Here is a 1153433-nt window from a genome sequence, read left to right on the forward strand (position 1 = left end):
CCTACACATTGTGATTGTTAATCTTTTAAGCCCCTTTACATGTAAAAGTTCCTCTTCCATATCTTTCTCCTTTGCAATTTATTTATTGGGGAAAAACAACAACAACAGAGTTGTTTGTCCTGCAGAGTTCTTACACTCTAGAGTTTTTTTTTTTTCCTTTATTGTATCCCAGTAGTGTAGTTGTGTTTTTTTTTCACTTTTTATTAACAAAAATTTTTTTCCTTATCCATTCATCAGTTGATGGACATTTAGTCTCTTTCCATAATTTGGCTATTGTTGAGAGTGCTGCTATAAACATTGGGGTACAAAGAAATTGTGGTTTATATACACAATGGAATACTATGTGGCAATGAGAAAGAATGAAATATGGCCTTTTGTAGCAACGTGGATGGAACTGGAGAGTGTTATACTAAGTGAAATAAGTCATACAGAGAAAGACAGATACCATATGTTTTCACTCTTATGTGGATCCTGAGAAACTTAACAGAAGTCCATGGGGGAGGGGAAGAAAAAAAAAAGAGGTTAGAGAGGGAGAGAGCCAAAGCATAAGAGACTCTTAAAGACTGAGAACAAACTGAGGGTTGATGGGGGGTGGGAGGGAGGGGAGGGTGAGTGATGGGTATTGAGGAGGGCACCTTTTGGGATGAGCATTGGGTGTTGTATGGAAACCAATTTGACAATAAATTTCATATTAATAAATAAAATAGGGGCGCCTGGGTGGCTCAGTCGGTTAGGCATCTGACTTCAACCCAGGTCACGATCTCACAGTCCATGAGTTCGAGCCCCGCGTCGGGCTCTGGGCTGATGGCTCAGAGCCTGGAGCCTGTTTCCAATTCTGTGTCTCCCTCTCTCTCTGCCCCTCCCCCGTTCATGCTCTGTCTCTCTCTGTCTCAAAAATAAAAAAACGTTAAAAAAATAAAATAAAATAAAAAATAATTAATTGTAAAAAAAATTTTTTTTAACATTCATTTTTGAGAGAGAGAGAGAGAGAGAGAGCAAGTGGGGGAGGGGCAGAGAGAGACAGAGACACAGAATCCGAAGCAGGTTCCAGGCTTTGAGCTGTCAGCACAGAGCCAGATGTGGGGCTTGAACTCAGGAACTGTGAGATCATGACCTAAGCCAAAGTCGGACACCCAACTGACTATGCCACCCAAGAACCCCTTTTATTTCTAAAAAAACATACTGATATCATTTTTAGCTGGCAGCACAGTCATCTAGCAGAAGACGACATTTTCCAGATTCCCTTGCAGCTAGCTGTAGCCCTATGAGAAAGTTCTAGTCAATGTGGTATGAGTGGAAATGATTTGCATGTAACTTCTTTGTTATACTTTTCCTTTCTTCTTCCTCATTGGTTGGACTGTGGGTAAATGGCAGGGGCTGGAGTAGCCGTTGGTAGTAGAATGATGGGCCAACAAAGATGTCCACGTCCTAATCCCCAGAACGTATGGCTATGTTTCCTTACCTGGTATAAAGGGCTTTGCAGATGTGATAAAGTTAAGGATCTTGATGGAGAGATTATTCTGGATTATCTAAGTGAGCCCAATGTAATCAAAAGAGTCCTTAAAGGAAAAAAGGGAGGCAGGAGAGTCAGAGCTAGAGAAGAAAATGTGATTATAGAAGCAGTGATCAGAGTGATGGGCCCATGAGCCAAGGAATGAGGTAGCTTCTAGAAGCTGGAAAAGGTGAAGAAACAATTCTCCTCTAGAGCCTTCAGAAGGAACACTGGTCTGCCAGCACCTTAATCTTAGCCTTTGTAAGACCCACTTCAGACTTCTAATCACCACAATTATAAGATAGTAAGTATGTGCTTTATTTATTCATTCATTCATTCACTTTTTTTATTCAAGTATCAGTAATATACAGTATTATATTGGTTTAGATGTGCAATATAATGATTCAAGATTCCATGCAATTCTCAGTGCTCACGATTAGTGTGTGTTGTTTTAAACCACTGAGTTTTGGTAATTTGTTTCAGCAGAGATAGGAAACGAATATACCATTTTAGATCATGCGATGGTAGTTCTTATTGAAGATTTCAGAGCAATGAGACAGAAAGAACCTGAGTCTCAGTACTGTTAAGCCACCATACGTCTTCGACTACCTCCTGAAGTGTCACATAAGAAAGGAATGAACTGCATTTTTAGGTGTCTGTTGTTACAGCAGCCTCACCTCTACCCTAATTAATATGCATACCTATTATGTGTCTGACAATGACATAGGTCCTGGGAAATAACATGTGTCATGCATGTGGTTAAGTGTGGTGGCTGAGATATGTCCAGGAAATTGTGTGAACATAAACGAAGGAAGCAAGAAGTATTTGTTGGACTCAGCTGACTGCTGGCAGGTAAGTAAGGATTGCTCTCATTTTGCAGATAGGGCCAAAAGGTTGGTGATTCTCTCTCAGGCAAGCAAATGGGGCCTCTGAGATGGAGGCAGAGGTTCTGGGGTAACCTTTAGGGAGGGTGGGAAATAAGAGCCACATAAAGGGAATCTATGTAAGTGATGTAGTTAAGCCTGTGGATTCTGGGAGTCACGCTGCTTTGGTTGTACTCCTGACTCTGCCACTAACTGTGTGACTTTGGCAAGTTCCTCAGTCTCTCTGAGCCTCAGTTTCCACATATAGTAAGTGAAGATATTAATTTACATTTGTTGAAGTGCTGGATGTGAAGTAAGAGAATGCATGAAAAGTGGACCCAAAGCACAGAACTGGGAACACAGTAAGGACTCGATAAATGGCATGATTTTAAGGTCTCACCTGTCCAAAACCCAACAGTCAGGCCCACCTATCAAATGTTATGGAGGTCCAACACCCCTCAGTCTCTGCATTGCCGACATTTAAGCCTGTCTCTCTTAGACACAGACTTCTAGAATAGTTACAGCTGCCACTTAACAGGCCCAGCCCAAGTAAGGGAGGAAGAAGTGAAAGGGTCTGCCCTGCCTGCCCCTCTTCCCATCCTCCTTTTGTCCTACATGAAGAAGGAGATTTATTTTGGCCTATTAGGGAGCAAATATCAGCAAATGTATCGTATGCAGGCATAATCCTGTTAAAAATGTTTCCCAAGGGCAGCTCTTTAATGGCTTACCTCTAAAGGCTCTCAGGAGAGGCCAGAAGGGAGTCACAGTTTTACTACTGTTGCAAATGGTTCTCATTTGCTTAACTCATTCATGCATTCTTTCAACAAACCATGAGCTTTTGCTCTGTGCCCAGTTCTGGAAGACATAAAATTGAACAAGCCTTGGTCTTTTCCTTCAAATCCCTAAAGTTCTAGAGGAGAGGGCAGATGGTGAAACATTTTCTTATCCCAAGACACAGATTGAATTAGTGCTAACTTGGGAGGGGTGATGCAGTGACAGTCTTTGCACTGAACAAGAATACTGTTGCAAAGGGGTCTCTCACAATCCCTTTAAACCTGCTTTTTAGCATAATAGGTCTTTTCCTGATCCTGGAGAAATGTTAGGCAGTCTTATGACTTCTCTAGTATCCTCAAGATAATAAAAACTCCTAGTATTATTTTGGGTTGCAATACTGTAGAAGAATCTAAGGTGTCCCCCAAGATGTCCCCTTCCCCCTGCCATGCACACATTCTTAATAATCACCAGCACTGTGGTTTCAATGGTTTTACTCTGATGAATAGGTTATGTTACATGCCACAGTTGACCTTAAGATTTGGAGATTATTTGGGTGGTCCTAACCTAATCACACAAGCCCTTTAAAAGCAGAGTGTTTTCTCCAGTTTGTCCCAAAGAAGGAAGTCAGAGATTCAAAGCATGAGAAGGATTTGACATACCGTTGTTGCCTTGAGGATAAGTTGGCCACGTAGACAGGACCTGAGGGAGAATGCCGAGGGTGACCTCCAGGCAAAAGCCATCGAGAAAATTCAGACCTGAGTCATAAGACCATAAGGAACTGGATTCTTCCAACAATTTGAGTAAGATTGAATGTGGATTTCCCCCCAGAACTCTCAGATAACTCAGCCCATTGACATATTAACTTCAGCCTCATGAGGCCCTGAGCAGAGAGAGCCCAGCCATGCCATTCTAGACTTCTGGCCTTTAGAACTAATGGTAAGCTACTACATGGGTATTGCTTTAAGCAGTGGTTTATGATAATAATGCTATGGGGCAATAGAAAACTAACACAAATACAATCTCAATTCAGTGATTACAATGATCAAAACTCTTATTCTGAAATGTGACTTCCATGGAGGCTTCTCTTCCTTGCTCTCCAGCTTGCGTTTGCTATGGGTAGGAAATCTGCAGCCAATGAGACTTGCTACTCAGCGGGGAGAGGTGAGGGGCAGGCAGGGAAGAAATGTAGTTATTTGGCTGGTGCTTCTACAACATTCTAGTAGCAGTGCTCTCCAGGCTTGAAAGGCATTTTATTTTTTTCTTTTGTTTATTATAATTATTTTTTAATTTACATCCAAATTAGTTAGCATATAGTGCAACAATGATTTCAGGAGTAGATTCCTTAATGCCCCTTATCCATTTAGCCCACCCCCCTCCCACACCTCCTCCAGTAACCCTCTGTTTGTTCTCCATATTTATGAGTCTCTTCTGTTTTGCCCCCTTCCCTGTTTTTATATTATTTTTGTTTCCCTTTCCTTCGGTTCATCTGTTTTGTCTCTTAAAGTCCTCATATGAGTGAAGTCCTATGATTTTTTACTTTCTCTGATTTACTAATTTCACTTAGCATAATACCCTCCAGTTCCATCCATGTAGTTGCAAATGGCAAGATTTCATTCTTTTTGATTGCCGAGTAATACTCCACTGTATACATATACCACATCTTCTTTATCCATTCATCCATCGATGGACATTTGGGCTCTTTCCATACTTTGGCTATTGTTGACAGTGCTGCTATAAACATTGGGGTGCATGTGTCCCTTCGAAACAGCACACCTGTATCCCTTGGATAAATACCTAGTAGTGCAATTGCTGGGTCATAGGGTAGTTCTATTTTTCGTTTTTTGAGGAACTTCCATACTGTATTCCAGAGTGGCTGCACCAGCTTGCATTCCCATTGAAAGGCATTTTAAAGTTTACTCTTTCCATTTTGGTGCTTTCTTTGGTGATTCTTCCTGCCCTCATCACTGGGGAACCCCTTACCTGCAACTCTGTTCCACTGATCCTTGCAACTCCAGATGTTAAGTTGTCTACCTCCAGTTTTCTCCTGATGAGGCCCCATTGCTCTCTAGATGGTCTCTAGGGCAAGCTCTAATTCACCCCATGCCCACTTTTCCTATATGGCCCATATATAATCCATAGAAAGTACACATGAATCCTTGCCCAGACATTTATGAGCATGCAGCTTTCTACTCTGCAAGTCCAGGCCATTTGGGCCATCTTCGCACTCTTTAGGTTTTGTATTCATGATTCAGATGTCAGCCTACTATGTCTCCCAAACTGTAGGACAGATATGTTAAGGTCCCCATGAGATATCCCTAAAGCTTCTCTCTCTTGACTTGAGGGAAAGCATGCCCTACCCCAAGGGAGTGTCTTCATGGCTCCAAGAGCCCCCCCCCCCCAAAGAAAAATCCTCCCTTAAATCCTTAATGCCCAAGATAATTAGTTCTTAGCCACCTGGTTACAAATGCTTGCATCTTAGTTTGGGATCTTACTTTGGAACGTTCCTCAGTGAGAATTTCCATAAGATCTTTAATGCAAGGAACTCACAATGGAGACACAGAGAAACAACTAATGAATACCTTGCCCAGAGTGGGGAAGAGAGGAGAGGGGAAGGTCCCACAAGACAGACTTTGAGTTAAACATGATGAACAGAGAGGGAAGGAAGAGAATTCTAAGCTAGACACCAGAACAAGACAAAGCAGTGAGCTCTAAAGGGGCATAGTTTTGTAGAGAGACTCCAACAGAAGAATGGAAAGTTCATGACTTCTGGAATAAGACCTAGGTTTGAGTCCCAGACCTGCCACTTAGGACTGTATGATTTTGGATAACCACTCTGCACTTCAGTTTTCTCATACGAAAACTTGGGAGCAACCAAGATGTCCCTTAGTAGGTGAATGGATAAATAAAGTGTGGTACGTCCAGTCAATGGAATATTATTCAGTGAACTATCAGACTCATGGAAAGGCATGAGGAACCTCAAATGCATATTACTAAGTGAAAGAAGACAATATGAAAAAGGCACATAACTACATGATTCCACTGTCAGACATTCTGGAAAAGGCAAAACTACGGACAGAGCAAAAAGATCAGTGGTTACCAGGAGTTACGGGGAAGGGAGGGATCAATAGGCAGAGGACAGGATTTTTAAAGCAGTGAAACTATTCTGTATGGTACTTTAATGGTGGATACATTTCGTCACACATGTGTCCAGACTCATAGAATGCATGGCACTAAACGTGTCCAGACTCATAGAATGCATGACACTAAAAGTGAACCCTAATGTAAACTATGGGTTTGGGTGATTATGATGTGTCAATGTAGGTGTAATGATTATAACAAATGAACCCCTCTAGTGTAGGATGTTGACAGTCGGGGAGATTGTGTGTATATGGAGACAGGTGATACATAGGAAATCTTTATACATTCTGCTCAATTTTGCTGTGAACCTATTATTTAAAACCTATTATTTAAAAATAATTAAAAACCTATTATTTAAAAATAATCTATCCTTAAAAAACAAGATGTGCATCTATTATCTATTACATCGTGATAATGATCCGTCCCTAAACTCTGTGGCCCCAAACAATAAGCATTTATTTAGTTTATGAGTCTGCCTTTGGCTATTTAGATTGGGCTGTTCTCCTGGGCTCATGTGGGCAGCTGTTCTGGGCTCAGCTGGACTCACTCACATGTTGTGGCTGACTGGTTCTTGGCTACTCCAGGCTGGCCTTGACTGGGGCAACTGGGACAACTCATTTCTACTCCATGGGCCTCTCCTTATCCAGCAGACTAGCCTGGGCATGTTTTCATGGTGATGGCAGTGGCACAAAAGTTCAAGCAGAAGAACACAAGTGTGTTTTCAAACCTCTGCTCTGGTCATGTATGTCATCCCCGGGGCCACAACAAGTTACATGATTGAATTCAGAATTGAGGGGTAGAGAAGGATACGTCTTGCTGTGAAGAGTTGCAAAGTCATGTGGCAAAGGGCATGGACACCAGGAGGAGTGGAGAATTGGGTCCATTAGTGTAATTAGTCTACCACATAGGGATAATAGTATGTTTCCCCCGTAGGCTTGTTGCAAAGATTAGATGTGGTCAAACATATGTGTTTTATACAGGCCCTTAATAGGAAGTCATAAAGTGGTTAGTTCCTCCCCACACAGGAAACTTAGGCTGTCTCTGGGATTTCTCAGGTAGGGTAGAAGATATTGCGAATTGCTGGAGATACAGCAGCAAAGGCTAACACACAACTTATGCTTTGCTCAGTAGAACTACCAGTGGGACCCTCCATCACGTATCTGCTACAGCTATTTCTCGTGTTTTGTCTTCAGCCATAGTGAACCACAATGTTACCGGTTGGCAGATACTTGCTCATCACTTACTGAGTTACGCTCATCTGAATAGATTCCTACCAGATGACAGGAGTCACTGAGAGCCTTTCAAACCATTAGCTTCCCTCCTACTACACAGACACCGTCCCTGACAAGTGAAAATGGATTCTCCTAAGGGAACCCTCTTGCACTGTCAGTGGGAATGTAAATTGGTGCAACCACTGTGGAAAACAGGATGGAGATTCTTCAAAAAAATTAAAAACATAAATATCATATAATCCAGTAATTCCACTACTGGGTATTTACCCAAAGACAATAAAAACATTAATTTGAAAAGATATCTGCTACCCTATGCTCATGGCAGCATTATTTACAATAGCCAAGATACGGAAGCACCCGAAGCATCTATAGATAGATTAATGGATAAAGAAGATGTGGTATATATAGAATGGACTCAGCCGTATAAAATGTCTTGCCAATGGGGTGCCTGGCTGGCTCAGTCAGTTAAGTGCCGACTTCGGCTCAGGTCATGATCTCGTGGTTCATGAGTGAGAGCCCTGTGTCAGGCTCTGTGCTGACAGCTCCGAGCCTGGAGCCTGCTTCGGATTCTGTGTCTCCCTCTCTCTCCTCTCCTTCCCCCCTTGTGCTCTGTCTCTCAAAAATAAATAAACGTTGGGGCGCCTGGGTGGCGCAGTCGGTTAAGCGTCCGACTTCAGCCAGGTCACGATCTTGCGGTCCGTGAGTTCGAGCCCCGCGTCAGGCTCTGGGCTGATGGCCCGGAGCCTGGAGCCTGTTTCCGATTCTGTGTCTCCCTCTCTCTCTGCCCCTCCCCCGTTCATGCTCTGTCTCTCTCTGTCCCAAAAATAAATAAAAAACGTTGAAAAAAAAAAAAAATAAATAAATAAATAAACGTTAAAAAACTTTTTTTAAATGTCTTGCCATTTTGACAACATAGATAATGGGGGACCCAGAGGGTATCATGCAAAGTGAAATAAGTCTGGTAGAGAAAGATGAGTAACATGTGATTTCACTTCTATGTGAAATCTGAAAAACAAAATAAATGAACAAATAAGAAAAAAGACCCATAAATACAGAGGACAAACTGGTGGTTGCCAGAAGGGAGAGGGCTGGGTAAAATGGGTGAAGGGAATGGGAGGTACAGGCTTCCAGTTACAGAATGAATAAGTCATGGGAATAAAAGGTACAGCACAGGGCATCTAGTCAGTGGTACTGTAATCGCGTTGTATGAGGACAGAGGGTAGCTACGCTTGTGGTGAGCATAGACAACATGTTGAATTGTCGAATCGTTATGTTGTACACCTGAAACTGATGTAACATTGTATATCGGCTTTATGTCAATAAAAAAATAGAAATGGTTCTTCTCTGCCTTTTGAGTGATAATGATGATGACAATAATTATGGCAATAATTATGACCATTATGCCAGTCATAATAATAATAATAGTTCCTACCTACTAAGTAGGCAAAACAGAATTTTGTCTGATTTTCACATTAACTCACTGAGGTGAGTACTGTCACTATCCCCATTTTACAGATGAGAGAGCTGAGACTCAGAGAAGCCATTCAGCTAGCAAGTGGCAGAAATGGGACTTGAACGCAAGTCTCTCCAACTCCAAGGATAATACTCTTATTACTTCACTTGCCCTCCCTTAAAGTTCTTGTGTTTATTCTGCTTATCTCAAGTCAGAGATCCACTTGACCTTGGTGTCACTTTTTGCTAGCCAACTTTAGCCATTCCCCATGTGCTTCATGTCATACACCGTCAACCAACAGCAGATCTGCAGTGAGGGGGTCATGATGAAAGGAAACAATTTTCTAGATCTATCCAGGCAATGGACCCCCAATTGCAGGGCTGTCCTCTCCCTGCTCCCAGGGTTAGACTTGAAACCTCGTCCTTCCTTTGAGGGCCAGGGAAGGCTGGTCATTGGTGGGGACATCCTGAGATCTTGGCCAAAGCCAAGGTCCTGGAACTGGCCCTCCTCCCAAGGTCCTGACCTCTCATGGCTCATATCTCGGGGTCAGTGAGGAGCAGGACTTCAGGAGGGAAGACAAGGCCCCAAACCTCAGGCCTGAGTTTGGAGAAACCCGAGAAGGACCCTGGAACAGCTGACTCTGGGCGCCACGTTTTGGAGGCAGCTGCCCCCTCCCCCACACTGGCTATTCTGTGAGTCACGGGTTTTAAGCTGAGCACTCTGGGAGATTAACCAGCTTTGTGACCAGCTGCTGGAGGAGGATACTTGGCCGAAAGAAGCAGGATAAAGTTACCCTCTCAGAAGTTTATAGGAAGGCCCATAAATGCCCCCAACTGCTGTGGGGCCCACGATCTGGGGCGCTCCTGGATGCTCCCCCTTGCCCAGGCCCTCAATGGCTATACTCTTCTCCCCACTTTCTCATCTACCCAGCAGCTTCTGCTAATCTGGCACCCCTTGGGAATGCCGGCCATTTGGGGCCAAGTGGTTCCAAGAGGGGTCTTGGGCAATGGTCCTTCCTTCCCCGGATGACACACATTAGGAACAGAGCCTGGCCCGGAGTCAGTGGGAAGGGCCTGGCTCCTGCCTGGCTCAGGCCCAGGGCAGAGGCTGGCGGGAAGTGCCTGGAGCAGGGTGGTGGGCCGCTGGCACACAGGCTGTCCCAGGCAGGGAGAGGTGATGTGAAGAGTCCACCCTAGGGCCCCAGAAAGCATCATGTAGAGGCTGAGAGGGAGCCCTGGGATGAGGATTCAGACCTGGGTTCTAGCCTGCTTTTCCCACTGACCCTCTGGCCTTAGGGTCCTCATTTGTTAAAACAGGTCACTTTCAAATGGTGTTCTGGGGAGTCCCGGACCATTCAGAAATGCTACAGGGATTCCAGAAATGCTGGATGAGAATTTCAGGCTAGTAGGATTCTCCAACTATCATACATAACTCCCTCCCCCCACTCCTCACCCCATTTCACAGATATGTGTTCATCAAAATAACCTCTTTTTTTTTCCTCTCACAGATTGACTATGCATTCAGTCAATAATTATTTCTTGAGTGTATACTATGTGCCAGGTTCTGTTGTGGTGGTGAACAGGAGTGCCCTTTGTAAGAAATAAGAGTTACATATTTAAACTAATACAATTAATTTATAATGAAATGGCACCTCCTCTGCTTTATGTATCAAAGTTCACTTAAGAACTTATCTGACTAGGATTCTGCTCCTAAAGAAGTTTGCCTTGGGACCATCTCCTGGGCATGTCCTGTCCACCTGACTCTATTCCCAAAGCCCTAAGCTGACATTTCCCCCAGGAAGATCAGGAAGGGGTGAGGAGAAGGCATCTTGGTTCCAGGGTGGCTATTGGCATGGGGTTTTCTCCATATGATGGAGGGTGAACAGTCTGAGTGAGGCTCTGTGTGCCCTCTGTACTGGGGCCTGAAAGGTATGTGAGTAGGAAGTTGTGCTGTCGCAGCCTCTGCCCTAGATCTGAAGATGGGGTGTCCAGGAACACCTGCCCTGGCCCTGACCCCCCATCAACCTACCCACAGCCCCACTAGTGCCACTACCAATGCCAGCCTCTGCCCTGTGCCAGGCATTTTACATACAACCCCTCAACCCTATAGGTTGGATATTATTAGCCACATTTTACAGATGAGGAAATGCAAGGACCCACTAGAGGCCAAGCCTGTGCTAAGTCCTGGGGATACAGCAGAGAGCAGTACCTGGCCCATTCTAGTCTAGTGGGAGCTACTAATAGATAGTAAGAGTATTATCTAATGCTTACGTACTACCTGCCATATGACAAGAATTTCCCCTGGTTGACTCAGTCTTCTAATACCACCATATGATTACCCTTCTCATTTTATACACAATGAGACAGAGATTAATGTTTCAATGTCATAGCACAATTAAGATAGAGCTGAGATTTGAACCCCAGAACTTGCTATGCTAAGAGCCGAGGTAACATCATTCCACTAGCATTCCTCAATGGCTTCTCTGGGGCAATCGAGAAGACACGACAGTCCTTGTACCCCATAGCTCTTGCTCTAATGTGGGAGGCAGGTGTATAAGCATAGTCACCACCCAGGATGAGGAGAGAAACACCTGGGTCAGCACTGGGAAAAGAATCCTGGCTCTGCCTCTGAACTGGCTCTGTGAGGTGACCTTGGGCAAGAAATATATCTCTCTGAATATTTACTGCCTCATCAGAAAGACAGGGATAATAACACCCACCTTTCAGGATTGACTTAGGATTAAGTAGATAATGCACACACATCATCAAACACCACGGAAGGTGGACAGTAAGTGCACAATAAATGGTAGCTGTTATTAATAATATGAAGTAGTGGGTGGGAAGAAGGAGGAAGAGGAAGAGGAAGATTTTGGAACACTGTCTCTCTATGAGTCCTATTCTTGGCCAGAGGCTGGCCTGCTGTGCCCAGCCCTTCTCTCCAGCCCCAAGTCTGTCCAGGCACCTGCTGTGTGTCCTGGCATCTCCAGGCAGGGCCAGGGTGAGGCCAGGAGGGCGGGTAAGGACAGCTCAACCCAGCTCCTCACTGCTGGGGAGCCTGGCGGGGGCTGGAGCAGGACTGCTCATGGTGGTTTGGTGCCTCCCTGGAAGGAGAGAGGACATGTGTGAACATAGAGCGAGTGGAGACAGGGCTGGTCAGACCCACCTGCCCCTTAGAACTGAAGCCCCGAGCAGGCTTTGGCTAGTCGGTGGTGGGCAAGGACAGGGTCCATGGCTCTGCTGCCCAGTGCCTCAGTGCAGTGAATATTTCCTGCCACTTGTCACATGTCCAGACCTGCCTCTGTTCTCAGGGAGCTCCTAGCTGCAGAAGACGCAGATGAGTTTGGAAGAGCCCAATCCAGGTGTGATCCAAGTTTCTGCACTGAGAGGGGAGAGCAGGGATGGGGTGGGAATGCTACAGGGAAGGCTGGTGGAGGTGGCTCCTGTGCTCTAGGAAAGGCAGAAGCTTCCTTCCAAGAAGAGGGAACAGCAGGTACAAAGGCCCAGAGGCTTACCTATGGCGGTAGATAAGCACTCCCAATTCCAACACAAGCTTTGTCCAGATCAAATTATTTTGGTAGAAAATGTGACTGTGAAAGCAAGTCTGGGGACCCTGAGCTAGGCTTGGGCTGGGGAAGTTCTTGAGGGAGCAGACCAAGTTTAGGGAGGAGAGGAACACAGGGACCAGAACTCCCCTCCTACTGTCTCTACTCAGCACCAGAGATTTGGGGTCCTACAAGGTACATGACTGAGAACTGTCACTGGGAAGTAGGCAGCTTGTTGGGTGGCTCGTGGCTCAACTATAGAGGGAACCTGAACAGCAGGTGCCAAGGAAGGTAGTTCTTCCTGATACCCCCTAAGCACATACTCAAAGTGCGGAGGTGTCCCATATAGTCTTGTCCAGAGACAGTCTCACAAGTATGGGTTAAGGTCCTGGCCAGCCACACACGGTCAACACAGGGTGATAATGGGGACTATCATATCAGAGGCATCCCTGGTCAGAGCCCCAGGGACTCAGACCCAGAGCAACACCATCACAAGGTGACAGCCGCTCACTGTGGCACACCATCAAGTGGCCCTCACTTGACCCTGAGAGCCCCTACACACGGCGGCGGGACACCTTCCGGCCACCGCCCCTGGCGGCCTCACTCCGGGGGCCCTCACAGGGCCGCGCAGCCGGTGGCGGTGGCGGGCAGACAGCCTCCCGGGCTGGTGGCGCACGTGCGCACGCCGACGGGCCGCACACACCCGCGCACACGCCGGCGCGGGCTAACGAGCCCACAGCCCTTCTCGGCGGGAGGGAGCCAGTTGTCGGGCGGGGCCGCGCGGTCACACAGCATTAGCCCTGCGGCCGCCCCACCAGGTGCGGCCACTGCCCCTAATCCCCGGGCCTGGCCCGCTAAGCCGGGCCTGAGCGACGCCACAGCTGGGGGCGGCCGGCCACGCGCCGCCCATCACCGCAGCCCCAGCCCACCGCCCTCCCGGCCACGCGCCCGGGGGCCCCTCCCCACCCCCCACCGCCCCCACCTCCCCAGCCCTGCGCAGCCTCTCCGGCCCACCTCCGACCAGGCGCTCCCACCTCCATCTATCCCTTAGCACCCTACTGCTCCGCCTCCCAGATCCTCCCTCACCCCCACCCCGTCTGTCCATCAGCCTCCCTCCGGGTCCTCAGGCAGGTAGACTCGCACCCCGGCCCGGTCTCTCCATCGCAGGACCCGCAGCCCAGACCTTCCCCAGAGCCACCCACCTGCCAGCTCCCTGCCCATCGCGGATACCACTGCCCGATCATGGCTTGGGCCCCAACCTCCTCACGCTTCGCTTCGTGCGACCCTGTCATTTACCTGCCCTGCCCCTCTCAGCTGGCCCCTCAGTTCGGCAGCCTCCCCTCCTTGATTTGTAAAGTTCCCAGGCCCTCTCTTCCCACACACAGGTTTCCAGCCTTCACTTGCTCCTGCCGGTCCCAGGCAGAACTCACCTCCCTCCAGAGTAGCCAAACTTCAGTTCTAATTCTGGGACTCTTGCTAGACTCCTGACGGATCCCAGGGTCTTTGGTTGGGGGGTCCTGGGGCCTCTTTTGAACCTCAGTTTTACTCGTCTGAAAAATAAAGAAGTGTGATCTAGATGACCTCCGAGCACTCTTTTGCCTTTTCCTATCCCACAACATTAGCAAGGTCATGTCCTTCTAGTCATCTGTATGCTGAAGACAGATGAGTGTGGGAGGGCACCCGCTGGCCACGTGTCCCCTCTCAACCTCATCCCCTCACTTAGCTCTCAGGGTCTGAGTGGCAGGGTAACTTTTTAGCCTCTGGGGTGGGGGTGGGTAAAAGAGGACAGGTTGGAATCTGGGTGCTTAGGTCTGGGCCAGAGCTTGGGGCTGGCTGTGGGGCAGTCTCTGCCACCTTGGGATGTCCCCTGGAAGAGTGTGCCTTCTGAGACTAGTCTGCTGGGGGTCCTGGCCTCAGGCACTGCCAGCACTGGTGCTGATGGACAGCCTCAGCAGGTGGGAGCCGGCCAGTCACCCCCGACAGCCCTGCCCACCTGTCACCCTCCTGCTCGGGTGACTGGCTGCCTGACCCACTGACCAACTTCCTGCTACTTCCCAGCACCCTGGGCACTGTATGGTCAGGGCTGCAGTGGCCTGCCCCCTTCCCTTCAGCTTTTCCCAACAGCTGCCTGCCTCAGAGCACACAGGCACACAAATATCACACATGTGCAGATTCACACTGCTCACACATACACGTGCACTAATAAGGGCTGCATGAACGCATGCCCACATCAGAGCCTGCTGCAAACTCAGACAAACTGAGCCAAGTTGCTTCTCCCCAGGTGGGAGAACACTGAATTGCCTTCCCTGTGGCAATAGGCCACATAGTAAAGACAAAGGCATTAAGTCTGGGCTGACCTGACACCAGTCCTGGCTTTGTGATACCCTAACTGTGTGGTTTTGTCAACCTCCTGGCACCTCAGGGTCCTCATCTGTTAAATGGAGCAGATAGTAACAAGTATCTGTCTTGTTCGGAGGACCAAATGGAACAATCCACAGAAAGTGCTTAGAATAGTTCCTAGTAAAATGTAAGTCCGCAATACAAGTTAACCAATAATATTATCATCCAGGGGGAGGGGACTGAGAGGCTCCTGGGAATACCCTAGTTGCTAATGCTCCTTTAATCCGTAACTTCTGGCCATAATTGTTCAAATGGTTGTAAATCATCCTAGTAGTATTTTTATTCCATTTTCTGCATTGTGAGAGGCCGTCTATTAGGAGATGAAACCAGGATATGCTATTCCCACAGCCTCGCCTGGCTCCTGGCTATGATTGCTCATTCTCTGCTATTTAAAAACCCAGAAAGCACATTGTTGGTTTAGTGAACTCTGGGCCGGGCCTGAACAGATCTCTTCAGAATCTGTTCTAGGCACTCTCCCCAGATAAGGATCCCTTAGAGTCTCAGGATCCGTCTCCTTCTTTCTGGAAATAAGAACAGTGTCTGCCCCCTCCAACAACTTGACCCCTCTAATTCCCCAGACCCTCCCCCCACCAAGGGCTACCACAGTACCACCAATCTCACTTCCCATGCTCTCGGGCCCACAGAGTGAGATTTCTGGGAGCCTACGGAGAAGACTCCAGAAGCAGAGCTCTGAGCTCTGGGATAGCCTTCAGTCTGCTCCAGCCAGACCTGATTCTGCCAACATTCTTGGCAACATCTGAGAAATGGGTGAAGAAGCCTGAGGCTCATGGCTCCCCACTGGGGACAAGAGATGAAGAATGAAATTGGGGAGTTCTGCTTCTCTGCCACCCTCAGCCCTGACAGGAAGGCTTCTTTGTTCTGCTTGTTGCCCTAAATGAAACTTAAGAAATTCCATTTTCTGCCCTTAGCATTTCCCACTTGTCACTCCACACGGGGCCTCTTCCCTTTCTGACTCCCTTCTCGTAAACCCTCTCTGTGGTTCATTCTCAGGTGTGAGTTCTGAGTTTATTTGAGTATATTCTTTATTATAACTATAATAAAGTGTTGTCATCTCTATCATAAACCTTCCAGTATTAGTTATTTATTGCTACATGACAAATTTCCTAAAACTCAGCAGCTTAAAACAACAAATTTTTATTATCCCCCTGTCTCTGGGGGTCAGGAATCCAAGAGCAGCTTAGCAGTGACTCTGGCTCAGGGTCTCTTATAGGCTGTCATCAAGGTGTTGGCTGGGGCTGCAGTTATCCCGCAGGCGTGACCAGGGGAGAATCCAGGCCCAGCTCACTTATGCGGCTGTTGGCAGGCCTCAGGTCCTCACTGGCTGTTGGCTGGAGACATCAATTCCTTGCCATGTGGGCCTCCCCATTGGGGCAGCCCACAACATGGCAACTGGCTTCTCTCAGAGCGAGTGAGCTCAGGGAGAGGGCACGAGAGAGAGAGAGAGAGAGAGAGAGAGAGAGAGAGAGAATGTACCCCAAACAAAGGTGCATCTTTACAAAACCTAATCTTGGAGGTGACATCCCATTACTTCTGCTGATATTCGCACTCAGAGGGAAGGGATTACATCATACCAGGAGGCAGGGATCATTGGAAGCCATCGTAGGGGCTGCATCCTGCATTTCCCATCTGGTTTCTCCCTGTATTGTGGTGCCCAGCACAATGCCCACAGTAGATATTTGTTGGAAGAATGAAAGCAATTATCAGAAGAAATTCTACAGAGGTCCTATTATTCTATGTTGTTCTCCTTGGATACAACTCTCCCCCTACCCTACCCCCACCCTCCACTTTTCTCCTTCATGGGAATTATTTGCAATTAAAATTTTAAAACTATATTACCTTGGGGCACCTGGGTGGCTCACTAGGTTAAGCATCCTGCTCTTGATTTTGGCTCATGTCCTGATCTCACGGTTCATGAGTTTGAGCCCTGCATTGGGCTCTGCACTGGCAGTGTGGAGCCTGCTTGAAATTCTCTCTCCCCCTCTCTGCCCCTCCCCTTCTCATGCTCTCTCTGTCTCTCTCTCAAAATAAATAAACTTTAAAAAACAAAAAATATTACCTTTGAATAACATATATTCTCACGGGAGCCTATCATCCCTCCCACTTTTTGAAAATTGCCTTCCAAAAATGGGGACATACTCGGCCTTTGTCTCATGCAGATAACCTCTATGACTGTCACAAACTCTAAAGTGAGTTGGCTACTTCTCTCTTCATTAAACAGATCAGGAGTGGTTTCAAAAAAACATTCCTTAAGTCACAGTGCTCCTATGACTTGTGTTTACCTCCCACAGCTATTGCTCCTGGAACTTCCCTGTCTTCTCAACTGAACAGGGACCTACTGCAGGGTAGGGACAGTGAGCAAATGCTCCAGCATTCACTGTGTGCCATGGCTGGGCTAAAGACCAGGGAGACGAGCGGGTAACTCATAAAATTCTCCAGCATCTGAATGGAACAGGTGCTCAGGAATGCTTGCTCCTTCTGGGAGATAAAACTGTCAGTAAGTCCACCCAAAAATAATTATCAGGTGCTGTGGGGGCCGAATTTCTAGGAATGGCTCCCAAGATTCTATGTCTAAATCCATGGAACCTGTGAATGTGATAAGACACCACTCCCCTGATTGCATTATGTTACGTGGTACAGTTGACCCTAAAGAGGAGTGATTATCTCAGGGGGGTCTAATCTAATCCCAAGAGTCATTCACGGCAAAGAACTGTCTCACACTGGCAGCAGAAAAGGAAGCCAGAGAGATTTGAAGCATAAGAAGGACTCAAGGCACTGAGTTGATTTACTAGTTTAAAGGTAGGGGATCATATGAGAAGATATGCAGTAGCTTTAAGGTGCTGAGAGACAGCCAGCGAGGAACAGGACCTCAACCCTATAACCACAAGGACTGGACCCTGCCAACAAATTGATGAGTTTTCAAGCAGATTCTTGGCATCTGTCTCATGCCACCCTCCTACTGACAGCTTGATTTTGGTCTTATGAGACCTTGGGATTAGAACCCAGCCAAGCCTACCCAGACTTCGGATCTACCGAACTGTGAATGAATTTTAACATGTACAATTCAATGTATTTGTTGTTATTTTGTTGTTGTTGTTGTTATGTTCACAAGGTTGTGTAGTCATTATTACTGTCTAATTCCAGGACATTTGCATCAACCACCTCCCCTCCCCAGAGACAAAATTTATATTCAGTAAGTAGTCACTCCCCATTCCCCACTTCCTCCTGTCCCTGGCAATCATTAACCCACTTTTTGTATGTGTGGGTTTGCCTTTTCTGGACATTTCATATAGATGACGTCATAAAATTTGTGACTTTTTGTGTCTGGCTTTTCTTGCTTAGCATATTTTCAAGCTTCATCCGAATTGTAGTATATATCCATACTTCATACATTTTTATGGCTGAGTAATATCCCATTCTACGGATATGACACATTATATTCATACACCCATCAATTGATGGACAGGTGAGTTGTTGCTACTTTCTTGGCTATGATGAATACAGTTGCCGAATAGAGTTGCTATGACTATTTGTGAGCAGGTTTTTGTGTGCACATATGTTTTAAATTCTCTTGGGTAAATACCTATGATTAGAATTTCTGGGTTACATAGTAACTCTATATTTAACTTTTTGAGGAATGGCCGACCAGAGTGTTGCCCAAAGTGAACGTACCCATTTACATTTCCCTCAGCAATGTATGACAGTTCCAATTTCTCCACATCCATGCCAACAATGGTTATATCTGTATTTTTAATTTTTTAAATTAAAATCATTGCAGAGTGTGTCTCATTGTGGATTTAATTTGCATTTCTGTAATGGCAGTTGATGAGGAGTGGGTATTATCTTCAGTCACTAAGTTTGGGGTAATTTGTTATACAGCAGTAGAAAATGAATTCAGGTGCTTTCTCACACTCCTGTGACAAAAATGGAAATGGGGCAAAAGTTGGTGACAAAATAAGCCGTTTGAGTTGAGTTGCCAAAGAAGTCTCTAAATGCCATTCTCATAAGGCGGGCCTTGACTGCCATGGGTGGGAGGACAGACATCTAAAGTTAAGGGGTCAGAGTAAATCAAGAACCAGGATTGTTACCCAGTTATTAAGGCAAGAACAGAGTAGCAGGCATGAAGTGAAACCAAAGAATATCAGGCATATGTTGCTTCCAGTTTTTGCCCAGTTTGATTGGATCAGCCATAAATTGGGCACTTCAATATGTGCAACATGTTAGTTTTACCACAGTGGCAGGACATCCAGATGGATGGGGACCCCATCACTGTCTAAATGGATCTCTGGGCCAGTACTGGGATGCATTTCAATATATAGCCAGAGAGCTTTAGGGACATTCCTCTCCTCTTTACCACCTCAACTCATTCATTCACTCATGAGTGGGACACATTCTGTTTCCAGGCACTTGGGAGATGGTAGTGAACAAAATACAGATCTCATGGGGCTTACCTTTTAGCTGGGAGAGATGGTCAACAAACATAAAGATAATAAGAATATTGGTGTTACACATAAAACAATGAAAAAGTAGGGACACCTGGGTGGCTCAGTTGGTTAGGCAACCGACTTGAGCTCAGGTCATGATCTCACAGTTGGTGGGTTCAGGCCCCATGTCAGGCTCTGTGCTGACAGCTCAGAGCCTGGAGCCTGTTTCGGATTCTGTGTCTCCCCCTCTCTCTGTTCCCTCCCCTGATCACACTCTGTGCCTCTCTGTCTCTCAATGATAAATAAACGTTAAAAAAAATTTTTTTTAAATGAAAAAGTAGATTTGAGCAAGAGTGGTCAGGATTTTGGAGGAGAGAAGCTTCAGTTGCATTTAGATGGTGAGGGCAAACCTTGCTGAAAAGATGAGAGCTGAGCAAAGACTTGAAGGAGGTGAGGGATGAGGAAGGTAGGTATCTGGAGGGAGAATATTCCAAACAAAGGGAACAATTACAGCAAAAGTTCTAAGACAGAAACACATCAATCTGGTTTGAGAAAGAGCAAGGAGGTCAGTGTACGTGGAGCAGAGCAAGGAAAGAGTAGTGGGAGATGAGGACCAAGGGTTGAGGGAACAAGATCACGTAGAACCTTATGGGTATTGCCAGGGCTTTGGCTTTTAGTCTGAGTGAAATGGGAGCCTTGAAGAGTTTTGAGCAGAAGAGACCTAACTTGCATTTTTAAAAGGATTCCTCTAGTGGCTGTGCTGAGGACGGATGGGCTAGGGAGATGGGATGGGGCAAGGGTAGAAGCAAGGGGACTTGTACAAAGGCTTTGGCAGGAATCCGGGTGGAAGACAACTGTGGTTGGGTTCACAGTGCTAACAGTGGAGGAACTAAGTAGTAGTCAGCTTTTTGATATAGTATTTGAAAGTAGAGCCAATAGTATCTCATGACAGATTGGATGTGGGAGTGGAGAGGAAAGACAAAGAGAAGATTCAGAGACAGTGTCAAGGTTTTGCCCTAAACTATGTGAATGATGGAGTTGCCATACGCTGAGATGGGAAAGGCTGTATGTAAAGCAAGTTTGTGGGAGGAGATCATGAGTTAAGTTTTGGATAAGTTATGTTTGAGAGCTCAGTTGGATATCCAAGTGATGAGATCAAGCAGACTGATAGATGTAAGAGTTTGGAGTTTGTTTGTGAGATCTTGGCTGAAGATAGAAAGTTGATAGTCATCTGCATATAAATGGTATTTAAAGCAAGACTGAAATGCAAACATTGATGTCTCTGACATATAGGATTGTTTGTCCTTCCCTCTGAGCAGACTCATTTTCCTCGTGCACATGAAACATTTCCACCCTGTTTCTGAAGGATGAGTCTCATCCTGCTATGTCCCCATGAAGACTAAGAGGTAGCATTGACTTTGCTGACTTAAAATCTCAAGCTCATGGGATTTATCACCCTACTCTGATCTTGACATCAGACGCCACTGCATTATTCGCCAGCCCCTTCTCCCAGGTGGCATCTTTGAAAAGCAGGGCAGAATTTCTATACTGCTCTTATCTCTAGGTCATACCAGTAGATGCCATACCAGTTTTATCTGGTTATCGTTCTCCCTCTTCCTCCATTTTCAGTTTGTTGGTAGATTGGTGTCAGATCTGGAAGCTCTTGGTAGGGACTTCAAGACATTATATGCATGGGGAGTATTGGATGGTGTTTTTAAGTCAGAAAGTAATAGAGTTTTTAAGGTCAGTCTTGTAGATTATGCTCTCAGGGGCGAGAGGCAAGGACAGCTGCTGAAGACACCATTTCCACTATAGCCCCTCAACACAGGGATTTGGCTGTGTCCTAGAGTGAAGTGTTCCCTACTTTTGTCAGCTAACTGTTCTCTGCCCATCCCATCTCTGGACACACAACACAACAGTCAGAGCGGGTGTGGCACGTGAAAGAGATGGAATTAGGGGGTCAGGGCATGATAAAGAAGCTCATGTCTGAGCTCCATGGCCTGCATGACTCTGGTGTCCCCTCCTCTGGATTCTCACTTCCTTCTTCCCTCAGGCCGGGTTCTCCCTGTCTCCTCTTCCCTCTCCCCAGGCAGAGAGGGGGCCAATTCAGGGCCCTATGACTCAGGCACAGGGTGGGGGAGGATGTTTTGGATGCCGCTCTGCTGACGCTGGTGCCCTCTGTTCTTACATCCTCCTTAATTTACTGCCTGAGGAGGGGGCCAGGGCTCTGGAGAGAGGATTAGATGGTCCACACTGATCTGAGGCAACAGCTGCTGGGCTGGCGGCCGAGGAGCGAGGAGTGAACAGGAGGTGGGGGAGGCTCATGCCTCCACCAGGGCCGGAAGGGAACTAGGCAAGCATCTGGATGTGGCCCCTAGGTGAAGTTTGCTCTGGGGGAAGCCACCCTTGGTCTGAGCGGTAGGGCTGCAAGGCTTGGTCAACAAATGAAGTCAAATACAGGAGTCACACAGGAAAGCCTGGAGGCCATCTGGTCAACCATCTTGCCAGCTTCCTAGAGAAAACTAGAAAGTGTTTTGTTTAGCTTTCTGTAACCTAGGGAGGGGAAGACCAGCTCTGAGGCCTGGAGCATAAAGGACAATCTTGTCAGGCCCTAAGGAGCCACACAGTTGTGCAAGAGGCTCCCTAAAGTTGAGGCTGCCCCACATCAGCTGGAGCAACCCCTTACATCATTATAGCACTCTCTTTTCTCACTCATGCATTCACTTCCTCCTTCTAAAGCAGAGGAAAACCAAATAGTCACATCCCCATTTGGCAGATGGGGAAACTGAGACCCACAGAAGGCCAGTGCCTTGTCCCAGATAACACTTGGGGTCAGTGGTGTGACCAGTGCTTATAACTAAATCACTCTGGCTCTTGAATACCAGGGCACACATGTTAACATTTAGCACTGGAGGTCAGCTTCTCTCCTTCCTTCTAGTTCGTAATTCCAGGCGATAGACTTGGCTAATGGAAAATAGCCCAGGCATAGGAGCCATAAACCCAGACTCTCTGAATTAATTGATGTCTCCTTTTGGGGACCTGGTTTTCCCCTCTGTATAATGGACAAGATCTTGAATAGCACTCTGACTATCCCTAAAAGCCTGACAGTATCATCTTAGTGAAAGGACAGGAAAGGCCTTCAGGATCATAAAAAAAAAAGTTGGAGTGAACATGTGAGCTCTGGATTCGAAATATCTGGGATTAAATATAATCTCTATCACTTACCATTATTTCTAGTAAGTTTCCTCCCCTCTCTGAATTCAGTTACCTCATCTTCTGTAGATAAGAGACAATAACACCTACCAAAAAGAGCTGTTAATGAGGATTCAAAGAGACAATGCATTCTAAAAGCCAAGCATTGTTCTTGGTGCATAGTAAAAGCTAAATAAATTATAGAAAGAGCAATGGTAGTAGTAGCTGTTGGGTATTACTTTTTCCTTGCTGATACATGTAGCCACTGAGATTAGGCCAAGAGATCCTGTTCTAGTGGATTGTTTAGGGCAGTGGTTCTCACCCCTGACCAGTCAGTCAGGATACCTGCATTGGGGACTGATGCTTAACAAGGTTCCTAGGTGACCTTTAGGATCACCCGAGGTTGGTAATCACTATCTTAGGGGACCTGCTTTCATGGCTGGATAATTGACATATCAGTTGTTTGTAGGTAAACAGGTGCTCAGCCATTTAATAGTTTAAACACTCCCCTCTTGGCACTTTCACTACTAATTAACTCCTAACTAGCCCTTCCTTCTCTGGGTCATGAGCAGGAATTCCCCACTGGGGGTTCCCAATTAATGAGGTTTAGCCAGTGTGGGGGCCTCTGGGAAGCAGGCAGGACTAATTATGCTCTACCCCCCCACCCCTGAGCCCCCTGGCCAAATCCTCTCCCTGTCCTTCATCAATCTTGTCCTAGCCTCCAGCTGGCTTGCATTAGCTCTGGTTTTCCAGCCCCCATGGCTGCGACTGTAGCTGAGAGGTTGAGCCAGTCCAGGCTGGATGGATCTGTCACCCGATCCTGGGTCTGTGCCGCAGCCAGTCCTGGAATCTGGGGCAATGTGATCCTGCCCTGCGGGAGCTCCTAGCCAGGCCAGGGACACCATGGCGGGGCTCAGAAAATCCCAGCTATCCAGGGACCTCTGCTTAAGCCCCTAAGGATCACAACCACTGATTCTCAGATCACCTCCTGTCTCGGCCCCTCACCTTAAAGAACAGGAAATGGGTCCAGAGAGGCGAGGCATCTGCCCTGGGTCACACAGCCTTTTCGCTGCAAAACCTGCACTAGAGCTCTGATCTTTCTACTCCTAGCCCAGGCTCTTTCCCCAACTCCTTCTGGAGAAGTTCCATAGACTAGAGAAGTTCTACAGACTAGTCTGGGTGATAGGCCTGATATGAGGGGTCCTACCTAATCCCAGACTCCCAAGGCAGAGGATATCAGGAGAAGGAAGTTTTTGAACTAAAGCACATGAGCCTTTTAACCCAGATAAAATAAGACAAATTTTAGGTCATTTGAAGTTAGAAATTTGAGGAGTAGCAGGAGTGAAAGTTAGGGAATAATTGAAATAAGGGCAATAAATAAGTTTTGAACATTTATTTATTTACTTATTTATTTATTTAGAGAGAGGGATACAGAGCAATCAAGAGAGGAGCAGAGACAGGGGGAGGCAGAAACCCAAGCAGGCTCCACGTTGTTAATGCAGAGCCTGATGCAGGACTGGAACTCATGAACTGTGAGATCATGACCTGAGCCAAAATCAAGAGTCAGATGCTTAACTGACTGAGACACCCAGGCGCCCCTTAAAATATCTTTTACGACATAGCACCACTTCTTAACACAACTGAGGACAGATGGTTGGACTTGACACACAGGGACATTCACCTCTGGAATTTGCTTATTATAATGTCCACCTAAAGGTATTGCTACACTCAAAGATATGGAAATTCAGACTATGAAACAGAAAAATTTGTAGAGGAAAGCTTGCATTGTTATCTTCAGTGTTTGAGGGAAAGGTCAAGATGATTCATCAAGGATAGATCTTTCTCATATTATCCCGTTTTTTAAATACCTGGGTTTTACATATCTCACTCAGACCTGCTTCTCCTGTACTTCTTAAATGGTTTGAACCAAATATTTAGGACAATAAGTGGTTCTGTTAAGGGTCTGATGGTGAAGACAGCAGAGGTTACATGACTATCTGCTGTTGGCCTTCAAAGTGTCAGGATGTCAGGCAGCTTTTGTCTAGAGAAGGTCAAATGGCCACCTTCTCGCAGAGACAGACTGGAACTCAGAGTCTGGAGCTGAGGAAAAATGTGCCAGCCCTTTAGTAAGAGTTGACATATGCTGAAAAGGGCCTTGCACACCACTGCTTTATAGAGTAAGTATTTTTATTCCTATTGAACACAGAGGAAACTGAGGCTAAGAGCAGCCAGGTGGCACACCTAAGGTTAGTAACTTACATAGTGGCAGAGCCAGGATTTGAACCCAAACTTGAGAGATTCAGAAGCCAGTACATTTTTTCTCCAATGCCTTTTGGGTATAAGTGTGGAATACTACATCCTTCGTTCTGGGTGAGGTAAACTGCTTCACATTTCTTGCTCCTGAATTTATTTCCTTGTTGCTCTCCCTCAGAGTTCATAAAATTGTTCAGGAAGGTTGCAGTCAGCATGTGTAGCCTGTGGTGTCTGCACCACAAGCCCCCTGGACCACCTCTGCTTTCAGCCACAGCCGGAGCGGACGGTCCTAGGTGAGGTCACACTCATTCTCAAGGTCCTGCCTCAAGCAGAGCCAGTCTCTCTGAACTCTCATTCAGGGTCCCCCACCCCCACCCCCACCCCTTCCGTGCCCAGGGAGCTTGATCAGAGCTTGCAAGGGCTGCCCGGAAGCACAGAGGAGTAAACTTCCCCAGAAACAATTTTCAAACGGTGAGGGAGGGGGACAATGAGGAAAGGCTCCAGCTATCATCCGTGAGGTGGGTATTTCTGGGAGGCGCCCGTACACTCCTCAGAGGTTCCAGCAAAACCGAGCCCCCTGTAGCCGTAGATCGCAAGGAAACATGCACTCATCTTGGCTTTTCCCCTGGGTCACTCTTCCTACCCCACACGTCTGCCTCCTGGAGTCACCTTCTGAGTAGCCCACCTCCATTAAATTCTTGCCTGAGCCTCTGCCTTCAGGGTGACCCAAAGCAAGACAGTGTGCCTGTGCCGGGAATTGCTGTGTGAATTGCAAGTAGCACCTCCAGTGTGTGTGTGTGTGTGCACACGCGTGTGTGTGTGTGTGGTGGGGTGGGTGGAATAGGGTGGCAGAGTAGTAAACAGGGACGCGGGGACACAGCAGCCAGGACCTCCTTTCCTTCCCTGGAGATTCTCTCCATATAAAATTCCTGGAGCTCCTGAAGTCTCTGCCCAAAAGAGAGGCATCACATGACTTACAGGACCCTGCAGAGACATGTGATTGCTTGATCACATGGGTGGGGTCAACACTCAACGGGGTGTTTCTGGATGGGGCTGTCCCTGTCTCTAGGTAGGGCTACCCCTCAGCCCTTGGCGATGGCTTTCCCACGCTGTCACCAGTGGGGCTGTCTCAGGTAGGTCACTACCTGACCGGGATTTCAAAGCAGCCAGTTTCATGAGTCACAGAGTGCGGGGCTTATATGGGTGGGATGTGGGGGCTGTTTTACCTGGTAATATCTTTGCAGCTGATATGCAGCCACATCCTAAGCCTCTGTATAAAAACAAAGGGGGAGAACTTAACCAGCTGGAAAAATCAATTTAAATGCTTACAGGGAAACAGTAAGGCCTGACACTGCCGCCTCATTTTCACGAGGTGAGTCACTAAAACGGTTGACCTCATGGCTAATCTATTAGCAAAGGCGCGCTGGCAGTTACTGTTGGCGCGAGAAGGGCCTGTGACCAGTTTCCTGGAGCCCTGGCGCCAGTCGGAGGCCAGAGTAGCCGTCTGCCATTAGGAAGTCAGCCTACTTCTCCAAGGAGCAAGCTCCCAGCTCAGAGGCGCGGGTCTAGCGGAGACTCCTTGATTGGCCAGTTTCATGGGCTAATCCCCTTTTCACGGTTACTGATTGGCCTGTTCCACTACCCACGCCTCACAATATGCAGCTCTCATTGGCCAAGTTCACTGTGCCCTCCAAAGATCTTGCTCTCTAATTGGTAAATCCTGCCAGCCAGTCTGCAGAAGAGTCTGCTCTCGCAGGCCTCCCTTAAATATGCCTGCTTTGTGACTCTGCCGCCTAGGGTGAGGAACAAAGGCTTGGGGTTGGGTGAGATCTAGATTTGACTCTCAGCCCAGTCCCTTACTAGCTTTATAACTGTGGTCAAGGTATTTAACTTCTGCATGCCCCAATATTAATAATTGAGAGCACTAGAGTTAGATGGCTTCTTGTTTGCTAGCTGTGTGATTTCGAACGGATTACTTAACTTCTCTGAGCCTCACTTTCCTCAGCTCTGAAACAGGCATAGTAGTAGTACATACCCCCAAAGACTTGTTGAGAGGATTAAATGAGATAATGAATGTAAAATATGTGGCACGTATGTTCTCAATAAATATTAGCTATTTCTGTTGTGTGTTTGGGGGGGGGGGGGAGTGGGAGGGGGGGAGGAATTTGCAGAACAGTAAAGACCCAGCCTTGTCTTCCGGTGGCTAAGGATTTAGTCCAAAGATCAGCCAGTGTGCAGGCCTAGGTAATGGTCGGTGATATTATGCATGCAGTTCTTATCTTCCTGGGTGTGGGCAACCCCAGTGTCTGGTCCTCCCTGGGCCTGTCCCTCAAGAGATGTAGGCAGAGATTTCAGGTGTGAGTTAGAGAGACCCAGGAGGGGCAGGAGAATGAAGAATGTTGCATTAAGACCAGTGACTCTGAGAGACCTGTGTGAGTCAGTGGTGGCCAAAGTATCGATTGTGGCTCTTAACTATGCTAAAGCATTTAAAAATGAGCATAAAAGCATTAGGAAATAAAGACATGCATAGTATAGGATTCAAATATTGGATAAAGGATCTGGATTCAAGCACACGACTACAATATCATGAAGCGCAACAATTATGACAGAAGAAGTAAGATCTAAGGTGTGTTATAGTGCATTTTTGTGCAACTGCATTACTACAATTCTCTGAGGTTCCCCGATAACACTCAACAGGCATTCTTCTAGTCTTTACTGGGTTAAAAAGTTATAAGAGCAAGATACATTGTACTCATAAAAATTAAAACATCCATGAGTTAGGGGCACCTGGATGGCTTGGTTAGTAGGTTAAGGGTCCAATTCTTTTTTTCAACGTTTTTTTTTTTTTTTTTTTTTTTTTATTTATTTTTGAGACAGAGCATGAACGGGGGAGGGGCAGAGAGAGAGGGAGACACAGAATCGGAAACAGGCTCCAGGCTCCGAGCCATCAGCCCAGAGCCTGACGCGGGGCTCGAACTCACGGACCGTGAGATCGTGACCTGGCTGAAGTCGGACGCTTAACCGACTGCGCCACCCAGGCGCCCCAAGGGTCCAATTCTTGATACTGGCTCAGGTCATGATCTCATGGTTTCATGAGCTCTAGCCCCATGTTGGGCTCTGCACTGACTCTGCGGAGCCTGCTTGGGATTCTCTCTCTCTCTCTCTCTCTGTCCCTCCCCAGCTTGCAGTCTCTCTGTCTCTCTCAAAGTAAATAAACTTAAAGAAATTATTTTTTAAAAATCTGTGAGTTAAAGGGCACCAGAAATTGCTGTATTGGTCAAATTCAGCTTTTGGAATTCATACTCTGTCAAAGAATATTTCACCTGCATTTATTACTCTAATTTTAGGATTAAGCTATACTATGCCTGGATTGCTTTCATATGCAAAGATTATGTATATACGTATATATGTATATATATACACACACATATATACATGTGTATATATATATATGTATGTATATATATATATATATATATATATATATATATACCCATATATATATCTGGTCAGTATGTTGGAAAGCCCTATGAAAACTGGTCATTGCCTGCCATTTACCAGAAGAATCTAGAAGTTTGTGTCAACACTGGCAAGGAAAAACAGCTGTCAGTGCTTGCTACCTTTGAGACTTAGCTGCTTGTTAGCTGAAAGTATATAGAAATCTTTGTGAGAATCATGTGTGTCAGGGATCAAAAAAATGTTTTATACCTGCTGATGTATTTTTCTAAGTGGTTTGGGTTTGTGCCTTACAGCATTTTTGCCATCAACCTTTGGGCTGTGGAGCTGGAGTGGAAAAGGAGGAGGAGATGATGTAACAGAAGCCAGATCAGACAGGAAAGGGAAACAAGAGTTGCTAGGAACCCATGAGGTAAGATCAGCGTGCTGCCTCAGCCCAGGGATACAGGGGGGTATACATACCCCCTGTACGATAAGAAGAAAGATACTCCAAAGGAAACACTCACCCCCAGCAGGTTTAAGAAAATGCTGCAAGCCGTCAAGCTATTGTTGCCTGTTCTCCCAGCCCCACCTTCATGCTGCAAGATGTGTCCAGACTGGTAGCTTGAAGCAGTCTTTGCGTGTTACGCAAGAGATCCAGAAGCATCTGCACCACTGCGGTAAACAGAGAGAGTGGCTGAGAATTGAGAATTGGCAGGCCTGCCCAAAGGTCGCTCTGCACTGGAGGTACAGGGACCCCGCCCCGTTGTATGGAGGTGTGACGAGAGGCTGCACGTTGGCAGCTCAAAGCTGAGGGTCCAGGTGGTAGTTGTACCAAGTCTCTGGGGGCAGTGGCTGGAGCAAGAGCCCAGCAGCAGGGTGACAGGGCCAGAACACTGCAAGATATCCAGCCACAGATCCCTCAACAAGGATGTGGAAGGACAGAGACTCCTGTCCAAAGGCGTTGAGCTCCCTTTTCCCACGGAGGAGCAAAAGCCATATGGCTCAGACCAGAGGTCCCTCTCCAATTCTGTGCCCCTGTAGCACTCAGGAAGCAGAGAGGGAGGGGTGCACAGAGAGCCCCTGGAAGGGCTGAGAAGCTATTGCAGAGTGAGCTTACTCACAGAGAATGAGAGGCGATTTTAACCAGAAAAGCTGGAGTATAATTTCCCCCCACCTTCGTTTCATTTGGAGACTTTGAAACAAGATAAAAAACATATTCAGGGAACAATAAAGAAATACCTTATTTCCTTGCACATCTGAATTGTAATGCATAAATTGTAATCCAGTTACAAAAGTATACAGTGGCCAGTGGCATTGTCCTAAAAGGCTGTGTGAAACCAACTGCTTTAAATCACATTTCCTGCGTTGTAAAACTCTCTTGGTTGAAAGAATAATCGTTTAAACATTTTTGTGTCATCTGCTCCAGAGCGTATGATGGTTCTCTGATCTGCAGATTCTTTACGGGAAAGGATTATAGTTCACCATTTTTCATCCTGTAATTGATACACTAACTGCCTATCGAGACCCAAGATTTCAGAGGCAAAATACAGCTACTGGCTTTGTCTGTATGTCTTACTCAAAAAAAAAAAAAGAAAAAAAAATTAAATAAAAAATAAAAACGGGTGAAAAATCCAGTGTGGCAGACACACTAAAAGTGTAAAAGCAATTCTCAAGTGACCTTTCAGAAGCATTATCAATGCTGCTTTATGTAAAATCATTAAATGCCAAACTGGCCAAAAATTAAGACTGCATTTGCTGGGATGCTTACTGTGACGTATCACATCTTAAGTGCCTGCTTTTCTGTAGTGTGTGCTTCAGTTTGAGCAATTTCTATCACTTTTGACCTCGGCAAAAATGAATTTAAGCCCCTTTAAGTAACTAGGGGAGGCAGAGCCTTTTCTAACTGTAGCATGGCTTATCAATGAGGCTCAAATAGCTGGACCCCCACCCAGGCATTATAGACTCGGCATACCTTTTGTAATTTCTTCATAACAACAGAGATTTTTTTAAATGTTTATTAATTTATTTTGAGAGAGAGAGAGAGAGCAGGGGAGGGGCAGAGAGAGAGGGAGAGAGAGAAAATCCCAAGCAGGGATCCCAAGCACTGAGAGTGCAGAGCCCAGTGCGGGGCTTGAATTTAGAAACCATGAGATCATGACCTAAGCTGAAGCCGAGAGTCGGACACTTAACTGACTGAGCCACCCAGGTGCCCCTAATATTTTTTTTGTTATATTGTCAAGAATTGTTTAACATATTCAGGGGTTTTTTTTAATTTTTTAATGTTTATTTTATTTTTGAGAGAGAGAGAGAGACAGAGTGTGAGCAGGAGAGGAGCGGAGAGAGAGGGAAACATGGAATCCAAAGCAGGCTCCGGTCTCTGAGCTGTCAGCACAGAGCCCGATGCGGGGTTTGAACCCACGAACTGTGAGATCATGACCCAAGCCGAAGTTGGACGCTTAACTGACTGAGCCACCTAGGCGCTCCAACATCTTCAGGTTTTTTTCAATGAGGTTTACTTTTGCTTTAACCAATAAAACAATAAAATTATTGATTATTGATCATTATTAAAATTATTGATTATGTGCCTAAAAATTACAATAAGCCTTTTTTTTATTATGCTCAGTGCTGGAAGGAGTTAGATTTCACACTGCAGTCTATTTTTCCTGCCAGAAGGTCTTGTTATTCCCAAAATATCTGCCTAGAATGCCTACCCTTGTAGTCTGTGGGCTAAGGCACCTCCTTTATGAAATGTGCTCACCTGAGCGGTGAAGACAACATGAGAGAGAACGTCACAGGAAGGGAAAGTAGGAGAGAGCCGCAGATAGAAAAATGCTTTTCCTGAGCCCTTGCAGTGTGCTGGCACTGGGCCAAGCTCTTATGAGCAAATTGTTGCCTTAAAAGTTTTTTTAATGTTTATTTATTTATTTTGAGGGAGAGAAAGCAAGCAGAGAAGAGGAAGAAAGAGAGGGAGAGAGAATCCCAAGCAGAGAATCTCTGCCCTGACAGAGCCCGATGTGGAGCTTGAACCCACAAACTGTGAGGTCATGACCTGAGCTGAAACCAAGAGTCAGATGCTTAACCAACTGAGCCATCCAGGTATGCCCCTCCCCCGCCAATTTTGTTTATTGAGGTATAATGTACATAGAGGCAAATGCACATAAATGTACAGCTTGATTTTCATAAAATTTTTATAAAGTGAACATACCTGTGTATTTAGCCCCCAAATTGAGAAACAGACCATGACAGCACCTCAGAAGCCTCCTAATGTCCTCTCCTAATCACTTCTGACCCTCCCAAGGATAACCACTATCCTGACTTCTAGCAACATAAATTTAATCTGCTTTTAAAAAGTTTTCTTTATTTTGAAATAATCTTAGACTCACAAGTTGCAAAAGTAGTACAGAGTTCCTGTATAGCTTTTACCCAACTCCTCCCCAACCCCCATGATATATTATAGAACCTTAGTACAGTATGAAAACCAGGAAATTGACATAGGTACAGTAATAGTAACTTAGCTAGAGATATTATTCAGCTCTTGCCAGTTTTTATATGTGGTTTTTTTTTTTTTTTGGAGTACAGTTCTATGAAATTTTATCACATACATAGATTCATGTAATCACCACCACAATCAGGATACAGAAATGTTCCATCACCACAAAGAGTTTAACCTGGTTTTGAACTTTATCTAAATGGTACCATACAATGTACTTTTATTTCTGGCTGCTTTCATTGAATACTATGTTTGCAAGATTTATTATTGTTGCTGTGTGTAGTTGTAATTTGTTTCTTCTCATAGTGTGTTCCATTGTGTGCATACCCTACAACTATTTCTCTGTTCTGCCCTTGGTGCACATTCTGGTAGTTTCAATGTCTGTCTCTTTTGAGTGGTGCTATTATGAACATTCTGATGTATCTTTAGGTGAATATATGTAAGCATTTCTGCAGGATATATTCTGAGGAGGGGATTCCTGGGTCTTACATTATGCATATGCTTATCTTCGAAATACACAGCAAATCAATTTTCTAAAGCAGTTCTACCCATTTACTTTCCCATTAGCAGTTTAGGGTCCTGGTTTCCACATCCTCACCAAATCTCAGTATTTTCTGTCTTCTTCCTTTTAGCCATGCAGTGGTATGCATGTGGTATTGGGTGGTGAGTTTAATTTATATTTCCCTGATGACTGGTGAAGTTAAGCACCATTTCATACATTTATTTGCCACTTGGATGTTATTTTTTGAGAAGTGCCTATTCAGGTCTTTTGCCTTTTTAAAAATTGCATTGTCTTTTTCTCCCCCCTCTTATTGGTTTGTAAGAATTTGGATATGAGTGTTTGTGGGGTATATATCTTGCATTCTCTTCACCCACTCCATGTGAAGTTTTTTTTTTTAATAAAAACTTTATTTCTTTTAAAGCAGATTTAGGTTCTCAGAAAACTTAAGTGGAAAGTACAGAGAGTTGCTATATGCTTTCTTGCCCCCACTCACACCCAGCCTCCCCCACTATCAACATCCTGCAGCAGAGTGCTACATTTGTTACAATCGATGAACTTACATTGACACATCCTTATCACCCAAAGTCCATAGTCTACATTAGGGTTCACTCTTTTTTTTTTTAAGTTTATTTATTTATTTTGAGAGAGAGGGGGCCAGCTTCAGTGAGGGAGGGGCAGAGAAAGAAGAAGAGAGAGAGAGAGAGACAGAGAGAGAGAGAGAGAGAGAGAGAGAGAGAGAGAGAGAGAGAGAGGAGAATCCTGAGCAGGCTCCAAAGTGTCAGTGCAGAGCGTGAAACGGGGCTTGAACCTATGAACTGTGAGACCATGACCTGAGCCGAAACCAAGAGTTACACACTTAACTGACTGAGCCACCCAGGCGCCCCAGGGTTCACTCTTGATGTACTTTCTGTGGGTTTAGAAAAATGTATGACATGTATCCACCAGTATCATATTATAGAGAATAGTTTCACTACCCTAAAAATCCTTTCACTCTGCCTATTCATTCCTCCCTTGCCCCAACCCCTGGCAACCACTAATCTTTTTACTCTCTCCATAGATTTGCCTTTGCCAAAATGTCATACAGTATGTGGCCTTAGATGCTTGGCTTCCTTTCCTTAGTAATATGTATTCAAGGTTCCCGCATGTGTTGTCATGGCTTGTTAGCACATATCTTTTTCTAGTGCCGAGTAATATTCCACTGTCTGGATGTCCCACAGTTTATTTATCCATTTACTTACTGGCGGGAAACTTGGTTGCTTCCAAGTTTTGGCAAATGAATAAAGCTTCTATAAACATCCATGTGCAGTGGGGGTTTTTTGTTTGTTTTTGTTTTGTTTGGTTTTGGTTTTGGTTTTGGTTTTGGTTTTGGTTTTGGTTTTGGTTTTGGTGTGGACATATGTTTTCAACTCATTTGGATAAATACCAAGAAATGTGACTGCTAGATTGTATGGTTAAGAATATGTTTAGTTTTGTAAGAAACTGCCAAACTGTCTTCCAAAGTGGCTTTGTATCATCTTGCATTCCTATCAGCAATTAATGAGGGTTCCTGTTGTGCCACATCCTTGCCAGCATTTGGCATTGTCAGTGTTTTGGGTTTTGAGCGTTCTAATGGCACATGATGTTGAGCATCTTTTCATATGCTTACTTGCTGTCTTTGGTGAGGTGTCTATGTAGATCTTTCGCCTATTTTTACGTTTGAATTGTTCATTTTCATATTGCTGACTTTTAAGAGTTCTTTGTATATTTTGGTAACAGTCCTTTATCAGACATGTCTTTTTGCAAATATTCCCTCCCAGTCTGTGGCTTGCCTTCTCATTGTTTTGATGTGTTACTTTTCTAGTCTCTTAATTGTACTTCTGATGAACATTCTTTTTTTAAAATTTTTAAATATTTATTTATTTCTGAGAGAGAGAGAGAGAAAGCGCTAACGAGAGAGAGAGCAGAGCAGGAGGGGCAGAGAATCTGAATTGGGCTTGCGCTGACAGCAGTGGGCCCAACATGGGGCGCGAACCCACAAACCATGACATGAGATCATGACCCAAACCCAGGTTGGATGCTTAACCGACTGAGCCACGCAGGCACCCCGATGAACAGACATTCTTAATCCTAATATGGTCTAATTTATCTTAAAATTCTCTTTTTGATTAGTGCTTATTCTGTTCTATTCAAAAAACTTTTGCCTATTTTAAGGTCACAAAAATGTTCTATATTTTGCTCTAAAAGCTTTGGTGTTTTATCTTTCATGTTTAGATTTGTCATCCAAATGGCACTGATTTTTGTGTATAGAGTGAGATGGAGGTCAAAATTATTTTTTCTCTATGGATATGCAACTGACCCAGCACTATTTATTGGAAATATCATTATTTCCCTGTTGCACTGAAGTGGCATCTTAGTCATAAACCAGGTGTCCATGTACATGTGTGTCTGTTCATATAGATCTATTTTATTCTTCACCGTAACTCTTTGTAAGAGGTGGGAGCTCTGGCCTCAGGACTTGCTCAACTCAAGACCAGAATTGCTCAACAGAGACCCAGCCTGAGACTGGCTCAAAGTTGGGAAACTTCTGTCATTGGAGTTAATCCTGTGAGCTTTGTCGTCTGGCAGATTTGCATTTGATTCTTTATTGTGTGGCTTTGAATGCATTGGCTGACATCTCTGAGCCTGTTTCCAAACCTACGAGACGAAGATAATGACACTGTTGTGACGTAGAACTTGAGAGACTTAGATAATTAAATGTATATTCTCACCGTTGTTGTTACCGTCATCTTAAGAATGATGAAGGGGAGGGCAGGGTGATTCCGCTGCAACCTTTAAGTGCCTTCGTTCCTGCCCCCTTTCTGCTATTCTCATCTCCCCGGGGAGGCTCCTAAGCTGATGTCCATGCGAGGACAGGGGAATGGAGAGGGTTTTGAAGGTCTGCCTCCTAGGGGGAACCGGTTGCTTCCCATCCTCAAGGCTTCTACTTTTTGTCCGACCCTATGCTCCCTCTGGGGACCATCTCCAGCCTCCTCCCTGGGGAGCTTGTTAAGTGCACGCAGTCTAAAGCAGGCAGAGGCTGCGGGAACAAGAGTAAGGTGTGGCAGTCAGGGAACCCTCATTCTTGAGCTTGACTCAGTAGTTCATCTCTGTGGACAGCCTCAGAAGAGCCGCTCCCCTTCCCTGAGCCTTAGAGTCTTATGGATTGTGTCCCCAAGTCTCTTTGGCACTCCTGTTCGGTAACTTCTAAATGAAATGTGACACTGGTGACCCCTGGTTTGTGGTAAGTTTGAGGGTAGGTCCCCAGAGATGCTGCAGAGAAGGCTTACCCCACTCTCAAGGGCTTAGCCTTTCCCAGACAAGAGACAGGTAGTGTGGTTGCTGTTTGTTTCTTATTTTCCCAAGGAAAGACTTTAACATACAGAAATAGCTTTATGCACAAAGATGTTTACCACAGTATTGCTTATGCCAGGGAAAACACTAAGTTTGGAAATAATCTTTCCGCTTTATGCTCCATCTGGAGGCAGCCAGACTGGTCCTTGGGATCCTAGATTCAGCACAGAGAACTCTAGTATCAACTTGGTTTCAGGAAGCAGCTACAATACTTGATGTAGAATCATTTAGCTAAACATTAAATGTTTTGATCACACCTTATGTCCTGGGCTAAGGAATGGTTTTATGAAGATGACTCAGACATTATTTCTCCTCCAAGGAGCTCACAGTTTAGGCGAGGAAGAAGAAACCTAAGGAGTGAAGTGGATGCCAATGGAAATGCTGCATTAAAGGCACGCGAAGAGTGCCATGAGAGCCCAGAGAAGGGAGAGTCGTTTTTGATGATCAGATGGGAGCTGCTTGCAATTTTCTGGGAGACAGAGGAGGAGCATGGAAGCCTGGGCTTGCTGAGGTTGGAGAGAAGCAGAGTCCTGCTGCTCTTCAGGAGGTAGAATCAACGCCCTGTGAGCTGAGCGGATGCGGGAGGTGTGATGAGTCTCAGGTTCCTGCCTAGCAACTGTGTGGGTGGTGGTACCTCTCCTGAGACAGGAAACCCGGGAAGGGGAGAAGTTGGTGGGAAGTTAAGGGCTGTGGACTGGGATGTGTTGGGTTTTAGCTGCTTAGGATGCGCTGTCGGGAAGCAGATGGGTGGATAAATCAAGGGCTCAGAAAAAGAGTGAGGCTGGAGATGTTGCTTTGGGACTCATCAGCCTAGAGTTGCTGTTTAAAGACTTGGGAGGAGAAGACATGTGTCAGGAGCGGGTGCTCAGAGAGGGGACTAAGGAGCCTACCTATAAGGAAGGGACATGAAGGCATGGAAAAGCGAAAGAAAAAAAAGCCAATGAATGAGGGAGACAAGGGAAAGTCAGAGGAGACCAGGAGACCTCCAGAGGAGGAGCGAGAGGCTCAGGAGAGAGGCACCTGCCAATCTGTCTTGTAATGCTGAGAGGTCCAGACAGTTGAGGACTGAGATGTGACGTGTGGTAAATGTAGCATGGAAGTGGTCGGAACAGGGTAGTTCTCTGGGGCGGGGAGAGTGCACTCGACCCTGCGAGGAGCTGAGGAGTAAGTGGGCAAGTGGAGGACAGTGAAGGGAGACCACGCTTTTGAAGAGCGTGGCTAGAAAGAGAAGGAAAGAAATGGGCAGTGAGTAGGCGTGGGGGGAGATTCAGGGAGGGTTTGAAGCTGTGGTGGAGGCCACATCACTCTTTCCAACAACCTCCAGCTACTGAACAAAGTCATAGTCTGCCTTGGGACCTTTCTTCTCTGGGCCACGCTTCTCATGGAAGAAAGGGCCAAGGTCAGATGCTTTTCTCTCTCCCTTTCTGAGCAGTGTGTCTGTGGGCATATACACGCCCTATGTTCGGGAAGCTGGAGTTAAGAAGCCACTGTGTGTGAGCGCTGGCTTCCCACCTGGTCTGGAGGCAGCCCTGGGGCAGCCCCAAGTTTCCCGAGAGGGTAGGCCTGCATCTTTTTCTCCAAGATGAGGATGAGAAGTGGGAGGCAGGCTGTGGACCATCAGGATCTGTCAGCAGCCTCTGCAAGTCTGCCCACCATCTGGGTCCCATCACACAAGTGGGGCTTTTCCTACATTAATCTCTGATGAGCTTGGCCCGGCTTTCATTTCAAAAGGCTCTACTTCTTTTCTGTCTTCCACCAGCCCCTTCTTTACACCCCCTCCCCAAAACAGGACTAAAAATCATGCCTTCTCCCTTCCTTGGTTTCCCAACCCAGCTGGGGCCAGAGAAAGCTTTGAAATTGGAGCAAGGCTCAGGATGGGGAGGGAACGGATGCTGGTGTTGCTGGTGGGAAGGGGCTGGAGGAGGAAATGGCCAACTGAGTTCCCAAGTGACGGGGAGAGAACAGAGATCTCTTGGGTGACCAGTGCTGGCCCCTTGGAGTCTCCAGTCCTTTCCTTCCCATTTCCCACCAAGTGTCTGTCCTTCACCACAGTCTTTCCTCTTCTTGTCCTGCATCCCTGGGACAGGGACAATCTCCTGGTACTTCTACTCCTCCCCTGGGTTTCTCTATAGATAAGGGACAACTCTCCTACCCTGTCAGGAGATGAGTCCCGACAAGGGCTGACTTGTTATCAGCTGCCTGAAAATGGGCTTCCAGAGCCTGAGCCAGGACTTCTGGGAGCTTTGTTTCCTATCCTCTTCCCTCCATGTTTATTATACAGTATAGAAGACCATCGCAGAATAGATGTGTGCCAAATGCAAAAAGGGCATTAGGCTAACCAGGATAGATAGAGTTTAATGTATCTGAGAGTCCAGGAATCCTGGAATGTCAGAGGTAGGAGAGATCTTGAGACATCTGGTCCAGCTCAGTTGTTGTACATGGATGAATGCCTAGGGCTCAAAGAGAGGAGAGCGATCACACAACAGGGCCAGGATGAGAACCTGGCAGTGAGGCACTCACTTATGGGTCTCCTAATAAGGGATCCTGCAACAGGAACAAAAGATGCTTTACTGGTCACATGTCAAGGGCTAACTTGGATTCATACTCACGGGGGGCAGGGTTGTCCTGGAAGTGTTTTGTGACAGATCCGGGTTCCACAGATTGACGATGAGGAGGTGGCTAGGAAACAAAGTCAAGGCCCAGTTTGTAAGAGGTATACGAGGGGAGGAGGATAAGAGGCTAAGGATAAAAGATAAGGTTAATGAGAGCCCATTCTTATTAGATTCTTGCCTGTATCAGTCTCTCCTTCTGTTTGCACGAAGGAGGGATTCATTTAGTAAGGAAGACATTATATGGGTACAGGATGGATTTGGTGCCATGTAACAGAAAACCCAGCTCAAACTGGACCCCAAATTAAGAGCCTTTATTAACTCACATAACAAGTCCAGAGATAATGTGGGCTTAAGGACTGGTTGATTCAGCAGCTTAACTGTGTCATCAAGGATTCAGGTTCTTCTGTTTCTCAGCTTTGCCTCAGTCTGTATTATAGATGGCTGCCTCCTAGTTGTAAGATAGTGGCCAACAGAAAAGGGAGAGTTTTCCCCCTTTATTCAGTTTAATGGAAAAGAGGCAAATATTCTCTCCCCAGTCATGGAATGCAAGTCTTTTTCTTGAGTCTGACTGGGCAACTTTGTGTTACATGTCCATCCCTGGACCAATAGCAGTTACCAACAGCATGCATCCTATATACTATTAAATAGATTTTTAAAACATAGATTAAAATAGATTAAAAAAATTCTTTTGACATTTATTCATTTTTGAGAGACAGAGAGAGACAGAGCATGAGCAGGGAAGGGGCAGAGAGAGGGAGACACAGAATCCGAAGCAGGGTCCAGGCTCTGAGATGTCAGCACAGAGCCTGACGTGGGGCTCGAACTTACGAACTGTGAGATCATGACCTGAGCCAACGTCAGACGCTCAACTGACTGAGCCACCCAGGCGCCCCTAAAATAGAATTTTTTAAAAAAAAAGCCTCTCAATTTTTCTCAGAAATGAAAACCTTTTTGTTGGAGAAAAAATAATAGAAGACTTGATGAACATATTGTAAGCTGAATAGTGAACTAAAAAACAGTGCCAAGGACTTCTCTCAAAATACAATGCAATAAGACAAAAGGTGAAAAGCATAAGACAGAAGTGTAAGTATAGGGAGACTTAAGACTTCTAACTTATGCCTGGGATGTAGAAATCTGGAAAGAGCTTTGCTCATTGTTTCTACAGTAACAGAAAGATAAAGCTGGATAAATTACAAAACTGTAACATTTCAGGAACCCATCTGTAGTAGCCAGCTTCCAAGATGGCTCCCTGTAATCCCTACTTCCTGGTATTTTAACCCGTGTGTAATGTTCTCCTGTATTATACCAGGTCAATCCGCATAAGCCATAGAATGCGGCAGAAGTGATGATAACACCATATCGAAGATTAGGTTATAAGATAATATGGTATTCTTTTTTGGGCTCTCTCTCTCTCTTTCATCACTCATCACATACTCTGGGGGCAGCAAGGTGCCAGGTTGTGAACATCCCTAAAGAAGGGCCCAAAGAACTGAAGTCTCCGACCAACAGCCAGCAATATACCAAGGTCTACTGAAAACCATCAGCATGAGCTGGGAAAAAGTCTTCAACCTCCTTCAGGTCTTGAGGTTTCTATAACCCTGGATGAGAGTTTGAGAGAGTTTGACTGCAACCTCATAAGAGACCCTGAACCAAAACCACGCCGTTAAGCCTCTCCCATATTCCTGAGACATGGCAGCTGTGAGATATAATTGTGCGTTGCTTTAAGCTGCTATGTTTGGGGGACAATTTGTTAGGGAGCAGTGGATAACTAATAACCCATCAGAGAGTAGAGGTGTTAGGGTAACCAAACAGTGTGAAACCTAAGGAAATACAGGGCCCTCCAAACAGAGACAGAATTTGTTTACCTATGGCAGAGTATAAGAAGAGATCTAGGTGATGTAGAAAGAGGTAAACAGAGAAGAGACAAATTTTTATTTATTTTTGTTACATCAAAGGACTTTATGTCTTCTATTAATGTATAAGTGACATGTAACGTTATATTAGTTTCAGGTGTACAACATAATGATTGGATATTTGTGTATATTGCAAAATGATCACTACATTAAGTCTAGTTAACATCTGTCACCATACATAGTTACAGAATTTTTTCTTGTGATGAGAACTTTTAATATCTACTCTCTTAGCCACTTTCAGATATGCAATACTGTATCATTAACTATAGTCACCATGCTGTACATTATATGCCCATCACTTATTTATTTTATACCTGGAAGTTTGTACCTTTTGATTCCCTTCACCTGTTTTCCCCACACTCCACCCCTTACCCCTGGCAACCACCAATCTGTTCTCTGTATCTATGAGCTTGGTTTTCATTTTTGTTTTTGTTGTCCTTTTTTTAATGTTTATTTATTTATTTTGAGAGAGAGAGCACATGTGAGCAGGGAAGGGGCAGAGAGAGAATCCCAAGAAGGCTCCATGCCCATCACAGAGCTCTACTCAGGGCTTGATCTCATGACTGCAAGATGAGAGCAGAATCAAGAGTTGGACACTTAACTGACTGAGCCACCCAGACGCCCCTTTGCTTTTGTTTTAGATTCCATAAGTGATTTCATATGGTATTTATCATTCTCTGTCTGACTTATTTCATGAGATAAATTTTTAAAACAAATTGCTAAAGGCCAAATGTGGGTTAATTTGAAAATATAGAAATTCTGGAAGCTGCAAACAAAAGAGTGGTTCGTACTTGCTTGTAGACTCCTCTCCATCAACCTTTCACTGTTTGCTCATGACAAAGATCAGTGACCATGCAGGAGAGTTGAGACCCAAATCAGCCTGCACCTTGACCTTGGACTTCTTAACATTCAGAACTATGAGAAAATAAATTTCTGTTATTTAAGCCACCCACAGTATTGTGTTTTCATTATAATAGCCCACTGAAACAGTACTTATTTTAAATTGTAATTTCAAGTTCTTTGTTGATTTATATTGACCTTATATCCTACAGCCTTGCTAAACTCACTTATTAGTTTACTGATTTTTCAGGATTTTCTACAGAAACACTTATGTCATCTGAGAATAGAGATAGTTTTATTTCTTTCTTTCCAATCTGTATACCTTTTGTTTCTTTTTCTTGTCTTACTTCATTGGTCAGAACTTGCTGTACAATGTTGAATAGAGGTGGTGAGGAAAGATATCCTACCTTGTTCTCAAATTTAGGGGGAAAGCATTTAGTCTTTCATCATTAAATATGATACCACCCAGAGAATTTTTCTTAGATGCCCTTTCTTGGATTGAGAAAGTTTCCTTCTATTGTTAGTTTTCTGAAAGTTTTTATCATGAATAAATGTTGAATTTTTTCTAGTGCTTTCTCTGCATTTATTGAGATGATATTATGTCTGTTGCTATTCCTTTGTTGACAGTGATTTTTCTCTGTTACATTAATTTTCAGATGTTGAACTGACCTGGTATACCTGAGATAAGCCCCATTTGGTCGTGACATACTGTTGTTTTTTTTTTTTCTATATTGCTAGATTTTTCTTTTTCCTTTCTTTTTTAATGTTTATTTATTTTTGAGAGTAAGAGAGACAAAGCATGAGCGGGGGAGGGGCAGAGAGAGAGGGAGACACAGAATCCGAAGCAGGCTCCAGGCTCTGCACTGTCAGCACAGAGCCTGATGCAGGGCTCGAATTCACAAACTGTGAGATCATGACCTGAGCCACCCAGGCACCCCTAGATTTTTATTTTCTAATATTTTCTTAAGAATTCTGCATCTATACCCATGAGGGATATTGGTCTGTAGTTTATTTTTTTCATAACGTCTTTTTCTGTTTTCAGTATAAAGGTAATGCTGCCCATATAAATGAATTAGGAAGTATTCTCTCCTCTTTAATTATCTGGAAGAGTTTGCATATAATTGGTATTATTTCTTCCTTAGTATTTGGTGAAATTTTCCAGTGAAGGCATCTGATCCTGGGGTTTTCTTTGTTGGAAAGTTTTTAATTACTAATTGAATCTTTTTAATAGATATAGTGTTATCCAGATTACTTAATTCTTCTTGAGTAACATTTGGTAGTTGTGTGTTCAAGAAATTTTCCATTTCTTTTAAGTTGCTAAAATTTATTGGAATTGTATTTTCACAATAATATTTTATTCTGCTTCAGTGTCTGCAAGGTCTGTAGTAAACTCCCTTCATTCATTCCTGATACTGATAATTTTTATCATCTCTCCTTTTTCTTAATCTGACTGGTTAGAAGTTTATCAATTTTATGGATTTTGTCAAAGAACCACTTTGGATATGTTAATTTTTCTCTGTAACTTTTTTCTTTTAAATTCCATTGATTTTTACTCTTATCCTTACTATTTTCTTCCTGTACTTTGTTTGGATTTAATTTACTCTTCTTTTTCTTTCTATCTTTTTTTTTTTTTTGAAGCAAAAACTTAGATAATTGTTTTATAGTCTTCCTTCTATTTAAACATTAGCATTTAATGCTGTAAATATTTGTCTGCATATTACTTTAGCTGTACCCTGCTAATTGTAATATGTAGGACTTGTATTTTCATTCAATTCAGAGTATTTTCTTATTTCTCCTACAACTCCTTCTTTGACCTATTAGTTATTAATAAATACATTGCTTAAATTACAAATATTTGTGGATTTCCCAGACATCTTTGTTATCATTTCTAATTTAATTCTGTTTGTTAAAGGAACATACTTCCTATTATCTCAATTTTTTAAAACAATTTCTTGAGGTTTTTTTAGTGACCCAGAATATATTCTCTCTTGGTGAATGCTTCATGTATATTTGAGAAGAATGAATATTCTGCTGCTGGTGAGTGGAGTTTTCCTTAAATGTCAGTTAGATCACTTTGATTAGTCATATTATTCAGATTCTATCTCTTTTTACTGACTTGTTGTCTACTTATTGTATCTATTACTCAGAGAAGAGTTTTGATGTCTCCAACTGTAATTGTGTGTTTATCTATTTTTCTTTTTCTTTTTAATTTTATATTTCATCTACATTGTTAAATTTAGGGGAATTAAGTTTTTCATAATGATATTTTATTATCTTTTAGTGTCCATAAGACATGCATTAATGTTCCTTTATTAAATCCTGACACTGGTCATTTATTCCTCTGCCCTTGTTTTTGAAAAAAATATTTTTAATGTTTATTCATTTTTGAGAGATGGAGAGAGACAAAGCATGAGTGGGGGAGGGGCAGAGAGAGAGGGAGACACAGAATCCGAAGCAGGCTCCAGGCTCCAAGCTGTCAGCACAGAGCCCTACCTGGGACTCAAATGCATGAACTGTGAGATCATGAGCTGAGCCGAAGTCAGACATCCAACCAACTGAGCCACCCAGGCACCCCCCTCTACCTTTTATTCTGGATTAATTAGTCTAGAGGTATATCAGTTTTATCCAGCTTTCCTAAAAAACGACACTTTGGTTTTATGGATTTTTCTATGATTTATTCTCTATTATTTTCCATCTTATTCGTTCCAACTTTATGAGTTTTCCATTCTTAAATTTACTTTGAATTTAATTTTATCTTTTCTTTTTCTAGTTGCTTAGAGTGAGAATTAAGATAATTAATTGACACATTTCTTCTTTTTTAATATAGGCAATTAGTGTTACAATTTTCCCTCTAAATAGTGCTTTAGATATGTCCCATAAATTTTGATATATTATGTTTTAACTTCCGATCACTGCTAACTTAAAAAAATGTTTCCTTTGACCCATGGATAATTTAGAAGTGTTTTATTTCTAGATAAATGGAGAGTCTTCCAAAAAACCATTCTATTAATGGTTTCTAACAATTCCATTGTGGTAAGAGAAGATGATTTTTATGACAGTATTCTTTTAAATTTTTTTAGTTTTAGCTTATGGTCAGAATATGGTCTTTCTTTACAAATATTTCATGTCCATTTGAAAAGAATAAGTATTCTATTCTTGTTGGGTGGAGTGTTCTATGAATGTAAATTAGGTCCCATTAGTTTATAGTATTGTTCAAGTCTATATACAGACTTACTGATTTTCTATCTGCTTGTTCTTTGAATCATTGGTACCAGGTGTTGAAATATTTAACTATGATTATAAGTTTTTTCGTTACATATATTGGAGCTCTGTTGTTAGGTGCATGCAAATTATTGATTGTTATGCTTTCTTGATGAATTGACTCTTTTATTGTTAAATGTTCTTTTAAAAATATATAATATAAAACTTACCCATTGTAAGTTTCCATGAATATTAGTAAGCTTACACAGTTATGTAATCATTAATACAGTCAGTTTTAAAATAATTCCACTGCCTTAAAAGATCCCTCCTCTGCATTTGCAATCAACCCCACTCCCATCCCAAGCATCAGTTAACCACTGATCTTATTTCTGTCTCTAGATTTTTGGCTTTTCTAGAAATTTCATAAAAATGGAATCATACAATATATAGTCTTATAAAGATTTGGCATTTCACTTTTTGCACAATGTTTTTGAGGTTCATCCATATCTTTGTATGTATCAATAGTTCATTTCTTTTTTTATTCTTGGATAGTCCATTACATGAGCATACCATATTTAGTTTATTAATTCACCTGTTGAACATTTGTGTTATTTCCAGTTGTATAATGCTGCTGTGAACTTTTTCATACAATCTTTAGGGGACACAAATTTTCACTTCCCTTGTGTATATACCTAGGGGTAGACTTTCTGGGTCCTACGGAAGTGTATATTTAACTTTTTAAGTAACTCACTGATTTCTAAAGTGACTGTACTATTTTACATTCTCACCAGTAATGTATAAGGGTTCCATTTATCTACATTTTCAACACTTGATGGTTCAGTCTTTTAGTATATAGACATCCTAGAGGGTATAATTGTGTTATCTTATTATGGTTTTAATTTTGATTTCTCTAATAGTGAATGATGTTTGGAATCTTTTTATATATTTGCCATCATATATCTTATTTGGTGAAGTGTCAGCTCAAATTTTGCTTATGTTGTTATTGGGGTTTTTTTTTTTTTTTGACTTCTTACTATTGTGCAGGTATATTTATGTACTCCCTATTGTAGTCCATTGATCTATATGTGTATTCTTAGACCCATATCACATTGTCTTGATTACTATAACTTTACAGTAAGTTATGAATAAAGGTTGTGTAAGTGCTCCAGCTTTGTGTTCTTCCAAATTGTTTTGGCTATTCTAGGTCATTTATAATCCCTATACATTTTATTTATTTTTTAGGTTTATTTATTTATTTTGAGAGAGAGAGCACACAAGCAGGGGAGGGGCAGAGAGAGAGGGAGAAAGAGAATCCCAAGCAGGTTCCCTGCAGTCAGCGCAGAGCCTGACATGGGGCTCGATCCCACCAACTGTGAGATCATGATCTGATCTGAAACCAAGTGTCAGATGCTCAATTGACTGAGCCACCACCCAGGCACCCCAACATTTCTGTTTACTTGTTACTTTCTGCAAAACAAGCTTGCCAAGATTTTGATAAGGAGTTCAATGAATATATAGATTAATTTAGGGGAAATTGCCCTCTTAACAATTTTGAGTCTTCCAATCCACAAAGAAGGCATCTCTCTCTTTTTTAAAAATCCTTATTTATTTTTTACAGAAAGAGTGTGCATATACAGGCAGGGGAGGGACAGAGAGAAAGGGGGACAGAGGATCTGAAGTGGGCTCCGTGCTGACAGGAGAAAGCTAGATACCAGGCTCAAACCTGCAAACTGCAAGATCATGATCTAAGCCGAAGTCAGACACTTAACTGACTGAGCCACCCAGGTGCCCCATGAAGGCATATCTCTCTACTGATTCACATCTTCATTAAATTGTCTCTGCAATGTTTTGTAGTTTTCAGTATGTAGATTTTGCATGTTTGTTAAATATATTCCAAATGTATTCAAATTTTATACTATTATGATTGGCATTCTTTTCATAATTTCATTTTCAGATTGTTACTATTATATAGAAATACAATTGATTTTTGCATATTGAATTTGGATGCATTGCCTTGCTTCGTAACGCTAATAGCTCTTTTATAGTTTCTTTAGGATTTTATACATAGATGATCATTAGTATGTGAATGAAGACAGTTTTACTTTTGCCTTTCCACTCTGTATGCCTTTAATTTCTTTTACTTACTTTATTGCACTGGTAGAATTGCCAAAACACGATTTCATAGAAGAGGTGAGACCAGAAATCCTACTAAGTTTACAATCGTAGTGGGAAAACATTTAGTCTTTGGTCATTATGTATGGTATTAATTGTAAATTTTTCATAAATACCATTACCTGGTTGAGGAAGCTTCCTTGTATTCCTACTTCTTAAAGAGTTTTTTAAGGGTGCCTGGGGGACTCAGTTGGTTAAGAGTCTGCCTCTTGATTTCGGCTCAGATCATGTTCTCATGGTTCATGAACTCGAGCTCCACATCAGGCTCTGTGCTGACAGCATGGAGCTTGCTTGGGATTCTCTCTCTCTCTCTCTCTCTCTCTCTCTCTCTCTGGCTCTCTGTCTCTCTCTCTTCCCCTCCTCAGCTTGTGCACACATGCTCTCTCTCTCTCTCAAAAATAAATAAATATACTTTTAAAATGGCTTATTAAAAATCATGACTGGGTGCTGGATTTTATCCAATCCTTTTTCTGTGTCTATTGAGATGATCATGTGGAACTTAATCTCCATTTTATCAATATGGTGTATTATGTTACTTGATTTTTGGATGTTAAACCAACCTTGCATCCCTGGGATAAACCCCACTTGGTCAGAGTGTGAAATTCCTTTTTACATGTTGCTGGATTTTGTTTGCTAATATTTCGTTAAGGAATTTGCACCCATGTTTGTGGGGGATATTGGAATGTTGTATGGTCTCTTGTCACACCTTTGTCCAGCTTTGGTATCAGGGTGATACCTGCTGTATAAAATAAATTGAGAAGTGGGGCGCCTGGGTGGCTCAGTTGGTTAAGCGTCCGACTTCAGCTCAGGTCATGATCTCGCAGTCCCTGAGTTCGAGCCCCGCGTCGGGCTCTGGGCTGATGGCTCAGAGCCTGGAGCCTGCTTCCGATTCTGTGTCTCCCTCTCTCTCTGCCCCTCCCCTGTTCATGCTGTGTCTCTCTCTGTCTCAAAAATAAATAAATGTTAAAAAAAATAAATAAATTGAGAAGTGTTCCCTGTTTCTCTCTTTTCTGAAAGAGTTTGTGTAGGATTTGTGTCATTTATTCCTTGAATGTTTGGTAGAATTCATGAGAAAAGGTATCTGGGCATTGTACTTTCTTTGTAGGATGAATTTTAATTATCAATTCAGTTTTTTACTTGATATATGTCTTTACATATTTTCTATTCCTTCTTAAGTCAGTGTCAGCAGTTTATATCTTCCTAAGAATATTTTCACTTAGTTTGTCTAGTTTGTTGGCATGAAGTTATTCATAATATTCCCTTATAATTCTACAGGATCTTTGTGATGTCCCCTCTTTCAGTCATTCCCAATTTTGGTAATTCGTCTCTTCTCTCCTGTTCTTGGTCAGTCTGGCTAAAAGTTTATCAATTTTGTTGATGTTTTCAAGGAACTAATTTCTGGTTTTATTTATCTCTGCTATTGTTTTTCTTTTTTCTATTTCATTGCTTTCTGCTCCAATGTTCATTATTAATGTCCTTCTGCTTACTTGGAGTTTGATTCAGCCTTCATTTTATGGCATTCTGAGGTGAAAACTTAAGATTGTTGATTTTGAATCTTTCTTCCTTTTTAATACGTATTTAAAACTATACAATATCTTATAAAGACTTCAGCTGCATCCCATAATTTTCAAAATGCTTTGTTTGCATTTTCATTCAGTTCAAAGTATTTTCAATTTCAACTGAAATTTTTAAATTTTTTAAAAAACTTAAATTCAAGTTAGTTAACATACAGTATAGTCTCAGCTTCAGGAGTAGACTTTTATATAGAAGTATGTTGTTTAATTTTCAAATATTTAAAGATTTCCTAGATTTCTTTTTTTGGTTGATTTCTGACTTAATTCCATGGTGATGGGAGATTTTGTATGATTATATTCCTTTTAAATTTATGGAGACTCATTTAATAATATAGCATACAGTCTATTCTGGGAAATGGCCCATTTGAACTTGAAAAGTATTTATTTTGTTGTGGAGTGGAGTGATCTATATATCATTTAAGTTAAGTTGGTTGGCAGTGTTGTTCAAGTGATCTATATTATTGCTGACTTCATTATATATATATTTAAATTTTTTAAGGTTTATTTATTTTTGAGAGAGAGAGAGAGACAGAGTGCGAGCAGAGGAGGGGCAGAGAGAAAGGGACACATAGAATCTGAAGCAGGCTCCAGGCTCTGAGCTGTCAGCGCAGATCCCAATGCAGGGCTCAAACCCACAAACTGTGAGATCATGACCTGAGCCGAAGTGGGATGCTTAACTGACTGAGCCATCAAGGCGCCCCTCATTGCTGACTTTCTAATGTACATTTTTTGTATAACATGTATTTTTAGTTCTCTTGCATTTATACCTGGAACAGAATTTCTGAGTCTTAACAGGTACCTTATGATTATAATTCTGAGAAACTACTAGGCTGTTTTCCAAAGTAGTTGCATCATTTTGTATTCCCACCAGAAATGTATGAGGGTTTCAATTTGTCCTCAGCCTCTCCAACTCTTATGATTATCTGGGTTTTTGATTATAGCCATTTTAGTGAATGTAAAAGTGGTATCTCATTGTGTATTTTATTTGCATTTCCTTGATGTCTAATGATGTTGATCATGTTTTCATGTGCTTATTGAACATTTGTACATCTTATTTGGAGAAATATCTATTCAGATCCTTTGCCCATTTAAAAAACTGGATTATTTGGGCTTATTTGTTGTTTATTATCGATTTGTAAGAGTTCTTTATATATTATCCATACAAGTCTCTTATTAGACATAAGACTTGCAAATACTTTTTTCCACTGGTGAGTTGTCTTTTTGCTTTTTCCGTGTTGCCCTTTGAAACATAAAAGTTTTCATTTTGATGAGGTTCAAAGTATCTATTTTTTTTCATCACTTGAGCTTTTGGTATCACATCTAAGAAGGCTTTATTTAACACAACCCAAGGTCATGGAAATTTACTCCTATATTTTTTTCTGAGAGTTTTATTGTTTTACCCCTTACCTTTAGGTCTGTAGTCTATTTGGAGTTAGTTTTTCTGTGTGGTGTAAGGCACAGGTCTGGCTTCATTGCTTTACATATAGATATCCAGTTATCCCAGCACCATTTGTTTAAAACTATTCTATTCCCATTGAATTGTCTTGGCACCCTTGTCAAAAGTAATTGACCATAAATATATGGGCATATTTCTGAGAGTTCAATTCTGTTCCATTGATTCATATGTTATCCTTATGTCAGCACCATGACTACAAATTTGAATGCTGTCATCAACCCACATACAGATTGATAGGCAGAGTAAGCATAACCTCTGTGCAATTCATTGGCTGACCATGAGGCTCAGCTACTCTAAGCATTTCATATAAGTGGAATCATACAGTATTTGTCCTTCTGTAATTGGGTTATTTCACTTAACATAATGTCTTTAAGGTTCCTTCACATGGCAACATGTATTAGAATTTTCTTCCTTTTTAAGGCTGAATAATATTCTCTGTGTGTAAAACATTGAGTGTTTATCCATTCATCCATCAGTGGTCACTTGGGTTGCTCCTGCATTTTGCTTATTGTGAACAGTGTTTCTGTAAACATGGGTGTACAAATATCTGTTTGTGTTCCTGCTTTTAAGTCTTCTGAATATATGTCCAGAAGTATAATTTCTAAACCATATGGTAAATCTATTTTTTATTTTTTGAGAAACTGTCATATTTTTTCTATAGGGATTTGTCATTTTGCATGCCCACCAGCAGCGCGCGAGGGTTCAGTCTTCTCTACATCCTCACCAATACTTGTTCCCTTTTCTTTTTTTTTTTAAATAATAGCCACCCTAATGAGCGTGAAGTATATTTCATTGTGCTTTTGATTTTCGTTTCCCTCTTGATTAATGATTTGTGCATCTTTCCTTGCACTTATTGGCCATTTGTGTTACTTCTTTGGAGAAATGTCTGGTTTATTTGCCCCTTTAAAAAGGGTGTTGTTTGTTTCTTCATTGTTGAGTTGAGGAATTCTCTATATATTCTGGATTCAGCCATTATTTCTTTTTTTAATTTTTATTTTTTAAAGATTTTTAAAAATCTTTAGTTTTGAGAGAGACAGAGACAGAGTGAGAGCAGGGGAGGAGCAGAGAGAGAGGGAGAAGCAGGCTTCAGGCTCTGAGCTGGCAGCACAGAGCCCGATGCGGGACTCAAACTCACGGACTGTGAGATCATGACCTGAGATGAAGTCGGATGCTTAACCGACAGCCACCCAGGCACCCCAAGCCATTATTTCTTAAGATACTTTTTTCTTTTCCTTCTCTCCTTTTGGGCCTTAAATTACATGGATTTTAGATCTCTTGATATTATTTTACAGGTCACTGAGGCTCTATTTACTTTTTCAGCTTTTTTTTTCACTCTGTAATTCCTTTTGGATACTTTCTTTTATTATGTCTTCAAGGTCATTGATCTTTTCTTCTGAAGTCTTTAATGTGTTGTCAATCCTATTTTCATTTAAAATTTTATGTTTTCATCTCTAGAAGTTCCATTTTCTTTTTAAAAATATCTTCCATTTCTTTCCCCCTTATGTTAATATTTTTCTCTGCATTCTTGAGCATATTTGTAACAGCTATTTTAAAGTCCTTGTCTGCCAATATCATCTTTGTCATTTCTATGCCTGTTTCTATTGGCTGATTTTTCTCCTTGTGATGAGTCATATTTGCCAGCTTCTTTGCATACCTAGTAATTTTCTTTAATTAGAACTCTGAACATTATTATTACATTGCTGAGTGTCTGGATTTTTTTCTTCCAAAGAATATTTGGGGTTTGTTGTATCTTACAGTTTAGTTACTTGTGTATCAGCACAGTCAATTTCAAGCTTGTTTCAAAACTTAATTGGAACAGATTTAAGGTGGGATTTACTCTAAGGCTAGTTTAATCCTATTTCTAAGGTGTGACCCTTTCTAGAGGCTCAGTTAAGTGCTCTGGACATTCAGTGAGGTGTTTCCACTCTGGCTGGTAAGAACTTAAATGTCTCCTATCCTTGTATAAGCTCCAGTAATTCCTCAGTTTACAACTGGGCAATAGTTCTTTGCCCAACCTTATGGATTTCTGCTCTCTACATGCGTACCTTAGTATTCAGCAACAGACTTAATCTATGCATATTTCTGGAGCTCTTTCACTACACAGCTCCCTCTGCTCTGATACATTGCCACACAAATTCCAGTTGCCTCACGCTTCCTGTTTTGATCTCTGTCTTAATGAGACCACCATCCTCTGCTGGGGCTTCCTCATCTCTGTGCCTTGTTCCAGAAAATGCCTGTAGGCAGAACGTTGGAGCTTTCTATTAAGACTCAATATGTTTATTTTCTTTTCTCTTGAGGATCCTAGCCCTGCATTGCCTGTTGTTCAGTGTCTGAAAACACAGATTTCATGTATTTTGTCCAATTTTCTAATTGTTTATAATTGCATCGTAGTCTGTAATTGCAGGATACTCTGTTGTAAGGTCATGGATGTTTTCAATTTCTAAACACGCTTTTGTTTTCTAATTGTGTTTTTATATGCAAGCCTCCTATTTTATAGATACTTAAATATCCTCACAAATCATCCTGGGAATGTTAATTAGAATACTGTCCAGATCCTAACTGTTTCTTGAATTGATGGTGTTTCCTTGAGGGAAATTTGCCCTGTCGTCTCAACTTGGATATCATTTTCAGGTTGTCCATCTTTTACAAATAGCTAATGAGTTGTAATTTACTGAAAATATTTATAATAAAAGTCTACGTTAATCTGAATTGGTACTCTGTGGAGTTTCTTAGCAGCTCTGTAGGTGGGTGGCTGGGCTTCCCAGCCCACACCACAGCCATTCATTCACTGGGTGATGCTGTTTCCTCCAATAGTGGGATCACAAGGGTGTTCCCCCACATGATCTCTTCTCATGTTTACATAATTCTCACCACTACTATAATTATTATTCCAATTTCACAGTTGAGGAAACTGAAGTCCAGAGATGTTCAGTTACTTGCCAAGGTCACAGAACTGGTGAGTGAAGCAACCAGAATTAGAACCCAGAAGGTCCGTCCAACCTATACACTGTGCTGTCTCCTGCTTGCTTGACAGCTTCCAGAAAGTTCATATTATCTGGCCTATTGGTGGAACTGTTTCATGTTTTTTATTTTAGGTACATTTTCTAGTTTTAAATTTTCTTTGTTATATCATATGGCTTTTTAGAGTATTTTGAGAGTACTTATATCTTTTTATCTTGAAACTATAGCCCTCAACATTTCCCCCATATTATATACTATTTATGTTAACTTCATCTTAAGTTAAAGTTCTCACTGGAACTACTGAGACAGAAGAACAGACATTTTTGAGGGACTTCATATATACTTGGTAAAAGTAAAATAAAATTTTGACAAATTTTACTGAGACATTCCCATCAAGCAGTGCCTAAGAATGCCAGCTGCTCCAGGAAGTGCAGTTTTTAATTGGTGTCTTTGAAAGACCTGAAGTTTGTAAGATGTCTAACAGTAGAATTTGAGGCCCAGTGACATATGGGCAGAGGAGGTATTTTTGGGAGCAGTCCCTCCCCTGTACCTCTCAAATCCCTTGCAGACCCCCTTTCTCGTCAGGCGGCCCCTCCTGCACATGCTGGGGGCAGGGCCTGGGCTGGGGGCACCTCTGCCAGGACCCTGCTGATCTATGTTCTCGCCTGACACTCAGCAGCTGTCGTGGAGGCGTGGGCTGCAGGCGCTGTTCCCCATGGGCCGTGTGCAGGCTGCAGGCCGGGGATCCTTTCCCGCCTAATCCGAGGGGCACTGGCGGTGGGGAGGGAGACAGCTGGGTGTAACTGATCTGCAAAGGAATGGAGTGGTACAGGCCTCCCAGTGCTGGGCTGGGCCGTCTGCAGCCTGCCCGCTCCAGCTGCCTTGCTTTAACCCTTCCCTCTCTTACTTCTCTCTCCCCTTCATCCTGGGAATTTATGTCATCCAGCTCAGCTGAGTCCTCGGAACGTCCCTGGCTGTGTCTGCACACCTTGCAGAGGACCCGGGCTTGTGACAGCAATGTTGGGGAGGCTAGGGCAGGAGAAAGAGCCTCCAGTCTTAGAAGGAGACAGAACTCTCGGAAGGCCCAGTAGGTGAGTCAGGCGGTGCAGGCTCTGAGATCAGAGCAAGGAGGCCCTAAGTGGGTTGGAAGTCAGAGGAAACTCCCTGGAGGATGCGACGGAAGGAGTACAGGATTTGGAGTCTAGTGTTGGCTGTGCCATTGCTCACTTTGCAGGGAGACCTTGGGGAAGTCACTGCCTCTCTCTAGGGTCAGGTCCTGCCCCTGGAGATGTGGAGTTTGAAGAAGATGACCGTTAAGGTTCTGTCCGCAGTGGTAACAGTAGCTTCATTCACTAAATGCCTACTGTAGGCCAGGGGCTTTATCTGTAAACATGCTCAGGGTCACTTTGCCAGATTCTCCTTTCCATTTTAGTGATGAGGAAACTGAGTTTGGAGAGGATAAACCACGTAGCTGTGCAGAGACAGAACTGGACCCCATCATCTAGGCTCTTCCCTCAGAGCACTCTGCTCCCTCAGCTCCAACCATCCGTAAGCGATGATTTTAGCTCAGGTAGAAAGGCAGAATGCACAGCTGGCTGGGCAGCAGAGGCAAAGGCTTAGTCGGGAGCCCCAGAGCCTCTGCAAGAAGGGTGGGCTGGGCTGGGTTGGGCAGTTTGCTCCAGCTTTTCTCCTACCCTGTGCATGGCTGGAGCTGGATTTCCCGGCTCATCTGGGCAGCTTCACACAGGGTGGCAGACTCCGCAGTTGTCCGGCCTGTTCCCATCCATGATCTCACTTGACACTCATGCCAGCCCGAGCATGTAGAACCTGTTGCCCCTCCTCACAATGGGGGACTGAGCCTTGACATTTGCCAAAATCCTGTAACTGGTAAATGGCCAAAGAGAGAGAAGAGACTAGAATATTCTTTCCACTGTGCTCTCTGGCTTCCCGGAGGAAGGGGTCTCGACACCCAGCAGTCCTTTTTGTGCTTTTCCCGGTGAGAAGGAAAGTCTGATGGTGGACTCTGGAGTGACATAAGCATGGGCTCAAGTCCCGAGTCCCCCACTCTCCAGCTGTGCAGTTGCTAAACCTCTCTGAGCCATGGCTTCCTCATCTGTTGTGAATGAAATGTGGGTGAATAATGACGGAATGCTGCAGCAGGGCCTGCATCCATCTTCCCTGAGCAAAGCATAGGGTCGCACTGGCACATAACACCCCAGAAAAGGAGAACCTAGGGCCGTGGGGGACTAGTGGCCAAAGAGAAGGAACCCAAGGCTGGGGTTTTGCAGCTCAAAGCTGGTCAGAAGGATGGACAGGAACTGCCCAGGGAGAGGGAGGCAAAGGGCCCAGGCAAAGGCACAGAGGCAGAAATGGATGTGATGTGGGACGAACAGGGACACAATTTGGCTTCAGCCTGGGGGGGAGGACAGTGGCCCAGAGGAAAGTAGGTCTTCATGCCAAGTGTGGCGGCGGTTGGGGGGGGGGGGGGCGGTGTGCTGAGTAGCCAGCCTAGAGAATGGCTCAGCTCCGGAGAACGAGTTGTCCAAGCATGCAGGGGCTGGACCAGTTACCCACCATGTTGCCTACCTATCTCCTCCCCTTCCTCCCAACCCTGGGCAGCCAGGACCTCTGGGCAAAGGGCCGGCTGGGTGTGCAGTTCCAGCTTGAGAGAGACAGCTGTGCAGGCCTCCTGCCTGCTGCAAGGGATTAACTGGCACTGCCACAGTATGTTGGGGGGCACCTGGCTCCCCAGATCTGCCCACCCCTACATTCTTTAACTTCTTGCTGCCCAGGCTCCTCCCTTTCATGCTTAAACACACGTTCATACTCAGCTTTCAGTGCTCTGTGTTAGACGCTGGGGGCCCAGAATGAATAAAGATCAGGGCAGGGTCCACCCAGCCAGAGGTGCCTTTATCTGTCACTGTTCCTCCTCATGCCAGCCCAGGGCCCTCTGAGACCCTGAGCTCTTCCCCAGCAAAACCCTTCCCTCTCCATTGGCTCCTTCCAGAATACTTGGTCAAATCACTGCCTTCCTCAAACCACCAAACAAATAAACCTTCCCTTGACCTCATGCCCTATCTCTCTCTGTCCTGCTCAACCACACTCCTCAGAGTTGACCCACTATCTACCTCCTCACTGAGAAGACATATCACAGACCCAGCCCCTCTTCTTCCTGGGCACACAGTCGGACTACATCTCCCAGCCTCCTTTGCAGTTAGTTGTGGCCACATACACAGGTTCTGGGCAGAGGGATGTGAGTGGAAGAGAGCAAGCCACTTGCGCTCCCGCTCCCCCAACCTGCAGTGCATGCTTCCTGCTCCTGGCACACCTCCCAGGGGCTGGCTTGATGCAGAGGAGCATGGCGCCTTTGCAAGGCTTGTGTTGAAGATGGTAGTCCCTCAAGATAGAGGAGCCAGGGTCCTGAATCGTTTTGGAGGCAAGGTTCCAGCTACTCAGAAACACCTGTTTTTGTTTCTGTTTTTTATAGGAGGGAGAAATAAACTTGTATCATGTTTGAGCCACAGAAATGATCTGACTTGCTGTGCATTAAAAAAAAAAAAATGAGGAACTGGGGCACCTGGGTGGCTCAGCGGTTAAGCACCGATTTCGGCTCAGGTCATGATCTCGCCATTCGTGGGTTCAAGCCCTGCCTCGGGCTCTATGCTGACAGCTTAGAGCCTGGAGCCTGCTTCGGATTCTGTGTCTCCCTCTCTCTGCCCCTCCCTCAATCATGTGCAAGCGGTCTCTCTCTCTCTCTCTCAAAAATAAGCATTAAAAAAAACTTTTTTTTTAATGAGGAATTTAGTCCCCCTTCTCCTCCGTCTCCCCATGTGGGACAACCCTGGGCAGCAGGGAAGGGGTGGGGGGGACCTAAGAGCTCTGAAAAGAGGGTTGGAAGTGGGAAAAGCGCACCTTCACGGAGACAGATTTTCTGGGTCAGGATGTGGCCAATGAATTTATACAAGTAGCATCTGACCTTCAAGTTGAAGTTGTTCCTGTTTGGCTCAGGCTGTGATTGCCATCTACCTACCCCAATTCACCAGGAGCTTGTGTGAGGTTCCAAAGCCTGTGTGGTCAGAGCCCCCTGGGGGGGAGGGGGCGGGAGGGGGATATAAAGGGCAGGGCCACACTAGGGTGAATGTGCCCTGGGGCCCTAGGCTTGAGGGAGGAGGCTGAAGCTGGGCGAGTGCTGCCCCCACCTCTGGGGGTGGCGAGGAAAGGGTTAAGGGGTCTGGGAGCAGGATTGGCTCTCCTCTCTGTGAGGCGGTAAAATCAGCATGTCGCCTCCAATTTGCTCTGGCCTGACCTTGAACGTGAATCATTCCATCACAATGTCCTTATTGATTTCCACAGGAAGAAGATTAAGCCCAGAAAATCAGGGCGGGAACTTGAGCCCGAGGCAGGGAAAATGGGATGGTTCTGGGGCTCAAAACCCCTCGTGTTTGCAAAGACGTCACAGGGGGCCCGTAGGCTGGGCAGCCGCCCAGCTCAGCTACCAGCTCTCTGAGGGGCTGGGCCCTGGGTTCCTGTTTCCTTACCTGTCTGCTGTGTGGCCTCTGGGCTTCCCTGAAGCTTTAAGTAATGCAAAGAGATTGGGGATAGGAGAAGCCATACGTACCCCTTGAGCCTTGAATCTATTCTAATCACTTCATCCTCCCTTACACAGTGACAGTCTTTGGGACGCTCTGCCATTGAACCAGCTGGCCCAAGCAGCGAGGAAGGGCCCTCCTCAGTCCTGAAAACCCTTCAAGGGAATGAGACTGATGTAGGTGTGTGTGTATGTGTGTGTGTCCCTGCACAGGTGCATAAAGGAGGTGGATCATCCTGTGGGACTTGACCCACAATTTCCTTTCTTCATTTTCCATATCCTAGAGAGCCCACCATGCCAGTATATGAAACAGTTCTATTATAATTTAAATGGTGTGGCTGTCGTGGGTGATCTAATCATTCACATTGATAGGCATGTAAAATTGTTACTTTTTTTTTTTTAACTTAAGACAATGCTGTAATAAATAATTGGGCACCTGCCTTGTATGAATTGCCTTTTTAGATGCTGTATTAGTTTTCTATGGCTGCTGTAACAAATTACCACAAACTTAATGGCTTAAAATAACACAAATGTATTCTCTTAGAGTTCCAGAGGTCAGAAGTCTGAAATCAGTTTCACTGGGTTAAAATCAAGGTGTGGGCAGGCCTGTGTTCCTTCTGGAGCTCCAGGGGAGAATCCATTCCTTGCCTCTCCCAGCTTCTAGGGGCTGCCCACATTCTTTGGCCAGCGGCCCCTTCCTCCAACCTTAAAGTGCATCATTTCAACCTCAACATCTGTCATCTCATCTCCTCTCTCTGACCCCTCCTGCCTCTCTCTTCCAAGGACTCTTGGGATGACATTGGGCCCACCTGGATAATCCAGGATGGCCTCCCCACCTCAAACGTCTTACCGTAATCACATCTGCAGAGTCCCTTTTACTATGTAAAGTCATATATTCAGAGCTTTCTGACATGAATATGTGGACATATCTGGAAGACCATCATTCAGCCTACCACAGCTGCCTAGAAATATGATGGCTTCATCAAAGGGTGTATGTATTTTTTATATAAATCACCATCTCCAAATCATTTCAGAGAACACTGATATCAGTGCTGCTGGTGGCTTTTTGAGGGCAATCCGGCAACACTGATCAAGGTTTAAATTCCTCACCGTGTCCTGTCCTTTCTAAAGCACAGGGCATGGGATCATGCTGGCTGATAACGGGTGCTTCTTGTGAATCTTACACTAAAATGTCTGAATCTAAAAGAGTTGGTTTCCCAGGAGGCAGCTGGGGGATCAGGACTGGGATATTTGGCCAAAGGGCTGGAGTAGGAGGCTGGCTTCCGGGAGGAGCAGGCAGGAGGGATGCCTGGGTGGAAGTGAAGGTGAGGTGAAGAGGCAGAAACATGTGATTCCAGTGGTGGGTGTGACCATCAGGAGTGAGGTCCCCAGGAGTACACAGTGGGGGCAGGGCAGGTGCTGAGGGGGTCACAGTGCTGGGCACAGGTGGGGCAGGACAAGGTGGGGTGACCTTCAGGGCCATAAAATAGAGTCTTTTCTTCACAGCTGAAACTCCTTCAGACTCAAAGCAAACCTGACACACTGAGAGATGCTCAGAGGCCTGATATCTTTCTGTGGTTTATTGGATCTAGAACCAGAATACAGATACAAGAACAAAGAGGCTGCAGGAACAGCTGGGGACCATCTTGGCACAGGCCCCTATCCCCAAACCTAGGGACACTAGGGCAGCCACATATCCCCAGACATACCAGAGCACTGCTGGGGCCTGAACATCCTGGCCTGGACCCCAGCAGCACACAGTGGCATGGGGAGGTGGCCTACAGAGTGGGGTGTGAAGGGGACCCTAGACCTGGCTTTAAGAAGGACACTCTGGTTCAGAGACAAGGTTCTAGGAGATCAGCTGTATGTAGGGCTTGCATTTTCCACTGATAGACGCTTTCCTGCTAAACAGTCCCATGATGCAGAGAGCTAAGAATTGGCTGAGCCACAAAACTCACAGTCAGGCCCCTCCAGAGACCAACTCTACTATGTCCTTGGAGAGAAGGCACATTGCAAAGCCAGGCACTGCCCTTGCAGGCTGAAGGTACCATTAAATAACCAAGGCTCCTGCCCGCACCTCGCAAGAGCCAGCTCACCTCCAGGAAGGCTGGCTGTGGGGGATACGTATAGAGCAGGCATGGGTCTGTTCTTCTAAATCCTTTCCTGAACCGCAGTGTCAACAACAGAATACGAGGGCATCCCTCTTGGGGCTATAGGGGACTTGAGGGTCACCAAGCCCCCTCCCCAGTCTCTGGGCCTGACCTCACAACACTGCTGAGAGGACCCCGGCCTGGGAACCCACCCTCTATGCTTCTGGGAAGTCCTCCTGGGCAGCTACTCACAGGCCTGTGTGTTGTAATTAAAGCCTCCCTTCCTTTTACTGTGTCTGTGGTTCTTCCTTGGTAGAAAGGGCCAAAAGAGAGAATGGGCCACCACATCCTGGCCCTGCACGTGGTCTTGGGTCTAGCTCTGGTCCTTCCTTCTCAGGAAAGCCTTCCCCCTCTCCACTTGTAGCCAGAGTCATGGATTCCCACATCCATGCAGGGGCTGGTGCCCCCAATCTAGGGCCCATTCCAAACCTCAGCCAAGGACAGAGCTGAGTTCCCTGACCCCTCGGGTGTGGCACTTTCCCTGTATGCAGGAGAGGGAGGCCAGAGAAAGAGCCGGTATGGGTGTAGTCACGTTCTGTGCCTCTGCCTGGCATTCCATGCTCAGCACATACCAGCTCTCTACTCCCCAGGAGCTTCCCCCTGCACACTGGGCCAGCCAGCCCCCAGGTCTCAAGACCACTGGCAGGCACAGTCGGTGGGCTCCTGCACTGTGTAGGGCACCCAGGTGGCGTTGGTGGCACAGAAGAGCTGCACAGAGCGGCGCTGCAGGCCCACCTCCCGGCAGCACTTGCAGAAGCGGGCGTAGGTGTTGATGTTGTAGTTGTAGATGCTGGCGGATGGGCATCTCCCGTCGCAGGACACGAGGTTCACCTGGAGACAGGCAGGCCAGTGAGGCCCACTGTGTAGCCCCGCCCCCCCCAACCCCCTCCCACCACCACTCGGGCGACACTCACAGGGGTGTTGCTCCTGCATTCATTCTTTCGGATGGTCATACGGATGGTCACCTTCTTGCAGGAGCGCCCATCCTCTTTACCTGGGGGGACAGGCTGGGTGAGGCAGCTATGGCTGAGAAGTGCTGGCAGGGGGCAGCAGGATGGGCCAGACTGGGGCAGTTAGTGTCATGCTAGAGGGTCTCTCTACTGGTGTTAGTGCCCATGCATTAGAGCCCCTCGCCAGCAAAGAGAAAGCCTTCTAACTCAGTGCCCTGGAAAGATGTGGAGATGGCTAGGGCAGGGGAGAAAAGGAACGATGTCTGGATGGTCTCAGGGGCTCTTGGCCAGGGAGGAGGAGGATCTGGAGACCAGGTGGGCTGCTTCCCCACCCCACCCCCAAAGCCTATCTCTAATCCTTGCCCGTGACCCTGGCCATCCCCCCCCCCCCCCACTCCCCTTGTGCCTCTGGCTCAGCTTCAGCATTCTGACTCTGAGAGGGCTTCTGGGTAAAGAATCTGCAGTTTCCTGGATGTCTGGAAACCCCAGTCCCGAGCAGATGCTTGCACGCCTCAGGCTCACTGGGTTTCCTTTATCCATCAGACAGGGCCAGGGATTTGCCCACTTCACACAGTTGTCACAGAGGTGGAAAGTGATAAGCAGGTTCCTCTGCCTGGACCACGCCTCCCACAGACAAGCGAGCTCAAGGCCATTCCTGCCCTCACTGGCTCAAATAGCTCATCCTTGGGCCCTTCCTTCACCACTCCTGAAACTATAACGCCCGCCCTCCCTGCACCCTGTGCTCCCTCCCTGCCCCCTCCCTTGCCTTATTTCTATCTGGGGCACTGTCACCATCATGTCCCCAGTATGCTGGGGAAACGGAAGCTTTGGGCCTTCCTTTGAATGGCCCCTTCCACAACTTGTGGATTCTTTTTTCTCATTCTCAATGAATACTCGCTTTCACACCCTGATACAGGACTTGTAAGTTTGTGTTCTTTCTCTTATGAGGCCCCCCAAGTTGCATAAGTTTCAATCCCCATAAAACTGGATGCATCCATCACATATATTTGACTTATTATGCGGGGCTCTCCCACTACAACATCAGCTCTATAAAGCTTTATTTATGCTGTGTCTGCAGTGCCTAAAACAGGGCCTGGCATATTGATGCTCAATAAATATTTGTCTGATGCATGGGCTCCCTCTGTCACTAAGGGTGCCTGCCAGAAACAGGGTGGAATCCTTTCTTGTGGCTTCTTGGCCTCACCACAGTGGGTTTCCTATCATCCCAGTGGAGGACTCCTGGCCAGAGCTAAGTTCACTTTTTCCTCCTTCCCTGCTTCCAGGAGGCAAGAGGACCAAGGGCTGTCCCGGCCAGGGCCCTCGGGGTCCCAGACCAAGGCCAGCTGAGTGACAAGTAGGAGCAAAGTGGTGGTGGCATTCGGCATTGATGGGTCCAGGAGAGGGGGAACCGCTGAAGCATTCCCACGCAAGCCCAAGGGATGAGGCTCGCTACCCAGCATGCACTGTTGGCCGAGAAAGGCCTTTGCCAGAGGCAGGGAGCAGGGGCCCCGCCCTCCCCTCCCCCACCCCCAGAGCTGGGGCCACCTAGCAGAAGGAACGTTGTTAGGAATAGCAACGTGGCTGCATGCCTCAGTCCTGTGGGTTTCCGAGAGGAGTACCTGGGTGGCAGTGGACACTAACCCGTGGAGGAGAGGCGGGGCTAACGGGGACCACAGGAAACAGGGTCCCCGGGGAACCTGGGGAGAGGGACATGGGTCGTAGGTCACACGGGAGCACATGGAATATTCAGGGAACATGAGTTGTGGGTTGGAGATCAGCCAATGAGGCACTGAGCCCAGCTTCCTTGCAGTATGCGAGGTGGACACAAAAGGGTGTCAAATTCTACATCCCTCCAAAGGACAGTCTGAGGACCCTAGGGAGAGGGGAGACGTGTAGACAAAGGTCCTAAAGCTGACTAGAATGTGCATGCTTATGTGGCTCAGGCTGCAGGTTCCAGGGGCCAGGTGTGAGTCCAGGTCACTCGGACTGAGACAGCGACCCTGTGGGCCTGAATCCCCCCCGCTGGCGGGAATCTCTGAGACAGGGCTCCTGACCACAAGGAGAATTCACCTGGGGGGCTTCTGGGCTCGGGGTCTTGGCAGGGGCAGGAGGAGGCAGAAGAGCTGATGAATCTCTGACCTCCTGGACTCAATAGCCCAATGTCCCCTGTCTCCATCAAGAAGTAAAGGCCTTTTGTTGGGATAGGGACAGGAGCATGGGCTCTGCCCACCCGCATATCTGTGCCAGTGCCGTGAGCCCCATGGTAGCGGTGTTATCCCTTCATCTAAACCCCTGAAGAACTAGCACTGGAGGTGCCAGGCCAGGAACCCGGCCCTCTGAGCCCTGACAGGATACCCTGTCCCCCGACCAGAGACCTCACCCCTGGGCCTCCACCGTGCTCACTCACATGTCCTGCAGCATCCTTCCAAGGAAGGTACCACTGAGCCCCCAACCTAGAGGGAGAGGAGGGGAGGTGAGTGGGAGAGCCCGTCCCAGGCCAGAAGCCAAGATCCCAGCAAGAGGCAGAAAAGGCACAAGAGCCCTGACTCAGCTTTTCCTCCCAAGATGCCCTAGGGCAGGTGTGCCAGGCCCTGCCGTCCATCAGGCCCTGGCCAGAGGGAGAAGGCGCCCCTGGGCTGGCCATGGGAGAGCCACAGGGACTAACCTGACTGGCTGGGCCACTGGCATAAAAGCTGCCAGTGGCCCCAGTAAGACCGGAGGCTGGGTTAAGATGGTGAGATCCTCCCATCTTTCCAGTGGCGGCTTCCCTCCTGCCCCACCCTGTGCCCACATTAGTGCTTCCTGCACAGAGGGTCCGAGAGGGGAGCGATGCAGGGGCTGACCCATTTTGGTCAGTGGCCTGGGCTCCATCCCAGCCCTGGATAAGTCATCCTTTTTCCTCTGGGCTCCGTTTTCCCACCCTTAAAATGGGTGCAGTTATCCCTTATAGCCCTCCTCCTCTATTATGAAATGGATAAAACAATGATGTGACTGTTCTTTGTAAATAAGTATTGTGTGTGTGAGCACATGCATGTGACTTTGTGGACATATACATGTGTGGTTTTGTAGTGCGAGTGTGTGTGACTGGGAGCGTGTGTACTTGTTTTTAAGATCAGAAACCTTTCGATGTCCAGTATCAATCTCAGGAACCTTCCTCATTTAACAATAACCAAACCCCCCAGAAATCCTTTTCCTTGAGGTGTGTGCCCTTAGTGACAGCTGTCCCTGCCAGTGCTGTTTTGGCTAGTGGTAGTGCCATTAGAGCATCAGAGGACTGAACTGTGCACCTGCATGGCATGTATGTGACGTCTCAGAACATGTGAGGATGTATGTTTGCATACATCCGTGTGCGGCTGTGTGTGTGACGCATGAGGATGTGGGGTGTGACGCGGTCAGAGCAGGAACATGGAGAGATGTGGAGCTGGGGTGGCAGGGCAGGTATGGCCTCCAGGGAACCCCTCTTCCCTCACTTCTGCACACAGGAGCCCCACACCCTGCAACGCCCCCCACCAGTAAGACAGGTGATACCCCTGGCTTCAGGCCATGCTGTGAGGGGAGAAGGCTGGCACTGACCTTGGCACACTCGGTCTCGTTGAGTGGCGGGCAGCTGATGGGTGAGCGGACAAGCACAGCGCCCAGGGGCGTGTTGCCACAGTGATGGCGGGTACAGTTTGCGATCCAGGACGCCCCAGGCTGGAGGGCACAGAGGTGGACAATGGGGACTGGGTGGCTAGATGGTCTGAGTGAACAGACAGGGCACAGCTCTTGGGCACAGGTGCTGCCCAGGACCCTGTCTGTGCCTAGCCCTGAGCCCCAGCTGCCTCCTGGGATGCCCTCCCAGGTGGGTGGTTAAGGGGCTGCATACCAAGAACAGGGAGGTGGTGCCGTTGGGGAAAGTGAAGAGGCAGGACACGTTCCTACAGGAGCCACAGCAGGCAGCCAGGTCCCGTGGATGCTCGTACTCCTGATTCTGCAGGACAGGGCGGGACCAGAGGGACCTCAGCCATGTGCCCACCTCCACCCTCCTGCTTTCCTACTGTCTGATGGTCTCTGAGCCCCAAGCCCAGAGAAGGCCCCCCATGTAGATGCTCAGAAAGGGAGCTCACTCCCAGCCTCTTATTTCAGACAGGAAGGTCATCCCTTAAGCCTCCTTTACAGCAGTTCCTAGACCCATTCCCAGTTGACGAAGAGCATTTCCACCCCTTTCAAAGACAGCACTGCTGGTGATTAAGGGTGCTGGTTTTGTTTCCACGCAGACCTCAGTCTGAGTCCCGGTCCCTGTGGGAATTTGTACAAATGACCGGACCTCCCTAAACCTCAGCTTTCTCATCTGACAAATGGGAATAATGCCAGCCCCTTTTAGCTTTTACTAGAAGCCAGTCGCTATCTTAGATACTGGGTGTGCAGAAGTGCACAAAGGGTAACAACACAAACACACAAACCAAAGCAATAGGGAATGTACCAGTCGTAAGTAGGTGCTTCATAAATACGTCTTCTATCAAATACTCGCCCTTGCCAGACCTTCACTCTTGCCGTTCCCCTCCTGGCCTCTCCCAACCCCACCCGTTCTCAGCACTTTCTACAGAGGTCTCTGAAGGGTCCCCTGCCCGCACCATGTCTCCTCTTCAGACTTGTCTAGAAACCTTGAGACTCCTCTAATTCCTGGAGCACCAGAGATCACCCAGGCCAGCCGCTGCCCCTGCCCACCCCCATCCTGCCCCGCACCTACCGCCTCACAGTGCACGTCACACAGCACAGAGGTGGTGTTGATTTGGTAGAAGCTGGTAAGAGGGTCGAGCACGTCAGTGCAGCGGGAGGTGTGGCACACGCCATCGGCCGAGAGTTCCACCACGGTCTGGCCCGGCAGCATCACCCCCAGCTCACGGCTCAGGCACACGGGGGCCTTCACTGGTTGAGCGTGCAGGATGGCAACAGTCACCAGAGCCCAGCACGCACATCGGGCCCAGCCTGGCTCTACCCCATGGGCTTCCCTTCCCCACTCACCGCACTCGTATTTGGCGCATCCACACACGTTCTCCACGCTGTGCAGGAACTCCTCGTCCAGCTGGGACTTCTCCCACTGGGTAGGGCAGAGGCAGTCAGCACCCCACGCTGGGGAAGCCCAGCCCTGCCCTTGGGAGCAGTCTGCCACCGGGGCCCTTGTCTCTATCAGCTGCCTCCTCGAGGTGGGTGGGGAGGGGCTGGCAAGCTCCGGCAAGCTCAGTCACTCCCCAGCCAAGGGAGAAATTCCCAGTATGGCTTCCCCACTGAGGATCACTCCCCGACGTCTTCTTCAGGGACTTAGGCCTCTCCTCTCATCCCAAGAACCCACGGGCCGCATCAGGGAGGGACCATTGCATGGCTTCCAGCCAAGAACCCAGCTTGGCTCATACTATCTCCCTTCCTCCTTCACCAGTTGAAGGGAGGAGGGAGGAGTGGGGGAGAAAATGAGAGGAAATGTGTGCTGGGGGGTAGGGGGTGAGGAGAATATATAAAATCTAGAAAATTGTGAAAAAACTTTAAACATAACTTCACATTTCTTACAGTATTTTCCCTTCCCTCAGTGGCTGTGCGGTCTAGTGGTTAAGGGCATGGCCTCTGGAGTCAGATTTCCTGGGTTCTAATCCTGACTGTGATTTACTAGCTTCACGATCTGAACCTTAGCTTCCTTGTCTGTATCACTGAGCTCATCGTGGAATCAACCTTGTTGGTATGACACTATATACACAAGGCCCAGGAACGTTCCTGACATATAGTTAGCTCTCAATAAGCATGAGCTGCCGTAAAAAGTATCATCACCTTCATCATCTTCATCCCCACCATCCCCACCATCATCATCTCCACCATCATCATTGTCCTTGCTCATCACAATGCTGAAGCATCCTCACGCCCACTCTATAAATGAGGACACTGGGCTCAGAGGGCAGAGCTTAGGACAAGAATGCCAACTTGTGATCCATGGCTCTTTGCACTACATTAAAGGAATAGGGTCTCCAGGGGATGGGAAAGAGTGGAAAGGAAAGGGGGAGGCAGGTCATAGACGGCGGGGAGGAGCAGGGTCTCCATACCAGGTGGCACCGGGGCACCGGGATTGTGTCGCAGTCACACTCTGAAAAACAGGAGGGGCCAGGACCTGTCTCACTGGAGACGTCCAGGTGGAAGTCTCCCCGGGCCTCCATGCCGCTCACTCTGGCACAGCCTCAAGCCCAGTTGGGATAGGGACTGGGGTGAAGAAGCCAAAATCTCAGCTTCCCTCCAGCCTAGCCCAGCATGGGAAGTGCAGCTTTCCTGGTAGGGCAGGTGGGGGCAGTGATGGGTCCTAAGCTCCACCAGAGGCGGGTGAGGAGAAACAGGCCGACAGACCAATCACAGGTGTCCTTTGTCATCTGGGCTTCATCCCGCCCCATCCTCCTGAAAACCCTTTCTAGAGCAGATGTGGAGCCTCTCCAGGAGGGAATGCATCAAGGGCGGAACTTCTGACCAGGGGCACGTCCTGTTGGAAGGCGACTGCTGTGGCCCCACTAGCAAACTTAACAGACACCACGTCAGCTCGAGCTTCAAGGTAAGGAGAGCTCAAGGTCACAGTGCCTGTGAAACGCTCTCCCGGGTCACTCAGTCATGTTTACTACATGCTGAGGCTTTTCTGTGCTCTGGGGACAACACAATGAGTAAAATAGACTAAAATCTCTACCCTCGTGAAGCTTACATTGCAGGCCTGGAAAAAGACAGTGAAATAAATGCAAAATAATTTCTCAACTCTTTTTAAATAACATTTTATATAAAGCTCACTGGTATTCACTATTGATCATTGATGCTCCCAAAGGAGTTTGAGGTAATTTTTGTTTGTTTGTTTGTTTATTTATTTGGGGGGGGAGGGGCGGAGAGAGAAAGCGGATCTCGAGCAGGCTCTGCAACAGCACAGAGCCTGACATGGGCCTCGAACTCACAAACCGTGAGATCACGACCTGAGCCGAAATCAAGAGTCAGACACTTAACCAACTGAGCCACCCAGGTGCCACGGAGGTAAATTTTAACAAAAATCATGCTTACTAACAGACAGCTGCAATAAAGACTTGCTTTAGAAGGAAAAACCTTTTGGGAACAAGGAACTTGATTTTTCCCTTCTTTTGTCCCGGGGGAGAAAAAGGTGTAGGAATGCTAAGCACCCAGAGATCAGATGCAGGGCGAGGAAGGTGATTTTGGCAGCTTCCATCTGGGGATTCTGGAGGGACAGTGGTGGGTCATTCCTCCCCTCCCTTACTCTTCACGGGGGCCCTGGATCCCTGCCTTTGGGGAAGGGCATCCCTGGCCAGGGACTTACCACAGGACTTGTAGGGGCAGCAGCGGTCTGGGCTCCACACCTCCACTAGAGCAGTGCCCATGCCACACTGTACTTGGGGACAGCGGAAGCTCTCACACACTGCGAGGGAGGGGAGGCAGGGGACACATCAGCTGCAGATACCTGGAGCAGAAATCCCCAGAATGCAACATTGGCTAAGGAGAGGGCTCCTCCTTGGGTTCCCCCCAGTGTCCTCAGACACCCTCCAGGGCTAGAGTCCTGGGAAGAAGTCTGGGCTCCTGGAGTCTCTCCATAGAACTCCTACTGGAAGACATAGTTCCACTCTGATGAGGCATTAGCGATATGACAATGTCAGAACCTTAAAGACACTCAGCTGGGCCTTCCCTCCCCTGAATTCTGTGTCACCCTGCGAGTAGTCAGGTTAGGATTATCAAAAAAATTATGAGGTGGAGGAAGAGAAGGACCTTCGTATAGGTCAAAGTAATGGGTTACTTTCTGGCTGAAAGAGGAAAACTGCAAATGTAAGATGGAGGCATCTGGCAGTCCCCACCGTAATCCAGGACCAACATTAGCCTGAGTTGCGGTGTCTCAACCAGCTAGTCTGTATCTCGTGATGTGATGTACGTTGAAGCTCGTGTTCTGTCGAGCCCCACACATAACTTGAATCCAGCGGGTCTTAGATCTAATTTCTAGTTTATAGGCAGCACAGAGGATGGGAGGAGCAAGGAAAACAGTTCCCGGAGGAAGCAAGTGGATAAATCTAGAAGGTAGGACTTTCTGCAGGACCACAACCCAAACTCTACAATTCCATGTCATGCAGAAAAAGATGCTTATGCTAGATTAAATGATATTTAAGAGACCACAGGTCCTGGGTTGGACAAACCAGGAAAATCATGGATGGGGTATGATAGAACTTGAAATTTTTATTAACATTAACTGAAAACAGCTGGTTAAAAAAGAGCATGTGCACATTGTTGACGACATGGATAGAGCTAGACGGTATGATGCTCAGTGAAATAAGTCACACTGAGAAAGACAGATACCATCTGATTTCACTTACGTGTGGAGTCTGAAAAACAGAACAAATGAACAAGAAAACAAACAAAAAGCCAGACTCTTAACTGCAGAGAACAGGGGCGCCTGGGTGGCCCAGTCGGTTGAGCGTCCGACTTCAGCTCAGGTCGCGATCTCACGGTTCGTGAGTTCGAGCCCCGCGTCAGGCTCTGGGCTGATGGCTCAGAGCCTGGAGCCTGCTTCCGATTCTGTGTCTCCCTCTCTCTCTGCCCCTCCCCATTCATGCTCTGTCTCTCTCTGTCTCAAAAATAAATAAATATTAAAAAAAAATTAAAAAAAAAAAAAACTGCAGAGAACAAACCGGTGGTTACCAGAGGGAAGGCGGGTGAGGAGCTGAGTGAAATAGGTGATGGGGATTAAGATACAAACTTGCAGTTATAAAATAAATAAGTCACGGAGATGAAAAGTACAGCGTAGGGAATATGGTCAGTAATATTGTAATGACATTGCGTGGTGACAGTCGGTGACTACATTCATCATGGTGAAGACAGGGTAACGTCTTCTTGAATCAATATGTTGTACATCTGAAACTAATATAATATTGTACATTGATTATACTTTAATAAAAACAATAAAACATAAAATAAAAAAGAGCATATACATGCTTATTTTGGTTAAAACACACACATATGAAGGCATAGAGACTATTTGGAAGGATATATACTCAAGTGCTGACAGTGGAAGCAGGAAGAAAGTATTTTCACTTTCTTATCTTTACTTGGATTCTGTACTTTATATAAGGCATATATAGTGCCTCTATAATAAAAGTACAATGAAGATTGGGAGAAGGTAATAATATCAATAGCCTCCTTATACTGAGCACCTCTGTATCCCGAAGACCATCAAGTATTTCATATATTGTCTCCAGGCTTCACAACTGCCCCTCAGGGGACATACTATTAGCACCTCATTTTACAAATGAGGAGCCTTGGCTCAGAGAGTTCGTGACTCGCCCTAGGCCACACAGCCAGAAAATGGCAGGACTGGGGTGCAAAACCATGACTCACTGACCCTGCCTGTACTCACTGCACACGACCAGGCTTTCTCCTGAGAAACGTGGAGAGACACGTGAACAAGAGAGGGGGGTGAGCTGGAGAGAAGAAGAGACGCGCAGAAAAAGGAGAGAGAAGACGAGAGGAAGGACATTGAGATCATCATCAGATCATCTTTGTAAGCTTGCCCCACTTTTGGGACCACTGGCCTCTGAGACCTCGGGTGGAGCCGATTGGCCCGGTGTGGACAGCGCATCTGGGGAACGCTCCATGGGAAACCTACACTGTTTCAGACTTGGTTTCTGACACTTGAAGCAGTCGGCGTTGCCCCTGGAGTATCCTGGCAGACGGTCCTCACTGGCACCGCTCTGTGCCCGTGAGGTTCGCTCACATTTTTCCCACAGTCAATGTGCAGTTTTTGCAAATGGGGTCATCTTTAAATTTAACCAGTCTGTTAATTCTTATCCATCAGGTGTTCTTCAGGTCTCAAATGCTGGCCGTACTATGTCGCCTAGGTACTATTAAGGTACTAGGTACATAGTACACCCTGTATTAAGGTACTATGTCCTGTAAAATTATCAGAAAGGGCCCACGCTTATTTGCGATTGCAAAACCAAAGAGCTTCAGAGGCTTCAAGATGCAGGGTCGTCAGGGATGCAGCCTCCATGTGCAGATACCAGGGTAATACAGTGACAAAAGAGATTGTGAAGCAGGGGCCTGGGGTCAGAGAATGAAGACTGTAAATCAATGCTAGGAGGATTGGGGTGGCCTCAACCCAGGCCTGTCCCTGGCCCTGGGCTGGGTGGCCATGGAGGGGACAGGGAACCTCTTCATGAAGCCTCAGAGCCACCCATGTCACAGCCTGGACCCCATACCATCCGGCTCCCCTGGCCTGGCCCTGCTTCCTCGGGTGGGGTCTCATCATGGCTTTGGCTACTTCATCCTTCGGTGCTCACTACCTGGGGGCTCCCTGTTGCTCCCTGTTGAACTCCCACGGTCCTGAGGTGAGGGCATGGTGAAGGGGCCTGGTGGCACATAAGAGTCTCATGCTCTACCCACTGAGCTAGCCGGACAGTTTCTGGTGGCACATAAATGTCCCTGGAGCCCCTTACGGTTAGGTCCTCATGTCCAGCTGGGACTCACCACACTGGTACACAGGGCAGCAGAGCTCTGTGGTGTTCCTGTCCACGGTGAGCGCCTCTCCTTCCTGACACTCGGGGATGGGATCTGGACAGTCGCCGCAGGCTGAGGGGGGAGAGGGGCCACGGCTGTCACAGGTGGTCCCCCCACCCCGGGTATGTGGGGGGGGACCTAAAATCCAGCTGTGACAGGAGTTGGACTAAAGTAGTGTGTTGTGGCTTCATGGGGCCTGTCCTGGAGCAAGAATCTAGATCTTTCCTGTCAACCTAAAGTCTTACACTGAACAAGCACCAACTTCCTCGTGCTCAGTAATATACAGGATGAAGCTGGGGTTGGTTCTCTTCCTCCTTCACTTCGCTCTGAACAGGAATCTCACCCTTCTGTGCCCAGTCCACCTGGAGACCCTCTCCCTTTCCTCCCTGCTGCCCAAGGAAACCAGTGACGAAGGGGTGGCTGGGATGCCAGCCGTGCACCCGATGGCATGTCCACCCACCGCAGAAGTAGGAGGTACAGCACGAATCCCCCAGGCGGCCCGCGATCAGAGTCTGGTCCTGGCGGCAGCTGGGGACCAGCTCTGCCTCACACAGGTCTGGGTCACACTCTGGGGAAAAGACAGAATTAAGTGCAAGGAGCAGACCCTGTCTGGCCACGCCTGGGCCCCCACCCTGGCTCTGCCCTGATCTCCAGTCAGAACCCAGTCCCCAGAGCTCCCCTCACCCAGCGGCTGGGCTCCCCTCCCCCTGCCCTCCCCACCTCAGGGTCTCTCACCACAGCTGTAGCTGGGGCAGCAGGAGTCCTCCTGGAAGTGGGGGAGGAGTCGGTGGCCTGGGTGGCAGGTAGGGGCGAGGCCCTCGCACAGGGTCTGGTTACACACTGGCCGGGGGGCCACGGGGCCTGTCACCTGGAGGCTGGGACTCCCCCCAGCCTCCGGCACTGCCCAGCACCTAGACAACTTGTCCCCATTTCTCCCTCCAGCCCCCCAAGACCCATGTTCCTGGAAGGGGCCTCTGAGGGTCACATAGAAGGTCCAGGGCTGGACAGAAGAGCATTAATAGGTAATATGCATTGAGACGGGTCATGTGCCAGCTGCTGTCCTAGATCAGTATAAACTTCTAGATTCTCACAACCCAGAAGGTGGGTACCTATGATCAGCCTCCTGCTACAGTAGAATTGACTAAAACACAGAGGATGTTAAATGATCTGCCGAGGTCACGAGGCTGCAGTGGTGGAGGAAGAGTTCTCCAGGCTGCCTGGCTCCATAGCCTGTGCCTTTAAGCCCTACGCCACGTTGATTCTTGAGGGTGGCTCCTGCCCCCCCCCCCCCCCCCCCCGCACCTCAAGACACTTTCCTCTGCCCAGGCCTTGTCCTACCCATCAAGGCAGAGCTGGAGCCTTTTAACAGTCTTAAAGTTGAGGTCGAGGAAAGTAAAGGGTCTGACTCACCACAAACTGTCCCCAGGCAGCAGGGATCCTCAGTGGGCAGGAGCAGAGCCACCTCCCCGAAACGTGGGCAGGTCTCAGGGCGGGGCCCTGGGCACTCCAGGTCCACTGGGACGATGGTGTTGGGAGCTTGGCACTGGTGCTGGCAGCATCCGCTGAGGGAGCTGTTCCAGGTCTCCCCCAGGGCCCGCGGCACCCCCGTGCTGTCGGTGCAGGCTGCAGTGGGGGGTACGGTGGGGCACGGGGCACTGAAGCAGGCAAGGAGACCCAGACTGTCCCAGGCTAGACCCTCCCTGGGACACTGACCATCCCCAAAGTGGCCCTGGAGGAATGCAGATGGGCCTCAGCCATGGGTAGCAGATGGGCTGAGGAGACCCTAGAGCAAGGCCAGCTTTGGAGGGCCCCACCCGGATAGAGGAAGAACCTACCGCACTTCTCCTGAGAGACGCAGAGTGCTGAGTGGCGCCGGTGCAAAAGGGTGCCCTCAGAGCAGACGCAGCCCTCGCCCAGCACCTGGCACTGCTCTGGGTCCAGCGGGCCAAGCAGCCCATCCTGGCATGTCTCTGGGGGCTCACAGGCTGCCACACATGCCTGGTATATGGAGTCACTGGAACACAGGAAGGCTGCAGGGACACAGTGGGCACCAGGCCTGGCTCAGACCCCAGGCAGAATGAGGAGGGGCCTCAGAGCATCATCTGTGCCTCAGCAGAGAGCGCAAATGGGTTTAGGGGCATTACCTCCCTTCTCTAGATCAGGAGGCAGCAAGGTACAACCCGTGGCCCAATTCCAGCCTCCCACCTGTTTTTGCAAATAAAGTTTTATTGAAATACAGCCACACTCCTGTGCTGACAGCTCAGAGCCTGGAGCCTGTTTCAGATTCTGTGTCTCCCTCTCTCTGTGACCCTCCCCCGTTCATGCTCTGTCTCTCTCTGTCTCAAAAATAAATAAACGTTAAAAAACAATTAAAAAAAAAAAAAAGAAATACAGCCACACTCATTCATCTACCTATTGTATCTGGCTGATTTTGCACTACAAGGACAGAGTTGAGTAATTGTGACAGAGACCACACAGCCTGAAAAGCTCAATTATTTACTATCTGGCCCTTTACAGGAAACATTTGCCAACCCCTTGCTCTAGGTCAGCGTTTTCAAACTTTCTTAACGGGAAAAAGCAGATTTTACATTGCAGTCCAATACACAAGTGCATGTAGAAGAGTGTTCCTCAAACCTGATTGCCAAGGAGTCACTTGGGAGTTTTTGAAATACCTTTGCCAGGATCCCACCGCAGGGCAACTGAATTGGAACCTCTTGTTGTGGGGCCCAACATTAATACTTTCTGAAGTTCCTTGGTGATTTCAAAGGGGGAGCCGGGATTGAGAATTACTGATATATGAAAAAGAATTTTTTTCACGAAATAATATTTAATCTTTCTAGGTGGAGTACACGCTAGCATTTTCTATTCTATTGTGTATTTTGAATGTGGTGTTGACCCCCAAAGTTGATTTCACACCCGCAGTTTGAAAACACTCCTCTGGATGACTTAGTCTTGTCATCCTTTATCCGTCATATTGTAGGTGCGGTCTTCCTGCGAGCTGTTTCCAGCCTATCTGGATGTGTTCACATTTATAAATCAATCTACTCGAGGCCAGTCTACCCCTGCCTACCCCACTAACGCAAACCTAACAGGGTGGGGAGGCGGTGGATCTCACCTCCATTCTCAGGGAAGGAGGGGAGAGACTGAAAGAAGAGAAAGATGACCAAGAATTTAGAGAAAGGAACTAACATTTCCTGGATGGTAACCATGTGGTGGGGCCATTCTGCACACACTGTCTCATGTCACCTTCAAAACAACCCTAGAGGGAGCTACTATTACTGTCCTCATTTTACAGATGAAGCAAGGAGATTCAGATAAATTAAAGAGTAATCAGATAATATTCCTTTGACTTATTAATATAAATTGTAATAAAAATAAATTTATTAATGTACTTATGGATTTATTTATAAAATGTTTCTTAACTTCTTAATATGAATGAATGAATGAATGAATGAATAATTAACAGGGGGTGGGAGCAACAGAAGCAATGGAGGAGTCCCCCACCCTCCCTGCTCCCCCCTCAGCCCCCTGACTCACGGCAGTAGTCGGAGCGTCTCCACTCGATGCACACGTGGAACTTGTGGCACATAGCCACATACACGGTCAGTGCCACGCAGGGCTGCTGCACGTACTTGGTGTCCCGGATCCACAGCTCACAGAACGACTCTGGGGGAACCTGGGCACGTGCATCAGACAGCGCTGCTTATCCCGACTCCCCCCATCCCAGCATCCAGCTCCTCCTCGCCCTGTCCAGGGGCAACAACGAGCTTCTGAAGACTCCTAATCCAGTCCCAAGTTCAACACCTCTGGGGGCCCACCCTCTGAAGGTAGTGCTGCCATTCCTAGCCCGGGAGGTCCCCCAACACTGGACACAGTGGGTACATACAAAGCGGTGACAGGCGCTGAAGGTGCGGTTGGACACCATGCGAAGGCAGGGTGAGCAGTCAGCTGTGGTACAGCTGTCTGGGCGGAAGCGGGTCTGGCCCACCGAGGTCAGGGAGCTGGGCACCTGCCAGCTGTCCAGAAAGGGAGCAGGGTCCTCAGCCTCACCCACCACAGAACCATCCTCCAGGGTGAGGTCATTGGCTGCGTCCCCATCACAGATACCTGAAATGGGGCAGAATTATGCCGATAGCTATAATAATCACCACCACACCCAGGTCCCCAGATGTCACTCTGCATATTTCTTACAACAATTCTTTGAGGCTGGTATTACTATTACCCTCATTTTATAGATGAGATAAACGAGGCACAGAGAAGAAACCTGCTGTGTAGGAAGATGTTGTTGTTCTCAGGAAATGCACACCAAAGAATTCAGGGATAGAGGGATACAATGTCTCAAACATACTTTCAAATTGCTCAGAAAAATGCATATATATGCAAATTGCATACACATAAAAAAGTGCACTTATATAAATCCTACACGTATAGATGTATTTACACATCTGCCTGCATGCATACACGTGTGTATTTTATATACATACACACACACAGGCAGGAAAAGTAAATGGGGCAAAATGCAAACAGTAAATCTGAACAAAAAGTACATGGGAGTTCATACTACTTTAGACATTGTGTCAAAACGAGAGGTTACTCCAAAAAATGTGCTCTAGCAGAGATTGCTAGCTAAGTGTAACTAACACCTGTTTCCTTTTCTTCCCGCACAGTTCGCTAGCCTGTGTTTTCCAGGCTCTCCTGGGGTGGGGGAGCCCATGCCGAGTCCCAGCTGGCAGAAGGAGAGTGAGGGTGAGGCAGTGACCACTGCCAGGCCTGGCCCATAAACACTTCCTCTTTTTCCTGCAGTGGAGCTGGAAGCTTGTGCTGAGAATGGAAGAGCCACATGATGAACGGAGTCTCCATTTGGGAATTTACATGTGCCAGAAATCAACTTTGGCTGTGTTGAAAGGCAGGGAGACGGGAGTAGGGCAAGAGCTTGTCTGTCACAGCTTCTAACTTAACTTCCAGCTTTATCTCTCACACTCTAGGCTCCAAACACACACTTCCCTGCCTTTGACCTTGCTTACACTGTTCCCCCTGCCTGAAACACTTCCTCAGAAGTGTGTCCTTCAAATGCCCCTCACATGCATCTGAGTCCATGACCTTCCCAGTTCTGCAGAGCAGGCTTTGGTTTGCAGGTATGTCTTGCTCTGGGTGCAAAGACTCGTTTTCCTTTAGACTCATTTTCTTACTCTCTCAGTAGTCCCCCAAGTTGCCCAGCCGGGTGCCCAGGATACTAAGCGTGAGTGTGGATAAAAACAGAGGAAAATTAGCCGGCTTGTGCTCCAGCCACAAGTGTCATGAATATATAGCATGATTGGCTACAAAACCTTCAGGTTTTATCAATGGTCCCAGGGGCTGCGTTTTGGGTGTTGGCCTTGAGTCACAAAGGTATCCCAGGCAGGGGATCACTGCTGCCCCCAGCACTCCTTGCCAGGCATAAACAATGGAAGGAAGAAACGGTGGCAAAGGGATGGTGGAAGTGGTGGCAGTGGCTGGTGTGTGTGTGTGTGTGTGTAAAGATGTTTGTATCAATAAGTTAGTAAGGACAGAAGTTTCATAAAACAGCAATTTTGTCTGCTTTGCATACTATCTGTCCCGTGACTGGTACATGGGAAATAAATGAAAGAATGAGCAGGGACCAGACTTAAATGTGTCACTTCATATGTAGAGGGCATTTTGAATACAAGGGTGCAAGCGTGAATGATTAAAATGGGTGCAGATTAATGGGGGGAGGCCACGCAAGTATGTGTGTGTATAAGTGTGCCTATGTCTCCTGTCATCATAATCACGGCCATCTGTCATGGGTGTCCTGTGAGGGTGCAGCAGTCCGCCCTCAGACTCTTCCTGCACCCTGTTTTCTTATCAAGATACATCCAGTCCCTTAGGGCATGCTCCTACAGTCATGCTGTGGTCCGAAGAGCCCTAATTTTGTGCATTGTGGCAGCTCTGCTGTGTGAGCTTAGGCAAGCCATTTAACCTCTCTGGGCGCTCTTTCTTCTTTAGTTCAATGGCCACCTCTCAGGGTTGTTGTGTGGATGGCCTGCAATCAGTGAGATCAGAGTGTGGAAGTGCTTTGTGAAGTGCCCATGCACATGCAGACAGGAAGGATCATCTGGTATTAGGAAGCTGTCAGGGAAGCTGACAGACAATCCCGGCCAAAGTGACAACTGGCCGAGGCCAGAGCCCCGCGCCATCTCCCTGCTGGCAGCTTCAGCCCCAGAACACAGGACATTAGGTCTCTCTGCCCTGGCAGCTCTCCTGGTCCCACCTCTGGGCTGGCACTCTGTCCTAGCTTCCCCTGATTTCACACAGAGGAACCTGTGTCCGGGGACAGAGGTGGACTCCGGAAACTCAGGGAGCTAGATCCCCTCACCTCCCTCCCCACCCCAGCTGGGTCCCTCCTCACCGCAGAGGCCACGGCCCTGGGCCTCGCTGGTTTTGCTGGCCTCCAGGATCATGAGTCCTGAGCTGTGGAGCCACTGGATCTGGATGTGTGGACGGCGTCCGGATCACGTACATGTGGCCTGTGTCCTCAATTCTGAATCCGTGTCTGCTCACAGGGGGCCAGACAGGCTGTGAGTCCACAGTCACCTTGTGGGGTGGGGGTGTTCAATGTGAGCACAAGCTTGTCTGTCTGCCCATCTGTTCATCCATCCCTCCATCCATTTATCCAACAAACAGTATCAAGCTATGTCACAGGGCTCTGTTTCAGGCACATGTGGCCAAGACATAGTCCAGGGTGGCACGGAAGAATTCTGAAACCATTTCATGAGCACAAATGATAAAACAAGAAATACACATACCTTGAGCCTTTCTAACCACTCTCTTCTTTCCTGATATGCTCAGGTCATTTTTTTAGGGAGATTTTCCTAAGTCAGCAGCCTCTAGCTTGGGCACCCCTTCTCTGGCTGACCTCATCTCTGTGCTGACCGTTAAGATAGAATCTGTTCCCTCATCGAGGCATCCTGTAGACTCTGAGTTTCTTAAGGGCAAAAATTCTGTCTGATCCACCTTCGAATCCCCAGCTCTTGCCTTTGAGCCTGACATTAACTGGGGTCTCAATCAATGTTTGTGATATAAGGAAAATTGTAAAAGCAGTCAGGAAAAAAAAAGACCCATTATGTAGGGAAACAAAGATCAGAATGACAGAAGATTTCTTATTGGAAATAAGCAAGGTGAAAGCACAACTTTATATACAGCAGCACTATTCACAATAGGCAAAAGGTGGAAACAGTCCACACGGCCATCGATGAATGAATGGATAAAACAATGGCGGTATGTACATACAATAGAATGTTATTTAGCCCAAAATTGAATGAAGTACTGGTAGATATTACAACACAGATGAACCTCAGAAATATTATGCTAAGTCAAAGAGCGAGACACAAAAAGTCACATATTATAGACTCCATTTATATGAAATATCCAGAATAAGCAAATCTATAGACAGAATGCATATTGGTGGTGGACAGGGGGTAGGGAGATTAATGATTAATTTTATGTTAAATCAATTTTACCTCAATTTAAAAAGAAAAGACAGTGGAGCAAAATCTTTAAAGCACTGAAAGAAAAATTAAAGTCAACCTGTAATTCTAAACCCAGTTAAAATATCTTTAAAAAATTGGGGAATGCAAGCTGGTGCAGCCACTCTGGAATACAGTATGGAGGTTCCTCAAAAAACTAAAAATAGAACTACCCTATGACCCAGCAATTGCACTACTAAGCATTTATCCAAGGGATACAGGTGTGCTGTTTCGAAGGGACATATGCACCCCCATGTTTACAGCAGCACTATCGACAATAGCCAAAGTATGGAAAGAGCCCAAATGTCCACTGATGGATATACGATGTGGTATACACACACACACACACACACACACACACCACACACACACACATATACAATGGAGTATTACTTGGCAATCAAAAAGAATGAAATCTTGCCATTTGCAGCTACATGGACGGAACTGGAAGGTATTATGCTAAGTGAAATTAGTAAGTCAGAGAAAAAGTCAGTAAGTCAGACAAAAATCATATGACTTCACTCATATGAGGACTTTAAAAGACAAAACAGATGAACCTAAGGGAAGGGAAACAAAAATAATATAAAAACAGGCAGGGGGGACAAAACAGAAGAGACTCATAAATATGGAGAACAAACTGAGGGTTACTGGAGGGGTTGTGGGAGGGGGGGATTGGCTAAATGGGTAAGGGGCACTAAGGAATCTACTCCTGAAATCATTGTTGCACTATATGCTAACTAATTTGGATGTAAATTAAAAAAATAAAAAATAAAACAAGTTAAAATTTAAAAATATCTTTAACAAATGAAGGTGAGGTCAAAACTTTTTCAGATATATAAAAACTGAAAGAATTTATTACTGGCAGAACCTCACTATAAGAATATTAATGGAAGTCCTTCAGGCAGAAGAAAAGTGATATCAGATGGAAATCGAGATCTACACAAAGGAATGAAGGACACCAGGAATGATAAATATGCAGATAATATAAACTTTTCTTATTTTAAAAACCATGCTAGAAAATAATTGACTGCTTCAGGAAAAGTAATAATGATGTAATGTGTAGTTTATAACAGATGTAGAAGTAAAATGTACAGATAATAATCCAACATAGGCAATGAAATGGAATCATTAAAAATAACCTCAAAATGGGGCACCTGGGTGACTCAGTTGGTTAAGTGTCTGACTCTTGATTTCAGCTCAGGTCATGATCTCATGGTCATGAGATGGAGCCCTGTGTTGGGCTCTGAGCTGAATATGGGACCTGCTTAAGATTCTCTTTCCTCCTCTCTGCCTCTCCCTCCTCAAATAAATAAATAAATACCCAAAGAGGACAGAAAAAGAGGAAAGGGAGGGGACAAACAGAGAACAAATACCAACATTATGTTATATACAAACCTAATCATAATGATGACTAAATTAAATGTAGATGGTCTAAGGATCTCCCAATTAAAAGGCAGAGATTCACAGATTAGATAAGAGGAAAGGAAGACCCAACTATTCACCGCCCTACAAAATCCTACTTTAAATAAAAAGACACACTATGTTAAAAGAAAAAGGATGGAAAAAGATGTCTCTTAGATATATACATTGAATATGCATGCCAACACAAACAAAAAGAAAACTGGAGAAGCTATTACAGACAATTCAGACAAAGCAGAATTCAGAACAAGGACTTTTACCAGGAGAAAAAGGACATTTCATACTGATAAAGGAGTTAATTCAATGAGAGGAATAACGATCTTAAGTATTATGCACCAAATAACAATTTAAAAATAGGTGAATAAAAAACTGATAAAACTCCAAAGAAAAAGTGACAAATCAACAACTTTAGTCAGAAATTTCAACATCTTCTCTTTCAATGACTGATAGAACAAATAGGAAATGAGTAAGGATGTAGAGACTTGAACAACCACTATCAGTCAACTTGATCTAACTGACATTCACAGAATACTCCACTCAACAAGAGAATATACATTTACAAGATAGAGTGTATTCTGGTACATAAAACAAGTCTCATTAAATTTAAAAAGATCAAAGTTAGATAAAATGTTCTCTGAAAACAGTGAAATTAAATTAGAAATCAGTGATAGTAAGGTATCTGGAAAATCACCAAATATTGGAAACTAAAGAAAAACACTTGTAAATAACCCATGGATTAAACAAAAATCAAAGGGAAAATTTTAAAGTATTTTAAACTTAATGAAAATGAAAATACAAGATATCAAAATTTGTAAGATGCTGCTAAATCAGACCTAAAGGAAAAATTGTGGCACTAGATACTTATATTAGAAAGAGCAGAAAGGTCTCAAATCAGTGACCTAGGCTATAACCTTAATAAACTAAAAAAAAAAAAGAGTAAATTAAACCCAAAGAATCAGAAGGAATAAAATAATAGACATAAGAGCAAAAATCAATGAAAAAAAGGCATTCCCATAGAGAGCTCAAATTTAAGAAAAATAATCAGTTAAGAAAACATAATCAGGGAACCTCAAACAACACTGTGGCTTAAAGAAGCAGTGAATACCTCTCTGTGTACTTTTCAATACACTTGCCAAATCCAGGACTGCTACAATCGTAAAAGTTATCATAATAATAGAACCTTCAAAAGCAGGTGATTTTAAGATATTAAGCTAGAAATGATAACTAGAAAATCTGGAGAATTTGATTTTTTTTAACATGACAGTTAAATTGAACTCATCTGATGACACGTAGAAGTTGATTGCATGGTTATTGAATCTAGGATTATAGCTTCTTTCTCAGGAAAACTGTCTTCTACTTTTAAGTATATTTAATGAAGAAGATTTTGCTGATGTTGTAAATGTAAATCTTGACTCAGAGGTTTTTTTATATACATAAAATGTTCTCTAAATATAACTACTATTATTTGTAAGCTATTTATTTAAAGCAAATTTGAAAATCTTTCCTTTTTTAAGTAAACAGCAATACTGTGATTTGGAGGTAGGGTAGAAAGTCTAAAGAAAAAGAACAATATGATTATTTCAATAAATGTAGTGAAAAGCTTTGACAAAATTCAACATCTGCTTACAGTAATAAAAACTCTCAGCAAACTACAAATAGGAGAAAACTTTTCTTCACCAGATAAAGGATATCTATAAAAGACCTACAACTAACTTTGTGCTTATAGTGAAAGACTGAATGCCTTCTCCCTAAGACCAGATGCAAGACAAGGATGTCAGTGCTCAATCCCTCTTATTCAACATCATATTAGAGGTCCTAACCAATGCAATAGGCAAGAAAAATAAATTTAAAAAATACCCACTGGAAAAGAAGAAATAAAATCGTCTCTATTTAGAAAAGACATAAACATCTATGTAGAAAAACTAGAAGAATTTACAAGGACTAATAAGTGAGTTTAACAAGGTTGCAAGATATGAGATCAATGTAAAACTCATGTGTACATATAAACAGCTAAATGAAAACCCAACAGCAAACACTTTTTAAAAGATGCAAAAATCAATTGTATGTATATATATTAGCAATGAGCGATTGGAAAGTGAATAAAAAGAACAGAATCATTTACAATAACATCAGAAATATGAAAATTTTAGAGCTAAATCTGACAAAATATGTTCAAGATTCTTATACTGAAAACTACTTTATATAGAAAGATGAAATAATTGAAATAGCCAACATAATTTTGAAAGAGAAGAAAGTTGGAAGACTCATACAACCTGATTTTAATAAAAATTTAATAAGAAGTAACAGTTATCAAGACAGTGTGGCACTGGTGAAAAGATAGATATATAGATTTATGGAACAATATTAAAGGTCCAGAAATAAACTCAAACATTAATGGTCAGTTGATTTTTGACAAAAGTGCAAAATGGAGGCAGGATAATCTTTTTAAAAAAGGTGCTGGAGGGGCGCCTGGGTGGCTCGGTTGGTTAAGCGTCCGACTTCGGCTCAGGTCATGATCTCACGGTCCGTGAGTTCGAGCCCCACGTCGGGCTCTGTGCCGACAGCTCGGAGCCTGGAGCCTGTTTCAGATTCTGTGTCTCCCTCTCTCTCTGCCCCTCCCCTGTTCATGCTCTGCCTCTGTCTCAAAAATAAATAAACGTTAAAAAAAAAATTTAAAAAGGTGCTGGAACATATAGGTGTCCATATGCGAGAAAAAAAAAAGAATCTTGACCCATACCTCACTCCATTTATAAAAATTGACTTAAAATGTAGCATATACTTAAAACTACTACTTAGGGGCACCTGGGTGGCTCAGTTGGTTAAGCGTCCAACTCTTGATTTTGTCTCAGGTCATGCTCTCACAGTTTGTGAGATCGATCCCCACATTTGGCTCTGTGCTGACAGTGAGGAGACTGCTTGGTATTCTCTCTCTCTCCCTCTCTCTCTCTCTCTGCGCCTCCCCCCCCAAAATAAATAAATATTTTTTAAAAATTTAGAGACGTCTGGGTGGTTCAGTTGGTTGAACGTCCAACTTCAGCTCAGGTCATGATCTTGCCATTCATGAGTTCAAGCCCCATGTTAGGCTCTGTGCTCACAGCTCAGAGCCTGCAGCCTGCTTCAGCCCTCTCTCTCTGCCCCTCCCCAACTTGCACTCTGTCTCTCTCTCAAAAATAAACATTAAACAATTTTTTAAAGTAATACCTAAAGCTATAAAACTTCTAGAAGAAAGCATAGGAGAAGATCCTTGAGACTTTGCATTAAGCAAAAGTTTGTTAGAACACCAAAATCATGATCCATAAAAGAAAGAACTGATAAACTGGACTCCAGCAAAATTAAAAACTTCTGCTCTTTGAAAGACACTTGAAAGTGAATGAAAAAATGTGCCACAGACTGGAAGATAATACTTATATCTGATAAAGGACCTGTATCCAAAAAAATACAAAAAATTCTGAAAACTCAATAAAACAGACAACACAATCTTTAAAACGTGCAAAGGTTTGAACAGACATTTCACCAAAGAGGATATACCATGGAAAACAAACCCATGAAAATATATTCAATATTATCAGCAATTAGAGAAATGCAAATTAAAATGATCTTTTTATGAGATCTTATTACACATCTGTTAGAATGACTTAAAAACTCAACACCAAAAGACCACAATAATCCAACTAAAAAATGGGCAGAGGACCTGAATAGACATTTTTCCAAAGAAGTCATATAGATGGCAAACAGACACATGAAAAGGTACTCAAAATCACTAATCATCAGGGAACTGCAAGTCAAAACCACAAGAGATTACCTGATACCAGTCAGAATGGCTAGAATCAAAAAGATGAGAAATAACAAGTGTTGCTGAGGATGTGAAGGAAAATGAACCCTTGTGTGCTGTTGGTAATGTAAATTGGTGCAGCCACTGTGGAAAACATTATGGAGGTTCCTTAAGAAATTAAAAATAGAAATACTATATGATTGGGGTGCCTGGGTGGCTCAGTCAGTTAAGTGTACGACTTCTGCTCTGGTCATGATCTCATGGTTTGTGAGTTTGAGCCCTGCGTCGGGCTCTGTGCTGATGGCTCAAAGCCTGGAGCCTGCTTCGGATTCTGTGTCTCCCTCTCTCTCTGCCCCTTCCCTGCTCATGCTCTGTCTCTCTCTCAAAAATAAACAAACATTTTAAAAAATTAAAAAAAAAGAAATACTATATGATCTAGTAATTCCACTACCAGCTGTTCACCCAAAGAAAACAAAAATTCAAAAAGATATACGCACCCCTATGTTTATAGCAGCATAATTTATAATAGCCAAGATATGGGAACAACCCAAGTGTCCATCCATAGATGAATGGATAAATAAGATTTATGTATACATACATATATGTGTGTGTGTGTGTACACACAATTATTACTCAACCATAAAAAAGAATGAAATGGGGCGCCTGGGTGGCTCAGTCGTTTGAGCGGCCAACTTTGGCTCAGGTCATGATCTCGCGGTCCGTGAGTTCAAGCCCTGCGTCGGGCTCTGTGCTGACAGCTCGGAGCCTGCAGCCTGCTTCAGATTCTGTGTCTCCCTCTCTCTGGCCCTCCCCCGTTCATGCTCTGTCTCTCTCTGTCTCAAAAATAAATAAACATTAAAAAAAAAAAAAAAAAAGAATGAAATTTTTCCATTTACGGCAAAATGGAAGGACCCTAGAAGGTACCGTGCTATGTGAAATAAGTCAGACACAGAAGCAAATGGTGCATGATGATTTCACTTAAATGTGGAAGCTAAAAAACAAAACAAATGAATAAAGAAAGAAACTAAGAAAGAAAGAAAGAAACAGAAAAAGAGAGAAAGAGAGGAAGAAAGAAAAAAAAAACAGATTTAAAACAGGCTTAAATACAGAGAACAAACTGGTGGTTGCCAGAGGGAAGGTGGGTGGGGGAATGGGTGAAATAGATAAAGGGAATTAAGGGGTACAAACTTCCGGTTATAAAATAAATAAGTCATGAAAATGAAAAGTACAGCATAAGGAATACAGTCAATAATGTTGTAATCACATACAGTGACAAGTGGCAGCTACATTTATACTGATGAGCACTGAGTAATGTATGAAATTGTTGAATCACTATGTTGTACACCTGAAACTAATATAACATTATATGCTAACTATACTTCAATTTAAAAAACCTTATACAAATGCTTAGGCATCTTTATTTGTTAGCACCCCAAACTGGAAGCGGCCCAAATGTCTTTCAACTGGCGAACGGATAAACAAATAGTGGCACATCCGTATGACAGAATATTACAACAATAACAATCAACAGACTACTGATACATGCCATGGGGGAGAATCTCACCGTATACTCTGGTTCCCTGCATATGCCATTCTGGAAAAGCCAAAAGTATAGGGACAGAAGGCAGCGGTTGTCAGCAGGTGGGAGAGGTTGACAACAAAGTGGCACAGGGCAACGACTGGGGGTGATGATTATGGTGGTGGTTACAAGACTGTGGGTGTTTGTTAAAACTTATAGAACTGCACACTAACAAGGGTGAATTTTACTGTAGGTAAGTTATACCTCAAATTTCTTTTAATGGAAACATTTAAAAACCTAAGGGATAAAACCCAAGGAGTTTTCTCCGGTTCCTGAGAGCTTCAGAGGGTGTGGCGGCCCTAAGTCTGGCATTCAAGGGCAGATTCCAACAGGAGGGCTGCAGGTCTTGGCTCAGGAATGGGTGGGGAGAGTCAGGACCACAGGAGGACACACATCAGCCCCTCTGACCCACCTGTTGGGAGGAGCAAAGCAGACCCTTGGGAGGGTACCACACAGAGTGGGCTGCTGTTGAACGCCAGCTCCTTGGCAGAGGTGGGCTTAGTGTGAAACTAATGAAGCTCAAAATCAGGGCTCCTCACTTATATAGTCCCTTTCTCAGAAGGGGCTCTAGAAATATATATTTTTAGAAAAACATCGCCATATATTTATATAAAACTTGCACATGGCCACATATTTTTATAAAAACTGCTGAAGTAGATACTTTAACCACAATCATTTAAGGTCACTCTCTCTCTTGCCATTCTAACTTCCTCTCGTTTACAATATTCCTCCCAGTACCTGTGCTCCCCTGACATTAGAGTGGCCACAAATATTTTAATTAAGTCACTTTCAAATATAACTTTTCCATTCGAGTTCCTGCCCACTCTTGCCCCCAATCACGGACAAGCCTCAAGACCCCTCCTCTGTCCCCATGATTGCTGCCCTAGGAATACTGGCTCTTTGATGCACTCACCTTCCGGTTGAAACGGTCGATGGTGACCTGATGGGTCGAGTGAGTCACATTCAGCATCACCGGACAGAACGGGGGCCAGTTTAGGTGACCCTGCAGAGAGAGCCCAACCTTCATCAGCTTGGAGTCCAGGCCTGTTGTCTGCTTCTCCTGGTGAGCCATTGTGAGCACACTTTCCTGGCCACCCCCCCCTCAATATGCCAGGAGCACTCACTGGGGCTGTGCAGATGGTGCACAAAATCCCATGGAACATGTCTGGTTCTACCTGACCTCCTGTAAGCCCAACCAAAAAAAAAAAAAAAAAAGAAGCAGAAGAAGAAAAAACAAACAAAAAATACCCTGCCTCCTTCCACCTGGCTCATGGGGATATCCTAGTAGGTGATTCTCTGCAGCCAGCACTCTTGACCTCAGGCCCTGGAGTGGCATCTCCACTTCTCTACACTTCAGTGCCTCCCACATCGGCCTGGGCAGCTGGGACAAGCTGGGAATGGCACAGGCCCCAGGAAGGGCCAGGAGGTGGTGCACCCCACTTACCCTTTCCCCGCACATCCCTTCCAGGAGACCCTTGACAGAGGGAAATACTGTAGGGGTTTACACATCTGTCCTCAACTCCGGCATCCCTCAAAACCCAATTCACCGCTCAATCTCCCTTCCAAACCTAGTCAATCCCAAGGCCCCAGAAGGAAAGGAAGTAGGGGGAAGTCACCAGGTTAGCACTTTTGCAGTCAAGGACATGGACGGTGACCATTTCGTTGGGGCTCTGGGTGAGGATGTAGATGGCCTCCTTGAACAGGGCTACGTGGCTCCCATCAAAGGTTATGAAGCTTAGGTCAGGGAAGATTGAACATCGGCCTGGGGGAGGGGCAGGGATGAGAAGAATAGATGGATGCTTCTGGGGGCCAAGCCCACCCAGGAACAAAGGGCAGGCCTCTTGGCCTTTTCCTGGGTGATGGAGAGGCCCTGGGGACTGGAGAGCCACTCAGAGCAGGCATCACAGAGATGAGGTTGCAAGAGTAGGGAATCTGCCAGGTCAGGGGTCACACGGAGACAAGAGGTCCCATAGGAGAATGCAGTCAGGTCAGGGTTACCCTAAGGCTGAGGAGCACACAGGTTAGGGGCCGAGGTCACACTGGGGGAGGATCGGGTACATCCCAGGACTCACAGGCACATTCCCAGACGGGGCAGCAGCGGTCCCCGCCCACCCTCACTGCGAGGCCCAGGACCCCACAGCGAGGGGGTTTGGCGCCCTGGGGACAGTGCTGGGACTGGTTCACTCGGATCAGCTGGCCCTCCAGGCAGATGTGGCGGACGCAGTCCTGCTCAGCGATTGGCTGGGGCACAGGGTGGAGGGACAGCGTGAGTGCCCAGCCTAGTGCCACAGCCACTCATTCCCCCACCCCAACCCTCAAGCCTAAGGGCAATAAGATCCTTTCCAATGTAGACCGTAGCAGGTCAGGGGACCCAGAAGTAAGACTACTAGGGAGTGGTGTCCTTACTCTCCACGCACCCAACATACCCATCAGGGGCCTGGGGATGGGCTGAGCATGAGATTGGGGGTCAGAGACCTGACTCCCAGAGACCTCTGCATATCTGTCTGGCCCTTGCAGAGAGCTCCAGGTACACAGATGTGCAGACACACTAGTTTAGACTCAGAAAAACCCGAGCATACCCATGCATGCACACATACACACACACACACACACACACACACACACACACACACTAACATATGAGGGCTCACCCTGAGTCTTACACACATACACTATGCACACATAGTCCCATGTAGCTCCATAGACATAAACAGACACATGCTAGCACACCCGTGTTGTCATGCTCTGGATGTCATGCTAAGTCATCCAATCAGCCCTAGGGGAATGGTCGGACTCTGCTATGACATGGGGGCCCAGAGGAGACTGGAGAACCTGTCAGGCTCCAGAGTGTGGGGCAAGGGTGAGGGCTTCAGTCACCCCCATCTTTCAGCCTGGCAGCCAGTGAAAGAGAAGCAGGAGCAGGCCATGAGGAATGTGACAGCATGATGGTGTCCCAGCCAGGGGACACAGGAGGAGAGACACATGGAGTGTCCACATATGGGGGGCCTGACAAGTCACTCACGACACAGGTGGCAGATGTGCTGTCCTCAGTGGTGGTTGTCAAGGTCTCTGCCGAACTTGCTGCGATGCTCTGGGCTGGGACCGAACGCCCAGACTGCTTGGTGGTGGCCTCTGCCTCCAGCTCTGCTGGGAGCCGAGGTCCAGCCGAGGTTCCATGGGCCTCGGGCAGCTGAGGGAGCAGAACCAGTGCGCTCTCTCGGGAGGCGGTCCTGGCCGAGACTCGGCTCAGGGGATAGGATGTAGGCACCAGTGGCACTGTGCCGGCCCAGGGGATGTCAGCCTCAGGTGCCAAGGTAGCAAGAGTGTGGGCCACAGCAGGTGTGAGTTCTGTGGGCCCCCCCTGGGCAGAGCCATGTATCCTGGTGGGCAGAGACACTTGCTTGGACAGGATGGCCATCTTCTCTGCGGTGCTTTTTTGTGGGGCAACAGATACTGTGGAGGCTGCCCCCTCAGCCATGGCCACGACTCCAGAGGCTGGCAATGTGGCTCCCAGAAACAGGCCTGGTGCCGTGCCTACTGCCTGAGGGGTTATGTGATGGGGCAGGTCTACCTGGCCCACAGCGGGGGTGAGAGGAGGTGCTGAGCTGAGTGTCTGAGCAGGTGGAGTTGTGGCCATAGGAGGAGATGTGGCCTGCTGCTGCGGGAGCACAGGGGTGGTGACAGAACCCTTGGACCCGGGCGTGGCCACTGGGGCAGATGTGCCCACCTTGGCCAAGGGCAGGCTGGTATCGAGAGGCAGGCCAGAGAGGACCTGGGGTGGCCGAGTTGAGTCCAGAGACACGAAGGGTGTGACCCCCAGCCCGTGAGCAACTGTGGACTGGCTGGTGGCAGCTGGAGTCTTCGGGGGCGGAGCTGGAAGCCTGGTGGCTGTGGTGGTGTGCCAGGCAGGGTGGAGTGGGGCAGTGGGGAAGGGGCTTGGAAGTGAGGATGGTGGGATACCCGGGGGCTGGCCGGGCCCAGGTTGCTTCTCTGTCGGTGGCTCCATCTCTACTCTCTTGGTTGCCAGAGGACTAACAGGAACCTGTTCTGCTTCTGTTCTAGCCTCAGCCAGGGGGCTGCTGGGACTAGAAACGCTCTGGGCCTGCATGGGCTGAGGGATCCCTGTCCTGTTCGTGGCCTCTGTTATTGCAGGTGTCAGCAAAGCCTTGTGGGATCCCGAGGAAGTGAGGGGCCTGGAGGTCACTGCAGGGGAAGCCACAGGTCTGGAGGGGGAACTTGCAGGCAACTCTAGGCTTGGGAAGGGCTGGAGGGGCGTGGTCTTAATAGTCAAGGAGCCAGGGCCTGGGACTGTCACAGCTTTGGTCATGAGTGGGAAGCGAGGTGCAGGGGGTGACCGGGAGGAGACTGTGATGTTGGGGCTCCCTGCAAAGGTCAGAGTCACCCTAGTCGTCTTCATAGCACTTGGTCCTATGCTAGGTGTGGGAGTCTGCTGTGAAAGGGAGAGGGATGAGGATTCTGGGGCAGGGGAGGTGGCCAGGTGGCTGGCAGTCACTCCCTTGCTGGCCGGGGCCTCTGTGGGGCGGATAGGGAGGTTAGATGCAGTGACCTCCAGCGGCTGCTGCAGAGTGGGCTGTGTGGGGCCTGGAGACAGCATTGGCCCCTGAGTAGCTACCAGGGGTGGGTTCAGGGCTGTGGTGAGTGGGGCAGCTGGAGTGAGCGCTGGCTTGTGGGAGGGGCCCCCGGGAGCTTCCTGTGGAAACTGCAGCTCCTTGTCACTGGGAGTGGGCAGCTCTTGACTGGGAGGCAGGGTCTCATTGCCAAGAGGTTCTGCGGGACCCAAAACCATGGGTTCCACACCTGGGGCAGAGAGAGAAGAAGCTCAGAAATGCCTGTTGCCCCCAGGAGTCTTCACTGGGCAGGGATGTAAAAAAACCAGGGCTCTGGAACCAGCGATTCAGGTGAACAGGGGGGAAGGCAGCTTCCAACGTCCAACCAGGCTGCCTGACCAACCCAGGGGCCTCTGCCGCATGGCACTGGATGACTCCCAGAAGTCAGCAGGTCTGGACTCTGCCCCATACTTGAGCTTGGATTCAAGTCCAAAGTCCAACCTTGGACTCTTGCCCCAAAACCTGAGCTCAGAGCCAACAGACCTCAGGCCTAAGTTTGTCTGTACCATGTTCCTACTGCCTGATCCCAAGCCAGTCCCTTCCCCACTCTGGGCTTCATTTTTCTCTCTGTACCATGGGGAGAAGGGACTGAATGAGGTCCCTGCCTACTCCAGGGTCTCTTCCAGAGGCCCCAATACTGATGCTGCTTCTTCAGGGACCTGGAGGCTCTGGGCATGATTGCAAGGCGACTGTGGAGATTTACAGGAAATCTGAGTTGGGGTGGGGGGTGGGATGAGAAATCTAGGCCACTCACAGTCCTCCAGGTAGACACATCTCTGTGTGACTTCATCCAGGACCTTGGGGGTAGGGCATGCAGGTACACAGCCTTCTACCCTGAGGACAGAGCAGGGAGCCAGTTAGCAGTCTGAAATATGAAGAGCATCGACTCTTTTCACTAAGATTGAGCACCACTTCATCCCTCCTTATGGCACACATGACATGAACCTCCAGAGACACTGTGTACAGGAGCACATATACCCAAACATGCATGTTGCACACTTTTGCACACACCTTCTCCTCAGACCAAGAGGGAAACACGAAAAAGACCTGGTTATGCACATACTTGTACACACACTCACACATGCTCACAAGTGTCTGCATTTAGGCACATTGTTACGCCAGCAAGACTCGAAAGCATTCACACAGAATGGCAAAACATCAGCGCATACACCTTCACGCACACACAGCTGCACCAACATCCAGACACATGCATCTCACATACATGCACATACACACAGCTGTGTAGAGCCCACAGACACACACAGGGCCCAGCTCTATGCACATCATGCACGAATCAATATTCACACATACCCGCGTAAGTCAGGTTTGCTCTGATACGCATGTCCCCATACACACAGCACACGAAACATGCATTCACAAGTATGTGGAAGCACACATATACACCTCAGGACGTGCTCATGCCTATGCCGTCAGACTACATGCCCATTTACACGTGTGTGTGCTCAAATCAGTGATGTATACACCTTGACTCCATACCCCCTCACCTGGGCACATCCTGGCAGCTAGCTGCCTGTGGGTCTCGGCAGGTTCGGAAGCAGGGGCTGGCACAAGCATCGTAGTGCCACTCACAGATGGGGTAGGCAGCCCCTGAGGGCTTGGCATCTGGAAAGGCAACCCGCCCCAAGTGCTGAGACTGAGTGAGACTGGGCACCAGCTCAGGGTCAGGTGACAGAACACAGAGGTAATCCTAGCTCAGCCCATCCCCACCCTGCTGCATGGAAGAGACAAATGGACGCATGTAGGAAAAGTAAAGAAAAATAAAATAAGACAGCATATACTAAAATAAAAGTCAACCTAAGGGGAAGTTTGTATTCCTGAGAGTCGGGGTCGGTGCCTGGGGGATCTTTGGGATAGGGCTCTGGGAGTTTGGTGTAGGGGCTAAGAAGCCCAGGGCAGGGCACTATAGAGCAGGCAGTTGTAGCTGGGCTTTGAGGGTTAGCCAAAGAGAAGGCTGGGACCTCTGATCTCCCCATAAGGCTGCTCTGCCCCTCTGGGACCTTGATGGCCAGGCTTGCTCTGCACCCCTGGGACCTTGGTGGCTATTAATAGTAATAATAACAAAAACAACAGCCAACTCTTGAACAGCACCAAATGTGACATTCAACATCTCACAAGTATTTCCCCACAATAATCCTGTGACGTAGCACTATCTTTACCCCCCATTTTATGGGTGAGGAAACTGAGGCACAGAAGATGCTGGGAAAATTAAACTCTCCCGGAAGAGATTTCCTCAGAAAATGTCCTGTGGCCAGTGTGACAGATGAGGAATCCTCAGAGGAAGTCTGGGCAATGGGAGACTCAGAGGCAGACAAGACCCCAGACCATCTTAGCAGAAGTGACTGGTCTCTGAAACCATGGCTTGAGCAGGAAGATGTGGGTGGGATCTGCAGCAGGCCAGAGGGAGCAGCCCCTTTCCGACTCCCTTTCCCCACACTGCTGATGACTGTGGAGAAAATCTGCTTTTCTAAGATCCTTAAGACCTGAACTGAGACCTTACATTTAGGGAGCACCTACTATAAGCCAGGCCCAGAGCAAAACCCGCAAGATGCAAGCAATCCTCACAGCAATTTTATGAGGCAAATATTCCCATTGTACAGAGCTGGATGGTGGGGAGCTCTCCTCCAAGTGCCAAGAACTAGGGTCAGGATTTGAACCCAAGGCTGTCTGGCTTCAAAGCCTGCGTTCATTCCACTCTGTCTTCCAGAAAGGGACACAAGCTCTGCCATTACAGCCAGTGATGAATCTGTCCTGGGTGGGGTTCATTGGTGGACTCTACAGATGACCGCTGAATGTAACAACGAGCTGGCCCAGGCCTGGTTTGTAGGGGAGGTGATAAATGAGGAAGCTGGCTGGAGATACATTTATGAATGTATGTAAATGGATCCATTCATGTGGCATGAGGTGTCCTCACAGACACAAACATGCATCTCCACATGCAGGACACAGAGGTCTGCCTGAAGTGGTAGAGAAATTGTGATCACTTCCTCCAGGGATTAGGCAGTGATCAAGCATTTGGGGGCAGACCCACCTGGCAGGGGGATGGCAAAGGTCTGGAACCTATTGGTCTCCGTTAGAAAGGGTGTGGAGCTGCCCCATTACTGCCACGGGGGAGAGGGAGACTGCCTGGTGCCCCAGGGGGGCAGTCTTTGAAAGCACAGGGCCATCATGTGTCCCCATCAGCAAGAAACCTGAGCCAGTGGGCTACGCAAGCTGTGGCCAGGAGCACTTCTTGCCTCCCTTCCACAAAGGCTGCCCTATTTTTAGACCATGTAATCAGCCTGTGGGTGTAGGCAGGACCCAGGAAGCTGGCTGGGCCCCAAGCCCCACTGCCCACAGGCTCCCTAGGCCATCAACATGGAGGTTGGGCCACATCCCATCTCAGGGGCAGCACCCAAGGGTGGTCTCCCTGAGCCAGGAGAGTGGGAATTCTGCCTCTTGAGGGTGATTGGAAGGGTGTGGTGCGAGAGGGTGGGAAGGGCAGTCTGATGAGGGGCTGAGGGTGATGGCAGGGGGGACACCTACCTAGAAGGCGGAAGAACGTGCCCCGGCGGAACACCTCTGTGTGCTCATACAGCCGCAGGACCAGCGTGGGCCCCAACACATAAAGGAAGGACCCAGGCTCTGCCAGTGACTCTAGGGCCACTAGGCCTGCCTGCCACATCCCCCGGTGCAGTGAGAAGGAGGCATGGTGGTGGAAGGCAACGTTGCCCTGCCACTTAGCCAGCTCCACAGACCCATTGGCTGTGACGTGGAGGAAGAAGTTGGGTCTGTCCGCTGCTTCCAGGGATACCACGTCCGGGTCTGCAAAGAGCCAGGTGGGTAAGGTGAGCGCAGAGACGGGTCCAGATGGGGCGCAGAACCTCAGAGACTCAGGACAGCAACACGCCCTGTGGATTAGCTGGGCCCTGCTCCTCCATGCCTGCCCACCGACTTCTGCCTGCTGGCTGCCCCTCTGTGCACACCACCTCTCCCTGAGGGAAGTGGAAGGTTAGAGAAGCTGCCAGCTGCCAAACCTCGGGGAGGTGTCTTCCTCCCACCTTCCTTCCCTCCTCCCTCCTTTCTCCCTCTGCAAACATTTTGAGGACACTCTGTGTGCCAGGAGAAATTCTAGATGCTAGGGATGCAGCAGGGAATAGACTGACAGAAACGGCCGCCCCGGAGGAGTCACATTCTACTGGCCAGGCTGGGGTTTGGGGATTTGCCAGGTTTCAGGGACCCCACCTCGGTCCTGCTTCACACAGAATCCCAGATGGTCAGAGCTGGCAGACTGAGGGGTATGTCGAGTCCAAGCCACAGATGGGAAAATAGTGAACCCGAGAGAAGAAGGGGCTTGCTCTGAGTCCTACGATTGGTCTCCGCTGTCCTCTCTCCTGTGTCCATAAAGGCCCATTTCTAGAAAGTAGGGCTTGTTTCTGGGTGCATAACCCCCTGCACAGGGCCCTGCTGGTTTTGTCAGCCCCCAAATCCACAAGCAGGTGTCCAGGAGTCCCAGCCCGCCACAGCCGGCTGCCTTGTGGGCTAGTGACTTGACGTGCCTAGGCTCTTGTGAGGGATAAACAATACAGTGTATGTGAAAGACCTAGCGTGGGGCTTCGTGTGTCTTCCCTTCCCGCCCAGGTAGCTCCTGTTACACCTCCCTGAGCAGCTGTGAGAAGACAGGAGGCACATGGACGAAGGAGTCATCGTTAACAGTAATAACAACAACTGCTATGTACCAATGCCTATGTGCCAGACACAATGCTAAGCAAGCCCTCTACTTGCTGGTTTATTAAATCCCAAGAGCGCCCTGGGAGGTGGCAAATTCATTCATTCAGCAGCTCATGTTTTCTGAGGGCCTTTCATGTGCCAGGCACTGTTCTAGGCACAACGGGGAAAAGAAAAAACAAACCAACAAAAATCCCTGCCGGGATGGAGCTTATATTCAAGTGGGAGGAGGACAAACATAATAAACAAGTAAAATCTATAAGAGGTTAGAAGGAGATGATATTGTTGTTCCCATTTTACAGATGAGGAAAGCGAGGCCCAGAGTCACACCGATGGTGGACGAGGGAGGCAGGATTAGAGCCCAGGCAGGCTAAGGCCAGAGCCCAGGATCTTAACCTCTGCACCGTCAGCCCCAGGGATGGGATCTAGGAGCTGGCCCAGGGCAGCACAGAGGGGTAGGGTGCTGTGTTCCAGCCCAGCCCTGTTCTCGGCGTGACCTCAGGCAAGGCACTTTCCCTCTCGGGGACTTGCCCTCCTTCTTTGTGAAGGCTGCTCTCAGCCTAGATCAAAGTTCTCAACCATTTAAGTCCTCTTAACAGAGGAGAGGCTGGAATGCAGACCCTGAGGTAAAAAGTCTTGTGTTTTACCTGAAGCATTCAAGTGACTTCTACCTCCCAGGCGCTCAATTTTATTTCTTTTTACATCTGTGTTTGGGAGGCAGCATGGCACAGCAGTTCAGATGAAGTACTGGCTGCTGTCACTAACGAGTGACGCACCTTTGGGTGAATTTCCTAACTTCTCTGGGCCGCAGTTCTCGCATCTGTAACTTGGGAAAACAACAGCACCTTACCTCCTAAAACTGCCGTGAGGTCTAAATGAGTTGGTATGTATGAAGCACCGAGAATAGTGTCCAGCGCATGGTAAGTGCTACAGCAGGGTGAGCTACTATTATTAATAAATAAGGAACCTCCTCCCTAAATCTTCAAGTCAAATCGACCCTCCCCGGTGATACACCAGGCTATGACTTGTGTCCCTTTAATATATTCTACAGGACATCAAAACTCCCAAGAGTGACAGGCTCAGGCCTGAATGATTGCTGAGTCTTCCCCTCTGTGACTTTTTCTGCTCTCCATTTCTTCCCATCATAATCTTTTCCACCATTCAAGGCCCAGTTCAAAGGACACTTCCATGCAGCCGCCCCAGATCTCACCTAGAAGGCACATTCTCTTCTGCTGTCCAGTACCCTGGGTACAGTATAAGGGAAGGAGCACAGGATAGGGTAGGTGTGGGGACCTGGGTCCTTACTGGGCCCTGCTCCCACCTGCCCAGGAGACCCAGGCCTGACTGAGGTGGAGGCTGGGCTTCACAGCCTCTTCACTCTGGGGAATCCTGTCCACAGTGATGTTCTCCAAGGACAGGCTACCCTGGGGTTCTGTTTAACATGCCCATAAAACCATTGGAAAATCATCGCCCCCTCTGGACTACTTCTTACTGCACTAACATATTGAATGGAGAACAGAAAGTGCCCACTAAGCAGATGACCTGCTGCACCTAGAAGGTTGTAAGACACCCTTCTTTAAATAGGACCACACACGGACCTGGGGATTAGGAACGTTTAGGGAGGGGGTGCTCTCTTTTGGGTGGTGGTGGGTGGCCCAGTCCCAGGCTTCCTTGTGCGGTGACGTGATTCCTCTTGGCACCTCCTACTGTACCCCTGGCTCACACCCCCATGAACATCACCCACAGCTGTGCCTGGGGCTGGGCAGGAGCTGGAGTGTCTCTCTCCTCCTGAAAGCCCTTCCATGGCTCCCCACTGCCCTCAGAATAAAAGCCCAGCTCCTGAGCCCAGCTTACAAGTCCCTCTCTGGCTTCTTCCCACCTCTCAAGGGAACACCACTTACTCTAAGAAGCCTCTCCTGACTCCCCAAGACTGCGTTAGGGGCTCCTCCCAAGTGTTCCCACAGACATTGTTAACTGCCTTTGATCATGTCATGTCTGTCTCCTGGATGGGACTGTGGACTTCTGGTGGGCAGGGATGTGTCTTTTCCATCCCTGATGCCCCAGCACCCAGCTCTGTGTCTGGCCTGGGAATAGGGCCCAGTGAAAGGGCGGGAGGGCATGAGGAAGGGAGGCAAGGATGAGGGTGTGGGGAAAGGTTCTCCTAACTAGATAAACAGCAGACCCTGAGAATCTGAGAACGTAAATCCTTAGATTGGGATGGACTCTCTGAGAAGCATCTTGGTTCATGGCTCCAGCTGATGCCAGGACAGGCTGCATGGACCATCCCTGTGGTTGGGAAGATACTGACTAGATGGGGCCAGCAGGATGCGGGGGTAGAAATGCTGATCACAGTGACCGTGCACACTGGGACACACACAAATGGCCAAAGAAAAGACTTCCTAGCACTGGTTCATCTGAGGCCTTGGCTGGCCCAGGGCCCAGCAAAAATACCATCCAGGGGTCTCTCTGCACCAGGCAAGATTGCTGCCACTCCTCAAACATTACCGAACTCCTAAGGGAGGGCAATGCCCGCTAAAGCTAAGCTTGTCCGGTCTGCAGACCTTCTGAGACCTGGGAGGCTGCAGCTGGTTCCAGGTGTGTCCCAGTCTGTGTAACCTGCCAGCCCAGAATTCAGGATCGTAACCTGAGCAAATCAAGAGCCTGCGCCTCCATTCACAGAAGAAAGCCCCCTGGAGTCAGTACATCAGCCAGCTCCCCTCTGGCACTTGAAGTCTATCCAGTCTCAAGGATGGAAGGGAAGAGGAAGAGAAGGAGAAGCAGGAAAAGATGGGGGTGGAGAGGGAAGAAGAGGAGGAGGAGGAGGAGAGGGGAAAGAGGACTGAGGGCAGGAAGGAGGGGAGGAGGAGAGGGAGAGGAAGTAGCAGTTGTCGCCACCAGGGTTTTCTGGAGTACGACAGGCAATGACGTAAAGCAAGGTACAAAGGTACATCAGGACCTTGGCCTCCCTGTTTTTTCCAGGGAGAAGAGGGAAGGTACCTCTTTGAAGAGACTAACAGGCTGACCCAAAAGGCTGTCTCAACTGGGAAAGGGGCACCTGTCCAAGCCCCACTTTTCTTCAGCTACTGCAGATTGCTTAGGGCCTCAACATCCTCCCCTCCTCTGGCAACTGCCTCCCTCCACCAAGGGCCGGGGTGGGGTTAGAGATAGGCCTTACCGTGAGCCTTGGCCTTGTACAGTGCAGCTGTCAGCAGGAAGTTCACAATGTCCCCTGGAGCCACGTCCTCTGCACTCACTAGGACTATGGCACCGCCTGCAGCCTTGGTGGCCACCAGGACACTGCCGCCTGCCAAGCTGGCCAGTTGGTAGGGACCCTTACCTAGTGCTGGAGAGAAGGGGCCCAGTCGTGAGCCCTGCCTCCCTGGGCCTTTGCCCACCTCCTATCCTGCCAAAGGTGGGGAAAAGAGAGGGTGCAAGAGAGCTACTCTTGGTCGCTTCCCTCACCCCAGATCCCAGGGAGCTCGATTCCACAAGAAGGGAAGTAAACTCCAGGCTGTCAGTCCCTGATGGGAAATGCCCCTCTGCACAGTGCCTGAACAATTTCACAAGAAGCCTGAGAACAAGGCCACCCATGGGAGACCTCTGCCCACCTACCACCACCAAATGTCTCTCCGTGAGCCGGTCCCACAGCCACTGCTCTATTCAGGGTCATCTCTGATACTTAACATCAGACCTGGCCTCTGCCCACGCAAGGCCTGAGGGAAGGCCAGGAAGTCTTGGGCTCAACATTAGTGTTTACCTACTTATCTCAAAGTGTCATTTTTGTGTCTCTTAGGTGCCTACAGTTGTTGGTATAGGTTGGAAAGGGCCATGGGATTTCCTAGACAACTGGCAATAATCTTATGACCAACTTCCCTGCCTCTGGTGTGTCCCTTGGCTTCCAGTGCTGCCTCCCCACAGGTGTCTGAGTCACTTTTCTAGTCACACTCCCTGCTGGGACTCATCCATGGCTCCCCATTGCCGTCAGGATAGAATCCAAGAGCCCAGATTGAATTCAGGGACCCCCGCCTACCTCCTCACACCCTTGCCCGGCCACACTGAACTTCTCTGGCTCTTCCTTGAAAAAGCCGTGCTGTGTTCTACCTCATGCCTCTCCTCATGCTGTCCTGCCCACTCAGAATAGTCCTCCCTGTTTTGTGCCTGGCAAACGCCTACTCAACCTTTGGGGCCCAGCTCAAATGTCACCTCCTTGGCGAAGCTCTCCCTGCACCCTCTCCCGCCACACACAAACGTCATCCCTCCTCCTCTGCTCTCCCCCAGCCCTCGGAGTATGGCACACACTGATCACAGCTCTTATGATGAGGCTCATGATGGAGGGTCCATGTCTGTCTCCTGGACCAGATGGGAAATAGGCAGCACTGTGCTACTAAATGCCTGACAATAAGCTTTCAAACAAACAAACAAAACCCCAATCTGTAGCGTTCGCTGATTTCCATGGCATGAATACTCATGCCAGTGGTCAGTTTCAAACTATGGACTGAATGTGGAGTTAGGAGTACACAGTGGTTTTAGAGAGCCAGCATGGGCCAACACGCTACTGTGACAGGCCTCATTGACCACTGATTCCCCAACACCCAGCAAGGGCCTGGACCAGAGAAAATGTTGGTAGAAGAGCAGAGCAAGGAATGGATGGGTGGGTGGGTGAGTGGGCGGAGGATGCTAGAAACAGCTTGTCCTTTGCCAGTTACTGCCACCGAAAATGCCACAGAAGGGAGAAAACTCTGCTCAGAGCTATCTTGCTGAAATGTCTTTGCCTGATGTCAGACAGACCTTGCCTGTCCCAGGGACTGCAATTCTCCTATTTCAGATTCATTCCTATAAAGAAAGATTCCTCATAGCCAGGAGGAAGCCTCTGGCCATCAGGAGTCCCTAAGGGCTAACATTTTGGAGGGCCTGTAGTCACTGCACTATCATGCTTTACTCTGGTCCAGCTCTCCTCTCGCAGACCCCCTGACTGGTATCCTGGTCTTTAGTCTGTCCCCCTCAATTTCACTTGCTATACTCTGCCAGCGGGACAGACCAAAATCTGATAATGCAGGAAACTGAGGACAAAGCCTTGGACCTATACCCACATAGGCCTGCTCATGGCATGGTACCTGGAGAGAATGGAGCTGGGCCCAGAAGTCAAATGTGAATGATACCAAGGACCTGAGAAGCATCTAACTCTGCCAAGATCTGACTTCCCACCCCATTGCCCATGAGCCTAGTGATGAAACTGAGTAATGAGCTCTAATGCTGGACATTAACCTTCCTTGGGTCTTTAGTCATGACCTGTGTTTTCACCCTACCTAATGCAGAAGTTGGAGCATATCTTGGTACCCTGGGACCTTGGATAAATTTGAAGATGAATCTGACAGTCTAAGCCAAGCTATAGGTTTTGCTCCAGTCATCCTCAGAAAGACCAGTTTGAATTTGCCTTTGCCACTCAAAACTTCAGGAGACCCAAGACAATATTCCATGGGCCTGATGAACTAGACTGTGAAGGCCACAGGGTGGCACACTGTGCAAATGGGGTTTTAACTTCCTGGTGAAGCTATCCTGGGTGAGAACAACTCCTGGGAAGCTGGCCCAGCCTGGACTATGGACAAAGGCCACAGGAACTTCTAGGCACAGAATTCCAGGGCATCCCTGTGGGTCTCTGCACTGTCTGGGTTCTCCCTGCATGATGGGGTTCCCCCCCTGCCCCATGTCACAGCTCTTCTGGGGCCAGCAGGGCCTCAGGATGGCTGATGCTGTTATGGTATGAGGGCAGGGCTGGCAGTGGCTCAGCCCCCCAGACTCCACTTGGGGAAGACGGGCTTACCTTTGTTAAAGAAGTCACAGTCATACGCTGAAAGAGAGAGAAAAGACTTTTTGAGAAACCTGGAACAGATGGACAGAGCCATGGCCCCTAGCAATCCCAGCTGTCCCAGATTTAGCTTGCCTCCCAAACTCCAAGATTTAGGCATGGTCACCGGACTCATATATCTTAAGGTGTAGGAAATACCATGGCTCCTTTCTGTACCCCCAGCACAAAGCTCAAAGCCTGGCCTAGAGTAGGCACTCAGCATGCATCAAATGAATGAATGAATGAATGAATGAATGAATGAATGTTGGACAGAACGGTGTGTTTTGTGTGGTCCCAAAGGGCAAGGTTAGAATCGAGAAGTGGAAACTCCAATAAGAAATCTTATAGCAGGTCCTGGAGGAATACAAACACAAGGTACAAATTGGTATTTCAAGAACCTTGGGTGGAAGGGAACCAGGGGCCTCTAAGATCCAAGGCTTCTTCAGGTCCCTGGGTGTAGTTTCCATCAGGTTTTGACAAGCTCTTCCAAGTGTGTGCTCAGCGCACCCTCTAGTGGCCCAGCCCAGCACCACAGCCTATTGCCCTGGGACCTGAGACCTGGATTCTTTAGTCCATTGGGGTAAACTGGGGACCTTGCAGGGGTACCTAAAGCCAGAAGCAAGGCCATGAGGAACCACTTGGGTAGGCTGAGGAGGATTCTCCCTCGCTTGTAGGCATGGTCTGAAGAGAGCCACCAACTCCACTGCATTTGGCATTGACCTCTAGAAAGAGCACTAGCAGTCAGATTGACCCACCATGTGGTTATGGGAAAGTACTCACTTCTCCTCACTTGTTGACTCAGAAGATTGAACTAGAGAATTAGATCTCAGAGTCTCTGGTTTCAAGTGTGTACCAGGTCTGCGGGAGATAGTCTGGAAAAGTCAGACCTGAGTTCAAATTCCATCTCTCTCACTCTTCAACCGTGCATACTGGGACAAGTTACTCAACCTTTCTGAAATTTAATGCCCTACTTTATAAGATGGGACCACCACTAGTATCTGCCCCATAGATTTGTGAGGTCTGGACTAGGGTAAGGCAAATGCTTACCTTGGGTGCAAAATGTAAGAGGGCGTCAAAAATCTCAGTAATTAAGATATATAGTATTTTAACACACTGTTTAAAAATTTTTGAAGTTAATGCAAAAATACACACGATAAACAAAATATCAAAAATTTTAAATAAGGACAGGATCAATGACAGTGCCTTGCCGAGCCACACTGGATCCTGAGTTAGAAGGGAAAATCAATAATATTGATCCTGTCATTACTTAAAACTTTGACTTTTTGTTCACCAAAGCCGAAGAGAGTTTTGCATTAAGTTTGAGTTTTTAAAACGATCACCTTAAAATGTGACTTATCTCCATTACTGAGATCTTGGTGCCCCTTAAATCTTGTGTCCCAGGTGAGGTGTCCTTTATTTCACTCTAGCCCTAAAGATTAAGTGAGTTAACGAGATGGCTCAGGGCCTGGCACACAGCAGATACTTGTAAATATGTGTTCCCTTCTCTTTCAAGAAGGATTTTTATCTGAGGAATAGAGGGAGGACCACTGAGCATCCACAGAGCATCTGCAGTGGGAGGGTCCAGAGGAAGATGGACAGATAAAAGGGAGGCCAAAGGCGGATTCTGTTCCATCTTCTTCCTAGAGTCATCCTGCCTGGAGCTCTCAGGGCTCAGGACATGCCGGCCCCATGTCCCCATAAAAAATGACAGCGACCTCAGTAATAGCATAGAGCACTGTGCCAAGGGCTTTACATGTGTTATCTCACTGACAGCTCACAGCACCCTGCAAGGCAGGTATGGTTCCCTCAGCCCTCGACTACGAGTCAGAGTGTGAAGAACATGCCCCAGGTCACCCTACTTGGTGACTGCTAACCCAGAGTCTGGCCCCAGGGCTTGTGTAATAACCACTGCACCCCAAAGTGAGGCATAAACGCACCAGGAAGATCACTGGTGTGCAGGAACAGATCATAAAAAATAAGTTAATGAATAATTTAACTTTCTACATATTTTATTTAATTTTTAAAATATTCACTTTTATATCTGCTGTATGACATACATTTACACTACTAACAGCATATTTATGTACATGCATCTATGTATATGTATGCATGCATGCTGGAAATATTTTTACAGGATAGGAGCAGACAGCCCAGGGCGTTTGCAGACCACCATTGCGCTAAATAAACTGATGTCTTGTGCTGCCTCTGATGGGGCCTGTGTGTGTTAGCTGACAAAGGGCTTTTACATTCACTGTCCCATTTGATCCTCACAATGAAGCTGGTGAGCAGGTCGATTCCTACTTTTCAGATGAGAAAATTGAGCCCTGGAGAGACTGAATGACTTGTTAAGGCCATTTGCAAATGGTTAAGGCCACACAGCTTGCAAATGGCAGCTGTGGGTCTGAAACCCGGGGCTCCTCACTCCCCTGGTAGAGTGGGTAAGGGCACAGGTCTGCAGCCAGACCATCTGAAGATGAGCCCTGGATTGACCACTAACCTATGTGACCTTGAGCATGTTACTTAATCTCTGCCTCTGTCTAACCTGCTCCCCAACTGTAAAACAGGAATAAATGGTCCTACTTCATAGGGTTTTGTAAAAATTCAATGAAAGATACAGGCAAACCTGTATCCAGCTGAGGAGGATGCGCCTGGAACATACCAAGTACTCAATAAACACTAGCCACTAGAGAGTGATGGCGCCCCACGGGCCTGCCCACAGAGGGGTCCCCACTCCCTACCTTGGCTGATTGGTCTGGATACTCACGGCAGAGGTGTGGGGTCCTCCAGTCCACAGCCACCCCATGCTGACAGCACTGGTGGGCATAGGCAGACACGCTGGCACAGAAACACTCACAGTCACCACCCCGGTTGCACCCACATGTGTCTGTCAGGCAGTTTGAGTAAAACCAAGTGACATCCACCTAAGGGAGGTCAGAAGTCAGAGGTCAGAGGACAGCTCCTGAATGTTAGCTCTTCAGCTGCTCAACCAATGCCCTTAGCCTTAGGGAGTGGTACAGATATGAAGGGGCCACAGGGCAGGGCGAGCTGCCCGGGTGGGGTGAGGGCAGACAGGTGGCCAACTCAGAAGGAAACAACTCCACGGCCCAGACAGATCTTACTTTTGAGAACTGGGCTCTCACCTTCCCCAGGCCTATGCTATTGGATCCAGGGGCTAAGGATGTGGCTGAGAAACAGATGTGGGGTATGAACTCCCAGCCAAGGCCAGAGACAGCCAAGGCCAGCCCGACAGCAGCCTTGAAAGCCCTGGAGGGGACCATGCGAAGCTAAGCGCCAGCTCCCCTCTGTCTCCTCTGAGGGCAGAACAGGCAGCGGGCCGATGCCACAGCATAACGGGTTTTTGTTCACTGTTCAGAAGGACTTCCTCATCAGAGCCAGATTGAGACAGGTTTGAAAAAGGCATGGAAAGGATGTGTGGGTGGCTCAGTCCATTGAGCATCTCACTCTTGATTTCGGCTCAGGTCATGATCTCATGGTTTGGTTTGTGGGATTGAGTCCTGTGTGGGGTTCTGTGCTGACAGCACAGAGCCTGCTTGGGATTCTCTCTCTCCTCCCTCTGCCCCTCTCCTACTTGTGTACATGCGCATGCACATGCACCCTCTCTTTCTCTCTCTCTCAACAATAAAAAAATATTCTCTCTCTCTCTCTCAAAATAAATAAACAATAAGAAAATTCTCTCTCTCTCTCCATCTGCCCCTCTCCCACTCTCTTTCTCAAAATAAAAGAGGGGCATGGAAGCTGTTTGTCTGGCTGTCTGTCCTGGGTCATCTGGGAATCTGGGAAAACAGGGCAGACTCATCTGAGCTAGCTGGAGGCAGGGAATTGGCAGAGGTGGATCTCCTTTCTAGACCTGAGGTGCCTCTTCTGAGGCATGGGCATGGGGGGTTCTGAGAGCGGAAGGGATCCCGGGAAGGTGGGGGAGGGAATCAGGAGTGTTGAGGCTGGGGTCCACTCACCACAGGGTGGCAGGTCTCAAACACCTCACTGAGCAGAATGCTGCACTCCTTTCTGGCAAATGGTTCCCGGAGAGGATTCAGGACACACGTGTCCCAGGGGTCAAGGGTATCTGGGCACTGAGAGGCAAAGACACGTCTGTTGATCCCCCTACCCCCACAATGCCTTATTGCCTGGTGTGGTGGACAAACTCCTAGACTGACTCCCATGGTCCCTGACTCTTGAGGTTCAAGCCCTTGTATAATCCCCTCTCCTTGAGTGTGGGAAGGACTTATGAAGGCTTCAAGCTGAAAAAAGAAGGCTAAGGTGATGGGATGGACACGGTTATGTGTATGTGATTGCATTTTTATGTTACATTAGATGGTAGAGCCCATCTCTCTGGAGTCTCTCCTTTGCTGGCTGTGAGGAAGCAAGCGACCGTGTTGGGGAATCTCACATGACCAGAATGGTGAGTGGTCTTTAGGAGCCGAGGGTCCTCTCTAGCCAACAGCTAGCAAAACCACTGAAGCTCTCCGTTCTATGGCTGCAAGGAATTGAATGCTACTGACAACCCCCCAGCAGGTGGGGAAGGAGATACCTCCCTAGTTGAACCTGAGATGAGAGCTCAGCCCTGGCTAACACCTTGGTAGCAGACCGTGATACCCTAAGCAAAGAACCGAGTCAAGCCCTGCCCTGACTCTTGACCCACAGAAACTGAGATAATACATGTGTGTGGTTAAATGCTGCCAAATCTGTAGTAATGTTGTTACACAGCTATAGATAACTAATAACTAATACAGACTTCCCCAATGTCTGACAAGCTTCCTCCCTCAGGCCTACATTCTCACATAACACACACACACACACACACACACACACACACACACACACCGGCCCAGGATATGCCAAGGGATTATCGAGAGAAGAGCAGCAGTAGGGGATCAGAGGAGGGGAGCAATAAAAGTAAGTCACCCTCTCTGCTTCTTTTAAATGGGAGTGGGCTAGAGCACACCCTTCTGAGACTGTGAGAACAGCCTTGTCCCACCTCAGGATTATACTGAGGACGATGCCCTGACCCCAAGCTACATAAGCTCACCTTCGTCTATTACCCAACAGAGAATTAGGGACCTAAAATGACCCAGTCCGAGAAAGGCAAAAATGTAACACTCATATCACCACTGTCTGCTGCTGTACTCATGGCAGACATAACTAATCAACCACAGTTCTCCTTCTAGCTGAGCCTGACACAAGTCAGGTATTTCTCAGCATAGCTTCCTAGGCAACCCTGGCTGATCAAAGCTGTCATGATAAGTCAAATCCAGTCACCATCCCTCTCCTGGCATAGCTCCTTCACAGAGGATGAGAAGATGGAACTTAGTCAAGGTCAACCAGCAAGTCACTGGATGACCCAAGACAAGAACCTAGGTCTCCTGCTCTGAGTTCAGTGCTATTTAGCTCCATAGCTCACAGCTTGGGCACCTCAGCCATCTCTCAACCTGCAGGGACACCCTCCTCATTTCTGCCTCTGTTAAAGTTGTCCTCCCTCTCAGAGGCTTTCTCTCTGATACATGCATCTTTCCAAATATGGCCTATCCTTTAAGTACCACCGTACTCCCACCTCCTTCAGGAAGCCTCTGATTGCCTCAGTCCACATGGGTCTCTCTTGGATTCTCCTCTGGGCCAGACCTAGTGCCAGGCACTGGGGACACAGAAGATGGGTAAGATGGTCATGCTTCAATAAGCCTTATCTTCCCTGGCAGGTGGTCATGTCTCCTAAGACAAAGACTTTGTCTCCTTTGCAGCCCCTACCCTCCTGCCAGGGCTTGATCCGGGGCACACATGCAGCTCGATTTGTGAGGTGGGTGGTATGTGTCCTCAGGCCGCAGGACAGAGTCTAAGGCTGGGGATGCTGGGTCAGAGGCTGGTGGAGCAGTTGCAGGAGCAGCCTCACCGAGGAGCAGTCTCTGACTGGGGTTCCCTCAGTGCTGGCCAGGGCCCATCTGAGTGAAGGAGTAAGTCAGCCTAGGGAGGCTTTACCTCGACTGCAGCCCAACTGCTGCCAAACTCCTGGGGGTTAGTTAACTCTAAATTCTCCGGAGTCCTCATCTCATTGATGGTTTTTAAGTCAAAGTTCCCACAGAGTCCAGCCAGCTGGCCCTGAAAGAAGAGAGAACACGGCGGTCACCTGCAGGAACACCAGGGATGAACCACTGGAAGAGGAGTCACCATGAGCCCAGGAATCTGTCATGGACCCAGAAGCAACTTCTGGAGTCACAATGTAAAGAGGGATAGGAGAAGAGCCAGGGGAGAAGTGCACAGAGTGGGGTGCAGGCAGAAAGGACAGGAGACATGATGCTCCTGGCTCCTCGGTGAGGGTATAGTTCATGCGAGGATGCCCAGTAGCCTGGATCAGCCCCAGACAGGAGCAGAGGGCCCTGTGAGGGTCACTGCTCATGCAACTACCTGCCATTGTGGCCCAGCCTGGACGTGCACTGTGGTTCTTTGGTCCCATAAGAGGGTGATGTGTTCCCTTGGGAAATGCACCAATGTGAAAAACCCTGCTTGCCAGGTGTGGACCTCCTGCTTCTCATCCAGGAAGCTCTCAGGACTCTAGGGGGACAGAGACAGTCATTCCTGTGGCCTGAGTGTCCCCCAATACCTGGGTCAGTGGGGCCCGGATCTAAGTCATTGTCCAGTCCCAGGAAATCATGCCTCCCTCATGCCCTGACATTGACCTCTGTGTTCTTGACTCTGACCAAGGAATTCAATCTGGGCTGCTGACTCAACGGCTCCAAGAGAAACTGCTGTGGTAAGGAAACCAGTCCCCAGCCCTCTTCTGCCCCTGGCCCCTGTTAACATACAAATCGTTCGTACAACCTTAACCTGCACCAGGCCTTACAGGATTTCCTGAGTCATCATCAAAGATAATGAGTGAGTTCCCAACGTTGATGGAAATAAACTTCCTGCAGATGATGCCAGAGCTGTAGCAGTCTACGTTTTCTACAATCACAGAGAAACTGAAATCCGATGTGCTCTGAGGAGAAAATAAGTCAGTTCATCAAGCCAGGGAGGGAAAAGATCCTGCAGACAGGCACAGAGGTAGCGGGACATGGACTCTGAGGTGGTTTTCAATCCACTTCTACTTCTTATTAACTGTGTGACTTTGGGAAACTTACTTCAGTTCTCCAAAGGTCAATTTCATGTAGTCACTCTCCAAAAAGTATCTGATGGATGGATGGATGGATGGATGGATGGATGAATGAATTTATAAGAGGATGATTGGTGCTGACAGGAGTGAGGGACAGGGTTACTATCTTATATCCATTGATGATAGTAGCGAAGCCTTTTTGGAGGGCACTTTTCAAGCACTGTGTACAGCTTTTTATACCATTTCCGCTTACAAGAGTCTAGAGACACATCCACAAAAGTATTCATTGAGCATTTAAATATCAGCAACAACTTAAATGCCCATCAATGGGGGGATAATAAAACAAACTAGAGCATGTCCTCTCTGTAGAATTTTACAGAAAGAAGAAAGGAGTATGTACTGACTGCATGAGATCATGACTAAGGTATGTTCTGTTAAGTGAATAGAGCAAATTGTAGAATTCTATCCACATAAACTAAACCTAGTACATGTGTGCATGTGGATATATGTATGTCTTGTGGAAAGTGATCTTGCAGGATTCACATCTGACTGTTATGAGCAGGGAATGAGAACAGAAGAGGTGTGGAGGGAAACACTCATTTCTAACATATGCTTCTATATTGTTTTAAATGCCCGTGAAGAGCACGCATTACCTTTGAAATTTTAAAATTAAAATGGGTATAATCTGTCTCAGAGTTACAGAAATCATGTGAAGACCCCAGTACAATGCTTCCTCCATAGATAAGACTCATTCCATAGAAGGTTTGTCATTATTATTATTACTCTTACTATTATATAGTGTGACAGGCCCTTAGCAAAACCAAGGTCCCCTGAGAGTGTCGCTGGCACTCTCCCACCTGCCCTGTTGGTACCCCTCTTCTCCTTCTGGAGGGGATCCTGCTTCTACTATGCCCCTCACCCTACATCACCATCCCTTTTCTTTTGCATAAGCTGACAGCTTTAGCACGTGACTCCTTAGGCACACCAAATCTCCCATCAGATTTCTTGGTTCACACCTGACACCAGCTCTGCTACTGCCTAGATGTGTGATCTCAGGCAAGACACCTGACTTCCCTAAGCCCAAGTTGCTGCACCTATAACATGGGGCAAATATATTCTACCTCATAGGGTTGATATGAGAATTAAGTAAAATAATCCTCAAAATTGGCTCAGGAGACCACCAGGCATATAATAAAAGTTTAGAAAACATAAGCTCTTACTACAGATAGAAAAACCATTGGGACCCAATGGGGCAAGGCTATAATGGTGAGTGGACATGCAGTGGGGTATTTCATGCCTGGTGAGCTCTGTCTAGCTCTGAACCTACTCCTCAGCACTTCTTTCAGTCGCTAGCTAGCCATACCCCCAGGCTTAGATCCCTCCACCCACCTAATTGTGCAACAGACTGGAGTCTAGAATATCACCGTGCCTGACAGGTCCTCAGCCTCAGATGCCCTGGGTCCCCATAGAGCCAGCCCATCAGACACCTCCAGGAGCTCACCTTGACCAGGTGCACTTTGCATGCCCCCACAAAGTCAAACGGGAGCCCATCAAATGTGCGGTAGTGCCGGTCGCCATAGGCCGTGCAGGTGGAAGCACAGGGGTGGAGAGCGCACTGGAATGAGCCCCGCTGGCACACACTGAAACACATGTGCCCAGACCAGCTCGCAGGGCACCCCCCCAACACACACATACACTCTGAATACCCACGACAGAGCCATTGCTTGTAGAGTTCCCACTATGTGCCTCTGGGCTAGGGGGTCACAAACACCAGCAACCTTCAACAGAAGCCTGCCGGTCACAAACTCACATTCATGTAAACATTTACAGAAACACCCCCCAAATTTCCATCTATACGTACACTTGTATATACACAAACATCCCTAAATAACACACAAACACACGACATGAGTATGAACATGGTGGAAGGGGAATGCCAGACTGTACTCATGATCACGCTTCTCATATCCATCCTCATCCCCAGCCAAAAGCAGAGTGTGAACAGTACCCTCACTTACCAGGTATGGCAGGGAGACATGACCTGGTCCCCAGGGAAATATTCCTTCCCCTTCCAAGTGCATGGGCAATCCTCTGGCAGGAAACATGCATCTCCATGTCTGAGCAAGCTGTAGGAACACAGCAAGCAGGTGGTCAGGAAAGCACCCTTCCCATATTTGCCATCTATGGAAGACCCTGCATCCACGTGGACACCGTGGGGTGGTTCTTAGCATTTATGCCAAAGAAACTGACCATGTACCCAACTACCATCCTGCTGCTGCTCAGTGGGGCAACTGGAAAAACCAGAGACAGACTTGACCCACATCAGAAGCCTCTGCTATCCATCAGGAAGCAAGGCTCAGTTCTACTAGCCGCATCCCCCTGGCCAGGCTAGACGCCAGTTGCCTCTTAGGCACTAGCTGTATATTAATAAACAGATCATGAATGTGGGCATTGACCCTCTTACTCCAGTTGCTCATGGGACAACCAGGAGACCTGCACTGAAAGAAATGTTAGTGGAAGTTTTTCAGGAAGATGGAAACTCAGATCCACATGAAGAAATGAACAGCTCCAAAAATGGAAAATATGGTGAAAGACAATTTTAGCAATTATTTCTTAATTTCTTTAAAAGATAATTGAGCATTTAGATCAAGGTTAATGTCAATGAATTGTGTGGTGTATAATATATGTAGAAGTAAAATGCATGACAATAACAGCACAAAGGATAAGGAGTAAGTAAATGAAAGTATACTGGTGTAAATATTCTATATAAAGTGATAAAATATTAATTCACAGTAGATTGATCAATGAAACATGCATATTACAACCTCTAGAAAAACACAAAAAATAAAAATGCCAAGATATATAGTTAAAATGAAGTAAAAGAAATAAAATAGAATATTAAAAATACTTAGCCCCCCAAAAAAGAAAGAAAAGATGGAAAAAAAAAACAATAGAACGGACAGATAACAAAGAACAAGATGGTAGTATTAAATCCAATCCAATTACATTAAATCCAAATGTATTTCTCACTTCAATTCAAAGTGAGAAATTGTAACATTGGCTAAAAAAGCAAGACCCAACTATATTTTGTTTACAAAAGACACAATTGAAGTAAAAGCACAGATACGTTAAAAGTAAAATTACAGGAAAAAATACCATGCAAGCATCAGTTAAAAGAAAGATGGAGTGGCTTTATTAACATCAGACAAAGCAGACTTCAGGCCAAGTAGCATTAACAGCAACAGGAGGAATATGTCACGGCAACGGAAGAGACCATTTATTAAGAGAACACAACAATCCTAAATGGGCATGCACCAAGCAACAGAGCTTTAAAAGCAGAAGCAAAAACGCATAGAACTAAAAGGAGAAAGAGACAAATCCACAGTTATAATTGGAAATCTCAACACTCCACTCCATTAATGATAGAACAAAAAATTCTTCAAAGATGTAGGAGATGTGAAAAATCGGACATTGCTCTTAACCTAACCGACAATTTAAAAACTCTATACAGAACAAGATGGAGTCACTCATGTCAAGCAGTGGCCTGTGTCAAACAACGACAGTAGCAGGTAAGGGCATTGCAGCCAAGACCAGATATCACCAAGACCAGCACCAGCTTGTGACACACTCAGAACTGATAGCCAGCAGAAACAGAGATCTGCAAAGCCCCAAGACTGATTAAATCCCTTTAAAAAGGGAGGGTTTTTGCAGCAAACTGTCAGACTCCTCAGACACTGACCCCTCTTCAAAAAGGCACCTGCTGCCAAAGGTTCTGCCTGATTGATCTCCGAACAGAACAGAGATCGTTCACTGCTTGAACATAATAAGCAGTAAACGCGAACAGTTGATCTGGACCGGACCTAGGCCTTATCTCAACTGTGTGCCTGACTTAGCATTTGTTTTATTAGCTTTCTACCCCTATTCCATCTCGTTTGTTGTGTGACTTGTCTTGTGCTTTGCTTTGTGTGACATGTATGAAGCCAAGTTAAACACATGAGTTAAACACATGTCATTGAGTTTGGAATACTGAGCCTGCTTTATAATTATGCTAACCTTGCTTTATGATTGAATAAACCTCACATTGTGGAAAGACACAACTCATGTGTGTGCCTTCGTAGTGTGCTCATGACACTCTATATCCAGTCACAGCAAAGTGCACGTTATTTTCAAGCATTCATGGAAGGTTCACCCAGACAACTATATTCTGGACCATAAAAACTCAGTAAATTTCAGAGGTTTGAAATCATACAAAGTATATTATCTGATCACAGTGAAACTAAATTAGAAATCAGGAACAAACAAATATAAAAAAAACTCCAAACATTTCAAAATTTTGTAACATTTCTAAATAACTCATGGGTCAAAAAATAAATCACAAAGGAAATAGAAAAGATTACAACAAAAATAATAAAAACATGTTATATCAAAATTTTTAGAGTGAGCTAAGACATTGCTTACAGAGAAATTTATAGCTTTAAATGCTTATATTAGAAATAACAAAAGATTACAATAAAAGATCTCAAATAGAAATATAAGAGCAAGTTAAATCCAAAGTAAGTAGTAAGAAGGAAATAATAAAGATAAGAGCAGAAATCAGTGAAATAGAAAACAGAAAAACAATAGAAAAAAAAATCAATGAAACCAGAGTAGGTTCTTTGAAAACATCAATAAAACTGACAACCCCCTACCTAGACCGGATAGTACAAAAAAGGAAAAAATCATATTACCAATATCTGGAAAAAGAGAAAACATCACTGCAGATCCTACAGATATTAAAAGGAAAATAAAGAAATACTTTTATGATGTAAAGCCCATAAATTTGACAACTTAGGTGGAAGGAACAACAAAGACATCAAATACCTATGAACAAATTCAATGGCACATGTCCAAAACCTTTCCATGAAAACTATGAAACACTGCTGAGAGAAATTAAAGAACATCCAGTAAATGGGATAATGCCATATTTATGTACTGAAGGACTCACTAGTGCGAAGACATCACCTCTCATCAAACCGACTTCTAGATGCAACACAAAACCAATTAAAATCCCAGAGGCTTTTCTGTAGAAATTCCCAAGCTAATCCTAAATTTACATGGGAATGCAAAGACCTAGAAGTGTCCAAATCTTTGAAAAAGAATAAAGTTGGAGCACTATCACTTTCTGATTTCAAGACTTACTATATAGCTTCAGAAATCAAAAACGGTGTGATACAGGCCTAAAGATACACAAACAGGGGCACCTGGGTGGCTGTCGGTTGAATGTCCAACTTTGACTCAGGTCATGATCTCACAGTTTGTGAGTTCAAGCTCCACATGGGACTCACTGCTGTCAAGGCGAAGCCCGCTTCAAATTCTCTGTCCCCCTCACTCTCTTCCCCTCCCCCGCTCATGCTCTCTCTCAAAAATAAATAAACATTAAAAAAAATGTAAAGAGAAACAAATAGATCAATGGTACAGAATAGAGAGTCCTGAAATAGACCCACATTTATACAGTCAATTGATTTTTTAACAAAGGTACCAAAGCAATTCAACAGGGAGAGAAAAGTCTTTTATTAAAATGGAGCTAGAACCACTCGATATCCATCAGAAAAAATAAAATGAAACTTGACTCCATTTTACAATATAGAATCATTTCAGATAGGTTATAGAATCAAATGTAAAAGCTAAAATTGTAAAGCTACTAAGGGAAAAGGTTGGAGAATGTCTTTGTGGCCTTAGAGTTGCAATTACTTAGGACACAGAGAACACTGATCATAAAGAAAAAAATGATAAATTAAAATCAAAATTTTAAACTTCTGCTCATAATCAATTTTTACACATCTTAATATACATTAAGTAAAAAAAATAACCACGGACAAGGGGAAAATATTGGCAATGTATATATTTGATAAGGAAAGAACTTCTACAACTTAAAGAAAATAGTCAACCAGATAAGAAATGGGCAAAAGACTTGAGTGGACACTTCACAAAGGAAAATATATGAAGGGTGGGGGGGGGAGGGACCATGAAAAAGTACTCATTCTCTTTAGGGAAAATTACCAGTTAAAATTACCAATTAAAATTACCAATTAAAACAATAATGAGATAAAACAAATAATGAATACTTTTCATAGGTAGGTATACATGACCATTTAAATTTGTCAAAGCTTAGCCAACTGTATACTTAAAATCTATGCATTTTACTGTTTATAAATTATGCTACACTTTAAAAAAAATTAAAAGGGAAAAAAACAGTGAGGCACCAAAAGTTGACTGGAAGCTGCATAATTAAGAATAGCCACCATTTTGTTGGGAAACTTCTAAAATGTCAGTTTTGGTAGATTTTTGTTCTCTTGGCCCAGCCCATTTTCAAGAAAAGTCTTCATCTCCACCCTGGGACACAGAAGCTTCGGTGCCACTATTGTTGGAAGCAAGCTGGGGAAGAGGGCTGAAGTCCCAGTAGGTTTTCATTTAATCTCCCTGTTTTTACTCTGCATCTCATCCCTCTTGGTGCTCCTGAGATCAAAGTCTCTGATCTGGTTTCTGCAGAAACTTTTACCATCCTGCTGGATGGGGTTAGGGTTGTTACGTGACCTCAGGGCATGGGGGAGGAAGCCTAGGGGGTTAACTGCTCCTTACAAAGACTTGTAGGGGACATCCTCCTGTCTCTCTCCCACTACCCCACCCTCTGAGATGCCTGGAGCCACCTGTCCCTGAAGCTGTCAACATGACACAGGTTGTTTCTCTTGGGCCTCCTCTGCAAGCATCAGCTGTAAACCAAGGTCAGTTTCTATATATCCACCCTTGTTCCTTCTTCAGAAACTATTGACCTATCTTCTATCACTGTCATTCCCACGCCTGTTCTCTTTGCCCCTGGGGACTCATGGGTTTTTTTTCTTTTTTTTACTCTATTACCAATATTTCATTGTGGGAGGAAGCAGAGGAAAAAAGCCTGGGTTTAATCCACTGTTTTCCCTGAAGACACTTAACCTTCCTAAGCCCCGGTATTTTCGTGCGTAAAACAGGGATAATGACGCCTTCCTCCCAAGGTCACTATGAGAATTTCATTATAGACCTGGGCACACTGCCTAGTGCCTATAGAATTGCAATAAATATTGGTTTCCTGTCCCTTCTTTCCCCATAATTACATCAGGCACCGGCAATGGCTGGCTCACTGCCTTCCACCTTCAGCCCAGACCTTGTCTCTTGCTACCTCCTGAGGGGCCTTCTCTGCTGCTCACCATTTACTGCTCCCTCCTGAACCTATGCAGAACTGCCAGCATCCCTGAGCACTTGCTGTGTGCCCACCACAGACAATAGCTGTGGCCTCTCTCCTCAAGATACCTCAGTCCATGGAGCATTCTTTCCTTACCTGTTCTGGGATCCTGTCACTTCAGGGTTCTCTCGGGGGCACTTGCAAATATGTGGCATTCAAATGAGGAACACAAAGCTTGTCTGCTCACTTAGAATGCTTACTTTGTGCTACTTTACAAATGAGAAAACTGAGACTCAAGGGAGTTAGCTAACTCACCTAACCCTGAGCCTAACCCCTAACCCTAACCCTAACCCTAAACCCTAACACTAACCCCTGACCCTGAGTTAGGTAAATTAGTTAACTTACTTGAGTCTCAGTGGTAGAATCAAGATTCAAGCCTGACTCCACAGTCTGTACTTATATATACTGTATACACCACTTAGTGGCCCCAGGGCCCTTGGCTCAGCACCCAGATGCAAAGAAATTTAGAGTGGCACAAACAGCTCCTGTGGCTCCTGCAGTGGCTCAGGGCCCTTTGGAGCAATGTATGACACCCAGATTCTTAGAAGTGCCATAGAAGGAGGTATGGGGCCCAGGAGCCCAGAGGATCCCAGGCATCCCAAGGTACTAGGGCATCTTTAGAAACCTTATCTCAACTCCCAAGAAAACATTCCAGAATGATAGGAAATGCCTGTCCTTTCTTTACAAGTTGAGACTCTAATAATTTCCTTTGTTTGTTTGTTTTAACTGAAAGTAACAAATTATTTTATTTTCAAAATAGAAGGTAAAAAGCACAATAATTATTAATTCTATTATTCCCTATAATGGATTTGATCATTCAAATCCTTTGAAGTAACCAGTAAATACTCAGATTGTAAGATTTATAATAGGCCCTTACTAATAGCAAATGCTTTTATTTTTTTGTGTTTTTTTAATATATGAAATTTATTGTCAAATTGGTTTCCTCTAATAACTTCCTTTGGACAAGCCCCTGTGGAACATGTGTAAGCTCCTCACAGGACATTTCATACAGCTTATGAGCCACTGTGGCAAACACCCCAAGAGGTGATGGCATTCAATATTAAGAAGGGGAAGGGAACAAGTCTTAATAGAGCACTCACTACACAGTGCCTGGCTCCTTGCAGCCATTGTCTCATTCAAGTGGTGTTACTACCCTCAATTCACAGATGAGCAAACCCAGGCTCAGAAAAAGTAAGTGAATTATATGATGTCACATAGCTAGCGACAAACATTAAGGTGACTGGCCTGGGCCCTCTGGACTGTGGATGTTCTTGGCACGGCTCCAAGACCTGAACTGAACTTCAAATGGCCTGGAGCAGAGGAAGAGGATTTGGGTACTGCCCTGCTTGGGTACTGCCCTGTTCAGCCAACAAACAACCAGCAGGACCTTGCAGACAAGAAAACTGATGCCCAGGTGGCCACATAACTTGTCATAGGTCACCCAAGCAATTAGAAATCTTCACATTCTATCCTACCCTTTGGAACGTGGGGACTGAAAAGAAAACCCCACTCTGGTTTTGCAATCTGAGTGAAACTAATCCCTAATGTTGGATAGTGCTTTAGAATCTTGTTTTTCAAATTGTGGTCCCCAGACTAGCAGCATCTGGATCTCCTGGGAGCTTGCTAGAAATGCAGAGTTTCAGGCTGCACCCCAGGCCTCCCGAATCAGGGTCAGACCCCTAATGATTCATGTGCACACTAATGTTTGAGGAATATAGTTTGAGACCACAAACTGTCATTAAGGGGGATCCCACTGAATCCTTCATTCCTGAGCCCCTCTGGGAGAGAGTCATCAGCCCTCATTGTGCAGATGAGGACATGTTCAGAGAGGTCACAGGATGGGTGACTGGCAGAACTGAGCCCAGCTCTCTCAGTTCCACCTGGCCACCATGCTTGGCGGTGAGCAACTCTCAGTTCCTGATTCCAGAGGCCCTGGCTCTCCCTGTCCTCAGAGGGGCAGGCTTGTGCACACAAAGACAGTGCTGCAAGAAGCCTTCAACAACAGACGTTCCTCACAAGCTCATCTGGAGCCTACATGGTTGCAAGGATTGTCTACCCCCTACCAGTTGGGCCTAGGATCTTGTGCAGGCTCTGGAGACCTCACATCAGTCTCCTGTGGCCGCCCTTGCTTGGGAAGGGGAAGCTCCTAACCCACATTATGACCTCTGTGTAGGGGACCAGACCCCAGGGCTCACAGACCTGGCATGCTCTGGCCAAAGGGCAGGATCTGGAGTAAGCAGAGTCAGGTTTGAGTCATGGCACCCTGGGCCAACCACTTGCCTCTACCCTGCTGTTGGCCTCAGTTTTCCTCATCAGCAAAATGAGAGTATCGATCCTTCCTTCCTTTCTGCTAGGAAGGCTCTGAGATTAAAGGTGGTGATAACACAAGGTGTTTTAACTGTTTTACTGTTAACACAGTAAAGCTCTAACTGACTATTCCCTCCCCTTCCCACCCTGACCCCCCCTCACTGCCCTTGGCTGCCAGGCCTGGCCCAGAACTCCCAGCTGACCACTGATCTCTGCATCAGCTAAAGGACACAGCCCCAGGTTGCCAAGTCATGGGATTGGGCACCCACCTTCTTCTCAGGAGTGAGAACTGGCAAACGGGAGGTCGGGGCCCCTGCAGCCACCTCAGCTTACGAGTATCCACGAGGCACACCCACAGAATTCAGCTCATGTGGCATCTGAGGCACCTGGGCAGGAGACTATTTCCACTGGGTGGGGCCCTTCTTTTTGCCGAATTACGGGGGCACCAGCCCTCTACCTGAGGGTTTTGGCCAGATCTTTACAGGGAAAGGGGCTGAGAGGTGAAACATGGCTTTTCTCTCCTGGGCTTCAACCCACTGGACCTCTGGAGCATGCCACACACCCCATTCAGTGCTTCTACTCCAGTACCTCATGTAATCCTCACGACAACCTGTTGAGGTGGTAGGCATGGTGATTACTACTCTCATGTTACAGATGAGAAGCTGAGCCTCAGAGAGGTTGGGCCTCTTCCTTGTCCAAGGTCACACAGATGGTAAGAAGAAGAGCCAGGTAGAATCCACTCCGGTTGGATGCCCACACCGCCGTTCTTTCTCGGATTCAGTGCCAGTCATTACATCAGCACCGGCCAGCCCTGGGCTGCTGCCTCCAGCATGGCTGTGTGAGGAACTCCTTGCCCCTCCCTCTGCCTCGTGGGTCCCCGGTTCTGCCAGCCTTCAGGGGTGGGGGACCATGAAACATGGATACTCACCCTTGGGGACAGGCACAGCCTGAGAGGCAGGGGCCATGAGCTGGCACGCTCAGGTTCAGCAGCTGCTGCTCACATGTCCTCTCTCTGCTCAGCTCGGGGTCGGTGTGCAGGTCACTGCAGTTCACGAAGACCTGGCCCACCGGGCAGGCAGTGGCTGGAGGAGAAGAGGGTGGCTGCTGGGAGGAGCACGGACGCTCATCAGGCCTTGGAACACCCAGGCCTGGGGGTGGGCTCCTGGGTGGCAGGGGTGACCAGGGAGACCTGGGGACGCAACTACTGGAAGAGGCAGGGAGACAGGGGGCTCTGACGCTTCCAGAGGCATCCCTTGGGTTCCCAGATGCACCACCAGTACCCAGAGTACCATGTGCTCTCCACAGGGCACTGTTCCAGGCATTTTACATGCATTTCCTTACCGAATCCTGCAACACCCTATGAGGCGTTGTTATCCCCCATTTCCCATATCATGGAAAGAAGTCACTTCTGCTTTCAAAGGCATGATAAAGTGAGAGGAAGTGCCTCAAAGAGACCAGGAGGAGAGCCAGAAAGAGGATAGCAATGCAGTGTGGCAGGGTGGCCAGAGGACTTTAAACCACAAGGAAGTCAATTTCCCATTACTTACACTTTTGTGACATAAACCCCTTCTCTCTCCCTGAGCCTCCAGTCAAGTCAGCTGTGCACACTTACACCTTGTGTGAGTGATCATTTTTAGGGAAATGAATAAAAGGGAGCTGAGTTCCATGCTCAGCCTGGGATGGAGCAGAGAGAAGAGAATAGCCATGGAAGATGAGAGGAAGAAATCTGAAGCCAGAAGCAACACCAACCAAAAACAAAACAAAACAAAAACATACTTTCAGGAATACATACATGGGGAGGACACAGAAATCCAGGTTATATACAAAGGAGGAAGTGACGGCTCAGAGAAGCAAAGTGAGTTACCCAGGGCAGCACAGCTTGCAAGCATGAGGCAGGATTTGAATCCAGGGCTACCAGACTCTGGAGGCCCTGCTCTTTGCCACCTGCCATGTGATTATTCTCTGACCCCTCTGTGCCAATCCCCATCCTCCCTTCCGCTTCAGTCCCCCGCTCCACCACCTCCACATCCTTCACAGGCTGATCCAGTGCCAAGCCACCCTACCGCCATCTCTATTGCCTGGGACAGTCTCAGAGACCCGGGCTGTCCTCCCCATCTCTATGACCCCCAAGTCTAGCACAGGACTGGGCAGCGTCAGCCTTAGTAAGCAAATGACAGCTCAGAACAAGGAAACCCAGGACCCAGGGGAGGCCAAGGGACTGTCCAGTCACCCCAGCTAGTTGCCCCTAGGAGAGATAGTCTCAGCCTCTCCTTCTTGAGAAGCAGGAGGGACAGCTGCCAGGATGGGGTTGAAGTTGGGATGGGATTTCTGGATGCCACCTTCCAAACTGGAGCTTTTCCCAAGACGGTGAGGAAAACAGCAGGCTCAGTGGGCTCAGTGTGGCTGGACTCAGATGTGGCTGGGCTGTCCCTGTCCTGATCTATCCTCTAGCTCCCCACTCACCTCTCCATAGCCCCACCACGACGGAGGAGCCCCTAGAAGAACCCCCCACCTTCCACCTTACCTGGGAGTCTGCTGTCACAGCTCATGATTCCATCTTTGCAGTGGCTGCAGAGAGAGAGAGGAGTGGGGTGTATACCGGGATTAGCTGACTCAGTCACTGCAAAGCCAGAGACTGCATGCCACTGTGCTCAGGCCCCTGCAGGGTTCAGACAGATATCCCCACTCTGTCCCTGGTCCCCTGTGCAGAGGTGGAGGGTGGGCACTGCTTCGTGGAAAGGTCTGCTAGGCTGTATTTTCTTCAATCAGCAACTTCCATTTAAAGAGAGGACACTAAATCTGCAACCTAGGGAGCTCACCAGTGGCCCAGAGATGGGATGTCACTGTCTCCAGGGGGATAGTCCATTCCTTGAAAGTGACAGGAGCATTGGTTCCTGCAAAACCCAGGAACAGAGAAAAGTGAGCCAACTCAGGAACTGGGGCAGGGACCCCACCCCCACCCCCCAGCAGCCAGGACCATAAAGACACAGAAAAAAGCAATGGCATCTACTGTGACAAGTGACAGATATCCAGGGAGTGGGGAAGTCAGCCTAGCACCAGGGACAGAGGTCAGGGCTGGGTCCCAGCTTCAGGGCCATCCAGTGAGCCGGCACAAGGACAGCCTCACTGGTCTCTGTCCACCCAAAGCCAACCTCCCTTTGGGCTGGGAAAAAAGAGGTGGTAAGAACAGGGCCATGCTTCCTGAGCCCATGCTGTGTCAGGGAGGGACACAGGGCATATATTCCATACTGCTCATTCCCACCCGGCATCTGTTCTGATTGCTCATGGCCTACACCGTACTGCTTGTTAAACATTTTGAACACCAGACTAGGCCCTCCAAATATGTCATCTTGTCTATTCCTCCTCACACGGTCCTTTATTCTGTCTTTTGGCTCCTCTTTGTAGGTCAGCTGAGGGCCAAGACTGTGTTTCCTCCTCCTCACAACCTCCCAAAACCCCAGTGCAGGCCTTGGAGCAGACCAGTTGGGGGCTGGAAGGGATGTCTGAACTCATCCAACCCCTGTGCTTCTCAGCCACCTTCTCTCTCTCCAATTTCTCCTCCCACGTAAACCTCAGAGGTTCCCTTTTTTGGCAATACTCAACCACAAGTCAGGGGTTGAGGGGGCAGGGCACACATCTGGATCTCAAGGGAGGATCCTGTAGTTTGAAAAGGCTACTGAATGATTCTAATATACCCCCTATAGGAGCCTCTCTCTAGCCCTTATCCCTCAGTGGAATTTTAGGGGAATTTCTCCCCATTGTGGAAGGGACTAAGTGCCTTTCCAGTCAGCTCTGGGATACTGTGAGATCACCAGCCCTGAACTTCACCTCCAGCCACACTGACATGCCACAGCCAGCCTCAGAGCCATCCCTGTCCCCTTGGCCTGGAGCACTCCTCCCTCAGTTCCCCCCATCTTTGCCCACATGTCACCTCAGCAGAAAGGCCTTCCTTCTGTGCATAACAGTAATCCCTCCCTGACTATTTATAGCTTATTACTACCAGACCCTTTAAGTGTCTATTTATTCATCTGTTTTGGCATGAGAATGTGAGCTCAATGAGGGCAGGATTCTGTTCTGTATTTGGCTGAACTTCCAGGGCTTAGAAATGTCTAGAACATATGAGGAGGCCAATAACTACTTGTGGAAGGAGAGGGGAGATGAAGGGAGAGAGGCTGTCTCTGTGGGAGTGTTGTTCTGTTTTATGGGGAAGCCAGGCTGGAGAGGGCTGAAGAGCCGTAGCCGAGGAAAGAGGCCTGAGAACGGGGTCCGGGAGAGGAAGCCCACCCAGGACCACCCAGCGGTGCATCATGCTCTGCCCTGTGACTGGGGGATTAAGCAGGGACATAAGAGGTGCAGTCAGGCTCCCCAGCCTCAGATGCCCTAGAGACCCTCAGCCTCCTCTCCATCTGACAGAGGTCACACTAGCCCACTCACCTAGGGACGCAGAGGTCAGCCTGGGTATCCAGATAGGTGTCCGGTGGGCAGGCACAGCCTTCCACACACTCGTCCCTGATGAGGTCGCTGCCACCACCAACCCCACAGGCCACAGGGCTGGCCAGGTCCTGGCAGGTTTGCCCACACAGGGCCACACAGGGGCTATACTCCTTGGTGGCCTCACAGGACAGTGCTGTAGTGGGAAATAAAACTGTGTGTTTTGTCTCCCTCATCCCCACAACTGTGTGAGGTGGAGCCATCATCCTGATGAGGAGAACTGAGAACCAGAGAAGATATTTGTTCAAGGTTACACAGCAGGTCAAGGCCAGACTTGGGATTTGAACCCAGGTCTCACTCCAGAGTCCCACTTCCTCCCGCTACACTACAATGGCAGAGTGGCAGGGGTGGGCCCCACACCCCAAGCTCAGCCTGGACCTTGCTATTGGTGTTTCTCTTCCTCTGCAGGGCATTCTTCTTAGGTAGTGATATTGGGGGAGGGTGGAGGTCACGACTCCCTGACACTCCCCCCTGCCATCGCTCACACATAGACACACACACAGGTGGGTATTACACACACTTCTGTCCTTCTCACTTCCACACCTATAACACATATGAGCTGTGAAGATCAATTGTGCCCCCTTAAGCAGCCTCTCGAGGCCCTCTGTCCAAAGACTCAGAGCTTCCCTCTCCTCATCTGGCCAGCATCCCACTCCCTTGGGGTCTCCTGCTCCCTGCCAGAGCCAGATTGCCAAGTTCTCACCCCAGCTACACATCAAAGTCTCCATTTAAAAATGCTGATGCCTGCCCCCGTTGCCAGATATGTTGTTTTCATTGGTACTCAATGTGGCCCAGATATGTGCATTTTTCAAAAGCTCCTATGGAGAGTCTAATATGCACCATTGGTCCCATCCAATCACCTCTGGAGGAACTTTGACTCAGTGAGGGGCAGGAACTTGCCAGAGACACACAGCAATTACCCGCAGGGCTGGAACAGAACTCATGTCTCCTGACTCCCAGGATGGAGTCTTTTCCATTTATTCAACAAGTATTTGCTAAGAGCTTACTGAGCGTGGGGCCCTGTACTAGGGCTGGGGTCACAGAGACAACTAAGACATGGAGAAGAGTGTGGCCCAGGTGTGTGTTGGAGGGGGAAGCAGGGGCCAGCTCACGCCCATCGAGCCACGAGCGCACTGAGGACGATGGGAGCCAGTGATCTTGAGAAGGCTCACTCTGGTTGTAATGAGAGGAGGCCGTGGGGAGGCTTACTAGGAAGCTTTGACCGGGGTGGTGGCAGCAGAGGTGGCGACAAGTGGGTGAATTTGCATCTCAAATCGACAAGCCTGACAGGACTTGGAGACGGACTGGCACTGGCGGTGAGGGTAACAGAGAAGCAGCTATGTGCCACATGCCCTCGTGTCAGGTTTGGGTGGCCAAGGGGATGGAGAACACGGGAGAAGCAGTTTGTGAGGTGGGGGTGTTAGGCTGCAGGGGCGGGAGGGGCAGGTGGACCCTTGAGTCTGGAGCCCAGGTTCTTCCAATGACCCTCACGTAGAGGCACACGTGTGGGGCACTCACCACAGGCTGGCAGGTGGGCGCGGAAGTCAACAGGGAGCCCGTGGCGCCGGCACAGGTGAGCATAGTGGGCCAGCGTGGCACACAGGCAAGGCTGCCCGCAGCGGCAGGCGTCCTGGCGGCACTGCTCAAAGTAGGGCACGGGGCTCAGGTACACCGAGCAGGGCGCAAACAGCTCCCCGGTGAGCACGCTGCAGGACTGCACCGCATAGGAAGCTGGAGACGGGAGGGACAGGGGCAGGGAGTGGGGGTCTGGTTTGCCTGGTGCCCCAGGCCCCAGCCTCTTCCTGCCTCCCCACAGTCCAGGGGTCTGTTGGCGTGAGAAGGTGGGTGGGAGAGAGTGTGGGTGCACAGTAGGGATGTGAGCAGGGACCTGAGCGCATGGCTGGTTGGGAGTGTGTGGGTACGGTTTGGTCAGTCTAGGTGTGAGTCGGTGGCTGGCCAAGGGCATGGGTGTAAATGATTAAAGGAGAGTGAGTGGGGGCACCTGGGTGGCTCAGTCAGTTAAGCTTCCGACTTCGGCTCAGGTCGTGATCTCACAGTTCGTGGGTTCGAGCCCCGCGTCTGGCTCTGTGCTGACAGCTCAGAGCCTGGAGCCTGCTTTGAATTCTGTGTCTCCCCCTCTCTCTGCCCCTCCCCCACTCGTGCTCTGTCTCTGTCTCTCAAAAATGAATAAGTGCTAAAAAATTGTTTTAAGAAAATAAAGGAGAGTGAGCATGTGTATGTGTGTTTAGTGCATTCATGCAATACATTCCATCTTGTGTGAGACATGAATCCATATGCTGGGAGGAGACCCGGGAGTGAACAAAACTGACAAAATTCCTGCCCTCGTGGAGCTTACAGTGTGGTTGAAGGAGACCATCACTAAACAATTTATATGGCAAAGCAGAAGGCAAAGACCTCGGAGAGTGAGAAAGCGGGGAAGGAGGTTAGCGATCGAAGGTGGGGTGGGAGGGGCAATTGCAATTTTAAAGCAGGTGGTCAGGAAGGCCTCGGTGGCAAGATGAAGTCTGAACAAAAAGTTGAAAGAGGTGAGGGACTTTAGTGAGGGAAGAGCATTCTAGGTGGAAGGAACGGCAGGTGTAAAGGCCCAGAGCAGAGAGCAGAGCTGGCTGTGCAGAAAGAACAGCAAGGAGGCCCGTGTGGCCGGAGCAGAGTTGGGGGTGCAGGGGGAAGGGCAGAGAGGCTAGGCCCTGGTGGGGCCACTGTGAGGGCTTAGACTTTTGCCTTGAAATGGGAGAGCCAGTACAAATGTGTGTCTACGTGGCAGTGATAGAGCATGAAGTTTCTGTCTGCCTGACCCTTACCAGAAGGGAACCACGGGCCCCTCTCTGCAGCTCCACCTTTTCTTATCACTCCTGCCCAACCCGACCAGCCTCCTCAGGCCCAGAGTTCCCATCTCACCCCTCTCAAACCAGTCCCACCTCACCCCACTCCCCCCTCCTTCTCCCCTCACCTCACCTGCTTGCAGGTGCACATCACAGGGGTCCAGAGGGGAGCCAGAGACCAGCGGTGAGCAGGCGGATAGAGTTTTCCACGAATTGCCAAAGAGTTGTGGGGTGCTCTCAGGCACACCCACTGGGGACCTGCAGTCATGGCATAGCCGCGTTCACACACTTGGCCGCGTGGACCCAGGTGGACATACAGCATACACCCAGATAAGTATCTATCTACTCCTGTATACACACATAGACCAAGCATGAGCACACACACTCCGAGGCGCATATGTACCCACCCAAAGGAGTAACACCCATAGGCCTATATACACCACTTGCACATGCCCTCAACATACACACACAGAGCACAAGTATCTGCCAAACATGTAAACAGACAAGAGGGTCTACACAGTCACATTCAAACACATACAGTTATGGATGTGCGCGCGCGCACACACACACACACACACACACACACATCATATCACATAACATCACATTTAACAGGCTCCAAAGGGAATCAAAACTGGCTTGGGGCCGGCCACACGTTACCCTATCTTCACCACCTGCCCCCAGCTCTTCATGTCAGAAAGAGAGAAACAGGGACACCATGAGCCAAACTTCACTGGATTAAGACTTCCTCCTCCCTTTTCCATAAGCAGTTCCCAAAAGCTCCTTTGCACCCCTCACCTTTCTAGGTAGGAAGTAGTCACACAACAGGTAATAAGGAAGGAAGGAAGGAAGGAAGGAAGGAAGGAAGGAAGGAAGGAAGGGGGGAAAAACGTGTCTCCTAGACATCAACAGTCTCCCAGAGTCACCAAACTCGAGGAGATGGTAGACTGGAGACAACATAGCATGCACGGGGTGGGGCAGGTTCTGTGTGACACTCAGCATGCCCGCACTACTGCTCCAGAGCAGTGAGAGCACCCAAGTTACACCCAGCCACTGTTCTGCCCAGAGTTCACATTCAGGAAGGTGGCAGGCAGCCCACACACTAAATCAGGGTCGTCTGTCCCCCACCACTCCGGCCAGCTGCCCTAACATCAGTCCCACCAGGCAAGACAGCAGAATGCTACATTTTTTAATGTGCATGCATTTAAAAGGTCTCAGTTTTGGGGCACCTGGTTGGCTCAGTTGGTCAAGCATCCAACTTCAGCTCTGGTCATGGTCTCATGGTTCGTGGCTTTGAGCCCTGTAATGGACTCTGGGCTGACAGCTCGGAGCCTGGAGCCTGCTTCAGATTCAGTGTCTCCCTCTCTCTCTGTCCCTCCCCTACTTTCTCTCCCTCTCTCTCTCAAAAATAGATAAACATTAAAAAAAAAAATGTAAAGCTCAGTTTCTTTTTATTCTTGTTTTTCTGAATGAATCTGAGTTCTCATTTCTGGCTGAAGATAGTGTCTCCTGTTTACTTCTGCATCACCTAATGCATGTCACTTGAAAAATTGGCCAGAACCTCTAGCCTTCAAGATCAACCCCTTATTCTCCTTTCAGGAAAGTCTGACTCTTGTCCCCTCCCAAGTTTCTAAACTGTATCCATGCTCAGATAGTCTTTCTGTCAACCTAGGAAACAGCCTTCCCCTGAACATGGGAGGCACACACCGTGCAACCCTTAAGAACCAAGCAGGAAAGACATGTGGCTTAGACTGACCTGGGATAGAAAGCAGGAGTTTTGGAATCATTGGTTCACAGGGGGCTTATGCTCATCTAAAGGTGCTCACAGTCAATTAAAACAAGGAAAACCATGAACCAAATCAAACGCAGCCTGAGGTCCAACAATTTTAAGACCTCATTATAAAACAGTATTTCTCAAGGTATGGGCCACAGATCTCAAGGTATGGTCTGCAGATCTCTTATACTAGAATCGCAGTGGTTACTTATTAAAAGTAGAATTCTTGGGCCCCAACCCAAATCAGATACTCCAGAAGTAGAACCCAGGAATCAGCATTTTAACAAGCTCTCCAGGTGAGTCTTTTGCACAGAGAAGACTGTGGGCCACAGCCTTAAAGAAATACGCTTAAATTTAAATGCCGAAGAATAAATGATCAATGGTGCATGCGTGGCACAGTGAGAGACCCAGGGAGTTTGCGAAAGATGTTTTCAGGCAGTGCCTCCGGATACCCGGCCTTCCGGGGCCCCACCCTCTCCTTCTGCTTCCGGGCATGGGCACGTACAGGAAGTCGTCCTGCGTGTTGCCGTTGAAGGTGCCACAGAGGCCCACGGTGTCTTCCACCCATCGCTGGTCCACCTGCAGGTAGAGCCGCAGTCCTTGGCGGTCGTAGAGCACCCGCACGCCCACGTTGGTCCTCACCCGCAGGAACATGGAGGACAGCCTCCGGATCTCAAAGGCGTCTGGGCACAGAACCAGAAAAGGGATGTGGGAAGTTCTGCCAACATGCACCTACCCACCGCCACCACCTGCATGGTCCTCACTGACCTCGATACCCAGCACAGTGTTCACACCCAGTGAAGCCCTGCTAAGGAGTTAGTTTGGGAAGCCTTGAGGAAATCTTGTTCAGTGATGAAACAGAACCCAGAGACAACTGACCACGGCAACCTAAGATTTTTTTTTTTTTTTTTTTTTTTTTTTTAGCACCAAGTGCCAGTTAAAGCCTTGCCTGCATAGGGAACTGATATATTTCCTTCTGTAGCAAAGGAGAATTCTGTTAACTACCCATTTTTTTTCACAATGGCCACCAGGAAGCTCACAATATGATTTTAGATCCAATTGTAGTGAAGTTTTCACCTCTTGTGGCATGCATTTCTTTGGCCTCTTTACACCTCTCCCCCTGCATCCCTACTCAATCTTGAACCCCTACTTTTTTTTTCTTATTCATTTTCTCTGGTGCTATTTTATTTCTTAATAGTTTTTGCATTTTTGTTAGATGTGCTTCCTATGAGCTACCACTGCTCCCTTGTGGAGTCAGATAGGATAATAAGTAACTAAAAAATAAAATAGGGATAGAGAACAGCCTCATTCATATCCTTATGTTAGGAGAAGGCATCATACTGCTGAGATGCCTAGTGTCATGTTGGGATGGGGACAAAGACCATCTTACAAGTCCAGAGTCCATGTTCCTGGGACCAAGGTGCCATCTGGCCCGATTCACCCAATGCTAAAATGTGAGCTCTTGCCCATGTGGCAGTGCCTTTGGCCAGAGACAGTGCTTGGAAGAAGAGGCCTGGGCAGCCAGCTGCCAGTTACTTCTTGTCCATGAAAGCCATACCATCCGTGTAGGGTGGGGTGACCTTGTACTGGTCAAACAGAAGGACATCCCCCGCTTGGGTCAGGGTCACCTGCCTCCGAGGGTCCTGATGCAGAATCACTGACACTGACTGGACACAGACTCCGTCCTGGTTCTGGAGAAAGAGGAAGGCAAATAGGGCAGAGTTAGTCTGTCTGTCCTGCTGGCCCCAAAAGAGGCCCCAAGATTGGGTATTCTAGTGCAGTTTGAGGTCAGAGACAGGCTGAGACGGAACCCCCAAAGGACATTAGGAGTCCTCTAACCAAATGCTCTCATCTGGGAATGGGAAGGCAGAGGCTAAGATTGGAGAAGGTTGGCAGAGCTGGGATAATGCAAATAAAAAGATAGTCAAGTCTTAGGCTATCTATGACAGAGAGCAGAGATAGACCCCCCTGGATGGCCCAGAGTCTAGCCTCAGAAACACTGGCCTCCCCACTCCCCATTGTAAAGTACAATACAGGACTTTAATTTCATCATTTTGCAGGTGTTTATATAGCTCTTTCCATGTGTCACATCCTGCAGAGTATCAAGCTCTACTCATAGGCAGGCAGGAAATGAGCTAATAATATCTGGGCCTCAGGTTCTCATCTCTGAAATGGGTGGTACACATTGGGCCCATTCATACCTCCTTCCACAAGAAGACATCCATACAACCATACAGTGATGAACATGACAGATATAGTCCCGGGCCTCATGGAGAGTACATATTTGTGTGGGACACAGACACTAAACAAGTAATTACAAAGTTGGTTTTTAAATTACTGCTGAGATCAGTGCTACAAAGAGGTGTAGGGTGCTAGGAAAGCATATAGTGAAGGAACAAGATTTAGTCTGCAGAGGCAGGAAAGGTCATCCTTAGGGAAAGATAATGATGATGTAAAAATCATAACAAAACTCTTAGTAATACTATAATTTATTATAATAACAGCTAACTTTATTTAAAGAAATTTTTTAATGTTTATTTACTTTTGAGACAGAGAGAGACAGACAGACCTTGAGTGGCGGACGGGTAGACAGAGAGGGAGACACAGAATCCAAAGCAGGCTCCAGGCCCCATGCTGTCAGCACAGAGCCTGAACTGGGGCTCAAACTCACGAACCGCAAGATCATGACCTGAGCCAAAGTTGGACGCTTAATTGACTGAGCCACCCAGGCGACCCTAATAGCTAACTTTAGAGTTACTGTGTTCAGGTTACTATTCTTATCTTTTTTACATGTATTTACTCACTTAATTCTCATAGCAGTCTTACATAGTAAGTACCACTAACAACCTCACTTTGCAGATCAGAAGACTGAGGCACAGGAAAATGTGACAGTTGAGCTGAGATCTGAAGGGTACAGAGAAGGTAGCTGGGCAAAGAGAGAAGGCAAGAAGGGAGATACCAGGGATAGTGAACAGGCTATACAAAATTCCCTGACACAAGAAGTACATAAAAGTACATTAAAAAAGTACATCCAAGTACATAAAAGAAGACCAGAGGGCCAGAGCCCACTGAGAAAAGTGGTTTAAGGTAAATTCTTCAAGAGGTAGGCAGAGGCCAGCTGAGGCAGAGCTTTGTAATATTTTAGGACTTTATCCTAAGTCCAAAGACAGCCAAAGAAAGTATAACCTGAAAGTGATATAATCAAACAGCGAAATGAGGAAAGAACTAGAGCTTGAAACTTTTCAGAAAGGCATTATGCAACAAGCTACAACCTTTCTTCCAAGCTCCTTCCCAAGGAGACATAAAATCCCTGAAACAGCTCAAAACCATTGTGTCTAAAACATCACCTTCTTTGTCAAGCCCACTCATCCTCTGGTCCCCTCTGGACATGTCATTGGTGCAGGAAGAAAGTCTACACCCTTTAGTCAAAGTCTCAGGCTCAAGTCTTGATGTCACTGAAAGCTGAGACCTTAAAGACCTCATTTAAGTTACCTAAACCTCAGTTCTCTCCTTGTGAAATAGAGATAGAACAATACTTGGTTGGTCCTGCCTGGTTTGATAGAAAAAAAGTGTTCATGGAGGGGTGCCTGGGTGGCTCTGTCAGTTGGGCATCTGACTCTTGGTTTTGGCTCTGGTCATCATCCCAGGGTCATGGGATCAAGTCCCACACCAGGCTCTGCACTGAGTATGGAGCCTGCTTGAGGTTCTCTTTCTTTCTTTCTTTCTTTCTTTCTTTCTTTCTTTCTTTCTTTCTTTCTTTCTCTCTCTTTCTCTCTCTCTCTCTCTCTCTCTGCCCCTCTCCCCTACACACACACACACACACATACACACTCTAAAATTTAAAAAATTAAATTTTTAGGAAAGAAAATGTGCATGGAATACTTTGGAGGTTGCATTTGTCAAAGCCCAGAGAACTTTACAGCATAAAGAGTGAAACCTAATGTAAACAATTAAAAAAATCATGGAGGAAGTCAGAGGATCCCAGGATGGAATGCAGACTGTGACAAAAGAATCTAACTGTACAGCTATACAAAACTACCTCACTGACGGGGGTGCAGGGAAAGGTGTTGACCTAAGAAGCCTTGGAAATAAGTGGAGTTTGTAAGACTAAAAGCAAAAGAAACTATGCATAAGCACTGTACTCTAGTTGATAAAGTTCTTTCCCATGGAGGTATGGATTAATAATTCTGGTACTTCTATACATGTATACTGGAATTGAACAATTAGATAAATAGATGGAGGACAATGGAAACCATATTTCTCACTGTTGGAGTGGGTGTTTATAAGCAAGGGGTGGGATAAGCAAGGGGAGACTAGAATGACCCATGTGGCAATGGATTAGAGTTGGAACATCAATATGAGCTCCTTCTTAGCATATAGATATAGAGGGCTACTGATAGATTATCTATAGTTACGTGTATATATATTGGTTATACAAGGATATTCATAGGTTATACATATTATTTCCTTTTTCTATCAGCTGAGAGGATCTAAAAGAAATGATACCCCAGTAGCAATGAGCACACCCAGTACCCCAGATCTTGGTGTCTAATACGATTCTCCAAAAGGAGCCCAGAGCATCTGATAATATTTTCAGGAATGGCTGATTCTAGGAATGTAACAGGAAATATGCAAGATGAGCCTGGTGCATCTTATAGGACTATAAAGTAAGGCAGTAGGCAGCACACACACACACACACACGCACGCACACACACACACACACATACACACAATGATGGGGGTATACCAAAGGGACCCAAGAGCCAACTGAAAGACTACCCAATGGTTCAAGCTGGAAAAATTTGAGTAACAAAATAAAAAAGGAAGTATTGGTTCTTTTCCAAAGTATAAAATAAATATCCTGGGTCCATGCTGACATAAATAAATGATTGACCAAAAAAAATATGTCAAGGGAAAAAAGACAAATTTCCTATGCAGAAAAATTCCAACTAATGTATGTAGATTCTCTACCTTCAAGGAGAGGGAGCATAACTCCTTACTCTTTAACTGTGGGCTGACTTCTTTCAAAGAGAACAATATGGTAAGGGGGAAAAGAGGAGTAGCATTACAGAGGAGGATGTGACAAACACTGCCTCAGCCAAATGACCAAGGTCAACCTCAATAGTGATAAACCATGTTGGTACATGTATCCTTGATAAGATGTGATAAAAATAGCAATTTACCTCTTATCTTCCTCCCCTAAATCCCTAACACCATTCTAACCATGAGAAAAGCATACAAATCCCAACAGAGGGGCATTCTACAAAATATCTGACCAGTACTCCTCAAAACTTTCAAGGTCACCATAAATAAGGTCTTAGTAAACTGTAACAGCAAGGAAAAGCCCAGTAGACACAATGACTAAATGTAATGTAGTATGTTGGAACAGAAAAAAAAATAACAGGTTTAAAAATAAATAAGAAATATGAGTAAGGTGCAGACTTTAGTTAATGATAATGTACATAATGAACATTGGTTCAGTGTTTGTAACAAATGTACCATACTAATGTATGAGGTTAATAACAGGAGAAATTGGGTGTGAGATATATGGGAACTCTGTGTACTACCTTTGCATTTTTCTGTAAAATCTAAAGCTGCTCTAAAAAAATAAGGTCTACTTTAAAAATACTTCAAAGGCTATAAACACTACCCTGATTTGGGGGTGGGTGTATAAGGAAGCTGTGACAGGCTTTCTGGACTTCCAGCCTTGGGTCTGGCTCAGCTCCCCCTCTTGCTGGCTGGGGGTCGTCAAGACTGCCCCAAGCCTCTGTTAGGCCTGTCTTATCAGATTTCAAATGGGGAGAATCATAGTGACCACTACGTGGGGGTATTTTGAGCCTTAAACTAGATGTCAAATGCAAAACTGATTAGTCAAAGTTCAAAGTACTGTGCAAATACTTTCTCATCATCATCCTCTCTGTTAACATTCTCACCCTACCCACTTCTGTTCACCCGGGGTTGAAGTCATGTCTTCACCTTTGACTCTTCCTGCTTCTCTCCCACACACCTGGCACTTTACCAGCCAGTCAGCCAGTTGCCATAGTCCTTCTGCATCTGCCTTAATGTATTTTAGAACATTCCACCCTGTTGCTTTTTCTCATATGATCGAATCCTCCTGGATTGCCCTTCCTCCCCATCCTCACACATACATAACTTATTTCTATTTATCTTTTTTGGCCCAATTTTTAGGTCATTCAGCTCAAATGCCACCTCTACCATGAGGCTTTCTTCTGACCTGTAGGAATATTTCTTGCTCCACAGACAGCCCCTCTGATGGCACTGCTCTTGTATCTCACAGAGAAGAAACTGACCTGAGGACGTGATTGACTCCCTGATCAGGCTGCGAGCTTCTGGTGGCTAGGACCAGGGGCTGACTCATCTGTGTAACCCTCACTGTGCCCAGCACAGAGCTGGCACAAGGCTGGCCCTCTACTGGTTCATCAGTGTGGATGAAGTCACAAGGAAGAGACCTGGCTCGTGGTAAAAGGAATGTGCTATCAAGAGGCACTGTTCGGGGGCGCCTGGTGGCTCAGTGGGTCAAACGTCCAACTTCGACTCAGGTCATGATCTCATGGTTTGTGAGTTTGAGCCCCACATCGGGCTCTGTGCTGACAGCTCAGAGCCTGGAGCTTGCTTCGGATTCTGAGTCTCCGTCTCTCTCTGCCCCTTGCCCATTCACACACACACACTCTCTCTCTCAAAAATAAATAAGCATTAAAAAAACAAAAAAAGGCACTGTTCAGCAGTGAAGCAAGTTATCTCAGGCCGACACTGGCCAACCACTATCCAGAACATGGTGGAGAAGGAGCTGGTAAGGGACCCCCAAGGTCCCATAGCCCTCAGGTACTCAAAGACTCTAGAACTTTGTAAATGGGGAGGAGTCCCACTGGGCTATGTCTGTCTGCTTTGCTTTTTCTATTGTCACCCTCAAGATGTGATGGGAGTGACCCAGCTTTTGAGGACAAGTATTCATTCTTCCAATTCAGAGAGCAGCCAAGGGCAGATCCAGGCCATTCTCTGGCAGATAGAGGGGAGGGGATCACTCAGGCTTCAAGAGGAAGAAAGCCCAGGCTTCTACCTCATCCTCAGCTCAGCCTGGGTCCCCAGGGCCATGGAGGGACACCTGTAGGTGATGTCTGCTCACCCACCTGACGTCACTGGGCATGGAAAAGGCAGGCAGGGAGCTGGGCTTTGGGGGCAGCTGCCCTGGCTATGGGTGTGAACCCTTTGTCCTATTGCACAGGAAGGAGCTTGAGTGGAGTCCCAACCAGGGCTTGTGGGGTCAGCTCAGGGAAAATGCAGTCCCTGAGAAACAAACAGACTTATAACTACCCCAGACCTGCAAGCTGGCCATTTTCTCAGTTATGTGTACAAGTGGCCGACACAGCTCAGGGATCACCTCCTCTAGGAAGTCTCTCCTGATCTACCCCTTCTCCCACCTGGCATCCAGGTAAAACAAGAACCAGGAGAAGCTCCTACATGGAGACCTACCCTGTAATGTCCATGTTATTACAGCTCCTATAACATAGTGGATTATACGGTGAGTTATCTGCTCAACCCACCAATCTGCGAGGCCCAGGAGGGCAGAGCCAGATCTAATTCATCCCAGTCTCCGAGACCCAACATAGCTTCTGGCACAAAAATTATTTCAGTATTTGCTGAATGAATAAATGAACAAATGAGTGAATACGGAGATGTTGAAGGCATAATCCAAGGAAGCAGAGAAGATTTAGTTGAATTAGACCCATTTTAGAGATTTTTTTAAAACACTGAAGCCCAGGAAAGGGAAATGGCTCTCAGCTACCAGATGTTCTAGAGACAGAACCTAGTCTCCTGCCCCCTGGCTCTGCCCAGAAAGAACAGACATCAGGGTGAGTGGGTTGTGGAAAACCTGGGGCCCTGCCCTAAATCCTTCAGCCTCTCTAGGGGGCAGAGAGCAGGGGTGGCTGGCTGGATTGGGCCTGAGGTCCCCAGCCCTTACCAGGCCACAGGGGGCATTCTGCAATGTCACTGTGAAGGTGCCTGAGGAGCGGCTTTTGGCCAGGATGTACTGACACGTGGCAGGGAACGTGTACCGGCGGCCGTCAAAGGTGGTGAAATGGATGTCGCCAGTCACTGAACACTCGGCTGAGGGGCAAAGAAAGGTGGTTGACACATGGGAGCTGCCCCACGGGGACTGCCTCTGCCCTGCAGGCTCTGAGCATGAGGAAGAGACAGCACTCTGTCCTTAGGAATCAGGGCAGTGTTTGGAGCCCTGGCCTTCCTTTTGACACTCAGGCCACTGGGGAGATGCAGGCCTGTCCCCAGCAGCCCACCTGAAGGTAGATGCAGCCCTGCCCTGGGCATCTCCCTCTGACAGGAGACCAGGCCCTGAGCTTGGAGACCAGTCTCCATCCAAGCCCCCCAAGCTCAGGAAGGTCCTTAGATAGACCCCCCAAAACCCTCCCTGACAGGAGGCAGAACAATCCCTTAAGCAGGCAAAGCAGCTCTGAGGAAACAAAGTGGGGCAAGCTGAACCAATGGAACTGCAGGCCTGGCCCCCAGATCCTCCCTGCCCAAAAAGCTGAGAGACCAGAGGAAGGGGGTAGAGTCCAAGGTGGGGTCAGGCATACCTGGGCAGACAGATGTGCTGCACACCCACTTGCCCGCAGTGCATGTGCTGAAACACAGAGATCAAGGAGGCAAGTCTCACCTCTCCAGGCCTGGGATAGATGCTGGAGGATAGCAGGGTCCACAGAGCTCCTGTCCCCAGCCCTCAGTCTTCCCATCTCTAAAATGGGTGGTAGAGATTCCCCCATCTCCACGGGTTGGATTAAATGAGATCGCCTGGGACTCAGAGATGCTGAGTGAGTGCCCCCATATTGCCAGGGGTCCCAGACCCCAAATGGATAGCCCTGGTGGAAAACCCTGGAAGTCACCACTGCCCACCCCCACCCCCACCCCTGGCTGTGGACACAGACCAGGCATTGCAGTCTTCTTTCACCACAGAGCCAGTTGGGTACAGGGTCCCATGGAACTCACAGGGACATTCAGCTGGTGCCACGCAGTCCCCATCCTCAAAGATCAGCCCTAGGGTCACAGGAAAGGCCCACTTAACTCACCTCCACTCCTGTTCGTAGACCATTCATGGCTGTCCAGGGCCTATGACAAAGATCCCTTTATCCAAGTTTTCACCACTGAACCCACTTTCAAGCTTTCTCCTGCATAAATCCTTGGCTCAGGCCAGATCTGAATCTCCTCTGGGCAAATAATCTCACCTCCAGACCTCTTCAAAGAACCACCTCCCCAAGCAACCTGCATGCTGACTAGCTTCTCTTCTCTACCTCCCAAAAGCCTGTCGCTGCATCTAGAACCAGTTTAGGTGCCATCTCCTCCAGGAAGCCTGACAATCTCTCCCTGACAATCTCTCCCCCGACTGAATTCCTGTCTCTTCTTGTCTGAACCCCTGAGCTGATCCTCATTACATTTTGCCTTAGACTGGAGTCGTAGGTATACGTGGCTTATCACTGCAACCAGATTCTGACCCCTAAAGTCAATGACTGTATCTCTACATTTTTTTATCCCAACAACCCCTGCCTAGCCGAATGGGCTACACGCTACAGATGTGTGGCAAATGTATACCCCCTCAAAACCAGTGCATTTATATCCCATACAAAACAGCATGTGAACGAATGTTTAAACAAATACATAGGTGATAAATGAACAAATGAATGAATGAATGGCTTGTTCTCATCTATACATAGTCCCGATGAAATTAAATACCCTGATGAACTTCTCAAGAGCCACAGTTCCACCCCCATCCTCAGCCCCCTTAAGCCAGTCATTCATTTATTCACTTATTAGTTGTGTGCTCCTTGCTTCACTCATCCCACAAACAGGCATCCTCTGAGCCCCTGCTTTGGGCTCGTGCGTGCCAGCCCAGGAAGATGCTGCCAGGCACCCGCTCCACCCTTGGCATACCATCGGGGCAGTAACAGCCGTCCACACAGGCGATCTCGCTGTCCACACAGGATGCCTGGGACTGGCAGGAGGCAGGGCAGCAGGCGATGCATTCGTTGTAGGTAAAGGCCTTCTCCTTGCAGTGCACGGCTTGGGAGGAAGGGAGCAGTCCATCCAGTCCCATCGGCTCTGCCAGGACACACCCACCCCCTACTCCAGGCCTTGGGGGAGAGGGAGGGAGGACTGTGATTTTTCTGTTCCCCTAGTCCCCCTGGGTAACCAGAAAGTTGGCAAGAGCCTGGGAGGCTCTGAGAACCACCCTCATCTCACTCTGTGGCCCTGGGTCAGTCCCTCCACTCTGAGCCTGTTTTCTCATCTGCCACATGGGGCCTCACGGCTTCCAGCTCTGACAACTGTGGTTCTAAGCAGGACAGGACGTTGAGCTGAGGCCTGATGAGGCCACCCACAGCCTCAGGGCAGAGATTGTCTGAACCTCTCCCTGCCCCCACCACCAGGATACACCTACCACATTGCCGGAGCTGGGTCCTCCAATCCTGCAGGGGCCGCCCCGCCTGGGCACACGCTCGGGCATACTCTGCCAGCGCCCGGCACCAGGTGGCTTCATCGCCCACTGCTCTGTGCAGGGAAACCGAGGGTCACACCGGAGCCCAATCTCTCACCAGCCCTCCAGAACCTTGTAAAGACTGCCAGGGCTCAGGGCACGCACCCCTCCTTGTCCCACAGCTAGGAAAGGGAGACTGGGAAGGTATCTAGGTATACAGATGGAGGCAGGACACCCGGGTTCTAGTCCCAATATTGGCATTGACTTGTTTGACCCTGAAGGTGTCAGTCCCCATTTCTGGGCTTCAGAGAATAGGGAAACTCTTCTGCCCCACCTATGCAGATAAGAATTTCTGAGGTTTTGGAAGTGCATCTGTAGAGGCCTGGGATTATCAGGCTTAGTGGCCCACATGCTGAGACCACCCACCCCCCCGCCCCTCAGTACTGGGACAGGTCTCCCCATAGCCCAATACCAGCTCCAGTCCTGGTTGCCTACTCACTGGCAGAGGTCACTGGTACAGCTGGCTGTGAAGGGAAGAGGGCTGACGTAGGCATGGCAGGCATCAAAGGGGGGCCGCAGCAGTGCCTCGCACCGGTCGTACACACCCTGGGGAAAGAGCCAGGGGCCAGAGCTGGGAGCTGGCAAGGCCACTCACAGCCCTCTGACTTCACCCACCCCTACACAGAACCCCAATTTGAGACCAAGGGAGAGAAAGAGGATGATGGAGGGAAAAGGGATGGGGCCATAGGCACAAACAACCCTGGGCTCCTGCAGCCAGTGACTTTCTAAGAGGGAGACAAGAAACCTAAGCCAGACACTAGGATGAGGGGTAAGGGGAGGGTGGGGAGTAGGTATTCTCCCCAGGGTCCAGACCTGCATGGTTCCCGGGCTCTGCTGCAGACACGGTGGGCGAGGCAGGGAGGCAGTTGTAGGCCTTGGAGGCTGGTTGGGGGCTTGTTCCTGCCAGCTGTGCACAAACTCAGCCACATCGTCCGTCAGCTTCCCTGGAAGGGAGAACTAGCATGATCACAGGTGGGTGTGACGGGGGAGGAAGGGAGGGGCCGCACAGGGCTCTGAAGGAGGGCAGGTGGAGCCGAAGAGATACCAAAAGCGGACAAGGAATTGAAGAACCCAGCCTCTTGGCTCCCATCCCAGTTTGCATTTCCCAACAGAGCCACTCTCCTGAGAAAGCTGGTGGTGATAGTCAAGAATACTCAAGAACCTGTAGTAGCTCCCTACTCTCCAAACTCAGGGGAGGCAACTAGTATGTGAGCCTGGACAAGCTCTCTCCAAGCCTCAGTTTTGCCCTATGTGAAATGGGCAAATAATCCCCCACCATGGTATTATTGCCAAGACTGTATGAGATGATGCGTGTTAAGTGTTCAGTATGTTGTGGGTGCCCAAAGGTGTCACTTCCCTTCTTGGGAAGGCCAGAGTCACCATGATTTGGCCCTGCATGCTTCACTTTTACTTCTTACCACTCCTCTATAGGTATCTTCAGCTCCCACGGGGCCCTTTCTCTTCCAGGCTCTCTCTGGCCTTCTGCTCCTGCCCCCACCCTACACTCACAGTGTGTGCTTAATATCCTACCTAGCAAAGTGCCCTTTAGATCCTTATACAACTCTAGTAGGAGTGGTCTTTATGACTCTTTTACCCACAAGGAAACGGAGGTTGAGTGACCACACACTTGGTAGGAAGGGGCCCTGACCCCCCACTGGGTCTTTAGTACCATAGGTACTGCCCCAAGACCTCTCCCACCCTTCCCAGCCTGACCTCCACCCAACCTCCTTCCTACTTCCATCCAAACCCCTCGAAGGCCACTTGCCCTGCACCTCACCATAGCTGGTCACCAGGTCATCCTGAGGGTCGGCGTTGTTGTTCCCACACAGCCCAAGAGTCCAGCCCAGGAACTCTGGGCTCATCTTGATGTAGACGGCTGAGGCACCATCCCAGGCCAGTGTGAAGGCTGACTGATGCCGCACAAGGACGTAGCCAGCAAGCCTCTGCAGACTCACGCTCCCCATCACATGTGGCAGTTGGACTCTGCAGGGCACAGCCCAGAGCTTCTGGGTGTTCACATCACCCCCACTCACCCAGTCCCGTCACCAAAGGACCCACCAGCCCCACCTGCAGGAACCATCACGTACCCAGCACCTGCCTCGTCCACACGCAACTGGTACCATGTGAATCTGAGGCCCCCACTTTCCCCCCTGACTTCCTGGCCATCTGAGGCCCACCATTAGGGAGAGATTCTTTTGTCTTCGGTGTTTAAAACTTGCTTTTTAAATTTGCAATTTCCCTGGCAGGGATAAATCTTAGAGTGTCTGAAGTTGCTAGATCCTTTCTCCTGGACGGGACAAATGGTATAAGCGGACATTTACTTGTTTTGTGTGTTTGTTTGGGGCTTTTTTTTTTTTTTTTTTTTGGTGGGGAGCAAGAAAGGCATAAGAAGAGAAAGAGGCTGAGGGATATGGAAAACTAGGAGTGGAAGAAAAGATGGAGAGCCATTGCAGTCCCAACCACATTCCCAGTTTTACTGGGACGGGGTCTCCCAGCCAGTCTAGAATTTGGCAACTTTCAATCCACCAGAAAATCAGGAAAAGAAAATTAAAGAAGGGTCTAACCAGCCAAAACTGGTACCCAAAGATCCATATACCAGTCTTTTCACAGGAGAAACACCTGGGCTTTCAGGTTTACATTCAGCGCCAGAAACCTTGGTTACCCAGTTTCCAGATTTGAAGCAGGAAATGACAATGGGAGAAGGGTCATTGCAGGAAGAGCCCTTCCCCCAACCCAGCAGCAACATGAAGTGACAGCAGATAGCAAGGGAAGGAAAAGACAGTGAAGACAAGAGACAAGACAGATTTCAGAAAGAACCATGGTCTGGACCATCTGGTGTGGGGGCAGAGTCCTTATTCCTCTGGTCCCAGGCATCCCTGATGTCCCAGCAAGATAAATAACATTGAAATGACCCTATATCATCAGAGAAGGGTGACAGTGTGCTTAATATCTATTCAAGGAGGCTTGAACTACATATGATCCATTCACAAAGATTCCCTTAAAAATGTGAAAGAAAAGAATTGAGCATGCTTGTAGTGTTATACCCTCAACTTTATCTGGAAAATTCTGATTTGAATACCCACTGTCTGGGAAACCCACAGGGCCTTGAGTCTCCGAAAATCTTGAGGGACTCATCTTTCCACAAACCCAGCTGACTAGAAACCCAGCTGGCCTGCCAGTATGTTCCTGCTCTGATGGTGGAAACTGCTGTTTGCCCCTAGAAAACAATTTTCTTTAGGCTGGAGAAGAAAGGTACTCACCATCCCCCACCACTAGTGTCAGGGAGCAGGAGAGCTCAGGGCAGAAGGTGTTATAGTTACCTCACGCCTCCACGGGTGACCTCCTTGGCCAGACGGATCTCCTGCTCACCCGCAAAGAAGAGGCTGACAGACCTGGAGCAGGTGTAGGGGGAGGAGCCGCACTGCGGGTCGTTGTGCACCTGATTGGGGGGTTCAGAGGCCAGTGTGCAGGGCTCCCGCTACAGACCTGGCCCCAAGCTTCAGTTCTGAGCCCAGTGGCACCCTGTGGAGCTTCCGCTAACGCCGATACCCTGCCCCCAGTGTGCCAAACACCTTTCCTCTGTGATGTCTCCAGTCCCCACAACGCCACTTGACCAGGAGGTCAGAGCTATGATTATCTGCATCTCCCAGAGGGAGCAACTGATACTCAGAGAGGTGAAGTGATGAAGGTCACACACACACAGCCAGAATTCCAACTCAGGACTGAAGGTGAAATTTCAGGGCTCTTTCCAGTACACTGTGCTGGCTCCCTATTTCTGGATTTTTTGTTTTTTGCAATCCAGGTTATCCCATCAGATTGAAAGCCAAAGTAAAGTATATGCTCACACAGTCTCACACACACACACACACACACACACACACACACACACCCCTCACATATTCACAGGGTACTCTCAATACATACACTATAAACACACTCCTGGCAGGCACAGTCTTGTCCTTCACGGCACACATAGGCACACATCACCCCTGTGCTGCCTGTCACATACGCATCTCCTCTGTCCCCTCCTCAGACAGGACCCACCCCCCAAAGCCATAGGACCCAAGAGAGGGAGGAGAACTGAGGTCCCCAGGGCTTAGGGAAAAGTCTGAAAATGTTTCTTCCCGGTGTGGAAACTCTTCCCAGGAGTAAACCTTCCACTAGATTACTGTTAAATGTGTTTAAGCAGGCTGGAGTCATTTCATCTAGAAGCGGGGCCTGTGAAAACCACCTCACAGTCTAATTAAATTTTTCAAACTTTTGGACCATGACCCACGGTAGGAAATAGAAATGTATACATATATAAATAAAACAGAAGTTTTACAAAATAGTGTTTACTCCTATTCATGTGCAATGCATCCTTATAATATTTTCTTTCCTTTCTCTTTCTTTCTTTCTTTCTTTCTTTCTTTCTTTCTTCCTTCCTTCCTTCCTTCCTTCCTTCCTTCCTTCCTTTCTTCCAGTTGGGACTTATTAAGTTGACTTCATAATCCGCAAATGTGTGGCATCCCATTAGTCTAAGTAATTGACACATACCCATCATGAAATGACAGTCATGAAAGATCCTGATGTGTGATACCAAAGCAGAGAGGGCAGAATTGCTCAGCCCATCGAGGGCATGGTCCTTGGGGCAGGCCCTGGGCAGGTCTATGCCTGAGAGAGAAGGACACACCCAGCTAGCAGAGGGGTGACACTGAGCACTAGGATTTCCCCAAACTCCCAGCCCGCTGGCCCTAACTCAGTACTGACCGAGGTGCCCTCAGCAGAGCTGGCTCCCCAAGTAGACTTTTCTCCAGATGGAGGTACTGACCAGTGCCTGAAGCTGATGCCCCACTCAACACAAGGAGCAAGCATGTAAATCAGGCCTGCCTGACAGTGAGTCTCAGACATGTGTTCATATACTAGACAAACTCTGACTGAGCACTAATCTGGGTACAAGGAACACCGAATGAGAAGACATGGTCCCTGCCTGGAAAGCTTATATCTGGTAGAGAAGACCAACCTGGAAACAGACCTTTGTGAGAAAAATGCACTGACAATGTAACAATGAATGCAGAACTTTGATTACACAGGCTCTCAGAAGAGCCCCTGAGCCAGCATAGGTCAGCGCATCCAGAAGGGCTTCTTAGAGGTGGTAACTATGAACTGAGTCATCCAGGACCTGCCATTCCCTCTGAGGCACAGTGCTCTTTCTTATCTCAGATCTTTAGCACCCAAGTTCCCTTTACCTAGAACGTTCTCACATCCATCTTTTACCCCTGGGACCCTTCACTTGGCTAACTCCAATTCATTCATCAGTTCTTCACTTAAATGTCACTTCCTCCAGGAAGTCTTCCCTGATCATCATCCTTCCTAATGAGGAAGGTAGGTTTCCATCACGTGCTCTTCTAACATTTGGCGTTTCTCCTCTGAAGCACTCAGTTGTACTTGAAATGATTCATTTGATCTGATGTCTACTGTAAGTTCCGTGTGGACAGAGACCACATCTGTGTTGTCGTGCACAAGGCCACCACCAAGCCTTGTGCCAGGAAGAGTACAAGTACGCACTTAATACCTAATGAGTGAGTGACTGAACCAGTCACTGGCCAGGGGCATCCAGGAGTGGGTGGGTGAGAGAGGACTGTGGGGCCTGCAGCTCCTTCCAGGTGTAGACTCTCTAACTCTCCCACGGAGAGCCCAGGCCAGTACAACCTCCAGAGCCTAGTGGAAACTTCTAGATGGGCAGAGTAGGGAAGGCCTCACCTGGACTGAGAAAGTCTGCCCCTCGGGTTCATGGCGCCCTGCCAGGGTATAGCTGCCCTTCCCAGAGAAGTAGTAGTACAGGCCATCAAATGTCTCCACATGGTGCTGTCCCCATGCCCGGCAAATGCTGTCCCGCTCAGGGCCGGCATTGTACACTGTGCCAGAGAAGAGAGAACCTGTCCGTACAGTTGCAGTGGGCACCAAGCTAGAGGCCGGTGGGTTCCAGAGCTGGCAGAGAACCCCCACACACACCCCAGCCCAGGACCCCCAGGCCTCAGGCCCTCAAGCTCTCCCTGTACCCAGGGCCAATCCCAGGGGTGGGATGGAGCCCAGACCCACCCATCTGGCAGCGTGGCCCAGTGGCATTGAAGCGTCTGCAGTCACAGAAGGCTGGGTACACACACTCGCCCCCGTTGAAGCAGGAGAACAAGTCTGCATGGGAGACACAGAAGGCACCTCCCCATTGAGCCGAGATTGGCAAAACCCAGTGATACAGCACCTCCCTCGTGCCAGGGCACCAGACCCAGCACTCCCAGAGCTGCACAGAACTCAGATCCCACCATAGGTAGCCCCAACATTCCTCAGTAGCTAGCTCTAATGGGGACACAAGTAGGATGCCTCAAACCTGGCTGGCTGTCTTCCTCCCTGACAGACAGGGGGTGTGGGGTCTCAGAGTACCTGTCCTCAGCATGCATCAGGTGGCCCCCAGACTGGCTCCATCTGGGCCTTCAGCTCCCTGTGCTAAAAGTTCCTGGCTACCAGACAAGGCAGGCAGACTGAGAGTATGGAGCCTGTGGAGTGCCCAGAGATCTTCAAGTACCATTTTCCTCCCTTTCCTTATGCTTAGGGGAAGAGGCTTAAGCATGAACCAGGGAAGGGGGAGATGTCTCACATTTGGAATACAGTAGACAGAAAGGCCACAGAGGAAAAGAAAACAAAGTAGAGCAGAGTGTGGTGAAGGAAGGAGCCATGATGCAAGACAAAGGGCCACAGACACAGGACAGGGTAAAGGTAGAGGCCACAGACACAGGGCTGGGTGAGGGGAGAGGCCGCAGAAACAGGGTGAAGTGGGAGGGGGAAATAACCACTAAACAAGGAAACACAATCTCACTAGCATCAGATAGTGTGAGAGAGAAAAGCCACAGGGCCATGGTCGTAAGAACAGGACACTGCAGAGGAAGACATGGTCGTAAGAACAGGACACTGCTCTCCTCAGCCAGGAAGGAGAAAGCAAAATGGAGTTGGAGACCGGGGCTGGAAAAGGTGGAAAGACACCCCTTTCTGGGGAAAAAAGGTCACAAGAGGCCCTGAAGAAAGCCTGCCCTGCCCTCACAGGTTTCCCTGCGGGCCAGGACCTTCCCATGGGCTGCAGGGAGGGGGCCACTTACAAGATGGTGCACATTTGGCCCGATGGAGCCGTCTTTCCCAAGAGGACATGGCCAAGGAGTCCAGGACTTCAGCCCCCTTTTCAAAACAGAAGGAAGAGAACTCGGTCAAGGGCTGATGACCTTCTAGGGGTCATGCCCCTTCCTGTCCATCACCTGGAGGAGGAGACGCCCTGCCCCTCAGTGCCCCCAACCAGCCCACCTCTGTAGGCCCACTTCTGAGAGGTCTGGAACACAGAACTCTCAGGCCTGCCCTAGAGGAGTGAAGGCTGGTTTTTATCCTCCAAGGTGGCATCTCGGTGGTCCGAACACAGTTCCTCTGCTCCATGCTCCAATATCCCCCAGCTTCCACTCCTTTCTTCTCTCCCTCCCAGCGCAACACAAAACCCCCTTGTCTGGAGAACAAATACTCACCACAGAAACCACATGAGGCAGACCGAGGAAACAAAGGCAGCCCCTCTCCCCAGGTCAGCGGAACATCTCACCCCATCCTCCACTCCAACCTTCACACAGGTCACCACCCACCATCCTCAGAATGCAGCTCCAAGCAAGGACTTTCCCTGATACCATAAATCTGGGGAGGCCACAAGCAAAGAGAGCCGAGAAATCCTATCTTCCAGACCGGAAATCCCAACATGTGGTCTCTCAAGATATAAACCATCTGAAATTCGAACTGTCCCAAACATCAGATGTGTTCAGTCACCACACGGCTAGCTGACTTGGACACCTGACTTCCTGGACCCTAGTGTGAGGTGTCTCATGTCACCTGGGACTGGGGTCCTGGGTGCAGCAGGCTCCTCACCTCTCAGAGCCCTGGCTTCCCCATTTGTATAGCTTCCCAGATCTCATGTTCTTGTTCCCGGGGCCAACCAGGCACCAACCACACTGTGGGTATTTCTCACACGTCTTCCTCCCTCATTGTCATCTCTGCATCCTCAAGCAGAATCCCCAGCCTCCGGCCAAGGACTCAGACAGAACCCTTGGTCCCTGGAGCCCAAGCTCAGTCCTCTGCTCCTCCTTGGCAGGCCCAGTCTCTCTACCTCATCCCTGGGCACTCCCTCCCTCCCTTTTCACCATCTTGCTAACCCCTGGAAGATTACCAGCCCCTCCCTGGCCAGGTTTCAGTGTTCTTGTCCCACATTGGCCCCTGGTTCCCAGGTCCTCCCTGGCTCTCCTTACCCTCCAGACCCAGCCAGAGCCCCAGGAGTCAGGCTTCCCACCGTGGTCGTAATCAATCTCACAGGGCCTCGGAGACCATGGCAAAAACGATCACCATCAGCATCCCATAGGCCCTGAAGAGCTCTTAATGAAGCCTGGTCTTTGTGTCTTTCCACTCCTAGCCCCCTCCTCAGATGTGGCTCCTGAGATCAGTGTTAATGAAGGTAAGATAGCCAGTGCTTGCAGTGCAAGGCCATTTTCTGGAAAACATTTTAAAGCTTGCCCAAATGATTCGTCTTCAGTATAGATCAGAAGTTCTTAATCATTTTGATGCCAAGGACCCTTTTGACAATCTAGTGAAGCCTAGCAACCCATTCTCAGAATAATGTCTATAAATGCATAAAATAAAACAGATGATTACAAACATACCGATTATATTGCAATAGTTACAAAAATATTTTATAAAAATGATTGATAATATTTGTGCTTGTTTATTAATACATTAAATAGCAAGATAGCAGCAGGTCTTAACATTGCCAGAGTTTGGAAGTAGTGAGTTTACATGAGATCTGGAAATATCAACAACTGTAAGGTGATATGAAAATATATGTGATTTCTACTGGTGACAGGCACAGACACTGCTATTGCTGCATTGTGGTTTGTAGCCTGTAGTAATAATTAAAGGGGATGCTAAATTTCAGTTAAATTGAGGATCCTGTGAATAACAATGTGAGTTTTTTTCCCCATCCTGGTCTATACCCTCAATTCTCTGGAGAATGGCTGAGTTCTACAGGAATGTGGCAGTATTGAAGTAAAGGTTGGCTGACTGCTGGTCTGGGACCTCCACCCTTACCGATGAGATTATTCCAGGCAAAAGCCCTCGAAGGATCCCCAGGTTCACTTTCTAGCTAATGACCTCATTCTCCCACTCCCACTGAGTAGCTTTAAAGGAAGGTCATTCCAACCCCTTATTTGCTCTAAGGAATAATGTGAGAAACCTACTGGACTTGGCTGATCCAGAAGCTTCCCAGAGGAAAACAGAGGGAGGCTTACCCTGGAATCTGTTAAGGAAGGAAGCCGGCCAGCGGAATGAGGTGCTTGGGTAAGGATAATTTTCCCCACTAAAACACAGGGATTCCTGGAGTTCTGGGGGGCATTGATGTTGTGGGGAAACAAGCTGGCTCCACCAGGAGACCTCGTTTCACCTGCTTTCGAGGGCCCCGGCAGGTCATCCTTGATTTCATCTTATATAAAAAGAGTAACAACATTGTCTTTCAACTCAAACTGCATCTGGCCGTTATTCTAAAACTTGAGGCCTGGAAAAGTGGGCAGACAGAAATAAAGAGCCTAGATAATCCACACCTTACAGAATAAGCATGCTTTCCTCCTGCCTTGGGGGTCTTCATTCATACCTATTTCCAAAAGACAGGTATTTGGGGCACATTGTTTTCTAGTATAAACAATACTCCCCAACCTGCTGGCCACAAAGAGCTGGCCACAAAGAGCTGATCCTGAAGGCCCAGGTGCATGAGTTGAGGTTCAAGATCCTCTGTGGGACCTGGTTATGGGTGGGCTGGATTTGTAACATGTCTGTAGTTGGAAAAAAGACACATGCAGGACAGGATTGAAAAGAGAACCTGAGTCGCCTGATCCAGAGACCAAAAAAAATTGGCAAAGGGAGAAAACAAACTACCACCTCTCCTGAAAGCATGGAGGACCCCAGGAGGGTGGGCAACAGATTATGGTGCAGACTCAGAGGATAATAGTTTGGGGCTCCCTTTCCCAACCAGTCCTTCCTCACAAACCCCACCAAGTGGCCCGATTTTCGTCTCTCCTCTCTAGGTATCCTTGCTGGAGCATGGCTCAAGATATGGAGTGGGGCCTCTTACAGGGCTTTGTACTTTCCCAGACCAGGCAGGGAGGAGAGAACTCAACTCACCTAAACCCTCACCTTCTTGCTGTCACCCCAGGACGGGGGGAGAGTTCAGCTATGTCCTGATTGCATCTTAGTGCCCTCCTCCTCAAACAAAACAAAACAAAACAAACAAGACCAAAACCGAACTGAGCCGACTACAGGGTCCCAAGAGATTAGGAAAGTGGGAATAGAGCCATCTCGTAAATTTGCACACTTCAGACGTATATTAGGAACACTGTTTGTTTCCTTCCAAATAACTGCAGAGACAACCTTCCTGCAACCTACAGAGCTCCCTGCCAGCCCCAGACCCAGAGAGAAATAAGCCCCTGCCCAGTGAAGACCCCTTCCCAGGGCCTCCTCTTACCTGGCCTCCTATCACTGTTGTAGCATCCTCTATGGCAAGGGCCACCTCCTGAGAGCTGTGGCTAGATGAGAAACAAGTCTAACATAGGCGAGGGGATAGTAATGGGCCATACATCCCCACCACCTCCAAGCCTCCCCCCTACCCTCTGTGCTAAAACCCTGGGGTCATCCATACTAGAAACAAAGATGGGAGCCGCGGATGCAGCAGCCACAGGCTTGCCCCTACTCACCTGGGATCCCGGGCAGGCTCGGGCTGCAGCACTGGATTGCCCTGGGCTGTGGGTGCCGTGGGGGCTGCGGCTGGGAAGGAGGATTGCTTTCCACTCAAGCCAGGCCTCTCTTTGTTGGGTCTCCCACCACCTATCCCCCCACATGCTAGGAAGCTTCTTCTGCATCCCCCATTCTCTCTCCCTACAGACTTCAATCCTTTCTCCCTCTCTCTGGCGACCTCTCTTACAAGGGTCTCCTCCCTCTTTCCTCCTACTCTCTGTGCCCCAGTTCTCTCTAGCTCCCCACCTGGGGTCTCTTCCATCCTACCTAACTTGGGACCCATTCCCCTGGCTGTCGCCGGCCTCTTTTTCCTTCCGCGCCCCCTCCGACCCTCTCCTTGGCCGTGGCCCTGCCCTCCCTCAAACCTCTTTTCCCTCCCTCTCTGAAACCTGCCCAGGCCGGTTCTCCTAAAGGTTCCCCCCGGCCCCTGGCCTCCCCTAGCCCACACCCTCTCTTACCGAGAGCCTGCACCCTCAGGGACGGGCCCGTCGGCTCACCCCAAGGCAGCGAGACGCAGGCGAGTAGCAGGCAGAGCGCGGGCGCGGGGGCGCGCGGGGCCGGGGCCCCCATAGGGGCGCAAGGGGACTGGGAAGCCTGAACGCAGGATCCGGAGCTCGAGTGTCTGTCCCGGCGAACGCAGGGTCACATCTCCACTCGGCGACCGCAGTCCCTCTCACTCTCTGGTCTGAAGGTTCCCCTGGCCCCTCCTCCCAGGCGCTGGGCTCCTCCCGGAGCTAGAGTGACAGGACTGCCCCGCTCATTACCATAATTTAGGCGCCAGATCTCAGCCCAGCCTTTGCCCCACATGACCTGTGGCTGCCCCTCCCCAGGGGAGACTGGATTCAGATCACTAAGCCTTAAGTCTCCCGGTGGAGCAAGGAGATAGTAAATGCAGCCCCCAACATCCCTTACGCTTCAAAGATCCCCAACTCAGAAACCTGGGTTTTGGAAAGCCCTTCCACCAGACACCCAAGATGCTTGTGTGAGTCTGGTCTTCCACTCTCCTTTACAGGAGCCCTGGGACATGCCGCTCGGTGGTCCGTTGTCAGTATCAGAATCAAACCTGCAGAATCCTAGCCTATTCTCCCACCACTCACCATTACAACTTCCTGGCTCCCCAAGTCTCTACTCTACCTGTTCTGAGCACCTCTAGGGAATGAATCATGACTTAGTCCTCTGTATGTCCAGCACTAGTTCAGGCCCCAGCTCAGAAAATGTTGACTGAATGACAGAAGTACCTCACACTCCCATATTATTGATCCCATCAAGGCCAGACTTTAACAACAACATACAAAAACAAACAAATAAAAGCACTTTAATTTTGAACAAGATATACTCCCTCTAGAAGGAATTGTTTAACGTTGGAAATGTGGGCTTGGCAGCCTTGGGAACCTGTGTATCACTCCCTTGGCTAACTAAGTGTTGGAACACAAACCAGATGCAAGTCTTGCAGAAATTATGATGATAATGGTGGTGGTGGACTCAGTATATAAACTTGGAATGCATTCATTTATTCATCCATTGAACAAATTTGTTGAGCATCTATTTCTTACCACACCTTGTTCTGGGAATATAGTGGGAAATAAAGCACACATCCCCACAGAGAGTATTTGGAGCTGTAGGCATAGATGAGAAGAAGAGGAGGGAATCAAAGATGGAGACTTAAGGAACCCTGGTTAGGGAATGGGTGAAGACAAAACTTGAAAAGGAACATTCACAGGAGAAGAGAGACAGGACTTAGTGCTGTCCTCAAAACCAAAAGATAAAGCATTTAAAGAAGGAGAGAGCCTGTGGGAGTGGTGGTCATGGGAAACGACTGAGGTGGCCAGTGGACTGCATTCCCCTTGTAAGGACATTTGCCACTTTGCCTGGATTCTATGAAATAACAGCCATATGACTTAGTTAACAGATGTAGAAAATCAACAAAGTAAGTTAGAGGAGAATATATTTTATGTGTCTTTCCTGGACCTTTGAAAATCCCACATTCTTCACCTTTTATCTCTGCCTTAACTAGTTAATACTAAGGTGAGAACATGGATAATATTTCAAGCTTCTTCTCCAGGAAGGATTTATATCCTAAAGTAGGCAATAATTTAGCTCAAATAAAAACAAGTCTGTTGGCAAAGCTTCAGCCATTGGGGATAAGATGAAAAGGAGGGGGGTCTTTAGGTGTCCCTGAAGTTATGATTATAAGTGGTTCAGTATTTTGGGTTGCTGTCCATCTCCCTGTCCCCTGCTCCCTGACATGGTGCACACAGATCAGGCTCCCACCATGGGTTAAATCCAGGCACAAGCTCCAAGATTAAAGGTCCCACTCGCTCTCATTCACACCTATTTTTATCACCTCTTTCCTAATCCACTCTTTCCTCTCAGTTTGTCCCAGGCTTGGTTCATCATTGTCTTTGTACCCCAGCCCTAGACCTAGGAGTTGAGCGAACTTTGGCTGAATAAATCAAATGAATCAGATGGGGGTCTGGGCCCTGGGTAAAGGTCAGCAGTAAATCAGGATGTCACTGCCAGGCCCTTCCATGCCTCAGTGAGCGTGTGTGTGTGTGTGTGTGTGTGTGTGTGTGTGTGTGTGTGTTTGGAGTGAGATTGGGCTAGGGATGTGGGATGGAAAGTTGGTTCGGGAGGGGCACTGCCACCCACTGGTTCAGGCCTCTGTGAGCCTCTTAAGACCCAGACTGAAGGGATTCACAGATCAAAGATTTCTTCCTGATGGGAATAAGCCCATGGAGGAGGCCTTATAGAATTGCGCTGGAGGTGAGATGCCTGGCAGTGGGTGAAAGCCTCAGGAGTGCACGAATGTGCCTCTATTTGCGCATCCATTGATTATCCCTACCCACTGATGTGAGTCTCAGGACCTCCACAAAAAAGTAGTCTGACCCCCCCCCCCCAAAATAGTTTCAAACCTCCCCAGGCCTCCTGAGATCCTCTCCCTCAACTGCTTGTGTTTGGGGGAGCACAAGGTCTCACTGGCAGTGAGTGACAGGGTTGAGATTCTGTCTAACTCCAGTTCTGCCTAACTCCAGATAATAAACAACAAAACAACGCACATTCGTTGAAGACTCACTAACTATCACGGTCTATTTAAACTCCCTACACCCGTGTAGATTTCATCGAACCCTCCAAGGGGAGGGCCAGCATCGAGTTCAATCACCGCCGCCACCACAACATACACACAGTCGGGGACATTTGCTCCGGAGGGCGTCGTTGGGAGGCGACGAGCTTCCAGACAGGTGTTCTGGACGGCCCAGCGGCCCCGCCCAGGCCCCGCCCCCCCGCGCCCAGGCCACGCCCCCACCGCTCCCAGGGCTGCCGGATCTCGTTGCGGCTCCTGCCGGCTTGGGGCCGCCAGGCATCCGAAGTAGCGAGTTGTGTGGCGACGCTGCGATCTGGCCCAGCCATGGACCGGAAGGTGGCTCGAGAGTTCCGGCACAAGGTCAGAGCTTTTTAGGGGCCCCTAAAGCGTCCAGGACTCCGGAGTCCTGGACAGGGTGAGTGGGGGATTGTCAGACCGAGTGCCACCCCTCCCTTTTCCAGCCCGGACTTAGAGCTGTGGATGCACTGGGACCCCTGAGAGTCGTTTGATTTCCAGCTGGGATCCCCAGTGAAATAAGGGAGGGGACACTAGGACTCCAGGTGTGGGAAGCCATAAACCGATCTCCAGAAAATGCCCTTTCTCCTTCTGCTCTCCAAGGGTGGGAACTTCTCTGGGGTTAGAATTCCTTCCAGCCTTGGCCTGAGGACAGGATGCTTCTCTGACATGCCCCATAGTCAGTCCCCCAGCTCCTAGTGCCCCAAGCTCAGGGCTGTTGGAGCATATGGAGAGGGTATGGGACAGTGTCTGAGAGGTGAGAATTGGTGGGAAGGAAAACTGGTCATCTCTCTCTGTCCTTTGACCTCAAAACATGAGTTAGAAGCACTTTAGGGAGCCTTTCCCCACTTCAGGGCGCCTTTCCCCACTTCAGGGCATATCTTAGGGCCTGAGAAGCAAGCCCCTGGCACTGACAAGGGGGCAGTGGGAGGAAGGGAGGAGGTACGGAGAGTCACCCAGACTCTTCAGACGGAGCTATATCTCCCCTGGTGTGTCCCACTAAGGGACATCAAGGATGGTTCAGGATTCTCAGGCCCTCACAGAAAGGGGCTGGATTTCGCCCAGGGTGTTTCCAGAACTGTTTCCAGAGCTGTGTGGGAGTTGCTGAGGTCCTGAGACCAGAGAGGACCATTGGAGGTAACCCAGCAGACCTCCCCACTAAGACTTAGGATGCTTCAGAGCCCAAGGGTGAAGCCAGGGGTATCTGGAGCCACCCACAGGCTTTGCCTGAGGGACAGGTGACTCTGTGCCCTGAGGCCATCACAGAGCCTGATGGGGCAGTGTCTTTAGACCAGGCCAAACCTCTTCCCAGGCCTGAGGGAGGAGAGCTCAGGTAGGCAAAGTCAGGGTGCTTAACCCCTCTCTCCTCACAGAGAGGCCCAGGGAGCCAGAGGAGCCAGTCAATGTAGAGGCCACAGGAGCTAAGGGCCAGGGGGAATCATTCAGTTAATAAATGTATTTGGAGTACCCACTCAGTGCCAGACCTCATCTGTGCCCTCACATTGCTGGCTGCACAAGCGGGAGGCAGACCCTACATTAATAATTACCCACGACTGGGTGCTGAGTGTTGGGATCAAGGTTTGGTGGGAGTACAAAGGAGGAAGCTCACACTGGCAGAAGTCTCCTAAAAAAGAGGGCTTGGGTATTCTAAGGATGAGAGATAGCTGGAAATTCAGCAGGAGTTTGGGGCTGGCAACTAGCAAGGGGAGCATGAAACTGTTCACCAGTGCATCCTGTTGTGCAGAGACGTGAGGGGAGAAATTTCAGCCGCAGGGGACATTTGGTGAGTGTAGATTTCAGGCAACCCACTTCAAAGGAGCACAGCCTCTCATCCCCACCGCAAGGCTCAGGCTTGAATTTCAGTTTCCTGCCCCTGAGCAGAAAGTAATGTCAGGTCCTCTTTTGCCTCTTCCCTGTGGGTACTATCTTTGCCTCTCTTTCAAGAATTACCTATGGAGTCCCTGGTGTCTGACTTGCCCTGGAGTTAGCCCCTGTTTCTCTTCACCAGGGCCTGCAGGTTCCAAAGGACTTCGGGTCTTCGTGTTTCCATTGCCCTGCTCTTCCTCATCACAGGAGTCATTACCTATTTATGCCCCTGTGTGTGCAGGCGGGGCCGGCGCCATGTGGGCAAGGCCTAGGCTGGACTTTGTGCCCTGCAGCCTCCAAGACGGCAGGAGCCTTCGCCTCCCAGGTTGAGATCATCTAGGAACTAGGGAGAGAGGACAAAGCAGCAGAGGATACAGATGGGGGCGCACAGCCATACTGGGTGAAATTTACAGCTTCTGTTGATTGTTTTCTAGGTGTCCCTTCCTTAGTGCTGTAGTGCAAATTTACCCCTTGGGAATGGTTTGTAATGGAAATCTTTATCTGTTGGGAGTAGCACTAAAAGTGGTATATTGTCATGGAAAGTGCTGTGTGGCCTTGAGCAAGTTATTAACCTCTCTGTGCTTCCGCTCTTTGATTTGTTAAATGAAGATAACAATAATATTTGCCTACTAAGGTTCTTGTGAGTGTTGGGTGAGATCTACACGGGTGTAGGGAGTTTAAATAGACTGTGATATTTAGTGAGTCCTCAACAAATGTCCATTGTTGTTGTCTGTTATATGAAGTTGGGCAGAACTGGGGTCAAATCTCAACCCTGCCACTCACCGCCAGTGAGACCTTGGGCAAGCCATTTAATCTCACTGAGTTCTAGTTTCCTCGGCTATGAGATGAGGTTTACAGTGCTTACCACACTGGACAGTTAGGATTAACTAGGAATTCAAGTACTGGCTACTCTGGACCTGTGGTAACCATTTGGTCCATGGCCACCCGCAGATACCTGCAGAGCATCCTGTTGGATGAGCCAGCAGGCTCCAGGCTATTGAGTAGAGTCCCTTTCTCTGGGCTTGTGCAGTTTCCCAAGGACATCAGCAGTACTTACATGCCCTTCCCAGTCACCACCTTGGGCCAGGATACCAAAGAGAGGGAAGGGGAGCATCAGAGACCAAGTAAGCCTCGTCCCCAGAGAATCAGATTTTCAAAAGAAGGCTGTCCTTCTGCTCACTGTGCCTGCATGTTGGAGGAACTTGGTTACTCATTTGCTCAAAAAGTTTTTATTGCCTGTTCAGTAATCATTCATTTATGGATATCTGTAGTGTACCCTGCCGAGGCCAGGCCCCTGGGGGCAGGAGGAAGGGGATCAATAAGAAGGTCAGAAAGGCCCCCTGCCTTCCAAAGTTTTACTAATCATTCATGCAGTAAACATTGACTGAGCTCCTAATATATGCCCAACATTACTCTAACCGTTGAATAATAAAACAAAGTCCCTGGCTCCTTAGTACACTCTAGTGGGGAAGACAGACAGTTAACAAGTAAACCAATACAAGTATCATACAAAGTAGTGATACATGTCATGGAAAAAATAAACTAGGATGAGAGGACAGAGAGCAACCAGTTGGTTGTCAGGAAGGCCTCTCTGAAAAGGTGATATTTGAACAGACATCTAGAAAGAAGGGAGGGAAGGAGCCATTCCAAGGAGTGGAAGAACTTGGAAGAATATTCCAGGAGGAGGGAACAGTAAAATACAAAGGCCCTGAAGCCTTTAGGAACAGCAGGGAGGGTGGTGTTTCTGAGAGGAATTACAGATTGAAGAGTAATGGGTGATGAATTAGAGTGGGGTGGGGGCCTGTAGACCAGGGTCAGGACTTGGGGTTTTGTTCTCAGAGTGATGAGAAGCCAGCAGGGGAGTGACACGACTGCCTTGCACCTTACACGAGGGATTGTTCTGAGTGCTGGTAGAGAGCAGACTGAAGGGGCCAGGCGTGGAAGGGGGACCCCAGGCAGGAGGCTCCTACAGCAGCCCAGGCCAGAGGTGGGGGCTTGGACTAACATGAGGAGCAGTCAGACCCCGGACATGAGAAAAGGTAGACCCAGTGGGTTCTGGTGATGGGTGGCTGTGGGTGTGGAGAGGGAGGCATCAAAGGGGAGTCTACATTTTGGGAGGAGCAGGTTGGTGGGGACAAGATGGGAGGTGGTGGAAACCAAGAGTTCCATTTTGAATGTTGTAAGTTTGAGATGCCTGTTCAAGCATTAAGTAGAGAGGTGACAAAGAAGGCCAGGAGCTGTGGGAGTCTGAAGATGGGGGGAGAGATCTGTGCTGGAGATAAGCTGCAGTGAGTCCTTGAGGAATAAATGGTAGCTCAACCTCTGAAACTGATGAGGTGACGTAGGGACACAGTGAAGAGGAAAAGAAGACCCAGGACTGCACCAGGGCACCCCAACCTTTAGAGGAGAGGAAGAGAGGAAGGAACAGCAAGGGAGGTAGGAGAAGCAGGGGAAGAGGGCATGATCAGGTGTGCCAAGCACTGGGTCAAATGCCACCAACTAGGGGTGCCTGGGTGGTGCAGTGAGTTAAGCATTCAACTCTTGATCTCGGCTCAGGCTGTGATCTCATGGTTCATGAGTTTGAGCCTCGCACTGGACTCTGCACTGGTGGTGGGGGAGCCTGCTTGGGATTCTGTCTCTTCTTCTCTCTGCCCCTCCCCTGCTTGTTCTCTCTCTCTCTCTCTGTTTCTCTCAAAAGAAGTAAATAAACTCTAAAAAATTTAAAAATGGAAACAAATGCCACCAACTAGCCAGCAAGACACAGGTGTCTTGAAAGGATGAAGAATAATAAAACAAGAACCAAATATACCCAGTACTACCCAGGGGTAGTGCTCTGAAGGCCTGAGGAGAAGTGTGACTGGATCCATTCATTCCAGCAACATTTATGGAGTGCCCACGGCCTGCTAGCTGCTGAGAATATAGAATCTGTGTTCATTTACTTAGTTCTGGTCAACAAACACTTAGCACTTACTATTTGCCAGGTACCGTGCCAGGCATTAACTCAATGAATAATAATAAAAAAAATGATTAGGGTCTCAAAGAAGGATGAAATCCTATGAAATAGGTACTTTCATCCCCATTTTATGAGGAAACTGAAGCCCAGAGAAGTGCAGAGTCAGCTGGGGAAAGGGCTTGTTGGCCTCACCCTGCCACACTCCTCCCAGGCCCGTGTCTGGGCCACACACAGATTAGTGGGGAGACAGGAGAGTAAAGAGAGAATGTACAACACAGCTTGGTGAGTGCTGTGGCAGGGATGGGAACTAAGTGGTGTCACGTGCGCAGAATGACAGGACTTGTGGGGGAGCATGAGGAGAGGTTTGACCAAGGAGAGCTGATGTTTGAGGCATCTTAAAGGTGGAGGAAGAGCTCACAGGGAGAAAATGCTGCTGGTACTACCACTGCTAAGAGCCAATGTTTCACACCGGCCACAGTTGAGGCAAGAAGCGTGAGGCTTATCCCAAAGGTTTCCCAAATGGGAAACTAAAGAGAGCTTTACGAAGGATGGGCAAGGACGCATGAACCCACAAAGTGTGGTGACAGGACCTGGGAGCAGCAGCAGGAACCCAGGTGCTCCTGAAGGGGCAAAGGAAGGGGAGAGCCATGGCTACAGGCAGAAGCTCAGAGCTGCTTGTAAGGTGATGTAGCAGAGAGTGTGAGCGGGGGAGTCAGAACCCCATTTTCTCTCTCCTTGGGCTCTCACACCAGCTGGGTGTCAGAGGGCAGGGAGCCCAGGCAAAGCATCCTGGGACACAGGGCAGTGTGGAGAAGGCTGCAGAGTGGGTCTGGAGACAGAAAGGAAGAGACTCAGCACATGTTTCAGAGTCCTCAAGATTTGGGAGCCCTGGGCACTGTTCTAAATACTTTGTGTATATTTGCTTATTTAGTCCCCACAACAGCCTGAGAAGGGCAGATGTTCGTTGAGTGGAACAACATGCATTATTTAATTTGCTCTTGCTCTCTTTCTCGGTCTTTGGCAGGGTGCACACGTGGAGGTGTATTTGCATGAGCTGAATGTTGTTTGCTTTCCCTGTGCAGCTCTCCTGAAGGGCCAGTCCATATGGAGGAATGCTGGGAGATGAGGCTGGAAAGGGCCCAAGGCTAAACGCAGAATTTGCCTCAAGGGCCCTAGACAGGGGGCCTGAGCCCCCCTTCCCCCTACCATACAGACAGATAGCAAAGAGTTAGTTGAGGATCAGCCAGAGAATGCTGATGCAGGATGGAGGAGACCAGAGATAGGTGGGCCGGGAAGGAGGGATTGATGTGATAAAGTATTTGTAGATGCTGGGCTCCTTTGGGGTTTCTGTGCCCATGTCAAGAGAGATCCAAGAAAAGGAAAAGATTTTTAAATCTAATTAGAAAAAGACGCAGTGTCTTGCACACAGTAGGTGCTCAGTAAATGTCTGTTAGACGAATGCATACAAAAAGTTGTATCCGGTAAGTGGATACTATGTGGTGGTCAGAAACAAAGCAAAGGTTTTAGAGCCAGCCGGCATACGTTGGAGTCTCAGCTCTGCTCCTTCTTGGAGCCTATATTTTCTCTTCTCTCAAAGGGGGATGATAGTATCCATGCATGTCAGAGGTTTGTTGGGAGGTTAAGAGAATTTACGTAAAGTTCCTAGACATGGTTGGCAGTCAGTAAGCAGAGTATGGCCTGAATGAGAGAACAAGGAGCAGTCCAAGGGCCGAATTCAAGGAGCCCCTGCTCCAGGGCACTTTGTGCCAATGTCCTAATACCCTGCGCTCAGTGGAAAGCACCTGGCATGCAGTAGATCCTCGACAGCACTGTGCCATGCAGAGGTGTGCAGTGCCCAGAGGTGTCTACTGAATGATGAATGCACTCCAGTTGCTCTGGTCTAGCGCCTTCCTTCTATCCTCTTGGTCAGCCCTGGGCCACCGCCTTCCCATCACTCCTCAGCACACATCTGCCACAGCCTCCTGGTTCTATCCCTCTTAGCTCAGTTCCAGCTCATCACAAAAGAGTAGGTCACAAACTGGTGCAAGATGGACTGTCCTGCCTCCTCCCACCTGAACCCTGCCTTCATTTAAGGGGAATCCAAGCCTCCTTTTGTAGAGTCTTTCCTGACCATGCACTGTTCAGAGCCTCCTGACCCGCCTCCCAGCTGGAAGCTGTTCTTGCCCTCTTATTCAGTCTTGGGCTAAAGAGAGAGTCAAGGATACAGCGTGTAGAGATTCACACTGAACTGGGAGTGGAATCTGGGGCTTCTACCCACCAGTTCCCCTGGGATTGAGGTGCTAATGAAACAGCTCCTGACCCTGACCTTGGAGTCCCAGCCATTGACGTCAGCAAAGTTGAAATGATGTAACTTGACTCTCCCCCTGGAGGGGGAGGGGAGGTGAGGGACTGAAGGGATGTGGAGAGGTGAAGGAGTAGCCAGGAGGCTGACTAGTGGACAGACGGCAGGGCTAGCCCAGCCTAGGCCAGGACAGGACAAGGCAAAGTTGCCCCTGGCATTGGTGACAGAGAAGAACGGTAGGGTCCTTCCAGCGGGTAGGATGTGCTATCTGAGCGAGTGGCCCAAATCCTTTCTGAAAGCAGTTATCCGGCACTACAGTCACCATCAGGTAAGACACTGGGCTTCTTCCAGACCAGGGATCTGACACTGGCATTGCCACTCTGGACTCTGGTGACATAGCCATGGGGTGAGCGGTAACACTGCTGTCATGGGAGTGCATCAAGGTCACGCGGAGGTTCATGTGTGTGCATATGAATGTGTGTACCTGCCTGGGGATGAGGTTCAGCCTGGCCACATCTGGATGTGCAGAGGTACTCCTGTGGCCACTTTGGGGTGATCTGCATGTGCCTGATGTGTTATGGTCAGAGGGCCAGCCTGGCCCCTGGCTGCCCTCCTCTCACAGCCCCAGCCCTGTGGAGGTGCTGAGGAGGCCCTTGGCAGTGGCCTCCCCCTCCCCGGGGTCTGCTATGGGAGTGCTGGGCCTGGGGCTATAATTCTGCCCTTGGGTTTTCTAGGTGGATTTTCTGATTGAAAATGATGCGGAGAAGGACTATCTGTATGATGTGCTGCGGATGTATCACCAGTAAGTGTGCTGGGTCCAGCTCCCATGGACCACCCTGGGGTACCTCTGTCTCTAGAGAGCCCTGGGATGGCTTGTTCTGAGAAAGGAGGACCTCCCCCTCCCATCCTTGGGAGCTCTGGGAAGGGGACAGATGCTCAGTGCTCCTGGGAATCAAATGGACACACCATTCACTTGCCTTAGCAAATGTTTACACAAATACTCTGTGCATGGCTCTGTGCTAGGAGCTGAGGGCACGTGAGTGAACAAGACAGACCGGTCGCTGCCCTCAGTTTGCTCACAATCCAATGGATGAGGCTATCAAGTAGCCAGAAAGGTTCAACAGAATGTAAGTGCTGAGATAGAACAAGAAATGCCAGCTGCCCCCAGCTACACGTCAGATGTCACTTGTTTATTCATCCAGCATACATTTGTAAGCTCCTACCACTTGCTGGGTACCAGGCAGAATCTGGAAATGAAAAAGATCTAGTTTCTTTCTTTAAGTAACTCGTGACTCAGTGCGGGGAGTATACAGACACTACAACCACAAAGAACTCCAATATAAGTCACAGCAGAATAACTGCTAAGGTGAAGTAAAAGCAGGGTGAAGAAAGGAGCTTTTGCTTCTCATCATGGCAGGGAGGACCGGGATGGCTTGAGCTAGGTTTTGAAGGGTAAGAAGGATTTTGATAGGTGGAAATATCAGAGAAGGACATTCCAGGACAAGGGATCAATATGAGCACAGGTGCAGAGACATGAAAGCACAGGGAAGTGACAGGTAATCTGGGGGAGTAGAACCCAGGGCACACAGAGGCCATGAACAGCCACAAGCCTGGAGTAGCTCCACGGAGACAGGCCGTGGAGGCCCTGAGTCCTTCAAGGAGAATGGATGATGTCCTCTGGGCAGTGGGGAGCCATTGAAGGGTTTTGAGAAGGGGAGTGACTTATATTTAGAAAACATTAGCTGAGGGGCGCCTGGGTGGCTCAGTCGGTTGAGCGTCCGACTTCAGCTCAGGTCACGATCTCGCAGTTTGTGAGTTCGAGCCCCACATCAGGCTCTGGGCTGATGGCTCAGAGCCTGGAGCCTGCTTCCGATTCTGTGTCTCCCTCTCTCTCTGCCCCTCTCCCGTTCATGCTCTGTCTCTCTCTGTCTCAAAAATAAATAAACATTAAAAAAAATTAAAAAAAAAAAAAAGAAAACATTAGGTCAGAGTGAGCAGGTCGGCTGACAGCTAGAGAGGAGCAGGCCAGAGATGCTGAGGATCTGAACGGTGTGAAGAGGAGTCATGTGAGAGATACCGTGAGGGCAGACTTTACAGAGCTTAGCTGCAGATCAGAAGTGGGGTGTGAGAAGGGTCACCAGCATCTCGCAAGAAGCTTCCTGGCTGGGAAGATCCTGGGCTTCAGACTTAGGCAGAGCTGAGTCTGAATCCTGGCTTAGAGTTCATCTGTGAGGATGGGTTAACGATCCCTACCTCACCCCTGTCTTTGTGACATTTAACGTGAAAGAACAAAGCTCTTCTGAGGCAGCTGGCCCAGAGTTAGGGACTCTGGGATTTTCAGGAGTATTCTCCCCATTTCCAAGGCTTGGACCCAGTGGGTGGGGACTCTCTGGGAATCCTTGGATGTCACCCAGGCCATGGGTGAGGCTCCAGGCATCCCCCGTGTCTCCGCAGAACCATGGATGTGGTCGTGCTTGTGGGAGACCTGAAGCTGGTCATCAATGAGCCTAGCCGCCTGCCGCTGTTTGATGCCATCAGGCCCCTGATCCCACTGAAGCACCAGGTGGAATACGACCAGCTGACCCCCCGGCGTTCCAGGTATGGAGGGAGCTGCCAGGACAGAGGCAGGGGTGGGAAGGGTCACGTGGGATGGACAGGGTCACTCGCTAGTGGATGGGGCAGTGCCAAGCCATCACTGACCTCTCCTATGGCAGGAAGCTGAAGGAGGTGCGTCTGGACCGTCTGCACCCTGAAGGCCTCGGCCTCAGTGTTCGTGGGGGCCTCGAGTTCGGCTGTGGGCTCTTCATCTCCCACCTCATCAAAGGGGGTCAGGCTGACAGTGTCGGCCTCCAGGTGAGTGAGCAGAGTCCAGGGGAATGGAGGGTCAGGGCCTCAGGCTTCCTGTCTCTCCTCTGAACATGGTCGCCTCACCTTTCTGAGAGTTTAGGGGAGGAAAGTCTCCTTTGGACTGTCACATCCTGACAGATTTTCCTCGGCCCATAGACATCAGGCTGCAGGCAATTGCCGGTTTTCTTCGGTCAAGCTGGGAACCTGGATACTGCCCTTCACCACCCACCCCACTTCCCAAAGGAAGAGCATAGTTGTGTCCTAACACCTGAAGCTTCAGATGTGTAGCCTTTTACTGGAAGGGTAAAGGAAATCCCAGTGTAGTATGGTGCTTAAGAGCATAGACCCTAGAAAGCCAGATTGTCCTGGCTTTGCTATTCATTGGCAATGGAAATATGATGAAATTACTTAACCCCATGTCTCAGTTTTGTTATCTGTAAAATGGGGATAATAATAATACTCCCTACCTCATCATTTTCATGTATCATTGTCATGATACAAACAGTCACAGCCAGTAAGTGTCAGAGTCAGGATTTGAAACCAGGTCTTGTGTCTGCCAAGCCCAGGGATCTCTCTTCGGCACCCCAGGTGCCTCTCCCTTGGGGTCCCACACCTCAGTGATCTCAGTGTCCGAGCAGAGATGGGCCGACCTCCAGGTCTCACTCCTGCTGGAGCACAGAGCTGTGTTTCGTGTGTCCGCATCGAAGAGGCCCTCCCACTGCCTCCCAAAGCTGCCAGCATGTTTGTTATCAGGCTGCCAAGACAGGGGCTTCAGGGGTCTCCAAGACTTATGGTACAAGGCCCCATGGAGAGGGAGGTGGAAAGTGGGAGCTGACAGACATTGCTTTGTTCTAAATCCCTGTCTCACGGCTCGCCAGTGGCGGCTGAAATTTCAGCCACTTCATTACTCCGCTCCTGTGGGGCACATTTTCCAGCCCAGAAACACAGCCAGAGAAAAAACATAATGAGCTCCTCTCTTGGCATCGACTGAGGCCCTCTTTTTTTCCAGGGTGAGCTTTCCTCTTAGGACAAGCATTTCTCAACGATGCTTCCGTGACTGGGGACATCAGGGCATTTTAATGAAACTTAGAGTTTTACCTTCCCACCTGTTTCTCAGGCTTATGAATTATCTTCTCTTTCTTGGGCTGATGGGCTCATCTGTCCTTTGTGCTGCTGTCCCTCAGATCGTCATTTCATTGTGGGCCTTGCACAAAGGGCCTTTTGCAGGGCTCCATGCTGGAGCGGGAGAGAGAGGAAAGCTGATATCGCAGCCTGTGTGGGAATCATTCTGACTGGGGTCCTAAGCAGGCTCCCTTTTGGAACAAGAGAGGGAGCCTTACTCAGAGGAGCTTGGGGAAAACGTCCATATCCATTCACCTGTCTGGGGTTCATGTTTCTGGGAAGATCTCATGCCTGAGATCTGAGGACAGGAGAAGATTCTGGAAGGCAGGGGAGGGGCATGTCCAGACTGGCTGGACTGAAGGCCCTGCTGATTTGACCTGTGAGGCTGGTCCCCAGGTGGGGAACTTGGACCCATTAATGGGACTCAGCCCTGGGACTCCCATCTCTCCATTCTTGTCCACCTATTGGACATATTTTAATTTGTTTACTTATTTATTTTGAGACAGAGAGACAGCAAGCAGGGGAGGGGCAGAGAGAGAGAGAGGGAGAGAGAGAATCCCAAGCAGGCTCCGTGCTGTCAGCACAGAGCCTGATGCAGGCCTTGAACTCACAAACTGTGAGATCATGACCTGAGCTGAAACCGAGAGTCAACGCTTAACCAGTTGAGCCTCCCAGGCGCCCCATATTTTAGATCTTTCTTCAAATGTATCCTGTCTGAACCTATGTCCTCTGCCCTGCACAGGGCAGCCTCTGCTGCACAACATGCTGTATAATCCAGGGCTAGAGCATGATTCTGTGTGCCTTAGTTGTCCCAGCTATAAAATGGACAGAGCAATCTCTGCCTTTCCTATGGGACTTGAGATCATCTGTGACAGGTGGCAAGAATCCAGAGAGGACAGGATGCAGGGAACTGCAGTCAGGCTTGGCCAGGTGCCCTTCCTCCCTGCTTCCAAATGCCCAAGAGACAATGCTTGTTGTCTGTGTGGGAAACCTGACTTCAAATCCCAGGAACACTTTTTACCCACCAGCTGACCTTGAGCAAATCCCTTTATTTCTCTGAGCCTCAGTTTCCTCATTTGATTAACGGACACACAGAGTCATTATAAAAAGTGGGTGCAAAGAACTAGACCAGCTGCTCTCCTCACATGAGATGTCCCCAGAAATCTAGAGAGTTCTTTAGCGAGCCTCATCCTGTGACACCTTTTCAAGCCCCTTGACACTCTTGTCAGGCCCCTGTGAACATTGGGGTCTGTGTTGAGATGTGGAAGGGAAGCATTCAGGTGGCAATATTGAGAAGCGACTCTGTAATGATGTTGTAGACGGTGGAAGTTGGCCTAGCGAACCCCTCACAGGCTGTGGGCCCGCCCAGCTCCCAGACCCCACAGAGTCAACTGTGTCTCCCACATGTACCAACAAGTCCCCAAAGGGACAGCACATGTGGTGTGAGTTAAGTTGTCAGCTGACTTGTGCTGGCCTCAGGCTAGAAAGGGGCATCCAGGATCCAGTCCGTGTTTTGAAGCTAATGGCTGTGTGACCTTAGACAAAACATCACCTCCCTGGGCCTTGATTTCATGTGATGTCTAAGGGTCCTTCCAGCCCATAGTTATTTTTTTTTTTAAACGTTTATTCATTTTTGAGAGGGAGAGACAGGGGAAGAGCAGAGAGAGGGAGATATAGAATCTGAAGCAGGCTCCAGGCTCTGAGCTGTCAGCACAGAGCCTGACAGCAGGGCTTGAACCCACGAACCATGAGCCAAAGTTGGGCGTTTAACCGACTAAGCCACCGAGGTGCCTCCAGCCCCACAGTTGTTAAGTGAGGAGCTTCAAGAATGACCCCTAGAGCCAAAGTGCTTGGAGGGGCCCAGAGCAGTGTCTAGCAGGGGATGAGCTCACCACAGATCTGTATCCAAAGGCTGTCCCTGCAGGCCTGTGAGCCCTGTCTCTCCCAATCAAATGAGGCCCAAAGTCCTGCGAACAGGGCAAGAATATTTAGGGCTCAGGCCCAACTAATGGTAACAATTGTGACCATTGATTGATTACTGTCCAATGTGCCAGGTGCTGGCTGACTTTACATGGACCTGCTTACTTAATTTTCACAGCTGCTTGGGCATCTCCCCATTTTACAGATGAGAAAAACTAAGGTTCAGAAAGTTCAAGAGACTTGCCCAAGGTTTTGTTTCCTCTTCCAAGGACAATGTTCACGGGCATTCCGAATGGTCTAGCGTTTGACATACCATCGTAGGCTGTCCTGCAAAACAGCCTCTGATGAAACTAAGCTGTCCCGAACCTCTGGCAATAGAATCATTTACCTTTAGACCAAGAAGGTTGGGAAGGCACCAGACTCCACATGTGGCATGTGCCCAGGCCAGCTTCAAGGAGCTCGTGCTGTGACGCCTACAGTTCTTCCGAGGTTGCCTAAAGTGGAAAAACATGTCAGCAGGGCCTATGGTGGTTCCCTGTGTGCTAAGTGTGTTCATGACAGGATCAAGCGTGCTTTCCTTATTAAAGAGGAGAAAATCGTCGTGAAAGTGTTGAAAGCACAAACATAGAGTCAGAAAGCTAAATAAAAAAATGAAGATTTTCTTTGAGTAATAAAAATATTTAAAAAGAGAGAGAGAGGGAGACTTACCCAAGGTTGTGCAGCAAATAAGAATAGAAGAAGGGGGGGGTTGGAGGGCACCTGGGTGGCTCAGTGGATTAAGTATCCCACTCTTGATCTCAGCTCAGGTCTTGATCTCAGGGTCGTGAGTTCAAGCCCTGAATCAGGGTCCGCACTGGGCATGAAGCCTACTTAAAAAAATAATAATAATGATAATGGAAGCAGAAAAGAAACAAAATGGAAGCAGGAGTTTGAATCCAGGACATCTGATGCCAAAGCCTTGTGTTTATTCATTCTTCTTTGCTTACTCCAAGTGGGAATTCAGAGGTCAGGGCTGTGGCAGAGTTAAAATGCCCATTAAGCTTCCATAGAGTGGAAAGAAAGATATTGTGTGTGTGTGTCAGTGATGTGAACTTGGGTCAGGAATCATGGAAGTTCCCCACCCCAACTCCGTTATGGTGTTATAGTGATTAACAAAGACAGGAGAACCTACTCTGGGCGGGGTGGGACAAAGGCCAAGGAAGAACTGCCTGAATCTAGGTGAAGGTTGCCCTTTGCACGCGTTATAGAACCTGATGGTGACTCAGTGGGGAAAAGGGACCCTGGAGGGAGGATATAGGGTCCTGAGTTCTAGTCCCAGCTCTGCTACCCATTCTCTGTGCCTCTCACACCCGCTCCATGTTGGTTCCCCCATCTGTAAAATGCATCAGAAAGACTGCTTAGAAATGTCACTATCCTGGGACCCCTCAAGCTGATGGAGAGTGGGTTGGTTATAACAAGGTACTAGGGTACACACCGAGGTTTCTTCTGAGGGAAGGCACGTCATCGTCCCCTTTCCCGGAGAGCAGGCCCAGAGCATCTAGTGGCAAGCCTGCCCAGCTGCCTTCTCAACCTGGTGCTCATTCCTTCTGTCTGCGGCCAAGGTAGGGGATGAGATCGTCCGAATCAATGGATATTCCATCTCCTCCTGCACCCATGAGGAAGTCATCAACCTCATCCGCACCAAGAAGACCGTGTCCATCAAAGTGAGACGTGAGTGAGGCCAGACGACCAGGGGTACTGTTGGAGGGGTGGGGTGGGATGGGATAGGCGGTGGGGTCCCTAGCTCCTGGGGCACCGTCCTAACCCCTATGCCATTCTCCCACAGACATCGGCCTGATTCCCGTGAAGAGGTGAGCAGGACCTTCCTCTGCAGACAGACTCTTCCCTGTGGGCTCAGTCAGGGTCCTGGGATTCGCATTGGGCTCTGGCTTCCACCAAACCAGTACTGCTCCTGGGCCAGCAGTGGCTGGAGGCTCCAGATGGGCAGATCTGGATTTGGAGCCTGGTTCCTCAAACATCTCTCTCTAATGACTGCCCTTTTACATCCCCGTCCCACTAGCTCTCCTGATGAACCCCTCAAATGGCAGTATGTGGATCAGTTTGTGTCAGAATCTGAGGTAAGGGCCAGGACCACCTGTGATGGGGTCTGGAGAGGGTTGTCTTCAAGGAGGGCAGCAGGTCCCAAAGGGAGGGCTTGCCCCAGAGATGTGCCTTCAGGGGCTTTAGACAGGCTCCCAAGACATCCAGAGACATCCAGAACGTCCCTGAGGCCCCCAGGGCATCCAGCCAGGCCCAGCTGGGGCAGACATACCCCCTAGGAACATAATGGCAAGCAGTCTTATATGAAGACAGCAGTACTTGCTCTAAAGGACTTTATGAAATCAAGAGACCACTTGCACACATGTGGACACCCAGTGACCCTTATCCCATCCTTCCTCCAGGGTGGGCGGAGCAGCCTGGGCTTCCCCGGCAGTCGGGAAAACAAGGAGAAGAAGGTCTTCATCAGTCTGGTAGGATCCCGGGGCCTTGGCTGCAGGTGGGTGTCAGTCGTGCCCTGGGGCTCTCTCATGGCCAGTAGACCCCAGGAGACCCCTAACACTTCTCCCCTTTCTCACTGCTGCTTCTGAGGAGATGACACTTCTCAGTGTCTGATTTCCTCTCTGGGCTTCACAATAGCCCTATACAGCCAGAGGGACAGCTCTGACAGGCCCATTTTATAGATGAGGAAACTGAGGCCCACAGGCAGAGCCGTGTTCCGTTGGTGGGCTCTTGAGTCACTGCAAAAGGGGCCCGTCTAGCTGGCCATCTCTGTTACAGTTCCCTTGTCATTTATTACCTTGTGGGGTTCCTTAAGTGGCAGCCAGGGAATTGCAAACAGGCATCAGGCCACCTGAGGTGGTCTTATTACACACACGGGTGGTACACTTATAGATCTAGGTTCCAGCCCCTGCTCTCCACCTGTGAGCTCTAGAACCTTGGACTGGTCACTTAACCACTCTGAGCCTAGTTTCCCCCTCTATAAACTGGGAATGACGATACCAGTGGTTGTGAGCAAGAATGAGATGTAGAGATAAAGTACCAGCTTAGTGCCTAGTAGGTAGTAAGCAGTTGGTAAACATTAGCTATTATTATTTAACTTTTTGATATTGTTTCTACTCATTCACATTTATTCAATGCTTTTCTGCCAAGCATAGGTGCTAAAGAGTCCCTCCTTCCCAACCACTAAATACTTACAGTGTAGAGTTGCAAGGGCCCTAATGAAGCTGCTTTCTGCATCAGAGATGGCAAATAGGTCTCCCGTCCTGTGCTATTTTTCATCAATTAGCGGTGGCTGCCTGGAGTCCTACAGCTGACCCCTTTTTGACTCCCCCCAAATTTAACTAATAACCTACTGTTGACTGGAAGCCTTACCGATAACATAAACAGTTGCTTAACCCATAGTTTGTGTTTTATATACTATATACTGTATTATTACGACAAAGTAAGCTAGGGCAAAGAAACTATTGTTAAGGAAACCATAAGGAAGAGAAAATGCATTTACAGGGTTGTACTATGAGAAATCCACATACAAGTGGACCCATGCAGTTCAAAGTCATGTTGTTCAAGGGCCAGCTGTGTTTTGAAAAGACCTCAACAGCATATGCCATATATTGGGTGACGGGTTGGGTAGCGGGAAATTACAAATAGTTTTTCTGTGGCTGTTGCCGCAGGGAAATGAGGCTGGACAGGTAAACGACGGAGCCCCATGGGTACTGAGCCTCATGGGTGACCTGGATCCTGAGGGGCCAGCGTACGGGACACACAGGCAGAGGGATCAGGACATTGAGAATGAGCAGCACTGCCAGGGAGGAGCAGAGCCTCACCCATATTTCCCATCTCTCCCACAGCATTTCCAGTGGGCCCATCCAGAAACCTGGCATCTTTATCAGCAACGTGAAGCCTGGTTCCCTGTCTGCTGAGGTGGGGCTGGAGGTGAGTGACCGACACTGGGATGCCCCAGAGGGGTACAGGGTCAGACGATGACCCTGGTCATCACGCTAGTGATGGAGGTGCAGGCCTTTCCACACAGCCCTCTCCCAACAGCCGCTGGCTGATGATTCCTCCCCATCCACCAAGTGAAGGCTTCACGTTTCACCTTTCTACAGTCTTCTCTGGCTCTGAGAGCCTTTGGTCCTGACCTTGGGGATGTAGTAATAGTAAAGAATTGACATTCATTGAGTGTTTACAGGGTAGGACTTTTTTCTAAGCCCTTTAAAATGTATAAGAACTCTGAGAATTAGGTACTGTCATTTTACAGATGGAGAAACTGAGACCTGGAGAAAGTGTATGATTTTTCTAAGATCATGTACCTAGTGTAATAGGGCTGGGATTCAAACCTAGGTAGTCTGGTGCCAGAGCCAGAACTCTTTTTTTTTTTTTTTTTAAGTTTATTTATTTATTTTTGAGACAGAGAGCGCATGCACGCACAAGCATGGGTGGGGCAGAGAGAGAGGGAGACAGAGAATCTCAAGCAGGCTTCGTACTGTCAGTGCAGAGCCCGACGCGGGGCTCAGACTCATGAACCATGAGATCACAACCTGAGCCAAAATCAAGAGTCAGATGCTTAACCAACTGAGCCACCCAGGTGCCCCCAGAACTCTTAATCTCTTCTTTTGACAAGCTACTTCCTTTTTCTGCACTTCAGTTTCCTCTCCTGAAAAATGGGGGCAATAGTCTTCCTTCTAGGGTCATTGTGTGGATTAAATGAATTAATACATATGCTTCCAACTGTGCCTGGCACATAGTAAGGGATTGATGAGTGCTAGCTATTATACAAAATATTATTATGGCTCCATAAGGCCTCTGCTATATGAGAAACCCAAGGCTCCTATGTCTACAAACTGAGTTTTTAAAGCAAATACAAATTAAGCCAAAGGAATGAACCTCTAATGGGATAATATTTGACAGCCGATAAAGGAAATATAAAGTGTAGGCACCCTGGGAGGATACCATTAGAGCTTTCTAACTGCTCTATTCATGAGGAAGAGCTGAGGTGCAGCCACTGGAAGACCCAATATGTGACTCTGGCCCTGGGGGAAGCCCTACCTGCAGCCGAGTGGGTTTACAGATAGTGGACACACTGAACCCTCTCCATTTCTCCTCCAGACAGGGGACCAGATTGTCGAAGTCAACGGCATCGACTTCTCCAACCTGGACCACAAGGAGGTGAGATGCGGGGTCTCCACCTGCTGGCCATCATCATGTCTGCCCTTCACTTCCCATGCCCCACCCCCCAACCCTGCCATGGGGTCTGAGACCTTCTGTGATGTCTAGAGGCCTTGACTGCTCTGGGCTGTCAGGCTTCAGACAAGGTCTGTCTGCTTGTCCCCCCAGGCCGTCAACGTGCTGAAGAGTAGCCGCAGCCTGACCATCTCCATTGTAGCTGGAGCTGTAAGTCCAGAATGACCTGGTAGGGCCCCATAACCCCTGACTTCCAACCCCGGCCATTCAGACCCCTGATCTCTGGCACACACTCCTGGGAAGGGCCAGAGGGTCTCCTTTCCTGAAGCTCTGACAGAGCAGAGGGAGAGATCTCTGCCTAGCGGGGAGAAGCTTGCTCAGAGACAATAGGAGCCACAGTGCCTGACACGGGGAGCCATGCTGATAAGAGGACAACCTGCATCTTGGTCCCCAGGGCTGTGGCAGTGGATGGCCGGGTTCCCTGGGAGACTGAGCAAGAGGTCTCTTTTCACTCCCCTGAGGGCCGAGAGCTGTTCCTGACAGACCGGGAGCGGCTGGAGGAGGCACGGCAGCGCGAGCTACAGCGGCAGGAGCTTCTCATGCAGAAGCGGCTGGCAATGGAGTCCAACAAGATCCTCCAGGAGCAGCAGGAGATGGAACGACAGTGAGTGTGGCCAGCCAGGGTGCCCCCTCCCTCTCCTCCCTGCCACCGTGTCCTGGACCAGCTTCATCCTGCCCCCTGAGGCCTGTCCTCAGACCAGATGGGTTCAGTGGTGGTCAGTGTATCCATCCCTTGCCTCCAGACCACCAAGCTCTCCCCTTCTAGTTGAGGAGAGCCCTTGACTTCCAAAACCCAGAAGTATGGAAAATGAGGATGCTACCAGCAGTAGCTAATGTTTGTTGAGTATCAGTCATGTGGCCGGCATTGAATCAGGACCTTGTTTATGTCTTGCTTAATTTAATTCCCACAATAGCTCTGGAAGATAGATGGTATTGACCCATTTTACAGGTGAGGAGGCTGGGAGGTCTTAGCTCAGGGAGGTTAAGCCACTTGTGAACAAAGTCACATGTGGCCAAGCTGGGATTCACACCTGTTTGTGGTAATAAGGCTCACCCATCCTAAGGTTGGTTGAGATGATGGACTGAGACAATAAATGTGGTGAGCAATTCACAAATAAAAAGCTACTGTCAAAATCCAAATCCAGATACATTCTAGGAGTGTAAAAACAATTTGGAAAAGGAAGGTGGACAGGATCTTTCCCTCTTCCCCATCACAGAATTAGCCTGGAGAATCAGCCCTGGTGGTACCTTGCCCATTGCCCTGGCCTTGGCCAGTGGCCCCGGCTACATGTTGCCTGGGGCCCTCCTCCCAGAGGACCTGACTCCAGCAAGGCCCTGCCTACCGTCAGTCACTTTATCTAAGTGTTTGAAGGTAGACACATAGAGTGTGGCCTGCGTCGATCCGCCTCCCATCCCTGGCAGCACAGAATCTCTGCTCAGCAGTACCAGGCAAAACCACACAAGAGCACGAGGCGCAGATTTTCTTGGACCCGCTTCCCCAGCATCCAAATCTGGTCCAGGCATCCTTGGAAGGGAGCCCATAAGAAAGATTTTAAACCTTTCTCAAATTAGGAATTAGCTACAAGGAAGAGAGAACTTCTCTTGCATAGACTCTAGCATGCCAATCTGAATTTGTGTTTCAGAAGAAAAAAAGAAATTGCCCAGAAGGCAGCAGAGGAGAATGAAAGATACCGGAAGGAGATGGAACAGTGAGTGCTTGGGTCCACATGTCTGCGTGCAGACGTGAGTGTGCTCTTGGGATTGTGGCCAGCCAGAGGCCCCCTCCAGGCCCAGTTTGCCTGGCCTTCTTGTCTCCTGGTAGCCATTCCATAATTCTAGTAAAGCCCATTGCGTTAAGGTAACTAGAGCATAGTCCTGTAATCCCCAGGGTGGCATTGACACTCGATGTCGAATACAAGTGCCAGGAACTTTGTTTTCTGCATCACAGCTAGAGCCATGCAGCCTCTCCCCAGGCTGGTTAGGGTTTCCCAATAGGCAGAGGGTGGGCCTGTAAAAGTCCTGACCCCAGTCACAGGCGGGGGATCTTATTTCAGGATTGTGGAAGAGGAGGAGAAGTTTAAGAAGCAGTGGGAAGAAGACTGGGGCTCAAAGGAACAGCTGCTCTCATCTAAAACCATCACCGCTGAGGTGCACCCAATACCCCTTCGCAAGCCTAAGTGTATGTATCATGTACCTGGGGAGGGAACTTCCTTCTGGGGCCTGGGGGTTGGGGAGTATCTTGACAGAGACACTAGTCTCCCTCCAATCACCACCACCTCCCCAGGTGAAGAGCCCACAGCTCCCTGGCCTGTATTTCTTTCATGGAGGGGCAGCCATGTGCCAGGGCATGGGGATGGGCAGGATCTCTGCCCCTTTGTCCCCAGGGGCCTGTTGCCAGACTCTCCCCCACAACACAGACTCAAGCAGGAGGGCCTCTCCTTGTGCCCTTGGGCTGCTGACCAGGGAATGGAGAGCTCTGTCAAAAGCGAGTTGTTCATTGGATCATCTTCTTGCTTTGCTGGGTAGTACGTCCACATCCCACCTGGTTCTGAATCAGAGCTGGGTGCAACAGCAGCAAGAAAGAGGGGAAATGCTCATGATGGAGAGTATTTGGGTGATCCAAGGCTGATGGGTGACTGTGGGAAGACCTTACTTGAAGTGCCCCTGCCACCTGCACCCCTGTGCATGGGGTATGGTCACACCCCTTCAAGGATGGAGTCAGGGAGAGGACTGAGACCACTCCTAGGCCCAAACTGCGGCCATCCTGGGGCCTCAGCTCCCTCCGCCCTTTGCACCTCCTTTCTTCATCTGCCCTGGGTTCTCACTTCCAATTTCAGTCCAGGCCTCCACCACCTGCTCCCCTGTCCACCTGCTCACAACCCCTACTACCAGGTGCCCACACCACCAGGGCAGAGTAGTGGCTCACTCTCAGTGCTTCTCCAGGGGGCTGGTGGTAGGAAACCAAGCAAGGTAGCTGGGGGCCATGGCAATCACGAGTCCAGGATTCCACATTGGGCCTTATTGTCACTTTACATGACATAGGGCCAGTTCTGCTGCAGCTGATTGTGCTCAGCTGACCTGGGAACCTCTAGATATGGGGTGAATCTACACCCAAGAACCAAGATTCCCCATGTCTGCTGTGTCACAGCCATTTGGGATCTTGTGATGGTCTAGACAACCTGGCCCCAACTTTGGATCATATTGGGCCCTAGAGTGGCATCATCTTGTCAACACAGGCCACTTGGGTCAACAAAGAGGTTGGGCAGGCACCTGGATGGTTCCGTTTCACTCCTGCCTGGTGCAGAACAAACATCTCCCAGCACATTCCTTCCTGGCAGCAGGGGATGGTGTCATCCCAGGGTCCTCTCTGAAGGACAAAGCAAGCTCTCATTAGCCTCCCCCTTGACATTTGGTATTAGTTAAGGATGTGGCCAGAGCTAAATTCCTGGTGAATAATCTGTGTTTGAGACAGGGAGCTAATTTGCTCTTATGAGTGAAATAGGAGCTTCAGAAGGAGAGAAATCGATTTTAATTGCTTCTCGTGAAAGTAATCCTAGTCAATTTAGTACCTTTCTAGAAACTGGGCCTTGGCTTTAGAGCAAACACATTCTCTCAGGAACTACGAAAAATAAAAACACTTTCTCTGGCTAGCTATTTATTTAGTGCTTTTAAACCAAATCAAGCTTCTTGAATGAAAGGAGCAAGAGCTTTCCCTTTGCTTTAAGATATAAATTTTTTCTAAGGGAATGTGCGAAACATGGGATGGATGGCGAGCCTGCCTGCCTGAGCTGGGGCAGCTGCTGCCTCTGTCCATGTCCGCGTGCACCGGCAATTTCATTCTCCTTGGGAAATCAGTCAGAAAATGCAGGAAGGCTTCTGAGCGAGCTCAATTCCTGCCTCCCTCCCCATTCCTGGGAAGCTGGAGCGGTCTCTGTTGTGTTGGGCCAGGACAACCAGGACAAGCCGGCTCCTCCCTGGTGACTCTTCAGCTCTGGGGCCCAGTTAGCCAACAGGTTATATCTGACTCAGGTGTTTGTGCCTGTGAGGGATGGACTGCACATTTTTGAACAGACAGGAAAGAGTGTGGAGCATCTCTTGCCTGAAAAAGAAAGCCACTCATCCTAATGATGTGGCGGGCCTGGCTGCTTCTCTCACCACCACCTGTCCTAGGGGCACTGCCTGCCTCCCTGTGGTGACCCAGCAGAACCCCAACATTCTTCTGAGCCAGGACAGATTGTCACAGAGTCCCCCAGAAGAGCTTTCTTTAGCCAAAACAATGAGGAAGGGGGTTATTAAGCATCCCAGAGCCGGAAGGAGCCTTGGAATATGAAGAGGTTTAAACAGGATATTTCGAGGATTTTCTCTCCATTAGGACCCCATCATTTAGCCTCCACCCCCAATGGACCCCATGGTTTAGAAGTTGAGGTTTTTCCTATCAAACTATGAAGCAATCAGTTGTTTTCCTATTGTTTTATTATGTAGTCATTGTTATTTGCAAGAAAGCATCAATGTTCCACTATTTAATTAACATAAATTGCGCCAAAAGCTAAGGAATTTAACTTATAGCCTTTTCATAGAGGAATGGGGAAGTTCTTCTAATTAATATTTGAAATATTAATAGGCAGGTCACAACAGACTCATCCACTCCCTTCAACAGTCCCAGGGAGGCCAAAGTCCAGATTGGAAACCACTGGAATGGATGATTTGCTATTCTCCACATGATGTCAACATTCATGTCTTCCTAACCACATGTCTCCCCTTTACCCTTTGAAATCTCCTCACCTCCTCAGGATCAACCTGCCCACATAGCTCTGATATCCCCCAGGGACCCAGAGTTCCCAAAGTGGTAAGAAGCAGCCAGGAGGGTCTGTTCTGCCATTGTAAACCCTTGATACCAGACATGTGTAATACTCAGATATTCCCATATTCTGTGCCTCACTTCCCAAGTTTCAACTGAATGCCCTGCACAAAGTTTCTCACTTGACTATCAGGTCAGAGGTCCCCCCGTTGTTAGCCCATTTTACAGACAGAGAAACTAAAGCTACCAAGGTTGAAAGCACTGCATGCACGATCCCGGAGCAAGACAGTTTTGCTCTGGGCTCCTGAGCCCTGTTCCCACCCCTGACCTCACAAGTACCCATAGAGAAGGCCGGGCATAGGTCATTAGGCTCCTGGGAAGCACCTCTGGCCTCTTGGTCTCCCAAGTCCCTCTTGGTTCACCAGCTTCCTCCTCTTTTCCTGGGTAGCTGATCAGGGAGTGGAACCTGAGCTTGAGCCAGCAGATGACCCGGATGGAGGCATGGAGGAGCAGGGAGAGCAGGTTTGCAGCCCCCGCTTCACTGCCTGGCCTTGCTGCTCCGCTTGCCTTGCCCACCGCCTCCTGCTAGCCCTGCAGACACCCAGCTCTAAGGGGCCATCACGCGGCAGGGACCACTGGAGTGTGTGAAGCTCCTGCAATCCCAGCTTAGTCCAAGCACTGCACACAAAGCCTGAGGACAGGACTCCCAACCTGGCTGAAATGTCTGCTGATACATACCTAAACAACTGAACCACTGGTTCAGTGCTGCCCAAGCCCAGGTTCTTCCTCTGCTGCTCTGGGATCTCCCTAAGGACTCCCTAGATATCCCCAAGGTCAGGCAGGAGGCTTTCAAGATCCTGTTCTAGAACTCAGTCTGGTCAGGGTGGGTAATTATTTAATGGATCACTGCTGGTGCAGGGAGCTTTAGGTTTGAGATGTTTCCTGGTCATACTGTTGCCTGGGGGAAGCAGGGGGCTGGTGCCCTGATGATCTGGTCTGGGGCCGGGGCGGGGTATGCTTGTCGGGGCAGACCTGCCCACAGCTGCCTGAGCTGCCTTTCTCAGAGCTGACCGCTGTCATTGCCTTCTCTCTCAACATTGAAAGCAGAGGACGTGGTCTGTACTATGAGATAAGACAGTTTTGTTCTGAGTGATAGCAATTTGAGGCATAAACCCAGGCTATCTTTTGTCTTGAGCCATTTCTTGGATGGAGGGACCAGACATCAGTCAGGAGAGGCCTCGTTCTCTTTCAGTGTTAGCAGACTGCAGCTGTGATTTGGAAAAGCTCATCCCCCAACAAGGGCTGTCTCTGATTTTCTGGCACTGACTCCTGAAGCCAGTGTCCTGGGGAGAAGCAGTTGACGATGCCCCAGGGAATCAGGGCCATTCTCTGGCAGCCTGGGGCCTGCTCTGTAACCCAGGTGAAGCCAGGTGAGTGGAGAGTCAGACCGAGGGTGCGGTTTTGCTATTGGGTCTGCTCTTCATCTCACAGCCACATGTCCTTGAGATCCCAGCCCCTGGCTGCTGTCTGTGGATACTCTGGCTGAGCCAAACAGCATCTCATCTCTTTGTTCTCTGTGTTATAGCCTTTGGGTGGTTTTATCGTTACGATGGCAAATTCCCAACCATCCGGAAGGTAGGGCGCGAGACTGAGTGCTGTGCCGTTTGCCGCTGAGTTTGCTGTGGGGTTTGGCCTTTACGAGCATTGTTTCTTTGCCTGTCAACTCTAAATAGTGTAACCCGGCCTGTTCACTACAAGGGCTGACCTGTCTGCGTCTATCAGGCTGACGTCAAAAGGCAGGGCGCTGCCACAGAAGCATTGTGGGGGGAAAGTGTTCATGGGGTGAGACCCGCCTGAGTACCATCTGGCACCATCTCGGTCAGCATCAGCCCCGGAGGCACAGGGCAGGGACAGGGCCATGGCAGCTTCTTTGTTCCTCTGTCAAGACCAGAAGCCATGGTCAGACAGAGTGCAATATCAGGTTGGGTACACACAACACACGTTATAAGACCAGCTGCACCAGACACAGACTCGCTGCCAGGCAGGGATTTTCTGCCTCGAGTTGAGACTAAGAGCCACACCAATCATAACTCTCTCCTAGAAATATCGCTACGTGTGCCAAGATAATGCATTTTTCTGGTCTCTGGGGCCTTGAATTTTCTCTCGAAATCTTATTACTGTATCTCCAGGCCCCATAAGACTCTCATCCTTTTTCTTTCTAAATCACTTTGGCATTTGATTATGAAAACGCCACTGTTAATATCTGTAGATTGGACATATGAGATGACTTGGCATTTGGAAATCAGGCATCAGCATAAATCTGGGTGAACTAATTTAGTTGTTATCACTCGGCTGGGTCTTTCTGGCAGGATGTCAGTCCCCCAGAAACCAAAATGGTGGCAGCTGGGTGATCTTGATGATAGGTAGGTAGCTTCTCCCTGCCTGTAAAATGGGAATATCTGATGTCCCAGAAACGTCTGCTCCCTTCTTCCAACACGATACTGTTAAGATAATAGACAGCAATATTATTCCTGACAGAAGTTAGCATCTCGACCTAGGAACACAGATCATGATTTGTATGATATTGAATAAACTTAGGACCATGGGGGATTCCTTTCCACACTGCCTTGGTCTCAGAAAGGACCCAGTCTCATAAGACTGTCTTTTTTCATCCTACAGCCCAACTCTGTGGCTTAAGCTATCTCATTGGGTTAGATTTTGAATGCTCTACACACTATCTCTACTAGAACTCACCTACAGAGGACAGCGTGCACACACACACACACACACACACACACAGGATTATACTGGAAAAAATACCTATACCTTTATGGATAGGTAAAATCTCTTCCAGGCACTAATAACCAGGTAAATGTAAGAGAACTAACATCTTCTCCACACACATACCTCCCATAGGAAATCATGTCACTTGGACATTGCTATTGGTAAGAAGGAGCCCTGTTTTCACCTATTCATTAGTTCAGTATAACTGAATAGCTGGTATTTTTGTTTTCATTTCATTTCCAAAAGAGAGAAAGATGGCTTCTAGGTAAGAAGCAAGAGCACATCCATCCTGTCTGCCTTTCCTTTCAGTCCAAACTGGGAGGGACCATTTGCCATGAATTTAACTGACAGCTAAAAGGACAGCAGAATCACATCTCTCATGCTGGCTCTGAAAACCCATTGTCGCTTCCTCTAGAGTCATGTGACATGCATTGTCTCCCAGCAGCTAGAACACCAAGTCCCCGGGTAATACACTTGGCTATCTATAGCCATGATCATCAGTGTGCACAATTTCCCTTATTTGAAAAGACAAAGATTCGATGTTTGTTATTCCTAACCTGGGAGTAAGTCCCTCTGAGGCTCAAGGTCCCCAGGCCTGTGGCCCCACAAAGTCTGTGTCAGCCTGCAGGATTCATGGTTCTGACTAAGCCTTTTCCTAGGATGCTTGAGTAAATCCTGCAAACCAGCCCTATGGCAGGAGCCCACTGTCCAGCAGGTGAGGTAGATTCACACGCAACTGAGGAACCTGTATGGAGGGCACTAGTATGAGGTCAGTAGACGATGCTATGGGACAGTTTAACCTTCTGCATCACTAAACAGGCGCTGCTTTCTTGGAAAGGGGACAGAGCCTGCCACATCTGCCTGTCCCATCCAGGATACCTGGCTCTAAAATGTTAGCACTGGTAGTTTGAGGGTTTTTTGGTTTGGTTTGATTTGGTTTGGTTTTTAAACCAACAGAATGGCCATTCCTATCATTGGTGGTCCCTGTGAGAGGCCATACCCATATCCTAGCAAGCTGCCATTAGGCAGAATGTCATTGGCTCCTCTCTGGGTAATTGCTGTCTGATCTATAACATGATGGCAGTGTTCATCTATCAGCTGAGCCAAGAGTCTAGTGAACATGGTGGGTAAGGAACCAAGCAGGACTCTGAAGCAATGAGAGTCATTGCTACTACTTTTCTCAGGTAGTTCATGGACTGTCCTGGTGGCGGGCCTCTATCCCTGACATGGGGGACCATCTCCAAAGAGCATTACCTGTGCATGGAAGTAGGGATTGTCTTTAGGAGGGGAGGCAGGATGACTCAGTAATAGGTCCATAACTACACCCCCAGGCTTCTCCAGCTGTGGATAAAGTTTTGTATCCGGTAATGAAAAACTCAATTCCTCATTCCTGCCCTTAGATGCTGGGATGATTTGGGAATTCTGAGAGAAGCCCTCAGGGAATGGTAGTTAGGGGTGGGGATGAGCTCAGTGAACAGGCAGATTTCCTCCTCCCCACATCAATTCCCCAGAATGTTGACTCTCTCTGCTGCCGCCTCTCCTGAGTGCTAACTCTGTCCTCTGTGCTGTGTGTGATGGGGCTGACACTCCCTCCTGCCATACTCCCGTTGCTGCCAGCTCATCTGGGCACAGTAGAAAATGTGTTGGTCCTAGAAGACTCAGGTCCAAACCCTGGCACCACCACTTACTGGATGTTTGATATTGGGCAAGGGACTTCACCTCTCTGAGTCTTGGTTCCTTCATCAAGAGAATGGGGATAATATCTACCTATGAGCATAGGTAGATTTACCTATGAACATAAATCCCTTAGCACATAGGCAGTCCATACATTGTAATTTTCTTCCTCCCTTACCCCTTGGCTTTCCTGCAACCCCATGGGAGAAGCAGGCAGGAAAGCAGGTTCTGTAGGTCCAATTCCAACAGGAAAAATAAGGAGTGTGTTTGCCTTGCATCTCCTTTCCCTAATCCTGTTGAACTCTGACAGTCAGTACAAAGCAGTTAGGCTGTTCTCTTCCCCCACTCCCATCTCCTAGTCCTATGGTTTTTGGCTAATCCTCAGTTCAGGGGTCTAGTTCAGAGGGAATGGTGGACTCTACGGGATTCAATGGTCTGAAGTTAAGCATCAGAGCAAAATCTGATGTCCCTGGCTCTGGGCTCCCAGGTCTGAGGCTGGCTCCTACCTCCTGAAGCTTAGGACAGAGGATCTCTGCAAATGAGACTCGTCAGCTCTCCCAGATTTTTTGTAGAATCTCCCAGGATGCATCTCTGTTGTCTGAACATGAGACACCTCTCTCTCCAGATGATGGAGAAGGCGTGTGCTCAGATACTAGGACACAAATACAATGTATTCTATTTATACAGCACTTTCATTTTATAAGGCTCTTTTATAGATGTTATTTTATTGGCTCTGAGGGCAAGCCTATAGGCAGGAATTTCTTCTATTTTGAAGATGAGGTGAATCAGGCCCAGAGAGGTTAAGGAACTTAGCCAAGATCACACAGCTACTTACTACTGAGCTAGTAAGCCAGTTCTTCTGGCTGGAAAAAGGAATGTGTCTCCCACTCCACAGTGGGTAGCATAGTGGGTAGACCTGTCCTAAATCTGAGGTCCAGTGCCCAGTGCAGATGGGCAGAGCAGGGGGAGGGGCTCACTTCTGGTGTTGTCTGTGGGCTGAGTGCCCTGTTTGCTGTGCTGTGCCAGTGTCTACACTGCTTTTTAACCCTTGCCATGTAAACAATACCACATCTGCTCAGAAAGGAAAGGATAAGAAGAAAGCCAAGTATGACAGCCTGCAAGAGTTGAGAAAGAATAAGAAGGAACTAGAGTTTGAGCAAAAGCTTTACAAAGAGAAAGAGGAAATGCTGGAAAAGGAAAAACAACTGAAAATCAACCGGCTGGCCCAGGAGGTATGTGTCTGGCTCACAGGCTAAGTGAGCATCCCCAGAACATAATTTGGTTGTTCCCCACCATGCTCCCAGGGAACCAGCTGGAGTTGTGTTCCCCAAGTGGAGTCCAAGGATGGAGTGAGCCCTGCCCTTCTGCTCAGTCTAGAATGTGTGATCATCCCACCTGCCCAGGGTCATGGAGACCACCTTCTGGCTTAGGTGTATGTTTGGCCTGGAGACTAGACTCCTTGCTAAAGTATGGGTCTGAGGCTAGCCTCTCTGCCCAGATTGTCACACTTAGGTTCACCCTTCACATACCTTGCTAGAGGTTTGAGTCTGTCCCCTCCATCCCAGCCCCACCAGAGTATGAGTCCAAGGCCAGACCTGTCCACCCTATGTATGAATATGAGGTCTTTCTCTGCACTCAGGGTATGACCCCAAGGCTAACCCCTCTGCCTAAATTATAGAACTGAAGTTAGCCTTCCACCCACTTGTCATCAGGTCTGCGTCTGTCCAGCCTCTCTCCCCAGGTTATGAGTCCAAGACCAAATTTCCCCCACCTGCATTCGCTCTGAGAGTATGGGTCAGAGGCTAACCCCGTTGTGCAGGTGAGGTGTCTGAGGCTATTCCCCAATTGATCAGGCAGTGAGTCAGGCTGCTTCCATCAACATAAGATGTATCCTAAGCTAGATCTCTTCAACCTGGACATGTATCTAAAGCTGTCCCCCTCAAGATATGACGAAAGCAGTCGTCCAACATGAGTAATTCCTATTTCCTAGATGAGTTGGGTGACTTTAACTCCCTAGCTATTGGAGAGGTTATTGGTTTGGCTTCTCTTTAATGCTTCAATGAATCAGAATGCCAAGCTGATTAGATTACAAAATCAGAGTAATGCTGGAAAATGTGAAGTGCATTAGGTCTGGCATTAGGAGCAAGTAAGCAACAAAATTAAAAATAAAATCCAACTTGTTCTTCTGGAACAAAGTAGCCTGGAAGGGGAAAAAGAGTAGAGTTAAAATTTTGGCATGTGCCAGGAGCCTACAAAAGGGCCATTTTTAGAGAATCCCAAGATCCCAGAGTTCATGGGGACCCTGGGAGCCTTATCCCAACTAATTCCAAACAAAGCACAAGTCCCTCCTCTGATTTTGCTAAGTGCCATTAGCTTCACACTCCAGCATCCTCTCCCTTCTATTTCCACCTCTTCTGGGGCCAGATGGAATAAGCCAGGGTCTTTTGCTGGATAGTGGACACACCCAACAGTACTCTTTAAAGAAGTGCTTCTATGCTGCTGATTTGAGTGCGCCACGCACGTGTGACTCAAGTGTGCCTCTCCTTTTTGCACTGGCTTTGGGTCCTAGGTGTCCGAGACAGAGCGGGAAGACCTTGAGGAATCGGAAAAGATTCAGTATTGGGTGGAAAGGCTCTGTCAGACACGCCTTGAGCAGATTTCCTCTGCTGATAATGAGATTTCAGAGGTAACAGAGCCCTTCTTTCCACATAGACCCTCCTGCTGACTTCAGAATGACCCAGTCTGGGGACAGTGGGAGGCAAGATGGCCACATCAGGTTCACTGTCCAGGGCCACCCCTCCCAGCCCACTCTGCCTTGCTCTCTTGAGGAGGGGGACATCTCTACATTTCTGGGCTTATCTCCTGAGTGGCCAGCAAGTCCTAACCCATCTGAGATGTCTCAGGCATGTTGTTCTGGAGCAAGGGTGCCCCTTTCACTATTGAGTTGTTCCAGGTTAGATGATAAACTGTATGGGCACCTTACTTGTCACACATATGAGATAACTTGGGACTGTCCTACATTTGGACACTCCTTCCTAGCCACTTGGTTTGGGCTCACCCGAGCACCCAGGTGACAGAGAAGTGACAACCCCATGATTCTGGTTGGAGGGTGATGGATTTCCAGCAGCAAGAGAAACAGGAAAGCATTATACTCAGTGTTTTATGAAGTGGAGCACTGGTCAGACAATTACAGAACTTCCTTGCAACCCTCCCCCAGATGACCACGGGGCCCCCGCCTCCCCCGCCTTCTGTGTCTCCCCTGGTCCCACCCCTGAGACGCTTCGCAGGCGGGCTGCACCTCCACACCACTGACCTGGATGACATCCCCTTGGACATGTTCTACTATCCCCCCAAGACTACCTCGGCCTTGCCTGTGATGCCCCACCCCCCACCCTCCAACCCATCCCCCAAGATCCCCGCGCCCCCTGTCCTTCCCTCATCAGGCCGTGTGAATGCCTCTTCTTCACCCTGGGTCCAACGCACTCCACCCCCCATTCCCATCCCTCCCCCACCATCTATCCCTACCCAAGACCTGACTCCTACCCGCCCGCTACCCTCGGCACTGGAAGAGGCACTGGGCAACCACCCCTTCCGTGCTGGGGACACAGGAAATCCAACAGAGGACTGGGAAGCAAAGAACCACAGTGGGAAGCCCACTAATTCCCCTGTCCCTGAACGGAGCTTCCCACCCACCCCAAAGGTACTGCGCCTGTTCTGCATGCTGGGAGGCAGGAAGAGTGGCTGGGCTGCTGTTTCCCACATCCTCCACTGCTCTTGTGAGCGGAGATGGGAAGAAACATCACCCCACCCCATTTTTGAAGAATGAGCTCCCAACCTGCCTGTTGTGGTCATCCTGCATGTGTTTGGTTTCTGCTAATGTTGAAGTACCATACAGTATGGTGAATTGCCTGTGGTACTTGTGATGAGCAACAGTGTATCTATGTCTGTTGGTTTCTCTTGGCTCCTCTTGGCTGGTATGGGCTGGTAAGGTTCAATATAGTACTGTGTTAATGAATAGCCAGAGCTCAGTCACGGCCGGTCACTTTTTGATATAAGCTCAGAAAATCTTGAATATGGGAAATGAATCCCCAGGTTAACAGGGGGAAACGAGGGGAAGATAAGCAGTAGAGCAGTATTAAGATCTTGTAAATGAAATGATAACACTGTCCAGTGCAGTGTTAGGACATTACAATGCCATTTTCTATGGAGTTAGCCAACTACATTGGCTTGAAGTATAATACCCAGAAATTTCTGGCCAACTTCCAGCTCCAGAAAAAAAAAAAAAAAATGAAGACAGAGAGTTCCTAGAAATCTCCAGATTTACTATATACAGACTAGGGATTTTTTTTTTCTTGGATGTCAGGAGGCTGAACAGTGAGCTTTCTCAAAAAGACATATTTCTTATTAATTGTTCTTAATCCAAAGACTATTTTGGAAGAGGTAATCCCCAAAGAAGATATGGAGGTTTGATCCCATGGAGAGACAAACAAAATATTCCTCTGCTCTAGTAGCCATGGGGCCAGGCTTGAATCAGAGGTAAAGCGGCTCATATCAGCTAAGGGTAGGAGCTTAGAGAGAGGACAGTCAGTAGTACCTGATCAGTGGTTTTTATTAACCTGCCCTGCATGGATTTGAGTCCCAGCATGAAAAACAGAATAAGCTTTTCAGAGCATTTGGGAAAGCTTGGAGGAAGGTGGGAATGAAGAAAGTGCCAGATGCCAAAAAGGCTGCAGCTTCTGGCAGGGGACTCTCAGAGGGACTCCCTCTGGACCTCTGATGGGTCCTGAGCCCTGCAGTTCTGACAGAGAGAAGTCTATCTGTTCCAGGGATGTCTTGTCCCAGAGCCCAGCCAGGAGCAGGTTCACTGGGGGCTGAGTTAGCCTGGCACAGAGGGCCATATCCTTCTTGTGAGTGCCCCCTATCAAGATGGGCAGCAGCTTTTCCTCAACAGATTCGATTCTACAAGCATGGATTGAGCACAAGCTTTGTGTCTCTATGTGAGGGGCAGAGGGGAGCAGGGCTGAAGGAGACACAGAGGAAATTGGCATACCTGTGCTCTCTAAGACTTTGCCATCTGAAGGATGAGCCACTGTCTGGCCAGCTATAAAAGGCACAGGTTTTTGTTTTGTTTTTGTTTTTGTTTTTGTTTTTGTTTTTGTCGGCAGCTACCTTTATTTGGGCCAGACACAGGTGTTAGATATTCCCATCAATCAGACCAATATGGCTTATGAGCAAAACAGATAAAAAGAGGCAGGACCAGTTACCATTTTCCATGTGTTCACAGGGTTTTTATTTTTGGTTTTTGAGCTGGCCTTGAGTACGAATTTAGAGAAAGCTAAGGAACACCAATGAAAAGGTCCTGTATTTACCCAATAGACATGTCATGCCCAGCTGCCCCTCTACTTAAAGAACAGAGCAGGAATGATGATGAAACTATCAGGGAAGGTGAAGTTTTCCAACAGAAAGCACACTTCCAGATCAGGTTTGAGACACCAGATCTCAACGCAGGACTTATGCTCTGGGAAGGATGCATTCTAACAGAAGGTTGAAGGCACCTTTGCAAAGTAAAGGGCTTAATGAGCTGAGCTTTGAAGGATGGCAATACATGGAGGGTGGGAGGAAGGGCATCGAAGGTACAGGGAACGTAAAGATGGTAAGGAGGAACCACCCCGGGTTTGAATCCTGACTCTGCCACTAGCTGGTGACTCTGGTCATGCATTACTTCATCTGTCTGAGCCTGGGTGTCCTCGTCCCTAAAATGGGAATGCTAATGGCACCTACCTGTTATGAGGATCAAATGGATTAATACATGAACTCATTCAAAGTTAATACTTAGGAGAATGGCAGGCACGTGGTAGGTGCTCAGTAGACATTAACTATGATCAGTGACAGATCAGGATACAAGAAAATTTGGGTGTAGCTGCAAACACGAGATTGGAGGTAAACTCTGCAAACTTTTGAGTCGGAGGCAAGATTCAAAACAGGATCCAGCTTTCTCGGATTCCTCCAAGAATCACGAAGTTCCCACAGTTAGTTCCCCATCAGAGCACAGGGAAAGGTTAAAAATTCCTCGACACAAGGAGCCTCTGAAACCTGGACCCTTGTGTCTTAAATGACATCAAAGCCAGGGCTATTCCTGACTTGAAGGCCAGGGGGCTGCTGTTTTGGTGAGCTTCATCCTGCCCATGCCAGCACTTTGGCCCTTGTACCGCTGCCCCTGCCTCATGGCATGCTCCGAGAGAGTCGTCATCTGTGCTGCCACAGGAGACGTGGGTGATCACGTGTCTGCATCTGCACCGTCAGCTCAGCCTCCAGCAGGCATCAGGTGGTGGAAACAAACACTTGTGTCAGCTTGGCACACGTGCCTGCCACATCACAGCTGCCAGAGGAAGGTTTTCAGGGCCATGTCTGCTGCCCAGGCACTGTTCTGTGTGCCCAGCATACTACTAAATCCTTCATTTATTCATTCAGCATGTTCAGTGAGCACCTACTAAATGCCAGACACTATGCCAGGCGCTGGAGAACCACCACAAAATGGGCAGCCCAGTCCCTGCCTGAGACCATCTGGTGAGGAGGACATATAAGTAAGCAGGAAACTACCACGCTACCTGGGGGGAGATGGGGGAACACAGGTGCTGTAATGAGCTGGGGTGGAGAGGAAAAGCTCAAGGGGTGCCTTATGAAGGCAGTGACACCCAAGATAACACCTGGGCAGGTAAAGCAGAGAGAGGAAAGAGCATATGCATAAACCAGGGCAAGAAAGCCTGGCATTTTGGAGGCTAAAGTGAGGCAGAGCCGGGAGGGTGAGGGGTGAAGGATGAGGTTGCAAAGGAAGGTGAAGAGACTCATGAAGGACCTTGCAGGTGAAGCTCAGTAGTCAGCGGGGACCCATGAAGAGTACGGGCAGAGCTGTGACCTGAATCGATTTGTCTTGTCCAAGGTGATGGAGTGTGTTAGAGCAAAGCAGACAGGTTGCCATCGGCTCTCCTGGATGCTACTCTTACTGGTCTTCACCGTCAGTCTTTGAGCCTCTGTACCCACCCACCAGGGACAGCAGATGCTTTGTGTGTGGTCCAGGGGATGGAACCGTGGCCGGAAGAAATAGCCTTTAGGGAGAGAGGAGGCTAGATGGCATCCGTGACCACTGAGAGAGAACGTTGAAAGTGTATCCTCTGAGTGACGGTGGCTGCTGGCGTCCCTATAACTAGGCTCTGGCTCAAGTCTCTGATTTCTTAGAGCCACCCAGTAGTTTCTGTGGCCTCAGAATGCGCTGTGGCCAATGAACTTGTCTTTCTGCTGAAGATCACACCCTCAGCACCTCCAACGGCGTGAATGAACCAGGCGGGCTCGGCATGTGCATGACGTAATTTGCATGTGTGTTGAAGTGCCCTGGTTGACCTGGGCCACCCCCACCACGACTTCACATGGGTTTCTCTTAAACTAACCCTTGTAGACATTTTGCCCAAGCCCACAGCCTCCACGAGGCCCTGGCGTGTCCACCATCTCCAAACCTGTCATGGTCCACCAGGAGCCCAACTTCATCTACAGGCCAGCTGTGAAATCCGAGGTCCTGGTAAGCCCCTTCCTTGGATCCTCTCCAGGGCATCTCCTGAGACAGAGACAAGAGCTGTCTCCTCTGGGTTCTGCTGCCTCTGGAGGGAGAGTTAGGTGGGATACAAACCCACATTAAGTGCCAGCTCCTGACTTCTCCTTGGCCAAGAGGTGAATCCACACGGGTATAAGCCAGGGCTGACAGGACCAGTGAAATTCTTCTTCCTCACTTGACCAGACGGCCTGGAGCTCCATCTAGAAGTGATAATGGCAACAGCTCAGACTTACTGTGAACCTACTGCGTGTCAGGATTCAGTGTGTCAGGATACTGAGGCACAGAGGGGTTAAGTCGGTTGCCCAAGGCAGAGCAAGATCTTACTACTTACTCCAGAGTCTTTTAGACTCCACAGCGCAAGCTCTTACCTACATTGCCATCTTGCCAAACCTACAGTGATTCCACTGGCCCAGGCCTCTGCCCCTAAAGCCTGGCGTGGCATGGTGCAGAAGGCCCTCAGGTGGAAAACTGGCCAAAGTGGATCCACTCAGTTTCTCCAACTCGTCGCTCACTCCTCACTGGACTGGGAGTGTGAGGCGTGGTCCTGAGGGGTGGGGGCAATAGAGTCTGCCCACTCCCAGTCACCTACGGCTGACCCATGTGGAACCCTCATGTCCCAGGGGTACCAGGCACAGACTGGACTCTCACCCACAGTGAGAAGAAAGTCATGCCAGAATTTTTCTTCCCCTTTCAAGGAAACCCTATCCAAATGTCAGGGCAGGACAGCTCAGATACTTATTTTGAGCTTTTGCTGTCCTGTCAGCTTCCCAAAGATCAAAGTTCATGCCCCTGCGATAACCTGCTGATGCATCCATGTCGCATTCTCTGGCTGGTGACAACCAGTGGCGTCTGCTTGACTTGAACTGGGCAGCTGCTGCGTCTGGGGGCGTCGGGCAGGCCCCTGACATAAATCAGGCTGTGTCTATTTGGGGAGGGAGGTTGGCAGGGCAGCCCCAGGCTGGCAGGCCCAGGGTTTGGCACCAGAGGGCAGACGAGACCTATTGGTAACGTCCAGTGTGGAACTTTCTATTTTTTTTTTTTCTGGCAGCCACAGGAGATGTTGAAGAGGATGGTGGTTTATCAGACCGCATTCAGACAAGTAAAGCGATACCTGTCGTGTGTCTGTAGTCCTCCCCGCCACCCCCATCCCTCCCACTCTGACTTCTCTCGCTGCTGGGAGTGCCAGTTGGCTCTGAAGCAGCCCCAACTACCATCTGCCAGAGCCTCAGGCCAGAGCTATGTTCCTGTTGCCTGCAGCCAGGAGTTGGGAACAGTCTCCTATCAGGAGGGGACCCTGGCTTCATTAGACCCCATCCCCAAGCTAAGAGCAGCAGGACCTTGAGGGCTCTGCTCTTTTGCTACTGTTTGTTCAAAGAAGAGCAGGCAGAGGGAACCCTCAGAGGGTCACCGAGGCCAAGATGGGCCCTCGCTGCAGCCCTAGGAGAGAAGAAAGGGGGGCCTGAGGTGTCTCCCTGTCCCTCCCCTGTCTTGTCCCCTCAAGGCAGATCACAGCTGTATGTGGCACTGGATCAGTCAGGAAGGATGTGGTAGCCCAGATCCTCCACCTGCCTGGAGTGTTCCTGTGCACAAGGATATGGACGTTTTTCCCCAGCCGAGCAGTGGTATCAGACAGGCAACCACTTATCTTCCCCCCTCCTGGAAGCTCATATTCACAGAGCCAGCCAATGGATTGGCTGTGTCACCACCAGTGAAAGAGATCCCAAGACAGAGAAAGACCTTGCAGCCAACCTCACCGATAACCCACCACAAGACCGCAGGCTGATTTGACTACAGGCAGAGCAATACAAGAGGGAGGTGTCAGTTTCACAGTGAGACCTGGGAGTCTGCAAAGGAGGCTGCTCCCAGCCCAGGCCTGGGGAGTGACAGGCGACAGCTAACAAGGTGTCAAGCACAGTTTCTAAATACGTTATGTATCTGAACTCGTTTAATCTTTAGAGCAACCCTAGGAGGTAAGTGCAATGATCACCTCCATTTTATAGATGAGAAATTGAAACAGAGAGGTTAGGAAACATGCCCATGATGGCACAGCTACTGTCAGACCCTGGAGTTGCATCCAGGAGGTCAGGCTCCACAGTCAGGCTCCTGCCTGCTACACCATCCTACCTCTCGAAGCACTGTGATTATGAGACAGATATTTAAAGGCCTTGTTGTTTAGGGTACAGACAGCTCTCAAAGAGAGAGAGGCTGGATGGTGAGAAGCCCAAGGACCTAGACTGGACGTCAAACCCTTGCTCCACTACCCCCTGGCTGGATGACCTGGGGCATAAATGTCAGTTTTCTGGGCCTCAGTTTCTCCATCTCTTGGATGAAGGGTTGCCCTCCCTCTTCAAGGGCTGACCAGCTGTAGTGGCTTATAAGTCTATGATCTGAACTCAAGACACAAATGCTTGCCATCTGGCCATCCTGAGAGCAGATTCTCACAGGGAGGGAGAAGGGGAAGCCCATAGCCAGCACTGCCCAGTTTTCCAGAAGAAATAGCTAGAAGTGGTCTGGGCCCTCAGGGAAAGAGCATCGACTCCATATCCTGCCTAGTGACCTCTCCCACCCCTGGATTTGCTGCATCCCTTCCTCTGTTTGCTGACACCCACAGACTGACCTGGGAGTGGCCTCCGAGCTGGGCCAGACTCCAGACTCCCAGGCTCTTGGGGGCTGAGCCTGAGCAATGAAGACTCGTGAGGAGGGAGGGCAGATTAATGCTCAGGGAGTTTGGGCCTCCCTGTCTGCTGATGCTTGTTCCTCGTCTTGTGCCCAGAACTTGTTTGCTGCATGCTGGGCGTAGAGAGGGCAGCGGCCTCTCCATGATGCTGGCCACAGGCCTGGGGGGGACGCTTGGTGTGGCCTAGGAACTGTGTGCTGGGGGTGGCTCCATGTAGTCTAGCAGGGCCTGTGTGGGCCCTGCCACTGGGCCTCTCTTCTGCTCCCACCTGCCCGTGGGGATGAACTGTGGCTTTGCTGCTCTAGGACTCGGCGTACCTGGACCCTCAGTCTGTGGACCCTGGGCTCCCACTCTCTGCGTGTGATTCCTAGGAAGGCAGTGTGTGCTGATTTTGCCCCCCATCTTCCTTCTTGCCAGCTTGTTTCTACCCCTTGGGGACACTGTTCCCACAGCCCTCCCCAAGCCAGAGCTCCTGAGCTATGTCTCCTCCTTCATCCTCCCCTGGCTAAGATTCTGGGGAGAACTCTTACATTCTAGATAAGCATTACGTAAAGAACAGTGCTGGGCATGGGGCAAGCGCAGACACCCCTGTTCCTCCTGGAGCCTGACATCCCTTTCTCCCCTCCCCCCAATCATCTTGTGGCCAGATTCCCCAGGGAGAGCAGCCTCTTGCGCAGTGTTGTCTTTCTTTGGGGTCAGAGCACTGGGTGGAGACAAGCTGGGCTTCATCCCCAGAACCTGAACCTGGTCTCTCACGGGCACCCGGAGGAACTCGGATAAGACCTGAATGCCTTGAAGCTGTGGGCAGATGATACCTTTGGCAAGGCTGACACTGGCTGCTCAGACCACCTGAACATCAGTGGGTGCCGCTGCCAGCTCCAGACGCCCACCCCACTGGAATGGTGCAGGGGTCCAGGGCTGGGCTCCTTCAAACGCTATCATAGCTTCCTGCTTCTCCCCAGGCAGAAGCGCTCTGGCTATTGGGGTTTCCCGCCTCCTCCCTGCATCTGCATCCAGGCCACATCTGGCCCCCCACGCTCTCCCCTGCCTCTGACCCATTCCTGTCTTTCCCTCTGCCTTAAGCTTGTTTCCCGCAGCACCCTCAGGGAACTCTGCTCTGTGGCCCTGACACCCTCCCTTTGCTTCCAGGATTTCCGGAAATATGAGGAAGACTTTGACCCCTACTCCATGGTGAGAAGATAACTCTCCTCCCTTGGGGAGTAATCCCAGGAGTAGGAGTGGGGGATTATGGTGTGTTCAGTGATGGTACATTCTAAGCCCTGGGGGTCCTGGGGATGAAGTGGGGCAAGTGAGGAGCCCCAAGGATCCCCAACTGGTCTTTGGGGGTGAAGGCTCCTTTCAAAACAGCACTGTGGTGTGACCCACAGGGCTGGTGTGACCCCCAGGGCTGGTTGGGGCTGAGGAGGGTTATAACCGCACATGCTGAGCCCTATGACCAGGTGCTGCGTGGTTTGCTGGGTGGCACATCTTCACCCAGCCCTCACGGAATTCTCACAAAGAATGGATCTGGGATCTGCGTGGCCACCTCTGTGTGTGTGTGTGTGTGTGTGTGTGTGTGTGTGTGTGTATCCATGTGGCCGCCATGAGGCCTGGGAACCCCCAGTTGAAGACCGATGGGTGTGGGGCTGGGAAGGGTCCCCTTGTCCATGTACTCTGTGGGGCCCTACCCTTACCCTCCAGGCAAACTCACAGCTTCCAACTGTCTGTTCCCTCTAGTTCACCCCAGAGCAGATCATAGGGAAGGATGTCCGCCTCCTGCGCATTAAGAAGGTACATGGGCACGTGGAAGTCAGGCGGCCACCACCTTTCTCTGCCCCAGCGCCTTCCCATCTCGGTCCCCTGCTTCTACTCTTGAAGAGACTCCTGAGCGACTCCTCAGATCCCATTTCTTCTCCTTTCTCCCCTGGGAATGTCCCCTCCAATGGTGGGACCACACACCCAGGTCCCACTTAGTGTCCCTACCCCCTTTTCTCCCTGATGGCACTGTCATTGGCCCCATGGCTTCTCTTGCCCTCTCTGTAGCCCTGTCAAGAAGCCCATAGGTGCCCACAGGCTGCTGTCTGCGTGGATCCCTGAGGCCTGTTTTTCTCTAACCAGGAGGGATCCTTAGATCTGGCCCTGGAAGGCGGTGTGGACTCCCCGGTCGGAAAGGTGGTCGTCTCAGCTGTGTATGAGGGGGGAGCTGCTGAGCGGCATGGTGAGTGGGGACCAGCTATGCCCCAGTTTGGGGATGGTGTGGTGGTATACAGGGCCCCCCAGGAAAGCACACAGCTGCCAACTTGAGGGGGCCAACAGTTGCTCAAGAATTCCCCGCCATCTGAATGGGTCCATCTATCCATTGAGTCCCACATGTTGCCCGTGGGCATTTGATAGTGCCAGGGCTATGGGTATACGGTGAGCCAGACTCCACGCCGCCCTCCAGGGGCTCCCCATCTAGTGGTGAAAACATGCTCGGAATTGTCTCATTCTGACAATAACAACATGCTAAGAGCTGACAGAGGAGTGGGGGCGTGGAGGGAAGTTGTGGGATCCTGAGGGGCCCCTAACCCCCCAAGGGAAGGCTCCCTACAAGCATGATACCTGAGCTGAGCCTTAAAAGATAAGTCAGTGTTAGCCTTATGATGATGGGAAATAACTTTCCAGGAAGAGGGGACAGCACATGTAAAGGCAAGAAAGAAACCATCAAAACCTTCCCTGTTCTTTTAAAAATAAGGGCCAACCGGGGCGCCTGGGTGGCTCAGTCGGCTAAGCGTCCGACTTCGGCTCAGGTCATGATCTCACAGTTTGTGAGTTCGAGCCCCGCGTCGGGCTCTGCGCTGACAGCTCGGAGCCTGGAGCCTGCTTCAAATTCTATGTCTCCCTCTCTCTCTGCTCCTCCCCTGTTCACGCTCGGTCTCTCTCTCCTTCAAAAATAAATAAAAACATTTAAAAAAAATAAGGGCCAACATCTGTCAAGAACTCACCATGCACCGGATGCCATTCTACGTACCTGCACCTATGCTGTCTAAAGTGTTCACGTGTATTAACTCATTAATCCTTATGACAACACCGAAAGTAGGTACTGTCATTACTTTCATCTTACAGCTTAGGGAACCGAGGCACAGAAAGGTTAAATGCTTGTTCAAGGACCCATGGCTGGCAAGTGGTGGAGGCAGGACTTGAACCCAAGCAGTTTTGTCATTTTGCTTTTTCTCGCCTTAAAGCCACTCACCTGTCAGGGTCTGAAACTCATCATTAGTGATTTCTTTTTTTTTTCTAATTTTTTTAACATTTATTTATTTTTGAGAGACCCAGCATGAGCAGGGGAGGGGCAGAGAGAGAGAGAGACACAGAATCCGAAGCAGGCTCTAGGCTCTGAGCTGTCAGCACAGAGCCCGACACAGGGCTCGAACTCACGAATTGTGAGATCATGACCTGAGCTGAAGTCGGATGTTTTTTTAACCGACTGAGCCACCTAGGCGCCCCAGTGATTCCTTCTTCCAAGTCCAAGAGCCTTTTCAGTACTCTTTTTTGAAGGAATCGGTGGCCTTGAAGGAGAAGCCTCGGGCCCCTCACCTTTCCAGGCCAGAGCAGGAATCCCATGGTCAGATCCCTCCTGGGATGTGCTAGGCTGCAGATGGTGGAATGAAGGGCAGGTGACGACATGGGCAGGTGACAGAGTGATAGGACAGTCACCAGGCTGCTGGCAGCCAGGCTTCTGTTGGTTACAAAGGGGAATCCAGTTCCCACCTATGGCCCCCTGATGACCTCAGGCCTCTCACAGCCATACTCTGAGCCTTCATTTCAGCTGTGGAGCAGGGCCTGCTCAGCTAGGCAGCTGCCATGGCCCACTGCTGCCCTCCTAGCCCATTTGACACATCTCAGTACCAGGTGAGTGAAGAGTTGCTGCCTGGCCTAGGAAAGACACCTGTCTACTGTGTCTGGCAGGGGAAAAGGACCAGAAAAAATGGATGACTTTCCCGGGTCCCTCCCTTCCTTACAAAGCTCCAGCCCAACCACTGCCTTATTGCTCCTGAGGCTCCATCTTGGGTTTGTACAAAAGGAAAAAGTCACCTCTCCCCAGACTCACTGGCCAGAGGAAACTGCAGTCTATAGTCTGGTCCCACACTGCTTTGGACTTGCCAGCAGCTGCTGGAAGTTTCTCCAGGAGCCTGTGTGTTTTAAGCCACTGCCACACCACAGTGTTCAGTAACACACACCACATTCCTGTGGCCTCAGGCCTGCAAGGCTTCTGGGTGATCTATTTCAACATAATCCAGAGAATGTTCCGTGGACACCAGAACTGAGAGAAATCCCTTGAAAAAAATTTTTTTAAGCTTCTGAGGTTGAAGATGTATGAGAAACCATGCACAATCTACCCACTTCTTGGAGAGCCACAATACATAGTAGCATGTGCAAGGCTCTGACAAGTCCTGCAGTGAGTAACTCTGCTTAGCTTATAACTCAGCTTTTCCCAAACTTATTAGACCATAGGTCATCTTATCCTGGAAAACCTTTAACATCATTCATTTATTCAAGAAATATAGTGAATTCTTATTTGTATGCTAGGTATTATGGTAAGTGCTAGGGGTACGGTAGCCAACGAAAGAGACCGTCCCTGCCCTCATGGAGCAGACAGTCTGGTGGGAGGGACCATCAATCAACAGACAGATATATGATTATAAATTGTGAAAATGCTCTGCAGGAAAAGACTGGGATGCTATGAGAGAACAATAGGAAAGACCTGCTCGAGATTGTGTGCCGGTCAGAGCCAGTCTTCTCTGAGAAGGAGACATTTTATCTCAGCACTAGAAGAGAAGGGAGAGAAGGGGCAACTGTCCCAGGTGGAACAGCATGTGAAGGCTCTGAGGCAGGAAGGAGCTCAGCCCTCTCAGGGGCCTGATGCAGACCGAGAGGGCTGAAGCACAGACAGGGACAGCTCACAGAACTAGTTCATGTTTCAGATGACTTCATGGGTAACACAGGTCTGCCTCCCTCCGCAAAAGTAGAGGCCTGAGCAAAGGCTGGGGTGGCGATGGTTCATCACTGGTGTCCTGATTCTACTGAGCTGGGGTGAGGGAGTGGGGACAGGGTGGGTAGGAAGTGCCCTTTGAGTAACCTAGTGGATTCCTCCTCCCATGCCTTCTGAGCCCATCTCAGAATTGAGGAGTGAGGTTCCTTCTATGGCCCTACAGTGACCCCCTGCCCCTCACCTTTGCCAAGCCCTGGGACAGGTACGTGTCATGTACAGGCCAGTTGACCAATAAGCCTCATTTTCCTGCAGGTGGCATTGTGAAAGGGGATGAGGTCATGGCGATCAATGGCAAGATTGTGACGGACTACACCCTGGCTGAGGCAGAGGCCACCCTGCAGAAGGCCTGGAGTCAGGGGGTAAGAGCAAACCCCCTCCATGTCTGCCTCCCCTGCCTGCCTGCCTCAAACCCTGACCTCTGCATCCAGGCCTTATAGTCAGGATGCCCCATCCCAGGGTGGGTATCCAGGGTCCCGGAAATTCTTGGGTGACACCCATATAACACATCCAGCCAATGGTCTCAATATGACAAGATGGGATTCAGAAAAATAAATGTCAGTTCTTGGCCTTGAGTCCAAAAAGCAGGTGGCACAAATACAGACTCCAGAAGACCTGGTGTGGCACGGCCTTCTCTAAGTGCACACTGATCAGGAATCAAAGGTGCTTGGGGCTACTAGAAAGCATTAAAAGAAGTAGAGGGCCCAAAATGGAGGAGGGTCTGGTGGTAGTCTGTTCTGTGCTCATTAGACAGCCACCTGGGTCAAGGCCACCACATAAGGTTTCCCTGGCTGTGCACTGCACAATCCGAGGGGGTGCCCTCCTACAGACTACAGTGTGGATGGTGCCCTCTCACGTTGTGCAATGCACAACCTGTGCAACTGTATGCAGGCAGCCGAGCCTGAGGTATTAAGTTCAGTGCCGAGGAAGCTGACCAGATGGGCCTGGGACCCACATGAAGGGATATGGAGAAGAGAAGATTCACGGGTAACATGATGACTGTCTTTGATTATCTGAAGGGCTACATTAGGGTAGAGGGAGCAGAAGAGTCCTTTGTGTTTCTTAAGGGCAGAACTGGATTGGATGGGGAGAGGTCCTGGGGAGAACTTTCAGTTCACTGGTAGGAGCTATATGGCATGGTGGAGGGGCCCAGTGATACTTCACTTGCTTTTTATTGGATACACCCAAGCCGAGGGTGCACAATGATGGCTAAACCAAGGATGGCAGTGATGCCATTGAGGGGATTCAAGTGTTAGAGTCAGAAAGCTAGGCCTGAAGTTCCCTGATTGGATGTGCATCAGATTGATCTAGGGAGATTGTTAAAAATACTATTTCTCAGGACCTTCCCCAGATTTCCAGGGGCATGTCTATGAGTCTAGAGTTTTAAGAAATCCCCCAGGTAGATTCTCACATTGCTGCCTGGCTCTGACCACAGATCAGCATTTGGGAACTTAGTGTCATTCAAGGGCTCATAAACCTTGCGCTCTATGGTTGTGAAGTCCCAGAGATTGGAAGCTTCCCCATGGGAAGAAGGCCCCAGCCAGCTGATCTTGAGCCACCAGGAATGGGAATGGAGTGTCAAGGGAAGACATGCCATCAATCCCTGAGCATGCCCCAGAGTCACAGGGCTTCTCCCCACAGGACTGGATCGACCTTGTTGTTGCCGTCTGTCCCCCCAAGGAATATGATGACGAGCTGTAAGTGTATGCGGCCCCTGGCCCTCTGCTTTCTCTTTCTCCTCCTCCAGAATCTTGGCTATCTTCTCCTAGTCTGCCCCCAGCCTTCCTCTAGCCTGAAGGATTGGTCCAAGCACACAGCTTCTAGGAGTAATCGATCCTAAAAACTCCCAGGTTAGAGAAAGCCTAGAATGAAGTCACTGTCCCCAAGCGTTGTCAGTGCTGCCGCCACGACTGTCTTGTCCAAATTCTTCTTGACATATGGAAAACTGAGGCCCAGAGCTGGTCAAGATCTCAGGCCAAGTGAATGATGAAGCTGGGACAGCCTCAGCATTTCTGATTCCCCACTCAGCACTTCATCCCCTGCACCATCATCAGCTAGTTTCCACATTTCTGTGTCCTTTACTATCTGGTAGTTCTTCCTGGATACGTAACTGCATTTCCTCATGCTGAGGACCACAGGACCACAGGCTTTGGCCCCATCCTGCAGGATCTTCAGGGAGCCTTAGGCCAGTCTCCATCTTGCTCTATGATTCTCTGTATGTCTGTCTCTCGATGTATATGTCCCTTCTCTCTTACCCTGTCCTTTTCTTGCTTCCTCTGTTCCTGACCTGAATCTGTGCTCTCCTCTCTTTTACTGTGTATCCATTTCCCCTCGCTGTCTGTCTGTCTCTCTGCCTCTTTGGTGTCTGACGTCCATCCTCATCACCTTCCTCCCCCCACCCCTGCACCCCGCCCACCCATACACTTATTCCTCATCTCACTGCTTGCCTGTCTTGGTTGTGCCTGTTTGCTTCCTCCGCCCTGCACCGGCTGAGTTCTGGGTACGTCTTGGAGAAATCAAGGTCCTGTAACAATTAATTCTGGACCCAGAGCCTAGGCAGGACCCAAGATGGTTGCTAAGTGAAGAGAGAGGTCTGCTGGAGCTCTGCCTGAAAATAACCAAGCCACGTTTTGTGTTTCCTGCTCTGCTCTGCGTATGTAGCTCTTCTCTTACCTCCTCTGCAGCCGAAAGCCCCCAGCTGGTCCGAAAGTTCCTTGAAGACCGTGCTCCCGTGCATAGACACAGGTTCCTCCTGCAGCTGGAGCCTGGCAGCCCCCCACGGTGAATAGGCAGGCGGGCTACAGGGCCCTGTCTGTCCATGCTGCATGCAGGGGCCATCTGCTGCCGGTGCTGGCAGGTTCTTTGGACTGGCATCTGGAGGGCTGTACAAGGCTCCATCCCTGAAGTGCCATCCCGACCTGCTGGGGGCCACCCTGGAATTTTGTCCACCTCAAAGACCCTCCCACTCCCACGGGGGAGCCAAGCAGAGCCCAGTTTGTAGCACACTCGGGACCTGGGTATACCACTCACCAGAGCCCTTGAGAACAGCCACGGGTGCTATGCAGCACCCATGCAAGTAGGATGGGGCAGTGAGCACCATTCTCTACTGGGCACAGACAGTGCCTGATGGGCTGGGTGAGCCCAGAGGAAGTGCAGCCTGGATATCCCCCCAGAGGTGTCCTCAGCGAAATGTGCCTCCCTTCCCTGGGAACACCACCCTCTGGGAGCCCCTGCTCTACCAGGCCCCATGCTTGGGCAGAGCCAGGGCAATTAGGAGGCAATTAAGGCTGGTCCAAAGAACCAGGGTTGGCCTATCTGAGCTGTTCATGTCCTGTTGTGACTTGTCATGGCCTGAGCCCTGCTTGGACCAAACTGTCCCCTGTGGCTTCTCTCTCCCTTGGCTCCAGCTCCCTTGACAGTGTCCTCTGTGGAACACTGTGGAGCCCAGTTTGGGGATGGGCTTCCCACTCTGTGACAGAGCTGTGCTCATGGACAGAGCTGGCAGGTGGCCATGAAACTGGTGTTTGGTGTGGCCTAAGGCCCGCAGCTGGCAGCATATGGGGCAGACTGAGGCCTGGACTTGTTGACTTTTCTGTTACAAGTTTCTCAAAACACGAGGACCTCACGCTCCCAAGACAGTGGGCCTGCTCTGCCCTGCCTTCTGGGATGGCCTCAGTGGCCCTATGTTTTCTGCCACTTATCATGTGCTCTTTGTAAGGGACCCCACACTGCCTTCTGGTCCCCTCCTGTCTCATCCCACATATCCCTTCTGACCTCTCCCTGGCCTCGTGTGCTGTGGCTATAGCGTCTGTGGAGCTGTGTGGGGCCTGCCGTGTGCTGCCTGTTGTCAGGCCCTGCCCTGGGCTGCGTGTGCACCCACAAGGCCTGCATCCGCCTGGTCTGCTTCTTCTTCCCCACAGGACCTTCTTCTGAAGTCCAGAAGGAGAAACCAAATTCACCCCTTGAAGCCAGCGAGCTCTGGACTCACCCTCCTGAACACAAAGCCTGGAACCAGCCTTGAGAGATGCCAGCCTGCAGGCACCCTGGAAACCTGCAGCCAGCACCCAGGGATTTCAGACTCCCACTGGCCCTAAAGTAGGGCTCCGTAAGGAACCCTGCAGGCCACTCTGATGCCCACCATGGAGGGAGGAAGAAGCTGTTCTGAAGAGGGCCCCTGGGATCCAGACTCTCATTTCTTGCTTCCAGCCCTGTGAATTTGGTTTCTCCCATCCCTGGGAGACTACCCCCTTGAATTTGAACAGGCCCTGACTCCTGGGTTTCTTTCCCCTCCCTCTCCTCTTACTTCTGCTAATTGCTGCCACAAATCTTCCTCTGAACTCATTAACAAAATAAACTGTTTTATTTTCCAGCTTCCAGAAGTGAGTGTGGATTGGGGCAGCAGATTCAAAACTCTCAAGTTGAAAAAAAAAGTACAAAAACAAACAAAACGTAAGGTCTTGGCCCTTATTCAAGAGTAGGAGACAGGACCCAGCTCTGGAATCTGGGTCTGACATAAGGACATGATCAAATGGCCAGTGGCTGGCTTTGAGGAAGGGGGACTGGAGCAGCAGGAGATGGGCTGGGCTGGGCTGGGCTGGGCTTTATGTCTTCTCAGAGACAGATGGCGGGAAATGAAGCCACGAGATAGGGACTTTGCTCAGTTCCAGAAAGCATAGTTGTAGGCAGGAGTCCCAGAGGATTACCTTTAAGTATGGGATGCCCCAGGTTCACTCAGGGACAGCATGACCACAGCTGCTTCTCCTGAAGTCACTAAGACAGGATGCTAGGGAGGGAGGCAGGGGCAGGGGGCCTATTCTGTCCATGAAATTCCATCCAGTGGAAAATCATGGAAGGAGGCAAGGGCTTGAGGCAGGAGGGTATAACTCCACGGGGTTGGCAGGGGGTAAGTCGAGGCCCCCCTGGTTACAGGGCCCAGGGATGCTCTCAGACTAGCTCCAGGGAAGAGAGAGGTCACCAGGGTACTCCACGACCAGGAGACATGGTGTCCCCAGGTCTCCTGAGAATTGGAAATGGAAGGTGGTTCTGATTCAAGGTGTTTCGGAGCAGCAGCTTTCTCCATTGAGGCCTCCTGTCTCTGCCGCCACTTCCCCTATGTCCTCAGAGCTCAGCTTGAGCTTGGCCATCATCATCTTCCACCTTTTAGCTGTAGCTCCACCAAGCCACATCGGCCCCCCCCTCCCCCACCCTAATCTCCATTTCCCAATTCCAGATTCCCCAGGCAGAATCTTATTGGGCCGGCTTACCTGAGTGGGTGACCCTGGGGCCAGGGACCAATCCTAGTTCCAATCAGCTGAGGTTGGGCAGGGAGTGGGTCGTGACCCACCCAGCATGACTGCTGAGGCAGCAGGGACTATGTGTAGCGAGTCATGTTCAATGGAAGGGGCAGAGAGAAAAAGAGAGAGAGAGAAACTGCTGGCCTTTTTGATCTTAGTGGAGACAAGGCCACAATGACCTCCTAATAGCTGGTTTCCAGAGACAGCAATCACACTGAGGAATTCTCCGTTTTTTCTTATCTGGCCTCCAACCTGGCTCTGGAGACAATTCCAAGACGAAGGTAAAAGGAGGGAGTTCATCTCTGCTGACATCTACTGCCTGCTGGGCCTGGGCCCGACCCTGGTCTCTGCCATCTCAAACTGCAATGACTGGAATTGATCCACAGCCCCCCCTGAGGAGCCTAGAGATAACAGCCAACGCTTAGATGGCATTGACTGTATGTCACGTACTGTTCTAAGCACTAAGTTCATCTGCTCCCCTTAACTCTATGAGGTAGATACCACTGTTGTCACCAACTCCATTTTATTAAGAGAAGACTGAGGGACAAAGAGGTTAAGTGACTTTTGTTAGGTCACATGGGAGGAGGTAGTGGAGTTGGCATTCCAAACCCCGGTGCTCTTGCTCAAGGGACCGTACCTTTCTCCACTGTATGTTGTATGGGGCCGGGCAACCCTCACTGGAACATATCAAGTTCCAGATTGTTGGCAGAACAATTCTCCCCACACGTGAAGAACAAATCGCGTTTTGCTGTTCAGTGATGATTACTTCCTCTTGTGACCCGCAAATACTGCTGTAGAAACCTTTAGCTTGTTGATGCCTGGGATCTCAAATTCATCTCCCACTATTCTTAGTTACTGGCACCTTAGAGTGAATGAGTTTATCAGCGCTTATCAGGACTTGATGAGTGACACAATAAAGAGGGCTTTGAGCCCCTGGTGAGAGAAGCAGGGTAGGAAGGTATGCCACTGCACAGGGTGGGAAGAGACAACGAAGGGAGGCCGGGGACTTGGGTGATCCAAGCCCTAAGCCATAGGTTTGTTTAGAGCAGGGAGGGTGTGTGGGCTACAACGAGCTTCAGCTTCCTTTTTTTACGAGGCCTGACTCCATCTTCATTATCATCAAGCAAATCAATTCTTATGCATTGGAAAGTGGTTCCATGTTAAACCCAAAGTACTCAGCTCTCTCCAGCAGACAGTGGCATTAACCAGGTAAGAAGTGGGAAGGTCCAGAGGAAGTGTATCGAGGTGGGGCCCTAAAGCAGCTCCCGACCTTCTGTGGGGGCCATGAGGAGCTCCGGTGAAGCTAGAGTCCACCAAGGGGACTGGGCCAGACATGAGATTCCGCGTCAGTGTCCAGACAAACCCATCCAGGCCCAGGACCGTGCACGGCCTACATTGCTACTTCTGTCCTGGGGCTCTGGCCAGGCAGCCACTAATCACTGATCAAAGGTGGCCCACAAGGGGAACCCCATTTGCCACCTTTGAATCTAACCCGCATCATTGGGTATTTGGGAAAATTGAGGCCAAGGAGGGGATGACTTATCCAGGGTCCGCCTAAGTTGGTGGCACAGCTGCCATTTCTACTACACTGCCCGGTGGGAAAAATAACTAAAAAGGCTGGGAATTCAAGGATGCCTTTTGACTCTGAACTTTTAGCATTTTATCCATCTCATTGAAGTTGCTTCCCACAGCCAGTCCCTGGGGATACTAAGCCGGCTTTGAGCCTCTCACCTCTGCATCTGGAAGTCAGAGTAAAAGGGTCAAGTTTACAGCCTCTATGCTTCCAGCACACCCCTTTAGGGCCTGTGCGGGGCTGGGAAGCTGGTTTTCACCCATTCCAGCCTAATTCCCCAGGCTGAGATGTGGATAAGAATCTGTTTCCAGGGTTGAAAGCCCTTTTCTCCTCCTGTCCCTTCTATGACTCTTCCCAGCTCCCTGGGGCCCGGGCTGGCCATGCCTCTGTGAGAACGGGAGGGAGCAGGAATGACCCCCTGGGAAAGTCAGGTGGGGCTGGCAAAGGCAGAGGGCAGAGGGCCAGAGAGCCTGCCATAACTGTCCTCATGGGACCTAGGATTTGCAGCCTACGGACCTACCCACAGGCCTCGGTAGAGGTAAGATTGCTACTAACTTTTAGGTGTTTACTATGTGTCAAGCACTAAGGGTATAGTGGTTTAATCATTGTAAGACATTACTAAGAGGTAGACAGACCGTGATGTTCTCTTCACTGAGGATACTGAGGCAGCAATACTTAAGTTACATGTTTGAGATTAAATAGACAGTAAGTGGCAGAGCCAGGATGCAGACTAGGCTACAGAAGTCCGTATCATTAACCATCATGCTATACTACCTGATGAGAAAGAAACCACACACAGAATGTGGTTTGGGGAGGATTAGGGAAAACTCCAGTCAGAAAATAATTCCTCTATGCTTCTATCTTCTCTCTGCTTCGTGGTGTCCTTCACACAGCAGAATGAACCTGCCAAAACCTGGCTCTCCTTCAAACTCTCCACGGCTGTCCATGCTGTCCTCAGGACAAGGTCACACCCCTCTGCCTGGCATTCAAAGTCTTACATTACCTGACAACTTTTCCACTCTGGTCGTTTGCTACTTGCTTCTTTCACTGCACTCTGGTTTCCAGGGCCAGTCACGTTCTATCACTTCTTTGCGTCTCTGCACATGTTCACTCTACCTTGTCCTCCTCGTGCCCAGGTGAACTTCTGTGCATCCTCCAAAGCCCAGGTCAATTGTAAAAGGGGAACACTGGGCCTGGCATCGAATAAGAGCTCAGTCAGGGTGAGCTCCTCCTTCCTCCTGAGATGGACCGTTTGGGTTGTGACAGAAATCCAATTCAAGATGATCACATCAGTGAAAAATCTAAGAGTATTTGATGTCATGTCTGGCTGGATCAAGTGTTAAAGCAGTGACATCAGGAATCTGTTGGACCATCTGAAATTGTCTGGGATCTTCAGAGAAACACACACACACATGAGACACATGAGAGAGAGATTTTAAGGAATTGGTGCACACAATTGTGGGGCTTGGCAAGTCCAAAATCTGCAGGGTAGGCCAGTAGGCTGGAGACCCAGGGAGGAGTTGATGGTGCAGCTCAAGTCCCAAGGCAGTCTGAAGGCAGAATTCCCTCTTCCTTAGGGGATATCAGTCTTTTTTCTATTAAGGTTTTCAACTGATTAGATGAGGCCCACCCACATTATGGAGGATAATCTTCTTTACACAAAATCTACGAATTTAAGTTTACTTATTTATTTTGAGAGGGGGGAGGGGCACAGCGAGAGGAAAAAAGAGAATTCCAAGCAGGCTCAGAGCTGTCAGCGCTAAGCCTGACGTGGGGCTCGATCTCACGAATTGTGAGATCATGACCTGAGCAGAAGTCCAGAGTTGGGTGTTTGACTGAGCCACCCAAGCACCCCAAAATCCACAATTTAAATGTTAATTTCATCTAAAAAATTCCCATACAGCAACATCCAGATATATCTGACCAAATGTCTGGGTGCTCTGACCTAGCCAAGTTGACTCATAAAATTACCCATCATACCATTCCTTGTCTCTACCCTCCTCTGGTTTGCTTCATTCTCAGATGACCTCTTCCCATGTGATGTCAAGATGGCCCCCAGCATTCAAAACATATTCTATGGCTGGTACAACCTCAGTGGAAAAAGCACATTTAGCTAATAGTCTCCACTCAATCCTGAGGTCTCATTCTGGTTAGCTTGACTTGGTGGTAAGGCCTTCTTCCCTGATTGGCCAGGCCTGAGTCACATGTCCACCCATGTAGCCCCACCAGCACCCCAGAGTCTGAGTGAAGGGAAAGAAGGGTTCCAAAAGGAAAATTAGATGGCTGTTCCAGAGGATAGGGAAATAGATCTGGGCAGGCACAAAGCGGAGTCCACTAAGGTCTCCCAAATCTCCCTCTCTCTTGCTCTTTTCCTCCTGTTCTTCCCTTATCTTCTCCCTGTGATCTATTCTAGGAGCAACTGTGGTTCAAGAGGCCAGAACCCTCCCATGGTATGTGGAACCCTCATTAACTCCCAGCTGCCGGGCTGGTTCCTCAGCCACCACCTGGGGACAAGAAATGGAGAAATGAAGGGTCTTCTGTGACCACAGAACTCCCAAGGGCTGAAAAACAGGGATTCCAACACTTGCTTCCCAATGTCCTGGGAAGTAAGAACTGTGTTATTTTATTTTATTTTTTATGTTTCTTTATTTTGAGAGAGAGAGAGAGAGCACATGTATGGGGGAGGAGAAGAGAGAGAAGAGGGAGAATTCCAAGCTGACTCCACACTATCAGCACAGAACTCTTGATGCAGGACACAATATCATGAACTGTAAAGATCATGACCCAAGCCAAACCGTGAGATCATGACCTGAGCCAAAATTAAGAGTCAGATGCTCAACCGACTGAGCCACCCAGGTGCCCCGAGAACTGTGTTATTTTAGCTTTACCTCCCTTTCTTCAATTATAAAAGAGATATAAATACTACCTGCTACGTACAATTATACAAATCAAAAGAAATATAGATAAGGTGCTTAGAACCAGTTCTTGGATCCCAAATTACATTAATTTTTTTTTAAAAATCTGGCATAGATGTTGCAGAAGAGGAGCTTGGGGTTCATTTTACCCCTCAAGGATGGGGCTTCCCAAAGGTGGGCTCTTTGTTCCTTACTCTGCTTCTGTGCCCCCCCCCCCAACAACTAGAGCAATTGGGAAGAACTATGGCCCCTCTCGAAATGTTAAGTGAAGAAAGCCCTCCATGCACCTTTCCTTTTTAGGTAAGCAGCACTTACTCCCCCAGAAGGCCACCAGCTGAGTGTGTGTGTGTGTGTGTGTGTGTGTGCGCAGGTTGGGTTTTTAATATGGATCTTTATTAATTTTATCCTGAGTGTGCACATGAGGTATGCTATAACAGAGACTGATTTCCTATCAATTACTTTATAGTAAATGACAAGTGTGTTGTGCCCCCTCCCCCTTGGCTCCAGACCTTACCCCAGGGTGATGTGATGAAAATGAGATGCAAAAATCTCTACATGAGTGGTGGGGCATTCCATAGGCAAGGGATGGAAAACAAGGGATTTTCCCCACGTATAGACAGGAGAGAGGTAGCGATCCCGCTGCCCTCCAGAAAAAGGAGGGCAGAAAAACTTCATTTCTTTGAAAAGGGATGGAAAGGATCATGGATTCTCACCCTAGACTTTTATTTTTTTTTTCAATATATGAAATTTATTGTCAAATTGGTTTCCATATAACACCCAGTGCTCATCCCAAAAGGTGCCCTCCTCAATACCCATCACCCACCCTCCCCTTCCTCCCATACCCTATCAACCCTCAGTTTGTTCTGTTTTTAAGAGTCTCTTATGCTTTGGCTCTCTCCCACTCTAACCTCTTTTTTTTTTTTCCTACCCTTCCCCCATGGGTTTCTGTTAAGTTTCTCAGGATCCACATAAGAGTGAAAACATATGGTATCTGTCTTTCTCTGTATGGCTTATTTCACTTAGCATCACACTCTCCAGTTCCATCCACGTTGCTACAAAGGGCCATATTTCGTTCTTTCTCATTGCCACGTAGTACTCCATTGTGTATATAAACCACAATTTCTTTATCCGTTCATCAGTTGATGGATATTTAGGCTCTTTTCCATAATTTGGCTATTGCTGAGAGTGCTGCTATAAACATTGGGGTACAAGTGCCCCTAGGCATCATCTCACACTAGACTTTTAGAAGGTACACACCTAGGGAGATAAAGCTCTAACCATCCTGGCACCTTAGGGGCTTACCGTAGGGACCTGGTCCTGGCTGTAACACTTTGGCCCTCTTGGGGAGATAAGAGAAGTTTTATTATCTTTTTTTTTTTTAACGTGGTAAAATACACAGAAGATGAGTTTACCGTCTTAGCCATTTTAAGTGCACGGTTGACTTATTCAGCACATTCACATTATTGTGCGACCATCATCACTACCCACTTCCAGAACTCCTTTTCTCCTGCAGACCCAAATCTCTGTGCCCATTAAACGATAACTCCCTGTTCTCTCTTCCCCTCAGCCCTTGGCAACCACAACCCTTTCTGCCTCTGAATTTGACTCTAGGTACTTCACCTAAGTGGAATCATGCAGTATTTGTCTTCTTGTGACTGGCTGATTTCACTTAGCATGATTTTCTCAAGGTGTTCCCATGTTGTAGCATGTTTCAGAATGTCCTTCCTTTATTCAGGCTGAATCATGCTCCATTGTGTGGATATACCATATTTTGCTTATCCATTCCTCTGTTGATGGATGCTTGAGTTGCTTCCACATTTGGCTGTTGTGAGTAACGTTGCTCCAAACATGGGTGTGCAGATATCTCTTTGAGACTATGTTTTCAATTACGTTGGACACACACCCACAAGTGGAACTGCTGGGTACATCTGATTATCCTTTTGGATAAGAGCAATTATTTGGACAAATGGCTACAGATCTAATTCTCATGGTACATAAAGAGCAAAACGCTTTCAGGGAAAGTGAGAACAAAAATTCCCTGCCTTTATAACTTACACATTTCCGAGTATCAGGAGGGTAGGGCATTTTGCAAGAGCACAGAAATCAAAGAAATTGTATTTCCCCACAGTCCACATGCTGGTCACAGGTGGGCAGGAAACGGAGGTTCTTGGCAAGCATCACAGGCAAGCGATGTAGGCAGTCACCCGAGAAGTAGAACTTCTCCTCTCTGCGTAGATGCTGCAGAGCTGACCACTCTGGCCACAGACTCTTCATCAGTCAAGGACAATCCTGAGAACTGCAAGTCAGCTCCGACTCTACTATTAGGGTCCCATCACTTATTTGACAGATATCATGGAACAAAATTCTAGCTGATGTGGCCCCAAACCCTCAGCATAGTCCAACAGACACCCCTGCAGCAGCCAGTTCCTAATTCGGTGTCCACAGATGGATTTAGGGAGAGTTTATGAACACCAGCATTTAAATCTCCTTTTCAAGAAGTGATCTAAAGCTTTTATCGTTTTCAAAAGTATCTGTGACCCAGAAGAGGCTAAATCCACTCTCATAAAAGGGTGCCAATGAAAACAAAAGCAAAAATCTTAATAACAAGGTCTTAGGAACTCCCGAAAGATTGAACAGCGAGCTCCTTTTGTGTAAGCCCTGTATTCACCACAACTAGTAAGGTGCCCAGCAACCTTAATGTGGTCAATAAAGACCCACCAACAAATGAATGTAGAATCTGTCAAAGACAAAGAAAATGCACCTTAATGATGTAAGTCAATGAGAAAGTTGAATACAACTTACAGACATCAATTTTTCACCTGGCTGAGCAAGCACACAGCTGGTTCGTCCATGGGTAAACATTACCACTGATTGATTCTTTCGCTCATTCGTCCACTCATTCATTCATTTAGCAAATATTTATTGAGGTTGAGCACCTGCTCTGTGCCAGAACCAAAGCTACATGAGACAGTCTCAGCTCTCAAGCAGCCCCCAGCACAGTGGGGCAGGCAGAACCACAAATGAATCATCACAGTACTGGGTGGTAAAGGCAGTGACACAGACTGCACAAGGGGCTGGAAGACCCAAGGCAGGGACCTTTTAGTGGTTGAGCTTGGAGGAGGCTCAGGGAAGGCTTCACCAAGGGAGTGACATTTGAGCCCAGTGCTGAAAGCTGAGAAGCAGATAGTCGGTGGGTGAGGGAGCCTGTTTTTAGCCTCCATGGCCAGTGCTGGGCACACACAACAGGTCCTCCCTTACTATGGATTGTCAAATGAAGAGTGCCCATCTGTAGGGGAAAAGTCTATGCAGGGAGCTCCTGAGCTAAATTCCAGCACTAGCAACCCAGCCTCCATTATTTTCCACGACTCCTCTCAATATGCCCCCGCCCAGCAAGACTCACTGGTTTACTCACTGCATCTGGGAAGTCTTGTTCCAGCCCTCCCACCTTTACACACTGATATCCCTCCCCAACCAGAGTTACCCCTACTTCTTCACCCACATAGGCTGGACCATCCCTCAAGACCACCTTTTCCCTCAAAGCTTCCAAGAGTCTACCTCTCCAAGATCAGTCACCTTTTTTTTTTTTAAATAAATGTGTTTATCTTGTTTTCCCAACCAGACTGGAGGCCCCTGAAGGCAGGGACAATCTGTTATTATTCTTTATCAGGAGACAATGTAGTAGAGAGCAATGGTTCTTAAATATTACACACATCAGAATCACATGGAAGAGTCACTAAAATAGACTTCTAAACTCTACTTCCGGAGTTTCAGATATAGTCAATTTCTAACAAATTCCCAAGTGATGTGGTCCAGGAACCGCACACTCTGAGAACCACTGGTATGAGAAGCACATGGGTTCCACACCCAACTGAACCCGGATTTCACTCTAGGCTATGCATCTCACTGGCTGTGTGAGTTAAGGCAAGTCTCTTAGCCTCTCTGGGCCTCACTTTCCTAAGGACACGATAATACTTTGCAGGGTTACAAAGGAACCCAGCTGGCACCCAATGGACACCTAATAAATGCCTGTTAATTGATTGGCTAATTGCCTCAGTTACAAATCAAAGCATCCCTTTTTAAAAATGCTTTTTAAAGCATAAGAGACTCTTAAAAACTGAGAACAAACTGAGGGTTGATGGGGGGTGGGAGGGAGGGGAGGGTGGGTGATAGGTATTGAGGAGGGCACCTTTTGGGATGAGCACTGGGTGTTGAATGGAAACCAATTTGACAATAAACTTCATATATTGAAAAATAAAAAATAAGGGGGGGGGATAAAAATGCTTTTTAAGTTTATTTGTTTATTTTGAGAAGGGGGGAAGGGCAGAGAGGGAGGGAGAGGGAGAATCCCAAGCAAGCCCACACTGTCAAAGCAGAGCCTGAGATGGGGGTCAATCCCATGAACTGTGAGATCATGACGTGAGCCAAGATCAAGAGTCAGATGCCGGGGCGCCTGAGTGGCTCAGTCAGTTAAGCGTTTGACTTTGGCTCAGGTCATGATCTCACGGTTTGTGAGTTAGAACCCCACGTGGGACTCTGTGCTGACAGCTCAGAGCCTGGAGCCTGCTTCGAATTCTGTATCTCCCTGTCTCCCTGACTCTCCCCCACTTGTTCTCTCTCTCTCTCTCTCTCTCTCTCTCTCAAAAATAAATAAAATGTAAAAAAAAAAAAAAAAGAGTCAGATACCTAACCAACTGAGCCACCCAGGTGCCCCCAAAGCACCCACTTTTGAGCCAGGTTATTTCTCCCAATTAGGGGAGCAAGCAACACCTCAACACTCTCCTCCCCAACTCTTTTCCATCAGGGCCTGACCAGCCGAAGAATTTGATTTGATTTCTCCACTTCCAGTGGAAAAGGTGATGCTTCTCTCCAAACCACTGGGCTCACTTTTTTTTAAACAAAACTTCTCTAGGCTCTGTCCTTTGCCCAAGCCCCAGATCACCCACATCATTAAATGAGTATCTTCTCAAGGACGCACAGACTACCCAGAAAGCTTAAAATTAAATATATTCACCATTTTAAGTTTTTAATACACTCATGTTAGCTAAAAATAGATTTTGACTATGTGGGGCATGAGGGGAGTACTTCAGCAATGTTTCCTTCAAGCATGTAAATGTTAGGTAGTGGCTGTGTGTTTCTGTCTCTCTCATCCCTAACTCTCTCTCCCTCCTTTCCTCCCTCCTGTTCTGGTCTCTGCTTGCCTGAATGGAGAGGTCTTTCATCGCCCAAGCACCAGAGAGAAGGGTCTTCCTCCCTCCTCCCTGACAGAATCATAGCCGTAGGCATGACCCACACTTACTTCCATTTATGTGTAGAGATTCACCCGTGCACAAGGAAGTCAGCCATACACATTAAATACAGGCACATGCTCGGGGCGCCTGGGTGGCTTAGTCGTGGTCCGTGAGTTCGAGCCCCGCGTCGGGCTCTGGGCTGATGGCTCAGAGCCTGGAGCCTGCTTCCGATTCTGTGTCTCCCTCTCTCTCTGCCCTTCCCCCATTCATGCTCTGTCTCTCTCTGTCTCAAAAATAAATAAAAAACGTTAAAAAAATTAAAAAAAAATATATAGGCACATGCTCAAGCAGCCAAGTCTCAATAAGGACTGTGCGCTTGCTCTACAGACGCCACCGCCAGACAAGTCCCCACGCACCACCTTGCACCCCTTTCCAACTGGATAACTTCCAACGCCCTTTTTTGCCTTCCTTGTTTACCCCACCCCCATCCCCAACTCACCCATTTCTAAGCAGGATGCTCCAAGTAGGAACTGGGTTCTGCTACCCAATTTGCTGGGGGTCCTGGGGCAAATGAGTTTTCCTCTCTGCCTTCTCACTTGAATCATGACAAATATACCACCTGCCTTAAAGTGAGATAACAATCAAGCCAGATAATGCAGTAAAGGGCTTGGCACCTTGTTCCGGCCCATTTAAGTTTTAGGTAGGAAATCAATTACTAAAGAGCAGTAAGCATTGCAGCATTATTTACAACAGCAAAGACATGGAAACAACCTAAGTGTCCATCGATGTATGAATAAAGAACATGTGGTACACACACACACACACACACACACAATGGAATATCATTCAGCCATAAAAAGAAGGAAATCCTACTGTTTGTGACAACCTGGATAAAACTTGAGGGCTTCATGCTAAGTTAAATAAGTCAGAGAAAGACAAGTACTATATGATCTCACATGTGGAATCTGAAAAAGCTGAACTCGGGGTGCCTGGGTGGCTCAGTCAGTTAAGCTTGCCGCTTGGGCTATGGTCATGATCTCAGGGCAGTCCGTGAGTTCAAGCCCCACATTGGGCTCTGTGCTGATAGCTCAGAGCCTAGAGCCTGCTTCGGATTCTAGGCCTCCCTCTTTCTCTGCTCCTCCCCTGCTCGTGCTCCTTCTCTCTCTCTTTCTCTCTCCCCAAAATAAATAAATATTTAAAAATTATTTTAAAATTAAAAAAATTAAAAAGCTGAACTCATAGAAACAGAGAACACATTGGTGGTTACCAGAGGTAGGGGATGGGGAGTGACAGGTGGAGGAAGTGTGTAAAGGTGGTCAAAAGGTAAAAACTGTCCACTATAAGAAAAATTAGTTTTGCTTAGGGAATGTAATATATAGCATAATGACTACAGTTAACAATACTCTATTGTATATTTGAAAGTCGCTAAAAGAGTAGGTCCTAAAAATTCTCATACAAGGAAAATATTGTATGTGAGGTGATGGATGTTAACTATAACTATATAACAATATATACATAGTTGTACCTTATTTTGTACATCCTAAACATATACTGTGTTATATGTTAGTTATACCTCAAAAAAAAAACGGGGTAGGGGAGAAAGGGGGAAGACATCTTGGGATTTGGGGCAAGAAGCCCTCAGCTGGTCTGAAAATGGAAAAGCTTGCCATGAGGTCTAGTGTGTGCCAGGCTTTCTCACCCTCATGATCCACGAGGGAGGGATTATTCCTCCTGTCTTATAGTCGAGCATCAGGGAGGCAGACTTGCCTAAGCTCACAAGTCTGGTCAGGGGTGGAGCTGGGACCTGAACTTCCCCTCTGTTCAGTGGACAGGAGATGAGATGCCTCGAAGGGGAGGAGGAAGCTGAGACCAAGACAGTTTGTCCAGTGGCACCCACCTCACCTGACCTCAGCCCCAGCTCTGGCAGGGCCTCCAGGCCCAGGCAGCTGAGGCCTGCTGTGCCTGCCAGAGTGCACCTGTCAGGGGCCAGGCTGTGCCAGAGACAGGCATCCTTTTTGGTGGAGCCCAGATGGAGATTCTGCTGCAGTGTGGCCTCGGGTGAGGACAGAAGCAGGCCAGCACACCTCATGGGACCCCTGTGATCATTCCCATTGGTCACTAATAGAAGTTGTCTCCAAAGCAAATCACTGCAGGGTCATTTGTGTGCCCGCTTCACCCACAGAAAGAGGCCCCAGTCAGCAGGGGCCCTGGCACTCAAGTCCTCCCATCTGGAGGCAAAATGTGCAGATGGGCAGGTTTCAACAGAGAAAAGGCAAAATGTGCAGATGGGCAGGTTTCCCCAAAGGTCTGTTCTTTGGTGCCCACACTCCCTCCTCAGGAGATAAAGTCTTAGGAGCAGAAGAATCCTCAGTAGCCCCAGCACCCCTTTGGGAAGTGGTTAACAGCACAGTCTCTGAAGTCAAGCATGACTGTGTTTGAATCCTTTCTCTACCAATTCCCAGCTGTGTGATCTTGGGGAAAGGGCTTAACTCCTCTGACCCTCAGTTCTCTGCTAACAGTAACTACTAGGCAGTTACTCTGTGATGTAAAACAGGTAAAGTGTGTGACATGTACTAAGCACACCCAACAGATGTTGGTGAAGCAAAAAGGAGATAATCTTATTCTCTCTCTCTGTGCCGCTCTCCACCATCTGTCCAGAAAGGCAGCAGGTTTGAGGATGGTCAGCAGCTCAGGAAGGGAAATGAGGCATGCTTGAGAAACCCTGAGTGTGTACACAGGCTGAAAGCAAATGCTGAAATGCTCTGGAAAAAAAATGAGGAGTGTGTTTTTTCAGAAAGGCTGTGTGGAAGAAAGGAAGAAGAGATATAAGATATACACAAGGGAGAAGACCTTTGGGGGTAGAGAAATGGTGGAATTTTACTAAGTTTCTTCTGGGAGGTATGGGAATCATGTCTTTCCACCTCCCCTGGAGAGTTTAGTAAAGCCTCCACTTCTAATCCATGCGATGGGGAGCTGGATATTTGGGGGGATGCAATGAGAGAATTAATGTGACCTCGAGGGGCCTCAAGGATATAGAGCAACCAGGCCATGAATGGAGTTGCCCTTCTGGGTTATATTATTATAGTGAGCATGATCCTGGACCGAAACTTCAGTGGGCGAGAACAAAAATGTTACTGAATTTCTACTTCAAGCCCCCACTCCAGCAGGGAAGTAGTTAACATGGGGCTTTCTTGACATTTCTTCCCACCTCCCTGCCTGGTTCTGTGGTGCCAAGAGACTTGGGGAGGCTCCATCTTGTTTCTGTAGCAAACACCCATGTAAGTACTGCTGAGGGTCCCCTGCATCCTTCAGGCTGGTGGCTGTGCCCTGGGGCAAGGGAAACTTTCTTCAAAATAGTCCTGGTACGGATTTTCTAGCACAATCTACACACAGCCTTTCCCTTGCTGGGTAGCTTTCCCCCCTACCCTGTCCTGCCCAGTATACACACATACACAGCAGGCAGGCAAAGAGGCTGGGCACAGGTTCCCGTTCTCAAGAACTCCCTCCCCTCCCCTCCTCTTGACAATAGGGCAGGATGGAGGTGAAAGGGGAAATGACTTTTCCCGCCCAGGTTCCAGCCCTGACATACAGTCTTCTAAGTTTCCCTGCAGACACAGGCTTTGAACACACCAATTGTCTGCTTTCTGCTCTATCTCAGCTTCACAGCCACCTGCCTGAAGGGGGGTGGGGTATGGAGGGGAGGGTGATGATATCTTCTCTACAGATACCCCTATTTTATTCTTACTTGTTGCATAGTATGGATGATAGCATAATTTTTGTTTTTGTTTGTCTTTAACCAGCTCACTGTGGATTGGGATTATTGAAATGGTTAATTTCTTGAAATATCCCCCCATTCTATTATGTCACCATTATTTACCTGATGACCCCCACTGCCATGGTCACTGACACACCTGGTCAGCCAGATAGAGACAAGGAACTAAAGCCTGAACAACATCAGGGCTGGAAGGGACCTTTCTGAAGGTGTGCACCAACCCTTTCCTGGCACAAAGGAGGGGAGGGGCCCTGCTTGCGGTCACACTTACCCAGTACACCAGTGGGCACAAGAATCCAGGTTTCTGAAATCCATCCCAGGTTTTCCATTTTGCCAGAAGGAAGGCTGAGAATTCTCAAAGGGGAATACCCTTGCTGGTAGCAAGCTTTTGGTGCCTGCCCTTCTTCTAGTCCCCCTCCCCCCATTCAGAAGCCTGCTACCTTGTTGGAAGTGGGAAAGCAGGAGACCCAGTGCCTCCTCATAGAGACATGTGTAGCTCTGTGTCTCCTTCTGTTGTAGAAATAAATGGTTTCATGTCACACAGGCTGTTCCACATATATGCCTGGGACATCTTTCCATGTCAGAATATATATCCCTGCTTTAGTCTCTGGACTGTCTCGGTATTCCACAGTATGGATAATACTATGTTTTTCGTTTGGTTTGTTTTAACCAGCCCTCTATTGATGAACATTTTACTTGTTTCCAAAATTATAATACATACTACAGCAGAAGTCCTTCCATGCCTCCTTGTGCACCTGACTTTTGGAAAGTGACTTTCCAAAGTAACTCTAGCACCTACTTGGTGGGCAGTGCGATGAGCATCCTCTCTATACAGCTAGGTGTAGGAAGGTGGGAATTTGGTCACAGTCGCACAGCAGGCTTGTTCTAGAGATGGCAAACGTGGGGCCCTCTTCAGTCCCCAGACCTAACACCTTTAGTCCCAGCTGATGATCCCTTAAGTCCTTTACACTTGGGTCCAGCTTGGATTGAACTTGGCCTTCTGTTTATTTCAAATGGCCCGGAAGACCAAAGCGTGTGGGTTGTGCCAAGCACTGCATGCTGAATGTCAAGGAAGAGAAAGACTACTAGATAACCTTCACTGACTGAGGGAGTCCCATGGGTGGGCCCCTAGAGGATGAAGTAGGCTGGACTATCTTCCTGGTTTACAAAGCATATTTATGCCCATGATCTCATTTTACTCCTCTGGAGTCTGTATTATTATCTTCCTCATTTAGAAAGGAGAAAAATGATGCACAGAATAATAACTTGTCCAACATCACACAAACGAGTAGTAGCAGAGCCAGGACTGGGGACTTGTTCTTTAAAAATTCATATATTATCACCGCTAAAAGGAAAAATAGCGTTCCTGAAAGTGTGAAAAACTGAAATTGCAACTACAAAAATAAAATGGCGACTTTCAAATAGAAAGTTTGAAGAAAAAAAAAAACTTGGAACAACAACAAAAAAGCTTTGAAAAAAAAATCTTGTTAGGTGACCATGGGCACATCATCTCATCTCTCTGAACCTTCGTTGTCCTGTTTTCACAGAAAGAGAATGGTAGTAACAATAATACTAAGCACGGGAATGGGAGCTAATATATACTTCACTCTGCTCTAATGCAACAGTCGTTTCCAGGTCTGAGCTTCCCCTGCAGACTTGCATTCAAACATACATATTTAATATGGCTCTAATAATATAATAAATCTTATAATCCTATGACAACACACGATTTTGTCTCCTAGTTTTTCACGTGACGTCATAAGTTTTTCCCACAGCCTCAGCAATCCCCTTTTCAGTGGCTATTATCCCCTGGATTAATTAATTCCTGCTGCTGGTGCCAGACAATTTACTGCCACCAAGTTTTCACTATTTTGGCGGATACTGGAGGAAATCTCTTTCGGATTCAGAGAGGTTCCAGAAAGTCAGAGACTGAGGTTTTCGGACCCTAAGCTCCTGCCCTCCCCAGGCTGTTCACCCAACCCCACCGGCCCTCTGCCAGGGTGCCTGCTCCTGCCCTCACCTCTTCCAGAGCCTGAGGCAGAGCTGAGGCCTTGCCTGACAGCATCCTATAAAGACTCAAAGCAGCAGCCTCAGAGCAGGCGCAGAGAAGCTTCTAGGGAAAAGGCCTGGAAAGAGCTTCCCTTGGTGTCCCCCACCCCCTCCTGAGAACTGTGTATTTATGCCCCATACCTCTAACTCAGAGAATTCTTTTAAAATTCAACCTAAAATCCCATTTTCCCTTCTTTCTTCTTACTACATAAACTTTTTTTTTGGTCAGGGACCTGTGGGAATTTCTCCAGAAGTGTGGAAATGCATTGCATTGTCTTTTCAATTCCCCCAGGTCCTTTAACTCATCAAGCCTGTTGGTACCAGGTTAAGAATACATCCCAGTTGGAGGGGGCTGGGGGAGGCATTCTCTCTTTCCACCCGTCCTGGCTGCCTCCCACTGTTTTCACTGGGCTTAATTTCATAAGTGCCCCTTTTTCAGTCTTGAGCAGGTACCCATTCACCTGACAGTCACTGGAATGTTCTAATGTATTAGAGGCATGCCTGACAGAGATGGGTGGGGGGCGAAAGAAGGGATCTGAGGAGCTGCGTTCAAGTTATGGTTCCTTAACTTTTTGGCAGTGAGACCTTGGCTCAATCATGTAACCTCCCTGAGCCTCTACTGCCTCATCAGGAAAATAGGAAAAATTATAACCTGTACTTAGCCAGAGTGTTGAGAGATCTCGTTTGCGAAAGCGCTGGATACATTGTAAAGCACCTAGGAGCGCACGGCACCTGGAACCACTTTTGAAAAATATTTGAAGTGTTCCCCAAATCTTCCCTGCTTTTCTTATCTTTTTGGGGTGAGGGCTTGCTCCACTCTGCCCCCACCAGGACCCTCTGATCTAACGACACCCACCCTCGCCAAGCCCAGGTGAACGCACATCTCAGCCCAGGGGCAGTGAGCTCGCACTTCAGGCCCGAAAGCGCGCACTCAGCACCCACTCGGATCTTCCTCCTTTGTGCACCCCGCATCCCTCCCACCTAGATTCGAGCGTGCCCACCCACCCAGCCTGCTTCCCCCCTCTCCTGCAGCGCAGGCGTGGAGCGGGGCACTCAAAGCGTCCCCAGTACATCTGGGCGCGCAGGCCACCACAGCTGGAACGCCCGGCCGCTCAGGCTCCTGGCCGCCCCCCAGCCCCGCAGGTAGTGGCGCGAGGCGGGGTGGGGGGGAGCGGGAGCGCCGGCAGGGCGGGGCCCGCGGGGGTGGGGCGGGGGCCTGACTGCCGGGTCGGACCGCCGAGCCGCGAGGGACAGAGGCGCGGGAGGCGCGTGGAGCCAGCCGCAGCCGGAGCCGGTGTCGGAGCCGGAGCCGGAGCCCCAGACCGCGCCCGCGCCCGCGCCCGCGCCCGCGCCGCCATGCCCTTGGCCTTCTGCGGCAGCGAGAACCACTCGGCCGCCTACCGGGTGGACCAGGGCGTCCTCAACAACGGTTGCTTCGTGGACGCGCTCAACGTGGTGCCTCACGTCTTCCTGCTCTTCATCACTTTCCCCATCCTCTTCATCGGTGAGCGCGCGGGGAGCGGCGGAGGAGGGGGGGGCACAGGCGGGGAGGGAGGAGGAGGCGCCGCCGCGCACCACACGGCTCCCTTTCCCCCCCTCGGGCCCCGCGACCGACCGGCAGTCGCCTCCCTCCCGGGGTCCCCTGCTCTGTGTTGTATCCCGCGGTCCCCGCACTCGCCGGCCCTGCCATCCCCTCCCTCCCTGAGGTGCACCAAACACAGGACGCTCGTGACTCAGGGGACCCCCCAAGTTTTCCACCGCAGAGCCGAAGCTGAAATGGAGAACAGGAAAAGCAGTGTGGGCGCTGGCATGTTTGGGAGGGGTTCGGGCTGTACCCCCAGTAGTACAGTGTAGGGAGACAGGGCACCCCTCCCCCGAGGTACTCTCCCGGTCAGCCGAGGCTGGGCCCAGGGAGAAGGGCAGCCTGGCCTCGGGAGCCGGAATGGAGGCCCTGTGAGCCCCTGTGTGTTTTGGGGCTGCGCCAGACAGTGATCAGTAGCCTCTGCAGGTCCCTGGGGGTCCCACGCGCCCTGAGCGAGGAGAAGCAGGAGCTAGGGACGTGGGTCCTCTTGTCTGCTACTCCATCTGGACCAGCGTCACCGCTTGAAAGCCCTCTGCAAAGTTGGGCACCACTGTTAGGACCATCCTGCATGCCTTTTCACTGTGGTCCTCTTTGTCTGTCTTCAGAACCTTGAATTGTCCAAGCTGGCTAGAGCTTTGTCAACTCACAGGGTGTTCCCCACCCCCCCCCCCCCTGCATCTGCAAAACTTGTTAATTCACTCTAATGTTTTTAAAGGGCAAATTTTAAAATTCATATACAGCTTTTGGGAAGAAAGGAAAGATTGTCACAAAATTAAGAAAGGAAGAATGTGGCAGAGGCAGAGTTGCTAGTTATTGACAATTAGAAATAAGGAAGAAGCATATGTTCTCAAACAAATGGTTTATTTACATGATTATTTGTCATACAAGAGGTTAGTATACAAAATGAGTTCCTGCATAGGAGGGCCTGCATGGGTCCAGGCTTCACGCTTGGACACTTAGGTCACAGGTACCAGACTCGGGCATTCTCATGCACAGGTGTACAGATGGTTACACTCCCCACTGTGGGCTCAATACCCAAGCACTCTCCCGGGGTTCATGCACCCTCTTCCTGGTGAGCCAGGCTTCCCACCTCTCCATGGCTCTCCTTGCAGGATGGGGCAGTCAAAGCTCCAAGGTACACATCCACCACAGCACATGGCTCCACTTCCCTGGGCACAACCTGCGCTGGATCCTGACCTTCATGCTGCTCTTCGTCCTGGTGTGTGAAATCGCAGAGGGCATCCTATCTGATGGGTGAGTACTCAGGAGAGTGGATCTGTCCTGAGGTGCTTCCCAGAAGGCCAGAGGAGACCCCAGCTCACCTGTATTCCATGAGACAGTAGCATTTGCTAGTAAATCCAGCAACCATTTATCCAACATGTCCTGTTGGTTTTCTGTGCCAGATATGGGACACAAGTGAGACCCAGGCCCTGGTCACAGGGTAGAGGGAACATGGATCTGCATGCCAAGACCTGGGGAAATAATCCTAGAGTCTGTTAGAATGCCCCAACGCCTATGGAAGATGCCCTGCCTCTTCCTCAAGCTGCTAGAGTTCCCTTCTTGGGAAGAATAAAAATCACTCTTGCTTAAGACCTTCCCTTGGTTCCCAGTTGTTTCCAGGTGCTCAGCCTAGTATCTGGGGTCCTCGCAGTCAGCACCCCCCACCGTCTCTAACCTCATTCCCAAGGCCTCCCCTCACCCACCTTTCCTCTGGGCCTCACAGAACACTCCTTACCCCTGTCACAGCACAGATCATACCATATTTTAAGTTTCTGTCTATTTGCAAAACTGTCTCCCCCTGAGTGAGAAAGTTCTTCAGAGTTGGGTTTTATCCATCTTTATAGTCACAGCACAAGGCACGTGACAAAGCCGCATAGATATTTATTGACTCCTTAAGAGAAGAAATGAAATAATGGTACAAGTAAGAACTCTGGGAGGAGAGAGGAAGGCAGGACTGGGCAAGCTTCGTGACTGAGGGGCTCCTGAGCTGAGTCTGGAGGTATGACAAGGTCTGACAGCAGAGGAGTTCCGGAGAGGGAGGGCCAGTGAGTCAGGAGGGAGGGGGAATAAAGGCACTGGAAGGAAAGCAGGTTGGGGTGAGAGTAGTGCCTGGGGGCTGGAGCATGAAACACAAGCAGGGGAGTGATGGATGCAGGGGCTTGGAAATCAGGGTGGGGGCCTCTCCAGGAGGGCTTGGAATGCTAGGCTGTGTCTGGGTTGGGTTTTGTCAGCAGTTTGGACCAGAAGAGACACATGGTCAGCACAGCATTTTGGGGTGAGGACCCTGGGAGGTGTCCAGGGCAGCCTGGAGGCAGGGAGAGGCTGGAGGTAGAAACAGCACCTAGGAGGTGATTATAGTAGTCTAGGTGAGAGATGACAGTGCCAGAAATGGTGTGTCAGCAGCGGGGGTGCAGAAGGAGGAGATGAAGCAGCCATCTCATGGAGGAAGGCTGAGCGACTGCCTGGGTGAGGGGGTGGTGGAGGGTGGAGGGCATGTGGCTAAAATATCAGAAGTCCAACCACTCTGAGCTGGAATCAGACCATGCCCAGATTCCACTCCTGCCAGCCAGCAGCAGGGGGATGGGATCCCCCAGCCCATACACACTACCTCACTGTCCCACCCCCAGTGTCCCTGCATGCTGGCTCCAGCAGAAGTCTCTGGGACAACTGCTTGCCTTGGGGCTCCTCCCGGTTGTCAGAGTCCCCCAGATGAGCAAGAAGACCGGAATGCTTGCTGCCACATAACTAGCAGGTGACAAGTCCACCTCCCATCCCCCATCCAGATACCCCTTCCAAAGCAGCACAAATGTTCAAAAGGGGAAGGATGCTTTGTGAGCCCCCAGGCCAGAAATTCTCACTGGGTTATAATCAGTGTAGTGGCAGAGAGGAAAACACCCTGCCTGTGGAGGAGGTAGACCTGGGTCATCGGCTGGTGCTTCTGCTGCGTATCAGCTACAGGACTTCAGAGCAGTCACTCAGCCTTTCTGGGCCTCACTTTCTCTACCTGTGAAATGAGCATAATAATCCCTGCCTTGCCTGCTTCACAGGGCCATGGAGGATGAAATTAGAGTACAGACAGGGTGCAGAAATGGAATAGCGGAGCCCTGGGCAGATAGTACATCTCCCAGAATGAGGGAGACCAGAATGAACCAGGTCAGGGACTCCCTCCTGCCCGCTGCCAGCAGCCCCTCCTGTGTGGGGCTGCATCTGTATCCCCTATCTCCCCAGCTCAGTGCAAACTGCCATTTCCTCCCCAGGAGGCAGGCTGGCTCCTGAACTGGACACTTGCCACCTGGTCTTTGCTGGCCTCCATCTGTGGGCCCATACCCCTGGGCAGGCAAGCATGAAGAAAGGACATAGGAAGGGAGCAGACAAGAGGAGAGGCCACAGATCCTGCCCTGTGGGACCCCCAGTCCACCCTGGCCTGGGTTTGCAGACCTACCTGGGAGTCTAAGGGCAGGGGCAGTGGAGGCTAGTTAAAGCAGTAGTCTTCAAACTCTGGCTTAGTTTAGGGTAAGCCGCATTTAGTGATTAATTAAGGCATCTTAAACCTATAGGGCTTCCTCTCTTCCTTTGGGTTTTGTTTTTGTGTGGAGCTCTGAATTTAGAACACCAAAAGCAGTACAAGTCAGGGAGGAAATACTTTTTTTAGCAATATAACTAGAATGTTTTCCTAGATCACGATACACTGGAAAAAACCCATATATAAAAAACTTTTACCTAATTTCTAACCTAATTCAGTGTATATTATTCAGGAAAGCAGCCAAAGTCTGTTTTGTTCAGTTATGTCATGAAATATTTATTTCAGTTATGGTTAATCTTCATCTTATTTACTTATATCAAATGTTTATCATTTCTACCTCCTATTGCAAAAATGAATTTATTTAAACTTATGATATAACATTTAACTTAAAAATGTGTGGAGTATAAGTTTTTTCAAAAACTTATTTCAAGGAGTACAAAGGCAGGAGTTTTGAAGACCCCTGAACAGGGTGTTGGCTGCTCCCAGTGACCCCATTAGTGACTGCCCTGTACCTCCTGTATAAGTCTTTTGCTGAGAATATCCACTAACTAAGGTTTAAAAAGTATCAACATTTATGGTCTCATTTATTAAGAAATCTGGAGGCCACCTCTCTAGTTGGTTTGGTGACTTAGTGATGTCATCAGAGACCCAGACTCTTCCCATCTTTCTACTTTATCCTCTGTGTGTCTACCGAATCTTTCCCCATGGTCACAAGATGGCTGCCAAGCTCCGGATATCACTTAGGAAGGCAAGGGCACAGGTGCCTGGGTGGCTCAGTCGGTTGAGTGGCTGACTTCAGCTCAGGTCATGATCTTGCAATCTGAGTTTGAGCCCAGCGACAGGCTCTGTGCTGACAGCTCAGAGCCTGGAGCCTGCTTCAGATTCTGTGTCTCGCTCTCTCTCTGCCCCTCCCCTGCACGTGCTCTGTCTCTCTCTGTCTCAAAAATAAATAAAACATTTAAAAAAATTAAGAAAAAAAAAAAAGGAAGGCAAAGGCAAAGGGGACATGCTGTCATATGTCTCTTCCTTATGCATGATATCTTCCTCTGCAGACTTTCCTTTGCATCTCATTGGCCAGCATTGGGTTATATGGCCACCCTTAGACCAATCACTGGCAAAGGGATGTGGAATTGCATGGCTGCTTGAACCAATCACCATCCATTCCCTAGGGCTGGGCCCACTGCTGCTAGAACAAACTTGTGGTTCTTTTAGCAAAGCAGGAGGAGAACATGTTATTTGATAAACAGCCCATACTGCCTCTACACCCTATACACTAGTCTTACCAGACTACTTAGGGCCCCCTCATGGCTCTCCTCATGTCCTCCCTCCTTCTCTGTTGAACTCTAGTTCCCCCTTCAAAGTCCAGCCTGGTGCCACCTCCTCTGTGAAGTTCTCCTTGGTTGTCCACCTACTCTTGCGCTCTCAACCTTCAGTCCATCTGCAATATCACTTCCCTAGACTGCCTAGACAGGAGGTTAGCTCCAAGCATGGTTGCCCTCTCCCCACTGTCAGCTTCTTGAGGGCAGAGATGCTTGGCATGCTGGGCAGAAGGAGCAATGCAAGCAAGAGCAGCACCGAGGTGGGAAGTTGGAGGGGGCCTTCTGGAAATGGAGTGGGGGGGGTCTCAAAATGGCCTCAGCAGAAATAACGGGCTGAGCAGTGCTGAAAAAGTGGCTTGAGGCCATATCACCTGGACCTTTGGTGCCAGGCTGAGCAGTGTGGGTTTTGCTTTCTGTAGGAGGGAGCTGTGGAAGGGCACAGTTAGGCCAATTAAGTAATGAGCTTCCTCACCAGTCATGGGGAAGCGTGAAATCTGAGAGAGCTCTGGCTCCCTACAGGTCTTGTCACCAGACCAGAGTCCACCCACCACAGAGACCTCCGTGAGTTACAGTGGGGAGGGGATGAGCTGGTATTGGCCTCCATCACCATCCCAAGGGAAGAAACCAAAACTGTGACCTCTTAGCCTCTCTATGCCTCAACTGTAAAATGAGACTAAGAGTACAGACTTCATGGGATTTCCTGAAGATTAAATGAATTCATATACATCACGTGCTTAGAACAGTGCCTGGCACAGGGTAAATGCTCAATAAATGTTGACTATCAGTGCTGTCATTGCACCACCTGGGGCTGGGTCCAATGCTGATTTATGCTGTTCATGCTAAGTGGGGCTGTCATTAACAGGCTTGTGGTGTACGGGTCCCCGTACTGCCCAAGGGACCCCAGGGACAGGAAGCCAGCTGTGTTCACTCCCAGAGAAGTGGTTCCAGGCTGAAGACTCTCCAGCTGTGACTGCCAAAGCTGGCTTCCCCATGGCAGGTTCTATAAGCGCGAACCCAGGGAGAGAAGGTCATGAGTTCCAAAGCCTGGATACTGAGCCCTCATAGTCTCATTGTGTGGACTCGGGGGCCCCTAACTAAAGAGCATGTTTGGGATCTGTGTAGGCTGGGCAGAGCTGTCAGTATAAGAAGTGGAGCTGTGTGTATGATCCAGAGGCCCTACTGTGTGCTAAATCCGAAGCGTAAAGCCTGGGCTGCGCTATTGGCCCATCTACCTCCAATCTCTCTCTCTTTCTCCCTCTCCCCCATCCCAGGGTGACTGAATCCCGCCATCTCCACCTGTACATGCCAGCCGGGATGGCATTCATGGCTGCTGTCACCTCCGTGGTCTACTATCACAACATCGAGACCTCCAACTTCCCCAAGCTGCTGATAGGTAGGGGAGAGGGAGGGGAGGGGAGAGGGATGGTTACCTCCATTCATTCCTTCAGATAACGTTTTCTGAACACTGACTATGTGCCAGGCATTGTTCTAGGTGCTAGAGGTTCAGAAGTGGAGCTGAAACAATCCCTGCCTTCTGGTGTGGGAGAAAGAGAGTGAATAAACAAATAGGGAGGAATGATGCTGTGAAGAAAAGAAAGCTGAGCAAGTCTTTGAGTGTGATGGCTGTATTGCTGTCTATATAGGGTGGTCAGGAAAGATCTCTGATGAGAGAAAGCGTGTGGGTATTTAGGGGAAGAAATTTTCCGTGGTTTGGAATAGCAAGTGCAAAGGCCTTCTGGTAGGAACAAACTGGCAAATAGTCCAGTGTGGGCAAAGCCAAAAGAGGAAGAGAAAGAATGGCAAGAGAGGAACAGAGAAGACACCTAGGCTTTGGGTCTGAGCACCTGGGCAAGTGATGGTATTAATAACTGATATGGCAAAGGAGCAGGGGCTGGGGTTTGGAGAGCTGGGGCGGGGTTGGGACATGTTGAGTTTGAAGCAGCCAACCCATGTGTCAAATGAGCAGGTGAATAAATGAGCCAGGCACTTGAGGGAGGTCAGGACTGGAGATGTATACTTTCAGAGGTCACGGGCTTACAGGTGGCACCTAAAGCTTGAGTGTGGATGAGGTTACCTGGAGAGAGAATACCTAGACCCCAGGACCCCAGAGTTAGAGCCTGCAGTTTGTGAACATTTAGAAAGATCCAAGAAGGAGTGCTTACTTAAACCTTCTGACACTATGTGGCTGGGGTCCCGGGGAATGACTATTGATGTTTGTTGAGCATGTACTGTGTGCCAGGCTTACATGCATTATTTCACTTGATTTCCACAATCTCCATATGGGTATCATTGCTATCCCCATTCTACAGATGTGGACACTGAACTCAGAGAGGTTACAAACAATGACAGCGAACATTCATTTAACACTTGCTATGTGTCAGATATGTCCTGACACATTAACTCATTTGATCCTTACAACAACACTAAGAGGTAGGTACTATTATTATCTCCCCTTTACACAACAGGAAATTGAGACTCAGAGCTTAAGTGATTTTACTAGTCTTCCCTACCGGTCAAGGGGCAGAACCAGGTCTAGATCCCAGGAGTCTGGCACCCAAGGAGGCTCTTAACTGCTTCTGAGACTGTGTGTCTAAGGGTAATCAAACCACTTGGGCCAAAGGTATAAATCTGGAGGTCTACCTCTGTGTTTGGCTCAGTCTGCATGTCGAAGGTCAGGGCTGTACCTCTGACTGTTAGGCTGTGGTCAGACTGTGTGTCATTAAGTCAGGCTATGATTTTTAGGAGTCACAACATCTAATTGGCATCTGGAGTCTGGAACACTCTGTGCCAATCCAGAGACAGCACAGTGTCATGAGGGGGCAGAGGGTATTTTCCCATGTAGGGTGGGAGCTGGGCTCTATCAGGATCATCCAGGTTAACCCCCTACCCAGGTGACCCCATGAGAGTGTGGTCGGGAGACTAGGGGGCACAAGTTGAGAGAGAGAGATGTTAAGTACAGACTTCAGAGAGCCTCCCTCTCCTGAAGACTCAGAAGCATCTCCTCATGCAGAGAACCCCTCATTAACCCCAGTGCCTGATGGACTGTTGCCCCCAGAAACATCCTGTCTGGTCATTTGCTGAGTTTATTTTCTCATTCTCCGGAAAACATGTAATGTTCTTTCCTTAAAGCACAAATTACCACCTATCGATGGACCATTCTTCTCCAAAGAACAAGGACTAACTCCCTCCATTCCCTTTTGGTAGAGCTTTGCTCTGCAGAGCCAGAAATTCTAGAACAGGGAAAAGCAGAGAGGAGTACCCAATGAGCTGCAGGCATTGAGGACAGTGGGTATTGGGGAGCAGCTGGCCCTCTGAGAAGACTCCTGTCTGGTCACAGGTCTGGAATCCTGCAGAAAGGTGAACCCACAAAATGACCTTGGTCCTGAGGCACCAGATGAGATCAAGGAAATGTTCTATGAAAAAGTCACATTTGAGCTGAGAACTGAAGGATAGTAGGAACTACCTGGGAGAAGGGAGAGGAGACCATTGCAGGCAGAGGGAACAGCATGTCTTGAGACAGGAGAAGCACGTTAGGAAATCTGGAAGAAAACCAGTGACTGGAATGCAGAAAGCAGAGAGAGCTGAACTTTGAAGGCTGGAGTGGCAGGTGGGAACCATACCAGGCGGGTATGCCTATCCTAATGCCCTCACCCACGGATAGATGGCATTTGTCCCTCTCTGGGAAGGTTCACCATCTAGGCCTAGTTCCCAGCCCAGACTCAGGCTGGGGCAGACCCCAGGCATTAGCCTTTATCCCATGGCATTGAGGATTAGGATGTGTGAGGGGTGTGTGTGTGTGTGTGTGTGTGTGTGTGTGTGTGTGTGTGTGTATGTAACTTATACATGAAATTTATTATTTTAACCACTTTTAAATGCACAGTTTGTGACATTAAGTACATTGACATTTGCGCAGCCATCATCATCCATCCATCCAACCATCCATCTCCAAAACTTTTCATCTTCCCAGACTGAAACTCTGTATCCATGAAACAGTAACTCCATATTCTCCTCTCTCCCCTATCCCCTCATCCCCTCAAAACCACCATTCTACTTTCTATCTTTACAAACATGACTACTCTAGGTACCTTGTATAAGTGGAAGCATACACTGTTTTGTCCTTTTGTGACTGGCTTGCTTAACTTAGCATAATATCCTCAAGGTTCACCCGTGTTGTAGCATGTAGCATGTAGCATTCTGACGAATGTTCTTTCTTTTTAAAACTGAATAACATTCCATTGTATGGATATGATGCATTTTGCTTATCCATTCATCTGTCAATGGACACTTGGGTTTCTTCCACCTTTTAGTTACTATGAATAATGCTGTTAGGAACATGGGCATTGAGATCATATTTGATCACATACATTGCTTTACAGAGGCAATTCTGGAAGTGGGCAAGAGGGAAAGAGGAGAAACCATGAGAAAGCCCTCCAGGTAGTGCAGGGGACATATGATGGTGGCCACTGAGGAGATATGATGGTGACCCAGGTGGCCCAGATATTTAAAAGTAAAGTAGACATGGGGTGCCTGGGTGGCTTGGTTGGTTAAGCGTCCGACTTTGGCTCAGGTCATGATCTCACGGTCCGTGAGTTCGAGACCCGTGTCAGGCTCTGTGCTGACAGCTCAGAGCCTGGAGCCTGTTTCTGATTCTGTGTCTCCCTCTCTCTCTGCTCCTCCCCTGTTCATGCTCTGTCTCTCTCTGTCTCAAAAATAAATTTAAAAACGTTAAAAAAATAAAAATAAAAAAAGTAAAGTAGACAGAACTTGGTAATAGGTGGGGTGTGGAAAGGGACAGGGAAGATGCTGGGGTAATGAGAATTCAGAACCTAAAACTTGCCCACAGCCCCCCTGTCACACCACTGTCCTTTTCTGCTTTTCTGTCAGTCAAGCCCTAAGCTTTGGCTGAGGGCTGCGATGTCCGGCACTGTGGAAATAACCCTTGGGTTTAGTCCTGGGTCCACCACTAACTCCCTGTGTGACCTTGGACACGAACTCAGACTCCATGAGCCTCAGTTTCTGTATCTGGACAGGAATTATAAGTCCCTGTCTAAGTCACAGGATTTGTATGAAGAGCAAATCAGACCACATCTGTTAAGACCCATGTGAGGCGCATTTTCAAGTCTTGGCTCCCAAAAGTGACCTTCATGAAGGGCCAAAGAGGTTCTGATGCTCAAGTCCTGTCTGGGGAGTGTAGGTGTGGGGGCAGGGTGATGGCCTCCAGCTGTGGGATCCCTGTGACCTCGTCACCAGACCAAGCCGAGGGGTTTATCATCCCAGTCCTGTCAAGAGGTGGGTAGCATGCAGAAAGCAGACACTTCTGCCCCCTATCCTAATGCCCTCACCCAGGAACCTGAGATAGATGGCATTTGTCCCTCTCTGGGAAAGTTGACCATCTTGGCCTAGTTCCCAGCCCAGACTCAGGCTGGGGCAGACCCCAACTTTTGTCTCCAAGAGATACCCTGGCATTTGTGTGACCAGGCCCATCTAGGGATGGAGGGCAGCTTGAAGGTGTCTCCTTCTCTGTGGCCCCACTAGAGAGGAGCTCTAGGGAATGTAGGCTGACCTTATCTGCATAGGACTGTAGGGAGTGAGGGGGAAGGAGCTGCCTACGCTAAAGCAAGCATCTCCTAAAGGGGGGCTTATTATTGTTCCTTCCTCTGGTTGCCAGCTGACAGTGGTTTATTGGCAGGTGGTAACGGTGAGAATTTAGAGATTAGAATCTACTGATAGCTTCTGATGATTATGGTCCCAGGTCTGAAATCTGGAGATAATAAAAATATTAACAGCTGATGTCCAAAGAGCACCACCCGCTGTGTACCAGGCCCACTGTGCTAAATGCTCACAGCAACCTTTGAGGAAGTGCTGTTATCATCCCCATTTTTATGGGTGAAGAAACAGAGGCCTGGATGGGTTAAATGATTTACCCAAAGTCACATAACTATTAAATTACAGGATCTGAGCCCAAATATATCTGGCTGCAAGGCCCTGTTCTAACCACCGTACACACTGCCTCACAGAACTGTGACTTCCTTTTTCGCACCCCCCAGTCCCCCAGGCTCCATGAGGAGCATCATCATGCTGTAGTGGGCTCTATCCTGGGGACACTCAAGCTTGCAGTGAGCTCGGGCAGATCACAACCTCTTTAGGGCCCCTTTATAGAGGAGGACAGCTATTAAATGAAAGAGTGGGTCGAAGGATCTTTAAGATTTTCCAGGCTTAGAAATTCCACAAGCAAACCACTATAGGGCGGAGGCTCCAGGCATGGGCTCTGCATCAGGCTGGTCCAGTTCCACCTCCCGACTGAGCAGTTACTTAACCTTTCTGAGCCTTAATTCCTTTGTCTGTTAAATCAGGGGTGATGGCACTTTTCCCCTCACAAGGTTGTTGTAAGGAATAAGTGAGATAATACTTAAAATGCTTCCTTGGCACGGCGCCTACAACTTAGTTAACTTCAAGACATAATTTTCCTATTTTTCTTACTAATTACTGTAAAGGGAAATTTGGCTGACCAGCTCGACTTACAAAATTTAAAAAAAAAAAATTTTTAGTGTTTATTTTTTTATTTTTGAAAGACAGAGAGAGAGAGAGAAAGAGAGCGAGCAGGGGAGGGGCAGAGAGAGAAGGAGACACAGAATCTGAAGCAGGCTCTAGGCTCCGAGCTGTCAGCACAGAGCCTGACGCGGGGCTCGAACCCACAAACTGTGAGATCATGACCCGAAGCGAAGCCGGATGCTTAACCAACTGAGCCACCCAGGTGCCCCTTGACTTACAAGATTATTAATGTTTTGAACATACCTATCATGAATGTTTTAATGTTTCAGATGTATACCATCTGAAAATTACACACATATATTCACACACAGCCTTTTATTCAGAAATGTGCTCTCACACCCATAACAGTGGCTTGTTCACAGAGATACGTCCTTCCTGACATAGTTCTTTTCTCTCCTTCTTTCCCACACACTTGCACACCCATGATTGCACACACATGCAAATCCACACACACATGTCCTCTCCCCTGCAGCCCTGCTAGTCTACTGGACCCTGGCCTTCATCACCAAGACGATCAAGTTCGTCAAGTTCTATGACCATGCCATCGGCTTCTCACAGCTGCGCTTCTGCCTTACGGGGCTGTTGGTGATCCTCTACGGGATGCTGCTCCTGGTGGAGGTCAATGTCATCAGGGTGAGGGTAAGAAGACCACTCCTGAGCCACCCCAGCACCCATCTCAGGACACACCTTAGCCAGGGCGGGGCTTCTGATCAGTGTCCTTCCCCTGGATGTGGGCCCCCACCCTGCTTCTTAGCCAAGCCCTAGAAGCAGTCAGCCTCCTTTACCCACCCCCAAAGGAGAGTTGAGGCCGGTGGGGGAGTTTTGAGAGGAACATTCCATCTGGTCCCACTGCCCTCTACCCGAGGATCCCAGAGGGAATGGAAGTGATAGGATGTGTTAGCCAAGGTTGAAGGATTCTGAGTTTAATCCCATAGAAGAGGGAAAAGAGCTTCAAGTACTGGCTTCCCCCGAGCTCTGTTGTTGTTTCTGTTGTTTTGGGGGAAGGGAGTTAATGTATTCATCATAGTTTCACATATACCTGAATGAGTAAATGTGGCTGCATACATGTCTTTGTTATCATTTTTGTTATCATTTTTGCTTCATTTTTGCTTATTCCCTTTACCTCTTTCCTCTCTTCCTACTCTATGCTCCCTGGACCTTCCCCCGCTCCCCAAGTAACCCAGATAACAACCTAATATGTGCACTTCCATTCTTGGTTTTTATTAGTATAATATCATATACTTGTATCTACTTAAGGTTCTTTTTTCTCAACACATGTAAGAGTAAGGTTTTTCCTCTCAATATTCATTTTATAAAAATAGGATCATATTATACACAGTTTTCTGCATCTTGCTTTTCTCACCCAACAGATATCTCTTAGGACTCCCTCCAAGTCTGGTATGGCTAATTTAGTTTTCTTAATGGCTGCATAATATTCCATCATGTGGATGAGCAATAATTTATTCAGCCATTACCCTATTGATGGGCATTCACTGTGTTGCCAAGTTTCTGTCTTCACAAATAATGGTGTATTCAACATGCTTCTATCTTTATGTATTGCTGTTTTTATTTCTTTGGGATAGAGTCCAAGGAGTGGAGTTGCTAGTTCAAAGAGTCTGTGTATTTTAAATTTTAATCAATGTTGCAGATTGCCTTCCAGAAAGACTATAATCTACTAGCAATGAATACGACAACCGTCTCCCTTCCTCCAACAAGCAATGGGCCAGCCCCATTTGGGTGATAAGTGTTAAGTGCTACTTGCATTTGCATTTCTCTGATACCCCTGTTTAGTTGGTGATTTACAGGGTACAAAGGCCAACCTCACTCCCTGCCTCAACTGACCCTCACAGCACCCCTGGGATGCAAGTACCACCCACATTTTAGACTTTCTAAAAAGGAAACTTTTTAGAGGAGACTTGTCCAAAGACACCTTGCTAGTAAGTGGAAGAGGCAGGTCTGCAGGGCTCCATGTCCTGCAAACCCGACATGAAACATGGTAATGTCCTCAGATCTGTGGGGAAGATGGTATACGGGAGATTTCTGTTCTTTCCCAGTCCTGCTTAGATCCAACCCAACCCAGCCAAAGGGATACAGAGCAGACCTCAATGAAGTGTTATAAGCCAGGAGGCCCTGGCACTGATGGCCAGGAGGTGTGGAGGGGACCCATTTCCTGGGAATAGGCAAGAGATGGCCCCCTATGTTAGAGGTCAAGGGTGGGGTGTCACAACCCCAGATCTTTTCTGGGGCAAAGTGGAGGGTGGTGAGAAGTTGTACTTACCCATCCCCTGTGACCCATGTGCCCCACAGAGATATATCTTCTTCAAGTCGCCAAGGGAGGTAAAGCCCCCTGAGGACCTACAGGACTTGGGGGTGCGCTTCCTGCAGCCCTTCGTGAATTTGCTATCCAAAGGCACCTACTGGTGGATGAATGCTTTCATCAAGACTGCCCACAAGAAGCCCATTGATCTCCGAGCCATTGGGAAGCTGCCCATTGCCATGAGGGCCCTCACCAACTACCAGCGGCTCTGTGAGGCTTTCGACACCCAAGCGGTCAGTGGGGGCCCTGCCTCACCATCCGTCCTCCTCCCTTTAATTTACAGTCACAGATGGGGACCTCAGAAGGCATCAGGTCAAACCCCTGGTAGGGCCTATGGAGGGGAAGAGGCTTGCCCTGAGTCACACAGTGAACCAGGGACAAGTCCAGAACTAAAGATTCATAGGACTGTCACAGCTAGAATGGCCCTTACACCCTTGTTGTCCACATGGGGGGAACTGAGGTCCTGAGAAGGGATGTGACCCCACTGCATTCCCTCATGTCCTATGTTCTTCCTTCTGGAGTTCAGTGACTTATCAAGGTGGGAATGTTCACCCATATTAAAGCAGAGATTTAGTGGCCTGACACTTGCACGAATTCTGTAAGTTGAGCCAAGTAGGGGGTCTCCCTCTATCACTACCATGGAAACGGAGGCTCTGAGAAAGGCGCAGAACTGGCCCACAGCTGGTAGGTGGCAGAGCCGGTGTCCCAACTCCCAGTCCAGTGTTCCTTTGCTGCCTCCGCCCTAGCATGGGGAGGAGGGGTAGACACTGAGGCAGATGCAATGCAGGTGGTGACGAATGAGTGTGCCACATGCTGTGCTCATCACATGGTCCCTGACCGGCTGTGTGACCTTGATCAATCATCTGGCCTCAGTTTCCCCATCTGGACTGTGTTGGTGTTGAGAGGGCCCACCTCACCATGCACTTGATGGTTCAGTGATTTCTTCCTGGAGTTCACCTGTCTGCAGAAAAGTTTCCCCAGGCAGCAGAAACCAGGGACTTCCTGGGAGGCCAGATTCTGCCATTCTGACCAGGCCATCGGTCTCTCTGGGCAGCAGAAGGACTCGCAGAGCACGCAGGGTGCCCGGGCCATCTGGCAGGCACTCTGCCGTGCCTTTGGGAGACGCCTGGTCCTCAGCAGCACTTTCCGTATACTGGCTGACCTGCTGGGCTTCGCCGGGCCGCTGTGCATCTTCGGGATTGTGGACCACCTTGGGAAGGAAAACCGCGTCTTCCAGCCCAAGGTAGGCCATCCCAGGGGTAGAGCAGGGCATCCTTTGGAAGATTTTCCCTTGTACATGAGAATGTGCAAGGGGCCAATCACACACGCACAAAGCCCTTGGCAATATCTCCCTCTAGAAGATGCTCTGCATGTGGTTAACAGAAATGCCAGGGGGCAAGCTTGTGCCCCAGGAAGATTTATGATGCTCTTGCCATCTCTTCACCTTGCCATCATTGCCATAATTCCTCTCCCAGTTATTACTCATTCAGAAAGTTGTAGGAAGTACATTTGTTTGCTCAGTGTCTACGGCTTCTGTGATTTGTTGGATATGTTGGCTTAAGTTTACATCATCCTAATGGATTCTAAACAACTTCACAATCTGTCTTCTTCAGTTCTGTATATCTTGGCATTCAAGGCTCTACAGGGACATCTTGGAGGTTGCTGCTGGGGGTGACAAGAGGGAAACCTCCATGAGTTTCTCCCCCCCCATTCCAGATTTCACTCAAAGCTGACCCAGTTTTATGAATATGTGGGCCTTTCCCATCAAAAATTCTTTTTACAAAAGGATTCCATGTTATAAAAGTACTTGAAACTCATTGGATTAGATGATATCCAATGGCCTTTGCAACTTTAAAGATGCTACAGACTGAAACCCGTTGGACGAAAGAAGCAGGAAATCTTTGTGGGGGTTGATTTTCCCTGCTGGGGCAATGGCATCCCCTCTGGGGATGAGGGTGGGGTACTTTATTCCTTTATCTGTTTCCTTGCTGCCACTTAGGTTTAGATGGCCACAAAATGGAAAACTTTTCACATGTAACAAGACTCAGAGTTTTATTTTCCCAGCAGGAATATCATTGTAAACTTCTGGCCACAAACAGACAGTCTGAAAATGGTGCTGAGAATTGCTAATTAGGGACCTTAATGATTTATGACATTCCCTTGTGTAATGCTATTCATCTCCTTGGCTCTAAGATCGCAGAGAGCATTTAATCCTCTGGAGGTTTATATTAAGTTTTTTAAGAGATATAATTAATCAGCTGAGCACTTCTGATCAGCAGTATGAGACACTCCAAATCTGTTTGTCTGATTTATTCAGCAAATATTTATTGAACCCTACTCTGTGCCAGGCCTGGTTTGGGCTGTGGGAATCCAGAGGCAATGGTTATGATGAGGACCATTCACAATACTGACAACCACGTCCTGACCACTTAACGCATGCACGGCTGCTTGTGGGAATTATGCATGTGTTGTCACATCTCATGCCTAACACAACCTTTTAGGGTAATTTTTTTTTTTTTTTTTGGTAACAGCTTTATTGAGATATCATTCACATACCATATAACTTACGAAGTAGGTATTTTTATCCCCATTTTACAGATGAGGGACTTGAGGTGTGGAGATGTTAGGTAACTTTCTTTAGTGTTTCTCGGTTACTTGGCGACAGAGTTGGAATCTGAACCCAAGTCTCTTTCACTCCATAGTATATATCCCCTACTATGAGGGGGTGTATACAGGGAACTGTAGGAAGAGGGAGTGACTAACTCAGCCAGTAGTCATGGATAGCTTCATAAAGGAGCTAGCATTTGAATGGGGCCTTGACGTATGAGTATGAGTTGGCCAGGCTAAGATGGGCAGATTTCTAGTTCAACACGAATGTAAGGACTCTTCTTGCTTATTTCGACCTTGATGGCTTTTGAGCCTCTGAGCTGTACTTGGCCCCAAAAGAGAGAGGAAGGGCCATCTCCTCTTGTCTACAAGAGTGTTACCTTCAGTTCTAGTCTGACCATAGATGACTCCAGAATACTCTACATTGATAACCCTGTAGCAACAGGGCCTGTTGTTACTATTGGGGGGCGGGGGGTGTCACAGGCCAGAGCCCTTGTCAGCTTGTCCACATTGTTGTCTTCTTCCTGTGTTTCCCAAAGCTCTGGTGGGCTTCTGCTGGTGAGAGAGCTCTGAGGCAGGATGTGCCAGAGAGGTAGTGAGAACAGCACTTAGAATTTTAGCTCATCCGAACGTTAGCTTTGCGGTCTCTTTTCTCTTTATTTGTGTACCAACCCTGGGATTTACCGCCCTCTCGTTGGAATGCTCTTGTCCTGGTTACTCGTCAGTACATAAATCCCTGAGACAGATGGCTCTGCCTCAGTGGCTGCAGGCCTTATCAGATTTAATATTTGTTCCCTGCAGCCCAAATACAATCAGCAAATTACAGACACTGAAACAAGAGGTGAAAGTAAATATAGTCTCCAGTGTCAGCAGCAAAGAATCCTCAACCGTGTGGTTGCCTGGGATATGGCTTAATTCTCATTTGGGCTTCTGGACCCAGAAAATGGGGCAGAGGGGTCATTTATTGAGGTCATTTGGTTCATCCCCCTGCCTCCCAATGGCTCTAACTCAGAGAGACAGGTGCTGTTCTGGTCTTTATGAACCTACAAGGACAGAAGTTCTCTAGCTACGTGTGCCAGCATTTAACAACCCTCTCTGTGAGAAAGCCCTTCTTTCCACTCAGCCTCGATCCACGCTGCTGTAGTCTGCACAGCCGGACACAACTGTTTACATCATTGTCAGTGGCTGCCCTGTCCTCCCTTCCCTTTCCGGGACACTCACAGTTGGCAGGAATCACACCGCCCTTGGCATCTGCGAGGACAAACATTATTTCTTCTTTAATTCCACACTCCTGCCCCGTCTGCCACACCCCGGGGAAAGCTGGGACCCTGGCTGGGAGCAGCCCATGACCTCCCCCTCTACTGCCTCCTCTCCCACCTAACCCCCACCCACAATCTGTCACCTGCTGTGGATGCCACTGATCTGGCTGCAGGGCAAGGGAACTGGATTCATAATGAACTGCCAGCATCTGAAACCTGCCAGCGCTGCCCTAGGCCATTAGTTGAGCAGAGAAAGAACAGTCTGGGTTTGATCTGAGGGCCAAAGCTTCAAACAGCCTCTAACCTCAGAGGGGAAACGTGTGTAAGTTTGTGAGTGTACGTGTGTTTCTGAATGAGTTCTCCTGGAAACTGTTTATGATTCTGTATGTATGTCCTTCTATTTGTCCTGTGTCTCTTGGTTTATCTCTTTCCATGTGTGTCTGTGTCCCTATTTGAGTACACGTATTTGTAGCTATTGTTGTGGGTGACTGTGTAAATTTATATGCGTTTCTGTGACTTTGTGATGTCAGTGTGTGGGCTGGTCTCTTCATGGCAATGCCCATGCAGCTGCTCTGGCCTGGCAGGACTCCCTTCCTCTCACTAACCCCTCTCAGCCACCAAGACTCAGCTCAGATGTCACCTCCTCCAGGAAGACTTCCTCTAATAGGGTTAGATTCCCCTCCTCTGTGCTTCCATAACATCCGGGGCTTGCACCATCAAAAACCCCTTGTCTCTTTCCCAACTTGACCCTGAGTCCCCTACGACAAGAACTGCATTATCTGACCTCCGGGTGCCCAACACCCAGCTCTATGCCTGACATTCAGGAGGCACAGGAGAAATGATTCTTCAGGGAATCATATAGAAGTTGCCACATATTGAGTGCTTATGCTTACTAGATATTTTTAGCTGCATTGTTACGTTAAATTCTCACAACAACTCTGAGTAGAAACCCTTAATGGCCTCATTTTACAGTGAGGAAACTGAGGCTCAGAGAGTTTGAAGAACTTACATAAAGACACAGTGGCTAATATATAATGATCTAGGACTCAAACTCAGATGTGGCTAACCTCTAAATCCAGGCTCTAAACCACCATAACTGGTTATAGATGGATGGTTGGGTACACTGGCCCATGAGTGTTCAAAGATAGTTGTCATTGTTTTCACCCAGGGTCTCCCAGGGCTGGGACCTATGGGCAATGAATCTTCTGGTTCCCGCCAAAATAAGAAGCAAAAGCCCATGTGATCCCTCTCCATTAAGCTCTAGAGAACAAGGGAAGGAGGGCTTTCCAGTCATATCTCTGGCCAGACAGGGATAATGAGGGTCAGAACTATAGAGTCAAGGGTCCTAGGTTCTAGTCCTACCTGTGCAATGAACCCAGCTCAACTGCAAAATGGAGAAATGTAGGGGGGCCTGGGTGTTTGTTGAGCTTCCAACTTCAGCTCAGGTCACGATCTTGCGGTTTGTGAGTTCGAGCCCCACATCGGGCTCTGTGCTGACAGCTCAGAGCCTGGAGCCTGCTCTGGATTCTGTCTCCCTCTCTCTCTGCCCCTCTCCCGCTCACACTCTTTCTCTCTGTCTCTCTCAAAAATAAACACTTAAAAATGGGAAATGTATAACTTCTATAAAAAGTAGATGGGAAGGAAGAGCATATACATTGATTGATTTAAAATATGTATTGAGCACCCCCGGAAACAAACACAGTTTCTTTCCCTGAGAGCTTGTGAAAATGTGGGACGAGGGTATCTGATCTTCTGAAGCATTTAACTCCCACCAGATGTCATGTTGCAGGTCCTTGGCCTTTCCTCTCTAGCCTTCAAGGTGCTGGGCAATGTCAGTGCCCTCATACCCATTTAAACCTCCCCAATGCCTGCCTTCCTTGGGTAGTAGTACCTCAGGTCTCTTTGGCTAGTTTAGTTCCCACTTCTTAATAAAAACTTAGCTATTCTGGGCTCCATACCTTTTATGTCTCTCTTTGAAGAGAGATCAATAATGTCCTAATGACTTATACCTACAGGAAGATTTTCATTTTAATAGGCCACGAAATTCTTGATCCAAAGAAATATAGTTTCTGACCCTGTGGTGTGTGTGTGTTATGGGGGGAAGGGGTCAAGGTTTTGCCTTTAAAGCTGCAAAAAAAGAATTTGTTGTTTTGTTAAAAATGTGAAAACAATGATGAGTGTATTTAACAAATGCCACCCGTACTCTCACCAACATATGTGATCACTTGACTTTTCTAGTCCTCATTCTCCAGCCTATGTGTTTTCTGATCATTGTGACATAGCACATGCATGGCAGTCCTTGCTGCTTGAGAGCTTTTGTGATGATCAGTGTTCTTGAGTGTGTGGTATTCCCATGAGCATCATACCATACCTAACCATTCTCTATGGTTGGACATTCACATGGCTTTTCAGACTCTCCCCTTGCTATAATCCAGAGATAGAATACTTTTTTTCACATACAGCTATTTCCTGGTGTGAAATTATTTCCTTTGGGGTAAATTCCCATGATGTGCTTTGTTGCTTTAATATAATGGGCTCCATTCTCCAGAGCTGGGTCTCTGCAGAAGATGATAGAACCTAAGAATTCCAAAATGTGTTGGATAGGACCAGGCTTTCCCAAACCCACATGCCTTCTTTTTTGACTGAGAACCAGCCAAGTGGCCATGTTTCTGTCCCCCACAAGTCATAAGCTTGTAGCTGACAATGGGAGACTCAAGGTCAAAAGGCTGGATAAGGCTTTGGTAGTACGTCTAGGGTCGTAGTTTTGGCATCACACAGGTTCATGTTTACATGTTGTCCCTTATCAGCGTGTGACCTTGAACCAGCCACATAGCCATGCTGAGACACCATTGCCTCATGTACAAAATTAGGCTCATAATGGCATTCTTCTCATTAGTGTATTATGAGAATGGAGTTCTGTACCTGATAAATATTGTATCCTGCCTGTAGGATACGGGTCTCAACCCCTGCAGCCTAATTTTAAGGTCCATTTTGCTGCCTCCAGCCCACCCCCACCCTCTACCCTCTCTTTTCTCCTTCTGCTTTTCCCTCTGGTTCTTCGACAAATGAGACAGAGTCAGGGGTTCAGGCCTTGGTAGGGCCTTCCTCTATGAGACCTCAGTGGTCTCTCTGTGTCTGCTTCCTGCTTCCTCTCTCTGTGTCTGTGAAAAGCCTCCTTTCCCACAGATCCAGGGAGAGATGATAGACGTAAGCTCCATGAAGCAGGGCTGGTTTAGAAGGCCCAGATCTTTTCTACTACCATTCGATAGCCCTGTATCCGAGATCCAGGAATTTCTGACTCTAGGAAAAAAGACTCCTTTTAGAGTTCTGACCCCTTGGACCTAATCCTGGCCATAGACATGCCCTCAGCCTCCTTCTCATCACTATGTTCCCACCACCCTTTAGCCTGCAGCAGCTCCTATCCCCTTTCAAATGGCTTTTGGAGTTCAGGGCAGAGTCTCAGAAAGGGGAGAGAGTGCTGTCTTCATGGAAACATTGATGTGGTTCTGCTGGGGAGCAAAGGTTTAATCAGGATCAGAGTTTTCCTGGGAGTTATTGATGCTGAATTTGGAAACAGGCATGCTGTTGTTTCCTGGTATCTTTAGCAACAGAGTCAAAATGTTTGGTTTTTCCCAGTGCTTATCATCTGAGATCTTGCTAGAGGTGCAACAAGAGGACCTTCAAGTTAAAAGGACGTCCCGGGACCCCACAAGGCTCAGGGGCTTCTAAAATCTTCTCCAGCCTATTATAGGTGATGACTTTTCATCTCGCCTGGGAGCACTACAGTTTTCCTATTGGTCTTTCTTCCCCAGAAATTTCTACAGGGCAGGCTGTCGGTGAGTGTAGGACAAGACCTCAGCTCATTCCGGTTTTTTTGTAGCAGAGAACACACGTTGTGGGATTTGTTCAGGCAGTTCTGGTTTTGGCCGCTCTGTGATTTGCTCTATTTATTCTTGTTCCATTCAGAGTGATCTCCCCTGGGCCCGGTGGCCACAAAGCTGAGAGTCATATTTATGGGCATGAGGTTAGAACTGGGCCACATTCTGTTCTCCTAAGTAGGATGATAAAGAGGGGATAGGCACCCCTCCCTGTGGCTAGAAGAATGTTTAGTTGGATTTATTAGTCTAATTTCCCTCATAAACAGCTGCATAAAGCTTTGCAAGCATGGAGGGTCTTATAATAATGGCCACTGTGGCACAGTAACAGGTGCTAATGGCGGTCATTTTGCTAGCAACGACAGCCACCTCTGAATTCTCTTTCAGACGCAGTTTCTCGGGGTTTACTTTGTCTCATCCCAAGAGTTCCTTGCTAATGCCTACGTCTTGGCCGTGCTTCTGTTCCTTGCCCTCCTACTGCAAAGAACATTTCTACAAGCATCCTACTATGTCGCCATCGAAACTGGAATTAACTTGAGAGGAGCAATACAGGTACTTTTTGCAATACAGGCTAATTATGTTTTCACTTAGCAGTAAGAACCGCCGTTATTCATCCTCATGGGCACTTAAGAATAATTCCGGTGTGAGTTTATCTTTTTGTTGCCCTTTAGCAGTGCTTTGAAACAATAACCATTGACAAAGAGGTGTAGGAAGAGTGCAAAGTGCCTTGGGCTGGACTCAGGGAGTGCGATAGTTCTAGCCCTGGTTCTGCCTTGCACGAGGTCTGTGATGTCACCTGCTTGGCCTAGAATGGGACAGATGTCACTAATGGGTCACCACATTCTTTCCTGCTGAATGCACATGCAGCGTCAGACTCCTTCCCCAGATTCTGTCCCAGGGGTCTGCTACCAGTCTTCTCTGGGTGCAAAAAAAAAAATAAATGAGCTTGACTTACTGGGACTAGAGAGCCTCTAATGTCTATTTGAGCTCTTAAATCTTGGCCCAGCAAGATTTATTTGAACTCTTAAACCTTGGACCTAGTCCCTTGGATCTAGGTCCTTCTTCCTTCCCCCTGTGGTTTCCTTCCCAGAGTGGGTTTAAAGGGTGATCAAAATCAGGAAGGATTCAGGGCACTTTTAGGCAAGGCAGTGACGAGAGTTGTCCAAGCCCTAGTATTCTCTTTAGAATTTTGGTTCAGCCATTGGAATGGGGAGACCCAGTGAGATGGTGGTTTAAGTAGGACAAAAGTTTGTTTTCCACACACAGTCAGGGCTGCTGCGGCAGCTGCACACTTGTCAGAGACCCTGGCTCCTTCTGTAAGGCTGCCAGCCTGCTCATGTGCCTTCTGCCCCATGGCTTCAGATGACTATTGACATTGCCAATGCTGGGCCTACACTTAAACCAGCAAGAGAAGAAAGATGGGACAAAAGGAGGGAATGCTGCCTTCTTTTAAAATCATAATGCAGAAGGTACACATGTCCTTCTTCACCCCATCGATGAGAAATTGGCCATGTGGCCACACCTAGAGAGGCTAGAAAGTGTGGTCTTTGTTCCTGACAGCCATATATGCCCTGCTAGAAATTCTTCTCGTGAAAAGGAGAGAATGGATATTGGGAGACAACTAGCAGATTCTGCCATACCCAGAAATTCCCATGAAGTCAGTAGAACACTCAGAAGTTGTGACTAAATCCCAAAGCCACATCACACTTCAGGACAGAAATATTTCTCATTTCATTATTAACATTGACTGGTCCTTGGGAGCCAGGATCAGAGGCTTTGCAGAAAAGGGACTGAGAGGAGAAGGGTATGACCTGGGCTGGGGACCCTGTCAGAGTCCAAACTCTGGTTATCTTAGTACAGTCCATGTGAATGGTGCCCCCTGGAGTTGTGCACAGATTGTGCATCTGTACATGACAACGCTGCCCATCCCCAGTGGTTTTTCACTGAGAAAACAGAATCATTTCCTCATCATGTGAGAGTGGTGGAAAGAGCCCAGGAAAATACAAGACCCTCTGAGATTCACAGGGGCTCAAAGCTAGGAAGAACAAAGTCATTTCTCAGTTCAGAAAACCTCTCTGAAAATCCCAGCCTCTGCACAGACTCTTCCATTGACTGGCAGGCACATACCACCATAGACAACAGCCAATTTTGTAGTCAGTTTTGTAATTAAATCTTTCTACTTGTAGGTCATAAATTACACACTAGCCCAGTATTTTCCAATTACGCTAAAAGAGCCAAATATGGTTTTTAAATGGATTAGCATGTAATTGTTCTTATCAAACTGTCTGAATCCAGGAGAGCTAAATTCATATGCCACAAAAAGAAACTGCTGGTATTAATTATAAAACAAATTAGAAGAACAAACCTTTTTTTCAGAGATTTACATAAAATTGTAGATAAAGGTCTACGTCTTCATGGGTTTGAGAAGAATGACAGTTCTTGAATGAAAAGTTATTAAGCCCCATGCTTGTATTATATATATAATTTGTGGACATAAACCAGCTATCAGTCAATTGTGGATTTCTGTGTATCCTAGCCTTTACTTAATAATGCTTTATTTGATAGATTACTCTATGTTCCTACTTCACTAAAACTAAATTTACTATTATTCTTTGAAGACTGATTTCACATAACCTGGGCCGTGCCTAGATCTGTCCAAAAATGTCATTGCCATTATTTTAAACTGTACCCATGGTGTATATAAACTCAAAAAAGACATACGATAGGTTCATGCTTTAAGCAGACCTGATCCACAAGAAAGCTTGGGTTTCACAAAAGATGAATTTAGGACCGGGAGTCCACCTGACAACAGAATGCACAATAGAATTTCATTTAAGAGGAGGCATCCCTAGGACGTTGAAGACAGAAATGCATTTCTCCTTGTTTAAGAGCACATAACTTGAAAATTGCCATGTTTCTAGGAGGCACGATCACTCTGCACACAGAGCTTTTAGGATCAGAGCCCACAGGGAGCCATTTCCATGGCTGCTCCCCATCTGCCCTGAGGAGACAGAACAAGGTCCTCTGGGGGCAGGACTCCCATGGTGGTGGGGCTGATCGATACTTGTATGTCATGTCTCACAAAAGACCTTCCCAAGCTGATCCCTTGTTTTGTTTCAAGGCTCAGTTAAGACAAGACACAGCCTCCAAACATGCCCCTCCCCTGGTTGAAGACAGGCACATTAAAACAGACAGCTGCCCCACTTTATCATTTTTATGAAGTGTGTTCTCCACTGGCCTCTGGCAAACCAAGAATACAACAGGACACGAAGATCACTTTTAAGATTTAAGAGCTAATTAAGTCCTGTCCCCAAGGGAGAGGTCTTGCTTTGCTGGGGAAGTAGCTTGCCATGCTGGCAAGGATTCCTCATGTGAATGCTGCCTTTCTGACTTGCTTGTTCTGTAATCAAAGGCCTTTGCCTCTCTGAGCCTTAGTTACCTCATTTGTAAAATTGGAACCATTAATGCAGTGCCCCCTTACAAAGCTGCTCTGGGGCCCCGTGGAGGAATGACTGAGAAGGCACTGGCATATTGTAGACACATGGCATCTGGGAGACAGATTAGAATGATGATGATGACAAATGTGAAATACTCTGCCCTCATTTCCAGACCAAGATTTACAATAAAATTATGCACCTGTCCACCTCCAACCTGTCCATGGGGGACATGACAGCTGGGCAGATCTGCAACCTGGTTGCCATCGACACCAACCAGCTCATGTGGTTTTTCTTCCTGTGCCCAAACCTTTGGGCCATGCCAGTACAGGTAAGGGATGTGTGTCTGGGGTGGGGGTGGGAGGCACAAAGTCAGAATCTGCTGGTACATGCCCAGTGACTAGGGGCTCACCATCTTCCATTCCATGTTTGCCTGCACCTTCCACACCCTTGGGGTCTCCATGGTGTGTACCCTGGCTTCCAATACTCGCTCACACTCTGTAAACAGTCTAGCTATCTCTCTTGTCATTTAGGCTCTCAAAAAGCAGCTAGCCTTAAAAAAAAAACTATGGGATAATCATATGTGGAACATTTTTGCAGACATTAAAAGTTATGTTACAACAAAGTACTTAATTACACTGAAAAGTGTTCATGATGGATGTTTAAGCCAAAAAGGTTACAAAATAGTACATGCAGTGAGCTTCACGCTAAATTGGAATACATGTACGTGTACACATTGGCACAGACTCACCCAGAAAAAAGAACTAGAAGGCCACAAGGTGGGGTTACGAGTGACTTTTATTTTCTTTATGCATTTCTAAATTCTCAAGTAAGCACGTGTTGTTCTTGAAAATCAAAAACATGATTATTTCTAAAGCCAAACAACCTTTGGGGATGGTTCTGAAGGAGGTGCATTCTCCCCCAACGATAGCAGGAGAATCCTTGGCGTGGTTTTCCTGACTCCTGGTCTGGTCTGCTCTGTCTCTCATCTGAAGCTTTGACCATGGACTTGGCTTCACTCTGGTGAATCCCAGAACCCCTGCAGGCTCCACAGAGGCTGCCTGGTATAGAGGAAAGTGCCTGGACTTTGGTGAAACCAGTTGATTCAAATACTTAACCTGTCTGAGCCTCAATTTCCTCATTTATGAAAAGGGGATGATTCCTACCCTCTGGTGTTGCTATGATGAGTCAATTAGACGATGTAAGTAAAGCACCAAGCAGAGTGCCCGGCCTAGAGCAGTCACTAAGTAAATATCAGATCCCTGGAAATTGCAGACTTTGGTTTGAGTGAGGACTTTACCAGTTCAGAATCGATTGGTTCTTAGGACGCAGATTCCACAAAACTTTATCTCAAGTGATTTTTATTGGTCCTTCTTACCTGTAAAACTTATATTTGAAAGACTTTAAAGGAAAATAGAACAGAGAGTCAGCTAGGCATCTTGATGGGGACGTAGGACGAGGAATCTGATGGTCCTTTTTATGGGGACAGCCCTGTATGCCATCCCCCATTACCACTTATCCATGTCTAGACCACCGTCCTCCCCCCAGCTCTACCAAGATGGATTGGTGACTACAGAAGCTATAGAAAGGGGCACCTGGGTAGTTCAGTTGGTTAAGTGTCCTACTCTCGATTCCAGCTCAGGTCCTGATCTCACAATTCATGAGGTAGAGCCCCATGTCGGGCTCCATGCTAACAGTGCAGAGTTTGTTTGGGATTCTCTCTCTCCCACCCTCTCTGCCCCTCCCCCACTCATGAGAGTTCTCTCTCTCTCTCTCTCAAAATAAATAAATAAACTTTTTTAAAAAAAGAAGCCATAGAAGGGCCTGGAGAGTTCATCTAATATAGTTACCAGTCTTTTATCCACAAGAACACTTTCTATTATGTCCCCTTAAACAACCTCTTTTGAAAGATTTTGTCCACCAAAATCTTCATTAAGATTTCATTTGTCCACCAGATTATCATTACTACTATTTATAACGTTTATTGCATGTACATCATTGCTAACAATGCTAATACTAATAACCCTTGCCCCAGGGGCACCTGGGTGGCTCAGTCAGTTAAGCATCCAACTTCATTCAGCTCAGGTCATGAACTCACTATTCATGGGTTTGAGCCCCACATCGGGCTCTGTGCTGACAGGTTGGAGCCTGGAGCCTGCTTCCAATTCTGTGTGTGTGTCTCTCTCTCTCTGCCCTTCCCCCTGCTTGTGCGCTCTCTCTCTCTCTCTCTCTCTCTCAAGAATAAATAAACATTAAAAAAATTAAAAGAAAAAATAATCCTTGCCTGCCCCAGCCTCTGTCACTTATGCAGTTAACCCTCCCAACACCCAGGGGGTGGTAGTTTTTATCTCCACTACTTACCTTTGTTTATTTATCATGAAGTATCATTTGGTTTTCCACTTTTAATTCCTTAAAGGCTGGCTATACCTTTGCCACTTAGAGCTTTAACCAGCCCTCAAGACCCAGTGTTCCCACGTGGAGTTGATCCAATCCTTTCAACCTAGCCAGGATCTTGTGTGCAGCCTGGGTAGCCTTTGGAAATACTGAAACTAGCTCAGGAGCCCCTCTCCTTTATCCCCGGGAACTCTCCTTGATTTGTAATCTTTTTTTGGTCACATATACTTTTTTTGATAAAAGCTTCATTAAGATATAATTCACCCATTTAAAGTGTATGATTCGGTGAGTTTTAGCATATTCAGAGTCGTGCGACCATCATTACAATTTTATTAAGTTTATTTATTTATTTTTGCTTAATGTTTGTTTATGTTGAGAGAGAGAGAGAGTGAGCCAGGGAGGGGCAGAGAGAGGGAGAGAGAGAATCCCAAGGAGGCTCCGCACTGTCAGCGCAGAGCCCCACACAGGGCTCAAACTCACGAACGGTGAGGTCATGACCTGAGCGGAAATCAAGAGTCGGTGGCTTAACCGACTGAGCCACCCAGGCGCCCCTAGCATTGTCACACTTTTAGAACACTTTCATCACCCCAAAGGGAAACCCATACCCATTGGTGGTCACTTCTCATCCCCTCCCCCAGCCCTAGGCAACCTCTGACCTACACATACTTTTGACAGTCTAATAAAAGCTTCTCAGAAAAACAAATGTGTGTTCACACATTTTGCCTACGATTTCAGGGGCTGGACTGGCCCCCTGAAGCTCTTGGATGCCGTGTTAAGGAACTCGGCAATAGTGGGGACTTCTTTGATTCCTCATCCCGTGGGCACTGGAGGGGTGGGGCACACAGTGAGCCGGTAGCTGTGCCATATACCCAAGTATCTCCTTTCCGTGCTTCCCTAGTGACAGAATTCCCATGAGGCCTGTTTGTTTGTTTAAGAAAAGGGTTGCCGCCTGGTTTGATCGCTATGGGCCAGGTATTATTCTAGGTGCTTATCATATATATTCATTTAATATTCACAGAAGTCCTGCTAAGTGGGCATTAAAATCACCATGGTAAGGATGAAGAAGCTGAAACTCAGAGAGGTTAAGTAACTTGCCTAAGATTGCACAGCTAAGTGCTGAGACTGCATTCAAACTCAGGCTTGCAGACTCCGGGGACAATGATCTCCCCACTATTATACTAGATCACTTTCCTAACTTGTAAATAGGAGCTAACATAGCCCTTGTATTCCCCACACTTGCTTTGCATACTCAGAATCGCTGCTTTCTGATATATTCTCCTGTAAGGTCCACTCAGACCCCTCAGAATAGAAGAGTGGACAGAAGAATTTAGGGAGCATGACAAGGGGTGGGTGGAGGAGGAGGAGGAGCCTGGCATCAGCAGCAGCTATGTCTCCAGGTCTTGTTCCAGCAGCTGCCAGCACTTGGACGTGGTGGAGGTTCAGGCACCGACCCCCAGCAGGTGCCATGGTGGTGACTCTGGGAGTGCTCTTGGAGCTTCCTTGGTGTCTGGCTCTACCCAAGCCGCTGAACAATATGCCCTGATTGCCTCCATCTGAGGACAGCTAATGAAAACACTGGATGCCAGGGATAATTTTTGGGTAGGGTGATGGAAGCAGAGCCTGGCAGGAGTAGGAGTTTCTTTATTTCCCAACGTGCTTCTCTGCACCCCCGTGTCAGCATTTAACATCAGTGAAACACTGGGAGGCAGGTGGTAAAGGGGTCACTTACCAGCCCCTAAGATCCTGCTAATACAAGAGGCATTCTGTGATTAAGAGAAATTACAAAACCGCCCACCTCTGCCCTCGAGGTAGTGCAAGGAGCTTAGTGCCAATTTGGTGTAGAGTGCAAGGCCAACCCAGGCAGACTTTTTTTTTTTTTCCAGTTAAGGAAGACAGCACATCTGTTCCTCTAGAATAATCCCTGAATTTAGAGCTGTCTGCCTTTGAAGGCAACCTGAGAAATTGTCAGCTTGATGCTTCAGGGGCTGGCAAGAGTAATTTACACTTCTCATAAATATTCAGAAGTAGGCAGTCATTTGCATAAAGCCAGAATAATTCTCTTTTCAGAGAATACTTGCCAGATTCACTAAAACATTAAAGATACCAGCCTTCATGTACATATGTGTATATGTATTATAGATTATAAAATGTATATGCCTCTAAGAATTATAAAAACTTGTATTTCATCCAAAAACCACTCTACACGATGTCATAAATTTAAGAGATCATTTTCATTTTCTTATATATGTAATAATTGGTGTAATAGAAGACAGTTCATATTTTATTTTAAAAAAGATGCCAGGAGCCTGAGAATGAAAAATGAACTCTCAGACCCTGGACCGGTTTTGTCTGGCATGGATACGGCAGTGCCCCTTTGCTCATGTGTCACTTTTTCCCCAGTGTGAGGGAACCATCAGCCTTGCCAGCCAGCCAACAGAACAAAAGGTGCTGTTACACTCATTGTGCAACCTCAGCTCTGAGACTTCCATCTGGAAGGTAGATTTGGAGAGAGTTAATGGTTCAGCAGGCTTACAGATAAATGCAGTTTGTTATCAGCCCAGAAAGCCACTGCTTGCATGAGAGCCCATCATGTTAATACCTCTTTCTGAAATTGCTTTGTCACACCTCCTCCTCTGGCCCCTGGGGACAACTTGGAAACCTGGGCACCAAGGCATGTCCCTCTCTAGGGGCCTGGGGAAAGGGGTTGCCAACACCGCTTCCCCCAGGGCGACTACCAGGTCAAAGGAAACTCACCCCCATGACCCTCCCTCAGATCGTCGTGGGTGTGATTCTCCTCTACTACATCCTTGGAGTCAGTGCCTTAATTGGGGCAGCTGTCATCATCCTACTGGCCCCCGTCCAGTACTTTGTGGCCACCAAGCTCTCCCAGGCCCAGAGGAGCACACTGGTGAGTGAGCGTCCCCAGGGTGCTCGCGCCCCTTTTCCCCATCCTTCCCCCATGCGGCTGCTTGCTCCCTTTCCCTGTACATCAGCGAGGCTCCTCACTCTTCCCCCAGATGCCACCAAACAGCCATACACACATATATCCACACTATCGTTGACCTTAAGCAGGTTACTTGATTGTCCAGGTCTCTGTTTCTTTGTCTGTGGGAGGGGATGAGTGGAGAAAGCAAGGGAGCGTCCCCATGGGCTCGGGAGCTGGGCATTGCCTGTGAAGTGATGAGGGCATTGACTTGGCTCCTTCCTCTTGGCTGGGCCAGGGGCAAAGGAAACCCCTCTCTGACTTGGTGACCCCTGGCAGGAGTATTCCAACGAGAGGCTGAAGCAGACCAACGAGATGCTCCGTGGCATCAAGCTGCTCAAGCTGTACGCCTGGGAGAACATCTTCTGCACGCGCGTGGAGATGACCCGCAGGAAGGAGATGACCAGCCTCAGAGCCTTCGCCGTCTACACCTCCATTTCCAGTGAGTCTACCCCACCAGCCAGCCCTGTGTGCTGGGTGTCCAGGCTTGAGGGAGGGAGCAGAGGTGGCCGAAGCTCGAGTCTTTATCATCATCACCCAATCCAGGTGAGCCTCCAGCTTGGAGCAGAGCCCCTGGAAGTCACAGTGTCCTCAGTCACGTGCCCAGCAAATCAAATGTATATCGACAGCCTGCTGCGGGCAGGACACTGTCCTGGCCCTCAAGACACAGTGATGACAGAGACAAAGGAGGTCTTTTATGCTCCATTGAGCTGATCTGTTATGGGGAGGCTGCAGTAAATGAATATATAGCAACAGTTTTGGATTCTCCGGAGTGTGAGGACTTCTTTTTTTTTTTTTTTTAATTTTTTTTTTTTTAACATTTATTTACTTTTGAGACAGAGAGAGACAGAGCATGAACAGGGGAGGGTCACAGAGAGAGGGAGACACAGAATCTGAAACAGGCTCCAGGCTCTAAGCAGTCAGCACAGAGCCCGACGCGGGCTCAAACCCACGGACAGTGAGATCGTGACCTGAGCCGAAGTCGGACGCTTAACGGACTGAGCCACCCAGGCGCCCCTGTGAGGACTTCTTTAAGTAAATCAGACTGAGCTTCCCTTCCCTGCCCTGGATGCGGCTCCAAGGAAGCTTCTAACTACCTGGGGTATGAGGAGGAGAAAGATACTCACAGATGTAGAGACTGAATCTGTATTAACCAAGTGGTTAGGAAACCCTAAGCCCAGAACAGAGAGAAAGGGGGAAAAAAAGACCAAAACTGGTAAAAAAAAAAAAAAAACAAAAAAAAAAAAACTCTTGGGGTCCCAGCAGACATATATATTAAAACCACTTTCCAGAGAACATGGGGCTCTAGTGGCAAATGCTCCTGTAGAACAATAAGCTAATAATAAAGAAACAAAAATCCACCTGAGGAAAATGTACCAGCAGAGTAAGAGTCAGCAAGTGCAAAAAAAAAAAAAAAAAAAAAAAAAAAAATGATTCCCTCAAACCTGGAAATGATAGAATAGTCTGAAAGAGTTAGTAAGTATGTTTAAAATAATTAAAGAGCTAAAGGAAGGTGTAAAACCCACAAGGTAAAACAGATAAGTATCAGGGGGAAAAGAGCCAAAGGGAATTCTAGAAATTAAAAATTTAGTTATCGAAATCAATTTGGTCGACAGTGGTCCCCAGGTCAGGCCAGGGCTTATGGAGATCCGATGGAGTCCTGGCCCAAGTTGATCTTACAGTTGGTCTAGTGGCTCCGTGGCCCCACCCTGCGGTGGTGGCCACCGCCCAAGTGCATAATTGGGATGGAAGTAGTTAGCAGCTGCTATACCTCACCCTGGTTCCCTGGCCTGTCCAGTTTAAGAGCCAGTATGGTAGGAAGGGCCAAGTAGAAGCCCCCAGAGAGAAAAAACAAAAAACAAAAAGGAAACAAAACAACTCAAGTGTAAAGCTTAAATGAATTAATATAGCTGAAGAGGACATTTGTGAGTTAAAAGATAGATCTGTGGAGGGGCACTTGGCTGGCTCAGTGGGTAGAGCAAGTGACTCTTGATGTCAGGGTTGTGAGTTCAAGCCCCACATAAAGAAAATGTTTTCTGCCATTTGGGAAAACCATTTTACAGATGAGAAATGGAGGCCCAGAGGGGGTGTCCTCCTGAGGTCAATCCTGAGGTTAAAAGCATGGCTCAGACTAGATCCTTTGGCATCTTGTGCTATTTTTCACAAAGGGCTGGGCACTGATGTGGGGGTGAAAAAAAACTTAGGACACAGTGGGGCACCATTTCAGGCTATTTTCTCTGAGTAGAAGAGAAACAACCAAGAATGGGTTTTGATGGGAGTGGGAAACAGAGAAGGAAATTAGGAGAGACAGACACTACTGACCACCTCCGCCAGTTGAGTTTGGTTCTTTTGGTGTGCCAGGAAGAAACGCAGCTGTGGGGGTCGCCAGTGGTGGGCCAGTAGTGCAGGGTGCACTGGCCACGTCTCCCAGACAGGGTCATGGAAAATAAGATAGCCACTCAGGTCATCTGTGTGTTCCTGGTGTTCATATTGCCTAGAGAGAGGGTCCAGTGGGGCCAGGTGGCCAGCACCCAACCTGAAGGTTCTCGCAGGGCAGGGCTTACACTGAGCACCCCAAGTGTCCCACTCTCCTGTGCCCATCCAGACCATGGTGCCCTGTGGCTTACCACGGTCAACAGTGACAGACCATCCACCATCCGTGGCACCAATCATGGCATCTTTCTGCAGAAAATCCTGCTAGGAACTGCTTTTCTCAGAATGCAGCTATGAACGTGGCAGGCAGTGGTGGCTTCCTGGATTCCTCACCAAGACACACAGGTTACTGGCCTCTCCTCTTTACCCGCAGCCCTGAACACAGTGCTCAGGGCCTCTGAGCACTCTCAGGCTGAGTGCTCCACAGGATAGGAGAAATTGGGAAGGAACATCTCAAGAGGTCAGAGAAACCAGCCCCTGCAGCCCAGGCCCTCTTCACCCTCCTCTCTGCCACCCTCCTGCTCTGCCTGCCCCTGGGCCTGGTTGTGGTAAAAGTAACACCACACTGTGTATAACCAATTAGACACCTGGCTCCCAGACATCTCATCAATGGAAACAGCTGCTGAGGTGGAGGAGGATTTCCGGCCACAGCCAGGTGACTTCTTCTCCCAGCAGCAGCACAGCAGGGCGGGGTAGGGCAGGCTCCCTATTGCTGCGATGCAAGCTAGGGAAGGGAAGCAGTAAGAAAACAACACTAGGCCCCCAAGATTCCTGGCAGCAAACTAGGGGCAGCCTCAGGTCATATAGTTGAGGGCAGCTCCCAACTACTTTGCTCCTAGGAGATGTATGCTCGATTCCTGCATTCCACACTATAACCTGGGATGTATTCCATATCAACAACATTTTACGATGCCTAGGTTCCCAGGCTAGCCCGCCAAAACCTGTCTAGTAGGTGTTCTTTGTCCCATGGGGCCCTCAGAAGCCAAGCCATGGCTTCGTGAAGGTCATGGGGCCAGGAGGACGTGGGGGAAAGGAGATGCCATGTTGTCAGGGGCTGAGATGACTATGTTAGGAGTGAGGGACTCTGGAGCCAAGCAGGGGTTCTGTTCAGGGTCCCTCACCTGTCCAGGAATCAGTGACCTAGAGGGATAAACAGAGCATCCCAGGCTGGTCCCTGGAAGAGGACAGTGGGAGGGAAAGGGAAGAGCCCTCCGGGAGAGCGTTGAAAGCTAAGTGCTATTTACTTGGTATTTGCCCTTCCTGGGATGGGTTTGTTAGTCAGCAGCAGGGAGGGTGGGGTGGGGGTGGGGGTGGGGGGACAGGGTGGGAAGGGCACCTCCTGGCTGTGGGTATATGCTTTCAGTGTGTTTTCATTTACCTCCTCCCGGACTTCCTGCCTTCTGCTCCCTGTCACCAGGGATCAGGACACAGGTCATTAGACTTGAGGTAATGGGGCATCTTTCATTCTCGTCCCTGGCGCCAGCCACGGGGTCCTGGCGCCAAAGAGGAACCCAAGAGTCATGTTTTCTGATGGTGTCCATCTCGGTGCTGCCTGCTGGGCTTTCAGTCTGGTCATCGAATGCCAGGCAGTCAGAGTAGCTCTGGTGCTCTATCTGATGCTCCTGCCATCAGAGCCCCGAGCTGGTGCGGGGCAGGGCAGTGCAGGGAATGAAAAGGAAATGGCTACAGTTTCCCTACCATCAAAATCCAGAATTGAAGGAAAAGAGATGTAAGTCACTCGGCCGGGGTTGAGTGAGCCCAGCCCCAAGCTAAGCACTGGGAGGGATGCAAGAGACAGTTAAGTTGTGCTCCTCATTTTCCAGGAGTTTTTACTCTGCTGAGATGTCAGCGCTGACGTACATGAAACAGTGGCAGGGAGCACTGAACCGTATGGACCTGCTCTGTGCTGGCTGCCTAGCGAGCCTACGTGCACTTAATCCTCACAACAGCTTTGTGAGGTGTGTGGTTCCACTGTCCCATTTTCGTGAGGCTCAGGAAGGGGAGAGGACTCTCCAAGGTCCTCAGCCAGGAAATGGCCGAGAACAGAGAAGAAGGAAGCCCGTGGGCTGGGAGTTCACGAGAGCTTCACGCGAGGGGTGGCTTGACCTGCACTTCATAAGAAGGGCAGGATTTCAGTGAGTAGAAGCTTAAGTGGGGAAAAGCTGGAGGTAAGTGCTTTGGCCACTCCCCTGAGAAGTCAGTTCAATCCTTATTTCCCTGCAGAAGCAGGTGATTCTAGATGTCCAGCCCAGCCGTGTATTTGAGGACAAGCTTTGCAAGAGTGACAAAGGGGTTCTAGGCCCTACCAGTCAACCAACAGACATGCCGCCAGTTCATTCTGTCCTTTGTTCAGCACCCATCCCAAGGCCTTCTCTCTGTGTCAGACTCTACCGAGGCCTTGTGCATTAAAGAGGAGGCAAGCATGATCCTCTCCCTGCCAGTCCTGAGAGAGACCATGCCATGAACAGTGAGGCCAGAGATATGGGTCAGTTCCAAATGGACCACTTTTGTTTTGTTTCTTTCATCACTTATCTGATAAATATTTGGTGAGCTCCTACTATGTGCCAAGACCTGTGCTAGGTATGGGGGTGCAGTGCTGAGAAGAAATAGTGGTCCCTGCCTGCAGGTTCCTCACAGGCTGATAGGGAGGCCAGATGTGCAACCGTGTTGTGAGAGGAACAGAAAGGGGTATTCTAGATGCCCATAAGAGTTCTACCCAACCTAATCTCTAGGGGTCATGGGTGTCAAGGAAACCTTGTCAGGATGACTACAGGTTAGACAGATGAGAGGAAGAATGTTCCAGGCACAAAGGCCTAGAGGTGAGAAGGATGATGGTGTGTTCAAGACTTGAGCATAATTCGGTGAGGGGAGGGTAAGAAGACCAGATCATGCAGGACCCTGTATGCTGTATTCAGACCCCTAGGTTTTCTCCCAAAGCAGGAGAGCCACTGAAAGAGTTTGAGTAAAGGACAGGTACTTTTGCTGCCTCTTTGAGTATTCTGGGGTCAAAGGTCTTCTTTCTTCCCAGCTGGTCTGAACCACAGTCAGGTGGGCCCTCCTGGGAGGGATGTAACCGGCCTCAAACCATGCCCTGCAAAACAAAAACCGTATCTCCAAACCCAACTCTGCCACAGACCGGGTTGTGGGGCTGGACAGGATGGTGCTGGTGAACCCCATTCTCAGGCCACCCCGCACCTGCCAGGGCCTGGCAATTCTTGGCAAGTCTTGCTTCTGTCTCTTCGGTGGAGGCCCCGACTCAGAGCAGCCAGTGTTGCAGGACAAGGTGACCTCCGCACCTGGTCCCCCTTCCTCCTCCAGCTTCTGTGAATTTCTTCTTCAGTATCTGCCCCTCCTCCCACTAGCTGGGGCAGCCGATGCATATCCTGGCCTGCTTGGGCAGAGAGGTGGCTGAGGGAGAGCCAGGCAGGTGCATCTATGAAGGGGCAGAATCGGTGTGGCTACGGGGTCTCCTGCCACACTTCCTCCACTGCCAGCAGCTGAGCCACCTTTCCCTCCCCTCTGTAGACTTCAGACTGACTATCCCACTGAATGGGAAATAGCCCTGTGCACCTCAAAATACGCTTCCCCCTTTGGCAGGTGCAACCTGCATTGAGGCCTGGCTGTGAGCCCACAGCTGCTCCCCTGCCCTCCGTGGAGACAAAGATGAAGTTAACCAGAGGCACAAACGGCTGGCTGTGCCTCCGGACACATGGCTTCTGAAATATTTATCAAAGCTGTGGAAATAAAAAGCTCCTGGTATTGCGGTGCAGGCTGGCACCCACAAGGCCGGGCAGCATTCCTTGAGCAAAGCCATGGGGAGCAGCTGATCTGAGCCCTGCCTTGGTTTTGGTTGATTTGTTGTTTGCTTTGTTTGGGGAGGAGGGGGTATGAAAAGTGGCACAGCTACTCACTGCTCTACCCCCAGAACCCAGCACAAACACCTTTTGCGGACAGAGGAGATCCGCAAAAAAATAATTTTTGAAGGAATACTTCCTTTTTTACATTTTTATTTATTTTGAGAGACAGAGAGAGTGCGTGCAAGCAGGGGAGGGGCAGAGAGAGAGAGAGAGAGAGAGGGAGAGAGAGAATCCCAAGCAGGCTCTGTGCTCTCAGCACAGACCCCGATGCGAGTCTTGAACTCAGGAACCGTGAGATCACGACCTGAGCCGAAATCAAGGGTTCAACGCTTAACCAACTGAGCCACTGAGGCGCCCCTTTGGAGGAATACTTCTTAAAGGGTAGTTGGAGAGGAGGGTGTTAAAACGACACCTACCCATATGTCTACACCATTACAGAAAGACTTTTACTTTCGAAGGTGGCATGTCAGGCCTGCCTACACGCAGCTAAACTTTTCCATAACAGTGCCACACTCACACATGATTTTCTACCTTCTACTTTCACTTAGAATTATTTCACAGTACTTCTGGCTCCCTAGCACTCAAGATTTGAGCACCATCATGTTCTTGTCCCCGCACCACCCGCCCCTGTCCGGATCAAATCAAGATGAGTCAGCCCACCCCATGCCAAAGTTGGAGAGAAATGAACTTTCGGTCGGATTTCCCACCCCTCCACCACCTTTAATGTCTTCCAGGGCCTTATGTGGTTCAAGAAGATGGGTGCAGGGCCTCTGGTCTTCAACTTGTGACAGCTGGGACACCCTGCTCCCTTCCCCCTACCCTCACTAGGGTACAGGAGTGTCTGCTGAGCTCAGAGACCTGCCAGCGCCTGCGGCATCCCAGGCTCCTTAGTCTTAGACACGGACATCCCCAGTGCCAGCCATGTCCACCCCAGGGCCCAGCGGGGTGGTCTTCAGAGTGGCCTTGAAAACAAGCAGCTAGTGATTCCCTTCATCCATCTGCCACCCTGTATGGCACCCAGAGCTCCCTGAACAAAGGCTGTCCTTCCAGGAGAGGATGAGGGAAGTGGAAAATTACATTTTCACTGGCTAACATCTCCGTACAACAACAGAACAGGACAGAAATTAATTATGTCATATACATTCTCTATGGTGCTGCATCAGCATTGGAATACTCATTTTCAAATTTATTTATAGCTTGTCTCGTTCCTCAAAGGACTTCAGGCAGCTACAAGAATAAAGGCAATAAAATAGGGAAAAAATAAATTTTAAAAATCACGACCAGAGAAAACATGCAGAACAAAATACCCATTATCACACATTTCTGACTGCAAAATCTCCCCCAGAGTCGATGTACCACTTTACTAAAACAGCCACTCCAGTTGGATGTTGCCAGTTAATTTCGTTTTGGGTGCTTTACGGCTGTGGTTGTGGTTTTGTTGTGACTGATAGCGCTGCAGCTAACACCATCTTGCTGAGAGCTTCGTGCTTCTGTTAAGTGATTTTTCAAGATAAATTCCCAGGAGAGAGATTACAGGATCAGAAGGTCTGAACTTCTGCGGGTCTCTAGCTACGAAGCACCAGATTGCTTTCTAAGCACAGTTGGGCCAATTTGCAACCTAACTTCGAGCCTATTCTAGAGCTGGGAGTTGAGCCCCAGAGGTGTGGGAGGGGGCCCAGGGGTGGTGCACAGGTGCCTTTTCTAGCTTGAACCCCTCCTGTCTGGTAATTGATGGAGATAGGAAAGAGAGAAACCGAAGGAGGCTCCTGCCCTAAAGGAGCTTTCTGGAATAACTGGTCCTGGAGGGGATGGACGTGGCTACTCCAATGTTCAGAGCTATATGGTTGGTGATGGTCAAGGGCCCAGGCCTACTGGTGTCCTCCTCCCCCTCCCTCTTCACAGCCCACGATGGCTGTGCTATGTCCTACATCCCTGATCTGGGTCCCTTATACCGTAGGAAAACTGATTGTGTTTAAAGTGCCCCCCTGCCAGAGACACAGAGAGAGCTGTAGCACTGTGCAGGGTACCTGGAGACCATGGCGCCTTCTTCAGGAAGGGTGGCTAAAGGCCAGGTATGATATTGGTATTGGTAAAAAGCCTTGTGACCAGAGAGACTAGCAGAAGCCCCAAGACCAGCTGTGTCTCCTCCATGAGATTGGGAGCTCTCCAATGCCTGGGGCCGTTTCCCTCATCAGATTAGGAATTCCCCCAAAATGGGCCCAATGTCTTTCCGTCTGCTGGGGAACTCCCCGAGGCATGCTCCCTCTCTCCCCATCTTAATAGGGGCTTCCTGAGGGCATAGCTCTGCCCCATTCCTCAGACAAGGACGCCCCTGTGGGCAGAGGCCATATTCTCCCACCCACTTGGGGTTCCACATCTCCAGCATACACTGTGTATGTACTAGCTGGTACATACAGGATTCTTGGAATAAATGGATAGTCTGCTTCTTGGAATGGTGTTGACCATTTGTAATTCTTCAGTGTCTCCAGAACCTTTGCCATTCATTAGATAGGGGCCATGTGCACAGCAGGCTGATCTGGCTCCTGGCTCCTTCTGCTTTAATTTGGCTAATTATACAACCAGACTGTTTTCTGGGCTGGTCTGGAAGAGGCTCCTGGAAGGAAGGAGGAGGAGATAGGAAGGTGGCAGCTAAGATAGTCATCTCTTATTCCAGGAAGGCTGCTCTCTGGAAGTTTAGGCCCAGGGTTAGAGCTCTCTCCAGCATCTCACACCTTGGGCTAGAGGAGCATGACCTGTGGAGCAGAGCTAAGCTAGTAGCCTGTGAGGTCTGACATTCAGGCAGCATCCAGGTTCACAGAGCTGTTCCTTACATTATCCCCTCTTATTTGGAGGAATCCAGAGGGTGTGAACAAGTACACATTTACAAAAATCGGGTAAAGAAACCAAGGAATGGGAAAGGTAAATGACCTGCCCAAGGTCAGGGACTCCACCCTTCTCTGACTTGAAGTCCAGCTCCCTTTGCTCTCTGGGATCCCTATGAAGGGTCCGAGGGCCACACTTTAAACAGAACAAGGAGGGGACCTCTGTTGCAGCAAACCACCTGCCCCACCTAGGCAGGGACTCTAAGCCTTAGAGCCTAGGGAGACCCTCTTTTAAGCTGTCCTTAGTTACTAATACCTCAATGTGAGTGAGTTTGAAATCCTTCCCAAGAGCCATGAGAGATGAGGAACCCTCTAAGCCTCAGAGAGAACCTGGCTTGGGGGGATACAGGGACCAAAGGAAGAACAAGGGGTAGCAACCTAGTGCCCCCCAGAAACACATGAGGCTGACCTCACAGTTGGCCAAGGGCAGCCAATGCTCCAATCTCTTTTCTCACCACTTCTCACGGGACTTCCTTCCCGTTGACCACCTGGAGCAGAATAAAAGCATGTAAGCTTTTGTCTAAAGGCTCAGGTCTCAGACACATGGGGCAAGAGTCTTAAGGGAAGCAGGGTAAGGAGCTGGAGGGACCGCAAGGCTAGAGTTCTGCCCCTACTCTGCCCAGCTCCACCCTGGTGGCTGGAGAAGGGACCCCATGGGCTGCACTGCTTCCGGACCACCGCGGGCAGCTTCATTTTTAGCTCTCTCATCCCTCCCACTAAACTTCCCTTGTGCTTCCTCCACAGTTTTCATGAACACGGCCATCCCCATTGCAGCTGTCCTCATTGTAAGTGGATCCCTTCTCCAGCTCCGGATGCGGTGGGTGGCAGAGAGTGTTTGCAGTGAGAGGCGGCCCAGGGTTTGGCCTCTCTGCACAAGGCCTTCGGATGATGCACTCAGCAGTGGGGCTGGAAATAGGGCAATAGATTGAAAGCCTGTAATGCCCAGCAGTGCCTCCCCGACCCCAGGCAGACCGGGGCCTCTGCCTCTGGGCCCAGAAGACCTGCGGCTTCGTCTTTAAAGAAATCTCACTTTCTTTTAAAAAGAGCTATCAAACTTTTTAATTATAAAAGTAAGACGTGTTTATTGCAGACATGTTGGGAAATTAAATCACCCACAGTCCCACTGGCAACATCTTTAACGTGTTTCTTTCCAGTCTCTTTTTAAGGCACATAATGTGACATTTTTACAAAAATAGGATTGTGTCGCACATGCAGTTTTGTAACCTGCTTTTTAAAGTTTAAGAACACGAATAATTCTCCACATCATTAAATGTTGCAGTGGAGGTTTCCTAAAGCAATTTTGACCAAAGCTGTGTGTGAGCCCAGCAGTGGGGGCCCGAAGTAGACCCCTCCAGAAAGGTCGAGCCCTCACTACCGCCCAGGGCTCCTATCCCTGGCGTCTGTGGCGGCCACAGTTCTTTAAAAAGATGCATTTTTTTCCCCTGGGGGCCGGTGTCCCTGAGCTGTGGTGAGTTTACAGCCATCAGACACACTTGGGAATTCACTTTTGACATGATTTATTGGGCTGGTTCTGGCCTGGCTCCTTGGGGAAGCCTGGGTCACAGAGGCTGCTGAGCCAGCCAGGTAGCCGAGGGCAGAGAGGAGGTGGTTTGGGAATGATCATGCCCACATTTTCCCTGACTGAGGACTGCTGTCTGAGGGGGCAGAGCTGACCTAAGCTGAGGGCTTCCCTCTGGTCATTCCTGGCAAGGAGGGAGCAGGACAGGGTGCAGCAGCCCAGCCCTCCAGCGTGAAGTCCTGAGCTTGCTGGAGACGTTTCCAAGAGGTGATTGAAGATGATGAAGGTGTCTCTAACAGAAAGCTCTCCTTGGGTCCCCTGTTCCAGCCCAGGGGCCGAGTGCCGCCAGTATGGGAGAGGGCCATGCTCTGAGTCACATACCTCGCTTGTCCTTCTATCCACAGACCTTCGTGGGCCACGTCAGCTTCTTCAAAGAGGCCGACTTCTCGCCCTCGGTGGCCTTCGCCTCCCTCTCGCTATTCCACATCCTGGTCACACCACTGTTCCTCCTGTCCAGTGTGGTCCGGTCGACAGTCAAAGCTCTAGTCAGGTGAGAAGAGGGTCCAGCAAGGACACTGGACAGGCAGCTCATGTGGTGGCCCCAGGGCTTGCTCCAGTGACCCCTACAACTACAGCTGTTTGGTCCAAAGTCATGCTTCCCCGTTGATCTGGGCCTCGCTGAAGGCGGTCATAGTTGGCCTGAGGGACATAGCCATGTGTGGCTCCCCTCCATGCCATCCCTGAGAAGGGATTACCTAACTGGCTTACATACCTCCAAGGAGAGGAAACTCAATGGCACCTGCAAGACAACTCTATAAAAAAAGAAAAAATTCAATGTTGAGCCAAAATTGGCATCTTCTCACAAATTCTGCCCATTGGTACTAGTTCCACCCTCCAGAGCCACCCAGAATGAGCACTGTTCCTCCAGCTCCTCGGATTTCAGAAGGTATCCACTGAATCTTTGTCTTCCTCAGGCTGAACATCCCCTCTTCTTTCCACGGGTCCCAGAGCCTTCCCGACCCTGGTCAGTAAAGCAGCTTTCCCTAAGTGCCTGCATGTCCTGTCCCCCCCCTTAGCCTGCAGCTCTGGGAGGCCCCTACGTCTGAGCTCTAGAGCCCTGTGGCCACTCTCCCAGAGACATCACCCTCTTGGGAATGAAAACCTGAGGGTAGAGCATTGAGGTTTTGGCTGGGGAGTTCCATACCTAGAGTGAAGATCTCCTTGGACCACTGAAATAACTCCTTGAAAGCTAGGTCTTGGCATGCCTCTGGGGAGAGCCAGCTATGTCCTTTCCCATCACCAATGGGACCAGACAGTACCCAAGCCCCTTCAACCTTGAGAAAAGTGGCACCCTGGTCTCATGAGACCCTAGCATGTCCTAGACAAGCTGGCAAGGGGAAATAGCTGTTGGAACAAAGTCGCTGATGGAAGGAACAACTCACACAAGGAAGCTCTGGCCAGGGTTCAAGGATGGAAGGGGGCATAACTCAGCAGAATTGTGGCCAAAGGAGTATATAACCAGGGAGTAGTTAAACCAGGGCTGGAAGAAGATTAGCTCCTATTTCCAGGCTTGGCTGTGCTGATTCAGTTTAATTGGCCATGGCATTGTGACTTCTAATGATCACCCTTCTACCCCCAGCCCAGCCCAGCTCTGTGATTCTGTATAGAAACCACAGGTCCAAAGATGCTGCAGCTGTTGGAATTCCCTTGTGCTGACCCAGAAGCATTTCCATATGCAGACACTCTTGATACCACTGTCACCAGGGTAGCTGAGGCCTTCTCCTCCTTGAATTGGGATTAATAACACCTCCCCCAGCAGGACTTAATTATATGCTTATAAAGCATTAAACACAGTGTCTGGCATACAGTATGTGCTCAGTAAATACTAGCTATTATTAATAACCAATCCCAACCCTAACTAAACTTAACACTGACCAACCTTAACTCTAACAGTAATGGATAAAGCCCTACACCAATGAACCAGCTTTAACATTTAACTACCCCTAAAACTAAATCAATCTTACCCTAACCCAGACCCTAATCCAGTCTAGCTGACTGATAACATCAGCTGCCCACCATGGATGCCCACTGATCTGTCTCCCTCCAGTGTGAGCTTTGTGGGGACAATACCGCAGGACCCAGAACCTTCTCAGAGCCACTCTCTCAGGCTGCACCCTCCTCTCTCTCCCCTTCCCTCTGCCCCTGGCAAGGGTGAGAGGTGTCTCTATGCTTCCTTTGCAGCGTGCAAAAGCTGAGCGAGTTCCTGTCCAGTGCAGAGATCCGCGAGGAGCAGTGTGCTCCCCGGGAGCCTGCGCCCCAGGGCCAAACCAACAAGTACCAGGCAGTGGTGAGTGCCCGGCTTCCCCTTGCCACCAGTGTTTTTCTCTAGTGCCTGTAGCCTGTGCCCTGCTGTGTCCTGCCTCAGCTTCTCGTCATAGGAGGGGGGACTCCCTTCCCTGCACAGCTTCCAGTCCTGTGGGCCCTCACCTCCTCCTGACCATTCCCAGCCCCTTAAGGTTGTGAACCGCAAGCATCCAGCCCGAGAGGACTGTCGGGGCTTCACGGCCCCACTGCAGAGGCTGGTTCCGAGTGCAGATGGGGATGCTGACAACTACTGCGTCCAGGTGAGTCCTAGAACCTGCACCCCCACGTCTGGCCCCCCAGCACCATCTCCAGGAGGGAGCTTAGCATCAGAGACCTATATGCTGAGTCCTCTGCTCTGGTGGTCACCCTGCCCGCCTGGAGGGTCCATAGCAGTCCCAAAACCAGGGACAAGTTTTCCTTCTCCATTGAATGTGGGACCCCGTGACTGTCATCTCAGAGAGGGTGATTCAGGCAGGGGTCAGCAGAAGAAGGCCATTCCCCCGCTCCCCTGCCCTGGAAGTGATCCAGGGACTGAAATCAGGGTTTCTAGCTTTCATGGCGGGAGGGGAGGCAAGAGACCATTCACACTGAGAACCCAGCTGCCTTTCTATTCTTTTCTGGGCTGTGGGCTACCACCAATAAAGATCATTGGAGGCTTCTTCACGTGGACTCCTGATGGAATCCCCACACTGTCCAACATCACCATCCGCATCCCACGAGGTACGGCCCGGCTCATGTCTCTAGCATGGTTTGGGAGTGCCCCTCAGAGTCATAGCTGAAGTGCCCCTTCCACATATCCCACTGAATGACAGAGAGAGAAAAAGAAAAATCTGCATGTATTGAGCACCAGCTCAATGCTCACTCTTGGTGGGTACTCTGGGGTATGAACACTAGAGAGAGGTGGGCTACCCATGCTGGTTTGAGTCAGCAGCAAGGACAGGACAAGACAGCAGGACCTTGATGTCCAGCCACCTGCTGCAGACATATGGGTGCTTCACAGAAAGAAAAGCAGTCCCCAGTAGCCAGGGAATGTGCCATGAAAGAGGTGGGGCTCCTGAGAATGAGCAGGGTCCCTCAGGCCATGAGGCAGGGTGGGTATTCTGGCAAAGACAGCAGCATGAGCAGAGCATGGAGGTGGGATGGAGATGGAACCCAAAGTGGCCTTTGTTGGGACCATGAAGAGTTGGGCCCACACTGGGGAGTGAAAAGAAGGATCTAGAGTTCCAGAAGGGAAAGCTCAAAGGGAGATTCTAGGTAGGAGGGAAGTAAATGGGGGTCCCAGGGTTGCATGTATCTGTCTGTCTGTCTTTCTGGGTGATAGTCATTCAGACCCCCTGGTGCCCTAGTCCCATTTGCCCCCCGCCCTCCCTGCAGGCCAGCTGACCATGATCGTGGGGCAGGTGGGCTGTGGCAAGTCCTCACTCCTCCTAGCCACCCTAGGAGAGATGCAGAAGATTTCAGGGGCCGTCTTCTGGAACAGGTACTAAATGCACCCTCAGGGCTCAGCTAGTGGGGAGAGCTAACAGTGGGCAGGTGGGCAGCCTTTCTTTCAGCCATCCTTCTCAGTTAAGGACGTGTCATGCCCATATTGAGCACTTGCTGTGTGTTCAGTGAGTACTCAATGAATGCTGTTGTTATTCTTGTCAACATCTGTAGTACTTATTCAACCCTTACTATGTGCTGAGTACTTTGCTAAGTCCTCTGCACTCATTATTTCATTTAGTCCTTATGACAACCAGCAAGGTAAGGACTGTGAACAGTCCTTGTTTTATAGATGAGGGTTCAACTATTTGCCCTAATTCACTCAGCTAATCAGTGGCTGAGCTGGAACTCTAACTCAATTCCGCTTGACTCTAAATCCCATGCTCACTCACCTGCACTGCGTCCCTGTGTGGGGAACTGGAACACAAACATTGGTTTCCGGCCTGGTCATCAGCAAAGCCGACATAGACCATCCAGTGGGTGTTTTGAGGAGCCAGAGATAACCCAGATGAACGTGGGTTTCTGGACAAAGATCACTATCTTAATTAAAGAGCCAGAAGCCCAGGCTGAGTCAACCATGGATCTATTATTTATAGCCGCCTACTTCCAGAAAGCACTTGAAACTAGTTGATAAAAGATACATAGAAAATAGAAGCTTTTTAAAAAGGAAGAAAGGAAGAGCTGAGAAATGAGGAGGGTGGGAAAGGTATACAGAAACCTGGGCGGGGCCTGGCTTGGAGCTCTCCCCCGTCGCCCCCCCGTCCCCCAGTAGCTGAGGGCAAGGGGGGCCTGAGAGGTTTGTAGAGCACATTCAGGGATAAAGTTTGCAGCCGATTTAGCAGAGGAAAGGCTTTCCCCACAGCCATTTCTAGGGGGAAGTGGCATTCAAGAGGCCAGGTTTTTCATAAGCCTGAGTGCAGAAAGACCTTGGGCCCAGTGTCTGAATACCTGTGTGCACCTCCATTTGCAGGACATTTTCCACAATGTCCCTGACTGGTGCATCCGATGGCAAGTTTCCCTCCTCAGTGATGCTATGGACTGGTAGACAAACCCTTTGGGATTTGTTCCTGTGACCTCTGTCTCTGGAATCTTAACTCCACCAGGGATTGTGGTGTGTTTGGGGCAGAGGGGTCTCTGCCTCCATTCCCCATCTTATTGGGGGAGTTCTCAACACAGCCTGACTGGCAAGGTCAGGCATTGGGGTTTGAGGTCACTTTGTCAGCCTCTTGTACCAATTGGCCCTTAGGGCTCTGAAGGGAGGAGCCCTTGCTTATTGGCTGACAGTGTGTCTTTGTGAAGGGAAGATGGGATTACAGAACCCAGACATTGGGGTTGCCCTGGTTTCCTGGGTCTGTGTCCCACTCAGCATGAGTCAATCCCCCGCTGGGTCTGGTCCCGTTGCCCCACTTTCTTTACCTCTTCCCCCATCCCCCATGCTCAGGTGTCCCCACACCAGCATCAACACCTGTTTGTCCTCTGCAGAAGCGCTAGGCATGCTTGGCAGAGGTGCAGCCCTGCCCTGCCTTGGCCCCCACCTCTTCTCCAAGCTTGGCCAACCCTCAGGGTCTGACTGCTGCCACCTCTGTCTTTGGAAACCTCTGCCCCAGCCCAAGGGATACAAGGGGCCTTTCTAGAACAGCTAACATTAAGCAGCTCTTATGTGCAAGGCACTTTATTTACTTCATTGTCTCAGTCAGTCTTCACCAAGCTCTGTGAGGTAGGCATCATTCACCCCACTTAACAGATAAGGAGATTGAGGTGAAGCAAGTTTTACCCAAGGCCACCCAGCTCTCAAATGGCAGAAGTGGGATTTGCACCTAGGTGCTCAAGCACATGAGCTTTCCACTGAGTGCTGAGAGAGAAGGGGTTCAAGAGCATGTGAACAAATAATTAGCCTGACAGTCCAAAGGCCAGCAGTCCCTACGGCCATGACACCTACCTCCTCAGTGGAGCCACCACCCAGGTGCTCACAGCTCTGTCCTCATGGCGCCACCTCCCGGCTCAGTTCAAGTCTAGGGGTAGGAGTGATGATGAAGAGGTTCTCACTCCTCCATTTTGCCCTCCCCCACGGTGCAGCTTCCCTCTCAAGCATAGCGAAGCACATCCCGGTAGCCTGCAGCCAACCCTCGGAAGTTGTGAGTCTTTGTTCACAACTCAACTCGGGCTCCAATCTCTCCACCTTGATGTATTCACTCATCCCCTGTTTACTGAACATCTGCTGGGTGCCAGACACTGGGCACAGCGACAGAAATGCAAAGATGATTAAGACATGGCCCCTGCTTTTATGGGAGGGGAAGGAGATCAGTGCCATATGATCAAGCATAGAGGAACAACATGGGCCTCTGTGGCCAAGGAGAGAAGGGTCATGTGGATGTGGTGTTTGAGCCTTGAAGGATGAGTGTGGTTTCATCAGATGGAAAAGGCAGGGGTAGGAGAGGAAGGTGTTCCAGGCAGGGGTATCGCCATGGGCAAAGGCTTGCTGATGTGAAAGAACATGGTTCTGGTACCTGGAGCACGGGGGGGGGGGGGGGGGGGGGGGGGGGACGGGTACCTGCGCACGCAGTGGCAGAAGACAAGACTAAAGAGGTGGGCTGGGCTCAGGTCAGACACCCCTATATACCAGGTCCAGGAAGTAAGATATAGCCTGAAGGCTGTATAAGAATTATGCTGGTGATAAAAGAAAGGGGTGGGGGGGTACTGGAGAAAGGGAGACCAGTTAGGAGCTCATTATAGTGGCTAGGAGGAGTCTGGACAGACATGACTCAGTTGTCTTCATCTGCCATGTGCCTCTCAAAATCCTGGACATGTACAAGTTCTGTCCGGCTCAGCTATCCTGGGCAATGTGTTGGTTAAGTGTGGAGGCTGTGTGCTGAGGGACCCTTTTCTTACACACAGGAGCTCCATGCCTCAGACCCTGGGCCCAGGTCGCATGGGGGTGATGCACTTGCAAAGTGAGCCAAGAGCAAAATAATGAGCAAAATAACGTTTAACCTGGCAGCCTCTCCCATAAGTCTGTCTGTCTGCAGCCAGAGGCCAGGGCGATGCCAGGCCGCTCTGATGTTTTCATCCACGCCACGGCCAAGGCCGGGTGACCAGGCAGCCAGAAGGAGTTCAGGAGGCACAAGTCAGGGAGCTGGGGGATTAGGAAGTGCAGAATGGAGAATGCTCTGGAGAGATTGGTTTCTATAGCCATTCATTTGTCCTTTCAATGAACAAATGAGAAATATGGCTAGGCAGATAAAAGCAAAAAGCTCTGGAGGCAGGCTTCATGAGTTCAAGTCTGGGCTCTGTGTTTCGGGAAATTCCATGACCTTTCTATACCAGTTTTCCCTTATTCCCATGGGGTTGATGTGAGGCTTAACCTAGCGTGTAGTAAGTGCCCTATAAATATTATTATAAATATTATTGTTTGAAAATGTACTTCTATGCCAGGTTCTAAATCCCCCTGTTGTTCTTGAATTGCACTCCAGCCTGTCGCCCAGGAGAGATGGCAGTGAGCTCCTTGGGCACAGAAACCATATGTTATTTGTCTCTCTGTATCCACAGTGCCTTTGCTAAATGCATTCATTTGTTAAATGAACACACAACCTGGAACAATTTATGACATCCAAGAGACTGCCATCATAAATGTGTCTTTACATCTTCCTCCTACCACATACCTAGACCCAGGCTGTTCTCCTGACTCAGAATTCCACCACCCAATTCCCCACCAACATTTGGAAAATGGGAATCCCCACTCAGATGTGGAATTTAAGAAACAAAACAAATGAGTATGGGGGGGGGAGGGGGAGAGAGAAACAAACTATAAGAGACTCTTAGAGAACAAACTGAGGCTTGATGGATGGAGGTGGGTGGGGGATGGGCTAGATGAGTGATGGGTATTAAGGAGTGCACTTGTTAATGATGATCGCTGGGTGTTGTATGTAAGTGAGGATCACTAAATTCTCCTCCTGGAACCAATATTGCACTGTATGGTAACTAACTAGAATTTAAATAAAAATTTGAAAACAAAAACAACAGCAAAAAAGGGAAGTAGGAATCCTATTAGCGCATGTCTCACAATGCATTATGATTACCTGCTGGTGTGCCTGTCTCTCCCATGACACTGAGCTCCTTGAGGACAGGACTGAAGAATTCCGTGTTGTACTCCAAGTGCCCAGCAAAGCATGTGCCTTTTGTGAACTTTTCTGTGCAAGTTACAAAGGAGAAGACCTACCCCCGGGGAGCTCACCAGTGCCAGGTGGACAGAGGCATGTAGACAGAGCCCTGGTGTGGGCGTACAGGGTCCATCGGGTGAGGTCCTGCATTCTGGGCTGGAGATTTACTGCAGCAGCCCTGGGCATATCCGGCACATCAGCCCCCAGCCCCTGGTCTCAGGGAGAACCACGTGGTTCCCAAACCTCCACTTTAGTAACAGTCACCCGCAAGTGCCTGGCTCTCTGCTTCAATGCACTATCAACCTGGGAATTTGCAAACTCTCTCCTTAATATCTAAGAAGAAAACATTCTTATGAAAAGCTAATATTAGTAGATACACTCAAGTGAAATTCTTTCCCTAGAAATAAGGAATAGGGCCATTAATGACCACAGTAGAATGATTTTAAATGTCCCCAGGGAGCCAGCAAGAAGCAGGGCCCCAGAGAAAGCACTGGGGTAGGGAAGAGGGTTCCACTTCCTGATGAGCAACTACAAATCAGCCTCCCTGGAGCTCCCTGTTGCCTCTGCTCTCACCACCTGCTGAGGCTTCTGCTTGAACCATTTATTATCTCTGTCTGTGCCCACTCAGGAGGCCTGGGCCTTGCTTGCCCTGGGCCAGCCTCAGAATGCAGTCGCCTTGTGGTGGTTGGTATGAAGGCTGCTTCCTGAGACCCTTGATTCCCCAGGAGATGAGAAACAGTCTCCTTTCATGACTACCCTGTGGTCCAATCTGCCCATAGTAGATCTTGAAGCCTTTGGGGAATAGGGGTAAGGTGCTCAGGTAACCCCAGGTTTCCTGGAGGAGGCAGGTGTGGCAGTATGGTAAGCAGGCAAGACAAGGGGCCCTGCATGGAGGTGATGAGCCAGACTTGGTCTTTTTTGTAGTCCTGAATCTGCCACTCACTTGCTGTGTGGCCTCGGGCAGGTTATTTTACCTCTCTGAGTTTTAGTTTCCTCATCCGGACAATGAGAAAAACCCTTTCCTCTCTCAGAGACTCGGCATTAGGACCCAATGACATTAATTGGAAAAGGCTCTGTGGTAAAAGGTAACATTTCAAGACAGCTTGTCAGGGGCAAGATGAAGGGACCATGGGGACCCCAAATTCTAATTTCCTCTTCCAACCCCTTCCCACCTCTTCCCTTTTTATTGGTTGCTGGTGTCTTAAATGAGTGGTGAGCTGTTCAATTTCTCCTCTGTGTGCATCTCTGGGACCAAGGATGATCCCTCCAGGTCTCCAACCCCACGTCCTTCCCTCCAATCGGCTATGAGCTGTTTTTATAATATGTTCTCCCAGTGTCACTGAGGTTTGTGCCATGACCCCAATTTTATACACAAGGAAACAGAGGCTCCCCTAAGGAAAGGGACTTGCGGAAGATTTCATAACCAGTGAGTAGAGAGGCTCCTCAGATATGAACTTCGGAGCCCATATTTTTTTTTCCAGTTCTCTGCCCACAGTTCCTGCCTCTTCCTCCCACCTAGAATTCCCTCCTTCTGTCTGCACTCTGTCATCCCCCCCCCCCCCACCCTTGAGAGTTCTGCTCAACTCTGACTTCTTGGAGCCTTTCCTCACTTTCTCACATTTCTTCTCCTCCAAACTGTATTTAAAATTTACCTTGTTCTCCCATTCCAGAAGATTGTCCATAAATTAGAAAAGATACACAAGTATAAAGAAGTTAAAAACCATCTAATATCCCATTACCTAGAAGTTTCCAATCTTCTTTCTAAGCATTTGCATATGCGTTTGTGGGTCCTTTTCCCCAAAATTTATATAATACTTTCTTGCTCCTACTTCTTTTTCTGGCCCTCGTGACTTTCTGACTTCTGTACCTGTCTGATTCCCTCTACCAGAATATGAGCCCTATGAGGGCGGGCTCTGTGCCTTGATTTCAGCTTGGTGTGCACACACCTGCCCAGCACCTAGCTGGTTGGAGGGAAGGACGTGGGGTTGGAGAACTGGGGAGAATTGTCCTTTCAGCTCAGTGCCTGGTTTCAAAGGTACAGGCAGAGGAGGGATGGAATGACCCCCACACATTTAAGACCCCAGTAATCAATGAGAGAAAGTGCACGCCACATGTACCATTTTATACTTTTCAGATGGAAACATCTACACACAAAGCCTTGGGGAGGTTCGTTCTAGGGAGGCTGGGGCTACACTGTAAAAAGGTAGAGATGAACCTGGATCCACACCCCAGCTTTCTCCCTTCCTAACTGTAACATGGGGCACATTATGCAAACGCTGAGGCTCAGTTTTCCCATCTGTAAAAAGGGGACAGTAACACCTCTTTAAAGTATTGTCCTGCGGATGACATGGCAAATACAAACAACTTCACACTGTGCCTGGCATGAGGACAGCCCCCACTGAGTGCTAGTCTCCCTCCCTCCCTTCTTCCCAAATGATTAAGATGTCAGTTAACAGCCTCCCTTTATTACAGGTCTGTCATGTGCTAAGCAATGTAGGGGTTGGAAAAAATGCTCTTCCTGCCTTAAAGTCCCACTGGGGATAAAAGACTTACACAGGAGCTGATTAGAGAGTAAGGTAGTCCATTATAAGGGCTAATTGAGCAACCCAGACAATGATACAAAATGAGTTAGGACCGGGCACTGGGGTCCTCAGGGAGGCCACAGATGCACTTTCTTCCAGATAAATAACAGTCTTTGCAACTCTGGAAGCAATCAAGGCAGGAAGACTCCAGAGATAAGCTTATCTGGGCCTCGGCCGCAGAGTTGGCATTTGTAAGCTTTGGTTTTTTTATCTGTCTCATGTTACCAGCTGTCCAGAAAGTCCAGCAATCTGATGGTTGGGAAACCCAAGGTTAGGTTGGGTTGAGAGAACAAAATGAGACCACAAAGATCAGAGAACAGAATCTGAGGGGACCTGTAACCACGTATCCATCAGGATCTCCTCTCAGTTCTGCTCCTCAGCAAGGGACAGAAAGGAATTCATCAGGTTCCTTGCTGCCTCTGTTTTTTTCCATCCCGGTATTCCTGACAAATCACAGTGGAGTGGTGTAATGTGGTCATTAAGAGCATAAAGCTTTAGAGTCAGATAAATCTATTTTCTCTGCTATTTGCTGGCTGTGTGGCTTTGGGCAACTTACTTAGCCTTTCTGACCCTCACTTTCTTTGTAAAGTGGAGACAGTCAAAATAAACCTCTTTCGTATGATTATTTTAAGCTTTAAGAAAGAAGATACTATTACGATACTTATCACAGTGCTTATGAAATTCAACAAATGTTAGCTGGTTTTAGTATGCCTAAAGTCAGATCTGTACGAAAAGAGAGTGGATTATTTTTCCCCAAATGTGCATGTCAGAAGCACACACTTTATTGGCAGAGGGCTACTTGTGGAAGGTTGAGTGGTAGTCTGGAACAGAAAAGAGTGCTGGCAAAGTTGGCCACAAAATTCAGGTCGCCTCACTCAGTGCTTTTCATAATTTTTTTTACTATAATCCACTGTACATCACAGTCCACTACGTTCATGCATTGATAGATAAGGGGGGAAAATCCCAAGAAAACACACATGTTAACCACATGCTGGGCACACTTTTTTTTTTTTTAAGTGCGGTCACAGTTCACTTACTTTAGACCCAATGATTGGGTCCCAATCTACAGTTTATAAAATGATTCTGACCTTGGCAAAGTCACTTTTTCCCTCCCTGAGCTTTAGTTTTCCCCCGTGTTAAACCATCGTGACACCCAGCCAGCCTCACCGCTACTCTGAGTCAGGGGCACAGATTTAGCTCTTGCTATTTGGAGGTGCTCATCTAGGTGCTGTGGGAGGGGCAGTGATTGAGAAGAGAGGTTTGTGTCCCTAAGGAAGCCACTTGGGGACACTGGGGAGGGGTGGGAGGGGTGGGGATTGTGAGGATCTCTCTCTCCAAAGACCTTTGTGATGGAGAGAAAGGCAATGGAGTGAGAAGTAACTGGTGTTGATTTTTCCCATTTGTACCCCAGCAGCCTTCCTGATGAGACGGGAGAGGACCCCAGGTATAGCCTTGGAACTGGGTTGGAAGTGGGTCCCAACGAAGGGAAGGGGCTGGGGGGCTGGGAGGGCTTGTGGGGTTGGGATACTGAGTGTGGACGGCAGGGTGCGCAGCCTACATGATTTCATCGGCACAGAGCCTTGTAACAAGGCATGCTTTCTCAAAGACGGCAAAATCTGGTTCTTAGAGAAAAAAACTTAGACATTCCAGTCTGTGGCTCTTCAAAGGGCCTTATAATATATAAACAGATATACAATATATCTGTGGTTTAAAAACTTCATGGTGGGTGGGGCACCTGGCTGGCTCAGGGCTCAGTCAGTGGAATGCACAAGTCTTGATCTCAAGGTTGTGAGTTCAAGCCCCACACTGGGCATGGAGCCTACTTTAAATCAATCAATCAATCAATCAATCAATCATGGTGCATAGTCAAAAAGTAGTTTACTGCTTGCCATGGGTTGGTGGGAAAGAAGAAAGGAAGTAACTGCTAATGGTACAGGATTTATTTGGGGAGGGTGATAAAAATGTTGTGGAATTAGTGGTGATGGCTGTACAACCTTGTGAGTATACTAAAAACCACTGAATTGGAAAAGAAATACACTAAGGAAAGGACAATTGGCGGGGGGGGGGGGGGATGTGGATAAAAAGTCCCTAGGGGATGATCCTGAAAAAAAAAAAAGTTGAGAAACAGGGCTGTAAAGAGAGGAGGTAGATCTTCCCCAGGCCAGAGAAGAAATTTGGCCTTATTGCTTTATGTTCAGTGTTCAGTCTAAAACATCCAAGTGAACTAGATTAATGAGGCTCTGAGACACTGAAAACCTTCCCGAACCTCACATCTCCCAAGAACATTCAAAACACACTGGAGGTGGTATGAAGTCAGGGCTGGGAAGGGTGACTCAACTTTGTAAATACCCCTAAGTAGTTTCATAATTACTGGCCTTCCCTCTAATACCAGAATGTTTCACTTCCCCATGTTTTCTTTGCCCTTTCTCCCACCTTGTCCCTAAGTGCCAGGGTGTGATGACAGGCCCAGCCTCTCTCGCCATAGTAACCATGGTTCTTGAGCCAAAAGGCAGAGCTCACGGTATGTGACAAGTATGACCGTGTGGATGAGAACAGCGGTACAGAATAGCTGACATTAGAGCTGTTCCCGGCCATCCAGGGCATGCGGTCACTGCAGCTGACACATCTCTCCCAGCAGATACCCCAGATTCCACTCTTGTCTTCTGACAGGGCCACATGAGGCTTCAATTCATGCCTGGAGCCCTTCTGGGCCCTCTGGCTGCCACCCCGAGAGTTCCATGGGCCTTAGGTTCCCACGCACAAGCTGTGGGCCTGGCCTGGCTCCTGCCAGACAGCCCTCCCGGCCTCGGCTGTTTTTGCAGCCATGTCTGCCTGAGACCCGAGTCTGTGCATTTGAGCCCCGATGCAGAGGCTGGGTCTGGAGGAGCCACATGTTGGCTTTCATAGTCCTCTGACACAGAATTCCCCCCAACACACAAGATTACACCAATGCTGCCTTTCCCTCATTCTCCCTCTCAACTGGGGCCTGGGGCCCTCCGCACACCCCCACACACACACACACACTGGGGACGCTACACCGTGTCGGGCAGAGGAGGCTCCCCCAGGATGGCCGCTCCCCACTCTACACCCCTCCGTGCAGCATGTGGCTGCACCCCTGGTCACAGGGGCAAACAGACACACTCATGCCGGGTTTGAGGGAGTTCAAAGGTCTGTGAAGAAGTTGGTCCACACACGTGAGCCCTGAAACTGTGTCTTTTCTTCCCTGCTGCAGCCCAGAGCGGGAGACGGTGGCCTACTCGGATGTGAGGTACTGTGACCTAGAGCACCTGCCCCGTGGGCAGACTTCCTCAGAGGGGCTCTCAGGCCCAAGGGAGCCACAGAACTCTTGAGGGCAGCCCCACACGTCCCAGCTCTGCTGTAGGGAAGAGGCCCAGGAGGGCCCTGTGCTCCATCAGATGGTTCAGAAGCCACTGCTGCTTCTGTGCATCAAGCGGCTCCCTTCACACCAGATCACTTTTATCTGGTGGTCATACCCCCCCCTTTTTTGGGGGGGTCTTCAAAACCTGTATCACACTACATGTGGTTTCCTTGGTTCTGCTTTTTTAAAAAGTTCCACTTGGAGAGTTATCTGCTAACATCAAAATCAAGTGATTTGAGGGCCACTCGGGGAAGAAGGAAATTAGGGGTCAAGTGTTTACTTGGTTTGGTCACACTTCAGGCTCCTCCCAGCTCTGGGTAGAGACTCAGGAAGAATAGACTGCAGGGGTGGGACAGGCTGTATGCAGGGCAGGGCAGGGTTGAGGTCCTGTCCACCCCCCGCCCCCCGCCCTGGTCTGCTAAGACCCGGGCACCCAAGCCTGCCTCTGGCCCTGGGGAAAGAGGGGCCACACGAAGCTGGCTTCTGCCAAGTGCCCCTCCCCAGTCTATACAATCTGCTTGACAACTGCCTCTGAGAATGAGCCCCCAAGAATGCCTCCCCTACTCCTGCCTGCTTTGTTCCAGGAAGAGAGGCCCCGTGGCGTATGCTTCTCAGAAACCATGGCTGCTAAATGCCACTGTGGAGGAGAATATCACCTTTGAGAGTCCCTTCAACAAACAACGGTAGAAGCCTCTTGGTGGGAGGTGGGCTGCGGGGGAGGGGAGAAATTGGTCAAGGGCAGCATTAGCCAGCCCTCCCCAGTGCCCAAGCCCTAGCCAGCTGCCCTGCCCCTCCATCGATCACCCACAACCAGCCATCCTGCTCTCCAAGACGCTTATCTGAATCCCAGCCTGTTCCATATGGCCCATCTGGAAATGATCCAGATGTGCCTGGGCATCAGGGCAATCCAACTCCTGTATGTATGAAGGCAAGGAGGGAGGGGAGCCTGCGGGGGGAGGGATGTTGTGTGGAAGCTCCGATGGCCTTCTCTTGAGGCTAATGGCAAGACTGACCCAGCTTTCCATTATTCCCTACCCTCGCTCTGCAACTGATGTATTATTTTCCCTCCAATGATAATAATAATTGCTACCATCTATTGAGCTCTTAGGTGCGAGGTGCAGCGTCACGCTCTTTATATGCTTGATTTCCCCTAATGCTCACAACAACCCCAGTAGGCAGCTACTATCATTATCGCCCCCAAGGCTCAGAAAGGTTAGGTAACCTGCCCGAGGCCACCCAACGAATGACAGAAATGGGTCTCAAATCCAAGGCTGCCTGACACCCAATTACATGTCACCAAGACACTCTGATGCCTCCATGCACCCTGGCTGGCACCAGCTAAGAGCTGACCAGGGAAGTATGAGAGGAGCAGGCTGGGCAAATATTTGATCAGCCATCATCATTACTGCCTAAACCAACCAGCAGTGATTTTTCCTGGCAGTGCCCCAAGTGTGGGCTCTGGCTGGAGCTTCTCCAACTGCACAAGGGCCATGGGCCCCCTCTTGTCATTTACGTGGCGTATTTACTACTATCCAATTTCATCCTTCAAATATTTAACTGGCCCCAAGACTCTGTGAGGTGCTGCCCTCAGCTCTTTTCAAGCTCACATGGTGTTTGCTTGCCCCCAGGCAGAAGGCCATTAAAGCCAATGCTCACCCTGAGCACAGCTGCCCGGAAGCTAATGATTCTCTGTCAGTGCTCAGGCCCAGCTCTGGCCAGGCCGATCAGCTGTGTCCATCCCCACCCCCAACCACTCCAGGTACAAAATGGTCATCGAAGCCTGCTCCCTGCAGCCGGACATCGACATCCTGCCCCATGGAGACCAGACTCAGATTGGGGAACGGGTTAGTAGCAGCCTCTATGGGGGTTTTTCCAAGGCTGGGGCCCTCAAGCTTCCCTGATCCCCACCTATCACCACCAGCATGCTCTGAGCTCATTCTCAGGGAGAGGAGGTGACTGGAAAATAAGAGGGTAAAGGTGGAAAAGCTGCCTGCAGTGGGGACAAAATGATCTTGAACCTTGGGCTGCTGGTTGTCCTTGACAGCTTTGCCACTTAGTGCCTCCCTAGGCTGGAGATTTATTCATGCCCCACGTCTATACTCGGGGCCCACATGACACTGTGCTAGGCCTAGGGTTATATCCTTCATGTACACTCTCCAGATGGGACCCCTCCTCCATAAGCTTAGACAAATAAGATTCTCCCATGATAGCCCTCCTCATGTATGATTGAAATCCCTACTTCCTCTGTCTTGGTTGTCACTGGTCAGATGGTCTCTAACACCTACTTGATGAATCTTCAGAGTCATGGGGATCATGCTCCCCACCTCTGAATGCATTCAGTAAATATGTACAAGTTCCTCCTCTCTTCAAGGTGAGGAGGGACAAAGCGATGGGTAGAGCCAGGCCGCTATCCCAAAGAGCTCACAGGCAAGTAAGGGCCAGGACGGTCTTTCCTGAAGGGCTATGAGAGCATAACGTTTCCTCTCCTTTGGTCACAGGGCATCAACCTATCTGGTGGTCAACGCCAGCGAATCAGTGTGGCCCGAGCCCTGTACCAGCACACCAACGTTGTCTTCTTGGTGAGTGCATTAGCTGGTATCTCCCTTGTCTCTGGCTGCCTCCCTGGCTCACCGCCTGTACACAAACCCACACAACACCACCCAACAAGCTCCCTTTCCAGGAGTAAGCCTCTCCTGCCAGAGATATTACTTAATCATTGATGGGGAAACTGAGGTAAGGGTAGTGCAAATGACCCACTGTGGACTTCACATGGAACTCTGCAGTAGCCATGAGGGAAGACAAGTAGTAATTACAGGCTGCCTCCCTGTAGGACAGCCTCAACCTATCAACACTTAGCCCCACTACAATAACGGTAGATACATGGAAAGTATGCTGTCACTTCCAATCCCGTGTTCCGAGCAGACATTGCTAATTGATCACAGCAGTGGTAATAGAAAATTCAGTATCATCAATGAATGCAGTTCTGTGGGACCCCACATTAACTAGATAAGTTTCCCACAGAGACTTAACCTGGCCTCAGAATCCTTGTCACCACCCCACTCCGAGTAGTCACTAGCAATCAAACGTGAGATAAACGAATTAGCTGTGCCTGCCCTATTTCATGCCAAGTTCTGTGTGAGGTGCCTTAGTTGATACTGAAGAATTCTGAGGGCCAGGCCTTGGCCTCAAAGATTTAGAATCTGACTAGGAGATAGAGCTCACCCACACTCAAGAGCCACGGCCCAGTTGAAAGCCAAACTGTGCAGCACAGTCTAGGAGGAGGCTTGTCCAGGGAGACAACTATGAGGGCTAGAATAATCAGGGAGAGCTTTCTGGAAGAGTGAGTCAGGTAAACAGAAGAAAAGAGGAAGGCCATTTGGGTAGGGAGTCAGAAGAAGGAACCAGGTCTCTGATCTGGCTTTATGCGCTCCCCCTGTTCCCAAAACACGTAAAAGCTCTCCAATAAACACACTTCAAATGTAAAGGTTCATAGTCTTTGTTACCATCCAACATAGCACTTTACAAAGTACTAGCTTATTCATGATCTTTTTTTTTAATGTTTATTTTTGAGAAAGAGAGAGAGAGAGCACACAATCAGGGAAGGGGCAGAGAGGAGGAGACACAGAATCCGAAGCAGGATCCAGGCTCTGAGCTGTCAACACAGAGCCCGACACAGGGCTTGAACTCATGAGCGGTGAGATCATGACCTGACCCAAAGTCAGTCGCTTAACCGACTGAGCCACCCAGGTGCCCCTAGCTTATTCATGATCTTATATGAGCTTTAAACAACCTTGTTAGAAAGAAGTCAAGTGGATATTTTAGATTATTTCAGCAAATGTGTATTAAGCTCCTACTCTGTACCTGGCACAGGCACAAGGTGTATCAGTTCCTGGGGGCCTCACAGGAGTAGACAAATAGTTATCACAACTGGAATTGAGAGGAGGGAGGATTAGGCATGGAATCAAGAGAGGACACAGGAAGAGCTAGGATGGAGCACTGAAGGATGAGTAGGAGTTCACCAGGCAGACAAGAGACAAAATGGTGCTTCCGGCAGAGGAAACAGCATAGGTAAAAACCTGGAATGGCAAGTTCTCTGGAATCCTGGAGTACAGGGAGATTGGACAGGACAGACAAGTGAGACCAGAAAGACAGACTGAGCAAGTAACAACGGGCCTAGATCACCGTGCTAAGGAATTCAGACTTGGTAGGCAGTGGGGAGCTATTGAATGTTCAAGAGTCAGGAAGTGTATGTGATTAAATTGAGAGCCATATAACTCATAACTGCCTCATTTTAAGATGAGGCATCTAAAGCCCAGAGAGGTGAAGTATATTATCCAAGGACATTCAGCTAACTAGTGTCAGTCCCTAGACCAGAGCTGGTACAACTCTGATGGTTTTTATACTCACTGTTACCCCCTCTGCCCACATTTGCCCCCACCTTCTCCCCTCTGCCCAGGATGACCCCTTCTCAGCTCTGGATGTCCATCTGAGTGACCACCTGATGCAGGCCGGGATCCTTGAGCTGCTCCAGGATGACAAGAGGACAGTGGTCCTAGTGACCCACAAGCTACAGTACCTGCCACATGCAGACTGGGTAAGAGGCCACAAGGAGATCAAGCTGTGGAGGGCTGAGGTGGGAGAAGCAGTAGAACATCTTCAAAGGAGTCACTCAGTGTCTCAGTAGCCATTGCTGAGGGCCACAAAGCAGAAGAGATCCACACTGAATGGCTTCCTGCAGGCTGGGTAGACTCTGCACAGTCCAAGGGTTTCACATCACCTACAGCTGCAGACATTCCCATCCTCACCTGGGGCCCCTGTGGTACATGCAAGGCTGGCACCAAGAAGTCTCAGAAAGAAGCAGACACTCGATTCCTATCCTCTGTTTATGGCCCGGGTTGATGACTCATCCCCCTGGCCTTGGGACTGCCTATTTGGATGGGAAAGCCATCTTCCCGTCCACCCTCTGACCCACAGAAGGTCGGACGAATTCAAGTCAGAATCAGATGGAAATATGGAAACAAACAATACAGGTAGTCGCAGAAGCTTCAATATTAGAATGCGACTTGGTGAAACCCCACATTGACCACATTTCCATACTCCTCAATCTGTAGATAACAGTTACTTTTCAATTAATTGGAAAGCATTTAACATTTAAGGTGGAAATCATGTGACTTTTAAAATCTGGACCTTGCCTGACTCCTGAGGCAAAATTTGCCCTTGAAAATTAAGGGCCTCCTTGATCTTCCGACTGTGCTATATGGCCCTAGGTCTTCCTTCTGCATGTGGTGAAATCCTCTACTATGAAAAAAGAAAAAAAAATCCGGATTAAAAAAAAAAAAACTATTAAAACAGGTGCAGAAGGTCTGTGTCTAAGTTTCCAGGGTGACCTTGGCAAGGCAGTTCAGGACAATCTTTAGTCCAAAGAAGGCTGTCACAGACCTGCCTGGTCCCTTGAAGTGTCAGTGAACAGGACTCCCAGGCATCGCTCCCTACACCCCAGCATGGGCTCGGTAGGGGTAAGAGAACAGAGGTGGGTTTCTGAATTAATGCGGAGTGCCCATGAGTGTGAAACATTGAGTGTTTCAAATGAAATCAGTTTTATTGATTTTAAAGGGGCATGGCCACACACACTTAGACCAATAGGTGCTTTGTCAACCCCCGGTGGAACCCACCAGACCTGCCATTAGGAGGAGCTAAAGGTAGCGTACAATTGGCTGTTAAGTGTGGGAAAACGGCAGCCACGGATGGAATCCTTGCAAGGAATCAGACACCTGGACCAGGAGCTAATTTGTTCTGCAAACCCTCTTAGCAACCATGGGGCAACCACTGAGAATTACCCCCCAGAAGTACCAATCTCTCAATCTTGGGAGTGTGTTGGTGGGGACAGGTTATCACTACCAGCTCACTGCAGTGGGAAAGCCAGTGGCCAGTTGTGGTGGGGGAGAGGGTGTGTACATGTCCACCTCAGACTCCTTAGCAAGGTAGGGGTGTGACCGCCACTCCCCTTTTCTATTCAGCCCCTGGGCCGGGTCTGTGTCTTCCTTTCCAGATCATTGCGATGAAGGATGGCACCATCCAGAGGGAGGGCACGCTCAAGGACTTCCAGAGGTCTGAGTGCCAGCTCTTTGAGCACTGGAAGACCCTCATGAACCGGCAGGACCAAGAGCTGGAGAAGGTGAGTATGTCCTAAGGGCCAGGCAGCCACCCTCTGAGGAGAAGGTTCTGGTACAATCTGAACACATAAAGGCCTTCCTGCCCTCATTGGCCTAGGAAACCCCCCAAAGGACAGATGTGGGAGCTGAGCATGAACTTCCTCCTGCCCGAGGAGAGCCAGTACCTGTGCCAGCTACTCAAGGCAGAATCAGGTGGACACCTTCCACTTATCCTCAAATAATCAGAAACCATGTAGTGATAAAGCTTCAGAGAATCAACTCAAACTGGCTAAGCAAAGAAAAAGAGGGAGGAGTTAAGGATTTTTCGGCTCATGAAACTAAAAATTGTCGGCTTCAGGTGAAGCTGGATCCAGGTAGTTAAAGAATGTCATCAGGAACCTGTTTCTCTCCCTCCTTGGCTATGCTCCCCTCAGACTGGCTCCATTCTTGTGGCAGCAGAGAGAGCTATCAGCAGCCGTAGGCTTAAATTCTCCCAGCTCCACACCTCTGCCAATTAGAGAGTGCCTCTTCCACAACAGTTCAGCAGAAGTCCCTGAACTGACTCTCCTTTGTCCACTTTGGTCATGTGCCCACCCTGAATAAATCACTGTGGCCAGGGATGTGGAGTGTGATATTGGCCAGTCCTGGGTCTCATGCCCACCTATAGAGCCAGGGAGAATGATCAGCCCACCTGAGTCATGGAGACTAAGAATAGGGGAGAGATGGTCTCCCACAGGAATATCGGGGTATTTTAAGCTGATAAACAGGACGAGTAAATTCTGCCAAGACTCATGTCCATCTGGACCCTCCCCCAGGTGGGGCAACCTGGAAACCTGACACTGGTCACGGCCAGGGGTGGCTGTCCCCCTCCCTCCCTTTCCCCTCCGCACATTCTGAGGACATTGGCCAGGCCCCACCTGTCTTTCAGGAGACTGTCATGGAGAGAAAAGCCACTGAGCCACCTCAGGGTCTGCCCCGGGCCATGTCCTCAAGAGACGGCCTCCTGCAAGATGAGGAAGAGGAGGAAGGTACAGACAGTGGGACTAGGAATGAAATCCGTGGGGAGACTAGGGTTTGGGGTTCTGGGGTGGTGAGATAGTGTGACCTTCATCAAATCCTTCTCCCTTGGTGTGCCTCAGTTTTCCCATCTGTAAGTGGGGATAACATGCCCCCCCCCCACCGGTTCGCCCTCAGAGGGATGTGAAATGTGAAGCCACAGGGTGGGTTCTTGTGGCCTGCAGAGGAGGCAGCTGAGAGTGAGGAGGAGGACAACCTGTCTTCAGTGCTTCACCAGCGTGCCAAGATCCCGTGGCGAGCCTGTGCCAAGTATCTGTCATCCGCCGGCATCCTGCTCCTGTCGCTGCTGGTCTTCTCCCAGCTGCTCAAGCACATGGTCTTGGTGGCCATTGACTACTGGCTGGCCAAGTGGACCGACAGTGCCCTGACCCTGAGCCCAGCAGCCAGGAACTGCTCCCTCAGCCAGGTGTGGCCGGCAGCCCCAGGGCAGGGGCTGGGGGGAGAGGGCTGAGCCATGGACACCCCCGGGACCCCGCCTCATTCTCTGCCCGGCCCAGGAGTGCTCCCTCGACCAGACTGTCTATGCCATGGTGTTCACGGTGCTCTGCAGCCTGGGCATTGTGCTGTGCCTTGTCACATCTGTCACCGTAGAATGGACCGGGCTGAAGGTGGCCAAAAGGTTGCACCGCAGCCTGCTGAACCGGATCATCCTGGCTCCCATGAGGTACCCTGCTCCCCCCAACCATGCTGGGGCTGTGGGCAAGTCACTGTTCTCCTGGCCTCAGTTCTCCCATCTATTAAATGGGGATATGCAACCCCTGTCACAGGCTGCCGGGGGTGACTCAAGGAGACAGTGTGTGTAAAAGTGCCCTCCTCAGAGCAGAAAGCAGAGGAAAACCAGCATTTATTCAGCCACACCTGGTGCTAGGCATTTTATATGATTAGCTCATCTAATTGTCACAACAGCCCTTCAAAGTGAGAGTCTGCAGGCTCTGCATAGATGTGAGGTTCCCTTCCCTAGACAAATGTCATCTACCCATCTCCACCCACAGATTCAGCTCTCCCCCTATACTCTCAGCCAACCTGCAGGTTCTGACACTGGGGACATGGGGACATGTCTTCATCCCCTGTGATGGGCTGGATAAAAACCCCAAAGTCTGCTTGGTGGGAAAGAGGTTTAAAGTGGTCACTGCCCAATAGACTGAGTGACTCAGTCCTTTTTTTAATTTTTTTTTAACATTTATTTATTATTAAGAGACAGAGAGACACAGAGCGTGAGCAGGGGAGGGGTAGAGAGAGGGGGAGACACAGAATCCAAAACAGGCTTCAGGCTCTGAGCTGTTAGCACAGAGCCCGACGCGGGTCTCGAACTCACAAACTGCAAGATCATGACCTAAGCCGCCCAGGTGCCCCAGGGCTGACTCAGTCTTAAAGCACAACAGGCAAACAGGTTATCTGAGCCCCAGTCAGTGCCAGACTCACCGTCTGACTACACTTTTTACTTTTCGGTCTTGTGAGCTCCCTGTGGTCCACAGACATGACCTCAAAGTTTACTTACCCCCTATTTGTCCCAGATCTGTGCTTCTGAAATCCTCTGGTTGGGGTTGGGCTGATTCTGGGTCACAGCCAGAGTGATGACAGGCAGAGTAGCCTTGCAGGGTCAGCCAGCTGACAGACTGTCCACAGGGCCCTGTTCCCCCTGACACATCATCCCTCTGGAGAAGACTATTTGTCCCCAGGATAGTTGCTGAGTGAGTCAGGCTGAGCAAGAGCTGAGGAAGGTGGCAATTGTCATACATGGGCTTGAGAGCCAGAGAGGTTAGTGAGGGGCCAGCACCCCTGTGGGCAGTTGCAGAAATTCTCAGGAACGCAGACCAGATATCTACAGACTTGCAAAGGCAACCGCCCCTAGAAAACCAGACCCAGGGATGACTCCAGAGACACCAGAATGAAAGAAATCACTACCCTCACTCGATAAACAGGAAGAAAATCAATAAACGAATGAGTAACTTCTTCTGGTTGCCTCTTAGGTTTTTTGAGACCACGCCCCTTGGAAGCATCCTGAATAGATTTTCAGCTGACTGTAACACCATTGACCAGGTACACAGGACTGTGACCCATTTCCCCAGTTCAGAGAGAGTCCAGACCCCTAGGAGCTTTTCCTCTCTGGTGCTGGCTTCCCCAGATCTGGTGATCAGAGCCCTGGGGGAGGAAGCAGGGGCCCCAATCTGATTATAATGCTGCCTCTGTGAGATGCTTCCCCTGTGAGATCTTCATGATAAGGCTGAGGGAAACCACATCCCTTTGGCTTCCATCCAATACCCTCTGGCTCACTTCAGTAAGGTTCCAGCATATTCTGAACCAAGGTGACTGATTCTGTGAAGAATATTCATTTCAATTCAGCTTGTGTTCTTTATTTGCCATCGTACTAGATGGTGAGGAAACAAAGTCCTGATTCCTGTTCTCAGGGAGCCTACAGTGTAGCTGGAGATATGAGACGTGTGCCTGTAATAATGTGAGAGAGAAAAACATGGCGGCAGGTAACGCACTGAAGAGAAACACCAAAACTCACCTCCCTCTCTCACCCTCCCCTCCGTCAGCACATCCCATCCACGCTAGAGTGCCTGAGCCGCTCCACCCTGCTCTGTGTCTCAGCCGTGGCTGTCATCTCCTATGTCACGCCTGTGTTCCTCGTGGCCCTCTTGCCCCTGGCCGTGGTGTGCTACTTCATCCAGAAGTACTTCCGGGTGGCATCCAGGTGATGGCAGTCTTTGTCAGCCTCAGGGGAATGAGGGATGGGAGGTGCTTTGCAATAGGCAGTTTGGTACTCTTATTAGAGTAATCATCAAAAAGTAGTAGAGTCCTATCCCCCTGAAAAGGAAAATAGAAATGAAGGAAATAGATTCATCTCCCACTATCCTGATGTAACCATCTCTCAGCACATACACACACACACACACACACACACACACACACATCGCCATTAATATTTCAAATATTGCCTTAAAAGATATGGTCAGAAATGGAATTGCTAGGTCAGGATGTATACACATGTTTATGCCCTTCATTCATTTTGCCAAAATGATTCTCAGGAGGGTTCTATGAGTCCAGTGACCAGGCTGATTGTTGATGCACGAAATCATGGGGGCACCTGATGGGAGGGGTGTTATGGCAACCATACCTCCCAGCTCGCGGGGTCCAGAGCCTTGACTTGGAAGCCTTGACTTGAGGAAGCCTTTCACATTGATCGTATTCTCCCTCAGGAACCTTGGAGCCACACAGCCTTTTTTTCCTACTCAACATTTTCTAAGAAGATGCTCTAGAAGTTCTTTCTGGGAGTGATTCTGTTAAACTCTTAGGTTCAATAATTTTACGAAAATTTTGAAAAAAATCTCTGGACCAGGGTTTATCAAACTGCCAATTACAACCTGTCCGTGGGTCATGAAATCAATATCATAGATCACAGCCAGCATTTTTAAAAAATGAAACTGAACAGATACTATCAAACCATATGCACACAGTAGCAGTAAGTTTTGCTTCATAAAACCTTTGTTGGGGTCACATGGGGTGTGTGTGTACATGTGCGTGTGTGTACATGTGTGTGTTCACGCACACACGCGTGTTCACACACACACACTGACTTGTGATATAAAATGCATATCTTACTGCAGGTTGTAGCCAAAAAGGTTAAGCACCTTGCCCAAGTGCACATAGTTGATTAGTAACTGGAGTCAAAATACTGATTATCAATAAAAACGATTAAATTTAGACACATTTTGACCACAATCACCTTGCCCACCAGAATCAAGATCTGTGTACTGGATGACCTAGAATCCCCTGGCACCCATGAGGAGCATATTGGTATTCACAAGTCACAGTGGCTTTTTAAACACTGTACAAGCTGTTTTACAAAGTTCCTTTCTTCTGCCAGAGAAACCACCCTGTTCCCCTGACATCCACTCTGCCTTGGGGACAGTCTGTCCAGGAAAGCTGCTTCCTGCATCCCAAGCTGGCCTCCCTGGCAGTAATGTGCTTGAAAAGGTGCAGTGGTGAGGAGCAGGAGCGATTCTGTTGCCTTGGAAACCTCTGGCCTTTCCCCCTCAAGGAGCTTTTTAGATACTGGCCTGTGTTGTGCCAAAACCTACTGTGGTTCCTGGGAAGGGATGGAAAGCTTTGAGCTAGGTCTTTCAGTTCCTTTCACGAGCCGTCTCAAGGTTCAAGTTGTTCACCTGTGAAAGGGAACCGACAGTGCCTGACCAGCCTCACCGCACGGAGAGTGAGGCTGTGCAGCGGGGCAGGGACCATGCAAGGTGGATGATGCCCTGGATGACAGTAGCTGCACCGGCATGCTGTTCAAGCGTTTTCCACAACAGCTTGCTGGGGTGGTACCGTTATCTTCCCTCTTTACAGGTGAGACACTGAGAGCTGAAGAGGTGAAGCCATTTGCCCAAGCAGTGGTTGGGGGTGGAGCTAGGATTCAGACCCAGGCTGAGCTGGGAGCCTGCCCTCCTAACCGTTCTGCTCCTCTCCCCTGCACAGGGACCTGCAGCAGCTAGATGACACCACCCAGCTCCCCCTGCTGTCCCACTTCGCTGAAACCGTGGAAGGCCTCACCACCATCCGGGCCTTCAGGTACCAGATGTACCCCGAGGTGGGGGTGGGTGCGGGTGGGGCCAGGGCCGCAGGTCCTGCGATTTAGTTCTCAGGGCTTGGCCTAGGAAGGCCCAGGACACACGTCTCCCAAGCCCTCCTCAGGCCCCAAGGCCCAGATGACGTCCACCAGAGGGGTTAGGTCCAGTAGGCTCCACTGTATGATCCAGAGAGGAAAATCTCAGCCCTGCAGCCAAGTCCAGAGCCTCTGTGAACTAAGGCAGGGTATGAAAAGAAACAAGGCTGGGACATATCCTCGCATAGCAATGCTATTAAAGATTTTTACATCGTGTGGGCCGGCCCTGAGGCCGTCTTTTGAGAACCTTCAGTGACTCAAACACTATGCCAAGTACTTTACATGCCAATCTCATTCATTCTGCACTGCAATCCAAGGCAGGTAGCATGATTATTCCCATTTCCCAGATAAGGATATTGAGGTTCAGAGATGTTATATAACCACTCTGTGTGAGGTCCCATGAAGCCCAGATTTGAACCTACTCATTCATTCAATAAACATTTACTGAGCTAAAACCCATGCCAGGCACTAAAAAGACAGAGATGAGTCAGATGAGTCCCTGCCCTGAAGGCATTTACAATCCAGGATTATCAATATAAACAATTAAATTTAGATGCATTTTGACCACCATTACCTTGCCCACAAGTATCAAGATCTGTATACTGGATGACCTAGAATTTCCTGGCACCCATGAGGAGTATGTTGGTATTCACAAATCACAATGGCTTTTTTTTTAATGTTTATTTATTTTTGAGAGAGAGAGAGAGCACAAGTGGTGGAGAGGTAGAGAGAGGGGGACTCAGAATCCGAAGCAGGCTCCAGGCTCTGAGCTGCCAGCACAGATCCCGATGCAGGGCTCGAACTCACGAACCGCAAGACTGTGACCTAAGCCAGAGTCAGATGCTTAACCAACTGAGCCACCCAGGTGCCCCCACAGTGGTTTTTTAAACATGGTACAGGCTGTTTTACAAAGTTCAGACCAGGAGAAACCCATGTGGCAGGTACTCTGAAAGAAAGGGGAACACAGGCTGGGGGGACAGAGAAGGGAGGCAGTCATGGAAGGCTTCATAGAGGAGAAGTCATTGGAGCTAGCATCAAAGGGTAGATAAAAGTTCACCAAGCTGGAGGAATTCCCCCCAAAACTTCAGTGCCCCTCCTCTATGTCCCCAGTCATGGTGTTGGGCTGGACAGGAGTGTCTGGGGCTGCCTGGGGAGGGGAGGGGGCTATTGCTCCCTGTTCCAGCCTCTGCCTGATGTATTAGGGCATCTCTCCTCCAGGCAGACAGGCCAAAGACCCCTAACTCAGAGACTTGGACTCTGGTCTCTCAGCCTCACCTGGAGAGCGATTCCAGGTTATTTTTAGGATGGCACAGCTGTGCAGGGTGTGACAATAACCATGCAACACCAAGGCCCATGTCCAGGAGTAACCCTAGGGCTCAAGGACCAGCCAAGAGAATCAGAGTGGCTTGTATCTCCTCCCTCTAAGCCCCAAAGCCCTAGGAGACATGTCCAGGCCCCGGGTACAGCACTGCAGCCCCCCCTCACTCCCTGGGGCATCTGGGGCCAGTGACAGGTCATCTGCGGGATCTTGTCTGAGTAAAGGAAAGCAAAGCAGAGCTCTGCCCTGGCCTTGGCTCTGCTTCCTGGACATCCTGTGCCCCTTTACAAGCCCGTGACGTCTTCCACAAAGAAGCCCCTTGAAACCTGGCGTGACTCTAAGGTCTCCTCTGAGCCCCCTTCCCATCTCTAGCCTGCATCTCCCCAGTTCCCTTGACTTCCAAGGCCCTCAACACCCCTGGACCTGGCCTCTTCTCAGTCTTAGCAACGTTCCCCTTACACATGGTGTCCTGGAGGCCTTTGGGCTGGGCCAGGGGCAGATAGATTGTGGCTTTCCTCAAGAGGCCAGACCCCCTCAGTAGGATCTGAGTGGATCCAGCAACCAGCTTCAGACCCAGCCTACCCTCCGGCAGAGGAACCACTGCCCAGTGAAGCCCCCCACACCCTCCACTGACACAGCGGGTGAGTTTTACATTTGAATGAAGGGCTTTGTAGTCATCCCTGGATGTGGTCAATTCATTGGCTTTTGCCCAGCAGCCTGCCCTGTTGAGAGCTAACTAGCATTTATTGATTGTGCACTCAGCACACGCCAGGCACTGTGCTAAGTGCTGTGTGTGGATTATTGCATTTCATCCTCTCCAGAGCCCGAGGACATGGATACGAGCAGCCACGTTCAACAGATGAGGCTGAGTAACCCACCTGAGGCCACACACATGGTTGAGAGCCAGTGCCAGGCTTGGAACCCAGGCCTGTTGGACCTTCTGGTTTCTCTAGGAGAAAAAAGCTTGCTTTTTCCCCAAAAAAATCTTCAAGAGTTCCCAGCCCTGGACTCAGTGTTGGGCTCAGACGTTGTTTCAGTCTAGGCAGGAGCCATTACTGTCCCCGTTTTACTCATGAGGAAACTGAATCTCGGTCCTGACACCCAGCCAGTGAGTAAGAACGCTCAGAAGCCAACGTGGGTGTGCGTGGCCCCGAGCTGGACCTCCTTCCACAATCCTCACACCGCCACACACCTGTCCCACAAGCTGCATCTCCCACACACCCTCACGCACACCCACCCCTCAGGCCCTCCCGTCTCACACACACACGCGCGCGCATGCACACACACAGACACCCTTGGTGCGCACTCAGTCACACCCTTCAGACGTGGGGTTGCACATTTGCCTCAGCCGCATCACCCACCCCCACACGGCCACCCGTGGCTGTGCAATCACACGCTCTCTCACACCTCAGAGACTCACTTTGCTCTCCTCAGACACACAGTTCGGGCACGGCCCCTCTACCCAGAAATAATCAAAGCTGAACAAATACCTTCCAGGAGTGAAAAGCAAATGCCCAGTAAGACTTGTTTTGAGTCCCTCTGAGTCTCCTCAGTTGTTTCCTTGAAACCAGTGCTAAGACAGCTTCCATTCCTTCCTTGGCTCATCATTAAACAAATGCTCCGCTCCCTCCTCTGGGCCTGGCCAGGCCAGCCAAGTGTGAGGGGGCGGTCAAGAAGAGTGAGACCAGGAGCCCAGGCTGGTCAGAGAGAAGAAGCAGGTCTATTTGAAGTAACGCAAGGAGAAATTGATGAGGGTGCAAAGGCAGGGAAGAAACCTCCAGAGTTCCTTGTACAGAGAGATCCCATTTACCTTAGAGGGTCAGGGAAGGTTCCATGCATTCATTCAACAAGTATTTATTGACAGTGACAGGTGCTGGGGATGCACTGGTGAACAAAACAGCCATGGGCTCCAGTCTCATGGAGTTTAGTCTCATGAGGGAGATAAGCGACTAGAGAAATGAATATATGAGCAAAGATTATGAAACAAACAGGCTGCAGAGATGGAGAACAATAGGTCAGGAAAGGCCACCCAGAGGAGGTGCCACTTAAGGTAAAGCCTGAATGCTGAGAGGAGTCAGCTTTGTGAAGAGCAGAGGAGAAAGCATTCTGGGCAGAGGGAAGAGCATGTACAAAGGCCCTGGGGTGGGGAAGACCTCGGCATTATCACAAAACCAAAAAAGGAAAAGTAATAAGTTACTTTATTGTAATTTCTGTGGCTGCAATGCAGTGAGCAAGGGAATTTGTGGCATGAAAGGATGCTAGGTTGGCAGGAGCCAGCTCAAACAGGCTCCTGGCAAGGAGGTGGTTCTTTAGCCTCAAAGCCATTGATATTCTCAGCAGGGGAGAGATGGGACACAATGTATAATTTACAAAGATGATGCTGGCTGCTGTGTACAGAGTAGCCTGTGGGGAAACAGCAGGCAGACCTATGGGGAAACAAGCAGGGAGAGGGGCAGGCAGAGGCAAAGGTGATTTTGGAGGTAGAAATAAGACATCTTGTGGAGGGATTGGATGTGAATCCAGGCAATTCCTTCATTTCTGGCCTGAACATCTAGATGGGCAGAGGTGCCCTTTACTGTAAAGGGGATGCCCTGGAGAGAACAGGTTTTGGGGTGAGAACAGGAGTTCGAAGGAGGGAGGAGGTAGCAAGGAGCTGGAAGGGCAGTCCAGAGAGGAATGGCATACGTAAGGTCAGATATGACATGTCTCCTGGCTGCTTCTCTGTAAGTGAGGAGAGGCCTGGGGGCCATGTGGACCCTCAGACCCTCCTCATCCTCCCTCCAGGTATGAGGCTAGGTTCCAGCAGAAGCTCCTTGAATACACAGACTCCAACAACATTGCCTCCCTCTTCCTCACCGCTGCCAACAGATGGCTAGAAGTCCGCATGGCAAGTGCCACCCCCTTCCCACCCCGGGCCCCGGGAAAGGGGCTTCTGATAGGGCGGTGGAGCCAGAGCAAGGGCCAAACATGGACCAGAGGGCAGGAAAAGAGGATGGAATACCAGCTTGTGTGTGCATACAGGGTGGGCACCGAGCCCTCCTGCTTCTCCCAGCCCCGGCAGCCCTCCTGGTGTCTGACCGGAGCCTCCTCTTCCCCGTCACTGCCTGGGGGCTTGTGTACCTGGGGTGTGTGCCAGTAGCCAGAACAGTTGTGTGTTGAACTGTGATGAGTGTGTGTCTGAAGTGGCTCATATGACCTGTGTGGGCCAGCTGGTGGGGCGTGCATGTTCAGGCATGTGCAGATGGGTAGGGGGAGCAGCGTAAGCTGTGTGCACACGTTGTCTCCTGGGGCTCCAGCCTTCAAGGCCTCCTGGGTGTCTGATGACGTGCAGGTGTGTAGCTGGGCTGGGGTAGAGTCTCTGGTGAGCCACCCTCTGCCCTGAAGGGAGTGAGGTGGGTGGGGGGACACTGTGGCTGTGGCTTCAACCCCTGAGGGCCCAGGCCGGCTCCCCTCCCTCCACAGGAGTACATTGGTGCATGTGTGGTCCTCATCGCAGCCGTGACCTCCATCTCCAACTCCCTGCACAGGGACCTCTCTGCTGGCCTGGTGGGCCTGGGCCTCACCTATGCCCTAATGGTGAGTGGCAGCAGACTAGGGCAGGGGAGGGCTCAGATACCAGCAGTTGGGGAATCTCAGGCACCTTCCCCAACTCAGACACCCTTCAGGCCTTACCCCAAGCTACCGTGAGTCCAATGCGGGATGGACCACGTGGGCAGGAGGGCTAACCCAGGACTGGGGCCCCAGACAGGTGGTGGGTAAGGATCCACATTCATTATAACCCTCCGGTGCCTCCAGGGAGGGCCCACCCTGAACAGTCAGCAGAAGGCATTGAGGACCTTTGGCCCCTCAGCTGTAAGACGAGGCATCCCAGTGGCCAGGGTTGAGCCGAGTGACCACTGACTCCCCACAGGTCTCCAACTACCTCAACTGGATGGTGAGGAACCTAGCAGACATGGAGATCCAGCTGGGAGCTGTGAAACGCATCCACGGGCTGCTGAAAACCGAAGCGGAGAGCTACGAGGGACTGCTAGGTGAGGGGCCAGAGGAGAGGGCATGCCAGGGGAGAGGCCCGGAGGAGGGGCATGTCCGGCTTGAGGCGGCCACAAGCAAGGCTGGGGTAGGCTGGCCCTCCTGGATACCAGCTGCGGCTCCCATGTGCTGCCTGACCCCCGGCCTGGCCCTCAGCACCCTCGCTGATCCCGAAGAACTGGCCAGACCAAGGGAAGATCCAGATCCAGAACCTGAGTGTGCGCTATGACAGCTCCCTGAAGCCAGTGCTGAAGCATGTCAACGCCCTCATCTCCCCAGGACAGAAGGTCAGTGGGCTGGCAGGACATAGGGCTGGAGGGCCTCACAGAGTCACCTCATGGCCCCCCGGGGCCTTCCAGGGCTCACACCCAGTCAGACGCCCCAGTCTCCAGCCTGGGCTCCTCACACCGACAAGGCTCAGGCCACCTTTCCCCCACCCCCTCTTCCTTCTCCTTCTGCTGCCCTCACTCACCCACTAAGGAGATGGACACTCCAGACTCCCCTGGCTTAAAGGGCTTTTGTCAGAGCCCCCCTGCAAATGGCCAGGGGCTCTACCAGGGCACTGCCCCCTGAGTTTCAGAGCAGGTCATAGGGGCAGAGAGGGAGGCTGCACTTGTCCTGGGGAGGGAGCCCCTGCCTGGCCCTCTGACCCAACTCTCTGATTCCCTCCTCGCTCCCCCTCTGCTGTGACGCTGCCCCTCTCCTTCTGTCTCTTTGTCTCTGTCTCTCTGTCTTTGGCTGTGACTGTCCATCTCATTATCTAGGACCTTTAGGTGTACCTCTGTCCCTGCCTCTAGCTCCTCCCATCTGTCCCTGCCTCTCGCATCCTTCTCTGTCACCATCTCTGTCTTTGTACTCATCCCTTATTGTCATTTCTGTGGGTACCCATGGGCCAGGAAGCAAGTGGGTCAGAGATGACTGTAGTTTAAGGTGGGGCACCCAGATACATCCTTGCATACCACACCCAGACGCCCCATGCCCCCCTACCATACCTGTGCACACAGAGTATGTACGAGCGCCCCCGGCATTTCCCCTGCAGCCGCATACCAGGCACAGCAAGACCTACGCCCAAGCCCAGGAAAATGGTCCCTGTGGGAGGCCCCTCTAGACCCCTCTAGACTGTAGGAAGCAAGCCCAAACTTTGGCCCGGGCCCGGCCAAAAAAGAAACTGGTCGGAAAGCCAGGACAAAAGAGATGCTGTGACCTCCAATGCCTGCGTACCCCCCAGCTACTCACAGTGAACCTGCTCCTCTCTCCAGATTGGGATCTGTGGCCGCACAGGCAGCGGGAAGTCCTCCTTCTCTCTTGCCTTCTTCCGCATGGTGGACATGTTCGAAGGTGAGTTGTATGACAGGCACCCCATGTGTACCTACAGCCGCCAGATGGGACCTCAGTCCTGGTGTGTGGTCAGATGTCATAGGAGGCCCAGCAATCACTGCCCCCCACCCCCGCATCCTCCATGGGACCCATATCCCAGGCTGACCCTGCCCCCAGCACCACCAACTCCCTCACTCCCTGGTGCCCCACCTGAGACACTGTCCCCACACAGGGCGTATCATCATCGACGGCATCGACATCGCCAAACTGCCGCTGCACACCCTGCGCTCACGCCTCTCTATCATCCTGCAGGACCCCGTCCTCTTCAGTGGCACCATCCGGTGAGCCCCACCACTCCACCAAGCCCACCCCGGGCCCAGGCCCCGCACCTTGGATCTGGAGCATAGAGAGGAGGGGGGTGGGTAAGGCCAGGAGCGCCCGGCTGGGTACCCAGCATCCTGGGCAGGAAGCCCTGCTCAGGCTCTGGGCACTATGGGCTGACCTGGTCCCTCACAGTTTTACCCCCGTGCCGTGCTTTTTCCCCGTTAGGCCTAGGCAGGCACTGGTGGAGGTAGCCTAACCATCAGGCTGGGAATACTTTCCTCCACCCACTCACCAGCTGGCTGCCGCCTGCCAGCCAGGCCCCAGAGGCGATCGGTTCTGGCTCCCTGTTCCCTTCACCAGCCTCACTCTCTGCCAGTCCCCAGGGACGGAGCCAGGCCCCCTGCTCCCTTCCCTAAGGGGACTTTCTGTGTCACCCTCCAGATTTAACCTGGACCCGGAGAAGAAGTGCTCTGACAGCACGCTGTGGGAGGCCCTGGAGATAGCCCAGCTGAAGCTGGTGGTGAAGGCGCTGCCGGGAGGCCTGGGTAACTATTCATGCTGGAGCAGCCGGAGGCACGCAAGGACGTCTGGATGGGCTAGGAGGCAAAACTCACACCCATGTTTTTGGTTTGCCCAGAGTTTAGTTTAGAAACCATTTAGTTTTACCTTTTACCTTATGGGAGCTCAGAGAGGTCAAGTGAGTTGTCCCAGGCCACACGACTGGTCAATTCAGGGGCTAGCTCCTCCCCTGGGCCCCCCAGGGCCGAGGGGGGACAGCTGTGAGACACAGCTTGCAAGTTCATCATATCATGGCAGTGCATTCAGCCCTGCCTGCCCCGTCCACCTGCCTGCCCAGTTCTGCCCCAAGGAAGGAGAGGACAGACTGGGAAATCACAGGTACAGGTCACTCTTCAAGGCTGCAGGGAAGACCCTGCCCCCACCCCAGATGTCAGCAGAGCCTCGGTGTATTCGCTACAACCCCTGGGGCAGTGGGGGCTGGCCAAGCCTTGGCTTCAGAGAATCACTCCACCAATGCCCACACACATGCGGCACATACACAGTGCACAAGCTCCCTCCTGGAACTGCCTGGGGCCACAGCAGTGCAAACCTGCAGAGGGAGCTCTTCTCCTTGAAAATCCACACAGAGAGCATCTGTGTCATTGGATAAGGCGCAGCAACCCTGGGCACACCTGTCCTCATGACATATGCCTGCATATCTGCCCCGGGCATACATTTTCCAACATTCCCCAAGCCATGCCATCTACTAAACTCCCAATGCGAGATTAACTCAGCCCTGCTCCTCCCCCCTCACCCGGGGCTGTTTTCAGATGCCATCATCACTGAAGGTGGGGAGAATTTCAGTCAGGGTCAGAGGCAACTGTTCTGCCTGGCTCGGGCCTTCGTGCGAAAGACCAGCATCTTCATCATGGACGAAGCCACGGCTTCCATTGACATGGCCACGGTCAGTCCTGAGCACATAAATGGGGTGGGGTCTTGGAGACAGTTTTCATGGGGTGTTAGGGTGAAATTTGCAAGAAGTGGTCCTGAAGCTCAAGTGGTCTTTAACATCAAGGGCCATTTGTGGCAGAAAAGGCAAAGGACTGGGGGACCCTGATTCTAGTCAGTCTTAAGACATGTTTATAGTGTCCGTACACACAAGCTGCACACAGACCCACAGAGACTTCACACTCATCACCCGCCACACAGCACAGCCAGACATACAGCACACATATGTGCACAGAGCTGACCCCCCAACAGGTTGAGCCCAGCTCCTGAATGCTAGAACTTGGTTGGTCTTGGGAGACAAGGACCAGACAGAGGGAGTGGTGGGCTACTGGGATCACATGGGAGCTGGACCATAAACCTGGGCCCCACATCCCCAAAGCCAGGCCAGACCCCATCCACTAGGCAGATGAGCCAACAGCTGTCGCTCCCACCTGGCAGGAAAACATCCTCCAGAAGGTGGTGATGACGGCCTTCGCAGACCGCACTGTGGTCACCATCGCGGTAAGGGGCCCCTTGTTGGGGTTTTGGGAAGCACCCAGAGAGAAGACTGGACTCTTGAGGCTGCCATCAGAGGACAGCCACTGGGCTCACACCCGGGCCTGGTCATCAAGAGAGGACCCTGGAGTAATACAGAGCAAAGAGTCTGGAGGGCTTGTGGGGAAACTGCATTGTAGGATGTGGAATGTGGGAGGATTTGCACCTGCACTTCTTCAGATCCTTTCTCTTTCTCCAGGTTCCAAGGCCCCGTGAGCTAGGCTAGGGTTACTGCTCCATAGGAAGTGGAGGTTGGGGTGTGGGGCAGTCCTGAGTCTTGAAGCCTAGAGGTGAGGGCAGAGCTGAGATTTGGTAAGGGAAGGGGGGTATCATTAGTGGACAGAGGGCTTGGAGTCACAGCCACCCCAGGAAAAGGCAGTGGCCACAGAGATGGGACATTCCATCCACAGGCCTCCTCCTCCAAACTGCAGGAGGGATACCCCCAGCTGCCCCTTCTTTGCCCCCCCCAACCCTGACCGGGCCCCTCCTGCCCCACCCAGCACCGTGTGCACACCATCCTGAGCGCAGACTTGGTGATTGTCCTGAAACGTGGCGCCATCCTTGAGTTCGACGAGCCAGAGAAGCTGCTCAGCCGGAAGGACAGCGTCTTCGCCTCGTTTGTCCGTGCAGACAAGTGACCTGCTGGAGCCCAAGTGCTGGCCCATACCCCGCCCTGCCCCTGCCTCCTGCCTGGGCTTTCTCACTGTACAATCACTTGTAAATAAAGAGATTGGTTATTTCCTACCGGAGGCCTTGAGTCTGATGGGCAGGAACCAGGAGTCTGGACCAGCCTGGGGTCCAGTGGAGCCAGCCTGCCTGGCATCAGGCAGACCTGAAGCTGTGTTAGTGTAGGCAAAAGTGTATTTCCTTATCTGTGAAAAGAAGGTTGTATTAGTCTGCTCAGGTTGCCATAACAAAATAGCAGACTAGGAGACTTAAACAGCAGAGTTTTTTCTGACAGTTCTGGAGCCTGGAAGTCCAAGATCAAGGTGTCATAAGTTTGCTTTCTCCTGAGGACTTAGTTACCTCTGCACAGGTCCTATATCCAAATACTGTCACACTGGGGGGCTTCAACATATGAATTTAGGGCATTAACAAATGGATTTAGGGGGTGGGACACAATTCAGTCCATAACAACAGTTATAGCATTTTTGTGATTATCTCATCAGACTAAGTGGTCCCCTTCTTTCTCACTTTATTTCTTGGATTAAAATTGTGGGGTACCCTGAATTGGTACTATTTCCAATACAGATGACAGGAATCCAACTCAAAGTGGCTTAAACAAAAACTGGAATGTATTGCCCTAAATGACGGAGAAGGCCAGGAAGTGTACTTCCTTCAAGCATGGCTGGATCCACGTGTTTGACATCAGGAATGTGTCTCCATTTCTGGGTTCCATCTTCCTCTCCCTCCCTGATGACAAATGGCCACTAGTACCTCCAGCATAGACCCTATCCCTCTGAAAGAGAAATGCTTTTTCCCAATAGTTCCAGCAAAAATCTTGGGAGCAAATCTCAATGGACCAACTTAGGTCATACCCCCACCTCCACCCAAACACTGTGGCCAGAGGGCTAGGATACACTGACTGGCTATGCTTGGATCACATGACCCCATCTGTGTCCCCCATATAGAAGCATTCAGAATGGGAGAAGGGTGGTCCTTCAGAGGGAATCACAGTGCATATACCACAAGTCGGCCAGGTGTTGGCCAAAGATGCTGAGGCCCAGACACTGGGGAGACCAAAACAACAGATACCCTTTGCTTCTATCAGCATCATGAAACAGGAGTACAGGGGCGCCTGGGTGGTTCAGTAGGTTGGGCGGCTGACTTCAGCTCGGGTCATGATCTCATGGTCCGTGAGTTCGAGCCCCACATCGGGCTCTGTGCTGACAGCTCAGAGCCTGGAGCCTGTTTCAGATTCTGTGTCTCCCTCGCTCTGACCCTCCCCTGTTCATGCTCTGTCTCTCTCTGTCTCAAAAATAAATAAGTGTTTAAAAATTTAAAAAAAAAACAACAAACAGGAGTACATACCTGCCCTCAGTCAAGAAATGGCAGGTCCTCATTTACATATCATAGTATTATCATTCATATGTTGCCTTCAGTACTGTCTATACCAGGCTCTGGGTGTAGACCCAGGAGTCTTGGGCCTGTGTCCCTCTTGGTTGCAAGGGCGTCAGAGCAATGTAAGGAAAACCCACCAGTCACTGGAAAGAGGCCCAATACAGACCTTTTGGATATTCCAGGAGCCAGAGGGGATCAGGAAGTGAGAGCTCTGTAAGGCTTAGCAGACTGCCTAGGGGAGGCAAGATTTGAGTTGGGCGTGAGAGGGGTGGGACTTGGACTGGCAGAGTTAGAGGAAACGGCCCATAGGGTAGGGGGAGGGAGCATAAGATCAGGGAGCCTTAAATGCCAGGAAAAGGAGTCTGGAATAAGCCTATGAACACAAGGGAAGTAGAAAAGGGTTTTGAGTGAAAAAGGAACCTGACAAGTGTAGTATTTGGAGGAGATGTGTATGAGGAGGTGCAGGATGGAGCAGGGCAAGAGGCTGAGCTCTTTGGGTAAGCATCTCACCTTCCTGGAAAGGGTGGAGCAGATAATAGCTGAGGCCTTAGGGCCATACTATGAGGCAGGGCTTTGCCTTTCTAGTTCTAGGATGTCTCTGGGGGCCTAGCAGCTCCCTCCACTGAAGGGCCTCCCAAGAGCAGAGCCTGAGGAGGGAGATTTCCATCCCTGGCCTCACCTTGCACCCACCACACCCCAAGGGATTGAAGGGAGGTAGCAGGGGTGGGGTAAGGCCCACACTGGAGTCTCTCAGGATGCCCAAGGCCATTCTGGCCCAAACCCCTCCATAGTATCCTTGATGGTCTGCCAACTTTGACTTGGATACTCCAAAGACATGGGTCATCTCTGGTTATTAGAACTGACTTTTCCATATGTGACATCACAGCCCGCCCCTGTTCCACTCAGTGTCTATACTGGTTCCATACTTTAGACCACACAGAACTACTATCATTGAACCCCTGGAGTTTCTGCAATAGTGCCCAAACTCCCTAGGAGGTGCTCCATGGCTCCTTTTCTGGTGGCTGAGTGGCTGGTTTCCTGTGTAACCCTGTCTCATTGAGCTCCCCACTCTGATCATCCTATTCTCCCCTCCCCACCCTAGGCACTGCATCTCTGTTAATATAGCCCAAGCTCACACTTACCCTGAGTAGCAGTGTTCACTCTGCCTGCAGGTGAGTATGAGAGAAAAAGGAACACTCATTATGCAAATTACAATCTGCCCCACTGTGGCCCATATCCCCACTGTCTCCATCTTTCCATCCCTGCCTCAAGCCCCCACTCCAACAATTGGACACACATGGGTCAGGGTTCCATAAAGATCTGAGCCCCAGAGAGGGGACAGGGCCATTACTGTCCCCAACAGACCTGGAAGGCTTTCTGTCCCAGCTGAGAACTGGGGTTCCCCACGTGAAGCCCAAGCCACAGGGCAATCCGAAGCTGATGCCTGCAGTAGAAGCACCACTCGTGTTCAGGTCAAGAGCTTGAATCCCCCAGTTCCCAAACCAGCCCGAATACAGGCCCTCAGACCCAGGTTCCTCCCACTACCTAAGGTATAAGAAACAAGGCTGCAGGTGTAAGCAGGTGTAAAGCAAGTGTTGATAGCTCAAACTCTCTTTAAAATACAGGGGTTTAGTGGGGTGTCTGGGTGGCTCAGCCAGTTAAGCATCCGACTCTTGATTTCAGCTCAGGTCATGATCTCACAGTTGGTGAAATTGAGCCCCATGTAGGGCTCTGCGCTGACAGCATGGAGCCTGCTTGAAGTTCTCTCTCTTCCTCTTTCTCTGCCCCTTCCCTGCTTGCACCCCCTCTCAAAATAAATAAATAAACATTAAAAAATACAGGGGTGTAGTTGTGGGATAATTAAGAAGAGGCAACCACCCAGGCTTCTGGGCTGCAGCACCCAGCATCCCCTGAAGTGGAGGTGAAACTGCGCTCCTACACCTACTAGTAAGGTGCATTATTTTCTGGGGAGGGAGTCCGTGGCTTTCATCAAATTCTCAAAGGATCCATGACTTAGAAAAGATTAAGAGCATCCCCAAAGAGAAGAAGCAGTCAGTAGAGAAATCCTCGGGCCACCTAATATCTCCCGGTCACCAGGCTGGTGACACAGCCCCTCAGTGCCTTCTTTCCCTGGGAATCCGCAAAGCCCAATCCTGCAGGAGGGGTGGGTATTGGCCCAACTAAGAATGGGAAAATTGGAAGAGGAAAGTCAAGGCGTTTAGGGGCTGCAGTCCTCAGACTGAAAGGCGGGTCGCGACTCCCCTCTGTGTCCCCGCTTGGTCAGGAAGAATCTCTTTTGGTCCATCTGATTGGGCAAACCCCCAAAACTAGACTGTGAATCTGGAACAGGAAGGCGGGGCGTGGCGGGGGTGTGAACGGCGAGGGGCGGGGCTTGATCCTGTGCCCGCCCCTCCTCCAGCTCAGGAATAGGTCGGGCTCCCCCTGGCGGCCCCGGGTCCCCACTCCACTCCTCCGGCTCCCCAGCCCTCAATCTTCTGCCCCCACCTAGCACAGGTCGGTCTCAGTGGACCAACAGACACACGGACAGACGGACGAGAGGACCACCCGCTGGGACGCCTGGGCGGCCGGAAGGGCGGAGAGGCGACGGCTGCGGCTTGAGGAGCAGGAGCAGGTGCTGCGGCGACGAGCGGGCGGGGCAGGACGGAGCGGAGCGCCGGGCGGGGGCGCGGCGCGGGCTTGCGTGGGGCCGGCGGGGAGCGGAGAGGCCGCGACTCTGAGTGAGCTGTGCCAGGTTGCGCTGGGGGCGAGGGGATCTGGAGTGGAGTCCAGTGGGGTTAGTGACTCCGGAGGGCGCGGGATCCCAAGGAGACGGAAAGGACAAGCGCTTGGAGGGAGATCCCGAACAGCCGCGAGGGGGGGGTGGGGGGGTGGGGAGGGCAACGGAAGGTGAGGTAGAAAGGGGAGCATACGTGGAGGCCGGACTGGGGGTCGTCAGAATATGAAACTGGAGCTTCGAAGGGGGCCGGGAGCAGAAATGGGTAAGGCAAGAGAAACGGTGGGGGTTGTGTGAGGTCTGGTGAGTTGGTAAGATCCGGAGGTGTTAAGTTCCAAGATAGAGGAGGTGGGTTGAGAAGGAAGGCTGGGTGAGGAGAAGGAGTCTTAGGGGGAGCCCAGGGTGGTCAGCGGTGGAAGAGAGTTGAGCTGAGATCCAGGACAAGGTGGGGAACAGGCCGGGTAGGGGGCTCACTAGGCAATGGGCAGGGGGCGCTGAGGTGTGAGGCTGGTTTAAAGAAGCAGGGTTGCCAGGTGGAAGTGAGGATGAGTCTGGTTGGGGAGGCATCTCAGAAGTGACACCAGCACAGACTAAGGGTGGTCCCCAGGTGGAAGGGTGCCCAGGGAGGAAACCCCACAGTGAGGCCTAAGACTTGGTCAGGAGGGTGCCCTCCATGGGGGAAGCCTCTCCCCGGTGGTTGCTGGAGCCATGCTGTCCCGGAAAGGCATCATCCCTGAGGAGTATGTACTGACACGGCTAGCAGAGGACCCCGCGGAGCCCCGGTACCGCGCCCGGGAGCGGAGGGCCCGCTTCGTGTCCAAGAACGGCAATTGCAACGTAGCCCACAAGAACATCAGGGAGCAGGGCCGATTCCTGCAGGACGTATTCACCACACTGGTGGACCTCAAGTGGCCACACACGCTGCTCATCTTTACCATGTCCTTCCTGTGCAGCTGGCTGCTCTTTGCCATGGTCTGGTGGCTCATCGCCTTCGCTCACGGTGACCTAGCCCCTGGCGAGGGCGCTGCCGTGCCCTGTGTCACCAGCATCCACTCTTTTTCGTCTGCCTTCCTTTTCTCCATTGAGGTCCAGGTGACCATTGGTTTCGGTGGGCGCATGGTGACTGAGGAGTGCCCGCTGGCCATCTTGATCCTCATTGTGCAGAACATCGTGGGGCTCATGATCAATGCCATCATGCTGGGCTGCATCTTCATGAAGACTGCCCAGGCCCACCGGCGGGCCGAGACCCTCATCTTCAGCAAGCATGCTGTCATCGCCGTGCGCCATGGCCGTCTCTGCTTCATGCTGCGCGTGGGTGACCTCCGCAAAAGCATGATCATCAGCGCCACCATCCACATGCAGGTGGTGCGCAAGACCACCAGCCCCGAGGGTGAAGTGGTGCCCCTCCACCAGGTGGACATCCCCATGGAGAACGGTGTGGGTGGCAACAGCATCTTCCTGGTGGCTCCTCTCATCATCTACCATGTCATCGATGCCAACAGTCCACTCTACGACCTGGCGCCCAGTGACCTGCATCACCATCAAGACCTCGAGATCATTGTCATTCTCGAAGGCGTGGTGGAAACCACAGGCATCACCACCCAGGCCCGCACCTCCTACCTGGCTGACGAGATCCTCTGGGGCCAGCGCTTTGTACCCATTGTGGCGGAAGAGGACGGCCGCTACTCCGTGGACTACTCCAAATTCGGCAACACCATCAAAGTGCCGACACCACTCTGCACTGCTCGCCAGCTTGATGAGGACCGCACCCTGCTGGACGCCGTGACCCTCGCCTCTGCCCGCGGCCCTCTGCGCAAGCGCAGTGTGGCTGTGGCCAAGGCCAAACCCAAATTTAGCATCTCTCCAGATGCCCTGTCCTGAGCCATGGTCCCTTGGGCCCCCACACTGCATGTGTGCACAGAGGCAGTGTAGTATGGTATGTAGAGTGGACATGGTATGGGCCCCTTGGCGGGGCCAGGATCTGGTGTGAGGCTGGGCCCTCTTCAGCTCAGCCTCCCCTCCTGCTGTTAGCCCGTGGCGTTACAAGGCACTTGTCACTACGCTATTTCTGGCCTCAACAGGAGACTGTACTGGGTTATTTTTGTCTCTGCTCCTCCCAGCCCCAGCTCAGGACCGGCTCACCCCCCACCCTCTCCCTCCTCCCCAGACTGGGGAAGCTGTGGGAAGTGCTGGACCCTCAAGTTGGGTCTCTGTACAGTCGTGCATCCCCATGATCAACTGACCACAAGCTGGACAGATGGGTGGGGAAGAACAGTCCCCAGGTTGGCAACCTGCTGCTCTGTTTCTGTGACCCCAAGAGATGAATGGCCACTCTTGTTCCCTGAAAAAGTGGTGGCTTAATGGGTGGGCCCTGCCAGCTGGAGAGGGCAGTCAATGAAGGAGCACATTCCAGCTGGAGGATTGGAGGTGTGGAACCTGCACAGACGGGGAAAGGCTGAGGCTGACAGGGCTCCCCTCCCCGGGGCAGACTCAGGCAGGGAGGAAATGGTGTGAGGACACTCAGCTATGCCGAGCTCTGCTCAGGCTCAGGAAAGAGGAGATGGGCTCCTGTGCCCTCGCTCTTTGCCCTGACACCAAGGCTTCAGTGGTGAGGGGCTGCGGTTCCTGCCCACCCCCATTCTGCCCCTGCCCTGGGAGGCTGAGGTGGGCTGGAGCAGACAGTGGCATGCTAAGCAGAAAGAGGCTGAAGAGAGGGGGTCCTGGGCCCACCATACAGATTGAGCTCTGGTCCTGGCTCCCCACGGGTGGCTATCGCTCACTCTGTCTGTCCAGCGGGTGGCCGTGGAGGGTCTTTGGATTGGAAAAGGAGATGTTGGAAAGCTCAGGATGGTGGCGGTGAGCAAGGTTGCTGAGGCAAAGAGGCCCTTGGTCCTCATGGGCTTGACCCCAAGTGGCACTCTTGAAGCAGTGCTGCGTATACTTGCCCAGGATTCTGCCTTCTCTGTTGTCAACAAAACTTCCCTACACTCTGGGCTGCTCTTGCGGGGCGGGGGGGGGGGGGGGGGGGGGGGGGGGGAGGCATGCTGCTGGACAGGGAGGGTAGGGGCTGGCAGCTGCCAGCCCACATTCCAAAGGTGCCACAGATCCTAGCCAGGAGGCCAGGCAAAGGACTTGGGGCTGACCCTTGTCACCCAGTTCGGAGAGACTTTTACTTTTCTGCCTCAGGTAGTCCAGCCCTGCCAGCCTGTCTGACCATCTCAGTCTTGGAGCACCTACCAGGCTTATAGCCCTGGGCCCTGCGTCCACGTCCAGCAATATGCTGGAAGGCTGGATGGTCAGGGCAAGAGGTGGGGACGTCATATGCATTAGTTACAGGCACCTCGGAGATAATTGAGGGTTCGGTTCCAGACCACCACAATAAAGCAAATATTGCGATAAAGAGTCAAATAAATTTTTTGGTTTCCTAGTGCATATAAAAGTTATGTTTACACTGTACTGTAGTCTGTTAAGTGTGCAATAGCATTATGTCTAAAAAAAACAATGTACATACCTTAATTAAAAAATATTTTATGGCTGAAAAGTACTAACTGTCATCTGAGCTTTCAGGGAGTCGTAACCTTTTTGCTTGAGGGTGTTGCCTTGATGTTGATGGCTGCTGACTGATTGGGGCGGTGGTTGCTGGAGGTTGGGGTGGCTGTGGCAATTTGATAAGACAACAGTGAAGTATGCCGCACTGACTGACTCTTCCCTTTAGGAACGATTTCTCTGTAGCATGCGATGCTGTGTGATAGCATTTCACCCACAGAACTTCTTTCATAATTCAGAGTCAGCCCTCTTAAACTCAGTCGCTGCTCTATCAGCTAAGTTTACGTAATATTGTAAATCCTTTGTTGTCTTTCAACAACCCTCACAGCATCTTCACCGGGAGTAAATTCGATTTCAAGAAATCGCTTTCTTCATTCAGCCCTAAGAAGCAAATCCTCATCCATGCAAGTTTTATCGTGCGATTATAGTCATTCAGTCCCATCTTTGGGCGCTACTTCTAATTCGAATTCTCTTGCTAATTCCGTAACATCTCCAGTAACTTCCTCCACTGAAGTCTTAAACCTTCTATTTGTGAAAAATGCAATATCTGCAAAACTCAATAAAGCAAAGCCTAATAACATGAGGTATGCCTGTAGTAATTGGAGTGTAAGCTCTTAAGCCAACTTGGGTTCCAATCCTGGCTCTGGCTCTAAGGCCTTGAGCAAGTAACTCAACCTCTCTGTGCCTCAGTTGCCTTATCTATAAAGTGGGACTGCTAATAGTACATACCTCATAGAATTGTTATGGGAGTGAGTGAAAAACACATGTAAAAGGCTTCAGTGCCTCATCCATAACAAGGGCTCAATAAATGTTAACTGTTTTATGCTGTAAATTAGCTATGATGAGACAACTGACCACACAAATGTTAAGGGAGAAATTATACTTCCCCTCGGTGATGAGGTTCTCTGCCTGGTCTTACTTTAACACAGACAGGGGCTACGGCAGACCCTATTACCTGGTCTTTTTGTCTCACCTCACCCCCTGCAGTCCATCTGCCATGCAGCCCTCAGAGTGGTCCCGGTCAAACGGTTGCAGTCATTTCCTCCCATGTCAAGTACTTTCATTAATCCTCCATCACCTTCTGGGGCCGGGCTAGACCCTGTAGCCAGCCATTTCTGCTTTCCAACCTTGCAGTTTACTGTTCTCTTGCCAGGACCTTGTGCAGCCACCCATTCCCCGGCAGCCTCACTATTCCCTCCTTGCACGTAACATTGACCTTCCAACCTCTGAGCTTCGCTTCTGTTATTCCCTTTGCCTGGAATGCCTAGGCCTCATCTCTGCCTGTTGAAATCCATAAAAGTATCTCATGTCACTGTGGTCAAGGCCAAATGATGCCTCCTTGAAGCCTTCCCTGATTCTTCTGAAAAGAGGTAGTCCCTTCCCTTCCTCTGTGTTTGTGGGCAGCCCAAACTTTTCCCTGTGTTTGTGGCAAACCCAAGTTTGTGGTTTCTTAAGATCAGGGACTATATCTGATTCAGCACTGTGGCTGGAACTAAGTGCTGAATGAACGAATAAATGAATGATGAATAGTGTATAGAACAACAAGCCAGCATCACTGTTGCAGTTTGAAGCCTGCTGTGAGCTTTAACTGGATCAGTGAGAGTTTGTCCCAGGCTACTCCAGAGGTAGGGTTGAGGGGCCAGGAAGCTGCCACTGATGGTCCAAGCTCTAAGCTGCCTGCTGCCTGCACCCACACAGAACCCCAACATTGACTGGTTTGGTTTGTGGTTTAGAAGGGATGAAAACCTACTCAGAGTCAGCCCAGAGTTCTGGGGACAGTGCCTGGCTCCTGGGACTCAGCTTAGCTGTCCTTAAGGCCAGGAGAGGGGCCAGACTCATTAATGAGAAGCTGCTCAGCAGGACTGTTCTCGGAGCCCCATCCAAAGTAACCTTCCTCCACCCCCTCCACCTTAAAGGGCTGGTGACAGAATGGGCAGAGCTGGGGGCTTAGCGCCACCTGCTGGCCACATAGAAGACCTACTTGATTAGAAAATCTGGGCCACTGGTCTGAAGCTTTCCCCTCTAAGAGAGAGCCCTAGCCTTAAAGCTTAGCTCAGGGAAGAGCTGGAAAGTTCCAGGCATGGAGGAAGCTGCTGGACCAATACTTCCTTGACACCTCTTCTTTAAGGCACAGGCCTAAACTGAACAAGGAAACTCCCCTGAGCTCCACTCTTCCCAGCAGCAACTTCCCAGGTACATTTGTTTCTGATATTCTGCTTCCAAGACAGCAGGGGGCATCACATGAGAGCAGACAGAGCAACCCAAGCTAGTTCACACCCATGTGCAGGACTGGCTCTTCTCCAGGCTCCCCAGAAAGGGGAGGAAAGTATCTCGTGTCACTGGGGTCCAGGATTGAGGGAGGCAATGTTCTCTTCTGAGTCTGCAGATGAGGATACAGGATCAGAAGTAGAGTTAACTTACTAAGATCTTGTATTTGGTAAGTAGCACGCCCAAGATTCGGACTGAGCTCCTTTCCCCCTGCTGCACAATCCCAGTGACCAGGTGGGCTGCCTTGCTCTAAGTGTCAGATCCACCGCAGGGGACAGATGTCTCTGGACCAAACACAAGAGGAAAAGTGCAACTCAGAAAGCCCCTGGGGTCTCCCCCCACCCCACCAAGGTCCTGGGATTGAAACTGATGGCTGGCTCAGCTGTGGTTAAATGACAGCCAGGATCATGTCCAAAACACCAAAGGAGCCAGAGAGACCTCACTGACACTTCCTCTTGGCCTCCATCTTCTCCCTTCTTGCAAGAGGACTGGGATCCCTACCTTCCAGGCTACCTTCCCCCCAGTCAGTCAGGTGGCCATGCAAACTGATGGGGGCACATCTGCCACTCATGTCAGTCCCCACCTCACACCAGATGGTGTGATAGGTGCCCTAGACTTCAGTCCTTAGCTCAACAGGGAGGGAAGCTAAGCCACCCTTTTCCTGTAATGAAATGGAACCGCTAGTCTGAAAAAACTAGCCCACTAGCCATACTGGAAATCTTCCCAGGCCTGATGCTTATGAATTTGGCATCTCCAGCCAGTAACCACAAGGCCCACATGTTACTCATGAAGGTGGCCCTCTGGTCCTTCTGCTGGAGAGGACTCACCTAGCTTCTGCAGGACCCACTTATTCTCCCCAGGCGGCAATCTGTGTCCTAAACTTGAGATCCTCCCCAACATCCTTCCCTAGGGAGCTTGTGGTAAGGAGTAGAGTAGGTCAGGCTTCCCACAGCTCTCTGGGTTCACTTCTGAGGTCTCCCCAGTTTCAGGTATCAGATACCCTATGTTGTATGAAGACGTGCAGATGACTTTGGGGAAGAAGACATGAATTCTGCATGTCAAATCATGCTGACCCCAGATCAGGGCAGGTTTAAAGCCCAATAGATCTGTTCCAGCTTGGAAGGAGCTGAGAAAAGACACAGAAATAGGATAATGGGGCTAACATCAGATTTGGGTTCCAGAGAGTGGATTTGTTGCATTAGAATCTAGATTATTAGCATCCTCTCTGCCATGTCCACCTGCCTGGGGCATTGTGTACCTTCATGGAGAGGGAAGAAGGTGCTACCTACACCCTCCCCTATCTCCGCTCTGGGAAGACCCCGCTCTGAAGTGACATGAAAGGTAGGCCATCTAGACTGACCAGCCTGGGTACAAGGAATGCGAACTTATGCCTTTTCCTTGGCTTTGGGTCTTTCCAGACACTGATGCCAACAGTGGAATGAATGGGTGATACAAAGTACATATGCAACTTACTTCCTTCACTGGGAGAAACAATGGTGTACAGGAGTATGGGTCAACAGTGCCCATAGCCTTCTTCAGCTCACGTTAGTCACATTGCCTCTACTTCATGACAGTGTATGGTTCTTTGCAGCACGATATGTCCCAAACTCCTCCTCCCCAGACCATCAGCACTCAAGGTGAGGCAAACCACACCAGGTAGCACTTTACTTCATTTGATCAATTCGTTATTCACCTAATGCCATCATTATTGGGGAAGGAAGTTACTCCAGAGAATAGTAAATGCAATACAGTTCTGGCTGAGACTTTCATTCTTTTTTGTTAAATTTCTAGTGTGTCTTGATTTCCCATCCATCTTGGAAGTCAAGGAATGAAAACCATCCCATAGTTCTGCCTCCCTTCGTGACTCTTCAGGTCTCTGAAGGTGTAACCAGTATATTCATTTCTGAGTTTAGTAACTCCTTAATGCCTTTTCTTTTTTCTACATCATAGATTCCCTTGCAATCAGTAATATCCATTCAACAATCCCCCACATTTTATATCTAATTTTTTATCTTCCTATAAAAGATCCCATTTGTCATTTTCCCACTAATTTTATTTTTTCCTTATATTACTTTATTACTCTATTGCAATATCTACAAAATTATAATTTCTTTTACAAAACTGAAAAAACCTCAACTGCCTTACTATTATTCCCAAAGGGTGTCATTGTTTTTGAATCACGTCTCTTTTGATGATGGTAAACACTTTTGGACTACTTCATTTGCTCCACAGTTCCAGCGGTTGCCCTGTTCTTCCTTCCAGATCTCCATTTTATGAGATTCATTAGCTCCTCTAACGATGTATCCTTGAAATAGGCACCAACTACACTGATGCCGCAATCCCCAGTGCTGCCACTAGAGGGACTCTAAATCACCCTCAGGTGGGAACTCTGCTATGGGGATTCCATTCTAGTCTTCTCTCTTAGCCAAGAGCTTTCCATGTCAGTTATGCCCATGCACTGACTGTGCCCCGCCTGAGTGACCTAAGAACTGTTTTCAGGGTCATTACTTCAACTTTCAATAGAGATGTAAACAGGGCTTCTCTGCCCCACAAAGATCCTGAAATACCACCTCACATCCCTGATAACTACATTCAGAACCACCATTGTACCTTACCCATGACTAACACCTGGCATAAGACCCTCCACACTCCTTTCAATTTCTGTCCTGAATGAGGTGCCCACACACAGATCCATTTGGGAATAGCATCAGTCACTTTGGTTCAGTTACAGAAGCTAAGGCAATGGTCAAGCACACTAACCAACAGGTCCTCCCCTAAGAATAGACAAGAACTACCCCCAATGTTTATAGCAGCACTCTCAACAATAGCCAAATTGTGGAAAAAGCCTAAACTTCCATCAACTGATGAATGGATAAAGAAATTGTGGTTTATATACACAATGGAGTACTACGTGGCAATGAGAAAGAATAAGGCCCTTTGTAGCAACGTGGATGGAACTCGAGAGTGTTATAGTAAGTGAAAAAAGCCATACAGAGAAAGACAGACACCATGTTTTCACTCTTATGTGGATCCTGAGAAACTTAACAGAAACATGGGGGAGGGGAAGGGAAAAAAAGAAAAAAAAAAGGTTAGAGTGGGAGAGAGAGTCAAAGCATAAGAGACTTAAAAACTGAGAACAAACTGAGGGTTGATGGGGGGTGGGTGGGGGGGGGGTAGGTGATGGGCACTGAAGAGGGCATCTTTTGGGATGAGCACTGGGTGTTGTATGGAAACTAATTTGACAATAAATTTCATATAAAAAAAAAAGAATAGACAAGAACCGTACAGACTAAGCCTCTCCTCTAAACCTAATGTTCCAGCTCATCTTTCACAGCCCAACCCCACCCTGGATCTTCGTTGGTAGTAGGACACATTGATTAAAAACCCAAGCTCTACCCTTTACTAGCCATGAGACCCTAGACAAGTCACTTGTCTCCTCTCAAAGAAAAATTTAGAGATATTAAATTAAAAGTGCAGTTCAATAGATTTATTCTTATATTAACATGTACAGGTCAATCTCATTGAACTAAGAAGCAGAATTTGAAATGGATACAGCCCACAGTCCAGAAACACTAAATGTTACTTTTTTTTTATTGGAGTATAATTGACATACAGCATTATATGAGTTTCAGGTGTATGACATGATTCAACAGTTGTATATGTTGCAAAACAATCTAATTAACACCTGTCTAATTAACACCTGTCACTATCCATAGTTACAAAAATATTTTTTCTTAAAAGTTTTTCTAAATTTTTAAGCTTTACTCTTAGTAACTTCCAAATATGCATTACAGTATTATTAACTAAAGGCACCATGGTGTACATTACACCCGCATGACTTATTTTATAACTAGAAGTTTGTACCATTGACCACTTTCACCCGTTTCATCCACCCCACCCCACCCTGAAAACCACCATTGTGTTCTGTTATTGATGAGCTTGGGTTTTGGTTTTTAGATTGCACATGTGAGATAATACGGTATTTGTCTTTCTCTGTCTGACTTATTTCACTTAGCATAACACCCTCAAGGTGTTTCGTGCATATTGTTGCAAATGACAAGATTTCACTCTTTTTTGTAAGGGTGAATAAAATTCCAAGATGAATAAATTACATTATATGTTAACAGAATTTTATATATATTTTTTACATATATATTATATATTCCATTTATATATACATATATATTTCATTTTATATATGTGTGTGTGTGTGACACAGGTATAACATTTTCTTTATCCATTCATCTATTAATGGACACTTGTTCCTATATCTTGGCTACTGTAAATAATACTTCAGTGAACATAGGGGCGCATATATCTTTTAGAGTTAGTGTTTTCATTTTCTTCAAATACCCAGAAGTCGAATTGCTGGGTCATATGGTAGTTCTATTTTCAGATAGAACTGTTCTGTTCTGTTTTCCATTGTGGCTGACCAATTTTCATTCCCACCAATAGTGCACTAGGGCTCCCTTTTCTCCACATCCTCACCAATACTTGTTGTTTCTTGTCTTTCTGATAATAGTCATTCTGACAGGTATGAGCTGATATCTCATTGTGGTTTTGGCTTCCCTGATAATTAGTGATGTTGAGCACCTTTTCATGTATCTGTTGGCTATCTGTATGTCTTCTTTGGAAAGCATTGCTTTCTTTTTCTTGGATGAGCTGATTGGCAGAAGGCTATTAAGGAAGGAAGAATGAACAGTCTGCTCTTGAGCAAACCATTAAAGCCATTAGGAAAAGTAATTTCAGTTACTTATGCATTCGCTGAGAAACCTTGTTTCTGATGTTTCTGTGTAAGAACTTCCAATGTTCTAGTGGTTCCTCCATGTGAATAAGACACGAATGCATCATAATGACAGCACCTCATTTTCATTCTTCAGTCTCTGCTGTATAGGTTTGGGTGTTTTGAGAAGAAGCTTTCAAGACTCAGGATAAGGGACGTGTTTGGGGTCGTGCCTGCGAAAGATAAAGGGGAGAGGGCACATGAGTATGGGGGTAAAACCTTTAGACCATGATGCAGGTCTCATATCTGTGAAGGTTCGAGGAAGGAGAAGATTGGGTAGCAAGAGCCTCAGACTACAGTGCAACTCTGAGAAAGTGTTAGCCACCCCAACAGGGAACTACAAAGCCTCCTGGCCTTCTCAGCTATTTTCTAGGGCTTCCCAGGGAGAGCATGGCATAAGCTCAAATACTGCAGCAGCTCCCTGAGATGACACAGCTGGAGCATGTTGGCTGAGTACACTCCATAGCAGGCTCTCTCTGCAAAGGGTCTCAGCAGCACATCTCCATAGCAACCATACATTCTAGTCAAAATTCAGCTTCATGAGGAGCTGTATCAGTTAGCTTTTGCTGTGTAACAAGCCAACCCAAAACACAGTGGCTCTGGAAAAAAAAAAAAGTATTTATCTCAAACTCATTTGAGAGTTGGCTCTGTTGAGTACTGATGATCTCAGCCAGATTTGCTCACCTGTCTGGGTGTTGCATGGCCGTCATCTGATTTAGATGATTTAGTGTGGCCTCCAATACAGCAACTAGCCCTAACTTCCAGTGTTGCTCAGCCTGCAGCAAGCTCTGCTTCCAGTGTCTCTCACCCCCAACAGGCCCACTTGGATGCATCCTCCTCTTACTAACATCAGAAGCACCAAAGAAAGCAAATGGAAATGCACCAAGTCTCTTGAGGCCTAGACTTAGAAATGGCACTCTTTTACTTTGGTCTCATTCTACTGACCAAAGCAAGTCATAAGGTTGAGCCCAATGTTAAGGAGCAGCCTATAATTGGAGGACACTGCAATATTACATGGCAAAGGACATGGATGTGAGGAAGGGTGAAGGTTTGGAACCAAAACTGCAAACAAAATTGGAGCAAAATTGCAGAATCCAGGCTAGTCACAAAGGCTTGAGTCTCTTTTTCAAAAAGTATCATCATCAAACGTGAGGTTATCATGAGAGCACCTGGATATCAGAAGTCAGAGGAAGGCAAGAAATAGGAGAACAGTCACAAATACCACAAGACACATTTGAAAACCACTTTATATCTAGTTGTCTCATTGGCCTAGGTCCCACCCAAAGAATAAATCCCATGAATCGGTTGGCAAATTTTAGATAAACAAATAGCCTTTTTTTTTCTTTTTAACGTTTATTTATTTTTTTTGAGACAGAGACAGAGCATGAACGGGGGAGGGGCAGAGAGAGACGGAGACACAGAATCGGAAGCAGGCTCCAGGCTCTGAGCCATCAGCCCAGAGCCCGACGCGGGGCTCGAACTCACAGACCACGAGATCGTGACCTGAGCTGAAGTCGGACGCTTAAGTGACTGAGCCACCCAGGCGCCCCGCCTTTTTTCTTAATTAACTGATTATTCTATTTTTCCTAAGGCACTTATAATGAGACGTATTAGCTACTGCACAGATTCTGCCTTGGCAGGCCCATAAAAAACTAAAGGCAATTTTATTCTGTGGAACCATTTTAAAAAACATATTTACATTGGTCTCTTGGGCCTCTACAGTTTGAGTTGTTTTATTTGATATTTGGGCCATAGTCAGGGAAGAACATGTTTGAAAACATGTTTTAGTTCAGAAACACTTAGGGAGAGTTAGGAATTCCGGGTTAGGGGTGCCTGAGTGGCTCAGTCAGTTGAGCATCTGTCTCTTGGTTTAGGCTCAGGTTGTGATACCAGGGTCATGGGATCAAACCCCACATCAGGCTCTGTGCTGAGCATGGAACCTGCTTGGGATTCTCCCTCTCTCCCTCTGCCCTTCTCCCTTACTTGCGCCCTCTCTCTAAAATAAAATAGAAATAAAAAAATAAAGAAATTCCTAGTTAAACCAATGAAATCTGGTGGTAGGTTATCTCATTGAACTATTAACAAAATATCAGCACCCGGGAGAAGGAATTCTCACCTCTGAGCCACAGTTTCTATGTGTGAGAACAACAGTGCAGCCCATACATGGTTCAAAAACCTGGTCTGAACCAAAAGTGTTTGATTCACAATGAGATGTGTACATTACGAAGAGGCAGAGGGCTTTACACTGCGTCTCCCCAGAGTCACAAAGCACCACATGGAGATCGGAAAAGAAAGTTCATCAGTGCAGCATCAGAAAAGCCACATACCACAAACACACACCAATATCAATCCTAAGAACTCCTCAACGGCATCCACTGGCATTCTAGAATCCCCGAACTCCCAAAGTCAACTCCAAAACATAGGGCTAAACTTTGCTTTGGAGCCTCTTACCTTTTTTAAAAGATAAATAATTAATAAAATCACTGCAAGTGACAAGGGGGCTCCAATGTAGAAAAAAATGTTCTTCAAGCTCCAAGCTGTCTTCTCAGATTCTGCAGAGGGAAAGAGGAAAAAAACATTAAGAGGAAACCTAAGGGCTGGAGCCAGAGACCACACAACCACTGCTAGGACCTGGGGTTGTATGTCATTTTCCCTGTCCCTGTGACCCTCTGCCACCCGTCTTGGCGTCCTCCAATCCTATCACACACACCTCCACCCATCAAACAGTGTGTTTAGCACTTGCCAGAAAACACTGCAATACTGAACACTACATACCACACACACATGCCACGCAATGTTCAAAGCTTCCAAACTACTATACCCTTACTCCTATAGACTGAATATGTGTGCCCCCCCTCCCAATTCATGTACTGAAATCCTGATGCACAGCGTGATAGTATTAGGAGATAGGGTTTGGGGGAGGTGATTAGGTCATGCCGGTAGAGTCCTCGTGAATGGATTTAGTGCCCTTATGACAGAGGCCCTAGAGAGCTCCCTCATCCCTTCCACCATGTGAGGATACAATAAGAAGTGTGCAACCCAGAAGAGAGTCCTCACCCAACCATGGTGGCACAATCATTGCAAACTTTCAGCCTCTGGAACTGTGAAAGATAAAGATCTGTTGTTTTTAAGCCACCCAATCTGTGGCAAATTGTTATAGCAACCTGAATGGACTCAGACATACATATGATGCAGACAAACCCCTTATTCGATACACACGAAGCGTGTTTCAATTTCATACTCCCCATGCCCCACACATACCCTGTACACATCCCTTCACACACCACCCATACACACATTCCTAGCCCTTACTTCCAAGAACCATTCCTTTCTCCCTCCAGGACCATCCCAGTGCCCATCTGGCACACCCAGACCACATCCCACAGGGCTCCTTGTCAGACCCTGCCTTCTTTACCCCTCACAGCTCCAGGCAGATGCATCTAATCAGAAGGGTCATACCCACCCAGGACCAGAGCTGTGACCAAGGAAGCCAAGATATGTGCTCAATGGACCTCATTCCACCAGCAGGAAGGATTCTGTAGTGAGTTGTAGATCTTGAGCTAAGGATCCAATATGCCCGGGGAAAGTGCTGGGCTCCTGCAGGACTACTCCACTATGGCCTCCCCATCCTGGGCACAATCCGTAAGGCAGAACTGATTCAGCCTCTACCAGCCAACAGTTTGCACTGGACCTGGGGCCTGAGCAGAAGAGTTGCTGGCAGGGCTGGGTCCCTGGCCCCTGATAGACCCTTATCCTCAGAAGACATGGACAGGATCCTATGCCCACTCTCCTTGTAGCTAGCAAGCTTCACACCCCAAGCCATATAGACCACCCAGGTCACTTAAACTGCCACGGCTAACAAGGAGCCCTGTTTTAATCTGAGAACTTTTGTCACCACTCTCCACCTCCTAGACTATCTGCCCTGGCTTAAGAGACCTAGTCTGGACTGCTGACTCTAGGGCTGAGCTATGCCATATCAAGCTTTCTATCTTCCCTACTGGCCCCCAATCTTCCCTTAGGGACTGCCTGGGAACCAAAGTTTTATGTTACCTGACCTCAAGGTGAAGAGTAAGAGAAATGTTCAAGAGGTTGCTTACCTATCACAGTCAAGGTGAAATTGAGCTTCTGAGGGGTAGGCAAGGATTTGTGATATATCACACACTGGTAGATGGTCATATTGTCTTCCAGAGAGGGCTTCAGCATCAAGAAGCTAGTGACATTAAACATACCATTCTCGATGGTGTGATTAGTGATGATGCCTTCAAAAACCTCCTGAGGATCCTTCTGGGATAATTTTTTCCACGTAATAGTAATGTTGTCAAGGTGGAACCCACTTGACATACACAAAATAAGTGTTTCTTGCTTTTCTTTCACTATGGCTTGCTCTGGAAACAAGCTGCTGACTGGGAAAGCTGCCAAGAGAGAAGTCATACTTTGAGGGTAGGTAGGGCCTAGATTACTATCAACCCAATGCCTCAATAACAATCCTAAGATTCAGCAAGCCTTTAGAAAAGGTGAGCATACTGAATGGGATTCTGCTCAGGCTAAATATTCTGGGAATGTTGGTTTCAGTGTCAGTTGATATGCTATGGCTCTCTACTCTCACAGCAATTTTACAGAGCAGAGTTTCTTAAGCTACTTTGTATCCTACATAGACACCTATAAAATCTGAGGAAAGGCTTGGAACACTGCTATGGTAGAGACTGCTAATGGCCAATTTCCAATCTTCAATGACATATCCAAATTAAAGCTACATCTTTCAACCTCCATGTAGCCATATGAACTTAGGGTCTAGTAATTGTAATCAGAAGTGATGAGAGCAACTTTCTGGAAGTATCCTTAAATAACAAGGGTATCTTAGAGAAAAGGACTGTGCCAAAAAAATTTTTTTTAAAAAAAAAGAAAAGAAAAGGACTGTGCCCTTCTCTTCCTCTCCCCCTTCCTCCTTCCTGCAGAATGGCTGGAATACCACCTGATGACTAGAGACAGAGAAACCACTTCCAAACTCAGGGTGGAAGCTACCTGTTGAGAATGGCAAAGTGATAAGATAAAAGGATCCTGGGTCCCCTAAGGTCACAAAACTGCCTCACCTGCCTTGGGTTGGCTACAGTTGTGTGAAAGACAATAAACTACCTTTCTTTTTTTTTTTTAATTTTTTTTAACGTTTATTTATTTTTGAGACAGAGAGAGACAGAGCATGAATGGGGGATGGTCAGAGAGAGAGGGAGACACAGAATCTGAAACAGGCTCCGGGCTCTGAGCTGTCAGCACAGAGCCCGACGCGGGGCTCGAACCCACGGACCGCGAGATCATGACCTGAGCCGAAGTCGGCCGCCTAACCGACTGAGCCACCCAGGCGCCCCTAAACTACCTTTTTTAAAAGTCATTGTTGACTTCTGGTTTCCCTTCTAACATGTGAAGACCCTGGAAGTCGTAACAAGATGAACAAACTGCACATCAACAAGTTTTCTTAGATCCATCAGAGAATCGAGGTGACAAGGCAAACCAGCACCCTGAAAACTAGACAGGCAGATTGAGAGAATCACGGCCAAGATCATGGCACCGTAAGCAGATACCAGAGCCATAAACCAGTAGAAGCACTTAAGTAGCAACTCTTGACAAATCTCTAAAGGATGAGAGTAAGAAACTCCTGGGGGGGGGGGGGGGGGGCTCAGTCTCATGGGGGCCACCATACTTTCATTGGTTGTACCACCAGGAACACCACCAGGTTCTCACAGTGAAGATTCAAGAAAAAATCCCCTCCTGTTCCAGGGGAGAGGAAAGGTATTTAAAAATATACCCAGTGCAATATCCATAACAAAGGATGCTCTCAAGAGAAAAGACTGCCAGAGCCTTCTCTGACCTGGGGTAAAGATGATTAGCCAACTTTAGCCCCCTCTAGCCTTCAGGTCTCACCTAGGAACACTTCTAAAGGTCACAGCCTAGGGGCTTACAGGTCTCCAAGAATGAGCTTTAATGGTAAGATACACTGTTTCCCCTCAGCAACTCTTCATTACCACAGCAATGGGGCTCCAGGGTGATAACAGTAGAGGAAAACCTAGAGAGCTGCAAGGCACCAAATCTATTCTAGGAGGGAAACTCAAAGAAAACAAGTAGCCAGCAATGAGGACCTGCCCATTCCAGCGGAAAATCCTTACAAGGAGCCTCTTAAAAAATGTATCTTGTGTGGAAAACATGTAGATTAAAAGAATGTACAGTTTTTGTCCCAGCTTATTTCTCCATTTACTGGATGCATTTATGAAAGGCATAGGACTGGTCTTTGTGGGAAGAAACAGAAATCACAAAAGTGATTAGGAGAGCTCAAATCATGGGGTTTTTATGCCAGTTACATTACAAGGATCCTACATATCTCAAAGACCCTAACATTTGTAACATCAAGTACCAGTAGTAAATTATAGAAGTTTTATCATCAATAAACATATTTTACAATAAAGAGAAAGAGAGAGAGAGAGAGAGAGAGAGAGAGAGAGAGAGAGAGAGAGAGAGGAGCGCCTGGGTGGCTCAGTCTGTTAAGTGTCTGACTTCAGCTCAGGTCATGATCTCATGGTCTGCAGGTTCCAGCCCTGCATCGGGTTCCATGCTGACAGCTCAGAGCCTGATGCCTGCTTCAAATTCCATATCTCCTCTCTCTGCCCCTCCCCAACTCATGCTTTGTCTCTCTGTGTCTCTGAAAAATAAATAAACCTAAAAAAAATTTTTTTTAAAAGAGGGGGAGAGAAAGGTTAAAAAAAAAAAAAAGAAGCACAGAACAAGTTCACTAAATAGAACGGTACATACTAATCCAACTATATACATAATCACTTTAAATGAATGGTCTAAACATATTAATTAAAAGACAGAGACTATCAGAGTGGATAAAAAACAAAAGACTCACCTACGTGTTTTCTATAAGAAACCCACTTTAAATAGGAAGACAGGTTTAAACAGATAGGTTTAAATCAAAGGGATTGAGAAAGACACACTATACTAATGCTAACCCAAAGAAAGCTAGAGTAACTGTGAATTTAAAAGAAGCCTTCAGAACAACAACAACAAAATTTTTATTAGGGATAAAAAGAGACATTACTTAGTGAAAAAGGGATCAATTATTCAAGAAAACCTAAAAATCCTCAACTTGTATGCACCTGACAACAGAATGTCAAAATACATGAGGCAAAAACTGAAAGAACTACAAGGACAAATAGACAAATCTGCAATTATAGTTGGAGATTTTAACACTCATCTTTCATTAATTGATAGACCAGCAAGCAGAAAAGCAGTAAGAAAATAGTTGAAAGGAATAGCACCACCAATCATCTGGACTGAATTAATTAATAAGATACTTTACCCAACAGCAGAATATACATTATTCTCAAGTTCATGTGGAACACTCACCAAGATAAATCACATTCTAGCTCATAGACTACATCTTTAAACATTTTAAAGAATAGAAATCATGCAGGGTATATTCTCAGACCACAATGGAGCTATCCAGATATAAATAAGCAGAAGGATGGCTGGAAAAATTCTAAATTACTTGGAGAATAAATCATTTCTATTCTAAATAATAAATGGGTCAAAGAAAAAGTCTCAAGAGAAATTTTAAAATATTTTGAACCGGGGTGCCTGGGTGGCTCAGTCGGTTAAGCGTCCGACTTCAGCTCAGGTCACGATCTCGCGGTCCGTGAGTTCAAGCCCCGTGTCGGGCTCTGGGCTGATGGCTCAGAGCCTGGAGCCTGCTTCCGATTCTGTGCCTCCGTCTCTCTCTGCCCCTCCCCCTTTCATGCTTTGTCTCTCTCTGTCTCAAAAATAAATAAACATTAAAAAAAATTTTTTTTAAATAAAAAAATAAATAAAAAAATTTTAAAAAATAAATAAATAAAATATTTTGAACCAAACGAAATTAAAATGAAAATCCTACTTATGAAAATTTGCAGGTGCTACAAAAGAAATGCCTAGAGTGGAGTGTATAATATTGAATACATATTTTAGAAAAGAGGAGAAATATAAAATCAACTATCTTAATAAGCTTCCACCTTCAGAAGCTAGAGGAAGAAGAGCAATTTAGCCTAAAACAAGCAGAAGAAAAGAAATATCAAAATTTAAAGCAGAAAACAATGAAACTGAAAACAGGAAATCAATGGAGAAAATCAATGAAACCATAAACTGTGGCTTTGTAATGATTACTAAAATTGATAAGCTTCTAGGTTAACGAAGAACAAAACAGAGAAGACATAAAGTACTAATATCATAAATGAAAGAGGGATCACTACTGATGCCATGAACAGACGGATAATAAAGGAACATTATGAGCACCATTATGCCCACATATATAATAACTTGAATAAAATGGACCAATTCCTTGAGAGCCAAAAATTACCAAGATTCACACAAGAAAAAATAGATAATTTGAATTGGCCTGCATCCATCAAAGAAATTTAATCAATAATTAATAACCTCAAAAAAATAAAGCACTAGGCCCAAATGGTTTCAATGGTGAATTCTACCAAACATTTAAATTAATAATGATACCAATTTTTTACAATTTCTCCTAGCAATTAAAGTAGAGGCAACACATCCTAACTCATTCTATAAGCCCAGTAATACAGTAATCCCAAAACCAGATGAAAACATTACAAGAAAGGAAAACTACAGACCAATATGTTTCAGTACACTAAATGCAAAAGTCCTCAACAAAATATTAGCAAATTGAGCCCAACAATGTGTAAAAATAATTATACACCACAACTAAGTGGGATTTATTCCAGGTATTCAAGACTGTTTCATCATTCAAGTCAATTAATATAATCCATCACATCAACAGACTAAAGAAGAAAAATTACATGATCATATCAATTATGCAAAAAAAGGATTTGGCAAAATCCAACACCCATTCATGTTAAAAACTCTCAGGAAACTAGGATAAGGGGAACTTTCTCAACTTGAAAAAGAACATTTACAAAAAACTTACAGCTAACATCACACTTAATGGTGAGAAACTAAAGACAGGAACAAAGCAGGGCTATCTCTTCTGACCACTCCTATTCAATATTGTGATGGAAGTCCTAGCTAGTATAATAGGGCAAGAGAAGAAAATAAAAGATCTACAGATTAAGAAGGAAGAAATAAGACTGTCTGTTCTCAGACACAAGGTTTATATAGAAAAATCCCCAACACTGGACCAAAAAAATATTTAAACCCTAGAACTAGTAAGTGATTACAGCAGCAGCAGACTGCAGGATTCAAGGTTAATATATAAAAGTCAATGGCTTTCTGGAAAGAGCCCAAATGTCCATCAATGGATGAATGGATAAAGAAGATGTGGTATATATATACAATGGAGTATTACTCAGCAATCAAAAAGAATGAAATCTTGCCATTTGCAACTACAGGATGGAACTGGAGGGTACTATGCTAAGTGAAATTAGTCAGAGAAAGACAAATATGATATGACTTCACTCATATGAGGACTTTAAGAGACAAAACAAATGAACCTAAGGGAAGGGAAACAAAAATAATATAAAAACAGGGAGGGGGACAAAGCATAAGAGACTCTTGAATATGGAGAACAAACAGAGGGTTACTGGAGGGGTTGTGGGAGAGGGGATGGGCTAAATGGGTAAGGGGCATTAAGGAATCGACTCCTGAAATCATTGTTGCACTATATGCTAACCAATTTGGATATAAATTAAAAAAAAAAAAGTCAATGGCTTTCTAATACACAAGCAATAAACAATTGGAATTTCAAATTAAAAACCCAATACCATTTAAATTAGTGCCCTGTCTGCCCCCTTAAAATTTCTTTAAACCTAAAAGAAATATTTAGGTTTAAATCTAACAAAATACATACAGAATCTACATGAAGAAAACTAGAAAATTCTGATGAATGAAATAAAAAATCTAAATAAATGAAAGGATATTCTGTGTTCATGGAAAAGAAGAATCAATATTGTTAAGGTGTCAATTCTTCCCACCTTGATCTATAGATTCAATGTAATCAAAAGCCCAGAAAGTACTTTGTGGATTCTGACAAACTGATTCTCAAGTTTATAAGGATAGGCAAAAGGTCCAGAATAGCTCACACAATACTGAAAAGGAACAACAAAATTTGATGACTAACACAATCTTACTTAAAGACTTACTGTGAAACTAAAATAATCTATAGAACATGGTATTGGTGAAAGAATAGACAAATAGACCAACAGAACAGAATAGAGAGCCCAGAAAAAGACCCACACAAATGTATTTAACTGATCTTTGACAAAGGAACAGAAGTAATTCAATGGAGAAAAGATAATCTTCAACAAATAGGCTGGAACAACTGGACATCATATGCACAAAGTCTGCACATGGAATCTAGACACGCATTTTATACTTTTCATAAAAATTAACTCAAAATGTATCATAGACCTAAACATAAAAGTATAAAATGTCTAGAAAGATAACATAAAAGAAACTCTAGGTGGCCTTGAGTTTGGTGATATGCTTTTAGATACAATGCCAAAAGCATAATCCATGAAAGCAAAAAATCAGTAAGTTGGACTTTACTGAAATTTAGAACTTCTGCTCTGTAAAACACAGTTAAGAAAATGAAACAACAGGCCATAAACTGGGAGAAAATATTTGCAAAACACATATCTGATAAAGGATTTGTATCTAAAATATACAGATAACTCAAAAAATAAATAAATAACATAACAGAGGATTCCTAAAACTCAACAACTGGGACACAAAGAACCCAACTGAAAAATGGTCAAAAGATCTAAACAAGTATCTTTCAAAAGAAGACATGCAGAGGACAAAAAAGCAAATAGAAAGATCCTCAACATCACATGTCATTAGGGAATTACAAATTAAAACAACAGATGTGATATCACTACATACTTACTAGAATAGCAAAATACAAAAAATTAACGATACCAAATGTTGATGAGGATATAGAACAACAGGAACTCTCATTCATGACTGGTAGAAATGCAAAATGATACAGTCACTCTGGAAGAACTGGCAGTTTCTTACAAGTTTAAACATAGTCTTAACATATGATCCAGCAATCACACTCTTGGGTATTAACCCAACTGAGATGAAAAATTATGTCTACACAAAAACCTGCACCTGAATGTTTATGGCAGCTTTATTCCTAATTGCCAAAAACTGGAAACAATCAAGATATTTTTCAATAGGTGAATGGATAAACAAACTATGGCACATCCATACAATGGAATATTTTTCAGTGATAAAAATAAATGAGCTATCAAGCCACCAAAATAACAAACAACAAAAAAAAAGACATGGAGGAATCTTGAATGTATATTGCTATGTGAAGGAATCCCATCTGAAAAGGCTTCATACTGATGATTCCAATTCAATTATATAATATTGTAGAAAAGGCAAAACTATGGGGACAGTAAAAAGATTAGTGGTGTAAGGGGCCCAGGGGGAGGGGCAAATAGGTGAAGCAGAGGCAGTGAAAACTATTCTGTGATACTGTAACATATATGTCAAACTCACAGAACTAGAAACACACATAGTGAACCTTAAGGTATGCAAATTTTAAATAAACCATTTAAGAGTTCAAGGAATCCCCAAAAAGAGAGAAGGTACACTGTAACAACAAATCTAAGTGTACTACAAATGTACAAAAGAGCCTCACTGCAAGGGACAAAGGAAAGGTGCTGACCAATGGAACTTCTGAAATAAATGGAGTCTACAAGAACAAAGACAAGATGAATTGCAAGTACTATACCCTGGGTGATAATGTTGTTTCTCATGGGGGTACAAGTTAACAATTCTGATATGGCTGTAGACATATACTAGAATTAAACAATTAAGTAAATAGACGAGAGGACGATGGGAGCCAGGTTTCTTACTGCTGGAGTGGGTTTCACAAATATGCAAAAGAAGGAGGCTAGAATGATTCATATGGTAATAGATTAAAGTTAGGGACATCATTAAAAACTACTATATTAAAATAAATATAGACACAGATGGTTAAAAATAGAAATTCTTACAGATTTTTGTATATACACAGATTAGTATACATACACATATTTATTTGCTCTGTCAGTTCAGAGGGCCCAGAAGCAATGATATCCCAGTGGGGACAAGCATATCTAGTGCCCGCATTTTGGTTTCTAACATATTTTCCAATCAAAAGAACCAGAGAGAATTCCTTGAATAATTGGCTGATTCTAGGAATGGGACAAGAAATACACAAGATGATCCTGGAGCATCTTCTAGTGCCAGAAAGTAAGGAAGTGCTTAGATCAAAACAAAACCCCACAATGATGAGAGTATGTCAAAGAGACACAAGAGTCAACTGAAAATGCTCCCAATGGCCAAAGCAGGAACAATTTGAGCAATAAAATAAAGTTGTATGAAATTATAACCTAAAGTACAAAATAAATATCCTGAGTCCAAACTGACATCAATAAATTTAGATTAATAAGTGAGGGAGAAGAGAGAAATCTCTTGTGCAGAAGAATCCCAAATAAATTATGTAACTACTCCACTCTAAAGGAGGGGGAGCATAATTCACCACAGCTTAAATGTACGCTGCATAGAGTGACTTCCTTTCAAAGACTATAAGATGACAAAGAGGAGAGGAGAGTAGCTTTATAGGGGAAAAACCAGACAAATACTAAAGCTAGATGATTAAGGTCAACACCAAGAGTCATAAATCATTCAAAGAAATGGGATGGGATGAAAATGGCACTTTACCTCTGTGATCTTCCTCCCCCAAAACCATAACTCCAGTGAATTATGAGAAAAATAGCAGGGAAATGCCAATAGAGCGGCATCCTATGATATACCTGACCATTACTCCTCAGAATATCAAGGTTGCCAAAACAAGGAAAAGTCTGTGAAACTGAGAAACTGTGACAGTAAAGAGGAGCCTAAGGACACATAACAACTAAATGTATTGTGGTATTTTGGATGGGATCCTGGAACAGAAAAAAAGACATCAGATTAAAAGTTAAGGAAATCTGAATAAACTATGGACTTTAATTAATAATAATAATTATTAATATTGGCTCATTATTTATACAAATATACAATACTAATGCAAGATGTTAATAATAGGGAAAGTGGTGTGCAGAGATGGGAGTGATATGAAAACTCTGTACTATCTTTGCAATTTTTCTGTCAATCTAAAGCTATTCTAAAAAATAAAACCTATTAATTTTTTTAAATGCTTTTATTTTAAGCTTTCTGTCAGTTGCAAAGGAAATGAATCCTAACTTAACATTCTCATCCCCCAAACTAATATGTACAAAATGTTAAAAGTCCTAAGTACAATTTTGGGAAGGCTCGTAGATGCTGTCCCCCTTTTATAGGCTGAATTGTGGCCTCTCAAAATTCATATGCTGAAGTCCTAACCCCAGTGCCTCGGACTGTGACTATATTTGGAAATAGGGTCTTTATTTAGGTAACTCAGTTACAATGAGATCATTAGGTTGGGCCCTAGACTAATATGACCAATGTACTTGCAGGAAGGAAAGAGTAGGACACACATGCACAGAGGGAAGAATACTGAAGACACAGGGAGAAGATGGCCATCTACAAGCCAAGCAAAAAGCCCTCAGAAAAAAACAACCCCACGGATACCTTCATTTCAGACTGCTAGACTCCAGGGTTGTGAGAAAATAAATTTCTGTCATTTAAGTCACCTGTCAGTGGTATTTTGTTACGGCAAACCGCAGCAAACAAATACACCCCCCAAAGCTCATCTACATATGATCAGACCAATCATAACAGAGAAGAGCTCAAAGAGGTGTTTGGTGGACAGTGTGGCTGTTGCTGCAAGTCTTCACTGGGCACCTACCTCACACCAGCACCCAGCTGGGCATGTTCATGCATTATGTTATGTAATCCTCAGAACATCATGAGACAGGTGTGATTTATCACCCCATTTTGTGCAGGGGAAAATTCAGGTCCAAAAATGTTAAGTGGCTGGCCCAATCACCCAGTTTGGAAGCAGCAAAGCTAAAACAGGATTCAGGGGCGCCTGGGTGGCTCAGTCGGTTGAGCGGCCGACTTCGGCTCAGGTCATGATCTCGCAGTCCGTGAGTTCGAGCCCCACGTCGGGCTCTGTGTTGACAGCTCAGAGCCTGGAGCCTGTTTCGGATTCTGTCTCCCTCTCTCTGACCCTCCCCCGTTCATGCTCTGTCTCTCTCTGTCTCAAAAATAAATAAACGTTAAAAAAAAAAATAAAACAGGATTCAGATCTATGGAACCCAGCATCTCACTCCTTTCCCGGCTACCTTTCAGAGACACCTCTGCAGTAAACACTCACCATCCATACACTAAGTAAATTATATCATAACTTATATAGCTGTCTTTCACTGAGCACTTACAGTGGGCCATACATTATACTAAGCATATTACCTGAATTTCTCATAGACTCTTCCCCACAATAAACCTCCTAGGCAGGTACTATTACATTTGTTCAGAAAGAGGTGCTATGTGATTAATAACTTGCCCAACACTGTTCAGCTGTCCATGGAAACCCAGGACTCAAAACCATCTGTCTAACTCATAGGCATGCTCTAAACCTCTGCTCATTCTGGCCAAGCCACAACTCCACCCCAAGCCTCAGTACCACGGAAACCACAGGGCCCTGCCCCCAGGGAACTCACCCACAACCTCCAGCTTGACTTTTCCCACTGCTTTGTGAGGGGTGATCACCACCTCACATCGGTACTCTCCTGCTTCCCTCAGCTGGATCCCTGGCAGCTGCAGTGAGGCATTCCCACTCTCCAAACTCTTAAGACGCACCATGGCTCCAGGTCGACCTGTCATTTGTTGGCCTCCAAAAAACTCAAATAGCTTAACTTCTGTTGCAGACCCTGGATTCTTCCAAAACCAGGTGACACCCATAATGGTTATGTTTGGGGAGGGGTAACCATAGACTTGGCAGAAAATAGTGGCATTGTCATTCAGGAGCACAGTCTGAGTTGTCCCTGCCATCTTGACATGCAGGAAACCTGTGGCAATAAGAGAATTCAGTTATGGGAGACTGTTGGAAAAATACATAGGCCTGATACTCTCAAACACTACCACATAAATGGAAACAAATCCCTTTTTTTGTGAGGGGAAGGGGGTGTTTCAGGTACAGACGCTCTTAGTTCACAGCCCTGCATTAACCCACGTAAGAGTGTTCAACTTTGTTCTTCTTTTTCAAGACTGTTTTCAATATTCTATGTCCCTTGCAATTTCAGAGGAATTTTAGAATCAGTTTATCAATTTCTACAAAGAACTCAGCCGAGATTCTAACATGAATTGCACTGAATGTGTAGCAATTTGGGGAGTACTACCATCTTAATAATGTTGTCTTCCAATCCATAAATGTGTTTTGGGGATGTACTATGGAATGAATGTTTGTGTCCCTCCAAATTTCACACAGTTGAAGCCTAACCCCCAGTGTGATGGTACTTGGAGGTGGGGCCTTTGGGAGGTGATTAGGTCACAAAGGTGAAGCCCTCGTAAATGGGATTAGTGTCCTAATAAGAGACAGGCAGAGAGATCTCTTTCTCAGCACCAGGGGATAAAGTAAGAAGGTATTCCTCTACAAGTCAGGAAGAGGCCCCTCACCAGGACCCAATTCAGTCAGCACCTAGATGGTGGACTTCCCAGCCTCCAGAACTGTGAGAAATAAATCTGTTGTTTAAGCCAGTTAGTCTAAGGTATTTGTTAGGTGGCCTAAAAAAACTTAGGATGGGATAATTTTTCCATTTCACTTTAGATCTTCTTTAAAAATTTTCAACAGCAAATATTCCTGCTGTTCTCATCTTGTAAATAATCAAGACAGGCTAAACATTTGCTATATTAAGATCATGCATGTCTCCCCAAACTTAGTTCTTTCCCTGGATCTGGTTTTATCAATGCTGGTGATTCATATGATGCATCTTATGTGGGAAATATCTGTAAGTCTAGGTATCCTTGAGAAATGATAGCAAAGCTAGTGTAATCACTTTTATTTTATTTTATTTTTTTTTAATTTTTTTTTAATGTTTATTTATTTTTGAGACAGAGAGAGACAGAGCATGAATGGGGGAGGGGCAGAGAGAGAGGGAGACACAGAATCGGAAGCAGGCTCCAGGCTCTGAGCCATCAGCCCAGAGCCAGACTCGGGGCTCGAACTCACGGACCGTGAGATCGTGACCTGAGCTGAAGTCGGTCGCTCAACCGACTGAGCCACCCAGGCGCCCCTAGTGTAATCACTTTTAAAGATAACAATTGATAATTTGATGATTACCAGTTGCCATTAAATGAATTATAAAACTAAAAAAACATATAGTTTTCAGAGTAAAAGTTTTGTGCTCCTTTTGTTAAACTTATTCCTAAGTATTTTATTCTTTCTGATGGATTCATAAATAGAACTTTTCTCTTAATTTTATTTTTGGATTGCTCATTGCAAGTATATAGAAATACTATTTATTATTTTTTATTTCCATCTCCCTCCCACAACAGGCACCCATTCTAAGATGTTTAATGCTTACATTTTTGTTCTCTTTAAAACTGCCTTGTTTTGTTTCTCAAACTTATGAAAATGCTATGGAGTTACATGTTACTGCTTCTGCTTCTGGCACTGTTTCAAGATCCTCTCACTGCTATGTGTACGGCTAGTCCATTGGTTGAAGTTGTTGACAAGTTCTCTATATGCAAATCCACATTTGGCTCATGTACAGCCCCAAGGATGGACACTCAGATGGTCTCCGAAATTCCCACATCCCTAACCATCCACCCACCACCACTTGGCACAGCCTGGCCTACTCTGGCCAGTCTAGTAAGCGTCAAGTGATATTTTACTGTGTTAATTTCTATTCTATGATTAGTAATGAGTTTAAACATCTCTTCATATGCCTTTCAGCCTTCTGGTGTCCTGTTCGATAATTAGACAGAAACATCCATCAGTGTCCCTCCCCCCCCCCCCCAAAAAAAAAAGTAAAAGAGAAGGTTTGAATATCACCACGAGGTTAAAACGTTCCCCTCACTCTCGGCAGACTTTTCAGTAAAGTGAAGATGCCTCCCGGACAACACGTGGGATAAGCAAGTAGAGTGTTTTTTTTTCACTTCCTCCCCCTTTGCCTTCTCAGCTGTAGCAAAATGATGCAAGCGGCTCTGAAATTCACAGAGCATTCAGAGCATAGAATCAAAGGAGGCCCCCCGCCCCAGCTTTCTACAAGGGCCGACTCTGCACACAGCAGCCGACAGTACAGTAATGAATGAGTAAACGAACTCGAATTTCAGAGGAGAGCTCCCAGAGCTCGTTAGAGCCCGGAGCGGCTGCGGATCTCGGACGGGACGGGACTCCTGCTGTCGCGGACCGGTGAGGGGGCTGCCGCGCGGCCAGCACCCCATCCTGCCTACGCATCCCACCCTGCCTCCACCCCCCCCCCCCCCCTCCGCCTACCTCACACACCCAGCCGCCCCCCACCCCCACCCCCTCTCTCCGGGCGCAATGGGCCTACTTGCGCTGGGCGGCGAATGCCACAGGAACAGAAGTAGAGGCAGAGACACATGAAGGAGCAGGAGAGGCAGCTTGCAGCCCCGCGACACACGGCCTTCCGACCCGTGAGCCATGTCCACTGCCACACGCGATTTGGCTGCGCCCACTTACTCAAAGGACCGGCCGGAGCCTGGGTCCGCCTACTAAGCTGTCTCCAGAAGCTTCCCCTACGTAACTCAACCCGCCCTCAGCAACAGAGACGCTGAGTGGGCGGGACTGCAGACCGCCGCCCGCCGCCCGGGAGCCCGCGAGCCCGCAAGCCCGCGAAAGGGCTTATAAGTAAACGCGAGCCCGCACCTCCTAGGCCTATGAGTCCCTTCCGCTTGTCTGCGAAGTGGGTCTGGCTGGCTGCTCTCTTTACGTTGAACACTTGTAAGGAGCCATGTGCCCGGCTACAGCCCCGCCATGGCGCAGGAGAGCCGGGGGAACCCAGCCTTGGGCGGCAGAGATTACTGCCTTGGACGGGGAGGTGTCTTACGGCGGGGGCTTCAGGTCAGCCTCTGGTTCACTTTGTTTTGTTTCTGTTTTTTGTGGGTTTTTTTTTTTTTTTGTGGGTTTTTTTTAATGTTTATTTACTTTTGAGAAAGAGAGAGAAAAAACACAAGCAGGGGAGGGGCAGAGAGATAGGGAGACACAGAATCTGAAGCAGGCTCCAGGCGCCGAGCTGTCAGTGCAGAGCCCCTTGCAGGGGTCTGGAACCCACCGACCATGAGACCATGACCTGAGCTGAAGTCCCAGGCTTCACGGACTGAGCCACCTCAGGAGCCCAGGTTCACTTTGTAAAGTGAAGCTGGGCGCCCCCTCCGTGTGGTGGAAGTTAACTAACGCAGTGCCAGAGTGTGGGTAGGTTGCCACAGGATGACTGCCCTTACCATCCACAAAATAAACTTACATTACTTTAAAAAAAAAAAAAAAAGCTTAAGTTTCTTAAACTGAAAGCCAAATTTGTATCCAACATCTGAAGGCAGCCCTTAATTTCCCATCCCCTTACTAACCAAAAAGTGGCTTCTGACTTTGTCCAGCAAAACCTGTTCATTCAGTGATCACTAAGTTTTACCACCTCCATACCAGTTTTTAAATCAGTTTTAACTACAAAGTTCAGAACACAAGTAGCAGTGCTATAGTAAGATGCCCAGCATCTTGCATTCCAGTAGTCTCACTGATCCTACCTAGTTTTTTCCTCACATCACTAAAAGTAATGTATGTAATCTATAGAAAATCACAGGCCGACCTGCACTCAACTGCCAGCTGCATCATCACTGGTTGTGTGACAGACAGTGGGCAAGTTACCTCGGTTTCCACTTCCCTAAAAGTGAGATAGTAAAATCTTCCCTGCAGGGCTGTTGTAAGAATTACAGGATCAGGCAGGGTGTGAATGTAAGACTTAGTGGTACTGTCAGTAACTAAGTAGATATTTACATTCTCACTCACCTGCAGAACAGCATGCATAGTGAAAAGAGCACAGAACTGGGAGGTGAGCAGGGTGCCCACGCTGATACCAACTAGCTAAGTGAAGGTCACAGTTTCTGGGCCACAGTTTTAACAAGTAAGAGATCTACAAGGTTAGGTCCAGCTATGGAATTCTAAAATCCCAAATTACACTATTTCTCAACTGCTACCTCCTCCAGGGAGTCTTAAGCTGGGGAGAAGGCCTCTTCTGATATTACTGACATCATTAAATAACTTCTTCCAAAGGACGTTATCTGATGAATCCCTAAACTTGCCCAATAAACCACTCTGCAAACCACTGGGATTTCCACTTCAACGCTATCACTGGAAGCAGGGGCTGGATACTGCTGGAATGCTGGAAAAGGAATGCTGGAAAAGGAATTCCCTCATTGGTACATGATCTCTAAGGCCCTAAGACTCTATGACTCTATAAAATAGTGTTTTGCAAAGAATCCATTCTTTCAACACTGTCAAGTTTACCTTTTTCCCCAGAAAATCACCACAAATATTACATGTTTTTCTGATTTTACATTTAATATACTTAAAAACAAAGCTATACAAATGATGACTAGAATAATATATTCCGACAAATATTGCACTGGGAGAATTTTTACAACGTATCATCAAAAAACAAACTCAAATACAACAAACGTGTATAGTCTTTGTGTCTTCCTGATTACCAAATTAAAATCCACTTATTTATTTGCAGTTTTTTTAAATGATCCAATTCTCTAAGCCAAAAAGAATTAAGCCTAAGTACACTTCAGAGTAATACAATTTCTGTCCAAACTTTAAAATTAACAGAACTTTTTTGGCCATGTATTTATAAAAGGTTACATTTTTAATTCAACATTTAAATTGAAAAAATTTCAAAATCCTCCAAATCTAGTAATAACAAATAAAATAAATGGTCTTTAAAATAGGATGTATAAGCCATCATTATTAAGTATCTTTTAAAACATAATAAATATTGATAAAGCATGGATTATGCAGCACTGGTTTCCTTCATGAAAAGGAAGGGCAAATTTTTTTCACTTTTTAATTCCAGAAGACAATTTTTTTCAGAAGACAAAGAATAATTAATGGTCTCCCCTCCACACCTACTTTAGGCACAAGCTTACATATAAATGTACACATATTGCTTCTAAAATATCTTTCCATTTGAGACTATATAAATTGGTACATGGATATACTGAAAGTTGCAAGGGCTTACCATCTTCATGTGTGCTAATAGATCTTGGACTTAACAGCTTCAAAGAAAGAAACACCTTCACTGAAAAGGGGCTCCTCCCTCCACCTCTGCTACAGTACATGAGCCTCCAGGGCTCTTCCATTCTTATTCCCTGAAACTGGATAGAGAGGTGCAAATAGAACTATCTAGAAGTCACCAGAGCCCTCACAAAAGAATGAAACAGTTACTGGGCATTAACTGGCTTCAACTTGTCCTTGAAATAAAATACTTGGCCTCTATTATATTTTTACATAAATCTTTCATAAATTAATCCTGTCTTAATAAAGTCACCTCAGCATCTTAATTAGTAATACAACAGACTCCCTTGGAGAAAAGATGAATAGTTTGGGACTGTGAGGGAAGGGCAGAATTCCTTTGAAAGGCCTGATAATAAACCCCAAAAGCTGGAGGCAGGAAAACTCTAAGACAGCTGCCAGTGATGCGAATAACATTCTACATCCCTCAAAGCTTTCTCCAGTGACTCAGGGAGTGCATTAGAAACACAACAGTGGGAAAGTCAATACAAAACTGGAAAAGGGAAGAGTTCATAGAAAGAAAAGAATTTAATTAAACCTCAGATCATCTGGGCAAAAATAACGAATACAAAAAACTAGGCTACTTCTCTTTTAATCAGAGATTGCCAAATTCATGTCCTGGTCTATTACAAAAAATATTTTTCTCCTTTATTAACAACCGTAAGACACAAAATGTCTGCTGGAATGCACAAAATATTTTTTTAAACTATTATTATTTAACGAAGGTACAAAAAAAGCTAAAGAATTGGACAAAGGGACATTCATCAGAGTCTGAATACTATGCATTTGCTCACAAGCTGGTTCACTCTGTGGAAGAGGTGTCAGGAGCTCTATAAATGAGTCAGAAATTTTCTTCAGGGTTAGAATTACTCTCCACAGTGCTCAGAAACCCCTCTATAAGTGACTGCCTGCTTGCCTAACTAGCTCTTTCTGCAAATGTGGTTTTCTTTTTCCTAGTATCAATCCTGAATTTCAATGAGACATACTATAAATATCAAAGAGAGTGAAAATACATACACACCAAAGGAAACAATAAATGTACACAAGATTAGAACTGAGAGTTAATCAGAAAAAAAAAAAAGCTACAAATTGTAAGATAACATTGCTCAATGCTATAGAACAAGATGATAGGAGTTTTAAATTGTTGTGTTTGACAAAGATGCTTCAGTACTACCACAAAGACGTTTAAACATGACGAGGCATGGCAAATGTTTTAAAAAAGAAAATATCTTTAAGACATCACTATACTAACAAGGAAATATTTACAAAGTAGCCATACCAAGAACAGAAAAGGTAAAATTCAAAAGTAAAGCAAGCTCAAGTCACTTTAACAATTGAAGGGTAATCGTGAACTGTAAACCAGGTAACACAGCATAGTACAAAACAAATACAGAATGGCACAGGCTGTCCATGGGTTTCATACTCCACACACAGGGAATCTAAAATGAGGGTGGCCATTTAGTTACATGACACATACTCTCATATCATTAAAAATCTACATTTAACGTGGACTAAAATTGAACACAAATAACATTTTAATACAACGATTCATGGGAGAAGGCAAAGAGAACTAAATGGAACCTTATTTTTTTCTCTCTCACTTTCAAAGCACTCAGACAAGTCACAAGTTTAAAATCACGTGGGAATAGGGTCACCTGGGCGGCTCCATCGGTTAGACAGCCAACTTCAGCTTATGTCATGATCTCCCAGTTCGTGAGTTGGAGCCCTGCATCTGCCTCCGTGCTGATAGTGCGGAGCCTGCTTGGGATTCTAACTCCCTCCTCTCTCTGCCCCTTCTGTGCTCTCTCTCTCTCTCAAAATAAATAAATAAACTTAAAACAAAAATCACATGGGAAGAAATCACTACCCATTTTTAAATGCCATGGAGCAGCAAAATTAGAAGAATTGTAAAACAAAATATTTTAACACTTTATTACAAGATATATATTCATAATCCTGGAAGTCTTGAAAAATATATTTACTACTACGGATAAAACAAAAAGAGGTAAGGAAGTTTGCACAACAAAAGCCAAATCTATTGCTTGTAATAGGTAATAAACAAAACAAAACCTGTTTACAGGCATGCACAGCTTTGAAGTTAACCCGAAGGGTGAGCATGTAAGGAAAAAGACACTGTCAAGGGCTGGCTAACAACCAAGCTGGGACATGGCATTCATCAAGAATATACTAATGTCAGCGCACCTGGGTGGCTCAGTCAGTTGAGCATCTGACTCTTGGTTTGGGCTCGGGTCATGATCTCACAGTTCATGGGTTGGAGCCCAGCAATGGGCTCTGCAGCTGGCAGCATAGAACCTGCTTGGGATTCTCTCTCTCTGTCCCTCCCCTGCTCGTGCTGTCTGTGTCTCTTTCAAAATAAATAAACTTACAAAAAATTCTTTTGAAAGAATATACTAATGTTAAGCAAAATGTAAACTAAAAGCTGTGCAAAGAAAATTATAGACATCTGTGAACATGAAATGTAGGGGTTTTTCTACATTCTATAGGCAATATGTCGAAAAAAATCTAAATTCTTAAATTAAATCAGAGGTTTTATTGGTTTTATTTTGTTTTGCTTTTTTCTCAGTAAACAGGTTGGCAGTGCTAGCAACCATAAATCTAAATTTTTCAATTTGATGTCTTTAACACTTACTGCTGCTGCTTGTTCTGGCTAAGTTCTTGGATTGTCTAAGAAATGAATACTAATCCATAGCTAACTACTCATGTAGAAAATAAGTTAAAACATGAGTAAGGAAAGACTGGAATCCTGCAATGATATCGTATGGAAAAAAAGGAAGGAAAAGACCTTGATTTCCCTCAAATCTCACAACTTGAAAGCAAGTTGTCATAATCTTTCATTATCTCACCCACAGGAAACAAAAATGTACACTTTGCATTTTACTCAATACAGCTTAGTCTCTCAGTTCAAAAAACAAAATGAATTGAAGTTGAGGCATCGGTGGTTAAGGGTGACAGTGGACTTCTTTAGCAGCCTCTGCAGGGAATAAAAATCTCGCATGAAAATGAAGAAGGTCATCGTCTAACTCTGGCTCTTTTTCAATTTCTTCTTCATTGTACTGTATATCTATAAAACAAAGATTAAATATTAGGCACTAACCAAAATTAGGCTTGTCAAAATTTCTTCCTAAATAAAATAGATTTCTCACCCCCTCTTTTATTAACTAGGCTGTCTTAAAAATCATATTCTTGGGGTGCCTGAGTGGCTCAGTTAGTTGAGCGTCTGACTTAGGCTCAGGTCATGATCTCACAGTTCGCAGTTCATGGGTTTGAGCCCTGCATCAGGCTCTCTGCTGTCAGGGCAGAGCCTGCATCAGATCCTCTGTCCACCCCTCTCTCTGCCCCTCCCCTGCTTGCATTCTCGCTCTCAAAAATAAATGAACATTTAAAAAAAATGACATTCTTACAAAACATCAAAATTTTCTTTATAATTTTCTTCATGTGAAAAACAGATGTGCATTTAGGCTTTGGTCATACAAAGCTGTTCAGTTAGCATAGAAAATAATGCTGTTGTAAACACATTTTGGTTAAAAAAATGTAGAGCCATATCTCAAAGAGTTTTTTTAGCATTACTCCTAAATTACAGTTTCTTTTAGCAAGAGTCAAGTATTCTATCATCCTATCATAAAGTATCTATCCTCTATCCTATTCTACCATTCTATCATAAAGTATCATCCTTTAAAATCTAATTTTAACTATATATACCAAAGTATACTATAAAATTTATATGCTTCATGAAAATTCGTATGTGAAACAAAAACCCAAATTACAAATACATACCACTAAGTCAGTTAAACCAAAGACTACTACATACCTAAAAAGTATTAAGAAGAATGATATAAACACAGGACCAATACTTTCTAACAGAGCTGGAAAGAATACTATTAGAAACTCTTTAAGAAACAATATTCACTCATAAGTGCCTGGTATGTATAAGAAGTAGAATTCCTTAAGTCCATAAATAATCTTGAGCTAATAATCCTTTTTTAATATAAATTATAATAATTATAATTATTGTAATTACTGTGAGGTAGATCTACAGTAATATCCACCCTTTATTACCCATGCCAAAAAATCATTTTAAGAAACTTCTCTAAATTCTCATCCAGTTATTTTTTTTAATGTTTTTATTTATTTTTGAGAGAGAGAGAGAGAGAGAGAGACAGAGTGAAAGCAGGGGAGGGGCAGAGAGAGAGAAGGAGACACAGAACCTGAAGCAGGCTCCAGGCTTTGAGCTGTCAGCACAGAGCCTGACGCAGGGCTTGAACTCAAGAACCGTGAGATCATGACCTGAGCCGAAGTCAGACGCTTAGCCGACTGAGCCACCCAGGTGCCCCTTATTATTATTATATTTTAAGTTGGCTTCATGTTCGGCATGGGTCCTGAACACACGGCCCTGAGATTAAGACCCGAGCTGAGATCAAGTGGGATGCTTAACTGACTAAGCCACCCAGGCGCCCCTCTCACCAATTATTTTTTTAATTGAATGTATTTGACATACAACATTGTGTAAATGTAAGGTGTACAACATATTACTTTGATATATTTATATATTGTCATGAGTGCCCTGTATCCATATTTATCACATTACATAATCATAGTACAATATTGTTGTTTCTAATTACTTTGATTGAACCACAGTCCACCATCTAAAAAAGTTTAGCCTAGGTGAATAGCTGTCTTATTAGTTTCTCGTCACACAGTCATCAACAAAAGAATATGCCAGATCATTTTTTAACGTTTCCTACAATTTAAACAATAGAGATAGGAATCCTTCTCCATCTCTAAAGAAACACAGCATTATTCTATTGAGTGATTTTTATGTGTTTTTTAAATCTGTATGCAAGCAGAACTTTCCTGGATTGCTATATTTAATTTTGGGATCCGTGATTTAAGAGAAGAAAAAATCTTAGGTATCTTTGGAATATACAGTGATTGTTTAAAAATTTTGTAATACGAGAGCACCTGAGTGGCTCAGTCGGTTAAGCGTCTGACTTTGGCTCAGGTCATGATCTCACAGTTTGTGAGTTTGAGCCCTGCGTTGGGCTTTGGGCTGACAACTCAGAGCCTGGAGCCCGCTTCAGATTCTGTGTCTCCCTCTGTCTGCCCCTCCGCTGCTTACACTCTGTTTCTCACATTGTCTCAAAAATAAACATTAAAAAAATTTTTTTAAATAAATAAAAATAAAAATTTTGTAAAACGAGGACTAAAAGTTATAGAAATTATTAATGTTAAGAGAAAGAATATAAAATTACGAGGTGGATTGTTTCACTCAGCAGCTTTAAACATGCCTTATTGTACTACAGAGGCAGTAAAGTTAAAAACTATGATTTCCCAACCTCCCTTGCAGCTAGGATTCCAGATATGACTGGTCCAGTCAATCAGATGCACTCACTTGAGACTTTTGCCCAGAACCGAGTTACATGGGGAGAGAGGGAGCACAGGAGGTACCCACTTTTGCCAACACAAAGCACAGCAGAGGTGGTGTAGCTCTGGAGCAGGCAACTGTTCACAGTTTCCTTAATCCAGCAGGAGCCTTCTTGGTCTGGCAGGCAGTTTCTTGATTGTTCCAAAAGCAGCAGCTTCTTTGGCAGCCCGCTCTTATGATGCCGTTCCTATGAAGCTCAACCTAGGTTCTGTTTCATCAGCCTTCCCAAAGAGTCTGTGAACTATATGCACCCCTTAAACAATCCCATTGTGTTTCAGAGCTAAAGAAGGTTCCATTATCTACAACCAGGAATCTTGACCTTGATAGAAATTTGGTAGCTAGAAGTAAGGTACAGCTAGTAGAAGGATCTTATATATGGAGTTAGCTTAGTTGAGGAGGTAGGGCTTTGGGCAGTCAGACCTCATGCCACTAAGGTTAAGGTGTTAGAGGAAATGGTGGTAGAACTTCAGAATGTTAGCATGTGTGGGCTGCTTTTAGCCTCTTTCAGCAAAGTCTTACAAGACAGATGTGATTCAGGCTAAGGTTAACAAGACTGCACAGATGGAAAGGAATATAGCTTTGCCAAGGAATTGCTCTCTACAAAATAAATTGACAAAGTCCTAAATCTAGAGCCCTGAAGAACTGAAAAAGTCAGCTACGACCATATTCTAAACTGAAACATTTGTAAGTAAGGGTTCTGAGGAAGCTGCTAAAGCTTCTTCAACTTTTTCATAAACCTTCCCTTAAGCATTTTCTGCCAAGTAATGGGAGCAATCCTAAGGAAAAAGATCTGACTGATGACTATTGCCATCCCATCCAAGCCCATAGTTTAAAATGGTCCCAAATAGTACCATTCATTTAAGACCCAAGAGAAGAGAGAGAACACAGAAGCCAGCAAGTAAAAGATGAAGTTTAACAAAGAACCTTGTGACTTGACAAGATCTTTGTGGTTACTCATGGTAATAATTTAAAAAGACGGACCAGTAACTTACTAAGTTTTTAGGGAACATTTTGCCAAAAAATAAAACCAAACAAAAACAGACACAAACCCTAAACCTGGCCTACAACAGCCTGTAACTATCTAAAACAATCCTCAAACCCCTAAACCCATCATAACAGAAAGTGAAGTACTAAAGCTGTCCACCCCAAAGACAGGCACACTTTCCAATGCCCACTCAAATACATGAATTCACCAGAAAGGTGAATCCGGGTTTGCCTGATTGGAAAACTCAGAAATATATTTATGGACAGAGCAGAGAGACCTTGCTATTTTTGCCAAGCAGTGCCTTTTAAGTGTTATGGATCAGAGACTGTTATGTTTCCCATTTTCCCCTTTTCTAAAAGGGGATTTTAGAAACAGAAATAAATAAACAGAAATAACAACTGATTTTATTGCAGTTATCCTGTACCTATTTCACCATTATGCATTTGGTTCTCATGTGACAGACACCTTGCTTTTTAGTTTGTAGATGGCCAGAACATTAGGCGCCACATCCTAACCTGATAGAGGGGACTATACAAAGACATCATGGTCTTTGAGCTATATGCAATAATGGACTGAATTTGGGGTATTTCCTTTTTGGGAAGAGGAAGTTGAGTGTTTTCTATGTTTCAGAAGAGTGTGCACAGATATTTAGGTAGCCAATAAAGCTGTCTGGGTTAAAACCAAAAGTTGCCTACCAAACATGACCTCTTTCCTTCTTCTTTAAAGATCCTAACTTTTAGCTGGTCCAATTGCCACATGTATTTCTCGGCTTTCCTAGCAGCTACATGGCCGAGAGACATAAGTTCCAATGCTGTGTGGTCCTCCAAGAAAACTGCCTCCGGGAGGCTGATTCAACTGGGGAAACTTCCTTTTCCTCCCTTCCCCACTGCCTCCAAAAACAATCCTGGACAGTGAGAATGAGGTAACTTAAGGATAAAAACTATGCACTGAGGATACCAGAGCAGAAAGGTAGAAACCTGGACACCACCTACCTCCAGATTTCTTTTGTGTAAGAGGGAGAAACTCATATTTAAATTAAAACACTGTTATCTTTGGTTTTTCTGTTATATGTAGCAGAACCTGATCTTAAGTGATAGAATTGAAAGCAAAAATATAAACAACAACAACAAAAATGATCTGAAGTGGTAGCAAAAGTTATTCAATAGAAGAATTTCTGGCAGTTAAATTTGCTGAAAGGAGGAAGAAGTTAACAGGAAACACTGGGGGAAACTATGATCTTCTCAGAAGAATTATTACCATCAAAGAGACTTATTGAGACAGGGGATGATAAGCACCCATAAAAGACTAACTTTATGAGTGACAACAATATAAATTTACTTTAAAAGCACTACAGAACTTTCTCACTTAATGCATAATAACTTTCTCACATAATGCATTTCATTGCATTATGGCATAATTATGGCCACTTAATTAAATCATTAAAGGAGAGCAAATTAAAAAGAAGAGAGGTATGAAAGTGAGAGCAGATACTGAGTTTGTATTCTTCCTAGTTCTGATAGACTTCAATCTTTAAGTATCTGTATCCTAAAAAAGAATGTGTTCTCATTTTAAAAGTATCTTCCTTTATTTCATATATGCTTTAAAATATTTATTGAGCAGAGAAAAAGGAAGGGTGGTAAAAAGATGACACAGATGTTGATTGAACAGTTTTCTTCCAAGTTCTGGTGGACTTCGGACTTTAAATGTCTGTTCAAAAAAAAAACATATGCTCTCATTTTATTAAAGGTATCTTCCTTTATTCTGAATTTTCTTGTATATATACAATCTCAGTATATGTACATATATGTAAATATAAATATAAAGCATTTTAAAAATACTTAGCTAAACATAGATTATAATTAAAAAATGTGTTCCCTGACAATATCAATAACTGATTAGAAAAAATTGTAAATAATGTTGAAATAAATCATTTCACCATAAGTATAGCTGTCAAATTATATAGTTTTTGAAATATAATGATGCATAAAAATTTTAGAAGCCTTTTCATCTTTCTGTAGTACAAGATGCACTATTTCCACCAATATATAGAAAATACCATAGATATTAATGATTTGAAATTACATTCATAATACATTTTTTATATCCTTAAACAAAAAAATAAAGTTACATACGTGGCTAGAGCTTTGATTCTCCCCCAGGCCCTGATGGAGGAATTTCTTGTAATTTTTTTTGTTCCATCTGCTGTACGACCTAGTAAATGGAAAAAGAATGGCTTAAAAGTAAGTATTATTTGATTTTCTCATGACTTTTGACAAATCACAACAAACTAATTGAAAATTGTTTTCCAAAATGAGATATTCAAACTCTTAACATTTAGATTAATTGGGGCACCTGGGTGTCTCAGTCAGTTAAGCATCTGACTCTTGATTTCGGCTCAGGTCATAATCTCACAGTTTGTGAGATCGAGCCCTGTGTCTAGCTCTGCGAGGACAGTGCAGGGCCTGCTTGGGATTCTCTCTGCTCTCTCTCTGCCCCTCCCCAGCTTATACACGTTCTCTCTTTCTCAAAATAAATAAATAAACTCAAAAAAAATAAAATTTAGATTCATATTCAACAAAGCAGTTTTAAAAATACAAACATTTGGGGCACCTGGGTGGCTCAGTCGGTCAAGCGTCTGACTCTTGGTTTCAGCTCAGATCATGATCTCATGGTTTCAGGGTTTGAGCCCCACATCGGGCTCTGTACTGACAGCTCAGAGCCTGGATCCTGCTTCAGATTCTGTGTCTCCCCGTCTCTCTGCCCCTCCCCTGCTCATGTTCTGTCTCTCTGTCTTTCAATAATAAATAAACGTTAAAAAAAATTCTTTTAAAACTAAAATTTAAAATACTATAGCTAATACTTTGAAATATTATATTACAAAAGCACACACTTTTAACAAAGCACCTAAAATTCTTCCTAATGCCACAATCATTTTATAAAATACCACCTGATGGTATTCCAGCTTCTGAGCCTCAAGTTGGTCATGCTGACGTTGTAGCTCTTCCTTTTGTTTCTGAAGCTCATCTGCCTTTTTCTTAAGTTCATTTTCTTGTAAAGAGATAAGATTTTCATATTCTTTCAGTTCTTCCTCTGTGAAGAACTGTTGCTGATCCAGTGTCTAAAAGAAAAAAACAAGGGAGAGAATAATCTTAAATATACAACAAGATCTGATTCAGCTTTAAAATTCTATGATTAGCAAAGAACAAAAGAGTATCTATAGTATTATACCTTTTTGGTAAGAAAGAAGAAGAAATAAGAAAATATATATTTATATACTTATTTGAGCAGAAAGGAAAAACCCAAGACTAATGAAATTGGTTACCTACAACACAAGGAAGAGAACTGGGTAGACAGATCAAATATGGGAAAAGAAATCACACTTCTTTGAATACACCTTTTTTGTACAGATTTGATTTTTAGAAACATGTCAGTGTTTCACACACTCAAAAAAAAAAGAGAAATAAAATCCACAAGGACAGGAAAACTCCTCAAATTGACTATAAACAGAAGAAAATAAATAATGCTTTTATTTTAAGTGAATAAAACACAACGGGAAGGGGGAATAAACTAACACAAGAAACTTTTAATCACAGTATTCTGACTACATGCTCAGGCTAAAAACAATAAACAAAAATCTAAACAAATCATCAATTCTTGTTTTGCAGAGTTTAGCAATTCTGAAACACTTTGTACATCCTAGAATTGAGGAAATAAGTGGAATGATATTGTGGAAAATAGGAACTAGATTTCATATGAAATATGGAAAGAGGAAGAGGTAGAATGTTGTACTGGAATTGGAGGCATTGGACTGAAATTTGAGGAAGTATCAGTGTGAACTCAGTAAGTTTTAACATATATGGATAGCTAAATATAAGAAGATGAATATGGATGTATCTGTGTGTGCATAATATGTACATATACACAAACATATAATACAAACATAAATATATAGATATAAACACACACATACATACACATTGTTTTTTAAATTCCCCAACTCTGTTATCTGACAAACCCTAGAAGCAATGATACTCCGGTAGCAAGGAACACATCCAGTGCCCAGATCCTGGTCTGTGATATCAATCTCCACTGAAAAGAGCCAGTGCTCCTCATTAAAATGGCTGATTCTAGAGGTGGGATGGAGAAAGAACAAGATAAGCCTTGGACATCTTATGCAAAAAAGTAAGGAATCCTCGAAGAAAGATAGGTAACATGCCAAGAGGACACAAAAGCCAGTTTGAAGAAACTCCCACTAGCCAAATCTGGGGCAATTTGGGCATCAAAATAAATAGTGATAGTAAGGATACAAGCTTATTGAATAAGATAAGAAGCCATGAGTCTCCACTCAAATAAACAGAGATGGGGGAAGGGATAACTTTTCCTTACTGTAGAAGGCCAACTAATAAAATGTACAAGGAATGACGATTAGAAAATCACCATTCGTGGGAATGCAAGCTGGTGCAGCCACTCTGGAAAACAGAATGAAGGTTCCTCAAAAAACTAAAAATAGAACTACCCTATGACCCAGCAATTGCACTACTAGGCATTTATCCAAGGGATACAGGTGTGCTGTTTTGAAGGGACACATGCACCCCCATGTTTATAGCAGCACTATCAACAATAGCCAAAGTATGGAAAGAGCCCAAATGTCCATCGATGGATGAATGGATAAAGAAGATGTGGTATAGATATACAATGAAGTATTACTCGGCAATCAAAAAGAATGAAATCTTTCCATATGCAACTACATGGATGGAACTGGAGGGTATTATGCTAAGTGAAATTAGAGAAAGACAAAAATCATATGACTTCACTCATATGAGGACTTTAAGAGACAAAACAGGTGAACATAAGGGAAGGGAAACAAAAATAATATAAAAACAGAGAGGGGGACAAAACAGAAGAGACTCATAAATATGGAGAACAAACTGAGGGTTACTGGAGGAGTTGTGGGAGGGGGGATGGGCTAAATGAGTGAGGGGCATTAAGGAATCTACCCCTGAAATCATTGTTTCACTATATGCTAACTAATTTGGATGTAAATTTTTAAAAATAAAAAATTAAATTAAAAAAAGAAAAAAAGAAAGAAAATCACCATTTGTAAACAATCATAGTAACAATTGTTTCTGGCTAGAATCATCAATGGATGCTAAAATTAGCAAATAATTAATCTCAGAGTATACCCTCAGAAATTCCTTTTTTTTAAACACAGCATTTTCATTTTTTATTGGTGATAATGTACAATTCTTTCAAAAAGTACTTTTACAAAATATATCAACTGTCTTAAAAAGATTCCCTTGGTTTTGGTAATGCTACATTGAGAATCCATCCTATAAAGTAACCCTAACCACATAAAAAGCTTTACATAAAAATGTGTTTACAGCAGCACTGTCTTTTTAAAATAAACAGTAAAAGAATGGGTGTCTAGCCCTGAGAAAACAGTTAAGCACTTCAATAACTATTAAAATAATGCTTACAATTAGTATTTGGAAACGCTTTTGATATGATGTCAAGTGAATCTTTTTTTTTTAATGCTAGCTTCTGATTCTGGTAGTATGAAGAGTTAGACAAAACACTTTTTAAATTACAAGATAGAAAATAGAAGGGAAACCGGTAGACACCATCTTAAACAAATAATCAAAATTAACATTGCCAGTTATAAGAACAATCAGCAGCATATGCTCGGTGATATGATGCACTTGGCATCACTTTGGTGGTATTCCTACCAAAAGTAGGGATCCTAAGGAAAGAGCAAATGGAGGGAGATTCTACACAATAACTGGTCTATACTCTAGAAATATCAATGCCACAAGATACAAAGACTCAGGAACTGTTTCAGATTAAAGGAGACTAGGAAGACATTATAACTAAATTCAATGTATGATCCTGGATGTTCTTTTTCTATAAAGGGCAGTATTAGGAAAACTGACAAAAATCTCAACAAAGTCTAGAGACCAGAGAAGAGTATTATGTGTGTAGCATTGGTAATGTTACTGTGATTATGCAAGATAAATCCTTGTTTGCAAAAAATACACAGTTAAGTACCTTGGAATATTTAAGGTTAAAGCAGAATCATGTGCAACTTACTCTCAAGAAAATTATGTATGTTATATATAAATACACACACATGCGCACAGATTAAAAATAGAGAAACAAAAAGAAAAAGAAAGGGGCACCTGGGTGGCTCAGTCAGTTAAGCATCCAACTTTGGCTCCGGTCACGACCTCGCAGTTCATGGGTTTGAGCCTTGCATCGGGCTCTGTGCTGACAGCTCAGAGCCTGGAGCCTGCTTCAGATTGTGTCTTTCTCTCTCTCTGCCTCTCCCCACTCGTACTCTATCTCTCTCTCTCTTAAAAATAAATAAACTTTAAAAAATATATATATATATTTTAAAAAAGAAAAAGAAAAAAAAGAGAATAATTGTAGTAAAATAGGAAATCTGGGGGAAAGGTTTTCAGGAATTCCTTGTCTATTCTTGCAACTCTTTTGTAAATCTAAAATTATGTCAAAATGAAAAAAAAATATGCAATTATCTGTTGATCTAGTTCACCAGAAGTAATAAAGAGAATGCATATTCAAATAATACTAGCATTCTTCTCTTCTTCACCAAAGTCCAGAAATACTGCAAATGTAGGAAAAAAACCCTTATGACAAAATAGCTGATTTCTTTAATCTCAAACTAAGATGATAAACTGTCATCCTGGGACTGTCCTTGTTTTAGCACCAAAACCTTCTACATCCTGGGAAACTCATTCCAGGGTAAACCAAGACAGTTGGTCACCCTATCTGAAACCATTTTCTGGACAATAAAAAATCTAATTGAAATGGTGATCTTCTATATTTTGTATGGAAAATTAAAATGTTCTTTCTTCAGTCTCTTCTGGTTGCTACCTCTCAATTATTCTTTTAAAAATGTGTATGCACAGTAAACCATGGAACAAATTGGGACACCTTTCTTGAGCAATTTGACAAGACATATTTAGAAACTAAAAATGTTCATAAACCTTGAGAATAGTTCTATTATTAGGACTCAATCCCAGGTAAACCATCAAAGATCCTAAAAATGTCTGAACAAGTAGAGAGTCATCATAGTGTTAACTACTACAGTCAAAAAAAAGTGAAATTGACCCAAATGGCTAAATCTGTTTGAATGGTTATATAAATTATGCTACAACCACACAACTGAATGCTAAGAGTAATTTTTTAAATTTTATTTATTTATTTTGAGAGAGACAGAGAGAAAGCACATGTGCACAAGCAGGGGAGAGGCAGAGAGGGAGAGAGAGAATCCCAAGCAGGCCCTGCACTGTCAGCGCAGAACCCGACACAGGGCTCAGTCCCATGAACTGTGCGATCATGACCTGAGCTGAAATCAAGAGGCAGATATTTAACCCACTGAGCCACCCCAGTGCCTGGCTAAGGAGTCATTTTTAAACCATGTTTTTTGAGGAATGGCATCATGAAATATTGTTAACTTTAAAAAAACAGAATTTCCCAAACATACAAGACATTTATACAGTCCGAAGCCATTTAAAAAATATATAGATAGGAGTTTACGTGTACGTGTAATTTAAAAATAAGACAGTATACTATATAATGTGTGCTATGTGTGCATATACTACAGATACAAACTATTTCCAAACTGGTATAACACAATGCATAAATTAAGTGTCTACCTTGGAATAATTCTACCATTCTAATTTATTCTTTAAAAGTATCTATATTTCGGGGCACCTGTGTGGCTCAGTCGGTTAAGCGTCTGACTTCAGCTCAGGTCATGATCTCAGTTTGTGGGTTCAAGCCTAGTGTGGGGCTCTGTGCTGACAGCTCAGAGCCTGGAGCCTACTTCCAATTCTGTGTCTCCCTCTCTCTCTACCCCTCCCCCACTCACGTTCTTTCTCTGTCTTTCTCAGAAAATAAATAAACATTAAAAATTTTTTTTAATAAATGTATCTAGGGGCGCCTGGGTGGCTCGGTCGGTTAAGTGTCCGACTTCGGCCTAGGTCATGATCTTCTGATTCGTGACTTTGAGCCCCACGTCGGGCTTGGTGCTGACAGCTCGGAGCCTGGAGCCTGCTTTGGATTCTGTGTCTCCCTCTCTCTCTGCCCCTCCCCTGCTCATGCTCTGTCTCTCAAAAATAAATAAATGTTAAAAAAAATTAAAAAAAAATAAATAAATGTATCTATATTTCTAATTTTCACACTTAGAAGAAGTGCAATTTTAAAAAGACTTATAATTATATGTAACTTGATTATAAATGAAAGGTCAATTGCCACAGGTTTTCCAAAAAATCAAGTTCATTATTTTACAGTGACGTTTTATATGAAAAGCCAAGACAGCAAGGCTCCCCATGAAAACATAATGGGGAATAAAAGTTAAAAAGTAGAATAAACTAATGTCAAATTTCTTGAACCATACATCCCATTTCAAGTAGGTTCTATTACCTCCCAGCTATCTGGCTCCAAGAATTCCTTTTTTTCTGTAGCTTTCAAAAACTCTTCTAGAGTCACTAGTCGGTCTTTGTTAGCATCAACCTGATTGAAAAAAAAGTTTATGTAAATAATATAACTCTTTCTCATATTACCAGAAATTACCTTCTAATAGATGCTACTACATAAACAAAGAGCAATTAAGGCTAGCTTAACATCCACAGAAATGGTGGGGGGAAGAAAACCAGAACACTCAACATTATATTAGAATCAAAAAATAGATACTGTTATCTTCTGTACAATTCAGATTTCAGCAAGATATCTATATCCCTGATTACCCTCAAAGATCACCACCCTTAAGTCTGCTGATCTAACTGGTTAGGCTATTATTGTCTTCCTCCCTCACCACATCATGCATAATCCAAAGAAAAATAACCTTTCCAGAAAGATGACTGTTTCAGCCAAGAATAAAGAAGTTTACATTAAAGTACTCTCAACATTTTTCTTAACAACTATCTAAACCAAAATTAAAGTTGACAATCTCTCCCAATCCTCTTCCATGGCTCTTACAAACTATAGCAAATTCAGTTACAAAAGTGAACCTCATAATTACCAAAGAAATTCATTTAGCACTTGGGATGCCAGCAGTCAACAGAAATCCCAATTCATCACCAATAGGTCAAATATCAGGTGAAAATCACTGACTTAAAACAGTGGGCCTTAGTTACCCTGCCTATGATGTCTATGACCAAAGTTTTGCTTAATAATGTGAACAAGAAGTAAATATTTGTTATGATAAACCATTAAGGTATTGGATTTTTTAGATTTTCTTAATAAAAATGCAGGTTTTTAAAATAGCAAATATTGGACTACGTTATTTTTTACTTCTAAAAGATATGCAATGGCATCTTAATCTTTTAAATACAAATCCTTTAAAGTTTAAAATATTTTAAAGCAGTTACAAAATAATTTTATCTACACTACAAGGAATTTACTGAATATTCTGGATCAAAAAAGCAAAATCCAATTAAATACCTATTCTGTATATTTATTTTCCACTTTGTGGTAAGATTTATTGTAAGAACTTGAAGTAACATATAATCTTAAAATTTTAAAGCGTACCTCATTCATTACATGTTCCCTCATTCTAAGCCGTTCTTCCTCCATTTCTACCATATCATCTTCTTCATTTTTGGGGTCATAAACTTTCTCCAACTAAAAAAAAAAAGTTTCAAACCAACATAAAAGAAAGGAAGATAATAAAAGGAAAAAAGAGAGCAAAAACTTACTGAACACTTACTGAACTCATTTACCTCTTTGGTAAATAGGGCTTCTAATTCTTGTTCATCTAGAAAGCCATCATTATTGACATCTGAAGTTTAAAAGTCACAAACACAAAAATCGATTTTAATGCCTTCGAAAATAAATAATGAAAATACAACTCTTTACAACTGGCTTGCAGAAGTTGTACTGACATGAAGCATCCATATGCTACAGAAAAAGGATTCCTCCTTTCATGAAGCCTCAGATCAGTGCAACTTATAACAATTTACTACTAATTCATAATTCATAATAGTTTTTTTAGAAAAATATATCTTAACCAGTTTTTTCAAAAATATGAAGTGAAACAATATGATATAGGAGTAAAGTACATTTTAATGTTATAGCATAAAGCATGTTGGATATAACCTAGCCAGTCACAGAAATACCTTCAGTTCACACAGAACCTTGCCGTAAGTGGTAATGACTCAACAGTAAAAGCAAGCAAAAGACACAGCTACTGACCTAAAATATTTTATGCTGCAGATCAGTAATAAAGACCATGATATTACCTTAGAGAAAAACTCTAAACATTTATTGTCATTAGGACTCAATAACAGACCTTGGTAAAAATCAGTTAAGAAAAGCAACTGTAATTTTTCAAACAGCAGATATAAATATTAATATTTGTATCAAATCTGTTACCATGTAATTTGAAAAATGTCTTGGGGTCAAAGTCATTAGGATCCAATCCATCAGTCTCTTCCCATACCTCTTTTAGTTGATCTTTGCTTCCCTGTGAATCAATTTTTAAAAAATGCTCAAAACAAAATATAATCTATGTATATAGACTGAAAATAAAATACAAATTTGATAAACTTTGCAGAATTAAGAATCTAAAGTACTAATAACTTATGATAAAATTTTACTGATACAAAAGAAGTATCTTCCTCTAATTATGGTTTCATAAAGTCATAATCCTTACTGGATGGTTAACTTTGGGATGATTTTCATGCTTTTTCTTCATTTCTTCAAATTTAGATTCTTCTTCTTTCCTCTTTTCTTCATTCAGTGTTTTTAAATATTCTCTCCTTTCATGTTCCTTCATCATTTCATATTTCTTAAATTCTTCATGCCGAGTCTTATCATAGTGTTCCAGATCACTTGTGGCCTATAATATTTAAATTAAATTACAAGAAGTGTTTGGAAATATAAATAAAGCTGTTCTTGCATATAGCATACTCTCTAACAGAAGATAGTATAGAAGGGCCAGAAATCACTGGACACTTCTTTTAAATTCTACCATTTTATTTTAGTCATTATTATTACCAGTATGTAGGCATTCAAAGAAACTCATAGTTCAAGCCTCAGCTTTAGAAAGCTCCTCATAAGCAAGTAATATATAAATTGATTTTAAAAAGAAGGAAGGAATTATATCAAATATGTACAGTATAGAAAACTAGAACAGTTTCTAACCACTTAACTAAACTAATACCCAGGCTACAACATCTGGTTTGATAGCTCCATACAGTACAACATAAGAGGTCTACAAACTCTTACCTAAAATCTCAGCACCCAGATGTGTTTCAGAATTTTCTAGATTTTAGAAAGAGAATATGGCATATATGCCATATTATAGAATATCTTTGCAGAGTCTATAATCAAAGAGATTAATACTTCCTCAGCAAAGTCTATGAATATTCAATGAAGTAGACTAAATAAAAACTATAAATAGCCTTACTATAATTCAAGCCAGGTTTCAACTTTAATGGTGCTTTGGACTTTGGAACTGTGGGCAAGGGGTTACAGATTGTTATGTCCATATTATTTTCTATAGTAATAGGGGTTAAGCTCTCTCCCTTTAAAGATACTCTATAGAGGGGCGCCTGGGTGGCTCAGTCGGTTAAGGCGCCGACTTCGGCTCAGGTCATGATCTCGCGGTCTGTGAGTTCAAGCCCCGCGTCGGGCTCTGTGCTGACAGCTCAGAGCCTGGAGCCTGTTTCAGATTCTGTGTCTCCCTCTCTCTGACCCTCCCCCGTTCATGCTCTGTCTCTCTCTGTCTCAAAAATAAATAAACGTTAAAAAAAAATTTTTTTAAAAAGATACTCTATAGAGTATCTAAGAGTTATATTACCACTTCATTGAATTTGTTTATCAAATTACAAAACCTCAAAGGCACAACAAAGACAACATTGTTTGGAATTATTCTCACCGCTTTGATTAGCATATCTAAATCTGTAGATTCAAACTTGTCAGGATTCATGTGGTTTAGGTGATCAAATTGTTTTAGAAGAGCATGGTGGTCTATGCCCGTATCTGAAAGAAAATGAAAAAACAGTAAATAATAAAGTAATAAAAGCTGGAAACATTGATATAAATGACACATAAGAATAAACATTCATATTTATTCCTATAGGATTTTATGAGAATATTCAAAATTTTAGATTAAGTGTTGATATTTTCTTTTAGAATATTGTACATATTGTAGGCAAAAGTAATGTCCTTGAATCTAGAATGGAATACAATGTAATATGTACACTTTATTATTATTTCTAGAAAGGCTAGTTGTCTATCAGTATAATTACAGTAAAAACTTTTTTATTATTGGAAAACTACCAAATTTCCTACTTTTAATTGGATAAACTCTAATATACTGCCCTCATCAAAGACCTAAGGAGAATTTTTTTTTAAGTTTATTTATTATGAGAGAGAGAGAGACACAGCATGTGAGTGGGGGAGGGGCAGAGAGAGAGGGAGAGAGAAGTCCAGGTAGGCCTACACTGTCAGTGCAGAGCCCAATGTGGGGCTTGAACACATGAACCATGAGATCATGACCTGAGCCAAAACCGTCAGCCAGATGCTTAACCAAGGGAGCCACTTAGGCCCCTTAAGTAGAATCTCTAAAAAGAATTGTTCTAAAATTTTTATGAAGGAATTTTTTGTATGCTGCTCCAATGAATCCTTTATGGAACAATAAAAATCTAAGTCAGGTAAATTCATTTAGATTAGGACTTATTTTTAAAGAAATATCAATTGTTTTTCTTTGTGAATAGTTTTTTTTACAAGCTACAGTTTATTGCAGTTGAGTGGGTAAAGTTAGTCTGGACTATTTCAGTTGGATAAAAGAATTGAGCAAAATAGGTACATGTGTTGATTTGTTAAAAGTTTGGGTTCCACTTTTAAATACACAGAACAAAATGAGGGTTGATGGGGGATGGAGTAGAGGGGAAAGTGGGGGATGGGCATTGAGGAGGGTACTTGTTGGGATGAACACTGAGTATTGTATGGAAGCCAATTTGATGATAAATTATATTAAAAATAGATAAATAAATCAGTAATTAGATTTAAAAACAAACAAATAAATAAATAAATGTCTGGGTTCTTAGAAAAAGGAATATACAAATATGGAATCATGGAATATGAGAAAGAAATCTGGAAATGGATGGGACTTAGTGCTGTGTGAATTTATTTCTAAAATATGAATATGTACATGTATATATATGTGTGTGTTTTACAGGCATATGCATGTGTATGTATATACATTTATATATACAAAAATGTGTGTGCAGGTATATGTTGATGTATATAGACATGCATATATTTCCTACCTCTGTCCGATGAAAATGCCAAGAAGAAAATATATTCCAGAAGCAATGAGCACACTTAGTGCCAGTCTTTGGTCTGTGGGACCAAAAGAAATATCATTTCCCACTAAAAAGAACCAGGAATCCTCAGATAAATGGCTCATTCCAGGGCTGGGGCAGGGTAGGTACAAGATGAGCCTGGAAGATTTTGTTATACTAGAAAGTAAGAAACTGCTAAATTTAGTTCAGTTAAGCTTTCACTGAATTCTTAGTATGGCACTATACAAATTTTACTTTATGAAGAAAAGATTTGTTATAAGACCCAGGCCTAAAGGATATGACCAGACAGTGAAATACATGAAAAGATGCTTAACCTCACTCAAAACAGGAGAAATACATATTAAAACTGTACTATTATATCATCTAAAACTTTTTTAAATTTTGTTTACTTTTATTTTGAGAGAGAGAGAGAGAGCATGAGCAGGGGAGGAGCAGACAGAGAGGGAGAGAGAGAATCACAAGCAGGCCCTGCACTGTCAGCACAAAGCCCGATGCAGGGTTCAATGTGGACCTCGGACTCACAAACTGTGAGATCATGACCTGAGCTGTAACCAGGAGTCGGACACTTGACTGATTGAGCCACCCAGGTGCTCCAGAATGATAAAATTCTTAAAGTTTGAAGATACATACTATTAGCAAGGATGTGAAAAATTATTGCTGGTAAGAGTATGTACTGACACAACCTCTGTGGAGGTAGCAATATCTATCAAAATTACAAACACATACACATGTATACAATTTCTCTATGGGGAACTTATCCTACAGATAATTTTACATGGATAGGCAGTGATATATGTACAAGAGTATTTGCTAGAAATAACCCAAATGCCCATTGCCAGAGGCCTAGTTAAATAAATTATGGTATATCCATATAATGGAAATCTATGCAGCGTAAAAAAAATTTTTTTTTAAATGAAGATGGTGTCTATGCACTAATACAGAAAGAACTCCAAAATATGTTGTTAAACGAAACCCACAGGGCGCAAAATGCATATTATATGCTATCTTTTGCATAAAAAGAGAGGGAAAAAAAGGCCGTTATTTTTATTTGCTTATATAAGAAGGAAGAAACAGAAGGATTATGTTCAGGGCAGTGAGAACTGATAGAGTACAAAAATATCAGAGCACTTTTGCTATATGCTTATACTTACTCTTTCTGGTTTTAATGAATGTGAATGTAGTACCTACTTTAAAAATTACACCAAAAAAAAAGGACCCTTTAAGTCTTTCTTCAAATTATTAAAAATTTTAATTCAAAAATTCTGAATCCATGAGAAAATATTCGTAAGTTTTCTAAGCATCAGACCGTTTTCTTTAGATAATGAAATTTAGCCCCTGTTTAGAATAAAGAAAACACTGCCAAGATTGAGGGGATGGAGGTTGTCTAAGAAGAAAGTAATCTCAAAACACCTTAGGCCTCAGGGCGCCTGGGTGGCTCAGTTGGTTAAGCGTCCAACTTCGGCTCAGATCATGATCTCACTGTTTGTGGGTTCGAGCCTAGCGTCAGGCTCTGTGCTGACAGCTCAGAGCCTGCTCCTGATTCTGTCTCCCTTTCTTTCTGCCCCTCCCCTGCTCATGCTCTGTCTCTGCCTCTCAAAAATAAATAAACATTTAAAAAAAAAAACAACAAAAAAAAAACAAAACACCTTAGGCCTGGCTTCAAGGATGGAATTACCCTCTATTCCTGACCACCTGAAGTTCAATTTACCTCTCATTGATATCCTTAATCCCAGGATAATGAGTATTTGGTACTTGTTTTCTACATCTACTCACTGGCAGGGAGTTTAATGCTCTACACAAGCATTTCGCCAATATGATCCATTGGCCAGAAGTACATGTTTAAAATGCATATTACTCATCCCAGATTCAGAATATCTAGAGGTAGAATCCAGTAATCTACATTTTTTAAAGATTTTTTTAAAGGTTTTATTTATTTTTAACAGAGTGCAAGCAGGGAAGGGACAGAGAGAGAAGGACAGAGGACCTGAAGCAGGCTCTGTGCTGTCAACAGAGAGCCCAGTGTGGGACTTAAACCACGAGATCATGACCTGAGCCAAAGTTATACGCTCAATCGACTGAGCCACCCAGGTGCTCCCAGTAATCTGCATTTTTAACTAGCTCCCCAGGTGATGCCTACGTAATCTAAAGTTTAAGAACTACTATTCACCATGAGTAAACTTTCAGATGTTTATTAATGTCTATGAGCCACCCAGATAACCAACACATGGGGGCACAAAGACACAGGAGCCAGCTTGAAGGGTCTCCCACTTGTCAAATCTGACCTCTTGATTTTGTTTCATAATTAGAAAGGCCATTCCAAGATAAAGAAATTCACCTACGTTGTCATTTAGTACTTTTATGGTATTATTTTCTACACTGAAGTCTTTGATTTATTTGTACTTATTCTGATGTATATGAGCTAGAGATCGAATTGTACCTTTTTCCAAATGGCTATCCAATTGTAGCAACACTATTCTTTTTAAAAATCTATCTTTATCCAACTAATAATGAGATACTACTTTCTTTTTTAATGTTTATTTATTTTTGAGAAAGAGAGTGTGAGCAGGGGAGGGGGGAGAGAGAGAGAGAGAGAGAGAGAGAAAGAGAGAGAGAGAGAGAGAGAGAGAGAGAGAGAGAGAGAGAGAGAGAGAAATCCGAAGCAAGCTCTGGGTTGACAGCAGAGAGCCCGATGCAGGGCTCGAACTCACAAACCGTGAGATCATGACCTGAGACGAAGTTGGATACTTGACCAACTGAGCCACCCAGGCATTCCAAAATACCACTTTTAATCAAACTAAATTCTAAATGTAGTTACTTTTGTTTCTGGAATTTCTTTTATTATTTTTTTAAATTTTATTTAAATCCAACTTAGTCAACATATAATGTAATAATGGTTTGAGGAACAGAATTTAGTGACTCATTACTTATATAACATCCAGTGCTCTGGAATTTCTATTCAGTTCCACTGGTCTTCCTACTTGTATGCCAGAACCATACAGTTCTAGTGACTGAGGCTTAGTGATATGTTTTAAGACTTCATATATCTCTCAAGTCCTTCACTGTTCTTCTTTTTCAGAGGTATATAGTTTATCTTGCTTGTTTCCTTTTTTCATATGAACTTTAAAATTAACTTGGCTAGTACCAGGGGGAAAAAAGTATATATTTTTATTTGGGTCATGTTAAGTTAATAAATTAACCTAAGGAAAACTGACCTGTTTATAATGTTGAGTCTTTGTATCAAAAAGATGTTATGTCTTCTCATTTTTTTCAAGTCTACTTTTGCATCCTTCAGGAGTATTTTAAAGCTTTTGGTATAAGTCTTACATATTTCTTAATAGGTTTATTCTAGGTAGTTTATCTTTGTTGGTATTGGGAAATGGAGTCTTCCATTGTATCTCATAACTGGCTGTTATTTGCATATGAAAAGTTGATTTCTGTATATTCAGTTGACCTTGCTGAATTTTCCTGGTGTTTATGCTAAGTTTTTTAATCAATTACTTTTAGTTTCCAATATATAATCATATCACCTGCAAACAGAAATGGTTTTATCACTTCCTTTTCAATTACTTTACCTCCACTTTTTTTCATTGTAATTGTTTTGGCTAGTACCTCCAATGCAATATTGATTAGTAGTGGTGATAGTGGGCATCATTGTCTTGTTCCTGATTTTAGTTAGAAAACATACTTGTATTTCCCTACTCAGTATGATGTGGTTGAGTTGGACATCCCTGATCATGTTACAGAAGTATCTATTGACTACTATTTTATTACTTTATTACAATTAAGAAGGGGTGCTAAATTTTGTCAAAGGCCTTTTCTGTAGATATGCTTTATGAGACTACTTTCTTATCTCTGGATATTTTCATATTTCAAAAATTCGACTTCATAGCTATTTAATCTTCTCACTGTCTAAAATTAAAAGAATATGGGAGCACGAATAGGCAGAGCACAGAGGATTTTTAGGGCAGTAAAACTACTCTGCATGATACTAGATTGGTAGATACATGTCATTATAGCTTTGTCTAGACCCATAGATGCACAACACCAAGAGTGAACTCTAATGTAAACTATGAACTTTGGGTGATTATAATGTATCAATGTAGGTTTATCAGTTATAACAAATGTACCACTCTGGTGGATGATGGGTGATGTTAGTAATAAAGGAGGTTATACATGTTTGGGGGCTAGGGGTATTTGGGAAATCTCTGCACCTTCCCCTCAACTTTGCTGTGAACCTTATACTACTCTAAAAAAAATCAAATCTAAAAAATTTTAAAAATTTTTAATTTTTTTTGAGAAAAAGAGAGTGTGTGGAGAGTGTGGAGGAGAGGGGCAGAAGGAGAGGGTGAGAGAGAGAGAGAGAGAGAGAGAGAGAGAGAGAGAGTCCCAAGCAGGCTCCAGGCTCAGTGCAGAGCATGATTCAGGGCTCAATCCCACCACCCTGGGATCATCCTGAGCAAAAATCAAGAGTCAGGGGCTCAACCGAATGAGCCACGCAGCTGCCCTATTCTTCTTCTTGTAAGCTAGTGGCTTAATTCATTACTTTTCTTTCATTCTTCCTTTATACTGACATAATAACTTAAGGCTAATCATTTTGATTTTTGAATGATGTAAATGGATTACCTATTTTAAAAATTAAATTTTAAAAAATTAAGAGAAGGCAAATCAATACTAACATTAAATTTTGACAAGAAAAACATGGTATGTGCTGACCTCCACAACCAAATACTGAAAGTTTCCTACTTTTTCTTTAGCACTTACCTTGAAGGGAATCCAATTTCGCTTTAATTAGCATTCGTAACCTTGCCACTTCTTGCCTTTTCAGCTCATCAAGTTTTGTCCTCACATGGTGACTTACTAAATCCAATTCTTTGCTTAGCCTCCCACTCTGTTAACAAAATTAACAAATTAGTTTTATTTATTACATTCCATTTTTAGACCAGACACAATATATTAAAATTTGGGTTATGATAGTGATAAATAATTCTAATTAATTTAGATAAATTTGATATTATAAAAAGAATTTCTCTCAGAAGACACTCAGTTTGTAACTCTAAAATCAAAATATCTAAAAACCATATATTATGAAAAGAGCCCAAATGTCCATCAACTGATGAATGGATAAAGAAGATGTAGTATGCATACATAAAAATATATTCAAAATGGATGAAAGACCTAAATGTGAGACAGAAAACCATCAAAAGCCTACAGGAGAACAGCAGCAACCTCTTTAACACGGGCTATAGCAACTTCTTACTAGACACATCTCTGGAGGCAAGGGAAACAAAAGCAAAAATGAACTATAGGGACTTCATCAAGATAAAAAGCTTCTTCATAGCAAAGGAAACAATCAACAAAACTAAAAGGCAGCCTATGGAATGGAAGAAGATATTTGCAAATGAAATATCTGATAAAGAGTTAGTATCCAAAATATATAAAGAATTTATCAAACTCAACACCCAAGGAACAAATAATCCAGCTAAGAAATGGGCAGAAGACATGAACAGACATTTTCCCAAAGAAGACATCCAGATGGCTAACAGACACATGAAAAGATGCTCAACATTACTCATCAGCAGGGAAATGCAAATCAAAACCACAATGAGATACCACCTCCTACCCATCAGAATGGCTAAAATTAACAACACAGGAAACAAGAGATGTTGATGAGGATATGGAGAAAGGGGACCCTCTTACAATGTTTGTGGGAATGCAAACTGGTGCAGGCACTTTGGAAAACAGTATGGAAGTTCCTCAAAAAGTTAAAAATAGAACACTCCACAATGCAGAAATTGTACTACTAGGTATTTATCCAAAGGATACAAAATTGCTGATTCAAAGAGGCACATGTACCCTGATTTTATAGCAGCATTATCAACAATAGCCAAATTACGGAAATAACCCAAGTGTCCATCACCTGATGAATGGATAAAGAAGATGTGGCTCATATATACAATGGAATATAACTCAACCATCAGAAAGAATGAAAGCTTGCCATTTGCAACAATGTGGATAGAGCTAGAGCAAAATGAATCAGAGAAAGATAAATACCTTATGATTTCACTCATATGTGGAACTTAAGAAACGAAACAGATGAATGTAGGGGGAAAAAGAGAGGCAAATCAGGAAACAGAGTCTTAACCATAGAGAACAAATTGAGGATTACTAGAGGGGAGGTGGGTGGAGGGGATGGGTTAAATATGTGAGGGGATTAAGGAGGGCACTTGTGATGAGCACTGGGTGTTTTAAGTGATAAATCACAAAATTCTACACCTGAAACTAATGTTATACTGTATGTTAACTAACTGGAATTTAAATAAAAATTTGGAGAAAGAAAGAAAAGATAAAAATAAAAGCCACATTAATTTAAAGCATAATTAAAGCACAAAGGAGAAACTCAAAACGTGACTTGAATTGTAAAATGGTACAGCCACTTTAGAAAACAATTTGGCAGTTCCTCAAAAAGTTAAACACAGAATTACCATATGACCCAGCAATTCCATTAGTAGGTATATATCTAAAGAATTGAAACATATGTTCACATAAAAACTTGCACTTGAATGTTCATAGCATCATTATTCACACTAGCATAAAAAGTAGAAGTAACACTGTTCAGCTGTAAAAAGAAATGAATGTACCCATATAAGCTACAATACAATGAACCTTGAAAACATGCTTAAGTCAAAGAAACCAGACACAAAAGGCCACAGACTGTATAATTCCATTTATGTGGAATGTCCAGAATAGACAAATCCATAGAGATAGAAAGTAGATTAATGGTTGTCAAAAGTGGAGAAGAGGGGGGAAAAGTAGAGTGATGGCTTAACGGATACAGAGTTTCTTTTGAGGGGAAATGAAATTGTTTAAAAGGAGATATCGATAATGGTTGCATGTAGATACACTAAAACCCACTGAATTATATGCTTTCAAGGGGAAAGTTTTAAGGTATGTAAATTATATTTCAATAAAGTAATTTTTTAAAGTAACATGGCCACATTAAGCTTTAGTAATTCTATATACAAATAACTTTTCAAAATTCACCTTTTTTACATTGTGTCCTTTGATTACTTTTCTCATAGATGAATAATTAGATACATATTCCAAAATTTAAGAAACAAAATAGCTAGTAGTTTACTTTCTCTTGTTTATAAATGCATTTGCAATCACAAACTGCAAATCTAGCAATCAGGCAGATAAACCTTTTAGGACTGAATCAACGGGGCCTGCTGAGGAAGATTAAAAAAAAAAAAATGAACCCCTTCCGCCCACCCCCCTCCCCAAGGAAGACCAAGAAATAATGTTCAGAGAGTAAGAAGGAGAACCAAGAGAATGTGCTGTTATGAAACACAAAGCAGTGTGCTCAAGGAGAGACCGGTCATCATTATTACATAAAACAATGGTTCTCAAAGTGTAGTCCCCAACGCCAACTGGGAACTTTAGGATATGCAAGTTCTAGACTTACTGATTCAGAAAGCCTATAGGTGGGGGCCAAGAAATCTGTGTTTCAACAAGCCCTAAAATCTGAGCACCACTGAGATAAAATAAAAGAGTCCAGTAAGAATAGGAATAAAAAGTGTTTACTGTATTTGCCAATTAAGAAATAACTGACATCCTTCATAAAAGTATACTCAGTGGAGGGATGTGGGCAAAGCCATGATCTTTCCAGTTAGCAATACTTGGGAAGTGAAGAAATGTAGTATGATTCCCCTTTCAAAATACTTGGCTGAAAAGGAAAGGACAAATTCTAACTTTTTTCACCCATTTTCTCCTGAGAAAAGAGTCTTTGCTGAGCTATTTATAATGATCCTGTTGACTTGAGTTTTATTGTCTATTTTAATTCTTCTATCTTTTTCACTGAATAACTATTTAACTTACTTCATTTTGTCTCTCCCTTCCTTAATAAGGAATAGGAATTGACTATGAAAAGAAGACAGTTATAAAAGTATTCCCTGTAGGGGCGCCTGGGTGGCTCAGTCGGTTAAGCGGCCAACTTCGGCTCAGGTCATGATCTCACGGTCCGTGGGTTCGAGCCCCGCGTCAGGCTCTGTGCTAACAGCTCAGAGCCTGGAGCCTGCTTCCGATTCTGTGTCTCCCCCTCTCTCTAACGCTCCCCCGTTCATGCTCTGTCTCTCTGTCTCAAAAATAAATAAATGTTAAAAAAAAAAAAATTAAAAAAAAAGTATTCCCTGTATTGGGGCGCCTGGCTGGATCAGTCAGTAAAGCACATGACTCTTGATCTCAGGGTCGTGAGTTGCCCCACATAGGGTATGGAGCACACTTAAAAAAAAAAAAAAAAGTATTCCCTATAGCAAACCAGGATTATCTCCCTGTTATATTTCCCATTATCCACCTGTTCTGTTATCCACAAAAAAATGTTCTTAACCCTACCTGAAGTAGATAAGAGACACTAAAAGTTCTATGTTAAATATTATTCACCCCAGGAAATTAGTTCCACAGGGCAAATTAATTCTTCAAAGGAAACACAAGATTGTTCTCAAGACAATTCAAGGAAATTATTGGCAGGATTCCTATTACAGGAAGAATGATTTCCCCCCTTCTTCCATCACTTCATACTGAATTATGTGTCCATGCTCTATATCTCCAAAATATATTATACTCCCATCATATATTCATCCTATTAATCTTTTTCTAGGTATTACTTATTCAGAATAAATTCTAATTTCTTTAAGAGCCTGGAAAGAGTCCATCTTTGTATTCCTAGTACTCAAGTCAGTGTCTGAGATGCTTTAATGTTTGTTGAGTAATTATTTAATTACATTTACCTTTATTTCCTCTATGTCTGCTTTCTGTAGCTTTTCTCTGAAATGATTATCTGTTTCCAGCACATCAATCACTTGCTTAAGATATTCGTCATAATAAAGTCCAGTATCCTTCAAATTAAGAAACAAACAATAATGTTTCTGAAAGTTTTTTCTTCCCTGCATCTAAAGATCTCAATCCTAAAAAATAAAAAAAAAAAAAAAAAAAAGTCTAACAAAATGGCACTGAGATGTATCTACTTTAACAGCTTGGACAAAGTCAAAAGCTATACTTCTCAAATGAAAAATTTTATATCAGAACCAATATAATGTTTTATTGTTACATAAAGGTACATTTTCTATACGGCTTAGACAACGAAGACTTAACTGATAATATTATTGGTTTTGCCCCATTGTCACCTGTCTTTCCTCATTACTATCTCTCCTTTGAATATAATAACAATGTTTGCTTGGCTGGTGAGCTCTACATTGGAAATGTATTTTGATTGGGCACCTGGGTGGCTCTGTCAGTTAAGCTCTGACTTCAGCTCAGGTCATAATCTCAGTTTGTGAGTTCGAGCCCCACATCAGGCTCTGTGCTGCTTCAGACCCTCTGTCTCCCTCTCTCTGCCCCTCCCCTGCTGGTTCTCTCTCTCTCAAAATAAATAAATAAACTTAAAAAAAAAAAAAGCATGGAAATGTATTATTAGGATTAATTCCCCTATGCATTACTTAATATATGACCTACATAAATAAACATTGTCTAATATTAAACAACATACGCTTATCCAATACTCTTTCACTGCCATTTCAGAAATAGTTCCTAAATATGCAGTTTTATAAGTAATAAATATTAGCAGCATTTAGTTAAAATTCTTCCCATAAGGTTATATTTATCATTTCACTTACTGGTGGTTCTATCTTTGCGCTGTCCACAGGTTGAGTATTTTTTACTTTTGTCTTGTCTATGTCTATAGGCACAGCTTCAAGAGCAGAACGTAGACAGGTAACCAAGAGAAAACAATATTGTATTAAGATAGTCCTCCACCTCATCTGAAATAAAGGTATAATTTTAGATAGTAAGGTCTTGAAAAGATGCCTTCAAACTATATATACATGCATTCCCAATGCCATGTTAATAACATATCCAATTTCAAGAAATTTAATACAACCAAATAATTCTAGAAAGATGTTAAAAATAGATTATAAGTTATCCAAAATAATACTTTAAACAGATCACTAAATAAAATCAGGGGAGAAATGCTTTTCAACCAAAATTAAAAAGACAAGTAATCAAAACTTTAAAGTTTAAACTGCTTATAGTATAAGAAATCATTTAGTTAATTATAAAAGCTTCAAATAAAGATGATAATAAGGTTCTCAAAATCTTTAAAAGCAAATAGCCCAAATTTAAGAAAGGGAGAAGTAAGGAAAAACTGTATTTTTTTATTAAAATAATAGGGAGCTAAAATTGTTTCTAGACATATTTAATTTAGCTTCGATCTGATTTTGAAAATAAGTTGCTCTATAAATATAAGTTGATTAAAACAGACAACTATTGGGGCGCCTGGGTGGCTCAGTCGGTTAAGGGTCTGACTTCAGCTCAGGTCATGATCTTGCAGTATGCGAGTTCGAGCCCCGCGTCGGGCTCTGTGCTGACAGCTCAGATCCTGGAGCTTGTTTCCTATTCTGTGTCTCCCTCTCTCTCTGACCCTCCCCCATTCACGCTCTGTCTCTCTCTGTCTCAAAAATAAATAAACGTTAAAAAAAAAAAAAAAAAACCCAGACAACTATTTTCTTAACCTTATAAACATTATTTTATCATAGCCAGTAGTAATTTGATAAAAATTCTTTTTGGACAATAATCTTTCAAATAAATAGGTCAATAAAATATCAAGCTTGAGGGGCGCCTGGGTGGCGCAGTCGGTTAAGCGTCCGACTTCAGCCAGGTCACGATCTCGCGGTCCGTGAGTTCGAGCCCCGCGTCAGGCTCTGGGCTGATGGCTCGGAGCCTGGAGCCTGTTTCCGATTCTGTGTCTCCCTCTCTCTCTGCCCCTCCCCCATTCATGCTCTGTCTCTCTCTGTCCCAAAAATAAATAAAAAAAAAAACGTTGAAAAAAAAATTTTTTTTTAAAAAATATCAAGCTTGAAACAAGCAAGCAGCAACTATTAATATTCCCACAGTATTATTCAAACTTTGTTTATTCAAACAGTTTCTACTCCATAAGGATCTTAGTAGCTCTGGAGGATCTACTACAAAAATGAGAATGAATAAAAATTGCATATTTAATTGATTTTATACATATAGATTCATGTTAGGGTCCAAGTCAAATATAACAGTCTGACCGTACATATAGAATATGCATCATTTAACTCAGAATCTCCCAAACTTAGCTGGCTATGGACCTTTTTTTAAGTCACATGTTTTTGTTTTTTGTTTAATTTTTTTTTATGTTTATTTATTTTTGAAGGAGAGAGAGAGACAGAGCGTGAGGGGGGAGGGGCAGAGAGAGGGAGACACAGAATCCGAAGCAGGCTCCAGGCTCTAAGCTGCCAGCACAGAGCCCGACGCAGGGCTTGAACCTGTAAACCACAAGATCATGACCTGAGCCTAAGTAGGAGGCTTAACCGACTGAGCCACCCAGGCGCCCCTGAAGTCACATGGTTCTATCCATAGAACACAATTTGGAAAAGAGTACACTGCCTCTCATTTTTACCACAACCCTAGATAATAGATAAGGCAGTGAGTGGCTCATTTTACAGATGAAGAAAATTTTAATTAAAACAATTCACTCATGGAGCATTGTCTTGCATTAACAGAATTACTAGAACTCACATTTTAGTGCTATTTCTAATATATCAAAAATTTTTAGCATCTTTATTGAGATATAATTCTCATGCCATAAAATTCACCCATTTAAGGTACAGGATTTGTCTATTCTGTAAAGATGCTACTCTACGTTTAGTTCTCAAACCTGAAGGATCAAATCTCATGGGAGCTTGATTCTCAGGCTGTCCCCAAAACCTCCAGAATCAGAAGCTCTAGGGTGGGAGCCATCTTTTTTAACAAACTTTCTGGGTAATTTCTACATACGTATGCTCAAGCCCAAGATTGATTCTTCTCTAGGAGACTACTTCCTCAACATGATCATTGTGAGTAAATGTTTTTCAGGATGAAATGTTTGGGAGATGTTGGCTCAATGAAGCTAAATAAGTTTTTGTCTTTGCAAGACTTTCAGAACCTGTGATGGCTTACTATGCACTATGAATCTTTAATAGAAGGATGACTTGTTTCTCCACAGAATATGTTCCCATCATGAATCATCTACTCTTCCCACAATTATTTTTTTTATGACAAACAAGGTTTATTTCTCATTCATGCTTCATGCCCATTACAGGTGTATGTTTTGTTTTTAGTTTTGGTTTTTGAGATATAATTTACATGCCACAAAACTACCTCTTTTAAATTATACAGTTCAGAGGTTTATAGTATATTCATACGGTTATGCAATTATCACCACTATCTAATTTTTTAGAACACTTTCATCATTCCAAAAAGAACCTGGTACCTATTAGCAGTCACTTGCCATTCCTTCATTCTCCCAGCACCTGGCAACCATTGATCTACTTTCAGTCTGTATAGATTTTCCTAGTCTAGACACTTCCCATGTATGGAATCATACGATGTGTGGCCTTTTGCATCTGGCTTTTTTTATTTAGCACTATATTTTCAAGGTCCAATCACGTAACACGAATCAGTACTTCATTCTTTCGTATAGCATTTGTATAGGCCGTATTTTAACAATTCATGAGTTGATAGACATTTGGGTTGTCTCTACATTTTTTGGCTAGTTTGAATAATGCTACTATGAACATTTGTGTCCAAGTTATCGTGTTAACATGTTTCCAATTCTTTTGGTTATATGTCAAGGAATGGAATTGCTGGGTCAATTTGGTGACTCTATGTTTAAGTTTTTTTTTTTTTTTAATTTTTTTTTTAACGTTTATTTATTTTTGAGACAGAGAGAGACACAGCATGAACGGGGGAGGGGCAGAGAAAGAGGGAGACACAGAATCGGAAGCAGGCTCCAGGCTCTGAGCCATCAGCCCAGAGCCCGACACGGGGCTCGAACTCGCGGACCGCCAGATCGTGACCTGAGCTGAAATCAGACGCTTAACCGACTGAGCCACCCAGGCGCCCCTCTATGTTTAAGTTTTTGAGGAACTGCTAAATTATTTTCCATAGCACCAATTTACATTTCCACCAGCAATAGATGAGGCTTTCAATGTTTCCATATCCTCACCAACACGTGTTATTGTCTTTTTTATTATAGCCAACCTACTAGGTGTGAAGTGGCATCTCATTTTGATTTTGATTTCCATTTCATTGGCTAATAATATTAAGCATCTCTTCATGTATTTATTAGCTGTATCTGTACCTTTTTTAAAAAATTAAGTATCATTGAGTTAGTTGTTTTTTAAAAAAAATCTGAATTCTAACTTCTGTTACCTTTGCAAGTCCCATGGGGCCCTGCAAATAGGCTGGCCAAATGACCATTAAAAAGGATAATAGTTGTGGGGCGCCTGGGTGGCTCACTAAGTTGAATGTCGGACTTTGGTTCAGGTCACGATCTCATGGTTCGTGGGTTCCAGGTCCACATCAGGCTCTGTGCTGACAGCTCAGAGCCTAGGGCCTGCTTTGGATTCTGTGTCTCCCTCTCTCTACCCCTCCCCCACTCACGCTCTGTCTCTCTCTCTCAAAAATAAATAAACTTTGGGCGCCTAGGTGGCTCAGTCGGTTGAGCGTCCGACTTCGGCTCAGGTCACGATCTCGCGGTCCATGAGTTCGAGCCCTGTGTCCGGCTCTGGGCTGATGGCTCGGAGCCTGGAGCCTGCTTCCGATTCTGTGTCTCCCTCTTTCTCTGCCCCTCCCCCGTTCATGCTCTGTCTCTCTCTGTCTCAAAAATAAATAAACGTTAAAAAAAAAATTAAAAAAAATAAATAAACATTAAAAATTTTTTAAATAAATAAATAAACATTAAAAAAAAAGGATAATAGTTTTAAGGGCAGTCATGGCCAAAAAGCCCAAATTGTGACTTAAACTGTTCCAATCAATTTTGATGTCTTCTACACAGCTTCTAAAGCTGAATCAGGTCTCCATGGCTCCTAACATGATACACATATAGTTGGAAAATGAATAAGCACTAACGTGATTTGAATAGTCTTTCTATAATGTGCATGCAGAGAGTCAGATGAGTGATATACCTCTGTAACTTCATTTTACAGGCCTCATCAGGAACCGTGACTATCCCTTGATATGGTCAATCCAGAGTTTAGAAGAATCTTTCACATAGACTCCTCCCCTCCACCCTGCAGTAACTCCAATGTCCCTTAGACTCTCCTCCTTCTACCATACAGCACACACACACAGATAAATATATAAGCAGTCCTGTATCAGCAATTGGCAGCTATGTCACATATTTTGAAATATGCTCTTTTTAAAAATAGCATCCACCTTTACACAAGAGAAGCCTGAGATTAATACAAATAAATTACAGTTATTGAATCTTGGAAGTGGATTTCCTTTTACAGTTTGTCTCTTCTCTCACCATCCTGTCAGATCTGCCATAAATGAGAAGGCAAGTCAAGAGAGGAGCATGCTTGTACACATGAAAGTAGTGTGTGTGTGTGTGTGTGTGTGTGTGTGTGTGTGTGCACGCACATCTCAACATCTCAAAGTGATAAAGTAACAAGAAGTCTCTGGGTATCTACCCTAAAATATTAACTGAATTCATGGCTTACTAACTTTAAATTGGGTCCCAGACTCATTACAAATAACAACAGAAACCACCAATTGAGTGTTTACTATGTACCAAGCAGTATACTAAACTTTTTCTTATATTAAATAATTAATTCTTACAAAGACTCTGTGAAATAAATATTATCCCCATTTTAAAGTACAGGAAACTGAGACATATCAGTTTAAAAACCTGATCTGGGTCACACAGGAGTAAGTCATACAGCCAGAGTTTGGGCCTGGGACCAACCGACTCCAAAGCTTCTGACTGTTTTTAAGCAGTGGTTCTCAAAGTGTGATCCCTGGGCCAGCAGCACCAGTACCACCTGGAAGTTTGTTAGAAATGCAAATTATTGGGGCACCTGGGTGGTGTCAATCCCTTAAGTGTCCCACTTCAGCTCAGATCATGATCTCTTGAGTTTGAGCCCCACAGCACAGAGCCTACTTCAGATCTTCTGTCCCCCTCTCTCTTTGCCCCTCCCTGGCTTGCTCTCTCTCTCTTTCAAAAATAAATAAACATTTTTTAAAATGAAATTATCAAGGCTTCCTCCAGACTTTTAAGTTGGAGAATCTTTGGGAGTGGGGGGCACAATCTTAACAAGCCCTATAGGTAATTCTGATACATGCTAACATTTGAAAACATAATGCCTCCCTTTGCTCTATCATTCACAAATGTACTCTGCAAAGAAAGACAAAGAGAATGCTTATCTGTAAAAGTAAATTTACATCCTCAAGGAACAGAAAAATGGGTGTTATATCTAAGAACAGTAAGGCAAAATTAAATTTGGGTCTATATTCTAATTCTAGCTGCACCACTCAGTTGCTATAAGATCATAGGTCAATTAACTTTCCCTGCTTGTTTTCTTATTTTTAAAAATAAAGGATTTTTTTTAAAAGGGAATTTAACTAGACCTCAGTATTCTTTAAGCTCTTAAATTCTATTACCACTTTTTTTTTTGTCACAGATCTTTTTCTGTTACGTTATTAGAAATGCTAATAAAATTGCTTGCACTCACACCAATTGTATGAAATGATTAAGTTATATGATTTATAAATGCCTTTAAATTAAATATTGCTTATTCAGCCAGTTTCAAATTACATGAGTAAAGCAAGTAGAAGATCTGGGTGCTGGGATACAGAGAAAATAAAAATCAACTACCAAAGAAACTTCCTATCTACATATAATAAAAATGAGGTAAAGCCAGAAACATTTCATTCTTTGGATACAGAGTGACCTCTGATCAAACTTACACCTTGCTTCTGGAAGAGAAAGCTCCTCCTTGATATCAGGTTTAGCGATTGCCAGACTTGTATTTCATTCACCCTGGATTTATTTTTACTTTTGCAGGAAGGAGATAATGAATTGTGACTGCCATTTCAAAACCAAAAACAGTTTTACTTTTTGATAATTTTAGAGGACAAAAGACTGAGAGTTCAAGGGGAAACTTGTTTGTTTTCAAATCAAATACAACAGAACTGATAAAAAATAAATACAACCAGATGCAGAAAGACACATGCTATATGATTCTATTTATAACTAATAAATAGAATAGATCTAATATCCAGAACTAGCAAACCTATAGAGAAAGAAAGTAGATTAATGGTGCTTAGGATTACTGGTGGACAGAAGCAGGAATGAGAAATGACCACTAATGGGTATGGGGTTCGTTTGGGGGGTAATAAAAATGTCCTAAAATTAGACAATAATGATGGTTGTACAACCTTGTGAATATATGAAAAATTGTACACTTTTTTAAAAGTGTGAATTTTATGACATGTGAATCAATTTTCAATTTTTAAAACAGTCATGACAAACAGAGCAAAAAATCTGAGCCTATAAGAATGTAAACATAAGAAAAATGACAAATACAATTTACAAACCTCATTAACCTGTAGAAGTGTGGAAGTATAAACTAGCCATTCACCTTTTATAATTTTTATATTCTTAGTGATTTTTATCCGCTTAAACTATCAGTACTAGAAAGTAAGTAAAAATCTTGCAGTATGATTTTTGGATTTATCTGTTTTCCTTATAATTCTGTCCATTTTATTTTAATATTTTGAGGCTATGAGGCCATGTTATTGAATGTACACAAATTGAAGATTTTCTAACTTTCCAGTGGATTTAATCTTTTATCATATTTTAGTGACCTTTATACCCCAATTTGACTTAAGATCTATTTTATTTGGTAGTAATATAGCTAAACTAGTTTTCTTTTGATTAGTATGTGGAGACACACACACACGTACACACACACACACACACACACACACACACACACATTTTAATCTAGTCTACTGATCTCTGTCTTCTAACTGGAGTATTTTCTTTGTTTATATTTAATCAAATTACCAATAATGTATTTAATCAACTTCAAAATGCACAATTTCCTGAGTTTAACATCTCAGAAATCAGAGAGTATTTTCAGTTAATGGAATATTACAATCATGGTTCACTAAGTGGCAATAGCAACATAATCTACTGTCTGCACATGAACCTTATCATAGCTCTTCCTACTCCATTTCTACAGATTTAGTTTTTGCATTGTTGGTACTTCACAAATTGAGCTTAATCACCATTTTAAATGTGATTTCCTTCAAAAAGGATTAAATTATGATTTGGCATTGAAATAGAGTTGTTTGGGGGGACTGGGTGGCTCAGTCAGTTAAGCATCCAACTTCAGCTCAGGTCATGATCTTGCAGTTCATGGGTTCAAGTCTCCCCATCAGGCTCTGTGTTGACAGCTCAGAACCTGGCTCCTGCTTCAGATTCTGTGTCTCCCTCTCTCTCTGCCCCTCCCCCACTCATACTCTGTCTCTCTCTCTCAAAAATAAATAAACATTTTAAAAAACTTAAAGAAAAAGGAATAGAGTTATTTTGTAAACATAAAAATGAAGTAGCTGGTATTAGTGAAACAAATGTTTTATGTTAAAGGAATAAGAGCAACTTCACACTTTCTTGTAAAGGAACAAGTAAAATATTTTACCTGACTTTAGAAAGGAAGATATTCTCAAGTAGAAAAACTGGATTATACTTTGTTACTGAGATCCAACAAGATTACCCATGAGTAGCCAAACAATGCAAAGGATGATAGTAGAAACTAATAGTGCCTCCAAGAAAATGTTTAAATTACAGTAAAACCTTGGATTGCAAGTAACTTGTTCTGTGAGTGTTCCATAAGACAAACATTTCTAATAAATTTTAAGTTGATAAATGAGCAATGTCTTATAATATAAGTAGTACGGGACACCGAATGTCACATGATCACAACCAAGCCAATGGTTCTTGAAATTCACATTGATATACAAGTGCTTTGGATTACAAGCATGTTTCCAGAATGAATTATGCTCACGAACCAAGATTTTACTGTATATGGAATATGAGGCTGATTTGGTGGATTCATGCATCATAAGGACAAATGTCAATTTATCAGAAACTTCCTACTAACACTGAACAAAAGCTGCATAATTTCCATGAAATTTGAGGGAAAAACAAGCTAAATTCAGTCAATAGGAAATGCTAACAAAATCCCACTGTTCTTTTCTTTGACCTGCCTGAAAATGGTGCACCAATGCTGAAGGTGCTAACTAGTTTGATATCCTGAGAATGCGTTAGAAAGCAGCATATCATGGTAACACTATTCATAAATGCCTATGGTCGAAAGTTGCTGCCATATCAAATTTAAATTTTAAATTTCCCAAAAATGTTATTGTATGCATAAAAGGATGGGTAGTGGTGGACAGCAGGGAATGGATGATGGCTGAGCCAAAGGAAGGCTAGCTAAATCTGGTTTGAATGTCCAAGAGCCCTCTATAACCTGGTAAGTGTATTAGTCTAGTCCTTGATACATTGTGAGGCCATGTATCTGAATATTTAAAGAAAAGGATGCCTGAAAAGTAACACAACTTCATGTTATTCTTGATGTCATGTCTAGACCATTGCAATCTTCAGTGTTTTAGTCAACAAACCATTGAAGAAGGGGTATCTGAAAACTTTCTGTTGTCACTTTCAAGGAAGCACTGACATCAAAGCTTGCCAAATGAGTGTCAGAAGCTTGGAAGAAAATTCCAGGCAAAGGAGCTTGAAGAACTTCCCGGAAGAAAATCACCTTCACTCTCCATAGTAGAAAGAACAATGTTATATAGAAAAACAGATATTGACAAGTCTGAAATCAAGAAAGTGTTTCATAAAGATTCAGACTATGAATGTGCAAAAGTCTTAGGAATACTTTAACTAATTTCTTTATGTATGCCCAAAAGTGATGTCAGAAAAATATCTGTCTAGGTGAATCTAAAAATGCACTTTCAGTAAACATAAAATGAAACTGAAAGTGGCAAAGCATAGTGTCATAGTTTAATTGCCAGTATTTTTTTCTATATGATATATACTGATGTGTCTTGATATCAATGAAGTCTTAGGATCAATGAAATACCCTATTTTGGTTTTTTTAAATCTACATCTTCTTTTGGACTTTCTGTTTATCCTCCCTCTTTAATTATTTACTTCCTCTCCTTTCTTGCCTTTTTTGTTTGTATTTTATTAGTGGAGGATTTAAGAAATACTCTTCTCATGGGACAGCTGGGTGGCTCAGTCGGTTAAGCTCAGGTCACGATCTCACCATTCATAGGATCGAGTCCTGCGTCAACCTCTGTGCTGACAGCATCGAGCCTGCTTGGGATTCTCTCTCTCCTCTCTCACTGCTTCTCCTTTGCTTACTCTCTCTCTCTCTCTGTCTCTCAAAAGAAATAAATAAACATTTTAAAATTAAAAAACTAAAAAATAATAGAGGGGTGCCTGGGTGGCTCAGTCAGTTAAATGTCTGACTTTGGCTCAGGTCACCATCTCGAGGTTTGCAGGTTCCACCCCTGCATCCGGCTCCCTGCTGTCAGCACAGATCCCACTTCGGATCCTCTGTCCCTTTCTCTCTCTGCACCTCCGTCACTTGTGTTCTCTCTCTCAAAAATAAAAATTAACATTAAATTTTTTTTTAAACTAGGGGTGCCTGGGTGGTTCAGTCAGTTTAAGCATCTGACTTCGGCTCAGATCATGATCTCGTGGTTCATGAGTTCAAGCCCCACTTGGGTCGGGCTCTGTGCTGACAGCTCAAAGCCTAGAGCCTGCTTCAGATTCTGTGTCTCCCTCTCTCGGTTCCTCCCCTGCTCGTGGTCTGTCTCTCTTTCAAAAATAAATAAATATTTTTTTTAATTTCTTTTAACTTTTTTAAAAATAGAAAATACTTTCTCCCTCTAACAGTTTCTAATCTTTTAGTGTTTATTCCAGAAGTAATTAGGACAATTAACTTACTAATGTCCTAACTTAGTAATGAAAACATTCACTTCTTTTTAAAAAACATTTTTTTTTAAATTCCAGTATATGTAACCATGTTTTATTAGTTTCAGGACTACAATGTATTGGTTCAACAATTCTATGCATTACTCAGTGCTCATCCTGATAAGTGTACTCTTAATCTTCTTTACCTATTTCACTCATCCCCACACCCACCTCCTCTCTGGTAACCACCAGTTTGTCCTCTAGAGTTAAGAGGTTGTTCTTTTGCTTGTCTTTTTTTCTGTTAAAACATTTACTTCTTAATAAGTCCTCAAGAATGTCAACTGTCATCACAACAAAAGAAATGGAAAATGTTCTAGCACCTCAAATAGAAAAGTAATGACACAAAAATTTCTTTAAATACCAAGATCATGTCAAATGTGTCAGATACAGACTTACAGATTTTCATAAACTCAATAACATGCAAATGCCCATACAAAATAAGGAGAGACGAGGTATAAGGAGAGGCAAAAGGAAGATGGAGAAACTAACCTACTTTTCTTCCAATATCTGGGCAGTAAGAATGGCCTCCTTTTTTTTATCACCCTCTTCTTCCATAAGAAGAAAAGATATCTAAAGAAGAGACCTGGGCAGAACTCTGCTGAAACAGTAGACTGATTGAACCAGAACAGGCAGATAATATATGTTGTAATGTCAAATAATCTGAAATTCCAAATCAGTCCATGATCTCCATTCAGACTGCATGGAAAGCACTGTGCACAAGGGCATCGGAGCCTTGGGCAAAATTACAAAGTAAGCAGCATTCTGAAACCTCTTCTAGCATTTAGTAGATTAAAAAAAAAATAATCTCCCTAAATTTCCAAGTCCTAAAAGGAAGCTTATCTCTCTTCTCCTGTCTCTAATAAATCAAAATTCCCATTCACATACAGAGGTGGATTTTTTAACTATTAATGCCTACCGGTAGTTATCCAGATCAAGTTTACTTGGGGTGTGTGTGTGTGTGTGTGTGTGTGTGTGTGTGTGTGTGTGTGAGAGAGAGAGAGAGAGAGAGAGAGAGAGAGAGAGAGAGAGTTTCCTGTTTGATTGCAGGGAAATATCCTGGAAATGGTTAGAAAGAATGGTCATGGGTAAGACGGGTGGAGAGTACAGAAAACAGAATAGCTTGTTTCTCTTGCCTTATAATAGGAATTCCTCCTTCATCTACCTTCTTCCTCCTTCATCCACCTTTTTCTCCCTCTCTCATCTCTCCTTCATCTACCTTTTCTTCATCTACCTTTTTCCTCTTTCATCTACCTTTCATCTACCTTTTTCTCCCTCTCACAACCCTCCTCTTTTACTCTTCTTTTAAATTGTATTGAAGCAGGGGCGCCTTGGTGGCTTGATCGGTTAAGCGTCTGACTTCGGCTTAGGTCATGATCTCACGGTCCATGAGTTCAAGCCCCGTGTCGGGCTCTGTGCTGACAGCTCAGAGCCTGGAGCCTGTTTCAGATTCTGTGTCTCCCTCTCTCTCTGCCCCTCCCCTGTTCATGCTCTGTCTCTCTCTGTCTCAAAAATAAATAAACGTAAAAAAAAAAATTTTTTTAAATAAATAAATTGTATTGAAGCATATATTCTATAATCTATTGTACATATTTATTTAGCAACTATTTATTAAGTGTCCACTATGTACCAGATATGCTAGATAACAAGATAAAACAAGATAGACATGGCCCTTACCCTTGTAGGCCTTTCAATCTAGTGTAGAAGGTAGCCTATCAAATAAACAATTGCAACTCAAAAAAAGCTGTTTATAAAACAATGCATAGCATGACCCTTTTTTTGTTAATTAAAACATCTTTAAAGGCATTAAAATAGTATTTGTGGGGCTCCTGCGTGGCTCAGTTAGATAAACATCCAACTCTTGATTTCAGCTCAGGTCATGATCTCACAGTTGTGAGATCCATACTGAGCAAAGAGCCTGCTTAAGATTCTCTCTCTCCCTCTCCCTCTGCCCCTTCCCAGCTCGTGCTATAAATAAATAAATAAATAAATAAATAAATAAATAAATACTTCTACAACTCAACACCAAAAATAACAGTAATGATAAAAAAATGATAAATGATAAAAAACAGTAATGATAAAAAAATAGGCAGAGGACCTCAACAGGCATTTTTCCAAAGAAGACATAGAAATGGCCAACAGACACATGAAAAGATGCTCAACATCAATGAGCATCAAGGAAATGCAAATCAAAACAATAATGAGATATTACTTCATACCTCTCAGAATGGCTAAAATCAAAAACACAAGAAATAATAAATGTCAGCAAGGATGTGGAGAAAAAGGAACCCTCATTCACTATTGGTGAGAATGCAAGCTGGTGCAGGCACTATGGAAAACAGTGTGGTTGTTCCTCAAAAAAGTTTCAAATACTCACGAAGCCAAGACTACACTGTATACACTGTATGTTAGCTAACTTGACAATAAATTATTTTTTTTTAATATATGAAATTTATTGTCAAATTGGTTTCCATACAACACCCAGTGCTCATCCCAAAAGGTGCCCTCCTCAATACCCATCACCCACCCTCCCCTCCCTCCCACCCCCCATCAACCCTCAGTTTGTTCTCAGTTTTTAACAGTCTCTTATGCTTTGGCTCTCTCCCACTCTAACCTCTTTTTTTTTTTTTTTCCTTCCCCTCCCCCATGGGTTTCTGTTAAGTTTCTCAGGATCCACATAAGAGTGAAACCATATGGTATCTGTCTTTCTCTGTATGGCTTATTTCACTTAGCATCACACTCTCCAGTTCCATCCACGTTGCTACAAAAGGCCATATTTCATTCTTTCTCATTGCCACGTAGTATTCCATTGTGTATATAAACCACAATTTCTTTATCCATTCATCAGTTGATGGACATTTAGGCTCTTTCCATAATTTGGCTATTGTTGAGAGTGCTGCTATAAACATTGGGGTACAAGTGCCCCTATGCATCAGTACTCCTGTATCCCTTGGATAAATTCCTAGCAGTGCTATTGCTGGGTCATAGGGTAGGTCTATTTTTAATTTTCACAATAAATTATTTTTAAAAAATTAAAAATAAAATTATCATATGGTCCAGTAATTCCACTGCTGGCTATTTACCCAAAGAGTATGAAACCACTAATCCGAAAAGATATAAGCTCCCTTCTGTTCACTGCAGCATTATTTATGACAACCAAGATATAGAAGCCACCCAAGTGTCCATCCTTTGATGAATGGATATACTGGAATATTAGTCAGCCATAAAAAAAATGAAATCTTGCCATTTGCAACAACATGGATAGACCTAGAGAGTATAATGCTAAGAGAAATCAGTCAGTCAGAGAAAGACAAATACCATATGATTTTACTCATATGCAGAATTTAAGAAACAAAACAAATGAACAAAGAAAAAAGAGACAAACAAAAAAGACTCTTCACTATAGAGAACAAACTGGTGGTTTCCAGAGGAGAGGTGGATGGGAGGATAGGAAAAAATAGGTGAAGGGGATTAAAAGTACACTTACACTGATGATGACTGACTAATGCATAGAATTGCTGAATCATTATATTACATACCTGAAACTAATATAATACTTTATGTTCATTTTACTTGAATTAAAAGAATAAAAAAGGGAAAAATAGGTAATTTTTATACACGTAAGTCCCTTGATTATTTTTTTATTGGGGTCAATTATTCTAGAACAGAAAAAAAGGGAAACTGAAGCATTACTAACAAAAGAATTACTGAACTTTGTGCCTATCTGTTTTTATTTTTTGCTCTCTTAACCGATCACTTACCTTCAGAGAGATAAAGAATTTTTATCTCCTTTTTACAGATCAGGCAACTGAGATCCAGAGAGGTAAGATGATTTGGACAGTATCAAATTAGTGAAGAGATGGTTCTTGGCTCCTAGGTCAATGCTTTTCACTAAAAACTGACTCAACAGGTTCTAAATGAAAAAAAAAAAAAAAAAGAGAGAGAGAAAGAAAGAAAGAAAAACAGTATTTTTAACATAAATTTAGCCTTATTACAGTGGTAATGGCATATGATATTATATATTTGTCACATCCTGTGAAAAAAAAAGTACTAAATTTTTATGATGTGTAAGGAGACCAAAATATATCATAATCCAGTGGGGAGGGGAAAGAGAAATATTAAATAAATAGGATCAAAGACCACAATAAGCAAAGATATTAATGTATTATACCAAGGCTTTACCGTATTTCTTGTAAATAAGAATTTAGACTAAAAGCCTATTTTCCTCAGCAATGAAACTTCACGATATAGGGTCAGTTTTCCCATTAAATCCTTAACTGAATTTTTTCTTAAAATCCTTAACTAGAATCTTTCTTTACCCTTACCATCACTTTAAAAAACTAACCTTCGTCCCAGTCTCAGTCACAGTGATCTGTAATAAAGCAAAATAGCTTAAATCTTCTTTTTTGAAACCCCACTACCTGTAAAATTCAGGGTGGTTGGCTCACGTGCACACTCACTGGTGAACAAAATGAATTACTTTTAAACAGTCTATAAAGAAAATAAGCAAATAAAATATCTTCAAATCTTAAGAATACATGTATTTCTTTCTTTTTATGGTATATCAAGATCAAATCATCTAAGCATGAGAGTGGTCATATGCATGTTATATGTTGGAAAGGCATACGACTTCTATTAACACAGCATGGTCAAAAATAAACAAACAACAGATTGAATCCTTACCATTCCCCATTTACTGACAAGCTATTTGCCTCTCTGATTCTTAATTTTCCTACCTATAAACTGAACTAATACTTCTTCATAAGTTTTTCATTGGATGAAGATAAGAATGAATACAAGGTAATTAGCACAATACATGGCAATAGTAAATGCTCGATAAATATGAATGCCCTTCGTGTCTTTGAAAATGAAACAGCTCTATATATAATGAAAATCTGTTCTGTAAACACCCAAAGTTATAGAACTTAAAAAGCAATAAACCAGTTTGACATACAACCTTTAAGTGTCATTTCTGGAAAGGCCGCTTTAGAACTCTCCTCTAAGCATTACCATAACCAAAATCCTGATGCAGCTGTAGGCCAATGAAAACAGTACATCCAACAAAAGAGGAATACAATCTCTTCCTCCCTGGGATTAAAAGAAGAGTTCCAGGTTTCTTTTTCCAAGGCACTGTCCTTAGCCAGGAAACCATTGTTACGTCCTCTTGCTGTCAATATCATAATTCTAACAGTGAAGAGGAGTGGGGTAGAGAAAAATAAATCGCTTCTGAGAATTTCTCAATGGCAGCAGTGATGAGGGAGACCAGTACCCTGGTACTCAACTCTATTTTTCCCTTTAAAAATGAGTTAGCAGGAAAGCAAGATTCAAAATAAAGTATGGGATGTATGACCGACCAACAGAGCTGAACTCCAACCCTTTCATGTATCAAGACATTAGTGGGCGCCTGGGTGGCCCAGTCGGTAAGCGACCGACTTTAGCTCAGGTCATGATCTCACGGTTTGTGAGTTCAAGTCCCGCATCAGGCTCTGTGCTGACAGCTCAGAACCTGGAGCCTGCTTCAGATTCTGTGTCTCCCTCTCGCTCTGCTCCTGCCCCACTCACACTCTGTCTCTTTCTCAAAAATAAATAAAAAATAAAAAATAAAAGACATTAGTATGGGGCTAATGGGTGGCTCAGCTTGTTAAGCATCTGACTTCAGCTCAGATCATGATCTTGCCCTTCGTGAGTTTGAGCCCTGCATTGGGTTCTGTGCTGACAGCTCAGAGCCTGGATCCTGCTTCGGATTTGGTGTCTCCCTCTCTCTCTGCCCCTCTCCCACTTGCACTCTGTCTCTGTCTCACAAAAAAGAATAAACAGCTAAAAAAAAAAAAAAAAAAAAAAAAGACATTAGTATAGATATTAGGATACCTGACTGGCTAAGTCAGTGGAGTATGTGACTCTTGATCTTGGAGTCATGAGTTCGAGCCCCATGTTGGGCATAGAGATTACTTATTGGCTCAGTCCGTTAAGCATCTGACTTTAGCTCAGGTCATGATTTCATGGTCTGTGACTTTGAGCCCCGCTTTGGGTGAGCTCGAGCCCCACTTCAGGTGAGCTCAAGCCCTGCTTCGGGCTCCATGCTAACAGTGTGGAGTCTACATGGGATTCTCTCTCTCTCCTTCTCTCTCTCTCCCTCTCTTTCTCCCTCTCTCTGCCCCTCGATGGATTATCTCTCTCCATCTCTCTCTCTGCCCCTCACTGACTCCCACTCTCTCTCTCAAAAGTAAATGAATAAACCTTTAAAAAATTGGGGCAGGGCACCTGAGTGGCTCAGGCGGTTAAAGGATAGGCTCTTAGTTTTGGCTCAGGACATGACCTCAGGGTTTGTGAGTTTGAGCCCCATGTCTGGCTCTGCACTGACACTGCAGAGCCTGCTTGGGATTCTCTCTCTTCCTCTCTGCCCCTCCCACCTTGTGTGTATGTGTACTCTCTCTCTCTCTCTCTCTCTCTCTCTCTCAAAATAAATAAATAAATACTTTAAAAATTTTTTTCAAATGAGAGTCAACAGGATAGTGAGATTCAAAGTAAAGTAACAGATGTATGACCAGCTGAGCTGGACTCCAACCTTTCCACGCCTTTCCATGTATCAAGACATTAGTATAGATATTAATGTTCTGATGCTCCTATCTGTGGAAAAGGACACCAACCAAGGAAACCATTATACTGCCTCTTTTTTCAACCTCAATTGGTTACAGTATCCTTGATAATAAGCCTACTTAATGAAAGTAGATACTGTTTCTCACCTGTATCTCTCAATAAAAAAATTTATTAAAATTACAATGTCTCCATTATTCATGTACACTGCACTTCAGATAACTTAAATACAACATGCCAAAAAGCTCTGCCAAATTAATTTTTTTTTTAATTTTTAAAAAACTCTGCTAAAAACAAAAGCATGCAACGGCTATCTCAATTTCCGTTAGGTTGCTTTAAAAATTTTTAAATCAGACAATTCTGGGACCAGAAATGATCTCAGAGGTGGTTTGGTTCAGACCAAACTTTTATAAAAAGTTATAAAGCATAAGGAAGCTAACTGACCTGGCCAAAATGATTTCACAGAGCCAGGATTGGAATCTGGCCATCAAATTCTAATCAAGTATAACTTTCACCATTTCATGGTTGTTGTTGTTTTATTTTTTTTTTTTTTAACTTTGGATTGAAAATCAATAAGTGAATGTGGTTTTTCCTTAAATTACTTGAAATTGTTAGGAGCCTGTTTTTTAAAGTCTATAAACTAATTGCAAGTATCAAACATAAAAATAACAAATTTCCCCCTTCTAGATTTTCAGTTATTTAGAAAAAGTTAATCATCTATCATACCAAATATAGTCAACTCAACTACCCACAATACTTCGAAGACTATTTCAAGGATTATTTTCAACACATTTTAAAATCCTACACTTGATTCCTCCAGCTACCCAATACTTAAAAGGTATTTCCCTCAGTCATCAAAAGGGCCTTTAGAAAGCTGAAAGCAACTTAAATATTATTCTAACAAAATTAGGTTGATAGGTCTATAGAGATACACAACATATCTTAAAACACAAAGACACTGGTATTGATCATGCTGATAGTGTATATTAGTGACGATAATCAATAGCTAGTGTTTTAAAAGGTACCCTCATTGCTTTCACTGTGCATTTCATTTTAACTGGTATTTACAGAGCACAAACCAACTTGACAAAAAGCATGCTGAATGAAGTAAACAAAATGTGTGATACGAACAGTAACACAGAGAGCAGAATAAGGTAAACACACCCAGGACTTGGTCCTTGCAAGATGGGTAAATTAATTAAGACAGCTGGAAGAGAACAGCATGAGTAACCACAGGAGACAGATATGAATTTATCACTAGAAAGTGAGACTGATCATGGAGAGTTTTTTGGTTTTTTTTAATGTTTATTTTTTTTGAGAGAACTCAAGCAGGGGAAGGAGGGGGGGGATCTGAAGCAGGCTTTGCACTGATAGCAGTGAACCTGATGTGGGCCTTGAACTCACAAATCATGAGATCATGACCTGATCCGAAGTCAGATGCTTAACTGACTGAGCCACCCAGATGCCCCAGATCATGGGGAGTTTAAAGAACAAGATGAGAAACAGAAGTTCCCACGTTCACCCCAATGACGACAGTAATATTATTTGAGATTTCTAATTCCAAATTTCCATTTTTTTAAATTTTGGGCCCTATTAACTGAGGAATATTTGTTGAGGCATTTGTTTGCTCAGCATTTGTTGAACTTGCTGATCAAGTTTTATAAAACAAGAACTCACATTCAGCTTTAATCAGGATGAATCCTGAGGTAATTTCCATAAGGGACAAGATTCGAGAATCTGGATATTGCCTGACTCTAATTATTCAACAGAATTCACCAGGGAAGGCCTTAAGAAACAAAAATTTTAAATAGATCATAAAAGAAGCCATTAGTTATAGGATCCAAATCTACTATACCACTAGTCATACTACTTTTAACAAATTCCTTAAAGCAACTGTCTCATCAAGGGGAAGTCCAGAATCTCCTTCAAACAGAACTGTCAGAAATATGTGCATATCAGATCCAAATCCATTAGCCATACTACTTTTAACAAATTCCATAAAGCAATTGTCTAGGCAATTTTTTCAATTCTTCAGAGAAAGTCCAGAATCTCCTTCAGACAAAATTGGCTATCAGAAATACTTGCATTTAACCTCCCCCTTTCACCCTCCCCTTTTTTAAACCAAGATAATAGTAAGTGATTTGATATTCGTTCATATTCATCCATGGATTTAATAGCCTTAATAAAAGGCTTACATGGGAGCACTTACTTATTCACTGGTGTAAATGTACATTATCCAATTTAGGAGTTTAGTGAACACTCTGAAAATCTCAAGAGGTTCTGTCTCCCAGAACTCAGAATAATAGTTCAAAGGTTCATGTTCATACTTTCTCACTCCCCCCCTCTCTCTCTCTCTGTCTCCATATTGTAAAATACCTGGATATTGTAAAATAATTGCCAACCAAGGCCATTTGCCACCACAAACCACAATAACTCCATTTGCTTGCTAAGTTACCATTTAGGAAACACAACAAGGAAGTACCATTTCAGAAACCGAAAGATCGCATCTCACACCAAAGGTTTGTCACATAAGGGAAAACAATACCACAACTGACTTGAACTTTCTCTCCTAAGTGTCAAGGGTTGCCGGCTTAACAGGCCGGCAGAACAGCAGGATTCGCCGGCCTAGTTTTGCTCGACCGCGCGGGGAATGATGAGCATAAGCAGGGAGCTGAAGAGTACACCCCCCTTACCAGTGGGCACCTCCCTCGCCCATCAACCTGCCAAGGTGGGGTGGACCCCTTCTGAATCTCTGTCCTGCACTCACCCACGCCTGCTTCCCGCCAAGAGCCTGTCACCCTCATCTACCCCAAAGAAAGCTTGGGTGCCCTGCAGCTAGTGGAGTGGAGAAAGGGACCCTATGCCTCAGGATGCAACTGGAAGCGCCCCTCCACCCTTGCCCACCCACTATGCTGCTCCCCCTCTCCATTCTCACTGCAGCGTAAGGCAGGCGAAAACCTGAGCCCTACCTATCTCAGGACCCGCTCCAGCCTCCAGCCTTGCGGATCCGCACCCACCTCCGGCCACCGGCCTTACCTCGCCGGATCTCGGCGTGCAAGGCTCCGCCTGCTGAATGGACGCAGTGCACAAACCTGTCTCTCCAGCCCCCCGCCCGCGATTTTTTGCTCTATACCTCACTGACCGCGCTCTCCCGCCTCCTCGCTGCCTTGGCGACAGCCCCCGCCCCTCCGGCAGCCGCTGATTGGTCCGAGTGGGATCGCGGAAGTTGCCGATTGGCGGGGGCGGAGACGAGGCCGCGCCCGCCGGCTGAGAGGAGGGCGGTGTGGAGCAAGAACGCGAAGGAGCCTGGGGGAGCCTAAGCCAAGAGGGACGTGGCGCTCTACGACGCGGACCGGGAAGCCGCGCCCCTTCCTTCTCTGGCTTTCATGGAGAGGCCTGCGAAGCAGGATTTGGGCGGGTGAGGTGCTGCCCCGGGATCGGGACAAAGCCCCAGGGATCGCCTCCCCTTTGGCTGCCGGCCTGCGTAGGCAGCGCCCAGACCCGTCAGAGACAGGCTGTCAGGCCCTTTTTCGCCTACAGGCCTCGCTCGGGGCTAACACCCCCGGCCTCATCCCTGGCGGGAATCTGTGTCCCCTTTGCAACCTCACCCACCCGGGTTATGGAAGGCCCTCGGCCACTGAGCTTGACTGCTTTTTACTACCCCTTTCACACCCCTCTGTGCACACTTCTCTTTTCTCTATACCCTCCCCTCGTAGAACTGAGACGCTACTCCACCACCCCCCTCACTTTAAAGATGGGAAAACTGACTGAGGCTCCAAGATATACGTAGTTCGTGTTTCGAGGGTTACAGAAACTTTTGGAGCCTCGAGGCTGCGCTTGAGTCTGCCAAATAATAGTATCGCTCTGAGCCTTAAGTTTTCTAGCTTGCAAAAAATAGTATCTACCTCAGAGTTATTAGTGAGCATTAGATAAGTATAACATTCCAGAAAACCGGTACAGAACCTGCTGCATATATGTTAATAATGGTTACTTCTTTTTATCAGGAAGTAATGGAGGGTAATAACTAACTGCACCAATTTGGAGCCAGACTGCCTATGTTGCAAAACCGGATTCAGTTTATCATAGGTATTCTAAGTTACTTAAGCGCTTTGTGCTTCAGTTTCCTTGTCTGTAAAATGAGGATAATAATAGAACCCTCCTTACAGCGTTAGTAGAAAAGTGACAGGCACATAGTAAACGGTCAATAAATGTTAGCCATTCTCACCTTAGTGGCTTAGTGACTGTAATTCAAGTCTCTGGTGTCTAAGACCAGCAAACTTTGCTCTGACACACTTCCCATCAACATACTTAGAACAGTGCCTCAAACCTTTTTAAGGTTCAGTTAGAAACTCTTGTCTGGTTTTTTTAAATCAAAATCTTAAACTTTCTCCCTTACCGTCATCAAAGTCTTAGAATGTTGTGACTCTGCCTCTAATGAAGGTTTAATAACAGGTAAATGTAAGGAAAATAATCATGTTCTGTTCCGATGGGTAGATTGGAAAGCAAAAGCACTAGAGTAAGAAAGGATATTCAAGAGGTTATGGTGTAGGAGCACTGCATTTCAATTTGAAAAACATGGGAAATATTATTACGTATTGGTTATGTATCATTAGTAATCAATATTAGTGTCAGATCAGGAGACAATACCACATCTCAACACTATGGAAAACGCTAAACTGTAAACACATTAAAGGCAGGAACTGTCTTCCACATTTTTATTCCCCATTATCTACCACAGGGCCAAACGCATAGTGCCTAATCCAGACACTAAGATTCGAGATAGACCCTTTAAGGGGAGACCCTGAAAGATCTGGTAATAATCTATCTAGATTATTTATAGTAATCCACGGAGGTGAATAATGGAAAATAAGAAAATTGGATCAGCCCAGCAATAAAATGGAAGTAAAAAGGATAACGTACACTAGCTTGGTGACTGAGATGCCAGCATTGTTCTCAGCAATATTCTGGCATGAACAAAGAGAGAAGACAAGGAAGACAGGATAAACAAAGATTAAACAGCAAGATCCAGGATTAGGAGAAATTGCTGAGGAAAATATTTCAGGATGTCATGTGCATATAAAGCAGGCAGCTGCATCTCTTATACTAATAAATATTGTTTTGTGGTAGAGAAAAATAGAAACGTTATAATGAGCCCTGAAAACATCCTATATTATGGGACTAATAAAGAAATGTTACTTTACTTAATAGGTAACCCCAAACGTAGGGGGTTTAGCACCGATGGAAAATCTCCTATTGGGGAGGAAGACTGGAGAACATACTATTATTACAGTACAAGGGGGAAAAAACAAGGTTTTGGAATCAGAACTGGGTCCCAGTCCTGCCTGGATTAAAAACCCCGCTCTATCTTTATTAACTTAATTTCCTCTGGCAAATTACTTAACCTCTCTCCATAGCATAGTTTCCCCATATCTAATATGGAGACAATAAGGGGCACCTGGGTGAATCAGTCGGTTAGGCATCTGACCTGGGCTCAGGTCATGATCTCAGGGTTCATGAGTTCAAGCCCCGCATCAGGCTGTCAGCTGTCAGCACAGAGCCTGCTCCAGATCCTTTGTCCCCCTCTCTCTCTGCCCCTTCCCCGCTCATGCTTGCACTCTCTCTCTCCAAAATAAACATTAACAAAAAAGATTCTCTGCCTCTGCCCCTCTCCCCAACTCAAGCTTGCTCACTCTCTCAAAAATTAAAATAAAATAAAATAAAAATAACATGGAGACAATAATAGTTTCCCCTCTTAGAGTTCTAAAGATTAAATGAGTTTATATTTGTGAAGCAGACCAGTGCCTGGCATACAGTAACTGCTATTTTAATGTTTGATAAAATATTGGTTTCAGTTTCTACATCTGTATCCTGGGATGTTAGTACTGGACTTACTGTAATGATTCGAATGATGTATATAAAGTGTTAGAAAGGAGATGCTCGGGGCGCCTGGGTGGCTCAGTCGGTAGGCGTCCGACTGCAGCTCAGGTCACGATCTCACGGTCCGTGAGTTCGAGCCCCGCGTCGGGCTCTGGGCTGATGGCTCAGAGCCTGGAGCCTGCTTCAAATTCTGTGTCTCCCTCTCTCTCTGCCCCTCCCCCGTCATGCTCTGTCTCTCTCTGTCTCAAAAATAAATAAACGTTAAAAAAAAAATTTAAAAAAAAAGAAAGAAAGAAAGGAGATGCTCAATAGATATTATTCTCTTCCCTTCCCCCACCCCCAGCCTGTTAACTTTGAATCCCTATCTGATTATCACTGCCACTGCCATCAAGGGGCTATTGCTCAACCTGGTCTACGCAAGGATAAAGTATCTTTCTTGATTTCCCTCAGCTCAGATGAGAAGCTCAAAATGAATTTACTGGAGGCGAGGAGAAAATGGAAGGGAACAATTCCTGAGAACCAGCTGATGTGAAGCCTGCCCCCATTGCACATCTGTTGATATTTCCAGCAGGAAAAAAAATGGTGTCAAGGAGATCTGGCTTCCTAATACCTCAATTCTTACACTTCTCAATTCTTCTAGGATCCCACAGAACATCAGCTGGCCAAGCTCTTCATTGTGTTCAGAAGAAGGTAGAGGGAGGCAGGCATGAGTATTTACTGAAGAGAAAGTAAGTAATCAGACACAAGAAAACTCAATAGTACGCTCTACCTGGGAGCCAAGACTTACTCATTTTTATTAAGATCTAGTACAGAGGTCAGCACTATGACCAAAACTATGGCCCTTGGACCAAGTCAAACAACTGCCTGTTTTTGTGAATAGTTTTCTTGGAACACAGCCATACTCACACTCATTTGTTTATGTACTGTCTCTGGTTGTTGTTGTACTACAATTGCAGGGTTGAGTGGTTGTAACAGAGACCTTTTGGCCCTCAACACTAAAAATATTTACTACCTAACTCTTTATAGAAAAAAAGAATTGCTAACCCCTGATTTAGAAAATTCTGCCAGAATCACCTTTTCAGTATCCTCAGTGCAAAAATTTTCACCTTCATAAAATCCTCTAATCCATTGCTTCTAATGTGCGTACAAATCACCTGGGGATCTTGCTAAAATGCAGCTTCTGATTCAGTAGATCTATAATGAGGCCTGAGATTCTGCATTTCTAACAAGGTCTAGGGGATACCACTTGATCTGGATCAACGTGACTTCATCGGGGGTTTTTTCTTTTTTTTTTTTTCTTCATTGAGATGTAATTGACAAATAACATTATATTAGTTTCAGGTAGACAACATAATGTTTCAGAATTATATATTCAATATGTATATATTGTGAAATGATCACCACAATAAGTCTAGTTAACATCCGTTACCATACATAGTTACAAATTATTTTCTTGTGATAAGACTTAAGATTTACTCTTTTAGCAACTTTTAAAAATGCAATACAGTATTTTTAAACTATAGCCACCATGCTATACTTTACATCCTCAGGATTTACTTATTTTATAACTGCAAGTTTGTACCTTTTGACCACCTTCACCTATTTCACCCACTCCCCACCCCCTAGATCTGGCAACCACAATCTGTTCTGTCTTTGAGTTCAGTTTTGTTTTTACTTTCCACATATAAGTGAAATCATATGATATTTGTCTTTCTCTATCTGACTTATTTCATTTAGCATAATGTCCTCAAGGTCCATCCACACTGTTGCAAATGGCAGGGTTTTCTTATTTTTATGGCCAAATTATTCCATTGTATATCAATACCATAATCTCTTTATCCATTCATCCATTAGTGGACACCTAGGTTGTTTCCATGGCTTGGCTACCATAAATAATGCTGCAATGAACTTGGAGATGCAGGTATCTTTACAAGTTAGTGTTTTCATTTCATTGGGATAAATACCCAATAGTGGAATTGCTGGATCATATGGTAGTTCTATTTTTAATTTTTTAAGAAACCTCCATATTACTTCCCATGGTGGCTGCACCAATTCACACGCCTACCAACAGTGCACAAGGGTTTCCTTTTTTCCACATCCTTTCCAATACTTGTTATTTCTTGTCTTTTTGATAATAGCTATTCTAACAGGTATGTCAGTGAGGTGATATTCCATTGTGGTTTTGACTTGCATTTCTCTGATGCTTAATGATATTGAGCATCATTTCATGTGTCTGTTGGCCATTTGAATGTCTATTCAGGTCTGTTGCTAATTTTTAAATTATATTTTTTTAAGTAATCTCTACACCCAACATGGGGATTGAACCTAGACCCTGAGATCAAGAGTTGCATTCTCTATTGCCTGAGCCAGCCAGGCACTCCTTTTTTTTTTTTTTTTTTTTTTTTTTTGGCTATTGAGTTGTATGAGTTCTTTATATATTTAGTTATTAACACCTTACCAGACATATGATTTGCAAATGTTTTCTCCCATTCCATAGATTGCCTTTTCATTTTGCTGATGGTTTCCTTTGCTGTGCAGAGACTTTTGTATGTGATGTAGTCCCATTGGTTAATTTTTGTGTTTCTTACCTTTGCTTTTGGTGTCAGTTCTAAAAAGTCATCAACAAGACCGGTGTTAAGGAGCTTACACCTATGTTGAAGTTCTTGTAGGAGTTTTATGGTATCAGGTTTACATTATGTATTTAATCTATTTTGAATTGATTTTTGTTTATGGTGTAAGATAGTGGTCCAGTTTCATTCTTTGACTTGTTGCTGTCTAGTTTTCCCAACACCATTTACTAAAGAATCTATCCTTTCCCATTGTTCATTCTTCGCTCCTTTGTCAATAATTAATTGGCCATATATGCATGAGTTTATTTCTGGGTATTCTGTTCCACTGAGCTATTATGTCTGTTTTTATGCCAATGCCATACTGTTTTGATTACTATAGCTTTCTAATATAGTTTGAAATCAGAAAGTATGAAGCCTCTGGCTTTGTTATTCTTTCTCGATTGCTTTGGCTACTTGGGGTCTTCTATGGTTACATATTAATTTTAGGATTGTTTGTTCTATTTCTGTAAAAAATATCACTTGAATTTTGATAGGGATTATATTGAATCTATAGATTACTTTGGGTAAGTATGGAAATTTTGACAATATTAATTCTTCTAGTCCATGAACATGGAATATCTTTTCATTTATTTGTGTCTTCTTCAGTTTCTTTCATCAATGTCTTACAGTTTTCAGTGTATAGGTATTTCATCTCCTTGGTTAAACTTATTTTCTAGGTATTTTATTCCTTTTGATGCAATTGTAAATGGGATTATTTTCGTAATTTTTCTTTCTCATCAGTGTTTATTATCAGTTCTCTCATTATTTCTTCCTTCATTATCTAGCTTAATTTCTCTGGTTCATCAGTAATATAAGTCCCATATAAACATCAACTCCCTTGTATTTCTTTCCCTGTATTTCTCTGACCTGAAGAAAAACCCAGCTGTGGATAAACTCAAAATATTCCTTTTCCTTATCTCTAGCAATGTAGTTCTGTATTGCTAGAGAAATATCATTAGACCCATGTCTCTAAATTCATGGTCACCAACCTCAGACAGACTCTAACCACTGCCCAGCAATCTTCCAGTGTTTAGCATATTCTCTCTTGCATGCTTACGAAGGCCATTCCATGTTTCTTGCTTCTTAGACCTCCCATTTGACATTCCCACTCATTTTCACTTGATCTTAAGTCAGCTTTGTTGAGAAGCTCCTTGTACAAGTTAAGGAAATCTTGTTTTAAAACAGGATTTTTCAACAACAGCATTACTGATACCTTGCGTCAAATATGTTTTCTTGGGGGGATTGTACTGTGTATTATAGATGTTACCCACATCCCTGGTATCTTCATTCTAGATGCCAAAAATACCACCCTCGGTTGTGGCAACCAAAAATATCTCCAGAAATTGCCGGGTATCCCTTAAAAGGCAAAATCTCCCTAGTTGAGAACCATTGGTTTAAAACAACAGATACCAATTCTAGCTAACTTAAAGAAAAGGGAGATTTATTGAGAGGATAATTGAGTAACTCAAAGACAGACTAAGCAGGAAAACAATTCCCGGGGCAAGAGATCTTGGGCCTTCTTTCTAGAAGGGATAATAGATTATCTCCTTATGTCTTTGGGTATTCCTAATTAAGTTTAAATTTTTCAGCAGAAAGAATCTAAGTTCTGTTTAGATCAGGTATCTATTCCTGTGGCCTGGAAATAGAGTCTATAACCAGAATCAAGCTAGGAAGAGGTGTTCAGCAGTAAAAAAGGAATAGCCACCATACTTCCCTCGTATTCTATATCTGTATTCAGCTAAAATGACATAAAACCTGACTACAGAGGCTTCAATGAATTGGAGTTTATTTTTCTGTGATAAAAATAAGTCTGGAGCAGGGGCCCCTGGGTGACTCAGTCCGGTTAAGCATCCAACCCTTGATTTTGAGTCAGGTCATCATCTCAGTTTGTGGAACTGAACCCTACTTTGAGCACAGAGCTTGCTTGGGATTCTCTCTCTCTCTCTCTCTCTCTCTCTAGCTCTCTCTCTCTGCCCCTCCCCCACTTGCATGCATTCACTTGCACTCTCTTTCAAAGTAAATAAATAAACTCAAAAAAACATAAGTCTGGAGGTAAATAGCGGTCAGCATTGCTTCGGCTGCTAAACAGTGTCATGATAGTCTCTTTCCTTTTCTCAGCTCTAGCTTTTCATTTTCAAGTTTATTGAAGGTTGAAAGATGGCTATTATACTTCCTGCATCATGAACTTGACCACATTCAAAAATAGGAAAAACATAGGAGTTTGAGGAAAGCAACAAAGGTCCTTTTATGTCAGAAGTTCCTTCCCCTTTTCTTAGCAAAGGAAAAGCTTCCACTGAAGCCCCCTCAGCAAACAACTCTTAAGTTCCATGGACTAGAAATAGGTTATATGGTCATTTTCTTAGCTGCAAGATATGATGGGAAAGTTAGTATCTGGCCAAGGGGAATGCGACTGTCATGACTGGCTGATACCAGTCACTATTAACTCCCTAGGTCTGGGCCACTGGTGCCAAATTTTGGGCTCTATTCGCAAGAGAAGAGGGCCTGAGCTGTTGATTAAGCAACAATGTAGTGTCTGCCACGTTTTCCTACTATCAAATCCACAAACCTGCATGATTCTGTAGTCATTTCCTTTCTTTCCTTCTGTAACAATAAAAGGCAGTCCCTTGACTTATATTCTGAATCCATTCCCCTCACTCAGTTCTCAAGGACTTCACTTTTTTCACTTGACTATCCTCTTTCTTTCCTGTATCATTTATCTCCTCTACCTATTGAATCACACTCTAGGCATACAAACATGCTCTAAGAGTGTTTTCCATCTTTAAAAATCCCTTTCTTATGGATGGATAAAAAGATTTGATAAAGGAAATAGAGTAACATTTTTATTATAGAATTTAGTGATATTTGCTGTGAAATTTGTTCCATTTTTCTGTGTGTTTCGAACTTTCATAATAAAATATTTGAGGGGCACTCGGATGGCTCAGTTGGTTAAGCATCCAACTCTTGATCTCAGCTCAGGTCTTGATTTCAGGATTGTGAGTTTGAGCCAGACTATTGGGCTCCATGCTGGGCATGGAGCCTACTTAAAAATAGAATAGAATAAAAAAATAAAAAGAATAGAATTAAAGTAAAATAAAATAAAATAAAATAAAATAAAGTAAAATATTTGAAATAAAATCCTTACCTTGATTCCAAATCACCCTCTAAATTCTTTCTCTGGTTATTGTTTACTCAAATTCCTTTAAAATTTCCTTTCTCTACTTGCTCCCCTCCCTTTTACTCTCAGTTTATGCCAATCTGGCTTTCATCTCCTCCACTCCCCTTAGATTGCTCACCTTTGAATGGACAGTTTCCTGTCTTCGTCTTGTTCAACTGTTAGCAGAATTCTTTGCTGCTAACTTCTCCCTCTTTTAAATACTTTACATTCTTGGCATCTGATACCATTGTCTCCTAGTTTTCTTTCTACCTTTGTAAACACTCCTTTCAGTCTCCTTTGCAACATTCTTCTCCATTACCCAGCTTCTAAAAGTTGGAATGTCTCAGGGGTTGGTTCTGGAACCACTTCTCTGTCTAGGGCCAGTTCTTACACAAGGGCACTATTGGTGTTTTGTGTTGGGCACTTCTCCATTGAGCAGGATTTGCCATGTATTTCAGGATGTTTTACATTCCTAGACCCTACCCCCTTGTCCCTCTGGTCAATTTGACAACACAAATTACCTCCAAGCAGTCCCTAAAAAAATGATACCTCTCAGGGTTAAAAACAATTTTGAATCTTACTGAGTGATCCCAGCCAGTCCATTACATTAAATATACTTATGCTAATTCTCAGTTATCTCCCGCCCAAACATCTCTTTCAAACTCTAGACTGCCTCCAACTCTGTGCATGGTATTTCTATTTGAATGGCCTATTAGAGAAGGCCTATAAATTTTTGATGACTCAATGATATAATTAACTATCTTAATTCACCCTCTTGTCTAAAACTAAGTTCTTGATCTTTTCCTACCTGTTGTTCCTTGTGGGAGGCATGGAGATATACTGCTAACATACCCTTCAAGAAAGGACTGGCTGCCCAGCTCTGAGGAGTGTGGTTAGCTGACAGCCTCTAGTTCTTACTTGCTTCAGGGTCCACCTCAGCTTTAGAGCCAAAGTTACACTCTTCTTAGAATATAACTGAGAGCATACTCTTCTTGGGGAGGCTCCCAGCCAGTGAACGAGCAAGGTGGTAGTACAAGGGCCTACTCCAATGCAGAACTCCACTAGCTCGTAGTCTTTGCCCTGGAGCTCCCCATTAGGCTGGCAGAGATGATCAGCTTTGCATCACTTTCTGTGACCTCCCTCTTCACAATTCTGCTTCTGCTGCTTTTCCTTTTAGTAGTGTTATTCCCTGATAGACCTTTTACACCTCTGTCTTAACATCTGCTTCCCAGAGAACCTATTCAGCATTCTATCTTTCTCATTTCAGTAAATGGTACGCACCCAGTTGCTCAAGCCACAACCCTGTGAGTCATCCTTGATTCTTAGTTTTCCTTCATACTACCTAACTAATCCATCAACACATTCTGTTGATTCTACCTCCAAGGTACATGATATCTCTCTCTCCTGCTACCAGCCCCGCCCAAGTCATCATCATTTCTCACTGGAATACTGCAAATGGCCTCAAACTAGTATCCTGCCCCACTTTGATCCCCTACAATCCATTCTCCACACAGCAGTTGGAGGTGATCTTCAAAACATAGCCCTGCTCTATATGAAAACAGTGGCTTCAGGGTGCCTGGGAGACTCAGTCAATAGACCCTCCTGAGCCTCAGACTTTGGCTCAGGTCATGATCTTGCAGTCTGTGGCTTCAGACCTCACTTCGGGCTCTGTGCTGACAGCTCAGAGCCTGGAGCCTGTTTCTAATTCTGTGTCTCCTCTCTCTCTCCCTCTCTCTCTCTCTCTCTGCCCCTCCCCCACTCACGCTCTGTGTCTCTCACAAAAATAAACATTAAAAAAAATTTTTTTAAGATAAAAACATAATACAAAGAAAACAATGGCTCCTTATCCAAACTCCTTACTCTTCTATCAAGGCTCTTCATGATGTCTCCTATCTTTCCATTCAGCCTCATTTCTCACAACCCTTCTCAGTCACTATACCCTAGCTGTATTGGTTTCTTTGTTCTTAGAAAAAAGCTAAGGCTTTTGCCCAAGCTGTACACACTTCAGTAACCACTGTTTCCCCTACATTTTACATGGCTGGATCTTTCTTATTAGAATTCAAGTGCCACTGCCTCAGAAAAATCCTCTCTGACCACTCAATCTGAAGTAATTTCCCTCTCTTCCTTTCTATTATTCTCCCTAAGAGTATATGTATGTGTGTATGTATGCATATATATGTGAAATTCATTTACATATATAGATATTCATATATACACACTTCTTTCCTTAATTGTTTTTATCTGCCTCTCTCACTAGACCATATGATCTTATTTGGTCTATCACTATTTACCCAGAGCGTAGCACAGTGTCTGATGCATACAGTAGGCAATCAATACATATTTGTTGAGGGGCTCCTGGGGGGCTCATTTGGTTAAGCGTCCAACTTTGCCTCCGGTCATAATCTTGTGGTTCCTGAGTTCAAGCCCCACATCAGGCTCTGTACTGACAGCTTAGAGCCTAGAGCCTGCTTCAGATTCTGTGTCTCCCTCTCTATCTGCCCCTCCCCTGCTCATGCTCTGTCTGTCTTTCTCTCTCTCTCTCTCTCTCAAAACTAAATAAACATTTAAAAAAAGTTTTTAAACAATACGTATTGGTTGAATGGATGAAAGGAAGATCACCTAATTATGTTAGGTCATTATGTTGTTAGGGATTTTTTTTTCTTAGTGTCTTAGCAAAGGGATTTGATTTTTGTTTTTGTATTTTTTTCTTTAGAAATAGAATGGAAATTGTATCCTCTGCCTACTGATATTATAGTGATTGACATATAGGAGATAAATATTAATAACAGGAAGTCATAATATCTAGATCCATGTTATAATGACCATAATTTCAAGAGTCTCTTACTTTAAAAATTAGTCTATTCATACCCCCAAAATTTTATAATATCCTTAAAACAATAATCCTACTCCCACTTAACAATCTTAAAAAAAAGAAAGAAAGAATAAACTAGTGTGAAGAATCCTGAGGTATATATTCCATGGATTATAAAAATTTAGTGAGAATAAAATTTAGTCATGCTGTGGTAAGGAACATTATCAAATAAATATTGTGTGCTACATTGATAATTTTCTTTCCTTCCAGCAAAAAGCCTTAAAATGTGCAGTGACTACAGTAAAATAAATCTTATTTCTAATCTCTGGATTTTCATTCCATGAAAATGATAACCTCTCACTCCCGTTAAGAAACAGACAGTATATCCAGAGAGCAGAATCTCTTTCAAGATCTTCTATAAAAATACATTAGGATAAAAGTTAACCTGAAATACTTGGAAAACTAAGTTTATACTTTTTACTCACTCTAAAGGATCTAAATCACAATTTTTAAGCATCCTTCTGTAACTTTGATGATTCTTTCAAAAATCTTTGTTAATGCAAACATTTTCTTTTTTCTTTTCTTTCTTTCTTTCTTTTTTTTTTTTTTTTTTTTTAGAGAGCAAGAGAATCTTAAGCAGGCCCATGCCCAGTGCAGAGCCCAATATGGGGCTCAATCCCACGACCCTGGGATCATGACCTGAGCTGAAATCAAGAGTCAGACACTCAACCAACTGAGCCACCCAGGTGCCCCATGTTAATGCAGACATTTTCTTATATGACATCATGAAACTTTCCCAAACAACCTCATCCTTTTGTGATGCCATACAAATGGTTATCTTCCAACTCCCCATCACAAGTTGCAGTCCTGGGATGAGGTCACCATCATGTCATCATCATGACACAAGGGTTGATACAAAGAGATATACAAAGGATTGCAACGATATGGAGGAATGAGTTGCCTTTCCAAGGTGGTAGGGCCATTCATTTGTCATTAAGGGTGTGGCTAGACAAGAGTGGAGGGAAGACTGTTAGCATAGTTCATGATAACACAAGGAGAGGGGTAAAATTTGATGCCTCAAGGGTTGGGCAAACTCTGAAATCACTAGAAGGTGGTACAAAATAGTACTGCACAAGAGGAGGAGGGGTGAGTCCATATTTGGGAAATCAGTAATGTCAGAAGGAAATGGAACAGTCCTTCATTCTTTCAAGTATGATATCACAGAAAACTACGAAAGGTTTAGACAAAGTCTCACAAACTGGTGCCCAGGAGTAGAATCAGGCCCATAGACTTGTTTTGTTGGCCTCCTTAGTGGGCTGGGTTTTTTCCCAGTTAGTTGCCAAATTGGGAGTTTCCATAATAAAAAATCAGAATTTTTGGCTTCTCTTGAAAATGTTGGAGTTCTGACAATGCTTTGTCTGCCTTCCTACATGGCAGCGGCTAGCTGTAGCAATATAACAGCTTCCTTCTTTGGGCAAAGCAGATACTTTTAGTTTACCAGTCCCCACTTAGCCAGCTTTACTCATATTATCCATGTAGCACTTATAGGCATTTAAGTTTGTGGCACTGGTTTGGTGAATTCCATATAACAAAAAGCTGAGTCGACGTTGAGGAAGTATGTCATAGGACGGAAAGGCAATCTCTGATATAAAAAGGTATGCAGCCCTTATAAAAATCATTGTGATAAGGATAGAAGCAGCAGAATATTTATATCCTGCCCGTTTATTCCCAAGAATATTCTTTCTGATCCTGCCACTCTGACCTCAGAGCATTTTGCCCATATTATGTATTTGAGAGCTTTGCAATTTATTCATTAATCAAGAAATGAAAGGGGTGCCTGGGTGGCTCAGTTGGTTGAGTGTCCAGCTTCAGCTCAGGTCATGATCTCATGGTTCATGGGTTCAAGCCCCTCATTGGGCTCTGTGCTGGCCTGCTTCAGATTCTGTGTCCCTCTCTCTCTCTCTGCCCCTCCCCCACTTGTGCTCTGTCTCTCTCAAAAATAAATTAAAAACATTAAAAAGAAATTAATGGGAATGCAAGCTGGTGCAGCCATTCTGGGAAACAGTATGGAAGTTCCTCAAAACACTAAAAATAGAACTACCATACCACCCAGCAATTGCACTACTAGGCATTTATCCACAGGATACAGGTGTGCTGTTTCGAAGGGACACATGCACCCCCATGTTTATAGGAGCACTATCGGCAATAACCAAAGTATGGAAAGAGCCCAAATGTCCATCGATGGATGAATGGATAAAGAAAATGTAGTGTATATATATATATATACAATGGAGTATTACGCGGCAATCAAAAAGAATGAAATCTTGCCATTTGCAACTACCTGGATGGAACTGGAGGGTATTATGCTAAGTGAAATTAGTGAGTCAGAGAAAGACAAAAATCATATGACTTCACTCATACGAGGGCTTTAAGAGACAAAACAGATGAACATAGGGAAGGGAAACAAAAATAATATAAAAACAGGGAGGGGGACAAAACAGAAGAGACTCATAAATATGGAGAACAAACTGAGGGTTACTGGAGGGGTTGTGGGAGGGGGGATGGGCTAAATGGGTAAGGGGCACTAAGGAATCTACTCCTGAAATCATTGTTTCACTGTATGCTAACTAATTTGGATGTAAATTTTAAAAAATAAAAAATAAAATTAAAAAATAAAGAAGCTGTATCAGCAGAAATCAATTTATAAGATACTTTTCCCCAAAATTCATTAATATTGGCATGATTCTTATTATATGTCTGTTGTCAGATATATCTTTGGTGTCAAACATCCTTGGGTCAGGAGTAGAACAAATCTTATTATCCTCAAGTGGTATAAACTTTTATGTCTTCCAAGGATAAGATATTCCATAGCATCTCCTATTATTTGTCCTTGGAGCATCCTATTCTCCTTACTGTCTATATGCCCTGGTTCAGACTGCTTCTTTTCTTGGAACATCTTTCTCTCTCACTAAACTCCTACTCATTCTTCAAGGAACAGTGGAGAAATCATTTTCCCTAACCATGCCCTCCTAGCATTAAGAAAGAACTCCTCCATTAGGCTGTCATAGAATTTTGAAGATACCTTTATTAAAGAAGTTATACTTTTGTTATAGAACCAGAGTAGGCTTTTCTTTTAATGTGTTCATCTCCTTCGGTAAAAATCAAGACAGTGAGTTACTTAAAGGCAGTATTTTTGTGTCTCCAGGGCTTAGTAATCTAAAGACATTTAATAAATATTTGTTGAATGAATGGTCCTAGGGAGATATAGAAATCTACTGGGTCAAAAGGTTACGGGTGGGGCTATGATGGAACTTGCTATTATGTAATAAAAAAATCGCCATATGATGTCATGAGAAAATTCTGTGAGAACTTATCTGATGACACCAGTCGAGAAGTGTTGACTACCCAGGAAGAGGAGCTAGATTGTGCGTTTTGGTGTCCAGGGTGATGCAGGCCTCTCAGGAATGCTCCCATGCCAAGATAAGCATTAATAACTACCACAGTGCTTAGAAGCTAGTAAGCCTACAATAAACATTTATTGAACAAGTTAATAAAGGAATGAGTCTGGGAATGAGCTAGCATATTCTGGGCTCTAGGCCATCCTAAACCAGGCTTTGGTTCTAATCTAGGTTAGTCAGGAGTGGTTTGGTGTCTGTGTCAAGCTGTACTGGCACACACTATGCTCTGAGTTGAGCTGATCTCTTAGGTAGGGACAACATGGTTGTTTATCTATGTCAATACAAATCTGGGTACCGCATTGTATTGACAATGGTACTGCTGCGATTCTGACTGAATTATAAACCGGTTTCTGACCTGAATGTTTGGACTGGGCAGCAGGTTTGATCTTAGATGTGGGTTCCATTTTGGGCCATAGATTGGTTTGGGATTTTCCTGGGGTATGGAATTAGCCCCTAAGGAACCATGAACTAGGTCAGACCACAGAGTGTGGCCAAAATTCAAAGATAAAAAGGTTAGTAACTCAGGTAACTTTTGACCACAGTATTTTGGGATATATATACTTAGGCTAAAGCCCAAAAGAACTGTAAACACAATTTTTTTTACTTTTTTTTGCTACTTTATTGAGCTATGACTGACATATAAAAAGCTATACATATTTAACATATACAGCTCAATTCAACAAATACAGTTTGGAGATAAGTAGATACCTGTGAAACCATCACCACCATCAAGGTCACACATATCCATCATTTCCCAAAGTTTTCTCCCACCCTCTTTACTGTTGTTGTTGTTGTTAGTGTTGTGTGTGTGTGAGTGTGTGTGTGTGTGTGTGTGTGTGTGTGTGTGCGCATGTGTGGTAACAACACTTAAAGTAAGATCTACTCTAGAATAGAACATTTTAAATGTATGTTCTAAAATAGAACATTTTAAATGTATGATACAGGACTGTTAGCTATAGGCACCATGCTGTATAATAGATCTTCAGTACTTATTTATCTTACTTAACTGGAATTTGACCCTTTGACCATCACCTCCCCATCTTCCCCTCTCCCCAGCCCCTGGTAACCATCATTCTACTCTCGACTTCTGTGAGTTGGACTATCTTAAATTCCACATGTAAGTAAGATCATCAGTATTTGTCTTTTTATGGCTTATTTTACTTGGTGTAATGTCCTCCAGGTCCATCCATGTTGTTGTGAATGGCAGGATTTTTTTTCCTTTTTAAGGCTGAATAATATTCCATTGTTTGTATGTATCACATTTTCTTTATCTTTTCATCTATTGATGAAAATTTTTATTATTTCCATATATTGGCTATTGTGAATAATGCCCCAGTGAACCTGAAAGTGTAGTTATCTCTCCCCAAGATCCTGATTTCAATTCCTTTTGATAAATATTCAAAAGTGTGATTGCTGAATCATAGGATGGATCTATTTTTAAGTTTTTCAGGAATTTCCATGCTAATGTCCATAATGGCTGTACCATTACATTACCACCAACAGTATACCAGGGTTCCCCCTTTTCCACATCCTCACCAACACTTGCTGTCTTCTGTTTTTATAATAATAGCCATTTTAACAGTTTTGAGAGTCTATAGGTTGCCTTTTCATTTTGTTGATGGTTTCTTTTGCTGTGCAGCCCAAGTGGACATAAGGAAAATAAAATCAACTTTTTAAGTTTTGTCTTTCACTGTGCTTTTTAATATTCTGGAATAAACTGACACTTTATAATTTAGGTCATTGGTTCTCTTTCAGATCCATGAAGTTGAAGCTATTTTATAATACTTAGATGTTATTTATTGCATGGAATCATCATTGCTAACTGTAAATAAATCAATAAAAGTCTTTAAAATTTTCTTGGTTTGATTTCAAATATGATAAGTATAAGTACAAAGGAATCTGGAGACTAAAAACTTTGAGAATCTCTGCTTTAGAACAAAAGCTATTATTTTTTCTTGAAAAATAAAAAGGCATACATTATATTTCTCTGTAAGTATTGCTCCTAGAATAGTCTAATCATTTATATTGACTAACTTTTTTTTTATGTTTATTTGTTTTTGAGAGAGAGAGAGAGAGAGCAGAGGAGGGGCAGAGAGAGAGAGAGAGAGAGAGAGAGAATCCCAAGCAAGGCTCTGCACTGTTATGTAGCACAGAGCCCAATGTGGGGCTCAAACCCATGAAGTGTGAGATCATGACCTGAGCTGAAATCAAGAGTCAGATGCTCAACCAGCTATGCCACGCAGGAGCCCCTATGTTGACTAACCTTTAACCAAAGTTAACTAAATTCTATTGCACAAAAAAAACTGGAAGGATGGATAAGTGAGATCTGCCTGTTGTACAGGAGTTTTCTAGCACACTAGCAAAACTGATCAATAAAGTAATACGACTTCTCCATCTCTTTTCAACTTCTTAAAGTAGCAAAAGTGAACATGTTTATTAACATGTTTATTATAGCCACTGTAATACACAAAAAGAAGAAAACCATGTACAACTTAAACCATGCTTAGTAATAATCAGTGATGCAATATTCTACATTACTTAGAAGTTATCTAGGTATTTGATGATTATCCATCAATTAACTTAATATCAGTTCCACGTTTTAAGTTTAAAAACTTGGAAATTAACTTCAGGTTACTACAAATCATGCATACTGAAAAATATAATTACTATTAAAACATTTGTCATTTTAATGATTCAATTTAGTTGAACACAATTTTCTATTTCATAATCTTAAACATCGTTAATGCCCACTAGTCAAAGATGACCAGGAACACTCCTATAGTAGAACAAGTTTGGTTTATAACTCATTGAAGCAGGAGGGAGCATATATGATGGGCAACCGTGGGGTGGCTCAGTAAAAGGGTGTTAGAAAGGACTGACAGAACTTGAGATTTGGTTGGGTGATTTGGGAAAAGGGTTTACTCTAGGTTGGGTATTGTCAGAAAGTGGGGACAATTCTATGAGTATCTCAATAAATCTTATTCATAGGGAGGGCAAACTAAAGCAAGCCTAGAACTATAATTGGTAAAGCAGCATCAGTCACCCATTCTAGCTGGTATAGGGAGATACTTGGTATTTTATGGCTCGGACAATGTTCTTGTTTTGTCTGTGTTTGGATATGATTCTTGGAATGGGCTTGTTTTTGTCTTAATCTATCATGGTCATAGAGTGGTCTTATCTGATGTTGATGTTCTATGAAATAGCTCATGTTCAGCAGAAGACCATCAAGATCTACCTGTGACCGCCAGGCTAGCTCATAGCAACACTGAGGCCCAGCAGCTGATAGCACCAGGACAGTTCTTGGACGGCAAGGGCTGATTTTTTTCTTTATTAATGGGATATAGAAGTAATGTTAGCTTATTTGGTCAGTAAACCTCCATATGTTTAGGATAAACAAATCCAAGTAGAACAAAATGTATGTTTGTATTTTACTTAACACAGATAAATCCGAGAAAAGCAATAGCTATTTTTTAAAACCAAAATTGTTAAATGAGTCTTGAAGGGATTCAGAAGATGCCACCTCAAAATATGCTGATTTGGCCTACTGATTATTTTGAGCTAAAGGCACTTGAAAAAAAGTAGGTATAAGAAGGGCACTCTGACTTCCCCTTTTCTTCCTGCAAGCAGGAGATAAAACTCCATGTGAAAGATGTCCTCTCTGTACCTGGAGGAAAAGAACATCCTATTGCCACAGATAGGAAATCGAGGTCACAAGAAATCTGTACAAACAAATTTTGTTAAAATAATCCTACCTTCCTTGAGCTTCCCCGTATATTTATTTTAGTTACTTGTTCACAATTACTGCTTTTTGTTCAACCTGGTATATAAACACTTAGGCCTAACCACTTTTTTGGGTCTTCATTTTCCTGTAAAGTTTCTCATGTAAATGTAAAAATAAAATTTGTATATCTTTCCTTTCTTAATCTATGTCAACTTAATTCTCAAGCCAGCCAGAGACCTTAAGAGGGTAGAGGAAAAGTTTTGCCTCATCTGTACCCTCATTCGCCAAAGGTTTACCTTAATTATGTGAACTTGGATTTTTTTAAATTTATTATTTTTTATTTGAGAGAGAGAGAGCGCGCACGAACGTGAGCAGCAGGGAGAAAGAGAGAAAATCGAGCAGGCTCCATGCTCAGTGCAGAGCCTGACATGGGGCTTGATCCCACAACCCTGGGATCATGACTTGAGCTGAAATCAAGAGTCACATGCACAACCAACTGAGCCACCCAGGTGTCCTTATGTGAACTTGGATTCTTAAAATGTTTCTGAGTTAGTTTCTGTTAGAATTTTTTTAGTCAGCACACTTAAATAGATGTTTGATTTCCTTATTTAAGGGAATTTTAGGAATAGTTGATTTATATGAGTGCTTAGCTGTCTCTATAAGCCAACCAGAAAAGAGCTCTTTTAATTTAGAAGACTTCCTAAACTAATTTATTAATATCTTCCAGAGATAGGAAGGCATTTCACACTTCTACAAGAAATAAAGGCTTTCTAAATTACTTACAAATGGGTACACACAGCCCTAGATTTCTAGCTCTAAATCTACAATTTCAGACACAATTGAAGAGTAAACATAGAAACACAAAAACTCACTACTTTAGATATCAAAAGTTGTTACCCCTCCTGGTGTGAAGCTAATGCCCCTTCAGCTGTGAGTGATCTTAAAGCAGACAGACAAACAAGACCAACAAACCAGATCTCTGTTTTCTCTTATCCAACAGAAATAGATCTGTATCATCCATCTGCATATTTCACCAAATGGTCAGACTTTAAAACCACATTCCCAATCATGGCTGTCAAGTTTGAAGAATAACTTATCAGCCATAAAATATACAGAAACAAAAAATAAAGCACAGGGACACCAGGGTGGCTCAGTCGGTTGAGTGACCGACTTGGGCTCAGGTCATGACCTCCTAGTTCATGGGTTTGAGCCCACATCAGGCTGTGTGCTGACAGCTCATAGCCTGGAGCCTGCTTTGGATTCTGTGTCTTCCTTTCTCTCTGCCCCTTCCCCACTCATGCTCTGTCTCTCTCTCAAAAATAAATAAACATTAAAAAATTTACTTTAAAAAATTATAAATAAATACAGCACAAAATTAGTAGAGGAGATAAGAAACTAGAAAAACAGGGGCACTTGGGTGGCTCAGTCAGTTGAGTATCTGACTCTTGATTTCTGCTCAGATTATGATCTCATGGTTTGTGGGATCAAGCCTGGCATTGGGCTCTGCATTGACAGCATGAAGCCTGCTGGGGTCCTCTCTCTCCCTCTTTCTCTGCCCCTTCCCAGTTTGTGCACGGTCTCTCTCTCTCTCTCTCCAGCACATGAGCAATTTTTCTCTCTCAAAATAAATAAATAAATAAACATTAAAAATAAAAGAAAGAAACTAGAGAAACAGAGAGTCAGGCAAATTAAAGTTCTAGGGCCACTTAGCATTCACTTCTATGTGTCAAAAAATAAGTATCTGGGCTTAAGCCAGCCATGAGATACACTTCTCCAGCAGTGTATTTTACCTGGCCCTTTCATGTAAATCCATTGGACATGCTGGTGGATAACCTCCAAAATAGTTAAAAGTATGCACTTTTTGAAAAGGTAAAATCATGACCGATACAAATATAAACATGTATCAAAATTTTTATTTGACTCATTAATTTATAAGAGAACCAGGAATGTATTATAATAGGTTCAAAGAAGAATAAATGATGTTGAAATAAATTTTACAATAAGATACAAAACTGGTCTATCAACAGGGCAATAATCTATTGCATCCACAAGACATAATTCATTTCCATTTCTCTGGACAAAAACAGCTGCATTATTCTCTGTTTTCTACAATTTACAGAGTTATAAACTAGCTCAAAGACAATGATGGGGGCGGTAACTGGGAAGGATGCACTAAACAGGCATGAGTAATCATTTTGTTAGTCCATTTAAAATTTTTTCACAATTTTTCCTGACAAGTAGATCCCATTTTTAAAAATATGTATGTATATGTATGGGTAGATATAACTAAGTAGATTTTTGTAGGATTATACAAGTAATAAAATATTTTAAAAGACTAACTTATTAATATGGCGTAGGGGGTTTACTGTGGGTAGAGGAAGGAAAGGGAAGGTAAATAAGGGAGGAGTCAAGAAAAAGGAAGAAAAAACTGCATTTTAAAAAATCATTGTATATGAGGAGCACCTGGCTGGCTCAGTTGGTAGAGCATGTGGCTCTTGGTCTCAGGGTTGTGAATTCAAGCCCCATGTTGGGTATAGCAGTTAAGAATAAAATCTTTAGGAATAAATCATTGTATATGATATTACCATATTTATACACTTCAGTTTTTTGTTCTAGGTGATAGCAGGTGTTTGTTACATTTTTCTAAGAACCTTTCTTTTCCCAAAGGATATTTAAAAAGAAAAAAGAAAGGATCAGACATCAACATCATTATAGGAACTAGGATGTGGTCTTCAGTTGGCCAGGCTAGCCTGGTCTGGCCTTTGTTTCTTGTTCTTAGTTGTCAATGCTACTCTCTTAAGTGTTTCTAGTGTGTGTTAAATCTGACTTTATCTGGCTTCTTGATTCAGAAACTGAATCCCTCCCAAGCTCTTCCCTGTCCCTGTAATCCCTTTCCTGGGGCAATGAGAGAGAAACACTTTCTGATTCCAGAAGCCAGATACATTTAGATTCAATAATCACTCATTGGGCCAGAAAACTGAGTGCTTTGGCTACTGGAAGCCAGTCCACCCAGGTGAAGAAGATTATGTCCAAATATCCTGAGAAACTTCTTCAAAAACCTTCCCTGGAGAAGTGCCACTGGGATCCTGAGCAGAGACATTGTCTGAGGATGAATTGACATGGTGGAGCAAACCCACTGAGATGCAGGTTCAGACACAGCTGAAATATTTCTTGCAATAGGGAAGGACTGACATGGCCAGACTCTGGAAATACCACCTTTGATATTTCAGGGCTCAGTCCCACAAAACTAGAAACCCTTGACTCACCACCCCTTACCCACACCCAGCCTGTTTCATAAAAACAAGTTCCCTTTATTTAAGCCAGCCTGGTAGCAAAACTAAAGCAATTTCCTTTGCTGACAAATGCTATTAAAAATAAAACTGAAATCTTATAGTAAGAGACTTATTTTTACCAAGCACCATTTACCTGTTCACAATGAACAGATTTATCTACTCATGACAGATTTACCTATTCATTTTCTAATCAGGATATTACATATCTGTATCAGGAACTACCCAATTCTATTTAACTCTTCATATTTCAAATCACTTGGACTCTTTTGCCTATTTGGAGGTAATATTTTAAAAATCATGACTCTCACATAGATATAAAATGAACACATACCAAAGAAGTTATTTAATTCACTTATTAATGAGGGAACCAATAAGATGTTACAACTATGAAACCTAAACACTCAGCCAGACACTGAGAAAGGGAACCATACCTAACTTTAATATGACCTGGTGCTATTTCTGCCTGCATTGGCATGAGTTTGTTATTCTCCTGTCTTCACTTAGCATCACTTAATTTTTCCTGGAGTCTCCTGCCCAGACAAATGGTTTGATTGTTTATTATGGGAACTTCCTGGAGGAATCATCAACACTCTAATGGAAAACATCAATAGTTTGCCCCTTAGGATTCTTTGAATCCCTTTCCTCAAATCCATTTCTTGACTGTTTCTACCAAACACAAACTATTGTATCATGATCCTTACCTAATCATAATTAAGTCCTTATTTTGAAAGACTCACCCTACATCAAACTTCCAATTCTCTGTAAATTCTGTCTTTGCCTTCTCCCTCCAAAATACTGCCAAAGCTTTGTGAAGTGGTTTTCTTCCTTACCATGGTAAGCAATAAACTCTGCTTCATCTTATAACAGATTGTGTTGGTGATATTTGGCAACTGGTTCAGAGAGAATCCAAGGAGTAGGCTCATATAAAAGCCATTGGGAATACTGAAGAGTCTAATAAATGCAAAACTGACTTCTTCCACAGTGGGGGAGGGAAATCAACTGAATCTCGGCCAAGCAAAATTCACTTGCATGTCTGTAGACAGGAGTCATTGTACCAGTATCAGCTATCTATAATTTATAGTGTTATATATAACTCATAGCCAACAAAAGGCTCAGAGACCCTATAGAATCAGATAACTGGAAGTATGTGCTAGATAAGACCTATTTTCCACTGAAGACATCAGTAATTCTGTTGGTCCGTTTCAGTCTCTTATAATTTTTCCTTGTATGCTACATGGCTGCTACTTCAGAATTATACCACACTGATTAAGTAACAGAATACATTCTCTTTTTGGTATACCTGGTTTGATTATCATGCCTACATGCCTCAATTTTGCTACGGTAGTAGTTATCTCTGGAGTTAGAAACTCAATATGGTCCTACAGTGACTTCAAAATAACCATACACTAAAGCAACTCTTTATGAGAACCTTGAAGATATTCCAATAGCTGCCACCTCCCTTCTCAATCTTACCAGCTCCATTGTTTTTCCTGATGTTCCAAGCACCTTCCTCTGCAGTAAAATCTTGTACTTATGTGCTGTTAAAAAGAAACAGCATGTCCTAAAATGGAGTCACTTGTGCTAAGCCCACATCACCAAACCAAAGCTTAATACCTAACCTAATTGCAGTTTCAATCTTCTCCAGGAATGTAGTCTTGTTTTCTAATAATTTTTTTAAGTTTACATATTTATTTTTAGTCAGAGAGAGGGCACAAGGGAGGGGTGGAGACAGAGGGTGAGAGAGGGAATCCCAAGAAGACCGTGCACTAACAGCAGAGAGCCTGATGCAGGGGCTCAAACTCACGAACTGTGAGATCATGACCTGAGCTGAAGTTGTACACTTAACCGACTGAACCACCCAGGCACCCCAGGAATGTAGTCTTAGCCAGTCAGTCTGGAATTTTCTAGTCAGCATGAATGACATAATCTGCCATATAGACCCTTTCCATCCCCCAAAGGAAGGTGAGGTAATCTGCTTTCCTTATCCCTTACTCCTTCTGCCTATGAAAGCCTGCTATTTTGTACAGCTCCTTGGAGTGCCTTTCTACTTACTAGATGGGATGTTGCCCAATTAACGAATTGTTGCATAAAGCCAATTAATGGGGCACCTGGGTGGCACAGTCGGTCAAGCATTGGACTCTTGATCTCAGCTCAGGTCATGATCTCACAGTTTGTGAGTTCAAGCCTTGCATTGGGCTCTGGGCTGATGGCGCAGAACCTGCTTGGGATTCTGTCTCTCCTTCTCTCTGCCCCTCCCCCACTTGTGCTCTCTATCGCTCTCCCTTTCGAAATAAATAAACTTAAAAGCAATTAAAGACAGTTAGATCTTCAAGTTTTCTCAGTTGAATTTTTTCATTTAACAATGCCAATCTTGCCCATTCTTCCTTCTCTTTCCTAAAACTTATACTTTTGACTAAGATTCTCTCTACTCTTCTATTAATTCATATTCTTTACATTTGTCAAGGCTGAATCCAAAATTAGTCCTTCACAGGAAGTCTTCCTCAAATGGCTTATCCCAAAACCCTCCTCTGTACTCCTCTTGATATCCTCTCACTTTGTCAAACCCAGCCTTTGTGCATTTGTTATCCTTCTTGGCCTCTTGGCAGCATTTGATGCTGTTTGGCATCAGCCTCCCCTTGACACTCTCTCCTCCTTCATTTCCTTAATGGGGTATTCTTCTAAACTTCCTCCTCTTCCCTGACCTTTTCTCCTCTCTCCTAGCCTGTCTGTTATCACCTAAACATGAGGATTCTCCAATGATCTTGGGTTGAGCAGACTTATTTATCTGCAGTCCCTGGCACCTGCTTCACCTCCCTTGCAGCATCGGCAATATTTCTGGTGCCACACTTACCTGGCAAGGAAAGAGGCAGACTAAGGATAAACATGGACTTCCACATGGGCCCTGAGGCCCACAGATGCCAAGACCTGACCTGAAAGTTACCTTAGGGAGCTCTGGTCAGGACTGCAGTGTGGTGTATACTGGCCACTGGGGAGAGCACAACACATGTAGGAGAGGAAAGTTTCCTAGGTCCCTCACTGGGTCTGAAAGTTAAACTAACAAAGGAAGATTAATAAAAGAAAAGCATACTAATTTACTTAATAAGTTTGTTTGTGACACAGGAAACTTCATAAGGACATGAAGATTTAAGAGTATTTTATTCTGGGTTGTTTGATGAAAAGTAGACAGTTGTGGAAGAATATGGTAGGTTACAGAGTATGAGGTAAGTGTAGCAAACTGGAGGAAACTTAGCAAGGCCTTTCAGGATTTTTCTTGACATCCTTTCGTCTTCAGAATGAGGTTGTTCCTTTCCTCCAGTTATAAGGAGAGCATCTCTCATATGAGGGTTTTATGACTTATTTCAGGGCAGAAAGGCAAGGGGAAAGTTAGAGTGACCTTCCTTCTACTATTTTCTCAAAACTTCTTCAGCTTAAAATATTCAATATGGCAAGGTGCCACATTTTGAGTGGTATGTCCGGAGCCCCATCACGTTCAGTGGAGCGCTTGGATATTGCCACAGCTTCCCAGAAATCCTGTAACTCAGACCTCCAGCAGTACTGAGTAGTCACTCAGCCAGAGGGTGTAGACCTGTGCAACTCCTGGCACTCAGAGGATGACTATGTCAGCCCAGAAAACTTAGTTCTTTCAAATTGTGAAGCTTCTATAGTATCTGACTTTGCCTTTTCCTTCTCTTAATAAAAGAATCCATAGACTTTTGGTTTATATGAGATACTGTGATCAAGAAAAGCAACAGCTGGCATACAGGCCTAGGTCCCCAGAACACTCCCTTATCTTTGGAGGGAAAAACAAAGCTCCACTGGGGAGCCTGGGAAACCTTCCATTTGCAAGGTTAAGTGGCCTTTGGAGTTCCTGGCAAAACCCTTAATCCGTAAGGACACCAAGCTGTGACTTTCAGTCAGAGCTTCTGTCTTGAACCTCAAAGGTATTACATGATCCCCAGACAGGTTAGGTAAATATGTGTGTCAAAGATTTTAAAGAGATATGAGCACATACTATGTTTTAGACCCTATACTAGGCACTTAATGTGTGAGAGAAAATGAAGTGAAGACATTACTGATGAATTTTATTCACCACTAGTCCTTCATTTCCTCTTAGATAGGAGCACACCCATGTACTCTGCAGACAATAGAAAGTATAAAGCATTCTGATATGTAATAATCTCCAATATGGGGGCACCTGGGTGGCTCAGTTGGTTAAGCATCTGACTTCAGCTCAGGTCATGATCTCTCAATTCCTGAGTTCGAGCACCACGTTGGACTCTGATGACAGTTCCTTTCCACATCCCCTAGTTGCATAGAACTTTTGATAAGGACATCTGACATCCCTACTCATGTGCCTGTGCAGAAGACAGACTCTTGTTTGGGTTCCATTGTAAGATCTTCTTTAGCTTCCTTGGTTCTCCTGAGAGTCCCCTCCCTTTCAGATCCCCTCCCTAATGTTGCAGATTGTCTCCTTTGCCCCAGGGCACTGCACTGGTAGGGGGAATCTCCTAGCTGCTGAGTGCCTACCTTCCTAACCTCACAGATGGGCCAGACGTAGCCTCTGCCCTTAGGTCACTCGTAGACCAAGAAGATCAGTGCCATGTAATCTTGAAACTAGCCATTTTGGCTATATAGAACTTGATCTGCTTTCATGTGGTTGTCTAGCATAATTTATATTCATACTTCCAACCATGAACAGTCATTTATAAGTTGTATTAAGTCACCTAGAAACTAACCCTTTCTACAGAGGAAATTATGTTAAACCAGTATCTTCTGTGGTTTATTCTGGCGCATTTTTCATTTTGATAGCAGGAAAGTTCATCTGTGGAAAGAATTTCAAGTTGAATAATATTGTAGAAAGGATCCCTAGCTAGAAATCATGCATCTTGGAGTTCAACCAAACTCTGCCCCTATAACATTGTTTCACCTCTCTGGGTCCCCACTTACTAAGACATTCAATGCTACAGGAAATGGCAAATACTTTTTGATGCTCTCACAGTCAAAAGTAGGCTTCAACTAGGGGCACCTGGGTGGCTCAGTCAGTTTAATGTCCGATTCTTGATTTCAGCTCTGGTCATGATCTTGCAGTTCATGAGATTGAGCCCTGTGTTGGGCTTATGCTAATAGCATGAACCCTGCTTGGGATTCTCTCTCTGCCTCTCTCTCTCTCTCTCTCTCTCTCTCTCTCTCTCTCTCTCACACACACACACACACACACACACTCACACAAAATAAATAAGATTTAACAAGAAATTTTAAGTGGGCTTCTACTAAATCAATGGGACATTGGGACTGAATACCAACTAGTCTAATCCCTCATTTTACAGAGGAGAAATGAGGCTAAGGGCAATCAAGTGGCTTACCGAGGTCAGACATCTAGCTGAGATCAAAGTCAAGACTATGTGATGAAGAACTGTGTGCTCTGTTGTTTGCTAGACCCCAAGCCATTGTGTGCCTATTGGTTTTTATGTAGCAACAAACAATGTTATGCCTCACTTAATACATAGTTTTCTTCCTTTGTTTAGACACTTCCCTTTGAAGGAAATAAAGTTCTTCCATTTATTGTGATTTACTTTGAGGGATTAAAAGCTTTTATCTTATGTTGTTGGTCATAAAATTAAATTTTTGAGCAGCTTTAAGCACTATTTGTGTGATACAAAAAAGTTAAGTAAAAATTTCTGAAAGATGAAAATTTTCTAATTTTATATTTCAATAAGACATTTAGCGTGCAGAAAAAAAGGAATATAAAAATGCCTTTATTCAGAATTTAGAATCATAACAGGATTTTCCTTATAAGAGAAAAATCACAGGAACAAGTTTTCAAGACTCGAAGCTTTTTTTGATAATTAACATAGTGTTAATTAATTTTCCTCTGACATGTTGCACTTTATTTTTGTATTACACCTTTCATATAGTGATTATAGGTGAGTTTTAATCTTGCTGCTAATCAAGTTTTGGAGCAAATGGGTGGCTTAGTTGGCTAAGCATCAGACACCTGATTTCAGCTCGGGTCATGATCTCATGGTTTGTGAGATCGAGTCCCGCATCAGGCTATATCCTGACAGCTTGGAGCCTGCTTGAGATCCTCTTTCTTCCTCTCTCTCTGTTCCCCCACCTCAAAATAAATAAATAAACTTTAATTCAGTTTTATATAACCCATTTATTTTATTCTCTCAGTTTTCCAATCAGCACATCAACACTTTTAGAAATAAGATACCTTCAAAAGCTCCATATTGCCAGTCCCTTATTTCAGCAAACTCTAGTCTGAATATGGCTTGTGAGTGGCCTCTGGCTCAAATTTAGCCTTACCTGTAACAGGAGTGATGATGCCATCATGCTAGCCACCAGTTCAGGCTCTACCAGGTAGATGAGGTCTCACAGCTCCCAAGCAGTCATCTGCCACCATCTCTTCACCACCCTCTTGCCTTCTCTTCCCACTTAGCTGGCCTGTTTTCATTCAGTTTTCCCTGCTTTGCCTTGGGCTTCCCCAGGACCTATGATTAAGCACCCTTTTCTTTCTCTCAGCTTCTGTCTACAGACAGGATACCTGAGAGAGATTTGTCCCATCTCCTCCCCCATCCCCATTTGGGACCCATTATTGTCCCACCCTGCCCTCCATCTAGGTACAAAGGAACAAAACAAAAGAAGCAAGTACGAGGTTTGTTCCAGTCCTTACTTGCAGAGTTCTTGGACAACAAGCATTAGGTTCTGAGTTAGAAACTTATGACCCCTAAAAGGAGAGGATGATAAATATTTCTGATGAATTCTTGTTGAAAGTAGAGGTACAATTGGAAGTGATAGTGTGTCATCTGTATCTTTGTTACTCAAAGTGTGGTCTGGGGATCAGCAGAGCATCTCAGGCCCTACCTTAGACATAACAAATCCAAATCTGCATTTTAGTAAGACCTCCTTCTAGGTGATTTATGTGCACTCTGTCTAAGGTCAGTCTGGCTTGATCTGTCCTTTCCTATGAAAGGCCTCAGAGTGACCAGGGCCTGTAAGACAGACTTGGGGTACCCAAAATGCACAAGAGCCAAATGTTAATTCAGGCATCCACAGAGAGACATCACTACCACTGGACTTACATACTTGCCTGCTCATTTCTCCCTGTTAGCAAACTTAACTCAGGCAGCTAGATCCTCATCAAGCTACCAAGTGAACCTGGGATATTTATTCTCCCTCATAAATGATGCAATCTTTCTCTAGATACATTATGGCCAGACTGAGAACCTTAGTTTCCTTCCTCTGCTTCAGAAAAGCAGTCTTACTTTCCTCATTTTCTCAAGCTGTGGGGACATCTCCTGATAAATCCCAAATAATTTTATCATTGTAACTCAGTCACATAATCCCATGTAAGCCTTATAACAAGGCAATAGGTACTTACAGGTACTTATAACTATGCAACTATTGTACTTATAAGTACAATAGGTACTTATAACTATGCAATAGGTACTATTATCCCCATAGAGAATGCAGAAACCAAGGCTCAGAGATGTCAAGTAATGTGTTCAAGGTAACGCATCTTTTAGTAGGGGATCAGAATTCTTGCTGACTCCAAAGCCTGTGGTTTTAGGTGCTACAATGTACACACCACCTCTTTGGCCTTTTCCACAGGCAAACTCCAAAGCTACTTTGCAAGCTGCTATTTACAGACATATGGCTGACTTGTTTTCCTGCTCCTTTGTGTGGTTTATATGTCATATGTAAGTAACCACATCATGATTGCTATCATTTTCATCATCTTTTAAAAAATTTTTTTTAATGTTTATTTGTTTTTGAGAGAGAGACAGAGACAGAGCACAAATGGGGGAGGGGCAAAGAGAGAGGGAGACACAGAATCCGAAGCAGGCTCCAGGCTCTGAGCTGTCAGCCCAGAGCCCAACCCAGGGCTCAAACCCACGAACTGTGAGATCATGACCTGAGCCGAAGTTGGACACTTAACCGACCAAGCCACCCAGGCACCCCTCATTTTCATCATCATCAATTAACTTTTGTTGAAAGCTGTCACAATGCTAGACACTATAATTTTAATTCCCTACATGCTGTTTCCGGGTGCATACTCTTCCTTTTAAATAATCACATTGCTAAGAATATAGTATTTTCTTTTGAAAGTGTGACAAACTACATACAGGTACTGAGGCATTTGTTTTAGTGCTGGAAGCTGGAGAAAAAAACATTTGCTCAGTTACTCACCATGCACAAAGTGTGAACAATTGATGCCCTGCTTTCACACTTCATGCTTGATGACTTCAAAGATCAAGATAATTCTTTTCAACCAGAGAAAAAAATAAATCCCAAGGAACTTAATCTATGCTCTATTCCCGCTCAATGTTGAGTGCCTATGCTTTTATTCTATTCTGATTTTTCCTTCTAAATTTTATTTTTTTTTTAATTTTTTTAGTGTTTATTTTATTTTTGAGACAGAGGGAGACAGAGCATGGATGGGGGAAGGTCAGAGAGAGAAGGAGACACAGAATCCAAAGCAGGCTCCAGGCTCTAAGCTGTCAGCACAGAGCCCAACGCGGGGCTCGAACTCACAGACCGTGAGATCATGACCTGAGCCGAAGTCAGAAGCTCAACCAACTGAGCCACCCAGGCGCCCCATTCCTTCTAAATTTTAAAATGCTAAGATTTATTATTGAAATTTAGAGTTTTGATGCCTAACCTTCAGATCGTTGATATTTGTATCAGTCAGTAAATGGCAATGTAAAAGAAATCAGTCTTACATTTGAATTTTGGTTAATACCAGCTGGGTCACTTTGGAAATGTTACCTAGCTTCATGAGCCTCAATTAATCTACCAATTAAAAGAGGTTAATAAACTTTTAAAATAGTTCTTACTTTTTAGACATACATGCTGAATGAAACGATATTATGACTGGAATTTTCTTCAAAATAATCCAAGTGTGGGGGAAAGCAGCTGGGTATTGAAACAGACTGGCCATGTGTTGATAATTGTTAAAGCTAGGTGATGGGTACCCAGGGATTTGTTATACTGTTCTCTCTACTTTTGTATATGTTTGAAATTTTTCAATTAAAAGAATGAAAAAAAGGGGTGCCTGGGTGGTTCAGTCGGTTAAGTGTCTGACTTCAGCTCAGGTCATGATCTCATGGTCTGTGAGTTCGAGCCCCTTGTCAGGTTCTGTGCTGAGAGCTCAGAGCCTGGAGCCTGCTTCAGATTCTGTGTCTCCCTCTCTCTGACCCTCCCCCGTTCATGCTCTGTTTCTCTGTGTCTTAAAAATAAAGAAACATAAAAAATATATATAAAAGAATGAAAAAAAGACTCATAGATCTTTGTGAATTTTAGAAAATATATATGAAAGTGCTTCAGTCTGGAATAATATTGACCTTTTTATTATGTGCCAGATGCCATTCGGAACATTTTATATTCATTATCTCATGTAATTACCATAACAGTTGCGTGAATTAGGTATTGTTATTATCCTCATTTTACAGATAAGGAAAATGAGACACAAAGAATCTGAGCAAATTGCCAAGGTCATGCAGCTCAAGTATCAAAGCCAGGATTCAAACCTCAGTTGGCATTCAGAGACCATGCTACATTGCCTTTCACCTAATAAGCATTTTAGTGAGAGCCAATAGTAGGTACCATTTTCTGGGTTCCAGACATACTAGGCATCATCCTAAATGCCTCCTCTACAATATCTCTAATGTGTTCATTTTTTTCCTTTTATTCTTCCTGCCTACCTTTTAAAAGTATATGTCCTAAAAGTTGAAGAAACAAAATAATTCCCTTAAAGCCATTAGTTAACAATTTAGGACTATTAGTACAAAGCTAGATCGCGAATATGTATATTTTCCAGAGAGGAAAAGACCAGTAAGGCTTGAAGGGATAAGAAAAAACCTTTTGGACCTGGAGCTTCAGCATCCCAGATACCTCTTCTGAGAAGTTGGTTAAATCTCTGACTTTCACAGAGAAAGCACACACACACACACACACACACACAAATATACACACAAAATTTTGCATTCTATTTCAAGAGGCTTGTGAATCCCCTGAAAGTCATCTATGAAACTCTGGCCTAGGTAAGAGAAGGGAGAATATGCCCGGTACAGGTCACAGGACTACTAGCAGCAGAAAGGTGAGGGGAACAATCTGCTGGATGGCCTAGTGCATCAGAAAGAAACAGAAACCAGACTGGAAAAGGCAGAGTGGGCACTAGTCTACCAAGGGCACTGGAGAGCACACTTCACACTTGTTCTTATACTTTGATCTGACCCCTGGGGATTTATCTTAAAGACAAATTAATATAAATATTATTTACAACACTAAAATATTTACATAAAATACTACTAAAAGACCATCTAATATAGTAAATAAGAAAAAAAATTGGAAACAACCTAAATTTCAGTAATAAAATAAAAATTTAAAAATTGGGGTGTTTCGAATTGCTCGAATAGTATACGACCATTAAACATAAACAAGTGTCTAGGACAATTAGCCAAAATTTGAAAATAGGTCACAGAGATTACTGGTGTCATTTCAGAAGAATGCTGGGCATTGTCTAGCAGACCAACTGGGGATAATTTGATTCTACAGAGATGTGCCCCTTTGACTTTCTTCTAAGTAGGCTATTTTACAGTTATTTGGGAAGTTCAACTGTGGAAAACTGATGGTAATACAAAAGATTCTTGTCCACAAAAAACACATGGATTTTGTCTGATTGAAATATAATTTCCAGATTATAAAAAAGATGACCCAAAATATTACATTTTATTATACGATAAGATATTAATCAGACTTTCATCTCTTAGCAATTTATTTCAGTGTTTTTATTTTTTTAAGTTTATTTTTTTAGTAATACTCTACACCCAACCTGGGGCTTGAACTCACAACCCTGAGATCAAGTCACAGGCTCCTCTGACTGAGCCAGCCAGGCACTCCTTATTTCAGTGTTTTTAATTGCCTCTCTCTCTTTATCTATTCTTAAAATTCTCATTTGAATCGGTCTTAATGTCTTACCAATTCCCTTCTTAATAAACTGGTTGAGTAAAAGCCTTAGCACCTGTATTAGTAATCTATTGCCTCACAACAAATAATCCCAACTTAGTGACTAAAAGAGCAGATATTTATGCTACAATTTCTGTGAGCCAGGAATCTATCTGAACTATGTGGTTCTGGGTCAGGGTGTCTCATGAGGCTGCATTCTTCTCAAGGCTTGGCTGAGACAGGATCTACTTCCAGGCTCACTCATGTGGCTGTTGACAGGCCCCAGAAGATCTGCTTCTAAACTGACTCATGTGGCCTCTTCTCAAGGCTGTCTCATTACATGGCAGCTGGCTTCCCCAGAAGCAAGCAACCTGAGAGAAAGGGAGAACGAAAGAACACACCATCTGTAAACCACAGTCTTTTCATAACCTGATATCAGATATGACATCATCATTTCTGCCGTATTCTATTCTGTATGGAGGGGTCCAACTTCATATTTCAGGAAAGCAATCAAAGGGTTGTCACTAGAGATTTGAATGTGAAAACAGAAGATGAAAACGAGGAAGTTTGCTTTATTGTAGGAATCTTTCTTAGCAAGCTTGCTTGAGTCAGAACTACAGGCAGCCTGGAATTGTTGCCAGGCAGGAGATCCCCTGGGGAGATTCTGACACTGGGAATGCAGAAGCTATCGGCCCCAGCATTTCTGTGACGCCTCTAAAACTGTCTACTGCCGGTGGGAAGGGAGCCCCGGTCCTGGAGAAGAGCAAGAGACAGACTAACACAGGAGAGTGCACGGGAAGACGAATCCCAAGAGCAAAAGAGGTGCCGAATTTCCTGAGTTCCAGGAACCAACCAGCAGGGCTTAAAGTCTGGGGTTTTAAAGATCAGCGTGCTTGGCTCTAGGAGAGCTTGGAGGACATTGGGGCTGCCCTTAGAAGGCAGGCAAACAGCCTGCAGAGGTCCATTGTGGAAACAGCGATTTGAAAAGCACCTGGGGCACACAATGGGGAGGTATTTGCTAATCTGAGAGTGATTGACAAGGTTCAGGAAGAGACCCCTTCGGGAATGAAGGAACTGGCAGGCGTGAGTTCCCTCCTCCATCTCTCAGCATAAGCAGGGGGCCACTATGGGGGAAACAGCACAGCCTCACTCTCACTACTTAAGTCCTGCCCACCTCGCTGGGGTGAAATGGCCCCTCCCAGTCAAGCTTGCCTGGGTGGCAGCACCGCAGGCCCTCTTCCCCAGGAGACAAGCCCAAACTCCTGCTCACATCACATCTTCCAACCTGGAAGTTTTGTGGGCCTTGGCTCCAGTGGCCAGAAATGGCGACAGGTCTCATGTCATAAGCAGATCAGAGCACACCTAGTTAAAACATGCCACATTCAGGCCAGGGACCAAACACTGCCCACAATAGGCAGAGAGAGCCTCTGTGGACCACTGGCCTGAAGGATAAAGCTTTCAGAACACAACACCAAAGCAGATACAGTATACATTGGAGACACTCCTGGAAGTGCCAGGCCCTGCGGAAAGGGGGACACCACACTGCAGGGCACTACAGGACCTCTTCATAAAGCCATTACCCTCAAGAACGAGAGACTGACTTTCCTAACACACAGAAACAGGCGCAGACAATTAAACAAAGTAAGAAGACAGAGGAATTTGTCCCAAATGAAAGAACAGGACAAGCCCATGGCCAGAGATCTAAGTGAAACAGATATAGGTAACATGCCTGATGGAGAATTTAAAGCTTTGATCATAAGGGTACTCACTGGACTTGAGACAAGAGTGGAGGACATCAGTAAGACCATTAACACAGAGACAGGGAACGACATAGCAGAGATAAAGGGCTCAGTAACGAAACGAGAAACACACTTGATGGAATGAAGAAATCCAAGCAGAGAGATGGGAATCATGATGGCCCAAGCTGTAAAAACAGCAGATGCTTTGAAATCTGCTAATTGATTTGCATACTGCTGAGTTCAATGACAGAGGCATAGCCACCACGGCTGCTCCAAAGTCAGAGGGTTTTTTTTAAATGGAGGTGTAATTGACATATAACATTATATTAGTTTCAGATGTATAACATTGCAAAATCAGTTATTGTGTTTTAAAAAAAAAACACTCCAAAGCCAGTTTTGAAAAGAGAAACTTGATTCAGTTTCAGTTTTCAGTTACATTTTCTCTAAATTAACAAAGCGAGGCAAATTTGGAACCAGGTTGACTGAACATGCTGAACTCCTTTTGAAAAGGTGACATGTTCCAGAGCCAACACATCAGCAATGAAAGGAGTGCTAGTTCATAGTTAAACTGGCTTTCTGGGAGTGGGGGGGAGAGAAAAACCCGGACTTCCAGCATCTGCAGGGATAAACGCTTTTAACGTGGCCAATTTTGTGGTATCACTGAGTGCAGAACAGGAAAGAAACGTGGTTACTACACACCATTACATAGATTATATTATATTACATTATATTCCCATCATACACACCATTACATAGATTATGTTATATTATGTTCTATTCCCATCATACAGATACAGTAAATGTAAATGACCCAAGAACATAGATAATAGTGAAATGCAGCAGAATAAGGTGATGAGTGATCACTTAAAAAAATTTTTTTTAACATTTTTTTTTGAGAGACAGAGAGACAGAGCACAAGCAGGGGAGGGTCAGTGAGAGAGGGAGACATAGAATCTGAAGCAGGCTCCAGGCTCTGAGCTGTCAGCACAGAGCCAGACTCAGGACTCAAACCCACAAACTGTGAGATCATTACCTGAGCCAAAGTCAGACGCTTAACCGACTGAGCCAACCAGGTGCCCCTTGCCTTTGTTCTTAATGTAATTTATTTAATTGTACGTTTATATAAGTTAATTTTTAGTAATGGCATTAATGACTGGCTCACAAAATTCCTGAAAGTTGAATAGTTAGCTCTCCTGAGCTACTGGCATCTACCAGCTCCAACATAACACTAAAGGTCAGAAGTTTTGCTCTCTATTAAATAAGCGATAGTGAAAGGTAAGTGGTTATTGCCAGCAAACATTATTGGCTTAAAAATTGGAAATTTTCAGAAGTCAGTTTTACCATTAACTTCATTTCATTCAGAATTAGCTTCCTAGCTGCCATAAATACAAAAGGATGGGTTGATCTGAGATGCCAATTTGGAGAGATTGGTGAGTGGAGACACAGATGACTCTAGAAAGAAGTAATTTCTCCTCAAATCTAACAACCAAATGACTCTAAAACTCAGCCCATCAAGAGATTTGAACAAACAATTCATAGAAAACCATAAAAGAACCATAAAATTATAATGGATCTTTATCATATGGGAAAAAAAAAGACTCATCTTTCAAGAAAATGAGAAGACAAGCCACAGACTGGGAGAATATATTTACAAAACACACATTTGATATAGGATAGTTATCTATAATATATAAAGAACTCTTAAAACTCAACAATAAGAAAACAAACAACACAGTTAAAAAATGAGCCAAAGACCTGATAGACACCTCAATGAAGAAGATATACAGATGGCAAATGAAAAGATTCTCAAAATCATGTAATCATATGTCATTAGAGAATTGAAAATTCCATCAATGAAATTCCACTACCTATTAGAATGGCTAAAATCTAAAACAGATAACACCAAATGCTGACAAGGATGTGGATAAACAGGAACTGTCATTTATTATGGATGGAATGCAAAATGTTAAGCTTCTTTTTGAAGGCAATTTGGTAGTTTCTTACAAAACTAAACATACTCTTACCATACTATCCAACAATTGCACTCCTTAGTATTTATCAAAATGAGTTAAAGATTTATGTTCATGCAAAAACCTGCACACAGATGTTTATAGCAGCTTTATTTATAATTGCCCAAACTTAGAAACAATCAAGTTGTTCTTCAGTAAGGTGAGTGAATAAATAAGTGTGGTCCATCCAAACAATGGAATATTATTCAGCACTAAAAAGAAATGAACTATCAAGCCATGAAAAGGCATGAAGGAACCTTAAAGGCATATCACTAAGTGAAAGATGCCAGTCTGAAAAGTCTGAAAAGGCTGCATACAGTATGATTCCAATTATATGACATTCTGGAAAAGGCAAAACTATGGAGAGAATAAAAAGATCAGTGTTTGTTAGGGATTAGGGGAGTAGGAGGGATGAATTGGTAGAGCACAGAGAAATTTTAGGGCAGTGAAACTGCTCTGTGTGATACTATAATGGTAGATACGTGTCATTGTAAATTTGTCCAAACCCAAAGAATGTACAACACCGGAAGTGAACTCTAATGTAAACTATGAACTTTGGGTGATAATGATGTGTCAATGAAGGTTCATCAGTTATAATAAACGTACCACTCTGGTGCAAGATTTTGATAGTGTAGGAGGTTGTGCATGTATGGGGTCAGAGGGTATATGGGAACTCTCTGTATCTTCTCAATTTTGTTGTGAACCTAAAACCGCTCTAAAAAATAAGTCTATTTTTAAAAAATATTCCTAGGGTACCTGGGTTAAGCGTCCGACTTCTGCTCAGGTCATGATCTCACGGTTTGTGGGTATGAGCCCCACATTAGGCTCTGCACTGACAGTGTGGAGTATTAATAAATGTGCAAATTAGGCCCGCTGAAATGTTATCTTCCACCATCTGATTAACAAAAAATGAAGAGTTTGAAAACACTGTTGGTAAGGCTGTGGGCAAACAGGTACTTTCTCAACTCCACTGATAAGACTGTCAATTTCTGTAAACCCGGTGGAGGACAGTTGGCATTATCTCTTAAAATTACAAATGTATGCACCTCTTGACACAATAGTTTCATCTTGGAAAACTAATTCTAAGAGGGATAAATGTGTGAAATGATGTGTACTGTGTGGAATGACACATGTACAAAGGTATTTGTTGCACTGGTTTTTGTGGTAACAAAAGATTGAAAACAGATAAAACATACATCATTAAATTATAGTTCAAACAAAGCTGCCCTGAGAATAAGGATGCTTTTTAGGTTCTGACACAGAAGGAACTCCCAGATGTATTAATGGAAAATCAAGGTACAAAACTTCATGTTTATCTGTTCTCTTTAAGTTTAAAAAAGAAACACAAGAATATTATCAGTTTCCTATGTATTATGTATACAAAGAATAACTCTGGAAAGACACACAAGAAGCTTATAATAGTAGTTACCTATTAGGAAAGTGTGGGAATTGAACAGGTGGGGGACAGAAAGGAGACTTTTTTCTGTATACTTAAAAAAAAATTCTTTTTAGCCATGTGAATGGATTACATATTCAATAAATATATAAGCACATACTGAAAACAAAACAAAATATAGCCCATGCCCAAGCCATAAATATATATGCCATTCCAAGTTCAATGGAAAACATCCCAAATATCAATTTGCTTTTGTTTATTTGTTTATTTGTTTGCTTTAGTTTGTTTTTTTGGGGGGGAAGTGCAAGCAGAGGAGGGGCAGAGAGAAGGGGACAGAGGATCCAAAGTGGACTCTGTGCTGACAGGCTGACAAGCAACAAACCTGATATGGGGCTCAAACTCACAAACCACAAAATCATGACCTGAGCCAAAGTTGGACGCTCAACTGATTGAGCCATCCAGGTGCCCCAGTTTGTTTTTGTTTGAATTTTACATTTGAAAGTTTAAATGATTTTAATAGAGGTATGCATCTATGTATATGCACACACATGCACACATACATACATACATACATACATACATACATACATACATACATTTATGTAGGTATTGAGAAAGAAAAATTGCATCATTTGGCATCCAGGAACTGACCTGGTCCTACCAGCTTTGGAGTTGCTATGAGGTGGCTTGGCATTCACAGGGAGGTCTTGGTTTTCTCCTGTTGATGTTCTATTTTATAGAACATCAACATCAGACAAGGCTACTCTGTAAACACGATGGATTAAGACAAAAAACAAGCCCACTCCAAAAATCATGTCTGAATACAAACAAAACAAGAACATTGTCCAAGCCATAAAATATCACCCTATACTGGCTGGTATTAGTGACTGATGCTGTCTTACTGATTACAGCTTTAGCCTCACTCTAGTCTGTCCTTCCTACAGATGACATTTCTTGAGATATTCTGCAATAGAATTGTCTCTACTTTCTATAAGTACCAGATCTGGAGTGAACACCCTCTTCTTTGTACCCTCCTCAAAATCACCCAACCAAAGCTCAGTTCCTAAATGAATGCTTTCTAACACCCTCTTACCGAGATGCTCTGCAGTTCCCTGTGGTCTATGTTACCACCGGCTGTGATGATCTATGAACCAAACTTACTTAACTGTAGGAGTGTTCCTGTTGGTCTTTGGCTGAAGGACATTGACAATACATACAGAAAAAGAGCCAGATAATTTTAAACATTAGGCTCTGTTATAGGTAAACTTGGATTCAAACCTTTCCTAGCCCAGTTAGCCTAAAACCACAGGGACAAGCATGCAAGCATAAAAATCAGGTTAATTACTCCTTACTATGAGGGAGACTGCATGCTAAAAGCCATCAGGCATCTCACCAAACAAAGAAAAATAGAGAATTATTATAGGATTTGGGGAAAGGGCAGAATTTTAAGTGTAATTGAAGGAAGCTGTGTTTTGATTAGGTTCAAACTAAAACAGAGCTATTTGTAAATGGGTTAGCGTCAGATTTGGACAACTAATAGACCAAGGATCCTGTTTTCTTGGTCATTACAAGTTAAGATAGATATGGAATGTTGTGCCCAGAACTTATCTGCAACTCTCACCTAGGTTGCAAATTAAGAGAGCTTCTCTGCCTCAAAGTGACTTAGAACCTCTAGGCAAAAGCAGGTTGTTTCCTTTTTACTGATATAATGTCCAACAACAAAGTTTCTGGTACTCAATGATTTTAGAAAACAAGGTTTTTCAGTGAGTAAGAAAGCAGTAGTCACTTAAAGAAGGGGATCATTATGACACTGTACAGCTACAGTGTATCCTTGGAAGAAATAATAATTTTTGCCATCTTTGCCGCTAGCTTTATTTGTCACACCACCCCCCCACACACTGTCTTGATGAATGGCATGGTAGACCTTTACTTTCTTGACTTCCATTTATGCCTCTTTACTGTGTGTTTCCATGAAGAAGTTTGACCTCTTATACCTTAGCTACCTCAATTGTAAACTGGGGATACTAATAATACCTGCTATTATGGAGTTATTATAAGAAGTAAGTGAGATAATATTTATAAAGGATCTAACATGGTACATGGATATAATGCTCAATAGATGATCTATTTCCATAGAGCTAGATTTCCTAGAACCGATAAGTTGTTTCTCCTGGTCTAGAATATAAAAACAAATCCTCTCTTAAAAGAGTCTGTTAGATTTCTTCCTGCTGTATGATACTCCATTCATTCAGTGCCTACATTCTTGGGGAAATAAAAATGATCCATGTTGGAGAAACAAAGATGAATAGACAGTTGTTACTACCTTCAGAAAGCTTAGAGTTACAAAGATGCACTATTTGCCTTGGGGGAGTTAATTGGGAGGAAAACTTTGTAACACAAGGAGGAGCCCAGCCCTTTGTTGGAGTCAGCAATGCAGCCTGAAAGGTGACAAGTTTTAGATTCAGGGAAATGGTGGAGTCAGGACTCTTTTTTCTTCCAATTTTACTAAGATATAATTGACATATAACGTTATATTAGCTTTAGGTGTACAACATGAACAATATTCTGATTGATAACATTTTAGCATACCTTCCAAGTCCTATAGCTATTAGAATTTCCATGATGTGTTATTGTAATAATGTGTTGTGGAAGGAAGGGAAAGAGGAAGGAAAAAAGGAAAGAGGGAGGGAGGAAGGAAGGAAGGAAGGAGGGAGGCAATAAAGACAAGCCCAGAGATAAGGCTGTTTTCTTTGTGATATGCCAGAGGACAGAGCACTTCTGAGCTGTGAGGACTGATAAACTGTAGCATTTCTGAACCATTTTGTCTGGACATCTTCTAAGACTTTTGATCTTTCTCTTTCTATTCTAAACTGTACATAATTAAATCTGATGGCTAACAATCTAATCTAATCTAGTCCTAGCTACATTCAAATGTAGCCAGTAAAGGCAATGAAATGGATCATGATCATTTAGGTAAAAGGGGTTCAGTCTCTGAATATACATCCTTGAATAAAAATAATCAAGAAAAAAATATTTTAGCTTTAAAAATATTTATATCCTTTGACTTAGTAAAAATCTATCTGAAGGAAAGAATCCCAAATATGCAAAAGTTTACTGAAAAAATATTTACCAAAACATTATTTATAATGGTTGAAAATTGGTAACAACCTAAAGATGCAACAATAGAAGATCTATTAATTACAGTACTTCAACTGGATGGGCTATTATGCAGCCATTTTTTAAAATGATATTTCTGAGTAATTTATAAGCCCTTAGAAAAACACTTATTTTTTTAAATTTTTAAAAATATTTATTTATTTTTGAGACAGAGAAAGACAGAGCATGAACGGGGGACGTTCAGAGAGAGGGAGACGCAGAATCTGAAGCAGGCTCCAGGCTCTGAGCTGTCAGCACAGAGCCCGATGTGGAGCTGGAACTCACAGACTGTGAGATCATGACCTGAGCTGAAGTCAGACACTTAACCGACTGAACCACCCAGGTGCCCAAGAAAAACATTTATATAATGTTGTTATTAAAAATGCAGGACATAGGGGCACATGGGTGACTTAGCTGGTTAAGCAGCCAACTTCGGCTCGGGTCGTGATCTTGTGGCCTCCAAGTTTGAGCCCCACGTTGGGCTCTATGCTGACAGCTCGGAGCCTGGAGCCTGCTTCAGATTCTGTCTCTTTCTCTCTGCCCCTCCCCCACTTGCGATCTGTCTCTCTGTCTCTCTCTCCCTCTCTCAAGAATAAATAAACATTAAAAAAAATGCAGGACATAAAATTGGGTATACAATATAGTCACAACAACAACAACAACAACAAAATCCAGGCTTAAGAAAAAGATGAGAAGGATATAGATACAAATGTTAATAGGGATCGTCATTTATTGTGAGAATATGAGAGGGTTGGGATTATTGTCCCACATTCTTTCCACATTTTTGGTTTTTTCCAACTCTTTGGTAAAGACTACACTGTGTATTTTCCTCTTGGTGCTTCTTCATCTGTTCTTATTACCCTTATGTAATTGTTAGAGCCTAGGTGGTCGCACCCTCAAGGAGCTGTGCTGTGAAGAAGGAATGACTGTAACACTGAAGAAATGGAGGCCAGAACTCACCATCCTAAGACCCCAAGTAGGATGCACCTAAAGCTAATTACTGTCAGATACTGTTTTTTATGCGAAATTTTATTTTATTTTTTTTAAGTTACTAGAATTCCAGCTCCCAGAGGGCGTTGGAAGGGAAGTCCTTAGACAACTATATAGCAGGCTTAGGAAACAACATGTCCAGATTGGAGGTATATGAGGACAGAGATCTCCAGCAGGAACATGGAGATCCTGATTTATGTAATATGTTTGGCTCTATAAAAGCCTATAAAAAGAAGACATTGGAGTATATGGAGAAAATTAGCAATAGATGTGTAGAAAACTGAGCAAATTTAATAATGAAGCAATTATTAAATCTGGAAAAAAGCAAAAATTATATAGGGAAACATAATCTATGCACAATACATACTCAGTACCAAATTATACTTAGTCATATTGAATTAACTACACATCGTTATATACTTATATCAGGAAAAGTGGAAGAACAGAAATATCTGTGCTATAATTACAAAATTGTAATGATGGACATGATAAATTAAAAAAAATAACAATATTAGCATATTATTTAGTACTATGGTCTCCAGGACCAGAAGAACAACTAAAAAGAATTGAAAAATGCTGTCTCTGGAGAGCAGGATTGGAGGGCAAGGAGGGATGGGATTGGGATGAGGACCTTATACCCCTTTTAGAACTGCATTATTTGACTTTTTAATCTCATGCAGCCATTTTTAAAAAAGGTTTTACTTTGATTTTTTTAATGTTTTATTTTATTTTTGACAGAGACAGAGCACAAGTGGGGAGGGGCAGAAAGAGAGAAAGAGACACAGAATCCCAAGCAGGCTTCAGGCTCTGAGCTGTCAGTACAGAGTCAGGTGCGGGGCTTGAACCCACAAACCACAAGATCATGACCTGAGCCAAAGTCAGACACTGAACAGACTAGACACTCCTTTACTTTGATTTTTTTTTTTTAATTAACCACAAAATCACAATGAGATACTATCTCATACCCATTAGGATGGCTACCACAGAATAAAAACAAAATAGAAAACAACAAGTGTTGATAAGGAAAAATTGGAAACTTTGCACTATTGGTAAGAATGTAAAATGTCTGAATCTCTACAGAAAACAGTATGGTCATACCTTAAAAAATTAAAAGTGGAATTACCTTCTGATCCAGTGATTCCACTTCTGGGTATATACCCCAAAGAACTGAAAACAAGATATCAAAGATGTGTGTATACTTGGGGCACCTGGGTGGCTCCGTCGGTTAAGCATCTGACTCTTGGTTTCGGCTCAGGTTATGATATGGAGTTCCTCATAAGGCTCTGAGCTGACAGCCCAGAGCCTGCCTTGGATTCTCTCTCTTCCTCTCCCTCTGTCCCTTCCCTGCTTGCATGCAAGCTCTCTCTCTCTCTCTCTCTCTCTCGCTCTTTCGCTCTCTCGCTCTCTCTCTCTCTCTCTCTCTGTCAAAATAAACATAAAAAAGTATTTGTATCCTCATGTTCATAGTATCGTTATTCACAATAGCTAATGGCAGAAGCAACCCAAGTGTCCATCAATAGGACACTTTGCTTAAAAAGGTAAGAAATTCTGGGGCGCCTGGGTGACTCAGTGGGTTAATAAGCCTCTGACTTCAGCACACGTCATGATCTCATGGTTGGTGAGTTTGAGCCCCATATTGCATTGGGCTCTCTGCTGTCAACACAGAGCCTGCTTCAGATCCTGTCTCCCTCTCCCTCTCTGCCCCTCCCTCACACTGTCTTTCTCAAAAATAAACATTTATCATAAATAAATAAATAAATAAATAAATAAATAAATAAATAAATAAATGGAAGAAATTCTAATATGCTACAACATGGATGAATCTTAAGGACACACTAAGTGAAATACACTAGTCACAAAAAGACAAACACTGTATAACTCCACTTATGAGAGCACCTGGAGTAATCAAATTCATGGAGACAGAAAGTAAAAGGATGGTTGCCAGGGGATGGGGGAAAGAAGGAATGGGGAGTTGTTACATGGATGTAGAATTTCAGTTTTGCAAGATAAAAAGGGTTCTGGAGATAGTTTGCACAACAACTTACGTAATGTAAGTAATGTTGAATATACTTAATGCTACTGACCTGTACACTTGAAATGGTTAAGATGGTAAATTTCTTGTATTTATTTATTTATTTATTTTTAGTGTTTATTTATTTTTGAAAGACAGAGAGACAGCACAAGCCAGGGGTGGGGCGGAGAGAGAGGGTGACACAGAATCTGAAGCAGGCTCCAGGCTCTGAGCTGTCAGCACAGAGCCCCACACAGGGCTCGAGAACCATGAGATCATGACCTGGGCCAAAGTCGGACGCTCAACGGACTGAGCCATCCAGGTGCCCCTAAGATGGTAAATTTCATGTTAAGTGTATTTTACCATAATTAGAAAATTTTTCTTAAGTTAACCAAAATAGTTGGAATTCAAACTGCATATGATTTTAATTCATGCTCTGCTGTTACTCTCTTGTGGAGAGTACACAGGTATCCCTGCTTTTCAAAAAAAAAAAATATGTTTATTTTGGGGAGGGAGAGAGAGACAGAGTGCAAGCAAGAGAGGGGCAGAGAGAGAGACAAATACAGAATCCGAAGCAGGTTCCAGGCTCTAAGCTGTCAACATAGAGGGTGATGCAGGGATGGAACTTTTGAACTGCAAGGTCCTGACCTGAGCCGAATGCTTAACCAACTGAACCAACCAGGCACCCCGGTATCCCTGCTTCTCAAAAATTCATGTTAGGATACCTTTTTTTTTTTTGACACTTTGCTTTTTTTTTTTTCAAGTGTATTTATTTTGAGAGAGAGAGAGAGAGAGAGAGCACAAGTAGGGGAGGAGCAGAGAGAGGGAGATAGAATCCTAAGCAAGCTTCATGCTGTCACCTCAGAGCCCAATGTGGGGCCCAAACCCACGAACCCTTAAGATCATGACCTGGGCCAAAACCAAGAGTCAGCCTCCTTTTTTTTGTTTGTTTAATTTTTTTCTTTTTTTAAATATTTATTATTTTTGAGAGAAAGAGAGAGAGACACACACACACACACACACACACACAGAACATGAGCGGGGGAGGAGCAGAGAGAGAGGGAGACACAGAATCTGAAGCAGGCTCCAGGCTCTGAGCTGTCAGCACAGAGCTCAACGCGGGGCTAAAACTCACAAACCCTGAGATCATGACCTGAGCTGAAGTCAGATGCTTAACCAACTGAGCCACCCAGGCGCCCCCCAAGAGTCAGACTCAACTGACTGAGCCACCCCGGTGCCCTCACACTTTGCTTATCTATACTAGCACCTTTTTTTTTGCTAAGTGAAAGAAATCCAAAGAGCATTTTCACTTTTTTGAAAAAAGGTGAAAGCAAAAGTAGCGTTCAGCATTTGTTTTGCAGGGAGCCCTTACAGAGGCAGCACACACCCCTACTCATCACCAAGCTCCTTCTCTGGGAAGTACACTCAGCATCTCAGCATCAAGTTGCTATGGCTTTGAACTGTGTCTGTGAGCAAACTGTGCTTTCTCTTGATTGATTTTGTGTATCTATTAGCAAGATGTGTCCTAAACTATCAGAAAAGCCTAAGAGAGGTTATTTTGGAGGTCTGGGAATGCTCGAAAATGTTTGCATATAAATTAATGATAATTGCTTCTTCCCTTTGTGCCGTTTTAACCTATGAAAGATCTCATGGGAATGCTCTACTTTGGGATAGCTGAGGAAACCTGTAATCCTTGACTGAGCTCTGCAATGACCGCACATGTTACAATATTGGGAAATAATTAAAATTACATAGCCCAAGACAATTTGATATATTTTTCCTTTTAAGATTAAGTCATGAATACAGCTTATAATATCTGACCAAATTCAGAATATAAAAGGAGGTAATTCTGGTCATCCTTAAGTGCAGATTGGAGCAGTGATAATAATTCCTAGAAACTGGCTTGGCGTCAAGCCAAAATCAATGCCAAATTAATTGATGTGTACACTCAATATTCATTCAACAAATGTTAATTGAGCACTGACTATGTGCCAGGCATTGTGTTGGGTATTGAAACCACTTTTTAACTCAAGAACCAATCTCAGGAAGAGAAAGGGATTAAGTCAGGAAGAGCAGGATCTGCGTGCCTACCGGGTACCAAGCATTATGCCAGCTGCATATACATTACCTCCACTAAGCTGCCCACCATGATGTGTTTTCATTAGATGTTAAACTGTAAGCCCATTACTTTATGAAGTAACCATCCTGAGTTCCTGTGTCAACATGGAATGGATTTGTCTATTACTGAAGAATATAGGGGTGGCTGGCTGGCTCAGTTGATAGAGTAGGAGACTCTAAATCTCAGGGTAGTGAGTTCAAGCACCACATTGGGCGTGGAGCCTACTTTAAAAAAAAAAAAGTATATATCTAAGTATGCCCCACCTTTCAAACCACATGTTTACCTTTCTATTTGACACATTCTGCTTCAGTAACTTTTCTTTGCAATCCCCACCCCAGCTCCTCCCAATCTCCCATACCCCATTGTTTACACATTTTAATATCACATTTTTCTGCTTTATAGTTTTCTGAGTCTCCTTTTCATATTTCCACTGGTTGCAGAGGTCAAAATTTGATGTGTTCATTACAAATCACATGGAGTTTTCAGTCTGCCCAGGACTGAAGGGGTTCTCAGGTTGTGATTCTGTTTTAAAACCAAGAAAGTACTCTGCTAGCTCAATATTAACAGCCCAAGTCCCATGTCCTGGGAACCCCCTTAATGCTGAGGTTGGTCATGCTATCTTAGCTTTCTTTTCTCATTGTCTATCTTGATCTTTTGTATATGTATTGATATATTTTTATATAGTCAAGGGCTCAGCTGACCAAGAGGCTGAGCTCCCAGATGTTTATACTACTCGATTAAAATGACAAGGGATGGGGGCACCTGGGTGGCTCAGTTGGTTGAGTGTCTGACTTCTGCTCAGGTCATGATCTCACTGTCTGTGAGTTCGAGCCCTGTGTCGGGCTCTGTGCTGACAGCTCAGAGCCTGGAGCCTGTTTCAAATTCTGTGTCTCTCTCTCTCTCTCTCTCTCTGCCCCTCCCCCACTCATGCATGCACACATGTTCTCTCTGTCAAAAATAAGTAAACGTTAAAAAAATTAATATTAAATAAGTAAATAATAAAATGACAAGGGACAAATGCAACTAGCATTTAAGACTTTAATCACTTACTGTGACAGTATAAGCAAGAGGCTAAAAGCAGAGAATGTTATGACTCCCTCCTGTTGCATTTTCCCCCATGGAACATCGCAGGATGAGTGGATCAGCAGGACATGGGTGGGGTTTAAAGAGGGGTTAGGAGTGAAAAAGTACTGAGTCAGAAAGGAAAAGTGCTGAGTACTGAGTCAGAGAGGAGAAAAGTGTCTTTAAGATTTCTCCCTCCTGTCTCTCCCATTAATAAAGAGGCCTAGCAGAGATCCCTCAGGAAAGTCCTAGAAAAGAGACTTCTGAATGAAGGCTCCTGGTCTATAAACGCAGATATGCTTAAGACCTTGGCTGGCCAGGGAGGCCTGAGTATAAATTCCCTTCAGAGAGGGCAGTGCACTGCCTGTGCATCAAGTCTAGGGGGCAGCGTTCCCCTGCGAGGCCTGCCAAGTAAAGCCTTTGTAATTGCCTACAGTTGGGCCTGGAAAATCACACATGGGTTTTTGGCCAGAAGCTGGAATATATGTGTATATAAAGCTCAACAACCCAACAGGAAAACAGACAAAGGTTGTGATCAAACAGTCCACACAAAAAAAAGAAATGTTAAATGATTCTGGAACACGTGGAATGATGTTCAATTTCACTCCTAACAAAAGAAATGCAAATTAAACCTGCACTGAGATAACAGTTTTTGTAAAGGAATGGGGAAACAGACACTCATGTTTATATCGGGACTGCCTCTACAAAGGGCAACTTGACAACTTCTGTCAAAATGATAGATTCAGGGATCTTTTAAATTTGGGGTTTTTTTGTTTTGTTTTTGTTTTTTAGAGAGAGAGCATGCAAGTGAGGGAGAGGAGCAGAGAGAGAGAGAGAGAGAGAGAGAGAGAGAGAGAGAGACTCTCAAGCAGGGTCCATGCCCAGCACAGAACCCCACATGGGGCTTAATCTCATAACCTTGAGATCATGACCTGAGCTGAAACCAAGAGTCAGATGCTTAACTGACTGAGCCACCCAGGTGTCCCAGAATGAGGTATTTTGGACCATCAAATGTATTCTTAGAATTTATCCTGCGATAGGCTCACATCTGAGGGAAATGGCAAAGAGCCTTTATTCATTGCCATTCATTGTTTATGACAGAGAACGACTATAAATCACCTGACGGTAAGGGACTGGTTAAACAAAATATAGCACATCCATATACAGAAATACTTTGCAGCCATTCCAAAGATATATCATTAGGTTTTAAAAGCAAATGCAGAACAGGGGTGCCTGGGTGGTTCATTTGGTTAAGTGTCCAACTCATGGTTTTGGCTCAGTTTATGATCTCACTGTTGGTGAGTTCAAGCCCCATGTCAGGCTCTGCACTGACAGCGTGGAGCCTGCTTGGGATTCTCTCTCTCTCTCTGCTCCTACTATGTGCTCTCTCTCTCAAAAATAAATAAATTTTTAAAAAAGCAAGTGCAGAACGGTGTGTATGATATACACAGTTTGTGTGACAGGACAGGGGAAATAACAGGCATCTTTTTGTTTGCATATTGAAGGGCATAATGATACCAAATATCAACGGGGCATAATGATAGCACACGGACTTCAGAGAGCTTCTGTGAGTATTAAAGGAGAGAACACAGGTCCAATATTCAGATCGGGTACACACTCCGGCGCCCGGCTGCCAGGGCTCAACTGCTAGCTCTATCCATCTCAAGTTGTGAGACCTTGCACAAGTTATTCAACCTCATTTTCCCTCAGATTCTTCATTTGGAAATGGGGCTAATTAACAGATTGTGTGAGGATTAAATTGGTTAATTCTTGTAAGGTGCTTACAGTTGCATTTGGAACATTAAGTGCTATATAAGTGTTTATTGAATATTAGATATCTGTTTAACACAAATATTAGTTATTACTAATTATTACTGTTAGCTGTTATCCAACATTGTTGAAATAAACCCCACTTAGATTACTTTTGAGAATTATCTTACCTACCTGCAACCTTTTTCCTCTCCTATCTATAATTCTACAAATACACTGCATCTGTTATTTGCTCATATTATTCTCACGGTCTGGAATGCCAATTCCAATCACAATTGGCTGAGGAATGCTAACTGTCCTTCAAGATCCATTTCAAAGATCTCTTCCTCCCTAAAGGTGGCTGCTCTCTCCTATTTGTTGCCCCATCACCAATCTCTAGTCTGACCCTTTCCTGCTCTGGCTGTCTCCTCTCCTGCCCCAGACCAGCAGGCAGGGTAAGCAACAATTCATGCTTGTTTAGATAAACGGGTGAATGGAATACTCACATTTTATGCCTTCAAAAGAACTCAAAAAAGTAAGTTTTTACTGTTGTGTTTCAACGGTATTTTTATGCCCTAAGGTCACAGAGAGGAAATAAAGAACTGTTCAGGGCCACTAAAGGAAGGTGGAAATAGAATACTTTGGAAATTAGAAGGCATTTTTTAGGGGACTTTTGTTTTGTTTTGGGGGGGTGGGGTTTTGTCTTTAAACAACATGGACCTGGCTCCCCCTGCTGGATCTAAAGTAAAATGCTGCTTTACATTAGAGACTGTTAAAAACTGAGAACAGAGGGTTGATGGGGGGTGGGAGGGAGGGCAGGGTGGGAGGGAGGGCAGGGTGGGTGATGGGTATTGAGGAGGGCACCTTTTGGGATGAGCACTGGGTGTTGTATGGAAACCAATTTGACAGTAAATTTCATATATTAAAAAATAAAAAAAAAAAAAGAAAAAAAAAAAAAAAGTAAAAAAAAAAAAAAAAATGCTGCTTTAAAAATCAATTCATTGGGGCACCTGGGTGGCTCAGTTGGTTAAGTGGCTGACTTCCACTCAGGTCAGGATCTCACGTTGGTGAGTTCAAGCCCTGCATCCGGCTCTGTGCTGACAGCTTAGAGCCTGGAGCCTGCTTCGGATTCTGTGTCTCCCTCTCTCCCCACTCATGCTCTGTCTCTCTCTCTCAAAAATAAATAAACATTAAAAAAAATCAATTCGTTTATGTAATCAAGACAGTGTGTACTGGCACAAAGACACATAGATCAATGGAACAGAATAGAAAGTCCAGAAATAAACCTACACTTATGTGGACAATTAATCTAAAACAAAGGAGACAAGAATATTTATAATGGGGAAAAGACAGTCTCTTCAACATATGGTGTTGGGAAAAGTAGACAGCTACATGCAAATGAATGCAACTGGACCACTTTCTTTCACCATACACAAAAATAAACTTAAAATGGATTAAAGACCTAAATGTGAGACCTGAAACCATAAAACTCCTCGAAGAAAACATAGGGAGTAATTTCTTTGACATTAGCCATAGAAAAATGTTCTAGGTATGTCTCCTTAGGCAAGGGAAACAAAAGCAAAATGAAACTACTGGGCTACACCAAAATAAAAACCTTTTGCACAGCAAAGGAAACCATGAACAAAACAAAAAGGTAACTTACTGGATGGGAGAAAAATACTTGCAAATGATATATCTGATAAGGGGTTAATATCCAAAATATATAAAGAACTAAGACAACACCAAAACAAACAAAAAAACAAAACACACAAAACAAAAAAACAATCTGATTTAAAAATGGGCAGAGGACCTGAATAGACATTTTTCCAAAGGAGACATACAAATGACCAACAGACACATGAAAAGGTGCTCGACATCACTCATCATCAAGGACATACAAATTAACACAGTGAGATATTGCTTTACACGATGGCTAAAATCAAAACATAAGAAATAATAAGTGTCAGTGAGGACGTGGAAAAAAAGAAATCCTGATGCACTGTTGGTGGGAATGAAAGCTGGTGCAGTCACTGTGGAAGACAATATGGAGGTTTCCTCAAAAAAATTAAAAATATGATCCAGTGATTTCCCTACTAGGTATTTACCCACAGAAAATAAAAACACTAATCCAAAAAGGTATATGCAGGGGTGCCCGAGTGGCTCAGCTGGTTAAGCATCCGACTTCGGCTCGGGTCATGATCTAATGGTTTGAGGGCTCGAGCCCTGCATCAGGCTCTGTGCTGACAGCTCAGAGCCTGGAGCCTGCTTCAGATTCTGTGTCTCTGTCTCTCTCTGCCCCTCCCCAACTTGTGCTCTTTCTATCTCTCTCAAAAATAAACATTAAATTTTTTTTTCAAAAAGATATATGCAGCTCTATGTTTATTGCAACATTTTTTATAATAGCTAAGATATGAAAGCAACCCAAGTATCCATTGATAGGTAAATGGACAAAGAAGATGTGGGATAGATAGATAGGTAGATAAGTTTGGTATATGTATCATAGAATATTATTCAGCCATAAAAAAGAATGAAATCTCACCCTTTGCAATAACATGGATGGACCTAGAGGGTATAATGCTAAGTGAAATAAGTCAGAGAAGGACAAATACCATATGATTTCACTCTTGTGGAATTTAAGAAACACAACAAATTAACAAAGAAAAAAATAAACAAAGAAACAAACTCTTAAATGCAGGAGCAAACTGGTGGTTACTGGAGGGGAAGTCGGGGGGGGTGGGGTGGGGAATGAGTGAAATAGATGAAGGAGATTAAGGGTACACTTATCTTGATGAGCACTGAGTAATATATAGAATTGTTGAATCATATTGTACACCTGAAACTAATATAACACTGTATGTTAATTAGACTTCAGTAAAAAACAATAAAGAGGAAGGAAGGAGGGAAGGGAGGGGGAAAACACCTGTGAGAAAGGCTTGAGCTTTTTATGCAAGATCTCTCAAATACATTTTGATAGGCAAACACAAAATTCTTTTTCAAAGAGAAAATTTTCTGTTGAGGAATATGTTAGCTACCATACAGTTTGTAAGTGATGGTGTCATTTCTTTAATGCTCTTTGAATCAGGTATCACTTGGTAATAGAATCTCACTCAAAAATCTCTGCACCAAGCAAATCGTATATATCCTCTGGGATGTATATGCTCAGATTTTCATATCTTAATTCTATTAAAATAGAAATGACATAAGGTTTTTATCTTAGACAAAGAAAAGTGAGTTGACTACAAGGAGAGTTGGGGCTTCTTCCTCTATCTTGGAACTGGAAAGTTCTTAGCAGAGAGCTAAGGGGAAACAGAGTACTGTCAGGACAGCAGTGATGCTGCTTAGGAATTACTCATGGAGCTTTGCTATGTGGACATGGGCAAAAGTGTATGGATGTGGGTGGTTTAATAAATATGGACTCAGCTGTTGCTGCGCCATCTTACTTGGTGGATGAAGGAAGGCAAAGGAGAGGAGCCGGAAGTAATGAGAAACAGAGCCCGTGGCTTGTCAGCTAAAGGGAGAGCCTGATCAATGTGAAACAGTCAATCTAAAAAAGGGCAAACACTAAAAATGCATGCTGTGTTGTAATGAGACTCCCATGACCCTGCCTGCCTGTTTGAAGTTCGGGTAAATTGTCAGTATTTTCTTGACTTCTTCCAAGACCATTTCTTCCCCCAGATCTACGTATGCTGCTACTGTATTTACCATGTCTTTCGTAAGACTTTGTACATGATTTAAAGCAAACTTTATTAGGCGTGCATATTCAATCCTGGGCAAAGTATCCTATTGTATTTATTCACTAATCATTTGTCTTAAAGAAAATCAAATATAGGGGCGCCTGGGTGGCTCAGTCGGTTAAGCGTCCGACTTCGGCTCAGGTCATGATCTCACGGTCCGTGAGTTCCAGCCCCGCGTCAGGCTCTGTGCTGACAGCTCAGAGCCTGGAGCCTGCTTCAGATTCTGTGTCTCCCTCTCTCTCTGACCCTCCCCTGTTCATGCTCTGTCTCTCTCTGTCTCAAAAATAAATAAACATTAAAAAAAAATTTTTTAAAGAAAATCAAATATAGAAGATTTAAAAATACTGACATCCTACCATGTAAAATAGCCACTATCAATCATACGATATTTTCCTTCCAGTCTACCCATCCTATGCAGTATGTGTGTGTCCATTGAGTCAGTGGTGTCCATACTATCACAAATCATCCAACAAGTGGGAAGTTCATTACAGAAAAAAGGCATGGAGTGAGCACCTACACCCCCTAACCCAGCTGTGCAGATTTGCAATAAGGGCAATGGACACCATGTTAATGTCCGGTTTTACTTTGAATTCCTATTTGCCACTGTTCTTTGGGTGTGTGCTTAACAGGAGTTGAGCATTTCTAAGGCTTATGGTAAAATAAAATACAATAAAATATCTCCTTGTTTCTTAAAAAAAATAAATTCATTTATGTAAAGGGAGAGGAAACAAAACTTGTGGCATATTTAAAATAGTATCTAGAGCATTCATCACAGTTCTTATTACAGGTGGCATAGTTGTAGCTATAACATTTCAGAATTCTTATGACTGGCTGTGCAGCAATTGCAGTTACCTCACATATTTGGAAGGCGAAGTGTGACTTTGAAATCCAAGCGTGGGACTACAGGCCAAGAAATCCTAAGGATAAATCCAGCTTTGATGACAACTGTAAAAAGTGGCCTCTGGCAAATAATTTAGCGTGTGTGTGTGTGTGTGTGTGTGTGTGTGTGTGTGTGATTCTTTTATGATTTTATTTAATTTTTTATGTTTATTTGGGGGGGGGGTGAGGGCCAAAGAGAGAGGGAAAGGGAGAATCCCATATATACGTCCCACATGTATCTGTGCTGTCAGCGCAAAGCCAGACACCGGGCTTCATCTCACGAACCGTGAGATGGTGACCCGAGCCAAAATCAGGAGTCAGATGCTTAACCAATTGAGCCACCCAGGCACACTAAGATTTTATTTTTAAGTAATTTCTACACTCAACATGGGGTTTGAACTTACAACCCTGAGATCGAGTCACTGACTCTACTGACTGAACTAGCCAGGCACCCCATTTTTTGTTATTCTTAATTTTTATTTTAGCATTTGTGTTATGAGCATATGAATGCTACTAGCATCTCATTACCATTGAAGCACTTGAATGATATCAGTAATTAATTGAGTACTGAGTGTTTCCTGTGCACTTGTTAACACTCAGTGCCCCCAGGGAACCCAAGAGCACCACAATGTTTCTCCCCTCAGGGGAACATGGAAGCTGTGTATGGTGCTTCAAATGGTGCCTGACAAACAGTAAGCCCTCAACAAATGTTCACTCATTTCCTTCCTCCATTCCTGAATCTGGCGTCTGCCCAGGGCTAGAATCCCTGATTCCAGGTCTGATAGAACACTTTCTGAAATAGATTCCTCCCAGCCTCCACTAAACTGTCAGTACCATGAGAACAGGGACAAGGTCTTATTCATGCTCCATCTCTAGTGCCCAAGACTATGCCTGGCATGTGAAATGTGCCCAATACTTTTGTTGAGTGAATGACCCTCCCAAGGAAACTCATTCTATTCTTGACTTTTACCCTTATTGTTAAAGAAGTGAGCTGAAGGGGTGCCTGGGTGGCTTAGTTGGTTAAGTGCCTGACTTCAGCTCAGGTCATGGTCCTGGTCCCACCATTCATGAGTTAGAGCTCCACATGGGGCTCTGAGCCTGCTTCACATTCTGTGTTTTCCCCTCTCTCTGCCCCTTCCCCCCGCTCACGTGCTCTCTCTCTCTCTCTCTCTCAAAAATAAATAAATGTTTAAAAAAATAAAAAAAAAAAAAGAAGTGAGCTGAAATTTGTGTTCCTATCACTTGCATTCACAGGTTCTTGTCTTGCCTAATCTAAGCAGTTCTTAATAAATGTCCCTTCCACCTCCCTTTCTTGCCTTCCTGCCACCATTGCCCACAGAAATATGACAAGATGGGGTGCCTGGGTGGCTTAGTTGGTTAAGCATTTGTCTCTTGGTTTTGGCTCAGGTCATGATCTTACAGTTCATGAGTTCAAGCCCCACATTGGGCTTCACACTGCTGGTGCAGAGCCTGCTTGGGATTCTCTCTCTCTCTCTCTCTCTGTCTCTCTCTGTCTCTCTGTCTCTCTCTCAAAATAAATAAATACACTTAAAATTAAAAAAGAAATAATAAAATTAAAAAAAAATTAAATTAAAAAGAAATAAGAGACTATTTAAATCCCTTAGTGAAATCTATTTACTGCTGGCTGTACCTTCAGTGTTCCTCTAATCCATTAGCCAGATTATTAAAAACTCACATTGTGATTGAGGAAATCCATCCTGAAACAGGAAACAAAGAGGAACCAAAGGTTTTAAATGTGGTGAGTGACTGTGGTCAGACAGGAGTAAATTCAGTAGTTCAGTAAAGGAAACTATCAGGGTGCCTTGATCTCAAAGTTGTGGGTTTGAGCCCCATGTTGGTTGTAGACATTACTTAAAAATAAAACCTAAAAAAGAAAGAAAGAAAAGAGAGAAAAGAAAGAAAGAAAGAAAGAAAGAAAGAAAGAAAGAAAGAAAGAAAGAAAGAAAGAAAAAGGAACTATCTTGAGGGTATACAAGAGTCAGAAGAGATTTTCTACAGTTCTTGGGCTGGACCATTTATTCATTCATTCATTCATCTTAAGACCTAGATGAAGAAAACAACATAGTACTTTCCCTCATGAGTTCACCCTCTAGCTGAGGAGACAGATATCTAGCAAGTGAATTAATAAAACGAAAACAAGGTGGTGCTATGAAGAAAAACACAGGGCACTATGAAGGAGGATAATGAGGTGGGGTCACTAGGGGACAAACATCAGCTTTAGAGAGAATGGGGGTTAGGAAGCCTCTCTGAGAAGACATGAAGAAGGAGCCCATCACAGAACAATCCAGGATGAGAGAGCAGCAAATTCTGAGGCCTTGGAGGAAGATTTGACAATGAGGAGCAAGAGAGGTGGGGAAGAGCTTAAGAAAAAGCAAGAGTGGGAAGGGTTTGCAGCGTAGTTTGGTGGACAATGCTAGAAACAGCAGAGTGTTGGGCTGCATGGGTGTCAGTTAAGTGTCTGACTTCGGCTCAGGTCATGATCTACCGGGTTCGTGAGTTTGAGTCACGACAGCCTGACAGGCTGTCTGCCCTCAGCCCTGAGCGTGCTTCAGATCCTCCATCTCCATCTCTCTCTCTGCCCCTCCCCCACTCCCTCACGCTCTCTCAAAAATAAACATTAAAAAAATAGCAAAAAGGAAAGAAACAAACATAAATTCCAATGCAAAACTTCTCTTTATGGAAAATACTCAGTAATAGTATTTAACCAAACATCTAGCTCGACATCTTTTGTTCTTCCAAACACTTCAGCATTACTTTATATATAAACATACATATGCAAATATTCCCAAACATATAAATGGTTTATATGTTCCCAAAAGGATTCAAAGCAACTTAAGGAAATATTGCAGGAAATAAATGAGTTAAGTAATTGGGGTGGAGGTGAGAAGTAAAGGCAAACAGGAGAAGGAAAATATACTAAAGTCAACTGTTAGGCTTGACTTACAAAAGTGCACGGTATACAGTTCTAAACAATAGCTAGATCTGGGCTGAATCTTTGATTCTGAGCTTCCAGGAACAAAGCAATAGGAAAATATGAACTATTATGAAATTCGGTGTCCCTATGATATAAAATGAAATAGTTCTTTTAAAAAAGTATATAGCTTCCTTGTATTAATACCTGAGAAAAATGTTCCTTCATTATGAGTCACTCTATGACATAATGGTTAAAGTCCTCAACACTATCCCTCTGATAAATACAACAGCAAGACTTCTAGGGCCATCTCTTATAATGAACTTCAGTGCATAAAGCCAAAGTACTACTCGGTAAAAGCAATTCTACAAAGGACCAGGAGCAATCCAACTACACAGCTTATTCTAGAGGCTATAAATTGGGATGACATTTAGAATGTCTAGAGAAATGGATAGATTACTTATCTTTCAAGTAATCCTCGATGAATATTACTTCTTTCACTTGTGCTTTTGATGAATAATGTGCAGTAGTTTGAAGTTAGTTCTCTGTTAAAAAACTAAAGTGGAAATGATCTTTCTGCTGATTAATAGTTGTTTTGATAATCAATAGAGCTGAAGGTAGGAGTGGCATTCTTCCAGAGAAGCAAGAAGTCTAACAGTGTGATAGTGTGAAAGGAAAGCTCTCCTACTGCCATTTAGAAGTGGGTCTAAGACTTTCCCCCCAAAATAGATCTGGACCCACTTAAACACATAGATAATGACTCAGATCCCAAAGTTCTTTCACACATGTGTGGTCAAGATGATTCTAGCCTTTATTAGTAAAGACAATACCTTAGTTAATAAGCTAGTTAAGAGATTAACTTTCCAGGGGCACCTGGGTGGCCCAGTCAGTTGAGCATCTGACTCTTGATTTCTGCTCAGGTCATGATCCCAGGGTCATGGGATGGAGCCCCACATTGGACTCTGCACTGAGCATAGAGCCTGCTTAAGATTCTGTCTCTATCTCCCTCTGCCTCTCACTCTCACTCTCTCTCTTAAAAAAAAAAAAAGAAAGAAATTAACTTTCCAGATAACTGCATAGTTTATGTGCTCTATAAGTTTTTTGGCAATTAATCAGTTAAATATTGGAGGACAGCTACCAAAAACAACATTTGAATGTAAGAAGAGTTGATCTCAAGCCTAATAATTATACAAAAAAATTGAGAGCCTGCTGAGTGGTAATAACACCACTTTATCAGTATAGAGGCAAATAATTATCTTTCACTTAAGAAAAAGCCATGCACTAGGGGTGCCTGGGTGGCTCAGTCGGTTAAGTGTCTGACTCTTGATTTCAGCTCAGGTCCTAATTTCACAGTTGGTGAGATCAAGCCTAGAGTCAGGCTTTGTGCTGACAGCATAGAGCCTGCCTGGGATTCTCTCTCTCTCTCTCTCTCTCTCTCTCTCTCTCTCTCTCTCTTTGCCCTTCCCCTGCTCCATCACTCTCTCTCTCAAAATAAATAAACATTAAAAAAAAAAGCCACGCACTAAGCTCATCTAAAAGTGGTTTTAGTTTGGTAAGGAGCACATTATGAAAATAAAAGGGAGGCTTTTTGCTTGAACCAATAGAGTTTTCTGACTTGTTAGCATGACAACGAAACCAGTTTTCTTTCCCTCTGGGCCCACAGTTCAACTACGTTTCCTCATCTCCCTTGCAGTTAGGTGTGGGTGAGTTCTGGCCAGTGGAATTAGATGTGTCACCTCCAGTCTGGTGCAAGAAACCTCAGTGTGACCTTGGATGCAATGTATTGAACATGGTAGATCTTTCTATCAGTTTATGTCCCTCAACACCCCATCTCTTATTGGGCTTATGCAGGGGAGAAATAACCACCTATTGTGTTAAGTGACCAAGATTTGAAAGTTTATTGTTAGAGCAGCTCGTATATAATTAATATAGCATTTAAGTAAAGTCAAGAATATACTTCTACCTCTCTATATCTCCATCTCCTCAACTGTAAAATGAAGATAACAGCACTTAGCTCATAAGTTAGCTCGAGGAATTAAACATGTTAGTGCGTATGAAGTACTTTAAACTATGCCTGGCACATAGTAAACATTCAATTCATGTTAGCTATTGTTATTATTACAAAGCTTCCTAGTGGTAGTAAGATGCAGGTTCAGTATAATTCAAATTTCTTTTCTATTTAAATTCTAGTAACAAATGATGTCACATCACATCGATGTTACTATCCACATTGTGCTGATCTGTGCCCCCATCATTGTAGGGCTTCAATATACTCTGGTCACCTTGGGTTGTCCCACACATGCTCTGAAATTGTTCTTCTCTGATCTCCATATTGTTGTGTGCTACCCACTTTTGAAGTTACCGCAGAGTGGGGAGTGGCAGAATCAGGAAGATTTGCAATCATACTGTGCTAATCAGACCAAGTTACTGCCTTGGTCTGCCCTAAAGCTATATAGATCCTCAAGATGCCAAAATAGACACCTATCCACTTGTGTTTGATTTTTTCCCAAATTTGCTTTAATTTTAAAAATTCATGTAATAATTAACAGCATTTCAGGAAACATTTAAGGAATTATTCACAGATATCACAGAACAAGTTTTGATTCATTTAATTTTTCATTGTCAATCCACAGACTTATGGGAAGTGGTGATCAGTCCATACTGCTGAATCCAGAAATTCCTGGTCATTTTCCTGGCCCTCTCCTTTACCCACTTCTTGTCAATACACTGGGTTACCACAGTATACCCAGAAACTGCTCATAACTTTGGCTGACAGTGATTCTTAACCTGAGGTCCATAGACCTCCCCTCCCCCTAAATAGCCCCCAAGAAATCCATGGATGGAAGTCAGGGAGCCTATGATCTCAGATGGGGGAAAAAAATCATATCTTGGGACTGGCGGAGTGCCATTACAGCCTGGAGCAGCTAGCAAGGACCCTCCTGAGCCTGGGCTCTGACAGGGCAGTCACAGCCTCAGTGGTGCCCTTGTGCCCACTGGAGCCCAGCCCTCACCAAGGATACCATTCCAGCCCCCTGCCCCACATGGCTCTTGGCAGCAGTGCCCGCCCACTCTCCACTGTCCCTACATCCCTACCTTTGCCCTGATAAGCTCTGAGTGTTCATATACTGGACTGATCCTAGGGAGCCTGCCTGTGGGTTGGGAAGGGCTGGCTCATGTGTGCTTTATCACCACACCTCTTACCTTTGTCTTTCTACCACCTCTTGCCCCCACCTGTGGCCCCAGTGAGCTCTGAAGAGTCGAAATTCTGGGACCAATCCAAGGGAGACTGCCTGTGGTTTCAGACTTGACAGGAAGAGACTCACCTTGCACATGGGTATTACTTTACTACCCAAGCAGAAGGAAGAAAACAGCCCAGCAGAACAGCCCAGCCAATGAGAACTGGTCACAACTCAGACAATGAAAAGCCACTATACTTAGAACTCGACTTTACACCAGCAGACCTACTTTTTAAGACAGCTTTCCCAAATCCCCCCCTTTCCTCTATTAAAGAGCAGTCCTCTCCTTTGCTCTCCAGACATGCCTACGGTTTTGCTGTAGCTTGCTTGTCTAGATTTCAAATCTGTTGTTCTTGAAAAAAATTTCTTTTACTTATAAAATAACTGACAGTTTTATTTTCTTATTTTTTATTTTTTAAATGTTTATTTATTTTTGAAGGAGAGAGAGAGAGACAGAGCGAGAGCAGGGGAAGGTCTGAGAGAGAAGGAGACACAGAGTCTGAAGCAGACTCCAGGCTCTGAGTTGTCAGCACAGAGCTTGATGCGGGGCTCAAATTCACGAGCCGTGAGATCATGACCTGAGCCGAAGGTGGACACCCAATCGACTAAGCCACCCAGGTGCCCCTGGCAATTTTATTTATTTTATTTTAATTTTTTTAACGTTTATTCATTTTTGAGAGATAGAGAGAGACAGAGCATGAGTGGGAGAGGGTCAGAGAAAGAGAGGGAGACACAGCATCCAAAGCAGGCTCCAGGCTCTGAGCTGTCAGCACAGAGCCCAATGCGGGGCTCAAACCCATGAACTGCAAGATCATGACCTGAGCTAAAGTCAGCGCTTAACCAACTGAGCCACCCAGGCGCCCCAACAGTTTTATTTTTTTAAGTTTAACATTACCGGGTGATCAGAAGGGATTAAGAGAAGACCCCCAACAACTCTGAAGCTGGTGAGCAAACAGGTGCCAGCACCCACCGAGCAAATTGGGCTCACTGTTTTCTCACCAACTTTGGAGTTTGAGGATGATGCTTCTGGCTTTCAAGTTCTATTCTTTTTGTGTTTGAGCTTTCCAGGTTTTATTTGGAGGCTGTTAAGCTTTTTTCTTTCTTTCTTTTTTTCTTTCTTTTTCTGAGAGTCCTCATTTGGTATTTGTTCTGACTCCTTTACCGAATCTGACTGTTGCTGTTGGAACTGTGCTGGCCTTCTTCACCTCTTGTTTGAAACCAGATCATTCCTATTTAAAACTGTGCTACCCTGTGGTCTGATAACTGGGCTGTTCCTACTAAAACTATGCTGGCCTTTGGTCTGATTCTTTCTGGATCCAGGCTGTTTTTGTTGAAACTGTGCTGTTTGGAATTTTTTCTCTTTGCTCTAGAGAAAACCTCTAAGAATTGAAGATTTAGTTATCAAAATGCTTTATGGGTGGTGTCCACCCCCCAACTGGGACTCTGGCCAGTTTTATGTTTAAAAACTATGATCCCTTGCATAACACTCTCTAGCTCCATCCACATCATTGCAAATGGCAAGGTTTCATTCTTTTTCATGGCTTAGTAATATTCCATTGTATATATAAAACCATATTCTCTTTATCCATTCATCAGTCAATGGACACTTGGGATGTTTCCATAATTTTGCTCTTGTAGATAATGCTACTATAAACATTGTAGCTGGATAGTATTATGCTAAGCAAAACAAGTCAGTCAGAGAAAGGTAGCTACCATATAATTTCACTAATATGTGGAATTTAAGAAACAAAACAAATAAGCAAAGGGAAAAGTAAGAGAGGCAAACCAAGAAACAGACTTTTAAAATATATATATGTACTAATGTTTATTTATTTTGAGAGAGAGAGCACACAAGCAGGGGAGGGGTAGAGAGAGAGGGAGAAAGAGAATCCCAAGCAAGCTCTGCACTGTCAGTGTGAGGTTCAACCTCTCAAACCGTGAGATTATGACCTGAACCGAAATTAGGAATTGGTCGCTCGACCAACTGAGCCACCCAGGAACCCCAAGAAACAGACTCTCAACTATAGAGAACAAACTGATGGTTACCAGAAAGCCGGGGGGGATGGGGTGGGTGGCAGTGATTAAATAGGTGATGGGATTAAAGAGTGCACCTCTGCAATGAGCCCCCGATGTGGTATGGAAGTGTGGGATCACTACATTGTACACCTGAAAGTAATGTTACCCTGTATGTTAACTAACTAGAATTTAACTAAAAACTTAAGAAAAATAAATCACATCTTTATTTTTACTAACCTCTGACAGAAATTTACTAAGTCCTTCCATTACTAAGGTAGGCAATAATTCACAGTAGTATTAGCAGTATCTGTGACTTTGTCACCAATAGATATCCCAAGAGATATTTCTACATCACATTATAACAGTTAAAAATATCTTGAAATATCATTTATACTCATACGGCTATGAAATTATGGTAGTCACTAGACCTGGTATTAGGTCTTACTTAGTACATTAATAAAGAAGCATGTATATTACTATAACAAATGCTTATTTAATATTTTGAGAACTATATTTCAATATAATTGGTTTTCAATTGTATTTTAGTTTTGAATGTAAAAACATTAGTCAGAAAAAAAGTCTATAGACTTCACCTGACTGCCAAAAGGTCCATGGTTCAAAAAAGAAAAACCTATAGGTTATTTGTTTGACACTTTCCCACACACCCCCATGTATTTGTCCATACCCTCCTCCATAGTCTCAAAGAGGAGTACAGTGGTGACAAACATATACATTGAAATGCCACCTCTTAGGACAGCATGATAGATGATTAAGAAGTGGGGCACTGGGGTCAGCTTGTCCTGCTCTACCACTTATTTTGTGACCCAGGCAAGTAACTTAACCTCTCTGTGCCTCATATCTGTAAAAGGGGAATTATATTATTCCTTCCACATAGGGTTATTGTGAAGAATAAAGGAATTAATTCACTAAATCCATTAGACTCTTAGAGTCTACCATACAGTAAGCTCTCAGAAAATGTTAGCTGCTCTTTCAAGAGCCTATCATAGCTGTTTCTTTATGATATTTATAGGGAGGGGAGAGGAGGAGAGAAAAGAGTAGGTTGGCTATTCCTCTTGTGAGTCACAGCCTACACATATAACTTTTATGATGCACAAAATTGATATCCTTCTTGAAGCACATGAAGGAAGCAGTTGATAGTTCTTCCTTGAAAAGTTTCCAACTTCATTTTATGTCGTATATAGTAACTCTCAACTGAATCTTTTTTAATGCTGCAGTGGCGGTATAAATGCTGTCCACTCTTGGTTTACAAAGCAGGACTTTCATTTAAATAATAATTGTCTTGCAGGAGCACCTGGGTGGTTCCTTTGGTTAAGCATCTGACCCTTGATTTCAGCTCAGGTATTGATCTCACAGCCCTGATATTAAAAAAATATATTTGCCTTTCATAATTCACATTCATTTCTAATCCCTTTAAGACATGGGTCTTGGCTGTCCTTTTAACTGTGGGGGGAAAGACTAAATATAAATGGAAGTAAATTCACTCATTCATTCAATCAATAATTATTAAATTCCAGGCACTACTCTAAATGTATAGGGATTCGTGGTGAACAAGACAAAGTCCCCGCTGTCATTGAGCTTACCTTCTAGTGTAGAAGACAATGTACTAAAATAAATTTTTTAAAGTATCAGGAGGTGACTGATGCTTTACAGAGCATTAAAATAAAGTGATGTTGGGGCGCCTGGGTGGCTCAGTCGGTTAAGAGTCCGACTTCAGCTCAGGTCACAATCTCGAGGTCCGTGAGTTCGAGCCCCACGTCGGGCTCTGGGCTGACTGCTCAGAGCCTGGAGCCTGTTTCCGATTCTGTGTCTCCCTCTCTCTGCCCCTCCCCCGTTCATGCTCTGTCTCTCTCTGTCTCAAAAATAAACGTTAAAAAAAAAAAAATTTAAAATAAAGTGATGTTAAAAATAAATAAAATAAAATAAAATAAAAGTGATGTTATATACATGAGGACCAGGTGGCTCTTTTTAGATTGGGTAGTCAGAGAAGTTCTCTTTAAGCAGGTGACATTTAAGCAGAGATCTGAATGACCAAAAGGAGCCAGTCAAACCCAAGGGACAGCATTCCAGGCAAAGGAAATAGCTAGTGTAAAGTCATCAGAGCAGGACAGAGCTTACCTGTTCTTACCCATTTAGGAATGGAAAGAAGGCCACTGTTGCTGGAACATAGTGAGCAAGGTGCAGAGCCCTAAGGTAGAGGGAAACAGGGAAATGATAGTGCAAGGCCTTTGTAAATAAAGGCAAGGTTTATTCTCAATGCAATGGGAAGCTACCGCAGTTTTAGTCAGGAGTAAGGTGATCTGATTTACCATTTAAAATCACTCCAATTACTGCTTGGTGAACGAACTTATTGGAGCAAGACTGGATATAGGAAGGCCCATTAAGATGATAGCTTGCACCAGATTACAGCACTGAGAGGGCAAGGAGGGTCAGTTTAGGCAGTAGGGTATATTTCAGAGATAGAGCCAATAGAACTTACTGATTGGAATGTGAGGAGATGCCAGGAATCAAGGCTAACTCCTAATCTTTTGGCCTATGTAACTGGGCTAATGGTGCCAGTTATTGAGATGGATAAGTTGTGGAGGGGATGAGGGGATGGGGAAGTGGGGAACAGGTGTGGGGTAATAATTGAGAGTTCTTAATCTGTGTTTATCTTAATTTTGACTTGTCCACCCAACATGCAACTGGAGATATCAAATAGATGGTTACCCAAGTCTAGATTTCAGGGGAGAAGTCAGGGGCCAGAGATACAAATTTGAGAATCATTAGCTGAGGAATGGTATTTAAAACCATAAGAGCAGATGAATTCATCTAGTTAGGCAGTATAAACAGCAAAAAGAGCTGAAGACTAAGTCTTGGTGCATTCCTACCTTTGGAAGTCTGATAAAGGGGAGGGAGCTGACAAGAGACTAAGAAGCAAGCAAGAAGGTTGGAGGAAAACAAAGTGGACCTGGCATCATGAAAGCCTAAAAAGCAAAGTGTGTTAAGGAGGGAGTGATCAATCACTAATGTCAAAAACTGCTGAATGATCCAGAAGGATGAGGACAGAGAATTGACCTGACTTTGGCAACATGTGGGTCAATAGTGACTTGATAGGAGACATTTCAGTATGTGGAGGAGATGAAAGCCTGGTGAGGTGAGAAACCCAGCAAGTATAGACAGTTCTGAGTTTTGTTATCATGGGAAACAAAGAAATTGGGCAGAAGCTGGAGGGAGTATAAGGTCAAGGGAAGTTATACATGTAGGGAGTTAAATGGAGGAGAGGCTGGGTAGGGAAACTATGAGAAGGGAAACCAGATTTAAACTTTGCTTTCTGCCCTCAGGGAGCTTATGATCTTCTCTTGGAGAAGTTCAGGATGGTAGTGGTAAAAAGTTTAGGCTTTGGACTAAATGAAACAGTATCTGTACTGCTGAGCACAATGTCTAACACTAAGAACTCAATAGATGGAAGGAAGCTATAATTACAGAATAATTTGAAAACACTTTAAGATAGGAGGTAATTAAGGACTAAACTGAGTAAGTAATTAGATGTTAAGATTTCAGAAAACAGGGAGATTACTATCAGCCACAGTGACCATAATTAAAAATCAGGACCCATCGTATGGGGAAATGGGTTAAAAAAATCTGTTACTATACCCATGTGAATAAATTTACAAAGCTCTACAGATTCTAAAAATCTTTCAGCCACCCTCTTAAACAGTTGCCTTTATTGGAAATATTTAAATTCCAAGTAGTTCCAAATACCTTGAGCCATTTTGAGGTCTCTGTACCAGTGCTCATGCTTTTCCCTCTGCCTGAAGCATTGTGTCCTACCCTAACCTGACTAACATCTGCTCATTCTTTAGAGCTTCTTCCTCTGGTCCAGTGGGGCTGGGTGCTCCTCTGTTGGTACCAGGTATGCAATTTCACCATAACTTTTACCACAGTGTATTGACATTTTCTATTTGTTTACCTTTTGTGTTTTTTCAGTTCTATTTTTGGGTTTACTAGACTCTAGGCTTTGCAAGGGCAGGACCATATTGTATTCATCTTTGTTTCCCTGTACCCAGCCTGGCTTCTGGCTGACCTCAGTTAATGTTTATTGGCGGTCCCTGGGTGGCTCAGTCAGCTAAGTGTCCGACTTCAGCTCCAGTCATGATCTCATGGTTCGTGAGTTTGAGCCCCAAATCGGGCTCTCTGCTGTCATTGCAGAGCCCACTTTGGATTCTCTGCCCTTCTTCTGCATGCACTTGTGCTCTCTTTCTCTCTCTCTCAAAAATAAATAAACTTAAAAAAAGATTAACATTTATTGAAACCAACTGAATCTAATATTAGGATTATGCTAGAGAATCCTGGACTAGAAAAGCCTTGAAGGACTGATAAAATAGTCCACCGCCACTTTAAAACAGGTTTATAACATAAGAACTAATCACAACTCCCATCTTTCATCACACACTGAGTCTGCACAGTTCCACACCAACTTATTTTTTTTATCTTTTTTGTCACTCAATTTCTAATCAGAATTATTAGCATCCAGCACACTCTAAACATGCTTCATGCTGAAATTACTAAGCTCCTATATATTTCTTTTTTAATTTGAAAGTAGTATATGCTCATGATAACAAATCAACCTGTACAAAAGGAGTCTATAGTAAAAAAGAAGGCTCCCTTCTATATGCTGACCTCTACCCTCTCAGGAGTTCTTCACAGACACAGACAATACTATTAATTTCTTGTGTATTTTTCCCAAGGTTTCCTATTTGTTACAACACATTCTAGTTTTTTAAACATAAATACTAGCATTTCACAAATTATTAGTCAGCTCGGCTTTTTCCTTTAACAGAATATTGGAGATTATTCCACATTGGAGATTTTCCTTATCAGTACATCTTTCTAACAGCTATATAGTACGGTATTCCATTTCCCATTTTATGACATACCATAACCTACTTAATCCATTCCCTATTGTTGAAATTAGATTCCTTTTATTCTTTTTCTACTATATGACTGTTCAGTTGAATTGTGTTACCCTCAAAATTCATAATGAAGTCCTAACCCTTGATATCTCAGAGTGTGACCTTATTTGGATAGGTTCCGTATAATCAAGTTAAAATGAGGTCACTTAGGGTGGGCCCTAAGCCAATCTGACTGGCGTCTTTCTAAGAAGAGAAAAGCTGGACAGAGACCTTTAAGAGGGAAGATGATAAGACACAAGGAGAAAACATGCATCTATAAACCAAGGAGAGAGGCCTAGAACAGATACTTCCCTTGTAGCTATCAGAAGGAAGCAACCCTGCCAGCACGTGGATCGTGGATCGTGGATCGCAGACTTCTAGCCTCCAGTACTGTGAGACAATAAACTTATTATTTAAGCCAGTAAGTTTGTGGTACTTTGTTATGGCAGCCCTAGCAAACTAAGATGATAATGCCTCAATGACTACCCTTGTATGTGTATATTTTTTTCACAAAGATGCAAGTGTATTGGTAGAATTCATGGAAGTAAATTTATAGAAAGATACCTCTATATCTTTCACATACCCTTTTCTTTACCTAGAAAGCCCTTCCTCCTGAGATGCTCCCGAAAAACTCCAATATAACCTCTTCAAGTGCTACCTCTTCTGTGAAACCTGCTGTGGTAGCCAGCTTCTAGATGACCCCCAGTGACCTCTCCCCACCTCCTAGTATTCAAGCCTTTGTGTATGCCTCACCTTTGTGTATTCCTTTCCTCTTGAACACAAGGGACTTACTGACTTCTTTTTTTTTAACATATATATTTTTAAAGTTTTATTTATTTATTTTGAAGGGGGAGGGGCAGAGAGAGAGAGAGAGAGACAGATAGACAGAAAGAATCCCAAGCAGGCTCCTCGCTGTCAGCGAGGAGCCCAATGTAGGGCTTAAACTCACCAACTGTGAGATCATGACCTGAGCTGAAACCAAGAGTCGGATGCTTAACCAACTGAGCCACCCAGGAGCTCCTTATTGACTCACTTCTAATGAATAGAGTATGGCAGAAGTGATGGGACCTCACTTCCGAGATCAGGTTACAAAGACCATGGCTTCTGTTCAGGGGTGCTTTCTCTCACACACTCTTGTTCTTTCTTGCTCTTTCTTGGTCATTCATGTAGGAGGAAGCCAGCTGCCATAGTGTGAGGCAGCCCTGTGGAGAGGCCCATGTTTTAAGATATCAAGACCTTACAACAACCATGTTAGTGAAAATGGAAGTGGATCTCTCTTCATTCAAGCCTTTAGATGAGGCTGGCAGCAGATAGCTTGTCTGTAACTGTATTTCTGACCAAAGAAACTATGAGATAGTTAATTCTTATTGCTTTGAGCTACTGAGTTTGGGGGGTAATTTGATATGTAGCAATAAATAACTAATTACCTTCCATCCTCCCCTCTTCTTTCCCCTGAACTTCCTAGCTTCCAACGTTACTTGGACTTCTCTCTAGTAATGCTCACTACATCATACTTGTTTCCAAATCTCTCTCTCCTACTTGACTATCTCCAAGGATAGAAGCCCTGACTCAGCTTTATATTTACTGTGCCTTATGCAAAGTTCAAGCCACCATTGTCACTTCCCTATATTGTTGTAATAATCTCTAAACTGGGCTGCCTAAATCCTCTGTAGCCTCTCTCTGTTACATTCTCTGCCCAGCCTTAAGAAATCTTTTAAAAATATAACTTGGATCATTTGAGAGCTTAAAATCCTCCTCATTCTTAGGATAAAGACCTAAATTCTTAATATAGCCTCCCAGGCCTGGCATGATCTGCTTGCCTCACCACCAATTCTGAAGCCACTTCCCCCTTGTTCCCAGTACAACAGCAACACTGGCATCTCAGTTCCTCAGTTGAACCATCCTCCTTCCTCCCTCAGTGTCTTTGCACACACTGTCCCTCTGCCTGGGATGTCTCCTCCTTCATCCTCACTCAATTTCTACTCATCCTTTAGACCTCAGCTCAATGTTCCTCAGAGAAGGCCTTTCTGCCTTCCATTTTATCTTATATATTTTTTTTTAATTTGAGAGAGAGAGAGAGAGAGAGAGAGAGAGCACATGAGCATGGGAACAGGCAGAGGGGAAGAGAATCTTAAGCAGATTCCATGTTTAGCTTGGAGCCCTACACGAAGCTTGATCCCATGACCCTGGGATCATGATCTGAGCCAAAATCAGGAGTTGGACACTCAACTGACTGAGCCACCCAGGTGCCCCTGCCTTCTATTCTAAATCAAAGCACATGTAGTTTTCCTTCACACCACTTATCACAGTTTAAACAATTGTTTAATTAGGTGCTCAATGTTGGTCTCCGCTGTTGGACATGGACTAAGCTCTATGAGGGCAGGGACACCTTGTCTTGTTCACTACTGTATCTCTAGCACAGATGATAGTGTCTGATATATTGCCAACAGGGGCTCAATACTTTTTTTTTTTTTTCTGAATGAATTACAAGGCAACATTCCCTATTCCTTCTACAAACTTTACATCCTTTTACTATCCACACATTTAATGTTCATAATGTCATTTCTCTATGACAGTGTTACCTGTCTTAGGTAATGATCTCCAAGAAGTAGAGACCACAGGTTTTACGTTGTGTGGTATAGGACTCAGCAGAGTTCTACTGGGGTAGGGATACAGCATTGGGAAAGGAAAGTGAAGAATTTACTGATAAATGGCCTTTAGTAGCTATTTTATAGCTGTTAAAATCTCCATGGCCTTTTGGGGGGCAGTTTGAAGGTAAAAGAGCATGGGCCTTGCAGTTAGACCCAGGTTTGGATCCCAGCTGTACTATTTAGTAGCTGTGTGACTATGGGCAAATTACTTTATGCTCTCTTTTCTTCAAATTTCTCAGCTACAAAATGAGGATATCATAATGGCACCTTTTAATAAGGTTGTTAGAGGAATTCGATGACTTGTAAAGCACTAAGAAGAGGGCCTGGCCTTAGCAAATGCTCAATAAATATCAGCCTTTTTTTCTTTTCCCTGTGATAAAACAAGGTTGCCCATTTCTCATTTGGTACTGGAAGAAGTTTGGAAATATTTGTGGTGCTGTTAAGTTCTCTGTGGGAGGTTAGGATTGGAACACTTAAAAATATAATACCTCCTCCTCAATTCTTTTCTCTACCTTCAAATCTTAATATTGAAGCTAGTAGGAGAAAGAAGAGAGAAATGGCTGCCAACTATGTTCTTATCTGGTTCTTCAAATGACAGCAGTGCCAGTTTGTCCTAGAAATCTGTATTTCTATTGCTAACACATACATCTTCATACACCCTCTGCCAGAGAGAGAAGCTGCTAAGGGAGGGCTACTAGTTCAGATTCTTGACACCTGGCAATTTGTGGATGCTGATTTTTTGGAATCTGGAGCACTATTCAACTCCCTTTCTATCTCTTCCTATTGGGACCCTTCTGGTCAATCAGAGCCTGTTAAGTATCGGCCATTCAAGAGGTATAACAACATAATGAAGTTCACTCAAGCAAAGGCTCTCTGCTGCTGGGACTCAGAAAATATTTCTCATAAGAAAAATATAAGAAAGATTAAAAAAGTCAAACGGTTAATATTCCCTCTAGACACAGAGTTCTCTCAAGGCGTCTTCCTTCTTTCTGAAGGCACACTCAGTTCTTGAGCAGAAGCTAGGAAACCAGCTGAGATAAATCGTTTACCCCTCCCCTTTTAATCTTGTGAAAGAGCTGCCAATTCTAGAAATTCCTCCTTTGATGAGAAGATAAAGCAGAACAATGCTGTGGAACTAAACAGATTCCTAAGGGACATTCTTCTAGGGTGTGTAAAGTCTGCCTGGAAGTTGGGTTGGGGGAGGGGTGGAAGAGATGGAAAGCTAAGAGTAGGAGTTGGTAGCCATAGCCACAAAGAATACAGTTGTTTCTAGACTTCTCCATAGCATAGCAACTCTATCCAGTCTCCGCATTTCTTGGGAGGTGTAGGCAGGTTTATTACAGTGATTAGAGGGCTTCATCCACTTCACATCCATCCTACAAAATAAAAATAAAAAAAAAAAAAAGAAAGAGAAAACGTTTCTTTCCCATTATTTGTTGGAGCTAAGTTTCTACTTACAGCCTTCTCACATTAAAAAAAAAATTTTTTTTTAACTGAAAATTGCAGCCCAAATCAGTCTATCTAGCACATTAGATTGTAAGCCTTTGGAAGGAGCGCACCCCCTTCTCTTACCGTTTAAGGGACAATCTGTTGTAAAATGCTACAGATTGGAATCAGAACCGAGTTTGAATCCTGCTCCCAGCTTCACCATATGTAAACACGGACAATTTTCTTATCTGCTTGACATGGTTATATAATTTTTAAATCGGACATTTGAAGGCTCAACTCTACAGGCATAATCTTATTCAATTCTCATGAGGCAGATATTATTATGGAGATTGCATCTAAAGATATGTGGTAATGTAGTGAAGAGCCGTCTGTCTGGCTGTGAGTTATCATTGGACTATCTTCCATACCTGGCTGCTGAGGATTAAATGAGACACTTATGTGAAAGAGCTTTACACAATCCACGTGATGGACTACTAATTACACGCCCCACAGCACCTGATCCACCGTGAGGAGTCGGTAAACACTGCTTGGAGTGCATGATTTTATATCTTGCCTGCTCCTTTCGGTCTTCCAGTCACAAACTAATATCGCAGCGGCCTGAGGCCAAAACCACGAATCTGGGAGCCACAGCCGGGTTGGAGGAGACTGCTGAATCCCCGGAGAGGGCAGGGGAACAATAGAGTACTTTGGTGATTGGCGGACGCCCGGCCGGAGAGGGGGCCGGCTGGGGTTCCAGGAGGCATCCCGGTCCCTGGCCTGGTGTTGCGAGGAGAGGTATCCAGAACCTGCTCGGCATTTCCCCGGGGAGCCTGGCCCCCACACCCTGAGTTCTAGCCTCGCGGGACGCGCCCAAGCCCCGCCCACTACCTCAGGTAGGCCGTCTGCACCAGCCAATCCACCAGAAGCCTGGGCGCGGAAGGCGGTGCTTCTCTGGTCGGAAGTGACGTGCTGTGCTTGGCTGGCCGTGGAGTCCGCCGAGTCTCTTGGCGGCGGCTGAGAGGGAAATGGCTCGCACCGTGGCTGCTCCGGCGGCTCGGGTTGTGGTGGAGGCAGAGGCTCGGGCAGCGTGAGGTGAGGAGCGATAGGTGTGGCGGGGGCCGGTATCCGGGACCCTGCTGTTCAAGGGCAGTGAGGGGCCCCGGGGGGCCCAGGAAGGGAGGGTCTCTTGAGGCGGCCCCCAGTCCCCGGGTGCCCGCCTTTGACCCTCCATCTGGTACTCTTGGCGTTGCCCCAGCCAGACTCACCTCCCCCGGGCCTTGCTTCCACCCAGGCCGTTGCTGACTGTCCCGCCGAAGGTGCGAGGGGCCCGCACCCCCATTAGGCCCCTCTTGGCGGGGGCTGGGAGGTGGTGCGCCTGGAAGTTAGTTTTCTCCCAAGGGTGGGGGGGAGGGAGACAGCCCTCTTGTCCTTCGGGACCCGGCAGGAGCCGAAGTGGCCGGTCCTATTCTCTTGTTGAATTGTTAGATTCTGGCGAAGTGTGTTGCACTTCTCAGTTCTGTGTAGCTCCCCTCCACCCCCCTCCACCATAACCTCCCCCCCCCCCCCCCCCGCGCCTTCACCTCCTTGTCCCATCTCCAGCTTATGGGATAATGATTTTATTTCCTCTCCCGTTTCCCTTTTTCCCGCGAATCCACTTGCTTCGGGGAAACAGTATTATTTCAGTATGTATTTAGCGCATCATCTTTCCGGGAGTGCGGTCAGATTAAAAATATTTTCTAAACTCTTCCTGAGTGAGAGAGGAACAATACATAGTTGAAGAAAAAAGCACATACTTATTTTCCTCACTGAATGGTTTGGCTTTAAAAAAGAGATTCTCCATCTGTGGAAATTTGTTTTTGGGGGGGAGCAGGGATTGAGGAGGGAAATGAAAATTAAGTGAGGAGGACAGGCTGGGGATAACGTGAAAGAGCGAGCCTGTGGTAGTTGCTTCTGTTCATCAGCCTGATAGAAGTTGAGGTTGTAATTATATTTTTATTTTGAACAGTGGGTGTTGAATTGACAGGAAGGAGGTCTTCGTCTTTGAACGAGATTAACTATTAAAGAGGTCCTCACATCTTTCCAAGTGAGTGTCAAGACAGACACTCTGCTGGGAAAAATGTTTACTGTGTTGGAGTAAGTCACAGAGTAGAAGAGATGTAGAAAAAAAGAAAGCTATTAGAAGAGTGGTGAAGACTTAGTATAAGGGGAAAGCCAGTTTGGAGGTCTAGGGACACTGACACCAGGAAAGACTTTGTACCTTTGCCTCCTTGGCTTGTGATTAAGTCTCCACAGTAGACTCCTTTCAGCATATTCTCCTATACTTGGTGTTAGTGCTCTTATTCCACATGGCAGGTTAGACTGAAGTGCTCTAGTTGAGGTCTATACAGTTGAAGATAATTGCTTGTTTAATATTAAGACTGTTTTTGAGTACTGAAAAGCATTATGACTGAGAATAGAGAGATTTTGTTATTTAACTCAAACTTAACTCAGAAGTGACTTTATATAGATACCAAGCATATTATGAAAATCTGTTTTGTATGCATGTTGCTTGCAGTTTTTCTTGGCAAGTGCTGTATTTTGCTGTTTTCATCCATAGGTTTCACAAGTTTTGCTGTTAAATGGAACGTAAAAGTTGGCATGCTTGCATTAAGGAATTAGAAACTATAACTTTAGGCAATTAGCTGTATATTAAGCATCTGATTTTTTTTTCTTAATTTTTAAAAATATTTTATTTTTGAGAGAGAGTTGCACATGCGAGTGGGTGAGGGGCAGAGAGAGGAGACAGGATCTGAAGTGGGCTCTGCGCTGACAGCAGAGAGCCCGATAAGCATCTGATTCTTTGCTTCTCCCTTCTGCCATGAATGGTTCTAAAATAAGATTGTGCATGAGTTACATGTCCAGGAATCTTTCTTTAATCTGGCACATTTTGCACTCGTAAGCACATTCAGTAACTGAACTTCTATCTAACGAGAGTGTTGAATTTCCCAAGAGCTCATAGTTCTTATCAGAGCATCAGACCAAACTTTTCAGAGCAGCAGGGCAAAGCGCTTTTTTAAATGCTTTGTAACTTGTTACTCACTTTGATAACATAAATTATCTATTTTATTATATTTTCCATATTCCAAGAAGAAATTAAGACAGGTAAATGATAAAGGTGAATGTTTTAATACTGTGCATTTACATAGTATGTGATTTGTTGTACCTGAATAGGGCTAAAAATTAACTCTGCAAGACTTTGTTTTCATAGGGCCTGCAAGGATGCCTGGGACTGCAATGGTTCCAGGTATAGAAAAAAAATGAGACACAAGAGATAATAGTATGGTTATAAGGGCAGTAGTAGATCCAAAGTACTAAAAAGGATACGGTCATATGGGCTGGTGAGGGGAAAGGAGTGCATCTGAGGAAGATGATACTCAAATTGAGTCTTAAAGGATGAGTTTCTCCTATTAATGAGGTTAGGGTAAAGGTGATCAGGTTCTAGACCTTGCTGTGATACTACCAAGCAGTGAGATATTAAGCTGCTTATTCTGTTATCCATTTAAAAAATTATTTTTTGGTATCCATTTTTTTATTTGAGAGTTTTTATCTAAATTAATGCTCTCCGGTAAAAATACTAAATGAGAGCCACATATGTAAGACACTTTTTTACTTTTGTGTGTGTGTGTGTGTGTGTGTGTGTGTGTGTGTGTGTGTGTGTCTTGGAAATCTGGTATGCATCTTACACTTAAAACACATCTCATTGTGGGACACCTGAGTGGCTCGGTTGGTTGAGTGTAGAACTTTTGATTTCGGTTCAGGTCATGATCCTAGGGTCGTGGGATCGAGCCCCATGTCAGGCTTAAGATTCTTTCTCCCTCTGCCCCTCTCCCCAGCTTGTGCTCGCTCGCTCTCTCTAAAAAAAAAAAAATAATAATAAAAATAAAAATAAAAAAATGAATTTAAAAAAAGTCCCCCTTTAAAAAAAACACATCTCACTTTGGACTAGTCACATTTCAAGTACCACATTTCAAGCTGCTTGTGGTTAGTAGCTACTGGACTGAACAATGCAGATATACAATGCAGAACAGAAAATTCTGTTCTGTCTTGGATTCCTGCTTGAAAAGGAAAACTAACTCCTATGAGAAATGAATTATCAGTAGTTTATAATTTCTCATCATTTTGATAGAATTCATACATGAATCTTGTTGGGAATTATCATACTTTGGAGTAATATTGCTATAGGATATCTTTTAGGTTGTTCATAGGGTTAAGGTTGGGACTAGAAGAAACTTTGTTTTCTCTATTCTCTGGGGGAGTCACATTTTTGATATCTTTATTTTGTGCATTTGTGTATATGTTGTATCCTTCCATTTCTCTGCAATTTGCTATTTAGAACTGATGGATTCAGAACACAAAGGGAGAGTACACACTCACATTTTAGGCAGTTAAAAAGGAAATTTATATAATTTTAAACTACTTTTTGGGTTTCTTAAAATTTTTAATTTAGCTGTTTAGGTACAAAAGCAAATGGAATTTCTTTTTTTAATGTTATTTTTGAAAGAGAGAGTGCAAGTGAGTTGGGAGGGGCAGAGAAAGGGGCGGGGGGGGACAGAGGATCCTAGGTGGGCTCTGTGCTGACAGGAGCAAGCCCCGTGTGGAGCTCAGCTCACGAACTGTGAGATTATGACCTGAGCCAAAGTCAGACACTCAACCAAGTGTGCCACCCAGACACCCCTGAGATGGAATTTTTTTTAAGGATAAGTTTATTGTCCTCACTTTACAGATTAATAATTTTGGGCCCAGGAAGACTAAACTGCTGAATTATAATTACAATTTGTGAATGGTAGAGCTGGGTTTTGAACTCTGATATGTTGGGGTCAAGCCCCATTGTTTTGCTTCCTATCCCACACTGGCTGGCTGTGTATGGGATTTTTAAACACTCTTTTAATATATTTGAAGGCAATTATTGTTGGTTTAGCAGCAAGTATTTATTTATTTTTTCCTAAGTAATCTCTACCCCCTGTGTGGGGTGTAGGGGTATGGGGAGATCAAGAGTTGCATGCTCTACCAACTGAGCCAGCCATGTATCCCTTGAGTAAAGAGTTTAGATCTTACTTAAACTGTTACTGTAGGAGGAGGGTGATGAAGTGTGAAGGACAGAAATATTTCAGTGCACAGGGAAGAACTTGGAGAAAAACTTAGGAGAAAATAAAAGTTTAAGGAAGTATTTGAAAAGATAAGGACGGGATGGGGGTGAAATAAGAGATGAGAATAAGTAAACATCCACAATAAAGAACTTGGAGGCCAGTGGTCAGAACTTTTATATTATTTGGGTGATTCAGAAAATCTTAACACAAGCTATGAACTTGTGGCTTGAGTAGTGTGGAAGACATGGTTAAGGAGACTGAAAGAGAAGTTGGACTCTAAATGAGTAGATGAGTAATGCTAGTTCCTATTGTGAAATGAGTAGGGATTTGATAAGAAATTTGTGAGAAAGGTATAGAATAGGCAGTGTTAAGAAATTTGGTTAAAAATTTTGCAATAATTTAGGGCGCCTGGGTGGCTCAGTCGGTTGAGCGCCAACTTTGGCTCAGGTCACAATCTTGTAGTTGAGTTCGAGTCCTGCATCAGGCTCTGCGCTGACAGCTTGGAGCTTGGAGCCTGCTTGGGATCCTGTCTCCCTCTCTCCGCCCCTCCCCCGCTCACGCTTTGTCTGTCTGTCTGTCTCAAAAATAAGAAAATTAAAACATTTGCAATAAAGGGAAATCCTGATTGAAACAGGCTATTTTTTAAAAAGTAGTTTCCTACCTATAAAACAGAAATTGGCAGTTTATCTTCAGAAAATAACAGTGGAGGCAGGAAGACATTAAGAGTTCCGCTGTCCGTATGATAGAGCGCAGGACTCCTGATCTTGGGGTTGTGAGTTTGAGACCCACGTTGGGTGTGGAGCTTACTTAAAAATAAAGTTCTGTGGTGGAATGAGAGGGAAAAACAAAGACAAAAGCCTCTTTCAAGATAAAAGGGTAGGGAAAATGACAATAGGACACAATAAAGGGAAATCTGAGCAGGTGCTTTGCCTTTTGGTGAAAAGAATGTGGATGTTGATGGGAGAGATACACACACTTGGAAAAAGTACCTAATTAGCGAACAGGAAAACAATTTTTTAGATGTTTTATTTGCAGGTTAGGGAATTACACGAAGCTTAAATTTCCTCCCAAGATAAGCTCTGAAGGAGACCTAATTATACCTATAAAAAACCATAGTGCTGTAAGTATCCATAATCAAACTGATTTTATTAAGTTACTTTATATGTGTTCATGACATAATTTATAACTGTTCTGACCTCTTTTTTTAGTTTAGTGTGTATATATTTTTTAGACTACAGTGCTGAGTTGAGAAAAGGTGGTCTTTTTGGCTCCAGGGAATGTAGCCTAGTTTTATTTGACTAGATCTCATAATGACATTTATTGGACTGGAATTCTGCCTGTATTGAAATGTAGGACATGGGGGCGCCTGGGTGGCTCAATCAGTTAAGCATCCGACTTCCTCTAGGTCATGATCTCACAGTTCCTGAGTTTGAGGCCCTCTTTGGAGCCTGGAGCCTGCTTCGGATTCTATGTGTCCGTCTCTTTCTCTCTCAAAAATACACTAACATTAAAACAAAATGAAAAATTAGTCCAATGTCAGCTCAGGTCATGATCTCCTGGCTCGTAGGGTTCAAGCCCCGCTTCGGGCTCTATGCTGACAACTCAGAGCCTGCAGTCTGCTAGATTCTGTGTCTCTGTCTCTGCTCCTCCCCCTACTCATGCTCTGTCTCCTCTCTCTCAAAAATAAATAAGCATTAAAAAAAAAAAACTTAAAAAACTTAAAAAAAAATGAAAAATGAAATGTGTGACACACTATTTAGGGTTTTTTTTTTAAATCAGATTTATTGAGATACAATTTACTTCATCTTTTAGGTATCAGCTCTAGAAGTTATGAGTTAGTGATGGTGTATAACTGCCACCACCACACTCCATCACTCCAAAAACTATTTTTATTCCCCTTTGTGATTAATCAGTACCTTTCACTTACCCTCTAGATAACTGATTTTTTTAGTTTTGCCTTCCCAGAATGTCCTATAAATACAGTATATTCAGCCATTTATTTATTTATTTATTTATTTATTTATTTATTTATTTATTTAACAAATGGTCATCTGCAACTCAGAGGAAGTCATTCCTCCCTCAATCCCAACGTTGTTGGTTTTTTTTTTAGTAATCTCTATGCCCAACATGGGGCTCAAACTCATGACCACTAGATCAAGAGTTGTATATTCTTCTAACTGAGCCAGCCATGCACCCCAGGATATATAGCCTTTTGAGTCTGACTTTTTTCACTTGGCATAATGCTTTTGAGATTCAGTAAAATACCACATTTTATATACCCATATTTTGATGGGCAGTTAGGTTGTTGCTACCTTTTAGCTATTGTGAATATTGCTGTGAGGGTTAGTGTACAGTCATCCTGTTTTTAATTCTTTTGGGTATATATACCTAGGAGTGGAATTGCTGGGTCATATGGAAATTCTGTGTTTCATTTATTGAGAAAACACTAAAGTGTTTTCCAAAGTGGCTGCACCATTTTACATTCCCATCAGCAAAGGATGAGGGTTCCAATAATTTAGCCATTCTAGTAGGTATGCAGTGGTATCTCATTGTGATTTTGATTTGCATTTCTTTAATGAGTAATGCTATTGAACATCTTTTCATCTGATAAGCTGCCTTTTTTTTAGTGGTATGAATATAGTGATGGTTGTTCCAATAACTGGACTTGTGTAATACATATATGTATTATTAAATGCCTGTTATAAACTAGGCATTACGTATATTATTTTTTTTAACCCCAACAATACTGAGATGTGATCTGTCTTTAACAGATAAGAAAACTAAGACAAAGGGAGATTAAGTAGTTTAAGATTACACAGTTAATAAGTCTGATAATTAAGCCTCAAGTCTTGCTACTACATTTTCTCTTCTTTGTTACTGTTCTATAAAACTACAAATTTAATGCAGTTGGTGTCATGTGAAGACAAGGTTTTGTTAGCCATAGTAATTTTGGAGTTTGGGGGGAATATTCTAGAAAAATTCATGTCAGTTTTTCATCATGTCAGTTTTTCATTATTATTCCCTATTTGGGGGTTCTCGATTATAACTCAGTTTTATGTTTTCTTAAGCTATGTTGGAAATGGAGGCATATACCATAACATTTAGCACAAAAGCTTACTGTTATTTGTCCTGTTGGAATTGGGGTAATGTCAGAGTATGTTTAATGATTCATGTTAAATGAATGGACAATAAAGTAGTCCAAAGTTCAGTAATTATCTTCACAAAGCAGTACTAGTGTTGGGATTTTGAGTTAGATTGAAAACTGCTTTGTCAGTAAAATGTCTTTGAACAGGAAACTCTTGCTGTAATTGTATTCCCCCTTCCATGTCCCCCTCCCAAAGAGTGATATATATATGCAGATACATAAAGTTGTTCTTGATGAATGCCCTGTGTTGTGAGTCTTTTATGTGTAGAATGTTGCTCCTAGGAGCTCAAGGTGGTATAATGACTGCTAGTGCTTATTAGACTACAGTGTAGTGCTTTTTGTCAAAATGAGAGAATCAAACCCTTTATTAATTGCTTGTAGTACTTGGGCAAAGTGTAATTATAAAGTGTAGTATGGAGATTAAAGAGTGTGAGAGCTTGCTAGGCTCATCCATCTTTAAACTTGTGAAGCTCAGGATGGTTTCTCTCTTCGCTTTCCCATGACTCACCCCTTATGTCCAGGTTACCATTCCAATTTCATCTTTTTCCTCACTACACTGTTAAAAAATAATACCCCTTCCCACCAATTAAATCATTCTTTGTCATGTTATTGTGTTTTCCCCCATTTCATTTACTGTCTAAACTTAACATTTTTGTTTGCTAGTTTAAATGAAACCATTCTTAATATTTCCATTGCTGCCAACCTAGTTCAAGTCCTTACTGGTTCTTTTCTAGATTGTTTCAGTTACATATTAATTGGTCTCCTGGTTTCCATTTTGGTTTTCCTTAGGCCTTTTTTCGGCAAAGCCAATAGAAATCTTTTAACATTGTAAATCAGCTCACATGAATGTCTCTTACACACCTTTGGCATCCTATCACACTAATAATTGAGTATATTAGTGGTTTTCCTCCATGAAAGTATATTGTTTAATTATAGAAAGTTCATATTAATAGATGTAGATTTTAGGATTTTTTTTGAGAGAATATTTTTTATTTTTGCTAATTGAGGTTGGCGATTTAGCTTATTAATTTTTATCAAAAAAAGATTTCAACCAAAAAAAAAAGGGAAAGGTGAAAATATCATTAAAAATCATAGAGTAAAATTAGGTTTAAAAAGAAGTTTGTGTCATACCCTAAACAAGAAATATAGGTATATATTTAACATATATAAATTTGGAGAAAAGTTTTAAATTCTACAAGTCTTTATAGAAACTTCCCTGTTTTTGTTTTGTTTTGTTTTGTTTTTAAGTTTATTTATTTTTGATAGAGACAGAGTGCGAGCATGAGCTGTGGAGGGGCAGAGAGAGAGGGAGACACAGAATCCGAAGCAGGCTCCAGGCTGCAAGCTGTCAGCACATAGCCTGACGTGGAGCTCAAACTCACGAACTGTGAGATCATGACCTGGGCCGAAGCTGGACGCTTAACTGACTGAGCCACCCAGGTGCCCCTAACCCCCCTGGTTTCTTTAGGAATAAATAGACTCTATATTTTAGATTGATTTGACTTTAACTCTGTGCATATTAATAGGAACTGAAGCCACTTCTTTCCAGGTAGTCATTTAACCTACATTACTCTGTGATCCCATTAGGTTCATTCTCTAGTATATATATTTTTTAAAGTTTATTTATTTTAAGTCAGACAAATATCAAACGATTTCACTAGTGGAATTTGAGAAACACAACAGATTAACATAGGGGAAGGGAAGGAAAAATAAGATAAAAACTGTGAAGGAAGCAAACCATAAGAGACTCTTTTTTGAGGTGGGGAGGGGACACCTGGGTGGCTCAGTTGGTTAAGCATCTGACTTCGGCTCAGGTCATGATCTCACGGTTCTTAAGTTTGAGCCCCATTCCAGGTGAGCTTGAGCCCTGCTTCTCTCTCTCTGCCCCTCACTCACTTGTGCCCTTTCTCTCTCAAAAACAAAAACAAAAACAAAAAAAACACAAACCTCTTAAATACGGAGAACAAACTGAGGGTTGCTGGAGGGGAGGTGGGTGGGAGATGGGTTAAATGGGTGATGGACATTAAAGAGGGCACTTTTTAGGGTGAGCACTGGGATATGTAAGTGATGAATCACTGGGCTCTATCTCTGAAGCCAAGACCACACTGTATGTTAATTAACTTAAATTTAAATTAAGAAAAAGTTTATTTTGAGAGTGTGTGTGGGCCTGGGGGAGGAACCTAGAGAGAGGGAGAGAGAGAATCCTAAGCAGGCTCTGTGCTGTCTCTCATGAACTGTGAGATCATGGCCTGAGCCAAGATCAAGAGTCAGACACTTAACCTACTGAGCCACCCAGGGACCCCTGTAGTGTATTTTTATCTTACTTGGGCTTCAATAAACTTCTTAGGTTTGCTTGGTTGAGGTCTTTCTTCATTTGCAGAAAGTTCTTGGCTATTTTCTCTTCAAATATTTCTTCTGTTTCATGCTCTTCTATCTTCTCTTGGGACTCCCAAGTCCCATAAATGTTAGACCATTTGAAATTGTCCTATAGGCATGGTATTTTACCTCTCTCCCCTATTTTTTTTCTCTGGATGTTTTCTTCTGATTTGTCTTCAAGTTTAACCATCTTTTCTAATGCTGTTCAGTCCATTAATTCTTCATTTCTGATGTATTTTTCTTGTATTTGATTCTTTTTTGTAATTTGTATCATTCTGCTGAAACCACCATCACCTCATATATGCATTTCCTTTTTCTGCTAGATCATTTAGCATCTGCATCCTAATTATTTTAATTTTTTTATGTTTATTTATTTTGAGAGAGAGAGAGAGAGAGCACAAGCTGGGTAGGGACAGAGAGAGAAAGGGGAGAGAGAGAATCCTAAGCAGGTTCTGCACTGTCAGCACAGAGCCCAGTGCGGGGCTCAAATTCAGAAACCGTGAGATCATGACCTGAACCAAGATCAAGAGTTGGACACTTAACCGACTGAGCCACCCAGGCACCCCTCATCCTAACTATTGTAAAGTTTCTGTTTGATAATTCCAACATTTGGGCGATCTCTGTGTCTGTTTATTTTGACTGTTTCCTTAACAATGGATCACATTTTCTTCTTTGTCTCCTAATCTTTGATTATATATTAGACAACTTAAATGCCCCTTATTCTGTCAGGCCACTAAATTGAGAAAGTCTGATTTTTAAGTAAGATGGGTCTGTGCTTTATTTCAACTTTAATTTGATTCAGTTCACTATTGGGTTGAAGTACCTTGGGGAGCAATAATGGCTTTCTCTTTAGAAGGATTTGGGATCTGAACATTGACTTGATTCCAAAGATTTTTTTTTCAGCCTAGCTGCTAGCTTTTTAGGTTGTCAGGAAGTCTCTTTGTTCTCTACTTTGTTCTTTCTTGGTTTTTGGTGTCTCAGGAGATCTCTCTGCCTTGCTGCCCTTACTCCAGCCTCTCTGGAGGGCACCTGTCTTACATAAAGGCCTGGAATGCTTTGGAGGGCTTTTTCTCAGCTCTTCTGCCCCATCCCCAGCCATTGGGTAGCTGAAAACTTGGAGTGCCTCAGGTGGATTTCTCCCTCTTCACCTGCCCAGCCCTCCTTTGGAGGGTGGCTGCCTTATTCTTCAGGGAGGCCCACATACTTTAAGGGGGATCCCTTAGCTCTTCTGCCCTGTCCCAGATTTCAGTGTGCTACCTGTGCATTTAATGAAGACCCAAGGGAAAGAGTTGATGGGTAGGTACAGACTTGTTCCATGCCTGGGACTCCTTGTAATTCTTAGGGCTTTAGACCATTCAGACTTACCTCTGCCATGCCTCAGAATTCTAATCTGTCATGGTAGCCTACACGTGGCTATTGAAAGTGTTTGTTAAAAGTCTAATGAGTTTCTCATCCCTGTCTACAATGCATTCTTCCTGCTCTTCTGTGCCAGGGATTCGAGTAGCAGTGGACCGGCCTCTTCATGAGAGGTTTATCACTTTCTGGAATTTAATTCATTAGAGTTTTTGTGTGTGTGTTCTGCTCTCTGATGTCTCTTAAAAGTATTTTCTTTTTTTTAGCTTTTTTACCTTGCTTTTCATTGTTGAAGTGAGACAGTCTCTTGTCACTTTGTATATCCTAATAACAGGAAAATCCCTTTGTTTCATATTCATTACCTTTGTTTTAGAATAGTAAAGCTTATGGGAATGCAAACCGGTGCAGCCACTCTGGAAAACAGTGTGGAGGTTCCTCAAAAAATTAAAATTAGATCTACCCTATGACCCAGCAATAGCACTGCTAGGAATTTACCCAAGGGATACTGGAGTATTGATGCATAGGGGCACTTGTACCCCAATGTTTATAGCAGCACTCTCAACAATAGCCAAATTAGGGAAAGAGCCTAAATGTCCATCAACTGATGAGTGGGTAAAGAAATTGTGGTTTATGTACACAACGGAATACTACTTGGCAAGGAGAAAGAATGAAATATGGCCTTTTGTAGCAATGTGGATGGAACTAGAGAGTGTTATGCTAAGTGAAATAAGTCAGGCAGAGAAAGACAGATACCATATGTTTTCACTCATATGTGGATCCTGAGAAACTTAACAGAAGACCATAGGGGAGGGGAAGGAAAAAAAAAAGAGAGGGAGGGAGCCAAACCATAAGAGACTCTTAAAAACTGAGAATAAACTGAGGGTTGATGAGGGGTGGGAGGGAGGGGAAAGTGGGTGATGGGCATTGTAGAGGGCACCTGTTGTGATGAGCACTGGGTGTTGTATGGAAACCAATTTGACAATAAATTTCATATTTAAAAAAAAATTAATAAAGCTTACAAATGATGAAATATTTAAAACTCTACCAAGTTTATTTATTAAAAAAAACTTTTTTTTAATGTTTATTTACTATTGAGAAATCGAGAGAGACAGAGCATGAGCATGGGAGGGGCAGAGAGAAGGGGAGACATAGAATCCGAAGCAGGCTCCAGGCTCCAAGCTGTCAGCATAGAGCCGGATGTGAGGCTTGAAGTCACGAACTGTGAGATCAAGACCTGAGCCGAAGTCGGATGCCTAACCTTAGACTGAGCCCCCCAGGCGCCCCGAACTATCAAGTTTAGATAGTAAAAATCTGCTTTCCACCATTGGCCCTCCCCAGTCTTCCGTTTTTATTGACTGATGTCTCTTCTTTTCAAGTCAGACCCTTAATCTATGCTTCTGATTCATATTCAACTATACTCAGTATCTAAGCTAGTGTGTATCTCTTGTTTTCTGTGCCTTTTACTCTTTGTCCCCTGAAGTCTTGTCTTTCACCTACCATATGTTGAAGGCCTTAACCATTTTAAACAGCCATTCCTGATATCTCCTCCTGTCTCTCCTAGTTCCCTTTGCTGTCAAAGAATTGAAAGAATAATAGACCTTTGTTACTTGTAATTCTTTACTTTTTCAGTTTTCAACTTCTCTGAAGTGTTCTCTGAAAAATCACTAATGGAAAGGGGAAATGAGGAGTGACTGCTAATGGATAAAGGGTTTCTTTGGGGGTGACGAAAATGTTCTGCAATTTGGTAGTGGCGATGGTTGCGTAGTTCCGATTATATAAAAACAATTGACATATGCTTTAAATGGGTGAATTTTATATGTTAATTATGTCAATAAAACTATTATTAAAATAATCACAAATGAGCTTTTAGATTTAAAGTGTTTTTCTTTTTCAGCCCTTATCTTGTGTCACCTCTCTGGAGTTTTTGACATTACTCACCACATATTTCTTAGGACACTGAATTCCTTTATTTCTCTGATAACCAGTCTTCACACCTGTTATTTTCCTCTGACCTTTTGTTTCCTGCTTAAGTATTAGAGGCCCTTATGATTTCCTCCTTGTCTTTTCTTTCTTCACTTTACACATTCTCCCAGGGTAATCTCTACTTTCATGACTTCAGATCTTCAGTTTTATATAGGTAATTAATGCCTCAAGATTCATCTCCAGCGAAATTATTCTGTTGAGCCCAAGGCCTGTATTTTTTTTTTTAACTTGTTTTATGTTTTATTTTTTTAAATTTACATCCAAATTGGTTAGCATATAGTGCGACAATGATTTCAGGAGTAGATTCCTCAGTGCCCCTTACCCATTTAGCCCATCCCCCCTCCCACAACCCCTCCAGTAACCCTCAGTTTGTTCTCCATATTTAGGAGTCTCTTCTATTTTGTCCACCTCCTTGTTTTTATATTACTTTTGTTTCCCTTCCCTTAGGTTCATCTGTTTTGTCTCTTAAAGTCCTCATATGAGTGAAGTCATATGATTTTTGTCTTTCTCTAATTTCACTTAGCATAATACCCTCCAGTTCCATCCATGTAGTTGCAAATGGCAAGATTTCATTCTTTTTGATTGCCAAGTAATACTCCATTGTGTGTGTGTGTGTGTGTGTGTGTGTGTGTGTGTGTGTGGTGTGTATATGTATATGTGTATACATGTGTATACATACACATACATACATATACATGTGTATACATACACATATATATATACACCACATGTTCTTTATCCATTCATCCATTGATGGACATTTGGGCTCTTTCCATACTTTGGCTATTGTTGATAGTGCTGCTATAAACATGGGGGTGCATGTGTCCCTTCAAAACAGCACACCTGTATCCTTTGGATAAATGCCTAGTAGTGCAGTTGCTGGGTCGTAGGGTAGTTCTATTTTTAATTTTTTGAGGAACCTCCATACTATTTCCAGAGTGGCTGCACCAGCTTGCATTCCCACCAAGGCCCATATTTCTAATCAACAAGCAGACATGAACTATATTTTCCACAAGTACTTCAAAATAGTAATGTGTTTTGGTCTGACTAAAAACGACCATGTTTTTAGATAGTTCCATGTTCCATGAGGAACAATTCTGACAGTAACACATAATTTTATTCCTCAGAGAAAGAAATTAATGGTTTATAATTTGACACATTTAAGATGACTTCCATATGCTTTAAATGAAAATGAGTGCAACAAGAATGGATTACAAATCTGGTATCTCTTGGGTTCAAATACTCATTTTGAGTTGGATATTTGTATGTACTTTTAAGTATCTTACAGAGTACCCAAGTCACTCTACAATGAAGAATTGCTTCCTAATCTGGTCCATATTAGATTTAATTTCATTTATTTGTTTAACAAACATTTGAATGAAAGCTTGCTTGTTCTAGGATTGTTCTGGGTGCTAGAGATATAGGAGTGAGCCTAAGAGGTAAATCCCAGCTTCATGAAATTTATAGGCTAGAGGGGAAAGACCATGAAATACACAAGTAAAATCTATAGTACATTGGATGGTACTTAAATGCTAAGAAGAAAGTAAAGTGCATAGGCAATGGAGTTAGAGAAAGTTGCAGTTTTAACTACATTATCAGGGAGAACTTAAATGTTACCTTCTTAATGAAGACTTGAAGGTGAGAGAGTATGCCACTCAGCTCTCCAGGGGAAGAGCAGTCCAGAGGGAACTGAAGAGCAAAGACTCTCAATTAGATGTATAATGTATTTGAGGAACAACAAGGAGGCCACTTGGACAGTCTCAGACAAGAGAGTTATAGGGGAAAAGTAATAGGGGGACCAGATATTAGAGTGCCTGGTGGACTGTTGTAAAGATTTTACTGCTTTTCTGAGTGAGATAGGAGTTATTGAAAGCTCTGAGTTGGAAAGGTAAGAAGATCTAAGTTTTTCAGTATCTCTCTGGCTGCTGTGTTGAGAGTAGTCTGAAGGTGGAGGGTGGAGTGGTGGCAGAAACAGACTGGGGAGCTGTTTCAGTAATCCACAAGGTTTTATGTATATATGCATAACTATCTGATAGAATTACCACCAAACATTGCTGCCTTCCTGTCAAGCTATAATTGAATTAGGATTTTCAACGTTTATTTTTATTTTTGGGACAGAGAGAGACAGAGCATGAACGGGGGAGGGACAGAGAGAGAGGGAGACACAGAATCGGAAACAGGCTCCAGGCTCTGAGCCATCAGCCCAGAGCCTGACGCGGGGCTCGAACTCACGGACGGTGAGATCGTGACCTGGCTGAAGTCGGACGCTTAACCGACTGCGCCACCCAGGCGCCCCTTGAATTAGGATTTTCTAATTCAGTTCAAATAAATAAATTTGCTGGATATAACATACAGTGGTGAGTGTGCAATTATCTCTCACTGATAGGAATATCTTTCTATTTTTAAATGTTTTGTATTTTTTTTATTATAAATTTTTTTTTTAACGTTTTATTTATTTTTGAGATAGAGACAGAGCATGAACAGGGGAGGGGCAGAGAGAGAGGGAGACACAGATCGGAAACAGGCTCCAGGCTCTGAGCCATCAGCCCAGAGCCTGATGCGGGGCTCGAACTCACAGACCGCGAGATCGTGACCTGAGCCGAAGTCGGACGCTTAACCGACTGAGCCACCCAGGCGCCCCTAAATGTTTTGTATTTTTAAAGACAGTGAATTTTTTTACATAAATCATGTAAAATGCGATTCCATTAAATGATTCACAGATAGTGAAAATTTGAGAAACCATAATTTGTTTTGTTTTCTTTTGCAGTTTTACCCTTTTCCCATATCCCTTAATATATAAGGGCAGGGTCCTTATTTTAGCCTATACATTAAAAAATGAAAAGTATTGTTCTTATTTGTATTTTTTTATGCCATTACTAAAAAATTGAGCTTTTGTATTCGTATAGTTTGCCACATGTGAGTTAAAAAAAACCCACATGCTATTGTAGGTGGTGTTTTCACATACCATGTATAATATAGATATGAAAATATTTTAAATATTCAAATTTAAAATATGTAGGGAGTAGATTCTTTTTTATTATGAAGTAACCCACAGAACAGTGAATAAATTTATCATCTATGATTAACAAATAATTTTAAGTGCATAAAGCATATATGATTATCTAACAAACACTTGTAAAACAAACACTTGTGTAACTAGTCGATAGGTTATGAACTAGAACATTGCTTATGTTCCTAAAGTCCCCAGTGTACTTATCCTTGGTCATCCCTTCTATGAGTAACCACTGTCCTAACTTTGAGAATCCTTTCCTTTTCTTGGTTTTACCGTTATGTAAGCATTCTTAAACAATAGTTTCTCATGTTTTTGAACTTTATATAAATGGAATCATTGTATGTGTTTTTGTGTCTGTCTTTGCTTATCATGTTTCTAAGTTTTATTCATTTTTTTCTTATAGCTCTAGTTCATTGGCATTAGTGTATTAGTTGCATGAACTGTGATATAATGAAAAATATTAGGTCTTTGTGCTTGGTTCTTGTCATGTAACTCCTAAAGACCTTGGAATCTCTTTTTTTTCTTTTGTATGCTAATGAGATAAATAGTGTCTGGGATCCCTACATAGTTTCAGGGTGGGGCTGGTCACCAGAAAGACTGAGGCATTTTAGAGGACTAGAACTTTTAGCTTTATCCCCTGACCTCTGGAGATGAGAGAGGAACTGAAGGTTGAGCTAATTACCACTTCCAGGTTAGTTCCTATTTGGGACTATTGTGGGCAATGTTCTTTGGAGGTTCTTATGATTATCTTTCTTTTTAATTTGTAGAAGTTACTTATCTAGGATTTGAGTCCTTTGGTTATATATTAAAAATATCTCCTTTTTTGTGGCTTGTTTTTATCATTCTCTTTGGTGTCTTTTGATAAAAGTTCTGGATTTTACTATAGTCAAATTATTTTTCTCTTACGGTTAGTGCTTTCTGTCTTGTTTAAGAAATTTTTCCATTCTCTCTGATTCTAAAGCTTTATAGTTCTTCCTTTCACAGACGTTTGGTTTGTCTCCAGTTGAATTTTGCTTAAGGAGTGAAGTAGGAATCCCATTTCATTTCCCCTCCATTTGTTCTGGCTTAATTTATTAAAAAGACAGTTCTTTCCCTGTGCTCTGATATGCTACTTGTCTTAAATCGGGTGTCTTTGTAGTTGTGTTTCTGTTTTTGACCTCTTAGCCTGTTCTTTATTAAATTTATCTCTTCCTGCATAAATACCATACTATCTTAAATAAAATTAGCTTTATAATTAATCTTTATTGGGTAGAGCAAATCCTCACACCTTGTTCTTTTTCAAGAGGTTTTTGGCTATTTTGGCCCTTTTGGTTACTGAATAAATTTTAGAATCACCTTGTCAAAAATTATTGTTTTATTTTAGAGCACAAGCAAGGGAGAGGGCCAGAAGGACAGAGAGATAGAGAGCAAGAGCAAGAGAATCCCAAGCAGGCCCTGTGCTGACGGTGCAGATGTGGGGCTGATCTCCTTTCATGACCTGAGCCGATATCAAGAGGTGGATGCTTAACCGAGTCCCCCAGGCACCCTTATTTTTGTTTAACGTGTTTATTTATTTATTTATTTTGAGAGAGAGAGAGAGAGAACACACTTCTGCATGAGAGAGGAAAGAGAATCCCAAGCAGGCTGTGGCTGTCAGTGTAGAGCCCACCGAGGGGCTTGATCTCATGAACTCTGTGAGGTCATGACCTGAGCCAAAATCAAGAGCCAGAAGCTTAACCTACTGAGTCACCCAGGTGCCCCAAGAAGTCATTAACTGTGAGATCATGACCTGAGCTAAAATAAAGAGCCATAAGCTTAACCTACTGAACCATCCATGAATATGTATTTAAATATTCTCATGGCTTCAAATCCTATTAGGGTGGCCTTCTTTTTGCTGAGGTTAACTAGGAATTCCATGAGTTATTTTGGTTTTGATTCTTTTTTTTAAACAGTTAAATAGTTAATCTTTTTGTAATTTTGTAATCCTATTTGGTTGATTGTAAACACATTTATCTATGAAATGTTAACAATTTGCTAATTGTAGAACTATTAGAAATTGTATACTTTAAAAATACAAAATTTACCAAAAATGTTAAGATAGACCTTAATGAAAAGGATGTATGTTATCTATGGGACTTAAAATTTTTCTTCCCCTGAAAATTAAGTAATAGGCATTGGAGATATTTTATTGACTTGAGGGAAGGGATGACTTTTGGGAAGGTAAATTTTTTCTTATCCAGAAATTAGTGATGCTTGTTCACCTTGCTTTTTGTTCCTTTCCTTATAAATTCTAGCCTTAAGTTGGCCAATAGCCACCTTTGGCTTTTGAGCACTTGAAATATGGCTAGTCTAAGTTGAAATGTGTAATCTGAAATAAAATATATACCACATTTTGAAGACTTAGTATGAGAAAAGAATGTAAAATGTCCCATTCATATTTTTATAATTGGTTACTTATTGAAATGACAGTATTTTGGATAATTGAATTAAATATATTATTAATAATTTCATCTGTTTATTTTCATTAATGTAGTTGTAAAAAATTTTTAATTCAGTATGTGGCTTGCATTCCACTCCTGTGGAATAGTGCTGTGCTTCTCTACCCTAATCTCACCCAACACCTGGACATTCCTACATTTTCTCTTTTTAACAGAGTTGTATAGTGCCTAATACCAAAGTGCTTGGTTACTTTTGTTAGATTAATTTTTTCCCTCCGTGAATCACAGAGATAGGAGAATGTTATCTTGTCTACTGGGGTTTTTCCTTTTAGAAGAGATGAAGCTCCTCTCCTATTTTCATTTTTTTTAAATTTTATTTAAGATTTTTACTTTTTTAAGTAATCTCTACACCCAATGTGGGACTTGAACTAACAATCCTGAGATCAAGAGTTAGTTGTATGCTCCACCGACTGAGCCAGTCAAGCACCCCTCCTCTTCTATTTTTAGTTTTCTGTTGCCATCTCCTACTCCCAGTTTCCAAAATAATTTTTTCTGCCACCACTTGTTTATTCTGAACTCAGCCACGTGATTTTTCAGTTTTAGTTGAATTATTAATAAATAAGCCCTTTTAGGGGCACCTGGGTGGCTCAGTCGGTTAAGCATCCAACTTCAGCTCAGGTCATGGTCTCGTGGTTCATGAGTTCGGGCCCTGTGTCAGGCTCTGTGCTGACAGCTCAGAGCCTGGAGCCTGCTTCCGATGTTGTGCTCTGTTTCTGTCTGCCCCCACCCAGCTCCCCCCACTCAAAACTAAATAAACTTAAAAAAAAAAAAAAAGCCCTTTTAGTCTGGTTTTTTGTTTGTTGCAGAATTTGAGCTTCTTTTTGATAAAGACAATGGTGTCTTACGTTTCCCAGTCTTTGAGGCATTCATTCAACAACCACAGTAGAAGTCTGAGAGTGAATTCATAACCTCAGTGAAATGATAAGTTTGCTAGTCATGTGGTGAGAATAAATTAATAAAATGGCACATTATTAAATAGCAGTATTATTCACTTCATGATAGAATTACACAAAACAGTAAAATCTATTTATTAATGCAGAGAGAAATAACCATAGCCTTGAGGAAGAAATCGGTATTTATAATAGATAAGGTATGTTTAGACACTTATTTCAGATAACTATTAACATAAAAATATATTGTAGTGAATTAGCACTGCCTGGATTTGAGTCCTGATCTCATCACTTGCTAGCTACTGTGAACTTGGGCAGATTATATAATTTGTATGAAAGTTTTTCATTTGTATGTAGGGATAATAGTAGCTACTTAATATAATTTGTGAGGATTAAATTAGTTAATATATTGCTTTTAGCAGTGTTTGGTAGCAAGTATCTACATATCTCTATCTGTAGGTATGTATAGATATGTAGATACTTGCTACAGTTTTAACAAATATTTTCCATGGTTATTGCAGTGTTGATATTATTATTTTTAATGGTAGCACAGTATTCAGTTGGGTACCATAATTTATTTTTCTTTGAGATTCACTTTCATCTTAGTGGAGAAATATTTGCATGGTTGAACTCAAATCATTGTTCCTCTGTTTTCTTATGTATCTTGAATTTTAAGATCAGAAAGCATTTAGATGGGTAGCAGGACTGGTTTTATTTTTTTCTGAGATTTAAATTTAAATTGTAAATGAATGTCTACCACAGAAGAAGCCAAGAGCTTTTAAATTAATTCTTTTGGATCTGCAAATGTATCCCAAAGTTTAACTGAATAGTTTAATTGCCCTCTTTTGAACAATTTAAAGCAGCTACTGCCTTGTGATCATCACTGGATTACTCTATGTTGGAAAATTTTTGGCAGATGGTATACAATCATCATTCAAAAACTAGTTATATTGTATTTTCCAGCTTGAATTAGGAGAACATTAGCATTAAAGTTTGCATTTTGAATTAGCATGTGCAAAAGTTGTTTCCTGATAAATGTTTGTCATCAAATGAAGTTTTGATTTTAAAAAATTAATGGAGCATGTCAGTGTAGCAGCCTCAGAAAAATAGCTGAAGCACTGGGTTACTTTTGGACAGTCTTTCAAATCCTTTATTACCATTTGAGTATACATGCATGATAATTTTTTGGAAAGCTAAAATATGGTAATTCAGCTGTTAACAGTTCACTTTTACTGCTTAGACTTGAATTTAGTTTAGCATGTGCTGCTTTGGGTTGATACTAGGGATAGAGCAAGCAAATGAATTGATATGAAAAATACCACATTTACTGTTAAAATATTTTTCAAGCTATTTATTTTATACCTTTGTTAGTAAATAAGAGGTAACATTAATTTAAAATATTTGGAGTAAGTGTGTTTTCTGTTGAATAAACTGTATCTCAAACTCACTTAAAAAATCCAGATTTCCTCTTTCAGAACAATGTCCTATCATTACCAAATATGGTAGCCAGGAAACTACTTAAATAAATAGGCATTTGCTTGTGGAAAATGAATTGCAAGTCGGTATCGCTTTCTCTTTGCAAAATATTCTAATCCATTCGATTTTGTGAAAAATGGACTGTGTTGTGGTGTTCAATAATAGGCAGTTAAACTTGATTTATTTCTCCCACCATATATCCAGTCATGTGCCATCCAAAATCTCGTCTTCAAAACTGATAGCTCTTATTCCATTCTTTAAAATATGTGGTCATTAAATTTAACTCTGTATTTATTAAGCAGGGTGGTTTTAAATGTTGTGGGGCAGAAGAAAAGGAAAACAAAGTAGGTTTCTGCACTTAAGCTTATTCTAGTCTGTTGGGTAGACATACAAATTATAAATTTTTTTTTAATGTTTATTTATTTTTGACAGAGAGAGACATGGAGCATGAGTGGGGGAGGGACAGAGAGAGAGGGAGGCACAGAATCCGAAGCAGGCTCCAGGCTCTGAGCTGTCAGCACAGAGCGTGATGTGGGGCTCGAACCCACAGACCACGAGATCATGACCTGAGCTGAAGTCAGTCGCTCAACTGACTGAGCCACCCAGGCGCCCTTATAGACATACAAATTATAGATTCTGTGTTAAGTTTTTAGTTGTTACTGGAGAAAGTAATGTTAAACCAGCTTAAGCAAAGAGGAATTTATTGACTTACATAAATGAAAAGACTAGCCTTGGACAAGGGTTGGATCCAGACACTTAATGTAATATTCAGAATCTGTTTCATTTTACTTATCATACATAGCTCTGCTCTTTTCTGGCTTCGGTCCATTCTCAGGCAGCATCTCCTTCAGTGGTGGCAAAGATGGCCACAGCAGTGCCAGGCTTACATCCCATAAGTTCAGCAACTTCAGTGATGGGCTTCCTTTCTAAATAGTTTCAGAAGTCTTGGGATTAAGTCTATTTGGCCAGACTTGGATCCTTTGGTGTGGTTGGGAGTGGGAGAGGGGAGAGTAAGGATGTTCCAGCCCTATTTGAACTAGATGGAACAAAAGGGAGATGACTAAGTTCTAAAAAAGAAGATACAGATTTCTGCCTACTAGAAGAAAGGATACTGAGGGGGCAAAAACAGCATAAAGTCTATGAAAATGAAGATAAAAATTTTATTTGAGCTAAAAAGATAGTTTTTTTTTTTCAGTGTTTATTTTTGAGAGAGTACAAGGAGGGGAGGGGCAGAGAGAGGGGGACAGAGGATCCAAAGTGGCTTTCCACTGACAGGCTGACAGCAGTGAGCCCAAAGTGGGCAAACTTATAAACCACAAGATCATGACCTGAGCCGAAGTCAGGAGCTCAACTGACTGAGCCATCCAGGCGCCCCTAAAAAAATGGTTTCTAATAGGAGCTACTTAAGAAAAGCTTCAGACAGGTGGCTATATTTGATTTGGGCCCTGAAGGATAAGTATAATTTTTCCAAGGCAGAATGAGTATAAGAAAGGACTTTCTAGGTCACTCATCTGAGAAGTTTGGCAGTGAAAGGAGAGAATTAAAATGGAAGCTATTGGAGTCTAAAGAGGAATGTTAAGACTCTTTTCCACCTCGGTATGGAGAAAACTTGAGCATTCTTATGGCAAAGGAGCAGAAGCAAATTAATAATGCAAAGAAGGCAATCACTGATAAATAGGAGAATTCAGTGAGAATTAGGATATAAGTAGAAGGCATCAGACTTAGGCAGGAAAAGGGAACTCTTCATTCTCTGAGGACACGTGAAATAAGGTGGGTAGTGGTGGCTGTGAAGTTAAAACAAACTTGCTGTTAAATTGGTAAGTGGCTACAGTCTTGCTTTCTAAAAGTAAGGAGAAAAGGTTGATCAGTTATCTATTGCTATGTAACCATTCCAAAATGATTTTGTGGGTTAGCAATTTGGCTTGAACTCAGGCTGGGTGGTTTCTTCTGCTGGTCTTGCCTTCAGTCATTATTGTAACTGTGGTCATTTGAACTGTGGATGGATGGTCTAAGGTGGTGGCTTTACTCCTGTGGTTGGTGATGACTGTTGGCTGGGCCTTTTTCTCCTTGTGCTCTCTCATCGTCTGTGAGCATTCACAGGGCAGTGGCTGCACTCAAAACAGGAAGAGCTGAAGCAGTTAGGCTCTTATGAACTTAGAACTCCCAGTGTCACTTCTTTCACATTGTATCTGTCAAAGCAAGTCACAGAGCCAGCTCAGATCAAGTGGAGAAATAGGCCCCACCTCTGTATGTGAGGAGAAGCATAGTGACTTTATAAAGAGTGTATCCTGGAATCAGAGGAATTTGTACCTCTTACTCTTCATCTAACATTTTGTGAAGATTTTTAGTCATGCAGCCAAATTGAAAGGATTTCAAAATGAATACCCATATGCCTACCAACTAGATTGTATTATTAATATTTTCCTGTACTTGGTTTATCATGTATTTATCCATCTATCAGATACTCAATTTATATTATTTTTGTATATATTTCAGAGTAAATTGTAGACATCAGTACTTTCGTCTGAATACTTCATGTATATTTAGTAGGAGTCTATTTGTTCATAGTTTTTTCTTAACATGAAATGTTTACGGACAATGAAGTATACAAATTTTAAGTGTACATTGTGCCTAGTTTTGCATTCTACCACAGAAGGGAAAAATTTGAAAAGATTTTCAGTGAAATGCCTCAGAAGTTCAACTATAGTTGTATAAACGAATTGCAAAGAGTGACTTCCTTCAATATCTTGATGTCCTCGTCACTAATAATTTTTTATTTAGTATTACCTCAACATTTAGGATTTTCATTTGTGTTAACATTAAAAAAAATTTTTTTAATGTTTATTTTTTAGAGAGAGAGAGAGGGACAGGAGTGCGAGTGGGGGAGGGGCAGAGAGGGAGGAAAACACATAATGTTAAGCAGGCTCCAGCCTCTGAGCTATTAGCACAGAGCCTGATGCAGGGCTCCAACCTCCAAACTGCGAGATCATGACCTGAGCCAAAGTCGGATGCTTAACTGACTGAGCCACCCAGGTGCCCCTCATTTGTGTTACATTAGTTTGAATTCACTTTGGGTGTTTCCCTACCTCTATCATTAAACTTTTATTTTGCACATACTGTGGACAAGCACTGTGCTAGAAAATGGATGTAAGTAGGAGCTCTCCTCATTTCTAGGTATTCAAACTAAAATCTCGAATCAGATTAGATTAATAATAGATGTCATTTATTTAATGCCTCTGCCTAAGGCCAGTGATAAACACTTTTTAGTTGCATTGTTTCATTTGATCCTTATAATTTAAGAGATAGATACTTTTTCATTTTATTTCATTATTTATTTATTTTTAAAATTTACATCCAAGTTAATTAGCATATAGTGCAACAGTGATTTCAGGGGTAGATTCCTTAGTGCCCCGTACCCATTTAGCCCATCCCCCCTCTCACAACCCCTCCAGTAACCCTCTGTTTGTTCTCTATATTTAAGAGTCTCTCTTGTTTTGTCTCCCCCCCTCTGTTTTTATATTATTTGTGCTTCCCTTCTCTGTGTTCATCTGTTCTGTGTCTTAAAGTCCTGATATGAGTGAAGTCATACGGTATTTGTCTTTCTCTAATTTTGCTTAGCCTAATACCCTCTAGTTCCATCCATGTAGTTGCAAATGGCAAGATTTCATTCTTTTTGATTGCCGAGTAATACTCCATTGTATATACCACATCTTCTTTATCCATTCATCTGTCGATAGACATTTGAGCTCTTTCCATACTTTGGCTATTGTCGATAGTGCTGCTATAAACATGGGAGTGCATGTGCCCCTTCGAAACAGCATACTTGTATCCCTTGGATAAATGCCTAGTAGTGCAGTTGCTGGGTTGTAGGGTAGTTCTATTTTTAATTTTTTGAGGAACTTCCATATTGTTTTCCAGAGTGACTGCACCAGTTTGCATTCCCACCAACGGTGCAAAAGAGATCTTCCTTCTCCGCATATTTGCCAACATCTCTTGTTGCCTGAGTTGTTCATGTTAGCCATTCTGACAGGTGTGAGGTGGTATTTCCTTGTAGTTTTGATTTGTATTTCCCTGATGATGACTAATGTTGAGCATTTTTGGTACTTTTTCATTTTAAAAGTTAACTAAGGCATGTGGAAAAGTTTGACTTGCCCAAGCACTTACAGCTTCATGAATCAAGCTGATGTGACTCCAGAACCCAGAATTAACTCCTGAATTACAATGATTAGAAGCAAGCAATGTGCCTTATTTTATACAGTAGGTAACTAACCCTTTAATTGGTCATCTTGCTTCATAGGGTAATTTTAATCTTAATTGTGCTTAAGTAGAAGATTAAATTTTTACAAGCTGATCATTGAGAAAGTTTAATAAACTATTTTTCTAGTTTATGAGTAAATATTTTAGCAATTTGAAAAAGGAGAAATTTTAGTGTTATAACTTTTTTAAATTAAACTCTGCCCAATGTAGGGCTTGAACTCACAACCCCGAGATCAAGAGTTGCATGCTCTACCAACTGAGCCAGTCAGGCACTCTAGTATTATAGCTAATGATTTAACTGCAGATAATCAGATAGATGCGTGGTCAAAACTATGTGGCTGGGGAGCCTGGGTGGCACAGTCGGTTAAGCGTCCGACTTCAGCCAGGTCACGATCTCGCGGTCTGTGAGTTCAAGCCCCGCGTCAGGCTCTGGGCTGATGGCTCGGAGCCTGGAGCCTGTTTCCGATTCTGTGTCTCCCTCTCTCTCTGCCCCTCCCCCGTTCATGCTCTGTCTCTCTCTGTCCCAAAAATAAATAAAAAACGTTGAAAAAAAATTTTTTTAAAAAAAAACTATGTGGCAAATTCAGCCATAAATTTAACCTTTGAATGGAGTACTGCAGTTTCTTATAGCTTTAACACTTTCATTATGCTGATCTGTTATGTCAGTTGTTCTAGATTATAAACCCTTAATCAATTTTTCATATGATGCTTTTTAAAAAAATGTTTATTTTGAGAGAGTGAGAGTGCACATGCACGTGAGCAGGGTCGGGGCAGAGAGAGAGGGAGAGAGAGAATCCCAAGTAGGCTCCGTGCGTAGCGTGATGTGGGACTCGATCTCAAGAAACGTGAGATCATGACCTGAGCCAAAATCAAGAGTTGGTTGCTTAGCCAATTGAGCCACCCAGGAGCCCCTCATATGAGGTTTTGTTAGTAGTTCCTTGACTTTATTGACTAGGTATTAGGTACTTTTATTGCCAATTGGCTTATGAACAATTTAACAAATAGCCAAAGATTGAAACCATTTTGACTTGCTATTTGCATAACAGTAAACCATGTTGAAACTCATGAAAGTATGTGACTAGCAAGGCATTTTGTGCCAAGAATCCTGCCAAAGTGCCATTAGTTAACAGCAGCCATTGTGACACCTGAAGTGAAAGGTTCTTGAGTTCATCCACCATTCGAGCTTTCCTGTTAGGTCAGGAAATGAGGTAAAGTTATGTATGTCTAAGCATATCCCTTACCTCAGCAGTGTATAAGATATTTATTTTTAAAGAGCAAAGAACATCTTATTTTTTTAAGTTTATTTATTTTGAGAGAGAGCAATTGGGAGTGGGAGAGGCGCAGAAAGAGGGGGAGACTGAGAATCCCAAGCAGCCTCTGCACTTCCAGCACAGAGCATGATGTGGGGCTCTACCTCACAACTGTGAGATCATAACCTGAGCTGAAATCAAGAGTCAGACGCTTAATTGACTAAGCCACTGAGGCGTCCCTGAGATATTTTAAAAATGTTCCTTCACTCAGATTTCCCACAACTGTTCATTTTATTTTATTTTATAGTTTATTTGTAAGTGGCTTTAAATTCTAAGTCATATGAGTGGGTTACAAACAAAATAAATTTGTGTTTAAAAAATCTAATTGAGTGTTATGTTTATTTTTGTGTATAGGTCTTGCTATTTTGGAAGCTACAAGAAAAAAATAGATTAGGGGAGGTTTGGTCATGGCTCAGATATCCAACAATAATGGATTTAAGCAATGTTCATCACATCTGGAACCAACAAGAACAAAAGAAGTGGACAAGGAAGAAGCATTACAGATGGAAGCAGAGGCTTTAGCAAAACTGCAAAAGGATAGAGGAGTGACTGATAATCAGAGAGCCTTTGAGTTATCAAGCAACACCAGACAAAAAGCACAAGTTTATAACAAACAGGATTATGATCTCATGGTGTTTCCTGAATCTGACACCCAAAAAAGAGCAGATATTGATGTAGAAAAGCTCACGCAAGCTGAACTTGAGAAACTATTGCTTGATGACAATTTCGAAACTAGGAGAACACCTGTCTTGCCAGTTACTCCTGTTCTGAGCCCTTCGTTTTCAGCACAGGTCTATCTTCGACCTACTATTCAGAGAGGACAGTGGCCACCTAGGTTATCAGGGCCTTCCACTTATACTTTACCTTCTATTTATCAGTCAACTTACAGCAGTAAACAGACTGTATTCCAAAATGGCTTCAGTCCAAGAATGCCTGCTTTTCCATCCACAGAACCTATATATTTAAGCTTTCCAGGACAGTCTCCATATTTTTCATATCCTTTGACACCTGCCACACCCTTTCATCCACAAGGAAGCTTACCTATCTATCATCCAGTAGTCAGTCCTGACATGGCAAAGCTGTTTGACAAAATAGCTAGTACATCAGAATTTTTAAAAAATGGAAAAGCGAGGACTGACTTGGAGATCAAACATTCAAAAGCTACAGTAAACAATTTACAGGTATCTCCAAAGTCTGAAGATATAAGTAAATTCGACTGGTTAGACTTGGATCCTCTAAGTAAACCTAAGGTGGACAATGTGGAGGTGGTAGACCACGAGGAAGAGAAAAATATTCCAGGTTTACTAGCAGAGGATCCTTGGGATGCTGTTCTTCTTGAAGAGAGATCACCAGCAAGTTGTCACCTTGAAAGAAAGGTGAATGGAAAATCTCTTTCTGGGGCAACGGTAACAAGAAGCCTGTCTTTAAATATTCGAACAACTCAGTTTACAAAAGTCCAGGGCCAAATATCTCAGGTATAGTCTTTTCTTACTAACTTCTCAAATGTAGTAATAGAACACAGAATTCATGTTTGCGTACATAATTTATTAGGTAAAAGAAATCTTTTTCATTTTGAATTTTGTTTTCTTTATTCCTAAATGTGCTGTGAATTTTAGATTGTGTGGTAAAGGATGAAATGTGTTTAGGTCAGTTGAACAATTACTTGCTATTAATAGATTTTTTTCTAGGATTATAAATTAAACTCTAATCAAGGATCTGGCTGTCACTGATAGGCATTTAAGATAATTTTTATTTCTCATGTCTGCTCATTATATACAGTCCTACTTTCTCTTCATTATCTTTTATTTTTCAGGTTAAACCAGTAATTTTGGTTTTTAACCCCATTATGGAAAATTTTCCATATATTTTGTTTTTAACCATAAGTGAATGGAAGGAAAGGAAGGAAACCCCATAAAAGTCATTAAAGGACTCTCTCTCCACACCTATATTGATTAAAATAAAAATGTGGTATAGTTGCTGAGTTCATATTGTCTTACTCTCTGTAAAAACTAGTTAAGGGTAGCTGGAACAGGATGTCTTCCCTCAGATGAGAGGCAGCAGGATTTAGATTTTTCCTTTCCAAATACAGTATATCATTGCAGGTTTCTATTTTGCTCTTGTAATATCTGTGGGTCTTGGGAATGTTTAAGTTTCATTCTCCCCTTAATGCGAATTACATCATTCAGCTAATTAGATAAGCACTTAGTTACTCTTTAGGTGCTGGGAATCAACTAGCCTTTAGGGAAGGAGAAGCAAATTTTGCATGATTTTGAATGGGTGTATGTTGAATTGCGACTTTAAAAGCCATTTTGGAGAAAGAAGCAGGTAGTAAGAAGGCTTGGAAACACAGATGAGATTTTTGGATGACATTATCAGAAAAGAGAAAAATCTTAACTAATGCAATGTTTTATAAGTGGATTTTGACTACAGTTCACTAAGGATATGTTATTTTAAGCTTTTCAGTATTTACAAATTTAGTCACATAATCTCTTAATACTTTCAATTAAAAAATCACAAGTTAATTCCATATTTTAAATTGATATCCTAAATATAACGTCAAATTATTTTCTCTTAATATCTCTGTCATATTGTTGAGGGTTTTCTTTTTGTTTTTACAAAATAACAGTCATTGGGCACTTGGATGGCTCAGTCGGTTGAGCGTCTGACTTTAGCCCAGGTCATGATCTCATGCTTTGGGAGTTTGAGCCCCACATTGGGCTCTCTGCTGTCAATGCAGAGCCTGCCTCAGATCCTTTGTCCCTCTCTCTCTGTCCATCCCCTGCTTGTGTTCTCTCAAAAATAAGTAAAAATTAAAAAAAAAAAAAAAACAAAATAACAGTCATTTCCTAAAGTATTTAAAAGGAGATGGAGAAACTAAGCCATGAGTCATCCACCAAAAAAAAAAAAAAAAAAAACAAACCAAAAACAAAAAAGAAGATGGGGTGGGGAAAATATACCAAAAAGAACTGATAATTGTATATTTAGCATTCTGAGGCACTACTCAACTTTCCCATAGTGGCTGCACCATTTTACATCCCATCAGCAATGTGTGAGAGCTCTAGTTTCTCCATATCCTTGCCAACACTTGTTATTTTCCATTTTCTGGATTATCGCCATCCTGATGGATGTGAAACAGTATCACTATGGTTTTGATTTACATTTCCTGATGACTAATGATGATGAGTATCTTTTCATGTGCTTAATTGGCCATTTATCTTTTTTGGAGAAAATGTCTATTTAAGTCATTTGCTCGTTCTAAAAATCGGATTGTTCATAGCAGCTTTACTCATAATAGCTCCAAAGTAGAAACAACCCAAATACCTCATCAACTGATGAATGGGTAAACCAAAGTGGTATGTTCATACAGTGGAATATTACCCACAAAAAAGTGAAGTCCTGATATATGTTATAACATGGATGAACTTTAAAAACATAAATGAGGGGCTCCTGGGTGGCTCGGTCGGTTACGCGTCCGACTTCAGCTCAGGTCATGATCTCATGGTCCGTGAGTTCGAGCCCCGCGTCGGGCTCTGGGCTGATGACTCGGAGCCTGGAGCCTGCTTCTGATTCTGTGTCTCCCTCTCTCTCTGCCCCTGCCCCGTTCATGCTCTGTCTCTCTCTGTCTCAAAAATAAATAAAATAAAAACGTTAAAAAAAATTAAAAAAAAAAATAAATAAAAACATAAATGAAAGAAGCCAGGCACAAGAGACCATGTTTTGTATGATTCACTTTATATATGTCCAGAAATGGCAAATCCATAGAGAAAGAAAGCAGATTAGTGTTTTCCAGGGGTCAGGGAAGGAAAGAATGGGAATGATTGTTTAATTGTTACTGGGGTTTTGGGGAGGATGATGAAAATGCTCTAGAATTAGACCATTTCAGTCTTCTTACCATAGTGGTGATGACCACACAGCATTGTGAATGTATTGAAAGCCAGTGAATTTTATGTTCTGTGAATTTTACCTTAATTAAAAATATATTAAAGGCACTAGTTCACCTGATCCATCCTGCTCAGGCCAGACCACTGCTGGATTCACATTTGAATCAGTGTTCCAATGGAGAGATCCCTCCCCAAACGTGGGTCTCCTTTTTATAGGCAAAGCATGACAGCATGAGGGGATGGTGTCTGACACTATGCAGTCTGGATTAGGGAAATCAGCTGTTTCAGGAGTTGTTTGGGAAGGGCAACTGCCTAGAACTTGGAAATCTCAGGAGCTATGGAAATTTGCAGTTTTTGCTATCAGAAAAAAGGCAGCACCTGGTCCTATAGGGAGCTAAGTGTAGGCTCAGTCCTCCCATTGGTAGAAGAGAGAGTCCCTGACTGTCCATACAACCCATCCAGGTCACTTTTAAATACTCCTGCTCCTTGCATCACACTTTTGTATGTATGTATTCACATCTCTACAATATGTGCATTGTGACCACAATACATAGACTATCTTGAATTTGATCAAATATTTATAAATGACTGGTTTATTTCATATCTGTGTGTCTCAAATTCTAATTTTCTCAGCATCAAAAATTCATTTATCCACTAAGGGAAACATTATTCCAAGTGAGCTGAGATTACCATTTTAGGTGAATTGTGGTTATTATCTTAGATAAGTTGAGGTTTCTGGATCAACTGGAGTTATTTACTGTCCAGTGATCCTGGATCAGCACTCAGAACCTGAGAGCTGCATTCTTTTTATCTACGTGTAGATATTCAAACTGAACTTTTTTTTCTTTTCTTTTAATGGTCACTGAGACAGTAGAGAGTTCCTAAGAATCCTATGAGGACAGAGCAACCGATACCTATTTTACAATTGAGGAAATGTAAAGAAATTTAGGAATTCTTAATTTTTTCATATAATAATGGTATTGTAAGTTAAATGAGCTCTTATATTTTAGAGAGATGTATACTGAAGAATTTGTAAATGAAATGTAATAAATTATAGTTTTAATAGAAGGAAGAGCTGGGGATAGGGTGCTTCTAGATGCAACAAGATTGGCTATATATATGTTGATAATTATTAAAGCTGTGATGGATACATGGGTGTTCATTATATTATTTTTTCTACTTTTGTATGTCTGAAAATTTCCACAATACATTAGAGGTTAGGAAGAAGACCACAGAACTATTTGTAAGAAGAAAAGCTGATGTTCAGACCCATGATGTGACTCTAAAATCACTTCCCCCACTCCATCCCTTTAGTGATAGAACATGCTATTTTGGAAGTAATAAGTTCCCTATCAAACATGGGTTAAATAATTGGCTTCCCGAACTTAGTTGTATGTCACTGTGCCCTGAAGAGGAGTTTAGGCTTCTTCAGTCCTGATACTGTGTGTTTGGGGGTGGGAATAAGTGGTGATATTTTGGAATTTGAGGGAAAAGATGACTTAAAAACATTTTTTTTTCCTTCTTTAAGTGATTTTGATGCAGCTAACCTGCTCCCTTGGACTAGCATTTGGAACCTTTTGACTAGATGACTTTAAAGTTAGTTTCTCTGTATTTCAGAAGCCTGTGAAATTGGGTAGGTGACAAGACAAATAGCAAAACAAAAATTAAGTACCCTGGAAACCATTTCTTCACAACTTAAGTTGCTTTTGCTACAAAATCCTGCTTCCTTTTCTTTCCTTTTTTCCGTCTTTAGACTGGTCACTTACAGTTCAACTGATATTTTCTCCACCCTTTCCTTTGGTGAGGACAGGGCTGTGATACCCACATGCCTTTCTTTCATTGCTCCCTGCATACATCTTTTCCTCCTTATTTTTAATATTTGTCATAGTACCACCTGCTGTTAAGACATCTAATGCCATTCTATTTTGTAGAACTGCTTTACGCATATGGGTCATTTCAACATTTAATGTAATGCTATTTTCAGAGTCATTTAAGGCCTTATTTGTGTATTTATCAAGGGCCTTCTTGTGCTGTATGACATTTTGAGCTTAAGTGTTGATCAGTAATGGCCTCAGTAGTTTTCATTAAACTAATATTTGCATAGCCAGCCTTTCTTTGTCTTCTTTCTATAAAACTACTGTATGGAAACCAACTATCGGTGTTACCTATTGCTAGATCTGGATGGTGGAATAGACTAGTTCTAGTCATATTCAAACATAATAGCATAGTCTGGTCCAGGTATGACAGATGTCAGATTTAGGGTTTGACAGGTTTTGAGAACAGTGTCAAGGGAGTATAAAAGTATAGCTTGATATTTAGTCATCCCCTGTCATCCATTGATGACCTTTAGTTTCTGAAATTCTTTGAACCTGATGAGAGGTTGTCACAGTCAATGGCTTTCCCATCGGAAGTTTAGATGCTTCTACTGGTAGTGCAGTAGCTGCTACTGCTCCTAAAGGCAAGGTGGCCATCCTTGGGCTACATTGTCAATGGATTTGGAAAAATATCCTGCAGGTTTCAATTAATGCCCTAGTTTTCATGTTAGGGGCTAAGGCGTGGCTTCTTTTTTCAGCAAGGAATAGGGTAAATAAATGGCTTTTCTAAGTTTGGTAGAGGTAGAGCTAGCAGAGGGTAGTTTAATTTTTAGTTGTTGAAAGATCCCCTGTTGTTCTTTATCCCATTTTGAAGGCTCTTTATCTGGTCCTCTAGTGGCTTCATATAGAAATTTGGCTAGGACTCCAAGCTCTGGGATCTGTAGGTGGCAAAATCTAGGCATTCCTGTAAAGGTTTGGAGTTGGTTTTATGTGACAGGAGGTTCCAATTCTGTTATAGCTCTTTTTCTCTCAATTGGCAGGGAATGCTATCCAGTAGTTAATTCATATCCCATATTTCTGTTTAGAAGTTTGAGCCTTTTTAGACTGTTCTTGGTATCCTGTCTCTCTAAGAAAGTTTAGTACAACAATAGAATTATTGTCTGAGACCTCTTTCATGGAGCTTCATATTAAAATATCATCCACATATTATACTGTTATTCCCTGAGGCAGTATAAGGTCTCTAAACTCTCTGCTGAGTGTATTGCCAGACAAATGGGGACTCTTCTCTAAATCCCTGTGGTAGGACTGTCCATGTAAGCTGGCATGCTTGATGTTCTCCTACTGGAGTCCATTCAAAGGTCAGTAGAGGCTGGACCTCTTCACTTAAGGGGATACAAAAGGAGAAATGCTTTAAATCAAGCACTGTAAGCCATACACCTTTCTGTATTGCCCGAAGTTTGAGTCATTACAGTATAAGGGTTTGTCACTCTAGGGTGAATAAGGACTATAGCTTCATTTATTACTCTGAGGTCTTGTACCATTCTGTACTGGCCATTAGGTTTCTATTTAAAAAAACAAACAAACATTTTTTTAAATGTTTGTTTATTTTGAGAGGGTGTGGGGGTGGGAGGAGCAGAGAGCAAGAGAGAATCCCAAGCAGGCTCCATACTGTCAGCACAGAGCCTGACGCAAGACTCCATCTCACAAACCATGAGATCATGATCCTAGCCAAAATCAAGAGTTGGACATTTAACCAACTGAGCAACCCAGGTGCCCCTTAAACATTTTATTTTTAAATTTTTTTAATGTTTTTTTATTTTTGACAGAGAGAGAGAGAGACAGAGCATGAGCAGGGGAGGGGCAGAGAGAGAGGGAGACACAGAATCCGAAGCAGGCTCCAGGCTCTGAGCTGTCAGCACAGAGCCCGACGCGGGGCTCGAACTCACAGACCGTGAGATCGCGACCTGAGCCGAAGTCAGACACTCAACCGACTAAGCCACCCAGGCGCCCCTAAACATTTTATTTTTAATCTCTGCACCCAACGTGGCACTCAAATTTACAACCCTAAGATTAAGAGTTGTGTGCTCCACCAACTGGGCCAGCCAGGCACCCCTCTCCATTAGGCTTAACAGGCAAAATGGGAGTATTATAAGGGGACTGGCAAGGTTTAAGAATTTCATTTGTAAGAAATTTATCTATGAGTGGTTAGAATCCAGCCCTGACTTCTGTCTTAAGAGGATATTGTTTTCTGTGTGCAATAATAGCAAGATCCTTTAGAGCTGTTTTGATGGGATGGACTATTGCCTTCCCTGGGATATCATAATTCCAAATTTGGGGATCTACATGTTCCCAAATGTTAGGGGGAATTCCAGGTGGATGTCCAGTTTTTCTTCAGCCCTTAGAGAGGAGACCATCCTCCTGTCTAGTTAGTTTGAACTGGCTTCCCAACTTAAACATGAGGTCCCTTCCCAGTAGGGGAGTGGGACAGGAAGGGAGAACCAGAAAAGAATGGGTAATTACTTGGTCTCTATGTTTACAAGTTACAAGAAAAGTTTGTAAGCATGATTTAGGTTCTCCTTCTCCTTCTATTCTAGTAATTTTAGAAAGACAGGTCGGACTGGAGTGCTAAATAAGGGCAGAGTGAGTGGCTCCTGTATCAATAAGAAAATCAATGAATTTAACTTACTCCCACATCCAGGGTAACATGGAGCTCAGCCATCGTTATGTTCAGGGGAGCCAGACCAATCTCAGGGCCCTGTCATGCTCTCTTCAGGTTGTTCCACTGGGTTGAAGTTTGAGGACCTAGGGCCATTTTTGCCAATTTATGGTGAATGTCTGGTGCTGACTGGCTTATAAAATGCCTATTTAGGATAACCAGCCTTTCTGGTGTGGCTGAGTCTAAATTTATATATTTACCAATTTATTCTATTAAAAACCCCAAAAATAAGGCTGGATTTTCATCATTTGCCTGGGTTACTTCCTTAATTTTATCAAAATTGACAGGTTTAGAAAATCCTCTTTTCATTCCCTCCAGTAAACACATGACCATATGGTCTCATCTTCCCCTGCCAGGTCTGTCCTTTTGGTAGTTCCAGTGAGGCTCGGCATTAGGAACAGTGAGTGTCTCCTCCTACTAGATAATGATTTCTATCCCTGGTCACCCATCTTATCTGCAAATTCTTGTGTCCTAGCCCAAATTTAGGCCTTTTCTTCTGGGGTACAACAGTGCATTAGAATAATATAGATATCCTGACAGGATAAATCAAATAGTAGAGACACCTGGTGAAATACATCTATAAACTTATGTGGATCCTCTGAGTATCATCCTAGTTGTTTTATTTGTGCCAGATCTGACATAGAAAATGGGACATGTACCTTAATTGTGCCCATTTCCCTGTTTGCTGCTTCCCAAAGTGGATACAGTCCTGCCTTAGTCTGAGTGTTTGATAGGTATGATGTTCTACTTCTAGTACATCCCACTGGGCTTGGAGCAGAAGGCTCCAAAGGTTTATACGGAGGGGGAGTTATTAAGGGTCTGGGCTCGCATGTGGGCTTATTGTGACTTTTTCTTCTGCTGATTGATTTGTCTGACTCAATTGGTTTCTTTGATTGAGTGGTCTATTTTATTTATTTATTTATTTATCTATTTATTTATTTATTTTTACATTTAACTGTGTGTTATATATTTATTTTTTTAACTGTAGTTGGCACATTGTGTTCTGCATTTTTTAAAAGTCTATTTATTTTTGAGAGAGTATGGGGGGAGGGGCAGAGAGAGAGAGGGGAAGAGAGAGGATCCCAAGCAGGCTTCACACTGTCAGTGTGGAGTCCTCTGTGGGTCTCGAACCCACAAACTGTGAGATCATGACCTGAGCCCAAGAGTCAGATGCTTAACTGACTGAGCCACCCAAGTGCCCCTTGGACGGTCTATTTAAACAATCATCATTTAAATATCTAGGGGCGCCTGGGTGGCTCAGTTGGTTAAGTGTCCAACTCGTGATTTCGGCTCACGTAATGATCCCAGCGTTCATGAGATCCAGCCCCGAGTTGGTTTCTGCGCTGTCAGCATGAAGCCTGCTTGGGATTCTCTCTCTTTCCCACTCTTTCTTCCCGTCCCCCACTTGCTCTCAAAATAAATAAACATTCAAAATAAAATAAAACATCTAAAGGTGGGGGGGCCTGGAATCTTACCAGGCACATCCTACAAATCTCTCTTAGATTAGGATCCTGACTCAGTGTCATCAAGGTCTGGATGTAGGGCCCTTCAGTCCATTTCCCATGATGCCTGCAAAAAAGGTCTAATTGGTAAATAGTATTAAAGTTTAAGGACCTGTTAATGGGCATTTTTCATCATCCTCCAGAGAATATTGAGGCCAGGCATTATTACAGAAGAAGATGAAGTACTTCTTTAAATCCTTTTGTCCAGGGGCACCTGGGTGGCTCAGTTAATTAGGCATATGACTTTGGCTAGGTCATGATCTCAGGGCTTGTGAGTTCAAGCCTTAAGGCTGGCTCTGTGCTGACAGCTCAGAGCCTGGAGTCGGCTTCAGATTCTATCTTTGTCTTCCTCTGCCCCTCCCCTGCTCACTCATTTTTCTCTCTCTCTCTCTCTCTCTCTCTCAAATATAAATAAACATTAAAAAAATTTTTTTTTAATCCTTTTGTCTAAATTGACTCCAATGTGCTAGGAGACAGCCCAAAGGGGTATCCTTTGGGGTTGAGGAAGTTGATCCCGTATTTAATTCCTATAAAATGAAGAGAGTACATTAACTAAGAGTCCATTACCAAAATCCTCCTTGGCTTCCAAATGGCATCCCATCAGGAATATTGCCAAAGGTTCCTGGGGTTCAGAGTGGCGGGAAGTATCCCTCATTCTCAGCCACTCTGACACCTTTGTGCCACTTGAAGCGTTGTTGGACCTTTCTTCACTTCCCTGCTGCATCCTAGGCTACAGTAGGTGACAGTGAATGGATAGAAATGCTGGAGAGATTGGGGCTGCCTCTTTCCATTTTGAAAGAGTTGATATATTTGGCAACCAATAATAATACCTTTGTTAGCATCTAGATCTAGTATCAATGGATGGAGTAGAGGTCTTGGCCTTTGTTAATATGGGGCAGCTATTTTATATCATCTTATGTGTCCTATATCTAAGTTAGAAGTACTTTCAATCTGAGGGCAGGACTGAAAACACCAAACAGTCCATGGGGAAGGACAAATGAAAGACATGATAATATGAAAATATGGAACTCCTGCCTAATCTGGGAAACTTTCTCATGAGCTTTAGCCATAATCCAGTCCCAAGGGAGTGATCCTCCATTGGGTGAGTGCCCCACTGATCCCTTTCTGGAAGCACTCGATTAGACATATCTTGGATTTTATGCTTATCAAGGGATTACATCAGGTTTAGAAGGAAACCTTACATGGGAATCTTGAGATCGGTGGCTATCCTAACGACATATATGGCTGTTCCATGCCTAGGAAGAATACAAGTATTAAAAGAAAAGGTAAAACAGGGAGAGCCTGATTTCTGAGCCCAATGCCATTATGGCCAAAGTACTGGTGCCCAGCTGGGCGACAGGAGTTTGTCCCTTCCCGTAGTATAGCCACAAGCAAGAGGTTCTCTCCTAAGCACTCGGGCAAGACATGTTCTGAAGGGTCATACTATTCAGGACATCCCTGAAAAAGAAAAAGAACAGATGGGAAACAAAGACTAGGAGTAAAGACGACTTCTCAGGTTGTACCAGTGCTCTTGGATTCACTGTGTTGTCCCTGTACGGGCCATCAAAAATGTTAGGACATCCTTGCACACAACAGTCCAAGAATTCTTGAGACATTTTATGATGCAGTTTATTAAGTAGCATGGGGACAGGACCTGTAGACAGAAAGAGCTGTACTTTTTGTTGTATGAAGCTGGTGGTGATATGCTGTGTGCTCAAGGGAGACGGGACATGCAGGGAGTATTAGATCATAGAATTTCTACTAGTAAAACTACTTTTATAACATTTCTCTGGTGCTTATCATTCAATTCAATTCAATATTAACTATTGGTGAGATTTACAGTCAGTCATGAGACCCTTGTGTGTAGCAACCAGCATGTATTTGACCCTTAGCTTTCTGGACTAGGGTCCAGAAAAGGTGACCATTTTTCTGCTTCTGTCCCTCATTAGTTAGACTAAATGATTTCTGAGGTTCCTTTCAGGAATAATATTTAAAGTTTGGAAAGTTCCCATGTAAGAGAAAGTGGACTTTTTTTTCTTTCTTTCTTTTAAAGTTTTGTATTTTGGACATAGTTCCTCAAACCAATTCATCAAGTGGAATAACTGAAAATCATAGTATTCCTGTAAAAAGAAAAAAAGATGAAATGTACTAAAATTTTCAATATATTATGTTACCATTGTGTTACATTAAGTAGTACTTTGTGCTGAATTTTAACAGACTAGTGGTAGCAAGTGCTGAAAGTTGAAATACAGAATAGCTTTACTTTAACTGTATAGAAAGGTTAAAATTAAGCAAATCCTGTTTATATTTTTCAGTGTAAATTGAGAAATTCAATTTAGTAACTTAATTTTAACATCCATTGTTTCAGGTGTGCCTGGGTGGCTCAGTCAGTTAAGCGTCCAACTCTTGATTTCTGCTCAGGTCATGATCTCACGGTTCATGGATTTGAGCCCCCTATTGGGTTGTGCACTAACAGTGCAGAGCCTGCTTTGGATTCTCATTCATTCTCTCTCTCTCTCTCTCTCTCTCTCTCTCTCTTCCTCCCCTGCTTGTTCTCTCTTTCTCTCCCAAAATAAGTAAATAAACTTAAAAAAATAAAAAAAGTCCATTGTCCCAGAAAGTAGAACCTAGGACCAACTAGAAAGAAAATTAAAAGGGGTGCCTGGGTGGCTTAGTTGGTTAAGTGTCTGACTTCAGCTCAGGTAATGATTTCACGGTCTGTGAGTTCGAGCCCCTCGTCGGGCTCTGTGCTGACAGCTCGGAGCCTGGAGCCTGCTTCAGATTCTGTGTCTCCCTCTCTCTGACCCTCCCCCGTTCATGCTCTGTCTTTCTCTGTCTCAAAAATAAATAAACATTAAAAAAAATTGTTTTTTAAAAAGAAAGAAAATTAAAGGAGGCTGGTTTTATAGTTAAATATTGACAATAGAGCTTACAAATAGCCATTTAATAATGATGGTTCCTCTCAGGTTCTCAGTTCAGTGCACTATTATCTGAAGTCTTCAATCAGAGGTTTGGTGTGCACTTATTACAAATGCTATAAAATAATTTTTATATTCAAAGGAAAGTTCTAAGCCCGTGTATTAACACTAAGATTTCATCATTTTGTTTGTGTCCATGAAGATAAAGTTTGGTTTGATTTAAGCCAAAAGGAGCAGGTAAACAGCGCAGTAATAATAGACTGACTTTGGAAGTCTGTGGCACAAACAGGCATGGAGCTTTTAATCTTTCACACACCATTTTATTTAAAAACTTTTCTCTAAGATTCATATCTTTTATTTGGAGTTCAAACAGTGCCTGTTCTTTATAATTACTTTACATGCTCAAGTATTCATTTCCTGTAAGAATTTTATGCTTTGTGGTAAAAACTCAGAAGGGTGTTTTTCTTCTTACTCAGCAAGCTTACTTCCTGTTTCCTTCTAGTGTCTTTTGTTAATAATAATCTAAATACTTTAGTTCAAATTTTTTGTGACCAGTACCAGGAAAAGGCAGCATGGTATTTAAAACTGTTTTATGACAACTTTACTTAATCAGACCAATAACTATAAATTTAGCTACTTTGAACAGATTGCAGAGGTTTTAGTCAAATTATTTTCATGGAACTTGTTTTGCAAAGTTCTGTGGATATTGTGGATATTGGCTCTTTTTAAAAGTTAATTGTATTAACATTATAAACATACATATCTTCATTGGCAGAATGTCTATCATTAATTTTAAAGAAGAGGGAAACTTGATGGGGCATCTGAGTGGCTCAGTCGGTCAAGTGTCCGACTTGGCTCAGGTCATGATCTCGTGGTTCATGAATTTGAGCCCTGCGTCTGGCTCTGTGCTGATAGCCTGGAGCCTGGAGCCCGCTTTGGATTCTGTCTCCCTCTCTCTCTGACCTTGCTTGTGCTCTGTTTCTCTCTCTCTTTCAAATAGAAATAAACATCAAAAAAATTTTTTTAAATGAGGGAAACTTGAACAAGATGTGATTTTTCATTGTCTAGCTGAAGGTAATACAATATTTGAATAGCTTACTGAAGACTCTGTAAAATTTTGTAAAAATTCAAATAAGAAAGTGATTAACTTTGTTCTGAATAGTAACTGACATATATATGTGGGTGTGTGTGTGTGTGTGTGTGGGTGTGGGTATACACACACACACACACACACACACACACACACACACACACACACACACAAACACACCCACCCACCCACATATATCTTTAATGGTAAAGTACATTTATTGGAAATTTGTGCGTTCAGTCTAATTTCTGGGACAATAAAGCATGAACCTTGCATTTGTGTAGGCGTAAAGCTTTCCTATATTTTTATAACTGCTTTACAAAGTATGCACTGACAGTTTTGTGAATTATTTCAAACCTCCATCACTTTCCTTAATCCACCCATTCTACCTCCTCTGGTAGATGACCTCACTAACTTTTTTTGTTTTTTTTTTTTAAATACTGAGGTCAAGATCATTTTTAAATTCTTTTTAAGTTTTTTTTTTTTTTTTTAAGTTTGTTTATTTATTTTGGGGGCGGGTAGAGAACCAGTGGGGTAGGGGCAGAGGGAGAGCATGACAGAAGATCCGAAACAGACTTTGTGTTGACAGCAGAGAACCTGATGTGGAGCTTGAACTCGTGAACCATGAGATCATGACCTGAGCTGAAGTCAAATGCTTAATGAACTGAGCCACCCAGGGGCTCCTAAAGTTTGTATGTATGTATGTATGTATGTATGTATGTATTTATTTTGAGAGAGAGAGAGAGTTCACACATGTGCGAATGGGGGAGGGGCAGGGAGGGAGGGAGAGAGAGGATCCTAAGTGGTCCCAATGATGTCAGCATGGATCCCGATGCAGGGCTCGAACCCATGAACCATGAAACCTGAGTTGAAACCAAGAGTCCGACGCTTAACCGACTGAGCCACCCAGGTGCCCCAAGACCTTTCTTTGTATGGACTTGCCAACCTCAGATTTGCCTCTTCTTTCTGGTTTGGATGTAAGAGATATTCCTTCCATTTTCCAAAACTTAACTCTTTCCCCTTTTCTTGTTCCTGTCTCCCCAGAGTATTTTCTACCATTACTCTTTAAAGAAGAATTTGTACTTACTGCCTTTCCAGTCTCTCACCATCTTCTCTTATTTTTATCATATTGCAGAAACTTGTTTCTGGTAAAATGAATACTAATTGCCAATCTAGTGACCATATTCACTATCCAGCCATCAAACATTAATCTGGGTTTGTCTGTAAGGGTCTTTCTGGATGAGATTAACATTTGAATCAGTACACTGAGTGCTCTCCCTCATGTGGGTGGACCTCATCCAACCAGTTGAAGGCCTGAAGAGAGAGAGCAAAGTGGCTGACCCTACAGCAAATAAGGGGAACTTTGGCCAGCCTGACTGCCTTTGAGCTAGATAGAACGTGTGTTTTTTCCTGTCTTTGGACTCCCCACTGAAACATCAACTCTTCCCGGATCTTGATTCTGCTGGATTGAGATGGGAACTATACCATTGTCTCTGGGGTCTCTAATTTGCCAACTGCAGAACTTGAGACGTCAGCCTCTATAATCACAGGAGCCAATATCTTACAGTAAATCTCTTTATTTATGTGTACATATGGGATATTGCACTCTTGTTCATCTTGATGGATACCTACAGCCATTAGCAGAGAGAAATTTCCCTGTAGAAAATTGCAGCAATTGGATGATCCTCATCAAGTATATGTCTTTAGGTCTGGAATAGAGTATTTCTAGGGGTGCCTGGGTGGCTCAATTGGTTAAGCCTCCAACTCAACTTCAGTTCAGGTCATGATCTCGTGGTTCGTGAGTTTGAGCCCTGTGTCCAGCTCTGCACTGAGAGTGCAGAGCCTGCTTGGGATTCTTTCTGTCTCTCCTCTCTTTTTGCTCCTCCACTGCACACACATGGACACTTGTGCTCTCTCAAAATAAATAAACTTAAAAAATATATATATTTCTGGATGGTGACCAAACAACTACATGGATTTACAAACCCAAAATATTTACTAGAAAACTCATTATTTTCTCCTGGACAGACCTCTTCTTTTGTTGTTCTGTATATCAGATACTGGCATTAGCAGTCTTTTCTTATTTTTCTCTTCATTCATTGAAAACTATTTGAGGATACGATGTATGTGTTACAAATTAATCATTCACAGACCTAATCCTTAAAGAACTTGGGTTAGAAGGAAGAGACAAGATGTGTGTGCATATAACTGTAGTACAAAATGGAAAGCCTTGAATGCTACATAATAGTTTGTGTAAAATCAATGGAGAAAAGAGATGATTTGATGCCTAGGTTGTTTGGAGTGTGAGGGAGGGATTTGGGGTAAGAGTTGAAGGAATCGGTGTAATATTAAAATTTTTTTTTCTTTTTTTTCGTTTCAAAAAAATGGAGAAAAAACATCTAATGTTAATGTGTGAGATGACACATTGGCAGCTCAACTGTTTTTTACTTTGTAAAGCCAAAGTAAAAACAGAACATTTTGAGTTAACTTTTCAGGTGTTGTTATTATCTTGATGTGGGACTGTAGTTAGTTATATAGTCTGTTTCTATACTGTCAGTTGAAACCTGTAATAACCTTGAAAGGAAGGGCCTAATTCATGAAAGGCACTAAAAAATACAATTTTTTTGGTTAAAAAAAGTCTATAAATGCCCCTAAGGAGATTCAAAATTTGGTAATAAGTAAAACATAAAAAAAAAAGAAAAAGAAAGAAAGAAAGAAAGAAAGAAAGAAAGAAAGAAAGAAAGAAAGAAAGAAAGAATTATTGGGTCAAGCAAAAATACAGGTTTTCTGTAGCATTGCTCCTGCAGAGGTCATAATGTTGTTTTTCTTGTGTTTCCCTCCCTCCCTCCCTCTCTCCCTTTCAAAATTTTATTTAAATTCTAGTTAGGGGTGCCTGGGTGGCTCACTCAGTTAAGCATCTGACTTCAGCTCAGGTCATGATCATAGTTCCTGGTTTCGAACCTTGCTTTGGGCTCTGTGCTGACAGCTTGGAGCCTGGAGTCCGCTTCAGATTCTGTATCTCTCTCTCTCTCTCTCTCTCTCTCTCTCTCTCTCTCTCTCTCTCTGTCCCTTCCTTGCTCACACCCTGTCTCTCTCAAAAATAAATAAACATCTAAAAAAATTAAATTCTAGTTAGTCAACCTACAGTGCAATATCGGTTTCAGGAGTAGAATCCAGTGATTCATCACTTACATACAACATCCAGTGCTCGTCATAACAAGTGCACTCCTTAGTACCTACCCATCATTCCTCTAGCCTATCCCCCGCCCACCTCTCTCCATTTACCCTGTTTGTTCTCTGTCTTTAAGAGTCTCTCATTGTGGGACGCCTGGGTGGCTCAGTCGTTTAAGCCTCTGACTTCGGCTCAGGTCATGATCTCACAGTTCCTGAGTTCAAGCCCTGTGTCAGACTCTGTGCTAATAGCTCAGAGTCTGGAGCCTGCTTCAGATTCTGTGTCTCCCTCTGTCTGTGCCCCTCCCCTGCTCATACTCTTTCTCTCTCTAAAAAATAAATATTAAAAAAATTAAAAAAAAAATGAGTCTCTTGTCGTTTGTTTCCCTTTTTTTTTCTCCTCCCTCCCATATGTTCATCTGTTTTGTTAATTTCCACATGAGGGAAATAATGTTATTTGTCTTTCTCTGACTTATTTTGCTTAGCATACATAATACATTCTGGCTCCATTCACATCTTTGCAAATGGCAAGATTTCATTCTTTTTGATGGCTGAGTAATATTCCATTGTGTGTGATTGTGTGTGTGTACACGTACACACGTCTTTATTCATCAGTCAGTGGACCTTTGGGCGCTCTCCATAACTTAGCTGTACTCCTTTGAATCTGTATTTTTGTGTCCTTTGGATAAATACCAAGTAGTGCTGATCGTAGGGTGGTTCTGTTTTTATCTTTTAAAAAATTATTTATTTATTTTTGAGAGAAAGCGTGAGTGAGTGAGGGGCAGGGAGAGAGGATCCCATGAAGTACAGAGAGGGAGAGAGAGTGCAGAGCCCAGAGAGGGGCTTGAGCTCATGAACTGTGAGATCATGACCTGAACTGAAGTCAGATGCTTAACCAACTGAGCCACTCAGGCACCCCTATTATTAACTTTTTGAGGAACCTCCATACTGTTCTCCAGAGTAGCTGCACCAGTTTGCATTGCCACCAGCAGTGCAAGAGGGTTTCCCTTTTTCCAAACCATCACCAGGATCTGTTCTTGTGTTGTTTATTTTCACCATTCTGACAGCTGTGAGGTGGTATTTAATTGTGGTTTTGATTTGTATTTCCCTGATGATGAGCTATGTTGAGCATCTTTTCATGTGTCTGTTAGCCATTTGGATGTCTTCTTTGGAAAAGTGTACTTGTCTTCTCATATCTTAACTGGACTATTTGTTTTTTGGGTGTTGAGTTTGCTAAGTTCTTTATAGATTTTTGATACTAACCCTTTATCCAATATGTCATTTGCAAATACCTTCTCCCATTCCATAGGCTGCCTTTTAGTTTTGTTGATTGCTTCCTGTGCTGTGCAGAAGCCTTTTATCTTGATGAAGTCCCAAAAGTTTATTTTTACTTTTATTTCTCTTGCTTCTGGCAACATGTCTAATAAGAAGTTGCTATGGCCGAGGTCAAAGAGGTTGCTGCCTGTGTTCTCTAGGATTTTGATGGTTTCCTGTCTCAGATTTAGGTCTTTCATTCATTTTGAGTTTATTTTTGTATATGGTATAAGCAAGTGGTCCAGTTTCATTCTTATGTGTGTTGCTGTCCAGTTTTCCCAGCACCATTTGTTGAAGAGACTTTTTTTCCATTGGATATTCTTTCCTGCTTTGTCAAAGATTAATGACCACATAGTTCTGGGTCCATTTCTGGATTTTCTGTTCTGTTCTGTTGATCTATGTGTCTGTTTTTATGCCAGTATCATACTGTTTTGATGACTACAGCAGCTTTATAATATAGCTTGAAATCCAGAATTGTGATGTCTCTAGTTTTGCTTTTCTTTTTCAGGATTGCTTTGGCTATTCAGGGCCTTTTGTGGTTCCATACAAATTTTAGGATTGTTCTAGCTTTGTGAAAAATGCCGGTGGTATTTTAATGGGCATTGCATTAAATGTATAGATTGCTTTGGGTAGTATAGAGGTTTTGAGAATGTTTGTTCTTCCAATCCATGAGCATGGAATGCCTTTCCATTTCTTTGTGTCCTCTTCAATGTCTTTCACGAGTTTTTGATAGTTGTTAGAGTACAGATCTTTTACCTCTTGGTTAACTTTATTCCTGGTATCTAATTGTTTTTGGTGCTATTACAAATGGGATCAATTCCTTGCTTTCTTTTTTTGCTGTTTCATTATTGCTGTATAGAATTGCAACCATTTCTTTCTTTTTAAAAAAATTTTTTTTCAATGTTTATTTTTGAGAGACAGAGACAGAGCATGAGCAGGGGAGGGGCAGAGAGAGAGGGAGACACAGAATCTGAAGCAGGCTCCAGGGTCAGCTGTTAGCACAGAGCCTGATGCGGGGCTCCACCTCACAGACCACGAGATCAGAGAGGTTTTTGCCTGCTTTCTCCTCGAGGATTTTGATGGCTTCCTGTGTTACATTTAGGTCTTTTATCCATTTTGAGTTTATTTTTGTGTATGGTGTAAGAAAGTGGCCCATGTTCATTCTTCTGCATGTCGCTGTCCAGTTTTCCCAGCACCACTTGCTGAAGAGACTGTCTTTATTCCATTGGATATTCTTTCCTGCTTTGTCAAAGATTAGTTGGCCATACATTTGTGGGTCCATTTCCAGGTTCTCTATTCTGTTCCATTGATCTGAGTGTCTGTTCTTGTGCCAGTTCCATACTGTCTTGATGATTACAGCTTTGTAGTATAGCTTGAAGTCTGGGATTGTGATGCCTCCTGCTTTGGTTTTCTTTTTCAAGATTGCTTTGGCTGTTCGGGGTTTTTTCTGTTTCCATACAAATTTTAGGATTATTTGTTCTAGCTCTGTGAAGAATGCTGGTGTTATTTTGATTGGGATTGCATTGAATATGTAGATTGCTTTGGGTAGTATCAACATTTTAACAATATTTGTTCTTCCTATCCAGGAGCATGGAATTTTTTTCCATTTTTTTGTGTCTTCTTGAGTTTCTTTCATGAGCTTTCTATAGTTTTCAGTGTATAGATTTTTCACCTCTTTGGTTAGATTTATTCCTAGGTATTTTACAGTGTTTTGTGCAACTGTAAATGGGATCGATTGCTTGATTTCTCTTTCTGTCGCTTCATTGTTGGTGTATAGGAATGCAACCGATTTCTGTGCGTTGATTTTATGTCCTGTAACTTGCTGAATTCATGAATCAATTCTAGCAGTTTTTTGGTGGAATCTTTTGGGTTTTCCATATAGAGTATCACGTCATCTACGAAGAGTGAAAGTTTGATCTCCTCCTGGCCGATTTGGACGCCTTTTATTTCTTTGTGTTGTCTGATTGCCGAGGCTAAGACTGCCAATACTATGTTGAATAATGGTGGCGAGAGTGGACATCCTTGTCTTGTTCCTGACCTTAGGGGGAAAGCTCTCAGTTTTTCCCCATTGAGGATGATGTTAGCGTTGGGTCATTCATATATGGCTTTTATGATCTCGAGGTATGCTCCTTCTATATCTACTCTCTTAAGGGTTTTTATCATGAAAGGATGCTGTATTTTGTCAAATGCTTTCTCTGCATCTATTGAGAGGATCATATGGTTCTTGTCCTTTCTTTTATTGATGTGATGAATCATGTTAATTGTTTTGCGGATATTGAACCAGTCCTGCATCCCAGGTATAAATCCCACTTGGTCGTGGTGAATAATTTTTTTAATGTGTTGTTGGAGTTGGTTGGCTAATATCTTGTTGAGGATTTTTGCATCCATGTTCATCAGGGAAATTGGTCCCTAGTTCTCCTTTTTAGTGGGGTCTCTGTCTGGTTTTGGAATCAAGGTAATGCTGGCTTCATAGAAAGAGTTTAGAAATTTTGCTTCCATTTCTATTTTTTGGAACACCTTCAAGAGAATAGGTGTTAACTCTTCTTTAAATGTTTGGTAGAATTCCCCTGGAGAGCCATCTGGCCCTGGACTCTTGGTTTTTGGGAGATTTTTTATTACTAATTCAATTTCCTTAATGGTTATGGGTCTGTTCTAATTTTCTATTTCTTCCTGTTTCAGTTTTGGTAGTGTATATTTTTCTAGGAATTTGTCCATTTCTTCCAGACTGCCCATTTTATTGGCATATAATTGCTCATAATGTTTGTTTTTATTAAAAAACTTTTTTTTTAAACTTTTATTCCTTTTTGAGAGACAGAGAGTGAGTGGGAGAGGGACAGAGAGAGAGGGAGACACAGAATCTGAACCAGGCTCCAGGCTCTAGGCTGTCAGCACAGACCCCAACGTGGGACTTGAACTCATGAATTGTGAGATCATGACATGAGCTGAAGTCAGACGCTAAACCGACTGAGCCACCCACGCACCTCCAATTTCTTTGCTTGTTATGGTGTGTTCAAATTTTATATTTATTCCTGTTTCAGTGTTGGTAGTTTGTATGTTTCTAGGAATTTATCCATTTCTTCCTGGTTGCACAGTTTGTTTACATATAATTTTTCATAATCTCTTATAATTGTATTCTGTGGTGTTGGTTGTGATCTCTCCCCTTTCATTCCTGATTTTATTTTTTTGGGTCATTTTTGATACATCTGGCTAAGAGTTTATTGATTTTATTAATTCTTTGAAAGAACCAGCTCTTAGTTTGAGCTGGCTTTAGTCTTTGTTGTTCCTTTTTTAGCTGTTTTAAGTGTCAGGTTAGGTAATGTGTTTGAGACCTTTTGTGCTTCTTGATTAGCCTGTATTGCAATATACTTCCCTTTTCTGCATCCCAAAGGTTTTGGATTGTCTTGTTGTCATTTTCTCTCTTTTTTTTTTTAAATTAAAAAAATTTTAATGTTTATTTATTTTGAGAGAGAGAGAGCGAGCAGGGGAGGGGCAGAGAGAGAGGGCAAGGGAGAGAGAATCCCAAGCAGGCTCCATGCTGTCAGCACAGAGCCTGACATGGGGCTCGAACTCAAAACCATGTGATCATGATCTGAGCTAAAATCAACAGTCAGATGCTCAACTGACTGAGCCATCTAGGCACCCCTCGTGTTTTCATTTTCATTTGCTTTCATGTACTTTTTAATTTCCTCTTTAATTTCCTGGTTAATCCATTCATTCTTTAGTAGAATGTTCTGTAACCTCCAAGTATTTGTGGTCTTTCCAAATTTTTTTCTTGTGGTTGATTGCAAGTTTCATAGTGTTGTGATCTGAAAATATGCATGGTATGATCTCACTCTTTTTTTTTTTACTTGTTGAAGGCCAATTTGTGACCCAGTATGTGATCTATTTTGGAGAATGTTATGTGTGCCCTTGAAAAGCATGGTTATTCTGCTGCTTTAGGATGGAATGTTCTGAATACCTGTTAAGTCCATCTGGTCCAGTGTGTCCTTCAAAGCCATTGTTTCTTTGTTGATTTTCAGCTTAGATGCAATGTCCATTGTTGTGAGTGGGGTATAGTCACCTACTATTATTGTATTATTTCAATGAGTTTCTTTATGTTTGTTGTTATTTGATTAATATATTTGGGTGCTTCCAAGTTGGGGCCATAAATATTTACAATTGTTAGATCTTCTTGACGGATAGACCCCTTAATTATGATTTAATTCTTCACCGTCTCTTTTTACAGTCTTTGGTTTAAAATCTATTTTGTCTAGGGGCCCCTGGGTGGCTCAGTTGGTTGAGCATCTGACTTCAGCTCAGGTCATGATCTCATGGTCTGTGGGTTCGAGCCCCGCATTAGGTTCTGTGCTGACAGCTCAGAGCCTGGAGCCTGCTTCGGATTTGTGTCTCCCTCTCTCTCTGTTCCTCCCCCGTTTGTACCCTATCTCTCTCTCAAAAATAAATAAAGAGTAAAAAAAATTATAAATCTAGTTTGTCTGATACAAATATGGTTCCTCTGACTTTTTTTTTTTTTGGCATTCATTAGCATGATAGATGTTTCTCCATCCTTTCATTTTCAATCTGCCAATGGCTTTAGGTCTAAAATGAGTCTCTTGTAGGCAGCATATAGATGGGTGTTGTCTTTTTATTCATTCTGATACCCCATGTCCATTTACATTCAGGGTGATTATTGAAAGATACAAGTTTAGTACCACTGTGTTACCTGTAGAGTTGGTGTTTCTGGTGATGTTCTTTCCAGTCTTTGTTGCTTTTGGTCTTCTCCACCCCCACTCAAAGAATCCCCCTTAATATTGCTTGCAGGGCTGGTTTAGTGGTCAAACGCCTTTAGTTTTTGTCTGGGAAACTCTTTATTTATCTTTCTCTCTCTCTCTTCTTTTAATGTTTATCCATTTTTTTGAAAGAGTGAGAGAGAGCACAAGTGGGGGAGGGGCAGCGAGAGAGGAAGTCACAGAATCTGAAGCAGGCTCCAGGCTCAGAGCAGTCATGTCAGCACAGAATTGGATGCGGGGCTTGAACTCATAAACCGTGAAATCAAGACCTGAGCCAAAGTTGGATGCTCAACAGACTGAGCCACCCAGGCACCCCTCTTATTCTATCCCCCCACCCCCTTTTCTATTCTCAATAGTGGCCTTGCTGCATAGAGTATTCTTGGCTGTATATTTTTCCCATTCGGCATATTGAATGTGGATATCCTGTCACTCCCATCTGGCCTACTGAGTTTCTGTGGACAGATCTGTTTGTGAACCTGATCTGTTTTCCCTTGTAGGTTAAGAACTTTTATTTCCCTTGCTACTTTCAGGATTCTTTCCTTGTCTGTGATATACCTTCGTGTTGGCTGGCTTTTGTTGAATTTAATGAGAGTTTTCTGTGCTTCTTTGACGTCTGTGTCTTCCCCCAGATTAGGGAAGTTTTCAGCTATAATTTGCTCACATAAACCTTTTGCCCCTTTTTCTGTCTCTATAAATCTGGGACTCCAATGAAAGGAATGTTATTTCATTTTAATAAGTCACTGAGTTCCCTTAAGTATACCTTCATGAACCGTTACCTTTGTTTCACTCTTCTTTTCAGCCTCATAATTTCTCATAATTTTATCTTCTACATCACTAATTTACTCCTCTGCCTCTTCCATCCTCACTGCCATGGCATCTGTTCGGGTTTGCATTTTGGTTATAGCATTTTTAATTTTGGCCTGACTAGATTTTAGCTCTTTTATCTCTGCAGTAAGGGATTCTCTAGTGTCTTCTGTGCTTTTTTTCAAGCCCAGCTAGAATCCTTATAATTGCTGTTTTAAATTCTGAGACATGTTATATCTTTATCGATTAAATCCCTGGCTGTCATTTCTTTCTGTTCTTTCTTTTGGGGTGAATTCCTCTGTCTTTGCATTTTGAAGGAAGAAAAAATAATAAAATAAAAATTTAAAAATTTTAAAAAAATTAAATAAAGGAAGCTAGATCCTAGGTGTGTTTTGGTCTGCTTAAGAGGAGCTTGATAGAAAAAAGGAAAAAGAAAAAAATTGTAATTAAAATAAAAAATAAAATCAAATAAAAAATTTGCTGCTTCTGTATCTAAGAAAAAGAATAGACACACACACACAAAATGAACAAATGAACAAACAAGAAAAACCCAAATGAATTTATATACAGTTTCCCCTAGAGCTGAAACTTTGTAGCACCCTGCGATCGTAGTTCTAGGTGTGGAGGTGATTTGTACTAGTCTTCTGGAGGAGGGCCTGTTGCTCTAAATTTCAGGTCAACTTGCCCTAGTGGGGATGTGCCTGGAAGGCACAGGTGGCGGGGCTTGGTGCAACAGTTCCATTCTCCACTTGGTGGCACTGTTTAACTCACTGGCGTCTATCAGTATTGGTGTGCTAATGGTAAAAATGGTTTCTCCCCACTCTCTAGTCTCCAGAGTGGGAATTTCATGCCATCACAGACATGCAATCAGTTACCCCTCTTGTGTCCCTTGTTTCTGTCAGCTCCGCGCCTTCCCCGTTTGTGTCCAAGCTGTCCACCTGTCAGCCATGTCTGTGTTTCATAACCCCACACTTCAGAGACCCCTGTGGCTCTGTCCTGCACTGATGCTCTGGGGGAGGATTTTGCCTTGCCGTGGATGGTACAGTCTTGTCCCAGAAAATGTTCATGCAGTCACTCAGCAGCTCAGAGTTTATGGTATATCTTGCAACACACAGCTGGAGTCAGGTTTTGCTGCCCTTTGCTGCTAGCTGTCCTTGTTCCTATACAGGTGAACAGGGAAGCTCTTTGGTGCCTGCAGGGTCTTTGCCCCACAGAGAGTCTGTATTGCCTCTACGAAATGTACTCCAGACAGGGAAACTGCTTCTCCCTGTGCCACCCAGGGGATCCTCAGACTGCTTCCGTCTCCTGGCTTCCTCACCTGATCACCACCAGGTGCTGACCTCCAAACTTTAGATTTTACACTCTGCTGTTTTTAAAAGCTGGCGGTATTGAGACCCTTTCCTTTTCCCCTGTCAGTGGTTTTGGGGAATGGTTTTCTTATGCAGTCCCCTGTGTATTTTTCATGCTTTCTTCCTAGCTACTTTCAGGGGGAGTGCATTTCTTTTAAAAAAAATTTTTTTTTACTGTTTATTTTTGGAGGAGAGAGAGACAGACAGAGTGTAGGCAGGGGAAGGGCAGAGAGAGAGGCAGACACAGAATTCAAAGTAGGCTCCAGGCTCTGAGCTGTTAACACAGAACCCAATGTGGGGCTCGAACCCACGAACCGGGACATCATGACCTGAGCCAAAGTCAGACTTAACCAACAGAACCACCCAGGTGCTCCTGGGGGAGTGCATTTCTTGCATGACTCTGGCATGCTGCTCAGTCTCCCCCTCGCTCCCCACGTCCTCTCTGCAAAAAGGGCCTGTTCCCCTCTGTGGCATGGGTGCTCTTCTCTCCCCCAATTCACCTCTCCACACCACATACCTTCAGGTTCTCTCTCTCAAATTATGCATATTGTTCTGGTAATCCTCAGATCAATTTCCTAGGTGTTCAAAATGGTTTGATGTTGGTCTAGCTGTGTTCAAGTGATGAGACATGCTCAGAGTCCTCTAACTATGCCATTTTAACTCCTCCTCCTTTTTTTAAGTTTATTTATTTTGAAGGAGAAAGAAAGGGAACACCAGCAGGGGAGGGGCAGAGAGAGAGGGAAAGAGAGAGAATCCCAAGCAGGCTCCACAGTGTCAATGTGGAGCCTGATGCAGGGCTCGAACTCAAACTAAATCCAGAGTTGAATGCTTAAATGACTGAGCCACCCACGTACCCCTATCATTTTGTTTTTAAGTTTTTTTAGGGAGACTTTTTTGAGAGGTAGAAGGGCAGAGTGATTAAGCATATGATTCTGAAGCTAGGCTGCCTGGTTTGAAATACTATGATTATATTAGCTCTCTGACTTGTGTTAATTAATTTCTCTGTGTCTCATGTTTTAATCTGTAAAATGGGGATGATAATATTACCCACCTACTAGAGATTTGTGGGAAATAAATAATACATATAGCCCTGTGTCAGGCTCTGCGCTGACAGTGCAGAGCCTGCTTGGGATTCTCTCTCTCCCTGTCTCTCTGCTCCTCCTCTCTCTCTCTGTCTCTCTCTCTCTCTCAAGATAAATGATAAATAAACTTAAAAAAAATACATACATACTTGTAAATTTCTTATAGTAGAACTTGACGTGTAGTAAATGCTCAGTAATTGATAGATTTTTTTGTTGTTGGTAAAATACATTTAACCAAAATACCATCTTAAACATTTCTAGGTGTACAGTTCACTGGTATTAAATACATTCACATTTTGTTGTACAGCCATCGCCACCATCCACCCACAGAACTCTTATAAAACAGAAACTGTACTTAAAAAAAAAATAACTCTTCCTTTCCCAAATTGAACCAATGGTTGAGTGCCTTCTGAACTGGATATAAAGTTCTGTAAAAATATAACATTCAATAAAATCAAATTTTTGTCTTCAAAGGGCTTTCGTTCCACATTAGGACGAATATCAAACAGGATGTGATGATATGGTGTTTGGCTCAGACTGAGTACTTAGAATTGATAGGATGGGGGGAATTGTTTCATGCTGAATAATCATAAAGGGCACGGTAGATGAAGTAGCATTTTGTTGGGCCTTAAGAAAATAATAGATTTTGACTTGGATTGTGAGGGCAGCCATTGAAGACTAAAACAGATTCAGAGGCAGGATAGTTCAGCTTGTGTTTTATAGGAACAAGATATGATTCAAGCTAATTGGTTTATTTGTTACAGTGCTTGTCTCTATAACACAAATTAGCTTATGTAATTGGTAAATATGAGTTTGATGGTAAATTGGAGAGGTGGCATTAGTTCAAACATAATCTTTTCCAACATGGTAACATTTTATAACAATCAAGAACAAACTTTCTCACAATTAAAGAGAAAGCCTTAGTAATATGAGAAAATATTAAGGAAAAAACTGAAAATCCTGCAGCAGCGTTTTCTTTCAGTGAAAATGGTGGTTGAAGGAATGGCTTCAAGAACGGTTCCATATTCCACAAGTGTTAAACTGTCTGGTAAAGCTGTAACTGCAGAAAAGAAGCTGTGAATTCATTTCTCTTTGCATTATGAACTTACCTGAAAACATCTACATCTTAGATTATATTTTTAACTCCACTGAAATTGGTCTTGAATAGAAGCAAATGCCCTCAAGAACCCATATCACAGGGACACCTGGGTGGTTCAGTCCGTTAAGCATTCAACTCTTGATTTCAGCTCAGGACATGATCTCACAGTTGATGAGTTCGAGCCCTGCATCGGGCTGGGCTTTGTGCTGACAGAGCGCGGAGCCTGTTTGGTATTATGTCCCTCTCTCTCTGCCCCGCCCCGCTTTGCTCTCTCTATCTTTCTCAAAATAAATAAAAATAAACTTAAAAAAAAAAAAAAGATCCGTATCACAAATGAGGGAGCAGGAGTTCAAGGGTTTCAGGCTTCAAAGGATCGAAGACCATAATGCTAAGTGCAGATTCAAGTGGAGATTTAATTGTGCAGATATTTCGATAAGGACTTGTTATGTTAGTTAAGGCTTTGATTACAAAGTTACACTGATTTTGAATAGTTTGCCTTAACTCTGTTTTTCCCATGAGTTGTGTTATTTTTAGTTGTGATTTTCTAGAACTCAAGGCTTGTTTTGTTTTTCCCCTTAAATGTTCAATTCACATTCTAGCAGAAAGGGTTCTGACACCTTGTAAAAGAAGGAAATTCATAAAGGAATTGTTACCCTAAATTTTCAGTAATTTTTCTGACAAGATCTTGCCGTGGTCATTGAAGTTCATTACAGTTCTTGAAGTGTATATACTGTATTTTCATTCACTAATTTCAAATTGAAAATGTTCCGATTTTAATTTAGTTAATTTCAATTAACTTAATTTTAAAGGAAATGCTGTTTGGCTGTGCTTGGGTGGTGAATTTATCTCATTAAAATATTGCACACAAAGTTAGGTCAGACAAACTTACCTTTTGAAGGGCTATCATGATGTTTGCATAAATTTACTAACATGGAAGATGCTCGCTAACTCCTAAAAGTCGTTCTCTTACATAAAGAACTAGCTGCTTTCTTGGAATTTGGGGCCACAATTGAATATATAGAATTCCTGGTAACTAGAGGAGTCCCAAATGGGTTTGATCTCTTCACTTTTTTAAAACAGAGGGTAGTCCTTTAAATCATTTAGTCTTGCTGAAGCTTTTATGTCAGGAAGATTTTGATTGGAAATATCTTTAGCATTCTATTCTTACTGACCATTACAAAGTACAGCCTATTTCTACTTTGGAGCAAGTAAGACCAGTGAACTTCAAGGCTTAGCTGGTATTACTTTTACAAAGACAGAAATCTATAATTTAAAAACTTTGTTACTGATACGATTTATATTTCCCTCCATGTCTTTGTACACACTTTTGTAAAAATGTGTTTATGCTGTGGTGCTACTTAACATCTGGGGATCTTTTACTTTTGAAATAAAAACATTTTTTTGATTACAGAAAGACCCAAGTGGGACCACTAGTTTGTCAACTGGAAGTTCTCTTCTACAAGAAATTGAAGTACAGAATGAAGAAGTAGCTGCTTTTTGTCAATCCATTACAAAGTAAGGAATTTTTCTTTATAAATTAAAGATTTTTTTAAAATTAAATACTTGCTTTTAAAAAGTTAACTTGAAAACAAGCTTAATACTAATCATTCTAAAATTTTAAAAAAATTTAATTATTTTCTCCCTGTGGCTGAAATTTCAAGACTGCTAATTGGCACATTAACACCAACTACAGTTGAACCTATATCCTTACCTCTTAGGTTTGTAAGTATTTAGAAGAAAAAATGAGTTCAGATGGAGGACTTCTGATTCTATCAACCAGTGAAAATATGGCTTAAACATATATAAGCTTTGGTACACTCAGAAAATACCTGTTTTTATTTTTTAGGGAGACTTAATACCTGAAAACTTTCTAGCATTCAGAATACTGCCCTTCCTGTTTAAGAGATGCTATTATAACGGTCAAGATTAGGGGAACACGTATTTTCCTGAAGGTTAGAAAAATGCATTTTTTAAATGTTTATCTAGAGAGAGTGCGCATGCGTGCGTGAGCAGGGGAGGGGCAAAAAGAGAGGGAGACATAGAATCCGAAGCAGGCTCTAGGCTCTGAGCTGTCAGCACAGAACCTGATGGCTCGAACTCACCAACCAGGGGATCATAATCTGATCTGAAGTTGGACGTTTAACCAACTGAGCTACCCAGGCACCCCGAAAAATGCATTTCTAAAATATGCTTTTAATCTTAAATATAGCCAATAGTTCTTATAGATGAAGAAACAGGCTCAGAGAAGTTACCTACCAAAATTTACTCAGACAGTAGCAGAGTCAGGTCTCCTTTGCCTCTGATTCAGTTTATTTTCTTTCTGTTATATCACTGTATTAGTCAGAACTTATGTTGTGAGTGCTAGAAACCCATCTTAAACTAGCTTAAATCAAGAAAGGTTATGTATTGGGGCCTCTGGGTGTCTTAGTTTGTTGAGCATCCTACTCTTGGTGTCGGTTGAGGTCATGATCTCACGATTGAGCCCTGCATCAGGCTCTGCACTGGCAGTGTGGGAGCCTGCTTGAGATTCTCTCTCTCCCTCTCTCTCTGCCCCTCCCCCGCTCACTCTCTCTGTCTCTCAAAATAAATAAACTTAAAAAAAAGAGAAAGGTTATGTATTGATTTGCAAACCCATATAGCAGAAAGAGGAAGGATGTGGCAGAACTCAATGACAGCAAGATCTAGGAATTCACACACTTTAATTGATAACCCCCGCCCTTTGGACTCTCCTTTCCATTTTCATCCTATCCTTCTTGCTGCCCTTCCTCCATGTATGTTGGCTTCATTTTCTTCTACTGCAGATGGAGTTTTGAAGGCAGGGGAATATAGCCACTGATAGCTTCACCTTCATATTCTAATGGTCTTGATATCAGAGAGGAAAGGGAGTCCTGTCAGCCAGCACCAGATAGAAAAATCTCATGGAAAGAGAGAGTGGAACAACAAACATTCTGGCCGAGGGGTTGAGATCTGTTATCAGAAGAAGGGAAAGTAGATCACCACGGAGGGATTTACTATGAATTCAGTATTTTCCCCAGTGTGGTCTGGTTTAAGTAAAGCAAAGTTTGGGGTTCCCAGATCATTTTTGAGTATATACATCATTTTAATGTTTAAGGGACTTATTAACTAGATTTTCTATACCATTGGTAATATTTTATTAAAATTCTACCTTTGTTACCTTTTAACCAGCATTTCTTTTCTTTAGAATACTTTAGGGGAAAAAAAGAAGAAAAATATCAATACAGCCACTTTTATTACCTGCAAAGGTTACTCTTAACTGGATTTTTAAAATCCTTTTTTTCAGTAGGTATTTAAAATGGACATTTGGGTGCATACATTAGTATGCAAATTACATGTATTAGAAATTGCCTATGCCTTCATGTCATTATGCCATATGTGTGTGTGGTTAATAATTTGGAAATAATCTTTTACCATAATCATTTTGAAGTAATCTGTTATGTGTTTATCTAGTTCCTTTAGTTTTCTCCCTAAACAAGCCCTGTAACGCTTTCTGTTAGATTGTTTTGAGTGACAATTACATTTAAACTTTGCAGGTTGAGAAATTAGGCTGAGATTTAACTTTTTCCCCCATTTAAATCTTAGAGTTATTTACACAGACTCTGCTACTCAGCTAAAATGATTATTTTTGTTTATACACACGCATATGTGTACACACACACACACCCACACACACAAATGGCTTATGTAATATGAAACCCCAGATGAACTAAAAAGAGAATGACTTCTTTTTATAATTTCGTTTCCATTAGTAAGTGTGTGATTACAGCAAGTATTTCAGAGAAGTAAGAAGCAGAGGTGTTTTTGTTTTCTGTTTATTTTAGAGAAAGAGAGAGCACAAGAGTTGGGGAGAAGAGGGGTAGAGGGAGAGAGAGGTGATCTTAAACAGGCTCCCTGGTCAGCGCAGATCCTGACATAGGGCTCAATCTTATGACCCTGGGTCAACAGTGGACACTCACCTGACTGAGCCACCTAGTTGCTCCAGAAGCAGAGGTGTTTCTTTTCTTTATCTTTTTCTTTTTTTCCCTCAAAGTTTATTTTGAGAGAGAGCAAGCAAGCAAGGAAGGGACAGAGAGAGGGAGGGACAGAGAGGGAGAGAGAGAATCCCATGCAGGCTGTGTACTGCCAGCACAGAACCCAATGTGGGGCTCAAGCTCATGAACGGTGAGATCATGACCTGAGCTGAAATCAAGTCAGACGCTCAACTGATTAAGTCACCCAGACACCCAGAAGCAGACGTGTTTTTGAAGCCTTATTCTAAGCTCCTCTCTTTCCCTGTGACTTTGGAGGTTGGGGTCAGGGGATGTCCCTTGAAGAAATTAATGGCTCTTAATTTTTTTAGTATGGTCATTACTGCACTGGAATTTTTAAACAAGTATTTATGCTCTTAGATAGCTAACTCCTTACTTTTTGAAATCTAAAATGATTCATTTAATCATTTTAACTTAGCTGTGAAAGATTTGTCAAGATGATACTTGTTTACAGTTAAGATTACTTGTATAACAGACTCCGGTACATTGCCAATTCTAAGCCTTTTTTTTTCTTCTGCGAAATCAGAGAGTTGGACTAGTGATATCAAGAATCTTTTTTAGGGGCGCCTGGGTCTCATGACCTGGTGTCTCAATTGGTTGAGTGTCTGACTTTGGCTTAGGTCATGATCTCTTGGTTTGTGAGTTCAAGCCCCGCCGTGTTGGGCTCTATGCTGACAGCTCAGAGCCTGGAGCCTGCTTCAGAATCTGTGTCTTCCTCTCTCTCTGCCCCTCACCTGCTCACACTCTGTCTCTCTTTCTCTCTCTCTCTAAAAACAAAAACAAAACAAAACAAAAAACCCCAGAAAAAACCAAAACACTCTTTCAGGGGTATGTGGGTGGCTCAGTCACACTTCACACTTCACACTCAGTGAAGTGTCCAACTCTTGGTTTCAGCTCAGCTCATGATTTCAGTGGTTCATGAGATCAAGCCCCACATGGGGCTCTGCACTGGCAGCTCAGGGTCTGCTTGGGATTGTCTCTCTCCCTCTCTTTGCCCCTTCCCTGCTCGCGTGTTCTCTCAAAATAAATAAACAAACATTAAAAAAAAAAAAAAGAATCTCTTTTAAAGTATTATAATGCTGTGATTCAGCACATTTTATTATTACTACTACATTTTTCTGGTTTTTATTTCCTGTTTTCTTTCCTTTTCCCACTTATCATAGTTGACAAAGCTTGCTGTATCTGCTAGTTACATAGTTCTAGAGAAAATTATTAGAGAATTTTAGATACCAAAGGTTTTTCCGCTTCATTTGTGGTTTCCTAGCATGATAGGATGAGAAGCTACACTTCACACTTGTCATTCTAAGTAGCCTGCTGGTTCCTTTTTTCCCTATATATTTCAGATCTAGTATTTATATCCTACAGTAGTGTCTCGATCCTAAGGACTCCCTGTGTATTTTCGAGGACTTTACCTCTGCATTTAGATAATTTTATTCTAAACAATGCTGATTTTCCTTTCCTATAAAGTAGTGTCTATTCCTTTTTTTTTTTTTTTTTTTTTTAAGTTTGCTTATTTTAAGAAAGAGTGCAAGCAGGGGAGGGGCAGAGAGAGAGGGAGAGAGAGAATCTCCAGTAGGCTCAGTGCTGTCAGAGCAGAGCCCAGCTTGGGGCTCAAACTCCTGAACTGTGAGATCATGACCTGAGCCAAAATCAAGAGTCTGTCACTTAACTGACTGAGCTACCCAGGTGCCCTTAAAGTAGTGTTTATTCAGTTAAAAGCCCTATTTTTTATTTTTGTCTTTTAAAACCCTCTTTTTTGTCTCTTCCTGCCTGAGTTTACACAATTTGGCTCTGTCTGTACCTAACATCAGCTTGATTGGGCACATAGTAAGAAAATAAACCCTAAAGCATCTAAATTTCCTGAACTGTAGTGCCACGTTAAACAGCAAACGAAGACATTTCTTTCATGGTAACAGGGAAGTGGAAATATTAGTGGAAAATCAGAGCTTAAAAAAATAATCGTTATAGGTAATTACTCAAGAATATCAAGCTATAATATATGGTTTAGAGTGTCCATAAAAATATCTTACATGGTCTATTATATTGAGTAATTTATTCAGCAGTTATAAATTTATTAATTTGCTTTTGTATGTTTAAAAGTGTAGTCACAAACAGAACAAAAAAAACCCCCCAACTTTAAGGAATCTATTACCATCTTAGTTTTCCCCCAATTTTGATAAAGCAAACAAAACCATAAGAATAGAAGAATGTCAATTTTATAGAAAAAAAATTACTGAGGTGCCTGGGTGACTCAGTCAGTTAAGCACCTGACTTTGGCTCCCGTCAGGATCTCATGGTTTGTGAGTTCGAGCCCACGGGGCTCGTTGCTGTCAGCAGAGAGCCCTCTTTGGACCCTCTCTGTTCTCCCCTCTCTGTCCTTCCCCTCTTTCTTCTCTCTTTCTCTCTGTAAAAAAATAAATAAACATTAAAAAGAAAATTACTGTTGGGGCGCCTGGGTGGCTCAGTTGGTTGAGTGTCCGACTTCGGCTCAGATCATGATCTAGCAACCGGTTGACAAGTTCAAACCCCACATTGGGCTCTGTGAGCCTGCTTCGGATTCTGCGTCTCCCTCTCTCTTTGCCCCTCCCCTGCTCATGCTCTGTCTCTTTCTGTCTCAAAAATAAATAAACATTATTAAAAAAAAGAATTACTGTTTTTTTCTCTGGACTATTTTCCATACTGTCAACCAGAGATAGAACTCATTAAAAAGTTTTTTTCTTGTGATGAAACATACGTAAAATGAAATTTACTATTTTAACCAGTTTTACATGTACAAATGTGTGATGTTCTGTACAGTGAAACCTTGGATTGCAAGTAACTTGTTCTGCAAGTATTCCACAAGGCAAGCAAATATTTCTAATAGATTTTTAACTTGAAAAATGAGTGATGTCTTGCAGTACGAGTAGTAGATGACGCCAAATGTCACATGATCACAACTGAGCCAGTGGTTCTTGAAATTCACTTTGATATACAGTGCTTTGGATTACAAACATATTACCAGAATGAATTATGCTTGCAAATCAAGGCTTTACTGTACATTCACATTGCTGTGTAAAAAAAGGACTCTTTTATTTATGTATGTATGTATGTATGTATGTATGTGTGTGTATTTATTTATTTATTTATTTATAAATACTTATTCAATTTTGAGAGACAAAGAGAGACAGAGCATGAGTGGGGAAGGGGCAGAGAGAGGGTGACACAGAATCTGAAACAGGCTCCAGGCTCTGAGCTGTCAGCACAGAGCCCGACACGGGGCTCGAACTCATGGACTATGAGATCATGACCTGAGCTGAAGTCAGACGCTCAACCAACTGAGCCACCCAGGTGCCCCGTGGACTCTTTTTTTTTTTTTAAGTTTTTGTTTAAATTCCAGTTAACATACAGTGTAATACTAGTTTCAGGTTTACAGTATAGTGATTCAGCACTTCCATACATCAGCTGGTGCTCATCACAAGTGTCCTCTTTATTTGCTGAGTCAGCATCACCTATTTTTTTTTTAAATGTTTTCACATTTATTTATTTTTGAGAGAGAGAGATAGAGCGTGAGTGGGGGAGGGGCAGAGAGAGAGGGAGGCACAGAATCTGAAGCAGGCTCCAGGCTCTGAGCTGTTAGCACGTAGCCCGACGCAGGGCTTGAACCCACGAACTGTGAGATCATGACCTGAGCCGAAGTCAGACGCTTAACTGACTGAGCCACCCAGGCGCCCCTCAGCATCACCTATTTAACACACAGATCCACCCACCTCCCTCTGGTAACCATCAAATTGTTCTCTGTAGTTAACAGTCTTTTTTGTGGTCTGCCTCTCTGTCTCTTTTTTCCCCTTTTGCTCATTTGTTTTGTTTCTTAAATTCCATATGAGTGGACTTATATGGTATTTGTCTTTCTCTGACTTACTTTGCTTAGCATAATACTTTCTAGCTCCATCCATGTTGTTGCAAATGGCAAGATTCCATTCTTTTTTATGGCTGAGTAATATTCCATTGTATGGAATACACCTCTTTATCCATTCATCAATCCATGGACAGTTGGGCTGTTTCCATAATTTTGCTACTGTAGATAATGCTACTGTAAACATTGGTGTACGTGTATCCAAAAGACTCATTTTAAGGAAAGGAAATGAAGGGTTCCCCCTACCAAGTCAAGTTCATTGAATGCAACTTTTCTCATTATTTTGTCTAATAAATTCTTGTTTTCTGAGCTATTATTAGAATTTCTGATTGTCCTTTCATCATGCTTAAGGATTTCTGAAAATTGAAGTCTTGCTTGGATATAGACAAAATTCTCTAATATTTCATGTATTAGTTAATTACATGATTTGCTGAGAGCATCTATTTTATACTGTAGAAAACGAGAATACCTAGTAAATGAGAAACAAGAATCTTAGACAAGGTCCTATGAAGGTCTTCACATTGTATTGCAGATAGGTAAGCTTGGCAACAAGCACACATCTAAAGATACTGTGCTGACATCTAAAGGTGCATTTCCAATATCAATTTAAGTTTATTGCTTATATTGCTTTTTTTAAATTACATTTCTTTCTAATTTTGGATCTTTTCTGGCACTGAGGGCCATAGTGCAGAACACAGATTTTTTAATTCACTTATTTATCTGACAAGATGCTTATAGCACCTCTGTTACTAGGCACTGCTTTGAGTGTTTTATAAACTTAAGTTACATAATTCTCACAATAATCCTATGAAGTTAGTAGTGGTAGTATCCTCATTTTGTAGAATTGGAAGCTGGAAGCAACAGGGATATTCAGTAACTTGCCTATGGTCACACACCTAGTTAGTAGTTACAATCAGGATTTAAACTCAGGTTGTCTGGCTCTAGAGGCTGCGCAGATATACTTGCTGCCTCCCCTGACCCTTTTCTTTTTGTCATCTCAAGCCATTTTATTCTATTTCTATGACTTGATTATTTTAATCGCTACAGAAATAAATACACCTTCAGCATTCATTCCATTTGTAATCCTATGAAAAGCAGACAATACAATTGGATCTTGTCTTCTAACCTCCAGAAAAAAGTCAGTTAAAGGAAGGCTACAGATTTTAAAAAGGCATCAAATTCTCCTTTGTCTTCTGATAACAGAGGTGCTGTGTGGAGAAAAACCTTATACACTATAATCGTGAATTTATTTCAACTTAAGCTATGTTGTTACTGTGAATACCTTCACAGGCAATTCTTGCCATTCCAAATGCTAAGTTCTAGAAATCATTTTGAGGGAATAAAGGCCTCATAGCACTGTAACAACCAATTATGTTTTTTTTTTTATTGTTGTCTAACAACCAAAATATATAGGAAAAAGGCCTTAAAACAGTTTTTAAATTTTTTAAGTTTATTCATTTATTTTGAGAAAGAGAGCATGAGCAGGAGAGGGGCAGAGAGAGGGAGAGAGAGAGAATCCCAAGTGGGCTCCATGCTGTCAGTGCAGAGCCCTACACAGGGCTGATTTCATGAACTATGAAATCATGACCTGAGCTGAAATCAAGAGTTGGACACTTAAGGGTGTCTGGTGGATCAGTCTGTTGAGCATCCAACTTTGGCTCAGGTCATGATCTCACGGCTTGTGAGTTCAAGCCCCGCTTTGGGCTCTGTGCCAACAGCTCAGTCTGGAGCCTGCTTCAGATTCTCTGTCTCCGACTCTCTCTGTCCTTCACTGCTTGCGCTCTGTCTCTGTCTCTTTATGAAAAACAAACAAAAAAGAGTTGGACGCTTAACTGACTGAACCACCCAGGTGCCCCAAAAAAGATTTTTAAAAGAAAAACAAACTTTTTATCTCTGTAGCAATTGTGGTTGAGGGCTACATTGCCTATATTCTCAGTGGATTCATTAAAAATGAACCATTTTGTGTAATCATACTGTATTAAAAAAAAAAACTGAAGCAGAAAATGGCATGTATCCAGTGTGTGCTTGGTTAATGTTGATTAATGTTACCAAAGATGTCCTGACAGTACTTAATCTCTTTTCTTGGATTCCTTTTATCTAAAAGGCAAATGCTAGTATTTGGAGTTTGACTGGGGTCCATTCATTACAGTTCTCATGAGCTGCTCTGGAACTGGACAAAGACACTGAATTGAATGGCTGTAAGCATGAAAACTTGTGTTTAGGGCTCTCAAATGCAGCTTTAAAAAAAGTAATTTGATTTCTTCTTTCTTGTGAACAGATTGAAGACCAACTTTCCATATACCAATCACTGCACAAATCCAGGCTATTTGTTAAGTCCAGTTACAGTACAAAGAAACATATGTGGAGAAAATGCTAGCGTGAAGGTCTCCATTGAAATTGAAGGATTTCAACTACCAGTTACTTTTACATGTGATGGTACGTTTGTAGTTCCCCAGCTATCTTGTTTAGCTTTGATTAGGCAGAAAATGTTTAAAATGTTAGTTTGAATTATTCTTGACCTTGTTATCATTAGATACACTTTAAAAGAATTTTGTGTGTGTGTGTGTGTGTGTGTGTGGTAAAATAGTTAATATTCATTAGTTATCCTTTTCAAAAAATTGGCATACGTTTGCATAGTTTTCTGGTTAAGACTAGTGGGAAAACAGTTTACCTTTATTACTTCTATTACTGCATATTTCTCTGAAAAATGCTGAGTAACTTTGGTTAATTGGTGGCTGGTGGCCAAGGTCCCAAAGCATGAGATTGAAAGGCTAATTATAGTCCAGTTCTTTTTTTTTTTTTTCCATTTTATGGCAAGAAGAATACTTGTTTATAAAGAGCTGTCAGTGAAATTGAAATTCCAGTTATCTTGTTAAGCTCCTCTAAGGAGAAGATAATTCTCCTTTGGTTCTAACTCTCTCTTCCAGATTTGATGTGGATATCCTTTCTAGAAATGTATCCTAAAGTCTGTAGGAACTTTTCTGTCATAATTTACTGCTTCTCATGATGTATATTGCTTTAATGGAATTCCAATGGTAGAATAAGGTCCTATATTTCTGTAGCACTTTGACTTACAAATGATGCCATTTTTTTTCTATAATGGTTATGATTACGAATATGTCCAATATTTGGATACTTTTCTTTGTAGCTTTGTACTTTTCAAGCCCCTTTGAAAAAATAGAAATCTGAAACAAAAATGTTAGCCAACTATGATAATCATTCTTTTAGTTTCTAAAGGAAGAGTTATTCTTATAAAACATACTTTAAATTTTGGTTTGGGGAATTGTTTAAATCCATATGCTGTAAGAATTAATATGAAAATTGAAGGAAAAAAGGTCAGTAAGCCCCTTGATTGAATAATAAGCATTGATAGCAAATGTTTTAATTTGTATCACATTTTGACTTGATGTCTCAAGATATGATTACACTTTGAGAAAATGTCTGAAATGCCTGTAGTTTGGTTCTTTGTAAATGTGCACATTTATAATATACATCTCTGTTAAGAAACTTAACCATATTATAGTAGAGGTGTGTCCAACTAATAAATGTTACTGTACATTTGACTGTTCAGAAATGTAGATATTATTAGATATTTTATGGCTTTTTCTGCCAAGCTGTTGATTTTCGTGAAGTTTGAATTTAATAACTGTCTTCTAAATTGAACATAAGAGATCTAAGTATAGAAATAGGTTACTTTATTATTTTTTTTATGTTTATTTATTTAGGGAGAGCCGGGGAGGAAGGGGGGGGGGGGGCGGGGAGGAGAGAAACCCAAGCTGAAAGTACAGAGCTTGATGCGGGTCTTGATCTCATAAACTGTGAGATCATGACTAGCTGAAATCAAGAGTCAGACACATAACCAACTGAGCCACCCAGATGCCCAGAAATAGGTTACTTTAAAAGGTTACTTTAGTTTTTTAATGTGTTATAATCTTAGTAAATAGCTCTTGTCAAGAATGATAATTGAAGAATACTTCCTACTTGCTGTATTTTTATTTTACATTAGAAAATTTACCAGCAAATATCAAACATTTAAAATGGTGATTTTTTTTTTTTTCTTATGATTTGATTTAAATCATTGTTTGCTAGATACTGCTAAATGTCATCCTTTTTGGAGGAGTCTGTAATAGGGAGGTGGCTTTCTTAGTTTTAGATCTGCCCTAATCAAATACAGTAACCCCTAGCCCCATGTGGCTATTGAGCACTTGAAATATGGCTAATATAGAGTGAGATATGCTAGAAGTATAAAATACACGGTGAATTTCAAAGAACCAATTTGAAAAGAAATAAGATGTCTCAGTAATTTTTAAATACTGGTTTTATGTTGAAATGATATTTTGGATTTATTAGGTTAAATAAAACATGTTGGAATTAGCTTCACCTGTTTCTTTTTACTTTTTTCAACGTGGCTAGTAGAAAATTTTAAATTCTATATGTGACCTACATTATATTTCTATTGTATAGTGCTCTCTTAGATGATAAATACATTCTGAATGAGTGTATAGAGTTAAACGAGCAAAATGAAAATGATGCCTCTTTTACAGTGAGTTCTACTGTAGAAATCATTATAATGCAAGCCCTTTGCTGGGTACATGATGACTTGAATCAAGTAGATATTGGCAGCTACGTTCTGAAAGTTTGTGGTCAAGAGGAAGTGCTACAAAAGTAAGTTTATTTACTTAACTACTGAACAACATCTTTGGAAATTTCATTTTTAAGGGGTTAAAATTGAAAAATTTCAAGTTAAATTTGTAGTCCAAAAATATGTTGGGTCCTGCTGAATTGATTGGATCCATGAACTTATATTGAGATATACTTTGTTTTAAGATGTGTATGTATCTAAGACCGTGGAGGGATTTCAGAGACAATTAAGACATGGTATTGCCCTTAAACTTATAGTCTTAAATGGGGAAAAAAGCTAATTCATTGATAAGTGAATTTAATAGTTTTTTTTACTTTCTGGAAAGAGTCAATAGTCACGTATTTTTTCCTTATGTAGCATGGGCCATTACTTTTCACACAGTGGTCAGCTGTGACTTCCTTTTAGTTGCCTTGAAATAGTCATTGTATGAATCTTTTTCTGAACCAGGTAATTTAGCATATACAGTTTAGTTATTTTACAGATTTAATTACTTTCAGCTACTAAAAATGCCCTGTTCCTATTTCTCTTATTTTCTTTTTTACCTTCATCTTTCTTCTTTATTGTGACTCTGTCCATGTAGAATTATTCTTTTATTTAAATGCTCACACTTGGTTAAAAAACTATCTCTACATTTTACCATTCTCTTCAATTTCTGATGCAGATACAAGTTATATTTTACTCTCACCTCTGTAATTTCTAGTTTGAGAATAACATTGATGAATAATTAATCTATTTTAATAGTAATCATTGCCTTGGAAGTCATGAACATATTCAGAACTGCCGGAAATGGGACGCAGAGATTAAACTACAACTTTTGACCTTCAGTGCAATGTGCCAAAATCTGGCCCGAACAGTAAGTATGTACCTTATAACTGAATTGAATTTGGTTGACTCTGAGTAATTCTGCTAATTAGCCAATTTGCAATTTGTACATTCTCCAAGATTTCTGGGTTGGACTGGTGAATGGATTGGAATGATGAACTGATTTTATCCACAACAAGGGTTTTCAACAAATTGGGGTAGCTTTTCAATCATGGAGTCTTAGGTAGCCTACTACTCCAAGCTGGAGGCATATTTGAAAATCAAAGTGGAGGAAATAAAAGTTGACTTGTAATGATTTTACACAAGAATGAAAACATTAGGGTCAAAGGGAAATGAGGAAGGAGGAAAGATTTTGAATACTAAATGTGGTTTGAAGGAAGAAAAATACATTATTTTTCACCAAATGAAAACTGCTTCTCTTTTTAAAATGCAGTACTTTCTTTTGAAGTTAAGGCAAAAACATTTGATGAATTTTAATCTTTAAAGAGAATTACTCTTCATTTGGTAGAACTTTGGATAGAAAAATAGCAGTCATTTCTACTTTTTGTTTATTTTCTTAGGTTTTTCTCCTGTGTTTGATATTTTTCAACCAAGTGAAATGTTTCACAAAATTCAGTACATTATAGCAATCATTAGTAACTTCTCTTTTCAGTTTCTTAAGGAATAATATTCTTGAGAATATTTGCATAGTAAAGACTTATGGTAGAAGAGACCAGTACCTTATTTATTGGGGGTAAGTTGGGGGGAAATTTGATTATCATTAGAAAAAATAATGCAGAAATTCAGATGATCTCTTCCCCATCTGATCCTACCCCACCTTCATTTGGCTGTCAGATATCTTTAAAAGTGTTTTGTTTTGTTTTAAACCTCTCTATTCTTTCTGTGTAGAATAGAAGTAGTTTTTACTTTGGGAGCTGCCTATAGATCAAAAATTAGACTAAAAAGCATTTATGTTTTTTTATTTATAAAACAGATTTTTCAGAATATTGATGTACTTGTTTCCCTGATTGGTTATAAATAGTATTTAATTCTGAAAATATTTTAACCTGTTCTGAAAAATCACTGCAGTTTCAAGAATTTGTCATACACTTAACCATGTTTAATTTGGTAATAGAAAGCCCAAAGAGGAGCACCTGGGTGGCTCAGTAGGTTAAGTGTCTGCCTTCAGCTCAGGTCATGATCTCACGGTTTGTTAGTTTGAGCTCCACATTGGACTGTCTGCTGTCCACACAGAGCTCCCTTCATTCAGATCCTCTGACCCCCAATCTCTCTCTGTCCCTCTTCTGCTTGTACACTCTCTCTTTCTCTCTCAAAAATAAATGAATAGGGGCGCCTGGGTGGCTCAGTCGGTTAAGCGTCCGACTTCAGCTCAGGTCACGATCTCACGGTCCGTGAGTTCGAGCCCCGCGTCAGGCTCTGGGCTGATGGCTCAGAGCCTGGAGTCTGCTTCTGGTTCTGTGTCTCCCTCTCTCTCTGCCCCTCCCCCGTTCATGCTCTGTCTCTCTCTGTCTCAAAAATAAATAAACGTTAAAAAAAAAAAAAAAACATTCAAAAAAAAAAATAAATAAAATAAAATAAAATAAAAAATAAATGAATAAAAACTAAAAAAAAAAACAAAAAACAAACCCAAAGAACGGATTTTATTTTTTGGTAAACATATGTGTATATGTGTTTTTTTAGGCAGAAGATGATAAAACACCGGTGGATTTAAACAAACATCTGCATCAAATAGAAAAACCTTATAAGGAGATCATGACAAGGTGTGGCATCTAAAGCATTAATTCCAGGTTTTCAAACTTTGCTTTTGGATGTGAATACCATTATTTTGGTGAATAAAACAATCATTTCTGTATATAGTATCCTTCAGCCACAGTAACTGTTCTTTATTTCAGATACCCTGTTGACGAACTTTTAGATTCTTACCACCACCAAGTGGACCTGGCTCTGCAAACTGAAGTAAGTCTTAATACACCTTTTGGCATGATGACTTAAGGATTCTTGTCTCTGTTCTATCTTAAATATTAGTGTGGTATTGTATGAAATATTTTAGAAGGACGATTTAAACAATATTCTTGATGTTGATGTTTGATGACTTGTTTTCTGACCCAACTTGTTAACAGAAATTTTCAATATTGCTTGAGTCAGCACTTCACCTCACTTCAGCTTTATTACTAAGAGGAACCTTCAGTTCAATTTAAAAAAGAAGTGAATGTTTACTATATTCTAGATGCTGGAGTTACGAAAATGGATGACCTAGTCCCCACCTACCAGGAACTTAAAACTAGTGATGGATTTAAACAAAATTTCAGTGTAGCATAGAGGTATGCGTTGGATTCTTTGGGAGATCAGAGAAGGGCACTTCTTCCAACTTGAGACTTCCAAGGAAAGCCTCTAAGAAGGGAGGTTGCCTAGTTCAAGTCAACAGTATGGGTTAGCTAGAAGAAGATGGTTGGGAAGGACATGTGAATAAAAGCACATAGGTGTGATACATATGTGGAAGTAGAAGCACTTCTGTAACAGAGTAGAGTGTGAAGTGAAGGTTGGCAGATGATGTTGGAGATACCCGGACATAAGTTACCACCTTATCCATGTTAAGGAGTTTTACTCTATCCTCTAGCTTAGAGGTCCATATCCAGTCTACTTTCTGTTGTAAATAAATAATTTTGGAACACAGCCACACCCATTTGTTTATATATTTTCTATAACTGCATTTGTGTTCTAATCCTAGAAGTGAGTAGTTGAGACACATACTATATATCCTGCAAAGCCTAAACTATTTATTAATTGCTATTTTACAGAAAAGGTTTACTGACCCCTGCTCTAGCCCTTTTTAGCTGAGGGTAAGGGGTGGGATGGGTTGAGTGACTTGTTTCTGAGTCCTGAGCTGAAATTACTCTGGCTGTACTGTGGAAATTAGATTTACTTCTGGCAGGATTGGTTTTAGGGAGATTATTTAGGAAAGTTTTTTATAGTAGTCCAAGTGAAAGATAATGAGTGTGATGAAGGCAAAAGGAGGGAACTGATTAACAATACTTAGGAGATAAAATTGGTAAGATTTTGGTAGGTAATGAGGTGTAAGAAAAGAAATAGTGTAGGATGACTATTTCCAGATTTCCAGCTACTATTATATTCTTGTCAGCATATAAACATATTTATTCAGTAAATATTTGCAGAATATCTCCTCATCATGAGGCACTGTTGTAGGTGCTAAGGCTATGGTAGTGAACAAAAGAAACTGTAATCCCAAGTCTTAGTTTACACTCTAGTTGCATGAGATGACAATTAAACTAACAAAATATATGCTACATCAGGTGATAAGCACTACAGAGAAAAATAAATGAGGGTAATGTTGCAATTTCAACATTTGTATTCAGAAGAGACCTCATTAGGAAGGTAAATTTGAGTAAAGAACTGGAGGAGAGGAGGAAGCTATCTGGTTGTCTAGGGGAGGAGGAGTGTGCCTGATATATCTGTCTTTCTAGCTGGAATAGAGTGAGGGAGGGGGGCGAGAATGGAAACAAATCAATTAGGAAGATGTTTTGCTAGCCATAGATAGTGGGAAGGGGGAGGAAGGGGCGGGAGAGGAAGAAACTGTGAGAGGAGCAGATTTGGATGGAAGATGTACAACTTAATTTTGGGCTTTGTGATGACTGTTAGTCACCTTAATAGCAATGTTGAGTAGGCAGTTGGATATAAATCTGGATTTTAATGGAAGAGGCCCAGCCTGGAGGTAGTAAACATGGGAATCATAAGAATATAATTGGTATTTTGAAGCCATAAGGAGATCCCCAAGAAAATTACTGCAGGTACAGAAAATAAGAGTTTAAGGACAGCCCTGGGCATATCTTCCATCTTAAAACAAAAAGTCCACATCCCCCTGTAGCAACCACTCCACTTCTCTTTTCTTCTTGCAGCGAAACTCCTTAAAGTTAATCTATTTTTACTGCTTCCACTTCCTCTCTTTCCATTCTTTTATGAACCCACTCCAATCAGGCTTTCATTCTCAGCACTTCCCTGAAACTGCACCTAAGATCAGGACTTCATGATCATGGTTTCAGTAATAAGTTCTTGGTCTTTATTTTTCTCAGTGTTTCTATAGTGTTTAATAGAGGTGGCTGTTTCTTCCTCTTGAATACTCTCATGACCTCTTGGTGTATCATGTTTGTGGTTCTCTGACTTCCAGTGTCTTGCTCTGTTCTCTCACTTGTGGCTTTCTGCTTATGGTCTCTTTATTTTTCTGACCTCTAAACATCAGAATACCATAGGGCTCAGTTCTAGGATCTTTTCTTTTCCCTTGTGGTCACATTCCAGGTGATCTCGCTTAATCTCATGTCTTTAAATACGCTACATATACTGATGGCTGAAATTTATACATTCAGACTAACCTCTTCCCTGAACTCCAGATTCAAATATATTTTACCTGACATTTTTATATGAATGTCTAATTCATTAACATGTCAAATTTAAGATTCATGAAACTGAATTTTTTATATTACCCTTCATATCTATTTATGAGTCTTCCTCTATTTGGTAAATAACAACTCTATCCTTCTCTTTGCTAAGGGCCAAACCTTGACGTCGTATTTGATTTCTCAAGAAAAAGATCTTTTATATCCCACAATCTATCTAATTCTTGTCAGCTCTATTTTAAAAATACATTCAGAATGTGACCACTCTTTATCACTACCAAAGCTACAGTTCTAGTCAATTACAGTAGTTATGACACAGTTGACCCTTGAACAACATGGGGGTTAGGGGCTCTGACCTCCTGTGCAGTCGAAAATCTGTATATAACATCTGTCTATCTTTAAGTAAGCTCTAGGCCCAACATTGGGCTTGAACCCACAATCTTGAGATCAAGAGTCCTATCTTCTGCTGACTGAGCTAGCCAGGTACCCACTGTTTATAACTTCTGACTCCCCCAAAATTTAACTGCTGATAGCCTACCCTTGGCTGGAAGCCTTGCTGATAACATACATAGTTTATTAATACATATTTTGTATGTTGTTTTTATTGTATGTATACTTTTATTGTATGTATACTTTATTCTTGTACTAAAGTGAGCTAGCAAAAAAGAAATGTTAAAGAGCGCCTGGGTGGCTTAGTCAGTCGGGCGTCCCGACTTCAGCCCATGCCATGATCTCACGGTTCAGGAGTTCAAGCCCGCATCGGGCTCTGTGCTGACAGCTCAGAGCCTGGAGCCTGCTTTGGATTCTTTGTCTCCCTCTTTCTCTGCCCTTCCTTTGCTCATGCTCTGTCTCTCTCAAAAATAAACATTAAAAAAAAAATTTTTTTTTTTAAATAAAAGTTAAAATCATAAGGAGGAGAAAATACATTTATAGCACTTGTGCTGTGAAAAATTCACGTATAAATGGACCCAAGCAGTTCAATCCTGTGTTGTTCTCAGGTAAACTGTAGTTCCTTACAGCTCTCTCAGCTTCTACCCTTGTCCTTCTACAGTCTTTCTTCCACAGGGAATCAAAATGATATTTTAAAAATAAGTCACTAAGTGCAATATGGCATCCTGGATTGTATCCTGGAAGAGGAAATGAATATTAATGGAAAAACTGGTTCAGTCTGACTAAAGTACAGTTCAGTTAATAGTAATGTACCAGTGTTAATGTCTTAGTTTTGTCAAATATAACATGGTTACGTTACTTAACCCAGTTTCCTTTAATGTTCTTAAAGGGACTTTCTAACTATCTTAGAGGAACTATCTGTACTGTTTTTGCAACTTTTCTGTAAATATAAAATTATTACAAAACAAAAAGGTTTTTTAAGAAAAATAATAAGCACAGATAGCATATGTAAAAGAGAAAAAGACAAAAGATGGCTCTTTGAAAAGATTAATAAAATTCATAAACTCTTAAAAGATGCTAAATTATGTTATCCCCTTTTTCAAAATCCTCTTTGCCATCTCAGTAAAATTCAGATCCCTAATTGTGTCTTCAGGGCCCTATGTATTCTGACCCCACTACCTCTCTGATCTGGCTTCCTAACACTTTCCTTCTTTGTTCTGGTGGATCTATAGGTATGCTCCCCAGCTGGGATCCTTGTGCTTTTTTGTTCTCTTTACTTTTAATGCTCTTCCCCCAGATATTTGCATGGCTTAACCTTCAATTCGTTAAGGTCTGTATTCTAATGAATGTCTTATCGCAGATGTCTTTAGGACCATCTTACGCAAAATAATGACTAAAAAAAATAGTGACTGTCATATATTCCCCATAGTTTTTTTACAGCTTTATTGTATAATTTATATACCATAAAGTATACCCATTGAATATATATAATTCAAGGATTCCTTTTAATAAATGCATGGAGTTGTATAATTATCCCCACAATCCAGTTCTTTGGACCATTTTCGTCACTACCAAAGGTTTCCATATACTACTTTTCAGTCATTCCTCATTCCCAGCCCAACCCCTGAATAACACCTGATCTAGTACCTGTCTCGGTAGATTTCCCCTTAATGGAAATTTCATGTAAATGGAATCATACCCTATGTAATACCTGATTTTTTTTTTCCCACATACCATACCGTTTTTAAGCTCTATCCATGTTGTAGTATATAAGTTGTAATTCGAATCCATAGTTCCTTTTTTTATTGCTGAATACTTACATTGTATGGATATATCATATTTTGTTTATCTGGTCACCAAATAATGGACATTTTGGACAGTTTGCAGTTTTTAGTTGTTATGAATAATGCTGCTGTGAACCCCCCCCCCCCCCATATAAGTCTTTGTGTGGATATATGTTTTAATTTAGGTTTTAGGAAAAATCAGGAAGTTGCGGAAGTTTTGATTTCTCCTGGCTTTAATTTTCTAGAGATAAGGTGTTAATTTATTTTACTAAAATGAAGTTACAGGAGCAGTAAAGAAAAATGAGAAAGAGAACTGACCAAGAACAAGTAAAAGGAATGTTAAGTGGTGTGCAGTTTCCTGCTGAAATTGGGGATGTTGAATTTTCTTTGAAAATGCTCAGCTGCCTGGTAGAAGAAGCAGAGAAGAGAAGGCTCTGACCTCAAAGAATGAGTTTAGTTGAAATGAATGTGTGGGGACTGGAGGCAAAGGAGATTGTGATCAGACTATAATATTGTGGTTAAAATTCTCATAGGGTACAGTTTTGGGGTTGAAGATGCTGTGAATTTTCCACGTGGACATTTATGTAACTGAGGCTTATTATAGGATATAGAGTAGAAAGTCAGGTGAATATCTAGAGCAAAAATATGGCATGCAGTGGAGGAAATGACCACATGTCCAATTACAAGGCAGATCAGGCCATCAGGGGTCAAGTCAGGGGACAGAAAATACAGTAGTAATTTGAACAGGAAAATTTAAAGAATTGTTAATTAGTAAAAGGTGGTTAATTACTACAAAGGGCAAAAGAGGATTCTAAGGCAGGATTTGGCATTTTATGGCTTGCATACAAAATCTGGCCTATTTCCAATTTTTGTAAATGAAGTTTTATTGGAACACAGCCATACTCATTTATGTATTTACCTGTATCTCTTTTCATGCCATAATAGCAGAGTTGAATTGTGACAGAGACTGTGTGGCTCACAAAGCCTAAAACATTTTATTCTCTGGCCTTTTTAAAAAGCTTGCCAACCATGCTATAAGGGGTCCAGAAATAGGATATAAAAACGCAGCTATCACCTCTAGGTTGAGGAACAATGGATAGTGAAGGAATTGTAGGACTTATGGTAGAACCCTCCCCACCCCCCGCCCAGGCTGAATTCCAGCCTCTTCTAAAAGGGTTTGGCTATCACAGGAGCACAGAGGATGCCTATAGCAAAGAGACTTGCTACAGTTGTCAGATTGGGAGACCATGGCCTGAGGGTATAGCTGGAACTGGTCTTTGAGGACCACTGGGATCCTGTGCTGAAGTTTAAAAAAAAAAAAAAAAAGAGGAGGCCTGGAACCCTGATGAGAAGTGTCTTCATGCTGCTATTGCCTGAGTGTCCCTTAGGTGCCCTCTGTTGACCAAACCTAACATTTTGTTGGCTGGCAAAGGAAAAATATAGGTCTAGTTCCAGTATCACAAAGTAGAGCAAAGAAGGGGATTGATTTGGAACTAATTGACAATAAATTGTTAACTGGCACATAAAAAATGATGGAGAATAGTATAGGAGAATGACCTGAGCCTCAACACTGGAAAGGTTTTTGCATGAAGGTGTAGGAGTAAAAGTAAGCAGAAATATAAGTAAGCAAAAATGGGGAGCTAGAAAACAGATTGTTGGGTCCTGAGGACTGCAGGGTAATTGGATGTTTGAGCAAATGAGGTGGTTTCATTGAAGCATAAAGGTTCAGGGAACATTCAGTTTCTGGTTGCCAACCCTCAAAGGTGGAAAAATTTAAATTGTTAAGGGATGGTACAGTACTAAATTTCAGCCCATTTTAACAGTACTTGGCATGTAAGTTTGGCATACATGTTTGATGAATTCTTTATGTAAGAGTGTTTCTTAATGAGATAAGAAACATTATTTTAAAATGATGGAGGAATGGAGAGAGATTTTTAAATCATTCTCATCAGGTAAATGATTTTATAATATATTTGTACATGCATACTTTTGAATTGTGGTGAAATCAAGTATGATTAAATACTACAGAGGGATTGTCCTCAAGAAAGTTTTTTCATCCAATAAAACTTAAAAAGTAATGGTTGTATAGATGCAAATCCTGCTTAAAAGTTGACTCATGTCTACTAACTGCTGCCTAATGTTATTAATATGCAGCCAATCTCTGAAGAACTTGGTTTTTGATACCAAATTTTTTGGCAGGAGGGAGAGAAGGATTGGTGTTTTTAAAAATTTTTTTTTTTCAACGTTTTTTATTTATTTTTGGGACAGAGAGAGACAGAGCATGAACGGGGGAGGGGCAGAGAGAGAGGGAGACACAGAATCGGAAACAGGCTCCAGGCTCCGAGCCATCAGCCCGGAGCCTGACGCGGGGCTCGAACTCACGGACCGCGAGATCGTGACCTGGCTGAAGTCGGACGCTTAACCGACTGCGCCACCCAGGCGCCCCAGGATTGGTGTTTTTAATGTGGAACTTACTCCCAAGTAAGAATAAAAAATAACTCCAGTTTTTTTAATGACTTAGTAATTTGTTAATGATTTATTAGTTATTCTAAGTATGAAATTAATGGCATTTGCATCTGAATAATTGTGTCAGGCAAAATGAAAATCAGACCCAAGTTTTCTTATTCAAAATAAAATAGGTCAATGAAAAGGTATTTTGTTTGTTTTTCATCACAAAAGAGTAAAGGATATCTGTTTATTAAGCACATCTAAAATGTCTGGTTTCTGACTTCATCTCTGAAACTGATCCTTTAAATTCCACATACTTATGTTTATTTTACTTTTTATTTTTAAAGAACCAGCACCGAGCAGTAGATCAAGTAATTAAAGCTGTAAGAAAAATCTGTAGTGCTTTAGATGGTGTAGAGACTCTTGCCATTACAGAATCAGTAAAGAAGCTAAAGAGAGCAGTCAATCTTCCAAGGAGTAAAAGTGCTGATGTGAGTATTTTTTTAGTATATTAGCATTTTGTTACATGTAAGTATGTACTTAAGTGAGTATCACTTAAACTGGGAGATTTTTGCTTCTGTTAGACAAAATGTTATTGTTTTAACCTTGGCTTTTACTTTTGAGTAGATTTGGTCACTTAGTAAAGTTGGGAATTCCTAAGAGGAGATCGGCTCCCTCAGAAGAGCTTTGTCAGCATTAATATTGAATACATAGATGCCAAACTGTGAAACTTTTACGTGTAGAGGAGGAACTGTGGCATAAATGAGTTGGTTGGAAGTTTCAAGATAGATACTGAGCTCCAGAACCTGGGTGGTAATGGTTAGTATTTGTCCTTCTGGATGGAGATGTCCATGATTGTCCATGGGGTAAGGTCTGCATTGGGCCATATCTCTTTCCTGTTGAAAATTCCCAGAAGCCTCACTAAGAGTGACTTAATGCCTCAGAAGCAACCAGGTTAGGAGCCCTTTCTTGATAGCATACTGTGAAAGCTCTTCCTATGGTATTTTCATGAGGATTTAATTAACTCTGTTCATAGGGTTGTTCATAGCTCTGATGGTAGGATTAGAGAAGGTGGATCACAAGACACAATAGATTAAAAAAAAAATTTTTTTTAATGTTTATTTTTGACAGAGAGAGAGAGACAGAGCATGAGTGGGGGAGGGGCAGAGAGAGAGGGGGAGACACAGAATCCGAAGCAGGCTCCAGGCTCTAAGCTGTCAGCACAGAGCCTGACGCGGGGCTTGAACTCACAGACCACGAGATCATGACCTGAGCCAGGGTCAGACGCTCAACTGACTTAGCCACCCAGGCACCCCAAGACACAATAAATTTAAAGGAAGGAAACGTTATATTGATGGTATGCCCCTCAACTGGTATCTAAGAGATACTCTAGGCTCATAGAGAGCTTATATATATGATATGTAGAAATTTGGGTTTCTTTTACCTTTCTTTCTTATTATGTGCTTGTTTAAAAAAAAAAATATATATATATGAAATAACTTGGAAATGATCCACTATACCATGGTCCTAATGTTATCTGAGGTTTCTATTCATCATAGTCATTTGCTGGATAAGGGAGCGGGGAGTAGGAGGAGAGCTCAATTTAAATAATTGTAAGAGCTTTTTTGAGACCATAAATGGTAATAAATAGAGTTGTAGTTTCTTTAGGGATATTCTTATCATACTAATAGTAAAGCAACTAATAGAATATAAAGTATCATTAGTGTATCGCTTTTGGGTTTCAAATCTTAATTACTAAACTGGTTTAATGAGGCAGATTTTGTTGAGTTTCTATATTTTGCACTAATTTTCAGTTATTCTGATTTTCTTGATAGTAATCATTTCGTTATTTGGTTTGGGGTTTCACTTTCTTTTTACATTTTTGTTTTGTTTTATTCTGCAGAAACTTTTGGGAGGTTTCCTGATCAAGCATTTAATTAAATGTATTGAAATTAAAGGTAAACATTCTATATTATATCATGGGCAATTTTCCAACTAATTTGTATGTATGTATGCAGGTGACTTCACTGTCTGGAGAAGGAGACCCTAGTAAGAGTTCATCTAGGGGTATGTCTTTAAGTTCTTTAAATTTTAGCAATAATTTTTGCTTCTTTGGGGAATTATATTAACAATTTCTTTAAATCTAGGATCACTGAATCCTGAAAATCCTGTTCAAGTAAGCATGGACCAGTTAACTGCAGCAATTTATGATCTTCTCAGACTCCATGCAAATTCTGGTAGGAGTCCTGCAGACTGTGCCCAAAGTAATAGGAACGTTAAGGAAGCATGGACAACAACAGAACAGCTCCAGTTTACAATTTTTGCTGCTCATGGAATTTCAAGTAATTGGGTATCAAAGTAAGTAACTGTTTAAAACAAAATATATACAGCTTAACCCAGAAACTGTTCTAATCTTGTAAAATGTCAGCATCCCCTGTTCTGTTGATACTTAAATTGATGATACAAGAATTACCACATACCTTTGTGGTTTTCATAAAAATTACAGAGAAGGGGTGCCTGGGTGGCTCAGTTGGTTAAGCATCGGATTCTTGATTTTAGCTCAGGTCATGATCTCAAGATTCGTGGGATCAAGCCCTGCATAGGGCTGTGCACTGACAGGGTGCAGCCTGCTTGGGATTCTCTTTCTCTCTCTCTACCCCTCCCTACTCACTCTCTCTTACACTCTTTCTCTCTCTCAAAATAAACAAACATTAAAAAAAAAAAAATTACAGAGCTATTTGAAACTGTTTCGGTAAAAAATATCCCTCCTACTACATCAAAGAAGGCAGGAAAATAGATGTTTAAACTTACAAAGGTAAATGCTAATTAACAAATGAGTCCATTTATGACTGCTGTTTTTCAGCCTTTCCTTTAGAATCAGGGTTATTTGAAATAGTGTGATGATACTAGGCTTTAGTGTACTTTTTTCTCTTTAGTAGTTTACTGTTTACTGATTGCTAGGCTTTGGAGTCTACAAGGGCATATTTCTTCTATTGAAATTTTTTAAAACGTTTGTTGATTTATTTTGAGAGAGAGAGAGAGAGAAAGTGAATCCTAGGCAGGCTCTGTGTTGTCAACACAGAGCTGGACGCAGGGCTTGAACTCAGACTATGAGATCATAACCTGTCCTGAAATTGAGAGTCAGATGCTTAACCAACTGAGCCACCTAGGTGCCCCTCTATTGAATTTTATTTTAATTTTTAATTTTTTAACATTCTGTTTATTTATTTATTTACTTAAAAATTTTCATGTTTATTTTTAAAAATTTTTTTTTTTCAACGTTTTTTATTTATTTTTGGGACAGAGAGAGACAGAGCATGAACGGGGGAGGGGCAGAGAGAGAGGGAGACACAGAATCGGAAACAGGCTCCAGGCTCGGAGCCATCAACCCAGAGCCTGACGCGGGGCTCGAACTCACGGACCGCGAGATCGTGACCTGGCTGAAGTCGGACGCTTAACCGACTGCGCCACCCAGGCGCCCCAAAAATTTTCATGTTTATTTTTGAGAGAGATAGAGCACGAGTGGGGGAAGAGCAGAAAGAGAGGGAGACACAGAATCCGAAGCAGGCTCCAGGCTCTGAGCTGTCAGCACAGAGCCTGATGCAGGGCTCGAACTCACGAACTGCAAGATCATGACCTGAGCTGAAGTCGGCCGCCCAACCAACTGAGCCACCCAGGCACCCCAACATTCTATTTATTTTTGAGAGAGACAGAGCACGGGTAGGGGAGGGGCAGAGATAGAGGGAGACACAGAGATAGAGATAGAGCTGTTAGCACTATTTGTTTTGAGAGAGAGAGAGAGAGCATGCGCACTTGCATGAGCAGGGGAGGGGCAGAGAGAGAGAGAGAGAGAGAGAGAGAGAGAGAGAGAGAGAGAGAGAGAGAATATCCCAAACAGGCTCCACACTGTCAGCACAAAGCCCAATGTGGGGCTTGATCTCACAAACCATGAGATCATGACCTGAGCCGAGATCAAGAGTTCGACATTTAACCGACTGACCACCCAGGCGCCCCTGAATTCAAATTTTTAATGAAAGCTTCATAGTAACAATGCTATAAAGTAAGGTAAAGCCTAGTGAAGAGATACCAAACATAAATTCTGCTTAAATTGAGTTTTAGATTAACGTAATATATAACTACTTGAAAACAATCTATTAACTCATTCAATAAATATTTACTGAGCACCATCTTGGGCAGTGTTCTTCGTACTAGGGATTCAGCAGTAAACAAGGCAACAAAATATCTCTGCCTTTTAGGAACTTGTCTTTAAGTGGGTACTACTGCTATGTGAAGGTATTTTATTCTTTAAAATGTTACAGGGATAATACCTTCTACATCCTCCATACAGACTCATATACACACAAATAAATTTTGGGATACTAATGAGAAGGACAAATACTCAGTAGAAGACAATACAGAAAACTGCAGTGATAAGATGGAAAGAAAGTAAAATGCTGAAGAAAAGAGAGACAGCTAGGGGTCTTTTGTGAACCAATGAGATTTAGAATTTGAAATATATTTTAAATGATTAATAGATTGCATATATGAACAAAGTGGTTAATGTGTAAGCCTAGCAGTAAGTTAGAATCTAGTAGAACCTAAGGCTCCTATTCTGCAAGATTGCCTGACTGTATCTAACCAGCTCTGTATTTGTGGCAATTAGGGGCTAAATCCTTACTGTCTAATGAGAATACAATAGCATGTATTCCATGGATGGAAGCTTCCTAATAGATTGGAAAGACTGGCTCAGTGCAAGTCAGGCCCAAGCCCCATTAGTATGCTTAACTAACTAAATTTCAGTGGCTTAGCAAAGGAAAATATCACCTAGGGAAGATAATGTTTATATTTTTTCTTCTAAGAATTTACCTAGAAATGAATAATTATCCATTTCTAAAGCTAGTAATTGAGCACAAAATGGTGCTAAGTTCTGTAGCATGACCCCTAAGACTAGCACCTGGAGGTATATGTTGCCTTCCGTATTCCCTTTTCTATACTACTTCTCTGTTTTTGTAGAATTTGCAATAGTTAAATTTCATATGTTTTCCAAAAATTCAAATGACTGGTGAACAAATAATTTCATATAATAGTCACTTTTAGAGAAGAATGGCTAATGTTATGCATTTGGATTATAAAATAACAATCAAATTAAAATGTTTCTTTTCTTAGTTATGAAAAATACTACTTGATATGTTCCCTATCTCACAACGGAAAGGATCTTTTTAAACCTATTCAATCAAAGAAGGTTGGCACGTATAAGAATTTCTTCTATCTTATTAAATGGGATGAACTGTAAGTGAAATTTTTGGCTTTTTATGCTTTCAGTATGCTGTCTTTACTTTTTTCCATGTATGCATCCTAGGGTTTCATTTTTTTTACAATTTCCATTAAAATCCATTAAATTCTTACATCTTAAGTTCTCTTCTAGATATTATTCTATAGAAAAGCCAAATTCTCATTTAAAAATCTGAAATATTATTTAAAAAACTACATATTGTTAAATTGCAGAAACATGCCATTAATTCTTAGACTTTTGTTAAGTTAAAACTATAAATTTATGTGTAATTTTAGAAAGATGGTTTGTATAACATTGCTTAGTTTAGTATTCTATAATACTGTATATATGAAACCTAGTTCTTGGTTAACAGCTTAAAAAATTAAATCCATATACAATATATTTTGCACTGTTAATATTTTTAAAACAGGAATCATTATTTAGGCAGATAGATAATAGCAGAGCTTTTACTTTTCATTCTGCATTTATGAAGTGGTTTCCTATTTTTCTTTTTTTTTTAATTTTTTAAATTACAAAAATAATGCATCTCTGAAAACAACCAAATACAAAATTACATATGGGTAAAAGTGTCTTTTTTTTTCCAACACTTATCATCTTATGGCTACTCGGTGACCACTTTCAGTGAGACTTTCAGTGACCACTGAAAGTGAGACTTTCAGACTTAACAACAACAAATAAGGTAAACATATATGTCAGCTTGTGTGTATATGGGCACACGTATATCCAAATCTGAAATACTCATAAACATTCATCTAGTTTCTCCTAAAGGAAATAAAAATGACTATTATTTTTCCTAGAAATTGACACTAGCCAAGACTTGAGTAGAGGCACTAAGAAATTTTTGAGAGATGTTACATACTTGAAATTTTAATGAAATTTGTTTTAAGATTCTGTATAATGCATATTGGCCAAGCTTGCTGCTTAAGTAAAGGTTACTCGGTAGTAAAGATTATTTGATAAGTCAAATAAAATATCTAAACTTGTCAGTCTCATTAATGGACTAAATTTCATATTTGATCTAATTTGTTTTTTCTATTAATACATTTTTCCCCCCTTAGAATCATTTTTCCCATCCAGATATCACAATTGCCATTAGAATCACTTCTTCACCTTACTCTTTTTGGAATTTTAAATCAGAGCAGTGGAAGTTCCCCTGATTCTAATAAGCAGAGAAAGGGGCCAGAAGCTTTGGGCAAAGTTTCTTTACCTCTTTTTGACTTTAAACGGTAAGTATTACTAAGTTGTAATGGTGAGTTACTATGGACACATCTGCAGCATCAGAATAGGCTAGAGGACAGGGTGGGGAACAATGACATACATGAAATAATAAGCTGCCTGTTTTTCCAGTGTGATAAAAGGAGGTCATTTCAGAGACCCAGATCAGAAGAAACCAAAGTTATTCTGCTATAGTTTGAACATATCTGTCTGGGTATTCAGAGGATTATTTGCCACTCACTGTTCCAGAGAAAAGCAGCAGCCAGTTCACTCTCTGTCATTTATGCAAAGCACTGTGTTATTGATGTAATAGTCATTTTCCCTTTTCTCTTTTTTTCCTCTTCTCATACTTTCCCATCCTTCTCCAGTTTCAGAGAGTCTACAGCTGTACATTATTTCCTTCTCTTTATCTGACTGATCTACTTCACAAAATTTGTTCTTGAACGTTCTTTTCCCATGTGCTTAAATATAGCATTTATTTCTTTCGTTTTTTCTTTCTTCTTCTTTTTTTTTTTTTTAAGTTTATTTATTTATTTTGAGAGCAAGAGGGAGAAAATGTGAACAGGGAAGGGGCGGAGCCGGGGCAGGGGAGAAAGAATCTCAAGAAGGCTTCACACTGTCAATACAGAGCTGATGTAGGGCTCAAACTCATGGACCATGAGATCATGACCCTGAACCGAAACCAGGAGTCAGACACTTAACTGACTGAGCCACCCAGGCGCCCCTATTTTTCTTTTAGTTGCTTCCCTCATATTTGAGGAGGCAGTATAAGATTTTTTAATTCTCTGCCTTTAGGTAGGCTTAAATTTTATTTGATATCTGAAATAATTCTGAACCACCAAAGGCTAGAGAAAAACAGTTGAAGATATTGCTATTAAGGATGTGTATTTAGAATCTTTTGCTAAAAATAATCCATAATTACTCTAAAACAGAATATTAGCCACACAAAAGAGCGGAATTGTGCTCTCAGTTGTGATAAGTTAGTGTTAGAGAACAGTTATGTAAGAAAATTAAATGTAATTGCATCATTATCACTAATTTTTATAAATAAATCATTTTGAAAACCTTCTTGCTCTTGAAAGTACCAGGCAGGGATCTTTGTTTCATAGAGAAGTACAATCACTTTTTGCCACTTTTGTTGTCTAGTAGTAAATGGGGTTTGTTTTTTTAGATGAATGACATAATGTTCTTTAAAAAAATCAAGAGAGTAAGGTGAAGGGCAATTGATTTTTGTTAGACAATTAAATAGTTTGCACCCAACACTCTGCTGTTAAAACAGTGAGCAGATGGCATTAAACTTGAAACTTTGCCGAGTAGTACAGTTGATCTAGGTAGGTAATGTTAGGTCTTTGCATTCAAGAAAAACTCAAAGGGAAGATGATTAAACATTAATACATGTAGAAAGAAAGTGTTAATGACTGTAATTCAGTTAACTTACTATAGTATAGTGATCATATATCCTATTCTTAAAATTCTTTAACAAAATTTTTAAAAATATTTATTTATTTTTGAGAGAGTGAGAGACAGACACAGAGTGTGAACAGGGGAGGGGCAGAGAGAGAGAGAGAGAGGGAGACACAGAATCAGGAAGCAGACTCCAGGCTGAGGTGTTAGCACAGAGCCCGATGTGGGGATCAAACTCATGAACTGTGAGATCATGACCTGAGCCAAAGTTGAATGCTTAACCGACTGAGCCACCCAGGCACCTCTGAAATTCTTTTTAAAAATAATTTATGTTTGGGGTGCCTGGGTGGCTCAGTCGGTTAAGCATCTGATTCTTGGTTTCGACTCAGATCATGATCTCCTGGTTTGTGGGTTTGAGCTGGGTTCGGAGCTGGCAGTGTGGAGTCTGCTTCGGATTCTCTCTCTCTCTCTCTCTCTCTCTTTCTCTCTCTCTCTCTGCCCTTCCTTGACTTGCGCTGTCTTTGTCTCTCTCAAAATAAATAAGCTTTAAAAAAAATTTTTTTTTTTTTTAACGTTTATTCATCTTTGAGAGACAGAGACAGCATGAGTGGGGAAGGGGCAGAGAGGGAGACACAGAATCTCCCGGATCATTTTGGGCCGGATCATTCTTTGCTGTGGGAGACTGTCCTGTGCATTGTGTAGAATGTTTGGCAGCATCTCTGTCTTCTGCGTACTGTTTGCCAATAGTACTCCCTAGTTACCAACCAAAAGTGTCTCATGTCCCCTGGGAGCAAAATCACTCTTGGTTAAAAACCATTAATTTACACACTGATTATCAGTGCTTGCTTAAAACCATTAAGTGATTCCCTTTTCTGGAACTTTATAATGTATAGTTTAGACTGTGCCTGAACTAACTGATTACCTTAACTTCACAGAAAGAGAGATAAACCAAACAGTGCGCCTCTTTACGGATATAATACAAAGTAGTATATAATACTACCTTTAAAGAATTAAGTATTCTCGCCATATAACTAAACCTAAATCAGATCAAACCTCTAGATCTAACTACTATTTTATGAAAATATAGGAGATAAAGGGACATCCTAAATGACACCAGAGGAATACAATCAGTAAAATCCAGGATATAGAAAATTCTTAGAACAAAAGACCTGGTTTCTTCAACAAATGGCAGAGGATAAACAAAAGAATGTATAGTTTAAAATAAGAGTTAGCAGACTTTTTCTGTAAAGAGGACCAGATGGAAGTAGTTTAGGCTTTGCAGATCATAATACAGTTGACGCTTGAACATTGTGGAGGTTAGCAGTGCCTTCCCCCTCCCCATGAGGTCAAAAACCTGCATGTAACTTTGACTTCCCAAAAACTAAACTAGTAGCCTGCTGTTGACCAGAAGTCTTATTGGTAACAAATAGTCCACTAACACATAAATTGTATATCAATATATGTTACATAGTTAAAAGAGAAAAGAAAATCATAAGGGAGAGAAAATACATTTATAGTACTGTATTAAAAAGAACACTTTTTTTAAGTTTATTTTGAGAGAGAAAGAAAGCTCGAGCAGGGGAGGAGCAGAGGGAGAGAAAGACTCCTAAGCAGGCTCAGTACTGACTATGAGTCCGATGCGGGGCTCAATCTCACAAACTGAACCGTGAGATCATGACCTGAGCCAAAATCAAGAGTTGGACGCTCAATCACCTGAGCCACCCATGTGTCCAAGTACTGTATTTATTGAAAAAATCCATGTATAAGTGGACCTGCACAGTTCAAGGGTGTTATTCATGGGTTAACTGTAATCTCCATCACAAAAGCAAAAGCAGCAAGAGACAGTACGTTAATGAATGAGTGTGGCTTTGTTCTGATAAAAGTTTATTTACAAAACCAGGTGACAGGCCTGAGTTAGACCCTTAAATTAATATATACCTAGAAAGACATCAACAGTGGGTGCCTGGGTGGCTCAGTTGGTTAAGTGTCTGACTTTTGGTTTTGGCTCAGGTCATGATATCACAGTTTTGTGGGTTCGAGCCCTGATTCTGCTTTGTGCTGACAGAGGGGAGCCTGCTTGCGATTCTGCTTGGGATTTGCTCTCTCCTCTCCTGCCCCTCCCCCGTTCACACTGTCTCTGTCTCTCAGAAATAAACATAAAAAAATTTTTTTTAAAAGACATCAGTGAAATGCAAATGTTGTATCTTGTTTGGATCCTTATTCAAACCACCAACTGTAAAAAAATAGCTTGTGAGACAATCAGGGAAATTTGAATACTGACTAGATAGCAATGATTTTAAGTAATTATTGTTAATTATTTTAGGGGTGATAATGGTGTTTACTTATTTTAAAATAAAAGTGTTTATTGTTTAGAGATCTATAAAAGTATTTACAGATGAAATAATAGGATCAGAATTTGCCTTAAAATAATCTAGTTAAGGGTGAGGGGTAGATCTGAAGAATATAAAATGTAATGTGTCAGAGATTAAAAGGGTTTTAATCTATAAGAGAAAACTGGAGTCCAGTTTTGGAAAGGAGACTTGCTGTTTGGATAAAATGAATAAAGTTTGAAGTGTATTTTATATATCTGCTTTAATATATCTCATGTTATGTTTCAGAAATTTCATCTATGTAAACATATATTATTGTCTTGTTGGTAACTGTTTTTAATTTAAGTGAGCTGTAAAGTGGTGGAACACCTGAGTGGCTCCGTCAGTTAAGTTGAGTGTCCGACTCTTGATTTTGGCTCAGGTCATGATCCCAGGGTTGTGGGATTGAGCCCTGTGTCGGGCTCTACACAGAGCATGGAGCCTGCTTGGGAATTCTCTCTTTTTCTCTCTCTCTGCCCCTCCCCTGCTCACACAGGAGCTTTTTCTCTATCTCTCAAAAAGTAGGCCATAAATTATAGTCTAGGGCAAGGGTCAGCATATTGCAGCACACTGCCTATTTTTTGTAAATATAGTTTTGTTAGAACACAGCACACATTTATTTATGTATTGTTCAGGGCTACTTTTGCACTGTAACAGCAGAGTTGAGTCTCTGCAACAGATTGACCCAAAAGGCCCCAAATATTTGCCATCTGGCCCCTGGCACAGATACAACTTCTCATCTAAAACATTTAGTGGCTTTGCTATGAGGTAGGTATTGGTTTTCTTGCCATGTATTTTTGTTTGTTTGTTTGTTTGTTTTTTGTTTTATTTTAGAAAGCTCAAAGTGGGGAGGAGGGACAGAGGGAAGGAGAGGGAGAAAGAGAGAGGATCCTAAGCAGGCTCCGTGCTCAGCACAGAGCCCGATGCAGGGATTGTGACCTGAGCCAAAATCAAGATTCAGATGCTCAACAGACTGAGCCACCCAGGTGCCCCCCCTCTTTTTAAAAAGCTTATTTATTTATTTGTTTGTTTGTTTGTTTATTATTTATTTTCAGAGAGAGACAGAGACAGCGTGAATGGGGGAGGGGCAGAGAGAAGGATACAGAAAATCCCAAGTAGGCTCTGCACTGTCAGCATGGAGCCCCCTATGGGGCTTGAAACCATGAGTTCATGACCTGAGCTGAACATCCTCCCCCCCCCCCCCCGCTTTTTATTGGCATGTGGTTTTGTTCTTATGGCAAAAGTCAGGGAGCCATTCTGTAATCCAAACTGATATCTTGAGATGTATTCCATTGTAGATGATCTTCAAAGACTGTCCTTCACCTTTCTATTTATAAAAGCTGTTTTGGGGGCAGATGACTTTGAGTCTACCATTTTGTGTTCTATCCACAAACCCATTCCTCCCAAGATACATTCTTTCATTCTCCTCTCCCTTTGTTCCAACCCCCACGCAGTACATTTACCTACCTACAGTATTCATACACTGTGGAGAGTGATTCTGATATGTTCTTAAAGATGATACTCTTTTTATCGAATGTATGCTTCGTGTTTAGATACCAGCATTTAAAATTCATTACCGTGTGATGTGAGTTTTGAAGTTTTTAAATGAAAACTACAGTATTCTTCTGTTTATATTCATGAAGGTTTTTAACATGTGGAACTAAGCTTCTATATCTTTGGACTTCGTCACATACAAATCCGATTCCTGGAACAATACCCAAAAAAGGGTATGTGATGGAAAGAATAGTGTTACAGGTAATGGTACTTCTTGATACATGGAGAGATTTAAATTTAAATTTCTTATTAAGATGTATATGTGTACCATTATTTGGATTGTTACTAAAGTAGCATAATTGATCTTGTTTGATCTTATGGCTTATCTTCTATTTAAATGTTAATAAACCATTTCCTATTTCTGAGAAACAGTAAAAAGTGTACCCATCCCAAGCAATATATGTGCTTTTGAGAATTACCAACGATGGCAATCACTTTCAACAAAAGGACAAAAGCATTAATTCAATATTCAATGTAATAATCACCCTGATGGCTAAGAAAAATCAGTTTTTTCAAAGACAAATTAATGTGGGAGATATGTAGATTATTTAGCTTCAATCTCATCAACTTCTGTTAAATTTTTAAGGTTGATTTTCCTTCTCCTACATTTGATGTCATTTATACTACTCCTCAAGTTGACAGAAGCCTTATACAGCAACACAACTTAGAAACATTGGAGAATGATACAAAAGGGAAACTTTCTGATATTCTTCATAGAGACTCATCACTTGGGTATGCTTGTTTGATTTTTGTTTTGCCTGGGTATTTCTAATAGTAAATTTCAAATTAATATTTTATTAAATGCCCTGATTTATTTCATGATTTAGTAATGTTCTTGGCATGGGAAGTTTTTTGTTTGTTTTTAATTACATAAAAAGACCGTATGACTACATAAGACTTTAGAAATGTGTTCAAGTCAAATTTACACATGATCAAAAGGCAAACAACATTGAGAACTAAATTTACCATAAATATCAGTAGATTAATTTTTTAAATATATAAAGAACCCTAAAAAATATATATGAAGAACCTTTTCAATAGAAAACCAATAACTTAGTAGTAGACAAAGAATATGAGTAGATAATTTTTTGGAAAAGAAATAACAATGCCTTTTAAATATCTAAAAAGATGTTTTACCTTTCAGTAATGAAGGAAATGAAAATTAATACAAGATAACATTTTATACACATCACTTGGTTGAAAAAATGTCTCACTATATAAGCGTTAGTGAGGATATCAAAAAACGGGAATTATACTGTTGGCTAAAGGGCTTTTGGAGAGCACTTTGGCAAAATCTATAAAAGGTTACAATGTATGTAGTTTGTAACCTATCAGCTACGCTTCCAGTTAATTATATACCTTAGAGAAAACTTTTTATGTTTGCGTTTGGACTCAAGAATATTCATTACAGTATTTATTTGGATTATTGTGAGAGTGACAGGGAATGTCCATCAATAGAGGTTTAATTATCCAATAGAGTACTGTGTAACTATTAAGAATGAACTTATAGCTATATGTAATAATATGTAAGATATGTTAAATGAAGAAAGCAAGGAGCAGAGTAGTGTATATCGTGTGTTACCACTTACATAAAGAAAAAAAAAGCATATATACCTCTGTATATGCTTCTATACAAATAGACTATCCCTGGAAGGATGTGCACGCTTATTAGTTGCCACTGGAGGAGAGCTGGAAGGAGAGACTTCACTGTGTACCTTTTTGCAATATTTGAATTTTTTTCAGTACTCCACACAAAATGAATACATCAGTAAATGTATACACAAAAGTAGATGGATGGGTGGTAAAGTAGTGAAATATTTTGTCACATAAACATTTGTTTTTGAGACTAAGTCTCCAAAACAAGTACTTCTTATTTTTAATATTCCTCATTTGAACTGAATAATCATCTTCTAAAATTATCTTCTAAAATAGCATTTTTTTTTTTGCATGACATTTGATTTTAGTTGTATAAAATGGATGAAATCCTTGCTTTCTCTTAGCATGGTTTCTGCTTATTCAATTTTGATTTCTAGTCGTTGGCATCTGGTTAGAGCCCAATAATATTTTTATTGTACTGAATTATCCTTCATTCTCATAACTAAGACTCTTTTATCAAGACACAATGATTTATTTCTATCCCCCAAATTAGGGTAAATTAGTGGTGTTTGCTGTACATTGCATTTTTCTATTCCAAGTTAGTATTAATGATTCTACCAAGAAGTGGCTGTCCTAAAATGAATAAATTTCTCCTTTGTATTTTTAATCATTGAAATTATAACCATCATTATGATATTGAGAAGTAATTTAATTCTATTATATATGCAGACTTTCTAAAGAAGATAAAGCCTTTTTGTGGGAGAAACGTTATTATTGCCTCAAACACCCAAATTGTCTTCCTAAAGTACTAGCAAGTGCCCCAAACTGGAAATGGGTTAATCTTGCCAAAACTTACTCACTGCTTCAGCAGTGGCCTCCATTGAACCCACTGACTGCATTGGAACTACTTGATTCAAAGTAAGTTAACCATGACTGAATGTACTTGTTCTATTGTTGTCAGTTTTTCCAGTAAGGTGTATTAAGTTGTAGGACATGAAAGCAATTCAATATAAATGTGTAAATGTGTATTTTTGCAAACATATTTTCTGTGTTGAGGTTCTTAAAAAGAGATGTCACGGGTGCTTGGTTGGCTCAGTTGGTAGAACATGGTACCCTTGATCTCAGAGGTCGTGAGTTTGAGCCCCACATTGGGTGTAGAGTTTACTTTAAAAAAATAAAAAAGATGTCATCATTTAAAACTAAAGACAGAGTTGTAAATTTTTAATAATCTGTTATTTTTTTTTTTTTAATCTTTTTCAACGTTTTTTATTTATTTTTGGGACAGAGAGAGACAGAGCATGAACGGGGGAGGGGCAGAGAGAGAGGGAGACACAGAATCGGAAACAGGCTCCAGGCTCCGAGCCATCAGCCCAGAGCCTGACGCGGGGCTCGAACTCACGGACCGCGAGATCGTGACCTGGCTGAAGTCGGACGCTTAACCGACTGCGCCACCCAGGCGCCCCTAATCTGTTATATTTTTTATGATGTGGGTCAAAATTTTCATAAGGGTAAGGTTTGTGAACAGTCCTGAATTTGAATTTTTATAGTACAGTAAGATTTTCTTCCTAAAATAAAAAAGAAGAAACACATTGTTTTTTGGGTTTTTTTTGGGTGCAAAAAAGATGGTTTTATTACAGCACGTGTACAGAATCTATGAACAGAAAAGGCTGCTGAAACACATTGCTTTTGAATAAAGAGCTATTTGAGTATTCTTTGTCAGGTATAAATTAAGATTGTGTTTCAGGAAATACAGATTTTCATCAAATCTTGATTTTTGTGGTATTTGTCTAGATTTGCTGATCAGGAAGTGAGGTCCATAGCTGTGACCTGGATTGAGGCCATAAGTGATGATGAGCTTACTGATCTTCTCCCACAGTTTGTGCAGGTGAGGTTGTTTTTTTTTTTTTTTTTTTTCCACTAGGTTGCCTGCCCACCTTACTCCACCCATTTTTTTATGAGTAGGGAACTTGATAAAGCATCCCCCTTCTGTTTTGATTAAAAGTACTTTTGTGGGAAGGTTGAAGTACATTACATTTGGATATAGTATGAATTTTTTTCCCACTATTGTTAGCTGCCCCACTTGAATATTATATGTACCTGGATTTTTAATTCTCAGATTTTTAGATTCTCAAACAAACCAGGCTTGAGCTTTTCTTTAATTTTTCTTTCCTAGCCATTTAAATATAGGTAATGAATTATTGTTCCCAAATCTACACTTTTCTGCTTGATTTCATTAATTTAGCCTAAGTTAATTCACTTTTTCATTTTCCAGTGTTACCTTAAATCAACAAGAGTAATACTTGCTTTTTATAGTTTCTCCTTTGATAATTTTATCCTGATAATGGAGTATGGGTTTGACAACTAGTAATTCTTACTTTCTTTCATGCATAGGCTTTGAAATACGAAATTTACTTGAACAGTTCATTAGTGCGCTTCCTTCTGTCCAGGGCATTGGGAAATATACAGATAGCACACAATTTATATTGGTAAGATTTAAAATTTTTTAAGTAATTTATTTCCATTCTTAGTATTTGTAAAGATGATATACTTTGAAAGTCTAAATGGTATGCTCAGACTACTTATTGTCCATACCAGATGTTTTATTGAAGGCATTACAAAGCTAAATTTTATGTCCTTAGAAATAAAACCAAAAATAACAAGACTCTTTATTGCAAAGATATTTGGCATGTTAGAACTCCATAATAATGAATAAGTTTTTACTTGTTTATATAGCTTAAAACAAATTCTGGATACCAAAAAATGAACCTAAGTTGATTTTTCAGAAGCACTTATCCAGTTTTCAGAAGTGGCTGACATAAATATTTTGCTGTATTAGGCTTCTCAAGGATGCCCTGCATGATGCACAGTTTGGTGCCCGATATGAACATGTTTTGGGTGCTCTCCTCTCAATAGGAGGAAAAGGACTCAGAGAAGAACTTTTGAAGCAGACAAAACTTGTACAGCTTTTAGGAGGAGTAGCAGAAAAAGTAAGGCAGGCTAGTGGATCAGCCAGACAGGTATGTACCCATAAGTGGGAATATAAATATTTTGATGTTAAAGGATCTTTACACTGCTGACGAATTGTTACTCTTTATCAGTAGACATCCAGTGGAATCTAATTACACCTATGCTGTTTTGAACAGATAATTCAAAGGTTGTTTAAAACCACAGGGAAAGATTTTTGCAGTCTAACTCAGAAAATCAACGATTTTTAAAAATTTATTATTTTTTTTAGTTAAATTTTAGTAACATATAGTGCAATATTTATTTCAGGAGTAGAATTCAGTAATTCATCACTTTGATACAATACCCAGTGCTTATCACAACAAGTGCCCTCCTTGGTACCCAATCACCTACCTAGCCAATCTCCCTCCTCCATCAACCCTCAGTTTGTTCTCTGTCATTAAGAGTCTCTTGTGGTTTGTTTCCCTCTCTTCCCTTCACTGTCCTTCCCATATGATCATCTGTTTTGTTTCTTAAAATCCACATGAGTGAAATCATATGGTATTTTTCTTTCTCTGATTGACTTAATTTGCTTAGCATAATACATTCTAGCTCCATCCATGTCATTGCTGGTGGGAATGCAACCTGCTGCAGCCACTCTGGAGATGAGTATGAAGGTTCCTCAAAAAACTAAAAATGGAACTACCCTATAATCTAGCAATTGCACTATTATGTATTTACCTAGAGGATACCAAAATACAGATTCAAAGGGGTACATGCACCCCAATGTTTATAGCAGCATTATCAACAATAGCCAAACTATGGAGAGAGCCTAAATGTTCATTGACTGATGAATGGATAAAGATGTGGTATATATATTTACCATAGAATATTACTCAGCCCCCCAAAAAGAAGAAAAATCAGGGGCGCCTGGGCGGCTCAGTCGGTTAAGAGTCTGACTCTTCATTTTGTCTCAGGTCATGATCTAGTAGTTTGTGAGATTGAGCCCCCTGTCGGGCTCTGTGATGTCAGCATGGAGCCTGCTTGGGATTCTCTCCCTCTCTCTCTGCCCCTTTCCCACTTGCTTTCTCTCTCTCTCTGTCTCTATCTCAAAAGTAAACAAACATTAAAAAAAATAATGCAAGTATGAGTTGATGCTGATGTTTAAAAAATCCAAATAATAAAGAAGCTCATAGAATAAAAAATTTTTAATTAAAATTTTAAATTAATTTAATTTAAAAATTAAAAAATTTCCAGTTTCATTTTCTGTTAGGTATCTATTATTCATAGTTTGCTTTATGTCCCTTCTGGTCTTTTATATGACTTTACACATATATACATACAAGTACATGTATAAATGTTTGGAGTTTTTTTGTTTTTTAAAAAATTTTTTATAGAAACACACACACATACTGTTATTGAGGTAAAATTCACATAACACTTGGGGCGCCTGGGTGGCTCAGTCGGTTAAGCCTCCGACTTAAGCTCAGGTCACGATCTCGCGGTCCGCGAGTTCGAGCCCCGCGTCGGGCTCTGGGCTGATGGCTCAGAGCCTGAAGCCTGCTTCCGATTCTGTGTCTCCCTCTCTCTCTGCCCCTCCCCCGTTCATGCTGTGTCTCTCTCTGTCTCAAAAATAAATAATTAAAAAAGTTAAAAAAAAAAAATTAAAAAAAATTCACATAACACTCATCATTTTAAATCATTAGGTTTTAGTACATTCACAGTGTTATACAACCACCACCACTAATTCCAGAACATTTTCATCATACCAGAAAGAAAGCCTATACCCACTAACCTCTCAGTTCTCATTCCCTCCTCCTCCCAAGCCCTGGTAAGCATTAATCTGCTTTCTCTCTCTATGGATTTACCTATTCTGGACATTTCATTTAAGTGGAATTACACAATATGTGGCCTTTGTGTCCAGTTTCTTTCAATTTGCCTATTTTTTTTCTTTTCCACTCCCCCCAATTTTTAAAATGTCTATTTATTAGTGAGAGAGAGTGTGAGTAAGGGAGGGGCAGAGAGAGCAGGCTCCAGGCTCTGTGCTGCCAGCATAGAGCCCAACATGGGGCTTGATCAATGATATCATAACCTGAACTGAAACCAAGAGTCGGAAGCTTAACCAGCTGAGCCACCCAGCCGCCACTACCTAATATTTTCAAGGTTCATCTATATTCTAGCATATATGAGTACTTCACTCCTTTTTATAGCTAAATAATGTTCCATTGTGTGAATAATACCACATTTTGTTTATCCATTCATCAGTTGATGGACATTTGGCTTGTTTCCACTATTTGGCTATCATGAATAATGCTGCTATGAATGCTTGTGTATGTTTTTATTTGAACACCTCTTTTCAGTTTACCTAGGAGTGGAATCACTGAGTCATAAAGCAATTCTGTGTTTAACTTTGTGAGGAACCAACAAACTTTTATCTGAAGCAGCTTCATCATTTTATATTCCTACTAGCATTGTATGAGGATTCCAAGTTCTCCACATCTTCACCGTTTGTTATTTTCTGCCTTTTTAAAAAAATTATAGTCATCTTAGTGGGTGTGAAGTAGTATCACATTGTGGTTTGACTTGCATTTGCCTGATTAATGATTTTGAGCACATTTTTATGTGTTTGTTTGCCATTTGTATATCTTCTTGGGAGAAATTTCTGCCCGAAGAGTTTTGTGTGTGTATATGTATTTATTTACTTAGAGTGTGCATGAGAGTGGGGGAGGGGCAGAGAGAGAGTGAGAGAGCGAATTCCAAGCAGGCTTTATGCTGTCAGTGCAGAGCCTGACATGAGGCTTGATCTCATGAACCTGGAACCATGAAATCAGCTCATGATGTGAGCTGAAATCAAGAGCCGGTTGCTTAACTGACTGAGCCACCCAGGCACCCCTCCCCCCTTTTAATTAATTGGTTTGTCTTTTTGTTTTTGAGTTGTTCCTTAAACATTTGGGATATTAGACCCTTATTGGAGATACTGTTTGTAAATATTTTCTCCTGTTCCTTGAATTATCTTTTTATTTCCTTGATGGTGTCTTTTGCACAAAAGTTAATAATTTTATGAAGTTTATTTTTGTTGCTTGTGCATTTATCTAAGAATTTGTTACCAAATCTAAGGTCACAAAGATACACACCTATGTTTTCTTCTAAGAGTTGTATAGTTTTGCTCATATGTAAATCTTTGATCCATTTTAAGTATTTTTTAATATGCTTTGAGATAACTCATTCTTTTACATGTGGTTATCCAGTTTTCCTAGCACTGCTTGTTTGGGCTTTTTTTCCCCCCAGTCTTTCGTATAGTTTTATTTTCTCCCTTCAACCATAATAATATATTATCTTCACTGGAGGGTTTGTAAACACAGGCTTATTCAGCCCATTTACAGGCAAGGCAAATGCTACGTCTTACAATGTTCCCACCATGGAACCTCTGGTCATCCAACCCAAGTCACCCCCTTGCCTGTCTTTATCTTCACTATACTCTGTGACCACTTCATTGAGTCTCATTCCAGACTTTAAGTTTTCCATGGTTTCCATGATTTTTCCATGTTTTTCACACAGAATGTGTCTGACCTTTACTGAGTTGCCACCATCTTTGGGACCCTGAGACTTCTTGTCAGAACTGTTACTCCCAGAGGCTGCTCCCCACTTTCCCCACTTTCCCCACTTTCCCCCCTTTCCTGGAACTGCTTTTTCCCTTGGGCAGCATCTTCGAAACTTCCCAGCATCATTTGTTGAAGAGACCATTCTCTCCCACGAATGATCTCAGCATTCTTGTTGAAAATCAGTTGACCGTAGACATACAGGTTTATTTCTGGACTCTGAATTATATTTCATTGATCTATGAGATTATCCTTATGCCATACTGTTTTAACTACTGTAGCTTTGTAGTAAGTTTTGAAATTAGGAAATAGGAACTATGAGTCCTCCAACTTTGTTCTTTTCCAAGGGTGTTTGTTTGTTTGTTTGTTTGTTTTGGGGGGGGGTGCTATTCAGAAGTCCCTTGCAATTCTGTGTGAGTTTTAGTACCATCTTGTACATTTCTGCAAAAAGGAAGTTGGAATTTTGATAAGAATTGTGTTGAGTCTATAGATTAATTTGGAAAACACTGTAGTCTTAATATTGTCTTCCACTTCATGAACACAAGATGTCTTTTTGTTCATTTAGATCTTTAATTTCTTTGGGTAATTTTACTTTTTTTTGGTTTTTGTTTTTTTTTTTTACTTGGAGAATTTGTGTCAAGACATATAGTTACACTTCATGTTTTTTTATGGGTACATAATAAATTAATTCTTTGGGAACTTCTTTTTGACCATTTGACAGTTGGACATTTTAAAAATTGAGTGGGTCCAGGATACATCATAATATTTTCGTCTTAAAAATAGATCTTCATTTTCTTTTTTTTTTTAATTTTTTTTTAATGTTTATTTATTTTTGAGACAGAGAGAGACAGAGCATGAATGGGGGAGGGGCAGAGAGAGAGGGAGACACAGAATCGGAAGCAGGCTCCAGGCTCTGAGCCATCAGCCCAGAGCCTGACGTGGGGCTCGAACTCACAAACCGTGAGATCGTGACCTGAGCTGAAGTCGGACACTCAACCGACTGAACCACCCAGGCGCCCCTGATCTTCATTTTCTTTATGTACTAATAGTATCATTCTCTTTTCCTAGGTTGTCCTCCAAAGGAGTATGGAACGAGTACAGTCCTTTTTCTTAAGAAATAAATGCCGTCTTCCTCTCAAACCAAGTCTTGTTGCAAAAGAATTAAATATTAAGGTGACACATAAAATGCTTATAAGTTCATATTGTATTTCAAAATAATTTGTAGGAAGAAAGCAGATGGGCAGATATGCTTAAAGCAAATGATGATAAAACCTGCATAGGTTGGTTATATAGGTATTTATGGATGTCTGTTTATAAGATCCATCTTTATATCAGTAATGTTTACTTAATCACCATTCCTAAAAGAAAAAAACAATATAAAATTATTTACTCTCTCAAAATTTTTAAAAAATTTTCTTAACATTTATCCATTTTTGAGAGAGACAGAGCATGAGCTGGGGAGGGGCAGAGAGAGAGGGAATCTGAAGCAGGTTCCAGGCTCTGAGCTGTCAGCACAGAGCCTGACATGGGGCTCTAACTCAAGAACCACAAAATCATGACCTGAGCCGAAGTCAGGTGTTCAACCGACTAAGTCACCCAGGCACCCCCATCTCAAATTATTCTTTACTATGGTACCTTGGAAGCATATGTTGTAATTCAGTCACAAATAGGCATTTTCTTTTCCTCCCATGTGAATGGTCAGATAGACTCTTCCCAGGTTTATAAAACTTTTTAGAGCCATCAGAAAGTAGTTGAGTAATCATCAGAATTGAGCAAAAGCAGCGAATTCAGCAAAGGCAACCAATTAATGTCTGTGGTTTTGAAAGGCTAGGGTTTAAGTATCCATAAAGGAGTCTTGGATTTGATTTCTTAAGTTGATACATGGCTACTCTTTACTGAAATTTAACCATGGGTGCCTGAGTCGTATGTCATTGACGAGGGTCATGTTAGGGATGGGTCACATTTTCTCCTTGGGTTTTGTTTGTTGTTTCCCTCAATTGGTCTGTCTTTTTTTTTTTTTAATGTATGTTTATTTTTGAGAGAGAGAGACAGAGACAGAGCACAAGCTGGGGAGGGGCAGAGAGAGAGGAAGACAGAGCATTAGAAGACAGAGCACCTTAGAAGCTCTGTGCTCTCAGCACAGAGCCTGATGTGGGGCTCAAACTCATGAACTGTGAGATCATGACCTGAGCCAAAGTCAGATGCTTAACTGACTGAGCCACACAGGCGCCCCTAATTGGTCTGTCTTAAATTAGTTTTTTTAACCAGTTTCATTTTAAAATAAGGTTTTCTCTTTGCTAATGAAATTTTAAAATTTAGTGTCACTATTTGATTGCATGGCTAATTATTAATTATAAGAGCACCATAAAAGGAGAAGTAGAGGTCTCATTCTAGATCATACTGATTGAGGAAAGGGTAAGAGTATACAAAATTTTATGCTCTGTTGAGGAATTATGACACTTCTAAAGGTCAAAATTTTAATAATTTTTGTCTCAAGCTTTCAAGGTTTTGCTTCTCTGTTTAGAGAGTAGTAGGTAATATTTTACTTATATATGCTATGTTTAAGTCAGTTTCAAAAAGTTTTTTTTAAATACCTCTTGTCTGCTAGGTGATCTAAAAAGCAGTTCACATGTGTTATTTCATTTGCCTTAATTCAGAGGAACAAGTGAAGGGAGAAATGCGTAGGACAAAAACCTTAAACCCATTTTTATTTCAGTGTTATCTTTCTAATGCTTAAACATGTTGTATTTGTAGTCCTGTTCCTTCTTTAGTTCTAATGCTGTGCCCCTAAAAGTGACAATGGTGAATGCTGATCCAATGGGGGAAGAAATTAATGTCATGTTTAAGGTGAGCAAATGAGGTTACTTTGTTTTAAAATGATAATTTAAAAATTCTTTTCTCAAATTCCTTTTCCAAATTGCAAAGTAATTTTATTTAATATTTAATTAAATTGAATAATTAAGTGAAAAAATATTGCTGACATAAATTGTTTCCAGACAGATTTGGGAACAAATGCAACTCTGGGCTAGAGCTGCTACCTAGGCCCTGCTGGTTGAACACATCATAACTGCATGCAGTGCCTTTCACACAGACTGTCATGTGAGTGGCACCCCTGGGAGTTGTGCTGTGTGAAAGTGCACAACTGTGAGCAATGGCACTGGTTTTTGGAAACACATAACTTACCTGTGAGAAGCAGCAGGAGTGGAGCACTACCGAGTAACCTATTACCAAAGTTCTGCATCTTGTGATAATAATTCATATATTTTGAAGAAAGAATGGAGAGTTTTCATTAATTCATTGAGTTAATGGAGCTTCATAAAGATAGCTTTTCTTGCACTATCTTTGATAAAAATATAAACATATATTTATATAAATATATATAAATGTAAATGCAAAATATATTTATATTTTTCTTCTAACTTACATCTGGTTTGGGTTATATTTTACTGATGTATTTGCTTTTTTCTAAAACAGTACCACCTATTTGAATACAGAAATTTTATATATTAAGTTTTAGTATTAGTTAAGGCAAATCTCCTTTTTTTCATAACTAGTTAAAAAAATATATTCATCATTATGTGTCTTAAAGTTATTTTATCCAATTTTAAAAAGAAAATGAAAACTTGATGTGATTCCAGTTAGAATTTATTTTGGCAGGGTTAACTTTTTTTTTAAGTAAACTTTTAGTTTGAGATAATTATAGATTCATAGCCTGTTGTAAGAAATTATACAGAGATCCTGGGTAACTTTACCCAGTTTCTCTCAATATAACACCTTGCAAAGCTATCATATAATATCACAATCAGGATATTGGCATTGATACAGTCTAAATATGGAATGTTTTGGTTATGACAAGGACCCTCCATTTTGGCCTTTTAAAAAATTGAATATGATTCACATACCATAAAATCTAATCCTCTAAAGTGTATAGTTCAGGAAATTGAGACATGAAGAGGTTAAGTAATTTCTTCTGGAATGCTGCAGAAAAATAAAAAGGCAGTTCTGTTCATCTCATTCTTCACTCTTTCTATTATTTCTCCCTCCCCCTGCCTTTAATAGTATGTAACATAGTTAAGTCTTTTGGAAAGGTACAGGTTTCATTTTGTTTCTTTGATTCCAAGGTTGGTGAAGATCTTCGGCAAGATATGTTAGCTTTACAAATGATAAAGATTATGGACAAGATCTGGCTTAAAGAAGGACTAGATCTGAGGATGGTAATTTTCAAATGCCTCTCAACTGGCAGAGATCGTGGTAAGTCTGTTAGTTCTGTCTTGGTGTCTTATTATTTCTTTTCTGTGAACTTAGCTCATAGTGTACCTGCCCTGAGGGAGTCCTGATGCTGAACACTATGATCTCAGTTGTTTCTTACTTTAATTTCGTGTTACTTTATTGATTTATTTGTTCACAAATAAGTCATTGAGTAGCCCCAATGAATGCTTTGCAGTAACCAGAGGTGTCTGTTGATTGATTGAATGAAACTGTATGGTCTTCAGCTTTTGATTTAAAATTAAGGCCGTGTCTAAGTTAAACCAACTTTGGTTTCGTTTCTGCAAAATAAAATAATGGTTTCAAAATTTTTTTCTACTTAAGGGCAGAATTCTTCTTCTTATTTGCTAAGTTTATTTCCTTACCACACATGTTTGGTGTGAATAGTAAAAGTACTACACCCAGAAATAATTGTGATAATTAAAGAGATAATCAATATAAAACACCCCAGTATGTGAAACATATTAGGTACTCAATAAATTGTAACTATTATCATTATTCTTATTCAACAAATGTTTGTTGCTAATCTATCAACAAAATGCTAATAACATGGAGTGCTTATATTTAGAAGGAAGCAATTAAAGACCTATAATTTGAAAAAGGGCCCCTAGGTGGCTCAGTCAGGTGTCCAACTTTGGCTCACGTCATGATCTTGCAGTTCGAGCACTGTGTCAGGCTCTGTGCTGACAGCTCAGAGCCTGGAGCCTGCTTCGGATTCTGTGTCTCCCTCCTTCTCTGCCCCTACTTGTGCTCTCTCTCTCAAAAATAGATAAACATTAAAAAAAAAAAATTAAAAAAATAAAAAAGTAATTCGCAGATACTTTAATAAGCTAAAAGCTCTAAAAAAAATTACAAAGTCAGTACCATGGGGTTTTAAAGTATGGAAAGATCATTTATAGTTGGTGGAAATGAGAAATGCTTCTCAGAATCTAATCATAGACACTAGAAAGTCACCTGAAAAATTATTTAATCATCCTTCTAATATTTGCCATTCATTTTATGCTTAAATGCCTATACTTAAGGAAATTTAACTGCATTTCAAGTTGGTCTGCCCTATCCTGGATAGTTCTGATGACTATAGAAGTTTTCTTGTATTCTGGTGAATGGGAACTGACTCCTAGTGTCTTCTACCCATGAGTTCCAGTTCTGTTTTAGACTATCATATAATTAAGTCAAATCCCTCTTTATGATGAAAGTATTGTGGCCTCAGATCCTGAGTTTCAAATTCTTTAGCCATTAGGTTACCTTATTATCTGATTGTTTTCATTGTAAAGGGTTTAAGTGATCCAGTCTCTGAGAATGGCACCTGGACTTGGTAGAATGCAAAGTGGGCAAAGTCTTGCACATGTGGAACTTAACAAGTAAAATCATCATACTAACTCTTGCTAAATCATGCCTTGGCCGTTCTATACTTGCATATTTTGTATCTTCAACCCAAGTGTAGGACCTTATCTATTAACTTTCTTGTTATATTTGATCCATTACTTTTCAGCCTCTTGGATTCTTTTTAAAATCTGACTTTTGTTATCTGTCATTAAACCTCTTAGTTTGTGTCATGAACTGATTTGAAGAACATACATTCTGTAGCTTCTACCAAGTCATTGAAAAAAAAGTTTGCTGAGAGAACTAAGGACCAACCCTTGTGGCATGCCACTAGAGATTTCCTTTCAAATGATTGCTAAATCATTTTATTTATTTACTAAGTATTTTAATTAGTTACTCATCAACTTTATTGTGTTATCAGCCACTCCACATTTCTCCATTTTATCCATCAGGACAGTATGAGAGCCTTATCACTTTCCTTTCTTAGTTTAGGATGTACATACTTTATCTTGTCAAAAAGGAAACCCGGTCAATTAAAGAATTCTTGCTGGTTGTTTTTCATTTAAGTCTTGTAAAAGGAAGTTGTTTTATTAAAATTCCTCAACGAGAGCCCACCATTTCATTAGATTGTTTTTTTTTGTCACCACACTTATTTCATATAGTTGAACTTTTTCTTTCTTCTTACGGAATTCTATGTAACTTTGGAGGCAGATTCCTCATGTTTTTTATGTTGTTTCTAATGGTTGAGTGTTTACTTTGTGTCTTGCCCTGGTCTAAGCTTTTCACTTGTGTTCCCTCACAAGTGTCCTTATTTTTCAAATGAAGAAATCACATCTCCATCCTCTGTGAAGTTTTTAACTAGTATCTCGGTATTTGTACTAATCTTCACTTCTTCAGACTCAATAGTTGTCTTTAAATACTCACCAGGCATTTACTGTGTGTTTTGTATCTTCCCCACTGGATTGATAGTAAGTTCCTTTAGGGCAGTGACCGTATCTTACATAGCTGGTATTACTTTGTATATTTTATGAACTTTGGTCCACTGTTTTTACACATAGTAATTTGCATCTATGCATATTTGATTATAAAATTAAAAATTTATTCATATATTAAAATTTTGATTAAATGTTGTCATAGAATCAAGGTCCAGGTGCTCATTGAAAAGGGATGTCACTGTGAACTATAAACTAGATGATGCAACCAAAACAACATAGAAGATCCAAATGAATTCATTGTGCGTTGTTTGGCCAGGCTACTAGGATTAAAACCTGGCCCTGCATACTTTGTTTTGGGGTGGTCTGAAGGCCTTGGCCAACTTGCTTTCTTCCAGCCCTTTGTCTGAAGCAAGTCTTTGTGTCCATTTCGTTATTTTGACACTACTGCATTTCCTTGGTTTTTAAAATCCATAAAACAAATTATTTAGTTATAGAAATAGTTCATGCACATAGTAAAATATCTGTGTAGCATGTAATAGAATAAATTGAAAAGTAAATCTTAGTTTCTCCCACACCTCCATTTTTAATCCTAGGCATCCTACTTCCAAAATAAAGCCACTTACATAGCCCTCTGGGACTATTTTGTATACATTCTAACATGCATGATATTCTAACATACATAATCTTTCTTTTAAACACAAAAGGACAGTTCTCCATCTGGATTTTGTATTTAATAGCATATTTTTAAGCATAAGTACATAGAGATCTACTTCATTGTATTCCCTTATGTAAATGTCCCATAATTTATTTGTTTCAAAAGTTTATTTGTTTTAAAATTTATTTGTTTTAAAAGTAGAGAAAATATGGGGTGCCTGGGTGGCTCCTCAGGTCATGATCTCACGGTTTGTGGGATTGCTACGTGCGGCCCCACACTGGCAGTGAGGAGCCTGGTTGGGCTTCTCTCTCTACCTCTCGCTCTGTCTTCCCTCCCCTGCTCACATGCTCGTGCACGTTCTCTCTCTCTCAAAATAAACATTTCTTTAAAAAGTAGGGAAAATAAAAAATGATTTGCCTAGCCAGGCATTTACATTTTCAGTTAGGAAGACAACACATACTGGAGATTTACACATTATCACAAGGACAATCTTAATCTGCTCTTCCCTTTGAAAGGGCTTAGTGTACTCTGAAACATTGCATCATTTCCCAAATACATGATCAGAGTAAGCTGTTTTGTGCTGAAATGGGATGGCACATATCTTACAAGTAACTTTATTAACTAGGTCAGAATCCGCTAATTTGTAATTAAAATTGTTATTCTTGGGAGTGTGTAGCACATGATTGTATAAACTGTAGAGTCTCAAATAGTCAAATGCAGCTGTTACATTTTGGGTACTTCTGAAAATAAAAAAATTTTGATTGCTTAAATTTTCTAGCATGGACTTCCAGACTTTTATTTATTTGTTTTTTTATTTGTTTATTTTATTTAAAATCTACCATTTTTACAATTTTTTAATGTTTAGTTTTTAAAGTTTATTTTGAGAGAGACAAACAGTGCAAGTGGGGGAAGGAAAGAGAGAATTTTATAGGAGTTAATATAATAATTATCATAATAAAAATAGTTACCATTGGATAGACTTTACTATGTACCAAACATCATGCTAAATATGTCACATAGACTTCTTTAATATTCATTAATAACTCTTTGAAGTAGATACTATTCTTTTTTTTTAAATTTTTTTTTAATGTTTTTATTTATTTTTGAGACAGAGAGAAACAGAGCATGAGCAGGGGAGGGGCAGAGAGAGAGGGAGACACAGAATCCGAAGCAGGCTCCAGGCTCTGAGCTCTCAGCACAGAGCCCGACACAGGGCTCGAACTCACAAACCACGAGATCATGACCTGAGCCAAAGTCGGACGCCTAACCGACTGAGCCACTCAGGCACCCCTATTCTTTTTTTTTTTTTTAATTATTTATGTTTTAATTTACATCCAAGTTAGTTATCATGTAGTGCAGCAATGATTTCAAAGTAGATTCCTTAATGCCCCTTACCCGTTTAGCCTATCCCTGTTCCCTCAACCCCTCCAGCAACCCTCTGTTTGTTCTCTGTATTTAAGAGACTTGATTTTTTTTAATGATAATTCCTAACTGGTATCTCATGTCTAAGATTGAAAGCTATAATTTTTTTTTTTAATGTTTGTTTATTGGGGCACCTGGGTGACTCAGGTGTCTGACTTCAGCCACCTGATCTCATCAGGTCATGATCTCATGGTTCTTGAGTTCAAGCCCCACATTGGGCTGTCTGGTGTCAGCATGGAGCCTGCTTTGGATCCTCTGCCCCTCCCCCACTCATGCTCTTAAAAAATAAACATTAAAAAAAGTACAATAAATGTTTATTTTATTTTTGAGCGTGCGTGCATGAGAGGGAGTAAGAGGGAGAGAGAATCCCAAGCAGGCTCTGTCAGCACAGAGCCCTACTTGGGCCTTGATCTCCACAACCGCAGATCATGACCTGATGAGCCGAAATCAGGAGTCAGTCGTTCAACCGACTGAGCCACCCAGGCATTCTAAAGCTGTAAATTTTTTAAAGGCTTACTCTTGGGAGACATTTTCACATAGATTAATGTTTTGTTGTTAAAGGTATGGTGGAGCTAGTTCCTGCTTCAGATACCCTCAGGAAAATCCAAGTGGAATATGGTGTGACTGGATCCTTTAAAGATAAACCACTTGCAGAGTGGCTGAGGAAATACAATCCTTCTGAAGAGGAATATGAAAAGGTGATTAGCATGTCTCCTTATTCCAGATAACTTTGTCAAAAATGTATTACATAGGTCATAAGTGCTTTCATTTTCCAGCTCTGGTGATTAGACATTTAGTTTAAGTTGTAAAAACAGCCATCTTTCTCTAATTAAAAAAATATATGTATAAAAACAGTATATTTAATGGTAGGAGTCTGAGTGAAACCAATGCTAAATTACCCTCCAAACATTCCAAACATGTTTTAGAGGCCAGCAAAACAGAGGTATTTTTATAATGCAGAATGTTATATTTCACAAAGATCTTGGAAAAGTTATGGAAATGAGGAAGAGTGGCTGTATTGTGTGGTAGTTGAGAGCAAGATTATGGGCTAGACTCTCTGAGCTTGACTTAGGTCCCAGGTTCCTCACTAGCTATTGAGCCTTGGGCAAATTATTAACCTCTTTTGTGCCTCAGTGACCTGTGGTATAAAACAGGATATATTATGGTATTATAGTACTTATTATGGCTGTAAAAAATAATAGTACTCTAAGGTTATTATGAGAATTAAGTGAGTTTATATGGAAAGCCCTACATTGAGTAAATTCTGTAGTTGATAGTTATTAGAGGTGTCATTTTTTTCTTTTGGCACACTTTTGAATGCTATAATAGGAAAGGAAAATCTCTTAAGAGTTAAAAACTTTCAATGATCCTAAATTGGCCTAAGAAAGACTCAAGAATACTTTTTTTTTTCCTTTCTAAAAACACTTTCAATGGCAATATAAGGAGATCTATTTTAATATCATTTGCCAACCTACTTTATGTCATTAATGTATCATATTTAAAGATATGTACAAATGCTGTCTGTTGAGAAATTTTAATTTTGTAGAGGAATTTTGTCCTTTGTTGGTCTTTTAAACTGTTTAAGATCAACCCCTTTTCTTTGTTGTGGTATTGAGGAAGCAGTGCAGCAAAAGCCAATACTTGTTTATAGTAATGTTGGCTCTTTTGTGGTTCCAGGGAAAGTGGTTTGACACAAAATAATTGTCAAGTAAAATACATTGTGTACTTTTTATGCATTTAACTTTTAATATCCTTTACTAAGAATATAACATAGTGGAGTCACATCGCTTGGGTTTGAATCTTGGATCTGCCACTTAACAATTAGGTGGTTCTGGGAAAATAATTACTCTGTTTCAGTTTCCCTCATATGTAAAATAGCAATCATAATGGTACCTTTGTCATATACTGTGTTTGTATGTAGAAAGAGAATAGTAATAGTGCCTAGTTTGTGATAAGTGCTATTTAAACATTTGGTCTTATCATCATCAGTAATAATTTCTGGGGAATAATCACATGGACATATAGAGCCATATGACTGCTCCATTCAGAAATGTACTATTTTGAGGGGCATCGGACTTTTGATCTCAGCTCAGGTCTTGATTTCAGGGTTGTGAGTTCAAGCTCCACACTAGGCGTGAAGCCTACTTAAAAAACAAACAAAAATAAAATGTAGTGTCTTGAGAATATACTAAATGCATATGCTTTGGACAAGAATACTTATTATATACATCTTGCTGTATCGTTCTATATGATGTTGTGTTAATAACTTAATCCCCAGGACAAGCAAGACTAAAGTGAAAGATTTCCATCTTTGAGGAACTTGCAGATGTTACATAAGGAGTCAACAAAACACATTAGTTATATTATTGTATGTTTAAAGATAGCAGGTGACTTTCTTTATACATGCCTTCCCTATAAGCCAAAAAAGGGAAAATACTCTTTTATAATCCTTTATCACAGTGTTACCACTTGTGCTAAGCAGCAGAGCCTGTGAGGAGCAGAGGTCCACAACGATGATTCTTACAAGATGTTCAAAGGCAGCACATACCCTCAGTAGGGACTGACAGGATCTCTGCCTTTTAAAAGACAAAAGTCAGAGAGATAGGGGCAATAACCATCTTTAGAAGGTGTTTTTGTTTTCAAAATAGGAAAAGGCTGGCTATTGTTACCATAACCTAGTTTATAAGCTATTAAGAAAATGGATTATGATAGTGTTTTCAAAGGGTGATGAATTACTTTAATCTTTATAACCTGCCTCCTTTAAAAATTTTTTTTTCCTAAAATAATTTTATATCTTTATTACAGGCTTCTGAAAATTTTATCTATTCTTGCGCTGGATGCTGTGTAGCTACCTATGTTTTAGGCATCTGTGATCGACACAATGACAACATAATGCTTCGAAGCACAGGACATATGTTTCACATTGACTTTGGAAAGTTTTTGGGCCATGCACAGATGTTTGGTAGCTTCAAAAGGTACTAATATTGTTATTGTTGCTAAAGAAGAGAGGCACTGAAATACCCCAGGGGGCGCCTAGCTGGCTCAGTTAGTTGTGCATGCAACTCTTAATCCCAGGGTCATGAGTTCAAGCCCCATGTTGGGTGTAGAGCCTACTTATAAAACAAAAAACAAAAAAACACAGTACTTCAGGTAATTCTGAAGATTTCCACATTGTGAATCGCTTTTCAAAAGATATTAATAAAATTATCTGTACCCATCCACTATTTGTATATATATATGCAAGAGTTTCTGTAGTAATTTTTACTTGAAGGAAAAAGAAATTGACCTTTCTTACCATGTGATTGTTAAGTTTTTGATGGTTTTAACATCAACTGTTTTACAATCTAAGCATTCCTCCTCCACTTTTTTCTTCCCAAGAAAGCTGAAGCTGTTGGTTTGCTTTCTTCAGATTTATTCAAGAGATCGTTGATTTTGAGTGAATTCATTTCAAGTAATGCTAAAGATATTTTCATTTTGGGGGCACGTGGGTGGCTCAGTTGGTTAAGCGTCCGACTTCGGCTCAGGTCACAATCTCGGGGTCTGTGAGTTTGAGCCCCGCGTCAGGCTCTGTGCTGATAACTCAGAGCCTGGAGCCTGCTTTGGATTCTGTGCACTCCTGCCCCCGTCCCTCTCCCCCCCCCCATCTCTTCCCCTCCCCTACTTGTGCTCTGTCTCCCTCTGTCTCTCAAAAATAAATAAATGTTAAGTAAGAGATACTTTTGTTTTGACAGTATTAGAATTTTATGTAAGATATCTTTGTGTATTTTGATGAACCTATATTTTGACACATTTAGCCATAACATTGATTTTAATTAGTGGACACAACTTATTTTAAAAGAGAGGCACTTTTTATTTCACAAATTAATGTCCCAAACATTAACTGCCTCTTTTCTTGCTGTTCTTTGCCTTGTAGCTCCCACTGAGCATGACTGGGGATGAAAAAGACCCTAAGAGATGACTTTACCATTGTAGTACACGAGGATGAGTGTGTGTGTGTGGTAACCTTTGCTGAAATGAATTAAGGTGTATTTTATCTAGTTAGTGGTACCTGTAAAAAGCTCCCATTTGTATAACGGCAATGAGTGCAAAATTTTTGTCTGTATATTTGTAGCTACTATTTGATCACTATTTGAGTGTGTGGATTTATAAATATCATCTTGGAAAAAATTCATATATTCTAAGTAATAAGATTGATTATATGAAGGCTTTCCTGCAAATACAAATTTATAAGTTTTAATGCAGATTCAACACTGCCCAGTACTAAGTTTCCCAGTTGGAAATTGCTATGGCTCAGATAGCTTCGTTCAATAACCATGTGATAACAATAGCACTATTTGAATATCTTCTATAAATAATACTTTGTGTGTATTTTCTTTTTAAATAGGGATCGGGCTCCTTTTGTGCTGACTTCTGATATGGCATATGTCATCAATGGGGGTGAAAAGCCCACCATTCGTTTCCAGTTGTTTGTGGACCTCTGCTGCCAGGCCTACAACTTAATAAGAAAGCAAACAAACCTCTTTCTTAATCTCCTTTCTCTGGTAACTCTGTTCTTTTATAAGCCTTTAATTAATTTACATTACTGCTCTGTGTTTCAGTATCTAAAGAAGGATATTTTGGAATGAAATTTACTGTAGTTTCAAATGTCAGATATACTATCACCAAAATATTCAAAAATTGCTGCTCTGTAAAATATTCCAGACACCGTTTATATAAAATACAAAAAAATAAGTCATGAGAGTGGGCTACCCTGGGAGTGAGGAGTAAAAAGTACCTGAAAAGGACCCTGAGAGGGTCATCTGGAATGCTGGAACATATTTTATGTCTTAATCTGGGTGTGTTCAGATTTTTATACTTCTCTGGATATTTATTAAGTTAAAAGTAAACCTCCACTATGATTATTGTGACTGAACTTGATGTAAAAACAGAGGACTAGACAAAAGGTCTATATTTTACAGCTTTTATTCCATAACCTGGCTTTGTGACATCCAACAATTGACTTCCTTGGCCTTGGTGTTTTTCATTTGTAACCGAATCACTTAGGTCCCTAAAATACTAATACAAACTCCTCAAAACTGTGATTGTTTTGTTTGCTTCAGTTCTAATTATTTGGCCAGCTTTTAAGGGATGGGTAAGGAACAGAGTTTTAAAAAATTGAACTCACAAACTCTTTTTTCCTTTCTACAGATGATTCCTTCAGGGTTACCTGAACTTACAAGTATCCAAGACTTGAAATATGTTAGAGATGCACTTCAACCCCAAACTACAGATGCAGAAGCTACAATTTTCTTCACTAGGTAAGGCATATTTAAATATTTTAGAGAAGGGACATAGCTTTGATTTGTTTTCCTTAAACAAATGCTATATATCAAAATTCTGATTTTTCAGGAAGGAATTGTGAATCACAGTATTAGCAAATAGTAGCCTTATCAAAAGTATATTTTATGTCAGAAGTTTGTTTACTGAATAAATGTAAAGGATTTGCAATAACCATTTTAAAAATAAATTTCTCTCAAAATAGCTGGTTTTATTTAGTATATGACTTCAATTATAAACATCCTGTGTATGAACTATTTCTGCAAGACGTATTTTCTATAATGCCAAATACAAGGTTTTTTGGGTTTTTTCCTAAAATAATATCTGTGTTAATCTGTTTTTCAGGATTCTGCCATGACAATTTTTGTGGATACTATAAATGCTTAAAACAGTGAACTCTGGGACACTGCTATAGTAAATTGTTAATGTATGACATGGTACTTAAAACACGTATACCAATTATTGGCATTTGAACTTGGTATTTTTGCTTTAAAAGCATATCTTCCTGGCAAATTGGTCACCTCATTATTGTGGTATAGTGATACCACCTCATTATTATGCCATAGCAGGGAGGGACACATGAGCTCATGTTCTTTTCTCCTTTTTCTCTTGCCTTCTTCCTCTCAGTGGAGAAGAGATAGAAAACTGGACTGGACTTCCCTAGTCTCAAGAGTCTGGCCTGAATTGAATTGAAGGAAGCTGACTTTTGTATAGCCTTCCAAACTAATCCTGATAATTTAGGTATTGATGGGTTTTGCTTTGTTTTTTTAAAGAGATTTGTTGCCTCTCCTGGCAAAACTATAAAGCAGGCATGTATCAGTCTGCTTGAGCTGCCATAACAAAATACCATAGACGACATGGCTTAAAAAACAGACGTTTATTTTCTCTTAGTTCTGGAAGCTGGAAAGTCTAAAATCAAGATGCCAGCTGATTCACTTCCTGGTGAAGGCTCTAGGTTATAGACCATTGCCTTCTTGAGGTTTTCTCACATGAAAGGAGATATAGAACAAGAAAGCATAAGCTTTCTTGTGTGTTCTTATAGGAATTTTTATCCTTATCCTTATGACCTCTTCTAATCTTACTAACTCCATAAAGGCCATATGGGGTTGGGGTTCAATGTATGAATTTTGGAGGATACAAATATTCAGTCCATAGCCAGGCAAGAACCTTTGTGTGAGGTTCTTGACTTTTCTTTTTGAATCTCTTTCCTCTTTCTGGATTCCTTTATCCTGTTTCTGAGACTTCTTGTTTCTTTTTGCATGCCTAAAATGTTTTACTCAAACCTGCCTTCCAGATTTATTCCCACCAAACTCCATATCCTGTCAAAACTTCTTTTTCCAACTAAGGGAAATTATGATTATCTGTAGAAGGAATCTGATTCCAAATGCTACTACTATTTGATAGAAGAGATTTTATTAAATTTGAATTATTTTCCGATGCTCCATTCTACACCTGTTTAGTTGCTACCTTCCCTGTTTATTAAAAGGGAATTAAAGGGGTGCCTGGGTGGCTCAATTGTAAACTGTCCAACTGTGACTCTTGGTTTCAGCTCAGGTCATGATCTCAGTTTATGAGTTCGAGGCCCGCTTTGGATTCTCTGTCTCCCCCTCTCTGCCCCTCCCCCACTTGCACACATGCTTTCTCTCTCTCTCTCTCTCAAAATAAATAAAAGGGGGGATTAAATAATTATTTTTTTGGCATTATACCAATTATCTTCTATAATTGGGGGTATCGGACCCCACAGAGCTCAAGAAATGAAAGCATTGTTTCTTGGAGACAATGGGATGGGATGGAATGGAGACTTTCTTGTGCTAAAATGTTTTGTTGGGATGGAATATCTTTTAATGGGTTTTTGGCCTGAAGAACAAAGGAAACCCTTTACAAAGTGAGGATCTGCTTAATATTTTAAAAGGAATGAAAATGGGGTGCCTGACTGGCTCAGTTAGTAGAGCATGTGACTCTTGATGATCAGGGTCATGACTTCAGGCTCCATGTATATATATACATACACACACACGGAGACACAGAGGTAGGTAGGTAGGTAGGTAGGTAGGTAGGTAGGTGGGTAGATAAAAATTTAAGGGGCGCCCAGCTGGCTCATTCAGTAGAGTGTGTGACTCTTGATCTCGGGGTTGTGAGTTCACGCCTCACATTGGGTGTAGAGATTAAAAATGAAATCTTAAAACATTTTTTTAAATAAGGAATGAAAATATTTTTCATCTTTTATTATGTTAAAAAAAACTGAACATGTTTTCTCATGAACATTTACTATTAATGTATTTTCTGATTGTTTTGTAGGCTTATTGAATCAAGTTTGGGAAGCATTGCCACAAAGTTTAACTTCTTCATTCACAATCTTGCTCAGTTGCGTTTTTCTGGTCTTCCTTCCAATGATGAGCCCATCCTTTCATTTTCACCCAAAACATACTCATTTAGACAAGATGGTCGAATCAAGGAAGTCTCTGTTTTCACTTACCATAAGAAATACAACCCGGATAAACATTATGTAAGTTTGGTTTTGGTATTTGTAGAGACTCATGCATGCATTACTGTTGTCCTTTCCTGGTTCCTTCACTGACTCTGCTAAAGTTCCTAACACTTGCTCTTCTCATACTTCTTTCTTTTTGGATGGTCCAAAATAAATACATAGAGGAATCCCTTATTGTTTTTTGGTATTTATTTATTGGTAAATTTGCTCCCAAACCATGGGAGAAGAATGTTACTCTTCCTTTCAGAGACCAGACTAAAAGGATGGTGCTATTTTGCTTTTTCTCCTTCCTTGAATTTGTTCTTAATTTTAAGGTAAAGCTTGCTCATGGTAACAAATGCATCCTATTTATAAGCATATGAAGTTTTTAGTTCTCATTCCACTAAGGATGAAGTATTATAAAACACACACCCACACATAAAGTTCATCTTTGAACAAAAACATCATCTTTAGTATGCTTCCCCTTGTCCCCCAAAAGGATAGCATGATCATCTGTTTTATTATTTTTCACCCTTGTGCTAATACTTTTGCTGGGAAATACTTTGCAGCACAGTCTTTAAATTGTTGATAAAGTGATATTTTATAAAGCAATTTTATTATTTTAATTTGCACCTATTAGTAAATTTTTGTAAGTTTATTTAGTGTTTTATCCTAACACCACTTTACTGAGTAGTCCATTCTTTCCCTCAATGATTTATGACATTAATATATCATAATGTAGAATATTATAATGGTAGTATATTTTAAGTGTAATGGGTATACATATATTCATTCCTGAATTTATTTCTGGTCTTCTGTAAATATATGACTTATTTCTATAACAGGATTGTATTCTGTAAAGTACTGTGACTTTACCATAGTTTAAATATCCAGTAAGACAAGTTTTCCCTGATCCTCCTGCCACCATAAATTTTGCTTTTCTCATTTACTCTTTTAAATGAACCTATTAATATGTTCATTGGAAAGGCACTAAATTTATAAATTTCAGGAAGTACATTTATTATATTTAATCCTGAAAATAAGTGACTTTCACTTTCCGGTTGTTTATATATCTTACAGTGGTTAATATCACTATTAGATATAGTTGATGTGCTATATATAAATACGATGACTTTTATGTTTGCTGTTTCCTATCAGTGACATATTGATTACTAATTTAAAAGCATTTGGACTACATAGAATGGTCAAGCTATAAATTTTCTGTCAGGGAAGTATTTTGTTTAATGCATTTGGGTTGTGATTTCTTTTCAGATTTATGTAGTCCGAATTTTGAGGGAAGGACAGCTTGAGCCATCATTTGTGTTCCGGACCTTTGATGAGTTTCAGGAGCTTCACAATAAGCTCAGTATTATTTTTCCACTTTGGAAGTTACCAGGGTATGTTCCCATTGTTGTTTATTAATCTTTTTTCACAGAAACAATTTCTTACCAAGTGTAGGTCAAAAGCTTTGTGTAAACACATGGTAAGATACAGTGGACCATGTGTGACTTATTTTCCTTTGTATGGCAAGGGTCTGATCCATCCATAGACCAGGAACTGTATGTTTTCGGTGAATGAATAAACAGTGAATAAATGATCAAGATCCTAAACTTAAAATATGGGATTTTCTAGCTTTCTAGAAAAGCTAGAAAAAACTTTCAGTTGAAGCTTTTATTTATTTTATTTATTTATTATTATTTTTTTTTTTACAAATCCTATTGGGCTAGGTAAATCGTTGCTTCAACTACCTTTACAATGAGGTCAGGGAACTTAGTTGAACCTCTTAGTTTATTGTCTGTACCACAGTGAGCAACACCAGATAATAATTTAGAATCTTGGTTTTAGAAAAGTCAGAATTTTAAATCACTGCAGAAATAATTTTGGCCATACTCAGCTCCTTGAGGGGAAAAAAAAAAAAAACAGCTGAGGTATTGAGACTGTTAGTCAAAATCTTATATAACTTAGTTTTGTATCAGTTACCCTTTCAAAACCCTCAGTTTTGATGTGGCTGATGACCAATAGATTTCCTGCATCAAGTTGCTCATATTCTTCTCAGACTAGCTTTCAGAAGTAAAGAGTCAACAAAGTGGGTATCAGAATTTATTTCCATGTGCAGTCTCATTTTCCACTGTCAGCAAAACAGGCAGAGTTAAGATTATCTTGATTTAGACCCTATGTCACTTGTGGACACAGTATTGACCTATTATGGGACTACTATTCAACAATAACTTTGGCTGATTGAGTGAGTAGTGATTATTTTGGAAGATATGCATAAAATATTGTGAATAGGCTAATGTTGAGAAGAAAGAGTAGAAAATAAGTAATAAATAGCAAAATAGCAAAACAATGTGTCTTTTGTACCAAGGTTTATAAAAGGATAACAGGTACATGAACTACTTCATCTCCAGTACTTTGAAAAGAAATTACAAAACTTACTTTCTAGAAGATTAAGACTCCACTTTGTATTTAAGTATATATTTTTAAAAATATTTCTAATTAAATATTATACTTAATTCTATAAATACTTCCAGGTGAAATAATTTAAATCCCACTTGTTTTTGTTTTCTTTTGTAGTTTTCCTAATAGGATGGTTCTGGGAAGAACACACATAAAAGATGTAGCAGCCAAAAGGAAAATTGAGTTAAATAGTTATTTACAGAGTTTGATGAGTGCTTCAACGGATGTGGCCGAGGTGACTGTCCTGATTGAAAAAATAACCACATACTCTTCTTTGTGCTACATAATATTTAAACTAATGATTTGTTTTCCTCTTGTGTCTTAGTGTGATCTTGTTTGTACTTTTTTCCACCCTTTACTTCGTGATGAAAAAGCTGAAGGAATAGCTAGGACTGCAGGTGAGATTATTTTTTCTCTTTCTTGATAATTCACAGCTTCCCTATGACATGCAAACCTGTAATTTCTCAGTGGATGTGACAGAGTGACAGTGGGGTTATTGACAGTGGTCTGGTGAGAATGAAACGGGGGTATTCTTTCCAAGGCCATCAATTTCTGGAGACACATCATTTTCCCGATAGAGTGCGGTTACTAAAAAACTATAAATCAGTGGCCTACTAGGTTATTTACCTTTTTCTTTGCCCACATGCAATGGTCGTGGAATTATAGCAGATTTCTTTTGTTGTTGTTTGAACCAGTGCAAGCAAGATAAAATAAAGATGAATGTATTTATATTTTCAGATGCAGGTCCTTTCAGTCCTACTCCAGGCCAAATTGGAGGAGCAGTGAAATTATCTGTCTCTTACCGAAATGGTACTCTTTTCATCATGGTGATGCACATCAAAGATCTTGTGAGTGTTTACAAATAATGATGATTGTAGAGAAAACCTATACCTTGGTAAGAAGTATTACTGTTAAGGGAATGCTTTTCTTTATAGGTTACTGAAGATGGAGCTGACCCAAATCCATATGTCAAAACATACCTACTTCCAGATACCCACAAAACATCCAAACGGAAAACCAAAATTTCACGAAAAACTAGGAATCCAACATTCAATGAGATGGTAGGTTAAAATCATTTCTAAAAATGTCCTAGATTTGTTCTTTTGAGATTTTAAAGTTTAAACACTTAAAATTTTTTAGGTATCAGTTGCAGAACTATTTATTGTTCTAGTAAAACTACTCAATAGCAATCTAGTGGTACTTAACAAAATGTTGCAGAATTGAACCTGCCATCATTGACCCTTAGGTTTTAAAAGATCTTAGGAGTTATTATTCAACCACCCTTCTATGTTTGTAGCCCCTCTGCAACATTTCCAAAAAGTGGATGTTCAGTCTGTGCTGAAATGCTTCCAGGCCATCCACTTTGATTTGGGCAGTTCCAACTCTTAGATTATTATTATTATTATTTTTAATGTTTTTATTTATTTTTGAGACAGAGAGAGACAGAGCATGAGCAGGGGAGGGGCAGAGAGAGGTGAAGACACAGAATATGAAGCAGGCTCCAGGCTCTGAGCTGTCAGCACAGAACCCAACGCGGGGCTCGAACTCACGGACTGTGAGATCATGACCTGAGCTGAAGTCGGATGCCCAACCGACTGAGCCACCCAGGCACCCCTTAGATTATTTTTTATACTGGGCTGAAATCTTCACTCCCTGCAATTTGCACTTAGTGGGTTTCAGTTGTACCTCTTGGAACCACACAGAACTACTCTTTTTCTCCTTCTGCGTGACAGCTCTTCTGATAACTGAAGTTCAAATGCCCTTCCTGTTTATCCTTTTAAAACATCTTCAGTACTTTTACCTTTATTTGATAGGATGTAATTTAAAAATCCTCCTCTTCCTAATTGGTTTTAGTTTGCCAGCAACCCTCTTCATATAAAGAGTGCTCTAAACTAAAAGCAATAAGCAAAGCATCAACTGAACAGTGTGGAACAGAACTGTGACTTTGCTGAGTGACTCAGAACTTAGAAACTTACTTAGCTATTAAAGCCTGCTAACCCTTAGTTAACTACATTTTCAGGATAAACACCACATTATTTGTGTGCATTAACAAAAATGTCTGGATAGAGATTTGGAAGAAAATAAATCTGGATTTTCATCGAGGTTATAAGTTTGTTAAAATGTAGCCCTTTAAAAGCATATACAATATTTGATGAAGACCAGGTGATGTTATTCTCAAAAAGTAGTATTGGTTTTTTCTAGTTGGTAGTGTTGTACTTTCCAGAAATAAAATGTGGCCAGTTTTTAGTTATTATTAGGCAGTGAGAAGGACTAGATTAAAGTGATATTTCTTAGAAGTTATGATGAGGCTTTGTTGGGGGGAAAAATCTGTTTGATGTGATGTTTCAAAGAGCTTTTCAGCATTCCAGATTTGCTATAAACTGCATGTGTACTTGGTGAATTTGCAGTGAAGTATGGATAATCAGAAATTATCATTTCATGGCATATAAAATCCAACAGAAAAGACAACAAGAAGAAATTCTAACCCTTATTTTTTTTTTGTAAAATAATTATGTTATCCCATCTTGCTTCCTTCCATTCTCCGGCTCAGATATCAGGCATCTGCACTGTAACTGATTTTCCCTTCACCATACCTCCATCTCAGAAAATCCATGTTGTTAGTTTTTAGCCAATAATAATTTTCTACTTTGTGCATTTCTATGTCAGACATTCAGAGGAATGATAATGATAATTCAAGACTCCTGAATACAAAATGTGCATCTAAAGTATGAGACACATTCCACCAGATGTGTCATAGTCAATGCCAGCAATTGTAGTCTCTTTACTAATCTCACTTCTGCTTTTACTTAAAATAATCTGTAACTTACTGTTTCTTTTTGCCTTTGCTATAGCTTGTGTACAGTGGATATAGCAAGGAAACCCTAAGACAGAGAGAACTTCAACTCAGTGTTCTCAGTGCAGAATCTCTGCGGGAGAATTTTTTCTTGGGTGGAATAACCCTGCCTTTAAAAGATTTCAACTTGAGCAAAGAGACCGTTAAGTGGTATCAGCTGACTGCGGCAACCTATTTGTAAGCTAATGAATTTCTGAGTTTTGGAAGCAAGAACAGTTATAAACACGTAAACACATACACACTTATGAACTTTATATAGTATTTTTATACTTGGACAGAAATTATAAAGTAAATGTACTTAACTGCATTTCGATACATCTGTTGGACCAACAGTCACATAATTAACTTTAAGAACTTGTTGAAGCCATTGCTGTTTTAAAGTCATTATATAGAATGCTATAAACTCTAAACTTAATATATAAGTCCTGACAAAGACTTTGAGTTGGTGAAGGATCTAATCCTTTCTTGAGCAATTCAGAGTAATAGCTTTAGTTTGGTCTGATAGTGCTATGTCAGTTCAGCCATCTATTTTGCATTGTTTCTTACACAGACACAGACAGCATGTTTGTTTTCCTGTTTTGCACCTTTTATAGCCTTTACCATTGTGTGTGTTCGTAAACACCAAAGGAAAGGAAAGGTGCAGGATGTTACCAGAAAATGCAGCTGCTATTCACAGGGCCGAAAAGCAAAGCACAAGTAGATAGTTATGTTCAGAACTACTACGTAGTTTATAGAAGTAGGGGAAAATAATACTGCTTTTTATCACCCATGTCTTTAAAGCCTTTTTCAGAATAAGTGCCAATCACTGAAGTTGTAATAATGGTGCCTTAACTTCATATGCTTCCCTGGCACTTCATTCTGATTTTTTCCTGACTTGATAAATAATTAGTAAGTCATTTTCACTCACTTTCAACTTACTAAAGATAAGAATTATGTACATTTACTAATGTTTTTCCCACAGAAAGATAATTTTTTCTACTTCTCATGTGACTTAAACATCTGATTTATGTTTTTGTTGCTCTATAACTGAATGAGATTCACCAATGTAACTGTATAATAAATTCCATCATTCCATTATAATCCTACATTTATTCCCAGGAGTGTGAATTGAACTTTGGTAATCCATCTCCATATATCTATACTCCTCTTCTTCATTAAGCAAGTGAAAATTGTTCACTCATGTTCCCATTCCTGTTTGGTAGAAGAACCCCATGAATAGGGCAGACTCCTCACAAGAGGCCCAGGACAAGAATTCTAGGGTCCAGACTGAATTTTAATGTATATTTTTTATAGCAAAATTTGTCTTGTAAGCTGTCTTATTTTTGTAAACATTATACATTCACATGAATTACTTAATATAATGGGATTCAGAATCATAAGGGACATGATTGAAATTATTCTACAGTAACCATTAAGGATAAGATTCATTTTTATTCACCTGCACACATAATTTTGTGTTTAGTTTGAATAAATATGTTTATATATTCTCATGGCTAGCATGGACTTTCTGACAGTTGTTGAATGGTAATAGAGATTGTAGTAATCTAGTTGCTGTGAGGTAACTGACAAAACATGTAATGAAGAATACCAGCAGAGAAAGGACAGTCTCCACTTCAGTTGCCCGTAACATAATTTTTATGAACTGTGCAAATGTTTAATGTAAATGGTGAAACCTACAGAGCAGAAATAGAATGGCTGAGGATGTATCTATCAATGGGACAGATTAAAAAAAAAAAAAAAAACACTTGAAATTTTTGGTGCCTAACACTAATGGTCCATTTGTAGGAAACCCTGTTAGTATAATATATGAATGTCTTTTTTTTTTTAATGTTAAAATGTGTTGTCTATTTAATAACTTAATTAAAATGCAGATCAAAGCGCACCGTTTTTTTTTTTTTTTTTTTTTGCTTTTTCCACATCCAGTTAACATTTCTTTGTAGTGTACAAGTACTTTTGCAGATATAAAGAAGTGCTAGATATTTTCCCTTTAGCTTTGAGACCTAATTTCATTCCATGAGTTATCACTTAGCCACTGTAAAAAAAAGAAAGGAAAAGAAAAAAAGTACTGTGTTGGTAGAAGGCCATTGTTAATTGGACTCCATGTATACTGCCTATTTGCAATTTGTTACAGCAGTGTCTTTCAGCACAAATAATAGAGCTAAAAAATGTGATGTCATTTTTCCATTACAACAAATGTGGATTTACCTAAAAATGTATATTATGATTGATACTGTTCAGTTAACCAGAGTTCAGAACAAATGGTAATGTTTTTTCTTAATTTAACTCATTTTGTGCCTTCTTTGCTCATTAAAAAAAAAAAATGCACACATATTTTACATATATTTTAATGTAAGTTATTTCTTTGTAAAAATGCTAATCTTCAGCCCTTACAAAAAAGGACAGAGATGCCTCTTTGCACTATTATCAGTAGATTTTTAAATCAGTTGTTTTTTAAAAAAACATTTTATAAAGCTTGCATTGAAGTAAATCTGAGGCAAAAGTTTAAGCAGACTCACCAAGACACTAATTTTTATGTATAATCACAATGTTTTATATCTATCTTTACTGAGTAAAAATAATTATGCTACATGTAAGTCCTGCACCAGAAAAATTATTTCCTTTTGCAGTGTTTTGGGATTTGGAAATAATGGTTTACTCCAAGAACCTATTATTTTCTCTACTGAGGAACCCAATGTAGAACTTGCACTGACATTTTTATTACTGCCTTTATAAAAACCTATAGGTAGCTAACTGTTAAGGCATGTATGATATTTGATAAAGTATTCTTTTTGCAAATTGAAGTTGTATAAAAGTTTCAATATCTTGCCTTAAGTTGGTTGACTGTTCTTGGATTCAAGTATTGTGGCACTTAGAAAATACTCAATTTTGATACTTAGACTTCATATCAAAAAGGACTAAAGCCCCCACTTACCATAATCCATGGATTTACTTACATGCTGTTCGATTAGCAGTGCAAATATGAATGAATATGGCAAGTAATCTCATCTATAAGAACCAAATACTTTAATTATATTAGAGTAGTGAGTAAAGATGTATAATATTTTTATTAATACCTTGAATATATTCAGTGGATTGAATGTGACTTCATAACTTGTACTATGATTGTATTAAAATATTTCTGGAATAAAGGAACTCTGCTGTCATTTCTTTACTCATCAACATATTAACATTTTTGGTTCCAAACTTTATATGAACTTGGGGAGCCTGCCTGGCTCAGTTGGTAGAGCATGCAACTCTTGATCTTGGGGTTGTGAGTTCAAGCTCCATGTTGGGCATAGAGTTTACTTAAAAAATAAATAAACTTTGATATGAGCTCACTGGTGTGTACTTTGTTTCTCACCCAGGAGTTTATTAAGTTCAAATATCCTGAATTTCAAAACTGATCCATCAGTTCCCCTAAAAATCTGACTTCTAAATATGGTTCTTTGAAGATCTGGACTGCCACTTTGCCCCATCATTATTTCATATAATTGGAATGACAAAATATGCAATATTTACAGACTTCTCTGAGTATGGTCCATGGCCTTTGGTGGTTTACTAGACTAGTATAGTAACAGCATGTTATATACCTATCTACAAAACAGAGAAATGTAGATTTCTCTAATATTTTACCTCCATCTTGAAATAATCCAGTGTGAGGTTATGGTTCTCTGACCCTACAGAGAACATGTAAAGGGGCCCAGAGACCACAAAAAGCTAATAACTTACACAAAGCCAATTTCCTGGGGTGATAAACCCAGTTTCAGTCAGGGGGGGGAAAACCCTTAATTTCATCCTTTTTTTTATAATTTTTTTTTTAATGTTTATTCATTTTTGAAAGATACAGAGCACGAGCAGGGGTGGGGCAGAGAGAGAGGGGGACACAGAATCTGAAGCAAGCCCCAGGCTCTGAGCTGTCAGCACAGAGCCCGACACGGGGCTCGAACTCACAAACCATGAGGTCATGACCCGAGCGGAAGCCAGACGCTCAACAGACTGAGCCACCCAGGCGCCCCTCACCCTTACTTTTTTGAAAAATTTTATCACACAAAACTTAGACATACAAAATTAGATAACAGGGTAATGAACTCCATGAATGAATCCATCATACACCTTCAGTTACCTACCTTAGGCTAATTTTGTTTTATCTGTATTAACTAGGATGGGGCTTTTTTTTTTTCTTTCTTTTTTTTTTTTAAGGATTTTTAAATCTTTCTTCAATTCTGAATAATTTATTGTGACTTCCTTTCCAAATTTACTACTTCTCTCCAACTGTTTTAAGTCCTCCATTGAGTTTTGGGTTTTTGTTTTTGTTTTTTAAGTTTTTTTAATGTTTATTTTAGAGAGAGAGAGAGAGAGAGAGAGTATGAGTGGGGGAGGGGCAGAGAGAGGGAGACACAGAATCCCAAGCAGGCTCCAGGCTCAGCTGTCAGCACAGAGCCCATCACGGAGCTCAAACTCATGAACCATGAGATCATGACCTGAGCTGAAGTCAGATGTTCAACCCACTGAGCCACCCAGGTGCCCACTCCATCAAGTTTTTAGTTTTGGTTGTTAGATTTTTCATTTCTAGAACAATTATTTGGTTATTTTTGTTTTAATCATGATCCAGGAAAGACACAAGACTGCCACCATTAAAATGGGAAAGAGGTTTTTTAGCAAATGGTGATGGGACAATCAGCCACATGCAAAAGAACGGTACAGCATATGCAACAATTCAAAATAGATCAAAGATCTAAACATAAAGTTATAAAACTCTTAGAAGAAAACATGGGTGTACACCTTTGTAACCTTGGATTGGACCAGAGGTTTTTTTGTTTTTGTTTGTTTGTTTGTTTTTTTGATTAGGAGCCGGGGAGGGGCAAAGAGAGAGGCAAAGAATCCCAAGCAGGCTCTACATATTTCAAAACTACTATGAGATACCAATTCATACCCACTGGGATACCTAGAATTTAAAAGTGGTAGGGTGCTCCTGGCTGGCTCAGTTGGTAGAGCATCCAACTCTTGATCTCAAGGTCATGAGTTCAAGTCCCACATTGGGCATGGAACCTACTAAATAAAGGCATTTTTAAGTCTATGCGGAGGGGCGCCTGGGTAGCTCGGTGGGTTAAGTGTCCAACTTCTGCTCAGGTCATGATCTCACGGTTTGTTACTTCGAGCCCCGCATCGGACTCTGTGCTGACAGCTCAGAGCCTGGAGCCTTCTTCAGGTTCTGCGTCTCCCTGTCTGCCCATCCCCCACTCGTGATCTCTCAAAAATAAACATTAAAAATAAATTTTAAAAAAGTCTGTGGAGAACTTTGAGCACTCATACATTGCTAGTGGGAACGTAATGTGGTGCCGCTGATGTCGAAAACGTTTGGCAGCTGCCAAAAAAAGTTAAAATTGCCATATATATATATATATATATATATATACACATATAATATATATATATACACACACATACATATATATATATGTATGTATATATATTTCCAAGAATTGAAAAGAGGTAGTCAAATACTTGTACACAAATGTCCATAGCATTACTCATAATGGCCAAATAGAAATAAAATGCGGTATATCCATATAGAATGTTATTTAACCACAAAAAGTAACGAAGGTGCTACAACATGGACAAACCTTGAAAACCTTATGATAATGAAGAAGCCAGTCACAAAAGGCCACATATTGTATGATTCCATTTATATGAAATGTCCAGAATAGGCAAATCCATAGAGACAAAGCAGATTAGTGGTTGCCACGGCCTGTGGGGGAGTGGAGCCTAGCAGGTAATTCCTTAAAGAGTACAAGGCTTCTTTTTGGGGTGATGAAAATTCCTGGAATTGATGATGGTTGGTTGCATAATACTGTGAAAATACCAAAAGGCACTGAATTGTACACTTCAAAATGGTTAAGATAGCAAATTTTATAGTATGTGAATTTTACCTCAGAAAAGGTTTAAAAGTTCAACCCTTAAAGACCCTTTGGTCACTGAACCTCTATTTTTAATAAATGTGTTAACAGTAACTTTTTAGATCTAATACTTTTTTTTTGTCTTGAAAAAATAATCAGGTTTCTGGGCACCTGGCTCGCACCTGGCTCAGCCAGTTGGTTACGTGTCCAACTTGTATTACGCTCAGGTCATGATCTCACATTCGTGAGATGGAGCCCCAAGGTGAGCTCCATGCTGAACATGGAGCCTGCTTGGGATTCTCTCTCTGCCCTTCCCCCACACACTCTCTCTCAAAATAAATAAACTTTAAAAAGTGATAGCGGTGGCTGCGTGGTAACTACCATGACTTCCAGTGTAGCACTTACTACCAGGGTATTGTAATTGTGAATTCATTAAGGGCAGAGAAAGACTGGGACGTAGCTAGTACCAAGACAAGAGCTGGCGCTGGTGAATGGATGAACAACTGCATAGTTGAACCTCAGGCGCCCAAATTCGGTGGCCTTTCTGGGGCAGGGACCAAATCCACCAATCCCTGAAACTGTAGCTGCTCCACGCTCACTCCCAGTCGGGGATTCGAAACTGTACATTTTTAGCGCTGACAGCTCTTCCAGAAAGTCTAGCGGCGCACTTAATTTCCCGCTCTGGCCAGAAGCCTCCTTAAAGACCGATGCATGCCGGGATATATAGTCCTGCACCTCGAGGAATCGTGGGGCACAACTCTGAAATGCATCTCGGGACATGCAGCCAGGGGCCGCCGGGAGTCACGCAGCGTAGCTCCGCCTCCTGCACGCGAAAAGGGTGGACGTATGTGAGGTCACTTCCTGTGTGCTGGGTAGCTTCCTGCGGCTTTCCTACCCTCGCTCTCTTTTTTGCTGCCTGACCGCCGCCATCATGGGTCGCATGCACGCTCCCGGGTGAGTTCGGGTTTCTGAGCGGGTTGCAAAGCTCGGGCCGCGGGGTGAGGGGAAAAGGGGGGCGTGTGGGCAGCGAATTGAGGGGTTGATGTTGTAGGCTATTGTGGCACTGACCACTACCACCACCTCATTCCGAGAGTTTCTTTCCCCAGGAAGGGCCTGTCCCAGTCGGCTCTGCCTTACCGCCGCAGCGTGCCCACCGTAAGTAGCTTGCGGAGACACGGGAGAAGTCGGGGAGGGGGGCTATATCCGTCGCTCGGGAGAAGCGGTACCGAGGCGTGGGGGCCATGTGTGCATGAGGAGCTCCTCTTGGAGGGTGGCAAAGACCTCTGTGCTTCGGTACCGTTCCTGGTTTCTCCTTCTAAGGCAAGTTTCTTTTCCCTAAACAGTGGCTGAAGTTGACGTCCGACGACGTGAAGGAGCAGATCTACAAACTGGCCAAAAAGGGCCTGACTCCCTCACAAATCGGTGGGTATATATATATATATATATATAATGTAGCTGCTTCCGCCTGCCTTCGTGTAACTTGCTGAAAAAGTCGCTGGGGGTAAACGTGTCGCATACGTGCTTTAAAAACTTTTTGCTGGTTTTCCTGGCTTTACCGCTGATGACCGCGGCCAAGTGTTTATTTGTTGAACTCTCACGTTCTTAATTTGGAAGACGGGAAAATTGTTAAAATGCTCGCCAAAATTTAATGAGTATTTAGTATGCGCTAGGTAGTTAGTTATTCCTGGCTGAATGGTTCCATACATTTTATATATAATGACTTCATGTAATTCTGATTGCCGTACTTTGAAATGATTGTGAAGTTTTCTCCATCTTACAGTTGAGGAAACTGAGGCACCGTGCAACTATATAATTAGTCTAGCCAGAGGTATCACACAAAATAGGAAATACATAATAAACTGTAAAATACTCAGATGGTGCTGTTTTGAGATTTAATAATGTATGTAAAGTTCTCAGAAGAATGTCTGATCCAAGTTCATTTATTAAGCAAATATACGTGGGAATCTCACTGATTTCTTTGGTGGCCTATAATCCATCAAGTTCACTCTGTTGATAAGCACCAGCATTGGCAGTTTCCTCCAGAACGGTTTTCCTTAGTGCTGGGTAAACCAACCTTGGATGTCTGAGTGAGCTTTACATGCATTCTCATGTTGTTTTTCTGTGATACAAAAGGAACCCTGTTTCACAGAGGAAAACGTGGATAATGACTTGATCTCAGAGCCTTGACATCACATGCTCCAGTTCTGTGTTTGGCGGGGGGGATTTAGATTACTGTTTTTTTCAGGTGTGATCCTGAGAGACTCCCATGGTGTTGCACAAGTACGTTTTGTGACAGGCAATAAAATTTTGAGAATTCTTAAGTCCAAAGGACTTGCGCCTGATCTTCCTGAGGACCTCTACCATTTGATTAAGAAAGCTGTTGCTGTTCGAAAGCATCTTGAGAGGAACAGAAAAGTAAGAGAATGAAACTGTTTGTATGAGCTTCAATAAACTGTAGTGCATCTGATTTGAATTTCCTAAAGAGGCTTGAAACACAAACTGACACCACAGTTGCTTTGAAATAAAAATTCTACCAGAAAAGACTGGCAGGAGGTGGGTGGTTTTGGCTCCTCTAGATGTAGTATATCACTTGATTGAAAACGTTGAGTTATTTATTTGCAGAGTTTTGTTTTATTTGCACAGTTTTGCGAATCATTCATGTTAAAATTTGGGGGAGCCTTAAATTCCCTTAAGGATTTAATCTAGCCACATGAACCTTAGCCTAGGATTCTATTACAGGGCATTGGGTAACTTAAAAGTGCATGGTATCTATACATTCTTTTGTTAAAATAATATTTGATTATTGTTTTGAGGGAGTTTTCTTAAATTATGTCGATTTTTATTTTTAGGATAAGAATAAATCTTTATAATTTGTCCTTTAGGATAAGGATGCTAAATTCCGACTGATTCTTATCGAGAGCCGTATTCACCGGTTGGCTCGATATTATAAGACCAAACGAGTCCTCCCCCCAAATTGGAAATAGTAAGTATTAAACTTTTTTGTTAATAAGAACGGACATTAGCCATATAGTAAACACAGTAGCAACTATAGTAAAAGGCCTGTTAGTGAATGTTTTAGGCCATGGCTATGTGGTCAACTACTATTTCAATTCTGCCATTTTAGGAGGAATACAGCATAGACAATATGTAAACAAATGGGTATGGCCGTGTTCCACTGAAACTTTATTTACAAAGGCTAGCAAAGGGTCATAGCTTGCAGACCCCTGATTTAAAACATGAATAAGCCCTTTGAATCACTTCTAGATAGTGGGTAAAGTTTCAGCTCATAGCTCTGCTCCTTGTTTTTATGTTGTCTTTATTTTTGCATAGATAGCTCATTATGATGATTAATTTCCAAACATTCACAGGTTTCACTAGAAGCGTTTTTCCTTATATTGGCCGGTTCTCCCTTAGATGAGTGAGCATCTTTGTTCCTCATGCTTAAACACAATAAACTAATTTAGGAACCTTGGCATTTTGGTGCACTTTATGTATTTGTGGTTTATTTTAGCTGTTTGAAAATAGCTCTGCTAGGTGTTAGAGTCTGTGAATAAATATGGGGGACCTATAATAATCCAACTCTTCTTCCCTCTCCTTTTTTCCTTTTCAGCGAGTCATCCACAGCCTCTGCCCTGGTTGCATAAATTTGACCATGTGCTCAAGCAATAAAATCATTGTCTAACAAGAAGCATAGTTTGTATTTTCTTTCCCTAGAAGTATATATATCGTCGATTCATATGTATTGGTTTTTTGATGTGGAAGTGTTGTAGCACAATGAGAAGTGTGATTTTGCGGGGAGCAATGAGATAGCACCCATCTATTCATCCCTTCACTGCTCAACTAGCTGAGCAGTTTACAACTTGGTGGGTGGTTAAGTGGGGGAGGGAGTGGCAGAACTGGAAGAAACTAGGAAAGCAGTGACTTGTTTTGATGTCATGGCAAAAATGTTTCTAAGTATTTTTGGTACATTTGATGTTAAGACTGAGGTAGACCTGTGAGGAATGTTATCCCAGTAGTGTATGTGGCAGTCTAAGAAATGCACAAGAAAGTTTCTCTGCAGGAGGAACATCTTTAGTATGAAGGGTCCTAAGGAAGACCTGATAATTTGATCCCAGTCTTGTTGGTAAGGCTTAAAGGTGAAGAAGGGATTCAGGTAACAGTAAGCACAGTTCATCTGAATCAGGGAGCCAGAAGAACTGTTGGTGAGATGAACCCAGGTCACTATGCCTTGCAACTTTTGGAGGGTTAAATAAACACTCAGCTGGGTGTTTTCAGAGTATTTAATTCTTAACCTAATGAGGTATGTGGGTATCCCTGTTTAAAAGAGGCAAGTCTGGAACCATGAGTGAGTTGTTGAAGATTGTAAGACAGGTAAATGATAAGCTGTACGTCGGGCTGGTATATGGAGCCATGCTCCTTCAGAATTCAGAAAACGTTAAAGTAGGTGATTTTTATGTACTGCCTGTTTTCTAAGTGTGTATCACTTAAATAGATACACTGAATAAGCTATTTTCTTAAGGTTTACCCTAAGCAATAATCAAAGTTGTGTTTGAAATCACACTATTAGGTGAAGTCCCTTTTTCAAGAGACTAGTATCAGCTAGCATTGATCGCCTTTTGAGTACTGTGCTCTGGGGTTACAGACACCAAGTGACTTGCCTTGTTCTTCAGAGCACTTGATCTATTCACCTACCCGGTATTGTGTGCTCTATGCTGGGTATGCAAGCTGATTCAGTCCCCCTTCTAAAATTGGAAACCGTCTGTTGCAGTATTTTACCCAATTCTTACCTGGTGTTAAAGATTTAAGTTTTTCATCCTTTGTGTTCATGTCTTACAAGTGACTAACCATCATAAACCAAGAATCAATCTAACGAGTAAGGCAGACATTTCCAAGAGTGATGAATAAAACAAGGTAACTCCCAGCACGATCCCTTGGAATCCCTAGGTAGCTATGCAGATGTTGGGTAATGATGGTTCTGGACCAAAAACTAGTTAATAGTAGGTGGGACATTTGATGTTTCAGAGCATGTATAGATTTTGTTCCTTTTTTTGTTAACATTTATTTATTTTTGAGAGAGCATGAGCAGGGGAGGGGCAGAGAAAGGAGACAGAATCCTAAGCAGGCTCCGGGCTCTGAGCTGTCAGCACTGCCCATCGCGGGGCTTGAACTCACAAACTGTGGGATCGTGACCTAGGCCGAAGTCAGACACAACTGAGCCACCCAGGTGCCCCTTGGTTTCTTTCTAATTGTAAGAAGTATTTGTGTATTTGTGATTCTTACCATCAAGCCAACAATTAACTACAACTGTTTTTAAGGTTTTTATTTTTTGAGAGCACAAGCAGGAGGGGGTGGAGAGAGGATCCAAAATAGGCTCCATGCTGTCAGTGCAGAGTTCAACACCGGGCTCAATCCCACAAACAGCGAGATCATGACCTGAGCCGAATCAAGAGTTGGACATTTAACCAGCTGAGCCACCAAGGCACCCCCAGAATTACTGCAAATACAACTGCAAGTAGGAGGTTTTTAATGCCTTAAAAAATGAGTTTCTTTGATATAGTAAACAAAATGTAAAAACATCTGCAATTCTTTTAAATTGTGAGCAGAGGGGTCAAACTTGGTCTTCAGCAACAACTCTGCCACTTGAAGGCTATGGGGGTAAAATCTAAAGAATCTTGGGGTACCTGGGTGGCTCAGTTGGTTGTCCCGCTTTGGCTTGGGTCATGATCTCATGGTTTGTGTGTTCAAGCCCCACATCAGGCCCTGCGCTGACCATGTGGAGCCTGCCTGGGATTCTCTGCCCCTCCCCAGCTTGCGCATGTGTGCTCTCTAAAAAAACTAAATAAATCTCTAAATTACTGTGAGGATTATATAAAGTTAATATGTAGCAGTAGTTGAATCATTCAGAGAACTTTAGCAATTGATTTGGTGAACATCCCTCCAGGTAACTACCTGTTAAGATACTCCAAAGACTTTTGGTACATGGGCATCTTACTACATAGATCATCTCATCATTTTTGCTGGTTATGTCTTGATTTTGGTGTTCCATGGTGCTATGTACTATAATTTGCCTTGTTATCTTGAGATAAATCCCAGGAATGGGAACTTTGGCATGTATGTTTTATATTTTGCCAAACTGCATTTCAAAAGTCTACTGATAAAATTATCAAAAAGTCCATGAGTGTCATTTCTTCAGGTACCTTTCAAAAAAAAATTTTTTTTTTTTTTTTTTAATTTTAGAAAGGGTGAGCAGTGGAGAGGGGCAGAGGGAAAGAATCCCAAGCAGGCTCCAAGCTCAGTGTGGACTCAATCCCATAACAGATATGACTTGAGCCGAAATCAAGACTTGGACACTCGACCAACTGAGCCACCCAGGCTCAAAACTCGTTTTTTGTTTAAGAAGGATATTTTGTTTTTTGTTTTACTCTATTTTACTTACTTGATTAATATTTAATCTTTCCTTTTTGTGAACTGCCTATTCATGCCCTATAAAGTCTGTCTCTTTTGGAACATTGTTAGTCTTTTTTTCTTTCTTTTTTTTTTTTAATGTTTATTTTTGAGAGAGACTGAGTATGAGTGGGGAGGGGTAGAGAGAGAGGGAGACACAATCCGAAGCAGGCTCCAGGCTCTGAGCTAACAGCACAGAGCCTGACACAGGGCTTGAACCCACAAACCATGAATGAGGCCATGACCTGAACGGAAGTTGGATGCTCAACCAATTGAGCCACCCTGGCGCCCCTGGAACATTGTTATTCTTAATCCTACCTATAACATGTATTAACCTATAACACGTATTACAAATATTTTCCCCAATGTTTTCTGTCTTTCCATCTTGTTTGTGGTATTTTTGCTGTAGAAGTTTAAGAATTTTATAATCCCTAATGATTTTTCTTTATGATCTCTTTTTAAAAAAACAGATCAGTCTAATAAATTGTTTTTTCTGCTTCCCCTTCTGTTTAATATGGTCTTCATCCATCTTTCAGACTTAGACATTTCTTCCTTTTTAAACGAAACTTTCTGACACAGTTGGAATCAGCATGTACATGTTATTTGTCCAAATCTATCCATATGTGAGCAGCTAGGGTTTGAAGGTTTCCTTCAAGAACTGTTCTCTTCATTTAAAAATCATCTTTTCTGGGACACCAGGGTGGTTCAGTTGGTTGAATGTCTGACTTTGGCTCAGGTCATGATTTCATGGTTCCTTAATTTGAGCCCCACATGGAGCTTGCTGCTGTCAGCACAGAGCCTGCTTTAGATCCTTTGCCCCACTCTCTGTCTGCCCCTCCCCACTTGTTACCTCAAAACTAAACATTTTTTAAAGAATCATCTTTTCTCTGGGACGCCTGGCTGGCTTATTTGGTAGAGCATGCAACTCTTAATATTGGGGTCCTCGTGAGTTCTAGCCCCATGTTGGGCATAGAGTTTACTTTAAAGATAAAAGGTAAAATGAACATGTATCACTTAAAGGAAAGATGATTTTTAAGTTTTTTTTTTGTTTTTTTTTTTAAGTAAACTGCCCAGCATGGGGCTGAAACTCATGAAGACCCTGAGATCAAGAGTCACATGTTCCACTGACAGCCAGCCAGGTGCCCCTCATCTTACTACTATTTTTTAATCAAAATTATGCATATGTGTGGTTATAAAAGTATTTTACAGGGGTGCCTCGGTAGCTTGTTGGTTGAGCGTTCAACTTTGGCTCAGGTCATGATCTGCTAGTTCGTGAGTTTAAGCCCCCGTGTCAGGCTCTGTGCTGACAGCTTGGAGCCTGGAGCCTGCTTTGAATTCTGTGTCTCCTTTTCTCTCTCTGCCACCTTCTCCACTTGTGCTCTCTCTCTTGCTATTAAAAATAAATTTAAAAAAATTAAAACATGCTTTTAAAAAATAAAAGTATTTTACCAGACAACTAAAAACAATCTTCCCTTTCATAGTCTGAAGTCTAGAGAAACTACTTTAAACTCAGCTGTTTTTTTTCTAACATATAATGCTTTCTTCTTTTTTTTTTTGTTTTTTTACTGTTTGTTTATTTTGAGAGCACAAGCTGGGGAGGGGCAGAGAGGAGAGGAAATCCCAAGCAGACAGGGATGCTGGGCTTGATCCCTTGATGAACTGTAAGATCCACAAGATTATGACCTGAGTTGAAATCAAGAGTCAGATGCTCAACTGACTGAGCCACCCAGGCACCCCATGCCTTCATATTTTTAAACAACATTCCTGTAAAAAAAAAAAAAAAAAAAAAGTGAGGGATGCCTGGGTGGCTCAGCCAGTTAGGTGTCTTGATTTCGGCTCAGATCATGATCTCACAGTTTGTGGGTTTGAGCCCCACATCGGGCTCTGTGCTTTGGGCACAGATTCTGCTTGGGATTCTCTCTCCCTCTCTCTGCCTCTCCCCTGTTGCTCTCTTGCTCATTCTCTCTCAAAAAAGTAAATTAATTAAAAAAAAATTGAGGTGAAATTCACATAACATAAAATTCATCATTTTAAAGTGAACAGTTCAGTGGTGGTTAGTATATTTATAATGTGCAAACATCACCCTGTCTAGTTCCAAAATATTTTTATCACCCCAAAATGAAACCACACTCAAAGCAGTTACTCTGGGGCACCTGGGTGGCTGAGTCAGTTAAGCCTATGGTTTGCTCTTAATTTTGGCTCAGGTCATGATCTTCATGGTTGGTGAGATTGAGCCCCACGTTGAGCTTTTCACTGACATAGGGGAGCCTGCTTGGAATTCTCTCTGTCCCTCCCCAACTTGCACATGTGTACGCTCTCTCAAATAATATACATACATACATAGAAACATACATACAGTTATTCCTCATTTTCCCCACCTCACTCTGCCCTTGGCAACCACCAATCTGCTTTCTGTTCTGAATATTTCAAATAAATGGAATTCATGTAACATGTGATCTATTATGTCTGGCTTTCACTTAGCATCATGTTTTGGGGGTTCATTCACGTAGCATGTCAGTATGTTTATAGCTGAGTAATGTTCCACTGCATATAAGCATAATTTATGCGTTCACTCGAAAGATATTTGGGCTTCCACCTTTTGGCTATTTCAAATAGTGCTGCTACAAACATTCATGTACATATACTTATTTTGAGCCCTTGTTTTCCATTCTTTGGGATACACGCAAGTGTGGAGTTCCTCTAACATTTTTATACTAGGATTTTTTGCATTTTATTTTATACCTCTTCCCTTGGAATCCTCGTAATTATAGTTTTTGGTTAAATCAGTATTTTAGGTTTACATTTCTGTGGCTTTTATATAATAGATGCTTATATATAGTATGTATAATTCTATGCTCAATATTTCACGTAAATATGTTTACCTAAAATGTGTTAGTAGTTACCTCGTATGTTCAAGCATGTTTACTTCCTTTCTTTTTCTTGGTGATATACCTCCCAGGGCCTGTAACCTCTAGCTCCAATTCAGACAGGTTACTCTTTAAAAAAAAATTTTTTTTTAATGTTTATTCATTTTTGAGAGATGGAGACAGAGCATGAGTGGGGGAAGGGCAGACAGAGAGGGAGACACAAAATCCGAAGCAGGAGGCTCCGAGCTGTCAGCACAGAGCCCGATGCAAGGCTTGAACCCACGGACTGCGAGATGAAGTTGGACGCCCAAACAACTGAGCCACCCAGGCGCCCCAGACAGGTTACTCTTAAGACCCACAGGTCTGGGATCCCCTTTCTTCATCAATATGGGGATTCTTCCAGCCTCTAGTGTCAGATTCCTATACTCACATGTCTTCTTTCTTGGTTTTCTCCTTCCTTTTGGTGAACCATCCTCTGGTAGCTCCCAAAGAAAAGGCTCACTCCTTGGAACTCATTTCTTTTCTGTTTATATCAACTCCTAGGTAATTTCATCTGGTCTATGACTTTAAATGCTACTTTAGAAGTTACACTAAAATTCATACCTCCAGGGCTGACCTTCCCTGAACTCCAGCCTTAGGTATGCATTGGCCTATTCAACATTCCCACTTGGATCCCTAATAAACACCTAGACTTTTGTTTAATCCCAAACAGAACTCCTGATTTTTGCAGCCCAGATCTGCTCTCTCCCCAGACATCTCCATCTCAGTGAATGGCAACTCATCCTCAGACCAAAAAGCCTGAGTCAACCTTGACTTTTTTTTTCTCTTACACCTTACAGGTACTTGATCACCAAATCCTCTTGGCTCTACCTTTACAACATATGCCCACAGTTGAACCCTTACGGCCTTTCCTACAACCACCCTAGCCCAAAGTCGCTTTCTACCCTTACTAGTGTAAAAGCCCCCTAAACTGTTCTGTTTCTACCTGTGAGCTCCACCGAGGTCTTTTCAACATCCAGCATGTAGAGTGATCTAAAATGTAAGTCACACGATGTCCCATAGGCTCAAAAACCTCCAGTGGCTTCCCATCTTCTTCAGAATTCAATCTAAAATCCTTATCTTAGCCTATAAAGGAGTGTTAGGATCCGGGCAGAAAACAGACAGATGTCACACTCACATTGAGGAATTAGGCGAGAATCTTCTAAAGGAACAGTTTACAAAGATGTGAGTGGGGTTTAGGGAAGCCACGGGGCATACTGTGTGCTAGTTCCTGGAGCTAGCAACCGTGGGGAGATATTAGGCGTTTCCACCCCCACTCTGAAGAGTGCAGGTGAACTAAGGAGGGTCACCTGACAAAAGCTGTGGCCTTCAGTAAAGACTCCTGCCTTCTGATTTATTGCAGGTACCTTCCATTGGCCAAATCACACAGGAAGCCAGAGGTCAAGGGAGCCTGTTGATGTGGTCCATGAACATCAGGTTCCCAGGCAGCAGAGAAGGTGGAGAGTGGGTCTGGAGGGACAAGAGGAAAACACCCAGTACAAAGGGCCCCCATGACTTGGCCTCCTCCAGCCACCTCCGTGTTTGTCTCCCACCACCCTTTCTAGTCCCTGTGGCCTGGTTTCACAGACACTCTTCCCAGAGCCACTGGCCTTGTTGATTCCTCTGCAGGGAAGGCTCTTACTCCAGCTATCCACATGGCTTCATTCCTTCCCTTAGGTCTCTATTCAACTGTAACTTCACAGGCACTGTGTAAAAGAGGGCCCCCTCTCACTCAGCACTCCTTCCCCTCAATCCTGCTATTCTTCAGAGTGCTGATTACTACCTGACATGTTCATATTTTCAGATTAGAAGAGCCATTTGAACAAGGACCTTGTTTGTTCACTTCTCTATCTCTGGTTTTTAGAATAATGTCTGGCACATAGTGGGTTCTCAGTATTAATGCACATAAATGTTAAATGAATGCACATAAGAGTTGAAAAAAGTTTCTAAGATCTTGGAAAATGTCTTTTTCAACTCTCACTGTTGATTGGCAGAGAATTTGGGAATAGGGTCTAGGTTGGAAATCATTGTTCCTAAACATTTTTAGCACTTACTGTTTCTAAACTGCTGTTGAGAAGTCAGTTATCATTCTGATTGGTTGCCCCTCCTTTGTTTGTCACCTGTTTCTTTTCTTTGTTTTTGACTTGATGTTCTTAGGATCATCTCTTTATTGCTTAGTGTTCTGAGATTTGCGATAATACCTGGGTTTTATTTTATTTTTTTTCATTTGTTCTGCAAGGTAACCTATTTCAGTCTCAAAATTGTCTTGCAGTTCCTGAAGATTTTCTTGAATTATTCCTTTAATGTTTCTTTCACATTATTTTCTATGTTCTCTTTCTGAAGCTCATTATTTGCTCAGACTTTCTGGACTGATCCTCTAATTTTTTTCATCTTTTACCAACTATTGTCCATCTCTTTTCCTACTTTCTGGGAAGTCTCTGCTTTATCTTCTAATTTTACTTAGCGTTTCATTAATACCTTCATATGTTTAATTTCCCAGAGTCAGTGGTATGTTGGTAAGTGTTATATGCATGTTGTTGTATGAATACACACACGTGTGTAAATATACATATATGTTGTGGGTATACACACGTGTACATTGTTCACATGCATATGTGTTGTGTGTTGGCATGTTGGCAAAGGTTTAACTTTTGGCGGGGGATGACAACACTGATTTGTAGTGTTTACCTATTTCTGTGGTGTAAAAACTCCCACTATGGCTGATTTCAAGCTCCCAGTGCGATGTCACATGGAGTTGGGAAAAGATGCTTGGTAGTAGACCATCATATAGGATTGTGTAGGATTTCTCCTATACAGAAACAGTAAACATAAGTGATTTCAAGATTATGAATGATAGTAAAACTATAAAACAATCCAGAAGTGATGGGTTTTGAGTATTTATTAATGTTTATTTTCGAGAGACAGGGCATGAGTGGGGGAGGGGCAGAGAGAGAGGGAGACACAGAATCCGAAGCAGGCTCCAGGCTCCGAGTTGTCAGCACAGAGCCTGATGTGGGCCTTGAACCCACGAACCATGAGATCATGACCTGACCCAAAGTTGGATGCTTAACAGACTGAGCCACCCAGGTGCCCCTCATTAATGATAATCTTAAACTTTTTCTGCCTCTCATTTTCTGTTTTTGCTTGTCATTTACATTGGAGGCCTTCCTCAAATGGCCAGTAGTCCTTGCAAGAATCTGAATTGTTTGAATTGTATCCAGATGCAGTTACTCTTTTTCATTACTAGGTGGCGTATATTGTGTTGTTGCTGATGCTTCTAACACTACCATATACCTGCAGCTTCTTATATAATTTAAATGTGCTCTCATATTTATTATTTTTTTGATTTTTCACAACTTCGAAAAAAGTTGACTGCAGATATTCTTGGAAGGAGGCTTGGCATAAATTCAAAAAATATATTCCATTTTGAAAATGAGGAAATTATGGTTCAAAAAAGGTAACTCAAACCAAGAGCATTAGGATGTCTGGTGTTCCTATCACTATACCTGGATGCCTCTCACAATCTTTCTTTCAAGGCTTTTTTTTTTTTTTTTTAAAGTGAGGAGTGCAAATAATAAAGACTCATGTTCAGGGTACCTGGATGGCTTAGTCATTATTGCACACAACTCTTGATATAGGGGTCAAACACCCATGTTCTTCTAGACAAATCAACTTAAAAATTATTAACAGTAACATTTTAGCTAACTTCTAGTATGAAAATATATCCATTAGAGCAATCATATTTTTAAATCTCCAGAAATCTAAGTGGACTTAGGCATTGCTCCTTTATATTGTTTCTCTCTAATGTTACCTGTAAGTAAAAATTCAGATTCTCCCAAGCTAAGGATAAGAGTCGCCTTTCAGCTCCAAGGAAGCGCTGTTGCCACATCCCAGCCTTACCTGCAGTCATACTGCTGCTCACACTATTATGTGTTGCTGTGGCTGGTAGTAGTAGTTTGGGACTGATAAACCCCCATATCAGGATAGTGTGTCTCTCTAGCGGGGAGGAGGTGAGCAGGGTTGGGCGGGGCTACGCAGTTTCACCTGTGTCTGTAATGCTTTCTTTTCTAAGCTAGGTGGTGGGTACAAAGGGTTTTTGTTTATAGTCTCTGTGTCTCTCTGTATGTCCAACATAACTCATTTAAAAAAGTCTCTGTGAGGTCTATAATTATAAACTCAGTTTGTTCACTCGGCAGATATTTATTGAGCACTTTTGGGAAAAATACTACTTCTATACAAGCTGTGAACAGCAGTTCAGGGTCTGGATTCATCACTAATTCATTCAACACACATTCACTGAGTTCCTGCTGTGGGCACGGTGTCATGCCAGATGCTAAGAAGATGACTCACACCTGATCCTGCCCTTTAAAAGACTCGCAGTGTGGGGAGGGGCACATTATCCAGTAATTATACAAACCTCGAAAGACAGAAATTAGCTTCAGAAGAGAGGTGTAGAGAAAGTGTTAGGGACGAATCACAGAATTTGGGAGGACTTCACAGAGGAGATGGCAGTTAAGCTGGATCACGTTGGGCAAGTGGGGAGGGGGCAAACCACAAGCAAAGAGCCTTCTGGGCAGAGGGAACAGCATGAGCAAAGTACGAAGGTGGGAGAGCGTGCAGCTTGAGGCTCTAGAGACTATTTTAGTTTGATTGGTGAACTCAGTGGTAAAGTTTGGGAAAGGAGTTAGGTCAACTCCCAGGGGGCCCAGGTCCAGGCCAAGCTGCTAGAATATTCTGTAGGAAACACAGAACTATTTGCTGTTCGTAAGGGGAATGGAGCCTGGGTGGGAACACATAGGACCTGCCAGAACAGGAGCAGGTGGGAGACGGATCAGAGTAGTCGAGTCCACAGAACCTGGCAGCTGTTTGAGTTTAGGGTGGGAGTGCTCTTCACAAGTGGTTTTTCAGTGTCTGCTTGAACTCCTCCAGGGATGGAAGGTCACCACTCAAAAGGATTTTGATAGTAAGTAATCCCTCATTTGTGTACTAGGTCTCACATGGAACTCTACTGCACAGGAGTGTGGTAAGGGGGAAGGAGGTAGAAAAGGAGGAACTTGGACAAACAGAAAGCATGCTATCTCTGCAAGGGACTGTCCTCTCTGGTTTTGGTAGTCAGTGTGCCTAAGGGTGAGCCCAGCTGGAGTTTCTGAAATGGGGGAGGCTGCTTTGGGGCTGTGTTCCTTCAGGCATTGACCAACAGGCTGGAGGTCAGGGCTCCTGGATTGCCTTTGTGGTGCCCATATGGGGATGCCATGGTGCTGGGATTGGAATGCCATACCTTTCGGGGGGGGGGGGGGGAGCTTGGGACAGAGAGACTGTCTAGTGCTTCAGGTAAGGGGTGGTCTTTTGTCATCCTGGAGGTTCTGCTCTGCTGGCATTTCCTCTTCTAGTTTCAACTGATCTGAGATCCTCTCAGCAAGAGCCATCACATTGGCTCTCACACCCCACCAATATGGCTTTAGGTTCAAAGATTGGGTCAAGACTGGTCTTCCAAGAAAGACTGATTAGGTACCCTTTGGGTGTTATTAGAGCCCCTCCCCATTGCCCTCAGATCTCTCCAGCTAATTTATCTCCATCACTGGAGAGGCACATACATTTCCTAGAGGGTCTGACAGATTATTTGAGAGCCTATTCTAATACGGTTATTTATTAACAAATTCACAAAGAGTTGAAAGGGTGCAGCTTTTGTAAATTGTAAAGCCCTACGCTGTGTCATTATTTATGTGAATCATCCCTGAGCACTTCTGATTCAGGATCAGGGAGTTATGGAATACAAACCCTTTTGTCCCATAATTTCTTTGGAGCTTTTTTTTAAATGTTTGTTTATTTTTGAGAAAGAGAGACAGACCACAAGCAGGGGAGGGGTAGAAAGAGAGGGAGACACAGATTCTGAAGCAGGCTCCAGGCTCTCAGCTGTCAGCACAGAGCCCAACATGGGGCTCAAACTCACGAGCCATGAGATCATGACCTGGGCCAAAGTCAGACCTTTAACCGACTGAGCCACCCAAGTGCCCCTGGAGCTTTTTTTTTTTTTTAAATGTTTATTTATTTATTTTGAGAGAGAAAGAGTGTGTGCATGCACTTGAGAGCAGGGGAATGGCAGAGAGAGAGAGAGAGAGAGAGAGAGAGAGAGAGAGAGAGAGAGAATCCCAAGCAGTGTGCACTGTCAGTGCAGAGCCCGACGTGGGGTTTGATCCTGCGACTGTGAGATCATGACCTGAGCTGAAATCAAGAGTCAGATGCCTAACTGTCTAAGCCACCCAGGCCCCCCTTTCTTTGGTTATAGCAACCCTGTGCTGCAGAAATTATTAAACTTCTCTTTGCCTCAGTTTCTTCCTATCAACTGGATGTAAAGTATCTTGCCCAAGGTCACATGACCAATATGAGGCCACAAAGACTGGACATTAGATTTTAGAAACGGAGGGCTTATTTCTTCCTCTTTTCTCAAAGCAGCCTGAGGTGTGACACTCTCAACCCTGTTGAAGGACAGTTCTCTGACTTTTAAAAACAAGGTGAAGAGTGGGTGGGGAAAAGGAAGGGGAGACCTAGGCATTGTGGCTCGGTGTGTCAAGGCACCTGAATTCATGGCAGGAAGTCCCTGAAGAAGTTGAACTGGGATTTTGGGGTGTGGCAGTTAGCCATTCAGATGATGAAACTTAGGTCCCACTACCCCAGGGGGAAGAGCCTGGGATGGAGAGTCTGTAAATAGCATCGTCAGGATGGACCCCTGGTCTGTCAGTGTCTGAGCGTTGTTTTCTCTGTCCCTGCACAGCCTCCCAGTGGTGGCCAACTCTCACTGTCTGGCTGGTCCTTGTGTGGAAAAGAAGGACATGGATCAGGTAGGCATGTTAAGTTCTGGAAGCAGGTACAAGTATTCAAGTCTCCAATACTTCCAGGAGACAGGCCCTGGGGCAAGGAGATGAGTGTTTCCAGTCCCAACGGAATCACTTTTTCCTGCATCCTAACAGATTCCTTTCTGGCCTCGTGCCTGCCTGAAGGGTGGAAAATTAGGTGTATTGTGAGTCATCTCCTGGGTTCTGCTCAACCTGCCCATTTATTCATTCCGCAAACATTCTCTAAATGCTTACAATGGGCCTGGCACCTCTCCTCCCCTCTCTCATCCATCCATCTATCCATCCATCCATCCATCCATCCAACCAACAATTATTAACTACATGTCAGGGGCTGTTTTAGACTTTGGGATATAATAGTGAGCAAAGCCAGACATGAGCCCTACCCTGTGGAGCCTGCAGGGTTGTGGAGGAGAGTGATACTCCAATAATCACCATACAAATGTAGATGCCAACTGTAACATACACTACAAAGGAGACTGCCTAGTGCTATAAGACCCTACCAAGGTTGGGTGGGTGGATCTCATCAGGCAGGCAGAGAAGGCTTCCTAGAGGAGGTGGATTCTTGAGCTGTTATCTGCAGGAAGGGGGAGCAAAGTAGGAGGGGGTAAGGGCATTCCAGGCAGAGGAATATAAAGGCCTTGTGGCAGAAAGGAGTGATGGTGTGTGTGTGTGTGTTGGGGGTGGAGAATGGGGTTAATGAGGACGGAGGGAGGCAGGACTTTGTACGCCTTTTAAAAGATGTCTTTTCTATTTACTTAAATTTTTTTTTTTTTTTGAGAGAGAGAGAGAGAGAGAGAGAGAGAGTGCAAGTGGGGGAGGGGCAGAGAGAGACAGAGAGGGAGACTGAGGATCTGAAGCAGGCTCTATGCTGACAGCAGACAGCCTGACACGGGGCTCAAACTCACAAACTGTGAGATCATAACCTGAGTTCCAGCCGGATGTTTAACTGACTGAGCCACCCAGGTGCCCCATGATCTGCCTTTTCTTTAGAACAACAGGGATAAAGGTTTTTCATCAGGCAGAGTGACATGAACAGCTTTACATTCTGAAACCATCCTGTCAGCTTGCTGTGTGAAGAATGCATGTGGGTGGATAGAAGGGCAACTGCGACTAGTGAATTTGCGAGACCAGCAAGGAGGCCAGAGTCCAAAGGAGAGATGATTATAGATTGGAGTGGGTGTTAGGGCAGAGATGGAGAAGAGTGGAAAAATTTAGAGAAACATCTAGAAAGTGAATTTGTCAAGGCTTGGGTTGGGTGGGATATGGGGAGTGAGAGAGCGAGGTATGAAAGAAGACTGCCAGACCTTTGACATGGGCGAGAGAAGGGTGGTGATCCATTCCTGCAGGTAGGGGACACCAAGCAAGGGGCAGAGGCATAGGCAGCACGTTATAAGTTCAGTTTTGGAGATGTTGGGTTTGAACTGTTTTTAAGATATCCACATAGAGGGGTGCCTGGGTGGCTCACTCTGTTAAGTGTCTGACTTCGGCTCAGGTCATGATCTCACGGTTCATGGGTTCAAGCCCCACATCAGGCTCTCTGCTGTCAGTGCAAAGCCCACTTAGATCCTCTGTCCCCATCTCTCTCTGCCCCTCCTCTGCTCATGTGCATACTCTCTCAAAAAAAAAAAAAAAAAGACTCTATCAACTATATTCCTGATAATCAAAAAAAAAAAAAAAAAAGATATCCACATAGAGATGTCATCTAATAGCTACCACTTACTGGGCACTTACATGTGTTAGGCATAAGGTGGAGAGTATCAATGTCTCCATTGTTCACAAGAACACACTGAGGCACTGAAAGGAAAAGTAGGCGGGCAAGTAGACAACTGATCTGAAACTCAGAAGAAAGCTCTGGGTCGGGGATATGGAGTCATTGGAGAGTAGAAACCAAAGCCATGGTCAAATGGAATTGCCCACGGAATGGGGCAAAAAGGAGTCCAGCTCCTTTCCCTTCTTATCTCTGCCCCACCTCTCACTGGACCCCACTCAGGCCTGCCCTCCCATGCTGGGCAGTAAATGGGGTGCTGGATCTACCCCGGATGTGGTAAATTGTGTCAAAGATGGCCACAGCAAAAACTCCTGTCGCACTTGTCTTCTTGGAACCTTACCATTCTCCAATCTAGATGTGGTGTCTAATCATCCTCCACATCAATCTGGCAGGCCTGTGGCTTACTTATAACTAATAAATTCTGAGAAGTGACACTTCAGGACTTCTGTAGTGAAGGCAGAAAAGGCCTTGTTATCAGGACACTCATGCTTGGGGTCCTGAGCTGCCATGTAGGGCAGCTGGGACCCTGAGGCCTCCACGGTGAGAGCCTAGGCCACACGCAGAGGCCACACATAGGTGCTCTGGAAAACTGCCGCAGTTGTGGCCCAGGCAATAGCCAGTACTTACTTTGGGGCATGTGGGTGAAGATACTTCCACGTGACTCCTGCTCCCAGCCCTGGAGTCACCCCCAGTCACTGACCTCCCCAGCTGAGGTCCTGGACATTTTGGAGAAAAGACAAGCCATTCCTGCCATGCCCTCTGATTTCTTGACCTACAGAATCCTGAGCAAACCAAAATGGTGGTTTTGAGGCATTGAGTATTGGGATGATTTGTTTCACAGCAAAAATAACTGGAACTTTTTACTGAGGAGGGGAAGGCCCAGTTTCTACAGCTTCACGGCTGCTGGAGGGACAGGGCAATGGTTTCCCTGCCTCTCGCCATTTTCCACGACTTCCACTTCTCACCTCGTCTCACCCTGATTGGAATTACACATGGACATGTTTGTCTGCCCTGTCAGACTGGCTGGGAGCCCCATGGGGAAAGGATGGCAGGGCTGTCCTGGTGGCTGTATATCCCCAGTGCCCAGTGCAGAGCCCGACAAGAAGAGAATCAGTAAACGCTTGCTGGGGACATGCATGCCTGCAGTTGGCCTTATGTTTATTTCACCAGGGGTAGAGACCTCAAACTTCTCCCAAGCTCACAGGGGAGGTGGATGGAAGCTCTTGCTGGCTGCCTCACACAGATATATGATTGGACGGAAAGCAGTTTTTCTGAAGGCGTTCTCATGAATACAACATTTTGATTGAAACAATGATTTGGTTGAAAAGAAATATTCCCCAGTTGCTGTTTTTTTTTTTTTTTTTCCTATAGTATCAGCTATTTTCATGCTTCAGAAGGCAATTTTCAACTAAGAGTTTTGAAGCATTTTTGTTCATTTTCAGAACTTTTTCAGAGCTTTCCCTCCTATTTATTTGTAATCTGTTTTAGTCCACTTTTACTGCTTTTAAATATTTGTAGTGATTGAAAGTTGGAATAGTCTAACGGTCTAATTGACTGCTTGGGACCACTGACTTAGAATCTCAGAGGAGGAACGCCAGATGGGGCGCTTTACTGGGGTACTCTTTTGTGTGTATGATACGTTGAGACTCCAAGAAGTAAGGGGCTTGCCCAGAGTCACACAGTGAGGTGACAGTGAGGACTAGAATCCAGTGTCCTGGTTCCTGGCCCAGTACCCTTTCCCCTCTGTTCCTGCTCTAGATGTGAGCAGAAACGGTATCTAGGTGAGATTGTTTAAATCTTTTTCATGTCTCTATTTTCTGATGTTTCTGACGGAGTATAAATTGCCTTTGGCACAAGATAAAACACAAAGAGTAAAAGAAAGAATAAAAAAATTCTAGCAAAGACATTTCACCTTAAGTACCCGCAGCCCCCACCCCTCTACCACACACACACATACAGACGGGGTAGAACTACTGCCCTCCCATACAGCACTGCTTCTGTTAAGACAGTGGCCTTTAGGAACATTCTGGCTCAGACTTTCGATCACACACATCCCAGCTCTGAGCCAGAGGTCCAGGAAAAGCCAGCATATTCTGGGTACACATTCCCTGGGGCGTACCCACCCAAGATGGAGTAGATGCCAATTGGGGAGAAGCAGGCCCTAAAGAAGAGGGACGTGAGCCCCAAGAAGGCCCAGCAGAGGGCAGCAGGGAGCTGGCTCACAGATTCCTATGAATTTCCCACCCTTCTAAGAATATCACTGGGGGGCTGGAGGCTCCATGGAGGAGAATTTAGGTTCTGAGGGAAAGGAGCGGGAAAGCTAGTTTAGGTTTGTGTATGGGGATGGCCTGTGTAAGCCTGGAGAGACAGGAATTAAGACAAAATTGGCAGAGGTGAGGTTGGGGATGAAAAGCTCTGTGCAGGCTGGGAGGGACTGTGTCTTAGAACTGTGCTTAGAATACAATATGCATGAAAGTAAAATTTGTTAATCAAATGCACAAATGGAGATACTGTTGGGTGGGGGCAGGGAGGGAAGGAAAGGGATGGGAAATTTTTTTTTTTAAAGGGATCTTAGTATGTTCTTAGTTTTTTTTTTTTTTTTAAATGTGTTACTTATTTTTTGAAAGAGAGCATGCAAGCAGGGCAGGGGCAGAGAGAGAGGGACAGAGGATCCAAAGCAGGCTCTGCGCTGACAGCAGTGAACCCGATGTGGGACTTGAACTGCAAGATCATGACCTGAGCCGAAGTCTGACCCTCAACCAACTGAGCCATGGCAAATGAGTGGAAGACAAAAAAGAAAGGAATTTGTACTTGTTGATTACCTATTTGTTGGGAAACATGCCAACAAAAAGCTCTTTATTTTACTTTTTTAATTGTATTTTTTTAATGCTTATTCATTTTTGAGAGACAGAGTGCAAGTGGGAAGGGGGGAGACACAGAACCTGAAGCAGGCTCCAGGCTCTGAGCTGTCAGCACAGAGCCTGACACAGGGCTCAAACTCACAAGCTCACGGATCATGACCTGAACCGAAGTTGGACACTCAACTGACTGAGCCACCCAGTAAAAAGGTGCCCCACTAAAAAGCTCTTTAAATTCATGACCTCTTTTTTTCAAGTTAGTTTTTAAATTGAAAAATAGTACAGTAAAACCTTGGTAGTTCATTCCGGAAACATGCTTGTAATCCAAGCACTTGTATATCAAAGCAAATTTCAAGAACCACTGGCTCAGTTGTGATCATATGACATTTAGCGTCATATACTACTCGTATTGCAAGACATCGCTTGTTTATCAAGTTAGAATTTTATTAGAAATGTTTGCTGTTCTTGTGGAACACTCTCAGAACACCTTACTTGCAATCCAAGGTTTTACTGTACTGTCTTATTACAAAATAAAACAAAAATTAAAAAATAAGTCTCCCTCTCATACCAGACCCTCAAAACTTTCTCAGAGGCTAATAGTGTCTGTTTGTTGGTTTGTTTGTTGGTTTGTTTGTGCATATCTTTGTAGAATTGTATATGCATTTCCTTTGAGGATTAACTGCTTCCTGCTGCATCTCTCTGAACCTCCGGGCTGAAATTAGAGTGGCATTTCTCAAAGTGTGGTGTGGGACCACCTTCAACAGAATCACCTGGTGGGGATATCACTTATTAAAATGCAGAATTTGAGGCTTCACATAGACCGCCATAATCAGGGTAAGGGGATCCCTGATTTTAACTGCTGTGGGCGTTTCCTTTTTTTTTCTTTCTTTTTTTATGTTTATTTTTGAGAGAGAGAGAGAGAGAGAGAGAGAGAGAGAGAGAGAGAGAGAGCGCGTGCGCACAAGTGGGGTAGGGACAGAGAGGGAGGGAGACACAGAATCCGAAGCAGGCTCCAAGCTCTGAGCTGTCAACACAGAGCCTGACCGGGGGCTTGAACTCATGAATTGTGAGATCATGACCTGAGCCAGTCAGATGCTGAACTTTAACAGACTGAGCCACCCAGGTGCCCCTAATTCCTTTTTTTTTTTTTTTTTTAATGCTTATTTACTTTTAAGAGAGAGAGGGAGAGAGAGACAAAGTGCAAGCGGCGGAGGGACAGAGAGAGAGGGAGACACAGAATCTGAAGCAGGCTTCAGGCTCTGAGCTGTCAGCACAGAGCCTGATGCACGACCGAACTCACTGACCATGATCATGACTTGAGCTGAAGCTGGATGCTTAACTGACTGAGCCAAAAATTTTTTTTTCTCTTTCTTCCTTCCTTTCTCTTTCTTTTCTTCCTTCCTTCCTTCCTTTCTTTCTTTTTCTTTCTTTCTTTCTTTCTTTCTTTCTTTCTTTCTTTCTTTCTTTCTTTCTTTCAGCCCTCTGGTCTTTCTTCCTCTTCATACAAGGACACCAGTTCTAATGGATTAGGGCCTTAACCTATGACCTCATTTAATATTAATTACTTCTTTAAAGGGCTGATCTCTAAATAGTCACATTAGGGATTAGGCTTTCAATATACAAATTTTGGGGGTACATAATTCAGTCCATAGGATCTCTTATTCCTATCCTCCCCCACCCCCAATTTGATAGCTTCCTCCTCAAGGCATGTCTCTCCCATTTATTCAGGTTTTATAAACCTTAGTAATGTATAAGGGATTTCTCTGTATTAAACTTTCACATTTCTCATTAGTTTATTGCTAAATATTTTAATATTTAATATTTGTTTTTTTTAACTTTTCTACCCCACCTTTTTATTTGGAAAATGTTCCAATCTATAGAAAAGTTGCAAGATACACAATGAGTATCCATATTTCTAGATTCACCAATTGTTAACCTAAACTGTTTTCCTAAACTGTTATCTTCAGGCTCCTGCGATGCTGCCCTAGCTGCTCCAGAGCAGCTCTGTTCTTCTGGCATTTATAGGACACACTTCTCCCACATCCTGAGAATTCTTGAGGGAAGGGACCATGGTGTGTGCTCCATTGCAGCTCTAGGAGTTTATACTGTCTACTGCCAGTAGATGTTCAGTAAATGAGAGAAGTGGCATGCCCAGGATGCACAGCTTAGTGAGGGCCAGCACCTGGAGTCACCTGCAGGTCTGACACCTCCAGAGTCCATGCTCTTCCATCATGCCACACTGTCTCCTTGAGAGTAATGCAAAGTTTTTACAGGAATATAGTGCATTATTAGTTACCTGGAAGCTAAAAATTTGGGGGCATTGTTTGGTTGACTGAATCACATTTTGATTCATCTTTGAGCATGAACTATTTTGCATTTAAGATGTTGGCTTAGTGCCACGTACATCAGCAGAGCTATCTAGTATAAGCTAAAGTCCTTTATTAGGGCTGATTAAGGGAAAGAGCCTCTGGACAAAAGCCCCTTTTATCATAGGTGGTAGTGATTTGTCCAAGGATAAATCAATTGGAAATGGAGGGCCTTGGACAGGTGTCAAAAGGTGTTTTCCAGTCTAGGCTATGTTATGTACCGAGTCACACAATCTTAGGCAACCTACTTGCCTCCTTGGGTGGGCCTCAGTGTCTTCCTCTAAAAATGGGGATAAAAATGCTTGCCCCGCCCACCTCCTAGAGATGCTGTGATCAGAAAGAGAAGACAGCACACAAACCTCTGTGTTTTAAATCCATCATAAATTCCATCCACTCAGAACCAGCTCAAATATTAGTAACTGTGCTCCAAGAATCATGTAAAACTTTAAAAAAAGAATCAATTACTGTACTTTGTTTTTATAAACTGAAAATTCTGCCACCATCACACCATAGGCTGGGAAAAATTCACATCTTGTTTTGATCAATCACAGGAGGTATCCATCCAGAATGGAACCAGCACCACATCTGTGCTCTCAGATTCAAATGTTACTTCTTAGCCTGTCAAGTACCTTTCTTAATTGTATGAAATGATAAACGTGAAAAAGGATTCTTCAGAGCTTGATAGCCCGAAGTCAATAGTGGTGGTTATTAACCTTGGGAGTACATTAGAATCACCTAGGGAGAATCAAGATCATACCAATACTACCAACACCAATTGTATTTCTTAGGGTACAGCCCAGCCTTTTTTGTTTTTAAAGCTCACAAGTAATTTTAATGGGCAGTAAGGTCTTTAGGTACATGAAAGTGTGAAATGAAAAAGCTCTAACAGTGCTGTCCAACCGAAATATAATGTGAGCCACAAAGGTGAGCAAATATATGTAACGTAAAATTTTGTAGTAACTACTATTTTAATATATTTTACATGACGCAATACATCCAAAATATTATTTCAACATGTAATGAACACAACTGTGAATGAGATATTTTACATATTTTATACTAAATCTTCAAAATCTGCTGTGCTTTTTATATTTAGAACACATAGCAATTCAGACAATACAGACTAGCCATAATTCATGGGGCCAATGTACTGCTTTGAGGAGTACAGAACTAGAATATATAACATAAATATTTTGGCTTATAATTCATTGGGTGATATTACTAGTAATTGCAAGAATTTCTAAATCTTACCAAGACCCTTAGAATGCAGGCATTGCTTTTATTTATTTATTTGTTTTACATTTACATGTTTAAATTTGAAATAAAATTGTTATAACACTATTTTTCAGTAAAGCTTTTCAGTTTTGATCATATAGGTTTTACACATATATGTTTTGCATATGTTTTTTCATTAGGTTTATTCCTAAATTGTTTATATATTTGCTACTACTATAAAGGAGAAGAGTTCAGTGACTGCTTATCAAAGTATTGATTTTGTGATATTATCTTGGTCCTGAATTCCCATATTAATTCTAAGAGTTTGAGGTTGTTTTCCACATTTAAAAGATCATTCCATTATTGTCTACCAATAAGATAGTTTTATTTCCTTCCCAATACTTAAATCTTTCACTTCTGTTTTGGATCTTATTATATTGGCAAAAACTTATTCTTATTAAAAAACTTTCTTTAACATTTATTTGAGAGAGAGAGAGAGAGTGTAAGCAGGGGCGGGGCAGAGAGAGAGGGAGACACAAAATCCAAAGCAGGCTTCAGGCTCTGAGCTGTCAGCACGGGGCCTGACATGAGGCTCAAACTCACGAACCATGAGATCATGACCTGAGCCCAAGTTGGACACTTAACCAACTGAGCCACCCAGGTGCCCCTGCAAAAACTTCTAAAACAGCATTAAATAATAGCATCACTATAGGTATGCTTGTGTTTTGTTTTTTTTTTTTAGTTTTCTTATTTTATTATTTTTTAAATGTTTATTTATTTATTTTGACAGAGAGCATGTGTGTGTGCACAAATGGGGGCGTAGGGCAGAGAGAGGAGAGAGAGAGAATCCCAAGCAGGCTCTGGTCTGAAAACCCCTGACTCAGGGCTCAATCTCATGAACCTGATATCATGACTTGAGTGGAAATCAAGAGTCCAAGCTTAACAGACTGAGCCACCCAGGCGCCCCTTTTCTTATTTTAATGAGAATGTCTTTAAATGTTTTATTGTTGAAGAATGTTTCTATATACCTGAGAGAGAGAGACTCTCAAAAGAAACATTTGGTTATTTGTAGTTTTCTAATACTTTTTAAAAATTTCTTATTTTGAGATAATTATAGATTCACAGAATTTTGCAAAGACAGTAGAGAGGTATCTGTTTACTTTTCACCCAGTTCCCCGATGGTGACATCTTATGTAACTACAGGACAATAGCAAAAGCAGAAAACTGACATTGGTACAATGTGTGTGTCTACTTCTATAGTCATTTGATCCACTTGTGTAGCCACCATTGCAAGCAAGATACAGAACTGTTTCTTCACTACAAAGACCTTCCCCATGTCATTCCTTTATGGTCATCTTTCCCCTCTCCAGCACCATCCCTAACCCCTGGCAACCACTGATCAGTTCTCCATCTCTCTATTTTTGTTTGTTTGTTTATGTTTTTATTTTATTTTTGAGAGAGAGAGAGAGAGAGCATAAGCGGGTAAGGGGCAGAGAGAGAGGGAGGCACAGAACCTGAAGCAGGCTCCAGGCTCTGAGCTGTCAGCACAGAGCCTGATGTGGGGCTTGAACTCATGGTTGGTGAGATCATGACCTGAGCCAAAGTCGGAGGCTTAACTGGTTGAGTCACCCAGGCGCCCTTCTCTGTATTTTTTTATTTTGAAAATGTGGTAGTATCAAATAATATGTAACCTTTTCAAATTGGCTCTTTCAGCATATTGCCTGGAGGTCCATTCACGTTGTTGTATCAATAGTTTGTTCCTTTTTATTACCAGGTAGTATTCCATAGTACAGATGTACCAACTTTTGTTTTGTGTTGTTTTTTATTTTTTATTTACTTATTTATTTTAAATGTTTATTTTTGAGACAGAGAGAGACAGAGCATGAATGGGGGAGGGTCAGAGAGAGAGGAAGACACAGAATCCGAAGCAGGCTCCAGGCTCTGAGCTGTTAGCACAGAGCACGACGCGGGGCTCGAACTCACAGACCGCGAGATCATGATCTGAGCCGAAGTCAGACGCTTAACTTAGCCACCCAGGCGCCCCTTGTGTTGTTTTTTAAATATGGAAGACTTTATGAATTTGCAAGCCTCCTTGTGCAGGGACCATGTTAATCTTCACTGTATTGTTCCCATTTTAGTATATGTGCTGCCGAAGTGAGCACTGTACCACAGTTTTTTAAACCATTCACCTATTATAGAACATTTTGTTTCCAGTTTTTGTCTATTACAAAAACCTGCTCTGACCAATCATGCAGAAGCTTTTACAAAGATATATGGTTCATTTCTCTGAGATAAATGTCCAGGAATAGGATTGCTGGGTCATACTGGTAACCATGTATGGTTGCCATGCTGGTTAAGTGAATGTTTATTTTTTAAAGAAATTCCCAAATTATTTTCCAGGATGAAATTTCTCTGCATATTCACTAGCATTTGATATTGTCACTGTTTTTAATTTTAGATTCTAACATAATTTTTTAAATAGTGATGGTTTTATCAAATACATCTTTTGGCATTTATTGAAATAATTTCATGGTATTTCTTATTGGTTTTCTTGATGAATTATATTATTTTACCCTTAAATATACATATATTTTTTTCCCTTCAATGTTGCATTTTACTTTTGGCGGGGGTAGAGAATAGGAGAAGGAAGAAGAGGGGGAAACAGGGTCTCACTGGAATCTCCAAAGTGTATGAGACTGGTAATATAAAGATGGGAGGAGATGGCCAGGCAGATTGGATGGGAGGCCTCAAGATTCTTTTTTCTACTGATTTCTATACTCTAATGAAAATGATATGACATATATGTAAATGCCTAAAACATGGTATTTGGTAAATGTCAGTTGCTTTTCCTAGCAGAGTTCTCCACAGGCTAGGTTGTACCTAGATGTCATCATCCTTCTCCATCCAGGGAAAGAAGCTCACCTAGAAAACCAGGTCACTAAAAGTACAGTAGTTCGGATGATGCATTTGGCTAGTGGGCTCAGGTCAGGGTCTCACTGTCACCCCATCCTCCCCACTCCACTCTGCCAGGGATGGGCTGAGAGTAGTTTCCCAAAAGGCTTCCCTGGGGCCTTGTCAGCTTTTCCCCAGAAGATTCCAAGTGGAGGGCTGTGGGTTGCAACTCTCCAGTGTATAGTCCTCTCCTTCACTTGTACAGAGAGAAGCAGACACATGTGCTGATTTTGCTGGCTGTCTTCAGGATCTCAACAGCCTTGCTGAGCTCAATATCTTAGAAATCCACATCATTCACAGCTAGGGTTTGGTCTCTTTTCTGAAGTCCTGTTCAGTGTGCATCAAGGTCAGGAGTCATCTTGAAAAGAAGTCACCTAGCTGGGAGGCCCTTCCTCTTTGGATGTTAAGTCCCAGCTGAGCTCCAGGGGGCTTTGTCAGTGGGAGGACTGGGGCAGAAACTGTGTCTCAGCTCATCGCTGTAGTGTGTATGGTGTACCATCTTCTGAGGAGGAATTCATGCTGGGGGATTCTCACAGGCATGTAGGAAAACCGCCAGGTAGTCATCATAAAGAATCTGGCTGTCCATCTCCAAAGCCCCATCAGCCACTTCAAGCTCTGCTCACTGCCAATTCTACGTATATGTTTTAAATGGTAAAAATATCAAACAGTACAAAAAGGGACACAAGAAAAAGTAAGTCTCTTCCCATTGCTATCACTGAAACAATCACCTTACCTGTTCTTGTGTTTTCATCTAGGGACTATACATATTTGTATTTATATATTAGTTTTATTTAGATAAAGTTGACAGAGTAAGTTTAACAAGTATAACGTGTTGATTTCATACTTAGGTATTGTGAAATGATTACTACAGTAGTATTAGTGAACAGCTCTATCACCTTACATAATTACTTTTTTGTGGTGAGAACATTTAAGATCTAGTCTCTTAGCAGCTTTCAAGTATATAATACAGAATTGTTAACTATAACCACCATGCTGTATATTAGATCCCCACAACTTAAAACTGGATGTTTGTACCCTTTGATAAACACCTCCCCGTATCCCCCACCCTCTGGCATTTAGCATTCTACTCTGTTTCTATGAGTTATGAGTTTATATTCTGCATATAAGTGATATCACACAGTATTTATTTTTCTCTGACTTATTTCACTTAGCATAATGCCCTCAGGGTATATCCTTGTTGTCATAAGTGGCAGGATTTCCTTCTCCTGCATGACTAAATATTATTCTTATTTGTATGAGATATATATATATATATATATATATATATATATATAATATACATTATTCTTATTTGTAGGAGATATATATATGTATATATACACATATATGTATATATATACATATGTACACAGACATACATATACATACACACATATACATATGTATATACATATACATGTATATATGTGTGTATATATATGTATATATCTCATATATCACTATATATGAGAATATATATATATTCTCATATAGATATAGATACCTGTATCTATAGATATCTCAAAACTTCTTTATTCACTCATCTATTGATGTGTTTTCTTGCTACTAATTAGTATCCTTTCATTTCAGTTTAAAGGACTCCTTTCAGCATTTCTTATAAGACAGGTCTAGCAGTGATAGACTTCCTTAGCTTTTGTTTTTCTGGAAAATTCTTTATTTCTTCTTCATTTCTGAAGGATAACTTTGCCAAATAGAGTATTCTTGGTTGGCAGGTTTTTTTCTTTTAGCAGTTTGAATATATCATCTCATTCTCTCTGAGGCTGTGAGGTTTCTGCTGAGATTCTGACTGCCTTATGGGGGAGGTTCCTTGTATGTTATAAGCTTCTTTTCTCTTCCTGCTTTTAAGATTCCTTTTTTAACTTTGATTTTTGACAATTTTATTATAATATGTCTTGGAGAGGATCTCTTTGAGTTCATTTGGTGACCTATGAGCTTCTTGAACTTGGATATCCAAATCTTTCACCAGATTTGGGCAGTTCTTAGCTATTATTTCTTTTCTATTTTTTTAAGTTTATTTATTTATTTTGAGAAAGAGAGCACAGGCACAGGAGAGAGAGGGAGAAAGAGAGAATCCCAAGCAGGCTCTGTGCTATCAGTGAAGAGCCCAACTCAGGGCTTGAACTCACGGGCCATGAGATCATGACCTAAGCCAAAATCAAGAGGCAAACACTTAACCAACTGAGCCACCCAGGCGCCCCAGCCATTATTTCTTTAAATAACCTTTCTTCTCCCTTCTCACTCTGGAACTCCAGAATTCATAAATTATTTCTTTTGATGGTTTGCCATAATTCATGTAGGCTATCTTCACTCCTTTTCATCTTTTTTATTTTGTTCTCCTCTGACTACATAATTTCAAAGTTCCTATCTTCTAACAGATTCTCTCTTCTCAATCCATCCTGCCGTTGATGTGTCTATTGCAGTTTTCATTTCATTCATTGTATTCTCCAGCTCTAGAATTTTTTGTTTGGTTCTTTTTTGTGATTTCTATCTCTTTGTTAAACTTCTCATTTTGTTCATGTACTGTTTTCTTGATTTCATCAAATTGCCTTTCTGTGTTTTCCTGTAGCTCACTGAGTTTCCCTAAAACAGGTATTTCAAATTATCTGTTGGGTAAATTGCAGGTCTCCATGTTGGGACTGAAAGATGATTGTGACTGATGATTGAGACTGAAAGACCCCCATGTCGAGACTGGTTACTGAAAGATGATTGTGATCCATGTTTCACATTCCTTGAAGTTTTATATTGCTCTCTCCATCTTTGAAAGAGCACTCACCTCCTCTAGTCTTTAATAGCTGCCTTTCCAATGCATCTAAACTTGTGTTTTTCCTCCAGCTGTACGCTAGAACTTCTTTGCTGGAAACCTGGACTTCTACAATAAGACGCTCTCAGCCATAAGTGATTGTATAAGATGCTGTTTTCCAGGGGATCCTGGACTGTGGCTGAGAGGGGAGGGAGTTGATTCATGGGCCACTGCAGGGTCCACACTGGGACCAACGTATGTACGCCTATTTCCCAATGCAACATGTGGATGAGACTTTTCCCAGGTCCACTGGCCTATGGTGCTGGATCCCACAGCTCCCACAAGAGCACTTTTGTCCATGGATAGATGCTAAATTATTGTTGTTGGGGGGTGGGGCACAAACAAGGGATATCTTATTCAACCATGATGCTCCCTATATATTAATAGTAGTATACCATATACTCAGTTCTGCATCTTGTGTTCCCCTTAATGTCTTGGAGACCATTCTATATCAGTACATAACATCTAGCTCATTCTTTTTAACAGCTGTATAGCATCCCATTGTAAGAGTATAATATAATTAAAAAAATTTTTTTTAACTTTTATTTTATTTTTGAGAGACAGAGAGAGACCATGAGCAGAGGAGGGGCAGAGAGAGGGAGACACAGAATCCGAAGCAGGCTCCAGGCTCTGAGCTGTCAGCACAGAGTCTGATGCGGGGCTCAAACCCACAAACCCTGAGATCATGACCAGAGCCAAAGTCGGACGCTCAACTGACTGAGCCATCCAGGCACCCCAAGTATGACATAATTTATCTATTCTTTTGTATTTAAATTGAGGCATAATTGACACATGACATTGTATTAGTTTCATGTATACAACAGAATGATTCAATATCTGTATATGTTGCAAAATACCACCATGATGTCTAGTTAACATCCATCACCACATGAACCTGTTCTTTTTTGATAGACATTTAGGTTGCATCCAGTCTTTTGTAACTATTGACACTGCTGCAGTGAATACTCTGGTACACAGGTCTTTATGTCTCTGTGTGAGCACTAATGTAAGATAAATTTCTAGCAGCGGAATTGCTAGGTCAAGAGATATATGCATTTAAAATGTAATAGCTGGGGCGCCTGGGTGGCTCAGTCGGTTGAGCGTCCGACTTCAGCTCAGGTCACGATCTCACGGTTCATGAGTTCGAGCCCCGCGTCAGGCTCTGGGCTGATGGCTCAGAGCCTGGAGCCTGCTTCCGATTCTGTGTCTCCCTCTCTCTCTGTCCCTCCCCCATTCATGCTCTGTCTCTCTCTGTCTCAAAAATAAATAAACATTAAAAACAAAACAAAACAAATTAAAAAAAAATAAATTGTAATAGCTGTCGCCAAATTGCCTTCAAAGAGACAACCATTTTGTAGTCCCACCAACAATGAATACGAATGTCTTTCTCTACAATGCACATTTTTGCCAACCTGTTATCTAAAAAAAATACTATCTTGGGGTGCCTGGGTGTCTCAGTTGGTTAAACGTCCAGCTCTTGATTTTGGCTCAGGTCATGATTTCATGGTTTGTGAGACTGAGCCCTGCGTCGGGCTCTGTGCTGTCAGCACAAAGCCTGCTTAGGATTCTCTCTCTCTGACCCTCCCCCACTCATTGTCTCCCCCCCCCATAAGTAAACATTAAAAAAAATAGTATCTCAATTTAATTTAATTTAATTTAATTTTTTTATTTAATATATGAAATTTATTGTCAAATTGGTTTTCATACAACACCCAGTGCTCATCCCAAAAGGTACCCTCCTCAATACCCATCACCCACCCTCCCCTCCCTCCCACCCCCCATCAACCCTCAGTTTGTTCTCAGTTTTTAACAGTCTCTTATGCTTTCTCAATTTAATTTTAATCTGCATTTCTCCTATTACGAGATGTTTGAGTATCTTTCATTTGTTTAAAAGACACTTGTATTACTTTTCTGTGAACTGTGTTCGTATCTTTTGCCTATTTCGTTATTATCTTAAATTAACATTTAAGAATAAAAACACAACTGGGGTACCTGAGTGACTGAAGTGTCTGACTCTTGACCTTGGCTCAATGATCTTGCATTTTGTGAGTTCGAGTCCTGCATCAGACTCTGCGCTGATGGTGTGGAGCCTGCTTGGGATTGTGTCTCTCCTTCTCTGCCCCTCACCTGTTTGTGCTCTATCTCAAAATAAATAAATAAACTTAAAAAGAAAAGAATAAAAACACAACTTTCTTATTGTCATTTGCTCAAGCACCTCCTCAAAGGCAAGAGGTCCTTTCAGACAGGTGTTTAGTGTTCTCCACAATCACACCAACCCTTTCTTTCTTTCGAGATTTTGAAACAATTTTATTTATTTAAGCATTTTCTAAATTTTTTTTAACGTTTATTCATTTTTGAGACAGAGAGAGACAGAGCATGAATGGGGGAAGGTCAGAGAGAGAGGGAGACACAGAATCTGAAACAGGCTCCAGGCTCTGAGCTGTCAGCACAGAGCCCGATGCGGGGCTTGAACTCACAGACCGTGAGATCATGACCTGAGCCGAAGTCGGACGCCCAACCGACTGAGCCACCCAGGCGCCCCATATTTAAGCATTTTCTATACTCATCGTGGGGCTCAAACCCATGACCCTGAGGTCAAGAGCCACACATTTCACAGACTGAGCCAGCTAGGTGTCCCCCTGCCCCCACCCACCCCCCACTTCCTCCTTGTAACTCATACCAACCTCCTTCCCCAATACCACTGTTTGTCTCAAGGAAGGGAACCTTTATGGTCTCTTCAACATCCCATACCCTTCCCATGAGCCTGTGTTTGCTCTCCCATCCTTCTCCTCTGGGGTGCTCTCTTCTCAGTCAAACCTGAGCAGTCCTTCTGGGCCCAACTGATTTTCACCTGTCTGGGGTGCTTTTCTGAATAACAGTGCCCATACTACCTACAGTTTCCTCTTTCCACTAACTACAGCCTATGCCGCTTGAAGGTTCGGCTTGACATCTCCCAGAGCCCAGCTTCCTTTCTGTTCATGCTCAGCATACAGGGGTGTCAGTGCGGAAAGGGTTGTATGCACTTTTTCAGCATTTATTGAATGCACACAGGAGCCAGGCACTGTTCCAAGCACTGGGAATATGGCAGTATATGGGACAGAGCAAGGTCCCTCTTATCATGCAGCAGACATTTTAGTGTGTGTGTGGGGGGGGGGGAGGGGCTGATATACAACATACAAGGCAATAAACACACACACATGCATAAGAATATCAATTAAGTGCACACAAGTAATGGGATGGTGAAGGGAGGAGAAGGGCCTCTTTTGGACAAAGGGGTCAGGGGACGGATCCCCCAGGAGCTGAGTTCCCAGCATAGGCCTGACTATGAGAAGGCTGCAGCCATGTAAAGAACTTCCCAGAGCCCCCACTAAAGGCCCGGACTGTAGGGTCTGCTCTTCTAAAGACAGACAGATGCAGCCAGGTCCACAGCGTCTCTTTCTGTCACTTGACAGGAATTAAAAGCAGAAGAAGCCTACAATCCCGGTAACTTCAGGGCTGTGTGAGTGTGTGAGGTGTGTGAGGAGAGAACCTGCCCTCTCCTGCTTCATATCCCAGCTGAAAACTTGGGAAAATGAAATCACGCTTGACCTGGCATTAATAGAGCACCTGCTGGGGGCCAGGGGCCAATTACTCTACACCATAGAAACTTCATAGAATCTACCCAACGATCTCTTGTGGTACTTACTATTGACTTTATTTTACAGAGAAAGGAACACACCGAGGCTCGGAATATGGATGGAACCTGTTTAGGTTTGCATGGTTCAGAAAGAACTCCAGAAGTTCCTGGAGGCACATTTGTCGTGGAAGTCGGGTGGGGCTTACTGGAGCGTTCGGGGTGCACCTAGTTTCCGGAGTTTGCCCGAGGCGCCCCAACAGCGGCCCTCGGCCCCGCCCGGGTCTCGGGGCCTCAGGGCCTCAGGGGCCAAGGGGCGCGCGGCGGGCGCGCCCGGGCCGGCCGGCGGGGGGCGGGGAAGGCGCGGGGACAAAGGCCGCGGCCACCGCGCTCGGGTCGGCCGGTGCGGCGAACTCCCGCGGCCGCGCCGTAACTGGGGACTGCCCGGACGTCGCCGCGCGCCGCGATGGAGCGCCCCGGGTCGCCGCCCGGGCCCGCGCAGGCCGAGCCCGCCGGCCCGCCGCCCGCGCCGCCCCCTCCCCCGCCTCCGCCCCCGCCCCCTCTCCCCCGCCCCGCGGCGGCCGCGGCGGCTCCGCGCTCGGCGAACATGGCGGCGGCGGCGGTCGGGCGGGACACTTTACCTGAGCACTGGTCCTACGGCGTGTGCCGGGACGGCCGCGTCTTCTTCATCAAGTGCGGCGCGGGCAAGCGGGCACGCGGGCACGCGGGCGGGGGCGCGGGCCGGGAGGGGTGCGGGGCCGGGCGGGCGCCCCCAGAGCGGCGGCGGCGCTAACAGGTGCACCTCTCTCCCGCAGTGACGAGCTCCGCCGCACGACCTGGCTGCACCCGCGCACCGGGGAGCCCGTCAACTCGGGCCACATGATCCGCTCAGGTAGGCGCGGGGCAGGCGGGGTGGGGGGCGGCACTCGGGGGGCGCGCGCCCGGGCGGCCCAAGTTTGACCTGACTCTTTTTGGCATTTCCGCAGACCTGCCCCGCGGCTGGGAGGAGGGCTTCACGGAGGAGGGCGCCAGCTACTTCATCGAGTGAGTGACCGGGGCGCCGCGCTGGGCTCGCACCTGTGCAGCGGGGCCCGACCGGTTCCCGCCGCGCGCCCCCGCCTCCCGCCTCCCGCCTCCCGCGCGGGTCCCGGGCGAGTTGGCGCGCACAGCGCCGCGGCCGCTCTCTTGTGGGGTTTTGTGTGCTGGAGTTGTGTGGCGGGCACGGGGAGGGGGTCGGTGGGGTCCGTATCTCCGCGGGGGGCCGGAATCCGGCCGGCAGAGGAGGCGGGGGCCGCAAACTACCCGCTGGTCCTGTAGTTGGGAGGGATTCGGGCCCGGGTGTGAGGGCCCGGACACGCCTCCCCGCTGGGGTCTCGGGCCGCACGGAGCCGGGAGGTGCCCCACCAGGGTGGGGGGTTGCGCCTGGGGTCCGAGTACTGGGGTCTGGGGAGTGGGGAGTAGAGAGGGAGGGGAGCGGGGAGTAGAGAGGACGCTTTGGTTTCGACCTCGTTCTCTGGGACGGTGGCGGAGAGTCGGAACCTCGGCCCCCTCCCCATCCTGAGCGCGGGCCTGCAGGGGAGGGGTGAGCGTGGGGAGGGAACCCATCGGCCAATAATATTCCTCGAGCACTGTGCGTCTCTGAAAGCCGGTGCTCCACAGGGACAGTCACTCTTGTCTCCGCTAGTCAAGCGGTAGCTGTTCCGAAAAAGCCCGCGAGCGTTGTGCCACTAGCCAGGTTACCCTAGACCTGGGTCTGTAGAGATGAAATCCGGGGAGCCGTAAGCCAGGGCGCGGTGCAGCTGCGAGCACCAGTGTGGCCCTTACTTTCCCACTCTGGGCGTGTACCTGTGTTGCCCCGTTTCTCTGTAACCGTCTGTGTGCTCGCCAGTCAGCTCCATGAGGTCAGGAGCAGCTTTTGATCCTTTGCCCAGTGCCTGGCACAGAGTAGGCACTCGGTAAATCTTTGTTTACTGAATGAATTAACTAGCCAAGGTCTGGACGGTGGTCTGACTCTTACTTTTGGGGGCCTGTGAGTCAGAATTCTTTTCTTCAACTGGGAACACTGCTAGTCGGTAGCGGAGCAGCATAGTCGAAGCTAAGATGGTCACAGAAAATCCCGGATCCTCCTATCCTGGTTTGGGCTCTTGCAGGATGTTTGAAATTCTGATGGATGAGATTTATACAAGTGAACACTGGGACTGGCTGGGGTCCTGCTGTCCTGCCTCACCTCTGTGTTTGAGAGAGAAGTTGAGGAGCTGGCTGGAACCTTAGAACCTCCCAGTTAGTGGGCCTGTGTGGCTCATACTGCATTTTATTGATCTTTATTAGATTTCTCCTTGTGTGTTCCTCATTGTTCTAGGCATTGGAAGTGCAGAAATGAATGAGGCAGACAAGATCTGGATGCTCATGGAGCTTGAAGTCTAGTGGGAAGAGGGAGCAGACAATAAGGAAAAAAAAACTAAACAAAAAAACTAAACAACTCCTCCCCCCTCCCCCAAACAAGAATAATGTCAGTGGTAACTACTGTGCAGAAAATGAAAATAACATCATGTGATATCAAGTGACTGGGTGGTATGGTTGGATTGAGAGATCAGTGCTGTTTCTGAATAGGTGACATTTAAGGTAAAATTTGGATGACAGGAAAGAGCCATCCTTGTGTTGATGAGGTGGCAAAGCATTTCCAGAAGAGAACAGCCAATTCTGTTTTTTTTTTTTAAATTGTTTTTAACGTTTATTTGTTTTTGAGAGACAGAGACAGACAGCACGAGCAGGGGAGGGGCAGAGAGAGAGGGAGACACAGAATATGAAGCAGGCTTCAGGCTGTGAGCTGTCAGCACAGAGCCTGATGTGAGGCTTGAACCCACAAACCGTGAGATCATGACCTGAGCTGAAGTTGGACGCTTAACCAACTGAGCCACCCAGGCGCCCCATAGAACAGTCAGTTCTATTAAAGTAAGGGCTGTAAAGCTTCAAGTTCAAGTTCGAAGAGTGGAGAGGCCAGTGTGGCTGGAATGTGGTGAACAAAGGAGAAAGTAGCAACAGAAGAGGTTACAGATAGGAAAGAGCTAAATGGTGTAGAGCCAGAGGAAGGGGCTTTAAACTTTATTTTAAGCCCAGCGAGAAATTATTGGAGGGTTTGAAGCAGGGGAGCAATGTGATTTGATTTGCATTTTTAGAAAGACCATTCTACCTGCTGTAGAGTGGACTGTATGTAGGTGGGCAACTGGTAGGGGCAGGATAGTAGTAGCAGGCTGTTGCTGTAGTCCAGGCAAGAGTTAATGATGATTTGAATGAGGGTGTAGTACTGGAGAGAAAGAGAAGTAGTCAGATTCAGACTTGATGATTTGGATGCAGTCTGTGAGAGAAAGAGAAAAGTCAAAGATGACTCCCAGAGGCTTAAGTACCTGAGTGGATGGTACTCATATCATTGAGATGGGAGGGCTGTGGGGAGGAGTGTTTGGAGTGGAGGAGAGCATGAGATCTTGTTTTGACATTTGAGATATGAATATGTCAACTAGTCAGATGCTCAGGAGAGAGAGGATTGAAGAGCTATATTTAAGTATTATAGCTGGTATTCAAGGCCACAAGATTAACTGAACTCACCTTGAATGAGAGTGTAGACAGAAAAGATGACCTAAGCCTTGGGACATAGCAGCATTTAGAGGTTGGGAAAAGAGGTGGATCCAGCAAAGGAAACAGAAAACCCAGTAGAATGAGTGGGTCACAGAAGCTTGAAGGACAATATTTGACTGGAGTAGGTGGAAGAGAAAACAGGGGTATGGAAGTGGAGTCCATAAGTATAGGTGAATCTTTCAGGCAGTTTGGTTATGAAGTGGGGTTGAGACATTAGCTGAGGATTAGAGGGGTTGTAGGTTTGAGGTGGGGGGGGGTCTGTTTTTTTAGTGAGAGATGATAGAGCATGTTGTGTTTTTCTGGGAATGATCCAGGAGAGAGGGAGAAGTGGATGATGTAGGAAAGAGATGGGACAGTTGCTGGAGCAGTGTTTCTGAGGGGATGAATGGGAAGGGATCCAGAGCTTAAGTCTCACTGGTCCCAGCTGGGAATAGGGCCTTTCACCCATTTTACGGGAGGAAGGACTGTCCATGCCAGAGCCCATGCTGGGAGGTTGATAGGTTCAGTGAGGGGAGAGGTAGGTGTTCCTGTCTGATGGTATCTGTCTTTTCCATGGAGTACTAGGCTAAGTCTTGAGTTGGGGGACTTGAGGGCTGGGTAGGACTCTATCAGCCGTTACCACAGCCTCCCGACCTTCATCTCTTCTGCTGACTCTTCTGTGGTAACTCTGTGAAGTTCCCAGTGATTATCCTATAGCAAGTCCTGGCTCCCCACCCCAAGGGTCCTCCCAGGCCTAGGGGAAAGCAGTGTCTGTCTGGTCCCCTACCTTCAAAGGCCAGCCATATGGGAGGCTGGGACACTGTGGCAGCTGACTGTATTTCCTATCTCCTTTTGAGACAACTTCTTGAGAGAGATTTAAGGGATTGGGAGTGATTGTTTTCCTTTTCCTCACATAAAAAATGCTTTGCTTTAGTCAGTCAGCTTTCTTAGATTTGCCACGATCACTTCTGAATGCTCTTTTTTTTTTTTGTATCCTTGTCTAATATGGCTCAGTGAGAGGGAGCATTGGAACAGCTGGGTTTCCACCCCCCCCCCCCCCCCACAATGGATCCTTGGTCTGGAAAGTTGTGTGAGGTTTTCAGGATCCACCAGTTGCTCCTGATATTTAGCAGATGTTTGATACCCTCCAGAGTACATTGCTTCTTCTTTTTAAAAATCGTTTCTTTAATCCAGGTTCTTTAGCCCTGCTGTACATGAGAAAATCCAGAGTATTTTATTTTAAAGTAATCTCTACCCAATGTGGGGCTCGAACGCAGGACCCTGAGATTCAGAGCCTCATGCTTTACCAACTGAGCCAGTCAGGCACCCCCACAGTACATTTCTTATTTTTTTAAAAAAAATTTAATGTTTATTATTCATTTTTGAGAGAGAGAGAGTAGGAGAGAGGGAGACACAATCCAAAACAGGCTCCAGGCTCCGAGCTGTCAGCATAGAGTCCGACACGGGGCTCGAGCCCATGAACCGTGAGATCATGACCTGAGCCAAAGTCAGATGCTTAACTGACTGAGCCACCCAGGTGCCCCCACAGAACATTTCTTAAGCCATAAAAACTTGAGCTAAGGCAGAACATTTTGGTTTTGATTTCTGCACTTTGGGTTCACTTTTGGATTAGAGGCAAAACATAAGAGGAATCTACTCCTGGTTCCCCCAGTTCTAGACTTGGTGATGCTACTATCCTTTTTAAGAAGGCTTCTTGTTCTCTAAAACTTTTCTACTTTCCCATGGGTCTCTCATCCAGGTAGCAAGATATAATATTAATGGAGATAATAGTGTCATTAACAGCAACAGCAACAATAGTAGTAGCAATTATGTAATAGCCTCTTCTTTTCAAGTCTGAAAAATTCCAAGAACTGTTTTATAACTATTATGTGATTAAATTTCACAACAATTTGTTGAGGTAGGAGCTATTACTAGTCCCAGTTTACTGATGTGGAAACTCATAGTAATCTTGGCATTCCAAAAGCAAAGGGCAGGTGGTTTTTTTCTGGTACCTTTTCTTACTTGATGCCTGTAGCAGCAGAAGAGCAGAGATTATCCTGTTCTTCAGATGATGAAACTCAGGTCCATGAGGGTTCAGTGATTTGGCTGGAGTGCTTAGACCTGGGACCAAAAGTAGGTCTTCAGTCTCTAATAACCACAGCAGTGGTGGTAGCTCTGACCCCAGGTCACAGGTGAGAGCCACCACTGATACTTGAAGGAGCCTGTGCCAGGTGCCATTGCTCTAAGTCAGGCTGTTCAAGGCTCACAGGGCCAGAGTTCTTCTTTGCTTTTACTGAGGATTGAGGTACCTGAGAAAGGCAGCAGCTCTTGGTTTCCTGAGCTGATTGGTAGTGGTGCAAGTGTCTGATTAGTAAGCAATGGAAGACATTAATTATTAATTAGTAAAAGCAGTTTGGCAGGCACAGCCTTTTCAAACGTGAGACCCCAGAGAGTAAAGTTCTAGAACAGGCCTTGAATGCAAGAATGTTACACTGGGCTGGTCTTTGGGGGTTTTGTGGCACCCTGTGGGTTGGCTTCTCCTTACAGCAGTCTTTGAATAGGTCCTGAGTTGATAAAGAGAATGAATGGCAGAGAGGAGGGGTCTTGGCGACCCTGCCTGTGCCAAGATTGCTCCTTGAAGGCTGGTATCCTGTTCTGCATCTCTCAGACTTTGGTACCGAGCCCAGCTCTGGGCTCTGAGTAGGCACTTGGTATTTATTGAAGCAGTAATGTTTTGAGGGACTCAGTGAGTTTAGTAAATATTCCAGGTCTTGCAAAACTCCTTGTTGGGGAAGAGATCAGGGGTTTGGGGGGGGGACTGGGCAAGGTAAAAGATGCGAAGCAGCCCAGAACTATATCTGTTACATCTGGTGCTTGGATCCCAGGCTTCTCGGATGTAGATGCTTGTTGTCAAGAACAGTGCTTGTAGGATCTGGCCTCCTCTGGCTTCTTCACTTCTAACCTCATGCTCTGCATCTGGAGAGTGGGATATCTGTTGGTGTTCCCTTGCTGGTTGTCTCCCTCCCTGGTTGCCAGGCCCTGGTGTCCTCTTCTAGCTTTAGGTTCCTCAGTTTTAGTTTTGGAGCTTTGCAGGGCCAGCCTATGTAGGTGCCATTCTCCTTGTGGGTGCCCATGCCCAAGTGAGACCGGTGAGGCTAATGGGAAAAACATTTCTGAGGCTTGAAGCAAGACCGACTTTCCCCTCCCCAGCCCTTTGGACTGCAGCAGGTCCTGGCTGCATGATTTGCAGGACTCCGTGCAAAATGAAAGTGCAGGGTCACTTGTTCAAAAAGCCAGAAAAAGGTGCCTTTAAATGTATTAAAGTATAAAACTTTTTCCTTTCTTCTGTAGTTTTCCCCTCAACTTGTCATGGAATTTTTTATTGGCTATTCAATGTCATACTAAGTAAAAACAAATAATAAAAATTTAAATTATTATCATGACTCTCAGGTTTATCTCTATATTGTGGAATACCATGTTTTGAATGCAAATATGAGGGTAATGACCTTGTACACTGAGCCACCACCACCATGCCCGCTCTGACCCACCACAGGGCAAGAGTGCTGGTGGTCAGGCTCTCCTGGACAGGAATGAGGAGCAGGACGGCTGGGTGGGGCTTGGGGCTCTAGGTGGCTGGGAATTAAGAACATGTCCCAGGGAGGCAGGGAGTGGGGATCAGGCCTGAGCCAAGGCCTTAAGCTAAACTCCTTCGGAAGAGTTATTCTTCTAGAGATAATGCTAAATATCTAGAGTGTGTTTTTGTATTCGGCAAACCCATTTTCTCTGAAATTTAAAAAAAAATTAATATTTTTGAGAGAGAGAGAGAGAGAGCGAGCATGAGCAGGGAAGGACAGCAAGGGAGGGAGACACAGAATCCGAAGTAGGCTCCAGGCTCCGAGCTGTCAGCACAGAGCCTGATGGTTCAAATTCACAAACCGTGAAATCATGACCTGAGCTGAAGTTGAGACACTTAACCTTAACCGACTGAGCCACCCAGCCGCCCCTTCTCTGAAAGTTAGAGAGGAGTTGGGGAATGAAGGCTGAACCAGGGATGACAGAATATCAGCCCACCCTCAGTGGGCTGTAAGGCACCAGGTATAGAAGGCCCTTTGGAAAAGTCTGTGAATACTGGAAGGGCCAGGCAGCTGCCCTCTTGAGATTTAATTATGCCATCATGCAAGGGACAGTTTTCAAGGCCCCTCTGGGAAGAAGTCTATCTTGTCTGCCACATTTTTCTCCCCAGACAAATGTTGGACTTCATGTTAATAAAATTTGTCTTATACAGTGCCAACCTGTTGGTTCATTTATATGCCATCTTTCTCATTTGTCATCTTTCTCATCGCTGGGAACAGTAGTCCCAGAAACTTTATTTCAAACCAGAAAGCAACAATCGTGTAAAGAATTTCTGTGAAACTGCAGCATACATCTACTTAAACTGGAAATTCTGAAGCCTCTTGTTGAAAGTTAAGAAAAGGCTCTCCCAGCTTGGCAAGTTTTGGCATAACCCCACACTTTACGTTTCGTTTCCTGGTTATTTTATCAAGAGTGAAAACTGGCGCAGGGATTGAAACGTTAGGTCCTGTGTATAAGGAACAACGGTGGTGTTGTGCAGAAAGCAGAAGGAAGGATTAAGAGCTGTGATTTGTATCACGCTCTCAAAACCATCCCAGAAAAGATCTGGGAAAACCTCTTTAAGAAAAACAGTTGCAAGTTGCTTCTTTATTAAGGCTCTTTACCCTTGGGAGGGATGTGTTTCAGAGAAAGGACAGGGGTGGATGGTGGGAGAGGTGCTACTCCGGATTTACAGTGCTGTGTGTGTGAAGAGGGTGGGTGTAGGTTTCAGGTGCATTGATATAACTTTGTCCATTCTCTCGATATTTATGGGAGTAAACTGTGGGCTTCTTAAAATAGGGCTTCAGAAAAAGGAGCCTCTTTGAGAAAGCACATCACAATGTGGATTATTTTGTGATTTAATGAGGTGTTGGCTCCCGTTTTCCTGTCTCTTCAGAAGAGAGCATGGGTTTGAATCTCTCTGCTCAGTAAACTGGCATGGTGTCTTGCATAAGTATTGGCAGAGGGAGAAACGTGGAGGAATATGGTTTTATTTGCCTTTTGTTTTTAAGTGGCTGTCGAAACATTTGTTTCAATTTTCTGAAACGAGAAGTGTTTTGGGTTAATGTTTCATTGTTTACAGAGTGCTTCATGAATGTTATCTGGTTGGAGGCTCACAATTATTGCATTTTTTTCATGCAGAAAAGTGGGCTCAGAGGGGTAAAATGACTTCCTAAAGCTGCATGCTGTGTTAGGTCAGCCTTTTCAGGGTTCAGAGAAGAGGTGGACAATTCGTTGTCTCAGACAAGGGCTTCTCAGATTTTTCAACCACAGACAAATGACAGAAGAGGATGAAGTCCAACTTGCCTGGGAGATTGGATGGTAGTAAACGTCCTCAAAATGTGGGTACTATCCAAAACTCCATGTAGACTTTACCCTCAATTTAACTTACTATAAAATTCCTTCCTGTATTTTCTGTTAAGATCAAGATGCATCATGTTTGTCGTATGGCTTTGTGGTTTCCTAAACAGAAACATATACTCTTGGGTACACCAATTCCCCTGTTCAGTCTTAAGGGACAGGGAAGTGTAGGGAGACTGCTCATTGGTCTTCCAGTCTCTCTGAGTGATGCGTCTCCGAAGAGGAATGTACAGGCCCCAAGGAAGACAACATCAGCAGCTGTTGTGATCTCAGGTCGTCTTTTGCCTGAACTGAGTTGTGCCAGACCACCCCTCTGTCTCCCATCTAGCCTACTCCCGGTCACCTGGATGCTGGCCAGGTTTTCCTGGAAGCCAAAGCATAGCACAACTTAATCATGAAGAAAAATGTATAGGGGTTGTATATGTGGTGGGAGTGTGTTTAAAGAGGCAGTGGGTACGTGCATGGGCAGGTGCATGGGCTCCAGATTCCCAGATTCTAATTCCAGTCCCACCAGTTACAGCTCCCTGTCCTTGGTAAGTTACCTACTCCTTTCAAGCCTTTTCTCCTCACCAATGAAATAGGGATAAATGTGGGGATTGCATGAATTAATTGATGTAAATGGTTTTGCAAGTGCCTGGCACCTAGTAAATGCCCAATAAATGTGAGCCCCTCTTTGTACATGTACACAGCTATGAGGTAGGGTAGAAATGTGCATTCTAAGTACTAATTACATTCAGCTGCTGATGGAGAAATCTGGTGTCCTCAAACTGGGGTTGCCTGGGTCAGGATCATGCAAACTATAGGACTCAACTCAGAACTTGGACTAATAAAAACTGCATAACCATTATGGTTATTAAAAGGTTGTCTTCATTTTTGGGAAATACTGAAGTATTTGCTCTTAAGTGGCTGAGAAAAAACTGTGTGTGTGTGTGTGTGTGTGTGTGTGTGTGTGTGTGTGTGTTGAGGGGAGTGGATGATAGAACAAATGGCACAACATGTTAACAATGGGTGAGACTGGGTGAGGGGTATGTGGAGGTTCCTTGTGCTATTCTTGCAACTCTAAGTTTAAAATGATTTCCAAATTCAAAGTTAGTTAAAAACAACAACACTACGTAACCTTGACCATCAGGGCTATGCAGTCCCAAGGCCACAGGTACCTTGTCCAGGCTGCAGGGACCTGGAAACCAAGAGCCCAGGGTAATGAGGTGTGAAAATGCTCCTGGGTTGGCTGTTTCCTGGGCATTTAGAAGGCTGCACAGATGTCTGCTCCTTAATCTGGGTGACCACCTGGCTATCGGCTCTGACTGCTGAAAGACAGACTTATTGTCTGATGCTGCCTGGCCCACAGATGTCAACAGTAATAATCTTCATGGTGCTCTATAGTTGAAAAATATATACATTCCTTTTAGAAGCAGTTATTTTTATTGTCCTCATTTTACAGATCAAGTAGTGGAGACTGGGGGAGGGACAGGAGTTCAAAGATCTTCCTGATGCCAGAGCATCAGTAGGGGAGCTGGGACTTGAACCATAGTCATCTTGGCTCCAAGTTTGTGTGCTGTTTCTACCATGGTGTCTTCTGACCCCCATAGCCACTCGCTCTGTACTGAATCCTCCTGTAGAGTTATCCCCCCCAAATTGGTCATCTGTACCTTCCCCGATAACCCAAAGGCAGAATTCCTCTTGGGCCTCCTTCAGAAAGTCCCCTGCAGGGTAGATGAGTGATCAGTGGGTTGGATGGTCCCAAGGCAGGGCCAGTGGGCAGGTCCCTTAGTGCTCTGGGAGAGCAGACTCTTACCCCCCACCCTCCCCAGATGTCAGCTGACCACAGCTTAGGGGCTGATGAGCCTCTTAAGCCTTCTTAGAGCCAGGCTGTCTCTTTCAGGTTCTGCCAGAAGAGTGTTTCCAGCGTCACAGTCAGCGTTCTCAGGGTTTCTCAGGGGCTTTTTCTGCCAAGGCAGAGCCCTCACCCTCTTGAGGTCTGACAGCTTGGAGTTAGCATGCAGTCTCTTCCAGGGCTGCTGGCTGCCTCTTGTGCTTCCCTGGAACAGTCTGCAGTGCAGGTGGGGTGCAGTGTGCTCGGGGATAGAGGGGACAGAGGGCCCTTTCAAGGCCTCTACCCAGGTACCTGGCTGCACAGCCTCCGGCATTCTCTCCCTGTGGGTGAAGGGGGAGGTGAGACAGTCTCCTTCCTAGCAGCAGTGGAGCCAGAGCAATGTTGTACATCAGTGCAGTAACCTTTGCAATAATCATATCCTCTTCAGTTGCAAACTGAGTTGTCTGTGCATGTCCACAGATGGAACCAGTGGGCCACCTTGAGGGGTGGTGAGCACCTTACTAGAGGAGCCGTTTAATCAGACTCGATGGCTTTTGGTCCAGGATTCATCAGTTGAGTCACCAGACTCTGATGAGCCATCTCCTGTTTGCCAGTCTCCACACTGGGTGCTGTGGAGAAAAATAGATGTCATCTCTGCCCTCCAGGAGTGCCCAGTCCAGGAGCAGGGGAGGGACCTTGGACAATTTCAGTATGGGTGACTGGGGCTGGGGTCCCTGAGGACAGGGCCCTGGGGAGATTCAGAGGTTGAGTATGAGGAAGGCCAGGTAGCAGTGGGCAGTCCAAGGCAAGAGAGGCCAGTGGAAGAAATTGGAAAGAGCTAGGGGGTGGGGGTGAAGGTGACGTATGTGTGTGCCTGTCTGCATCTTGAAGAGCCTGGTGCTAAGTTGAGGCATAGGGACTGGTCCTAGATAACACCCTTCACTAGTAGCTTGGCTTCAGCAGAGTGGAGTAATTGGAGATATTGTCCTAGGGGTTCCCCCAAATCCTGTTGCCATGTCAGGGGTTATCCAACATGAATTCTGGAGTCTGCATACCAGGGTTGAAATCTTGCCTCTGCTGCCAGCTTGGACAGATCACTTAAACCTCTCTGTGTCTTCAGATGTTTCTTCATCTATAGAATGGGATACAGCTGTACTGTTGACTTAGTGCCTGGCAAGCCACATGTGCTGTGTAAGAATTAACTATTATTCTTACTCCTAGAAAGGAAGCCCCTTCCCGTGGTGAAGTGTGACACAGTCAGCAGAGGAACTATAACTTGTTCTCTTTGGAGAAATTTCCTAAGATCAGACTAGCAGGAGGGAGAATTGTATTTCCTTGTTGAGACTTGTCTTTAAAAGGAAGCTGGGCACTAAATGGTGCTAAATATCAAAGAAATGATTCTTCATCTTTGAAGCACTGTGTGGCTGTGTCCAACCAGAGAGAAAATGAATAGGTTTCTCGTACTTATGATCAGCACATTTTCCAAATGGCAGTTTTGATATACTACCCTTTCATCCCCCACCCCCACCCCCTGGTGAGAGGGTTCCCAGATGTTAGTATTTCTGTTTGCATTGCCTGGTAGGGCATCTAGCTCTTTTTTTTTTTTTTTTAATTTTTTTTTTTTTAGGTAATAACCCTGGTTCTCTACTAGAGCATTTGATGAAGGAGTAGTGAGGGTAGACATGAAGTAGAAACTGTTCTAGAATGCTGAGTCAGAACTTTGGGGTGGGGGGACTGGAAATCAGCATCATTACAATTTCCATGGGGATTCTATGGACACTGAAAATGAAAACGCCTCAGAGCTTCAGCTTCCCCACAATGATGATATTGTACAATAATGATAATGCTGCTTTCCTTAGCATGATTGGGAATTTATTGAGAATCTAATGTGATGGCCTGTCTGCAGCTCTTGCAGCACATGGTAGGTGCTCAGGTTGTGAGCCCTTTCATTTACTGGAGGCCCTCTGTTGGAACTGATTGGATGAAGCTGGGGGAAGGACCTTGAGAAGGTGTCGGTAGGTACTGCTGTCTGTTAGTGCCCACGCTCTTGCCCAGAGTAGGTCCCTGGCCCCTGGTGGGCCTCTGGTTTCCTCCATGGAGGTTGGGAATGTGCTGCTCTTCCCCTCTGCCCAGATGATGCCGGTGGTCCTAGAGGTAGGAGGTAGGGCTGGTCTTGCGGGTGACCACTGAGTGGTAACTACATCTGCTTGGGGTGAGGGTGGGTTGGCATATCCACATCTCAGAACCCCATGACCACTTAGAGATCCTTCTGAGGGCAGAGGAAGGCCTGGAGTAAGGGGTGAGTTGTTCTGAGTGATTGGCATTGAAAGCCAGAGCAGGCAAGCAGGCTGCAATTAAGTTGAGAAATGGGAATGCTGCTTTGGGTGGGAGAACAAATGTGTCCCAGCAGACAGTAGTGATGATGAGGAAGTTGTAGGGGTGTCTGGTGTTGCAGTCTTCCCTGAGCTGGTCTTGGGGGAGATGGAGTAGGGGCAAGATTGTGACTCAGTGTCATGAATAGCTTGCCGGCTCTTTGGGAACAGCGTCAGGCACAGAGCCAATACTCGACCAAATTGGTGTGGGTTGGTTGATCTGACATTTGGCATGACCTTCTTGACACTGGCAGACATACAAAGGAGAGAGGGTTGATTGGAGCTGGGAGTAAATTGGGGTTGGAAACGGACCACAAAATCCGTGATCACGGTCCCTGGGAGGGGAAAAGGTTTCCTTCCCTGCCCATGAAATTGTTCAGAGACATTTTTTTTTCTCAACACAATTTGACCTAAGGATTTAAAAAAAATAGATGAATGCTGTGAAGCTAAATATCTATAATCACTGCACCCATTAACGCATTTCTAAATGGAATTGGTGGTACCTGAAATTACATCCATTTACCGAAGCTTTGAATAATTACATTTTTTTAAGCCCTGGTGTGTGGGTGGGAGCTGGAGTGCACTCAGTCGGCTTCTCTTAGCCCTCCTCACCTGAAAACGTGTAGACGTGTTTGTGTGTTTGGCACCAGATGGTTTATAAAACTCAGAGGGGATATTAATTCTTTGGGGGAGAGGAAAGTAATTGGCTTCCTATTCTGTGAATAGATAGATATTTAAATTAGAATCCAAAGCACACTTTTTATTTCAAAAGCTCCATGTGTCTTAGGAGCCTAGTGATTTAAGATGTAATAACTGTGTTGTGCAATGATCTCACTGGGCCTTTCAAGGCTGCTCCTTGGGGCTAGGAGGACTGATTGGTGCTGATTGCCTTCTTGAGTCCATGGAAAGGTTTGAGCATTTGGTTTTTCTTTAAGGTCTATGTTGGATTTGGCTTGGTTTGGGGGTTCAGTAAGCTGAGTGCTAGGACAGAGGGACTGTCACACTGAGAAGCCAGTTGCTTTTGTTGAGCCCTTATTTGCTTATTTTACAAATGTTTAGTTTTTACCACATGCATTGTTTTAAGGGCTGAACAGACATGGGCTCATTTAATTCTATCAACCCTATGAGGTAGGTATTATCTTATCTGATCCTCATTTTACTCATGAGGAATATGAGGTTCAGGCAGGTCAGGGAATACACAACACAGGTGTTAGGCGGCAGGGCAGGCATCATTCCCTGCTGTCCTTAATTGGGAGTCCTGATGATCCCTCTGAGCCCCGCTTGGCCTTTTTCTATCATGCTCCATGATGGGCTGTGCTGAGGTAGGTAAGGGAAATACAGGGTTGAAGTTGAGCACATAGGCTTGGCAATCCAACTTTGTGGATGTGGAACTCAGGCGAGTTAACCTCTATACAAAATGGAACAAATGCTGGTATCTGCCCTGTAGGTCTTTTGTAGTGGTTAAATGAGAATAACACAGATAGCCCCTGACTTATACTGATTCAACTTGTGATTTTTTGACATTACCATGGTGGGAAAGTGATACGCATTCCATAGACACCATACTTTGAATTTTGAGTTTTGATCTTTTCCCCGGGCTAGCAATAGGCATTGCAACACTCTCTGGTGATGCTGGGCAGCTCCTAGTCAGCCACGAGATCATGAGGATAAACAACTGATAGACTTACAACCATTCTGTACTCATAGATCCATTTGTGTGTGTGTGTGTGTGTGTGTGTGTGTGTGTGTGTGTGTGTGTTTTACTTTTGACATAGTATTCAATACATTACATGAGTTATTCAGCACTTTGTTATAAAATAGGCTTTATTATAAAAATAGGTGTCAGATGATTTTGCCCAACTGTAGGCTAACATAAGTGTTGTGAGTACATTCAAGTTAGGCTAGGCTAAGCTATGGCTTTAGATATGTTAGATGTATTAAATGCATTTTTGACTTCAATATTTTCAATTTATGAGTTTATCAGGACATAATTCCATTGTAGGTTGAGGAAGTATGGACATGTTAAATACCCAATTCCCAGAGCATAATATAGTTCAGTAAATTTTAGCAAGTATTTCCATGAACACTTTCCTCTGCAATGGCTTTTCTCTGCAATGGCTGACTGGTCCAAGCATATTTGGGTAATTCCTTGATTTACATCCCACAGAGACTTCTACAGAAGGTAGTTGTGTACTGACCAACTTAGATTCTCGGTTACAGGCATTTTCTATAGAGGGCTTTGAACATCCTGATGCAGTAAAAAAAAATTTTTTTTAATGTTTATTTATTTTTGAGAGAGAGAGAAAGAGAGCGAGTGAGCATGAACGGAGCAGGGGCAGAGAGAGAGGGAGACCCAGAATCTGAATCAGGCTCCAGGTTCTGAGCTGTCAGCACAGAGCCCTATTTGGGGCTCGAATTCATGAGCCATGAGATCATGACCTGAGCTGAAGTTGGTTGCTTAACCGACTAAGCCACCTAGGTCCCCCCGATGCATTTTTTTAATGTTTATTTTATTTTTAAGAGAGAGAAAGAGGTAGTGGGGGAGGGGCAGAGAGAGGGAGACAGAGGATCTGAAGTGGGTTTTGCGCTGACAGTAGAGAGCCCATTGTGGACCTCGAACTCACCATGAAATCATGACCTGAGGCGAAGTCGGATGCTTAACCAGCTGAGCCACCCAGGTGCCCCCCTGATACATGCATTTTGGTGAGGGTTAAAAAATGTCCACCTCTACTTGCTGTTTTTAACCACAGCTGTATCCTAGTTATGACCTTGGCTGTTACAGCTGATGGTTTAGGCAATTTGGATATAGTTGCAGCAAAGATTGTGTCAGACCCAAGCTCTGACTTGCTTCTCCTGGGCAAGGGGAGAAATAGCTCTGGTGATAATGAGAAAATGGAGAGGGGAGTCTGGATTCAGTTTAACGTTTGTGTATCCATTTTTGCCTTGTACTGGCACCATATTTGTTCTACTCTGGGGGATGTCAGGAAGCCCAGGGAGCTGGTGAAGCAAGATATCTGCACAGCTTTATGTGATAGGATGGTCAAGTGGTATGTCATTAAGTGTCAGGTAAATAGTGTGGGGGCAGCATGGAGAGGAATGTCCAGGAGGACACAATTCAGGGGTTGGAAGAGTCAGGGAAGACGTGGGGGGTTTTGTGAATTGGGATTAGGTGGGGACAAGATAGGGAGTGGGTGCCTCAGGGTAACTAGCATTTGTCATTCAAGGGTCCCTTCATTTAGCAGACTTTTCCTGAGCACTGTATGTGTGCCAAGCACTGGCCTGGACACCGTATACCAAATGAGTAAGGCAGAGTAGAGAAAATAGTATCGAGAGGTTCTGGCCCAGGTTTGGGAGCATGGTCTTGTACTGAATTGCCTGGGTTTGAATCCCAGCCCTGCTACTTACTAGCTTGTGGATCCTGAGCAAGTTATGTAATCTGGAGTGTCAGTTTCCTCGTCTATAAAGTGGAGATGATAATAATTGTGTTGGAGATTAAGTAAGTTCATGTAAAGTAGTCGGAATAGTCTTGAACGTAGAAAGTATTATCCTGTGTTGGCTATTATTATCAGTAGAATATGACCTCAATGAGGGCAGGAATTTTCTGTTGTGTTCACTGCTATATTGCTGGGTGTCAGAAGGTATCTGGTACATAGTAAGCATTCAATTAATGAATCAAAGTGCCATTGGTGTCCTCCAGGAACCTGGGAGCCTGATCTCTGGTGGGAACAATGGTTAGAGGTTACTGTACAAATGATTTGATAAGAAAAGCATGGGGACTGGAGGGGCACAGAGGAGGGGTGGCCAGGAAAGACTTTCTGGTGGGGAAGGGGAGCCTGAGCTAGACCTTGAAAAACAAGCAGGGATTTGTTGACAAGAGAGAGTCTGACATTCAAGGGAGAGGAGAAGCAGCATGGGCAGAGCTTTAAGAGAACATGACATGTTTAAGACATGAGAGGGGGAGAAAGGAGGTGCAGAAAAGGCTGCTCAGAGGAGCTGGGGCTTTGTCCTGAGGACAGTGTGGATCCAGGGTATAAGCAGGGGTGTGACTAGGGCCCCACCATGGTTGTGGGGCAGGAGGGTGGGATATACTGGGGGTGCTGGGCATCCGCTGTGGTGGGGCTGGAGAAAGTAGGTTGGAGCCTCTGAGGGATCCCACCCAGCAGGTGAGGGGTTGGCCTCCAAAAGAGGAGAAGGCAGGTAACCCATACCACTGCCTGGCATCACTCCTGCCTTAAAATAGAAAGAGATAGAGATAAAGAGTGGGTGGTGTGAGTCTCTGAGGGGTGACCTAGTTAAAACCTGACCCCCTGGAAGGGCAAGAGTCACCCTCACCCTCGCACTGCTTATCTGGTCCCTCCTCAGCTCTGGGCAACGTGCAGAAGCCCTGTCATGGGTGACCTCAGCCCCACCCAGCTTATGGGAAGTCTGGTTCCCAGGCTGCGTACTCAGTCTTCTGGGGGAAAGGGGTGGGCGTGGGGGTGCTGTAAGGGGCAGTACGGGGAAGAAGCTAGAGTCAAGTTAGTAGAACCTATGTATTTAGCAAGTCCGATTGAAGAAGACTTGGAGGAAAAACTCTTTATATAGGTTTTTGTTCCTTATAAAGTGTCATAATTTCTCATAGGCACAATTATCTGACAGATAGTAACACCCTTCCCCTCCCTTATCTCCCCACCCTGATTCCTGACTTCCCTAAATGCCACCCAGAGATAATGGGAAAAAGTAAAAGTGGTGGCTTTCACTTTCTTAGGCCCACTGCCTTATTTTCCTTTGGTCTGTCTGATTTCTCTGAGGCCTTTAGGACTTATTTCTGTAGCAGATAATTTCCATGCAGGATCTGCTGAAGGTCCTTGTGCAGGACTTTTAAACATATCCTGGGGTTGTGGTGTGCCTGGGTAGTTCAGTCGATTGAGCAACAGCTTAGGCTCAGGTCATGATCTCGCAGTCTGTGAGTTTGAGCCCTGCATCAGGCTCTGTGCTGACAGCTCAGAGCCTGAAGCCTACTTTGGATTTTGTGTCTCCCTCATTCTCTGCCCCTCCCCTGCTCATGCTCGCTCGCTCGCTCTCTCTCTCAATCTCTCTCAAAAATAAAGTAAAAATAAAAAAAATTAAAATATCCTGGGGTTGTGAGTCTGACAAACTGCGAAGATGGCATGTGCTTGCTTGTGAATTGGAGCTCTCTAGCCATTGAGCCTCATGGTGTTTTCTGGTTTGCAATCTGATGTTAGGGGGTGCCTCATGCTTGTTTCTGTAATTATGTAACCACCACTTATTCAGCACCTTCTGTGTGCTTGCTGACCCTTCATGATGGCCCTGTGAGGCCGGTGCCACCAGCAGAGAGATCCCCTGGACTTGAGGCAGCAGAAGCTGCCACAGAGGACCCATAGGTGCTGGTTGTTTCTAGTGAGCTGGAGCCTGAGGCCATGTGTAAGATGGCTGGGAAATCTTGCTCGGCCTGTAGGAGTGGGCTTCTGGTACTGAGCCTGACAGGAGGGAAGAGTGTGAGCTGGGGGTCTTCCTGATGGCTCAGCTTCCTCTCCTAGTGGGCAGGTAGGAAGGGTAGGGCGGGGCGAGGTGATGGCATGGAAGAGGTTCAATAGAATCAGATCAAATATCACCAACATTTTTCACACATCATTTGCTTTAGTCTTCGTGGTAGCCCCAAAGGGGTATTATTCCCCTCATTTTTTTAAATTTATTTTTTATTTTTAAAAAATGTTTTTATTTTTGAGAGAGAGAGAGAGGGAGACAGAGGATCAGAAGTGGCTCTGTGTGCTGACAGCCTGACAGCAGTGAGCCCCATGTGGGGCTGCAACTCATGAACCATGAGCTTCTGACCTGAGCTGAAGTTGAAGCCAGATGCTCAACCGACTGAGCCACCCGGGCACCCCCCCCCCCCGCCCCCCCGCCACCTCATTTTATAGATGACAACCCGGAGGCCCAGACAGACTCTACGTACAAGGTCACACAACTAGGAGTGGTTGGTGTATTCTGATTCGGCTGTTGGCCAGCTTTTGTGTAGAACTCATTTAAACCTGATTTAAATGATTCTCATTTGCACATGTGGCTCTGAGACCCAGACTCAAGTGACTTACCCAGAGTTACACAGCAGGAGGTGCTGGATCTAGAACGTGGACCCAGATCACCAAACTGCCTCACTGGCTTCCTTGTGAAGCTGCTCTCCTTCCACCTTGAGAAGCCAGGAGCAGTTTGCCCATGAGCCACCCAGCCCTTCAGAGGCCAGAGGGGAAGGTGAGGGGCTCGGGGCAGGGGGTGAAAGGTGGTGAGTCCTGTGGGGAGAGACCCCTCTCTTCACACACAAACCCAGAGTCACAGCTCTGCAGTGGTGCAGGTTCCCCATGTGTATGCCTACGCTGGGGGCTCTGGAGACCAAATTCAGTTTGTCTTTTGGTTTACTCAGTACAAGCAGCCGGTAATGCCCAGGACTAATTGGCATCAGGTACATTTCCAGGGAACTTTTTTTTAATGTTTTATTTTTACTTATTTTTGAGAGAGAGACAGAGCGCAAGCAGGGGAGGGGCAGAGAGAGAGGGAGACACAGAATCTGAAGCAGGCTCCAGGCTCTGAGCTGTCAGCACTGTGCCCAATGTGGGGCTCAAGCTCACAAAGTGTGAGGTCATGACCTGAGCTGAAGTTGGATGCTTAACCAACTGAGCCACCCAGGCGCCCCTCCAGGAATCTTTTAAAATCCTGCCATCTCTACTTTGAAAGATATCTAGAATCAGATTGCACCTGTGACCTATTACCACCTTAGTCTGCACCATTGTCATGTTGCAATGCCCTCCTGACTTGTCCCTGGGCTTTTGTCCACTTCCCCCAGTACAGCAGCCAGAGACTGTTCTACAGTGGAATTTGGATTATATCACCCTCTCAAACCACCTACGGGCTCCCCATCTTACACACAGCAGAATCCAGGTCCTCACAGTGGCCCTTGAGGCTCTGTGTCATCTGTTCCCACCCCACTACCTCTATGACCTCATTCCTTCCCACTCTCCTGCTGCTCTGCTCTAACCATGTTGGCCTCCTTGCTATTCCTCAAACATGTGAGCATAAACAGCCTTTGGGCCTTTGCACTCGCTGTACTCTTTTCTTTTTTTTTTTAATTTTTTTAGAAGTTTATTTATTTTGAGAGAGAACACATGAGCGGGATAGGGATAGAGAGTGAGAGAGAGAATCCTAAGGAGGCTCCACACTGTTAGCACAGAGCCCAATGTGGAGCTAGAACCTACGCACTGCGAGATCATGCCCTCAGCCAAAACCAAGAGTTAGACCCTTAACTGACTGAGCTACCCAGATGCCCCTTAAAAAAATTTTTTTTTAATGTTTATTTTTGAAAGAGAGACAGGGCATGAGTGGGGGAGGGGTAGAAAGAGAGGGAGACACAGAATCCAAAGCAGGCTCCAGTCTCCAAGCTGTCAGCACAGAGCCCGACGCAGGGGCTGGAACCCACAAACCTTGAGATCATAACCTGAGCTGAAGTTGGTCACTTAACTGGCTGAGACTCCTGGGCGCCCCTGAAAATAAATATATTCTATCATGCTTATCCACAATAACCACAGCAAATTAAAATGTGTTGGCTTACCAGCTAACCATCAGGAGTATTTGAATGCTCGTTGAGTTCTCAAAGCCATACAGATACTTGTGATGGCCCGAGGTGATACCATCCAATACCTTGAGGTTTTCATGCAGAGTTGGATTTGAGCCATGCCCAGGACAACAATATGATTCAGAGCTGAGGGTGTAATAGAACAGAAGAAAAGAAATGAAGGTTGAGTGAACACCTATTGTGTGCAGTACACAGGCATAGTATTTATGTAGTTATCTCACACTTAACCATGTCTCAACCTCGAGGTTCACAATTGTATGCCCATTTGATGGGATGAGGAAATTAAGGCTCAGAAGTGATGGACCAAGACTCTCACTGACTTCAGAACCTTAGGAAAAATTGGGAAGGGCTCTAAAAGGGAAGTCGCCACCAGGCTGTTAAGGACCATTAGTATTTGGGTCATGGGGACAGTGTGTCATCTGGCTGTGGCACAGATGATGAGACAGGAGTGCTCTATCTGGTGTAGCTTGGATAGTTTTGAGACAGCCTGCTGAACATGAATAGATGTATTGTTCTCTTTCTTATTATTAATTACCTGGAAACCAGGGAATGATGTTTTTAGTAAAGCCCCAGAGAACTGGGGCTGGAGAAACCCTGGCATCAGCTCTCCCCCACATAGGACTTATGCATCTTGGGGGCACCAGAGACCATCCCAGACAGTACTCATCTGGCTACGTGCAGCTCAGCCAGGCTCTAGGAGCAGGTTAGAGCAAACCTTACCAATGTTGGAAGTCTTATGGTTGGGGAAGGCAGAACATTGCCATGTCTTGGGAGGGAAAGAGCCCAAAGAAAGAGCTGGGGACTATGAAATGGGCTTCCTTATCTGGGCATGGGGGTTAGTGCTGGCCTGATTCAGTATGGTAAGCCCTTATGAGGTAAATGCTTCTTGCTACCCAGATGCTTGTGCTGGTGGAGTTGGAGCTGCTGAAAGAGGGCAAAAGGGGTGCCTGCCTTGATATCAGTTTAATTAACTTGTTCATACAGTCATTCGCTCATCAGCATTTAGTAGCTCCTACTCTGTACCTAATCTGACACCATGCCAGATTCTGGGGCTATAAAGAAAGACAAAGATGTCTTCAAGGAATTCACAGTCCAGCACAGGGAGAAACAAACTAAAGATTATCTTCAATGGGTAAGGTCTGTGGGACAAGAAAACAGCCTGTGGCTGTAGTGTGGTGCCTAAGGCTACAAAGCTTTGGGTTGGCAGACTTGGGTTTGACTCTTATCCTAACTCAACCACTTAGCATTTTGACCGTGGCATGTTCTTGGTCTGGGCTAGGCGTTTATATACTTTGTCTCATTTATTCCTCAGCTCAGCCTAGTGAGGAAAAAATTTTCCCCATTTTGTACTTGAGGAAATTAAAACTTGGAGAGAATAAATGATTTGCCTGAGTCGCTCAGTAAATAAGTGGCAGAACTAGGGTTCCAACCCAGGTCTGACTCCAAAGTTTCTGTACTTTCTGCTCTATCCAGCTGAGGAGAATGAGTTTCATTCATGCTCCCGCATGGCTGGTGCCCTCCGGGAGTTGCAGCTCTGGGAAAAAGGAGTTTGCTGACCATGAACTCCATAGGAGTCAACCGGATGATGTGACCATCCAGAATGCTAACTTTGTTTTAGGCTGCATTAATGGAAGTATAGTGCTCAGAACATGGTAGGTGATGGTGCTTCTCTGCTCTTGAAGATCACAGGGTATGGGGGCCTATTGTGGGATTATCTTTCTAAGAGGGATGTGACCAGTTGAAGTTCTTCTGAGGGGATGACTAATGAGCACTGGAAATCTTGTCTCCTGAGGAACAGCTGAAGGAACCATGGGATTTCATGTGGGGAAGAGGAGACCTACAAGAAAATGAGGGCTGGTTGCAAATAATCTGAAGGGCTGCCACATAGAAGAGCCTTATTCTCTGGGAAAGCTACAGGGAGAAAGGTTTTGGCCCTGGGTTTACAGCAGAACCTTCTAAAATATCTCTGTATGTAGTGAGTTCACTGTCACCAGAGGTAATCATGCACAGATGGAGGCAGTGAGAGTGTGGAGTGAATGCTCTCTACCCTTCCTCCTCCCAGAGTCCCTGACTGTGGCTCTGTCTCTGCTGCTCTGGGGGTGGCTCCCAGGAGTGGGTACAGAGTGAGGGGATTTAGATTAGGTCTGTCCCAAACCCAGATCTCAGCGGGCTCTAGGACTGCAAGTGCACCTTCGGGTGTGCAGGGTTAGGACACAGGGTTAGGTTTGGAATGAGAAGACCTGGGTTTGAATCCTAGCTCAGCCCTTTACAGCTGTGTGAGCTTCGACAGCATGTTTGCTATCTCTGTAAGAGAAGATCACATCAGTTCCTCTCCTGCTGGATTGTTGTAAGGTAGTGAGTGAGTAAGCTCTTTGTCAAGAAGAGAGGGTTCAAACACTGGACATTACCAGGTGTTGCTCTGGTCACCAGGAGCATAATCAATTTCAAGGAGCTTGGCTTTCTGAACGGTGTCTAGGAAACTTCACCCAATGGTATTGAGGACTTGTTAGGTGCAGATGCTTTAGAGAACTGGCTCCAGGTTTGTGCAGAGCCCTCTGAAATATTCTGTGATAAAGTAAGTTCCCCACTGCTGGCGAAGAATAAGAGAGTCCCCTGCCCTTGAGACCTGTTGAGTGGAGGAAGCAGGAGAAAATGGAACAGGTATTAAGAAGGAAGAGATCCAGGAGGGCTTCATGGGAGAGGTAACATTTGAGTGGGGTGTAGACATTATGTGGGGAGGGGGCAAGGCCTAGAGGAGGCACAGGCAACTGAGTACAAATGATATGGAGGGAGAGAACCAGATGCTGGGGTGGGGTGTTGCTTGCCAGCTGGAAGACTTTTCCCTTCCTGACAATAGAGCTTGAAGCTCTCTGGTAGTTGAAAGAGATCCAGGTTTACTGCAGTTTGCTGGTGAAACTTGGGAGAGAAATTCCTGGGAGACTTTTTATATTTTCTACATTTCTCAGAGGAAGGTGAGGCCTGAGATGGGAAGAGGGTTTCTTGGCCGGTATAGGGTAAGTTGAGGCTGGAACCCAATGCCTGATACCTCACCTGGGGGCTGTTTTCACTGGGCTCAATGGACAACTCTGCCCAGACTCCATTTTTCCTGGTTCTACCTCCTGGCAGGCTGTTACCCTTAAGAGAGAAAAGGAGAACAAAGTTGTATTTACCAAAGGGGCTGGTTGGGCAGGTCTTCTGGCTGAGGCCAGAGTCTAGGCCAAGGTCTGCTGGGTTGGATACTGGTGGGTGGAGGTGGGTGGAGTCAGGCACTGGAGGGCCACTGTCTGGGGGCTTTGGTTAGGGGTGACTACTGGTAGAAACTGAGGTTTGTCCGAGGCATTGCCCCTGAGCACAGTGGGCTGGAAAGATTACAGCTCACACATTCTTTCTCAGATTAGGGCCATGGGAGATTATGGGATACACAGGAGGCTGTAGGAGGCCTGTAAATTTCCCATTTGGGGCAATTAATTTGATGGATTGTAAAACAGCTCACCACTTCCTCTCCCCCTCCCTGGGCTGGGCAGTCAGACTGGCCAGAGAATGTCTCAGAGTCCTGCACTGCCTTCCAGGGCCTCTTGTTAAAATGTTCCCTGGGGGCAGGGGCTGGGCATGTCCCTTTTCTGCCTCCCCTCTGGTACAGGAAGAGCACACAGTAGGTGCTTTGTAGAGTCATGCAGAGCTGGTACCTATCTGATTGGAGTTTTCCAGGATGCTGTTAGGGGTGGGATAGGATGGGGCTTGTGATGGCAACTCTGGTTTATAGATGGGGAAGCCGAGCCCCAGGGGTGAGGTAACTTGCCCAAGGTCACGCAGGTCTTTGGTAATAGCTGGGACTCCAGCCAGATTTCTCCACTCCTAGGCCAGGGTGTGTTCTCCCCGGTTCTGATGTGATCAAAGTGAAAGTGAAATACATAGCACTTTCTCTGGTTCTCTCTCCGGACTTCCTCCTTGCCCCCAGCCAGTCACTGCTTTGGTGCTTGTGTACAAGGTGTGAGACATGGTTCTACTTCTATCTCCCCCAAGCGGTTTTGTAGAGTACACTTCTCCTGCATGCTCACAGTGTGCTGTGGTTCATTTTGGTGTCTCCCTTCTCAGTGAGGTCTGGCACCTGTGACCCCTGTGAACCAGGTGCTCTCTGGTGCCGACTAAAGGCCCTGCCCTCACCAGCTCACACTTGGGCTGATGCAGTTGGTCCTGAAGGTAGTCGGGACTCCGTCCTGTCTTCCCTCTAGGGAACCAAAGACTGCATCCTAATGTGCCTCCTGATCAGAGCCATCCTAGGTGTTCCTAAATTGGGGCTTCTCTCCATGTGGTCTGCAAAGAGGCGAGGAACACTGGAAGAACAGGCTTTGTGGGAGAGTAGAATGGTCAGAGGAGGCCTCTATGCAGAGGTAACATTTGAGTAGAGATGTGATCCCTACTGTTCATCTTGGCCTGAACGCAACCTAACATCACATTGCTTACAGCACTCTCCTGGGTCTGTGCCTTTGTTTTTGCAGTTTCCATCCCCAGCAATGCCCCCATGCCATCCAGATAGCTCCTGTGCATCCTTAAGGTGCAGACATTACCTCAGGAAGTCTTCCCTGACCACCCTCCTCCACCTGTGATATCCCTTCATTGGTGCTTTCATTGATTTATTCAGCAACTATGTAATGGCGTTATATAAGTGCTGGGGAGTGTAGCAGTGAGCGAAATGAAGGTGCCTGTGCTCATGGAGCTTACAGCTTAGCATCTTCTCTTGCCATGTATCTCCTTAGTTTATACTAATGTTTCCATCTTTCCCACATGAGCCTGTGAGTTCTCCTGATGTTTTATTCATTCATCTCTCTGTCCCTAGCACTTTGCACAATGTCTGGCAAAGAAACTCGTAGAAGTTAATGTTGAATGAACGAGCAGGTTTCCCACCTCCTTGTCCTCTCCAGCCCAGCTCTAGGGTGTGCATGTCTCGCTGCCTGTGTGCAGCAGCGTTGCCTTCCCCCTTGCACCCCTGGCACTGTGTGTGCTGCTCACATGACCATCCTGCTTCATATTACACCTTTTTGTGTCTACATCTTCTCTTTCTCCCTCACATGGTTATTGGTTTCTTGAAGGCAGGGTCCATCTCTAGTTCAGCTTTGTGTACTCAGAATTCCTGGCCTTCCTCATATTCAGTAAAATGAAGAGCAACATGTGAAGTGGTGCAGAAAGAAAGAAAAATGTAAGGAGAGGGGCCCCTCAGGTGGCTCAGTTGGTTAAGCGTCTGACTCTTGATTTCAGTGCAGGTCATGATCTTATGGGTTCATGGGATCGAGCTACGCACCCCAGTCATTGGGCTCTGCCCTTACAGTGCTGAACCTGCTTGGGATTCTCTCTCCCTCTCTCTCTCTGCCCCTCCCCAACTCTCGCATGCATGCATGTGTGTGTGTGTGTGCTCTCTCAAAGTAAACAAATAAACATTTAAAAAATTTTTTTAATGTAAGGAGAGACTGAGTGCCTAGAGGTGAGTCTATTTTTTCAGAAACATCTGGTGGGCACCTGCTGTGTACCAGCCCTGAGCCAGGTGCTGGACATTTTTGATGAAGGAAGCAGAGGTATCTGCTTTGAGGAGCCCAGATGGAGGAACAGGAGGACAGATGGGGTGTAGGATGACCAGACCCTCCCCTTTGGTGGCACCACAGAGTTAAGATGGGTTTCAGATAGGCCTGGAATTTAATCCCATCTCTGTCCCTTGGTATCTGGGTGACCTTGGACAAGTGAGTCAACTCTCCTTGAGCTTCAGTTTTTGTGATCTATAATAAGGGGCTGGTAAGAACATCTCCTTTGTAGGGGCGTTCATGCACTCATTCATGAATGATTATTTATTGAGTTCCTACTGTGTGCCAGTCATTGTTCTAGACGCTGGTGATGGGATGGTGAACAAAGTCTACCAAAGTGTCTGCCCTGGTGAAGCTTACATCTCAGTGGGGGAAAGACTGGAAACAAAGTGGTTAAAATACATAGTATCAAAGGATGGCAGTGGAGGAAAAGAAGGCAAAGAGGCGAGGAACACTGGAAGAGCAGGCTTGGTGGAGAAGCAGAATGGTCAGAGGAGGCCCCTCTGCAGAGATAATGTTTGAGTAGAGATGTGATCGGGCATGTGGACATCTGGGGGCAAGGCATTCCACGAACAGGTAACAGCAAATGCAGAAGCCCTGAGGCTAGGGTGGACTTGGCACGTTGAAAGAATAGCAAGGAGGCCAGTGTGGCCAGGACTAAGGGAGTAGGGAGCTGAAGTTAGAGGTGTGTGTGTGTGTGTGTGTGTGTGTGTGTGTGTGTGTGTGTGTGTGTAGAGTGGTTTGCAGACCTTTGAAGGGACTTTCAAAGGGACTGAGTTAGGTGGTACTCCTCACTTGGAAGTTTTTGAACGAAGGAGTGACATGATGTGTCTTTTGGTCCAGGAGAAGGATAATTCTGGTTGTTGTGCAGAGAATAGACACATCAGAGACAATGTAAGTAGTGTGCTCGGGACAGGGCCTGGAATGGAATAAGCCTTCATTAAATGGTAGTGTTGATCTTGATAATGTTATTAAAGATTGACCTGCATGCTTGCTGGTCCTGGCCTGGGCGCTCATCCCATCTACCTTGTGCCCTTGGAGGAGCTGCAGCATTCAGGATGCTTTCTACCTGACAAGGAGAGCAATGCGTCTTGGGCTTGGGAATGAGGAGGGAGAAGATGTCTGAATCTTTGGTTGTTTTTTCCCTTGATCTTCTGTTCAGTAGTCATGGTGAGGCATGGTGGTGGCACTGGTGCAGGTGAGGGGGCAGGAGAAAAGTCCTGGGCTCTGTAAGCCTAGACTGGAGAGCCTGGCCTGGCCCTCGGAAGCTGCTAGTCAGTTGCATGGCCCACTGTAGGTAATGACAAGCCAGCTGCCCCTGGAATGTCTGTCTTCTCCACCCCTCTGGTGGTCGTCTAGGATTCTCAGGAGGATTCTCAGCACCCAGAGCTGCTCCCTTCCTCCCAGGACTTCACCATGAGCATCTTCTCCCTGTCTCCACCCCCAGAATCTCAGGCTTTTATGGAAAGGTCTGGGTTCCTGATGTCTCTGATGCAGTTTACTGGCTCACTTCAGAAATGCCTTTGGCAGCATTGCTGATCAGACTGCCTCTAATCGATTACTTTGAATAATAGGAGGAGTGTACCACCAGACAAGGCAGCCCCTCCATGAGTTACCACATCCTTATTGTTGGGAGTTCCATTTGGAAGTTGAAATCTCTTCTGCTCTGACTTCCTCCTTTGCCTTTAGTTTTGGGATGTAGGAAGTGAGTTATGGTTCCTCTTGCCCTGGCTTCTATCCCCTACCCACCCTCCATTAGGCAAAAGCTTACTAGTTTCCCACAAGGCTCTGTGCAGTTCTGGCTCTGTTACTCAGGGACCAACTGGTCGGGGAGGTCAAGGAAAGCTTTGTAGAGTACATGGTGCAGGAGTGGGGTCCTGCATGGTGAAGAGTTAGGCTGATCAGGAAGAGAAGAAAAGCCTTTGAGGCAGAAGGTAAGATGGTGTCTTTAAATAGTATGTAGAGTTCAGGAATTCTACGTAGTTCAATATCACTGTAAGGGGTGGGGGGGGGGGGAGAGAAGGGAAGAGAGGGAGAGGGAGGGAGAAGTAGGAAGAGGGAGAGAGGAAGAGACGGGCAGAGAGAGGTGGAGGGAGGGAAAGGGAGAGGGAGAGAGACAGAGAGAGACAGAGAGAGAGAGAGAGAGAGAGAGAGAGAGAGAGAGAGTGTGTGTGTGTGTGTGTGTGTGTGTGTGTGTGTGTGCGCGCGCATGTAGGGTACTGGGTACTGTGAGGGAGGTGATGCCTGAGAGGTCAAGTCAGAGCATGAAGGGCCACCTGTGACCTGCCAAGAGTCAGGGACCTGAGGTTTGAGGACTACCTGGGAGGATGGGTTTTTGGGGGACCCACAGGTTTCTCGTTCTTCTAGAATTGATAAATGGGTTTCTGAGTACCTCTGACTCTCCTTTCTGCTGTGGCCTCGGGTTGCTGCTTAAACCTGTCCTTCAGACCTCTGCAGGGTGGAGTTGGGGACAAGTCAGTACCCTGAATGTGCTAGTTGCCTTGGACACCCTGTTTCTGAGTTCAACACACTGGGTGGCCTGGTTCTGGACCCCTGCCTTTTGATTAGCACTTTCATGGGTTGAGGTGGAGGCCAGGATGCTGTAGCCATGGCTGGTCAGCCTCAGTTTGTCTCTGTCCCAAAGTTGGCTGGACACTGGACACGCAGGCCTGTCTCTGCCCTGTAGGGTGTCTCATTTATGCAGGGAGTCAGCATGACCAGTGTCTGGACTCCAAGCCCTTGGCCAAACATTCCAGATTCTTTGGCCATAAACATTTTCTGTAGGGGCCTGGGACCCCAGGGCTTGGCAGTTTCTCTTTATGCTCCATGCAGATAGCTGTTTGTATCTGATTTTTATATATTCCCCAAAGTACTTTTCTAGTAGCCTGGGGGAGGCCCGTCTCTCCCAGCCTGGCCAGCAACTTGGGAATCTTCTGGCATACCCGCCTCATGCTGCCAGCATATGGAGTGTCCTCCCCACCACTGTCTGTCCTTCCTTGGTGTCTTGGGTGCTGGAGGACTGACGGTGGAGTGGGGCTTTTTGTTTTGTTTTTAAATAGGGGCGACGTGGGTAAACAGAGCGGCGTTTCTGGTGCTGTTGGGAGGGCCAGGACCCCACATTCCGGTTCCATGACGACAGCCTGTTTCGTTGCTGCTTGTCGGGCTGTGGGCAGCAGCAGTTTAGACGGAGACAATGGTGGCTCTGTTGAAATGCTGCCGCTGAGCTCCAGCAGAATGCATTTTAATTGAACACTTTCCACCCTGAAATCTGTGGGGAACTGGTGGCCCACTCCTCGTTCGTTCATTTTCTCTTTGCAACTCAAGAGCTGGGTTGTTATTGCAGGGCCTTTTCCCCTTAATATTAGTAGCCTCTGGGGGGGGGGGGGGAAAGGGTGTTTCCAGCCTGGGGGTGGTTTGCCCTCAGCTGACTTGGTAATGGGAAGAGAGAGGAGGGCTGGGCATGAGGGCTGGAGGCGGCTGGAGACATACCTGTAACCTGGTCTGGGTGTCATTGCAGGGCAGAGGCTAGCAGGTCCTCCAGGAAGCTCTCCTCCCCTGGGACCGGGATTGTCTGGTGCTTAGGAGCACTGGATCTGAAGTCAGACTGACTGGGTTGGAATCCCAGGGGTAACACTTCCCAGCTTAACCTCTCGGGACCTCAGTTTCCTCATCTGCAAAATGGGGATAAGAATAGTGCCTGACTACAGGACTATTATGAGAATTATTTGAATTTAATAATGTCAAGTGTTATGGATAATGGATAATACCTGGCACACAATAAATACCCAATAAGTATGTTTACCATTATGTCATTTTAATATTATGTCCTGATCATCATTAATATTACATTTTATCCTGCAAGAGTTTTATCTGAGACTACAAGAGAGACAGCAATATTCTAAAATGCAAATTTGATCTTGTCACTCCTTGGCTTAGAAAGCCTCAGTGAGTCCCCTTTGACCTCTCTGCATAAGGAGGAAGGAATTTCCGCTTATTGGAGGCCTACTGTGTGCTAAGTACTGCACACTTGGTATAGCTCTGCTCATTTACAGTAAATCCAAAGTCTACTGTAAGACCCTTCATCAATTGGGCCTATATTTTATTATTTATTTATTGAAAAGTAATTGACATGCAGTATTGTGTTAATTGCAGCATGCAACACAGTGATTTGATATTTACATACATTATGAAATGGTCCCTGCAGTTACCATCTGTTGCCATACAAAATATTATAGTATTATTGACTGTATTGCCTATGCTGGACATTATATCCCTGTGTGCTATCTATTTTATAACTGGAAGCTTGTTCCTTTTAATTGGCCCTATCTTGCTTATCTTTTCCCCCCTACTCTGCTAAACCAAACCAAACAAAAACATAATGCTACCTTAAAGGATGGCTTGTTCTTCTCTGATGTCTCCTTGGCTTTCATCCTCTATGCCTTTGTGTATATTCTGCCTTCTGCCAAGGATGCCCTGTGGGTGGTGGCTGGGGATCTGGGGAAGTAGACTGAACTGGGGAGAGTTTGGGGATTCCCTGGATGGTGGACCCAGCCTGTGAGAGAGCCCACTGGCCAGTCTGACTATAGGGGGCTGGCTCTGTCCCCTCCGCCACTAACTGTGTGGCCCTAGAGATGCTCTACTCATAGTGCCTGCTTCACAGGTTTGTGGGGAGGAGTTAATCCGCATTAAGTTTTTAGAATAATGGCTGACATACTGTGAGTGTCAACAGATGTCAGCTGTTCTTATAATTCTTTCCACAGGTCTGATGTACCGTTTTTTTCTGTTTGGAGTATTTCTCTTTCTAGGCCCAACACTGGACCAGTTTTCTTTGGGGGAAAGAGGAATTGGAGATGTTCAGTGGATCAGGGAGGTCTAAACGGGGGTTCCTTGTCCTGCTTAGCACTTCCTGGGGGCTTTGGCCATTGCCGTGGGCCAGGAACTATTTGCCTCATTCCAGTCTGTCCATGGCAGGACCCCTTTCTTCTCAGCCAGTGACTGTGCTCCTCAATGGGGCCATTCCTTACGGTGACAGCGATGTAACAGACACAGGGTAGACTCACAATATGTACAGACCCTGTGTACACAGACCTGCTTGCTATGGATGGATTTACCTGTCAGTGGATGGGCCACTTGGTAACCAAATGAGGACAAATCTTTATGGACCAAAGCGAATTGCTCTGACTTGAAATTAGCCAGATAACCCATTTCTGGTCAAGAAGGGTGGTATATCTTGCAGGTACCTCTCATTGAAACAATGAAACTGGTGAAGTGCCTTAGAAAGAGCAAGGGAAACAAAGAGTGGGAGATTTCACTTCGGAAGCCTTGTTGATGTGTTCATGTCCCCTCGGTTCTCTGGTTATGGTGCTCAACAGTCAGGAGAGCTGGGGCTTTATCCTGGTTCTGTCGTTGATTATGTGACCTTGAGCAAGCTGTGTCTTAGATTTCATATCTGTAAAATGGGAATAACCATCTTGCTTTGCCTCATTCTCAGAGTGGTTTTTAGGAGCTAAAGGTCTTGTGTTCCTGGGTATTCATATTTGTTCACTCATTCAGTTAACTTTTGCTGGACCTGCTGTGTCCTGGAGCCAGGCCCCTAAGGATAGACAGAATATGAACTCCTTGCTCCTGGAGCTTAGAGATGGAGGTCAAGGTGGGGAAAGTGTGTGAGTGGATAGCCATCATGAACATGACCATCTGGCAAGTGCTTTGCTAGAAGCATGTAGAAGGTATGATGATTCTTAACTCTGGAAGGTCAGGGGAGGCTTTCCAGAAGAGGTGACACTTGAGTGGGGCAGAGGTCAGCAGGGGAGGGGGCACGAGATGGAGGCCAACATGGCTTGGCACTGTAGACATGTGCCCAGGGGTGAAGGTGGGGTTGTGGGCATGTGGGGGAAGAGGCCACCTACAGATCAGACTGGAGATGGACTAAGGGTTGAGACTGTGCCCTGATGGTATCAGGGTTGGGGGCAGAATGACGTGAGGGTGCAGAATCAGGATGGTATTTTGCAAATCTCATTCTGGTGGCCGTGTGCAGGGAGACCTGCTGGCTGCCCTGACCATGATCTCCATGATCTCCCATGACAGTCTAAGTGAGAGATGATGCAGGCCTGAACTGAGGCTGAGGTGCAGGCACGGAGGAGGACACAACGCACATTTATGTATGTACATGTGTATGTGTATTTATATGTGTGTGTTCTGGGAAAGGTTAAAACCCTCTCTGTGCACACAGGATAGTTTCATTGCTTATTGAGATCATCAAAAGTACAGACACCTAGCATTTCCATTGCTATGGCTCCATCTTTCCAGGGTAGTAAATAGACAAATTGCAGAGGATTATGTACAGGAATGGCCACTTGCAGCCTTGTTTATAAAACTAAGAAATTGAAAACAACCTAACTGTCCATGAATGAGGAGTCAGATAACTAAGTTACAGAGACACGCAACCGTAAAACGAAGCTGCCGGCATCTGAACACGGCGAGATACATCTATCACATGAAAGAATAGAACATATGTGCAGCACTTAGCCTGCTACCCCTTTGGCATTATTTTCCATGATTCAGAAACCCATTGAGGTTAGGTTTGCTCTTTTCCCCTGTGTATGACTTTCTGTCTTATGTCACTTGATAACTGTTTTGTGTCTGGGTCTGTATGAACAAGGACCATGCCTTGTTCTTGCTGCGGTGCTTCCCTTAAGCAACAGGAGTAGGTGGCCACTAATTACTGCAGAATTTAATTGAGGGATGTGAACAAAAGGCCTTGTTATCACCATTAAGTGATATTAAGCTATAGGCTGATTCTCCCTCTTATAAAAAGAAACAGTGTGTCTGGCTCATAAAGAAGCTTTTAAACTAAAGTTGTGCTAACAAAGACCTCTTCCAGAGACCTCCCTGCTTGGGGGGAGCCAGAGTACATTCAGGCTTTGTTTCCTCTGTCTTAGGGAGCCAGCTGGAGGTGAGGGGAGATGAGGTGTGTTTGCTGTCCAACCGGTTTTCATGCACAACATCTGAGCTGGTGTGTTTTTGTTGGGGTGGCAAAGGGGCGGGGGAGGCTTTGCCTTACATCTACTGGGTGCTAGCACCTTATACTATCTTGTTCCATCCTCACTGCAGTCTGAAGATGAAGGAAAGACTCTACATCGTTTTGTAGGCAAGGCTACCAAGGCTCGGAGGTTGAGTAACTTGCTTAGGTTGCCCAGCTAGGAGTTGGTAGAGCCAGGAGTTGATCCCAGGTCTGTCTACCCTCAAACTTTGCTTTTCACTAGCCGCTGATGATTTTAGAGCAGGGTTTGGCACTGGGCAGTTTGGCACTGTTGCTGTGTGGTTTGGCATTGGTGGTGGGCAAGAGGTGGGCGTGTCTGGGTTGGGCAGGATGAGAGTTAACTGGTCAGTATTTATGCTGTGCATGCAGCATATGCTGGGTACTGGGGGACACAGAGAAGAGGCCAGGATGACACTCTCCTTGTCTAGTTAGTCATCTGGTTGAAGTCACTCATTCTTGCTTGGGGAGATAAAACAGGAGGTGGTGAGGGATAAATAGGGATACAGGAAATAAGAGGCAGAGGAAGTCTGAAGAGGAGCAGCCAGCGGGACGGAGGTGGGCTGGGAGAAGAGGAGGGTGGGGTGTGAGCAACAGTGCAAGGATGGCAGGTCTGGGCTGAAGTGGGGGTTTCTCGGAGGTGAGGAGCGGGAGCTTGGTTGGGAGGTCTTGGGCACGGGGCTGAGGAGTTTTGCATGATTCTGTAAGTAATGGGGAGCTACTAAGGCTTTTTAAAAATTGAGATATAACTGGGGCGCCTGGGCAGCTCAGTTGGTTATGTCTGACTTTGGCTCAGGTCATGATCTCATGATTGGTGAGTTGGTTCATGAGTTCAAGCCCTGCGTTGGGCTCTCTGCTTTCGGCGTCTTCAGATCCTCTGTCTCCCCCCCCCCCCCCCCCCCCCCGATCCTCTCCTGCTTGTGCTCTCTCAAAAATAAATAAACTTTAAAAGATAGACAGATCATTTGGTATACAACATTATATTAGTTTCAGGTACACAACACGATTACTTGATATTTGTAGATATTATGAAATGATTACCACAGTAAGTCTGGTTAATGTCCATCACCACACATAGTAACAGATTTTTTTCTTTGATGAGAACTTTTAAGATCCATTCTCTTAGCAACTTTCAAATATGCAATACATTAATTTTTTTTAATGTTTATATTTGTTTTGAGAGAGAGAGGGCACTTGCAGGGGAGAGGTAGAGAGAGAGGGAGAAAGAGAATCCCAAGCAGCCTTCATGCTGCTAGCACAGAGCCCAAGTCAGGGCTCGATCCCACAAACCATGAGATCATGACCTGAGCCAAAACCAAGAGTCTGATGCTTAACTGACTGAGCCACCCAGGTGCCCCCTCAATACAGTATTATTAAATATAGTTGCCATGCTGTGCATTACATCCCCAGGATGTATTTTATTTATTTTATAAATGGAAGTTTGTAGCTTTTGACTCCTTTCACCTGTGTCATCTACCCCCTTCCTCTCCATCCCCCTGCCTCTGGTAACCATCAATCTGTTCTCTGTACCTATAAGCCTAGTTGTTGTTGTTGTTTTTAGATTCCATATGTAGGTGAGCTCATACAGTGTTTGTTTTTCTCTCTTTGACTTACTTCAGTTAGCATAATGTCTTCAGGGTCCATCCATGTTATTGCAAATGGGAAAATTTCATTCTTTTTTTATGGCTGAATGATATTCCATTGTGTGTGTGTGTGTGTGTGTGTGTGTGTGTGTGTGCGTGCACACACACACCACAATTTATTCATCCATTAATCAATACTCATGTTGCTTCCATATATTGACTAGTGTAAATGATGCTACAGTGAACATAGGGGTGCATATATCTGAGTTAGTGTTTTTGCTTTCTTTGGATAAATACCCAAAAGTGCAATTGCTGGATCATATGGTAGTTCTATTTTTAATTTTTTGAGGATCCTCCATATTGTTTTCCATAATAGTTGTACTAATTTACAGTTTCTACCAAGTAAGTGCACAAGGACTCCCTTTTCTCCACATCCTTGTTGATTCTTGTCTTTTTTTATACTAGCCATTATGATAGATGGGAGGTTATCTCATTGTGGTTTTGATTTGCATTTCCCTGATTATGAGTGATGTTGAGCATCTTTTCATGTGTCTGTTGGCTTTCTGTATGTTATTGAAGGCTTTTGAGCAGAGAACCGATATGAGGGAAACAGTCCTAGGGCACTTCATCTGCCCATGGCATAAATTGTGGAGTGATGGAGGGAGAGAGGGAGAGTTGCCTCACATCTCTAGAATGTTTACCCGTCTGTGAGAATGATGGTAGGAGGGGTAGGGATGTCCTGGCTGAGGTGGACTGGGTGTGTCAGTTCTACTTTGACTTGGATATATGATGGTCCTGACAGTGAGGAAAACAGCTGTGTGTGCTAGACCAGGGCATGTGTGTGACCACATTTAAAGAAGGGTTACATTAAAGAATGGTTGGCATGCATGTGTGCATGCAAGCATTCATTTAACAATTATTTATTGAGTGTCTACCTTTGCACTTAAGCTAGGCTTATGGTAGTGAGCAAAACAGACACAATCCCCTTCTTCGGTCTGGCTTTGAAGGTAAATGTCATGTGAGAGAAAAAGAAAAAAAAAAGGACAGAAAAAACATCTGAGCTGGTCTAAGAAAACAATTTACTCCATAGCCTGTTTGTTCCACTAGAGTGAAAACATCGCTTCTCACTACCGATGAGATCTTATAGAGGAAATTCCAGGACAGAGCTTTACTGGAGGGGTGGGTTTTAGAAGCATCTAGTCCAACCCCCTTAATTTAGAGATGAGTTAAACAATGGGACATTTCAGAGGTTGGGGGAATTCCTGTGAGCTGCACAGCACATTCCTGTAAATCTCTGTGCTTCTCAGTGCTCCGGCCCCACACCATGCTGGCTCCTCTCCCTGGATCAGCCAGTCCTTCCAGCCTGGTTTCTGCCCCTTAGCTAGGAGAAGGGGCTGGAGGAGAAGAGGGGGATAGGGAGGACATTAGAAATGGAACAGGGAAAACGTTTCAAACATAGCAAGCCACAGAAGAGCACCTTTGCTTCCTCTGTGGGTCAATTGAGATCAGAAGTTCAGAGAAGCTTTGGCTGGGCTCAGATCTTTACCAGTTGCCCAAGATTTGACAGCTTATTTCCAGGGCTTGTTTTTGAAGGCTCAGGTGGTGGGGACAAAATCTCACTCACTTCAGAAGACCACACATCCAGAGAAACTCCAGTGGCTTTCCTTTGAACCTTGGGGCTTGGGCCAAACAGCCCCTGGTATAGCTGCGGCCTCAGGTCTCTTTTTAAGTGCCTTAGGGACAAGACCCAATCTCAGAGGTGCAGGACCTCTGGCTCAGTGAGGGGAGGTAACTTCTTGGAGTCTTTCAGTCAGTATGCCTCACTCTGTCTGCTTGTGGGCCAGCCCACCCCCCTCAGGCAGGGGCTGCATGCACGCCTGCCTCCCTGGGCCTGAGTGGCCCAGCCCTTGTGGGGACTCACCCAGAGGAGCAAGGCCTTGCCTGTTTGATACTCACAGTGGTTGGGGAGGAAGACCCTGGTTGAGTAACTAGAGGGCAGAGCACCAACGTGGGAAGGCTTGGACTTTGGAGGCAAACAGAGTGGGCTGCAGCCCCAACCATACCCTTTACTGGCTGTGAGACTCCAAGAAGTCACTTAACTTCACTGAGCCTCAAGTCATTACCTGGAAGATGGGACTGGGGAATATTAACACCACGGGATCTTTGGGAGGAGGAAACATGAGTTTGTTCAAAGCGCAACAAGGCACAGGGCCTGGCATAAGGTGCTCAGTATAAGTTCCAGGACAGATGTGCCCATTAGTCCAGCACACAGGCTGTAGGTGAGAACCTTCTGTTCTGCTTCCATTCAGAGCGGAACCTCTCTCTTTTCACTGCTAGTCCACAGTCCACTTTTGTCCCACAGACCCATCTAGGTCCCCGGATTTGCTAGAGTCCTTGGGGTCTATGCCTCTTTGGGAAACCGTTTGTTTTATTACAGCAAGGTGTATGGTTACTGGCCAGAAGGTTTCTAATTTTTCAGGCATTTATGAAAATTAGCTGCTCAGTGACAGCACATGTGTATTGGTATGTTAATGTCCATTCTTCACAGTGCTTGGGGGTGTTTGGAAAACAAGGAGGCCAGATTTAAAAATATTCCTGTATCTGCATTTTTCCTGGCTTCCAGAGAAACATTTTCAAAAACCTAAAATATTGGATTAAACTTGGATATCTCACTGGAACCTGGGTAGTAATAGTAATCGTGAGCATGACAGTAACAACAGCTCACGTTTATTGATTATATTCTACAGTCCTACACTTGGAACACCTAAGCTCAAAGGGTTGCTAAGGAGATTAACTATTTCTATATCAGAAATCAAACCAAACAAAAAACTCCTACCACTCATTGGCGATAATAATCATACAGTGAATTACTATGCATCCATTTAAAACAGTGCTGTAAAATATTAACTAATGATATGGAAAGTGTTCCCTGCACCTTAGTAGAGAAAAGAAAATTACGGAACAGGCTGGCATTTGGAGGTTCTTAATGAATGTTTAAATCTACATTCATACAAAGCAATACTATTACACTCCTCATTTTATTGGGAAGAAAATTGACTTGCCTAGGAGACACATAGGATTTTGAGTTTGTTCTTTTTTGTAAGAATCCAGCATTTTCCTTACTGTCTTCATCTGTTTCTATTTAAAAAATTAGACATTTTATAATCAACTAATTGCTGTGTTTAGAGCTAAAAAGACAAATGTGGAAGGGAGACCTGTTTAAGGGCCACATTGCTTTGTTTCCATAGCTCTTACAATTGACAAAACGCTTTATAGCATTGATAGTATATATAACTTATTCCTGATTTTAACAAGAATATGTATTTGTTGTATAACTGGGAAAATAGAGAAAAGCCCAAAGGAAAAAAAATATTTATAATCTTTCAAGGATAGTCATTGTTAACATTTTTCTATCTTTTTCTTTGCAAATGTATCATAAACTTTTGTAAACTTGGGATTGTGTTGTACATATGGTGTTGATTCTTGTATCTTTCACTGATCTGTTGTAGACCTTTCTCTCATCATTAATTGTTCTTCTATAGGATCTAGTTTTTTACGAGTGATACTCAAATCTTGGACAATAGTTTCCAGTTTTTTTTCATTATTATGCATGATGCTGTTATAAACACCCCCCTTTCCTTGCCTTTATGAACATCTCTGGTCGTTTCCTTCGGATAAAATCTTGGAAGAGTCATTGATGTGTCCTAGGACATCATTCACTCTCCATTTACATTTTCTCTTTTGTTCCCTGAAATAACTTTCTAAAGCTTGTTTGGGAGAGATTTTTATCTCCATTGTATAGATTGGAAGCTGAGGTTTATAGAAGTTGCAGTTTGTCATAATAAGGAAGTACTTTGGAATGATAAAGGGAATCGCTTTAATCCAGTGAGTTAGAGCGAATACAATAGGGGATGGATTTGGGTTTATCAGTTTTGTTGTACTCTTCAGACTTTCCAGAAATTGCACGTTCTGTAACTTCCACCCATGTCATGGGTCTGCTCTCTGGCCCCACACAGAACAAGTTTCTTTCTTAACTATTCAGAGAGGCTCCCATGTGGCCATAAATGTGCCTTTTCTGAGTTAAATCATCCTTCTTTGCTCATGAAACACGGTTTTTCATTTCTTCACTGTCTTTGGTAAATCTCTGGACATATTGTACTTTATCGGTAATCCTCTTAAAGTGTGTATTAATCTGTACTTCAGGTTGGAAGTGACAGAAACCCAGCTCAAAGTAGCTTAAACAGAAAAGGAAATGTATCAGTTCTAGTAACTGGAAACTCCAAGGGTTGATCTGATCTGGCCTTTGCACTGTTGGACCCCAGAGGTCACAGGGACTTTGAGGGCTTTGCTTTTTCTCCATCTTTCAATTCTATTAACACTTTTGTCAAGGAAGAGAGGTGCTTACTCTCCTAGGCTTTGTATATCACTTCTTAGAGAAGATTTTGATTGACCCTAATTGGATGCTGGGCTCCCCCTTGGATGAGTACCCCTTGGGTAGCCGACAGCTGCAACCTGACAATGTGGGGAGTGTCACTGAAGAAAAGTATGTAAACAATGCATGCCTATTATACTGTGATATGTAGGACTGAGCACTGTGTGCTAGGTGGTGTCTGGCCAGCTTAGAAGAGAGTAGAATCACCATCTCTGTTTTTCTTGACATTATACTTGTATTAATGTAACCTAAAATCAAAATAGGTTCCCTATTAATGTGTAGTCATGTTATGTCAAATGCTGCTGTTCAACGTCTCTCTCCCCTCTTATACTATTACTGCTGAGATATTTTGGACTCAAATTTACATTTTTAAGCTTATCCCTGTCAGATTTCATATGGCTGTATTGGGTCCAGAGAGAGAATCAGCCTGTTGAGACCCTTTAGCCCTAAATCTGTCAGGTGGCATACTAGTCTCCTTCCAGCTCAGTGTACTCTGAAGTCAGGTGATAGACGTGATTGATATTTAGCGAGGAGGGGGAGGGGGAGGAGATGAGGGAATGCAGTATCTCCAGGCCATCAGCTGCATTTAAAGAGCCAGAGTCTTCTCCTACCTCCTTCCACCACCACCCCCAACCTCTACAGTTTTTGTTGTTGTTGTGACTTATGAGGTCAGCCTTCTGGTTCATGGTAAGTTAGAGCTTGCCAAGAAGGGCATCAGGGAGTCTGCTTTCCTACTGAAGCCCCAGATGGACTTAAGTTGAAGTAGGAAGGATCCAGATTAGATATCAAGAACTTGTTGGTGTGGGTGGGTATGGGAGGTATACTAGAGAAAGCATAAGTCCATTTTCAAAGGCTGCCAGGCACTAGCAGTTTCCTGAGAACTCTTCAGTGGTGTAGGGTGGCAAGCAGGGGATTGGAAGTCCCTGTGAGCCTTGTTGAGGTTATAGGTTGACTGTGCCAGCCTCCTGCATGCAGGCATTCTTGATGGTGAGGGGGTGGCATGCTGAGTGGCTTTTGGCCTCTGTGGCTCTACCGAAAGCTCCACACTATTGTTCAGCTGCAAAAACAGTTTTCTTCCTTTGCAAGCAAGAAACACAAAGCGGCCCTTCAGAGAAGATGGCTGGGCGTGCAGCAGTTCTGGCAGTATGTTGCACTAATCTGACGCAGCATAGGATGAACCACCCCAGATGGCCGGGCAGAAGCAGAGTTGGACAGCAGCATCCGGAGGGACCTGGAGAACAGAGGGCAGTGGGGGGAGCCTTGCCCTAGAAGGTCTTCAGTCCATAGGCAGTGGCAGGCAGGGGGCCTAATCTAGGCACTGGCTTGCCTGTGAGTTGGGCAGGAATGACACTGGAAAATGGCCTTTTCTGTGTGGCCCAGCGGGTCTGGTGGGGCCTTTGTGTCTAGATCTGAGTCTGCGAGCAATTCCCCTTTTGGTTGCTGGGAAGAGAGGGAGGCAGGTCTCTCTGAGGGTGAGCATTAGGGGTGCCTGGGGTCTCCTCACCTCAAGGTGGGTTTTCCAAACCACTCAGTACTTTGGCAGCCTGTCCTCTTGTCATCCAGGTGACTTCCTGTGACTTCCTAGTAGCCCTCTGTCCCACTGCCTGCACCAGATCCCAGCTGGACTTTTGGTTTTGGTGTGGGCTGAGTGGGGTTCTGTCTGTTCATCCTCTCTCTTTCCCTTTGTCTCTGTCTCTCTGTCTCCCTCCCTCCCTCTCCTTCCTTGAGGGAGATGCCTTGAGACCCATTTCACCCCAAGGGAAGTGGGAGGTTGGTTAGACCAGGACCAACTTCCTCATATTTGGATGAGCCCCTCTTACAGGTTTAATGAAGGGTCCAGAGTCCGAGGCTGAGGTTGGCTGCTGAGGAGAGGATTGAGGCAGCAAGCTGGCAAGTCTGTATGTCTAATGGAGGTGCCTAAATCACTCCTGGCACCTGGAGGATGTAAGACAAGTGCTTGTCTGGGGCTCGTTCTGGGTTCCTGCCCTGTCATCCCAGAGGAACCTGGTTTGCAGAGCACTTTTGCACTGCAGAAGAGAAACAAGTAGAGGGAGGTGAGGAAGAAGTGACAGCCAGTGGGCTGTACTTTTCTGGATTCAGGGTCCCATGGGCCCCTTGGGCTCCCTGGCAGGAGGTGACTTGTGGGTGGTCCTCAGGAATGGAGGGTCTTATGGCATCAGGCAGAGCTGTTTTCTCCCTTCTCCTTCCCCAGCCTGGTGGAGAGCTGTACGTTTAGTGTATATTTAGCATTTGTCCTTGATCAGCACTGCCCAGACGTCAGATACCCAGCTGAGGGTCTATTTGAATTTTGCTTACCTGTCTGCTCCAGGAGAACAGAAGCCAGTTTGAATAATCTGAGTGGGGGAGAGGAGGAAGTTGCTAGTTGAGGTTTGCCCTGATGAAATGCTCTCTGGGCTGTTCGTGGAGTTGCTGGAGAAATTATATGTTAATGGGAATGTTCTTTTCTAAACTTTAACTAGCAAAGCCAAAGAAGTGTTTGCCAGTTAATAATGTACCTGGTAAGCTGTTGAGCTGAACTTTCACAGCCAATTAAAAAAAAAAAAAAAAACACAAAAAAAAAACAAGGTAAGGAATTTAAAAAATAGGACATCCAGAGCATGCGTGTCCTGGAATGATTTCCATGTTTCTGTTGGAATAAGTGGTTTTGTGCTGACTGGGAGGGTTTCAGGGGCCATGTTCTTGTTGGTGGCCTTTCTAGGAGGCTCTGATGCTGGGCTTCCTGTCCCTGAGAAATAATTTCCTATGCAGTCTACTGTAGATGAACCAGGAAACCATTTCAGCACTTTGTGAAGCTGTACGTTGGGGCAGCTTTTCCCACGGTGGGAAAGCCCAGTCGAAGTGGCTGAGGCAGAGCAGTGAGCCCCCAATCCTGTGCAGACAGAAGCTCCAGCCACACAAGAGCAATAAAACCCTCTTGGCCCGACAAGGGTGGGGCTGGCTGAAGGAATAAAGCAGGGAGTGGAGTTTCTGCTCCAGTATCTGCGATGACAAAGTCCTTCTGCAGAGTTTACTCTGGAAAAGAGAACAGGTTAAAAAAAAAAAAAAAAAAAAATCTCTGAATGGAAAATTTAGGGAAATTGAAACAAAGACTCCTCTTGGATTCTGAGTGGTGTGTGTTACTGTAGGAGATTGGTACCTTTTGTTAGCGTCCCTGGATCTCAGTCAGGTCCTCTCTAAGCTTAGGCTCCCAACTTCACTTTCACACCCTGGCTACAGATTCCAGATGTCCTTGTACCTTGCTGTCTCTTTCTGGTGCCCCCGTGGGCTTGTGGGTCACAGTGTGGCACCCGGAAATGAGCTCAGAGAGTGGACTCTGCTTGGCTTGTGCCTGCATCCCTCAAAGTGCCTGACACTAGTGATTGCTCAGTGCATATTTGTGGAATGCATGGGGTGGTTTCTTACAGCTGTATGAAATGTATGTGAGCACACACACACACACACACACACACCCCGTGCCTCCCTCCACTCCTGCCCCGGACTCTGTCCTAGCTCCCCAGCCTCATGCAGAGTTCTCTTCTTGTGTCTTGTGCATCCTCATGTAGTAACATCCTACCTGTGTTATTAAAAGACCTCATATACGCCAAGCAGGCGTTGCCCTAGTGCTTCATGTTGATGGCCTCATTTACTCCCCACAGCCACGTTATGAGGTAGGTGCTAGTATCATAATGATGAGAAAATCAAGGTCAAGAGGGATTAACTAATTTGCACAGAAGTTAATGGTGATACCACCACTTACCCACAAATCTCTCTGATTCAGAAGCTGAGTTCTTAACTTCTAGGCCATAAACCTCTCTGTTTTGGGCTTTGAACTGGAATGGAGTAAGTGCCTCAGGGAGGAAAAAAAAAATGCTTCCATTCTCCCTCCCCCACGGCTCCACTGTCTAAAGACAGCTGTCTCTCACTTCCTTCTGGTGTAGGAGCCCCTGAAAGATGAGTTGGCATAGAGAAGTGTCAGGCTCTGAGGGGTTTGCAGTGGTGGGTTTTGTGAGTTTGTCCCCCCCGTTATCATTATCATGACCATCGGTATACTATATAAAAATCAGAAGGGAAAAATGGCAACAAAGGGAGAGGTTGGTCCAAGGTAGGAGTCTCCAAACTTTTTTATCATGTATATCTCACTAATAGATTAGCATGTACCCTAATATTTGTATACTTGTTTATAAATTATATACACAAACTGCTGTGCTAATGGACCTATAAGACACACACGTACACACTTAAAAGGATGATTAAAAAAAAAAAAAACATGAATAGATGTTCTAATATGTTCTTCCTGAACTGCAGTAGGTCATATTGAGCACTTCAGTGTTGAGTGCACCCTACTTTGGAGCCCCCTAGTGTCCCTCCCCAGTTATCTGATCAATGCTCTGCTGCTGTGGTGCCCTGTGACAGAGGGCACATCTAGCTGGACCCTGCATTTTTAGGTGCTTTGATTTTCAGAAGCAGCCTTGCAGCCCTCATGGTTTTTGGTTAGAATTTTACTAAATTGGAACCAAGGGGAAACCTCTCCTAGCTGCTGCTCTGGCTGTAGTCCTTTGCTGTTACTCCTGAGCCCCTCAGTCAGTCCAACAGCTTGCAGGTCATTCTAGGGTACGAGGGAAAGGCCATTTCCCGGGCTTGGGTACAGCACAAGGATTGGCGAGGATGTGGAGAAGATGGGATTCTTATGCGCTGCTGGTGGGAAGTAAGTGGTGCAGCCACTGTGGAAAACAGTTTGGCAGTTTCTCAAAAATCTAAATGATTAACCACATGATCTAGCAATTCAACTTTCAGGTATATACTCAAAGGAATTGAAAGCAGAGACTTTTCAATAGCCAAAAGGTAGAAGTAACCAAGTATCCATCCACAGATGAATGGATAAACAAAATGTAGTATATACATGCAGTGAAATATTGTTTGGCCATAAGGAAAAGGAAGGAAATTCAGACACATGCTATGACGTGGATGTACCTCGAAGACATTCTGCTAAATGAAATAAACCAAGCAGAAAAGAACAAATATTATAACATGCCACTTGTATGAGGTACCTAAAGTAGTCAAATACATAGAAACAAAAAGATTAGAAGTTACCAGGGCCTGGGGGGAGGGAGGAATGGGTGTTATTGCTACTAATGGTTATAGTGTTTCTATTTGGGATAATGAAAAAGTTTTAGAAATGAAGAGTGGTGACGATTGCACAACGTTGTGAATTTAATAAATTAAGAAAAGTTTTAAAAAGGAGGAGGAAGCAAGGAGAGGGGGCTACGGGTTGGAGTAGAAGGACAGGCGGCTGGTTAGTTCCTTTGTCTGAATGTGGTGCAACTGTGGATCAGATGCCAGGCTGTCCCTATCCCTGTGGGCACCCGTGCCAGGCATTAAGGCTGCTAGAATAGGACACCGGTGACCACGCCCTGGCCATTCTGACTGGCTGTACAAATAGCTCTCCAGGCCCCCCAGGGGAATGGTCATCAAGATTTAGGCCACGGAGTAGGTCCATTTGTCCCCCTTCTTGTACCGTCTCCTCAGTCAGCTGATGACAGCTCTGGTACTGCAGCCCGGCACCTGTGATTGAGGACACACCTGTCTGGGTGCTCCCTTGTCAGAGCTGATTTTCAGAAGCAGGTAATGGTTTCCCTCTGAGGGTTGGAATCATGAAGTAGGGCAGACAGGTTCCTTTGGAGTTAAATTTAGGGCTCAGAATCCAGGGGTGGCTGAGAGAAGCTGTTTAACTCCTACCCCACCACCAAAAAAGAGAAAAAAAAAATGTCCTAAATTAAGCACGGTACGTGGAACCTGAAGATCCCTCCACCAAATTGGAACACATACCTCTAAAAATAAAAGATGCTGAAATCTGGAAAATACCAAGTATGGCTGCTTGGTCAGGTGCTTGCTTCTCTGCTTTTCTATTTTTGCCACCCCCTGTCCCAGCACTGGAGCTGCATAGGGACAGCATCACCGTCCTCCCAGAGAATAAGGTCTTGTCTTCCATGATGCATGGTCCCTGGGGTGGGGCATGGAGGCTGCCTGTTCTACACATGAGGAACCTGAAGCCAAGAAGTACCATGATGACTGTCCCTACGGGTCACAGTGTCTGCCCCTGCTCCTCACTACTCGCTTTCGCAAAATGTCTGTTAGCCCTTAGTTCTCCTGGGGATGGGTGCCCTTAACCTCAGGAGCTCCCTTGGTACCACCTAGTTCCCAAGGCTCCGGTGGCCAAGCCCCACATCTTGGGCACTGTGATTTTTTTCTTTTTGTTCTTGGGCACTGGCTAGACTGGGGGTGCATGAGAGAGTCTCAGAAACACTGGTTCCAGGGACATATCATGGTGCCAGTGTGTACGGGCAGAATTTGAGCTTGCAGGAGAGAGGGCTTAGAATTATTTTAGGAAGTGAGTGTTGCATGGACAAGATAATAACTGCAGTGCAAGATGGGCATTTACTGCATATTGGGCCTGTCTCTGAGGGTCTTTATACAGATGTCCTCACAACAACTCTGAGAAGTGTGCACTGTGATCATGGCCATTTCGAGTGAGGAAACTTAGGATAAATATTCCATTCAGGGCCACCCAGCCAGCAAGAGGTAAAGATGGGATCCGAACCCTGTGCCCCTAGCTATGTGTAAGCCAGTCTTTTCTGCCAAAGCCACAGGGCTGCCTCCTCGCCAGAGGCACAGCATGGGGACTCAGGACCCCAGTGCAAGTCCTGTAACCTCCTGGGGGGTTCAGAAAAAGGACATAATGAAGATTGCCCTGTGCCCCCTCCCCCCACTCATTCCTCTTCTGTAGTGGTGGTTTGTGTCAGCCTGACTTTGGCATGCAGACTTCTGCTTTCCATCTGGTGCATTTTGGGGGGGGCCCAGAATGACCACATACTATGTGCAGACCCTTTGACAGGTGTTCACTCATATTAACTCACAGGAACCGAGGAGGTAGGTATTACTGCTCCCAACGTACAGGTGAGAAAACTGAGGCTCAGAAAGATAAACAACTTGCCTATGCTAAATAGCTAATTAACGGCAGAAACTTAATGTGATCTCAGGACCATCTGACTCAAAAGTCTGTGGCCTTTTCCCCGTCCTCCACATGCAGTGGGGCTGGCGTGACCTTCCTCACTCTTGGCTCTGCCAAAATCCTATCTCTGGCTTTGACGATGTCAGGGTAGTTCTGAGCACCAAGGTTGAAACAACATTGCCCTTTCCAGCAAAGATGCCAGGGTCAGAGACAGGTGAAGAGGGTCCTCATGACCTCCCACAGGTGTCCTGCAGATCCTGTTTTGGGGGAGTAACAGCTAGGATGCCCCCCTTTGGGCGTGGCCAGGGGTGGTGCAGGGCTGAGGGCCTCTTTTCTGGGCCACTTCTCCGGTTGCCTGTGGCCCGTAACTGTAAACTCTCCAGAGTTCTCAGCCAAGGGAAGCAGAGGGAGGGTCAGTGCCGTTGAGGGGCCAGAGGAGCTGTGAGAAGCGGGTGCTCTTCCCTGTCAGAGACGTGTCTGATGAGCTGCATGAAGCCGGCATCAGGATCACCTTGAGCTGGGGGCCGTTCTGCAGCCCTGCCTGGCTGAGTTGCCAAGACTCTGTCATTTCTTCAGGAGTCTTGGTCTTCCTGGTAAGTGGCAGAGAAATAAACTCAGGGCAGGGGTAGTTTGGGAGACTCACTGAGGAAACTTTGCTGAATGACCTGATTTTCCTAGAACTTGAGGGCTTTGTGTTTTGGGTTTGCAGAAAGCTGTAGCCAGAAAATGAGGAGAGAGACGTTTCAGAGAATCAGGCTCTTCAGCCAGAGCTCCCCAGGGCACACTTGATGGTGGGCTTTCTGGAGGGGTGAAAGGGGGAGGTGCTGGCTGGGTTTGTTTTTAGGGAGCACGGACTGGAGACATGGGGGGTGGGGACACAGGTGATGAGAGGAAGACCCAGGCTTGAGGACAAGTTTGGGTTCCCTAAGTTGGCCGGTAACTAGAGTAAGAGCTTCTTTCCCACCCTGGGCCAGCCCCTGTGTGCCTCAGTGCTCCTGTCTGTATGTTGGGGGTGAAATTCTCTCACAACAGCGTTCCTGCAGTGAGGCATTGGAGGCCTCAGCTGCAGGGTGTAGCTGTTGCTCAGTTGTTGTCATTATTTATTATTTAAGCACCTCTCTTGTGGCTGAGCAGGGGCCTGTGGGTGGAGTATCACCTTAGGCTGCGGGTCCCCTTTCTCTGCTGGACCCTGTGATCACCTGTTTGTAGTTAGCACCTACTGCCCGCCAGTTTCTGTGCCAGGTACTCCACAGGGGTCAGTCATAGAGGCCAAGGAGCCTTCCTGGGATTTCCAGGGAAGCTCTTCCCTCCTTTTGCAGGCTCCTGCAGCGTTTGTTTCTGCTCGTATGGGTGTGCATGTCCCTCTCTCCCCACCCTTGTCCCCCCTCACCAGGGACTGTTTCTCACTCTCATGGTGCCTGGCACACAGGTCCCTGCAACCGTCTAGTAAATCCAGGGGGGAGTGTGGAATCTAGATCTTTAGGGGCTTCTCATTTCATTTATATTTCCTGGCCCAGCTCAGGCCCTGGGCCTCCTGCTCAGGGTGCCAGACACTTGGGGGCTGTGCTGGCCTCTCCTGGGGGGGAGGGGTTGTGCTTGGGGCTGTGATGGCTATGGGAGCAGGGGGCTGCCAGTGCTTGGGCATTTGGGATGAAAAGGAATAGGAGTCAGCATCGGAGAGAAAAGGCCACGGGAAATGAAAGGACGTGTGGCCCAAGGTGGATGGAAGGAAAGCCAGTTCACAGCAAGGGGTATGGTTGGTGGAGCCACGGGGGGATGTGAAGGGGTGTGTGTGTGTATAGTGGCTCGAGTGGCAGCGTGGAGGGCTGCGGTGTGGAGTGCACGGGAGTTGGGGCCATCACCCATCCTTGGGTCATCAGTGGGTTGCTTGGGGCCAGTAGGTTTCAGCTCTGAAAATCTGTTGGTATCATCTGGGCTCTCTCCCCTGGGTTTGACCTGGGGTGAGCCATTTGGAGGTTCTGGCCTCTGAGGGAACCCTCCACTCCCTCCACCCCAGAGCCACATTTTATGGGAGAGCTCAAGCCAGGAACAGCACGCTGATAAAGAAGTGTTTTCATTCTCGGGGATGTTAATTAACACAGATTAGATTTCTACTGAGTGGGCCTTTTGTTGTAGGACCCTTTCTAACCGAGGTGGTTTCAATACTACTGTGGTTTCAGTGAGCCAATTCAGGTTCATTACTCTGGTCTGTTACCACCTGGGATATTCAGCCCTGATATTATTACTCATGGCCCCACTGGGCCTGGTTTTTCAAACTTGGTTAAACTACTGGCCTGGCATCTCCCCCTAAGACATCACCCTCATGGGGTGCTGAGCCTGGAAAAAGATAACCCAAGCATGTAGACAGGTTTTCTTGGCTCTGTGAATTTTATTAAACATTTACAAACGTGTTTTCTTCGGTTTCCTGAGATAATCTGGCACAAACAAGATGGGCTCTGAATGTTCTTTCCAGTTTTCATGTTTATTTATAATTTCTATCAGTTCCCACTGTATTGAGACTGGAAACGAATCAGGCACTGGTGGTAGGGAAGCCAGGCTGAACATAGGAATGGGTGCAGTGGCTGGTGGCCAGTCCTTGAGTGTAATGACAGGGAGCTCTCGGCTTGGGCACCCACCCACAGCCTTGATATCTCCATTCTTGTAATGGGTACAGCTTATGCTTCTGTGAGCTTTCACGCTCTTCCTTTTCCGTACTCTTTCTCTGGCTACAGCTGCTGTGTCATTAAGGAATTAGCAACGAAGAAAATGAGTCACCCATAATCCTACCACCGCAAGATAATGATAGTCAAGATCTTACCGTATTTCATTCTAGATTTTGGGGGGGCATTTAAAAATACTACTGATGTCTTACACTCTCCATATATGTCTATATGTTTCACTTGCAGAATGGTTCTTTTTCTTATTACAGAAACAATGCGTATTTGATTGTAGAAAACTTGAAAAATACAGAGGGAAAGCACAGAATGAAAAGTAAAAATTACACTGATTATTCCTCCATCCAGAGCCAACCATTTTTTTTTTTTTGTGACTGTATACATACATTGGCAGTCTTTTTTTTTTTTTCCTGCAAGGTTGTACACATATCTCTCACCACAAATTGGGATCATGCATATACAGACATCCTTTTTTTTCACTTTTTACTTAAAAATATCCCACAAATGTGTGTCTTGACACACTGTTTTCCTGAGACATGGTTTTTGAAAAAAATTATTTAGGTTTAAATTTACATAATGTGAAATTAACCATTAAAAACTTTTTTTTAATGTTTATTTATTTTTGAGAGACAGACAGTGTGAGCAGGAGAGGAGGGGCAGAGAGAGGGAGACACAGAATCCAGAGGCTCCAGGCTCTGAGCTGTCAGCACAGAGCCTGACGTGAGGCTTGAACCCACGAACTGTGAGATCATGACCTGAGCTGAAGTTGGATGCTTCGAGTGAGCTGACTGAACCACCCAGGTGCCCCTAAAAATAACCATTTTAAAGTGAACAATTCAGTGGTGTTTAGTACATTCACAGTGTTGTGCAACCACCATCTCTGTCTAGTTCCAAAACATTTCCATCTTCCAAAGTAAGACTCCTCACTCATTAGGCAGTTTCTCCCCATTTCCCCCAGCCTCTGGCAACCAACTTATCTGCCTTCTGTCTCTGTAGATTTGTCTATTCTGGATATTTCATGTAACTGGAATCATACAGGAGACATGGTTTTCAATGGCTGCATGGTATGCTTTTTATCTATTTGAACAGGCCCCAGGTCTTCCACATTCCAGAGCTGGGATTCTGTCATATGGATGTACCATAATTTATGTAATCCCTTGCTTTTGGACACCGAGGTGGTTTGTAGTTTTTTGATGCCTACAGGAAATAATGTGTTGAACATCATTGTGCGTAAATCTCTTTTTGTATTTTAAATTAGCAAGGACATGTATTCTTGAATATATCCATGTAATTTAATGTGTTGTGAAGTAAAATCTTTCTTCTTTGGGGGGGCGGGTCTCCTTGATTGAAACATTCTTGCCTGTAACCTTTGGGCTCCTCTTTTGCTTTTTGGAAAGTCTTATCTCTCGCATCAAAGCAGTTCCTTAATCAGGGTAACTGCCTTAAACCCTGCAAGGTGATAATGCCTCACGTTGCATGAAGGCAGCACTTAAACCTTCTGTTGGGATCATCTGGGCTGTTTTTGCAGAATCTTTCTGTTCTTCAAGGGAGCATAACTTTTGCAGAGACTGGTTAAACTGCTTTAGATGGCATTGACAGGACTGGCCGGTGCTTGTGGAACTTGTAATCGCCAGAGACCTCAGGTGAAAATGATTTGCTGCTGCTTGTCTCTCTAGGGGCAGGAAGTGCCAGGGTAAGGCTGACTGTGAGATGTCCTGTGTAGAGACATTATGGTAAGGGTACAGCCAGGAACAGGTTCCTGGAGAGGGTTCAGATCTCCTGCAAAATTCAAGACTGGCACAATTTCCTTTATCCTATCACAGACCTGGATTAGGTGTTACTAAAATATGAGCTGCCTTTGACTCCTGCTGTGGCATTGTGAGCCTGGGATCATTGAAGGGTGGTTAGCTGGTTCTGTGGCTCAGGAGAGAGAGTCCCAGAACCAGCTGATAGGGAGGAACACTGACGTGAAGTCTAATCCTTGTTGTGCCATTACTTAGCTGTGTGACTTTGGGCAAGGCACTGTTCCTCTCTAGAATCAGGTTGTCTGTACTTAAGTGAGTTCTGACTTGCCCTGGGCATTAGTACCCACCTCAGAATTGCCATCATTGGGCCATGATTGATGACTGCTTTCTCCAAGCCTAGCACAGTGCTGGTACAGAGCGAGCATTCAACATGCTTCTGTGTGTGCATGCACACACACATGTACACACTCCTCTGAGCTGCTCTATTATGACTATAGAATATATGTGTTTGCCTGGTCCCTATAGGATATACACAAAAAGAACATGCTTCTACAAACTAGATCACTGGGTATGGTTCCAATGTTTGTTTATTTTTGAGAGAGAGCAAGAGAGCGCACAGAAATGAGCATGAGCAGGGGAGGGGCAGAGAGAGAGAGTCACAGAATCTGAAACAGGCTCCAGGCTCTGAACTGTCAGCACAGAGCCCAACGCAGGGCTCAAACCCATGAACCATGAGATCATGACCTGAGCCGAAGTCGGACGCTCAACCTACTGAGCCACCCAGGCACCCCACTGCCTGCATTGATTTTTAAGTTGCTGTGTATGGTCTCCAAAATCTCCCCCTTTTTTTTTTCCTCTGTGACTGGCTCTCTAACCATGTCCCAATCATTTTAAATCCCTTGTGTGGGCTCACTAAGCCTGTCTTCATTTTAGATAACTAGGAGCAGTCCTTAAAATCCCATCTTTCCTCCCACCCCCTGCCATTGTAGGGTTTTTTGGAGTAGTCTTTTCTATTCTTTATGGATGTTACGAACTGCTAGCTCATGTTTGACATGGCCTGGAGGGGGAAAAAAAAAAAAAAACCTTAGAATTCTATCTAGATTAGTAATTTTCTTTAAGCTTCATTGATTCTGAACTTAAGTGTATATATGTTATCTTCCCTATTAGTCTGTAAACAACTGACTTAATTCAATTAATGCTAGGGAAATCAAAGATGAGTAAATCATGGTCTGTCAAGATGCCACAGTCCAGTAGGGACAAACAGATACACAAACAACTGTAATGTAACAAGTGTCCTCATGAGGATGTGCCTAGAATGCAATAGGAGTGTGGCGGAAGATGTGGGCATGGATCCATTCCATGGGATAGGTTCAGTAGGAAGCAACATTTGAACCAGGCCTTAAACGATGGATGGGTAGGAAGTTGCCATATTGATGGGTACAAGAAAAGTATTCTGGGAAAAACTTTCATTCCACTCACTCACTCATCATTCATTCATTCATTCAACAAGTCCCGTGTTTACCTGCTGAAACCTAGGCCTATAGTTAGTTAGGAGTTTAGATTTTCCCCTTTGTATTCTCCAGGGTGCTTACTTAGCATAGAGCTTTTATATACCAGTTATTTGGGCAATATTTAAGTAAATTTAAAAAAATGTATCTGATAAGGGAAATAAAAATTATTTTGACTTTTGTAGAAACTGACTTTCAAATGAAATAATGTGTATAAAAATAAAGCATTAGGCAATGTAAAGTATGCAGTTAAGATTTAATTCTCTTGTAAGTTGTTTTGTTTTTTTCAAAGAAATTTATTTGGAGGATTCTTGTGCTCTTTCAAGTAACTACAGCATCCTATATTGTTAGTTTTTTATTCTGCACTTTGATAGTGCTAGAGAAGACAACATTTATGGTAATGTTTTTATTTTATTTCATTATTTGTTATTGATTAACAAAATATACAGGGCCGGAAACTCTGCAACTCTCTCTAAATTTGTGGAATTTCCTTTGTCTTAGGTTTGCTTCTTACCCAGTGAAGCTCTGAACTTCTATTCTGACTCCTTGATTCAGTTTAGCTTCCTGTGGGTCTGAGGGGTCAGTGTCTGAACTTTCTATAAGTTTCTGTTTGGTGAGTCAACTTTCTAATCATGATAAAGGCTGAATTATTCTTTTAGAAACCTGGTACAATTTGGCACATTCCTGTCTTACCAGTTTCTTGAGGGGGGAAGGGAAAGAAGAACATAAACACCTTCTAAATCTGCTTTACATTTTCCTGCAGAGTAAATAGTAGACTTTTCATTTATTTGAATAACAAAAATAAACACAAACTAGAAAAACATTGTCCAATCAATGAGGTTAATTTTCCTTTGGTCGGTAGCTTAAATCGTAGCCTATAAATGCAGTGCCATTCATTCAAGCATTAAAAAGCTAATTAGGAAAGAGTTCTCATGGAAACTCTGTCAGTAGAAATTCTTTTACTTCAGTATAAAAGTATGTAGAGCATAAAATGAAATCTTATATTTCAGATGTGTTGCAGGGTCTTAGTGTATTACATTCTGAAAAGCTCTGGTTCTCACCATTTGGTCGAGCTTATTTAATTTTTAAATTGGGATGGTGTACATAATTGTTCTTATATATATATTTTTTGCACAGAATCTTAGAACTTTAAGGCTTCTAGATTACAGTCACATTAGCACTCAAAAAAGAACTTTTAAGTTTTTCTGGTTTCTTCAATTTTACTTTCATTCAGTCAATAAACTAAAATAACGTGTTTATCTGATTAGGTTTAAGACTTGTCTCTGAGACTATATAATGCAGTAGAATCTAGGTGTATCATTTCCTTGCTTTTTCATATGCCTAGAGTGCTCTTTCTTTGTCCTCTCTTGTGCATCTGGCAGCTTAATTCTTAGCCTTCAAGGCATAACTCAAGCCTCTGTGAAGCTTTCCCTGATCTCCCTGTGTCTTTTAGGGCAGTGATTGTCCAATCATGGGCACTCAGTAAATGTTATTTAAAAGAGTGTAAGAGGTGTCTGATTCTTGTTTTTGGCTCAGGTCATGATCTCATGGTCATGAGCTTGAACCCTGCCTGCTTCAGGCTCTGCACTGGGCATTGAGCCTGCTTAAGATTCTCTCTCTCCCTCTACTCCTCCCTGCTTGCGTACACACACACACACACACACACACACACACACACACACACACACGCGCGCTCGCTCTCTCTCTCTCTCTCTCTCTCTCTCCCCCCTCTCTCCCTCTCTCCCTCTCTCCCTCTCTCCCTCTCTCCCTCTCTCCCTCTCTCCCTCTCTCCCTCAAAAAAGAAAAAAATTAGTAATAAAAGGATGCTGGAGTGTAGGTATGACTGGTTCCCTGCCCTCAGGGAGCACACAGTTTTGAGAGGGAGGCAGGCATATAATGGATGATATATACCCAGTGTAATGAGTACCAAAATAGAAGGATTCTCTGAGTGTTGTGGGTTCTCAGAGGACGGAGTAGGTAAGGGAAATGTGAATAGGGAGGTGGGGTGAGGGGTGGGCAGGAGACGTTTGATGTGGGGGTGCTTAAAGGCCTGGGAGTTAGAGGAGGGTACTCAAGTCAAGGAAATATGTTTGGAAAGATGTTTGCTACTCCATGCAGAATAGCCCTGTGTACATTGATTGGCTTGCTGGTGTGAAAGGCTCAGGTTGAGGGGATGGTTAGATGGTGTGTGTGGCTAAGGTGGGTGAGGCTAAACTGTGGGGACATTGTGGCAGGTCAGGCCAAGTGGGTACTTGTGCACTAGATTGGGCCTTGTAGACTGTGCTTAGGAGTTAGGACTTTATTCTGTATCCTGTGGGGCTCGAACCCACAAACCGTGAGATCATCATCTGAGCCAAAACAAGACTTGGACGCTTAACTGACTGAGCCATCCAGGTGCCTCTGGTAGAGGTTTTCTTTTATGGAAAAGAAAAATTGATCTGATCCTCCCAAAGGTCAGGAAAGTAGGGACATGGCTCCTTTCTGGATATGCACAGCCCTTTTGAGCTCTTGATGGCCTGAAACAGTTGCGCCTCATATCCCCTTCTGTCCAGCTCCCTGGAATATCAGGGGCAGCTTTGTGCCAGGAGGGATGGAATGCCTGGAAGCTTCTCCACAGGGGCATCTTTCCCTATCACTGATGTGGGAACTCTTCTTCCATTCCTTTGAGGGGTTCTCTGCCTTCACCTGAGATTTCATCTGTAATGGTAGTCATGGCCCTGCCCATTGGTTCAACATCATCTCACCTCACAGATTCTAGAGCATGGTCTTTTGCAAGGAGGAAACCTTTCTCAGCTCTCTGCTGGGCCTCCAGCTGACTCCTCTCTTCTCAATGGTCCTCCTCTGCCTCCACAGACTCAGTCACTGTCTCTTTAACCATTTGCTATCTGGTTTGCACCCTCTGCTCTGAGATCTGCTTGGCTTCCTGCTCACAAAGCCCAAAGGCTGCTGTCAGGCCTAGTTCCCTTCACTCTTTGTAGAGTGACTTTGTTGACCACTTTCCCTCAAAACCTCATCTTGGCTGTTGTTCTGGTCTCTCCCCTCTGCTCCCCTCTCCTGTCTTGTTTGGTTTCTCTGCCTCTGAGTTCCTGTGGCTTATGATCTCTGTACTCTGATGGCATTTGTTGGTGTCTATATTTTTAAATTTTTATTCTAAGTAGGTTCCATGCTCAACGTGGTGCTCAAACTCACACCCCTGAGATCGAGTCACCTGCTCTATCGACAGAGCCAACCAGGCGCCCCATGTTACTGTCTTTCTTGCACAGTACTTTGATATTCTGTGGTGATTTATATTCATGTCTCTTAAGTCCTGTGCTAGGATCTTAGGGCAAGATCCAGTTCTTAATTCTCTTTACTTCCCCAAAGGCCTAGTACAGGCATATAGTGGGCAGTCGGACATTGGAATACTGGAAAGAACAAAGACATTTTGGGGATTTGTTGTAAGTTAACTGCTTAGTGGTATTTCTCAAAGTGTTTTCCACAAACTGTCTGCATCAGATTCATGTGTGTATGATGTGGTGCTTGTTAAAAACACAAGTTTCAGGGCCCTATCCAGATTTACTGAAGCAGAATCTCTGGGAGTATGACTCTGGAGTCTTCGTTTTTAAGCAAGCACCCCCAACCCCTGCCCCAAGTGATCTTATTCACATTGAAATTTGAACTTCTGGTTTAAGGGTCGAGTCAAGCTTATAAATGCATTTCAGGGGCTGAGCACCTGTGTCCTGGGAGGTGAGCTGGATCGCTGTCCATCCCTTCTCGCCTGTGGGGCAGATGGGACTTGGATGGAAGTCATGGCTTTTGTGAAGTGGCGAATGGGAGGGGAGCATGGAGGAGAAGGGGCAGGTCACACTGAAATGGGTGGACAGATAAGGCTTGCTAAATAGCGATGGAGAGAGTGTAAAGAGACGGGCAGTTGGGAAGCTTTCTGGGAGGGGGAGCCAATGTGAGCAAGGCATGGAGGTGAGAAATCCAGAGTGTGGGAATGACAAGGCGTCTGTGTTGGTGAATGGAAGTACATGAGGGGAAACAGAAGAAGACGGACTCAGGTCGTGAGGGCTTGAGCACCATGCTGAGGAATGGTGACTTCCTGCAATAAAGATGCTGCTGAGGAGGCTGAAGTGTGGGCATCCTTGTGCACCTGTTACCTGCTATTCCCTATGTTGAGGGTGTCCCTCAGGAGTGGGGATGGTGGCAAAGGGCTTCTTGGAGAGGGCAGTGGGAACCCTGGTACTCACGATCAAGTTCTAAAACCCTTCCATCCACGTTTGATGTGAGAAAGTATCTATTTTTTAGTTTTGTTTTAAAGTTTATTTGAGAGTGACAGAGATAGCACAAGTGGGGTAGGGGCAGAAAGAGAGGGAAAGGGAGAATCCCAAGCAGTCATGACGCAGGGCTTCAACTCATGAAACCATGAGGCCATCACCTGAGTTGAAACCAAGAGTCACATGCTTAACTGACCGAGCCACCCAGGTGCCCCAGAAAGTATCTTCTTGTTCCAAACTTATGTGCTTTAAAAAATCTTCTCCAGGTCCTGTGAATTTTCTGGAGAACCTGGGATGATGTATGTGTATGTGTCCCTCCTTCATCCTGCCTCACAGCTCCCCCAACCACCTGTATGCATGTGTGAGTGAGTGTGTGTGTGTGTGTGTGTGTGTGTACATGAACATGTGTATTTGTGCAGATACTGTTTTACCTATCCTTTCTTCCTCATTGCTACCACTGCTGTCACCTTCCTGGTGTGAGGGAAATGAAGGGGGAGGTAATGCAGGACATTCTGGTACATTCAGATGTGCTTTTACAATCCACTAGTTGAGAAAACAGTAACCTATTTGGTGGTCACCAAAGGAGCTTAATAATGCTACAGCTCCCCAGGTGTGGTGGGGCTGGGGTGTCTGTATTCTCTACAAGCTCTCAGGGGCACTTACTGATGCTGAGGTACCATCAGCCCAGATAACCCAATCACCTTGTCCTTTCACCCAGGGATTAGGGGCCTGTGAATTCCTCAGCTGGAACAGGAGTTTTTGAGCTCGAGAATGACTCCTCCTTTCTGCATTTTGATCAGGGGAGAGGAAACTACCTTACAGAGAAGAGAGGTGGCTGAGGGATGTTCCCCTAGGTCTGCAGTGTGTGGTGCATGTGTGTTGCCAGAGCTGGAGTCTAACAGAATGCTCATTAAGACCCACAGCAAGTTAGGGCCTGTCAGTAATGAGTACTCTTTGCTGTTTTCTACAGAAATTTCACTTCAAAACCTGATTTGCCTTCAAATACCCTGATTTGCCATTCTAATTAGGCACTGAAGTTGGGCTTTGTGGGCAGACTTGTGGCATCCTCTGTGCATCCCGATTCTGTGAACCTCTTGGGAGACCCTTGAAGTGAAATTCTTTGAACATATCAAAAAAGTCAAGACAAACAAAAATTCCAGTGATTCCCAAACCCTAATAATTTGGGGTGTCTGATTTCAGAGTTCCTATCCCCTCTTCACTTTAAGGTTGGTGTAATCCCGCCTTGTGATATGAAGTGAGGAAAGAAGGTTTCACACTTTAAGAGGGGAGGGTCTCAGGGTTGTGGGCTCTGGAAGGTGGGATTGTCTACTCATCTTTAGGGCTGGTAATTCAGTGACTAGACTCTTTGGGAGAGGCACTGGGAGGAAACCCAGATGCCTCAGTCTCAGGCTGACTGGACTCTGGCTCACATGGGTGCCAGCTTCTCTGGCCAGTTTTGCCCACCTTTCCACGTTTAGCAGCGTGAGGGCTGTTGTTCTGCCCACAGCAGAAGTGCCTCGTGGGGGGGGGGGGAGGGGAGAGAGAGAGAGAGAGAGAGAGAAAGAGAAAGAGGAGAGGGTGGCACCACAGATGGTTCCTGCTGCCCCCGTGAGGAGGACTGGGGAAAGAAAGTGAGGAACTTCCCTGAGGTGGAGGTCTGGGTCCCCCTAAGTGAGGAGGCTGAGGAAACCACAGTGGAGGGAATCTGGCTGGCTCCTGTCTGTGGCTCAGTCATGAGCAGCCTGGGATTGCCAGTGGGGGAATGCTTTTTTTTCCTTAAAAACAAAACCAAAACACGCCTGACATAAATGAGAGAGCAAAGCAGTGATGCCCTTTGAGGCCAGAGAGTAGGAGTTTTTGTAGGACTTTTGTTCCTAGTCAGGTTCTTACTGGGCCCATGGGCCAGACTTTTCCTACACCCGGATCCCTGATTCCTTTGAAACTGCCTCTTAATACATCATTTGCATTCTGGTGCTATGCCTTCTTACCTTCAGATCTGCTATCTGTAGGGCCCCCAATTCCCCTCCTACCATGTCCCCTTGCAGCCCCTCACCTCCAGAGAGTGCCAAATACTCCTGACCAAACGTTTTATTCTGTTCCCTGCTTAGAAACCTTATGGAGCTTCTATTTATTTAGCTGATAAAGTCCAATGACCTCTCAGGCTTGTATCCATCCATGTAACACTCAGTACTACAGGACTTCGTGAAGTTCCTGGGTACAGAGATACATGTGAAAGAAAGAGGTATAATTGTCTCTCTCTCTCTCTCTTTTTTTTTTTTTTTAATTTTTTTTTTTAACGTTTATTTATTTTTGAGACAGAGAGAGACAGAGCATGAATGGGGGAGGGTCAGAGAGAGGGAGACACAGAATCTGAAACAGGCTCCGGGCTCTTAGCTGTCAGCACAGGCGCCCGATGCGGGGCTCGAACTCACGGACCGCGAGATCGTGACCTGAGCCGAAGTCGGCGCTCAACCGACTGAGCCACCCAGGCGCCCCTCTCTCTCTCTTTTTTTAAAAGTTCATTTATTTATTTTGAGAGAGAGAGAGTGCACACACACGAATGGGGAAGGGGCAAAGGGAGATTCTCAATCAGGCTCCCTGCTGTCAGCAAAGAGCCCAGTGTGGGGAACTGTGAGATCATGACTTGAGCCGAAATCAAGGATCGGATGCTTAACTGACTGAGCCACCCAGCTGCCCTGAAAGACGTACAATTCTCTCTCTCTCTCTCTCTTTTTAAGTTTATTTATTTTGACAGAGAAAGAGAGAGGAGAGGGGCAGAAAGAGGGAGAGAGAGGATCCCAAGCAGGCTCCACGCTGTCAGCACAAAGCCCAATGCAGGGCTTGAACTCACTAACTGTGAGATCATGGCCCGAGTTGAAATCAAGAGTTGGATGCTTAAGCAGCTGAGCCACCCAGGTCCCCCAAGAGGTACAATTCTTAAAGAACTCCCAGGCTTCTGGAAAAGGCAGAAAATAGTCAAGTATAGGAGCAAGTTTGGTGGGCTGTGGGATAACGGAGGAGGGGCCCCTATGTATAAAGGTGGGCCAGATCTGTTAATGGTCATCCATAGTGTAAGATGAGAACACATTACATGCTGGAATGAAACCTAGCAATTTTGAGTACTAGGAGGGATAATGATAGTGAAGCTTTTCATACAGACCTACTTCAAATTAAGCTTGCTTAAAGGTGTAGACTCTTCTGAGCCTCAGCATCCTCATCTGAAAATTGGGTAAGGCATAATTATAGTCCCAGCCTTGTAGAGTTGTTGTTAGGGATTAAATGAGATAATGTATATTTGTGGAACATAGTAACTCTTCAATAAATATTGGCTATTGTAATCATTATCAAATCAGGGAAGAAAATTTCTCCAGGAAGTCACTGAAAATGCAGAGAAAAACATCTCCAAAAATTTGCTCAGCATGAATTCTACAAGTCTTATAAACCGGCCTGTTGCAACGTGCTTCAGCATAAGTGAAAGGAATAACAGCAACAGTGCAATTCGGTGAAAGATGTCTGCTGGATGAAGAGTAATACCCTGTTTGTCAAGTGTGAGTTTTTATGTGTTGGTTTGTTTTTTTTTTTTAGGGAGAGGCATTTTAATACTTGAAGATGGTTTGGTACAGTCATTCCCGAAGTGAGGAAACCTCAGAATCACCTGGGAAATGTCTAAAAAATACAGATCCTGGGGTCCTGCCTTTCTCTCCTGCCCCAACTGATATAGTATATCTGGGCAGGACCTGGAAGCCTGTGATTGATTGATTGACTGATTGATTTAGAGAGAGAGAGAGAGAATGAATATGAATCCCGAGCAGGTTCCACACTGTCATCGCAGAGCCCTATGTGGGGCTCGAACTCACCAACCGGGAGATCATGACCTGAGCTGAAGTCAAGAGTTGGATGCTTAACCAACTGAACCACCCAGGTGCCCCCGGAAGTCCATGTTTCAAATAAGTGCCTCCAGACAATTCTGTTTTGTGGCTCAGTTAGGGAACCCGGGACAGAATCCAGGGCTCTGAGACCAAGCACTGGGCTTAGCTTCTCCTGGTCCTGCCTCTGTCTACCTGAGTGACGTGCTGGTTACCAGGCCCTCTGAGTCCCAGGCTTGTCAGGTATGGGAGTCTGCTGAGAAGATGAGAGCATGCGTATGTGGGCTCCATAAGTGTAAAGGGTTATCATCCCTATTTATTTATTATAACAGACTCTTCCTCCCAGTCCCACTTCTGCCCCTAACAATTAAAAAAAATTTTTTTTAATGTTTATTTATTTTTGAGAGAGACAAAGACAGAATGCGAGTGGGTTGGGGCAGAGAGAGAGGGAGGCACAGAATCCAAAGCAGGTTCCAGGCTCCCAGCTGTCAGCACAGAGCCCGGCACGGGGCTGGAACTCATGAACCATGAGATCATGACCTGAGCTGAAGTCGGATGCTCAACCAACTAAGCCACCCAGGTGCCCTATCTTCCCCTAACAATTTAACCAGAGTTACCAAGGCACACATTTATCTTTTAAGCCTGTGGTTTCTTCTCGTAGGATTTGATGTTGTAAAATAAAGAGCAGGAGCCTCTGCTTTGGCCCAACAGCAATTTTTTTTTTTTTTTTTTTCCCTGTTAAAAGGCCTGTGATTCTGAGGTTAGGTCTGTCTGTACACTTCCTTGTATCAGGCGGAGGGAGGGACTATGCCAGGAGTTTATGATTAAGGATTTGAAAGCTTGAGGTCTGTGCTGTCCTAAAAGGTTGCCGCTAGCTGCACGTAGTTTTTGAGCACTCAAAACTTGGCTAGTCTGGATTGAGATGTGCTTCAAATTTGAAACACATCCCAGATTTAAAAGACTTAATGAAAAGAATATAAAATATATCAATAGTTTTTATGCTGATTGCATGTTGAAAATGATAATATTTTGGAAATATTGAGTTAAACTGTACTATTAAAATTAATCTCACTAGTTTTTACCTTTTTAATGATATTTATTTTCGGGAGAGTGCAAGTGGGGGAGGGGCAGAGAGCGGGGAAAAGAGGATTTGAAGCAGGCTCTGCACTGACAGGCTGACAGCAGTGAGCCGGACATGGGGCTTGAATTTACAAACTGTGAGATTGTGACCTGAGCCGAAGTCAGAGGCTCAACCCACTGAGCCACCCAGGTGCCCCGTTACCTTTTTGTTTTTAAATGTGGCTACTGGAAAACTTAAAATTGCATATGTGGCTTGCATTATATTTCATCAGACAGTGCTGCTTTGGGTTTTATTTTTTATTATTTAAAAAAAATTTTTTTAATGTTTATTTATCTGTGAGAGACACAGAGAGAGCATGAGCAGGGGAGGGGCAGAGAGAGAGGGAGACAAGAATCTGAAGCAGGCTCCAGGCTCTGAGTTGTTAGCACAGAGCCTGATGCGGGGCTTGAACTCACGAACCGTGAGATCATGACCAGAGCTGAAGTCGGACGTTTAACTGACTGAGCCACCCTGGCACCCTGATTTTTTTTTTTAATTTGTTTTTTTGCTTTAGGTTTTAAGTCAATCTTTGGGGACCAGTTCAAAAAGTTTACAATGTTTACTCTGTTGGCCAATTCAAAAGGTGAGTTTTACATTTGAAATGGACATCCAGAGGGACACCTGGGTGGCTCAGTGGGTTAAGTCTCTGACTCTTGATTTTGCCTCCTGTCATGATCTCAGGATTCCTGAGTTCCAGCCCTTCATGGGGCTGGCAGTGTGGAGCCTGTTTGGAATTCTCTCTCTTTCCCTGTCTCTCTGCCCCTCCCCTACTCGCTCTCCCATACTCTTTCTCCCTCTCAAAATAAACTTAATATAAAAATGGACACCCAATGCAGTTATTCCAAATCATTTAACTTGACCTTGAATGTTTGCAGTACTGTTTTTGCTTTTTTCGAAGTGGGGATTTCATGAAATTCTGTCCAAAGGGCATTTGTGGCTCATCTACTATTTTAAAAGAGAGTCTTTTAACATCTCAAGGAGAGGCAAGAAGAAAGCCTAAGTGGAAAAATGGCTTTGCTCAGATTGGATTTTTATTGCAGAGCTGCAAAGCCCAGAAGACACGGTGGATAGTGGACATTGCAGTTCATTTTTTAACTGTGGGCTTGGGATGCAACTGCTGTGATACAGCAATGAAAGCACGGCTTACCCTTTTCCTAATCATTTTTGGCCTCTCCCTGGCCCTCTGCTTTCTCTCTCTCTTCCCCTGATGTGGTTTTGTGATTACAGTGTGTGAGACCCAGCCAGATGCTCATCAGCAAGGTTGAGAAAAACATATTTAGCAATGGCCAAGTTGGAGTGGGCAGTGGTCACTGATTTTCTCTCTAAGTGGCAGCATTCCTGGGAATTCAGAGCATTTTCTTCATCTCTGAAGTGGCAGTGCAAAAAGCTCTTGGGTCTACCTCATGGTGGAATTATGAGAAATAAAAAGGAGAAATAAAAGGCAGGACATCAGGTGCACAAATACTTGATAGTAAAAGTTCAGCTCCTCTGCCATTAACTATTTCTGTGGCAGTCTCTCTTCTGTAGGCCTCAGATCTTTCTCCTGTTATAAACTAAGGAACTAAAATGGCTCAATACAGTTAAAAGGGCATGAGTTTGACCCCAGATTGAGTTCCAATTCTGCTACCTCCTTGCTGTGTGACCTTGGGAAACCTACATGACCTCTCTGTGCCTCGCTTTCCTCATCTGTAAAATGGGGATAATAGAACCTCCTATGAGGTTAATCAAGCTAATAAAACGATTCTTAGAACAGTGCCTGGAAGATAGTAAACAGTCAGTGAACGTTGGATTCATTCAGTCAGCAGTATTTTTTCGAGTGTCTTTTTTTTTTTTTTAATTTTTTTTTTTAAACACTTATTTATTTTTGAGACAGAGAGAGACAGAGCATGAACGGGGGAGGGGCAGAGAGAGAGGGAGACACAGAATCGGAAGCAGGCTCCAGGCTCTGAGCCATCGTCCCAGAGCCCGACGCGGGGCTCGAACTCACGGAGTGTGAGATCATGACCTGAGCTGAAGTCGGACGCTTAACCGACTGAGCCACCCAGGCGCCCCTCGAGTGTCTTTTATATGCTAGGTGCTGTTCTAAACACTAGGCACAGTAGTAAAACAGTAACCACCCCCCCCCCCCCCCCCCCCGTGAGAGAGGTGCTTGGCGTAGGGGAACTCAGAATGTATTTATTAATTGTAATTACCAGAGTATGCCACTCCTTTTAGGAGCCCTCACAAACAGTACTGCTTCATTTTATTTATCGGATTTTGATGATCAGATCTTTTTTTTTTTTTAAGAGTTCTATTGTTAAAGCAAATGCAAAACCTTGGGTTTCATTCCTAGCTCCCCTAGTACCGTGTGACCTTGGACAAGTTCTGTTAACTCCCTGAGGCTTCATTTTCTCACGCATAAAAAAAGTTAACAAGTAATATCTTACTCAAAGGAGAGTGTGAGCTTTAAATGTAAAATATATTAAGTGAGATAATGCCTGTAAAGCTCTTAGCATATGCTTAACTCCTAGTAAGCACTCTATAAATATTAGCTATTATCACCATCACTTCTAGTTGTAGAGATTCTGGAAGTCAGTGGTTCTGAGTTAAAAGTTCCCTAGGCTGGTGGAAAGGGAAATTAAATCATGTTCTCCTGTGTGCCCACAGTATAAGCCAGGTTGTTAGGAATGCCTTGGAAACCATATTCTCTTTCAGAGAAAAACAGTAGAGATCCAGAATTTCATTAGAACTGCCCAAAGGTGGAGCGGGTTTCTCTGAGAGGCAGTGAGTCACTTTGGTGGTGTCTAAGCCGGGCCACCAGTAAGCAGGGATGTGTGAAGGGATAGGTCTGTGATTGTGACGACTGCTTCTAGCTCTGAGGTTATGGGGCCTTTGTTTAATCCTTAACATATGATCCAACTGTGTAAGAAAACCCTAGGGAGGGGCACCTGACCATCCCAACACCTTGGGGTACCCATTACAAGAGGGCAGCTGGTGACCTTAGAACCGCTCTGACCCACCCAGCCAGGTGGGGCACTTGCTGTGATAGACATTGCCTCTAATACTTTTCTACTCCTGAGTATAGTTATTTCTTGGAGGCAGACACTAGGGCTGAGTTGGGGAGAGGCAGGTCACTGCTTCACCACACTGTTTATCCAGAGAGTAGAGGGCTCCTGATCTTGGTACCACACTCATCCTTCAGTCTTCTCTGGGGATGGGGTAGGTAGAGATGACCTCCGAGCCAGGTGACTAGTGGATGAACATGCCTGTATCTGGACCACTCAGCCAGCCCTGGGGGAGCCCCAGCCAGCTTTTAATTTTGGTCTCAATCATTCCTCCATCTGTTTGCCACCCCGGACTTACCTACAAGGAGTGAAAAAAACAAAGGCATTTATTTGCTGGATTCATTTGTTATTTTTTCTTAAAAAATGATAATTATATTAAAACAAAACAAAACACATACTGGTTATATCAGGCAGTTTTTTTGGTTTTAAAAGAACTATTTCCTGAGCATTTTCCAATACAAAGTACCTGCTAGCCACCAGAGGGCAGAAGAGAAAAGATGTGACCTTTCTTCTCAAGAGTTCTTCCAGTCCCTCAAAGGGCCTACTATGTACCAGGCACTGTGCTAGCCTCTGGAGATACAGGGCTGAGAAGACACAAGTGGTCCTTCTCTTAGAAGCTATAGCCCAGCAGGGGAGACAGGTACTGAGTCAGTAATTTTAAGGTCCTGGTTGTTTGTGAAGGGGAGACAGACCCACACAGACAGTCTGATTGGTGGCTCTTCCTGATCCTTCTTGCTGTGGGTCCTGGTGGCCCTCGCTTTGGTTTGGCAAACCCAGCACCGTTGTCTAATCTTCTGGATTTCTGACTCACTTCCTGTGGTGATATCTGGGTCTCGGCAGGTGCCGGGTGTCAGTGAAATGCAACTTGTCTTTGTCGCCTCACCCTGGTCGGATACCTTGTTCAGGCAGATCAGGGAAATCCCCTTCACCCCCACACACGTCTGCTCTGCCAGGCAGCCTTTCATCCTTCATAATCTTTGCAGCAAACTAGGAATCCTCTGGCTCATAAGAGTGACATGGGGATGTGTGTTGCCAAGCTAGCTGGTCTGGAGAAACACGAGAAGAGAAAAAGGGGGAAAAAGTGCCATTGAGTGAACTGCTTTATGAGAGGAACTTTAAAAAAATAGATTTTGTTTTTTGAGCAGTTTTATGTTCTCAGCAAAAGTGAGCAGAATTTACTCTCCCGTGTATCCACAGCCTCCCTCCTTATCAACATCCCCACCAGAGTGGAGCGTTTGTTACAATTGATGAAGCTATAGCCAACATGCCATTATGGTCCCGGGTCCGTAATTTACATTAGGGATCACTCTTGGTGTACATTCTATGGGTTGGATATGTGTATAATGACTTTTAGACTGTATCTGTAGTGTTTAAAACCTACATCCCCTAGATATATCCCCTGTGCAGTGCTCCCTAAACTTTGGGCATTGCCAGCTTTGTGCATTCTTGTTCCTCTTGTGCATTTTTGCAACAGCCGTGTACTATTTTTCTTTAAATTGACACACTTAAGACCACTAAGGTGAATTTATTTTTTATTTATTTTTTAAGTTTATTTTTTAATTAAAAAAGATTTTTTAGTGTTTATTTTTGAGAGAGAGAGAGACAGACAGACAGACGGAACACGAATGAGGGAGGGGCAGAGAGAGGGAGACACAGAATCTGAAGCAGTCTCCAGGCTCTGAGCTGTCAGCACAGAGCCAGATGCGGGGCTTGAACTCATGAACTGTGAGATCATGACCTGAGCTGAAGTTGGACACCCAACCAACTGAACCACCCAGGCTCCCAAGTTTATTTGTTTTGAGAGAGAGAGAGAGAGAGAGAGAGAGAGAGAGAGAGAGAGAGAGAGAGAGAAACAAGTGGGAAAGGGGCACAGAGAGGAGGAGAGCAAGAGAATCCCAAGTAAGTTCCATGCCACCAGCATAGAGCCCCATGTGGGGCTCGAACTCACTAACCATGAGATCATGCCGTGAGCTGAAACCAAGAGTTGGATGCTTAACTGGCTGAGCCATCCAGGCGCCTCGTAAATTTATTTATTTTAATTAATGTATTTATTTTGAGAGACAGTGCAAGTGGGGGAGGGGCAGAGAGGGAGAAGGAGAGAGAGAGAATGAGAGAGAGAGAGAGAGAGAGAGAGAATGAATCTCAAGCAGACTTTGCACTGTCAGCATAGAGCCCAGTGCAGGGTTCAATCTCCTGAACCATGAGATCATGACCTGAGCTGAAATCAAGAGTCAGATGCTCAGTCACCTGAGCCACCCAGGCACCCCTGAAGTGAATTTAAAGACATAATTTCATATTCATTTTTTATTAACCTTCATAGCTCTTATCGACATTGCATGTAACTATTATTTGTAGTATTTATATATTGTTTTCAAGCATTCTTGCCACATGCCTTCTGAAGCATCTGTAGTATTTGTTCCATTCTCAAGGAGAGTACTCAATAAGTTAATGAGTGGACTTTCAGGGAAGTCCTTGAATCCCCTCAAACAGTCCAAAATTGTGTTGTTGTTTTTTTTCTGAGTAAAATAGTTCAGAGTTTTTATCATACAAAGGGGAGCAGGACCAAAAAAAAACAGACTCTCAATTTGCAGTTCTTGGATTATGTCTAATTATCATTTACAAAGATTTTATTTTCCCAGGGAGAAGAATGGAGTTTTCTACAAAAAATGGATCTTTTACTCATAAAACATTCTATTTTTTTAATGGTGCAGATCAGTGGCACACTGAAAATCAGTAACCGCCTGTCTCCCTTCTCCTCATCTCTATTCTGTTTTCAACCTTCAACATGAACATTAATTTATCACAAGAGGACCATGACTGTTTTCTTTTTTTGATTTAAAAATCGTGAGGAATGGTCTGTTGAGGGATTTGTTTGTGTATATCATGCCTTTCAGAGGTATAAAGGGAATACTCCAGTTATATATTTAATGAGCTTCCTTTATTAAACAGAAAATTGTAAAAAAAAACAAAAACAAAAACAAAAACAGTGGGGAGGAGGGGAGAAGGGAACTCCTATCCTGGAATATCCAGAATATAGGTACACTATAAATATAGGTCAGTGAATGTTTCAGGGAAAAATGAGCTAAAAGAAAGCTGCTTGTTAGGGCAAAAATATAACATGATAAAGTGGCTCTGGGAAAAAGCACCATTGTGCTAGATCACACAATCACAAGGAACACACTGCTTGTATAAAAGTGGACCAAGCCACATGTCTTTCTCTGCCTCTGGGGTAACACGCCAGGCAGAGACACAAAGGGCACTCTGTTAATTCTTTCCATCTCAGCCCCTTAGCCTTAGAAAGAGTATTAGTAAGTCTCTGTATCCTGCTTCCTTCCATCCAAGATCCATGAACACTAGATATGATGATAAAGTGCAAATAGGAATTTGAAATCAGGATCAGGGAAAATACAAGGAAGTGGAAGACGACAGACCAAGGAGGGTAGGGAGAATATGAATACTCGTGCGTTAAGGGTTTGTATTATTGTTGAGCTTCACATTTGACTTAGAGTTTCCTGGCAGCCAAAACAAAAAGGGGACAGTGGGTTTTCTGGATTTTACTGTTAGAAAGGAAAAGCATCCTAGTCATTAAGAGGAAGCCAAGAGTTTCCTAGCTTATTCCTTTAAGTTAAATATTTTACGTAGAGCCCACTGAGAGTGTGAAGAATGAGACCCTCTTCAGCTTTCTTCTTTGTCTTTGCCAAGCCCTTGTCATCCTACATCTCCTCAGACTGGGCCAATTTCCTCATTTTAGGTGGCCATGTTACCTCTCCTTTGTGTACTCATCACAGATGTACATTTACATCTATTCATGTGTTTATTTTGAAAGCTAGTTGTCTTATTAGACGATAAGCCTCAAGAGGTCAGGGCCATATTGTCCTCAGTACTTGGCATAATCCTGGCACACTGTAAGGTCTCAGTAAATACTTGTTTGACCAAGTGAAGAAGGCAAAAGCAGCCAGGGATTTTATGTGACTGATCCTTGTAGGTCTCACAGAAAACTGCGGCCCTTTCAAGGTTGCAATCTATCTTTTGTGCAGAGAGCTTGACCACCATGGTACCCAGCACATCCCCAAGTTCATTTTACTCCACTGTGCCCTTCAGGGATTTTTAATAACAATAGCTTCAGTGTATTGCACTCTTGCTATAAGTCCAGTCCTGTAGTAGCCATCTGGTACATCTTGCTGCCAGTCCTATCAAAAGAGGGCAACTGAGGTTTGGGGAAGGAAACAGCTCATCCAAGGTCACAGAGTGGGTAAAAGTCAGAATGTTGATCTATCTGACTCCAGAGCGCATGCTCTTTCCTTTCTGTCTGCTGTGTCTGAGCCTAAGCCACAAGTGTCTGTGTGAGTTATGGGTTCTTATCTCTTGGCAATTAGAGCTGCACAGCCAGAGTATTTCTGGCACAGCCCATTGCTGCTTTCTGACAGCTGTTACATTCCAGTCTCTCTTGAGTTTGGGGAAGGAAGGCCTACACCTGGGGTTGGCAAAGGCAGTCTCAGATCTCATTTTCCCTGATTTTTGCACACAGAGAATATGTTTATTGCACTTGTCACATAGTCTCCTGAAGTGCAGGAGCATTAAAGATGAATATTATTTTCATAAAAGTCACTAGGGAGAAGAGGAGAGGAGATGCCTAGTTCGGTTGTCTCCAGGAATAATTGGATTTGCCCAATGATTGGTAGAGTGCAGGTGGGAAATGACAGCATGCCAAGAAAGTACATTTTATGGTGCTTTTGATAACACATTTGTCAGGCATGTGTTTTTAATGACTTTGTGCCTGTTGTCATTATTTTAATAGAGACCTAATTTTTAGAATGGCGTTCATTATTACATTAAACTTTCTCTATTCAGCAAGGTTGGCAAATGGAATATTCTCATGGCTCAGTGTTGCCACCTACCGTGTTCTGCGTGGAGTGTCAATCTCCAAAAACCTAGAAGGCAATAAAGCACATTTCAAACTACAACAAGGCATAATTTGATCTGTCTGTTCTTCTACAAGGTTGCAAGTCCTCAGGGTGAACACTGTAAGCATCTGTCATCACTGTGTGCTCTGGAGTGCCAAGACACTGGTTCCAGCAACTTCTGATGATAAAAAAATGTTAGTCAAAAATACCATTTTTCCTTTGCTCCCTTGAGAATGAGCTTCAAAAACATTTGCTGCCTGCACATGGGGATCTGAATAATTGCTGCATTCAGGTTTATGTTAGAGAGAGTGTTCAAGAAGAAGGCACTTAAGGGGATGTTTGTAAATGTGATGAGGGTTTTGGTTCTATCTTTGGCCCACTAGTCTCAGTAAGGATTTTGGCTCATGTCAGTGATTTAGAAAACCTAATAATTTTTATGTCTCCAAAGTTGTGTTCCCAGGCTGCTGGCTATTTCATATTCTTGAGCTTGTTTCTGCATTTAGGAGAACACCAGAGAATAGCAGTAGGCATTGTCATGTGTTTACCTCCCCATGCCAAGAAAGGACTGACATTCCAGCTTTGTTTGTGGATAGATTTAGGTTGAGTCTGATTCCGATCTCCTTCAGTGGCTTTGACAGTTTCTTATGTGGAAGATGAAGCATCTCGGTTATTGACCTGGCATCCTGTTCCCAGTTTGAATGGTAAGAGCCACAAAATTAATGGTACCTATGTAGGACATAAGATTTTACTCCTTTTGCCCCATAAATTATTGTTTAGACAATTAGGAACAGAAGAATATGAAAAATACACGTGTTAATTATTACCAGACTCTTTTTTTTAACATAAGGAGATCAAAACATTAAAGTGTTTTACATATTAATTTGGGTGTTTTCTCCCCCTAACCTCCAATTAATATTCACGATAAACAGCCTTTATTGATGATGTGGTTCTGTAAGTTTAACATCCAGGATGGTCAAGACTGTGCATTATTTGTCTATTCATCTACTGCTTTATCCTATTCCACAGTGGATTCGAGGCAGCTTATGAGAAAGGGATAAAATGTGAATAAAAAATAAAACAAGGACCAACCAGAGTTGAGTATAAATTATGTTAGGAGATTAAGCCTAAGGATACAAGGAGAATGAGAACAGCCCAGGTCTATTTCTGTTAAACTAAAAAGCCATTTCATTGGACAAGTTGATGTAGCCATTTTTTAAAAGCTCTTGGAAGCTGGTCTCAGTTTTGGAAAGCTCTGTGTAAACATGGGCTGCGTCGTGTTCCTGACATTTCAGCTGAACTTTAAAAACTGCCATTTTTTCTTTCTTCCAACCTCTACCTGACCTCTAGCATACACCCATTTCCTCTGAGCCACGGAGGTGTCAGTACTGAAGGTATTTTATCAAGCGAGGTTGCTGTTTTTCTGGGAATGCTGTAGCCTGGATGCCAGCCAGGGATTTGGGAAGCCTGAATGTGGGAGGCTTATTTTGGAAACCCTTTCATTATCATCACACTCAGGCCCTTGTGAGCAGTTCCAGGGACTCACACCCGGATGGGCTTCAATGATAGGAGGACTGAAAAAAAAGTGTTGAAGCAGAAGGGAGGGATTCAGAAGTTCCCTTCTCACAAGCCAGCAGGATGCCCAATAATCTTCCTTCCACGGTTCCTATTTCCAGCCTCTTCTTCTGAACCTCCAGGCTCTGCGTTGCTTCTCAGAGATCTGGTACCCAGGAAGCTGGCTCAGAGAATGGAGCTGGGATGCAGACTTCACTGGACCACAGAGGGTGGGCTGCGTAGGGTGCTTTCAGCCTCAGAGCAAGTTGACATAAGGCTCTGCCCTTGCTTGTTACAACCAACCAGAAAGGTCTGTAACTGGGAGAGTCCTCTTCCCCCATCTTCACCAACACACAGACCCTAAGGAGTCATGTGATGATGAGATTCCCAAGTGGAGATGACCACAACTTACTGCCGTATGGACTTCTCCACTTGGATACCTAATAGACTACTTAGATCTCATGTATCCAAACCAGAGTTCTTGATTCATTTTAATGCCTCCCCTCCCTTTGGATTTGTTCTTCTTACAGGCTTAATCATCTCAGGAAATTGGCACTGGTATCCACTCTGTTGCTCAAACCAAAAACTTGGGAGTCTACTTTGCTTGTCTCTTTCCTTCCCCCCGTCGTAAGTCCTGTCAGTAGTGGAATTGGCTACTGCCACTGAGCCATTTTGTACAGCTGAATCTCCCTCAGCATTGACGATGTAGTCATCTTGCCAGCCATCTCCCTCTCTTGCCTGTACTCCTGCAGTGGTGTTTTTACCTAGTCTCCCTGGTTTCCCCCATTTCTTTTCAAGGCTTTGGAGTGGCATTGCAATCAGACCATCTGGGTTTGTATATTGGATCCTCTACTCACTGGGATGGGCAAGTCTACCTAATCTATGACTATTTTGTCATCTGTAAAATTGGGATAATAATTGTACTCATATTGCAAGTTTTAATGAGGATTAAATATCATACATATAAAGTTCTTTGGACAGTTCAGAGCACATAGTTTAAACACTAAGGAAGTATTAGGTTTTTATTTATTGTTCCAATCCCCAGGCCATTCTCCATATAAATGTTACAGAAGTCTTTTTTTTTTTTTTAATTAAAAAAATTTTTTTAAAGCTGAGCATGGAGCCCATTGCAGGGCTTGAACTTACCACCCTGAGATCAAGGCCTCAGCTGAGATCAAGAGTCAGACACTTAACTGACTGAGCCACCCAGGCACCCCTACAGAAGTCTTTTTAGAAAAAAATTAGATCATGCCTCTTCCATGGCACGGTCTTTTCTTATAACCCCTCCCGTGGCTTCCTATTGCATCTGGAAGAGAATCTAAATTCCTGCCAGGTATGATATGGCCCTCCATAACTCCTGCTATCTCACTCTTCAGCTTCCCTGTTACTGTCCTCCCCACTGGTCACTGACTTCTAGCCTCACTGCCCTTCCTCCATCCCAGGAATGTACCCACCTGGGTACGTTGGTTTGTTCCCACCTGCTCTTGTGCCTGGAATGCTTTTCCCCTAGATCTTAGTTTAAGTGACACATCTTGAGCCCCCATTTCACGCCATCATATTACAGTTTCATTTTCTTCATAGCACACGTCAATCTCTGAAACTTTTTATTTACTATCTATATATTTGTCTCTCTGTCTCTCTTATCACTTACTACTGGCCTGACTTGTAAAAGGCCCTAATAAAGGTTTAGCCATTGAATGATTGATAGCCACTATTTATTTAGTACCTACTATGTCCCACTTACACAATTCTGTTTTTTCATCCTCATAACAATACTGTGGGGTGGGTATTTTAAATCCCATTTTAGAGCTGAAGAAATAGTGGCTTAGGGAAGACAAAGTGTATCCACGGCCACCTAGCTGGCATGTGGGTTGAGCCCAGATTTTAACTGAGGTCTGGCTGAGTCTCTGGAGTTTTTAGGTGATAACACTAGTGAATTCAGAGAGCTCTTACCTGGCTTATGAGTAGAAGGTGAGATGAGACAGGTATCAAAAGTATACTATCCTCATCCTTTATTTATTTTCTAAAAGTTTATTTATTTTGAGAGAGAGAGAGAGCACAAGCAGGGGAGGGGCAGAGAGAGAGGGAGAGAGAAAATCCCAAGCAGGCTCTATGCTTTCAGTGCAGAGCCCAATGTGGAACTCGATCAGGTCATGATCCCAGAGTCATAGGATGGGGCCCTGCCTTGGGCTCTGTGCTGAGTGTGGAGCCTGCTTAGAATTCTCTCTTTCCCTCTGCCTCTTTTCCCTACTTGCATTCTCTCTCTTTCTAAAATGCATAAAATAAAAGATAACAGTTTTAGAGCATTTCCTATTGCTAAATGCTTCCGTGTATTATCCCTGTACTGGCATTCTTTATCATGCCCTAGTTTTGTTATAATTTTGTTGAGGTTTGACAAGAGGTATTAATTGGATTCATTCAGATTCTGTTTTGAATTGATTCAAGCCTACTTGGGTGATGCCTACTAGAAGTCAAGGGGAGACAGGTGTGTTAGGCCCTCCTGGCCCTTTAGCATCAAATATCTCCAAGTGTGAGCTCCAGACTACACACAGCCAGATCACCTGGGTGCTTGCTAAATGCAAATTCCTGGGCTCACCCTAGACTTTTTTCATGAGATTCTCTAGGGGTTGACACCTGAAATCTATTTTTTTCAATTTTTTTAATGTTATTTATTTATTTATTTTTACATTTATTTTTTATGTTTTAAAATTTACATCCAAATTAGTTAGCATACAGTGCAACAATGATTTCAGGAGTAGATTCCTTAGTGCCCTTTACCCATTTAGCCCACCCCCCCTCCCACAACCCCTTCAGTAACCCTTAGTTTTCCATATTTATGAGTCGCTTCTGTTTTGTCCCCCTCCCTGTTTTTATATTATTTTTGTTTCCCTTCCCTTATGCTCATCCGTTTTGTCTCTTAAAGTCCTCATATGAGTGAAGTCATATGATTTTTGTCTTTCTCTCACTAATTTCACTTAGCATAATACCCTCCAGTTCCATCCACGTAGTTGCAAATGGCAAGATTTCATTCTTTTTGATTGCTGAGTAATACTCCATTGTGTGTGTGTGTGTGTGTGTGTGTGTGTGTGTGTGTGTGTGTGTGTATATATATACACCACATCTTCTTTATTCATTCATCCATCGATGGACATTTGGGCTGTTTCCATACTTTGGCTATTGTTGATAGTGCTGCTATAAACATGGGGATGCATGTGTCCCTTCAAAACAGCACACCTGTATCCCATGGATAAATGCCTAGTAGTGCAATTGCTGGCTCGTAGGTAGTTCTATTTTTAGTTTTTTGAGTTCTATTTTTAGTTTTTAGTTATTTTGAGTTTTTTGAGTATTTTGAGTTTTTGAGGAACCTCCATACTGTTTTCCAGAGTGGCTGCACCAGCTTGCATTCCCATAACGTTTGTTTTTGAGAGAGAGAGAGAGAGAGAGAGAGAGAGCGAGCGAGTGAGCATGAGCGAGGGAGACAGAGACAGAATCTGAAACAGGCTCCAGGCTCTGAACTGTCAGCACAGAGCCTCATGTGGGGCTCGAACCCATGAACTGTGAGATCATGACCTGAGCTAAAGTTGGACAGTTAACTGACTGAGCCACCCAGGCACCCCAGGAATCTGGTTTTTTTAAAACAATCACTTGGAGGTTTTACTGATTAAAATGGATGTATGAAGATCACTGGTCATAGACATGTGTTCTAGCTAATTAGCTATTTCATGATTTGGCTTTCTCTATTAAAAAAAATCTATAAAGTTATATGTTTGGTCATTCATTCTATCAAAACTTATTTGGGTGGCTTTGGTCTCTGATCATGGAGCAAGTAGGCTCCCCCCCCCCCCACCCCCCAACCCCGTCTTAATGATCCTTAGGCTCCAAGTCCCAGGTCCAAGTTAGCTTCCTTGGTCAGTTTGTTCAATATTTCCCACTTAGGTGAAGTAGAGTGCCTTGTTTCTGTCCCTAAGCTGTTGCCTGACTGTGGGGGGCTGGTCTGTTCTCAAGGGGGCTGGATAGTTGTACAGTAGTGGACCTTCTGAAACATTTGTCCCTGTTAGAGTTATTTTTATACCTGGTAGTGACTCAGTCTCTTTTCCTCCCATATTCTTGGGGTTCAAAGTCCTTTGGCTTCAACCCTTCTTTGTTTGAAAGACGCAGGAAGTTCGGATCCCCCTACTTTTCGCCATGTTGGCCCCTCAGGCCCAGAAACAGACTCTTAAGATTAGAGAACAATCTGATAGTACCCTAGAGTTATTTGTAAAAATAGGGTTTATTCTTATTTCTTCTCAGAAACAATTCTGGAATGATCAAAATTCCTAGCCCTTGATGTCTATGCTTTCCTCCCCTCTGTTCACTCTCTAAACAAAGGCCCCATGTTTAATAGATACCATAACAGTAAAATTAGCTTTATTAGACTCTAGGTGGATTTAAAATGTAACCTAATGGCAGCTGTCTCTGGCTTGGAAGTCATGTTTTATTTTGAGCAAAGACGGAGGGTAGTTACAATGCCTGGTAAGGGATTAAATGATTATTGAATTTAAGTGACCAAATAACACAAGCATCCCTCATCTTTAGATCCTGCCCTGGTGGTTTTTGCCCATTGTGTTTTTGAGGAACCTGGGGTACCACCTACCTTCTGTCCTTGACTTCAGAGTTCCCGAGTTGTGCCCTAGGAGAAGTCAGCACCGTTGTCTTATCCACCTCCACTCCCACATCTAGTGTGTGTGCACCCAGCTTCTTGGAAAGCTTGAATGGTGAGACTAGTTGAACTTTACCAGCCTTGTGTCAAAGGACCCAGAGCTAGCCAGTTCCCTTCTCCCCAGCAAAGTCCCAGCATATACTTTCATTAAATAATAACATCCTACACTGAGGCCCTGCTGTTCACTTTGTCCTAATGCTTTTATACCCACCCCCTTAAAAGAAAAGAGCTTTTATTAGGCTATTTAACAGAAGAGAATCTGAGGCACAGATCACCCAACTAGTTACTGGCTGAACCCAGTCTGTATTATGGCTTGTTGTTTTTCTTCTGGTCCTTACCAGTGTGCTTGGTGGCGTCACCAGGTCTGTGAAAAGCAGACTAAACAGCTTTTAGTCCTAAAGACGAAAGGTATGTGCTGTACATGTTCTCTGATGATTTATTTGGTAGAGAGTTTCAGGAATAGGGGACAGCTCCATTAGTGGATGGTCATGGCTGCTTCATTTTGGACCCTTTAGTCTAAGCTTCTAAGCATCATTATAAGCACAGCCTAGGAGGTAAATGTAAAAATAATCTTCTTGCCAGGTTTTCCTGCATGGTATCCTAGCGACGATGTACTGTCTGTCCTTGAGTGTTGGGGCACCAACTGGGGCAGTATCGGAGCTTGCAGAGGGGAGGGATATGAAGGGCATAGTCAGAGGCACCCCTCTTAACGTCCAGGCATAGTTTCTTTTTATGTTTTGGAGCGCTTTTAACCCACTTATTTTTAAGAAACATTTTATTTTCTGATTAAAAATATGTTTCTTGTCAGATAACTTGGAAAACAGAAAATCCCAAGGAAGGAAATAAAAACCAACAGAAATTCCAATATTGTTAATATTTTGGTAGATATCCTTCTGGTCATCTTCTTTCTTTCATACCATGATTAGGTTCTAAACTCAGAGTGTAAGGGAAAAAAAAAATCTCATAAAATCAAAATTACTCTAAACCACCATGGACAGCACTTTTTATGCACTCTAAAGTTTGGAAACCACTGCACTAGACTCAAGGAAAGGACAACTAAAAAATCTATATGAAATTAGAAGTCTGGGGGAAAAAATCAGTCTGGCTTTAATATTACTATCAAATCCCTGATGATGAGTGGATGGTGGTGGAGAACTGAACTGCGTTCCTGCCTGCCTCATTTCATTCTGTTTAATATTAAGCTTTTGTGAGTTGTGGGTTCATAGATTTACCTGTGAGGATAACATGCCATAGGAGCATCACATTTAGCTCCAGGGGGTAGGTTCTGAGTCAACAAGTAGGAAAAATGAACACAGTGCAACTCCACCATAGATTCCTGCTCCCTCCATCGCTGCCCCAAAATGCACTTGCATGTGTACATACAATTGGATCATTTGTTTTGTAACCTTTGTTTTGTTTAATTCAGTAAATATTCTATGTATCACTTTTATTTAAGTTTATTTTGAGAGAGTGAGTGTGTGCACATGTATGGGGAAGGGGCAGAAAGAGAGAGGAAGAGAGAGACTCCTAAGCAGGCTCCATACTCAGTGCAGAGTCCAACACAGCTCCATCTCACAAACTGGGATCACGATCTGAGCCAAAATCAAGAGTTGGATGCTTAACCAACTAAGCCACCCAGGTGTCCCTGTGTGTATCATTTTTTTTTTTTTTTAAATTTTTTTTTTCTTTTTTTCAACGTTTTTTTTTTTTTTTTTTTTTTTTTTTTTTTTTTTTTTTTTTTGGGACAGAGAGAGACAGAGCATGAACGGGGGAGGGGCAGAGAGAGAGGGAGACACAGAATCGGAAACAGGCTCCAGGCTCCGAGTCATCAGCCCAGAGCCTGACGTGGGGCTCGAACTCACGGACCGCGAGATCGTGACCTGGCTGAAGTCGGACGCTTAACCGACTGCGCCACCCAGGCGCCCCTGTGTGTATCATTTTTAAAGTTGCATATGTAAATGAGAAGGAGTGAAATATGGCCTTTTGTAGCAACGTGGATGGAACTGGAGAGTATTATGCTAAGTGAAATAAGTCATACAGAGAAAGGCAGATACCATATGCTTTCACTCTTATGTGGATCCTGAGAAACTTAACAGAGGACCATGGGGGAAGGGATGAAAAAAAAAAAAAAGTTAGAGAGGGAGGGAGCCAAACCATAAGAGACTCTTAAAAACTGAGAACAAACTGAGGGTTGACGGTGGGGGGGAGGGAGGGGTGGGTGGGTGATGGGTACTGAGGAGGGCACCTGTTGGGATGAGCACTGGGTGTTGTATGGAAACCAATTTGACAATAAATTTCATATTAAAAAAAAAACCACTAAAAGTAAAAAAAAATAAAGTTGCATATGTATATTTAGTGGTAAAGATGTTTATTAAGCAGTCTCTTGTACATTTAGTTTATTTCCAATTATTTGCTGTTCTAAAAATGGCGAAGTGAACATCCTTGTGGATAAATCTTTGTGTTCATCCATAATTATGTCTTGAGGATAAATTCTTAGCTGTGGAATTGATGGTTCAAAGGATATGAACATTTTTAAGTCTTTTAATTCATATTGCTAAATTGTCCCCAGGAACATTGTATGCTTCTATCAAAGTGTCTATTTCCCAGCATCACTGGAAATTAACATTCAAGAGTCTTTCACAATATGCCTTCTTTTTTGGATGACCTAGGGCTTCTCTTCATTGTATGGTCAATTTATCCTGGAAGGAATGAACAAAATGAGGCTAGAGATGAAAAGTGCTGGTGGCCAGGTCTATGTGGGAGGGACAGGGACAGATAACAGGAAAGGGGTAAGCTTAGAGACCATTTCTTTACTCCTGCCTCCAGGTCTTCAGCAGGTATCTAAAGATAGAATATTAATATTTAAAGGGCATGTGTAGTTTTAAAAGCATATTTCATATTGTAATTTTAGATTTTGAAAATGATTTGATGTCTTTCATTATAGACACTACAGGACCGGAATGACATTTGTATATCTAAAATGGAGTATGGTTTAAAAAAAATAAATGGAAAAACACTGTCCTAATCCAACACTCATCTTAGAGAAACTGAAACCAGAGAGTAGAGGGATTTCTGTAGAGCTACACAGCAAATTGATGATAGAGTTGAAGCCAGAAGTAAAGGTTGTCGACTGCCTGTTCATAGCTCTTCTGTTGAGTTGGGACATCATGGTTCAGGAGGAGATGAAAAGCAGACATAAGGTCCCCTTTGGATAGAGGGCCAGGCTTTCTTCCAGAGCCTGTGAGCTGCCCCATACCCCTCCTGGACAAAGACCCAGGTGTCTCTGGCATGGCAGTTCACTTCTGCTTGAACATTTCTGGAGGGAGCTTGCACTTTAATAACCAGGGCTTTTGCCTGAACTTTCCTTCCCCTTGGATAACTTCTAACTTCTCTTCCTGCCTCAGCATCTTGAATGTCACTTCCTCAGGGAAGTCTTTCCTGACTGCCAAGATAGTTTAGGGTCCCTATGTGCATTCTTATAGCACCTCTTAGGTTTAACACCTTGTCACAATTATAATTACTTTGCACTGTATTTAACATCTCTCTCCCGGACTAGACTATATGTTCTATGAGAGTAGGAATGTTGTTTATCTTCTGTTGCTCTTGGCCTAAGCATTAATAAATGCTTGAATGTTTGACTATTTGGATGGATGTTAATGAGTGAATTGGAAGTGTGTGTGTGGCTGCTGGGCGGTGCTGTTTCCTATTGCCTGCAGAATCAGGAGAGCTGTCCCTCATTGCCAAGGGCGTTGAGAGAGGTGAGAAAGGAGACTCCTTTTTAGGCTGCTAGTATAGAGACAAGCCAGAGGGTATGATCTGCTTTGCTGGGTGCCCCATGGAAGCCTCCTGAGTGATGGGGTCAGCAACCTAATCCAACCAAGCATTCTTTCCTGGCTTGTCAGGATCAGCCCCAGCAATTTAGTAGTGGTGGTTGGAGAGGATCCTCCTCGATTCATTCTGGGGAAGAGAATTCAAGGTCAGGGCTCTCTTTGGCGGGGAGAAAACAGCAACCCGGGTCACCTGCAGCCTGGTCTTCACAGTAGATGGGCACTTGCAGCAACTGCTGTAAGGTCTGCTTGTGGCTGGCTGGGCGCCAGTGCAGCGCCGCTGTTAGGCGGCAGGTCCTGCCCCCTCTGCCGGTTTCCCTCCCCCTCTTCTGTCTCCTTACCACTCCAGCTTGCTGCATCCTCTGCAAGGAGAGGAATGTGCCGCGCTCGGACGCGCCGTCCTGGCGGCGCGGCGGCACTCCGGGCGCGCTCTGGACCGCCGGGGTCCGCCGTCTGGCGCTGCGCCACGTGCTTTGATCCGCGCTGATGTCAAGTGGGTGTGGGCTCTTAGGGAAGGCCCAGGCGAGGACGAGGAGGGCGCGCGATGCGCCGCGGGCGCGCTGAGGCCACAGCGCGCTCCGCCGCCCAGCGCTGCTGACCGGTGGCCGGCCTGGGCTCAAGGAGCGGGCGCATGGAGCCGCGGCGCTGCCCGGCCGGGGACGCATGCCCCGCCGCCCTGGGGGGCTGGCGGGGACCGCCGCGGGGGGCCTGCAGGTGTGTCCTCGCGCTGTAACTTTCGGGGGGCTGCGGGCCGGCAGGCAGCAGGGGCTGCATCGGGGGTTGCTTTTTGTGGCTGGGCGCTGGCGTGACGGGAGCGGGTTCGTCCCCGGCTGGCCATCCGCGTGGGAGCCGCAGCTCGCCGCGGGAGTTTCAGCGAGGGAATTCGTGGGGCGGGCGCCGGGCTAGGGGTTACTCATCGGGAAGGGCGCCGAGGGAGCAGCCTTGTTGTTTTGAGAATTGGGTCTCCAAGTACAGCCTGCGTTCATGGTAACAGGATTAGCTCTCAGCAGACAGCTCTGCTTCCCGAAATCGGCGGTGGTTGGGGGCACTGATCGGTGGGGGTGGGGGGGGGGAGAGACTGGGCAGAGGCTATCTCTTCTCCCCTTATCTGTCCCCCACCCCCTTCCTGATGGGAGCCAGCTAAGGGGGAGGTAAGGGGGCAGCTTCTTGTCGTTTGACAGGTCTGGTTTCAGACACACCTTCCCGGAGGAATGCGGAGGCTTTGTTACAGGCGTCCGTCCCAGCCCTGAGCCCAGAAGCTTGCGGGCATGGGGCCGGGGCTCCGGTGCCATTACTCATCTTTTATGGCAACACGGGCGGGCTCCCGGGTAGGCAAGTTAATTATTAATGTGTCTAGCTGGAGAGAGGGAATCTGGAGATGAGATTGGTGGGTTGCAGGTTTTTCTTTCCCTTTTTTGGCATTGGCACTCAAGGTTTAAGCCCAAGGTATTGCAGCCAGTTTCCTGAGAAGGATGCTGGTGTTCCCCTAGTGACTGGCACTCTGCAGAAGGGATCCCCTTTCCCTGTCTGTGGGATAGCACCATCACCCCCCACCCCCGCCACTCCCTGGGAGGGCAGAGAGGGACCAACTCTGGGTTTTTATCTACTTTTGAACCAGCCTGTACCTTTCCTCTGCTTTCTGAAAGCAAACACACTCCCACCCTTGTCCCAGGGCAGCTTCCTGATGAAGCTTCCAGGCCAGGTGTGTGAGACCTGGGTCTTCCGCTGACCATCTGAAGTTTTCTGGAAAGGGCTGCCCTACCACAGCCCCAGTACCTGAGAATTCTGCACCTGTTCAACAAGTGCCTCTGGGTCTGTTTCAACAATCTGTAGACTGTTGGCCAAGGCAAAAGAGTCTGCCAGGTCGTTATCTGGCCTGTCTATCCCAGTGCCCTCAGTGCCTACTGGAAGGAGGAGGTCAAGGTGGAGAAGAGCTGAGGGCAGAGTGCGGCTCTTCCCTCAGATGGTTTCAGTTTCCCTTCCCCTTGGCTGGGGAAAGGTGGATTCTAAAGCTGGTAGTCTCACAAAGTGTGCTCTTTGTGTGCTGGGCATTTCAGGTGTGCCCCTATTGAGCGGGAATGGAAGAACCCAGGTTTAAATCAAGGGCTGTGGATGGGGCTTGGCTCTGGGAGAGGTGTGTTGGAGGGGGCCAATTGGAGGCAGGCCTGAGGAGATTTTTGCCCCAGTTGGGGCCTGTGGAGAGTTGCCAAACTCAGTCTTCCAGGCAGCATTGTGCTTTAGAGACCTGAGAAACTGTTTTTCTTGTCAGCTGAGGATAGAGTACTCAGCCTTGTAAACTGAAGGGTTGAGTTAGGGTGAGTAGAAGATGAGCACATCTTGGAAGTTGACACTCGTAGGAGTACAAGAAGGGGTAGGCTTTCTGGGGACTAGGTGTGGGGAGGGGGATTGCCCTAGGAGAGTGGAAAGTGTCTAAAGGGCGGTGGGTTTATTGGGGGTATGCAGTGCAGGGAGGGAGATTCTAGCTCTGGTTGTGGGCTGTGCATGGTGTGAGACATGGTGTGCATGGTCTGAGACAGGCTGCTGCAGTACCCCATATCTCTCCCCTCAATTTTCTGTCCCCTACGTTGGTGACTTGGCTTGCTGGATTCACCTTGCCCCTGTCTCTGGTCTCCAGGGTGGGACTGTTCTGATGGCTGCCCAGGGACACATAGTCCCCATCTCATTCCAGCCTTTCAGAGAGGCCGCTGACCCTGCTACCTGGGTCACTGGGGAGTCCGTGCCACCTGTCCTTCCACCAGCCTACATACTCAGTGGCACCCTTCCCCCAATATACGTGCTTTTCGAGTGCCACCTTCTCCAGCAGTGCCCTGATCTGCTGCTGATTTGCTGGCACTCTGCAAGTTGAGGGTTTGGAGATGGCCCTGATAAGGAGCAAGTTTTTTCTATCATGGGAAGTCTGCCCATGGATGCCATCTAATGTCTGCTTCCCTTGCAGCCTGCTGGTCATGGCTGAATATTCATTGATAATGGCCTGGCCACTGCCTGGGGAAGCCACTCAAGGTGATACCGTAAAGAGTAGGTGGGTAATACGGTCCCTGGGGCACTGTGAGGTAAATGGGAGATCAAGGGGTTGTGGGGGAAAGTGAAGCAGTTATCAGAAAGGCTGTGGGATTGTAGGCAGGAGCCAGAATCCTCACGGGTTGTAGTTTCAGAGGATCGAGCAGGGCTGGTTTGGAGAGTCCCCTATGTGTCCTGTTCCTAATGTCTGTGCTGGACACAGCAGGTTGTGGTGAGTTCATCAGTAGCTAAGGCCTCTGTCCTGGGGCCTGACTGCACCTCCAACCTGGAAAAAGAGCCATTTTGCTTATGTATACCAGCTCCTGGGCTTGTCTTCTCCCTTCTCTCTTAAAAGAGGCATTGGGGCTGATGGTGGCTGTGACTGTTCCTCAGCCCCAGCTATAGCAGGGAGCCTTTTCCTTGGCTGGACAGCAGGGAGAAAGTACCCAGGCTAAGAGAGAGGTGTCCTGAAGATTTGTTCTGAGTCGGATATTATCAAGAGGAAAAACAGAATGAAGACCCTGGTAGCCTTTGCAGTCTTGGTTTGCAAAAGTACAAAATTCCTCCCTAGGTTTTATACTGTCTCTGAAGAGAAAAGAGGCCAGTATTCCAGGCCTGTGCTCTCGGGGTATCCAGGAGCAAGGGTTAATTGAGGCAGGTGGTGTTTGATTTCCTTGCTTGTTAAAGAGGGATAAGGATACCTCTCTTCAATACCCTCTGCCCCCCAAGGATAATTGTGAGGATTATGAGATGTTTGTAAAGGATTTAATACAGTGCTTGTTAATTGGTAGCTATTATTATTTTTTTATTAATTAAAGGTAACTGAAGGATCCTTGGAGCAGGAGCTGAGAGAGTATTATGTAGAAAATGGGAATGTCAAAAAATGCCTTTTTTTTTTTTTTTTTTTTCTGACCCCAGAAGCCATACCCGGGCTCCTAGGGTCAGAAGTGAGACCTGCCCTGGCCTTCACATCAAACCTGTTTTCCAGCCTCAGATCATTCAAAGAGGCCATGGAGACCCGTGAATCCCTGACTACAGGTACAGTTGAACTAGAAAGGTGGCATGCTGAGACTCTTGCTAATGCAGCCATCTCTGGGCCAGCCATGATTATGGAATGTTAGTCCAAAGAGCAACCAGATACCTGGCACTTTTAAGCTGTGTCACTCTAGACAAGTCCTCTTATCTCTTTGAGCTAGTGTCCCATGAGAATAGTAAAACCTGCCTCACACAGTTCTTATGACCCAATGGGATCATGTATGCAAAACTGTGATGTGGTATGCAAAGAATTGATAACTTACTGTGTACCAGACACTCTTCTAAGTGCTTTCATGTGTTATCTCATTTAATTTTCACAACAATATATGATGCAGTTAATTATTGATTAGGAAGTTGATGAAGTTGAGCTGTTAGGAATTGTAATTATTGGCTAACCAACCCCCTCTGGAAATCATGCATCTGAAGACCTGTCTCCCACAGCAGGAATAAACCAAAGTTTTTGCAAATGTTTGCACACTACCTTTTTTCCACTGACCTATTCTAACTTCCTAGGCTAATTCTCAATATGTTTCTAAAATGAGTAAAAGAGGTCCTTATTGGTCAGTTTGGTTTTTTGGTGTCCCTCTCTTGTCCTCTTTGCTCTCCATCCATAAGCTCTGTGGGGCTCATAGACACATCATCTTCTTGGCTTAAAATGAATTTTAAGTGTCATTTGTGTGGGACTATAACCCTCTTGTGCTCATTCACCTAATGGTCCCTTTTAAGAATGAGATTGATGGTGGATCAGAGTTGATATTAGGTGTGGTAATGCAAGGTATATTAAGGAGATTGTACATTAGCTTACCTCAATGCTGGACAACACTTAGATGCTAAGGGTCAGTTTAATCTCCTTATGACTGGAGTGTAATTCATATAAACAAACCAAATGTTTGTGGAGAAAGAAGGAAAGGGGTTGCTAGTTTCATTTGACTTTAGGCAAGAGAAATGTTTGGTTTAGAGCCAACCATTAGACTGCAAGTTGTCAACATCTCATCCTTCTTTCTGATGGTTCTAGTTAGCTGTTTTACCTCCTACCTGCTGCTCCAAACTGTATCTGCTAGTGAGCACTCAAGTTTGAAGTTTTATATGTGTTCAGAAAAAGAGAAAGGAAGAAAGAAACAAGGGCTGTGAAAATAAGGGCTCACGGCTGGTGGTGTTTCCAACATGGGTGGTACTCATTAACAGAGTTATGATCACAGCTTCGAATTCATCCTCATTACTTTTGTAGCACATTTATAGGATAAGAAAGAGGCTGTCGCTTTCTGGGTTATTCTCTCTTTTTATGACAAGGATAACATTTATGAGGGTATGACACAAATAAAGGAATAAAGGTCTGGTTAGGAATGAAAAGTAAAAAGCAACTGGTGGCATTCCAGGCATGCTCAGGAGATTCTAGAGCTCTCATTAGCGGAGGTAGTGTTTTTTGTGGCATGGACCTGAGTGTCCTGGCTCCCACAACAGCCTGGTCATGCTGTCAGAGTGGGTATTGTTACTGTCATTTTACTGGAAAGTGGAGTGACTTGCCTGAGGTCAGGGAGCCAGATTTGTAAGGGCAGATACTGGACCTCATGTCTCTGACTCTCTGACCCCGAGGCTAACAACCTCATTTATCCTTGTAATAAGCTTTTTACTATTATGCATACATTTTGGAATATTTAGAATATTACAAAGGAAGATTGAAGGGGGCAGGGAATCATGACCCAAGGACTGAAGACAGCATTGTTTACATTTCAGTGGCTTTCTCAACTTTTTATTTTTACTATTATTATTATTATTATTTTTTTTTTTTTTTAGGAAGAGGGAACATTTGTTTTTGTCAGGGAAGATTTGCTTGTCATCTGTACATCTCTGGGAATATTCAGTTTCCTGTCTTGGAGCAGGAGCTCTTTCTGTAAGAGTTGATTCCCTACGTATTCAAGTCGAGTTCTTTCCTTTTGTATACAACACTGCTAGGCACTGTGGGGGAGAAAAAGATGAACAAGGTATTCCTGCCTTCAGAGAGTTTATAATGAAGTGGAGAGGCACGTGTGCCCTCAGTCAGTTAGTCCGGGCCTGGTGGCGACAGCAAGTGGTGATATTCTCCAGCTATGTTCCCAGTACCCAGACACGTTACTCACAATCCCCAAACAGCCTCAGGGAGGAGGTAGTACCCACTTTACCCATTTTACAACTGTAGAAACTACAAGGTTAAATGACTTGCCTAAGGTGATAAAACTAACAACCACCCAAGCTGAGATTACAACACCAAGTGCCCTCTCACGAAGATCTGATGTAAGAAGTTCCATTAAGGAGAAGCACAAAGTCAGAGGCGTACAGCCCTTTGTCATTCTCTTTCATCCTTTTCTTCTCTCTGATTTTAAGACGGATGATTCTAATTATATTCCATGGTATTCATTACCTTTAAAAAAAATTCCCTGCCCAGATTCTTTTGCTTATTCAGACCACTTGATAATAAATCTCAGAATCTTGGAACTAGAAGGAAATGGAAAGGTGGTCTAGACCATTCTCTTTATTTTCTTATTTGGGAGAAACTGAGTCTCAGAGAAGGGAAATTACCTGGGCGCACACAATTTAGTTAAGCCATGTTTTTTCACCAGAGTTTCCCAAAGTGTGAATGCGTATGAGATAATACAGGGGTGAATGTTTTTAATTTTAATAGCTTTGTACATGAGTGTATAATTTTTCATGTGTATTCGAAGAGAAATATAGTTACAAAATCAAAATCATTATTTGACAGCTATTGTTGTCTATGTAGTCCATTTAAAGAAAAAAGTGGAGATACAGGTTGGGTAGGGCAGAAATCACAGAGGTGGGCATTGTGTGGATAACCGTGCATATACACCAATTTGTATTTTCCTAGAGGAGTTACTTGCCCTGCCAGCTTTATTATTTCAGGGGCAGGAAAAAGGAGGTCATCTGCTAGTGAAAATATACTACCTGCTAAGCATTTTACCTGTGGGTCAGTATTGGTGGTCTCAGTTGTTGTGTATATTGAGAGAGCTCAGAGAGGCTGACTAATAAGCCCAGGGTAACACAGGATAGATTGGAGAGAAAGGATTCAGATCTCAGCTTGGGTTCCTTCCATCGCCAAATCCTAGCCGCCTGTCATATTCTGTAAAGTGGTGAACCCTCGACCCAGCCCGCTCCTCTTCTCAGGGATCCTAACATCATTTTGTTTAGGTACCAGGCTCATGTGGAAATACATGTGTTTGGGTTGCTAGGTTGCTACTGTAACCTGCTAATTTAAAGCCTGATTTTGATAGAATTTCAAAGAATGTGCTGTATTTATAATATGTGATATTTATCGAATCTGACTCATGCTGGTAAGTGATAGAACCCTTATCTTGCTGCCTTTTGGCTTCTGTTCACATTGTGATGATGCCATGTGGATTGTGAGCTCTGGGAAGCCATCAACTGTGCCTGTCAGTCTACGCAAAGGGCAATTGCCAGATGCTTTTTGAGACTGATTCATCCATACTTTCAGGGTTCAGAGAATTAGCTAGTAGATTTTTACCTAGAGTGGAGGTATGGAGATGTAAGTGTGGGCTACTTCCAAGTTAGCTGAAGAAATCTGGAGTTGCAGGTTATGGAGAGAGGGCCCTTTTCAGAGATTTTGACTAGAACGGAGGGGACGTGTCAGGCTTTGGGACTTTCCCAAACCAGCCGAGAAGATTCCACTTCTCAGTGGTTTAGGACCAGATGGAGCATAGCCTCTTGCATGAGGCAGGCAGTCACTGCCCATTTGCTGTGTCCTAGATGCTGTGATAGTGGGGTAGGCCGAGTGATTCCTCTCCCCACTCCCAAAGATGTCCATGTTCTAATCCCCAGAACCTGGGAATATGTTACCTTAAATGGTAAAAGGGACTTTATAGGTATAATTAAGTGAAGGATCCTGTAATGAGAGATGATTCTGGTTTATCTAGATGGACCCAATGTAATCAGAAGGGTTCTTACAAGAGGGTCGGAATGAAAGAAGGAAACATGATGAAGGTAACAGGTTGGAGTGATGCAGGGCCATGAGCTGAGGGATGTGGGTGGCCTCTGGGAACTGCAAAAGGTGAGGAATGGATTCTCCCATGGAGGAGGAGTGCAGCTCTCCTGATCGACTTTGACTTTAGCCCAGTGAGACTGATTTTGGACTTCTGACCTCCAGAACTGTGAGACCATACATTTGTGTTGTTTTAAGCCATTAATTTGTGGTAATTCATTACAGTTGCAATAGGAAACCAATACAGATAGGTGCTGAAGATTGAACAGCGAATATAGCCGCAGTCCCTGCCTTCATTGTAGTGGGGGAGACAGGCAAGTACACAGCCAATGTGGATAATAGTGGTGAGCATCTGGTAGGGCTGTAAGTCCAGGAATCTATAGGACCTAAACCAGTCTGGGCAGATAAGGGAAGACCTCCTGGATGGGCTGATCAGAGGTGCCACTGAAGGAGGGTTGGAATTAGGGCCTGAAGTGGGACAGAGGCCTTATGGGGAGAGAAAAGCGTGTTCAGCATCATCTCAGTAAGACATCAGAAAGCTAGGTGCAAGCTACTGGCCAGGCCTTGCAAGCCGAAAGCCGGTTGCATCTAAGTTGGTGTGGGCCCTCATGACCCTGTTTTCAGACAAAGCCTTTTGGACCTTGCATATTAGGGAGATAAGATGGAAGAGTGTTAGTGCTATGCCTTCAGGATTATGTGAACATCTACCTGCTAGTTCTTTTACATGTATTATCCCATTTAATCCTCATAACAACTATGCTAAGTAGGGACTGTTATTTTCTTTATGTTGCAATGGAGCAAAATGAGACTTAGGTTTTAAGTAATGGGCCCAAGGTCACACAGTTTGTAGGTAGCAGGGTGGAGATTTGAATCTGGGCCTTCAGGCTTCAGAGCCCAAGTTCTTCGTATTCTCTTCTGTGGTAGAAAGATCACTGGGCCAGAAATCAGACAACCTGAGTTCTAGTGTTAGCTCTGCCGCGTATTAGACTTAGAACAGGTCAGCCTGCTTTCCAACCTCAATTTTCCCATCTGCAAAAGGGGACAAGAGCCTGACTTCTTCAGAGATGTTTTGAGCATAAGGGAGATTCTCCTTTATGAATACAGGAATATTCATAAATATTCTCATCAGAGTTTCAGACACCCCTAGAGAAGGCCTTGTTAGTGAGCCTCATCTTGCAGTGCTGGGTCATTCTTAAGGGTCATTTGGCCACAGTAGGTCATTAAAGTGTCCACATGGGGGGCGCCTGGGTGGCTTAGTTGGTTGAGCGTCCGACTTCGGCTCAGGTCACGATCTCACTGTCTGGGAGTTTGAGCCCCGCACCGGGCTCTGTGCTGACAGCTCAGAGCCTGGAGCCTGTTGCAGATTCTGTGTCTCCCTCTTTCTCTGCCCCTCTCCCACTCATGCTGTCTCTCTCTCTCTGTCTCTCTCTCTGTCAAGAAGAAATAAACATTAAAAAAAAAATTTTTTTTAAGTGTCCACATGGGGCTAGAGTGTTTGCATCCATAGGTAGTGGTAGGAACAGAAAGTGGCCAAGTAGCCGTGAGTGACCTGTCTCAGCTACCAAGGGTGGGGGTGTAAGTCTGCAAGGAAGAAGTGTGTTTTGCATCTTGTTCCCTGCACAGATGCTGATGTTAGAAGTGATTAGGGAAGAAACCTTTCTTGACTTGGAGTTGGGTGAGTAGCATTTAGTCCCAGCCCTGCCACTTACTGTCTATGTGATTTGAGGCAAGTTAATGGAAGTTCTGGAGCCTCAGTCTCTTGTATAAAACAGGGCTAATGATTCCTACTTGGCAAAGTATGTGAAGGCATCCTGTCCAGTTCCTGGCGTATAGTGGACGTTGAGTAAATAGCGGCCATCTCTAAATCTGGCAGTTCAAGACTTCTCAGGGTTAATCCAGTAAATCCCTGTTCTTTGCAGGATTCCACCTTTCTCCCTTGCCTTTCAGACTCACTTAGGTGTGTTGTAATTGGATGTGAAGGGAGGGTCTGGCCTCAGAATGAGAGCCCCATGAATCTTTGAGAGGGAAGACCCCCCCATACTTCCCAGTGGGAAATGGTGACAAGTGGTTTTCAGGTGGCTGCAGTGGGGATGCTGAGCCATTTTGGAAGCGAGAATGTGTTTGTCTTGCCAAGTACAAGATTGAGTGTCACCGTTTTGCTTTCTGGGAATAATGTCCACGTAGATGAAGTAGATTTATGGCGCTGAGGTACGTCAGAGAACAGTTTTCTTTTCTTTTTTAATGCATACAGTTTCTGATTATTAAGGTAATGTGCTAATTTTATAATATCTGGAGAATACCAATAGAGGAAATTAAAAACATTTACTTCCACACTCAGAGATGATTACTGCTAACATTTTGGTGTATTTCCCTCCATTCTTTTTCAAAGTGCCCATACACTGTTTTTCTAAAATATGCAATTTAGTATGCTTTATTCCCTTCACATTATATCATGTCATGTGTGTTTCCCAGATTATTACCTATCCCTTAAAAACATTTTTTGCGAGATAATAGTCTGTAGAGTACATGTGCCATAATTTACTTAATTCTCCATTCAGTAGGTGGGCATTTAGGTTGTGTCCACTAAAATACGTAAATACGTATTTCCCCTAAAATACACAAAAATATTTGACTAAGGATTTTAACCATTTTCTTAGATTCCTGGAACTGGAATTCCTAGATCAAGTAATAAGTACATTTAAAATTGCATATTTGTGGGGATTATCAGACTGTTTTATTTATCTTACACTAAAAAGCAGAAAAGTGATGGCATGTTAGAGGGCTGTGGGTCACTCCAGCGAGGTCCCTGCTTCTGATCACTGTGCACAGAAGGCTCCCTCTTCACACAGCTCACTTGCTTCCTGGCAGACAGTACAATCAGCCTCTTGTGGCTCCCCAGTGAAATTTAAGTAATGGGTCAGTCTTTCCAGCGCTTCCCTCTCTGTCAGGAAGTTCATCTGTGAATCTAACCTAAATCTCAACTGCTGCGTTTTAAATCCTCACCCTCTGCTGGTTCCCCTCAGTGTAGTGGAGCAGAGCGGAACTGTGCAGTCTGCAGGCAGCTCACTCTCTGCCCCCCCCCCCCACCCCCGCCCTTGCTGCCTGATCATCACGGCTTCGGCCACTAGCCTTATGTTACCCTGGAGGAAACTTGAGGGTCTCTGGCTACTGCTGTCTCGACTGGGAGGGCGGTCCCTGCATCGAGTTGCTGATGATAACGCCAGGTAGGGTTTCCGAACCTGAGAGTGCCCATGCTGTGAAGGCCAGCCTCCAGGCCTCTCCCGTGCCCTCTGCAGAACCTGTGGGGGCAATTAGCATTCAGAGTGGTGCTCCCTTATTGACACTGCGGGTCTATCAGATTCATTCTCTGGGGAAAAAAAAATGAAATGTGGCTAGAGCAGGGATTAATTATGTTTCGGTCCCAAGCGCATTGGCCTAGTGGTAAATGTGCAGTGAAGAAAGACTGCCAGGCAGAGAGGGGCATTCGAGTGTATTCTGGTGATAGGAAAGCTGGCTGTCAGTGTGGAGGGCTAGGGTCTTACTCTGGGCTTCCCACCCTTGGCATCAAGTAGCTGCTGTGCCCTCTGCCTAAATAGCCTTGGCCACCTTTCTTAGCCAGCACCCTTTGTTGGGAGCTGACAGCTTTATTATGGGGCAGGAGGATGTTAATTTGGAAGGGAAATGAATATAGCTGCAACTTTGCAGGCACTAAGAGGCCCCTTGTGTCCCTCGCTTAGACATTTTAGAGCTGGCTGGCAATAGGCCAGCAGGGTGGACCGAATCATATAGGAAACAGACTGGGAATTGAGTCCTGCAGCACCTGTGGGGGTATCTGAGCATGGCTGGAAGCCCAGAGGAGGCGGGAGCCCGGAGCCCAAAGCGCCCCTGGGGCCGGGCCCCGGCTGTCTGACCTCCTCCAGCTCCTTGCCCTCCCCTGTAGGTAACACCAGGAGATCCTGCCTTAACATGAGCTGCTTCATGCTTCTAGTTTTACTTCCTCGGAAGGTCTACACTCTTTAAGACGAGATGCCTTGTTTCATACTTTGCTGTTTCTTCTTTCAGGGTCTGGTACAGTTCTAGCACTTGACTGAAATAAACATTTAGGGGTCAAAACCCAGTGGTTTTATGCACTTGGTAAAGAAGCTACTTTTCTGCTGTTTAGCTCCTATTTAAAATTTCCATGTCAGGGGTGCCTGGGTGGCTCAGTCAGTTGAGCGTCCAACTCGGTTTCGGCTCAGGTCGTGGTCCCAAGGTCATGGGATCAAGCCTAGTGTGGGTCTCTGTGCTGAATGTGGAGCCTGCTGGGGATTCTCTGTCCCCCTCTCCCCTCCCCCCCTCCTCCCCTCCCCCCCTCCTCCCCTCCCCTCTGTCCTTCCCTGCTTGTGCTGTCTCTCTCTCTAAAAATAAAATAAAATAAAATAAAATTTCCATGACAGGTTGCTTTTCTTCCTTTGGAAGAAGGGAAGCTTTTTCTTCTGCCTCCTTTTATTGTTTTTCTTTTAATTTTTTAAATGTTTATTGTCGAGAGAGAGAGAGAACGTAAGCAGGGAGGGGCAGAGAGAGAGGGAGACACAGAATCTGAAGCAAGCTTCAGGCTCTGAGCTGTCAGCACAGAGCCTGATGTGGGGCTCAAACTCAGGAGCTGTGAGATCATGACCTGAGCCGAAGTCAGACCCACAACTGACTGAGCCACCCAGGCGCCCCTGCTTCCTTTTATTGTTATCCAAAACCTACTTTGGGGCTGAATGTCACTGGTACTTTTAGTTGGCAAGTTGGAGCCCAGTGTCCCCACTATGAGACCTTCGCTTGGTGGATGCCATCCTTGGCCATAGAATCCCTTTGGAGCTTTTAAAAAATATTGATGCCTGGGGTCCAGTGCCAGATATTCTGATTTATTTGGTCTAGGTTGGGACATTGGCGTCATGGGTTTTAAAACATTCTACAGGTGATTCTATGTTAATTATTAATGTTCAGGGACATTCCCTGAATAAGGAGTGAGATGTGTCTACCCAGTCCTATCAGCAATTTCCCTTTATGAGAAGATCTGTGGCAGAAGCCTGTGATATCTACAGTCGTAGTTTGCTCCACATCCGTTATGGAGGCAGAAAGGCTGAAGTGAGAGGATTGTGCTACTCCTTTCCTGTGTGGTATTGGCTTGCTGAGAAGTCCCTATGGATGGACCTCACGCCCCTGTCTATGACCAGGGTGTACTCTGGCTGTGTCACTCTGCCTGGTAATTAGGCTGGGGACCTGGACAGGATAAGGATGCCTTAGTGAAGATTCAAGATAGAAATGAACAAACAGGGTATGAATCTGTTTATATTTTGTTCATTAGCCAGGGCCTGGGTTTACTTTTCTCAAACTTGTGAAGGAGGTGTCAGGAAGGAGGGCTGGGGAACCGGGCTCTGAGTGACTAGCAGAGGATGGCTTTCAGCTTGGGTCTAGAGGGCAAACAGGGCAAAGTAGCAGGTGCTTATAGTGAAAGTTCAACCCTTGTAGGCTGGGATCCCTGAGGCCTCACTTCTGCCAGGTTCTTCTTGAGTGTTGTAGAGATGTCTTCACAGAGGAGTTAATAAGGGACTGAATTATTGCTGTGAGTGAATGAGTCCCTTCTCTAAATGTATTTGGGTTTGCCCTTGTGTTCCTTTATGTGATTTGAGAATGGTTATGTTCCTTGTTGGCTAATGCATTTGTCTTGGTGTTCTAAGTCCTACCATCCCCTCCCCAGCCTCTCTGGAGTGTGTGTGGCTGGGGCTTTGTTCCATGAGCAGCTTCTCAGGTTGAGGGGCTGTTCTTGTAGTTTCAGCTGCTCCTTAGCTTGTCTCAAGGTGGGGCTGCTTCCCAAGCCCTGGGCCTTAGAGAAGCTGGAGCTCCCTTGAGAGAGCTGCCATAGTTTTCCCACAGGTAAGTAGGCCCCTGGATTAACTCCTGGGGTGCTGGTGGCACCATTCCTCAAACTTACAAATCCTGCTTAGACAAAACCACACGCATTTTATTTATTTCATTTTTTAAAATTGTTCTTATGCTATTCAAACTACTTTTTTTTAACTGTTTATAAGAGATTCCCCTGGGGGTGCTTATTAAAAATGAAGAGTCTCTGGGAATGAAATCTAGGAATTTTGCATTTTAGCCAGAATCCCAGGCCATTATCAGGTACAGAAATGCTTGAGAATCAACTTTGTTAAAAAAATGTTCCACCCCTTACCTCCTCCTGCCTTGTTTTACAGGGGAAATATGACACAGATGGGTCAAGTGAGTTGCCTGGGATCACACAGTGCATTAGGGCTAGAACCCAGCCTGGAAGGAACCCAAAGTCAAGTCCAGAATATTAATACTTCCTGATAGGTGTAAAATGCAGCTCATCTTTCTGTTCCTTTTGTTTGCTAAGATGCAGTGTGTCATCCGTCATCTGTTTTGAAGCACATTATTCCTTATTGTGGGGGCTGTCCTGTGCATTGTAGGATGTTTAGCAACATCTCTTGCTTCTACGCCCTGGATGCCGGCAACATCCCCCAGTTGTGATGATCAAAAACGTCTCTAGGCATTGCCACATGTCCCCTGGGGGCAAAATCACCCCAGTTGAGAACCACTGCTTTAGCGGCAGAAGCCGTGTGTCAGGGATGTTCCCTAATGGCATCCTATGACATTTATGTTTGGGGACTTCACTTTTAAAATTTGCATTGTTGGCTTCTCCCCGACTTGGCTCCCGGTGCCGGTTACACACACAAATGAAATCACGCTGAATGTGAGCTCTCCTCCTCTCCATTTTGGCTTGCAGAAGGCAGGCATAAAAAACCTGGAAAGACCACTGAATTTGGACTCCAGGCCATGGTTTTCCTGCCAGCCCTGCACTTCCTAGCTGTGGGATCTTGGGCAAGTCACTTAACCTCCTCAAACCCCTTTCCTCATCTGATTACGATAGAAAGAAATGTTTGTTGTGAATGAGAGTTAAGTGACACCTGAATGTGTTTGTGTTTATAAAACATTACTCATGTATTAAGTGGTGATGATAAGATTCAGGTCTAATTACCAACACTTGAAGGTTTTCTCAAATTCAAAAGTGCAGAACTCAGCACAGCAATTCTAGACTTGTACTTGGCCGGGTATATTGTCCCTGTCATCTTTCTGCCTGTCATGCTAATCTAACCCACTCTCACTTTAAACTTCACCTCCTCCTCCTTTTTGGCCATCGCAATACCTCTTTTGGGTCATTGTCCCTGCAAGATTGGTTGTTAGTTTATCATCTGTGATTGGTAAGAGCTAGTTTCTTTTTATGGTGAGATTTCTGAAGGGCTGTCAGATATTTTCTGAAAATCAAAATCAGTGCCACCTTCTTTGCCCTCATTGCCAGCACCCAGAGAGATGCATAGTAATGGGTGCATGAGGCTTGAATGCAGGCCGTGAAGCCAGCACCGGTCTGCAAAGATGCATGCAGAGGAACTTGGAGATTAAAGGTCTCTGGGGCACAACCAAAGCTCGGCTAGTCCAGCACTTGTTTTGCAGACAAGGAAACTGGGCCCAGAGGGAGAACATGTCAGAGGCGTCACGGTGGCAGAGTTTGATTGCTGCCCAGGCTTTCCAGGTGCCAAGACCATTGGTGTGGTATGCACGCATGTCCCAGCTGCTGCCTCGGCTGGCGCGGAGGGGAGCAGGCTCCACTCTGTATCCAGGGTGCTGTGGCTGCCTTCTGTTTGACTTTAGATGCTGCCTTGTAGGTCTTATGAAATTGTCTCTCTCTGCTCAGTAATTTATGGGTGGAAATTCATCAGAATTCACACGGTGCATGACATGATTTTTACTGATTCTTTATAGCAGGACATCTTGAGGGGGAAAGGCACTGAATATGAAGGGACTCCAGTGACTGTGTGAACATATTGAAGATGAAAAAGACTGAGAAACTGAAGGTCCTTTTTTTCTTCAGTAATCTTGAACACTGTCTCTTGTTCTCCCACTGTGATATGCTCTTCTATCACTCTAATATTAATTGTTAGTATAATTTATACTTGCTGTTGCCTGTTGAATGGTTACTGTGCACCAGTGCATGTGAAGTGTTTACCATCATGAACATTTCAGTTGATCTATCCAAAAATTCTACAAAGAGGGCACTATAACCATCTTTGTTTTGTAAATGAGGAAACCAGTTAAGTAACTTATTCAAGGTCACAGAGTAGGAAGGGGAGGTGGGATTTAAACCTTTCCAATTTGTGAAGCCTGACTAGGCTTGTTCCTGGTCTGTAGTTCTGGACTCTCATGGGGGCGGTTATTGGAAACCCCAGCAGCCAATCTTCTGCAGCTGGTCAATGCCTCCAAGGACCTGCTGTTTGTTAGACGGCCTATTTGAATGCCTAGGGATGTCCGTACTGGGTGGCACCCAGCTTGCTAGGCCAACACCTTCCCCAGACATGTCCTCTCAGGCTGTGCCAAAAGCCTAAATGAGAAGGACTGTCCCTGACTTCAGAACCTAGATGCCTGCTGTCAAGGGTGGCACAGCGTTTAGAGACTAAGCCCTGGGTTTTCGCTAAATGGATCCACTAACCTTCCAGAGAGTCTCATCTTCCTCAACTAGAGAGTGGGGACGATTCCAATCTCATGGGTTTTGTTTGTTTGTTTGTTTTGAGAGTGTCAAATGAAACACTTCATTTTGAAAGTGCTTATAAACTCTGGGTTTAGGTGGAATTGTGAGACTAATGATAGTAGGTTGCAGAGGAGGGGTTGCAGTGGAAGCCTGGGGAAGAATGTTCAGGGGAAGGAAATACAGGGACAGTTGGGGGAAAAGAAGCAAACTAATCTCTGTTGCCAATCATTTCAAAGGCCTCCTTGCCCAGCCTTAACCTTCATGCCGTACCGTGACATCATCTATGGATGTGTTTCTGCTTCCCTGCCCTGTCTGGAGGAAGTGCTCTCAGGTGTGGACTGGGGCTTGGGGTTCCTGCAGGCTCCTCCCGGCAGATATTCAGCTGAGGGCTCCAACCTGCCATTCCCTGGGGCTCTGTAGCAAAGAAAGCTGCCTGGGGGGACTCAGTTGTTTAGAGGGAAGTTGCTAATAGATACTTTGGATTATGGTGACTGTGATGAAAGCATAGAATTTTTAACGTTATTTTTTTCATCATCAAGGTAGTGTAACTACATTACTTCCAAAATTGGATCATAGAGAAGAGGGGAAAAAAACATTCATTTCATTTCACCTTAATTTTTCTGGATTTTGGGGGGGGCAGGTAGAAGAAGAAGAATTTTCATTTATTTTATTTTATTTTACTTAAAATTTTTTTTATTTTTTATTTTAGAGAGACAACACAAGCAGGGGAGGGGGGCAGAGGGAGGGAGAGAGAGGATCTTAAGCAGGCTCCATGCTTAGTGTAGAGCCCGACACAGGGCTCAATCCCATCCCATGACCCTGGGACCGTGACCTCAGCCAAAATCAAGAGTCAGACACTCAATTGACTGAGCCACTGAGGTGCCCCTATTTTATTTTTTTAAAGTTTATTTATTTTGAGAGAGAGAGGGTGAGCAGGGGAGGGGCAGAGAGAGAGGAAGAGAGAGAATCCTAAGCAAGTTTCATGCTGTCAGCACAGAGCCCAAAGCAAGGCTCAATTCCACGAATTCTGAGATCGTGACCTGAGCTGAAATCAAGAGCTGGACACTCAACTGACTGAGCCACCCAGGTGCCCCAATTTTCGTTTATTTTAAGTAGCTATACATGACATGGCACAAATCTGATGGTACAAAGCAGTGAAAAATAAGTCCTTACAGAACATGCTTTTAGTCATTTTGTGCATACGATTTTGACTTTTCAGTTAAAATATTCATGTATTATTTCTCCCCGTGTTACAGATTTTTAAAAATTTTGCAAGCAATACATGCAAACTATATTTATAAATTTTTAGTCTTACATAAACAGACAGCAAAATGCCAAATTGGTAACAGTGGTGAAATGTTACAGGTGACTTATTTTTATTTTTTATGCTTTTATTTATTTTCTAAATTTTCCACAGTGAGCAGGGATATTCAAAGAAGCATGCAGAGAAGATATTGTTCATAATCTTTAACATTTTGGCCTATTTTTATCCATTGTTATTCTTTGCATTTCATAAACATAGTTGGCGATTATATTTTATAACAGTGTGTGTGGGTCCTGCTTGGTTTTTAAAAATTTTTTTTTTTTTAACATTTATTTATTTATTTTTGAGACAGAGAGAGACAGAGCATGAACGGGGGAGGGGCAGAGAGAGAGGGAGACACAGAATCAGAAGCTGGCTCCAGGCTCTGAGCCATCAGCCCAGAGCCCGACGCGGGGCTCGAACTCACGGACCGTGAGATTGTGACCTGAGCTGAAGTCGGATGCTCAACCAACTGAGCCACCCAGGCGCCCCCTGCTTGGTTTTTATTTAACATAAGCACTTATTAAGCTTAGATTTTTCACAAACTTTGTTTTTAATGGCTGGGCAGTATTCTACCAAGTAGAAAACACCGTATTTTGTTTAACTATTTATTCCCTTATGGTTGGACAGTTTGGTTATTTTACTATTAAAAATAATACCATAATGAACTTAGGAAATGAAACATTTAGAAGTGTTGACCCTGAAACAGTCAGTCTGGTGTTTAGAGGAACTGTATTCTCAAAGGATGCATATACAGCAGGCACTCAGCAGTTGTTCATGCTTAGTGAATCAGGAGACATATGTGAAGGGGTGTTCGGCTGATGACTTCAGTAAATGATAACATGAAGAAATAAAGAATGTTTTACAGCAATGCAGCGCTGTCAAGAGGGGCCCCACAAAATGGACCAGAAGATCCAAACCTGTCATGCTCTGATACTCCCAGGTCTTTGAGAGTATCTTGCAGTTTGGGCCATGAAGGATACTGGGGAAAGATAGTGATTTGCAAAGCTGTACAGCAGGAATGTAGGGCTTGCTCTGTCTTCGCGCCATGTTGGAGAATCCAGTGGCGGTAGTCCTTCTCCAGTCTAAAGGAAAGGAACATGGCAAGGACAGAAGCCTAAGAGGCGGTTTGTTGTCTGTGCACTGCCCCAAATGGCTGCTGAAACCAAATCAATTTGTGGAAGGCTCTGAGGATTTTCTTGGCTTGACTCTCTCTTCCAGAACTGAATAGGAAAATAGATTTTCTCTGAAAAGTGTCTCTCTGTGTTTGTGCCTGGAGCGCTCTGTAATTTGGACCTTGTCAGAACAGCCTGTCTTTATTTTGAATTTGGAACCACTGACTCCCCTTTTCTTTACACTGTGAGCTATTTATATGCCAAAAAGCATAAGTGGAGGCCTTTTCACCTTCTCACTTACGACTTCAAGAAATAAATAAAGGAAAGCAGCATTCTCTAAAATCTGTAATCCTTGAGTATTGGCAATAAAGAGCTGAAAAATATTGTAATGTAGACATCTGTGCAGCAGTGATGGGCTCTGGATTGGGCAGTGAGAAGTTTGGCTGCTGGGTCTTAGGTACTGTTTCTCAGCCTTTTTTAGGACTTTTGGGGAACGGGTCCTCAATCATCCAGCTGAGCATATATCCCAAACACATTCTCTGTCCATTTATTCGCGTACTCATTCTATTTGGTTCACTTCGGTTATTGATCACCTAATGTTCTTTGTCATGCAGTGTACAAGGCCATAGTGATACAGCTGGATTAAGCCTGCCTTCCTATTTCAGTCAGGGTTAAATGGCAGTAACAGGAAACTAGCTATTCTAAACAGAAATGGATTTAATACTGTGAATTAGGTGCTTATATCATTGGAAGGGTGGGAGAACAGGATCAAAGCTGGCCTTTGGCAGTGACTCCTAAAACAAGATTCTGAAAGTGGTCTGCTAGTCACTGTTTTCTTTTTCCTTTTTTCTCCCTCTTTTGAACTCCCCTAGCCTCCTGTTCCCAGGTTCTCTCTCCTAGATCTTAGACTGTCACCTTATGGGAAGAACTGCTTCAAAGAGTTAATGGAATGTAAAGTGTTAATGATCAAGTGTGTTGTTAATAATAATAGCCGTCACTTGCAGATTCTTTACTGAGCACCCAGCTGTGTGCTAAGTCCTTTACATGCTTTATCTCAATTTTCACATCCTCTATTAGGTACTTAGTAGTAATACAGATAAGGAACTTGGAGCTGGTAAAAGTTAAGTGACTTACCCAAGATAAGTCAGTTAATAAGTAACATTTGAGTTCAAGCAGTATCCCTGTCCAGAGGTTCTTGCAGTTTCAAAGAAAAGCTGAGCCAAAGAAGATACACAAACAAATGGCCATGAACATGTGAAAAGATGCCCAGCATCATTAGCCATTAAGGAAATGCAAATTAAAATCATAATGAGATACTACTTCACACGCGCGCGCGCGCACACACACACACACACACACACACACATCTGGATTTAAAAAGATAATGAAAAAGTGCTGGTAAGAATGTGGAGCGATTGGGGGGCACCTGGGTGACTCAGTCGGTTGAGTGTCTGACTTTGGCTCAGGTTGTGATCTCACGGTTCATGAGTTCGAGCCCTGCATCAGGCTCTGTGCTGACACCTCAGAGCCTGGAGCCTGCTTTGGATTCTGTGTCTCCCTCTGTCTCTGCCACCACCACGCCCCCCCCCCCCGCCCCCCACCTTCTTTGGCTGGCTGGCTGGCTGGCTCTCAAAAATAAACATTAAAATTACACTTAAAAAAAAAAGATTGTGGAGAAATTGGAATACTAATGCACTGCTGGTGAGAATATGCAGCCATGTTGGAAACCAGTCTGTAGGTCCTCAGAAGGCTAAACATAGAATTACCATATGATTCATAAATTCCACTCTTAGCACATACCTAAGAGAAATGAAAACACATGTCCACATAAGAACTCATACATGAATGTTCAAAGCAGCATTATTCATAATATCTCCTAAGTGGAAATAACCCAAATGTCCACCAGCTGATTAGTGGATAAATAAAATGTGATATATCCATATAATGGAATGTTATTTGGCCATAAAAAATGAGGTACATGCTATATGGATGAACTTTGCAAACATGATACTAAAGGGAAGAAGCCAGCCACAAAAGAAGACAGTGCATGTGAAATGTTCAGAATACAGAAATCTATAGAGATAGAAAATAGATTAGGGTTGGCAGAGGGATGACAGCTAAAAGGGTATGTATGGAGTTTCCTTTTAGGGTGAAGGAAATGTTCTAAAATTGGGGTTATGGTTGCACAACTCTGAGTATATGAAAGCCATTGCATTGTACACTTTAAGTGTGTGAATTGTTTGACATGTGAATTACACCTCAAAAAAGTTATCAAAGCAAAAAAAGAGAAGAAAGGCTAGGAAGGGCAATGCTTACCCAAATAAATAAATGGCTACTCGTGGAATTTAGGGAACAGCACAAAAATCCTATTCAGTTCTCCAAAATTTTTGGCTTATATTAGTTTATCCTGACTAGAATCTGGTTGGTGCCCTTAGAGGTGATTTATTTTTTCTCAGTTGTCTGTTTTTCTAGGTTTTTTGATTTTTCTCTAAGGGGTATGTATTACTTTTTATAAGTAGGGAACCAAAAAAAGACTGTGTCATAAAATATGTATTCCTTTGGGTTATGCAAAAAGATCATGACTTCCACATGTTGTGCCACTTGAACTAGTCTGAGGATTTTTGTCCTAGAAAAGAGATTTTGGGGTGGGGGGGGGAAGAGGTATCACAAGTATTTGTCCCTGAATTCAGCTGGTGTCACAATCTAGTCACTCCTAGAAACCACCTACCTTTCACCCTTTCATTTCTTACTTACCCTTTTCTAAAGACCACCAAGTTTTTAATGACCACAATTTTGTGCACACCTTTTGTTTTGTTTTGTTTTGCGAGGAAAAGATCATGGAGGGTGGTGGTGGTGGTGATGGGTAGTTACATCAAATTGAATGAGTAAAGGGAAGAAATGTAGTGGAGTGTCTGTGCCCTTAGGTAATTTGTTCCCTTTTATTTATCCAAGTATAATTGCTGATGCCAGTATTTCATAGTCTACTTGTAACCCAGTTAAATACCTCATGAAAGTTATAAGACCTGCACAGGAGGGGAATTCACTGATGTAAGGGCCAGCTGGACCATGGATATGCATTTTTTTTTTTTCTAAACAGGATTTATGGATGAGTGAAGTGAAATTTATTGAGATTCAACTGTATGTTTGAGGGCAGAATATGCTGTCAGGCAGTCAGAGTAAAGCTGAAGATTTACAACCTGTGAGAGGCTTAAAATGCGGAGAGTTCTTTCCCCATTACACAGTAAGTTGGCAACTTGGAGCATGACCTGGATTTCTTGGGCTCTGAGGCCTTCTCATTTATTGTGTGCACATGTGTTTGTCTGTTAAGTAAGGTCCAGGTGCCTTCCAGGTAAAAGGGGTATTGGGGAGTGAGGGTTGTGGGAGTATATCTGCTAGATGCCTCTCCTCCCCAACCTTCCCGTGAGCCTGCCAGCACTTTGCTGCACACACCTGGCACCTGGGCTCTCTGTCTCCCTGCTGATACCTGGGACTGCTAAGAACAGGCCTGGAGCAGCTCACAAGTATGGAAGAAAGAGAAATCCCAGAAAGCAAGTTTTGGGTCCTTACTCTACCACTCACAAGAGGTCTTTGCCTTTGGGCAAATCACTCTTCTTAAGGGTTTCCTAATCTTTAATAGAAATAATGCTAGCCACCTTACCTGCTCATGAGGAATATTAAAGGAAAACACATACATGGTGCTGGAGACACATTAGGTCTTTGGCAATGATCATTACCTCTTTCTCAATCTGCTTTGCTTCTTTGCCTCCCCTTTCCCAGGCTTGATTCCTATACTAGGTTGGCAGAGAAAGTTACCCAGTTTTTTCCACCTCCAGTCAAAGGCCACCTGTCAGTGCTTTCATTAACATATTTTCTCCCTGCCTACCCATTTTTGTGCTAAATTTGTATTAAACACATTTCTCCAAAATCAAACCCATTGAAACAAAAAATTGTTTCCTCTAGAATAATCTTGCCCAGTAGAATTTTTCTATGGAGATGAAATGTCCTTGGCTATTCTTGTCCGTTTGCTCTTTAACTTAGATTTAAGATGGGTTTGTGAAGCTACATGAAAGCCCCATGAGACCTTGATTGGTTTCACAATGAATTTATAGATTAATTTAGGGGAAGAATCAACATCATTACAACATTGGGGTTTTCTAGTTCTCCAATGCCATATTTTTCTCCATGAAAGTTCTGTCAGAGGTTCATACAGAGCAAAGTGACCAGCATAGTTCTGGATTTTAGAATGTCAGCTGGGTGTCCATGAGGACAGTGGACCAGAGAGAGTGGCATCTAGAAACAGGGAGATCAGTGAGGAGGCTGTTGAGAGAAGATGAAGTTTGGATTTAGGCCTGTGTGAAGGGAGAGAATCCAACACATGCCAGAGATGTTTCCTAGGAAGAGGGGATAGGGCCACCTTAATTCTCCCAGGGCAAAATAAGGCAGAGTGATGATTATACTTGTTGCCATTTACGTATAGCTCACTGCTACTGGCCAATGAACATGCCATCATGTTATGGCCATCATTGCTTCTCTTGATGCTACAAGGTAGCCATTATTACTTCTGTCCTCCAGACGAGGAAGCTAAATCTCAGAGAGGTTAAGTAACTAACCCAAAGTCACCCAGCGGAACAAAGCATATGTTTAAATCTAGATCTACTCCTGCTCAAAGGCCACTGAACACTCGTGTAATCTTGGGTCCTTTCAGAGTTTATTGGAAGTACTTTATGAAAATATCCCAGACCTTTTGAATTTTATGACTGAAATAAAAATGACTAAAATCCTGTTCTCAATCATAGTCAGAAAATTAAATTTGAATGTTTACCTAGTTTTATAATGTTTGATAAAAGATCTAGACACGTCTGGATTTATGAGATCTATAAAATTTGAGTTGTGGAAGGGGTAGGAGGGAGGGCTTTGGGGGACGTAGATCATGTGACTCAGTGGAAAGCAGCAGAAGTATTTTTGAATTCTGAAAGTGTTTCTGGTCATGTATTTCTGGGTAACATTTTGTTGATGTTTTTCTTCCATTGGTCAGACCAAAAAAATGAATAGCCTTAATTAAAATTTCTATTGTCTTCGCCACAGAGGAAGGAAGCCTTTCCGTGGTTGTCATGGTGATGTCTGAATGACACCGTTGAAGTGGGTAGTGATTGCCATCCAGAGCCCTGAAATGAGCATTTATTATTTTCCTTGCCCACTGAGAGGCTTGCGGGACGAAACTGCACATTTCCTTAATCGCCTCTTAAATTCACATTTGAGCCAAATGCATGTGTGTGCGTGTGCCGGGGAATACACTCTGCTGCAACCATGGTTAGAATCATCAAGTCTGAGACCCCATTTCTATTTGCTTTGTGCTTCTGAAGCAAAATGGCATATGTGAGGTGCTCATGAAAACTCTCAGAAAGTAGTTAGGAACTACCAGCCTTTTGCGTGGCACAGTGGGACAGCTCAAGAGGGAGGCCTCCTCCCTGTCCCAGCTCTCTTGCCCGGCTCCCAGGCGCTCAACAGTTTTGCCTGACACACCTTCTCTGTAGGCAGCCCATTTAAAGGGGCTTACACTTAACGCCTGGCAACTTTAAATGCTGCCACTTAACCACCCATCCTCCGCTGTCCCTCCCTGCCCCCAGCAGCCTCACTGGAGCCATCATGCTGCATGCAGCCACAGTGCAGCTGTTTCTGACAGTGAAACCAGGCTCTTTTGCTGGTTTTGGGATTTCTGCACAGTGTGTTTGGAGTATAGAAAGGGGAATGGGAGAAGAGTGATGTACAGCTGGATAATATGGATGGGTTTTTCGGTTCTGTATGTGAGGTTGCCCTCTACCCAGGCCTGAGAGGATGGAACAATGACTCCCTTCCTCCCCAGTGATGCCATGCAGCTGCATATAATGTAATTGGATTTTCCAGAGCTCTGTCTGTAGGTGAGATTTCCCGCAGGTCTAAAGAAAACAGGCCTATGACACCTCCCACCCACAATTAGATATCTGTGCTATAACCTTTCACTTAGAGTGGTGTTGTGACAGAGAGTAAAGAATTTGCCATCAGAGAAGCTGGTGCAAGTCTTCACTCTACTTCCTGGCTAGCCATGTGAACCTGGACAAGAACGTAACCTCTCAGAGCCTTAGTCTCTTCTGTGAAATGTAAAATGATAACAATGACAGTAACTATCTTTCCAGGCCACTGTGTCTCACGAGATGATGCTTTGTCAGCTGTAAGTGCTGTGTAAGCTGTAAATTCTAATTCATAATGCTTATATTGTATACTAGGCTGTGTGCTGTAGAGTCAGAGCAACTGACAGGCAGAGTAAGAACAATCAGAATAAGATGGTAAATGTGTGATCCCAATATTGTGATCCAATATGCACCCAGCAGGCACTTAACTCTGCCTGGTGTCAGGGAGGGCTTTTAGGAGGAGATGACCTTCGTGCTAACTTGAAGGAAAGATAGAAGTTAGCCAGAAAGAGAGACAGCCTTCAAGAAAAGGGAATGGTGTTTGCAAAGACACTGAGGCACCCCTGGAACCTAGGTGTCCTCAAGAGAGAGTGGTAAACCATGAGGCAGGAAACAGGAGAGTGATGCTTGCCTTTATCCAGAAGGTGAGGAGAGCCATTGGATAATTTTGAGACAAGGAGTGACATAACTTGTAGGTTTAGAGATATGTGTGGAGGATTGTTGAAAGTTAGTAAGGAATAGGTGGGTGAGTACAGGGAACCTTAGAGGCTGCTGTAGTTATCTCAGTGAGAGTGCTACGGGGATGGAGAAGACGGTGATATGGAAGTAGAGTTGACTAATCTCTGACAGGGAATGAGGGAAAGAGGTAGGATAATTTCTGGCATTTCTAAATGGTGATCCTATTGGCATTTGGAGAGGGACAGATTTTCATTATGCAGGACACTGCTATTTAGCAGCCTGGGTCCCCTCCCCACTAAATGTCACATAATTATTGTCACAACAAAAATGTTGCTGCCATTTTTCCAAATGCCCCTGGTTAAAAACCACAAAGGTGGTGGTTTACCACCATGGGTATGGTAGGAAGGGCTCCATTTTGAAATATGTGGATTTAATGGTACCCGTTGTTGTACAGCTGGATAATCTGGATGGGTTTTTCGGTTCTGTATGTGAGGTTCTATATGTGAGGGGACATCTTGGTAGAGGTGTCCTGTAAGCAGTCGGAGGTAGGGATCCAAGGCTCAAGAGAGTGGACAGCACTGGAGATAAAGCTTCAGGAGTCATACCGATGGCAGTGAATGAGATTTCAGGGAAGATAGCATGAGAAGGGGGAGGTGGGTGGCAGAACCTTGGGGACCATCATGTATCTTGCTTGATCTTGTAAGCTGGAGGGGGAGTGAGTATTCCAGGACCCATAGGGAAGGGGAAACTGAAGTTCAGTGAGAGCAAATGACTTTTCCTAGTTTCTCTTTTAATCAGTTTTGGCACAGTCAGTGTCCAGATGAGGCTGAGGAGAAGTGGATTTTGCCCCTTCAGTTGAGGGCTCTTTTAATGTCTTACTTTATAGCCAATTGGACCAAGCGTCTCAATGACTGGGCTGTTCGTATCACTGTCTCACCTTGGGTTTAGAAGTCTTTGTGTCTTAGTAAGGAGGCTTCTCAAGATTTGCTTTTTTCCCTGCAATGGCGAATTTTTCCTTGGCACCCTCTGTTTCTTGGTTCACTGATTAATAGACACTTGAGGAATTGCAGGGAGGCCTTTAACATGCATTAGATACCATCACTAGCAGAGAAAGTGATTCACTGAGCTCTCTCTCCGCTGTCTGCATCTCTCCCCGCCGACAGAATTTGACGTTGGGAAATTGAGTCTGGACCCGGAAAAGCACAGTATAAACCTGTGATTCAGCCAGCGGACATGCAGCTGTGGCCCAAGTAGGGGCTGCTGGGGAGAGGTGGATGGTGAGGAGGCTTCTACTCCCATGTCCTTCACGTTACCCTCCTCACAGGTAGGAGTCATTCTGGGTTAAAGTTCACTACAAGCAAGTTCTGGGCTCTGACTTCCAGGCTTTCCACCAGTTTCCATATTTTCAGCCAGAGTGTTGGGACTTCTGGACAGGGATGTAGAGGGCTGGTGGTTTATTTTTCAGAGATTCTAATAGAATGACTTCTTCTATTAAGCCCTTATCCAGTGGCAAAGTTTTCTTCTTGCCATGGAAAAGTAAGAGCCGATTCTGCTGTTCGTCTTCATGGGAAATGGTCTACCCTTTGACTCCATCTCTGCGGTTAAAGACCTACGTTTGAAACTTGGCTCTGTCCCTATTTAGCTGTGTCATGTTGCACAAACCCCTTAAGTTTTCTGATCTGTAAGATGGAGATAATAGTACCCACCTCCTAGGATTATACTGAAGAATGAGATCATGCCTGCGGGGTGCCTAGAATATAATATGCTCATGGAAGTTACAGTTTGGGTTGTCTCTTTGATGTGGTTCTTTGTCTGCCACTTCTCCTGGCTGCACATATTTTTGGCTCTCTGCAGAAATCTGGCACTCCGGTGCAGTGGCCCACTATTTAGGGATGTAGAGAGCTAGTAGGTTTTCTTTAGGGAGAAGAGACCTCTCCAAGACCAGCTACCCTTATTGTTTGTCTCCTTGATGCCAGGAGCCTTGTAGAAGGTCTTCCACAAAGCTGTGGGGCTGCAACTGGAGCCCAGCTCTGACTCCAAACCCACACTCTCCTACTGTCTCCCCTCTCTCAGTCCTGCTTTACCCCCTGCCCTAAAAAGTCAAAAAGAAATAACTAGAATAAAGCCAGAAAAATCTGTCAGGATATTCCGTCTGGGTTCAGTGGTTCACTGGAACCACTGAAACTGGTTTCAGTTTGTTCACTGGAAAGTCCGGGTACTCTGGGTCCTGTGGGTCAGGCGCCTTCTTCCTGCTGTGTTTCTTGACCTGAGGCTCCCTTCCTGAATGGGCATCACTAGGAAATTAAGAAGGAAACTGGTTTGGGTGGGGGGTTTCCGAAATCATCCCATTTTGTCCTTTTCTAGAAGTGACATAGGCAGAGAGAGCCCCTCCCTGACCGGATGTCTGGAGTCCTTCTCCTTCCCTCTACCCCCTGCACTGTGGGTGGAATGGTCCCCCTGTGTAGGATCATGGAGGGATGGAGGGATGCTGTGTGTTTGGGCCTCCAGAGCCCCTTTGGTCCATTAACACCACTGCTAACAGACCCTTAAAGGGGCAGGAGTGGCCAAGTGAGAAAGCAGCCCTGGAGGCTGGAAGGGTGCCCTAACCAGGACAGCTACATGAGGCTCCTCCCACTGGAATGTGGCTGGACTACTTTACCTCTCACAACCCACCAACAGCTTTATCTTTTCCAAACAAAGATCCTGTGCTTTAATTCCTCATGGACATCCCCTGGGCTCTGGGCACAGCTAGCCCTCAGATCTGTGTGCTGATACTTTACAGCACACCCCTGGTTTATGGAGTAAAGTACTAAGTGTCCAGATTTATGTGGGTCATTCTGTGCTGCGCACCTGTGAGTGAGCTCATATGGATGACTTTGTGCCTGTTCTTGGTTTCCTCCTTTCGTTACTGCCCTGACCTGAAGGTAGCATGGGAAAAGTTGCTAGCTGGGTCCGTTACCAGAGAATTACCACTTCCCTGTCACCACTTGCTCAGCCTTACCAGTGTGGAGGTGACAAGGAAAAAGGGAATCTAGTAGAGCAGCACCTAGGGCTCTCTGTGTTAATCACCTCCTAGCTTTACCCATTTTACAGATGAGGTGACTGCCAACCACACAGAGTCTGGTACAGAGTCATGTTTCTTTGTTTTCCCACCAAAGTATCTCCTAATGCTTAGGATCTCTTCATCTTACCCATATACTTCAGATTTCACATAATTGCTAAATGGCATGTTTCATGGGTTTATAGATTCGTAGAGCAGGGAAGGAGCATAAGGCCATCTTGGCAGATTACAGACCTGGGGTTTGTGTTCTTTCTTTAGCAACATCATGCCAGATGGTTTTGGCCTAGGCTTGAGAACTTTCACCAACAGGAGGCAGCCAGTCAGTCTGATGTTCAGAAGCCACTCTGACTTTGACATCGTTACACACATAATTCCTAGAAAAATATGCTTCCCAGTGATTCCACCCACTGATCCTTGTTTTAACATGTTGACCCTCAGGGGACAAATCAAATCACTCCTTATGATAGCTCTTCAGAGATGATGACAACAGTCCTGTGCCCTGAATCTTCACAGACCATAAAACTCCTGCTCCTTCAGTGATGTGGCTTTGACCCATTATGCCCTTCACAGTTCTGGCTTGTCTCTCCTGGACAAGCTCCAGCTTTTCACTCTGGCCTGTATGTGTGGTTACCAGAAGTGAACCCAATATTCGGGTGGGATCTGATCAGTTCAAGCTAGAACATTTTTACCCCTCTTATTTTGGACTCTGTACTATTGAGTCCCAAGGTCCTAGTAGCTTTGTGACAGCTTTCCACACTCTCGACTAGTTGGGTTTGTAGTAGATCAAAGCCACTAAACTAACACAGATTCTGTATTGTTTCCTAGGGCAACCATAACAAGTTAGAGCATCAACAGTATTGGTTGGAAGCTCTGAGGGAGCATTTGTTCCCTGCTTCTCTCTTTGCTTCTGGTGGCTGCTGAGAATTCTTGGCATTCTTTGGCTTATAGATGCTTCGCTCCAATCTTTGCCTCTGTCTCCACATGGCGTCCCCACCCCTCCCTGTGTGTGTTCTATATGCCACTTGAATCCAGACCAACAGCTCTGAATTTCTGTGTAAGATCTTTTTACCAGATACAAGGATTCCCAGCAAATGTATTTTTCATGTTTGTTAGTAGATATTAGTCACTGAAAAGATGGATTTTGTGTAAGGCCTGAAATTAATTTTAAAACAATGTATGATGCTTTTTCATAATTCTTATTGCCTTGTTTTCAGGAAGCTAGTGTTAATTTACAATAAGTAATAACTATGACCTTGAGCAATTCCCTGACCTCCTCAGACCTCAGTTTTCTCATTTGTAAAACAAAGAGATTGGGTGAGGCAAGCTCTGTGTCATTTTTAGCACTAAAACTCAATACTGTGATTTCTGGAAAGCAAGGGTTACCCTTTGTGATAAAAGGTTTCAACCTGGCTTAATAAACTGAAATTTTACAGCTCTTGACTAAGCAGGCAGATTATGATTCATGAATCTGAAAATCTGAAAAACTCTACCCTTTTGTTCACCTTTGACAGGATGCAGAGACTAAGTTATTTATTACATGTTTCCACTCTCTTCTTGATTACGCACATAGTGTAATATGGGATTGGCATGTACTTGGCTCTCAAATATTTGTTACATGAATGAATGAATATCCTTATGTCACATACCATTAGTGGGAGCAAGTAAGACAGTATCATTCTGGTCTCATCTAGTAAGTGTGGGCCTTTTAAGATTCTGGATGATGATTAAAGTCTCCATGCCCAACCTGGGGCTTGAGCTCATGACCCTGAGATTAAGAGTTGCATGTTCTACTGACCGAGCCAGCCAGGCACCCCCTGAGTGTTATTTTTAAAAGACGGTGGCAATGTTTCAAAGTTGCTTTCTGGAGCAGTTTCCTTATCTGTGATATGGGTGACTGTTGAGGTCTGGACTCCAGGGCTTATGCTCTAAACACCACAGCAGAATGTGCATTTTTCAGGTTGAAAGAGATCTGTGACCTTGTCCCAGGCATCACTTGGTCAGATGCTTTTCTGTTGCAGGAGCCCCACCTGCTATCATTGGCCCTGTGGGTCTCCATAAGCAGTTGCGGCCACTGGTACCTCTCTTCCTTTGGATTCTTTAGGGACCTTTATTGACAGTGCCTCTTTGGGTTTTTCACTCTGTGGAAAAAAATAGTCTGTTGGCTATCTTGGGTCTTACTTTTTTCAGGAGACCCTACAGGGAAGGCTAAGAACAAGTTCACTTGCCATTATTGCTAGGAAGAATCTTCTTCTAAAACCTTTTTCTTTTCTTTTCTTTTTTCTTTTTTCTTTTCTTTTCTTTTCTTTTCTTTTCTTTTCTTTTCTTTTCTTTTCTTTTCTTTTTAGTGTGAGAGGGACATTTTGTGGCCTTTGTTTGCCATCTTCTTTCAGTTCTCACTCTTATGCAAGCAATCTTCATTCTTTAAAACAGGTCTCCTAGGGGCGCCTGGGTGGCTCAGTCGGTTGAGCGTCCGACTTCGGCTCAGGTCATGATCTCGCGCTCTGTGAGTTCGAGCCCCGCGTCGGGCTCTGTGCTGACAGCTCAGAGCCTGGAGCCTGTTTCAGATTCTGTGTCTCCCTCTCTCTCTCTGCCCCTCCCCTGCTCATGCTCTGTCTCTCTCTCTCTCTCTCTCTCTGTCAAAAATAAATAAACATAAAAAAATTTAAATAAATAAAACAGGTCTCCTTCCTCAAAGGAAGAGCTTTTCTAGAATCAGTGGTGGTGCTCCAAAATAGTACAAAAACTCAATGTTTGTAGTGGATAACAAAAAAGTTGATTATGTTTATGCTCTCCAATTTGTTTTTGGAATACTCAGCCTATTCTGTTTATCTTTGATTTTCTCCATTTTGGTTGAAATATGGGTACAAAGAAATTGCTGTCCTGTAGGTAAATTAGAAATATAGGTGTGGGGCTCCTGAGTGGCTCAGTCGGTTGAGCGTCTGACTTTGGCTTAGGTCATGATCTCACAGTTCCTGAATTTGAGCCCTGCATTGGGCTTTGCACTGATAATGCAGAGCCTGTTTTGGATTCTCTCTCTCCCTCTCTCTCTGCCACTCCCCTGCTTATGCTCTCTCTCTCAAAAATAAATAAACATTAAAAAAAAAAAAAGAAATACAGGTGTGATGATAAATAGTGCTAGGTGTACAGTCTCAACATTGAGAAGCAGTAGGGAGTGGTAGGGACTGCACTGAACTGGAAGGGCCATTCCACTTCCCATGGTGGCCCATTGTTGCCACAGTTTTGGTTTTTCCAAAGCAAGCTAGATTTTTATGTGAAGTGTTCATATTTTTTAATGCCTTTTAAAAACTTTGTTTATTTATTTTGAGGGACAGAGACAGAGGGAGAATCCCAATCAGGTTCTGCACTTACAGAGCAGAGCCCAGCGCAGGGCTCAATCCCATGACTGGGAGATCATGACCTGAGCTGAAACTGAGAGTTGAACACTTAGCCAACTGTGCCAACCAGGCACCCTGAAATGTTCCTACTTTTAAACTTTGACTCAATTTAAATAATCTGTAGTGGCTCAAATAAAATTAATTTTGGAGACAAATGGGTTTGCAGGTCATCGATTTGAAACTTCTAATACATGTTTGGGACAAACTGACATATGGATGGGCTCCTAGGTCGTCTCCGTCTATAGGTTGGGCTGGGCTGGTCTGGTCTCGTGCAGGGTCCTAGGGAAGCTATGGAATAATACATACAATTTTATTCTATTTATGTAATTTTTTTCTAAAAAGTATTATGTATTTTTTCTAAAAAGACGTGTATGTAAAATTTAAAATGCATTTAAAAGTTTCAGAAAGGCAAAAAAAACAAACGATACTCAAGAAACTAGTCAAGGTATTGCTCCTGAGATTGACACAGAATTGGAGGGAAGAAAGGGAACTTCTGCTTTTATTTATTTATTTATTTATTTATTTATTTATTTATTTATTTATTTAAAACATTTTTTTAATGTTTATTTTTGAGAGAGAGGCAGAGAGAGCAGGGGAGGGGCAGAGGGAGAGGGAGACACAGAATCCGAAGCAGGCTCCAGGCTCCAAACTGTCAGCACGAGCCTGATGCAGGGCTCAAACTCACGAACCACGAGATCATGACCTAAACCGAAGTCAAATACTGAACCGACTGAGCCACCCAGGTGCCCTGAACTTCTGCTTTTTTCAGCCTTCTGTAACACAGTAATTTTTGGAAGGTAAAATGGGGAGAGTCATTGGGATGTATAATTGCTTCATAAAGACTGTGAGCCTTCAGTGCTGACGGTGTTGAGGAAGGAAAGAAGTAGCATGGTTCAGGGGCGCCTGGGTAGCTTGGTCGGTTAAGCGTCCGACTTCGGCTCAGGTCATGATCTCATGGTCCGTGGGTTCGAGCCCCGCGTCGGGCTCTGTGCTGACAGCTCAGAGCCTGGAGCCTGCTTTGGATTCTGTGTCTCCCTCTCTCTCTGCTCCTCCCCTGTTCATGCTCTGTCTCTCTCTGTCTCAAAAATAAATAAACGTTAAAAAAAATTAAAAAAAAAAAAAAAGAAGCATGGTTCAGAGTGATCAGGAAGGACTGCTGGAAGAAGAAGGGGCCTTGATGGTTGGACAGAATCCACTAGGGAAGACAACAACAGCAGCCAAAGCCCAAGGGTAGCCCAAGGGGACTGGGGAACAGTTGCATCTGGCAGAAGCCGAAGCTAGAGAGAAGTGGTAAGAGGTAAGGAGGCTTTCGAAGTGAGGAGGGTGGTGTCTAGCAGGAGATAATGGAATGTTTGCTGTGCTCCAGCATGATCCATCTGGCAACAAGGACAAGGGAGTCTGTAGGCAGGGCCATAGGGTGGGAGTCTCTCATGAGGCCTCTTCTGGCTCCCAGGCAGCTGCCAATGATCCCTTCTAGGGTGTTGCCTGGCGAACGGAGGCTATATCTATATACCTGATGAATAAGCTCATGGCACTTCCTGTTCCTCCACTCCCAAGAGTGTGGACTTTGGAAACTTGCCCATCTCTGCTGCTGCTTGATGTGGTTCCTCTACCTCTGAAGCCAGCATGTCTCTCCAGACATTTTGGAGATTCTGTGGAGCCACTGGCCATTGATTAAAATGTAGCTGCTGAGAAGAGGCCCATACTTTGGAGTCAGGTAGTTCAGGACTTGAATTCTGACCTTGCCAGTTACTGGTTATGTGGCCGTGGGATGGCACTTGATCCCTTTGAGCTTCAATATCTTCTGTGCAAAATGGGGATAAAGTGATTTACCTTCTAGGGTTGTTGTACTTGGCAGCTCAATACCTAGCAAATAGATGTGCCTTCCTTTACTTTTATATTATGGTACCCAGTCTGATCTGTAGTTATAGATTTGTATGATTTACATTTAATATATAAAATATATACTTTTTGTATCTATTTATGACCATATCGGTCTATTCTGTTGGGTTGTAAGCTCCTACTCAGTGGGGGTAATTATGTTCTAATCATTGTTTTACCTCAAACACTCAGAGTGCTAAGAACATAGTAGGTCTAAATAAATGCTGGATAAGTGGAGTCTGTGTTCTTTAACCTACTCCAGTCTTTACAGCAATTGACTTGTGATGGATCAGGATGTGTTTGTAGGCTAGGGCATATCTCCCATGTAGTTAAAACAAGTTTTGTCAGGCGAAATGCCCTTGTTAGGATGATGTATCAGGGTGGCTTGTGAGTCATTTATTATTTCATTCCACTGTGGCACATCTATAGTTTGTGGGCCTTGATGTTCATATAATTTAGAAGGTCTTCTTTTAAAATATTTAAAACTTCAGGGCTTCCTGGGTGGTTCAGTCAGTTGAGTGCCTGACTCTAGATTTCGGCTCAGGTTCACTGAGACTGAGCCCCACGTAGGGCTCCCCACTTCAGTGTGGGATTTTCTTTCTCCCTCTCTCTCTCTCTCTCTGCCTCTCCCCTGCTTGTGGCTCTCTCTCTCTCAAAATACATATTAAAAAATGATTAAAATATATGAAGTTTCAGAAGGCATGTAAACACACTGCTAGGGCCTTTTCCATGGCCTTAGAAGGGACTTGTGGAAGTGAGGGGTGCTAATGCTTGAGCTTCATTAGTTTCAAGGAAACCATCTCTTCATTTAAAGGTTCATAGAACACTCACTGTAGGCAATAGTAGGAATTATGAAGGATAAGGAGATTTCTAAAAGGGGAAAAATGGTGGTAATGATTACAGGTTTTAGTAAAAACATAGACATCCAAGTAGACTCAGAAGAAAATCTCCTGTATGTATTTGATATATATTCAATATATATCGAGTACCTCCTGTGTGCTAGGCACTATGTAGTCATTGGAACATAGCTATGAAAACAGTCCTTGTCCCATGGGGCTTATATTTCATGTGGTCACCTGCATCATGACTTGTAGACCTACTTAGGCTGCAGTCAAGAGCCAGTGTTGATCTGAGGCTGTGGCACTGAAGCCACAGGCAGTAAAAGCACTTTAATGCCCTAGTTTCCCTTTCTGACTTTTCTCCATTCTCCTCTCCAAGCCTCTTTTGAGAGGGAGAGCCACATGGTTAAATCTGTGCTCAGAGGAGTTCAGCCATCCCAAGCTGTGATGAAAGAATCCTAGACTGCTACCAGAGAGAATGGGTATGATGGCTTGTAACCACTCAGCCCCTTCCCTGCCCTGACCATGGGATATAGTGATAAGGGAGCCATCATTTCTCCACCAAAGGTTCTGTGTTGGGGCTGATTTTAGCCCAAAAAGGTAGCAGATCAAAACTGAGTGAGCAATTCCTTCAGACTCCAAAACTCCTATGTGGAGGTGTTTCTTATGTCCTGCTTCTAGAGGAGCAGCCAACCCCACAGTATCCAAGAAGGACAGAAGAATCAGGAGACATGAAGTGCCTGCCTCCCTGTTTACCCCCAGCCGGTGCTCCGCTTGGCCAAAGCGGGGTGGTGACTCAGAGCTGGAACAGTGTTCCTGTGTTGTTGCCAGATACTGCCTTGGGGGCTGGGGAGGAAGGAGAATGAATGAGTAGGAGCAAGTGGCTGCTGGATTTGTAACACCTTGGGAAGCAGCTGCTCCAGAACTGAAATTGAGAGTAGGCGGGCTGTGAGCCTCCGCCTCACCTCTGCAGGCAGCTGGGCCCTCCTTCCCTGTCTGACCGAAACCCGGGTTTTCATAAGGCTGAGGCTGGGGAAGAAGACACAATCCTTCTGAACATGGAGCTCAAGGAGAGAGTGAATGTCTCTGCCACCTTTCCCGGCGAGATTGGGAGAGCAGGTTAGTCCTGTACGGATTCCACAGGGACTCAATTCACTGCGGTGTTTTCCGATTCATGGAAGTCCAGTAATGACTGAAAGGGAGTTTTTGGTGGCTTGGTTGGGAGTGCCTGCAGTTAAAAAGAAACCCCCAAAACCAAACAGTCCAATTTAATTGAGAATTAATAGGACAGAAGTATCATTAAGTACACCTCCTTGATGTCATTACAAAGGCTTTTCTATTGGCAAGTCAGATTGGGGAGGATAGCTGTTCTGCCTCGTTCTTTTGTGTTTCAATTCTGTGTAGTATTGTTTCAGTTCAGTCTGTTGTCTTGGGCAGTAGTCAGAGATGAACCTCAGCATCTTAGGATGTTACAGTTGGAAGATCTCTATAATATCACCTGGTTCATCCTTCTCATTTTACACTTGAACCCGACATACTGAAGAATATTAAACAGAAGCATAGAGCTGGGCGTTCTCTGAGGTCAAAAATGTTTCCAGTGAAGTTTTAAAACTTCTGTCAGTGTGTCCCTGACTCAGTGCAGCTTGCTGGGGAGGTGGTTTTTCTTGGGCTGTGCTTTCTGAACCTTGGGACTTGACCCCAGTGAGGGACAGAAGTGGGGCTGAAGGCAGGTGCCTACTGATCTTAAAGTACTTTGCCTGGCAGGCAAGTTCTTTAAATAGAAGTTTAAACTGGAGGCCGGGTAGTGTGCCTTAATTCGAAAGGAAGATGTGTTCTGGAGCCGCTGTCCTATGGTAGGCTAATAATGCTGGAGTTTGCAACATGGAAAAAGGCAAAACAACTCTATTAGTGTGGAGTTTTAGAGCTAGCAAATGAAAACTACAACAGAAACTAAACAGTGAGTGCTGCAGGCCAGGTCCATTATCAGTACTCTTCACAACAGTCTTGCAGAGCTGGAATTGTCTTCTCTTTTTTTGCAGATAAGGAAACCGACACTCAGGTCACTAACTCATTCAAGGTTGTGCCCTGCCAAGTGTGCAGAGGAGCTGGGATTTGAACCACAGTCTGTAATGACTCTGAACAGCAGTCTGGGGTTCATGCTTGGCAGGCCCCATGTGGCCTCTGCAGATGCAGAGTCTAACCTTATTGGACAGATGAGGAAACCAAGACCTAGAGAGGCTGAGTGTTTGCTGGGGGGTGTGGAACTCTTTGGTAGTAACAAAGCTGGTACCTCAGCTTCTATTACATTGCTTCTTTGCCATATTTCTTTAAAAATAGAGCAGGAGGCTATCTGGGTTTGATTTCCTCATTCTGTCAGGAGTTTGGCTTTAATATTTTCATGGTTATTGATGTCCTGTGAAGTCAAAATTAAAACTCCCTATTGACCAAGTAGCAACCCTAAGTACAGGGGCCCCATGTGGGAGCTCAGGAAGAAGGCAGGTCTTCAGCATGGGCTACTGGGTCAGAAGAGGTAATTTATGGAATGAGTTGACCACTGAGTGGATCTGAGAACATCTGGAGAGTCTAATGAAATACAGAGCATTTCAAATCATGCTGGAAGACTTCAGTCTGTTAAATCCAGAGTTTGGAAACGATAGCTCTTTTTGCAAGATATGTGAGCTTTGAGTTTGCTCGGTTGTTTTGTGACTCCTTTTATGCCCAACTCTGTCTGTGCCAGGCTCTGCCCCTTTAGCTTTTGGATGGGGAGAGCAGATACTGACTGCTCCTTCAGGTGGTAGGTCTGGTGTTTATCTGGATTTCAGTGTCTGTGCTTAGTTGGGTATGTGAATAAAAGTCAGGTATGGACATTGTGGTAGTGGGGAAGGCTGTTGCTTGGTCGCCATGCTCCCCAGAGCTGGTGAAGTCTATCAGCCTGGCTGTAGGGGTTTTTATCAGGGCCTGCAGACCCCTATCTCCCCTACTCTCTCTGGGAGAGCCATGATGGGTGGGGCTGCTGCAATCAGAAAATGAGGTGGGTTTTGCACAGCCTCTCCCTGAAAGTACTGTGTTTGTGCTGAGGCTATTGAGATAAAGGAGTTCAAGTGCCTGCTCCATGGGTATTACTGTTCTGTGCTGCAAGAGATACACAAGAAATAAATGAATGATGGCTCCCAGCCCTCCAGGAACTTAGGATCTCACTGGGGGTAGGGGGAGAGGGAGGAGAACAAATACACATGAAGTAAGTAGAGAGCAATATAAGAGATAGCGTATAATCAGTCACCAAATTGTAGGTTTCATACCAAATACTCTCCCAGTTCACAAAAGGGAGATACAGGTGATGTTTGTATTATCCTCCTGTGTGTTTTTAATCACTCAGTCATTTCCTCTCGGGTGTTTGCATTCCGTTCTTTGATTTTCTCTGTTGAGTGTATTAACCTCCTTTGCGGGGGTGGGGAGGGGTTGCAAGGGAGGGCTAATTTCTCCAAATTATATTGTAACATGTTGGGAGAGAGCCAAGGATGAAGCGTTCTTGGCATGTTGGTGTCTCATCTTTCTTTCCTCTGTCACTAAGAGCAGAAGCCACTGCCCTCTGATGGGTTATGATCCTTTAGATTCTTGTCTCTTTGTTACTTTTGTCCCGACTTCTGTAGGTTTAGCTGGCCTATTTGGAGGCATGGTTTCACTTTAAGGTAGGAATCTCCTTAGTCATTTCTCATTCATTCATTCAGCAAATATAACAGTGCCAGATGCTGTTATAGGTCAATAAGGGCAGTGAAAAGACAGACAAGGTCCGTGCTCTCCTGGAATACACAAATTAGTCAGGGAGACTGACAGTTGTCAAAACATATAAGTAAGAAAAATGACAATAATTAAAATAGGGTGATTTGATATGAAGTGACTGGGAGCATACCCCAGTGGGTGGTTGGGGAGGGCTTTGAGACAGTGATAATTCTGCCAATGTCTGAATGACAAGGAAGCTGTTAGGAGAGTATGAGGGAAAGAGCTTCCAGGTTGAAAGGATAGCTAATACAAAGGTTGTTAAGTCAGGAAGAGCTTGGTGTTCAAGGAGCAGAAAGGGGGCCAGTGTGGCTGGGGCGGGATGGGGAAGGAGGAGAGAAGACATACATTGTACAAGATGATGATGCAGCTTGTCAGGGGTCAGGTCACCTAGGGTCAAGCCAAGGTAGAGAGCTTGAATTTTACTCTGTGATGTGGAGCCATTGTAGGGTTTAAAGGAGAAGTGTGACATGATTTAACTTGCATTTGAAAAGACCCGTCTGGCTTCCAGTGAGGAGAGTGGGTGGTCCAGAGGCCAGGATGGAAGCAGAAAGAGCAGTTAGGCTGTTGCAGTATCTTATCTAGAGATGATGAGGTGTTGGCTGTAGAGCTGGGGAGAAGTGGGTGCATTCAGAGATGTCTTGTACATTGAGGACACGGGGCTTGTAATGTAGTGTGTGTGCAGGTTAAGGTAGAGCAAGAAATGGAGAGTGACTCCTAGGTTTCTGGATAGTGATGATGCTGTTAATAATAGGGCAGCCTGGAGAAGGAGTACCCGGTTTGCTGGGGTAGGGAGAGGAGGCTCATTCTGGTTGTGCCCTGTTAAAATTTGGTTGCCTGTTAGTTGTTGCCATAGTCAAGGCACATGTTCAGGGCCAGCAAATGTTAACTGAGAACCTTCTGTATGCCATTCATTTTGCGAGGCTCTTTCGTATATGTCCCTCATTTATCCTCACAACAACTTTTTGGAAGGATATTATTACTATTCCCTATTTTCAAAAAAAATTTTTTTTAATGTTTATTTATTTCTGAGACAGAGACAGAGCATGAGTTGGGGAGGGGCAGAGAGAGAGAGGGAGACACAGAATCAGAAGCAGGCTCCAGGCTCCGAGCTGTCAGCACAGAGCCCGACGCGGGGCTCAAAATCACAAACCATGGGATCATGACCTGAGCTTAAGTCGGTCACTCAACCGACTGAGCCACCCAGGCGCCCCATTATTCCCTATTTTCAAAGGGAAGAACTCAGGCTCGGAGAGGTGAAGTGGCCTGCTCTGGTTTGAACCCAGATCTTCTGACCCTGGGGCTCAGGGTGGACATTGAAGGAGGCTGGTTAGTGCAGTGTTGATGGCTTTCATTTGGAGAGAGGTTATGTTGGCTCATCAAGGCCTGATTCCCATGATTCTCGAAGAAGGGCCTATCAGAGTAAAGCCCATGTGTAACGAGCTGTTGAAAATCTTGACATTTTCAAAATAGTGCAAGCTCTAAAGACCATTTCAATAAGATTCCCAGTCCCCTTAGGAAATGCCACTTTGTACTAAACGAGCACGTGACACTTTGTACTAAACAAGCAATTTTATAAAAGTGTTAAAATAAAAGGAACTTAGAAATGTTGAGAGGATGTAAGGATGCTGTTTCAGCCTTTGGTTGCCACCTCTTTACTCTGTGGCCCCAGGAGGAACTGAAGAAGACGAGGAGGCAATTTCTTGTGTTCTTGGAGTTTTGGTTACCAGTTTTAGGACTTAAGTAGGAGCATTATTAGGTTACCGACGGTCCTTGGTTTTCTTGAGACATTGGGACTTAGAACAAAGATACTAAGTGCCTTAACCAGCCTGGAGGCCACGCTGCTTGTGGCATCAGACCTGCAAGGTGATACTCTTACAGTAGTGGGGGAGCCACACTGACGAGCCAGAGGGGCCAGAGTGGCAAATGCTGCTAGCATACCAATGAGAAGAGCCTTTGATAGAGTCCCTCCTTAAGCTTTGAGACTGGATACTTTCTCACATTTTAAGGTGTTTCCTCTCTTTATACCTGGGTCAGATCAGAGCCCATGCTGACAGTGCAGATTTGTCCCACACTCAGTGTATCAATCCCACCACTATCAGAAAACCAGATTGATCAGGGTGCTTTGAGCACCAGTCACATAACTCCAGAACTTCCTGCTATGCCAAAAGAAATTGCCATGCTAAGTAGTTGGAACCTTCATATTTAACGGACCAGAGTCTTGCTGCTCACATTATAGTCAAAAACTATATGAATAGAAAATTAATCTTGTGAGAAACTATAGGACCTGTTTACATTTTACTAGTCCTGTCTGTGATTGGAGTCAGGTTCTTCCTTATATTGAGCTCAAATCGTTTTCCAGTTCTCTCTGGTCCTCACTCTGTCCTCTTGTCAAATCTCTCGTGTTTGCTGTTGGACTTCTTTGGGGCCTAGCCCAACTCCTTTCAGGTCCAGGGCTTGTGAAGACATGCTTATTTATGTGGATGGTTACCTATGGCCTGCCTTCAGGGGGATCATCCTTCCCTGCAACCTTCTGTGCTCCCTGGTCCTCTCCCAGGTGAGACTGGCTGCCATCCAGCTTGGAGGGGCTGTTCCTGGGAGGATGAGCAGGGTCTGAGAATGAAGCTTAGCTTATGTTTTACCTCATTTGCCAAGTTACTTACTTTCTCAGTAGCCTGAAGAGAGATAGAAGCCCTTGAATGGAGGAAAGAGAGTTTTTGTGCTCCCTTGAAACCAGCCACCTGGCTCCCAGCCGGGCCATCTCCATCACTACGAAAGAGCAAGGTGGCAATTCAGGTTTAAGAACAGGTATTTCAGGGGATTTGTCTGTGCCTGCTAAATGTGTCTTGAGACAGGATGATAGGACATGAGATTCTTCATGGATTTTAGAAAATCAGGAAATGGAGCAGGGTGGGGGCTTTTGGGCTGAGGTTGGGGACAGCAGGTAAAGTCAAAGGACTTTGCAATCTCCAAATGGGTATAAGGACCCAGCATTGAGCAACCTTTGTTTGGTGAGGGTGAGCCTGGGTCAGCAGAAGGAGACCAGAAGGGTGGTGGTGTGCAGGAACGCAGGAGTTGGCTGCCATTGTGGGCAGGTCATCCACCCTTTCTGAGCCTCACTTCCTCACCTGTGGTCTGGTGTGATGAAACACAGCCTGCCTCGCTGGGTATTTGGGAAGATTAAATAACCCAAGTACCTAACACTTCTTTTGCTCAAAAAGTGCTGAACCAGAAGCTCTGCCATTAGCAAGCTGGGCGAGTTTGATCAGAAATAATCATATTTTAAGACCTCAGTATTCAGGAGGTATTACTCTGGTTTATCTCTTTTCTCAGTATCTGAGCCCCTTTTTTTCCCTTTAATTCAGTGTTCCAATAACAACATATAACCCAGCTCCTCAGTTCCCTTATGTGTAGCATGGGAATAAAAATATCTTCCTTGCCCACCTTAGTGGGGGGTGGGAGGGTGAGATATAATGAATATGACCATACTTAAAGCTTTGTGGAAATTCAGGAAATGGTAGTGGTGACGCTGTGGTTGATAACTTTTTTTTTTTTTTTTTTTTTTTTTTGCAAAAAGGGCAGCATCAATATCAGGGAAGAAAGGTTGGGGAACTGCTTCTAGATCTGATCAAATAACAGCTCTATTTTTGTCCACTTTAAAAATCTATCTTTCTTCTAATTTTGGAATGTAAACTTCATCTTAGTGTCTAAACCTTTCAGCTCCAGATTCATTCACCCGAAACTCTGGGCTTATTTAAGCTAGTACAAGTTGGGTGTGGGGAGCCCAGGAGTTGCTATTAAGGTCATGCAGCGTATATGAAGTGGTTGCTGGATGCTGGATGCTGGATGCTGCTCCAGGCATATGGGAGATTCGCTCTTTGTGTGTTTATCAGAGATGCATCTCTCGGACCTTGAAGTAGGACCACACAGGTGCTGTCATTCAGAAATTTGGTCCTGGGCACAACAGAAGGAGGGAAGTGCAGAAGAAGAGGGGGAGGGAATAGCAGTGGATGGTACTGTTTTTCTGATGCTTTGTCTTTAGGGATTTTTGGTCTGCCCATAGACTCCTAAGGGAAGGGGACAGCAGGTTATCATGCAGAGAATATCAAATCTAGAAATCGAAGACTGGGATTTATGTCCCATTCTTATCACTTATTGATGAAGTTATCTTTTTTTTATTTTTAAATTGAACTTTATTGAGGTATAATTTACATGTAATAAAATGCACCATTGTAATTTTAGAGTTGGATGAGTTTTGATAACTGTGTATTTCATGTTAGCACCATCAAAAACAAAACACAAAACATTTCTGTCACCTCTGAAAGTTTCTACTCCATTCTACTCAGCCCCCACCTTTCACCACTAGTCCCAGACAATCACTGATCTTTCTTCTATACCTGTAATTTAGATTTATCTTCCAGGAGTTTTATAAAAATGAAATTATACAATAGTATTTATTCTTCTTGACCTTCATTTGCTCAGCATAAATTTTTTGGTGGTTCAGCGACAAAGCAGTTCATTTCTTTTCATCCCTTTGTAGCATTACACTGCATGAATAGTTTGCATAGCATGTATTTCTATTTACTTTTTGGTGGACGTTTGGGTTGTTTCCAGTTTTTTGCTCTTGCATATAAGGCTGCTATGCATATTGAAGACAAGGCTTTGTGTGGACCTATATTTTCACTTCTCTTAGGTACCTCAGAGAAGGTATACAAGTGGGTGTTTATAAGAAAATGTCAAATTGTTTCCAAAGTATTGGCACCATTTTCTATTCCTGCCATTAATGTATGAGATTTCCAATAGATCCATACCCTTGCTAACAACCTTTTAAAATTTTAGCCACTCAAGTATATGTATAGTGATATCTCATTGTGGTTTTCATTTGTATTTTCTTGATGACTGATAATGTTTGGTCATTTGTGAATCTTCTTTTGTGACGTGTTGAAATGTTTTTTCTATTTTGAAAACCAATAGTCTGTCTTAATATTACTGAGTTGTAGGAAGTCTTTCTATATTCTGGATACAAATCCTCTGGTATTTGTATGTATTGAGACTATTTTCTCCCAAGCTGTGCCTTGCCTTTCATATTTTTAATAGGTAAGAGACTATAGATGAGTAAGGTTCCCAAAGTATAAGAGGCCATGAAATAATTTGAATGAAACAGAAAATGTTAAATGTATATATAAAATGAGTAAATTTTGTACACCAATCATAATTTCATCCAGTCCAAGGCTATTTCTTTTTTTTTAATTTTGTTTTTAATTTTTAAAAATTTACATCCAAATTAGCATATAGTGCCACAATGATTTCAGGAGTAGATTCCTTAGTGCTGCTTACCCATTTAGCCCATCCCCCCCTCCCACAACCCCTCCAGTAACCCTCAATTTGTTCTCCATATTATGAATCTCTTCTGTTTTGTCCCCCTCCCTGTTTTTATATTATTTTTGTTTCCCTTCCCTTATGTTCATCTGTGTCTCTTAAAGTCCTCATATGAGTGAAGTCATATAATTTTTGTCTTTCTCTGACTGACCAGTTTCACTTAGCATAATACCCTCCAGTTCCATCCACATAGGTGCAAATGGCAAGATTTCATTCTTTTTGATTGCTGAGTAATACTCCAGTGTGTGTGTGTGTGTGTGCGCGTGTGTGCGTGTGTGTGTGTGTATACACACCACTTCTTCTTTATCCATTCATCCATCGATGGACATTTGGGCTCTTTCCATACTTTGGCTATTGTTGATAGTGCTGCTATAAACATGGGGGTACATGTGTCCCTTTGAAACAGCACACCTGTATCCCATGGATAAATACCTAGTAGTGCAATTGCTGGGTCATAGGGTAGTTCTATTTTTAGTTTTTTGAGGAACCTCCATACTGTTTCCAGAGTGGCTGCACCAGCTTGTATTCCCATTGATGAAGTTAACTTGAACAAGTCACTTAACCTCTCTGAGCCCTTTCCCATTCATAAAATGGGGGTCGATGGTGTTAATAGATAAGAGATATAAGGAAAGGTTTTGTAGACTGGGGAATCCTTGAAAAGTAATAGTGGATAGTGCTGTTGTTGCTTTATTATTACTCCCATTGTGAACAGAGCATTTTTTTTCTTCCAGGTGGCAATGAGGCAGGGAATTTAAAATTCCCTGGTGAATGGAAGTGACTCTCTAAAAGAACCTGGATATTTAAAAAAAAAAGGGGGTGTGTATTAAGCCTAACCCTTGAACATGGTGCAAGTGTTTATTTAAGTTTTTTTTTAATGTTTATTTATTTTTGAGACAGAGACAGAACATGAACAGGGGAGGGTCAGAGAGACAGGGAGACACAGAATCTGAAGCAGGCTCCAGGCTCCGAGCTGTCAGCACAGAGCCCGATGTGGGGCTTGAACTCACGGACCGTGAGATCATGACCTGAGCTGAAGTCCGACGCTCAACCGACTGAGCCACTCAGGCGCCCCAAGTTTATTTTTTTAAGTTTATTTATTTATTTTGAGAGAGTGCATGCATGTGAGTGGGGGAGGGGCAGAGAGAGAGGGAGAATCCCAAGGAGGCTCTGCACTATCACTGTAGAGCCAGAGCCTGATATGGGGCTCAAATTCACCAAACCATGAGATCATAACCTGAGCAGAAATCAAGAGTCGGACAGTTAACTGACTGAGGCACCCCATTTTATTTAAAATTGGTGCAAGGATTTCTGAATCAGGTGTTGCCGGGGCCTGCTTCACATCCTTCTCTAGATGCTCATGCCTTAATTCTGCTTTTTTGTGAAGATCTGAATGTTTTCTGCCAGAGAGAGTCCTAGGATTCCCAAAGACTTGCTTCAAACCAAGAGCTGGGAATTTGGAAGCTGGAGTGGTTGGGAGGGGTGAAAGTGTGCAGGCAGTATACACAATCACAGGGCCAAGGAGCAACCTGTCCTGATGGCTTTGACCGCTTCACATTTGGCTTATTAGAATTCACGAGGCTCTGAACTCAATGCCAGCTTACCCCAGACACCAGAACACAGGACACTCTGGCCGGCCGCCAGGGCAGAGTAAGAAAATCTTTGTAGGTGTAGAGACTTTTCCCCCCTTTTTTTAACCTTTATACTATGCTCATTAAATCTACTAATCTCTGGGTAGCCCCATGCTCAGTTTGGAGATGGGGCTAATACCTTAACACTAATAAACTGAGATGATATATTCACTCTGACAGTGAAAGCATTTTAATCATGTGTATTAGGAGCCTTAAAAAATGACCATGCCCTTTGATTAAGTAATTTTACCTGTGGAACCTTAATCCAAGGAAATAATTTGAATTGCAGGAAAAGCCTGTAATAAAAGATGTATAGTGCACCTAATATGTCCAGCAGTAGAAGAAGGTAAATCTTTCTAGAATGTAAGCACCATGGGGGGAAGGGCTTTTTGTTCACTCCATCTCCAGCACTTAAAGCAGTGTCTGGCACACAGATGGCCAATGAACATTTTTTAATGGTTATAGAAAAAAAATTTACATCCATATGATGAAACTATTTTACAGGTTTAACCTATCTGGAAGTAGAGCATTCCTATGAAACTGTGTGTGTGTGTGTGTGTGTGTGTGTGTGTGTGTGTGTGTGTGTGTGTGTTTGTCAAATTGGTTTCCATACAGCACCCAGTGCTCATCCCAACAGGTGCCCTCCTCAATGCCCATCACCCACTTTCCCCTCTCCCCCACTCCTCCATCAACCCTCAGCTTGTTCTCAGTATTTTAGAGTCCCTTATGGTTTGCCTCCTTCCCTCTCTGTAACTTTTTCCCCCCCTTCCCCTCCCCCCCGCCCAGTCTTCTGTTTCTCAGGATGAGTGAGATGAGTTTCACATATGAGTGAAAACATATGGTATCTGTCTTTCTCTGTATGGCTTATTTCACTTAGCATAACACTCTCCAGTTCCATCCACGTTGCTACAGAGGGCCATATTTCATTCTTTCTCATCGCCACGTAATACTCCATTGTGTATATAAACCACAATTTCTTTTTTTTTTCAATATATGAAGTTTATTGTCAAATAAACATACAACACCCAGTGCTCATCCCAAAAGGTGCCGTCCTCAATACCCATCACCCATCCTTCCCTCCCTCCCACCCCCCATCAACCCTCAGTTTGTTCTCAGTTTTTAAGAGTCTCTTATGCTTTGGCTCTCTCCCACTCTAACCTCTTTTTTTTTTTTTTCTCCTTCCCCTCCCCCATGGGTTTCTGTTAAGTTTCTCAGGATCCACATAAGAGTGAAAACATATAGTATCTGTCTTTCTCTGTATGGCTTATTTCACTTAGCATCACACTCTCCAGTTCCATCCATGTTGCTACAAAGGGCCATATTTCATTCTTTCTCATTGCCACGTAGTACTGCATTGTATATAGAAACCACACTTTTTTTTAAATTTTTTTTTAATGTTTATTTATTTTTGAGACAGAGAGAGACAGAGCATGAATGGGGGAGGGGCAGAGAGAGAGGGAGACACAGGATCGGAAGCAGGCTCCAGGCTCTGAGCCATCAGCCCAGAGCCCGACATGGGGCTCGAACTCACGAACCGTGAGATCGTGACCTGAGCTGAAGTCGGACGCTCAACCTACTGAGCCACCCAGGCACCCCAAACCACAATTTCTTTATCCATTCATCAGTTGATGGACATTTAGGCTCTTTCCATAATTTGGCTATTGTTGAGAGTGCTGCTATAAACATTGGGGTACAAGTGCCCCTATGCATCAGTACTCCTGTATCTCTTGGGTAAATTCCTAGCAGTGCTATTGCTTGGTCATAGGGTAGGTCTATTTTTGATTTTTTTGAGGAACCTCCACACTGTTTTCCAGAGCGGCTGTACCAGTTTGCATTCCCATCAACAGTGCAAGAGGGTTCCCTTTTCTCCACATCCTCTCCAGCATCTATAGTCTCCTGATTTGTTCATTTTGGCCACGCTGACTGGCGTGAGATGATATCTGAGTGTGGTTTTGATTTGTATTTCCCTGATGAGGAGCGACGTTGAGCATCTTTTCATGTGCCTGTTGGCCATCTGGATGTCTTCTTTAGAGAAGTGTCTATTCATGTCTTCTGCCCATTTCTTCACTGGATTATTTGTTTTTCGGGTGTGGCGTTCGGTGAGCTCTTTATAGATTTTGGATACTAGCCCTTTGTCCGATATGTCATTTGCAAATATCTTTTCCCATTCCATTGGTTGCCTTTTAGTTTTGTTGATTATTTCCTTTGCTGTGCAGAAGCTTTTTATCTTCATGAGGTCCCAATAGTTCATTTTTGCTTTTAATTCCCTTGCCTTTGGGGATGTGTCAAGTAAGAAATTGCTACGGCTGAGGTCAGAGAGGTCTTTTCCTGCTTTCTCCTCTAGGGTTTTGATGGTTTCCTGTCTCACATTCAGGTCCTTTATCCATTTTGAGCTAATTTTTGTGAATGGTGTAAGAAAGTGGTCTAGTTTCATCCTTCTGCATGTTGCTGTCAGTTCTCCCAGCACCATTTGTTAAAGAGACTGTCTTTTTCCATTGGATATTCTTTTCTGCTTTGTCAAAGATTAGTTGGCCATACTTTTGTGGGTCTAGTTCTGGGGTTTCTATTCTATTCCATTGGTCTATGTGTCTGTTTTTGTGCCAATACCATACTGTCTTGATGATTACAGCTTTGTAAGGCTAAAGTCTGGGATTGTGATGCCTCCCGCTTTGCTTTTCTTCTTCAATATTACTTTGGCTATTGGAGGTCTTTTGTGGTTCCATGCAAATTTTAGGATTGCTTATTCTAGCTTCAAGAAGAATGCTGGTGCAATTTTGATTGGGATTGCATTGAATGTGTAGATTGGGTTGTATTGACATTTTAATAATATTTATTCTCCCAATCCATGAGCATGGAATGTTTTTCCATTTCTTTGTATCTTCTTCAATTTCCTCCTATGAAACTTTTTGTAAGACATAATGGGTGTAAAGTAAAGCAGCAACTACTATAAATTATATGGAAAAAAATTTGAGCATTCCCAGATCCCCAAAATAACCTCTTAGGCTTTTCTTTCTTTCTTTCTTTTAATGTTTATTTATTCATTTTTGAGAAAAAGAGAGAGAAGGAGGGAGGGAGAAAAAACACAAGTGGGGGAGGGACAGAGAGAAAGAGACAGAATGTGAAGCAGGCTGCAGGCTCTGAGCTGTTAGCACAGAGCCCATCTCTGGGGCTTGAACTCACTCACCACAAAATCGTATCTGAGCCAAAGTCAGATGCTTAACTGACTGAGCCACCCAGTTTCCCTTTTTAGGCTCTTCTGATACCTTAGGACACACCTTGTTAATAGATGCACAAAATAAATCAAGATAAAACACAGATGCTTACAGACACAGTTCAGAGCTGTGGCAGTTTCATGCTGAGATGCTGAGTGTAGTTCCCAGATAGGGAGCTTGGTGGTGCCACTTGCTGCTCGGGTGTTTGCTGCCTTTGTGAGGGCTCCCTGCAAAACAAACACTGAATGCTACTTTTGCTTTTCAGCCTTTTTTTTTTTTTTTTTTTTTTTGGAAAAGCAAAAATTCTTCTCATATTTCTTTCTGTTAGCGAAAACAGGTACAGTGTAGGTCTTTCCTAAGTGAAGTGGTATAACGTGAACTTTCAAAAAGCAGGGGACACCTGGACTCAGCTATTTCAAATGAAGACGTCTTAAGGACATAGGAAATTTCTATGTTAATAGGATGTGAGCAAAGCAGGATACAGATTTCTAAATACAGCAAACTCACAATTTATTTTGTAATAGAAAAAAACTAGGGAAGGAGAAGATAGCCGGGTTTATCTCTAGGTTGGTGAGATCATGGATGGCATTTTTTCTTTTTATATTTCTAAAATTTCTAAAAGAACAGTGATGTTTTGATTAGGGAAACTTTTAAAAGTAAATCATATTCTTTGAAAAAGCAGGACGTTGGGTTAGTTTATTCATTGAGCAAACAGCAGACTCTAGAGCCAGCTCCTCCTCCCTTACAAAGAACCAGGCAGCCTTTGTGAATACACAAAACACCTACACACTTTGGTTGTGACTGTCAGCCTGGTGTGGAAGCTGATCCCTCCTAACTTCAAAAGGGTGATAGAAACTCTGCAGTGTTGAAAATTGTGCAGGCCATGTTGCAGAGACATGCCCATGCATTTATATCCTATCATTGAGGTGAAGGCATTTTATATTAGGGAGAAGAATTTTAAGAAGATAGTTTTTCTGGGTGGGTGGTTAATTCTTGGAATTCTTTCCCTGGTTGATGGTTTCGGGAAGCTGTTGAAAGTACTGTCTGCTTTCCTTCATTCTTGTTTTAGCTCGTGCCATCTAAAAGTAACTTTTTGCTCAACAGTTCGGTTTGTTGGAGTACGTACTTCGGGGAATGTCTCTCGAAAATGCAGTGTTCTCTTGGAACCAAGACTTTCCTAGAGTTAAAATCCCTGCGTCTTAGGTGGGCTTTGACACCTGAGCTGGAAAAGTTCGTGTTTTTTTAATGCAGTGGAATTCTGAAAGATCAAATGCGTCTCAAAAGAAAGGCTCACTCTCTCAATCTGGGAGGAATCTGTAATGATCCAGGGGTCCTCAGACATTACTGACTTGTTGTTGTGTATGTAATCCTTTCCATTCACATGACTTCTCATTCATTATCTCTCTTTCTTTCTCTCTAGCCATAACCAACAGACCACAGCATTCAGGCACCCTGTGAGTGGGCAGTTTTCTCCAGAAAATAGCGAATTTATTCTTCAAGAAGAGTAAGTACTTCTGTATATTCTACTTTTCCAAGCAGAGTTTTGAGAGTTTAAAGGCATTTGCTCAAAACAAAGCTTGTTGGACTATTTTCTCGCCCAGATAGAGGGGCTTGGAGTGGGTTGGTTGATACGAGGTGGAATGCAAGAATTTTGTTTTTTAATCTCTGGATGTCTCTAAGTGGGAAGATGTGTAAGTGGGGAGATGATACGGGCTTGTGCCATGATTGGTACTGTCAGAGCCTGTTACAAACTCTTTTCCCCCTGAATAAACCCTCCCCCATCAAGTATCCTCTAACATACTACTGTGCTCTGAGAGGACCCACTCATCTAGAGTGAAGTTGCCTTAAATACAGCCTCACACCAAGCTGAACCAGCCTCCCATAGACACCTCAAATAAGAGTCCAAAGCCAGGGCTTAGAAGGGAGGAGGGCTGTGGCATCCATTGTCCCTGAACATCTGGAGTTCTTTCTGCTTGCTTTTTCCAACGTGGGGACTTTCTTGCTCCTCAGTCCTATTTCAGCAGGGCCCCAGGGTGTTCTGAGGTAGGTTCTACCACCCAGGGCTTGTCTACTTAAAAACACATGTACAGCCCAAGCAAGATGTGTTCTTCTCCCAAAAATGAAGGAAGAGCAATGTATGCAAGTGGCTTTGTTCCCTTCTGCTCATTTGAGACCATTCTGTTTGAAGAAAATGATACTGTTTGAGAAATTCATAGAGATGTTCGCTTCCCCCCTTTATATTATTTTTCTGTTCAATCTCTAGACCAACTATGATCTTAAATTATCAGTATTTTTACAGCATTTCCCTCCCTCAGTACTTACACCTTTAAACTTTGGGTTATGGAAAATTTCAAGCCTATGCAAAAGGAGAGAGAGTATTATCTCCCATCTTCAATTTTCAAAACATGGCTGATTTTATTTATTTCATCTATAGCCTCCCCCTCACTACCTGGATTATTTTGAAGCAAATTTCAAACACATCATTTAATTCCTTCAGTATTTTCAGCTTAGAGTCATTATCTTACAGAAGTTTTAAAACTAGAAATCTGTAATTATGATACGACATTCCTTACATGTGTACTCTGTGCTGAGGGTTTTACATATTTAACACAATAGTCCTGAGAAGTAGACCATCATCATTGTTTTAAAGATGAAGATGCCAAGACTCAAAGAAGTTAAGTCACTTGCTCAAAGTTGCATGACTGGAAGTAGAAAGAGCTAGGATGTCACCCCCATTTGATCTCTTTAGTCAGGGCTAACCCTTGGTACTAGTCAGAGGCTACTTACTAAATTATTATTATCATTATTTTAAGCAGACTTCATGCCCAGTGGGGAGCCCAATGTGGGCCTTGAACTCATGACCCAGAGATCAAGACCTGAGCTGAAATCAAGAGTTGGATGCTGAACCGACTGAGCACTCCAGGCGCCCCTACTTGCTAAATTATTTTGATGCTGGTGGCCCATGGGTCCTGATGGCCAGTCTGGAGTTGGCGTCTGACTTTGAAAGCATTAATACTATTAGTGGATGGAAGATAAAGATGGTCTTGTCTCCGGCATCGAGATAGAACTGCTATGTAAAGACAGAACCAGAATGTGGATTCTCCACATTCCAATTCAGAATGAGTTTGTTTATAGAATCCTGAAGGTCAGAAGCTCTTGGGAGGTCAGCTCAGCCCCCTTCCTTAGGCATCCTAGAGACACAGGTGCTTGTCATTTTTAAAGGTCTGGATGGAGAGTCCATTAGAACACCTAACTTGCGAAGTTACCAACTTTAATAAAGCTTCTGGAGGAATGCAGACTTCCCATCACTAAACACCCTTGCCCCCCTCCCCCCCCACTTCCTTTTCTTCACTGTTACAATTTTGTCCACTTTTGAGATGGTAGTCTCTTTTCTCCTCCCAAAATATCTCTGTAGCTAATCTCAATTCCATCCACTTTTCAAGGAAAAGATACTCATTTTTTTCAAGGGTCACTTTCCCCCTCTATAGATAGCATTTTCTGGATGTCCTAAGGACTGCTTGCTTGTCTTAAATGGTGGGTGCAATGTCGGGGCGGCCAGACGTTCCTGGAAGCAGGCACAATGGGCTTTAGGCATTGAGAAGAAGCCAGGATTCCTATGAACCGATGTGGTGATTCCTACACTTATTAAATACTTACTAAGTGCCTATATTGTGTCAGAGGCTGTGACAGACTGCAGTTACAGCGGCAAGCAAGACAAATGTGGTCCTGTTTGTGAAGAGCTTATGGTTGAGTAGGGAAGATAATTAAACAAGAGCTTACAAATGTGATAAATGTTCATGGTAGAAAAAACATAGGGTTCAATGGGAGTTGATAAAAGAGGGTTCTAACCTGGTTTAGAGATTGTGGGAGGCCTCTTCATCCTGGGAAGGGATGTTGTTTAAATTGTCTCAGTTGTCCAGTCAAGGTGCCCCCACCTGAGCAAAGACCTGGGTGGGAGGGGGTAGAGTGTGGAGGATCTATACTAGTTGAGTTAGAAAGAAAAATGAAGCACACCAGATGGATTCTGGAGATACTTGGGAGGTAAAATTGACCGGACTTGGTGATTGATTGACTGTGTTGGGGATGAAAGAAAGGGAAGACTTTCCTGAGGTGTCTGGTCCTAAATTGGAGGAAGGGGGGATTTAGATAAGTGTAGATAAGTGTGCACGTGCGTGCCATCAGTCACAGCTGAGGGAAGGGTGATGAGCTTTGGTGGGGTCGGAGGGCAAGAGGGACTGACTTTTAGCAGGGGTTTATGAAGGGGAGTGTGGAGATAAGGTGGGAGAGGGAGTTGCAGCCAAGTATCTAAATTGCCTCCTCCTGAGATACACCCAGATTTACCCTCTGGTGGAGCTCTCAAGGGTGAGTGAGGCACAATTTCACCTCACAGAAACCCAGTTTTAAAGATGCCAACAAATAAGATTCCTGATTTGTTCCCTTAGGGGAGCTTAATTTTGTTGTGTAGTGTGTTATGTGGTGAAGAAAAAAGACTGAGATGACCATTTGTGTGTCCTTTACACATCAGCTCTCAGATTAATGTGGATGGAAAAAGGAAAACTGGCTCTTTTCTTTTTCTTCTTGAAAGAGTGTCTGTTAAGGCGTCATTGACTCCTTTCACCAGAGCCTCCACTCTGGGTTCTTTTTTCTTTTTTTTTTTTTTTTTAAATGTTTATTTATTTTGAGAGAGAGAGAGAGTGAGCATGTGAGCAGAGGAGGGGCAGAAAGAGAGGGAGAGAGAGAATCCTAAGCAGGCTCCACGCTGCCAGTGTGGAACCCAATGCAGGGCTTGATCCCATGACACGGGGATCATGACGTGAGCCAATATCAAGAGTCAGATGCTTAACTAAGCCACTTAGGTACCCCCCCCCCCCAACTCTGGCTTCTTGAATTGAATTGAATCCTTCCAGAGCAGTGGTTTTCAGGGTGGTCTCTCCACCAGCATCACCTGGGAACTTGTTAGAGATGCAAATTCTTGAGCGCCACTCCACACCTACTAAATCAGAGTCTCTGGAGGTAGCACTCCATAACCTGTATTTTAGCAGGCCTTCAGGTGCTTCTGATTCAGGTAAAAGTTTAAGAACCACTGAACAACTTGCTAATCCCTCCTAAATTACTCCCAGATTCTTCCTTTCATCCTTAAATCTCCTCCAGATACCTGTCATTCTCTGGGCCGTGGTGACAATATTAGATGGATTTTAGTCAAATAATTGTGGGCTCCTTCTTGTATGGGAAGAAAAACAAACAGGTCCCCATGGTAGCTTCCTTTAGAGCATTACTGTGTGAACAGGTAACACCTCTCCTCCAGTGTTGGCAGGTGGGGTTTACCAAAGCTGCTTGGTGTAACAGGTGCATGCCCATCAAAAGATGATTTCCCGCCGTACATATTGGAAGCAGGGAGAAGAGAAATAATGTGAAAGCTATGATCAGTGGATCCAGAGGGCATGAGCTCTGAGCATTCTAGTTTCTGTGTCAGTAATACAGGATAGGCTAGGGTCTGCTGTGGTAACAACAACAAACAATCTCAGTGATGTGAAACAATTAAGGTTTATTTCTCGCTTGTGCTCCATGTCTGTCACAGGTCCCCTGAGGGATTCTGCTTTGTCATCTTTACCAAGGGAAGCTCCATCTCTGTGCTTCCATGATTGGCAAAGGCAAGAAGAGGGGAACTTGGTGAATTGTGCACTGCTCTTTCACATTTCATTGGCTAAAGCAAGTCAAATGGCCACTTTAAGGGGCCAAGAAAGTATATTTCTATCATGTACCTGGGAAGAGTATCAGAAATATTTCTTGGCCATCATAATGACTACACTTAATGATCCACAGTTCAGATTTATTAAGGGAGTCAAGACCTTTTGAGTCTGTCACTGACAAGCTTAAAATTTTGCTGCATGATTAGAGGGTTTGATTTCTCATTTCACCTTTTCTGTTCTTTGTCAGAACCCCCAAGGCAGGTGGGTATCAGCCAACAGGTCCTACAGGCTTGTTCCCCAGGGGACACTTCTATACACCAAAGCCACCAAGCACATGGAAATCTCACTTGGAAGAGCTAATATGAGCTCAGGCTGCATTAATAAAAGTACAATATGTAGAGAAAGGAAGACAATACTTTTGGTATACTATGGTGATTGTGGACTACTTCACTCATTCATTCCAAGTTTATGGAGCATCAAAGACATGCCAAGCCCCAAACATTTTGATCTGGGTACTAAATTTTAAGAGGGATGTTGAACAATTGAGATTGCCCTGGGGAAGGGGACCATTATGGTGAGGGGTCTGGAAACCCTGTCCTGTGACCTCTCATATTTAGTCTGCATGAGAGAAGATGAAGGAGGATGTACTGTAAGTCTTCAAGAAGGGCTGGCACGCAGAAGTGAGGTCCATTTGTTGCACGGCTGCCGAGGCAGGCATCAGGTCAATGAGAAGAATTATAGGCGGGCAAATTTTAGCTCAGTTCATAATTTTCTAAGAAAGAGATTTTTCAACATCCCTTGTTTCAGGATCTAGAGTTTCATCTTTAACTTTAAATGGGATAAGCTACCTCCTAGAATAAGACTTGACTTTTTCCATTAATAATAATATTGTTATTATTTTTACAACGAACACTTAGAGCCCTTATTATTTACTGCCAGGTACATTTCTAAGTACATTTCCCCAACAGCCCTTATTATTTATTGCTAGGTACATTTCTTTCTTTTTTTTTTTTTTTTAATATATGAAATTTATTGTCAAATTGGTTTCCATACAACACCTAGTGCTCATCCCAAAAGATGCCCTCTTCAATACCCATCACCCACCCTCCCCTCCCTCTCACCCCCCATCAACCCTCAGTTTGTTCTCAGTTTTTTTTGGGGGGGGTATTGACCTATATATATATTTTTTTATTATTTTTTTCTTTGTTCATGAGTTTCATTCATTTATTTATTTATTTTGTTAATATATGAAATTTATTGTCAAATTGGTTTCCATACAACACCTAGTGCTCATCCCAAAAGATGCCCTCTTCAATACCCATCACCCACCCTCCCCTCCCTCTCACCCCCCATCAACCCTCAGTTTGTTCTCAGTTTTTTTTTGGGGGGGGGTATTGACCTATATATATATATTTTTTTATTATTTTTTTCTTTGTTCATGAGTTTCATTTATTTATTTATTTATTTTGTTAATATATGAAATTTATTGTCAAATTGGTTTCCATACAACACCCAGTGCTCATCCCAAAAGATGCCCTCTTCAATGCCCGTCACCTACCCTTCCCTCCCCCCCCCCCCCCCATCAACTCTCAGTTTGTTCTCAGTTTTTACGAGTCTCTTATGCTTTGGCTCTCTCCCACTCTAATCTCTCTTTTTTTTTTTTTTCCTACCCCTCCCCCATGGGTTTCTGTTAAGTTTCTCAGGATCCACATAAGAGTGAAAACATATGGTATCTGTCTTTCTCTGTATGGCTTATTTCACTTAGCATCACACTCTCCATTTCCATCCATGTTGCTACAAAGGGCCAGATTTCATTCTTTCTCATTGCCACGTAGTACTCCATTGTGTATATAAACCACAATTTCTTTATCCATTCATCAGTTGATGGACATTTAGGCTCTTTCCATAATTTGGCTATTGTTGAGAGTGCTGCTATAAACATTGGGGTACAGGTACCCCTATGCATCAGTACTCCTGTATCCCTTGGGTAAATTCCTAGCAGTGCTACTGCTGGGTCACAAGGTAGGTCTATTTTTGATTTTTTGAGGAACCTTCACACTGTTTTCCAGAGTGGCTGCATTGCCAGGTACATTTCTAAGTACATTTCCACAACAGTCTTATGAGGAAGATACCATTATAGTCATGGATACTGAGGCACAGAGAGGTTAAGAGTCTTGCCAAAAGTCACACAGCTAGTAAGTGGCAGTTAGGATTTGAATCCAAATAGTTTGGCCCCAGATACTGTGCCTCCAACGACTCCAATACTGCCTCTCATTTGAGTGGTTTTCAAGAGATAGTCCTCTTCCTTGGTTGTACTTAAGTGTTGGTATGCCAAATAGACTAGAGATTTTAATTGTATCTGCAGTAATGACATTTGATCTTATAACTTCATGCTTGCTTGAAAGATGCCAGGCCTCCTTAGTAGTCTTTTCTCCAGAAAATGTTCTCAAGCCTTTCTACAGGGCCTCATTTCCAGTGATTGGAGCATTTGAGCTCCTCCTCTTCAGTCTCTTTTCCTGATTCTCTGTGGTTTTCTTGAATTGGAGCTTGTGGTTGGCCTTTGTGGCTTCACGGGACACAGGCGGGAGCCCTCCTAAAGAGATAGCCTTGGCACAAGGAACTTCCAGGCTGCGGTTCTGGTGGTTGGTGCTATGCACAGGAGCGTTTTCTCCTCAGAGCCGGGCTGTCCAGGAAGCCGCTGACAGCCGCCTCCGCAGCTCTTGGGGAAGAGGAGAGAAGCATTCCGGAGCCGTGACGCTGGCAGCTGACTGACAGCAGGCTGTGTACACTGATCCCCAGGCTCTGTCAAGCGTTTGATGTTGAGGTGGGGCCTAGTTGAGAGAGAGTATGTGCTCTGGAAGTTCAGAAGCCTGCTGCCACGCTCAGAAGCCAGCTGTAAGGCACCCAAAATCTCCCAGATTCCTTAACCCCAAGGGGACCCGTGCCTGGCCCGCTTCTCCTGGCATCCTAGTGAGGTTAGCTTGTTCCTTCCGTTGGAGTCTGAGCAGCCCCCTGTTTTCTCATTGGATTGTTTGGAAAAGAAACCGTAAGTTGGAATTGCCTGGAATGTCATGAGTGGTGTTCGGGATACCACTCCAAAAGATATCTTGCTGAAGGTAAGAATTACCTTCAGCGGTTCATTTTGCAGTTGCAGGGCAAGACTCTTCAAGGCATGTGCAGACTGTGGGACTGGGGGTGGGCTATCTCCTGCTGCTAGGAGACGAGAGGCTGACTCCTGTTCCTCCTGCGGTTTCAAGTTGGTAAGAATTTGCAGTGAGAGATAAAGAGCACAGGATAAGGGTGGGGGCACACTACAACTCTGAGCTTGGAGGAGTCTGTCCTGTTGTTCATCTGCTGAGCCCTGGACTGTGTGGCTGATATAACCAGCACCTTGTCTCTCCAGAGTGGCAGTCTTGGGCTAGCTTTGCCTGTTGCATTTGGTTGCCATGGCAGCAGAAAAAAATGATGAAAAATGGAAACACCTGGCAAGCAGATGCAGAAACTTGACTGTTCAGTTTTCCTTCCTGGTCTAGGAGTCGGCATTTGTGACAGTCACAGGTAGGGGAAGAGGTGGTGATGGCGTTCTTCATTCATTCAGACACCTGGTTTTTGACTTGGCTTTTGGTGTCGATGTTCCCAAGGGCATTAGCACCGGGGATGCAGTCATTACCAGGCAGCAATCACATCTCAGGCTCTGTCTGTACGGGATAAAAATGCTGCAGTGGTGGCTTGGCTGTGTGTGGAGGGTAAGCTGCTGCTTGCAAACAGTCATTTTGTTTCTTCCCGCGAGTACCCTTCCTGTCCTCCTCTTTTATTTCCCGAGTCTGGAAAGTGCCCAGATCTCCATTAGAAAAGGCTGTTTTCTAGTGAGGGTCGTGGCTGCCTGGTAAACCAAGAGAAGCTGATATAGGCTAGAGGAGGGCTTGCCAGTGTCTTGGGTTAGAATTGTAGTATCTCTGAAATAGCAAAGCAAAAGTGGAAGGAACAGTAGAGGTCAAGGTCTGGTTCTTCCCCAGCACAGATAGAAGCATGGAGCCTGGACAGTAGACAGCCCAAGAAACTGGTCCAAGGTCACACGGCTGAGCAGGACTCAGGCTGATTTCAGAACAGTGTTTGGGTTTGGGGATGGGGAGGGGAGCCCATGAGGCTCACTAGGTTATTTTCATGCCAGGTGAGGGGTGCTCTTTGGGCTGGTTTCCAGCTCCTGAGGTGGGGTGGGATGAGGGTGTGTTCCAGAGGGGAGTTGTGGGGAGGGGAAAGAACACAGAAAGCCATAGTTGAGTAACAAGGCCACAGTTGCTGAATGAAAACCCGTGTCAGACAGCCTCCCCCAGGGTGTTGGGAGTATACAGTGAGCGTTGGCGGTCTGTGTGTGTCTCTTTCTCTGAGAAGAGGGGGTGTGGAGGTGTCTGCCTGCTTGGGACAAGAACTTTCTTTTATTACTGCTTTTCATTGTGCATTGCTTTCCCCAAACCCCTTAGGTGGTGGGTGTGAGCACTTTAAAAAATTTGCTGGTTGTTAGTGAGTATGCCTCTTCTCATACACCCTGCTCTCATAGCACTAATTTTAGCTGAGCTCTCTGTGTGGAATACTTGAGGACAGAACATGAATTTGGGGACCTATTTTCCCCCCAAAGAATTGATGGGATACAAGTGACATCTAATAACATCTTCTCAATAAAGGATTCCCAATTCCCAATAGCTTTCTAACCTCCTGGGGAAAGAATAGGAGCCCAGTTCCCCACAAGTTTATTGTACTTTAAAGGAGCCCCACGTGGATAAGGTGCTCATAGAGGTGTTTATAGGAAATGATTGTTTAGAAGTTAATTGTTTGGCACTTTGAATTTTCTGGAGAGAAGTGCCTTGGAAATAAAAATAGAATGTAGCTGAGATTTAAATTCTGGCGTGTCCACTGGTAAAGCCATGACGGTGCTTTTCATTTAGTGCTGCGTTCATAGTTTTTAAGATGTTCTTTCACTCCACACAACCACCTTGTGAGATGAGAGTAGTTTTCACCCTATTTTGTAAAAATGGAAACTGAGGCCCAGAGAAATGATGTGACTTGTGGAGGAGTGACTAAGCTGCGGAGCTTTGTTGAGACCCAATTATTCCGGGCTCCTGGGCTTTCCACCACTCCAGGATCCTCTTGGTTTGGGGATTGGTCCTTGGGGCTGAGAAGAGCAAAAGCCTGCTTCTGTCAGACCCTGGGACTTGCCATGGGATGGTGTCTCTTGTGAAGACCAGGTTTTGGAGTCCAGCTTCTGTCTTGGGCAAGCTATTAATCTGTCTTAGCCTCAGTTTACCTCACCTGCAAAATGGAGATGGTAAAACTGGCTTTTCAGGGTTAAGTGCAATAATGTATTCTAACTGCCTAGCACACAATAGGTGGTGGGCAAGTACAGCTCCATCCCTCTGCTTGCTTGACTTTGTGTACTCACACTAAGGGTTGGTGATTCTTGGCTTGGTGACATACTTATTATGACAGCAATAGGGTAGAAAAGGGTCTTGCTGTGATCCCACTTCAGCTTGCTCCTATTCATAATGTTAACCAAGAGGCAGCCAAGGATCCCACTAACCAAACTCACCTAAATTCAGACCCAACAGAAAAAAAAATTCTGAATTTATAACCTACCTCTTACTACATCTGTCAGTGTTCTCTATGCATTTACTCCTGGATGTGCAGGTAGCAGAAGCAGTTCCTTTTATAGGGGGGAAATTGAGGGACCTAGAAAGTGATTTCCTGTCCAGGCTCACTTGACACATCCTTGAGGAAGTTTGGAGTAGAATGAAGTCACTTTCCTACTGGCTTTCTCCAGACTGATTTTTGTCTAGTCCTAACTTCTTTTTTTGTTCATTTCAGCTGAGAGGCAGTTAAGACTCTAGCTCACTGTTTTGAACTTCAGCCCACACCCCTCCAGCAAAATAATCAGCATTCATGTAGCCCAAGCCAAAGAAAGAGATGTCTTTGTTCAGATCGTTCCACTGTACTTTGGGAATCCAGATAGTACAGAAACCTGGCAAACAGGCTTTTAAGTTAATAGATTTTATTTAATGACACCAAGAGTCTGTCTTCCCATAGCGTGTGCAGGTTTTTCGGTCTCCTCTCTTGGGATCTGTGTGACTCATGTGCCTGAGGGCATGCTGTTAACTGAACCACCTTTCACAGCGGCTCAGCTCAGGGGCACAGGCTCTTCTCTGGGGGAGGGGACGGTTCTTGAGTGAAACCTGTCAGGAGATACCTCAGTCTGAGGAATTGAGGACAAGTCACTGTCTGCCCCACCAAGCTTTTAAGTGGGGAACACACCTATAAGATGATTCTTTTAGTCTCTCTCTTCAGGAGGCTATACACATAACACTATTTATATTCCCACTTCTCAAAACAGTGTGGTAGACAACATCCAGAACTTTCCATCAGAGCCAGCTTTTCAGCCAAGTCAGAAAATTGTTTTTGAGACTTTTTTAAAAAGTTTATTTATTTTTAGAGGGGGTAGGGAGCAGGGGCAGAGAGAGAAGGAGAGAGAGAATCCCAAACAGGCTCTGTGCTGCCAGTGCAGAGCCTGATGCAGGGCTCAAACTCATGAACTGTGAGGTCATTACCTAAGTTGAAACCAAGTGTCAGACTAAGCCACCCAGGCACCCCAAGACTTTTTTATATCCTTGTTTTTGGGTACCAAATGGTGTCACACCCAAGCATGACCACCACCTGTTTTTTTTTTCTTTTTTTCTTTTTTTCTTTTTTTTTTTTTAACTAGTTGTAATTCCAGATAACATCTAGTTATTTCCAAAAGTCATATTCACCCTTGGAGGAGACCTGGGAGATCATTACCGACACTGAGGAGATTCAGAGGAACATCCTCTGAAGGCAGATCTTGCCACTTGACTGAGTGAGTAGCTGTGTGCACCTTGCTCTTTCAGAGAGCAAGGTCAGGGACTGCCAGCTAGAGATGGAGACTGTTGCTCCAGCTGGGAGCTGTCCCTGCCCATGGAGAGCCCTGATGAAGACACTGTTTATAGAGACAACATGGTTCCCTCTCTGGGGCAGATTTAGTTTGGGCTATTTCTCCTAATAAGCCAGCTTTCTCTGAGTGTGGCTGAGTAGAGGTCTCTATAGAATGAAGAATGGAATTGTCTTCATGCTTTTCCTCCTCCTCCTCTTGTACTCTGCCCCCCCGCCACCCCCCCCCCCACTGTGGTCCACTGTCCCTCACTAATGTTCAGTGTTGGGACCACAGCCAGTCCTTCTCCAGCTGAAATCTGTTCATAATTGGCTTCCTAGGTGGTGATTGTAACCCTTTCCTCATCCACCCAAGTCTGTAGGACAGCACTGTTGTCTGGAGGAGCTTCCTGGCCAGCCAGCATCCCCGGATGGGATTGGGGACATGAGACTAGAAAGCAGGAGGTGATTAGAGTCAGAGCTCAAGATTGTACAGAAGTTGTGCAAATGGCTGTCCATCCTGGATTTTCTGGACCAGTCACACATCCAGATAGTCTTTCCTTTGTCTCACAGAGGAGGAGCATATGCCTCTTGATCTCGGGGTTGTGAGTTCAAGCCTTATGTTGGGCATAGAGTTTATTTAAAAAGAAATAAAAATAAAAAATAAAATGATGTGGATGTTTTTAAAATAATGGAGAAAATGTTTACATTATGTTTTAAAAATCAAAATGCGAAATCATAAACACAGTGTGATCACAGTTATATAAAAAGAAAAAAACACTCTTTTCTCCCCTACCCCCCAAAACCCAGACATATAAAAAAGAATGGAAGTATATATACCAAGTGTTAAAAATGGTTTTCCTATGGGTAACCAGACTATGGTAATTTTTTTTCTTTTTGTTTAGCTTTTTTTCTTATATTTCCCAAATATTCTATAATAATCCTCTATCAGTATTTTAAGTGGGAGCAAATTAAACTTGATAAAATCTCAAACAAATATTGTTGGACTTTGTGTCCTGAATTCTGGCTCCAAGATACAACTGCCATAACTGATGCAACCTGAGAAGTCATCTTTGTCTCAACCTCTGGACATCTGAAAGTCAGGCAAGACTAGGTTCCAGGCCGACGTTTTGAGCATAGTTCTGCCTGGAGGCAGGGACTGGACAAGGCAGCCTCTCAGGGCCCTTCTCACCCCCGGTTGGCGATTATCTTTTTGCTGCATGCAGCCTCTGCCAGCAGTGAGCTGAGTGCGGTGACATTCTCTGAGTGGGGAGCAGTAACAAAAGTCTGGCTGAGATGGAGGCCGGGGGCGGGGAATCTGGGGTGAGTGCCTGAGCGGATAAGGAGCCAGTGATCTTTCTGCCTGGTGGGACTTGCACCCCCAGCTGCCAAGCATCCGGCAGAGCTCAGCCCTTTGGAAAGCCAGTCCCACTGCAGTGGTCCTGCCGCTGGCACAGTGTGGAGAGCACGGTGGTTACGGCTACTTCTGTGAACAAGTAGAGGTGCAGGGTTTCGGGGCTCTGTCTTGGGGCGCAGGAAGGATCACTTATCCTTCCAGCAGTAATGGTTTTGAAGGAGGCAGCACATCTCCAAGGTGGAAACTAGGACTTTGCCTGGTGGCACCTGTGTAAAAGTGAGCCTGGTGAACGGACACCCAGAGGGCTGCTTCCTCGCTGCATCCTGTCTGGATCCTCCTTCCCCTCAGGCTCCTAGCCCCGGCCTTCAACTCAGATTGTCTCCGCTCCTCAGGGAAGAGAGCCTCAGTTTACTGCAGCTGCCTGGGTCGTGTTGCCTGTAGAGAACCCAGCCACAGAACAATGAGACGTACGCTTTGAGGACGGCTTGCTGATCCTGGAGTTAGTAGAGTTTGGGAAGCAGGCATCAAGCTGTTTGAGGATAGGCATTGAATTTGTTGCAGGCATTTGCTGCTACCCGGGCTTTGAAAGACTCTGGCAAATGCTGGGGATCTGTGGAGGCAGGTGAGAAGGGTTCTCTGTAGTGCCTCTTGAATGTCATATGGAGATGTTCCCAGAGATCTGGCTCTCCCAGGGCAGGTAGAGCTTCTCGATGGGAAGCATGGTGTCACTCGGTGCTGTTGGGGATGCACTGAGGGGGATCTTCATTGGGGACCCAGGCATGTCTCATTGCTTCCTGTTTCCAGGCATGGCACAAGGGGTTAATATCTCTGATGGTTCTATTTTGGGGTAAAAGAGTGTTCCTAGAATAGGACTCTTTGTTGAGTGATCTATTTTGGGAGGCAAGCCCCACTGGCGTTTATGTAAGTGATTTTCTGTATGTATCTAGGGGTGTGGATGTGTGCGCAAGTGATTTCTTGTTACTAATTATAAACAGCTTCTTTTGGGAGCCAGGGAAATGGAGGGGTGTGTGTGCGCGTGTATGTAAGGAGTATGGGTTGTTTGTGTAAAAAGTGGTACAACTGTTGGTGCCCATCTGATGGGGCAGTTGCCACAGATAACCCGAGTAAGAGCGTAAATGTGGGAACCTTAGGACAGCAGGCAGGAATGATGGCCTTGGCCCCTTGGTGGGTTGTCAGGCCATGGAGGTGGACCATCTGTTATCCTCTAGACTCCCTGAAGCACATGGACATTGTGGTCTTCTGGATGCAGTCTAGACTCAGGTGGTCTCCAAAAGATCAGTCGTGGGTTGTCTGAGGCATATCAGCCAGTTCTTGTCTGTGATAAATCTCAGATTCCACTTTCAGTGCAGCCTGGTACTTACTGGACTTTCCTGTGTTTTCCCACAGGCCACATCCACATATGTCGAAGCAAGAGAGAAACCAAAGACCGTCCAGCATGGTCAGTGAAACATCCACAGCTGGAACCACGTCGACCGTGGAGGCCAAACCTGGCCCCAAGGTGAGCTCCTGGCCACTCATTCCTTCCTTCCACCCTTTACTATTTTGCAGATGCCCACTGACTGTCACTATTATTTTGTGAGGGAGGCTTGTAAGAAGTATCCTCCCCAAATGACAGATCAGGAAATGGAAACCAGTTGGGGTTATGTCACTTGTCCAAGAAAACAGGTGATTGCTGGCAGAACCAGGATTGACACCTAGGTCCCCGTGTGCATTCTTCATTTTTCTGGCTTGTCTTGGGAGGGCCATGCCTCTGTTCACAGGTGTGTTAGAGACTCCCTGGTGAGATTTGTGACAGGTGGTCCTGAGGAAAGGTGAGATGTGGGAGCATTGAGGAACAGGGAAGAGAACAGGCATTGCAGAGAAGGGGTGAGTGCTAAGGACTGCAGATAGGAAGGGGTAGATGTCTGGAAATTGGCAAAATTTGTGACTGAAAAGTAGCTTTGCTCCAGAAAGACTAGGACATATTAGGACCAATAGCTGCTGGTGAAAGTTGACTGAAAAATCCCTTTAAATGTTTTTTCTCTGTGAGCCGGATGGGAAGCTTGCTAGGGCCTGGATTCGCCTTTTAATTGAAATGCTGTGGCCATGTGCCCACCTATTCCAGTCTCTTTCGATCAAGGTGCTGCTGCTTGGAGTAAGGCGGAGGAGCCCGCAGCTCTCTTATCATGCAGGTGCTTTTTGTGACTCCATAATTTCCCCTGCTGCTAGAATTCAAGTCTGCTTTTTCCTAGATCATGAAGTCCAGCAATAAAGTCCACAGCTTTGGGAAGAGGGACCAGGCCATCCGGAGGAACCCCAATGTTCCAGTGGTGGTGAGGGGGTGGCTGCACAAGCAGGTGAGGAGACTGGGAAGGGAGAGTGAGGGAGGGGAATGACTCTTGCTGATTGTCTTCCTTATCTTGGCCCCTGGGAGCTGCAAATAGACTCCTAATAAGCTCTCTCTTCCTGAGTTCATCTGAAGCAGGTTTGTCTGCTCAGTGGTTACACCTTGCCTCCCCAAACCCACTTGACCACATGGGCCCCCAGTGCTACTGGCTGCCCTGGGACCCAAGCACTAGTGTGGGTGGGTCACACAAATCTAGCCTTCCTGCCAATCCCCTGCCGGCACTTGCCTTTGTTATCATTTGGCTGAAAAACCCCATCTTTTCCTCTCCCTTAGTCTAGCATACATATCTAGCTCCCCTAGCCCCTCAGATTCCAAATCAGCCAAATCCAGCTCATTGCCTCCTCACCCCAAAACAGACACATCTCTCACCTGTCCTATTATTGCCCTCAGTCTCTCACATATCATACCATCCGAAAAACACACATCAAACACCAAGGGGAATGATGTGGATTTTTACTAAAGGCTCTACAAGAAGACAGAGGAGGGCATTATGTTGCACGCCACACAGAAGAAATCCCTAGAAGTCCCCTTGAAATCTATCTCCCTCAGTCTCCCCTTGGTAACTCCCATAGCTCTCCAGCCTCCTCTGTCAGACACTGTGCTGACACCTCTCTCAATGGTACCCTTTCCCCTCATGGCTGTGTCTCTTTCCTTGCCTCTCTGCCCATCTCTTTTACCTGAGTAACCTGGCTTTCCCATCTGCATCCTCATCCCCATTGAACAAAAGCATGCTCCTTTGAAATGTGGAGGGAGAGGGAAAGGGCTATAAGTAATTCTTCTCCCCAGCCCCCACTGTGGCTGTGCTGGAACTCTAACAGCGACCTGTGTGGAGTACTATGGACACACAGCACAGAGAATGTAGCTCTCTTTGGGGGGAGTCCTGAAAGGCTTCCCAGAGGAGGTGACATTTGCACTAGGTGTGGAAGGATGGAGAGGAGTTTTCCAAATAAAGCAAGATCTTAGAGATAATGTGGTTAGTGCAGAACATATAACCAAGAAATGTATGAATTCAGCAAGTTAAATTTGTTTTTAGCACTTTAGTAAGTAGAGAATGAACAAACTTCATCTTGTGCTTAGGTTTAGAAACTGTAATAACTTTGTTATTTTTTTAAAGTTTAAACTTGTTGAAAACTTTTGCAGAAGGAAAACAGTTTTAACAGCTAAAAGCAAGTTCTGGAATTTTCCTAGATTTGGGAGAAAACGGACCTTGCAACACTACTATTTTCCTGCTCTGGCCTAGTTTTTTTAGAATTTTCACAATCACCTAAAATATTTTTAATAAATGTATTTTTATTTTATTTTAAAGTTTATTTTGAGAGAGAGAGAGGGCATGAGAATGTGTGTGAGTAGGGGCGGGGCAGAGAGGGAGACAAAATCCCAAGAGAATCTCTGTGCTATCAGTGCAGATCCTGATACAGGGCTCAAACCCATGAACTGTGAGATCATGACCTGAGCCGAAACCAAGAGTCAGATGCTTAACCAACTGAGCCACCCAGGCGCCCCTTGATTTAGATTTTAGATGAGTAAAAATAGATTCACAGTATGAGACGATTAGATAGCAAGATAATCCAAGTCTTTTTACACTGAGTGGAAGGCAAATCCATGACAAAATCAGCCCCTTATGATCGAGAATTGAACTCCATCAAATGAGAACTTTGCCTCAATGATTAATTAGCTAACTTAAATTCCTTTGTTCCATACTATGTAAATAAATTTTCTCATCAGCATAAATATTTTTACAGAATAGCACCCAAGTAAATAAATAGCTTCCTTTTTGTTAAAAGCTGATTTCTTTTGTTTTTTAATTATTATTATTTAAAAAAAAATTTTTTTTTTAACATTTATTTATTTTTGAGACAGAGAGAGAGCATGAACAGGGCAGGGTCAGAGAAAAAGGGAGACACAGAATCTGAAACAGGCTCCAGGCTCTGAGCTGTCAGCACAGAGCCCGACGCGGGGCCCGAACCCACGGACCACGAGATCATGACCTGAGCCGAAGTCGGACGCTTAACCGACTGAGCCACCCAGGCGCCCCTAATTATTATTATTTTTAATGTTTATTTGCTTTTGAGAGAGAGAGAGACAAAGTGCGAGTGGGAGAGGGGCAGAGAGAGGAGACACAGGATCCGAAGCAGTTCCAGGCTCTGAGCTGTCAGCACAAAGCCTGGCACGGGGACTCGAACCCACGAACCTTGAGATGGTGACCTGAGCTGAAGTCAGACGCTTAATGGACTGAGCCACCCAGGCTCCCCAAAAGCTTATTTCTTTCATGGAAGAACTGTATTTTTGAATCCATATCTTCCTTTCTAAAAGAAGGATACTTACATTAATTTGTTTCCAAGACATACATAAAACTTCCTTGGGATAAACCATCATTGAATCTAAATTTTCATGTCCTATAAAAAAATGGCCATGCAATAAAAATTCATTAATTCATTAATTTATTGGATGAAAGAGTGGATATGGGTAAGTCTCGGTTGCAGCATCATGTCGTGCATGATTGGGAAGGGGGAATAGTGTGCTCACATATTGTCTGAGTAGTTTGCTTTGCTTTGCAGGACAGTTCTGGGATGAGGCTGTGGAAAAGGAGGTGGTTTGTGCTTGCCGATTATTGCTTGTTTTACTATAAAGGTGAGCTGCAGCTAGGGCCACCAAGGGCTGTTTGTGCTGGAGGGGGTGGTGAGGTGATAACAGGTGGTTATGTTCTCAAATCTAGTGACTGGACCAGTGGCCTGAGCTAATTTAGAGTGTATCTCCTTGCCAGAGTGTTCACTTTTACATATGTGGGTGGTTGGTCACTTCATTTTATACCAGTCCCTGCACTGGAAGTGCCATTTGTTGAGTTAAAATAAATAGGATCCAGTTTGTCTGCTACTTAGGGTCTCCAAGTCTGGAGTTGTCTTAGCTTCTACCCTTTTGAGGACATAGGTATACCTTTGACACAATCTGGAGAGGTGGGAAGTACAGATAAATCATTGTATTTTGTAACCTGCTGTCTGGATCTATCCCCTACTATATTTATATTGGATGGACAGCTGGTGAGTTGAGTTGACCACATGAACATTTATGGAGCCCCAGCACATAGAGTTAGGGGCTGTGCAATAGTGAGAAAGAAGTAAGGCTCAAAACATGGAGGAAGAGAGAGTTTACTTTTAAGACAGACTAGTCTGTGTTAGGTGCTTTAGAAGGCATTCAGTGTGCTTAAGCAATTCAGGGGGAGCAAGAAATTCCATATTTGGAGAATTTAAGGAGGGTTTTTAGAACAGATGGGATTTGAGTTGGGCTTGTAAAGATGGGTAGAGCTTTGCTTCTGCGTATGGGGGAGATGGACATTTCAAGCAGAGGAGACAAGTTGAATAAAGTTCTAGAAGCAGAAGAAGGTGGAATGACAGACCTGTGAGGCCCGAGTGAATTTTGCATGCAGGACATACTAGGAAAGAAGGCTCAGGATGTGAGTAAGGACCAAAATGCAAGAGGGCTGTGACACCAGGCAGAGGAAGTTGGGTTTCATTTTGCATCCAGTGAGCAGGCAGCAAGTGCTTTTGAGTAGGAGAGCGACAGGACCAACTCTATCATTAGGAAGTTACCTCTATAATGAAGATGGTTTAGAAGAGGAAGAAAATAGATGTAGAAGGTAGGATGTTTTGCACGTGCTCTAACTTTGCCTGTGAGGTTTGCTCCTCACAGAAGGCCCTTCCCCATCCTTTAAAACACTTTAAATGTTGCCTTCTGAAGCCTTCTCCACTTCCCCAGACTGTGTGCCACTTCTGCCTCTGTGTTCCCACAGCATTTTGTAAACTGTTGTATTTCAGGAGTTAGCAGGTGGTGCTGAGCACGTTTACATGCCTGCCTCTGCCTCTGTCTGTTTCACCTGTGTCGTTCCAGCATTAGCACAAAGGTCTCCAGGGGGCACCTGAGTGGACAGTCAGTGATTGCAGTAGTCCTGGGAAGACACTTGGAACCCTGAACTGGGGCAGTGGGATGGACCAACCCAAGGAAGGTACCACAGCAGGTTATTCTGATGTGTTTTTTTCCATTCAAAGACAGCCGAGAAGAAGCTGTCCTTGGGAGCATCCCTCTGCCCAGCTATGTGATCTCGCCTGTGGCCCCTGAGGACCGTATAAGTCGCAAGTATTCCTTTAAGGTACTGCCCCTTCCCATCTAGTGCAGCAATTCCACCCTAAGAAACTTTGTGTTCCCAAAAATGGCTTCATAAAAGCAGTTGTTTTCTGTGGGGGGAAAGGAGAAGTTAAGAAGCTAGAGCACTTCAGGTGCATGTTAACAAAGTTATAAATTCTTTAAACAAGAATAGCATCACAAGTGCTTTCATTTGTATCTGAGCTTCTGAGTCCCCCACCCTTGCTCAAGTGTTCAGACCCCTCTTTTCCTCTCACTGCTAGTCCTGTGATTGCATATGGGTTCCTCCTCATGTGTTCTTATCACTGTAATCAGCCAGTCTAACTAGTATCCAGCCACGTAGTGCAAGTGATGGTCCCTCATAATGGACTTACATCAATTATATTATGAAGACCTATATTCAGGGTCAGTGGCTCATGTTGAAGGGTTTTTGAGTTTGTCCACTTTATCTTGTTGAAAAGCAAGTAGAATCAAATTTGGTTTATTTTTTGGATCCCGGAAAAATCCCTCTGGATCCCAAGGGAAATCCCTTCAACAGTAGAACCCCCTTTCTACTTTGTCACCATGCCATGTGGAGTGAGTGTGGCAATGATAATTGATGGCAGTCCTTTACACCCTCTAGCATCTTCAGAGCCAGGTGTGGAGGCTCCAGGAAGGTGGTGGTCAGGCCCAAATCTGGGGAATCCTGAGGCCATCTCCTTTAGCGACCTCCACACATTCCTTCACTGATGCTGTTTCTTGGGTCCTCCAGGGATGGTGAGGATGGGGGAGTGTTGAAGTTATACTTTACTGACAGCTGAGTGGAAGTCTCAGCACTGAAGCAGCAGCCTTTGGTGCTAGTAGCCACGGGGAACGCCCTCTCACACTGCTCAGGATGCAGGGCAATGATGAGCCTTTCAAGTGGGGTAGTGGCTCCTGCCCCCACTACTCATGTAGCTTTGCTATTCCCATGTTGAAGGTATAAGATGAGTACTAGATGGTGGGTACTAAAGCAGACGTTGAACAGAGGTCAAGTTTGCCAGCCAGAGATCGTTGAAGGATCATGGAAAAGCACATGATAACACAGCCACTGTTCTCTGTAAGGGTTAAAGAAAGCATTGGTATATGGTGTCTATGGTATCACTGGAAGGTAATAATCTGCATCAGTGTCTTGACTGGGAGTCCATTGTGGGGGTGGTGGTTGGAAAATCAGTCTCATCTTTTACCTTTCTTTTCTGGGCTGATGCTTCAGCTTTGTCCATTGCCAGGTTTGAGCTGTCCCTCTCTTTCCCTTGACTGTCACTATCCCTGATGACTCCAGAGTTGCTGTGGATTGAAGCTCATTTAATGTTGTGGAGAGCCAATGGGTGAGGCCAGTATTATTAGCTTCATTTTATAGCTTAGGAACATGAGGATTAGAGTGCTTAAGAAACTTGCTCAAAGTCACAAAGCTGGGAGATGATGGTGACAGAACTTGAACATGAACTCTATTCTCTTTCAATTGCATTGTAAAGGGAGGGAAGACAATTTCTTTTTCTTTCTCTCTGCTTTTCTTCCACGTCTGATTTTGGTCACCTCCTGCACACACATGGCAGGAGGTGGAAAGTGATTTGAACTAATGTTCATTGTTGTCATTTTAGGAATACTCTTCTCTTTATTGGTTCAGAAGCCTCTCCTGCTGATGACTGGCTTTGAAAACATTGTGTTCGGTGGGTTTCAGACTGGTCCTTTGCAGCCTAAAAGTCTTACTCAGAAAGCCTTCCTTTCTGGGGTTCAGTGTTTTTGCTACTAGGCCAACAGGATAATGTATGTAATTTTTTAGGACAGCTTTTGAAATATGGTCAAAGTAACTGATTGTAACTATATATATTTCATCTTAACACTTCACTGGGAGGTGTGAAAACAGATTTAGAAAAACATCCTTAATGTGTCATAGATTCTTCTCTTTTTGAAAAAAAAATTTTCTTAGAAAGACTTCACCAAGAGTGTTCCCTAAATCTTTTGTCTCAGAGATAGAAGGCATGCGTGTGTTTGGTCGGGGGTGGGGTGGGATTTCCCTGTTGTGGGGATCCTCAGGGTCTGAGAGCAGAGAAAAGCTACTGCAGACAAGTCTAGTGGTTTTCAGCTGGTTCTCCACAGAGGGTTGTGGTTTCCTTCGTGCAAAAGAGTTCCCTTTCCTTTGGGTTGAAGCATTGTTCTTTTAGGGGCCAGAAAGTGGACCCCTTGGGCAGTACAGCATCCATGTTACTGGGTATACTGAAGAATGCATAGTGTTTTGTGCTCTGGGCCTTACACCTGTCTCTGATGTGAGTTCTTTTCATATCTGAAATTCTCTGACTGTTGCTAGGGCACCTTGCTTGAGATTGTTGAGAGTATCTGTAATGGTAGGCACTGCCAGAAAGGTTATATGGACCTTTCCTTGTCTTTCTTTTTCGACTGTGCCTGCAGCCTGGCAGCCCCTGTGCATTACCAGGAAGGCTGGTGCTAGATGGACACAGGCCTTTTATGCTCTGTTAGCTCACCTGGCGCTCCTCCCCAAACAGCTCCTATTGGATGTGCAGCCACCCTTCACCTCCTGGTCACCTCTGAGCAGGCTTGCCCCTCGGATCCAGGATCTGGAGCAAAAAACATCCCTGTGCGGCTAAGGGTCCAAGGATTTTCAATGGGGAGAAAAGCCTTTATTACTCCCTTTGAGCCATTCTTCCTCCCTCAAGACCAAGGTTTCCTGACCTGAGCTCTACAGACCCCCAAGAGTCAATGGATAAATCACATCTTTTTTTTAACCTACAATGTTTTCTTTGATTAAGAAAGCAGGCAACAACAGGTATCCATAGCAGCTGTGCCTTGGTCACCCTAGTAACCAGAGAGATCTTCATATCACATTACGACTGTTGTAAATATCTTGAAATAGCATTATGCTCATTGCCACTTTGAAATGACAATAATTATTACTACATTTCTTATATAATGAATTATTAAAGAAGCACCTATATCACTATACCACATTTAAGAAAATTTTGGTAACTGTATTTCAGTATAGCATATTTATTTTATTTGAATACTTAGAAACATTCTGAGAAGGGTTCTTAGGATTTATGAAACTGTCCAAAGGGTTCATGCCCCCCAAAAGATTAAGACCCCCACTTTAGATTCTGGCTAAAGGCCAGCCAAGATGTGGTTTTTCACTTACTTATATTCACCCAACTTTCACTGAACTCCACTGTTCTACCTGGTAGGATATAGATGCTAGGGATAGAACAATGAGAAGCACAAAGTCCTTGCCTTCATGGAGCTTATATTCTAATTGTTTTAAATGTTTATTTCTGAGAGAGAGAGAGAGAGAGAGAGAGAGAGAGAGAGAGAGAGAGAGAGAGAGAGAGAGAATGAGCAGGGGAGGGGCAGAGAGGGAGGGAGACACAGAATCCGAAGCAGGCTCCAGGCTTTGTCTGAGCTGTCAGCCCAGAGCCTGACACGGGGCTCCAACTGGTGAACTGTGAGATCTTGACCTGAGGGCAGAGTTAGAGAGGGCAGAAAGGGGTCTTTCAAAGTTTCTAGAAAATTCATTCAGTCAGTCACCTTAGATTACTCAAGTGACTAGTCCTATAATAACATCAATTAACATCTTTTGAGCCTTAAAAATGGTAGGCTGTGCTGTAACTTCCATATGTGCATTATCTCATTTAGTGCTCACACAGCCTTAAAAGGTAAGTACCATCATCACCCACCCATTTTAAAGATGAGGAAATGGAGGCCTGGAGAGATTGAGCAGCTTGCCCAAGGTTGCTCTGGGGTAAGAAGCCAGGCCCACCATGCACGTCAGGCTAACTCCAGGGCCTGAGCTCTTACCCAGTTCACTGTGCTGCTCATAGCCCAAAGGTTGGGCACCAGGAGTTCCTTCTTAATGTCAATAAATGTGCACCACAGTCTGCGTAAGTCAGAAACCTGACAGTCTTATCCTTGACAGTTGCGGTTCTCAGCTCTCCTGTCCAGTTCATCACCAGGTCCTGCCAATATTACCTGCTAGTTTTGTCCAGACACTGGGCGCTCCTCTCCTTCTCAGCCCCCCACCACCATCTCTCACCTATACTTCTGTAGTGGTGTCCTGCCCCCTATCCCCTCATCTGCCCCAGCTCAACTCTGACCTCTTCAGACTGCAGCCAGAGTGGTTTTTTCCAGACAAAAATCTGATCTTGCCACTCCCCAGCTCGAACTCTTTAATTGCTTCTCCTTGTTCTTGAAAATGAGACAAAACCCTAACGTGACCACGTGGCCCCGGTGACCTGACCCTGCCAGCTCCAGTGGCCTCATTTCATCCTGCTCTCTCCTTTTCTCTGTGTCAGGCATGCCGGCCTCATCCTTGAATATATCATACTCTTGTCTGTCTTGGGGTCCCACACATCCCACTGTGCTACTTTTACTAACATATCTGCTTACTATGTAGAAGGAAGCTTAAATGTCACTTCCATAGGTAATTCCTTCTCCAGGTCAGGCCAGGTTCCCCTGATGTCCTCTCTCATAGCATCCTGAACTTCTTGACGATGCTTATAACAATTGTAGTTTTTTGTCCGTAGTCTTTCTCTTCTTACGTGATTGTAAACTATCTTGACGTTGATTAAGGCTGTTGCTTCAATTTCTGGTACAGTACCTTTCACATAAATAATCAATGATAAATTATTGTTGAATGAATGAGTTAGAGAATGAGTCAGTTGATGGGCCCTGGCCTTTGGAGTGCTCCTACATTTCCTCACCTAGGCCTCTATGTTCTAAAGGCTGATGCTGGGGGCTTGGAGTGTGAGCATTCTAGCTTTTATCTCTAGTGCCGGATCAAGACCAAGGTCCTAAGGGCCAGGAGAACAGTCCTATCCCAGGGGGATTAAGTTTTTGAGGTAAAATCGTCCTTGCATACATCTCCATTTCCTTTAGCTATAGCCTAAAGTTTTCCATTCGGTCATGCAAAGTTGCCCAATAGGACTGTTGTTTGGAAAGTGAAGAGCAGAGGGGAAGGGAACATCTTTGAGATAAGACTAGGAAGGGGTGAAGAGGCTTCTCATCATCTTGGTTTTGGCATCTTCCTCTGGCTCAGGGCACTTTGGACTTGGGTCACGTGGCCAACTCCCTGCACTTCTCACTTTTGCAGTAAATACATCGTTTATGCCCAATCACAGGCAGAATGTGGCTAAGAACCTGTTGGTTAGAGCCAAGGGCAGCTGGATACAGCACATATTGGCAGTTTGATTAGTGACTGAGGTTGTAATCATGTTAGCTCCTCTGTAATGCTGGATCTAACTCCCAAGGTCCATTTGTGAACACACACGCCAAGTCCCCCTGTTTGAAGGGTGTCCCGTGTTGATTTCCTAGACAAGGCTGGCTCCACAAACACTAGTATAGCAGGAACATGCTCTATCTATCATACCCTTGAGGGCTAGCTATGCTTGTGAGTGGCCTTGTGTCTGGTGGGGTGGGTGCCTGTCCCACCTGTGACTGGGCAGAAAGTCTGGGAGGAGGTATCAGAGATCTTATGGGGTCATTGCATGGGGGAGCTTTTCCAAGACTTTCTGCTGATTGACAGACACAATAAGTTCCTTCTCATTCTGTTCTCACTGCCACGTGTCCACCTGCTAAAACAGGAGGAATCTGGGACAGTGGATAATCCCTTAAACATGCAAGGAAGGAAATCAGGTTTGCTTTGGTCACTGTAGGGACCCTTACCTGCAGGCTAAGTTTGCTTGTACTCTCTTGGAACTAGCTGGATAGATTCAAGTATGTCAATATTAGTAGCAGATCCATAATTAATATGCATTTTGGACCTAGATGTTAGGGTGGGTCACAGAAGCAAATGTCGACAGTTTATCAGAGAGTTTTCATCTGTGACCATTAGTGGTTCTAGGAGCATGTCATTTTTCAGCTCCTAATTGGTTCTTTCATTTTGTTTTCTCTGGCTTATCCTTTCATGGGGTCTGCCTTTCTTTCTGGATCCACATTTTTGGACCAGTGATCTGTGTAATCATGCTAATATCTGGGCAGGACCTAGGAGCATTATATAGAGAAGCTTGGGCTTGGAGTCAGATAGACTTATGTACAAATCCTGGTTCCAACTCTTCATTTATTCCACAAACAATTATTAAGTACCTACTAGGTGCCAGGCACTGTTCCTGGGGATACCGTAGTGACAGATAAAGTCCTTGCTGTAATGGAGTTTATATTCTGGAGGGAAGAGACAGATGATAAGCAAACTAGTGTATAAAATAAATGATGCCAGGTAATATTAAATACTCTGAGGAATCCATTACTGGGCATGGAGATCTGGGAAAGTTACTTAACATCTCAGACCCTCATCTGCCACATTTGTAAAATACAAATTCTGTCACTACCTCTCAGAGCTATTGGAATTAAAATGAGATTAAAGTCCTGGAAGTAACCAGGAGACACATAACAGGCACTGATCAGATTTGCTGATCTTCCTCTATTTTTTTTTTTTTTTTTGGTCTTCCTTTTTATACCATCTTCCTATGTAGATTTGATGAGGTTTTTCATTACAACTTTAAGACAGGCCCCTACTTATCAGAACACAGTGGGGAGAAACTGGTGTTTCCTCTTGTGTGTACCCATCCTGGTTACTTTTCAGTGATCATTTCCATTACCTCTTCACGGACTCTTTGCAAGGATACATGTGAAAGCACTTTGAGGCTTCCTAGCACATAGTAGGTGTGCAAGGATTTTCAGTCAAATGTTAGCTCTGTCAAACTTTGTAGTGCCTCTTTGGAGAGCCAGAAGAGCAGCAGCGTTGATGGGCACTCATCACATGTCATGCCCGAGTGGTGAGGCACAGTGAATATCTGCACCAAGCCACTTGCTGTTATTGCTCATTTTTGGCTCAATTCCAGTAATTGCGTGCTTCAGAAGAGCCAAGACAAGGATTCCAGAGAGTCTGCTTCTACAGAATGAGGGTTTTGAAAAACTCTTTCTCACCCAAGCCTTGACTGTGTGGCCCTCCCTAAGCAGGAGTAAGATAAGTAGGAATAGGTGCAGCTGCCTGGCTTTGACCATGGGGACTAGACACAGCTATCACTGGGTCTGACTGTACCAGGAAAGGGGAATCCAGCTGTGATGTTTTCTAGGTGTGGGAACAAGCTGGGTGGTACTTGGGCTTTTAATATGGAAGAGGGAAGAACATGGCCAGAGTGTCTTCTTGTTTTTGCTCCCAGAAGTGAAATGTGCACGGACCTCTCTGACCTTTGTTTCTGCCTCATGTTTACAGGCTGTGCACACGGGGATGCGAGCACTCATCTATAATAGCTCCACAGGGGGTTCTCAGGCCGAGCAGTCAGGCATGAGGACCTACTACTTCAGTGCCGACACCCAGGAGGACATGAATGCTTGGGTCCGGGCCATGAACCAGGCCGCACAGGTGCTGTCTCGATCATCACTAAAGAGGTCAGTCCCAATGGAGGGTCCCTGTCAGAGCACTTCTCACACTAGGATGGGGATCCAGATAAGAACTCTTAGGTGCCCCAAATTCCACCATTCATTCACTTGTATTAAGCCCTGCCCTTTCTTTGAAGTCCTATTTAACCACGAATTCTGTTGGAAAGATAATGCATACATGGTAAGGTCCCGCAGAAGTTATCTGGACCTCTCTTTGTTGAGCAGAGAAATGCCAAGGCCTGGGGGCGGGAAGTGACTGCTTGGGATATGGAGCCCTGGAACCTGGCGTGTGTGTATTTCTCATTTTTCCTTCTCTGATGTGTGGTGAGATGGACAGCCTTGGGGCACCAGATTGGGAAAGGGAGAGACAGACAAGAAAGACCTTACAAACTGAAAATGTGCCAAAGAGTGACCACCATGTTGCTGAGGCTAGCTGGGCAGCTATTGTCCAGTCACCCCTTTCCTCAAGTGGACAAACCAAGGGTACAATCAGGGATCTTGAAATTCCTGAGTCTTTTGGCTGTGGGTGATTCCTTGAGAGAAAGCACAGGAGGACTATGAGTGGAGTCAGGGGCTCAGAGAAATAAGGTAACCCTAGAAAAGTCAGGATGTGCCTTTAGCGAGTCCTCATCTGACATGGGCCCATTTTTTTTCTTTTTTTCTTTTTTAATGTGTGTTTATTTTTGAGAAAGAATATGAGCGGTGGAAGGGCAGAGAGAGGGAATGAAAGGGTCTGAAATGGGCTCCATGCTGACAGCACAGATCCCGATGTGGGGCTCAAACTCACAAACTGCAAGATCATGACCTCAGCTGAAATTGGATGCTTAGCCGACTGAGCCACTCATGTGCCCCCCATTTTCCACTATCTGAACATGTTGCTGTGTTCAGAGGCCTCTTTGAGTATGGTCTGTCAGTGAGGCCTCAAAATAAAAGGTTATTCTCCGGCAACCTAAAGGTGGGATTTTTTTAGTGACTGTAAATGGATTTCACATGGCGTGTTATAGCTTGTCAACCTTTTCCAACTCACGTGTATGTGACTTTTGGTATTAGTGGTACTTCCTAGCTTCATGCCATCTTTCTTGAAGCAAACAGAGGGTGTAGTGTGACCTCCTTCAAGGGGCCAGCCTGGGGTCTGGCCCTACTCTTGAAGCTTCCATAATACCTCAGTCAAGCATTTCCCACGCTGTTTGTTTTTTGTTTTTTTTGTTTTTTTTTTTTCCCCACCTTCTGTATACTTCTCAGCATCCTGGACTTCAGGGAGGGATTGTCTTTGTATCTTCTGCACACTTGACACAGAGTAAGCCATTAAATGTCTGTTGAGTGAATAAGCGAGTGAAAGAATGAATGAATGTGTTAGATAGGACAGGATGAATGACTATGCTGGAAGTTCCCACATAGACCCTGAATCAGTAACTGCAGGTGTTCAGTCAAATCTGACTCTACCTCCTAACATTGTCATGCAGCCTGCATTTGTCTATTGTGTCCATGATGATGATGTGAAAGCATCTGCCATTAGCCTGTGGGCACTCTGTTTACAGTGACATCAGTATTTCTTTTTAGTTTTTTCCAGTTTTTTTTTTTTCTTAAGTTTTATTTATTTATTTTGAGATAGAGACAGAGTGAGTAGGGGAGGGGCAGAGAGGGAGGGAGACACAGAATCCTAAGTAGGTTCTGCACTGTCAGCATGAAGCCCAGTGCGGGGCTTGAACTCAAGAACTGTGAGATCATGACCTGAGCTGAAACCAGGAGTCAGATGCTTAACCAACTGAGCCACCCAGGTGCCCCAACATTGGTGTTTCTTTGGTACGTCTTATTCCTAGTGCACATGCTGGTTCCTAATGCTGTTTCTTAGTTTTTGTTTTTCATCCTTAAAAAAAACATATATGTATGTATGTATATACACATACATATATGTATGTATATACACACATTTTAAATAAAATTATACAATAAATGATATTTTTATTATAAAAAATGCAAAGAGTAAAGACAAAATATCCTTAATTACCTTCCTAGGGTAATCTCTGTTATCAGGTTAATGGGCATCCTTTTTAACTTCACTTAAATTCATTTATATACATATGTGCACTTAAAGAAATATGTGTTTCTTTTGTGTTTTTTTAAAGCACGAATGATATCTTGAAAATCTATATCAGTGTATGTGGATCAGCTTTACTTTGGACTGTTGTATATGGTGTTTTATAAGACCATAATGCTCCAAACCTTAATGGTTTATTTTTTCTCATCTTTTACTATTATAAATAGGCCTGCAATGAAAAACCTTCTACAAGCGTCTGCATGTGTGAGTCTTTCAAGTTGCTGGGTCAAAATACAATGTATTTTTAATTTTAATTGGTACACCAAGATGCAGTTTAAAGAAAGCTGTATAGTCCACTACCCACATCTTTGCCAGTAGATATTATTAAGATTTAAAATATTTTGCTGAGCTGCTGTGTAGTTAAATAGTATTTCAGTGTATGTCTCCACGATGCTGGGGATCTTTTCTGTTTTTTGGCTACTTGTATTTCCCCTCCACTGAACTGCCTCTACCTTTCCTCTGCCCATTTTTCTGCTGAGTTGTTTGCCTTCTCTCGGTGCTTCCTTCCCTGTGTGCTGTGAGATATCCTCAGGTTAGGATGTGGCTTGGTCCCTTGCAGAGGTTGCTTGCAGGCTGTCCAGTCTTGTGGTTAACGGAACAGGATGCTGTTTGCCAGTCTTTAATATTCTGGCCTTTTCCCTGTTCTCTTTGATTTCTCAGACATCACCTGAGAGATTTCCTGAGCCTGTTTCTGAGTTCCCTGAGGCCCTGGGGTCCTGATGGCTGGGTCTTTCCCATCTTCTTCTCCATCTTGGACTTTTAGTCTCTTTTAACTAAGGTTGTTTTCTTTTTCATGAAGAAGATCATTCTTCTTGATGAAGTTATGGAACTCAATCTAGAAGTTAAAGAATTTGCCTTTATTTATACTACATCATCTGCCCCAGGCAGAGATACTTACATCTAATCATATTCTTTTAAAGCCCTCCCCTTCTTCATTTTAATTCTTTTTTTTTTTTTTTTTTTTGGTATGATCCCATTTATTTATTTATTTATTTATTTATTTATTTATTTATTTTTAAAATTTACATCCAAGTCAGCATATAGTCCAATAATGATTTCAGGAGTAGAATCCAGTGATTCATCCCCTACATATAACACCCAGTGCTCATCCCAACAAGTGTCTTCCTTAATGCCCCTTGCCCATTTAGCCATCCCCCCACCCACAATCCCTGCAGCAACCCTCAGTTTGTTCTCTGTATTTAAGAGTCTCTTATGTTTTGTCCCCCTTCCTGTTTTTGTATTATTTTTGCTTCCCTTCCTTTATGTTCATCTGTTTTGTATCTTAAATTCCACATATGAGTGAAGTCATATATTTGTCTTTCTCTAATTTCACTTAGCATAGCACACTCTAGTTCCATCCATGTTGTTGCAAATGGCAAGCTTTCATTCTTTTTGATTGCTGAGTAATACTCCATTGCATATATAAACCACATCTTTATCCATTCATCTGTTGATGGACATTTGGGCTCTTTCCATACTTTGGCTATTGTCGGTAGTGTTGCTATAAACATTGGGGTGCATGGGCCCCTTCAAAACAGCACACCTGTATCCTTTGGATAAGGTAGTAGTCCTTATCCTTTGGATAACCTAGTAGTCCTAGGTATCCTTTGGATACCTAGTAGTCCAATTGCTGGGTTGAGGGTAATTATACTTTTAATATTTTGAGGAACCTCCATACTGTTTTCCAGAGTGAATGCACCAAGTTGCATTCCCACTGGCCTGCAAAAGTGTTCCTCTTTCTCTGCATCCTTGCCAACATCTGTCGTTGCCTGAGTTGTCAGTTTTAGCCATTCTCTGGTGTGATGTGGTATTTCATTGTAGTTTTGATTTGTATTTCCCTGATGATGAGTGATGTTGAGCATCTTCTTATGTGTTTGTTAACCATCTAGATGTCTTCTTTGGAAAAGTGTCTATTCATGTCTTCTGCCCATTTCTTCACTGGATTATTTGTTTTTTGGGTGCTGAGTTTGATAAGTTCTTTATAGATTTTGGATACTAACCCTTTATTGATATGTTGTTTGTAAATATCTTCTCCCATTCTGTTGGTTGCCTTTGAGTTTTGCTGATTGTTTCCTTTGCCGTGCAGAAGCTTTTTATCTTGATGAGGTCCCAATAGTTCATTTTTATTTTGTTTCCCTTACCTCTGGAGACATGTTGAGTAAGAAGTTGCTGCGGCCGAGGTCAAAGAGGTTGTTGCCTGATTTTTCCTCTAGGATTTTGATAGCTTCCTGTCTTATGTTTAGGTCCTTAATACCTTTTGAGTTTGTTTTTGTGTATGGTGTAAGAAAGTGGTCCAGGTTAATTTTTCTACATGTCGCTGTCCAGTTTTCCCAGCACCACTTGCTGAAGGGACTCTGTTCCATTGGATATTCTTCCCTGCTTTGTCAAAGATTAGTTGGCTATACATTTGTGGGTCCATTTCTGGGTTCTCTATTCTGTTCCATTGATCTAAGTGTCTTTTTTGGTGACAGTACCATATTGTGTTGATGATTATAGCTTTGTAATATGTCTTTAAGTCCAGAATTGTGATTGCAGGAGAGAGAGAATCTTGAGCAGGGTTCACGCCCACCACAGAGCCTGATGTGCAGCTTGATCTTATAACTGTGAGATCATGACCTGACTCGAAATCAAGAGTTAGACACTTAAATGACTGAGCCACCCAAGTGCCCCTCATTTTAATTTTAAGAAAAAGAAAAAGTTTGTTTTTGTTTTGCTTTAAATAAACCATCTTCAGCTCCTTCCAGACTCTGCCCTTTTTGCCATCATTCCTGTGGGCCCATTCCACTATAGATCTGTGCTTGATTTTTGTGCGCCAGCTTCCATTTCTTGTGCATGTCCTTTTATAACTTGAGCTCTGAGAGATGCCTGTGTTGTTATACTGGCTTCTTTATTATTAAAAAAAATTTTTTTTTAATGTTTATTTTTGAGGGGGGTGAGGGGCATAAAGAGAAAGATGCAGAATCTGAAGCAGGCTCCAGGCTCTTAGCTGTTAGCACAGAGCTTGATGGCAGGAGTCGAACGCACGAACCGTGTGATCATGACCTAAGCTAAAGTCAAACGTTTAGCTGACTGAGCCACCCAGGCGCCCCTGTACTGGCTTCTTTAGACCAGCAATGGCAAATGAATTCTTTCTTGTGTTCCATCTTTGTTCAGTTCATCATGACTGACGAGGGCACTGGGTCAAAGATAACCTGAGAATGAAACCAGGTTTAACAGGAAGAAGTGTTGTGATTGAAAAGTGATGTCCTGCTTGAACCATTCAGGATTAATTTGCTACCTGAGATTTGGCCTTTTTTTTTTTTTTTTTTAACTTTTTCCTACCTAAAGATTTTATAATTAACTATCAGATTCTGGTTTGTGAGGGGCTCCATCCTTTATCTGTTGGGCTGCCTTCCTTCCCTTTTAGGGTCTCAGGTCATTGTATTGTCCCTAGTTTCTCTCTGAACTTGTAACATTTTTCTTATTCTCTTAATAAACTCTTAAAATCCCATAATCATGTTTGCCTAAGTTTCCTTCCTTAAAAAACAAAACAAGCCAAAAAATTTGTCCTACCTTCTGAGTCAGAATAAAGGCAGAATAATATTTCCTCTTAACTTTCTGAGAGATTATCAGCTAAGCAAATCCAGACTCACTAAATGTTCTTTCCCCAGAATAAGATGTTCAGACATTTGGTTAGTTAGAATTATTCATTAGGCAGTACTTAATCTTCCCTTTCCTTCAGTTTTGTGATCTGCACTGGAAAATCTCCATCTGTGTTAAGTGAGGGGCCCCGGTGGTTGTGTAACGGTCTTGGTCTCTCCCCAACTTGATTCTCATCAGATGCTTCTGTCATTATCCATATAGGCAGATGCTTACATATGTGGTATAGTAGGACTCCTGATTGCAGGCAGCAGAAAATGCAGACAAATTTACCTTAGAAAGGGAGGAATTCGTTGGTTGCTTCACTGAAAAGTTCAGGATAGATCTAGCTTTAGAAATGCTGGGTTCAAGGCTCAGACAGTATCATTACAAGTCATTCTCTCAGGCTCTGAGGTCTGGCCACCCTTGGGTTGGATTCATTCTTCAGCTCCATGTGGAGGTTCCTGGCAGATCTAAGAAAGATCTGGTGGCAAAATAGCTGCAGTAGCCCTGGACTCCTGTCGTCTGGCTGAAGAAAGTCCAGCAGGAAAGAGCCAGAGTCTTGTCCAGAAACTCTTGTCCAGAGAGAGGCATTCTGATTAGACAGGCTTAGATAATATTTGAACCTTAAATCATGTACTGTGGACGGGGAATATACATGCTGATTGGCACCGATCCAGGATACATTCTTCACTTCTGAGAACCAGGCCACAGGGACTGCGGGCAAGGTAGGGGTGGATGCCCAAGAAATGTTAGGGCTGTGGGCAGAGGAAGGAGAAATGACCCATTGGAATGGGATAAAGGGGGTGCAAGCAACTAATGTCCAGGCCAGCTGATTGATTCACCCCCTTACTTCCTACTGTATTGGTTTCTTTTACCTTATGTTCTCCTCCCAGAGCTTAGTGTCTGAAGTCAGATAGACATGGGTTCAAATCCCATCTCTACCACTTTCTAGCTGTGTCACTTGTACAGATTGAGAATGCTTTTTAAACTTTTTCTTAACATTTATTTTTGAGAGACAGAGCACAAGTGGGGGAGGGACAGAGAGAGAGATAGATAGAATCTAAAACAGGCTCTGAGCTGTCAGCACAGAGTTTGATGTGGGGCTCGAACCCACAGAACATGAGATTATGACCTGAGCTGAAGTCGGACACTTAATTGACTGAGCCACCCAGGTGCCCTGGGAATGCTTTTTAAACCTCAGTTCAGTGGGTGGTGGGTATTGAGGAGGGCACCTTTTGGGATGAGCACTGGGTATTGTATGGAAACCAATTTGACAATAAATTTCATATGTTGAAAAAAAAAATAAACCTCAGTTCATAGGGCTATTACAAGTGTTAAGTTAAATAAATGAATGTATAACGTGCTTACTTAATAGGATGCCTAAGATACTTTGTATTGGGTATGCTGCCTTCCATAGGGTTTGGTTTGACAATGTCATTGGCCCTTTTTTCTTTACAACCACCCAGTTTCATCGACCATCCCCTGGATCACATTGATGATGAGTCTTCTGTGAGCAAAATGCACTCTTCCTTGTCAGAATGTGCTCATCCCCTAGCAGGGTCATGGTGGTTCTGCTCTGCTCAGGCTCCTGCAGCACCATCCCTCCACCTGCCTCTCACCTCCTTCCCCCTCCAGCCTCTTCCTACATCATTACTCTGACCCAGGAGCAGAGTTGAGCACCCTCGCTTCAACTCCTTTCTTTATCCTTTTGTTTCCTACACAGGCTTCAGAGATCTTTGATAGAAATTCATTCATGTATGCTTTTTTTTTTTTTTTAACGTTTATTCATTTTTTGAGAGACAGAGCGTGAATGGGGGAGGGGCAGAGAGAGAGGGAGGTGTAGAATCCAAAGCAAGCTTCAGGCTCAACTGACAGCACAGAGCCTGACGCGGGGCTCAAACTCACAAACCATGATATCATGACCTGAGCCGAAGTTGGACACTTAACCGACTGAGCCACCCAGGCGCCCGATCATTCATGTGTTCTTAAGATCCCAACCCATATAAGAGTGCACCAAGCAGTGCTGCCCAATCCTGCTCTCTATCTCCTTCTGTTCATAATTTCTACCCTCCATTTCCATGTTCTCCCACTTGCCAGACTTTGGACTGGTTTTTGATTCCCTACAGCCTCCTTGAAATCTGTCTTCCCAACTCTGCCATTGGACTGCTTTTTGTCTGTTGTCTAAGAATGTCTTTTCCTCTTCAATAAGCTAAAACACTAAGCAAGCAAGAGGTCAGCTTGCTTTCACAGCTCACAAAACTGACAAGCAGCTCAAATAGGAGGGCCTATCAGAAGACAACTTATCTCTTTTCTCAGTTTCCAAATTTCTCTGGTCTCTGTGTAACTGGTAATCCTGTCTTTGGACTGTAGGAACTTATTGTCTAATCACCTTTGGAGTAAAAACCATTTTCCTTAGGGCATTTGAGCACTGTATGGGTCTAGTCCCTATTACACCTTTGGGCTCATGTCTCACCATTCCCCATTCTCTATGCCCCAGCCATACTGAACTTCTTCAACTGGGTGCATTTGTACTCATGCATTCATCTATTTAGTCTTTTATTCTACAAGTATTTATTGAGGGCATACTGTGCAGCAGATACTGTTAAAGATGCTGTGTTCAAAGAAAGAGGCAAAGTCCCATGCATTCTTAGGTAGGAGAGGTGGACATAGACCATAAACAGGTAAACAACAAGACAATTTTCTATCATGATCTATGCATGAAGGCAGTAAAATAGGGTGATGGGATGGGAGGGGAGAGGGGGCAGAGAGTAGCCACTTTTGTTTGGATGGTCAGGGAAGGCCTCTGTGGGAAGTATATGGAAGTGAGGCCTGATTGATATATGAAGGTTAAGGATGCAAACCTGAGGTGGAGTGCTTAAAACAGAAGGAATGGGCCCTTACAAACACCTTGTGGCAAGAAGGAGCTTGGTTTGTTGGGGAAACAGAAAGCTAGGGAGTGTGGCTGAATGTAAGGGAGCGAGGGGGAGAGTAGACTGTGATGGGATCCAGGTGAGAGATGGAGGTCCATCTCATGAGGCACCAGGATCCATCTGGGCCTTGCTCATCTGCCTCTCCAGTCCTCACCCTGACTAGGAGAACTTCAGCACATACTTTAAGCCTTAGCCTAAATATTCCTTGACCCTTCAGTGTGTTATATACCCCAGTTTGTAGAACTGTGTCATTCCTTTTGCGTAGGACTTTCATGTTCAAGCTATGTTGGCATGCTTTTTCTTTTTTTAAATGTTTTATTTATTTTTGAGACAGAGAGAGACAGAGCATGAGCAGGGGAGGGGCAGAGAGAGAAGGAAACACAGAATCTGAAGCAGGCTTCAGGCTCTGAGCTGTCAGCACAGAGCCCGACGCGGGGCTTGAACTCACAAACTGCAAGATCAAGGCATGCTTTTTCATTGTCACCTCTACTAGTCTGTAAGCTTCTTGAAAATGGAACATAGTAAGCAGTTCGTTAATGAATGGGTGCATGGATGTTTAGCTGGCTGGGCAGGTGGGTGGAAGGATGGATGGATGAACAAAACAGTTACAAAAACTCTACCTGTAAATTGATCAAATAAAGATTTGGGATGTCAGGGGGGAGTCGGACAACTGTTGTGGGATTGGTGTGTGGGGAACCAGCCCGCTCAGAAATAGCCCATACATTGCTGGCTGTTTGTAGTCTCTTCAGAGAACTAAATATTTGGCTTTCCAAACGCTGATCACTTTGAGTAAAGTGTAGCAGGAACACCTAAGATTGGACAAACCCCTTGGATCCTGAGCAGAAGTAATTTGTGGAGACGTTTTCAGTCAGGTGCAGGGCTTTGGGGTCAGATCAGATGGGATTTGAATCCTGTATATGTCACTGGTTGCATGATTCAAGGCAAGTTGGTTAACCTCTTTCAGCTTCACTTTTATTACCTGTAATGAGAGAATAATAATATCCCTAGCCTTGGAGGATTTTACAATGAGAAGAAGAGGTAATCTATTTAATTTGCTTAGCTCAGGGGTTTGCATTTAGTTAGTGCTCAGTGATCACTGTTGCTGCCATCATTCCTATTCTTCAGTAGAGAAACTTATTGTAGGTAATCTGGTACTTACTGACTGCCCTCAGCCTCTCTGGGTTTGACAGTACTGGCCTTGCAGGATTGTTGTAGGGATTAGGGATGGTCTAATCTCTAATTCCTGGCACATATGAGGACCATACCAGCATATGGTAATAATAACCAAGCATTAGCCACAAAAAAATGAATGACCCAAAACTGTGGCTGCCATAGGGAGATGGAAGGTGAGTGAACTTGGCCAGAACTCCAGACTGGGTTGGGTTGAACTGTGATGGTTGAGCATGACTTACTCAGTAGAAAGAAGAAGGAAGGATTCTCTAGGCAGAAATGAACAAAGTGAGGGGACCCAGAGTAACCAGACTTCCTTTGTCTGGTTTGTCAATCCTTAAAACTTCACAAGGGACTTTGCCAGTAGCCACCTCTTTGAGGCAAGAGGCATCCCAGCTTGGCAGTCTGGTGTTGCCTTTTTTTTTCTTTAGCTTTGCTCTTCTTTAGGGTGGGACAGTGTGGAGAATTGGAGAGTGTGTCTTCAGAGCTGTCAGGCCCTCTATTGTTAATTTAGAGCAGAGCCTGAGAGGGAGCCAGATATCTGCCCCACCCTGCCCTCCCAGGGGGACTGCCCTAGTTAACTCTGGGGGAAAGAAGAAACAGACTCCTGTCTGCCATTTCTCTGCAGCCATTTCCTTCCTCAAATGTTAGGAATTTAAGTGAGCAAGCCTGCCATAGGCTCCCAACATACTTTGTGCCCCTTTCTCTTCAGTCTTTTGTACAAGTCTATGGAGAGTGCCTAGGGTCAGTTCTGACTTTGAGCCCACTGCCCTCCTGAGACCGGGGTCAGTGCTCAGGGCTTAGCCTCAGTCAACACAGGCTGCACTGGTTTCTTTATCCAGGGCAGGACTTCTGCCACCTGACCTGGCTCAGACTAAACTCTCTAAGAATATCGGTGGCCTGGCCCTTGTTCTTGGGCTCCTGGTTGGGTCATTTAGGTGTGGTGAGTAGGGAGATATCCTCCAATGGAATTGTGACAGATGGCTGTATCTGCCCCTGGACCAAAGTCCAACCAAGGCCCTTACAAGCTGTCATTCCTCTTCCCATCCAAGTCTTTGAGATTTAATGTGTGTGGTGTGTGCGTGTATTTAGCATTAAGACAGAGGGAAATGTTAGTTCTTATTTCCAGGTGAGATAAAAGGGTTTAGAGGCAGAATAAAATAATAATTAGTCCTTGGTGTGATCCGTTAACTTCCAAGTTCTTGTGAAGAAAAGGAATAAGAAAGAAGTATCCCCAGACTGAGGTGAGTGCTTTTCCCACTTGCAGGAGGAAACAAGAATTTGCTCTAAACAGACAAGTAGCATTGCTGTGATGTGCTGAAAATGGAGGGACCCAATCCCTGCTAATGATGTTTAGCCCCTTCTAACAGTTAGGGATTGTGTTTGGTGGCTAGTGACAGAACGGCCTAACTTAGGATGGCAAAATCAAGTTGGGTTTCACATAACGGGAATCCAGAGGTAGTTAGTCTAGGCTGGTATAATAGCTCCCTGGTGCCATCAGGGACCTGGGCTCTTTCTCACTTTCTACCCAGATTTTAGCAGGTGGCTTTTATTCTTATTTTTGTCACCTTCCAATGCAACATAGAGTCTAAGTTCCAGGCAGGAAGAAGGGGAGGGTTAGCTAAGTCAGCTAAGTGTGACTTTTTATTTTATTTTTTTTATTTTTTTATTTTATTTTTATTTTATTTTATTTTATTTTATTTTATTTTATTTTATTTATTTATTTATTTTTTATTTTTTAATATATGAAATTTACTGTCAAATTGGTTTCCATACAACACCCAGTGCTCATCCCAAAAGGTGCCCTCCTCAATACCCATCACCCACCCTGCCCTCCCTCCCACCCTGCCCTCCCTCCCACCCCATATCAACCCTCAGTTTGTTCTCAGTTTTTAACAGTCTCTTATGCTTTGGCTCTCTCCCACTCTAACCTCTATTTTTTTTTTTTTTCCTTCCCCTCCCCCATGGGTTTCTGTTATGTTTCTCAGGATCCACATAAGAGTGAAACCATATGGTATCTGTCTTTCTCTGTATGGCTTATTTAAGTGTGACTTTTTAAAAAGACTTTCCCGGAAGACCCACCCAGCAATTTCTGTGTACATCTTTTAACATCTTATTGGCTACATCTAAGTCACATGATCACCCTTAGCTCCAAGGGAGGTTGGGAAATGGGAGTTTTTTCCTAGATACATTACTACTTAGAAAAAATTGAGGGGCGCCTGGGTGGCTCAGTCGGTTAAGTGTCCGACTTTGGCTCAGGTCACGATCTTGCGGTCCGCGGGTTCGAGCCCCGCGTCGGGCTCTGGGCTGATGGCTCAGAGCCTGGAGCCTGCTTCGGATTCTGTGTTTCCCTCCCTCTCTGCCCCTCCCCCATTCATGCTGTGTCTCTCTCTGTCTGAAAAATAAATAAAAACATTAAAAAAAAAAAAAAAAGAAAAAATTGAGTCAGGGATGAGGGAGAGAATAGATGTAGTCAACAGATTTGTATTTGAGGGCATGCTATTTGCCAGGCACTATGCTGTGCTCTTTCTGTGCACTCTCTCCTTTAGTCCTCACAACAGCCCAGAGAAGCAGTGGTTGTTGTCCCCATTTTACAGATAAGAAACTGGAAACCAGAGAGGTCACAGACTTGCTCAAGGTCACCCAGCTTGCATTGGGTAGAACCACCTCTTGAATCTGGGTCTGACTGGCTCTTAACCTTATGCTCTCTGGCTTTGACGCATTTGGCCAAAATGGTCACTGAATGCCAAGAATTCCGTTTTTGAATAGTCACTGAGTCTGGGTACTCACAATGATAATAATGACCTGCACTGGAAAGGCTTGTGTCATCTTAGCTAAACCTGTGTGCCCTGTATGGCCATCTTGTCTGAGTGACACAGTCATTGAGGGCTGAGGGGTGCTTCATTCTTTCCCATCATTGTGCTAACTGAGCATTGCAAATCTATTTTGTGACAGGTCTCCTGATTTGAGAAGTTGTGGGTTAAATTGTAGGGAATATAGGGAGACAGGGAGAAAACAAGAAAACATTTTTGCCTTAAATCCTATAACTTCATTAAGTTAACTGTTTAATAAGTCAGTTAAGGTGGAGGAGTAGAGGACATTACCTTCACCTTTCTTACCTGCAGCCATAGCCTGAATATTTGGGGCACAAAGCATCTTATGTAAGTCCTAGCAGTTAGAGACCAGGAGCTGTTCATAATCCCAAGTTTGAGGGTCTAGAAGGCTGCCAGGTAGCTAGCAGACTTCCATTCTTTTAGCCACCCTCTTAAGGTTTGTTTTGCAGTAAATGGTGGTATTAATCTGAGAAAAGGATTTGTCATTGTCTATCAACTGTATTATCAGGAAGTACTGGCATATGCCAGGGTGTGCCCATCATATGTGCACACACAGTAAAGACTAAAGTTTATAGTTATAAATTGAGCTCCAAGGTTAAAAAGACTGGAAACCTCCATGGTTTTGGGTCAGTTAATGAGAACAGGATTAAATGTGGTTACCATGATTAAATTGGGCTTTAGGGTTGTCTGGCTTTGATGGCAGAGACTGTTTTTTGTGCTATTTTCTTATCTCTCCAAGTGCCTGCCCCAGTGGAGATAGATAGTTGCTCAGTAAATACATGGAGGTTGATAAAGAAAGGAAAATCCCCCTGCCGTTTGGTTGGGCTGAGGCATCATACCCACAGTCTTTGGTTTCTGGAGTTGAGAAAACCCCCTTTTCCTTTCGGTTCTAATATCATAACATGTAGGTGGCATGTTTGTTTTACAGCCTGGTTTTTGTGACAAAGTACTGTTATCTTTGGGGTGGAAATAACAAGGGGGTACAGGTACTTAGATCTCACAGCTGGAGTGACCAGGTTATCAAGCTTCGGTGACTTGTCTGGGGTCTGACCCAGAGGACGGCCAGAGCTCTAGTCCTCTAGGCAGCAGCCTTAGCAAAGCCTGCATGGGTGGTTTCCCGAGTTTGAGAAACAGTAAAGAAGATAAAGACCAACTCAGGCAACCCGAAGGCTACTGGCTGGAGTTACACTGATGCAGTTATGGAGGATTAGAGGAAGAACGGAAAGGCAGAATTAAAGCCTGTAATGTACCCTGTAGAACACAGTGGTCCCTGAATGAATGCAGAGTAAGAATTGCTTTTTCTTAAAGAGTAATCCCCAAATATTTCCCATGTATTCCTACTACTGGAGCTTACAGACCAACTGAACGTTAGGAATGGAAGGGCCCTCAGAGATCACAATCTAAATATGTCATTATAAAATGATGTAATAGGACTTCTTCGGCAAAGAGTAACAGAGACCAAACTCAAACTAGCTTGAGTGAGAAAGAGAATTTATGGGTTCACAACCAGAAAGTCCAAGGATATATCTGGTTTAGTTATGGTTAAAACTCAGAGCTCAGGTTAAATTTTTAGGATTGTTTCTCTCCATCTGCTTTCCTTGGTGTTGGTTTCATTCTCAAATAGCTGATTCCCATACAGTTATAGCAGCTCAAGACCAGCTCCAACCAAAGTCCCAGAACTAACTCTGACAGGCCTGGAATAGTGTCAACCTCTGAACTGATTACTGAGACTTGGAGCCTCAGCTGGATAGGGACTAGTAGAGTCAGTAACACCCAAACCACATGGATCAAAAGTGGGGGAAGGTGGTCCCCAAATGGAAATTGAAATGCTGAAATTGATTTTTATTTTTAAACAAAGCTTTGTGTTTTCATGGTTAAGTCAGGAGAGTGCCTGGGCAGTAAGTTTGTGATTGCTTTTCTTAGTTACTTTACATTGACATTTTAACTGTCTCCCAGACTGGATTGATTCTGCCCTGAGTCTGTGCTGGTAATTGGTAGCTGAGGTTCTTAGGTCATTGCAAGGATGCCTGGGGTCTGGCCACCAAGATGTAAATGCAGCAGCATTTCCATTGTATGCTTTCAGGTGAAAATGAGAGAGCCCTCTGGCTTGGTCATTTGAGGAGTGATGGATCTCCTGGCCAGGACTTTTTTTTACTTTCCTTTTTTTAAAAAACAATTTTTTTGAGAGAGAGAGAGAGAGAGCGAGAGAGCAAGCACATGAATAGGGGAGGGGCAGAGGGAGAGGGAGAGAGAGAGAATCTTAAGCAGGCTCACACCCAGCATGGAGCCCGACATGGGACTCCATCTCACAACTGTGAGATCATGGGTCCTTGGCAATTTTTTGGTCCTGCTGGGCTGGGGTGTGTTCTCCTTTTTCCCTAATCTAAATTCTGCAAAGCTTATGGAGCTGCTGCTGTGTCCCTGGTACCAGGTAATTGGGATGCAGACAGAACTAGGATCCTGACCCAAGGAAGGCAGGGAGAAAGGCAGCTTGCAATAGGAGACAGGCCATGAAAGGGGAGTCCTTCTCTGTGCCTCAGAAGTTCTTCCTGTGGACTCCGTTCATGTCCTGACCTATGACCCCCGCCCCATTCTCCTTTATAGTTTCTAGGTCTGCACATATGTAGGCCATGGGCATACATATGGAGAGGCATTAGAAAGCACATGGGCTCTGCAGCCTGGTTGGGATTAAGCCCTGGCTCCACTCTTTCCCAGCAGTATGGTCTTGGACAAATCATTTATCTTCTCTGTGCCTTAGTTTCCTTGTCTCTAAAATCTGACTGTTTAGAGGATTGTTAGGTCAGCATTCTTATGGGTTCCTGTTTGAGAAATAGGTAAGAGATTACATAAAGAGGTTGCTGTGCCTATTTAGTCACCATCTTGGAAGAATGTTAATTATGCTGCTAATTGTCCTTTGGGCTGTGCTAGATGCCAGTGGGATAGATACTGGGCTTAAAAGCCTTCTATCCAAGCTGGATTGCTCCAGACAGATAAATGGACAAAGAGCAAAAGAGAAAAGGAATAAGATCATTTATTTGTTCAGTAGTATTTATAAAGCATCTACTCTATACCAGTCATTGGACAGAAGTTCTAGGCATATCATAATTGGCCAGATGGGCCTCTGGTCTGAGGGACCTCATAGTCCACTTGGGTGTTAGATGAGTGAACATACAATTATGGTCCAGTGTATTAGTATGACATGTTATCAGCAAAGGTCCCAGTCTAGACTGGGGATATGTGTCTGGGGTGGCTTCCTGGAGGAAGTGACATGTAGGCCAGGTCCCAAAGCACTAGAAGTCAGACAGGAAGAATGAAGGACTAGGTGTGAAAGATGTTCCAGGCCGAGGGAATAGTCCATGCAAAGGCCTGGAGGAAATTTGAGTGTAAAGTGTATTGTTCTTTGGGGAGTCTTGGCTGCCACTGGTGCTGTCTGGAATGGGCTGAATGTGCCTCTTTCGTTGCAGGGACATGGAGAAGGTGGAGCGGCAGGCGGTCCCCCAGGCCAATCACACAGAGTCCTGTCGAGAGTGTGGCCGTGTGGGACCTGGACATGCAAGGGATTGTCCTCACCGCAGCCATGAGGATTCCTTTGGCTTCGAGAGGCGGGAGCAAGAGGAAGAACGTTACCGTTCCCAGAGGGACCCACTGGAGGGCAAGCGGGACAGGAGCAAGGCCAGGTCCCCGTACTCACCAGCTGAGGAGGATGCCTTGTTCGTGGATTTACCTGGTGGCCTGAGAGGCCAGCAAGCACAGCCCCAGCGGGCAGAGAAGAACGGAGTGCTGCCCACCACATATGGCCCAGGAGAGCAGAATGGGACCAGCGGGTATCAGCGGGCCTTTCCTCCCAGGAACAACCCTGAAAAGCACAGCCAGAGGAAGAGCAGCCTGGCCCAGGTGGAGCACTGGGCAAAAGCCCAGAAGGGGGACGGCAGGAGGTCAGTAATAGACTCAGGATGGCTGCTACTAATGAGTGTAATAATGTAATAACGGTAGCCATCATTTACCCAGCACGTGCTGGGTAAATGCTGGCCTTAAACTCTCCACCTCCATTAGCTCCATAAATTCCTGTAACAACCCTGCAAGGAGGGGATGATGTCCCCAGTTTGTACTGGGGACAAAGAAACTGGGGCTTGGAGAAGTGAAGGAGCCTGCCCAGGGCACATGGATAAGGGGCAGAGCCAGAGTGCAGACCCGGGTCTATGAACCTGCCAAATCTGTATGAGATTATATCAGGTGGCTTCTCTGTTCCCTAACAAGTGTGTCTGGAGACAGTCAGCATGTAGATAGTAATTGATCTCTTACTCTGCTACTTCTCTACATCCGGGAAATATTTGTAGAGTAAATACAGATCCATTTTTAATTGCAGGCACACAGAGAAGTGCTTAGGCACTGTTGACAGGAGGCTTTATCATACCTATTCCTTCAAGAAGCAGTTTTAATGATTCAGAGGGCATGCATCTTTTGCTATTTGCAAAGCACTGTTTGTATTTTATTATAATTTTAGATTAATAAGGGCACTTTTCTGAATGTGAAAAATTCAGGGTGACCTGGCTTCCCCATTTTGTCCTCCTTATGAAGACAGTAAATTGTGTCACCATCCCCAGGCTTCAAAAACAAACCACTGACTGCAGAAGAGTTAGCGAGGCCCTCATGCATTCAGAAAGCTCCTCAGGGACTAGAGGGGCTGCAGTGATGTGTCACAGCTCAGGCCAAGTCTGCCACAGACTTATCTGCCTGTGATAAACATACTCTAAAATGCCACACTGCATTCTCCCTGTTGGTGGGGCCCAGACTTTCCCCTGTGGACTGTTGTGGCAGGAGTGCTCCTGAGGGAATAGCTTAGGCCTCCTTCTAGGTGTGTGGGTGTTGTGTGCATGTGTAGGTAGCATAACCTCTTTAATCTGGTCTCGGTGGGCAGTTTGTGAGGGTAGATGGTGGAGAAATTACAATGGAAATCCCCCAAGGAATTGGTAGCATTATTGTGGAACAGCATAGGAAAAGGAAGTCCTTTTGTGTTGTAGCTCTCTTCTCATTCCCACCTGGGACTGGCCAGGTGTCAGTTCCATTTGTTCAAATTTTGTGTCTTATTAAAAACAGAAAGCTACTTCCCAAGGACACGGAGGTGGGAAGCTTCTATTCTTGGTGCTGGGCTAGATAGACGCCCCCCTGGGAGGTGATTTTAAGTGCCCTCCCTGCTGAGCGAGGTTGGAAAGTTAGCAGGCATTGCATCGTCCAGGTCCTCCTACTCTTTGGTAAAAAAAAAACAAACCTGGATTTTATTTGAAACAGCAGTAGGGGAGCCACTGGAAGGTTTAAAACAGGTAACTGATGTGATCTGATTAATGATTCAGAAAGAAGAGCCCAGGAAAGATGCTGTTGTAATGGTCTAGGATGGTAACAGTGGAAATAGAAAGAAAGAGAAAGATTTGAGATACATTTTGGAGGTTGAAACAGCAAAGCTTGTCAGTGATTTGGATGCTCAGGATGAGAGAAAAGGAGGAACAAGGATGATCCCTAGAGTTTTGACTTGAACAGCCAGGTGGTTACTGAGATGGGGAAGGCTTAGGAGCAAGATCAGGGAGGTGTCAGTGTTCCCATTTTGGTAGCCCTGTTTGAGAAGCCTATTTGCTATCCAGAGGGCGATGTCAGGTAGGCAGTTCGGTATGGATTGTGGTGTTGAAACCCGGTTGGGAGTAGTCAGCACATAAATGGTACCTCAACACTAAGAAGTTAGCAGCAGAAGGGGGATCCGGCAGAGGCAACAGGTGTGGTTAGAGAGAAGCTACTCATGGTAAGTTAGCTATTTCCTCTTGCATGCTGCAACTGCTAAGAACTGAAGTAAATATGGGGCAGGTTAGGGGAGGTAAAGGCAGGAGAAGCTAGAGATAGTGGCAGATAGGAAAGATAAGGATTTAGCCCAGATGAGCCTGTATGTCTTGCTAAAGATTTTGGGTTTAGTCTTGGAGGCCTGTGAAAGCCATCAATGGTTTGAAGAGTACTGGCAAGAAAGAGGCATCAGGATCACCAGGGGAGATTTTCTAGCTTAGATGGTCCTTACTACATCCCAGTTCTAATACAGCAGGTCCATATATATGGTGAAGAAATCAGCCACGTGATTCTGATGTGCCCCAATCAAAGTGAGAATGGTAGTTTTAGTTTCCCCTTACTCTTATAATATTTTTTATTAAAGCAGTATATGCACATAGTTTAAGGATTTAAGTAGTATGACCCCCATCCATCCCTACTTCTGATTTTTGTCCCTTTGAGGCAACCACTTTCAGTTCTTTCAGTCGTTTTCCCAATTTACCTGAAATCAAATAAGATACTTACATTGCTCTTTCTTGATTTTTCAATTTTAGTTATCAATCGACATTCTACTCTAGAAGATAAAGATTGAAGTGTCTTATACCCCACTCTGCCTTTCCAATAGACAGTTACCTGTATCCTAGCTTCGCAATATAGCACAATTTTCTAGTCAGTTTTTATGTTATGACAATATAAATATTCACAGCTGGGCCATATAGTATACTATTATTTCATTTATACAATTTTTGTTTTCTGGTGTTGATAATTTTCATGCTTATAGTTTGCTGTGTTTTTTTTTAAGTGTGTTTATTTATTTTGAGAGAGAGGATGTGAGTGGGGAAGGAGCAGAGAGAGAGGGACAGAGAGAGAGAGAGAGAGAATCCCAAAGCAGCCTCTATACTGCCAGTACAGAGCCTGATGTGGGGTTCAAACTCATGAACTGTGAAATCATGACCTGAGCTGTAGTTGGACGCTTAACCAACTGAGCCATCCAAGCATCTCAAGTTTTCTTCATTTTCTTTGCACCAGTTATTAATTCATCACCAAATTCATAGTTAGTTCCATGTGTAAATCCCCCTTTGTTTAGTACCTCCAAATCAGTAAACCACTCACAAAAAAAAAAAAATATATATATATATATATATATATATATTCAAATACCAAAGGGTAAATAATGAAAGATAAGTGTCCTTCTACTTTATCTCAGAAACCTACTTTCAGTCCCTAAAGACCAACCACCATATTAAGAAAAAGAAACCCTGTCCTTCACCTTGCTTTTTTCACTTAATGTGTCAGTGTATGTGCAAGTCTATATGTAGATATTTGAATATCTCTTTCCATATCAGCACATATAGACATATATCATTAATTTGGAGTAAGCAGAGTATTCCATTGTATGGATCTGCAGTGATATTTATACCATCTCCTACTGATGGACAGTGAGGTTGGTTACAAACATTTGCTGTTATAAACTATGCTGCAGTGCATATCCCTGTCCATTGTCTCTGCATATCAGTGCATGTGTACTTAAAGAACAGATGACTTTCAGTGGAGTGACTGGGTCAAAGGATACATGCCATTTTAATTATGGTAGTTATTACAAAATTGTCCTCCAACAATGCTGTTTCAGTTTATACCTCACCCAAAGTGTCCTTGTCTGTCCATCCCCATATTGGCACTGAGAACTACTGTTTCAAGTTAACTCCTTGCTCTGATGACACTATGGCAGCGTTTAGATGGAGAAGAGCCTGAAAGAGGAAATGATTGAGTGTAAGCTGGTCCTACCTTGGGTAGGAGACGGGGAGGACCCAAACCGAAGCAGTGAAGATGCTGAGGATTGTGAAGAGGGTTGGGAGGATACACAGATGTTGAGGTTGGGTAGGTATAAGAGTTGGTAAACTGCTTCATCGAGGCCTGGAAGGTGAGGAGGGCCACAGGTAGAGTTAACATTAACAAGTTTGGCTTGGCAAGTAAGTAGATGTGGTACAGCCTGGATGTGAGGTGTTGTAACAACACTCCCCTCCTCACCCGTACCCCTCTGTGACTCTAATGTGCAGCCAGGCTTGAGAACCCTAGCTCAGAGTGAGCCATAGCAGAGGGCCAAAGGCAGAATGAGGAGGACTTCCAGCCTAAGGGTGGACAAAAGCAGTCTCCATGAAGGAGGTGGGCAGGAGACAGGTGATGAAGGGAATTTCATTTTGAAGGAGTCTGGTTTGTGCTGTGAATGAGGACTTCTCCTTGGCGGGTGGTGCCTTCCCACAAAGCTGGGAGGCACTGAAAGAGTATCTGGAACCTAAGGTCTCTGATCAGTCACTGGGGCTTTTGATTCCACTGAGATTCCTTTTATTTTATTTTATTTTATTTTATTTTATTTTATTTTATTTTATTTTATTTTATTTTATTTTATTTTATTTTATTTTATTATTTTATTTATTTTATCATTTGAGAGAGAGAGGATACAAGTGAGTGAGGGGCAGAGAGAGAGGGAGAAGAAGCAGGACTCACCCTAGGAAAGGCTCGAACTCACAAACCTTGAGATCATGACCTAAGCTGAAGTCAGTTGCTTAAGTGACTGAGCCACCCAGGCTGAGCCCCTCCACTGAGCTTCTGGATGAGCTTGCATGGGCAGACCTGATCTGCCCTTCTCAGTGGAGCTAGGACCTTCAAGTTAGGTCAGGAGGCAGAATACTACGAGAGGAAGACAGGAAGAACCCAGAAATGTGGCCTGGCCAGTGAGAAACTCTTTGTGGCAGGGGCACAGAAAGGACTTTCGAAAGCTGTGTGACTGATGTGCAGTTGTAAGTTGTTGGTTGACCTGTCTCTACATAACTGCTTCCGGCAGCCCACAAACCTATGTCATTCTGCTACACACAATGGCCTGTACTTGGGGCCGGAGGGGCACACAGGAGAGCTAAAAAATAAGTGAGTTGCAAGGAGATGGCAGGGTTGGGGAAAGCGTCGAACTGTCCTTAGATATGAGCTGGGAGTTTGAGCCTTTCTTATCTATGGGGCAAGGTGACATCAGGTCTGTAGATGAAAACAATTCATTGGCCTTGAAGGTCATTGAGCACACAGCGAGACAAACTTCAGTCTAGTGATGGAAGTGGATCTCAATGGGCTGAAAGGTGAAAAGTGAGGAATTGAAGACACCCTTTTGAGAAGAAAGCTGTTAGTCTCTGAGCACGTGAAGTGCACAGTCTCTGATCATTCACTTGTATCTGGAAAGGACTGCATCTTGCATTCCCCGAGTTGTTTTCCTTAAAGGTATATTTGTAATCTCTTACAGTCAAGTGATAAGTAGATCTGGCTGCTTAATAAAAAAGCCTCCTCCATTTGAAAATATAGAAGAGGGATGTCTGTGCTTTATATGATTCAGACTGTACTAATCTTGTTAGATTGAGCACATTAGACATTGCAAGGAGGGTTATTTGGACTGTAATATGATCTCATATTTGTGGCTCTAGACCACACAAGAAATTATTTCTAACTGTTCTTTTAGTACTTGGAGATACGTATTATTGTGTTTCACATCATTAAACTCCTTTAGAATGATGTCTTTCGAGGATAAGCTGATGTACCCTTAGAATTCTACATTCTAAGAGATTGTTGTGAAATTCTAGCCTTGCATTTTTTTCTGGGTATTTAAAGTAATTTACATACCCATAAAATAAAAAGGCAGGGGTGGGGGTGGTATCAGGGACTCAGATATTACAATAAGGAACAGAGTCGAAAGTGAAAGTCTTGCACAATTGATGTGGAGGTTAGGGCGAGGAATGTCTGTTGCATAAGTAATTGGTTATGAAAAGTGATTTTACATTTCGATATTACCACTTTGTAGTGGCTGTATCAGAATATCCTCTTTAGTGCCTTTTGGAACAGGGAGGCCCCATGGCACAGAGCAGGGTAATGAGGGCAGGAGACCTTGAGCTTTCTTTTTGGGTAAGGCTGGGGTTGGGGGCCGGCAAATGGATCTGCTGTTGGGGGCAGCGCTGCTCTGGGTGCTCTTGCCTATTTCAGGCAGGATCTTTACCTTTCCTTACAAACCTACCTCCTGCAACCCTCACTCCACCCTTGGTTAGTTACCTTGATTTGGCCTCTGGAGCTCACCATTGCACTGAGGTCTTTGGGGTTGCCCCCAAATGGCCAACCCTGGGGAGTGGGGGTGGGGGGATGATAGTGCATAAGCAGAGCCCATAGGCTGGAGGACCAGCTGAGGGATTTGGGGGTACAGTGGTGTGGGGGTACTCTGGGTGACATAGGCACTGGGAGCAGGCTGCAGAACCAGACCAAAGGCTTGTGCAGGTGGGAGCACAGCAAGGACATACTTTGCATAGTCTGAGTTTTGCTTCAGTCAGAGTGAACAGTGGTTGGTGGAGTCATGAACTCCCCAGTGGAAGCCCCTAGCCTGGTTTCTGCCACCAATGCTGTTTGAGGATTCAGCCACTGCCCCCTGCTCAGAGACACATTCCCCTCTGACTTTGGGAAATCAGTAGCAAACCTGCCACCTAGTGGAAGCAGACACACTAGATGGACACACTAGACAGGTCTGGGCCGAAGAGATCTTAAAATTACCTTCTGTAATTGCAAAGGTAACGATGAAAAGAGAAGAAAGCTACCATTTTTGAATGACAGCTATTTCTGATCCCTGCAACAATCTATTACATTCTTAGTATCCCCAGTTTATAGTAGGGAAAGTGAGGACATAAAAGACAAGAAGGAAGTGCTTAAACAAGTTGAATTTAAGATGAATTTAAGAACAACTAGAACGGCACTCCTCAAACTTTGGCCACCCAGAGGGCTTGTTAGAACACAGGAGGCCTGACTCTAACCCCAGGGTTTCTGATTTGGCAGGTCTGGGTGGGGCTCCGTAACCTGCATTTCTAACAAGTTCCCAGGTGCTGATGCTGCCTGCCCATCCATGACCATACTTTGAGTAGCACTGGCTTAGAACAATATCTGGCTGGTTATGCATCAGGACTTTCTCAACCCTGGACATTACCACAGAATGTGAGACATAGTTCCTGCCTTCCGAGGATTTACAGCTTGGCTGGGGAGGAGATGCCTTATGAGGATGAAAAGGTTACATCAATAAAAAGACCTTGGACAAGTTTCCTACCACATAGTCACTAGGTCAGAGCAGAGCAGGAGCCCTGAGAGCTGCAGTATTGCTGACGGCCTCCATGTAAAGGTCATGGGACAGTGTTGTGGAGAATGAGTGAGATTTGGATGAATAGGGCAAGGGGAGCCCATACAGATAGGGGAGGCAAGAACAATAATATGAGAATAAGGAGAAGTTTCTGCAAGGAGGAAGCTGAGGCTCAGAGCAGTCCGGTAAGCTGCCTAGGGTCATATAGCCAGTGGATGGTAGAGCCAGCATCCAAACCCGGTCAAGCTATCTTTGCTTTTTCCACTCTGAGAAGCTGTCCGGGTGTGTAGGAGGCCAGATGGGATTAGGGTGAGGCTCTTAGTCCCAGGTTCCAGCAAGTGCAGGGATGCATCTATGCATCTGAGCGGAAGTACCTCTAGCTATTGGGCTCTAGATGCCTGACCTGCCCCAGCCCAGTCCTGGTCCTGGTTCTGGTTGGAGAAGCAGTGAGAAAACAGCAGGACTGCAAGGTGGGTTGGGATCAGGTGCTAGAGAGTGGTGACTACTAAAGGGTTTGGGTTTTATTTTGTAAGCAGTGGGGAGCCATTGAACTTTTTGGAGCAAGACAGTAATTGGACCCAAGCAATTGACTGTCTACAGTGTGGACACTGGTTAGGAAGGTCTGAGTTGTCTGGGGGAAGATGATTAATCAGTGTCTGGACTAGAGTAGTAGAAAAAGAAAAGAACTGGTACCAGACACTTCCTTTAAGAACCTCCAGAACTTGATGTGAGGATACCAGCAGAGGGCAAGTCTTTATGACCCAGAGAATTAGGAGGCATTTCCTAGCAATAGGCACGCCTGTTTGGAAGAGCTGATGAACAGCAGGAGGGAGAGGAGGAGGCAGGTTCCCTCATCTTGCACTTGAAGTGGTGGGTGTGGGGCAGCCGGGTTGCTTGGAAGGGGGGTTGATATTCCAAGGTTGTTGGAGAACAATGGTTTTGGAGTCCTCTGCAAAGGGAGGGAGTGACTGAGGTCCTGGGGTCTGCATTGATTGTTCTTTGGGGTTCTTAGCGGGCTCCCTCGTGTGCCTGGCATTGTTGATTTACTTAACTATGTTTCCAAACACCTGGCAGATGTCATGCTGTTCATCTTACCCATTTTTCTCCTTTTTCCTTTCTCCTCAGCCTGCCGCCGGACCAGACCCTTCCCCGCCAGGGCCCCAGCCAGTCCCTGTCCTTCCCGGAAAACTACCAGACCCTTCCTAAGAGTACCCGACACCCCTCAGGGGGCTCCTCGCCCCCTCCCCGCAACCTGCCGAGTGACTACAAGTATGCGCAGGACCGAGCCAGCCACCTGAAGATGTCAAGCGAGGAGCGCAGGGCACACCGGGACGGCACCGTGTGGCAGCTCTACGAGTGGCAGCAGCGCCAGCAGTTCCGGCACGGCAGCCCCACGGCGCCCATCTGTGCTGGCTCGCCAGAGTTCCCCGACCAGGGCCGGAGCAGGAGCATGCTGGAGGTGCCCCGCTCCATCTCTGTGCCTCCGTCTCCCTCGGACATCCCTCCTCCGGGCCCCCCGAGGGCCTTCCCACCCAGGCGGCCACACACGCCGGCAGAGAGGGTCACTGTGAAGCCGCCGGACCAGCGGAGGAGTGTGGACATCTCGCTGGGGGGTTCTCCCAGCAAGGCCCGGGGCCACACCACCAAGGTGAGACTCTGGAGGGCTGCCCTGCAGCTGGGGTTCAGCCCTAATGCTCAGTTTGAACCCTCACGTGGTTTAAACACAAATTTGAGCAATTTTGAATAATGATAGGTGATACCTGTGCAGTACTTTTAGGGCCAGGTGTAGTACTAAAGACCTGACTTTAATGCTTACAAGAGCCCTGTGATGTAGGTGCTCTTATCATGCCCGCTTCACAGATGAGAATAAGAGATGAAGGACCATACAACTGGAAGTCTGCTTCCTTGCAGCTTGGAAGGCAGAAAAGATACCTGTGTTCAGTTGGTTCAATAATTTTTAATAACCCCAACTTCAGCTTTATCTCTCCAAGGGGCTTTCCCAGTTTACACTGTTATATCCTGGTGAGAAAGATGTGGAGCCCCATTTCACAGATGAAGAGGGACAGTGCTGTGTGGCAGCCTGTTCTGGTGGAGAGGGGCAGAGGTTCCGGACCGCAGGGTGACTGCCTGTCTCTCCACCGTAGAACTCTTCTCATGTGGACCGACGCTCCATGCCCTCCATGGGCTACATGACCCACACTGTCAGCGCTCCCAGTTTACATGGAAAATCGGTAAGCCACTCCTCCTCTCCCCACCACCCCCACCCCTACGAACGCGATGCAGCCTGCGAAGTACCACCTCACTGAGTTTGCTCTCCCCACCCCCACCCCACACCAGTCAAATGCAGTGTGCAGGGCAGCTGTCAACCCCCACTTTAGAAATGAGGAAACTGAGGGGCGCCTGTGGGTGGCTCAGCGGGTTAAGTGTCCTACTTTGGCTTGAGTCATGACCTTATGGTTCGTGGGTTCAGGCTCCACATCGGGCTCTCTGCTCTCAGGGTAGAGCCTACTTCAGATCCTCCGTCCCCTTCTGTCTGCCCCTCCCCTGTGTGTGCACGCGTGCACTCGCTCTCTCTCTCTCTCAAAAATAAATATTAAAAAAAGAAGAAGAAATGAGGAAACTGAGACTCAGAGAAATTGAATGACTGGCTCCATGTTATCCAGTTGGCATGGGTCCCCAGATCAGAGGAAGAGCTTGGGGGAAGTGGAGGAAAACGTGGGCTTTTCCTTTCTTTGAGGCAGCATTTTTTTGCCTGCAGCATTTTCCAGCCACCCGACTTTCTCCCATTAGCTCCTCTCCTCTTGTCCTGGTCTTTGCTTTGCTTAGTTAACTTTGTCTTCAAAGCTTGAGTCTAGGTGAGGTTTCACTGTTGGTTGCTGTTTCCTGAAAAGAAAAAAAAACAACAAAAAACCCGCTTCCTGCAGCCTCTTTTCTGCCAGTGCCTTTGTTTGTCCTGATGACAGAATTAATGCAATAATTACTTCATGGTGTCACATCAGTGCTGTCCCGGCACCGGGGTGAAGAGTAATTATAGCGTCGTGCTCCTGCGGTGGCTAATTTCCTCATGATGTGTCTACACACCTGCAGCTGGAGGAGCTCTCACTGCTTCTCACCCGGTTACGGCGGCACCAGGCCAGGCTGGCCAGCGTGCGAAATCTCGCCGTCGGCCAGTTACTGCAGCACAAGCTGACCTTTCCCACCTGCCAGGTCAGCGCCGGTGGGCTCTCTCAGGGCCGGGGCCCCCCTGGGGGCAAGGGAGTGACATGCTGGCTCGTGTTGTTTCGTGCCCACACTCTAGTCTGTATTTGCTGTCTGGCTCTTTCCCTTGCTCCCTGCCTGTTTGCTTCTGGATGCTACTGGCACACACTGTGCAGTGGTGGTGGGGCCCACACCTCTGGTGCTGGGGAGGAGACTGCATGTGGTGTGAGGGACCCGAACTGTGGCTTCTCTGGCTCTGAGTAGTTAATGCCAGGCTGGTGTGCTGGTCATGTCCAAAGAGCTGTGCTGGCTGTCATTCTTGTTGCCACCTTGGGCACTCCTTGGGATGCTGAAAGGTGTGCTTCGTTGGTGTCAACCTGGAGGGGAAAAGGCAGAGTGTCTTCTCTCATCCGGGCAGTGCCCTGACGACTGATAAAGCATCCTCACATCTCTTATTCTAGTGAACCTCACAGTAAGTTGGGAGAGGTTAGCAGGACAGGAGTTACTACCACATACGAGGCACTCGATCTAGAGGGGAAAATGACTTGCCTGGGATCCCTCAGCCAGAGGCCTGCAGACTGGAGCCAAAATTCAGGTCCTATCTGGCATAGTGTTGTTATAAACCTTCCAGGACATGGAGGTTTGCAGGCAAGCTTCTAAAGGAGGGACCAGAGAATTGCTCTCCCAGGCATCTTGAGCAACTTAAAGAAGATGTTCACACGAGGCTGGTCCCTCTGGGCTACAGAAAAGTAGTCAGAGGACAGGTGAGGGAAGTGACAGGATTGTCACCTTCCTTAACTGTCCTGTTTTAGTGAGACCTGAGGGACTCAGGACACGTACTTGGAAAAATGAATGTAAGGGAACACAGGCAAAACCCCTAAGTTGTGAATTTGGGTGATTTTAAATAATATTCAGTCCTCTTACTGCTGTTCAAAGTGTATAGGGACTGGGCTGAAGGGGAAGTAGGGATAGGTAAGGGGACAGTTTAGGGATAGAAATAGCATCTTGGAAGTCACTTAGTGTCCCTGACAATGGTACTTCAGGTCTTCTCATGCTTAAAAGCACAGCCTGAACATCTCACATTGCTTACTTGTGTTACATCAGAGAAGTAAACAGAGCCCTCTCCCCCAGCCCTGACTTGCCTTGGTTTGCTGGGAGGCCTCTTATCCTGCTGAGAAAGTGGTATCCGAGCCATTTTTCTTAAGCCTTTACAGCCCCTCTTCCTAACAGCTTCTGTGATCTGTTACATGAGAAACACAAGTTCTAGAAAATCAGAGTCTTTTGCTTATTCTCACTGTTCCTGGTAATTACACTGAAGAACTCAACAGATTGTCCGAGACAATGCAAGCAGCCAGGTGTGACCCTGGAACTTCCTCAACTCCTGACATGGCCCCATGCTGAGCAAAGGGAGCCAAAACTTCCAGCAGCTGCTGGTGCTTAACATCATGGAACCCAAGGTCATGTCAGTCAGGACCTACCTGTGTCCCCACATCCTCTCCCTGCCCGTCTAGGCATTTAGCTGCACTAATGAGAGGGTCATTTCTGATGACAAGGATTGGAGCATTGGTGATTCATGGGACCCTAACTCAGATATTGCATGCTCTTCTAGCTGGACTGTCTAGTTTTGTCTCAGGAGCTCACCACTGGCCTCAGCTGCACTGCTGTCTTAGTGGTGTGTGTGCTGTCTCCCTGTTCCCCCCGAACTGTCCCTCAGCTAACTGATAGACCAGCTGGCTTTCTCCACAGTGACCTGCAAGGTCCACCATGCTGAAAGAGGGCTTTGAGCTACATTGAGATATTTGTGCTTCCTTTGTGGACCCGGATGTGTTGGCCTGCTGTAGTTCTTTGACCCTGAATCTGTGCAGTGTAAATGGTTCACACATGAAGCCCCGAGTTTTAGAAACCCTTGGTGTTCATAACTGGCTTTTTTCTCTGTGTGCTTCCATTGAAGGCTGACGACACCTACCTCCAGCTGAAGAAAGACCTGGAGTACCTGGACCTAAAGGTGAGTGACGACATGAGGACATGCACCCCATGTGCATGCCTCCCTTGGACGTGAGGCATGCCTCCCTTGGACATGCACCTTTCTGAGCGTGTCAGCCTCATTGAAGCCAAGCTCAAAGGCCAAGGCTGTGCAGGTCTTATCAAATCTGGATCCCAAATGAAGACGTCTCTTGTCTGAATGAGAAGAGTTTTATTTCTTATTGCCTCAAACCCTGGGTGCAGTTCCTTGATAATTCTGCAGTAAGATTTCTGGCTTATGGGATGAGGGCATAAGATCTTGATCTCTTCCTATCCTTGGTAAGGACCCAAAAGTGCTTTTAGATAATAACTGGTTGCTTCCTCAGAGCCTCCAGTGTGAATGGAATTGGGTTTGGTTCATAGGGTGCCACTGATGTGTGTCATCAGCTGTGAGTAGTTTGGTGGGTTTTTTTTTTTTTTGTTTTTTTTTTTTTTTGGTTTTGTTGCTGAGGGAGTGGGTTCCACCTGGAATTGCGCAGCTCTGAGGCCTACATGGTCTCCCATATGGATAGTCTCCCATCCACATTCAGGAGATGAGCGCTGGGCCCCTCCCTGTAGGTGATGAAGCTTCAGTCTCTAAATCAGCCTTCATGGCGCAGAGAACCAAGAAAGCTGGTGTACAAGTGTGAGAGGCATTCTGCGTGAAAGAGAGCTGCTATTGTGTCATTCCCACAGCTCTCTGAAAGCTCCCACTGTGAAAAGCACTTCTTATGCCTAAACCATGAAATAGACTCAAGGAATGTGACCTTTAATTAACTGTGGGTGTGAGAGAGTGGGAGGGCCTGGAGGAGGACACCCAGGCGACTGCCACTGGGCAGGCCCCACCCCCCAGCACCCCTGTGTACCTGGCTTGAGATATTTTTAACATGGGGTTTGTGTGCTCGCTTCGGCAGCACATATACTAACATGGGGTTTGTTATCAGCCTTGGAGAAGCAAGAGTGTGAACACTATGCCCCGCGGCAGCCGATGGCGGACCTCCCTACACTGAGACAAGATCAGAGCCTTTGTTTAGGAATTGACTAGTTAACTTTTGTATCTGTGGAGTATGTGCTGTGTAATCAGCTCTGGAGAAGCCTAAGGGAGATGCAAGAGAAAAATTGAAACTCTCTGGCCCTGAGAATCTCCCAAATGATCTGGGTTAGAAAAGGAAAGTCTCCCAAAATAACACAGGCTTGTTTACAATGAACTTACAAAGATCTGTCTGGCCTAGTGCTCAGAGTTGAGGTAGTGAAGATCACTGTGGGCTGCGATTCTGGGAAGGCTTCTGGAGGAGGTGGCGTGTGTGTGTAGCCTTGAAGAGCCAGAGTGTTTGAGTTGGTTGAAATTAAAGGGACGGGAACAGTGGGAGTCAAGGAGAGCCAGGGTGAGGGTGGTGTGACTAGGGCTGGAGGAGGCAGACTGTCCATGTTCCTAATTCTTTATACAGGAAGGTGCAGTGAACAAGAGGCAGACTTGGCTTTCTGACATGAGTAAAACCAAGAGGGTTCTCTCAAAACCAGGACATTTTCTAGCTTATGTGTCAGTCAGGTCACACAGAGAATGAGCGAGTATTTTAAGTATGGTTGCAGTGCCTCAGGATGCTAAATGTGCAGTCCAGCCTATCCTGCTGTGCCCTGATCCTGGGCAGGGTCCTTCCACCATGCCCACCACCCCCACCTGACCTGGAGAGAGGTCCACCCACCTTCACCTGCTCTGTGTACCACCTCGTCTCCATTCCCTGGCCTCCCAGATAGCCAGTCACCATGCCATCTGCTTGGCTCTTCTCGCCCCTTCCTGGGGGCCAGGCAGTCAGCCAGAAGTATCTGTGGAGTATTCACAATGTACCTTGCATGGGTGGACCCCGAAGCGTTCCTCAGAGTTCTTGGTGCACAGTGCAAGAGAGAGCTTAACGTGCCTGAGCTGAAGGAATAGGAAATACCTGTGTCCTGATTCCTGTTTGTACTGGATAGCAGAAACTCACAGTTGGTCCTGGAGGGAAGATTCAGTTCAGGTCGATTTTATTTCAAGATCATAGAATTGGAGTTAAAAGGGATTTAAAGAGAGAAGCTGAGGCACAGGGTGGCAGAGCAGAGCCAGGAGTCCTTGGATGTCCTGACTCCAAACAGAAGTTTAATAACAATAGAGGGTACCATGTATGACAGTCACTGTGTTTTACTTCTGTTAACTTATGTAACTCCCAGAGTGGCCCTGGAAGGAAGGTGGTTCTTATCTTTTTTTCACTGACTGAGGCTCAGAGAAGAAAATGACTTTCCCAAGGCCACATAAGTAGTTCCCGAGGAGTTGGTATTTAGGTATAGCTCGGAATCTGAAACTTGTGCTCTTTATCACCTTGCCTCCTAGCCTCTCTTAAAATGCTGCTTCTATCACTGTGGACCCAAAGGCATTCAGTTTCTGATGGAGCTGAGCTGGGGTCATTATCCCAAGAAATGCATTTGATGTGATAGAGGCAAGATGTATCCTTGGGGTGTTTCACTAGCTAGGCGCTGCCTATGCCCAGAACATTAGTCTTTCTGGAAGTTGTCATGTGATAGAAAACAGCTGTGTTGATACCAGAGTTCTCCAGTCTTATAGTTGTTACTCCAGTTGCTAAGTTCCTCTCAGAGAACTTTCACCCCAGATGAGCTGCACTTGCAGCAGGGAGGTGCTGGGGTTTGTGCTGTGTGTGAGTTGTCTATCTGGCATAGCTGCCAGAAAGGTTGGTACTGCCTTGGCCTCTCTCCAAGGTACAGGGTACTCCCATCAGGGAGGCAGTGGGCCTGCTCTGCTCTGCTCTGCTCAAACCCAGCTGGGGTATAGGGTTCCCTCATTTCAGGATCCGGACGAGGAAAGGGCTGGAAGCAAACCAGAGGTGTTGAGGGCCTATAGAACCATGGCTGAGGAGTGTATTAGGCAGGATTCTTTTGTTTGCAGGCGTCTGAAACCCAAATCAGCCTGCGAATAAGCCAAAAAGGGAATATACTGGTTCTTTTAGCCAAGGGCTACATCCCAGGGGCTCAGGCCACATCATCACTGTTCTCCTTTCCCTGGTGTGTGGGCTGCTTCCATATGGCCAGGGAAGGTGGCTACCTGCAAACCCAGGTTCACTTCCTTCCAGCTTAGTGTCCCCATGGGTGGCCAGTTGCAAACCTAAGACTCCCTGTGGAATGAAGGAGGGGTTCCCTAATGGGAAGTCTTGCTAGGAAGAAACAAGAAACACAGCAGCAGTTAGCACAGCTGCAGTGCGGAGTGGTGGAAAGAGTTCTGGGTAATTCAGGAGACATAGAGACAGTCTACAAAGCTCTAAAACATTACCATGTGTCTTCTGTGGCTGTAAGGGAGAATTAAGACAAATCAACTGTACTTCAGTTAAAAAAGAGAAAGAGAAGTGGATAGCAGCTACAAGTAGAGGGATTTCTAAAAGGGCCTGCTCAAGTTGTGGTGAAACACTCCCCCCTCCGTCTCTAGGGTGCAACTGAAGCTAGATGAACACTGCAGGACAAGAGGGATGCGTGATTATATCAGGAAAACCCTAAGTCCCATTGGCTCTTGAGATTGAGACATACTAGACAAAATGAGCTGATACTGAGCTCAGCTGGGGTCCCTGAGATGAGGACCTTTATGGGCAGAGTTGAATGGGCCCTGTAGCCCAGCCTGGGTGTGGGGACAGCAATGAGCACAGCCCCACTGTGACCAGCTGCTTGTGAGAGGTCCTTGCAGGGAGAGGAAGGAGGTGAGCCCGTCTGGAGAAAAACAGCCTCCCTATCCCCACATGGTTGGCCTAGGCTCCCCCATGGCCCTGTTCCAAAGGCCACAGGCTTAAGGATCCAAAGCTCCTGCCATCACCAATCAGCTGATGCTCAGCTTTCAGAATCAGTATTTGCTTCCCTACATGTTGTGGAACTTTTTCTCCCTAAAGTGAGCATTTCTGCTGTTGTACCAAGTGATCAAACAAAGGTGTATTCTAGTCTTTTAGAAGATGCTCTGTATTAATGCTCTTTTTGGAAAATGTTTACTCTTCTGGCATTTTACTTGGTGGTGCCAGGGTGGAAGGGACTCCACCTTGATTAAGCATCTGTTCCTGCCTGGCAGTGTTTGGGCACATGTTCATTATCTCACTTAATCCTCTAAGCAGCCTTGAGAGATAGGAATTATTACCCCCGCCCACATTACTAACCAAGAACCCAAGTATCAAGAGAAGTCACTTCCACAGTAATGTGTGTGGAATTTGAACCCAGTGTCTAACTTTACACCTGCCTTCTTTCTTCTGTGTACCATGTACTTTGCCCACCCTAAAGTTGTATTCACTGAATTGTATTTCTGGCATCATAGTTCTGTTTTTCAGTACCCTATACCCTAGCTAGGTCTGAAGAAGCAGGTATGGTGGTCACTGTTATTGACAGCTTAGATTGTTTTTATGCAGCTGTGAAGCACACCTGGGAAGGGGAGGTGGAAGGGAGGGTATCTGCTGCTGGTCAGGTGGTGTCATTGTAGGTAGAGCAGGTTGCAGTCAACCCCACAGAGACTGTTTGTTGTTCCTGGTTGAGGGATGTGTCATCAGTGGCTCCGGGCAGTTGGCCTCCAGACTCTTCTTGACTGAGCTTGAGATCAGGGCTTCTCTGTTAAGGGTTTATTTCCTAAGTTAGCTTCTAGAGCAAAGTTTCTTAAGTTGTGGTCTAGATACCATCTACCTCAGGATCACCTAGGAGCTTGATTTTTTTTTTTTTTTTGAAGTACAGATCTTGGGGGTTCTGTTGAGTTAGAACTTCTGGAAATGGTACCCAGAATTCTGCATTTTTTAAATCAAGCTCTGGGATGATTCTTGTGCACAAAGAAGTTTGAAGTCTGTTGTTCTGGAGCAGAGATTATTAATCCTGGCCATGAACTAGAATAACCAGGAGGGCTTTTAAAATGAGTATCAGCGCTTTGATCCTACCCCTTAGAGATTCTGATCTAATTGGTAATACTCCGGTATTATTCTTTAAAAACAAATAAACAACTCTGTAGGTGTTTCTAATGTATGGCCCATATGGTTGAGAAACATTATTGGCCAGGGTTGAGAAACATTATTTCAAAGCAGTGGTTCTGAACATGTAATCCCAGGCCAACAGCATCAGTAATACCTGGGAATTTGTTAGAAATGCAAAATCTTGGATCTCACCCCAGACCTGCTCAGTGAGAACCTCTGAACACAGGGCCCAGCAAATCTGTATACAGTTGACCCTTCAACAGTGTGGGAGTTAGGGGCATCAACTCCTGTGCAGTTGAAAATCCAGGTAAAACTTAACTCCCCAAAACTCAACTATTAATAGTCTACTTTACTATAAACAATTGATTATTAACACATATTTTGTATGATATATGTATTACATACTGTATTCTTATAATCAAGTAAGCTTGAGAAAAGAAAATGTTAAGAAAATCATAGAAAAGAGAAAATTTATAGGGCTGTACTGTTTTTGTTGAAAAACAAAAATCCATGTATAAGTGGGCCTTCATGGTTTAAACCCATAGTTCAAGGGTCAGCTGTATTAACAAGCCCCCTCCAGGTGCTTCTGAAGCATGCTGAAGTTTGAGAACCACTTTTTACAGTAGTGGTTCCCAGTCTTGGCTTGCACATCAGTATCACCCAGGGGGGCTTTTAAGGACCCACTCCAACGAATTATATCTGAGTCTCTTGGAGTAGGACTCGGGTATCAGTTTTTTTAAAGCCACTTGGGTGATTCCAGTGTTCACCCAGGGTTGAGATCCACTGTTTTGGTGGGTAAGGGCAGTGTTCCCTCAAAGGAGCTCTAAGCATTTGGGATCATTGGTAAGACATCATTATTTAGATGAACATAGGTGTGGAGATGAGGGTCTGGGGCACTGAAGGTGGAAAATGTGGGGCAGGGATGAGACTAACGCATGGCACCACCCTAGTGATTTGATGTCTTGCAGTGTAAGGTGAGGGAGGACGAAGGAAGAAGCAAAGTCCCTTCTTGTCTTCTGCAGGAGAAACAGGAAGGAAATGGGCACCGACATTGGCCCTCTCATGTAGACTAGCCTGCACTAAGATCCTTCAGGCAGAACTTATTTTCCCCCATTTTATAGGTGAGGGATCTGAAATCTGGAAAGGCTCAGCAGCTGGGAAGCAGCACAGCCAGACTGAGACTCAGTCATTTGAACTGCACAGCACGCGTCCTCCTTAAAGTTTCCCCTTACCGATTCCCCAAATTCTGGCTCCTTCAAGTGTCTTTTGATGTCTCACCTGTTACGTTTTGTTATATTTGCCTTTTTGTTTGGAACAGATAAAAAATAATGAACCTTTGATCAACGTGCTTTACAAAGTGCTGAAGAAGTCAGCACGGGGCTGTCGGCCCAGGAGAAGCGTAAGACGATCTGATCTGTGTCTCCAAGCGGGGCCATTCCATTGCTTTTGGCTCAGTGCCGACTTCATCACTTGCTTAACCAGGGGCTCTCCTGACCGCCCCCAGGCTTCCTGCAAGTCATCTCGGTTTATTTTTTTATCCTGTTGAAGCTCCCTTCAGCATTTTGGCTGGTGCACCAAGCTGAACCTCTCACATGCGGTGTTCTGTGACTCCATCTTTTGTGCTGCCGTGGGGGTGGGAGGGGCTTGCCTGGCTTGCCACCAGCTTGTGTTGTGTTCCCATTCTCTCTCTGCCTCCATGGCGAGGACTGACCTAGACAGAGACCAGTGTGGTCTTTGGAGTCAAGCATGAGGTCTTAGGAAGGAGTTAGCAGTTCCTGGTCACCTTGGAGCCTCTGGCATATCCTGAGATTCTACCATGGCCTTGGGATTAGGCTGGCTCTTCTTCAGGGCAGGGTGTTGATATTGAAAACAGTCTAGAGCTAGACTAGAACAAAATGGGCCACCCCCTTTCCCAAGTCCCCCCTTTGACTGATGCAGAAGTAGTGCCTGAAATGTAGCCAACTTTTGTAGCATTCCAAGGGAGGCTACAGGTTGGAAGGCAGGTGCTATGTGCAGTCATCCCGAACCCTGAGAAAAGGTGTGTCGAGATGTGGTGGAAGGGAGGTAAAATGCCTGAGTGGCCTTCAGTTCCTTTCTGGTGCACAGACTCTTTCAAATGGATGAGTGCCCACTGAATTTCACTTTTTTCTGGTGACAGAAATGCTGAAGACACATAGTTGATATTTCAAATGGATTTAAACATTGCTGTCACAAAACACAGTTTTAAAAGGAAAATTACATGTAATATACTACTTGTGGATATTTCATAGCAGCCTTGACTGCAGAACAAAGCTAAATTCAGAAGTTTAAAGGGCCTTTGAGCTGTGTAAGTACTTTATGAAGCCCATGGTCTAAAGCCTATAGGAGTAGGAGCCAACTCATACGATTTTGATACGGTCACAGGTTCATCAGGCAAACACTTCCCAAATATCCTCAATGTGGTGGGCCCTGGCTGGACTTTGAGGATACAGAGAAAATATGTCATAGTCCCTACAACCACCTCTCATCAGGTTACTATCTTTTGAGGGGAGAGAGAGCACATCATCTAATGTACTAAGGCCCATAGTTGTGGGAGACATCAGGTGTGGGAGGACCTCCCCTGAGGGGCACGAGACCCAGTTGGAGGTGAGGGAGTTAGGGAAAAGCAGCAACTGTCCCTCTGTTGAGTCTCCAGTCCTAACAGACTCAGTCATTTCAATTCCTAACTCACAGCACCTTAACCACAGCCATTAAAAGGGGACAAGAGAGAGTTACTTCTTAGAAAAGAGGGAGTAACCTAATATCCTGAGAGAGAAAAGAAACATTATGTATCAATCTAAAACGGAAATGAAAGCACAGAAATTTAGAAGAATTTAATCAAGAGGCAAATGGTCCTAATACACTTAACTTCTAAGAAATTCCATATTACTGATTTTTATAATGACTGATTCATCCCCGAAAAGGTTGAATTTATATTCAGTTCTGTGAAGGCAGTGTAGGATTTACTTTTAGAAACCTTTCCATCAAAAAGTTTAAAAGGTTCAGCTTTCTCGAAATGCCTTTTTTTGTGTCGAATACGTCATTCCTCATGGCGCTGGATAAATGAGGCATTGCTCAATTAGATTCTCTGCCTTGCTATTTCAGTATCAAAAAGATATCATCTGTTAAAAGCTTCAGTGAAATCAGGGGAAGAGTTTTGCTAGGAGGAAAAATCCCCACAGCATATCTCAATTTGAAAATGATTTCTTCCTGGGAAGTGAGCCAAGGGTCAGCCCTTTGGAGAGTAGACCAGCTCATTGTCCTGTGCTTTAATGGAGGACTGTGACACAGAGTGACCTCCCTACCTTTACCTGCTGGGTTCCCCTGAGTTTGGCCCAAGTCCTGCCTGGAACGTCCAGCTGTTCGTGGTTCACCAGGTTCATTCCACCCCTCCTCCTCCTCCCTATCCTTATTCTCCCCACCTTTCCTGCCCCTCTGTCCTTGCAGGAGCCAGCAGTTTGTTTGTGGATTGTGGCAGTAGTCCATGTGTTCCGTGACTGTGTGTATACATGTATGTACACATAATCTGCCAGTATGAAGAGCAGAATTTGGCTGGAGTTCTATTTTTTCCAGGAGGCTACAGCACTGACCCACATGTGTTTTACCTTTGACCTACCTGCAATGCAATAAGCATTTTCCCAGTGCCTTCCAGTGTGCCAGGCTTTATGTTCAGGGCTGACTTGACCAAGATAAATAAGACATCTGTCCCTGCCATCTACTGTGTGATCAAAAGGAGCATAGGAATGGATGGGGGTGTGTCTGCAGCCAGACTCAGTCCTCAGCCCAAGGCCTAGAGATGGCATTGTCCCTTGACCTTGACCTTCGCATTTGCCAATGATTATAGGAAGAAGGAGTGTAGGACAGTTGGGCACATGAGTGGCTTGAGTTCTAAGGAGGATGTTTGCCAATATATTTTTGCTTCTTATTTACACTCACAAACTTAGTGGACCTCTCAGATGGAGTAGGGAGAAAGTGAGGGCCATCTCTCCAGCAATTGTCTATCCATCCACACCGGAACCCTCTGCATAGTATACACATCACCTATCTCAGCTATGATCGACTCCACCCTGTTTCCTTGGTCATATCTGCAAAATGGAGTTCAGCAAGATGGTCTTCCTTGCATGGGGCATATTTGACCTGTCTCCCTGACCATGACTTGGCCAGGGGGGTGCATCTGTGGAAAAGCTCCCCCACCCCCGCCCCATACAGCTTTTGGCATGAAGGATATTAGGGGGGAGTGAAAACATGGGCTAAAGAGTTGGGTTTAGCTTTGTAGGGTTAGTGGGAGATGGTAGCATGGTGCCCACATGGGGTCAAGGGAAGGATGGACAATGTTATGAATGCCCACTGGCTCATAAGGTTGGGTGATTTTTGTCTACTGCTTCTTGGTTTCCTTTCTTGAGAGGACAGGGTAACTTGTGACTTATACAAGTATGACCTAGCCTCAGTTATTTAGGGATCAATTGAAAACCCCAGCCATCCAGGTTCCTTCATCCCTTGACCAGATTCTCTTCCCAAATGGTATAGGATGAGATAGGCTGACCTTGCTCATGGGGAAGTAAGCTGCTAAGAGGCTTCCTTAAACTAAGGCTTGACAGTGCCCCAGGGGCTCACTGGTTCCTCCTGGTTCACCTCACTGCCCTGGCTGGGGGGTCACATTTTCGATAGCTAAACTGTGTCTTTTAAATCTTCCAGGATTCATACTGGATTCACTTTGGGCAAATTAAGCTTCCACAGTCAATGAGACTATATCTTGGATGCCTACTTTTTCTTTAGTTTGAGGAATTTACAAGTGCTTCTTGAATCACAAAAAGGCTTTGGTTTTTCCCTAAAATGAAACAGGCATACAAATGAGGTAGCATCTGAGTTTTTGCCCCTTTCATGCTATGACCCTACCTGTAAAGACTTCCACACTTGTCCATTGTGGGGCTAACTCTCCTTCTCTAAGTCTAATCCTGAACCTTGAGGTTAATCTGCTTTAAATTGTTCACCTCCCAGATGACAGGCAGGGATCTCGTCAAGGATCGAAGTCTGAAGCCAGTGAAGATCGCGGAGAGTGACATTGACGTGAGTAAACAGGGTGACAGGCTGACCCCCTGGCTGCCTGCTGCCCCCAGACCCAGGGCGGGCGGGCAGCTTCAGGCGGGGTGTGGAGGGATTGGAAGGCCAAAGACCTTCTGATCACACTTCAAGGTTGTGCCCTTTTCTCATCATCCCAGGCCTTCTCCCACCTGTTCTTGCTCACAGGTCAAACTGAGCATCTTCTGTGAACAAGACAGGATCCTCCAGGACTTGGAAGACAAGATCCGAGCCCTCAAGGAGAACAAAGTATGCATCAGTTTCACATAATCTTGGGCTGGCTGGCAGGGGGTTTTGTCATTCTGTATTTTCCACAGATACAGATTGGACTGTCATGTCACAGGTATTCATTTAGCCAGAACAGGTACTTGTTTATCTAGAACAATGTGTGGGTTTAAAGGGTGCTTCCAGGAGGGTTTCTGCCTAAACCTGGAGGAAATCTTTTGGGGAGACTTCAGACTGCTTATTCCGAGTGCCACCTACCCCTCCCCCACCTTAATTCTGCTCTGACTTAACTCTCCTGAGAGGCACCATGAGGTTAGCCTGGGAGAGGAGGGCTCCACTGGCTTGTATGTGATGACCCCAGGCCCCTGAATTCCATGCAAGGGGACTGCCTTGGAGAAAGTGGCCATACTTATAATATGACAGAGGCTATCACTTTCTAGAGCTCCTTTCCTCCTAGGATCTGGGCTATGGAGGAAGCAAGTCTAGATGAGGGAGGAGGAACAGGCCAGGGGCTGCAGTGTTTGGTTTCTTGGACCCTTAGTGTGATACTTTTTTTTTTTTTTTTGCATTTTAATAAGGCATTGTATTTGTGATGCTGAAGGTTTATAACATGTGCTGATAAAACTTAAGAGAATTTTCCATCTACTCTTTGATGTATCCTTATAGTTTATCCCATAAAGAGTGGATGATCTTATACCCACTTCACAGATGAGGAAGCTGAGGCACAGAGCTGTTAGGTGACTTGTCCTAGGAGGCCACCCAGTGGGCAGAGTTAGAGCTGGAATCAGAGGCCCTGACTCAGGCTGCAGCTGGGCAGTAGGTCCTTCAGCCTTAGATCCAGCAGATTTATTTAGTTCCTAGCATGGTATGGGGAGGCCTTCAGGGACTGTCCTGCTTTCCTCTTGCTCTTTGGCCCTTGCCCGATGTAGGACCAGCTAGAGTCCGTCCTGGAGGTATTGCACAGACAGATGGAGCAGTACCGAGACCAGCCCCAGCACCTGGAGAAGATTGCTTACCAGCAGAGGTTGCTGCAGGAGGACCTTGTCCACATCCGGGCGGAGATCTCCAGAGAGTCCACTGTGTGTAGAGGGTGTGGAGGGTGGCAGATGCTCTCCCGCCCCCATTCCTCCACCCAACCCCCCGCGATGGGCTGGGCAGGGGGCTGCTTCTCCTATCTCACGGCTGTAGTTGAGTTGGTGGCCGGGGACAAGAGTCTTGATATAGTGACTCCTGTATGGCTACAGTGAAACACCAAGGGGACCACATTTCTCAGAGCAGCCTGCAAGGCCCTTCCCTTGAACTGTGTACAGTTAATTCCAGCATGTCAGAATTTCTCCTTTTTTATTTGTCCATCTCATGTGTGGTGCAGGTGCTTTCTGCCGGGGTGGGGGACCAAAGCATCTCCAAGTGTGGGGGAGGGAACAGTGCAGGTGGCCTGGGTCAGAGCAGGAATGAGAAGACAAGCCCTGTCTCTCTCGTACCAGGCCTGCCTGAGACCCTCTGGGAACCCCCTTTCCTCTTCCCCTGGCTGGGTCAGCAGTGGTCAAGAGCACAGGTGCTCATGGGCCCATCTTGGGGTCAGGGGATAACTAAGAATCAGAAGCATTTTCTTGGCCCACAGGAGATGGAAAATGCCTGGAATGAATACCTGAAGTTAGAGAGTGATGTGGAGCAGCTGAAACAGACCCTGCAAGAACAACACAGAAGAGCCTTTTTTTTCCAGGTGACCCAAGGACTCTTCATCCCTTCTGAACTCTGATCTCTTCTGAGAGCCTTCACCTGTGGGGCTCTGAGCCCTACCCAGGGGCTTTTTCCTCCCCGACCGGGACTCAGCCTGCTTGCCCCCCCCCCCCCAGCCCCCCCTTCTGGCCAGGCTGTGATGAGAGAACTCACCTCAGCACCCCCTGCCTCTTGGGCATTTTTGCAAGCATTTTGCTATGGATCATTTGGAGGAAATGGCCCTGAGGGGAGAGAAATACTGAGCTTGAGAACCTTACAGACACTTGAGAATAATCTGTTCCCGTGATTCTTGGTTCCATTTTGGGGCTACTCACTTAGCAGCAGAAAGCCCCACCTCCTTCCTTCCTAACTTCCTTCCTTCCTTCCTTCCTTCCTTCCTTCCTTCCTTCCTTCCTCTGATTCCTGAAGATAGAGGTTATCAGTCCTTCACCTGAGGAGGCGGTGTGACTCCAGGTCCATCTAGGTGCCTCTGGTCTCCAGGCAGTCATTTGCATTTCTGGAGCCAGGCTGGGAGATACCTATCACTGTGGCCACTGCTCTACTCAGGAAAGGCAGCCTTAGAGCCCTGCCTCCTCTACCTTTAAAACCAGGCCACTCCATTGATGGCTGCCTCTGCCCCCAAAGGTGAGAGAAGAAAGGCCCTATGTGGTCTTTATTCTTCCAGGCTGGGTCCTCCAGCAGCCCAGTGTTTCCCCATTGTGGTGCCCGATCAGGGTTCTGCCCACCCTCAAATTTTTAAAAATGGAAAATAACCTGCTTTTGAACCCAACTTCAGATCTACTGTATCTCTTCCATCAGTTCCCTGACATTAATTCAATTTATTTGAAATCAGCAAGCATTCATTGAGACATCTTGTGCATGAAGCACCATGCTAGGCCAATTTTGATGCTAAGCTTTCTAATCGATGGACTGGTTCTAGCCAAGGCTCTTTCTTAAAGTGACTTCGTATACGTACTGACTTTGGATGTTAGTGAAGGAATACAAGAGGCAAGCTGGGTTTGTGGCCCTGGAGATGCCTGCTATCCCTCCACTCACCATTGGGGGCCAATTCCCAGAAACCTCGTCCAAGACCATGTGGAGAAGACTCTTGCCTGTAGCTCAGGGCTGGGCTGGCCTGCTAGGTCTCCCAGAAGTTGTCTGTCTCTTGCTGTTGTTTTTTTCCCCCCATAATTTCCCTGAACCCAAGCTAACCTTTTCCTATTCTTTTTTGGTACCACAGCACTTGGCATAGTGGCTTGAAAATACTAGTGAATACTGTTGACAAAGTCCTTCAAGTGATTATTTCTAGTTACTAGTTCCTTAAAGTGTTCTGTCCCATTGTACTTATCTTCTTGGATCTTTTTCAATGATCTACATTAATTTTAGCAGTAATGTTTTTTAGCTTTTCATTCCTTGTGTTTCTATAATTATAAAAATAATACATGAATACATCTCTCTGTAAAGGCCAAACAATAAGAAGAAAAAGCAAAACATGAAATAAAAGCCCCTCTTCCCTCCCTTCTCTTTCTGCTCCAGTCTGTCACCTTCTCTGTATGTAATCAGTGCCATCAGTGGGTGGTATTGTCTTCCATACCATTTTCTGTGCATTTTCAGACATGTGCCCATACATAAAATAATTTGTTTGGGGGTGTGAGTTGGGTGTACTTAGAGAGGAATTATACTTACATGTTCGGTTACTTGCTTTTTTGTCAGAACTTTATGTTATAGAAATCTTTCCAGGAAAAGTACCCCCAAGTTTATGTTGCCTGATACAGTAGCTATTTAAGTGTAAACATAAATTAATTGAAATTAACTAAAATTAAAAATATATTCCTCAGTCACACTAGAATCATTTCAAATGCTCAGTAGCAGCTCACGTGTGGCTGGTAGGTACTGTATTGAACGGCACAGATTATAGAAGATTTCTATAATCTCAGAAAGCCGTGTAAAGTAAAAGAAATTAGTTCTTAACAGCTGCATAGTTTTCATAGTCTAGATATTCTATACCTTAGCCATTCCTTTCTGATGGGCATTTAAGTTATTTGCAGTGTTTTGCTTTTGTAATGGTACCACAAAAAACATCTGTGTAACTGCCTTTTCAGGCCCATTTATAAGCATTTATCTAAGGCTTTTAGGAGTGGCCTTGCTCTGTTGAAATGAGTGTACATCTTAAATGTTGATGGATGCTGCCCAGGCACCCTCTAAAAGGCTGCACTCATTTGCCCTCCCACCCACAGTGAATGAGGGTGCTGAACCCTGTTTACCTACAGCTCCTGCAGCACTTGATGTTATCAGTCTTTTTAGCTTTTGCCATTCTGCTGGCTGAAAAGGACATCTTGTTTTAATTTGCATCAATTTAATCACTAGTAGGGTAAACATCTTTTTATATGATCATTGGCCATTTGTGTTTCTACCGTGCCTTATTTCATGGTGATTTAACTTGCAGCAGTCCCAGAATCCCTTTCTCTGCTCTAAAAAACAAATGAGTACAATGTATAAGTCTTGTCACAGACTTCCTGGAGAACTTAACCATGTAAGTTATAAAGAGCTAGGCTAGATTGAAGCCTAGGCCCTGCAGCTTGATGTCTACCTAGGCTGGAGGCATTGCTCATGCTTTCCCTGAGTGCCAAAGTGACCTCGGAAGCTCACAAAGCCCTTCTTTGAACAGCCTTTGTGCTAACTTCTTTGGTGTAATTCTAGACCAGACAAGCTGTTAGAGTCCTGATATTAGACCCCAGAGTCATTAACACTGGAGATACGCTTGTAGCCACATACGCAAATTCTCAGCAGTGGAACTTGCTTGGAAACTTGCCTCCCTTTAGCCAGGTTTGGCTGTGAGAAAATTTGTAGGCTTTTCAGTGAAGATGAGTGGATTTGTTTATAAAGATCCTCATGACCACCTGTGCAGGGAAGCCAGAGAACAAAGAACATCCAGGTAACTGTGAAAACTATGTGATAAGTGAGGCTACCTGTATGTGTTCTTACTTCTGGACAATAAATTCAAGCCTTTGCTGAATGCAGTACCTAGTAGCCTTCCCTGCCCAGCATGGTGTGAGGATGCAGGAATGAAAACCACCCTGTGCTCCCCAAAAGCTTCCTTGACTTTGTCATTAAGTTCTGAAATTCCATTATCCTTGGAGAACCTTAGAGATTCTCTGGCTTTCGCTTGTTGTTGCTCTTTTCTTACATACGAGGGTGGCAGAAAGGCAAAATGGGGGCAGGATTGTAACCTGACAGGTATGTATGCCAGGTAGACTGCCAGAGGAGAGGGGAAAGGGTTGATTTTAATCTGATACTCCTCCTTTACCTTTTCCCAGCATTCTGCTTAGTCTGCTCCAGAGATAATCTTGTTAGCTTACACACCCACTCTGGGCTCAATAACATGTCTGTTTTAGGGCACACGTGCTTTGGTGTGGCGCTAAGCATCAAGCCCATTCCTTGTTTTTCAGCCCTGAGAGGATGTCCGTTGGTGTTGGAAGGATGGAGAGAGTATGAGAATGTGAGCTCCTTTAGGAGACATCTGTTGTCTCAGCTGTTGGACTTCATTTGGTCAAGGAACTTTATGTGATTGGTCCCTTTTTCACTCAACATACATGTACTGAGAGCCTGCTGGGTCCCCAGCCCTGTGGGGATATACCAAGGAGCACATAGTCTACTTGCAGAATCAGGCAAGTCCTTAAGTATCACACATGCAAGAATCCTTCCACTTGAGGGTGACTGGGCGCCTCGAGAGCAGATGTGGTATGAGGACTTTGCTTTTAAGCCCATGGAGGAATGATCACAGCTAAGTTCTCCCATGATAGTTTAAAACTTAATACTGGGATGCCTGGGTGGCTCAGTCGGTTAAGTGTCTGACTCTTGGTTTCAGCTCAGGTCACGATTTCACGGTTTGTTAGATTGAGGCGGACATTGAGCTCTGCACTGACAGCACAAAGCCTGCTTGGGATTCTGTGTCTCCTTCTCTCTCTGCCCCTCCCCTGCTCCTGTTTTCTCTCTCTCTCTCTCTCTCTCTCTCTCTCTCTCTCTCTCTCTCTCTCAAAATTAAACAAACATTAAAAAAATTAAAAGAATACTTTCATGTTCAAACAACTCTATTACAAGTTGCCCACAGGTTAATATCCAGAATATATAAAGAACTTACAACCCAACGCCAAAAAAAAAAAAACAAACAACAAACTTCTTTTTTTTTTGAAAGAAGCCATACAGTATCACCTTATACTTCTCAGAATGGCTACAATAAAAAAGACAAGAAATAAATGTTGGTGAGGATGTGGAGAAAAAGGAACCCTTGTGTTCTGTTGGTGGGAGTGTAAATTGGTATAGCCACTGTAGAAAACAGCATTGAGGTTCCTCAAAAAATTAGAAATACTGTATGATCCAGTAACTCCTCTATTGGGTATTTACCTGAAGAAAACAAAAACACTAATTTTAAAAGATACATGCACCCCTATATTTATTGTAGCATTATTTACAATAGCCAGGATATGGAAGCAACCTAAATGTCCATCTGTAGACAAATGGATAAAGAAGATGTGTTATACACACACACAATGGAATATTACATACTTATAAAAAAGATGAGCTCATGCCTTTTGCAGCAACACGGTATTTATGCTAGGCGAAATAAGTCAGACTGAGAAAGACAAATACCATATGATTTCACTCATGCAGAATCTCAAAATACAAAAGAATAAACAAAAAAGCAGACTCAGACCTGTAAATACAGAGAACAAACTGATGGTTGCCAGAAGGGAAGGGGTTGAGGGGGATGCACAAAACTGGTAAAGGGGAGCGGGGGGAGGTATTGGCTTCTAGTCAATAAAAGAATAAATCATTGGATTAAAAGGCACAGCATAGGGAACATAGTGATATTGTAATAGCATTGTATTGTGGTATCTTGACAGACAGTAGCTACACTTGTGGTGAGCATAGTGTAACATATAGAGAAGTTGAATCACTATGTTACCTGAAACTAACGTAACATTGTGTGTCAAAGACACTCCATAAAATTCCCACAGTCCCTTAATCCTGATAAAGTCTGCTCACCTCTTTTTAGTATCTCTCCCTGTCCGATTTCTATTGTAACTTGTCAGAGTATGCATATGGTTGGGTAGCCTGGCCCTTTTCCCATTGTACTTTAAAAAAAAATAAGTTTTGTCACATAATTCACATACCATAAAATTCACCTTTTTAAGGTATACAATTCAGTGGTATTTAGAATATTTAGAATTGTGCAACTGTCACCACAGTTTTGTAACATTTTCATCATTCCCCCAAAAGAAACCCTCTATCCATTAAGAGTCACTCCCCATCCACACCCCCACCTCATCTACTTTGTGTCTCTGTAGATTTATCTCTTCTGGACATTTTGTATAAGTGACATAACACATGGCCTTTTGTGTCTAGCTTCTTTCACTTTGCATAAATGTTTTCAAGGTTCATCCATGTTATAACATGTATTAATACTTCATTTCTTCTTATTGCCAAATACTCGCTGCCCATTGTACTCTTAACCCCAAGTCCCAGGATTCAGCTCTGTCTTTTAAAAGATGTTCTTTATGGGGCACCACTCTGGCTCAGTCAGTAGGGCATGAAACTATTGATCTTGGGATCATGAGTTCACACCCCATGTTGGGTGTAGAGCCTACTTAAAAAATATGAAATAGTTTTTTAAAAGATGCTCTTTATATTCTGGGGATAGTGTAACCTCTAGTCCTTGCCTTCTCTTCCCTTTTGCCATGGTTGCCTAAAACAATCTATTTTTTTTAACTGTGATAAAATATATATAACAAAGTTTATTACCTTAGCCATTTTTAACATATGGTTGAGTAGTGTGAACTATATTCACCTTGTGCAACCCATCTGCAGAATTTTCTTCATCTTGCAAAACTGGATCTCTGTACCCATTAAACGACAATCCTCATTCCCCTCTCCACCCCAGCTTCTGATAACCACCCTTCTGTCTCTGTCTTTGATTACTCTAGATACCTTATAAGTGGAAGCATATAGTATTTAAGGCAATCTTTTAAATTTGGGAGAAATAGGCAAGGTGAATATGTGAAAGATCCTCTGAATTTCTCCCCTAGATCTTGGGCGTTTTCCATGTGTGTGGTACCCTATGAAGCTTCGAGGCAGGCTTGGCTCTAGCCCTGGTGGGGTTTCCAAAGGGGATGCTGCCCCACCCAGGGTGAGGTGCTATGTCTGAAATGATAGCGTAAGTCCTAATGAGAAACTTCTGGTGAGGATCTGAGAGGGAAATGAACCACCACCTTGTCTTTCTCAGGAGAAATCGCAGATACAGAAGGATCTCTGGAGGATTGAAGACGTCATTGCAGGCCTGAGTGCAAATAAAGAGAACTTTAGAATCCTGGTGGAATCAGTCAAAAATCCAGGTGAGCAGGCCATCTTCCTGGAGTCAGGGGGTTGGAGGCCAACACCCAGGTATGTGGGCTGGCCCTTGCAGAGGTCAGATCTTTATGGCGTAAGCCCCTCCCCTTGTCCTCCAGAGACGAGGGTCTTTGTTCCATTCCATCCTTTGTTTGTCTCCACACACTTTAGAAAGAAAAACGGTGCCTTTGTTTCCTCATCCGCCTGTGCCTTCACTCTCAACTTCTGAGAGCAAGCCACCCCCACAGTCCAGCCCTCCCACCAGCCCCGTGCGGACCCCTCTGGAGGTTCGACTCTTCCCCCAGCTGCAAACCTATGTGCCGTACCGACCTCATCCACCCCAGCTGAGGAAAGTGACATCCCCTCTTCAGTCACCAACCAAGATGAAGCCCAAAGTTGTAAGTATCGATGGCCAGTTGCTGAGCACCGTTGTCCCTCTCTCTCCTCAGGTCAGCTTCTGTTGGGAGAGAAGCTTTTGGGAAAACCCGGGAAGACAGAACCAGCCAGAGTCCTGAGCTATGAATAGTTAAGGAGTGGTAGGGCCTTGCTGTTGTGCTTTAGACTCCCAGAACTGGAAAGGGCCTTAGAGAGGATCTAGCCCAACCTTCCCATTTTGCAGTTGGGAAAACCGAGGTCCAGCAAGAAGAAGTGATTGTGTTAAGTAGGGTGGAATTTGTGATATGCATCATGCAGAGGTAGGTAGCCCCACACAGGACTCCTTGCAAACCTGGAGTTACACAAGCCTGTGGGTGATGAATTCCTCTCAGCAAGAGTATTTTGTCTTCATCGGCAGCTGAGCACTCTGTGGGTTGTAGAATACAGTTGATCTTCACAACAACCTCATGGAGTATAGACAGGAAGGTCTGTATCCCATTCTACACATATGAGAACTGAGGCCCAAAGGTGTTAACATTTGCTTGAGATCTCCATATTAGTGGATCCAGTCCACATCTCCTGACTGTTCTTTGTGCCATCTGCCATCTAACTGGACATTCAGCCCAGCTCCTCAGATCAGTTTTGTGGCCATGTGGTTGCCTGAGCCAACACCTTGGCTTGACTGGCAAAGAGAAGGGCCAAGCTTTTGACAGAATCCGGGAGCAGACTTTAAGGAAATAGAAGATGTGGTCAGGTACTGTGATGGTTCGTGTCTCCAGGGCCAGGCCAGCCTTGGCTGGAGAATACGAGGGATCTAGCCTAAGTGACAGGGAAGCCATAGTAGAGGGGACCTTGGGATGGGGACCTTCAGGTTTTGCCAACAAAGGCTTAGAGGAGCTTTGCCTGGGCACTGGGTGTGCCTAGGACCTGTGACAAGGTTGGTGTGCAATGCTGGCTAAAACACACAAATTCCCATACCCTGGTCCTCACTGTCCACCTGCTTCCTGCTGTAGTCCAGGGCCCAGAGCTGGAACGACAGGTGCTGGGACTGAGTTGCTGTGAGTTTCTTCATGTTGAGGTCTCTTTCCCAATTAAAAAATTTTTTTTCAATGTTTATTTATTTTTGAGACAGAGAGAGACAGAGCATGAACAGGGGAGGGGCAGAGAGAGAGGGAGACACAGAATCTGAAACAGGCTGCAGGCTCTGGGTGGTCAGCACAGAGCCCGATGCGGGGCTCGAACTCATGGGCCGTGAGATCATGACCTGAGCCGAAGTCGGACGCTTAACCGACCAAGCCACCCAGGCGCCCCTCCAATTTTATATCTAAGAGGCAATGGGGGTACCAGCCACAGAACAGAAAATAGCAAAACAAACAGCAGGAATGGCTGGGGCAGAGAGCTCCTGACTTAAGGTGAGACGCCTGCTAGCCAGGATGGGGAGCAGAAGGAGGAGGTGGTGGCCGGGGATCTGTGCTGGATTCCAGTTCTTGTTCTCTCACTGGGTTCTTGGGCAAGGCCCACCCCTTCTCTGGGCTTCTTCAGTTTCCCCTGGTACAGAACAAGCAGCTTGGGATAGATGGTCGCAGAGGCTCTTCACAGCTTGGTCCTGTGGCTTGCAGACAGGGCTTTTCAACCTGACTGAACATCAGGGTCACTGCCTGGGGCTGGTCTTCTTTCCTTTCATTTTACCAGGTTTACCATATTTTATTGTCGTTTGCTTGTTTTATATTTATATTTGTGAAACAATGATATCCTGAAATGGACATAAAACCTAAATATATGAGTTAACAAATGATAAAGAGGCCACCTGTTTGTACCAACACCCAAACCAAGAAACAGAACTTTGTCAGCAACTGGAGCCCTCAGGACTATGAGTCCTTTTGTGCCACTACCACTATCTTGACTCGGACAATTTCCTTTCCTCTTTTCTCTTTTTAAAATGTTGCTACCTGTGTCTAAACACTTTAATTTTGCCTGTAGGTGATACTGTATTCTTTTGTATCTTGCACTTTTTCATTAACATTATATTTGTGAGACTTATATTGTTGTGTGTAGCTATAGTTCTTTCATTTTTATTTGGCTTATTTTCTTGAATTTAATATCATTTACTTTTTTTATTAGGTAATACTCTCACAGGACACAAAATCAGGATATACCAAAAAAAGTATATAATAAAGTGTCTGCTCCCACTCTCCATCTCCAGACATTCTTTTCCCTTTGATCAAAGGCAGTTTTGTGTTTGCGTCAGTGTTTTGCGTTTATCTTTCCAGGGAGCTTTTTAGAAATCGGTGATTCCAAGACCTTGTCAGGGTTGGAAGCCACTGATGCTCAGAGGGCCTACAGGGATCTGGGACAGGCAGCTTAGTTTTCACACAACAGTGAGCTGTGTCACTTTACTAGAATGCTGATAAACCTTTGTAGAGCAAGCTTCAGTACCCTTTTCTGACCTCTCCCAAATCCTGAAAAACAAAGCAAAATTAAGCTAAGAAAGGGGGCGTTTAGGAAGGAGCCCCGGTGGTCATTGATTCCAGAGGTGGGTGTTTATGACAGTCAGGGGCCAGGCTGTTGGTCTGTGCAAAAGCCACAGCTCTCAAAGAACATTGTTGGGGGGTGTGGGGGTCCGTTTCAAGAAAAATAGTTACATTCATCACCGCCAGGGAGTGGGCTGACGGGAAGGCAGTGAGTCACCCATGCTGACTACTTATTCATGCCTGAGTCAGGAAGGAGGAAATATTTTGTAACCACGCACATTTCTGATAGAAAGGGCAGGACGATGTAGACTGTCCTTGCTCAGATCCCAATCTGTTGAAGGGTCCAGAGACCATGTGGGGACAGCTAGCCAGCTCAGTGTGAGTACCAGGCAGTGGGGTAGATGTGGGGGGGGGGGTTTCTGTCAAACATGCAAATAAGCATGGAGTTACCAGCCTGCTCCCCCCATAGTGCTCTTCTGGCAAGTGAAGTAAGACCATGGACATAGGAAACCTGAGTTCTGGATTTTGTACAGGTTATGCTTTGAAGAATGGAAAAGAAGTGAATGGAAGGGAAGAACAGGATCAGAGCAGAGGCATTCCCCTTCTTCACAGCTCATCCAGGGGAAATGTTGGCATCCCTGGGCCGAAGCAGTCATGCTCTGCAGGCCTCGTGTGGCCTGCTCTATGCCTGACGGGGAGGCATCCTCCCTCCAGCTCCCTCTCACTGGGCACTGGTTCTGGTTCTTTTTCTGAGCAGGAAGACGAGGCACCTCCCAGGCCCCCACTCCCAGAGCTCTACAGTCCAGAGGACCAGCCCCCGGCCGTGCCACCTCTGCCAAAGGAGGCCACCATCATCCGGCACACTTCAGTGAGGGGCCTTAAGCGGCAGTCGGATGAGAGGAAGCGAGACCGGGAGCAGGGGCTGTGTGTGAATGGGGACTCCAGGGTGAGCAGGGAGGACCCCTGGGGCTGTACCATTGTGAGCAAGGGGAGGGAAGGTGGTATGACACTGGGCAGGTATGACAGCCTCAGACTCTGCCCACAGGTAGAGCTCCGGTCGTACGTTAGTGAACCCGAGCTGGCGACTTTCAGTGGGGACATGGCCCAGCCCTCCCTGGGACTTGTGGGCCCTGACAGCAGGTACCAGACCCTGCCAGGCAGAGGTAAGGCAAAACTCCATGGAGGCTTTTTGGGAACCCCCACTTCTACCATACCACTTGTTCCCTAGCCCTCACCTGGTACCTCACACCCTTCTGCCTGCAGCCTTGGGCCTCAGCATGGGCAGCAGCTGTCGGGGAGACTTTGGGCTGCAGGGAGGGCCTGTCCTTCCTTCCTCTGGCCCACATCCTGATTCTCTTTTATTACATCTGCCCCAGAAATAATGGTAATAGCAATTACTATGAAGTACAGCCCTGTTTTAAGCACTTCATATTCTTTTAGTTAATATTTATAATAATCCTATGAAGGAAGTACCATTATTATACCCATTTAGAGACAAGAAGACTATGTCTCAGAGAAATTAACTGACTTACCAAATAGTAAATACATGAGGGGCCAGAATGCAATCCCAGTGTTGTGGCTTCAGACCATTGTACCCTGCAGGCAGGGATGTTGGATGACTGACTCCAGTATGGCCATCCTAGGCCTTCCAGGGGGATTTTGCTCTTCTGTGTCACTCTGAGACTCCACGAGTCCTTTCTTTAAACAATCGGGCATTGTCCTCACTGTCCTCTCCTAGCTCTTTAAGATGGAGATGGGAACATACTTAGGCCCTTAGGCTCACCCATCCCCCATTTTCCCCATAGCCAGACCCTCTCCTCAGAAATCCCCTTCAAGGGAGGTCTCTCCACCTTTTTGCATCTGGGTCTCCTGGAATCCCTGAGCAGGCTGACCATGTGCCTTCATCTGTTCCTCCCCTGATCCCCTCCTATCTGCTCCCCATGGTGGGCAGTCAAGTGCTTTCCCTCTCTGGCAAGATGCAGAAGCAGAGAGAGACACAGCTATGGTTCTAGCACTTGTGGGGTTATGGGACTCCTGGCCCACCATGCTTCCTAGGCATGCTATGGCCGGAGCTGGTTCTGGAGGGCATAGGCTCTGGATTTCGCTGAGCGTGGGCCACAGCAACCCTTGGCACTGTGCCCAGGGGCACTGTTCCCTTAATTCGTTGTGGCCTAGAGATGTTTATCAGTGGCACTTAGGGCAGGACATTTCTTTGTTGCTCAGGATTCTTTTTGCATTGCAGGACATTAATCATTCTTTTCCCTACATGCTAAATGCTAGCAGTGTCCTCAGTCAGTGTGATGTCCATTTCCACATGTCAGGGACCACCCCTGATAAGAATTGGTGTTAGTGGAGAAAGCATAGGTGTTAGTGGAGAAAGCCCCAGCCAGCCAGGGTGAGATGATTTCTGTAAGCTCTAGGACCCTAAACATGGGAAGCACATGGTCGATGATATTCCTACCATGTGACCTTGGACAAGTTCCTTGACCTCTCTGAATCTTAGATTGTGCATCTCTACAATGGTCAGGTAATGCTGACATAGTAAGGCCAGTGGAACAAAATCTATGTAAAACACCTAGCACAGTGCCTGCCTGTTACATAGTTAAGAGCTCAACAAATACTTGGTGCTGCTGCTTTCTGTTCATTCATTTATTTATTCAGTCAGTCAGTCAGTCATTCAACCAACCAGGCATTGTTGAATTTGCAGTCTAGTTGAACAGGTATGTTGACATTGTGGTCAGTGCAGTAACCAAGGAATATACTGAAGGATATAGAGGATAATAGATTCTGCTGGGGCATTTGAGAAGGCTTCACAGAGGCAGGGCATCCAAGTTGGGCCATGTAGTGCATCAGGAAGAAAGGATGAAGAACATTCCTTCCGCTTCATCCTTTCTACCTGCCAAGCTGTCCAGGTCTTCTGCATGTGAGGGAAGACTAGGGTAGTCTGCAGGTCTCCAGGGACATTGTTCCCTATTGGGGACAGAGAGCACTCCTGGGCTGGCCTCTATCTGGGCCTGCTCTTCCTCACCCTAGGGAAGAAGAAGAATGGGTTGTTGGCTAGGTCCTTATGGCCCCCCTCACAGGAGTGGGAGGTGATTAGGGAGGGGCTGGTGACCTGTCCACCCCATCACAAATACACTTGCTCTTCTGTTTCCTCACCAAGGCCTCTCAGGGTCCACGTCAAGGCTCCAGCAGTCGTCTACCATTGCTCCCTACGTCACACTCCGGAGGGGTCTCAATGCCGAAAGCAGCAAGGTGACCTTCCCTGTGAGTGACCTTGAGAAGTTCTCAGGGAGCGCACTGCTCCCTCACCCACAGAGGGAAGGGCTCTGAGGTGGATGGACTGGCAATCCTGTGAGCGCCGGGGATGGCCTCTGAGATGACCTCAGCTGAGCTCAGGGTCCCTGTCATCATGTGCTCAGTGATACCTTTTCCACTGCCCACCTAGAAGAGCATCATACAGCTCTCTCCGTTTCCTATGGACCCTCCACATTTCTCTGCATCCTCTCAGGCTCCCAGGAGGGTACCCAGGAAGTCTGCACCCTGAGTTCTGGTCCCATCACGTGCTGTATGTGTGCCCAGCTGGACGAACCTGGGCCTCAGTGTCTGCATGTGCAGAATGTGGTGCTCCCCAGAGAGCCTGTGAGAGTCAGGGATATTGTGTCCATGAGTATGCTTAGAGAAAGGGGTTCTCTATGGCTAAGAGGAGCCCAACTAGTGTGTGTGTGTGTGTGTGTGTGTGTGTGTGTGAGAGAGAGAGAGAGAGAGAGAGAGAATGAGAGAGAGAGAATGAGAATGGGAGTGAGAAGCCACAAGGTGGCTGTCCTCTGTGTCCCAGCCTAGCTGCCCTGTCTCTCACCCTCCTGCTCCTCAGAGACCCAAGAGTGCCTTGGAGCGTCTGTACTCAGGGGACCATCAGCGGGGCAAGATGAGTGCGGAGGAGCAGCTGGAGCGCATGAAGCGGCACCAGAAGGCCCTGGTCCGGGAGCGCAAGAGGACGCTGAGCCAAGGAGAGAGGACGGGCCTGCCCTCGTCCCGCTACCTCAGCCAACCTCTCCCCGGAGATCTCGGCTCAGTATGTTAGGAGGGTCCAGGCAGGAGGGGCTGGGACAGGAGCAAAGCTTCCCTGAGTTCCCCGAACATAAGAACGTCACACCCTGGAGAGAGTAGGCCTTCGACCGGGATGGTTCAGAAAACACCCCACAAGGCTGTTTGTCCACAACCCAGGCCACATGTGTCACCTGGTCAGAGGGTGATCCAGAATCAGAGAAGGAGTGAGGATGTCACGGCAGGAGCCTGGGAACCAGAGAAAATGTCCCAAGTTTGTTCTCCAAGCCGAGCTTGAGAGAGGCCATGGTAGCATTTGGAGTCTCAGCTCAATCAAGGACTTGGGTGTACAGAGTTCAGGAATGGAGGAGGAAGATGATGATACGATTTGATGAGGGGGAGCCCAAGCCAACTTGCCTCCCAAACCTCTAAGTGATGCCCTGTGGAGCAACTGAGCACAGGGTGGTGCTCCACAACCCTGAGAGCACGTGGTCTCCCACAGCTTGTGGTGCTGGCAGGCCTCATGGTGTCCCTAGAGAGCTGGGGACTCTGTGCTGCCTCCTGGTGGTGCTTCCAGGAACTGCACCCTGCCCTCAGTCCCCTTCAGTCCTTTTGGGAAACATTCCATTTGACTTTTCCCTGTTGTTTGAAATCACGTGTTTCCCTAGACCTCTAGCCAGACTGTTCTTTCCCTAATTCATTGCACAAGCTCTTTTGCTTTTAGTGTTACCGCTCATTGCCTCTCTAATCCTGCCTGATTGTGTTTACAGAAGCTTCTAATTTGCATTGAACATTCTCTAACTGGCCTGTGCTCTTTGTTACCAGGCTTGTAATAGCAGCTCTTGTCTCCATAGCCTAGCTAGCACTCCCATGTGTCACTCACCTTTCTGCTGCCCCCTTTATGTAGGCCTACTGACTCATAATTCACTTAACCCAAAAGCTGCCCCGTAAGGCTGAGCCAACCCCGCTGCCTGAGGGCCATGATCATGGGCAGAGGTCTGGGCATTATGAATTTATCCAAGTCCATGCCTTACACCTGGACAGCAGACACAGACTTCAGAGATCACACGATTAAATAAATTCTACCAATCCTAAGGTGGTTCAGTTTTAATTCCTCCAGTCCTATCGCACAATTTCTTATGGAAAACTTTCTGTGTTTCTAGTATTTAATAGTTTGAATGGATGGCGAGATATATTATGTTCTGTATTCAGAGGACCTCTCTGCAGCTGTTAGCACAGACACCAAAGGGGTAAGACCCAGGACACTCCTAGCTTCAAAAGCTGCAAAGCCGGTAACTTTTAAACTTTATAAGCAAATGTCATTTGGGGGTAACACTGACCTTTTACAACCTGATGTCTCAAATGTAGAAAGATTATCTAAAAATCGTAACTTGAATATCTTGTAATTTTTCTCTTAAAAAAGACTTGTGTAAGTCTCTGCATCAACGCCAATAAACGTGTTGCTTAATGATAATGGATTGGCGTGGTTCTTCCCCAGGATACATCATAGAATCTAGTGAACTTTTTCTGTGAACTTCAGTGAACTTTTTCTGTTTGTGGAAACAATCAGGCTGGGTTTAAATGAGGACTTGTCTCTATTTGGGGCACTTGTGAGCGTGTAAGAAAATGTGAATTTTCTTTGTGAATCATTAAATTAATTTTTCATCCTTGAAACTTCAAATGCCTAATCCTTTCATACTGTAATTGGAAATCATCACCTAAGAGCAAGTACACTGGCTTGGAGTCCATATTGAGAGCTTGTGCATGAATGGGTGAAATGTGCTGGTATAGCAATGGGTTTGGGGCTTTGGGGAGGACTTGAGGAGGCATTAAAGATAATCATGACCATTTGGGGCTCTGTGAGATGTATAGGGTGGGAGGGAGGAGGTGACCTGGGATGGAGAAGCATGTGCTTGGTGTCTGCTCAAGAAAAAAAGAGCCTTTGAACCTGTTTCCTCCTCTCAACAACCTGCTCAGGGTCAAAGGCAGTGTGTAGGCCGCAGGGATGATTTGAAAGGCTCCTGCAGAGTTGCGTAGTTGTGCTTGAATCTTAAAATGGCCAGTTTAGTTTTCCCTCTGAAGAGATGATTTGTTACATAGTTGATACTGAGGAATAGCCTTGGATATGTTGCATTTGATTTAGCATTTCAGTTTTACATAGTTTTTTTTTTTTTTTTTTAACTTAAAATATCTGCCCCAAATAGATGCCTGGGTAAATAGCAGTTTAGCTATTCCTGCTTGGACCTTCCTGGCCCTGCTGAGGGTGCAATATCCTCCACCCCTAAGTGTATCCTCTTGGGAGTACCTGTTAGAGAGGGTCTTGGCTATTCTACTTGCTTACCAGGGCCTCACAGGGCTTGTTTTTCCATCATTTCTGGCTGCTGAACCAGAAAGCCTTCCACAAGCTATGTGGCAGCAGAAGGGGCAGTCCCTTCTCTGGAGCTGTATCCCAAGTTCTGTTTTGGGGTCACCTTCTTGGACCTGGAAGCCTCCTGTATCCCTGGAGACCATTATGGGTCTAAAGCCATGGGTCTTAGAACTGGGCCCTGGAGGTACATGTGTGAATTTTCTGGGGGCCCAGATCAGAGAGAAATCAGCAGTCTGGAATCAGGCCATATAAAAGGGGTAGAGGCCTCATTCTCCATTACACAGGGTTATAGCACCCAGCAAGGCGTCCATGGTCACACAGCTTTTCCATAATGGGTCACAGGCCCTCTTCCCAAGGACCCCATTGCCTGCAAGCCCCATCCAAAAGGGCACAAGCATGGCTCTTTTAGCAGTCAGGAAGTGACTACATTTAACCTTCTTGTTCTGTTGCCAGTGGAAGCGTGAGCAGGACTTTGACCTGCAGTTGCTGGAACGGGCCATGCAAGGGGAAAGAAAGGACAAGGAGGAGAATGGCTGGTTGAAAGTACAGGCCATGCCAGTCACTGAGTTGGACCTGGAACCTCAAGACTATGACTTGGACATCAGCAGAGAGGTGAGGGCAGGGGCTTCCTTTATGTTCCCCCAGGAGAACTGGCCTTTGGGCTCGCAGCCTCACCAACCCTTCCAGTGGCACTGGGGGGTGTTGTCCTGAATGGGGACAGGGGTTCAGCTTCAGAGTGGTCAGGAGAATGTATGAATAGCAGCTCGAGGCAATAAAAGGAGCCAGGTATTTTGATGATGCAGATTCAAAATCTGTCTCTCTCTATACTTTACAGCAAGTCATTTAACTTCTCTGGGCCTCAGCTTCCTCAACGATGAAATGGGTTGTGGTGAGGAATAAAGTGACTCAGCATGTTACCTGGAGGATTAGCAACGGTCAGAAAGCTGTGAGCACAGGGCCTGGCACATAGTAGGCATGTGATGAGGTAGTTGTTATTGTTGGGAAATGTTTCCTGGAAAACTAGGAGTTGGCCTTGCGACTGGCCAGTTTGGCCAACTTGAGCAATTAGACTCGGTGTGTGGGTCGGGGGTGGGAGGCGAGCAGGTCTGAAAATCACAAGTGAAATTTCCAGCCATGGCAGAGCTTAGGAGACCTGCATAGCTTTGGTCTGAGTTCTTCTATTGCCCTCTGGTGGCACAAATGCATCATGACTGGCCAGGCCTAGGAAAGCAAGAAACCCCTGGGTCTTCTATAAGTCAGGACTATCTCTTACCCAAGGAAAGAGCAAGGAATCAGAGGGTGACAGACTCAGGGTCTTCAAGACATGGGGCGGTCTTCTGTGGCCTATATTGTGCCATTTGTAAGCTCTGTAGAATGGTGTCTATGGCTGTTTGGTTCACCTCTGTGCACTTAGTACCTAGCACAGGGCCTGGCACATAGTAGGTGCTCTGTAAATATTTCCTGAATGACAGTTCTGTTGAATGAAGTGCACAGTGGCCCACAGATACCCCACGAATATTTGTATGAAGACTTGGCCTGCACTGAAACTGCACAAGAGGAAATGTTCTCCCCACATGAAAGACAGATTTAGCAGGGTATGGACAAATTGACACCTGTGGAGTTGCTGAGTTCTGGGATCAGCTGGAGCTCCAGGGATTAATGAAGCCAGTCCCCTGCCCTCAGACCTTTTCCCTTTGGCACCTCTGAAACAGCCAAAGGTCTGTGCTTTCTCAGATTCACACAAGAAGCTTCTGCATCTTGCTTTGGCAACGGAAGTATGCTTCATGGTGTCCTAATTGGCCTGCCAGCCAGGGGAAAAAGTCCTTTCTTATCTCTAACCTAAATCCCTCCTGCTACAATGTAATCTACTTCCTTCCTCTGGATCTGTCCTCATTGGAAATAACAGAGAAGAGCTTATTTCTTACCGTCTTTCACCAGAATGAAAGGTCTGCATGGGTTTTAATTCAAGTCCAGATTTACCCTGGGATTGGATTTAGCTTTTTAGAAGCTTCAACCAACCCCATTTTAGTGTCCCTTTGTAGTTCGAGGAGGAAGAAATTCCCTGGGATGCAAAAGTTGCCTTTAGCATTCTTAGTCTAAGCAAGGTTTCACCAGGCTGGGGTTGCTGCTGGTTTCATGTAAGAGACCGGTGGGAGGGAGTTGGGGGACATTTTCCTCTCACAAGCAGTAGACACCGCATGGCTGCCTCCTGTCTAGATCAGAGGAGCTTTTGTAGGTGCAGAAAGCATTATCACTTTCTTTCATCCATCAATCCATCCACCCATCCAAGGAGTATTTGCTGAAGGGCTGCAGGGTGCCAGGTCCTTGCACTAGACAGCAGAGAGAGAAACAGAAAACAGGAGGGGGCATCAGGGGCCGGGGTGAGGAACAGGGGAGACTTCTGGAGGTGAGGTCCAAAAGGTCAGAAAGCATGGAGCAAATGGAAGAGCATCCCACGCAGAGGAAAGAGCAGGGGAAGAGGCCGCACGGTGGATCAGTGTGGCTGTGGAGGTAGGCAGGGATCAGCTCATATTGAAGGCGGCATTGAGAATGATCATTTTTAAATCTGGAGCGCTTCCAGTCTAGCTGTTTTGCCTTCCCCTTCCCTTCCCTTGGCCTGTAGGAGGTTGTCTGGTGTGGTAGAAAGAACACAGGCTTTGGAGTCAGATCCAGGTTCAGATCCCGACTCCACAGTGGACTGTTGTTGATCTCAGCAAGTTGCTTAACTCTGTGGGCTCCATGTTCCTCCTTGAGCTAGGGGACAGGGCAAGAGGAGCAAGTCCCAAACCCGATATCTGAGACCCCCACCACCACTGCCCGGTCCTTTCCTCAGCTGTCCAAACCAGAGAAGGTCTCCATCCCCGAGCGTTACGTGGAGCTGGACCCTGAGGAGCCGCCCAGCCTTGAGGAGCTGCAGGCGCGGTATCGCAAAGCCGAGAAGATCCGCAACATCCTTGCTCGCTCCAGGTCAGCTCTTACGATGCCCGAGTCCTGACAGCCTGCTAGGCCGACCCCAGGGGTGTCTCAACTGCAGGGGCCCTGGGCCAGGCTAACTAGGGTGCGTGTTTTGCCAGGCCTCTGACTCAGGTAAGCCCTGTTTATTGCGAAGGGCAGGCTGGCTCTCAGCACGGCACCGGTGGATCTGTGAGGAAGCTTGCTAGGTCGTCTGGGAAGTCCTGAAATCCTCAATAGAGGGCCATCCTGGCACTTTGCCCCCAGATCTATGTCTTGTGATGTTGGCAAAGGTAGGAAGTGGAGCCAAGTGTGACAGTGAGGTGGACACAGTTGAAGATCAGCCCCAAGGGTGACCCTCTCAGTTCCTCACACAGATGGATCCCTAGACCAGAGCCAACCTGGTTCTGAGGTGCCAGATGCATTGCCTACTTTCCTGGAGGCCAGGACAGAAGGCTTTCCTGTCCCCTCAGCCCCTGGAGCTTCAGAAACGTAAACCTGGTATTTGATAGCCTCTCTTTCAGAGCTAGCTTAGCCTTTTCACTTCAGGATTTAATAGGAACCCAGTGCTGTAACTCTTCTTAAGGTCCATGATCCCCCCAAAGGAGGGACAAAGCTGTGACGGGGTGTTTGGGAGAAGCACATATACGTTTGTCTGGAGAGAAAGTACTCTGTGTTTATCTGATGCCCCCTCAAAGGGTGAGAGTCTCCAGGCCAGGGAGACCCTCCTCTCCTGTGGCAGATGCCAGGGATGGTGGGGGCCCATAGCTTGCTTTCTGGCCCTCCTGCAGCATGTGCAACCTGCAGCCGACATCAGGCCAGGACCGGAACAGCGTGGCCGACCTGGACTCACAGCTGCAGGAGCAGGAGCGCATCATCAACATCTCCTACGCTCTGGCCTCCGAGGCCTCCCAGCGCAGCAAGCAGGTGGCAGGTGAGGCCATGGATGCCAGCCTCCAAGTCCGGCTCCCCCTCACTGCTTCCTGGGCTCAGAGTCCAGCATGGCTTGTCAGGGAGTCTGCAGAAAACCAGGTGTCAGGCTTGGTAGTTGAGAGCCAGTTGGAACGTTCTCCTGTCCTTCAGGGCTTGGGAGGTGAGATGGGGCAGCACAGGTGGTAGAGAGAACCAGAGCTCAGGAGGGTCAGAGGAAAGAGGCCCAGGAGAGGATGTCTTTAGCTCATTCTTAAATCTGGGAGTGGTGCTGCTATTCAGCTTTCTCTGCAAATGTGGGTTAAAAACAGGTTTTTCAGGCCCCTGAGCCAGGGGGCCCAAGGCTAAGGTTTCTGGCCTCACAAAGGGGCAGGAAAGCAGTGGTGCTTGAATTTCTTGCTGGGGTGAGGCAAAGGAAGCCCCTGCTTTGTTCCCCAAATCAAAGCCACTGTCTACTTTATCAGGGTGGCCTATGCCAGTGACCAGGACTTGGGAAGTGGACTTTGCTGGCCAGTGGGGAAAAAACACGGTGGGATGGGAAGGTGTGTGTGTGCACATGCACACATGTGCGTGTCTGTGTGTGTAAAAGGCTTTCTCTCTCAGCCAGGAAAGAGGCTCATGGCTTCTCCCTCCACCCATATGTCCCCTCCCCATGTGTGCCCTCCCGGTTCACTTAGTAAGATTTGTCCCCAGATGCAGAGGCCACTGTGTGTCTTGGCTAAGTGGGGAAGGAGTGATCATAGAGCGTGAAGCGGTGTCACAATACACCCCCCCCCCCCACCCACACACACACACACACCAGCCCTCCAACCCTGGCCAGCGGGTCCAGAAGCCCAGCGGCTGCTGGGCCCTGAGGTGACTGGCCCTGGGAGTCTGGTCTGGGGACCAGAGATTAAACAGCACCTGAAGAAGCCATGGGAGTGACCTTGGACAAGGGGAGGCCTATTCTCCATCTCCCCCACCCCCATGCTCTGATCCTGCAGAGTCCCTGAATTCCCTGCTGTCTTCTCTCCCTTGAAGACCTGCTCAATGGGCTGAGAGGTGGTTAGTGAGGCATCTGTGGCTGGGGAGACAGTAGATGACTCACCTAGACCCCTCCTCCAAATGATCCTGGGAGCTCCCTGTGGCCCATCTTAGTAATTTTGACTCCTCTCCATGTTGAAGGGTCTAGCATGGAAAGTCTCCCCCAAACCACCATAAGGTGCCCTCCTGTCTGGCCTGTGCTTGCCCTACCCACCTGGATCTCTGCTTCCTCACTGCGGGCAGGCAAGCATGCCCACACACCCTGCAGGCAATTAGCAGGGCTTCCCTCACCTCCGCACCAAGTGGCCACCTTGGCCACAGCCTTTCCATACTCTTGCTCCTTCTCTCCAGCTCAGAAGCATATCTGGGAACTGCAGGCCAGTCCCAGCCAGGCCCCCACAGGCCCCGGGGCATACCACCCAGGCCCTTAGTGGTGGGTGGTGTGGCCCACGCTACTCTAGCCCCGCCATGTGTGGGGCGTCTGTTGCTGCAGGAGCAGACAAGGAGCCTAACGCCCCGCTTAATTCCTGTGTGCCCGTCTAGCGCAGCAGCTGGCCCTCCTCCCGCCTAAAGCCCCCCTGTCCTCCAGGACGGTGCCACCTTACCCCCCCTTAAGCAACGGACTCCACTACACCTTTGTCTAACACCTTCCAAGTAAGAGCCCTGCCTGGCCTGCCACTCCCCTAGCATCGAGCATGCTCTCCCTGCTCTCTCTGCTGCTGAGCTGATTGCAGTGCCGTCTGCTGACACTTCCTTCTGCTGGCAAGGCGGCCGCTGGGGAGACTGACATGGACTGGCAGGTGGGTGGGGGTGGATAGTTTTTAAGAACTCCGTTCTCAGTGGATTCACCTCAGTTAAGAGTATGTGATCCAAGCCCCCTGCCTCCCTGAAATAGAAGCCAGAACTGTACCCCTTCCACGCAGCTCTCTTTTCTGCAGGGAGCCCAGTGCCCCAAGGGCTCAGTGTAGGCCAGGCTACAGCTTGAGATTGGGGGTGTTGGAAGGGAAGCGTTAGTCTCGCTCGGCCTTTCAGGGCTTTGGCCGGAGAATTAGAAGAATTAGAAGACTAGAAAAAAATCCAGGTTTACAGATGAGGAAACTGGGACCCAGTGAGGAGATGGGTTCTCACTCTGGTGTCAGGGCAAGGACTACGACTGCCCTTTTCATCACTTCAGGAAACGGAGAAGAAGAGAAGCTTCATGGGGAGGCCACCCAGGGTAATGTGAAGTTGGCCCTCCGCTATTCAGAATGTTCTGGCACCACTCTTTCTGGGTCCTGCCCATGAGAGCATTTAGTGACGAGAGGCAGGGAGAGATTTTGGGAAGGGGCACCGGACTGGGAGCCCGGAGGCCCCAGTGTCTGGTTCAGTCTTATGGTGAGTTTGTGGCCGGAGGCCAGTTGCCTGACCTGGACAGGGGAGGGTCCAACCAGAAGTCTCTGCAGTCCCCTTCCTGACGTTCTATATCGCTGGCATTTTGTAGGGTTTTCCCTCTCTTTCCTTTGTATGTACTTACAGTTAGTACCTGTTGAGTACCTGCTATGTGCCAGGCATTGTGCTAAGCGTCTCCTTCGATCCTCACAACCACCCTGTAAAGATACTCACCCCCATTTTATAGATGAGGAAATAAAGCTCAGAGACCTTGAGGGACTTGCCCAAGGAGTTGAAGCTGTGTCAGAGCCAGAGTTTGAAGTGCAAGTTCAGAGCCTTTGTTTTCCATCACCATGGACTCATCTGGGCCACCTCAAGGCGCTCTAGGTGTCTGGAGAAGGGAGGGATGGAGAGTGTGTGCATTGGGTTGGGGTTGTGATTTTCAGCAGGTGTCCCCCAGCCTGGGTGCCCTGCCAGCCTGAGGGTGGAAGGAAGAGATTGGTCTACTTGGGCCAGGTTCCTGGGAAGTATGCATTGGAGACCCCGTGACTGAAGAACCACAGGAAAATACTTCAGCCATGTCCTTTGTAAAGGCCACAGGGACCTGTTGGGGCCACAGTAGGGTGTGTAGATTTCTCCTGGAGATCTGAGTTTGGTGACACCACCCCAGGCCACAGAGAGGCAGGGGAGAGGCTCTGTTCCTCCTGGCTTTTGACACCCCTGTCGTTGTGAGATAGGCCTTTAACACTTTTTTCGGAGTGCATCCACATTTGTGTTTACCTTCGTGTTAGGGTAAATCCTCATTAGGAGGTGGGTATAACCACTCTGTTTTTAGGTTAAAAAAACAAGACCTATGGAGGCTGAGAGCATTACAGAGTCCCTCAGTGAATGAAGGGCAGGGCCAGAACTGGACCCCAAGGTTTTCTTCACTCGGGCCTTTTGCCCTGTCAGATCAGGGGTCACTATGCATCTGGCAATCCTTCTAGAAGTGGTAAGGGTAGAGAGAGGGTGAGGCCAAGTGCCCATGAATCCTAGAAGTTGAGGGTCCCCCAGCGGCGGCCGCATTGCCCCAGCCCCCTGCTCTTGCTGCTCTGTCTTGTTAGCCTGCCATTCCCTGTCATGTGTGTGTGCAGACATGCCACTGCCTGCTCCTCAGATGTGGGCTGGGATCCTGCCAGGCTCTCACTGTCTCCTGTGCTTTTTGCCAGCCCAGGCAGTGACTGACCCGTGACCCAACGTGCAAAGGAGAAGTCTGAAGCCAGGGGCCCAGTGGAACCAGTTTCCTCCGAGAAGATTGATCTTCCTTCCCCCAAGGAAACCCCTTCCAGCTCAGCAGGGGTTCTGGCTGGAGGAAGGAGCAGCCACAACTTCACTATAGGGCTGGGTCCTAACCACCACCACCCCCCCCCCCCGCCCCCCCACCAACTAGTTCAGACTCCTTTTTACATATGACAAAGGCACTTTTGATACACACTGTAAAATACTGATGCTGTATTTTAGAATCAGAATATATTTTCTAATGTTCACCTCAAGGGCTGAGTGGCTGGAAAGGTGAGGATGCAGGATTTTGGAGCTGCACATACAGATTCAGGTACCATTTGGGTGGTAGGTATGGGTAGGGGAGAAGGGCGGGCGGGCAGAGGCCAGTCCAGTATCCAGTGAACTCAGGTGAAGGTTGCATTTGAAATGTGCTTCCAGGGGAGCCCAGTGTTAGGCTTGTTGGCATGTTATCTGGGGGAAGAGGGGCCCTTAGCTGCAGAGGTCAGCTGCCCCTGACCTGGCCTGGTGACCAGCTCTGGAGGAGGAGATTCCACCAGGGTGGCATGTGGAGCCCAAGTCCATACCTTGGCCCTTGGGTTTGGTTTAGGGGCAATAATGTATTCAAGAGGTTTGGTTCCAGACCTGTCCATGGGTTCTCTCAGCAAAGGGCTCTTCTTGGGAAAAACAGAACAGTTTGCTTTAATTAAAAACAAATATATATATATATATATATATATATATATATATATATATATACATACACACACACACACACACACACACATACATACACACACACACACACACCTTGAAATATAGAAAAGGTGAGAGGAAGCACCTTTTATTGTATCATAAGCAATAAACTTCACACTGGGTGGCGTCTACCTAAAACTCCCTGACTCTACGCTGGGCTGTGATAGGGCTTTGTTGCCTTCCCTGGAGAACCTAGATCAGCTTCCCCAGGACGTGGGTCTGGTGGCCAGAGGGCAGGCAGTGTGCCCCCACCATCCCTGAAGGCCAGCAGCAGGACTTTGACTTGACTTCCAGCCTCTAGTGAGGCTGTGCCAAGCCAGGCACAGTGTTTGTGGCCCTTTATTTAAATCATGAGCTCATGATATTCTGCATACAGAAAATGATGTTTAAAGGAAAAAAAAAAACAAAACTCCATTGGGTGGGCCACACTTTAAATGAAAACTTGTCTTTGACTGTGGTCGGAAAAAAAAAATCTTAACTATATTTAGAAATTGCCGTCTATTTTTAACTAACTCCATATGCTGCCAGTATCAACTTCATGACATTTGCCAAAATAAGATTTTATTTTTGCCTTTATAAGATTTTGTTGGAAAAATGAAATTAATATTTTGCAAGAAAAAAGTTAATTTAAATAAAGGTGTAATGGTTTGCAAAAAAACAAATGGCGATGAACAGATTAAAATATTAACCCGATATGCTTCCTGCTTCTTGCTGGCTATATATTCTCATGGGTGGCCTTTGTTAGTTTTTTTCCATTTCTTTGGAAAATCCCCAGTGTCAGCTCTCGATCCTGCTTGTGTGACCTATGAAAAGTTTCTCCTGCTGACAGTTCCTTGACACTTGATTGACTTTGGAGGCCCCGGGGGGAAGAAGGCCTGTGTTTGGGGCCCTTGGCTGGGCTTCAGCAGCTGCTCGCAGTGGCCTTCCACCCAACCCTGGTCGAGGGGCTGCAGGGCTGTGGACTCCCATGTGGGGTTGGTTTGGCAATCCAAGATAGCAGGAGCGACGCCATGGGCCCCTTTCCAAACCACACGCCTCCAGCTCCTTCCAGTGAGGCGGGTTAGTGACGGACCATTGCAAACTGGATTTGTATTTAATTCGTTCTGACTTGTGATGTAGGCTTAAAACAGAAGCCAAGGGGCCAGTTCAGTTTAGGGATGTGTGTGTTTCCAAGTTTGTTGTTATGGCAGTTTTTCTCTATTGCCAAAGAAGAGCACCCAAGGTTTAGAGTGACTTTCCAACTATTTAAACTGGGGAAAATAGATTCCAAAGCCCTCTGAACAGAGGACACTGCTGCTTTTTAGCTGCTGATCTCTTTTTGAATTTTAAAATAAAAAATACTCTGGTTTTAAGCATTACTTAGAGATATCCCCATAACAGAGGAAAGAGGTTGGGCAGGGGAGGGGGAGGTGGTCGGGAGAGTGGAGATTCCTCAATAACTGAGTGCAAAAGTTAAAAAAAAAAAGTACAGGAGCCAATACACACAGGGTGGCTGTCTGTAGACATAGACACTTTTTTTTTTTTTTAATCAAGTTAATTAACATACAGTGTAGCCTTGGCTTCAGGAGTAGAACCCAGTGATTCATCTCTTATGTATAACACCCAGTGCTCATCCTGAAATGTGCCCTCCTTAATGCCCATCACCCATTTAACCCATCCGCCCTCCACCTTCCCTCCAGCAACCCTCAGTTTGTTCTCTGTATTTAAAGGTCTCTTATGGTTTGCCTCCCTCTCTGTTTTTATCTCATTTTTCCTTCTCTTCCCCTATGTTTCTCTATTGAGTTCCTCAAATTCCACATGTGAGTGAAATCATATGATACCTGTCTTTCTCTGACTGACTTATTTCGCTTAGCATAATACCCTCTAGTTCCATCCATGTTGTTGCAAATGGCAAGACTTCATTCCTTTTCATCGCCAAGTACTATTCCATTGTGTATATATACCACATCTTCTTTAGTCACTCATCAGTTGATGGTCTCAGTTTCTGTCTCACACATATAATCCTGTGTAGGAGTGAACATGGTGACTCTGTTCTCTCCAGCTTCAGCCAGGAGAAGGGGTAGCCTCTTCTCTAAGAATTGTGAACCAAACTTTCATCTACAGAGGGCATGACAGGCCTTCAACTCAGACTTCATGAAGAGCACGTGTGGTTTAGAAAAGGCATGCTCCAACCACAACATGTGTCAGCAGGCTACGTGGCCTGGCCCCTTCTCAACCCCCTCAAGAGGATTCATTATTTGAGGTAAGATGGGGCCATTTGTGCAAGTGCGTGCTCACCGGGACCCTCCAGGAGGGGACCACTCTGGAAATGATTTGAGCTTTGCTTCTTAACAAGACCACAGGACCTGAGCAGAGTTTTAAACGAGAGCACTGTGATTGACAGTGTGAGTGTGCTGCTCCTGCATCTGTTTGTGACATCCTTTCCTGAGTTGTAACTTTAAACTGGCCCAGGCTGAGCCCAGGATGTCTATCTAATTTTAGCAAGAACCAATGAGAACACTTTGGGGTCTAGTCTGATGAAGCTGAGATGTACGTACATTTATGAGTGCATGTGAAGTAGATGTACCCAGGCTGATATAGATGTTGAAAACCTTTTGTTTGCTCCCCGTCATTCACTTTTCTTCCTGCCTTCGTGTCTGGCTGTGAGAATAGAAACTCTGCTTAGCCTGTTTGCTTCGCTCTACCCACCGGGCTGTGGTCTTCAGTTAAACTGGGTTCTTTAGGATTTTCCTGGCTATTATAGGTTGCAGCCCAAGGCCAGGAAAGCCTCTATATGCCCTAAGTCAGTTTGGGGATGACAGGGGTGCAGGGTGAATGTGGCCCCTGGCTCAGCTAGACAAGAGCCCATTTTGGGCTTTGGAAGTTTTCCCCTTTTCCCCAACCGCAGTCCTTTTGTGTTTGCACCAAGGGTGGGAAAGAAGCAGCAAATTATTTGTCTAATCCACAAATCACATTTCTGAGACATAGTAGGCAAATTCTGGGAGCCCTCTGCTTCTGATTCAGCATCAGACGCTGGGGCGCACGAGGGACTTTGCCCATGTGGGTTTCAAGCCGTTATGAAAAGAACAAAGAGACAAGGCTGGGGGGCTGTGAAAAATGGCAGCCCCTCCCAGCCCCATAAACACGCCATTGCTTTGCCGCCTCCACTCCAAAGGCTATCACTTTCATTGCTCTCCGAGCAAAGAAACCTTTCTTCAGAGCGAGTGGCAGGGTACAAAGGCAGAGTACAAAATGTGTGCACATCACAGTCCCTGCAATTCTGTTTGAACAAGCATATTGATTGGGTCTGACCCTGTTACATTTTTTCCCTATTATTTGAAAAGGTGCATCTAAGTGTAGTGAATTGAACCCATGGAGCTGAACTTTCCATGAAAACTTCTCGAGATATTTCTTTAGTTCAAAGCTTTTGAATTTTAAAGGGCATTTTTAATATGAGTCTGTTGAGTATTCTCTGCCACAGCCCAACAAGGGATGTTAAATGCAGATGAGGCTGGAGCCAGGGCACATGTGGGGTGGACCTGCCCGCACAGCAGAGGGTGCATGTCATGGTCGGAGGGTGCGGATGAGCCCAGGAAGGGCTGTGCTTTGGAGCAGCACCCTAAAAAGGACCTCTCTTGGGCTCACTGGAGACAGCTCAGGGGACAGAGAAGAGGCTTCCCAGCTGAGCTTCTCAAAGACTTTTACATGGAGAGCTAGGAAGCATTTGCTAAAAGCTCCTCCTGATAAATGAGGGTTTGGGCCTCATGAATAAGGGGCTCCTTACTGCTCAGCTGCTAGCTTTCTCCCACACTCTGCTTTAGAACCGAGAAGGAATGAGACACAGTCCTTTGGCTGAGGTCACAGAGTCAGACATGAGGCTGCCATTGTCCTCAGTCCTTGGGGTTGACATCACTAATCAGTCACAGATGCTTTCTCACTGAGCCCTGAGCTGCATCTCAATCCTTAACTGACTTGATATCTTGGGACATTTTGCTAGTTTTGCGGGCTGTAGCAGTGGTCCCTCTTGCCATTTTTGTCCTGGGCCCTGGAAGCTTCAAAGTCTCATTTTCCCTATACATAGCAAGGCTCTCCTGGCCCACTGAAGGCACACAGCCCCCTTTGACTAAGTCCCTGGCTCGTTGTTGGTCCAAGTCCCTGTTTGCCTCTAGAGGTCTCCTGGATCTAGAAAGCACCTCCTTACTAGACCTCAAATCCAGGTTCAGAGGCAAAATTGTCTCTGGAAAGAGCTGGAAAATTGGGTTCTATGTCCAGAGAATGTAGAGTCTGGGCATCTCAGCAAAACTTTTTTTAGTGTCCCTGCCAAATCCCCAGCCATAGAAGACTGCAGCCTGCGGAGTCAGAATCACAGTAGTAAGCAGTTCTTTCGGTATCTTCTCTGCCTACAATCATGGGAATTCCAGCCCTCCCCAGATTCCTCTTGGCTATCACTTTCAGGCCTTCTTGCTGGTACCTGTGTTTCCTAGGACCATGCTAGACAGGTGGGCACACATGAGGTCCTGATGACCATAACAGCACAGCTTTTGTGGCCTTTGCCCCCTTCTGCCCACAGTGGGGGTCCTCTGCCCAGGTCTTCCCGGGTCATTTCAGAGAGTCCCCAGACATATCTAACATGAGCTCACAATAGTCCTGTCAGGTCGGAGCACTTCCACTTGCAGCTTCTTGATGCCTTTTGGTCTCAAGGCCAGCACCCCAAGGTGCTCTAGGAGAGATGCCTAGCTTGCCGCTCCCTCTCCAGGCTGCAGACCCCCAAAGTGCCAGATGAGTGATTCTCTCTACAGAGTTCTCTCTGGCCAACCCCTGGCCACATTCTATATATGAATGGGAGATCTTATGCTCCTTAATTTTGTGATTCCTGGGCCCCAAAGCAGGGCTGTGCATGCTCTGGTTCACTCTCGGGAGAAGCTGCTTCAGGCATTCTTTATGACTCCTCCCCTGCCTCAGGGACACATTCCCCTCTTTCTATTGGTGTGTAAGTAAACTGGCCCCAGACCATGTCTTATTTCTCCTGATTCTACATTCTGGATTGGACTCAGCTGGGCAGATTTTCTCCAAGTGACTGTAGGCATGGGATGTCCAAGAGGGGTTCTTCACTCAAGTGCCTGGCACCCTAGCTGGGATGGCTAATGAGCTGAGAGCTGGCTGAGCATCTCCATCTTTTCACACAGTCTCTCCAAGTGGCTGCTTGGTCTTTGTTACAGCAAGAAGGTCTCAGGGAAGTTGGACTTTGGATCTGAGCTGGCTTCCAAGGGCAAGAAAGCTTCCAGGACTTTTGAAGAGTAGGTTTGGGACTGGCATGGCATAAGGTCACTTTCTCCGCATTCTCTTGAGCATGGCAAGGCTCAAGGCTAGTCAGATTAAAGGAGAGGGAAATAGAGTCTGCCTCCTGAAGGGTGGAGTGGCATGCATGTACTAGAAGGGAAGGAATGGACGGTGTCCATGTTTGGAGACTCTCTGCCATGAGATCCTTTTCTCATTCTCCTACAGCCACACTGAAGCATTTAAGAGCCAGTGTGCTCCCTCCAGCTTTCTCTTCCCCTGCAGTGGCCACCTGGGAGTCACATATTCTGAATAGTGCAGCCACAAGATGCAAGTCTTGTCCTAAGTCTCCACTTGGGAGGGACTGCCCAGGAGAGGCCACAAGGTCCACAGCTAATTTTGCAGGAGTGAGAAATAAACATTGATTTATCCATCCCCTGAGATTTTAGGCTTTCTTTGATCCTGTCACATAATCTATCCTACCCAGGTTGCAGGTATTATTATTCCCGTACTATTGAGAAAACTGAGGCACAGTGGTTCCAAGACTAGTAAGCAACTAGTAGAAGTTTGAGTTTGTATCTGGCTCCAGAGAGCTTTCAACCACTACATTGACTGCTGTTACCTTGGAAAGAGGAGCTTTTCTGTGGCCCTGGATTCTGGATCACTTGAAATAGAGTTGCCTCTGGTAAGAATGATGAGCTCATGGAAAGCCTGCAGAGAGGCCTACAGGAGGGTGCGTCACACATTGCCTAGTGAGTAATACAGCTCAGCAAGTGGAAGCTGCCATCATGGCTGTGATTTGGCAGTGAGCATCTCCTGGGGATCCCATGGAGAAGTGTTGCTTTGGCATGCATGACCTGGTCATCAGTCCCTGGGTTTTTGGGGGCTTGGAAACCAGATTTTTCAGCATCAAGAGCTGGGCTGCCTCTCAGGGCTATGATCATACTTACTGGGCTCAGAAGCCAGATGGAGAAAATTGGGTGAGAACCCAACTGCCAGGCTGCTGGTGTTCATTCACACACACACACACACACACACACACACACACACACACACACACATTGACTTCTCGAGTCCAAGTCTTCCTTGGAAGGTTGCCTGGCACAGTCTGGGTACCAGGGCAATCTTGGACAGTCCTCATGGCATTGAGCAGCATCAGCTGAGGTCCTATCTCCGCTGTAGGATGCCCCCATCCTATAGACCCGATGCCCATGTTTCTGACCAGGGCTTCTTCTCTTGAGACAGAATAGGATGGCTCCACCCCTCAGGTGCTTCCTTTCTATGTGGCCATGACTTAGCCAGTGTCTTATTAGTAGGTTGATACCATGGAAAGGAGGCAGTCAGGAGGCAGAGGTAACAAGCAAAAGCTCTGGAGCCAGGCTGCCTGGAATCTAACCCTGGTTGCTCCATTTTGCCAGCTGTGACCTTGGGCAAATTACTTAATTTTTTCATACCTTAGTTTTCTCACCTGTAAAATAAAGATTTATATTGGCAGTTACCTGAATAGAGTTGTGAGAATCAAATGTTATTACACAGAAAATGCTAAGCACAGTTTGTGGCCACATAGGAAGCACTAGAAAAAAAAATCCATGTTATTTACCTGCATTTAAGTTATAATCATTTAATACATATCATACTTGTATTCTTTACTTGTTTGCTTATTCTCTCTCTTCCTCACAAGAATATGTGCTTCATGAGAGCAAGGGCATTGTCTTGGTCAAATTATCCCTAGGGTCCAGAACAATGTTTGCCATAAGGGGCTAAGAAATGATTTGTTGAATGAATGAGCGAATGAAAGAAGTCAAGGCCTGTTGGCCAGAGAGCCTCCTGTCTTCTTCGGATGACTTTACCTATCTCTGCTGTCTTCTGTTATTTTATACTCTAGCCCCCAGAGAGCCTGCCTCATACCCTCTTTTTAACCTTGAGTAGTAGGTAAGAGTAGGGATGGTAGAACTCAAAGCTATCCTTATTAACTCTGACCTTAAGCAAGTTGCTGAACTTCCTCCCTAAGCTTCTGTTTCTTCCTCTGAAAGATGGGGATGATAGTACTTCCCTTGCATGGGTGATTGTGAGTGCTGAATGAGATCATCCGTAGGCACTGTCGCTGGTGTGGGAGCACTCAGCTAATGCTCACCATGCTGGTTTGCCCTCGTGTATGACCCTTACTGTGAACAGCAGGGCTCTGGATGGTTCTTCCACATTTCTACTGTCTCCTTTCCCTGATTTGGCAGGATAAACAGGTTTGAGGTCATTTGCCATCCCCAATCTGCTGCCCTCCACTGTTGTCTGCCATTTTAGACAGGTTCCTGCAGCAGGTAAAAATGGCCCAGGGCTTTTGAAGCTGGGATTCACAAGGCTGTGCCACTGCCAGGCTATGTCCCTGAACTCTCCTGGGGCCGAGGACAGGAGAATCCTCTGAGGCCTCCCCCTGCAGCCCTGCGGCTGTCCACCCGACATCAGATCAACTCGTGCCTGCCCCTTTGATGTCAATTCCCAAACTGGAGCCTTGTGCCCTGCTCTGAGGACCTGGGCTTTGAAGTTGGCCTATAAACTGAGCTTTCAGGAAGAAAGTTGTCTGTTGTGCCTCAGAGCACGGCTGCCTGGGCCCTATAAAGGCACTCGGAGTGCCATGAACACCTGATAAATAATTCTTTCTGGGCCCAAGAAAGATTCATTCCATTTAAAGGGGAGGAAAATTCCCTTGACCTTTTCGTTGAAGTTCTGGTGGGGGGAGGTAGATAGAGAGGATTTTCGCAGCTGCTTGCTGAAGTCATGTGGGGCAGGCAGGTTGTCTCTAAGAGCTGAGCCCCAGTGACTGTTGGAAAAGGGTTCCCTATCCCTGACTCCTGACCAGAGGTCCCTTCAACCATTCCTGTTCCCCTTTCCATTTGCTCCCTCCTGCCATGAACTTGTGAGAGACTGGGCCCTCTCAGGAGGAGAGGCCAAATGCTGCAGCAAACGGCAGACCTTCCTTTCCTTCCAGTGCCTATGAGGCAGACAGGATTTCCCTCCCGTGGCAGTTCTGAAATGGTCCTGGCTCATATACACCGAGCACTTAGGCCAGGCCCCTTTTCTGGGCCCCTTCTGGTGCGCGGCTGGATAAGAGGATGTGTGTGGTTTTGTGAAAGATTTCTTTAAGGTAAGGTGTAGCACACGTATATAAGGTACACAAAATAACAATGTACAGTGCAGTAATGATCAGAAAACAAACTGCTACTTCAGTCAAGAAATCAAGGTTTGCTAAAAGACCCTCCCACTCTCCTTCCCACTCCGTAGGCCTTTCCTCTCCCATGAAAGACGACTTTTGTGGTAATCACTTACCTGCTTTTTCATTATAGTTTTACTATCTAAGCAGTCATCCACCAAATTCTTTTTTTTTTTTTTTTTTTAATTTACATCCTAGTTAGCATATAGTGCAACAATGATTTCAGGAGTAGATTCCTTAATGCCCCTTACCCATTTAGCCTATCACCTCTCCCACAACCCCTCCAGCAACCCTCTGTTTGTTCTCTATATTTAAGTCTCTTATGTTTTGTCTCCCTCCCTGTTTTTATATTATTTTTGCTTCCCTTCCCTTATGTTCATCTGTTTTGTATCTTAAATTCCTTACATGAGTGAAGTCCTTATATGATATTTGTCTTTCTCTGACTAATTTCACGTAAGATAATACCTCTAGTTCCATCCACATAGTTGCGAATGGCAAGATTTCATTCTTTTTGATCACTGCATAATATTCCACTGTAGGTATATGTGTGTGTGTGTGTGTATATGTGTGTATATATACACACATATACACACACACCACATCTTCTTTATCCATTCTTCTGTTGATGGACATTTGGGCTCTTTCCATACTTTGGTTATTGTTGATAGTGCTGCTATAAACATTGGGGTGCATGTGTCCCTTCGAAACAGCACACCTGTATCCCTTGGATAAATACCTAGTAGTGCAATAGCTGGGTCATAGGGTAGTTCTATTTTTAGTTTTTTGAGGAACCTCCATACTGTTTTCCAGAGTGGCTGCACCAGCTTGCATTCCCACCAGCAGTGCAAAAGAGATCCTCTTTCTCCGCATCCTTGCCAACATCTGTTGTTGCCTGAGTTGATAATGTCAGCCATTCTGACTGGTGTGATGTGGTATCTCATTGTGGTTAGGCATCACCAAATTCTATAGCTTAGTTTTGTTTATTTTCTGAAATGTGTACGAATGAACTAATAAAGAATGTATTCCTTTGTGTCTGGATTTTTTTTTTCACTAAACATTATGATATTCATCCATGTAACTCTATTTCACTCATTTTGCTGTTGTACAGTATTCATCATGGGAATATTTGACAAATATTTATCCATTCTACTGTCAAAGGACACTTGGGCATTTCCAGTTGAGAGCTATTACAAATAATATTGCTATAAACATTTTTGTCTGTGTCTCTTGGTACATGTACATTCATATTTCTTTTGGTGTATACCTAGTGTAGAGTTGCTAGGTTGTAAGATAAGCATATCTTCAACTTAGGTAGGAAATGCCAAAACTGTTTTCCAAAGTAGGAGTACTAATTTATAGTCCTACCATGAATGTATGAGTTCTTCTACATCCTCACTGTGGTGGCAGCCTCTGAGATGGCCCCCAATGATCTCTGCCTTCTAGTATTTGCACCCTGCATAAGCCTCTCCCACTAAGTGTGGGCTGGAGCTGGCAATTCCCTTCTAATGAAGAAGATAAGACAAAATACAACAGATGTTACTTCCAAGATGAGGTTACAAGAAGACTAGCTTCTTTCTTGGACATCCTCCCTTGCTTTCTCACTAGCTTACTGTGAGGGAAGCCATGTTGAGAGCTAACCTATGGAGAGGCCTGCAGGGCAAGGAACTGATGTCTGACCAACAGCCAGTAAAGATCTGAAGACTGCAGCAGCCTGGGAAGTGGGTCCTCTCTCCCAGGCAAACCTGGAGATGATTGTGGCCCTAGCTGACATCTTAATTATAGCCTTGTGGGAGACCTGTGGCCAGAGGCACCCAGCTAACCAGATTCCTGACTCATGGAAACTGTGTGATAAATGTTTATTATTATTATTATTATTTTTAATTTTAGAGAGCATGAGCAGGGGAGAGGGGCAGAGGGGAAGAGAGAGGATCTTAAGCAAGCCCCAATGTGGGGCTTGATCCTATAACCCTGGGATCATGAGCCAAAATGAAAAGTCAGATGTTCAACCCACTGAGCCACCTAGGTGCCTCTAAATGTTTATTGTTTTAAACTGGTAAGTTTGTGAGTAACTTATGCAACAGTAGATAATATATGCAATAGAACTTTCTTTTTAATTTTAGCCATTTTGATGTGTATGAAGTAGGCTTATTAGTATCTCTCTGATTAATAATATTGAGTATCTTTTCAAATGTTCATTGACCACTTGGATTTCCTTTTTTGGTGAAGGACCTACCTGGACTCTTGTCATTATTCTATGGAATTGTATATCTTTTTACTGTTGATTTGTTGATTTTTCTGAATATAAGCCTGTTTTAGCTTGGGTTACCCCTAGAAAGCAGAGCCTGAGGCAAAAGCTTGCAGGAAGATAGTTTATTTGGGAAATGATTCTATGGAGCAGACATGGGAAGGAAAGAGAGGAAACCAACAGAAGTCTTTTCAACCTGGTCACTTTTGTGGGAAACTTGGGCTCAATCTTACAGGGGCCTTCTGAAGAGTCATGTAAAATGCACCTCAAAATTATCTGAGATATGAAAGAGAAAACCACTTATCTTCTAGTACAGGGCCCCCACTGACAAAGGGTTCCCCGACAGGGTGTCCCTCACATCTCCAGATCCCACGTTTCCCATATGAACCCTGTCTTAGGGCAGTCAAGAAGCTGCAAGGTGAGAGGTGAGGCTAGATGAGATCCAACAGCAGTAATAGCTAGAGTAAAATGGTGATGTGCAATGGAGTGTGAGACAGGTACTTCTTATTGATTATATGCATTGCAAATATCTTTTCCCACTCTGTGTCTTGCCGTTTCAGTGTCTTTTAATGAATAGACCTAATTTTAAGAAAGTTTATGGTTTTTTTCCTTTGTAGTTTTTTTTCCTTTGCATCTTGTTTAAAGTCTTCCTATACTAAATCATAAAAATGTTCTATAATTATTTTTTCTATAGTATTTTCTAAGAGCTTTATTGTTTTACCTTTTACAGATCTACAATCCACTGGAATTGTTTTTTAAGATATGAAGTGGACATCAGGTTTCATTTTTCTATGTAGATATTCAAATTATTAAAGAATCTATTATTTCTTACTGCTGTACTGTGCCACCTTTTTCATAAATTTAGTGTTTGTGTGTGTGTGAATCTATTGCTGGGCTCTTTTTTTTTATTCCACTTTCTATTTGTGTATCATTATATCACACTATTTTAATTACTGGAGCTTCATAGTAAGTGTTGATACTCAGAGAAGCAAGGTGTCTTGTTTATTCTTCACAAATGTCTGTCCTATTTTTGGTCTTTTGAATTTCCTTATAAATTTTAGAATCAACTTGCCAAGTTTCACCCCCCACCCGCAAATGGATTTTTTTTCCTATTGAAAATGAATTACACGTAAATTACTTTAGGGAGAATTGTATCATCTTTGTAATGTTGAGTATCCTAATCCATGAACATGATATATTCCCTCATTTATTGGGCCTTTAAATTTTTCTTTCCAAATGTTTTATAGAAAGAAAGAATTCTGCTTCTAGCAATGGTGGACAAAGTAGATGTGAATCAACTTTCCCTCTGCAAACAAATAGAAAAAGAGGCTAAAGTACAAACAAAACAAAACAAAACAAAACATATTTGAAGCACTGGAGAGCTGTTAGATTTCTGTATGGAACCAAGATCCAGAGGAAAGGTAGGAAGCATGAGGTAGGCATTTGGTACCATTTTCCCCTCAAGGTGCATTCCATTTCAATAATTGTGGCTGAGAGCCTGACCAGCTCTTTAGCTTTTAGTCTTCAAGCAATTGTTCTTTGATAGACTCCCTTAGTCTCTCCCTGTTCGTGTGCACTGCAGGAGTCAGCCAAGGACCTAGGGAAATGGCTTTGTATAGATTTGGGGCTCTACAGCTCCCCCATCTCCAATACTCATCCTTCCAAATCCCAATCTCTTTGACAGCCTTGAATGCTGGTCTCTGTTTCTTCCACCCAGTGAGTCTGCTACTTCTGTTTACGCTCATTTCCTTTACTGTGGTTGGAAAATGACCTCAGGGAGAAAGCGGGGTTGAATATGGAAATCACTGAGTGTGCTTCCTTTCTCTCAATGACCAGAATCCCTGTGTGGGTTGGCCAACACAAATTTCTTTACCTTTACCCTTGAAGGGTATTTTCACTGGGGATAAGATTCTAAGTTGGTGGATTTTTTTTTTTTTTTTTTTTTTTTTGCCAGCGTTTTGAAGGTATCATTACATTGCATTCCAGCTGCTTTTATTTATGTTGAAAAGTCAACTAGCTTATTTTTGGAATCTTAAAGATAATGTGTCTTTTCTTCTCTGTGCTTTACTTTTTGTCTTTTTGGCTCACAGCACTTTTACTAGAACATGTCTAGATGTGAGTTTGTCTTATCCACTTTGGAATTCAGAGATCTCAAATCTGTGAATGGATATCTTTTGTTAGTTTGGGGAGATTCTTTTATCTCTTTAAAAGTTGATTTTTCCATATTCTATTTTCTCATTAAGGGACTTATACAATTGCATGAATGCTAGCTCTTTTTACTCTTATTTCCCTGCTAGGAAACAATACCTCATTATGCAAGAGAAGGATTTGACAAATCAATAAGTCTTTCTCTTACTGAAATGCTTTTGCCACTCAAATCTCCTGTACTCTGAAGTACAGGACAGCATCTGACATTAGCAGTGGCAAAACCCACAAACCATCATGGAATTTGGACATAGTCATCTTTTGTTTTAAGGACAAAAGGCAAAGTATGTGGAGGATTTTCTAATCACAAGGTTAAACATTTAAGGTTTTAGGCTGCACTATGCCAGCCCTCAGTGGCAGGTTCCGTGTGATAAAGGCACCTACATGCTCTCTGATAAATATGTATTTGTGATATGCAGGGCCCTCTAAGACATGGCCCCAAGACAGAAGCCTGTCTTACCTGGGTTTAAGGGTAGTGTTTCTCCATCTCAACACTGATATTTGGCCAGATAATTCTTTGTTGTGGAGGTCTGTCCTGTGCATTATAAGATGTGTAGCAGCATCCCTAGTCTCTACCCACTAAATACTAGTATCACCTCCCAGTAGCAATAAACAAAAATATCTTTACACATTGCCAAATATTCTGTGGGAGGTAAATCCCTCCTGGTTGAAAACAACTGGTGTAAGGATAATACTCCAGACAAGAAAGACCCACATGGTGAAGTTCCACTTAGAACTTGGGGCACCTGGGTGGCTTGGTTGGTTGGGCAACTGACTCTTGATTTCAGCTGAGGTCATGATCCCAGGGTCATGGAATCGGGCCCTGCTTTGAGTAATGCACTAGGTGTCGAGCCTGCTTGGGATTCTCTCTCTCCATCTGCCCCTTTCCCCTGCTGATGCTCTCTCTCTGTAAAATAATATCTTTTAAAGGATAGAAAATAAATAAAATATAATATAAAATAAAGTTCCATTTGGAACTTAAATACTAGTAGTCTGGTTTATAAAAGCACATAACCAGTTTAACTAGAGACCATGGGTTATAATGAGTTGTGTGTTTTCCTTTGGCGTTGAAAGGAAAGGCTTCCTGTTTGGAAGCTTGAAGCTAAGTTTCATGTTTACTACTTAACTGTAAGCCTCAGTTTTCAGGACTGATCTTTTATTTCTAATATAACAATTCTTTTGGAAATGGCTTCACATAATTTGAAGCAGGCAGAGTGTCTCCATTTGAATTCAGCCTTAGGAGACAACATCTTGGTACTGGTAATGGCATAAGAAATACTATTCTCAGCAGAGCAAGTTAGGCTCCTTGAAGCAGCTTTGAGGGCAGTGAGCAACAGTTTGGGGAGATGGAAAGAACAGGGAAGGCATTGTTGGGTATCTGTTGGGGGCATACCTTGTGGGCAGCATACAGGTGTTCCTCTGATTTATCCTGTGCCAGAAGTAATTTCTGAGAGTGGGGTAGGGAGCTGAAGTCCCGAAATCAAACTAGGGGGAGAGGGGTTGAAGCAATAATTTGAGTGTGATAAGTTAATGACTTCCAGTTTGGGGTCATTTCTTCTTCTTTTGGAAATCACCCAAAAGCAATAAGGAGAATGAGAAATGGAACTGCAAACTCCAGCTTCAACAAACCTAGGAGACATCTGAAACTTGTAATTCTCAAATGGGTGAAAGAGTTGAAAAAGTAGTGAATATCGAATGGGAATACAGGAGAATGTTTGCTTCTGAAGGATCCTAGAAACCTAGCTAGTGTCTTCTCCAAGGCAAGGCTATTTGCAGGAGCAGTCTGTTAGAGTGGCAGGAAAGAGAAGAACTCCCTCCTGTAGTATATGATCTTCACTGGCAGGGCTAGAAGGGTTCACACACATATAACTCTGGATCATGAAAAAAAAAAATCTGCTAGCTTGTCCCCTTGTCCATATGAAAATCCTACAAATACCTGGGAAGAACTTAATTTAAAAATGAGTCATCAGTTTTCCTCATGTAGGTAAACAAATTCCATTCTTCCAGGAAATCATTCTTGACCCCTCTCACATGCTATATCCAGTCTTCTGACAAATACTGATGACTCTACTTTCGAAATATACCCAAAATTGATTTCTCATTACTTCCACCATTACCACCCTAGTCTAAGTTCCTGTGCACACCTAGAATACTGCAGTGATTTCATAATGTGTTCTCAATTTTAACATTTGACTATAGTATTTCTTTCAAACACAGCTGCCTAAGCTACATTAGATCATGTCACTCTAATCAAAAACTCTCTCCAATATCTTCTCAGATAAAATCCAAAGTTCATACCATGGCCTGATGATCTTATTCCTTACTGCTGTCTTTGAACTCATCCCACAACTCTTTGTGGCCCCTAGCTTATTCAATTACTTTCACTACATCCCTTTATCCTGTTTTTTTAAAATATTTATCCCATTTGATATGTTTATTGTGTCACCCCTCCACCAGAATGTAAGCCTCATTAAAGTGGGGACTGATTTTGTTCACCACTGTACTCCCAGTGGCTAGAACAATGCCTGACACATAGTAGGTGGTCAGTAAATATTTGCAGTTGATAAAACAATAAAAAGGAATGAGCACAGGCATTGTATGAGGATATTACAATAGAGAGGAAAAGATCAAGAAAAATAGACAATAGATGAAGAGCACCAAAAAAAAAAAAAAAAAAAAAAAATTGCCTCAAAGTAGTTGAGAATTATGATCAAAGATTTCATGATAACCTTATCTCTATAAAATAAGAGCAGACATCAGAAATACAAGAGGATATGATGAAACAACAAAGAATGAAATGTGAACTGACAGAACTCAGGAAAAAATTACAATTCACAAAGATGAATATAAAATTGGAATGATAGAATGAATATACAGTGCTCCACTCACAATAAGGGAGAATACAAAACAGGGATTAAAAATAAAGAAAAATGACGTGGAGATAGGAGATGCAACATGCACATAATTGGGAATTCCTAAAGGAGAAAATTTCCATTTTCTATTTTTATAGATGAAAGCACTGAGAAACCCCGTTCATATGAAGAATCAGTAATAGGTTTTAGAAACTTTTAGAAACTCAATCCTCTGAACTCTTGGAATCTAGGTCAAACATCATGTGATCTTTCATCAAAATGCATTTCTAGTATATCAGCTGACAATTCACTTTAACGCTCTACTAATTTTATTGAAGGCATAGAACTGGAAACTACCTGACTTCCATTCAGACTTCAGTATCAACAATATTTCAAATTGTCCCTTTGTTTGGAGCCTTGAAAGACTACCCACTAGGAAGATTAAACACTGTGAGGTTTGGAATGGTGGAGAGGTATGTCCTTTCTTTCCTCTACTGGAAAGTCTACCGTGAAAGGAGAGGTAGATTTCAGGGAGGTCAATTTAGGAACAGGAACATGTGGATGTATAAAAAGTGATTCTGTTGAACCCCTTCATGTACCCCAGAAGTGGATATTCATCTGAAGACTGCTAGTTAACAATGCCAAATACTGCTAACAGGTCAAGAAAGGAATTAACTGAAAAATACATTTTAGGAAAATGAGAATTATTGATTTGATGAAAGTAGTTTTCAAAGAAATCGTGCCAAGGTTGGGTAGAAACCACACTGAAATGAATTGAGGAGGGAGAGAATGGCAGGAAGACAGTAAAAGAAGCAAGTTATTAAAATTGGATGTGGAAGGCATGAGATAGGATCACAAAAGCCTAAGTATCATCTAGGAACAATTATTTTTAAGATATGTAATACTGGGGGGGGGTACAGATATTGACAAAAACGGGACAATAGACTGAGAGATTGAAGACTCAAGGAAAATTAAAAGTATTAGGTTCACAAGAAGATGCAAAGAATTAACTATAGCTAGTATTTATTGAGCACTGAATACCTCCCAGTGTGAAAAAGCATTTAATGTGTTTTATCGGATTCTCACAGTAACATGGAAGGTAGTTGCTATTGCTATCCTCATTTAACAGACAGGGAAAGGAGATCCAGAGAGGTCTAGTTATGCCCAAGGTCACTCAGCGTATTCACTATGGTGGTAGAGCTAGGCTGTGACCTAAAGGAGTGGACCTTTTCCATGGTTGTGAACTTAGAAGGCGAAACTTCTAGGAATTTTTGCCTGATAAAATCTATTTCTTATGTAAGCTAGAAGGCAAGGAAGGACATGTTAAGAATGAAGGAGAAAAGAGAGGGTCACAAGTTTATGAATAAAGGTTTTAAACAATCATTAAGAAAATGGGAGAAGAGTTGACTAAACAGTATTGATAACATGCAGCGTTGATGCCACTAACGCTTTAGTAATACTGGTTTGTACAGTTGTTCTTCTCCAGAAATAATCCATAGAGGGCTGGATATATCTAGGGATAGGATTTTCCAGGAAGGTATGACTGGAGATCATTTAGGATACTCTTAACAACGATATTGAATTGATAGACCAATTAAAAATCTAGACAGAGCTTATGAATGACAATGACCTAATTTGAACAAGTGTAAAGGAACAGAACTATCATGATCAAAGGTAATTTCTAAATTAGTGACTTCAGAGGTAAAGTTGTTTATAAATATTGGAAACATCCAGGATATGGTTGTTGTGGAGACAAAGTAATGGAACCAAAGCTCTGTAAGAAGTGGTCATTCAAGTTTAACCAGGTAGTTGAAAATATTTCAAGATTTACTCGAAGAACGTGACCTTTCTGTTCTCAAACTATTGTTTCATCAGAAAAACAATCACTTCAGACTCTCTTCTGTAACTTCCTTTCTTCCAGGTTTAAAAATTACGGATTTGAGGACTTTTTACCTATTAATACACACAAAATTGGAAATTGTGTTCCTGAAAAACATTTCAATAAAAAGACTAAGTCATTGGCGTAATAGGTAAACACTCAGAAGTGTATTTCAGGTAAGAAGTTATGACAGGGCAATTTGTCATTAAACTTTTGAATAGTCTTTCATTGCACAAAAATAATGTTATTTTCCCACCTGATACTTTAGTAGGAATATCAAGATGGCATGGCATCTGTCTTCCTTTAATGTCCCCCCCCTCCCCCGAATTTATTAAATTCAGGGGAGAAAAAAACACAACCCTGATGTTCATGCTTAAAAGATAGCCACGATGTTTAACATGCTGCAGGGACACTAGGCCATATGGTGTCCTAAATTTATTCCAACCCTGAATTATGTAAATGTGCAATAATATATGAATTGGAATAAGAACTTCCCTACTTGGACAAGGTCTTCCAGTGTAGTTATTTTAGAGGAAGGTTCTTCTGTTTACATATTAAGAATCACGACTTAACCCAGTATATTTAAACAGTAAGTTGATGAAAATACTTTTTAAAACGTAATCCTGATTTCTCCCTTTTCCATTCTTAAACATAAGTCAGCCCTCATTTACTACTTTAGTTGTAATAAGCAACCCTAGAAACTAGATATTTGAAAATCTGTGGCAGGGACGCCTGGGTGGTTTAGTTGGTTAAGCATTCGACTCTTGATTTGGCCCAGGTCCTGAGTTCGAGTCCTGCATCAGGCTTTGTGCTCATAGTGTGGAACCTGCTTGGGATTCTCTCTCCCTCTTTCTGCCCCTCCCCCATTCACACGCTCACTCTTGCTCTTGCACTCAAACTTAAAAAATCTGTGGCCAATTGAAATTTGAATAAAGCGAAATGTATTCAAACCAAGTATCTATTAAATGCCATATATCCTCTCCACTACCCACTAACTTGATATTTCACTCTGCAGGGTAGCACCTATTATAAAACAATATAAGAACTAAGTAAAATCAAAAGCCAAATGTTGGGGATCTGATGTATGAACAGATTATATAAACCAGTTATCACCTGTTCTAGTTGCTTACACTCCTAATATTTTAAATTTCAAAGTGACATAGGAATTTTTTTTTAATCCAGCACATCCAACACATACTTAAATATCTAGATATATAAAAATTCACCAAACAGATTTTACTCAAGCCTTTGAACATGTTACTTAGAAACATTTGGACCCAATTATTCAAAGATCATTGACTAGCCCATAATGCAGTTTGTCAGTCTGCTATACAGATCAACCACATAACACCAGTCAGAGGTTTCTACTCTTACTCCCACAGAAGCAGCAATAAAATCAGAAAGCAATACTACTTTCCAGTAATTTGATAATCGAGGTAATAGTATTGGGATAAAATGAAGAGAATTTGTTTCAGGTTCTTCAATAAGCCTATTCCTCATTTTTAGATAATGAGGATAAAGGTATCACAAACCAAATATGGGAAACTGCTTTTCTTTATTGAGGGCTTAGGAAGAAAATTAACTTTGGTCACATATTACCATAAAAAAAAAAATCCAGTTTTACATATTCCTAAACAGGACCAAATAATCAGAGAAATAATTTCTTCTGTAAAAATTGGCCAAATTTATCAAAAATCTAACATACAATGTAATTCAAATTATATAAAGACTGCTTGGGATCATAGCATTCCAAAATGTATGATAGTTGCAACTCCATCTTAACCAGTGTGAAAGTATTTGCTCTCATGTTGCTTTGGTCCAAAAGAGTAGAGCTGAATCAGGAAGAGTAAACGAAGTACCTAATCTTTTGCAAACAATTTAGACTGTTATTGGCAGCAGAAATATCCATGATGAATAGTTCTACTATAACAAAGTATGATAACTGAATATTTTTCATGAACACATTACAGTATCAGATAAACTTCTTATAAGAGAAAAATATGAAGGAACAAAAAAGATGAAACAGCTACCACAAAAGTGTCTCCCCCGTAACTATCTGAAGGGGTAAAAAGGTGAGATTAGAGGTTTGATGATGCTAATATGAAAAGAAATTGAGTATTGTATTTATTTCTTATTTTATACAACTCTTACTCTTTACAAAAATGGTTAATAGTCATGCCCATAAAAGTGTAATCCATGGCATTTGAAAGCAAACACTCTTTGTAATTATTTAAAAGGGCCTTTTTAAAAATTATAATACAAAGGTCTGTGCTCTATAAGCAGTCCTCCACTGTGCATTATAACAATAAGGCTTACTTTTAATACAAAGACTAAGTGTTTGGGAGTTATGAACCACTGGATTTAACAAACATCATTTTATAGTTGCTTTTTGCATCTTTTTTGTTTTTGGGATCCTCCACTTCATCAGGGTGCTCAGTAGCTTGGAGTTCTTCAGCAGATTCTTCTTTCTCTGACTCTGAATCACTTTCAGAGTCATCTGGACTTTCAGGATCAGGTGAATCATCATCATCATCATCATCTCCAGCCACATCACCTTCTCCATCATGATCTTCTACCTATAAACATCAACCAAAAGGCTCTTCTTAAATACGATTACCCAGGACAAAAAACTGAGAAAGACCCTAATTTTTGTCAGTCTTAAAACAGCTCACTCCCTAGCCATTAAAATCAAGTTTTAAGACTGCTATTATGATCAAGAGCTGCCAAGCGAAGACCTGAGGACTCCAGCATTGTCATGTTTTACATATTAGGACTTAACTAGGATTTTGTTCTAAGGAACAGCTTTGAACGGAGGGCCTGAGTGGCTCAGTCAGTTAAACGTCCAACTATTGATTTTGGCTCAGGTCATCATCTCAGAGTCGGGAGATCAAACCCTGCATTGGGCTCTCTATTGGGCACGGAACCTGCTTGGGCAAGGATTCCTGCTCTCTCTCAAAAAAAAAAAAAAAAAAAAAAGAGAAAAAAAGAAACAGCTCTGAAGACCACTCACCTGCTCCCCTCCCTCTAGTTTGAAAGCTACTATATCTTCCTGAAACAATATATATTTTTTGAAGTAAATAAGGCAAGTTAACCACTGACTCATGGAAATGTGGAAAAGTTATCAATGTTTTATGTATGATATTACTTTGGAGTAGTTAACCGGTAGTTATATTATGAATAAGGATCATGGAAAATAGAGAAAGAGGGGCACGTGGGTGGCTCAGTTGGTTAAGTGTCCAACTTTGACTCCGGTCATGATCTCACGGCTTGTGGGTTTAAGCCCTGCGTTGGGCTCTGTGCTGAAAGCTCAGAGCCTGGAGCCTGCTTCATATTCTTACACTGTGTGTCTCTCTCTCAAAAATGAATAAACATTGAAAAAAAAAAAAAAAAAAAAAAGAGAAAGAATCTCCTAAACTAGTATTTACAGGAAATACTTCCCCTAACCTGTATGTTGTTCATGCTTATTAAAGATATGCCCTGATGTATCTAAGTAGAATTTACAGTAAGCTTCTATCAGAAAACATCTGTAAAACTCACAAAAGTATCTCTTCCCATTATCTACAAAGACCTGTTTGGGCATACAGAAAATTAAGTAACTGTATAAAGAAAGCTTTCTACATAGGATTCTTTTTTTTTTTTCCAAAAATTTTTTTACACTTATTTATTTTCGAGAGACAGAGAGAGACAGAGCGTGAGCAGGGGAGGGGCAAAGAGAGAGGGAGACACAGAATCAGAGGCAGGCTCCAGGCTCCGAGCAGTCAGCACAGAGCCTGACGTGGGGCTCGAACCCACGAACTGTGAGATCATGACCTGAGCTGAAGTCGGATGCTCAACCGTCTGAGCCACCCAGGCACCCCTCTACATAGGATTTTTAATTGCTAGAGTAACCTAACAGATATAAAGATATCAATTTAGAAATTATCTTCCCATTTAAAGAAAATGTTAATTACTACCTCACTGAAGCCAAGTCCACAATGTCGTCGATATCTTCCTGATAATTTACTGTCCATACTTTGCTGATATTGAGACTCCAGTTCTTCATTAATTTTCTTGTCTTCTTCCCCTGCATGTCCAGTGTACTTTGGTTATGTTTCAGTCAAATTAATAAAAACATTTGATTACACAAAAAACCCATATTACAGATGCTATTATATTCAGGGCTGATTTCTCTGTGACTAATTTTATAATGAATTTTGTGGATAGGTTTCTCTATACCATACGTAGTTACCTAACAGGCATAAAATAATTGAAAGATGTATTTATGATTACTTCTTTAGTAACCAACCCTCTAAACTACAAGTGTTTATAAAAGATGAAGAACTTATATTTTTTTATGTGAGAACTTAAACCCAGACCCACAGTCTCAAAACTGAAGTTCAGATACTGTAAATACTAATTACTAACAACTTTGGGCCTTAGATGTTTTATAGTTTATTTATAGTCTAATAAATAACCGTTCTCTTGAAAGTTAGAGTTTTCTCCCACATTCAAAAAACCACCAACAAACAAAAGCTTCTGTCTTTGAACAGAAACAATGAAAAGGCAGGCAACTCTGTTCAGAGAATGGATAAGTAAAATGACACTGTAATGGCTCTACTTTCTTACATATCAGTTTACTGAAGCAACATAAATTCCTTTAAAATTCTGTTATTACATACCATTTGATGCATTTTTATATATACTGTGGCTTATGTAAATTATGAAGCAGTATACTAAACTATGAACTTACTACTCAAGAACTAGAGCATTACTAATGCCATCAAAGCTTTGTGAGTATGCCATTTTAATTTGTAAATGAGAAATTTCACTTTAATCATAAATGGTAGTGTCTGCATTATTTTTATTCATAAATTCTACAGTTTTAAAGAATAAATGCAGCAGTTAAATAGTTTTCCATTCTGCCAAGCTCAGGGATTCTTTTTGCCTTTTCTACCAATGCAAATCAATTTAAAATAATTGTTTAACATTAGAAAAATGAAACACCTATTAATTTTCAAAAATGTGCTACATATTCTAGGTCAGTATAAGGTGAATTTAAATAATTTAACTAGAAGATTTGTTAAATATGATCCAGATCATTATGCCCTGTTATTAATAATGTCCAAGATTAGGGTCAATTTTAAGTAGGAGAAAATTTCATTTGCTAGCAGCCTGAATTCAAATCCAAACTCTTCATTTTCGGCTTTTACTTGAAAGGTTTTTTATCTAAAATTAAAAGTTAATTTCTTCAGGCTTTGCAACAAGTTTATATTCTTTAAGGATTTCAAAATAAAACTTAGTGAATAAGTTCAAAACCAGTTTAATATACCAACTAGAACACCATACGTTAAATAATTTATAAAATAAAATACATAAATTCAATACATACCGTAATTGGCATTATGAGTCATAAAACCTCACTATAATTAAAATGTTATAAATCAGTAAAAATGAAGACAGAAAAAAGTTTCTTAGAATATCATTGATATATACTCTCAAATATTAAAAAACTAAAGTATATGCTAATTATTACATGATATACACGTTTACATATACATTTCCAATTCTAATATTTTAACCACGAATACAATTATACAAGTCAGAATATCCTGAAATACATACAAATATTTCATATTCCAAATATAGCATTACCTCTTAAATTATATTTTACTTTCTTACCTGTTCGGAAGTGAGATGTTGATTTGTGATCGCCTATAACAAGACGTCCAGTATGTTCTTTCTGTAAGAAAGTAGAAAATATACTAGAATTTGAGACCACTAATTTAAAATAATTAATGAGTGTCTACTATGTGCCCAACACTGTTCCAGGCTTCTGGGATACAGCAAAGAAAAAGAACCAAATTGAGATCCATAGCTTTATAGAACTTACATTCTAGCAAAGGTAGAGATAAGGAAGGGAAATGAAATCAATAAGCAAATATATAGTACGTTAGAAGCTTGCGTCATTAAAACAAATACACAGAGCAGAGAAAGGAAGTAGAGAGTATGTTGAGATCATGCTGGAATTTCAAATACGATAGAAAACTAAAAAATTGAGTCGATATAAACATTTTCGTTCCTAAAAGGCCAATTAATGCGTTGCTTTAACTCTCCCACCTCCTCTTTCTGATCCTCAGGCACATCTCACAGGGAGAAAACAAATGAAATTATTTAGCTAGATAAAAATGAAGTAACTGACAGACTTATAATAAACAAAAAGTATACAAAATAAAAATAATCACTATATCACAATCAAATATCCAGCTATTATTTGACTACAATAAATACCCTATCTTAAACTGTCAAAAAGAACAGAATTTAAAATAATCTAATTCTATAAAACATAAAAATAAATCCTGATTCAACATTACTAATTATCAGGCTACATAATTACTCTCAATTACCATTTACAACCCACTCTTTATAGTTCATATAGATCAATGACTCAATATACTGCTTCTTTAGATTGCAGAAGACACCCCATTAACAAGATTTGAAAATATATAATGCATCAAGTTATTTGAGGATGAGGACAGCAGTGCACTGGTCTATTTATACTTTCAGTTGGTTCTCCCTCTGACCAGTAAAATACTCATGGTAGCTGGCTAGGCTTAGGAATATAAATATACTCAGTGGCCACAAAACAGAATAAATCTAAACAGTCTATATAAAAGATCAAAGCTACAATCTTGCCCTTTCTAGGAAGAATTTAACATATGCTAAAGAAATGAATTACTAGTAGCCAAATTTCTTCTTCTTAATTGTTTGATTTGTTCTCCCCCCTCCCAACCCCAATTTTAATGAGATATATTTGACTACTGGTAGCTAAATTTCATACACTTTATGTTAGGGGATTCTTCCTAAATACTTAAAGAGTTTTCATTCTACTAGGTTGAGTATGCCCCCTAAATTATTACTTTACATACTCTTAGCAAATATTTTATTTGTGTGAATCAAGAGTAACTTCACACTACTTTCTAGGATAAATTACAGATTAAAAAATTTTTAATGTTTATTTTTGAGGAGGGAGCATACATGTGAGTGGGGGAGGGGCACAGAGAGGGAGACAGCATCTAAAGAAGGTTCTGCACCATCAGCACAGAGCCCAATGTGGAGTTTGAGCTCATGAACTGTGAGATCACGACCTAAGCCAAAATCAAGAGTTGGATGCTTTACCAACTGAGCCACCCAGGCAGCCCAATAAATTACAAAATTGTTGGGAAATCTGAATTAATGAGATATTATACAAATGAATCCTTATTTAGGTCTTACTGTGTTGCATGATGTCTCCCTACCCTGAACCCCATTGTTCTAGTCTGGCTAACTCCTCTTCGTTTTACCAATTCTACTTCTGGAATGCTTTCTTGTACCATTGAGGCAGTTGGCTACCCTTGTCTGCTGATTCACAGCACTATGCGCATAGTTCTTTCACAGCAATTATAATTCTACATTATCTGGTTTCCTCTACATGAAGGCTCCAAACACGTGTTAATGATCTATGTGATCCAAGACCTAGTATACAGTACCTGGCACAGAGTAGACAGCCAATAATTGTTGGTTAACGAGTAAGATAAAAATGTGTGTCCACACACAGACCTGTAGACAAAGGTCCACAGCAGTACCATTCATAAGAGCCAAAGAGTGGAAAACCCCAAGTGTCCATCAACAATGAGGGGATTAAAAAAAATTGTTGGTAAAATATATGAATGAATCCCTGTATGAATAAAGACAAAGCGCAGAATTTAGTTTTGACGAACTTAACCGACTGAGCCACCCAGGCGCCCTGTTGACAAGCTTAAAAGAGAAAAGTTTTCTTATTTTATCCACATTTGGTTTGCACAAAGATTTTTGGGACAATGTTAGGAAAATAAATTTACTTGCTTATACAAAATAAATACCTAGAGATACCTGTATTTGCATGTAAAAATTATTGCTAGGAACAAGAGGGTATTTTCTCCACTAATGTTTTCCTGGCACCCATGGCTTGTATTTCCTACTGTGATAATGAAACTGAAAGGGATTTCAAAATATACTGAAAATTCTAAAAATTAAGTTTTGGGGGCACCTGGTGGTTCACTCAGTTGCGCGTCTTGACTCTTGATTTCAGTTCAGGTCATGATCTTAGTTCATGAGATAGAGCTCCACATCAGGCTCCACATCAGGTTCTGAGCTGACAATGCAGAGTCTGTTTGGGATTCTCTCTCTCCTCTCTACTCCTCCCCTGCTTGCACTCTCTCTCTCAAAATAAATGAATAAACATTAATAAAAATTTTTTTAAAAATTAAATTTCTGATAAAAGCTTGGTTACTACGTCAAAGGCTGGCAAGAGCTATAAAATATGAAAGGACTACCATTTGGTCTCCCCAGAAATACCTTCTATTAAATCATTAGGCTAACAGATAGCCAATCATAAACTTTGTTCCACTGCAATCTCCTCAAACCAAAGTTTTTCTCTGTTCAATCTCTAAGCCTTACTGCCCCGTGGCACTGAGAATCCTATAAGTGGTTCAGAAATAGTATACATTTTAAGTGCTTGGTTAGGTCAGCTGTGTTTCCCAAAGCCAAAAGTAATAATGCAGACCAAGAAAATGAGATCCAAATATATTGTCTGGGTCACTCAACAGACAAAATAAGGGCATTACTTTCACAGAAAAGACTTTAAAAAATACATACTGTTTGATGCTTACCTTTCCTGCGCCCATAAGTCTCAAGAACTTTTGTTTTCTTTCCTCATTACCTAAGTCTGCTGCTTCCCAATTGCTAGATCCAAGCTGCAAAAGAAATTTGCCAATTAATTTTTTTGCACAATAAATACTTAAATATTTAAAGTCTACCCATAACTCCCAATGAGTTTTTTTTCCCCCCTCCCTGTCATTTTTAACTATAAACAGGGCTCACTGTTTTTGTTTAGGAAGTTAAGCACATACATCATATTCAAACTTAAATATACTCCTTTTCTGTTACCTCAAGGCAGAATCCTTTAGTTCTTTTGCAGCCAGAGCTCTGAATTCTCAGAAGTCTGCATTTATCAGAATCACCTGGAGGGTTGTATTAAAACCCAAACTACTACGCTATAACCCAGGAATTTTAGATCTAGTAAGTGTGGGGTGGGGCTCAAGGATTTCATTTCTAACAAATTCCTAAGTGAAGATGATGCTGTTGATGTTGACATGGGAACCACACTGTGAGACCTACTACCTTAAAGCCTTGCAGGGCCCTAGAGTACCCAGGATTTTGAACCCAGAGGCTGCCACAGTTGTTAGTTGGGCTTTAGTGATATTCTAAGAACAGTGTAACATCAGAATCTAATGGACCCAATTTTAGGTTTTCAATTTCTATTTTGTGCAGTTCTAGTTATCTGTGAGGATTGATATGTTAAGACTTATCAATTCTTTCCTAAAGGTCTTCTGAAGAACAGAAAACTTATTTTAAAAAACAGTAAAACTCATTCTACCCTATAATTATCAAATGGTCAGTTGAGCCCTTTTACAAATCTAAGAATTAAGGAATCCTAGTGATCATATTTTTCCCTACATTTTGAAACAAAGGTAGGAAATATTTCATTATGATTCATTAGTTATTGCCAACTATGCTAAAAATGACTAAAATAAGAAAATAGAAAAATGGTAGAAGAGTTTTCTCATGTTGTCCAAAGTACTGCATCATCTTTCAAGATATCACTCCTCTGTTGTGTGCTTCTAGCTGTCATGGACAGAGTTGAGAGTCCAAAATTTTTCACTTCTACTCCTAATGGCAACTGGGTAAAAAGTGAAAACTGACAGCAGTCATTTCGCAATTATTAGATGAATAAAATGAATGCAAAATGGTAGGTAGTGTACCCTAAACTAACAATGGCAAAATTAACTGTATATGCAAAACTCTTAGACTATGAATTTTTGGATGATGAAGCACTAGAAGACTTTTCTCCAACCCAGGAATCAACAAGAGACAAAGGAAAAAAAGGAAAGAAAGAAAAAAAGACAAAAAAATATGGCACTCTTATCTAAAGAGTCATTCAGCAGGGAGGACTTCATCTTGCAATACTGTGCAATAAGAGCCTGAACTATCCTGTTTTTCTAAAAATATGTATGCCTGTTTCATCTCTTATGGTATTTATAACCAAAATTTACTTGATAGCATTTGAAACTGGACAGTGCTGAAGGCAGATATGTATACAAAGGTGACTGGAAGAAATGTGGAAATGAAAACATTCATTGGATTCAACTTTGTAATTGAGTTTATAATCTAAAAATGAAAATGTTTAAAAATATGGAGCAAAGATGACAACCCCCGTTTTCAACACAAAATCATGAGCACAAAGGTTTAAATTCTTCAAGTATTGTATTTTGATGATGCAAATGCTAGAACTGCAAACAATAATAAAACTAAAATCTATTAGAAATTTAAAATCTGAAATTATATGTTCCAGTTTTACACACAACTGACAAGCAGTTAGCTGTATTCAGAGGCTGCTAATCATTTTGGGTAAATATGTCACGAAAATCAGGAAACTGTGTAACAGAAATTTGGGTTTGCTATGTTTACATTCATATTAAAATTTTCAATAAAAATTTTTTTGCTGTCTTTATTCTTCTGGGAATTATCTGTAGCAGATTTACAGAATATAAAAGAAATGATGGTGACCATTTCTCTGAGGATATGAGAGTTAAAGTATTTGTACAACAATGGACACTCACTGATGGTCCTTTAAATTCCTTTTGGTTGGGAGCTTACATGCTTTCATGATTTTGGCTACCTAACTTGCAGAGCTCTACTTTCTATCTGACAACTCATATCTTTTTATAAGCCAGTTAGTTCTTAACTATTTCTGGCTGAACATAGTTAAGAAATAAAAGGCAAAGTACTAGTGAAGCTTAAGTTCTGATTCTCACTACATCACTTGCTCTCTGTGAGCCTGGACCTGGCATTTAATTTCTTAGTTTTCATTCCTTATCTACATTAAGAAACTTCTTTAAAAGACTATCTTAATAACAAAACCCAAGAACTGCATAGTGTTTTACAACTTACAAACGACTGTTCACTTCCATTCTCTCAAGAATCCATTTAATAAATAAGAACACTGAGGCAAAGGGACTTAAAAACTTAAGTTGCTTACTCTGATCCTCTTGCCTTAAGTTTTTTGCTCTTTCCACATCATACTGTACATGATCAAATGGGACAGAATACGTGGAAGTACTTTATGAACTACAGTTATAAAAGTTATGGAATCAAGGTAAAAACAAAACTGTCTAAAAGCCAAAACTTTTCTGAACCATTTCTATTAAAAGAGCAAGTATCTTCAATGTCTTTACATAAGTAATCCTATCCTTTACAATATCTGATCCTAATGTTTTTTCCAATCAAGTCCTGGTTCTTCCTTTCAAAGACATTAGCATACAACACCAAGTACCTTGCCCAAATGCTGCATTCTCAAAAGCTCATGGGTGCCTGATAGATTCTTAGAGGGTCTCCATGAGTTACCACAATTAACTTCCCCTCTCCTCCTACTTCCTACATAGCTTTCATTTCTTCAAACCAATGAGACCATTTTTAAATTCTTTACCCTTAAAACCTTTTACTATAGAATTACAGTCAATTTACCTCCTCCTGAATACATATGCTAGTAACTCTTAGAATTTACTTCTAACACTGTCAGCATTTTCCTAGAGCTGGATTCCATGTTTAATACCTACTTTTAATATCTCTCAAAATGTGTTACCCCTATTTAATATGTGAGGTCAGTAGGCAAAAAAAAAAAAACTTTATCTTTTACATGCAATGGATGCTCATTAGAAATTGATGACCAACTACAACTTTAATTATAATTGATTTTCTACAATTTAGGTATGTATTTCAAAAGTATATTTTTAAAATTCTGTATACAGCATTTAAAATATTTTTAAAAGAAGTACTTAAAGATAACTCCCAATTACCAGTAAAATACTCACCTGAAAGAAACTGACTTAAAAAAAAAATCACTATCAAAAGACAAGTTACTCTATTGTACTTTAACATAAAATTAGCAACATAATCATTTTTAGAGTCTGTTAAAGTTGCAGGGCCTAATCCTGAATTGCAACTATAACCATCTCCTTCAACTGACAATGCTTATAAAATTGGAAAAGATCTTAAAGGTCATCTAGTTTAAACTGATCCCATCAGACAGAAGCTGTTAGTTAATTACTTAATCCCTTTAACTTTGTTAAATTACCTAAATCAAGAGTTTTCTGTTAAGCTAAAAGATTGTTTGTTTCTGAGTCTAGCAAAACAGGTGCCACAGTTAAATACCACGAGGAAAACACTGTAATAGCTTTTAAAATGGCACCCAGGTTACTCAAATGCCTTTAGACAAATGCCTGACAAGTACTGGATTGCCATATTAACAAGATCTAAAGCCAGAAGCAGGTAAGAACATGGCACATGAAAAAAATCTCTCATTATGTAATTATTCACCCCCAAATCTTTACTGATTACTAATCTTTCTGCAGAGCTAAATTTAATTTAAGGACCTTGGTATTCTAGTCTTAACACCAACCACCACCCATCCAAAGTGGGGTGGGTCTTAACATCGTCTCATTTGCTACAACTTATATACAACAGTAGTCTTTAATGAGCTTTTTAATGGTTCACCAAGGAAGGTATTATGAAAGGCACTGAACTGCACTATAGAAATAAAGAACTCTACATGTTCAGAAATTAATAGTGCTTTAAACAATAACTGAAAGAAAACTAGATGTCGTCCTTTTATCATCCTTAAAAATGGCATTTCGATGCCCCCCGCGCCCCAAAATTTCTCAATCAACGTTCCCAAGGCGTTTATTCATTGTATGAAGGACCTAGTTTTCCGTTTACTGCAGTCTCCATGACACTGCGCTAAGAGCCAGGACAAATATACAAAAAGACTTAGGGACAAGCACCGTCCTTCATTTTTGAATTCCCAACATCTGGCATAGCAGTAAATATTTAATGGATTACTTTAAGGAATGGTTTGCTATTTAAGCTGACAAGCTTTGGGTTGGGGGGTGGGGGAGAAAGGTGGCTGAAATCAAAATGGGCTTCTAGGTCTTAACATCTTAGACCTCGCCACCATGCGTCAGTACGAAATTACTCCCCTGGTACAATATTCGGTTCAATACTGTTTTCCGTTTACTCTTTATAGTACATTGCAAAAGTAATAACGGCCGGAAAATCTGTCCAAACGTGCACCACATCTTGACATTGTCACAGGAGTATTTTAAACCTCAAACAGGGAGGATCCTGCCATCCCTATCCTAACTAGAAAGGCCCGACAAAGAAGCTTCATCAGCCCCCAAATAAGCTACTCGACCCTCTTAGGACTTCCTTTCTCGAACCCCCTTCCTACGCAGGTCTCTGGCTCTTAGGGTGTAGCACCTCTTAAACCTTCCGACACTCAATTAAGGAAGGGAGACATTTCCCAGTCATTCTTCTGGTTCCTCCCCCTCGGCCCTCCCCCTTCGGGCCACCTCAGACGCTTCCTCTTGCTTAATCCACCCTTCCCGGCCTACCCCAGCCTTTAGTAGGCCTCAACCCTCATCCACTCCGCCATTGTTATTTACATCGTCGTCTGGGGAGGCTGAACGCTTCACCCCGTGCGGATGGGACTCCCTGGCAGCACTCATCGTTGCGGAGACCCCGACGGGCAACGCCGAACCCACTCGCCGTTCTCTTCAGCCCCAGCACCAGCAGCCTGCAACCTGCCACGGGCCCAAGCAGCGCCACTCCAGAACGCAGAGCCCCTCCAGGCCTTCTCCGCCACAGTCGTCACCGCCGCGGCTACTCGCCACTACGGAGCACTCTGGCAGTTGTAGTTTTCCGGCTCAATCCATACCGACTAGAACGTACGGGATGGATGGGGCAACTAAAACTACAATTCCCAGGAAGCTCAGCGGCGCAGATCGCGCTGTGTGGCGGGAGTGCCCTCTGAAGCTCCGCCTTCATGGGCTGGTGGAGGGAGCTTTCCCGCGGATGGGTATGGCGGTGAGCGTTCGTTTAAAGCTTCGTTGCCACAGAAAGAGCCTTAGCGGCTTCGTCGCCACAGAAAGAGGGTTTTCACTATGAGATGCTGCCCTACTGACAGAGCGTCTGTCATAGTTAAGCACCGAAGTTTAAATGTAATGTTTGGAGATTATTGAATCCTCACGGATACCCTCCACCCGCAACGAAACCCTTAAAAAAAAAATGGCTTCTACTGTTTCCATCCTGGCGTTCTCTATTGCTCTTAAGGGATTTCTAGGTGATCGGCGGTGCGGCTTTCTAGAAGATTCTGACGAATATTTTTGCCGCTATCTCATTCTCCCTGAAATGAGTTCAGTGTGGTGCTGGTTAATTGGCTATTATTGAAACTTGGGTCCACCTGAGGGAATTCTGTAAGCTGTACACACATCTCTGTGTGAAGTGACCCTCCCTGCTGGTAATTAGGCATTGTACCTTTGAGGCCTTCACCAAGTGGAGTCCGTCTCAGCCGGAAAGCCCTGTATCTTTTATGTTCCTTAAAAAAGCTTTTTTTGGTGCGTTGAGGTGAAATTCACAACAAAATTAACCACTTTAAGGTGTACAATTAAGTGGCATTTGGTACATTCGCAGTGTTGTGCAACTATCACCTCTGTCTAGTTCCAAGATCCCAAAAGGTCGGCCCCCTGCCACCCCAGCGGCCACTAGTCTACTCAGAAAGTGCTGTATCTAAAGATTTTATTCAGATACTGAAGATTCATTCATGCAGTATTAAGGTATCTGAATGTTTGACCAGGCCTGAATCTGGCTACCTTCAACCCTAATATTCTGTCAGGATCCTTGTCCTTACTTACTCTGAAGCTTTCTGACCTTGAACAATATTTTTTTTTTTTTAAGCAAAAATCAGTAAATCATATGATAGTATAGCTCTAGTGTGCATTTTGGTGATGAGAGCAGCCTGTGAAACTGCCAATTAGCTTCTGAATTTAGCAATTACTCTAGCTTGACTGCCTGTGTAGAAATGGTTTTACCTTTCTAGATTTCATATGATCCCTGTACCATTTACAGAACTGTGACCAGTGGAAGAGAGTTAATTTATGCAGTCATATATCCAAATTTTGCTCCTTTATTTTGGAAGCAAAGAAATAACAATGCTAATTAGGGTTATGTGAAAAAAACCCCTCAGTCATATTTTATAACCAAACAAGGGCACCTTAATCAATTAGATCTGTGGTAATAAAACATAAATCAAGGAGGGGAAGAGTAAACCCATGAGTAGAAAAAGTATTTTGGCGAAGTAGTTATTTGTTGTTTACTATGAATTAAAATATATATATTAACTGATTCTACAAAGATTTTGTGAATATACTTACAATGAAATTACAGTTAATTTACAGAATTTTCTAGGATGGACTACAGTTTACATCCAAAGGGTTTGACAGACTATAAACACATACAGTTTATAACTTAGCTTTATAAATAAACAAATGGGGAGGCCGAATAGGTATTTTGGAACTGCTAAAAGAATTCAGAAGTAAAAAAGGACTATCAATAAGGCTAGTAGTTACTAAATACTTCTAACTTAAATTGGGGAAAGTCCAGAAGAGTTTAATGAGCTAGCAACCTGTCTTTTATTTCTTCACCAGAATTGTTGGCACCTGGATGACTAAATCTTCAAGTTGTCATAAATCAAGATCACAAGCCAAAGAGTAACATAGGAAATAAAAAAGACTGGATCATTTTATCAGATTTTACTGTTTTGTATACAGAAGGCTATATGGGTAAGGATGAAATATTAGTGTAATAGAATTCATATATGGCACAAAAACTCAGCAATAACCTTACTCCTTATTTTGTAAAGACAAGAAGATACTCTGTCCAAGGTATAACTCTGAAATACGTTCTTCAGGATTGTGACTGTTCCATCTTAATTTTTTGTTTCTGTATCTTCTGTTACAGTGCATGCCAAAGAGTAGTTAGTAAGTTTTTTTGAATTAATACAGGAAGTATGAAGTTATATAATGTAACAGAGTAGTACCTCATATAAGTCCTAGAAACCTAGAAATGTTCTTTATTGGGTAGTGGAGACAAGGAGAGGATGGATGCCCTGTTACTAATAGCACTTTAAAATACTTTCCTGACCATGCCTTTTTCATTTTTTATATACCCAATGCTTTAGCATGTAGTTGGCATTCATAAATGTTGAGTGTGTACATTAATATTCCCTCAACCAAAAGCAGTCATAACTGAACATGGTTAACAAACCTAAAGAATACATAAAAGTTCTGATAAATATGTTCTGTACAAAAAACTTGCTACTGTGTTATCTGAGACTAAAAAAAATTCCTGCAGCCATTGTTATAACTACTATTTATTGAGTATCCATTATGCATCTTACATGTTGTTAGGTGCTTCTCAAAGCTTCACAACAATTTCCAAGGATTTTTATTTTATAAAGGATGAAACTTAAGGAAAGTTAAGTGTTTGCCCATGATCAGATAGTTAGCTAATGAGTGGATGGCTAATGGAGGATTTAGTCCTTAAGTCTGTCTAACTCCAAAAACCCATGCACTTTGCACTGTGCCAGTATAAATCAACATTTACATAGTGTGCTTAGTATGTGTCAGGCATTGTGCTAAATTTGAAGAAACCCAGAGTAAATAATGTATAATCCCTTACCTCAAGGAGTTTACAGCTTGGTCGGGGAGGAATGATTAAGTGGCACCAGTAAGTCACAGACAAAATGCTATAGGTGGTGCCTGGGTGGCTCAGTCAGTCAAGTGTCTGACTCTTGATTTCACCTCAGTCATGATTGTAGGGTCATGGGATCCAGCCATGCGTGTGGCTCAGCATATGGAGTCTGTTTGGGATTCTCTCTCTCCCTCTCTTTCTGTCCCTCTCCTCTGCTCACTCGCTCTGTAAAATGAAAAAAAGAATTTTTTTTTAATGCTATAGAAGCAGTTCATTTTATCTGAGGGAAATGGGGAAATTCTTCCCTGAAAGTTTTTGAGCCAGACCCTAAAACACTGTGGAAGAAGGGTGGGACATGTATTCTGGAGTGGTTAGTGTTCTATGAAACTGAAATCTGATAAGCACAGAAGTATCATATTCTCAACAAAACTCTATAGGCTAATTAAATCCAGGCTGATCAAAGCCTTGAGTTTGAATCTCTCACTATGTGTGTTCAGGTTCAAATCCTCTGTTTCATTGATTTATAGTAACCTTTTCCCATGCTCTAATAGTTCCCAGTTAAATCCATTTTACACACCATAACCAGGCTCATCATCTGAAAATGGAATGTAGAGACTCTCCTGCTCAGAAAGTGACATTTTGTACAGAATTAAGTTGGTAAAGTTGTTAAAAGTTGCCTATAATTGAGGGTCTATATTCGGACTTCAATCATCCACTCCGTCTTATTTTTTTTCTTTTTTTACATTTCTTTTTCTTTTTTTTTTTTTTTTTTAAATTTTTTTTTTTTTCAACGTTTTTTATTTATTTTTGGGACAGAGAGAGACAGAGCATGAACGGGGGAGGGGCAGAGAGAGAGGGAGACACAGAATCAGAAACAGGCTCCAGGCTCCGAGCCATCAGCCCAGAGCCTGACGCGGGGCTCGAACTCACAGACCGCGAGATTGTGACCTGGCTGAAGTCGGACGCTTAACCGACTGCGCCACCCAGGCGCCCCTACATTTATTTTTCTTAAAATTTTTAAAGTTAATTTTTTTTTGAGAGAGAGAGAGAGCAGGGGATGGGTAGAGAGCGAGGGAGAGAGAATCTCAAGCAGGCTCCGCACCATCAGCATGGATGGGCTCAGTCCTACAACCATGAGATTACAACCTGAATCAAAACCAAGAGTCTGAGGCTTAATGGACTGAGCCACCTGGGTGCCCCTCCATCTCATTTTCTGGTTCTACCTTTTATTTATGTTGTTAGTCTGCCATCGCTAGTTAGAATAAAAGTATATGTGCTATAATAGAGCTATGAACAAAGATATAAGTCTTGCTGACTATTATATACTATCTAAGAACCTTTTGAGTAGAATCTAAGCTTCACATCATGATTTGTGTATAAACCATGACTCAAATTTTTGTTGTATTAGTATATGAATGGATGTGGTCAGAGAGGAGCAGGTTTATGTGGTAAGATGAGTTTTTTTAATTTTAGACATGTTAAATTTAAGGTATTAGTGGGATACCAACTGGAATTGTCTAGTAGGCAGTTAGAAATATGGGCTTCAAAGTTAGGAGAAGTCATAAATTTGGAAATCACCAATCTAGAGATGGTGGGTAGACTAGGAGAGTGACTGAGCTCACTCAGTGATCATGTAGAAAAGAGGTCCTTGGAAAAGGGGGTGGGGGGGTGGGGAGAACATTTAAGGGTATAATTAGGAAGAGCCTGAGATTAAAAGATTAAAAGATAGATGTGGGACAGGGAGAGTTAAGTATCATTGAAGCCAAAGGAAAAATACTTGAAGAATGCATCGTTCAATTGGGAGACTCAGAGAGGAAACTTATCTTAAAGCTGATTTTAAAGGCATATAAGGGCACCTGGATGGCCCAGTGGTTGAGCATCTGACTCTTGATTTTGGCTTAAGTCACGATCTCATGGTCTTGAGATTGAGCCCTTTGTCTGGCTCTGTGCTGGGTGTGGAGCCTGCTTAAAATTCTCTCTTCTTCTCCCTTTGCCCCCTGCCTCATTCGCACACGTGCTCTCTCTCTCTCTTAAATTAATAAATTAATTAATAAAAAGAAAGGCATCATATAAATGGAGGGAACCATAGAGCCTAATGTAGAATACTGAAGACAAGTTATAAAAAAATAAATATTTGTGATTGATGATGGTTGTTGATGATGAGATGAATTCCCATTCTGTTCATGGGACATGTACATTTACCACATTGCTACTATAATTTGAATTGACATAAATATTGGCTTGATTATTTTACACATACCTAGAAACTTAAAAAATAGAGAATGAAACAGCAAATGCAAATGTATTTGCTTATAAAATTGCTTCCATAAAATTGTTGATATGTATCTCTAATTTGGTCATCTTTTTAAATTTTTTTTATTTTTTTAAATGTTTATTTCTGAGAGAGAGAGAGAGAGATGGGGAGGGGCAGAGAAAGAGAGACAAGGAATCCAAAGCAGGCTCCAGGCTCTGAGCTGTCAGCACAGAGCCCGCTGTGGGGCTAGAACCCATGAACTTTGAGATCATTACGTGAGCTGAAGTCAGATGCTTAACCGACTGAGCTACCCAGGCGCCCCATGGTCATAAGACCTTTATATACAAAAAGCAGCAATGTTCCAATAGTTGTTATCAAAGAGAATTTGTGACTTTAAATTAATGGTGATACCCACTTTTTTTATTTGTTTTTTGTTTTGGAGAAAATTTGAGAATATTCTAGCTTATTCTCAAATTACTTTGTTGTTCTTGCCAAATATAAAAGTAATCTGTCAGTATGAGACTAGCTAAATAAATTATGGTAAATCCATAGAGTAGATCACCATGTAACTATGAAAAGGAGAGGAAACTCTCAAAAATTAAAAATAGAACTACCCTAAGATCCCAGTAATACACAACTGGGAATTTACCCAAAAAATCCAAAATGCTACACTAAATTAAAGATATACATGCACCCCTATGTTTATTGTAGCATTATTTACAATAGCTAAACTATGGAAACAACCCCAAATGTCCATTGATTGATGATGGATAAAGAAGATATGGTGTATTTATGCATACAATAGAATGTTATTCAGCCATAAAAAAGAATGAAATCTTACCATTTGCAATAACATGGATAGAGCTGGAGAGTATAATGCTAAGTTAAACAAGTCAACCAGAGAGAGAACAATAACTATATGATGTCACTCATATGTGGAACTTAAGACATAAAATTAGCGAGGAAAGAAAAAAACCAAGAGACAAACCTTAAGAAACAGACTCTTAACTATAGAGAACAAACTGATGGTTATCAGAGGAGAGGTGGGTGGGAGGATGGGTGAAATAGTTGATGGGGATTAAAGAGTACACTTATCGGGGCACCTGGGTGGCTCAGCCGGTTGAGCATCTGGCTTCAGCTCAGGTCATGATCTCGCAGTTTGTGAGTTTGAGCCCCACACCTGGCTCTGTGCTGACAGGTCAGAGCCTGGAGCCTATTTCGGATTCTGTGTCTCCCTCTCTTCTGCTCCTCCCCCGCTCATGCTCTGTCTCGCTCTCTCCTTCGAAATAAATAAAAACATTTTAAAAAATTAAAAAAAAAAGAGTACACTTATGATGAAAAAAATAAAAATAAAAAACAAAACAGTGAAAAAAAAAAGGAAACTTTGTAAGTACTGATAAGAGATAATCTCCAAGATATATTGTGGGATAAAAAAAGCAAAGTGGAAAACAGTGTATGTTTTACTGCATTTGTATTAAAAAGGCAGAAAAGAGTCAATATATATGCATAAAATATTTCCACAAAGATACCCAAGAAATGGATAGTATTTGTAGACTCCATGTTTGGAGTGCTGGTGGCTGGGGAGCTGAGGTGTAATGGTGGCAGGGAGACTTTTCACCATACTTTTTGTATCTTTTGAATTTTAAATTGTCTGATTATATTAACCTATTAAAAGAGTCACAAAGATAAGCAGACTCACACAAAGATAAATCCATTGTAAAAATGTGGAAAAGAAAGTATAAAGAAGAAATAAAGATCACTCATAGTGTCATAGTGATGAAGTAGTCACAGTTAATTGTAACGAGGTAAGAACAATTAGGTGTAATTCCTTTTAATTTATTTTTTCTAGTAATTTGGGGGATATACATCTTGTTTTTAATACTATTTAGTACTATTGTATTTAATACTATTAATTGTTATATTTTAGTTTTTACTCTAGTCAAGAGTAAAACAATAATATCTCATTGTCTTATGACTCCCTATATGTGTGAACGATTTAGCATCTCTCCTTTTGCCCTGTTCATCCCTCCCTTAATTCCAGGATAGTATCATTTAGGGTTTAGGTGCAGATTATTGTTATTACATCAGTTTTTATATTATGTATATTTCTATCAATAATATTTTGGCATATGCCTTTAGGCTTTTTAAGTAACAGCTTTATTGAAATATAATTCACAAACCACATAATTCACCTATTTAAAGAACCCAATTAAATGTGTGGGTTTTTTTTGTTTGTTTTTGTTTTTTAAAGTAGGCTCCATGTCCAGCGTGGGGCTTATATGCTGAGATCAAGAGTCATGCTTTACTGAGTCAGCCAGACACCCCAGATGTTTCTTAATATAGTCTCAGAGTTGTACAATCATTACCACCAAAATGCAATTTTATAGCATTTTTATCACCCCAAAAAGAAACCCTGTATCCATCAGCAGTCACTATTTTTCCTTCCCCTGACCCAGCCCTGGGCAACTACTAATCTACTTTCTGCTTTTATAGAGTTGCTTATTCTAGCCATTTCATGTAAATAGGATCATTCAACACATGGCCTTTTTTTTTTTTTTAATGTTTATTCATTTTTGAGAGACAGAGAGTGTGTGAGTGGTGGGAGGGGCAAAGAGAGAGAGGTACAGAGGATCTGAAGCTGGCTCTGCACTGATAGCAGTGAGACCCTAAAGCTCAAACTTATAAACTATGAGATCATAACCTGAGCTGAAGTTGGATGTTCAACTGCTGAGCCACCCAGGTGCCCAAACACATGGTCTTTTGTGACTGCTTTCTTTCATATCATAATGTTTTCAAGATTCATTCATGTTATATAGCACATATCAATATGTTACTCCTTTTTATGGTTGAATAAGATTCTATTGTATGGCTATACCACATTTTGTTTATGCATTCACCACTTCATGGACGTTTGGGTTTCCATATTTTGGCTATTATGAACAATGCTGCTCTGAACATTTATGTATAAGTTTCTATGGAAACATGTTTTCAGTTCTCATGGATATATGCTGTTGGTCATGTGATTATGGTTAACTTTTTGAGTAATCGTCAGACTGTTCTCCAAAGTGGATGCACCATTTTATGCTCTCAATAGCTATGTATGAAGAGGCCAATTTCTCCATACTCTGGCCAACACCTGTCATCTGTCTTTTTGGCTGTAACTATCCTACTGGATGTAAAGTTGCTTTCAGTTTTGAAACCAAATCTTTGAGTAATTTTGTGACAAAAGATGAAGTGTGTAAAGTATCAAGTATACTAATGGTTATATATACTAAAGGCTATATAAGTCCAGAGAGAAAGGGATAAAAATCTTACTGATTCACATCAGTGGTTCTCAAACTTTTGTGTGCAATGGAACCACCTGGAAGACTTTTTGTGAGTCTGTATTATTGGGTTCTACCCCAGAGCTTCTAATTCAGTAGGACTGTGATAGGTGAGAAAACTTACATTTGTAACAAGTTTCCAGTGCTACTGTTGGTCTGCAAACATTTTTGTTTATTTTTAAAATTTATTATTATTATTTTTGTTTTAGAGAGAGAGTGCGTGAGTGGGGAAGAGGGGCAGAAGAGACAGAGGGAGAGGGAGAGGGAGAGGGAGAGGGAGTGGGGGAGAGAGAGAGAGAAAGAGAGAGAGAGAGAGAGAGAGAGAGAGAGAGAGAGAGAGAGAGAGAAAATGAGAATCTTAAGTAGGCTCCATGGTCAGCATGGAGTCAGATGTGAGGTGCCATCCCATGACCCCTGGGATCATGACCTGAGCCGAAATCAAGAGATGGATGCTCAACTGACTGAATCACCCAGGTGTCCCCAAACCACATTTTTAGAACCATTGATTTGGCAATCATGATGGTAATGCTTACTTTGGGCCCAGTTTCTTCCTTGTTTTATATATGTTAATTTATATAATCTTCATGCAGGTGTGTCCTACTATTTTATCATTTTACAGATGAGGAAATTGAGGTGTATATAGATTAACTTGCTCAAGGAAATTGATTATACAAAAGTTAAGTAACTTGCTCAAGATCACACATCTGAAATTAGTGGAGCTGATACCTGGTCTAGGTCTAGTATTTATACTTTTAATTTCTGTGTGATATTGCTACACATAAAGTTAATTCACATGGTATACATGATGTTTATTGAGTGAAAACTTGAGAATAATCCATTTCTTCCAAATTTGGGATGCTTAGTTCCAAGAGAGAATTCTTTTCTTTCAAGACAATAGATAACCTACAAAATGAAGGATTTCCTCAATGTGCTTGTGTCTAGTAGTTCATTCATTGATTACTGTGTCTAGTAATTCTTTTTTTTTTAATGTTTTTTTTTTTTTTTTTTTTTTTAATTTTATTTTTGAGACAGAGAGAGACAGAGCATGAACGGGGGAGGGTCAGAGAGAGAGGGAGACACAGAATCCGAAGCAGGCTCCAGGCTTTGAGCTGTCAGCACAGAGCCCAACGCGGGGCTCAAACTCACGGACTGTGAGATCATGACCTGGGTCGAAGTCGGACGCTTAACTGACTGAGCCACCCAGGTGCCCCTCTAGTAATTCTTAAAATACTTTTGTGTTTATGATTTAGTTTTATGTAATGTAGGACTACTGTGAATTATGATTTCTATGTTAATGAGTATTTTGGAATAGCTAAGTAATTGTGTGAACTTGGAGAGTCACAAATTTTTTTGGGTCTCAGTTTCTTCATCAAACTATGCTTCTATGATTTTGATTTAGTTCTAGAAAATTATAGATCATGGCAATCATTTCTTAGTTGAGAGGGAAATTTAGTTTAGTAGATGGAATTTTCTCAGTTTTAAGATTTTTTCCCTTGAGATTTTCTCAACTTTGAAAGTTACTCATGGAAAAACTCAAGAATTGGACATGTTTGGTTTGACAGCTTGTTCTTTTTATGGAATTTGTGTTTGCAATTGTGATTTTATATTGTATACCTATAAATTACTCACAATTTCTTACACTTTTTCCTATTTTGTGTGTCAGTATTTCATGATGTTTTTATAATTTATTAATGCGCCATCATTTAAACTAACTGATCTGAAGTTTCTAAAGCTTAAAGTATTACCTCAAATATTTTGTGATATACTTTGATTGTATACATATTAAGTACAGAACACTTTACTAAACATTTCCAGGGCATAAGTAAGAAAGAGACTCTATTCTTTATGCCTTAAAGGAATTTATATTTTAATTGTAACAGTTTTAATTTAGTTTACTGATTAGTAAAATATATTTGGAAAATTTGTCATACTTGGGCATGGACAAAAGTGATTACCGAGTTTCCTTTCAAGAGAATGCTGAATGTCTAGGGACCCTGAAGGGTTTATCCGATCCTAAATGAGTGCACACTTTAGATCATCTTTGATTGAGTAGGCTATTTTACAACTCTGTAGGGATAAAAGTTAAATTATAGAAAACTGAAAACGTTGCAGGTGTTTTATGCCTATAACAATGCACATGATTCCTATTTTTGCCAATGCAAATGGATTTTGTTCAGTAGAACATGTAAATCTCTGTAAGTCAAATTCTATTATGAATTGGTTTTCACTTTTTCATGATTTCCTCATTAATTAATAAGGAAATGAAATCTGACACTTAACATTTTGATTCATGTTCTTTTTGAATTTACATGAGAATCATGATTTTACTATTTTGGAAATTATACTTTAGAATCTTTATCTACTTCTATAATGCACATATAGTTAAATATAAATATATATGAATTTTTAAGAAGTACCTGTATATGCTGAAAAGCAATAAAGCAAAACTTATTTTTTTAAACTAAGGGTAATATTTTCCCTTATCACAAACAATGCATGTACATATAAGATGAATTAAAATATATTTATAAGCAAGAAGAAAGTTAAAAAATAAAAAATTTTATGGTCTCACCATCCAGAAGTAATGATCATTATTAAGCCTTGGAATACAGTGTTTCAGACTTATTTTTTCTATTTATGTAATTTTTTTCTTGAATAGGATAATACTATATCTATATTGATTTAAGCCTTTTTTGTTTTAACTTAAGAGCGTATGAATGAACACCTTTTTTGACACTTGGTTTCTGAAGATTGTATTTCAGCAGTTCAAAGGAAAGGGAGCTAACAAAGGTTCTTGTTAGCTATTTAACTCTAATTACTTTGTGGAGACATGTCATTATTTTTAACATGGAATCATGTTAAATAGGCATATGAAATCACCAAGTATAAAAGAAATTGAAGCAAAAATGTTTGAATACTCTACATTACAAGAGGTAGCTGCTGTTTGGGATCTTAGAAGTCTGCTTGTATATACATCATGATGAAATATTTTTTTGTTTTTGTTTTTGCTTATTTTGTTTTTAAAAAGAAGCTGGCATGGAGGTTATTGGGGAATGAGGGTGGGGAAGAACACAAGATTACAAAGGAAAAGAAGCCTGGAATATCAGTATAGGAAAGCAGTCTTATCCTAGCTGTTAACATTTAAAAAGCCCTTTCAAGGACTAAAGAAATAAAGGCTACAAATGTCTGGAGCTTGAAATGGCTTTTATACTTTTGAACCTGTTATGAAAGCTTTTCATAGAACTCTTTCCTCCCCCTCCTGGAAAACAAATAGTTAAAAAAAAAAAAAAAAAAAAGAAATTAAACAGGAAAAGACCAGATATAAAAGATATTACCCCATAGCCTATTTTAAATTTCTGAGCCAGGAGAACAGCTTCTTTAAAAAAAAAAAAAAAATTGAACCAAGAAAAATTGCCATATTTCGAAGTCTGAAGGAAACAAAGAGAGTAAGTTGTTATATATATCCTTGAACCTTCTGAATTGCTAGCAGCTTACATGTAGGTGCATTTCCATTAGGAATCAACACCTCTTGATTTTATTGCTCTTACACTTGTTTACAAACATGTTAGAAAAAGTAAAAGAGAAAGAAGCAATATGCACTGAGACTATTCTGTTTTTAACACGGTATTTGGCTGAACACAAATGTTTTATATCTGTCATCATAAAGAGTTAAGTTTTTAAAAAAATGTTCAAAGGACATGGATTGCCAATTCTTATAAAGTTCCTCACCAAAAGGCTATATATGCCTTTTTTCCCTCGTTTTATGATTTATTTATTATTAAAAATGAAATGGAAAAATAAAGGACTGACATTCAGTAACTTGTAGATTTTGTCCTTTTAGCGTTATAAACCATCAAGATTGTAGAGGGATTCCAAATCTCTGTATTGGAGTCTAACTCTTCTTAAATTAAAAAGTTTTAAAAGTCCTGCAGTGTAGGGGCACTTGGGTGGCTCAGTCAGTTAAGCATCTGACTCTTAATTTCGGCTCAGGTCAGGGTCTCATGGTTCGTGTGATACAGACTCTGTGCTGACAGTGTAGAGCCTGCTTGGGATTCTCTCTCTCTTCCTGTCTCTCTGCTTCTCCCCTGCTTGTGTGCTTTCTCTCTCTCAAAATAAATAAATAAACTTTTAAAAGTCCTGCAATGTAATATGGAAGTTCTGAATTTTAGTCCCATCACTGCTTTTGATTTAATCATTGCCAAGTCACCCAAGCTCTTTCAGAGCCAAACTAGTTTGTTCTGTTTCTTCCATCTCTGAAGCTCTGTAATTCTGTGAATTTAAAAAATGTGAAAGTTAGGTTAAAGATAAAATTTTCTTTAAAAAACAAATCTCAATTTAACACATATTTCTAAATACCAAATGAAATCTTAATTTAATTAGTAATATAAAACAAAATTTTAGTATGACCACAGAATTTTTTTTTTGACCATGGAATTTTATTTTATTTTTTGAACCCAATTTGTTTATTTATTAATATTAATAAATAAAATAGCTACTGCTGCTTCTACATTTGGCAATTTTTTGATATATAATATTATATTAGTTTCAGGTGTACAACATAGCGATTCAACAATTCTATATATTACAAAATACCACAAGTGTAATCACCATCTGTCTTTTGTAAGAGGAGGAGGAATAAATAGTTTAGATATAGTAGAACTCTATTAATTACATTGGAGTGCTGACCTATAGAAATATAAAGTGAGTCACAAATGTGAGTCATGCATATAATTTAAGATTTTCTAGTAATCATACTAAAAAGAAGTAAAAAGTAAAAAGAAATGGGTGAAATTAATGTTAATGTATTTTGTATAACCTAGTATATCAGAATAGTATCATTTCAACATGTAACCAGTATAAAAATTATTGAGATATTTTATATTATTTATTTATTTAAATGTTTATTATTTTATTTTATTTTATTTATTTTTATTTTTTTATTTTAAAAGAGAGAGAGAGTACATGTGCATGCATGCGTGAGTGGGGGACAGGCAGAGAGAGAGGGAGAGAGAGATTCCCAAGCAGGCTTCACACTCAGTGTGGAGCCTGATATGGGACTCGATCTCACAACCCTGAGATCATGACCTGAACTGAAATCAAGAATTGGATGTTTAACTGAGCCACCATTGATGGTTGATACATAATGATAAATAAACAATGGGCACCCCATCATTTATTTACACTAAGTGTTCAAAAGTCCAGTGTGTGTTTGTATTACAGCACATCTCAGATGGGGCTAATCACATTACCAGTGCCCCACAAACCATAGGTTGCTATTGGCTACTCTATTGGACAACACAGATTTGGCACTTTCCATGATAGAATGGGTGTGTGCTCCAAGCTATACCAGCTGGATATGATTTACTTATACTTCTAGCAGTATTTCACTGTAATGCATAATAATAGTGAGTTGTTAGTCTATATTTGAAATATAGGATTTTGAGTTTTTAAAGTAAGAAAGAGCTTTGAACTCTACTGCTGAAATTCATTTTCTGAAACTTTTCCCACAGGACTATTTTGCCAGATTCTAAATGATAAAAATTAGAGCCTTGAAACCCATAGAAGTCCAGTATATTCTGAGGTAATTTGCATATTAATGAGCAGCAGCAGGAGACACATCTGGTGTACCAAAAAGACCCACTGAAAATTAAATGACACAACATTCAGAACAACTGGCAGGTAAATAACAAAGATATATATGTTAACTGTGAAATTTTTGTGAGGGAAAAACAATGAACATGACTGATTATGTGAAAAGGACTTTGCTATAGACTGAATGTTTACATCCCTGAAATTCATATATTGAAACTTAATCTCTAAAGTGATGGTATTTGGAGGTGGGCCTTTGGGAAATGATTAATTGTCCTTTTAAAAGAGAACACAAGAGCTCCTTTGCCCCTTTCCACTATGTGAGGACACAGCAAAAAGACAGCTGTCTATGAACTAGGGAATGAGTGGTTCTCACCAGACACTGAATCTGTCAGGGCCTTGATCTTGGACTTCTTAGCCTCCAGAACTATGAGAAATAAATGTTTGTTGTTTAAGCCACCCAGTCTATGGTATTTTTGTTATAGCAGCCTGAACAAACTAAGACAAACTTTGAAAGTTTAGCATAGTAACTTTAGGGAAGTTGGAAATAAGGCAAAAGTTCCACATTTTTTTCCATAGAACAATGCTGTATAAATGTCTCATTCACTAGGATAGCCCATATAAACCTATTTGAACTATTGATACAGCTGAAATATTTGTCCTTTGCAGTAATTACTGTTGTAATGCTACAAATAAAAAAATTTATATTTATTATTTCTAATACTTTTGAAAAATTATGTAGAATTCTTTAGAAGATGAGGAGGTAGATAGAGACATAGTTATTTTTAAGGATTAAATGGCCAATGGCAGTTTTTTTTCCTAACTTTTTATTATGGAAATTAAAAAAAACACATACACAAGTAGATGGAATAGTGGATGTGGATACCTGTGCTTAATGGAGAAGTAAATTGTTGGCAAAGAAAAGTTGGGTCAAAGATTCCTCCATCAGTCACTGAGCGATAAGAGCAGTTTGAGATGGTTTTGTAGTTATCTGATTTGGGTTCTGGAGGGATAGAAGGAGCTGGAGGCAGTTTTGTATTGATTCATGGATTGAGTAAATAGATACATAGCTAAGTTCTTTGCAGACCAGTGATTAGATTCTGGAAGTAGGCAGTGTAGGATTCCTGGGTTTGATTATTTCTTCTTTCATCTGTGGTTATTATTAACTATGGATATTTTGCTTGTTTCTTGTTTAGTTTCAAAATTATGTGAGTTTTACATTTTATATGAATTTTAGAGAATTATTGGCTATTGAGAAAACAGTGAATTTTTAGGAACAAAAGTGATTTCCCTAAGAAAGTTAATTCTAAATGTATTATCTGTATGAAACAATTTTTTGTTTATATTGTGAAGTAAATGATTTACATAATATAAAATGGAGAACTATTTATCTATATTTTCAAATGTTTTATTTAAAAATAGGAATAATTATGTAAAAGATTTTGACAACCAAATGCTTTGTGTTGTAAATGATTGCAGAAGTTTTTACTGGTATTTTTGGCCACTTTGTGGAAAAGTTGTTAGGTGTATTTTTGAGTGGGGCTATCATCATAAGGCAATGTGATATGTAAGAAAAACCCTGAATCAGAAGTCAGAAAGCCTGGGTTTATTATGGCTATGTCACTTATTACTGTGTGTCCTTGGGCAAATCACTTGTCTTTCTGAATCTTTGTTTTTATTTGCTGAATGAAAGGTTTGGACTAGATGATTTTTTTAAATTTATTTATTGTTTAATTTACATCCAAGTTAGTTAGGATATGATGCATCAATGATTTCAGGAGTAGATTAATGCCCCTTACCCATTTAGACTATACCCTCTCCCATGACCCCTCCAGGAACCCTCTGTTTGTTCTCTATATTTAAGAGTCTTTTATGTCTTGTCCTTCTCCCTGTTTTTGTATTATTTTTGCTTCCCTTCCCTTATGTTCATCTGTTTTGTATCTTAAATTTGTCATATGAGTGAAGTCATGTGATATTTGTCTTTCTCTGATGGACTAATACCCTCCAGTTCCATCCACGTATTGCAAATGGCAAGATTTCATTTTTTTTGATTGCCGAGTAATACTCCATTGTATATTATACCACATCTTATTTATCCATTCATCTGCTGATGGACATTTGGGCTCTTTCCATACTTTGGCTGTTGTCGATAGTGCTGCTGTAAACATTGGGGTACATGTGTCCCTTTGAAACAGCATACCTGGATCCCTTGGATAAATGCCTAGTAGTGCAATTGCTGGGTTGTAGGGTAGTTCTATTTTTAATTTTTTGAGGAACCTCCATACTGTTTTCCAGAGTAACTGTGCCAGTTTGCATTCCCACCAGCAGTGCAAAAGAGATTCTCTTTTTCTGCATGGACTAGATGATTTCTAAGATCCTTTAAGGTGATAGCATGATATAATGAAAAGAGCATTGGTTTTGAAATTAGACACACCCTGTTTTTGTTCATTCAGCAAATATTTATTGAGAGCTATTTTGTACCAGACACTGAAAATATAAATAAGTTTAAAAAAAAAACAATATAAATAAGCTAACTAATTAGTCTCTACCTTTATGAAGCTTACATTCTATTTTGATAGACAACAAAAAGACAAATACATTAAACAATTACAAAATATAATAACTTCCATAAGAAAACTAACAAGGGACTCTTGACAGTGTGGTTTAGGACTGTCTCGTTGAGGTAGTGACTCAGGATTGCTAGCTAGATAATTAATGGGGAAGTGTTTCAGGTAAAGGGAACGGCATCTGAAAAAGACTTGAAGCTGGAAAGAGCTTAGTGTGCTCTGGGTGCTGAAGGAAGACTAGTGTGAATTAGACTGTAGTGAAATGAGGGGAGAGTGGCATAAAATGAGATTGGAAAGATAGGCAGAGTTTTGTAGATCATGATAATGGAGTTTGGATTTTATCCTAAGTGCAATGGTAAGCCATTGTAGGCCCTTTAGCAGAGGAGGGATTGATTTGATGTTTTATTTTAAGAAAGCTTCTCTGATTACATTTTGGGGAATTGATTAGAGTAGGTGTAAGAGTAGAGGTGAACCTTTTGCATAGTCCAGGTGAGAAATAATGAAGACCTGGGTTAAAGTGGTAGTGGTGGAGATGGAGAGATGTGGAGGAATTTAAGATATATTTTACGGGAAGAAACAACTGGATTTACTGATGAATTAGATATTGAGGATGATGCAAAGGAAGGAATAAAAGAAGGCTCTTTGGTTTCTGGTTTGAACAACCTTTGGACAGAATTTCTATTTATTCAGTGGGGAAAGATGGGCAGATTTGGGTAGGTAGGTATCATGATTTCTTTTTTGGGCATATTAAGTTTACAATGTCTTTGAGATGTTTAGGTGATGATGTAAAGAAACTAGACAATGAGATATTCAAACCTGAAATTCATATCAGTCAAGGCTAGAGATACATGTTTGGGAGTCATGAGCATAAGGTTAGTGGCATTTAAATCCAAGGGAATGTCTGAAATGATCCAGGAAAAAGAGACAAATCTCAAAGGGCTCTGGCCTGAGTGTGAGGAATCCTAGAAATTACAAATCAGGTAGAAGAGGTGATTAAAGAGTGGAGACTAAGAGGTAGTAGTAGTGGGGATGGCATAAACCAAGAGAGTGTCATATTTGGAAGCCAAGAGAGGTCAGTGTTTCAAAGAGGGTGTTGTTGATTTTGTTCAATGCTTATGCGAAATGAAGTTAAGATGAGCACAGAGAAATAACCATTGGGTTTTGTAACATTTGATTTTAATTCTGACTCTGTTACTTACTAGTAGTGTGAACTTGACCACTCCACTTCACATCGAGTCTCTGTATTCTCATCTTCAGAAAAGAGAATAGCAATACTTCTATCATATAGTTATTGTAAGGATTGATGAACCAACACGTATTTATCTGGATCAGCATCTGATAAACTTGGGATACTCAGTTGATATTAATTCCTTTCTTCTCTAGGTCTGTGATATGCTTTGAAACTTTGAATAAAGTATACCTATTCCTTGCTTAAAGATGTTAATTTAAGAAAATTCTGTTGCTTAGTAAAAATCTATAAAATAAAAAATATTACTATTAATTTGATGGTAAAAATCATGATATATTTCATTCCAACCCAACATACCCAAATACTTTCACAGATAGAAAAATATATCATTTAAAGGGCATCTGGGTGGCTCAGTTGGTTTAGCATCCATCTGACTGTTGATTTTGGCTCAGCTAATGATGTTACAGTTGATAAGATCAAGCCGTGCTGACAGTTTGGAGCCTGCTTGGGATTCTCAATCTCTCTCTCTCTCTCTCTGTCTCTCTCTCTGCCCCTCGCTTACTTGTGCATGCATGCACTCACTCTCTCAAAATAAATGACATTAAAAAAAAGAAAAATATATCATTTAAGGAACAATGAAAACAAATTTATGTAAGTAACAGATAACATTTGAAAGTACATAGATGGATAGATTATACATAAACTATAAAGTAATAAAAGTTTATTGTACTTGCCAAAGGAAGAAAAGAATGGATAATGGCTAGTGGTTGGTGGAGGCAGAGTGTGAAGTATTCATTCTTTGGAAGATATGTTATTCTTTCTGCACCATTTTCCCCATCACTTTTTTCAGCCTTTGAGGGGTTCATGATTATCATGTCTTCACATAAACTTAATATAAAATTATAGCATACTCTTAGAGTTGTACAAGATGCTACCTCTTCATTCTTTTTTTAAAGAAACAAAATTTACTTAATGTTTATTCATTTTTGTGAGAGAGAGACAGAGACAGAGCATGAGCAGGGGAGGGCAGAGAGAGAGGGAGACACAGAATCTAAAGCAGGCTCCAGGCTCTGAGCTGTCAGCACAGAGCCCCATGTGGGGCTCGAACTCACGAACTGTGAGGTCATGACCTGAGCCAGAGTCAGATGCTTAACCAACTGAGCCACCCAGGTGCCCAATTTTCATTCTTTATTGGCAGTGAAGAACATTTGGGTCATCTAACATGGTTTACAATGTAAATTTTCCCACATGTTGTTCTCTGACAAGGAGTTGTTATGTTGAATAAGTTGGTGAGTGTTTTTGCCTGAAAGTGTAACATCAAAATATCATATCTTATAGGGGCACCTGGGTAGCTCAGTCAGTTAAGCATTGGACTTGGGCTTGGGTCATGATCTCATGGTTCATGAGTTCAATCCCCACCTCTGTGCTGACAGCTCAGAGCCTGAAGCCTGCTTCAGATTCTGTGTCTCCCTCTCTCTCTCTGCCCCTCCCCTGCTCATGTTCTGTCTCTCTCAAAAATAAATAAACATTAAAAAAATATATATGTATCATATAGTATATTTACTTAGTGTGGTTTTGGGTGAAAAAATATTTTGGAAAAAGGGGTGTCATTTGAAAAGTGATTAAACTTTTTCAGAACCATTTTAAATTAATTAGTTGCTATCTGATGTACTTACTGATCATCTACTCCATGCATGGTTATGTTAGGTTCTGTGGAGATAGCTAATATGTTTATAATTTAATGAGTAGCTTTTAGCAGACAGAATTTTTAAGTAATTTTTAATTTTAAAGGAAAAATAGTGAAAAAGCAAAAGCTATTATTAGTGGCATCTCTCTAATAATGTGAAATACTCTCAATTGAGTAAAATTTGAAAACCTAATTTACATTAACTGGAAATAAGAGAATCTGATTATAAAAAATGTAGTTATACTTTTAAACTATGTTTTTTTTTTAAACATTTTTAATTGGCACCTATACCCCCAGACTGGCAAACCATGTTATGGGGAATCATAAAGTCACTCTGGCAGATGGGTAGGAGTGTGGATGCACCAGAGAACCACTGTCCAGGCAGGTTGGATTTCCATTTCATGCTGAGCTCATACATCTAAGGCGCATGTATTTCTTGGCAAAAATCTGAATTTCCTGCTGAAAGTCTTGGCATAGATAAGCATAAGATCAATGAGTTCCAAGATAGGGCTCTGTGCCTTAAGTATCTATGTGTAACTTCTATTGGCATGATGCTTTAAAGGAAATGTATTTGGTAAGTTACTCATTTCCCCCTCTAAACTATAAAGTTGCTATATGCTAGTTTTAATAATATATTTTACAACTGTTGTTACTGGTTGGTGTTGTATATAGCTTGGTCCCAGAGCAATAGCATATGCAGATTGAAAATCAACCCAAAAGACTTCTTTGCGTGAGTATTACAAACTGAGACTTAATTCTACTTCTCTCTGATCATTTTCTTTTTGTATTGATATTAGATTCAGTATCCACCTTAGTAGCCCGTCCAATGATGGGGTTTGTAGGCATCCCTAAACCTGAAAAAATGGCTGAGATGAACTCAGGGGCATTCTTTGCTTTTCTGAAAGTAATTCTGTGTGGCTTATTTCAATTTATTTACTTTTTTCTCCAGAATTACTGTAAAGGTTTTCTATTTCACTCATTATAGCACAGTGTTTTTCACATTTGAATAGACTACATCTACATGAATTCTTTATAAGGACCTTAAAAACAAACTTTGCCAAGTCCCCGAATACAGAAGTGAATTCACATCCCAATACTCAGCTGCCTCATGAATAAAGGAGAGCCTGTGCCTGACACTTTGAAGCTGTAGCTGTTAAACCATACAGAATATTTACCTCAATAAATCATTATAAGAAACTAAGGTACAATTATACCCACAGAGAAAAAGAATTCAAAACACTGATTTATGTGTTTCAGTGCCTATTCCCTTTCCCACTATGTTTTGAATTTTATGCGTGTTTGTCATCTTTGGCTGCTCCTATGTATCTTTAAACTAATGGGTTCTGATTTTTTTTTTAACATTCCTCATTAAGTTTGTTATTTTTCTTAGACATACAGACATGATTTGCATAGTGTACAAAGTTTTACATTTAAAATGAACTATATCTTATTTCCTAGGGCTGAAAAAAAGTGGAAAAAATGACTTATTTTCAATAAAACACTGGCTTTGTTTAATTTATGGGCATTTAAGCTGAAGTTCCATATGAAGTGTTTCATTTGTCATTTATTTTGGAGTACTGGGAAGCAGTAAAGAACTGGGATATAAACAGGAAGTAGACCACTGCCCTAAAGAATCACCTTCTACTGAACCATTTTGCTTATTTGAAGTGATAATAGTATTAATGGAAAGAAACATTTGTTCACCAATGTGTATTTTGTCTCTCCGAAGGTAAAAAAGTCTAAAAGCAAAAGTAAAACAGTAACATGTTGAGAGGAATGGCACTGAACTTGACAAAGAATTAATGTACAGACAGGAACATTTTTGCCTAGAATAATTTACAATGTCACTAGGATGTGGTAGAAAAAAAAAAGGTTTTCTGATGGTATGCTATAAACTGAAAAAATATAAAAAGTCTTGTAAAACAGCTAAATAATTTAACAACAAAGGTAAAAATGCTGTATCTTACTGGTTTAATTTAAAACAATTTAATTTTTATAATTTTAGAAAAATCAAAGTACACACCACCTCTGAAACTTAGAGAAATCAGAGTCTGAGGGTGCCTGGGTGACTCGGTTGGTTGAGCATCAGACTCTTGGTTTCAGCTCACGTCATGATGTCACGATTCATGGGTTTGAGCCCCGCTTCAGGCTCTGCACTGACAATGCAGAAATTGCTTGTGATTCTCTCTCTCTCCCACTCTCTCTGCCTCTTTCTCTCTGTCTCAAAATAAGTAAATAAACTTGGGGCGCCTGGGTGGCTTAGTCGGTTGAGCATCCGACTCCGGCTCAGGTCGTGATCTCCTGTTCTGTGAGATGGAGCCCCGCATCGGGCTCTGTGCCAACAGCTCACAGCCTGGAGCCTGTTTCGGATTCTGTGTCTCCCTCTCTCTCTGACCCTCCCCCGTTCATTCTCTGTCTCTCTCTGTCTCAAAAAAATAAAATAAACGTTAAAAAAAAAAAATAATAAACTTAAGGAAAAAAAATCAAGGATCAGTTTAGATCACAGGGTTGTACTTTTAAGCAATGTAATATTATCTAGATGTTATTTCCTTTTTCAATGTGTTAAATTGCAGATATTATTTGGATTAAAGTCAGACTTTTAATGAATTCCTTACTAACCAAGCAATAAGATTTCTCTCTCTCTCTCTTTTTTTTTTTTTTAATCTTTTCTAATGGGAGAAATATAAGGATACATGTAGAATGTAGGTTATTTGGGATTCTGGGATCTTCCCTTCCCCTAATTCTCTAATATTGCAACCTGTTTATTTCCTTCCAATGACTAATTACAGTCTATAATTATTTTATTTATTGTGATTTTATTGTGTACTTTATTATATATCTTCCCAGTAAGAGCTCCAGAAGTTATCTTATTAATAATATATTCCCACTACCCAGATGGATGTTCCTGTTGTATAGCATGTGCCTAATAAGTATTCATAGAATGAATGAATGAAGGGAGCCAGTATAGTGGGCACCCTTGTTTATTTTCATATTTATTTACTATGAGTATAGTTTGGTTAAGGTAAGTGGAGTTAGGGGAATGAGAAAGCCAAAGAAAGAAACAGCATAAGACAGAGAATCTAAATGGAGAAAATAAAATAAAATCTAGTTATTGAAGAGCAGAGGAAATATTCAAAATTTTCATATAGAAAGTGGTTCACAATGAGAAGTCATATGAGAGGAGTAAGATCAACAAGTCAAACAAGGAAAAAGTAAAAGAGAAGTTACAGTGAAAAAAATAACCTCATCCAACTCATTCATTTTGGGTACATTTTTATCAAGCACCTACTCTGTGTAAGGAACTGTGTTAGGCACTGAGGGTGTTCCCAACACACTTTTGCCTTCAAGGAGCTTAAGTATAGCAGAAGGATAAATTATGTACATTAATAACAAGGAAGAAAAAACAAGAAACAAAAGTATAAGCAAATTTCTTGAGAGTTCAAGCTAGTCATAAAAGACTACATATTGTATGATTCCACTTATATTAATGTTCAGAATAGGCAAATCCGTAGAGACTAAAAGAGATCAGTGGTGGGGCGCCTGGGTGGCTCAGTCGGTTGAGCTTCCAACTTTGGCTCAGGTCATGATCTCGCGGTCTGTGAGTTAGAGCCCCGCGTCGGGCTCTGTGCTGACAGCTCAGAGCCTGGAGCCTGCTTCGGATTCTGTGTCCCTCTCTCTCTGCCCCTCCCCCACTCATGCTCTGTCTCTCTCTCTGTCTCAGAAATAAATAAATATTAAAAAAAATAAAAAAAAATAGATTAGTGGTTGTGTAGGGCATGAGGTAAGGTAGAAGGAAATGGGGAGTGATTGCTGTTAGGTATGGGGTTTCTTTTTTGGGGGGGTGATACAGCTGTTCTAAAACTGATTGTGGTGATGGCCGCATAACTCTGAATATATTTAACTCCACTGACTTTAGCAATCTAAATGGGTGAATTGTGTGCTATGTGAATTATGTCTCCATAAAACTGTTAGAAATGTTTTTAAAGCATTCAGTGAGGATTCTGGAAAGGTATGGGCTGAAGGATTGAGGAGGAGGGGATTAGAGGAGATTTTGAGGATAGGGAAGAGGTAATGAAGAAACCATGGGTTATCAGGTGGCAGATAAATGGAACAATTTGGGGGTGCTTAAGCTGGATTTTCCCTTCTTACTTTTGAATAGGAAATTTCTGGGAATGGGGGAGAGAAATTATTAGGACTGGCAATAAGAAGACACCAGGTGCTTAAAGGAAGAGTGAAAAATGTATAGATAAAGTTCCCTTTAGAGACAGTCCTCTCTGTGGGTGAATGAGAGCATGGACATGAGAACTCAAAACTAAAGCACAAATAGAAAACAATAAATGTATGTGTCACAGTACAGGAGGTTGAGGGAAAAAGGAAAAGAAGTGTAAGGGCATTAACTAGATGAAGGAAGGGGATGGAAGGAATAGGGGGCAAGTGAGAGAAAGTAATGTTAATGACTACCTATTCCTTTGTTTTCAGTTCAGGCACTCATGATTTCTTTTTGGGTTCTTTTTCTTCTTTGAGCCACCCTATCCCTTCAGATACTCAGTCCTTTCCTATTAGTTACTCTGAGATCTGATCAACTCATTTACTCTAAGAGGTTAGGCATATCAGGCTGTTCCTACTTTCAAGATCTTTTATTTTTAAAGAGGACTATAAGGAGAAGGCAGTGTTTAATACGTTATTACTGATGGAATTTAGACATCTGATTAGAAAGTCTGACTTTTTCTCAAAGAGGTAGAAGGGAATGTTTTTATCACACAATATAAGCAACTGCCTATTTCTTTATGAATCTGAGCAGAAGGGATGGAAGTCTAAATGATCTCTGGTTTCTTTCAGGTTGCTTCATGTCAAATAGATTTTTTGCTATTAAGTAATGTTTCTAAAAATTGCCAGGAGAGTATTTGAATATTCTTGCTGGAAAATTTTTTAAATCTTCGTTACCTTCACAAAAATTCTCTATAATTTTGTACTCTAGTTTAAATATCCAGAAGAGTTGAGTCCTGAACTATGTTTTATTATTTTTTTAAATTTTTTTTTAACGTTTTTATTTTTGAGACAGAGAGAGACAGAGCGTGAACAGGGGAGGGGCAGAGAGAGAGGGAGAGACAGAATCTGAAACAGACTCCAGGCTCTGAGCAGTCAGCACAGAGCCCGACGCGGGGCTCGAACTCACGGACCGTGAGATCATGACCTCAGCCGAAGTCAGACGCCCAACCGACCGAGCCACCCAGGCGCCTGTTTTATTTTTTTTAAGTTTATTTATTTATTGAGAGAGAGAGAGAGAGAGAGAGAGAGAGTGAAAGAAAGTGGGGGAGGGGCAGAGAGCAAGAGGGAGAGAGAGAGAATCCCAAGCAGTCTCCACATTGCCAGCACAGAGCCCAATGTAGGCTCAAACTCACGAACCGTGAGATCATGACCTGAGCTGAAGTTGGACACTTAACTGACTGAGCCACTCAGCCACCCCATGAACTATGTTTTTTAAAGCCCACTTTTAACTTTGGGAGAATCCAAACTAGATTTAACCTGTAAACTGAGAATTTGGATATTTTGTAGGAAACTCAAGGTAAATATAATGTTCTACCCTATTCCTCTTAGCTGTGTAATTAGAGAACCTCACTAGGCTTTTATTCATTCAATAAATTATTTATTTAATACCTACTATATGACAGGTCCTGTGCTAAGAGTCTCAGATTCTTCACATTAACATAAGCATAATAATACCTGTTTTGCAGGGTTATTTGGGTGGTGTATGTAAAAATCTACCAAAGTACTTGATACAAAGATGTTTAATAAATGTTTTTTTTTAAAAGGTTGCTAAGCTTATTATCATTTTACCTATTTGATCTTTTGTATTTTTTTCCTTGTAATTAATAAAGAAATGTAATTGTGAGAGAAGGGACCATGTCTTATTTATTACAGTACTTTGCAAATAGTAGGTTTCCACATACTTCCAGAAAGAAAAATTATTATAATTCCTGAAACAAAGTAAATTATTTTCAAGTAATGAAGTGGAAGAGATTGTTTTAGTCGAATTGTGTACAACATTTGGTTTCAGGCTTCTTGGCAATTCAGAATAAGTGAACATCAGAGTATTGCTATCCAATAAAAAGAGTGCATACTTTTTTTCAAAAATTTTCTCTATCATTCAATTCTAAAAGGAATTTGATCTTTATGTAACCCATTCTGAGTGTAATTGACAGTGCCTTCAATAACAGATTAGATTTGTTAGGTTGACAAAAGGTACTATTCAAAGGTGAGAGGTTAAGTTAGAAATTGTATAATTGGTAAGAGAAGTTAGGGTACTTCACTAGCTTTATTCCTTCATTCGATAAGTGTTTATTGAGTACCTGCTGGTGAGAGAAAAACATAAGAATTATAGGTGTATTAAAACAATTTGCAAGGTGTATTACAGAGTGATACTGTTGAAAGAAATACAAATTTTTCTGTGTTGTAACTCATAAATGATGTTGCATGGGCAAAATTTTAAAGTATAAGGTATCAGGTTTGAGCATGTTGTAAAAAAGATGAAATAAACAAATAAACACAAATTTTTAAAGTTAGTTTGTTTTTGATGCGGAGAGAAATAAAAGTCAAAGATATATCAAGTTTATTTCATAGCACTCAAGCTTTCCATTAGCATTCCCCTCTACTTTCCAGATTATATTTCTAGTTTATATTATTATGAAACACTTTGAGAAACTCAAAAGTGAAAAAGGTCTTTGTAATTTAAATAAGTCTTTGTAATTAAAAATTCCTCTGGGCTGGAGGTTGGCACTGAGGTCTCTTTCTATCTTGAATAGTCTTTTTCATAAAAAATATTCACCAGCCATTTTTTAATCAAATGAAAATTTAAAAGAATGTTTCTGGCAGTCATGAGACATTATACATTCATAAAAATAATAAAATGTTTTCATTACCAGGTGTTCTGAGAATGTTACATTCACCAATTTACAAGTGTAATTTGATCATTTACCATTAGCATATGAAATATTTTGTGATACCCTCATGGTCATTAATCCATATTTGTGAACTGTATATTTTCCTTGTATTGTATCATACTGATTAGTGTGATTTGATCCTGTAGTAAAAACACATTCTATGTACACACTATGTAACTTATTAAAGTACAAACATATAATGTACATTTTTAATGCTACAGGAAAGCAAATTCAAATTTGATGCCACTTGTGACCTTCTAATAATTGTTTTATTTATTACTTACTTATTTGCTAAATGTTCAAGGGAAAACTATCCCGTAAAGAAGTGTGTGGGGAAGAATTATGTAAATATAAATATAAATATAAATATAAATATAAATATAATAAATATAAATATAAATATATATATGTTTACTGCATAGGTAGTTTCTTTGACATGAACTATTTCAGTTGAGATGTAAAATACAATATTCAGGATTTTTTTTCCTTGTTCATAAAATATTACAGTACAACACAGGCTTTCTGAAGGTGTCTGGGACATCAAACACCTTTAGAAGATTGGGGACGCAGGAAAACAAGAAGGCTAGCCAGTGGGCTTGGAATGGAGAATCTTCCAAATTTTCCATGCCCAGAGAGAATAAAGGATACTAATGGAAAAAAAGTTACTGTACTTCAGAGCTAGCCAGTGTCCTAGGACTGGAAAAAGGTCTGTGAGAGGAAGGTTCTGATGTTTGTCAAAGTGCCTTCCAGTAGTCTGACTCAGGAAATCATATACAGTAAACTGATTTAACAATTTACATAGTCACTGTGTTTTCCCCAAGCATTGTCCTTATTTCTTGAGGGCACACAGACACATGCTTTTATTTCATAGAAGGGTTAAAACAATTCAGAGCAGTTACCTCTTCTAATAAAGACCAGCATAGTGACCAATGTAGCATTTAAAAAAATACATGGAGGGGTGCCTGGGTGGCTCCATCGGTTAAGTGTCCGACTTCAGCTCAGGTCATGATCTCATGGTCTGTGAGTTCTAGCCCCGCATCGGGCTCTGTGCTGACAGCTCAGAGCCTGGAGTCTACTTCAGATTCTGTGTCTCCTTCTCTCTGCTCCTCCCTGCTCATGCTCTGTCTCTCTCTGTCTCAAAAATAAATAAAAACATTAAAAAAAAATTTTAAAAATACATGGAAACTTTCCTTTAGACCATAAAGTCTTAGAAGGATTCAGGGGGCGCCTGGGGGGCCCAGTCACTTAAGTGTCCAACTTAGGCTCAGGTCATGACCTCATGGTTTGTGGGTTTGAGCCCAGGGTCAGGCTGTACTGACAGCTCAGAGCTTGGGACCTGCTTCAGATTCTGTGTTCCCCTCTCTCTTTGCTCCTCCCCTGCTTGTGCTCTGTCTCTCTCTCTCAAAAATAAATAAACATTAAAAAAAAAAGAAGGATTTGGGAGTTTGTTTTAAGTATATATAGTGACTAGCAAAATTGCATGAATGTTAGTGTACATAATTGATATTTTATAACAAAAAATACAGTGAGATATTCCATCAATTTGGACTTTTATTTGTAAATCATTTTTGAATTTTCTCAAATTATTAGTAAAATATTTCCTTCAGGTTTCAAAAATACCTTGAAATAATAAAATAATTTCAATATTTACATTTAGACTAACTCCAGAAATCAGATAATGAAGTGTGTGTAGAAAACTTTCAACTAGTATCTTTGATTTACCAAACATGAGCTTTTGATCCTGTGTCAGGTAGAACTGCATACTCATGTTATTGAATGTTAATACATTACTTTGTTTTCCTGAGCCGGATTTCTGGGGGTTTCAGGCCATAAGATCCTTGTTAAAATCAGGATAAATTCATTAATAGCAAAAAAAGGTATATATCACATTGAAAATGTATTGTCTGTTTAGGATTTATAATGTAGGCAGTGATACGCAGTGTGAAATAGTTTAAAGTGCACTAGAATTACAGTGGGGACCTAGGGTGCCTGGGTGGCTCAGTCAGTTGAGCATCTGACGTAGGCTTATTCCTGAATTCGAGCCTCGCATTGGGCTCTGTGCTGACAGCTCAGAGCCTGGAGCCTGCTTCAGGTTCTGTGTCTCCCTCTTTCTAACCCTCCCCTACTCGCACTCTGTGTCTCTCTCTCTAAAATAAATAAACATTAAAAAATTAAAAAAAAAATAGAGGACCTAGTTTTAGTCCTTGATCTATAATAGGGAAGTAACTCACCAGTTTTCAATTTTAGTTGGTTTGTTTTTGATGTTTAAAAGTAAACTTCAACACTAAAGGCTACAGGCTATTAAGTAAGTAAGTAAAAGTGAATAGTAGTATGCAAAATTAGAAAATTCACAAGCAAGTTTATCAAGTCATACAAGTGTATTTAAAGGAAAGAAAAACATCTAGGTATGTGATATCCAGCATGGTTGCCACTAACCACATGTGGCTATTTAAATTTGGATTTAAATTAACAGACATTAAACCACACTCAAAATTTAGTTTTTAGTCTTACTTAGCCATGTTTTAAAATTTCAATAGTCACATGTAGTTAGTGGCCAGACAGATATAGAACATTTCCATCAAGGCAGAAAGTTCTATTGTATACCACTGATCTAGGTGCTTAGTCAACCGGTCTTGATTTCTGTAGTGGTCACAGGAGCATTATAGGTATAACCTATAATTCAGATTTCTTACCAGGTATCATTCTTTTTTTTTTTTTTTTAATTTTTAAAATGTTTGTTTATTTTTGAGAGAGAGACAGACCACAAGCAGGGGAGGGGCAGAGAGAAAGACACACACACACACACACACACACACACACACACACACAGAATCTGAAACAGGCTTAGGCTCTGAGCTGTCAACACAGATCCTGACACAAGGCTCAAACTCGAGAATCAAGATCACGACCTGAACTGAACGTGGACACTTAACCAACCAAGGCACTCAGGCACCCCATCTTACCAGGTACTGCTCTATCATAGGCATGTAGGTTGATACCTGCTTGAGTCAAATGGATTATTTTTGGACTTGGTGCTAATTCTTCTTGTCCAGAGAACCTCCAATATTTATTAGTCTGGGGGAAATCCCTTGCATTCTCATAGACTAAAGGAAAGCTGTGGATTAGTTAGGACTGAGAAATTCTTTTTTGGAGGCATATTTGTAATATATATTTATGTATGTGTTTTATTTTATCATATATATATATATATATATATATATATATATATATATATATATATTTATTTATTTATTTTAGAGAGGGTCTGAGAATGTGTGTAGAGGAGAGGGTCCAGGGGAGAGAGAGAAAGAATCCCAAGCAGGTTCCATGTTCAGCGTGGAGCTAATGCGGGGCTCGATCCCATGACCCTGGGATCATGACTTGAGCTGAAATGGAGAATCAGATGCTCAACTGACTGAGCCACCCAGGTGCCCCTATTTTACTGTATTTTTAATTTTATGTATACTTCTACCTTCTAACGATGATTTAGGGCAGCTTCTCCTTGGAAAGTTTTTCTGTTATTTTTTCCTAATGTGACTCATTCAGGTCTATTCAACATATATTTATTAAACACTAATGTCCAGCTGGATATAAAAACTCTGGGAAATATTCAGATTTATGAAGAACAATTCCTACATTAAGGAGTTTGTAATAGGAATGGAGAAAATATATTTTTACATGAAAAGTTTAAAAATGCAAGATAATCTGGGAAGGAGGGATCTACGAACTTGAGTGGTTGAAGAAGTTAAGAAAAGGGACTTGAGCAGAGATTGAGTATATTAGAAAGAACTTTCCAACAGAAAAGAGCCAAAGATCATATGTAAGAATCAACAAAGTATGTTAGATACTGCATTGAGTGTAGATTAGTCTGTTAGATTAGTCTAACAAATAGCACATACACTCATACATTCTTAATGAAGTCTAGAGCAAAAAGAGTTCTGCCCCCTTTGCTTCCTTTTCTCTCTACGAACTCTGAATCCTCCCTCTTCCTTACTACCCTTAGCTAATTAATCATTGTATTTTGTAGATTCTTCCTTTCTAGGGAGTTATGAATCATTACTTTTTTTTTTTTTGAGAGAGAGAGAGAGAGAGAGAGAGAGAGAGAGGAGGGGCAGAGAGAGAGGGAGAGTAAGAATCTCAAGCAGGCTCCATGCCCACTTGACACCAATGTGGGGCTCCATCTCAACAACGATGAGGTCATGACCTAAACTGAAATCAAAAGTCAGATGCTTAGCCAACTGAGCCACCCAAGCACCCCTGTGAATCATTACCTTTCTAAAAATTCCGAATGTCTCAAGCACATTTATTTCTCATATAACAGTCTAAGTCCTGGTCTGGTTGGTCCTGGTTGGTGATTGGCTCTCTTTCATATAGTGATTCAGGAAACCAGGCTCTTTGGGGGCTCAGCTGTCCCTTAGAACAGGCAGAAGGAGAAAGTGTGGATGAGTAGAGCTGGTAATTAAAGTTTTATCCTATAAATGGGATTTATCACTTCTGTTTACATTCCAGGATTCAGTTATGTGGTCAGTTATATTTTCCAAACAATGAAGAAGACTAGGAAATGTAGTCTAACTGTGCTCAGGAAGGAGAAGATATTTGGTGATCATCTAGCAGCCTTAGCCACACACAGGAAGCCAATAAATCTCGTTTAGCTAATAAGGAAGGTTAGTATGGGAGAACAATGAGAAAAAGACTGGAAATTTAGCATAGGGTCACATTGTGGGAGACTTTGTCAGTTTAAGCATTATGAACTTTCTTTTGTAATCATTTCAATGCTTTTGTACAAAAGAAAGATAGGGTGAAAATGGAGTTTTACAAGCATTAATCCAGTGTACAGAATGCATTGGAGGCAGAAAGATTTTTAAGGGAAAAGGTAGTCCAGGTTTGAGATGACAAGAGCTTGGCCTAAGGAAGTAGGAGTGGAAATGAAAGGACTGATTTATAACCCACTAGAAAGAAACTATAAAATACGATGATCGATTAGTTTGGGTCCTATGGAAGAGGGAGGAATTAAAATGGTGGGGAGAATGGAGAGGAATTTTCTTTCTGCTCTAAACATTCAAAGGAGCATCTGTGTGTGTGGTATTTGCCTTATTATTTCTAATTTACCTTAAAAAATCATTTTCAACCTTTTAGATTGCTTAAGGATTTCCTAGGGCATATGTTAAAGGGGGAGATCCTGGGCCTTCTAGAGATTCTGATTTATAGGTGTGTGTTTTTTATAAGCATGCTGAATGATTACGATGCAAATTTTTCAGACTACACTTTGAAAAACATTTTCTTAAACATGTTGGCTCATGTAAACATATTGGCTCAAGTAAAGTGATGCTTTACTTTTTTTGTAGCGAGTGATTGGAAATTACTTACTTTTATAGGCCGATAAAGGATAGTTGAGTCTTTAGGTTCTGAGTAGAATGATCATAACCATTCTTAACAGTGTTTTCCTTATTGTCCTGGTACTTTTCATTTCCTCTTTTCAGTTCTCTGAAATGTTTGTATTAAGAATCAGAAGTATTTTCCATCCTGTCCTAAATTAGCCCAAGTGATAGCCAAAGAAATAGAAATAACAATCTGCTCACTCTATTTTCAAAATTGTAATTTTTTTTTGGATGGCATTGATATTAGGGTGGTATCTGAATTTTCTGGGATTGTTGTGATGCACACACCTCTGAATATCTCAGTCAGAAAGAAAAGGCAGAGTGCTGATTCTTCCCCTTCCTAGCATGTGTGATTTCATCTTCATTCTTCAAATGCAGTGTTTAAAGTGTAGAAAATGTCTATAAAGATACATACCCAATTTTTAACAGCAGTGCTCAGAAATAGAATTGTGAGGTGAAGGAAAGAAATGGGGCTTTTACTTTTTATTTTACACTTTATATTTTTCTGTACAGTTTTTAAAAACCATGAATATACATCAATTTTAAGTATGTGTCTTTTCCAGGACATCTGGGTGACTCAGTCAGTTAAGCATCTGACTCTTGATTTCAGCTCAGGTCATGATCTCACAGTTTGTGAGGTCAGGCTCTGTGCTGATAGTACAGAGCCTGCTTGGGATTCTCTCTCTACCTCTCTCTGCCCTCCCTACTCACACTCCTTCTTCCTCTCAAAATAAGTAAATATACTTTTAAAAAAGTGTCTTTTCATCCTAGATTAAATAGATGTAATAGTAATACTAGCTACCACTTATTTTTTTTTATTAGATTTTGAAGTGTCTATTTATTTTGAGAGAGAGTGTGAATGGGGCAGAGAGAGAGAGAGTTGGGGACAGAGGATCTGGAGTGGGATTTGCACTGACAGCAGAGAGGCCGATATGGGGCTTAGACTCATGAACCCAGAGATCATGACCTGAGCCAAAGTCAGACACTTAACCAACTGAGCCACCCAGGTGTCCCAATTAACTATCACTTATTAAGCACCTTCCTTTTACCAGCCCTCACTTTATTTACAATTCACAAGAATCCTTCAAGGTAAGTATTAACATTCCCATTTTACATAGGAAACCGAGATTCAGAGAGTTCATAAAATATGCCTCAGGGCTTATGACTATTAAGTGGCAGAGCAAAGAAGTAAATCCGGGTCTCTTCTTATCCAAGTCCATGTTTGTTATGTCTAACTACAAAGGCCTTGTTCCCTCTAATTCCTTTGGATGGATAGAACCTGTGTATGAGTGGTAATTGTTTTAGTCTGTTAAGAATTTTTTAGCAATTAAGAAGATCAACTACTAAGAATAAAGTAATCAGTGGAAATAAGAGGCAAAGAAAATTCCATGGAGTGTCCTATGACTGGAATAAGTTAGTCTGGTCATTTGGTTGCAAGATATTTATTGAGTGTCACTTTGTACATATCTTTTTACTAGGCCCTAGGGATTGAATACTTCACTTGTTATGGTCCCAGCAGGAAACAATTCCACTCTGAGGAAAAGGCTTTAATGAAAGGACTACCTTCAAAGATGTGGGGAGGTAAGTAAAACAATAAGAAATGCTGAGGAACCCAGAGACCAACAGGAGGAAGCCATTACCATCCTCAGGCCTGAGGGCACAAAAGGATGGAACAGTGCTATTAAAGCCCAGAGTCCTAGAGGAGGGCCTACTGGGCAGGAGCCATTGTTTAGCTATGCAACAACTACTACTAGACCTGAGACCCCAAAGTAGGATGAGAGTATAGAAGAAATATTCTTCTTTGATCCTGCTAGTCTCCTGCAGGTGCTTCCCCTTGGCTAAATACAAACAGAAGCCACTTAACAGTTTGCCCAGGTGATGCAGTCTGTGGTTTTAGCCTCCCAGGGCTATGTGTGGAGAATGGGTCTGGGAGTGGGGCAGAACAAATGGAGAATAACCATATATCCCTTCATTGCTTTGCCATTGTTTCAAGATAAGGACAAAATTCTTCATATGGCTTATAATGCCCTATACCATTTAACCTCTGGTGACTTCTTAAGCATCAATTCATTCTCTCCACTCTAAATTTTCCTTGTTCATCAATCCTTTGTTCTTGCCATGTATCCATCTTCTACAAGTGCCCTTTCACATGCTCTACCCTTTTCCTAGATACCTCCTTCTTTTTCCTCCCTTTTCACCTAATTAATGTTTACATATCTTTCAGATCTTAATTCAAAAGTTGCTTCCTTAGGGATGTCAGACTTCTCTGATCAGATCACATTTCTTTTTTTGTAAGTTTTTAAAAAAATATTTATTTATTTTAGATTTTAAAAAATGTTTATTTATTTTAAGAGACACACACACACACACACACACACACACGGAATCTGGAGCAGGCTCCAGACTCTGAGCTGTCATCACAGAGCCTGATGCCAGGTTCGAACAAACGAACTGTGAGATCATGACCTGAGCCGAAGTTGGATGCTCAACTGACTGAGCAACCTAGGCACACCCCTTTTGTAATTTTTTTTTAAAGCAGACCATAATTTTTCTTTATATCATGCATAACAGTAACAATTTACATTTATTACATTTGTCTGATTATTTGTGTTTACATTTTTCTGATTATTTCGTTAATGGATTTCTTCATGCTAGACCAAAAGCTCCATGAAGGAACTGAGTCTGAATTTTGCTCACCAGTGTAGTTCCAGTGTTCACATAATGTTTGGCACTAAGTAGGTACTTAATAAATATTTTTCAGAAGAACAAATGAAAATAGAAGATGAACAGAAGCCTCCGAAGGATTCACATTGTTTAACAAAGATAATACATGCATAAATAAAACAATATAAAAGCAAATACAGAGCAAAAATTATAACAGTTAAAGCAAGATCTCAAAGATTCCACAAATGTTCTGCACTATAGGTATTTGCATCTTATTGTCAAGTCACTTGCTTGCAGTCTGACACAAAAGTCTCGTAAAAATTTACCTAACACAGCACCTAGTATGGTGTGACTTGTATATAGTGGTCATTCATTAACTATTAATCAATGTGGACAAATTATGAAGGTATAGTAGGCTTGAGAATTACTATGCATAGAAACCATCTGATCAGAATCACATATTTAAAATATAGACTCCATTCATCTGTTGAAGAACATTTGGGTTGCTTCCATATCTTGGCTATTGTATATAATACTATGATAAAGATAGGGGTGCATATATCTTTTCAAATTAGTGTTTTTGTTGTCTTTGGCTAAATTCCCAGTAGTGGAATTACTAGATCATATGGTAATTCTGTTTTTAATTTTTTGAGGAACCTCCATACTATTTTCTAGAGTGGCTAGACTAATTTGCATTCTATACCTGAAACTAATATAACACTGCATGTTAGTTATACTTCAATTAAAAAAGGGGGGAAATAAAATAAAATGAAATAAAATAAAATAAAATAAAATAAAATATAGACCCCACTCCATAGATACTGGTTTCATTAGAAACCAGTATTACTTGAGTAAAGTCTGAATATCTGCATTCTAAATAAGTACCCCAAGTAATTCTGATGCAGGTGATTTGAAGACTACATTTTGAGAAATATTGGACCATTAGCTCCTTGGTGGCAGGATAATATTCTGGTTAAATATGGGCTTAGGAATTAGAGATCCCTGGGTTTGAATCTTGACTCTTATACTAACCAGCTATTATTTAAGCCCTCTAGATAACAATTTTTGGCTATAAAATAGGTTATAATAGCATCTACTTCCTAAGACTATTGTGGAGATTAAGTAAGAAAATATATGCAAAATGTTTACCACAGTGTCAGTTATATAAGTGTTAAATAAATGATAGAATTGGTTTTAATAGTCAAAATTTAGCCTGATGCCTAGAACATAATTGATGTTCAGTGAATGACAAGTGCATGGAGTACAGTTATTAGATTATCAAATTTATAGCTAGAAGGTTGTTTTAAATTATCCAGTCCAGCATCGTCATTTTACATATTAGGAAATCCAAGCTAACAGAGGTTAGATGCCTCATTCAAGGTTACATATATAGTGACCTAATTAGTGGCAGAACTGAGACCAGAACTAAAGGGTGAAAGGAAAGATCTAGTAATTACTATTTTTCTAACTAGTATTTGTGGTTAGTGTTACATTTAGATTTTAAATAGGTAAATGACATATATTTCTATCCATAATCAGTGGCGCACTCCAAAATATTTCTTTCTTAAACATTAAAACAACAAACAGAAAACTAGTAAGTAAAACTAAATGTGTAGCTGTTGTTGGATTCTATTTTCTTTCTAAATATTACCTCAGAGCACACAGTGTTTCCCAAATAAAATTCAGACATCATCTGGTTCTTAGAACTTTAGAACGACAAGCTACTTGGAGAGTTAAGTTTATCTCTTGCCTTTGGAAAATAATGGTGGTCCAGTATTTCCTGTCTCTTTCTGAAACTCTTACTTATTCAATAGGTAAATTAAAATGGAATTCAAATGCATAGTTATTTATTTTGGGGTTGAAAATATTGTTTCAGATTTTCATATACTCTTCAGATGTATTTTTTCTGCATTTTATTATACTGTATTAAATTTACATTCTAGTTTTGCTTAACTTCTCTATTTAGGATGCTTATGAGATTACTAAGTTTTAAGAGTTAATGTAAATTTTGCTTATTTTTGTGTTGGATGGAATTTTGTCTTCATTTCTAGATTCAAAAAGTATAGAGGGAGAGTTAAGATGGCAGAGAAGTAGGGGGACTGGGATTTTCCTCATCCCTCAGACACAACTGTATTAAGGTCAGATCATTTGGAACACCCAGGAGATTAATCTGTGGAGTGGCAGAAGGAATTCCACATTTGGAGGGAGACAGCTTGTCAGGATCAAGGCTCCCCACCTTTTTTTCCAGGGTTATTTTAACAAATCAAAGCACACCTAGTTGAAGGTCCAAACACTCAACTACTGCAAGCAAGGAGGAGCTCTGCAGAGGACTGACCAGTGGGATAGAGCAGCCAAAATGCAACAACAGAGTGAGTGCACAAAACATACACCAGAAACACTGCCTGGAGTGCCAGTCCTGGACAGTGTATGACCCCTTTTTAATATAGTAGTACTCTCAGGTGCAGGACATATAACAAGCTATTAAAACACACAAAAGACAGAAACTTAGCCAAAATGACAAGATGGAGGGATTCTCCCCAAAAGAAAAGTCAAGAAGAAATCACAGCGAGAGAATTTCTCAAAACAGATATAAATAACATATCCAAACAAGAATTTAGAATAGAAGTTATAAGACTAATAGCTGGGCTTGAAAAAAGCATAGAAGACCCAGAGAAACCCTTACTACAGAGATCAAAGACCTAAGAACTAGTCAGGATGAATTTAAAGTATGCTACAACTGAGATGCAAAATAAACTAGATACAGTGACAGCAAGGATGGAAGAAGCAGAAGAGAGAATAGGTGAAATAGAAGATAAAATTATGGAAAATAATTAACTTGAAAAAAGAGGGAAGGGAAATTACTAGATCATGAGGGTAGAATTAGAGAACTAAGTGATTCCATGAAATGAAACAATATCCATATCATAGGAGTCCCAGAAGAAGAAAAATGAGATAAAGGGGCAGAAGTTTATTTGAATAAATTATAACAGAGCTTTCCTAATCTGGGGAAGGAAACAGGAATTCAAGTCCAAAAGGCACAGACAACTCCCTTCAAAATCAACAAAAACAGGTCAACACCATGACATATCATAGTGAAACTGGCAAAATACAGAGATAAAGAGAGAATTCTCAAAGCACCTAGGGATAAAAAATCCTAACCTACAAGCGTAGACACATAGGGCAGTAGCAGACCTGTCCACTGAAACTTGGTAGGCCAGAAGGGAATGGCAGGAAATATTCAATGTGCTGAATAGGAAGAATATGCAGCCAAGAATCCTTTATCCAGCAAAGCTTTTATTCAGAATAGAAGGAGAGATAAAGGCTTTCCCAGGCAAACAAAAACTAAAGGAGTTCATGATCACTAAACCAGCCCTGCAAGAGATCCTAAGGGGGACTGGGTGAATGGAAAGCAGCCAAGACTACCAGAACCAGAGATATCACCATAAACATGAACTCTATAGACAAAATGGCACTAAATTCAGATATTTCAATAATCACTTTGAATGTAAATGGACTAAGTGCACCAATCAAAAGAAATAGGGTATCAGAATGGATAAAAAACACCTGTAGATTGAAATTGAGGGGATGGAGAACCATCTATCATGCTAATGGATGTCAAAAGAAAGCTGGAACTTATATCAGACAAACTAGATTTTAAAACAAAGACTGTAACAAGAGATGAAGAAGGGCATTATATCATAATTAAGGGGTGTATCCATCAAGAAGAGCTAAAAGTTGTAATATTTATGCCACCAATGTGGAAACACCCAAATATATAAGTCAACTAATCACAAACATGAGCAAACTTATTGACAATACCGTAATTGTAGGAGACTTTAATACTCCACTTATAACAATGGACAGATCATCTAGGCAGAAAATCATCAAGGAAATAATGGCTGTGAATGATACATTGGACCAGATGGACTTAACAGATATATTCAGAACATTTCATCCTAAAGCAGTGGAATATACATTCTTCCTGAGTCCACATGGAACATTCTCCATGTGACATTTTGGATCACAAAATAGCCCTCAACAAGTAAAAATGATTGAGATCATACCATGCATATTTTCAGATCACAATGCTATGAAACTTGAAATGAAACAGAAGAAAAAATTTTGAAAGCCCTTAAATATATGGAGGTTAAAAACATCCTACTAAAGAATGAATGAGCTAACCAGGAAATTTAAAAAGAAATTAAAAAATACATGGAAGCAAATGGAAATGGAAATATGACAGTCCAAACCCCTTGGGATGCAGCAAAGACAGTCCTAAGAGGAAAATAAATTACAATTCAAACTTATCTCAAGAAGCAAGAAAAAGCTCAAATACCCAACCTAACCTTACACCTATAGGAGCTAGAAAATAAATAAAATATAACCCAAAGCCAGCAGAAGGGAAATAATAAAGATTAGAGCATAAATACCTAAGAGGTTGGGGCAGTCTGCACTGAGGAGGAGTTTGGGAGAATAAAAATATGTAAGGCAGATTCTAAATGTGTTGACTGTGGAGAAAAACTGCTAAAAAGTCTTCAGTGAAGTTTAATTGCTTACTAAAGCCTTTTTTTTCCTTTACTTCTTCCTAGCCCCCCTTTTTTTTGTATTTTGAGAGAGAGAATTTAAAGAGAGAAGTAAATGGGGAAATATTCTCTAGGACTCCAGAGCCAGCTAAAAGGGGAGTAGCAGATGTATCTGGCTTACAAATGCATAGAAAAAGTAGAAAGATGTAATCCAAAACATTAATAGTGGTTGTCTTGGGTGATGGTGTTTTGTTTTGTTTTTTCTTTATACTTAAGTGTTTTTTTTTTGTTTAAAAGTTTTTATTTAAATTCCAACTAGTTAGCGTAAAGTGTAATATTAGTTTCAGGTGTACCATATAGTGATTCACCACTTCCATATAACACTCAGTGCTCATCACAAGTGCACTCCTTAATCCCCATCACTTATTTACACATCTGTTTTGTTTTTTAAAGTAATTACTTTTGTAAACATAAAGTTATTTTAAAAGGCTCAGATCAAGAATAAAGTGATCTTTTTCTTTGATGTTGTGTTTTAGTTGCCTCTTTCTTGATTATGAATGAATTCTCATTAACGCAATAAGAAATATCTAACATCATTTAACAAAAGGTCTTCCCTTTGTAAAAGGTCTAAGACACACATAACCATGCATCTTCAGTTTCTCCCTTGCTTTCTGGCTTTGCCTCTTTTTCTTTCTTTTTGCTATCTACCTTCCCTGCCCTATGAACTTTGACCAGCTAATAAATTACATAGCTTGCAAAACCAGTTCTGTGACAATACTGTTCTGATGGCTATTAAGATTGCACCAGCTTTTCCCAAGCTGGGACATGAAAACAGGAATGATCCCCAATCTTGTCAGTTAAAATAAAAACAGTAAATCAGACAAAAAGCTCTGGTTCCTAAGCCAAAACTACAAGAACCCATACTTTCCAATATTCTGGCCCTGCTTCAAACAAGGAGTCACCTGATCTTCAGGTGTTACCTGATGCACATCAGCCAAATAAAACCGTTAGCCTATTATTTAAGTCACTTTCACTTAAAAATTTTTTTGACACTGCAAAAATACTCCCTTATTGAAGGCTAACACTTATTAAGATGCTATTATATATCATATATGGTGGCAGGCACTATGCACGTAATAACCAATTTAATCCTCATAGCATCATGAAAATCTCACAAATCTGTAATGGAGAGTTTTAAGTAACTTGTCACAAGTAACCCATTTTGGAAGTTGCCCGCAGTAATTCTTTTAGACTCCGAAAACAGTGTTTCCTTGTATCACTTGAAAATCCAAAAAAGTAAACCATTAATGAGAAGGAGAAGGAGAAGGGAAAGAAGAAGATGACAGGGAAGAGGAAGCATTATCACCAAAACATGTGTAATGGGATAGTATTTTGAAATATTATAGAAAGTTTTCCTTCTTGGAAAATTTTCCAAGTTCTGTTTTATCTTGCAGCCCTTATGCTATAAAAACTAGACTCTAAGGCTGAGATTTTCTTTGCCTCAGTGAAAGGAAGTCAGAAAAGAACCCAAAATAAAGAGACAAATTCTTTGCTTTGAATTTCAAAACAAGCCCTATAAAGCTGATAAAACAGATAAAAACCTGGAGAACAGGATTTCAAGCTTTAATAGGATAAGAACCCTGGAGATTTGGAATTTTCAGTTTATATCATAAGCTACAGACTGAAGAATGGTGTATTTTCTAAGCACAAAAAGATAAAAACACTTATGGAGGAAAGAACCACTAAAGGGTTAGAAGGAACAATATTCAGTGATCAAATAGGGATGAAAGTAATTCCAATTTTCAGAAGCCAGGGTGAAAATCTCATAATTCACAGGATATCAGGCAGTAAGCTCAGAAGAGGTTTGCCTCAACAGTAGGGCAAAATTAGCCTTGGACTATATATTGCTTTTACCTAGTGAAGCTTAAAAGCAAGACCAAGTGTTCAAACTATTTTCAAGTCACTTAACTATTTCTTAGAACAAAGCTCAAGGATATTTATAGGAATACAGAAGTGTCCAGTACTTATCAAGGTAAAATTTACAGTATCTGGCATTCACTAAAAATTTAACAGGGATGCAAAACAGCAGGAAAATACAACCTAATAAAAGGAGAAAAATCAATCAATTGAAACTGGCCCCAAAATGACATCGATGAATGAATTAGTAGAACAGAACATTAAAGAGTTAATATCATGGTATTCCATATGTTAAGAAGATAGAGGAAAAATTGAGCAGAGACATGGAAAATATTTTTAAAAAGACACAAATCCAACTACTAAGAAAACTATGATGTCTGACATTAAGGAACGTATATATACACAGGGTGTGATTAAATCATAGTATTCATTGCCAAAGAAAAGATTAATGAATTTGATGACAGTGATAGAGACTTTCTAAAATGAAACCGAGAAAAAAAAGAGAGGGAAAAGGGAGAATGAGTTAGCTGTGGAACAACTTCAAGTAGTCTAATATATGTATAATTGGAGTTCCTGAAAGAGAAGAGGAGAAGGGAAAGAAAAATATTTGAATACATAATGGCCAATATTTTTTTTTATAATTTGTTGAAAACTATAAGCCCCAAGCACAAGAAATGCATTATAATCAAAATTTATTAAATTCAATGATAAGGAAAAGAAAACCAGAGGAAAAAAGATATTTTTTATAGAGATACGAAGATTAAATGACAGCAGATTTCACGTTGGACATGATGCACATGAAAAGGTGATGGACCAGCAACTTTAAAGTACTGGAAGGATAATACTGTCAACATATAATTCTATTCTCAGCAAAAATTTCCTTCAAAAATAAAGGTGTAAGAGACTTTTCCTATGCATAGAAGCTGAAAATTCATGACTAGCAGGCATATACTATAAGAAATATTGAAGGAATTTTCTTTAGGCAAAAGGAAAATGGTAACAGATGGAAATATAAATATAAATAAAGGAATGAAGAACAACAGAAATAGTTATTGTGTGAGTTAGTATAAAATGTTTTATTTCTATTATTGAAATATCTTTAAAAGGTAAAAGCAAAAATAAGAATAATGTATTGTGGGATTTATAGCATGCAGAAGTAAAATATAAGACAATAACATGAAGGTGGGATGAAGTAAACTGTTGTAAGGTGCTTTGCTACAGGCAAAATGAGATATACTTGGAACTGGTCTCATGATAAATTAAAATGTACACTATAACTCTAAAACAACCAGCAAAATAATATAATAAAGAATCTTCAGCTAATAAGCCAATATTGTAGATTAAATAGATTCATTAAAGAATTTTATTCAAAATAAATTAGGAAATAGGAAAAATAAACAAAGACTAAATGAGACAACAAATAGCAAGATGGTAGACTTAACCTTATCATATCAGTAATCTCATTAAATGTAAATGGCCTAAGCATTGCAATTAAAAGGCAGAGCTTGTCAGATTGGATAAAAAGGCAAGATACAACTATATGTTGCCTATAAGAAACCCATTTTAATAAGTTAAAAGTAAAAGGTTTGGAAAAATAAACCATGCTAACATGAGTCAAAAGAAAGCTAGAATTGCTACTTTAATACCAGACAAAGTAGGTTTCAGAGGAAAGAATATTTTAGGAATAAAGACTGTCAATACATCAAGAAGACTTAACAATCCTGTTTATGCATAGGTAACAGCTATGGTACAGCTATGGTACCTGGTAACAGCTTCAAAATGGGTAAAACTGAAAGTAGCTATAAAAATCCAAGATTAGAGGTGGAGATTTCAACAGTGTTTTCTCAATAATTGATAGAACAAGTATATAGGAAATCAGAAAGGATATAAAAGATTGAATAATACTGTCAACCAACTTGGCCTACTTGACATTTATAGAACACTATACCAAACAATAGGAGAATACACATTGTTTTCAAGGGCACAGGGAGTATTTACCAAGATAGACCATATTCTGGGCCAGAAAATAAGTCTTACATTTAAAATGGTTAGAAACAACAAGGTGGGGCCAAGACGGCAGAGCAGCATGGAAGTTCTCTGCTCCTCCTGTCCCTGAAATGCAGCTAGATCAGCATCAAACCATTTTGCACACCTAGAAAATTGATCTGAGGATTAGCAAAGCAATCTGCATAACTTCAGCCACAGAACTCAGCAGGTACACAGCACAGAGAGGTGAACTGGGGGAGAGAGAAGTTGCAGAAGGTAGGGAGTGGTGTTTGTGGAGAGAGGATAGAGAAGTGGGGGGAGTACAGGGAACACTCCCCCTGAAAGTAGCTGGAGAGAAAGAGTGGAAACACCCACAATTGCCTGAACAAAGAAAGGGAGAAAAGAGAAAGGAGAGGGTTTCAATATCATTAAGACTCTATAACAGGGCAGAGCAGCATCGGAAATTCTGCAGCCCAATACCTAGCAGTGCTCTGGTGGGAAGAGAGAATCCCCAGGAGCTAGTGGTGAGATCTGAGTGGTCCTCAGGCCATACAGAGAGAAGTGGTTCCACCATACCCTGTTGGGAGGGCATTTGGTAGTGGTGCTGTATGGCCTCCCCACAGGCAAAGTCCCAGCAGACTCCAGAGAACACAATTGTTGGTATTGGAACAAAAACACCAGAGTGTGGTGAAACCTGATGCAGATTGTATGTTGTGATTTACCATAATCCCTGAAATGCTGCCACTACAAGAGAGCATGAACATATTCTGGGGCAAGCCAGCATCCAGTCACAACCTCTGAGCCTCTATAGCAGTGTGATCACAGAAATGTTGCTGCGGGCAAGCTGGTATCTGGCTGTTGCTCAGTGAGACGCTCCCCCCAGAGGGTCAGAGCAGGTCCAAGCTGCAGGGCCCTCAGAAGTAAAGGGTTTGGAAACACAGCACCGTCTGAGATAAAATTTGGGAGGGAGGTGCCGCCTAGCAGGCTGATGGCTTGGATGTGGACAGTGTAGAAGCAGGGAGTGGAAGGGAGCCAGAGACAAAGGAGGAGTGCTTGATGGTGGGGTAAAGGACAGAGTTCTCATGCTAGAGAGTGGGAAGCTGGGTGACGTCACTTCCACCTCTCCCGTGCATGCACATACACATGCTCACTCATGCCAGAGTAGCCATACTTATATCAGACAAACTAGATTTTAAAATAAAGCCTGTAATAAGAGATGAAGAAGGGCATTATATCATAATTAAGGGATCTATCCACCAAGATCTAACAATTGTAAACATTTATGCCCCCAATGTGGAGGAGCTCGGATATATAAATCAATTAATCACAAACATACAGAAACTCATTGATAATAATACCATCATAGTGGGGACTTAAGCATCCCACTTACAGCAGTGGACAGATCATCTAAACAGAAAATCAACAAGGAAACAATGGCTTTGAATGGCACATCGGACTGGATGGACTTAACAGATATATTCAGAACATTTCATCCTAAAGCAGCAGAATACACATTCCTCTTGAGTGCACATGGAACATTCTCCAGAATAGATCACATACTGGGTCACAAATCATCCCTCAATAAGTTCAAAAAGATCGAGATCATATCGTGCATATTTCAGACCACAATGCTATGAAATGCTAAATCAACCACGAGAAAAAATATGGAAATACAACGAATACTTGGAGATTAAAGAACATCCTACTAAAGAATGAATGGGTTAACCAAGAAATTAAAGAATAAATTAAAAAGTACATGGAAGCCAGTGAAAATGATAACACTACAGCCCAAATGACCTCTGGGATGCAGCAAAAGTGGTCATAAGAGGAAAGTATAAAACAATCAATACAGGCCTTCCTAAAGAAGGAAGAAAGGTCTCAGATACACAACCTAACCTTACACCTTAAAGTGCTGGATAAAGAACAGCAAATGAAAACCAAAACTAGCAGAGGACAGAAAATAATAAAGATTAGAGTGGAAATCAATGCTACTGAAATAATTAAAAAAAAAAACAAAAAAAAAAACCAAACAGTAGAACAGATGAATGAAACCAGGAGCTGCTTCTTTGAAAGAATTAACAAAATTGATAAACCCCTAGCCAGTGTGATCAAAAAGAAAAAAGAAAGGACCCTAATAAATAAATAAAAAAATGTAAGAGGAGAGATCACAACTAGCACAGCAGAAATACAAACGATAATAAGAGAATATTATGAGCAATTATATGCCAATAAATTGGGCAATCTGGAAGAAATGGACAAATTCCTGGAAACACAAACTACCAAAACTGAAACAGGAAAAAATAGATAATTTGAATAATAACCAGTAAAGAAATAACCAGTAAAGAAATGGAATTAGTAATCAAAAATCTCTCAAAAAATGAGAGTTCAGAGCCAGATGGCTTTCTAGGGGAATTCTATCAAACACTGAAAGAAGAGTTAACACCTATTCTTTTGAAGCTGTTCCAAAAATAGAAATGGAGGGAAAACTTCCAAACTCATTTTAATCAAGCCCGCATTACCTTGATCCCAAAACCAAAGACCTCACTAAAAATTTCCCTGATGAATATGGATACAATAATCCTCAACAAGATATTAGCCAATTGGATCCAACAATACATTAACAAAATTATTCACCACAACCAAGTGGGATTTATACCTGGGGTGCAGGGCTGGTTCAGCATCCACAAAACAATGTGATTCGTCACGTCAATAAAAGAAAGGACATGAACCATATGATCCTCTCAATAGATGCAGAGAAAGCATTTGACAAAATACAGCATCCTTTCTTGATAACAACCCTCAAGAAAGTGGGGATAGAAGGATCATACTTCAAGATCATAAAAGCCATATATGAAAGTCACACTGCTAATACCATCCTCGATGGGGATAAACTGAGAGCTTTCCCCCTAAGGTCAGAAACACGACAAGGATGTCCACTCTCACCACTGTTATTAAACATAGTATTGGAAGTCCTAGCTTCAGCAATCAGACAGCACAAAGAAATAAAAGGCATCCAAATTGTCAAGGAGGAAGGCAAACTTTCACTGTTTGCAGACGACATGATACTCTATATGGAAAACCCAAAAGATTCCACCAAAAAACTGCTAAAGCTGATTCATGAATTCAGCAAAGTCACAGGATATAAAATCAATGCACAGAAACGGGTTGCATTTCTATATTCCAATAATAAAGCAGCAGAGAGGGAAATCAAGGAATTTGATCCCATTTACAATTGCACCAAAAACCATAAAATACCTGGGAATAAACCTAACCAAAGAAGTGAAAAACCTATATACTGAAAACTATAGAAAGTGTATGAAAGAAATTGAAGAAGACACACACACACACACACACACACAGGAAAAATTTTCCATGCTCATGGATTGGAAGAACAAATATTGCTAAAATGTCAATACTACCTACAGCATCTACATATTCAATGCAATCCCTATCAAAATAACACCAGCATTCTTCACAGAGCTGGAACAAACAATCCTAAAATTTGTATGGAACCATGAAAGACCCTGATAGCCAAAGCAATCCTGAAAAAGAAAACCAAAGCTGGAGGCATCACAATTCTGGACTTCAAGATGTACTACAAAGCTGTAATAATCAAGACAGTATGGTACGGGCACAAAAACAGACACTTAGATCAATGGAACAGAATAGAGAAACCAGAAATGGACCCACAAATGTGTGGCTAACTAATCTTTGACAAAGCAGGAAAGAATATCCAATGCAATAAAGACAGTCTCTTCATCAAATGGTGTTGGGAAAACTGGACAGTGACATGTGGAAGAATGAACCTGGACCACTTTCTTACACCATGTACAAAAATAAACTCAAAATGGATGAAAGACCTAAATGTAAGATAGGAAGCCATCAAAATCTTTGAGGAGAAAGCAGGCAAAAGCCTCTTTGACCTCAGCTGCAGCAACTTCTTACTCAACACGTCTCCAGAGGTAAGGGAAACAAAAGCAAAAATGAACTATTGGAACCTCATCAAGATAAAAAGCTTCTGCATGGCAAAGGAAACAATCAGCAAAACTCAAAGCCAACCAACAGAATGGGAGAAGATATTTGCAAATGACATATCAGATAAAGATATCCAAAACCTATAAGGAACTTATCAAATCAACACCCAAAAATCAAATAATCCTGTGACGGAATGGACAAAAGACATGAATAGACACTTTTCTAAAGAAGACATCCAGATGGCTAACAGACACATGAAAAAATGGTCAACATCACTCATCATCAGGGAAATACAAATCAAAACCACAATGAGATATCATCTCACACTAGTCAGAATGGCTAAAATTAACAACTCTGGCAATGACAGATGCTAGCGAGGATATGGAGAAAGAGGAACACTTTTGCACTGCTGGTAGGAATGCAAACTGGTGCATCCACTCTGGAAAACAGTATGGAGGTTCCTGAAAAAATTAAAACTAGAACTACTCTATGATCCAACAATTATACTACTAGGTATTTATCCAAAGGATACGGGTGTGCTGTTTGAAAGGGCCACACGCACCCCAGTGTTTATAGCAGCACTATCAACAATAGCCAAAGTATGAAAAGAGCCCAAGTGTGCATTGATGAATGAATGGATAAAAAAGATGTGGTATATATATACACAATACAGTATTACTTGGCAATCAGAAAGAATGAAATCTTGCCATTTGCTACAACATGGATGGAAGCAGAGTGTATTAGGCTAAGTGAAATTAGTCAGATAAAGTCAAATATCATATGACTTCACTCATTTGTGGAATTTAAGATACAAAACAAATGAACAGAAGGGAAGGGAAGCAAAAATATAAAAACAGGAAGGGGACAAAACATAAGACTCTTATATAGAGAGAACAAACTGAGCGTTGCTGGAGTGGTTGTCAGTGGAGGGATGGGCTAAATGAACAAGGGACATTAAGGAAGACACTTGGGGTGAGCACTGGGTGTTATATGTAGGGGACGAATCACTGAATTCTATTCCTGAAATCCTTATTGCACTATATGCTAACTTGAATGTAAATTAAAATAAATAAATAAATAACCAAAAATCGTCCAAAAAAAAACCAACAAAAACAAAAACAAAAAAATAAAATGAATAAAGAAATAAAATGATTCAAATCATGCAAATATGTTCCCTACTTACATTGGAATTAAATTAGAAACTAGTAACAGATATCTGCAAAATGTCAAAAATTTGAAAGCTACATAACACATTTAAAAATTTTTTTTAATGTTTATTTTTTTGGGGAGAGAGAGAGAGACAGAGTGTGAGCGGGGCAGGGGCAGAGAGAGAGAGAGGGAGACACAGAATCTGAAGCAGGCTCCAGGCTCTGAGCTGTCAACACAGAGCCTGATGTGGGGCTCGAACTCCCAAGCTGTAAGATCATGACCTGAGCCGAAGTCAGATGCTCAACTGACTGAGCCAACCAGGCACCCCTAAATAACACACTTTTTAAAAAAACATAGGTCAAAAAGAAACCAGAAGTGCAATTTGAATGGAATAAAAATAAAATGGAACATGTCAAAATTTGTGGGGTGCTGCTCATTTAGTACTCAGAGGGAAATTTGGAAGACTAAAAGTTTTTCTAATAAGAAGATAGGTCTAAAATAAATGACTTTAGCTTTCACCTTAAGAAATAGAAAAAAAAAAAAAGAGTAAAATGAATCCAAAGTTAGCATTAAATGGAAAATAATGAAGATCAGAGCAAAGATAAATGAAGTAAGGGTCATGTGCATGGCTCTGTCGGTTAAGTGACCAAGTCTTGGTTTTGGCTCAGGTCATAATTTCGCGGTTTGTGGGTTCAAGCTCTGTGTCAGGCTCTGTGCTGACAGCGTGTAGCCTGCATGAGATTCTTTTTCTCCCTTCTCTCTCTGCCCCTTCCCTGCTTGCTCTCTCTCTCTCTCTCAAAATAAATAAACATTTGTAAAAAATCAATAAAAACAGAAAAGCAATGAGGAAAAATCAGTGAAACCAAAATTGGTACTTCGAGAAAATTAATAAAATTGATATTTACTCAAAGTGATAAGGAAAAAAAAAACGAAAAAACAAAGACCCAAATGACATCAGTAAATATTCTGAAGATATTAAAAGGAAAATACAAGAATTTATAAACAACTTTATGCCTATATATTGGACAGTTCAGAAAAGTGGGAGAATTTTTTTTAAAAGATGCAAACTACCAAAGTTCACTTAAGTAGAAATGAATGACCTTAGTATTTGTATATCTATTAAAGCAAGTGAATTTGTAGTTCAAAACCTCACAAAGAAAAACTCCAGGGCTGGATTGCTTTATTGGTGAATTTTATCAAGAAGTGAGGTAGAAATAATACCAATTCTATGCAAACTCTTCCAGAAAATTGAAGAGGGAGGAATATTTCCCAACTCATTCTATGAGGCTACCATTACTTTGACATCAAAACCACACCATAGCATTATGGGAAAGAAAATCACAGATCAACACTCCTCGTAAACCTAGAATCACAAATTTTAAACAGTTTAACAAAGCAAATCTAGCCATATATAAAAAGGTAACTTATCATGACCAAGTGAGTTTCCCTTCCAGGAATGCAAAGCTGATTTAATAATAAATACCAGTCAGTACTGAGTAATAGCAAAAATGGCAGAGCAGGGAACTCTCAGAGTACATATTTCCAGAAAAGCAGTGATATACTGGCAAAAATGTAGAACTCAAATTTTTTAAAACTCTGGCAACTAATCAAGAGCTTATAGTGACCATGGGAATGTTCAATCAAGAAAAAACACCTGGATCTTGGTAGGAGAATCTTGTGGCACTTTAACTTATTCTGGTTTTCCCTTCACCTCATTCTACCATGGTGGTAGAAAGTACACATAATATACATTCACATATAATTTGATTATTTTGTTCAAAGAGAGCTGATATGTGCTATCCTTTTGTGACACATGAATAACTTTTTATAGCAGCCATTTTTTCAAATTATTTTTAATTTTTAATGTTTTAATTTTTAATTGAAGTATAGTTGACCTACAATATTAGTTTTAGGTATAGTGATATGACAGTTATATCCATTACAAAATGCTCACCATTATATGTGTAGTTACACCTGTCACCATACAAAGTTATAACAGTATTATTGACTATATTCCCTAAGTTGAACTTTTTATCCTCATGATTTATTTTTATTATAAATGGAATTTTGTACACCCTAATCCCCTTTACCTATTTTTGTCCATGCCCCTATGCCTCTCCCATGTGGCAATCACCGCTTTGTTCTTTGTATATATGTATCTGTTTCTGTTTGTTGACTTGTTTTGTTTTTAAGATTCCACATATAAGTGAAATCATATGGTATCTGTCTTTCTCCAACTTATATTACTTAGCATAACATACTCTAGGTCCATCCATGTTGTTGCGAATGGCAAAATTTCATTCTCTTTTATGGTTGAGTAATATTCCATTGCATATGTATACACCACATCTTCCTTATCCATCTATCAATGGGCACTTAAGTTGCTTCCTTATCTTGGCTATTGTAAATAATGCTGCAATAAACATAAGGGTATATGTATCTTTTTGAGTGTTTTTATTTTCTTTGGGTAAATACCCACAAGTGCAGTTATAGATCTCATGGTATTTCTATTTTGATTTTTTTGAGGAACTTCCATACTGTTTTTCATAGTAGCTGCACCAATTTGTATTCCCACCATTAGAGGACGAGGGTTCCCTTTTCCCCATGTCCTCACCAACATTTATTATTTCTTGTCTTTTTGATAATAGCCATTCTGATTGGTGTGAGATATCTCATTGTGATTTTCATTTGTATGTCTGTGATGAGTAGTGATATTGAGCATCTTTTCATGTGTCTGTTGGCCATCTGTACATCTTCTTTGGAAAAATGTCTATTTAGGTCCTCTGCCCATTTTTTAATCAGATTGTTTGTTTTGGGTTTGGGGTTGTATGAATTCTCTATATATTTTGGATATTAACCCTCTATGAGATATATTATTTACAAATATCTTCTCCCATTCAGTAGGTGATGTTTTTGTTGATGGTTTCCTTCACTCTGCAAAACCTTTTTAGTTTGATATAGTTCCAATTATTTATTTCTGCTTTTTTCTCCCTTGCCTGAGAAGAGAGATCCAGAAAAATATTAAGGCTAATGTCCAAGAGTTTACTGCCTGTTTTCTTGTAGGAGTTTTATGGCATCATGTCTTACATTTAGGTCTTTACACTGGCTTGAGTTTACTTTTATGTATGGTTTAAGACAGTGGTTTCAGGGGCGCCTGGGTGGCGCAGTCGGTTAAGCGTCCGACTTCGGCCAGGTCACGATCTCGCGGTCCGTGAGTTCGAGCCCCGCGTCACGCTCTGGGCTGATGGCTCGGAGCCTGGAGCCTGTTTCCGATTCTGTGTCTCCCTCTTTCTCTGCCCCTCCCCTGTTCATGCTCTGTCTCTCTCTGTCCCAAAAATAAATAAAAAAACGTTGAAAAAAAAAAAAAAAAAGACAGTGGTTTCATTCTTTTGCATGAAGCTGTCCAGTTTTTCCAACATCAGTTATTTAGGAGGCTCTCTTTTACCCATTGCATATTCTTGCCTCCTTAGTCATAGGTTAATTGACCATATAAGCATGGGGTTATTTCTGGGCTCTCTATTCTGTCCCATAGATCTATGTGACTGTTTTTGTGGCAGTACAATGTTGTTTTGATTATTATAGCTTTGTAGTTCAGTTTTATATCTGGGATTGCAATACCTCCAGCTTTGTACTACTTTATCAAGATTACTTTGGTTATGTGGGTTCTTTTGTGGTTTCATACAAATTTAAAAATTATTTGTTCTAGTTCTGTGAAAATACTATTAACTTGATAGGGACTGCACTGAATCTGTAGATTTCTTTGGGTTGTATGGACATTTTAACAATATTAATTCTTCCAGTCCATGAGCATAGAATACCTTTCCATTTATTTATTTCATCTTCAATTTCTTTTATCAATGTCTTATAGTTTTCAGAGTATAGGTGTTTCACCTTCTTGGTTAAATATATTCCTAGGTATTTCATTTTGGTGGAATTATAAATGGGATCATTTTATTAATTTCTTTTTCTACTAGTTCATTTTAGTGTATAGTGTATATTTTGTATCCTGTGACTTTAATGAATTCATTTATTAGTTCTAATAGTTTTTTTTTTTTTTGGTGGACTCTTTAGGGTTTTCTATATATAGTATCATGTCATCTACAAATAGTGACAGTTTACTTCTTCCTTACCAATTTAGATGCCTTTTATTTCTATTTATTGTCTGATTGTTGTGATTAGGACCTCCAATACTATGTTGAATAAAAGTGGTGTGAGTGGACATCCTTGTCTTGTTCTTGATCTCAGAGAAAAAGCTTTCTGCCTTTCATCATTGAGTATGATGTTAGTTGTCGGTCTGTCATATATGACTTTTATTATTTTTGATATATGTTTCCTTTAAACCCACTTTGTTGAGTGTATTTTGTCATGAATGGATGTTGAATTTGCCAAATGCTTTTTCTGCATCTATTGGAATGAGCATATGATTTTTTTCTTCATTTTGTTAATATGGTATATCATTTTGATTAATTTGTGGATACTGAGCTGCATATTCTTGCATCCTTGAAATAAATCCCACTTGATCATGGTGAATGATCTTTTTAATGTATTGTTGAATTTGGTTTGCTGATATTGTGTTGAGGATTTTTACATCTGTGTTCATCAGGGATATGGCCTGTAATTTTCTTTTTTTTTTTGTAATGTCTTCTTCTGGTTTTGGTAGAGTAATGCTGGCCTTGTAAAATGAATCTGGAAGCATTCCTTCCACTTATATTTTTTGGAATAGTTTGAGAAGGATATGTATTATTAACTCTTTGAATGTTTACTAGAATTCACCAGTGAATTTGTTTGTAGGGAGTTTTTTGATTACTGATTCAATTTTATTATTACTAATTGTTCTGTTCAGATTTTCTTTTTCTTCTTGATTCAATTTTGGAAGATTGTATGTATAGGAGTTCTGACAGTACTGTACTCCATCTTTGGCCCTCCATCTTATTTCATGCCTGTGCAATTACCGCCCCTGGGACTATGTATTCTAGGCCCCTTGGAGGTTAATATATGCCCTAACCAGAATGTCGGAAGGTTTGCTCTGATCTTCCCTAAAGTGGTCATTTTAGATAACTAGTAGAGATGACTGGCTCACAGAAGTCCCCATTTTAAATAACTAGTAAAGATGACAGGTGCACACAAAGCCCCACTTTAGCTAACTGGTAGGGATCCTCTGGTGTACAGATGGTGCCACTTTAGGTAACTACCCTTTGACTTCACCACAATGCCCCTTGTTCTATAAAAGCTGTGGGTAGAGGTCTGGACGTGGCACAGAATGGAGTGGAAAATACCTTTGTAGCTGTCTGGATCATTGCTTGCCTGATCTCCCTTGTCAGCAATTTACCCTGAGTAAAACTCTGTGTAAATGGTATGGAGTGACTTGGGTTGTGTTTTCGTTTCAAAGTGCTCTCTCCCTACTCCACCTTCTAACAGTCTGTTTCTCGGAACTTATTCATTTCTTCTAGGTAGTGCAATTTGTTCACATATAATTTTTTATAGTTGTTTCTTATAATCCTTTTGTATTTCTGTGGTCTTGGTTGTTGTTTCCCCTTTTTAATTTCTTTTGTTTATTTGAGTCTTCTCTCTTTTTTTCTTGATGAGTCTGACTAAAGATTTATCAATTTTGTTTATCTTTTCAAAGAACCAGATTTTAGTTCTATTGATCTTTTCTATTTTTTGGTAGTCTTTATTTCATTTATTTCCACTCTGATTTTTATTAATTTCTTTCCTTCTACTAACCTTGGGCTTTGTTTGTTCTTTTCATTTGTTTGTTTCTTTTATGTAAGTTTAGATTATTTATTGGAGATTTTTTCTGTTGTTTGAGGTTGGCCTGTATCACTATAAACTTCCCTCTTTTGCTGCATACCAAAGATTTTGAACCATCCAGTTACCATTCATCTATATGTGTTTTCATAGTTAAAAAGGGTTTCTTGTATAGAACATTTAGTTGGGTTTTGTTTTTTTGATCTATTTTGACAATCTCTGTCTTTTAATTGGTGCATTGAGATTATCAATGTTCAAAGTGATTACTGATACAGTTGGATTAATATCTACCATATTTGTGACTGTTTTCTATTTGTTGCTCATCTTCTTTATTCCTATTTTTGCTTTCCATTCTTTTTCTAAATTTTATGGTTTTAATTGAGTATTTTCTTTGATTCTGTTTTTTTCTTTTTGTAGTATATCGGTTATACTTCCTTTTAAAAAAGGAAGTATGTAATTTTTAGGGGGTGCCTGGGTGGCTCAGTTGGTTAAGCTTTTAACTTGAGCTCAGGTCATGATCTTACCGTCCATGAGTTTGGGCCCCATGTTGGGCTCTGTGCTGACAGTTCAGAGCCTGGAGCCTGCTTTAGGTTCTGTCTCCCTCTCTCTCTGCCCCTCTCCTGCTTGTGCTCATGCTCTCTTTCTCCTCTCTCTCTCAAAAATAAACATTAAAAAAAAATAATAAAATAAAAACATTTTTTAGTGGTTGTCCTAGATTTTGTAATATACACCTACAACTAATCCAAGTCAACTTTCAAATCACGTCAACTGTACCACTTCATTGATAGTATGAGTACCTTATAATAACAAAATAGTTATAATTCCTCTATATCATTCCTTGTATCATTGCTGTCATGTATTTCACTTACATATAAGCATATATTTATATATATATATGATGCATATATAAACATATCTATGTATGATATATACATAAGCATACAAAATCAAATATATTGTTGCTATTATTTTGAAGGAACTGTTATTTGTTAGATTAAGAAAAAGAAAAATAACATTTTTAATTGTATTTTCACTTATTCATTCTTTGATGCTCTTCCTCTTTTTTACACAAATCCAAGCTTCTAACCTATATTATTTTCCTTCTCTCTAAATGACTTCTTTTAACATATCTTTCAATGCATGTCTATTGGCAACAAATTTCCTCAATTTCTGTTTGTACAAGAAAGTCTTTATTTTTCCTTTACTTTGAAGGAAAATTTCTCAGAATACAGAATTCAGGACTGGTTGTTTTTTCTTTCAGTGCTTCAAATACTTCATTCCATTCTCTTCTTGCTTGCATGGTTTCTGAGGAGAAGTTAGGTATAATTCATATCTTTCTTCCTCTATTGGCAAGGTGGTCTTTTCACCCCTCTGGCTTCTTTTAGGATTTTTTCTTTATCTTTGGTGGGTTTTTTTTGTAGCTTTAAGATTATATGTGCAAGTGTATTTTTTTTTTTTTTTCACTTATGATGCTTGGTGTTCCCTGAGATTCCTGAGTTTTTGGTTCAGTAACTGACATTAATTTGTGGAAATTCTCAGTCATTATTGTTTCAAACATTTCTTTTGTTTCTTTCTCTTTTTCCTCTTCTTCTTGTATTTCATTATGTGTACGTCACACCTTTTGTAGTTGTTCTGCAATCCCCTCACCCCAACCCCACTTTTTTCTTCATTCTTTGTATTCTTTGTTTTTCACTTTGCAATGTTTCTGTTGGTATATCTGCAAGCTCAGAGGTTCTTTCCTGACATGTGTCCAGTCTACTAGTAAGTGTTTGAAAGACATTATTTTTGTTACAGTGTTTTGATCTCTAGCATTTCTTTTTAGTTCTTTCTTAGGATTTTTATCTCTCTGCTTGCATTGCCCATCTGTTCTTACATGCCATCTACTTTATTTATTAGAATTCTTTAAACAAATTTTTTTTCTAACATTTATTTATTTTTGAGACAGAGAGAGAGAGAGAGAGAGAGGGCATGAACAGGGGAGGGTCAGAGAAAGAGGGAGACACAGAATCTGAAACAGGCTCCAGGCTCTGAGCTGTCAGCACAGAGCCTGACGGCGGGGCCCGAATCCACAGACGGCGAGATCATGACCTGAGCCGAAGTCAGACGCTTAACCGACTGAGCCACCCAGGCGCCCCTATTTATTAGAATTCTTAGCTGTAGTGAAACTTGAGAGCACAAAAGACAGAACAAAACAAAACAAAACAAATCTTAAGGGCAACATGGAGGAAGATTACCTTTCAGAACAACAGTTAGACTAACAGCTGTTTTATTATCAGGAACAGAGAAAGATAAGAGATAGAATATTTTCAACAATGATTATAAGTATGAATTTGTGCACCCAGTGAAATAGTTTTTAGAGCAAGGCAAATGAAAATAAGCAAGTTTGTAACTAGCAGACCCATACTAAAAGAAATTTTTAAGGAATTCATGTCAGGCAGAGAGAAAGTGATTCAAGATGAAAGGTCTGCAAAGCAAGAAAGAATAGTGAATAATGTATATGATATATGATGCTTAGCAGTAAATTGGTTAAAATGTGATCAACTTAAATAAGTACTAAGGATAAACAACAAAAATCATATAGGGTTTAGAAACTATATAGAATCAGAATATTAGACAAATAGCTTCAAAGTTAGAAGGTATTGATCAGAGTTAAAGAGCTTAAAGTCTATGTATTGTTTGGGGAAAGAATAAAATATATTAATTTTTAAAGATTTATATGTTAATCACAAAATGGATAGAATAGAATGTATAACTTCATGGAAGAGGCAAATGTGCATTGTGCCTTAGTTACAGAACCTGTTTCATTTACGTTGTTAGTGTTTGCAGTCAGAAGACATTTCCTGGCTTCTAATGTTAGGTCTAGTTATGTGACTAAGTTCAGATATTTAAGCAGAAGTGCAGTGTGGAATTTTCAAAGATTCTTCAAAAGCCATTTTCTTAGGTGGGAGATGGGCCTTTGTGTCTTCTTCTTTTTTACTTCTGCTGAATGCAATAAAGATGTGACAACTGCATCTTCAGCAACCATGTTAGACAATCTTGGATGAAGAGGGTGGTTTTTTTTTTTTTTGTTTTTTTTTGTTTTTTTTTTCTTTTTTAATATATGAAATTTACTGTCAAATTGGTTTCCATACAACACCCCGTGCTCATCCCAAAAGGTGCCCTCCTCAATACCCATCACCCACCCTGCCCTCCCTCCCACCCTGCCCTGCCTCCCACCCCCCATCAACCCTCAGTTTGTTCTCAGTTTTTAACAGTCTCTAATGCTTTGGCTCTCTCCCACTCTAACCTCTTTATTTTTTTTTTTTCCTTCCCCTCCCCCATGGGTTTCTGTTATGTTTCTCAGGATCCACATAAGAGTGAAACCATATGGTATCTGTCTTTCTCTGTATGGCTTATTTCACTTAGCATCACACTCTCCAGTTCCATCCATGTTGCTACAAAAGGCCATATTTCATTTTTTCTCATTGCCACATAGTATTCCATTGTGTATATAAACCACAATTTCTTTATCCATTCATCAGTTGATGGACATTTAGGCTCTTTCCATAATTTGGCTATTGTTGAGAGTGCTGCTATAAACATTGGGGTACAGGTGCCCCTATGCATCAGTACTCCTGTATCCCTTGGATAAATTCCTAGCAGTGCTATTGCTGGGTCATAGGGTAGGTCTATTTTTAATTTTCTGAGGAACCTCCACACTGCTTTCCAGAGCGGCTGCACCAATTTGCATTCCCACCAACAGTGCAAGAGGGTTCCTGTTTCTCCACATCCTCTCCAGCATCTATAGTCTCCTGATTTCTTCATTTTGGCCACTCTGACTGGCGTGAGGTGGTATCTGAGTGTGGTTTTGATTTGTATTTCCCTGATGAGGAGCGACGTTGAACATCTTTTCATGTGCCTGTTGGCCATCCGGATGTCTTCTTTAGAGAAGTGTCTATTCATGTTTTCTGCCCATTTCTTCACTGGGTTATTTGTTTTTCTGGTGTGGAGTTTGATGAGCTCTTTATAGATTTTGGATACTAGCCCTTTGTCCGATGTGTCATTTGCAAATATCTTTTCCCATTCCGTTGGTTGCCTTTTAGTTTTGTTGGTTGTTTCCTTTGCTGTGCAGAAGCTTTTTATCTTCATAAGGTCCCAGTAATTCACTTTTGCTTTTAATTCCCTTGCCTTTGGGGATGTGCCGAGTAAGAGATTGCTACGGCTGAGGTCAGAGAGGTCTTTTCCTGCTTTCTCCTCTAAGGTTTTGATGGTTTCCTGTCTCACATTCAGGTCCTTTATCCATTTTGAGTTTATTTTTGTGAATGGTGTGAGAAAGTGGTCTAGTTTCAACCTTCTGCATGTTGCTGTCCAGTTCTCCCAGCACCATTTGTTAAAGAGACTGTCTTTTTTCCATTGGATGTTCTTTCCTGCTTTGTCAAAGATGAGTTGGCCATACGTTTGTGGGTCTAGTTCTGGGGTTTCTATTCTATTCCATTGGTCTATGTGTCTGTTTTTATGCCAATACCATGCTGTCTTGATGATGACAGCTTTGTAGTAGAGGCTAAAGTCTGGGATTGTGATGCCTCCTGCTTTGGTCTTCTTCTTCAAAATTACTTTGGCTATTCGGGGCCTTTTGTGGTTCCATATGAATTTTAGGATTGCTTGTTCTAGTTTCGAGAAGAATGCTGGTGCAATTTTGATTGGGATTGCATTGAATGTGTAGATAGCTTTGGGTAGTATTGACATTTTGACAATATTTATTCTTCCAATCCATGAGCAGGGAATGTCTTTCCATTTCTTTATATCTTCTTCAATTACCTGCATAAGCTTTCTATAGTTTTCAGCATACAGATCTTTTACATCTTTGGTTAGATTTATTCCTAGGTATTTTATGCTTCTTGGTGCAATTGTGAATGGGATCAGTTTCTTCATTTGTCTTTCTGTTGCTTCATTGTTAGTGTATAAGAATGCAACTGATTTCTGCACATTGATTTTGTATCCTGCAACTTTGCTGAATTCATGTATCAGTTCTAGCAGACTTTTGGTGGAGTCTATCGGATTTTCCATGTATAATATCATGTCATCTGCAAAAAGCGAAAGCTTGACTTCATCTTTGCCAATTTTGATGCCTTTGATTTCCTTTTGTTGTCTGATTGCTGATGCTAGAACTTCCAGCACTATATTAAACAGCAGCGGTGACAGTGGGCATCCCTGTCGTGTTCCTGATCTCAGGGAAAAAGCTCTCAGTTTTTCCCCGTTGAGGATGATGTTAGCTGTGGGCTTTTCATAAATGGCCTTTATGATCTTTAAGTATGTTCCTTCTATCCCGACTTTCTCAGGGGTTTTTATTAAGAAAGGGTGCTGGATTTTGTCAAAGGCCTTTTCTGCATCGATTGACAGGATCATATGGTTCTTATCTTTTTTTTTGTTAATGTGATGTATCACGTTGATCGATTTGCGAATGTTGAACCAGCCCTGCATCCCAGGAATGAATCCCACTTGATCATGGTGAATAATTCTTTTTATATGCTGTTGAATTCGATTTGCTAGTATCTTATTAAGAATTTTTGCATCCATATTCATCAGGGATATTGGCCTGTAGTTCTCTTTTTTTACTGGGTCTCTGTCTGGTTTAGGAATCAAAGTAATACTGGCTTCATAGAATGAGTCTGGAAGTTTTCCTTCCCTTTCTATTTCTTGGAATAGCTTGAGAAGGATAGGTATTATCTCTGCTTTAAATGTCTGGTAGAACTCCCCTGGGAAGCCATCTGGTCCTGGACTCTTATTTGTTGGGAGATTTTTGATAACCGATTCAATTTCTTCGCTGGTTATGGGTCTGTTCAAGCTTTCTATTTCCTCCTGATTGAGTTTTGGAAGAGTGTGGGTGTTTAGAAATTTGTCCATTTCTTCCAGGTTGTCCAATTTGCTGGCATATAATTTTTCATAGTATTCCCTGATAATTGTTTGTATCTCTGAGGGATTGGTTGTAATCATTCCATTTTCATTCATGATTTTATCTATTTGGGTCATCTCCCTTCTCTTTTTGAGAAGCCTGGCTAGAGGTTTGTCAATTTTGTTTATTTTTTCAAAAAACCAACTCTTGGTTTCGTTGATCTGCTCTACAGTTTTTTTAGATTCTATATTGTTTATTTCTGCTCTGATCTTTATTATTTCTCTTCTTCTGCTGGGTTTAGGCTGCCTTTGCTGTTCTGCTTCTATTTCCTTTAGGTGTGCTGTTAGATTTTGTATTTGGGATTTTTCTTGTTTCTTGAGATAGGCCTGGATTGCAATGTATTTTCCTCTCAGGACTGCCTTCGCTGCATCCCAAAGCGTTTGGATTGTTGTATTTTCATTTTCGTTTGTTTCCATATATGTTTTAATTTCTTGAAGAGGGTGGTTTTAAGTCTGTAAGCATGGCCTAGGATGACTGTGCAGAAATATAGAAGGGATGTGGGTTCTTTATGATATTGAAGCACCTATACCAGCCCTGAACTATTTCTGGACATCTTTTAAATGAAAGAAAAATAAATTCCTATCTTGTTTTAGCCACTGTTATTTGTATTTGTGTTGTTGTTTTATATCAGAAAGCTTAAGCAGCTAGTCCTGATCCTAGTTGATACAGACTTCCAAACTAATAGAGGAGAGAGAATGGAATGAGAAAAAGTAGACAGTAACTCAGTGAATCTAAAATAAGAAAAAAAAAAAAAAGAATGAGAGAAAAAAAGCAGAAAACAGAAAAAGGATAAAAAGAAAACACAAAATGATGATTGTACTAATAAATGTATATATTAGCAATCACATTAAATATAAATATATTAAACTCATCACTTAAAAGCAAATATTATTCTACTAGATTAAAAATAAAATATCAGCTATATATGTTGTACTTATAAAAGTATTTGTGAAACACAAGGACACAGGGAAAGAAAACTTCCTTATTTATTGTATTAAGACAGTATCACCCTGATTGCAAAACCAGATAGAGACACCACTATAAAAGAGAACTACAGAAACCCCAGAACTAGACCCACAAAAGTATGGCCAACTAATCTTTGGCAAAGCAGGAAAGAATATCCAATGGAAAAAAGACGGTCTGTTTAACAAATGGTGCTGGGAGAACTGGACAGCAACATGCAGAAGAATGAAAAGATGAACATCGCTCCTCATCAGGGAAGTACAAATCAAAACCACACTCAGATATCACTTCACACCAGTCAGTGGCCAAAATGAACAAATCAGGAGACTATAGATGCTGGCGAGGATGTGGAGAAACGGGAACCCTCTTGCACTGTTGGTGGGAATGCAAACTGGTGCAGCCACTCTGGAAAACAGTGTGGAGGTTCCTCAAAAAATTAAAAATGGACCTACCCTATGACCCAGCAGTAGCACTGCTAGGAATTTACCCAAGGGATACAGGAGTACTGATGCATAGGGGTACCTGTACCCCAATGTTTATAGCAGCACTCTCAACAATAGCCAAATTATGGAAAGAGCCTAAATGTCCATCAACTGATGAATGGATAAAGAAATTGTGGTTTATATACACAATGGAGTACTACGTGGCAATGAGAAAGAATGAAATCTGGCCCTTTGTAGCAACATGGATGGAAATGGAGAGTGTGATGCTAAGTGAAATAAGCCATACAGAGAAAGACAGATACCATATGTTTTCACTCTTATGTGGATCCTGAGAAACTTAACAGAAACCCATGGGGGAGGGGAAGGAAAAAAAAAAAAAAGAGAGATTAGAGTGGGAGAGAGCCAAAGCATTAGAGACTGTTAAAAACTGAGAACAAACTGAGGGTTGATGGGGGGTGGGAGGGAGAGGAGGGTAGGTGATGGGCATTGAAGAGGGCATCTTTTGGGATGAGCACTGGGTGTTGTATGGAAACTAATTTGACAATACATTTCATATAATAAAAAAAATTAAAAAAAGGGAACTACAGGCCAATATCTCTGATGAACGTAGATGCAAAAATCCTCAACAAAATACTAGCAAACTAATCTAAAAATACACTAAAAAATCATTCACCATAACCAAGTGGGATTTATTTCTGGGTTGTAAGTTTGGTTCAATATTCACAAATCAATCAATGTGATACATCTCATCAATAAGAAGAAGGATAAGAAGCATATCATCATTTCAATAAACACACAAAAAAGCATTTGACAAAGTACAATATTCATACATGGTAACAACCATCAACAAAGTAGGTTTAGAGGGAATATGCCTCAACATAATAAAGACTTATGAGAAACCTACAGCTAACATCATCCTTAATGGTGAAAAACTGATAGCTTTTCCCCTAAGATCAAGTATAAGACAAGGATGTCCACTCTCACCACTTTTATTCAACAAAGTACTGGAAGTTCTAGTCACAACAGTCAGACAACGAAAAGAAATAAAAGACCCGAATTGATAAGGCAGAAGTAAAACTGTCACTATTTGCAGATGACATGATACTATATATAGAAAACCCTATAGACTCCACCAAAAAACTACTAGAACAGGTAAACAAATTCAGTAGTCATAGGATGCACAATCAATGTACAGAAATATGATGTATTTCTATATACCAACAATGAAGCAGCAGAAGGAGAAATTAAGAAAAGAATCCAGTTTACAACTGCACCAAAAATAAAAAGATACCTAGGAATAAACCTAACCAAAAGAAAGACCTGTACTCTGAAAACTATAAAACACTGTTGAAAGAAATTGAAGATAACACAAAGAAATGGAAAGACGTTCCATGCTCATGGATTGGAAGAATAAATATTGTTGAAATATCTATACTATTCAAGGTAATCTAGACATTTAATGCAATCCCTATCAAAATACCAACAACATTTTTCAGCATTTTTCAGAGGTAGAACAAACAATCCTAAAATTTGTATGGAACCACAAAAGACCCTGAATAGCCAAAGAAATCTTGAAGAAGAAAAACAAAGCTGGAGGCATGACAATTCCAGATTTCAAGTTATATTACAAAGCTGTAACAATCAAAATAGTTTAGTATTGGCATAAAATAGACACATAGATTAATGGAATAGGAAAGAAAACCCAGAAATAAACCCACAATTATATGGTCAACTAGAGAAGAATATCCAATGGGAAAAAGACAGTCTCTTCAACAAATGGAATTGGGAAGACTGGACAGCTGCATGCAAAAGAATGAAACAGGACCACTTTCTGACACCATACATACAAAAAACCTCAAAATGTATTAAAGACCTAACTGTGAGACCTAAAACCATGAAAATTCTAGAAGAGAGCACAGTAATTTCTCTGGCATAGGCCATAGCAACTTTTTTTCTAGATATGTCTCCTGAAGTAAGGGAAATAAAAGCAAATATAAACTATTGTGACTACATCAAAATAAAAAGCTTCTGCACAGCAAAGGAAACAATCAATGAAACTAAAGGCAACCTACTGGGTGGGAGAAGATATTTGCAAATGACATATAAAGGGTTAGTATCCAAAATTTGTAAAGAAGTTATGAAACTCAACATCCAAAAAATTAATAATCCAATAAAAAAAGGGGCAGAAGACATTTCTCCAATGAAGACATCCAGATAGCCAACAGATACATGAAAAGATGCTCAACATCACTCATCATCAGAGAAATGCAAATCAAAATTACAATGAGATATTACCTCATACTTGTCTGAATGGCTAAAATCAACAACACAGGAAACAATAGGTATTGGTGAGGATGTGGAGAAAAAGGAATCTTCGTGTACTGTTGATGGGAAGGCAAACTGATGCAGATGATGTGGAAAACATTATGGAGTTTCCTTAAAAAGTTAAAAATAGAACTACCCTAAGATCCAGTAATCACACTATTAGGTATTTATCCTCTCAAAATACAGAACAGTAATTCAGAGGGATACATGCACATATTTGTATATTGCAGCATTATTTACAATAGTCAAATTATGGAAGCAGCCCAAGTGTCCATCAATAGATGAATGGATAAAGAAGAGGTGGTATGTATATATACATATATATATATATATATATGTATATATATATGTATATATACAATGTATATATATATGTATATATACATAATACACACACATACATATATACAAACAGTGGAATGTTTTCAGACATAAAAAGAATGAAATCTTGCCATTTGCAACAACATGGGTGGAGGTAGAGAGTATAATACTGAACGAAAGAAGTCAGCCAGAGAAAGACAAATAACGTGATTTCACTTATATGTGGAATTTAAGAAACAAAACAAATGAGCGAAGGAAAAAAAAAAAAAGAGTGTGAGGCAAACCAAGAAATATATTCTCTTGACTATAGATAACAAAGTGATGGTTACCAGAGGGGAGGTGGGTGGGGGAATAGATGAAATAGGTGATGAGGTTTTTTTTTGTTTTTTTTTTTTTTGTTTTTTTTTTTTAATTTTTTTTTCCAACGTTTTTTATTTTATTTTTGGGACAGAGAGAGACAGAGCATGAACGGGGGAGGGGCAGAGAGAGAGGGAGACACAGAATCGGAAACAGGCTCCAGGCTCCGAGCCATCAGCCCAGAGCCTGACGCGGGGCTCGAACTCACGGACCGCGAGATCGTGACCTGGCTGAAGTCGGACGCTTAACCGACTGCACCACCCAGGCGCCCCGGTGATGAGGTTTTAAGGGTAAACTTCTGATGAATAGTGAGTAATGTATACTCAGTTGGTGAATCACTATATTGTACACTTGAAACTAATAGAACACTGTATATGAATTATACATTAACATAAATTAAAATTAAAAAAACTTAAAAATAAAATAAAATGAACTTAAAAAAACCCATAAGGACACAGGTTGGAGAAAAACAGAGAATTTAAAAAATATACTAGGTAAATACTATCAGAAAGAAAGGTAATATAAGTATATTGATAGATAAAATAAAGCAATAAAAGTGATTAGAGATCAAGAGAGTAACTGTGTAATAAAACACAGAATAAGACACTAATAAGATATTACTATCTTAAATCTCTAGTAGCATGACTTCAATATGTATGAATGCAAAATACACAGCACTTAAAGGAGAAATTTACAAAAGATTTTAAAACCTCTCTTTCAGTAATTTATCAAGCGCACTAAATGTAGTAATGATATAGAAAAAATTTGAAGAACACAATAAGTATAATCCAATGAACCTATGTTCTACCCAACAATCAGATAATATTTTTTCTTTTCAAGTATAAATGGAATGTATTTCAAAATTGAGCATATACTACCCCAGAGAACAATTTAAACAAATTTCAAAGGAGTATTTCATTTCTCATTGCAATATAATTAGTTAGAAATCAATAAGAAAAATATAACTAGAAAAAAGAATACATTTGGAAATTTAAAAACATCTAAATAATGCATGGGCATCTAATAATAAAATCTCTTAGAAGATTGTCAGAAATTATGGAGGGTCTGATATTTAACTCTGCTTGCAAGTAAAGAAGTTAGCCTGTCACAGTATTACGGATATTGGCAGAATATATGAAACACCTAGATCAGAGATGAAGGACAGCTTATTACTCTCAGCAAGAGCAGAAGCTAAGGTATCACCATTTCCATGTGGTGACATTCCAAGTCCAAATTCTAACAGGATGACATGATGGGGGACAAGTATAGTAATTTGAAGTATAGGAGAGGAATCCTGAGCTTAAGGGACCTGAATTTTTTAAATCAAGAGAATCTTCTCACCTTTTTGGCCTAGTTGAACAAAAAGGTACCCTGCTAAAATTGAAGGTGGTCCTATTACCTAAAGGAAAAGGGAAGAATTAATACAGGGTGACAATGAGCAGTTTGTGGTCCAATAGTTCAATACCCCAAAAGATTGAAGGAGAAGTACCTCATGAGCATCTCAAAAAATGGCAAAAACTGCATGAAAAAATTCTAAATCTATTTATGATAAAAAATCGTCTTAACAAAATTGGAATAGAAAAGGATTTTCTTAATACGAGATAGGATACTACCACAACCCTACTTTATAGATCAAATTCAATTTTGCAACAGTGAAAGCATTCATTTTATAATCACAAAAAAGACATGGCTGCTGTCTATTACCTCTTTTATACAAATTGTAATTCAGGTTCTGATTTATGTGGAATAGGCAGGGAAAGAACTAAGTGAAAGGATCATTGTGGATTATATGATTATCTACTTTGAAAAGCAAAATTAATCTACAGATATGTTATTGGAATTAATAAGACAATTTATCAATATTTCTGGATATATAATTAGAAAATAATTGTATATTTATAGCCTTAGAAGCAAAGCATTAGAAAATGCAATAAAAGACCAATTATAATAGCAAAAAAATGTAAGTACCTAAGAATACCTCTAACAGAAGATTGCAAGAATCTTTGAGGATAATATTACAAAACTTTATGGAATAATGTATTAGAGTCATGCTGGTTTAACAGATAAACTTCACTTGTCAGTGGTTTACCACAGTAGATGTTTCCTTCTTTCTGAGGATAATCCATAACAGGTGTTTTGGATTAGTGGGTGGCTTTCCATTAAGTACAGATTTAGGTGCTCAGGCTCCTTCCGTTATTTTGGCTCTGCCATATTTAACACGTAGCTTCCAAGGTTGCTATAATAAACAGACATACAGGATCATGCAGAAGTTGCTAGTGCTAGAGCTAGCAACTCCTGTGGGCAAGGAGTAGAAATGGTGTGCATTACTTTCTCTCCCATTCTGTCAACTGTGATTCCATTACATTGGTCACTCCTACGTGCAAGGGAAATGTAAAATAGTTCCGTGCTCCAGAAAAAAGAATTTGTTGTACAAGTATTCAATCTTTACCCCAAATGACATTAGAAAACAGTGAATAATATGGAGATTCTATATCATGTCCAAGAGTAGGAAGACTTATCTTACAATTAAGAAAAAGAAAGAAAAGGCCTATGGGTTGGGGAGGAAAAAATAATCTCTCTTTATTCTCAGATGAAATGATTGTTTATGTAGAAAATCTCAAAGGATCTACGAACAAAACAAAACAAAACAGAAAAAACCCGACCAGAACTAATAAGTAAGTTTAACATGATTGTTGGATAAAATATATAAAAACTATTTTTATTTCTAAATATAATGAACAATTGGAAAAAGAACTAACAATGTACCACTTACAGTAATACCAAAAATATGAAATTTGTAGGTAAAAATCTAACAAAAATATTCATGAGATCTGTATGCTATATGAACAATACAATATGCCAGTGAGAAACCAGAGAAGACCTAAAGAAACAGATATACTGTGTTCATTAATTAAGACAATGAATATTGTGAAGATATCAGTTCTCCCCAACCTGATCTATAGATTCAATGCAATTCCAAACAAAATTCCACAGGATTTTTGTAGAAATTAACAAGCTGATTCTAACATTTATATGGAAAAGAGAAGAAACTAGAATGGCGGAAAAGAGGAATAGATTTGGAGGATTTACACTAAAGCTATAGTATTCAACACATTGTGATATTCAGGATAGACACATACACCAACGGAACAGAATAGAGAGTCTAGAAATAGACCTAAACATATACGGCAGTTGACTTTCAATGAAGGAGTAGAGACAATTCAAAGGAAAAAGTCTTAAAAAAATGGTGCTGGAGGAATCGAATAAGTGGGTGTTGGGCAGGGAGAGAAAAAAACAACAAAAAAAGAACCTTGAACAATATTCCATATACAAAAATTAACTCAAAATGGATGAAAGACCTAAGTGTAAAGCTTAAAATTATTACGTTTTTACAAGAAAACGGGGAATTTTTTGTGAGCTCTGTCTAGCCAAATATTTTTATTTTATTTTATTTTATTTTATTTTATTTTATTTTATTTTATTTTATTTTATTTTTTATAACTGCTATTTTATTATTATTTTTTTTAATATATGAAATTTATTGTCAAATCGGTTTCCATACAACACCCAGTGCTCATCCCAAAAGATGCCCTCTTCAATACCCATCACCTACCCTCCCCTCCCTCCCACCCCCCATCAACCCTCAGTTTGTTCTCAGTTTTTAAGGGTCTCTTATGCTTTGTTTTTTTATTTAATTTAATTTTTTTTATAACTGCTGCTTAGCCAAATATTTTTTAGATATGACACAACTACACAGTCCATAAAATAAATTGGAATTCATCCAGTTAAAAACTTTAGCTCTCCTAAAGACACTGTTAAGAGAGGAAAGGCAAGGGAGAGATTTGGTGAAATATTTCCAAAACTGTGTGGTGCTAAAGGACTTGTATTCAGAACATATAAGAAACTCTCAAAGTTCAATAGTAAGAGAATGAATAAATTGGAAGAAGATTATTTTGCACATGCAAAATTAATAAACATTAATATTTTAAAAATATAAAGAATATGTAAAGAACTGTGAAATTTCACAAGAGCTGATTATGGGAATCTAATGACAGGAAAATATAGCATTTGCTACCTCTTGCTGCCATAAGTCATAGCTTAATCAATATCCCCTTTATCATTATATGGCAAGGACCCCAAGTCACTGTAGCATGATCTGGATCTGAATTGGGAACTGAGGGGTTAGATGGATGTAATTACAAATATATTAAATGAGAGGGGAGTAAAGAGAGAGAAGTACACAAAATTAAAATTTTTACATAAACTTAAAAGCTAAAATCAAAAACATATGAAAAAACAATTTAAGGCAGACATCTGAAATCAACAAAAATTTATAATTGAAATAGAAATGTGTTACATGTAAATCGAGTTTGTAAGAGTCTGATAAAGGCTTTAAAGTGAGTATGTTTATGATGTCCAAAGAGATCAAAAAAAGCATAGCAAAAAGGATTAGAAATTATGAAACTATAAGTTGAAGAAATTTAACAAGCATGGTTGGTATTAACCTCATATTCCAATTGTTGTTCCTGATATATGTGCATTCACTAATTTTTAAAAATACTAACCTTATATCCTGTGACCTTGTTAAATTTATTTATTAGTTCTCATGATGGGTAGATTTCTTAAGCTTGTAGAAGTACATAGTCATAACATCTCCAAAAAGTTTTACTTTTTTTATTCTTTTTTTCCCAAGTTTTTATTTAAAATCTAGTTAGTTAACATATATGGTAAAATTGGTTTTAGGTGTAGAGTTTAGTGATTCATCACTTACATGTAACAACCAGTGCTCACCACCAGTCCCCTCCTTAATACCTATCACCCATTTAGCCCATCTTCTATCCATCCACCCTCCTCCATCAACCCTCAGTTTATTCTCTGTAGTTAAGAATCTCGTATGGTTTGCTTCTCTCTCTCTGTCTCTCTTTTCCTCCCATATGTTCATCTGTTTTGTTTCTTAAATTCTACATGTGAGTGAAATCATATGGTATTTGTCTTTCTCTGACTGACTTATTTGCTTAGTATAATACACTCTAGCTTCATCCACGTCATTGCAAATGGCAAGATTTCACTCTTTTTGATGGCTGATTTTTCACTCTTTTGATATATACATACACATATATATACATATATATATGTATATATATATATCAGTATTATCCCACCAGTTACACCAGTTATAATGAATATTGTAATACTTATTTTTTAAAAAATTAATACAATAAACTTGCAAAGGAAAATAATCCAGAGATTAGAATATAGTAAACAAAGTAAGTGACTTAGTTGTTAAACAAAACAAGTAGGTTGATGGGGGGTGGGAGGGAGGGGAAAGTGGATAATGGGCATTGAGGAGGGCCCCTGTTGGGATGAGCACTGGGTGTTGTATGACAATAAATTTCATATTAAAAAAATTAAAAAAAAAACCCAAGCAGGTGTGATTAAGCATAAATAAGAATAGTGTATGAAAAAAATCAGTGACCAGATCTTCCCTTTGTGACATTCTGTGAAAGCACAGATACATCTTTTTCTAGAAATAGTACTCAGTTCCAGGCTCTACAACTTTAGAGGGATGTGGAGAACTCAGAGAAGAAAGCTGCAAGTATTATAAAAATTTTAATTATCAGACATAAAGAATGAGGATAATAGTATACCTAAATAAGATATGACATTTAGAATAAGGCTAATACTATCTACCACTAAGTGAATACTTATTATAGGTCCATATTAGTAAGGAATGTTTTTGGCTTGCAAAATAGTTATTGAAATGCAGTTAATGAAAGCAGTTATTTATTTCATGTGAAAAGAAGTCTAGAGTTTGAAAGTTTAGGGCTGTTAGAGCAGTATAGTGATGCTATTAAAGTCTTAGACTCTTTCTATACTTCTGCCCTACCACTTGCATTATTCATTGAACATTTATTCATTTTACAAGTACTTATGGAGTACTTGCTATGTGTCAGGACCAGTTCTAGTTGATTTTGAATTTTTGAGTTATCTTTTCATCTTGGTATGTATTGTCTTATGATTGTAAGACAGGTCTTGCTACTCTAGACATCATAGTCACATTTAAAAATAGGAAGCTGGGAGGTGCAGAGACAAAAGATCTTTTCTTTAAGAAACTCTGTTCTTTTATTAGGGGAAGAAAACTTGTAAGCACCAAGAAAATCAAATAAAATTAAAGAGATGGAAAGTAAAGAAGTAAGAATTTTAGAGAATCATTTTAGAAGCTTCAACATTCCAACAATAGGCATTCCAGAAAAGAAGAATAGGAAATAGAATAGGGTAGAAAAAGGAAAAATATAAGAAAGTGTCCAGAACTGAAGACATGAATTTTCAGATTAGAAGAACATCCATGTACCCAAGACAATGAATGAAAAAATATCTACACCAAGTGCATTTTTGTAAAATTTTAAAACAATAGGGACAGGGATTCCAAAAGCTTCCAGAGAAAAAAAAACAAAAGTAGGTCATGTCAGATTAGGAAGCAGACATCTCAATGTCAACACTGACGTTTAGAGCATAATGGAACACAAAATTTTGAGAGAAAAGATTTCAGCCTAGATTTTATACCTAACCAAACTATCAACTGAATGTCATGAGAGATAGATAACTTGTCAGATGTATTAACAACAGAAATTTACTTATTTTTTTTAATGTTTATTTTTGAGAGTGCGCACGCACGAGAGAGAGAGAGAGAGAGAGAGAGTGCAGGAGGGGCAGAGAGAGATGGAGACACAGAAACTGAAGCAGGCTCCAGGATCCAAGCTGTCAGCACAGAGCCTGACATGGGGCTTGAACTCATAAGTGGTGAGATCATGACCTGAGCCAAAGTCTGACACTTAACTGACTGAGTCACCCAGGTGTCCCTGAAATTTACTCTTCATACAATTTTTTGTTAAAGAAGCTACCAGAGAATGTGCTCCAGTAAGATGGGGAAGATACGGGAGGCAACACAGAAAATATAAAGACAAAGACCAGAGTGAGAATTATGCAAAGGCATGGAGAGCAGTCAGTTTGAATTTGAGCTGAAAGGTGATTTATTTGACAATTTGGAAAATAATACTGATGGGCAAAAACTTGTGGGAAAAGTGATGATAAGCTCACAAAAAAACTAGTAGATTATTATATGTGAGGATTTCGATAAGGAAAAACGAAGTTATGAAATAAATGACATGTATTTATGACATGTATTGACTTAGCCATGTACAAAATTTACTTTGTGTGATAATGTAAGCACTGACTTAATTTAGCCACGAGTTGTTACATAGTTATATTGGGAAGATGGGAGAGATGACATATAAGAATTAAACATTCACTTTAGGTAAATACCTAATGGTATTTAGGCATTTGCTGGGTCATAGGGTAGTTCTATTTTTAGTTTTCTGAGGAACCTCCATACTGTTCTCCAGAGTAGCTGTACCAGTTTGCATTCCCCCAGCAGCGCAAGACAGTTCCCCTTTCTCCACATCCTTGCCAACACCTGTTGTTTCTTGTGTTATTAATTTTAGCCATTCTGACAGGTGTGAGGTGGTATCTCATCATGGTTTTGATTTGTACTTCCCTAATGATGGGTGATGTTGAGCATCTTTTCATGTGTCTGTTAGCCATCTGGATGTCGCTCGTATGTGGGAATTTAAGAAACAAAACAGATGAACATATGGGAAGAGGATGGGGAAAGAGAAGAAAGGGAAACAAACCACCAGAGACTCTTAATGATCAAGAACAAAGTGAGGGTTGTGGAGGGAGGTGGATGGGAGATGGGCTAGATAGGTGATGCTTATTAAGAAGGACAGTTGTCATGATGAGCACTAGGTGTTGTATGTAAGTGGTGAAACACTGAATTCTGCTTCTTCTTTAAAAAATGTTTAGTGTTTATTTAGTTTTGAGAGAGAGAGAGAAGGAGAGAGAGAGAGAGAGAGAGAGAGAGAGAGAGAGAGAGAGAGAGAAAGAGCAGGGGAGGAGCAGACAGAGAGGGTAACACAATCTGAAGTAGGCTCCAGGCTCCAAGCTGCCAGCACAGAGCCTGATGTGGGACTGGAACTCATGAACCATGAGATCATGACCTGAGCTGACGTTGGATGCCTAACTGTCTGAGTCCCCCAGGTGGCCCTGAATTATACTTCTGAAACCAATATTGCACTGAATATTAACTAGATAACATATAAATTGAAAACAAGAATTAAACATGCACTTGCTAAAACAAGAAGACAATAGATAATGACTAGTGAATGTAGGAGTAGTGCCTTGGAAGTAGAAATGACTTGGAATACAAGATTATTAATAGATGTATGAAAGGGCACATCTGAAAAAAATTGGCCATCTGAAACTTGGCAATCTGAAAAATTCTGCAGTTATGTATAAATTATTTTAGAAGCTGATTTATTAAACTGTATGCTGAACTCTTATTTAGGGTAGTCTAAATATATATAGTCAATGAGAACAAGACTAATATTAAAATAATCTGATACTCTAGGTCACCTTTTTGTACATCACTATACTTTCTGGGAAAGTGAGATATTACTTCCAGTACTTCTAGGTTGTATTTGCCTTTTGTGACATTTGAATGACTATTCATTTCAATGTATCTTATGCATCTTTCAGTGCATCTGCTGGAATAACTTGTGATGAATGAGAGAACTATATGCTTAAGGAAACCAGATACTGTTATTCTTTTCTGACTCTTCTTAGCACCCATGCTTTACACATTTAGATGTAGCTTGGGTAAATTGTTCTTAGTTCTCTCATTTTGGGATTTTTAGTTTACTTAAGGACACCACAAAATAAGTAGTATATGAACACTTCTTGTGTAACTATAGAGCAGCAGAATATTAGCTGTTATATGCATCACTGTGTGAAATACTAATTACAAAGAGACCAAAACCAAGTTTGCTAATTGTAGAATATATCTTATTTAAGTTTCTAAGATGAAAAACCGTTCATAGAAAATTTAGATTGCACACTTTTTCAAATATAGACACATGGATAAAAGCAGAATGAGAAAGCTCACATTTTATACTATACTATATTAAATTAGAAGTCTGTTGGTGATTTTAACAGTCTTTTTTTTTTTTTTAATGTTTATTTCTTTTGAGGAGAGAGTGCCAGCAGGGAAGGGCTGACAGAGACGGGGACAGAGGATCTGAAGCAGGCTCCTCGCTGACAGGAGCGAGCCTGATGGGGGGCTCGAACTCACAAACTGTGAGTGATCGTGACCTGAGCTGAAGTTAGATGTTCAATGGATTGAGCCACCCACGTGCCCCAGCAGTCTTTTAACTAATATAATATCAAGACCAAAATGTTGCTGGTGTAAGGTAGTTTCTTTATTCCCTGTGTTTAAATGTCATGCTTCTAATATAAATTGTAATGTTCATGTAAATAATTAATTTACATTAAAAAAATTTTTAATTGAATGAAGTAAAATACATGAATATATTTCATACTATATTATAATCTGGGAGATAATTGAAGCTTCACAGTAAAATACATTCAATTTCAATAATAATATTCATATAAATAAATGCTTATGGCTTATTGAATATTTCATACATTTGTAAGGACAAGTAATTATCTTCTGTCATTTTTCATATGTTAAGCAAAATTTTGGTTTAAAAAATGTAAATGTTTTAATATATTCAAGAATGTTTCATAATTAGATATTTTTGCTCAGTTTGTGCCAATCCAGGTACACATTGTACCTATGGCAATATTGTACCTGTCTCCACTCTGTTTCAAAAGTATCTTTTCCATTTTGACTAATACAGAAAATGTCATGGGGCTCCTGGGTGGCTCAGTTGGTTAAGCATCCAACTACGGCTCAGGTCATGATCTCCTGATTTGTGAATTCTAGCCCTGTGTTGGGCTCCACGATGTTGGTGTGGAGGTTGCTTGGGATTCTCTCTCTCTCTCTCTCTCTCTCTCTCACTGTCTCTCCCCCACTTACACACACTCTCTCTCTCTCTCAAAATAAATGACTAAACTAAAAAAAAAAAAAAAAAAGAAAATGTCAGGAGTAAATTTAGTAAGTAACCCATGTAGGCAAAAGAAATACTGTATTTGTTATTTTTAAGGATCTATTTATTATCTGCTGAATAAGAACAAGAAACAACATGGACAATAATCAGAATTTACTTATCTAGTATCTGTAGTGGATACCAAATACACAGATACTGTGATGTAGGCAGGAGATTAATGCTTCATGAAGAAGATTCACTATGAAGATATATTTCCAGAAAGTAAAAATGTCCAGATACTTAAAAAATTAAACATTTTTAAGGTGCCTAGCATGGTGCTTGGTTCAAGAAATAATAGCAAAAACAATTAAACATTAGTTATATTTTAAGTTTTTTTGAAACCTAGGTCCATAATTATGACATACAACTTTAAAAATATTCATTTGACATTTTCCAATATAATGCTAGATAGATATTACTAGATAATATTGTTATTGCCTTGCAGGATCACACGATTTTCCATTTTATCACTGTATTTTCTCACAATGGTGATGTAGTAGTTAATGTGTTGGTCTTCAGTTGTGTGGACAGCTAACACCTGGCTTACTCAGACTAACACTTTCACACCAATAAGTAAAACTTGGTAGGATGAATTGTCTAATGCACAGATCTTATGCTGTAGTTATAGTGTTAAGAAGTCCTTGTTATTATGAATGTGTATTATGAGTATATTGTACATAGTCCTGGTATGCAAATGTGTAGCATTCAGAGAAGTGAAATAATTCTGTGTTATTATTATCTTTGTAAATTACATCTTAAGAGTTTTTGAGGACTTTATGATGGCAGTTTTCTATAGTCACAGTCATACAGTATGTGCATCACAAAGTGTTTTCTTTCACTATTAACAATAACTGAGCCAATGAAAATGCTTTTTAAATATACACTCGGCAAGCAGTTATCTGGCTGTTCCTTCTTACTATCCACAAACCATCTTTTGTCGTCTTTTAAGACAGCATATGAAATAGCTTTGTAAACATCTGTTTTTCATTGTTAATTGTCAGGAAAACTGGGGATTTAAATGCTTCTTTGGAATCTTCTTAATCCTATCAGAGAATAAGTTGTGTATGTTTATCTTTTCTTCTTTAGATTGTTTCTTTATCATTAGAAAATACATACATGCGGTCTTCATTTATTTTTCTAAAAAATACTTCTAGTGTTATAATATTTTTATAGATATTTTGAGGACATTGCTTTGTAGTAATTAACTGAAATTATTAGCAATACAGGCTACATTATACCTAAAAAAGCTGCATGATAAACATAGACTTAAATATAATTTGCCTTTTCTAATCATTTTCAGAGTTTTCTTGGGCATATTCCATATCAGAATGTGCAATGATAGAAAATATAATGAAAAGGTTTTTGTTAGCCAGAGAACATTAATTAAGAGCTCCAAATCTTTTGCCATACTTTTTCTTTAGGAAATACATGCTTTATTTTCATAAGCTTTTTCTGTTCCAATAATTGAGCCATTAATGTCAATGGAATATTTCTGGCAGTGACATACTAAGAAGTTTTCTCGCAATAATTCATTGTGCTTCCTTCTAAGTGAAAAGGATCTGTTGCAATAATTACTTAAAAAATATTAAAATTTGGCACCAGTTGTTTTGACTTTATAATGTAAAAGCAAATGCACCTATCCCTAAAGAACAGAGAAAGCATCCATAGTTTAATAATTAAATAATATGTGATAACTAATAATTTGTTTTACTTATAAATAAACCTAAGTGACTAAAGTATGGAATACTAAAAGAAGTCAAGTAGTTGATTGTTAGTGAAAACTTTTTTTTCCAGAATGTACTTATTTTAAAACATTTTCTGACCTTTATTAAATTGCTGTACTTTCACGCAATTAGAATGCATTGTGTATTTTTCTTTTTAAAAGGCTTGTACTTTATTAGTTTCTAAACTGGTATCAGTTAGAAACTCACTATTTGCTATTTATATCGCTTTTCAGTCTTTGCTTTTCAAACTTGTATTGAAGTGATGTAGAACTAGGCCTTATCACTGCATATAAAATTAATTGAAATGACATATTGTTGCAGTTTCTATGGCAACCATATCATGATGCTGATGCTCTTAAAAATTTATAAACTATAATCTGAAATATGCTAATTCTAGTGAACATAGTTAACACTTATTTGCTTAATATTCAGCTTAGTACTAAACTCCATCAACTTTGAAAGTAGATTGATAACATATTGTGTACAATTAAAAGAGGTTTCTGTATTGAGCTCTTGAAATATTTTCTCCAGGAACCTACTATTCTAGAACTTTAAGTGTGAATAAGTGAAGCTTTTCATTTACTATTGCCTTAAACAGACATGAATTAGCATGAGGATAATCATTGCTGCAGATTCTCAGTGTTGCTGTCTTTCCCCCTCCCCCTATTAAAAAGAAAATATTCAAACCTAATGCAAAACATCCTGCTGAAAACGTAAAAATTCAGTAAAATCCAATGAGTTATTTAAATAATTGCAAACATCCAGATACTTGGAACACTGACTTGTTTTTTAGTGTTCATTTGTTTGTTTGACTTTAGGTTGATAATAGCTTTATCTGATATATATGATTATGATATATATTGGAGAAATAAAACCAGCAAGTTATAGAATAATTTGGCATAGCAATTACATTAAAGACTGATTTGAGGATATGGTTTTCAGTTTCTTTTACAACTGATTTAAGAGTAAAATACATAAAATATGTTATTTGGAATTGGATTGTAACTATAGATTGTTGTTAAATAAAGCTGTTTTTTATTTGTACACTTTGATAAGTCAGAAAAACTTTTAGAAATGTCTATAGTTTGTTGCTTAATAAAAATATCTGAGGTAATTTAAACAGTATATGCCACATAAAATGAATTAATATCATATGTAATTATCAAATATACTTGTATTGAACAGAATACTTCTGCTGGCATATTTGGTAAAAAATATTTTTCAGTATATTAATTGAATTTCAGTATATGTGAAAATTTAATTAATATTTATTGAATCATAAAAGTGAAAAGGATAGATCCTTAAAATACACACTTTTAATTATTTGCTTTGCACATATAGGCACTCAATAAATATTTAAATGTGAATAAAAATGTGCAGAACAAGCAAACGTCTTCCACATAATTGTGATATTTAAAAACACACACACAAAAGAAATCCTCTATTTAGAAAATTTAAAAATAGCAATCTGGGATTTGGAGGAAAGAATTTAAGTAACAAATTTTAAAATGAGAGAACTTAGTTAAATTTAGTTTTTTAAAACAATGCTAACATAGTGATACATAAAGCCTATAGTTGCTGAGGTAAATTATCAAACCTTTAAAGACTAGTAATATTAGGAGATTATTGTTTTGGTGTTTGCTATTTATCAACGAGCAGTTTTACACCATTATTTTTGTGTCCCTTGCTTGTCTTTTATTAGGCATTGAAATGGGACTGTATGATTTATCAAATGTTTCTAGTGTGGCTAAGGTGTATACTGAATGGAATGGTAATCATCTTAGTGAATTGTAAACCTCAGATCTGTGAAGAGGTATTTCTTTAAACAGAGAAGCACATATGTAGGAATGCACATGCTTTAAAAATATTACTTAATGATGGAAAGGTAACATGATATCTTAGAAGGATGCTATTGGGACAGATACTTTGAATTTTAGTGAATAAGGGTTATTTCTGTGGTTGAATTATCCTATAATTCTTTATCATATTTTTCCTTCTGTGGTTTTTGTGACATTCATACTTACCTATGTATTTATTTACATCACCTTTAGTTAGAAAAATAATTTTATGTTCATTGTAAGACAAACATTTGGATGACTGATAAAAATTTCACTTTTCATTTGGATCTTTTAGTGGCATTAGTGTTGTCAGCCTTAAGCTATAAAACAATCAGTACTTTAATACATAATTTTCTTTCAGAAAGCATTTTAAAAACATTAGGTCTGGCATTTAAAAATATTAGGTCTGATATATATTTGGGGGGGAAATTGGTAGAGGTTTATATTTTCTGGTTTCTACCGCATTCTTTCTTATGGTGGTTTTATTTCATTATATTTTGCCATTGATATTCTATTTATAGTAAAGTGAAGCATATATACCAAACAGTGACAACTTCTTCCATGTTGTTAGCATTTTGATTTAAAGATCATGGAATGGGTGCCTGACTGCACAGGTGCCATGTATTCCAGTTTTGTAGTCACTGGCCTTTGGTTTTTCTTTAAATGAGGTTTCTACCCAGGCTTAGTTTCTGCCAGTTACATTAGGCTTCACGTTTATATGCCTTTCACTTAAGAGAAGATGAACTGCCAGGATTATGTATGGTAAAACCAAGTCCCCTCTGAGATAAGGCTCTGGGGGCATTATACAAGTCTAATGTTCTTCCATGAGGTTGGCCCACCCCACTGCAACTAAGAAATGAGATGATTTGAGGGCTATTACATACTTAAGGTTTTCATAGTGGATTAGAATAGCATTACTTAGCACAGGTGTTTCTATAATTGGGATTCCCTGGGAAAATTCAGTACTGTATTCAATAACACTCAGCTTTCTACATGAGTGGAGGAGCGATCTAATGTTAATTTGCTAGGCTGTGGCATGAAACCAGGGAATGGGGGTCTGGCTTGGGGGCGTGTTACTTCTCTCTTTGAAAAGACATTTCTGTTGTCCATGATTAGCACTGGGTAGCTGTGGTTCTTTCTTTAAAATTTAATTTATTTCATTAATTATTATTATTATTATTATGCCGACCAAAATACTGAAGGCCTCAGATGAAATCAGTAATGAGTGATTTATGGCCTCGTATAACACAAGATAGTTCCTGACTGTTCTTTTTCTTGAGATAAATAAAATTTTTGTTCCTCTCCTTTGATAAAGCATTGCATTTAAAGAATGTCTATGCACCCAAGTAGCAGGGAAGACCAAGGGACCCTTGGGGCACATTTCATCGAGGAGGATGGAATTAGAGTGGCTTTGCAGACATCCCAAGCCTTGAAGGCAGTGTCCAGGCATAACAAAGAACAACGACAAGTTATTTCAGGATTAGGTAGGGGATACCTAAGCCCGGTATCTTTGAAATGTAAGGTACAGAATACAGGAAGAACAGTGGTGGTAAAGGGATTCAGTAGAAGTAGGGGTGGGAAAGTTGAAAATCGCTGAAATAATTAACAATCATTATTTTACCGAATCCATTGTGAGACAATCAGAAGGACTGATTTTCTGAGAAATGGGCGACTATAGAGCTAAGTGTCCAGCTCTGCAAGCAAAGGCGACTGCCTTGCCTGAGCGTCCCTCTCAGGCGTGCAGTTCTTGTCGGGGAGCCCGCCTGTAGTGAGTGACCTTGGGTCTGGCCGCTCCCGGAGTCCCTTTGTCTTCTGCCCGGTGGGTACGGAATAAGCGGGACAGGAGCCCCGGGGAGTGCGGTGTCCAAGTTGAGTCGAGGTCACTGAAAGAGGGAGCTCGGTCCTCAGCCATGACTGGAGCGGATGCTTCGCCTCTCCGAGGCTGCCTCCACCCCTCGTCACTGGCCTGGGAGTTAGTGCTTGAAGTTTCGGGACAGCAGCGCCTGTCTTGGAGCTGCAGAGTCTTTGGCTCGGAGCTTTGTACTTTGCTGGGAGAGTGAGCTTTGCTCGGTTTTCGGCTATTGGTTTTAGCGAGCGTGCGTTTAGCCTCACTCTTCTCAGCCGGGTCTCGGAGAGCAGGCCTTGCCTCCCTCAGCGGGTCTACTCGCGGGCCCTCCGGTCGCTTCCCTTTCAAGCGGTCCCAGCTGTAGCCAAGGCTGCGGGGCCAGTGTCAGCGGGGTTTGTCTAGACAAGCGGGGAGCCCGGCGCAGTCTTTCGCTCTACCTGAAGGTGGCGACTTAGGCACGTAAACAGAGCTCGGACAACCCGGGGAGGTTGGCACCCTCGCAGTTCAACCACGTATCATCCTAGTTTTCCCGCTGCTCTCAAGCGGGCTGAATTGACGGTTAAAGGGACTTGAGTATAAATGAGGAGTTCGGCCAGATTGTCAGAATGTGTGTGTATCTCTGTGTGTGTCTGTGTGTGCGTGCGTCTGCGCGCGTGGGGGCAGTGGGAGGTGGTGATGGGGTGCAAACCCTCAGCGGAACCCGTTTGGGACGCCGCGAGTCTCCTCGGCATCACCTGAGCCTTCAGGCCAGGCGACTCGGCCGTCTGGCGCTGCAGGAACGCTCTGCAGCGGGAGATGCCGAGATCAGCGCTCAACCCGCAGGGGGACAGAGGGTTTGGTCGCTGCAGCCAACGGTAGAAGATTTGCTAATTTCATTTCAATGACACCCACAATTTATGAGTAGAAAGACCTGGAAAATAAAAACCCTTCGTCGTGCTGTGCCCTTCTCCGGGGTGCATGCCCGCTGATCCGAGTGGGAGGGGTCCTTAGGAGTGGGGAAGAGAGGCACCGACAGCGAAAGAATAAACGTGCGACAGTCACACAGTCTTACCTCCGGGACGAAAGGACACGGTTCCTAGAACTGAGATATCCATAGCAAGTCTGCATTCCAGCTGTTTCTCCCGTAGCCTCTTTCCTGCCTAACACAGCCTTCTGACTAACTTGGACAAGGCTTGAGCTGCCCCCCCTCCTTCCCCCCCTTTTTTTTCCTTTCCAGACATTCCCTAAACTCAACCCAGGGCAAATCCAGAAGTCGGTACAGTACAGAGCTTCCATTCAATCGTGGGGGGAAAATCCCGTTTACAGTTTCGCTTAGGCAGATGGAAGAAGTAGATGGTTATGGGACTTTGGAGGGAGGGGTGCATGGGGCTGGCATGGGGTGTTGGTGGCAGGGAAGCGCGATTTCTCTTAGGTCTTGGTGCTGCAGGTAAGGTTCCCAGATTCCAGCTGCCCTCTTGCTGCGCTGCGGTGGTGGTGGGTGAGAGTGGAGGGTGATCCTCGTCTGATTAGAGGGGAGTGGAGGAGGGTGGAGTGTGAGTGTGGGAGGAGTGGGGGGGGGGAGGAATGGACCCTGGACGGGCTCCACGGACACATTGTCTTGGTTTGTGTCTGTGCCCGGTCTATGCTGCTGCCTCTGGAGCCTTTTGAGCAGGGTAGTATGCCCTAGGCTTTTTCTCTCTCCCCCACCCCCCCTTTTAAAATGTGTTTAAAAAGAAGTGAATATCCTTCTAAAATAAGTTAAAAATCTTTCTTTGACTTTCCATCTGAGATGTCAAAAGGATTAAATAAATGAAACTTTATTTGACCGGGGAGTTTACCCAGAGACTCAACGACATCTCGGGTCTTTGGCCTTATTCTAATTCCATGGTGGTAATTACCCTTCGTTTCTTTAAGTGCAATAGATTTATTGCCTTAGAGACTATGCACAGTTTGATTGAATTATTCATTTTTTTTTCTTTGGTGTAGACTGCATCTGGGGACTCTGATGTGACGTGTAGATTTTTTTTTCAGGAACAAAGGGAATGTGGAAATGAAAGAGAGAGGGAGAGAGAGGCTGGCAGATGTAATGAGACGCGGTGAAGGTGTACGCAGACTGGCACTCCCACTCCTCCCTTCTGCTCTCACTGCAGCCCTGGGTAACTCGCAGGCTAACACAAACAGCTTTTCTCCCGCAGCCTGCCCTCTGTCACTGTAAGTACATCAGCCTTCTCTTATCAGCATGCAGATTCCAGCCACGCACTCCCCTCGCTCGGCTTTGCACCTTAGACAGCAGAAGCACATTTAGAAATTAACTTTCCTAAGCCAGGAAGAACATGTCTGTAAAACTTATTTTTGATTTATCTTTATTTTTCTTTGAAAAAAGTTCATGCATTTTTACCACTTTTCCCACCTCCTTTGTGGCGGTGCTGCTGCTACTGTCGCCACCGCTGTGGTCTTCCCAACAGGATGACGCGCAGATTCAAATGAAATTTAATGTTATTGTCTAGCCATTTAAAGTCCAGGGACAATGCCTTGTCCTTTTGCAAAATGACGTCTTAAAGAACACAGAGCATTATTCACAGTTTGTTTTTGGCTTTTTGTTGTTGAAACACGAGTTCTGACCTCTTTGAGGTAGAGTCCCAAGGGCACTGTTATTTGGGAGTTTGGGTTATTTGGTTACACCAAACTTAAATGAAGTGCGGTGGGCTACTGAAGTGCTGGTATGTTTGTTATCCCTGTTTAAGGAAAACAATTGCGAAAACTTTTCTCCGTGCTGTAATTAAAGTTTTCAACTTCTTCCTTTTGGCTTTTTATACTCTTTCACTTATTCTTCGTTTCAGTAAAAGTTCTCATTCCCCGTGTTTTGGAAGTAAAGACATTTATATTTGTCCTATTTATACAGTAGCTATAAAGCCCTTCCTGAAAGAAGTTAGCGACCTTAAGATGTAGATCTGAATCGTTCGCCCGGCCGGTGTAAGGAGACTTCACAGGGAGAATTCGAGGTTTTAACAGTCGTTATGATTTTTGCGTGGGTGCTTTAAATATTAACTTCTTTGGCAGAATTCATTGCGTTGCCCTTCCCAAGTTCAGGCGGACCTTTCTCCAGGAACTGCGCGCGCCTTTCCTTTGCGGGTTCGCGCCTCTTCTCTGGAGGTGCGAGGCCAAACTTAGCAAAGCCGAGTTGCCTTTGCTGGTTGCTGTGCGCAGGGACACCGGGACAGCACGGAGGCAGCGACAGCTGCGACAGGTAAGTTAGCCCCCACGCGTTCGCCCCTCCTTCCCTTCCTGGTTCTCCCATCTCAGCGCCCAGGGTTCTCGCGCCGCGCGGCACTCGGACCCCCAGGGCAAGTGAGCTTGAGTGCGCCTGGATCTGGCGGTAAGGTGCCTGGGTGTCCTCCGCTGCCTGTGGGACTTCTCGGAGCCCTCAGGCCAGTGCGGACCAGGTGGAGAGCCCGGCACTTCAGTCCGCTGCAGCGCTCTCCGCTTCGTCCCTTGCGCTGTACAGTCGTGCCCTAGGCTTGAAAGAGAACCCTTAGGGTGCACCCCCGCCTCCAGGGCCACGTGTCATCCCGTGTACAGCCTGAAGTGCAGTATCGAGACCCCAAACTTTAGTTTCTTAACTTTAGGGATCAGTGTTGTGACCAGCTCCGGGGTTCCGCCTTATCAATCTGTTTTGGTATCAGTTTATTAGATAAAATCTAAAGAGAGTTCCTGCCGCTCCAAACCGGAAGGTCCACCGCGGCCCAGTATTAGGGCCTTGGACTCCAGAGATCTTGATAATGTCGCCTTTCCCCTCTTTTTGTCTCTTGCCAGCGGCCTGCATCTGGTTGGTGGGGTCCCCCTTACCCCCCAGATCCCTAATGCCGTGTGATTCAAAGAGATGGATGCGCTGGTGCTTGAAAAGCCAGACTTGTCGCAGCAATTCCGAGGAACCCAGTGGCAGCCCAGCGGTTCCGTCCCAGATGTTTCACCTCTCCCGGTGACTCTTCCGTGAGGATTCAGGCTTTGGGACTGAAACTACCCCCTTAGCTCTCTGCCCAAACTCTGCAGGCATTTAGGACAGGTCGTTCGATTTTGACCTCTTCAAGCTTTGGAGAGATTTTTTTTTTTTTTTTTTTTCTTTTGCCCTATGGTTGAGTTCTGGGACAGGCAGCTGAAGAGCACGAGGCTCTGGAACCCAGCGCGGGCCTGGCTACTCACATTTACAAACCCCCAACTAAAAACAAGCCCCAGAAAAGATTTGGCCCAAGTCTAGGCACGGAACGCTGGTCTGGGTTTGTCCCTTGGGCCTTGGAGGTCAAGGGGCACACCTGGTAGTTCTGGAAGCCTGGGGTGGAAGGAACTGGCCTTCCAGGTACCAGGCATACCAGGCGTTCTCTTTGAGGGCCTCTAGGCTCTGGCCCCAGGGGGCAGCCTTTCCAGTGCTGAAAGTTGCTGGGGGTGGTGGGGACACAAGATTTCTTGTTGGGGGACTAGCTGTCTTCTCAGCCTACAGTCATCAAGTCATTTTAAACTTACAGTCCCCAAGCTCCCAATCCTCAAGCATCCTATTTCCTATTGGGGTAGAAGCATCTGGCTATTCCTTCTGCCCCACTAATCCAAGATGTTCATCCCCACCCTTGTTTCTTTTTCCTCTCTTGTCTGGAATTCCTATGAAACCAAATGTAAAATACACTTTAAGAAGCCCATATATGACTGACATCTCAGCTTGTTCTGTCCTTTGTGCTTGCTCACTCTCTCCATTTTCTTTAAGTAAAGGTGATAAAGGCAAGGCTTTCTCCCCTTTATCACTTTTATCACTTAATCTGTGGGAAGTCTTGTCCAAAGTCTTGGCAACTTTAGATTGCCATGAATTTTCTGAATTTCTTAGTCATAATTCCTGACCCATCTCTCCTGGTTCACATCTTCTTTCACAAAGTCCCTGTTTATGAAATGTCTCGACATGGCCATGTCCTATCAGTTTCTGCATAGTAAAGACTTTTCCTCCACAAATCTCTGCAGTAGTTATGCTGCAGGTACATCAGAACCTCTCTTTAAGCTTTTAACCTTGATGTAATTTTGACTCTCCACTGACCTCAGTTTCTGAAATCTAGTCTATTTTTGAGGCCTAGGTTAAGGCAGGCCAACCTCATGTGGTACACACTGACTCTAGTTAGCTCTGTGTCTGCTGTTGTCAGAGCCGGTTTTCTCATCTGTTTTACACTGCATCTCTACTACCTGGCACCAGGAGTATTCCCTCCCCTCTCGGTCGCTCAGCTTGTGTGTACTAAGATAAAGTTCCAAGTCTCTGCTCCTTTAGGCCATTCTGTGCCCTTGCAAATCTTATCTATCCTATACATGCATCAAAGAGAATCTTTATGTGTTTTTTTTGGGGGGGGGGACTTTTATTAATATAATTTCCTACATCTGACTTGTGCATTTCTACATGCTGTCCAGGGTGACAGACACTCTTTTCTTCTTCTACAACTTCCAAGCTACCCCTCTTGAAATTGTATCTTCAAATCTTTTCCTCTACAAAGTTGAGGTAATACACATATATCACCCACCCAATTGCACGTAACACAAACATACCCATATAATAAGTGTGGAATTATTTTATTTATTGTTGTAAAGGTATGGGGTTTTTTTTGGTAGTTTGTACATGTTGTTTCTGATCATTTTAATCCATAAACTCATAATCCACATGGCCTGCAGAACATTTCCATGTACAGATATTAAGAATCTCCCTATGCCATTTGCCTTTTCTTGTTTTCTTTCAATTCCTCCTCCTCCTCTTGAAATAAATTTCTCTTCCCCCATTGACTGGGGTCCTTCTAAATGGTGTGTTTTCCTTATTTCTGGTGCCTGGATCTCTTTTTTTAAACTCTCTTGACCACTTCTCTTTTTCATTTTCTTTCATTCTTCTTAGTATTCATCCTAATATTCACCCATCTTTCCCTCTTCCTGGTCTGTTTCAGCCCCTGTCCTTCCTCTTCTCTGTATCTCCTGTGACTCACTTTTGTGGTCCACTTCTACATCTCAGTACTTGTTAATATTCAGCCCATTCCTCCACTGTCACATAACTTTTTCAAAACACAAATTACCAGCCCTCCATTTCCCTCTCCCACTTTCCTTCCTCCTGTTCAGTTTGCTCCTTTCTTCCTCTGCAGTTGTCTACCTTTGCCCCACTGCAGCTCGCCCTCCTCTTGACTCCTCCTCCCAGCAGCCCCAGCCCTAATAGTGCTCCTTAGGTCCTTTACGCCTTCCTCAGCCTGTCTCTTTCCCACCCAATACTTGTCCCCATTTCCCCTCTGACCCCGACTCGCTTCATTGTTCCCTTCCAATTCTCTCCCAGTAGTTGCTTCCCAGGCGCCTTCTCCAATTCCAACCTCTGCTCTCGCCGATCTCTGCCCTCTCTCTCCGGTTCTCTCTTGCCTTTGCCTCTCGCTCTCCCCCTCCTTCTTCTTCCTCCGGCCCTCCCCCTCCCTCCCAGCCTCCCTGCCTGGCTCGCTGCCTCCCTCGCCTCTTGTCTCATCTTGCCTGTGTTGTCTGGGAGGGGAGCCCTGCCTCCTCTCCCTCGCTCAGATCAATGCCCTGGCCACTCACTTTCTGATGTTGCACGACGGGAAATGCTTTGAATACTTACGACATGGCCGCTCACACTGATTGCCAAGATTGACAGCACTAACCATCGCCTTCACTTGTTTCAAGGGGGAAGCCCCTAGTCACCCCGCTCTGCGCGCACCTCCTGGCACCCCGGCGGCAAACTTCTGCCGGTCAACGCTCCCCCCGCCCGGGGCGGGACACCCCCGCAGACTTGAGTTAACGGGCTGCGCCGGCCGCGGCGCTGGGGGGTTCTGCTCCCTTGGTCCCGGGGCTGTGCTAATTGACCTAGCATCGAGTCCCCTTCCTTAATTTTTTTTTTTATTTGTATCTTTCCCTTTTTCTTTAATGCCATTTACTCCCGCGGCGCAGCGCACAAGGAGCCCTCCCGTGCGGTACCATCCTGGAGCCCGCCCAGGTAACCGGGACGGAGCGAGCTAACTAGAGAGCGAGGGAGACAGAGCGAGAGCGCGCGGCCCGTTTGTGAGCTACCTGTTGGGGAGCCGGAGGGGGCAGGGGGCAGGCACCCCGGGCCGGGCCGCCGGCCCCCGGTGCCTTCCGCTTCTGCCCTTCCGGGCCGCTCCGGGGTTAGTTTCCCTGAGCCGGGACTGAGGGGCTGGGGTAAGGCAGGCGGAGGGACGAGAGCTGAGCGCGCGGAGCCCTGTGAGGGTGCGGGTTGCCGGAGCGGCGGCTGCCCAGCCCGGGCGGGTTTCCGTACTTGGCTGGGGAGGGGAGAGGGGAGGAGGAGCGGGAGGAGGGCGCTCCGCGGGGCCGACGCAGAGGGGGGGAGTGGAGGCTGAGAAAGGGGCCCGAGCGACTGTCGCTCGCTGGTGGACGCGCGGATCCCCAGGATGCGTCCCCCTCTCGGAGAGTTGTGCCTTGTTCCGGAGGCGGTGACAGATCTGCGTGGCGGGCTTCTGGTTTTCTTGCCACCCCCCCACCCCCAAAATCCACTCCGAGAAAACACATGTTGTAGCTGTAGATAACTGTGCGTAGGACACTAAGGCAAAAAGGGCAAGGGAGAGAGACAGACAACGCAACCTTTGACAACAGAAAGCTGTTATCGCCATCCTAAGTATTCGTCCGGAAATCTGTCCGCCCTTTCGGCCCACCTTATTCCTTCTCCTCCGCCTCCCCGTATAGATATTCTAATCTGTGTAACTGGGAATGATATGAAAAAGAAGTCAGGTGGCTTAGAGAATGAATTTGTAAGTCTCCGTGAAGTTTGAGGTAGGTATTTCATTGAAGTTTGCGCAACTGTGTGATAGAGGAAGCTTGTGTGCCTGCGTGTGTAGTGTTCTCTCTCTCTCTCTCTCTCTCTTTACTCTCTCTCTCTCTCTCTCTCTCTCTCTCTCGCTCTCTCTCTGTGCGTGTGTAAGCAAATGCCTGTGTGCTCTGTGAGGGTTCAGAGGGGATCGCTGGGTGGTAATACCCTCTGTGCCCACAAGAGGGCAGCATCCTGAGGGCTTTGTGAGCGCTGTAGTTCTGGTTATCGCTGCAGGCTTGGGTTTAGAGAAAGTTATACCGAAAGTTTTAAACTGATATCATATCTTATTTCGTGATATTAAAAAAAGAAAGACATAATGAAAGAAAGAGGGAAAAAAGAGAAGTGAAGAAAGAAGAGAGAGAGAGAAAACAGAAAGACAGGCGACCAGCCTACCCCGAGAGAGTCCTAGTTACACCAAGACTAGGGGGAGGGCTGTTTTAATTGTGGGTTTGGCAGACTGACGACTGGAGTGCCCTCCTCGGCTGTCTTAGTTGTAGCCGGAGGTCATGTAAATCGACCTTAAAAGAATGCATAAGCCATAAATTAAAATAAACCCTCACCCAAGGGCTGATCCATAAGTAGACAATATCCAACCTGGACAAAACGAGCTTTCCTTTACGAACCGACTTAAACCGCATCCCCCCAAAGAATAGAGACTAAATGCAAAGTAAGTTTCCCAGCGAATATTTTGTTTTCTTGAAAAGTGTTGTGTTGATTCGCCGTGTGACTGACTGCGACGCCGCAGTTTTCCGGAGCGCTTCAGTGTTAGCCAGGCTCGGTCGGGGTGCGGGAGGTCGGGAGGACCCGCTGGGTTTCTGTGTTTCTTAACGCTCCCCCCCTCCCCACCCCCATTTTGGTTTGGAAACTTTGACTATTTGTGGGTTTGACGCTGGCCGAGGGCGGGCGAGAGTCGAGGATCTCCGCAGCGCTCTCTTACGGGGTGAAGTTTAGCGCGAGGAGTTCATAAAGAAAACCCGGGTCGCTAGAAAACCCGGCCGCTCCCTTCTCCCACCCTCACCCCACCGCCGCTCCGCCGTAACTTTCTCGGGACCCTGCGCGAGTCGCCTCCACTTCTCTCGGCTCTCGCCCTTCCTCCCCCTCCCCCATTTTTGGACGTGACTTTTTATGATCTTTTTAGGAATAAACAAACCGAACTCCAAGACAGTCTGAAACCCAAGTGCTAATCTGTGGTCCTCTTTGCTCCGGACTCTAGGGCAGAAGTGCGGGGCTGGCCGGGGCGTGTGTGAGCGGCCGCCCAGCCTTGCCCCGCGCGGGCTCGGCCTGGGAGTCCGCGGGCCAGGCGCACGGTCGCCGGCGCGTACCTTCCCCGCCCCGCGCTCTCCCACCCCGCGTCCCTGAGCCCCGCCGGCGCCCTCCGTCCTCCTCGGCTCCCTGCCCGGGCCCCTGCCGCCCGCTGTCCTCTCCGCCGACCGGCCGAGATCCGCCGCTCTGGGGCTCGGCCCAGGCCCAGGGGCGGTGCTGCCACCCGCCCGGGGTCCAGACCGAGCCTGGTCGCTCCCGGGGGAGCTGCTTTCTTGCTTCTCCCTTAAAGGGCCCGTCAGAGAAGGGAAGGGGCTTGTGCAAAGGCTGCTGGGCTTGTGTTCCGGCTCCAGGAGGAGCGGCCCGCGGCTGCGGAGGCTAGATTAGCTCCGTTTCCCGGGCGCTCCGCGGAGCTTTCAGATAAAAAGAATTGGTGTGTTCCGAGCAGATAAAAGGTGGTTGTTGCCGGCATGTTTTGAGTTTTATTTAAGCTCTCTTAGGCTGTGCAAGTTTGAAAAGGTTTGTTGGTATGAATTGCCAGATATTGAATGCTGCCCCTATTTGGGCACTAAAAATAAGTCTTCGACTGTGCTGGCGGGGCTGGGCTGTTAGCGAGATGGGCTGTCCCCGGCTTCTTCTCTGTGTGTGACCTCCTTTGAGGGCCATGCTTGAAGTTTCGGTCTCGAGATGGCCCGAAGCCGTCGCTGCGGCAAACTGGGCTGGGCTCCGGACCTCCCGCTGCACTGTCAATGGGGCGCTCGGGTGACGTCCCTGTCCCGGGCGCTTGACCCCGGCGCGCACTCCTGCGGCCGGGCTTTTGGCCCTGGCGGGGTGGCCCAGACAACAGACCAGTGGAGTCGTGAGGCGAGAGTGCCCTTCTCCCCCGCCTCCCCAGGGTCTCCTGTTTCTGCCCTTTATAGTCACATGCCCAGGTTTTCCCCCCCGGTCCAGAGGAGAACAGATACAGCCCCGCCCAGTCTATTTCTAGGAGGTGGGTTTGGTGAATAAAAAGGTCAAGTGGTCGGGTCTGCAAGTCGGTCCATGGCGAGGGGGGACAGGACCGACACCTGGCAAGGACCGCCCCGCCTGTCCCCCCCACTCTGGCCGGTCCGCCCGCCCACAGCTGGCCTCCCCAGGCCACATTCTTGCACTAAGTGCGAGAGGCTGTGGGAACAGCAATCCTGAACCGGCCAAGAGCCGGCGAAGCTGATCCCGCGATGGCATTTTGTTTTGAACAGTTGCTGGGGTTGACGTTTCCTCATAAGGTAAGGTGTCACTGGACGGTCGGCTGCCCAAATGCCACATGTATAATTAGCTTGCCCACTCAGCACCTCATCCCCGAGGCCCATAGGCACGGGCTTGGCCGACTTGATCCACTCAAATCTGTTCCGGGCTACGTACAGGATTCCCGAGGGAAGGCCGAACAGACCCGGACAGCCCTGGGAGGCCCTGGCTCCAGGGAAGACTATGACAGAGTAGTCTTGTCTTTGATTTCTCTCTCTTTCTCCCCCCATCTCTTCCTGTTTCCTCTCTTTTTTCGGCTGAGGAGGAGGAACTACTGGTTGGAGGGGTAGATGGGACACCAGCAGCAGGCTACAGACGAATGAGGAAAGGGGATGTGGAGTCAGATCTGGCAGTATAGTCTTTTCCACACCCCGCCCAAAGGGGAGGTCTGCTCGTGCCCCTCTATCTGCACTAATCCAGGAGGACCAGCCCCGGCTTGACATTGTATCCTGGCTTGGGTAGGGGCTCCAGGCTTCTAGTTTGGACTGTTCCCCTGGCTGTATGCTCCCTCCCACCCACCACCCTGGAGGTCTGAGAGTTTATGTGCCCTGATTTGCAGCTTCAGTTTTCCCCCTTCAGGCCTAGCCGCTTGAGGCTGCTAGTGTTCACTGTGGGGCAAGCCTGGAAACATGTGCAGTATCACTCTTGTTCAGCCTGGGGTTCTTAGGAGCACTGCCTTGTTTTCTCTGTACCCAGAGTGGTGCTTGAACTTACCACCTACCTTCCCAGAGCCCAGCCTCAGGTCAGCTTTAGCCTGCACTCTGGTGGAGACCAGATTTCTATAGCCATGAACATGACTTTCCCACTTTTACCCTGTGCAGTAAGGTGGAATTCAACACTCAGCATTAGGCACTTTCACCAGTCTCCCTCCTGCCCTTGTTTCTAGGCCACTCAGTTATGCCTGCTACCTACTAGAAGATTCTCTTTATTTTCAAAACAAGTGGGCAAACATCCTAAATCTTCCACAAGTTTAGTGGGATACTGTTAGGTTTTCTATGGCAGCAAGAGTGCACCTGTCTGGCAGGAGGTGGGGGACACAGTGTATTTAGTTGCATATGCTTTTTATTGAACCAGTGAAACATTTCATTTTCTTTTAGTAGGGGAAAACTTATGACTGAATTTTAAAGAACTCCACCAGATCATAAATGAGTTATCTATACACTTTTGAGAGTATCTTCCTGAATACACATTTGTGAGCACATGGGTAGTAGGCCAAATGACATGTAGATTTTTTTCTTCTACGTTTTTGAAAACCTTATAAATGAAGAGGGATTATTCCCTATTCCAAAACAACATCAAGAATAAGAGCAAGAACAACAGAAAACAGCTGAAAAAAAAAATCCTTCAAACTCTGAAAACAAGCAAGCATGTACCACACATATTAGATGTAGTTTAAGACCAAAGGCAGTAAGTAACCAGGGTCCAGACAAGTGATAGATCATTAATTCCTAAGGCAAACTGACATTCCCTGTTGCTTTTCTCATGTACTACCAACACCTCCTTTCTCCTCTGCTCTCCCACCACATTCCTTTATTTATAGAGGCAAAACTAGATGGTTTTTTAAATTTATTGTTTATCCTGCTTATTGTTGTTCTTAGTTTTTGTTTTAGAAGTAATGGCAAGGAACTTTCTTTGGGTGTACACGTATTTTTTAAAAACCAAAAATATTTATGAGTTTATTATTGCGGAACATGATATACACTCTTATAATAGTATATTGTGTAACTACAACACTCAACATTATACTATAAAGAAAGAAAAATGTAAAAAATATTAAGTAATAAAGTGGTGTCAGTATCTATACCTTACACTGATTCTATAATGCATTCACTAACTGAATACCTAGAAGAGATGACATTCAGTAGGAATATTATACTGTCTATTGGACATTTTTTCTTTAGTAGCAGAAAGCAGCAGATTTTTTTTTCAGTAAGGGAAAAGCATACATGTTTTGTTAGCATACCTAGCAAATGTTTCTTTTATAGGGCTTTAAAATATATTACTTTAAATACATATATGATAAATTTTCTGGCCACTATTGAGATTTTATGTCTGTTTCTATTCGACTTTTAGGAATTATTGGGTTGTTGATCATTGATGAAATTGCTACACATCTTATATTGAAGAAATTGGTGATGTTTTAAATAATTTGCTTTCAATTAGTATAATAGGTACTGGAATAAATGAATTTTCTTTTAACAAGGTTTAATAAAGGGCTTTAGCCCTTTCAATATTTTCTGTACTTTTCAGTTTTGTTAGATTATATATCTAAGTTTGAAAGGATTCTCTTATGAGACAATTCATGTATACTTTTTCACTATTTACAAACTGCGTTATATAAAAGAGTAGTACAGTACAACAAAAATTTGATTGATCTCAGAGCTATTTACTTAAATATAGTTTAGGGGTGCATATATATCAATTGATGTTTTTGAAGTCAAGTGAAACATTCCATCCAGCTAATGTGTCTGAGAGTACCATATCAGGCACAGACAGGTACTAGAAATGATAAAACACAGATAACATACAGCAAGATGATTCACAGATGGGACATATTATCTGCTGTCATGAAGTTAGATGGGTCATATTCCTGTTCTTTAAAAATTAATGTAGGTTATTTCAGAATTATCAAGTTATGTGCATATGTGAGAACAGATTTTAATATAGAAATTTGGTAATAAGTAAACAAATATTCATTGCCTTTTAGAGGAAGAAATAGACCAGCTTTGCATTTGAATTGTTTCTTGTTTAAGGAATATGGCTCTCCCCTATTATTTTTTTCCTAAAAAGAAAATCATATATTGAGCATTCTATGTCTTCATCCTAACTTCACATCTTCTACTGATTAGATTATATTCTGAATCTCAACATACTCAAGTGAAAAAAAAAAACAACAAACTGGCACTCTAGTAGAGCCTATGAAAAGGAATTTTTATTAAATGGAAACACATTTTAAACATATAGCATATCCTTTTTGCTTGATATTATTCAATTGTCATCTGAGAACTAATTGTTTTGATAAGAGTTAGAAACTTTCATCATCTTCTCTTTATATATTCATTATTCATTTATAGGAAGTGTTTTTATTTTCCTTGTTCTGTGGAAGAGGGTAAAAGCTTTTTAGGTAATTGTTTTATTTAGACATTTAGTCAAACTGTAAATAGTTTTAAATTTGTGTATGGTTTTTTATAGAGCTTTTTAAGTTTTAAGTATCCATTGTCATAATTAGGATAAATCAGCTGAAGAATGTGAGTGGAGGCTGTAAGATGGAATATCATTTAAATCTACTACAGATTCTCTCACCTCCAAAAAAAGGTACTGGTCTGTTTTTCCTCAAATCTGTGGTAGTCTCAAAAAAAGGGAACATGAAATCCTAAAACCTCAGAGAAGCAGTATCGATTCAGTTCGTAACTGTAAATCCTTCATATCGTTGCTCAAAATATCCAACTTTACACCAATATTAGCCATTCTTTTTATAGTGACACCATGCTTAGTAAAAAACTTCTAAGCACTGAGGTCAGGTGTTGAGATTGGATTCTAGTTTATTTTTTATGAATCAGATAAAGATTTCTGTGCATGAGACCATATGTGAAGATGAGAGAACAAGAACATTTCCATATCAAAGGCAATATATCTGAGGCTGCATGGTAATTAAAATGCAGTGGTTTGGACTCTGTGCACTAGCACTTAAGCAGAGCATTGCCGGGACCTTGTGCATCATGCAGGCGGTTGCCTCTTGCATACTTCTTGAAATACACTTATAATTTTGTACAAACATTTATGCCAGTCCACACTTTTCTGTAGATAATTTGTATTTCATCCAAACCATTCAAAGTAGAAGTTATTTTTTGAGCTACCCTCTCATTATGGCTTTTGTGCATCAACTATTTTTATGCTAGTTGTTTGTATTTCCTTTTACCAGAATGATGCCTTGTTTATATTCAGAATCTCTTCTTGCTCCTTTAAGACCCCTTGTGTATCTCTCATATTTTACTATTCACTCAAAAAACGTTCATCTTTAGGAATGATGTGAATTATTTTCTGAGTCTAATTGTAGATGCTGTAATTTATTATAAACTAATACATTAAAAAATCAAAAGTCCAGTTATTTCTACTTTATAATACTGATATGTTCAGTAAACCTCCCTAACCTACACAGTATGTAATATTTGAAAAAAATTCCTTTTTAAAATGTTTAAAGAATTCCAAAATGTTCTTCTTTACCTTTTAATGGCATAAAAATGTGTAGTGGCATTTTCTTTTGTACTACTTCAACTGAAAAACAATCTTTTAGAATATCTTCATATTTAGGAGTTATCTTTTTGCATTTACAGGGAGTTGTTTGGCTTTATTTGTAAAGAACTGGGCTAGTATCTTAACCGGTAATTATTTGGGGATTGAATGGTGAAATCAGAAAAATCTAACAATTGGTTGTCCAATGTTGTATATATTTCAGAAAATTTTGCATCCTTGGTAACTAGCTTGAATTTGCTGCTCTGTAATTTTCTAGATTTTCTATTTCCATATTTACTCTTTCTCTATGTACATTCTACTCTGGCACATGTAGGAAGGAATTCGCTGGTATATTTTATTTAGTAAGCTCCCCTGGTTTATAAAGCTTTTAAAGATTTCTTTGGATTGAAGCACCATGTATTGAAGAAGCCTAATGTGATATTGTGAAATTCTTTAAGAGTTTTTGTGTTTTAAACTATTTTGAATCAAAATTACTGAAGTATATTGATTTGGTGCTTTTCAATGATGACATGTATAAATAAGCACAATAAATATAAGATAAATTCAAAGTACATTCTGTGATATGCATATTAGCATCGATGCAAACATTCTGTATTCTCTCATTTCAAGTTCTCCCTTGATCTCTTTCTTCTCTGAAAATCTCACAAGATAACCCTTTACATGATCTATTATCCCTACTACCTTCAATAATTTGTTGTTTCTAGTCATCTTAAAGAGATGAATTGAATTGTCTATCTTTAATATATCCATTCAAATGCAAAAAGGGACGTTAGTGCTGTTTGTGATTTTGACTTCATTGAGCACAATCTCTTCTCTTCTTTGAAAAGTAGTTCTTTAAAATTAGACAAAGAAAATTAAAGATGCTTTACTTTCTACTACTACACAGGCACAATATATGAAAAAAAGAAAATGTGACAGATTTTCTTTTTAAAATAAGGAGCATAGGTTTCAAATGGAACTCATTCTGAAACATAGGGATTGCAAATATTTCCTTTCATACTTTAGATGAAGTTACAAATAGATCATTGGGTAACATGATTGAGCACTTACTAAGTTCTAGGCACCCTGAAGGGCATTTTTGAAGTCACAAGTCTGTTTTTTTTAAGGATTTTCCTTTCTGTTGAAGATTTTTATATTTGGTAGGTGGGGAAACTTAGCTGAAGTTGTCATGTTGCTAAGCAGGTCGTTGGTAGAGCTGGAGAAGAATGCTCCTAACTAGGAGAGAATAATTCATCATTCTTTCTTGGGAAAGAATATCAAATGGCAGGAATATCGTTATTTTCTCAGAAATAATCTCCAGCTATCTCCATGGGCATTGAACCTTCTATTTAGAAGGCAACTGCCCCATCCACCACCCCCCCCCCCCCGCCCCCAATATATCCATGGTGTAATCCCTAACCCTCCATGTCTTCGTCTCTAAAATGGGAGTAATAATATCTACACCATAGGATTATTGTGAAGATTAAATGAGATAAATGAATGTAAAGCACGAAGCTCAGGGCTTGGTATAAAGTAAATATTTAATACCTGTTGAAATGACTAGTGAAGTGGTACTGTGCTTATAATTATACAGATCAGGCTTTCACTTCAGCTTCACTATATACTTGCTGTGAAATCTTTGGTGAGTTACATAATCTGTTTCTTTTACTCTTATATGAAATACAGACAGCAATATGTGCTCCTTCCTTTCTTCCCTAGAAACAAGAATTCATTAGTAGTCCGGCAGACTTGCGATAAATGTAGAGTATGGATGTTCTGGTCTCAAATTTGAGAAAATTCCAATTCTAAGGACTACAAGAGATTTTGAAAGGTCATTTCACCTGTCATCCTGCATCCTCCCTAGGTGTATTGGTCACCTTTTCTCCATTCTAATCAGTTAAGAAACTCTTTATTTTGAAAGCCTGCAGAAGGGTGCCTGGGTGGCTCAATCCGTTGAGCATCCCAACTCTTGGTTTCAGCTTAGGTCATGATCTCACAGTTCATGAGATTAAGCCCTGCATCAGGCTCTGTGCTCATAGCATGGAGCCTACTTGGGATTCTCTCTCTCCCCCTTTCTCTGCCCCTCCCCTGCTTGCCTGTGCACACATGCTCACTCTCTCTTTCTCTCTCTCTCAAAATAAATACATAAGCTTTAGAAAAAAATTGAAAGCCTGCAAAGAATGAGATTTTATAATCTTTGTGTACTTCAGTAACTAACATCAAGTTCTTTGGTCAAATATACACATCTTAATCTGCTTTCTTTTGGTTTCATTTAAAGAAAAAAAAAAGAAACATATATTCTTCATTTTAATGATGAATTTTAAAGACCTGCATGGGAGAAAACCACAATTAAACTTTGAATTTTTTTAATTTTTTGAATCTTTCCTCGAAAGTCTTATTTCCTAAACTAGTTGTATGACCTTGGAAACGTTAACCAACCTTTTTAAGTCTTGATTTCATAATTTTTAAAATGGGGATTGTGATACAATTTATCAGATGATAGGGTTGTTGGGAAGATTCAGTTTGAAGATACTGTGCATAGAATTTCATAGAACAGTTCTGGACATTGGTGTTAGGAGTACTTGAGAATAATTATTATTTCCAGAGACAAACCATGCTGCATTTTCCATATACCAATGTATAAATGAATAATATATTACTGAATAAAAAGCGTTAAATATCAGTTATATATTCTGATTAGTAAAAATTAGAAGTTGATTTACACAGTAAGTATGGCTGGTTTTATAGGCAACTCTCTGAAAACATGGGTGGGGCTCATGAAGGAAGATTAATGAAAGGATCCTTGGCTGGGAAAAGGTGGGAACCATTTGATTACATGATTTCAAAGATGAAAATGCAGTGAGGAGGTGTGAATATAGGTAATTCTATGCAGTGCGCTAGTTATAATGGAGGTAGGTGTAAGAGCAGAAGTACGTATGTCAAGGAAAGCTTCTAGTAGGAGGTGGCCTTTGAGCTGTGACTTAAAGGATGATCAAGAAGAGATTATTTGAAGTAATATCCTGAGGAGCATTGGACATGGGGAAACATTTTATATCGTTATTAACTATTTTATAGGTCTGACACTGAAAAGTCTCATATTTGTGTCTTTGTGACTCCTAGAAAGGCCAGGTGTCTCATGAATGTGATATAGCCATCACAGGGCTACACTGCTACACTTCTCTTTCTTAGTTCAGTTTTATTGTCAGGGACATTGTGAGTACCTTTTAAGGTACAGAGGAATTTTTCACATTACTACTTTCCTTCAAATATGTCAACTAAGTATTAAAATTAAAGTAGATGTCTTGTTAATATATGATTTTGTGATCAGTACTATGAGTTAATAAAATCTTATATCTTGTACTATAAAAAAACTTTTGTTTTTCTCAATTGGCAAGGAATGGTCTTAGAGAAAGGCCAATATCTGGAAATTTTTAAATCTGTGTGTTGCTTCTGAGTTTATTGGTTACAGGTCTTTAGGTACCTCACATTTGTAATTAAGTTTTTCTATCTGTAGAGTTGGCATATTCATTAACTTCTTTTTTGTTGAGGAATAATGTGAACATAAATAATACTCAGAGTGATTCAAAACTTTTTGGATGAAACAGAAATTATTATTGGGACACCTGGGTTAAGCATCCAACTTTGGCTCAGGGCATGTTCTCACAGTTGATGAGTTTGAGCCCCACATCGGGCTCCACTCTATTTGGGATTGTCTCTCTCCCACTCTCTCTGCCCCTCTCCCCACATTCTCTTCTCTCTCAAAATAAATAAAACTTAAAAAATAAAAAAATGAAATAGAAATTATTATTTCACAATAATGATAATGAAACAGTAACAGGAGCAGTAGTAGCAGCAACTACCCCTCTCTTAATCACTCTCAAATAGGGATGCTAAATCACCCTTTTCAGTTTTGTAATCTGGGATCTCCTGTTTTCTGATGAGTTTTTGAATACCTTTTCTCTGACCACACAAGCCTTCTTTGCTGTTTTTGGTTTGGAAGTTTTCTGGTGTTTAATAACTTGTTTCTTCAAATCAAACACACCTATTGAGATTTTACAGCTTATATGACTTTGTGACATAATCACTTTCTGAAAAGGGCTTCGTCATCACATAGGCTAGAGAAGTTATAGCCCTGGTTTCTAATAGCCTAACCTATTATTTTCTTTGCCACTGCTGTGGCATACTGGAGAGTTGCAGTATTGACCATGACATGAGAAATATGACAAAATCTCTCCATTAAAAAGAAAGGCTCTGAGGCTAAGGAGGAAAAAAATAAAGGGAACGAAAGTTCTATAAAACAGTTTTAAAACATCCGTTGGTCGTATTAAATTAGTTATGATGCTTTTAAGAATTTTCCTTTAGAACTTCCAATTGAGTTCTTTGTTTAAAACATTAAAAAAAATTATTATTTTTGAGAGACAGAGCACAAGTGGGGGGAGGGCAGAGAGAGAGAGGGAGACATAGAACCTGAAGCAGGTTCCAGGCTCCCAAGCTGTCAGCACAGAGCCTGGTGTGGGGTTCGAACTTACCAACTGTGAGATTATGAGATCATGACCTGAGCCGAAGTCGGCCGCCCAACCAACCCAGCCACCCAGACACCCCTCAGTTGAGTTCTTTAGTAAGAAGCAACCCCCTTACCCCCAAATAAGAAAATAAAAATTGAAATCATACAGCAACTGACCAAAGCTTAACTAGCTTGTAACACAGCATATTAGTAAACTGAGCCTCAGGAACATTTATTACTCTTGAGTCTGAAGATCCAAATATACACTGGCAGAAAATTGGACTTTATATATAACTATAATATATATATATATTTAATATATATTATTAAATATATAATATATTTAATATATATTATTAATATATGTTATATATTTAATAATATATATTTATATATTTAAATTCAAGTTAGTTAATATACAGGCTTCAGGAGTAGAACCCAGTGATTCATCTCTTATATATGACACCCAGTGCTTATCCAAAGAAGTGCCCTCAACGCCCATTACCCATTTACACCATTCCCCCACCCACCTCATACAATGGAAAATTGGACTTTTAAAAAATTTCTTAGCTGATGTTCTTTCCCACTATAAAGATAGATATTGAAAATAGATATATAAAAGTTTAAAGAAGAATTTCAATTTGGAATAATTAAAATTGTAATATTTAATTTTTATTTTTAATACAATATTCTAAGATATTACTAAAAGAAAATTTTAGTTTTTCTTAGGTTAGACCCTTTAAACTTTTGAAGACCACAGTTCCAGAGAAGGCCTCCATTTGTACTTTTGTATAGGTTTGTGTGATTTACAGGTAGGGTAGGGTCATGTACACTAAATACTTATGTGTTTTAAATTGTATAACATTTTAGGGCACCTGGGTGGCTCAGTGGGTTAAGCATCTGACTTCAGCTCAGGTCATGATCTCGTGGTTTGTCACTTCGAGCCCCACATCCGGCTTTGTGCTGACAGCTCGGAGCTTGGAGCCTGCTTCAGATTCTGTGTCTCCCTCTCTCTCCGCACCTCCCCACTCATGCCCTGTCTCTCTCTCTCTCCCTCTCTCTTTCTCTCTCTCTCTCAAAAAATGAATAAATGTTAAAAAAATTTTAAATTGTATAGCATTGTAACAGGCTTATTTTCTCTGAGGCAGGTATAAACATAACAGCCTAAATTAGTTGGAACTAGTGAAGTTGGGGACTCTTAACTCTTACTTGTGGCATAGCAGGGAAAGAATGAAAAATAGTTCAGCTTTTAATTATGACACCTTGGGACCTTTTTCAAAGCACTCACCATAATTAGCCATGTCTTAGTTGTGTAGTATTGTGTTTAATTTCTTTGTTATGTTCACATGTGTTACCAAGAGCTATTTGAATAAAGTATATGGAAAAGTATACCCCTTCATATTATATGCTAATATTTTCTCCTGAATTTTCTTAGCACCACTTTCACTTTTGGGTTATTTCTTCTTCTTTTTTGATATGCATGTGCACTAGTTTCTATTATTAAAATGCCAAATATAGGACATTTGTATCAATGTCCTTTACATTTTATTTTGGCTATGATTATATAGTCTTTAGTTTTACTTATTTAACAAATTTACATCTGGTATAATTTAAAAACACAAATACAACTTTATTAAGTTTAGTAAGAGGGCCATTAAATTATTTGGTCATCCTACATTTTCTCAAAGCCTCTATTAAATGAGTTAAATAAGTATGTTGCTAATGTATCCTAAAAGTAAATATGTTTGATTATTAATACAATGTTTGTTTGAATATATTCCCTGCTTGATTGGGGTGAATGCAGCATTCTCAGTAGCTGAGGTGAAAGGAGCAGAATTTAGGATGTTTAAGAAGAAAAGGAAATAGAGATCCTAGGTGGTTTGGATAGCCCAAGGGTAACTGGAGAGTATTGTTGGTAAGGGTGAGGCTGGAAGAATTCCTCTGGCAAGATAATTTTAAGGCTTATTTGGGAAAACTTCTGAAATAGAATTCTATAATAGGATAGAATAGAAGTCTTCAAACTTTTTGGACAGAGCACACCATCAGCAAAATGTTTATGAGCATGCTCCCTAATACATGTGTATATTTATTTAAAATTGTATGCATGGGTTATTGTGCTAATATATGCTATAAAACATTCATACATTGATATTAAAAAGAAAGGTATAGGTAGAATAAGTAATATTTTAAAACTAACAGTGGTACCCCAAACTCTATAATTTTACATGCTGTTATTTTTATTTTTTATTTTATTTTATTTTTTTAATTTTACTTTTTATTTTTTAAAATTTACATCCAAATTAGTTAGCATATAGTGAAACAGTGATTTCAGGAGTAGATTCCTTAATGCCCCTTACCCATTTAGCCCATGCCCCCTCCCACAACCCCTCCAGCAACCCTGTTTGTTTTCCATATTTATGAGTCTCTTCTGTTTTGTCCCCCCTCCCTGTTTTTATATTATTTTTGTTTCCCTTCCCTTATGTTCATCTGTTTTGTCTCCTAAAGTCCTCATAGGAGTGAAATCATATGATTTTTGTCTTTCTCTGACTAATTTCACTTAGCATAATACCCTCCAGTTCCATCCACGTAGTTGCAAATGGCAAGATTTCATTCTTTTTCATTGCCGAGTAATACTCGTTTGTGTATGTAATTTTCTTTATCCATTCATCCTTCGATGGACATTTGGGCTCTCTCCATACTTTGGCTATTGTTGATAGTGCTGCTATAAACATGGGGGTGCATGTGTCCCTTCGAAACAGCACACCTGTATCCCATGGATAAATGCCTAGTAGCGCAATTGCTGGGTGGTAGGGTAGTTCTATTTTTAGTTTTTTGAGGAACCTCCATACTGTTTTCCAGAGTGGCTGTACCAGCTTGCATTGCCACCAACAATGCAAAAGAGATCCTCTTTCTCCTCATCCTCACCAACATCTGTTGTTGCCTGGGTTGTTAATGTTAGCCATTCTGACAGGTGTAAGGTGGTATCTCCTTGTGGTTTTGATTTGTACTTCCCTGATGATGAGTGATATGGAGCATTTTTTCATGTATCAGCTGATCATCAGGATGTCTTCCTTGGAGAAGTGTCTATTCATGTCTTTTGCCCATTTCTTCACTGGGTTATTTGTTTTTTGGGTGTTGAGTTTAATAAGTTCTTTACATTTTGGATACTAACCCTTTATCTGATATGTCATTTGCAAATATCTTCTTCCATTCTTTTGGTTGCCTTTTAGTTTTGCTGATTGTTTCCTTCGCTGTGCAGAAGGTTTTTATTTTGATGAGGTCCCAGTAGTTCATTTTTGCTTTTGTTTCCCCTGCCTCCGGAGACGTGTTGAGTAAGAAGTTGCTGCGGGCAAGATCAAAGAGGTTTTTGCCTGTTTTCTCCTTGAGGATTTTGATGGCTTACTGTCTTACATTAAGGCCTTTCATCCATTTTGAGTTTATTTTTGTGTATGGTGTAAGAAAGTGGTCCAGGTTCATTCTTCTGCATGTCTCCGTCCAGTTTTCCCAGCACCACTTGCTGAAGAGACTGTCTTTATTCCATTGGATATTCTTTCCTGCTTTGTCAAAGATTAGTTGGCCATACGTTTGTGGGTCCATTTCTGGGTTCTCTATTCTGTTCCATTGATCTGAGTGTCTGTTCTTGTACCAGTTCCATACTGTCTTGATGATTACAGGTTTGTAGTATAGCTTGAAGTCTGGGACTGTGATGCCTCCTGCTTTGGTTTTCTTTTTCAAGATTGCTTTGGCTATTCGAGGTCTTTTCTGGTTCCATACAAAATTTAAGATTATTTGTTCTAGCTCTGTGAAGAATGCTGGTGTTACTTTGATAGGGATTGCATTGAATATGGAGATTGCTTTGGGTAGTATTAACATTTTAACAATATTTGTTCTTCCTATCCAGGAGCATGGAATCTTTTTCCATTTTTTTGTGTCTTCTTCAATTTCTTTCATAAGCTTTCTATAGTTTTCAGTGTATAAAGTTTTCACCTCTTTGGTTAGATTTATTCCTAGGTATTTTATGGGTTTTTTTGTGCAACTGTAAATGAGATCGATTCCTTGATTTCTCTTTCTGTTGCTTCATTGTTGGTGTATAGGAATGCAACCAATTTCTGTGCATTGATTTTATATCCTGCAACTTTGCTGAATTCATGAATCAATTCTAGCAGTTTTTTGGTGGAATCTTTTGGGTTTTCCATATAGAGTATCATGTCATCTGTGAAGAGTGAAAGTTTGACCTCCTCCTGGCTGATTTGGATGCTTTTTATTTCTTTGTGTTGTCTGATTGCAGAGGCTAAGACTTCCAATACTGTGTTGAATAACAGTGGCGAGAGTGGACATACCTGTCTTGTTCCTGACCTTAGGGGGAAAGCTCTCAGTTTTTCCCCATTGAGGATGATGTTAGCGTTGGGTCGTTCATATATGGCTTTTATGATCTCGAGGTATGCTCCTTCTATCCCTGCTTTCTTGAGGGTTTTATCAAGAAAGGATGCTATATTCTGTCAAATGCTTTCTCTGCATCTATTGAGAGGATCATATGGTTCTTGTCCTTTCTTTTATTGATGTGATGAATCATGTTAATTGTTTTGCGGATATTGAACCAGCCCTGCATCCCAGGTATAAATCCCACTTGGTCGTGGTGAATAATTTTTTTAATGTATTGTTGGATCTGGTTGACTAATATCTTGTTGAGGATCTTTGCATCCATGTTCATCAGGGAAATTGGTCTCTAGTTCTCCTTTTTAGTGGGTTTGGACATGCTTTTTTTTTTTTTAAAGTCAGTTTAACACTTTGTGATGAAATGATTTATAAGTTTGGTTCTAAGTTCAGTTTGCTTTGCTGCATGGTTTTAATGCTGCCATAGCTGAGAATTATACCTCAGAAAGAAAAATAGATCCAATTGGAAGAAGTACATCATTATTTGCACTTATTAAACTGTGTTACTAGTGTATTAGTCCTATACATAAATATGCAAAAAATTATTAAATTTGGCTGATAAATCTCTGTCTTCCCTGAATGCAGTCAGTGTTTTCTGGTAATGAAGTTGAAGACAAAGCATTTTAATATTTTTAATAAGTGGACTCAAAACCTATTGAAACCCACATCATTAAACAGATTAGAATATTCTGTTGCCAATTTAAAATTGAAAACAGATGAGTTTTTGTAGATGATAGAATTTTTGGTAACAAAATCACACTGTGATGGAATTGTTTCTGAACATGTTTTCAAAATACTTCCTCATAGCACAAATCTGTTTTGAAAAGCATTTACTTTCTCATTTGATAAAATATCACCTTTACTTTGAAGAGAAAGATTAAGTTTCTTTGGTATGTAAGTATCTAGTTAGCTAGTTAGCTCCTTGGTGACACACATTTACAGCTACTTGCTCTACATGAAAGGTCAGCACATTTGGTGTATATGTATTTTTTTTGTTCCTAATCCTTAAGTTTGAAAACTTTACCGTGAGATGAGCAGTGGAACCTCTGGGTGGTGCAAACAATTCTCAAGGGGTACTTCCCATCTGTCAAAGCGTTGTAAAGATGTTACCATGTTTTACAGGTCTATTTAAAAAAGTAATTGCATCACCATTGCAGTACTTGGCTTTGACATTGTGTCCAATTGCTTGGCTATGAATGATGTGGTTAGTGAAGTCCATGGTGCTGTTTCTGTAATCTTATCCCTATTTTTTCCCTTTAGTCCAGCTACAGTAACCATTTCACCAGTGATTATACTTAGCCAGTTTTCCCTAAAAATTTTTTTTTATTTAGAAAGGTAACATTGTTGAGATTAGGTCCCATCTTCTTTGGTACTTATTATAATGGCTCACTCCAGATGGGACATGATCCCTGTGGAGAATGTACACTGAAAACCTAAGACAGGGAGTGGACCTATAGACTTATCAGTATTGAGGTTCAGAAAACAGTAGTGTGGCTCTAATATGAGAAAGGAAACATGGGGCACCTGGGTGGCTTAGTTGGTTAAGCGTCCAACTTCAGCTCAGGTCTTGACCTCACTGTTTGTGAGTTTGAGCCCTGCGTCAGGCTCTGTGCTGACAGCTCAGAGCCTGGAGCCTGCTTCAGATTGTGTGTCTCTCTCTTTCTCTCTCTCTCTCTTTCCCCCTCCCTCACTCACACTCTGTCTCTGTCTCTCAAAAATGAATAAATGCTAAAAAAAAATTTAAAAATGAATTTAATATGGGAGAGGAAGCAGACTTAAGCCATTTTTTATTCTTCAAGGCAGAACAATTTGAGTCATTTGTTGGCATGAAGGGGTCAGTGAGATTCCATAGTTAAGTGTTTATCATGTTGCAGGAGAGAGAACCAAGTGGAGGATCGCTACTTCCCCAAATGTCCAAGGCCCTTTGTGGCTTCTTTACTCAGCCTTCTGTGAATTTAGATACAATTAGAAAAGAAGATGGAGAAGGTGAGAAAGGCAACAATGAGGGATGGCTATAGACTAGCATTGTCTTTGGCTCTCTCTCATTTTCTGTTTTTCCTTTTTCTCTAACTTGATATACTTGTTGGGCAGCTTGGTGTAATAGCAACCCAGTTTGGGAGTTTCAGCTCTGCCAATAAACTTTGGGTGACTTTGGCTAAATCACATCTTTCTTGGAATTAGTTTCTTCATGCGTAGAATGGGATGTTTGATGATCTCCAAAGAGGTTTCAGCTCTGACATCCTGTTTATGCCATTCTGGGATCAGGCTCTTTGCTGCCTTTTCCCAAAGAAATTTCAGTGAAGTTCCTTGTTCTGTATGTCATTCTCAAGGCACCATGTCCACTCTGCCATCTAAAGTGACAAATGACTAATAACTTAACTGAATAAATGAATTTATGCTGGTGGACACTTGAGCAAAAACTAACTGTTTTATATTTCTAGCTTCTTTCTTTCACTCTTTCAGACAATTTTGGCAGAGTGCATTTCAATAGTGTGATCCTAGAGAGTACTCTTGCTTTCTAACCTAAAGTGGCTAATGAGGACTTTAGGAAGGAAGTGTTAGCATCTGAAGGGGTGTGTCTGTGAAGGAGGTTGGGCTGCTGGATGAGATAGGCAGGGCATTGGGACACAGCCATCAATTCATTGCATGTGTTTGGCCAGGCTGGCAGCAGTGGCCAGTGCCAGGTTTTTTGAGTATGGTTTCTGTCACCAACAGAGTTGGCTGTCTTTGAAGTCTGCTAGTTAACCTCTTCCAGAATCTTAGAGTGCAACTAGCACTCAAGAGGAGAAGGATAAAAGAATCTTCAGGAATAAGAATCCCAAGAATCCCCTGCCTTATTTTCAGTAAAAACTTAATTCTCCTCTTCCAACAGTTTTTTGAAGCATCTAATACATAAGCAGATTTCAGATTTTCTCATTTTCTTTTCAGTACCTATTCACTGCTATGGATGGAAGCAATACTGATTAATGAAATAAATGCATATCACCAAACATATACTGGACAATTGCTATATGCCAGACATATTTTTGGATGCCTTCATAAGATAGAGATAATAACCTGTATCATAGTTTTTGAGAGGTTTCAATATATAAAACACACTTGGAAGAGTGCTTGATTTGTTGTAAGCTCTCACTAAACATTAGTGATTATTATTTTATTATTTCATTTGCACAACAACTCTGGGAGGTAGATGTAAATATCCTTATTTTATAGACAAAGAAAGTAAGGTTTAGAGAGAGAAAAGGACTTGCCCAAGGTCACATAGCTATAAAGTGGCAGAAACATTATCTAAACCCAGATGTCCTGGCTTGAAGTCCCATAGTATTTCTGTTATATAATACAGCTGCCTGTAATAGGCAAGCAAGTCATGAGATTTCCCCCAGATAATCTATGAAGTAGATAATCAGGAGCTTGGATAATCAGGATAATCAGAAGCTGAACATACTATTATGTGATGTTGAATTTCAGTAGGTTCAGTTTTTAAGGCCGTCCTTGCTTTGCATGGCCTGATGTTAACTAAAACTTCTGTTATATCAGAACTGTATCCTTTCTTTGCATAGTTCTGATATCATCTTTACATAGTTCAGATGTCATGGTTTGATCTCAGTTACTACAGAACCTTGGAAAGTGAGGACCTGGCTCCAAAATGCACTAGTTTCAGTTAACATGTTAACACAGTATAGTGCAAAGGGAATACTGCCTGTATTTCTATCAGCTTCACATTCACAATTAGAAATTCTCAAATTCTCTTTCCTTTGGACCAGTTAGATGGTTTATTTCCATTTGATGACCCATTATCTTTTGTGTTGTTTTGCTTACAAGGTTCTATTCCTGCTGAGGGAGAGCACTGTATTGCATAGGTAAGGTCTTTGAAGGTCACTGATGATTGGCTCTTACAGGCATACCGCCTTTATTGTATACAGCAATAAATCTCTCTCTGGACTTAGAGATGCTTGTTTTCTTTACTTTTTTTTTTTTTTTTAACTCTTCCCACTTCCCATTGCATGTCTTGAGTTTCCTTCTGAATTGATGTGTTTCTTTCTATCTGTTCTAGCAGTGTAAAGGAAGGCCAGTGAGGCCAGTTATTTCTCATTTGGTGTTTTACTACATTAAAAATGATATATTAAAGTAGACAGAGAGCAGCCATCAGGCAAGAACTGGATCTATTTAAATTTCATTTTAGATATAGATGCTTAAATTCTTTGTAAGCACTTAATAATTTTAACCTAAAGACAAATGCGTGGATTGCATAGATGTCAATTTTAGGGCAAGATAATATTGAGAATACTAGTGCTTTGAATTTCCTTTTATTCCAAAAGTTTAAAACAATTCTCCTCCCTTGAATTTTTATTGTTGTCCTGCCTCCTCCCCTACGTTTAAGATCATGTTTTAAAATCTGTTCTTTGTTTTCTTTGTCAAGCATTCTGAATAGTAGAAATCCTTTGCTGACTCTAATTTTATTTCTCTTACCTGTACAGTGCTGGAGAATTAGTTTGGGGTAAAGCGAGCTTGTGACATAGTGGCTAAGAGCATACTCCACCACTTTCTAGCAATGTGAATTTAGGCCTGTTACTTTTATCTACTTTACTCTGATCTATAATATAGTACCCACTTCTTAGCATTGTTTTAGGAATAAGTGAATAAACATACGTGCTTAAAACAGTGCTTGATGCATGCTGGGTGCCATTTAAGCATTAGCTATTATTAAAGTGGATGTTTTTAAAAGGACAATCTGGCCCAAAGTAAAGAATATTCAAAATACTTTATTGAAGAAGTAAAAATGAACACTACTAGAATATGATGTGAAATCATCCTACAATTTCCCCAACACAGTGACTCTAGAGTGCTTTTGAGAGGGAGTACTATTTTATAGTAATAGGTACTTCGAGAATCTCTTCACCTGCAAATCAACAAATCTATTGGAATGAAAATTTCTTTATTATTAGACCAGTATCCTAATTTTTGAGTTTCATAATTTGTGGAGATGAGATGATTTGGGTACGGAATGGGTTTGGGTATGAATTTTCTCAGGGCTAAATTTGTGGCAGTAACCAAAGAAACAGTGGTGAACTAAAAGAAATGGCATGTAACAGACAGGGAGCTTGACTCAGGAGGCATCCCCCAGGGAGGACCCAGGTGCAGCCTAGTGTGGTCACTGATTACAGACCTAATCTGTAGGTCCTAGAAAGTTATGAGTGGGGACAGCTTTCTGAGATTGGGGTGTGGAATTGGTAACCTTCTATTACCATCAAGGCTCTTTTGATGCAGGCTCCTGGGTCCTATGGACCCAGGAAGCATCCCCTAGAAGGGACTCAGTCTCAGCCAAACATGGCCAGGGATTGCAGACTTGACCTCCAGGTCCCAAAAGATTCCTTTTTTTTTTTTTTTTTTTAAAATGTTTATTTTTGAGAGAGAGAGAGAGAGAAAGAGAGAGACAGAGAGAATGAGAGAGAGAGAGACAGAGACAGAAAGGGGGACAGAGAATCTGAAACAGGCTCCAGGCTCTGAACTGTCAGCACAAAGCCCGATGTGGGGCTCGAACTCCAGAACAGCATGATCATGACTTGGGCCTATGTCAGACACTTAACTGAGCCACCCAGGTGCCCCAGGTCCCAAAAGATTCTTAGTGGAGGCAGCAGATTGGCTATGTTAGATCTAGGATTCGAACCCAGGTTTGTCTGATGACAAAAGCTAAGCTCTTTTTACTAATGACTCTATGAAGAGGGTATCAGTGGAGAAGAGGAAAGTAGCTGAGGCAGTGGAGGCATTTGTGAGTTCAGTATTTAAAGGAATAGATGATTTATAGTATCAGAGGCAGCTGTGAAATCAAAGGGGTTGCCTAAAGGAATCAATACCATGGTGATGGTGCTGGAGGAGATGGCAGTGGTATGGTAGTTGTTACAAGCCTTTTATGGATTGATTAGAACTTGAGAGTGCATTTCTGAGTATTCCTATAGTATTTATACCTCAAATCGTAGACTCACTGACTTCGCCCTATGAAACCTCAGACTCCAAAGGGTATTCTAATCACTCCTTTTATGGTGTGAATTCATATATGTGATCATTCATTCCATGCTGGGTAAGCAATGAAAAGAGAAGTTACTCCCTCCTTTCCACTGGAATGTAAGCTCTGTGTGAATAGGAATTTTGTCTCTTTGCTTGTTGTTTAATTTTTAGTGACTGGAGCAATGCCTGGAACCTAATAGAACTCAGTAGATATTGTTGAATGAAAGAATGCACGGACAACTTGTTTAAAAGTTTTGTTTTATATATTGAACAATATTATATGCACAGTGTTATCTCATTTAAATTTTACCTTAATCCTGTGAGATATGCATTATTATTTCCAATTTATGGATGAGGAAACTGAGAGTCAGGAATTAAGTAATTTTATTTAGATGGCATTACTAAAACATGATGGTCAGGCCTTGAATCTATGAATATAACCACTACATTATACTATAGAATTATTACCTCTGTTATTCTAGATAATATTATTTTATTAGTGGAGCCTAAATTTTTATGGAAGCCACAACACACTGTTGACTCATTAATCTTACTGCCAACTAAAACTCACAAACCTTTTAGTTACATGTCCCATCCATCCTATACTTGAGCTGCTGGGGTTTAATTTTTTGGAGCTAAGTGCAGGAGTTTGCATTTACTCGAGAAAGATTTACTCTGGTTAGATTCATTTGATCTTTCCTTATTAAGATCTTTTGGTTTAGAATGGTTTTAAAATTTTATCGAGTATTTTCTTGGCATTTATTGATAAAATATTTTTTTTATTCCTTAGTTTTGTTAATGTTATGCAAAATATGTTGATAGATTTTCTCGTGTTTAACTATCCTTGTGTTCCCATATAAGTTATATATATATATTATATATATATAATATAATATAATATATACATACATAATATATATACATGTATATAATATATATATTTATTTTGGTACTATCTTTATAGTTTTGATAGTAGGGTTATGCCAGCTTCATAAAATGAATTGGAAGCTTTCCATCCTTTTCCATGTTCTGAAAGCATAGGTATTGCCTGTTATTTATTGCCATCTTTGTCTATTGGAGAGCATAGGAATTGACAGTTCTTTAAAAGTTAAAGCTTACCTCTAAAGCCATTTGATCTTCACACCTTTAAAAGATAGATATTTAACAGTATTGTATTGGTCTGTTCATATTTTCTGCCCTTTCCTGAGTCAGTTTTGGTAAATTTGCATTTTGTAGAAAATCATCTGTTTTCTCTAGATTTTAAAAATATGTTGGCATAAAGATGACATGATATTCTCTTATTTTCTTTTTTCCCATATCTGTGGTTATATTCTTTCTTATTCTTTACGTTTTTAATTTTGTTAAGATCTTTTTGGATCTTTTTGATTCTTAACATATTAATTATTAAAAAGTTTGTTGAGCATGCTACCAGTTAGCCCACATTTATTCGTATATCCACAAGGCTTAATTACTTAAATAAAATTCAACAAATTAAATATCTTCTATATGCCAGATAGATGCTAGAAATATAAAGGGTGGTTAAAACTGTGTCCTATTGTAACAAACTTACAGTATAGCAGGGATACTTGAGAGCATTTGTAAAATGGCTTGTTGAAATTCAAATAAATTATTTCTTTAAAAACTTTAAAAAAAATGTTTATTCATTTTTGAGAGACAGAGTGTGAGTGGGGGAGGGGCAGAGAGAGAGGGAGACACAGAATCTGAGGCAGGCTCCAGGCTCTGAGCTGTCTGCCCAGAGCCTGACGCGGGGCTCAAACCCATGAATTGCGAGATCATGACCTGAGCTGAAGTCAGATGCTTAACCAACTGAGCCACCCAGGTGCCCCTCAGATAAATTATTTCTAATGCATTACTCATCTAGCAATAAAGTACTTCTGACAAAGAAGCAAAAGAGGTTAATATGACAGGACCTGTTCTTTGTGAACCCATGTTTGGTCTTAATGATTACCTCTTGTCCTTGTTGGTGGTCAGTTATAAATTCTAGAACCTTGACTTGGTAATTAAGTTCATATAAGAGATGTGTTACTGGGATATATCTTACTTATTAACAGAGATTCTCTTAGAGATTTTTCAGGAAATATTTTAACCATTCTATAAATTTATACATTTTATCAGCTAGAGAAGTACTTCTTGAATATTAGTAGGCATACAGATCACCTGGGGATCTTATTAAAAAAATTCTGATTCTGTAGGTCTGGGGTGTGTCATGAGATTCAACGAATTGTTCTGGGACAACTGGATATCCTTATGTAAAAGAATGAAGCTGGAACCCTACCTCACACCAAATACAAAAATAAGATGAATCAGAGACCTAAATATGGGATAAAATTATAAAACTTTTAGAAGAAAGCATAGGAGTAAATCTCCATGACCTTGGCTTAGGCAATTATTTCTTAGGCATAACATCAAAAGCATTAGTGAAAAAAAGATAAATTGGACTACATCAAAATTAAAAAATTTTGTCTCTCAAGGGAAGCCATCAAGAAAGTAAAAAGACAATCTATAGAATGGGTAAAAATATTTGCAAATAAATTGGTAAGAGACTTGTATCCAGAATATATAAAGAACTTTCACAACTCAACAATAAAAAGACAAATAACCTAGTTTTTTAAAAAGGGCAAAGTATTTGTACTGCTATTTCTTCAAATAAGATTTACAAAAGGCCAATAAGCACATAAAAAGATGCTCAAGATCATTAGTCATTAGGGAAATGTAAATCAAAATCACAATGACATATTTTTTCCTTACACTAGAATGGCTGTAATTATAAAAATTGAAACCAACAAATATTGGTAAGGATGTAAAAATATTGGGAGCCTTACGCATTCCTGGTAGGAATGTAAAATGGTATAACCACTTTAGAAAAGAGTTTAGCAGTTTCTCAAAAAGTTAAACGTGTAATTACTATATGGCCCTGGGATTCTGCTTCTACTGAGACATGGTCCCCTTAGAAGTAAGATACGTAACAAAAAAAACCTTTGATAGCAAGAAGGAAATCAGGTAAGTATATTATAATAATTAATATTGTGACAAGCCAACACATATTTAAATTGTCTTAAAAATTTTTTTTATTGTTTATTCCTTATTTTGAGAGAGAGAGACACACACACAGAGCATGAGCAGGGGAGGGGCAGAGAGAGAGGGAGACAGAATCTGAAGCATGCTCCAGGCTCTGAACTGTCAACACAGAGCCTGATGTGGGGCTTGAACTCATGTGAGATCATGTGAGAACATGACCTGAGCCAAAGCTGGATGCTCAACTGACTGAGCCACCCAGGCACCCCTAAATTGTTTTTATTTTTATTTTTATTTTTTATCTATCTATCTATCTATTTATTTATTTATTTATTTTATTTTTTAATATATGAAATTTACTGTCAAATTGGTTTCCATACAACACCCAGTGCTCATCCCAAAAGGTGCCCTCCTCAATACCCATCACCCACCCTGCCCTCCCTCCCACCCCCCATCAACCCTCAGTTTGTTCTCAGTTTTTAACAGTCTCTTATGCTTTGGCTCTTTCCCACTCTAACCTCTTTTTTTTTTTTTTTTCCTTCCCCTCCCCCATGGGTTTCTGTTACATTTCTCAGGATCCACATAAGAGTGAAACCATATGGTATCTGTCTTTCTCTGTATGGCTTATTTCACTTAGCATCACACTCTCCAGTTCCATCCATGTTGCTACAAAAGGCCATATTTCATTTTTTCTCATTGCCACGTAGTATTCCATTGTGTATATAAACCACAATTTCTTTATCCATTCATCAGTTGATGGACATTTAGGCTCTTTCCATAATTTGGCTATTGTTGAGAGTGCTGCTATAAACATTGGGGTACAAGTGCCCCTATGCATCAGTACTCCTGTATCCCTTGGATAAATTCCTAGCAGTGCTATTGCTGGGTCATAGGGTAGGTCTATTTTTAATTTTCTGAGGAACCTCCACACTGCTTTCCAGAGCGGCTGCACCAATTTGCATTCCCACCAACAGTGCAAGAGGGTTCCTGTTTCTCCACATCCTCTCCAGCATCTATAGTCTCCTGATTTCTTCATTTTGGCCACTCTGACTGGCGTGAGGTGGTATCTGAGTGTGGTTTTGATTTGTATTTCCCTGATAAGGAGCGACGTTGAACATCTTTTCATGTGCCTGTTGGCCATCCGGATGTCTTCTTTAGAGAAGTGTCTATTCATGTTTTCTGCCCATTTCTTCACTGGGTTATTTGTTTTTCGGGTGTGGAGTTTGATGAGCTCTTTATAGATTTTGGATACTAGCCCTTTGTCCGATGTGTCATTTGCAAATATCTTTTCCCATTCCGTTGGTTGCCTTTTAGTTTTGTTGGTTGTTTCCTTTGCTGTGCAGAAGCTTTTTATCTTCATAGGGTCCCAGTAATTCACTTTTGCTTTTAATTCCCTTGCCTTTGGGGATGTGCCGAGTAAGAGATTGCTACGGCTGAGGTCAGAGAGGTCTTTTCCTGCTTTCTCCTCTAAGGTTTTGATGGTTTCCTGTCTCACATTCAGGTCCTTTATCCATTTTGAGTTTATTTTTGTGAATGGTGTGAGAAAGTGGTCTAGTTTCAACCTTCTGCATGTTGCTGTCCAGTTCTCCCAGCACCATTTGTTAAAGAGACTGTCTTTTTTCCATTGGATGTTCTTTCCTGCTTTGTCAAAGATGAGTTGGCCATACGTTTGTGGGTCTAGTTCTGGGGTTTCTATTCTATTCCATTGGTCTATGTGTCTGTTTTTATGCCAATACCATGCTGACTTGATGATGACAGCTTTGTAGTAGAGGCTAAAGTCTGGGATTGTGATGCCTCCTGCTTTGGTCTTCTTCTTCAAAATTACTTTGGCTATTCGGGGCTTTTGTGGTTCCATATGAATTTTAGGATTGCTTGTTCTAGTTTCGAGAAGAATGCTGGTGCAATTTTGATTGGGATTGCATTGAATGTGTAGATAGCTTTGGGTAGTATTGACATTTTGACAATATTTATTCTTCCAATCCATGAGCAGGGAATGTCTTTCCATTTCTTTATATCTTCTTCAATTACCTGCGTAAGCTTTCTATAGTTTTCAGCATACAGATCTTTTACATCTTTGGTTAGATTTATTCCTAGGTATTTTATGCTTCTTGGTGCAATTGTGAATGGGATCAGTTTCTTCATTTGTCTTTCTGTTGCTTCATTGTTAGTGTATAAGAATGCAACTGATTTCTGCACATTGATTTTGTATCCTGCAACTTTGCTGAATTCATGTATCAGTTCTAGCAGACTTTTGGTGGAGTCTATCGGATTTTCCATGTATAATATCATGTCATCTGCAAAAAGCGAAAGCTTGACTTCATCTTTGCCAATTTTGATGCCTTTGATTTCCTTTTGTTGTCTGATTGCTGATGCTAGAACTTCCAGCACTATATTAAACAACAGCGGTGAGAGTGGGCATCCCTGTCGTGTTCCTGATCTCAGGGAAAAAGCTCTCAGTTTTTCCCCGTTGAGGATGATGTTAGCTGTGGGCTTTTCATAAATGGCCTTTATGATCTTTAAGTATGTTCCTTCTATCCCGACTTTCTCAAGGGTTTTTATTAAGAAAGGGTGCTGGATTTTGTCAAAGGCCTTTTCTGCATCGATTGACAGGATCATATGGTTCTTATCTTTTTTTTTGTTAATGTGATGTATCACGTTGATCAATTTGCGAATGTTGAACCAGCCCTGCATCCCAGGAATGAATCCCACTTGATCATGGTGAATAATTCTTTTTATATGCTGTTGAATTCGATTTGCTATTATCTTATTGAGAATTTTTGCATCCATATTCATCAGAGATATTGGCCTGTAGTTCTCTTTTTCTACTGGGTCTCTGTCTGGTTTAGGAATCAAAGTAATACTGGCTTCATAGAATGAGTCTGGAAGTTTTCCTTCCCTTTCGATTTCTTGGAATAGCTTGAGAAGGATAGGTATTATCTCTGCTTTAAACGTCTGGTAGAACTCCCCTGGGAAGCCATCTGGTCCTGGACTCTTATTTGTTGGGAGATTTTTGATAACCGATTCAATTTCTTCGCTGGTTATGGGTCTGTTCAAGCTTTCTATTTCCTCCTGATTGAGTTTTGGAAGAGTGTGGGTGTTTAGAAATTTGTCCATTTCTTCCAGGTTGTCCAATTTGTTGGCATATAATTTTTCATAGTATTCCCTGATAATTGTTTGTATCTCTGAGGGATTGGTTGTAATCATTCCATTTTCATTCATGATTTTATCTATTTGGGTCATCTCCCTTTTCTTTTTGAGAAGCCTGGCTAGAGGTTTGTCAATTTTGTTTATTTTTTCAAAAAACCGACTCTTGGTTTCGTTGATCTGCTCTACAGTTTTTTTAGATTCTATATTGTTTATTTCTGCTCTGATCTTTATGATTTCTCTTCTTCTGCTGGGTTTAGGCTGCCTTTGCTGTTCTGCTTCTATTTCCTTTAGGTGTGCTGTTAGATTTTGTATTTGGGATTTTTCTTGTTTCTTGAGATAGGCCTGGATTGCAATGTATTTTCCTCTCAGGACTGCCTTCGCTGCGTCCCAAAGCGTTTGGATTGTTGTATTTTCATTTTCGTTTGTTTCCATATATTTTTTATTTTCTTCTCTAATTGCCTGGTTGACCCACTCATTCGTTAGTAGGGTGTTCTTTAACCTCCATGCTTCTGGAGGTTTTCCAGACTTTTTCCTGTGGTTGATTTCAAGCTTCATAGCATTGTGGTCTGAAAGTATGCATGGTATAATTTCAATTCTTGTAAACTTATGAAGGGCTGTTTTGTGACCCAGTATATGATCTATCTTGGAGAATGTTCCATGTGCACTCGAGAAGAAAGTATATTCTGTTGCTTTGGGATGCAGAGTTCTAAATATATCTGTCAAGTCCATCTGATCCAATGTATCATTCAGGGCCCTTGTTTCTTTATTGACTGTGTGTCTAGATGATCTATCCATTTCTGTAAGTGGGGTGTTAAAGTCCCCTGCAATGACCACATTCTTATCAATAAGGTTGCTTATGTTTATGAGTAATTGTTTTATATATCTGGGGGCTCCGGTATTTGGCGCATAGACATTTATAATAGTTAGCTCTTCCTGATGGATAGACCCTGTGATTATTATATAATGCCCTTCTTCATCTCTTGTTACAGCCTTTAATTTAAAGTCTAGTTTGTCTGATATAAGTATGGCTACTCCAGCTTTCTTTTGGCTTCCAGGAGCATGATAAATAGTTCTCCATCCCCTCACTCTCAATCTAAAGGTGTCCTCAGATCTAAAATGAGTCTCTTGTAGACAGCAAATAGATGGGTCTTGTTTTTTTATCCATTCTGATACCCTATGTCTTTTAGTTGGCGCATTTAATCCATTTACATTCAGTGTTATTATAGAAAGATACGGGTTTAGAGTCATTGTGATGTCTGTATGTTTTATGCTTGTAGTGATGTCTCTGGTACTTTGTCTCACAGGATCCCCCTTAGGATCTCTTGTAGGGCTGGTTTCGTGGTGACAAATTCCTTCAGTTTTTGTTTGTTTGGGAAGACCTTTATCTCTCCTTCTATTCTAAATGACAGACTTGCTGGATAAAGGATTCTCGGCTGCATATTTTTTCTGTTTAGCACACTGTAGATATCGTGCCAAGCCTTTCTGGCCTGCCAAGTTTCAAAGGAGAGATCAGTCACGAGTCTTATAGGTCTCCCTTTATATGTTAGGGCACGTTTATCCCTTGCTGCTTTCAGAATTTTCTCTTTATCCTTGTATTTTGCCAGTTTCACTATGATATGTCGTGCAGAAGATCGATTCAAGTTACGTCTGAAGGGAGTTCTCTGTGCCTCTTGGATTTCAATGCCTTTTTCCTTCCCCAGTTCAGGGAAGTTCTCAGCTATTATTTCTTCAAGTACCCCTTCAGCACCTTTCCCTCTCTCTTCCTCCTCTGGGATACCAATTATGCGTATATTATTTCTTTTTAGTGTATCACTTAGTTCTCTAATTTTCCCCTCATACTCCTGGATTTTTTTATCTCTCTTTCTTTCAGCTTCCTCTTTCTCCATAACTTTATCTTCTAGTTCACCTATTCTCTCCTCTGCCTCTTCAAGCCGAGCCGTCGTGGTTTCCATTTTGTTTTGCATTTCGTTTAAAGCATTTTTCAGCTCCTCGTGACTGTTCCTTAGTCCCTTGATCTCTGTGGCAAGAGATTCTCTGCTGTCCTGTATACTGTTTTCAAGCCCAGCGATTAATTTTATGACTATTATTCTAAATTCACTTTCTGTTATATTATTTAAATCCTTTTTGATCAGTTCATTAGCTGTTGTTATTTCCTGGAGATTCTTCTGAGGGGAATTCTTCCGTTTGGTCATTTTGGATAGTCCCTGGAGTGGTGAGGACCTGCAGGGCACTTCCCCTGTGCTGTGGTGTATAACTGGAGTTGGTGGGCGGGGCCGCAGTCCGACCTGATGTCTGCCCCCAGCCCACCGCTGGGGCCACAGTCAGACTGGTGTGTGCCTTCTCTTCCCCTCTCCTAGGGGCGGGATTCACTGTGGGGTGGCGTGGCCCGTCTGGGCTACTTGCACACTGCCAGGCTTGTGTTGCTGGGGATCTGGCGTATTAGCTGGGGTGGGTAGGCAAAGTGCACGGGGGCTGGAGGGGCAGGCTTAGCTCGCTTCTCCTTAGGTGATCCACTTCAGGAGGGGCCCTGTGGCAGCGGGAGGGAGTCAGATCCGCTGCCGGAGGTTTGGCTCCGCAGAAGCACAGAGTTGGGTGTTTGCGCTGCGTGAGCAAGTTCCCTGGCAGGAACTGGTTCCCTTTGGGATTTTGGCTGGGGGATGGGCGGGGGAGATGGCGCTGGCGAGCGCCTTTGTTCCCCGCCAAGCTGAGCTCTGCCATCCGGGGGCTCAGCAGCTCTCCCTCCCTTTGTCCTCCAGCCTTCCCGCTTTCCGAGCAGAGCTGTTAACTTATGACCTCCCAGACGCTAAGTCGCGCTTGCTGTCGGAACACAGTCCGTCCGGCCCCTCCGCTTTTGCCAGCCAGACTCAGGGGCTCTGCTTGGCCGGCGAGCCGCCCCTCCGCCCGGCTCCCTCCCGCTAGTCCGTGGAGCACCCGCCGCCTCGCCGCCCTTCCTACCCTCTTCCGTGGGCCTCTCGTCTGCGCTTGGCTCCGGAGACTCTGTTCTGCTAATCCTCTGGCGGTTTTCTGGGTTCTTTAGGCGGGTGTAGGTGGAATCTAAGTGATCGGCAGGACGCGCGGTGAGCCCAGCGTCCTCCTACGCCGCCATCTTCCGGAACCTCCCCCTAAATTGTTTTTATAAAGCATAACAATGTTAAAGATTAAAAAAATTCTAGTCATACCCTTTTTGCTTATCAACTTAGTGAGATAATGTGAATTTGTGTGTATACCTTTGAAAGTGGAATGTGAGCTTTTGTTTTTAAAACTAGGAATTAGTGAAAATAAGTTAATTAGCTTCTTCAGTTTCTTCCTCCCTCTTCTTTCCTTTCTACTTTCTTTGTTCTCATTCATTTTTAAAGATTATTTCCATTAGTTATTTACAGTTTTGAAAATTTTCCCTTTAGTTAAAAAAAAATGTTTTTTTTAACTTTGTTTTTGAGAGACAGAGAGAGACGGAGCGTAAGCGGGATAGGGGCAGAGACAGAGAGGGAGACACAGCAGGCTCAGAGAATCCAAAGCAGGCTCCAGACTGTGAGCGGTCAGTACAGAGCCTGACATGGGGCTCGAACTGAGGAGCTGTGAGATCATGACCTGAGCCGAAGTTGGACGCTCAACCAACCAAGTGACCCATGCGCCCGCCCCCCCCCACCCCCCCTGCTTTAATTTTTTAAAGGTATAATTCTGATCTGTAATATCTTGGAAAGACTATTAAATGAGATAGAGATCTTTTGCATAGGAGTGTTATTATAGAGACATGAGAGTATATTTATTCTAAATCTGAAAATCTCAAGTCTTCTTATTGCAGTTTTTTTTTTAAACAATCCCATAGAGTTTTAGTTTTCTGCTTAGTACATTTCCTCAAGAGGTATTTTAAGAAAAGATAATGTTTTCACCCAAAGGAATGGATCTCTAAAAGATGAATGTTAAACACCATTTTATGATATTACAGAAGACATGTTATACTTTAAGGTGACAACATATGTTTTTGAAGTAAGTTATTTCATGGTTGGCTTATGAATAAGGGTGGTTCCAGTCCTTACCTAACTTAAAAAAAAATGAGTGTGTGTGTAATTGTTTGTGGTTTGTTTCAGAGAGCTTTTCTCATATATTATTTCACTTTTATTCAGAATATCTCTGTATGAAGTAGATTTGTTCTTTTTAAAAACTGAAATGTAAACATGTAAACTATATAAAGTACAGTTGTATGTTTGTATAATGAACTTATAGAGTAAATTCCATGTAACCAACATCCAAGTTAAAAAAAAAACAAACGAATATTGATATAGTCCTAGAAGCCACTTGTGTTGCTTCCCAATCATACCCCCACCCTCTGTCTTTCAGATAGATAACCACCATTCTGTTTTTAATGTTAGTAACTTCCTTTGCTTTGTAGTTTTGCTAGCTTTGAATGTATCTCTGAACAATATAGTTTGATTTTGCCTGTTTTAATGCATTATATGAATCATGCAGAACCTATTTTTTTTATGTGTGTTGCAGTTTTTGCTCAACATGTATCATCATGAACGATTAGCCCATTAATTTGCCTTTTATTGTGTGAGTATCAGAGTTTATTTATCTTCTCTATTGTCACTGAACATTTGGACTCTTTTCAGTTACTAATTATTATGAACAATGCTGCTATGAACCTTTTTGTACAAATATCCATTCTTGATGAGCATGTGTACATGTTTCTCTAGGTTGTATACACAAGAATAGAATTATTGTCAGAGGGTATGCCTATGTTCATTTTTAGTAGATAATGCTAACCTTTTTTCTAAAATGACTATAGACTTACCAATAGTCTGTGAACATTACCATTGCTCGACATCCTTGCCAACAGTCAATGTTGTCAGACTTTAAATTTTTGACGATCTGTTGGATATGCAGTAATTAATATCTCATCATGTTTTTAATTTGCATTCCTGATTACAAATGATATTAAGCATCTTTTTAGAAGTTATTGATCAGGTAAATTTCTTCTTTTGTGAAGTGCCTGTTCAAGTCTTGCCCATTTTTCTATTGGATTGTCTTTTTTGTTGTTGTTGTTAAGTAGGCTTCATGTACAGTGTGGAGCCCAATGCAGGGCTTGAACTCATGATGCTGAGATCAAGACCTAAGCTGAGATTGAGTCAAATGCTTACCCAACTGAGCCACATAGGCATCTCCTGTCTTTTTTTTTAATGGTTTATGGTGTTCCATATATTCTGTATATTAATTCTTTGTCATTGATATGTGTTGCAGATATACCTTTCCCCACTCCTGGTTTGTCTTTTCACTCTCTTTATGGAATTGTTTGATGAACAGACATTCTTAATTTTAATATAGTTGGATATTTATTTTTTTCCTTTTTTGGTTAATGCCTTTCCTATGTTGTTTTTTGACATTCTTTCCTATCTGAGGTCATGAAAATAATTTCCAATGACTTTCACATTGCCTTTTAATCCATATGCAGTTATTTTGAGATATTGTTTGATGTAGGAGTGTAGTTATATTTTTTTATTCCTTTTATGGGTATCCAGCTATCAGATAATTTATTAAAATCCATCGTTTCCTGACTTCCCTACAAGGTTACTTCCATCATATATCAAATGCCCATATAAGCATGCATATATTTTGGGGTCCTATATTATGTTCCCTTGATGCCTTAGTCTTTTTTGCACATTTAAGCCCTGACATAATTATATTTGTTCTATAATAAGTCTATTATCGTATAGCGTAAGTTCTGCCACCTTGTTCTAATTTTTCAACAGTGTCTTGATGCTTCTTGGCTCTTTGTATTTCCATATAAATTTAGAATTAACTTGTTAAGTTCCACAAAACTTGGGGTTTTTAAATTTAGTTTGCATTTAATCAATAAGTCAATTTTTAGAGAAGTGATACTTTTGTAACTTGAATCTTTGAACCCATGAATGGATTATATCTCCCCATTTATTTTAGTTCATTTTAAAGTCTCTCAGTAAAATTTATAAATTATCCTGTACAGGTCTTATGCAACATTAATATTAAGAGAATTAAATAACAGTTCAAGACAATAGTAACCGAGAAGTGAGAAAGTTAATTATTAAATGAGCAATACAAACAATATATTGCTTTAAGGATTCAGAAAAGGAAAAGATATGCCTTAGATGGCACTAAAAGATTTTTGGTCAGCTATTAATTAAGTAGTATTATTTTGGTTTCATCATACGTATTATATACATGTCTGGAAATTAATTGTCATATTTTCAGTTGGTTAATAGGTTAAAAAAGAAATCAAGGTACTGGTTGTTTTATTGACTATCTGCACAGTTACTATTTTAATAATTCCTTTCTCTACCTGTTGATATATCTTTTGGCTTGAAATAGCCTTAAGCAGATATTTTGGTATCATGTAAAAATATCTTAAGGGAAAAATCTGTATAGTCATTTCTAACCCAATAATGTTATAAAAGTTTTTGAAATGTAAATGTTTGGTGTGACTCCTGAAATAATGAAATAGTGCATTACTTGCTCTTTAGTAGTAAGTTTAGTGATTTCCATTTGGCCTATTAATTCTTTGAAAACACCAGAGGCCTTCTATAGGCTTTGGGGAGACTTGAGCCACGTGGATTGTTTGACATTAAAATGTAATTTATTTTTTGTTTTCAAAATAGAGACTGACATATTTAAAAGAATAAGGTGGCATTCTTAGTTTCTAATAAAAATAAATCACTGTTGGTAGTGAGGGTTATTGTACAGATAGGTCCTAACCTTGTCACTTCTGGGGAACAGCAGTGAAATTGTTTGCTCCTGACAGCAGACAGCCCCACTGCAGAGCCCTGGTTTCATGTTACATTAAGTATTAGTGCTGTTCTTTCAGGAGCTATTATGCTGTGACATCAAAGATTTTCTGACAGGGCAGTGGTAGGTTAGCACTGAAGTTGTCTACTAAAATTTTAAAGAATGAAATTAAATATATATGATCAGACTTTAATATAAGAGATAGAGACAGAATTAGAATGGTTAAGAGTTGCAGAAGTGATGAGTCTATAGGCTGGCCTCTTTGTGCTTGTTTAAGCCAAATTTTATTACCTTTTATTTCTACAGCAAGTACAAGTGGCCATTATGTTAATGCTAGGATAGTTGATCTTTTTCAGAAAGACATTATGAATAAGAAAAAATAGTCTTTGTGAAGTAAAACAAACAGGTGAAAAAATAGTCTTTTGTGAAATGAAACAGGTTTAAACTGACCTGTAGAGTATTTGATATAAATGAACATGTGGACAGTAATTGCAATGGCCTGACTTCCTTCTTGCTGATCCACTAATTAGTTAAAAGGATCAAACTACATACTCCATTAAAGTTACAGGAGTACAATTTAGATGGCAAGAGATGAAAAATCTTGCAACTAAAAAGGCTTAATTTTTCATAGCAGTTATATAAATATAGGTAACTTAAAATTAATCAGATTACAATGTCTTTTGAAAAGGCTAACTTTTGTTAAATGTTGAGAAATATTACTAGTCATTTTTATTTGTATAAGCTTTCCATTTAAGAAAAATAAGTTAAGCATTGTGATTTCAGCTATTTCTTAAATAAGATTTTGTAGTGAAATCAGAGTTGCTGTAATTTTAACATTACTGTGATTTTTATGAAATAATCTTGGTAATATGAAATGTTAATTAATTTTATAAGTACAGTTTAATGTCTGGACATTTTAGACGATATAACAGTTTTTTTTTGAGATTAAGTAAATAAATCGTATGTTAAAATGAATATATTCTCAGTATTGTAGCGTTCTTTTTATTGAAGTAATAGTAAACAGAAAATTTTTTCCAGTTATATGCAAACTACACCATGATACATGATTTTACATAATATGATACTAATACTGTTAGTTGAGAAGTAACTGGAACAAAAACAGAAAATTTTTTCCTAGGTACTTGTGTGTTTGATCATGTTTTATGGTAATTTCCATCCAGTTTAAAGTATATATATAATGCAATCATGAAAACAGTTTTAAAAAACTGAATTTAAACATCTTTGCTTTGGCATGCATCTCACAATTTTATTCATACAGATTGAATTACACAGGGAATATTGCTACATCCTTTAAAAATCATTAAAAGTGATTACTCTTAAACAAATAAAAGGGCCAAGGAGTTCTACTGTTTTCTCATGCCAGTTGTTGAAATACTTAGAACCTATAGGTCTGAAATGAATTTGTTTTATATTTTATTTTATTTTATTTTATTTTGTTTTGTTTTGTTTTGTTTTGTTTTGTTTTATTTTTTTCCAGTAGTGTTAGCATACGATGTTACATTAGTTTCAGGTGTACAATATAGTGATTCAACAATTCCATACATCACTCAGTGCTCATCACAAGTACATTCCTCAATCCTCATCACCTGTTTCATTTACCCACCTCCCCTCTGGTAACAATTAGTTTGTTCTCTATAGTTAAGAGTCTGTTTCTTGGTTTGTCTCTCTCTCTCTCTCTCTCTTTTCCTCTGCTGGTTTTATTTCTTAAATTCCACATGTGAGTGGAATCATATGGTGTTTGTCCTTCTCTGACTGACGATTTCACTTAGCAATATATTTGAAATGAATTTTGATTATATAAAAATACTTTCAGCTTTTAAAAGTTATTGTTTTATTTTTATTTTTGGTATAACTAAACACAGTGGTAACAAATCAAGAGAAGCAACAGGCCAAATGTTATGGTATCAAGTGAAACAAATGTTATGATATCTTCTCTGAGGAGTCTAAAATTTTATATTCCAGAAATATTGCAGTAGATTAAATATTTTTCTTTTTAAAAAGTTAAAGTTTTATTTTTTCTCCTTCAATACTTTTTATATTCTTTTTTTAAAATTTAAATTCAAGTTAGTTAATATACAGTGTAGTATTGGTTTTAGGAGTAGACCCCAGTGATTCATCACTTACATATAACACCCAGTGCTCATCCCAATAAGTGCCATCCTTAATGTCCATCACCCATTTAGCCCATCCCCCAACCCACCCTCTCTATCAACCCTCAGTTCTTTATAGTTAAGAGTCTCTTATGGTATTCAAGTTAGTTAACAAACAGCGTAGTCTTGGCTTCAGGAGTAGAACCCAGTGATTCATCACTTAGATATAGAACCCAGTGCTCATCCCAAAAAATACCTTCCTTAATACCCATCACCCATTTAACCCATCTTCCCACACATCTCCCCTCCAGCAACCCTCAGTTTCTTGTCTGTATTTGAGTCTCTTATGGTTTTACCTCCCTCTATGTTTTTATCTTTTCTTTCCCTTTCCCTATGTTCGTTCATCTGTTTTATTTCTTTAATTCTATATATGAGTGAAATCACAGGATACTTGTCTTTCTCTGACTTATAAAAAGTTATAGTTTTAAACTGCAGTATTTGGTAGGAAAAAACATAATATTGGGATAGATGTTTACTCATTTGAAAGCATAATCATATACAAATGTTTATATTATCAACATTGTTTCCATCTTTTCACTTCTGTCAAGTACAGCATCCTAATTAAAAATGCTTTGAGTTGCCATCCTACAATTTGGATGCATGTTAGTTTAGTAATGTCATTATCTGAAAGCAACATAGGTGTATACGAAAATTTCTAGTGTACTTATTAACTGAATTACTGAGGGACTATGAGGAATTTTAGTCTTTTTTTCATATAATGATGAAGGAAGATATGAGTACTTTAATCTGAACTCTTTCGAAAAGCTTAAAATCTGTTTACCACACTTTATATAAAACAATTGATGAGCACTAGTGTTCCCAAGAAAGCTGTTTATAGGTATAGTCAGCCCTTCATAAACAGCTGCTAAATGAATGTTAAAAAAGGGGCTGCTTATTTATTTTTGAAAATTTTGTGCATTTAAATTAAAAGCTACTGGAAAATACATTTTGGAGAATTTGTTGTGGAATATGTCATGAGAGATAGCTGCCTTTTCAAATAAAGTTCTTCTTCCATTACAAAGGCCCTAAGCAATCAGAAATCTCTATTAAATTCATCTGTATTATTTTAAGTTTAAATATGTGATACATGATTTTTCAAAGCAGCAAATAATTTTTAGGTGCTGACTATGTGCCAGGACTCATAGGGGTAGAAAATAATTAGTGTGCATCTCTGAGTCCAAAGAACTTAATAGCTGTTAAGGCAATACAAGAGAACATAGGATTGCTAGAATATGTGGTAAGACTGTCTCTTCAGACATGAGATAGAATAAAATCAGCTATAGGAAATCAGGGTAGGCTTCAGTAAGTAAACTTTTGAATTAAACCTTAAAAGCACTACAAGACTTAGGTTGGCATTGCAGAAGGGTGGATATCTCAGGGTAGGTGAGTTTGCCTTTGTCTTTGCTATGTTTGCAAATGTATATTATTTGTGTACTTTTTTTTGAGCTTATATTAATTAGTTAAACTTACTAAAGAAAATGCATCTAGAAAAATTTCCCCGATAAAGTCCAGAAGCTTTATATTCTGCATAGAATATCTTTTTAACTAATAAAATAGTGTTGCTTCTCTTTTAATGAATACCAGCAAAAATGACTTGAGAGTTCCACCAGTAAATAGGTCATGTAATTGAGGTAAATCCTCAAAATCTAGTTTTCAATGTTATTTGGTAAGTGAAAGTTAAGGGAAGATCTTCAAAGGCTGAAAGGTGACAGAGAAGAGAGTTTGTTTTTTGATTTTTGTTTTTTTTTTAAACTCTTTGTCTTTACTGCAAATGTAACACATTTCATATATTGTGTTAAGTCTGTTTCAAATCTATGCATGAAGAGAATCTCATATTATGTAGTTCTTGGCAAATATTTACAGTTCTTTGGACTAGAGACTATTACTATTCAATATCCTAATATATATTATTATAGCATTATAAATATATATCTGATAAATTCCAAGATATCCAAAAGTTTTAACAGTTTATTTTAAAAACATTTAAAAAATTGAAATTACTGAAGTGTGATTTAAGAGCTCAACATTAACTTCAGTTTTAGTTATTTTTATTTAATTAGCTTCAATTTCTTGTTACCTAAAGCAAAGAAAACACTTAAACCAAAGACTACTCTGCAGATCACACAGTATAAGAGAAACAAGATCATTTTAAGTAAATAGTCTCATTTATGCCAGATGGTATTTACATTGCTATATCCAAGAAACAAAATTTATCATTTATATATTTTTGTCTGATTTTTGTGGGAATATTCAGTTAAAGGGATGATCCTATTATAATTTTTGATAATTCTTACATTTAAAATAATTTCTCCTAACACATAATTAGATAAATATTTAAAAAAGAATTTTTTGGTGAATATTTGGATTCCTTTGCCTTTTAAATGGGCAGCAGTGTATAAAGTGAATTTTGAGGGGAGCCCTCTTACACTGTTGGTGGGAATGTAAACTGGTGCAGCCACTCTCAAAACAGTATGGAGTTTCTTCAAAAAGTTAAAAATAGAACTACCTTACTACCCAACAATTGCACTACTAGGTACTTACCCAAAGGATCTGAAAATACTGATTTGAAAGGGCACATGCACCCTGATGTTTATAGCAGTATTATCATCAATAGCTAAATTATGGAAAGAGCCCAAATGTCTATCGACTGAAGAATGGCTAAAGAAGATGTGGGGTACACACACACACACACACACACACACACACACACACACACACACACACCACGGTGGAATATTACTCAGCCATCAAAAAGAATGGAATCTTGCCATTTGCAATGACGTGGATGGAGCTAGAGTGTATTATGCTAAGTGAAATAAGTCAGAGAAAAACAAATACCATATGATTTCACTCATCTGTGGGACTTAAGAAACAGAACAGATGAACATGGGGGAAGGGAAAAAAAAAGAAAGAGAAGGAAGCAAACCATAAGAGACTCTTTTTTTTAAATTTTATTTTTTATTTTTATTTTTTTGAAATTTACATCCAAATTAATAGTGAAACAATGATTTCAGGAGTAGATTTCTTAATGCCCCTTACCAATTTAGCCCATCCCCCCTCCCACAACCCCTCCAGCAACCCTCAGTTTGTTCTCCATATTTATGAGTTTCTTCTGTTTTGTTCCCCTCCATGTTTTTATATTATTTTTGTTTCCCTTCCCTTAACGTTCATCTGTTTTGTTAAGAGACTCTTAACTATAGAAAACTGAGGGTTGATAGAGAGAGGTGGGTGGGGGATGGGCTAAATAGGTGATGGGTATTAAGAAGGGCATTTGTTGTGATGAGCACTGGGTGCTATATGTAAGTGATGAATCACTAAATTCTACACCTGAAACAATTTTACCATATATGTTAACTAACTAGAATTTAAATAAAAACTGGGAATAAAAAAAAAGTGAATTCTGACAATTTTACTATACTACCATTTTGTTTTGTTTAATTTTGAGGTACACTTGAACTTTCAAAAAAGTGCTAAGATAACATTTATTTATTTAAAAATTAAAATGATTGAAATTAATTTTAATTTCAGAATTTTTTTTGAGAATTTCACAAGAGTTTGATAATTGGAGCCACAAACATATATCTAGGTTTGGGGTTTATTGGTATACCAAATCCCAACTCAATATGCAGAAGATAACTTGATAATGTCCTTCAACCTGTATGATGCTTACATACATACAAGTCTACGCTGTACTTGTTAATTTGTTTCTTCTTTCATTCACTTAACAGTTTATTGAGCATGCACATTGAACCAGGCACCAAGGATATAAAGGTGAAAAATAAATGGCTACTGCCCTGGATAAACTCATAACTGGGGGATGGCAGAGGGAATATTGAGAATGAAAGAAGGCAGAGATAAAAGATACGTTGGAAGCATCAGAAATATTTTCAGGGGCACCTGGGTGGTCAGTTAAACATCTGACTCTTGATTTTGGCTCAGGTGATGATCTCATTGTTTGTGAAATCGAGTCCATTGTCAGGCTCTGTTTTGACAGCCTGGAGCCTTCTTGGGATTCTCTCTCTCCCTCTCTCTCTGCTTCTCTCTCTCAAAATAAATAAATAAACATTAAAAAAAGAATGAAAAAAGTATTTTCAGATTCTATACTGTGATGGCTTTTTAATGGAATAATGGATAGAGGACTGTGGGATCCCTTTAGAGGGAATATTAATTTTGACTTGAGTGAAGCGTCCTCAGCTACTATTTTTTAAATGCTACAATTTGAATTTTTCATTATTCACCTCATTGCCTTAGGGTCAGGTCGATATATCCTTATTTTCACATTTTAAAAATTATCGATATAGAATTTATATAACACAAGGTTGTCCATTTTAAAGCGAACAGTTAGTGGCGTTGGGTACATTTACATGTTGTGCAACTACTACATATGTCTAGTTCCAAAACATTTTCATCGCCCCAAAATGAAACTCGATACCTATTAAACAGTTATTCCCCATTTCTCTTTTCCCAGCACCTGGCAACCACAAATCTTTCTGTCTCTATGAGTTTAACTTTTCTTAATATTTCGTATAAATGGAAACATACAATATGTAGCCTTTTGTGATTGGCTTTTTTTCTCTTAGCATAATATTTTCTAGGTTCATCTATGTTGTCACATTATCAGTACTTGATTTTTTTTATGACTGAATAATATGTCATTATGTATATATCACAATTTGTTTATCCATTTATCCGTTTGTGGACATTTGTTGTTTCTATCTTTTGACTATTTTAAATATTGCTGCTATGAATATATGTGTACAAATATTTGAGTACCTGTTTTCAATTTTTTTTGATATATACCTAGGAATGGAATTGTTGGGTCATATGTAGTTCCATGTTATGTTTTCAGAAACTGCCATACTATTTTCCACAGTAGCTGCATTATTTTACACCCTCACTAACAATGTATGAAGGTTCCAATTTCCCTACATTCTTGCCAGCACTTGTTATTTTCCACTTTTTTCATTATAGCCATCCCAATGGGTATGTCTGATATTACACTGATGCCTATTTCTTGAAGTGAGAACTAAGGATTTCTGAAAACTTTAGGGAAGTGATGGGTTTTTTTGAGCTCCCAATTGGTTGAGATATAATAGGCTTGCCTGACTTAATCTATTTCTTCATCCTAGCAGGAATTAAACTGAGCTTCCTAGAGATACATTTAGGCTGATCAAACTTCAATAGTGTTGCTCATTCCCCAGAATCTGTTATCATCAGGGCAGAATCCTAACTTCTACAGGACATGTGACAGTTAGTATTTTAAAGGCTGGTGACAATATTTTTGGATTCTCACAGGACTTACTTTGAAGGTGACTCTAAAGAGGTGTTGCTCATATTTCAGAAGACTCTTGAAGACTTCTGATGTAGCCCTTGAGGCAGCTATTAGTAAACTAAAGAGCTGTTGCCTTAAATTGGAAGTTCTAAACTTTTTGGTCTCAGGACCTCTTTGTACTTTAAAAAATTACTTAGGACCCCAAAAGCTTTTGTTTATGTGGGCTATTTCAATTGAAATTTACTGCATTGGAATTTTTTTTCTGTTAATTATTTTGTTTACTTTAAAATTACTTTTGTCCATTGAGAAGAGAATAGATTACCCTGGGTACTTTTTCAATGGGTTCTTCTTAAAAAGATAAGAATTTTTGCATCTATATTCATGAGGGTTATTGGTCTGAAACTTTCTCATTTGGTACTTTTTTGTTTTGTCTGGTTTTGGTATCAAGTAATAATACTAATTTTATAAAATGAACTGGAGTATTCATCCCTCTTCCATTTTTCTGGAAGAGATTGTGTAGAATTGGTGTTAATTCTTCTTTAAACATTTGGTAGATATTTGGGCCTGGAGATTTCTGGTTTTGAGTATACTTAAACTTGTGAATTCAATTTCCTTAATTGTTATAAGGCTATTCAAAACATTTATTTAATATTGGGTGAGGTGTTAGTAGTTTGTGTTTTTCAAGGAAGTCCATTTCATCTAAGTTGTTAAGTTTATGTGTGTAGAATTATTAATAGTTTTCACTTATAAGTCATTTTAAGTCTGCAGGGTCTGTAGTGGTACCTCATTTCATTCCTGATATTGTTAATTTGTGTCTTTTTCTTTGTCAGTCTTGATAAAGGCTTGTTAATTTCCATTAATCATTTCAAAGAGCAATTCTTTGTTTTATTGATTTTTCCCCTAGTATTCCTATTTTTAATTTGATTGGTTTCTACTCTTTATTGTTTCCTTTTTTCTGCTTCCTTTTGGTTTATTTTGCTCTTTTCTTCTAGGTTCTTGAGGTAGGCGTTTAGGTTACTGATTTAGCTTTTTTCTTTTGTATGCATTTAGTGCTATAAATTTCCCTGTGAGCATTGCATTAGCTATGTCCCCTAAATTTTGATATATTTTAATTTTTGTTTACTTTAATCTATTTTTAAATTTCCTTTTACTATTTCCTTTTCGTTTTCCTTTTACTATTTCCTTTTTGACCTATGGATTATTTAGAAGTGTGTTGCTTAGTTTCCAAGCATTTGGAGGTTGTCCTGTTATCTTTTTTTTTTTTCTTCAAGTAGGCTCCATGCTCAGTGTAGAGTCCAACATGGGGCTTGAACTCATGACCCTGAGATCAAGACCTGAGCTGAGATCAAGAGTTAGACACTTAAACGACTGAGCCACCCAGGCACCCCTGTCCTGTTATCTTTCTGTTGTTGATTTCAAGTTTGATTCCACTGTAGTCAGAGGATGCACTGTGTATGATTTCAGTTCTTTTAAATTTGTTAAGATTTGTTATATGGCCCAGTTGATGGTCTATTTTCGTATGTGTTCTGTGGGCACTTGAAAAGGATGTGTATTCTGCCATTGGGTGGAGTGTTTTATAAATATCAGATTTTGTTGATCTTGTTGTTGAGTTCTACATCCTTTGTATTTTTCTGTCCAGTTCTATTAATTGCTGACTACTAGTGTAGTCATTTTACCAGTTTGAGTGTAGTATGGAACATTATAACTTTTATTTTCCGTTATTCTTCCCCACTTATTATTGTCTTAAATATTTCTTCTACGTACATTTAGAACCACATCAGGCAGTGGGTGTGCTTCAACCATCAATCATAATTTAGAAAACTTGAGATGAAAAGAAAAGCCTATTTTATTTACCCATGTTACCATATTTTGCTTACCTTGTTCTTTCTTCTTGATGTTTCAACATTCCTTTTTTGGTTGTTTTTTCCTCTCTGTTTAGAGAACTTTTTTTATTCATTATTTTAGGGTGGGAGGATTTTGCTAGTAATACGCTTTCTTAATTTTCTTTCATTTGAGAATGTTTAGGTTTCCCCTTCCTGAAGGATATTTTCACCGAGTGTAGGATTTTGGGTCTAAAATTCCTTTCTTTCAGCACTTAAAAAATATTGTGCCACTTCCTCCTGGCCTCTGTGTTTCTGATGAGAAATCCATTGTCATTTGGATTATTTTTCTTCCAGAGGTAAGGTGTCATTTTTTTCTGGATGCTTTCAAATATTTTTCATTATTTTTAGTGTTTGGAAGTTTAATGATCTTCATATGGATTTTTTTTGAAGGGGGTTATGCTATTTGAGGTTCACTTAGCTTCTTGAGCCTGTGGGTTTATGATATCTCTGGTTAGGATTTGGATGTTTTCAGCCATTATTTCTTTGAGTACTTTTTAGCCCCACTTTTCTTTCTCCTCTCTTATAGGACTTGATGACATGAATATCAGATCTTTTGCCATTGTTGCAAAGGTTCTTGACACTCTATTCATTTATTTAGTCTATTTTCTCTGTTATTTAGATTTGATAATTTCTATTGTTCTATTTTCCAATTCATTGATCCAGTCCTTACCATTCTGCAATTGAGTCCCTCTATTGAGCTTTTTATTTCAGTTATTATAGTTTTCAGTTCTAAATTTTCCATTTGTCTTTTTTCCTACTTATTTGTTGAGAATTTATATTTTTTCACTGTTTCAGGTGGGTTCACAATTGCTCGTTTAAGCACTATAAATTTTTCATGGCTCCTTCAAAATGTTTGTCAGATTGAGGCTAACATCTTGGTGTTGGCATTTATTGATTGGTCTTTTTCATTTAGATCTTTTTTCATTTAATTTGAGATCTTCCTGGTATGGTATGATAGTGATTTTTTGCTTGAAATCTGTTCATCTTGTATTGTATTATGGACTGTTTCTTATGTAAACCTTCTGTTTTAGCTGGTTTTCTTTGACACTGTTCCAGTGGGGGGAAAGGTGGCAGCTACTTTGTTATTGCCAAGTGAATGTAGAAGTCCGGGTCCCCCCCCCCCCCCCCCCCCCCCCCCCCCCGTGTTGGGCCTCCTTGTTATTGCTGGATGAGGAGTTGAAGCTCTCCATGTGGTCTTCATTGACATCACAGTGGAGGTGGCCTTGTTACTGAGGGGCCATAGTGGAAGTTTTGATTCTTTACTAGACTTCCTTTGATATGATCCCAGAGGGAAGGACAAGAGCACCTCTTCCTGCCTGGTGAGAATGGAAGTCCAAACTCCTTACATGTTCTCTCGGATACTGCACAAGGGGTAAAAGAGCGGACAGGGACTTATTACTGGCTGGTGGCAGTGAGAATCTAAGATCCCTACCTTGTCTTCTTTGACACCTCCCTGGGGGGAGGGGGAGTATTGGGTAGCTCATTACAACCATGAGAGAGTGGAATTCTAGGCTCCTCACTTGGCTTTTGTTTAAATAGGTCAGAGTGGAGCCAAAGTTTTTTCTGTGGCATTTATTTGAGTCAGGGCAGTTATTATCAAAAACCTTTCTGTCCTGCTAAAAGCTGCCCTTCCCTAGCTCTTTGGCTAGAGTGAGAAGGCTCTTCTTGGGGATGATGATGATGATGATGATTTTGGTCTTTGTTGATATTTCTAGGTTACTGGCTCCTTTAGCTTTGAGTCTGGGAATATGAGGCAAAAAGAAAATCCAGAGAATTCACCACAGTGTCATTCTCAGGTCCTGAGGATCTAGCAAGTTTGCTTTTTTTTTTTTTTTTTTTTTTTCATCTTTTAAAGTCTTGTAATGTTGGGGCATCCGACTTCAGCTTGGGTCATGATCTTATGGTCAGTGAGTTCAAGCCCCTCATCGGGCTCTGTGCTGATGGCCCAGAGCCTGGATCCTGCTTCACATTCTGTGTCTCCCTCTCTCTCTGCTCTACCCCTGCTTGTGCTCTCTCTCTCAAAAATGAGTAAATGTTAAAAAAAAAATTTAAAGTCTTCTAATATTTATTTTATATACAATGTCCAGAGTTTTTAGTTGTACTTGGAGGAATAGAGAAAAATACTTTTACTCCATCTTCCCAGAAATGGAAGTCTTCATATTAGAAATTTTATTTTTTTACTTTTTTTAAAAGTCTTTAAAAAATGTTTATTTATTTTTGAGAAAGAGAGAGAGAGAGTAACTGAGCACACAAGTGGGGGAGGGGCAGACACACACACACACACACACACACACAGAATCCGAAGCAGGCTCCAGGCTCCAGGCTCCAAGATGTCAGCACAGAGCCAGACATGGGGCCAGACGCAGGACTCAAACCCACAAAATGTGATATCATGACCTTAACCAAAATCGGACGGTTAACTGACTGAGCCACCCAGGTGTCCCCATATTAGAAATTTTAAAACACAGCAATCCAGAAGGACATATTTCATTAGCTTTTAGAGGAATGACATCATTATATAGTCTTTGGAAAACTGTATTGTACTGCAAAATAATGTGAAAAGGGAAAATAACATATTATTGTCCTTATCATGAAAATAATTTTGAGCTTCTAGACCTCTGAAAGTATCTTGGGGACTCTCAGAGATCTCATGACCATTTTTTGAGAATTGCTGCCCTAAATTGTAGTCTATTGAGGGACCTAGAAATAATAATGTTGATGGTGCCAATTTTAAAGCAATCTGTATTAAATACCTATTGTTCTAATCAGGCACTGATCTAAGTGCTGGGGATATAGCAGTGTAGGAGATGGACAGAGTTCCTGCCCTCATGAGCTTTGAGTTCTAGTCAGTTGATCTGGTAACTGAATGATGTCATGAGTTTTCTATTTGCCTAAGCTAAGTCCTTATGTTCATACCTCAGGATTTGTCAGGGCGTGTGTGAGGCTGTTTATTTACAGCAGGTGAAGGAGTACCACTGCAGTTGTTGACAGAAGTTCAGACTGCTGGGCAGACTGCGGTCCCCAAAGTGAGTGGAGAGCAATACTTAGCAATACTTAGCAATACTTGATTTTGGTATTTTTAAGACACCTGTGTTTCTTTTCTTCCTTTCCTTCCTTTCTTCCTCCCTGCTTCCTTCCCTACTTCCTTGTCTCTTTCCCTTATTCACACCCCTTATTCCTTCTTTCCACTTTGATTTGTAGATAGACTATTTCCTTTGATCACCTCTGTAATCTTACCACTCCCTCAGCCTGGCAAAATTATAGCCTCATGCTTCTTTATTTTATATATATATATATATATATATATATATATATATATATATATATACATACATATATATACACACACACACACATATTAAAATTTATGTTTAAAATATTTGTTTATATTTATATATTAAATATATATTAAATTAGATTTTTGCATAATATAAAAATGTATATAAAATGTATCTAATACATTATACATGTATGCATTATATATATACATATTATTCTTTTATTATTATATATATTTCACATATACTTATATGTAATAATATAAATATCTAATTTAATATATATTAAATTAGATAAATGTATATATTAAATATATTTATTTAAAATATATATCTTTATACATTAAATATACATTAAATTAGACATTTGTATTACATTATATATAAGTATATATTTAAATGCTTAAATATATATAATAAGAATAAAAGAATAATATCTATCTATATACATTATTTACATATATATACACACACATATGTAAAATAAGCACCTGCTGTTTCAGTCACATTGCTGGGTACTAGCAATAACACTGGCAATTACATCTGAAACCCTCTGATCTTAGAGTAAGAGTTGGAATATTTTAGTGTCATGGCTTGAGGAGATCACCCTGAGGCATGTACTATCGAGCTTGCATGTCCCTAACCATTCTAGTTTCCAATTTTAACTGGGTTTAACAGTTTTTTGTGTGAAACACCACAACATTTATGGATGGCTTTGAAAACTTCCCTATCCTGTCTCCCACCCTTAGCATCTAAGTCATAGAAACTAGGCTTGATTTGCATTTTCTTGGGCCATTGCTTTTTTTTTTTTTGGCGGGGGGTGGGGTGGTATTTCTTTCAAGAACAGTCTGATATAAGGCATCAAAATATGCTAACTATGGGGGTAGTCTGAAAGTCTTTTTTTTCCTTTGCAAGAAAAAGGCAAAATAGGGGAACCTGGGTGGCTCATTTGGTTAAGTGTCTGAATTTGGCTCAGGTCGTGATCTCATGGTTCATGGGTTTGAGCCTTGCTTCGGGCTCTGTGCTGACAGCTTGGAACCTGGAGCCTGCTTCAGATTCTGTGTCTCCCTCTCTCTCTGGTCCTCCCCTGCTCATGCATGCATTCTGTCTCTCTCTCTCAAAAATAAACATTAAAAAAATTAAAAAAAAAGAAAAGGCAAAATAAAATAAACCCAAATTTCAAATTTTTACTCCAATTAAAATAAGCTTATTGGAAATGCATTTAATGGTGCACTGATAGCCTAGGAAAATGAGGAGCTCAAAAGTAAATATTGCCAGCACTCCTTAGACTCTAAGTAATAGCAACAAATACTGGAAGTTACAGTTTAGGAAAGATGATTAATATGATACAATTAGTAAGACACAAAAGGCAGTACCAAGTAACTGAGAGGCAGGGTTAAAGTGATTCTATTTATTTTAAAGGCAGAAAGCTACATTTTTGTGTTTTGATTTCCCTTTTAAGACACCTGCGTCCCACTTGTTACAATCACAAATTCCAACTGTGAATAATGGAAATCATTGAATGAGTGTAAATGATGTATTGACTGCTCTTTTTTGTCTATAACACACCTTCCTTGTTGGCACCAAACAGCAATGAATGAGACATTTTATTAAAACTGAGGCTTGTGGTTCTAATCAAAGGTCACTAGTTGGTTCTCACTTTTCAGTTTCAGATTTGTCTATGTTTGATCAGGGGGCAGCAATGAAATTATTATAACAAAGACTTTGTACTAGACTGTATCTGTCTGTTGAAACTTGAAAGTCTTTGGAACCATGATGTTGACAGCATGTGAACACTGCAGGAATGTGCAAGCTGTATAATGTCTTACAGAAACTTTTAAGTATCCTCTTCCTTTTGTGTTTTTCGAGAGAATTTCAGATACTATTAAGGTACTAGTAAAAAGGTGTTGCATTGATTAAAGAAGATTTTCTTTTTCTAGCAAATATGCATTAAGACAGTCTTCCTATTACTTTCTCTGCTCAGTCCCTGCTTTATACAGCAAGTTCATTAACATGTAGATATGCGGTGATTGAAGTCAGACTGCTTTTTACAGTGGGGCTGTCTTGATATAATGAGCTCCTCTTTAATGTTCAAAAAATTGTTGTTACTTTCTAAAAGGAGTTGTTTGTGAATTTCATTAAATTTAATCTCCTCTTCAAACAATTTCAGCATTGTTCAGTTTACTACAATTAAAATTCTTTCTGATGCTAAAAAATCACTTTTTACAGATGTATCACAAATGTAAGCACTGTGAGAGGGCCTTTGTTTTTTACTTTGAAAGAAAAGCTGCTATTTAGCTGAGAATTCTCATTTTTTTAAAATTGGTGCTCCATATGGAAAATCAGAGAAGGGTACTCTTACTGTATTGCTAAACAGTCTAGTTTGCTCATAAGGGTTAGGTTTCACAACTAGTTCATTCAATCTCTGGACTAAAGCATTGGTCTAATCATAGTTGAAAAACAAGGGCCTTAACCTTGCCTTCTCAGTTTACTAGTGTACAACCCCTTCATCTTTAGAATGTTAGAAGTCTTGAGAAAGAACAGATATAGTGAAGTTAGGTTTCTGCTTTGGACAGAAGTTTTCAAAGTGGTATATGAGAAACCTGACTAAATTCTCAGTTGCAGAGCAGTGATTGTAGTTCATAGTGAATAGCTTCATTCTTTGTAAATTATCCTTTCCACTTAAGCAAGCGTAATTTCCCCCTAGTCTATGTAGGACTTGAATGGTATGAGAGCAATCCATGGCATTTCTTGAAGATTGGGCACAGAAAGAGGTAGAATGTCTTTTGGAGAGTATTTAGCAGGTGGAAGACTTAAAAATTCACAGGTGTCATAAGGAAATTTTCTTTTCTTTTCTTTCTAAGGTTTTATTTGTTTATTTGAGAGGGAGAGAGAATGAACCGGGAGGGACTGAAAGACAGGGAGTCAGCGGATCTGAAGTGGACTCTGCTGACAGCAGAGAGCCTGATGCAGGGCTCAAATTCACTGAGATCATGACCTGAGTCAAAGTTGGATGCTTAACCGACAGCCATCCAGGTGCCCCAAGCAAGGAAATTTTTCAGGTGAACCCCAGGAAAGCTGGCTTGTGAAGACAGGAGGTTGGAAAGTTGACAAAAATTATTTGATATTTTAAAGTTTTAGCCAACCTGCAGAGCTTTTAGAGTTATATGAGTCTACTATGACCAGTGCTCAAGAAAATGTATTCTTTGAGGATGCTTCTTCCTGCTTTAGTTTCAGAGGCCATTTATATAATGCCAAAGCATCTAGTCAGGTTAGGAATACACTCAGATTCTTGTTAGTTGGCATTGTTTAGGAAAAATATTTTAGGTGTTTGGCTAATTTTTGAAATTGTGTTTTGACTTCTTAAGGACAGAGCCAACTTCTGTAAGTGGCAGAGGTCTTTAGTAGCCTGAACTAATGAAATCATTAAGTGGGCCTTTATAAATCACTATGATGTAGCTATGTAACAAAAAGGCCTAATCAGATATCTTTATCACCCAGAGTGTAAGATGACACTATCATCTGAAAAAGACTTAATTCTTGTGTTGTATAAGATATGAAATACTTCTATAGCCTTGTAGGAAAAAATGATGATAGAAATATTACTGATACTTATAATAATAAATGATAATGTAATATTGTCAATATTATCACTTATAATAATTATTTTTTAAAGTTTATTTGAGAGAGAATGTGCGCATGCATGCACAAACGCACAGGAGAAGGACAGAGAGAGATTGCAGAGAGACGCAGAGACAGAGGGATGAGAGAGAAACCCAAGAATCAGCACAGAGTCTGACACAGGGCTTGAACTCATGAACTGTGAGATCAAGAGTGGGTCACTTAATGGACTGAGCCACCCAAGGTACCGCTAACTTCTAATTATAAAGGCAATATTTTCAGGTGAGAAATAATGATATTTGAAGTAGATACATGAGAGACATATATGAACAAAGGGTAATTTTGGAATGGTGGATGAGTCATGGAATTTTATGTTTAGATTTACTCTCATATGGCGATTGCCAGCTTTATATTAGTTGAATCAGAAGCTTCATGATAGAAAGGAAAGTTGGTAAGCTGGATCTAGCTAGGGGGAACATTCCATGGGTAGTGTATAGTCCAGAAGAAATTTAGATGAGGGAATGCATTAACTGGATATATTTAGTATAGAGTAAATTTTCCAGAAGGGAGTTTACGGTAAGAGGTAGAGAGAAGAAAGAGGTACTGAGGGACAAATTAGAGAAGAGTGAAGGCTTAAGAAATTTGTCAAATGCATTGCAGATTCCATTTGGAAAATTTCCTAACCTTACTTTGCCCGTCTTAAAACACACACACACACACACACACACATACACATGAGACTTTGACATTTTTGGTAACATTCTCTAGTATTTAAGGGAAGTTAAGATGGGGAGAGAAAATTTTATGAAAAATCATAGTTATATTTACTGCTTGTTATCAGTGTATTTAGTAAGACTAAACACGTTTTGAGAATCTCATCAGAAGTTCTGGGATTTTGAAGCTTGGAGGACATTTAACTGACATTAAAAAGGGGGAAATTATGTATGGCAATCATGTTATGGTATATAAGAATAATGAAAGGTTAGAGAATAAAGTCAGAAATTCCTGGAATGAAGCTAATTAATTTGATCTCAGAAACTCATAGCTGAGGTCTGTGAATTGTGTTGTATTGTTTGTCCCCAGAGTAAAAATTGTAAGCATTCTATATTTTATGAATTAATTTCTCATGCTTTTTATTATATGCAAAAGGCAATAAAATAAAGTGTAAGAACAATGATACTTAAATATTAGCAGCAATTTGAATAAAAGTAAATTTATGAACAGGATAAATAAAATGTTATTTGCTGAAAACAAAACTGTGTTACATGGCTTGATACCAGGTACTTCAGTCTGAAATGTTAAAACATTTTAATCAACATAGAAAATGTTAGAGATGCTTATCCTGGATTAATAACTAATTCTTTTATGGTTACTTTTGTCTGTGATTCTGTGGTTGTATTTGAACTCTACCTTTAAAGAGGATACCACAGTTACCTTTTAATTGTATTTGAATATTTGGGTCAAAAGATTTAGTTGGAGTACTTTTATTTTAGTGGGAGGAAGTATGAAAAACGTGATGTTCTTTGAGAACAAAAGGAATTAGATCAGCATTGTAGGTAGTTTTTAGAACATCTAACTATTTAGTATATTTTTCAGCCATGGTTCTACTTACTTCAGTCAGATTTAACTGATGGCTGGAGAGTGTTGTTCATTTGGGGACATATAATTTCAGTGCTTTGATTTTTTCCCTCATTTTTAGACTATGACTGTAATGAATCTCTGATAATTATGACTGTAATATCCTCAGCTATTCTGGCTATTTGAACCTATTACTAAATTATCTGTTTCCAGTGATGATTATATATTCATTTAAGGGCCTTTTGTTAGATGCTTGATGTAGAAAATACTATAGAATATAATTAAGAGCTATGACATGCTCTTGAGTAAGTCCTCATTTTGAATTAAACATAATAAAGTTTTGATTTTTTTCTTTTACATAAAAGGTATAAATATAAAAAACCTAGAAGTATTATGCCAGTTTTTCCAATCAAGATAATCAAGATCAGTTTCTTGGGAAGGAAATGTGTATGTTAAAAAGCCAATCTGGATATAGAATACCAAAACACATTGTTGGTAAATATGAATTTGTTCACATTACTTACCTAGGAAGATACATGGGAGAAGGCACTTCAGTCTCTTAATATGTTCATCATATCTCCACTTTTTAAAGTGATTTAACTTTCTGGTGGATGAAATTCTTCTGGTAAAGATTTTTATATGTTTAAGACTTTATTTGTAATAATAATGATAATATATTTTATTTAAGAAAAACATATAAATGCTTAAATTACCCACCATACCTGAGTAAAAATAATTTAAAAAGAGAAATAATTATAGTTATCTTGGTAGATGATCAGCTAATTAGTGGTAATTTAGACTCAATAAATGCACACACTGCAAAATTTAATGAGTTTTCATAGCATTGTCAGCTTTTTAATGTATAAGTTAAAAAAATTCTTTCCTTTTCAGATTGTTGAATTTTTAAAATGTTATTGATAACACAGATTTTATTTGTTTGTTTATGTATTTATTTTTGGTTGTGAATTTTGCAGATTGTCCTACTGGCTACTATGTGATTGAGATTGAGATGTTTTCCATTTTTAGATATTTCCATGTAAAACATTCAAAGAAGTAATCCTGCACATCTTTTAAATGTCAGTGACCTTATCTTTTGCCAAAATCAAATGACATTCACTACTGATACTATGGAGAGAGGAATCAAAATAGATACCTAATTATAATTACTTTTTTCCCCATCATTATATCACTACGTGCAGAACAACTGATTTTTAAGAGATCGCGTAACTGCTGAATTTTGGCAGGTAGTAAGGGGTTTTTTTTTTGCTTTTTGTTTTTTGATTCCTGTCCCTCCCCATTCCTGCTTTCATCACATGTAGGATTTGTTGGAACAGTTCAGGCTGACCTCTTTCTTGATTTCATTTGAATTTTAATAGTTTATAGGAAATAGCAGAAGTGCAAAGGAAAGTTAGTATGTTTATGATTGCTTCATATTTTCAGAAATCCCTAACATTTATGGTACAGTTCAGTAGTTAAGACACTAAGAATAGTTTTGGATAATTTTGGGGAAATGACTATAAAGGCCTGGACCAAATAGTATACAATTAGCTGCTGGACTTACTGCTTTTGGAATAAAATCAATTGTGAGCAACATGAAGGCAGAGACTATCTTTTTAACTATTCTAACCTACTACACAGTGCTGTGCCTGGCACATAATAAATATTTAATAGTTGTTGAAAGAGCAAAGGAAGATAGAGTGGGAAGGAAGGAGGAAGGAGAAAAAAAACCTAAGGTGACTGGACAAAGTGATAAGTTCCACGTTACCCTGTTGTGGTTTTTTTGGCGGATACATTGCTCTCCCAGACCAACAACTAGCAAGGGTATCAGAGCACAATCATGCAACATTGAGAAACCTGTCTTTGCAGGGGTTTAAGCACTTTTATTTGTTGTTAGTTCACAGTGGCTCAATTCTTTTCCCTCCTGTTCATTTTTGTTGGATAGTGTTGGGAAGTAATGAGACTAGGGTTACTTAAGGAAACCTATTTCAAGGAAAGATTTTATGTGACTGTCATTGTATTTCTTGCCTCTTCTCTTAAAACTGCAGGTTCCTATGACCAATTCTCCTTTCAAATGGGCTGAGTACCACCTCCCAGTAGGGGCTACCACTTCCTATTCAGCCTTGTTGACCTCACTAAAATACTTCAAATACTCTGTGACTTCTATGTGATATTTAAGAGTTAAAGATACCCACTAGTTAGTTCATTGACAGAAAGTGTTTTATTACTCATCTTTTAGAATAGGTTCTTGATGAACTCGTGTTAGAATTTAAGACTAGTTAAGGACCTGAATAATAGAGTTCATCTTTTTGTTGTTAGGTCATCAGTGAAACTCATCTATGCTGTGTTTATGCATTTGTTGTCATTTTGCTTATCGTTAACTTTATCCTGGTTCAGTTTGGAATTAGGGGCACCAATTTACATTAAATGGTCCTAGGATGAATACGTTTTTAAAGATATGGTCTCTGGAGATGTGGCTACTGGAGTGTAGCCATTTACACAGTTCGTTTTAAAGTGTTATCATTTCAAGTGTCCTCCTTTTACAGATAGTTTAGTTACTAGAAGGACAAGTTACTAGTTAAAGAAAGAAAATATTTTTGAAGATGATAAATTCCTAGGTTTAAAATTCAGATTTTCAATCCTTTTTGTTGACACTGTTTAATAATTGTTATTTTTATTATGAAATATAATAAAACGATCATAAAAACTATCACCAAACATATATAGCATTACTTCTCAAATAATTTCATATCAGGGATTTTTTTATTCCTTTATAGATAGGCATTATAAATTGCCATATTAATTTTTCTGGTTCTCCAATTGCATCACAGTTTTGTGATATTTACCAAATCAACTTATAAGTGTCAGCCCAGAGCAGTCTATAATTTTTTTATGGCACAGAGGATTTCATTTTAACCTTGTAGATCGTAATTTATAACTTTGGGTTATAACTTTGGGTGCAATAAATATTTGATTCAACCTTATTCATTTGACCACACCAATACTTTCATAAGTGTAAATAGATAAAACATATATTAACTCACAAAGTGAGTTATACTTTGATTGCATGTGTTTTTTTGGGGGAGGGGTAGTAAATTTTGCTGATCTTCCCAAATTACACAAATCTTACTTTTGGCCTAGAGAATTCACCTCCCACATTTAAGTGTTTTGTTTTGTTTTGTTTTCATGGTAAGTGTACTCTTTTATCCTCATTACCTATTTTACCCATTCCTCTGCCTACCTCTTCTCTGGTAACCATCAGTTTGTTCTTTGTAGTTAAAAGTCTGTTTCTTGGTTTGTCTCTCTCTTTTTCCCCTTTGTTCATTTGTTTTAGTTCTTAAATTCCACATATGCGTGAAACTATATGGTATTTGTCTTTTTCTGACCTACTTATTTTACTTAGCATTGTACTCTTTAGCTCCATCCATGTTATTGCAAATGGCAAGATTTCACTCTTTTTTTATAGCTGAATAATATTTTAATATACTATTATATTATATTATATTATATTATATTATATTATATTATATTATGTATTTTACCTCTTCTTTATCCATTCATCTATTGATGGATTCTTGGGTTGCTTCCATAGTTCAGCTATTAGAGATAATGCTGCTGTATATAAAAATCAGGGTGCATGTATCCCTTTGAATTAGTGTATTTTATATTTTTTGGGTAAATACCCAGTAAGGCAATTACTGGATCATAGGGTAGTTCAATTTTTTAACTTTTTGAGGAACCTCCATACTTTCTTGCACAGTGGCTGCACCAGTTTGCATTCCCACCAACGGAGCACAAGAATTCTTGAGTTTTAGATTTTAGCCAGGTATGAGGTGGTATCTCATTGTAGTTTTGATTTGCATTTCCCTGATGATGAATGATGTTGAGCATCTTTCCTCATATCTGTTGGCCATCTAGATGTTTTCTTTGGGAGAAAAGTATATTATTTGTTTTTTGGACTTAGAATTGCATAAGTTCTTTGTATATTTTGGATACTAACCCTTTATTGGATATGTCATTTGCAAATATCTTCTCCCATTCTGTAGGTTGCCTTTTAGTTTTATTGATTGTTTCCTTTATTTTGCAGAACTTTTTATTTTTATGTAGTCCCAATAATTTTATTTTTGTTTTTATTTCCCTTGCTTCAGGAGACATATCTAGAGAAAAGTTACTATGGTCGATGTCAGAGAAATTACTGCCTGTGTTGTCTTCTAGGATTTTTATGGTTTCAGGTCTCACATTTAGGTCCTTAATCCATTTTGAGTTTATTTTTGAGTATGTTGTAAGAAAGTGGTCCAGTTTAATTGTTTTGCATGTAGATGGTAGCTGTCCAGTTTTCCCACTACCATTTGTTGAAGAGACTGTCTTTTTCCCATTAGATATTCTTTCCTGCTTTGTTGAAGATTAATTGACCATACAATGTTGGGTTTATTTCTGAGTTTTCTATTTTGTTCCATTGATCTATGTGTCTACTTTTGTGTCAGTACCATATTGTTTTGATTACTACAGCTTTGTAGTATAACTTGAAGTCTGGTATTGTGATGCCTTCAGCTTTGGTTTTCTTTTTCAACATTACTTTGGTTATTCAGGGTCCTTTGTGGTTCCGTACAAATTTTAGGATTGTTTGTTCTAGCTCTGTGAAGAATGCTGGTGCTATTTTGATTGGGATTTCATTGAATGTATAGATTGCTTTGGGTAGTATCCACATTTTAACAATATTTGTTCTTCCAATCCATGAGCATGGAATATTTTTCCATTTCTTTGTGTCTTCTTTAATTTCTTTCATAAGCTTTCTGTAGTTTTCAGTGTACAGAACTTTTACCTCTTTGGTTAGGTTTATTCCTAGGTATTTTATGTTTTTTTATGCAATTATGAATGGGATTGATATCTGTGTTGCTTCATTATTGGTGTATAGAAATGCGATCAATTTCTGTACATTTATCCTGTGACTTTGCTGGATTCGTATATCAGCTGTAGCAGTTTTTTGGTAGAGTCTTTTGGGTTTTCTATGTAAAATATCATGTCATCTGTAAAGAGTGAAAGTTTGACTTTTTCTTTGCCAATTTGGATACCTTTTATTTAATTTTGTTGTTTTATTGCTGAGGCTAGGACTTTCAGTACTATGTTGGACAACAGTGGTGAGAGTGAACATCCCTGTCATGTTCCTGATCTTAGAGGGCAAGCTTTCAGTTTTTCTTCATTAAGGATGATATTAGCTATGGGCCTTTAATATATGGCTTTTATGATATTAAGGTATGTTCCTTCTATCCCTACTTTGTTGAGGGTTTTTATCAAGAAACGATGCTGTATTTTGTCAAATGCTTTTTCTGCATCTATTGACAGGATCATATGGTTCTTATTCATTCTTCTATTAATGTGGTTCATCACATTGTATGATTTGCAAATATTAAACCAGCCCTGCATCCCAGGAATGAATCCCACAAGATCATGGTGAAGAATTCTTTTAATGTACTATTGAATTCAATTTGCTAGTATCTTGTTGAGCATTTTTGCATCCTGGTTCATCATGGATATTGGCCTGTAATTCTCCTTTTTAGTGGGATCTTTATCGGGTTTTGGAATCAAGACAATGCTGGCTTCATAGATTGAGTCTGGAAGCTTTCCTTTCATTTCTAATTTTTGGAACAGTTTGAGCAGAATAGGTATGGACTCTGCTTTAAATGTCTGGTAGAATTCCCCTGGGAAGCCATCTGGCCCAGGACTCTTATATGTTTGGAGATTTTTGTTAACTGATTCAATTTTTTTGCTGATTATGGGTCTGTTCAAATTTTCTATTTATTCCTGTTTGAGTTTTGATACTGTGTGAGTGTCTAGGAATTTGTCCATTTCATCCAGATTGTCCAGTTTGTGGCATATAATTTTTTATAGTATCCTCTAATAATTGTTTGTATTTCTGTGGTGTTGGTTGTGATCTCTCCTCTTTCATTCGTGATTTTATCTATTTGGGTCCTCTCTCTTTTCTTTTTGAGAGTCTGGCTAGGGGTTTATTGATTTTGTTTATTCTTTCAAAAAACCAGCTCTTAGATTCATTGATCTATTCTACTGTTTTTTTAAAAATTCTATATTATTTATTTCTGCTCTAATCTTTATTATTTCCCTTCTTCTGCTGGCTTTGGGCTTTATTTGCTGCTGGTTTTCTAGCTCCTTTAGGTGTAAGGTTAGGTAATGTATTTGGGACCTTTCTTGCTTCTTGAGATAGGCCTGAATTGCAATGTATTTTCCTCTTAGGACAGCCTTTGCTGCATCCCAAAGGTTTTGGACTATCATGTTTTCATTTTCATTTGCTTCCATGTATTTAAAAATTTTTTTTTAATTTCCTGGTTAACCCATTCATTCTTTAGTAGGATGTTCTTTAACCTCCAAGTATTTGGGGGTTTTCCAAATTTTTTCTTGTGGTTGATTTCAAGTTGTGATCTGAAAATATGCATGGTATGATCTCAATCTTTTTGTACTTGTTGAAGGCTATTTTGTGACCCAGTGTGTGATCTATTTTGGAGAATGTTTCTTGTGCACTCAAGAAGAATTGTGTATTCTGCTGCTTTAGGATGAAAAGTTCTGAATATATCTGTTAAGTTCATCTGGTCCAATGTGTCATTCAGAGCTGTTGTTTCTTTATTGATTTTCTGCCTAGATGATCTGTCCATTGTTGTAAGTGGAGTACTAAAGTCACCTACAATTACAGTATTATCTATAAGTATGCTTATTTTTATGATTAACTGATTTATACATTTGGGCTCTTCCACATTGGCTGCATAAATATTTATAATTGTTAGCTCTTCTTGATGGATAGACCCCTTAATTATGATATAACGCCCTTCCTCATTCCTTGTTACAGTCATTGTTTTAAAATCCAGTTTTTCTGGGGCACGTGGGTGGCTCAGTCGGTTAAGCCTCTGAATTTGGCTCAGGTCATGATCTCATGATTCATGAATTCAAGCCACACATCTGACTCTGTGCTGACAGTGCAGAGCCTGGAACCTGTTTCAGATTCTGTGTCTCCCTCTGTCTCTGCTCCTCCCCAACTCATGTTCTATCTCTCTCTCAAAAATAAATAAACATTAAACAAACTTTAAATCCAGTTTTTCTTATGTAAGTATGGCTACTCTGGCTTTCTTTTAATGTCCATTAGCATGATAGATGGTTCTCCATCCCTTCGTTTTCAATCTACAGGCATCCTCAGGTCTAAAATGAGTCTGTTATAGGGAGCATATAGATGGATCTTGTTTTCTTTATCCATTCTGATACCTTATGTCTTTTGATTGGAACATTTAGTCCATTGACATTCAGAGTGGTTATTGATAGATATGAATTTAGTGCCATTGTGTTATCTGTAGATTTTGTGTTTGTGGCAATGTCTTTGGTCCTTTTCAGTCTTTGCTGCTTTCCACTCCCAGAGTCCCCTTTCAGATCTCTTGCAGGGCTGGCTTAGTGGTCATGAGCTCCTTTAGCTTTTGTTTGTCTGGGAAAGCCTTTATCTCTCCTTCTATTCTAAATGAAGCTTTGCTGGATAAAGGATTCTTGGTTGCACATGCTTCGTATTCAGCACATTGAATATTTCCTGCCATTCCCTTCTGGCCTGCCAAGTTTCAGTGGACAGGTCTGCTACTACCCTTATGTATCTACCCTTGTAGGTTAGGACCTGCCCCTAGCCACTTTGAGAATACTCTCTTTATCTTTGTATTTTGCCAGTTTCACTATGATATGTCATGGTGTTGACCTGTTTTTGTTGATTTTGAAGGGAGTTGTCTGTGCCTTTTGGACTTGGATGCCTGTTTCCTTCCCCAGATTAGGGAAGGTCTCTGCTATAGTTTGTTCAAATAAACCTTCTGCCCCTTTCTCTCATTCTTCTTCTGGAACTCCTAGGATATGGATATTGTTTCATTTCCTGGAATCACTTAGTTCTCTAGTTCTACCCTCATGATCTAGTAATTTCCTTTCCCTCTTTTTTTCAGATTCATCATTTTCCATAATTTACTCTTCTATTTCATCTATTCTCTCCTCTGCTTCTTCCAGCCTTGCTGTTCCTGTGTGTAGTTTATTTTTCAACTCAGTTATAGCATTTCTTAATTAATCATGACTAGTTCTTAGGTCTTTGATCTCTGTAGTAAGGGTTTCTTTGGGTCTTCTCTGCTTTTTTTTAAGACCAGCTATTAGTCTTATGACTTTTATTCCAAATTCTTGTTTGGATATATTGTTTATATCTGTTTTGAGAAATTCTCAGTCTGTGCTTTCTTTTGGGGAGAATTCCTCTTTCTTGTCATTTTGGCTAAGTTTCTGTCTTTTGTGTGTTTTAATAGCTTGTTATATGTCCTGCACCTGAGAGTACTACTATATTACAAGGGGTCATACGCTATCCAGGGACTGGCACTCCAGGCAGTGTTTTTGGTGTATGTTGCGTGTACTCTGTTGTTGTGTTTTGGCTGCTCTATCCCACTGGTCAGTCCTCTGCAGAGCTCCTCCTTGCTTGTAGTGGTGGAGTGTTTGAACCTTTAAATAGGTGTGCTTTGATTTATTTGTTGAAGTAACCCTGGAAAAGAAAGGGAAAAGGTGAGGGGAAAGCCTGGGCCCACAAAAAGAGACAATTGAAAGGAGAGAAAAGAAGACCAAACAGAGAATCAAAAAACCGTCAAGCTAAATCCAGAGAAAGAGAAAGGAAAATAAAGAAGAAGAAGCAAGGGAAAATGTGGGAAAAGAATAGAAAAATGCCTGATCAAAATAAATTATATATATATATACATATATATATGTATATATATATGTATATGTATGTATATGTATGCATATACACATACATATGTTATATATATTTTAAGAGTTGACCAAAAGCAAATCAGAAACTATGAGCCTGATTCCAAGAGAGAAGAAGAAGAGGGAAGAAAGAACAATAAAATAAGATAAACTAAAATTAAAAAAAACACACACACACATACAAAAAACAGTTGGATGTTAGGTGCTTAGGACTGGTGGTTGTGCTGGTCTGGAGGAGAGGACCTGTTTTTCTGCATAATTTTGAACATATAGAGCACGTGTTTAGTAGCTGTTTTAATATTCTTATGTGTTAATTTTTGTCACCTCTGTCATTACATGTGGACATTTTATCATCTCTGTCATTGTGTGTGGACTATTGATGGTCTGGAAGTATTTCTATTGAATGATTTCTCCTGGTCATGGGTCACATTTTCCTATTTCTTTGTAAGCCTGGAATTTGTAAAGCTTTAAAAAATTATTGTGGTAGTATTCATATAACATAAATTAATAGTTTCTGAAATTTAGTACATTCATTATATTGAGCAACCATCACTACTATCTACTTTCAGAACATTTTCATCACCCCAAAAGTAAAACTATACCTTTTAAGCATTTATTCTTCATTTCTCACCACCCAGTATCTCTGGCCCCTGGCAACCACTAATCTTTCTGTCTCTGTGGATTTGCCTATTCTAAATATTTCATATAAATCACATCATACAATGTGGCCTTTGTATCTGGCTTCTTTTACTTAGTCTGTTTTCTAGATTCATCCCATTTGCAGCATGTATCAATACTTCATCCATTTTTGTGACTGAATAATATTCCATTATATGGCTACACCTTCATTTATCTATTTATCAGTTGATGGACATTTGGTTGTTGCTGCCTTTTAGCTATTATGAATTGTGCTTCTGTGACCATTCGTATATATTTTTGTTTAAATATCTGTTCTGAATTATTTTTGGAATGTACGGAGGTGTGACATTGCTGGGTCATAGGGTAGTTCTATGTTTAACATAACAGGAACTGCCAAACTGTTTTCCACAGTGGCTGTAACATTTACATTCCTACCAAGAATGTATGAAATTTCCACTTTCTCTGCATTTTCATTAATGCTTGTTATTTTCTGTTGTTGTTGTTTTTTAGTTATAGCTAATTCTAGTGGGTGTTGAGTGATTTGTGAATTTTCTTGTGATTTGACTTGCATTTTTCTAATGAATAAAGATGTTGGACATATATTCATGTACTTACTGCCCACTCGTATATTTTCTTTGGGAAATTATCTATTCAAATCTTTTGTTCCTTTTAAATCTGGTGTGTGTTTTCATTGTTGAGTTGTAAAAGTTTTTTATGTATTGTGGGTGCTCTACATAGATTAGATAAATGATTAGCAAATATTTCCTCCATTTTGTGGGTTTTTACTGTTTTGATAGAGTCCTTTGATACACAAAAGTTTTTTAATTTTGATGAAGTCCAAACTAGTTTTTCTTTTGTTACTTGTACTTCGATATCGTATCTAAAAAGAAATGACCATATTCAAAGCCATAAAGATTTATCCCTATGTTTTCTTCTAAGAGTTTTATTGTTTTAGTTCTTACATATAGGTCTTTGGTCTATTTTAAATTAATTTTTTGGCATGTGGTATGAGGCAAGGATATTTTGCAGGTGAATATCCAGTTTTCCTAGCATCTTTTATTAAAGTGACTTTCCTTTCCTCATTGAATAGTCTTGGCACCATTGTTGAAAATCTATTGATCATAGATGCATAGTTTATTTCTAGGCTCTCATTGTCTGCTCCATTTATCTATATGTCTACCCTTATGCCAGTATCACTATTTTGATTTCTGTAACTTTTTAGTAAATTCTGAAATTGGAATGAGTGAGTCCTCCAACTTACTTCTTTTTCAAGATTGTTTTGGATATTCGGGGTTCCTGGAACTTTTATATAAATTTTTGGATCAGCTTTTCCATTTTTTCAAAAAAAGCCATTGGATTTTAATAGGGATTTTATTGATCTGTAGATCTTTTTGGGGAATGTTACTGTCTTAACAATATTAAGTCTTACAATATATGAACATGGGATATCTTTCTATTTATTTGGGTCTTGAATCTCTTTCAGTGATGTTTTGTAAGGCCTGTCAATTTTGATCGAATGGTGAGCATTGTGAATTTTATGATATTGAAGGCCAGATTTTGTTTTGTTCCTTTAAATAATATTGTGATGTGTATAGTACATAAAGTTACTTGGAATTACTTAGGTGAGGCTGGCATTCAAATTTTTTTTTTTTAGTGAGTCAGTATGTACTAGGAATAGTTTAGAACCACTACTTGATGAGACCTTTTTTGATGCCTCTTCTTGATGTCCATGTATTATGATGCCGTTTCTATGTGGCTGGTGAGAATATGAATGAGTCTTAGCCCTGTGTGGGCTTCCTACATTTTCAACCTATTGTTTTCCAGTGGTTATTTTTCCAGAGTAGTGCCATTTTCTCTAATTTATGTACAGATCTCTACTCAGTCAAAGACTGAATGGGACCTCTCTGTATACCTCTGTATCTCTTTATCTATGCATCATTCTTCTTTTTTAGTATTCTTCCCTGTTAATTCTAGCCTTCTTGGTCTGTCTGATTTTTAATCTTTGTTTAAACTCTGTTTGGGATCCGTCTGTCTGTCCTGTGGCCTGAAGACTCTAGGAGCAATTATAGGCTCACTCATTTGTTTCCCTTTTCTCAGGGATCATAGTCCTGCACTGCCTATTGTCCAATTTCTGAAAAGTATAGTTTCATACACTTTGTTTTCTAGTTGTTTAAGGTAAATCAATTATTGTTACATCATCATTGTCAGAAGTAGAAATTATGAATCACAGTATCCAAAAAAAGTCAAACTGAGCTTTCACTGATGTAAAATAAAGAAGGGGACATCTTAAATCTTGTTTAGTGCCTTGATGAATTTAGTAAATTTGGTGCTATTTTTCAAATAAATACTAGCTTAATGGCAGAGTAAATGTCCACAATGTTAAGAATTTTTTTTTTTAAAAATCCAATCTTGGAGCATCTGGGTGGCTCAGTAGGTTAAGCATCCAACTTCAGCTCAGGTCATGATTTCACAGTCTCTGGGTTTGAGCTCTCCATTTGGCTCTGTGTGGACTGCGTGGACCCTGGAGCCTGCTTTGGATTCTGTGTCTCCCTCTCTCTCTGCCTCTCCCCACTCATGCTCTGTCTCTCTCAAAAATAAATAAACATTAAAAATATTTAAAAAAATTCAACCTTAAAAGCATAGCATCCTACTGGGAGTAGGTGAAAGTTGTGTGTGGTAGAGGGAAGGGGAGATGCTTCAGTTTCTTTATATCTAAAATGAAGAAAATAATATAGTTGTTGTGATATACGTAATGTGATATATTCAATGTGTTTAGGGTAGTGCCAGGTATATACCAAGTGCTGTGTAAGTGTGAACCAGGGTTGTTATCTTAATCATAATCATTATTTTTATTACCGTATGTGAAGACAGGAGGGGATTAGCTCATGAGTTTAAAGCTATAAAAATATTTATTTAATTTAATAGCAAATTATGCCTGTTGTACTAATTTTGAATATCATTGGCATGAGGAGTTGAAGACAGAATCTGAAGTTTGGGCTGGTAATATAGAGCTTAATAAAGAGTTCTGGTTCTGGCAAACTTGTATGTTAGCTAACATACATTTTCCTCTTAATATCTGTGATATCACTACTAGAACCGTCAATACTGAGAACTGAAAGGAAATTAACCTGCAGTTTTTCCTGGGTTAGAAGCAAAAAGATCTCTATCATAGCCATCACATTTAAAAAGAGGCTCAAGGAGTGCCTGGGTGGCTCAGTCGCTTGAGTGTCCGACTTCGGCTTAGGTCTGATCTTGCGCTTGTGAGTTTGAGCCCTGTGTTGGGCTCTGTGCTGACAGCTTGGAGCCTGGAGCCCGCTTCGGATTCTGTGTTTCCCTCTCTCTCTAACCCTCCCCCACTTGCACTCTGTGTCTCACTCTCTCAAAAATAAATAAACATTAAAAAAATTTAAAAAATAGTAAAAAAAAGCTCAAATTATCATTATTATTAAATTATAAATTTATGTTTTAATAATGATATTACAGTCAAACTTTGGGGGAAAATATATGCTGGTACGTATTGATCTATACAGTAAGTGTATTTCTAGAAAGCTGCATGTTCATTTAATTTTGGTTAGTTAAATTCACTTTCAAGAGTAGTGTGGAGGCTTATACTACTGAAAAGAACTTGCTTTTGGCATGAGGAGTTCCCTTGGCATATTAGTAGGTGCTCAACTATATTTCTACCTAATTAATTTTTAACAAGTTTTCTTATGGCAGTGTGTGTGTGTGTGTGTGTGTGTGTAGACTGCTCTTGATTTGTAGACAAAATACTATATCTTTTCAGAGGTAGAGTTAGTAGACTGAGTATTATAAATATGAGCAGTCACTTGCCAATTACTGTTCCCTGATGCTGAAAAAAAGGTACTGCATTGAATTGATCACATTATTTAAAATAAAACCTCTTTGTTGAATAAACTTTTGAATTATAATGGTACAGAGCATTCATATTACTTAAGAAATGAGTATTTTTTTTCATATTGTGTTAGGATTGGATAATATTTCTGTTCTAGCTAAACAATTTAAGTGGAGCTACATAACTGATTCTGAAGTCTTCTTGATTTGCTGCTTCATTAATAGTTGGAATTATCAAAGTTCTTAGTCACAATATTGATTAAAGTGCTCAAGATTTCTTACCTTGCTAAATTCTATAGGACAGATTTATTCTGGGAGAGTTTGTGAATCAGGAGTTTAACTTAACAGTTCAGACAATTGCTGTGGAAGTTTGCTTGTGAAGTTGTGATTTATACCATTATTTTTATAAGTAATACCACAAAATAACCATGCTACTATAACCAGCAGCAGAATTTGGAAATACTAGGTTCTAGTGTGTGAAGTTATTGCATATGAATGGAGAGAGATGTTATTTCAGTGATATGTTTTTATTACTAGCTTCTGTTTTTATTAAGGATAATGAAAACCTTGTGTCTGGGCTTGTGAACAAAACTAACGTGACCTTTGATGTGACCCACCTGTTGTGCTTTCACAATCGATAATAGTCCCCTCATGTGAGGGTGATCTGGAGAATAACAGTGTGCCAGCATGATGGAAAATAATATTTGCAAATTTAAGTTGCAGAAATTGAAACATGCTTGGATCAGGTCCTAGATTAAAGTAATAAAAAAGACTTATCTAACCAAATATTTTGAGAAAAGAAGATATTAGCAGATGCCTGATGCACAACGTCTTTTTCAGGGGGAATTGTTCCTTGGTGATATGCTTGTCTATCAGACTCCTCATAAAATAAATGATTTCCTAAATCAGTGTTTGGCAATTTTTACAACTAAATAATACCTGGTTTTTAGACATCCCCAATGTTGTTGCATTCGTGGAAAATTAGAAGTTTTATTTAGCATTTAAGACCAGTTTTTAAAAGCATCAATCATGCTTTTAAAGAGAAAGAAGGAATAAGCAGTGTGCTTATATGATTCTTGGAGCATGGGTATAAGTAATAGCTTTCCCTGCTAGACCACGTCTGGCCTGTATTTACCTGGAGAGGAACTCTACTAGCCAAAGATTTTATCAGTTTTGCGATGAATTTAAGGACACCATCAACTGGTAGACATTTTTCACCAGCTTGCAAAATGTCTTTAGTATATTCATTCTTAGGAAGATCCTGGTGATTATATATATATGTGTGTGTATATGTATGTATATATACACATATGTGTGTATATATGTATATATATACATAAAATATACATATTTATATATATATATATATATATGTATATATATATATACATATATACACACACATATTCTTTTTTCCAGTGAGTAAACATCAGTGTCAAAACTAAAGAACTAATGTATTTCTGTTCTGCAATGGGCAGGTCGAATTCTATCATTATGAGGAAATCACTGTGAGTATAAAACATTGATGTATCTTGGCTTCTGGATTAACCATTAACTAGTCAATGGTCATCTTAAATCTTCACCAGGACCTCTTCTCCCTCTTTGGCAGCTCATGGACATTAGTGTCATGGCTATAGCTTTGTTGTAGAGGGTTCCACTGACAGGGTCTTTGTAGAAGGAGGAAAAGAGGGTAGCACTGAAAGTGTGATGAATGACACTTTACTAATGCTTTGCTCTTGAAATTATTGCTGCCAACATCGGTAGAGTTCTTCTTCCTCTGGGGTAGTGAGGAGTGAGGGTCATGAGGCAGTTTGTTCTTGAGATTTCCAGAGAGAACTCAATGCATATTTTCTCAGAGATACTAGAGTGCTATAATCCATTGCTCAGCTATATCATGAATGGACTGGCATAGGATGCTAATCACTACAGGTATCAATGTTTCTATGAGAAAGTACATTCCAAATTCTAGAAGACTTTTGGAACTAAATCCATTTGTGTGCTTATGTTTCCTATAGGAAATAGAGGACTTCCCATATTTCTAAAGATTATAGAATTGGGAGAGGCCTTGGAAGTCATTTCAAATTCATTTTATAGATAAGAAGACAAAATTCTAGAGAAAACTTAGGCCCTGGAAAAAATATGATGCCATGGGACTGGGCTTTTAAGATATTTTAATAAAATCAGTGTTTATCTATAGGCTTATTTCTTTTAAGTTCCAAGGCTTTTTGTTTTAGAAATTTTTATAGTTCTGTGATGTACAGGCCTAAGAATGAACTATTTGAGAATTTTCTAGGTTTCTCTGTATGAGGACTTTTGCATCACTAACCAATATTGTATAATCTGTAGATTAAGAGATTATAAAATTTTGTATATTTTGTTAGAGTTATCTCTTGCTGTGTTGTTTTATTAATTGAATTTCATATAACATTGAAAATGTGTTATGATGGACAAGTTATTGTTTTAAATGGCCAGTTTATGATTATGAATTGATTCATTTAAAAAAAATCCTAATTATGTGTTTATCTGAATCTTTATATGTTTTTCATCTGTAGATTGGTGTTATGTTAAGATGGACAAGAGAGGAACGTGTGCTCAATAAATGTAATATTATTGGTTTTCAAAGACTGATCCTAATTGAAAATTATCTTGGCTTGGAACTGTGAATTTGTATTTTTGTGTGACATTTTTCTTGGTATCTTGTACTATATCCGTAAAGCTGTTTGTAGGAAGAATATGTTTATTTTTCAAAATGACATTTGAGCAAATTTGTCCTCACCAAATGACATATTATTTATTATGGTGTATAGGAACTTTCATTTTACATCTTGCTTTTGCTCAAACATGCAACTCTAATAAGACAAAATGAAAAGTTAGAGATTAGTTAATATTATACTGAAGGCAAAATTTCATATTTTCAATGAGAATATACTATCTTTAAAATCTTTTTCACTTTAAACATCTTAGGATGAAAATGTAGAAACTGTTTTCTGCTGCTGGAAAAGAATGACAGGGAAGAGTTAATAGTTGACTTTCAAGTATGTTTTTCACCTTTGTCTTCTTCAGAATTCAAATCTCAGGACACAATTTTTCAGATCTCAATATACAGTTTTTTTGGTCTTAAATCTTGTCATTGAACTTTATATTAATCCTTTTTTTAACCTAATTTTTAGGAATATACATTTTTTTTAGCCACTATGACTCTGCATCTTACCCAGTTTTATGGACTAAATTATGCCCTAAATATTAAAGATGTATTAATTTAGTTTTAAATATTATGTTTCCATTGCAAGGTACTGATATTATATACTTTTCATTTATGTTGAACATTCTAATGTGTTTTTGGCTGAATGAATATAATCAGTATGCTAAGTATTATGTTTTAAACAGATGCCAAATGTGTAATTTTGTGTCTAAGATTTTTTGATGATATAGGGCATAAATATTAAATGAAATTTTATTTAGTAATTTCATTTCCTTGAAAATATTTCTATCAGAAATTCATATTATACTTGTATTATGCTGAACATGATGAAATGTTATCCTCTTTTCCTTGTTGTGTCCTTATTGCAGCAATAGCCAAAACATTCAGAAGTTTAATTTGAACTGAATGTTTCTCCATAGAATAAACAGAATATCTCACCTGTGAAGGATGATTACACTTTGCAAATTTGTTCTAAGACCTTGTAATGCATAACTCATAACTTTGTATGCCTGATGCTTAAAAAGATTGGCATATCATGTTTCAAAGATATGTAGGATTGATATTGAGACTGCACTTTAGCAGAGGTATTATGTCTAGGTCTGTTTTTATAAAGTAATTTTACTAAATTGCTGTGGAATACATGTGGTTATTTAAAATGATTTTGAATCATGGTAATAGTAGACATGTTCCAAGTAAGATTCAGTAATTGAAATTTGCTAAGAAACTATAGGAATCCAAAGTTTCCTTTTATTATTATTATTAAAAAATTTTTATGTTTATTTATTTTTGAGAGAGTGAGAGACAGACCACGAGTGGGGGAGGGGCAGAGAGAGAGAGGGAGACACAGAATCTGAAGCAGGCTCCAGGCTCTGAGCTGTCAGCACAGAGCCTGATGTGGGGCTTCAGGCCACAGACCACAAGATCATGACCTGAGCCGAGGTTGGAGGCTCAGCCGATTGAGCCACCAAGGTACCCCTCCTTTTATTATTAAGTGAACTAGACTAATACTAGATATAACTGTATGTTAGATGCCAGGACTGAACAATTTTCACAGAACCAAGTATACTTTGGAAAATTGAATTTAGAGACCAGTGCCAATGGGATTAAGGTCATGAAATTAGGAGTCAGTTAGTTAGCTTTGCTTTAGTTTTTGGTCATACTGTGGATCAAGAAACCCAAAGTATAAGGATAAATAGACACCTTCCTGAATAGAGTAGTGTTGAGGATTCCTTGGGGATTAGTTCTAAAACTAGTCTCTTTTTATTTATGCATTTGAAAAGAAAGTATATGGGGCAATTTTTTTGTTTTGTTGGGATAGGAAGCCTATATTTAATAAATATTGAATTTAATTTTTCTCAGATTTAACAAAAGAATTTAAATGAAACTGAAGAAATTTCTAAACTTCAGATGTATCTTTATAGCAAGATGTATTAATTTCTGAAGATCTTTGTAAAGTTAAAAAAACAAAACAATACAAAACAAAGAGGATGAGGTTAAGGTCATTAAGAAAGAAAACCACCTAGTTCAATTTAAGATAGTATTTTGTGCTATCAAAGATAATTAAATTAATTTATACTTCTTCCCTATCCTCCTCCTTCTCTCCCTACTTTATTACTTCACATTGTATCATAACTTACAGTGTTGCCTTTTAGCACTAGCTGCTTCTTCTTTCTTTTAAATGTTTATTTTGGGGGGTGGGGAGAGAGAGAGAGAGGGAGGATCCAATTGAAGTGGGCTCTGCAGTGACAGCAGAGTCAGATTCTTAAGCCGACTGAGCCACCTAGGTGTCCCTTACCTGTATGCCTTTAAAGTACAAAGTTTTTGAGGATATGTTTTAGCATTAATTGTTATGTTTTACCTTTTCCTAGGGAAATTAATTACTTTCTTCTTTAATAAGTAACTTTTGTGTGTGTGTAGATCCATTAAAAAATTATTTTCTTCAGAATCAATAATGATATATATTATATGTTGCATCTCCATTGTTTCCTTAGTTATGAGTTTTATCCCCAATATTTTCTTTGTTCATTTTACCATTTCTTTATAAATGATTTCCTTAATCTTTCCTCTATGCTCTAGTTTCAGTTGTTAAAACAACTTTTTTTATTTTAACTATTCATTCTTTTTTTTTTTTAACATTTATTTATTTTTGAGACAGAGAGAGACAAAGCATGAACAGGGGAGGGTCAGAGAGAAAGGGAGACATAGAATCTGAAACAGGCTCCAGGCTCTGAGCTGTCAGCACAGAGCCCGACGTGGGGCTCGAACCCACAGACCACAAGATCATGACCTGAGCTGAAGTCGGCCGCTTTACCGACTGAGCCACCCAGGTGCCCCAAAACAACTTTTTATTATATCTATGTAATAATGTATGTAAGTAAAAACAACTTTTTATTACATCTATGTAAAACGGCTATGTAAAACCAGCTCACTTTTCAACTACTGTTGTCTTATCTTTTTTTTTTTTTTTTGATCTCTTTAGCTTTTCTTTGAGCTCTTCTCCTCCACCCCAGATCATGTTATTTTTATTTGAGACTGAGAATTAATATTTGTCTAAACTCTTCGTTTCCTTGAGCAGGGGAGAAAATCATTCTTTTTTTAAAAATTTTTTTAATGTTTATTTACTTTTGACAGAAAGAGAAAGTGAGCAGGGGAGGGGCAGAGAGAGAGGGAGACACAGAACCTGAAACAGGCTCCAGGCTCTGAGCTGTCAGCACAGAGCCCAATGTGGGGCTCAAACTCATGGACTATGAAATCATGACCTGAGCTCAAGTCGGAAGCTCAACGGACTGAGCCACCCAGGTGCCCCTCATTATTCTTTTATTGTATGATCAGTGTCTTTAATATCTTGTTTTTTCCCTGGGCACCTGGGTGGCTCAGTTGGTTAAACATTAACTCTTGATTTCAGCTCAGGTCATGATCTCATGGTTTGTGGGATTGAGTCCCATGCTGGGGCTCCATACTCTTAGTGTGGGGCCTGCTTGGGATTCTCTCTCCTTCTCCCTCTTCCCCTACCTCATTCATGCTTGTGTGCTCTCTCTCAATATAAATAAAATTAAAAAAAGAACATAAAAAGAAATATCTAGGTTTTTCTCCACTATGTGTTTACATATAGATCCTGTGCTAATTTCTTTCATATTGTTTATCTTTAGATGGGGGCATATTTATGATAGCTGTTTGCTGAAAAATAATGTTAGTAGGGGTAGTATAGAATGAATTGGGGCAGTCTTAGTAGTTTTAAAATTGGCATGTGTTGGCTTGAAAAACCTTTTTTTTTTTTTTTTCCTTTAAAAACATTCTGCCTATATCTTTCCTTAGTTTCTGGCATTAGAAGTTTGGTGTAGCTTACAAGGAAGCACCTTAAGTCAGGCTATCTGTGTTGTGATCTGGTCATCTCTGCTTCCTTTCCCTCACCTCAGGCAGTGTTTTAGGAGATTAAGTTATAGACAAGGTGATATATCTACATGTTTCTTCCTTATTCAGTTGGACTCCACCTGCAATTCCTCAGTGTAGAACTGGGTCTTCACAGGAATATTCCCTACTAGTTCTGTTGTCTCTCATGTCTCTAAATCTTATCACTTTAATCAAAGGATCATTTGATATCCTTTCAGGCTGTGGTACTTTTAGAGAAATTTTTTCTTGCTTGAGGTCTGAGGATGTGGGTGCTAGCTTGTAGTATTTTCCTCTATTTTGGTTTAGATTTCAATATATTTAGAATATATTCTTCATTTTGTGTTTTGGGCTTGTAGGTATTTCATTGCTTCATTGAAGACCTCCCCATTTACCCACCCTCCCCCATTTTTCATTCTGTTTGATTGTTTTCAAGGGAGAAGAGTTGAAAAAAAATGCTTTTGTTCATCTTTGATCAGAATTCTGAATTGTCTCTTTAAAAATATTTATAGGGGCATCTGGGTGGCTAAGTCAGTTAAGAGTCTGACTCTTGATTTTGACTCAGGTAATGACCTTGCGGTTTGTGAGTTCAGGCCCGGTGTTGGTCTCTGTGCTGACAGTGCCGAGCCTGCTTAGGATTCTCTCTCTCACTCTGTCTCTCTGCCTCTCCCCAACTCTCGCTCTCTCTGTCTCTCAAAATAAATAAACTTTAAAAATATTCATAAGCAATTCTCTATTCTTTTCAAACCAATTAAACATTTCCTAACACTTGAGTATTTGCTGTATCTTAAGCCTTGTTCAGTGAGCTTCATATAACTATTATCTCTCAATCTTAAATATCTTGTATATTTTCAGTGTTACCTCATTTAAAAATCAGAAATCACAGGTTCAGAGAAATTAATTGTTCAAGGCTACACAGTAGAAGATCTAGAATTAAAACTCAAGTCTATTGGACTCCAAAGCTATAATTTTTCCTGCTGCACGCCGTCTAGTCCCTCTATGTATAATTACAAATTTTGAATAAGAGATTTTATGGTACTTCATAGTTAGAATTTTCACTGCTACCTTTGAATTTGACAAATGTGTCCATATGTATATATATGTGTGTGTGTGTGTATATATATATATATATATATATAATCTACCCATATATAAAAATACTACTACTATTACTACTACTACTACTAATAATGTTGCAGGGTTAAGTTGACAGTTTATGTCTGAATATATACAGACACACAATGTGTTAGTAAAGTTTTTCTCCCCTTTGGGTTATCTATCAAAAGAACCAGTGGTGCTCTAGTTTCAGGTACTACCAACTAGAATAATGCTCTGGTGCCTGAGCACGAACAGGATAATATTTCTGAGGTAGGTTATTCATACATCAATTCATCCTTTTCTGATTCAGTCTACCATGTGATTTTTTTGACATTCTGAATAGCAAGAAACTATCCAAAGCCATCTTAGGTAAATATAGCTTAACCATTTTACTGGAAGGTTATGTGTGGTTAGCTATGTAGCAACAGTTAGGGGAAAAGTAGGAAGGGGTTGAAGAAGAGAAAAACTAGGGCTAGGTTGTATGAACAACTGACTACTCCAGTTTTCTTCCTATATCTGGGAATATTTGTTTGTTTTCTTAAATTTTCCCCCATTGTTTTATAGAGTAACAGGGACTTCAAATATACACAAATAAAATAGCATGGCACACTTGTACTAGGTTTTATTACTAGTAGTGGGCTTTGCTACTTAGCGGTGGTTTGCCTTTTCTCCAGTAGCAGTCTGGTTATCTCGTGTGGAGGCCTGCTAAAAGATTCACCAGCTTTCTGTCGCAATACTAATGTTCTGTGGTGCCTCTACTACTCTAATTACTACTTACCTGATGATTAGAAAGTTTTTTGCTGGCATAAATATGTGTCCATAATCAGTTTTAAATTCTTGAGTTAAAAAAAATCAACAACACCAACTAGAAGTTACATTGCTACCATAGTATGTTAACATTTCAAATAGAATTACAGTTGTGGTAGAAATTGGCAGATAGAGCAGATCATGTTCTGGAGCCCCAAAGGTGTGAATCAGATGAAAAATGACTACTTAAATGCTACTTAAATGTATTGAGAGCATCTCATTCAGGTTCATCAGGGATGCTAATGTTTTTTGGATTTTAGAAAGCACAGGATGTCCAAAGGCTAGTGACTACCAGTCTCAAAGCAGGCACTGTAGTGAGTGCACGGTAGGATTCAGGCAGCTACAAAAAAAACTGGGTGTTTAGACTTTTTAAAGAAAAGGGAAACACCCTACTGCTTTTCTTATGGCCTGTGAAATCAGAGTCTAAAAAGTTTTCCCCGGAGGCAAGCTATTTTTGTAAGTGCTCTTGCCCGGAGAAGTGCTATCAATTTCTCTTCTTATTTTCCAGTTCCTTGGGGTTCTCATTGTTGTGCTCATTCCTATCTATTTTTCCATAAGTCTATTTTCATAGATGTTTCTCTCTTTTTTACTACCCTTACATTGCCCTATTTCACTTAGATAGGTTAGTTATTGAAGTCTTTTATAGCCAGTATTGGTTTTACACAAGGACAAATCCCATCTGTTAAGTTAATGCTTATAACTTGACAGAGAAAAACAGTGTGTGAGTGTGAAGTGGGCGTAAGAGCAAGTGCTTTGGAGTCATGTATTCCCGGACTGGGATCCTAGACCTCCAATCACACACCCTTGGAATATCTTTGGACAATTTATATTATTTCATTGAGCCACAGATTTGTAAAAGATGGAGATAATGCCTTCCTTACTAGGTTGGTGTGAGATACAGTAAGATAACTTATGTGAAGTACAGTTAGTATAATGATTAAAACATAATATATGAATAAGTCATGGGGATAAAAAGTATAGGTAATCTAGTCAATAGTATTGTAATAGTGTTATATGATGGCAGATGGTGGTAAGCATGGCATAACATATAGACTTGTCGAATCATTATGTGTTACCCTTGAAACTAATGTAACATTGTGTGTTCAACTACACTTCAGTAAAAAAATAATAAATGTAGCACATTGTATTAATTACAATTATTATTCCTTCTTTTATTATAGGTAAAGTATATTTCCTCCTCCTTACTGATTTTGGGTCTTGGCCATGTCATTTCTGAGCAGGATAGTTTAGAAGCATTGCAAGTTTCCACTAGACCTCTTCTTCTTCTTTTTAAAAAATATAATTTGTGGGGCGCCTGGGTGGCTCAGTAGGTTAAGCGTCTGACTTCAGCTCAGGTCATGATCTCGTGGTGAGTTCAAGCCCAGCATTGGGCTCTGTGCTGATAGCTCAGAGCCTGGAGCCTGCTTCAGATTCTGTGTCTCCCTCTCTCTTTGCCCCTCCTCTGCTCATGCTCTGTCTCTCTCTGTCTCAAAAATAAACACTTTAAAAAAATTTAAAAATATAATTTGTTGTCTAGTTAGCTAACATATAGTGTCTACTGTGTGCTCTTGTTTTTTGGGGTAGATTCCTGTGATTCATCGCTTACATACAAGTGCTCATGCCAACAAATGCCCTCCTCAATGCCCATTGCCCATTTCCCCCCTCCTTTACCCCCCCATCAACACTCTTTTGTTTGTTCTTAGACTTCTTAGTCTTTTGCCCTCTGTTATAAGAAGAGTACATTTCAAACATACAGTGTATCCTCAGCCTGTTCTGGAATAGAAGATGAAGCAGACATGAATCTGACTCAAAGCCTACAGCAGAGACATAGAAACTGACCTGCTTGCACTAACATATGATAAGAGCAGAGAAATAAATATTTGTTGTTGTAAGTCACAGAGGTTTTGAGGTTCTTATGCAGTATAATACCATTTCTGTCACTAATTTCTGTGTTTGTCAATTTTGCTGACGTCACAAAGAATCCCAAAGTCACAGTGGCTTAAAACAACAATGATTCATTTCTCAGTCATTGAGTCTTCAGGTTGACTGTGGCTCTGCTTGGCTTTTTTTTTTTTTTTTTTTTTTTTTTTTTTTTTTTTTTTGCCATATGTCATTTCAGTCTGTGATCCTGGTTGAAGGAGTAGCCCCTATCTGGGATGTGCTGTTCTCATAGAAGAATCCAGGTGTACAAAAGGCTGAACTAGACTATGTAGGTTCATTTGAAGCTTCCATAAGGATATAGTGTATGTCACATATCCTCATATTCCATTGGCCAAGTCACCTATCCATGCCTGGCAATGGGGCAGGGAAATATATTTCATCTACTGGAAAACACTGGAAGTCACATGTCAAAGAATGGGAACAGATAGTTGGGAACATATTACAACTGACCACAGTAGGCTTTCCATACATATTAGATCTCTTCTGTTTTAAGTATTTGTCTTTCCATTCCAGGATTGCTGAGCAGGTATAGAAAACAAGTACATCTGGGAAAGGTAATCTGAAATTAATTTTACCTAGGATAGAACTATTAGATGCTTTTCTCAGAGCAGATTCTAGCTGAGGGTACAATAGCAACAAAAAAGATGAAAGAAAATAGTTAAGTATTAGGAAATGTGTTGGATACCAGCAGATTAAGTATGATTCCCAGAGAGCATTGGGGAAAACTTTTCATCATGAAAATATAATTTTATGATGCTGTCAGTTTTCTAAAAGGAAATGGCTGTGGCAATGACCCTTTTTGTTTGACTAATTGCCTATGTTGATTTTTTCTTATCCCCTCCCTAGTGCTCTAGGAATTTTTATGAGCCTCTTTAAAGTAACTGAGATGCCAGTTAGGATACTTGTAACAAACAGATGATATCTGTAGTCTGGTTGTTGCCCCTGAGTGAAAAGTCCTCTTGGCCACTGCAGCTTCTTCTTTGAATTGGCATCCAAAGTACTGGGTCATGAAAACTTGTTTAAAGGGTGTTTTATCTATTATATTACTTGCCAAAGTTTTCTTTCCGTACATATTTATGTATGTTTATGGGGGCCAGAGTATCTTAGAAGGTGTCTGGGGAGAACTTGAACTTAATGCTACATTTAAATTGATTCTGTGAACTTAATTTCTCTTCTCTGTTCTATGTCTCTATTTTCTTACCATTTTTTAAATATCTGAGTCTTATTTTAAGCAAATTTCGTATAGGAGAAGATGCGTTAGCATTCAGGTAAATTAGTATCTTCTGAACTTAGTATTGCATCATGAAATTTGGAGGAGAGGTTTAGCCTGTTGGATAGAACCTGGAAGACATGATTAGTAATAACTAATGAAAATGGGATTTTTATGTTAGTACTGAAAATGAAAGGTCACTTATGTTATTTCTTTCCTTTGATCCTCATTTTCTCAAAATCTGGCAAATGGGGAAGAACAATAGCCTTCTCTCTTACTGGGATACATACTGTAGATCTGAAAACACTTTGCCTTCAGAAGAAAGGTGCAACAGGAATTTTGTTAGTGATATAAGTATAAAGGGGAGTTCTGCTCAGATATGAATAAACTATGTCTTGGGTGATGAATTTATTTTTCTGTCTAGCTTTTGAAGGATAATGACTTATGTTCATGAATTGAGTTCAAGAAATAGAATTTTTTGGAAAGTCAGAAACACACTTCTTTTGCCATGAAACATGATTATTGAAAAGATTGATGTTGTATTTTTGAAAATAAAGGGTATAAGTGCAGCTTTTTAAGTTTTTGTTTGTTTTTAAAACAGCTGCCAATGTTTGAAGGAGACAAGATACATGATATGATGTGGAACACAGAATAGCAAGTATTTCCCTCCATCCCTTATGGGAATGTGTTCCTATTCATTTCTTAGCTATGATTTTTCTGGGTGAAGTTTGTTTGCATAAGGAGTTTCCATATTTAAATTCAAAGGACATATTTCAGAGTTCCTGATATTCAGAGCACTCTTCTAGGCTTTGTAGGTGAAATGAAAATGAACAAGCCAAGTCTTCTCCCCTCAGGGAATTTAGAGCTTAGTGCAAGAGACAACAGATATTACATAAATTATTATAATATGAAGTTGTGTGTCCAAGCAAAAATATGTAGACCCATAATATCAGCTAAGTAATGAGAGATGAACTCTAGTTGGGAAACTCAACTCTCATGGAGGAAGTAGCATTTGCATGCAACAAGTTGAGGTGGAGGTGAGTGGCATTCTACTTGTCTTGAGGAAAAAGTATGAACAAAGGCCAGAAGGAAGGAAAATGCAACTCACTTTGGGAAAGCAGAGTACAGTCTTATCTGGCTAAAGTTTTAGCTGGGTTCAAGATGATGAAGCTGTGAAGGAAATTGTGGCAGATTTATGAAGACCTTGAATGCGGCAGTAAAGACTTTAGGATTTATGGTGAGGGGTGAAGTGGAGCCAAATAGATTTTTGAGCATAATAGTGACATGATCATATCTATATTTAAGGAAGATAACTAGAAAGATTATGGGTGGAGTGAGCAATGAATAAAAGAGAGAAGAGATTGGAATTAGAGGAATTAGAGATCCCAATTAGGTTGTTTAGAAATTCAGATGAGAGGTGGTATGTATGCACATGTGCACACACACACACACACACACACACACGCATGCACACACAGAGGAATATTACCCAGCCATAAAAAAAAGATGAGATCTTGCCATTTGTGACAACATGGATGGACCTAGAGGGTATTATGCTAAGTGAAATAAGTCAGAGAAAGAAAAATAACATATGATTTCACTTCTATGTGGAATCTAAAAAACAAAACAAATGAAGAAACAAACGAAAAGCAGAAGCAGACTTATAAACACAGAGAATAAACAGATGGTTGCCAATGGGGAGGAGATTTGGGGGGATGGGCAGAATGGATGAAGGAGAGTGGGAGGTACAGGCTTCCAGTTATGGAATGAAGAAGTTATGGAAATAAAAGGGACAGCACAGAGAACATAGTCAATGATATTAATAGTGTTATATGGTGACAGATGGTAGCTACACTTGTGGTGAGCATAGCATAACGTATGGAGTTGTTGAATCACTATGTTGTATACCTGAAACTAATATAACATTGTGTGTCAACTATACTACACAAAAAAGTTCAGGTGAGAGACAGTAAGGGCTTAGTTGAGGGCAGTGAGAGAGAATAGGAAGGAGTTAGCAAATTTGAGAACAATTTTGGGAGCAGAGACCAGATTCCTTCTGGCCACTTCCCGAGGCCCCTGTTTCGTGACCTTGTCCAGTAGAAGGCTATTTTATTTTTACAACTGTTCAAGTATTGACATACAAGATGAAGCAAGATGCCACAAGAAATGCTGCCTACGTTGTGGATTGTGAAGATTATGTGCATGTGGTAGAATTTAATCTCTTTGAGAGTGGGGATTCAGGAAACGTAATTGCATATGGTGGCAGTAATTATGTGGTCATTGGCACGTGTGCATTTCAGGAGGAAGAAGCAGACATTGATGGAATTCAGTAAACAACACTACAAACATTTCAGCATGGAGTTAGGTCAATGGCATAGCTTGGAGCCCAGAAACTAGACTTGATTCATTGCCTCCAGTAATCAAATTTTGTGATTAAGCTGCTGATGTGAAAATAAGGTTGTTTATTTCAGATCTTCAAGATAAAAACGAATACAAGGTTTTAGAGGGCCATTCAGATTTCATTAATAGTTTGGTGTTTGATCCCAAAGAGGGCCAAGAACTTGCAAGGGTGAGTAATGATCATACCTGCAGAAACTTCCTTATCTGACATGGTCTAAACCTGTAGCTTGTTAAACAATAAAAAAGTCAGTAAACTCAACCAACAAAACTAAAAGACAACCTACCGAATGGGAGAAGATATTTGCAAGTGATATATCTGATAAAGGGTTACTATTCAAAATATATAAAGAAATTTTTATATATATATGTATATATATATACATATACATATATGTATATATATATACATACATATATGTATATATGTATATGTATATATATATGTATATATATATGTATATATATATATATATATATATATATATATAACTCAACACCCCTCCCCCAAATCCAATAAAAAAATGGGGAGAAGATATGAAGAGAACATTTCTCCAAAGAAGACATACAGGTAGTCAACAGACACATGAAAAGATGTTCAGCAGCACTCATTATCAAAGAAATGCAAATCAGAACCACAAGGAGATATCATCTTCCACCTATCAGAATGGCTAAAATCAAAAACTTAAGAAACAAGTGTTGGCAAGGATGTGGGGGAAGAGGAAGCCTCGTGTACTATGAGTAGCAATGCAAACTGATGCAGCCACTGTGGAAGACAGTATGGAGGTTCCTCAAAAAATGAGAACTAGAACTACCCTACAATTCAGGAATCACACTACTGGGTATTTATCCAAAGAATACAAAAACACTAGTTTGTAAAGATATATGCACCCCTGTGTTTATCACAGCATTATTTATGATAGCCAAACTATGGAAGCAGTCCAAGTGTCCATCAATAGATGAATGGATAAGGAAAATGAATGTTATTCAGCCATAAAACGAATGAACTCTTGCCATTTGCAACAACATGGATGGAGCTAGAGAATATGGTGCTAAGCAAAAGAAGTCAGAGAAAGACAAATACCATACGATTTCACTCATATGTGGAATTTTAGAAACAAAATAAATGAACAAAGGGAAAAAAGTGAGAGAGAGAAACCAAGAAATAAATTCTTAAATACAGAGAACAAACTGATAGTTACCAGAGGGGAGGTGGGTGGGGGATGGGTGAAATAGGTGATGGGGATTAAAAGTACACTTCTTGCAATGAGCATTGAATAATATATGGAAATGTTGAATCACTATATTGTACACCTGAAACTAATGTAATACTGTAAGTTAACTACATTGGAATTTAAACTTAATTAATTGATTAAACTAAGCTAGTCTCAAAAAGTGAAAAAAAAAAGAATTATTTTGGAAATGACATAAATAATGATAAATATTTGACTTGGACATGAAATAATAACAGATTGGCTTCTGGACTCAAGATGCAGTTTTTAGATAGAATTCAGATGATCTGGCACTTGGTTATTCAGGAATAATGACATTTTAAATTAACAAAATTACAACAGCAATTAATTTCTTCAGTCTTCTTTGATGCCTGGGTATCTGATGTGGCCATGAGTTTAAGTTCTAGTACTGCAGGTGGGATCCATTTGAGTGTAAAACCAATAGGTTACCTATAAGTTATATTGAAAGTGCTTTGCTAGCATGTCTGGCTCTTCCTGAAGCTCATGTGAGAATGAAAGTAAAAGTACTGTTTTGAGTGGTTATAACAATATCTTGTATAACCTTATATTTTCAAAGAATTTTCAGTCTCTCATTCTATCTCATTCTTTCAACAACCCTCACACAATAAATATTATATATTATACATTTTACAAGTTTTGGGATACTGAGAAACAATAAGATTTATGTGACATTTCAAAGATTACATGGTTAGCTAGTTCCAGAGAAAGGAAGAGAGTACACACTTTGGACTGTTAGCCACTGCATGTACCAACCACTGTGCTTTTACTAGTTTTCCTTTTATCTGATTTAGTTTTAGTAAAATAAGTGTGCACAAATATCCCAGATAACTCCTCTGTTGTCTGTAATTCATTTAAATTAACACAAGAGCATATCAATATTGTACTTCATGGAAATTTTTTTAACTGAAATTTTTTTACCAACAGTTTGCAGTCTTACCTTTAGATAGAATTTTGCATTTATATTAAAATTTTGTGTGCCAGTTAGGAATGTGAAACTTTTTATTTTTTAGGTTTATTTACTTTGAGAGAGAGAGGCAGAAGGAGGGGGAGAGAGAGAATCCCAAACAGATCTTGATCTGGGGCTTGATCTCATGAACTGTGAGATCATGACCTGAGCCGAAATTAAGTGTTGGATGCTCAACCAACTGAACCACCCAGGCGCCCCAAGAATATGAAACTTTCAATAAGATTTGAGACTTAACCCTTTTTTACTTGTGGAATAAGTCATTCCTTCACATCAATTGGCATTATGTTTTGCTATATTATTCTCATGGTATTTGTGGTGGAATCACAATTTTAGGCATTGCCTGGCCTCTTCTGTAGCCTGTCTTTCCCTACCTTTCGGTAGAATTTATAGGTTGTTTTAGGTTTGTGACCCTTTTTACTCTGTGTTGAGAGGATCCTTCCCATTGCACTGTTTTGCTTTATATCCTTCTTTGTTTCCTGTATGTGTATGTTTTAAAGTCCTAAGACCGTGCTTTCTTTTTTTAGTATCTTTTTTTCCCCATGTGCGCTTGTACATTTTCTGGTTGCATTTTGGTCTGGGATCAGAAATACTACCAGATACTGCCAGGATACTGGAATGTGAAGTTGCATACATGCTTATTTTATGTCTCTGTGATTTTCTAACCTAACAATGTGGGTTTCCAGTGAGTTTTTCTTCTGGTAGGTGGAGTGCTTCTGAGTTACTTTTCCCAGGTTGTCTCATTGCTTCCTTTCACATTTTTCCTTTTTAGATGCATATGCATTTCAAGGCCCTGACGTATTTGGTACTGACATTGAGACTATTGATTTTGCTCACAGTAACCTTCCCTTCTTGTGGGCTAAATTTATTCAGGCACTGGTTTGAAAATGTATTTTCAGATTTTTTTTGTTATTTTCCTTTATCACCAGTGATTTGCCATCATTTACTTGAGTCTTGTGTATTTGTGAGTAAGCAGGCTCTAAGACTCTAAGCCAGAAGTTCTCAAATTTTCTTTATTCATGGTGTCTTTAGTGTGTCAGTAAATTTTTCATAGTGACTCTGGTACAAGAGAAATACTTAACAGTTTATTTCAATACATAAATGGGATTGAACAACTTAAGCATTTATATACTAAAATCTTAGTAGTGTTTGAAAAAAAATAGAGGTAAATTGAAAGTAAAAAACCTTCAAACTTAATTTCTTTCTTAAATAATCACAATTGCTAATGAGATGTCTGTGCCTTTTGGGCACTGTAAAACTTTTCAAACACTGAAATCAGATTGGACGTTGCCATCCTCATTTTCTGTTCCATACTGATTTTAGCATAGTTGCTTTTTTATTACTATAACCACTGAAAACCCAGCTTTACAAAGGTATGAAGTCATAGAAATGAATGTAGTATGATATAAAGTTGAAACTTGTGTTTGTAGTTTGCAGAAGGATCAACAGATGTCATGTATCACTGTGTTTCTCTTGAAAAGTTAACCTATCCTGTAATGTTTCTGTGAGTTGTCTGTGGCACATTGGGGTGCCTTGGTGAAAAATTTAGGAACTATAGTCTTTGGTACTTTCCTTGTGTCTACCATGACAACACGCTTTTCTGGTATATATCAAAGTGTCTGCAAGATGGTAGGTACTCGTTAAATTTTGGTTAGTTTCATTGTCCTTAGGCAGCATTGGTTCACAGAAGTTGGGACTAAAAAGAGAGCATATGTACATCAGCAGTTCTGGAACAAGACATATTTTGAAACATAGTACTTCGCTGAGTTATGCAGTTTTTCTTTTTTTTCTTTATTTATTTTGAGAGAGAGAGAGCATGAGTAGGGGAGGGGCAGAGAGAGAGAATCCCAAGCAGGCTCTGTGCTATCAGTGCAGAGTCCAACGTGGGGCTCAAACTCATGAAATGTGATATCATGACTTGAGCCAAGATCAAGAGTCAGATGCTTAATCGACTGAGCCACCCAGGCGCCCCTGCTTAGTTATGTTTTGCCATGCTTCTTGCTTTCCCCTTGAATGAATTCTGATGATTCTAAGACATTCAAATGGGCTTGTCAAAGGCATAGTTCAAAACCTTAATCTCCTCCCATTTGTTTTTAATGTGAGGAACTCATCTTAGACATCTGTTCTAGGAAAAACAATTAGAGAGAAATTATGATGCAGTGGTCTTATCCTGAATGTTATGTTGCAACTTGGCTAGCTCCTGTGCTTTTAAGTTTTAGTAGCTTAATAGTCTTATTTCATGGTAAACACCGTGAGGCAAGTGTAGCTTCAAATTTCTTGTCGTTAGTTGACTGAGTCACCTTGCTGTGATTCACTACTGCAGACAACAAAATTGGGAATAAGAATTTAGTGGGTGGAAGCAAGGGGTAACATCTGCTTTGCCAGCATTCTACTCACTGAATATACTATTTGTATAGTTCAGGTACTGCAATTAAAAAAAAAAAAAAAAAAAAAGGTAAAGCCTGGGCATAAAAGATCTCCTTTAGAGAAAGTTTTGATACATTACAATTCTGTTTTGACTTGGCCAGAATTTTTCTTGCTTAAAAAATGGATTTAATACTCCCTAGAGTGTTAAGTGCTAACTCAATATTTTGCTAATTATGCAGAAGGAGCACCAGATGGTTTCTGAGGATGACACTGTATGGGTGGGAGTATTGGTGAATGAAGTTCTGGTAAACTTTGTAGCTCCATTATCATCATCATCCATAGCAACATGTGCTTTTGTGACAGAGGAACAGACAATTACATCACATTTAAAGGTAAAAATATACAATTAGTTCTGAGGAAAGAGTTTAGGTTGCTTATAAACTGCCATGCAGTAAGAAGGCATTTTATCTATCTATCATCTATCTATCTATCTATCTATCTATCTATCTATCTATCTATCTATCGTCTATCTATCATCTATCTAAATACATGACTTTATTTCAAATGTTCTTTTTTTAAAATTTAAATTCAACTTAGTTAACATACACTGTAGTCTTGGCTTCAGGAATAGAACCCAATGATTCATCTCTTACATATGACACCCAGTGCTCTCATCCTAACAAGTGCCCTCCTTAATGCCTACTGTCCGTTTAACCCATCCACCCACCTGCTTCCCCTCCAGCATCCCTCAGTTTGTTCTCTGTATTTAAGAGTCTCTTATAGTTTACTTCCCTCTCTGTTTTTATCTCATTTTTCCTTCCCTTCCCCTATGTTCATCTGTTGAATTTTTCAAATTCTACGTATGAGTGAAATCATATGATATTTGTCTTTCTCTGAATGACTTATTTCGCTTAGCATAATACGTTGTAGTTCCATCCATGTTGTTGCAAATGGCAAGATTTCATTCTTTTTCATCTAGTAGTATTCCATTGTATATATATACCACATCTTCTTTATCCACTCATCAGTCAATGGACATTTGGGCTCTTTCTATCATTTGGCTATTGATAGTGCTGCTATACACATTGGGGTGCATGTGCCCCTTTGAATCAGCATTTTAGTATCCTTTGGATAAATACCTAGTAGTGTGATTGCTGGGTCATAGGGTAGTTCTGTTTTTAATTTTTTCAGGAATCTCCATACTGTTTCCCAGAGTGGCTGCACCAGTTTGCATTCCCACCAACAGTGCATAAGGGTTCCCCTTTCTCTGCATCCTCACCAGCATCTGTCATTGTGTGAGTTGTTAATTTTAGCCATTCTGACAGGTGTGAGGTGATATCTCATTGTGGTTTTCATTTGTATTTCCCTGATGATGAGTGATGTTGAGCATCTTCTCATGTGTCTGCTAGCCATTTGGATATCTTCTTTGGAAAAGTGTCCATTCATGTCTTCTGCCCATTTCTTCACTGAATTATTTGTTTTTTGGGAGTTGAGTTTGGTAAGTTCTTTATAGATTTTGGATACTAATCCTTTGTCTGATATGTCATTTGCAAATACCTTCTCCCATTCTGTTGATTGCCTTTTAGTAATAATAAAATAAAAATTATTAAAAATTTTGAAAAGAAGGAGTTTAGTGGACCTGTCTGGGCATAGTCATGACTTGTTCTCCTGTCATTTAAATGATCTTGTTCTATAATATTTACTCTGCTATTCATTAGCACAAGACTAATACCTCTAATCTTCATTTTGTCTGACAATATTTTGTAATATATTTGAAAAACTGTGATTTTAAAGGCACTTCCATTATACTGAGACCATCATACCAGGATGGTAAATTCCAAAACTTCATTCTTAGATTTAGTCAGTTGTTTGTAGGTAATATACTAAATGGTGCACAGGATAGCACCATTTAAAAATAAAGCCTTGGTGGATGGGCAAAATGGGTGATGGGCATTAAGGAGGGCTCTTATTGGGATGAGCACTGGGTGTTATATGTAAGTGATGAATCACTAAATTCTACTCCTGAAACCAATACTATGCTTTATGCTAACTAGCTTGAATTTAAATAAAAAATAAAATAAAAACAAAAACTACCTCTCTATCGGCACCATCATGTTCACTTGCAGTCATTCACATAGCCAGGACATGGAAACAACCTCAGCATCTGTTCATGAATGAATGAATGGATAAAGGAAGTGTGGTGTATATATATGCAATGGGACATTATTCAGCCATGAGAAAGGCCATCTTGCCATCTTGCCATCTTCAGCAACATGGATGGACACTGAAGGCGTTATGCTGAGTGAAATAAGCCAGAGAAAGACAAATACTGTATGATCTCATGTACGCATGGAATCTAAAAGAGCCAAACTCATTGAAATAGAGAGTAGAATGGTGGTTATGAGTGGTTAGTGGGGAAATAGGGAAATGTTGATCAAAGGGAATAAACTTCCAGTTACAAGATGAATAATCTGGGGATTTAATAATACTGTTATATACTTGAAAGTTAGCAAGAAAGTAGATCTTAAATGTTCTCACCATTAAACAAACAAACAAACAAACAAACAAACAAATAAATAAAGCCTTGCCAGGTAGTCTTGATATCTTATTCACAAGATTAAGATCTTTGTTATGTCTCAAGGACTGTGAGGACTTTTGGGAAACTCAATTCCAAAATAAGTGTATTTACTCGAATAGGTCATATGTATATGTGGTAAAAATTTATAAAGGTACAGAAAGTGTAGAGTAAAAAGTAGATCTACTTATTTCCTCCAAGTTCCTTAGTTTCTCAGTTTCCTTTCCTAAAAGCCATGTCTATTACCAGTTTCTTATGTATCCATCTAGAGATATACTATGAAATGGTTTCTTAACACAAAGATATTCTTAATATAAATGGTATATTATATATATTTGCCTGTATCTTGCTTTTTTCATTTCCACCATATATATATGTATATAGGATATACTTATTGGGACATTAGGTACTTTTTCATTCCTTTTAAGTGACTACATAATATTCCAGTGTTTGAGTGTATTATAATTTACTTAGCAATTCTTTATTAATGGACTCTTTGGTTGGTTCTAATATTTTGGTACTATGAACAAACAATACTGCATTGAATATCCTTGTGGAATCTTCTTTGTGTTCATGTACAAATATATCTGTAAGACTAATTGCTAGAAATGGAATTGTGGGTTAAAGATTATATACAAATAAAATTTTAAATTTAAAGTTATTTTCAAATTGCCTTTCATATCTGCTGTGCCAATTTGTACTCCTAACGATAATGTTTGAAAGTGCTTCTTTCTCTATACCCCGGATCATATAAGTGAAATCTGATAGCTCATAGTTTTAGTTTATATTTTTATCATTTTCTTTAGATTGCTTATCCTATGTTTAAATGTCAGTCATTTTAAAAAGTCATCATTTTTAACCTTTGCGTTATAGAATATAGTATCCAAGTAGAAAGATACACAAAACAAAGATGTTTATCATAAAGTGAATATCTGTATAATCACCACCCGGGTTAAGAAATAGAACATTTGTAGCATCTCCAAAGTCCTTCTTGCTCCTCTACCAACTACTACTCCCTTTCCTCCTCCAAAGGTAAAGTTGTCACTATCACTTTTTTTTATGGCAATCACTTCTTTTTTTCCAAGTTTTTATTTAAATTCCAGTTAGTTAACATGCATGTAATATTAGTTTGAGGTGTAGAATTTAGTGATTCATTACTTACATACAACACCCGGTGCTTATCAAAACAAATGCCCTTCTTGCTACCCATCACATATTTAACCCATCCCTTCACCCCTCTCCCCTCCAACAACGCTCAGTTTGTTCTCTATAGTTAAGCGTCTGCTTCCTGGCTTGCCCCCTCCTCTCCCACCTATGTTCATCTGTTTTGTTTCTTCTTCATGCTCAGAGCATGTATCCATAACAGTATAGTTTGGTTTGCTTGTTTTTCTATAATTTATATAAATGGAATCATACATTATATATCCTTTTATGTTTGCATCCTTTTTTTCATAATACATTTGTGAGATCCACCCTTCTTATTTTGTATAGCAGTAATGTGCCCATTTTATTGTTGTACAGTATTGCATTGCATGAGTGTATCACAGCTTACCCATCCTATTGTTGACAGACATTTCCAGTTTGGGGCTAATATGGATAATGCTACTGTAAGCATTCTTGTACACTTGGTTGCATTTCTGTTGGATAAATACTTAAAAGTGGAATTGCTGGATCATAGGATATAGTATCTGATCTACATTAGATAATGTCAAACTGTCTTACAAGTCTTTCTAATTTATACTTCCACTAGCAGTGCATGAAAATTCTTGCTATCATGTGCCTTTGCCCAGTATTGGGATTATTAGTTTTTGTAGTTTTTATTTTGATGCTGGTGGATATGATGTAATATCTCATTATGATTTTAGTATGCACTTCTGTAAATATTAATGTTTAGTACATTTTCATATTTATTGACCATTTGAAGTCCTCTTTTGTGAAGTTTCTTTTTGTTCATTTTTTTTTTTTTGGCCTAGTTTTCTATTCAATTCTTTTTTTTTTTTTTTTTTTTTTTTTTTGGTTACTGATTTGTAGAAATTCTTAATTTATTTTGAGTTCAAACCAGTTTATATGTTGTTTTAGCTTGGGTTCCAGCAAAAGCAGAGGCCGTGATAAGGACAAGGGTACAGATAGCTTTTTGGGAGTGATTCTAGAAGTAGAAGAGAAGGAATGGTGACGGTGGGGCAGGGAAGAAAGAAAAGCCATTATTAAGGTCACCACTATTAGCATTGGGGGCTTTGATTGCTCTAGGACCTCTGAGAATAGTATAGAAGGGACACCTTCCTGAAGGAAGGGAGTCTGGAGCACTTACTCAATGTGCTTGACTGTTCCTTTTAGGAGCATTTAGTCCCCCAACTTCCAAACTGTGCTTGTGTTGGGCTAAATGTACTCCCATAGCCTTTAGAGAAGGTCTAAAGTGGAAAGTGGCAGGATGCTCAGTGAGTACTAAATACTTGCCCAAACCAGTAAAGTTTCAGCTCACATGGAGCTGTCTATTGTAGCTCTGGCTAAAATCAGAAATGGGCCAGGGAACTCTTAGGTAGGGGGACCAATGGTGTCCTTTGTGTCTTTTAAATATCTTTCCCCATTCTTTGAGGTGACTTTTACTCTCTTAATAGTATCTTTTGTGAACAGAAATGCTTTCTATTTATGTAATTATATTTATCTATGTTTTCCATTTTAGCTAATATTTTTAATCTCTTAAGACATCTTACCTTGAATTCATGAGGACGTTCTTAAACTTTTTTTGAATAGTGTGTTTTGTTTGAGAAGGTGATGAAAGGTATAGATAATCTCCCCAGGAAAATAACACATGATTATGTACAACTTTGAGATGTTCATGGAACCTTCGAAACCTTTCCATGGAACCCCTAGAGGTTCATTGATCTGAGGTTAAGAATTTCTGGTTGTTGTTTTACCTTTCAAATTTAGACTTATTGACCACCTGGAACTAATTTTTTAGTATGATGTGAGGTAGGGGTCAAGTTTTATTTTATTTTTCCATGTGGATGTGTAATTGACCCAGCATCATTTGTTGAAAAAGCAAACAACAAAATCAACCCTATCCTTTCCCCACCACTTAGTAGTGCCAACTTACAATTTTGTTGTAAATCAAGTACTTATATCTGCTTAGTTTTTTTTTTTTTTCTTCTGTGCTCTTGATTCTATTTCTTTGGATTGTTTTTCCCCTTGGGCCAATTTCTCTCTGTCTTAATTATTACTGCTTTGTTATAAGTCTTGATATATAGTAGAGCAAGTCTGTCCTTTGTGTTCTTCAAGATTTTCTTGGCTTTTCTTGGACATTTGGATTTTCACATAAACTTTAGAATCAACTTAGCAAGTTATGTATATATACATATTCACATGCACCAAACTGTTGGAATTTTTATTTTGGAATTGCATTGATTTTATTTATATATTAATTTGAGGAGATTGACTTCATTACAGTTTTGTGTCTTCCAATCCATGAGCATAATGGAACTCTCCACTTATTAAGTCTTTTAACTTATTCTCAAAAATGTTTTATAGTTTACTGCAGTGAGGTCTTGCATTTCCTTCACTAAACATTTTACTTAGATATTTGACATTCGTAATGGCTTTAGGTAAATGGTATTTATAAATTCTGTTTTGTTTGGGGTTGTATATAGAAATGCAGTACTTTTGTATACAATACCCTTGCATGAAACAAACTTGCCAAATTCACTTATTGATTAGAATTCTTTATCTGTAGATTCTTTAAAATTTTCTACCTATACAATCATACTATTTGCACAGAATGACAATTTGATTTCTTCTTTTTTTATTTTTTATTTTTATTTAAAAAAAATTTTTTTTAATGTTTATTTTTGAGACAGAGAGAGACAGAGCATGAACGGGGGAGGGTCAGAGAGAGGGAGATACAGAGTCTGAAACAGGCTCCAGGCTCTGAGCTGTCAGCACAGAGCCCAACGCGGGGCTTGAACTCACGGACCGCGAGATCATGACCAGAGCCCAAGTTGGCCGCTTAACCGACTGAGCCACCCAGGCGCCCCGATTTCTTCTTTTTTTTTAATTTAAATTTTAGTTAGTTAACATACAGTGCAATATTGGTTTCCTAATACCTTATACCTGTATTTCTTTTTTTAATCCTTATACTTGTATTTCTTTTTCTTGCCTTGTATTAAGACTTGAAAATACAATGTTGAGAATAGAAGCAGTGATAATGGGCATCATTGTACTCTCTATCTCGGAGAAAGCTTTTTTTTGATAGTTTACCATTAAGCATGATTGTATGATATTTGCTTAAAAATAATGTTTATTGTGCAGTTGTTGCAGTTGTTTGGTACACCATTCTAAATATGTTAATTAAATCAAATTTGCTGATTGTATTATTTAAATCATATATTTTTCCTGTTTTTTTAGTCCACTTATTTTATCATTTATCAAGAGAGATATTTTAAAATCTTTATCCTAGTTATGATTTTGTCTGTTTTGCTTTGTATATCTGTCAAATTTAGCTAAGTATTTTGAGACTGTGTCATTAAGTTCATACAGATTAAGAATCATATCTTATTATGTGTTTTATGTATATGAAAATATATATTTGGTGGATTGACTCTTTTATTCAGAATGATTACCTTTATCTCTAATAATGTTCTTTGCTTTTAAGTCATTCTTGTTTGATAATAGAATTTTCTTTTGGTAGTGTTTGCATGTTATATTTTTAAAATCTGTTTACTGTTATTTTTCTTGTATTCTTATGTTTTAGAAGTGTTTCTTATAAACCACATGTAATGAGGATTTCATTAATTAAATCTTTATTTTCTTTTAAAAGGTATTTGATATTTTAAATTAAAAAGTTTTTATTTAAATTCCAGTTAATTAACATACAGTGTAATATTAGTTTCAGGTGTACAGTACAGTGATTCAACACTTCCATATTTTAAAATTGGAGTATTTGTCCATTTACATTTAATCTCTGAACATCCTGTGCATCATACTTCCAAATCTGGCATGCTCTGTTCTCCAACTGCTTTGCTTTTCTCTATATCACTTACCATCATCCAAAATATTATTCATATTAGTCATTTTGCTTATTCTTGGCCCCCCATTAGAATGTAAACTCAATTAAGGCAGGGACTTTTTTTGCCCATTTTATTTATTTATATATCCACATCTCTTTGTGGATATGCATTCCAAAAATTTTGCCAAAATAATAACTTAATAAGTTGCACTCCACATGTTCTTTTTGAGATTTACAAAAAACATTAATGTATTAGAAAAGTTATACAGATACAAAATTTATTCAACCAAGAATTTCCCAAACTCTTAGAATCATAGAATCTTATTGAAGTGTAACATCTGTTAACTCAGGAAACAAGTGTTCTAGAGAACACACTTTGGAAAACACTGATCTAGCAGATATGATTATTGAAGGAGTATTTCTAGTGTTCATAGATTAGAGAGCCATTTAGTCGATCTCCATGTGGGGAGGCCACGAAACTAGTGTTGAGCAAACTATGTCTAGGTGGCCAAATCTGGCTCGCTACCTATTTTTGTATATAAAATTTTATTGGAATATAGCCATGCCCATTTATTTATGTGTCGTCTGTGTCTTTTGCTCTATGATGACAGAGTTGAGTAGATGTGACAGAGACTGTATTATGAATTTTAAAACTTAAATCATTTATGGGACACCTGGGTGGCTCAGTTGGTTGGGCATCCAACTCTTAATTTCAGCTCAGGTCATGATCTCATGGTTTGTGGGCTTGAGCCCCAGGTGGAGCTCCACATGGAGCACCACCCCCCTCCCCCCTCCCCCCGCCCCGAAACCCTGCTTAGGATTCCCTCTCTCCCTCTCTCTCTGCCCCTCCCATGCTCACACATGCTCTCTCTTTCTCTCTCTAAATAAATAAATAAACATTAAAAATTTAAAAAAACTGAAATCATTTACTGTTTGTCTTTTTACAGAAAATGTTTGCTGATTCCTGTTAATAATGGTCAGAAAATTTCTTGAGCACTTTCTACTTTGCTTGTGGCCTCAACATGTTGCTAGACATTTTTATATAGATCATCTCATTTAATTATTTTAAACATCTTTTGAGGTAGGGAATATAATTATTTTTATTTTACATATAAGGAAACTAAGATGCAGAGAAATTTAATAATTGCCTATGATCACACATCTATAATAAGTGACAGAGATAGGGTTTGAACCTATGTCAGCCTCCTAGTCTTTGTTCTTTCTCACTAAACTAGACTGCCTTCTGGTTCCTGTTGCTCTATAGAGTGAGAAATAATGGAATAAATATTAAAGAAGATTAAAAAACTCATACTATTCAATGTAATTGTTACTCTAGGAGGTTAGCTGTGCAAGCACCGCTGACTTTATTTTAAGGTTCTGTGTGCTTACAATTACTTAAATGTACCAATAATAAATATTACGTTCTTATAAAAATGTATATTTGGAGAATAGGGGTTTAAATAAGTAACTTCCCAGATACAATTTAGTATTTTTCACATACAACTATTTTAAGTTGATTCTGGTGTTTAAATATCCGTTTGTAATTTATTTTATTTTATTTTATTTTATTTCATTTATTTATTTAAAAAATTTTTTAATGTTTATTTATTTCTGAGAGAGACAGAGCATGAGTGGGGGAGGGGCAGAGAGAGAGAGAGACAGAATATGAAGCAGGCTCCAGACTCTGAGCTGCCCACACAGAGCCCGATGCGGGGCCTGAACCCACAGACTGCAAGATCATGACCTGAGCTGAAATTGGTTGCTTAACCAACTGAGCCACCCAGGCGCCCCTCCGTTTGTAATTTAGAAAACATCCTTCTTTCATTCTAATTAGTCTTGCACACAGTCTATCCTAATAGAAAGGAGAGAGTAACTAAATATTTTAGATGCGACCATGCTCATGATAGTAACAGTTGCTACCATTTATTGAGTAACTAAGTGCCAGGAGACTGTACTAATTACATATAAAGTAATCTCATTAATCTTAGCAACAAATTTGTGAGGCAAAATACTATTATCATGTGCATTTTATAGATAAGGAAACTTAAGTTACTTATCAAGGAAAAAGTAGTTGATACACCTGAGTCTGTACCTTCAGAAGAATATTGCTGATTCAAAAGAAGTTAGGTAATTCTATTGGCTAAATTAAGACTGTTGTATAACAGAGTAGACGTAAACCACATGAGAATTTTCCCCTGCCATTGCCTAGGGTTACAAAGGAAAGGTTTAATTGCCACAATAACATTATGTCTAGTAATGGGCTATATTTTACCTAAACTTTCTCTTATTTTTGGATATAGGTATAGAACTCATATTATTAATTAAGAGGTTTACTTGCATGTTCAGAAAAAAAAATTCTTTGAATGTTGGTCAAGATAATGACATTTGTGAGTGTGAACGCTGTATAAAATAGAATTGCATACTTTTTTCTGCTTAATATACTTTGTCCCTGAACAATGTTCAGCATTGTGGAAATTTAGAAAAGTACAAATGTATAAAGAAAAGAAAAAATTTAGCTCTACTCTCATACCTAGTAGCAGTGTTTGTTAACAGGTTAATAGTTCCCAGTCTTTCTTTTATTTTTTTAAAAGTATGTGAATATAATTTTTATCCTTTTTTTTTTTTGCTTCATTATTATCACATGAGCATTTCCCCAGGGTTCTATTGACATGCTATTACCCAGGATTCAACATAAAAGTTTTGATAACCATGAAATATTTATGCCTTGTGAGTGGACTCTATTTTACTTACACTTTCCCCTATTTTTAGATATAGGTTGCTTGAAATTATTATTGTTATTGGCATTTTATCTCTTTTTTTCTTTTGCATTTTAGTTTATAAAAATATAATCATCCTCATGTCCAAATTCAAATCTGGAAACATGTAAAATGAAAAGTAAAGATCTTTCTCTCACTATGAAGAGTTTCCAGTATTTGTTAATGCCTATGTAAGCACATTTATATCTATCCTTATTTTACATAAGTAGGATCTATAATCTGCCTCTTTACTTTTACTCTTTTAAACAATACTGGTATAAATATATTTGTACAAAAGTTATTTTTGTGTTTATGACTATTTCCTTAAGACAGATTCTTTTTTTTTTTTTTTAACGTTTATTTATTTTTGAGACAGAGAGAGACACAGCATGAACGGGGGAGGGGCAGAGAGAGAGGGAGACACAGAATTGGAAGCAAGCTCCAGGCTCTGAGCCATCAGCCCAGAGCCCGACGCGGGGCTCGAACTCGCGGACCGCGAGATCGTGACCAGAGCTGAAGTCAGACGCTTAACTGACTGAGCCACCCAGGCGCCCCTTCTTAAGACAGATTCTTACAAGTAGAGCTGGGTCAAAGAGATGGATATTTTGAAGACTCTTAGCTAAATTTGTCAAATTTAATACACTGCTATTGTAGGAAGAATATGTTAACATAATCAAATAATACTTCATGCTATCATTATAACTTCTACAAACTTTATGGAAACATGGCATGCCAATTTCCTAAAACCTTTTTAGGAAGGCCCAATCATTTATGATATAAGTAGATAAATATATAATATAGGTATGTCACATTTATATCTATGTATGTTATGGCTATAACATACCTACATACGTATGTATGCATGTATAATATGTATATTCACACACACTGAATTTGTTTAACTGTAGTAGGTCTCATCATTTTCCCTGTACAGTAGATTTCAACCCAGCATTTTAGAGTTAGCATTGTTATTCTTACTGACATTAGTTAGGATTATTTTTTTCAGCATCATTTTTTGAGGTTGTAACTTGGTTTAAAAAAAAGTTGGGTTTTCCTATGACCCAGCAGTAGCACTGCTAGGAATTTACCCAAGGGATACAGGAGTACTGATGCATAGGGGCACTTGTACCTCAATGTTTATAGCAGCACTCTCAACAATAGCTAAATTATGGAAAGAGCCTAAATGTCCATCAACTGATGAATGGCTAAAGAAGTTGTGGTTTATATACACAATGGAGTACTACGTGGCAATGAGAAAGAATGAAATATGGCCCTTTGTAGCAATGTGGATGGAACTGGAGAGTGTGATGCTAAGTGAAATAAGCCATACAGAGAAAGACAGATACCATATGTTTTCACTCTTATGTGGATCCTGAGAATCTTAACAGGAGACCATGGGGGAGGGGAAGGAAAAAAAAAAGGTTAGAGTGGGAGAGAGCCAAAGCATAAGAGACTCTTAAAAACTGAGAACAAACTGAGGGTTGATGGGGGGTGGGAGGGAGGGGAGAGTGGGTGATGGGTATTGAGGAGGGCACCTTTTGGGATGAGCACTGGGTGTTGTATAGAAACCAATTTGACAATAAATTTCATATATTGAAAAAAAAAGTTGGGTTTGAATCTTAATTAAATCTTCATCTATTTAAAAATTATTCAAATTTATTTTTATTTTTAAAAAATTTGAAAAAGCTTTTATTTAAATTCCAGTTAATTAACATAAAGTGAAATGTTAGTTTTAGTTGTATGATATAGTGATTCAACACTTCCATACAACACCTGGTACTTATTACAAGTGCCCTCCTCAATCCCCATCACCTATTTAGCACATCCCCTTGCCCCTGGCCTCTCCTCTGGTAACCATAAGTTTGTTCTGTATCATTAAGTGTCTTCCCCCTCTCCTTTCTCATTTGTTTTACAGTTTCTTAAACTCTACACATAGGTGAAATGCTATGATATTTGTCTTTCTTTGACTGACTTATTTCGTTTAGCATAATATTGTCTAGCTCCATCCATGTTGTTGCAAATGGCCAGATTTCATTCTTTTTAATGGCTGAGTGCTATTTGATTGTGTATGTGTATCTATCCATCTATTTCTATCTATCCCTTATCTTCTTTATCCATTCATCAGTTGATGGACACTTGAGCTGTTTCCATAATTTGGCTGTTGTAGATAATGCTGCTATAAACATCAGGGTGCATGTATCCCTTTAAATTAGCATTTTTTTATTCTTTGGGTAAATACCTACTAGAGCAATTGCTAAAGTCAACAATACAAGAACAACAGGTGTTGGCAAAAATATGGAATAAAGGCAACCCTTGTGCACTGTTGGTGGGAATGCAAACTGGTGCAGCCACTCTGGAAAGCAGTATGGGGGTTCCTCAAAGAATTAAAAATAGAACTACCCTTTTAATTCTTTTTAAATAAAAAGCCTTTTTTCTTCTGATTCTACAAGAAATGAATGTCAATGCATGTAAAAAGTCCAGGGAAAAAAAAGAAAGAATAGAGAAAAAGAGAAAGTTTAATTTATAATATTTTTTTTAATGTTTATTTATTTTTGAGAGAGAGAGAGAGAGAGTGAGTGGGTGAGGGGCAGAGACAGAGGGAGACACAGAATCTGGAGTAGGCTCCAGGCTCTGAGCTGTCAGCACAGAGCCTGACGTGGGGCTCAAACATATGCACCATGAGATCATGACCTGAGCTGAAGTCAGACACTTAACCTAGTGAGTCACCCAGTTACCCCTAATTTATAATCTTAACACTCATGGATAACCTTTTGCTGCATATCTTTTCTTTTTCTAATTATGCATATATATGTATACATTTATATGTAGACCTCAACACTCATAAATTACATTTTGCAGTGTATATATTTTTTGTGTTCATATGCATACATACCCATATAATAATTTATATGTTTTTATATTAATGGAAAAAATATATATGCTTCCTAAGCCTTCACTGTCCACTCCTTCCCCCCAGTAACAATAGGCTGCAGATATCTTCCTTGTTGATCAATATGGATATATACCACAATTAAATGATTGCATTATACTCTATTTTGTGGTTGTACTCTACTTATTCTATTTTTTTTTTTTAACGTTTTATTTATTTTTGAGACAGAGAGAGACAGAGCATGAACAGGGGAGGGTCAGAGAGAGGGAGACACAGAATCGGAAACAGGCTCCAGGCTCTGAGCGGTCAGCACAGAGCCCGACGCGGGGCTCGAACTCATGAACCGCGAGATCATGACCTGAGCGGAAGTCGGCCGCTTAACCGACTGAGCCACCCAGGCGCCCCGTACTCTACTTATTCTAATATTTATGAACCTTTTGTTGTTTCCAGCTACTTGCTAGTATAAACAATATTTCAGTGAACATTTTTGTACATATGTCCTTGTGCAATAATTTACTTAGGATAAAATAGAAATAGAGTTTTTTAATCAAAAGACATGTACGTTAAAAATTTGGATGTATTAAAATGGGCAGTTTTTACTTTTTTCTTACACTTTTTCATATTCAATTTTTTTTCTAAAAGTGATACAGGGAATGCAGAATTGTCCAATTGCCCTCTAAAAATTTTGTGGTATGTTACATTCTCATCCATGAATAGGAGTGCCCAATTCCTCATGCTCATAAACATTAAATATTAACAATATTTTAAATTTTTGCTAAAAATGTTATCTTTTATTGAGGTATGTTTTGTTGTATTATGTAGCATTTTAGAAATGTATTGTGATATTGAGTACATTTTTTAGCTTATTGCTTTTTCCATTTTCTCATTTGTAAATATTCCAGTTATTTTTATGGCCTATTTTTCTATTTTTTTCTTATTGATTTTTGAGTTTTAAGACTCCCTTTTGTTATACCATACCAAAAATATACTTTTTTCAGTTTGTGGTTTGTGTTTTAACTTTGTTGATGGTCTTCTTTTTAATATAGAAGTTAAAAAATTTTAATGTAGTCAATTTATTAATCTTTTCCCCATTTTATTAATTTATTTTTGTTTTTTATTAAAAAAATTTTTTTTAACATTTACTTATTATTGAGAGACATAGCGTGAACAGGGGTAGGGCAGAGAGAGAGGGAGACACAGAATCGGAAGCAGGCTCCAGGCTCTGAGCTGTCAGCACAGAGCCTGACCCTCTGTCAGAGCTCAAACTCACAAACCACAAGATCATGACCTGAGCCGAAGTCGGACGCTTAACTGACAGAGCCACCCAGGCGCCCCAATCTTTTCCCCGTTTTAATGTGATGCTTAGGTATTTCTTATCTAAAAAAGTATAATCTTTATATTATGTAAGTCATTTAGATTTTTTAAAAGATTATTTATGTTTTTGGTTTTTACATTTAAATAATTCATATGGAATTTATATTAGTATAAAGTGGTAGGGATTTAATGCAGTTTTTTCCCCTAAATGTCTACCTCTCTTCATTGAATAGTTTATTATTTATTGAATAGTTTATTATTTCTCCACTGACTTGAAGTATCTTATATAATAGAGTCTTCTATAAACTGCCATTTGTTTTTAGATTTTCAGAAAAATTTATCTGCCTGTCATTCTGTGCCAGTAATGCATTATTTAATTATTGTACTTGTGTAATATTTACATTAATATTTTTAAACCTAAAATTTATTTAGATTATTTTATTCTTGGAAAGAGATTAAATTTCTATATTTAATTTTTGAAATCACCTCAAATATACATTGTTTATTTGATGTATAATATAGCATCCTTGGCCTTAGAATATTTCTTTTAGTTTTATAAGTTTTCATATTGTGTATGTGATATATATGATAAAAATTTTCATTTTTTAAGAAGAAGCATTTTGTCAAGTAAAATTGTTTTTAAAGTAAAAATGCTTTTAAAATTGTTTCTTTGTCAAGTAAAATTTTTCTGGGAAGCTACTCTGAGCTAGAAGATGCAAGGAGGCTTTGAATTATAGGCTGATGTGTGGACTTGGGGTAGGACCTGACCCAGAGAACTCTGGTGGTTGAAACACAGGAGTAGGGTCAGAGTACAGAAATGGTGGGATTTAGAATCTCTTAAAAGAAGCTCTTTTACCACAGGTTTTAAATGGGCTAGATTCTGAAATATTAAGGAATGTTATTTAAACGCAGTAAGGACAGGGTACTAGTTTTGAAATCAGAGATTGTGAATTTGAGTGCCAACCCTGCCAATTTACTACCTTTGTGAATATCTAATCCCATTGAGTTTCATTTTTTTTCATTTATAAAATGAGGATAGTAATCCCATCACAAAGTAAATAGGATTTAATGAGAAAATAAATAAATAAATAAATAAATAAATAAATAAATAAATATCAATGGTTGACCTATAGAATTTTCTTTATAATGCTTGATCTTTTTTTTTTTTTTTTTTTTTTTTAAATTTAGGTCTGGGATTTGAGTATTGGAGAGCTCTGTGAATTTCTTCCATCTCCTCACATTAAAAAAGGCAGTGGTTTTTGTCCCATTGCTAGCATGAGAGCATTAATGTAGGGAAATGAGAATTATGTAGTGTGTAGCAGGGTATTTTCCCTATGGATAGCTACAGAAACACACACACACACACACACACACACACAGAGTTCCATCAGTCTCATCGTAGATCTCAGAAAAAGAAAGGGAAATTTGGAAGATTCCAGGACAAGAAGATATAGAAATTGGCAATTGATTGGAACTGGGGAAGATGGGGAAATGCTGGCACTGGAGAAATGTATTTAAGAATCCAGTGATTTAACCCATTTTCATTTTGCAAAGCGTCTTTTATCAAATGAGTTAAGTGAGAGAGCAACGTATTGAAACTGATATATTATGAGAGAAGTGAATGCCAAGTATCCCATTCTACAGATGAAGTGACAGGTGATTATGTCCCTCACAGAATGAACATAAGCCCAGTGATTGGAAACTCTGACTTAAAATGAAAGCTCTGTCACTAATTTTTCATATGGTCCTACGTGAGTTATGTGTCTATTTTGTTGTCTGTAAACTTGGATGCATCTCATCCTGGTATCCCTGTTATTTTTCATATAGGAAGTGAGCTAATATCTGATAGATGCCAGGTGGACTGTACAGAGAAATCTTTAAGATATTATGAAGAATCTGCAGTAAAAGGATAAGGATCTTTCCACATGATTCTCTTCATTTGTTTCTGTGTTTTTGAGAGTGAGCAAAAGACTTATTAAGTCTGAGAAAAGACTAAACTATAGTGTATAATTGAGCTCCCCTTGAGTATGCGGTGTGTAGTTATTGAGTGTGATGATGAGGTAGCATTGCCAAGGACACAGCTCTTGCGTCACGAATCCTTGAGACATTCTTCTTTAAAATATGGGTGGTTATATTAGCTACCGGTCATTGGTGTAAGTTGTGACTTGGGCGTATTTCAAGGAAAAAGCAAAAAGAGAAATACATTTATAGAAACATTTCATTTAGCATGTTCATATCTAATCATTACTAAAACTTTGGAGGGTAAATGGTAGTATCTCCATTTTCTTATGCATTTTATTTATTTATTTATTTATTTATTTATTTATTTATTTATTTATATTTTAAGGATTTTTAAAAAGACTTTATTTTTAAGTAATCTCTACATCCAAAGTGGGGCTTGAATTCACAACCCTGATATCAAGAGTCACATGCTATACTTGATTGAGCCAACCAGGCACCTCTCTTATTCATATTCTTTATTTCAGAAAACGAGATTATATAGTTTTATAATCTGTTTTCTTCACCTAACACATTTCACACAAAACTAATTATTTGTCCGCTTTACTAGGCTATGAGCTTCTTGAAGTTATGAACCCTATTCATTTTTGTTTTTTTAGTGCTTAACATAGTGCATGGTGCAGAGCAAACATTTAGTAAGTGATGAATAACTGTGATTTATTCTAGGAATCAGGACTCTTAGATAATTGGCCCAGAGTCACCAGATCTATTTTTCTCTTCTTTTAGCATCTCTCCCCTTTTCAATTTCTATCACGAACTGAGAAATGCTTATAAAGTGCTATATGCATGCTACGTAGCAAGTTCAGACCATGTTAACTCTGCATTCACATAAGTTGTTCTGGTCTGAATCCAGTTGATAATGCAGCTGTTATTTTTATAATCTTATTCTAAGTACATATTTGCACAACAGGCGGTGTCAACTCATCTAAGTAACTTGGTGTTATTTGCCTGATACTTTAAATGGCAGAGCTCCATTATTGAAGTCATTATTTGTGGTTAAGAGGGAGTGGTACTGAGAATGGAAACAAGAAGAGTTTCTTAAGATGAGTGTCAAAACGGACCCTTTTTAGATGTCTTCAAATTTATCTTGATTTAACTACCTAGAACAAGTGCAAAGAACAGTCCTTCCTCCTTTTCTATCAGTTTACTCTATAGAAAATAGTGGGCTGATTTAAAAAAAACTATGGGCTTAGAAATTAGTACTTTTTGCAAGTTTTTATTAAGTGAATGCTTTTAAAATGTTCTGAGACTTTATTTTGTGAACAGAATGTGGGAGAGAAAACTCAGCAGGGATGGAATCCTTTCCTCTTTCTGGGTACGATAATGCACTGCAAATGTTGAGGCTATTCTAACTATAATATTTATCTTACAATGAATCCAAATTGTCAGTTGCTGGAGATCTGGAATTGTGCTTTATTATTCTGTATCCCTAGAGGTCCCAATTCATGGTATGCATCCTGTGGGCCCTCAGAAATGTTAATTAAATTGCTGGAGAATTGCTTGTGTCATTCTCAGATTGAAAAAACAACAACAACATCCTGCAATAATTTAGACTTAATTTTTAAGTTAAATTCCTGTGTTTAGTTTCTAATCCTCCTTTCATTTAAAAAACACTTTATTTTTTAAAAATAGGAATTCCAAATCATTGAGAATCTTTTCTGTAAGATAAAATATTTTATGGAGTTACAAGATTTTGATTTATGCACAAAAGTTTTTGTGAGCTTACCCACATTTACACAGTTGCCCTTTAACCCAACAGTTATTGAATTTTAGTGTGCATAGGAATTAACTGGGGGCTATGATCTAAGATAGATTCTTAGGCCATACTCTCAGAATTGCATAATCAACAGGTTTGGGTGGGACCCAACAGTCTTTTTTAAAAATTATTTTCTTTAAGTTCATTTATTCATTTTTGAAGAGAGAGAGAAGTGCACACATGCACATATGCAGGGGAGGGGCAGAGAGAGCGTGAGAATCCCAAGCAGGCTCCATGCTGTTAGCATGGAGCCACGCATAGGGCTCAATCCCACGAACCATGAGCTCATGACCTGAGCCAAAACCAAGAGTCAAACACTTAACCGACTGAGCCACCTGGAAGCTCATAAAAATTAATTTTAATAAGCATCCCAGCAGTTCTGATATAGGGAGTCTGAGGATTATGTTTTGATAATCACTTTTTTCTCCAGTCCTACTCACACAAGACTTTCTCTGAATTTTGTTACGAAATTGATACCATGTATGTCTGAAATCAGATAGGCTGCAAGAAAAAAAGGTGTATTAAAAAACACAATGATAGGAGTTATTTCCAAGAAGTATATTTTACAAAGAATAGCATGGATGTGAAAGAAGACATGAAAGAGAACAAGTTTATGGAGTGAAAAGTTACAAAACATATTCCAAATTTTTTGGCCCATAGCTCATTTTTTCTTTGATTCTGGTCAAGTGACCTTGCTGCCTTATGTTGTGTTTATGAATTTTTTTATAGTCAAGACCTCAAAATATAAGAGTTTTTGGGATTAAGTTACACAATGATTTTGTAAATAGGTTTTGGAAGTTTGTGGTCTATATTTTGGTCTTGGTTCATAGCAATAAGCAATAAGCCTTTGTAAAGTGTAAGACGTGCTGTCTTCTTCTAAATAATCTCATTCATTTTTCATGTAGACACAATTTTTATACTGACTTTCTTGTTCACAGATAGATCATCTTGAATTGTTATTTCAGGAGAGCACTAAAATTTTGTCAGTTGTGAAAATGTGTCAATCTTATGATTGACTATTCTGGTGCACATGTTGGTAGAGGTGAACTGGTGGGCCTAAGAAATGCAACATTAATTTCTTCTCTTCTGATCCAGAAATACTTTAATTTCTCTTCTTCTGACCCAGAAATACCTTAACCTGACCATCTACAATGTGTTAAAGTAGGCTTAGGAAATGTTACATTAAAGTGTAAGTATGTGCTTCCCAGTGGATGTGGATAAAATATAAAATTGTAAAATCTTAGAGTGGTAGGGACTTTGAGAGGAAACTGGCATAGTAGTTCTTAAGCACCATCTACCTCTAGACTGGCTTTGTTTTGGGAAGAAGAAAGAGCAACTGACTTGCAATCAGTATTTACCATATTACACTCAACTGCGCTATATACCTCTTTGTTGGCTTGAAAATATTAAACTAGATAGTTTCCTTAGCTTCAAAATGGAGTATCAGAATGATAAGCTGTTATCAAAATGTGGTCCACGGACACTTGGGAATCCCTGAGACCCTTTGAGAGGTCTGAAAAGTATAAATTATTTTCATCATACTACCAAGGTGCTATTTGCCTGTTCACTGTGTTGACGTTTACACTGAGGATGGAAAGCAATTTGGGGCAAAATTGCTGGTGCCTTAGCACAATCAAGGCACTGGCACCAAATTACATTACTAGTCATTGAATTTTTTTTTTTTAATCATCACTACTCACACATGAAAAAGCTGGTTTTGCTTAAGAATGTTGTAGGTGAAGCAGGAGAAATGATAGATTTTATTAATTCTTGACCCTTGAGCATATTTTCTAATATTTTGTGATGAAATGGGAAGTATATGTTTCTTGAGGAAAATCATATGTGTGATTGAGTTGCAAGCTGAACTAACTACTTTTTTTCATAGAACCTCATTTTTACTTGAAAGAATAACCAAAAGACACACAGTGGTTGCTTAGACATCTGCTTGGCAGACATAGTCTCAAAAATGAGCAAAGTGAATCAGCCAGCCATTATAAGAAAAGCAACTGACACTGCTGTCAATAATAAAATTTGAACTTTCAAGAAAAAATTAATAGTTTGGAAAACTTGTATCCACCATCATGAACTTGATGACTTCCCAATACTTAGAAACTTTTCTGATAAGATTGGTGGTGATATTAACAAATGTGATTTTTAAAAAACTGAATAATGAAATATGTCAATGTTTTGAAAATCTACACAACTCAGCGTACTGATATTTTCCCAAATGAACCAATGCATGATGATACAAAATCATGCAAAGGTAAAAGATGCATTTAAAGATCAGTGGGTTTTAAAAGTAAGAGAATACAAAAAGTTCATTGATATTCAGGCTTCAAATTTCATATTGCAATTAACCTTTGAGAAACTATTACTTGTCAAATTTTGATATCAAAGAAGAATAGCTCCAGTTGTCTGGAAAGGCTATTGAAACACTCTGCCTCTTTCCAACTTAATATCTGTGTGAAGTTGGATATTTTCACATGCTTCTACCAAATCAACATCTCACAATAGATTGAATGCAGTGGCACCTATGAGAATCTAGCTGTCTTTTATTAAAGAGATTTGCAAAAATGCAAAACAATGCCTGTCTTCTAATTTTTTTATTGTGGCAAATATATTTTAAAACTTATGCTTTTGTGTTACTATGCAATAGGCTCATCATTGAATGATTATTATTTATTTTAAATGAATAATCTTTTTTCTCAAATTTAGTTTCTAATATAATATTGATAAAAGTAACCATAGCCCTTTGGGATTTTCAATAATTTTTAGAAATGTGAAGGAGTCCTGGGGCGCCTGGGTGGCTTGGTTGAGCAACCGTCTTCGGCTCAGGTCAGGATCTTGCAGTTCGTGGGTTTGAGCCCTGCATCGGGCTTCGTGCTGACAGCTCGGAGCCTGGAGCCTGTTTCGGATTCTGTGTCTCCGTTTCTCTGTCCCTTCCCCGCTCATGCTCTGTCTCTCTTGTCTCTCAAAAATGAATAAATGTTAAAAAAAAATTAAAAAAAAAAAAAAAGAAATGTAAAGGAGTCCTGAGACCAAAGTGTTTGAGAACCATTGGACTAGATGGTCTCTAAAGTTTATTTCAACTAATATTTAGAACATGCAACCATTCTGAGGCACCTGGGTGGCTCAGTTGGTTAAGCATCCGACTTCGGCTCGGGTCATGATCTCACAGTCTGCGAATTAGAGCCCCGCCTCGGTCGCTGTGCTGACAGCTCAGAGCCTGGAGCCTGTTTCAGATTCTGTGTCTCCCTCTCTCTCTGCCCCTCCCCTGCTCATGCTCTGTCTCTTTCTCAAAAATAAATAAAAACATTAAAAAAAACATGCAACCATTCTAATGTAGCATTACTCCTGTAAGAGATCTTAGACATTTTTCTCTGAATGCTTCTCAATGTCCCTTCTGAGTAGCCCTCAGTACTGAAATCATATTGAAGATGTAGGTTGAGTAGCATAGAGTACATGAATAGGCTATTAGAAGTAGGCTTTAATAATAATTATCTTTGGAGATTTTTAAAAATGTTTATTTATTTATTTTGAAAGAGAGAGGGATCCCAGTGATTAATTTTATGACTATTCTAAATTCTTGTTCTGTTATATTGCTTAAATTGTTTTTGATCAATTCATTAGCTATCGCTACTTCCTGGAGTTTCTTTTGAGGAGAATTCTTCTGTTATGCTAAGTGAAATAAGTCATACAGAGAAAGACAGATACCATATGTTTTCACTCTTATGTGCATCCTGAGAAACTTAACAGAAGGCCATGGGAGAGAGGAAGGAAAAAAAAAGTTCGAGAGGGAGGGAGCCAAACCATAAGAGACTCTTAAAAACTGAGAACAATCTGAGGGTGATGGCGATGGGAGGGAGGGGAGGGTAGGTGATGGGTATTGAGGAGGGCACCTGCTGGGATGAGCACTGGGTGTTGTATGGAAACCATATTGACAATAAATTTCATTTAAAAAAAAAAAAGAAAAAAAAAAAGAGAGAGGGAAAGTGCAAGTGGGTGGAGGGGCAAAGAGGGAGGAGAGAAAAAATCCCAAGCAGGCCCTGCACTGTCAGCACAGAGCACCACTCGGGGCTTGATCCCATGAACCACAAGATCATGTCCTGAGCTGAGATCAAGAGCCAGACACTTAACAGACTGAGCCATCCAGCAGCTTCACCTTTGGAGATCTTTAAGGGAAAATTCCTATTTCTTTGAGGAAGTAGGTTCTTGTTTCAGGAAAGCAGAGTGTTGAACTAGGTAGCATCTTAAATTGTTGACATTTCAGAAACACTCTTACTTTTGCCTTAGAAGATGGAAATGTTAGTAACTAAACCCTCATTTTCCATTCACTATTGCGATGTTCTTGTTAGCATGTGTGCTAAAAAAAGTTGGGCATTAGCAAAAAAAAATTGGGCATTAACTTGGTATCATTTCCTTTGAAAAATGAATTTCACATTTCACTTTTATAGTTAATTCAAATTCTACATAATTTAGTATAATTGTTAAGAAGGAAAGCTAAGAATTATGGAGTTCAAGACACACCGTTTTTGCCTACTGATGCCATCTATAAAGAATAGAAGTGATGACAATAGTAAATAAGGTTTTATTTTTTAAAAATTGATGCAGGTTGGGGGAAAGTTTCAGTTGTAATGCAAAATAAAATCTCTACAAAAATGTATTTGATCGAATTTGCATACAGGATATTTTTTAATGCCTCCCTAATTTTTATTTTGATGTATAAAAGACAAGACACTGATATCTTTTCAAGTCAGTTGAAAAAATAAATGCTTTAAAGGGAGTTGTTTTAACTCAGAGGTCAATGATTCAATAAATTAAACAAATTTTAATCCTTGACCTGAGTTTGAAACATGTGATACTATAATTTAATGTAAAGGTGAACAAAATTTTGTTACAAGTGTTTTTGGAAGCACTTTAGTACTTAAAAAATACCTTAGAATCATTGACTCTCAGGGTCAGAAGGTCATTTAATCCAACCACTCATTTGATACTTGAACCTTCTTGCTAAATCAAATAATAATAATAATAATAATAATAATAATAATAATAATGGATGGGGATAAAAAAAGAAATAGGTGTGGCTTAGAGATAGCTTTAAGCAAGATTAAAAAAAATCTAGTTTGAAAGCTTTTAAACTTTTAAAGTATAATTATACAGGGAGGTGGCAGTGTTTTTATTTGCTGTTTACTTTTGATCTCTTACCTATTTTTGGTAGAGTGGGACATGCTTTTGTGAAAATGTTTATGGTTTCTTCACTTGATGTCAAGAAAATTGTTTGAAGTTGCCTTGTAATTCAGTGGTTTTTCTTTTTGTAACCTAATTAGTGTTTGGCTTCGGTTGCCAAATTAAAAGCAAGTTAGTCTGGATTTGGGTGACTGCTTTTGAATGGATAAGTAATATACTGAATTTTAGAAATAGCTTTATTGTTTGGGGACAAATTAGACATGTTAAGCATAAAAAAATCTAAATAACTCCAGCTTACACGGAAGTTAAAATAAGCTTATGCACTCAATGCTAATATTTTTGTTAAATTGTGCTTTACTTTCTGACACTTGTGTGCATACGTGTGTGTGCGTGTACCCATATTTACTTTTCTATAAATTGATTGGTTATTATATGTGTATTTTTAAATTCAACAATACATTTTGCCATCATTTTTATGTCAATAAATATACATTTATATCATTATTTTTAATGAGTATAGAGTAGTGTTATATGTACATATCATAATTTGTTTATCCAGTTAGTAGGTTATTTCCAATTTGGGGTTGTTATAAAAATTCTGTAATGAACATAAATATTACATATATATTTCTTTTAACATTTTTGTGATTAGTTCTTTAGGATAATTTTTAGAAGTAGTGTTGCAAATTCAAAGGATATCAACATTAAAAAATTTAACACTTACTCTCAAATTACTATTCAGAAAAGTTGTATCCAGTTTATAATCTAATCAATGGTATATGAAAGTATTTTTTTCCCCACACACTCACCAATACTAGTTTTTGACCAGTTTATAAATTATTTTGCCAATATTTTAGGTGAAAACATTTTATTTATATTTCTTTGATTATTAGGCAGATTATAGATATTTTTGTGTTATTGAACATTTGTATTTCTTCATTTATACACTTACTTTTTATATTCTTTTGAAGTGCTTGTAACAATTCACTTTTTATTTAATAAATTAAGGATGTCCAAAAGATTTGACAACCAGAGAATATGAACAATGTCACCATCATGGCCAGATATAATAGCCTGTGGCCCAGGTTGGATTATTGATTCTTTGAAGGATCCTTGAGGGGAAAGGCCATCGCCTTTAAAAAAAAAAAGTTATTGGGGCACCTGGGTGGCTCAGTCAGTTGATCATCTGACTGTTGGTTTTGGCTCAGGTTATGATCCCAGGGTCATGGGATGGAGCCCTGCATTGTACTCCATGCAGGGCATGGGGCCTTCTTAAGATTCTTTCTGTCTCTCGTCCTGCTCCCCTCTCCCACTCACTCTCTTTCCAAAATATAATAAAAAAATGCTGTACTTATTAATTGAGCTATAATTTACATGTAACATATTAGTTTTGGGTTTACAACATAATGATTTTACTTATTTAAAAAAATTTTTGTGTTCATACTGTCTGGCACAATCTCTCACCCATGGTCATTATTTGCTGAGTGAATGAATGAACAGACGGAGGAATGGGACAATCCATGGTGATTGGTGTTCTGAGGATTCATTTTCCTAAACAGATTGTGATTTTCCAGAAAAGATGGTGATTTGCTCTGGCATTTCCTTCTCTAACTTTTTAGTTTTATGCTGCCCTCAAGACCAAAGTAGCCACTTTTATTTTGGAAATGACCTAAACTTTTCTAGTTCTTAAAGAAGTAGCTTACTTTAAATTATTTTTTGTGAGTTAATTCTTAACTCTTTGCCCTTCATAAAATGTTACCTGTTTATTCCTAAATTGTTTGCAGGAAGAAGTATGCATTTAAGTCCTCTTTTTTATAACAATTAACTATGTGACTTTAGAAGCTCATGCTTTTTAAATTGTTTGCTCCAAAATCCACCAATAGTGTAAATCAGCTGATAATGTGAGTCAGAGTTGCTTTTAACATATGTAGTAAGATTGCATTGATATGACAAATGAGATTTATTGACTTCATATTGATGTATATTAGAATATTATTTGCCCTAAATGTCTAGAATCTGATTTGTTCCAATTTTAAATATTTCCAGAGTTAGAGATCTTAACTCCAGAAGAGTCCAATGATTGAGAAAATGAGATACTTGTTAGCTGCAATATTTTTTTGGATGCATTTTATTTTATCCCCCATTATTTAAATGCAAATGAAAGAGATAGGTTATATTGTGTATCTTATGTAATTCTAACTCATACTTTTAAAGGAATGGTTGCCAGAAAGACAAGGTGTGATTATTTTTATAATATACAAGTATTGGATTCTTCCAGATTTTATGCTTTTGGGTATACAGCATTTTGCTATAGATTTATTTTGTGGGTAACTTCAAATTATAATTTACGACTCAGGGCAGGATAAAATGTAAGAATAGCTTATATCAGAACAAGTATTCTTTGCTGGCTTTGAATTGTACACAGAATGTGTCAACATGGTGTTATATAGTGTACCAGATAAAATTGCTCTCCTGAATCTGAAAACATTAGAAAGCTGTGAGGAAGAAATGGGTGTTACACCAAAAGTAAATTCAGAGCTACCTTCCCTGGCCAGACTCTCCTGTACTTCTTACACCCATGGAAGTAGGCATCATAGAATTGTTGGAAACCTGTGAAACTGGAGTGAAGAAGGCCTGTGGAACCATTCTTTACACAGAGAAGGAGGTCTAGAGAAGAAACCTAATAGTGTATTAGCCATCAATACTTAAACCTGTCCAAATGCCCAGGACTTTTATTATTTATCAATCCTGACTGGAAAATAGAATAATTTATCTGGGTCACTTAGGCAAAAACATATTATAGGAGCTGGGGTCAGGGCTGAGTTAGATATTTATTTCATATCTCATATTCAGATGCCTAATTCATTTTAACCATTTGTGCTATAAATATAACGTTGAAAGTGATGTTTCCTACAAAAGATGTTGGTCGAGATTCATTTTTTTTTCCAGAATGAATCTATTTAAATCTAGTTAGCTAACTAACTGGTTAGTTAACTAACCTATATGTTTACTAGCTATGTTTAAAAAGTGTGTATTGAATCAAACCAATCTCTAAGTCTAGGAAAGTTTCTGACCTAAATTAGGAACTCAAGTTCCATTATTATTTTAAGTTGAACACTACTCATAGCCATCCTCGCATTTTGGAAAGAATATGGCCCTTGTAACAAAGTTTCTTTGTTTTCATGGAACTAAAAATGTGCTGTATTTTGACCAAACAATAAAAATAAACTACCAAACTACCTTCTAATGCATGGGGGTTCTGGAGAGAGGAAACCATAGATATTTAGAGGCATAAAGTGACTCATTGTGCTAGTTAAAACTTTTTACAAGGCTAGCTCTGTGTGTTTGAGTTGCATCTGTTACTTCTTCAGCCAGAACTAAAGTGTGTGCAAGCAAAAGAATTTTGGATTGAATTTTGCCTTATGCAGAATGCATTGCGTATAGCCTAAATGTCTAAATGGGTTCCATACCTTAGGCAGAACAAGAAATGCATCTTTTCATTTTTATTCTACCTATAAGATATTCCTGTTGGACACATCCAAGATATTTTCTGTGAAGTGCATTAATTTTAACTTGTAGACATAAATTAAACATGTTTTTCAAATGTAACTACTTGTAAGCTTCTATTCCTTTAAAAATTGTTTTTCTCCCTTTTCTTTTTATTTACTGATACTTTAAACACCTACTTTAGTACTGCTTTTTTTTTTTTTAAAGCCATAATGGATAGAGATGTTGTATTCCTAGAGATAGAACAATGAAATAATTATTTCTTTTGATATTATCATCTTGAAAAAGTTGTTAGAATAGATGGGGACAACTGCCTGAGTTAAAAATAGTATAAATTTTAGACAGAATGTATATACTCCTTTAATAAAACATTTAATGCGGTTTACTTATATTATTAAATTTCATTTTCTGTCTAAACTTTCAGGTCACTTTCATGAATTCAAAGGCAATTTACCAGTGATTTCTGGGTGCTGGGGCTGATTTTTTGTCCGTATTTGTAAGTATTGGTTTATTTATTACTCTTCTCATTGTATAATGAAAAAGTTAACAGTTTGTAAACAAGATCTTAATTTCTTTTGTGTGTGAATTTTTATTATTTTCTCTGTTACTTTAAGTGTTATTAATTTTTTGTAAAAGTTTTCTTAAGAGGACTCTGGAAAAAATACCAGCTGGTGAAAAAAGCCTCAGTTTATGATTTCCAGTAAAATAACACAATGGTTGGGCCTGTTATAGTAAGCTGAAAGAATAAATATCTTACTTTTTGAAGATGGGGCTCAATAATAGGAATGAATTACCTTAAAGGAGCTAGTCTATATACATATGAATAATTTGCCCTGATAACTTCCCTCAGTCTTCTGGTTGTATGGACTTGAAAAGTATTATGAGCCTATGCACATGGAAAAGATGTGAGATGATACAGAATTCAAAGAGCTGTCAGTACATGAGGAGATTATGTACTAAGGAACCAAAGGCTTATTTAGTAAATGTATAATGTGTATCCAAAATGGGGGCATTCCTGCCTTCTTCACCATCCCTAAAACACGAGTAAATTTTAAGTGGTATTTGGGAATATAAAGATATCTTTTTCTCAGGAAAGAAGATAAATTTCAAGAAAAAAAATGGAATGAACTTGAATGAATCAATTAAAGTACTTTAAATTTATATATTTTTATTAGTATAGAAGTAGTTTAGAGTATGAGGCAGGTTTTAAAAAAGTCTGTGTGCATATAAGACCATACTTAAGTAACTTGAGTTTAAAATATATTTATATGTGTTTATTGTTGGTAAGGAGCTCTTATACATTTGATAACAATAAAGACATAGGAAACTTGTTCTCTTTTAGTGTACTCCTACAAAGGAGTTTTAAAGAATGTGCTTCTAGGAAAAGTATTTAAAAAAAAAATTATAAATTGGAGTTTAAGTAATTCAGTATTTAAGCAGAGCATAGGGAAAATTTATTTAAAACCAACTTTATCTTTCTTTTAGTAGTAGCACTGATTGGGACAAGCATTATGAATCAGCTTAAAAAAATAGATGTGAATGTTGAATATAGTTTAATACATTTTTATATATTTTTAATGCCTTCTGAATGAATAGATTATTTTTGTGGAACTATCAATTCACATTTTATTATTTGAAGACAATTCTTATGTAAAACACAAAATATTAAACGGCATGGCTCATTTGGATTAAATATAAGCTTTTAATTTGTGCAAGGTATCATAGTGAGGATTAGGAGGCGAAAAAGATGGAGAAAGAAATGTAAAGTACCTTTGAAGTGCTCTCATGAAAAAGGATAATTCTGAGGAGTTGAGTTTATCCTATTAGAAATCTGAAAGGAAACAATTTTGAGTTGTTCAAATCTTATCTTAGTTGCTTTGTCCTTTCTTTTAACTCCTTTCTCTCTTCTTTTGTATCATTCAGTCATTTTCTTTTTTTTAAATGTTTATTCGTTTTTGAGAGAGAGAGAGAGAGAGAGAGAGAATAGGGGAGGGACAGAGAGAGAGGGGGACAGAGGATCTGAAGCTGGCTCTGCATTAAGTGTAGTGAACCTGATATGGGGCTTGAACTCATGAACCTTGAGATCCTGACCTGAGCTGAAGTCCAGTGGTCAACCAGCTGAACCACCCATGTTCCCCTAAATCATTTCTTTCAGTAAGTTTTTAGGATGACTACATTTTTAAAATGACAAATAGGAGATAAATACTGGCATTTCAACCAAGATGGCATTCATTAAAATATTAAAATTAAAATATTTACATTTCTCATTACCTAAAGTCTCTCTTTTCTTATTTCTTTACTCCTCTTCTGTGTCCCCCCTCCACCAGATGTACTTAGGCTAGCTTTGAATGGAGGTGATCCAATTAGCTGAGATTTTTCTAGTGATCTAACAAAGAGAGAGACTAAAAATAGAAGGGATACTGTGGCTGTAGTTTTCATATGGTTATTTCTGGAGTTCAACTAAAAAAAATCTTTTAGCCAGTTTTTATCTGATCTCTTAGGCAGAAGCCATGCTAATCATACAGGCCCAAAGTAATTGTTTTTCAACCCTGAGAACTTCCATATGTTAGTTTAGGGCATGGACTTTGTTGTTCCTTTGTTCAGTGGTCTTAAGCTTTGTTAAGGCCATCTCCTAAACTGGAAATTTCTTATTAAAGGAATGTAGCAGGATACTGCTGAGATAAGTCAGATAAAATTAACATGGCATCCAGAATGCTTAAGTTCCTATTCCTTTCAATTACTGCAGAAATTGTCCACCACTTACACTGAATGATGAGGCAGCTAAAACAATAGAAATATTTATCTAGTTTGGTTTAAGAACAAGCAAATGGGATATGTGACAATGGCTTCTTTTAGGAACTTTAATTTCCATACTGGAACTGCTTATTTGCTACATGATCTAAGGAAGAAAGTTATACCCATGGCCATGGGAAGGTTTCTTAGTAAGGCATGTAGAAGCCAGTCTGTGAGATAAGGAAGGTGGGATATTGTTTTGCACATCCATAATGAATGGGCCACACCAAGGGTGTGTGAGAATCAACTGGAATCTTACCTACTCACATCAACCACCTACATCAGAAGAGGAAAACACTGTGAAGGAAAATGGTTATCTTCTCAGAAGCTGAAAGCCTCTTACACTATTTTTTTCCTCTTTAAAAAATAAAACTACCCTTGTCTTTTTCAAACGTAGACATTGTATAAGAACACTTTGTTTTGCATGTGCATATCTCACATTTAATTCTTTATCTCTAATTTAAAAATAATTGTGTAATTCTGACCATTCAGTTTTACCAGGACAATAAATGATTGGTTTAAAAAAACAACAACAACAACAGAGATAGGCCATTAAATACCCTGCTTTTTCAGGTTACTCAGGCCTTTTAAGTTATTTGATAGTGAATTTACATTTATAAAATTCTGTCTTTGTTCATGGTCTCGAATAGCAAACTTTTCCCTGAAAAGATACAAAAGTATTTTATTGTCTGGCATAAGAAGTGATTATTGCTTAGCCCTATGCTTGAAGCAATAATAATAACAATATCTTATTTTGGTATAACACTTGCTTTTACAGACATTAAAGTGGCCGAGTTTTGTAAAAACTGTTAGGTAAGTAGGAATTATCCTTATTTTTGCAGAGTAGCAGGACTCAAGTATAGGGACTCATGGTGTAATTAATTCAGTGCCCTTTCCACAAACCAAACTGTCCTGTCACAGAGAGAATTTTAGTTCTCTTTCTTTTGTTGTTTTTGATCACTATCTCAATCTCCATTTGGTGGTCATACAAATATTTTCAAAAAGTTGAGGAAGAGTAAGTCAGGGAGGAGATTGTAGAACACTTTTTACCAATTCATTTCCTCATGTCCCTGGATCATTTTCTCCTCCTTGACATTTTCCTGTCCCCCTATTTCAAAACTGCCACATACCGTGCTTTAGCTGAAAGTTTTGGAATTGTGTTGATTTTCAGGAAACAAACAAAAAATCATGAATTCATGTCTTTGTGGTATTTTAAAATGGAAAGAAATCTGTTTCAAACTGAGCATAGCCCAGACCAAAGCTCCCTCAAGTGAGAATGCCTGTGATTTTCAGGACAAGCAGGTCTAAGTGCATTATCTTTAAAAAATATTATTCCAGGCTAATCTTGACATAAAGCAGGTAAATAAAAAAGATGAGCTGTGAAAATCCACAAATAGGGCTTGAATGCCATTTTCCATGACAACGGGAGCTGCCCCCTGAACGCATTAATGCTGGGAACGTAAGGAATTTACAATTGTGCCTTCTCAGTTTTACAGTTGTGTGCTCATGTTAATTAGAGATATACTGACATTTGAAGTATCTACATTAATACACACAGCTACTGTACATTTGTGAACTGTGGCCAGAAATCTACTTTAATTGAAAGCAGTTTGCTAATCTGAATGTGTATATCCATTACATTTTAAGCTTTTAAGTTTTATATACTAGTGCCCTTCGATACTTTTTCTTTCTGCTCTCTTCACTTTCTGTTTCTAATTTATTTTTACCTGAAAGGACAGCCTGGCCTATTTTAATCTCCTAGTGGTGTTTTGGAGCAATATTGATGGAATTTTGAGAAAAAGTGTTTTTAATAGTGTCCTTTATTTGTTGTAGTTTGAATATCTTTTCCCTCTCTGACTTTCTAAATTGTGGGTTTTTCTTGCAAACCTTTAAAATGGCCTGCCACCTAAATAAGGTAGGATTTAGGTTTATGGAATTTGCTTCACTGGCTATATTTAAGCACTAAAAAGCTACTCTTCACAGTCACGCTCTGGTTTTAGCCAGAAAAGCCCAGTATTAGAGACCTTGGTGGGATGAACAGTGAAGAGGCATTCTATTTTTTTCTAATATAGCTGGGTTTCATCTTTCCCTCTTGATGTCAAGCCATGTATCTTAATTTTTGGTTTGCAAATATGTTCACAATAGCTTGATGACTTGAGGTCATTGTTAGCCCTAGAGTTTTTGCTTTGTCTCTGTCACACAAAGAAAAGACCTTACATCTATTTTTTGCAAGCTTGTATTTCTTAAGAAATAAGAAATATTTGCCTGTCAGGATTTTTAACCTAATTGTTTTGTACTTGTTATTTAATGAAACTCCCACACTTACTTTTTGGACCAATCCCTGAATATTACACAAGACCAGTTAGAAAGAAGCTTCCTTTTAGCAGAACCAGAACAAGCCGCTCTAAAAAGTTTGTAATACTCTGGACTTGTTTCATTAAACCATTTTACTGGCACCATTAAACTGCTGAGACCTGGGCCCATTAAAACTTACTCAGTATTATTGTTAGGATGATGGCCTATTTTACCCTTTATTACTTTTTTTCCACTGTGCTAAGTTCCTCTGTTCTTTATTCTTTCATGTTGCTTACTACATATTGTGCCATCACAGCACATTTGGTAATTCCAAGTTAATTGCTCAATTATCAGTGATAGTCATGAAGCACTTGAAACATGCACAGTGGAAGATTTAAAAAATTTCAAAATAAGTTGGTGTGTCATAATCTCAAATGTGAAACATGCCAATATCTGCAGGCATAAAAATACACTGCATGAGCTAGGCATTTCAGGGAAGGCAAAAATCTACTCTTAAAATCAGTGCTCTTGTCTGGCAGTGAAGTGTTTCATCTTTGCTAATTTCAAACAACATATCTAAATTTGATCTTGGTTTACTTTTCAACTCTAAAAATTTGGTCATGGTTATAAAAGAAAAGGGAAGTAAAACTGTATTGATTCAGTTTAAATGTTTTACCGGAACCTTACAATCATGATATTCACTGTTAAGTGGAATTTGATGCGAGGTAGATCCATGTTGGATATCAATCAAAGAAGCTGACTTACTAAGGATGTAGAGTGATCTCTTTATAATGTTTCTTCATTCATAAGGCAGTCCTCTAATCAGAGGACAGCATTATTACAGTGAAGGTAGTATGTTGATGCTGAATTTAGACTGAAACAACAAGAACAACAAGAACAAGAACAACAACAACAACAACAACAACAACAATGGAACAATGACACTTTGGGGACTTATTTAGAATATCATGCAGTAATATTCTCAGATGACTTCAAGATAACTACACATTATGGCAAAATAATTATTGTAACTCTTTTGGCAACTAGGCAACTATCATTAAATTTTGCATTAGTATTCAGTTTAGGGTTTTCTCTAAACTAATATAGCGCCAACAGCTCTTTTTTAGATGCTATTATGGTTCTTTCACATTTTTATAGTACTGTAGTAAAGCTGAATTTACTGGCTACATTTGAAGGTGGAGTAGAGCAGCACAAGAGTCAACATTAAAGTGATTCAGTGCCCGTTGGAGAAAAATTCTTCTTAACTTGAGATTGGAAACAATGTGGGTCTTGAGGGCAGTTTGCTAAGAGCAGCTAATAAATTTGAATATTTCCCTAAGAAGCTGTTCCCTGAACTTGCTATTAACCAAGAAGATAGGTTTAATCATCTTTCAGCGTTCTTACATAACTTTCATTACTATTTAAAGGAATTAAATGTATGTGGAGAAGGGGAAATAAAGCCGTAACCTGAACTTAGTGGTGGTCTCAAATATAAGGAGGTGAGGGAGTGTCAATAAATGCAGTAATTATGCACAGCTAACCATTATTTTATCATTAAATGACTTATAATTATAACATATATAATGTAGATCATATATAAGTATTATAATGTCTTATCCTTCATATTAAAACAATTTTTTTGAGAGAGAGAGAGAGAGTGTGAGCATGAATGTGAGGGGAGGGGCAGAGAGAGCGGGAGAAAGAGAATCTTTAGAAAATCTTGAGCAGATTCTATGCCCAGCTTGGAGCCCAATGCGGAGCTCTATCTCACGACTGTGAGATCTTGACCTGAGCCAAAATTGAGTTGAACACTTAACCAACTGAATCTGCCCTATAATGTCTATACTTCAGTTAACAGTAAAGTCATTGATTTACTCAAGCATTTAGATAGCAACAGTTTAGTAGCTATTTAGTTTATAAAGACTGAATAATCAACAAAATCTAGTATGTTTTGTTGTATGCTTATCTCTACACCTCACTTTCAGCATGTAGTTTCATCTGAAGTACATATTTCATGTTATTTTGGAGTATGGATACAAATGCTTATCATTTCACCAAGTTTTTGACCACTGTAAACATCAAAATGTGAGTTAAATGTTCTAGTAAAGATAAATTTCTCTCTTCCTTCCTTCCTTCCTCTTTATTTCCCTTTCTCCCTCCTTCCCCCATCTCTCTCTTTCTCTCTCTCTCTCCCTGATACATATATATGTGTATCACCTACATATAGCTTACTAGAGTTTTTCAAAGATGCAAGGCAATCATAGTGTAAAAAGATTAATTTCCAAAGCATCATCTTCCATAGGTGACTGGCAAAAGAGACTGATCCTTAATGTTTAATCAGTCAAATAAGTTTGTCCACATGATGTAATGCTTATTATTATTATTTGTTTAGCACTAAGGGCTTGGCACAGTGCTTACAAAAGAAGAAAAGATAGTCTCTAACCTAAGGGCTTAAAACTTGATATGTTACTAGAGAGTTTATGTGGGTGGAGTTTTCTTTGGATACAAACTGTATTGGAGATATCTCTTTTTCTTTTCAGCTTACACAGTTTCATATAAACTTAAGTGAATGAATTCATTAATAAAATCAGATTTTCTATTTTTGTTTCACCTTTGGGCTCTTTTATACCTTTGGAACACATAAGCACAACAAAAAAAGATATGTTTGATGGCTAATTATGATTTTTCCCTTTTTGACCCAGGCATAATAGATAATTAAGCAATAGCATTAATGAAATCTAATTCTGCACCCCTATAGCTGCCTACATTATTAGGTGGAATTTAAATTCTTTTTTTTTTTCTTTAAAGCTATGGCAGGCTGGGAAGAAGCCAGTGGCTTGATTTTAATTATTGCCACCAGTGTTCTGAGTTTCACTGAACAAAGTGCAGAAGAAAAACAGATATTTATATTATATATGGATATTATATACAGATATTATTCCTTCTGTGAATATTATTTTTCTTCCATGACTATATACATATAGCATCACTAACTAGAATGGGTTGTTTATAAGGTGAGATTGGTCACACATAATTTGATATCTCATATAGCAGTGAGTATACACATAATGAATAGTTGACAGGTTTAAGGGATGGAAACATTCTGGGCTTTCTGGTAGTGGCCATTTGTAGAAGGCACTGTTGATTTTGTGACTAGTTACAGAGGGTTTTTCCCTGGACTTGCAGTCATGGAACAGATAGGAATTGAAAGGTAATATCTGGGGGAAGACTGAGAAAGTAAGACATGAAAAATATGGGTGTAAACAAGAGAGCTGAGTGTAAGAAAACTTTGAATGCCTGGAACTTTTTGAGAAGATATGATTGAATAAATAGAAGAAATATCTGTCCTTCCAATTTCACTGCAGTAATTGAACAGAGGAGACAAAAGGGAGAGAAGTTAGTGAAACAAGACTGTTGAAATAGGAGACTTTTGTAAAATCACAAAATGGATTTGAGGATTGTTATTTAAGATGTGGAAATAATTATTTGGATGACAGTAGTAACTTAAAAAGAGCTCTATAGTTTTTTCCCCCTAATTTGTTCAATTTTATTGATTTCAATTTAGTGCATTTTAAGAACAACTGTAGGACTTTTAGGAAATGGGTAGCCCCTGGTAGAAAAACCAATGAGAATAATTTTGCTTTATTTGGGGAAAGATTAACATAGATATATATGAAAATACTCATTTAGGTATTGCTCTAATATTTTATATGGGAGATCTTTAGAAATGTCTTGTAACTATCACCAAGAAGCATCCTTGTATCATCTAGAACAAAGAATCTTGTGAATTAGGTTTCAAATATGTTATATGATGTTTTTAGTTTTAGAGGTTGGGAAGTTCTTTGGAATAACATTTCTGTAAAATGACTTTTAGTGTAACGAATCTTCCTTTCCTTTCTCCTTCTGCTTTTCCTCCCTTCTTCCCTCCCTTCCTTCCTATCCTCCTTCTCCCCTTGAGTCATTTCTTTCCTCATTTAGAGATAGTTTGTTTTCAGTTAGCCTGTATGCTGCTTGCAAAGTTGTAAGATAATAACATGTGTCCATTAAATTGTAGGCAGGCTCACGTTTTTGATTAAGGACTGAAGTGTCCCTATTTGGTGTCTTTTTTTAAAATGTATTTTATTGTTTAAAGTTTTTATTTATTTATTTTGACAGAGTGAGAGAGAGCAAACAGGGAAGGGGCAGAGAGAGAGAGAGAGGGAGAGAGATAATCCTAAGCAGGTTCTGCACTGTCAGCGTGGAGCCCAGTGCAGGGCTTGAACCCACAAACCATAAGATCATGACCTGAGTCAAAATCAAGAATCAGATGCTTAACCAACTGAGCCACCCAGGGGCCCCTATTTTAATTTAATTTAATATAATATAATATAATATAATATAATATAATATAATATAATATAATTTAATTTAATTTAACTTTATTTTATTTTATCTTTTGGGCGGGAGGGGCAGAGAGAGAGGGAAAGAGAGAATCTTAAGCAGTTTCAACACCCTGCATGGAGCCCCACACGGGCCTGAATCTCACAATGGTGAGATCATGACCTGAGCTGAAATCAAGAGTTGGATGCTTAACTGACTGAACCACACAGGTGCCCTCCGATTGGGTTTCTTATATGAACTAAGGGTACTCTTGCTCTTTTTGTGTAATCAAAGAAACTGAAGAACTGTTGGGATTAGTTTTACTGTTATGAGGTGATGAAGTTAGGATAATGGGAAAGAAGTGGTCATCTTTATTGACCTAACAGTTTGCTAAACCTGAATTAGGATTTGTCAAATTTGAAGGCTTGTTGAATGTTTGCTCTCTATGAACAAGATTAGTCATGGTCAAAAAGGATAATTTTTAAGTTTTCAGAAAGACTTTCTATAGTCTATAGACTGTTTGGCCGTATACTTACAACCTTGAAGGCAGTCCTTAGTTGTGTTTTTCTGGCAAGTCTTCCATACAGAGTGAATTCGTCACAGTTTTTGATGTTGGTTGTTTCTTGAGAATTAGTTTGACCAGGGGTTAAATATCCCATGCAACCAACAGGGTAAAATTTATGAATGATCTTAAGAATACTAAGCAGGAAATGAAACCCAGATATGCCTGAAAGAAAGTTGTGGATTGGTTAAGGTTATGATTATACAGGAAACTGATAGAACAACAAGCTGTGCAGCAATTTGAAGTGTTTAACAGGGAACAGGCTGCCACTCTCTCATTACACCACTGGCCAGACCAGCACTCTAAACTTCCCAGTGTCTGTGGCAGGAGAGGAGTGGGAGGGAATCAGGGGTCTATGGCAGAGAGAAGTTAACAAAAAGCAGCTATTGCTTGTGCTGAGCACCCGTATGTTTTAGACATTGTGCAATGAACTTTCATGTTGTTATTTTTAATCCTTTCAATAGTCTTAAAAGATAATTCCTCCCTCTTCCAAGTCCCCAGTTTTTTTTCCTCTGTCTCTAAATTCTGCTTTCTTTTTTGCTTTAATAGCACTTAAAATGATTGGTAAGTATCATATATTTGTATGTTTATTTAATGTCTATTTTCTTCACTAGACTAAAGGTTTTGTCAGGGCTGAGACCATGATTATTTTGTTCAATCCTGTATACCCAGTTTCTATCACAGTGCTTGACACAGTATTCTCCCAATAGATATATGTTGAGTGAATGAGCACCTGAACAAAATATAAAGGAAAGAAGGAAGGAAGAAAGGAAGAAAAAGGCAGAGTTGGGATACAAACACAGTCTATTTGACTTCACGACACATGTCTTCTCACTCTAGAACAGCAGCAGGGGTTCACTTTATTTAGAATATTCTTGATTATGCACTTATCTGACAAAAATTTCATGGTTTCAGCTGTCATAGAGTATCTCAAATCTGTTTGCATTGTAGTCTGAGAATTCTTACATCTTATTTTGAGCCTGAATGCCATGAAAAAGCTGAACTGCCTTTTTATCATACTGTTGGAATATTGCAACCATTTTATTTTAACAGTTCTCTCTAGAAATATAGATTTCATGTTCTAGATTTTTGGGTTTCTGCTCTTCCTACACAAAGAGAGTGCATTTCTCTTTCCTTTTCTGAGATTGTCACATAATTTAGGTTCTTGTGCTGCTAAATTGACTCTCAGTAATAGGCAGAGTGACTGCTGTATGCTGTGCTGAGTTTTTTTCCTGGAGAAGAGGTGTGTCACTCTTGTTCAGAGAGGACCTGTGGGAGGGGCTGGGCTCACCCACGGAGCTCTTATCTTGGCGGGTGCCAGGCACTGGGGCTTGGTTTGGTCATTGGGCAGTGAGTTCCTTCTGTTTTCCTCATTTTTGCTGCCTGAATTTTTCCTTGTTAGTAATAAATATCAGTGTCAAGAAGTTTTTTGCTTTAATATTGCTTTTTGAATAGTGGTTTTGATGAGTTTCATATCCTTTTATCTCTGGTTCCATCTTTTAAAATAGCCTTACTGTGTCTTTCCATTCTATTCCCCAGGAAGGGAGGTAATATAAGTATGTTGAGAGTAAATTCAAGGTTTGTCCAATTCCATAGTACAGAAAAGTGTCATTGTGTCTAGGCTTTCAACAATGACATATGTAGCCTTGAAAGCATACATTTTAAAGGTGTGCAGATATGGTTAGATCAAAAGGAAGTATGTATCTCCCGGATACATTGAATAGGTGCATATTTAAATATTGATGTCAGCTTAAATTCTCCTATGTAAACTCCCAGGAGGATACAAGAAACAGATTTCTGTGATATGAAACAATAATCATCTTTACTGGACGAAATTGACAATTTTGGAAGCTCTGGTCATATGGGAATTTATCGTTCGAAGCAGCCTGTCCTACTTGGAAGTTAGTATCTTAGTGACGAATGATCTGACCCATTAGGGTCTTCACCTTGGACGGTGTCATCAGTGGTCAATTTAACTTTCAACTTGCCCTTTGAAAACTATTTAAAGATGTGATTATTTGTTTTCCCAGTTATGGAAAATCCTATTTTTTTTTTTTTTTGTAGCAAAAATTTACTTCCCAGGAGAGTGCTTAGTATCTGTTAGAAATTAATTCAACTCAACAAATATATACTGAGTACTGATTTATTCAAAGGAGAACATTAAATGCTGCATTGGAAATAAATACAAGTACACAAAATTCCTGCCATCAAGAACCTTAGAATCTAGACATAATTATTAAACCCCCTTCCTCATTCCTTTTTGTGTGCTAACACAGTGTCTAACTAGTGCCTAACTAGTACATGGCTCAAAGGAGGGATTAATAAATGTTAATTAAGTTACATTGATTATTGCAGAGGAAAGGTGTAATTTCCTATGCAGAATATATTAAGTGACTTAATAAACTAAAAAAAAAAATAGCACTCTGGGGGTTCAAAAGAAAGCTATATCCCATGAAGAAGAAAGACTATAGGAAGCAGACTCTTTGATGGTCTTTGAAAGTTGAGTATATTTTGTTAAAGGAATAGGGGATGAAGACAGAAGCATCCTGGTAGTGAGGGGATATCACAAGGCTGAGTTTGGGACAGACAAATGGAAACAAGGAAGTATGGGTTAGGGAACAATGAGAAGTCCAGTCTGACTGAGGTACAGGCTATGTATAAACTAGAAAATTTAGTGTGGTCATATCATTGTGACCTGTAAGGCTAGGTTAAGGTGTTTGGTGGATTTTAGGGGGCCATCACAACCAAATAGTCCAGTGGTATGGCGAGAGCTTTGCTTTTGAAAAAGTAGTTCAGCCAGCAGTTTGTAGAGTTGATTAGAGGGAAGAAAGTCTTGAACTAGAGAATAGCTTGTGAGGGCTATTGTAATAGCCTAGGCAGGAGGTAAAAGGTGGTATTTGGGGAACAGAAAGAAGAGACTTTGCCAATGTAGGATCAATAGGCCTAGTTAGATTATATGTGGTGGAGAGTATGGGGGAAAGAAAGGAGTCAAAATGACTCTAATTGCTGTCCCCATTCATGAGTAAAAATTAGGAGTATTTTTTCTTTCCATGGAGAATTGGGAGGAAGAGGCGTTTTTAAAGGAATAAGAATATACTTAAAATTACTTTGAGGTTTAGAGGCATAACATAAACACAAAAATCATTAACACTAGGAGTTAAAATGCACCAGGCAGGGTGTTGTTGATTTCAGAAGGGTAAAGTAAAACTTGGATACTGTGAGTGAGAAAAGTAACAATGCTTGAGATTATGGTATTCTTATCAACTGGCTTTCACATAGGGATCAGTACATGACCTCTGTGGGGAATAAAACAGGTGCATAGAATTTGGTTACTTTTAAAACTTTCTCAGATAAAATGATGACTATGACTCTCTGATTATATTGCCATATTTTGTCCTTCTCTACAGAAGGAATAGTTGCAGCAAATATACTTAGAATATAGGCCCTCTCTGCTTATCTCTTTCAAGGGAAGAAGAGGTAGTGTAGGAAAGCATATTCATGAGTAAGAAAAGACTTATTGAAATAAAAATTAAGGAAAGAAAAGGCTTTTTCAAGAGAATGGGATAAAGTCAAGTTGATTTCATAAAGGATCCTTGTCATTCTCATTATTTTATCGTTCAGACTAACACTAAAATGCATTCATTCATTTATTCATTCACTTGATAAGAATATGAATTCAGGACTCTTTTGACATCAATGGAGTTTAAAATGGAAAAGGAAGATTTAGTCCACAGGAATTTGTAACCTATTTGTGGAAGGAAATGAAATATACATATATGAAAAAGAATAGCAAAAAAGTGACTGGTACAAACAAAACCTAACAGTTCCGCCCTGGGAAATGCTTTGGCCATTATTTCTTCTTCATGGCAGGAACCTTGTAATTGGTGGAAGGAACATGGCCATTGTCCTTTCTTAGAGACCTAGAGTTTCTGGACATCTCTGTCTTCACTCAACTATGTATGCAGCCTCCTGACACACTGAACCCCTTACTATCGCTTTATTGAAGGGTGCTCTTTCATTACCTGTGTAGGACTTAAAGATCTGGCTCATTTGGGCCTAGCAAATAGCGCATATTATGGAGTGCATAATAGGTTCTAATAAAATGCTTTTGAGTGCATTACAGAAGCTCTGTCATATGTTTTATCAATTAAGATATTTTAGGTTAAACAATCTTTAGAAATTTAAGTATCCTGTCAGTAAGTACAGAATAAAAATTCTAAGTGAGAAAAAAATTAAGTATCCTTTGAAAAAGTTAACATCTATTACTTTTTCACATCTTCTGCCTTTTATATGCCTCTAATACTTTAAAACCCCCACACAACTTTTGAGTGCCTTTCATGAATCACATTTATATTAGATACTTCATATTAGTTTTGAAATATATGGTGTGGAATCCCTGCCACCCGTGGGTACTGCTGTGTACTAGCTGTGATCTTATGCAAATCAAATAACCTCTTGGAGCCTTAGCTTCCTTACCGGGAAAGTGAGACTCTTACCTACTGCATTTTTTTTACAGCTTTATCAATGTATAATTGGCATACAATAAACTACATATATTTAAAGTGCACAATTTGATGTTTTGATGTAGGTATACACCAGTGAAGCCATTTCCCCTACCAAGATAATTTGCATATCCATCACTCCTCACAGTTTCTTAATGTCTCTTCCGAGTTCCTCATTCCTGTCCCTCTATCTTTCCCTGAGTTTACATCAAGGCAATCACGGATCTGCTGTCACTATAGATTAGTTTGCTTTAAAAAATTTTTATGTAAGTGGAATTATGCATTATTTATTTTTTTGTCTAGTTTATTTCATTTAGCATAATTATTTTGAGATTCATTCAAGTGCATGTCAATAACTTATTTTTTAAATTGCTGAGTAGTGTTTCATTGTATGGATATACCACAATTTGATTATCCATTCAGGTTCTTTCTAGTTTTTGCTTATTACAAATGAACCTACTCTGGACATTGTCTTTGGGTAGATATAAGCTTTCTTTCTCTTGGGTAAATACCTAGGAGTAAAATAGTGAGTTTACATAGAGTACGTTTACCTTTAAAAGAACTGCTAATTGTTTTCAAAGAAGTGGTTGTACCATTTTACATTTCTAATAGCAATGTATGAGAGTTACAGTTGCCCTACATCCTTAGAACTCTTTGTATGTTCAGTCTTGAATTTTAGTCATTCAGATGGCTTACAGTGATATCTCATTGTGATTTTCATTTGTAGTTCCCTAGTGACTGATGATGTTGAACATCTTTTTATGTGCTTATTTACCATCTGTCTATCTTGTTGAAGTACCGTTTAAATCTTTTGCTGTTTTTTTAAAATTGGGGTTGTCTTCTTTTTTATTGAGGTTTAATTGTTTCTATATATTCTAATTTTTTTTTATGTTTATATTTATGTTTTGAGACAGAGAGAGACAGAGAATGAGCAGGGGAGGGGCAGAGAGAGAGGGAGACACAGAATCCAAAGCAGGCTCCCGGCTCTGAGCGTCTAGCACAGAGCCTGACGCGGGGCTCGAACTTGTCAACTGAGAGATCATGACTTGAGCCAAAGTCAGATGCCCAACCAACTGAGCCACCCAGGGGCTCCTATATATTCTAAATTACAAATTATTTGTCAGATGTATGTTTTGCGCATATTTTCTACTAGTCTGTAGCTTGCTCTTTAACTTTAAGTATCCTGAAGAGCTAAAGTTTTAAATCTTGATGAAGATGAAGCCCAATTTATTATTTTACTTTATATTTCATGCTTTTTGTGTTGCACTTAACAAATTTTTGCAAAACCCAAGGTCACTAAGATTTTCCCCTTTGCGTTATTTTAGAAGTTTTATAGTTTAAGCTCTTGAGGTCTGTGATTCATTTTGAGTTAATTTTTATAACGGGGTGAGGTATGGTTTGAGGTTTATATTTTTGCTCATGGCTCTTCAAATGTTTCAGTGCTATTGGCTGAAAAGATTATTCTTTTCCCTTTAAATTACCTTGGCACTTTTGTTGAAAATCAATTGATCATATACCTATAGGTTTATTTCTGGAGTGTCTATTTTCTTCCATCGATCTATTTATCTATTTTTTTATGCCACCAACTTGATTACCTAAGTACTGTAGCTTCATGGAATGAGTTGGGAAATATTCCTTCTTTAATTCTCTGGAAGAGTTTGTGTACAAAACAATAGGTGTTATTTCTTTTTGAGTGCTTAAACGATTTCACTAATGAAGCCACCTGTGCTTGGAGTTTTCTTTCTGGGAATATTTTTAACTGAAAATTCAATTTCTATAATAGATATAGAACTATTTAGAATTTAATTTAATCTATTTTACTGTGTACTTTGGGTTTAATTTGCTCTTCTTTTTCTAGTTCCTTAAGGTGAAAGCTAAGAATTTGGAATGTTTTTCAATATTGGTATTAGTGCTATAAATTTACTTCTAAGTACTGGTTTAGCTGCATCCCATAAATTTTGATATTTGGTGTTTTCATTTTTATTCAGTCCAAAATACTTTCTAATTTCCCTTTTGATTTGTTCACCTTGCTCTGTAGGCCATTTAGAAGTATTATTTTATTTCCTAATATTTAAGAATTTTCTGGATATCTTTCTGTTGTTGAATTCCTAACTGTTCTATTGGCTGGCAAGTTCTGTAAGTGTAAACTAGGTAAAGTTGGTTGATAGTGTTGTTCAGGTCTTCTATATCCTTACTGATTTTTTTGTCTACTTGTTCTATCATTAATTGAGAGAGAGATTTTGAAAACTCTGATTATAATTCTTCTTGAAATTTCATAGTTTTTCTTTCTTGTATTTAGAAGCTCTATTAGGTGTGTAAATGTTTAGGGTCATTATATCCTCCTAACGAACTGACCCCTAATCATTTTACAAGAATCCCTTTATCTCTAGTAATATTCTTTGCTCTGAAATCTACTTTGTCTGATAGCTACTGCAGCTTTCTTTTTATCAGTGGTACTATGGGTAATATATTTTCCCATATTTTCGCTTTTAAAGTATATTGTCTTCATTTTTAAGTGAATTTCTTGTAGACTGCATGCAGTTGAGTCTTGCTTTCTATCCAGTATGACAATTCCTCATGTTTATTTTGGATGCTTAGACCACTTACACTAATGTAATTTTTTATGTGGTTGAGTTTAAATGCATACATCTGCTCTTTGTTTTCTATTTGAACCATCTTTTCATTGTTCCCTTTTCCTGATTTAATTTTGAGAAATTTTGATGATTTTTATTTAAAATTCTTTATTAGCTTATTACTCTTGATTTTTTGTTTTAATTACATTTTACTGATTGCTTTAGAATTTATAACAACTCCATATAACGTATCACAGTCTTATTTCAAGTAATAGTATCACACTTCACATACGGTATAAGAATCTTACAATAGTATACTTACTTTCTCCCTCTTAGTCTTTGTGCTATTATCATACACATTACTTCTGCATATGTCATAAACCTAAAAATAATTATTTTTGCCTTGAATAGTCAATAATATTTTAAAGATATTCTAAAAATAAGAAAGTATTTTATATTTACTCACATATTTACCATTTTCAGTACACTTGATTCCTTTGTGTAGATTCAGATTTCCATTTGGTAACATTACCTTCTGCCTGAAGGACTTTTAAAATGTGTCTTGTAGGATATTTCTATTTGTAAGCTGGTGAGATTTCCTTCCGCTTTTGTATTTCTGAAAAATGTTTATTTTGCTAGGCATAGAATTTTTAAACTATCGTTTTTTGTTGTTCAGTAACTTAAAGATGTTGATCCATTGTCTTTTGGCTTGCATTGTTTTCAAAAAGAAGTCATATGTAATTGTTATATATGTTCCTCTATATGTGATGTGTCATTTTTCTTGGCTAATTTTAAGATTTTCTTTTTATTACTGGTTGTAAGAAATTAGATTACCATATGCCTTAGTGTAGTTTTGTTAATGTTTCTTGAGTTCAGAGTTTTTAAAATTCTTATACCTGTGGATTTATAGTTTTTGTCACATCTGGAAAATTTTCAGCTGTTATTTCTTCAGAATTTTTGTGTTCACTCTCATACTTTGTAGAATTCAATTACACACACACACACACACACACACACACACACACACTTATTTTAAATATAATTTATTGTCAAATTGACTAATATACAGTGTGTAAAGTGTGCTTTTGGTTTTTGGGGGTAGATTCCCTCAATTACATATATATTAAGCAGGTTGAAGATGTCCTGCAGTTCATGGATTCTGTTCACATTTTTTCATTTTTTTTTCACTCTCTATTTCATTTTGGTTTGTTTTTTTGTTAAGTCTTCAAGTCCACTTGTCTTTGTCATGCGGTGCCTAATTTGTTTTTTAATTCCACCTGGTGTATTTTTCATCTCAGACATTGTATTTTTTATCTCTAGAAGTTCAATTTGAGTCTTTGTTGTATATTCAGAATCTCTACTTAATAAGTTTAGTCCTTTAGTTCTATGAATAAATAGAATATAAATATAATAACTGTTGCAATATCCTTGTGTACTCATTTTATCATCTTTGCCAACTGGCTCAGTTTCAAATGATCAAATGATCAATTTTTCTCCTCATTATGGGTTGTATTTTCCTTCTTCTGTATATGCCTAGTAATTTTTTTATTGGATGGCAGAATTTTACCTTGGTGAGTTCTGAATATTTCTGATTTCCTACAAATATTTTTGGACTTATTTTCTGGTATACAGTTAAGATACTTGGAAATAGTTTGATCTTTTCAGTGCTTGCTTTTAAGCGCTCTCAGTTGGAACTAGTACAGCCTTTAGGATTAATTTTCTTCCCTACTGAGGTATTACTGTTTTGAGTACTTTGACAAATTTCCCTTGTGTTACGAAGTTTTATACTTTTGATGATGGAAAAATGAACCATTACTGGCCTTATGTGAGCACTGGGGATTGTTCTGTCTGCTGTTTCTAGATGTATCTTCCCCAACCTTGGTTAGCTTCCTCACATACATGAACTGATCAGTATTGGCTAAATTCTTGTGAGAATCTGCAAATTTCTGTAAGTCTATGTGTAGGTCTCTCTCCTTTGCTACTCTGCTCTATGAACTATAGTCACCTGTCCTTCCTAGACTCCCAGCTGCATCTTCTTAACTCACTGAGACCATTAAACTCTGCCTTTGTGCACTGTGGTGGGTAATTTCTTTCTCCATGCAATAAGCTGGGACAACTGCATGGATGCCCTCATTTTTATTCCCATCAGGAATCACTGTTCTTCATTGCTTGATGCCCAGTGTCTGAAAACTGTTGTTTTCTAATATTTTTGTCTATTTTTTCCCCCTAGTTGTTTAAGTCACAAGGTTAAAGAAGTCTCTATTAGTCCATCTTGGTCAGGAGCAGAATTCTCCATATATATGTAAAAAAATTACATAATATATATTGAGCTGAAGTATATTAAGAGTGCTTCACATAGAGAAAATATTAAATAATAGATGGGTACTATTGCTATTTCTCTGCCTTCATCCTGTTAACCAAAGAAGCTTTATTATATATGCCACCTTCTATATGACATCTTTACAGACTAGTACCACCCAGATGATTTATTACTTGTATTTTTAATTTTTTAATGTCTATTTTTTATTTATTTATTTATTTATTTATTTATTTATTTCTGAATTCCTTTAAATTTATTTTTGAGAGAGAGAGAGAGAGAGAGAGAGCGCCAGAGCAGGAGAGAGGCAGAGAGAGAGAGGGAGACACAGAATCCTAAGCAGCCTCTAGGCTCTGAGCTGTTAGTACAGAGCCCATCATGGGCTCCAACTCACAAACTTGAGATCATGACCTGAGCTAAAGTTGGATGCTTAACTGACTGAGCCACCCAGGTGCCCCAATGTTTATTTTTGAGAGAGAGAGAGAGCGAGCATGAGCAGGGGAGGGACAGAGAGAGAAGGAATCTGAATTGAAGCAGACTCCAGGCTCCAAGCTGTCAGCACAGAGCTTGATGCGGGGCTAGAACCCACAAACTAGGAGATCATGACCTAAGCCAAAGTCGGATACTACTTAACCGACTGAGCCACCCAGGCACTTCTACTTTTAATTTTTTTATACCCACATCACTTTTTTTACATTTATTATGACACAACTCGATGTTATATATTTTGGTTTACTTGTATTTTCTTGTGGTAGATTGTAAGTTCTCAGACAAAAAATATCTATCTTGTTTATATATCCTTAGTTTCTAGTGGATAGTAAATGCTTAGATATTTGTTGCCTAAATGAATAATCAGGAATGTCTTATACCTTTTGTGAAATATTCAAGAGTAGAATTTTTGATTGGGAAGGAAAGGGAGGTGGTTTAGAAGTATGAGAACATTTGAGCAGAATGAAAGCAGAGAAGGGTAAGATTTTGGAGATCCAGAGAGCAGCATTAGAGCAAAAGGTGATTTGTTGAAGTTGGTAGTATATAATGATAATGCCAAGGCTACTACTACTGCCACTTCTGGTAGTAGTAGTAGTAGTAAATTTCCTATGAATGTGATAGAGATAGAGGAGTATAGAATGGAGAATGGGAGACACATATGTAGTGTCAGTGAAACCATTTTATGATTACATTGCTGTAATTCAGATGATAACATTGGTAACATAAATATATATTGTGCGAACCAGTGTAACTTGAACTGAGGCTTTTCAACAAACTGATGATAACACAACACACTTTTGGGAGTAGGTAAAACTTGGAGGGAAATGGTAGGAATGGGTTAACTGAGAAGAAGCATATAGGGATTCTAGAGAGTGGAGAATAGCATAAACACAAATAGTATAAGCCATAAATAAGTGTAATATAGTTGAAAGAATAAATGGACCTTGGAGTTGGGTTCACAGGGCTTTACTCTCATCACCACTTGGTGTGACTCTGGACAAATACCTTCGCCTGTTTGAAATGCAATCCCCTCATCTATAAAATGGGTGTGGTTGTTGGGAAGATTATATGATGCATAGAGAACATTTATTTTATATCTGGCAGATAGTGGGTCCAATAACAATTAGTTTCTTCTTTTTAGACATTCTATATCTTCTGATGAGGAAAGAAAAATGCTTCAAGAAGGACTTTGTGACCCCTCATCACTTTGTATAAGAGCCCAGGTATAATATATATAATTTATGAGTATAACTAATGTTCCCATTTATTTCCTATTTCCGTGGCAAATGAAGATTGCATTGCATTTTTGTGGTCCAATATCAAGGCTTAGGTAACTTGAACACTCAGTTTCTTTACACCTTGTACTTTTAACTTGTATTTAAAATTATTGGGATTATTGGCTAAACTTTACATACAAATTAAACCACTTTACTACCACAATTCAATATTTTTCAAAAATGCTTCTATTTATAAGGGACACATGTATTGAATAAAGGATTGGAAAAATGAGTATCAGAAACCCTAAAATTTCCCAAATCTTAAACCCATTTGCATTTATGTATGTATGTATGTATGTATGTATTTATTTATTTTTGAGGTATAATTGATGTATAGCATTATATAAGTTTCAGGTGTAAGTGTTTTATTTTATGAATACAATCAGTTTTGATTTCAATTTTCCATTGTGGAAGTGATATAAGGCACAGAGTAAAATTTAGAAACCTGTGACTTTAAAAAATAATCATACTTTAAATCTCCAATCACCTTATAAAAGACCACTGTTAGTGTGTACTTACAAAATATTTTGGATACATGGGGATTTAAAAGTAATTTAGCATAATCAATCTAGAAAACAGAGAAATCTTTTAATTTCTTCACTGAAGGAAAAATTCAGGACTCTTCCAGTTAACTAACTCTAAATTCTAAAGAATTTGTACAGTTAATAGAATAAAAAATGATAAACCGTAATAGTTTGGAAGCTAGTTTTTAGCACTGTTTTTGGCTCTTGAATACTTTAACATAGACAACTTGTATGTGTAGTACTTAATGCTCCTGATCCTGCCAAATGAAGAACCACCTCTTGTCAACTGCTGGGTGGTGAGTTAATGGGGATCTAGTGTGGGGTGGCACCTGGCTTCATCTTCTCCATCCATTATAGATTGTTCTTTGCATTTATAAACCTTCCACTGGCCTTGATGATAGTTTGCTTGGTTTAGTTAACTTATTTTTAGTTTAACACATGTTGCCTCTAGAATGCTTGTAAACCTGTTGAGAGGCTAAGTTTTGATGAATCCCACAAAACTCCTCTATAAGGCATGAACTGAAACTGAGGAGTTGACAACATTAATAATTCAGTATTTGGCAGTGTTGTCGGTATTAATGCATTTATAGTTCACCTTGACAAAGCCTGGCCTGATCAGATTCAAAAATGAGTTTAGTCATCTCATTTTAGTTTCTGATGAGTATTTTTTGTTTTTTTCCAACCTGTACATATGTTAGAGAAAATATTAATCTCCCCTTAGAAACACAAGGTTCATAGCCTACATGACTATGTGTTGTGGAATAAAAAATGTGTTATAATAAATTGCCATTTTGATCTAATGAAAATAATGTTAGGAATTTTTATGTTACATTATTGCTGATTTGGGATATTTTAAATTGCCCATTTATTCAAAATTTCAAGGTGAAGTACCTGTTTTGGTATTTCAAATAAACATTTAACTCCTAACTTTATTTATTTATTTATTTATTTATTTATTTATTTTAATGTTTATTTATTTTGAGAGAGAGAACATGAGCAGGGGAGGGGCAGAAAGAGAGAGGGAGAGGGGGAATCCCAAGCAGGCTCTGCACCATCAGTGCAGAGCCTGATAAGGGGCTCTATCCCATGAACCGTGAGATCATGACCTGAGCCAAAACCAACTTGATCCACCCAGGCGCCGCACTCCTAACTTTAAATAACCAGTAAATTTATATACTCTATGCAGGCAAACTAGATAAAGCATTTATCAGAAAAATTAAAACATGCTAATAATACTAAGTACATGAAATAGCTAAATGTATTCAGTATTTAGGACTTAAAGTTATTTCACAAAAATTACTTTCATGGAGAAAAATGTATCTTTTTGTATTAAAATACCATAGGAATGACACAATTTCTATTAAATTATTAATAACTCCAGGATACACCTCATAATTTGTGTGGCCTAGAAATAATATGGCAATGGCTAGAGTGGAAAAATCCTGCTCCTTAAAATTTGGTGGCTTGTTGAACTGCCTGAAGAATCCATGTCCTTCTGCCACATACCAAATACGTCTTATGAGTGCAAAGGAATTAGTTTTAGATCTCTAACTTAGGCTCTTTGGGGCTGATATAACCACTTTGTTGTTATATTTCCTCTTTTTTAAAAATATTTTTTAATGTTTTATTTTATATTTGAGAGACAGAGAGAGAGAGAGAGAGAGAGAGAGAGAGAGAGCATGAGCAGGGGAGGGGCATAGAGAGGGAGACACAGAATCAGAAGCAGACTCCAGGCTCTGAGCTGTCAGCACAGAGCCTGATGCGGGGCTCGAACTCACGAGCAGTGAGATCATGACCTGAGCCGAAGTCCGATGCTCAACCGACTGAGCCACCCAGGTGCCCCTATATTTCCTCTTTTAAATGATATAAATGAGAAATTTAAATTTCCACATAAAGAAAACGTATATTATTTGGTCCTTGAAATATTTGTGCCCATATTTTTACCTAAGAATCATTATTATTATATTCAAGTTGAATTACAAGGATGAAATCTTATAAATTTGAAATAACCTTTTGTGGTGATAAGATGTTGTTTACATTACTCGGTGAAAGATAGTGATTTAATCAAACTAAAGGAAATAAGTCAAATGGAGACGATTTTGTTTTGACTGCTTAAAAAGCTGATTTTAACTTTTAATAAATTTCAGTGTAATCAGAGACTTATGTATCAATATTGTATTTTCACTAACATAAATCTTCAAATGGGAAATTATGTCCACATGATAAATATGTAGGGTTAATGATGTTAATTTGCCACCTGTGTCATGGAACAACTCCTTTGATCCTTATATAAAAATTTCCATAGTTTTCTTCATAAGTCTTTAGAGTCTAAAAATAATCTGAATTAAAAAGAAAAAAATTTAACACTATAAAAAGCTCACTCTTGCCAAAAAATGAATCATGCATAAGATCTGAAAATAAGTAGAAAAAAATTAGAGGTATATTTTAGATAGCAGAATGGATCCATTCAAAGAATTTGTAGGAGTGTCTTTATTATGCTATGGTAATAATAAATGGTATTGTGCTACAAGCTTCATAATAAAAACAGAATAGATTTTCAACCATAAGCTAGTTTAGTAACTTAAGCTCAATTTCTCTCCACTTCTGTATCCCTTGCAAAGGAGAATGTACTACATCTCTGTGAACAACCTGAATTTCTCTTGCCTTGGAAAATCATAAAGTCCAACTTGGCTTTTGACACAGTCTAAGCTACTTGGATTAGGTAAAACTGATCTTAAAAGAGAAAAATTGGAGACTCAGCAAACCCCAGCAGATATTTTGACACACTCTTGGAGCTGATAAGAGTCGTCATAAATTTAAACATTACCTTTCCTAGCACAGAAACTTCACTAATAAATGGCTTTGAATATTTTATGAATGATTGAGAATCCTGTTTGCTAATAAGTCCGCTGGAAGCTGTGACTTATTTGGGATGGTTTTACTTTTGGAGGAAAGAGTGTTGAAGACAAGGTACTGATGAGGTGTCGTATAATTTTACAAGTTGCATAACTGCTTTTAACTATGAAACTATCTCTGATTAAAATAACAATTGAGCTTGTAATTTTTTCTGAACAGCTGCTACTACAGGGGGTCATTACCTTGGAGAGCTCAAAAATAATCGTACTCCTGGTACATGAGTTATGTAGTCTTGTGTTTTACAGCAAAGCACAAAGTTTAAAGCCTATAGAAGAATGTTATTTGAAAGCTGTCAAACCATGTTAAAAAAGACTGCATCGTCAAAAGGCCCTGGTGGCCACGATTCTGCATGTAGCCTTGTCTTATTCATTATAAAATGCATGTTTATAAAGTTCCACAGAGCATCCAATTCCCAATTCACTTATATCAGCAAGACTTAACTTGCTCATTAATCTAAATTCTTTTGCAACTTTAATCTACATGTTTAATTAATCATAAAATGAGGCGGTAAGTAATTTCAGCAATGTGTGGCTTGTTATCAGATGCATTTAATCACTCTTCTGTGAGCTCATTTGGAAACACCTGAAGATGTCGAGTGCAGTTTGAATAAGCATAAATTATTCTTTGTCAGTGTACTTCACTCAACTAATAAGACATTAATTTAAAAGGCACTGTTTGTCATTTTTAGATCTTTACCAATATTTTTAGCTTAGCAATATAACTCTAATTGTATATATGATTCACAACTAGTGCCCGCCATAGGAAAGGGTAAGAGTTTAATTCATTTTTCTTATTTACATGTAATTATGTCATGTAATCTTAGTTTTTAATGAGGATTAACCATCTTGTAAGTATTCATACGCTTTTGGAATAAGGTACTAATGAATTACAGTTGGAAAAATTATTTGTTGGTACAAAGGCTTATGATTCCTTGTTTCTTGCGTAGGTTAGGTCTGAAAGGACTTGAGGTTTGGGAAATGGCATTCATTTGAGGATAGAGGTTATATCATGCAGATGTTAACCTTACAAAATCCAAGTAAAATAGCTACATTCAGCTATCTCAAATAATAATGTGTAGTCCTTGTTTAGGACTAGATAGCCTAAAATAATGAAAGTCCATTCCATTTTTTCCCTCAGTTTCTTAACAGTATTTCACAGTTGATGATAGCATTTTAAAAAAGGGCAAAAACCAAGAACAACTGTAATAACAAAAACCCACTCATAGCTTGAGAGCAAAAAAAAATTCATGAGAGCTGAGTGGGTTATATATCTCGATGTCAGGAGTATAGGAATAAAAATTGCATTTTATAGGATGTCATCACCTGTCCTGCTTCTGCTATGAGAGTAGTGACATACGGTAAGAATAATTATCTCAGTGGAAACAAATTTATTTACCTGCCGTGGAGCATCCCTGTTCATCTTACTCATGAACTCATCTCACTCATACACTGTCTATGGATTGTCAGTGGTAAGCCAGAGGGGATGATTCCTGAAAAGGGAATATTGGTTTGGGCTGAAATATAGCCATATTCTCCATTTTTATTTGATGTGCACATCTCCTGGGCTTCTTCCCTTTCTTTAGGGATCCTTTACACTGAGCTAACAGTTATTTATATGTCCATTTCTTGCCCTATGCCTCATGACTATGTAAAAGTTTTTTCTTTCTGTTTTCCTTTCTAAGGGAAAACAAAATCCCAGGAAAACTCGTTTGTATGGTTCAAGTAATATAGGCCATAGCAGCACATCACAATGAAATGCCATTTACCCTTCACTTAAAGCAGTATAAATTGTTTTCTTAGAACCACTGGTGAAAACCTCAAACCCCAAGGCCTTTTTTAGAAGAATTTTTGAAAAACAACATTTCATTTGAACTTATCTTTCTTGACAAGAACACTTTTTAAAATTTTTGAATAATCTTAATGGATAGACACATACAGTCTAATATGAAGGCTTAGGGGCGCCTGGGTGGCTCAGTCGGTTAAGCGGCCGACTTCGGCTCAGGTCATGATCTCGCGGTCCGTGAGTTCGAGCCCTGCGTCGGGCTCTGTGCTGACAGCTCAGAGCCTGGAGCCTGTTTCAGATTCTGTGTCTCCCTCGCTCTGACTCTCCCCTGTTCATGCTCTGTCTCTCTCTGTCTCAAAAATAAATAAACGTTAAAAAAAATTAAAAAAAAATAATATGAAGGCTTACTGTCAGTTTTTCTTAACAAGAAACCTCAAACTTCCCTAAATCCCTTTCCCCTGGCAAAAACTTGAGATAATTTTTCAAATGGATTTATTTTCTAGCTTGGTGTTTTGGATGTAAAGAAAGGACAGTGTTCCCTTTTTCTGGCCACAACTGATGTATGAGAGGCCTGCTACATTTCCTGTCAGGTCCTTTCACAGAAAGACAATGATTATTTTATAAAGTGCTATATATTAACTGTAGCTATTTGTCTATATGATGTGCTTCAAAAGGAAAATGATAAATTCAGTTCCATGCAGCTTTTATACTCTCAGGTTTTTGAATATGTGCTTATATACAACTTTACCCCAAATGCATACACACTGACACTTTTTCCCAGTTATAGACAGGGGCATACCACTTTTAACCATGCTTCTTCAGTGGAGACTTCATAGTTGGCTAGAATGCATAACACCCAGAATAATGAACTACTCCAGTGGGTGCAGTGGGATGAGCAGGCCTTCTATCCCCAGCTGCACTGACAGAGATAGTTAGCAGGGCTCTGATTTTAATGCTAACTTCTGTGGCTGAAGGACAGTCTGCTGGTAATAGAAGGGATTACTGATGGTTGGAGAGGGGTGCGAAAGAATGAGTAAGGAGTGTGTGCAGTGTGGTGTCCACTAGCACATATGCTCTGGGGGGAAGTTTGGAAGTCCTGCATGGACATCAGAGTCTCTAGCTGCTGTGGGACTTCATGCTCAACAGATGAATGAGAAAGCCACCGTGTAGTTGGTTACAGGCAACATTTCTGACCTCGTACTACAAGTCTCATGTTAAAAATGGGAGAAAGGTGATATATTCAGGTATGCTTTGTGTTACTTCAGGATAAGGCCTAGTATCTTTCTCTCCCTGACCCCAACTTGCCAACAAAGAGTAAGTGAATTATTTTGTAATTTTACTGAAAACTCCATGTATTATTTCCTACAAACACTTTGAATTATGCCCATCCATTTTTTTCCTTTGAATCCACGCTTTGTGAACATTGTTTGCCTTTCTACAGCAAGCTAGTTTTTTTTTTTTAACATTATTTGAAATTGTCTTCTATTAGAGGATCATTTAGGTATCATATCAGTGTAATACATACGTTATATACATGTAATATATAATACATTTGGTGGCTTTATGAGTAGTTCTTATACTACATGTTCAAAGCTCTACCCAGATGACATTTTTATGGATCCATGTAGCCTTGCTCACATAAGAAAACAAGGTATTAGGTTGCTTTTTTAGTTATTTCTAAAACAGATGGTTGTATATTTAGTTATTTCTCTAGAATTTGCATGAGAATGGGTTGACTTATAGTTATGTTAACTTTCCTAGTGCCCTCAACTTAGAAACTTTGTATATATTTTTTAGGAAACATCTGAATATGCAGGAGAATATAATAATATGGTAATTTTAGAAACTATATTTTCTCTATGACCCATAATACATAGTATTGGCATAGTCATCATTCTTATTGGCATCGTATTAATGTGTTATAGCTACTAATAATCATTTGTTCATACATACTTCCAAGTACTATGTTTGAAAAATCCCAGGCTTCACTAATAGTAAATGAGGAAGTAATTTATAATTTTCACATTGAATTCTTGTTTTTAAAAATTTTTTAAATATTTATTCATCTTTGAGAGAGAGAGAGAGAGATAGAGTGTGAGTGGGTGAGGGGCAGAAAGAGAGAGAGGGAGACACAGAATCTGAAGCAGGCTCCAGGCTCCGAGCTGTCAGCACAGAGCCCTATGCGGAGCTCGAACCCATCAACTGCAAAATCATGACCTGAGCTGAAGTCGAATGCTCAACCAACTGAGCCACCCAGGCACCCCTCTTTTTTTTTTTTTTTAATTTGCTTCCCCTTTTGTAAAGCATACGAACTACTTAAAAATGGCTGATACTTAGTTGCCTGATTTTTAGTATTTATCTATATCACAAAAAGACATCTGTGAAATATTCATAGGGAAGTATTTGTAGGCAGTCTCCAACTTACTAATAGGTAAAGTTCTGAACCTTTATTGTTTGGAATTTGGAATGGATATTCTTACAGAAACCATGTCATAGGTGATGATTTGGTTCACTGGGCAACCTACTGATACCCATTTACCCCATTATGACTGAATTATAGTATTAACAGTATTATAGTAGCTAACTAGTGTCTGTTAAATGGTATTGCTATGAAATACCATTTTGAAATCATACCTTACTAACATTATTTTGATGAATTTCTGGTAGTAGGATTTGACTTTTCCTACTTTCACTCTACCAGTACATAGCAGTGAAAATAAAACACCCTTTGAAATGGAGTTTGGGGAGTGAGGCTGACTTCCTGATGTTTGTAGCTATTGAAAGAAAGTAACTGGGTATCCTGGCTGAAGTAGGAGGGAATTGGTAACCTTGGTGGCACTGGTATAGAGATGTGTGTCTGTTTACAAATGAAGGACATCCCTTTGGAGGTTTATATATTTAGAAAGTGAAGAAGGAGCATTTTCTAATTTTACATTGATGAGTCAAAGGATGGAGAAGATCAATACTTGTGCTCATTCACCATGCATGTCTCACAGTCTATTTGAAGTATTTTCACTGTGTATCTTGTACTTACTTATTTCCACCCTCACAATTTTGGCTTCCAGTTTTTAAGTGGTAGCACTAGTGAGAGTACTTCAGTTTCTAGTAGGAGAATAGTTTGGGAACATATTATTGATTAGATCTTCTGTAAGGTGAGGTGATATAAGCATATAGATAGCAGTTGAGTTTGGTTCAAAGTCAAATGTTTCTAAATACATGGCAATTCGCCCAAATGAAGACCAGATCTTTCCTGTTTAACTACCTTATATTCTTCATGTGTCAGAAGAAAGTCATATGAATCTGGCAAGTGATATATATATATATTTTGATTGCTAGAGGAGAAAGTATGAAAAAAGGAGAGTAGTAGGGAGAAAATGGGAGAACTGATATTTAAATGACTAAAGATTTACGTTGTCAGTTTAGAGATAACATTTTGATGAGTTATAGGTAAAATAGAATTTGGTTTCCCCTACACGTGGCTCAAAGTGTAGGGGAAAATTGCTTGGCAATACAAACCATGTATTTTTCTTTACCTGGGGAGTTTGGGTAAAAGAAAAAAAAACATTTGGCAAAGTGAAAACTCAGCTGACTTCATGCCTACCAAGTGAAAAATCTGATCTTTTATCATCTAAGCACATAGTTGGGTAACTCACAAACAGAAATACCCAGGGTATAGGTTGCAGTGGCAAGAAGCCAACAGTGAAATCAAACTCATAAGCACCCTATAGAAAACCCCTCAAATTACTGCTAGTGCTGTTGCCAGCTGTACTGCCAGGGAACAAGAGCTGTACAGATTTCTGTGGAATGACTGGGTTACTTAACACAGCTTGATTGGCTCTGTTCCTACTCCTGTTCTCTTTGGTTGACAGCTGACCACCATACTGGTTTGGTCTGAAATAAGATTGAAGTGAACACAACCACTTATATGCACCTCCCTGTTGTACACCACTGTCCTGCCTGCCACCCCAAACCCCATACATACTCTTACATAACTTGCAAAAGGAGAGTTATGTATATAACAGTTTCTTTGAGTAAAGCACACTGAAAGTGGGTGACACTTTCCAGTCCTTTTATCCCACAAATCCATCAGATTTTTTGAAGGAGAGTTATTTTCTTGGTCATTTATTTGTAAGTGCCTGAACTTATTGAATGTGAAAAGAATGACTTCTTAAATCGTTCTAATTCTGTTAACTTTTCTTCATTTTAAATCACTGCTTTCTTCATGATCCTAGAGCTAGAAGCCATCTAGTCTCCGTCTTGCCCTTGGATAAACTCTGAAAGGTAGTTGCTTCTGTCTTACAGAATTTCAAAAAAGAAGATATCAAAAGATATCCCAAAGGGCACTACATGACTTCAGTTGCTACATTCCAAATTAGAGAAAACTTTGAATGAGCAAGGTGGTTGGATCTTTCCCTGTGACATGAAACTCATGGATTCATTTGTTCTAGTTCCCATTAAGTTTAGAGGCTTTTGAACTTCTATTAAATGATTCAGAGTAAGAAATAAATTTTTATTTAATTTTATTTTTTTAATGTTCATTTATTTTTGAGAGAGAGAGAGAGAGAGAGAGAGAGAGAGAGAGAGAGAGTGAGAGGGCACGAGCCGGGGAGGAGCAGACAGAGAAAGGGGAACGGAGGATCCAAAGAGGGCTCCGTGCTGACAGCAGGGAGTCTGATGTGAGGCTTGAAATCACGAACTGTGAGATCATGACCTGAGCCAAAGTCATATGCTTAACTGACTGAGCCACCCAGGTCCCCATAAATTTTTATTTTGGCCATGTAATATAATATAACTGAAATAAAGTTTTCATGAACAATACTTACCCTTAATATGTGCAATGTGTTCTATTTTCTCTTTCTTTCTCCTTGCCCCCTCTTCTTTTGTTTCCTCTCTCTTCCCTTCCATTCTCTCTTCTTTTTAATAAGAAAATGACAGTTGGAACTCAGAAAATTGATTTTATTCATCAACCCACAGTTTGAAAAGTGTTGCATTAAATAAGCAAGCTTTTTTTTTTTAAAGATTTGATCTTCATATTCTTTGATATACCATTGTTTTTAAAGAACTAAGTACCCTCCAAAGGACACTAATTTCATTAGGAAGATAAATTTTATATCTCAATAGTGGCATATGATCTATTAATAACACCATGTTTTAAGAATTAGTTGTGCCAAATTTTGTGTTAAATGCTTTCTATTTATTTGTCATGAGAATTTTCTCATTTAAGCTTCATAACTACCCTATGATATAGAAACTATTCTTATACTCATTTTTATAATTGATCAAATTGAGGATCAGAGTAGTATAATCAACTTTTCCAAGAGTAACACAATAAATGATAAATTTACAAATTGAAGATTGTTTGACTCAATGACCATGCTCTTTCTCTTAACTCTAATTAAACTTCTTAATTTTGGCTTCAAAAAATTGTAGAGTCTATATCATAAAGGAAAGAAAAACAGACTTATGATGATGAATGCCACATATTTTTAATAATGTAAATTGAAAGTTTTTGATAAAATAATTTCATTCTCTAAAGAAAAATAGAAAAAGAAAAGAAGAAAGAAAACCCTCTCTAGAGCCATGGATAGAAAAACTTGCTGCTTTATTTAGCTCTTGTATAATTAAGTCTTGTAAAATTTTTCTTTTTAAGGAAAGAAGAAATAGATATACATGGATTACATCTTATGCTACAGGCCAGGATATTTTAGTGAGTCAGAGGAACTCAAACATGAATGAAGAGTGGAATTTTCCTTTCGTTTTCTGTAATAACTATATTTGTTGAAGAGAAAAACGGAGGAAAAAATGACTATCATGCCTGGTTTTGAAGAAAACTTGTTTATATGTGTAATACATTGGAGAAATTGTTTGGGATCACTTGGACTATGCAGAAATGTGACCACTAAAATTCTTAAGTAAGGTGTGGAGCTATCGGCTCCATGAAACTAATTAGGTCAAAGAAAAGTGATTATTTGTGAAGGTAATTCACTTACCTCATTTTTCCCATCTTTTTCTGGAAAAGAGGAAATATTTTAGAAAGAAAATAATAATGGATACAGTTGGTTTTTATGACCTCTTTTATTTCTGTCCCCAACCTCTGTCACATTCTTAAGTTTAATACACAATAACTTCTCTCTTTTCCCCTTTCTGTATCTTTCCTCTCCTCTTTTATGACTTTTCTTTCCTGTCCTTCCCCCCCCCTCCTCCCCTCTATCTTCTCATCCTCTCTGCCTCTTCTTTCATTTTGCATTTTTATGTGCAATCCTTGTAATCTATATTTTAACCTTCATTCTCTTGTTAGAAAGATAATTCTTTTATCTTCTAAGTAAGGCAGAAATGGACATTGTGTTTATTAAAATGGTGATATAGAAAGATAACATCCTTTCTTAATTATTCTTTCTTTCTTTCTTTCTTTCTTTCTTTCTTTCTTTCTTTCTTAGAAAGAGAGAGAGAGCTCACGTGGGAGAGAGGGGCAGAGGGAGAGGGAGAGAGGGAATCTTAGCAGGCTCCATGCTTAACGCAGAGCCCCAGCACGGGGCTGTATCTCACGACCATGAGATCATGACTTGAACCTAAATTAAGAGTCAGTCCCTTAACTGACTGAACCACCTAGGGCCCCTATCCTTTTTGTCTTCTTGCATTCTGTTCTTTCTCCCATAAAGCAAACACATATTTTAAAAAGAAATCTATTGTCCAATTCTGGAAAATGTTGAAATATTGCCTTCTACTTTGTATCTTCTTCGGATGTGTCTATGGTCTTTGTATGGCCATTTAGGAGAAAAACCAAAGATTCCACACTAGAAATTAGCACTAACTCAGATACTTTTGCTACACTAACTATAAATGAGCCTTTGTAAATGCATTTTTTTATACAAGGTGATGGACTTGTGCAGTATGTAATTGCTATGTGATGCTATCTAGTGGAGAATTTAAAAGGAGGCAGGAGTGCTAGATCTATAAACCTCACAGAACTCAAGGTCAGGATTCTAAAACCAGCCTCTTCAAGGGTACTCAGACAAAGTGGAATAAGATGAAGTTGAATAAGTAAAGATACTACAAGGGTGCCTGGATGGCTCAATCGGTTAAGTGTCTGACTCTTGATTTCAGCTCAGGTCATGATCTCAACGGTTCCTGGGATCGAACACTGCATCGGACTCTGCACTGACAGTGTGGAGCCTGCTTCGGATATTCTTTCTCCCCATCTCTTTGCTTCTGTCCCACTTGAACACCCTCTCTCTCTCAAAATAAAGAAATAAACACTTAAAAAAAAAAGATACTACAAAAACGTGCTTTGAAGTCCAGAGGAAGGTAAGAAAGGAGTACTTTCCGTGATGGTAGAGTGTAATAAGTACATGATCAATAATAGGTACATGACAGAGATATGTTGATGAAACTGTCAAATATTGCTGTGGGTAGACAGATTTGGTTTATGAATAAGCATGTAAAAACACTCACATGCATGGCTGAAATTATGTTGGGAAAATACACAAATATTCAAAACATAGGGCAATTTTTTTAGTGTGTTGGTAGAGTGAGATAAGAAAGAAAGTGTATCTATATTTCAATAAGATGGGAGGTAAAGGAGAGCAGTAATTCACTGTAAGTTGGGAAAGAATCTGTAGAGTTGGTGGATTATATAAGTTACAGTTTCCCTGGTTTATTGAGTATAAAATAATAGATCTAATATTACTCTGGTGTTATCTTATTTTTCTATTTTAATGTGAATCTTTAAGTAGAATCCAAGCTTATACATTTTTAGATACAGATTCTATTCTTGATTCAAGATTCTTCTGCATCTTAGGATCATGTACTGCTCTCAAGATGAAACCTCCCCATACCACCATTGGTTCTAGTATCTCTTAAAGGTAACCAAAATAATTGAATTTTTATGATGGGGCAAACACAGCAAATATTATTAATTGATTCTTATGTGGAAGTTAACTTTGTTTTGTTCTACACTTTGGGCTTTAAATCTAACCTTGGCCAGCCTCCTTGGTCACAAAGAGGAATTGGCTGAGAGAAAGTAGACACATTACCAGCAATCTATAATCTACTTAGGAAACCTAATCCCTACTCTTTATCACTCTTGATTTCAATGTTTGTCCATTCAACAATTTATAACAAAAACAGATACCTCACTTTTCTCTCTCTTTAGTCTTTTATTTAGCAATCCATTAAATATCTGCAGAATGGAGGCTGGTTTTGCACACAATGTCAGAATGATTCCATAATGACAACCTGCTTTAGGATGTGTTCTTTGGGTCCTATGTGTTTTGGGGTAAGGAGGAGCAAAGAGAATTACCATTTATTGAACAACTACATGTGTTACCTCATTTAATTTGTACAAGAGCGCTGAAATGACAATTACATTTAGATAAAGAAGTTATTTGGAATCTGGAAACAACTTTATTAAAAGCAAAATTGTCACAGATTCTTATTTAAAAGACAGCACTTATAGAAAATGCCAACTTATCCTTGCCATTATAGTGCGTGGGAATGAGAAATAAATGAGATATAAAGATATGTGAGAAAATACGAATAACGAGACATAAATAATTACTATTTGCCTCACCTCCACAGTAAACTATTAGAAATAATGCATCTAAAAGAGGAAATAGCACTGTAATTAACTTTGACTTTATAACATGGTATCTTAGAAAAGACAATGATTCATACTTCTGCTCAAGTGAGAAAACACTTCTTGTTTTCATTTACTTTCATGTATATTGGCTAGATAGGGGAGCCTTGGTAGAACCACAAGCATAAACTATTTTTAACATGCTCATATAATTTGCCTCCCGGGAAAGGGATCTTTTGATCCAAAGGGGTTTTGATGACAAAAGATATCCTAAAATGACATTAATTTCAGTTTCTACTTCTTACTTTTTCATTCCAAGTTTCAGTAGATAACAGTGACAAATTTTTATTTTTATTTATTTATATTTTTAATTTATTTTTATTTATTTTTATGTTTATTTTTGACAGAGAGAGAGAGACAGAGCATGAGAGGGGGAGGGGCAGAGAGAGAGGGAGACACAGAATCCGAAGCAGGCTCCAGCCTCCGAGCTGTCAGCACAGAGCCTGACTCGGGGCGAGAACTCACAGTCTGCGAGATTGTGACCTGAGCCGAAGTCGGACACTTAACTGACTGAGCCACCCAGGCGCCTCAATAATGACAAATTTTTAAATAAGATCTAAAAAAAATAGGTTAGGTCAAATGTTTAAAAAATAGATAAGGTAAAAAGGTAGAGGAACTATCTTTATTTTTTATTTTAAAAATTTGTGGAGATTTTGTCAAGCACCTAATACCATGGTTGATTTATAGCAGATGCTTAATAAATATTATTAAAATGAAATGTGGAAATAAATACGTGCATATTCATTTATTTATTCTTTTTCTTTTAATTCAACGGATATTTACTGAGGGCTTAATATGTTCCAGATAGACATGTTTGAGACTTAAATGTGAATAGCATATTAGAGCCAGCCTTTAAGTATCTTAAAAATCTAATGGAGAGGGGCGCCTGGGTGGCGCAGTCGGTTAAGCGTCCGACTTCAGCCAGGTCACGGTTAAGCGTCCGACTTCAGCCAGGTCACGATCTCGCGGTCCGTGAGTTCGAGCCCCGCGTCAGGCTCTGGGCTGATGGCTCGGAGCCTGGGGCCTGTTTCCGATTCTGTGTCTCCCTCTCTCTCTCTGCCCCTCCCCCATCTCTCTCTGTCCCAAAAATAAATAAAAAACGTTGGAAAAAAAAAAAATCTAATGGAGAGACAGGTAGAGAGAAAATATAACAACATATTAGCCTTAGGATTGAGATATGAATGAAATAAGATACATAGAATTTGAAATTTTCCAGAGAGAATTTTGGGGAAGGCTTCATTGAGTAGGTTAACATTAGATCTGCTTCTTAAAGGAGTTATAAGGAATTACTTAGAGAGGATGTGAAGATAGAGAGAATGTTCTAAGTCCAGGGAATAGCACTTGTAAAAAGCACCTAGAGATTAAAAAGGCCTGGTATGTTTTGAGAATTGTAATAATTCAATATCATTGCCACATGTGGAGCAGAGGGGATGGGGAAAGGAATTAGGCTGAAGAAATACACTTGAGAGTTTTTGGTGGTGCAATTGATTATTTCCTGATATGAACCTGAAAAATGTTTAATTTCAACAAATTAATTTCAGTAAGATGTGGAATTTTCTAGGAAATTACCCATTTTATTAGAATCTCCATGATATACCTTTTTGTGCCTTTACTATAGCAAACAAGATATTAAGCTGTTATGTAAGAGACTAAAATGATGAAGTTGTGCAGAGAGTGACAACATAAGGAAGGAGTTTGAAATAATGTATTGAAAGAGTTGTTAGTCACTTTTCCTTAAAATGGTCCTTTTTGAGTTGCTTTTTGAACTTACTTATACTTTGTCAGCCAATAGATTTGCTAGACAACTTACAGGTCAGTCAAATGGTTCTAAATTCTAAGAAGTAAAGACACTGGGTGCTAACACAAATACAGTTTATTTATGGTTAATAGCTTTTATTTCTATTTCTAAGAGAAAAAGTAGAATATACAAAATATGTGAATGCCTCTCATCTTGCTAGCTACAGAGAAATGTTAGCTGGGTATATAGCTTTGGTTTCCTCATTTCTGTGAACTCCGTACATACAATATATACTTTTAAGACTTTATTCCAGACGCAGGTTTCATTTTCACATAAAGAGAAGGTCAGGCTTTACAATGTTTGTTATTTTTCATTTATTTTTTTTTTCTTCCAGAGAAACACCTCAGAGGTTTCAGACTTCATTTTAAAGAAATTAGAGTTCCTTCAACTTTAAATTGCTTCAATAGGTCACTACCACATTATAGAGAGCATGATGTGCTTTACAAGTTGAAAAGTTTTCCACCAAGTAATAGCAGCAGTGAAAATTGTCAGAGAAACAACTAATTAATCTCTGCTCCTTTACAGCTGTTTAATGCAATGCATAACTAAAAGTCCTGTTAAATTAATTAATGATTTCAATTATGAACTTTTCTCCAAAATGTTATGATTCGTATCAGGCTGATAATGCAGTGACCTGGGAGTGTGAAATCTGTGTTATGAAGAGAGTCGCCAGTTAATTGATTCACAAATTATTTAAAGTTTGTTGCACCCAAGGGAGTGCTCAGTTTCACGACAGTCATTTCTTAAAGTGTACAAACTCCTTTTTCACCTTAAGAATGTCTTCAGTTATTAAGCATGATAAAATGCCAGCATGTTTCTGGGGCTGTGAGTAATCTTAACATTTATGATATAGAATCTGTAGGTTAATACATGGAGGTTAAATCTGTATTGGAAGGAGAAAAAAGTTAGCTAACTTACCAATGATTCTCTTTCACGGCAGATTTTTCATTGCTTTTATTTTACTAATTTCAGTTTTCTAAACATTACTCCTTAAAGTTTCTTTTCTTTTGCACTTGGTATAGAATGAGCATATTTCATGTTAAAAGACAATATAATTATGCATTCATGGGACATTTTTAATGAGTCATTAACATAGTATAACTTGTTTTGATAATTGGTGTTTGAAGCATTTGGATTGTTGGTAGGTCTAGAATGTAGGTCTAGGTCTAGGTCTAGCCTTAAAGTTGGGAAGGTTTGACTTCTCAATGAAAGAACATTAATTTCTATAGGACACCTTGAGTGTTTTTATAGTATGTAGGAAAAAATTAAGAGAGTCATTGCTTCCAGTCTGGTTATTTTACCCATAACTTAAATAGCAAATAAAAGTGTACATATATACAAGGAGAAGGGAAGGAATCAATAATATCATTAATATTTTACAACATATTTATTAAAGTTTTATTAATGTTTCTATGCTGGGCTTGAGCTGATGTCAGTGTAGATGATATGACCATGAGTAAGAACCCTTTCCTGGTTGCCCACGGCTGGCTGAAATGGAAGGGAAAGAGGTGATACTTGAGGAGTGATTCAAGTAGGAAGAGAAGGAAGTGGAGAGGTTTCTGGATATGAGTCGAGGCTGTATTATTAGTGGCCTCTATAATCTTTTCTGTTCCATACACACATTAGGGCTTAATGAATACTAAAAAGTCTAGTGGTTTTAGGGTGATTGAACAATATCTTTAGCAGTTTCACTCCAATTTGATAAGCAGTATAAGAAAAACATTTTGTATTAAATTTAATGAAAGAATTTTGTCTTGCAGCTCTGAACTGGTAGATGTATTTACAGGATGGAGCAGGAAGATTGTATTTTGGACAAACACTGTGTTTGAAAATTTCACTTATCCTGGTGACTCTTCTATTTTACTTTTCTCATTTTTTTTGACCCAAGAAAATTGCCCAAAGAGAAGACAAATAGAGAAACAATATTATCAAAGATAAGTTTATCTTTGTGAAACTTGCTGCAGGGCAAAAAGGAATGGACTTGAAAGGGAAGTAAATTTATACTAATTTTTGCATTGTAGGAAATGTACTATTTCAGACACTGACTGACTGCTTCTGTTTTCTAAAATTAAGGAGCCTATAATCTCAGCACCATTAACAAGTCCTGTCATTCAGATACACAGTGTCTGGCTGATTTAAATAAAATGAAATGAAGATAGTTGTTTCTGGTCCCTTGGCTTCACTCATTGCCATAAACATATGCTCTGCGTCCCGCTTCTTTCCATCTTATTTATGACTTTAATTTGTTGTGTGGGCTGCGCTAGAAATTAAATTTAATATAATTCTCCAAGGGACCCTGTCATATAATAACATGGTAATTTCTGTGTATCCTTTTGAAAAATGAGGAAATTAATTCTTCCTGACATGTTCTAATTATTCCAGTGTGAACGGCAAATCCGTTTTTCCTAGCCCCTGAAGTGTTATAGGCAAATGGCTGGTGTTCAAAGCTGAGGTGCTAATGCTGACCAGCAGTGCGTTTAATTTGAAACATGAGCAGACACCTTTCAACACACCTTTGTAATATTGGAGTACTTTACAGAAATTAATTCACTACTTATTTGGCAGCTTAGCCTTGGGGTTATGTTTTTTTATTCATCAATACTATAGTCATGTTAGCATAATATTTCCTGTTTACTTCAGTGCTTGGTGTCTATGTATACAACTCAGAGTGTGCAATGGATGTTTCAACTGTATGAGTGACAGAGAATCCACACACTTCAGAAATACCAGTTGTGTGCCAAATTGTATTTATACTTTATAGAGAAATGTAGTAAAGTCTTGAATGTTAACTTAATTATAGTCTATGCTTAGCAGCTTTAACTGAAATTACATAGTGTAGGAATTATTGGGACAATCTTGCTGTGAAAAGACTACTATACACTCTGCTGCCCTGCTGTAAATTTTAGTGGTGAAAATTCAATTTATTATACAGGGAATGATACTATGAAAAGTCAGTTTGTGAATAAAATTTATGGAATAATAATCTCATGTTCTGAACTCTGCTTAGAAGAATGTAGATATGCCTTGGGAGATAAAGGGTTAAACTCATTTATTAGCACTATTGGCCATATATGAAGTACATGACTTACTCACTTGGGCCATTTGGATTCTTTCATAGGTTTTGTAGTATTTTTTAGAGGAATAACAAAAATAACCTCCTGATTCTTGGTCATTTATATGTAATCTTCATTGTAAAATTATCTATTATACACTTCTCTAATCAGGGCAATCATTTGTGTCAGCCCTGATACGGTTCCTTTGTTTCAGTGAGCAGTTGATAAATGCCATTACATATTGGTCATTTATTGTTCTAATTAACAAGACAAGGGAATGTGTGAGATTCTACTTAAAATAGAGGATGGAAATACAATTAAGCTTAAATAAAAGAAGTAGAATTGTGTTCAGAGAGGCTGCAGTCAAGGTTCTCTGTTTATCTGTTTTTGTATCTATATATTATATTCCCTTTAAATTTTAACTTAAATAGGAGAAATGTTAATGGTAACAAATAATTGTTCTAATAAATGGCATTAGTATTAATTAATTAATTAATACCATATTTTTTCCTGTTGACTATTCAGCTGCTAGATAAAATTTTATTCTCACCATCAATCTACTGGGGGCTATTGTCAGATTTAGATTATGGACAGGAGGGAACATACTTAAGGCTTCTCTGTCTTAGCTTTCCCATATACTAGATTAATGGAAAAATAAGCTTCTTTTGGCTGGAAACGGAGGAGAAAAGATTTCTTTATTGGCGTCTCTAGGCGGTCTTGAACTTCTGGGGTTAGGCAAAAGAACATAGCAACATGCTTCTTCCCATTCAAGTACATGTCCCTCTCTACTGTTCTTGTCAGGGTAAGGTTATTTCTGTGGCTCTCTGTAAGGGTAGGATATGGCAGAAGGTATTGAGAAGTAAAGAGGGAGTCAGGTTGTCCCATCCTAGTCTACAGACTATACAAGTTGCTAAAGATTTCCTATCATAGACTTCTTTGTTCTCTACGATAGGGAGGGAAATCTATGGCCCATCTGGCCCTTCTCTTTTACTTTTCCTTTTTTTCCCTACTGAAATTATGGAGGAATTAGCACCAAAGAACAGAGACTGAGGCTAGGCCAGATCCTGTCCCTACTAGACCAGATCATTTTTAGAGCCAGATACATCATTTAAATTGAAGTGACTGAAAGAAAGAATTGAGGGTTAAAAAATCAGCTCAATTCTTGGCAAATCAAGCAACAGACTCTCTTTCTCTCTCTGTCTCTCTCTCTCTTTTTGAAACAGACCCTTAAGTAGAGAGAGCGAACTAATAGTTACAAGAGGGGAGGTGGGTTTGGGGATGAGTTAAGTAGGTGATGGGGATTAAGGAGTGCACTTGTGATGAGCACTGGGTGATGTAAAGAAGTGTAGAATTACTATATTTTACATCTGAAACTAATATTACACTGTATGTTAACTAATTGGAATTTAAATAAAAATTTTAAAAAAGAATCCACCCAATTCTTAACATTTTCAAAATAAAAGATCCATAAAGAGTTGTTGAATAGGCTAAAATAAGCTGCTCATATGTGCAATGATGCATGTACCTAGTTCCATTCTCTTTCTAGGAAGGAGACTGCAAACATTTCTTTTTCTTCTTTTTGAGAGAGAGAGGGAGAGAGAGAGAGAGAGAGAGAGAGAGAGAGAGAGAGAGACAGCAGGGGAGGGGCAGAGAGAGAGGGAGGGAGAGAATCCTAAGCAGGCTCCACGCTGTCAGCACAGAGCCTGACATGGGGTCTGAACCCACAAACCATGAGATCCTGATCTGAGCTGAAATCCAGAGTGAGACACTTGACTGACTGAGCCACCCAGGCACCCCTAAAAACATTTTTATATGCTTCCATCAGGATGCTGCAATCAGTGGTTTCAGCAAAATAAATTAAAAGAGGTAAATAGTCCCCAATTTTGAAATTCTTTCTTTTAAAAAATCACTTAGGCTCAGTTTTTAGTCATTTTAATTAAAAAAAATCTTTTACAATAATTTTAAGTTAATATCCAGAAAAATATGTTAAACTTATTTCTAAATACTCCCTATTAGAATCAAAGAAAAGTTGATGCATATGTTAAATTTTATTTAAATAGATAAATTGGGGACTGTTTATTAATTATTTTGCATATATATATGTGTATATATGTATACATACACACACAAATAAACACTTGCATACTTCTTTTTTTTTTTTTTTTTTAATTTTTTTTTTCAACGTTTTTTTTATTTATTTTTTTTGGGACAGAGAGAGACAGAGCATGAACGGGGGAGGGTCAGAGAGAGAGAGAGACACAGAATCGGAAACAGGCTCCAGGCTCCGAGCCATCAGCCCAGAGCCTGACGCGGGGCTCGAACTCACGGACCGCGAGATCGTGACCTGGCTGAAGTCGGACGCTTAACCGACTGCGCCACCCAGGCGCCCCAACACTTGCATACTTCTAAAAGGCCCATAGTTGATTGATCTTCTTCCATTAAACTCATTGATACTTTCCTTTTATATCAGTATGTTTCATAAAGCATTTTCATTCACTTTGCAAGCTCATTCAATTTTGTTTACTGATTACTATAGTTTAGAACAGGATTTTCTCTATAGTCACATATGTTTATATTTTTACACCAATAAAAACAAATAACATTTATTAAGCATATGCTTTATGTGCATGTCTCATGTAAAACCAAAAATAACTCTTCAAGTTAGTTACCATAGTTTATGAATATACTCATAAATAAAAAAACATATTTTATTTTGTTGGTGAGGGAAATAAGCACAGAGAGGTTAAGTAACTTGCCTACAACTGTATAGTTAACAGGTGGGGGAATGAATATTTTAACCTATCAACCTGTGCTTAGAACAGTGCCTGTCACATGAATATTAGTTGTTACTGGGTTTTTTTGTTTGTTTGTTTGTTTGTTTGTTTGTTTGTTTGGTGGTGTGTGTGGGGTAGAGTGCTGGGAGTTCTGAATTTCAACCAATATTTGTTGACTCTTTTTATTATTATGAATGAGATTATGAGGCTTACTTGAGAAGGTGAGGAAGAAATTAGACTAGCTGATCTTTAAACCTAATTTGTGAGTTTAGATACTTTTAAGAGCTTCAATCTCAGTTTGTCTAAGTAGATAGTCTTTGAGCATGTGTTCAAAGGTTCTCTTTTAGATTTTACACAGTATATAAGATGTTTCTGCTCTAATGAAGTTTACAATCTAGTGGGGGTTGGGATATGGGAAAACATAATGACTATAATACTGGGTTGAATAAGATTAATAATTTTATTTTATACTTCAGGATAGTTCAGGGGAGAATTTATAAGTCCTTACATTCTTAAATGAGTTCATAGTCTCAATTGGATTTTATGCTTGGTCCATAGAGAAGGTAAGATGCTATGAAAGGATAATAATTTTGGGGGTAGGACAAGGTGTGGTGATATCCTACGTATTAAATTTGAGGTGCTAGTTGGACCAATATGTGGACATGTCAAATAGTTAAAATGACAGCAAAGTGATATTTACTGAAAAACTTCCTATGGAAGAAGAATAGTATAAATCACTACTTAGAAGGCATTTTTGGGTTGCTTGTGTGGGCCGGTTGGGTGAGCCTTGAACTTTTGATTTCAGCCCAGGTCATGATCCCAGCATCACTGGGATTGAGTCCAGGGTCAGATTCTGTGCTAAGTGTGGAGCCTGCTTGGGATTCTCTCTCTCCCTCTGCCCCTCCCCCCTGCTCATGGTCTCTCTCACTCTCTAAAAACAAACAAACAAACAAACAAACAAACAAACAAACAAACGGCATTCTCATTTAATCCTTCTAACAACCTAATAAAATAGCTGTTATTACTGTCAATCTTATTTTACAGATAAGAGAAGTGAGAAGCCTAAAGTTTCAAAATTGGTAGATGACAGAGCTGGGGCTTAAAATTAGATCTATCCAATGCTGTGCTCTTAACCACAAAATTATACTGTATGGAAGTGCAACTAGAAGAGAAGTCTGGGCTAGAGATGTAGATTTGGAAATTATCTGTAAAGGAGTGATAATTACAACCATGGAATTATACATATGGTATCCTAAGAAGGGGAGGGAAGGGAGACAGTGAAAGAACAATATAATACTAAACAAAGAATAATAACTAGGAAAATTTTTATGTCACAGAAGTGAAAAGAGAAGAGAATTTCAATAAGAAGGGAGTGACCAACAGTATCAAATAATGCTGAGAATTTTAGAAAATGAGGATTTGTCAATAGGAGCTTATTGGTGAAGTCAGAAGCTAGAAGACAGAGCACTGTGGTGTGAAAATGATGATCCGGAAGGAGTGACAAAACAGTAGAATACTTTCCAAAGGAGCTTGGTAGCTTAAGGAGCAAGTGAATGGGGACAGTCCCTTAATGTTACAGAGACCACTGAGAGAGGGCTTTTTTAAAATTTTAGAATAGGGAGAATACAATTGTTTTTATAAACAGGAGGAAACATGAAAAGAGAAAGAGAAGGGAGGAAGAAAGCTAAAAGAAGAGAGAGAAAAGGAAGAAAAAAAATTTTTGTCCCTACTTCTTGAAATAGTTTTGCTCAAAGACATTTTTGATAGATTATTCTTTCCCAGGGCTGCTGTAACACAGTACCACAAGTGAAATGGCTTAAATCAACAGGAAATTATTCTCTTGCAGTTCTGGAGGATAGAAGTCCAAAATCAAGGTGTTGGTAGTGGCTACTTTCCGTATGAAATTTTCCTTCTTTCTTCCTAGCTTTTGGAAGCTTGATGGCAGTGGTTGGCATTTCTTGGTTTGCAGCTGTGTAACTCCATTCTCTGCCTTTTGACGTTCCGTGATGTTCTCCCTGTGTCTCTGTGTCTTCGCATGGCTGTCTACTTATAACAACTGTAGTCAGATTAGATTAAGAGCCCACTGTATTCCAATATGGCCTCATCTTCATTTGGCTGATTTTATCTGCAATTATGTTCAAATAAAGTTGCAGTCTGAGGTACTGGGTGTTAGGACTTCAACATATCTTTTTTTGCGGGCGATGGGGGGAAGCAAGCCAATCCATAACTATAGATGTTTATGGATTACTTTGTCTTTAAACTCAATACAGCTCTGAGCTACTTTTTAAGCATCTCCTCCCAACTGGAGTGTTATTTGTTCATTAATTCTGCAAATAGGATGTGGGTAACTTGGAATTTTTAGTATAAGAATCTAAAATTTGTAATGCTATTTCAAGTTGAGGTCTGGCCCTTACTTTGCTCACTTCATCTTCTAATGTCAGCAGTGCATTCCATGTACTATTATCTTAACTCAAGAAATATTTGTTGAGTACCTACTGTGGTCTAGAACGATGATAGGGACTATGGGACACAGCTGGTGTGCTGTGCAAAGTTTGTTCTTTGGATTATAAATGTTCCAAGATATGGATCCTTCCAGCTTTAATGGTGCCAAGTAGAGTTCAGGATGGCTGGTCAGAACAAGCACTTCTAGCCACTAGCATCCTTGAGAGTTTCCTCCAGCATGACATACAAATCTTAGCATTTTTTCTGTGTGCATTGGAATGTAAAAGATGGGGAGCATTTCTGGGTTTACAGAGAAGTATAAATTGTCCCTGCCCTCCAGGAGATTGTAATCTGACTCGAAGCTAACAACAGAATATGAATGGTGAGAAGACTTGGAAAGGTGGATTAGGGTCAGCTACTGCAAGTAATTTAAGGACCAGGGTCATGTCTTAGATAATTTTGGTCATCTGTGATGTCTAGTTAAGTGTCTTGCATATATTAAGTGTACAGTAAAATAAGTGTGAATGATTGGCTAATTGAAGCCTTAAAACTGGAGAATGGTAAAATTTAAAAAAAAAAAAGAAAAAAGTAAGAGAATAGCATATTCTAATTTGATATGCTTGGTGGTTATTTTGAAGACCCCAAAGTTGCTTATTAAACTCCTGTTTTCCTAGTTATTTTAAATATTTTATGGTTCTCTTTCTTATTGTGTATCTTTGACTTGTTTAGTTTAGTAATAAGCTGAATGATCAACAGATCTTGAAGTAGTCTGTCAACTGAGCTGTATTATTGAGATGGGGGAGAGAAGAACAATTACAAATGTTTTGAACGACTGTTTTTCTGGGGAGAGGGACTCACTGAAAACTTAAAAAGCTAATCAAAATGTTAATTAGCTCACCTTTCAACACCACATTTCTTCATCTTTAAAATGAAAGTGTTGAAAAAGATGTTCTATTTGGGCCCTTCTAGATCTAAAATTCTATGATCCTACAAGTAAACTGTATTATTACATAGTTCATATTCTTAAGGGGAAACTTGCATACATATTTCATGCTTTGGCTGTTAGCCTATACATTGGTGTTTTATGTATATAAGTACATCATTATACAAAGGCAATTTAAAGATAATTTGGAATCTGCAAAATATATAAAAGCAAGCAATTAAAAATAAGTATAAAGTATATTCTAAGGTTAACTTCTCAGTTCATGAAACCATAACCCTCTTCAGAAGGAATTAGATTTGATTACATTTAAAGTCATGTGATTTTTAACAAAAATCAATATACATATGCAAATAATTTGTATTCTGCACAATTATTACTATTCATGTCTTTTATTTTTTATTCTGTTAAAAACTGTTAAGTTTATTTATTTAAATTCAACTTAATTAATATACAGTGTAGTATTTTAAAAAAATTTGTTTTGTTAATGTTTATTTTTGAGAGAGACAGAGACAGAATGGGAGTGGGTTGGGGCAGAGAGAGAGGGAGACACAGAATCTGAAGCGGGCTCCAGGCTCCGAGCTGTCAGCACAGAGCCCGATGCGGGCTCGAACTCACTAGCTGTGAGATCACGACCTGAGCCGAAGTCAGACGCTCAACCAACTGAGCCACCCAGGTACCCCAATATACAGTGTAGTATTGGTGTCAGGAATCAGTGATTCATTACTTACATATAACACCCAGTCCTCATCCCAACAAGTGCCCTTCTTAATGCCCATCCCCCATTTAGCCCATCCCCCCCACCTCCTCTCCAGCAACTCCTAGTTTGTTCTCTGTATTTAAGAGTCTCTTATGGTTTGCCTGTCTCTCTGTTTTTATCTTATTTTCCCTTCCCCTATATTTTTTCATCTGTTGTGTTTCTTAAATTCCATATATGAGTGCAATTATATATTTGTCTTTCTCTGCTTGACTTACTTTGCTTAGCATAATACACTCTAGTTCCATCCATGTCTTTATTTTTAATCAATACTTATTTTGTTTCCTATTGCAATAGAACACTGAAGAAATAATCTTGCAATTACATCAGCTGTGCAGATGAGTCATCAATTAATAATAACTAAGTTAACTGTGATGAATACTATTATCTATCTTACATATTGAACAGTGAGGCTGTATAGTAATTATATACTTATGGCAGCTTATTTGAAATTAGATTGTTATTGTTTAACATGTTATATAACATGTAATATAAACCTGAATGCTAAAAAATCCAAGATATAAATATATCTTTAAATATTTGTGATTACCATTTTTTCTGTGAATGATTTTATAAATTAAATTATAGTATTTTCTCTCAAGTGGTTAAAATGTTTAACTTATACAGACCATAGAGATGGCATCTCAAGTTTTCTATTTGCTCACTCACAAAACATTTCTTGAGCATTTGCTTATGAACCAAGTATTCTGCTAAAGGCTGAGGATACAAATCTAAACAGGACAGGTTTCTTTATGTCAAAGAGCTTATGGGTTAGAGGGGGAGATAAGATAGGTACATAATTATAGTACAGTATACTATCCAATGACGAAGGTTTTTATAAAGTGCTGTAAGCTAACAGAAGAAGAAATTAACTTAAAAGAAGATATGTAAGGAAAATTTTGAATAAAGCAGTGACTTTGAGTCCAGTATTGATAGGGGAATAGGAGTTCAAAAAAAGTAAGCCCCACAATGGCTCTTGCTCCTTTGCTCTATTATTCTATCTCTTGTGCCTAGAACAATGCCAGGCACAGAATAAGTATTTTAATAACTATTTTTGAATGTTGAATCATCATGAGGTATGGAGGAAGGATTTAAAAAGGACACACCCAGAAGCACAAAAACCATGGGCAAAAGCATAGAGGCATGGAAGTTCATGGCATATGTGGAGACTTATGATGTAATTTTTTGTGGATGGAATGAAGGAGTATGAAGGGGATGTACTTAATCTTAATGATTAACAGCATGTACTTTGGAGCGTGCTCAGACCAGAATTTGAATCCTGACTTCATCTTATACTGCTTTTGTGATCATGGGTAAAATGCTGATCCACAGTTTTTCTCCTTAAAAATATATCGAATAATATTTATTTATAATGTTACTATACACATTGCTTGGCAATAGTCCCTGGAAAATGGAAAGCATCAAATAAATTATTAAACCATTAATACTTTTTTTGAGGAGGTGGTGGGCCCCAAGACAGGAAAAACAGGATGAAAATTTGAAGGACTTTGTGTAATATTCAGGAGTTTGGACCAACCTGTACATGATTGGGAGCTACATGTCATTTTTGAATCCTGAAGCAGATAGTCTTATAAACGTTATAATATTAGAGGATTGCCAGCTGTATAGGAGGCTCTCAAGATACATATTGAATAAATGATTTCAATATTTAAAGCATGGATATAAATTGAAATGTACTGGGATCTAGAATTTTAGTTAAATTTTAAATCTAGATCACTTTTAGTTTGCTATTGAACATTGAAGCATATTAAATGGTATTCTGCAAAGGGACATTTAGTAGCTTAAAAACTACTTTATCCTTTTCATATAATATTCTATTACAGTTACACAAGTTCAACATTCCTCATCCTGCTTCTAGTGCTCAATTATTTGGTGCTCACTCCAAACAGGGAATAGGCAACATGAATTTACTAACTTGGTTAAGCAAAATGACCTTCCTCAAGTCTCCTAAGGTTAGGAGATGAGGTAAATAGCACATAGAAGGAAACCAAAAAATAAAAAAACCTAAACCAAAACCAAAACCAAAACCAAAGCAAGTATAAAGTAGTTAAACTAAATAGATATTATTTGTAAGACTGATATATCAAAGACCCAAAATATAGCTAGTGGTAGCCAGTGGATGACCCACTGGCTGATAAACGAAAGTTGATATTAGTTTTATAGGTCATGTTCCAAATCGGGCTGACCCAATAAAATTTTTTAATTGACTATAAGTTCCAGAGTTCATCCCTGTACCAAAACCTTCTTGCGCAATGTCTTACATATTATATATTCATAATTATATTGTTGTTCCATGTTATAACTTATATTTCAGTACATATAATCAGTGTTTACTCCTTTTAAAAATGTCTTCAAGGGCCTTTTTTCTTCAATAGGGCAAAGAGAATGGAAAAAAAAGAGTAGATGCTTTTTTGTTAATGAAAAGAACTATTATTACCTACTGTTAATATTATTAGGGTGGAAAAGAGCAAAAATATCACTTCTGTTAGTTATTTTAAGGGAAACTAATGCTGATGGTCTGAAAGTTTTGATTAGTCTAGATTTGGCAATTCAATCTGGCTCAAGTTTTCCACAGTGAAGAAATAATTTTCTTTTTAAAGGCTTGACATGTCATTTTTGAATCTTAGAGTAAAAACTAGACAGTCTTATAAGATTTATATTATTATACTATTATATTGTAGCATTAGAGGATTGCTGGCTGTAGAGCAGACTCTCACAGAATACATATGAATAAGCAGTTTTAGTATTTAAATCCTGGGTGCAAAATGAAATATACTGGGCTCCAGAATCCATGGGAGAAGACTAATTGGTTAAGAATCAGTAAAAAATAGCTACCACCATGGCTTTATAGATCAGCATTTCTTTAAGTATAATTTGAGCACCCCTAACTGGATTAACTAACTGTATAACTAACTGGATTTGAGTGTTTGTTAAAAATGCAGATTCTTGATGCCTCCACCCCAACCTGTTGAATAGGATATCTTGAAGCCCGGGAATCTTCATTTAAACAAATTCTATAGATTTGGGAACCATCGTCCTAGAAAAATAATTTGGTAAAAAGCTCAGAATTTAACAAGACAAATGTAAAATTGGATTTCTGATTAAGGCAACTTGTATCACCGAGTGCATCTAAAATAACTCTGATATTGAAAACTGACCTTTAAAATTTATTTGTTTTAAATTTAAAACTTCCAGAGTAACAAAATGTAAACAGCCAATTCATACATGCTTTCAGTTTCATTTATAAATTGCTTTTGAATCCTTTGGCTTAAAGAGAGAAAAATTCACAAATCTACTTTTGACTATAATTAACCTGGTATATGCTTTTGTTTTTTTGGTTTTTTTTTATTCTCTTTCATTTTTTTTTCAATATATGAAGTTTATTGTCAAATTGGTTTCCATACCACACCCAGTGCTCATTCCAAAAGGTGCCCTCCTCAATACCCATCACCCACCCTCCCCTCCCTCCCACCCCCCATCAACCCTCAGTTTGTTCTCAGTTTTTAAGAGTCTCTTATGCTTTGGCTCTCTTCCACTCGCTCCTCATCAGGGAAATACAAATCAAAACCACACTCAGATATCACCTCACGCCAGTCAGAGTGGCCAAAATGAAGAAATCAGGAGACTATAGATGCTGGAGAGGATGTGGAGAAACGGGAACCCTCTTGCACTGTTGGTGGGAATGCAAATTGGTGCAGCCGCTCTGGAAAACAGTGTGGAGGTTCCTCAAAAAATTAAAAATAGACCTACCCTATGACCCAGCAGTAGCACTGCTAGGAATTTACCCAAGGGATACAGGAGTACTGATACATAGGGGCACTTGTACCCCAATGTTTATAGCAGCACTCTCAACAATAGCCAAATTATGGAAAGAGCCTAAATGTCCATCAACTTATGCTTTTGAATTAATAATGAGTTCTGAACTCTCTTAAAGAGCTTTTTAAAAGGTGCTGATGTCTTATCATTGTTCCTAAGTCACTGAGTGAGGTACAGATATTTGTCATAAATGAAGTAGTGCTAATTAAATATAGTTATTCACCTCTATCAATCAACTGAGGTTAACTATATTTGTGACTTGGGAGGGGTGGAGAGATGGAGAGTGAAAGAAGTGACATGAAACTTGTATGAAATGAATGCCAGTTGAACACAGAGAAAGTGTAATTATTAAGATTTTTTTTTGTAATTGGTTTGCTAAGGGAACTTTTGGGGAAAACCCCTAAACAGCTCTATTTCCTTGTTTCTGAATATAATACGGTTTTATTTTTTCTTCTCTTTCTGATCCCACACCTTATTTTCTATAGAGAACTTCATGGTTATTAGAATGTAGGAAATGTTTGATAATGTCTAACTGTATGGAACTGTTAGTACTTTGAATAGATAAAATGTAAAAATGATTGTAATGTCTTATATAACTCAGTAGACTATAAGCAACTGGGAAACTTATCTATGATGAATACTTCACATGAAATCTGAATCACAGTGCGACACTAGAAATTTAAAAAAATTAAGCTATCAGTGACAACTTTAATATGCTTTTTAGTTGTTAAACGTGTGCATCCTTTTTTCTTTCTTATAATTTCCTGTTCCATTTTTCTCTTCCTCATTTTTTCTTCATCTAGTTTATAAATTTGAATATTTGCATTTCTTAACCCTGTATCTTCTTTAGTGTGGACTGAAATACCCAAAGGACATTGGGGTTTTGCCTAGTTATTATGAAATAACTTGAACTTTTATTTTAAATTTTTTCCAGCTGTATAAATTGTTTATTTTGGAAATAAGTCTGGCTCATTTTTTAATGGAAATTATCATCTTAGATATAGTGTGACAAGTATTGTTTGAGACAATGGCAATACAACAGTGAATAAAACAAAATCCCTGCTCTCATTAAGTTTATATTCTAGTGGTAGGGGGAAGATACTCAAAAATAACAAATAAGCAAGTAAAATATAGTATGTCAGAAGGTGATAAGTGCTGTGAAGAAACATCAAGCAGGAGAAAGGAGGTAGGGAGGGCTGAGGTGGGGAGTTGGTTATTTTATTGTATAAAATACATTAAGTCCTGATGGATAAGTTGACATTTGAGCTGCGATCAGAAAGAAGTGAAGGAGCAAATCATGCAGATATTGGGGGAAGAGCATTCTAGGAAGAGGGAACTAGTATCTAGATATATAGGAGTGAACTTGATGAGTTTGAGGAATAGTAGTAAGGAGGCCAGTGTAGCTCTATGGTGTGAATGAAGAGGATTTGCTGGATTTAAGCTACTGCAAGGGCTTTGGCTTTTACCTTGAGGAAATGGGAAACCATTGAAGGGCTCTCAGCTGAAAAGTATCACAATCTGACTTCCAGTTTAACTCTGGCTGCTGAGTTAGTAGATTATATCAAGGAGCCTACTTAGGAAAGAGGTTTTTGCAGTAATCTGGGAAAAGGTGATGGGTCTTGGATGAATAAATGAACAAGTGAGTGAATGAACAACTAAATAAACAGTAATTGTATGTCATTCTGAACAAATATAATGAAAATTGACCTAATTAGGTAAGTCTTCCCTAAGATCTGAGATGTGAAAGGATAATAGACAATGGTAAAATAAAAGGGCTAGGGTTGGGGAGGGGAGTAAAATATTTTAGGCAAAAGAGTGTATACAAAGGTTCTGTGGTGGGAGGGTGCATGTTGTGTTCCAGTAACTGGAAGATTGCTGATGAGGCCAGAGCTCAGAGAGCTAACATTTATGTGCTGATTATTTAACCTATTTTTCAAAATAGTCTTAGGTAGTTCTTATTGTTTCCATTTTAGAGTTGAGGACACTGAAGCTTAGAAAAGTGAAGTGACTTGCCCAAGATCAGATTAGTAAGAAATGGCAGGGCTTGTTTATTTATTGTAGTCCCTCTTCCCATCCCTACCACGATACTCACGATAGTATTAATTTCAATGAGGGCAGAAACTTTATTTTGTTGAAGCTGTATCTTTAGCAACTAGAACAGTGCCAAGCACTTGATAGATGCTCAGTAAATACTTGCTGAATAAATGAATGAGAGAATGAGTTAGGATCAAGGTATATCTAACTCCAAAGTCCATGTCCTTAACCACATCCTGTATATTCAGATGCAAATTCGAGTTACCAGATTGTTTCTTAGAGGTTTTGATAAGGGACCAAAACCTTAGGCCAGTGCAATCCAAAAGAGATGAAAACATTACTGAGGGGGAAATAGAGCTCAGAAAGAGTAGACTAAATGTTTCAAAAAAAAAATTTGCTGTAAACCAGAATAAGTGAGAAGAGAGGAGGAAAAGAAAGGCTCTGATTCTAAAGCTGGGTGGCTATCTACAATAGCTTTCACTAGAACATGGGCCTGGAAATTTTTTTGCTTTGCTATCCCACAGGTACACATTGCTTTGACTTAGCCAGTTTATCTTTAGGAAGCAGAACACAGCCAAAGTGCTCCACATAATTTCTCTCTGTGGTTCCCTTTAATTCTTGCACTCACCAGTTCCTCTTCCTCAAACATTTTTCTTTCCAGGTACTCTCAGATAATTTGTCCCCAATGCAAGATGACTATGGGACACACTGTATCAGTTGACTTTTTGGTTCTGAGTTGGTAGTTCTGGTATGTAACTTCACACCTGTCTATCCATAGGTATTTCTCTCTAAAAGAGAGCTTTGTGTATCTCATTTTTTTGTGTATCTCGCTCCTGAAACTGTGGGATAGCAAAGCAAGAAAATTTCCAGGCTAAGGTTCTAGTGAAAGTTATCATGGATAGCCACCCAGCTTTAGAAACAGGGCCTTCTTTTCCTCCTCTCTTCTTATCTATTCTAGTTTAGGGCAAACTTTAGGCCTTCATCTTTCTTTTTCTTCACCTTGCACTGTCTCATATTCTTTGACCATTTTAAGCTGTTTATCTTTTCCTTTTTGTCACAGAGGAAGAATTGTTCTGTCTCTTCATAAGGTGACATATCCATTTGTGCTTTTTACTTCCATCCCCTCCCACCTCAGCGAGAACTTTGCTCTGTTAATTATCCCCATTCTGTCTGGCAACACGTATTTTTTTATTTTTTTATTTTTTTTATGGAGTTAGAGATTCAGGTTCTAATTCCTGTTTTGCCACTTTCTGGCTTTGGAAACTTGAGCAAGTAATTTGACTTCTTGGACTCTCAATTTCTTGATAAATACCAATTTTCTTGCTAAAAGCCTTGCGGGTTTATAGGGAATCAGTTACAGTAAGTAAGGTATGTGATAGCACCTTATAAGCTAGAGAACACTATTCAAATGCAAAGTGTTATTATTATAATCTATGTGCACAAATAGTTCAGGTCTCTTCTTAAAGTAGTTTTCCTCAACATCGCGTACCTTTGAAATATCCTTATTTCCTTCTTCCTTTTATAGTCAAACCTTTGAAACAATAGTCTTTATTTGCCTTCTGTATTTCCTTGGTCTTCAGCCTACTAGAATCTGGCTTCCATTTGATTCTGGATAACTCTTGTGAGTCTATTGCCTTCAAGATTACTGGGGATTGACTAATTTCATGTTTAATGCCTTTTCCTCAGCTCTTAATCTTCCTACTTTCCGTTAACAGTTGATATTTTTGGCAAAAAAAGCACTCAGCAAAGTATTTAGTATGTAGTACATATTTTACAGGTTTTTAGTAAATAAATGTATTCTCTTTAGCCTTTTTGGATGAATCTACTTTTCTCTCTCACAAACCACAAATATATTCGTCTCCAAATTTCATCTGTTTCCACTGTTTACACTCTATACTCTTTTAGAAGTCTCATCTGTTCTAAGACCTCTACATGGATAGACCTCATATCTACTTTTCAGCTTTATCCTGAGCCTTAGTTCTGCCTATTTTTTATTATTTTATTTTATTTTATTTTATTTGGGAAAGAGCATGCAAGCAGGGGAGAGGGGCAGCAGGAGAGGGGCGGGGGGAATCTTAAGCAGCTCTGTCAATCCCACAACCCTGGGATCATAACCTGAGCAGAAATCAAGAGTCAGACACCCAACTGACTGAGCCACCAAGGTGCCAGTTCTGCCTGTTTAAGTCTATGTGTCTATCTGAACATCTTTTGTCACTTCAGATTCATCAAGTTTACCATCCCCTTTCCCTAAATCAATTTCTGTTTTAGACTTTTGAATTTTTGACAATGATACCAGCACTCAGTCACCCAGACTTGAAACTTTATAAATGCATTGACTTCTTTTTGTATCACTACCATAGTTATTTGTTTGTTCATCAAATGTTGATTCTGTGTTTATTATATATAAAATACTATCCTAGGTAGTGGAATACATAATTTGAAACAAAACAGACAAAAATAACTGATCTCAAGGATCTTATATTCTAGCTGTTTGCTTTCATTCATTTGCTCTTTAAATATTGAGAGTGATAGAGGTACTACTTTATATAGGGTTGTCAGAGAAGTCTTTTCTGATATGGAAAAATTTGATCAGGAACCCCAATGAAATGAGAGAGTAAGTCATGCAAATTTTGGGGGGAAGAACTTTTAGACAGAGGGGAAAAGGTACAGAAAGGCCTTGAAGTGGGAGACACTTGAATGTTCAAAGAAATAGTTGCTACCAGTGGTGTGATTAGATCCAAGTGAGTGAATAGAAGAGAAGTTAAAGATGCTGTTAGACTTTTGGTGACCAGATCAAGTGGTGCCCTTTAGACTCTTTTATCTACATGAAATGGGAAACCACTGGAGAGTTTAGGAGAAGAGCATGATGTAATTTCCAGTTTTAAAAGAATCACACTGCTGTGAGAATAGACTAGAAAAGCAGGTGTTGAAGTAAGGACACTAGTTAGGAGGTGAATACAAAAGTGTCTAGATGAGAGATGATGATGACTTGGACTAGAGTGGTAGCAGCAGAAGATGGTATGAGCTACGTATGAAAGTATAAATGAGAAAAAAGAGCCTTTTCTGGGGAGATGTAGCATGGCTTACTGATGCGTTATGCCAGGGCACATGGCTTAGAGAGCAGACTGCTGGCTACATTTGTAGCCTATTTGCTCCTTCCTCTGTGCACCCTTGTGCAGTAAATAAACTGTACAATTGTCCACAGCTTTCCTGGATAGAGGTGAAGGGAATGACAATTCACTCTTCTTTTTAAAAAATTCCCATTATTCTTATCCAGGCCTTTAATGACTTCATATATATTTAATCTCTCTAGCTAGACTATAAAGCCACTGACAACCGAACTATGTCTTTTTTTTTTTTTTTTTACCCTAAGTCATGACCGAGTATGTTTGACCATTTCTGATAAGCTATGTGTGAAATGAGTACAGGCCAGTATGTGGAGGAATGCTGTGGAGACGCAGGAGTTCTTAACTTGTGTTCAAGTCATGGACTCTTGAGAACCCTTTGAAAACTATTAGAAGTCTTTCTAGGAGATATACATATGCCCAGGATTTTGCACATGATCTCAGTGGTTCATGGACTTTGAAGTCCCTACCCCAGACTTTGGTTAGATCCCTTTGATAGGAACCAGGACTGTCTTATTCTTTGTTTCACTAGTACCTGACATGATGTCCTATCTATAATTTGATATTTGTTGATAGCAGCAATAATGAAACCATTTATGTCTATTCATTGTGGAGATCATTATACTAGAGTTCCTGAGGTTTAAAATAGTTCACATACTAATAAAAGCTAGTTATAACATCTTATGTCCATTGTTAAGAGACATGGACTATCAAATGTAAAGCTCATTGATATGACCTATATAAGTTAAAAGTGGATGTGTTTTTTGTAGCATGTAGTATTAGTTATTATTTGAGACACTGACTATTTCAGTGTACCTGGGTTTGTTTTAATGGCTGACACCAACCGCAAGGAAAGTAACAAAGTGCTTGATTTTTTTATATGTGCCTATTTATATAACCCAGCAATATCTTGAAATGACCTGATGTGGAGATGAGGAAAGTCTAGGAACTGCTGCCAAGTCCTCCAGAGCAGCAACATGGACGTAGTTTAGTCAGTTTTACTAAAAGTTTGAAATCTACTGTTCTAAAGGCACATGCAGAAACTGTGCTAATTGCTAGCTTATTTTCCATATGGTTCTGTTTTAATGAAGCATATTTGATGCAGATGGTTGGAAAGTAATATCTAAACTGACCCTGACTAATTCCTACAGTGGTTCCACTCCAGTACTTAACAGTGCCTTTGTAAAGTTTCTTCATTCACAACTTCTTTTTTTTCAGTTGAAATGTGGCTTAGGATAACTGAAAACTATTCTTTTGACCTCTGAAGAGAACAAGAACAGTCATTTCCTCTTTGATTCTAGGTCAAGACTACTCTCCAGTTTGATTTCTTTAGTATTATTGGTGTTCTCTTCGTTATCATTATGGTTTTCTGAATACATTTCGTTGAGGAAATTGGCATTACAAAGGATCACCTATAGGAACTGAAGTAACTTTACTAATAGCTTTGTTAACATAACAATACTCTTACCTCTTCAGGGATATGAAATAGAACAGCCTAGAATATTAATAACTATCCTTTGTTTACACATCCTATGTATCTTATGCAATGAAATTGGACTTGCTAGATACTGTTAAGTTAGAAGTGAAATCAGGGATAAATGGTCCAACAATACTGCAAAAATCCTTCCATCTCCTCTCTTCCCTTCTATGAGACTAGAATATCAACATATAGTCATTGTGTTTGTCTAAAATCTTTAGAGAGAGTTCAGATATGTTATCTTGCTTAACAATGATATGCTGATTTCCTGTGTTTTATTTTCATGTACTTGTAGCTAAATATGTGCATTTGTCTTCATATTTGTTCATATTTGCTTAAGAATATAGATAATGTTCTTGTTAGAGTTGAGGTTGAATTCTGCAGAGCAAAAAAAGAGACATGGTTCAGTGGGTTTGTATCCATTTGGCTGTTTTTTTTTCTTTTTTCTCACATTGTCACTAAAATATTCTCTTTGTTATCTGAATAGGACATCTGCTGAGTAGCCTGACCCTCTTTACCTGATTGTGTGAAAAGTCTTGGTTAAATCTGTTAGACATTGGAGGCCCAGGGATCTGCTAAGTGCTTCTGAGCTTGAAAGACACACTGTCCTTGGTCTGTTTTGTGTTTCCCACTTATGGACACCTTTGATAAATAACCCTGATGTAGGTATGGGATAAGCCAAACAATGCAGTATTCTGAGCAGTAATTGATCCAAAGGGCTAATTACCTCTTAATAAACACTTTTTCTCATATTGTAATGGTAGGGAGGCTCAAAAATGTAATACAAAAATCAGTTTTTCACCCAACTTAGTTATCTTAATACAGGCAGTCCTAAAACTGAAGAAAAATAAAACTGGTTTGTGAGAAAACTTTTAGAATCACAGTCCTATTTATTTACCTCTTTTCTCCTGTTGTGTTTCACTAGGGCAGTGTTCTGCCCAGATATACTTGCATGTGTTTGGAGAGTTGTATTGAACACACCCCTTTGCCACAGGCAGTATTCATCTTTAAATGTCAACTTCAATGCTGAAATTTTATGAGAAAGGAAAGGAATACACATTTTCAGTTATTTTAGACTTCTCTTTGGAAAATACAGTTTGCTGCTGTTGTCTCAAGTTGAAGGATTTGCAGAGTTTTCTTCAAATACTCATGGAAAGCAAATGCAATCCCGAATTAGATTAGGGAAAAAAAATGTGCCTTTCTTCTAAAAATCTTAATAATTGTACTACATCAATTTTAGTCATTTTTTTTTTTAACCTTTTCCTCAGTTTATATCCACCCTGGAGAGTCCTCCTCCTCCTCTTCCTTCTCCTCCTTCTCCTCCTCCTCCTCTTCCTCCTCCCTCCTCCTCCTCCTCCTTCTTCTTTTGTCTTGCCTTGTTTGTTCTATTTCAAGCATGGTTTAACTTTTCACTGGAGCAAGAGCCTAAAAAGGTCAGAGTAAGAAGAGAATAATTACCTTTGTGACAATTGTTCAATTATTCAAAATAGAATGTTATTTCCCAAGTAATGTTTGGAAACAAAATTGAAGAATTACTTTTGAGTTTGATTCACTTTGAGAAATCTCAGAAAAACTTTAAAGATTTGTCACTGTTTTTCCCCTTATATAAGAATGCTTCTTATACTCAAAGAGAATAGCTCTTTGGAATACTCTCTGATTATGAACTCTGTGGAAAACCACTTACAAGGTATGGGGAGCGCTATGTCGAATTAGACAGCTGGAGATCAGCTATTACCATGGTGTTGACAGTAAGTATGGGAGGGGCTCTGGAAATGATGTTTAAAATACCAGGTTGCCTCAAACAGCAGTTTAAGGATAAGAAAAATCCAGCTACTTAGCGTTTTTGCCATTATTGTATAAATGTTAGGTACTTGGGAAGGTTGTTTCCCTTTTCTTTTTCAGAGAAATAATACCCTTTATTTTAGAAATAAAACAAGATATTTAGCTGGGCTTTGGGTTAGTTAGGCTTTAGGCTTTTATTAGGCTTTTAAAATTTTATTTTTTTAAATTTTCTTACTATGGTTTTCAGGTCTTATTTTTGAACTATATCTCTTTTGGTCTTGATTTTGTTTTCAGAGAAATAGCAGAGCTAAGCTTTTCATTTAATTGTAATAAAATACTGCCCTAAAGAAGAAGGAGATATGATTTTTTACTGGCTTATATAGAAAAGCATATAACTGTAATAATATTTTAACTATAGTTTGTATAGACCATACTCATTTAAACTCTATGCAAATCTTTGTTACTTCAGGGCAAACAAACTACAAAACGATAATGTGTGGTGTAGTGAGCACACACCATAAATTTGATAATCATACTTGTGAATTCATCATATTTTATATAGGAGATCGCTGTAGCATTATGAATAGTAATGTGCAAATGACGTGAAAAAAAATGTTGCCACATTCTTGAATGTTTAGTGATTTTAATGCCACTGTATTATTTCATTTTGTGCCGAGTTACGTTGATTGATAAGTGAAGATAGTAAATAGCAGAAATGTTACTTTGGTTTTAATGTGTGGAGTTTCTATAATTCCCCCATGAATCTGGACCGTTACTCTAAATACTCCTTTTGTGGTATAACAGGAAAAATGCTGCCCAGTCTACCCATGTTACCCTGATAGGCCTGCCTCTACTGTTTAGAGAAATAGGAGTGGGAGGCTGTCTTAAGTGAAAGTGAAAAAAGGCATTTGTTTAGCTGCATGGCAACACAAATATTTCACTTAGTGAGGACTGACAATGCATCTCATTATGTGAGCCAGTGCCAGCTTGTAAAAAATTTGTTTAACTTTCCATATTAGTTGACGGTGCCTGTGCTTAACTGTTTGAAGCCTGGCATCCAGGTCCCTTCCCCCTCCCCCAGCACACACTTTTTGTCTACCACTGTTTGTTTGTTTTTAATCCCAAAGTAATAGGTAAGAGAGAGCCAAGGATATTTGGTCCATTGAATGCTATTAGGAATATGTGGGGAAGCCTGCCAGATTGAAGTCTGCCTCAGGCTGAACATTTGTCACTTCTTCTCATTTCTCTTTTTCCGGATGCACTTTTCTTAAGGCTAATTGTTATATTGTGCCCTGACAGTAGAAAACATTGGATGGTATTTGTTTTAGGTTGACAGTTACCTTATGGTACCACCATTGCCTGAGTAGCATGTTCTCAAGATAATAATTCTTAATCTTAAATTCTCCAATCTCCTCTTACAATGCATTTGGATCCTAGCTATTTTTGCTTCTTATAGCATTAGAAAGCAGAGGAAAATAAATTAAAGATGACCATCATATCACTTGTTTAGAATTATTATTTTATGGATTTTGATTTGAAGAAAGTAGAGAAGTACTTTATTTCAGGAGTGTTTGAGATAAAGTCTCTATGTTCTCATTGGCATGATCACTACCTTGTGGGCATCAATTTCAATAGTTTTACCAGGATATGGTGGTGTAAGGGGAGGACAAAATACATTTTTAGATGTCTGTGACTGTAGTATATAAACGAAAGATTCTCAGCACTCATGAGCATAGGATGATGTGCAAGCACCAACTGGATGAGTATTCCAGAAAATGTGTACTTTTTTTTTTTTCATAATTTCATCATACTTTTTAAAGTTGTGGCATCAGGAATTTCTGTTTGTTAAGAGAACATTTCAAAATGTTTTACCCAGTGAGAGAGTACTAGTTATAGAATAAACTAAGAGAAATAATTTATACTGGACAAAGCACTTTAAAATTATAAAAACTAAGAGAGTTAAAATTGGGGATCACTTTGCATCTTTGCATGAAAAAATTGTAAACAATTCAAATTGTTGACAATTTCTCTATACTAATATCTGCATAAGGCTTAGGGGATTGGACTTTGTGGGTCTATTTACATTTCTTTCATAAAAGTAACTGAGGCAAAAAAAAAAGTAATTGAGGCATTTAACTTTTTAAAAATAAGAAATAGATTTAAAAAAGACAAAAATAAGAAATAGACCCGGATATGAGAATTAGAACTTTGTTATAAAATAGATTCCTTGTTTTCCAAATTCAGTCCCTGGAAATTTGTAGTAAAATCTTTCCCTCTTCTTCCTTCCCTCTACTGCATTCTGGTTCTAATGGTATTCCATCTCTTTCTATTTTTAGTGTAGACTTTGGACCTCTGGGAGAAGAGAATCCTTTTAAATCCTCAAAACTGTGGCATCATCTGTTAGGCAGAAGCTTGAACTGGCTGGGGATTGTAAATGCCTGCCAAGGATCTTTCTGACCTCTTTACTTCTTACTACCCCCATAGTAGTTGTGGATTTTTGCTGAATTAGTCACATTCTAGCCCTTGTCTGGGCTTTTTAGATAGGAAACACAATATGCCATCAGTCGATGGGATGGGCCAGGGGTGTGGATGTACTAGAAGGCAATGCAGTTACAGTCTGGATGGAACCCAAGGTAAATGTTTTGCCATTAGCTTTCTCATCAATTAGATAGTTGTGGTTAGCCTCAAAGGGCTAATATATGGATTTTTTTAAACACGTTTGGATTTTTCAGTTCTGCATGTTATTGCTTAGTTCCTTCTAATAAAAAGCAGCTCACTTCCTGTCTTCGAGTAGAACAGTACTCCAACTTTCCCAGCAAGTCTTGCTTTAAAGTTCATGGATTGGTCTAGTAACAAGAGCACAAATATGAGGCTTCAAATTTACTAAGTAGTTCTGATTTCTCATTCTGTGGTTCAGAGTAAGAGGTAGAAGGGTTGTTTCTGTAGCATCTTTGTCTCCATGTTTCCCTCCCTACCCATCCAGTCATTAGCTCAGATTTAGACTGTTTGGTATCAGCTTTATAGCACACTATTACGATATTCTGTCACAAATTGCATAGCTCCCAAAGTGGAAAAAAACCTTCTGGTTCTTTGCCACTTACAATGAGTGGAAGATAGTTAACATCCAATAAATATTTGTTAAGTGAATAATTGAATGGATGAGTGAGAATGTAGGGAATGTTGACAAGAGGAGAAGAGTGTAATTCTTGAAAGATGTGTTTGGGAATGATTTAATGTTGTGGACACTTGAAATTCAAATTCTGAGATTAGCTGGTAACCTGTTGAAACAAAGCGTTCTTAATTCAAAAATTTTTGGACAGATTTTTACTTTTCTAGCTGGTACAAATTAGCCACCAGTTTTTTTTCCAGAAATTGTCAGGTAGCATTTGGTTTCCCAAATTTGATATTTTGGAAGGCAGTAGGATCTTCTAAAATGTCATACTTGGAAAACTACCTAGGATTCAGAATAAATTATTTTTATAGTACCAGAAAGATGAGATGACATCTTAGAAAATTCTATACCTATCTGTAGTTTCATATTTACTTTGCAAAGATGCTAGAAGCATGAGGCTGCCCAGAAGGGAAAGTTGGCATGTCACACTACAGGAAGTTTGGCCGAAGAGTCTCTATCTGGACATGAATTTTCTTTCTTTTTTTTTCTTTCAGGTTTTTATTTAAATTTCAGTTAATTAACATACAGTGTACTATTAGTTTCAGGTGTAGAATTTAGTGATTCAACACTTACATACAACACCCAGTGCTCATCACGACGAGTGCCCCCCTTAATCCCCATCAGCTATTTAACCCATCTCCCACCCACCTCCTGTCTGGTAACTATTAGTTTGTTCTCTCTAGTCAAGAGTCTTATTTCTTGGTTTTCTGCTCTTTTTTCCTCCATTATGTTTGCTTGTTTTGTTTGTTTGTTTGTTTTTAATTTTTTAATGTTTATTTTGAGAGAGAGAGACAGACTGGGAGCAGGGGAGGGGCAGAGAGAGAGGGAGACACAGAATCTGAAGCAGGCTCCAGGCTCTGAGCTGTCAGCACAGAATCCAACCCGGGGCTCGAACTCACAGACCGTGAGATCATGACCTGAGCTGAAGTCTGGCGCTTAACTGACTGAGCCACTCAGGCACCCCTGCTTGTTTTGTTTCTTAAATTCCACATATGAATAAAAATCATATGACATTTGTCTTTCTCTGATTTACTTTGCTTAGCATAATACTGTCTAGCTCCATTCACGTGATTGCAAATGGCAAGATTTCATTATTTTTGATGGCTGAGTAACATTCCATCTTCTTTATCCATTCATCAATTGATGGACATTTGGGTTCTTTCTATAATTTGGCTGTTGTCGATAATACTGCTATAAACATCGGGGTGCATGTATCCCTTGGAATTAATATTTTTGTAGCCTTTGGGTAAATATCTAGTAGTGCAATTGCTGGATTGTAGGGTAGTTCTATTTTTATCTCTTTGAGGAACTTCTATAGTGTTTTCCAGCATGGCTGCACCAGTTTTTATTCCCACCAACAGCATAAGAGGGTTCTCCTTTCTCTGCATCCTCGCCAACATCTGTTTCCTCTGTTTTTAGCCATTCTGACTGGTGTGAGGTTTATCTCATTGTAGTTTTGATTTGTATTTCCTGATGATGAGTGATATTGAGCATCTTTTCAATGTGTCTGCTGGCCATCTGTATGGACATGAATTTTCTTCAAGTTTGATTATGAATTACTGGTCTGCACTTGATTCTAAATGTGAAGGTCGGTTTTTCAAGCTGAATCAGAGTGTACTTAACAGTCAGACTGTCTCCAGTTATACTTTAACCTACTGTGGTGCTACTGTGGTGCCTTATGGGGGAAACTTTGTGATCATGTTCATTATATAGGGATAGGTAGGCTAGTGGAGTGAGCATGGGTTCTTTAAATAGCTTCATAATGGGAAAAATCCCTTGGGGAGCCACATGTGCTAAACTTTATGCTGAATATTTAAAATCAAGGTACTGTCCCCAAATCCTACTAGTATTCTTCAAGCCTTTACTCTTTTTATAAAGTCAAGAGACATTATTTTCTCTTTACTATTATTTGCCCAATGCCATGCCATTTAGACCGTCAGATATTCTTGAGGTTTGCAGGTATCTCTCATGATCAATCATTTATCTGCTTGTGTAGTTAATGGTATATTTGTGCAAGTGGTATATATTTTATATGCTGGCCACAAGGTAACAAAGGCCCAGTTGTTTTTACGGTGAAGAGATACAGATTTTTCCTCCCCAATTAAGCAGGTAATTTACATGTCTAGCCTCTCAAACATTAAAACATACTTCCCGTTATGTGTGGGAGGTTTACTTCATATTTTATTGCTCATTTGCTAAAATATAAATAATTTAAAAATTGAACATGTATTTTGGGTATCTTTGGCATGTAATGCCCAATACAGATAGTGTATGAAAAGTTCCATTCTTTATACACTGTGAATATAACTGCCAAAATATGTTAGCATGCATTATTTATAACTCTCAGAACCTCCTAATTTTGAATAACACATTGTATTTAAAATGTAGGATTTAAAAAATAGGTTGTATGAATGCGATATCTTCATCTCAAATCCTCTACATACTTTTGAACTGATTAGTATAGAAGCATTTGTATTTTTCTGATATATTTCATACCATTCCTTCTACTTGGAATATATCTGACAAACATGATACTTGTAGGATTTCTCTTCATCTTTCAAGTCTCAGCTCCTTGCAGTCTTCTCTGGTCTCACTTCATTTGAACTCCCATAGTATTTTGTATTTCTCTTTTCGTGCTTGTCATAATTGGTCTTTTTAGTAGTTTCTGTGAATATTTTTTTCTATTAGCTTCTGATCATTTTTGTTTGTTTTTGTTTTTTTAAGGACAGGGATATTAAATCAAATCCATCTTAAATAACTTATATGACCATATAGTGCCTACTTTTCCATAAGCATTCAGTATATAATTATTGAGTTAATTAAATTCTGAGAAGTTCCACACTCTCAATTCCTTTCATAATTTACCAAATTTGCATTGCTCTTCTTACATTTGGTTTCTCTTATATATGTTGATTGCCTTTACTGTTTTCATATTATCCTGGGAGTTCAGGAAGGAGTAGTTTCTTGAATTTGCAGATGAGTTGAATGTATCTTCTAAAAATATGAAGTGTGTTATTTATTGTGGGGCCTTGGAAAAATCTGGAGTTTGTGATTGGGAAGGGGGGAAGGAATTGACATGTTACCCTCACCATTATTGCTCATGCCCCTCTGTCCCTTTTGCCAATCATGATTTTGGAGTGGGATCTATGCCATACTTCTTGGTACTCTCTAACACAGGAGTTTGCTCATAATCAGTGCTGTAAACAGATTAATAAAATGATTGTGTGAATGAATTTGACATCAGTAAATTGACATCAGACATTTGCCTTTGATGCCTCAGCCACTCTTTCCATTAATGGCTTTCTATTCTCCCCAGGCTTTCTTTGTATTTGTGTTCTCCTTCCATTCCATCCTTTAAAATCTTGCTTTCAAGAAGGCATTTGGTAGTCATATCAAACCCAAGATATAAAGGACCAATAATAGTTTAATATGTTGTTCTTTTCTGGCATATGAATTTAAAAGGTAGAAGTCTTTTCAAATAAAAATTAAGATAAATGAATTAAGTTATGTGAGATCTTCTTTCAAAAGAAAGGTATTGGTTTGCTTGACCTCATACAGAAACATGTTTATAGCTGGGCTCCAAAACAGTTTTGGTAGTGCTTAGGGACCCATGGAGAAACTCCTAGAGACAGTTGCTGAAAATAGGCCTGTATAAGTCTTTGTAAGTGTTCTAACGATTTAATTTATGTATTTTTTAAAGTTTGTTTATTTATTTTGAGAGAGACAGGGACAGCACAAGTGGGGAAGAGAGAGAGAGAGAGAAAGAAAGAGAGAGAATCCCAAGCAGGCTCCACGCTGCCAGCACAGAGCCGATGTGGGCCTGGAAACATGAAGCCCTGAGATCATGACCTGAATAGAAACCAAGAGTCAGATGATTAACTGACTGAACCACCCAGGCACCCCAGTGTTCTAAAGATTTTAAACTTAACAATGGCTAAGGATAGAAAGAAGAATAGAAAGAGTACATTGGGATAGCTGGCCTGGAAGAGAGGAAATGGAACTAAAGTTATCAAAGGAAAAGACCTTTATTCTCACTTGCCTTAAGAATGACTAGATACACAGTTCCTCTTTTGGGACTGTTAGAAATGATTCAAAGAAATCTTTACTGTGCAGCTGCTATTACAATGAAGAGTTTGCAATTATTATTTTCTTTTTCTGAAGTTACGTCACTGTAATAACTATTGAAAAAAGAAATTTCATGAATTATAGATAGATACTGATTACTGTATTCCCTTTCCATCATTTTTTTCTGGCAAAATCACCTTGATTTTTTTTTTCTTTTTTTTAAGAACGATGCTTCTTTTGGTCAATGTGGATGGGATAGAGCTGCCCTTTCCCTCCCAAGTCATAGACAATGGGAATTCCATATGTCTGGCCACACTGTTGGGTAAACATGTTATCCAAGTTAGGTAATGAGACTGAATCCTAGGATCTTCACTGGAATTAATGGGAAAGAAGCATTGTCTTCCTACTGTGATTGCTAACCTGGAATTTCTGATAGTCGTCTTTGCCTCTCAAGTGGGAGAACCTGCCTGAGATGGACCAATTCCTGATTACATAATTTTAATACAGAATCCAGCTGTGTCAGAAGCCAGGACTTTTCAGTTATGTTTAGCCAAGGGGAAATATATATATATATATATATATATATATATATATATATATATATATATACATTTTACATATGTATGTATGTATATATACATGTATACATGTATATACATGTATATATATATTTAATTTTATTAAAAAAATTTTAATGTTTATTTATTCTTGAGAGAGAGAGAGAGAGAGCGTGAGCAGAGGAAGTGCAGAAAGAGAGGGAGACAGAATCTGAAGCAGGCTCCAGGCTCTGAGCTGTCAGCACAGAGCCTAACACAGGCTCGAGCCCACAAACTGTGAGATCATGACCTGAGCCGAAATTGGATGCTTAACCACCCAGGAGCCACCCAGGCACCCCTGAGTTAGTTTTTATCACTTACAACTAAAAGTGTTCTAACAAATACGACCAGAATTGCACAAATGACAGCACAACTGGTAAGGTGGATGGATACATGTAATTTGGAGAAATATGTTGATGTCCATTGACTTATCCAATACGTGCAATTTATTTATTCCACTTTACTTTCCATGAAAGGGTGAGTGGGGTGATATGATGAAGGTCATTATACTTTCTATCGAAATAATTAATATTGTCAAAGAAAAAAATGCAAATGAGATGGTATAGCTAGGTAAGTTCCAGACTTTGTTATTTTGAAAATAGAACAACTTTTCATGCTAAGTGAAATAAGTCAGTGTGAGAAAGGCAAATACCATATGATTTTACTCATATGTGGAATCTTAAAAAGCAAATGAATTAAACAAAAAGCGGAATCAGAACTATAATACAGCGAACAAACTGATGGTTGGCAGAGGGAATGTGTAAAATGAGTGAAGGGGACTGGGAGATACAAGCTTCCATTTATGGAATGAGTAAGTCACAGGAATAAAAGGCACAGAATAAGGAATATAGTAAATGATATTAATAGTGTTATATGCTGACAGATGGTAGCTACACTTGTGGTGAGCACAGCATAATGTATAGAGTTGTTGAGTCACTATGTTGTACACCTGAAAGTAATGTAACATTGTGCATCAACTGTAAAAAAAAAACAGAGAAAATTTTAACAGAAGAAAATAGAACATATGTATGGATTTTTTCCTGGGTTAAGAAATATAGTTTTCCTTCTTTCTAAAAAGAAGATGTTGAAATTTGCTTATATTTTTAATATACACTCATCTATTGAAGTTTGATATTTTTGTTAGATGTACAACTTGGACAGGAATTGGAGAGAGTACTTTACCTATGCTCTGAAGAAATATCCTCTTCTTGTGACATTTTCATATGTTAATCCTATTCATTAATATATAATTCTACTTAAGATCAACTTTAATTGGTTTACTTCAAATTAGAGATCCTCTCACTAGTTTGGAAAACACAAAACATAAATGAATATTGTAGTACAAATTTTGTTGTTCTCCTGGAAAAATAATTTGAATTTTGAAGAAAATGTATTCTTCAAATCTAGTTACGCAAACTCTACTTGACATTTGAAAGCGGCAATGTTTTTAATTTATATTTACCTTTTAGGAGGTCTACATTTTATCTGTCTTTTCACATTGTTAGAAATATATATGTAAAATATGTGAAGACTAGGTTGATATATGATCATCTCTCTTAAGAAATAGTGGACCTTTGTAACAAGATTTTATTATTAAAAAAAATTAAAAACTCCAACATTAAAATGATATTCTAGGTTTTCTTCCTTTTTCCCCTGCCATTCAAGGATGTATATTTTCAGTCAAATTTGGTCTTTTTAACTTGGCAAACCTTAAGTGACAAGGTCTTAAGATGACACTGTTTTCTCCCTAATTCTTATAGATTGTAGATATGTTCTTCAGATCTAAGAACTATAGATCTAAGTCCCCCGGGTGTTGATGTTCTCACCAGGAAATGATCATGTTCGGAGGTTGGAGTGCCAACTAGTCCATGAGACCAAGGCCCCCACTAGAACCATTTTAACATCAAGTCAAAGTTACAGAAGCCTAAACCTTTAAGGGTCCATGCAGATAATAGCACATTTGGAATGGCATGCACACTTAGTCATGTGGGTGGAATTTCTCAGAGGTAGTGGATTTGTAGGTTTTATTATCTGTCATTATGTATGATTACCCCTTTGCAACCCAGACAAATAAAGATTAAAATGTAAAATTTGGGGTGCCTGAGTGGCTCTGTCGGTTGAGCATCTGACTGTGGATTTTGGTTCGGGTCATGATTTCACCATTGTGGGATCCAGCCCTGCATTGGGCTATGCATTGAATGCGAAGCCTGCTTAAGATTCTTCCTGTCTCTCCCTTTACCTCTCCCCCATATGTTCTCTCTCTCTCTGTCTGTAAAATACAATACAATACAAAACAATACAATACAATACAATACAATACAATACAATACAATACAATGTAAAATTCTTAGGAAACTGCTTCCAATAACCCTTCCTTTCTTCTTCATATAATCCTTCTACATAGTGATTTTTCTTTTTAGTCACTCACTATCTATTTACTTCTCCTATCCAAACCTACTAATGGGATAGTATCCTCTAGCAGTTGCATCAGCCTTTATTATTGTTGTTGTTATTGTTGTTAAATTTTTAATTATATTCATATTAAAACAACAGGAAAAAAGATAAAATCTCACACACAATTTTGCAATATGTCATCTATTTTCATTTTTACCTGCTTATTTCCAGTCCTTGTCCAATTTTTAAAATTTTTTTCTTTTGGTTATTTATTTTTGAGCGAGAGAGAGACAGAGTGTGAGTGGAGAAGGGGCAGAGAGAGAAGGAGACAGAATCCAAAGCAGACTCCAGGCTCTGAGCTATCAGCACAGAGCCTGATGCGGGGCTTGAACTCACAGACTGTGAGATCATGACCTGACCCAAAGTTGGCTGCTTAACCAACTGAGCCACCTAGGCACCCCAGTCCTTGTCCAGTTTTTTAAAAACCATTTAACTTAAATGATATCGGAGCATAAATGTCATTGTGTATTCTTTGTTTTTCATTTACTGTTATATAATAAACACTTCCCATCATGAAAAGCTTACCATGGCCCATACAGACACTTGGGGAAGCCCTGGTATATCTTACTTTCTTTGGATTTGCCATTTGGGTCTTATTTTAGATATCTTCCTCCTGGTCTTATGATACTCCATTTACAATTAATCTGAAGCTTTTACTAAGGGAAGATATAATTTCTACTTTTTATGAGAATATATCTTAACATTTACCACTAACTATGAAGTGCTCTGTAGATTTTTCTTTTTCTGCATCTCTTGCATCTTGAGAAGTTTATAGAATTTTTCTTCTTTAATCTGTTAATATGGTATTATTGGCAGATTTTTCTGAACCATCTAGCATTACTGAGATAAACTCGTTCTTGATGGATTTTCATTTACAGTGTAGAATTAATTAATATTTAAAGAATTTTTGATTTTGTTCATAAATGAGATTAGTCTATGATTTTCACTTTTATAGTATCTTTATTTTGTTTTGGGATTAAGGATATTTTAGCCTTAAAAGTGTTTTGGGAGTCATATACATTTTAGTGTGAAAGGAAGTCACAGTATTACCTCTTGTAGAGGCATTATGTTTACACTCTAACTAGAAGGAAAAATATTTTTATCCTTAAAAGATTTTGAAACATCAACCTAGGATAGCACTTTTTGGTTTTGTTTTTTGAATTTTTTGTGGGGGGCAGGGAACTGCGAGGGGGAAGTTGGGGATAGAGAAAATGTTGGTAAAGCATGGTAGTTGCCTCTGTAAGTCTCTGTCATAGTGTATAATTATTCTGATGTTCATCTTTGAATACTTTTTGGCAGATCAATTGGGATTAAGAGGAGAGTAGTTTGATGACATTGGTTAGGGAAGAGAAGGTATTAACTGAACATTGAAAAAGGTTCCTGCACCAAAGTTGGAGCTATATATGATCTGAAATTTAAATACACTGTAATTAGTCTGTTTATATCCCTAATGCCTTTAAAAGTTACAAAGATAGAGCTTCTCCTGCAGGCCCCACAATTTTCCCATTGGTTGCATTAAGCCATTAATGACATAATTTTTCCTCCCAAACTCTTCCTGAAGTTAATTTGAGTCAGATTTTTATCTCTACAAAAAATCTGGGGAGTAGGTGTGGGCCTATATGTAATTCGACCTATGTTTAATCTCATTTCATCCTATAAAAAAATAGTTCAACACAAATGTTAGGTAGGAGCTCTTTAATTTTGGCATTTCTGAATATTTGATATGACTACTGATGCAATTTCATACAAAAGAGGTGCTGACTTTTTCTGTTCTTACTGTTCTAAATGTATCACAGTTTAATTCAGCACATAATTTTTGAGCACCTGCTATGCAGCAGGTCCCGGATATTCAAAGATGATTGTTTTTAAGGAGTTCAAGCTTTCTTTTTCCATCCTTGCTCTCTGAAGGCTGTTTCTTTCCTGATATCCAGGTGCTTTTGTTTCTCTTTCTTTTTGCCTCTGCTTTGTCAAAGCAAAGAGACGTTTAGAGGAAAATTTGAGTTACACCCAAGCTGCTTCTATTGAGAAGAATTAGTACAGCTCTCTGAACATGGGCCTATTGTTTGTTTAGAACCTCGTGTTAATGAGGGCACAATGCTTGTCTTGATTCTTATATGAACCTATTAGCTTTGCTCTGTTCCATAGCCTCGGATCACTGATCTAATGATTGATGCTTGATAAAGACAAGGTGAGAAGATTTGGTTGACCAAAACCTTAGAAAACCAGTGCAAATTGCATTCTTGCCAGGTATCATTCTTGTTTATAAAAGGCAAACAATAATTTAGGGCTTCAATTTAAAACAAATTATTACTGAAATAAGTTGTAAAAGGCTGTGGAAAAGTAGGAGGGACTTAAAAACCATTTTATTATGCGATTTTTTTTCTGTTCTCCATTAATTGAATAATTCTTAAGATAGTTTTCTCTATGTCATTTAGTTTCCTTTTTAATATCTTTGGATGTAAGATTGAGCTTTGCTGGCCTTTCTTTCTTGTTCTTCGGGTGTTCGTGCCAGCTTTGGCAGCTCTCATTGTCAGTGCTGGCTCAAGTGAAGGAATGGCTGAAGGCTCCTTTTGGAGACCCACTTCACTGGTTATTTTAATTACTCACAGGGATAATTGTTGAGTGGTGCTATATAGGATAGTATTTCCTTTGCCACAGGGTCTAGGAATTCTGCCCAGTAATCACTCCTACTCCTGCTGGATAAGTGTATCTGAGTGGAAAGACTGGTAACTGGCTCTAGGTATCTCCCTAAAACCATGTGTAGGGCCTCTGTCAGATTAACTCTTTGAAATTCATGCAACCACCACGAATACTTTCCTCATTGATCTTCTATTTCATATGGTCCAAAACAGAGAATTTGTGGAGTTTAAAATTAGGACACTGGCTATCATGTAGCCCTATGAGACCAAAGATTTTCTTTGCTTTCCATTTTTACTGTCAGAGATATTAGAAGAATAATAGGGTTTTGAGTGATAAGGGCTGGTCTTAAATTTTTTTTTTTTTAAACTTAAACACTGCTATGTCAGCTATGTATGCTGTGGTGAAAGACTGTGATATACTGTTTGCTGGTATTCTGTGGTATGGAACTGTTGATACTTTCTGAGATATAGTGCTAAAGAAAATTCTGGGTCCAGCATCCATTAGATATTTCCTCAAGCTTAGCTGCTTCTGTAGGTGGAAGGGAGCCTTCTGAACCTCAGAGTTTGTAGTTTTGAAACATTTTATCAAGGAATAACTAATTCACAATAGGTCAGTAAACCAAAATAAATGGTGAACTTGTATGGGTTATGCTTCAGAATTAGCTTTATGATTGCAATTTTTTTTTTTTTTTTAAATTTTTTTTTTTTCAACGTTTTTTATTTATTTCTGGGACAGAGAGAGACAGAGCATGAACGGGGGAGGGGCAGAGAGAGAGGGAGACACAGAATCGGAAACAGGCTCCAGGCTCCGAGCCATCAGCCCAGAGCCTGATGCGGGGCTCGAACTCACGGACCGCGAGATCGTGACCTGGCTGAAGTCGGACGCTTAACCGACTGCGCCACCCAGGCTCCCCATGATTGCAATTTTTAAAGTGGAAATCAATGGAGATGGGGGGGTGTCTGGAGTTGTTTGTTAATTGTTTTTTTAAGAGTTTTTGTCACTTAATAAAATAAAAATAATATTAATTTTGAGTAGTTATCTAGACTACATTAGTTAGAATGAAATAAAAAATAGAAACTTCTGCTGAAGAACTTTGGGAATCCTCCAAATGACCTTGGCCTCATTGCTAAGATTCATTGCTTTAAAGGCCCCAATTTTTCTTCATCCTTCCTTGTATCCATGACTTTTGCCATGAAACTTTACAGTGCCTTTCCATTTTAGATTGGATATTCTATCTCACCTCTTGACTCTGGGATCCATCATTTAACTTGCTTTGGCCAATGGGATGTTAGCAAATGTGATACAAGTAGAAGCTTGTAAAAGCACTTGTGCATTTCTATTCACATTCTTGCTTTTTTTCTGTCATGATGAGAAGAACAAGCCTGGACTAGTCTGCTGGAGGATGAAACATACGGAGCAGAGTTGAATTACTCTAGTTGTCCCAGGCAAGGCCATCCTAGATCAGCCAAAAGCCAGCCAACCACAAGACATGTCAGTGAGCTCAGCTAAAAGCAGAAGAAATGCTGCAAACACATGAGCTAAATAAATGCTTGTTGCTTTAAGGCAAACCTGTAGCATTTTTGTGGTCATAGATAACTGATATGTCTTCAGTTAATCTCTTTTTAGAAAGACAACTGGGCAAATATCACAGATGATTCCCAGTGATTTCTTGCTGTTTCAATGGCAATATATGTTTCATATTGATTTCAAGAAATTCCTAGAGCCAGCCTCCCAGTGATACTTGTGTGAGACTTGATTTAAAGTGAAATGTTTTTTTTTTAAATGTTTATTTATTTATTTTGAGAGGGAGAGGGAGAGAGAGAGAGAGAGAAAGAGAGAGAGAATTGGGGAGGGGCAGAGAGAGAGAGGGAGAGAGAGAATCCCAAGCAGGCTCTGCACTGTTAGCACAGAGACCAATGCAGGGTCCATCCAACAAACCATGAGATCGTGACCTGAGCCAAAGTCAGGAGTTGGATGCTCAACCAACTGAGCCATGCAGGTGCTCCTAAAGTGAAATATGTTTTCTTTGTGGGTTGATTTTAGGAGCTCTGGAGATACCACTATCCAGTCTATATATTCAGCTAATAACGTATGTTAGCCTTTAAGGACATGGAGTCTTCCAGTCCACAAAAAGAGATAAGGCAGAAAATGCAAGTGGTACAAATAATTAAGTTAAATTCATGAGGTAAGAAACACAAAAGCCAATATATCCTTGGTCAAGAGCAAAGTTTGACTGGGAAGAGGTGGTAGTGAGTGGATTTGGTAAAATGGAAAAAATGAGGTTAAAAAAAGGGAAAACTGGATTTACTTCAGGCCATTTAAAAACAACAGAGTAAAAAAAAAACACACACACACAAAACAAAAAACAGAGTATGGAATGAATGTTGTGAATGAAGACTGAGCTTCCAAATCTTAACTCCATGTATACTCTGAAAGTCCAACATATTAAAGGGGGGAAGATGGCAGGTTGCATGAAAGAGGCAACGAGGTAGTTTTGTTAGGATCATGGTGCTTTAATTCTATCTTTGTGCTTTGAAATCAAATGACTGTTGTATCTTCTACTTTCAGACTCTGTATATTGCTATTTCACTTTCTTCTGTGGCAGAAAGAAATCTGTTTTTTAGTGAGTATATAAGTAGAGGGCTGAGAATCTTAGTCCCCTGGACAGAGGCAGGGCATCACTGATCTGTACTGGCAGAAGGGGTGCTGGATGGGGAATCTGTACTTGGTTAATTCATCATATTACTTAGAAAGGTCCTTATTATTTTGCACAGCAGTGTGGTCACCTGGCGGTAGGTCATTAGCATTTTAGTCTTCTTTTCCTCACAACAATGCACAACATGCTAATTAGAGGATTCTGAAAGCTAAGTAACCTGTTTTAAAACCAGACATTTTAATTTGCAGCTTTAATGGCTGTTTTTATAATAACTGGCTTTATTGGGGGTAAAAGCACTTCTCATGTTCCACTAGCAAGGCAGAGTATAACAGAAGCTGACAAAATTAAAAACCTCATAATGCGACCTTTGCCTGGGATAAAAGGCTGTTTCATAACAATTTCCTTTTGTTCTTTGTTTAAGCCATTACTCTAAAAGGAGCCTCCGATTAATCTAAGTAAATGCATCATTACAGTACTAATCCATGTCCTTCTGTCAGTGTCTGTTTTAATTAAATAAGAAATGCTAGCAGAAAGATATCACGCACAAAGCTGTGATTGGAGAAAGAAGCACTGGTTGATCAGGGAAAGATTAAAAAGGGCTTTACTGTTTTGTCCATTTGCATAGCTCCAGATGCCACAGTGTTTCAGGTTGAAAGAAAACTTACAAAAGAGTTTAACACATTTCAGTCTTATAGATTTAAAATAATGGGATTTACCAATGAAATTCTAATCATCCAATTTATCACACGTTAGACATTCCAAAGCAAGGAACAGAACAGCTTGGGGCGTGTCTTTGAAACCTCTTATACAATATTGTGTTGTATCTGTGAAAACATACCTGCCAAATTTGCATGTGTTTCTTCTTATTTTGGATGACATAGATGGTGAAATCTGGTTGTGGATATACAATGTAATTTTTTTTCCTTTTTAAAGTATCTTGCAACTTCTAGTTTAGTTTTTTTTTTTTATTTTTATTTTTCTATTGGTAATATGTTAAGAATTTAGGTACTTAATTGGTTGTTAACAATGAAAACTACATTTGATAAATGGCTTATAAAATGAATGTATCTAGTTAATATCGCTGCACTGATACACAGAAATTCTTCTTAGCAGTAGAGTTACAGAATTCCCGTGGTGAGGGCTTTCTCCATATACGGACCATTATTTGATGTAATGAAAAGAGAAAGTGTGTAACAGTGAGATTGTTAATTAATTTAGCCTAACAAGATGAAGATAAATGAAGCAAAGCACATATTGAATGAAACAAGAGGTCTTATTTACAATTTAATACATTTTTATATAATGCAGACTTCACTTGATAAAAAAAAACAAAAACGAAACACAGAACCCCACCCCCAAAATACCTGCTTAAAAAAAGTACACTCCCTCCCACCACAATTCAACACTAAAACCCACCTGACTTTACAGAAAACATGTACCGTGGCTCCATAGAGAAGACACTTTTACAATGTGTAAACAGTGCTTTTCTATTGCTAAGAATCCTATACTAGTTAACCTTTAACTTTAGTATTTTATTATTCTTGCTACAGACTGGGGATGAACATAAGAATAATTATCTGGAAACCTTCAGGTTTTTTGTTCTCCAGGTTATCCTGAGACATCTTGCTTCAGTTATTTAATAATCATTTTATTTTAATCCTTTCTTTTAAGCAAAGGAAAGAAGCTCAAAAGTGAGAAAAGAAAAAAGGAAAAAAAAGAGCTGTGAGCCTTTTTTACATGTGCTTGAATCTGTAGCAATTGTGCAGAATTCTTAAATTAGCATTGTTTTTAAAAGTCTCCCTTTCAGAGATTAATGAGCTTTATCCAGTATTTGACCTTTTATCATTCTTGCTTTCTGCTCAGAAGTACTTCCTTCCTCCTACAGTAGCTAGAAAAGACTGTCTCTTATCTTATGTTACTGTAGGCAGTGGTAACAGGGCTCTCTACAAATGGTGTTATTATGGTCACTATGTTTTTATCTCAGGGGTCACGAACAAATCCATGCAACTGCTTCTAAGGATTTCAATAAATAGGACTTTTTATCCAGACAATCGCCTTTTATGTTACTTTTAAACAAAACTACTAGTCCATCAAGAGTTTCAAAAGAAAACAATTCTACAGAGTGCCGGTATGGCCGCACAGACCAATCATCATGGCACCCATTCTCCAGTCCTTTATTTTTCAAGTCCACAACAATAGGTTGTTGATTCAATGGACAAGACCAGAACAATTAAGTTCTCTGTTTAGCAGCAGTGCAGCATTTTAATGCCCTTCTCTAATAATGGTCTCATTATTGTTATTCTAAGACTGGGCCTCAGGAGGAGGAATATTTGCTGGAGGTACGTCATTATTTTGCAAATTTCGATTAGCTCATCATGTTGTCTGTAGTGTGAAAATCGTAGCTAATTAGGGCAGCCAGTTAGACTACCAGCTTTTGAGCTTATGAGTTAAAAGGTAGCATACTTGATAGGCCAGTGATGTGAAAAAGGTGGTAAAAAGGAGGATTAGAGCAGTTGCCTTAGTAACTCCAACTTCCATCTGTGAGGGAACAATGGACTTGTGTTTCTCCCCCACCTTGGTGTAAAAATTGGTTTTGTTTTGAAAGGACAGGGTTCTTTTTATGACAATCTGGAATTCAGCCCAACTGAGTGTAGTTTTAGTTGTTAGGAGAGACCACTGGGGATAGGAAAGATGAAAGGTCATGGTGAGCTTCAAGGACATGAAAGGTTGTTGTCTCATGTAACAATGGTAGATTGTTTTTTTCTAATATTTCTAGCCAGCCCCTAAGTCAGGTGATGGAACAAATACCTACAGTTTAGTCAGGTGAAACAGGAGGGGGCAGGGGAAAGAAAGGAGAAAAATGGGGTAAGAGAGAGTTTGTACTTTGTTTAAAAAAATAAAAGGGTAACTTCAATTTGCTTTTATTAAACGAAGTGATATTTCTTTGTCACCATCTCTGAGATTCCAGTGTGCTTTGGATGGTTTGCCTCTGTGGGCCATCACATCTCTGGGAAGCTCTCCAATGTGTTAGGAAATGTGATTTAAGCTTTCTTCCTGAACTCCCAGGAGGACCAGTGATGTTATACTTAACAATAAATTTAGTTGTTGTAGCTTTCTCACATTATTGGTGTTCTTAAAAGGTTTTCCTTCAAATGCACACTGAATAAAATGAATGATAAATATGAAAGAAGTTTGTTTCACCACTCTACAGGGTTTTATCATAAATTCTGTGACTTCCACACAGAAAGTTTACAGGAAACTGTTTAGATGCTGCTGCAAAAGCAACACAAATTTTTCTCTCTGTACGTAAGAAAATGCTACCATTTTAAGAGCTATTGGGGTTTTGTATTAGAGAGGAGGTGATAGGAAAGGATTAAATACAGTGCTATTGCATAAAACTCCTCAAAACCAAATCACCCTCTCTGGGTTTGAAATGCTTTTATTTCAGCAAAATAAGTGGCTTCTATTTTCCTTCCACATCAATATTAAAACACTTGGTTGTGGTTGTGGTTGTGGCTGTGTGTGTGTGTGTGTGTGTGTGTGTGTGAGCGCGCGCTTTAGAACCTGAAAGAGTATAGCAACACTATCTTTTTAAGCAAAAGGATCATCTTTTGATGATCAAAGGAACCTTCATATTTCTTGCTCTCTATTGTCCCCAAACAACCTTTGTATAATTGAAACTGGACTTGGTCCAGGGGATTGGAGAGATTTTCAAATTTTCTTTTAATCCCAGGGCTTTGTTTTCTTACTTTTTCTAGTCAATTGTCTTTATTGCTGTAGCCTTTTTTTGAGAAGCTGTGTTCTTTTAATTTATTTTAGACATGAAATAATAATATCATGAAACTCTAGAGTTTAAGGACTTTTGAGATCATCTAGTTCAACTCTTGTATTTGAAAAATAAGAAGAGACTAGAAAGTTAAAATGACTTGCCTAAGGTAAACCAACTAGTTAGAGGTAGACCAATAGCTGCCATTTGCTATACTTTTAAATGTAAAAACTTGAAATCAAAGGAAGAATGAAGAAGCATTAAAGGAGCATGTCTAACGTGATTTTAAGGACTGTAGGGAGATGGAAGGAAGCTAATATCTGGTAGTGGTGGGGCTGGGAATCAGATCAGATTTTTTTTTATAACTATTAAAGGTTAATTTTATTTTGTTGTTTTTTTATTAAAATTTTTTTAAATGTTTTTATTTATCTTTGAGACAGAGAGAGACAGAGCATGAGCAGGGGAGGAGCGGAGAGAGAGGGAGACACAGAATCCGAAGCAGGCTCCAGGCTCTGAGCTGTCAGCACAAAGCCTGACGCGGGGCTTGAACTCACAGACTGTGAGATCATGACCTGAGCTGAAGTCGGACGCCCAACCGACTGAGCCACCCAGGTGCCCCTAAAGGTTAATTTTAAACAAATGAAACTTTTTTTTTCCTGACAAAAAAAACCCATACAAAACCACAGCATAACTGGAGAGAGATGTACACTAAGGTACTAGCGTAGCGTTCAGAATCTGCAACATTTCTTGATGCAGCAACTGTGTGAGATACTTTCGTACACATGGTTATAATTATAAACACTTTTGTGTGAGATACTTCCGTACACATTGTTATAATTATAAACACTTTTTCTTTTCTAGTGTGGCAAATTAGTTAACTGTTTCATTTTTTAGTTTTTGCATTAGTAGAAAGGGACCCAATATTATCCAACCTTATTAGATGTTATGCGATATAAGGATCAGTATATGATTGAAAAATGTAATATACGTTTGACAGAACATTATGAGTGTAACTTTGTGCTTTATCCAAACAGACACCCCAAGGCAAATATAAACCATAATATTTAGATCAATATATATGCTATAGTTTATTTTTGGAATCATGCAGGATATATTTAGAAATTTTGGATTATATTTAAGCATGGAGGAGAAAAGAAAATAATCCACGATTTCACCTTATTATTTCATAATAAAAAAATCATGCTCTCGTAACATTATGCTATATTTTATTTCAGTATTTTATCTGTGTGTGTATGAGAAGAAAGAACATGTCTAGCTTGTTTACTGCTCTCTTTCCAGTGCCCAGAACAGTGCATGGCACATAGTAGGTACTTGAAAAATAGTTGAGTAAATGAAATTTTTTTTTCAAAATTGGTTCATACTATAGATATATTTTTATATTTAAGAAATCATTTTATTGTATTTTCCTATGTTTTTGGTTTTTGAAAACATGATTTTTAATCATGGTATTATATACCATCATATGGATGTACCGTAATTTGTTTTAGCATTATAGTATCAATTTTTAATGTTCACTATTATAATATGAAACTTTCACTAATATAACATGAAGTATAATATAATATGAAATATAAACATGAAAGTTAATTTATAAGGATATCTTCCATTTATTATTAAAGTGGTAAAATTTAAAAATTGGTTGAAAAACCTTTTATGATTATAGAATCACAGCAAATATCATCACTTCCTTCCTTCAAGTGTTTGCTTAGATGTCATTTTCTCAGTGAGGTCTACCTTGAGAACCCTATGTTAATTAATTAAATTAATTAATTTTTAATTGAAATATGGTTGACATCTAATAGCATATTAGTTTCAGGTGTGCAACATACTGATTTAACCATCATATACATTATGAACTGCTTACCTGGTAAGTGTAGTTACCTTCTGTCACAATGCAAAGTTACTATAATATTATTGAGTATATTCTCTATGCTGTATTTTCATCCCTGTGACTTATTTTATAACTTGAAGTTATAACCCTGTTACACCCATCCCCCCACCCCCTCACTTCTGGCAACCACTAGTTTGTTCTTTATATGTATGAGTCTATTTTCCTTTTGTTGTTGTTACTGTTGTTTGTTTGTGCATTTGTTCATTTGTTTTGTTTTTTAGATTCCACATATAAGTGAAATCATATGGTATCTGTCTCTGTCTGATTTATTTCACTTACCATAATACCTTCTAGATTCATCCATGTTGTCAAGAATGGCAAGATTTCATTCTTTATGCGTGTGTGTGTGTGTATCTTGGCTATTGTAAGTAATGCTGCAATATATCTTCTTGAATTAGTGGGGTTTTTTTCGAGTAAATACCTAGAAAAGTGATCACTCTATTTTAAAATTGTCACCCTCCAAACATTCCTAATCTCCCTAATGCCACGCTATTTGTTTCTATAGCCTTTATAAACTTTTAACACACTATATGATTTGTATATCTATTAAATTTATTTGCCATCTTTCCCGTATACTTCTTGGAATATAAGATCTACATAGCAGAGGAGTTTTGACTACTTTAGTCACTCATATTCCCCAGTGTCTTGAACAATGCCTAGAATATAGTAAGTACTCAACAGTATTTGTTGAATGCATTTATTGAAATTAAAAAGATGCAAGTGTCCATTTTTAAAGTCAAGAATCAATCCTTTTTTTCTTCACACAGGTAACTTTAATCAACCAATTTGTATACCTGCTAAGGACTTCTGTCTTCTGAATGTTAATAGGTACACATTATCCAGTTAAATGAAATCATAACACTTGACTGAATCTTAGACTATGTTGGATACAGTCTAAATGTCTTGCAACAAATGCCCTAAGCTTTTGCTGCTTGAAGTCACACTGAACTGTAGTTTTAGGGAGATTTCTGGATGAAAAATATCACCAGTGTCGATGCAAATGAACCATTTCCTCATGTAAACCTCCTTCTGGTAAGACTTTTAAGGTTTGTGTCTGACCTAGGAAAACTCAGGTTAACCTGATTATTTACTCATATTTTGGGATGATTTTACCTTATTCTGCCCCAACTGTTATTGGTCCTATTCCTGAAATTTTCTTAGGAAAGACATTTTACAAACTTCTGTTATTACTTTCAATGTATATGGTTTATACTTAAAGAAAATAAAACAAAACAGTTTTTAATTATAAAAACTTGGGGAGGAAGTAGTTTTTAATTATAATCTTTATAAAATACTATATATTAATAATCTATTACATTTATATGGCATTTATAGTTTCAAAGATTTTTAATAAATATGATCTTGTTTAGTTATCTGAATGATCCTAGACATGGAAGGTGTGGCTTATTATATGTATTTAGGGACTGAGGCAGAAAACTGTTAAGAGACGGAATCTAGATCACAAATCTAGGAGTTGATAGAGGCCGTGAGAAATCCAAGTCTTTGGAGTTCTACTAGTCCAATATTATTTTTCTTTTACTTAAACCTTCTCTCCATGTCAAATAATCATTGTTCTGTTGGCCTTTCTTAATAGGTTCCATGAAAATAAAAGCAAATGATTAGAATTAATTTTTTTTTTTCACTTTATTTTACCTAATGTACTATTCCACTTTTCAAGGACTTTTCTTTAGGTTTCCCTAGTTCTTTTTTCATAGTCATTATCTTTAATTTTTGTTATTTGAGCATAGTTGACAAACAATATTGCATTAATTTCAGGTATACAGCATAGTGACTCAACAACTCTATACATTATGCTATGCTCCACACAAATGTAGCTGCCATCTGTCACCCTACAACACCATTACAAAATCATTGACTGTGTTCCTTATGCTGTACCTTTTATTCCCATGACTTATTCATTCTGTAAGTGGGGGCCTGTATCTCCCACTCACCTTCACCCATTTTGCCCATCCCCTTGTCCCCCATAGTCATTATCTTTTTCTTTATTCTGACTACAAACATGAACTTTGGTAGCAGTTTGTGAAACCAGTGGCTGCCAGGTCCATCTAGTAGCTAGTTGTTCATTTCACATCTCTAGATGTGAGTAGGCAAGTTCTGTTCTATAGTAACAGGCGCAGAGCTGATTGGTAGAGGTCCACTGAGATGGGAACAGCCTTAGAAGAAAGTGAATATAACAGGCAAAATGCATTAGCCAAAAGATTGGACAGTGAACACCACCAGGTCCATGTATGTAGAAGACAGGCATAAAACAGGAGATTAAAGTGTTTCATAAGGTAGACAAAGAAAGAAAAGTCTGGGGCAAGTGGTAGTTAGAGCATAGGTGGACTATACCAATACCTATACCTGTAAGTCACAATAAGGCCATAGACACCAAGGGTAGTTAAAGGACAGATTGCCATTTCTGAGTCAATTGCAAGTGAAAGGTTACCATGATCATGTAAGGGTCATGGTCTTAGATGAATTGGTATATTTAAATACAGGAAAACAATGTAGAATCCAAGTTATTAGAGTCAAAACAAAAGATCAAAGCAACTAGTAGCAGGAGTAACTGATTTCATTCTGAGTCCGAAAGGATTGTGTTGGAGCCTCCTTTAGAGGAGGTCAGAAATGGTCTTAGAGCAGTGGCTCTCAAACTTTTAGTTTACCTAAGAATCACCTGGGGTGCTTCAGATTTCTAAGGTGGAGCCCAGGTGTCTATATTTTTAACAAGTGCCCAGATTATTCTGATGCAAGCATTTATAGATCACATTTTGAGAAAATTTCCATAAAGCCTGAGATGGTACTTATTGTAGGATAAGGGATCAAGCATTATAATTGTTGAGAGAGGAAGCAGTTAGGACCTGAAAGTTAGACCTTTTTACTAACATTTTTACTAAGAGAAAAATAGATCTCCTAGCCCAAAGCTGATGTGTATTTATCTGCATGTAAGTAAAGCAGAAAACACAGGCTTATATGCACTGAACTGGTGTTGTTGTAAGTCTATTATATTTCTCTCTTCATGTATCTTGTTCCTTGTCTTTATGACCTGAGTGCTTTTGTAATATCTAACACAAAGATTTATACCTTTTAGTGTATGAAAGGAAGGCTCATTGTTCTTTTGTGCCTAATCTGAACTGTCCCTCATTTTTATTTTCCATTTGTTATCTGCACAATTGAATTTCACCCTTTTCTTCCTGCTTCATAAATTGATTAGCTTGAGTTGGGCAGACTGCTGTAATGCTAAGGGTTAACCAGAAGAGAATTACAAATGAACTATCTAGAAAGTTGATTATTAATCCAGCTAGAGAAGAAATATCCTTTTACTTAGCGAGAATGAGTATCCGAAGAGCTGATAACATTGCTCAGGCCGGGAGGTGGAATATGGCAGAGCTTGGTAAGTAAAACAAAACTTGGAATTAATCTTTTCTACTCATTTTTTTTTTTAAAAGCATGTAGAATATTGACATGTTTGAACAGTTTAATATGAATTTACAAGTTGCCAGAACAAATCTGAAAAGTTCCAAATGTGTTTGTTAATGAGTTCTCTACCTAGACTATCAGTAAAAGTTAACTGAAAAGTATTTACCTAAGTAGATAAATATATTTAATTTTGAATATTTATAAAAATACACGATTAGATTTGTGATTAAGAACAAGGAAGTGGGCATGGAGGAATGACTACTAAAACAATTGGAGTCCAAACCTCAAACTGAAGAATCGAGTGACAAGCTTGTTTTTTCACAAGAGCGAATTCTTAGGTATGAAAATATAATTTAAAATATAATATTCACATAAAATTCAGTGACCTATTTTCCAGACTTCTAGGTAACAAAAACTGTCATAAGTTCTCTTATTTCCTGGGTCCTAGCATGCATTTCATCGTGATGTTTCATTTAAGGTCCTTTCTAAAGACAGCTTTTATTGTATTTGTGAATTGGAAGGAAAGAGAAATGAGAGGATCTGTGCTATTTGTACAAAGAAAATTAAGTGAAAAGATAAGATTTTAATAATGTTCCTGCATCAAAGACTGCTTCTCCTGTTGTAGAAGAAATTTTGATGTTAATATGCAATTCTATAAGATTGAAGTTTGCATGAATTACTCAATATTACAAAAATGAGCCTTTTAAACATAGTATGGATGGTACTGAATATTATTGCAGCTTTAGGCAACCATAAATAATTTCAGTGTAGCATTGTATTTAGGAGAAATTAACAAACTTACTGAGCTTACCATATATTTTAATTGTGCATCATCAAATGCAGGATTTTAACCTTTTCTTTAAGGGTATTTCTTTAATGGCAATAAAAAGGCCTCAAATTAACATTTTGTTATTTAATGCTTAAATGAGCACAGAAAGAGTGTGTCTAAGATTGAATATAGATTCAATATTTGAAATATATAATATACATATATATACATGCATGTATTTGTGTGTGTGTGTTTGCGAATATATGTAGTATATGCATTCAAAACACCAGAACACTATTTGGCCATATATGGCCATAAGCTTTTTCTTAGTTCCAATGTTCTGGCCCATATTTAGGATTGAGAATATAAAACACAATAAGTGAAATAATGAAGACAATAGTTCAAATTTATTGAGCTTTTGTGTGGTAAATGCTATATTAAATGCTTTATCTCATTTAATCTTCATATTAACTCTGTGGATGTTGGAAAGCCACAAGGATTACAGTGTATGATAAAACAAAAGAGAAGCTAATTGAAGAGCCTCTAACATCTGATGCTATAAGTCTAGAAAATAAAGGCTCAGGAAACCAAGTGTATATAAGAAGGGAGATTCTTTAATTCCGTGTGCTTGTCATTCTCAAAGTTGGAATATTTAATATGAACCTGGGGAAGAAGAGGAGAAGGAAATGAAGTGGTGAATTCTTAGCATTTGGTAATTCCTTTAAAACATTTTATTATGAAAATTACAGTCATACAAAAAGGAATAAAATGTAGGTTAAAATATCTATATATTTGTAAGAAGTAAAACCTTTCCAATACAGTGGAAGCCTCCTGTGAACTGTTTCTCAATTTAATATCTTCCTCTCTTTGTGCCATAGGTTCACTCTTTTGAATTTGGTGTTTATCATCCCCATGTTTTTCTTTATACCTATACTTAAATTCCATGTTCATTATATAGGAGGAAAAACTCCACTTACCATTCGTTGAGATCCAAGAAAAAGATCTTTTCTTGGCTTATTATTATACTTTAGTTAAAACAAAAAATTATTATAATATTCAAAGCTCCTGCACAATCTGGCCCCTGCAAAAACCTTTGCAATGGTTCTTCCTAATTCAGCTTGCTGTTACGGTCTACACCCTCTATGTTTTTCCTGCTCCGAGGTCTTCACTGTAATGCTGTCTTCTCAACTGGAATACACTTCTTCCCACTCTATCAGAATGTGCTTCAGGTCCCTGTTTAAATGTCATTTCTTCAGGGAAGTCTTCTCTGATCCTTCCAATTCAAATCTTGTCTGCCTGCAAAGATCTTGCTTCCCATTCTAGTTTATTTCAAAGCAGATATTGCAGTTTTAAATTATGTATTTATTTGTGCGATTTTTTAAAAAAAAATGTCTGTCCTTCTGGACTGGTCTGTTTTGTTCTCAGACATCTACCTTAGCATTTAGCACACATGGCCTTGTACATGACAAGCATTCAACAGATATTTGCTGTTATTAAGGAGAGGAATGTAGTGAATGAGAAAGTAGAAGAAAGGGAGATTGAGAGAAAGAAGGAAACTTACATAAAAATGGAGTTTGTTGTTTAGTTTGTATATACTGTTTTGGTAAAATTATGCAATCTAATGCTAGCAAAGGGGTGAGGGAGGTGGTGGGGACCCTTTTGCTTTTTTCTATCTAGCTGCAGAACATTTGACAGTTTTCTCCATTATTGGTGCTTATTTTTCACTTTGCCTTCTCATTCTGGGAAATCTCCATTCCTGGATGCAAGAACTGAGCTTTCAAATTATGAACTTATAGAGCAGCCCCAGTGGCTATAATCTTAATGTGGAAACACTATAATGGGCTCTAAAAATCTGGAAAAATTTAGGACATACAGTTGAGAAAATATATCTGATACATTCACATAGGAAACCCCTAAGGTCACTTGTAAGAGTTACAAGGTGGGTAACTATAACTAAAATATTAAAAGTGGTGATAGTTGCTATAATATTGTTAGGCAGTCTGATTTTTAAGGAGAATATATAAAAGGTTATAAAAATTAGAAAAAAAAAAAAAAGCCCATCTGAGAGGAGGGCTGGGGTTTCCAAAATATCAGAACACACTTAACGTTGTACTCTATGTAAATCTTTGCTGGCATTTGTATTTAAAGTCCAAGGCTACAAGATTATGCCGAAATGTTGTTTTTTGGTTGGTGGTGTGGGAAAAGGAGGTAAAAGAGAGGATACAAAAAAGAGAATTTAATTAAAATGTCTTAGTGTTAAAAGGATAGAATTTATGGAGTGCTTCATTTGTGGTCATGGAAGGTTCCATTATTATTAATAACATTGTACCTTACATTTTTATTATACTTTATACTTTCATGTGAACTTTTTCACATACTATCTTATACAATTCTTAGAGTAAAACTGTGATATACTTAAAGTAGGGATCTTATTAACTTTGTTTCATAGCTAGTAAAACTGGGACAGAAATCAGATAGGAACTTGGACTAAAACTTAAAAAAAAATCATAGGTATAGTTTTCTAGGCCAGACTATATTTGCTCTACTTTCACCCCTCCAAAAAGATTTTGACTGGAGGGTACTTCTATAAGGACCCTCCTTAGAAGGACCAGGATCAATTAGGTGGATGTCCTCTATAGGTTTTCCAGACTTAAACATTTTTTTTTCTAATTTCCTAGAGATGCAGAATAGTTAACAATCTCCAGAAAATGGAACTGAGACGGTTAAGTGCATATAACAGACACACTGCTAAGCCTATTCTAAATTAAGGCTTATGAATGAAGCTTAATGGGGCTAGTTCTTGCCTGATATCTTAGGGGTTCAAAAATAAAGAGAAATAGGTGTGAACTTAGAGAAATGAAGTACTATAATTTGGAGTGAATGAATGATAGCTCGTGTGATCAAGCAGAGGGGACAAGCTCATTGGGTGGCAACCTAAGTCACATGAACTCAGGATGAATACATTCTGGTGCCCATTTAAAAGATTTTTTTTTCAAAGAAATAGTGGAATACAATGTATATGTTGCACATATACATGTGTGCAGGCAAGTGGAAGGATAGTTATTTGAAGACCAATGCCAGGAGTATATGTAATGATTAGCCAAGAAGGCTGTGTGCTGTGTTAGAGAAAAAGCCAAATCTTATATTTTTAAATTGGACCAATAGTCTGGTTGCAGAGAAATTCAACTTTTCACTATTTCTAGGGCAGTTGGCAGAAGCTTCTCATAGGTTAAAAGAACCAGACGTATTTACCCTGAATAACATAAGTTTTAAGAGACTCCAATAGCTGCCTGAAATGGCTACAGCGCTGCATAGGGAGAGTGTATACTCTGGAGGGTCAAACCTGAGTTAGTGAAAGTCACAAGGAGCCAGAGTCACAGGAATGGCAGAAGAAACACTTTGTAACAGTTACAGTTGTCTAAAAATGGAATGGGCTTCCTTGCTGAGGTAGTAAAGGCCTTGTTTCTAAAAAGGAATTGGGGAGAAAGATTCAACTGTTGAATTAAACAAGGTATTTTAGAATTGAAGTTTAAAAGAAGATCTCGTCTATGTATCAACTGGCTAAGAAAAGGAGGAGAGTCAACAGCATAAGGGACAAAGACATATTCCTTGATTATGTGAAGAAAGAATGAAGTTCATAAAGGCCAGATTTACTTTCCTCAGTCATGCTTACTTTAGTATGTGAATAAGAAAATTGGTGTATTTTTATCTGGTGGCAGCCATTTGATGCCTGAAATTACCCCAAAGAAAAACTTTAGACTTCACTTGCCATCCCCAAACCTCAGAAAAATTGACATAAGAGAATGAGAATGTATTATGAGGGGGAAAAAGAAATCAGTTTGTTTCTTCATTGGTTCCGGATCTGGAGAAAAAGAATTTAACCTCGAGGAGAACAGATTTAAAAATAACACTAAATTCATTTACTTATACTTAAAAGGCTCCTGAGCTTCTGGTACACTGACAAGATAAGGGATCATGTTTTTAAGCATCTCAGAGATTTTCTGTTATTTCAATTTCTCCTTAGTGAGGTTTTACATTCTTATTAAAAAAATTAAAAATATTTTAAAATTATACAAGTAAACCATGAATACTTTCTTATTGTGGAATAGTGCCCGGCATACAGCAGGAAATTATTAAATATTCAATAAATAATTATTGGCAAGAAAAATGTAAAGGAAATTTTCCTTAATGTCTCTCCCCACCCTAAGTTCTATTTCTCTTCCCAAACATCATTGCTCTCCTTAATTTGGTTTGTATTCTTCCAGACCTCTTTCTATATGATCACATACAACTATACACAATTACATAGAAGTATTCAGTTTTATTTTGTGTGAGGTAATACTTCTCCCTTTTACACATATTATATTTTACATATCCTTTTTTCATTAAAATTACAACTTAGACCTCTGTCAATTTATATAGCTTTACCTTATTTTCTTCTATGTAGTATATTATACTATGTTATATTGTTATATTGACAGTCATCTGAGTTAGTTCCAATTTAAATATTCTCAGTTGAAATTTTAGGTATTTAAAACTTAGAGGATGGCAAAACTTGACTGTGTTCTTAAATATGTAAATGGGAATAGAAAATTTCTATTTGGTAGGGTTTTGAGAATTAAAGACATTGTAGGCAGAAGTATTCTGAATATGCAAAGGCATGGAGGAGTGATTAAATGGTGTCATTTAATCATTCTTTAATGCAATACAAGAAGTTTTTATTATCAGGATATTTGGTAGTGAGAAAAGGGCACTTAATTAACCCATTTAAAATTGAGTGGGAGTTACAACTATAAACTCTGGATAAAACTCAAAAAACAACTATCTGAAGATACTGGAGAGCAACCAAAACAAGCTAAATCTTGAGGCGAGATAGCATTTGGAAGAAAGGAGGAAGGATTATGGGGTAAGGTGGTCATTTTTAAGGTTTCCAGCATGAAGGTAGGCCCTTGTCTGTGCCAGGCTAATAAAACTCCAATAGAAAAATCAAGAGTCTTTTTGGCCTGGAGAACCAGAACAGACTTTGGGGCAACCACAGCTACTGAGAAGTGAGGAGGTAATTCTGGAAAAGAAAGAGCCACAGAAAGGGAACCCCAAATTCTATGTATAAACTTTGCCCCAGTCTCTGATCCCCAAACAATTCATGCACATGACAGGCTTTAAGAAGCCCAGGTAAGCCTAAAAGAACTAAACAGATATTTGAGCTGTTTCCCACTGCAGTAAGATGGAATATGCAATTTGGGTCTAAGCAAGTAAGCTTCTTGCTAAAACAAACTCAAGTGACACTCTTTAGAGAATTATAAAAGAATCTGGTTTCCATGACATAATGGTTATGGTATCTAAGATATAATACAAAATTACTCAGCACATGAAGAATCAGAAAAGTGTGGAAAAAAATAGGGCATTTTATCAGAAAGAGAGAGAAATTACAAAAAGAACCAAATAGGAACTTAAAACTGAAAAATATAGTATCTGTAATAAGAAAATAACTTGATGGGCCAGTCAGTAAAGATCACAGAGGAAAAAGTCAGTGAAATTGAAAATACATCAACAGAAATTATTCAATTCAAAGAACATAAAAAAATTGGAAATGAAATTAATACAAGATTAGGGATATGTGGAACAATATTATAAGATCTAACGTATATAAGTCCCAGGAAAAAAGGAGAGCAATATCAGGGCAGAAAAAACACTTGAAGAAATAATTGCCCAAATTTCACAAATTTGTTGAAAGATATAAATTTACAGATTTAAGAAGTTGGTGAACCCCAAGCAGGAGAAATGCAAAGAAAAGTGCACCTAGGCACTTTATAATAAACTACCAAAAACAAGAAAAATTTATAGGTAAAGTTTATTTATTTAGTTTTTTGTAAGGAGTAAAAAAAAAATAAAAATAGAACACAGCTCATGAATAGCAGGAATGAAAGAAGAATTATCACTACAAAATTCTAGAGATTAAATACAATAAAGAAATGTTATGAAAATCTTTATGCCTAAAGAATTTTAGTGCTTAGATGAAACGGATAATTCCTTGAAAAATACAACCTATTAAAATTGACACAAGATGAAACAGAAAACATAAATAGCACCTTAGCTATAAAATAAATTGAAATTTTTAATTAAAAAAATAGAACTTTCTATTGAAAACTACAGACCCAAATTGTTTCACTGGTTGAATTGTATCAAACATTTAAGAAATAATGCCAATCTTACATGAACTTTTTTCAAAAAATGGAGGAAGGGAGAACAATTCCTACCTCATGAGGACAGCATAATCCAATTACTAAACCTAAAAAATATAATAAAAAAGGAAAATTTTAGATTTATATTCTTCATGGTCATAGATGCAAAAAAATTTTAATGAAACATCAACAAATTAAATCCAGAAATATAAAAAGGGAATAGTATATCATGATCAAGTAGGGTTTAGCCCAGGAATGCAAGGTTGAGTTAACATTTAGAAAATCTTATCATATTAACATAATAGATGAGAAATAGAATATGATCACTTCAATAAATATAGAAAAAATACGTGACAATACCCATTCATAATTAAAAACTCTCAGCAAACTAGTAATAGAAAGTAACTTCCTAAATTTGAAAAATGCATCTTTGAAAAACTTAAACCTAACAAACATCATATCTAATAGTGAAATACTTAATGCTTTTTTTTTCCATGATAGAGAGCAAGATAATTAAAGCCCATGCTCTTTCATCTTGTTTGGCATTGTGTCAGAGGTCCTAACCATTGTAATGAGGCAAGGAAATGAAACAGCATAAAAATATGAAAGGAAAAAAGTAGAACTGTCTCTAATATGCACCTTTGGCAAGGTCACATAATACAAGGTCTTTTATATTTTAGTATACTAAGTGGATGGAGATAAAAATTTCAAGGTAAACAATGGGAAGAATGATTTTATTTTGACTCAATTAAAAAAATTAAAACTATAATTAATGAAAATAAGTATATAATTGGCAGCATTTTATTTGTAATTCTAAATGTGCATTAATTCTTAGAAGAAGGAATTAATTGCACGTTTTAAAAAAATTTTTTTAAGTTTATATTTATTTTTGAGGGGGGGGGAGGGACAAAGAGAGAGAGACACACACACAGAATACAAAGCAGGATCCAGGTTCTGAGCTGTCAACACAGAGCCCAATGCAGAGCTTGAACCCCGAACTGTGAGATCATGACCTGAGCCAAAGTCTGACGCTTAACTGACTGAACCACCCAGGCACCCCAACTGCATGTTTTTTAAGAGTAATTTTTCACATCAGATATTGTGATAGCACCATCACTTTTAATATTGTGGTACCATTATAACAAGTGGGGGTTATTTTTGCAAAGAAAATTTCCTAAGGACTTTGCTTTATCTTTTTATTTTTGTTATATTATTTTTAAATGTTTATTTATTTTGAGAGAGAGAGAGAGAGCAGGGTAGGTGGAGAGAGAGAGAGAGAGAGAGAGAGAGAGAGAGAGAGAGAGGAAGAGAGAGAATACCAAGCAGGCTCCATGCTGTCAGTGCAGAGCCTGACATGGGGCCCAATCTCACAAACCATGAGATCATGACCTGAGCCGAAATCAAGAGTCAGACAGACACTAAACCGACTGAACCATTCAGGCTCCCCTGCTTTATTTTTTTATATTCAATTCATTATCTTTGAATAATCTACCGTGTCAACTGTTGTTCCTGCCAATTTTTGGCTCTTTGGTTTCTATACAGTCTCATTGCAAAGTCTTGATTTGTTAATTTTTTCTGTTCTCCAATGCTGTATTTCTTCTCTGATGAGCATCTTTGCAAGATTTGCAGTTTCACTTTGCAGTCACTACATATTTTTATTTTGAATATTATTTACATTATTCCACAATGAAATATTCATCTGTCGGCCAGCCTGATTCTCAAACTTAACTGAAAACAATTGGCAATTTCTAAAAGTATTCCTATTCTTAGGCTGCACTTAAACCAATTAAATTAATCTTAGGGAATGGGACCTAGAAATCACTATTTTTTAAAGGCTGCATGTGTTTTCAATGTGCAGACACATTTGAAACAACTGAGGGGCGCCTGGGTGGTTCGGTCGGTTAAGCGTCCGACTTCGGCTCAGGTCACGATCCCACGGTCCGTGAGTTCGAGCCCCGCGTCAGGCTCTGTGCTGACAGCTCAGAGCCTGGAGCCTGTTTCAGATTCTGTGCCTCCCTCTCTCTCTGCCCCTCCCCTGTTCATGCTCTGTCTCTCTCTGTCTCAAAAATAAATAAACGTTAAAAAAAAAAATTAAAAAAAAAAAAGAAAAAAGAAACAACTGAGCACACATTATCAAAGATAATGAAGAAATTGACCCAAATGGGTGAGATACATGTTAAATAAATTTGTGAGGGATGTTTGAGTGAAGATTAATTTTATAAATATTAAGTCATTGATAGTCATTAGAGAGCGTTTTTATTTTTGGTGCCTTTTGCTTCCTGTATAATTTTGGAGTTTCATATGATGAATATTTGGATAATGAGAGTAGTGAGAGAATCTCCTATATTTATTGAATGCCGAGTATGTTTGGGCTAGGAATACAGTGGTGAATTAAATGTATGTTATTCCTTTCTCTAAACATTGACAGTCTAAGGAAGAGGAAACATTAAGTAAATATTTAACTATAAGATAATAAATATCATGAAGGGAAAAGGAGACCTAAACTGGTTTGTGATCAAGGATGGTGACTATGTATTAGTGATTAGTGATTAATACCAAGACCTAAAAGATGAGTAGAAATAATTTGGTGAAGAGGAGAGCTAACAGGGAACAGAATTTTTTGAGGACCATAAAATGAGAAAAATCTTGTAAGCTCTGGGAACAGAAATCGGGCAAAGATGACTAAAGAACAATCAACAGAGAATAAAGATCAAGTCTTAAGTCTAAAGTTATTAAGTGTATTTGACTGTCAGAAGATGAGATTAGAAAGATGCTTTGGAATTAGATGTTAATAGGAATTTGGAATTTCTTCTGTAGGTTATGAGGAAATGACAAAGTAGATTATTTTCTTCCAAGATTTTATTTAAATTCAAGTTAGTTAACATACAACATATAGTATAGTGTTTGTTTCAGGAGTAGAATTTAGTGATTCATCACTTACATATAATACCCAGTGCTCATCACAAGTGTCCTCCTTTATGCTCATCACCCATTTAGCCCAACCCCCTCCTCCCCTCCAGCAACCCTCTGTTCTCTATAGTTAAGAGTTTCTTATTGTTTGCCTCCCTCTCTGTTTTTCTCTTATTTTTCCTTTCCTTCTCCTATTTTCATCTGTTTTGTTTCTTAAATTCCACATATGTGTGAAATCATAGTGTCTTTCTCTGACTGACTTATTTCACTTAGCATAATACACTCTAGCTCCATCCACATCACTGCAAATGGCAAGATTTCATTCTTTTTGATGGCTGAGTAATATTCCATTGTATACATATACCATAGCTTCTTCATCCATTCATCAGTTGATGGGAATCTGGGCTCTTTTTATAATTTGGCTCTTGTTGATAATGCTGCTATAAACATTGAGGGATATGTGCCCCTTTGAATCAGTATTTTTGTATCTTTTAGTTAAATACCTAGTAGTGTAATTGCTGGGTCCTAGGATAGTTCTATTTTTTAACTTTTTGAGGAACCTCCATACTGTTTTCCAGAGTGGCTGCACCAGTTTTTATTCCCATCAGCAGTGTAAGAGGGTTCCCCTCTCTCTGCATCCTTGCCAACATCTGTTGTTTCCTGAGTTGTTAATTTTTTGCCATTCTGACAGGTGTGAAGTGATATCTCACTGTGATCTTGATTTGTATTTCCCTGATGATGAGTGATGTTGAGCACTTTTTCATGTGTCTGTCAGCCATTTGTAGGTCTTCTTTGAAAAAATGTCTGTTTATGTCTTCTACCCCTTTCTTAACTGGATTATTTGTTTTCTGGGTGTTGAATTTGGTAAGTTCTTTATAGATTGGAAATAACAAAGGTTTTTAAGCAGGAGAGTGACATGATCAGATTTAATGTCTTAGGACTATAATTCAGGTAGAAAAAAAAAAAAGATTTCCCAATGTGGCATCTTCAACTTAGAATTTGAAAAGTAAACTTTTCTATGTTTTGCTTTTCCTGCATTGCATTAAAATTATTAAAGTAGAATGGATTTTTGCCTCCAACTATCATTATTACCCTATTCCCCAAGCTAAATGCAAAACCATGTGTATGAGGACAAAAAAAAATCTCCACCATCATTCCTTAAGAGCTAAATGTATACCAATATAAGCAGAGTCTTCCTATGAGTTTTTGAGTTTGCCAAAGATAGCTTTGAAATAAGGTCAGGAGCTTGAGAGCTGCATACTGAAGGGACTGATCCCAGAGAACAACATGGCTCCAGACATCACACATCTCTGAAGATATTGAAGTGGCCTAATGTGGTTACTTTGACAGCAGCAAACATGAAACAGTCCTTTCAGTTTGAATGACTAATAGCTAGTATGACAGTAAGTGGGAGAGAAAAAAATTCAAAATTTTAATTAAGTGATGTTCTACATACTTTTCTCCTTTGGACTCATTTCAGTCACAAATGCTAAAGCAGTTGCCTGAAATTTCCACAGCATTAGTTAATTCAAAGGAGCAGAAAATGAATCAGTACCAGAAACTTATTTATTATGCCATTCTTTCCTTTAAACACCATGGTAAAGTCAGTATCTCTTGTGATCACAGGAGTTTGTATTTCTAAGACTTGGGTGTATCCAATTTAAAAGTTGATTAACATATATCCAAACATAATAATACAGTTATTTGTTTTATTTTTCTTTACCTTTCTGTTTACTGAAAGTAACCAGTGATGGAAATATTTAATATTATATTTACTTGTATATTTAAGTGATAGAAATAAGACATGAAAATACTGACACTACTGAGAGAAAGCTTTTTTGTGTGTTTTCAAACAAATTGTTATAATTTACACGTATGATTTAGACCTACCCTCCTTTATTACAAAATATGAATGCCTCTTGTATTAATAGTGTCCATTGCCTATAGCCCACTGAAAATTGGAGTCCAAGAAATGAAATAGTCACAGCTGAATCAGATCAAGCACCAATTAGATCTGGAGATACCAAGTTTTAGGTGAAATTATGGAAAGAGTTAACTGAATATTAATTGGAAGTGGGGAAGCACGTAATTAAATCCCAGTCCTGATTTTGCTATAGATTAACTGTGCAACTGTGTTTAATTTAGTCCATCTCAGATCTGTATTAGCACTCTACTATTATTGAGTTATTACTGCTGCTAATAAGACCAATACAAGTAATTGAGAGTTTCCAGTGTCCCAGTGCTTTGGTCCTATTTGTTCTACTTTTCTCTTTCTAAAGCTCTAGGTTAGGGGAAAAAACAGTAAAGTGATATATATTTCTGGAGAAGAAGCACTTTTTCTACATAAAACAGTCCTCCAAAATCTGCTATACAGCTTTCTGGCATGTTTTCTGCTAGTTGTATGTGGTATTCAGTGGGACAGTTCCAAAGAGATATACACTGTAGATCAGAAAGAAAAAATTTGCCATAGGTTCATTCTGATAATTTAATTTGCTTTTTGTGCTGCTTGCGACCTTTTCTTTCTTTCTTTTCAGCTATGCAGAGTCCGTGACTACTAGTAATAGCTAAATTTGCCCAGAGGATTCTAATTTCTATTTCAGAAGGTAAAAAAGTG

At 41.9% G+C, this 1153433-nt stretch overlaps 11 protein-coding genes, 3 long non-coding RNA genes, 2 other non-coding genes and 2 pseudogenes across 61 annotated transcripts in view; 9 read left to right on the top strand and 9 right to left on the bottom strand.

Moving 5' to 3' along the window:
• Window positions 1–58461: 58461 nt before the first annotated feature.
• Window positions 58462–147851, bottom strand: OTOG (otogelin). Its single transcript, XM_019456074.2, is given in 57 exon segments — window positions 58462–59877; window positions 59961–60040; window positions 62404–62449; window positions 63570–63689; window positions 63862–63966; window positions 64726–64904; window positions 65001–65076; window positions 66065–66105; window positions 67318–67416; window positions 70506–70607; window positions 70996–71103; window positions 71271–71375; window positions 71946–72158; window positions 72371–72565; window positions 74073–74211; window positions 74422–74642; window positions 76942–77029; window positions 77031–77126; window positions 85742–85831; window positions 86445–86590; window positions 86901–87069; window positions 87851–89646; window positions 90211–90290; window positions 90962–91079; window positions 93000–93278; window positions 97357–97524; window positions 100003–100029; window positions 102791–102947; window positions 104001–104117; window positions 106015–106134; window positions 106441–106587; window positions 106877–107011; window positions 108627–108765; window positions 109144–109251; window positions 117616–117769; window positions 119212–119255; window positions 119507–119581; window positions 121122–121314; window positions 122697–122909; window positions 124155–124279; window positions 126301–126478; window positions 127354–127486; window positions 133778–133923; window positions 134409–134455; window positions 134757–134865; window positions 135757–135885; window positions 136262–136371; window positions 136797–136903; window positions 137171–137301; window positions 138135–138340; window positions 139678–139796; window positions 142100–142254; window positions 142439–142531; window positions 143488–143563; window positions 146922–146982; window positions 147151–147220; window positions 147649–147851. Coding segments are annotated over 57 exon segments (8796 nt in total). The 5' UTR covers window positions 147761–147851; the 3' UTR covers window positions 58462–59676.
• A 2639-nt stretch (window positions 147852–150490) lies between these two features.
• USH1C (USH1 protein network component harmonin) lies at window positions 150491–197514 on the top strand. The gene is given in 28 exon segments (XM_053899923.1): window positions 150491–150632; window positions 158143–158210; window positions 159863–160006; window positions 160123–160261; window positions 164899–165007; window positions 165123–165147; window positions 165357–165414; window positions 165739–165833; window positions 167185–167269; window positions 168443–168502; window positions 168671–168727; window positions 169039–169181; window positions 170221–170286; window positions 170632–170756; window positions 174961–175010; window positions 178913–179065; window positions 180403–180519; window positions 181051–181533; window positions 185287–185406; window positions 186488–186538; window positions 189266–189307; window positions 189854–189907; window positions 190235–190334; window positions 193401–193507; window positions 194772–194842; window positions 195807–195916; window positions 197067–197180; window positions 197183–197514. Coding segments are annotated over 28 exon segments (2910 nt in total). The 5' UTR covers window positions 150491–150596; the 3' UTR covers window positions 197311–197514.
• LOC109271206 (60S ribosomal protein L34-like) lies at window positions 163460–163943 on the top strand (annotated as a pseudogene).
• A 6299-nt stretch (window positions 197515–203813) lies between the features above and the next one.
• Window positions 203814–215483, bottom strand: LOC109271203 (uncharacterized). Its single transcript, XR_002081877.2, has 3 exons — window positions 215378–215483; window positions 208655–208778; window positions 203814–205664 (listed from the first exon to the last, which is right to left on the bottom strand). It is a non-coding gene; the product is annotated as an uncharacterized LOC109271203 (long non-coding RNA).
• Window positions 215169–292143, top strand: ABCC8 (ATP binding cassette subfamily C member 8). 6 transcript variants are annotated; one of them, XM_019456451.2, is made up of 39 exons: window positions 215170–215480; window positions 216671–216812; window positions 221672–221793; window positions 227425–227591; window positions 229260–229502; window positions 230324–230512; window positions 237398–237562; window positions 240620–240775; window positions 245612–245746; window positions 246101–246263; window positions 255738–255778; window positions 256917–257062; window positions 258754–258859; window positions 259020–259136; window positions 259521–259596; window positions 260251–260356; window positions 268509–268541; window positions 270330–270365; window positions 271061–271159; window positions 272236–272320; window positions 272975–273055; window positions 274933–275070; window positions 276526–276651; window positions 277557–277656; window positions 277870–278111; window positions 278203–278369; window positions 279676–279745; window positions 280246–280403; window positions 282185–282277; window positions 286474–286576; window positions 287152–287265; window positions 287600–287720; window positions 287875–288005; window positions 288978–289056; window positions 289268–289376; window positions 289801–289904; window positions 290688–290821; window positions 291304–291366; window positions 291900–292143. In XM_019456451.2, exons 1-39 carry the CDS (start codon window positions 215333–215335, stop codon window positions 292035–292037), a joined length of 4746 nt encoding a protein of 1581 aa, XP_019311996.1. In that variant the 5' UTR covers window positions 215170–215332; the 3' UTR covers window positions 292038–292143. The 6 variants fall into 6 exon arrangements, with proteins under 6 accessions (XP_019312001.1, XP_019311996.1, XP_019311999.1 ...); XM_019456454.2 differs by having other exon boundaries at window positions 268512–268541; XM_019456455.2 differs by having other exon boundaries at window positions 230327–230512.
• Window positions 292144–295882: 3739 nt separating this feature from the next.
• On the top strand, window positions 295883–299206 carry KCNJ11 (potassium inwardly rectifying channel subfamily J member 11). Its single transcript, XM_019456450.2, has one exon. The coding sequence runs from the start codon at window positions 296903–296905 to the stop codon at window positions 298073–298075; it is 1173 nt and encodes a 390-aa protein (XP_019311995.1). The 5' UTR covers window positions 295883–296902; the 3' UTR covers window positions 298076–299206.
• Window positions 299207–305576: 6370 nt separating this feature from the next.
• Window positions 305577–324462, bottom strand: NCR3LG1 (natural killer cell cytotoxicity receptor 3 ligand 1). The gene is made up of 5 exons (XM_019456449.2): window positions 324266–324462; window positions 321431–321778; window positions 310889–311203; window positions 309243–309343; window positions 305577–306964 (listed from the first exon to the last, which is right to left on the bottom strand). The coding sequence occupies exons 1-5, from the start codon at window positions 324375–324377 to the stop codon at window positions 306935–306937; spliced, it is 906 nt and encodes a 301-aa protein (XP_019311994.1). The 5' UTR covers window positions 324378–324462; the 3' UTR covers window positions 305577–306934.
• LOC128776320 (small nucleolar RNA SNORA72) lies at window positions 322558–322690 on the top strand. Its single transcript, XR_008421396.1, has one exon. It is a non-coding gene; the product is annotated as a small nucleolar RNA SNORA72 (small nucleolar RNA).
• A 1803-nt stretch (window positions 324463–326265) lies between the features above and the next one.
• Window positions 326266–334809, bottom strand: LOC128776171 (uncharacterized). Its single transcript, XR_008421188.1, has 2 exons — window positions 332489–334809; window positions 326266–330100 (listed from the first exon to the last, which is right to left on the bottom strand). It is a non-coding gene; the product is annotated as an uncharacterized LOC128776171 (long non-coding RNA).
• A 231-nt stretch (window positions 334810–335040) lies between these two features.
• Window positions 335041–376426, bottom strand: NUCB2 (nucleobindin 2). 2 transcript variants are annotated; one of them, XM_019456445.2, is made up of 14 exons: window positions 376296–376426; window positions 370427–370578; window positions 356449–356592; window positions 355564–355671; window positions 351542–351668; window positions 345349–345452; window positions 344122–344307; window positions 343842–343932; window positions 343190–343248; window positions 342999–343091; window positions 341892–341981; window positions 336394–336564; window positions 335579–335657; window positions 335041–335153 (listed from the first exon to the last, which is right to left on the bottom strand). In XM_019456445.2, the coding sequence occupies exons 3-13, from the start codon at window positions 356590–356592 to the stop codon at window positions 335583–335585; spliced, it is 1248 nt and encodes a 415-aa protein (XP_019311990.1). In that variant the 5' UTR covers window positions 370427–370578; window positions 376296–376426; the 3' UTR covers window positions 335041–335153; window positions 335579–335582. The 2 variants fall into 2 exon arrangements, with proteins under 2 accessions (XP_019311990.1, XP_019311992.1); XM_019456447.2 differs by having other exon boundaries at window positions 376229–376342.
• Window positions 376427–376544: 118 nt separating this feature from the next.
• On the top strand, window positions 376545–569361 carry PIK3C2A (phosphatidylinositol-4-phosphate 3-kinase catalytic subunit type 2 alpha). 2 transcript variants are annotated; one of them, XM_053899926.1, is made up of 34 exons: window positions 376545–376677; window positions 379777–379864; window positions 474953–476073; window positions 503519–503622; window positions 512324–512481; window positions 514590–514710; window positions 515429–515540; window positions 517190–517269; window positions 517402–517465; window positions 524888–525031; window positions 526559–526607; window positions 526688–526898; window positions 529707–529829; window positions 530892–531059; window positions 536465–536576; window positions 536962–537107; window positions 538701–538889; window positions 539763–539856; window positions 540363–540457; window positions 540808–540988; window positions 545582–545686; window positions 547268–547360; window positions 548635–548764; window positions 553676–553812; window positions 555920–556089; window positions 557499–557655; window positions 558302–558411; window positions 560729–560936; window positions 562170–562294; window positions 563472–563589; window positions 563680–563752; window positions 564093–564202; window positions 564290–564415; window positions 566207–569361. In XM_053899926.1, exons 3-34 carry the CDS (start codon window positions 475006–475008, stop codon window positions 566387–566389), a joined length of 5064 nt encoding a protein of 1687 aa, XP_053755901.1. In that variant the 5' UTR covers window positions 376545–376677; window positions 379777–379864; window positions 474953–475005; the 3' UTR covers window positions 566390–569361. The 2 variants fall into 2 exon arrangements, with proteins under 2 accessions (XP_053755901.1, XP_019311989.1); XM_019456444.2 differs by lacking the exons at window positions 376545–376677; window positions 379777–379864 and adding an exon at window positions 448173–448284.
• Window positions 544217–544658, bottom strand: LOC128776155 (peptidyl-prolyl cis-trans isomerase NIMA-interacting 4-like; annotated as a pseudogene).
• A 3598-nt stretch (window positions 569362–572959) lies between the features above and the next one.
• On the top strand, window positions 572960–575793 carry RPS13 (ribosomal protein S13). Its single transcript, XM_019456448.2, has 6 exons — window positions 572960–573059; window positions 573212–573260; window positions 573449–573527; window positions 574351–574520; window positions 574988–575088; window positions 575716–575793. Exons 1-6 carry the CDS (start codon window positions 573037–573039, stop codon window positions 575747–575749), a joined length of 456 nt encoding a protein of 151 aa, XP_019311993.1. The 5' UTR covers window positions 572960–573036; the 3' UTR covers window positions 575750–575793.
• Window positions 575794–598572: 22779 nt separating this feature from the next.
• Window positions 598573–598678, bottom strand: LOC128776277 (U6 spliceosomal RNA). Its single transcript, XR_008421364.1, has one exon. It is a non-coding gene; the product is annotated as a U6 spliceosomal RNA (small nuclear RNA).
• A 7754-nt stretch (window positions 598679–606432) lies between these two features.
• PLEKHA7 (pleckstrin homology domain containing A7) lies at window positions 606433–827094 on the top strand. Of its 13 annotated transcripts, none has more exons than XM_053899928.1 (30): window positions 606433–606595; window positions 606718–606794; window positions 606889–606946; window positions 735879–735962; window positions 749846–749957; window positions 750691–750795; window positions 753404–753476; window positions 754889–754989; window positions 762220–762395; window positions 778504–778974; window positions 787116–787638; window positions 788135–788221; window positions 789078–789197; window positions 791140–791193; window positions 797475–797555; window positions 801173–801241; window positions 801422–801502; window positions 802408–802557; window positions 803100–803201; window positions 809481–809589; window positions 809756–809982; window positions 813188–813376; window positions 813476–813593; window positions 815594–815685; window positions 816305–816505; window positions 819299–819457; window positions 821679–821812; window positions 822589–822731; window positions 824294–824404; window positions 826327–827094. In XM_053899928.1, the coding sequence occupies exons 1-29, from the start codon at window positions 606510–606512 to the stop codon at window positions 824392–824394; spliced, it is 4083 nt and encodes a 1360-aa protein (XP_053755903.1). In that variant the 5' UTR covers window positions 606433–606509; the 3' UTR covers window positions 824395–824404; window positions 826327–827094. The 13 variants fall into 13 exon arrangements, 12 of the variants coding, with proteins under 12 accessions (XP_053755903.1, XP_053755902.1, XP_053755904.1 ...); XM_053899927.1 differs by having other exon boundaries at window positions 606436–606595; window positions 815594–815697; XR_008421189.1 differs by having other exon boundaries at window positions 606437–606595; window positions 815594–815697; window positions 824299–824404.
• Window positions 827095–846309: 19215 nt separating this feature from the next.
• On the bottom strand, window positions 846310–858521 carry CUNH11orf58 (chromosome unknown C11orf58 homolog). The gene is made up of 5 exons (XM_019456433.2): window positions 858330–858521; window positions 853440–853523; window positions 850432–850492; window positions 848727–848836; window positions 846310–847349 (listed from the first exon to the last, which is right to left on the bottom strand). The coding sequence occupies exons 1-5, from the start codon at window positions 858390–858392 to the stop codon at window positions 847119–847121; spliced, it is 549 nt and encodes a 182-aa protein (XP_019311978.2). The 5' UTR covers window positions 858393–858521; the 3' UTR covers window positions 846310–847118.
• Window positions 858522–858637: 116 nt separating this feature from the next.
• Window positions 858638–1153433, top strand: part of SOX6 (SRY-box transcription factor 6) — a 697806-nt gene continuing 403010 nt past the window's right edge. For 12 of the 27 annotated variants that reach the window (XM_019456414.2, XM_053899942.1, XM_053899941.1 and 9 more), the window contains exons 1-5: window positions 858638–858750; window positions 860370–860504; window positions 872502–872670; window positions 940068–940247; window positions 1057659–1057730. The gene's annotated coding sequence lies outside the window, so the exon portion shown is untranslated. Of the gene's footprint in view, window positions 858751–860369; window positions 860505–872501; window positions 872671–940067; window positions 940248–943013; window positions 945037–945427; window positions 945849–946066; window positions 946553–948172; window positions 948411–1057658; window positions 1057731–1078265; window positions 1078348–1128728; window positions 1128753–1140763; window positions 1140933–1153433 lie in introns of those variants that run through there. The other 15 variants (XM_019456415.2, XM_053899948.1, XM_019456416.2 and 12 more) reach the window with 11 other exon arrangements.
• On the bottom strand, window positions 1101638–1103282 carry LOC109271189 (uncharacterized). The gene is made up of 2 exons (XR_002081869.2): window positions 1103224–1103282; window positions 1101638–1102008 (listed from the first exon to the last, which is right to left on the bottom strand). It is a non-coding gene; the product is annotated as an uncharacterized LOC109271189 (long non-coding RNA).

This window comes from Panthera pardus, unplaced genomic scaffold (assembly GCF_024362965.1).
Source record: "Panthera pardus isolate Hobbes unplaced genomic scaffold, ASM2436296v1 HiC_scaffold_12, whole genome shotgun sequence".
Lineage (NCBI taxonomy): Eukaryota > Metazoa > Chordata > Mammalia > Carnivora > Felidae > Panthera > Panthera pardus.

What these genes read in the sequence shown, in the direction of transcription:
- ABCC8 (XM_019456451.2), top strand. Translation starts at nt 215,333, where the DNA reads ATGCCCTTGGCCTTCTGCGGCAGCGAGAACCACTCGGCCGCCTACCGG. An exon ending in CCAACAAGTACCAGGCAGTG is followed by an intron (nt 258,860 to 259,019) that starts GTGAGTGCCCGG and finishes GACCATTCCCAG; the next exon opens with CCCCTTAAGGTTGTGAACCG. An exon ending in GGGGCCGTCTTCTGGAACAG is followed by an intron (nt 260,357 to 268,508) that starts GTACTAAATGCA and finishes TTTGTACCCCAG; the next exon opens with CAGCCTTCCTGATGAGACGG.
- KCNJ11 (XM_019456450.2), top strand. Translation starts at nt 296,903, where the DNA reads ATGCTGTCCCGGAAAGGCATCATCCCTGAGGAGTATGTACTGACACGG.
- NCR3LG1 (XM_019456449.2), bottom strand. Translation starts at nt 324,377, where the DNA reads ATGGCTCACGGGTCGGAAGGCCGTGTGTCGCGGGGCTGCAAGCTGCCT. An exon ending in AGTCAAGCTGGAGGTTGTGG is followed by an intron (nt 311,204 to 321,430) that starts GTGAGTTCCCTG and finishes CTCTCTTGGCAG; the next exon opens with CTTTCCCAGTCAGCAGCTTG. An exon ending in TTATTTATCTTTTAAAAAAG is followed by an intron (nt 306,965 to 309,242) that starts GTAAGAGGCTCC and finishes TATCTTTCGCAG; the next exon opens with GCACGACCCCAAACACGTCC.
- NUCB2 (XM_019456445.2), bottom strand. Translation starts at nt 356,592, where the DNA reads ATGAGGTGGAGGACTATCTTAATACAATATTGTTTTCTCTTGGTTACC. An exon ending in GGGAACATGTAATGAATGAG is followed by an intron (nt 341,982 to 342,998) that starts GTACGCTTTAAA and finishes TTTTTCAATCAG; the next exon opens with GTTGATGCTAACAAAGACCG. An exon ending in TGGAGCCAGATAGCTGGGAG is followed by an intron (nt 336,565 to 341,891) that starts GTAATAGAACCT and finishes TTTTTCTTTTAG; the next exon opens with ACACTGGATCAGCAACAGTT.
- PIK3C2A (XM_053899926.1), top strand. Translation starts at nt 475,006, where the DNA reads ATGGCTCAGATATCCAACAATAATGGATTTAAGCAATGTTCATCACAT. An exon ending in AGTTACTTTTACATGTGATG is followed by an intron (nt 512,482 to 514,589) that starts GTACGTTTGTAG and finishes CCTCTTTTACAG; the next exon opens with TGAGTTCTACTGTAGAAATC. An exon ending in CTTATTAAATGGGATGAACT is followed by an intron (nt 529,830 to 530,891) that starts GTAAGTGAAATT and finishes TTCCCCCCTTAG; the next exon opens with AATCATTTTTCCCATCCAGA.
- RPS13 (XM_019456448.2), top strand. Translation starts at nt 573,037, where the DNA reads ATGGGTCGCATGCACGCTCCCGG. An exon ending in GGTCGCATGCACGCTCCCGG is followed by an intron (nt 573,060 to 573,211) that starts GTGAGTTCGGGT and finishes TTCTTTCCCCAG; the next exon opens with GAAGGGCCTGTCCCAGTCGG. An exon ending in ACCGCCGCAGCGTGCCCACC is followed by an intron (nt 573,261 to 573,448) that starts GTAAGTAGCTTG and finishes TTCCCTAAACAG; the next exon opens with TGGCTGAAGTTGACGTCCGA.
- PLEKHA7 (XM_053899927.1), top strand. Translation starts at nt 606,510, where the DNA reads ATGGCGGCGGCGGCGGTCGGGCGGGACACTTTACCTGAGCACTGGTCC. An exon ending in TCGCGGAGAGTGACATTGAC is followed by an intron (nt 801,242 to 801,421) that starts GTGAGTAAACAG and finishes TCTTGCTCACAG; the next exon opens with GTCAAACTGAGCATCTTCTG. An exon ending in GTGTGAATGGGGACTCCAGG is followed by an intron (nt 813,377 to 813,475) that starts GTGAGCAGGGAG and finishes CTCTGCCCACAG; the next exon opens with GTAGAGCTCCGGTCGTACGT.
- CUNH11orf58 (XM_019456433.2), bottom strand. Translation starts at nt 858,392, where the DNA reads ATGAGTGCTGCCAGGGAGTCCCATCCGCACGGGGTGAAGCGTTCAGCC. An exon ending in GACTTATGGGCGCAGGAAAG is followed by an intron (nt 850,493 to 853,439) that starts GTAAGCATCAAA and finishes ACTTTCTTACAG; the next exon opens with AAAGAACATACTGGACGTCT. An exon ending in AACATCTCACTTCCGAACAG is followed by an intron (nt 848,837 to 850,431) that starts GTAAGAAAGTAA and finishes CTGGACATGCAG; the next exon opens with GGGAAGAAGACAAGAAAATT.